Source organism: Sus scrofa, chromosome 3, assembly GCF_000003025.6.
Source record: "Sus scrofa isolate TJ Tabasco breed Duroc chromosome 3, Sscrofa11.1, whole genome shotgun sequence".
Classification (NCBI taxonomy): domain Eukaryota; kingdom Metazoa; phylum Chordata; class Mammalia; order Artiodactyla; family Suidae; genus Sus; species Sus scrofa.
In genome coordinates, this window is record NC_010445.4 from 11656436 (window position 1) to 12809868 (window position 1153433).

General features: G+C 46.4%; 5 protein-coding genes and 7 long non-coding RNA genes across 26 annotated transcripts; 6 read left to right on the top strand and 6 right to left on the bottom strand.

Annotated features, from left to right (window-relative positions):
• GTF2I (general transcription factor IIi) lies at positions 493 to 154991 on the top strand. Of its 7 annotated transcripts, none has more exons than XM_005661989.3 (35): positions 49655 to 50035; positions 69074 to 69177; positions 74864 to 75002; positions 77194 to 77328; positions 79233 to 79416; positions 79583 to 79611; positions 85137 to 85191; positions 85631 to 85674; positions 93933 to 94010; positions 101679 to 101738; positions 104119 to 104175; positions 106068 to 106130; positions 115449 to 115559; positions 117401 to 117466; positions 121133 to 121316; positions 124700 to 124758; positions 125495 to 125566; positions 130781 to 130964; positions 132285 to 132343; positions 135645 to 135716; positions 136930 to 137113; positions 137736 to 137794; positions 138146 to 138220; positions 142988 to 143089; positions 143811 to 143876; positions 144357 to 144540; positions 146110 to 146168; positions 146507 to 146587; positions 147015 to 147098; positions 147265 to 147448; positions 148284 to 148312; positions 150683 to 150724; positions 152225 to 152266; positions 153051 to 153126; positions 153840 to 154991. In XM_005661989.3, exons 2-34 carry the CDS (start codon positions 69079 to 69081, stop codon positions 153107 to 153109), a joined length of 3000 nt encoding a protein of 999 aa, XP_005662046.1. In that variant the 5' UTR covers positions 49655 to 50035; positions 69074 to 69078; the 3' UTR covers positions 153110 to 153126; positions 153840 to 154991. The 7 variants fall into 7 exon arrangements, with proteins under 7 accessions (XP_020942003.1, XP_005662051.1, XP_005662048.1 ...); XM_005661990.3 differs by having other exon boundaries at positions 101682 to 101738; XM_005661991.3 differs by lacking the exon at positions 101679 to 101738 and having other exon boundaries at positions 49654 to 50035.
• On the bottom strand, positions 48496 to 50445 carry LOC102167397. Its single transcript, XR_302120.3, has 2 exons — positions 49908 to 50445; positions 48496 to 49638 (listed from the first exon to the last, which is right to left on the bottom strand). It is a non-coding gene; the product is annotated as an uncharacterized LOC102167397 (long non-coding RNA).
• NCF1 (neutrophil cytosolic factor 1) lies at positions 163932 to 177959 on the top strand. The gene is given in 11 exon segments (NM_001113220.1): positions 163932 to 164003; positions 168207 to 168287; positions 170454 to 170529; positions 170651 to 170816; positions 171842 to 171897; positions 173733 to 173855; positions 174333 to 174440; positions 175166 to 175283; positions 176750 to 176857; positions 177442 to 177587; positions 177835 to 177959. Coding segments are annotated over 11 exon segments (1179 nt in total).
• LOC100620992 (general transcription factor II-I repeat domain-containing protein 2) lies at positions 185518 to 242021 on the bottom strand. Of its 4 annotated transcripts, XM_003354512.4 has the most exons (16): positions 241498 to 242021; positions 227787 to 227890; positions 226127 to 226265; positions 215222 to 215341; positions 213609 to 213792; positions 213118 to 213146; positions 211075 to 211129; positions 210445 to 210488; positions 206575 to 206652; positions 196713 to 196769; positions 195478 to 195540; positions 193712 to 193789; positions 192772 to 192855; positions 191399 to 191582; positions 191040 to 191068; positions 185518 to 187324 (listed from the first exon to the last, which is right to left on the bottom strand). In XM_003354512.4, exons 2-16 carry the CDS (start codon positions 227883 to 227885, stop codon positions 185721 to 185723), a joined length of 2847 nt encoding a protein of 948 aa, XP_003354560.2. In that variant the 5' UTR covers positions 227886 to 227890; positions 241498 to 242021; the 3' UTR covers positions 185518 to 185720. The 4 variants fall into 4 exon arrangements, with proteins under 4 accessions (XP_003354560.2, XP_013851015.1, XP_013851014.1 ...); XM_013995561.1 differs by lacking the exon at positions 206575 to 206652; XM_013995560.1 differs by lacking the exon at positions 195478 to 195540.
• On the top strand, positions 206659 to 212960 carry LOC102167472. Its single transcript, XR_002342329.1, has 3 exons — positions 206659 to 207419; positions 208847 to 209050; positions 212088 to 212960. It is a non-coding gene; the product is annotated as an uncharacterized LOC102167472 (long non-coding RNA).
• Positions 259105 to 292276, top strand: RCC1L (RCC1 like). The gene is made up of 11 exons (XM_003354511.5): positions 259105 to 259506; positions 269820 to 269949; positions 271734 to 271862; positions 272440 to 272506; positions 273120 to 273171; positions 274801 to 274885; positions 278728 to 278909; positions 281684 to 281771; positions 282579 to 282752; positions 286462 to 286547; positions 291413 to 292276. Exons 1-11 carry the CDS (start codon positions 259165 to 259167, stop codon positions 291488 to 291490), a joined length of 1413 nt encoding a protein of 470 aa, XP_003354559.2. The 5' UTR covers positions 259105 to 259164; the 3' UTR covers positions 291491 to 292276.
• On the bottom strand, positions 287785 to 291406 carry LOC110259899. Its single transcript, XR_002342330.1, has 2 exons — positions 288966 to 291406; positions 287785 to 288742 (listed from the first exon to the last, which is right to left on the bottom strand). It is a non-coding gene; the product is annotated as an uncharacterized LOC110259899 (long non-coding RNA).
• CASTOR2 (cytosolic arginine sensor for mTORC1 subunit 2) lies at positions 299854 to 383478 on the bottom strand. Its single transcript, XM_003481005.4, has 9 exons — positions 383165 to 383478; positions 324321 to 324391; positions 315311 to 315504; positions 314519 to 314651; positions 313903 to 314026; positions 313040 to 313150; positions 312546 to 312628; positions 305413 to 305507; positions 299854 to 305333 (listed from the first exon to the last, which is right to left on the bottom strand). The coding sequence occupies exons 1-9, from the start codon at positions 383275 to 383277 to the stop codon at positions 305268 to 305270; spliced, it is 990 nt and encodes a 329-aa protein (XP_003481053.1). The 5' UTR covers positions 383278 to 383478; the 3' UTR covers positions 299854 to 305267.
• LOC102168016 lies at positions 383614 to 550465 on the top strand. 4 transcript variants are annotated; one of them, XR_001307390.2, is made up of 5 exons: positions 383614 to 383904; positions 384665 to 384737; positions 385709 to 385789; positions 468136 to 468333; positions 550139 to 550465. It is a non-coding gene; the product is annotated as an uncharacterized LOC102168016 (long non-coding RNA). The 4 variants fall into 4 exon arrangements; XR_002342331.1 differs by lacking the exons at positions 468136 to 468333; positions 550139 to 550465 and adding an exon at positions 403818 to 405458 and having other exon boundaries at positions 383617 to 383904; XR_001307391.2 differs by lacking the exons at positions 468136 to 468333; positions 550139 to 550465 and adding an exon at positions 389314 to 390799 and having other exon boundaries at positions 383617 to 383904.
• Positions 560809 to 874320, top strand: LOC102157744. The gene is made up of 9 exons (XR_002342332.1): positions 560809 to 561682; positions 578027 to 578128; positions 621103 to 621299; positions 754878 to 754994; positions 760681 to 760760; positions 840736 to 840782; positions 867334 to 868967; positions 870824 to 871010; positions 871257 to 874320. It is a non-coding gene; the product is annotated as an uncharacterized LOC102157744 (long non-coding RNA).
• LOC102157493 lies at positions 840792 to 932833 on the bottom strand. Of its 3 annotated transcripts, XR_002342334.1 has the most exons (5): positions 932662 to 932833; positions 910577 to 910669; positions 891949 to 892065; positions 845816 to 845910; positions 840792 to 845628 (listed from the first exon to the last, which is right to left on the bottom strand). It is a non-coding gene; the product is annotated as an uncharacterized LOC102157493 (long non-coding RNA). The 3 variants fall into 3 exon arrangements; XR_002342333.1 differs by having other exon boundaries at positions 840792 to 845910; XR_001307395.2 differs by lacking the exons at positions 910577 to 910669; positions 932662 to 932833 and adding an exon at positions 892814 to 892996 and having other exon boundaries at positions 840792 to 845910.
• LOC102157836 lies at positions 991160 to 1006094 on the bottom strand. Its single transcript, XR_002342335.1, has 3 exons — positions 1005921 to 1006094; positions 1001232 to 1001369; positions 991160 to 992477 (listed from the first exon to the last, which is right to left on the bottom strand). It is a non-coding gene; the product is annotated as an uncharacterized LOC102157836 (long non-coding RNA).

Consider the following 1153433-nt stretch of genomic DNA (forward strand, 5'->3'; position numbering starts at 1 on the left):
GGCCCTGTCCCAGCCTTCCAGACTCTGCTTCCCACTGGAAAGATGCCAGCCAGAAACCACAGACTTGGCCTGCCACACCCACCCCTTCCTTCTCTCTGCTAGTACCACCACCTCCTGCCCACATCCCAGTAGCCCAGGATCTGTCAGGGCTCTCCATGGCATTCTCAGGCCCCTGGCCCTGAGCCCAGCCAGTCTTTAATCTCTAGGATCAGGGGAGGGGCGACCCCCTGAGTTGACCACCGCCCTCAAGGCATAAGCCGCCTAGGAGATCAAGGGCAGCATTGCAGCTGCCACCTTGCTTTCCTCCCCCCTCCCCTGGCACCCAGCCTTCCCCCATCTTATCCTGTTTCTCCCTGGATTAACCCCCACCCCCACCCCCCCGCCCCGCAGCAGAGTGCCGTGCCAACGCCTCAGCCCTCCGGGTCCGTCTCGCTCCTCTGCCTGTCATCCCGCTGCTCCTTCCTCTTTCTTCCCCACGCAGCCACCAAACAGCGAGCGACTGCAGCCTGGGCACCGGCCTGGCCGCGGCCGCCCTGGGGCTTGTGCCCACCTGGCGCCCCCGCCGCCCGGCTGGCGCCTCCGGGTTGTCTAGACCGGCCCGGGCGTCCCCGCCCCCGCGCTCAGATCTGCGGCCAGAGCCGGAAGTGGCTCCTGCACTGCACGAGACGGTGCCCGGCGGCGGCGGCTGCGCGGAGAGGCGGGGACCCCCCGGGGCCTGGGGACCGGCGTGCGAACCCCGAATCTCCGCGGACTGTAGAGCCTCTGCATCTGTCATCCTCGGACGCGTGCACATAGGTGGGTTGGTGCAGCCAAACCCTCGCGCCTTGGTCCTGACCTCATTCCATAAAAGCCTGAGGGATCCCCCCCTCTCCCTAGTCAAAGCTTTTGAACCAAGAGGTAGCCTGTGTCTGTTTCCTCTCCGGTCCAGGGAGCCCTGGACTTTGGGAGGGGTGTCTGGGCTGAATACGGAGGTTGTACGCGGCCACCGCTGGCCACCCATCCCTCCCTCGACTTTCCCCCTCGCCCCCACTGCCTGCTTGCGTGGCCCACGCTGTGCCCTCCCAGCGCCCCCAGATCCCCTGGGCTGCCTTCCTAAGTATGTCTTCCCCAGCACACCCTGCCTTCTGCACAAGAGCCCAGATGCTGTTTATGCAACCTCTCCAGAATCTCAGTGTACTGTACTTTTTAAAGTGATGTGATTCAAAGCACTCATTCTTTAATTAAACTTCATTTAGCTGCCATCTGTCTGGGTTCAAAATTGGCTTCGTGTTTTGCAACTCTAAATGAGAATTGTTATTGGATTTGTAAACACATGCACCCAAAAGAAAAAAAAAATCACAAAACACTTTCAAAAGTAATAAATGAGGAATGTGCAGAAGGAATGTTAGGAGCTGCATCTTAAACGTTCTAATTGCCGGGGAATGTATTCTGGTGGGTACATAATCATTTTATATACAAATCTTTGTATAGAAATCTGGTATCAATGAAAAGATCAAGATTATAGAAAATGCCAGAATTATATTTGACTGAAAACAGTAATAAAGCAATAATCAGAGCCGGGACAAAGCGAGGGTGAGGCGGGGGGTGGGGGGGCAGCAGCTCTGGAGCACCTGTTCCCCTGCAGGGAGCCTCCCTCACCTGCCCAGCTGCCTCCCTGCCCCTGAGCTCTACTGGCAGGGGCTTCACAACAACCCTTTCAGATATAGATACACATAGACAGGTGCATTTTAAAAGCATCAAAGCTTTGTTGAGGGTCGTCTGCTGACCTCCAGAGTACAGGGTCTCCTCCCTCCCACGTGGTCCAGGCAAAGAAGGAGAAAGAAAAGATGGAAATGGATGTTAGTGCCTCTTTTAACCCTCAGGCAGTGCCTTTGTGACAGGTGAATGTGCTTTGGGGAAATGGGACTAAGGATTTTCGGAAACTAGGCACGAAGACAGAGGGGGAGCAGGGCTGTTGGCTGGTGGTCTCTGGAGGGGCAGTTCTTGTTGGCAGCGTTTCTGGGGTGATGGAGGTTGGAGGATGCAGAAGTGGGAATATGGGTGGAAGTTGAGGTGTGGATTCAAACAAGATCCCAACATCCCCCAAGACTCTCTGTGTGGTTTGGCCTCTGTCTCGTGCTTCCCTGATCTCATCTCCTGGGCGGGCCGTCTCCACCTTTCTGCCTCATGCGGTTGGGGGTCCTTTCATTTCCTCAAAACAGTCTCCCGTTCTTCCCAACTCACATGGCGGCGCCTTCTTGTTTTACCTTTCCCTGAAATGTCCCCTCATCAGAGGCATCTCCAGACCACTCAGTTGAAAGCAGATGCCCTCCTCCTCATAACTTTAAAATTTCATTTCCTTTTTAAAAAATCATGTTTAGGAGTCCCCTTGTGGCTCAGTGGGTTACGCATCCGGCATTGTTACAGCAGTGGCTTGAGGGGCTACTATGGCTTGGGTTCAATCCCTTCCTGGGAATGTTCAGATGCCATGGGCGCAGCCCAAATTTTTTAAGAAATAAATAGGTAGGCGTTCTTGCTGTGACTCAGCTGGTTAAGAACCCGACATAGTGTCTGTGAGGTTGCAGGTTCGATCCCTGGCCTCCCTCAGTGGGTTAAGGATCTGGTGTTGCCCTGAGCTGTGGTGTAGGTCGCAGGCGCGGCTCGGATCCCCCGTTGCTGTGGCTGTGACACAGGCGGGCAGCTGCAGCTTCCATTTGACGCCCAGCCCAGGAACTTCCACATGTCGCAGGTGTGGCCATAAGAAGGCAGGCAAGAAGGTCCTGTTATTACTACAGCAGACTCCACAGAAAGGAGGAGAAGGTGCGTCTTTCCTTAACTCTAAATCCTCCTTCCAGAGTTCCCTTCGTGGCTCAGCGTTTAGCGAACCCAGCTAGCATCCATGAGGATGCGGGTTCGATCCCTGGCCTCACTCAGTGGGTTAAGGATCTGGTGTTGCCATGAGCTGTGGTGTAGGTCGCCGACCTGTGGCTCGGATCCGGCGTTACTGTGGTGTAGGCCGGCAGCTACAGCTCCAATTAGACTGCTAGCCTGGGAACCTCCATATGCCGCGGGTGTGGCCCAAGAAATGGCAAAAAGACAAAAAAAAAAAAAAAAAAAAATCCTCCTTCCTGGTGATTCCAGTAGCCTGGCGCCCACTGCATACCCGTCCCCCCACCCACGAATCCATCCGTGGGCAATCATGACAGGTGCCTCTGCCCATTTTTTTCCACCATTAAAGCCTGCTTGCTTGATTTCTGGTCAAGTGTTTGGACTCCAGAAGCCTGATGTTTCAACATCAATGTCCCTGAAACAGCCCGCCTAAGATGCAGGAACTGGGAGCCAGGATAAACACTGGGTATTACCAGAGGGACCCGTGACTCTCCACCTTGCTTACACTAGTGCAGATGATGGTCAAACGACTACGCTACCCTAACCGTCTCCCATGTCAGGGCCATTGGGCAAGACCTTTTGTGTGCACTGCTAATCCTCGCAGCCCTGCAAAGTAAATAGTCTTTCTTCCTCTTACCCATGAGGAATTTGAGGTTCAAAAAGATCAAGGGCTATATCCCGGGTTACACAACCAGGAAAAATTGAGCACCCAGCCAGAACTCAAAGCTAGGGCTGCCTGACTCAGAGAATTCTGGCCACCAAGCCCTGCCCCAGGGTGGCTCCTGCGTGCAGCTGCCTCTCCCTGCTCCAGGCGCAGCAAAGGACGGAAAGGCAGTGGGCAGCCTCCCGCTGGGAAGAGTTCTCTTCTGGTGTCCTCCTTGTTTGAAGAAGAACAGAGGTACATAAAAAAGCGTGGGGACCTATGTTCAGCATCCTGTAATAACCTGTAATGGAGAGTGCCCATTGTGGCTGTATCCATGAGGATGCAGGTTTGATCCCCGGCCTCCCTTAGTAGGTTAAGGATCTGGCCTTGCTGGAGCTGTGGTCACAGACGAGGTCACAGATGAGGCTCAGATCCTGTGTTGCTGTGACCGTGGTGGACGCTGGCGGCTACAGCTGTGATTCAACTCCTAGCCTGGAATCTCCATATGCTGTGGATGCAGCCCTTGAAAACAAAACAAAATAAAACCTATAATGGAAAACAATCTGAGAAAGAATGTATATATGAATAACTGAATCACTTTGCTGTACACTCAAAACTAACACAATATTGTGAATTAACCACCCTTCAATTTAAAGTTTTTTTTACTGCTGTATAGCAGCGGGAACTATATCTAGTCACTTACGATGGAGCATGAGCATGTGAGAAAAAAATGTATACATGTGTGTGTGACTGGGTCACCTTGCTGTACAGTAGAAAATTGACAGAACACTGTAAACCAGCTATAATGGAAAAAATAAAAATCATTATTAAAATAAGTAAAATCTTTTAATTTTTTTTGTTTGTTTGTTTTTCCTGCCTTTTTTTTCTTTTGTCTTTTTAGGGCCGCACCCACAGCATATGAAAGTTCCCAGGCTAGGGGTCTAATCAGAGCTGTAGCCACCGGCCTACACCACAGCCACAGCAATGCTGGATCTGAACCGAGTCTGCAACCTGCACCCAGCACAGTGCACGGCAACACCCAATCCTTAACCCACTGAGCAAGGCCAGGGATCGAACCTATAACCTTATGGTTCCTAGTCGGGTTCATTAACTACTGAGCCACGACGGAACTCCAAATTTTTCAAAAACAAAGAACAGGATTAGCTTGAAAACAACAAGAGCAACAACAACAAAAAAACAATCCAGTACTTAACACATGGTGGTATCACAATAAAATGTAGCAGAATATATTGAGAATATTAGACAAAAAAGGGATACACAGCCACTTCAAGCTCTGCCCAGAAAAGTTGCTAGGATACTCTCAGTCCACAGGAAAGGGACAGGAACAAGAGGCCCAAGCTGGAAGGACTAGAGGTCCGTATACAACCACATACACTCACATGTATACACACTCACATACTCATGCACACACTCATATACACATTCCCACATATGCACACTTTCCTTTTTTTTTTTTTTTGCTTTTTAAGGCTGAAGGTTCGGCATATGGAACTTCCCAGGCTAGGGGTTGAGTCGGAGCTGCAGCTGCCAGCCTACACCACAGCCACCACAGTGCCAGATCCTAGATGCGTCTGTGACCTACACCACAGCTTTCGGCAACATGAATCCTTAACCCACTGAGCGAGGCCAGGGATCGAACCTGCATCTTCATGGATACCAGTCAGGTTTGTTTCCACTGAGCAACAATGGAAACTGCCGACACACACGTATTGTTTTTTATTTTATTTATTTATTTTTTTTTTGTCTTTTTGCTATTTCTTTGGGCCGCTCCCGCGGCATACGGAGGTTCCCAGGCTAGGGGTCGAATCGGAGCTTTAGCCACCGGCCTACGCCAGAGCCACAGCAACGTGGGATCTGAGCCGTGTCTGCAACCTACACCACAGCTCACGGCAACGCCAGATCCTTAACCCACTGAGCAAGGGCAGGGACCGAACCCGAAACCTCATGGTTCCTAGTCAGATTCGTTAACCACTGTACCACGACGGGAACTCCCCTTTTTTTTTTCCGTATTGTTTTTTAAATCTGTTCATTAGACTTGCTGTATCGCACAGGGTACTCTACCCGATATTCTGTGATCATCTATGTGGGCGAAGCATCTGAAACAGAATGGCTGTGTGTCCATGTAGAACTGTATCAGTTTATTGTACAGCAGAGAGTCTCACAACATTGTCAATCAACTAGATGCAATAAAACTTTCAAAAATGAAAAGAAAAAAAAAAAAAAAAAAAAAACCTGTCCGTGAGAGGCATTGTCACGCTTCCCAATTATGGCACCATGCTTGGCTTGCAGGTAATTGAGCTTGGCCTGTGAGAAGGTGCTGCAGAGGGGAGCCCCCTCCGCCGCCGCTCTGCTGGCCTCCGGGGCCCCAGGAGGAAGTCCTCCCGCCTCCGTCTGGCCCTGGGGCCCAGCCCCCAACAATTCCTCTGTCTCTCCCAGTGTGCTTTGGGCTCCAGCCAAACCATGTCCTCACTGTTCTCAGAACATTCTAGAGCCTCTCACACCTCCACGCCCCTGCCTAGGGCCTTCAGCCTGGCTGGCCCGTCCCTTTTCCTTTGCTTGGCAAGGGTCTGCCCTGCTCTGTGGTCCAGCAGGAAGGGCTTCTGTGTGCCGCCTCCTTAGGCGGTCCCGGCCCAGCAGGTGCTTTCGGAAAATGCCACACAATGTGCCATTGTCCCCTGAAAAGAGCTTATTGAACACACGGCCTCAAACTCCAGCTCCTGGGGGAAATAACGATAAAAAAAAAATTAAAAAAAAATTAAACTCCAGCTCCTAATATCTCCTAAATATCCTCCAGGAAAAAGAAGGTCCTTTTCTTCTCTGTCGTCTTCCAGGACGTCCCGTAGTCCTGAATGAAGCCTGAGATGCAAGAGGCCTTCCTTGCTCAGGAATCTGCGCTTCCTCTTGAAGCCTCATTTTTTGTTCTGGGGTTGCTTTTCCCACCACAGTGTACATTCCATCCCCGCGACTTAACTTATGTTATAACTAGGAGTTTGTAGCTCTGGACCACCTCAGCCCACTTCATCCATCTTCCACCTGGCTGCCTCTAGCAACTACCAGTCTGTCCTCTGGATCCATAGGTTCTGTTTGTTGGTTTGTTCTTCTCTTATTTATTTATCTTTTTAGGGCCATACCCGCGACATATGGAGGTTCCCAGGCTACGGGGCGAATCGGGGCCGGCCTACACCCCAGCCACAGCAACGCCAGATCCTTAACCCACTGAGCGAGGCTAGGGATTGAACCCGCGTCCTCAGGGATGCTAGTCAGGTTTGTTAACTGCTGAGCCACAACGGGAGCTCCTGTTCGTCTGTGTTTTTAGATTCCACATATAAGTGAAATCATACGGTATTTGTCTTTGGTTTCTTTCGCTCAGCGGAATATCCTCAAGGTTTATCCATATCTGTCGCAAGTGGCCAGATTTCATTCTTTTTTTATGGCTGAGTGACACGCCGTTGTGTGTAGGTACCCCGTCTTCTTTATCTAGTCATCCATCGATGGGCACTTAGGTCACGTCCGTGTCTTGGCTGTTGTGACTGATGCTGGAGTGGACGCAGGGTTGTAGATTTCTCTTCAAGTTAGTGTCTGTGTTTCCTTTGGCTAAATACCCAGAAGTGGAATCACTGGATCGGTTCTATTTTTAATTTTTAGGACTCTCTGTACTGTCTTCCATAGTCCTTGTGCTAATTTACGTTCCCACAATGGTACATAAGGGTTCCCTTTTGTCCACATCCTTGCCAGCATGTGCCATTTGTTGTCTTTTTGATAACAGCCATTCTAACAGGTGTGGCTTGTTGTTTGGGGTATTTTTTTTGGCAGCACAAAAATTCCCAGGCCAGGGATTGAACCCACGCCACCCCCAAGACCTGAGCCACGGCACTGACAGTGCTGGCTCCTTAACCTGCTTGGCCACCAGCGGGGAACTCCCTCTCACAGTTTGCCTTGCATTTCCTGATGACCCGTGATCTTGAGCACCTTTTCACGTACCTGTTGGCCACCTGTATGTCTTTGGGAAAATGTTGAGATGCTCCGCCTTTTTTTTTTTTGATCAGATTGTTTGCTGTTTGCTATTGAGTTGTGTGACTTCTTTATACCTTTTGGATATTAACCCCTTGTCAGCTCTATGGTATATTGGCTTCCATTCGCTGGGTTGTGGAAGCCTCGCTGTTCGGGGGTCTCTAGCCCTCGATCCTTCCGCAAGAGCGCACCCCACTTGTCTCCCACCTGCCCTGCCGCCACAGGCTACGACTCCCTTTGCTTCTGCTCCCTTATCCCTCTCCGTCCTTTCTTGCTGCCCGCCTCTGCTCTCAGACGAGGCGATCCTCGGACTCGGAGAGGGCTCCCGTACTTGGCTGAGGGGCTTCCTCCTCTCCTGGACCTTGAGTCCTCTTCGGAGACTGAGCATCTGGTTCCCTGGATCCCAGTGAAGAGCATGGTTTGAAGCGAATCTGGAAAAGGGGCAGGGATTGCAGAGGGTGGGAGAGTCACAGGCTGTGTTTTCAGTAGCTGTTTGAGCCTCTTGGCTTGGCCATCAGGGCCAGGAGGCAGCAGTGTCCCGTGCCTTCCAGAAAGGCCATGAGCCCCTTGGAGAGACAGACGGTCCATTGGCTGGGACCCCACGCCTCTGCTTCTGAGGGCCCAGAAGCAAGTCAGCCACCAACGTGTAACTGCAAATGAAGACCAGAGCTGAAGGAAATGGACAAGGTGGGGGCACCAGGGCCGGGGGCGCTGCCGAGAAGAGACGAGGATGAAGATGAGGCTCAGGAGGAGTCAGCCAAACCAAAGGCAGGAGGAAAGCCAGGGCCCCCAGACACGGGACAGAGCATGGGAGCCCCGAGGTGGGGACAGGGAGGAGGAGGGCTTCTTTCTGTGATGGTGGCACGTGGTGGCGGGGGCTGGAGAGGCAGGACGTCATTCACAGAAGAGTTTTCGTTGGGGCAGCGTTGCTGGAACTCAGCCTCTGCTTCCTGGAGCCAAACAGAAACTCGCAGACGAGAGTATTGCTTTGCCAGGCAAAGGAGGGTCACAGCGGGCTAATGCCTTAAAGACCACCCCTCCCCCTTAGGCGAGATTGGGAAGTGGTTTTATAGTTTGGGAGTGAAAAATAGGGCCACAGATAAGGATCGGGGCAGAGGCCAGCTTGCATTGTTTTCAAAGCTGGTGTTCAGTGGTCTGGTGCTGGTTTTCTTTCCAGAGCAAAGATTGCTTTGAGAGTTGCCGTCCTGGCTCAGTGGTTAACGAATCCGACTAGGAACCGTGAGGTTGCAGGTTCGATCCCTGGCCCTGAGCTCAGCGGGTTAAAGATCCGGCGTTGCCGTGAGCTGTGGTGTAGGTCGCAGATGTAGCTCGAATCCAGCATTGCTGTGGCTGTGGTGTAGGCCGGCAGCTGCAGCTCTGATTGGACCCCTAGCCTGGGAACCTCCATATGCCGCAGGTGAGGGCCTAAGAAGCAGAAAAAAAAAAAAAAAAAAAAAAGTGCTTCATTAACATCTTCCATTTGTAAATATGTTATCTATGTTCCTTGAGAAGGAACCAGGACCTGCCCCCAGGCTGCTACTCTTTCTGGACACACCTCCCTGGTCTCTGCCTCGCCTCCCTTCCCTGATCAGCAACTGCTTGAACCTGCTCTGTGCAACTCAGGGAAGGTCATAGAGGCTGAAGTTTATTCCCCAAAAACAAGAAATGGGGGACACAGAACGGCTGTGTGCCCAGGAGCCCCCACAGCCCTGCTTGGTTTCAGAAGCAGCACAATTCAATTTATGTTTAAAAAAAAAACAAAACACACTCCGGGGAGTCCCTGGTGGCCTAGTGGTTAAGGATTCAGCATTATTACTGCTGTGGCTCAGGTTCCATCTCTGGCCCAGGAACTTCCACAGACTGTGGGTGTGCCCCCTCCACACCCCCTCCCCGCAAAAAAAACCACCCTGGAGTTCCTTGGTGGCGCCGCAGGTGAAGAATCCTGCGTTGTCACTACTGTGACTCGGGTGGCAGCTGTGGCACAGATTCAGTCCCTGACCCCAGAACTTCTGCATGCTGCAGGTGTGGCCAAAAATTAAAATTAAAAACTGGGCGTTCCCGTCGTGGCGCGGTGGTGGTTGGCGAGTCCGACTAGGAACCATGGGGTTGCGGGTTCGATCCCTGCCCTTGCTCAGTGGTTAAGGATCCGGCGTTGCCGTGAGCTGTGGTGCGGGTTGTGGATGCATCTCGGATCCCGCGTTGCTGTGGCTCTGGTGTAGGCCGGTGGCTACAGCTCCGATTGGACCCCTAGCCTGGGAGACTCCATGTGCCGTGGGAGCGGCCCGAGAAATGGCAAAAAAAAAGACAAAAAAAAAAAAATTAAATTAAAAACTCACTCTGGTTGCTGTGTGGAGAATCTAAAGAACTAAACACAACACAACAGAAAACACAGGTGACCAAAGTAAAAAAGGGCCAAGGAAGTTACTGGACATCTCGCCTAAGAAGATATCCCAGAACTATGTCTAGATACTCATGTTGCAACAGAAGAAAGGGTGGGGGAAAAACTGTAATTGCAATGTATACATGTAAGGATAACCTGACCCCCTTGCTGTACAGTGGGAAAATAAAAAAAATAATAATAATAAAAAAAAAAAAAAGAAGATATCCCGATAACCAGGTAATACGTGAAAAGATGCTCACCATCGGGAGTCACTGGGGACGCGCAAGTCAAAACCACAGTGAGATCCCCCTAGGGAGGCTATTATAAAAAATAAAACAGAAAGGAGGTCCTGTCGTGGCGCAGTGGAAATGAATCTGACTAGGAACCATGAGGTTGTGGGTTCGATCCCTGGCCTCGCTCAGTGGGTTAAGGATCTGGCGTTGCCGTGAGCTGTGGCTTGGATCTGGCATTTCTGTGGCTGTGGTGTAGGCTGGCAGCTACAGCTCCATTTCGACCCCTAGCCTGGAACCTCCATATGCCGTGGGTGCGGCCCTAAAAAGACAAAAGGCAAAAAAATAAAAAATAAAATAAAACAGAAAAAAACAAGGGTTGGCAAAGATGGGGGAAACTGGAACCATTCTGCTTTGCTGGTGGGCGTGTGAAATGGTGAAAAACTGGCAGTTTCTCAAAAAGTTAAACATGGAATGATCTGACCAGTGTGATATTGTGATATGATAAAAAAAAATATATGTTTTGGTCTTGACCTGTCTTCCTGGTACCAGACTCTAAAACCCTTGGCAGTTCCCATTGTGGCTCAGCGAGTTAAGAACCTGACTAATACCCACGAGGATGTGGTGGGTTTGATCCCTGGCCTCACTCCTTGGGTTAAGGATCCAGCGTTGCTGGGAGCTTTCGTGTAGGTTGAAGCTGTGGCTCAGATTTGGTGCTGCTGTGGGTGTGGCGTAGGCCGGTGGTTGCAGCTCTGATCCAACCCCTAGCCTGGGAACCTCTCTATGCTGCAGGTGTGGCTCTAAAAGAAAAAAGTAAAATAAAACGCTTGGGATTGCCCAAGTGCTCGGAGTCACAAAGGTGCTTTTGTTATTCAAAAGAAGCGCTTGACACACACCTGCGGTTCTGTTAACGCGGTGACTTTCAGGACGCCCCTGCGGAAGGAGGCTGGTCGCCAGGGGAAACCTAGTGCTTAGGGGGTGGGAACTGTCCGCCCCACCCCCTGAACGGCCGCCGGAGGGAAAGTTGATGGATGGGATTAAATTACTCATCAGTGGCCAGTGATTGGATCCGTCTTGCTCACACAAAGAAGCCTTCAGAAAATTCCCTAGGGTACAGGTTCCACGCCCTTCCTTGTGAAGGAACCAGAAGGCCTCCTTGTGTCAGGCGTGTGGTGCCCCTCAGACTGCCCTGGGACAGACACCCCTGTGCCCTGGACCCTTCTGGCCCAGGCCCTCTGCCCCCTCTTCATCTGGCTGTTCATGCATTTGCTTTAACGTCCTTGGTCATAAACTGGAAATCTAGGCAGTCAGTAAACCGTTAGCCTGAGTTCTGTGGGTCACGCATCTGTTAGACAAGGAGAGGGTTCTGGAAACCTCCGATGTATCGCTGGTCCTTCAGAAGCGCAGGGGGCAGCCCGGATTTAGGATTGGCTTCCGGAGTGGGGTCAGGCCTTCAGGATTGAGCCCTTAACTTTTCCTTTTTTTTTTTTTCTCATCACAACTCCATGAGCTATTGCAGCAGTTTTATGTTTTTTCTTTCCATTTTTTAAAATTCAATGATTCTTACTATATTTATAGTTGTACAACCATCATCACAACCTAATTTTAAAACCTTTCCATCCCAAAGGCCCCAGTCCATCCCTACCCCCTCACCCCCAACCCATCGCCTTTGGTGAGACCATGAGTCTGTTTCTGTTTCAAAGACTGTGAGTCCGTTTCTGTTCTGCAAAGAAGTTCCTTGTATCCTTTTTTTTAGATTCCCCGTATAAGTGATAGCCTGTGATGTCTGTGTCTCACTGTCTCACTGAGCCCTTCACCTTAATCTCTGGGTAGATAACATCAAAATTGAGTTAGGCTATAGACCCACTCAGCTGGTGTCTGAAAATTGCTTGGTGTGGGGAAACCCGCACGGGTTTAGTAAGGAGAGCTGTAGCTAGTGTGTTGTAGCCAAGGAGAAACACAGCAGAATGTTTCATTTTTACCCAGCAGTTCCACTCTAAGGCATGACCCGAAGGAACTGAAAGCAGGGACTCAACAGACATTCGTACTCCACTGCAGCAGTGTTCACAAGAGCCAAAAGGTGAAAACAACCCCAGATCCACCAACAGATGAACTGACAAGCAAAATGTATTATATCCACAGAACGGAATGTGTTTTAGCCAGAAAAGTAGGTGACGTCCTGGCGTTCTCTTGTGGCACAGGGAGTTAAGGTTCTGGTATTCTCATTGCAGTGGCTCGGGTCGTTGCTGTGATGTGGGTTCCATCCCTGGCCCAGGAACTTACACATGCCACAGGTGTGGCCAAAAAATAAAATAAAATAAGTGAAGTTTTGATATCTGCTGCAGCAGGGATGAACTTTGAAACCATGCTGAGTGAAAGAAGCCAGACGCAAAAGGGAAAATGCTATATGGTTCCATTTATAAAAGGTATTTGGACAAGCAAGTGCATAGAGACAGAAGAGAGATCAGAGGTTAGCAAGAGCAACGAGGGGAGGAAAGAATGCAGAACGATGGTTTAATGGATACAGAGTATCTGGGTTTTTTGGCGGGGGTTGTTTTTGGTTTTTTTGTCTTTTGTCCTTTTTTAGGTCCGCACCTGCAGCATATGGAAGTTCCCAGGCTAGGGGTCTAATCAGAGCTACAGCTCCCAACCTATACCACAGCCACAGCAACGCCAGATCTGAGCCTTGTCTGCAACCTACACCCCAGCTCACGGCAACACTGGATCCTTAACCCACTGAGTGAGGCCAGGCATCGAACCCGCCACCTCATGGTTCCTAGTTGGATTCGTTTCCACTGCGCCACGACGGGAACTCCCAGAGTATCTGTTTTAAATGATGAAAAATTCTGGAAGTAGTAGTGATGGTTACCTATCATTGTGAGTGTATTTAATGCCACGGAGTTATACACCTAAATAGGAAATGTTATCAGTATTTCACTAGGATAAAAATTACTTTCATTTAAAAAAAAATTGTAATGTCCGCACCCAGGGCACGAGGAAGTCCTGTGTCAGGAATTGAACCTATGCCACAGCAGTGACCTGAGCCCACTGCAGTGACAACACCAGAACCTTAACCCGCTGAGCCACAGGGGAACTCTGCCAAGCTTGTCTGGATCCAATCCATCTTTGCTGGACCAGAGAAAGCCAGCCCCCATGGAGCATCTTGAAACTCCCTGGCTGCACAGAGGGCTTTTGCCAATGATGGCAGTACTCAGCCACCGCCGGGCACTCTAAGTGCCATGACGGCCGTGCCACTGGGAGGCAATCCCTGCAGATCCCTGAGTGGCCACTGGCACCAGGAAGAGGGCAGGTTCAGGGCCCAGTGGGGTCTGAGTACCTCTCTGTCTGGAGGAGGGCAGAGGAAATTCTGGCTCCCTGGAGCATCGAGACCCTTGCTCGTGTCTGTATCCTCCATAAGCCACCAGCCGCCCATTTGCTCCAGGGCCCAGGAGTCCTGCTTTCTTCTCAGGCCTGAATCTGATACATGAAGGGGGTTCTCGGGACCAGGGTGATGAATGAACGGGTGCTCGAGGCCACAGACGCCAGCTTGGGAGCCCAGGGAGGCCCAGCCCCTGCTGGGGTGACCCACAGGAAGTTGGTGGCTGAGCCAAGATTGGACCCAGGTGCCCCCTCCCGGCCCCGGCCCCTCTCCTGGGGCACCGGCTCCCTCTGCCCTCAGACCCTGGGGAGGGATGGCCCTTGAGTCACCCGCATGCTCTCTTCACAGGGTGTTTTTTTTTTTTTTTTTTTTTCTTTTGTTCTCTTTCCCGTCTGGAAAATCTGATTTGAACTTTGAAAGCCGAGCCATCTTAGGATCGGGTTGCCTGATGTAGCAAATAAAAATATAGGGCGCGCAGTTAAAGGTGACTTTCCGATCACCACCAAATAATTCTTTAGTGTACGCATAAACCATCCAATAGTTGAGACAGAACTTCCACGGAAAATAATCATTTATGGAGTTCCCGTTGTGGCTCAGAAGAAATGAGGATGAGGGTTCCATCCAGGAGGATGTGGGTTCAATCCCTGGCCTTGCTCAGTGGGTTAAGGATCCGGCATTGCCAAGAGCTGCAGAGTAAGTCGCAGATGCAGCTTAGATCCCAAGCTGCCGTGGCTGTGGTGTAGGCAGGCAACTGCAGCTCTGATTCAACCCCTAATCTGGGAAATTCCATATGCCTCCAGTGCGGCCCTAAAAAATAATAACAATAATTATTATCTGTTTGGTTTTTGTCTTTTTAGGGCCATACCTGTGGCATATGGAAGTTCCCAGGCTAGGGGTCGAATTGGGGTAATAGCTGCCTGCCTACGCCACAGCCACAGCAACACGGGATCCAAGCGAAGTCTGCAACCTACACCACAGCTCACGGCAACGCCAGATCCTTAACCCACTGAGCGAGGTCAGGGATCGAACCAGTGTCCTCATGGATACTAACCAGATTCATTTCTGCCGAGCCACAACGGGAACGCCCTATTATTATTTGCTGTTGATCTGAAATTCAAATTGAGTGGGGCTTCCTATATTTTTTTGGCACACCTGCCTTAGGAGCCAGACTCTGTTCTCTGCCAAGAGAAGGGGGCCTTTGGGTGGGGGAGGCTGGAAAGGCAAAGCAGTCAGGGCCAGTTCGGGAAAGTGGTGGCCTCCCTCCACTGGCTCCCCCAGAACCTAGCTGCACCCCAGCGCACGCAGCTGCCTTCCTTGACGCACACTTTGAACAATCCCAGAGGCGCTCTGCTTGCTCTCAGCCTGTCTGTGTTTCTAAGAACAGAAGCAATCCAGACACCTGCTGCAAAATGTCGAGAGATAAATGAGGAAGCTGCTCAGACAGCAGAGAACCGGAAGCCCCTGGCTGCCCCAAGAGAGGAAACTGGAGCAGGGAGGTGGGTCCGGGACAGCAGCACTGTGGCCCCCAGCCCCCACCCCACAGTGGCACAGAGTGGGGGCCATGAAGGCTCCAGGAAGTGAAAGGTCGCTGAGAACAGAGGATAAGCACAGTCAGCTGCTTGATTTTGTTTGTGATTGAATCTTAGCTCACAGGCGCTGCAGCCCCGCTCAGCTGCCTGTCCCATGGGGTCCAGCCACAGACCCAGGCCCGCAGAGCAGGAGCGGTAACTGAACCCTGCTCTTGACAGCCAGCAAGGTTAGGGCCCCTACTTGCATCCGCTGGTCCCGGACTCCAGCTTCCCCTGGCCACTCCCCTTCTCTGCCAGGCTGCACCTGCTTCTCTGGCCTCCTGTCTCCAGGTGGGGCTCCGATCTCCTGAGGCCTGCCTTGTTAAGCTGATAGACTGGGGCCCCACCCTCCACGCCAAGGCCTGCAGAACACACTGAAGCTGCTGGTGTGGGCTCAAACTGCTCTTCTGACTCTTCCATTTCCTCAGTGTCCCCACGTGTGGCTCCCCCGAACCCCAACCCTCAGCATAGTACCTGCCCAATCACTGGGGCCCAGCCTGCCTTGAACCTGAGCTGCCTGAGTGCTAAAAGGTAATTCCGGAAAGGTGCTGTACCCTTTTTCTTTCTTCCTCTCTTATTTATTATATGGTTTTAGAACATTATTTTATCGTGAAATTAACAAATGTTTGATGCAACGATATCAACCAATTGAAATTAACAAATGTTTGATGTAACAAATCAACCAACTGAAATTAACAAATGTTTGATGTAACAAATGTTTGATGTAACAATATCAACCAATTGAAACTTCATAATCTCTCTTTGGTCTCCAACCTTATCCCTTGCTGTTGATGTCACTGTTCATGGTGACACCTGTGTCCCTTCAGGATCTTTATACACTTAGAGTTCCCGCCATGGCTCAGTGGAAAAGGAATCTGCCTAGTAACCATGAGGATGCAGGTTTGATCCCTGGCCTCGCTCAGTGGGTTAAGGATTTGGCACTGCTGTGAGCTGTGGTGTAGGTTGAAGATGCTGCTCGGATCTGGTGTAGGCCAGCAGCTACAGCTCCGATTCGACCCCTAGCCTGGGAACCTCTATATGCTGTAGGTGTGGCCCTAAAAAGACAAAAAAAGAAAGAAAGAAAGAAAAGATCTTTATACTCATGTAATTAGCACACACTCATACCCTCTCATAATTTTTCTCCTATATTTTCCCTTGTAAATGAAAATGGACCCTATGGTAATTAGGACCACATTCAGCACCTTAAATAAGAAATGTGAAAAAAAAAAATTAAAGGAGTTCCCATTGTGGCTCAGTGGTTAACGAATCCGACTAGGAACCATGAGGTTGTGGGTTCAATCCCTGGCCTCGCTCAGTGGGTTAGGGACCTGGCGTTGCCATGAGCTGTGGTGTAGTTCACAGACACGGCTGGGATCCTGGGTTGCTGTGGCTGTGGTGTAGGCCGGTGGCTACAGCTCCGATTTGCCCCCTAGCCTGGGAAACTCCATATGCTGCAATTGCAGCCCTAGAAAAAACAAAACAAAAAGAAATTTGGGTGGGGGGTGTTGGCCTCACAGGCAGCATGTGGAAAATCCCAGGCTAGGGATCCAGCCATGCCACAGTTGTGACCTGTGCCACGTTGCAGCAACACCAGGTCCTTATACCACAAGGGAACTTCCAAGAAATATGTTTTGTTAGCTGCTGTGGCTGAGGCAGCACATGCGCCATCTCTTTTTGTTCCCCGCATCCCGAGAGTGTGACTTGGTCCCCTGGTCACAAGCTGGCTCTGCCCTCCAGCCACTGAGTCCGGGTTCCAGGCCAGCAGATGAGGGACAGCAGAAGATAACAGGCACCAATGAAAAGCATAATACGTGCTCCAAGAAAAACAGTAGTGTTCTCAGAAGTTCTTTCCTGTAGATTTCTGCTTACGGTTCTCATCAGCCAGAAATATGTCATGGGTTATGCCTAGCTGCAAGAGAAGCTGAGAAATCAAGAGTGATTTTTTTTCAGCTGGGTACATGACTTGTGACTAAGGAAGAAGGAGAGAATTAATATTGAGGAGACAGAGTTCCGTCATGGCTCAGTGGAAATGAATCTGACTAGTATCCATGAGGACACAGGTTCGATCCCTGGCCTTGCTCAGTGGGTTAAGGATCTGGGTGTTGCCATGAGCTGTGGTGTAGGTCACAGATGCGGTTCAGATCCCGTGTTGCTGTGGTTGTGGCTGTAGCTCCAATCTGACCCCTAGCCTGGGAACCTCTATGTGCTGTGGGTACAGCCCTAAAAAGACAAAAAGACCAAAAAAATAATGATAACAATTTAAAATAACAAAATAACAAATGTTTATTACCTAATGTTGATTCTGAGAGTCAGAAATCTAAGAGCAGCTTAGATGAGTGTTTCTGGTTCAAAGTCTCCTAGGAGCCTGCACTCCAGTGTGGTTGGACTGCAGTCATCTGAAGGTTCAGCTGGGGCAGGAGATGTGCCCCATCTTACTCCCACGGCTGCCGGCAGACCTCAGTTCTCTTCCTTCCTTTTGCTCTCTACCCCTCCCTCCCTCCCTCCCTTTCTTTTTTTGTCTTTTTAGGGCCTGCATGGTATGGGGAGGTTCCCAGGCTAGGGGTGGAATTAGAGCTACAACTACTGGCCTGCACCATAGCCACAGCAACGCCAGATCTGCGACCTACGCCACAGCTCATGGCAATGCCAGATCCTTAATCCATTGGGCGACACCAGGGATCAAACCCAGGTCCTCATGGGTACTAGTCAGATTCATTACCTCTGAGCCACGACAGGAACGCAAGACCTCCGTTTTCTGAATGACTCTTGGCCAGCAGCTTCAGTTTCCCAGCCCACGGGCCTCTCCTTAGGACTGCTGACTACACAGCACAGTGCTTCCCCCAGAAAGAGTGATTCCAGAGAGAAAATGAGCACCTGAGACAGAAGCCACAGGGTTTTTTTGGTTTTGTTTTGTTTTTGTTTTTTAATACTCTACAATCATCCCTCTGCTGCCTTGTGCTGCTGATCACACAGAGCATCCCTAGAACATGAGGGGCCGCACAGGGACGTGAATACCAGGAGGCAGGGGAACAACTGGGGACTGTGTTCCCCCAGTGCCTGGCTACCAACTTATCGATATTTTCTTTGGTTGCTTATGGTTTAGCTGTCATATCTAAAAAATCACTGCCTAACCCAACATCACAAAGATTTACTCTTTTCTCCTGAGACCATTATAGTGTTAGCTCTTACATTGAGGTCCAAGTCCCATTTGGAATTAATTTTTGTATAAAAAAATTAATTTGGTATTAATTTTTGTTGTGAAATAGGCTTTTAGTTTTTGTGGGTTTTTTTTTTTTTTTTTTTTTTTTTGGTCATTTTTAGGGCCACATCTCAGGCTAGGGGTCGAATCAGAGCTGTAGCCACTGGCCTGTACCACAGCCACAGCAACACAGGATCCGAGTCATGTCTGTGACCTACACCACAGCTCATGGCAACACCAGATCCTTAACCCACTGAGCAAGGCCAGGGATCGAACCTGTGTCCTCCTGGGTGCTAGTCAGATTCGTTTCCACTGAGCCACAATGGTAACTCTTTTTTTTTTTTTTTTTTTTTTTTTTTGCATGCATATATACAACCGTACAGTCCCATTTGTTGACAACATAAATGTTTCCCACTGGTTGGTCTTGGAACACTTGTCAAAGATCAACTGATCAGAATTGAGAATTTATTTCTGGGCTCTCAATGCCATCCCACTGATACATGTACCTACCCTCACACCAGTACTGCACTCTATTATAGAAGTTTTGAAATCAGAAAGTAGTGAGTCCTCCAACTTTGTTCTCCTTTTTCAGGATTATTTTGGCTATTTTGGGTCCCTTACATTTGCATAAAATCTTAGGATCAGTTTCTTAATTTCTGTCCAAAAAAGTTAGTTAGGATTTTGATAGAAATCGCTTGGAATTTATAAATCAATCTGGGGAGTATTATCATCTTAATAACATCCTATGAACATGGGATGTCTTTAATTGAGGTCTTCCTTTTTTTTTTTTTTTTTTGACTCTTTAGGGCTGCACTCAAGGCATATGGACGTTCCCAGGCTAAGCGTCCAATCAGAGCTATAGCTGCCTGCCTACGCCACAGCCACAGCAACACCAGATCCGAGCCGCGTCTGCAACCTACACTACAGCTCATGGCAACGCTGGATCCTCAACCCACTGAGCAAGGCCAGGAATCGAACCCACAACTTTAGTTGGATTCCTAGTTGGATTAATTTCTGTTGCACCGTGACGGGAACTCCCTGAGGTCTTCCTTAATTTCTTTAATGTTTTGTAGTCTTCAGTGTCCAAGTCTTCCATTGCTTTTAAAAGTTTTATTCCTGGAGTTCCTGTCATGGCTCAGTGGTTAACGAATCTGACTAGGATCCAGGAGGACGAGGGTTCAATCCCTGGCTTCGCTCATTGGGTTAAGGATCCCGAGTTGCCATGAGCTGTGGTGTAGGTCACAGATGCGGTTCAGATCCCGCGTTGCTGTGGCTCTGGCGAAGGCTGGTGGCTACAGCTCCGATTAGACTCCTAGCCTGGGAGCCTCCATATGTCCAGGGTGTGGCCCTAGAAAAGACCAAAAAAAAAAAAGTTTTATTCCTAAATATTGTATTTTTTGTGGTTGATATAAGTAGAATTACTTTCTTAATTTCATTTTTGGATTGAAATGCAATTTTTTTTGTATATTAGTCCTGTATCCTGCCACCTTGCTAAGCCCATTTATTTGGTCTAATACTTTGTGTGTGTGTGTGTGTGTGTGTGTAACAAGTTCCTTAAGTTTTATATACACGTGATCATGTCATCTGCAAGTAGAAGTGATTTAGTGCTTTCGTTCCAATCCGGATGTCTTTTATTTCTTCTTCTTGCTTAATTGTCCTGGCTTGAATGTTTCCTACAAAAAGTTAAATAGCAATGTCGTCATCTTGTTCGTGATTTTTAGTTTTTTTAATCTCTGACCATTAAGTCTGATGTTAGCTGTGGGGGTTTTGGTAGATGTTCTTTGTCAGGTTGCAAAACAGCAACGTACGCTTACATGGTACTTTTCACGTGATGTCGCTGGTCCAGGGTTTGGCACAGGGTAAGCCATGAAGAATGTTGGTTGTCATCACAGTCACCTCCATCAGCTGCTTAACCATTTTCCTCCTGCGGGACATTTAGATATTTCCTCTCTTTGACCATATAAATAACCCCACGATGAACACCCGTGCTGGTCCCTGTGCTCTTTCAAAACCAAATAATATTTTGCAATATATGGAATCAAGTCATTACACTATACACCTTGAACCTACACAGGACACTGTGTCAATTATAGCTCAATAAAATTGGGGAAAAAATAGCAGTCCCCAGACCAAAATGCTGGATCACATCAACCTCAACTTCACTCACAAAGCTTAAGAATAGGGCAGTTCTGGAGGTCCCGTCATGGCGCAGTGGTTAACGAATCCGACCAGGAACCATGAGATTGCGGGTTCGATCCCTGGCCTTGCTCAGTGGGTTAGGGATCCGTCGTTGCCATGAGCTGTGGTGTAGGTTGCAGATGCGCCTCGGATCCTGCATTGCTGTGGCTGTGGTGTAGGCTGGTGGCTACAGCTCTGATTCAACCCCTAGCCTGGGAACTTCCATATGCCACGGGAGTGGCCCAAGAAATGGCAAAAAGACAAAAAAAAAAAAAAAAAAAAAAAAAAGAATAGGGCAGTTCTACTAATCCTCTGGCACTAACCTCTTCCAATCTTCTCCATAGCTCTCGTGGGTTGGATTGTATCCTTCCAAAAAAAGTATGTTGAGGCTTCCCACTGTGGCTCAGTGGGTGAAGAACCCAACATAGTTTCTGTGAGGATGCAGGTTTGATCCCCGGCCTCCCTGATTGCCGGTTAAAGATCCGGCATTGCTGCAAGCTGTTGGCGTAGTTTGCAGATGTGGCTCAGACCTGGTGTTGCTGTGGCTGTGGTGTAGGCCAGCAGCTGCAGCTCTGATTTGACCCTTAGCCTGGGACCTTCCATATGCCACAGGTGTGGCCCTAAAAAGAAAAAAAAAAAAAAAAAAGATATGTTGAAATCTTCATCCCCAGTACCTTAGAATGTGACTTTTTTGGGAAACAGGGCCTTCACAGAGGTCGTTAAGGTAAAATGCTGTCATTAGGATGGGCCCTGGTCCAATATGACTGCTGTCCTTTGAAAAGGGGGAAATTTGGACACAGAAACAGACAAGCATGTTGGAAAGACAGTGTGAAGAGGCACAGGGACGATGCCACATGAAAGCAAAAGAATTGCAAAAATGAATGGGTGAACCACCAGCAGCGAGGAGAGAGACCTGGAGCAAATGCACCCACCCCACCCTTAGAAGGAACCAACCCTGCTGCACCTTTATCTTGGACTTCTGGCCTCTACAACAATGAGACAATAAGCTTCAGATCTTTTTAAGGCAGTGTATCTTTATCACAGCAGCCCTGGGAAATAAACACAATAATTAAAGGGGATATTGAAGATATTGGGGGAGTTCCCATCATGGCTCAGTGGTTAACAAACCCAACTAGTATCCACGAGGACGTGGGTTTGATCCCTGCCCTTGCTCGGTGGATTAAGGATCCGGATCCGGCGTTACTGTGAGCTGTGGTGTAGGTTGTGGACGTGGCTCAGATCTGGTGTTGGTGTGGCTGTGGTGTAGGCTGGCAGCTCCAGCTCGAGTTTGATCCCTAACCTGGGAACCTCCATATCCCTTGGGCATGGCCCTAAAAAGACCAAAATAAATAAATAAATAAAAATATTAGGAGGTGAGGAAAGGAACCCTGACTTCCAAACCTGGGCTTCTCACTCAGATGCGTTACCCTCGTGTGCATGTCGCTGGTTCTGTTCTGGGCTGTGCATTAGCTGCTGTCAGCTTTGCGTGCCCAAGGCTGCCTGGAGCCTGCTGTCTCCGAAGCCTGGTATAAGGCAGACAAGCTGGAACTGGACACAGACTGTGGAGCTGAAACGTGCCAGGGCAGTGGCAAGAGCACTCTGGCCCTGCCCGCGCACATGCCCTCCGAGATCATTATTGTCGCATATTTGTGTGGAAAACGAGCTTTTTCAACATCTTCAGTTGAGATGTTGAAAGCTGAGCACTGCTTGACTCCCTTTGTTCTAAATGGAGGAATTAGGAGTTCTCTTGGGGCCAGTGGGTTGAGGATCTGGTATTGTCACTGACGTGCCTTGGGTCACTGCTATGGTGCAGGTTCGATCCCTGGCCTGGGCGTTTTCATGTGTGCGTGGGGAATTACATTGTGGACAGAGGCCATGACACTGCCCACTTCCAGGGGGCTCTGTCTGTGCCAGGCCCTGCAATAAGCCCCTGACTGGGGTCGGGGCGGGAGAGGGGCTGGCTCATTGAAAGTTTATATTAATGCTTTGAGGTAAGACTATTATTATCTCGCTTTTGCAACAGAGAAAACTTTCCCAGGGCCACACAGCTAGTAATAGGCAGAGCCAGGATTTGAACCCAGAGTGGGAGCTCTTAGTTCTTGCACCATTCATTCTGTCTGCAAAACTGTTACAGTAAAGTGAATACAGTGCTTCAGTGGTAAATTTGGTAACATACCACCCTAGCAATGGGCACAGGTTCCCCCCAAGCAACCCACTCTGCCTGGATGAGCTGAAGGATGTTTCCTGGCAGGCCATTCCTTAGCTAAGCCTTGAAAAAAAGAATTCACTGCCGCTCAGTGGTGGGAAGGTCATTTCGGGTTTGTGGGAAACCAGGCAGGTGTGAAGTGGCTTGGCCAGCACCCGCCTGTTTGTTCCAGAGGTGATCTCCTTAAAATAATAAAGACCAAGAGCTACAGAGAACATAGTTCATCATCAGGGCCTCTCTGCTCATTTCAGTTACCGCTGAAATAACCCTTCTGTATTTAAAAAAGAACTATTGGAGTTCCGTCGTGGCGTGGCGGAAATGAATCCAACTAGGAACCATGAGGTTTCGGGTTCAATCCCTGGCCTTGCTCAGTGGGTTGAGGATTCAACGTTGCTATGAGCTGTGGTACAGGTCGCAGACGCAGCTCCGATCTGGCGTTGCTGTGGCTGTGGCGTAGGCTGGTGGCTACAGCTCTGATTAGATCCCTAGCCTGGGAACCTCCATATGCCATGGGTACGGCCCTAAAAGGACAAAAGAAAAAAAAAAACAAAACTATTAAAAAAAATTGAATTAGGAGTTCCCGCTGTGGTGCAATGGGATCAGCAGCATCTCTGCGGCACTAGGATACAGTTTCCGTCCCCATCACAGTGGGTTAAGGATCTGGTGTTGCTGCCACTGCAGCATAGGCTGCAACTGCAGCTCAGATCTGATCCCTGGCCTGGGAACTCCATATGTCGCAGGGTGACCAAAAGAGAAAAAAAAAATTTTAATTAAAAAAGAAAGTGCATTTAGGGGTTTTCTTGTGGCACCGTGGTTTAAGGATCTGGCATTGTCCTTGCAGCAGTTCTGGCCATTGTTGTGGCACAGGTTCCATCCCTGGCCCAGGAACTTTCACATGCTGTGGGCATGGCCCCCCCAGTTCCATTTAAAATATTTTATTTATTTATTTATCTTTCGCTTTTTAGGGTTGAACCTTCAGCATGAGGAAGTTCCCGGGCTAGGGGTTGAATCAGAGCTGCAGCTGCTGGCCTACGTCACAGCCACAGCAACAGTGGATCCTTAACCCACTGAGCGAGGCCAGGGATTGAACCCACATCCCCATGGATACTAGTTGGGTTCATAACCCCGTAAGCCACAACGGGATCTCCTTGAAATATTTTAAAAATAAGTATTATCGGGATTTCCCATTGTGGCTCAAAGGGTTAAGAACCCGACTAGTATCCATGAGGATGCAGGTTCAACCCCTGGCCTCACTCAGTGGGTTAAGGATCCAGAGTTGCCGCAGCTACACCACAGATCCAAGATGCAACTCAGATCTGGTGTGGTTGGGGTGAAGGCTGGCAGCTGCAGTTGCAATTCAACGCCTAGCCGGGAACTTCCACTTGTGACAGGTGCAGCCATAAAAAGAAAAAAAAAAATAGTACTTGCTGTCTAATTCCGTTGTTTCTATCATATGGTAACCATTTTCCAAGTAACTTACAACGATATGAAAGCTGCAGTGTGCAGGCCAAAGATTGCCCGGGGTTTTGGTCCAAGGGCACATCCCCCAGCAGCAGAAGACCCTGGCAAAGAGGAAACATGGGTTCTTGCCTAAACGGGAAGTTTATAAAAATTTTCCATGAGGTGGCAGCAGTTCTTCAAGTAGTTGTCGAAAATGGTCTTGCTGGAAAAGTTTTTTAAAATGTTGCCCCCGAAGAGATCTCTTTCCTACACTTGAGTTTTGCCCATCTTGAAATAAAATTTGTGGTGTGCAATTGCCCATCTTGAAATAAAATTTGTGATGTACAATCTGTCCCATTTAAAAATGGAAACTGTTTCCAACTGTCGTGCTTTTCTTGACTTTTCTCCCAACGCTCACAAATGGAGGTTCTTCTCCCTTTCAAGGTCATTTCCAAAGCATCTAACCAAAGATGCAACAACTCAGTTTCCATCGCAGCGACTGGAAGGCAGTCTTTAATTTTCTCACTGCCGAACAAAGGAAAGCAGGCGGGAAGGGGTTTTGGCATCTGGAAGTATTTCCTGCTTCAAGGCCGACCCGGTGTGTCCCTTCAGGTTTGGCACTCAGGCTGGCTTGCCCTGTTCATTTCTGTGTTTCTCAGAAATCACACTCATCTCAATTTACACTGTAAGAAAAAGAGTGAGAAAAGAAGCAAGCTGGCTGTATTGCAGCAGAGAACACAAAGTGGACTGGATGCGCTCTTACAGAAGAGAATTGTTTCAGCCTCAGAACAAAGAGGCAGATGGATTAGGCCAGTCTGAGCCCTGGCTCCTCCTCTTGCCAGCTGGGCCTTCACCTGATCTCTCCAAACCAGTTGGGTTTTTTTTTTCAACCGTAAACATAATGACAGCAATACCTATTCCCAGGATTAAAGGGTGCAAAGCAGAGAACAACCTTGAAACCCCCCCCCTTTTTTTTCTGTCTTTTTGCTTTTTTAGGGCCACACCCGAGGCATAGAAGGTTCCCAGGCTAGGGGTCCAATTGGAACTGTAGCCACCGGCCTACACCACAGCCACAGCAACGCAGGATCCGAGCCGCATCTGCGACCTACACCACAGCTCATGGCAACACCAGATCCTTAACCCACTGAGAGGGGCCAGGGATCCAACCCACAACCTCATGGTTCCTAGTCGATTCGTTAACCACTGAGCCATGCCGAAACTCCTGAAAACACTTTTAAAAAAGCTCTCATGTGCCCTAGCTGGAGTTAGAGCAGACATTTATCAGGTCACCAAAATATTTTTACCCACCAGCGTTTTTTTCTTTGCTGGTCTCCTATACGGTGGGACAGCCAATGAAAGTAAAATCAAAGTCATCCTCTTGGAGTTCCTGCTGTAGATCATCAGGTTAAGAACCCGACTGGCATCTATGAGAGAATGAGGGTCCGATCCCTGGCCTCGCTCAGGGGGTTAAGGATCTGGTGTTGCTATGAGCTGTGGTGTAGGTCACAGATGCGGCTCGGATCCCACGTTGCTGTGGCTGTGGTGTAGGCCGGCAGCTGCAGCTCTGATTCGATCCCTAGCCTGGGAACCTCCATATGCCCCAGGAGCGGCCCTAAAAATACAGGAAAAAAAAAAAAAGTTGTCACCCTCTTGTCAGTCAATTCTCGGCTGGATTTTGTCCCTGGCTGCACATCAGAGTCACCAGGGAGCTCTCTCTCCAGCTCAGGACAATTGTCTCAATCTTTCCGGGGTGGGGTGTGGCCTGAAGCAGCCACTTCCTAACCGCCCGAATGTCCATGAAGGGACTGGCTTTACCCTGCGTGGTCACATGGTCTCCTGGTGGAGGACCCTGCCAGCCAAGAAACTGAAGCTTTTGCTTAAATGAATCTGTTAAACAGCTGCTTCAAATGCAACCTAACAGATCCCTTGGGGGCTACAGGCGGCCTGACCTCACTGAGTTAAATGGACATCCTTTCATTCTGGTCCTAGAGCAGCATTTTAACTCGCATCTTTATAGACTTATTCACCACCGAAAGTGGATCTGTGGCCTATAATTTCAGAGATCTTTAATTTAATGTAATTATAGGGCTACTTCTGAAATTAATGTCCAAACCACCAAAGGCACTCGATGACTACCCTGATACATTATTTCAACACCTTCGTCCATTCTCCGTCTCTTCCTTTAAAATGATGCTTAAATTTAGACACTTTTGGGTTTTTTCTACTAATTTTAAGTACTTGTTGTGATCAAGTTTATTAGGCCTCTCTAATAATAATATTAGCCGTTTGGGGTTACTTTTTAGCCAGAGGCATTCATGAATAAAGAGTCTTCAAATACGAATGCTCCAGGGAGTTCCCTGGTGGTCTAGTGGTTAGGATTTGGCACTTTCACCGCTTCAGCTCAGATTCAGTCCCTGGTCTGGGAACTGAGATCCTACATCATGCATACGTTTGAATGGAACGCGTAATTTCTCAAAGTCTTAAATTAAGAAAAAAAAAACTATTCTGTAATAAAACCAACATAATTTCATATAACTTTCCTCTCCAGAAATAATAGCAAATGAAACAAGGCCCTTCTTGTAAAACGTGGTCCTGACATGTCTCGGTAGAAAATAAATGTGGGCAGAAGTTCCTCTCTTTAAAATAAACTCTGTCTTGCAGCCTTGGATCCCAAGGTAGGGCAGCAACTTTTGGCCAAAAGCAAAATTCAGGCTGCCGGGGTCCAGGCATTTCTCTAAGGGGCCACCCATCTGCTGGGATGTGGCCATAGTGCATCGCTGTAGGTGTCTTCGTTACATCATTCGAACCACATCCATGGCCCATCCTAACTTCTTCTTTCTTGTTCTTGCTATTGACTTATCATTAATGGACACTATTGTGTTAGTTTCCGGTGTACTACATAGTGATCTGACATTTGCATATGTCATGCAAATCGCGATCACCACAAGAACTCTAGTAACCATCTGTCCCCAAACAAAGCTATTAAAATATTACCAAAAAAGACAAAAGGAGTTCCCATCGTGGCTCAGCAGTAACAAATCCCACTGGTATCCCTGAGGTCATGGGTTGATCCCTGGCCTCACTCAGTGGGTTAAGGATCCGGGGTTGCCGTGAGCTGTGGTGCAGGTTGACGATGTGGTGCAGCTTGACGATGCGGCTCAGATCTGGTGCTGCTGTGGCTGTGGTGTAGGCCAGCAGCTCTAGCTCCGATGGGACCCCTAGCCTGGGCACCTCTATATGTTGTGGGTGTGGCCCTAACAAGACACATACGCAAAAATATTATTGACTCTGTTCCTTATGCTGCGTATCACCTCCCTGTGGCTTATTTGTTTTAGGGCTGGAGAGCTGGGCCTCTTCACCCCTTCACCCGTTTTGCTCCCCCCCGCCACCCCCCAGCGCTCTATCTTCCTAATGCTTCTATTTGACAACTATCCTTACACGTAAAGCCATCCACTCTTGGGTCTTACAAAGCCATAAAATATTCATGATGTTCTATAGGCCAAGCAAGTTGTTTTTTCATTGTGGTGGAATGCACATAACCTGAAACCTACCATGGTAACCATCTTTCAATGTACAGTTCAGTTGCGTTAACTCTCTTCTGTGCACCCAGAACTGTTTTCATCTAGCAAAACTGAAACTCTGTACCCATTAAACATTTCCTCTGTTCCCCCACCTCTCAGCCCCTGGCAACCACCCTTACATTTTGTCTCTAAGTAGGTGGTGACGCTACTGCATACAAGTGGAATCCCACAGCATGTGTCTTTTTGCGTGAGCAAATGTTTTTAGTCGTACATCAAATTCACAGCCCGAAAGCCAAGATCTGCAAAACTGAACGGTATGAGTAAGGATGTAAAACGCACGCTTCCCTGAGCACCGAGCTTGGGACAAAGTCCACCTGCAGGGCCCCTCCCCCCAGGGCCCGGTATACAAAGTTGCCACCCCAGGTGTTTCACCTGAGTGAGCAGAAAAGAAAGGTGTGCTTGCGGCAGCTGGGACGGGTCAAAGTCTTCGGAGTTACACAAGAATGGACCTGCAGAGAGGATGCTCAGGAGAACCTGGAACTCAAAGTGGATGACAAACCAGTTGCAAGAGGAACAGCAGGGCCAGGTGTGAGAAGAGGCCTTGGGGCTCAGAGCTCTAGCCTGGGAATTTCGCAAGAGCCTCATCTGGTTCTGCAGGTTTGGCTTGGAGGCCCTCCCCCTGTTATCAGCACCTCCCCGGCCAACTTGGCCCAGGGTCAAGGCAGATGGGATCCAGAAGAAAGCCAGCAGCAGGCGGCCTGAGGACGGTAACAGGAAGCCCATTAGGAACACTTCTGTCTCCCCGCTGAAACCACTGTGTTCTTCCTTTACCAAACATTCTGGAAGCTTCGCTCAGGCATGGAAGGCGTTGCCCTCCGCTCTGCTGGCAACGGGGTGGCTGGGGGCGGTTATCTCGCAGAGCCCAGCAGCCGGGGTGGTTCCTCAATGCCAGAGTCCCGGGTGCCCTGCTTGGCCTGTGGACTTTGCAGGGTGCTAAGGAGGAGCACCAGGACTGTGGGTGCAGAGAGGCCCTCCCTGAGGGCTCTGGACCATTATTCATTCCCTCTCCCTCTGCCGCCCTGCGATTTCTCTGGATAGTTTTGCCTCCTGGAGCACTCCCAGGGCCTGACAGATGAGCTCACTGCTGAGGTGCCTCCTGGAGCCTCTGGGCCTCCATCCTGGAGCCCAGGGCCTTGGGAAGACCGGCCATGCTCCGCCTCTCCACTCAGCCCTCCTCCCCACACCCCAGGCCATCCCACCCCGCCTGCCCACCAAGGCCTGCTCCCAGGGGTCCAGGCCGCCTGGGCCCCCACCCAGCACGCGGCCTCAGGCTTCCGGGGACTCCTGGCTGCACCTGTGCTGGCTCTTTCATGGGGGCTTCTCAGGTCCCACGTAATATTCCACGTGGTTTAGGCCTTGGGAGGAGATGGGGCTTCTCAGGATGCCTGTGCAGCCAAGGGAGGTGGGCAGGACACAGATGTGGGCACAGATGAGGGATGAGGGGCTCCCCTGCCCGTGCCCCTCCCCCTCCCACATACCCCTTGGCTGCTTTCTCATCTTTATTCCCACACCGGCCTGAGGGCTGCTCCTCTCTCCTGCTCTCTATCCACCCCCCACCCCTTTTACTTCGCTTCTCCCTCAAATTCTTCTGCAGTTTCTTAAAAGTTTCTTTTAAAAAAAATTTTATTTTCCTTTTTTTTTTTTTCAGGGCCATACCTGCAGCACATGGAGGTTCCCGGGCTAAGGGTCAAATGGGATCTGCAGCTGCCGGCCACAGCCACAGCCACAGCAACGTGGGATCCTTAACCCACTGGAAGAGGCCAGGGATCAAACCCCAAGCCCCATGGATACTAGTGGCGTTCATAACCCACTGAGCCACAATGGGCAGTCCAGTTTCTTAAAAGTTAAAGGCGCGTTTACCTTCATACCCAACAACTCCACTTCCAGCCGCTCCTCCAAGAGAAGTGAAAACATGTCCACGCAAAGACAGACGAACGTGAGACCCCCAAACAGCAGACAACCCAGACGTCCGTCGTGGGTGAACAGTTGGCGGCACATCCATGCAAAGGACTAGTCCCCAGCGTTAAAGAGGACTGGATTACTAACACATGCAGTAACATGAATTAATCTCCAAAATATTAGGCTGAGTGAGGGAAATAAGCCTGACCCAGAAACTACAGACTGGATGCGCCCATTTTTAGGAAATTCTCTAACAGGCAAACCAGGGACAGAGAGCATATCTGCTTCAGCCCAGCCTGCAGTTGGGGGAAGGAAATTAATTCACGCAACAGGAGAGAACATTTTTTTTTTTTTCAGCCATGCCTGGGGCCCAGGGCAGTTCTCCGGCCAGGGATCAAACCTGAGCCACAGTGGTAACAATGCTGAAGCCTTAACCGCTTGGCCATCAGGGAACTCCCAGGAGGGAACTTTTTAGAGTGATGGAAATGTGTTCTATCTCGATGGTGGCAGGGGGTTCCTTGGGTAAACACATTTGTCAAAACTCATTTAACGAGACACACGAAAAGGCATCATTTGATTCTGCATAAAAAAAATACTTGAATGAAGGTTTTGTTGTTTGTTTAAAGCCGCGTCGTCTAGCTACCCTGAGTGGGTGGCTCACTTGCACTTGGAATTGGAAGCTGGAATGACAGGCATCCTGACCAACGTGTCCAGCCCAGACGTCTTAGGTGGTACAGAAAGCCGATTGTAATCGGAGTCTCTGTGCAGCCTGGTCAGCTCCTGGCCCTGAGCCCCAGCCAGCACCAACTATTTGCTGCCGCCTCTGTGAGTTGGGCACGTTGACACTTGTGCACTTTTGCCATGCTTTTATTTATGCCTTCGAGACTCCTCACTCTCCATCTTCTTTGCTAGAAAGTTCCATGCATCCTTCAAAGCCTGACGCAAGGGTCCCATCCCCACCTTCTCTGGGCTCTCGTGACAGAGCACTTGTCACACTGTGTGTTAACCTGTTTACCGCACTGTCCTCCCACAAGTCTCTAGATTCCCTGAGACCAAGGATAACGCCATATTGGGAGTTCCCCTGCACTGCAGTGGGTTAAGGATCCAAGTGGCTGCTTGGGTTGACGTGGTGGGACAGGTTCAATCTCTGGCCCAGGAATCTCCACCAGTCTGGGTGTGGACAAGAAAAAAAAAAAAAAAAAAAAAAAAAAAAAAGAAAGAAAGAAAGAGGGAGTTCCCACAGGGGCTCAGTGGTTAACGAACCCAACTAGCATCCATGAGGACTCAGGTTCGATCCCTGGCCTCATTCAGCGGGTTAAGGATTTGGCGTTGCTGTGAGCTATGGTATGGTCGCAGACATGGCTCAGATCTGGCGTTGCTATGGCTGTGGTGTAGGCCGGCAGCTGTAGCTCCAATTTGGCCCCTAGCCTGGGAACCTCCATATGCCATGGGTGTGGCCCTAAAAAGCAAAAAAAAAAAAAAAAAAAAAATAGACCAAGGAGTTCCCTTTAAGGTGCAACAGGTTAAGGATCCAGCACTGTCTCTGCAGCTCTGTGGGTTCTATCCCTGGCCTGGTGCAGTGGTTTAAAGGTCTGGTATTGTTGCAGCTGTGGAGTAGGTCACAACTGCAGCTAGGATTTAATCCCTGGCCTGGAACGTCCATATGCCATGGGTGTGGCCAAAATATAAATAATAAAAATGGAGTTCCCATCGTGGCTCAGCAGAAACGAATCCAACTAGAAATCATGAGGTTTTGGGTTTGATCCCTGGCCTCACTCAGTGGATTAAGGATCCAGTGTTGCCATGAGCTGTGGTGTATGTCGCAGACATGGCTTGGATCTGACGTTGCTGTGGCTGTGGTGTAGGCCAGCAGCAACAGCTCTGATTCGACCCCTCCTTATGCCACTGGTGTGACCCTAAAAACAAAGAAAGAAAGAAAGAAAAGAAAGAAATAGATGTTATTCCGTCCAGCATGCAGATGAGGAAAATGCAGCTCAGAGAATTTAGGCAATGATGCTAAAGATCTCAGAGGCAGGATGTGGCAGAATTAACTTTAAGGCTTCAAAGCCTATGCTTTTTACCTTCACTCAGTCAGTCAACAAACACCAAATGCCTACTGTGTGTGTGAGGTACCATCCTGGACTCAGACAGTGGGTCAAGGAATGAAGCTCAAAGAGGAGGAAAGTGCACAAGGAGTAGAAACAAATACTGGATGGAAACATGAATGAACAAATACAAACTGCCTTTCCTCCTCTTTGCTTCTGTACCAGCATGTGCAGCAAGTGCCCTGTTTCCACTTTGTGCCCCACCTTCCACTGGAGGGACCTAACCCATGTAACATTTGCACACCCCCTCTCCCAGGCAGCCAGCGATGATTCTAAGGGCTTCGTCTGGGCAACGGATTTCTGGTTCTTTGGTGGGTTTACAGTGATAGCTGTGTTTTATCTTTTATCATGAAAACGCTAGTTGGTTTTATGAACTAGGTTTATGCCAGCAGTTCGTGCATTTTTGCTAGGATTTGCGCTCCGAGCAGGTGGCTGCCACACATGGAAGGGGCCAGACAAAACTGTCCTTGTCACTTGATAAACATAATGGTTCTGCTGGTGCCTTGAGCAGCACTGAAAGGTAGTGAATGTCCAGCTCTTTGGTGTGTATCTGTTTTCTCCATTTCATTTTGCTGAAACTTGATTTCGAGACAGTGGACTTTCCTCGTCAGATTTCTAAAAAAAAATCTTTCATTTCCTATGTTTGTCCGCAGTATGTCAGGAAATAGCTCAGAGGTCATTCCACTTTACTTCAAAGCAAAGTTAAAACGTTTTCTTTGGGGCCGATGGTGACTTGTTTTCTCCTCCTTTCCAATTCGTTGATGAGACAGATAAAAGTGTGCTAAAGGTTTGACCTTCATGGTCCCACCCAGAACAAGGCAATTTAGAAATTAGTACTTATATTTTGCTTTATGTTTTTAGGAGAATTAAATCTATGTGGGAGTTCCCTGGTGGTGTAGCACGTTAAGGATCTGGTGCTGTCATCGCTGTGGTGCAGGTTCCATCCCTGGCCTAGGAACGTCCACATGCCCCAGGCATGGCCGAAAAGAAAGAGAAAGAGAAAGGATTTCCTGCTTTCACGCAGTACGTTAATGATCCAGCTTGTGTCTGTGTCATGACTGGTTCGATCCCTGGCCCTGTGGCCTAAGCCAGTGGCTCATATTGCATCCCTGGCCCAGGAACTTCCACATGCCTCAGGAGCAGCCAAAAGGGGGGGGGGGTGTGTTAAAATCAAATTTTAGGCATTTCTTGGAGTTCCCGTCGTGGCTCAGTGGTTAATGAATCCGACTAGGAACCGTGAAGTTGCAGGTTCGATCCCTGGCCTTGCTCAGTGGGTTAAGGATCCAGCATTGCCATGAGCTGTGGTGTAGGTCGCAGATGTGGCTCAGATTCCGAGTTGCTGTGGCTGTGGTGTAGGCCAGCAGCTATAGCTCCAATTCGACCCCTAGCCTGGGAACCTCCATATGCCGCAGGAGTGGCCCTAGAAATGACAAAAAAATAAATTTTTTTCAGGCATTTCAGGAGTGGCTCAGTGGAAACGAATCTGACTAGTATCTACGAGGACGCAGTTTCAGTCCCTGGCCTTGCTCAGTGGGTTAAGGATTCGGCACTGCCGTGAGCTGTGGTGTAGGTCGCAGTTGCGGGTCGGATCCTGCATTGCTGTTGGCCAGTGGCTGCAGCTCTGATTCCACCCCTACTCTTGGAACCTCCATATGCCATGTGTGCAGCCCTAAAAAGACAAAAAAAATTTTTTTAGCACTTTTTCCAGATAAAATGAGGAATTCTCATCCAAATGCCCTTTGTCTTTTGAAAACCGAGAAGGAATGACAATAACACAAAATATGCTTTCAGTTTTTAATTTGACTTCAGTGAATGAATGGTTTCATTTAATTTCGTCAACATTTTGGAACATCATCCTAGAGTAATCTGTAAGATTACCTGTATCTGTCCAAACTGATTTCTTAGGACTTTGCCCAATACCACTGTTCCTTTTTTCTTTTTTTCACTGTTTTAATTTGTTCTTACATTTTTTTTATTATTATTATTATTTTTTTATTTTATTTTATTTTTTTGTCTTTTGGTTGTTGTTGTTGTTGCTATTTCTTGGGCCGCTCCCGTGGCATATGGAGGTTCCCAGGCTAGGGGTTGAATCGGAGCTGTAGCCACCAGCCTACGCCAGAGCCACAGCAACACGGGATCTGAGCCGTGTCTGCAACCTACACCACAGCTCACGGCAACGCCGGATCGTCAACCCACTGAGCAAGGGCAGGGACCGAACCCGCAACCTCATGGTTCCTAGTCGGATTCGTTAACCACTGCGCCACGACGGGAACTCCACATTTCTGTTTAATAAAGAAATACCTTAAAAAGTACATGATATATGGAAATAAAATTTTCCCCATTTTTCATTTCCTGCTTCACACTTTCTGAGTTCTTGTTTTGTGGTTCAGTAAACAATATTTAGGAGTTCCTGTTGTGGCTCAGAAGGTTAAGAACCTGATATTGACTCTGTGAGGATGCAGGTTCGATCCCTGGCCTTGCTCAGTGGGTTAAGGATCTGGCATTGCAGCAGTGCGGCTCGGATCTAGTGTTGCTGTGGCTGTGGCACAGGCTGGCAGCTGCAGCTCCAATTGGACCCCTAGCCTGGGAACTTCCACATGCCACAGGAGCAGCCATAGAAAGAAAACAAACAAACAAACAATATTTAGGTGCTAAATGTGACTAGGTGAACATACACAAGAATGCCATTTTGGGAGTTCCCGTCGTGGCTCAGTGGTTAATGAATCTGACTAGGAACCATGAGGTTTCGGGTTCCATCCCTGGCCTTGCTCAGTGGGTTAAGGATCCGGCGTTGCTGTGGCTGTGGTGTAGGCCGGCAGCTACAGCTCCGATTCGACCCCTAGCCTGGAACCTCCACATGCCATGGAAGCAGCCCTGGAAAAGACCAAAAAAAAAAAAAAAAGAATGCCATGTTGGCCAGGGAATGAGTTGCAGGGACATTTTTAGGTCCCAGAGACCCCAAACCAGCCACTTCTTTAAACTAAGGAGCTAGCACTATTCCAACACCAATGATGCTCATTGGAAATGCCCTTCCAGGAGTTTTCCTGTGGTGAAGCAGGTTAAGGAACTGCTGTTGTCACTGTAGCAGCTTAGGTCGCTGCTATGGCGCAGGTTCGATCCCTGGCCTGAGACCTTCTGCATGTCACACGTGTGACCCCCCCAAAAATTCCATTGTGTGGATATGGAGCACATCTTCTTTCTCCGGACCTCTGTAGATGGACATTGAGGTTGCTTCCATGTATTGTCTATTGCAAATAGTGCTGCAATGCACATAGAGGTGCATGTATCTTTTCAAATTATGGTGTCCTCTGGATATATGTCCAGGAGTGAGATTGCTGGATCACAGGGTAGTTTTAGCCTTAGTTTTTGGAGCAAACTCCATACTGTCCTCCATAGAGGTTGCACGAATTTACATTCCCACCAACAGTACAGGAGGGTTCCCTTTTCTCCACCCCTGCATTTATTCACTGTTTTTTTTGTTTTTGTTTTTGTTTTTTTTTGCTTTTGTCTTTTTAGGGCCACACCCACAGCATATGGAGGTTCCCAAGCTAGGGGTCTATTCAGAGCTACAGCCGCCAGCCTACACCACAGCCACAACCACAGCAACGTCGGATCCGAGCCGAGACTGCCATCTATACCACAGCTCACAGCAACGCCGGATCCTTAACCCACTGAGCGAGGCCAGGGACTGAACCTGTATCCTAGTGGGATTCGTTTCTGCTGTGCCACAATGGGAACTCCTCCACCATTTATTGTTTGTAGATTTTTTTTTTTTTTTTTTTTTTTGGCCGTGTCCATGGCATGTGGAAGTGCCTGGGCCAGAGACGGAACCCATACCCCAACAGCAGCCTGAGCTGATGCAGCAGTGACAAACCTGCAACCTCATGGTTCCTAGTTGGATTCGTTTCCACCGTACCGCAACAGGAATTCCCCTGTATTATTATTTTTTGATATAAAGCTGCATGAGATAATTGACTGCTTTGCAGAATATTTCCTCGTCGGTTTGCGAAGATTTTCTCCTATTCTGTGGATTGTCATTATGGTTTTTTTTGTTTGTTTTTTGATGATTTCCTTTGCTGTGCAAAAGCTTTTAAATTCAAGTAGGTCCTGTTTGTTTATTTTTGTGTTTATTTTCATTATTCTAGGAGGTGGGTCAAAAAAGATATTGCTGCAATTTTGTCAAAGAGTGTTCTGCCCAGGTTTTCCTCTAGGAGTTTTATAGTATCTGGGCGTAATTTAGATCCTTAATCCATTTTGAGTTTATTTTTGTGTCTGGGGTTAGAGAATGTTCTAATTTCATTCTTTGACATGGGGCTGTCCAGTTTTCCCCGCACCACTTATTGTAGACACTGTCTTTCCTCCAGTGTATGTTTTTGCCTCCTTTGTCATAGATTAGTTGACCATAGGTGCTTGGCTTTATTTCTAGGCTTTCTATCCAGTTCTGCTGGTCTAAATCTCTCTTTTGGTGCCAGTACCATACTGCTTGATTGCTGTAGCTTTGTAGCATGGTCTGAATTCAGGGAGCCTCATTTCTCCAGTTTCATTTTTTCTTTTTCAAGATTGCTTTGGCTATTTGAGCTCGTTCATGTTTCCATGGAAATTTTAAAGTATTTCGTTCTAGTTCTGTGAGAAATGTCATTAGTCAGATCTAAATTTAAAAGAGCTAAAACTGTAAAACTCTTCCAAGAAAAGACAGGGAACTATCTTCACGACCTGGGATTTAGCAGCAGTTTCTTAACTATGATAATAAAAGCACTGGAAAATGAGGTAGGTAAATGGTAGGTAAATGAGTTTCCCAGGCTAGGGGTCCAATTGGAGCTGTAGCTGCCAGCCTACGCCAGAGCCTGTCGTGGCTCAGTGGAAACGAATCCGACTAGGAACCCTGAGGTTTTGGGTTCGATCCCTGGCCTCAGTCAATGAGTTGAGGATCCAACGTTGCCATGAGCTGTGGTGTAGGTCGCAGACATGGCTTGGATCTGGCGTTGCTGTGGCTCTGGTGTAGGCCGGTGGTGGTAGCTCTGATTCGACCCCTAGTCTGGGAACCTCCATATGCTGTGAGTGTGGTGCTAAAAACCAAAAAAATAAAAAATAAATTAAAGAAAAGAGGAGTTCCCTTCATGGCTCAGCAGTTAATGAACCTGACTAGGATTCATGAGGGTATGGGTTCGATCCCTGGCCTCGCTCAGTGGGATAAGGATCTGGCGTTGCTGTGGCTGTGGTGTAGACTGGCAGCTGAAGCTCCAATTCGACCCCTAGCCTGGGAACCTCCATATGCCACAGGTGGGGCCCTAAAAAGAGAAAAAAAGGAAAAGAAAAGAAAAGAAATGAAATGAAACCTTGTAAATCAACTATAAGAAAAAAATTTAGGAGTTCCCATCGTGGCTCAGCGGTAATGAATCTGACTAGCATCTCTGAGGACAAAAGTTCAATCCCTGGCCTTGATCAGTGGGTTAAGGATCCTCGTTGCTGTGAGTGGTGGTGTAGATCGCAGACGTGGCTTGGATCTGGTGTTGCTGTGGCTGTGGTGTAGGCTGGCAGCTACAGCTCTCATTTGACCCATAGCCTGGGAACTACCATTTGCCACAGATGGGGCCCTAAAAAGACAAAAAAAGATTTTTTTTAAATCAAGGAAATGAAAACAGGGACTCAGATACTGTACATGAATATTCGCAGCAGCATTATTCACAATAGGTGGAAATGACCCAACTGATGAATAGATAAAGCAGACGTAGTATATCCATACAATGGAATATCACTCAGCCGTAAAAAGGAATGAATTTCTGATACATAGAAGAGCATGTAATCTTGAAAACACGCTAAATGAAATAAGCAATCACACAAGGACAAATGTCGTACGATTCCACTTTCATCAAGTATCTAGAATAGGCAAATTCCAAGAGATTGAAAGTAGAATAGAGGTTACCAGGAGCAGGGAGAGAGAGCAGAGTGAGGGGTTAGTTGCTTAATGGATACAGTTTTTTTGTTTTTTTTTTTTGTCTTTTTGCTATTTCTTGGGCCGCTCCCGCGGCATATGGAGGTTCCCAGGCTAGGGGTTGAATCGGAGCTGTAGCCACCGGCCCAGGCCAGAGCCACAGCAATGCGGGATCCGAGCCGTGTCTGCAACCTACACCACAGCTCATGGCAACGCCGGATCGTCAACCCACTGAGCAAGGGCAGGGACCGAACCCGCAACCTCATGGTTCCTAATCGGATTCGTTAACCACTGCGCCACGACGGGAACTCCCTGGATACAGTTTTTTGGGTGTAACTTCTGGAGATGGTGGTGATGGTTATACAATCTTATGAATTTATGTAATACCATTGAATTCCACACTTGAAATGGTTAATTTTATGTTATATTTATTTTACTACAATAAAACAAAAAGAAGGAGTTCCATTGTGGCTCAGCAGTGGGTTAAAGACCCGACTAGTATCCATGAGGATTAGTATCCATGAGGACTAGTATCCATGCTGCGGGTGTGGCCCTAAAAAGACAAAAAAAAAAAAAAAAAAAAGAACCCGTCTAGTATCCATGAGGATATGAGTTCGATTCCCGGCCTCACTCAGTGGGTGAGCCAGCATTGCCCAAAGGTTGGGGGTAGGTCTCAGATTTGGCTGCAATCCAGCGTTGCCATGGCTGTGACTCCAATTTGACCCCTAGCCAGAGAACTTCCATATGCTGCAGTTGTGGCTGGTATAAAAATTAAAAAAAAAATCCATACCAAATTGAAGCTTTCTCTTTAACTACTTACAAAGATGGAAAGGGCACATTGAAGGGAGAACTTTTTCACTCCTTAGGTAAGGATGCTCTGTGGCTCAACAGGCCTCAGATGAGGATAGAGGAGGCTAACCCCTACGGGGCAGGCTGGCAGCAGACTGAACTGTAAAACCAGACTACCTAGGCATTCATCCGCAGTTGATAATGAGAAACAGAAGTGTCCGATGGAAAAGGGGTTTTGTTCTAAGCTGTTTATGTTCTGTCTGCAAATTATATGGCGCGGGAAATCCCTGCCTAGGTGGGGATTTCCCTGCTGGTTGGCACCTGCCGGAGAGATGGGGCAGGATTCAGTGGGGTCCTTGGCCCTTTCTCCCACCTCTTTACCCAGGACCCAAGTTTTGGTGCAGCTTTGAACCGTGGCCCAGGGTACATCCCAGGGTACTCTGAGAAATGATCCTTGGCCACCTGCTTCTGAGATTTCCTGGAATGCTCAGAACCGGCGCGATTGCTAGAGGCCGCAGATGGGAAGGGAGGGAAGACTTTGTCTGGTCTGGAAAACCACCGCCTGGCAGGAGACCCTGGAGGCGCTGGAAAGGATGCCTCCAGGCGAGCCAGCCCACCTGGACGATGCAATGAATGTCCCAGACAGACCAAGCAAAGGAGGGAGAAGATGAAAGAGACACACAGAGAAATGGAGAAATCTTGCTCTGGGGAGAATATATGTGTGTGTGTTTACACATACATGGCTCTGTGTGTGTGTGTGTGTGTGGGTGGGTAGGGGAAGCTTTTCTCACTTTTGACTTATAATACCAAAGATATGGAGAAAAAAATGGATAACTTGGACCATGTAAAGATGAAATTTCAGGGAGTTCCTGTTGTGACGAAGCAGAAACGAATCCACCTAGGAACCATGAGGTTGCAGGTTCGATTCCTGGCCTCGATCAGTAGGTTGAGGATCCAGCGTTGATCCATCTGTGTAGGTCACAGATGTGGCTCGGATCTGGCGTTGCTGTGGCTGTGGTGTAGGCACTTTAGAACCCCTAAAAAAATTACTTTCCACTGAACTTGGGCAGTTGTGGAACAAACGGGCATTTTCATACTGTGTATGTATAGTGGTACAGCATTTCTGGAGGACAAACTCCCGATGTGTATCAAAATTTTAGGTGTGTGGATTTTTTAAAAAAACATTTAAAAAGCCATTTAAAATTTTTATTGTGGTAAGAACACCTGACATGAGATCTTTGCTCTTAAAATTTTTTTAAGTATACATTAGTTAGGTGCAATAGGTACAACATTGTACAGCAGATTTCTAGAAACTTTTTGTATGCCTGTTTTTGTGTGTGTGTGTGTGTGCGCCTTTTTTTGCCTTTTCTAGGGCCGCTCCTGTGGAATATGGAGGTTCCCAGGCTAGGGATCTAATCGGGCTGTAGCCACAGGCCTACACCAGAGCCACAGCAACTCGGGATCCGAGCGGCGTCTGCAACCCACACCACAGCTCACGGCAACACCGGATCCTTAACCCACCGAGCAAGGCCAGGGATCAAACCCGCAACCTCATGGTGCCTAGTCGGATTCATTAACCACTGAGCCACGATGGGACCGCCTCGTATGCCTGTTTTTTTAAAAAATTTTTGGCCACACCTATGGCACGTGGAAGTTCCTGTGCCAGGGACTGAACCAGAGCCACAACAGCGACCCAAGCTGCTGCAGTGAAAACACTGGATCCTTAACCCAGTTCCTTAACAAGGGTACTCCTCATTAATTGAGGAGTTAATGAGATTAACTCATTGATTAATAACTGTTGATTAATAACTCCCATTTTCCCTTTTCCCCAGCCCCTGACAACCACCAGTCCACTCTTTGATTCTAGGAGTCTGGCTATTTTAAATCCTGCATATCATGCAGTATCTGTTCTTTTCTGTGACTGGCTTATTTCTCTTACCATAATGTCTTCAAGGTGCATCCATGTCGATGCATATTTCAGAATTTCTTTCTTCTTAAATGCTGAATGTGGAGTTCCCGCCATGGCTCAGTGGAAACAAATTACCTAAAGTAAAAGCTAACATAAAACTTCCATTAAAAAGCATAAGAGAGGAGTTCCCGTCGTGACGCAGTGGGTAACAAATCCGACTAGGAATCATGAGGATGAAGGTTCGATCCCTGGCCTTGCTCAGTGGGTTAAGGATCTGGCGTTGCTGTGAGCTGTGGTATAGGTCGCAGATACCATTTGGATCCTGTGTTGCTGTGGCTGTGGTGCAGGCCAGCAGCTACAGTTCCGATTCTACCCCTAGCCTGGGAACTTCCATGTGCTGCAGGTGCAGCCTTAAAAAGACACACACACACACAAGGCTGAATGCTATTCCATTCCATACATATGGATACAAGGGATCACATTATCTCTATCCATTTATCTGTCAATTAATACATTTAGGTTGTTTCCACATCTTGGCTACTGTGAATACGGCCTGATGAACAAGGGAGGGTGCGCGATCCTTTTATATGCTAATTCTTTGCTACCAAGAATTCGCAGAGGAATTCCCTGGTGGTACAGTGGGTTAAGGATCCAGTGTTGTCCCTGCTGTGGCTTTGTGATCCCGGCCCTCACTTAGTTGCATTAAGGATCTGTCATCGCCCAAAGCTGCAGTGTAGGTCTCAGACTCGGCTCGGATCTAGTGGTGACGTGACCAGGTTCTCTAGGCCAGGAACCGGAATATGCTGCAGGTGCAGCCCTAAAAAAATAAAATAAAAAGAAAGCAAAAGAAAAATAAAAAGAATTCAGACTTACTACCCCCGCCCCCCAAAAAATTCAGATTTGGATACAGGCCGATTTGGATTAGAGTCTGGATTTTGCCATCTGTGTATCATTGGCCAAGTAACTTAACCTCTCTGGATTTAATAGGTGTGCAGCTTTTTTCCTGTTGCTTGCTTTGGGGTCCATCTGAGTTCATTTGGGATTGGACCGCACAGTTTGTTGGAATGAGTGAAGTCGAGGCCCCTAGGACGAGCCAGAGCCTGGCCGACCCCTCTCCTTAGATTCCCAGAAGGAGAGAGCATGACTAGCATTGCTTCCCACTGCTGGGAAAACAGTGGAAAATAGTACCTGACGCGCTGATGATAGGCTAACGTCACATTTGAGCAGCATCATTACTTTCGGCTTCTCCCCCTCCCCCATCCTCATTCAAAAATTCCCTTTATTTTTTTTGGAAGTTCTCGCCGTGGCTCAGCAGTTAACAAACCTGACTGGCATCCAGGAGGACGCAGGTTCGATCCCGGGCCTTGCTCAGTGGGTTAAGGATACAGCATTGCTGTGAGCTGTGGTGTAGGTCGCAGATGCGGCTTGGATCTGGCGTGGCTGTGGCTGTGGCATAGGCTGGTGGCTACAGCTCTGATTGGACCCCTAGCCTGGGAACATCCATGTGCTTCAGTGCAGCCCTAAAATGAGAGAAAGACAAAAAAAGAAAAATCCCTTAATTTTTAGATGAAAACTGTCTCAATGTATTTATCTTAATTGTAATAAACACGAAGTCCAGGAGAGGGTTAAATGCTGCTTGGTAAATGCAAAGATAAGAATCAAGCACCTGGATGTGAAGCTGATATTGGAAACAAAAAGAGAAAAAGAGGGCTATTTGTTTTCAGCATTAAATCTAGATTTTCCGGAGTTCCCTTGTGGCACAGTGGATTAAGAATTTGGCATTTTCACTGCAGTGGCTCAGGTTGCTGCTGTGATGTGGCTTTTTTTCTGTGCGACACCCGGGTTTGATCCCTGGCCTGGGGACTTTCATATGCCACAAGTGTGGCAAAAAAAAACCTCTAGATTTTCCTTTTTTTGTTTCTTTTCTTTTTCCTTTTCTTGATTTTATGAAAGATATGTTGCAAGGCTATTGGTTGTATATTTTATTGGGAAATAACTTTCCTTGATTCAATTTTCACTCCAAGGTTTCTGAGTATTCTGTAATATTCTTGGCAGAAATACATTCCAAAAGGATGTGCCGCTGATGATACTAGTTATTAGATGTATCACCTGATCAGTCAGATGTGATAACAAATCTGCTTTTATCCCATGTTGTGTTAGTATCTATAAATATATTTTCTTCTCTCTCTTTTTTTTTTTTTTTTTTTTTTTGGCAATGCCCAGGGCATGTGGAAGTTCCCCTGGCCAGGGATGGAACCCACACTGGCTCCTTAATCTGCTGCACTACAAGAACTCCATTGTCTTGATTCTTAGAATAAAAAGAGTTTAATTTTTTTTTTTTTTTGTCTTTTTAGGGCCACAACCATGGCATATGGAGGTTCCCAGGCTAGGGGTCGAATCAGAGGTGCAGCCGCCTGCCTACACCACAGCCATAGCAACTGGGGATCAGAACCTTGTCTCCAGTCTACACTACCGCTCACAGCAACCCCAGATCCTTAACCCACTGAGCAAGGCCAGGATCGAACCTGCAACCTCATGGTTCCTAGTCGGATTCGTTAACCACTGAGCCACGATGGGAACTCCAAAAAATTCTTTAATTGTAGAAGAAACTTGGGAATTCATTTGGGTGGCTGCTGTGGCAAAGCTTCAATCCCTGGCCCAGGAACTTCCACAAGCCATGGGTGAGGCCAAAAAAAAGAAAGAAGAGAAACATGGACATTTTGTTTATATCTCAAGATAATTTTGAATGCTGAATTATACCATGATATTTATATAATAATTAACCAAGAGTTTATAAAGTATTTTCATTTACATGTCACCTGATTCCCCCAAATCCCTGAGGGAGGCAAGAGAAAATACTATGGAGATTTTACATTTTTAAAATGAATATTACAGCAATATTAACATAATACTAAATAGAAGATAACATTCATCTAAATCCTTTTAAACCAAAAAATAAAACTGTTTATTTCAATTCGTGCTACATGATGTTTAGATTTACTGGGGGAGGGATGGACTGGGGCTTTGGGATTGGCATATGCACACGGTGGTATATGGAATGATTGGCCAATGGGGACCTGCTGTATAGCAGAGAGAACTCTACCCAGTATTCTGTGATCGTCGGCATGGGAAAAGAACCTGAAAAAGATTGGGTGTTGTACCTGTATAACTGAATCTCTCTGCTGTATGTATCACAACATTGTAAATCAACCAGACTTCAATACAGCTTTCAAAAATGAAAAAAAAAAAAAGGAGTTCCCGTTGTGGCGCAGTGGTTAATGAATCTGACTTGGAACCATGAGGTTGCAGGTTCGATCCCTGCCCTTGCTCAGTGGGTTAACGATCCGGCGTTGCCGTGAGCTGTGGTGTGGGTCACAGACATGGCTCGGATCCTGTGTTGCTGTGGCTCTGGCGTAGGCTGGTGGCTACAGCTCAGATTCGACCCCTAACCTGGGAACCTCCATATGCCGCGGGAGCGGCCCAAAGAAATGGCAAAAAAACAAAAAAAGAAAAAAAAAAAAGAAAAATAAATGGATTTACTGCATAGGTCAGATGTTTGTACAAAAGGCATAGCAAGAGTTAGAAGATATATTTAGATCACATTTACATTATTATTATGAAAAAATTATGACTTGGATTTAGGATTTTTTCCCTCTTTTGGAAGATTTCTCTAAGAGGTAATTTATCCAAGATTTGAAATATTCAAATTGTCCAAATAAAAAAAACTGTTCAAAAACAGTGTTTTATAAGCATTAAAAAAAAAAAGCAAAATAAATCAACTGAACATAAAAAAATAAATAATAAAAAGCACCTTTTGGGAGTTCCCTTGTGGCACAGTGGGTTAAGGATCAGGTATTGTCATTGCACTGGTTCGGGTTGCTGCTGTGGCTGGGGTTTGATCCCTGGCCTGGGAACTTGCACATGCTATTAGTGCAGTCAAAAAAAAAAAGTATCCTTGGAATTATCTCCAAGAGGTCAGATACCTGAGCAGAAGCTAAAGATGTAAAGACTAGAAAGTTCCCCCATGGCACAGTGGGCCAGGGATCTGACATGCAGCAGCTGTGGCACAGGATGCAACTGTGGCACGGGTTTGATCCCTGGCCCAGGAACTTCCATATGCTGTGAGCGTGGCCCCCAATTTTTTTTTTTTTTTTTTTTTGGTCTTTTTGCCATTTCTTGGGCCGTTCCCACGGTATATGGAGGTTCCCAGGCTAGGGGTCGAATCGGAGCTGTAGCTGCCAGCCTACGCCAGATCCATAGCAACGTGGGATCTGAGCCATGTCTGCGACCTACACCACAGCTCACGGCAACGCCAGATCCTTAACCCACTGAGCAAGGGCAGGGACCGAACCCGCAACCTCATGGTTCCTAGTCAGATTTGTTAACCGCTGCGCCACGATGGGGACTCCCCCCAATTTTTTTTTAAAGTAAAAATCGAAGGCTAGAAGTTCCCTGGTGGCTCTAAGGTTAAGGATCTTTCATTGTCACTGCTATGGTCCATGTTGCTGCTATGGCATGGGTTTGATCCCTGGCCCAGGAACCTCTGCATGCCATGGGAGTGCCCCCCCCAAAAAAAATCCACTGTTCTTCAGGACTGTTGAAGACATCCAAACATTGCCATATCATTGGCTTTTTAAAAGCAATTAAGGAGTTCCCATTGTGGCTCAGCAGGTTAAGAACCTGACATAGTGTCTGTGAGGATACGGGTTAGATCTTTAGCCTCATCGAGTGGGTTAAGGACCCCGAGTGGCCACCAGCTGCAGCATAAGTCACAGATGCAGCTCGGATCTGGCATTGCTGTGACTCTGGTGTAGGCTACAGCTGCAGCTCTGATATGACCCCCAGCCCGCAAACTGCTGGTGCAGCCATAAAAAGAAAAAAAAAAAGCAGTCAACAAGGCTATATGTGCTCAGAGACTGTGTAAAGATGCATTTAAGTTGGCAGACGAGATCACGCTTGGTTTAGATCCATCTCTGGCCTGGCTGAGGCCCCTCTGGTTGGCTTTTGTCTCCCACACCACAATAGCCCCCCCTTATCTGTGGTTTCACTTTCCACGGTTTCAGTTACTGGCAGTTGGAAAATATTACAGCCGTCCTTTGGGGGGATTGGCTCCAGAACCTTCCCCTTTCATCCCCTAGATGCCAAAATCTGCAGATGCTCAAGTCTCTTATGCAAAATGGTACAGTATATGCATACAACCTACACACAGCCTCCCTCATACTTTGAATCATCTCTAGGTGATAACACCTAATACAATGTAAATGCTATGGAAATAGGTGTAAATACAATGTAAATGCTATGTAAATGGTTGCTGGGCACCCTGCCAGCAAATTCAGGGTTTGCTTTTTGAAAGTTTCTGGCATTTTTTTGTTTGTTTGTTTTGGAATATTTTCCATCCACGGTTTGTTGAATCCGCAGATGCAGATGCAGAACCCGCGGATAAGGAGGGCGGAATGCAAATGGAAAATTCCAGAAATAAACAATTCATAAGTTTTACATTTCACACCCACCCGCTCCGTCCTGCCTGGGTCGTGAATCATCCCTTTGTCCGGTGTATCCTGCCCATAGTCACTTAGCAGGCGTCTGGGTTATCAGATCGACTGCTGTGGTATCTTGCGCTCAAGTAACCCTATTTTACTTAACAATGGCCCCAAAGCAAAGGCGTAGTGATGCTGGCAGTTCCAAGATGCCTAAGAGAAGCCGCAAAGTGCTTCCTTTAATTGAAAAAGTGAAAGTTCTTGACTTAGTAAGAAAAGAAAAAAAATCTTATGCTGAGGTTGCTAAGATCTACGGTAAGAACGAATCCTCTATCCGTGAAATTGTGAAGAAGGAGAAAGAGATTCGTGCAAGTTTTGCTGTGGCGCCTCAAACCGCAAAAGTTACCGCCACAGTGCGTGATAAGTGCATGGTTAAGATGGAAGAGGCATTAAATTTGTGGGTGGAGGATATGAACAGAAAATGCGTTCCCATCGACAGCAATGTGTTGCGCCAGAAAGCACTGAGCCTGTATGAAGATTTCAGCAAGGGATGCCCGGAAGCCAGTGACATCAAGCCGTTTACTGCGAGTAAGGGCTGGTTACACAGATTCAGGAATAGGTTTGGAATGAAAAATATAAAAATGACTGGAAAGACTGCGCCTGCCAAAGAAGAAGCTGCTCCCACATTTCCAGCAGAGTTGAAGTTGACTGAGAAAGGATGCTGTCCAAAGCAAGCCGTCAGTTGTGATGAAACTGGGCTCTTCTGGAAGATGTCCAATAGGAACTACATGCCTAAAAGTGCAAAGGAGGTACCAGGGCATAGAACTCTGGTGCTACCTGGCACCTCATGTCATCACCAGAAGGGTGAGTACGGTACAATAAGATATTTTGAGAAAGAGAGAGATCATATTCACATAACTTTTATTGCAGTATAGAGTTATATATATATATATATTGTCTTTCGTCTTTATAAAGCTGTATCCGAGGCATACGGAGGTCCTCAGGCTAGGGGTTGAATTGGGGTAATAGCTGCCGGCCTACACCACAGCCACAGCAACACCAGATCCAAGCTGCGTCTGCGACCTACACCACAGCTTACGCTGGATCCTTAACCCACTGAGCAAGGCCAGGGATCAAACCCTCGTCCTCGTGGATACTGGTCGGGTTTGTTAACTGCTGAGCCCCGGGAACTCCAAGAGTTATACATTTTCTGTCATTCATCTCTTACTTTGCCTAATGTATAAATTACATTTTATCATAGGTATGTATGCATAGTATATTATATGGAGGGTAGAGTGCTCTCTTTGGTTTCAGGCAGCTGCTGGGGGTCTTGGTTGTATCTCAGAGATAAGGAGAGACTACTCTATACTGACGCTGCAGTAGGCTGGAGTGTCATGTTATTCAGACATCATCTGCAGGACTGCATCCACTAGGTTACTGGGCTAAACATTAAAAAGAGAGAAATACTTGAATAACATGCAAGATTCTGCCAGCTGTTGGCCTTTGTGCACTTACGTTCTAAGTGGGCATGAGCCAAGAGCTGAATTCCCAATCTTGGTACTCGTCTTGTGTTGCATGTGATTCTGAACAAATTTAAGTCCAGTGTGATTTAAACAAAGGAGGATGGAATTGTCCCAAAGTACAAATCAGTAATTTTTTTTTTTCTTTCATTTGTTGCTCAACCCAAAATACAGCAGTTTGATCCTGTGCTGGAAAAATAACTGCTTGTGCTGAGTTGGTATCCAAAATGGCTTGGAACTCTGGCTCACAATCAACACAGCATCTGCACCAATGAGGTGAGGGAGAAGTTGGCTAATGAATGGCCACAAGGGTACCAATAACAACTAAGGTGGTGAGCCAGGCCTCAGGGAAAACGGAAAATGCATATTTTATGATTGTAAGACAAGAATTTGAGGGTTACACCTGTCAAACAACCTTATGCGGAGAAAAAAGCTTGGCCTCCACATGCTGTGTTCCTACACCATTCACTGCTCCACGCCCTGTTCATTGTCCCCAAAGGGCCAGCTTTCTGTCTGGAAGCAGTTCCAAGCCAGCTAAAGTTTTAGGAACAGCTTTAGGATGTGGTACATTTTAGGAAGTGCTTCAAACTTGGAGGCTGCAGTTGTTCATGAAGCAGCAGCGGAATTTCATACCGACCTGCCGAATTCATAAAAAAGGAAGGGACTATCTCCTAAATTAAGGTTTTGATGACGACCAGGGTAACCCTAAGTGAACTTTTGCCTTCACTTTCCAGTATCCTTCCAAGGCAATTCTGTTTCTCCTTCACGGCCAGTGCATCCCAACCTCCCCAGTCTTCCCAAGAAACGGGTCAAGACTCCAGTTCCTCCATAAAACATACTCACTAATGTTCACAGCACCTGAATGTTTGCAGCTGGTAGGATGGCTGATCTCACCAGCTAAGTTGTAGGCTTCTCAAGAGTTAACGTTTGTTCCTAATATGTCAGTTGTGCTTGGTAATGGGAAGACAGAATTTAATCGAATATTCCGAAATGATAATGAAATATGAGTGCAAAAAGAAAACTGCTCTTATGAAAAACTGAATTAACGCTGTGGAGACTTGACAAAGGAGAGTCATAATCAAATTAGGGAAGAAACGACATGACCGTAGAAGATTGCAGGGGAAATCGGAAAAAACGTACGCGAGTCTTCTGTCATCAGATTGCTTCGGAGAGATCTTTAAATTCTCCATCTATTTTAAAGAAACCCACCGTGGAACTTCTAGATGAGGAAAGGGTGCGGTCTACGGAAGAAAGAAGACGGGGAACGCCAATCCGCGAACCCAAGTTCAAAGGAAAGGTTTTGGACCTACATCAAAAGACTTGCAGCTCGGAAAGTTTTCTCGCGAGCGACAAAGGCTGGAGAAAGCGCCGTGGTCGCCACCTACCGAGGAGGAGGGGGAGGGGGATGATGGCCGGCGTGGCCCAGATCGCCGGTGGGAAAAAAACATCGCAAAATCACTCGATTTTGTGCTTTAAAGAAACATCTAAAATCTCTGGGCCCGAGTTTTAAAAACTTCTAACTTGAGCGTACACTAGCGTCTCACCATTTTCGAAATTCACGAGCTAATCAAAGTTGAGATGCAAAAAAATTACCGGGGGGAGGGGACGGCTTAGCGGTTGACAGAACACAACGGGCTGCAAATCACGTTTTCTGCTCCCCTCCTTGGCTTTTCCTCCTTAACTTCCCTTCTAAATGTTAAGAAAAAGTGAGCAAAGCCTAAGGGTGGGGTAAACAAAAACAGAAGGGTGCTCTTCCCTCGCCCGTCCAAAGTTGGGGCAATAGCCCCTTTTGAGGCAAGCTTTCAAAACTAACAGTTCTTTGTGTCCTGGAGGGTGGTGCAGGGCGGAGAAGTCCCTTGGCTGAGCCTGGGAGGAGGCATGCCGGCCTGGGGAGCCCCGGCCTTTGCAGTGTTCCGACCTCTCAATTTGCAGGGAATCTCGGGGGCAAGAGTGAGTGCGAGCCTTGAACGGTGGCTGAGGCCGGCTGGAGCGCGTCAGCAAACAGGATGAAGCTCCCCGCGGCCTGGATTTTCACCCCTGCGCCCCAGCTCCCCTCCCCCACTCGGGCGGCCGCGCAGGCCCCAGGTGCAGCCATGTTCTCGCTCCCACCACCCGCGCCTCCATTGACAGTCCTTGCCCGAGAGGGCCGGGCGCCGCGCTCGCCGCGTCCTCCGGCTCCGGGCTTGCCGGCGCGAGGCTTCCTGGGATTCGTAGTCCAGCGCTCCCGCCGTCGCGTTGGTGGGGACGAATCAGGGACTACAACTCCCGCTGGGCGGCACTGCGGGTGCGCACGCGCAGCGCGCCTTCGAGGAACAAAAAAAAAAAAAAAAAAAAAAAAAGAGGAGGAGGAGGGTGAGAGAGGAGCTGGGAGAGCAGAGAAAAGGGGCCACCGATCGCCCCCCCGCTTCCCCGCACGCGCTCTCTAACCGTGGCCGCCCGTCTGCCGCGGTTACCCCGGCCTCTCCCTCAGTCCCCTGTGAGCGGATCTAGGAGCTGAGCGAGGCCCTGCCCGGGCGGCCATGCGGCGGTGACAGGAGCTCGACCGAGACGCTTGGGCCCCTCGCCCTCTCACCTCCTGCCCGCTCGCTAGCCCGTCTCAGCCCGAGGCTGCTCCGCTGCGGTCGCAGTTTGCGCGCGGCCCACGCTCGCTTCCCTTCGGCACCCCTGACCCCGGCGCTGCCTGGAGGCGGCTGCACTCGGGTGAGTCCCTGTCGCCTCATCCCCAGTTCCCCGCCCTGGTTGCCATCGCGAGCAGAGCCTTTATTTGAGACTCGCCCCCTCCAGGGCCTGCACCGACAGGGGTCTGGGCATTGCCGGCGCCGGTGTTGGGGCCACTGGCCCCCCCCACCCCCAACCCGTCGGCGTTGGGGGTGGGGCAGGAGCAGACGCGGTCGCGGGGGACGACAGTTGCACGCGCGCGCCTGGGCGCGTGGGGGAGGGGTGCGCGCGCCGGCTCGGCTTGGGGGGGGGTCCTCACGCGTGAGGCCCGCGCGCGAGCGAGCCTGAGGGCTGCGCATGCCCGGCCCCTGATTGGCCGGCTCAGGCGGTGCGGGTGCGCGCGCGGTGCCAGGCCCGAGCCGTGGGGTCGCGCTCGGCCTGGTGTCTCCGGGGCTCGTGCGCCTGGGCAGCAGACGCGCCGGATTGGCCGGCGGGCGGTGGGGGCGGTGCCGCGCTGCCTGGTAACTGCGGCCGGCGGGCGGGCCGTGGAACGCCGCTGCTCCCCGCTGCCGCCCCTCCCCGCCGCTGCCCTGCCCGCGCCCAGGTGGAGCCGGGAGTGGGCTTTGTCCCGGCCCGGCCGGCGCGCCTGCCCCGCGGGGCCTGCTCTTTGGGGGAAATAAACACAATGACCGGAAGGAAAACCTCAGCCTGCAGGCCATGAAAATAAGCCATCTGGGTTTGGCCAGCACCCAGACGGGGGTTCAGGGGAAGACAAAACACTGCCCTCTTTCCCCTTCCTCCTGCTCCTCCACTTGTGCTTATTCAGTTTTTGTCTTTTAAAGAGTCGAGGTTTTTTTTTTTTTTTTCTTTTTAACTTTACAGTTTTGGGCTAATTTGAATCTGAAAGTGTTCCGTTGTTGGGTCCAGTTGGAGTTAGTGCTCACTCTTCTGAATGCGGGGCTCAGGGCAGACTTTTCACCTCCAGGCATTCAACTTTGCTGCAGACAATGGCTTGATGGGCCACTGTGCCTAAAAGTAGTCTCGGTGTGTTCAGGAAAGGGGAAGTTAGTTTGCAAATGAGAGTGTGCTTTGCGGTGCCCTGGGGAGGCCGGGTGGTGTCGGTCCTCTGCCCGCCCCCGCGCCCAGCGCTAGGATTTGGCTTGGCCGATTTTATTTCTTACTGAATATTTTTGCTTTGTCTGTTTTCCATCCGCTGCATTTCTACTGCCTTGCACTTTAGTTTCGCCTGCCTCTTGGGAATCTTAGCGCACACCTGTAGGATGGAATGAGTTTTTCTTCTCTTGAGGCTGTGGATGTCTTTCTCGCTTATATGCAATCACTTCTTTAAAGCCTCTCTTAATGTTGGGTCACAATTCGTTGCTTCTTACAGTCAACTTGTTTGCCTCCCTTGGGCGGGCCTCTTTATTTTCTCTTGGATTGTGTTTGGTTCTGCTTGTGTGCACGTGCTGATCTAGTCACACACTCCTGGAGGGGTCGGGATTAATTAAGCCTTTTCCGCCTTTGTCCTTCTCCCCCTTCCAGTCTGCCATCGCCAGAGTGCTTTGCTTATGTTAGCGATGGCAAACGATTGAGTTATGTGCCTGACATCGCTTTTAAGAAAGTATGTTTTTCTTATTTGATAGTCATAACGCTGTAACTCCATTCTGTAGGTGAGGAATAAGCCTAGTGACCTCTTGGTTACCCAGCAAGTAAACCATTACTCCAAGGTTTGAATTTAGGCATTCTGACTGTTAACCCTTAAACCAGTGGTTCTCAAAACCCAAGCAAACTTCAGCCTCCCCTGGAGGGCTTGTTAAAACAGCGTTGCTGGACCCCACCCCGGACCTTCTGATTTTGGAGGCCTGGGATGGGGTGGAATACTTTGCTCTTCTAACCAGTTCCCAGGTGCTGCTGCAGCTGCTTCTGCTCCAAGGACTTTGAGAACTATTCACTGTGGTATGAAATTAAGTGAGGGAAGTTTATTCTAGGTGCTTGTTTTTCATTACTTTAAAACTAGATCTTAACCAAAAGTAATTTGGATTGCTTACTGTGGATTGCTTGGAAAACTGATCCAGAGTTAAGAATTTTTGTTAGCTGTGGTTACCAAATTAAAAGTTTAATGTCTCCAGTTTAAAAAAGAGCCATGGATTTAAGTACGAATACAATTAGAAATTAAATAATTTTGGCCTTTTTTCACTCTCTTTCATTCATGTTATTCATGGCACAGGCAGTTGTCTCCTTCCACAGATGCTTGAAGCATCCTATTTGCACCACAGAGTCTAAAGTCTGGGACTCAGAACAGTTGGTAGTGCCTGGGCTTGGAACCCAGGCATTTGGGCCAGGAGGAGGCAGGCAGATCCCCTGGAGCTCCCCATCTCCCCCAACCCCCCAAGTTCCATGTACCAGTGATTTGGTTGACTTAAGAATATGACTACAAAGATTTGTTTTGTTAAAATGTAGGCTTTTGGGTTCTTTTTCTTGGGGCACAAGTCTCGGTGAGAAAGATTTTTCATTTTTTAGTGTACTAGAGTGCTCTCTGGGGAAAGTAAATCTCATTTAGGTAGGAGGACTGGGATTAATATACAATAATGTCTTTTTTTTGATGATCCACGGATCGATGGTACGATCCCAAACATAAAATGTAAAAGACCCTGCTCCAGGTTATTATTGTCTAAAGGATCCATAAATCAAACACTGAAAAACTACTAAAAGCTACTTCACTTTTTCTGTTTTCTGGTGATTAGCTATTTACATTGCATCGCACCTAATTCAGTTCTATCATTGTTTCATTCTTCTTTGAAAACATGAATTTTTAAAATACCGGAATCCTCTTCATAACTGCTGTGGTGTAATTAACATGAAATTGTCTTAACTACTGGCTCTAACAGATGCTGATTAAATACTTTTTATGTATGCCTAAGGAAAGCCTTTTTTGAAGAATTGTTTGGGAAGTTGTACTCTGAGAATGCTATTTCACTTTTCTGAAATGCATTAGAGGTAATCTATCTGAAAGATAATTGCCAAGGATTTTATTAATAGCAATCTACCAAAGGTCATTGGTACCATATTTCTTCCAAAGTTATCTACATTTATTTGGATCATTGTTACTGACTGAAAGAAAGTAGGAAACAATTAATTGTTCATTATAATTGGAAAGTAGAGTTTCCTTGTAATCTGTGAGCTTAAATGGTAGCATAGCAATATGAAGATTATTCAGTTAACCAGAGTGTAGCTGAGGCCTGGGGGAGTAAAATTAAGAATTAGTATTTTAGAGGATGTATGTGTACCAGAAAAAAATTATGTGGATAAATCAGAAGTGCTGAGAGATATCATCTTAATAATCTTCATTTTTCATTCTTCTTTCTTCCTTTACTATTTTGCTTCTTCCTTGTCTTTCCTTTACTGGAACACTGACCGATGCAGTTTTCCTGTATTTGTTTTCCTTTTCCCTTTTTGTTTCCACAGTTCTTGTCTTCGTATCTCAGGCCTGTTTCTGGCACTACTCTGCTTTTTCCCACTTTAGCCTAGTGGGAAAGTAAGGGAAAGTTCCGTATAGTCATGGATTGTCAGAGTTGATGGAGGATTGACCATGTTCTTGGTTGTAACTTGGTTAAAAACTATAGAGGATTTTTAAAAAATTAGTTTATTTAAAAAGTGTAACTTGAGGTGTTCTCTTGTGCTGCAGGTGTTAAGGGACCAGTGTTGTCACTGCAGTGGTTTGGGTTTGATCCCTGGCCCAGGAACTTCCACATGCTGTGGCCAAAAGAAAAAAAAAGTGTAAGAGGCAACATGAATTTATAATTGAGAGAGGGAGTATGGTTTAGTAGGTATAGACAAAGGTTTTGAAATCAGACTCCTGGATTCAAATGCTAGCTCCTGCCACACCCTGGTTGTGTTACCTTGGACATTTCACTTGACATCTTTGTTCCTCAGTTTCCCTATTTAAGAAAATGGGGTTGATGATGATAGAACCTGTTTCTCTTTTAGGGTTGTTGTGATGATCGGGTGAATTAAAAAATCAAATACTATGTTTAGTACTTTAGAGAAATTGAATTTTCTAAGAAAATAAAATTTTTATGAGTAATACCAGTCCTTGGAATCCTAACTACAAGGTTAATCTCCACAAACTGGAGAATATAAATTATGTGAGAGCAAGGACCTGTTCTTCTGGGATTTTTTCCTCTTGTGACTATTAGATTATTATTCTCTTTGTAGTATGGCAAAGGAAATAATTTTTTTTCCTTCTTAAAGTACTGTATATGGTTGTATTCTGGTATAATTGCAGAGGCAGTGAATAGTGAAGTGTTTGGTCCTGTTTGGGTTATCTGGTTAGAATGAGCCCTGGTGAGTAGACAGCTTGTGAATATCTGTGATGGAGATTAATGTCTACCTTGTAAAGTGTGAACTTATAATTGAAAAATAGTTATCCAGCACATAAAGTCACTCCATCTATTTTCTGTCTTCAGCTTTCAGCTATTATATAAGTTTTAGAGGTGGTATCTTCTTTCCCCACTGGGGATGTTGATGTATTTGCAATAGAAACTAATAAATGAGTTGAGGGCTAAGTGCAGTTTCTTTGCTTTTTATATAGGGCAATTAAAGAAGGTAGGAAAAGCTTAGTTATTTGTGGTCTCACATAAGTGTTTTATTAGAAATTGACAGTTGGATTAATGAAACCTGAGAAAACTTTGCTTATATGTTGTTTGTTTTTAAGAATTTGTTATGGAGTAACTGTTGTGAGTCAATGGGTTAAGGATCCAGCATTGTCTCTGAGGACGCAGGTTCAATCCCTGGCCTCGGTCAGTGTGTTGGGGATCACTGTTCCTGCAAGGTGTGGCCTCGGTCACAGATGCATTTCAGATCTCATGTTACCTTGGCGTAAGACTGGCAGCTGCAGCTCTCATTTGACCTCTGTCTTGGGAACTTTCATATGCTGCAGGTATGGCTCTATGAAAAAAAAAAGAAGAAAGAATTTATGTTTAGAAAAAGATCTTAGTGTTGACTGTAACATAAATGTGAATAGAGTTTTGTGTAGATTGGATATTCAGACCAAAACTGGCTTAAAGAAAATGAAGTATTGCTATGGAACTAAAATTAAAATGTGTTCTTGGCCTCAGATTTTATTTTGTTATTTATTTATTTATTTATTTTGCTATTTCTTGGGCCACTCCCGCGGCATATGGAGGTTCCCAGGCTAGGGGTCCAATCGGAGCTGTAGCCACCGGCCTACGCCAGAGCCACAGCAGGATCCAAACCGCGTCTGCAACCTACACCACAGCTCATGGCAACGCCGGATCGTTAATCCACTGAGCAAGGGCAGGGACTGAACCCGCAACCTCATGGTTCCTAGTTGGATTCGTTAACCACTGCGCCACGACGGGAACTCCTATTTTAAAAAAAAATTTTTTTTTGTCTTTTTTTTGCCTTTTCTAGGGCTGCTCCTGCAGCATATGGGGGCTCCCAGGCAGGGGTCAAGTCGGAGCTGTAGCCACCAGCCTACGCCAGATCCACAGCAACGTGGGATCCGAGCCATATCTACGACCTATACCACAGCTTACAGCAACGCCAGATCCTTAATCCACCGAGCAAGGGCAGGGATCGAATTGGCAACCTCATGGTTCCTAGTCAGATTTGTTCATCATTGCGCCACAACGGGAACTCCCTATTTTGTTTTTTAAAAATATTTCTTTATTTCAGAATCTTAGGTTGGCTGTGGTGTACCAGTGGTGTACAGCAGCTTGATGTGGGGTATAGGTTCCTAGACCAGGGATTGAACCTGGGCTGCAGTAGTGGCAGCACCGAATCCCAACCACTAGACCACTGGGGAACTCTGTGGCCCCAGACTTTAAAACACTTAGGTTAGATTACTTTATTGAGGTGATGGTTTGACAAAGGAGGATGACAGCATGTACAATGCCCACCTTATTTATTTATTTATTTCTAAATTGTATTGATGTGTAGTTAACTTACAGTGTTGGGTTAATTTCTGCTGTACAGCAAAGTGACTCAGTTATACACATATATTCTTTTTCATATTCTTTTCCGTTATGGCTTACCCTAGGATCTTGGCTATAGTTCCCTATGCTGTACAGTAGGACCTTGCTGTTTATCCATCGTATGTGTGATAGTTTGCATCTGCTGATCCCAAACTCCTAATCCTTCCCTCCCACACTCCCTCCCCCTTGGCAACCAAAAGTCTTTTCTCTATGTCTGTGAGTCTCTTTCTGCTTTGTAGATATGTTCATGTCTGTCTTTAGAGTCCACATGTAAGTGATATCATGTGGTATTTGTCTTTTTCTTAGTACTATTGTCTCTGGGTCCATGCATGTTGCTGCAAATGGTATTATTTCATGCTTTTTCATGGCTGAGTGATATTCCTGTGTGTGTGTCCCATATCTTTATCCATTCATCTCTGAATGAACATTTAGCTTATTTTCATTTCTTGGCTATTTTAAATATTGCTGCTGTGAACATAGGGGTGGGTATATCTTTTCAAATTATAGTTTTGTATGAGTATATGCCCAGGAGTGGTATTGCTGAATTATATGTATAGTGCCCGCTTTATGTGTAAGGAGAGCACGGAGAAATTGACCCTAGTATTGGAATTAGTTGGAAATTGGTTAAAGGAGTACAAGGAGATTCATTAGCTTCATGTTTTCCTGCTATTCTTTCTCACCCCTCCCCTTTTTTGTTGTTGCCATTTTAAGAATGTTAAGCCTTTAAAATTCAGTGATTACTTACATTCACAATGTTGTACAACCATCACCACTATTTGCAAAATCGTTCTCATGACCCCAAATAGAAACCCATTGATAATTTCCCATTTCTTCCTCCCCTTAGTCCTTGGTAATCCCTAATTTACTTTATATCTCTATTTATTTGCCTACTTTAGATATTTCATGTAAGTGGAATCATACAATACTCCTATTGTGTCCTGGTTATTTCACCTGGAGTAATATTTTCAAGGGTCATCTATGTGGTAGCATGCATCAGAACTTCATTCCTTTTTTATGGCTGAAGAGTACTGCATTTTTTTTTCCCATTCATCCGTTGATGGACATTTAGATTGTTTATACCTAATTGGGCATTACAGAATTGCAACATGAACATGGGTGTACAAGTATTTTGAGTCCCTGTTGTCAGGTTTTTTTTTGTGTTTATACTTAGTGGGATTGCTGGGTCATTACTTTCTCTCTCTCTTTCTCTCTTTTTTTCTTTTCTGGTGGTACCCATGGCATGCAGAAGTTCCTGAGCCAGGGATTGAACACACACACCGCAGCAGTGACTTAAGCTACAGTAATGACAATGCTGGATCCTTAACCCCCCACTAGGTCACCAGGAAATTCCCAGAGTACTTTTTCTTAGGGTTTGTTATGAAACAATGGCATAATCACTTTACCCACCTAGATACTCAGGTTTTGTTTTTTTGTTTGTGTTTGTTTTTGTTTTTGTTTTTCAGGGCCGCACCTGTGACACATGGAAGCTCCCAGGCCTGGGGTCAAATCAGAGCTATAGCCATTGGCCCATGCCACAGCCACAGCAACACCAGATCTGAGCCATGTCTGTGACCTACACCGTAGCTTGTGGCAACGCCAGATCCCCAACCCACTGAGCGAGGCCAGGGATCCAGCCTGAATCCTCATGGCTACCAGCCAGGTTCCTTGAGTGAACCCCAATAGGAACTTCCATAGATACTCATTTTTGAATTTACTTATTTTATAATTAAAAAAAATTAGTTTTTGGAGTTCCCGTCGTGGCGCAGTGGTTAACGAATCCGACTAGGAACCATGAGGTTGTGGGTTCGATCCCTGCCCTTGCTCAGTGGGTTAAGGATCCGGCGTTGCCATGAGCTGCGGTGTAGGTTGCAGATGCGGCTCTTATCTTGCGTTGCTGTGGCTCTGGCGCAGGCCGACGGCTACAGCTCTGATTCCACCCCTACCCTGGGAACCTCCATATGCCGCTGGAGCGGCCCAAGGAAAAAAAAAAAATTAGTTTTACCTATAGGAAAAACATTTTTGTAAAAAATAATAAAATGAATGTTTCAGCTATTGTTCACTGTTCTTTGTCTATATGTTAAGGTTTGGAAACGAAGAAATCCCTTATTACATTTGGAACAGTACTCATTTATCCATTTATCCAACATATTTAAGGCCTTGTGGGTGGGTTAGGTATTGTGTGAGGCCCTCAAAACACAGTCTCTTTCTGGGAAAATACTAGTATGGGCAAATTCTATTGTCTGTTTTATTTCCTTCATTTTTGGTCTCCCTGCTGCATACGGAGTTCTGAGCCAGGGATCAGATCCAAGTCGCAGCTGTGGTCTGTGCCTCAGCTGTACCAATGCTGGATCCATCCCTAAACAGCTGCTGGGGGCGGGGATGGAAACTGTACTCACCGCTCCCAAGATGCTGCCAGTCTTGTTCTGTCACAGTGGGAACTCCTCAATTCTGTTGTTTGTTGAAAGTGTTAGGGTCAAGACTCGTAACTTCAGTTTGTATATACAGTCTATTTTTTTTTTTTTAAGTATTTGGAGCAAGGTGATGTTTTAATTTTAATGGTGAAACGTAATCTTTGAGTAGATTTGGTATAAGCAAATTTTCATGCTTGTGGACATATGCTTTAAAAGGTATACATTTTGGAGTTCCCACTGTGGTACAGTGGATTAAGGATTCAGCTACAGTGCCTTTGGGTTGCTGTGGAGGTGCAGGTTTGATCCTGGCCTGGTGCAGTGGGTTAAGGACTGGCATTACTGCAGCTGTGGTGCAGGTTGCAGCTGCAGCTGGGATTTGATCCCTGGCCTGAGAACCTCCATATGCTGAGGGTGCAGCTGAAAAACAGAAAAGGAATAAAAAGGGTGTGTATATTACATTTCAAAGAAGTGATTAGCTGTTTACTTTAAATTTACATGATGTTATATGTTAATTATATCTCAAAAAACCTGGGGAAAATTTAAAAAATGGAATAAAGCAGTGATGTTTTGACACTTTAATTTTTTTTGAGGGCTACACCCTCAGCATATGGAAATTCCTAGGCTAGGGGTTGAATCAAAGCTATAGCTGCCAGGCTACACCACAGCCACAGCAATGCAGAACTACACCAGAGCTCTAGGCAATGCTGGATCCTTAACCCAGCTGAGCCAGGGATTGAACTCACAACCTCATGGTTACTAGTTAGGTTGTTTCTGCTGTGCCACAGCGGGAACTCTTAAGTTATTTTATTTTATTTTATTTTCTTGCTTTTTAGGACTGTGCACCCATGGCATATGGAGGTTCCCAGGCTAGGGGTCCAGTCGGAGCTACAGCTGCCGGCCTACACCATAGCTCATGGCAATGCCAGATCCCTGACCCACTGAGCAAGGCTACGGCTTGAACCTGCAGTATCATGGTTACTAGTCAGGTTTGTTACTGCTGAGCCCTAATGGGAACTACTTACCTGGCTTTTTTTTTTTTTTTTTTGTCTTTTCTAGGGCCACACCCTTGGCATATGGAGGTTCCCAGGCTAGGAGTCTAATCGGAGTTGTAGCCACCGGCCTACACCACAGCCACAGCAACGTAGGATCCGAGCCGCGTCTGCGACCTACACCACAGCTCACAGCAACGAGGGATCCTTAACCCACTGAGTGAGGCCACGGATCGAACCCACAACCTCATGGTTTCTGGTTGGGTTTGTTAACCACTGCGCCACGACAGAAACTCCTCACCTGGCTTTTTAAAAAGTAAAATTTAGCCGTCTTTGTTAGCTCTCTTCACATTTTTTCTGAAAATGGAGAGGGTAAGTTTTAAGTATAAAAGTAACAGTTGTTGGGAGTTCTCAGTGGGTTAAGAACCCGACTAATATCCATGAGGATACTGGTGATCAGTGGGTTTAAGAATCCTGTGTTGCCAAAAGCTGCTGTGAAGGTCACAGATGCTCCTTGGATCTGGCATTGCTGTGGCTGTGGTGTAGGCCAGCAGCTGCAGCTCTAATTTTACCTCTAGCCTGGGAACTTCTATATGCTGTGGGTGCAGCCCTAAAAAGACCAAAACAAAACCAGAAAAACAGTTGCCTGTCACCTCAAATCTTGACCTTTCAAATGTGCTTTTTTTCTTGAGAGATCACTTGGTTTTTACTGATGATAATTACCAGCTTTATTTCAGCGAAAAGAAATGAAGAAGTGGAGTTCCCGTCGTGGCGCAGCGGTTAACGAATCTGACTAGGAACCATGAGGTTGCGGGTTCGATCCCTGCCCCTGCTCAGTGGGTTAACGACCTGGCGTTGCCCTGAGCTGTGGTGTAGGTTGCAGACGCGGCTGGGATCCCGCGTTGCTGTGGCTCTGGCGTAGGCCAGCGGCTACAGCTCTGATTAGACCCCTAGCCTGGGAACCTCCATATGCCACAGAAGTGGCCCAAAAAAATAGCAAAAAGACAAAAAAAAAAAAAAAGGAAATGAAGAAGTATATCTTAAAATATAAGCATAGCGTGCTGTAAAAGCTTAAAAGCCTTAGAGTTTCCTTGTGGCTCAGTGGGTTATAAGAATCCTGGGTTGTCATTGCTGTGACTCTGGTTTCAACTGTGGCGTGCTTTTGATGCCTAGCCTGGGAACTTCTGTATGCCTTGGGCACTGCAAGAAACAAAAACAAAACAAAAAAACCAAAAAACCCTAACACTTAAAAGCCTTGGCTTAAAAAAATCAGTCTTTTTCTGGCGGAGTGGGGGGTGGGGGAGTGGGTGAGGGCTGCACCTGCACCTGCGGCATATGGAAGTTCCTGGGCTAGGAGTCGAATTGGAGTTGCAGCAGCCAGCCTATACCACAGCAACACCAGATCCAAGTCCCATCTGTGACCTATGCAGCAGCCTGTGGCAATGCCAAATCTTTAACCCACTGAGCGAGGCCAAGGATCAAACCCATATCCTCATGGATACTAGTTGGGTTCTTAACTCACTGAGCCACAATGGGAATGCCCTTAAAAATTAATCTTTTTTTTTTTTCTTTTGTCTTTTGTCTTTTTAGGGCCGCACCAGCGGCATATGGCATATAGAGGTTCCCAGGCCAGGGGTCTAATCAGAGCTGTTGCTGCCGGCCTACGCCAGAGCCACAGCAGCAAGGGATCCGAGCCGCATCTGCGACGTAAACCACAGCTCCCGGCAACGCCTGATCCTTAACCCACTGAGCGAGGCCAGGGATCAAACCCGCAACCTCATGGTTCCTAGTCGGATTCGTTAACCACTGCGCCACGAGGGGAACTCCAAGGAAAAATTTTAATTAGCGCATGAACTTTACAAAGTAGTTACAAGAAGAGTGAACAAAAATTTCCCACTGATTATCCTTCACCCAGAAAGCACATTCAGGTTTTGCCAAATGTCACTCTGTAGCAAAAGGGTCTAATCCAGCCTTGTGCTTTTCTCCCAGTTGTCCTGTCTAATATACTTCATTTCATGGAGTTCCCCTATGGCCCAGTGGGTTAAGGTTCTGGTGTTGTCTCTGAAGTGAATTGGGTCTAATCCCGGGCCTGGAAACTTTCAAGCTGTGGGTGCAGCCCAAAAAAGAAAAACTGTATATACGTCACTTTAGAACAGTTCCCTATTCTTTGATGTTCATGCCCTTGACCTTTTTGAGGGTTACAGGGCAGTCATTTCATAAAATACTGGTTTATTTGGGTTTGCCCAGTGCATTTTGGGCAGGAATGTCATTGTGTTTTGTTGGATGGGTGTGAAGTTTATTTGTCCTGTGACACTGTTACTTTTAATTTTTTAGGGATGAAGTTTAGTGCTTGGACTTAAAAATTGCTTCAGAGGTGTTATCCGACTCCTTAAAAACAATTTTTCTGAAATTTAGATCTTGTGTATAGTGGAATTTAAAAATATTAAAAATTGGATTCTATCTTATAATGTATGTGGTTTGAAAGAACTTGGAATTAACAATCAGGTATGGATTAGATTCTTTTTAATCTGTGATCTTGGTCAGTTTACATTGTTTTTCTGTTATCAGTTGTTCACATGTCACCCTCTCTCTTTTTTTTTTGTCTCTTTGCCTTTTCTAGGGCTGCTCCCGTGGCATATGCTCCCAGGCTAGGGGTCTAATCAGAGCTGTAGCTGCTGGCCTACACCACAGCCACATTAACACGGGATCCGAGCTGCATCTGTGACCTACACCACAGCTCACGGCAACGCCAGATCGTTAACCCACTGAGCGAGGCCAGGGATTGAACCCGAAACCTTATGGTTCCTATTGGATTTGTTAACCACTGCGCCACGATGGGAACTCCTAACTTAGTATGTTTAAGACGGTGACATGTGAGGAGTTCCCGCTGTGGCACAGTGGTTAACGAATCTGACTAGGAACCATGAGGTTGCGGGTTCGATCCCTGCCCTTGCTCAGTGGGTTAAGGATCCGGCGTTGCTGTGAGCTGTGGTGTAGGCCGGCGGCTACAGCTCCAATTAGACCCCTAGCCTGGGAACCTCCGTATGCTGCGGATGTGGCCCTAGAAAAGGCAAAAAGACCAAAAAAAAGTTACTAAGTTAATTTCTTGGGATCATTCAGAAGATAAACTAATAGGTCAGTGAATTATCTTAGACATAGTTTCTATAGAAACTACTAAGTGGATATGACTAGAACAAGTGGTAATATGTTGAAAAAGTGTTAAGATACTTATAAATTCTACTTTCACAATCAAAACTGATTTTGCTAAATGTGTAATGACATTTTAAGGATGAATAAATTTCCTGAGAAAACAGATTCTTTAGCTTTTAGTATTTATTAATTGTTGGTACAAAATGGAGGTATTAGGTATTAACCAGTTTCAGAGGTAGAAGGATTTAGGCAGCTTAAAAGATTGCCGGAATATGATGTTACACGATAACCCAAACTAATTGTAATGGGACTGAATCTTGTTTAGGATAAAGCCAGCTGACAACTGTTAGGTCCTTTCCATTTATTTTAGGCACCATTTTATGACAAAATGTATAACATTTTAGGTGATGAATTGTTTTCCCCTTTTTTTGGCCACTCCTGAGGCATATGGACGTTCCTGGGTTACCTATGCCACAGCTGTGGCAACACCAGATCCTTTAAGCACTGTGCTGAGCCAGGCATCGAACTTGTGCCTCTGCAGCTCCAGGGATTTGTGTTTGTTTTTTGTTTTTGGCTCCGTGGGATGTGAGGAAGTTCCCAGGCCAGTGATCAAACCCACTCCACAGAAGTGACTCTCTAGCCACTGCGTTTACAACACCACATTCTTGATCCACTGTGACACAAGGGAACTCCTAAAGATGCTTCTGTTGGTGTGTATAACTAAGGCTATGGTGGTGCCTTTAGTCATTAGTTTTTTTGAAACTTGGCTTTAGTGGCTCTTAATAAAAAAGAATTGGGGGAGTTCTCTTGTGGCTCAGCGGTTGCATGTCCAGTGTTGTCACTGCATTGCCTCAGGTTGCTGTTGTGGTGGGGATTCAGTCCCTGGCCCAGGAATTTCCATATGCCATGGACACTGCCAAAAAAAAAAAAAGAAGTAAATTTGAGTTTTAACTCAACTCATATACAAAGAAACCCTGGAACTAGATCTCAAAGGATGGAAACAACTGAAAAGGCACTGGGGGGAATAAAAGGCCAAGGAAGAGCTCACAGATCTTAAATGCTGGTGCCGAGAAAGCATGCACAGCGCAGGAAAGCCACGCTGCATTTTTGGGAGTGGAGGTCAAAAACTTGTTTGGGTGGAAGATTTTTCTGGTTAAAATATTTCCCCCTCTCTCTTTAGCTCTCTCTCTCTCTCTTTTTAAAACTCTTAAGCCTGTTGAATACTTGGATACATCACCTGGCCTAAATACTGTCTGTCGTCTTCCATGGCCAATATCCTAGTGGTGAATATTTTAGCTAATTTTGAGTATTTTCTCAATTTTAATCGATCCAAGTACCTGGGGTTTAGTGAATATGGCTCTAGTATAAAACATTAGGTTAGTAAAGTTACTGATATTTGTAGTCTTGAAGTTTATTTCATCACACTTAAGTAAATGTACAGGTGGATCTTAGCTGCTTATTATATATAAAAATAACAGATAACCTAAGCAATCTGTAGAAAAATTTTGAGAAGACAATAAATTAGTGGACCTGGTGCCTCAATCAGTTCAAATCCATTTCCTCCTAGTTGAGCCTGGATCTTGGATCTTGGAATTTTAATAAAGTTTTGCTAAGATAAACTTTTGCTTGAACAGCTCTCACGGCTGTCTGTCACTGTTAATGCAGATATGTGTGCCTAGCAGTGCCTGTTAGTAGTGTTTTATGACAAAAGACAGTTGGTCTGTAACTCATTCGTATTTTTTCCTTTGAACAGTATCCCTTATTATTTTCAGAAAGTGTTACTGATGTCGATGTACTGATAGATTCTTCAGTGTCCACCATATTTGCTTTTTGGACAAAAATGGTAGTATAGTTTTGCTTTAGTTTGCATATGAGTGGAGTTAATTTACTGCCTCATGAGAAGATTGCCCCGTTGTACAGTTCTAATCAATGTGTAGTTATTTACTTTTTTTAAAAAAACCCGTCCTTCTTTCATTATTATTGTGCATGAAATATGTAATTTGGAGTTTGGAGATATAATTCTAGTCCCTTGATATAAATTAACTTTTTATATGATCTTATCAAGGCAGCTAATCTTTTTTTTTCTTTTTTACATTTATTTTAATTAATTTATATTTTTGTCTTTTTAGGGTTAAAAACACCTGTGGTGTATGGAAGTTCCCAGGCTAGGGGTCGAGTTGGAGCTACAGCCACTGGCCTATGCCGTAGCAATGCCATATCTGAGCCCTGTCTGCCAAATCCTTAACCCAAACCCACTGATTGAGGCGAGGGATCAAACCTGCATACACATGGATATTAGTCAGATTCCTTACTACTGAGCCACAATGGGAACTCCTTGACAATTTAGTAGTATTTTAGCAATCAACGTAATAAAAAATATTGAGAATCTTAGGGCTTTTTTTTTCATTAGAGTGATGATGGCCTATATGAAAATGTTTCAGAGCTCTGTTTGACTCGCTATAAAATTTTAAAAATTATTTTGCTATTTAGCATTAATGACAAGGATCAGTAACTAAAAAGCAAAAGTATGGTCAAATGAAAACACTTACATGTAGTTAATTGTTGGTTTATTTTGAGAACAGATCAGTACAGTAAGGACATAGATAAACCTAATCCCTGAAATGGATCTCCGTGAAGAAACATAAGATTGTAAAGACTGGCTCGAGTCTTTTTCAGGGACATAAAAGAAGGCATTACTTCTGTAAAACAATAGCCAAAAGGATAAAAGGTAAAAAGATAAATAGTAGGAGTTCCCATCGTGGCGCAGCTGAAACGAATCCATCTAGGAACCACGAGGTTGCAGGTTTGATCCCTGGCCTAGCTCTGTGGGTTAAGGAGCCTGCATTGCTGTGGCTGTGGCGTAGGCCAGCAGTTGTAGCTTTGATTTGACCCCTAGCCTGGGAACCTCCATTTGCCACAGTTGTGGCCCTAAAAAGCAAGGGAAAAAAAAAGATAAATAGCAGTAAGTCAATTAAGTTCAGGTTTGAAACTTAGAAAGGAGAATCAAAATCTAATCAGGAAAATACAAGATGAAGTCAGAAAATATTCAGAATTGGGAGTTCCCTGGTGGCCTAGTGGTTAAGGATTCATTGTTGTCACTGCTGTGGCTCAGGTTCAGTCCCTGGCCTGGGCATTCCAGGGGCAAGGCTGAAAAAGAAAGTCAAAATCCAAGGTTTAGGGAAATTGAAAAAGTGGGAAAGAAGATAGAGTGGACTCTGGTAGGTGTTCTTGTGTGTGTTCTGGCACACCTCACCAACCCTTCTCTCCTGATAAGTGTCCTGCTTTGCTTTCGGAGTAGCTGCTTACCTTCTTATTCCACGTGGTTCTGGCTAGACTGCTAATCAGAGTGTTTTCCAGATAGTGAGCTTGAGCTCAGGCTAGGCTCAGGGTAGGCTCAGGCTGGTGAGGTGACAGAATTTTTGTCAAAAAGTATCAGGAAAATAGTCTGTTGCCGCTGGGATCACAGTGTGATAAGCTTAAAGGTACTTGTGGCGTCATCTTTGTCTTGGAAAGAAACCCATTTGCTCAAGAAGAAGTGAGGCCTGGAGAGAGGGAATAGATGGAACTCTAACCTCTTGTGTTCCTTGAGCTATGAAGTGTATGCGTATGGAGTCAGTGCATACTTTAAGCTGTATAATTAAATAAAACAGTAAAAATTCTGTTTACTTGGGTATTTGTAACTTTGCAGTGTAAGAATAGCTTTGGCTTATTCATAAATTGTTCTTGAAAATAAAGACTGTTAGGAGTTCCGCTTGTGGCTCAGCAGAAACAAATCTGACTAGTATCCTATGAGGATGAAGCTTCGATCCCTGGCCTCGCCCTGTGGGTTAAGGATCTGGCCTTGCCGTGAGCTGTGGTGTAGGTTGCAGATACGGTTCAGATTTGGCATTGCTGTGGCTGTGGTGTAGGCTGGCAGCTGCTGCTCTGATTTGACCCCTAGCCTGGGAACCTCCATATGCCCTGGGTGCAGCCCTAAAAAGATAAAAAAATAAGTTAAGCAATCAATAATGGAGGCTTGGGGCAGGCTCTTGTTTCCCTCTGAAGGGATACACATCCCTGAACTCTTTTTGCAGAACTAAAACCTCAACAAATGGAGGAGGTTAACTATTTGATGAAGGTCACTGTCCATCTCTGGGACCATCAGAACCAGTCCTGAGGCCACTAAATAATAGCTTCGAAGAAGAAAACAAGCTTGCACCTTCCCTCCTCCTTATCTGTGGCCCTGTTTCCACTCGCAGACTTTAAGGTCACTTCCTCTTGTCGCCCAAAGGAGGGCACTGTCTTTAGGGCCTCCTTTGCCCAAAAATCTGTGAACAGAGGCTGAGTTCTGGCAACACTCCTAGGCCTCATATTCATTTACTTATTTATTACTTATTTTAGTTGAATTTTTCTTCTGTGTTAAAAAGATTGAAAGGGATCCACCATTTTTGTATTTCCTGTTTTGTGGAGGACATGATCATTTTGGCATTTTCCTTTTTGTTCCAAAGAACTAACTTTCCCATTTTAGTGACTTTAAATTTTGTGTTTCATGACGTCTTCTTTTTTTTGCTGTCCTGAGGCAGATGGAGTTCCTAGGCCAGGGATTAGATCTGAGCTGCAGTTGTAACCTAAGCCACAGCTGCAGCAACACCACATCCTTAACCCACTGTGCCTGGCTGGGGATCAAACCTGTGTCCCAGTGCTCCCAAGATGCTGCTGATCCCGTTGCACCACAGCAGCAACTTCTCATGGCCTCTTTAATTGGGGAGCTTCTGAGTGTTCTTTTCTTTTTTTTTGTTGTACCCCTGGCCTGAGAAAGTTCCTGGGCCTGGGATCTAATCTGTGCCATAGCAGCCCCAAGTTGCTGCAGTGGCAGTGCCGGATCCTTAACCCTCTGTGCCACAAGAGAACTCTGAAGCTCTGCTTCCTTATCTTTTGATGCCCAAATCTAGCCTTGCAGTTACTTTTTAGATGTTAACAGATGGGGATACTAGGTCACTAGGTCACAGTTTTTAATGATAGGGAAATAGATCGGCCTATTCATTTATTTATTTGCTTTTTATTTAGGGCCGTAGATTCGGGGGAAAAAAAAGAAGATCCCAGGCTATGGGTCAAATTGGAGCTACAGCTGCTCGCCTACACCACAGCCACAGCAACACCGGATCTGAGCTGTGTCTGCCACCTGCACCACAGCTCATAGCAATGCCGGATTCTTGACCTACTGATCAAGGCCAGGGATGGAACCTTCATCGTCATGGATACTAGTCAGCTTTGTTTCCGATGTGCCACAAAGGGAACTCCAGCCTCTTTTCTTAAATTGAAATATAGTTGATTTATGGTATAATGTTAATTTCAGTCGCAGAACACAGTGATTCAATATTTTTTATAGACCTTCCCTTTTTTTTGGCCTACACCTGTGGCATGTGGAAGTTCCCTGGACAGGCACTGAATCCAAGCTACAGGTGCACTCTGTGCCACAGCTGCAGCAATGCTGGATCTGTAACCCACTGCTGGATGGGGGATGGAAGCTGTACATCCACAGTGATCCAAGCCACTGCAGTTGGATCCTTAACCCACTGTGCCACAATGGAAACTCCTAGAATGTTTTTATGAGGTGTGTTTTTGCTTTTTTTTATTTTTGGCCATGCCCCTGATGTGTGGAAATTTTCAGGCCAGGGATCCAACCTGTGCCACAGCAGTGACAACACCCAATCCTTAACTTGCTGCGCCACAAGAGAACCCCTCAGACAATGTTTTCTTTTTTCTTTTTCTTTTTTTGTTTTTGCCATTTCTTGGGCCGCTCCTGTGGCATATGGAGGTTCCCAGGCTAGGGGGCAAATCGGAGCTGTAGCCACCGGCCTATGCCAGAGCCACAGCAATGCGGGATCCGAGCCGGGTCTGCAACCTACACCACAGCTCCCAGCAACGCCTGATCCTTAACCCACTGAGCAAGGGCAGGGACCGAACCCGCAACCTCATGGTTCCTAGTCGGATTCATTAACCACTGCGCCACGACGGGAACTCCCAGACAGTGTTTTCTAAAGAACATGTATTACGAAGGAGTCTTTGATGTTACTTGTTTTGCAATCTATTTCCTTTATAGTAAGAAAGAAGAAATTCTCTTCACCTAGCCTCAGTCTGCTGATCCCACTTTGATCAGTAATCTGTGTGCACATGGGGGAAGGCGGGTTTGCACCTGTTTCTGTGCTGACCTGCGATAAACTGTCCCTGGATTGTGAAGTGCGTTACCTTTTCCTCTCACTTGGGAAGTTTTTTCACTGGTTCTGGGTGACATCTGAATTTATTTTGGGAGGTGATGCTGACCTAATTTTGTGGAGACAAAACTAGATGGAAGGCTGGGGGGTAGATTCTCTATCTTACAGGATAATAGGAGTCGGGGCAAAGAGAATACTTGAATTTTGAGTCTTATTTTATTCTCTTATGCCAAAAAACTATAAATTTGGCAATTTGTTGAGGACCCTAAAAGCTTTAAATGTGTGTTGAGCAGGACACTGAATTTCCCCCACTCACGTTCTTAATGCTCCTCTCTCCTAGGGATCATGGCCCAAGTCGCGATGTCCACGCTGCCTGTTGAAGATGAGGAGTCCTCGGAGAGCAGGATGGTGGTGACGTTCCTCATGTCTGCCCTGGAATCCATGGTGAGGTGGCTTTGCAATTCTGTAAACTTCTCCATATTTGGATATGATTGGGCTTTTGCGGAGTTCCCATTGTGGCTCAGCAGTAACGACCTTGACTAGTATCTGTGAGGCTGCGGGTTTGATCCCTGGCCTCGCTCAGGGGGTTAAGGATCCAGCGTTGCCATGAGCTGTGGTGTAGGTCGCATATGTGGCTCGGATCAGGTGTTGCCGTGGCTGTGGCGCAGGCCGGCAGCTGCATCTCTGATTCAACCCATAGCCTGGGAACTTCCATATGTCGCGGGTGCAGCACTTAAAAAAAAAGATTGGGCTTGTGAATGAGATTGACTTATTTTTGGAATTCATACACTGTCTTTTATTTTTAATAAATAGATTCTTTTGCATGAATGATAGCTTTGGAATTTAAGCCTTTTAAATCAAATTGCATACCATGTTTCAGAATGTTTGTAACTTAAGAGAATGTGTAATTCTTTACATTTAATTTCTATTTTTTATCTCCCAATATCTTAAGCAACCCCTTGTTTTGCAAGGGTTAAGTTTGAATTTAAGTGTAATATTTGATTTTTTTTTTTTGTCTTTTTGTCTCTTTAGGGGCGCACTTGCAGCATATGGAGGTTCCCAGGCTAGGGGTAGAATCATAGCTGTAGCCTCAGGCCTATGCCACAGCTGCAGCAACGCCAGATCCGAGCCATGCCTGTGACCTACACCACAGCTCATAGCTACGCCGGATCCTTAACCCACTGAACGAGGCCAGGGATCGAACCCACATCCTCATGGATGCTAGTCAGGTTCGCTAACTGCTGAGCCACAACAGGAACTCCTAAGTGTAATATTTGAAATTTACAATGCAGGATTTTTTTTTTCTGAAGTTACAGAATGAGTTTGTGTATTATAGTGTAGTGTTGGTGTCTTACTGTGTCTGTGTAAAGAACATGATCACAGTTTTGGGCCATAAGAGCATATTCACTGTTTTATATCTCGTCTTTATCATTATTATTATGCTATGCATTCACATTCAAAGCTCTCTCTATTCTGTGACCTTCTACCAAATATGCAATGTGTTAGCTCTAAAAAATATATATATACACAAAACTGCAAAATATTAAGTGTTGTTCTTTTGCTCTGTTGTTATATTACCATCATGGTAGTAGTACAGTTTTCTTACATTTTTATGAATGTATATATGAGTTCATAGATTGAAGAAACATCAGACTTAGGTATTTTTTTTTTTTTTTTTTTTTTGTCTTTTTGTCTTTTTTTTTTTTTTTTTTTGTTGTTGTTGTTGCTATTTCTTGGGCCGCTCCCGCGGCATATGGAGGTTCCCAGGCTAGGGGTTGAATCGGAGCTGTAGCCACCGGCCTACGCCAGAGCCACAGCAACTCGGGATCCGAGCCGCGTCTGCAACCTACACCACAGCTCACGGCAACGCCGGATCGTTAACCCACTGAGCAAGGGCAGGGACCGAACCCACAACCTCATGGTTCCTAGTCGGATTCGTTAACCACTGCGCCACGACAGGAACTCCCAGACTTAGGTATTTTTTGACACAGTGAAATTAAATATTCGGACCAGGAGGAGGCTGTGTATTTTAAGCATTCACTAGTATTGTATAACGTTTAACCTCACAGGTCTCATTTTCACATAGTCCATGGGTTCTTTTTTGTTTTTCCATTAGGGCATTTTTCCCCCCCTTTTTCCTACTATATAAGAATTTAGGAATTCCTGCTGTGGTGCAATGGGGCGTTGCCCACTGGATCCCTGGCCCAGTGCAGTGGGTTAAAGATCTGGTGTTAACACAGGTCCTGGGTGGATTTGATCCCTGGCCTGGGAGCTTCCATATGCTTCGGGTGCACTGTAAAAGTGTTTAAAAAAAATTATCTCCTTAAAGAGTGAAATTTTTAAATAGTGGCTATATACTGTTATTTTATTTATTTTATTTTATTTTTTTTATTTTTTTATTTTTATTTATTTATTTTTTTATTATTTTCCCACTGTACAGCAAGGGGGTCAGGTCATCCTTAGATGTATACATTGCAGTTACAGTTTTTTCCCCCACCCTTTCTTCTGTTGCGACATGAGTATCTAGACATAGTTCTCAATGCTATTCAGCAGGATCTCCTTATAAATCTATTCTAGGTTGTGTCTGATAAGCCCAAGCTCCCGATCCCTCCCACTCCCTCCCCCTTCCATCAGGCAACCACAAGTCTCTTCTCCAAGTCCATGATTTTCTTTTCTGAGGAGATGTTCATTTGTGCTGGATATTAGATTCCAGTTATAAGTGATATCATATGGTATTTGTCTTTGTCTTTCTGGCTCATTTCACTCAGGATGAGATTCTCTAGTTCCATCCACGTTGCTGCAAATGGCATTATGTCATCCTTTTTTATGGCTGAGTAGTATTCCATTGTGTATATATACCACATCTTCCGAATCCAATCATCTGTCGATGGACATTTGGATTGTTTCCATGTCCTGGCTATTGTGAATAGGGCTGCAATGAACATGCGGGTGCATGTGTCTCTTTTAAGTAGAGCTTTGTCCGGATAGATGCCCAAGAGTGGGATGTTATTTTCTGAATGTCACATCACAGCCAAAATTGTGGCTGTCATGTTAAATAATTTAGAGGTGAAATCCTATTTTATTGATATTAAGTAATTTTCTGTAATAGTATACTTTCTATGTAGAATGACAGTGGGTCACATAGTACCTGGAATGTCTGTATGGTTATAATTTTCCTTCATAGCTTTCTCAGCTTTGGCAGCTTTTTTTTTTTTTTTTTTTTTCCGGCTGTACCTTCGGCATGTAGAAGTTCCGGGGCCAGGGATTGAGTCTGAATCATAGCAGTGACAACACCAGATTCTTTTTGTGTGTGTGTGTGTGTGTGTGTGTGTGTGTGTGTGTATTTTCTAGGGCCGTACCCACGGCATATGGAGGTTCCCAGGATAGGGGTCTAATCAGAGCTGTTGCTGCTGGCCTACACCACAGCCACTCGGGATCTGAGCTGCATCTGTGACCTACACCACAGCTCACGGCAATGCCAGATCCTTAACCTACTGAGTGAAGCCAGGGATGGAGCCCGCGACCTCATGGTTCCTAGTCGGATTCGTTAACCACTGTGCCACGACAGGAACTTCAATACCAGATTCTTAACCCACTGTGCCACCAAGGGTACCCCTCTGGCAGCTTTTATTTTCTCTTCACCAGCAGAAATAAGATTGTCTGCCCTCAGGCTCCCAGGTGTGTACTCTGAAGTGTGGTTATATGTGTATAGATTGGCTACATCCTTCTTCCTTCGGCCCATAGATTTCTTTGACCTAATCCTTAGACAGTGCATGAATCTTGCTTTGTTGTTTCATAAATACTGCCTTTGGTGACAGGGTTTTCCAACTAAGAGTGTGGATAGTGCAGCAAGAATGCACCCTCATTTATGGCAAGGTAAGTAAATAATAGTTCCTTATGGGTGAGCAGCCGTGGGACAGCTCTCCGAAATGCACTAGAACAAAATTAGTGCAGCATTGTTCATGCTGGGAACAGTTGTTGGCTCACCTCTGGGTTGCAAGTTCTCTACTGTGGCTTTATTACAGTTCAGAAGATTTCTGATCATCACAGTAGGTACAAAATTATTTGTTCAAGCTGTTGTCTTAAAGCAATATTATGTAAGTAATTTCCATTTAAGAAATTAGAGGTGGTTATTGTACAAATCAAAAACGAAGGAAGCTGTAGTTTTCAACAAATGATACCGGGGAAAAAGTCTTTATTGAGTTGTCGCATTAAATTCTAGATGAGTAGAGATAAAAAAATAGTCATATTAAGATAAAGTAAAAAGCTAGAAGAAAATATATGTAATTGTATGTTTAATTCCATAAACACCTTTTCTGTGCCTAAAATCAGTGAGGTACTTTGATGCATTAATAGAGAAACATATTAATGTAGAAGAAAATAAGCAAAAGATAGATTAATTTACAGAAAACTGTCTAAGGTACAGTATTCTTGAGTCTTAATACTAATCATCAGATTATTGATTATACGAAAGTACCCCTTGAAAGTGGTTTTGGGGAGTTCCCGTCGTGGCGCAGTGGTTAACGAATCCGACTAGGAACCATGAGGTTGCGGGTTCGGTCCCTGCCCTTGCTCAGTGGGTTAACGATCCGGCGTTGCCGTGAGCTGTGGTGTAGGTTGCAGACGTGGCTTGGATCCTGTGTTGCTGTGGCTCTGGCGTAGGCTGGCGGCCACAGCTCTGATTAGACCCCTAGCCTGGGAACCTCCATATGCCGCAGGAGCGGCCCAAGAAATAGCAAAAAGACAAAAAAAAAAACCAAAGAAAGTGGTTTTGGAATCGTGTGACTTAGCTCTTCTACATGTCCACATGGGATGGGTGTCAGGTGAGAGAACCTTCTTAGAAAGCAGTTTTCAGTAGGTGTTGAGAACCTTGAAAGTGTTTACCTTCAGAGTCCATTTTTTTGTTGTGGTTGTGGGTCATGTTTGACTCTTCTGAGACAGTCATTTAAGATACACATAAATATTTTATTCCGAGATTATTATTTCAGCGTGTTTTTTTAGGAGTGATAATTGGAATCACCAGCATTTTCAATGGGGTTTGCACTGAATGAATTCCTTTTTATCCCTAAAGTGGAATAGTATCTATTATAAGATTTTAGAAAATATTTAATCTCCTAGGGATTTACTTAGTTAAAGTATACTCATCTAAATGGGATTTCCCTGGTCTGTACATATGGAGATAAATTCGGAAGCTGCAATTATGTGATGGGAGCTATAAGGTGGCTTCCAGACCCCTTTACCCCAGCCTCTGTGAGTGTTAGAGGTCCCCTTGCCTGAGGTCTCTCCCTGGGGAGGCCTGTCTCGACTCCAGAGACCCCTTTACCCCAGCCTCTGTGAGTGTTAGAGGTCCCCTTGCCTGAGGTCTCTCCCTGGGGAGGCCTGTCTCGACTCCAGAGCCGAGATGCATTTCCCCCTGCAGGATTCTGCTCCCTGCACCGCAGTTACTGCGAGTGCTCGCCAGTAAGCCCGTTTGCCCAACGCTGGATCTTTGCCCCTGGGTATTTGACCTATAACAGATTATGAAGGATTTTTGCCCTTTTTCTTACAAGTTTGGTGATTTCTTTTGTTTAAAATCATGGTTAAAAACTATTATTTATTTATTTATTTATTTTTTTGGGTCTTTTTACCATTTTCTAGGGCTGCTCCCGCGGCATATGGAGGTTCCCAGGCTAGGGGTCGAATCGGAGCTGTAGCCTCCAGCCTACACCAGAGTCACAGCAACGCAGGATCCGAGCCGTGTCTGCGGCCTACACCACAGCTCACGGCAACGCCGGATCGTTAACCCACTGATTGAGGCCAGGGATCGAACCCTCAACTTCATGGTTCCTAGTCAGATTTGTTAACCACTGAGACATGAAGGGAACTCCATTAAAAACAATTTAAAAAGAGAAGTAGCTAACGAGTCCTACTAGGCCGTGAGCTGTGGTGTAGCTGTGGTGTAGCCTGGGAACCACCATGTGCCACCAGTGCTGCCCTAGAAAAGACGGAAAAGGCCAGAAACTAGCAACTTCACCCCATTTCAGATTAGGTATTTAGGCGAGTTAAGTGATAAGCTTTTGTAGTCAATCAGCAGAAACAGTGCTTTTAAAGATGTGTGTATAATCAAAGTTTTGATGTTTGTGTATTTTAGTGTAAAGAACTGGCCAAGTCCAAAGCTGAAGTGGCCTGCATTGCAGTGTATGAAACAGATGTATTTGTCGTTGGAACCGAAAGAGGACGTGCTTTTGTCAACACCAGAAAGGATTTTCAGAAGGATTTTGTAAAATATTGTAAGTGTTGCATTTTATAAATATTAAACCTAAATATTTATGGATAGCGTAGTATTTTCTTGTAAAGTAGACTGAGATTTATACATAAAAAAGATTTTCCGAAGTGTCATGGAGACATTTCAGAATGCTCAAACTGGATCGCTGACATGGTAACGTAGAAGAGGAATTACTGACGGGCCTAAGAAGAATGGTAAATGGTTATGGTACTGGACTCCTTGCTTGGTATCACTGTGGATAGTGAAACATATGAGGGAGAAGGTAGAGAAATTGTAAATTGATTAACATTTTTTACTTAGCTAAGCAGTTCTTTTCTTGAGAGATGTTTGGTGTTTTGACAAACAAATCTTTGCCTGTGCATTAAATTTGAGTAAGCATGAAGCGGAGTTAAACCCGTCTCCTTGATTCCCTCTTTGGAGTCTCTTATCCTCAGTCTTCAGAGAGTTTGTGAGCTTCCAATGAGGAGTTTATCCAGGGAGTGCGTTTATTTGATAGTGGAGCAAATGCAGTAGAGAAATCTCCTGGAAAGTGTTAATAACTAGGATCGTTTCACAATATCACAGTTTTGTTTTTTTTTTTGTTTGTTTGTTTGTTTGTTTTTTTGTTTTTTTTTTTTGTCTTTTTGCTATTTCTTGGGCCGCTTCCACGGCATATGGAGATTCCCAGGCTAGGGGTCAAATCGGAGCTGTAGCCACTGGCCTACGCCAGAGCCACAGCAACGCGGGATCCGAGCCGAGTCTGCAACCTACACCACAGCTCATGGCAACGCCGGATCGTTAACCCACTGAGCAAGGGCAGGGACCGAACCCGCAACCTCATGGTTCCTAGTCGGATTCGTTAACCACTGCGCCACGACGGGAACTCCAATATAAAAATTTTAATGGGGTATTTTGCATACTATTTTTCTTAATGCTAACTCTTTAAAATCCAGTGTAATTGCAAACTTAAACAACACATCTTAATTTGGACTGGTCACATTTCAAGTGTCAGTAGCCAGAAGGGCCTAGTGGCTATGGTGATAGACTTTACAACCAGAATTTTTTTTGTGTGTGGCAGGGGATGATCTTCCCATATTTAAGTTTGAGGTTTCTCTCTCTCTCTCTTTTTTTTTTTGTAATTGTCTTTTAGAGCTGCATCGGCAGCACATCGAGTTCCCAGGCTAGGGGTCTAATCGGAGCTATAGCCACTGGCCTGCACCACAGCCACAGCAATGTGGGATCTGAGCTGCGTCTGTGACCTACATCACAGCTTAACGCCAACGCTAGATCCTTAACCCACTGAGCGAGGCCAGGTATCAAACCGGCGTCCTCATGGATGCTAGTCGGGTTGTTAACCACTGAGCCATGTTGGGAACTCGTGAGCTTACTCTTAAGGTGTCTTTTCATTTTAAAAATATTAGTACCTAATTTTCACTTTGTAGAGTTTTTTAGTTATAGATACTTTTAATTTCAGAGATGATCACCGTTTCTTATCATTTCCACTGAAGTCATATATATCTTCTAAGGATTTTGTTTTGCTTTTTGTCTTTTAGGATTTTAAAGTTCTTCCTCCTTCTTTTCCTTTCTGTCAAATCATAAATGTTGGCATTAGGAAAAATACTCTTTTTTTTTTTTTTTTTTTTTGTCCTTTTGCTATTTCTTGGGCCGCTCCCTTGGCATATGGAGGTTCCTAGGCTAGGGGTTGAATCGGAGCTGTAGCTGCCAGCCTACGCCAGAGCCACAGCAACAAGGGATGTGAGCTGCGTCTGGGAGCTACACCACAGCTCATGGCAACGCCAGATCCTTAACCCATTGAGCAAGAAGGCCAGGGATCGAACCCGCAACCTCATGGTTCCTAGTCGGATTCGTTAACCACTGTGCCACGACGGGACCTCCAGGAAAAATATTCTTAGTAAAAGGCAAATATTGGCATTTCTGTTGTGGCTCAGTGGGTTACAAACTCAGCTAGTATCAGTGAAGGTGCAGATTCGAACCCTGGCCTTGCTCAGTGGGTTAAGGATTTGTGGCATAGATGTGGCTGAGATCCTGCATTTTTATGGCTGTGGTGTAGGCCTGCGGCTGTAGTTCTAATTTGGCCCCTAGCCTGGGAACTTTAATAGACATAGGAGTGGCCCTAAGAAGCCAAAAAAAAAAAAAAAAGAAGTCAAATATTAAGATAATGGGTATAGACCTTTTATATCGTTAATGTTTTGCAGGTGTTGAAGAAGAAGAAAAGGCTGCAGAGATGCATAAAATGAAATCTACAACCCAGGCAAATCGGATGAGTGTAGATGCTGTAGAGATTGAAACACTCAGAAAAACAGTTGAGGACTATTTCTGCTTTTGCTATGGTAGGATCATGAACTTGAATTTTCTAAAAGCTGTTTTACATAGTTGACTTTTTTTTTGTCTTTTTGTCCTTTTTTGGGGGGGCCACACCCACAGCATATGGAGGCTCCCAGGCTAGGGGTCAAATTGGAGCTGTAGCCACCGGCCTATGCCACAGCCACAGCAACGTGGGATCCAAGCCTTGTCTGCGACTTACACCACAGCTCACGGCAACGCCCGATCCTTAACCCACTGAGGGAGGCCAGGGATCAAACCCGCAACCTTATGGTTACTAGTCAGCTTCGTTAACCACTGAGCCGCAACGGGGATTCCATGTAGTTGACTTTTAAAGGAAAATTACGCAATTGACCTAACAATCATAGAACACACTTTCACAGTTGAATGGATTAATTCCCAAATGTTGGGTTAATGTTATGCATGAAGTGACTTTCCTCTTCCTTTTATTATGTAGTAGATTTTAAGGAAGTGACTTTCCAGTTTGTAGGAACCTGGAAACAAACATAGTTATCAGAGGTTTTTTTGTTTTTGTTTTTTTTTTTTTTAAAAACAATGGTAAAGAAAAAGACTTCTCTTGTGCTGCATCTGGTATTGTCATTGCAGTGGCTTGTGTCACTGCTGTGGTGCTGGTTTGTTCCCTGACCTGGGAGCTTCCGCATGATGAGGGCGCAGCCAAAAAAAGAAGAAAAAAAAAAAAAAAAAGCAGTTTTAAGTCCACAGCAAAATCCAGAGGAGTGTACAGAGATTTTCATTATACCTCCTGTCCCCACATGTGCATGGCCTCCCATAGCAACATCCTCCACTAGAGAAACTATAGCAACACGTCATGATCACCTAAAAAGGGCTGGGTTTTGTTTTGGGGTGTTTTTTTTTTTTTCTTTCTTTCTTTCTTTTTTTTTTTGGCTGTGCTTACAGTATGTGGAAATTCCTGGGCCAGGGGTCGAACCCAGGCCATAGCAGTGACAATGAGGGACCTTAACTGACTGTGCACAGGGGATCTCCTGTTTATTTATTTATTTATTTATTTAGTCTTTTTGCTATTTCTTGGGCCGCTCCCGCAGCATATGGAGGTTCCCAGGTTAGGGGTCCAATCTGCGCTGTAGCCACCGGCCTATACCAGAGCCACAGCAACGCGGGATCCGAGCCACGTCTGCAACCTACACTACAGCTCACGGCAACGCCAGATCCTTAACCCACTGAGCAAGGGCAGAGACCGAACCCGCAACCTCATGGTTCCTAGTCGGATTCGTTAACCACTGCGCCACCACGGGAACTCCTCCTGTTTATTTTTGATGTGTGTGCTGATCTCACCAAGCCCCTGCAAAACCCACCTTTTGTTAATCCAGTTGTTTGGTAAACAAACCTCTTTTAAAGAAAAAGGTAGAGATGGGGAGGATATAAGTTACACGCTGAGGTTGTAGGTCCAATTTAACTCTAGGCAATGCGGTTTCTAGCTTGTGTGGGCTTATTTTCTGATACACACAGGTAGCTGACAGCATATATTTATTGGTGAAGTAGGTTGTGTTTCTCTAATAAATTTTTAGTGAGAATATTAGCCAGAAATTGCCTTACATTTTATGGTAACATTTGTCAAGCTTCCATGTTTTGAGGCTGAGTTGTATATGAAAAGATTGTGTTGTACCAAGCAGGGGCCATTGTTCCTTTCTTTCTGTGTGGGTTTTATATAAATATTTTAGATACTTTTTGGCTTTTTGGTTTCATTTTGAGCTTAGACCTCTACTAACATGGTGATAGGGCCTGTGGTATTAATGTGGTTTTGAGATTAGATATTACAAAAAACACGGGTGCCATTTATTTAGTGACGATAACTTCATGATGGTTTAGTTTTTTAAATCTTCCCATGTAATGGTCATTCTCTTTCTACTTCATCCCTGTTCCTTAACCCCAGGGAAAGCTTTAGGCAAATCAACAGTTGTACCTGTTCCATATGAAAAGATGCTACGAGATCAGTCAGCTGTGGTGGTACAGGGGCTTCCAGAAGGAGTTGCCTTTAAACATCCTGAGAACTATGATCTTGCTACCCTGAAGTGGATTTTGGAGAACAAGGCAGGGATTTCATTCATCATTAAGAGGTGAAGTACTTTTACCTCTTTCCTTCAACAGTTTATTTGCATAAAATTAATACTCCGCTTAATGTATTTTAAAAATTCTTATTTACTATAGAAGTCGTTTAAATTTGCTTAATGATGATTTGATTTTGTGTATTCACGTGTAGTTCTTTGTTTTGTTTTAATGCAGACCTTTCCTGGAGCCAAAGAAGCACCTAGGTAAGTGACTGTATTGCTTGCATAAGTGGATGCATTCCTAAACCTGTTGTGTCTAATTTAATAATTTTTTTTTTTTTTGTCTTTTTAGGGCTGCACCAATGGTATGGGGAGGTTCCCAGGCTAGGGATTGAATTGGAGCTACAGCTGCTGATGTACACTGCAGCCTCAGCAACGAGGGATCTGAGCCACCTCTGTGACCTACACCACAGCTCATGGCAACGCAAGATCCTTAACCCACTTAGCGAGGCTGAGGATCGAACCCGTGTCCTCATGGATCTAGTTGAGCCAAAATGGGAACTCCTTCATACATTTTTATGATTTCTCCCTTTATTTTCTTTGAGAATGTGATGTAAGATGTTTTAGAATGGAGCATTTATATAAACCAGTGAGAGGACTTGTTTTTTATTTTCAGCTCAGCTACTTGCTTCAGGGTGTATTTAAAGTTTTGTGTCTGCATTGTCAAAGGTCATATATTGGATCTGCCTCATTTCCCAGAAATATGAGTCTGATTTAATGTATATAATGCTCATTGAGGAGGCATGGTGATACTGGGCATGAGATTCGGTGAGGAGGGGAAACACAGCCTTATACAAACATGAAGGCTTTTTAGTGCAAAGGAGTCTAATGGGATGAACCGTCCATAACGTCCTCATAACAAGAGCACAGTGTACTGCTGTAGGAATGGGTGGGAGGTCTGTTGGGGGAAGCCCAGGAGAGTGTTGAGGAAGGGGGCTTGAAGATGGGCTCCTGGGAGTTCCCGTCGTGGCTCAGCGAGTAACCAACCCAACTAGTATCCATGAGGATGTGGGTTCGATCCCTGGCCTTGCCCAGTGGGTTAAGGATCTGGCGTTGCCATGGGCTGTGGTGTAGATCACAGACACGGCTCGGATCTGGTGTTGTTGTGGCTGAGGTGTAGGCTGGTGCCTACAGCTCTGATTGGACCCCTGGCCTGGGAATCTCCATTTGCCTTGGGTGTGGCCCTTAAAAAAAAAAAAAAAAAGAAAAGAAAGAAATAAGATGGGCCCTTGAAAGATGAGGGGGATGTCAGTAGGACTTGCTTCCGGGAAGTCTAGCCATTCTGTTTGAAGGGAAAAGGGAAATTTAGAAGACTAGTACCCTTTGGAGCCAGGTTTATTTGAGACTTTTAAAAATAAATAACCATTGTCGTTGGCAACTTCTTAACAACATAAACATGAAAGGACAAAATAAAGTACAGACACCCAAATATGCTGTTTTCTATTAAGTAATCTTTGTTATTCTCACCATGATGAAAAGATTAATTTTTTTCAAAGCCTTATTGAGGTATAGTTGATGTGCCCAAAGGTTAACCCATTTTAAATATACAGTCCAGTGATTTTTGGTAAGTTTACGAAAACCAATTTTACAACTGTTGTTTTTTTTTTCTTTTCCACATTACTTTTCTTTTTTTCTTTTTGGCTATGCCTGTGGCATGTGCAGATTCCCAGATCAGCACCACAGCAGGGACCTGAGCCACAGCAGTGACTCTAGGTCCTTAACCTGCTATATCACCGGGGAACTCCCTATAGAAATTTTAATCTTAGAATACTTTTGTTATCCCCGTCACTGTTATTTCATCAATGTTATATGAATGAAATACATAGTATATATACTAGATTCTTTTGTGATTACTGTTTTCACTCAGCATAATTCAGTTGAGATTCATTCAGATTGTGAGGGTATAAATTTTTTACCTTTTTATTGATGAATAGTAAGTATTCTACTGTATGAATAAACCACCTTTTTATCTCTTCAACACTTGGTAGACATTTAGATTATGAATAATTTTTTTTATGTTTTTTAGGGCCCCACCCATGGCATATAGAGGCTCTGAGGCTAATGGTCGAATTGGAGCTGTAGCCACTGGTCTACGCCACAGCCACAGCAATGCCAGATCCCAGCCATGTCTGCGACCTACACCACAGCTCACGGCAATGCCGGATCCGTAACCCATGAGCAAGGCCAGGGATCAAATCTGCATCCTATGGATACCAGTCACATTTGTTTCTGCTGAGCCATGCCTTGCTCTGGAAAGGATGTCCAATACATTTCTAAGTAGAAGCATCCATGGCAGACATTGCTTTATTCCTGATATTAGGAGGAAGGCATACAGGCCATTCTGTTCCGTTATGACGTTAGCTGTTGGTTTTTGTACCTATACCTTTTTAAAGATTGAGAAAGAATGGATTTATTTGTCATGTTTAAGTTCAAATTGACTTTTTCTTGCTTATAATTTTTTTCCCCTGAAGTATCCTAGATTAGCTTTAGCTTGCTGTTTATATTTTATTTATTCAAAATTTTGTTTTAGTTGCACATGCAGAAGTTCCTGGGCAAGGGATCGAACCTGTGCTGCAGCAGTGAGCTGAGCTACAGCAGTGACAATGCTGAGTTTTTACCCTGCTAGGCTACCAGCAACTCCAAGCATTCTTCTGTAGGGTGTTTTGTAATAACGAATTGTTCGGAGTTCCCGTTTTGGCTCAGTGGTTAACGAATCCGACTAGGAACCATGAGGTTGTGGATTCGATCCCTGGCCTTGCTCAGTGGGTTAAGGATCCGTCGTTGCTGTGAGCTGTGGTGTAGGTCGAAGACGTGGCTCAGATCCTGTGATGCCGTGGCTCTGGCGTAGGCCGGCAGCTACATCTCCCATTAGACTTCTAGCCTGGGAACCTCCATATGCCATGGGAGCAGCCCTAGAAAAGGCAAAAAGACAAAAAAAAAAGAGAGAGAGAGAATTGTCCATGTGGGTGGGTTTGTATGACTCAGCTTTTTTTGCCATACCAACTTTCAAAATAATGGAAAAGTTGGGATTGTATTTTTCGGTTTAAAAAATAACAGCTTGGGAGTTCCCTGTTGTGGCTCAGTGGTTAATGAATCTGACTAGGAACCATGAGGTTGTGGGTTCGATGCCTGGCCTTACTCAGTGTGTTAAGGATCTGGCGTTGCCCTGAGCTGTGGTGTAGGTTGCTGATTTGGCTCGGATCCCACGTTGCTATGGCTGTGGTGTAGGCCGGTGGCTACAGCTCCGATTAGACCCCTAGCCTGGGAACTCCATATGCCGTGGGAGTGGCCTTAGAAAAGGTGGTTTAAAAACAAAATAAATAAATAAATAAAAAATAACAGCTTGGATTCTATCCCTAGCCTGGGAATGTCCGTATGCCATAGATGTGCCCCCCAAAAGCCTACAAACCAAAACCAACAACAACCAAAAATAGCTTTTTTGAGATAGGAATGACATACAATAAAGTACACATATTTAAAGCATTAAAAGGAGTTCCTGTCGTGGCTCAGCGGTCATGAATCCAACTAGTATCCATGAGGACGAGGGTTCAGATCCCTGGCCTCACTCAGTGGGTTAAGGATCCGTCGTTGCCTTGAGTTGCGGTGTAGGTTGAAGACGCAGCTTGGATCCCAAGTTGCTGTGGCTGTGCTGTAGGCCGGCAGCTGTGCCGAGTTATGACCTAGATACACTGAGAAAACCATCACTACAGTCAGGATCATCACATCCTCACATCTTTTCACCCCCACTACTCATACCCTTGGTAATTCCTCCTTTTTTCCCCCCTAACTCGTCCCCAGGCAACCGCTCATCGTGTTTTCAGTACAGGTTTGTTTACATTTTCTAGGTTTCTTAAAAATGGAATCTTAAATTGTATACTCCTTTTTCTGTTTGTTTGGCTTCTTCTTTTGCAATTTATTTGTGCTTCACGTATTGATGTTTTTTATTTATTTCGTTGATAGTATTCTTCTGGATAGATAAACTACAATTTGCCCATGAAAATTTGGGTTTCCATTTATTGGCTGTTACAGAGACAGTGTGAATTTTTGAGTGCAAGGTTTTGTTTTGTTTCGATTTGTTGTGGCCCACACCTGCGGCATGTGGAAGTTCCCTGGGCCAGGGATGGAAACTGCGCCACAAAAGCAACACGGGCTGCTGCAGTGACAATGCTGGATGGCTAGCTGCTCAGCCACCAGGGAACTTCTTTCTTTTTTCATTTTTTCAAACAGTGGATTTTAGTATAGTTACAAGACATACAGCTATCACCCATCTTACCACCCCGAAAAGAACCCTGTAACTGTTACAATCACTGTTTTCCAGTTCTTCTGAGCCAGATCTAGTCTTATTCTTCATTATTAGAGTAATACTATGTGCTGTATTTGTTTCACTGATAAAAATTAGGTCTTTTTTTGAGTTCTCTGGCAGCTCAGTGAGTTAAGGATCTGTCATTGTCACTTTGGCCGCTTGGGCAGCTGCTGTGGTGCCAGTTCAACCCCTGCTGTGGTGCCAGTTCAACCCCTGCCCTGAGACCTTTTGCATGCCGCAGGTGTGGCCAAAAGAAAAAAATCTTTTTCATTAAAGGGAGGGTTCTTGGAGTTCCTGTCGTGGCTCAGCAGAAACAAATCTGACTAGGAACCATGAGTTTGTGGGTTTGATCCCTGGGCTCTCTCAGTGGGTTAAAGATCCGGTGTTGCCGTGAGCTGTGGCGTGGGATGCACACATGGCTCAGATCTGGTGTTGCTGTGGCTCTGGCGTAGGCCGGTGGCTACAGCTCCAATTCAACCCCTAGCCTGAGAACCTCCATATGCTGTGGGTGTGGGCCTCAAAAGACAAAAAAAAAGGGTTCTCATGGGTGAGGATGTAAAGGCTATTAGATGATCATCATCCCTAATTGTCTTATGTGGAAGAACGAAAGTTTTTAAAAACATATTTTTAAATTTTTTTTTTCTCTTTATGGCCCTATCCGAGGCATATGGAAATTCCCAGGCTAACGGTTGAATTGGAGTTGCAGATGCCTACGCCACAGCCACAATGCTGTGTCTTTTTAGGGCCACACCCGCGGCATATGGAGGTTCCCAGGCCAGGGGTCTAATTGGAGCTATAGCTGCCAGCCAGAGACACAGCAACTTGGGATCCGAGCTGCATCTGCAGCCTACGCTACAGCTCATGGCAACGGCAGATCCTTAATCCACTGAAAGAGGCCTGGGATCAAACATGCACCCTCATGGTTCCTAGTCGGATTCATTAACCACTGAGCCACGATGGGAACTCCTCAAAAGACATTCTTTATTTATTTTTATTTTTTTTATTTTTTATTTTTTTGGTCTTTTTGCCTTTTCTAGGGCTGCTTCCGCGGCACATGGAGATTCCCAGGCTAGGGGTCCATTTGGAGCTGTAGCCGCCGGCCTACGCCACAGCCCCACAGCAACGCCAGATCCAAGCCGCATCTGCAACCTTCATCACAGTTCACAGCAACGCTGGATCCTTAACCCACCAAGCAAGGCCAGGGATCAAACCCGCAACCTCATGGTTCCTAGTCGGATTCGTTAACCACTGAGCCACGACGGGAACTCCAGGACACTCTTTTAAACTAACACAGCACTCAATTCTAAAGACCCTGAGCTGTGAACTCCCTTCCCCCACTTCATTCTGTATTTAGGAACTTTGGAAATGTTAGTTGTACTTAAAGCATTGGCAAAATCTAAATCTAATTTTTTTTTTTTGTACATAGGTGGTCGTGTGATGGTAACAGATACTGAAAGGTCAATGCTCTCTCCAGGTGGAAGGTAACGCGTGTTTCATTAGCACTAATGAACCTCCACCCCTCATCAAGTTTAGTGTTGAGATCATTCGGGTATTAGAATAGCAAAAATCGAATCATGTGGGGGTCCTATGAAAATGCACTTTTTGATGTGATTAGTTTTGAATGGTAATATTTCCTGAGTGAAGCTGACGTGATGGAAGGTTCTTTATACAATGGAATTTTCTAGTCTCTTGTTTTGTTGTACTCCTTCCCCACCTCAGAAAAGGTTGATTGGAATTAAAAGTACTAAATTAAATTGACAGGTCATATTTTTGTCAGAATAAATATCTTAAGCAAGTCACTTGTGCATTGAGCTTGATCAGGTGAGTGAGTTTATTTGTTGGAATCCAGGCCGTTTGAATGCTTACTCTGTGAGTGGCCCTCATAAGGCAGAGCTTCATCAGAGCTTCTTTTCCTTGCAGTTGTGGCCCCATCAAAGTGAAAACTGAACCCACAGAAGATTCTGGTACGTACTAGTAGTGCCTTTATTTATTCATTTATTTTAATGGCCACACCTGCAGCATATGGACGTTCCCAGCCAGAGAGTTGAGTCCAAGCCACAGCTGCAACCTACACCACTGTGCAGCAGTGCCAATTCCTTTAACCCACTGTGCTGAGCCAGGGATTGAACCTGTGCCTCTGCAGTGACCCGAGCCGCCAAAGTCAGGTTCTTAACTCACTGTACACATTGAGAACTCCTGTACTAGTGCTGTTACAACCAATCGTGAAACTGAAATGAAGCCTTTTCTGTAATGTATACGGTTATATTTTGACTCATTACTTAGTGTTTTGGTGAGAAGTAGAACAAATTTATTCCAGTGGTGAATTGTTTCCTAATGATACATACCATATGATACTAATACCACAAAAGATAGTAATTCGTTTGATAAATTACTAGAAATTCATTTCCAATTATATGTTTGTAGACAAAATTTTTTTTTCCTTATTAGGGCTGCACCCACACGGCATATGGAAGTTTCCAGGCTAGGGGTCAGATCAGCACTGTAGCTGCCAGCCTATGCCACAGCCACAGCCACACCAGATCCGAGCTTTGTCTGCGACCTACATTGCAGCTTAATGGCAACACTGGATCCTTAACCCCTGAGTAGGGCCAGGGATTGAACCTGCATCCTCTTGGGTACTAGTCAGGTTTCTTACTGCTGAGCCACAATGGCAACTCCTGTAAACAAAATTTATTAGTTTTTTCAATTGCACGGGAATAATAATAAATGTCATCTAGTTCTACATTATTTTTTAATAAAAGTCAACATAAAAAAGTCAATGTAATATCCTTTTGATTCTCCTTTTTCCCTTTGCAGTCCCATTTTGTTACTCTACAAGGAAACTCTAAGCTGTTTTTGGTGTTTAATTCTTTGTTTTTAAGTGTCATGCTTATATTGTTATTTCATAGGCTTTTTACTGAAATTATAATAAAGAATTTTCCTGTCTTAATGTGAAATTCAGTGATGTTTAGTAAATAGATAGAGTTTTGTAATGATCACCACAGCCAAGTTTTAGAGCATTTCCATCACCTCAGAAACCTGGTACCCATTTGTAGTCACTTTCTATTCCCATCACTAATCTGTTTTCAGGTTTTATAGGATTGTCTTATCTGAACCTTTCATATAAGCAGAATCATACAATATGTGGTGTTTTGCTTCTTTTATTCATCATGATTTGAGGCCCATCTTCAGAAAAGTTGTAGCATCTATAAATGGAACATATATGAATACTATTCCGTTGTATGGATTGCTACCTTTTCTTTATTCATTTGCCATTTGACGGACATTTGAGTTATTTCCACTTTTTGGCTGTTTTCAATAACGTGAGGAGTTCCCGTCGTGGCTCAGTGGTTAACGAATCCGACTAGGAACCATGAGGTTGTGGGTTCGGTCCCTGCCCTTGCTCAGTGGGTTAAGGATCCGGCTTGCTGTGAGCTGTGGTGTAGGTTGCAGACGAGGTTCGGATCCCGCATTGCTGTGGCCCTGGTGTAGGCTGGCGGCTACAGCTCCGAATGGACCCCTAGCCTGGGAACCCCCATATGCCGCGGGAGCGGCCCAAGAAATTGCAAAAAGACAAAACAACAACAACAACAAAAAAAACCAATAACGTGAATATCCATATACATGTCTGTGGTTATGTGTCCTCATTTTCTTTGGGTAGATACATAGCAGTGAATTGAGAGTCTTTGGTAACTCTCTCTTTGCTTAACTTTTAGGCAACTAACAAATTGTTTTCCTAAGTGATTGCATCATTTTATGTTCTTTGCAGCTGTGTATGAGGGTTTCAGTTTTTCCATAGCTTGATCAACACTTGTTTTTGTCTGTCTTTCTTGTTTATTGCAATTCAAGTGGTTTTTCTTCTTTTCCCATCCCTCCCTCTTTCCTTCCTTTCTTTTGCTTTTATTTATTCATTTATTCATGTATTTAGTCTTTTTATGGCCGCATCTGTGGCATATAGAGGTTCCCAGGCTAGGAGCTGAGTTGGAGCTGTAGCTGCCAGCCTACGCCACAGCCATAGCAATGCCAGATCCAAGTGCCATCCGCGACCAGTGTCACAGCTTGTGGCGATGCTGGATCCTTTAACCTACTGAGTGAGGCCAGGGATCAAATCTGCATCCTCATAGATTGTAGTCGGGTTCTTAACCTGCTGAGCCACAACAGGAACTCCTTTTATGCTTTTAAATAGGCGTTTTATGTTTAGTGCATCTTTAGTTTCACAGCAAAATTGGGCAGAAAGCAGTGTTCCATATACCTTCTACTTCCCTCCCCCAACATGCACAGCCTCCCCTACTATTAACACAGGCATCAGAGTGCTACACTTGTTATAGTTGATGAACCATATTCACCCGAAGTCCTTGAGTTTACATCAGAGTTCAGACAAACATATGATGTATAATGACACGTCTCCACCATTAGAGGACCATACAGTGTAGTTTCACCGCCCTAAAACTCCTCCATGCTCTCTCTATGCCTGTTCATCTCTCTTTCCACCCTTAGATCAGGCCATGACTGGTCTTTTTACATGTCTATCATGCTTTTAATCACATTTTTCTAATGACGTTGAACATCTTTGTATGTGCTCATTAGCCATCCACGTATCATTGATGAAATATCCTTTAAAATCTTTTGCCCATGTTTTAGTTGGGCTGTCCTTCCTTCTTTCCTCCTCCTCCGTCCCTTCCTTCCTTGCCTTAAAGAGTTCCTTATATATTATGGATACAAGTCTTTTTGCCATCTTCTTGGGCCACTCCTGCGGCATATGGAGGTTCCCAGGCTAGGGGTCGAATTGGAGCTGTAGCCACCGGCCTCCACCAGAGCCACAGCAACGGGGGTTCCGAGCTACGTCTGCGACCTACACCACAGCTCATGGCAATGCTGGATCCTTAACCCACTGAGTAAGGCCAGGGATCGAACCTGCAACCTCATGGTTCCTAGTCGGATTTGTTAACCACTGAGCCACGATGGGAACTCCTGGATACAAGTCTTTTATCAGAAATAAGATTTTGTGGCAGTTTCTGCCCTGGCGCATTGGATTAAGGATCCGGTGTTGCTGCAGTTGTGGCACAGGTTGCGTTGCAGCTGCAATCCCTGTCCTGAGAACATACTTAATGCTGTAGGTATGGCCAGAAGAAAAAAGGTTGTGTCAATACATTCTTTTAGTCTGTGGGTCTTTTTGCTGATGTCCTTTGAAGCCTAGAAGTTTTAAAATTTTTTTGTATTTTTTAATTAAAGCGTAGTTGACTTACAGTGTTTTGCCAATTTTTGCTATAGAACAAAAAATGACCTAGTTATACATACATAGACATTCCTTTTTAAAAATTACTTAATGAATTCTGTTACATTTATAGGTGCACAACAATAATCACAACCAAATTTTATAGCATTTCCATCCCAAATCCTCAGTGTATCCCCCCACCCCCAACCTGTCTCATTTGGAAACCATAAGTTTTTCAAGGTCTGAGAGTCCATATCTGTTCTGCAAAGAAGTTCATTGTGTCCTTTTTTTACATCCTCATGTAAGTGACAGCATATGATGTTGTTGTCTCACTGCCTGACTAACTTCACTTAGCATGATAATTTCTAGGTCCATCCGTATTGCTGCAGATGTCGTTATTTCTTTCCTTTTAATGGTTGAGTAATAAATACTCCATCGTGTATATGTACCACATGTTCTTGATCCACTCTTGTCGATGGACATTTAGGTTGTTTCCATGTCTTGGCTATTGCAGATAGTGCTGCAATGAACATTGGAGTTACATGTGTCTTTTCGAGTCATGGTTTTCTCTGGATAGATGCCCAGGAGTAGGATTGCTGGATCAAATAGTAATTCTCTTTTTAGTTTTCTGAGGAATCTCCTTACTGTTTTCCACAGTGGTGCACCAATTTGCATTCCCACCAGTGGTGTAATAGTGTTCCTTTTTCTCCAGACCCTCTCCAGCGCTTATTGTTTGTAGACTTTTTGATGACGGCTGCTCTGGCTAGTGTAAGGTGGTATCTCCTAGTGGTTTTGATACATTCCTTTTCTTGTTTTCTTTTTTTTTTAGGGCCGAATCCGAGGTAAATGGAGGTTCCCAGGCTAGGGCGCTAACTTAGGAGCTATTGCTGCTGGCCTACACCAGAGCCATAGCAACGCCAGACCCAAGCTGAGTCTGCAGCCTACACCACAGCTCACGGCAACGCTGGATCCTTAACCCACAGAGCTAGGCCAGGGATTGAACCTGCAACCTCATGGTTCCTTGTTGGATTCATTTCTGCTGCACCACGACTGGAACTCCAATATATCCCTTTTCTCATCTTCCATCATGGTCTATCACGAGAGTTTGGATATAGTTCCCTGTGCTCTACAGCAGGACCTCATTGCTTATCCATTCTAAATGTAATAGTTTGCATCTTTTAACCCTAGACTCCCAGTCATCCCACTCCTTCCCTCTTCCCTCATCACAAGTCTGTTCTCTGTGTCTTAGTGTGTTTCTGTTTATAGGTAGGTTTATTTGTGCCGTATTTTATTTATTTATTTATTTATTTTTGTCTTTTTGCCCTTTCTGGGGCCGCTCCCGCGGCATATGGAGGTTCCCAGGCTAGGGGTCTAATCGGAGCTGTAGCCACCGGCCTACACCAGAGCCACAGCAATGGGGGATCCGAGCCGCGTCTGCGACCTACACCACAGCTCACGGCAACGCTGGATCCTTTAACCAACCCACTGAGCAAGGCCAGCGATGGAGCCCGCAACCTCATGGTTCCTAGTCGGATTCGTTAACCACTGAGCCACGACAGGAACTCCTGTGCCATATTTTAGATTCTACATATAAGTGGTGTTTGTCCTTCTCTTTCTCACTTACAGAAGTTTTAATTTTGACTACTCCGGTTTTCTAAGTTTTTCTTTTATCACTTGTGCTTTTCTTTCTTTTTTTTTTTTTGCTTCTAGGGCTGCATGTGTGGCATATGGAAGTTCCCAGCTATAGGTCAAATTGCAGCTACAGCTGCCGGCCTACACCACGCCACAGCAACGCCAGATCAGAGCCATGTCTGTGACCTACGCCACAGCTCACAGCAGCACTGGATCCTTAACCCACTGAGCGAGGCCGGGGTCGAACCGGAACCTCATGGTTACTAGTTGGATTTGTTTCCCCATTGCCACGACGGGAACTCCCTGTTTCATGTACTTTTAAGGTTTGGTTTTTATATTGGCTATTAACATATGGAAAATTAGGATATAATTATTTTAATACTTAGTTCTAATACTTCTTTCCTTTTCCCACCTTTATCATAAAGGTAAATTGATTTTTACTACTTAGCTTCTTTTAGAACTGGGCATGGCCTTGGACATTTTACTTATTTTATTGGTTTATTTTCTTCAATTTAACTTTATTTATTCAGTTTTGCTTTTTAGGGCCACACCCATGGCATATTGAAGCTCCTGTGCTATGGGTATGCCGGCCTACGCCACAGCCACAGCAATGCCAGATCCAAGCCATGTTTGCAACCTACGCCACAGCTCACGGCAATGCTGGATCCTTTACCCACTGAGCGGGGCCAGGGATTGAACCTGCATCCTCAGGGATGCTGATTGGATTTGTTAACCACTGTGCCATGACGGGACCTCCATATAGAGAATCTTTTGATTCACTTCCTTATGTTATTGAGCTAATTGGAAATAGTATCTCATCTGGATGGATGCCGAAAGGCAGCAGAATTCCTTAACGTGATTGCCTGGAACATTATGTGTAAGTGTAAATGGCAAGCCCTTCACTGTGTTTAATAGTGAGCCACAGGAAGCACAGCTCACAGGGCTCTAGCACGTTTTCCTGTTTCTTACCCAGTGCTCAGGATGTCCAGACCATGACATGTAGGAGGTATAGGTGTGAGCACATGGAGCGCACCGTTCACCTTTATAGACGATAGGATTATGCTTATACAACGGAAGAGAATCAACCTGAAAACCACTGAAAACAAAACAGCTGTAATCTTATTGTTCTTCAAGAAGTGTTAAAAAAAATTCCGCATATAATAAAAATGAATTAAAAGCAATTTAAAAAATTAATAATCCTTAAAGCTTTCTAAGCCATAAAATTTGACTAAGGGAGTTACCTGGTGGCTTAGTGGGTTAGGGATCCAGTGTTGTCACTGCCGTGGTGCAGCTTCAATCCCCACAAAAGAGGCCAAAAAAATTTTCATTTTGACTAAGGAAAAATTCTAAAAATAGGTGTAGCAATATCAGCCAGAGCGTGTCAGGGGATGTGTAAGACACAGCAAATGGCTCTTTGCAAGACAAATGACAAAAGATTGTTTTATTTTACTTAGGAAGAGCTATTTCAGAAAATAAACGACCAAATATTCAAGAGAAAATGCTCAGTCTAGGTAACGAAATGGGCATGAAAATCTAAGAAAGACAAGTTTCACACTTTTCAGATTGGCCGACATTAAATTCTGCTCATGTCCAGTCTCAGTAAACTATGTAAACAGATTTAAAAACTCTTTTTAAATTTTTTTTATTATTTTGGCTGCTCCTGTGTCATGTGGAAGTTCCTGGGCTGGGGGTTGAACCTGCACCGCAGCAATGACGATGCCAGATCCTTAAGCACTAGGGCACCAGGCAGCTCCTCCTAAAAATTTTTGATGTGTGTATAAATTATTGGTGTCTTATAGAGGATACTTTGGTAATATCTCTGGTTTGAAAATGCACATGTTCATCGACTCATTTTTGCTTTGCAAAAACAGCATTTCACTTTGCGGCTCTATCAGTGGATTTCATGTCATTAAAAAGAGTGAGGCAATAGGTCTGTATCCACTGATAGGCAACTATCCATACGACAGACTGCTTGTTAGTTGGAGAAAAGCTAAATGTGATGAAATAAATGAATAATAGTGTAACCTCTTAAATTTTTAATGGAAAGATATTAGTTTTGAAATTGTTGCAAACTAATAAAATATCTGCATTTATAACATAAGGACCTCTTTCCTTTTAACTAGTTTGTATGTGATTCTTACAAGAAAGTAGTATTGTCTCACATTAGCACAGTATAATCATCAGAAAACAAGGAAGTTAAATTACTCTTAACTAATTCTCAAACCCTTTTCAAGTTTTGTGGGTTTTTTTAAATTAATGATGTCTTCAGATTTCTCAGTCTTTTCTTGTCATCTGTGACCATGACACTTTTGAATAAAATATCTAATATTTCTGCGTGATTAGGTTCATGTAATGTGTGTTTGCCAAAAATAACAGAGATGATGGGTTTTTTTTTTTTTCCTTTCGTATCAGGTGGCGGTTGATTTTTATTTATCCTCTTATCGAAGGTATTATTTATGTGATAGAGCTAGTTTTTTAGGCTTCTTGATTCTGCCCATATCTTCAGTTCCACTCTTCCCCCCAAGATTTTTTTTTCCCCCCTTTTCTGAAGGATTTACTTTGTCACAGTGAGAATCATGGCAACCAGATGTTTTCAGAATGTTTATATTCTTCATTTAACTGATGTCTCTAAAAAGCACAAGCCTCTGGTTAAAAAAAAACCCAACAAATGTTGCATACATCATAATTACACTTCAGTTAAATGTTTTAAGAAAGAGGAGTTCCCATTGTTGCTCAGTGTGTTAAGAACCTGGCTAGTATCCATGAGGATGCGGGTTCGATCTCTGGCTCTGCTCAGTGGGTTAAGGATTTGGCGTTGCTGTAGCTGTGGTGTAGGCTGGCAGCTGCGGCTCCGATTTGACCCCTAGCCTGGGAACTTGGCATGTGATGCAGCTGTGGCCATTAAAAAGAAGAAGCAAAATAAAAAGTTTTAAGAAAGAAGATTCTTAACAAATTCTTTAAGAAATTCTTAATAAAATCAATGTATCTTAGTATTAAAATGGTTAAAAGTATGCCATCTTCACTCTTGAATATTGAGACAATAAAATTGATGTTTATAGGTAATTTTTCAGTTGTTTGTGAAAGTATTTTTAATATTGAGTGAAAATAGAATGTGACTAATTACCTTTAATTGCAAAGATAAAAGCTTGACAGAACGAGTTTAACATTAGTAATCCCAGAAGAGCAGTAGTAGTTAAACCTTTGTCTAGGTTGGGTTTTAGGTGATTTTTGTCCACCTCCCACCTAGGAAACTCGTCTTTTGGAAGCCCATAAAATATGTATGAATTATCCTGTCTTAATAGGAGAGCCAAAGGGATTTCCTTACACTAGCTGGATGCCCTGATGTGTAATTATATAATTCGATTTACTTTACAGGTATTTCTCTGGAAATGGCAGCTGTGACAGTAAAGGAAGAATCAGAAGATCCTGATTACTATCAATATAACATTCAAGGTACTTGAAATGGTTTTTCTTTCCGGAAGTTATTGGTGGTTAAAAGTAATGTGAGTTCCTTAGATGCGTTGATATTAATAGTTTCATTGATTGGTCCTTAAATAGTATGTACGCTTATAGTTTATTACTGAAATAAAATAGATTTTAAAAAATGGGGCAATAAAATAAACTATGGGGAAAATGTTAAATAACCATTAGTAGTAGTCTTAAAAGGACAAGAGAAAGTTGTGGCACAATTTAGAATTCAATTCTAATTTCCAGAGTTATTTGCATGGCATGAGAGATCTTTTGATCCTCGGAGAGTTCTATTTGTGCAACAAAAATAACTATATTCACATTTTTATTATGTTAAAAATCTATGAAAGATAAGACATTAATAAGTTTTAGTTGTTTTGTACATTTGCTTGATTATTAGGAAAGAATTAAAGGTCATAGTTTCACAATGCAGTTTGCTTTTATGCATCGAGGGGCTTTAGTTTAGAGCAACCTCTGTAGTGTATGGTGAGTTTAGTTTTTATAGTTGCATAAAGTACACTAAACATTTGAACTAATGTGATCTGATCAGTTCATGTATATGCCCATAAAACCATCTTCACTGCAATCAGGATGATGAAATGTCCATACCCCCCCGAGTTTCCTCAAGTCCCTTAGTAATTCAGTGTCTTCCTCAGCCAACCACTGATATATTTTCTGTCGTTTTAGATTAGTTTGCATTTTAAAGAAATTTACATAAAATGGAATCACCATGAAGTATGTACGGTTTTCTTGGGTTGGGCAGCTGTGGCTTTCTAAATTTCACATAATTCTTTTGAAATTCATCCATCCGTAGTGTTGCATATATCAAGAGCTAATTCCATTTTATTGCTGAGTGTTATTCCATTTTATGGCTATACTACAATTTATTTGTCCCTCCGTCTGTTGATGGACATTTTGGTTGTTTCCAGTTTGGGGCTATTAACAATAAAGCTACTATGAACATTTGTGTGGAAATATGCCTTCATTTCTCTTGAGTAGATTCCTAGAACTCGAATAGCTGGGATCTGTGGTAGGTATATAACTTTTGTTGAAGAAATCATCAAACTGTTCTCCATTGTGCTTTTACATTGTTTTACATTTTCATCGGCAGTTACAGTGGTTCTGGTTGCTCCACATCTATGTCAGCACTTGTACAGTTTGCGTTGTTATTTTTAGCTGCTCTAAGTGGGTGTCTTATGATGCCTCCTTCCGGTTTTAAGTTGCATTTGCTTAATAGGTTTACTTCATTTAAAAGAATAAGGCTTTATCCGTTCTGGAGTATTACCAAAGTTAAGAAGAAATTTGTTCTGGTTTGCAATCATGTGAATGTCTGTATGTATATAAATTAAATTGTGTCCTTGTGAATTTTGTAATTTTTACCTGTTAGCGTTGAGTGTTTTCTTGCTTGTGACGTTAGTAATTTGCATGGTCAGAAAGTTGAGATAATTCTGAGAATTTTTAATTAAAAAGTTAAAATATTTAGCCTTTATAACAGTTCTTGGTACCTGACTCTAATATGTGTACATATATTTAATTAATATTGCTTAATAAAATATTTTTAACACATTTAATTTTTAAAATAAAAAGTCTGCCTTAAATCTTTAGTATTACCTTTTTAGCTTTGCTGTTATCAGTCATGTTTATGGAAACTTTTTTTGTCCACCTTTGGAATAAGAGAGTATGAGTGATTTAAGGTAATGCCTGAGTAATAAGAATTAGATGTTTGTAGAGTGAGAAGTTTGCCAGAAATGATAATATTATAAGTTCAGTTGAAGAGGCTGGGGAGCCAGGCAATTAGTTTTTCATCTAGGCTAAGAGATACATATAGTACATGCAATTTCAATATTTTTCTTAATAATTGAGCTTTGGCATTTATTTTTGTATTTCTAAATAAAAATTCTCTGTGATGTGATATGCAACTAGATTAATTTGACGATGTCCGTCTTACTGATTTTTTTCCCCTTGTATCAATTGTGCATAAGTTTTATAGCTAAGAATCTTGGCTGGACCCAACATCACAAAGACTTTTCTTCTCTGTTTTGTAAAAGTTTTTATAGTTTTACATTTAGGTATGTGATTGATTTAGACCTAATTTTTGTGTAGTGTGCAAAACGCCGTGTTCAAACTTACATGTATGGATATCAGGTTTTTCTAGCACCTTTTGTTTTCGACTGGTCTTGTGCTATTGCATTACCTTTACATCTGTCCGTTTTCTTGGGTACATTTTGTTATTCTGATCTCTATGTATATCCTTTTGTCAAAATTACATTGTCTTGAGTATTATAGTTTATATAGTATGTCTTAAAATCAGATTGTCAGTCCACCAGAATTGTTCTTCTTTTTCAATATTATTTTGCCTATTTTAGCTCCTTTTCATATAAATTTAAAAAATTGATTCGTTCAAAAAACCTTGTGGGGATTTTGATGGAGATTATAATTTAGGTTGAAATTTTATTTTTTTTATTTTTTTTTATTTTTTATTTTTTTTTGGTCTTTTAGGGCTGCGCCTCTGGCATATGGAGGTTCCCAGGCTAGGGGTCGAATCAGAGCTGTAGCTGCCAACCTACACCATAGCCACAGCAACACCAGATCTGAGCCGTGTTTGCGACCTACACCACAGCTCACAGGCAACGCTGGATTCTTAACCCACTGAGCAAGGCCAGGGATTGAACCTCCCTCCTCATGGATACTAGTAAGATTTGTTTCCACTAAGCCACTACGGGAAACTCCTAGGTTGAAAATCTTAACATTGAATCTTCCAATTCATGAGCATATCTGTTGAGCTCTTCCTTGATTACTTTAATCAGTGCTTCGTTTTCAGTATACAGATCTTGTACTTATTGCATAAGGTTTATATCTTAAGTACTGAGTGTTTTTCAGCGTTGTTATAAATGGTATACTGTTCTTTTACAGGTTCACCCTCTAAGTATTCCTTCCTAATATCTTGGAACTACATTTGAATTTTATATACTGATCTTGTATCTTGTGACCAAGTTAAAATTCATTACTCATACAGCAACTCTTTGGAAAAATATTTTGGATTTTCTTAAGTAGACAGTATTATTTCTTCACTTAGTTTTCTTGTGTTAGTTGCAGCTAGGCCCTCCTAGTGCTATGTTGAGTAATAGTGTGAGCAGGCTTCCGTACCTTGTTCACAGTTTTAGAAGGAAAACTGTTTTCTTTTTCTCTATGATAGGTGTGGGTTTTTTGTAGATGCCCTTCATCGGATTGAAGACATTTTCTTCAGTTCAGAGTTTGCCAAATGGGGACTAGATGATGAATTTTGTGAAAGGCCTCTTTTGTGTCTCTTGAAATGACTGTATTATTTTGTGTAGTCTGTTAAAATGGAATGGTCATCAGCATTAATTTTCAAATGTTGATCGGGAATAATATTCTTTTTATATGTCGTTGAATATTCTTAAGAGTTATTAGTCAGAATTTTCTTGTACATGCCTTTATTTGGTTTTGGTAGTACTGTCTTAAGTGATTTGGGAAGTAATCTATTTTTTTGTAGAATTGATCGTACTCCATCATGAGGTAGTTTTGGTCAGATGTATCAATGAAGACACCTGGACCTTGAGGTTTCTCTAATGGAAGTTTTTTTTTTTTTTTTTTTTTTTTTTCCTTTTTATGACCACACCTGTGGCAAATGCAAGTTCCCAGGCTCGTGCCACAGCCACAGCAATGCTGGATCTGAGCCTCATCTGTGACCTACGCAGCAGCTTGTGGCACTGCTGGATACCTAACCCACTGAGCAAGGCCAAGGATCAAATCCACATTCTCATGGACACTATGTTGGCTTCTTAACCCACCCAGCACAGCAGGAACTCTTGTTTCCCCTCCCCTTTTATTGTCTTTAGTGATTTTAGGGCTGTACCCACAGCACATGGAGGTTTCCAGGTTAGGGGTCGAATCGGAGTTGAAGCTGCCGGCCTGCGCCACAGCCATAGCACTTCGGGATCTGAGCATGTCTGTGACCTACACCACAGCTCACCATAACGCCGGATCCTTAACCCGTTGAGTGAAGCCAGGAATCAAACCTGTGTCCTCATGGATGCTAGTCAGATTCATTTCCACTGTTTCTCTACTTTTTAAAAGTTTCTTTTAATAGTTATAGGTCATTCTATTAGTGTATCTGTTTCTTCTTGATTGAGTGCTGGTGGTTTGTATCTTAAGGAATTTGTCTACTTTGACTTAAGTTTTCTTTTTTTAATGTTTGTGAGGTCAGTCATTTAGTTATTGATTTATGTACTTGTTTTTTTATTTTTGATTTTTATTGGTCATTCTAGCTCAGGGCTTCTCAAGCTTAGCAATAAACTAACTATTTGATCCAAATGTCAATATTGCTAAGCTTGAGAAGCTTCTGTTTATATCAGACTTCTATCAATCATAAAATTTTTGAGGCATATTGTTGCGTGTACATACAGATTGTCTGTTTGCATTGCCGTGTTATACAGTCACCTTCAGTATCCACAGGGGGCTGGTTTCAGGGCTTTCCCCCAACCAACACCCGCCTCCCCCAGTATCAAAACCCACAGACAATCAAAAATACTATATAAAATGGTGTAGTATTTGCATATAACTTACAAATATCCTCCCCATATGTTAGATAAATTGTCTTTAGATTACTTAAATATTTAACATAGTGTAAATGCTACAAATTCAAGTTACATTTGGGAACTTTCTGGAGTTTTTTTTGGTTCTAAGTATTTTTGGTCCATGATTGGATAAATCTGCCGTTTTGAATGCATAGATTCAGATAGTTGGCTGTATTTCTTGCCTTTAAAATATAAAATATTTAAAGCCTACAGACACGTACATTTGCCCAAGTTTATCAAATCTTACATGATATATAACATGTTCACTTAGGTAACATGGTGACACCCTTCTTTAGGTCTACCCAGTTCCTAATTTTTTCTCTATTCCTCCTGAGTTAACCATTTTGAAATTGAGGTTATCCTTCCTGATAATGATTTTATACTTTAAAAGCATATATATTCCCACAGCAGTGCCTTTGTATGTGTGTCCATGCAGTACATTTTATGCTTGGATATTGTCTCAGTTTTTAAGCTTGACACAAATGGTATAATGTGTGTGTTGTTTCATGTATGTTCTTATGTGTCGTTAATCAGTACAGGTTTTCAAGGAGTTCCTGCTGTGGTGCAGTGAGTTAAGAATCTGGCTACAGCAGCTTGGGGTGCTGTGGAGGCATGGGTTTGATCCCCGGCCTGGTGCAGTGGGTTGAAGGATCTGGTGTTGCTGCAGTTGCGGCGTTAGGTCGAAGCTTCAGCTCAGATTCAGTCCCTGCCCTGGTAACTTCCGTAGGCCTCAGATGTGGCCATAAAAACAAACAAACAGATTTTCAAGATTTACCTATTTTGTCACATGCATGCTTTATCATGGTGGTAGTTACGTGTGTGATCACACTGCAGTTCATTTGTCCATTTTTCCTCTTAAAGTCATTTTTGTTTTCATCCAAAACTTTTGGTATTCCGAACTAGGCTTGGACACATCTCTGTGTGCCTGTCCATTTTCCTCAGAGGTGCTCGGATGTGAGCACTGGGAAAGTGTGATTTGTCTACGGTGACTGGTGTACACCACTAGAGTGTCGAGTGTGAGGGTGAAGTGTGTTGTCCATCTCAGGATGAATAAAACCTAAGTAATGTGCCATGAAAGCGTACCTGGGTGAAATTAAACAGTGTAGATAATTTAGCAGGAGGGCGGTACATGAAGGTGTGCTGGGCAAATAGTAACCAATTGAAACCAAGTTTAGTAACATTAATTTGAGGCCCTACATTGGCTGGGTCACTGTGGAGGCAGGGATTCAATCCGTGGCCCAGAAACTTCCTTATTCAGTGCCTGGCCTTGGAACCTCTGTGTGTCTTAGGCTTAGCTGAAAAAGGGGATAAGACTCTATCGTTTATATGCTAAGTCATTGAGTTGATCAGATGATCATTGATTTGTATATACCTAAGAACGTAGCCTCAAAAGTAGAAATAAAGAGGAATTCATGTCGTGGCACAGTGGAAATGGGAAATGAATCCGACTAGGAACCCTGAGGTGGCGGGTTCCATCCCTGCCCTTGCTCAGTGGGTTAAGGATCCAGCGTTGTCGTGAGCTGTGGTGTAGGTTGCAGAGGCAGCTCGAATCTGATGTTGCTGTGGTATAGGCCAGCAGCTGTAGCTCTGAATGCCACAGGTGCAGCCCTAAAAAAAAAAAAAAAACCAACAACAAAGAAGGTAGAAGTTAAGAATTGATGCAGTTGTGATAAATTTATAAATGCAGTCATGTGGGAGATTTTAACAAATGTTGACTGTTTATAAACGGTGGCGTATTTGAACTCTGCAGTTTATAGACAGACATAAGATAATTGGTGTATACCAGGATCTCTGTACCTAGCCAAATAATTGTTTATTTACAAAATATGAGTCTTGACATAAATTGACTTTTGGGAGTTCTGTCATGGCTCAGTGGTTAATGAATCCGACTAGGAACCATGAGGTTGGAGTTCAATCCCTGGCTTTGCTCAGTAGATTAAGGATCCAGCATTGCTGTGGCCCTGGCATAGGCTGGCAGCTACAGCTCTTACTGGACCCCTAGCCTGGGAACCTTCATATGCTGCAGATGTGGCCCTAAAAATAAATAAATAAATAAAATAAAAATTTAAAAAAAGAAAACAATTTTTATTCTCTCTTAAATCTCTTATTTTCACTAAAATCTTTTTGTCTTTTTGCCTTTTCTAGGGCCTCTTCCCGCGGCATATGGAGGTTCCCAGGCTAGGGGTCTAATCGGAGATGTAGCCTCTGGCCTATGCCAGAGCCAGAGCAACTCAGGATCTGAGTCGTGTCTGGAACCTACACCTCATGGCAACGCCGGATCCTTAACCCACTGAGCAAGGCCAGGGATCAAACCCTCAACCTAGTTGGATTTGTTAACCACTGCGCCAGGACGGGAACTCCTAAAATCTTGATAAATAAATGCAAGTGTGTTGTCAAAACCTCTATAGCATTTTGTGAATGTTTAATTAACTCCAAATATTCTATATGTTAATAATTGGGAAAACCCATGTTAAATGATTTAAATATATATGGATCTGCTGTGAAGGAGGTTTCTGAATTGTTAGTTTGTCATGTTTGTATTTCAGTGGTGATTTAAGCTTTATTGGTAGTTTAATTGCATGATTTTAGAGATTCTAAGGAAGATATAAGAATATGATTTTGCGTCTTTCTTTAGTATAATAAAATATTAAGCAGATATTTGTCACAGAAGAAACAAATGCACCTTGGAAGATATACCTACACTTATAATCTGTATGAAGTAAAAGTTGCAGTTTGCTGTTATGAGCATTTTACTGTTTAAAAAACCCATATCCACCATTTTAGACATATCATTTCATTCACTTCATGTCTAGTCATTTTTAAAAATTTCTTTTGACTGTCTTTATATGACTTTGTCTGAACATACTTTTTCCATTCACTAAGACCATAAATTGGCACCACTCATTTTGTCAGTTTTTTTTGTTTTTTTTTTTGCCTTTTTTTGGTTCATGAAAAGGCTGTATTCTTCCATATCTCTCACCCAAATTTGTTTGCTGAAGTGACCCAAAATATATTTTGGGGATTACTTTTGAAGTCTTATCTTTGTATCCCCAAGCAGGCCCTTCTGAAACTGATGATGTTGATGACAAACTCCCCCTTTCGAAGTCTTTGCAAGGTATAACTTTCTCACTTCCATTTTCCCACCTGCTTTTCTTATTTAATGTTTCTTTATATTGAACAGACTGTGTTTTTGTATTTATATCTGTATTATTACTTTTCTAAGTGGAAAAGGAAAAAGAAATGTATTGGCCTTTTTTTTAAAATAAAAACATAAATGAACTTCACAAGCAACAATTTTTCAAAACCGATTTTCCCTTTTGTGAATCTAGTAATGAATCTCGAAATGGGTACATGACACACTTTCATATTTAAGGTAAAGTACACATTTATACCTTATCTCAGAATAGTCAGAAATAAGGCTTATATTGCATAGTTAGTAATGTAAAAATAAGGTCATGTTGATACTTCATTTTTAGAAAGATTGTAAGATATCACTTGTAAATCCCTAAGTTTATTGATTTAATACCTTTTTTGGGAATTTCTGTATAGTGTCTTTGATGATCACAGGCTATTAATGATGGCTTTCACTTCTGTCTGTTCTAGCTTTTAGCACATAAGATTTATTTTCTTGAGCTTTCCTTTTTTTTTTTTTTTTTTTTTTTTTTTTGTGCCACCCCACAGCACATGTTGCTCCCAGGCCAGGGATCAGATCCGAGCTGCAGTTGCAAAGTAAGCCGCAGCTGTAGCAATGCTGGATCCTTAACTCACTGTGCCGGGCCAGGGATCGAACTCGCATCCCAGTGCTCCCAAGACACTGCTGATCCTGTTGCACCATAGTGGGAGCTCCTAGCTCTGCTTTTAATGTAAACGTGGTTGCTTATTTCATATTTTAAAAGAACATGTAGAACCATTGTTTACAAACACTCTTGTAATGTGCTGACCAGGTGGAACAGTCACCTTATTGTTCTTACTCTTACCTAGTCTTTTTAAGTACTGGCCTCTTCTGTCCTTCATTGTTTTGACCTCACATTTTTATTTGCTTCGGCATTACCGTTCAAGAGCCCACTGCTCCATAAATTTGAATTTAATCCTTAACGGGGGAGAGGGCTATGTGTTGAGAAAGTATATGAAGAAGTTAAAGAAAAATTCGTAGCTATAAATTTATAGGTTTATGTAGTATTTTGAGCTCAGGTGAGTTTTCAAAATTGAAATAAGTGGAAAAGAATCCCGAGATAATTTATAGCATCATAAAGTCAGGTATTGAAAATCAAGTATATTGGATCTTAACCTGGCACTTTCAATTCAAGTTCTAGGCACTGAATGACAGCTTTTGAAACTACAGTCAGTGCTCTTTAAAGATCAAGATAAGGAGTGAGTGCTTGGGCGCAGTGGGTTAAGATCCGGCCTTGTTTCTGTGGCTCCATTGGTTTGATCCCAGTTCCGGGTGCAGTGGCTAAGGGTCTGGTGTTGCCGCAGGTGTGGCGTAGATCACAGCTGAGGCTCCAGTGTGGTCCCTGGCCTGGAAATTTCCATATGCCCTGGATCTGGCTAAAAACAAAATCAAGGTAAAATGTATTTAAAACCGGTATCTCGGGCTTGTACCTTTAGTATAGTGTAGTCATCAGTGGATGACAACAGACCTGATTTTGCTTCCTTACCCCTTTGTGACTTACTTATAGGTCATAGACTTCTGTTTATACTCAGAGGCAGTGATTTTTCGATGTTTTCCATGTTGGTTGCTCAGACACTTAAGGACAGAGGATGAATATTTTGGGGGCAGTTTGGGCACTTACTTAATTGGCTCTCTAGGGTTTTAGATTACGTCTTTCCTGTTTACAAGTAAAGCTTCTGCTCTAGTAGGTTGAGCCTGTTTTACCTTGTGACTGCCTAACCTGATACATTGCTTTATGTTCCAGTTTTTAGAAGCAGGCAGATTATATTACCTGAATTAAAATGCTTTTGAGACTAAAGGTAGTATCTTAAGTTTTAACTTACAAGTTTCCTTTAAGTACAACTTTTGATTAAATAATGGGGGTTGAGTTTCCATAGCTTCCACCATAGTAAAAATGGAAAGCAGGAAACATTTCACAGCCAAACCAGAACTTGTTTATCTAGACTTGATAGAGTCTGTGGGCAAAGAAAGAATTTACTCTGATGTGTGTTTTTGTGTGTGCGTCATTGACAGATGAGCATGGCACTTTGAAATGTATTGTTCTATTTCTCAACATCAGTAATTATATTGCGTAGTTACAGTAACTGATATTAAATCCCCAAATCTGCTTAGGTTTACTCTGTATATTTACATGTTAAAATAATTTTTGAGCTTCCATAAAGAAGTAGTACATGTTTTTTTCTGAATTAAGTGACATTGAATTAACTGCTTAGAAGTTAAAGAATCAGTTTGTATTCATGTCATTATTTGCATTGATACCTAGTTTCTTTTCTTTCCATTTAAGTCTTTATTGGTTATTATATATGGTTTATTTTCTTTTTAGGAAGCCATCATTCTTCAGAGGGCAATGAAGGAACAGAAATGGAAGTACCAGCAGAAGGTTAGAAATATTTACAGGGATTTCTACTTGGCTCTATTTATATTATGTTCTGTACTTTCGAGAATGTTATCCTTAAAACACCGTATTTGGAAATAGAAAACGATTGTTTCGGTATGCCTTATTAGACACAAGGTTTTTTTTGTTTTAGTCCTAAGATGTAATATACCTCTTTCATTGTACTGAATAATAAGGCACATGGGGATGAAAACTGAAGTGGTAAGTAAAACTCGTCCTGATGCAAAATGCTGCCCATTTTTTCTTGGTCATCTTGAGCCATATTTAAAATCTTTTTTAAGAAAGGATCGTTTTGATACTTAAAATTATTACTGGCTATGTTCGTATTTAATTTTAAAAATACTGTTCAATGCCACCATTTTTTGAGGTAGGGTAATAGATCCTACATAAGATTAATGAAGGAAGGATGCCTGCTCATTTTTATACCCACAGCCACCCCGAGGACTGCTTTCTCTTCCAGCCAGCCATCCTCCTTTGGTTGTAGGAATGAACGAGTATTCACCTCTGTGGTACAGCTTTTTTAGTTATTGGAACCTTGAGTTAAATTCCTAACTACGCAGAATGGCTTCCTATTTCTACATCTTTTAGATAGTCCAAAAGAATTTTTGTAGGTTTCTCCCAAGGAAAATAACTGGTAAAGTCACCAAATCTTGTTTTAGAATTATTTATTATTTCTCATGTAAACTGGTCATGCTGTTTATTTTTTTTTCTAAGAATAAAAAGGGCGTCTATGCTGCACCTTTTTATTCCTTATGTTTGCTTATTTTATTTTATTTTTTTAGATGAGTAATTTAATCTTTTATCCTCTTCAAGTGGAAGAAGTTCTGAAGGTCCCTGGAATCTTGGCTGATTTTTCCAAATTCAGTTTTAGAATTAGGGTATTCTAATTGGAATGCAGTTCTTTCAGAAAAATTGAAATGCTCATTTTAAATAATATTTTGCATTTCTTTTTGAGATTTTTAAAAAATAGGTGATTGTGTAGATTAACTTTTTTCCTTTTATTTTACTGTGTGGAGGTAATTAGATATTTCCTCTGTAACAAAAGCCTCTGTTTTGGACAGGCAGTATTTACAAGACAAATGGTACCAGGGGTTCATCAGGCAGTGTGAATTAGATATCAGGCTTTGAACTGCTTTGTTTTTGAGGAAATTTTATTGTTGGTAGAGTCGAATTGAACTTGGGTTCTGGTCTTTATTTCTGTACTAACAAATAAATATAATCTTTGGCAAATCAATTAATCTTTCAACCTTTGCAAAATGAAGAGAGTTGATGAAGAGACTCTCTAGCTGAGCTTCCAGCACTAACATTCTGATGTACCTTTGTTTTGTGTAGTAACACAAATATTAAATATTTAATTTTGTAAAGTATATTACATATAAAGTTAGGGGATAGTCCTGTGTCCATTTGTTATAGTCACTTTCTTGGTATGAAAGTCCCCACTGCAAAAAATTGACCGTGGTTTCATTTAACGATATAAACCACTTCTAGCATTTATGAAAGAAGAAGAGAAATAGTTTAAAAGAAGAATGAAAAAAGAAAGCCTTTGTTTTTCTCCTAGCATCTTCTAGTTACGGAAGGAAAATAAGAACGGCTTCATTATAATCTTATTTCTCTAAAAGTACAAGCATTTTGAGTCCATTCATGCAGGTAACTTGGTATTGTCTGATAGTTTTCCAGGGTTTCTCTCCTTTTTGTTTTCTCTCATCCCTATTTATAATTGAAGGGGTCACATTTTAATTTAATAAGTATGAGACGAATTAAAATGCCAGTAAAGTTTTATAGTAGGCTGCTTTTGGAATATCAAGTCAGTAAAATGTTGGAACATAATAGAAAGTGCTTTATAATGAATGTCATTTTAGAATTTTATTTTTTTCAAGATTCTACTCAACATGTCCCTTCAGAAACAAGTGAGGACCCCGAAGTTGAGGTGACTATTGAAGGTTAGTCATCTAAAAGCCTTGATTCCAAAAGTTTACTTCTGGTCATAAAACTACTTGTCACATTCCCATTGCGAAGTATGCATTTCATTCATTTTTAAGGAAACTTGTGAGAAAAGACGGCAGCATATATGTGTGTGTGTGACCACAGCAGCCCGCCTCCCACCCGCAGGCCCAGTGGCCCGGTGCTGGGGGCTTAGACGAGAGAGGGCGCCCCGAGGGGGGCGGTGCGCCAGCCTTGGGAGGAGAGCGTTAAACGGAGGCTCTGACCAGGCTGCACGTTGCAGCCTGCTCCCGGGCTGTGACGGAAGAGACCTCTGTGCAGCCCTGACTCTCTGGTGTCTCCTGCAGGAGCGTGGAGGAGAACGTGTCTATAGTTCAGTCACTTTCTCAAGTGAGCTCCCCCCAGAATGCCCTCCGAGGCCAGCCTATAGCTTGTCCTTCAGAACTTCGGAAGCAGCAGCTGCAGAAATCAGCTCATTTCCGCATATCGTTACAGTTGCTTCAAGCCTGTTTTGTTTTTGTTTCTGTCAAAGGTAGTAAGTACTTGAATGTCGAGGAAGCAGCTTGTTCTGAAGTATTTAAAGATTCAGCTAATACTATTACTAACAGGATCATGCTTCATACTTAAGCATTATTAAATATGTATTGGGTTTTTTTCCTTTTTAGTTATCTCACACTATACATTTTTTCCTTTCAAAGTAATTCTTTTCTAAGGGAAAAATAAAAGTTTTTATTTCTACAACTCCCTGCTCCAAAGTCCCTATATTTAGTGGTAAATGTATACCCTTAAAAGTAATTTGATGTTTATATACCCACACATATATATTTAGTTTTGCAAACATACATAGATGTTTGCAGCATACAGTGTTTTAACAAACAGTTCAAATACACATATATCACATTTCTCATTTTTTTCCTTGTAACTTCAAATCTTGGTACTTCATTATTATTTTTTTAACTGCTGCATAACCTTTCTTGGTTTGCTATCTCTGTCCTCTTTTTTTTTGCATTTTTTTTAAGTCATTGTTACCTATTTCCTACTGGTGTCTGCTTGGTTATTTATGGTGTTTGGCTACTTTTAAACTACTCAAAATGTTTGTCTTCATTGCTTCTAAATTGTAAGTTGACTGGAAGTTTTCACCCAATACCAGAAATTTCCTCATATTTTGTATGTGCTAGTTTATTTAATATACCTGTTTTATCATTAACATAATTCTACTAACCTAAAAACAACTTTGAGTTGTTTCTAGCCTAGCATTTAATAATTGAATCTGTTTTTAAATTATAAAATTCATTAACTGTGAGATGGAAATTTATAAATATATTATATACACTCATTTGTAATTGATCCTAATTAATCTGTAATTATTGTTAATTAACATTTAGGTTATAAACTTTGTCCTTCGTCTTAGAGATAAGAAAAATAGATGATGATTAAAACTATTAGCACAAAACTTTTAAATAGGACTAATAACTACCTTGATTTATCCAATCTTAAGGCAGATAAAGGCTCTACTAGAATTATTTAGAAAATAAATACTGTGCTTTTAATAGCATGAGATCTTTAAAGACATGTCAACATAATAATGAAATAAATTGCTTATAAGCCTGAAACATGTCAGTCGTTTCCAGCTTTCACTCTTGGGAGAGAGTGATAAATCCCATTTCTTTTAAACTAAGGCATAGTACCAAAAGTCGGATTTATCATCCAAGTTTGTCAACAAGTAAGATTTGGCTCCTTAGTCTGCTTCTTTTATGTTCAGAAGACCAATGAAATACCAGGTCTGTGAAAAGTAATTACTTTTCAGGGTAGCATTTTCCATGGGATATGTGTTCATGAATAAACTATATACCAACTCTAATTAAGTTGCTACTTATTTTTTATCCTTAGGTTAAGGAAGGCAAAATGTGTAAATCTGATACTAACAAGAAAGGTCAAATGAGAATTCACATACACTTCTTTTTGATAAGTATATTGTTTGTTTGTTTGTTTTTCTGGAAAAATTGCAAAATGGTAGGAATAGGAATTGAAATGATGTGGAGTTTTGTTTTTTGTTTTTTGTTTTTGCTTTTTAGGGCCACACCCATGGCATATGGAGGTTCCCAGGCTAGTGGTCAAATCGGAGCTACGGTTGCTGGCCTACACCACAGCTCACAGCAACACTGGATCCTTAACGTATTGAGCGAGGCCAAGAATCAAACCTGCATCCTCATGGATACTAGTGAGATTCGTTTCTGCTGCACCACAGCAGGAACTCCAATTTTTTTTTTTTTTTTAAATGTGAGATCTGACAAAAGACTGCCTTTCATGAACAAGGCACCTTTAAAAAGAAAAGCCTATCTAGAGAACTACGGTAGTTTTGTTTAGGAAAATTCTTGTGCTTGGAAGGAAATAAGATAATCCTGCTTACTTTAGCAGGGGGTGACTTGTCGTTTCTCCTGTTGTATCTTTCTGCATATCCCAAAATTTTATGAAAGAGAAAAGAAAAGAACTTGGTCATCAAGAAAGTTTGTAAGATTTTCCACAATAATACTTTTTTTTTTTTTGACCACAGAGTATAGGAGCTTGATGTGCGATTTCACCTCCCAGGTCAGGGATCGAACCTGAGGCACAACAGTGAAGGCACTGAGTTCTAATCACTAGGGAACTTCTGACTTCCCATAATACTTTAACCCTGATGTCGTTTTTTTTTTTTGTTTGTTTGTTTGTTTTAATATTAGGGCCACACCTGTGGCATATGGAAGTGCCCAGGCTAGGGGTTGCTTGGGAGCTGCAGCTGGAGCCTACACCACAGCCATAGCAATGCCAGATCCGAGTGGAGTCTGAGACCTACACCGCAGTTCATGGCCATGCAAAATCCGTAATGCACTGGAGAGAGCCGGGGCTCAATGCCATGTCCTCGTGGATGCTAGTCAGGTTCATTACCACTGAGCCACAATGGGAACTCCTAACCTTGATACGCTTATTTGCAGTTATGCGAGGTTATAAAGGGTCTAATTTATTAGGTGAGTGCAGGAAACGGTCTGTTGAGCCGAGGTGTGCTCTGCATCTGTGATGATCCGCTTGTTCTTGATTGGAGTCGGTGGTGCACGTGTGTAACTTTTGTGACTGGGTCTGGGAGGTGCGCCTTAGAGTGATATTCCTGTGCGTGCCTTAACTTCCTAAACCTCGTGACTACATTTTGGGGTAAAGTCGGATCGTTGTCATGTTTTTGTCATATGCATACCTTTGATAAGTGCAGAGAAAATCTTACCTCAGAATTGTTGGTTGTCTCGCTGTCATGGGTGTGTCAATAATGGAAAGTGTTTTCCTTTAAAAAAAGGCCTCCTTGTAGTGCAGTTCACATTTAAGGCATTGTTTCCCTATCATTTCTTAACTTATTTCATCTTTCATTTCATTTTAAATAGATTAAGAAGGTTAATTTTACATCTCAGGTAAAACTTTTTTGAACTCTTAAATTTTCTTTCCTAAATAAAATTAAAAATATACATAAATGTTTACACACAGGACTGCAATTCTGCCCGAATTTGACTCACAGTACCACATACAGCATGTGGATTACACTTCAGATAATACTGCTTTAGAGCTCCAGTAGTTGGATTTCATCCTCTGATGGTATCTTTTTTTATGCTAAGGCCATTCATAAATTTGGCTGCAAGGCATGATTAAGAACTGCTATTCAGGAGTTCCCGCTGTGGCACAATGGGTTCGCTCCCTGGCCAGGCACAGTCAGTAAGGATCTGGCATTGCTGCTAGGTCACCACTGCGGCTCGGATCTGATCCCTGGACCAGGAACTCCGAAAGCTGCCAGGCAGCCAAAAAAGGAAGGAAAAAAAAAACTATTCTTTTATAATAGTTCTTTTTAAAAGAACCTTGTATGTGCTGGGGACGGTACTGGGTACTAAGGATTTAGGAGTGAACACGATAGGCAAGTCCATTGAAGGGTTTTATATAAAGCAGTGATAAATTCTGTCTTTTCTTCTTCTTTTTTGGCCACCCTGAGGCATATGGAATTTCTGGGCCTGGGGCCAGGGATCAGATCTGAGCCACAGTTGCAGCTGTGGCAACACTGGATCTTTTATTTGACTGTGCTGGGCCAGGGGTCAAACCTGCGTCCTGGTGCTGCAGAGAAGCCCCTGATCCCCTTGCTCTGCGGTGGAAACTTCAAGTTCTGTCCTCCTTTTTGAAGAAACAGAGCTGCTCTAAAGACTGAGAACAGGCCATAGTAGAAGCAAAGCTATTGCACTTAGCTGGCGCAGGGAGGGCGGTGCTTTAGAACTATATGGCGGTAGTACGGATAAGGAGCGATTGAAGTCTGGGTGTTTCTGAAGATAGAACAATAGGCTTCGCTGTTTGTCTTATGCTTATAAGACAGTTGTTTATGCTTATCTTTTACATGTTACTGGAGTGTTCCTAGAGTTTCTGCAATTAAGTTATCATTCGAATATTTTGTGTTTTTAATTCTGTAGAGGCTAACAAACATCGTTTGTTGAGCATCCAATTATCTTGTAAAAATTAGACTTTTGGGAGTTCCCATTGTGGCTCAGCAGAAACGAATCCGACTAGCATCCATGAGGATGTAGGTTCGATCCCTGGCCTCGCTCAGTGGGTTAAGGATCCATCGTTGCTGTGAACTGTGGTATAGGTCATAGATGCAGCTCAGATCTGGATCCCGCATTGCTGTGGCTGTGGTGTAGGCCAGTGGCTACAGCTCCAATTCGACCCCTAGCCTGGGAACCTCCATATGCTATGGATGCGGCCCTGAAAAGACAAAAAAAAAAAAAAAAACAGAATTAGACTTTTGGAGGAGTTAGGACCAGATCCATGAGTGAAAAGTGCCATCCATTAATTTGAAATGTGTACGGTGATTAATGGCTCTGAGTAATTTCAAAGGAAACATTGCCTGGTTTGTTTTAATTTGTTTCTTTTCTTCTACTTTGAATAGATGTTGGATTATTTGATAAAGCATTACCAATTTGATTATTTTGAAGAATATCAAAAAAGTTTTTATATACTTGTTTATGCATTCATCAAAAATTACATGGATTCAGTAACACAGTTTAGCTCTGAGGTCTGTATTATCTATAGGCATATTTGTAAGTACATTGAAAAAAGGAAAACAATTTTCTCAATAGGAGTTTTGAGTTAGGGTCTTTGCTGCCTTTTTTCAGTGTGTGAGAGTCTTGTTTTTAGTCCTGAGACATAGCGATGACATATTCCTGACTGAGTAGCAGTTTTTGCACATTAAAGTATCTTGAAATTCATTTTATAAGGTTTTAGATCTTTTTCTTTTTTCTTCTTCTTTGTCTGTTTTTCTTTTTTGTCCACTTCATGTCCAGACCAGCGATTGAACCTGGGCCGCAGTGGTGAAAGCTTTGAGTCCTAACCACTACAGTACCAGGGAATTCCCTCTAAGCTTTTAGTTTTGATGATGTAAATATTTTTAGTTTGGGCTTCGATTTGAAGCATCTAGAGATACCTGTCTTTTTACATGAAAGTGGTTGAAACACCATCTACCTGGACCGATGAGAGGCAGATGGGTTTCTGCCACAGAGAAATAACTCATCATCTATGAAAGGGATTTTGAGGGCAGGAGTAACATTTTCTCATATTCTTTCAAAATCAGTTTTTGCCACAAAGAGTGGAGGAAAAAAATAGAAGGTATGGTTAAGTTCGTAGCTATTCTTAATTTTGTGTTTCGTATGAATTGAGACACTTAAGATTAGGTCATAATATATGAAACAAGTTAGTTTTTTACTAGAATATTGTGGTGTTTCCATAAATAATTAAGTTCATTTTGTTCACATTGAACTTCATTATTTGTCCCTGGAGAGAAATGTGATACCACTTCTTAATATTTTATCATCTTTGTTAAATTATTGTCTTGTTAAAAAACACTTTTCTAGGAGTTCCCGTTGTGGCGCAGCAGAGACGAATCTGACTAGGATCCATGAGATTTCGGGTTCGATCCCTGGCCTCGATGAGTGGGTTAAGGATCCCTCGTTGCCCTGAGCTGTGGTGTAGGTCACAGGAGGTGGCTCGGATCCAGCATTGCTGCGGCTGTCGTGTGGGCCGGCAGCTGTAGCTCCTATTTGACCCCTAGCCTGGGAATCTCCATATGCCGCAGGTGCAGCCCTAAAAAGACAAAAAAAACCCCAACACTCTTCTAGATTTTCTCCTTTCTACTTATGGTTGATGAGGTTACTTTTATGTAATGTTTATACTATTAAATGCCTTTGTTTTAACGTAAGTTAATTTCATTGAAGAAATGAGGTCTTGGACACTAAAGAAAAGCTGTCTTGCTCTTTGTCTTTGGCCTCAATTTCAAACCATTCTGATTCTAATTGAGGTTAATCCAGGAGAGCACTGCTTTTTCATTACCATCCTAAAGCTCTATTTTCTTTATTATTTTATACTCTTTCAGTTTTCATTTTATATAATACAATGAGATTATATGACAATGAGATTAAATGATAATCTTTACAGAAATACTTAGGTGACATTAGCCTAACAGGAAAATACCTTTTCTTTTCTTTTTTTTAATTTATTGCCGTACTGTTGCACACAGAACTTCCCAGGCCAGGAATCAAATCCCAGCCATGGCTGTGGCAACAGCTGGATCCTTAACCCACTGCACCACAGTGGGAACTCCCCAAATACTTTTCTTTTAAAGGTCACAGCTCAGTGTTTCTAAAGAAACACTAATACTGGGCGTTCCCATTGTGGCTCAGAGGAAAAAGGAACCCAACTAATATCCATGAGGATGTGAGTTCAGTCCCTGGCCTTGCTTACAGAGTTAAGGATCTGGCACTGCCATGTCGCAGACAGGACTCAGGTCTCGCATTGCTGTGGCTGTGGTGTAGGCCAGCGACTATAGCTCCAGTTCAACTCCTAGCCTGGGAACCTCCATATGCCATGGGTGTGGCCCTAAAAAGACGAAAATAAAATAAAATGCTTTAATAATATTCATAGATGAAATGAGTATATTTCATTTTACCCTTTGCAAAACTAGCATAAAAATACTCTTCTAAAAATCCTTTTGCAGATTATAAAAGACAGACTTTTTTCAGTCTGTTTTCGTAATTGAAAGCTAAACATTAGTGAAACCTAATGTTTTCAAAATGTATCTTGTTAGTTTGAATCTAATTCTCTAGTAACCTATTGTAGAATCTTTTGACCATTTATAATCCTTGTAGTAATTTAATAATTATGAGCCCCAATGACATAGTCAAGTTTTATTTTACTAGCAATTTGCTATTTTTAAATTGTTTTCTGTAGTGTCCTAAGTTGTTTATATAACTTTTTCCTGAAATTGCATCCCCTAAAGTATCGTTTTTATATTTGCCAGCACATAAAGTGGGTTCTAATCTGGTATTGGTGACGTCGATACCTTTCTTCTATTGGTTAGCCTAGTCAGTAAATGCTTTCAGGTTACCAGAATATTTGTTGATACTGCATTTGAGCCTCTGCTGATTTAACCAACTGTGGGTTGAAAATATTTGAGCAGAAATTTTAGAAAATTCTCAAAAGCAAAACTTGGAGTTCCCTGCTAGCCTAGCCGGTTAATGATCCTGTGTTATTACTGCCGTTGGCACTGGTTTGATCCCTGGCCTGGGAACTTCCACATGCTCTGGGTGCAACCAAAACAGAAAGCAAAAGTTGATCTTCCCAAAGGCCGAGCAACTGTGTGCATTTACATTGTAGCCTAGAGATAACTTAAAGTATAAGGGAAGATATTCAAAGGTTATATGTGAATAACATGCCTGTTTATGTAAGTGACTTGAGCATCCGTGGGGTTGGTACCCACAGTGGTCCTGAAACCAACCTTCCACCTGCCCGCACAATCTGGAGAGGAAGAACACAGTCAGTGAACAAGAGCAGCAATGACTGTGTTCTCTGATGTGTGATGAGAGTGAGATTTAAGCATTTTAGGCTTCAGTTTTTCCCTCAGTTAACGTACAAAGTATATTTAAAACCCATGCTGTCCAAAGCAAAATTGTGTATTAGGCTGAATTTGGGTTTCTTTCTTTCTTCCTTCCTTCCTTCCTTCTTAAATGGCCACATCCATGTCACATGGAAGCTCCTGGGCCAGGAATTGAAACCTGAGCTACAGGTGTAAGCAACACCAGATACTTTACACCACTGTGCTGGGCTGGGGCTTGAACCCCCACCTTTGCAGTGGCCTGAGCTGTTTGCAGTCAGATTCTTAACCTGTTGCACCATGGCAGATACTCCTTTTGTTATTTTTTGAGAGTTAACCTGTTAGTTTAACTGAAAAAACTTTTACCCATAACCTAGACAGCTGTACTATCTAGGGTGTGGTGTGATTAAGTCACATTAACAGTCTCTGATCCTCTTTAGCTATAAAATAAGAATGAGAATTCGACTGAAAAAGGATAATTACTTACATTTGAATGGTATCTTTTTGTTCCCACTTTTGCCCTTCACTCAGTGATTGTTTTCTTGATCCCACATTTAAGTACAGATTTCTTAAAATGGTCTTTTTTGATAATGTACAGGCAGTGTTTGAGCAAAAATCTTAGCAGTGTACCATCTGATATTTTCGGGGATGGAAGACGGCAGGAATAGCTTTTCTTATTTGATCCTGTGTCCTTAATTCTAGCACTAGATGTGTTGAAGTGTGAGCAGAGTTGAGTCATAGGCATCGCCACAAAGATGTTAGCATGAGCTCTTACTACAGATGTCTTGGGTAGTCTACATTCTGTGCTTAAACATCCGATTGCTCACATTGTACATATGTAGTTTTTGTTTTGAATGAAATCAACAAATAACCCGTTTCACAAATACTGTGATCTTATTTTAGTTCTGTTTGTTAAAAGTGTTTGACATCTAGTTGTTCAGCCTCCTTCGTGTATGCTTGAATTTTGTATAAGCTTAAATATTTTTCCATTCAAGCTGTAATTTCTCCCTCTTACATATTTGTACAGTTGTTGGTAGCTGTCTCCATTAAAGCCTTTTTTTTGAAAAATTTAAAATCCGCTATAATTCTAGACAGCTCTCTGAGAGTGTGGTGAAGGGGAAATTGATAATGACTTAATTCAAATTAATTCAAACTGAAAAATGGAAAAAAGGAGACGAAGGAAAATGAGGATTATTTACTTGAGTACCTCCCAAAAGAATAGGAAACCTAGACATGTAATGGGGAGAAACGTGCTGAAATGGCAGTATGGAAATAGCAGCGGCTGATCCTACCGTGTTTAAATCCCCCCATGTCTTTGGAACGTTGAGAGTTTTACAGGCGGTGGCTGTCACTCACTTAGACTGTTCCTCCAGTGATGATAGTTTTCTTTTTCAAGATGATGATTATTCTCCACCTACCAAGAGACCAAAGAGCAATGAACCGCCCCAGCCGCCAGTCACAGAACCTGCCAATGCTGGAAAACGCAAAGTGAGGGAGTTCAACTTCGGTAGGTTCTCAATTCAGTACAGTCCTCTTAAGTCTAAACTTTTTGTCTGTTGTTTGTTTGTTTAAGGGCTGCACCTGCAGCATATGGAGGTTCCCAAGCTAGGGGTCGAATTGGAGCTACAGCTACCGCCTTCACCACAGCCACAGCAACGTCAGATCCTTAACCCACTGAGCGAGGCCAGGGGTCGAACCTGCATCATCATGGATGCCAGTCTGGTTCAGTAACCACTGAGCCATGACGGGAACTCCTTATTTTAAACTGTTTATGTTACTGAGTTACAGCCTTCTTGGAGTAGGAGGCGGTATCTCTAACCTTAACCTGAGGAAAACCCAGGCAGGTTGAAGTAACTCCACAGACATTGCTTTTGCATGGTTCGGGAGTACCAGAGCAAAAGACACGGTGTCTTCGCTTATGAATTGTAATTAGTAGACTTGAAACAGTGTCAGTGTTAGTCATTTTAGTTTTTCTTGCTTTGTGTAACTACCAGCCTCTAGTGTATAACCAAACCCCCGTGGGCGATGCAGCCTTCTGAAGGGACTGAGTAAACGATTAGTGGCAGATTGTGTTTGTGATCCATATTTTAGCTCTGTACAATTTTATTTATTTATTCTTAAATTAAAAAAATTTTTGACGTTTTGTATTTGTTTTTTATTATTTTTTTTCCTTTTTGGCTGCTCTGTGGCATATTGAGTTCCTAGGCCAGGGATCAGATCCTAGTCGTAGTTGCAGCATAAGCCGAAGCTGTGGCATCACCCCATCCTTAACCCACTGTGCTGGGCCACGGATATAAACTATGTCCCAGTGCTCCCAAGACGATCCCATTGTGACACAGCACGATCTCCTAAATATTTATTTAAAAAATGATTTTTAATCTACCAGCCATGCCTGTGGCCAATAGAAGTTCTCAGGCCAGGGGTTGAATCAGAGCTGCAGCTGAGGCCTACGCCACAGGTCCAGCAGCACCAGATCTGACCCATATCTGCAACATATGCTGCATCTTGTAGCAACACCAAATATTAGCCCACTGAGTGAGGCCAGGGATTGAACCTGCATCCTCACAGAGACAGTGTTGGTCCTTAACTCACCGTAGCCACAGCTGAAACGCAAGCCCTATACATCTTTTAGATAGCACTTAAATATTTTAACTTGTCTTAGTCATGATTACTAGACATGAATTTATATACTTAGTAAATTTATGTATATTCTTTAGCATGCTATTCTATAAAGTATGCTATATATAAAGTTTTGTTTCCATACAACTTAGATATGTGTAAGATTTCCTCAACAATCTCTGAGACCTCTCTTTTGTGCTTCCACTTTGTGTCTTTAATTGGACAAGTATCTTCTCCCCTCCTGTTTTTCAGAATTTTCAAGGCTAAAAAGAGGTACTCAGTATGAAGCATGCTTTGGTTTTTTGTTTTTGGCTTTTGGGGGGGTGGATTTTTGGGTTTGTTTTTCTTTTTTCTCTTTTCTTTTTGACTGCAGGTGGAAGTTCCTGGGCCAGGGATCAAACCCAAGCCACAGCATCGACTTAAGCCACTGCACTGACAACCCTGGATCCTTAACCTTCTGTGCCACAAGGGAACTCCTAAAGTGTTTTAAAAATAAAATTTAAATACTTGAGGCCTTATAATCAATCTCTTATTGTAGCAATTCTAAGAACTACAAAAAAAGAGGAAGTGCTACGGAAAGCAGAAAAATTACAGAGGTGGATTATTAAATATTAGGATATATTATGTAGAAAATAAGTGATTATATAATATGTTGGGTCATCTTAAGAACATATTAGTGCCCCCAAACAGGGATTTATCACTGAGGTTTAACTTTCTCTCAATTTTCAGAGAAATGGAATGCTCGAATTACTGATCTACGTAAACAAGTCGAAGAGCTGTTTGAAAGAAAGTATGGTAAGTCTGACCTCAAAATCTTGTAATATTTTGTTCGTGTGCATTTTAACAATGGAAATACTGCTCATCTAATGTGAGCAAGTCTCATTCTACCTGTTTGTGCCTCCTTACAGATCTGTCCCTGAAAATGTGGTGGATAGTGTCGGTCCAAATGTGAGAAATTTTGTCTGTCGATTAATATAAAGCTTTGAGAGTTTTACATATATATTCAATGCAAAATCTTAGGTCTTGGAGATTTAATTGAAGATTATTTTCTTAAGCAATAATCTTTCTTAATCCGATGTATTAAATCTAGTGTTCATCTCATTTTCCCTATTATCTTGACATATATCTGAGTTTGTTAGATCTTAAATCCTCTTTTCCTGTTATTTTAGTATTCTGTACTGTAGCTTCCTTTACATAGTGAGTGGTCAAAGAAAAAAGATGCAGTATCACTCGATGGTATATATCAAATGCTCAACTAAAAATAGCAATGGTTTAAAAATGTTTTCCTTTTTTTTTTGTTTCAAGAAGTTTTTACTTTGCAAACAACTGGCAAGCTGTAAAATTGTCTAACACACTGACTTTTAACTTGAAAATATAATTTCTTTAGTGCTCTCCTGCATCACCAAATTTCTGGAAGTGATGTTTTTAAATGATAAACCAAATTGGGACTATTTATTTTATTTAATTAATTTAATTAATTATTATTATTATTATTATTATTATTATTATTATTTGGCCTTTTTGCCTTTTCTAGGGCCATTCCCACGGCATATGGAGGTTCCCAGGCTAGGGATTGAATCGGAGCTGTTGCCGCCGGCCTACACCAGAGCCACAGCAACGTGGGATCCGAGCCGCATCTGCAACCTACACCACAGCTCACAGCAACACCGGATCCTTAACCCACTGAGAAGGGCCAAGGATCGAACCTGCAACCTCGTGGTTCCTAGTCTGATTCGTTAACCACTGCACCACGACGGGAACTCCGGAATTATTTACTTTAATAAGCTTGAAACAAATGGTTTTCGCTCATGGATGATAACTTACCCCTCAGTGAAGATATAAAATTAGAGTAAATTTAATGAGGAATTCAGTAACTTTTCCTTTTATGTTTTCGGTTATTTCCTTAAGGTTCTCTTTGTATTTTTCCCACTTCTCAGTAGTCAGAGTCTTTTGCAGGTGACTTTAAGTGGACCATTTCAAAGCAAAACTCATAACATGTTGTACCTGGAAACAGTAGATCGTGGTGCTAAGATTACGGGCTGTGGGGACAGACTGTCTGGCCGTGTCTCTTTATTCTCTCAGAGCCGTGCTCTCCTCACTAGGGAAAGGCCTAGACCTACAGAACTGTAGGCCTATTGCGAAGGTTTGATGACAGACATGAGCTTGTGCTTGTGAAGGGCTTCCTACAATACCTGGAGTGTGAAAGCATAATAAATGCTTGCTGTTTATGTTTTTGACATTATATATTTAATTTAGTACTATTATGAGTAAAAGTAATTTATTTTTCACATCAATTTTATCAGCATCAGTGCTTCTCAGAAAGAAAGGCAGAAGTACATTTTACTTTTTCTTTTTTTAAGGGCCAAACTCATGGCATATGGAGGGTCCCAGGCTAGGGGTTGAATTGGAACGGTAGCCTCTGGCCCACACCACACCACAACCACAGCCATGTGGGATCTGAGCCACATCTGCAACCTACACCACAGCTCAGGGCAGTGCCGGACTCCCTCCCAGGGACGCCGGGGGTCTAACCCACATCCCCATGGATACTAGTCGGATTCGTTTCTGCTGCGCCACAGTGGAAATTCCCTGTTTTACTTCTGTTGCATTGGTGATGTATTTGATTAATTTGTATTAAGAGAATGTTGACTAATCATGAGATTATAATAACAATATTCACATTTTACACTTTCAAAGCATCTTTATGGTAATTGCCTTCAGGAAGATATTTCATTGTTATGTGTGAAAATGATTTTCAAATATATGTCAACAAAGGAAATTAAATCTATCTCAGAATTAATGTGTGATATGGTGCATTTGAAACTTTAGTACAGAGATTAATGTTTAGTAATTAAAAGTTAACATAAAGTACCAGCCAAAGAGTGGAACTCTTCTGAGGGGCGCTTCCTGAGGGAGCGGGGCCTGAGGGAGGTCCCCGTAGTCCCTTTTGCTTTGGGACCTTTTTGGCGATGTTGGCAGCCCCCATGCTGCTCCTCACCTCGCTGGAAAGCAGTTTATACGCCTGGGCTGCGTCGATTATGGGCGCGCGACGACTGTGAAGGAGTAGTGTTACATGTTTGCTATGCAGTCAAAGAAAAATTGGCATTGTTTTACTTGGTATTGAAAAGTTTACTGCGCGCTTTTTAATGCTACCTAAAAATGTGCTTGTGTTGTAGGTGAATGTAAACTGATGCTTTAGAAAATCTTTTATGAAATTCCTATTTCCAAACACCCTCTAGTGTGTCTGGTCACCCACGTTGAACAGTGTTTTAGTATTACAGGGTTTTCTTTTTTGTGCTTTCCCGTGTCATCTGCTCTTGTGGCACAAACATTTTAAAACTGTGATGTGTCAGACATCATGTCATTTCACCTCTCACAAGTCTTCATTGCACAAAGCCGAAATGGTGAGAGGAAGGCATTCTTTTTTTTTTTTAGGGCCACACCCTCGGCACATGGAGGTTCCCAGGCCGGGGGTTAAATCAGAGCTGCAGCCACAGTAACACGGGAACTGAGCCGCGGTGGCAACCTACACTAACCTCATGGCAACGCTGGATCCTTAACCCACTGAGCGAGGCCAGGGGTCGAACCCCTGTTCTCATGGATGCTAGTCAGGTTCGTTAACTGCTGAGCCACAAAGGAAACTCCAGGAAGGCATTTTTTAAATCTGAGTTCCATTATCACAGCTAAAAACATTATGCCACTTGATACCCAGTGACATTTAAATATCCCATTTGTTTAGCAAATCTAAATTCTCTTGTGGCACAGTGGGTTAAGAATTCAGTGTTGTCACTGCAGCCCCTCGGAGTTTGATCCCTGACCTGGGAACTTCCACCTGCCACAGGTGAGGCCAAAAAAACAGAAAGAAAGAAAATGACAGTGGAGGAGTTTCTGTGGGTCAGTGGTAACAAACCCAACTAGTATCCGTGAGGATGAGGGTTTGATCCCTGGTCTTGCTCAGTAGATTAAGGATCTGGCATTGGTAGGTCAGCAGCTACAGCTCCAATGCTGCCTCTGGCCTGGAAACTGCCATATGGCACAGGTGCTGCCCTAAAAAGACAGGAAGGAGGGGAGGCGGAGAGGGAAGAAAAGAGAAGAAAATGACAGTGGACTTTTTTTTTTTAAAAAAATAGAAAAACCAACCTTTTGAAATCTGTTTAATAAAATTATCAAAGTCTACTTGTTATATTTGATTCTTAGGATTCCCCATACTTTTGAGTGTTTGCAGCTCTTGTATTTTATTCTCAGATACATAAATCTTAGAATTTTTATAGTTCAGAAAAATCTCCTTTAGTTATTTTATTCAAAAGTCCTTTTTACATGAATAGTATCTCTTTCATCACATGCTGTATGTATTAGCTGATATTAACTGGACATTTGTCTGGGTTCGTATGATTCTTTTCTATAAACTATGCTTAATGCTTGTCATTTCATGATTTTTCCTTTCTCTTTTTATCCCTAAAGCTCAAGCTATAAAAGCCAAAGGTCCTGTGACGATCCCGTACCCTCTTTTCCAGTCCCACGTGGAAGACCTTTACGTGGAAGGACTTCCTGAAGGAATCCCTTTCAGAAGACCATCCACCTACGGGATTCCTCGCCTTGAGAGGATATTACTTGCAAAGGAAAGGATTCGTTTCGTGATTAAGAAGTAAGACGCTTGGACTTTTTTTGTCTGTTTTCTTGATTGGTGCCTTTTTAAATTTTTTTTTTTTAGGAGTGTACCTGCAGCACATGGAGGTTCCCAGGGTCACATTGGAGCTGCAGCTGCCAGCCTGCACCGCAGCCATAGCAATGCTACATCCTCGCTGCATCTGTGACCTGCACCACAGCTCATGGCAACACCGGATCCTTGACCCACTGAGTGAGACCAGGGCTCGAACCCGCATCGTCGTGGATACTAGTCGGGGTCGTTATGGCTGAGCCATAATCGGAACTCCCAGTGCGTCTTTTTATACTGTACAAATATTCATTAACCAGTAGGGCTATAACTAAATCGAGTTTGAGTTATTATGTGTTGTTTTCTATTTTTCAGTGCATCTATGTAAGTTATGCTAGATTTGGCTTTTGGAACATGAACACCTATCCATAACTGATTTTCTTTCTTTCTTTTTATATCTTTCTTCCCTTTTTTTGGCCCTATGGAGTTCCTAGGCTGGGACCAAATCTGAGCCACCATTTCAGCAATGCTGGGTCCTTAACCCACTATGCTAGATTGGGGATTGAACTGCCTCCCAACAATGTAGAGTTGCCGTGTTCCCTTTGCATCACAGCATGAACTCCCTCGCGTACCTGATTTTCATACAGGCATTGTTTGCTAAGACTGCTGAGGAAATATTAAAGTAATTATTAATATAACAGTGTCTTAGAGTTCCCATTTCTGGCTCAGCAGAAACGAGTCCAGCCAGTATCCATGAGGATACGGGTTCGACCCTTGGCCTCGCTTGTTGGGTTAAGGACCTGGCGTTGTCATGAGCTGTGGTATAGGTCGCAGACGTGGTTCGGATCCTTTGTTGCTATAGCTGTGGCTGTGGTGTAGGCCAGCAGCTGTAGGTAGCTCTGATTTGACCCCTAGCCTGGAAACTTCCTTAGGCTGTACCTGCAGCCCTAAAAAGCAAAAAAGTACCGGGAGTTCCCTGGTGACCTACAAGGGAAATTATCCAGCATTGTCTCTGCTGTGGTTCAAGTGACCCTGGCCTGGGGATTTTCCTGTGCCACGGGCAGGCGTGGTTAAATGAACTGAAAGCGGCAGTTGAAATGACATGTGTGAATGCTTCCATTTAAAAATGGGAGCCACATCACATATTATCGCATTTTCTAACTAAATAAAATTTCTCTTAAAGTAAAAGGTTTTAAAAAATAAGAGCAACCTATTTCAGGAAATGTAGATATATGGAGACTTTTTATTAGATTCATGAGTCAAGTGTTGGATTTGTTTTTAAATGGGAACAATTGGAGAATAGTTGTCTATGAAATTAAGAAATATAATTGCTAAACTGAAATATTTAATTGAAAGGCTAAAAGATTGTTAGTCCTATAAATTGTAAAGAACATTGCATCTCTGAGATGTAAATAAGGATGTTTCAGTCCTTATCTAGTGACATCTAAAGTGAAAAGTATAGGGGAAAAAAAAGTATAGAAAATGAGTAGCAGTTATTTTTCAAGCCTAAAAAATGTGTGGAGCAGGATACATGAGAGGAAAACAAAGAGGTGTGCTGAGTCACATTTCATAAAGTTTCTGTGCCCTCCAGATGACGTAAGAAATCATTAGATTCCAGAGAATAAGACCGTGACCTCCGTGAATGAAAATCACACTGATTATACCCTTGGAAGTTGTAACACTATTAGGCCATTCTTTCCAAGTGTGAAGGAAGAATGATTTGATCCTTGAATTCTGTAGCCGGCCAAACATGTGTACAGCAAATAAAGATTCCAGCATTCAGGTTCCCATGTGGCAACTTTGGAGTGCGGGGACGCAGGTTCGATTCCACGCCTGGCACATGGGTCAAAGTTCTGGCATGGCCCCAGCTGCTCCTTGTTTCAAAACTGTGGCTCAGATTTTTTGGCCAAAGAAGAAAAAGAAAGTAAAAGATTCCATCCAAGAAGAGGCTGGGGAGTAGTCTCTTATGAAGTTGAGTGGTAGACAAAAAGGGCTTGTTATAAAACCCTGGTCTTAGTCCGCAACCATAAACAAGTGCTTCTTCCTCCTACATACTGATATATTAATAAGCATGTGGTTTTAGGAACTTTTTTGTACTATTGTTTTCTTATAGTGCTTGCTTTTTAATTTATTAGAAGTGTGACGTTTATAACAATATTTAAAAAATTATTTTGTCGATTTTCCTCATAGCTGCTAGTCTTAAAGCGTATACAACTCTTATGTTTGGATATTTAAATGCTCGTGCAAGCTAATCACAAGGTACTCCTGCTGTTTTGATGCATTGCTTTATGGGAAGCCATCTTCCACATTTGGAAGGGACTTTTTAAGTCTTTCCTCAGAGGTTACTGTGGTTAGTCCTGATAAACATAAACCATCTTGTTTATTTAGAAGGGTAATTCCACATGTTAGCAAATGTTTAACTTCACATCTCCTTAATATTGTTCAAAAAGTGCTTGTACCATTGACTGAATCTTGTGTTAGTTTCCAGCATTTCTGAGGTTTGGGGTGATGGGGTCTTGCTTCTCTGTGATTGCGCTCTCCTCCCCTCTCCCTGTTACTTGAGGCCATTGCAGCAAAATAGAATGATGTTGGGTCTGTGTATATAACTTTTTAAAGTTAGATTATGTAAATTCTGTGATCGATGAGTTACGTTTTAAGGGGTGTTTCATATATTTGGAAAATTCAAAAACATTTATCTTGCCCTGCAAGTATTATTTTTGGAATATATTTAAGATTTGTATAACCACATTATAGACATGTTGAAGTAAGGTGGTCTTTAATGCAAGATGGAAGAGTCTCATTTAAAGTTTGTGTGGTTTGCTTCCTTTGGTGTTGTGCTCTTCTGAAATATCTTTGATTTGATTTATAAAAGTTAATGCTTGTGTGTGTATACACACATTCCATGAAGCACCTCATGAAACAATATACCATTATCATTTGGTTTAATACTCTGGAAATCTTGAGAAATTAGGATTTAATTGTGCTCAGGAGTCTAGGTCGTCTTTTAAAAACTGGCCTTGGTGAGTTCCCGTTGTGGTGCAGTGGAAATGAATCCGACTAGTCACCATAAGGATGTGGGTTCGATCCCTGTCCTGGCTTAGTGGGTTAAGGATCTGGTGTTGCCATGACCTGTGGCACAGGTCGCAGATGGAGCTCGCATCCTGCATTGCTGTGGCTGTGGTGTAGGCTGGCAGCTGTAGCTCCAATTCAGCCCCTCTCCTGGGAACATCCATGTGCTGCAGGGGTGGCCCTAAAAGGAAAAAAAAAAAAAACAAAAAAAAAAACTGGCCTGCATGACTGAAGATGAAATAAGTACTACTCATTTAACTGAAATATTTTCTAGTAAGTATTTAGTAATTTTTCTCATCTTTCAGACATGAACTTTTGAATTCAACTCGTGAAGACTTACAGCTTGATAAGCCAGCTTCAGGAGGTAGGTTTCCAGTCTTATGTCAAATTATATGTCAATTCAGAACGTGATATACAAGGAATATTGTCCAGTATTCTCTAGAAAAATAAACTCGTTTTCTTCCTACTAAGCCTTTATAAATCAATGTAGATATCACATTTCTGGTTAGATTATAAAAGGACCGTGTTTGTTCTGCTTTTGAAATATATAATATATGGAATATAGTCTATATTAGTGGAATTATCATCCGTTACTGTGCCCAGGGCTTAAATAAGACTTCTTAATGCACATAGCCCTAGGCATCGTTTGTTTGTTAGATGTGTTTTGAGGGAAATACAGTTGTGATTTGTTCTCCTTACTTGCTTTTGGCAGGGGGGGATTTAAATAGAAATTGCGTCACTTAGAGTTGGTGAAATAGAAGGATTGCCAGCATTATCGTAGCCCCAGACTTACCTCAAAAATCGCCTGCTAGCTGCTCTTGAGTAAAATGAATTCTATTTCCTGGCTTTTATGATGACACTTCAGAGTATCTGTGTAAAATCACTCCTAAATTGTAAAATTTCATTTTTGTCATTGTTTTGTGTGCTTTTTACTCTTTTTATTCAGTGTTAGCTCTGTTTTAATAAACAAGGATTCTGAAAATCCTTAGAGATGATTTTAGTTAGAACAGGAAAACAATACTAGCTATTTAATAATTTCTAATATTTAATAATGTATTACTGTCATCAAATTAGAGAATTTGTGTATGTTACTCTTGCAGTAAAGGAAGAGTGGTATGCCAGAATCACGAAATTACGAAAGATGGTAGATCAACTTTTCTGCAAAAAATTTGGTAAGTCTTAATTTTCCCTCTCTCTAAAGTATATTAGAGAATATTTTTTCCAGATTTTGCTTTAAGAAAGTAAATACAATGAATGACTCATCTCTAGTATTTTTTTTTTTTTAACTTATTTTGAAATCTTTTAAACCCATTCAGAAGAGGAGACACTGCTGTAATGAACCCCCGTGTACTTGTTACTGAGTAAGTTGTTCAGACTGTACAGGTTATTTAGCACAGGGCATTGCACAGTTCAGGGATCCTTTTGTCCTCATAGCTTTTCTTTTCATTTCATTTCTTTTTTTCTTTTTTTTCTTTTTTCTTTTTTGTCTTTTTAGAGCCATACCCGTGGCATATGGAGGTTCCCAGGTAGGGGTCAAATTGGAGCTGCAGCCGCCGGCCTACGCCAGAGCCACAGCAACTCGGGATCCGAGCCACGTCTGCGACCTACATCCCAGCTCACGGCAACGCCAGATCCTTAACCCACTGAGCAAGGCCAGGGATCAAACCCGCAACCTCGGTTCCTAGTCAGATTCTTCTCCACTACGGGAACTCCCTCATAGCCCTTCACAGTGGTGGCTGTGCCTGGGTTATCTTATTTGTGGTGCTTGCTGTGCTTGCATCTATAAACACTTAGAATACTCAGATTTGGTTTATCACTGCAACTGCTTTTGTTTCCACAAGGAACACCCTTACTTTGTCCTGCTTTTTGGCAACATTCAAAGTAGTTGTCTTATTTTTTTTCTTAAGCATTTTAAACTATTTTTATGGAAACTTCCAGTGGTTACTGACTCTCTTGCTGACTCGGTCTTCTTTGCTTTCTCACCGGCACCTCCCTCGGGTTCATTCTTTAAACCGTGGCGTGCTCCTCCACGGCTCAGACTGAAGCCCTCTTCTCTCATCTTGCCTTCTCCATAGTAGTCCACCCTGTCTGTCAGAGGGGAGTGTTGGCTATATTCCTCATGCCTTTCTCCCGCCACCCCTTTGTGTCCATGCACCTATTGGAGAGCTCTGTAGACCGCACGCGTCCTAAGTGAATAAATCCCCCATGAGTCTCTACAGCGTGTTCCTTTCCCAGCCCACTGAGCGGCATCACGTTCTACTCAGTTGTCCAAGCCAAACCCCTAGCAGTCAGGCTTGGGTTCTTCATTTCCCCAAGGCCTCCTGCTGACTCTACATTTAAAATGTATTGCAGGAGTTCCCTTGTGGGGCCGTGGGTTAAGGATCCAGTGTTGTCCCTGAGTGACCATGGCCAAAAACCAAACCAAAACAGCAACAGCAAAATACTGCAAACTCACTTCCTTCTTCTTCACTGTGCTTTGTCAGTGTAGTCAAAGCCAGTGTCCCAAGGCAGCCAGATTCAATCTCATTAAAAATATGAAGTGGGACTTGCCACTCACTGCGTGTGCTCTCTGGCTCCCCTTTGTGCCAGAATAAACTCCACAGCCCCTGATCTCGGCTACCCTTCCTTTCTTGTAATGTCGCTTTGTTCCCTGTCCCACTTGCCTACTTGTTCACTTTAGCTCCCTGGCTCAGGAACTTCCATGTGTGTGCAGCCAAGAAAGCAGAAAAAAAAAAAAAGAAAAAAATGTACTGAGTCTTGCAGTTCCTGTGTGGCTAAATAGGTTAAGGAGCCAGTGTTGTCAGTGCAGCGGCTTGAGTGGCTGCTAGCGCAGGGGTTTTTGATCCTTGGCCCTGAAACTGTAGCATCCATTGGGCCTCATTGAATTAAAACACTGAGAAGACCAAAGGAAGGATAGACGTGCCACAGTAAAGAGAATGTAGGGCTTCTCGCAGTTTTGTGAAAGAAACGATGTGAGTTTTGCCACAAAAAATCCAGTCTTCTGTGTGAGGATTCCTGTTCCTCACATGGTTTCCAAAAGTACTGTATGGCCCCGGTCTTTCTACGTGTAAGTGATTTACAGTGTTGTGCTAATTTCTGTTGGATAGCAAAGCGGCTTAGATGTACACATGTGTACGTTCTTCAGTAGTCCTTTCCGTCGTGGTGTACCCCAGGAAGTTGGACGTGGCTCCTTGTGCTCTACAATATATGTTGGTTGCCTGTCCCTTGTAAATGTGACAGTTTGCATCTGCTCTCCCCCAGCTCCCAGTTCATTGCTTTGTCTGAGTATATGACCAAGAGTCAGATTGCTGGATCATGTGCTGATTCTGTTTTTAGTTTTCTGAGCAAACTCCCTACTGTTCTCCATAGTAGTTGCACTAACTTACATTCCCACCAGCAGTGTAGGAGGGTTCCCTTTTCTCCACACCCTCTCCAGCCTTTGTTGCATGTGGCCCTGTAACTTAGACCCAGTAAACCAGCTTTTAGGTGCAACTCAAGTGCAGTTACAAACTTAGATCATTTAATTGTTTCTTATTTTCAGAATCCATGTACTTACATTTTACTTACTAAACCATTTAACTCCCTAAGAATTTAAAGCATTGGGGAAATTTCAGAATATAAGTTTTTCCTCATCAATATCTCATCAATATCACCCATCATGAATATAGGACCTTAGTTAAAATTTATCTCCTCATACATGAAGTCAGAAATCAGCTAATGAACAATAAACTAAAGGGTTTTCACCACTTTAAAAATCATTATATTTCCAAGGCATTTAGTAAAATAAGATTCTGAACATTATGTATCATTAGAGATGCCACCATAGTGTCATAATTCATGAGTAGGTGACATATGATGATAAGCATTGACATGAACGGGTTTAAACTTCCGGCCTCACATTTAGTTCTAGAAGTTGAGCCTGGTTTAAACAGCCAATTCTATTTGATCATTGCTGCTAGCCAGCAAGCTGACTTTTCCTCCGTGGAAAGAGAAGGAGGTAGTAGCTTTACTCAAAGAAAAATCGGCCAGTAGAAAATACTTCTGCATTGTATCAGAGACAAGAGGCTAGGTAAGAGTTTATGTCTTATTACATTACAAACAACAAAATCCTGCTTGTGGCCCTGTGTGTGTCGCCTGGAACTGCACTTATTTAAAGAGACAGAAGCCAGAAGAATGGTTGCTTTCTTTAAGGTTTCTGAAAGGGAAAGAAGAAACATAAGATTCTCTATAGTATCAAACAGTACAAGTCTTAAAAGTTATACTGCATTAGTCCCATAATGCATCATTTGGCACCTGTTAACCCTTGTGTGTCAGGTGCTAAGAACTCAGCGGTACGGAAGAGAGAGCTTTCCCCTAGGAGGACTTCTTTTATAAGTTAGGGAAGGATGCAGAGTAAAGCAACATGTCAATACATATTACATTAGAAAGTGTTAAGTGGTCAGAAAAAATTAAGCCGAATAAGGGGAAGAGGATGGTTACTTAACATGGGGAGGCCTCCTTAGTAGCGTGAACAGCTCAGGTCGAACTATGTTGGCCTCCCCTTTTCTGTAACTAGGTGCTATTTTTCTATCAGTTCCAACAACGGGTTCTTTTTTATCTTAGAGAAAGTTTATTAAAATTAGGATTATGTGGTTTTTTTGTTATATTTAAGAGAGTATTACACACACGTGTGGGTGTGATTGCTTCTACCGTATTTTTTAAGGAAATACTTCTTTCAACAACTATGGTCTAAATTCCATTATGTCTGGTTTTTCAAACTCGCATTCCTTACTTATATCAAAGAGATTCTAATACTTATCAGATGTGGTGCTTCATGGAAGGAAGAAATTACGACAAAAGGGCTCTGAATTTGAGAAGAAAGTCACACTGAGCATCTAAGAAATGCAAATTAATCTTTCAAGGAGCCATTCTTTTTTAAACCATCAGATTGTAAAATATTTAAATGTGAACACACAGAATACAAGAAACATTTGTAAATGCTGATATTTTGTAAATTGTTTGGATCTTTATTGTTTCAGTTCTGTTTGGATGTGGCTTCAGAGGAGGGATTGGTAATCATATTTTTACCTTTTTTTTTTTTTTTGGTCTTTTGTCCTTTTAGGGCCGCACCCTCGGCATACGGAGGTTCCCAGGCTAGGGGTCTAATCAGAGCTGTAGCTGCCGGCCTACGACAGAGCCACAGCAATGCCAGATCCTTAACCCACTGAGCAAGGCCAGGGATCGAACCCGCAATCTCATGGATCCTAGTTGGATTCGTTTCCGCTGTACCACGACAGGAACTCCCATATTTTTATATTTTAAAATTTCAATTCCAAACCTATTCAAAATTAGCAGAATATTACGATGCATTCCCACATACCCATTTTTTGTATTCAACGACCATTAAGGTTTTCCACGTCTTGTTCATCCTTGCGCTTGTGTTCCCTTGCAGGAGTGTTATAGAGCAGGTCACAGGCATTGTGCCATTTCACTCGTTCAGTGCACGTCCGTCCGTCAACAGTGTTGACATTTGTAAACACCGTCACAGTGTCATCATCACATTTGACAGAATTAATACTCTTACACAAGCCTTCATTTTGTTTTCTTATTCACCTGAAAAATACGTCTAAAGTTTTTGCTTTGAATCCAGATTTAACAGTAAACAAGGTTCTTGATAGGTCTCTTTCAATCTAAGCCAGTCTCTGCTTACTATTTTTATTTCGCATTCCATGAATTATTTTCTTTTAAAATAGTACGCTCATGAGGTTTAAGGGGTAAGGGACGTTAATCTCATGGTCATAGTACAGATAAAAGTATAGCCTGGAATGTTAGTGTGCAAAAGCCAATAAAAAAGGATTATTACACTCATAAAACATTTAAGTAGCAGAAGCCTGCATCTAGAGACTTGAAAAAGTAGCATTTAAGTTGCATTCTTTATTGTTGATCCTGATTTTCTTCTCCTTATTTATTCTCAAAGATAGTGGTTTTTGTTTTTGTTTTCGCTTTTAGGGCTGTACTCCGGCATAGGAAAGTTTCCAGGCTAGGGGTCGCATCAGAGCTACAGCTGCCAACCTGTGCCACAGCCACATGGGATCTGAACTGCGTCTGCGACCTTACAACACCACAGCTCACCGCAAGGCCAGGGATTGAACCCACATCCTCATGGATACTCGTTGGGTTTGTTTTTGCTGTGCCGCAACGAGAACTCCAAAAGCTACTTCTTGATCGTAGGTCATTTAATGTTTGCATTTGCTGTATTAAGTCTATTTCAGTAGTTAGTATAGATGTTTTCAGAGTATGCTTTGTTTTTTAAAAAGTTGATGTGTACTTTGCTATGAATTGAATTGAAATATGACTTCAACAGGAACTTAGCCTCCAGCCTTCTGAATTGCTTTTCTTTTGTAAAGCCGAAGCCTTAGGGAGCACCGAAGCCAAGGCTGTACCTTACCAGAAATTTGAAGCACATCCCAACGATCTCTACGTGGAAGGACTGCCAGAAAACATTCCTTTTAGAAGTCCCTCGTGGTATGGAATCCCAAGGCTGGAAAAAATCATTCAAGTGGGCAATCGAATTAAATTTGTTATTAAAAGGTAGGCTTATGATTTTGCAGAAACAAATTTTAATGTCATCCTCGAGAAACACGTAATGTCATAAAAGTGGGCCTTTTTGGCTCACAATTGGACTTACTCTCCATATTTAAAAGTAATACATTTAGATTCTTTTTTGTTGTTGTTGCATCCGTGGCACGTCCCTGGGGTAGAGAGGGAACCCGTGCCATGGCAACCCAAGCCGCTGCAGTGACAACCCGGATCCTTAACCCACTATGCCACAGAGGAACTCAGAGAGGCCTTTTTTGAGGAAATGTCTGCGTTGTACCAGATGCCAGTTACAGTTTAGCCCAGCAGGAGCCCTGTCCTTGGGAGGTCTGATGGATTAATGCAGTCAAGTGTCACAGAGTGCTTTGGGAGAGAAGGCAAGGGTGGCAGGCAGGTTGGTCACTTGTGCGTAGAGAATGCAGGCAAGGGGTGTCAAATAAAGGAAGTCAGTCCAGTAAGGGCAGGGAGGTGTCAGTCGCAGCCCCAGCGCTCTGTGTGGAGGAGTGACGCCCTTGAGAGCGCAGTGGGACGGACAGACTGAGATGGCCCAGCCGGGGTACGTGGAGTTCCCAGGCCTGGGATTGAATTCATCCTGCAGTTTTGACCTACACTGCTTCTTCCGTGGCAACACTGTGCCAGGCTGGGGATCAAACCCACACCTCCACAGTGACCAGAGCTGCTGAAGTTGAACTCTTAACCCACTGCACCACAGCAGGAACTCCACTATCTTTTTTTTTTTTTTTTTTTTTTCCTTTTTTTTAATGGCCGCATCTGTGGCATATGGAGGTTCCCAGGCCAGGGGTCAGATCGGAGCTACAGCTGCCAGCCTTCACCACAACTCATGGCAATGCCGGATCATTAACCCACTGAGCAAGGCCAGAGATTGCACCCGCATCCTCCTGGATACTAGTTGGGTTCATAACCCACTGTGCCACAACGGAAATTCCTCTATTGTCTTCACTACAGAAGAATTGGGGTGGAATTTGCTTACTGCTTGGGGTTGTGCATCTGTAGGCTTGATTGTTGGGACAAGCTTGAGGATGACATGGCCAGCTTTATCTAGCTGTAATGGGCTCTGCTTTGTCTGAGATTTAGAAACAGGTTGAACCGATTTGGGGCAGAAAGCAACTGTTTTGCACAAGCTTAAAGTGCCTTTGAGGACTGGGGGTCCCAACCAGAATCTTAGTCAATTGCTATTTTCAAAATCTAGAGCCAGCAAAATGACTTTTCCTGTGGAAATGAGGCCGAATGAACCATATTGGGAGTCAGGGTGGTCCTAGCGCTCTCATCCTCATATCAATTGTATTTTTACAGACCAGAACTTCTGACTCACAGCACTACTGAAGTCACTCAGCCGAGAACGAATACACCAGGTAAGAGAGTTGTGAAATTCTCTCTCTCTCTTTTTTTTTTGGCTTTTTAGGGCGGCACTTGCGGCATATGGAGGTTTCCAAGCTAGGGGTTGAATCAGAGCCGTAGCTGCCAGCCTCTGCCACAGCCACACAAGATAAGGTGTGTCTACGACCTACACCACAGCTCACGGCAACGCCGGATCCTTAATCCACTAAGCGAGGCCAGGGATAGGATCCTCGTCCTCCTGGATGCTAGTCCAGTTTGTTAACTGCTGAGCCACGACAGGAACTCCATGAAATTCCTTTTTAAAAGCTTAAACGTGTAGTTTTTAAGCTTTTACTTGTCTTTTAAAGCCACAGAATTCTTCTTTCTTCCACCCAGAAAATCTTCCGTGGAAGCGCAATACAGGCAACGCCTTCATTTATCAATCAATGTGAACACAGTTTTAGGGAAACTGGAGCTTTGTATTTAGACCAGTGGTGCTTAGTGGAAATAAAATGTGCAACACAAATGTAGCCATTTATGTCCTTTTAAACTTTTTAGTAGCTAGATCCGTGTTGCATCCTATAGTCAAAACAAATAAATACATGATGAGTTAAATTACTTTTTTTTCTTTTGGCTGCACCCTCAGCGTTAAGGAAGTTCCAGGGACCACGGATTGGGTCCGAGCCACAGTTGCGACAATGCTGGATCCTTAACCCACTGTGCCACCCCAGGGATCAAAACTGCATCTCAGCAGTGACCCGAGCCACAGGGGGAATGCCTGCGTTCCATTTTTCTATGTTCTTTTTTCTTTTTTCTTCCTTTTTTTTTTTTTTTTTTTTGGTATTTCTTGGGCTGCTCCCGCGGCATATGGAGGTTCCCAGGCTAGGGGTCGAATCGGAGCTGTAGCCACCGGCCAACGCCAGAGCCACAGCAACGCAGGATCCGAGCCGCGTCTGCAACCTACACCACAGCTCACGGCAACGCCGGATCCTTAACCCACTGAGCAAGGGCAGGGACCGAACCCACAACCTCATGGTTCCTAGTCGGATTCATTAACCACTGCGCCACGACGGGAACTCCTGGTTTATGTTCTTTATTTGAAACTCTGTTGTGTGTGTGTCACATAGCATGCCTTAATTGCCGCAGCCACATTTTAAGTGCTCAGTTGCCCGCATGCAGATTTAGACCTCAGTCATTATTCACAAGGCCTTGCTTTTCTAAATGACAGATGCTGAGGTTGCAGCAGCTCTATTTGACATCTCGCCTAGTAGAAAAGAACCTGATTAGAGTCCTGTTATCAAAAGACGCTCCATTATCCCAGTCATTAGCAGTACTTGGTCTTCGACCATTCATAGTAGACCTTAGACAGAATCAGAAGTTTTCCTTCATTCCAACAAAACTCCTTGGTCTGCCAGTGACCCACACGTTAGTCTTTGCCGGGCCAGTGGAAGTCCTAGAATACCTGTCAAAGAGTCGTGTTAGTCACGGCCATCAGAGACGTGTACTTGACCCTTAGGTACCAGCTGTGTGCTCAGATACACCATGCGGGTTCACTTTGCTGTCAGTTTGGGTAGATGTCACATGTGAGAACGTTCTGGAACTAACCAGGTAATTGAGTTTGAAGGGGAAGAATAAGGCGGTGCTCTGTCCTTGCGTGGGATGGTGCAGAGGTCCCTCTGCATTAGAGGAGCGAATGCAGGAGAAGGACGTGGAGCCTCAGGAGGAGGAGGAGAGCCAAGATAGTGTTACAGTAATACTCAAACTTGGTTTGTGCCAGACTTACTTCCTCTGGTTGAATGGCTGAGGTATAATATTCAACTCTTGAGATGCTACATTTTCTTCTTAAAAAAAAGTTTGAAAGTACTTCCGCGGTTGCAGTAAAGTACAAGAATGCTGAAAGACATTGTGAGGCCCCCAGCCAACCTTCGGCCGTGTCTTGAGAACTCGTCCAGCACGTCTTGCCGCCTTGCCGGCGGACGCGGATGACCTCCGCGTCGGGATTCTTGCTCTCTCTGCGCCTTGCGCTTGCTCTGCCTGTCCCTCCTTCGCTGGCCAGAGCCTCCGCCCTCCCTGCACTGTCTTTGGGTCCACCTGCGTCCTCGCAGCTCAGCTCCAGCACACGAGCCCTGATTTTCTGTCCAAGAAAGTGGCACATAGATGTCTTTTAGAATAGCTTATTCTTTCCCTCATTTTTGTTATATTTTAAAGGGGATGTTCTTTTATAAATAAGAGTAAGAAAATAAACCGAATTGTAGATGTGATAGTGTTGAGTGGCATCTCCCTAACCGCTGTATCATTTATTTCTTGCTGGGATTAGGGAAGTTTTCCTTTGTGAATCTGTAGGCACATATCTGTTCAGTTAAAAAAAGGAATGCCTCGAGTTCCCATTGTGGCACAGGCATTGGAACCATGAAGTTGTGGGTTTGATCCCTACCCTTGCTCAGCGGGTTGAGGATCCGGCGTTGCCGTGAGCTATGGTGTAGGTCACAGACACGGCTCAGATCCGGTGTTGCTGTGGCTGTGGTGTAGGCCAGCAGCTGTGGCTCTGATTTGAACCTCCACATGCTGAGGGTGTGGCCCTAAAAAGTAAGTAAGTAAATAAATAATAAATGGAGGGAGGGAGAGAGGAGGGCAGGCAGGCAGGCAGGCAGGCCTGTATGAAGGCAAGTCCTGTTCTGGCTGAACCCAGTACAAGGGGCCTGAGTCTTAGGCACCTGGTCCTCCCATGCTTGGCAGGGTTCCTTGATGTACCTCCAGGGCACATTGGTTTCATGAACAAGTTCTTCTGTATTTAGTGTGAAAACTTACATTTGAATTCTGTCTTCCAGAGTTCCCGTCAGTGGCGCAGTGGTTAACAAATCCGACTGGGAACCATGAGGTTGCGGGTTCGATCCCTGGCTTTGCTCAGTGGGTTAAAGATCCAGCGTTGCCGTGAGCTGTGGTGTAGGTCACAGACGCGGCTCGGATCCCGCGTTGCTGTGGCTCTGGCGTAGGCCGGTGGCTACAGCTCCGATTCGACCCCTAGCCTGGGAACCTCCATATGTCGTGGGAGCGGCCCAAAGAAATAGCAAAAAGACAAAAAAAAAAAAATAATAATAATAATAAAAATAAATTCTGTCTCTCTGTACGACTTCTGATATTTGGCAAGTGCAGGAAATCATTCTCTTCCCTCTGACTCCAAAGTCTCTGGATTGTGCACCTAAAACTACTACAATGTTATATGTCAGTTATTGCTCTCTTGTTTAAATAGCATTACTGGAAAGAATAGCATCCAGTCTAATTTTGTGTCAGCACCCATAAGGGACCTTGTTAATTAGATTTGTTTTTGCTTTCTAGTCAAAGAAGATTGGAATGTCAGAATTACTAAGCTCCGGAAGCAAGTGGAAGAGATTTTTAATTTGAAATTTGGTAAGTAAAGCAGTGATTATGTCTTAATTGAAAAACAGTAGTCAAAGGCAGTGTTCCGAATGCCCACTACAGCAGGTGTTTCTCCTGGATTCAGCCTTCTGTGTCACGGTGGGAGAGGAAGGGAGGAACTGGGCTAATTCTCAGTCCCTCTGTCCGTATGTCTAATGCGGCTAACGCCGATTGGCAAACAGGATTCATCATCTGTTTCAACTTGAATGTGTTGACAGAACTTTCCTGGAACACTGTCTTGATGATTCTGAGGAGGCTCAGCAAGAGTGTTTCAGGTGATTGGGTGGGTCAGGCTTGGAGAAGGAAGTGAGGAGTGGGAGTGGGAGCAGCGTCCTGGGGCCTTGTGGTGGGCACTCTAGTAACGGGAATTGGCGTTTGCGTCCCACACTCTGCTTCTCGTCTCTCTAGCTTGACCAGTTCTCCCCAGATGCATCGTACACACCTCTACTCTCTTAAACAGCACACTTGCACCTAGACGATAACACAAGGGCTGGGTAGGTGCCATTTCAGTGGAAGTGGCTGTAGTTCATTTTTGCCCAGAACACAGAGGTAATTTTGACTGACTGTCTTTTTCTTTTTCCTTTTTTTTTTCTTTTTTTTCTTTTTTTTCCAGTCTTTTTAGGGCCGTACCTACAGCACATGGAGGTTCCCAGCCTAGGGGCTAAATCAAAGCTGTAGCCACCGGCCTACGCCATACCCACAGCATCTCAGGATCCGAGCCACATCTGTGACCTACACCACAGCTCACAGCAATGCTGGATCCTTAACCCACTGAGCGAAGTCAGGGGTCAAACCTGCATCCTCATGGATGCTAGACAGATTCGTTTCCACTGAGCTACGACGGGAACTCTGACTAATTTTCCTTTTGATTCCAGGTGTTAAAGTGTTCCTCTTAAAAACATTTTTAGGCTTTTTCTTCAATTTCACAGACTCTACGGGAAATACCTACCTTATTTATTAAGTAGAAATTGCTAGATTGTTGGGAACTCTTGCATAAAATATTTGAGAGTGCTCAGATGTTCACTATAGTGATCATTTGGCAGTATATACAAATATCAGATCATTATGCCCCACACCTGAAACTGATGTTATCTGTGCATTATACCGTAATTTTTTAAAAAAATAAAAAGAGAATGCTATCAGACAAAAGCTAAAGACTGTGCAAATTTTAGCTCCCACTATTTATGTTCTCTTACACTTTCAGCTCAAGCTCTTGGACTTACAGAGGCAGTGAAAGTACCATACCCTGTGTTTGAATCAAACCCCGAGTTCCTGTATGTGGAGGGCTTGCCAGAAGGAATTCCCTTCCGAAGCCCTACCTGGTTTGGAATCCCACGACTTGAGAGGATTGTCCGTGGAAGTAATAAAATCAAGTTTGTTGTTAAAAAGTAAGTTCTCTTTGTCTGGAATTAAAACAGTTAAGTTTTAACACTATTTAAATTTTTTCCTAGCTACATGTTCCCGTTAGGGCTTTGGGATCCCTGATGGAAAAGTGTTAGCTCTCCAAGTGTCCACTGCCTTCAGCCCTTTAGCCTGTACCTGCTTTTCTTCTTCAGCACGAGGAGGGTTGTAACACCTGCGTCACAGTGGTGGTTTTCAAGTGTGTGAGACATGCTGTGATGTCTCTTAGTATTTGTAGATACTTGTTGGAAGGATCAAAATGCTGACTTTCATGTGCTCTGTTATTCCTGATTAAACCTAAGGGCAGCTGAGTTTCAACAGTTGGGTTTCTCATGTACATGTCTGCAGCATTTTGGTAGTTGAAGCTAAACCTAGTGTTAGTTAATTTTCACGTTCATGAAAGAAGTCATTTGCTTTTCATAAAAATCATTTAGCAGGTAGTTGTGGGAAGGAAAAGTGAATTTTTCGGTTCATAATGATAGAAATTACTGTTGCATTGTAGTTATTTTGTGGTCACCTTTATAATAAACATTGGTCATTACAGTTTTTACTGGTTGTGAAGACCAGGATGACACTGGCCACTGTAATGTTTCTTGGTTTTCTCTCTAGACCTGAACTAGTTATTTCCTACTTGCCTCCTGGAATGGCTAGTAAAATAAACACTAAAGGTAAGAGATTGTTTTTCTTTATAATACTTCAGTGCATTAAAACATCCTGAACCATTAGCAGATGCCTTTTTCGGGCTTTTGGTTTGCTGTTTGCTTTGTAAGGTATTTTATTTAACGGATCCCCCTTTCTCTCTCTGCTTTTTAAAAGCAGAAGTTTCCGTGGCAGCTTCAGGCTGCAGTTCGTCCCCTCATTCATGTTTCCCCAGCTCTGTTGAGACTCGAGTTGAGGATTACACCTTTCTTTGGAAAGAACTAAACTATGTGAATTTTAATACACTGCTTTTATAAAGCATCTCCTTCTGTTTGTTTGTCTAACAATACGCAAAAATAATTTGTGTGCTTACTTTATAGCTTTGCAGTCCCCAAAAAGACCACGAAGCCCTGGGAGTAATTCGAAAGTTCCTGAGATTGAGGTCACTGTGGAAGGTGAGGTTGTTCTGGGCCCATTTCTGTCCTCTCTCCAGTGCAGTACATCTATCTGTTGCTTTTTCACTTTTTTATGTAGAAAAAAAGTCTTTTTGTCATTTTAGGGCCACACCTGAAGCATATGGAGGTTGCCAGGCTACCACAGCAACGCCAGATCCAAGTTTCATCTGCAACCTACACCTCAGCTCACGGCAACACTGGATTCTTTTTTTTTTTTTTTTGTCTTGTTGTTGTTGTTGTTGTTGTTGCTATTTCTTGGGCCGCTCCCGCGGCATATGGAGATTCCCAGGCTAGGGGTTGAATCGGAGCTGTAGCCACCAGCCTACGCCAGAGCCACAGCAACGCGGGATCCGAGCCGCGTCTGCAACCTACACCACAGCTCACGGCAACGCCGGATCGTTAACCCACTGAGCAAGGGCAGGGACCGAACCCGCAACCTCATGGTTCCTAGTTGGATTCATTAACCACTGCGCCACGACGGGAACTCCAACACTGGATTCTTAACCCACTGAGTGAGGCCAGGGATCGAACCCATGTCCTCATGGATACTAGTTGGGTTTGTTAACCACTGAGCCATGACTGGAACTCCTATTATTTATATTTTTATGCAAATGAGTTTTTGCAAAACTAGTTTTGGGTATGAAAAGCTAGCTGTGATAAAACTATATTTCTAAATGTTTCTAATTGATCATTTCAATTAGGACATGAAATTTCTTTCTAGCCTAACTAGCACTTGTTATTTTCTGCCCCTTCTTTGGGGGCGTGCAGAAGTTCCTGGGCCAGGGATTGAACCTGAGCCACAGCAGTGACAAGACCAAACCCCTAACCACTAGGTCACCAGAGAACTCCTGTTTTCTGTATTTGTGATAATATCCATGCTCATGGGTGTCCCTTTTTTTGGTGAATAATATTCCATTGTGTAGATATACCACATTTTCTTTATCTTTTCATCAGTTGGAGAACATTCATGTGCAGGTTTTTGCGTGGACATGTGTTTTTTAATTCTCTGCCTTTTTTTTTTTTAAAGGTTTGATCACTAAATACAAATAAATGTACTAACTAGAATGATTTCATATGGAAATGAAAATATTTAGCTTTTCTTGCTTTGCATGGGAATCAGCAAGTAGGACAGTACGGGCGTGCTCTTTACAGTGGGTAATAAACCTATTTGTTACGCCAGACACTGTGTTTCTAAATTGACTTTTTTTTTTTTTTTTTTTTTTTTTGCTATTTCTTTGGGCCGCTCCCGAGGCATACGGAGGTTCTCAGGCTAGGGGTCGAATCGGAGCTGTAGCCACCGGCCTACGCCAGAGCCTCAGCAACGCGGGATCCGAGCCGTGTCTGCGACCTACACCACAGCTCACGGCAATGCCGGATCGTTAACCCACTGAGCAAGGGCAGGGACCGAACCTGAAACCTCATGGTTCCTAGTTGGATTCGTTAACCACTGCGCCACGACGGGAACTCCTGTGTTTCTAAATTGAAAAAAGTACTGTCTTAACATCACTTGGCACACCTCCCCTCCCCTCTGTGTTTTTGGTTTCTGGTTCAAAAGAAAAGGGGCACTTGGTTTGTATCTGCTTTTCGGCCGTTGATGAATAATGCTGTGAGCATGCCGGGAAAAGGTCAGTGATGGGGTAAAAGGAAGAATGGTTTTGACCTGCCTTCAGATTAGCAGAGAAGAGCTTTCTTTTGTCGTATCCAAGCCATATAGGGCTTTGTCCCATAGTAGCTTTCTTTTGCTTAACCAGTGCTGTAACTAGACCCCAACTTTAATTTATACTTTTGAAATACCATAAATAGTGTTTCAAGGTGGTTTAAGTAGTAGAGAGCTGGGTCCAGTCCAATTCTTTTTGTCAAGACTCGTGATATAGAAAGGAGGATTTGGGGGTTTATCGTACCTTACTAATACTTTCTTATAAATAATATATCATCCTTAAAAATGGAATTTTTGTATTACCTGAAAATTAAGTTTATTAAGTGTACTTTATATGTGATAAAGTGCCCTGTTGTAATTGTACCGTTTGAGGTTCGAAAGATAATCTGGAGCAGCATTTTAGTCAGCAGATGGAAAACGTCTGCCTCTAAAGCAGACGCTCCCCCGCGCTCCCCAGCAGTCACTCCTCTGCAGGCCAGGCTACAGGCGACCACTGATGCGCTTTTTGTCGAGATAGAATACCTTTGCCTGTTCTCGAATTTCATGTGAATCATGCCACATATATTCTTTTCACGGTTGGCTTCCTTTGCTCAGCACAGCGTTGTTAGATTCATTCTTGTTGCATAGTTCAGTATTTTTATTACTGAGTATTACGTCTTTATATGAATTCACTAGACTTCGTTTCTGTATTTTCCACTGGATATTTGGGTTTATATACAGTCTTTGTGTAGTCAAGATGCTATGTGAACATTTGTGTCCAAAACCTAGCATATGCTTTCCTTCTCCTGAGTAGATGTTTCAGAATGGAATTCCTGGGCTTTTAACTTTCTAAATAGTTTGGCAGGATGATTCTGTTGCTGTACACTCCTGTCAGGAATGTGTGAGAATTCTGGTTGCTGCACATAATTACAGTACTCGGATATTGTCATTCTTTGTTAATTTAGATGTTCTGGTAGATGTGTAGTGTTACTTCTCTTCAGCATAAGCCAGACTGCCAGTTTATTGATTTTGGAATAGGAAGTAGATACTCCACTCGCTTAATTCTGTCAGCTGATCACGCCTTTCTTCCTGTCTTGTCCTGGTGCTGTGTAAAGATGGCATCATGAACATGGAGTACAAACATGAGATGCTGACTGGGTGATCTTGGCAGCCTCTTCACACACTGTGCCCCAGGAAGACTGGAGAGTGTCCTGTCCCTTGCCTGAAGACAAAGACTCCCCAGAAAGCCTGATCTGCCACAGTGACAGGAGTGCCTGTAAAATGCGTGGGCAGCAATAAGACACATCCATAAGACACATGAGAATAATAAACCAGTGAGCTTGGTTAATTACAGTCCTCTAAGAAGTTTATACGTTGTGCTATAGCCAGTTAGGAATGTCGACTCTTTTTAACAATATTGATGGGCCGATGGATGGATGGATGGATGGCCTGTCATCTATATGACACCTCTCAGTGACTTATTGCAGTCATTGCCTTTCTATAAAGTAACAACCAGTTCATCCTCAGCAGTAGCTGGGCTTGAAGTTTAATAAATATATTTCCTAGCACTCAGTTAGGGGACCTATTAGACTAGTAATGGAAGCTGCACTTTCAGACCAGCTATTTGTGGCCAAATGACTGCTCAATACATTTTGAAGCTCGTTGATAATCCATAGAGTGTATCGTCTCTATTCTGTGGAGGACCTGGGATATACTTGAGGAGACACGGAAAAAGCTAAGATGGTTACAAGTTACATCAAGGGCAGATCCACTTTCATAGATTTCATACGTTGGAGTTATGCCTAAGAGTTTATTTGAAGTTATTTAATGTTAAATCACAGATCTGATGTAAGTCAATATGAAGATTCTGCTTTTTAAGTTTTTTATTAGAGTGTAGTTGATTGACAGTGTTGTGTTGATTTCTGCTTTATAGCATAGTGACCCAATCATTCATATATATATATACATATATATATATAATTATTATTTACATTATTTTTCTCATATTCCATCATGGTCTATCCCAAGAGACAGGGTATAGGAGAAACTGGGTGACAATAAGTCTATAATTAAGGGGACCTCTAAAAAGCTTGTCTATTTTAAAGATTTCACAATAAATTGATAAATATATTTTTAAAAAAGAACTTTGGTGATGGGGCGTACTAATTCTTCTGTATGGTTATTTGGGTTTTTGATTCTGTGGGGGTTTTTTTTGTCTCTTCAGGGCTGCACCCACGGCATATGGAAGTTCCCAGGCTAGGGGTCATATCGGAGCTGTAGCCACCAGCCTACACCACAGCCACAGCAATGTGGGATCCAAGCTACATCTGCAACCTATACCACAACTCATGGCAATGCCGGATCCTTAACCCACGAAGCAAGGCCAGGGATCGAACCTGTGTCCTCGTGGTTCCTAGTCGGGTTTGTTTACCACTGACTGATGACGGGAACTCCATGTATGGTTATTATATCTGCCAGTTCAACCAGGCTGCTCTGCGAGATCCAACTGGTCCAGAAATACTTGGCTTTCATCATTCTGCTGTTGAAGGAAGCTGTGATTTTTTTGTTTGTTTGTTTGTTTTATTCCAGAGTTTGAAATTAAAGACTAGAATGTTGACTCTTGACATTTTATAGGATTCTGAGGCCATTGCCAGCCTTTCTTTTAATGGAAAACAACTGATAACCCCTAACATTGTTTCTATATTGTACTAAGAATTCAAAGAAAGGGCATGTCAGACAGAGTCCGCTAGGGAATCTGAAGGAAACCTTTCATAGCGGAGCTAATATAATTTTATCTAAAACTGTGTTTCTAGTCTAAATGTTGAAAGAAAAACATAAAAGCAAACACAGTCGCTTCAAAATGGTATGATGAATCATGCAGTGAGCTAACAGTACCTTGGATCAGCTCGAGAGCTGTTGGGGGAAGCGCCTGATGTAGGGGTGGGATTAGGAAAAGGGCGGAGGTCTGCAGGGCTGACCTGCAGCGGGCTTGTGGGAGTTGAACTCCTGTTGTTTCCCAGTACAGGTTGGACTTGAAGGGCATATCCTAGAGAAACCACAAGCAGCGCCCAGGCATTATTAACAAACGTGCTGATTATATTTTTTTGTTTGTTTCTTTAATTCTTCTTTAGGCCCTAATAACAGCAACCCTCAAACCTCAGCTGTTCGAACCCCCACCCAGACTAATGGTTCTAATGTTCCCTTCAAGCCTCGAGGAAGAGAGTTTTCCTTTGGTAAATATGTGTTTTATTTTTCTTGATTTCATTTTTTTAAATAAATGGAATTAATTAAAAAAATACTTTCTTTTACTCTTTAAATTTTTTTTTTAATTTGGTGAGTTAGTATATATTAGCAATTAAAGGCACAGACTATAGAGCCAGACTGAGTTCAGATCAGGCTCCAGTATTTTGTAATTCGGTGACCATGGGCAAGCTGCTTAACCTCTCGGTGCCTCAACCACCTTATCTACAAAGCGAGGGTAACATTACTTCCTGTTCCATAGAGTTATGTAGATTTTAAAAACCAGATCATTTAAAGAGTAGAATCATATCTGGCATGTAATAGATACTGTAATTGTTTGGGGGGAAGTTTTTTCATTTTCTTTCTCTTTCTTTCTCTTTTTTTTTTCTCTCTCTTTCTTTGCAACCAACATATTACTAACATAATAAAACAGTTGAATAAAGCATGGAATTACAGCAGTTAGCAAGACTTAACCGTATTTAGAAACCTATGTATTTTTTATTTGGTTACCTTTTTTTTTTTTAATGGCTGCAGCCGCTGCGACCTGTGCCATGGCTGTAGCAATGCCAGATTCTTAACCCGTTGTGCCATAGCGAACTCCTACTTTGTACTTCTTAAAGGTGCACAGTCAAATCAGATGAAAAGTTCCTGCCCTGGGATATTAGCTAGTAACTGTTACTAACATCGTCATTGCTCTTGTGTTTCCACATGTAGAGGCCTGGAATGCCAAAATCACGGACCTAAAACAGAAAGTTGAAAATCTTTTCAATGAAAAATGCGGTAAGTTTCTTTTGAAAAACTATTATTAAAATATGAGGTAGCTTTTTATAAAAACAGAAAAATGTGAGATAGTAAAATGTTCAGCATTGAAGTATAATCATCAGAAGTGTGGGTTTTGGAGTTCCCGTTGTGTCACAGCAGAAACAAAGCCAAGTAGAAACCATGAGGTTGCGTGTTCAATCCTTGACCTCGCTCAGTGGGTTAAGGGTCCAGCGTTGCTGTGAGCTGTGATGTAGGTTGCAGACTCAGCTCGGATCCCGAGTTGCTGTGACTGTGGCATAGGCCTGCAGCTGCAGCTCCAATTCGACTCTTAGCCTGGGAACTCCTGTGTGCCTTGAGTGCAGCCCTAAAATGGGGGGAAGGCATTTTTAAAGAAGGATTTTTTTTTTTTTTTTTTTTTTTTTTTTACAAAGTTATAAATGTGAGAAACAATAAATGTTTTCTTGTTTTTTGTGGGGTTTTTTTTGTTTTTTGTTTTAGGTGAAGCTCTTGGCCTTAAGCAAGCTGTGAAAGTGCCGTTTGCGTTATTTGAGTCTTTCCCAGAAGATTTTTATGTGGAGGGCTTACCCGAGGGCGTACCATTCCGACGACCATCTACTTTTGGCATTCCACGGCTGGAGAAGATCCTCCGAAACAAAGCCAAAATTAAGTTCATCATTAAAAAGTAAGGAAATAAGAGGAAATGAGATTGGCCCGGACTTGCTATGGTTTGCTGCTGGGAAATACACATGAATTCAGCTTCAGGGCCCAGCCAGAATAACCCTAGAGGCAAAGAAGCTCTTTAAGCTGTACTTTGGTATATGATTTAAATTTTCTATAATTGGTGCAGAGAGGAAAGGAGGGTTCTAACTTATCAGAAGGTACCAATTTGATTTTGTTAAATCTATCCATAGTCATATTTTTAATGTTTGATGCTGCTGGCATCTAAGTGGTGCTTCAATTTTATAAAGCTCTTGAATTTTCCAGTTTACCAAATATTTTAAATGTCTCTCCTGTTTGCTTGGAGATCTATGAATTCTGCCAACATAGTTGAATTAGAGGAAATAAATTGTGATTTTAAAAAATAGTATCAGGAGTTTCCGTTGTGGCACAGCAGAAACGATCTGACTAGGAACCACGAGGTTGTGGGTTCAATCCTTGGCCTTGCTCAGTGGGTTAAGGATTCAGCGTTGCTGTGAGCTATGCTGTAGGTCACAGATGCGGCTTGGATCTCTCGTGCTGTGGCTCTGGTGTAGGCTGGCAGTTACAGCTCTGATTCAGCCCCTAGCCTGGGAATCTCCATGTGCCACAGGTGCGGCCCTAAAAAAAAAGCAAAAACAAAAACAAAAATGTATCAATGTCCAAAAATTATTTCAAGTTAATGGAAAGAGATTTTGTTTCATGTCCTTGAGTCCCGCAAGGATGCGGTCAAATAGTCAAAGCTGACATTGCCAAACATAATGGCCACTTTGTGCACTTGCAGCCAGTCTTAAAAGCTAAGGTCCCTGCTTCTGCTTCCTAAGAGAGAGACTTGTGCTCATGTTTTCACAGCTTGTCATATGTTTTTGTGCTACCTGCATCCTGGGCTCTGCCTGTGTCCTTCTTAAGTCTAGTGTTGAATCTTTCCAAGATAAGTTTAAACTTTAGAATTGGCCTTTTGTGCTTGCTTGCTTGCTTGTTTTCTCTCTCTTTCTTTCTTTCTTTCCTTCCCTCCTTCCTTCCTTCCTTTCTTCCTTCCCTCCTTCCTTCTTTCAGGGCCGTACCCTCGGCATATGGAAGTTCCCAGGCTAGGGGTCAAATTGTAGCTGTAGCTGCTGGCCTACACCACAGCAATGTGGGATCCAGACCATGTTTGCAACCCACACTACAGCTCTTAACCCACTGAACAAGGCCAGGGCGTGAACCCACTCACGTCCTCATGGATGCTAGTTGGTTCGTTACCACTGAGCCGTGATGAGAATTCCTTTTGTGCATTTTTAATTTTATTACTTTTTTGGCTGCCCTCACGACATACAGAAGTTCTTAGACCAGGCATTGAACCCGTGCTACAGTAGCGACAATGCCAGATCCTTAACTGCTAGGCCACCAGGGAACTCTCATTTTATTACATATCCATGCTACTTCTGTCCTTGTATTACCGAGAATGTGTATATATAGAGAGAGAGTTACTAGCTTTTTAAATCTTTCACTTGTTCAGGTTTTTAATGTTTTACTATTGGAGTATTAACACAAATGTTGTTTCTCTTGTTTTTAGGCCTGAAATGTTTGAGACAGCAATTAAGGAGAGCACCTCCTCCTCTAAGAGCCCTCCAAGTAAGCATTTTGCTAAAAAAAAACTATGCTGTTGTTACTTACCTTGCAACATTGGTTTAAAAAATTATTTAAAGAGCAGCTATTTAGATAAGAACGTTCATTCAGATTGGGGGTTGTGCTAGTTAGAGTTTTTAGCTCTTTAATAACTAAGGGTCTTTATATGCTCATGCTCTGCAGAGCAGCACAGGGAAGAGAAAAGAAGTGGAAAACTGTCTTTCGAGAAACCTAATAGCACAGAGTAACAAAATAATTCATGAAAAGGAACTACCTTTTGTCGTCTGAATCGTAAGGTTTAATTACATTTTGCATATATTCTAATCTCAAGTTTCTGTTTGTAGGAAAAATAAATTCATCCCCCAATGTTAATACTACTGCATCAGGAGTTGAAGATCTTAACATCATTCAGGTGACAATTCCAGGTATGTTTTCTCTCCCTTTATCCTAGTTTGGGGGCTTCGTGGATGTTGCCTGTACTGCCCGTCGTGTGTGCTCCTCCCCAGCCCCTGCAGGAACTGCTAACCTGGCGCATCGCCCTGTCAGTTTACCTCTGGATGGTTCTAGGCACTTAGTAGACTTGGCCTGAGCGAAAACCCATAGACTACCCAGATGCCTAGTGTGTTGTTCTACAGATTTGTATAAAATGGCATATGAGGCTCTTTATAATTGGAATAATGTCATATTTTCAATTTGGTGTTACTATTAAGTTGTTTGGTTAAACCATTTCAGCCTTCATTCATTTTTTAAAACATTCCAAAAGCCCAAAGTGAAGTTGGACAAAGCACCTAAAAATGTACCTGGTATTAAAACTGCATTATTAAGTTACAGTTGTCTCTTAACCTTTTGTAGATGATGATAATGAAAGACTGTCAAAAGTGGAAAAAGCGAGACAGCTACGAGAACAGGTTAACGACCTCTTCAGTCGAAAATTTGGTAAGTTTTGTATTTGCGTACTACAGCTTGCAATAATAAGCAAGGAGCTGTTGTCTCCATGAGATCTTAATAGTAGTTTACGCTCACATAGTTGTAATCTGCTTCTTAACCACTTCCTAAGGGTACTAGGTTAATCTCTGTTTTTCCACTGTCTGTCTCTTTATAGGTGAAGCGATTGGTATGGGTTTCCCTGTGAAAGTTCCCTACAGGAAAATCACAATTAACCCTGGCTGTGTGGTGGTTGACGGCATGCCTCCCGGAGTGTCATTCAAAGCCCCCAGCTATCTGGAGATCAGCTCCATGAGAAGGATCTTAGATTCGGCTGAGTTCATTAAATTCACGGTCATTAGGTAAGTGAGGGCTCCCTGTTTGGTCATAAGAATGAACCTGCGGATCATTGAGGCTGAGTCATCTTTAACACTGTAGGGCAGAGTGTGGTCTACAAAGCTGGAAATGTTTACTCTCTGGCCCTTTTCAGAGAAATGTTGCTAGCCCCTGCCTCAGGCGTCTTTCCACAGGCCTCAGGTCCGGCGGGACTCAGTGCTAAGTCGCTTGTTCCTGTCTGCCCATTGAGGTTGTACTTGTTCCCTTTGAGAGTGTCAGCTCCTTACCCACGGGTAGGAGGGGTGGTTACACCTTGCCTCTAACGCTGCTGTGAGAAGCACAACCCCTGATAGGTGCTTATTACAGCAGGCGTTACAGGTGTCCCTTTTCCCTCCGCCTCAGCAGAAGTCCCAGATGCCCATTACTCTTGGCTTCTGTCTCCCAGAACTTAGCTGTCGCTGAACCTACCGCTTATGGTCAAGTTGCCAGTGTAGCGTAAGCTGCCTAGAACCCGCACTCAGAAATAGGTCACGCCTTACCCTCCCAAGGCTTTTCCTCATCATTTCTCAGGACCCTTTCCCGAAAAATTCCATATTGCTGTCCTGCTTAACCAGTGTTCATTCTCCAGGCTGTTCCCCTTTCTTGTTCCTATTTTGTGTTTTTCCACCATCTTAGGTGTAGCATTTTCTAATAATGTGTCATGTGTGTATAGATTAAAAGTATAAGATTAAACATTAGTGGATAGCTTTCTCGTGATAGCATGTAAGTGACATGGGTTAGTTGAATAAACTGAGTATACATGCAAATTCTTCTAGATTTTTTAAAAACCCACAACTTTACACAATTTGTTTCTCTCTTTAGACCATTTCCAGGACTTGTGATTAATAACCGTGAGTATTTCTTAAAAGTCTTTCATTTATTTCTCTTCTGGGGTTTGAAAAGGGTGTGTGTGTGTGTGTTTCCGTGTGCTCACACCAGAGGGTACCTCACCTACAGCATTAATCATTCGCAGCTGTTGTCCTAGCCTCCAGAGCACTAAGCTCTTTCTAGATATAAAACTGGGTGAGTTGCTTCACTTTTTAACTCTCAGTTACGTATTCATAACATGGTAATGATATTAGTGCACCTTTAGGGAGTTTAGAGCATTTTAAATGGCACGTTATACGTCCAGCCTTTAAAATTAAAACAGGGACGCCGCGTGTGTAAATAACGTGTTATTCCAGCTCTACCAGACGCATTTCCTAGGGCAGAGTTGAGACTTTGGAGCAGAGACTGACCTGCAAAGCCTGAAATACACACTCCCTCATTTGGGATGATTTTGTTGCCTCCTGCCCTAGAATGGTGCCTGGCCCATGGTGTGAGCTCAGTGAGCACAATCTGTATTTATTACTGGCTTTACTGCTGTTACTACCTTCACTACTCTTTTGGGAAAAGTAGGTCCTTTAATGTGATGTAGGGTGCTCCTGTTAATATTTAGTCAGAATATCTGTCAGTTCCCGGGCTCTCAGACACTGTAGCATGAAGAACTAGTAGTGTTCTTCCGGGTTCCTTTTTGGGGCTGCAGCCTCGGCATGTGGGGGTTCCCGGGCTGGGCTCTAATTGGAGCCACAGCCACAGCAGTGCTAGATCTGAGCTGCAGCTTGTGGCAACGCCCTGAGCAAAGCCAGGGATCACGCCAGCACCCTGGTGGATACTAGTCAGTTCTTAATCTGCTGAGCCACAGCAGGAACTCCCATATCTTTTTTTTTTTTTTTTTGCTATTTCTTGGGCCGCTCCTGCGGCATATGGCGGTCCCCAGGCTAGGGGTCGAATTGGAGCTGTAGCCGCCAGCCTACACCAGAGCCACGGCAACGCAGGATCTGAGCTGTGTCTGCCATCTACACCACAGCCACGGCAACGCCAGATCCTTAACCCACCAAGCAAGGCCAGGGATCGAACCCGCAACCTCATGGTTCCTAGTCGGATTTGTTAACCACTGCGCCACGACGGGAACTCCCTCCCATATCATTTTAAACCGTGGTTTTTTTGTTTGATTTTAGCAAAACTTCATTGAGCGTGTATCTTTTATGTTTTTCAGTTAACTTTATTACTGAAAATTTCCCAAAGTGAGGCTCATCCTTAACTAATATAATACCATTCCCACTTCAGTCTGTTTTCCGACTGGTGTTATTCTGACTCTTTAATCGGTGTTGAGCATTCAGTTTTGTGCTGTATTCTTTGGGAAAGTGTTCAGGAGTTGTCAGTGACCACGGAGCAGCTAAACCTTGTGAGTTGTGGGTTTGCCCCCGACTTGAGGAATCTCGAGGTTATTTTCCCTGTTCCCACCATCCTGTTCTGCTTCACACGCAGGTGCTATTCTTTGGCCATCGCTCTTCAGTATCGTGGGATTTGGTTTCGTCTCTTCTGCTTCCAAGTTTTGAGTTTCACTGTCAAAATGTGCTCATTTGTTTGTTCCCCCAAGCCATGAGTTCTTTTTTAATCAATTCTGTTTTTATTTTACTCTGTCTTGACCACGTATGTTAGTATATGGTGATGTCAGTAATGAAAGAAGTCCTTTTTTTTTTTGTTTTTTTTGGGGTTTTTTTGGCTGCAGGTGTGGCATATAGAAGTTCCTGAGCCAGGGATCGAACCCATGCCACCACAGTGATGCTGCTGGATCCTTAACTCGCTGGGCCACCAGGGAACTGCTGAGAAAACTTTTTACTGACCCCATTTCATCTGCCTTCTGTGTAATTTTTAGTTTCAAAAGCTAGTGCATTTTAAGCTCCCTTGCCCCTTTACTTTATGTTTATTTTATTGTTATTTATTTATTTACTTCTTTTTAGGGCCACATGTGTGGCATATGGAAGTTCCCAGGCTAGGGGTTGAGTCGGAGCTGCAGATGGGAGCCTATACCACAGCCACAGCAATCCTTAACCCGCCGAGTGAGGCCAGGGATCAAACCTGAGTCCTCATGGATACTCTTCAGGTTCAGTACCGCTGAGGCACAGTGGGAACTCCTACCTTATGTTTAAAATGTTCAGTTTTGTTTCTTTCCTTGTGCAGTAGTCTTTTACAGAATTTTATGGTAATTACTATGAAATAATTACTTTGATGGGACACACCAGAACTTTTAATGCTTGTTCCCGTCTTGTCATAAGAAAAATAGTACCTGTTACAACAATTCGAAGCATCAGAATAGAGAATGTATGTAAGAGTGCTTTTCAAATGCAGCAGCATATCATTACATTGTTACTGAAATGAATCTGCTTTCTTTTCAGAGTTGGTTGATCAGAATGAATCAGAAGGCCCAGTGATCCAAGGTAAATTAAACAGGGTAAAATATAGAAACATTCCTACTTAATTCAGTAAAACAGGTCACATAAATTGTGTCGCCTCTCAGTGTTTGCCTAACTTGAAGGAAAGCCAGTTCCTTCACACACATGTGCACACACATGTGCACACAGAGACTTGGCTTCTTGGACTCCTTTGTCTGAAAGCTTGTATAAGCTCAGGCCGCGGTCCTCGTGGGGAGCTGGACCACGTGCCGTTTGTTCCTGCTGTCCCAGGCCCGGCACCCTGAGATCAACGGCGTAGAATGCAGTTTTGTGGGGTGACAAGGTCATCTTTTAACTTGGGTCTTTTTTATACCAGTTTTTTTTGGGGGGGTTGCATAAACACAACGTATGCCATTTGTTCCTAATAGCTGCAGTAAGTCAAATTGTGTTGGGTGAAAATGTATTTGTTGTGATTTTTTTTTTTTTTTTTTTTTTTTTTTTTTTTTTTTTTACGGGTAGAAGACTATTTTTATTAAATTCACTGACATTGGTAAATTCTAAGAGGTTTAAGGGTGTAAGGTGAAACAGCATAACATACCAGCAAAACTTAAGGGGTCATGTAACTATCTCTTTATGGGGACACGCCCTGCAGGGTAAAAGCTGAGGAGTCTCAGGAGTCGGGCCCTTGGTTGCTGACCTCAGATAAGACACCAAGCAGTCTTGTCCGCTTATAAAAAACAAGACTTCAGGACCAACAGCAACAGGATTGGAAAAGAACCGATTCAAGATGGGGGCCAGTCTGAATTCGGATTAGCTGGGAGCTGCGGCTGTTGCAGCTCAAGTCTAGGATCAGTAGAATGGCTCGTGAACTGTTCTGAAGTCGCTGGTTTCCAGGTCTTAAGATGCTTTTCCCAGACAGAGTGTTGTGATTTTTAAAATTCCTTAGGAACAGGTGTTTAGGCCTGCTTTGTAATTCATTGAAAATAACGAAAGACTTGGCATTCCTGTTGTGGTGCAGTGGAAACAAATCCGACTAAGACCCATGAGGTTGTGGGTTTGATCCCTGGCCTTGCTCAGTGGGTTAAGGATCCGGCGTTGCCAGGAGCTGTGGTATAGGTTGCAGCTGCAGCTCAGATCTGGTGTTGCTGTGGCTGTGGTGTAGGCTAGCGGCTATAGCTCTGATTTGACCCCCTAGCCCAGGAACCTCTGTGTGCCATTAGTCCGGCCCTAAAAAGCAAAAAAAAGAAAGAAAGTAATGAAAGACTTATTTGGAAGCCCACAGAAGGAAGGGGCAAAACAGAGAAGGAACTTCATGCTTTCATAGTAGAGCTGTGTACTGATTGTGTAAGCTCGCCGAACACACCTCAGAAAAGCAGAAACGAGTCATGGTGTGCTTGATGCATCCCAAGGAGCTGTGAGTGTTTTCACCCTTGACTTGGGCTTTGTGTACAGTGTCTGGAGAGCTTTCTCCTTTTGTGATCTGTAAATAGATGAAAGCAACTTTTGAACAGTATTAAAATAAAATCTTCATATGTTTCTCTTCAGAATCATCTGAACCAAGCCAGTTGGAGGTTCCTGCAACAGAAGGTAAAAAGGAGTAGTCTCATTGTCAAAAACTGGAGTGCCTAAAGGCAGAGAATGAATTGTGTTTTTAAAACTGCTTAATTAGAACTCGGTGTGAAGTTGTTCTGTTCCCTTGTTTCTGGGTGAATTGGATCTGTAATTTGTCCCCAGAGGCATTGTGTTTGGAGGTGATGCATGGGTTCTTCTCCATTTTCCCGAAGAATTTTAATGAATTCTGAAAGAGTTAAATGACTCCTATATAACCTAGATAGAGCTAGTGTGAATCCTTTACGTAAATAATTAATGTTTGTTACTTGGAAAATATATGTAACAAAGGTAGAACTTTTTTGTTGTTGTTTGTCTTCTTTGTTTTCTTTCTACGGCAATACTGGGTCTGAGCTGCATCTCTGACCTGTGCCACCATTTGTGGCAATGCTGGACCCTTAACCCACTGAGGGAGGCCAGGGATCAAACTAACATCTTTACACAGACAATGTCCAGTCCTTAACTACTGGGCCACAGCGGGAACTCTTGCCATACCTGGGGCCTAGGGAAGTTCCCGGGCCAGGAATCAAACCCATGCCATAGCAGTGACCTGAGCCGTAGCAGTGACAATGCCAGATCCTTCAAATTTTCAGGAGTTTCAGGGAACTTCTAAAATTTAGAACTTGGATGTTTTCTCTGAAAATCTTATTTTTAGTATCTTATTAAGTCATTTTAATGAATAGTTTGGTTTGAGTAGATTTATTACTGAGCAGATTTGCATGAATAGTGCATTTAAGCGGTTCCCTTTTGTTTCTCTTGATAGAAATAAAGGAGACTGATGGAAACTCCCAAATCAAGCAAGAACCAGACCCTACGTGGTAGACCTCTTCCCTCCTAGGGTAAATCAGCTTCTGTGTCCAGGGTGCCATGAACCCACCTGCATAGTCGTAAGCGGAAGTGTTTTCCCTGCTTCCGCCATAAATTGTGGCCCAGCCTTCAGAGCAGATGAGAACCATGTATAAGCATGCTGGGTAGATTGAGCTAGAAGATTCAAGCCGAAGCAGTTTCCTCCGATCAGTATATACCTATAGGCAAAGATGTTAAAGCACTTTGCCTCCAATGTAAACGGTTAGGTTTTGTTTTCGATCTGAACGTTGTCTTGTCCTTGCTGCTGGAATTCAGTGTGAGTCAGTATCACCAGACTGACTTTCCCCCCTAAGCATAGTAAGAGTATTTGCAGAGTCTGGCTGAGCCACACAATCCATTGTGTTTCCTGCGCAATTAAGGTCCAGGCCTGATTATTCCAGACTTCTCAAACTTGGTCAGGTTATCGCTCAAGGGGCCAGCTCTAGACCGGGAGGCCGGGAAGCTTGGTGTTCATGCCGCATTCAGCCTCACTGGGCCCCAGCTGCTGAGTGTTTCTGTGATAGAGGATACAGTTAGCTCTCATCTGTACCCAGCAATCCAGTGTTTTTATACAGAGCCCCCTTTGTTGTCATGTCCTGTCAGTCATGGATGTAAGTGGTCATTAAGTTGTGATGTTAGTGAATCATAAATTCCTATAATCAGATTAACCTGTTTTCCTGCTTGTGTGTTTTCTCTCCTCTTGTAGCTTACAGTATCAGTGGGTGAGAAGAGCTTTTCGGACCTGTTACTGCCCCGAGCTGTGTAATATACTTGTATAACAGAAATACCTTCTATACAAACCTTTTTTTCTACTTTTAGATAGAAATGTCTACTTTTTCAGCAGTTCTGTGAATTGAATTAAAGAGCAGAGTGACTGTAGATTTGGAATGGCTGGTTTACTTTGGATGTATTATAAGGATTTTACAGCAGTGCTGGAAAAACGACAGGGAAAATGACAGGGATGAACCTCATGAGATTTTGTACGTATTCGGCAGAGCCTTCCGCTGTGGTGTTTCTTTTCCAGTCAAGGGACGCTATCTCCTCCTGGAACATCTCAGCTTCTGCAGTGAAGAGAACACCTGTGATAGTTCAGTTCCTTAGTTTTTCTATTTGAAAAATCATTTAAATGATCCTTTTGTTCACGACTCTCCTTGATGACTGAGTGAACAGTTAGTATCTGTATATTTGACTAAACCTTTTCCTAAGCTCTCTATCATGGTTCGTATGTTTTTTATCATAATTAAACAACCAACCGTCTGGATCACCTGACAGCCAGTAAGAGGTCAGTATCTCAGCGTGTGGCTTGTCGATGGAACCCGGCGAACCTCTTCCATCCACGTTTCCTTTGCATCTAAATCAAACGCATGGTGTACCAGCCGTTTCAGACCAGGTAGGAGTGTTTGGGCAAAAGCTGAACGACACTAAAGCCTCACTCTCCCGCAGCCCGTTGCGGGGACTCCTTCGGAACACTGGTCCAGCTTGGATCAGACAGACTCAAGGGGGTTTCATCACCTTCACGACTTTGCAGATTCTCCTTCTGACAGTGAGGCTCCAGTGTGGGGAGTGAGGGGTCAGTTCGCTCATGACGCACCCTCTGATATTCTGCGCCGTTTGTAGGAGAATCTTACATGTGTTGAGATTTCACAAACAGTAAGACTTGTAAAATACCAGCTATATGAAAAGCTAGAGTATGTGATGGCCTAGAGTGTTCATTAGCTTTATCGCAATATTCACAATGGAGAATTCTATTACATGGTAGCAGAAATAGGCATTTTTATGTGTTGCTTATATTTTACCTCAAATTAAATTGTAGATATAGGGTAATAAATAAAATCCATCCATGCCTTTCACACACTAATTCATTCTTTCGAAGGTGTTTTCATGACTGTCTGGGGAAACCCGGGGTGGCTCGGCGGTAGGCGCAACACACGGTGAGGTTAGGCCGGCCCCGTCCAGAGGCTTGGTTCCTGGTGGGGCCACCCTTGTCCGGGGGTTGTCGGAGACCTCTGTGCCCGTCGTCTGGGCTGGGCCGGAGCCCCCAGCTTTTCACTGGTGATGTGCCAGCTGGATGTAGCCTGCGTGTGACGATTATTGAGGTCGGAATCCCTCCCACGTCAGAACCGCACTGGCCCCAGGTTCTTTTCTGCTCCCTAAAAACAGCGCTCTGCCTCTCCTGCACCCTTACAAGTGTGACCGCAGGGAAAGCTGCGGCCCGGAGGAGACAGGCGCTCGGAGAAGGTATCCCCAGCTCTGTTCCCCTCCCAGTCTCTGGAGACACACCTGCCTCCAAAGGCTGCTTTTCGAAGGAGTTCAGCGTGTGCAGGTAACTGTTTTCCCAGTCAGTGTAACGATTCACATCCGGTGTAAGAACTGTGTATATACATATGCATACACATACATTGTTTTTATATATATTACCTTTTTTTTTTTTTCTTTTTCTTTTTTTAAGTAAGTTTCTCACATCTAGCAAGTACATCAGTTTCTGTTCTCTAGATGGCAGCACAGTCAGTGCCGTGTCCTCCTCCTGGTAACCTGTGCCCGTCTAGGGCCTGCTGTCCAGTCCTCTTGTGCCCTCATCTCTAAGCTAAACAGGATTGTTGGTTCCTCTAAGAAATGGCAAATCTCAGGAGTTCCCTTGTGGCTCAGCGGTTAGTAAACCCAACTGGGAGCCATGAGGCCTCAAGTTTGATTCCCTGGCCTCACTAAGTGGGTTAGGGATCCACTGTTGCCATGAGCTGTGGTGTAGGTCACACATGCGGCTTGGATCCCGATTGCTGTGGCTGTGGCGTAAGCTGGCAGCTACAACTCCAATGGGACCCCTAGTCTGGAAACCTCCATGTTCCATGGATGCGGCCCTAAAAAGGAAAAGAAAGAAATGGGGACCCTCAGGCAAGGGGGGCTGTCCCTGCATCTGTCTGTGACAGGAGGGGCTTGGAGGTAGAGTAAGTCACTTTTATTTATATACTGTCGCCTCCCAAAGGCTCCTTCAGTCTCTGCTTCCACAGTCGGGTGTCTCTTAGTAAATCTTGCATCGTTTCCTGGCAAGTTGATGCCTTGCTAAAGTGCCTCCTTGCCTGCAGTGGTTAACGAATCCGACTAGGAACATGAGGTTGCAGGTTTGGTCCCTGCCCTTGCTCTGTGGGTTAACGATCCGGCATTGCCGTGAGCTGTGGTGTAGGTTGCAGACGCGGCTTGGATCCTGCGTTGCTGTGGCTCTGGCATAGGCCGGTGGCTACAGTTCCGATTCAAGCCCTAGCCTGGGAACCTCCATGTGTCGCGGGAGCGGCCCAAGAAATAGCAAAAAGACAAATAAATAAATAAATAAATAAAATTAGCCCTGGTTTTAGGGCCATCAGCTTATTTAAAATGGGGAGTTCCCGTCATGGCTCAGCAGGAGCAAACCTGACTAGTAACCATGAGGAAGGATATAGGCTTGATCGCTGGCCTCACTGGGTGGGTTAAGGTCACAGATGGGGTGCGGATCTGGCCTTGCTGTGGCATAGGCCTGCAGCTGCAATTCCAGTTGAACCCCTGGCCCAAGAACTTCCATGTGCCATACCTGCAGCCCTAAAAAGCTGGAAAAAAAAGTGTGTGGAATGTCAACTGGTTTGCTCATTCAGAGCCCAGGAACTGTCTCAGGACAAGCCTTCGGCAACCCATGTTAGTGAATAAGCAGTGCCAGTCGATGAATAGCTGATGCTTTGCAGGGTGAGGGGTGTAAAACTTGGTCCCCGAGGGCTTTATCAGATCAGTAAGGACCGGACTGAAAAACTAGAGCTCAGATAGCTCTCATGAGTAATTCTAATGTGCGTGGTGTTTCGGAGACAGCGCCCTGATGCCGTGATCGTTTGATGGCTAAACTGTGTTTCACCAGCAAATACAGTGGAGTGACTCACTGGAGTGTGGGCTGTATGACCAAATCCAGCCTCTGCTTCTGGACAGCTTTCACCTTGAATAAATTTCCAACAGAAATGGTAAAACTAGAGGAATTGCAGGATTGAGTTTTACCTCTGAAGGTAGTGGTGGCCGCGTGCTCACCCGGGCTCCAAGCCCTGGGCTTTGGGGGCGGGTGGGGAGAGCTGAGCAGCCTTTGTCCTCCCTACTGCTCCTCAGGCCCTTCGGTGTGCAGAAGCTTAGCCCTTTTAGCAGTTAGCACGTCTTTAGAGCCCTTTATCTTTTCTTTGGTCTGAATCACATAAAGGTGCATGAAGCGAGGTTGAGTGGACTGAGCGTTGACGTCCTGTGCCCAAGTTGCCTTGGAATCAAGTAGTGGCCGCAGTCTCACCTCTGGGAGGAGCCGGCCGGACTTGGCCCGGGGCTGTGGTGCTGTCTGCTACAGCGGGCAGCCAGTTCCCTTATGCAGTCAGCTGGCTATCTGAGCATCCTTCCAGCCACATTTCAGCTGTTTTTCTCCTTCCCGTAAAGGACCAAAAGGTCCATGGACGAGGAAGGTGATGTGATGAGACCTTTCCAGTGTCCACACTTCAGGCCCTGCTCGACACAAACTCAACGCCCTGGGTGGCTTCTCCGTGAGTGGAGAGATCCTTGTTATGCACCAAGGGCCTCTCGATGTCACCGTTGGCTGCCCCCTTCCTAAATGGAAGCCCCCTTTCTGGACGCTGAACGTGGAGAGGCGTGGTTCTCCCCTGAATGCCCTAGTTCCCCTGTGATAGGGGAGAAGGAGAGGCGGGACGTGGGGAATGGAGGCCACCTGAGCCTCCTTCAGTGTAGCAACTGCTCCCTGTTCTGCTCAGCCCTGTGGTCCAGTAGAATGAGCACGAGTGAGGCCGTTCGGCCTTCTGGTTGGACTCTGAGCAGAGCAGCTCTCCCTCAGCCTCTGCAGTTTGGGTTCTGTTTTACTCCGGTTTGCACTAAGGGATGATTAGCTTTTGTACATTGCATGGAGGCTGCTAGCCTTCTTGGCTCAAAGATTAGCTTTGAGGAGTTCCCACTGTGGCCCAGTGGATTGAGAATCCAACTGCAGTGGTTCCAGTCACTGCAAAGGTGCAGGTTCGATCCCTGGCCTGGCACAGTGGGTTAAAGGATCTGGCATTGCAGCTGTGACTTGGATTCGATCTCTGGCCCAGGAACTAACATATGCTATGGGTGTGGCCATTAAAAAAAAAGGGAGGGGGTTAGATTTGAAAGCAGCTTGTAGCCAGATTGAGACATCACGAGTCCCTCAGTGTACGGTGGCCTGTTGGCAAATCACAGTGAGCGGAAACCAGCAGAGCTTGTGGGAAGTTCAGTCAACAACCATCTTGTATGTCGTGTCTCCCATCCCATCCCACCCCCAACTGTCTTGTATGTCATGTCCATCCCACCCCCAAACCAAACCAAACCAAACCTTGTGGTTTTATTTTGAGGAAGTGTCAGCAAAGTCAGCTCTGAAAGAAGCTATGATACAATACCCATTTGTAATGGTACTTCCTGCCCGATTTCCTTCTCAGAAGACGGGCTTTTTTGTTTTTGTTTTTGTCTTTTTAGGGTCACATTTGCGGCATATGGAGTTTCCCAAGCTAGGGGTTGAATTGGAGCTATATAGTCCCTGGCCTACGCCACAGCCACAGCAACGCCAGATCCAAGCCATGTCTGCGACGTACACCACAGCTCTCGGCAACGCTGGATCCTTAACCCACTGAGCGATGCCAGGGATCAAACCCATGTCCTTATGGATGCTAGTTGGGTTTGTTAACGCTGAGCCGTGACAGGAACTCTTTTTTTTTTTTTTTTAAAGCATCAACTTCATGTGTGATGAGGCTGCTCCTTTGAAGCCCAGTCCCTCAAGGTCTAGGGAGCAGTGATGACCCTTACCAAAGACCACATGCTTGGTAGTGGCCGGGGGACCTGGTGAGAGATGTCCCCACCTGCACGCCCTGTAATTTAGACTAAAGCTTTCACACCCTGTATGAGCGACCTAAAGTCTCTAGGGAAAGGTCTTGGGAGGCTGCAAGTTGAGGTTCTGGGAAGGCAGGATCAAAGCAGGCATGTGGTCAGAAGCCAGAGCCAGGGTTGACCCTGGTTTTCTATCCCAAGAGAGTTGGCATCGTTGCGCCTGGTAGTAGGTGCAAAACAGTATGTGCTGCCAGACGCTTCTGTAAACCACCTGTGCCCCCGCCCCACCCGAGCCTGTGCGTCTTCACTGTCCCGCACCCCCTTGGAGGTGGCAGAAGTCCTCAGCCCTTGGCAAGTCCCACGCTGGCTTTCCTGCACGTCTCGGGGCTGGAGAGATGTGGAAATGGCTGCCCAGCCCCGTGACTGAGGGTGGGATTTCTTCATTACTGAAAGCAGCTCGAGTTCAAACCCATAAACTCCCTTGCGGTGGCAGCCTGCTGCTGGATTTAGCCTTGGTTGGTTGGTTGGTTGATGAGCTTCAAATAACTTTCACCACCGCATGACACATCTGGCCCCAGTGAGGACGTGGGGCGGGAGGAAGGGCACAGGCCCCTGGGGGTCAGTGGGAGGCTTCTGGCGTTGAAGTGGGACCGGCTTGCAGGGACCCGCTTATGGATTTGGGAAGGGCCCACTTGGTATCAAACTGCCAGACGGAGTGCAGAGATGCCGGACAGCCCCTGGATGTCTGGTTCTGACCTCACCCATCTGGCCTGGGAAGGCCTCCAGCACCCCCCCGGGACCCCAGCAGAGCCACGGCTGACCCTTCCCCGAGACAAGGGGCCACACCACGCGCGCGTCCCACAGGTTGCTCCTGCAGCAGCAGCTCTCCCTCCTGTGACTTCTCCCTCGTCAGAGCCTCAGTTTAAACAGCAAGAAACTGCCTTGGCCCTCCCTAAATCCTCACAGCAGGCCAGCGTAGGTCCGGTTGCTGATGCCATCGTACAGGTGACAAAACTGAGGCTCAGGGCTTGAGTTAACTTGCCAAGGAGCACACAAGCCAGTGTGAGTGCGTCTGTGTGAGCGGGGCCCCAGGCCACCGGGCCACAGTCCTCCTGCTGGCCGTGGCCGCCTGCAGACCAAAGGCTCAGGTGTGTCCTCTGATGATCTGCAGCTACAGCCCTCCCTCCTGTGTCCCCAGGCCAAGAGCTGGACCCTAGGGTCATCAGGCCCAGGGAAGGAGTAACGCCCAGGGTGTGATTCCCAAGCGGTGACTCGGGTGTGACCTAGGCCCCCTCCCGAGCGCAGGCTCCTGGTTGCCTTCTGATGAGACCTCACCGTCCTTCGCCGACCCAGCCAGAGCCCGTTCCCGCTCTGATTTGCTGAGAAAGGAAGGCCTGGGCTCCCTCAGGAAGCAGCGGCTGTGGTCTGCACTTCCACCTGGAAACACCTGCCTGCCTTCGGAGTCCCGCCCCACACAGCCAGGCGGCCCCTCTGCCTACCGGGCAGCAGCGGCTCGGGGGTGAGAAGTGGGGCTGTGGCTGGCCCAGGGGGCCTTGTCTTGGGCCTGGTACGAGCACCTAGGTTGTTCTAGCCCAAGGCGGGGGCGGCAGGGACTCAGTTTGGACTTGGGAAGGAAGAGGCCCATAGGGAGGGCTGCTCTGATCTGATCCTGAGGCCCTAAGTTCCTCTCCTGACAAGCAGGTCCTGGAGGGGCCGCCCGGGGCCTCGGGCTCTCATGCCAAACCCCTGTCCCCAGAGCCTGGCTCCGTGGCCCAGCCCTGGGGATTTCCTTGAGGAACTGCCCAGCCCAGTCCATCTGGGGAAGGCCTGAGAGTGGGAAGGTGGCATCTGAAAAGAGGCCCGGGGCTTTGGGGCAGACCGGGAAGCCCTGCTTTGTGCCCTTAGTCATCGCTGAGTCCCAGGCTCCTCAAGGCTGAGGAGCGGGGCCGGCAGACCGTTAAAAGCATGGGCCCAGGGTCCACCCTGCGGAGGTTAGGACCCAGCGTTTTGCTTACGGGTGGTGACCGCCCGCTTACCTCTCTGTGCCTCAGTTTTCCCTTCTATAAAGTGGGGGAAATAACAGTGCCTACCCGATAGTCTCATGATGAGGATAAGATGTGATCAGAAATCTGAAGCCCTCCTGACCCAGGCTAAGTCTGCAGGTAGTGAGTGCTCCATGGGAAGTGGGGTGGGGTGGGAGGGTCTGGGAGCTCGGGATTGTTCTAATCCCCATAGGCTGGATAGCTAGCTATCGACTTTATAATAATATTTCATTAAATCCTTTATTTTTCTGCAATTGTCTATAATTGCACAATTTGAAAGTTCTAAAATTTTTTTTTAAATTAGCAAAAACGGAGGTAATTCATAAATCAAAGGGTTTTTTCCTGGGTGGAGGAGACACAAACTTGTAAAAAAAGTTATCATTTGGTCATTGTTTCCTCCAGGCATTAAAGTAAAGCCGGTCCCATCCTGACAAAGGCCATGAGCCAGCTTACAGTGAACACGAGTTCTTACCACCTCATCCTTTGTGGGGTTTTTTGCTGGTTTTTTTTTTGTTTTTTTGTTTTTTTGTTTTTTTTTTTAATTTTTTAGGGCTGCATCCACGGCATATGGAGGTTCCCAGGTTAGGGGTCTAATCAGAGCTGTGGCTGCCGCCCTACCCCACAGCCACAGCAACACAAGATCCGAGCCGCATCTGCGACTTACACCACTGCTCACAGCAATGCCGGATCCTTAACCCATTGAGGGAGGCCAGGGATCGAACCTGCCTCCTTATGGATGCTCGTCAGATTCGTTTCCACTGAGCCAGGACGGGAACTCCCACCACTTCGTGCTTCAGCAGCCCCCTGTCTGGGGGGCGGGAGCGGGGTGAAGCAAGGCGAGGTTTGCAGCGATCACGGAGGGAAGTGCAAAGGTGGCAGCTGACCACTCAGCCGCTGGGTCGCAGCTGGGGCCACAGGACCAGCAGCCCGGCCAGGCGCTTACACAAGAGCGGAAAGGCCGCTGAGAAGAAGGGAAGTGCGGTGGCCTCGACCTGACCCAGCGCCGGGAGGGGTTCCACTGCAGCCCCACCAGCCGCCTCCTCTGCCCTCCTGCCCAGGTGTGCAGCTGGGGTCCGTGTGGGGACCTGAAGGCGGCACCACCTGGTGGGACACGGGAGCCCAGGGACAAGCTGAGCGTCCCTCAGGGAGGGCGCACTTAGTGAATAATTAAAAGACAGCTGCTCAGCCAGGAGCCATGGACCTTGTGCTGCGGGAGCCACTCGCGGAGTCCAGTGAGGCCCGCCGTCCATCCTGGGATCCGACGCAATCGAGGCTTTGCTTTCAGTTTGCTCCTGAGGTACAACAGTCGCAGAAAAGGGCAGCGCAGGAATCCTGCCTCCCGGGGCCTCTGCACTGGCCCCCCTCCCAGCCCCGGAGGCTCCCTGGCTCCCTAAAGACTGGCTTGGGCGATTTTTGAGCTTGGTGTCAACAGCATCCTGCAGAAGGTGTGTTTTGCGCCTTCTCACCACCACCAAACCCCCCCCAACCTGTGCCCCCTGCTTTGTGTCTGGAAAGTTCCCCCATGTCGTATGTGGCCGTTCCCTCCCATTGCTGAGTAGTGCAGCCTTCTGTGCTAGAAGATCCTAGAGGCGTAAATGATCAGAGGAAGGACTTGCAGGGCTGGTGACGCAGGCGTAAGCTGGGAGCGGCGGTAACTGGCGGAGGACTGGCCAAGCACATCTTTCAGAGCAGAGTCGTCTATTCCATGTTCCCTGGATAAAACCCCTCCTCCCAGCTTCACCCCCAGTGGTCCAGGAGGACGTGTGGCTCTCAGGGGCTGCCTGTGCTGATGGCCTTTCCCTCCTCTCTCCATCTTAGAATCTAAGCATCTGGGCCACACACTGGTCCTGCCCGTTTGAGCCTACAGCCAAACTGCCCTGGTCTGAGACCACTTGCTGTGTGACCTCGAATCAGCCGAATCAGCTGAATCAGCTCTACAACCTGAGCCGCCCCAGGCCTCCATCTCCTTGGCCGAGTCCCCAGGCTTTAGTGCGCGGGAGGCCCCATCCTCTCCCCCCACATGCTGCTCCCCTCCTCACACCTGCATCCTAAGTCCCCTTCTGGGCAGAGCTGGGGGCCCCATTTCCCTCAGGAGGGAACCGAAGCGGTTCTGAGGCGCCATCCTTTGATCAGGAGTTGAACTCGGGTCTCAAAGTCTGCGCCGTGGCGAAGGCCCCGGGCCGCACTCGCTCACCCCAGGCTGTGCCCCTGAGGTTCGAACACCCTCCCCTGGAGGAGTCCTCCACTTGGTCCTTCTGTGAATGAGGTAGTTACCAGGTGAATATTTACAGAGGGCCCACCGCCTGCCAGGGGCGTGCCAGGGGCTGGGGCCGGAGCCTTTGACAAAACAGGCCAGACCCTCCTCTCAGGGGCCTCACAGTCTGGTAATGGAAGATACTGTAAAAAATAAAATAGTGCTGAGTACTCCGAATCAAAACAGGAACGAGGGGTGGGAGCCGCATGGGGTTTGGCCATTTGATGTGAAGTTGTCAAGGAAGGCCTCTCCGAGGAGGAAGCCTTGGAGCAGAAACCTGTAGCAGATGAGGCTGGGAGTTTCCGGTGCGGGGAGGTGGGCCAGGTGCAGCGGCTTGTGCAAAGGCCCTGAGGTGGGAGCGGCGGGGCGTGTTTCCGGAACAGGGGGGCCGACGAGGCTGGGCCGGAGGAGCCACGAGGAGAGCGTCGGCCGCGGGGAGGGAAGGCCGGGCATGTCCCCGCACCCCTGCGTGCGTGTGGCTGCCCACGTCCCCCCGCGGGAGCCCGAGGAAGCCCAGAAACCGAAAGAAGCAAAGCCGTATCTGCACGCTCCCTGCCCCCTCCGGCCCCCGCGCCCCGCCGCGACACAGGCGACTTCCTCTTTCCAACCTATTTAAGGCCCAGCCCTGAGTGGCCGGGAGCAGAGGCGGCCGGCGCGCAGCCCAGCCATGGGGGACCCCTTCATCCGCCACATCGCCCTCCTGGGCTTCGAAAAGCGCTTCGTCCCCAGCCAGCACTACGTGAGTACCTGGCGCGGGGCGCAGGTGCGGGTCCCCACGCCGCGCCGGGGCCACGAGCCCGAGACGCGGGCGGCGGAGGGGCGAAGGCGCCGGGTCGGGGCCGAGGCTCCCCGTCTCTGGGTCTCAGTCCGCCCCTTCCCGGGCGGCAGTGCACGTGCGCCCCGCAAAAGATGCGCGCCGCCACCCCCTGTGCGGGGCCGGCGACCTGGCCCTGGCCCACCCATCCCGCTCCCTGTTCCCCGAACCCTCTCCGCGCCCCCCAAGTGTCCCTGCAGCCTCTCTGGGAGGGGGTCCTCGGGAGGGCGGGCAGGAGGTGATCTAGAGTCTCGGCCCGTCCCTGGGGTGGCACCACCACGGGGTGTCAGAAGATTTCCCCACTCCTGCCCTGGGGGACATGCCGGCCCCAAAGGCCCTCTCCTTCCCAACCTTTCCTCTTTAACTTTTAATTTTGAAATAATTTCAAAATTACAGGAATATTGCCCCCCAAATACAAATCACCCCAATCCTCCTTCACCCACGTTTCCTGTCTCTGTTTCTTCCCCTCCATCTGTCTGTCTGACCACCCCCCCACCCCCACCCCCGCTGAATATACATTTTCTCAATCATTTGGGAGTTACTTGGAGAACTTGTATTTCTTAAAATCAAGGACCTTGTCGTACATAACCAAAGGTATCAAAATGAGGAGAGTAACACGAAAGAACACTGCTGTGCCGCCCGCAGACACTGTTTGGATCCCACCAATTGTCCTAGTTGTCCCTCTGTAGAACATTTTTGCGGGGGGGGGGGGTCCAGAATGCAATCCAGGATCATCTGTGGCATCTGAATTGTCTCTTTGCTGTTTTTCATCTGGGTCAGGCTTAATCAGTCTTTATCCTTTTCATCTGGACCCTTTGAAGAGATGGGGCCAGTTATTCTGTAGAACGCTCCTCGGCTTGCCTGTGTCTGATTCTTTAACCAAGAATCAGACACAGGTTAGATGCTGGAAATGCAGGAGCCCGCCAGGCGATTTTGATTTGTTCTCACACTGGTAGTGTTAACTCAGATCCCTAAGTCCTGGACCTGTCCTCCCCGTGTCTCTGCGGGAGAGGGACCCTTTTCCCCTTTGTAATGACTAACTAACCCGCCTGTGGGCAGCCTTTGTGAATAGGTGAATATCCTGATGGTTACAGTACAGGGAGGACTCTTGCCTGAATCAGATTACTCTAAGGATTGCCAAATAATGGTTTTTAAACACCAGCTGTCCTTCCACATTTATCAATTAACATTTTACTCTAAGGGCGTTCCTTTCTTCCTTTATTTATGTCAGTAGGGGATCCACAGATTCCTAGTTTATTTACTGGGTTATAATTCATTTCTGTCATTACTTACTTTGATGCGCAGGTTGTCCCAGGCTGGCCTCTGTGTTTTTTATTTATTTATGTATTTATTTATTTATTTTTAACCTACTCTGTCTCATTCTTTTTTTTTTTTTTTTTTGGTCTTTTTGTCTTTTTTTCAGGGCCACACCCGAGGCATAGGTGGTTCCCAGGCTAGGGGGTCCAATCAAAGCTGTAGCTGCCAGCCTACACCACAGCCACAGCAATGTGGGATCAGAGCTGCGTCTGCCACCTACACCACCGCTCATGGCAACGCCGGAGCCTTAACCCACTGAGCGAGGCCAGGGATCGAACCTGCATTCTCAGGATACTAGTTGGGTTCGCTAACCGTAGAGCCTGTCATTCTTTGAGCACATTCTTGTGGCACAAGATGGTCCAGCCTCTCCTGGACCCTCCCAGCCCCAGCCCAGACTCCACCATTTTAAGAGCCCTGGTTCTTTTTAGTGGCCATGATATTAGAAACCAAGATATGGACACTAATTGTGCTCATTGCCGCTGAGGTGTCATGGCTCATGGCTGCCCTTTCCGTGGACAGACTGAGGGGAATAGCCATTTCATATCTTTGTTGCCTCTCAGCATTTTATATTTGCAGCTCCTTTATTTCACTGTGAGAACCCTGGCTCTCAACAGGAGCAATATATTTACTCCTCTGTTCATGTCCATATGCACTTGTTTCAGCATAGCTATACCCACCCCACAATTAACAATAAACCTACTCACCTATGAAATCAAATTCAGGTTTTCTTTACTGTTTTTTTTTTTAGTCTTTTTAGGCTGAGAGTAGTAGTGAAAATACTCTAACTAAAAGCTACTAGAGTCTTTTCCATTTTTCTTTAATGTTTAGGTTATTTGTAATTTTTTTGGCTGCACTTGCAGCATGCAGAGGGCATCGAACCCACGCCACAGCTGTAACCAGAGTCACAGCAATGACAATGCTGGATCCTTAACCACTAGGCCACCAGGGAACTCCCTACCCATTTTATATATAGTTAAATTCATGCATTTCTGTTTGTTTCCAACTTTAAAATTAAAAAAAAAAAAAATTCTGGGAGTTGCCATGGTGGCTCAGCAGGTTAGCAACCCGACTAGTATCTATGAGGATGCAGGTTCGACCCCTGGCCTTGCTCAGGGGGCATTGCTGTGAGCTGTGGTGTAGGTCACAGATGCAGCTTGGATCCGGTTGTTGTTGTGGCTGTGGTTTAGGCTGGCAGTTGCAGCTCTGATTCCACCCCTAGCCCGGGAACTTCTGTTATGTCGCATGTGCAGCCCTAAAAGCAAAAAAAAAAAAAAAAAAATCCTTGTTGGAGTTCCCTGATGGCTCAGTGGCTTAAGGGACTGGGCAATGGCGTGGATTGCTGCTGAGACGTGGACACCTTCCCTAGCCCAGGAACTTCTACATGCCACAGATGCCCCCACCAAAAAAAAAAAAAATCCTTGCTGATTTAATTTTATTTCTAAATATGTAAGATATTAGCAAGTTCATCCTTTTAAAGTATACAATGGTATGTTTAAAGTTGTCCAGCTATCACTATAATCTAATTTTCAGAATGTTTTTGGCATCTTCATCCTATTGTTTTTATTCCCTAAGATTTTATTTTGAGAAATTTGAAAAATACAGCAAAGTTGAAAGAATTTTTCAAGACAAAGCAAAACACCCAACCAGTCATAGGCTCCCCAGCTAGATGCCACATTAACATTTTATCTAGTCCTGGCTTTCTCATGTATTCGTCCATCCATCTGTCCACCCATCAACCCATCTTATTTTTGGTGCATTTCAAGGCAAATTGCAATTGCCAGTCACTTTGCCCTAAGTACTTCCGCATGCATGTCACCAACTAGAGGTCAGCATTTGTTTATAGTTGTTTCCTTTTTTGATGTTAAACGAAACCCATAAATCTTAGAGATACATTTGCAGAGTTTTGACGGTGCTTGTCCCTATGTGATCCAAAGTCTCATCAAGAGTCACCCCATCTCACCCCAGTCTTTCCTCCCCATCCCCAGAGGCAACCACTGTCCTCATTTTTCCTCCTTAAATTAGTTAGTTGCTCTTGCTTGCTTGAGAACATCATAGATACGGAACCATATGTAGCCTTTCATGTCTGGCGTCTTTCCCTCAGGATAATGCTTTTGAGATTCATCCACATGGTTGCATGTATCAGTAACCTGTTCTTTTTCACGGCTGCATAGTATTCCCCTAACTATTGTCGGAGGCGTGCTTTTTCTTACCGAGTGCCTTTTTAATAATGGCTTTATTGAGCTATGATCCCTGTACCATATAATTCACCTCTGTGCCACACACAATTCAGTGGTTTTTAGTATAGCCATGGAGTTGCACAACCATCACTACAATTGATTTTAGATTTTCATCACTACCCAAAAGAAACTCCATACCTATTGGCAGTCACTCCTCCCCCCAGCTCCCCCCAGCCCAGCCCAGCCCCTGGCAACCACTAGTCTACTTTCCGTCTCTGTGGATTTGCATCTTCTGGACATTTCACATGAATGGAACCACATGGCTCACTGAGCTCTTGCGTTGTCTGAGCCCAGCCCTTTCGGCATCTTACCTCCTCTTAACATTCACACCAGCCCTAGCAGTCCGGTCCTATTTTGACTGCAATTTGCTGATGAGGAATTTGATTTCATTTGAGAGAAGCTGACCGTCTTGCCCTGGGGTCCTAAGGCCGGAGGCAGCAGCCCGGGGACCCTTTCTGTGGCCCAGCTTACCCCAAAGAGGGCTCTCCCCTCCTATCCCCAGGCCTGTGGCTTCCACCAGGGGGTGGGGGGGCTGCCCAGGCGCACGGCTGAACGACGTTCCCACCATCCCCAGGTCTACATGTTCCTGGTGAAGTGGCAGGACCTGTCTGAGAAGCTGGTCTACCGGCGCTTCACTGAGATCTACGAATTCCACGTGAGTGCCTGAGCCAGGGCGGGGGCAGGGGGGCGCCCCACCCAGCCCCTCCGAGATGGAGGCAGGTGGATGGAGGAGCCTCACAAGCCAGATGGGTCCCCCCCAGGTCCAGTCCACAGGCAGGGAAGTATGGGGGTTCCTGCGCTTCTCCTGTGTGAGAAATTTAAAGGGAAATGCTGGAGTTCCCTGGTGGCTCAGTGGGTTAAGGATCTGGCGTTGTCCCTGCTGTGGCTTGGGTCACTGCTGTGCTGCAGGCTCAGTTCCTGGCCCCCGAACTTCTGCATGCTTCGGCCACAGGCAAAATAAAGTGAAATTCAGATTACTGCAAATAAAACTATCACCAGCCTTAACACAGCCAGCACCTGAATCACAACGGATGTCGCTGGGCCATTGCTGCAAGGCCTTTTTTCACATAAAGGAGATAAAACATTACAAAAGGAGTTCCTATAAAGGTCAGCGGTAACAAACCTGACTAGTATCCGTGCAGTTTCAGGTTCGATGTCTGGCCTCGCTCAGTGGGCTAAGGATCCGGTGTTGCCGTGAGTTGTGGTGTGATAAGAAAAAGACTCCTTCACATCTGCTTTTCTGTCTAGAAGATCTTTTTTTTTTTTTTTTCATCTTTTTGTATTTTTTAGGGCCGCACCCATGGCATATGGAGGTTCCCAGGCTAGGGGTGAATTGGAGCTGTAGCCACCGGCTTACACCACAGCCACAGCAACGTGGCATTCGAGCCGTATCTGTGACCTACACCACAGCTCACGGCAATGCTGGATCCTTAACCCCCTGAGTAAGGCCAGGAAGTGAACCTGCAACCTCATAGTTCCTAATAGGATTCGTTAACCACTGAGCCACAACAGGAACTCCTATCTAGAAAAATCTTAAAGCAGATGTTTCCTATCAAGGTCAAAGACACGGCTCGGATCTGGCATTGCTGCGGCTGTGGCGTAGGCTGGTGGCTACAGCCCCACTTTGCCCCGAGCCTGGGACCCTCCATATGCCGCAGATGCAGCCCTAAAAAGACAAAACAGACAGACAAAACATTACAAAAGCAGTGGAGGGCTTGTTTCATCCTATATCCAGTCCCAGCTCCTACTCTGGGGACACACACACACACACACACACACACAGAGTCCAGGAACAACATACAGTTGTGTGGAGTGTGCATTTTCCACAGAGTATAGAAGACCTTGGCGTGCCTTTTGCCTCTTATTGCTGTCACTAGGTTACCTTGTTTTTTTTTTTTTTGTTTGTTTGTTTTTTTTGTCTTTGAACACGGGAAGAGAGGTGGCAGGGGAGGTGAGCAGGGCAGGCAGAGGCAGGTTGTGTAGCACCTTATAGACTCCCATGGAACCTTTGGCTTCCATTTCTCTCTCTTTTTTTTTTTTTTTTTTTTTTTGCTTTTTAGGGCCACACCCTCAGCATATGGAGGTTCCCAGGCTAGGGGTAAAATTGGAGCTGCCACAGCCATGCAGCCTCCGAGCCACATCTGTAACCTACACCACAGCTCCTAGCAACACCAGATCCTTAACCCACTGAGTGAGACCAGGGATCGAACCCCCATCCTCATGGATACTAGTCAGATTCGTTTCCACTGTGCCACAGTGGGAACTCCTTGGTTTCCATTCTGAGTGAGCTGAGGGGCAAGGAGGATTCTGAGCAGAGATGCAACTTACAGAGGCTCCCTCTAAAAAAAAAAAATTAATTCATTTAAAAAGTGGAGTTTGCTGGTGGTGCAGCAGGTTAAGGATGCAGCATTGTCACTGCTGTGGCTTGGGTCTGATCCCTGGCCTGGGAACTTCCACACATCACAGGTGCAACCAATAAGGAAAAAAAAAAAAAAAAAGCAGAGGAGGCTTCCTCTGGACACTGGGTTGAGGGCAGACGAGGCGGGAGAGGGGAGTGACCTAAGAAGGTGGTAGGAATCAGACCTGGTGGCAACTCAGACCAGGGTGGTGGCAGAGGGTGTGGCGAGAACGATCAGATTCCGAATACATTTGGGGAGCAGAACCAAAAGGATTTGCTGGCGGCTTGGATGTGAGGTGGGAGAGAAAGAAACCAGGATGCCGCCAGAAGCTTCTAGCCCAGTCGATTCAAAGGGTATTCAGGTTGCGCTTTTACAGAGCTGTGATGAAAAAAAGACTCCCTCACATCTGCTTTTCTGTCTAGAAAACCTTAAAGCAGATGTTTCCCATCGAGGCCGGGGACATCACCCCGGAGAACAGGATCATCCCCCACCTGCCAGGTGAGGAGGGGGGCCGAGTCACCTGGGCGGGCTCCCCGGTCCTGGCTCCTCTGCGCCCACCCCCTCTGGACTTGACCTGATGTGCTCACTGGTTCTCTGCGCCCCTCCCCGGCCCGGCCAGCCCCGAGGTGGTTTGATGGGCAGCGGGTGGCCGAGAGCCGCCAGGGCACCCTCAGTGAATACTGCAGCGCGCTCATGAGCCTGCCTGTCAAGATCTCCCGCTGCCCCCACTTCCTCAACTTCTTCAAAGTGCGTCCCGACGACCTCAAGCTCCCCGCGGACAGCCAGTGAGTGGCGGGAGAGGGTAGTCGGACCCTGGCCTGGAGGGGGCGGGACTTTCCCCTGGTGACACACCCAGAGCCTGAAGTTCAGAGAGGGCAAGCGACTTGCCCCAAGTCACACAGCGGGAAAGCAGAGGACGCAGGATTCCAACACGGGCCCACGTGACCTGGAACCTCCCTGCCTCCCTGCCAAGTTTCCACCTGGACCCTGAGCCTCGCGGTGCTGGGCGTGGGCTGGGGGTCCCAAGTCCTAGGTCCTTTTCCTGACTCGGCTGCTTGGCGGTGGGGCCTGGAGCCTCCTCAAAGTGGTTTCCACACCTGTGGTGGAGTCGGGAGGGCCAGATGCAGTCGCGGGTCCCATGGAGCATGTTTACAAACTGTGAAGTGCGGAGCCCCCGAGAGGATGTGAAGGGTCTGTTGATTCCTGAGCACATCTCAGCTGCCTGCCCCTCCTCTGTCACCTCATTCTCTGCCTGCCGTCACCCCGGGGGTCTCCTGTATGCAGGGCACCCGAAAGGCTGAGGGACATCTCGAGGGAATGTGCTTTCTGGCTCCAGGCAGGCTGCCGAAACCCTTCTCTCTGTCCCTCCCTGGTCACTGAGTGCCCGGGGAGGCCTGGATGACAGGGGCTCCCATAGACAGACCCACAGCCAGCCAGATACACGGCAGTGCCCCAGCCAGTGCGAATAGGCCCTGAACACACCCCGATCCCGGGCAGGGCGGCTCCCGTGGGTCCACCCCCTGCTGCTTCTCTCCTGAGGCTCCAGCTGAAGGGACAGGCCCGGGAGCCTTCTCCTTTGCACCTGCAGTGGGGGGCAGGGGGAAAGGGGGGCTCCTCCTCTGCCCCACAGGCGAGCTCCTGTTCCTCCCAAGGCCCCCCACCCCCATCCGGGTGCTACCTTCTCTCTGCGGTGGCCCCCACTTCCCACGTTCCCGTTAGGAACATTCCCGGGACGGTCTGTAGGTCTCCTCAGAGCATCCCGTTCCCAGGAGGCCGCTGAGCAGCAAGAGCCCACTGTTCTCTCCTGCAGGGTGAAAAAGCCCGAGACATACCTGATGGCCAGAGATGGCAAGAATAACATTGCAGGTGAGAGGCTGGCAGGCAGCCGAGTGCGGGTCACCCTAAGAGGCTGTTGACGGGATCAGGGACCTTGAGCTTGGGGGGGTGCAGGGAGGAGAGCAGGAGGTGAGAGGGGCTGTGAAATGGTCTTGGTAGCTGCACTGAAGAATCGGGACCTTTGGAAGTTCCCGTTGTGGCTCAGTGGGTTAAGAACCCAACTAGTATCTGTGAGGATGTGGGTTCAATCCCTGGCCTCGCTCAGCGGGTTAAGGATCCGGCGTTGCCACAAGCATGCAGCTCACATCTGGGATTGCTGTGGCTGTGGCTGTCAGCTGCAGCTCCAATTTGACCCCTTACCTGGGACCCTCCATATGTGGCAGGTGCAGCCCTAAAAAGAAAAAAGGAAGAGTGTGGGGTCTTTGCGAATCACCGGACTGTGAAGGGAGCTCACCTCCATGGCTGCAGCACCCAACACGGACCCTGGTTCCCAACAGCCTGGGGGATGTCCTGGTTGAATGAATGAACAGATTTGAGGGCAAAAGTGGCCTTTAGGGGCGACTCAAGGGGCATGATAATATCTAATCTTTATTGCACAGTAATTGTTAACAACGCTAACATTTATCAGGCACTTAGCTTTGCCAGACACTATTTTCAGTGTTTTCCATGTATCAACTCATGCCGTCATCTCTATAACACTAGGATGTAGGTACCACTGTGCCATTAACCTCTTTGATCCTCAGCTGGGCACACTGAGGCTTGATTTAGGTTGAGACTCTTTTTTTTTTTTTTTTTGTCTTTTTGCCTTTTCTAGGTCCGCTTCCCTCGGCATATGGAGGTTCCCAGGCTAGGGGTCGAATTGGAGCTGTAGCCACCGGCCTACACCAGAGCCACAGCAACGCAGGATCCGAGCCGCATCTGCGACCCACACCACAGCTCATGGCAACGCTGGATCCTTAACCCACTGAGCAAGGCCAGAGATTGAACCTGCAACCCTATGGTTCCTCATCCGGTTCATTAACCACTGCGCCACGACGGGAACTCCTTAGGTTAAGACTCTTGCACAAGTATATACAGCTACTAAATGTGGAGCAGGATTTCAAGCAGTCAGTGGGACCAGCCGTGTCTTAGCTTAGGCTGCTGTAACAAAGCGCCCCAGACCGGGCAGCTTCATCAGTAGAAATGCGTTTTCTCATTTTTCTGGAGGCCAGGAGTCTGAGACCAAGGTGTGGGCCTGTCCTCTTGGCTTGCACATGGCTGTCTTCTTGCTGTGTCCTCACATGGCCTTTCCTCTGTGCCTGCAGCCCCCCAGGGTCTCTTCCCATCGTGGCTCAGCAGGTTATGAACCTGACTAGTATCCATGGGGATGCGGGTTCGATCCCTGGCCTCGCTCAGTGGGTTAAGGATCTGACATTTCTATAGCTGTGGTGTAGGCTGGCAGCTGCAGCTACAATTCGACCCCTAGCCTAGGAATTTCCATATGCCGCAGATGCGGCCCTAAAAAGAAAAGAAAAAGAGAAAGAAATGCAGACTCTCAGGCCCCACCAGAGACCTGTGGAATCAGCACCTGTGTCGTAGCGAGATCCCTGGGTGATTCGTGTGCGTGTTAAGAAGGGCTGCTCACTAACCTCATCAAATGAGAAAGAGAATGTGTGTCTGGAACACACTAGGTGCTCAATAAGTGCAGAGCTGTGAAGACCAGCTCGTCTCTGCTGCTCTCCAGGACGCAGGGTGTGTCCGCCCCTGGTGCGCCTGGAGCAGGGTGGGAGGGGAGGCCAGGGCCTGTTCTGGTGGCCCAGACCTGGATCCCACACCTGCCAGGAGGAGACAGCCACAGCATCCGCTTACCCTGCCCCTCACCCCAGACATCACAGGCCCCATCATCCTGCAGACGTACCGCGCCATCGCCAGCTACGAGAAGAACTCACGTTCCGAGATGACTCTGGCCACGGGCGACGTGGTGGATGTCGTGGAGAAGAACGAGAATGGTCAGCCCCCCCGCCGTCCTGCCTGGACCTCCCTCCCCAACCACCAGCCCCCTCCAAGGCTCTGCCCCCGCCCAGGCAGCCCCAGCATCCTCCCTGCCTGGCCCTCGGAGGGACTTTGGCTCCTTTGGGGGCCCTGGCAGTCCTGGCCACACGGCAAGTTACCCTCTCTTGAGAGTGTGCCCCAGGCAGCTGTGGGGGTCTGCACACATCTGGCCTGTGACTGTGCACTAGACCCAGGTGGGCCGGTGAACTTGTCATCACGATGTGTGTGAAGTGAGTTCTGAACTGTAGTTCTGTGACCCCTGTGTGTACCAGGGCGTGGGATTTCGGTGTGGAGAGTGGGGAAGGTGACGTCTCTGAATCCCAGGGTTGGATGCCTGTGGCTCTGCATCCTGACCCCCCCCTCCCCCACCCCCACCGATGGCCGAGGGAGGCTCCAGACCCGCCCTGACTCATTGCCCCGCATCCCCGGCACAGGCTGGTGGTTCTGCCAAATGAAGACAAAGCGTGGCTGGGTTCCGGCATCCTACTTGGAGCCCCTGGACAGTCCTGATGAATCAGAGGATCCAGAGCCCAACTATGAAGGTGCCCCGCCCTCCTCTGCTGCAGGGGTGGGACTATAGAGAAGCCAGAAGTGACTGCCTTGGGGTCAGACCCTCCGGTGGGCTGGGCACAGGGCGAGTCAGGCTGAGACCCCATTGTCTAGGCTGGGGTAGGAGGCGGGGCCCTTGGTCAGGACAGGGGAGATGAGAGGGTACCACAGAGGTGAGTGGGGTGATGAGGTCACCCTGGGACACGTTGCGGGGGGGGGGGCCTGCCAGCCTGGGGCCAGGTCCCCTGCGAAACTGCATGATGAGCCCACCTGAGGCTCAGAAAGGAGGGCTGCCTGGAGGCATCCTGGCTGACCAGAAGGGAGAAACTGGGAGCTCCCAGGCTGGATGTGGTCCATGGAGAGTTGGAAAAAAATCAGTATTGTTTGCTCATATGTGAATAGATTTTATAATTTTATATGGATTTATGGTTCCTTTTTAAAAACTGGAAAAGATAGGGGATGGCAGTTCCACATGCCAACAGTGGGCTAGAGGTGAATAGCTCAGGTGTCACTGGACGGCTACACCTCCTGCCTGGCCAGGTCTCTGCTGTAGGTGGTGGTGGGTGGGAATGGGTGGGCTCCCCTGGGTAGAGTGGGCAGAGGGCAGAAGTCCAGGGGCCCTGCATGAGGAGGGGGGGAAAGCTGGAGGAAGCCCCAGGCCCAGAGAGGAGGGCCCCATGCTAGGTAGACTTTCACACTCTGCCCCTCCCCCCTCCAGGTGAGCCCTACGTCACCATCAAATCCTACACTGCCCTCTTGGAGGACGAGGTGTCCTTGGAGCAGGGGGAGACCATCGAGGTCATTCATAAGCTCCTGGATGGCTGGTGGGTCGTCAGGTAGGAGAGCTGTGCCCTCCCTCTCACCACACCTGCCCCAAGAGTCAGCCTGGCCTGGGGCTGGACCTGTGCGGACTCACTGCTGACCTCGCCGCCTTTCTCTGGGCTGTATCCATTTTAGTGAGGACTCATAATAATTCCTTGTATCTACGGGCTCCATGCCTTTGTCTGAGTGGGTACATTTTTCCTTTGTGACTTGGGGTCATGTCCTCTGATCAGTCTGTCTGTTATTCCTTCTGGCAACACAATTAATTGTTGTACTGTTTCTATTTGCTGGCTGATAGAGCAAACCCTGTCATCCTTTTTACTTTTTTTTTTTTTTTTTTTTGGTCTTTTTGCCTTTTCTAGGGCCGTTTCCACGGCATATGGCGGTTCCCAGGCTAGGGGTCTAATTGGAGCCGTAGCCACCAGCCTATGCCAGAGCCACAGCAACGCAGGATCCAAGCCACATCTTGGATCCCCAACCCACTGAGCAAGGCCAGGGATTGAACCTGCAACCTCATGGTTCCTAGTTGGAGTCATTAACCACTAGGCCACGAAGGGAACTCCCCTTTTTACTTTTAAATCCTTCTTTGTAATTTACATCCATTTACTCCTCCAAGTGGATGTGGGAACACGAATTCCTCCCCCTGTTCTGGAGGAAGCAGAATCCCAGGGTCTTGCACACGCTTTCAGTGTCCTGAGTCACAGGGCCCATCTTTGACCCCAGCGGGACTGTGGCCACAACAACCCCATCAACCTGGGTCTGGGCTGGGGGCTCTGAAGCAGGACTTCTCAACCTTTTAGACCCAAATTCGGTTAACCCCCATCATGTACCCCTGAGAAAATATTTGTGATTTTTCTGGCAGCTAAGAAGAATCAGAGTTTTACTGAGTGGAGTGTGTATTATGCCAAGGCTGTTGTATTTTACGACCAAATGTATTAGTGAGAATACAAAGAAAAATCTTTTCAACAAAGTGTGTGTTAGAACAACTGGATATCTCTATGGAGAAGGGGGGAAAAAAAAAAAAAGAAAAGAAAAGAAAGAAACTAGACCCTTGCCTCACACCATACAACTTTGGGACAGATTACAGATTTTTACCAAGCACCAAATCTAAGAAGCTTTTGGAAGAAAGCGTAGGGGACTTGGTGACTTGGAGGTAGGCAGTGCTTTCTTAGGACACAGCAGGCAATCACCATAAAAGAAAAAACGGACATATACAAAATTGCAGATGTTTTATAGCAAACACACGTCCCTGGGGAAATGGATGGGCTTTCTTTCCCTCCCAGTGTCACAACTGGGAAGGCCTGTGTGGCAGAGATGAGGAAACGGAGGCACACAGGTGCAGGCCTGGTGTGGGTTGCCCTGTTGGCAACCTCCCAGTTGCCTTGACCCCAGCTGTTTAGAGGGAGCCTTGGCCCCAGGTCTGAGGCCCCACCCTCATCCCCTCCACCGCGTAGGCCTCAAAGGGCGGCCTCTGTTGCAGGAAAGAAGACATCACAGGTTACTTCCCATCCATGTACCTGCAGAAGGCAGGACAGGACGTAGCCGAGGCCCAAAGCAAGATCAAGAGCCGTGGAGCACCGCCCCGGAGGTGAGCGGGTGTCCCTTGGAACAGTGGGGCGGGCTGGGCGGGACTGCGGAGGGTGAATCACGGCTGTCTCCCTCTGGGGGTCCAGGCCCCCAGCGCTGGGGCAGGGGACGTGGGTCAGGGGCGCCCAGCCTGCAGTGGGAGGCAGCACCCTCACTGGATAGAGGCTGGCACGCCCTACCCCAAGGCGAGGCTGGCACAGGGCAATAGGAAAGCAGGGATGCGAGGTGGAGGTGAAAGTGTCCTGGAGTCGCTGGGCTGGCCTGTGAGGGCTGTGGCAGTCTGCAGGGCTTCCTGTGGCGGGGGCGGACTGAAGGCTGGCGAGGGCTTTTGGAAGTAGACCTGGGCTCTGTATTAGGGCAGGGGTCTGCGAGGTGCAGGGCGGTCGCCTTCAGGCCCCGGCCCTACCGAACGCTTACCCTACCCCTCCCCTCCGTTCTCACCCACCCCATCTCCCCCTGCCGCTCCCCACTTTCTTGGGCTAATCGTTGGACCCCAGAGGGGGCCATGAGAGTCCTCTCGGGCAGGGACACGGGAGGGGCAAGAATGCCAGGCACTGACCAAAGTCCCTGTCCTTCTGGGCCCAGGTCCTCCATCCACAACGCGCACAGCATCCACCAGCGGTCGCGGAAGCGCATCAGCCAGGACGCCTATCGGCGCAATAGCGTTCGTTTTCTGCAGCAGCGCCAGCGTCAGCCGCGCCCAGGGCCTCAGAGAGCGGGGAATCCATTGCGTGAGTGTGGGGAGGGGTCTGGAGGCGGGGCTTGAGCCTGGGGGCGGGGCCAGGGCGGTACCAGGAGAGGAGGGAGCTGGCCAGCTTCAATGGGGGTGATGAGAGCCCGGGTCAGGGGTGGGGCTGGATAATTGGGAGTGAGTCCTTGAGGGTGAGGCGTGGCCTGAAGTGTTAAGAGAGGCAGGGCTGAACAGGTGGGGCAGGGCAAAGGGCCGGACGGGCCTCACCTGGCACTGTCCACCGGCAGAAAAGGAGCAGCCCAAGACCGAGCGCCCCAAGCCGCAACCAGCCGTGCCCCCGAGGCCCAGCGCCGACCTCATCCTGCACCGCTGCAGCGAGAGCACCAAGCGGAAGCTGGCATCCGCTGTCTGAGGCTGCGTGGTGCTCTCCCCACCTCCAGCCCCTATCCCTGTATATACATGTATAGAGCCTGAGGTTTGGCAGCAGAGGGGAGACCCTGGCCCTACCCCATCTGGCTATTCGCCCGTCCTGAATAAATGTTGCTTGGAGTGTACCCATGCTTCGAAGTCATGCAGTGGGCTGGGCAACACACTTGGTATTTCTAGAATTAGAACGGAAGGCTGTAAGCTCTGCTGGGGGAAGTTGCAAGAACTGAGGTCTGGTTGTGTACTTCCCCGGCCTTGGCCAAGACTAAGTTTGCATAAGACCAAGTGCAAGAGGAAACCCCAGCCTCCTCTGGCTGTTTGGACAAACTGTCTGCTTGAACTCCGGCCTCACTGCAGAAGAAGAGTGGGCACAGTGCACATTTGAGAGGTGTGGGACAGGTGACCTTGTGTGTGCACCTTAACTGCCCCAAAAATTCTAACTTAAGTATAGGGAGACACGCTTTAGATGTAAGGACATAACGGAAACAAAGTGAAGGGATGGAAAAAGATACTTCATGCAAATGGAAACTGAAAGAAAGCTGGAGTGGCTCTACTTAGAATAGACTTTATAAAAAAGACTGTAATAAGAGCCAAAAGCATCCCATAATACTAAAAGGGTCACTCCAATTAGAGGCTATAACATTTGTAAATATTTCTGCACCCAACATAGGAGCACAGAGTTCCTGTTGTGACTCAGCAGGTTAAGAATCTGACTAGTATCCATGAGGATGCAGGTTAGATCTTTGGCCTCGCTCAGTGGGTTAAGGATCCACTGTTGCTGCAAGCTGCAGCGGAGGTCACAAATGCAGCTCAGATCCCAAGTTGCTGTGGCTGTGGTGCAGGCTGGCAGCTGCAGCTCCGATTCGACCCCTAGCCTGGGAACTTTCATATGCCACGGGTGCAGCCCTAAAAAGAAAAAACAACAACAACAACAACAAAAAAAACCGTAGGAGTAATAACATATATAAAGCAAGTATTAACACACCCAAAGGGAAAAATAGCATTACAACAAGAGTGGGGGACTTTAATACCCCACTTATATCAGTGGATCGGTCATCCAGAAAGAAAATCAATACAGAAATTTCATCTTAAAACACATGTTAGATCAGATGGATTTAACAGCTATTTAAAGAACACTGTATCCAAAAGCAACAGAGTACAAATTCTCTTCAAATGCACATGGAACGTTTTCTAAGCAAGATCATAAGTTAGATCACAAAACAAGGCTTAATAAATTTAAGAGGATTTGAAGTCATAGCAAGCATTCTTTTCACCATGATGGTATGAAACTAGAAATTAATTACATGAAGAAAGACTCACAAACATGTGGAGATTAAACAAGTTATGAGCAACCAATGGGCCAAAGAAGAAATCAAAAGAGAAATTTAAAAAAATACTGTGATACAAATGAAAATGGAAATGTAACATATCAAAATTTATGAGATGCAAAGTAGTTCTTAGAAGTTCATAGCAATAAATGCCTACTTAAATAAAAATCTCAAGCTAAATCTACACCCCAAGAAATTAGAAAAAGAAGAGCAAATGAAGCCCAAAGTTAGCAGAAGAAAGGAAGTAACAAAAATTAGAGTAGAGGAGTTCCCGTCGTGGCTCAGTGGAAACAAATCTGACTAGTGTCCATGAGGATGCAGGTTCGATCCCTGGCCTTGCTCAGTGGGTCGGTGATGCCGTGTTGCTGTGACTGTGGTGCAGTCCAGCAGCTGTAGCTCTCATTTGACCTCTAGCCTGGGAACTTCCATATGCCACAGGTGCAGCCCTAAAGAGCAAAAACAAAACAAAACAAAAACCAAAAAAAAAAAAACCCAAAAATAATTGGGGCAGAAATAAATATAGAAAAGACAACAGAAAAGGTCAAGGAAACTAAGAGCTGGTTATTTGAAAAGATAAAGAAAACCGACAAAGTTCTAGCTAGACTCACCAAGAAAAAAAGGCAGTGGACTCACATAAAATCAGGAATAAAAGAGGAGATGTTATAAGTGATACCACAGAAGTATAAAGGATTACAAATGATTGCTATGAGCAATTATATGCCAAACTAGAAAAAAAATGCATAAGTTGGCCAACCAAGAAGAAATGGATAAATTGCTAGAAACACACAACCTACCAACACCGAATCATGATGAAAAAGAAAATCTGAACAAACCGATGACGAGCAAGGAGACTGAATCAGTGATGCAAAAACCTCCCACAAACAAAAGTCCAGGACCAGACATCCTTACAGGTGAATTCTACCAACTATTCAAAGAAGAATTAATACGAACCTCAAACTCTTTCAAAAAACCAAAGAGAGAGGACCTCTTTCAAACGCATTTTATGAGGCCAGCAATAGTGTGATAGCAAGACCAGGAAAGAATGCCATGAAAAAAGAAAATTAAGGCCAGTATTCCTGATGAACATAGATGCAAACATCAAAAAAAAAAAAAAAAAAAAGTATGAGCAAACAGAGTTCAACAATACCTTCAAAGGATTACACACCATGATCAAGTGGGATTTATCCCAGGGATGCAGTTGATGGTTCAACATCCACAAACGAGTCAATGATACACTATATTAACCAACTGAAGGATAAAAACATATGATCAGCTCAATAGATGCCGAAAAAGTATGTGACAAAATGCAACACTCGTTTATGATAAAAACCGGCAACAAAGTGAGCATAGAGGGAACTTACCACGACACAGTAAAGGCCTTATGTGACAAGCCCATAACTCATGTCGTATTCAATGGTGACAAGCTAAAAGCTTTTCCTCTAAGATTAGGAGCAAGACTAGGATGCCTGCTCTCACACCACTTTTGCTCAACATAGTATCAGAAGTCTTAGCCAGAGAATTTGGGGCGGGGGGGAGAGAAAGGCAATCAAGGACATCCAAATTAGAAAGGAAGAAGAGGAGTTCCCGTCGTGGCTCAGTGGTTAACGCATCCGACTAGGAATCATAAGGTTGCCGGTTCGATCCCTGTCCTCACTCGGCGGGTTGATGAGCTGGCATTGCCATGAGCTGTGGTGCAGGCTGGCGGCTACAGCTCTGAATAGACCCCCTAGCCTGGGAACCTTCATATGCCATGGGTGCGGCCCTAGAAAAAGCAAAAAGACAAAAAAAAAAAAAAAAAAAAAGAAGGAAGAAGATGACATGACATATATAGAAAACCCTAAAGACTCTATCACAAACTCTTAGTACTGGGGTTAAGGATCCAGTGTTGCGCCACTGCTGTGGCATGGGTTTGATTCCTAGCCCTGGAACTTTCACCTGCCATGGGTGTAACCCCCCCACTCCAAAAACCCTCTTAATCCTAATAAACAAATGTATTCAAGTTGGAGGATACAAAATCAGTTTACACAAACATCTCTTGTTCCTTGACAGTTACAACCAACTGTAAGAAAGAGAAACTATCAGAAGACAATGCCGTTTACAATTGCATCAAAACAAGAAAATACCTAGAATAAATTTAACCAAGCAGGTGAAAGAATTGTATACTGAAAACGATGAGACATTAATGAAAGAAACTGAAAGAGAAGTATCTTGTTAAAACGGCCATACTACCCAAAGCAATATACAGATTCGGTGCCATCCCTATCAAAATTCTAATGGGATTTGTCACAGAAATAGATCAAACAATCCTGAAATTTGTATGGAACCACAAAAGACCCCAAAGAGCCAAAGCCATCCTGAGAAAAAGGAATAAAGCTGGAGGCATCACATGCCCCAATCTCAAACTATGCTACAAAGTACATTAATTAAAACAGTATGATATTGGCATTAAAACAGATGCAATGGAACAGACCAGAGAGCCCAGAAATAAACCCCCACATACATGGTCAGTTAATTTACAACAAAGGGGCCAAGGATATATAATGAGGAAAGAACAGTTTTCAATAAATGATGCCTGGGAAACTGGACAGCCACATGGAAAAGAGTGAAACTGGACCACTATCTTATACCATACACATGTGCGCTCACACATGCGCACGCACACGCACACACACATGGATTAAGACTTGACTGTAAGACCTGAAACCATAAAACTTCTAGAAGAAAACACATGGGTCTTGGCGATTGATGTTCTGAATCTACACCAAAAGCAAAAACAACGAAAACAAAAATAAACAAGTGGGACTACATCAAACCAAAAAACTTGTGCACAGCAAGATGAAACAATAAGATGAAAAGGCAGCCTATTGAATGGGAGAAAATAACCGCAAAGCATATATCGGATAAGGGGCTAATAGCCAAAATATCTGAAGAACTCATGTAACTCGATATTCAGAAAACCCCCAAGCAACCCAATTAAAAATTGATGAACTGAACAGACATTTTTCCAAAGCAGACAGAGAGATGACCAACTCGTACGTGAAAAGATGCTGAACATCATTCATGCAGGGAAATGCAAATCAAAACCTTGATGAGATACCACCTCATACCTGTTACATAGCTATTATCAAAAAGGCAAGAAAGCACAAGTATTGACAACGATGTGGAGAAAAGGGGACCCTCCCACACTGTTGGTGGGAATGTAAATTGGTGCAGCCACCATGGAAAACACTCTGGAGGTGCCTCAAAAAATTAAAACTAGAACTACCATATGATGCAGCAGTTCGACGCTGGCTATTACCTGAAGAAAGCGAAAACACCAATTTGAAAAGATCATCTTCCCCCCATGTTCCCTGCAGCATCATTTACAACAGTAAACATATGGAAACGACTTAAGCATCCATCAACAGATGTATGGGCAAAGAAATCATGGCATAGGGAGTTCCTGTTGTGGCTCAGTGAAAACGAATCCGACTAGCATCCATGAGGACGTGGGTTTGATCCTGGGCCTCGCTCAGTGGGCCAGGGGATCTGGCATTGCCATGAACTGCATTGTGGGGTGCAGACACACCTGGATCCTGCATTGTTGTGGCTGTGGTATAGGCCAGCAGCTGTAGCTCCGTTTGGACCCCAGCCTGGGAATCTCCATATGCTGTGGGTATGGCCCTAAAGAGCAAAAAACAAAAACAAAAACAAAACCCCCCAAAACAAACAAAAAAATGGCATAAATATACAGTGGAATATTATTTAGCCCTGAAAAGAATAAAATCTTGCCCCTTATAACACAATGGATGAACTTTGAGGGCAGTATGCTAAGTGAAATAAGCCAGAGAAAGACAAATACTGTACTCTGTCTCTTATATGTGGAATCTTAAAAAATAAAAACTAAAAAATAACCAAGCTCTTAAATACAGAGAATAGATTGGCAGTTGCAAGAGGCAGGGGTTGGGGAAGGGTGGGAGAAACCGGTGAACTATTATTTATTTGGCTTAGTTTAAATAAATTGGATAAAAACGTTTTTAATTTTTTTTTTTTTTGTCTTTTTGGGGCTGCCCTTCAGCATATGGAGGCTCTTAAGCTAGCGGCTGAATCAGAGCTGTAGCTGCCAGCCTGGGCCACAGCCACAGCAAAGTCAGATCCCATCCACGTCTGCAACCTACACCACAGCTCACGGCAATGCCACATCCTTAATCCACTGAGCAAGGCCAGGGATTGAGCCCTAGTCCTCATGGATCCTAGTCAGATTCGTTTCCTCTGAGCCACGACAGGAACTCCTGGATAAAAAGTTAAAAAAAAAAATTAAAAAAAAACCTGGAAAATAACAGAACACTGTAAACCAGCTATAATGGAAAAAATATAAATCATTATAAAAACTAAAAAAACCCCCAAAAAACCCTGGAAAATAAATGGAGTTCCCTGGCAGCTCAGCAGGTTAAGGATCTGGCATTGTCACTGCTGTGGCATGGGTTCTATCCCTGGCTCAGGAACTTTCCCATGCTGCAGGCGTAACAAAAAAAAAGAAAGAAAGAAAAAAATAAAGACAAGAAAAAAGAAAAAAAAGAAACTGGCAGATATAAACAGGAGAATATAATTGATCTTTCTAGATTCAGTTGAAAATAGCAGTCCTGGGGCCATTGTTAAGGCACGGAGTAGGCACAGGAAGTTGGTCATCTACCCAGTTTTTACTCCCAGAGAAACAGGGGCAGTCTTGGCTAACAGCTGTAAATATTCAGTGAAGAACAACAGTCAGTTTCTCACACACACAGAGAACTGTGATTTAGCTACAGGGAGGGGGCACCTCTGATTATTCACCAAGACCCTGCCCAGTTCGGAGGTTATACCAGAAAGCAATTATTCCCTGATGAACAGCTCCTTGCTGCCCCCCAGCTCTGCGGCCAGCCCACTGCCTCCAAGTCCTTTCTCCAAATGCGAAGACACTAGGGTACACACTGGAGCTGCAAATGTTGTAAAAGGGAGTTCCTGGTGTGGCATGATGGGATTGGCAGTGTCTTGGGAGCACCGGGATGCAGGATCAATCCCTGGCCTCGCTCAGTGGGTTAAGGATCGAGCGTTGCCGAAGTGTCGCTTAGGTTACGACTATGGCTCAGATTTGATCCCTGGCCTGGGAGCTCCATGTGCTACGGGATGGCCAAAAAGGGAAAAAAAAAATCTTGTACAGATGCAGCTTTAACTGAAGGCCATGGGTGGCCTGGAGAGCTTCTTTTCCTGTGTGGGAAGCAGCGTGTGAGGCTGGACAAGGCTGGTGGCTTAGAGGTAAGAGAAGGATGCACTGGGACAGGTGCCTCTCAAGAGAATTCTTTGACCATCAAAGGGTTAAGAGAGCCTTGAGAAAAATCACTGGGCCCTTAACTGTATTTGCTTTTCACCATATCATGGAAAATCCTCCTTCTTAGAAAATACGCTCTTGAAAATCTAGGGTTAAAAGAGGTATGTAACTTTCCCTCAAAAGGCTCAGAAAAAAAACTATGCTCACACATTTATACACAAATTATAGATAGTCACAGACATTCATTTACACGCACCTATAGGCAAAGTTGTACACACACACACACACACACTTACACATGGGGTGAGAGGAGAGCAAACAAATGATAAACAGGGCCAAAATGTAATAATATGAGAGTCTGGCCAAAGGGCAGTAAGTCTTCTTCATGCTATTTTCATTTCTGCACCTTTTCTATACATTTGAAATTGTTTCAAAATAAAGTTTAAAAGAAAGCCTCCAATCCTCACGTTAATCTTTGAAAGCCCCTGAAAGCCTATATTTGTTTTGAAGATTTTCCTTCCTTTTTTTTTTTTTTTTTTTTTTGACTGCACCCACAGCAGGCGGAAGTTCCTGGGCCAGGGATCGGACCCCAAGCCCCAGCAGTGACAATGCCAGATCTCTAACTGCTAGGCCACCAGGGAACTCCGAGGATTTTCCATTTTAAGTCCTACCTTTTTGGATTCGTGTGGAGGTGCAGACAGGAAATGCACGGACGCCACGGGACGGGAAGATGTCTCTAAAGTGATTTTCTTTCAACTTGGAAGCACGTGCGGTCCGTCCGGCTGCGACGCACACGGAGGGATAAATGCGCGCGTACATACACCCTCGGGGCGCATGGGCCCCCCTTTCTGTGGATTGATTTAAACTTCAGGATGCAGTCCCCGTGCCAAGAGGGAAAAAGGCCACGCATAAGAAGACTCAACGACCAGAAATACGAGAAACTTTCTTGATTTTTACTGGGCCGTGGGGAAGCACAAAACGTACAAACAGGTCTGATACCGCAAATGGTATTTCCAAGTCAAGGTGGAAAAAAAAGGAACGCCAGAAAAATGTAAGAACTCATTTGCTCATCTGACAACCTGCGGCCCTAGCGGCGTCTAGGCTTCCGGGGCCCGGGCACCCTGCGGGGGCGAGGTCACGTGGCGATGTGGAGGACGGAATCCCACCGGGAGTCCTTTAACTGGGAGCAGTATTCCGTCTTACTCAGTTTCATGATGGAGAAGAGCTGCTCGCAAACGTAGGTGCTGCCAAACATGGACAGGATCTTGGCGCAGTGGGTTCTGTACTTGGGGTAGCTGCTCCAGAGGTATTTGTAGAACTCCGGTATTCCGACCTTGTCGTATTTGGTTTTCAGGACCGTGTTGCACTGCAGGTCAATCACCTCCATCTGCAGCGCTTCCTGAACGCTCTCGATCTTCACGGAGAAGGGGGAGCTGAACAGGGTCAGTTCCCTTTCGTAGAGTTTGAAATCGGACAGCCTTTTCTGGAACTCGGCCTTGAGCGCCACGATGTTGGGGATATAGTTGAGGCCGTCGCTTTCATTTCTGGACACCGATTTCAGGGTGGGAAAGTGCGCCAGGTTATTCCTGGCCAGATGAGTTTCCCAGAGGCACAGCTTGGCCAGAAAGGCCCGAATCAGGTCGTACATCTGCGTCACGATTTGGGAGTGCCCTTGGAGCGAGAGGTTCAGCGTGTTCAGATGCATGGTCATGTCCACCAGAAAGGCCAGGTCTTTGATCCAATCCGCAGAGCTCAGCTGAGGCAGGGGCTTGCCTCTGGAGGACATGAAAGAATCGATTTCTTCCAGCGATTCGAAGAACCTCTTCAGCACCAGCCCTCGGCTGAGCCACTTGATCTCGGTGTAGTAGAGAAGGCTGCCGTACTGGCTGTCCAGCTCGTAGAGCAAAGTCGTGAACTCACGGTGGTTCAGTCCGCGGGAGCAGATCCAGTTCACGGCGTTGACAACCACACTCATGATGTGGTCCATCTTCAGCTTCTGAGCGCAGAGCGATTCCGGGTGAATAATGCAACAAACGGACTTCAGGTCGGAGCCCTTGCAAACCGTCGCCACCTTGGACTTCAGTTTTGTGACAAGCCCGTCGTTGGCATCGACCATGGCGGGGGTGCCGGTGGAGGCCACGCTTACCAGTTTCGCCCAGTCGATATTAAACTTTTTAAGACTTTTCTCCACACGCAGAAAGATCTCATTTGCAGACTTTGTGCCGGTCATGGGCACCGTGTCCAAAAGCTCTTCGGAGACGTCGAAATTCTCATCGACGCCTCGGATGAATATGGCCAGCTGGGTGGTGTTATTGATGTCTGTGATCTCGTCGATGGCGATGGAATAGGCCACAAAGGATCTGATCTTCTCACGTAACTTCTCCCATAAGTTCCCGGCCACATCTTCTACAGGCTGGACGGCAGCTTTTTCCCTGGGACTCGCGTTGGCCAAGCCTTGTTTTCGCTCGGGACTCACCAGGTCCGAGGACCCTAAGAGGTACTTTCTGAGCCCCTTCTTGAGCTCGCGGAGCTTCTCGTCGCGCATGCGCTCGGTGTACTGGTCGTAGTGCTTGCTGTGGTTGGTTTGATAGTGGCGTCGCAGGTTGTATTCCTTGGACACCGACATGCTCTGTTTGCATATCAGACACGTAGGGATGTTCTGCACTTCCACGAAGAAATAGGCTCGCTCCCACTTTTCTTGAAAGACACGGCCCTCTTGGTCTATCTTTCTCTTGCCCACTTTCGATAGAGACAGGGAGACAAGAAAGAGTTCACGTTTGTCTAAAGGATTAGAAAAAACATCAGCCAGGAGTCCCCGCTCTGGCGCAACAGGATCGGGCGGTGTCTTGGGAGCCCTGGGACGCAGGTTCGATTCCCCGGCCCCGGACAGTGGGTTAACGATCCGGCGTGGCCACAGCTGCAGCGTGGGTCGCAGTGGCGGCTCCGATCTGATCCCTGGCCCCGGGAACTCCATATGCCGCGGGGAGGCAAAGAAAAAGAAAGAAAAAAGAAAACCACCAGTAAGAGCAGGATGACAAATGCAAGGGAAAATGTGGGTGGCGAGGGTGGGGGGGGTATGGTTAGTGGTTACCTGGAGAGTGACCCGCCCTCCAGAGAGGGAAGCAGGACACCCAGGGGCAGCAAACTGCTGCCAGAGGGAACGTGCCCCTTCCTGGCCAGATCTTCAGGTTTCTAAAGTAAACTCGGAAATGAATTTTTATGAAAAAGTCCCTGGTTTTCCAACATTGGCTTCAATTCTGATTCTTTTTTTTTTTTTTTAATTTATTTTTCATTTTTTTGTGACCTTGCAGTATACAGGGTTCCCCTGCCACGGGATCAGATCGGAGCAGCAGTTGTGACCTAAGCCACAGCTTGTGGCAATGCCGGATCCTTAACCCACTGTGCCAGGCTGGGGATTAAACCTGCACCCTAGTGCTCCAGAGGCTCTGATCTGGTGATGCCACAGCTGGAACTCCTCAGTCCCCTTTTTAAAAGTAGATGAGGAGTTCCCGTCGTGGCGCAGTGGTTAACGAATCCGACTAGGAACCATGAGGTTGCCGGTTCAGTCCCTGCCCTTGCTCAGTGGGTTAACGATCCGGCATTGCCGTGAGCTGTGGTGTAGGTTGCAGACGCGGCTCGGATCCCGCATTGCTGTGGCTCTGGTGTAGGCTGGCGGCTACAGCTCCGAATGGACCCCTAGCCTGGGAACCTCCATATGCCGTGGGAGCGGCCCAAGAAATAGCAAAAAGACAAAAAACAAACAGACAAAAACAAACAAACAAACAAAAAAATAAAAGTAGATGAGACATCTTTGGTGAGGTTCAGCAAGTGGCTGTGTTTGCTCCACCTGGTTTAAGTAGGAGTGATTTGAAAGCCTATCTGCATTTTAACATATCCTTTTTTTATTTGATTTTCAAGAGAACTTTGAAATAACAGCAGGGTTTGAGCACAGAGGGCGCATGATTTACCTGCTGTGAGCCCTGAAAGACACTGATGAGAGCCACAGAACCTCATACAACCTGGTTTAAATGGAAAGAAACTGCCCACGATGCAGGTGAGCTTGACTTCAAGGGAACAGAGGTATAAAAATTCACTTTGAGAAAATGTAGGCACAGACAGAAGCCAATTTAGTGGTTGCCTGGGGTTAGGGCTGGGAATGGGAAAAGACTAAAAATGGGTAGGAGGACCCTGTTGGGGGGATGATGGAAATTTCTGGTAATAGATCGTGGTGATAGTTGCAAAACTCCATATATTTACTAAAAATCATGGGATTGTGTAGAGTTTACACAAGTAAATAGTATGGTATGTAAATTATGCCATAATAAAGCTATTAAAAATGTAAAAAGCCATTTGGCAACCAGATGAGTTTAGGAATAATAATGTGCATTTTAAAAGAACGCTTTAGTTTCCAATGTTTAAATGAGGTTCTCTAGTGACTCAAAATCTTGGGACCATCTCTACATCGTCTGCTTTTTTCTTTCTTTCTAGAGGTACCTTTTTTCTTAACTTTTTTTTTTTTGGCTTTGACCAAGGCATGTGGAAGTTTCCAGGCCAGGGATCAAACCTTAGCCACAGCAGTGACCCAAGCCACTGCGGTGACAATGCTGGATCCTCAACCCACTGGCACCCCAAGAGAACTCCAGGAGGTACTTCTTCTCAGTAAATATGCTACCGAAGTGAGCGCTAGAGATACTTTAAAAACTTTTTTTTTTTTTTTTTTGTCTTTTGTCTTTTTGTCTTTTGTTGTTGTTGTTGTTGTTGCTATTTCTTGGGCCGCTCCCGCGGCATATGGAGGTTCCCAGGCTAGGGGTCAAATCGGAGCTGTAGCCACCGGCCTACGCCAGAGGCACAGCAACTCGGGATCCGAGCCGCGTCTGCAACCTACACCACAGCTCACGGCAATGCCGGATCGTTAACCCACTGAGCAAGGGCAGGGACCGAACCGGCAACCTCATGGTTCCTAGTCGGATTCGTTAACCACTGCGCCACGACGGGAACTCCTAAAAACTTTTTTTTTTAATTGCAATATATTTGGTTTGCAATGTTGTGTTAGTTTCAGGTGTACGGCAAAATGATTCAGTTTTTATATTTATATATATATTCTTTTTCTTTTCTTTTTTTTTTTTTTTTGCTTGGGCTGCTCCCGAGGCACATGGAGGTTCCCAGGCTAGGGGTCCAATCGGAGCTGTAGCTGCTGGCCTACACCACAGCCACAGCAATGCGGGATCCGAGCCACGTCTGCAACCTACACCACAGCTCACGGCAACGCCGGATCATTAACCCACTGAGCAAGGGCAGAGACCGAACCGGCAACCTCATGGTTCCTAGTCGGATTCGTTAACCACTGCACCACGACGGGAACTCCCATATTCTTTATTAGATTCTTTTCCATTATAGATTATCATAAGATACTGAGTAGTTCCCTGTGCTATACAGGAGGTCCTTGTTGGTTACATCTTCTGCTTTGATACCCAACAGGATTTTGACTTGCTTGCAAGGACTCTAGGGGAGACATTAAAATTCTTTAACAAGCAGAGTGGCTGGGATGTATTGCTCCATCAGAACAGAAGTCAACCTCAGCACTGGAGGGGGTTCTGGGAGCCCTGCTGTGCCAGGCGGTACCCCTGTTGGTTCTGAACGGTGGGGAGGTGAGGGGTGGGAGATCCTGAGGCAGGGGACTGGGGTGGCCAGGCAGGTACTATGGGCCAGCTGAGGCAGAGAGTAGTAGTTCAGTATTATGATAAAGCCTCAGCCATAAAGGGCTGTTGAATGAGACTTTGCTGTATCATTACACACAGCAAGCTCCATCGCACTGTTATACGAGGAGAAAAAGCCTGGCTAAGAAAACTCAAACAGAATTAAAGGGCTTTCTAAGAAGCAGGAAAGGGAGGTTCCCGTCGTGGGAATGAGCCCGACAGCATTGCTGTGAGCTTTGGTGCAGACACAGTTCGGATCTGGTGTTGCTGCAGCTGTGGTGTAGGCCAGCGGCTACAGCTCCGATTGGACCCCTAGCCTGGGAACCTCCCTATGCTGCAGGTGCGGCCCTAAAAAGACAAAGGAAAAAAAAAAAAAAAAAAAGAAGCAGCAGCAGCAGCAGCAGGAAAGGGAGTTCCTGTTGTAGCTCAGCAGGTTAAGGACCCTACCAAGGTCCTTGAGGATGCAGGTTTCATCCTTGGCCTTGCTCAGTGGGTTAAGGATCTGGTGTTGCCACAAGCTGTGGCGTAGGTTGCGGATGCGGCAGCTCTGATTCGACCTCTAGCCTGGGAACTTCCGTATGCCCTAAAAAAAGAAAGGGAGAAAAGAAGAAGAGGAAGCAGAAAAAACACAAGTGCCGTGCTTTGCACTGAGACCCAAGGCTCAGGAAGCAAGGACCTCGAGGTGAGTGTCTGGTGAGACCGCTCACACCGACCGCACAGCGGGGCTGGCACCACCTTCTCGCCTCCAGGATACTCACCATTGCTGAGCTCGAGTCCCGGAAGTGGTCTGAAGAGAAAGAGACATTGGTGAGGGCAACAAAGTCACTTTTCCTCTCTTGTCCCTTTAGCTCTATTTGACAAACTTTTGGGAGCGTCAACACTAGGCTAAACTAAGACAGGCTGCCCACCATCGCCACGAAACAGGAGCGCGGACACAGGCTCCCAAAGCAGGATACGGTGAACTGAGGATGACAGGCGGTGTGACACAGCAGCTGACTGCAGGGACCTTGGATGCCTGCCTCCCGGGGTGGGAATCCCTGTGCCCCTGGCTTGCCCACCTTGGGCAAGTGACAATCTGCAGGTCATTGTCCTGGCCAAGCCGGGAACGCTCACGTGCCTGATGACTGTGAATTTGATAAATTCTGCGGCATCCAGGATCCTCCGCATGGAGCTGATTTCTAGGTAGCCGGGGGCTTTGAATACCACCCCTGGGGGCATGCCATCAATGACCACACAGCCGGGGTTGAAGGTGATTTTCCGGTAGGGAACCTTCACAGGGAAATCCACTCCGATCGCCTCACCTGTGATGAGACAGACAGTATAAAACTGGCTGAGTCCGTCACTTGCTCTTCCCAAACCGTGCGTCATCTTAGATGTCAAGATTTTAAAATCATGCACATCAAGTGACAACATGGCTGAGCACTTTATTTTTCAGTGATGCTAGGAAATATGAATAATTTTCTTGATTTTAAAACTGGTACCGGGTAGTATAGCAGATTCCGTTTCTTTCCTCATTAAAAGGGATTATTGGAGTTCCCGTTGTGGCTTGGTGGGTTAAGAACCTGAGTAGTATCCATGAGGATGTGGGTTTGATCCCTGGCCTTGCTCAGTGGGTTAAGGATTCGGCATTGTCGCAAGCTGTGGTGTAGGTCACAGAGGTGGATTGGATCCTGAGTCGTGGTGGCTGTGGTGTAGGCTGGCAGCTGCAGGTCTGATTTGACCCCTAGCCTGGGAACTTCACATGCCACAGTTGTCCCCGTTAGACTAGACTAGACTAGACTAGAATAGAAAAGAAAAGATAGGAGTTCCCTTCGTGGCGCAGTGGTTAACGAATCCGACTAGGAACCATGAGGTTGCGGGTTCGGTCCTTGCCCTTGCTCAGTGAGTTAATGATCTGGCGTTGCCGTGAGCTGTGGTGTAGGTTGCAGACGCGGCTCGGATCCCACGTTGCTGTGGCTCTGGCGTAGGCCAGAGGCTACAGCTCCGATTCGACCCCTAGCCTGGGAACCTCCATATGCCGCGGGAGCGGCCCAAGAAATAGCAAAAAAAAGACAAAAAAAAAAAAAAAAAAAAAAAAGAAAAGATTACAAAATAAATGATCATAGTATCTACTGAAAATGTTTTTGTGAGTATTAAAGGGTGAATCACATCACACACTAAAAACAACACTGAGCCATAGTGAGAGGTCAGTAAGTCAGAGATAGCTATTATTATTTTTTAAATATTTTAAATTTTTTAAATATTTTCAATTGAGATATAGCTGACATGTAACATTTTATTAGTTTGGGGTATTCAACATAATTATTTGCTGGAGATAGCTATTATTATTATGTAATTAGCGTCTCCATGTAAAAGCTCTTCCTTAGTAAAAATACACACTAATTTTGATCAGAGTGCCCTCACAGAAAGATCAATTTCTTAAAGCAATCAATTCGAAAAAAAATCTTTCAAATATATAAAATTGGGATATGTAAAAATATACAAACATACCAAATTTTCGGCTGAAGAGGTCATTGACCTGTTCTCTTAGTTGTTTTATTTTTTCAATGCTTGATAATTTTTCCTTCTCGTTATCTAAAAAATAATTTAAAAACAAGCAACCAGGTTTATTCATGTATTTACCCTCAGGAAAAACTATTGGAGGAAATGCCTGTTAGCACATAAGAATGCACGTTACATTCAGTTTACTTTCAGCCATAATTCAGCATTTTTAGAAATTCATAAATTTAAGGCATTATAGATGACAGAGAATTTTCCAAGTTATGATTCTGTGTAAATACAAAACATACTACATCAGGGAACTTCTTCAATATCATGTAAGATAAGGGTGTCCACTCTCACCTGTACTCTTTAGCATTCTAATAGAGATACGAGCCTGTGCAATATGGCAAGTAAAAGGAATAGGATGTACTAGGATTAGAGGGGAAATTTTTTTACTACTTAAAATGTTTATTCTGTTCAGTGTTGAAGAACTAAAGCCATTACGTGGTTCAAAATTAAAGAAACATAAAACAGTACATCATGAAATGAGTCCCTCCCTTCCCTATCTCAGCTCTTAAGTTTCCTTCTCTGTAGGATCTATGCTCTTAGATTCTTTTCTCTCTCTCCAGATATAGTTTACATACATGTATTCAGAAAAGAATTAACTGATGGAGAACAGACACAATTGACCTTTGGGGCCAGTTCCAATTCAGAGGTAGCACAGCTGTGAGAAGCAATATATCTGATTAACAATGTCTGATATAGCAAGATATCTGGTGGGTGGCCATTGGCAGCATATCTTATATTCCTGAATTGTCTTCTTTAGTTGCCAGGGTGAACTTAGCATAAAAATAGCTCCAAGAGACTCACCCATGTCACAAGATGGTTAAAATATAACAAAATGCAAACGATAATCTAAATGATGATAAAGCCAGAGAGAATTCCATACCTGGGACTGTCACCTGGACAATGTTAAGATCTTCAACACCCACTGCAGAATTGGTAAGAGTGGATGAATTGGTGTTTCCTTAAAAGAGAAATTGAAATTTAGACCTTATGGGAAATTAGGCTATGTCTCCTCTAAAAATATCAAAGCACCACTTTGATGAGAAGGCCAGACTGAAGTTTTAAAGCTTCAGGGAACATGCAGCTGTAGAATAATGATCTAGCTTGGCACTAATTGATATTTGGGTCTCTGCAGTTTGATGTCCCTCTCAAAAGGGAAAGGGCACCGTGGCTTTAATTTTGCTCATAGCCCTTGATATTTCAGTCTAATTTGATTTAGAAAGAAGGGTTAAAAATGTATTTCCTTGGGGAGTTCCCATTGTGGTTCAGTGGTTAACAAATCCGGCTAGGAACCCTGGGGTTGAGGTTCGATCCCTGGCCTCACTTAGTGGTTAAGGATCTGGTGTTGCCGTGAGCTGTGGTGTTGGGTCGCAGATGGGGCTCAGATCCTGTGTTGCTATGGCTGTGGTGTAGGCAGGCACTGTAGCTTGATTGGACCTCTAGCCTGGGAACCTCCATATGCCTGGGTGCGGCTCTCAAAAGACACTGTATATATGTTTCCTTTGTTGTTACTCTCACTTTAAAGAGGAGGGAGGACTAAGACATACAAATGTGTCCGTGAGGACACTTTAGAAGCGGAGATCCTATAAGTGATTGAACAGTCAAGGAAAGGCTCAAACAGGGTTAAATAGGAAAAGCACAGTTGACGTTATCACGATTTCTGGTCAAATGATGGACACAATGCTCACTTAAATTCTGTGAAATATGTAAATGAGCCTGTTGAGTCCTTTTTGAGGGACTCAAAGTTCAGCCCGTGTGTTCTGTGAATGGGAGTTTACATCTAAAGAGCAAGACCGTAATTCCTGTTGTGGCGGGTGTGGGGGAAACAGATCCAGCTAGTATCCATGAGCGTGCAGGTTCGAAACCTGGTCTCGCTCAGTGGGTTAAGGATCCGGCGTTGCCATGAGCTGTGGTGTAGGTCACAGACACGGCTCGGATCGGGCGTTGCTGTGGCTGTGATGTAGGCCAGTGGCTACAACTCTGATTAGACCCCTGGCCTGGGAACTTGCATCCTGCTACAGGTTCAGCTCAAAAAGCCAAAAAAATAAAATGAACTAAAGAGCAAGACCTGGGACGTTCCCTTGTGGCACAGGGGTTAAGGATACGTATCTGAGAGTTCCCGTCGTGGCGCAGTGGTTAACGAATCCGACTAGGAACCATGAGGTTGCGGGTTCGGTTCCTGCCCTTGCTCAGTGGGTTAACGATCTGGCGTTGCCGTGAGCTGTGGTGTAGGTTGCAGATGCGGCTAGCATCCTGCACTGCTGTGGCTCTGGCGTAGGCTGGTGACTACAGCTCCAATTCGACCCCTAGCCTGGGAACCTCCATATGCTGCAGGAGCGGCCCAAGAAATGGCAAAAAGACAAAAAAAAAAAAAAAAAAAGGATACGTATCTGTACCCGCCCCCCCACCCCATTCTCTGTTTCATTCTTTCCTTCCTGGACCGGCACAGTCTGGCTCCACCCTGACCCTGGGCTAATTGGCTCGGCTTAATTCTGTTGTCTGAAAAGCCTAGGGCACTGGGGACTTGCTGGGAGTACTGGCTGCTCTGGTTACACAAACACACACATAGGGATTTCAGTCTTTTCCCCACAGTCGTCCTTTCAGGAAAATATGAAAACTGTACTTGGAAGTGGGCATCTGACAACCAACCTTCGATTTTCACCTCGGCTTCAGCGTCCTCACTCGTTTCTGAAGGGACAGGCTGAGTAGACTCTTGAAAAGAGAAGTTTCTAAAATGACCTTCATGATTATACCTTCTCATGTTCCAACATTTGACTGCTATACCAAAACGTCACCTCATCCTGGCATTTTAAATACCTTTCATATTTAATAGACATAAAGGTAATTTTAATTTTAAAAGGGATAATAGGCTAATAAAGGATCATCTTATAAGGAATAAGGGGAGATAAAAAAAACGCTCAGATATTATCAAATAACATGACATTACCCACCGTAAGGGACACAGAATATCCTTCTACTTGAGCTAATGGGATTCATGTGGTCATAGCGTTTTCTGTTTGTCATTAGGAATGACTAGGATTGACTGACTGACTGATTGATTTTTGGCTTTTTAGGGCCGCACCCAAGGCAAGTGGAAGTTCCCAGGGCAGGGGTCGAATCGGAGCTGCAGCTGCCAGCCTACACCCCAGTCGTAGCAACGCAGGATCTGAGCCTCGTCTGCGACCTACACCACAGCTCACGGCAACGCCAGATCCTTAACCCACTGAGCGAGGCCAGGGAGCCAGCCGGAATCCTCATGGTATCTAGTCGGGTTCATTTCCGCTGACCCACAGTGGGAACTCCAGGAATTATCAGGATTTTAAAAAGCCACTTGCTTTGGTTAATAGCGCCCCTCTTACCCTGCCAGCAGCCCCCAAGTGATTCTGCATCTAGTATTACATAGAGATATAATTGAGTTTTCTAGCAAGCAAGAATTAAGACATATGCATTAAGTTCTTCATATAGACAAAAGCCTGGCTAGATTACCTCACCTAACTCTGGCTCATTTTAGACAGAACTGTCCAAGCTTACATTAATCGTTAGTAAAAAAAGAAAGACTAGGAGTTCCCATCGTGGCTGAGTGGTAATGAACCTGACTAGGATCCATGAGGATGCAGTTTCCATCCCTGGCCTTGCTCAGTGGATTGGGAATCTGGTGTTGCCATGTGCTATGGTGTAGGTCACAGATGAGGCTCAGATCCCACATTGCTGTGGCTGTGGTGTAGGCTGGCGGCTGCAGCCCCAATTCAACCCCTAGCCTGGGAACTTCCATACATATGCCGCCTATGCCATGGTTGTGGCCCTAATAAGACACACACAAAAAGTGCATTATTTGTAAAATGCGGTAAACTAAATGGGGGGGGGGAATGCCTCATTTTTCTAACCTTCCATTGGTAACTCCATTTCTATTACTTCATTGCTTGCAGAGGAATGATGGCTGTCTGAAAGGAAAGCAAACAATGTATTAAAAAGGCAGAAATATAAATATTAAAAGAAGACATTTAAAACAATGCAAAAGGAGCTCCTGCTGTGGTGCAACGGGATCCACAGCATTTTGAGAGCGCCGGGACACAGGTTCAATTCCCAGCCTGGCACAGTGGGTTAGGGATCCAACATCGCCATAGCTGAGACTTAGTTCACAGCTGCAGCTCGGATCTGATCCGTGGCCTGGAGCGCCATATGCTGCAGGTGGGGTAAAAAAACAAAAACAAACAAAAAAGGAGTTCCTGCAGAATCTGAGTAGAAACCATGAGGTTGCAGGTTCCATGCCTGGCTTCACTCAGTGGGTTGAGGATCCGGCGTTGCCGTGAGCTGTGGTGTAGGTCACAGACACAACTCGGATCTGGCATTGCTGTGGCTGTGGCGTAGACTGGCAGCTACAGCTCCGATTCGACCCCTAGCCTGGGAACCTCTATATGCCTCGGGTGTGGCCCTAAAAAGCTACATAAATAAATACAATATAAATATGAATAAATTAAAAAAATAAAAAATTTTAAATAAAAAAAATGCAAAGAATCCAAGATGTGTACAGGAATATACATGAAATACTTTGATTCTTTGAAATCAAATTCACAAAAATGATCCTTTTATTAGTTGTTTTTTCTTTGTTATTTTATCTGTGCTTTGGAGGAATTTCAAACATAGAAAAGCAGTGTTTTTCCAGTTTTATCTGTGCCCGCCCCATCCCCACCAGTAGTTTAAAGTAAATCCCAGAATTCAGGGTGGAACACCTCTTTTCCCTTAGCATCGCCCCCTAAATTAACAATTATTCTTTATTGGAGTTCTCTTGTGGCGAAGCAGGTTAAGGATCTAGCCTTGTCACTGATGTGTTAGGGGTTTGATCCCTGTCCCAGGGACTTTCACATGCTGCTGATAGGGAGCCAAAAAAAATATATATATTCTTTGTCATCATCTCATAGCTAGTCATTGTTCACATTTCCTCAATTGTCTCATAAATGTATTTATTTACTTGTTTATTTTTGCTTTTTAGGGCTGCACCTGTGGTACATGGAGTTCCCAGGCTAGGGGTCTAATCGGAGCTGTAGTCTCTGGCCTACACCACAGCTACAGCAATGCAGGATCCGAGCCGTGTCTGAGACCCACACCACAACTCATGGCAATGCGGTTCCCTAACCCACTGAGCAAGGCCAGGGATCAAACCTGCAACCTCATGTTTCCTAGTCGGATTCGCTTCCACTGAGTCACGACAGGAACTCTTCATAAATGCATTTTTTTTTAAAATTTATATTTGGAATTCCCGTCGTGGATCAACAGAAACAAATCTGACTTGCATCCATGAGGACGCAGGTTCAATCCCTGGCCTCCCTCAGTGGCTTAGGGATCTGGTGTTGCCGTGAGCTGTGGTGTAGGTCACAGATCTCACTGGGATCCTGTGTTGCTGTGGCTGTGGTGTAGGCTGGCGGCTGTAGCTCTGATTAGACCCCTAGCCTGGGAACCTCCATATGCCACAGGTGCAGGCCTAAAAAAACCCCTCTATATTTGGACGGAGTTCCCTTGTGGCTCAGTGGGTTAAGGATCTGATATTTTCACTGCTGTGGCTTGGGTTTGATCCCTGGCCTGGGAACTTCTCCATGCTGCAGGCTCTGCCACAAAGGAAAAAAAAATGACTTTATACTTGGAAATAGTTTTAAGCTTATAGAAAAGTTGCAAAAGAAACTTTTTATACAAAGCAGCTCCATCCACGCTTGACTCAGATAACATAACGTGAACAACGTCCCCTGTTTGTAATCTTTGTCTCTCCCTCCCTCTCTCTCTAGAGAGACATAGATGTAGCTCCACATGCTTTTTTCTTTTCTTTCTTTTTTTCTTTTTAGTGTGGAACCCGCGGCGTATGGAGGTTCCCAGGCTAGGAGTTGAATCAGAACTACAGCTGCCGGTCTACACCACAGCCACAGCAACCCGGGATCCGAGCTGCATCTGTGCCCTACCCCACAGCTTACGGCAACGCCAGATCCTTAAGCCACTGAGCGAGGCCAGGGATTGAACCCACATCTTCATGGATACTAGTCAGGTTTGTTTCTGCTCAGCCACAACGGGAGCTCCCTACTTCTTTTTCTGAAGCATTTGAGGAAAAGTACATACAAAATGCACCTGTATCTCTAAACACTTTGCTGACTGTTTTCGTAGAATAGGGGTATTCTCTCATACGATCGCAGTATAAAGTCACAGAATTTAACACGCAAGACAATCCCTTCATGCCTTTTACCATTCCTACTTCAATTTTGTCAGTTGCCCAAATCTCCTTTAGAGCTTTTCCCTTTCAGGATGGGATCCAGTTGGGGGTCAGGTCTTCTTTTTCGTTGTCACATCCTTTTAATCTCCTTTGATCTGGAATAGTTCTCGTAGCCTGTCTTCATTTTTTATGGCATTGCCATTTCTCAAGAACTGAAACCACCCCCCACCTCCCCCCTAGAATGTTCCTCATTTTGAGTTTGTCTGGTGTCCTTAGGTGAGATTCAGCGGTTTGCATTCTCAGCTGGAATACTGCCTCCAGGATGCCGTGTACCCGGTGTAGCCCAAGCACAGGCACCTGGAATTCGGTGCAGGCAGGCTTTTGAGCTGATTGGTCTCATCCCGCTGTGAAGACATACACCCAGAGTTCCTGCCGAGGCTCAGCAGAAACGAATCTGACTAGTTAGTATCCATGAGGACACAGGTTCAATCCCTGGCCTCGCTCCATGGGTTAAAGATCCGGCATTGCTGTGGCTGTGGTGTAGGCCGGTAGCTGTAGCTCTGATTCGACCTCCAGCCGGGGAACCTCCATATGTCACGGGTATGGCCCTAGAAAGCAAAAAAAAAAAAAGAGGAAATAAACCGCCTTGAGGCCAACATACAGAGGCCATCTTTGGGTCATTTCTAGAAGTAACTCCAGCACTGCATCCTCAAAGTGGTCAGGCTGTCAGCCCAGCCACAAACGAGACAAAAATCAAATCACTTAAATATAAAAGCAAGTCATGTACCCATGTTGAGTCTCATTATATGACTTCACCCAACAGAAGCTAAGGTAGATAATTTTTTTTGTCTTTTTAGGGCCTCACCCGCGGCATATGGAGGTTCCCAGGCTAGGGGTTGAATTGGAGCTGTAGCTGCCTGCCTCCACCACAGCCACAGCAATGCGAGCCCTGAGTCCTGTCTGCGTCCTCATGTATACTAGTCAGGTTGGTTTCCACTGAGCCTGATGGGAACTTCAATAATTTAAAAACAAACTGTCTCTTGTTAGGTTTGAGTCTAAGCAAGATCAAATTTACATTTAAAAAGAAAAAAAAAGAGACAACCAACCCAGAAGTTAGGCCAATGCATTTCTTTTCCTCCTTTTCATTTCAAAACGTCAAAAAAATCCAGAACTAAATATCACATCCAGGAAATTCAATGTAGGTTAACTTTAAAATTCTGACATGCTCTGGAAAGTGGACATGAAGAAGTAAGACCTTTGAAATACTTCAAATGAGGAATTCTTTTAAGGATCACCTTTTGTTTTTGTTTTGCTTTTTTTTTTTTTTTTTTGGCTGCATCTGAGGCAGGTGGAAAATCCTGGGCCAGAGATCGAACCCAGCCACAGTAGTGACCCAAGCTGATGCAGTGACAATGCTAGATCCTTAACCTACTGCACCACAAGGGAACTCCTCAAAGGATCAGTTTTTGAAGGACCTGCTTACAGATTTCGTCATCAAATTTGGCTAGAGGTGTGCATTCATAGTCATCCCGTAAAGTAAAAAAGGCAAAAATAAGTGAGTGGCAATGAAATTCAGACATCCGCTACGACATGGATGAACCTTGCTACCTTATGCTTAGTGAAATAAGGAAGTCACAAAAGGACAAATACTGTATGATTCCACTTATATGAGGCACCACAAATAGGGAAATGCATAGATAATTACAGCTTTGTAGTAGGTTTTGAAATCAGGAAGTACACACCTTCCAACTTTGCTATTTTTCAAGACTGTTTGGGCTATTTGGGGTCCGTTGCATTTCCACATGAATCTTAGGGAAGTTTCTCCAGTCCACAAATACTCGATGTCTTTCCATTTGTTTCTTCTTTAATGGCTTTCAACACTCTCTTGTAGTTTTCAGTGTATACGTCTTACACTTCTTTGGTTAAATGTATTCCCCAGTATTTTCTTTTCTTTTTTTTTTTTTTTCCAAGTATTCTTTTTGATGCTATAGCAAGTGGAATTTTTTTGAGTACACTTTTTGATTGCTCATTGCTAACATATGGAAATACAGTTGATTTTTGTATATTGACCTGGCATCCTGCAACGTTGCTGAAGTCCTTTATTAGCTCTAATTTGTGTTTTTATATCCCTTGGGGTTCTGTATACAGGATCCTGCCATCTGCAAAAAGAGACAGTTTTGCATCTTCCTTCCCAATTGAGAGGCCTTTTGTTATCTTACCTACCTGCCCCACCTAGAACCTCCTGTACAAAGTTGAAAAGAAGGGACACAAACAGCCATCCTTGTCTTGTTTCTGGTCTTAAGGGGAAAGCCTTCAGTCTTTTCATCATCAAGTATAACATGAACTCTACAGAGGTTTTTTTTTGGTAGATGCTCTTAATTATGTTGAGAAAGTTCCCTTCAATTCCTAGTTTGTTGAGCAGTTTTGTTTTGTCATGAGAGGGGGTAGTATTTTGTCAAATGCCTTTTTCCTACATCTATGGGAAAAATCCCTGTGCTTTTTGTCTTTTATGCCTCATGTTGTTATTCCCTTGGTTGATTTCCGTAGGTTGAACCAAGTAGGATCGATCGCACTTGGTCACTGTACGGTCAGGCCATTCAGGAGGGTTGTTCTCTGGCTCTCTGTACATCCCCTGCTCAACCACTCTCTGCTGCACCCACGTGACTATCTGATCTTTTTTTTTTTGCCATTTCTTGGGCCACTCCCACAGCATATGGAGGTTCCCAGGCTAGGGGTCTAATCAGAGCTGTAGCCACCAGCCTACGCCAGAGCCGCAGCAAGTCGGGATCCAAGCCACATCTGCAGCCTGTATCACAGCTCACGGCAATGCCGGATCCTTAACCCACTGAGCAAGGCCAGGGATCGAACCCACAACCTCACAGTTCCTAGTCGGATTTGTTAACCACTGAGCCACGACGGGAACTCCTCCGATCTTCTTATTTAAAGGGCTTCATCAGTGACATGCCTGCCCCCGGCTGGTTTCCCTGGGAACTGGTTGGCCAACCCGATGTCAATTCCCGCATCAATGGTAGCCTCCGTCTCTGTGTGTGAGGGTTGTTGTTATTATGTCTTGGGCCACCTGCTACCCAGGGTGGGGCTGTCACACCGGGATCTTGCTTCAGGTATGTAAAATTCACCTGTCCAACAAACCACCGCCTTTTCTATCATGGTATCTGGGTTCTTTTTTCTGTCTCATGGCAGGGCAACTACAAAGGCTTGCAGGCCGGGGTGGGGGTGCAGCGTCACCATGTATAATCCTCGGTAGATGTTCCTGGATTCATTTATTGAGGATTTTTTTTTTTTTTTTTGGCCACACCCGTGGCATGTGACATTCCCAGGCCACCAGGGATCAAACCCGAGCCACAGCAGTGACCCCAGCCTCGAAGGGACCACGCTGGATCCTTAACCTTGCACCACAAGGGAACTCTGGCCGGAAGTGTTTTGGTGACTCATTCACATGCTATACTTGTTATGTGACTTCACATTTTGTGTTGTATCTTCGGTCAGTTTCAGTAGTCTGTCCATTTCCTCTAGGTTGCTTCATTTGTGGGCGTACAACTGTTCAGGATTTGCAGTAGGCCGGTGGTCCCCCCAAAATAACCAAAACCTGTGAGGATATCATTGTTACGTGGCAAGGGGCGGCTCGTTCGCAGATGGGCTGAAGCGTGCTCAGCCGCTACCCTGCCGAAAAGATGCTGCTGCGTTATCCAGCTGGCTCACGGTAATCAGTGTGAGGGGCATTAAATGTGGGAAAGGCACGCGGAGGAGTCCGCGCAGGAGGGGTGTGATACGAGGAGGACTGTGTTAGTGCCTTGATCTCGGGGTTTTTGCATCCGAGTTCCCTCGGCCTGGAACGCTCCTCCCCTGCATCGTGCAGTGTCCGCCGGGAGGAAAACGGAGTGGTTACTGATACTCTTGCATCCATCAATGTCAAGTATATCTCAGCAGAGCTTGTACTGTGTGCTCTTCACTTCCAGGGGCCCTGGCCATGGGGGTCCCTGCACATGCAGAAGACCTGTGGGGCTTCTGAGGGCTTCATGTGGGCCAAAATGTTATGTGCACATGCGTGTCAGGGGTCTTCGGAGAGATCTGTGGTCCTGGTTGGGAGGGGATGGGGAATCAGATTGTCACATATACGTCGAGGTGCTTCTGAGCACTGGCAGGGCCGTAATTGACTTCCCTGGGGGCTTCCCAAGGGCCAGTTGCTGTTCTGAGTGGGTCACAAGGTTGTCTTTTTGAATTTAAAAATATCTCCCTTCCTTAAAGGATACAGAAAGACAGCAGTACTTCAGCATGTGAGTCTCTAACCTAAATGGCTACAAAAGCATTCAGTGCTATGGAATATAGGTCATGATGTCAGACAATTTGGAACTTTTTGGTTTCAAGAAGGAAGCTGATGGAGTTTCCGCTGTGGCACGGTGGATTCATGATCTGGTTTGTCTCTGTGGTGTTGCTCGTTCAATTCCCGATCCGGTGCAGTGGGTTAAGGATTCAGCATTGCTGCAGCTGCAGCTGTGGTGTAGGTTGCAAGTTCCGCTTGGATTGATCCCTGGCGCAGGAACTTCCATAAGCCTTGGGTGCAGCTGAAAAGGGGGTGGGGGAGGAAAGAAAGCAAGCTGTTCTACAAACATCTTTTTTTTTTTTTTGGTCTTTTCAGGGCTGCACCCACGGCATATGGAGGTTCCCAGGCTAGGGGTCTAATTGGAGCTGTTGCTGCCGGCCTATGCCAGGGCCACAGCATTGCCAGATCCGAGCTGCATTTGCAATCTACACCACAGCTCACAGCAACACTGAATCCTTAACCCGCTGGGCGAGGCCAGGGATTGAACCCGCAACCTCATGGTTCCTAGACAGAATCATTCTGCTGTGCCACGATGGGAACTCCTTTTCTTTTCTTTCTTTCCTTTTTTTTTTTTACAAACATCTCTCTTTTTTTGGGGGGGTGTCTTTTTTTGCCTTTTCTAGAGCCGCTTCCTGCAGCATATGGAGGTTCCCAGGCTAGGGGTCTAATCAGAGCTGTAGCCACCAGCCTACGCCAGAGCCACAGCAACGAGAGATCTGAGCCACGTCTGCAACCTACACCAAGCTCATGGCAATGCCAGATCCTTAACCCACTGAGCAAGGCCAGGGGTTGAACCTGCAACCTCATAGTTCCTAGTGAGGATTCATTAACCACTGCATCAGGACAGGAACTCCTACAAACATCTCCTGAATAGCTCTGTCATTTCTAAGCCAAGCAGGAGACAGATGATAAATTCACACATTTAACTTAAATGATTTTCTTCAAATAATGTACTTCTTTCTGAAAAATTAGAACAATTACAGATCTAATCATTTATTTTTTAGATAAATAATAAATAAAAATAGATCTAACCATTTATTTATTTCACTGCTGGCTTTGGAACAGAATCTGTAAGTATCCTATCTAACTGGATACAATTTGATCAATACCAAGATTGTTAAAGTTCAAAAAAATATTCTTGAGAGTCAAGATATGATTTAATTATAAGTATTTGTGCAGAACAACAGAAATTTAGGAGTTCTCTTGTGGCACAGGGGTTAAGGATTGGCGTTGTCACTGCCAAGGCTCAGGTTGCCACTGTGGTGTGGGTTCTATCCCTGGCCTGGGAACTTCCACATGCTGCAGGTGTGTCCCCACCCCAGACCCCCCCAAAAAAACAAAAACCAAAAGCCCCCCTAAACGTAGTAATTTAGAAACAGATGTTATGACTCTTGTTTGTGAGGGTCACGCTCAGTTCAAGCACCTGCGAGAGCCTGGTGTGTAGAAAGCCCTGGTTGGGAGTAAGAGGCTGTGTTTCCTGCCCAGAGTGGCCACTAGCTGGGGGAGTCTTCAGCGAAAGCAGGACTGGGACACAGCAGGTCATGCTAAATGCTGGAGGCTCCCAGCAGGAGCTGAGATTCTGACCATGCCCAGAAAGAAGGGGGCATTCATGAGTCTGCAGGGCAGGAACGGAGTCACAGGGAGGGATCAGCTTTTACACGAGCTCCTGGAAGGCAGCTTCAGGGCACGTTCAGGAAATCACAGACCAAGCGGAATCGAGGTGGGTGATGGTGGGGGAGGCAGATGAAATGAGGGAGGTCAGAAGAGCAGAAGGAATGGAATGTGGAAGGAAGCTGGGACTCTACGGTGATAAGGAGCCACAGACCATGGCGGGAGGAGGGGGGGTTGGGGTCAGGTGGACAGAGCCCAGTTTTCAAAGAAGAAATGAGCGGGGTAAAGTGGGGGATCGGATGGATTGAAAAGGGCTCCTCTGCCCAGAGGAAAGGAGATTGGCCACAAGGAGGTGGGAGTGGGGCTGGGATGGTGGGGTTGGCTCAGGACAGAGCAATTACAACAGACCTGGTCTCTGCCTTTAGATTTTTTTTGTTTTCAGCCATGCCTGGGGCATGTGGAAGTTCCTGGACCAGGGATCGAACCCTCACCAGAGCAGCCACCCAAGCTGCTGTAGTGACAACACTGCATTCTTAAACCCACTGCACCACAGGAGAACGCCTGCCTTCAGATTTTTCTGCAAAAGGTTTTCTAGTAAAACAGAGCTGTGTACTAATGCTGCAGGAAAATTCCCAAGATTTGGTAGGAAGCATTTGCAGTCTGATGGTGTTTGAAGATGTAACTGCAAATCGCCCAGCCATCGGCCTCCGTTCACAGCGGAGAGCGAAGGTGGAGCAAGGATCTGAACGCCGCACAGCGTCGCAGTGACATGACGGTACCACATCATCAAACTGATGTCACGCTGGGGTCCAGCGGGAGTCTAAGTGTTTGGGTACAGGACCAAGCCACCTAACTGCACGACCACCCCACCTGGGCCACGGTGCAAAGTGTGTGTATTTGCTAACAATTGTCTCCTGCTCCCAGTTGAACCTGAACTCTGTCATTGAAGCAACTGCTACTAAAAACAGGCCGTCAGGGAGTTCCCGTCGTGGTGCATCAAAAAAGAACCTGACTAGGAACCATCAGGTTACGGGTTCCATCTCTGGCCTCGGCCAGTGGGTGGGGGATCCGGTGTGGCCGTGAGATGTGGTATAGGTCGCAGACACAGCTCAGATGTGGTATGGCTGTGGTGTAGGCCAGTGGCTGTAGCTCTGATTCTACCCCTAGCCTGTGAACTTCCATATGCCCTGGGTGCGGCTCTAAAAAAGCAAAAAAAAAAAAAAAAAAAAAAAAAAAAGAGAACAAGCACTTATCTTATCTCCACTTCTTTTTAAACTGTTAATGTTTTTTCAACATCTCAGGGGACAAACTGGACAGAAGAGGATTAAGGAGAGACTATTTTAGGACACAGAATATTTCATAGACTCAAATCAAATGCAGTCTGAAATGTTCATGTTTGCCTAGGGTCATATGGATTTAGGCTAAATACCATCTATTTGGGGACTGTAAAATTGTTTACCCTAAGCACACTAGGCTAGATCCTAGGTCAGTGTACATGGATTTTTATTCATCTTTTCCTGCTTTTAAAGATGGGTGCTAATTAAAATTTTCCATCGCAGATGACTTTGGGAAGAAGAAGAAGATTATAAAATGGTATTACCTTGCATATTATACTGATAGTAATTAGGATCTTCTGATTCTTTCTTGACTGACACAGCTGCTGCTTTCAGTGAAATGCCTTTGAATGCAATGGAAATTATAAAATTACATGTTAGGCTAAACCCACCAACAGAGAGAGGTGACTGGCTAATATTTTTTCCAGGTTCTGTTTGGGTTAACACAGCAACATGGCAATCAGCAAAGGAACTCATGCACTACGAACAAATGGTTTCTCCGTATAAAATACAGAATCCACAAAAGAGGAAAGAAGGAGAGAGGGATGAAGAGAGGGAGGAACAGAAGATGAGAAGAAAGAGGGCTAGTTTCCAGTTGGGGGACATTTTCCCTTGCAGGGTGGCTAAATATGGGCATGCATTTGCATGAAATATTGTAACGATTCTTTTCGTCACAGATGGTCTTCATTCACCTACGACAACAGAATGGATTTAAAACCACCGCCTTAGTAAAACCCAAGGGCTTTATCAGGGAAAGGTGCGGTAGACGGTAAAGCTTAGCCACAAATGTCTCCCATCCCAGCATATACACCTGTTTGCAATGTGACTTCCCCACTCCAAGTTTCTGGAAGTGGAAATCTCCAGCTTTTAAAGCTGCGCCTGGCCATGTGACTTGCTTGGACCAATGGGGTCCAACCAGAGGCTTGAGCCTTGCTCGTACACCCGGGCCTGCTGTTCTGGGGGCAGAGTGGCCCTGAGAACGAGCCTGAGCGAGCCTCCTGGAGATCTGAGACCACAAGGAGAAAGGAGCCCGCCTTTCCCGGCCGAGGCCTCAGCCCCAGGAGCGAAGCCAGTCTGGGCCAGAAGGAAGGCCTGGCCAACACACAGAACGGTAAGAAAGACTAAATCAGTGTTTGAAGCCACTACGTTTGGGGGTGCTTTTTTTTACACAGCAGTAGATAACTGAGAGTGAAGCATCCACGTCATTGACCCATGACTGTTAATAGCAGCAACAACAGAAAGTGTGACCCAGGCTGGGATTTCACTGTTCAGCCTTAATTGATAAGTTTGGGGAGGGGGGCATCTTCTAAAAATTTTAATAGTTCTGTTAGCATATTTGGATATTAAGTGAGTTTGGATATTAAAGGATCTGATTATCAAAAAGAAAAACTTGTTAGAAAAACGGAGGCACAGAGTGGACACAGCCAGTGGCCATATCAGTGACATGGGAGAGGAAGTTGAGGACATTTTTCCAAAGTGGCACAGGAGGTCTGATGGAAAGATTAAAGGAGAGTTCATCCATGGCACTCAAGCATTTCCAAAAAAAGCTATTTATGTGTTTGTAAGTGATCTGAAGAAATTTTCGTAAGAGCGCTTTGCCTTAAAATGGTGAAATTTGAGGTGTAGAGAGATGGAGTTTTGAGAGGGGAGCGTGAAAGCGAAAAGGAGTTGTACTTATTATTCCTCTGACTTTAAAAAATTTCAAATGCGTATAATTTTTGTAATTTATGGTAAAACTTTAAAGCATGAGTCCCAAGTCGATTAGGCACTAATGACTCTACCAACAAACACTTGATAAACAAGTGACAGCTGGGCTGTCAAAGAAACACTCTGAAATGTTGGCAATTGGAAGCAGATTTGACGGGGCAGAATACAGAACGTCTTTGAAATGCTAATGAAGTGCTTATTTTCTCAAAATAAGAGGGGGGCAGGGGGATTCAAAAGTCGAAACCATTTCAACACTCGCTCTGTGTGGCAAGGGCTGTACAGACATCACAGGCAGTAAGGCGGATGGATGGTCAGCTTTCAGAAGCCTGCAGGCAGCTGGAAGCAATTCTTAGGAAACCCAGAGTGGAAAGTCACTTCTTAGGGAGTGTATTCTTGTTGAAAGGAAACCACATCTCCAAAGAGAGGTCTCAACAAAAGAGGCCTATCTTAAGGCACCTGGGAGACACCCATCCACCCAACAGCTGGCGAGGAAGCAGAGGGAGGCGTGAGGCTGCAGATCCAAGAACAGGCCCCTGGGGAGAAGGGACAGCCCCTGGCTCCCACCCCATATGTTCTCCCAGTGTCTGAGAGGAGGCTGCGGCTTGGGGGTTTGAAATTGTCTGGGACCCACGGAGACCCGGCAAAATGTATCTGAGCTTGGAAACACATCCAAGGCTCTGATTAAAAGGGCAAGTGTATGAAACGCATTGTGTCTGAGTGGGATGACGAAGATGCCACAGGTGAAGTCTGTTAGCTGAAATACTCGGCTCCTTTCCGTCGACTTGTGTTGGTTTTACCTAGAATAACTACAATGGACTCATGTTTTTTCAGACTCTGACATTTAAGGTGGAGCATCTACCAAGCACCTGTTGACATGTGGCCAGGAGAGACCCAGGGGATTTGACCCAGGAGGAGTCAGGCTCTGAGACTGGTCCATTCCTGCTCCAGGGATCCAGGGACCTGGGAGGCAGCTGAGTATAGACCACACCTGACACCTTCAGCAACGATGCTGCTCTTACCTCCGTTTCACTGGAGGTAAAGTCTCTCTTTGCCTTTTGATCTTTTCTTCTTAATGCTGAATTGTTTTTTCTTTTGGATTACCTTAGATTTAATTTTAACTTTGTATTTTGAACTGTTTCACAGTGCTTTTCTCATCATTAGTAATTTCTTAGTTCATCCTCGTATAGCCAGCTTGGATTCACTTCTTCTTTTTTTTTTTTTTTAGGTTTGAGTTTTAGTTTTAGTCTTATGTACCTGTTTATTTTAGGTTTTCTAACCATTCCAATTTTAATGCTTTCAGTATTTTCCCATCCCTTGACTAAACATTTGAGTTTTAAAAAGTTTTTTTCTATCTTTAACCTTTTCCCTCTAGCTAATGCCATTTCTCTCTCTTCTTAATATAGGAGTGAGGAGAGGCAGGGAAGGGTATCAGTTACTCTCATCCATCAAAGAGGGATTTTCTTTCCAATATGGATTGTCATAGAAGTGCATGTTGATTATAGAACATTTAGAAATGAGAGAGTGCAGGAGTTCCCGTGGTGGCACAGTGGTTAACAAATCCGACTAGGAACCATGAGGTTGCGGGTTCGGTCCCTGCCCTTGCTCAGTGGGTTAAGGATCTGGCGTTGCCGTGAGCTGTGGTGTAGGTCACAGACGCAGCTTGGATCCTGCATTGCTCTGGCTCTGGCGTAGGCTGGCAGCTACAGCTCTGATTCGACCCCTAGCCTGGGAACCTCCACATGCCACGGGAGTGGCCCAAGAAATGGCAAAAAGACAAAAAAAAAAAAAAAAAAGACATGAGAGAGTGCAAAAGGCAGTAAAATATGTCCAAAAAAGGAAAACTATTTGTAAATTAATCATAATTCCAAATGTATATTCAAGAATTTTTACTCATTTCTAATTTATATACATTTGTAGAAAATATTAATTATATCTAAATAACATCTTGGTACCTAGTGTTTACTGAATTAGAAGGCTCTTTTTTCTGGATATTTGAGTAAAACATGATTATTCTGCAAATAAGGCCCCAGTTGAGGTTAATTAATGCCCTAGTCTCCATTTTTTTTTTGGAGGGGGGAGGTTTCCGGCATGGAAACTGTCACCTGTGAACAAAGAGTTTTATTTGATCATTCTCCATTCCTATACTTCTTTTTTCCTTTTCTTGTCTTATTACATTAGCTAGGACTTTCTGTATGATGTTGGAAGGGAATGATGAGAGGAGACATCTTTGCTTTATTCCTGATCTTAGTGGAAAGATTCTAGTTTCTCACCATTAAATATGACGTTAGCTGTAAGTTTTTTTGTAGATTTTTTTTAATCAAGTTGAGAAAGTTCCCTTCTATTCCTAGGCTTTATTGAAAGTCCTATTTTTAAGAAAAACAAAAGAAAGTGGTTAAAACACTTGATTCTACAAGTAATAGTGTACATACCGGAATCTTCCATGGGTTCTGTCTTCACGTTGATGGGGACACAACTGAAAGGAGAAGAGAATGCTGGTCAAGACCAGCAGGGTGAGGACCACCCACAGGCATCGGGACACACTCTCTGGACCACTCCCCAGACCTTCATGTCGTCATAGCTCCACTCCCACCACACTGAATGCACAGCTACCTCAACTTGAACTCTGTTAATAATCTGCTACAAAATTAAAGGTGTCAATGGAATGGTCTCATAATCCCAAACATCATTTCAAAGAAAGACTGCAACAGGAGTTCCTGTTGTGACTCAGTGGTTAAGAACCTGACTAGTCTCCATGAGGATGCAGGTTCAATCCTTGGCTTTGCTCAGTGGGTTAAGGATCCAGTGTTGCCGCAAGCTGTGGCATAGGTTGAGGATGTGGCTCGGATCCCTCGTTGCTGTGGTTGTGGCGTAGGCCAGTGGCTGCAGCTCCAATTCAACCCCTAGCCCGGGAACTTCCATATGCTGCAGGGGTGGCCCTAAAAAACTGGACCCCCCCCCAAAAAAAAGAATATGTAACAATATACGGAAGACATTCCATAGTTTGAAAATGAACACTTTGCAGTTAGATGTGGGCTTATTTTTTGGTATCTATCCCTTACCTTTCACTTGGTGATGTCACAGATCTCACAGCATCTGTCACCACCCCTGGTCCCCCTATGCAAGAATTAAAAAACACACATTAGCGCCTGTCTGCACCTTGAAACACTGACAACACTCAAAGGGGAAGCAAACACAGAACAGAACGCTGGTCTCTAGGTCATCATGGACCAGCCCTCGAGGAGAGACTGACGCAAAGCAGGCCCCAGCCTGGGCCGTCTGTGTGGGCAGGATGGGGGCCAAGAATCAGACTGGGCCTGAGTGACCTCCAGCTCGGAAGCCTCCGCAGGCCTCAGTTTCCTTGTCTGAAAGCAGTTGTTGGGTGGGGAATGACTGATACATGCAAAGTGCTTAGAACAGGGCCTATCACACAACAAGGTATCCTTGTAGAGTAATGATAACAGCAGCCGGCAGTACAAGCCACCTGGGACAACAGTCACCTGGTCACCTGCCACCCCCTATCCTCCATTCCCTCCGTTAACATGAGCCAGGGGACTCCAGGAGCTCACAGCTGCTCCAGAGACAGACGCGTGTCTCATCACCCTCTGTACCCCTAGGTGGGCCTCGTGGTTGGCAAGACCCCCGGCCACTTGGTTTCTGCACCTGCATAGGCTCAGCCCTGCACCCTCTTTAGACCACGTTCCAGAATAATAATCTGGGAGAATAAGAAGGGGGCATAGGTGGATCGCTAAATGCTCCCGGTAAAATTACTTTTTTTTTTTTTTTTCAGTTCCTTCATCATTATATGTTAAGGAGATTATGAGGGGTCCTGGGTTCCCAAACCTGGTCTCAAACACCCTGCACATAGCTTTCTGCCTGACCACAGGCGTGGGCTTCCTGGGGGAGCTGAGTGTTGAGACCCTGCTTTTCTTGGGGGCCATTTCCTCCAGGAAGCTCTTTTGACCATACAATTCTACCCTCTTCCCAGGGACTCTCAGGGGTTTCCTCCACCATCCTGAGGGCACCCTGGGTCACCCCTGGGTCTCTGAATGGTCTCTTTCCTTCCTTCTCCCAGACCATGTGGCTCAGAAGCACAGGAACGGTCACACAGCCCAGACCCGCTCTTGAGCCCAATAGCACCCGGCCCACGGCTGGTGGTTAAAGGCCAGGAAGGCAGCCCAGCGTCCTCACACTCCTGTGCAAAAGGGCCAAGGTAGGTCTCCTGCCCCCCACGGGCTGGACACAGAGGATGGTCTGCACGGAAGGTGGGAGGGGGGTGGCATCTCGGCAAACGTCACCACTGCCCCCTGCCAGAAATGTCAGAGAGATGATCTTCTCAAGCAGGAAAGGCAAAGCACAAACAAGCTTCAGAATGTGCCAGACTTACACTGTAATTAAGAAAAGAGGAGCGGATAAAGAGGATGTGGTACATATACACAATGGAATATTACTCAGCCATTAAGAGGAAAGAACGAACGGCATTGCAGTAACATGGATGGACCTAGAAATTATCATGCTAAGTGAAGTTAGTCAGGCAGTGAGACACCAACATCAAATGCTATCACTTCATGTGAAATCTTAAAAAGGGACATGATGAACTTCTATGCAGAACAGATACGGACTCACAGACTTACGGTTTCCAAAGGGGAGAGGTGAGGGGTGGGGGGATGCACTGGGGGTTTGGGATGGAAATGCTATAAAATTGGGTTGTGGTGATTGTTGTACAAGTATAAATGTAATAAAATTCATTGAGTAACTAAAAAAAAAAAAAGAAAAGCAGGCTTGGTTGAGCAGCAAAGGGCAGTCACTGAATATGAGAAGTTGTCACTGGGAATTTCCCTTGTGGCTCAGTGGAAATGAGTCCAACTAGCATCCATGAGGACCTGGGTTCGACCCCTGGCCTTGCTCAGCGGGTTATGGATCTGACGTGGCCGTGAGCTATGGTGTAGGTTGCAGATGCGGCTTGGTACCACTGTTGCTGTGGCTGTGCTGTAGGCCGGCAGCTGCAGCTCCGATTCGCCCCCTAGCCCAGGAATTTCCATATGCTGCAGGTGCAGCCCTAAAATGCAAGAAATGAAAATAAAAATAAAGAAACTATCACTTACCTGGTGGATTCACTGGACCTAGGAAAGGCCTGCAAGAAAACCAGTACTGTTACCCAGTGTGAACACACAAGACAGACAGTTTAAACATCTGAATAACCAACTTCTAAATGTAACGGGAGGAGTTCCCGTCGTGGCGCAGTGGTTAACGAATCCGACTAGGAACCATGAGGTTGCGGGTTCGGTCCCTGCCCTTGCTCAGTGGGTTAACGATCCGGCGTTGCCGTGAGCTGTGGTGTAGGTTGCAGACGCGGCTCGGATCCAGCGTTGCTGTGGCTCTGGCGTAGGCCGGTGGCTACAGCTCCGATTCAACCCCTAGCCTGGGAACCTCCATATGCCGCGGGAGCGGCCCAAGAAATAGCAACAACAAAAAGACAAAAGACAAAAAAAAAAAAAAAAAAAAAAAAGTAACGGGACTGAATTAACTAACTGAAGTTAAGCTGTCAGTTTATCTCCAAATGAACCAACTGTTAGGCAGGGATGCAGCCTGTCACCTATTGATGGTGAACGAAATCCCCGCTTTGTTCTCCAAAATCCACTTCAGGGTTGCAAGGTCGTAGTTCTCAGGGTGTTGAAAGGGGACCCCTTCTGGGAGCCCCTGCACCACCACAGCTGCCTGGTCCTTCAGCAGCTTCTCATACGGAACAGGCACCATCGCCGTCGTCCCCAGGGCTTTACCTGGAAGAAGAGGCGGAGCATCTTTAAACGGTCCGAGCATAAAACCCTGCGGGTCAATTTCATTCGGTGTCATAAACACAAGTGGTGACATTTGGCTCTGGAGATATTTTACCAGCTTAAAGTGTCCTATTCCTTTATAGCTCAGGTTAATAAAATTCCCAACCAAAGGGCCAAAAGAAAAAGTATAAACTGTTTTTAAGTCTTCACATAAGATAAAATAATAGGGTATACAATCTATAAAAATACTGAACCAGGGAGTTAAAAAGAATCTGACAGGTATCCATGAGGCTGCAGGTTCAATTCCTGGCTTCGCTCAGTGCGTTAAGGACCCGGCGTTGCCATGAGCTGTGGTGTAGGTCACAGATGCAGCTCGGATCTGGCGTTGCTGTGGCTGTGGCGTGGGGCAGCAGCTGCAGCTCTGATTCAGCCCTTAGCCTGGGAACTTCCATATGCTGCGGGTGTGGCCCTAAAAAGCAAAAAACGGACAAACAAAAAAACTGAACCACCATGTTGTGGACCTGAAACTAATATAATACCGTAAGTCAACTGTATTTCAAAAAGTAAATTAACCAAAAAATCCATTTCCAAAAAGAGGAAAGAAAATAGTAGGTCCTTTTCTCCATTCTCAGAGGTTGCACAATGTGGGGTACTTGCCTTCATGCACCCAGGGCTGCAGGGAGCACCCTGAGGTTACTCAGGGTTACTTAACTGTCCCTGTGTCATACCGTACAAATCAGGCCAACTTGTGAGTAGAAAGTGGTGCCCAGGTGGCCTCATGTCACCACCGGGGCTGTGTCAGTCTCTGCACTGGCTGGTCAGCTCCGAGGTGCGGGAGCCCCATTTCCCATAGGGAGGCAGAGCCTGACACCCTAAGATTCTTTCTGCCGGGGGTCCCCCAAATCCATCTCTTACAGGGACCAGCAGGTGACAGGTGGGCACACCTGTCCAGGAATAATGGTCAAGGCCCCAAGATGCTAAGTGTTCATCTCATTAGTGCAACACCTGTGGAGTTTCTTACTATCTACCTTTTCCAAGCACCGTGTAGGTTTTTTTTTTGTTTTGTTTTTTTGTTTAAATCCCTGCTCCGTGCCTGTGAAAAGATGTGGGTAGGTAGGGGGACCAGTGAGGATGAGGCTGGTGAGTGAACCAACCACAAATGTCTTTAATAACTGCTTAGCTGTGGGGAGGGGGCTCCGCAAAGACTGAAGGCCGATGAATCTGGAGGTTTTGATGGATGGGAAGAGACCGAGTTGTTTTCCCTAAGACGTGATCTGGTCCTGAACTGGCTCTCTGCTTGCTGCGAATGTGGATTTTTCCAATGTCAGAGCCGGTCTGGACAGTCATGCTGATAAAATGATCTCTAATACTGCCCCCCCCCCCACTTCCAGGGTGGACTGTTCAGAGAATGAATCTCTAAAGTGAGCTTTACCGTAACAAAAGCAGAAATAGTCCTCCACGGCTTTTCTGAGTATTTCCGTTTCCCCTGAGTCGATCTGCATCCCGTTGACAGGATGGGGGGGTTTCACCTCGGGCAGCCCTTCGGCAACACCTGTCAACGAGTGAGCAGTGTAAAGTCAGCATCCAAGTAGCTGTACTGTATGTGTCTTTAATGTCCATGCTTCTGGTACAGGAAGGGAAAAGGCGGCGGCGGGGGGCGGGGGGAAATAGACTTAAAACAAGATTTTTTAATTAAAAAAAAAACCAATAACACAGCAGAGTATTGGGAGTTCCCTGGTGGCACAGCAGGTTAAGGATCCAGCGTTGTCACAGCTTTGAGCCCTGGCCCAGGAACTTCTGCATGCCGAGGGCGAGGCCAAAGCCAACGAAAACCAACAGCGTATTCACGATGAACAGGATAAAATAACTTGGTGATCACCTCTGAAATGAACCTGTTGATAAACAGTAACTCAACAGCCAAGGAAATAGCAGTAGTTCAAAGGAAATGATACCAGGAAATTATTTGCTGCCCAGTCTGCAAGTGACCATCACTGTGTAGGAAGACCCTTGCCCAAGTTCAAGTCCAAGACCAGCCCCCCAGTCAGCTGCTACTACTCCCAGAGTTTTGAAGGATTGCTTTATTTTTTTAATGATTTTTTTTTTTTTTGTCTTTTTGCTATTTCTTGGGCCACCCCCGCGGCATATGGAGGTTCCCAGGCTAGGGGTCCAATCAGAGCCATAGCCACCGGCCTACACCAGAGCCACAGCAACGCGGGATCCGAGCCGCGTCTGCAACCTACACCACAGCTCACGGCAACGGCGGATCGTTAACCTGCTGAGCAAGGGCAGGGATCGAACCCGCCACCTCATGGTTCCTAGTCGGATTCGTTCACCACTGCGCCACGACGGGAACTCCTGAAGGATTGTTTTAATCAGGGTCAGTCAGGATTGATTTGAACATGGAAAGTTTGATAGCGGGATTAGTGACAGGGATGACAGGGGTAAAGACTAGACGAGTAACAGGCAGAGGAGCAGCAGCTACTGCGAGGGCTGAGGGAGGAACTAATTCTGGGAGGCACCCACCCCACCCCACCCCGCCTCTGGGGAGCAGGCAGGAAATGCAGGGGTGCCGCAAGCTGGGGCTGGCCACCAGGGACCCGCCCTCTGGAGGCGCCAGAGGAAACTGCCGGTAGGATGAGCTGTCGTGGAGTTCCCGTGGTGGTGCAGGCAGAAATGGATCCGACTAGTATCCATGAAGACTCGGGTTCCATCCCCGGCCCCGCTCAGTGGGTTAAGGATCCAGCATTGCCGTGAGCTGGGGTGTAGGTCGCAGACATGGCTTGGATCCCGAGTTGTTGTGGCTGTGATTCAACCCCTAGTTGCTGCAAGGAAGCTGGTCTCTGGGGTGGGGATAGACGTCTGGAAACCACCTGTGGGGTGAGGCCAGCAGAACTTTCTGGAAGGCCCCCTTCTCAGGCACTGGGGGAACTGACTCCCTGCGAGACTGCCTGTGGGCGTGGTACTCCTGAGATTCTCCCGATTCTTCTGGAACTTTCTGGGACTTCTGTGAGAGGCTGGGAAGCTGGCCAGGGCAGCTGACTGGACGTTGTGTGTGCCAGGGGTGACCCCTGAGAGCCCCAGCTGCTGTTGGTCACCCCGTGCTGCAGGTGCAAGCAAGTGAGAACCTACTGGAAATGGCAAGGGAAGCGCCTTCTTCCTCCAGGGACCTCCTGAGCCTCCAAGGTGGGCCCTGTGCCAGGTGCCGAGGAAGCGCTGTTCACGGGGCCCTGCTCCAGCATCACAAGGCAGGACAGGGAAGGGTGGACTCGGAGGACAGGCCAGAACTTGAAAATGGTTAAAGCAGCTTCTTGGGCCAGAGAGGCTCATATGATGGGGTTACGTTCTCAGGTCAAAGGTAAGGCAAATATCGTGGACAGACAAAATGCCACCTGAAAATGCTCAGACATCCAGGACGTACAGAACATATAGCCTCGTGTAAACAGTTGTGCCAAGCAATCCCTATGCCTGTTTCCATTTCAGAACCAATGTCGTCATCACTGTGGCGCAGCAGAAACAAATCTGACTCATAGTCGTGAGGATGCGGGATCCACCCCCCGGCCTCAGTCATGCGGCGGCTTGGCCCCTATGCGGCTGTGGCTGTGGCTGTGGCGGAGACCTGCAGCTGTAGCTCTGATGCGACCCCTCGCCTGGGACCTGCCATATGCTGTGCATGTGGCCCTAAAAGGCCAAACAAAACAAAACGGAACAGAACCGATTTGGCTAAAACAAGGAAGCAGGTGAAAACCTACGTGTGTTTGGCCGTTCACACAATTGCGGCGCGCAGGTAAAGTGAGAGGGGACTAGACGGAGGGTATGGATCCTGTTACCTGCAGGCCTACTCCAGGGGTGAGTAAACCGGGGAGGTTTATGCCACGTCCTGCCCACGGCCTGTCTCTGTATGGTCTGGGAGCAAAGAAGGGTGTTTTCGATTTGGAAATGGTTAACTAAGTTCAGAATAACACTAAACACTAAATTCAAATTTCAGCAGCCTAAATAACTTTTTACGGCCCAGGTACATTCACTGATGTGCGGCCTCTTTCTTTCTTTTAGACAATTTATTTGATTGAACTATAGATGATTCATAATACTGTGTTAATCTCTGCTCTACAGGAAAGTAGCTGCATGATGCACAGATACAATCCCTCTTCATACGCGTCTCCCTTAGGACTATAGCTCCCCGTGCTCTACAGAAGGACCCTGTTCTGTGTTCCTTCTCTCTAGGTAACCGTTTGCATCGACTAATCCCAGACTCTCAATCCAGCCCTCTTCCACCTCCCGCCACCCCCTGGCAACCGCAAGGCTGTTCTCTCTGTCCGTGAGTCTGTTTCTGCTTTATAGCTAAGTTCACTGGTGTCATAGTGTACATTCCACATATAAGTGATAGCATAGGGTGTTTGTCTTTCTCTGTCTGATGTACACGTAATATGTGTGTTGCCTGTTGCTGGTTTCACCCTACAAAAGCAAGCTGAGGGGCTCTGCGGGGCTGTCATGACTCACAGAGACTAACGTACTTACTATCTGCTGTTCCAGAAAAAGCTAGCCCGTCCCTGGCTCACTCCGTCTTGTTTGACGGGTAAAAGCACCTATAACACTTCGGTTGATTCTGAATTCCTGCTGTTCTGCAGATTCAATTCATGCATAAACACTTATTCCACAGGGAGCTGGTTTCTAAGTTCAGATGGAAGATAAATGTGGTTTTGATGCAAGTTTACGGTCATTTTTCCTTACTTCCGAGACAACGTCTAAAGAAACAACCCCCACGGGGGTGGAGAGAGTTAAATTGGGAGTTGGGGATTAACATATACATACTGCATGTATAAAACAGGTAAACAGCAAGGACCCACTGTATAGCACAGGGAGCTATACTCAGTATCTGGTAATAACATATAACGGAAAATAATCTAAAAAAGAATATCTACCTGTCTCTATCCACCTATCTATATGTATCTGAATCATTATATCTATATATCTGATATATATATCTGAATCACTGCACTGTACACTTGAAACTAACACAATGCTTTAAAAAGAAAAAAATTCCATTCAAGGGGGAAAAAAAAAAGACAGAGTTCCCTGCTGGGCTCGTGGTTAAAGGATCTGGCCTTGTCACTGCTGTGGCACAAGTTCGATCCCTGGCCCAGGAACTTTCACATGCCGTGGGTGTGGCCAAAAAAATAAAAAACAAACGAACCAACAAAAGATAGAACCCATCACATATTCAAGAGCCACATGTTGTATTCCAATGTGGAATGCATGTGCCAGTCCCAGTGAGAAACTCTGGACAAAATGTTAATGAGATCCCCCCGCTTGAAAGCATTGGAGGCAAAAAACAAGACAGACCGTCATCCTCGAAAGAAAGGAAGCACACACAGGGCGGGAGCATCATACCAACCCGGTTTTTCCCCCGTGGGAGCGCCTCACTTCCTGTGGGACTTGGGGAGAAATAGGGCTTAACCCAAAAGCCACGGTCTAAGCCGAACAAGGAAACCGATGCCCCGTATCAGGACGGCCGCTGGGGCTGGACGTGGAGGGCGAATCCTGGAAAAGGAGTGAGTCCCAGAGGTGGGAGACCCAGTGTCATCACAGAAACTTCCCTCAGATTCTGGACCGGCCCCTAAATTGCGCAAGCTCAGGGTGAGGCTTTAGGGAAAGCAACATTTGGAGGCTCAGGTGCTGAGCAGACATCCAAACAGCTGTGTGGTGCCAGAAGGACAGGGTTTAGGATCCAGGTTCCGCCAAGTTCAGGAAGCTTGTTAAACTCCTTGTGAGGCGAAGGGGTAAAGGGCGGCACCAAACAGACCCGTCCACGTGGGGACCGGCGACCTGCCATTAATCTGACTGCTGGCAGAACAAAAGGCAGCTTTATGTAGCAGATTTTTACATTATCATTCCCAGTATATAGTCAAAAATGAGAAAGGTGAAGAAGCAGGAACCTGTGATCCACGACTGAGGGAGAGAGAGAGAGAGAGAAAATCTGTAGAAGCAGAACCCCAGGAGTTCCCATCATGGCTCAGTGGCAATGAACCTGACTAGTATCCATGAGGACTCGGGTTCGATCCCTGGCCTCATTCAGCGGGTTAAGGATCCCGTGTGGCTGTGGCTGTGGTGTAGGCTGGCAGCTGCAGCTCCAGTTGGACCCCTCGCCTGGGAACCTCCCTATGCCAGAGGCACAGCCCTAAAAAGACGAAAAAAAAAAAAAAAGCAGCAGAACTGTAAATAACCCAGATGTTGAAATGACCAGACTTAACGGCTATAAATACATGAAAGACTTTATGGGGCGGAGAACCCAGCAAGGGAATATAAGGGGCATTCCAACAGAGAAATGAAAACGCTCACCAAAAAAGGAAAAAAGACGAAAATGGAATTTTAGAAATGGAAAATGATTAGGACTGAAAATCTCACCAGACGGCCTTAACACGGGCGATCGGAAGCTTGAATACAAAAAAGCAAAGGTGGGAAAAGGGGACAGAGTCTTCCTGGCCTGTCAGACCCCAGCATGTTTTCTTCTCTGTGTAAATGAAGGAGCGAAGGGGTCAGACTAGACATTTGAAGAGACGACGGCCAGCATGGCCAGCGCTGATGAAGACGTCGGCCTGCAGGTTCAGTAAGCTCCACAGCCACGCAGGGTGAAAACAAGGCCGCAAATAGGCTCTTCATGAACACACGGATGAAAATCAAAGGTTAGATGGAGCTAGAGAAAGATACATGACTTTCAGAGGCACAAAATTAAGAATCCTGGGGAGTTCCCATCGTGGTGCAGCGGAAACGAATCCAACTAGGAACCCTGAGGTTGTGGGTTCAATCCCTGGCCTTGCTCAGTGGGTTAAGGATCTGGCGTTGCCATGAACTGTGGTGTGGGTCGCAGATGCAGCTTGGATCTGGCGTGGCTTTGGCTCTGGCATAGGTTGGCAGCGACAGCTCCAATGGACCCCTAGCCTGGGAATCTCCACATGCCTTGGGTGTGGTCCTAAAAAGAACCCCCCCAAAAAAAGAATTTTAACCTGACTTTGTATCTAAAATAGTGGCAGCCAGGAGACAATGGAATGAAACTTTTAAAGAACTGGAAGGAAAAAAAGCCTCTTAAGCTATTTTCTTTCCTCCTTTCTTTTCTTTTTTGCTTTTTAAGGCCGTACCCACGGCATATGGAAGTTCCCAGGCCAGGGGTTGAGTCAGAGCTGCAGCTGCGGACGTACGCCCCTGCAACTCGGGATCTGAGCCTTATCTGCAACCTACACTACAGCTCATGGCAACACCGGATCCCTCACCAACTGAATGAGGCCAGGGATCAAACCAGTGTCTTCATGGATACTAGTCAAGTTCATTACCACTGAGCCACAACAGGAATTCCTCAAGCTATTTATTTGCCGTATCGAGTAAAACTATTCTTCATGATGCAACAAGGACTTACTGTATGGCACAGGGAACTATATTCAATATCTTGTAACAACCTGTAATGGAAAAAAATCTGAAAAAGTATGTATATATGTACATATAACTGAATCACTTTGCTGTACACTTGAAACTAATACAACTTTGTAAGTCAACTATACTTCAATGTATATGTATTTTTTTCTTTTTAGGGCCACACTCAAGGTGTATGGAGGTTCCCAGGCTAGGGGTCGAATCGGAGCTACAGCTCCAGCCTACCCCACAGCCACAGCAACGCCAGATCCGAGCCGCATCTGTGACCTACACCACAGCTCCTGGCAGTGCCAGATCCTTAACCCACTAAGACAGGCCAGGGATCGAGCCTGCAACTTCATGGTTCCTAGTCGGATTCTTTTCCGCTGCACTACAATGGGAACGCCAATAAAAAATTTTTTTTTAATATTCTTGAAGAACGAAAGCAAGGACAGTGATGTTGGCAAGATGACAGACTAAGAAGCAACAGGCCGTCCTGCCTCCACAATTACAGCAAATGAATGGAAGGACCAGAGCACCTCTTGAGAGAACTTCAGAAACCAGTTGAGAAGCTATGGCAACCAAATCATGGGAAAACCAAGAAGGGATGCCAACATGGGGCTAGGAAGATTCCCAGTGTTTGGTGGGCTTAGTTGTGCTTCTTCCTCCACATGTCTTAGTGCAGAGCAGCTGGGAGGGACCCCCAGACGGGGGCTTCTCCTTTGGAATGGAAACAAAAGAGTGGACTGTGTGGCCAACATTCTGGCTTTCTAGGGGTTGCTGGAGGAACAAATTGCTCTTACTTAACTCAGAGCTGCAATTCTGTGGGCAGACACTAGGGGGAGAAAGAGGTTCAAAAAGGTTTGAGAGGTTCTTGAAGTTCCCATCGTGGCTCAGTGGTTAACAAATCCGACTAGGAACCATGATGTTGCAGGTTCGATCCCTGGTCTTGCTCAGTGGGTTAACGACCCGGCATTGCTGTGAGCTGTGGTGTCGCAGACGTGGGTCGAATCCCGCATTGCTGTGGCTGTGGTGTAGGCCGGGTAGCTACAGCTCCGATTTGACCCCTAGCCTGGGAACCTCCATATGCTTTTTGCCAAGAAATGGCAAAAAGACAAAAAAAAAAAAAAAAAAAAAAAAAAAAAAAAGGTTTGAGAGGTTCTAGAACATCGAGCCGGACTGAGGGTCAAAGGAACGAGCTGAAATTCCAGCCACCAGTCCTAAAGAAATGTAGATCTATGAACCACCTGACAAAGAATTTAACATAGAGATCATCAATGAGCTGAAAGAATAGAGAGAGACAAGTAATAGTGCGAGAAGAAAATGAGAACACACTAGGAGTTCCCACTGGGGCTCAGTGGGTTAAGGACCCGATGTTGTCTATGTGAGGATGTAGATCCAATCCCTGGCCTCCCTCAGTGGGTTAAGAATCAGACTGGTTTTTATGGAGTTCCCGTCGTGGCGCAGTGGTTAACGAATCCGACTAGGAACCATGAGGTTGCGGGTTCGATCCCCGCTCTTGCTCAGTGGGTTAACGATCCGGCGTTGCCGTGAGCTGTGGTGTAGGTTGCAGACGCGGCTCGGATCCCGTGTTGCTGTGGCTCTGGCGTAGGCCGGTGGCTGCAGCTCCGATTCAACCCCTAGCCTGGGAACCTCCATATGCCGCGGGAGCGGCCCAAGAAATAGCAACAATAACAACAATAACAACAACAAAAAAGACAAAAGACAAAAGACAAAAAAAAAAAAAAAAAAAGAATCAGACTGGTTTTTACAAAAAAGACCTAACTATATTTTTTGTATGTGTGTGTCTTTTTAGGGCCACACCCACAGCATATGGAGGTTCCCAGGCTAGGGGTCAAATTGGAGCTACAGCTGCCAGCCTACACCACAGCTCACAGCAACCCCAGATCCTTAACCCACTGAGCGAGGCCAGAGGTCAAACTGGCATCCTCCTGGATCCTAGGTGGGTGCCTTAAACCCCGAGCCACAAAGGGAATTCCAAGAATTCAACTATTATGGTCTATTGTATAAATGTGCATCCAGGCACTGTAGTGTAAGCTGGAATTTGACTTTGTAGATGTTACAAGTTGATCAGTCACTTGAGCTAATGTGTGGTAGCTGTCTGAGTGTGTTGCAGTCTTAACGCTAGGCTTTCCAACAAGATTTGTCAAGAACCATCCTGCTGTTTTGAAGAAGTCTGTCCAGCTGTGGAAAAGACAGCCTCTGGCTTCTCTGCACTGGTGTTGAAGAGGGAGAATATGAACTGCTTTAAAGGGCTGTGTGTTGCGGATACTCTTTTATTTTATTTTATTTTATTTTTTTGTCTTTTTGTCTTTTGTTGTTGTTGTTGCTATTTCTTGGGCCGCTCCCGCGGCATATGGAGGTTCCCAGGCTAGGGGTTGAATCGGAGCTGTAGCCACCGGCCTACGCCAGAGCCACAGCAACACGGGATCCGAGCCGCGTCTGCAACCTACACCACAGCTCACGGCAACGCCGGATCGTTAACCCACTGAGCAAGGGCAGGGACCGAACCCGCAACCTCATGGTTCCTAGTCGGATTCGTTAGCCACTGTGCCACGACGGGAACTCCAGGATACTCTTTTAAATAAGAGCCCACCTGGCCTTTGGGTCGCCTTTGCAGAAGGCTTGCAGCTGGAGAGTGTTGCTCTAGGCTATTTTTCTGGCATTCTCTTAGGTTACAAAGTTAGCACGGGGACATGGGTTGGATCCTTTGTTGTACCTGATCATATTGCAGAGATTCTGCCCAGCTGGATAGAGATGTCAGAAAGCTACTTGCTGTACATGGGCAGCATCAGACTTCAGATCCTAATATTTCTCTCTCTCTCTTTTTTTTTTTTTGTCTTTTTGCCTTTTCTATGGCCTCTCCCTTGGCATATAGAGGTTCCCAGGCTAGAGGTCGAATTGGAGCTGTAGCCGCCGGCCTACACCACAGCCACAGTAACTCGGGATCTGAGCCACGTCTGCAACCCACACCACAGCTCATGGCAACACCGGATCCTTAACCCACTGAGCGAGGCCAGGGATCGAACCTGCACCCTCATGGTTCCTAGTCAGATTCGTTAACCACTGTGCCACGACGGGAACTCCCAGATCCTAATAGTTCTGCTGTGCTGTTAATACTCAAAATATTAGGGGATGGGGTGTTGAAGCGTGCCCTTTTTTGCTTTAACAATTTATAGAATTTAAAAGACGTATGTCTTTCATGTGGCCTCACATTAAAAGTTATGAGAACGTAGACATGGTTTACAGCTTTTACTGTATACCTTTCCTTGGCCAAGCATTTTAAAGTGTGTCACTGGAGTTCCGTCATGGCTCAGTGGAACCGACTCTAGCTAGTATCCATGAGGATGTGGGTTCGATCCCTGGCCTTGCTCAGTGGGTTAAAGATCTGGGGTTGCTGTGAGCTGTGGTGTACGTGCAGACGTGACTCGGATCTGATGTGGCTGTGGTGTAGGCCAGCAGCTGTAGCTCTGATTCAGCCCCTAGCCTGGGAACTTCCATATGCCTCCAGTGCGGCCCTAAAAAAAAAAAGTGTGCCACCTTTTAATCTTTCCTTTTTTTTTTTTTTAGTTGAAGGGGATACTTTTTGTATATATGATGAAACTCATGTCAACTGCAGTGAGTGTAATTTCAGATATCAACGTTATTCCATTGTAAAATCACACCATGGAAATATTACCTACAACCTGTCATTTGTCAGGTGTACGGTATCTTTTTTATTCTTTAACTTTTAGCATTAAATAAAAATAAAATTGGGAGCACTGAAAAGAAAGAAAAAAAATCCATACATATATGAACCTGTGCAGTTCCAAGTCCATGTTGTTCCAGGGTCAGCTGTGTACATATAGAGAGGTTGTGTGTGTGTGTGTGTGTGTGTAGAGAATATATATAGAGAGAGTGTGTGTACATATATATACACACACATATATATGTATCCCCTTTGCCAACCCTTGGAGAAGCTATACACACACACACACACACACACGTATGCCAGTATACCCTCTGATAAACTTTTTTTTTTTTTCCCTTTCTTGGTTTCAGGGAATACAGAATTGCTTATTTATTGATTGATTTGTTATTTATTTATTGTCTTTTTGCCATTTCAAGGGCCGCTCCCGTGGCATATGGAAGTTCCCAAGCTAGGGGTCAAATCAGAGCTGTAGCCACTGGCCTACACCACAGCCACAGTAATGTAGGATCTGAGCTGTGTCTATGACCTACACCACAGCTCACAGCAACACCAGATCCTTAACCCACTGAGCAAGGCCAGGGATCAAATCCGCAACCTCATGGTTCCTAGTCTGATTCGTTAACCCCTGAGCCACGACGGGAACTCCGGGAATTGCTCATTTAAAGACTGGCAGTGTAGGGTACAGGGGTAGAGTGATCACTCTGCAACGTGCAGGTTTTAACACACTAGGCTCGTTTCCCTCACCAATGGCTGCATACGCTCACTAATGCTCCTTGTAAACTCATGTTGGCACACCGAAGCCTCTGAAAGTGCCAGAGTTTTTTAAAGAAAGAACAAGAGAAAAGAGTGCAATGGTTACTAACTGAAAACCAAAACAAAACAAAAACACACAACTACGAGTGGGCCCTGAAGGAGTTTTTCCCTTTCCTTTAGGAAAGGGTAAGAGAAGAATATTTTTTTTCACTGTGGGTTTATTTTAGGGATTAAATTAGGAATTTGCTCGGTGCGTTTTTCCAATTTATTCTACAGAACCAGAGCCCTGCTGAGGACTCAGTGCAGCATACACGAACCGTGTTTCTTGGACTCGGTGTTAAGTCCACAGGGATGGGTCAGAATCATTTTTAGGATAATGCTTCTGACGTGTTAGAAGCAAACATTCCATAAGTCTTGCCTGCAACTATGTTAAGATTCGTGATACAAAGGATAAAAATCCTTAGCACTTACAGTATTTTGCAAAATCCTTCTGCAGATCCGTCCTGGCGTTCACAAAAGCACGTCCCTTCTCCGTGCCCACGACAAACACGTCTGCCTCATACATTGCGATGCAGGCCACCTCTGCTTTGGACTTGGCCAGCTCTTTACACTGAAATGGGGGGGAAAAAAAGGAATGAAACGTTCTCTACGAGGGCAGATCCAGATTTTGTGGGGCTTGAGAGGTCCGTCTTAAGGAAGAATCCACAAAGTTGATACGAAAGCAAGGACTTCTTTAGAATGAGAAAAACCCCCAAGAAAAAACCCAAAACAAATGTATCAAGCAAAACAAATATCTGAACGGTGCAAAATACGATTAGAAAATGCTATTTGAAATGAACATTGTAGGAATATCTTGGCATAATGGCCACAAGACACTTGATTCCTTGCAGAAAAGAGGTTTAGGGAAAAATAGCACATTAGCATTGAAAACTGTTTATTTTGCCCACAAAAGCAAGTGCAGTGTACAAACAAGTTTAATATCCTGAACGCGTTATTCCCATCCATTTAGCACAAGTGAATTGTTTGCTTTCACTTTGAAAAAAATATGTATATCAGGCAAATACCATTAATATCATAAAACCAGAGTTCCCATCCTGGCGCAGAGGAAACAATCTGACTAGGAACCATGAGGTTTCGGGTTCGATTCCTGGCCTCGCTCAGTGGATTAAGGATCCAGCGTTGCCATGAGCTGTGGTGCAGGTTGCAGATGAGGCTGGGATCCCGTGTTGCTGAGGCTGCGGTGTAGACCAGCAGCTACAGCTCCGATTAGAGCCCCAGCCTGGGAACCTCCATAGGCCAAGGGTGCAGCCGTGGAAAATGCCAAAAAAATAAAATAAAAAGACAAAGAAATAAAATAAAACCTGGAGAAGAACATTTTCATTAACTACTTGTGATGTTTGTGGTTTATAATAAGAAATGTATATTTAAAATATATATATATTTGTTTGTCTTCCACTGTTCTGGCCACGAAGCTAAGGGGTTGGAGGTTGAATCTATGGCCAATGGCTTATGCCTGTGTAATGAGGCCTCCATACAACCCCAAAAGGATGGGCTTGAGTTGGTGAACCTGTGAAGATTTGGGAAGACTGTACCCTTGGAGAGGGCATGGAAATTCCAGACTTTTCCTGTACATCTCTTCCATCTGACTGTCCTTGAATTATATCCTTTTATTTATTTTTAACTATTTATGTATTTATTTTGCTTTTTAAGACCACACCCGTGGCTTACGGAAGTTCCCAGGCTAGGGGTCTAATCGGAGCTACAGCTGCTGGCCTACACCACAGCCACAGCAACTTGGGATCCAAGCCTCGTGTGCGACCTACCCCACAGCGCACTCATGGCAGTGCCAGATCCTTAACCCACTGATTGAGGCCAGGGATCGAACTTGCATCTGCATGGATATTCGTCAGGTTCTCAACCCTCTGGGCCACAACAGGAACTTCCTGAGAAGAGATTTCTTAACTCTGCCAAGCCCATCATCCTCTATATAAAAGGCTCTGCATACACTGATAGCACGTAACACTGGAGTTGAGCGTTGTAGCACCGAAGTCAAAAGCACTGGTGACGCTTCTGTTATTTTGGCAGTGATCCAACCACGTGACATTGTTATCAACCTGCAAGGCCACCTCACCATGGACTCCAGCGCAGACACGAGGAATGTCACCACCATCCTGCTGTCCGAGGACTCCTCGTTTTCGACGGGCAGGGTGGACATTGCGACTTGGGCCATGATCCCTAGGAGAGAGGAGCGTTAAGAACGTGAGTGGGGGAACTTCAGTGTCCGGCTCCTGGAGCTGTGAGGTCCTCCCAGCTGGTTCAAAACATCCTCTAACTTTGAAGAAACTAGACACTAGGAGTTCCCGTCGTGGCGCAGTAGTTAACGAATCCGACTAGGGACCATGAGGTTGCGGGTTCGATCCCTGCTCTTGCTCAGTGGGTTAAGGATCCGGTGTTGCCGTGAGCTGTGGTGTAGGTCGCAGACATGGCTCGGATCCCACGTTGCTGTGGCTCTGGCGTAGACTGGTGGCTACAGCTCTGATTCGACCCCTAGCCTGGGAACCTCCATATGCTGCGGGAGCAGCCCAAGAAATGGCAAGACGACAAAAAAAAAAACAAAAAAACAAAAAACCCAGACACTAAAGACAGTAAGTGATTTGCCTAAGATCTCCGTATAGCAGCACTAACTTTGCATAGTGTATTTTCCATTTAACCTAGATGCTGCCTTCTCATAAAGTAAATTCAAATATTAAGCTGGCGAGGCATGTTAACTATTGTTAACTATTTCCCAGATGCAGAGGACGGGATGGTAATGTCCCTTATTGATCCAGTGTTGTTTTGTTAGATTTCTGCATGGCCATGCCTGATACCACCTTCTGGTCCACACACACAGGAAAAGGAGAGAAGTGGTGTTTTCTGGTGGTGTTGTTTTGGTTTGTTTTTTTTTTTATATATATATATATATATATATATATATATATGTATATATATATTTTTTTTTTTTTTTTTTTTTTGGCTGTGCCTGTAGCATGTGGAAATTCCCCAGACCAGGGATCAAACCCATGCCACAGCAGGGACGACAGGTCCTCAACCTGATGAGCCACCAGGGAACTCCCAGGAGAGAAGGGGGTTTGTGTACTACAGATGGGAAGAAAAAAAAACCCTTCCTTCCTCTCCTAGGACTTCTCCTGCATGGAAGCTCATTCTAATTTTCACCAAGTAAGCATGAAATCAAGTGAGCATGAAAAAGTTTCTTTGAAAAAATTTCTCCAACACCATAAAGAGAGTTCCTTGAAATAGAGCATTTGGAGTTCCCTGGTGGCCTTGTGGTTAAGGATCCGGCATTGTCACTGCTGTGGCTCTGGTTCAGTCCTTGTAAAGCAAATACGTGTCATTGTGTCCTGCCCCTGCGATAGCTGGCTTATTTATATTTGTAAGCAAAAGATAAACAGACAAATATAAATATGTATGTAGGAGGAATCCTACATCGAAGGGGTGAAGTATGCTGATCCTATAAAGCCTGTTCAGAAGTATTTGCAGACGTTTCTTTCAGAGCCTGAGGTTTGATTTCTTGCCCCCTTGAAGGCGTGCGGCCACCTGCCTTGTGTTGGCCAATGACAGCGGGGAAATGACATCACTTCCACGCAGAGGTTTCCAGCACACTCCCCCCTTCCTCTTCAGTGGATCTGTGACATTCTTTATGGTTGGTTCCAGATTGAGGAAACTCTAGAACAGACCCACAGGCACCTCATCAAGAGACCTCTAGTGCAAGGAATCAATCCTTGCTCCTTGAATGCACCGAGATCTGGTGGTAGTTTTTTTTTTTTTTCTCTTGTCTTTTTGCCTTTTCTAGGGCCGCTTCTGCGGCATATGGAGGCTCCCAGGCTAGGGGTCTAATCGGAGCTGTAGTCACTGGCCCACGCCAGAGCCACAGCAACGCGGGATCCGAGCCACATCTGCGACCTACACCACAGCTCACGGCAGTGCCGGATCCTTAACCCACTGAGCAAGGGCAGGGATCGAACCTGCAACCTCATGGTTTCTAGTCGGATTCGTTAACCACTGCGCCACAACGGGAACTCCTGGTGGTAGTTTTAACCACAGCCTGCCTAGCCAATCTGAGTGGACCTAGCAGGCTGCAAAGGAATTCTAGAAATGTAGCTATGTATCTACCTGAATTTTCTGAAGACTCCTGAGGAGCCTCAGATCTCTAAATTAGAGCCGTAATCTTCCCGAGAAAGATCATAGATGGACATGTGCAGAGCCACAAGGATGCAAATGGTTGGAGCTAAAATTTTCTTATAACTCTCCCTATTACGCAACAGAATGTCAGAGCATGATGTCATACCAGGCACATTCATTAAGGATCCAGCACTGTCACTGCTGTAGCTTGGGTATGACCTGGCCGTGAACAGGTAAGGAAATACACTTTAATCTGAAAAAGAAATTTTTTTTTTTGGTCTTTTTCGGGCCACACTCACAGCATATGGAAGCTCCCAGGCCAGGGGCTGAATTGGAGCTGTAGCCACTGGCCCACACCACAGCCACACCAACACCAGATCCCAACCACAATGCTGGATCCTTAGCCCACCGAGCGAGGCCAGGGATCGAACCTGTGTCCTCATGGATTCTAATCAGATTCGTTTCTGCTGAGCCATGATGGGAGCTCCCTGATCTGAAGGTTTTTTTTTTTTTTTTTTTTTTTTTTTTGTCTTTTTGCTATTTTTTGGGCCGCTTCTGCGGCATATGGAGGTTCCCAGGCTAGGGGTCGAATTGGAGCTGTAGCCACTGGCCTACGCCAGAGCCACAGCCACGCGGGATCTGAGCTGCGTCTGCGACCTACAGCTCACGGCAACGCCGGATCATTAACCCACTGAGCAAAGGCAGGGACCAAACCCACAACTTCATGGTTCCTAGTCGGATTCGTTAACCACTGCGCCACGATGGGAACTCCTGAAGCTTTAATTTACTTTTTTTTTTTTTTTGCTTTTTTTTTTAGGGCCGCACCCGCAGCATATGGAGGTTCCCAGGCGAGGAGTCGAATCAGAGGCATAGCTGCCAGCCTATACCACAGCCACAGCAACGTGGGATCTGAGCCACATCTACAGCCTACACCACAGCTCATGGCAAAGCCGGATCCTTAATCCACTAAGCTATGCCAGGGATTGAACCTGTGTCCTCATGGGTGCTAGTGAGATTCATTTCCGATGAGCTACGATGGGAACTCCTGAAGTTTTAATTTACTTTATTTTATTTATTTATTTTTGGTGGTGGCATGCAGCGGCATGAGGTGGGTTCTCAATTGCCAGGCCGGGGATTGACCCTGGGCCACGTGATGAAAAAGCACCAAGTGCTGACCAGCAGACCATTAGGGAACGCCCCGATTTGAAGCTTTGAAATAGTTGTCTTAAAATCAAGCCCTTCCTGTTATCACACCCATGTTTGAGACCAAAGAGAAGTTGGTGAATATGGTTTGTCATAGCAAGGACTCTGTTCCAGCAACAAAGCTGGAGTCAGACACAGCAGCAAGCAACACCCGGCAAGGACACGTGTTAGGCCTTAAACACGCTTTCCTCTCGTGTTCTGGATTCCATGATCATCCCTTAGGACATCAGGCAGAGGAAATACATAGCGAAAAGTATGAAATAGCAAAGGCAGGTTATTTTTCTTTTTTTTTGGTCTTTTTAGCTATTTTTCCCATGTATCAGAATATTCACTTAGGTTATGTTCTCTCCTTGTTACTTTGGGAGCTCAGAATATGTTCATTCATGGAGTTCCCATTGTGGCTCAGTGGTAATGAACCCAACTAGGATCTATGAGGATGCAGGTTCAATCCCTGGCCTTGCTTAGTGGCTTAAGGATCTGGCATTGCCATGAACTGTGGTGTAGGTTGCAGACGTGGCTGGGATCCCATGCTGCTGGGGCTCTTGCGTAGGCCGGCAGCTGCAGCTCTGATTTGACCCCTAGCCTGGGAACCTCCATATGGCTCTGGTGTGCCCCTCCTTCTCCAAAGAATATGTTCATTCCTATATGAAAAAAGGAACAGGTGTATTCTTATGTTACAAACTCAGTGACTTGTCCATGCAAAACTAGAACATAACACAAGAACAATTTCCTGTCTGCTGCTGTTTCCATTTCTCATCTTCGTGGGCCGTGGACCTGTTACGATGTCAGTCATATTCAGTGTGTGCGAAAAAATGAGACGGGAGTTCCCGTGGCGGCGCAATGGAAACGAATCTGACTTGGAACCATGGGGTTGCAGGTCAATTCCTGGCCTCGCAGGTTAAGGATCCAGTGTTGCCATGAGCTGTGGTGTAAGTTGCAGACGAGGCTCGGATCTGACGTTGCTGTGGCTGTGGTGTAGGCCGGCAGCTGTAGCTCCAATTGGACCCCTAGCCTAGAAACCTCCATATGCTGCAGGAGCAGCCCTAGAAAGACAAAAAGAAATGGGATAGACACCACACCAACAGCCCATGGGGATGCCACAGGCGAGAGGTGCTGTATCATTACCAGAACTTTTCAGGAGCATCTTAGTACTTTTCCATGGGAAGAACCCTGGAGCTGACCAAGTCCAGTTAGGCTTGATGGAGAAGGATGCATTTGGTTTGGGGCTTTTTGCTGTCTAGAAATGGCTGCATCTGGATTACAACAGAAATTCGCCGGGTTGTTCTTTGCTCCAAGAGGCCATTTCCCTGGATAGTCCTTAGGCAAGACTGCTCATGGAACATTCCCTGCACCCCTAACTCGGTGAGTGCGTCCTCGCCTCCCTTTGCCAGAGAGAAACTGCCATTGCACAGAGGCCTGAACGGTGAACACCAGGAGTTCCCACAGTGGTAATGAACCAGACTAGTATCCATGAGGACACAGGTTTAATCCCTGTAGGTTAAGGATCCATCATTGCCGTGAGCCGTGTGTAGGTCGTCAGCTTTGGCTCTGATTTGACCCTTAGCCTGGGAATGTCCATATGCCGCAGGTGCGGCCCTAAAACAAAACAAAATAAAACAGTGAACACCAGAGGACACCCCAGACCAGACCAGGCTGGGGACACAACCTTACAGAGCATGACAGGCTGGTCCTCCCAGAACCGGAAGCCAGGAAAGCCAGCTTGTGGGTTCCCCAGACCACCGCCCAGCTCAGAGACCCCAGTGGGCTGCTCTCAGGTTCCTCTTCTATGAACAGAGACAGTAAATCAGTCACTTATTATGAAGGGTCTTTTCACTTCTAACCTTTCATGAGACCTCTCATTTTAAAGTCAAGGGAACCACATCTTAGAGAATCGATCCATGTGAAATGTCCAGAATAGAGAAATCTCTAGAGACAGAAAATAGATTAGTGGTTGCTTAGGGCTGGGAGGCAAGGCGGCCAAGGGTACAGGGTTCCTACTGGGGTGATGAAATATTCTAAACTTGACAGGGGTGATAATTGCCCCACTTGGTGCATATACCACTGTTTTGTACACTTTATTATTATTTTTTAAATGCAATTTTTAATTTTTTTTTTTTTTTTGGTCTTTTGAGGGCCGCACCGCAGCACATGGAGGTTCCCAGGCTAGGGGTCGAATTGGAGCTGTAGCTGCTGGCCTCCACCAGAGCCACAGCAATGCAGGATCCGAGCCGCATCTGCGACCTACACCACAGCTTATGGCAACGCTGGATCCTTAACCCACTGAGCGAGGCCAGGGATCAAACCTGCAACCTCATGGCTCCTAGTCGGATTCATTTCCGCTGTGCCACGACAGGAACTCCATGAATTGTACACTTTAAATGGGTGAATTATATGGTAGGTGAATTTTATCTACAAAAAAAACCCTATCAAAAAATCAAATGAAATCAAAGAGAAGTTAGATGGAGAGCAAGGAAATTAACACTCACTGAACACATACTGTGTGCCCGAGTACTTCTGATCATCCACTTTAATACTCACATACCCTCTAAGGGAAAAATTTTGCCTAGGCAAGCACACAGAATGGGGAGGAAGCCTGCTCAGGATGCAGAGATGATTCAAGCCGGAGCAGGGGCTGGGAACGCAGTGGAGAAGCAGACAAACCAAGCAAAGAGCACAGGGAGCTTAGATAAAGGATCTCAGGAGTAGGTGCCCCATGAGGAGAGTGACCACGCCTCCTGGGCCAGGACAGTCCTGGTGCACCTGCCATGCAGGTAAATTATTAATAGTGTCCCATTCCCGCTCAAGAGCCTGGAAGATGCGTTGTAACATGATTACATGTGGGTGGGTCACGATGCGGAAAAACATCCCTTGAACATGGCATTGTGTGTCCTTAAAATGGTTTTAAAGTATAATTTACATATAGTAAAATTCAACCTTTTATCTGTTTGTATTCTTATCTTGGGACTGAACCCATACCACAGCAGCAGCAGAGACAACGCGGGATCTTTAACCCGCTGCACCACAAGGGAGCTCTTGAAGTTTACCCTTTACAGGTACAGCTCTGTACATTTTAACCAATATAAAGACATGTAGCCACCACTCAAATCGAGGTACAGAACAGTTCCATCACCCCCAAATTGCTCTGTGCCTCTCAGTGGTCCATCCAAACCCTTCACCCCAACCTCTGGCAATAATTGCTCTGTTTCCTGTCCCCCTAGTTTTGCCTCTTCCTGAATGTCATATATGTGGAATCCTATGCTGTGTTGTTGGGTGTCTCAATAGTTTATTTTTTGTATCACTGAACATTCCATTGAATGGCTGTAATGCAGTGTCTTTATCCTTTTGCCAGTTAAAGAACTTTTGGGTCGTTAAAAGTTTTTTGGTAATTTTGGATAAAGCCACTATGATCATTCAGGTATAGGCTTTTTTTAAAATCATTTTTCTCCCTCTCTTTTTTTTTGGGGGGGGGGGCTTTTAGGGCTGCTCCACGGCATATGGACGTTCCCAGGCTAGGGGTCACAGACACAGCAGTGCCAGATCTGAGCCTCGTCTGTGACATACACCACAGCTCATGGCGGTGCCAGATTCCCAACCCACTAAGCGAGGCCAGGGATCAAACCCGAATCCTCACGGATGCTAGCCACATTAATTTCCGCTGCACCACAGTGGAACTCCTGGGTCATATAGCTTATGCATTTTTTTTTTAGCTTTGTGAGAAACCAAACTGTTTTCTAAAGTAGAGGAACCATTTGATATTCCTACTACTAATATATCAGAATTCCAGTTGCTCTGCATCCTTGTCAACACATCGAATTATCAGCTTTAAAAAAAAGTTAGCCATTCAAATAGGTGGGTAGGGAGTTCCTGCTGTGGTTCAGTGGGTGAAGAACCTGATGTAGATTCGATCCCTGTCCTTGCTCAGTGGGTGAAGGATTCAGCGTTGCCATAAGCTGCCGCGTAAGTCACAGATGCAGTTCAGATCTGGCATTGCCATGGCTGTGGCTCCAATTTGACCCCTAGCCTGGGAACTTCCATATGAAAAAGAATGTGTGTATATATATATATATGTATGACTGGGTCACTTTAGCAAAAATTGACAGAACATTTTAAATCAACTCTACCGTAATAAAAAAATTAAAAAATTTAAAAACCCACAACTCAGTGGGTAGTAATATCATTCTGCAGTGTCAGTCTGCATTTTCCTAATAGCTAATGATGCTACGCATCTTCCCCTGTGCTTACCTGCCATCCATACATCTTCTTTAGTCATATGCCTATTCAAAAAACTAGACTGAAAACTAGATTCTTATTTTATACTATTGAGTTTATAGAATTCTTTAAAGTTTCTGGAAACAAATTTTTTATGTGTAATTTGCAAGTACTGTACCTTTGCTATAGTGAACACTACAGAGAAAACTGATAAAACGTAATGAGGTCTTAGTATTGTAATGGATCAAGGTTAATTTTACTTTGTAAAATTGCAGTCATAAGGAAATGTATTCTTGTTTATAGGAAATACACACTGTAGGAATTTGGGGGTGATGTGGCTACAGGTTCATAATTTCAATGGTCATAAAAAGTAAGTTTTTATACGAGCAACTTTTCTTTTCTTTTTTTGGCTGTGCCTGCAGCATACAAAAATGCACAACAGGAACTCCTCATAGAGATTTTTAAATTAGCTTTACATGTACTGAATATGTGTTCCATTTTTATCGAAAATAAAGCAAATATTTGATTTTAAAAAGGATTAATGTGGGTAAAATTGCACTGTTTGAAAGATAAACCAAAGCTCTTTAATACATTATTGTTATTTAAAATGGTGACGAAGGAGTTCCCATCGTGGTGCAGCGGAAATGAGTCTGACTAGGAACCATGAGGTTGCAGGTTTGATCCCTGGCCTTGCTCAGTGGATTAAGGATCTGGCGTTGCCATGAGCTGTGGTATAGGTCAAAGACGCAGCTTGGATCCTGCGTTGCTGTGGCTGTGGCATAGGCCAGCAGCTGTAGCTCCAATTCAACCCTAGCCTGGGAACCTCCATATGAAAAAAAAGTACAGTCAACATTATCCAAGGAAGCAGTAAATATCTTTCCCAGAGAGAACATTTTTCTTCTATGATTTCTTTGTTTAGGGGAGAGACTTTTCTAGCTTTTTATCAGCAGTTGCTGATGCTGTGCATTTTTTCAGGTAAGCAGTTCTGCAATCTGCCACCAGACTTGGCTAGCTCTGTGTTATCTATACAATTCCACCCCCTCTTTGGTGGTGGTTTCCTTTTTTTCTTTTTTTTGGGGGGGGGGTTGGGTCTTTTTAGGGCTGCACCCATGGCCCTAAATATAGAAGTTTCCAGGCGAGGGGTCAAATCGGAGCTGTAGCCGCTGGCCTACACCACAGCCACAGCCACAGCAGATCCGAGCTGTGTCTGCCACCTACAGCACAGCTCATAACAACACCGGATCCTTCACCCACTGAGCGAGGCTAGGGATCGAACCTGTGTCCTCATGGATACTAGTTGGGTTGGTTGCTGCTGAGCCACAACGGCAACTCCCTTCCTTTTTTCTTAGAATTTTGCCATTGATACGTTTTTGGAGTTCATGTCTTCCAGCCATAACTTTAACACGTGTCAGTCTCTCTAAATCCTTACAACATATGTGGCTGGTCACCTAGCAGCTACTGGAACCCTCAAAGCCACCGTTTGATGACTCTCATGTGGATGACATGAATACTGGCTTGACTGTGACCTCTCTGTGACCTCTTGCTAAGTCCTGCAGAGCCAGTTTTTCCCCTGCAGTAACGACATGGGTCATTAATGATTAATTCTTCCAGTAATCATCCCGTGAAGTAGGGTAGGGGCCATGGCGAATGACAGACATGCATTTGTAAACACTGGAACCAGACACGGTTTTGTGAGATGCTCACACTGAAAAGCCACCAGAGATCTGGTCCCACGGAAGGGACTTACATATTCCAGGCTCCTAGCTTATGCTCATAGCTAAGTCAGATGCTCTTACGTTGGAAGGCTGATAACTTAACCATAGTTGAGGTCTCCTTTAAACATATGTATGGCTGGTTTCACTGTGATTTCCCACAATTCTTTCCACAGAGAAAGTTTCTCCAAAGTTTTCCTCTAAAACACAAAAGTATGGAGTTCCTGTTGTGGCACAGTGGAAACAAATCTGACTAGTATCCATGAGGATGCAGGTTCGATCCCTGGCCTTGCTCAGTGGGTTAAGGATCCGGCGTTGCTGTGAGCTCTGGTGTAGGTTGCAGACACGGCTGGGATCCCGAGTTGCTGTGGCTGTGGTATAAGGCCAGCAGCTGTAGCTTTGATTTGACCCCTAGCCTGGAAACTTCCATATGCCACAGGTGCAGTCCTAAAAAGACACACACACACACACACACACACACACACACACACACACACACACACACACACAAGTAAATTGCAGAATTCCCTTGTGGTGCATCGGGTTAAGGATCCAGGTGGTCACTGTAGTGGCCTGGCTCACTGATGTGGCACGGGTTTGATATCTGGCCTGGGAACTTCATTCATGCTACAGGTGTAGCCAAAAAAAAAAAAACAAAAAAGGAAATTGCTTGATCAACATCTGCTATAGCCAGAGGACTGTGATGCCCAAACTCTGCTTTTTAACAGAGAATAAAATAAGTCAATGAAATAAGTGGAAACAAAAACGGTATTATCAGTTGGCATAAACTGTCCTACCAGCAATAATTTTTAAAATGAGTGTTTTATAATTATTGCTCTGTTTGCATCCTTTTTTGGCCACACCCACGGCATCCCTAGTTCCTGGGCCACAGTAGCAACCCGAGCTACTGCAGTGTTGATCCTTAACCCATTGCACCACCAGGGAACTCCTATTTGCACCCTTAACAAATGGAGGCAGGCACTTTGTCTTCTTTTTTTCTTTTTAGGGCCACACTCACGGCATATGGAGGTTCCCAGGCTAGGGGTCAAATCAGAGCTACAGCTGATTGCCTACACCACAGCCACAGCAATGCAGGATCTGAGCCTTATCTGCGACCTACATCACAGCTCACAGCAACACCGGATCCTTAACCCACTGAGCGAGGCCAGGGATTGAACCTGCAACCCCACGGTTCCTAGTCAGAATTGTTTCCACTGCGCCACGCCAGGAACTCCACTTTGTCTTCTGTATTTTATGATTTAGAACACGCTTTGCATTAATAGAACATCCAAACTAATGAACCATGATCATAAGCTAATCATGTGGTTTCCCACCCTGAGAACATTTCCCTGAGGGGAAAAAAAAAACCTCATTACATTCTAATAAAGCTACAGATCCTTGACAATGAGAGCCTGCGTCGCAGAGTTCAAACCCCCAAAGCCTATAGCAGGATGAACGTCTCTATTCTGATGGAAGGCATCAGCTGTGTTCATTTAGATCACAGATTTTATATAGTGCTTAACTTTTTGCTTTTTAAAAACTGGAGATGTAAACCAAAACAACTCTCCGATCTCCGTTTTCTCAGCAATCTTTGAGGACTTGCTCTTCTTTTCAATGTTATATTTTGTGAATGAAAAGCAAAGATCAAATCCAGACCTACTTCTGTAAATAAAATTTTATTGGAACACAGCCTCACCCATTGGTTTACATCTTGTCTTTGGCCACTTTCCTGCAAAGGCAGGGTTGCGTGCATGTGACAGAGACCATGTGGCCTCAGAACTGCAAGTATTTATTATCTGACCCTTCACAAAGTAAGTCTGCCCATCCTTGGTCTAGAATTCATTTCCACCTACCACGTACAGTTTTCATCATTTGGAATGTCATCCACTCGCTGTATCAAACCTCTGGAATCTTAAAATAGAGTCCTGCTCTGTTTTAAACTGTTTCTAGATGTTCTTTCCAAAGTTAATTTTTCCCCCAGGGTCCCCGAGGCTTTGATTTTAATTAGCAAGTTCCCAAGGTGCCACCTCAGCCCAGACTTACAGTGAATGGAAACTCCAAACCCAAGCGTACTTAGTCGTCATTCAACAGAAATGTACAAAAGGTCAAAAAGTAAGAATTCCCAGTTATAAAAAAATAAGCCCTGGGGATGTGCTGTATAGCGTGACTATAGCTAATAGTACTGCACTACATTTGAAAGTTGCTGTGACAGAGATCTTACCACGAAGTAAAAAAATGTAACTATATAAGGTGACGGATATTGACTAAACTTATTGTGGTAATCATTTCACAAAACATGCATATATCAAATCGCTAGGTTGTATTCCTAAAACCAATACAATGTAACATGTCAGTATAACTCAAAGTGAAAAAAAATTCTAAAAAAAGAATAACAAATTTTAAGACAACAGGTACTCTTCTTCTGGATTGACCAGGGAGTATGGAAGAGAACTAGAAATAACAATATGTATTTTCAATGTCAAAAAGCAGAAAAAAAAAAGTCAAATTTAAACGATTAATAAATGAGTTCCCTGGAGGGCTAGTGCTTAAGAATCTAGCATTGTCACTGCTGTGGCATTGGTTCAGTCTCTGGCCAGGGAACTTCTGCATGTCGTGGTTGCAGGAAAAAAAAATGTAATAATCAAGGACTTCAGCCAAATTTAATTTTTTTTTTTTTTTTTTGGTTTTTAGGGCTGAACCTGTGGCATATGGAAGTTCCCAGGCTAGAGGTCGAATTGGAGCTACAGCTGCCTGCCACAGCCACAGCCACAGCCACACTGGGTCATCTGAAACCTACACCACAGCTCACCACAATACCGGATCCCCCATCCACTTAGCGAGGCCACTGATTGAACCTGCATCCTCATGGATACCAGTCAGATTCGTTCCCACTGTGCCACAACAGGAACTCCTAAAATGTTTTTAAATGTAATGAGCACCTGCTGTGTCAAGACATACACTGCCAGCAGGCAAGCCAAGGGGAAAACTAGGAAAAAATCCACATTCTGGGTTTCAAGTAAGACAGACTTCCACAGACACAGCAGAATAGCAGCTAATAAAAGCAAAAGGAAAGCCAGACAATCCCAAAAGTGTCCAGGGTCCTGGGTCAACAACCTGGGAATAAGGGAAGAGACTGCCCAGGCAGCAGGTGTGGGCAAAGACCCAGAGCTCCCGGCAGCAAACGGGGGTGGGGTCGCTAAACCGCCCCAAATGGATTCACATCTGCAGTAGCCTGGCGCCAAGCCCTGTGTCTTCTGAAGGCACACAGATCAAGCCTCCCTCTCCAGAGGGAAGAAAAGAGAAGGGTTGCTCAGTTCTTCAGCTGCAGCCGTGAGCAATATCCACTGTGCCAATTTCCAATCTTATATCTAAACATCTGTTTACTTCAAATTACCAGCACAAAACTAAAACGTGATATTTTTGGCTCAGGAGTTCCACTCCTTGGTATGTATCTAGGAGCTCAAAACAAACCATCCACGCAAAAAAAGTGAACACGGATGTTCACAGCGGTATTCATAATAGCCAAAAAGTGGTAAAAATCCAAAAACATTCATCAATTGAGGGAAAATGGAAATGGGGTATACCCATTGAATGGATTATTATTCAGCCATAAGAAGGAAGCAAAGAAGCCAGATCCAAGAGACTCCCTTTGATGATTCTGAGCTTAGGAAATGCTGGAATAGGCAGAGCCATCGGACAGAAAATACTTCGCTGTGTCCAGGGCTGGGATGGGAAAAGAAAATGACTGCCTAACGGAAATGGATTTTCTTTTTGGGTGATGAAAACATTCTGGCATTAGTGGTCATGGTCGCGCAACTCTGTGAATAAACAAAAAATCCGCTGGATTATACACTTTGCAAGTGTGGATTTCATGGCATTTTTCAATAAAGCTGTTATTTTGTTTGAAAGGTGGGAAATATAGTCCCGCAAGTCTTTTTTTCTCTTTTATCTCTAAATCATAATCTGAGGGATTCTAATCTAGGGCCAGAAGCTCATCGTCCGGCCTCTGAATTAGTTTTATGCCCACAGACAGGCCGCTACTGGGTGCCCGACTGAGCCCACCCAGGACAAAACCCAGCGGGTGGGCCAGTCGTTGCGGTGGAGCAGGGCGCGGTTACTAGGCAACAGCGGCCGCCCCGCCCCGCCCCGCCCCCCCAATTAACCAATCAGGCTCGCCCGCACGCAGCGGTGTACTCCCAAGTACGCCAGCCGGAGCTTGACCTCACGCACTCCGGGACCCAGAGAGCCCAGAACCGGCAGCCCCCGCCCCCACCGCTTTCGCTCAGCCAATCAGAAGGGAGAGTGATGCGCGTTCTGTGCGTGCGACCGCGGCCCCCGCGCCGGGGCTTTCCCGCCCCACCCCCACTCCGCGGGCCCTGCCCGTGGGGAGCCGGTTCCGGGCCCCGTCGGGCGGGCGGGGAAGGGGGCTGCAGCCGCGCGCTTCGGAGGGCAACCTACCCTCCGCCACGCCCGCGAGTAGAGAGTTCCAAGCAAAGCACCCGCTCTTAATGGCGGCTGCGGCAGGGGCGGGGTACGCACCTGAGGTCCCCGCCGGCGGGCAGCGCCCTGCCGGTCGCGGGGTCCGAGGGCTGGGCCACCCGGGAGTGGCGGGGGGCCGAGGGCGGCGGCCGTGACCGCGATGAGGCGAGGACGCTGCGTGTGGGTGGCGGCCGAAGCCCTGCGCTCCACTATCCCTCCTTTTTCTCTTTCTTTTCCCTTTTTTTTTTTTTTTTTTTTTTTTTTGGCTTCCTGGAAGGCAGCCTTGACTCGTGTGTCCGCAGCGCCCCAAGTGGGAGTTGCCGTTTCCGGTGCCATGAAATCCAGTTCGCTGCACAGTTTGCTGGAAGGCTCTCAGTCCCCTTCTGCTCTAGGCCAGCCGTGCTCATCCATCCCCGGCCTTTGATGAGTGGCTGCAGGTGTCTGGTCTCACGCCGTGATACCGCCCTCAAACATGGACATACTCTCTTGCTGTTATTTAATATGATACTCATTAAATTGCAGTTTGTAGCTTTAAAGCGGTGAGGTCACAATTCCAGTGATCGGTGAATCTGCCTTAAAGCCCTGGAGTTATTTGTTAACTGACCTTTTGATGGGGTCATTGGCATTGCCAACCAATCATGAGCTGTCCATCAGGTGGTGCTGGCGTTCCAGCAAACAGTTGAATATGACTATAGTGTTATCTAATCAAACTTAAGTTACAGATTTATTTTAAATATACCAAAAGGAGAATAAGATAATAGAAATATTTACCTGTTGCTCAGATTTAACGTAGTGTGCCTTACTTCTTTTTCAGCCATGCTCGCAGCTAGCAGAAGTTTCTGGGCCGGGGATCCAACCCCTACCATAGGAGTAATCAGAGCCACAGCAGTGACAACGTGGGGACCCTTAACCCTCTGAACCACCTGGGAACTCAGTGTATATTTGAGTTGATACATTGTTTGAACTCATAGGCAGCAGCACTGATTGTAACTCATGTCTGAAAGGAAGCGTAGCTAACACTAGTATTTTCTACATAAGGCACATCATAGCCTTCTTGCGCTTAGAAACACAGGTAGCACTTAAGTACTATATTTGATGACCATTTTAAACAGCAAAATCACACACACACACACACACGCATGGAAGCACAAAATGTGGAAAATGAACATTAAATAGACCCAGAACAGGATACTCGTTTCCTATGTTAGACCTGAAACGAGTGTCACCTCATTCTACTTCAGCTGGGAACATGTAGGGCAGGCAGAACAACTTGTTTTTGCCACTGCTGTGTCTGCAAGATCGGGGAAAGGAAGGTGAGTATTGCTTTTTAAATTTACCTATAAATTATAGTGAGTAGGTGAATTCACAAATATGAAATTAGCAAATAATAAGGATTGACTTTTGTTGTTGCCCAAAACAATGGGAGTGTAAAACTCTCATACTTAAAAATGTAACCTGGAGGGGAGTTCCCATCGTGGCTCAGTGGTTAATGAATCCGACTAGGAACCATGGGGTTGTGGGTTTGATCCCTGGCCTTGCCCAGTGGGTTGGGGATCCGGTATCGCCGTGAGCTGTGGTGTAGGTTGCAGACATGGCTCAGGTCCCACGTGGCTGTGGCTCTGGCGTTGGCCGGTGGCTACAGCTCCGATTCGACCCCTAGCCTGGGACCCTCCATATGCTGTGGGAGCGGCCCGAGAAATGGCCAAAAAGACAAAAAAAAAAAAAAAAAAAGTAACCTGGAAACAATTTTCTTTCTTTTTTTTCTTTTTTGGCCACCCCATGGCATTTGGAATTCCCAGGCCAGGGATCATATCTGAACCACACCTGTAACCTACGCCGAAGCTGGGGCAACACTGGATGCCAGGCTTAACCCAGTATGCCAGGCTGGATATCTAACCTGCGTCCTGGCACTGCAGAGATGCTGCCGATCCCATTGTGCCACAGCGGAAACTCCTGGAAACAACTTTCTAATCTGCTTTAAAATCTTGTATAGGAAGAATTTTGGTGTTTTGAACCATTTGTTAAAAGTGTGAAAATACAGGCGTTCCTGTTGTGGCTCAGTAGAAACAAGTCGGACTAGTATTCACGAGGACATGGGTTCAATCTCTGGCCTCGCTCAGTGTGTCAGAAATCCGATGTTGTGGTGAGCTGTGGTGTATTTCACAGACCAGCCCCAGATCCTGTGTTGCAGTGGCTGGGGTGTAGGTCAGCAGCTGTAGCTCCAGTTTGACCCCTAGCCTGAGAATTTCCATATGCAGCTCTAAAAAGCAAAAAAAAAGAAAAAGAAAAAAGAAAAAGAAAAAACTGAAAATACACATTTTGTTATTGGTTTGAAAGAACGACTGATTGACAGCAAGAGTTGGGTATATGTACCACCTCTTCCTCTCTCTTGAATCCGTTCCATTAAACCCCCATAACTCCACTAAAGTCTTTTCCACGGTCACAAGGGACCACCACCTGGCGGCAGTCATTTTTCAGTCTGTGAATCACTTGATCGGCGTTTGACAGCCAGTCACCACATCCTCTTTGAAACACATCTGGATTTGTCAGATACCATTCCGGACTGCTGTTCTGCCTCTTCTTCTGACTGCTTTTCTTACTCTGTGGCAGGTCCTTCTTCCCACCCACCCCCAACCTTTCCATAGTGCCGTATCGGGATTTAGTCTTGGTCTCTTTCTCAGCTGCTCTCATTCCCTAGAAAACCTCATCCAGTCTTGGGGCCTTAAATCCCATGGGTAAGGGTTTTGACTGTCAAGTATGCCCATTTTCAGCCCAGCCAGGTCCCCCCACTCCCAGTCTGTATAAGCACCTGCCTGCTTTGAGATATTCACTTGGGGGATGAGTATGTGTCTCAAACAGAACATGTCCTGCCCTCTGCCCAGGTCCTCCTGCTTCTCAGTTAATGAAACTCTTCCCGTACCCAGGCCCCAGCCCTGGAAGCATCCGTTCCTTCTCCCGTGGCCCACAGGCATCAGACAATCCAGTCAGTTCCAGCGCTACCCAGACTCCGCCACTGTCTCACCACCACCACACTCGTCCAAGCCAACACCATCTCTGGCAGTACCTCCCACTCGATCGTCCTAATTCTGCCTTAATCCTCTTCAGGCTATTCTTAACACGGCAATCAGAAGAATTCTCTGATTTGTAACTCATTTCACTCCTCTGCTCAAAACTGTCCCTCTCACCCCATCCTGACTTACGCTTCTGGCCAAGATGAAGTAACACGTATTGGATTTATCCTCTTGCCTGATGTGGCTGAGAAACCAACAAGCAAAATACATGATGATGAGGAAAAATTATGAGCAAGTTTCTGGCACTGAATTTACCCATTTAAAAGAAATGGACAAAATCCTGGAAAGATACAACTTGCCAAAGCTTCCTCAAGGGAAATAGATAATTTGAATAGATCTATATCCTTTTTTTTTTTTTTTTTGTCTTTTTGCCATTTCTAGGGCCACTCCCGTGGCATATGGAGGTTCCCAGGCTAGGGGTCTCATCAGAGCTGTAGCTGCCGGCCTATGCCCAGAGCCATAGCAACACAGGATCCGAGCAGCGTCTGTGACCTACACCACAGCTCATGGCAACGCTGGATCGTTAACCCACTGAGCAAGGCCAGGGATCGAACCTGTAACCTCATGGTTCCTAGTCGGATTCATTAACCACTGAGCCACGACGGAAACTCCTGAATAGCTCTATATCTATTAAATAACTTGAAATTTAATTAAAAATCTTCCCATAAAGAAAATCCTAGGCCCAGATGGCTTCACTTGTAATTTCTACAAAATTTTAAGGTAAGAATAAATCTACACAAACTCTTGGCAAAAGTTCAAGAGAAGGAAATACATTCTAACTCATTGTCTGAGGACAGCGTTGCCATAATATTAAAACCAGACAGACATCACAAGAAAAGAAAGGCCCAGGCCAATATCCCTCATGAAGACAGATGTCAGTATTCTTTCTTTTTCCCTTTTTTTTTTTTTTTTTTTTGTCTTTTTGCATTTTCCATGGCTGCACCCTTGGCATATGGAGGTTCCCAGGCTAGGGGTCTAATCGGAGCTACAGCTGCTGGCTTACACCAGGGCCACAGCAACGCAGGATCCGAGCCACGTCTGCAACCTACACCACAGCTCACGGCAACACCGGATCCCCAACCCACTGGGCAAGGCCAGGGATCAAACCCACAACCCCATGGTTCCTAGTCGGATTCGTTAACCACTAAGCCACGACGGGAACTCCTCAGGTTACAGTATTCTTAATGAACTTTTTTTTCCCAAGATAAAAGGAATATATGTAAATACAAAGACTTGTACACAAATGTTCTGAATGGCTTTATTCATAGTATCTGAATGCAGAAAAAAGGCCAGATGTCAGTCCAGAGGTGGGTCATTAGACAAATTATGGCACATTGGTGTGATGGAATAGTCCTCAGCAGTTAAAAAAAAAAAAAAAAAAGAAAAGTGAATTATGAGTCCCTGGAATCTCCAAATCATCCTGCTTAGTTAATGAAGACACACACAGAAGAGCCCATATTCTATGATCATTCATGTGTATACTTTTAGGAAGTGCACACTATTTCAGAATGGCAGAAAACATGTCAGTTTCCCAGCACCAGGGTGGAGAAAGGGATCGACCACAGCAGACAAGAGGATGCTTTCGGTGTGGAAGGAGTTAGGCTGTATCTCAATTGCGACGGTGCTCACACAAGTGAGTACGTGTTTCAGAATTCATCAAACTATATAGTTTAAAGGAAGGCAGTTTATTTTACGTAAATTAGGGAGTTCCCGTCGTGGCACAGTGGTTAACGAATCCGACTAGGAACCATGAGGTTGCGGGTTTGGTCCCTGCCCTTGCTCAGTGGGTTAAGGATCTGTCGTTGCCGTGAGCTGTGGTGTAGGTTGCAGATGTGGCTTGGATCCCGCGTTGCTGTGGCTCTGGCATAGGCCGGTGGCTACGGCTCCGATTCGACCCCTAGCTTGGGAACCTCCATATGCCGCAGGAGCGGCCCTAAAAAGACCAAAAAAAAAAAAAAAAAAAAAAGAAAGAAAAGGAAAAAGGAAAACTAAAAGAAAAATTTACCCACAAGCAAGCAGAGGGATGAAGGCAGCAGATGGCAGAAGGCACTGGTACTACGTGAGTCTACCACGTTTGTGTGACACGGGAAGACTCAAGACTGTAAAATGTCATTTCTTCTAGTTAATTTCTCTCAATTATCTCATGAATATAATGCTACTCCAATATAAAAAAAAATCCCACTGGGATTTTTTTTTAATGCAACTTGGCAAGATGATTTTAAAATTTATATGAGAGTAAATGTTATGAATCGCAAAGACAGTTTTGTAAAAGAACAATGTAGAGATTTGATTGAATAAAAATCAAATCATATTATAAAGCTATAGCAGGTGTCATATGAGTTCAAGAACAAATCGGTAGAAATAAAAATTGAATGCAGAAACTGACCTATGTATTTGGAAATTTAATGGCATTTCACATCTTCCGATCAAGTCTGCTAATAGCCTATAATCTGGGGACAATCAGATATCTCTGAAAAAATATCAAGAAACATACAATCTGGAGTTCCCATCGTGGTGCAGCAGAAATGAATCCAACTAGGAACCATGAGGTTGCGGGTTCGATCCCTCGCTCAGTGGGTTAAGGACCCGGTGTTGCTGTGAGCTGTGGTGTAGGTCACAGACTCAGCTTGGGCCCTGTGTTGCTGTGGCTGTGGTGTAGACTGGCAGCTGTAGCTCCGATTCAACCCCTAGCCTGGGAACTTCCACATGCCAAGGGTGCGGCCCTAAAAAGCAAAAAAAAAAAAAAAAAGTACAATCTGGTGTCATGCCATTTAAAAAAATCAACTCTAAATCTACCTTAAAAAATAAAAGTATTAGATTGTTTTTAAAATGTTATAGCATGTCTTTATTATCTTGGGTAGTAATCTTCGTAGACACAGAAAGCAAAAGCTCCAAATAATAAAATTAATAAAACTGACTGCATCAAAATAAAATTTTGTAGGACAGGCATTCTCCTGTGGTGTAGCGGGTCAAGGATCTGCTGTTGTCACTTCAGTGGCTTGGGTCCCTTCTGTGGCACAGGTTTGATACCTGGCTGGGGAACTTCCACATGCTGTATGTGTGGCCAAAAAAATCTTTTTTTTTGGACGAAAGACAGCATAAATTAAGAAAAAAGGATAAGCAACAAGGTCCTACTGTGTCGCACAGGAAAGTAGCCAATGTCCTGGGATAGACCCTGATGGAAAAGAATGTGAAAAAGAAAGTGTATATTTGTATGACTGGGTCATTCAGCTAAATGAAAGAAATTGGTACAAAATTGTAAGAGTTTCTAAGCAGAATATATAATTTACATCTATAAGAAGACAACCCAGTAGAAATGGGGTTAAGGGTATGAATGGATGAACAATTCTCAGTAAAGGAAACATGAAATGCTGGTAACTATAGATGTTCAACCTTCTAGAGATTACAGAAGTACAGTGAGTCAATAATGAGAAATGCTTTAGGTGTCAGATTGACAGACATTTTAAAAGTTTGTATCAAGGAGTTCCCACTGTGGCACAGTGGAAACGAATCTGACTAGGAATCCTGAGGTTGCGGGTTCCATCCCTGGCCTCGCGCAGTGGGTTAAGGCTCCAGCCTTGCTGCGAGCTGTGGTGTAGATCACAGGTGTGGCTCGGATCCTACGTGGCTGTGGCTGTGGTGTAGGAAAACAAATTGAAAACATCTATTAATTTTTTTAAATGAACATTTTCTATGACCCAGTAGTTCTGTTTATCAGTTTCTATCCAGGAGATACCTTCAAATAAGTGCAGAAGGAACATGCATAAGAATATTCACTGCAACGGAAAAAAATGGAAACAACCCAAATGTCCATCAAAAGAAGAATGGTTAAATAAGATGTAGTTTATTCACAGGAATATCCAAGAGTGGGAAGGAATGGGGTAAGTCCAAACATTGTTATATAATATCTCCAATATAGTTTTAGTGAAAAAATGAGGTTTCAGAACGAAATACATATTATTCTGATTTTTTAAAAACACACATAACAAAAAATAATATTTTTCCCATGGTAGCAGATATATGTGGTGCTGTGGTAAAGATAGACTTTAGTCTTAGCTATGTTGAATTTTTTTTTTTGCAAAGGTAAATGTCATTGAATTGTATACTTAAAATAATAAAAATTTAGATATATTAGACTAAGTTCACTTTTTTTTTTTTTTTTTGGTCTTTTTAGGGCCACACTTGCAACATACAGAGGTTCCCAGGTTAGGGGTTGAATCAGAGCTACAGCCGCCAGCCTACGCCACAGCCACAGCAACACAGGATCCTTAACCTGCTGAGCAAGGCCAGGGATCGAACCCATGTCCTCATGGGTGCTAGTGGGGTTTTGTCGACCACTGAGCCACTACAGGAACTCCTAAGTTCACTCTTTCCCAAACTAGACAATTTCAGTTACCCCAAGTAACATAGAAATGAGAACATCTACAAGAAAATGTGTAGGTAGGAACATTTAGCTTGGCTAGCAACAGACATTTTAATGCTTTCAGAAAGCTCATGTTTTGCTGTAGAACCATGTTTTCCTAATAGCAATGTATTTTGTTTTTTTGTCTTGCCTTTTAGGGCCACCCACACCTGTGGCATATGGAAGTTCCCAGGCGAGGGGTCGAATCAGAGATACGGCTTCCAGCCTATGCCACAGCCACAGCCACAGCAACTCGGGATTCCCAACCCACGGAGTGAGGCCAGAGATTGAACCTGCATCCTCACAGATACTAGTTGGATTCCTTTCCGCTGCGCCACAAGGATAACTCCCCTGAACAGCAGTTTGGACAAAAATGTAACTTATTTGCCAGCATAAAACCAGCATATAAAACCAGTCAGGCTTTGATAGTAAAATATAAAAGCCCAGTTGTGACAGTAAGTCTGGTCTCCTTTAGCCAAAACTTTGGAGGCTGTTTCAGCCTCATGCTGTTGGCAGGAGCCACGCAATTGATGGGCAAGCATCGCCACCCAGTGGCTGTGGTTCATATTGCAGCGTTTGTCCCCGTGCCCTTTGTTCCTGAATCTCAGACCCATGGTTCTAGGTATCCCTTAAAAGAAAAATTCAAGAAATTCTAGCAATTCAGGAGCCCCACAGAGGTTCATCAGTTTTTTTTTTTAACTCTGGCAATTAAAGATTATTTAAAAGCTTACTACCTCCCAGCACTTCAAGCACTTCAGTTTGTAAAAGAACAGATGTTTAAAACCAAAAAATAAAAGAGAAGGTCATACACTAGATAAAAGCACAATCCTGATAATCCTGCTTGTGAAAGAATGGTTGAAAATTATGTATGCATTTCATACATATAAAAATACATCATAACTATATTAATAATCATAGTGTTTGATTTTAGGTGTCAATTCAGCTGAGTCACAGGATGCCCAGAGGTGGTTAGAAGTTACTGAGTGGGAGTTCCCATTGTGGCTCAGTGGAAAAGAATCCGACTAGTATCCATGAGGGTGCGGGTTTGATCCCTGGCCTCCCTCAGTGGGTCAGGGATCCGGCATTGCCATGAGCTGTGGTGTAGGTCACAGACATGGCTGGGATCCCGTGTTGCTGTGGCTGTGGTATAGGCCAGTTGCCGCAGCTCCGATTTGACCCCTGGCCTGGGAACTTCCATATGCCGAGGGTTCGGCCCTTTAAAAAAAAAAAATTCTGGGCGTGCCTGTGAAAGTGTTTCTGGAAGCGATCTGCATTTGTACCGGTGGACTGAGTGCCGAAAAGGGCCCTTTCTGATGTGTGTGAGCCTCTTCCAGCCGGTTGAATGGCTAGTAGAACCAAATGGCTGAGGAAGACGGAATGTTCTCTCTTTTCTTGCCTTCAGGAGTCTAGTCTCAGAGCAGCCTCTGTTACTGCTACACACACCTAGTCACTCTTGAGCTTCTCAGAGATGCTAGAGCTTCCTCGCCAGGGCATCTCTTACTACCTTAGTGCAGGAAGAGTCTGCTGGGCCCTCCCAGGGTGGGTTCATCTGCTCTACCATCCCACCTCCCCTGCCTTCTGACTCTCCTCCCTTCCAGGGAGGTCCAGCATCTCCACCTCATTTACTGACGCTGTTGTCACATGTGAACTTCACGGGGCCATCCCAGCCGCATGTTAGATCCGGCACTTTGCCAGGATGTTGAAAGTCCTGAAGGGAGTTCCCGTCGTGGCTCAGTGGTTAACGAATCCGACTAGGAACCATGAGGTTGCAGGTTCGATCCCTGGCCTTGCTCAGTGGGTCAAGGATCCGGTGTTGCTGTGAGCTATGGTGTAGGTTGCAGACACAGCTCGGATCCTGTGTGGCTGTGGCTCTGCCATAAACTGGCAACTACAGCTCCGATTAGACCCTAGCCTGGGAACCTCCATATGCCATGGGAGCAGCCCAAGAAAATGGCAAAAAGACAAATAATAATAATAATAATAATAAATAAAAATAAAAGTCCTGAAGACGCTGTCCCTGTGTCAGCAAACACCCTCCCTCCTTTCTCTGATTGCGCCCCTCTGGTCCAGCACCTTAACGATATGCATGAACCCACATGTGTTCCCCTATCCTGCTGAGCCCGGGACTACAGTTCTGTCAGGAGTGAGCAGGTTCCTCCTACCACAGGTGGCACCTTGGCGGGTCGCACCTTGAGAGGATGAGCGTCATCCTGTGAGGCATCCACTCAGGTGGAGTCTTAGCCTGGCATCTCGGCCAGGGGAGGCTGTTCCCCTCTGCCAAGGGAGAGGGGGCCACTTCTGCTGGCCTGGATATTAGTTGGGGGTGCGCTCCCTGTTGTGAGAGTCTCAGGTATAATATTCTCAGACCATACTTTATTAGGACTCCTTAGACCACGTTCTGACATTATTTTGATAAATGTTTAGGGGACAACTACAAAAGGCAAGATACCGCCTCTGTATTCTGAGTGACAGTCTGTCACCGTGGGGTTGAAATAGAATTTGTCAGTAGGTGGCGCTACCGAGCACCGACTTACCTGACCAGGGCCCCGTCCCCATCTCAAGTTCCCACCCCTTTGCTATCAGAGTTTGACTTCGGGCTGGGAGACCTGCCCGAAGTCTGTACATCCGTCCTCTTCTGTAGCTCTGTCACCCCAGAATCCCACGCTTCTGGCTCCTTTGGGACCGCAGGACATGGAAGTCTTCATAAACGGCATGGGCAAGCCCTGCTGGTTTTCCCAGCATGCACCGAGCAAATAGTTGCCTGACCTAAACCTGTCAGTCTTTCTTCAAGGCCTCCTACACACTTAACAAAGCCAGCTAACCCCACAAACTTGCAATTACTATTAACCCCATGCTATTCGTGTCTTAGATGTGCAGCTTAACCCACGGCTCCGAGTCTACCTGTACCCCATCCCTCCACCACAGGTAAGAAGAGCCTTAGCAATCTTGCTGCTACAACAAGCCAGGGGCGCTCACCACCCACTACAGGTGCTGGTTGTCTTAGCTTGTATTTGTCCCACAAGCTTAGAGCTTTACCCAGACCAGGTATAAGGGGTGCTATTCAGGCTGCTCTTGTGGTCAGTGGGTTTCCTGATTCTGCGAGTAACTGTAAAACATGCACAGAGGGGCCTGCCTGAATGGACCTCTGTGGTAACCTTTACCCATCGATGCCTAAACCTATTGGTTGAAAGTTGCTTCTAAGACATTAGTGCCTTGGAAGGGGGGGGGATCTTGGGCGCTCCTTTCTGTGTCTGAGGCATCTCTGGAGTTTTGAGTAGAAGTTTTACTTTATTTTAGGCCATGCCCACGGCATAAGGAAGTTCCTGGGCCAGTTATTGAATCTGAGCCGCAGCTGTGACCTATGCCACAGCTGTGGCAACACCGGATTCCACTGCACCACAGCGGGAACTCCTTGGGAAGAAATTTTTAAATGCCCGGCATGGACATGGGAAAGAAGCTTGAAGAGAGTGGAAGCCTGTGTGGAGCTGCTCATCCTCCCAGGTCAGAGGTGTCAGACCAAGGCCGAGAGGGGTGATGGCGACACTTGACATTCCTACTCCGTACTCATCTATAGAGTCACGGGTTCAGGTAAAAGCTCCAAACTTTATAGTGGCCAAAAGGCCAAAGGCAACCCTTCTCCCACCATCTTTCCAATCTCCTCTCCTACTCTGTCCACCTCCTCTCTCGCCTCCAAGCACCCCGCCCTCTGTGTGTGTGTGTGTGTGTGTGTGTGTGTGTGTGTGTGCGCGCGCGCGTGCGCGTGCTGGGGGTGGGATCCCGTGTCCTGTGTCCCGTGTCCTGTCCCAAACACACTCCTGGAGGTCAGTTAGCATTTCATCGGAGTAGCCACACACCAGAGGCAGCTCCCCTGAGCCTCCAGGCATCTCCCCTTCCATCAGCACTGGAAGATTTGCTAATTAGCTTAACGAGTGTTAGAAATGGATTTAGTGAAATGAGTGGTTTGTTACTTGGTGGATCATTCAAAGCCCAATGAGGAGGCAGAAACCACCCTGCAATTTAAATGGGGAAAGTTTCACAGGAAGAGGTTTTTTTTTTTTTTTTTTTTTTTTTATTTTTGTCTTTTTAGGGCCGCATCTGCAGCACATGGAGGTTCCCAGGCTAGGAGTCGAATCAGAGCTCCAGCTGCCAGCCTGCACCACAGCCACAGCAACGCCAGATCCGAGCCTCATCTGCAACCTACACCACAGCTCACGGCAACACTGGATCCTTAACCCGCTGATCGAGGCCAGGGACCGAACCCGCAACCTCATGGTTCCTAGTCGGATTTGTTTCTGCCGCACCACGACAGGAACTCCAACAGGAAGAATTTTTAATGTAACTGGGATTGGAGTAAGAAGGGTTTGGCTGGTATAAGGAAACCTAAAGAACAGAGGCACAGTAGCTAGAGGGAGCAGCCCCCAGCCCTAGGGCTGAGACAGGGTGCCCCAAAAAGAGGCCACCCCCGGAGCTGAGACCTAGACCTTGTTGGGAAAGGCTCAGCCATGGCTCACTGAATGGCAGGGTCACTGAGTGCTGCACTGGCGGAGTGCACGGGAGCATCACAGAAATCCACTTTTTTTGGGGGGGCAAGGAAAATATTTCTTGGGAAGGTGCTCCAGTGGCCGCTGGGCTATGACATTGCCTGAGGGGCTGCTGGAGGAAGCTGGTGGCTGCTCTGTGCTGCTGGCCCCCACCTGCGGGAGCGGGGTGCTGGAGTAGCCCTGCATGCACCCGGAACCAGCAACGAATGCCTCTTTCTCCTGCTGTCTCTCTCCAGGAAAAACGTGTAAAGGCACATCTTTGTTTTTGCAAAGCAGGCGATGAAGGGTGGATTGGGAGCTGAGAGGGCCTCAGTGAGATGTGCACTGATATCTGACGACATTGGCATTGCAGCATGGGTGACATGGGTTTTCCTTTGTGAAATGAGTGGCAGTCAAACTTGGAAAGCAGACTTCTTTCTCGCTCCCTCCTTCCTTCTTTCTCTTTCTTCCTCCCTCCCTCCCTCTCTTCCTTCTTCTCTTTCTTTCTTTCCTTTCTAGAGCTCCATCTGTCCCAGGCTAGGGCTCAAATCAGAGCTGCAGCTGCCGGCCTATGCTAGAGCCATAGCAACAGGGGATCAGAGCCACATCTGCGACCTACACCACAGCTCATGGCAGTGCTGGATCCTCAGCCCACTGAGCGAGGCCAGGGACTGAGCCCGAATCCTCATGGATATTAGTCGGGTTCGTTACCACTGAGCCACAGCGGGAACTCCAGAGAGCAGATTTCTTAGACAATCCCTGCCTTGCATGAACAAGGTATGAAAATTCAGTGAGGCCTTCAATCTTAGAGATCTTCAAGCAGTTCGGTTAAGCCTAATGCTGACTGCCTTTACCAGGGAGACAAAAATTCTGTTTCTGCGATGTTCTATTTGTCTTGAGGAAATCTTTTATGCACTGGTTCTGTATCTAAAAGGACAGCTAGGACTTTTGTGAATTTACAGAATAGGTATTATGAGTTGTTTTATTCCCCTTCCTAATGAATCTTTTTAAGTAAACGTCTCTTGGTGTGATAAAATTTGGCTTGAGACTCACTTTGATTATAAACTGGCAATGAAATTGTGGGACCTTAGTTAACCATTACCAAGGCAAAATTTTGGGGGGTTGTCATTTATGCAAAACCTGTTATGCGGGACTATTTTGGGTTGGCTTAAGCTGCTTTCTATTTTTTTTTTTTTCTGTTTTAGGGCTGCACCTGTGGCATATGAAGGTTCCCAGACTAGGGGTCGAATTGGAGCTGCAGCTGCCGGCCTACAACCGCAGCCCCAGCAACGCCAGATCCAAGCCACATCTGTGAACTTCTCTGCGGCTTGCAATGCCAGATCCTTAACCCACTGAGTGAGGGCAGGGGTCGAACCCACATCCTCATGGATACTAGTCGGATCCTTCACCTGCTAAGCCACAGTGGGAACTCCAGATTTGTAGCTTACTTTTTCTTCTTTTGGCTTAAGCTGACTGGGTCCGTGCGTAGCACATACAGCAAGCAGTCTCTCACCTCTGGGCCTTCGTACTTGCTGCGCCCCATGCCTAGAACCCCCCACCCAGCCTGTCTGCTGGCCCACTCTTTCATTTCTTCGAGCCTTGATCCAGAGTTTTCCTGGAATGTTAGTTTGTATCTTCTTAGAGGTAGACCCTGTCAACATCAATAACAGCCAGTTATTCTTTTGCCAGCAGAAGTGGGTTTATTCAGCAATAGCAAAGGAACTGCCATTTGGAAAGCACAGCTTTGGCAGAGCACAGGCAAATCCAGAAAGCAAGAAAAGGGAACTTGCTATTATAAGGGAAAGGGGATCATAGGATGGGCTGTGATAACTAAAGAGTCCACTGGAGAAGCTGGGAGCCCAAAGTATAGCGGCTTCTCATTGGTTGGGCTGCTAAAGTAAAGGCGCCTTCCTCATGGATCCTAGTCGGGTTCGTTAACCGCTGAGCCACGAAGGGAAGTCCCTCGATGAGCTTCTTTTTTTTTTTTTTTTTTTTTTTTTTTTTGGCTTTTTGCCATTTCTTGAGCCGCTCGCGCGGCATATGGAGGTTCCCAGACTAGAGGTCTAATTGGAGCTGTAGCCACCGGCCTACACCAGAGCCACAGCAACGCGGGATCCAACCGCGTCTGACCTACACCACAGCTCAGGGCAACGCCGGATCCTTAACCCACTGAGCAAGGTCAGGGACGGAACCTGCAACCTCATGGTTCCTAGTCGGATTCGTTAACCACTGCGCCACGACGGGAACTCCGTAGATGAGCTTCTTGAATTAATTCCACACCTGGAACTAAGCCAGTATTAATGTTACCCCCAAGACCAATTCAAACGACTTCATGGTCCTGGCACCTGCCTTGTCTTCAGTCTGGGAAACGTGTTTGTACTGTGCTGTGGCGACTTGTGGTTGATGTTTTACCATTCTGTGGGGCTCTTTTACAGGGGACGAAGGGGGAACTCTGACGGGTAAGGTGGGGTAGTCATGAGACTGCTCCTCCCAGGCCTCCCACTACAGGGCATGTAATTAACCCAGGTGACCCTCTGTCAGCACTGAGGGCAGGCTTCCCTTGGGCTGAAGGAGGCAGGGGTAGACCCTGAGGCACACCTGTTCCCGGGAGGCGTGGATTCCTCAGGTGGTCATCGTGGGCTCCAGGACTCCCCAGAGACCTTCCCCAGCCTTCTGTGGACCAGACAGCAGTGTGGACACATGGATGCAGACGTCCCTCTTTTCCTCCCTCATTTAGACCCAGACTTGCATCGTGCCTGATGGCTCTCCCAGCTTTCCCAGCACCCCCTCCCCGCTTTTCTCTTCCAGAGGTATTTCCCCTAATAAAATCCTTGCTCATCTAAATTTACAGGTATCGGAAGTTCCCTTGTGGCCAGTGAGTGAAGGATCCAGCATTGCTCCATTGGTGGTGTAGGTCACAGCTGTGGCTCATATTCACCTCCTAGCCTGGGAACTTTTGCATGCCACAGGCGCGGCCAAAAAAATAAAAAAAAAATTAATTTATAGATACAGAGTGAAGGTAAAAAGAGGGCAAATATATATCATGTAAACAGTAACAATAAGAAAGCTCGAATGAGGAGTTCCCATCTTGGCTCAGTGGAAACGAATCTGACTAGTAACCGTGAGGACGCAGGTTCAATTCCCGGCCTCACTCAGTGAGTTAAGGATCCGGCATTGCCATAAGTTGTGGTGTAGGTCTCAGATGCGGCTCAGAACTGGAGTTGCTATGGCTGTGGTGTAGGCCAGCGGCTACAGCTCCAATTCAGATCCTGGTCTGCAAACCTCCATATGCCATGGGTGCGGCTCTAAAAAGATAAAAAAGCAAGCAAGCAAGCAAGCAAGCTGGAATGCATATACTACTATAAGGCAAATGGAACTTCTAAAAAAATGTTACAAGGGAAAAAGAGGAACTTAAAAATGATAACAGCGTTGCCTTTAGGAAGATGAAACATTCATAACTGCATATTCACCTAGAATAAGAGCCACAAAATACAGGAAGAAAAAAGTAACAAAATTGAAGAGAGAAATGGATTGAGAGAAACACATATTCAACAGTAATAGTTGAAGGTTTCATCCCTCTTCCTTTTTTTCCTTTCAGCTTCATGGAGGTAAAATTGACAAATTAAAAAGTTGTACATAGTTAAGGTTAAACTTTTTTTTGCCCATCTAATCCAATGTAGGTGTTGTGAAATTGACAGCTAACGTCGGAGTTGGGAAAGGCCTGTAGAGGGCGCTCTCAAGCCCCACCATGCGGCTTCAATCACTCGAAACAGGAGACAAATGCCTACATCTGGGACAGGAAGGTGCCTTTGCTTTAGCAGGTCATCCAATGAGAAGCCTCCATACTTTGGGCTTCCAGCTTTCTCCAATGGATTCTTTGGTTATCATAGCCCCTCCCAATTATCCTCTTTTCCCTATAAAAGCAAGTTCCCTTTTCTTGTTTTCTGGATTTGCCTGTGGTCTGCCGTAGCTTATGCTTCCCAAGCTGCAATTTCTCTTCCTACTCCTGAATAAACTCACTTTTGCGGGCAAAATAACTAGCTATTATTAGAGTTGTCACAGCTATGAAGCAAAGAGGAGAGAAAAGGAGGCAAGAGAAGGAAAATCTAAAAGAGATAGTTTGCTCTCAGCATTTGGGGTTAATATTTGGGAATGACTGTCATGGATCATAATGGGCTGCAAGAGCACCTACAGGCCACGAAATTCAAACATTGCTTCTATTTTTTCCTTTTCCTTTTTTTTTTTTTTTGTCTTTTTGCTATTTCTTGGGCCGCTCCTGCAGCATATGGAGGTTCCCAGGCTAGGGGTCGAATCGGAGCTGCAGCCACCGGCCTACGCCAGAGCCACAGCAACTCGGGATCCGAGCCGAGTCTGCAACCTACACCACAGCTCACGGCAACGCCGGATCGTTAACCCACTGAGCAAGGCCAGGGATTGAACCTGCAATCTCATGGTTCCTAGTCGGATTCGTTAACCACTGCGCCACGACGGAAACTCCTCCTTTTTCTTTTTTAAGCTGCACCTGCAGCATAGGGAAGTTCCCAGGCTAGAGGTCGAATTGGAGCTGTAGCCACTGGCCTACACCACAGCCACAGCAACACCAGATCCAAGACACGTCTGTGACCTACACCGCAGCTGACGACAATGCTGGATCCTTTAACCCCACTAATCGAGGCCAGGGACAGCATCCGCATCCTCATGGACACTAGTCGGGTTCTTAACCCACTGAGCCACAATGGGAACTCCACAGCTCATTTATTTTTAAACTTCATTTCTTTTTTTTTAACCTCCTCATTTTAGAGATGAGATCCAGAGAAGGGAGACAACCTCCTAACATCAGGGAGCAGGTCAGTAGCAGAGCCAGCACAGGAACCCAGGTGCTCAGACTCCCAAATCGCTCATGAGGGCGTCCTCCGTTGCATGCTAAACTCTAGTACTAAACCGGTGAGGACAATCTGCCGTTATGAAACCTTGAAGAAGGTGCTCCAGCTGGATCCTTGAAGGTGAGTAGGAATTTGCTAGGCATCTGCGGTGAGAGGAGGGCAGTGGGGAGGGCATTCGAGGCACTGTGTGCAACGTGAGGAAACCTGAAAAATCCCTGGGGTTTAGAAATTACAAGCAGAGCCCCCTGAGTTGGTCCGAAGGTTGTGGGTTATTGTTAAGCTGTTTAACAGGCAGAGCCACCTGACTTAAGGGGAGTGACGGGCTGAGGGGCAGAGGTGATGCTGTGGAAAACAGCAGGGATTGCAGCACTGACCCAGCGGCGGGAGAGCGGGAACAGAGGCAACACGGCCAGGTAAGAAATGACGAGGGACCGTGGGTAGGGGGCGAGCACTACGCTGGAGTCGTACAGAGTAGGCAACCCCTTAAATTTTACTCCTGCCGACTGCCAAAAAAGCAAAATGAAAGTGCCCACCAGAGCCAGCAGCGTGCTCCGCAAACGTGCGCTGTGCGGCAAGGAGAGTGAGTTCAGGCCGGCTGCGGGCTGCTGCAGCACCGCGAAAAGTTGCAAACTAAGTGGGCAGGGCCGGGAAGGGTTCCCCAGGTCGACTCACTCAGGATCGGGGACTAACAGGCTCCGCCCAGCCCTCTCGCCTCCTTGAGCCATTGGCTACCCTCAGCGTCTTTGCCTTCACCCATTCGTAAACGTGACCCTGGGTTCTTCCGCCGGGGCTTGGGGTCAAGGGTCACCAATATGGCAGCGCCCAGGAGCGGCTGAAACGTGAAGCGGAGGATGGCGCTGGTGGCGCTGGCGGCGAGGGCTCGGCTGGGGAACTGGCTGAGCGGGCGGGGGCTGGGGCTGGGGCTGCGGCTGGGGCGCGGGCACTGGACGGCGGCCGGGCGCTCTCGGAGTCGGCGCGAGGCGGCCGAGGCCGAGGCGGAGGCGCCGGTGTTCCAGTACGTGGGCGAGCGTGCGGCCCGCGCCGACCGCATCTTCGTGTGGGGCTTCAGCTTCTCGGGGGCGCTGGGCGTGCCCACCTTCGTGCTGCCCAGCTCTGGGCCCCATCCTCACGCCGGCTTGCGGCCGCGCCGCAGGATCCAGTGTGTACCTTACCGCCTGGAGCTGGACCAAAAGGTGCGCTCTGCAGCTCCCTCCCTTCCTCCGTTTCCTCCTCGGGTCTCCGCCGCCGTCTCTCGAGGCACTTGGCGACGGGTGGACGGACTTCGGGGAGAAAGATCCTCGACCGGGCTGCGGGCGGGGGGAGGCCCTAGGGCGCTGCCAAGTTGAGGGAGTGGCGAAATGTCCTAGGTGTTTTGTCTCTCATTTGCGCATCACCCCAGGAGTCGGGTTTGTGGCACAGTTATGGGCGAGGAAAGGGAGGCTCAGAGAGGTTGAGAGGAAGGTCCGTGGCCCCGCAGCTGGTTGAAGTTTGTATACTAGGATTCGCCCTCGGGCCAGGCTCCAGCAGAAGTTCTGATTTTAGGAAAGACGATTTTATGAGGTCGGAGAAAACGTGGCTGGCTGGAGTCGATGAACTACTTGGAAAGGAAACTAGAGCGCTTACAGGAATGAGGGGAAGGATGAAGGCCCCTGAGTTTACTCAGTTTTGAAAAGGTGATGCAAAGAATCGTTGCGGGACGGGAGTTTGTCTCGGCAGCCAGCACCCATTAGTGCAAAAATGGATGCTTAGGATAGATTCTTGCCTCGGGTGGTTGTGGACATCTTGATGGGTGGTGAAAAAGAAGCAAATTTGATCGGTTTGGCTTCTGACTTCTCTTTCAAGGATATCCAGTGATTTTTTAATGAAAAGGGTAGATCGAGAAAAACAGGGAATTTAAGCTCCAGATGATTGAAAAGTTGTTTTGATTTCTTCATTTTGAGTTGTAAGAGTTATTTATGTATTCTGGATTAGGTACCTTGTCATATATATATATATATATATTATATATATATATATATATAAGGTGGAAATATTTTCTGCCAATCTATGGATTTTCTTTTTCATTTCTTAATACTGCCCTTGGGAGAGCATAAGCTTTTAATTTTAATGAAATTCAGTTAAGTTTTTCTACTGTGAATCGTATATTTGGTATATCTGAGAAATCTTTGCCTAATCTAAGATTACAAAGATAATTTTCCTAAGGTATTGTCTAGGAACGTCATAGTTTTCGTTCTTATATTTAGGTTAACAAGCTAGTCATTCGAGTTGACTTTTGGGTGCTGTGGAAGTGAGAGTAGAATGTGGCTAGTATTATCATTAGTTGAAATTATTTCCTTACTGAATTGTCTTGGCACCTTTGTGAAAATCAGTATGACTGTAAATGTAAGGATTTATTCTGGAACTCTCAATTCTGATCCATTGATCTATATGTTTCTCATTATGCTAAAAGTACACTCTTGATTACTGTAGCTTTATAACTAGTTTTGAAATTGCGAAAGGTAAATTTTGGCTCTTCTGGGTGTTTTGCTTTTCCATATAAATTTTAGGACTAGCTTGTTAATTTCTGCGACAGTACCTACTGAGATTTTGATAGCGATTACATTGAATCTATACGTTGATTTGGACACAAATGCCATCTAAGCAATTTTGTGTCTTCTAATCTATGAACATGTAATGTCTCCCCATTTAATTAGGTTTTTAAGGAGTTCCTGTTGTGGCTTAGTGGTTAACAAATCTGACTAGGAACCATGAGGTTGCAGGTTCCATCCCTGGCCTTGCTCAGTGGGTTGAAAATCTGGCGTTGCTGTGAGCTGTGAGCTGTGGTATAGCTCGCAGATGTGGCTTGGATCCGTGGCTGTGGCTGTGGTGTAGGCCGGCGGCTACAGCTCCGACTAGACCCCTAGCCTGGGAACCTCTATATGCCGTGGGTTTGGCCCTAGAAAAGACAAAAAAAAAAAAAAGACAATTAGGTCTTTAATTTCTCTCAACTATGTTTTTTGTAGTTTACGGTGTACAGATCTTACACATCTGTTAAATTTATTCCTAAGCATTTTATTCTTTTTGGTTGCTCTTTTGAATAGAATTGCATTCTTTCATTTTTGAAGTGTTCATAGCTTTTACATAGAAATAGTTAGTTATTGTATATTGACCTTATATTTTGTGACTTTATCGAACTGGCTTATTAGTTATATAGATTTTTGTGTATTCTTTAGGATATTCTACATACAGGATCATGTCGTCTGGTTGTCTGTGAATAGAGACAGTTTTATATTTTCGTTTCCATTGAAACTTTTTCTTGCCTGATAGCACTGCTGAGTGTACAGCATTGAATTGAATTGCACAGTATCCTTGCCTTGTTACTGATATTAGCGAGATAGTATTTAGTCTTTCACCATTAAATTATGATGTTAGCTGTTAAGTTTCTTTTTTTGTCTTTTTGCCATTTCTTGGGCCGCTCCTGTGGCATATGGAGGTCCCCAGGCCAGGAGTCGAATCGGAGCCATAGCCGCTGGCCTATGCCAGAGCCACAGCAAGCAAGATTTGAGCCGAGTCTGCAACCTACACCACAGCTCACGGCAACGCTGGATCCTTGACCCACTGAGCAAGGCCAGGGATTGAACCCGCAATCTCATGATTCCTAGTCGGATTCGTTAGCCACTGAGCCATGACCGGAACTCCATGTTTTTAATAGATGCCTTTTATCAAGTTGAAGTTCTTTTCTTGTTGTGCTTTGTTGAGAGTTTTGTTTCTTTTTAAAAATCATGAATAGGCATTATATTTTGTCAAGTGCTCTTTCTGTGTCTATTTAGGTGATCATGAATTTTTTTGTCCTTTATTAATAGGTATAATACATTAGTTGATCTTTGGATATTAAACCAACCTTGCATTCCTGGGATAAATTCCACTTGGTTATGGTGAATAATCCCTTTTGCGTGTTGCTAGATTTGGCTTGCTAATATTTTGCTGAAGATTTTTTTTCTTCTTCTTGCGATGTCTGGTTTTGGTATCAGGCTATTAGTGACCTCATAAAATGAGTTTATGGAAATGTTTGTGAAGAATTCGTGTTATTTCTTATTTTAATGTTTGGTAGAGTTCACCAGTGAAGTTAAGTCATCTGGACCTGGGTCTTCCTTTGTAGGAAGAGTTTCTTTAATTACTAATTCAATTTTTGAAAACTTGTTATAGGTATATTAAATTTTTCTATTTCTTTTTGAGTCTGCTTTGGTGCTTTTATCTTTCTGGGAATTTGTTCATTTCATGCCAGTTATCTAATTTGTTGGCATAAAGTTGTTTACAGTATTTGCTTATAATCTAAATTCTGATTTTGGTCATTTGTATTTTTTCTCTCTTACCTTGGTCAGTCTGGCTCAAGATTTGTGAACTTTGTTAATCTTTTGAAAGAACCAACATTTGGTTTAATCCATTTTATTTTTCTGTTTTCTGTTTCATTGATTTCCAGTTGGATTTATATTTTCTTTCTCTGCTTTGGGTTTAGTTTGCTCTTTTTTTCCTAGTTTCTTAAGGTGAAAGGTTAGGCTATTGGTGAGGTCTTTCTTCTTTTGTAGTGTAGATGTTGATAGCTATAATTTTCTCATTAAACACTGTTGAGCTGCAGCACATAAATTTTGATATGTTGTATTTTGGTCTTCATTCACCTTACAATATTTATCACTTTTCTTTGTGATTTATTTTTTAACCCATGAATTATTTAGAAGTGTTTAGTTTCCAAATATTTGTTTGTCACCGCTTCTTTCTTTCCTTCCAGACAGAGGAAGTAAGAATTCTCTGGGAGTGGGGCTTTGAAGATGCTCCAGGCCTGTTCTACCTGCCTGCTCGCCTTCCTTCCTCCCTCTCTCCCTCCCTTCCCCTGCAGCACGTGGAAATTCCCACACCATTGCGGCAACCCAACCCGAGCCGCTGCGGTGACAATGCCAGGTCCTTAACCCACTGTGCCACAAAGGAACTCCCATAATTTCTTAATCTATTGATTTCCAATTTAATTCTCTTGTGGTTAGAGAACATACTTCAATTTCAGTCTTTTTAAATGTATTGAGACTTTATTTCATGGCCCAGCATATGGTCTTTGCTGGAGAATGTTCCATGTGTGTTTGAAAAGTATGTGTGTTTTGCTGTTATTTGGGTGGAGTGTTCTGTAGGTGTCAGGTCAAGTTGGTTGATAGCTTCTTGGTTAACTTACTGTTTGTCCCCACTGTTAGCTACCACCTCAGGCAGCTGCAAGGTTCATTCTTAGCCTCTGACTCTTTTCAACACACACCCCTGGGGAAGAGGCTGTTTGTACTGGGTGATGGCTGGGTCAGGTCAGATAAATAGAGCCCTGTGAATGGGGTCTTTGAGGGACCCATCAGACAGATCAAATGAGAACTCTCTGGGAGTACGGCTTTGAAGTTGCTCCAGTCCTGTTCTGCCTGCTCCAGTGGCTTCCAGACTGCTGGTTTTTTACCATAATTGTGAACTCTTGGTTTTCAGGAGCTGAGGAGAGGTGGATGGGAATAGATCAAGTTAAAATGCTATAAAGCTTCATATTCTTACTGAGATGCAGCTGCTTTTCTTGAGTAAACATTCCCCAGATTGCTTTAAGCCTTTGGTAAATTTCCAGAGTTCGGGAAGAGTCGATTCTGACACGTCCGTGTTGGCCAGTGTTCTGTTGCTCTGCCATTTTCCCTCAGTCCATGTCCTTTTAATGTAATGACTAATAACGACTGGATTACATCCGCCACTGTGCTATTTGTGTCTGTAAGTCTTTTTTGGTTCTCTGTTCTTCCTGTGCACAAAATAGGTATTTTTCTAGTGGATCCTTTAAATTCTTTTTTTGGGTATTTGATTACATTTTTGGAGGGTTTTGTTTTTTGTTTTTTTAGTGTTTGATTTTGGGAATATAATATATCTTAATTTATCAAAATCTTTTTTAGGTTAATCATGTTGCCCTAATTCTGAAAAAAAAAAACTATAGGAACTTTGTGCCAGCATCGCTCTGTTTCCTTTGCTCTCCTTTGTGTGATTATCGTAGTAGACATTACACATTTATACGTTTTAGGCCCATCAATACAATTTTATAGTAATTATTTTATGCAGCTGTCTTTTAAATCATTTGAGATGAAAAGAGGAAAGATATATTTATCTGGGGTTTTGTATTTGTTGCTTTCACTGGTTTTTGTATTTATTTCTTCATCTCTTGTGACCTTGAGTTACTTAGTATTTGCTGTTACTTCCTTTCAGCCTGAGGGATTTCTTCAGTACTTGTTAAAATAATGAGGTCTGCCAACAGTGGATTCTCTCAAGCTTTGTTTGGGAATGTCTTGATTTCATCTCCATTTTTTTATTTATTTATTTTTTAATCTCCATTTTTTAAAGAAAATGACAGTTCTGCTATGTAGAGTTAATTCTTAGTTGACAGTTTTTGCCTTTCAGCACTTTGACCCTGTCACTCTCTGGTTTCTGGTCTCCATTGTTTCTTTTTCAGAAGTTTTCGGTTAATCTTACTGTTGTCTCCTTGTGCTTGATGAGCCCGTTTTCCTTTGATACTTGTAACATTTACTCTTTGTCTTTCAAAAGTTGAACTCTGATTGGTTGAGCAACTGTAATCTGTAGATTTGTCTTTTTTATTTTTTTTTTAGGTCAAATTAGGTAAGTTTTCTGCCATTATTTCTTTTTTTTTTTTTTTTTTTTTTGTCTTTTTGCCTTTTCTAGGGTCACTCCCACGGCATATGGAGATTCCCAGGCTAGGGGTTGAATCGGAGCTGTAGCCACCGGCCTACACCACAGCCACAGCAACGTGGGATCCGAACCACGTCTGTGACCTACACCACAGCTCACAGCAACGCCGGATCCTTAACGCACTGAGTGAGGCCAGGGACCGAACCCGCAACCTCATGGTTCCTAGTCGGATTCGTTAACCACTGTGCCACGATGGGAACTCCACTGCCATTATTTCTTTAAGTATTTTTTTTTCTGCCTTTTTCTTTCTCTCTTGCCCTTCTGGGATTCCTATTATGTAGATGTTGATAAACTTGATGTTGTGTTGCAAGTCTCTGAGGCATTGTTCTTTTTTTTTGTCCAGTTTTTTTTTTCCTGTCTTTCAGAATGAAGAGTTTCTGTTGATATTTCTTCAACTTAACTGATTCTTCTACCATCTCAAATCTGCTCTTGAGCCTATAAAGTGAATGTTAAAATTTGGTTTTTATACTTTACAACTCTACAATTTCCATTTAGGCTTTATTGTTTTAATTTCTGTCTTCTGATTCCATATTTGCTGGGTCATTTGTTGGGTCATATTTTCCTCTCGTCCTTTAGACATGGTTTTGATATATTCTTTGAATGATAGTTCTTGGAATTTTTGATAAAAATGCAGCCTGGGTCCACTTAGTTTCTGTTGGCTGTTTTCCCTCCTCAGTATAGGTCACACTTTCTTGTTTCTTTGCATGTCTTATACTTGTTGATTGAAAACTGTTGTTTTGTTTTTTGTTTTTTTTTGTCTTTTTTAGGGCAGCACCCGTGGCATATGGAGGTTCCCAGGCTAGGGGTCGAATCAGAGTTGGAGCCACCGGCCTACACCACAGCCACAGCAATGCCAGATCCAAGCTGTGTCTGTGACCTGCACCACAGCTTATGGCAACGCCGGATCCTTAACCTACTAAGTGAGGCCAGAGATCAAATCTGTAACCTCATGGTTCCTAGTCGGATTCATTTCCACTGTATCACAATGGGAACTCCGAAAACTGGGTTTTTGGATATAACAGCCTTGGATTCTGATGCCACCCCCTGAGTATTTTTGATCTCTTTTGGTAACTTTTATGTATTAGTCTCCCGTGTTTGCCTGGCCACCGATGTCTTTGCTTGGGTTTTTGTTTGGCTCACCTCTCTCCTCCTCTATCCACTGCCCTCTTCTTTTAGTCAAGCTTCTTGAGGGGTGCCCTTTATCGGCCTGTCTTCGTGGTGTCAGCTAATGATGTGGGCAGAGATTGTGCTCAAACACCTTGAGCTTATAATCTTTCTGCCTTTGATTCTGTGTACGGGTTGGAGAACACACTCAAAGTTTAGCCTGATCTCAAGTCTGCCTCAGCTTTACTTTGTACTGGGAGCTCAGGTCTCCTTACTTCCCTCCTGCGGTTTCCCAGTCAGCCATGCAAGCGTGGAGAGCCTCCCAGGACCCTTGCATTTCTAGGAAGTTCCCATTCAATTCTGGCTCGTCTGCTTCTCCTCTCGCCCCAGTCAGGAGTACAATGTCAGGCTTGCCCAGTTGTAGATCTTCCTTGTTTGTTTCCTGCTGAGTTTGCTGTGGGGCATGAGTTTTCACCCTCTATCTCCCCCCACCTCAGGGCCACACCCATGGCATATGGAGGTTCCCAGGCTGGGGGTCCAATCAGAGCTGCAGCCACTGGCCTACAGCACAGCCACAGCAATGCAGGATCTGAGCCACGTCTGCGACCTGCATAGCTCATGGCAGTGCTGGATCCTCAACCCACTGAGTGAGACCAGGGGTTGAACCCACATCCTCATGGATCCTAGTTGAGTTCATGAACCACCGAGCCACAAAGGGAACTCCACCCTCTATCTTAAATTAAGTCTGTCCTTCCTGAAAACAAAGCTGATGGTTTTCACGGGCAGCCCTTTTCTAACTTCTGTGCTGACCAAGCTGGGGTAGATGGAGCAGCCCAGGACAAGGAGTCTGCAAGCCCCCTGGTATTCTTGCTTGCGGTTAGTGATACTTCATGAGTAATTTCTCCGTTATTTGCCATCGATTGATTCTCCCCGCTATTTTGTCCAGTTTTATACTTGTTTCGCTAACCTCTTCACTCCACCATTGCTGGAAAGTCTCCTCCTGGCACATGACTGTAACAAGCATTATTGAAGGCTGACTCTGTCAGGTATTGTTCAAAGCCTTTTCACATATCAGCAGATTTAATAATACAGTAGGTGCTTCACAAAACAGACAACACCAGCAATGAGAATAATGGTTTTGTGCTGGGAATCAGCTGTGGACTCAATTCTTTTCTGTGATTCCTGCTGTGTGGGAGGGGCTGGCTACATCCCCAGTAGGTCATTTGTGTGGAGCTGTAGCTGTTCCAGAAGGCCAGAGAACTGAGATGTTTTGACTCGTACAAGGATGCAGGCATATACGTTCCACGTGAATGGTATGAAAGAAAATGTCACAAGGCCAAATTAGGGATGTATGACTTTTGCATGACTTAAGTCATCAGACTGATTGATTGATTGATTGTCTTTTGTCTTTTTAGGGCCACACCCACGGTACCTGAAGGTTCCCAGGCTAGGGGTCAAATCCGAGCCATAGCTGCCGGCCTACACCACAGCCACAGCAACACGGCATCCTTGCTGCGTCTTCGACCTACATACACCACAGCTCACGGCAACGCCTGATCCTCAACCCACTGAGCAAGAACAGGGATTGAACCCTCGTCCCCATGGATGCCAGTCGGGTTTGCTAACCGCTGAGCCATGATGGAAACTCCAAATCCTCTAATTTAAAAGAAATATTTAGCTTTCTTCAAGGAATGCTAGAGTTAAAAACAAACAACAGCCGTCACATTTGTTCATTATGCGTGGTAAGCTGGCATTTTTGTCAGGATTAGGTTAGATTTACGGATGGTCTCTGAGATGGACTACATGGGCCTTTGGTAAACTGTGAACAGCAAAAGAGATGGTGGGGGGTCATTAGGGTGACTGTGCAATTTGTCATTGTTGGTTTTTTTTTTTGTTTGTTTTTTTTTTTTTGTCTTTTTGCCACTTCTTGGGCCACTCCTGCGACATAGGGAGATTCCCAGGCTAGGGGTCTAATCGGAGCTGTAGCCGCCAGCCTACGCCAGAGCCACAGCAGCGTGGGATCCGAGCCGCATCTGAGACCTACACCACAGCTCACGGCAACGCCGGATCGTTAACCCACTGAGCAAGGGCAGGGATTGAACCCGCAACCTCGTGGTTCCTAGTCGGATTCATTAACCACTGCACCACGGCGGGAACTCCTAATTTGTCATTGTTTACTTGAGAGTGCACCCTGGGCCAGCAGGCCTGTAAACCAGGACCATTTCAGGCCGACTGGGAAGGTGGCCCCTCTGGGTGTCGGGGAAAGTGGCTTGACCCTAAAGCCAGGCAGCCTTTGGTTTGCTTCCAGCCCCTCTGAAGCGTGTTTCTTTATCTGATCCGTGAGGGCGAGGATTGATGCCAGTGTGGGTGGAGCACCCAGCCGAGGCCCGGTTAATGGGTTACAGTCGTGGTAGCCGTCAGACTGATTCTTTTTTTTTTTTTTTTTTGTCTTTTTTTGCTATTTCTTGGGCCGCTCCCGCGGCATATGGACGTTCCCAGGCTAGGGGTCGAATCGGAGCTGCAGCCACTGTCCTACGCCAGAGCCACAGCAACGCAGGATCCGAGCTGCATCTGCAACCTACACCACAGCTCACGGCAACGCCAGATCGTTAACCCACTGAGCAAGGGCAGGGACCGAACCCGCAACCTCATGGTTCCTAGTTGGATTCGTTAACCACTGCGCCACAATGGGAACTCCTCAGGCCGATTCTTTGTGGCGATGCTGGTCTGAGACTGTAACGGTGTGACCTAAGGGTCCTGAGCAGGGACTGTGCAGCCGGACAGTGTCCGCTTCCAGCTGTGTGACTGCATCAGGCAAGTTACTTCATCTCTAGGCGCTTCGATTTTCTCAGCTACCAAATACTGTGACTACCGCAAATAGTAATGATACGTACACGATGTAGCTCTTAGGTTTTGTCAGGTACTGGTGACTTCAGGGGCTTTGTATTAATTCATGTTGTTCTCACAGCTACCCAGTAAGGAGAGACACTGTCATTCTCTCTGCGTTGTGTAGAGAGAGGCAGACACAGAGGCGTTAGGCTCTGTCTCAGGTCAGGCAGCTGCTAAGAGTCTACCAGTTGTAAACTGTGTGGTCTTGTCAAGATTCAGGCTCAGGGAATCCTCGCCTTAACTACTGGGTGAGACTCTGTCTTGGTAAATGGGGACGATTTGATACCTGGGCCATTTGTGATTATGGAGATTATTACATGGGATCGCACATACCAAGCCCTTAGCACATAGTAAACGTCTAGTAAATGCTGGCTCTGCTAATAGTGTGTGTTCTTGGAATGGATAAACGACCTGTTGGAGTTCCCGTCGTGGCGCAGTGGTTAACGAATCCGACTAGGAACCATGAGGTTGTGGGTTCGATCTCTGGCCTTGCTCAGTGGGTTAAGGATCCCGCGTTGCTGTGAGCTGTGGTGTAGGTCACAGACTCGGTTCAGATTCCGCGTTTCTGTGGCTGTGGTATAGGCCGGTGGCTACAGCTCCGATTAGACCCCCTAGCCTGGGAACCTGTATATGCTGCGGGAGTGGCCCCAGAAAAGGCAAAAAGACCAAAAAAAAAAAAAAAAAAAAAAAAAACACCCAAAAAACAACCTGTTACTTATCGCTGGGAAAGCTTGCTATCCCAAATCAGTTAATGCTGTATGGGTACTTTTTTTTTCAGATTTCATCTGCTGCCTGTGGCTATGGATTCACATTGCTGTCGTCTAAAACCAGGGACGTGACGAAAGTTTGGGGCATGGGACTCAACAAAGATTCTCAGCTTGGATTTCACAGGAGCCGGAAAGATAAGAGTGAGCATTCTCTCTCTCTCTCTTTTTTTTTAAGGGCCACACTGGCAGTGGCATATGCAGGTTCCCAGGCTAGGGGTCAAGTCGGAGCTACAGCTGGTGGCCTGCACCACAGCCACAGCAACTCGGGATCCAAGCTGCATCTGCGACCTACACCACAACTCACGGCAACACCGGATCCCCAACCCACTGAGCGAGGCCAGGGATCGAACCTGCATCCTCGTGGATGCTAGTCAGATTTGTTTCCGCTGAGCCACGACGGGAACTCCAAGAATGAGCACTCTCACCTTGGTTCCTCTCTGCTGTGATGGGTCTGGGAAAGCAACCCTTTGATTTTCCAGAACATGATTTCATAAACCAAACCATAAAAACAGAATAGGTGGAGTCTTTGAAGGGGTGTTGTTCAAAACTCTCCAGACCAGATTATTTTTAGCCTATTTGGTAATAACATTGAACCTTGAGGCAAAGGGGCATTTGCTGATAGATAAAGGTGTGTGTTTTTTCTGGCCCTGAAGAGGTCATCTTTCTGCCCTCCCTTGGAGAGCACTTGAAATAGTCTAAAGTGCCTAGAATATGGTCTAGGGAAAAAAAATTCAGTGAAATCCTTAAGCTAGAGGCTTGAGTCCAAATATTTGAAACCTGAATTGTAAAAATATTAAAAATGATTTATAGTAGCATTTTTAAAAAGTACATACTAGGCAGTCAACATTATAAGTACAATAGGAAACAAATTGTCTTTTTTGGCTGCAACTGTGGCATATGCAAGTTCCTGGGCCAGGGCATGAACTTGTGCCACAGCAGCGACCTGAGCCGCACTAGTGATGGTGCCACATCCTTAACCTGCAGAGTCACAGCAGACCTCCAGTATCGTTAGGTTTTTATTTCTTTTTTTATTTCTTATTTATTTATTTATTTATTTTTTTGTCTTTTTGCCTTTTCTAGGGCCACTCCCGCAGCATATGGATATTCCCAGGCTAAGGGTCAAATCGGAGCTGTAGCCACCGGCCTACACCACAGCCACAGCAATGCGGGATCCTTAACCCACTGAGCAAGGCCAGGGATGGAACCCGAAACCTCATCGTTCCTGGTCGGATTCATTAACCACTGCGCCACGACGGGAACTCCTTCAGTATTTTAAAGTACTGTGTGGGAGTTCCTCAGTGGCCTAGTGCTTAAGGATCTGGTGTTGTCACTGGTGCGACTTGGGTTCAGTCCCTGGTTTGGGAACTTCCTCTTGCCACTGGGCTCGGCCAAAAAGAAAAAAAAAAAAAAAAGGTTTAAAGTACTTTGCATTTGCAGCTAATGAGGCTGTACATGCCGACAGCATTGCCCAGTGTGCCATTTCGCCTAGAACTGCATCATGTTGTGGTTATTCAGTTCTTTCCTGCTGAACAAAAGCTCTGTCTGAAAATTCTGTCAGTCACCGCTGAGTACAAATGGGCAGACGTATTTCCTCCCTTTTAATCTCACTGGCATCACACAGAATAAATAGGCTGTTCTTCACCTCACTGGGCAATTTGAGTAGGTATCGCAGGAAGAAAATGCTTTTCCTTTCCTTAAATATTCCCAAGGTGTTAGGTAACATGGGAGACCGAGTTTGTTTTTCCATTACCTGACCTGTGACGGAGGCCGTGGGCCGGGCATGGGAGCCGGAGTTCTCGTCTTGGCTCTGCCCTGACTTCTGTGTCCTGAGCAAATGGTTCTGATCTCTGACGGTGGCGTGGACACTGTGCTCTCTGACTCTCAGGCAGCGTGATGTGCTGTGAACCTGCTTGTTTTCCTTGCAGCCAGGGGATACGAGTATGTCCTGGAGCCCTCGCCTGTCCCACTGCCTCTGCACAGACCTCAGGAGACGCAGGTGCTGCAGGTGTCCTGCGGCAGAGCCCACTCTCTCGTCCTGACAGACGGCGAAGGAGGTGATGGACGGGTTCGGGGTTGATGGGAGGGCGGGACCGCTTTCCAGCCCTTGGGCCCGAAGTGGCTTGTTCGACTGAGCCACACATCCAATTAGTGGAGCATTTCTGAGCAGATGAGTCGATTGGCTCGAGAGATCTGTGCTGAGCAGACCTTGCTGATGACTCCTCGGTGTTCTCTGCAGTTTTCGGAAAATCTCTGGTTAGGGACGCACCTGTGCACTCCGAGCAGCCTCATCCCTGCCTCCTGCTCCCTTTGCCACCAAGCCGGGCTGTGTGTAGGCAGCTCTTTGTCTTGTACTGAAAGCAGCCCGTTGGCTAAGACTTCTTCCAGTGGGGGGGTTCACAGTCCAGGCTCCCGGCTCACCCCAGCCCCTCCAGGAGAGCGCTTTCCAGGGGAGGGTCAACTCGACTCCCGAGTTTCCACCTGCTTGGTAGGCAGGGCGGAGGGTGGTGTCAGGAACTCTTTCAGGAGAGAACTTGGCCGTGGGGGCAGCCTAGGGGCAGGCACCGGGCATAGGGGTGCCCAGGCCTTCCCCGAACCTGCAGGACTGATTTGACTGGCAGTGTTATTCTTTAGTCTTCAGCATGGGGAACAACTCGTACGGGCAGTGCGGAAGAAAGGTGGTGGAAAACGAAATTTACAGGTGAGCTCCCGAAAGGACCACCCCTCGCTCACGTGGTGTCCAGCGTTAGACACGTCCTGGGCGGTGACTGTGTGAGGGGCCCAGAGAGCAGTACAGAGGCTCCTCATGCTTGAGGAGTAGTGAGAACTCACCCGAAGGCTGTGGAGAGCATCTTTCTGGTGCAGATTGGGGGGCAGGAGGGAGCATTGACTGTGATGCATGGAACTTCTTTGGTGTAGTTTGTTATTTTCACTGAATTGAGAAACTTAAAAATTCCTCTAGTCTTTAAAAAAATTTCCTCTAGGCCAATGGTTGAACCTGAGCCACAGCAGTGACTCGGGCTGCTTCACCGACAATGCCAGATCCTTAACCCCTGTGCCACAGCGGAACTCCAATTTAGTTTAGTTTTTAGTTTCTTTTTTGTTTTGTTTTTTTTTTTTAACTTTCGTGTCCAGACCTACCTCTGTGTTATAGTTGACCTCGAGAATTTCCCTAACGTTATTCTGTGTATGTGTGTGTGGGGCAGGGGGAGGTGGGGGGCTGCCCGTCGGGATGACAGGGGAGGGGCCGGAATCGCACGGTGCTCACTATGACCTTATTTTTTGCTTCCTTCCCAAATTGCTCCTGGCTGTAGTGAAAGTCACAAAGTCCATAGGATGCAGGACTTCGATGGACAGGTGGTCCAGGTAAGAGACATGGGCTGAGAACCACTGGTCCTGCCACTGGGGCTGTTTTAAAAGGGTGAATGTTGGGTAGGGGGATGGCAAATTGTTAGGGGGATTTTTCTGACTCCGTGAATTATTTTAGCAAATGTTATTCCCTGGCCAGGACTTACGCTCTCTTGAGGGGATGCACAGTTGAGTAAGAATGGGGAGGCCAGGTAACACTAGTGGGAGAGGCAGGTTATAAAAACTAGCCCTATCAGAGTCTAACTCAGGCGCTGTGTGTTCCAGCCTGCTTCATCTTGCTGACCGCTTTATTCCCGTCCTTGGTGCAGGGCCTGGCATTTGATAGATACTTAAATACTAAAATACATAAATGAGTGTATACAGAAGCTGCTTATATGACAGCACCAGGAGAATTGTTGCGTCTACCAGGGGTGGACTGGAAGGCAAGACGGCTTATGCGGAGGTGGCCAAGGAGCCTTCCGCCTGGACCAGGGGTGGGTGGTGGGAAAGGTTTTACAGCGGAGGAGCAGCTGAAGTGTGGCTGGGGTTTGGTGCGCCTGCCTGCAGGGGGCGGTGTGGAGCAGGCTGGCAACAGGTCAGTGAGAACGTGCAGGGCCTTGTCCGCCTGCTGAGGAGTTTAGCCTTTGGCTTCATGATGGTTGGAGGCTGTCAAAGGACCTGAGCAGGCTGACTGACAGCCAGGTCATGATCTGTCTGAAAAGATAACTTTGGCCGCAGAATAGAGCTGGGGGAGGAGATGATGAAGGCCAGTGGGCAGAATAGACAGGTGGGGCGACGTGTAAGGAGAACTGGGGGATTTGAGGCTTGATTAGGGGGATTTGAGGCTTGATTAGGTGGGCGGGGAGGGAGCCAGAGGGAGCCGAGTGTGACTCCACAGGCCTGTGGGTGTTTGCTGATGTTCTCGGCCCAGGTGGCTCCCGAGCAGGGGGAGTGAGGACGAGGTGGAGAGGGATATGTTTTTAAGGTGGCTGTGGAGTGGAGGGCCTCTTATACAGGCTTCAAAGCCACATGGACATGAGTACAAGTCTTTGCTTCTCCAGATATGAACTGGGTGACTTTGGGCCAGTTACCAAACTTCTCTGAGACTTCGTTTTTCACCTGGTTGCCTTGGTCGTTGACTTGGCATGGAGCCTGGCCCAAGGAATGTTCATGAATGGTGCTTTTCATCAGGCAGTTAGAACACAGCTCTGGGCCACGGTAGCATTGTTGAGACTGGAGGTGACAGCGTGGAGATGACAGGCAGTGCCGTGGGGGTGCAGAGTGAGGAGGGGAGAGGGCAGACCTTGGAGGAGGATTCCAGACCGAAGGGTCCAAAGTGGAGACTGAGCAGCCACAAAGACAGGGTGCTGTCAGAGGCCAGGGTTGGGTGAGAGGCTTACGGAGGCGGGAGGGGTTCCTCAGGTGGCGAAGCTCCCGGGTTTGCTCAGCAAGAGCAGTTTCAGGGGAGCGGAAGACACGAGCTGGGCTGCGCTGGGTGAGAGTCAGAGGTGGAGGCGAAGTGGGGGCACCCTGGCGGCCCGGCCCCCCTCGGCGCTCAGGAGTGGTGGGAATGGTGGCCTGCTTTGGGCACTTTGATCGGACACTGAGGATTCCGTCTGACCAGCCTCACCTCTGTTTGTGTGATAGGTCGCCTGTGGTCAAGACCATAGTCTGTTCCTCACGGATAAAGGAGAAGTGTACTCTTGTGGCTGGGGCGCGGATGGGCAGACAGGTAGTGTTCCCGCCCCCTCTGTGGATCGTGCAGGATGGCTGGAACCCCTGCCGTCCTCCAATTCTTCCCTTTCCTGTCACTCCCTGGGGACAGTCTTCTGTCCCGTCCATTCCTCTCACCCCCGGCTCCCCACGTTGATAGAGGTGGGAGGCCCCCTCAGCAGAGGCTGAGGGATTTTGTTTTTCCAGGCCAGGGATCGAACCTGAGCCTGATCCTTAACTGCTAGGCTACCAGGGAACGCCAAGTCTGAGTCTTTTAAGAGACAAATGGCACCTAAAGGGAGCTTGATTCTAACTGATGTGAGAAGAACGTGATTGAGGGAGGGAGGCATGAGGGATAATCTTTATCAGCCTTGTCTGTTTTCTCTTTTTGCGTCTGATATTTGTCTGGAGGGAGGACCTTAAATTTAAGACTTCGGCCTTATATATAAATCCCTGCAGTCCTGCCACCAGACACATCATTTTTGTTCCTTGATTCCTGTTTTTTCTCCGTCCTTGTTCATGTATGAACATCTTTTATATGGTAATGATGGCAGAGGTATGATTTTACATGCTTGGTTGGTTGGTTATTGTTTTTTTTTTTTTTTTTTTTTTTTTTTTTTGCCACGCCTGCAGCATGGAAAATTCCCGGGCCAAGGATTGAACCCGAGCCACAGCAGCAACCTGGGCCACTGCAGTGACAATGCGGATACTAAACCCACTGTGCCATGAGGGAACCCTTTATATACTTGTTTTATCATTAAGTTTACATGAAACATTTTTCCATTTGGTATAATTTTTAGTTAGTTTTTAATATTTATATGATAACAGAATTGAAACTAGTTTACCATTAGGTAAATCAATAATTTAACCATTTTATCAGGTCATTACTGACTCCTCCTGTTGTCAGGAGACATACTTTTTGGGGGGTTCAGTGACTGTTAGAAAGAGGACATTTGTCGTGTATACATATCTAGCCTTTTCTTTCATTTGGATTATTGCCCTAGGATAAGTTCCCTAGAGTGGGCCAGAGGACTAGAATATTTTTACTGTTTTCAGAATGTGTTGTTAAATTGCTTTCAAAAATTTTACTGGTTTAGGAGTTCCCATTGTGGCTCAGCGGTATCAAACCTGACTAGTATCCATGAGGATGCGGGTTCAATCCCTGGCCTCGCTCAGTGGCTTAAGGATCCAGTCCTTGCCGTGAGCTGTGGGGTAGGTTGCAGACTCGGCTTGGATCTGGTGTTGCTGTGGCTGTGGTGTAGGCCAGCAGCTGCAGCTCCGATTCGACCCCTAGCCTGGGGAACCTCCGTATGCCATGGGTGCAGCCCTAAAAAAAAAAAAAAATTAGTTTCTACTGCCATCAGCAATGTATAGAAGTACCAGTTTAATCTTAACCACTCTAGTGAGTATTGTCCATTTAAGTGTGCTAATGTAATTACTATGCCAGTTTTTAAAATGTGCATTTCTGTAGTAATTATGAAGTTGAAGCTTGTTTTTATTTTCTGGAATCTTGGTATGGATAACTTAAAAATAGCTTTTTATAGAAAAGAATAAAACGGTTGACAAAACATTCTGACAGCATTGACTAGGAATAAGGTGAAAAGTGAATCCCACTCCCAGGAGATAACCATGGTTAACAGCTTCCAGAAGCTCGCTGTTCCACGCCCCTGCCTCCCCCAGCTCACTGCCCTTACTTGCCAGGCTGAGTCCAGCCCCACAGGCCCTCTGTGGTCCGTTTGGAGCCTGCCCTTCTGTACGCCACGGGGCCTTTGCACATGCTGTTCCTTGGCCTGGAATGCTCTTCTTTGTTCTCCTTTTTATCCTCTAGGCCTCAGCGTGGGGTTGTCCCTTCAGTCAAGGCTCCCTGCCCCCCGACCATTCTGTCTAAAGAAGTTTCTTTTTCTTTCTTTTTTCGGTCTTTTTAGGGCCGCACCCACAGCACATGGAGGTTCCCAGGCTAGGAGTCAAATCAGACCTGCAGCTGCCAGCCTACACCACAGCCACAGCAACACCAGATCTGAGCCACATCTGTGACCTATGCTGTGACTTGTGACAATGCTGGATCCTTAACACCCCCCCCACCCCGAGCAAGACCAGGGATGGAACCCGCATCTTCATGGCTATTAGTAGGGTTCTTAACCTGATGAGCCACCACGGGAGCTCCCTAAAGCAGTTTCTATTTCAGTAGCCTAATCCTTTCTTGCATGACCCTTCAACATTTTGAATTGCTTTTAAAAAATCTTTTTTATGTTTGCATTATGGTATATACAAAAGATATGTAGGCTTTGCTTTTGCCTGTTGCCAAGGGGTGCTGCCAGACTGAGCCTGCTTTGGGCCCCTTCGGGGAGGCCTGGTGTGAGCAGGAGTCTGCGTTTCAATGTCCCACCTCAGTCTGCTCCCCAGGGGCTTCCCTCCGTCTAGTGCTGGTGGTAACACTGATCCTGTGGGCAAAGCCCTGCTCACTGTTGACCACACTAGTTTGCCAGTTTCCATTTGTTTTGGGGAGATGGGGTGGGGATTGAGGTGTGATGGGCCCTTAGAGGTTTCCTTTATTTTCCAGCAAACCAAACAGTGCATCAGGAATCGCTTGTTGCAGTATTGGTTTCCCAGTGCATGTGAAAGTTATGTTTGTACTATTCTGTAGTCTCTTAAGCATTCAATAGATTATGTCAAGAAAAAAAATAATGTACATACTTTAATGAAAAAATACTGGGAATTCCTATTGAGTGGGTCAAGGACCTGACATTGTCTCCTGGAAGCTCGCTCAGTAGGTTAAGGATCTGGCATTGCTGCAAGTTGAGGCATAGGTTGCAGATGCAGCTCGGATCGCGTGTGGCTGTGGCTGTGGCCTGCAGTTGTAGCTCTGATTTGACCCCTCGCCTGGGAACTTCTGTATGCTGCAGTTGTGGTCATTAAAAAAAAAAAAAAAAAACCCTCCCCAAAACAAAAACACAGGAGTTCCTGTCATGGCTCAGTGGTTAACGAATCTGACTAGGAACCATGAGGTTGTGGGTTCGATCCCAGGCCTTGCTCAGTGGGTTAAGGATCCAGCATTGCCGTGAGCTGTGGTGTAGGTTGCAGACGCGGCTCGGATCCCGAGTTGCTGTGGCTCTGGTGTAGGCCGGCAGCTACAGCTCCGATTCGACCCCTAGCCTGGGAACCTCCATATGCTGTGGGAGCGGCCCTAGAAAAGGCAAAAAAACAACCCCAAAAAACAACAAAACACAACCACTCCCAAAACAGTTTATTGGAGTTCCCACTGTGGTGCAGTGGATTAAGGGGCTGACTGCAGAGGCTTGGGTGGCTGTGGAGGTGTGGGTTTGGTCCCCAGTCGGCGCAGTGGATCACAGGATCTGGCATTGCTTAAACTGTGACTGCGGCGTAAGTCGCAGCTGTTGCTTTGATTCAGTCTCTGCTCCGGGAGCTTCCATATGCCACGGGTGTGGCCATCAAACCCCAAACTTTATTGCCCCCCAGATGCTAACCATGACTTGACGAAACAGGGTTGCCACAGATCTTCAGTTTGTTAAAACATGCTGCCAGCTGCGCTGCACCATTACTCTGAGGTCTGCCTGTATATGATACGGAAGGTCTGACGGGGTCGTCTTGTGGTGACGTTTCATCTTGAAAAGCTTTCTAATTTGTGTCAGACTTAGAAGATATCCAGGGATTTAAATATGAACAGTTGCTGTGAAGTGTCTTCCTCCTAGCGAGCGGGAGAAGGAAGTTGCGTAGCACGTAGAGGAAGAGACAAGGATTCGGAAATGCTGAAAACGGTGTCTGGCGCACAGTCAGTGCGAGGGTTTGGCAAACGGATCGATGATTAAACCTAAGTCACAGTTTTCCATCGTGTCGTGGCAGGTCTGGGCCACTACAATATCACCAGCGCGCCCACCAAGCTGGGTGGAGACCTTGCCGGAGTGAACGTCGTCCAGGTGGCCACGTACGGTGACTGCTGCCTGGCAGTGTCGGCCGATGGCAGCCTTTTCGGCTGGGGCAACTCCGAGTACCTGCAGCTGGCCTCTGTCACGGACTCCACCCAGGTACGAGGTCACCTCAGCCTGGCGCCGGGGGGGTTTGGGAAGGGCATTAAGAACATTGAGAAGAGGTTGCTCAGCAGGCGCGATGTGTCGAGGGCCGTGGGGGCCTCACCGGTGCTGACCTGCCTCCTCAAGGGGCGAGGTCTTGGTGAGCTCATTGGCGCCTGGGAAGAAAGCTTAGGTTCCGAAGCTGTCGCTGGCAATGCTTCGATGAGGCAGTCCCGGTTTAGAGCAGTGTTCTGGGTATGTCTGTGTACCCTGTCTTGTTCTGAAGGGGATGTGAGGCTTTATGTAAGTGCCGGGGGTGTTATCACTGTGCTTTTGGTTGTGGTCTAGCACGTGTGGCCCCAAAGCACACGTCTGAGTGTGCAACTTGATGACACCTATGTGACCCCCCCCCCCAAATCAGGCAGTAGAGGACCAGCCGCTCTGCCTGTGGCCTCTGCCCATCACAGCCCCTCCTTCTCACTGCAGGGAGCCACCAAAATCCAGTAGAGTAGGATTGTAAACATTTTATTAAGGAAGAGTCCAAACATAAGCACAAAGTAGAGTTCACCGCATAATTAATCTCTGTGTAGCCATCACTCATGTTCAACAGTTACTAACTCATGGCCCGTTCAAAAAAAATAGATAATTTACCATCTTAAACTGTTTGACTTAGTGAGTTTTAGTATATTAACAAGGCTGTGCAACTATCACCACTGTCTAATTCTGGAACTTTTTTTTTTTTTTTGTCTTTTTTTTTTGCTATTTCTTTGGGCTGCTCCCACGGCATATGGAGGTTCCCAGGCTAGGGGTCGAATCGGAGCTGTAGCCGCCAGCCTATGCCAGAGCCACAGCAACTCGGGATCCGAGCCGCGTCTGCAACCTCCACCACAGCTCACGGCAATGCTGGATCCTTAACCCACTGAGCAAGGGCAGGGACCAAACCCGCAACCTCATGGTTCCTAGTCGGATTCGTTAACCACTGCGCCACGACGGGAACTCCTGGAACATTTTTTTGACCCTCCTCTGCCTCGTACAAAAATCCCCGATACACCGAATGGCCACTTTTATTGCATCTGTAATTCCCTCCTCTTCTCTGTCCTGCATTATTTTGAAGCAAATCCTAGACATCACATCCATAAAAGTTTCAGTATCTAAATAATAAGGACTTAACATTGACCTTATGACAACATACAGAAAGGTTTTAGATACATATTGATACAGAAATTTGCACAAAGGGATAAAGATCAGCTAATTGGATTAAAAAAATACACTCTATGGTCTGAAACAGTGGCTAGGAGTGGTTGCAGATTTGATTCTGAGCTCTCTAGTAGCCAAAACAAAGATGAAAACACTGTCATTTAAATGATTCATTGTTTCCATTTAGATAAACAGCAAATAAAGTGTTCAGGCCTGAGATCAGTGTCTCCCACTGCTTCCCTGTGGGGGCAGATCCAGGGTCATGTCACTGTTATCTATGCTGTATAACAAATGACGCCAACACCAATGGGTCAGGAATCTAGCCGAGTCTTCCGGCTCTTGAGCGTCAGGCTGGTGCCATCTTGGGGTTCACCTTGAGAGGGCTCTGCCCCCCGGCCCCCTGCAGTGGTTGGCCGCAGGCTGCAGGTCCCCGTGGACTGTTGGACAGGGGCCCGGTTCCTTGCTGGCTCTTGGCCAAGCCTTCCCGGTTCCTGCCGTGCAGGCTTCTCCCTGTGCGGCTCACAGCAGTCGGCTGGCTTCAGCCCAGAGAGCGTGTCAGCCAGGTGGAAGTTAATCCTGGCTGTGCCTTCCCCTCACTGCTGCTGGAATTCTCTTCTTCAGAGGCAAGGTCCAGCCCCACACACGAGGGCGCAGGTCACCATGGTTCTTCCCGTGGCCCAGGCCATCTCGGCAGTGAGGGCAGTGGTGTGTTCCCAGTGGCTCTCTGCTGGAGCGTCTCAGCCTCTGCCAAGGGCTCTGTGCCCGAGCCCAGCGGGAGAAGGAGCCCTGCGAGCCAGGCGGCAGGGGCCGGGCCAGCGCCATCTAGGAGTGGCAAGCCCCTCCTTCCTTTGGGGTCAGCCTAGAGGTTGTTAGCTTCCAGCTGTCTCCATTTGCAGGCGACCCTGTCGAGATTTGTGGCTGTCATAGAAGCACTCACAATCTAGCTTTCCAAAGTTTTTCCTCAGCAGAGGTGCCAAGACCAAATCCTGCTGGAAAGCTAAGTTGGCCGCACTTCATTCTCCACCCCCTGACCCTCCCACGCCTCACGCTGAGCTGAACAGCATCCTACGTGATCTGGTTCCCCTCTGGCCACCAGCATCTTGTAAATATCCCCCCTCGTCCCCTGCTGCAGCCACTCTGCCCTCGTTTAAACTCAGCGTCCACACCCGGCTCGCTCCCTTCGCACGTGCTGTCTCCCCGGCTTGGGGTTTCCTCCTCTCCTCCTTGGGATTGGGGTCGGGATTTCCTCCTCTCCTCCCTGGCCCACTGCTCCTCCCCACACACGAGGGCAGCTTCCTGACATTCACGCCCAGAGACCCCTGGACTCTCTTGATTGCCTTCAGCGCACATTCACCTCGTGTCCGTTTTGGCTGACAGGTGCCGCCACTAGACGAAACTCTAGAGCAGGACTGGGTGCCCTCCTCCCCCTCGTGTTCCCAGCACCCGCTTTGATGCCTAGAACGTGTGCGCCGTTCAGGAGGGATTTGTGGAGAGGGAATGCACTGGACTCATCTGCTCTGTTTGTGCCACAGGACGGTTGGAGTTCTCGCTGGTCTGTCTTCCTAACAGTGTGGCCCCTTCCTTTGATTCAGGTGAACGTGCCCCGGTGCCTGCCCTTCTCGGGGGTGGGGCAGGTGAAGCAGGCCGCGTGTGGGGGCACTGGCTGTGCTGTGTTAAATGGTGAGCCCCTCTGACAAGGCAGCCCTTGGGCAGCTGTGGGTGGCTGGAGGAGGAAGGGTGGGTGTCTGCTGGATTCCCAGGCTGCAGCCTCAGCGGCGGTGGGAAGATGCAATTAGGTGGAGTCCAGTTCATAGCGGGTGAGGGTGACGTGCTTGATGGACAGCGAGCCAGCCCGGAGCTCAGCCCTCCTGTCGCAGACCCCGGGAGCAGATAGATCACCATCTGCTTTCTCCCCTCCGTTAGCCTGGCCTGAGACTCCAGCCCTGCCTTCTCCAGCGCGGCTGTGCCAGGAAACCACAGGCCGCCAGGAGAACAGTCTTAGGGTTCAGCCGCCGAGATCCGTGTCCCTGGGATTAAACGTTGGGCACACGGCTGAGTAGCCCCTTTTTTATAACCTGAACATCACAGTGAGCTTTAGAGTCTGGCCAGCAGTTGCGTATGTACTTGGCTTGGTCTTCTGAGCCATGTGAGATGGACAGCTGCTGGGAAAACTGCCCGTCTGAGGCTCTCCTGGGTTCACGAGGAGGCAGATGAACGGGCTGGTCCGTCCAGTACCCTCAAGAGGTGGGACGTTTGTCCGCTGGGATTGGTTAGTCGGCTAGACGTACGCCACAAGCAAGAATTTGAAAGAGGAGCAAAGAAACATTATTTTAAACCTCTGTCAGCATGCTCTGGCCAAGCAAGAAGGAAAGAAACAGTCTGTGTGGCTGTCGTGCGTCTCGGCGGTGCGCTTTGAATTTCTGGGGTGGGGGGTGGGGGGGCTGCACTCGGGCTGCCCCCCTGACCGCTGTGCTCGCTGTCACGCAGGAGAAGGACATGTTTTCGTCTGGGGCTACGGAATTCTTGGGAAAGGACCAAACCTGGTGGAAACTGCTCTTCCAGAAATGATCCCACCCACCCTCTTTGGGTTGACGGAGCTCAACCCCGAAGTTCGCGTTTCCCGAATTCGCTGTGGACTCAGCCACTTCGCCGCCCTGACCGGTGAGTGACCCAGCCTGTGCGCCCCAGAGCCGAAACCCGTGGGCCGCGCTCCGTTTCCGTCGGGACAGCGGCGGGGCGCCCTTGTGGGGACAATTGAAGAGGCAGCTAGGGCAGCAGTTGTTTGGTTTGAGGTTGTATCATGTGTGTCGTCTCTTCATCCCCGAGGTTTGTTTTTGGTTCATCGGGTTTGTGGTCAGGCTAACGTCACAGTGGCTCTTCTTCAGGGGACAGTCGGTGGTGGGAGAGGGGACCCTCCAGGAGGGGGGTGCTGGGGAAGCCAGCGGTTGGGCACGGCCGCAGAGGGGGTGTGTGTGCTTAATCCCGGTCCCGGCCCAGCCCAGCCCAGTCCTCCAGCCGGGAACGTGGGCGGCCAGAGGCGCGTTTGTGAGACCGTCCTGCAGCCGGGGCGGGTGTGTGTGTGGGGGTGTGGGTCTGCCTGGTTTCTCCAGGGTGCGGGGCAGAGAGTGATCAGAGAGGAGGCCGAGCAGAGGCCTGTTCAGAGGTCTGCGCATCGCAAGGCCGCGCAGCATCTGGTCTCCGGCGCCTGCGATTCCGTCTGTCGTCCACCACCGTGGCCGCCGGCTCAGTGCGCTGCTCTTGAGTTGACTTGAATAGTGAGACGGAACTAAAGTAATGTCCTTTTGTGAGTCTCAGGTACATTTGCTATTTCCCTGTGATTTAAAGATCTTTTCTTCTCATGGCAAGTAACTGCTTTTTATTTATTTTTTTGTCTTTTTGCTATTTCTTTGGGCTGCTCCCGCGGCATATGGAGGTTCCCAGGCCAGGGGTCTAATCGGAGCTGTAGCCACCGGCCTATGCCAGAGCCACAGCAGCGCAGGATCCGAGCCGCGTCTGCAACCTACACCACAGCTCAGGGCAACGCCGGATCGTTAACCCACTGAGCAAGGGCAGGGACCGAACCCGCAACCTCATGGTTCCTAGTCGGATTTGTTAACCACTACGCCACGACAGGAACTCCTGCTTTTTAAACACCTGGGCTGGGACGGTGCGTTCGGTTCGGCCTCGTGCTCATGTGAGGCCCGTTCCAAGTGACCACCGTTGGCACCTGAGGCCTCACCACCACCCAGTCACCGTCTGCTTTTCACATCTGAGGGCTTCTGACGGCAGCCGCTGTGGCAGCGGAGGGTGGCGTTCTGTGTGCTGAGGGACCGAGTGGTGCGGTGATCACTGGGCTGAGGACCCCCCATCACCCCTCACGCAGGCCCAGCCTCTTCATCTGCAAATGCGTCTGGGTCGAGGGAGCTTTTTTTAAATTTTTATTAGTTGATTTTATTTTTTATTAGTTGATTTCCTTTCAGTTTCTGCTGTACAGCAAAGTGACCCAGTTATACACGTATATATATTCTTTTTCTCCTAACATTTTCCATCATGTTCCATCACAAGTGATGGGATACAGTTCCCTGTGCTGTACAGCAGGACCTCATTGCTTACCCACTCCAAATGCAATAGTTTGCATCTGCTAACCTCAAACTCCCAGCCATTCCACTCCTTCCCTCTTGGCGGCCACAAATCTGTTGTTTATGTCCATGAGTTTGTTTTGGTTCTGTAGATAGGTTCATTTGTGCCATATTTTAGATTCTAGACATAAGTGGTATCATATGGTATTTTTCTGACTGCACTTAGTATGAGAATCTCTAGTTCCATGCATGTTGCTGCAAATGGCCTTGTTTTGTTCTTTTTTATGGCTGAGTAGTATTCCATTATGTATACATACCACATCTTCTTAACACATTCATCTGTTGTTGGACATTTAGGTTGTTTCCATGTCTTGGCTAATGTGAATAATGCTGCAGTGAACATAGGGGTGCATGGATCTTTTTGAGTGGAAGTTTTGTCTGGATGTATGCCCAGGAGTGGGATTGTTGGATCACATGGTAGTTCTGTTTAGTTTTCTGAGGAACCTCCACACTGATCTCCATTGTGGTTGTACAATTTACATTCCCACCAACAGTGCAGGGGGGTTCCCTTTTCTCCTCTTCAGTATTTGTTATTTGTAGACTTACTAATGATGGCCATTTGACTGGTGTGAAGTGGTACCTCATTTAAGTTTTGATTTGCATTTCTCTAATTAGTGATGTTGAGCATTTTTTCATGGGTCTGTTGGCCTGTTGTATGTCGTCTTTAGAGAAATGTCTGTTTAGGTCTTTTGCCCATTTTTCAGTTGGGTTTTTTTTTGTTGGGTTTTTTTTTTTTTTTTTTTTTTGCTGTTGAGGTGTATGAATTGTTTATTTTGGAGGTTAAGCCCTTGTTGGTTGCATCATTTGCAACTATTTTCTACCATTCCAAAGGTTGTTCTTTTTTAATTTTTTCCTTTGCTGTGGAAAAGCTTGTCAGTTTGGTTAGGTCCCATGGGTTTATTTTTGTTTTTATTTGCGTTGCCTTGGGAGACTGACCTAAGAAAACATTTGTATGGTTGATGTCAGAGAATGTTTTGCTTATGCCAAGTGAGCGTTTTAAAGCTACTGTGGTGTAGCCCATAATAGTCAGTGTGGGCGCATTGCTGGAGGTAACAGTTACCTATTTCCAGACTGTTTGAAGGCTTAAATTGGGTGCAAAACACATATTTGGAGATCCATATAGATAGAGTCCCTTGTTTGCTGTCATGCTGTGTGGCACGTGTGTGGCCACGCAGAAATGAATCCCCACCTAGACTTCTCCCAAGACTCACCAGCCAGCTCCCGGGTGGAAAGAGCCTCGGAGCCTGGGTCTCTGCCCTGCCTGTGGGCCTAATGTTTGCCTGGGGCCAGCTTGGAGTTGGTTGGTTGACCCTGAGCAGATCTGCTTACAGGTTAGGGAGCCACAGCCGAACTCTGCTACTAAACTCCTAACGTCTGAGGTTGAAAGACCCAGGGCAGTGGTCAGACCAGAGGCCCTGACAGCTCGTCCCCAGAGGATTCGCTCCCTGATGACCTGGTGATTTTGAGTCCTGCTTTCTCTGGGTCTTCTACTTCCCACGACCACAGCCTTTTGCCAAGTGGGGGCTGGCGAATGGGGCCTCTGGGCCGCGGGTACTCCAGGCTGGTTTGGACGGAATTCCAGCCTGTGGGCCCTGCCCAGTCCGGGGGTCCATCCCGGAGGCTGGTCGTCCCAGAGCCCTGTCCAGATTCCGTCTCTGGCCTGTCCCTTTCCTTCATGCATTTTTTACAGAAGCTGAAAATGTATTTTTTGCTCTTTGACTCGCTCCAGCCCCATGAGGCCGGGAACATGCATGTCAGTCCCAGCCCCCAGCCCACGGACGTAGAGCCGGCCCCCGGAGGCACCCCGTCACGGCGCATCCCGCCGTGTGCTCCCGAGACGTGGAGCCCCAGACACGAAATGACACATTGTCCTACTTCTCAGGAGTCAGGATTTGTGGGACAGGGTTGGCCGGACATAACTGGTCCATGGGGGGTATTGAGGGCTGAGCAGAGGCGGGTGTGGGCAGGAGCCCCTGGGCCTGCCTCCGGGCGTGTGCTCATCTCCCCCGAGAAGGACACAGCAGGACTCTGGGCTGGGACATATTTTTGCCATGAGGAGGGCACTGGCTACCTGTCCCTTCAAAAGAAGGCATTAATGCCTGGTAGCAACTCACGTTTGACATTCATCTTTTTGTACCTGATTCTGGAAAGCCTATTCTTGTGACCCTCCTTCTTGGAGAGGTGCCCTTGGCCTTGGCCCCAACTCAGCCCCTTTTGTCCTTTCCTTGCAGACAGAGGAGAGCTGTTTGTGTGGGGGAAGAACATCCGAGGGTGCCTGGGAATCGGTCGTCTGGAGGACCAGTACTTCCCGTGGAGGGTAAGGCTGCGCTCGGCGGGGCGGGGGGTGCGTGTCCACAGCGCCGCGGGCCAGCAGGGGTCCCTGCTTCCAGGCCCGGGTGCCGGTCAGATGCCTCCAGCCGCTGGCACCGGGGAGCCTCCGGGAGGGGCGAGCCACAGGCCGGGTCCTGTGAGGCTCTGAGAGCAGGAGAAGGTTGTCTTCAGAGGCCTGCGGAGGGGAATGTTGTGCAGCGCCTTTCAGAGAAAGCAGGATGGTTCGTATTTAGACGGCCTTGCCACGGCCACCAGAGTGAAAACAGAAAGGTCCTTCTTAAGGGGAGGGTGGACTTGTTCAAAAAAGGCTCATTTCACAATGGAAGGGGAAGGAAGAGTCCTTCTAAAGTTGTAGTTTATCTTTGTTAAGTCCATTCTTTACGTTCTTCTTCTTTAAAAAAAGGCTGTTTTTTTGAATATAGAACATATGGCCGTGGTACAAAATGCATGGGGAGAAATGGGTCTCCCAGCTCTCGGCCTAGAGGCAGCCAGCAGTGCGGGGTTCGTGTGTTGCCGTCCATCCGGAGAGGCCGGGAGGAGGCGGGGGCCTGTGCGCGGGCGTGTGCCTGTCTCCTTTGAAGATTTCAATGGTGTGTTTTGAAGTTCTGTAAAGCATTTTTTAGAGACATATGCAAAAATGCAAGAGAAATGGGTAAGTTTTAAACAAACAGGGAAATTTGTTGGTCAGAATTCCTCAGAAAACGTTTCGAGGCGTCTTCGTATTTTAGGGGCTGTTCCCCTTCCCTCCCCTGGGCTGCCGGCTTCCCGGCTCCTGGATAAAAGTGGTCACTTCTTCTCTAAGAGAACAGGTCGAAAGGGAGACGAACCTTCTTAGGAAAAAATCACTGCACCCCTGCATTGTCCCCAGTCTGGTCAGTGCTGACCTGCTTGTGCCCTGGGCCTGGAGCCCCCGGCGTGGGAGGAAAGGCAGGCAGGCAGCGTGGGGAACGTGAACGGGAGCAGCTCGGGTCCCGCTTCTCCTGGGAACACCTCCGTGGCCTCTCTCCAGCCCCATCCAGGGGACTTCGGAGGGGGGAGCTCGGGAAACAGGCAGGCACCTGGGTTGTGGATAATGACCGTGGTGACGAGGGGCTCCTTCCTGCCTGCATTTCCGCTGCAGTAGAGCAGAGATCAACCGTGAATTACGGTTTGCAATGGGGTGGGGCTTGCCCGGGGCGGGCCTGGCCTCTGGGGTGGAGCAGCAGGTCTTGGGGGTGTGGAGGGGGACACTCTTGGACTTCAGGCTGGACCTGCGGTGCTGACTTCTTTGCCAAGCGTCCCTCTGGAACGTGGTTCCCGGCCTCCGTGCCCTCATGTTCCTGTGATGGCTGCTTTCTTGCCACACCGCTGTCTGGAGCCCTCAGTGTCTGCAGCTCCTGGTCTCCTGTCACCTTTCGGTCGGGGTTGGGAGGACGCGGTGTGGGAGAGGGCCTGGGAGCATGGCGCTGAGGTCCCTCTCCTGCCCTTTCATGCAGCTTGAAGATGCAAGGCTGGGGCTTGCGGTGGTGGCAAGACCCAGGTTTTTGATCCCCTAGACTGGATTCCTTAAAGGTTAGATTAAGGAAGCTGAACCTTTTTTCAGTCCGTTCTGTGTCTCACTTAAAGAGTATAGGTGACTTTTATTCCTTAAAAAACTGTATTTTCTTATTCATCTTCATTATGGGATATGTTACAGCATTTAAAAAGTATCCCAGGAAAGAAGAGTAAAACCTTACTTTTAGCTCTGATAGTTGTTCTAACCAGTTATTCTTTTTTTTCCTTTTTCTTTCTTTCTTTTTTTTTTTTTTCTTTTTAGGGCCCCACTCACGGCCTATGGAGGATCCCAGGCTAGAGGTCACATTGGAGCTACAGCTGCCGGCCTACACCACAGCAACGTGGGATCCGAGCCGCGTCTGTGACCTACCCCTTAGTACATGGCAATGCTGGATCTTCAACCCACTGGGTGAGGCCAGGGATCGAACCCCCGTCCTCATGGATACGAGCCGGGTTCGTTTCCACTGAGCCGTGAGGGGAACTCCTAACTCATTGTTATTAGACTTACAGAGGCTGGGCTTTTCTGCCGGGTTGTAGGCCCAGGAGGTGATGTTTAGACCACGCCTCCTTCTGGAAGCTTCCCGAGATGTCTTCCTGCTCCATCCACGCTCATGCTCAGAGAGGTTTGCTGATTTCAAGGTCCCACACCTAGTAAGAAGCAGGGCCAAGATTCGGGCTTAGACGATGCTCTTGTCACCATGTGCCCCCTCCTCTGCGAGGGCCTGCCTCCCTGGTGATGGAGAGGAGGGTGTGGGCAGAGGGGGACCCTCTGCCCGGTGGCACCCACAGGCCTGGGCACGGGCTGCTCAGGGGAGCTTTCGAGGGCCCGCAACCCCTTCACCCCCACACCCTGCCCGGCCCGTGCACTCACTTTTCCAGAGACGGACATGGCAGCCCCCACCAGCGCCTTGTAGCATCTCTATCCTCAGAATCACCCAGGAGGTGGTTCAGGCATCCAATCTGCTGGGCTGCCTCTTAGCCACTCTGTGGGCTGGGCTGCGACGCGAACGTGGGACTCCGTGTGCGGACTCTGCTCCTCTGGTTGGGCCCGGGTCAGTTGGGAGCACGAGCTGGGGATCTTGTGACTTCTGGGCCTCTTGCTTAGACAGCGATCTGGGGGGCCTTGGCCCTTAGCGGTTCCGACGCCCCAGGAGCGGGTGTGCCGTGGGGGGCCGGGCATGCAGCAGAGTAGAGGACGCGGCGAGTCGGTGGCCTGGTCACAGCTGGCCCAGTGCTCCTCCTCAGCCTTCCTCTGTCCTTCCCCTGGTGGGCGTGTGTCTCAGGAGCTTGTCCTTGTGCAGAGATGTCCCCACGCTGATTCAGCTCCCTTTTCAGTCACTCGGGCCAAGTGTGGTTCTGTTTGCGGAACTGTTTGCCTTTGCAGTAATAACGTGAGTCAACTGGTTGAGAATAGAAACCCCTTTTCACCTTGACGAGGACAAAACTAAAAGGGAGCCGGGGGCAGCCTTCTCTTGGACTCAGGTCAGAGGCTGAGGCTGAGGGTGGGCTCGCCAGGGGGAGCTGGGGCCTCGGCAGCCGCCTGCCGCTCCCCAGAGAGGCCGCTGGGACCATGGGGGTCCCTCTGCTGGGGGCCCTAATGGCCCAGCCCTTGGGGAGCAAGGACAGGGGGGCCGAAGGGCAGCCCTCGGCCGCGGGGTGGGGGCGCGGGGTGCGGCGGTCTCCCGGGGAAGGGGCACGGGCGGCGGGTGGTTGCTGGGCGCTGAGCCGCCGGGCCCCGGGCAGCACGTTTTCCTCTGCGTCCAGGGCCAGCCTGGCGCGCCTTCTGCCGCTCCGGGCCCTTGCGGCGAGCTGGGGGCGCCGCTGCGTGTTTGCTCAGCCATCTCGGTGACAGGTTGTGTGAGAGGCGTTTGTTTGAAGAGGCGTCAGGAGCGCGGCTTGGTTCGCATCCGCTGCCTCGTGGCCAGGAGCCCTTAATGGGCCGGTCTCCCAGCGGCCGCGCTGCTCCTCCGGGCTCTTAGGCCAGGCCATCTGGACGCGGCCTTGCCCCTCTTCCGCTCAAGTACACGCCGCAGGCTGTCACGCGGCCCCTCTGAGTGTGGCCCCTCAGAGGGATGGCAGGATTCGGATCCGGTCCGCGGGGCAGCACCGGCGTCCTGGCGGCGGCTCTGTCTTAGGACTCGCCCCCCGAGAAGACGCTCCGCACACCCCGGCCTTCTGCACCCAGACTCTGGAGAGACAAGAAAGTAGTTAAAAGTCGTTTCCAGTTCAGGGGGAGCGTGGGCAGCGGGGCAGCTGATGACAGGGGTGGTGTCCAAGGTGTTTAACGCCTTTTTTGTTCCTTTTTACAGAATGTCATTGTGTGTGTGTGTGTGTGTGTGTGTGTGTGTGTTGTCTTTTTAGGGCCGTACCCGTGGCACGTGGAGGTACCCAGGCTAGGGGTCCAATGGGAGCTACAGCTGCCGGCCTGCACCACAGCCACAGCAGTGTGGCGTCCGAGGCACGTCTGCGACCTATGCCACAGCCCATGGCAACGCCGGATCCCCGACCCACCGAGTAAGGTTCCGATTGCTAGTCAGGTCTGTTAACCACTGAGCCACGACGGGAACTCCAGAATGTCATTTTATAGCCATGCGACTATCCCCTATTCAAAGCCCTAATAGTAATTTAACGCTAACAGTGCAACAACAGGAGAAAGCAGTGTCTCTCTCCTGAAGACCTGGGTGGCTCTGTGGACCCGTAGCAGCTGGGGGCACCATGGAGCTGGGCAGTGTGTGTGTCTGTCTGTCTCCAAGGCCTGACTCTGGGACAGGGAGAGTCACCTGAAAGGCCACCCGGCTAAGCCATACAAGGCCGTCTGCCTGTCGCTTGGGAGGTGGGGCCCGCCCGTGACCAAGTGGCAGTGTGGGTGGCAGTGACGGCAGGGCTGCCAGCCAGGCCTCTAGCATCTTCTGAGATGCAGTAAATGCCCCCCTTGAGGGCGCACGGGTAGCACTGGCCTGCGTAAAGCGGGTGAGGACACAGGGCCGGGGGCCTCCTTCCCCAAGGGGATCCCAAAGGCAGGACGGGTCAGAGCGCCATGCAGGTGCCTGCCAGACAAGGCCCCGGAGCAGCTGGCCCGGGCACAGTGCTGACCTCTGGGAGTCAGACTGGGAGAGGAGCAGCCTCTGTGGGACATGCACGTCCAGGGACAGTGCACCAGGTTGTGCCTGTGCCCAGAGCGCCTTGTGCTGTGTCCTGTTTCCTGGGTGGGGAGCTGGGACAGCCCCTCTGCGGACCTGCCGGGTGGGTGCAAGCCCCCCATTACCCAAGGGCAGGGCAGGCCGCCTTCCCTCACGGTGTGCTGGGTCTTGTTTTCAGGTGACGATGCCCGGGGAGCCCGTGGACGTGGCGTGTGGTGTGGATCACATGGTGACTCTGGCCAAGTCATTCGTCTGAGCCGCCTCCCTGACCCGCTTGAGCCCAGCCCCGGCCTCAGGACCACTGGGACAGTTCAGCAGAGGCGGCTGCGGGGCCCCGTGCAGCGTGCGCGCTCTCCTGCTGCCTGTGGCAGGAGGGGTGGCCGCACTGCACTCGGGACGCTCACCTTGGCTCCTCGTAGGGACTGCACAACGGTTTCTGGTGCTACATCTGGTCTGAAAAAAAGCTTACCTTTCGCAGCAGGCCACGTTCCTGCCTCTTAAAAGGTGCCTGGCAGAGTGTAGCGCTCAGGAGAGCTTCTGTTGCCCTGGGCACGGCGGGGCTCTCGCTGGAGTCTGGGCAGTTGTGCGAGGGTATCGGTGCGAGCCCCAGCCTGACGCAGGGGGCGGTGGGCTTGGGCTGGGGGCTTTCCTGGAGGCCCTCGTCCGCTCAGCTGTTTCCACTCAGCTGCCCCCACCTGCTCGCTGCTGGGACACCCCTTCATTGCACTGGGGTTCTTCCTGGAAATGCCAGTGGGCACCAGCCCAGGATCCTGCGGGCCCATGGCTGCCCCAACTTTGTAGCCATCCTTCCTGCCTGGCTTAGATGTGAGAAGCCGCCTGGGGAAGGAGATGGAGCCCAAGTTACTGGGGGCCGAGGGCTCTGAACACATCCTGCCAAAGCCTGGCTGGAGCGCCAGCTTTGGAGGAGAAAGATTCAGAAATGGTGAAAAACCCCTGGGTACCGTAACCTTGTCTTTTTCTTTAAAAACATCTTTTAAAAATCTCTTTTGGAATAAAGTCTATTTTTCTTTTTGCCTTTTCATTTTCAAGAACTGGAGGTCTTTTTATTTTACCTGATCATTTAGAGATGAGCTTTCAAAAAACCAAGGCTTTTGGGCAAGAGGCAACTGGAAGCCAGTGAAAAATACTTTCGAAAACAGTCCTGCTTGAGAACTTTTCTGAACAGTCTGTTCGCACAGCGCACCTGGAAGAACACGAGGCCGAAGAGCAGGTGATCCTGTGGAAACCAGGACCTTGCTGGTGGTCTGTCCACATCCCCTGCCTTTTCTTCCTTCGTGCCACCCACACTTACTGTGGTGCTGCTCTGAGCAGGCCCGGACTGCTGCTCACATTGGACCCCGTGCGGACGAGATATCCCCACAGGCAGGTCTCATGCGTATATATTCAAGGAGGCAAAACGGAGTTCCACTGTGGCTCAGCAGTAAGGAACCCTGCTGGTACCCATGAGGACACAGGCTTGACCCCTGTGGCTGGGACACAGGCCGGCAGCTGCAGCTCTGATTCAACCCCTGGCCTGGGACCCTCCATAGGCCACAAGTGCGGCCCTCAAAAGACATTAAATTAAAAAAAAAAAAAAAAGGCAAGACAGGCCATCTGCAAGCAAAGTACCTCAGATAGTTGGGTGGGCTGTGGGGAAAAAGGCGCGGGGACAGGCGACGCCAGGAGGGTGGTTTAAAGTGGAACAGCCACCGAGCAGATGTCTTCGCTGTGCCCTTGGGCCACGGGAACCGGCTTGGTCGTGTCTGGGGCAGTGGCCCTGGGACCCCTGGCCTGGGTTCGTGCCCTCCCTGTTCTGGGAGGGGACCCAGTTCTTGTGTTTACTACGGCAGCCTTGCTATACACTCGAAATGGAAAACCACCCGTCGCTCTTCCTGAAGCCCCCAGCTGGGCTGAGGGCCACGTCACCCCGCGATGGAAAAGAGTAACCCGCCCTCCGTGAGATACACGCCCGAGCGCCCGTGCTGACTGCCAGGCTCTGGCGGTGCAGCCGGTTAAGGATCCGGTGTGGTCACGGCAGGGGCTTGGGTCACTGCTGGGGTGAGGGTTTGAGCCCTGGCATAGGGACGTGCATGTGTTGCAGCTGCAGTCAAAAGGAGAAAAGCACACTCTGCCTTTCAGAGGCCGATGCCCCTGAAGGGCAGGCCGCGGCCCCCAGGGGTGCTCAGATGGTAGGGGGGGATGGAGGGTCTCTGCAAAGGGGGGTGCTCCGTAGCCTCCCCTCAAGTGGCGACCAAGATTCAGATCCAGTAGCTGCCTCCAGCTCAGACACAGCGACAGAATATGTTAGGGGGTGGCCTCGGATTTGTTTTAAAGTCCAATGTCACTCGTGGGGTCTGGTCTGCCCCCGACACGACTATGGCCTTCGTGGGGAGCGGGGTTCCTGGCATCTGGGGGTCCTTCCTACGGCTGTCCTGTGTCCTTTCTCAGCTCTCGTCCCCGTGTCCCCAGCCTCTACTGGCATTTAACAGACAGGCCTTCTAAGCCGTCGGCTCGGCTGCTGTGCTGCCTCCTGGTCCTGCGAAGAGTCGGCGTCTGCGGCCTGTGAGCCCCTCTCACCTCATCAGCCAGCAGGTGGCGACGCCCTGAAGGAAGCAAGCGGCCCCGGGCCAGCTCCCACGCGAGGGCCCCGTGCACCCAGACCGCCCATTCGTGTACCTGGGGCCAGCGCGGAGCCCGCGGGCGGCGTAGGGGTTCCACCACCGTCCCCGCGGTGGACAGTTGCTTCCCAGGCGCTGGGGTCTCCGCGTCCGCCCGAGCCCCGGGCAGCCCACGCCCCACGCAGCTCTCGGCGCAAAGCCTTGCTCGGCCAAAAGCCACGGCCTGCCGCTCCTGGCCATCAGCCCTGAGCCACTCAGGATCCTGTCCCAGCCACGCCTGGCCCTGGAATATGTGGTCGGCCTCTATTTCCACGATTTCGGAAACACTTGTTATGCACTTACTGTGTTCTGTGTGACAGATGCTCAGAACCACGCAGTCGAGACAGTGCTGACTTGGCACAGCAGGTGACGTTCTGGCTGAGTGCCCGGCAGACTGTGCCCTGCTGACCTGGCACAGAGCGCAAGCTCGGCGGTTCTCCTGCTGGGCGCCCCATCTCAGCGCCTCCTGACCAGCAACGAGAGCGACTCAACCCATCCTGAGGGCCCGTCTTTCTGCAGTCGCTGTATTAGCTGATCGGCTGCCTTGGCCTAACCATGTACAGACAGAGCCTCTGAGATGGCCTTGGGGCAGCACTCAGCACGGGCCTGGCTCTGCAAGGCAGCCATTGCCCCAGCACCCGCCCAGTGCCAGGACTGTCCCCCAGGGACGTATCCCCTCCCCCCAAAACTGCACACCTGCCTTTCTCCCAGGATGCAGTACCCAGCTACCCTCACAGCAATGCCAGAACCAAGTCTGTGACCTTACACCACAGCTCATGACAACGCTGCATTCTTAACCCACTGAGAGAGGCCAGGGATAGAACCTGCGTCCTCATGGATGCTAGTCAGATTTGTTTCCGCTGAGCCATGACAGGAACTCCAATACCCCAAATTTAAAAGCAGCTCATACAACTCTCTCTCTAAAAGTCAAAAAATGAGCAGAAGAACTAAACAGACATTTCTCCAAAGAAGACATATAGATAGCCAACAGGAACATGAAAAGATGCTCAGCATCGCTAATGACTAGAGAAATACAAATCCAAGCCCAGTGAGGCATCACTTTACCTCAGTCATTCGGCCATCATCCAAAAAGCCCCCAAATAACACCTGCTGCAGAGGGTGTGGAGAAAAGGGGACCCTCCCACACTGTTGGTGGGAATGTAAATTGGGGCAGCCACCATGGAAAACAGTCTGGAGGTTCCTTAAAACACTAAAATAGAACTAGAACTACCCATATGATCTGGCAATTCCACTCCTGGGGACCTATCCAGCAACAAAAATACTAATTTGAGAAGACACATGCACCCCAATGTTCAAAGCATTATAGCCAAGACATGAAAATAACCCAAGTGCCCAACAACAGATGATTGTTTTTCAGAAGATATGGTATAAACACACACACACAGAGGAATATTACTCTGCCAAAAAAAGAATGAACCACTGCCAACTGCAGTAACAAGGATGGACCTAGAGATTACCGGACTAAGTATGAGGCAAATATGATACCACTTATACGCAGAGTGTAAAAAATAGCACAAGTGAATCTATACACAAAACAGACTCACAGACAGAAGACAAACTTATGGTTACCAAAGGGCAAAGAGAGGAGGGAGGGTAGGTCAGGAGTATGAGATGAACAGATACAAATACTACACATAAAATAGCTAAGCGACCAGGATTCACTGCATAGCATAGAATTATTTTCACTATGTTACAATGACCTAGGACGGAAAATCATCCGAAAAAAAAAAAAAAAGTCACCGAATCACTTCCCCATACACCTGACAGTAACAATATTTTAAATCAATTATACTTCAATTCAAGAAAAAAGGAAATGCCCCATTTGAGGCAAACACTGACCTCGAGCTGCTCCACAGCTGCAGTGGCTCCTTCTTCTGCTGGAGGAACACTGAGCAAGCAGAGGCTGATTGGGAACCGTTCCTGAGCGCACACCATGCCAGGGCTGCCCGGGCTGGGGATGCAGCCCTGAGGAGGATGCACTCACCGCGGCAGGTGCCTGGGGGGCTGCCTGCCCCCATCAGTCCGGCCTCCAAATGGAAGGAAGCAGGATGAGGCCACGGCCCCACGGGGCAGCCAGAGGAGGCGCTGTGCTCCATGGGAACTCTGGCCTTTGGCAGATTCCACCCCTTATGCCTGGCTTTCTCCGCCTCAGCTGTGTGCCAGCATCATCTGAGGACAGCTTTGTTTCTGATACACTTTATTTATTTATTTTTGCTTTTTAGGGCTGCACTCGCAGCATGTGGAAGTTCCCAGGCTAGGGGTTGAACCAGAGCTACACCTACCAGCCTACACCACAGCCACAGCAACACCGGATCCTTAACCCACTGAGTTAAGGCCAGGGATTGAACCCTTGTCCTCATGGATACTAGTCTGGTTCGTTAACCGCTGCTCCACAATGGGAACTCCCCGGTATACATTTTTTCTTTTATTTACTCATAGGTTGATGGGCATTTGGGTTGATTCTGCTGTTTTGGCTGCTGTGGATAAGGCCAAAACATTCAGGTTCACGTTTTGCACTGGCCCAGCGTTTGATCTGGGGGGACCATTCCCATTCTAGTTTGGGTGTGAAGATGGTTTTAGTTGTCTTGGGTGGATACCTAGGAGTGGGATTGCTGGGTCCTTCAAAAAAGTCTTAAGTTTTGTCACTTGCATCCTGGATTCTGCAACACACTGTAATCCTAAGCCCCCAGACGTTGACAATTTCTTTCCTGGAACACACCTTGGGCTGCTTCCTACGGGCCCGTGAGGGGCGATCTGCCTGCTTCTCCACAGTTCTTTCTACATCAGGCCCTTCTCAGTGCCCGGTGCTTATCAGTGCGGGGAGATGGATGGCCCTCTAGCTGGTGACCGCCAGAGCTGCCCACTGGTCCAGGCCAGGTCGACAGCTCCTGGAAAAACATCTCAGACACGGTGCTCTGTGACCAGGCTCTGCAAGGTCAAGGCCTCCGTGGCCTTCCCTTTGTGCTACTCACCCTCCACGGTGTTTACAGGGCTCTCTCTCAACACTCAAGGGCAGAATCCCTGCTGTGGCTCAGCAGGTTTAGAACCTGACTCGTTTCCATGAGGAGGCGGGTTCAATCCCTGGCCTCGTTCAGTGCGTTAAGGGTCCAGCGTTGCCATGAGCTGCGGCGTAGGCTGCAGGCGTGGCTCGGATCTGGCGTTGCTGCAGCTGTCAGTCAAGGGCTGGCAGGATAACTCACGCTCACTTGGCCGCCCTTCACGCTGTGCATTCACACCTTGTTGGCTTCTCTACTGCGTTTTTTTTTCTAAATTGAGACGAGTCACATACCGTAAATCCACTTGTACACTTCAGTGGTTGCAGCCCATTGTCTGTGAAGCTCGACCATCGCCACCATCTCACCACCACCACTCCCTTTGGAGCCGGGTTTCCACGATCAGGAGCTCCCGCATCCCCCGCCCCTGCCCCGAGCTGAATGTCACATGTCAAACTGGGGTGGGGCGGGGGGGCACAGCGACCACAGAGGTTGCTCCTCCCTTGTGTCCTTTCGTGCTTTTTGTTCCTTTTTTAAGAGCTTTGACAACTACACTGAAGCTGACATGAGTTGAGTCAGACTCCACAGGGCGGAGTCCTGGCTCAGGTAACTGCCCTGCACCCCCAACTCCAGGGGGTGAGAACCCTGCCACGATGCAGCCAAAGCTGCTCACATGAGGAATTATGCCCTGGCTGGGGGAGGGGCGCTGGCCTGTCCCCCTCCACCCACCGTGGCCCCTGCCCTTCCTGACTGTGCTGGGCAGGCCCTTGTGTCGATCAGGGAAACGAAGCCAGGAACCTGCTGGTCCCCCTTTCCTCCTCCTATCAGCCGTGTTCAAGAGCCCAGACTCACCATTCAGACGCCAAGTCGGGTCTTGCGCACGAGGTCCTCAGGGTCTGTAGCAGAGTGTGAGGCCCCAGGCAGCCTGAGCACCCACCCTGAACTTCAGCCTCATCTCCTACCAGCCTCGTCCACATCCTCCCTCCCTCACTGTGCTTCTCCATTCCAGCTCCGATTCCCTCTAGGCCCCCTTCATGGGTCCCCTTGTCTTACCAGGGTCAATCTTAATGACCTTGCTTCTTGGACAGTGGTCGTGGCCCTAGGGCACAGCATCCCCTGGTGGTCGAGCCCGGCACTGCACTCCCTGGAATAACCTGTTTCCCTATCTTTAAACCTCCTGGAAGAACTCGGGGCAGGGGCTACTTGGGTCTCCAGCACAAGGTCTGAACCCCCTAGAGACACTGAATATGAGTGAGCAGTGGGGAAAGGAGGCCTCTGCCACTCTTTTGAGAGTTCTGAGCACTCAAGAGTCCCCAAGGGAGCTCCCATTGCAGCTTAGCGGGTTAAGAGCCTTACTAGAATCCATGATGCGGGTTCGATCCCTGGCCTCGCTCAGTGGGTTAAAATATCCGGCATTGCCGTGAGCCGTGGTGTAGGTCGCAGACACAGCTTAGGTTCTGTGTTGCTGTGGTTTTGGTGTAGGCTGACAGCTGCAGCTCCGATTTGACCCTTAGCCTGGGAACCTCCATATGCTGCAGGTTCAGCCCTAAAAAGGAAAAAAAAAAAAAAGTCCCCATGGATGTTATGGCTCCAGTGGGATATCTGAGGTGCCAAGGGGGTGCCAGGTCTGCAGCCCAGAAAGAAATGCCTTCATAGCAGCCAGAACTTTCTTGCACACAGGTTGGTGAGTGTTTGAGCTCCCATTTTCATTCCCTTCCATCTCCAGGGCTGCAGTGCCTGTGAGGCAGGGGTGAGGGGATAAGGGTTGGTGGGGCCCCATGTAGGCAGAGCCCTGGCCTCCCTGGAAACCAGAGGGGGACAGGGTGAAGGGTGTCCCAAGCCCAGGACTGCTGGGCTGCTCTCAGGCCTCTTTCTTGTCTGGCGCCCAGCACTGCTTGTGGGAGGGACACCAAGCACAGTGCCCTCCCTCCTGCCCCAGGGTGTCTTGACTGGAGGCATCGACAAGAAATCCTTCCTGGGATGAAGTTCCCGTTGTGGCTCAGGAGTAATGAACCCGACTAGGATCGATGAGGACGAGGGTTCGATCTCTGGCCTCGCTCAGTGGGTTAAGGATCTGGCGTTGCCGTGAGCTGTGGTGTAGGCTGCAGATGCAGCTTGCATCCCGCGTTGCTGTGGCTGTAGCTCCAACTTGACCCCTAGTCTGGGAACCTCCATATGCTGTAGGTGAGACCCCAGAAAGACCAAAAAAAAAAAAAAAACAAAACCTTCCTGGGGGTGTGACACCCACAGCAGGGCTCCAGCCCCTGATCCTCCCCCCACCAGCAAGACCCTGCCCTGCTCCAGGGGCCCCTGGACCCCAGGTTCACCTCTGCCAGAGATGCGGGGAGGAATGGTGAGTGGAGCCGCCAGTTCTCAAGATGGGCCGCGAGTTACCTGGACCTGCTGGTGTTCCACCCTCGTGAGGTCTCTTCTGGCGTCAAATCAGAGCTGGGCTGCGCGACGACAGACTATGACGGAGGTGATGGTACATGAATTCTGGGGCTAGAAGGAAAACTTATTTTTTTAGGTTCTACTTTGGCCCTTGAATCCCTTGCTCGGGGGGCAGCCAGGCAGCCTACCACAAGGACGCTCAAGAGCCGGGCCCTATTTCCCAACCGTGTGGATTGAACACCTTGAGAAAACCCTCCTGTCCCAGCCAAGGTTTCCGATGACTGCAGCCTCCGGAGACGGAGCCAGAACTGCTCCAACTGCGCCCGAATTCCAAACCCCACAAACCAGGACACATTTTAAGCCTTAAGTTCTGGGGCAACTTGTTACACGGCCCCAGGTAGCTGACACAGCCCTCTGGCTCTGAGGGTTCTCGCTCAGATCCTTGCTCTGCCTCCTCCCCGCTTCTGGCCTGTGGTCCCCCAACCACAGTACGGAGCCGGGAGGAAGATGACAAGAGCCCCGGGTCAGCGCAAAAATCAGACAGCCGACAGCCAGCATCGTTTTTCTTCCCTCCGTTTTAATGAACACTTTACAAAGTACAAAATATACTGTCTTTTGGGGGGAACATCAGGTACTTTTTTATCTCTCCGTCATACAGTACATGAATCTTGCGGGGTTTGTGTTTCTTCAAGAAGGAAAGAAAGCAAGGGGCCCCCGGGCGCAGGCTGCACGGCCCTCCCCTCGCCCAGACTTGGGATGGATCTAAGTGCCGCTGCTGCTGCTGGTGACCCGGGTGTGCCGGGGAGGGCCAGACCCCCAAGATGTGGCCCTGGGCAGGGCAGAGGCCCCCGAGCCCTGCTGTGCAGCCAACGTCCACTCCCCCCACCCAGCTCAGGATAACGGAAATGATTTTGGCAAAGAGCAGAGGAGGGCTCGGGGTTTTGCTGCTGTTCGTCCCCCAACCCCGCCCCCGGTTTTGGAACCAACCTCGACCAGTTCTTCCCGGACCATGTGCTCTGAACAGGCAAAGTGAAGCGACAGACGGGAAAACGTACTGGGCTTGGTCTGTTTCTCATCCACCCTCGCTGCCAACGTTGCTGGACGCTCTTTGTGGACCAGCCCCAGCAGGCGAGGGGCCCCGGTGCCCAAAACCACTCCCTGCAAGTAGCTTCTTCAGGACCGGCTGCTTCTGAAGAGCTGGCCCAGCAGGTCTGCCCCTTGGGGCTGGCTGCGTGGACCGCCGGGCCCCCTGCAGAGTGGATCAGAGCTCCTTAGGAACAGCTCTGCCTGCCCTCCTCGCCAGAACAGTTTTAACAGGGTCGAGGGGGGGCCGGGCAGCGTGTGGCCCCCGGGTAAGAAGGTTCCGAGGCCTCAAAATACTGAATGAGCCAGTCCCCTCACTCGGATCTGGACTCTGCTCGTGTGGGCTCACATGCACACTCATGTGTACACAGCACACGCTCATGCTCACGTCTACACGCGTGTGGTCACGCCCAGAACACTGTCCTGACTCCAGCACTCTGCGCTCTCACCACCTCCCCTCAACTCGAACCAAGAGCCACAGGCTCCCTCCCCACCAGGCTACCCACGGGCCAGGCTGCCCACGGGCCAGGTCAGGTCCAATGCGACTACCCCTGCTCCAGGCCACTCCAGGTGCCTTCAGCCCCCAGGACGGCAGGCTGCCTCCGCCAACAGCTTCCGCCTTCCCTTCCCAAGAAAGCAGGCTTCCTGGGAGGACAAGGGTTTCAAAGCTGGAGGCCACGGGGCGCACCCTGGTAGCCCGGGGGGAAAGGGGTTAAGGGAACATCCTTCTGCCGCCTCTAATTTGAAAATGAAAGAAAGAAAAGAACACTGAGAGTGCATCCCTGAAAAGGCAAAAAAAGAGAAAAGAAAAAGAGCCGGGATGGGCTCCTAGATGTAGGAAAGGTATCGAGCTATTCCCAGCCTCAAACTCCCCCCCACCGTGACGTGCCCCGGCCACTCTTCCACAGCCCGCGTCTGCAGGTCTGACCACGGGCCACCACCTCGGCCACTCCCCTCCCAGGTGGCCTCTTTGAATAGAGGCCACGCCCCCTCCAGGCCCAGCCCCGGCCTCGGCACTGGGAAACCTGAAAAGCTCGGGTCCTTGTCTTTCCAGCACTGGGGATGCCGTCATCCTCCCCGAAGCTCCGCTCACCAGGCCGAAGACCCGCTCCGCTTCTCAGGGCCCGCGACAGCAGTGACTGGCCTGCTGCTCCCCAGTCCTGGCTTACGGTGGGCAGATATATTGGGGGTGCTTTCTCCCCAAACCCCACTGCTTTCACACAGGAAGGGGCATCAAATGCCTCAGTCAAGGGGCTGGAGTGGGACACCCTGGGAGGCTCCCAGCTGTCCCCACATCCAGATCCAGAGGCTCAGAAAGGTGGCCCGGGGGGGCTGGGAACTGTGGCCAGAGGGGGCTGGTGTGTGTGGGGGGGATGCAGGTCCATCTCTGATTATCAGGCAAACGGTGCCCTGGGCTTGGGGTAGGAGCCTGGCCCTTCCCATCTCCCCAAGCTGTCTCCCCTCACCTCCGTGGCGTCCTCTGTCACCTCAGAAGGAACAAGCCCCAACCGACCATGCATCCTCTGTGTAACACACTGGCCACCGAGGCCCATGCCACCTGCACAGGGAGGCCACAGCAGCCACTCCAGATCACCTGGCTCCCTCCCTCCCCACCTGGGGCCAGGAGTTGGTGGGAGGGGGAGAATGCTGGTGCTTGAGGGGCTCTGGACCCCTGAATCCTGGGAAGGAAGGTCTGCGTGCCTCTCCTGCTTGGAAGTGTGCCCAGGGCTGAGGGCACTGGTGTGCGTGCTACCTCCTGGGGGCTTTAGAGACAGAGGTACAGAGCAGGCACTGCCCAACTCTTTGCTGGGTCAGGACCGGGGCTCAGGGAGAAAAGGGTTTCTTAGGAACCAGGGGAGCCCATGTTGAGGGCTGAACCAAAGAGGCAGATTTTTATAATTGGGGGTGGGGGCTAAGCGGGCAGACCTGGCTCCCCGTGTCCTCTGCCCGCGCTCAAGCGCCCAGCAGTGCACAGGCACGGGTGGGCGAGGGACAAGAGGGTGGCGTTGGGACGGTTTGCGCTCTTCTTACTCCAGGGCCACCTGCTCACCCCTCAGACAGAGCCGAGCGCGCCCTCCCTCCTCTGTGGGTCTGGGGTCCCCTGCACCCAGCCAAGCTGAGATGGGGCAGCGAGCCACTAGGATAACCATTCACTCTTGCCCCAGGTTGTGGGGACCAAACCCCTGCGCCCTGCTTCCACACACGGCAGGAGGGTGGGGGCTGGGAAGGGGAGGGAGCGGGTTTCCGGCTCCCGCCTCGTCAGCTGGACACACGCTTGTGTAGCCAGCCCATGGTGTCCCTGTGCCAACCCCTCCTGCGAACCACACCAAGGGCATCCGTCCTTTTCTCAGACGGGGACGGTCCCCAGGAGGAGACCTGGGGAGAGAGAGAGCCTGCGGTTCCCACCCCTGCAGGTCAAAGAAGTCAGGGGTTGGGGTCGGGGTGGGGTGGGGGTCGGGGCCGGGGTGGGGAGTGGGCCTGGATGGCAAGGCGGCCGGCTGCCACCTGAGAGCTCCGGCCAGGGGGTGTTCTGACCCAGCGGCTCCTCCCTCTGTTCCACTGCCCCCCAAATAAGATAAGCGTGTCCAGGGGCCCTGCCCATGGGAAGGGGCCGAATCCAGCGTTTGGGGGAGACTGGGGGAGGAGGGGGTAGGGACTCCCGGAACCCGCCCCAGGGCTCAGGTCCTGGGCTGCTGGTTTAGTTTTTCTCTCAAGTCAGGGCCCAGGAGCCAGCCGGCGTCTCTAATAATCGTATTGCCTATATACTTGAATTAAAAATACACGGTGGCTCAAAACGTGCCTGTGTGCACGGCAGACACAGCGGAGCGAAGGCCCTCACGTCCACACACACACACACACACGCACACGTGTGCACTCACGCAGTATATATTAACATATATATTGCTCAAGTATATATGCTATTTACAGTATATATCTATATCAACATAAAACACAACTATTTATAGGTGTGTACAATATACGTCCTAGGGGGAGGGGGAGCACACGTTTCTGGGGGGGTCAAGGGGCCGACACACTTGCTCGACGGGGCAGAGAGGTGACACGGCGAGGGGAATGGACAGGAAGGGGCTGGGAGAGGTGCACTACGGAAAACCCGAGGCCTTCCACGGGCAGAGAGGGGACTTGGGGCTTGCCGTGCTGCCCTGCCCAGGCGGCCCCCCTGCATTCTGCCACCAGCAAACACTTGACATGTTTTGGTTGTTTGGGAGTTTTGTGCAAAATGAATTAACTTAAAAACCAAAAACCATGGGTTCCGAATCAGTGCTTGGGCCCTGAACCTCTGTGAGGGTCCAGCGCACAGCTCCCCCAGGCGGCTTGGAGAAGAGGGGCAGGTGGGGCTTGGCCAAAAGAATGCCCCTTCTCCTCTGGGCTTCTCAGGGACAGCATGTGTCACCTGCTGCCCAGGCACCGAGGCGGGTCCCTCAGGTCCTGCTCACTCGGAAGACACCCCCAGCGGGAGAGGAGGCACAGATAGGAGTGAAGGCTGGGCTGCCACCTGGATGTCCACCTCCCCGTGGCCCCTGGGTCCCTTCTGATGCTCAGATGGAACCACTCTGCTTGCGCCCATCCACGGGGCTGGCCGGGCAGCCTCTGGGGGGGCCCTGGGGAGCCCTGTCTATAACCAGCCTCTGCTCCCAGCATCCCACTCCAAAAGGAGGGCCAAGGCCTCGGGAAGGGGCTCCCACTCGCACGCTTGTCCCTGGAGCCACAGGTTGCCAACCAAGTGATGCTGAGCTCTGGGTCCCCGAAAGCGTCAGCAGCCCTGTCCCCTGAAACTCCTGCTGACTGCAGCCCGGGTGCAAATACAGTAGATAAGAAACTAAAACAAGATTCGGTTTCTCTCTGTTAAGGCTCAGACAAGCTGCCTCCCAGGTCAAGTACTCGTGAGCGCCACGGTCCCCCAGCTGGGGTAGGCGGGTGAGTTGGGGGCAGAGGCCTTCCACGGTCCCCCCAAAGTGGGGCAGGGTGACAGGGGAGCCCTGTGCTGGTCTAGTCAACTGCTGGGGAGGTGGGGGTCACCTAAGAAACCCCAGGCCTGGGATGCCAGGGCCACCCCCACTTGGGAAAAACCGAGGCTCCGTCAGCCTGGGGAGGGTCCAGGGGAAAAGGAGAGGGGACAGGAGCTCGTACTCCAGGCTGGTGGGTCTCCTGGGGACCCCCTCTCCCCAGGACTAGGTGCTTGTGATGGGGATGGTCTGGACAGGGCCCTCTTGGCAGTCTGGCTGGGAGTCAGGGCGCAGGCCCTGTGGTTGGCAGGCAAGGTTCTGGGTGGCCGGGGGTCCCTCCAGCTCAGGCCCCCCGCCCCCATGCTCCCTCAGAGCCTCACCAGCACGTGACGAGAGGGCTGCCCACTGGCCTCCACTCTGCAGGAACCAGCCCGGAGCCGATGGAACCAGAGACCAGCGACCAGTACCCAGAGCCCCCATCCTCACGAGGACCCTCCCGGGCTCCGTGACCTCGGCCCCACGCAGCCCCCCCCCCCAGATGACACAAGAATCGGTACCCCAGTGTCCTGGAGAAGGCGCCAGGTCCCTCTGGCAGATGACAAGGTGGGTCAGCTCACAGGCTCCCTGGACCGCAGACAGTGTTTCCTGGGGTGGGGGTGGGGGTGGGGGTGAGGGTGGGGGGAGGAGGCCAGGGGAGCTTCTCCGGAGGGTCTGGGGGCTCCGGGAAGGCAGGAGGGCACGGGGAGGCCTTGGCTTGGGCCTCGGGGCTGGTGGGGTCAGCCATCGGGAGCGTCTCCTAGACACCCCTTCTTTGGGGGCCCGGGGCCGATTTTCTAGTCTGGTGAGAAATACTGCAACAAAGTCTTTAGGGCGGGGCCGGGCCCAGGCCAGGGGGCGCACAGGGAGGAGCGGAAGAGGCCCTTCTAATGCTTCTCTGCTTGGCTGACTTTCAGGGCACTGATGACGCCGTTGATGTTTTCTTCTGGAACCTGCGAAGGGCAGCAAGCAAACACCTGTGAGCCGCCGGAAGCGGCCTCCCCTGCCCCAGGGTCGGTGCTGGACACTCACCAGGGCATGGTCGAACTTGAAGGTGCTGATGTAGTAGGCGGGGATGTCGGCAGCAGCCAAAGGCTCGGAGATCTGGGCCACGATGCCACACTCGTCTGGGGACAGAGCCAGGGACCGTCTCAGTCCCCTCCCCGTCACCCAGTGCGCCCTCGGCTTCTCTGCTCCCTCTGCAGGCAGTGCCTGCTCTGCACCTGTACCTTCCCAGAGACGCCCCATTCTATCCGCTGAAGGCTCCGTGCAAGGGCCCCCCACCAAGCAGCATCTCCAGGCTTGGCCAGCAACAAGCTCCCCGTCCTCGGGGCTCCATGGAACCTGGTTCTGTCTGTCATCACCCCATTTCCAAGCCTTGTAGGTTGATTCCTCCTCCCCGCCATCGCCAAGTTCTCTAAGGCAGGGCTGGCGGCAGCGTGGGCGTGAAGAGGACATGGGTTCAAGCCCTCTTTTCTGTCGCCCTGACTCTCCTCTAGCCAGATGAAGTGGCCAAGTGCCTTCCTCTCTCTGAGCCTCAGTTTCCTCATCGGAGTCCCCACTGGGTCACGGTGCCTGCCTGTCCCAGAGGCACTGGCAGGCATCTCATCCCAAGGAATGTGATTTCTCTCTCTCGATCTCCAAAGCAGGGGCGCTTTCTGGCCTCCCCCAAACCTTGGCCAGTAAGGTGGCTTCGGGGTTGCCTGGGGATGGTCCTCCCCGATTTGAAGGCACCGTGCAAAGCTGCCTCCTCTGGGGAGGCTCTCCGGGATCTGAGGGCCACTGCTCTCCATCAGCGCAATCCCGCAGAGCTACTGTGCTGATTCTGGCGATGATGCATTTCCCCAACCCTGTCCTGACCAGGAGGGAGAGTCCAGACCTGGCCACCAGCTCCCCACGGGAGTCTGAGGCCAGAGCTGGGGCATCGACCTGGGCTCCATCCGTCCCCTGCCCTCACCGTCGTCACTCCCAGCATCCCTTCTCCCCCGTCTCTCCCTGGCGCTGGTCCTGCTTGTCCGCCCACACTGGGATCTGGGCAGTGACCCTGAAGCGCTCAAGCGCTGCTTTCTGCTTGGTCCCCTGGGGCTCCTGGCTGGACCCTTTTGGTGGTTGTACTTCTGGTGACAGTGCTACTCCGTGGTGGAAACCGGTTGTGTCCTAAGAGCCTATAGCTACAGACTCATTCATTTTTACTCCTCTAAAAAGCAGCAGGTAGGAGATGACTGTCTACAATGGTGCCTTTCAAACCGTGGGTGACCCATTTGGGACATCGATTTTATTTTTTATTTTTTGTCTTTTGGGGGCCGTACCTGCGGTATATGGAGGTTCCCAGGCTAGGGGTCACATCGGAGCTACAGCTGCTGGCCTTCACCACAGCCACGACAACGCCTGATCCTTAACCCACAGAGCGAGGCCAGGGATCGAATCTGCGTCCTCATGGATGCTAGTCAGACTTACTGCCGCTGAGGTACAATGGGAACTCCAGGACATCAATTTAGAAGGTTGGAGACCAGTGTTTTATAAAATAACAACAGAAAAGTAAAGGGCAGGAGCTCCCATCGTGGCTCAGTGGTTAACGAATCCAAGTAGGAACCATGAGGTTTCGGGTTTGATCCCTGGCCTCGCTCAGTGGGTTAAGGTTCCGGCGTTGCTGTGAGCTGTGGTGTAGGCCGGTGGCTACAGCTCCGATGCGACCCCTAGCTTGGGAACCTCCATACGCTGGGGTGTGGCCCTAAAAAGCAAAAAAAAAAAAAAAAAAAAAAAAAAAGCAAAGGGCAAACAGCAGGGCATGGCACTAGGGCAAGTTCAGTTTTGCGAAACCCTAGAGTTGTTTCTGTACATGTCTGCTGGGTTGTGATGGAAACCATATTTATGGCCAACTGTGGCCAAAAGCACAAGGAATCCACCAGTCTAGAAGCATTCAGATTCCCAGTAAGTTATTTTCCTTGCAGGGCTCTTTATCGCTACGAGCCTGGTGCAGAAACCTTCCCATCCTGAGAAGGTAGAGCCCGCTGCCACCTGCTAGGTCCACAGAGCTGCTTCTCACACTGCTTCCCCTGTCGCCTGCCCACAAGGCCACTCGAAAGGGCCCAGGGCAGCGTTCAATGGTGAGATGATTCGTGTCATCTACTCCCCCGCTTCGATTCTCTCTTCGGCCTGACTTTCTTTTTCTCTGTAATATTATTACACTGAGTGTATCGTGGTCAACTCTGAACCCAAGCTGGGGCGAAAAAGACAAGCTGAGCTGCACATCTTCCTGCCTCTTGCCCGAGTCTCCTCCTCAAAGATGCCTGGCTGAACCCCCTCTGCCCCGAAGTCCCCTCTACCTTCAGGAAGAAACGGTGACAGACCCCTTGGTCTGGCGTCAGGAGCCCGCGCCTCTGCTTGTGATCACCTGGCGAGCTGTTTCTTTCCCCACTGTTTCTGCTGTTCAGAGGCGCTGCTGTGTCATGCCCCCTTGCTGGTACTGTCCTCGCTGCCCCATCGGCTGGGTGGATATCCACGGTCACCCCCAGAGCCACCTCCTCTGGGAAGCCTTCCACTCCTCAACCTTCTCCAAGCCTTAGGCACCCTCACATGGGCCAGTGACAGCAACTGCTGCTTGCTGAGCACTTGGTGTAACCGACAGGTCATGGAGGGCTCGGCACAACCCTGAAGCTGCATCTACTACTACCTGTGTGATCAGGAAACTTAGGTTCAGAGGGTAAGCAACTCGCCCAAGGCCACCGTGGTTTCCTTCAGCCTCCTTCACTGGAGTACTTGCCTCTAGGCCACTGAGTCCCCGCATCCCCACGGCCCTGCCCTGAGCAGCAAACATGGGCAGGAGAAATGCTGGGGTCTGCAGAGAAGGTGGCCCCCAGAGACAGGCTGGAGTGCGGGGTTGGACCAGGAGCCATCAGTGTACATTTCTCAGTAGTCCAGAGAGCAGCTCACTCTCCTGCCCAGAGGACGGCTCTGGCTTTGGCTGGATGCAAAGGAGCGTTAGAGCTGCTATCCAGTTCTGAATTACCATCCCTCTGTGAGCTTATCCACAAAGGCACAGGCAGGTAGCAGAACCTGACTCCCTCACAGACCCACTGGCCACAGGACTGACCTGACAGCCCTTGGAACAGTCTGAGCTTTATCTGGAACATTCTGCACTCTGTCTATGGGAAATCAGGGTTTACTGATCCCAGCAGGGCTGGCCGAGGGGTGCTCCCCAGAAACAACCATCTTATGATTTATCAGGAGCCTCTTCTGATTAAGTTCTGGGGTCTGACAAGTCTAGCCAGAGGAAGTCATTTCCAATCAAGACAAAGTTCGCACCTCATTAATAAACTGAAGGATAAAAACCATATGATCCTCTCAATAGAGGCAGAAAAAGCCTCTGACAAAATCCAACACCCATTTCTGATACAACACTTCAGAAAGTGGGTATAGAGGGAAACTACCTCAACATAACAAAGGCCATATATGACAAACCCACAGCTAACATCATTCTTGATGGTAAAAAGCTGAAAGAATTCTTGCTGAGATCAGGAATAAGACAAGGATGTCCGCTCTCACCACTACTAGTCAACATAGTTTTGGACGTCCTAGCCACAGCAATCAGAGCAGAAAAAGAAATAAAAGGAATCCAAATTGGAAAGGAAGAAGTAAAACTATCACTATTGCAGATGACATGATCCTAGAGAATCCTAAAAACACTACCAGAAAACTGTTAGAGCTCATCCACGAATTTGGCAAAGTTACAGGATACAAAATTAATACATGGAAATTGACAGCATTTCTATATACTAACAACAAAAGAGCAGAAAGAGAAATTAGGGAAACAATCCCATTTACTATCTCATCAAAAAGAATAAAATACTTAGGAATAAACTTACCTAAAGATACAAAAGACCTCTATTCCGAAAATTATTAAGCCACTGATAAAAGATATCAAAGATGACACAAACAGATGGAAAGACATACCATGCTCTTGGATTAGAAGAATCAGTATTATCAAAATGACTATACTACCCAAGGCAATTTACAGATTTAATGCAATCCCTATCAAACTACCAAGGACATTTTTCACAGAACCCAAACAAAAATATTTTAATGTTTGTTTGGGAGCACAGAAGACCCAAAATAGCCAAAGACATCTTAAAAAAGAAAAATGGAGCTGGAGGAATCAGGCTCCCTGACTTCAGACTATACTACAAAGCTACAATCATCAAAACCATGTGGCACTAGCCCAAAGACAGAAATATACATCAGTGGAACAGGATAGAAAACCCAGAATTAAATCCATGCACCTACAGTCAACTAATCTATGACAAAGGAGGCACGAATATACAATGGAGAAAAGACAGCCCCTTCAATAAGTGGTATTGGGAAAATTGGGCAGTCACATGTAAAAGAATGAAATTAGAACACTTCCTAACACCATACACAAAAATAAACTCAAAATGGATTAAAGACCTAAATATAAGACCAGATACTAAAAACTCTTAGAGGAAAGCATAGGCCAAACACTCTCCAACAAAAACCATAGCAATATCTTCTCAGATCCACCTCCTAGAGTAACGACAATAAAAACAAAAATAAACAAATGGGACCTAATTAAACTTAAAAGTTTCTGCACAGGAAAGGAAACCCTAAACAAAACAAAGACAACCCACAGAATGGGAGAAAAAATTTGCAAATGAAGTGACTGACAAGAGATTAATCTCCAAAATTTATAAACATCTTCTGCAGCCCAATACCAAAAAACCAAACAACCCCATCAAAAAATCGACAAGATCTAAACAGACAGTTCTCAAAAGAAGACATACAGATGGCCAAAAAACACATGAAAAGATGTTTGACATCACTCATTATTAGGGACATGCAAATCGAAACCACTTTGAGGTACCACCTTACATCAGCCAGAATGGCCATCATCAGAAAGTCTACAAACAGGAGTTCCCGTTGTGGTGCAGTGGTTAACCAATCCGACTAGGAACCATGAGGTTGCGGGTTCGGTCCCTGCCCTTGCTCAGTGGGTTAACGATCCGGCGTTGCCATGAGCTGTGGTGTAGGTTGCAGACGTGGCTTGGATCCTGCGTTGCTGTGGCTCTGGCGTAGGCCGGAGGCTACAGCTCCGATTGGACCCCTAGCCTGGGAACCTCCATATGCCGTGGGAGCGCCCCAAAGAAATGGCAAAAAGACAAAAAAAAAAAAAAAAAAAAAAAAAAGAAAGTCTACAAACAATAAGTGCTGGAGAGGGGGTGGAGAAAAAGGAACCCTATGACACTGTCGGTGGGAATGTAAACTGGTGTAATCACTGTGGAAAACAGTAGGGAGATGCCTCAGAAAACTAAAAATAGAACTACCATTTGATCCAGCAATCCCACTCCTGGGCATCTATCCAGAGAAAACCATAACTTGAAAAGATACATGTACTCCTATGTTCACTGCAGCACTATATACAATAGCCAAGACAGGGAAGCAACTGAGATGTCCATCGACAAAGAAGTGGATCAAGAAGATGTGGTTACACATACACAATGGACTATTACTCAGCCATTAAAAGGAAAGGGATAACAGCATTTGCCGCAACATGGATGGACTTAGAAATTATCATGGTAAGTCAGATAGTGAGACACCAACATCACATGCTGTCACTTACATGCAGAATCTTAAAAAAGGACACAATGAACTTCTTTGCAGAATGGACACGGACTCACAGACTTTGAAAAACTTATGGTTTCCAAATGAGACAGGCTGGGGGGTGGGGGGATGAGCTGGGGGTTTGGGATGGAAATGCTATAATTTGGTTGTGATGATTGTTGTACAACTATAAATGTAATAAAATTGAGTAATAAAAAAATTTCTGAAAGAAAAAAAAAAGGCAAAGTTCAGCCTACACTCAGTATTGGGAGAATTTGAGCCCTGAAGCCCTTCTAATTGAGGAGTCTGAGCCCTACCTGTGCCCCCTGGAAAATGCTGATGGGAAAAACTGCCTACAAAACAGACACTTGGACTTCCTGCTGTGGCTCAGCAGGCTATGTATCTGACTAACATCTATGAGGATGCAGATTCGATCCCTCGCCTCATTCAGTGGATTAAGGACCCGGAGTTGCTGCAAGCTGTGGCATAGCTTGGATCTGGCGTGGCTGTGGCTGTGGCTATGGCTGGTGGCTGAGGGTCTGATTTGACCCCTAGCTTGGGAACTTCCATACGCCATGGGTGTGGCCCTAGGAAAAAAAAACAAACAAAATCAGATGCTGCATGGACAATTGTGGAAACAGAGAGGAATTCTTGTGAATTTTCTCAACACAGTGGGATCAGGCCATTGTGCTTACAAAGAGAAAAGTGCTTTTTTCCCGGGGCAGAAAAGGTGAGAGGTCTGCATTTTACTGTAAGGTGTTCAGCAATTATGTTAATGAAACTCATTAAAAATAATAATGGTTACTACCTGTCAACGGTGGGACCAAGGAATGATTTTTTTTCCTCTTCAATTTTTACCATGTCTCCAAAATTCTCTCCCCCCACCCCAACTTCTTAGGGTTGCACCTGTGGTAGATGGAAGTTCCCAGGCTAGATGTTGAATCCGCAGGTGCTGGCCTATGCTACAGCCACTGCAATCTACACCACAGCTCACGGCAAAGCCGGATCACTGAGTGGGGCCAGGGATTGGACCCGCATCCTCATGAATATGAGTCGGTTTTTTTTTTTGGTCTTTTCTAGGGCCGCACCCACCGCATATGGAGGTTCCCAGGCTAGGGGTCTAATCGGAGCTGTAGCCACTGGCCTACACCACAGCCACAGCAATGTGGGATCTGAGCCAAGTCTGCAGCCTACACCACAGCTCACGGCAATGCTGGATCCCTGACCCACTGAGCAAGGCCAGGGATTGAACCCGCAACCTCATGGTTCCTAGTCAGATTTGTTAACCACTGAGCCATGATGGGAACTCCACTAGTAGGATGAGCCACAATAGGAATGCCTCCCGAATTCTAATAATGAGCAGGTTATAATTTTTGAGTAGGGGATTAAGAAGCTGCTCCGCCAGACTCCGGAAGCCAGTGCTTCCTGTCGCTCACTGGTCAGGGGATGACAGGCAGTGAGGACCTGTCTATCCCCAGTGTACAGATGCACTGCACTTGGCATGGCTGGCCCTGCTCCCCCTGCCCAGTGTGGGGCCCCAGGGGCCTCACCAAATCCCAGGGGCTGTCCTCCGATCCGCACCATCTTCCAGAGCTCTCCAGATGCGCTTGTGAACAACAAGTTACTAGGAAACCTTCAAAGGGAGCAAGAGATGTTAAAGCCCGGACGGGAACGACGGTCCCTCCACCTGCCCTCCCTGGAGCGTCCCTACCCTTGGGGCACCAATGGGGGGGTCAGTGTGAGGGGGTGGCCGGCCCCAGCTCAGGCGCCCAAGGACCCTCCCCAGCCCTCGGCCCACATGCTCTGCACCTTCCTCGTCTGGGGGCAGGAAGGCAAGGCTGGGACTGGGCTTTGGAACAACTGCCCCCTTGGCTCAGGCTGGCCAGCATGCCCCTCCCCAGTGCCAGCCAGGGGTGCTGAGGGACAAACAGCGCTGGATGGCCGGGGCCCAGGTCTCTGAGCGGCCTGTCACCTGCGATGAAGGGCTGCGGCGGGGACGCTCTAGGACCAAGTGCGAAAGCCCCCCCCCCGGGGCCCCGCTCACCTCTGCTGGGTCTGCACGTCCATCACCAGGGAGATGTAGCCCTCGATGAGGGAGAAGGAAAAGAAGCGGATGTGGCCGCAGTCGTCGCCGGCCGCCATGGGGTCCTTCACTCTGGGGGCCGAGGGAGCTGGTGAGGGGCAGCGTGGGGCCCCACTGTACCCCGACCCCCACCTCGCCCGCCTGGCCTGCCCACTGGCCTCGGGGAGGGTGGGGGGTGGGTCAGGAAGAGCACGGAAGCCCTGGCTCTGATTCTGCCTTGCTGGGGGACCCTGAGCGAGAGGCCTCTGCATCTGTGAGATGGGATGATTGACGCCATGGCATTCGCAGAGGTGAGCACCGCACTTCACAGCGCTGGAGGCCCAGGCGGCCCTTGGCGCAGGCTACACTTGCCCCGTCCTGGGCAGGGTTTCTCTGTCCCTCTGTGGGCCCACATCTCAGGGCATGGTCAGTGGTCACTGCCAGGCTGCTGGCCCCTGGCTCCCACCCAACTTGGTGTTGGCCTAAACTTAAAATCTGTCCTGAGGAAAAATGCAAAGCTGTCGTCCACCCAGTGAAAAAAACCCAAGTTCTTGGCTTTTCAAGTGACTGGGCTTTTCGAGTGACTGGGCTTGCCCTTCGCCCTTGGCGCACAGGGGCGTGGGTGTTTACCGCATCTACGTGTGGGCCTGGGGCTTCATCGAGTTTTAGGAAGGATGGATGTCGCCCTTCTCAAACCAGCTCCCAGGCTGCGTCTGTGCCTCCGCCCTCAGACCAGCTCCCAAGGGGCTCGTCTGTGTCTGCCCCACGGCCTGGGGCTCCTGGGAAGAGCAGCGCCTCTCCTCAGCCCCTGTGCAGTCCCTCACCCCAAGGGGAAGGGGTCCTACCCGTTGGAGTAGAACATGACGTCCATAAGGAGCGTGGCAACAGCAGGCAGCGTGTCGGGGTCCAGGCTGGTGACACAGAACCTGTTGCTCGGGCTGGACAGCGGGTGGATGACGGGCCTCTGGACTGTGAGGACACAAAGACAACAGGTGCTGAGGCTGGAGGAGAGAAGCCAGGGGCTGGTGGAGGGCCCAGGGAGGAGAGGGCTGGGGCCAGTGGGCAGTTGCATGGGGAGGCCTGGCTGCAGGCCTCCAGTCTCCTGCGCCACCTCCAGCTCTCCGTGTTCTCTAGGCTCACCCCCAGGCCCCTGGGCCTTTGCACATGCCAGGCTGTGTGCCCTTCCCAACCTTCACCACCTGGCTTAGCTCCCGCTTGTGCTCAAGCTTCAGCTTGAGTCACTGCCTCTAGGAGGCCCGCCCTGACAACGCTGGGCCAGGTCAGGAGGGGCCTCTGGCCATGGCTGAGGGCATCCACATCCACTGCCTTTGCCAGATGCAGAAGCAGGGTCTGATCGGGACTGCTGTACTGTGCTCTGCCCGGCCCTCGACCAGTGCTCTGAGAACGGGGCTGCCCTGGAGCAGGACTTTCTCTGCACAAAGCTCCTCTCCCCCAGCTCACCCAACTTGGGCTTCACGAAGCCGTTGGTGATGCCGAGGTTCTCAGCTGCCACGGTCTCGCCATTGACGACCCGCAGGATGGTGAACTCCGACGACAAGGTGTGGGTGACAAAGGGCAGGTCCCGCTCACGCACCTGGGGACGGGAAGTCAAGGACGTGAGTGTCCCCTGGCTGCTGGATGGAGTGGGCCTGGGGGCACCAGCCCCTGCACACTAAGATCCTGTCCCCAGAACCAGCTTCCTCATCTTTGCCTCTTGATGTCCTGGCTGGGGACAGGAGCCTGGGCCAACAGGCACGGGACTCCTTAGCGGCAGCAGGGAGGATGCAGAGGGGAGAAGATGCCGTGTTGAGGGTCAGGAGGTGCAGGTCCACGACCCCCTCCCTTTTAACTTTGGTGCCCAGGCCTGTCCCTGCTCCTCCCAGGCCCAAGCTCTCCAAGTGGCCGTGCCCCATGGGAGAAGTGCACGAGTGACACGGTGTCCAGGAATTGCCATCTGTTCCATGACCAGACACACTTGCTGCCCCAGGCGAAGGGTATGGGATCGGGGAGCCGGAGGTCCAGCTGGGAGGGTGCCCGGCCCACACACGGCCCCAGCCCACTCCTGGCGTCCAGCGCAAACCAACATGAGCCATGCAAAGGGCAAGCAGTGGGGTGGGGCTGGACTGAGGACCCCAAGGTCCCCTTGGCCTCTGAGCTGATCGGAAAGCGGGGGGGGGGGGGGGGGACAGAATAAACTTTGCAAGCTGCGTCTGGGGGTGCCCGCGCGGCCCAAGGCCCTGGCTGCGGCTTTACCAGGATGAAGTCCGTCTGGTACGTGGACAGCATGAACACGGAGATGTTCTGGTCGGCCAGCGGGGCGATGACGGACTTGGCGATCTTGGTCACACCGATGGGCTGGGAGCTGGAGAAGCTGCCACCTCCTGACACCACGTTGAGGGCCAGCCAGGTGGCGTCGGCCACGCTCAGGTGTTCTGAGGAGGGCAGCTCTGCGGGGGAGGACAGAGAAGGCAGGTCTGTGACTGATGGACCCTGGTTGGGTGACCTCAGCCAGCCCGCCCCCTGGGCCTCAGCGTCCTCATCTGTCCGAGGAGGATGGGATCGGCCTCAAAAGTCCCATCCAGGGAGGACCGGCAGGGAAGGTTCTCAGAGACTCTGGAGGTGCCGGGCAGCTTAGCAGGGTGGGAACCCTGGGGACAAGCGGTTAACTGTGCTGGGCCTCAGTCTCCCCAGGAAGACTTTTTTTTTTTGGGGGGGGGTCTTGTGTCTTTTTAGGCCCATACCTGAGGCACATGGATGTTCCCAGGCTAGGGGTCCAATGCGAGCTGCAGCTGCCGGCCCACTCCACAGCTCACAGCAACACCAGATCCTTAACCCATTGAGCGAGGTCAGGGATTGAACCTGCAACCTCGTGGTTCCTAGTCGGATTTGTTTCTGCTGAGCCATGACGGGAACTCCTCCCCCAGGAAGACTTTTGGTATTTCTGGTTCTCACCACCCTTCTCGGGGTCAGTGCAGCCATCACCACCTCATACCAGGGGAATAGGTCTCAGTTTTCAAACTGGGGTCCAAGGAACCTCCTGGTAGTGGTGGAGGGTTAGAGGTGGAGGGGAGGCCAGAGGACAGGGTGGGGGCCTGGGATTTCTCTCCCTGCTTCAATCAGACCTGCACTTTGGGCTCCTCTGGAAGCGCTCGAGCTCCAGGGGGGTTCCTGGGGCAGCCACCTTCCAGTGGGCAACAACTGTCACCCAAGTCCCACCTGAGAGCCTGGGGATCCTGGGAGTTGGCACCAGCAGAGGCAGGGTGGGGGAGGTTCAAAGTGGTAGCCATTGCCCTTGACTGGCTCATGAAGGCCACCCATTGCACCCTGCCCCGCAGAGAGACCGCCAGGACACGGTACACACACGTGTGTGTGGCCACGTAGACAGGCAGCCATGGAATGGAGCAGAGGCTGCGCACGGGACTCTCCACACATCAGAGTCATCTGCTCAAACCCGCCCCTATCAGGACTGCTATTCCCACCATTCGTGTTACAAACCAGCTCTGAGGGGCTGGAGACGGGCCCAAGACCCCTTTGGGAGTGACAGAGCCAGGATGCAAACCCAGGTCTGACTTATAACCAGACCCTACGCTCTGTGCTGGGCACACGGGAAGCGGGGGTGGGAGCTACAAACAGGGGCTGGGCCACTGGCACGTTAGGGGGGCTGTGATGATCATGACTGTGCCCAGCTACAGTCATTGGGGCGACCACAGCCCAGGGAGCCCATTGGCCCTGCTGGCTGAGAAGGGCCAGTCCTGGCCAGGCTGGCTGGGGAGGCGGGCGGCTTCCTGGAGAAGGAAAGGGCTTGGGAAGGAGAGGAGGCAAGGCTTTAAAGGGCCCTGGTTTCCACATCCAGACCTCCACCTGTCGGCCAGGGGGTCCCCAGGACCACCAGGGGAACCACGCTCCCCACAACCCGGAGTCTCAGCTCAATTCTGACACTCTAAGGGGTCTGAACCGGGTCAGGGAGGGGACGTCCTGGGGGCAGCGCTGTGAGCCCCTCACCCTGCCATCTTAAGCAAACACTGTCCCAGGAGCCACCCATGCCCTGCTGCTCCCATCACCTAAAGTACCAGTTTTAATAGTGTTAATTTTTTTTGGTCTTTTTGCTATTTCTTTGGGCCGCTCCCACGGCATATGGAGGATCCCATGCTAGGGGTTGAATTGGAGCTGTAGCCACTGGCCTACGCCAGAGCCACAGCAGCGCAGGATCCGAGCCGCATCTACAACCTACACCACAGCTCACGGCAACGCCGGATCGTTAACCCACTGAGCAAGGGCAGGGACCGAACCCGCAACCTCATGGTTCCTAGTCGGATTTGTTAACCACTGCGCCACGACGGGAACTCCCGTGTTAAATGTTTTAATACATAAAACATTAATAAATATATTTAATGACAAAATGTGTAAATGCCCCTTTTCATGAGGGAGGACAGAACCCCGAAAGCCTCCTTGGGAAAATTCTGGAGGGTCCCTTCACGTCACCACACGCGCATGCAACAGGACTGTGTCCGCATCGACGGACCTGCCTGCTGCCGGCCTAATGCACATTCCCCACAACTTAAAACCATGCGACGGCCTCGCACGTCCTTTGGAGTAAAAGCCAAGGTCATGATGGAACCAGTGCCGTCGGAACCGGCCTTCTAGGCTGATGGACCCAAGCAGCAGTGCCCCACCCCACGCAGCTGCGGAGCCCTTGAAATGGGGTTAGTGCCACAGAAGAAACACAGCTTTAATTAAGAAGTTTAATTTGATTTTGGTTCATTGAAACTCCCATAGCTGCGTGAGCCGAGTGGCTAGTTCAAGTCTACACTTGGCGCCACTAGCACAGCTCCCCTCGGGTGAGGGCCTTGCTCAGCTGTTTTCTGCTCTTCTCAGCGCCTGGCACACGGAGGCTCCAAATGAATGGAGGAGGAGGGACAAGGGTGACTGTCCCTGCCTCTCTACTCTGCCCAGGCCCCTGTTCCCATGCATCTAACTTATCTGTTCAGCCCGTGCCCCCAGCTCAGTCTCTGGTCCGGGCGCGGTCACACTGCCAGACCCCGGGGGCGGGGGGCTGTGGACGTCACCCAGCGCTCCGACACCCGGCTTCCCAGGATCGGGCCAAGGGCTCAGGGCCGTCCCCAGACATCGCCCACTTCCCTGAATTCTCAGTCCCCCCCAGTGGGCACTGGGCAGAAAGCTGTCCATCTGCTTAGAGGCCTGGCTCGGAGAAGCCAGCCCCTCCCCCACATCAGACTAGGAAACTGTGGCCCAGAGAGGGACGCCGACTGGCTCAAAGTCACAGTGTGGAAAATGCGGACGCCTCCTTCTGGCACTGTGGCATGCCTTCTAGACCCGCTTTGCCACCAGCTTGCACTGTGGTGTCAAGAAAACCCCTCTGGTGGCACTTGGTTTAGAACGGTAAGGTGGGGACGTCCGGGCAGCTGGGGTCTCACTGTCCCCATTCTGACCCCAGGGGCCCACTGGTCCTGTAAGGCCTTCATCTGGCAGGTGGCCCCTCTCGGCCTCGGCCCTGCCCTCCGTCCCCCGCCTGCGTGCCACCATACAGTCATCTAGTTGGGCCTGATCTTTAGCATCGGGGTCCTCGGCAGGCATGTGGGGGTGGTGGCAGAGAACACAGGCTTCGGGCTCAGACAGTGACAGTGCCCTGGCTCCGTCTGGAGCCAGCTTGCCCTTCCCTAGAGGAAAAGTGGACCTGTTCCAACACTGACAGGGATTATCACTTCTGCTACTGCCTATCGCCCAAGGCCCTAAAAATAGCCTCTGAGAACTGAGGACGCCCCCTGGTGGGTCGCTGAGGACACCTGCCACCTCCCAGACACAAAGGAGGAGGCTCTGTCGCTGAGAGCCCCCGACCCCTCCAAGGAGTCACCGTTTCTGGCTGCAGGACCTGTGGTCCCCGGGGCTACGTGGCCACGCCCTCTGCACAGAGTCTCCTCCTGCCGCCCCCGCGCAGCAGGGTCAAGGGTCCTGGGGTCCGGCAGTTCATCCCGGCTGGGTGATCCTCGGCGGAATCACCGCCCCCCGGTTTCTTAGTTTTCGAATGCGGGCTGATGAAACCAGGATCGACTCCAGAAGACGCTTGGAGGATTACACGAGATAATCCCCATCAAGCGCTTAGTTAAGTGCCTGGCGTCTGAGCGTTGATGAAAGCCACGGCCTTTCTGTTATGATGCTGCTGGTGGGAGTTTTGCTGGTTTCTGGAGCGAAGTCAGGGGAAATGCATCAAGAGTTTAAAACGTGCCATTTCACCATAAAGAGTAGTTACTCATGAGATGAAGAGTCAAGGGTATGAGTGTTCAACCAAAAAGGATTTAAAACAAAGACCTGGGAGCTCCCTACGAGTCAATGCCAGGCTGGACAGACGAATGGCAGTTCATCCATGATAGAATACTATACATCTGCTAAAGAAACCTGTTTTCCAGCTATCGAAAACGTCTTCCAATCATTAAGAAGATCAGAATGTAAAGATGATGTTAGATTAATGATGGAATTAGGTCTCATTCCGTAGGTATAAGGGGGGCTTTTATTCTCAGCTGATAAGTTCTGAGGTGCTCGGGTAAGCTGTCCTGAGGTCTTAGTTTCAAATGGTCCAGTAAATAATAAATGTATGTGTGTGCTGTTTACGGACAGGATGTGAAAACAGGTGTCCTCAAAGGTGATGGGCTGGCAAGTCTAGTTCCAGGTGGAGGGACCAGGGAGGTTAACTGCAGGCTTTCAACGTCATGTAGGTTTGAAAACTGTCAAAATACAAAAAGTATCGGGAAAGCCCACTTTGGAAGGCTACCTGTCGGTGGGAAATTATGTGGGTGGAATACTAGGAAGCATACTCACTACGGGCCAAAATGCTGCACAATATCCACCTGTGTGGGTGCAGAATGGGGGGGATCTCACGAGAAGACTCTGCCACGAGAGGATGGGGGGGCTCTCCAGGGGCACCCCCACAGTGGCGCTCCATTCTCAAAGCCCACACCTCCTCCCCTGCTGCCCTCCTGCCTCTCCCCATCCTAGGGGAGGTAATCTCAGCTCTAGGCAAGAGGGTTGGCTTCAGGGGACAGTAAGACCTAGCCCTGCCCAGGATCTGAGCTCCTTCACTGACCTGGAGGACCCTCACCTGGGGGCCTACTCTGCCCCCTGGCTTCCTGAAACAGGAAATTAGAGCTTAGAGCTAGGAGGGAGGCGCCAGGAGCGCCGACAGGCACTGCACTGGTTGCCCTGGTGGATGCAGCAATCCCCTGGTGGGTGTCACATGGCCACACGCATGCCTTACGGAACTGAGAAGAAGGGAGGCGATCCCACGTCAGGGATGGGGTCCCAGAGGCCGCAGTTGCTAAGCAACTTGCCCAGAAGCTATCGGAGGCTGGATTGAACCTGGGTGCCCCCCTCTTAAGCCCTGGGTAAAGCGAGGAGTTACTTCTTCCATCTTCTGACTAAGCACGGCCCTCTGAGCCTCAAGAGTGCTACAGATCACACTGACACACTTAAAGAGACAGTGAGGGGTGGGGTCCCCGATGTGCAGTGGATTCTTCTAACTGCCCCCTACGCAGAGCCGGGGTGTGGCTACTGCTGTTACCTTGGGTCCCTCCTAACACCTGGCGTTGCAAACGGAAGTGCTCATTAAATATATAAAAGCTCAAATGCACAGGCCCGTCCCTTCTGTCTGCCACACAGACACAGAGCATCCGTTTGAGACAGGAACCTCTAAAATCCCACAGTGAACAAGGAGCTGTCTGGTTAACATCTCTGACAATCGTCCCCCCCTCCCAGGAAGGGTCTAGCATCTTACAGACACAGCGAACTGCAGACAGCCGCTGGTTTCAGCCCCAAAAACTTCACGCTGGAGGTTCTGCCAGCGAACAACCAAGGCACCCTGGCTGACGTTACAGCGGTCAAGGGAGGCCCTGGGGTGAGAAGCAAGACTGGCAAAGCTGGCACACGGGGCACCATCCTTCATAGAGACCAGCACGGCCAGCATCCCTCCCGGGCACCCCTGGGGCAGCCACACGACCAGCCTCCCTTTCTGACCAGGAGGCTCCTGAGAGAATCCCCCTCCCCGGAGCTGAGGCAGGACAGTGGTACTCACCATCGCTGCTTCTCACTGCGCCCCCACATCACCCCAAATCCTGCCGTCTGAGAGCAGACTGCCCTGGGCCTGGCCCCCTTCAGGCCACGGGAAGGACCCCCAGAGATGATGCATCTCTGCCGAGCTCCAGTTAACAATGAGAGCAGCAGGTGAATGAGAGTCTTATTTTCTGCCCCCTGTAGCTCTATAGGGTGAATCAGAGAGACTTACTACTTAATTTTTAATTTTTTTTTTTAATGGCCGTACCCCTGGAATATGGAAGCTAGGAGAGAGATGCCAGGTTTGGGTCGCATTGGAACTGCAGCCACCGGCCTACACCAGAGCCTCCGCCACGCCAGATCCGAGCTGCGTCTGCGACCTACACCACAGCTCACGGAAACGCTGGATCCTTAACCCACTGAGCAAGGCCAGGGATCGAACCTGCACCCTCACAGACACTAGGTCGGGTTCCTAACCTGCTAGGCCATGACAGGAACTCCCGAGATTTACTATTTCAACAAACATACTTGGTCGTTTCTCGGGTAATAGGGAACATCCCAGCAGCCTGGGGTGCTGACCAGGAATCACTGCCCGGAAGGGAGGGAGACCCTGACTCAGAAGTCACAGCATTAATGACAGCCAGTGGTTGGGCCGCGCCTGGGCTAATAATTTAAACCTCCTTCCCATGTACCACCTGCCCTGGATCAAAGAGTTAGTCATCGGCTCTGTTCCTCCCCAGCGGAAAGGCTCAGGGAGAAACAGAAGCTCCGAGGTCATTTTTAATGGTGCCAGGCACCGCAGGGTCTGAGGCTGGGTCCCTATACCTCCTGGTCTGCCCTGCCTTACCCTGCCCAGGACCCATACGTGACCCCGGCGGTGAGGCCCCGGGCAGGCTGCATCACACGCCTATGCTTCCGTTTCTGCATCTAAATAAGAGTCGTTCCCAGCACTATGCACAGCGTCTGCAGACCGAAGCACCATCAGGGCTGGTGAAACGTTAATCTCCGTTGACGCAGGGTCAAGTCTTGGCTCTCTGGTCTTGCCTTCAAGGGCCTCTCCTGTGGGGTCTCCTCCACGGCAGAGTGTCCTCTGTGACTCGCTCTATAGCATCCAACCCTCCCTGCACGCCCCGACCGCAGTGACAGCCCGACAGTTAATGGTAAACTGAGCGGACAGGCCCTGAGGCTCACGGAGTTAGAGGTGGTCTCGCTCATTCCAGCCCCATCTCCAGGGCCCAGCAAGATGCCCACACAGAGCAGGGGCTCAGGAAACACTGCCCGCCACCCCCTCCACCCCCGCCTCAGAATAATCAGCTGCTAGGCAGCCCAAGGCCCAAACACAGCCTCCAAGGCCTGCAAAACCAGCAGGCCAGGTCCTGCAGCTTCCCTCTCTCCCTCCCAAGGTGTTTTCTCATTTGCTGCCTCAAGAGGTAGAGAAAGAGAATTAGTCTCCTCTGGGGAGGCAGGTTAGAGAGTATCTATTCCCAGAGAACAGATAATCGGCGGTGTTCTTTTTTGTCTGCCAGGCCCATGGTATGGACAAGTCCCCCAGACAAAGGACTGACCCTGCGCCACCACGGTGATAATGCTGGGTCCTTAACCACTAGGCCACCAGGGAACTCCCTGTGGTGTTCCTTCTACATCCCAGAGGCCTTGATTCCCAGTCGTTCTACGTAAAGGCCTGAGTGCCCATAAGGAAACACACGTGCTTGGGCTGCCTGAGCAGACACTCCTCATGGGACTGTGCTTTGTACTTAAAGCAAAATTCCCACCTGTGGCTTCTGTGCGCAGAAAAGTCTGATGAATGAGTGAGTGAGTGACTCCATGGGCGCCTTTGATGATGGGGCAGGGCCTCCCGTCGGGTCTGCTCGGTCCCTGCTCTGGCCACAGAGCTTGCTCCTTGGAGGCAGGGAGGGACACAGTGCCCCTTGGGATGTGGGGGGGGCTGGGCCCGGCCCCCCCATACAAGCTTGGTGCCCTGGACCATGTGCGTGTAAGGATGACGGCCCAGAGCTGTGGGAGCTGCTTTCTGGGGATTCACCTTCTCCCCAGTAAAGACGCTTTCAACAGATGGCTGTTGCAGCAGCAGCCTGAGTTAAGAACCATAAAACAGTCAACTCCTGACCCCACAATGCCCTATCTCAGACCCCGTTTTGGAAACCCACCTGTATAAGGATAAATGTTTACAGACTTTATAAATTTCTCACTGGAGGACAATTAAAACAACTTCAATGCCAACTATGGGGGACATGGCAAGGAAGCAGGATGCTGCTGCAAGGCTTGGGATACAGGAAATTCTAAGTTGTTGAGTGAAAATATTTCTGTAAAGAGACCACCTGAGAAAAGTTAGAAGGAAAATCATGAAAAAGCGACTAGAGGTTGTCCTGGGGGTGGGACGAGGGTTTTAAACAATGTCAGATTTTTGCATCCTCCGCAGGTTTGGCAGGCTGTGGCTTAGCGGTCCCGCATGACCACCAGCTCTGGGCAGGGGGTCCAGCTCCCTTGCTGGTGAATCTGGACACATGAGGCCCCCCCACCCCCCCTTGCAGCTTCTCTTTGATAATCACAGAACCAACCACGGCCCTTCCGCATCAGGTAACACGGATTGTCCAGCACTTGGCACCCAGGGATGTTCACTGTTACTTTCGAGCAGGACAAACAGGACAATGAACTTTAACGAAGAATAAAGCTAAAAGGATGTTGGGGAGGGGCAGGGAGGGGGGTGTCTTTTCCGGGGTGCTGGAAACGTGTGGGAAATAGGTAATGGTGACGGCCACCCAACCCTGTGAACATCAAAGGCCTCTGAACTGCGGTACATTTAAAAACGATGAATTCTACGGGACGGGAACTACATCTCTAGCTAAAAACTGAAGCAAGAAAAGGAAAAGCATAAAAGGATGGCGGTTCGGGGCCTGCTCCCATGAACAAGGCCTGAGGGGGTTTTGCGGGGCCTCCCTCCCAGCAGGTGCTTCAGAGAACAGGCCCCTGCCGTCCCGGCTCCCAGTGCGGTGAGCATGGCCCCCTTTCAGCTCTGGGGTCTCTCCTGGGGGAAAAGTCTCCGGAGCAGAAAGGGAGGGGATGGGTCAGGACACGGGGAGAGCAGGAAGCTCTGCTGACTTTCGAACCTGCCAGCAGGGGGGAAGAGAAATAAGGGGGCTGCAGGCCAGCGTCCAGCCAAACCCCTCACGGGAGAAGCACTTACCCAAGAAGCCCTCCTCATCGACAATGATGGTGTAATCCTCCGGGGTCTCGGTCAGACTGAAGAACTTGCACCTGGCGGACAGACAGACAGACACAGGACATTGTAAGTCCAGTGGACGCAGCAGCCACCCGCCTGTGACCCAGGGGAGATGCCTGGGTTTACCCAGAGCTTGGCCCCAGGCTGCTCGGGGGCTGTTCATCTCCCCTTCCACTTGCCCAGCTCTGACTCAGGAGGCCTCAGAGAGGCCCAGAGACGCTGAGTGTGTCCCTTCTGCACCCCCCAATCTTTGGGGACCCCTGAGCCGGCCAGGTTCCAGGCAGCTCTGGAAAGGGATCCGCAAGAGGAACTGCCTTTTCTGTGCCCCGCGCCCTCAGTTCTGGCCTCTGGGTCTCTGTTGTTGTGTCCTTGCCCATCTGTGTCTTGGTTCCCCCTCCCCACGAGCTGTCACTTAAAGAGCCTAATTCAGAGGCGAGATCAAGATGCCAGAGGAGTAAGATGTGGCAGTCATGTTCTCTCACAAACACATCCAAAAAACCTGTCTACATGTTGAACAACTGACACAGAACATCTACTGAACACGGGTAGACCTTAAACCTCCAAAAAGGGCAAGAAACCCTCCACATAACTGGCTAGAACAAAAGGAGAAAAAAAGACAGATAAAAAGGAATCGGGGAGTTCCCTTCATGGCGCAGCAGAAACGAATCCGACTAGGAACCATGAGGTTACGGGTTCGATCCCTGGCCTCGCTCTGTGGGTTAAGGACTCGGCATTGCCCTGAGCTGTGGTGCAGGTTGCAGACGTGGCTCGGATCCAGCATTGCTGTGGCTCTGGGGTAGGCGGCAGCAACAGCTCCGATTCAACCCCTAGCCTGGGAACTTCATATGCCCCAAGTGAGGCCCCAAAAAAGGACTGGGAAAAAAAAAAAAAGAAGAAGAATTGGGATAGGACCAGCACTCCTGAGAGGGAGCTGTCAAAGAGGAAAGAAACCCACACCCTGCAAAGCCACCTAACTGACCAGGAGATCAGCCAAGACAGAGGGACCTCAACGCCTCAGAGAAAAGCACCGCAGCTAGACTGAGGGGGGCAAAGCAGAGTGAGAGCCACACAGACCACCTCCCTCCCCTGCCCCGGACACCACAGCCTGAGATGCTTGGGCAGGGTCTGGGTGCTGAGACTCAGGCTCCAGAGGTGGGCATAGCCTGCCACCACTAGGGATCTGTGCCCCAGGCACCTCAGAGGTCAGCACAGAGGAGGGCACTGCAACCAAGCACTACCCGTTGTTGCTCTCACTCCCCTGGGAACACACACACACACACCCTGCTGCTGCCGCTGTCGAATGCTCCAGGTGCCACCTACACCTGCCTGAGGGTCACTGCAACTGCCCAGAGCCCTGCAACCAGGAGCAGCCTGTGCCACATTCCCACTGTCAAGGGCCCAGCAACCAGGCACTGGCTACTAACTGGCTACTAGCCCTGCCCACTGCCTCCATCTTCCTAGAAGCACAGAAGCACACACGGCACTGTATCGAGGGGATAACAGCCTGCACACACTGAGGAAAGAGAGAGCAAACATCCAAAAAAGCAGCCCAAATGTCAAAAAAAAGTAACTAAGCCCTCACAAAATACCCAGGGGCACTTGTGCATATAGATAGCCCTCCAAGACTGCGGTAGTTGTTGTACCTAAACTCACAGCATGAGAAAAAGATAAGCAAAATGAGAAGAACCATTCCCAGTTCAAAGAACAAGAAAATTCACTTGAAGGCGCCAACAATGAAGCAGACCTCTGCAGTCTAACAGACATGGAGTTCAAGAAGGAGATGGTGAAAATACGGAAGGAATTAAAAGTGAATGTGAAGGAATTAAGAGCAGATATGAACAGTCATGCCAATTACTTCCGAAAGGAAGTAGAAAACACAAGGAAGAGACAAGAAAAATTGGAAAATTCCTTGGCAGAGGCACGAACTGAGCTAAAGGCACTAAAGAGCAGAATGAATGATGCAGAGGAACGAATCAGTGACTTGGAAGATGGAGTAATGGAAATCACCCAATCAGCAGACAGAAAACCAAATGAGCAAACACGAAAGCAACAGAAGAGATCTATGGGATAACGTAAAGCAGGCCAAGCTACACACAATAGGAATTCCAGAAGGAGAAGAAAAAGGGGATTGAAGATATATTTGAAGAAATTATGTCTGGGAGTTCCCGACATGGCTCAGTGGTTAATGAATCTGACTAGGAACCATGAGGTGGCAGGTTCGATCCCTGGCCTTGCTCAGTGGGTTGAGGATCTGGCGTTGCCGTGAGCTGTGGTGTAGAGTGCAGACGTGGCTTGGATCCCATGTTGCTGTGGCTCTGGTGGAGGCCAGTGGCTACAGCTCTGACTCAACCCCTAGCCTGGGAACCTCCATATGCCGAGGGAGCGGCCCAAGAAATGGCGAAAAGACAAAAAAAAAAAAAAAAAGAAATTATGTCTGAAAACTTCCCAAATCTAAAGCAAGCAGATATCAAGATACAGGAAGCACAGAGGACCCCAAACAAGTTGAATCCATAGGCCCCCACCAAGACACATTATAATATACATAGCAAAAATTAAAAGATAAGGAGAGGATTCTAAAGGCAGCAAGAGAAAAAACAAAGAGTTAATTACCTTAAATGTCAATGGACTGAATGTGCCATCAAAAGACAAAAGAGTGGCAGATTGGATAAAAAAAAATAAGAACTACAACATGCTACATACAATATGCTGCCTACAAGAGACTCACCTTAGGGCAAAGGACACATAAATTGAAAGTGAGGAGATGGAAAAAGGTATTTCATGTGAATGGAAAAGACAGTTGCAATATTCTTATCAGACAAAATAGACTTTAAAATGAAGGCCATAAAGAATGACTAAGGACACTACTTAATGGATTAATAAAGGATCAATTCAGGAAGAAGATATTACACTTGTCAATATATATGCCCCTAATATAGAAGCACGCAAATAGTACAACAAATACTAACAGACATAAAAGGAGAAATTGATGGGAATACAATCATAGTAGGAGACTTTAACACCCCACTCACATCAATGGACAGATCCTACAGACAGAAAATCAATAAGGCAACAGAGATCCTAAATGACACAATAGAAAAGTTAGATTTAATTGATATTTTCAGGACATTACATCTTTAAAAAATCATGATATACATTCTTTTCAAGTGCTCATGGAACATTCTCAAGGACTGACCACATACTGGGGCACAAAACTAACCTCAACAAATTTAAGCGTATGGAAGATATTTCAAGTATCTTCTCTGATCACAATGGCATGAAACTAGAAATCAATCACAGGAAAAGAAATGAGAAAAAACTGACTACATGGAGACTACAACATGCTACTCAAAAAACAATGGGTTAATGGGAAATCAAAAGGGAAATTAAAATAAAATACCTTGAGACAAATGATAATGAAAACACAACCATTCGAAATCTATGGGCTTGGCAAAAGCAGTTCTTAGAAGGAAGTTCATAGCGATACAGGCCTTCCTCAAAAAAGAAGAAAAACCTCAAATCGTCAACTTAACCTGCCACCCAGAAGAATTAGAAAAAGAAGAACAAACAAAATCTAAAGTCAGGAGAAGGAAAGAAATCATAAAGATCACAGAGAAAATCAATAAAATAGATTCAAAAAAATTATAGGAAAAAAAAAATCAATAAAACCAAGAGCTGGTTCTTTGAAAGGTTAAACAAAATTGACAAACTTCTGGCCAGACTTACCACGAAGGGGAGAGAAAGAACGCAAGTAAACAAAATAGGAAGTGAAAAAGGAGAAATCTCAATGGATACTTCAGAAATACAAATAAATAAACACATAAGAAAATCCTATGAACAATCACATGCCAACAAACTGGACAATGCAGAATAAATGGGCAACTTTCTAGAGACACAGAGCCTGCCAAAACTGAATCGAGAAGAATGAGATCAACTGAACAAACCGATCACTAGAAATGAAACGGAATATGTAATAAAAACACTCCCTACAAACAGAAGTCCAGGACCAGCTGGCTTCACAGGTTAATTCTACCAAAAATACAAAGAACTTATACCCATCCTCCTTCGACTTTTCCAAAAGGTTGAAGAAGAAGGAATAATCCCAAAGACATTCTATGAAGCCACCATCACTGTTAACCCCCAAACCAGACAAAGATACTACCAGAAAAGAAAACTATAGGCCATTATCTTTTTATTTTATTTTTTGGTCTTTTTAGAGTCATAGCCAGTGGCACATGGAAGTTCCCAGGCTCGGGATCGAATCAGAGCTTAGCTGCTGGCCTACACCACAGCCATAGCAACAGCAGATCCGAGCTGCATCTGTGACCTACACCACAGGTCACAGCAACACCAGATCTTTAGCCCACTGAGCGAGGCCAGAGATCAAACCTGCATCCCCATGGATACTAGTCAGATTCATTTCCGCTGAGCCACAAAGGGAACTCTATAGGCCAATGTCTGATGAGTATATACACAAAGATCCTCAACAAAATTTTAGCCAACTGAATCCAACAACATACAAAAAAGATCACACATGACCACCAAATGGGATTCATCCCAAGTTCACGAGGATGGTTCAACACATGCAAATCAATCAACGTCATACACCACATTAACAAAAGAAAAGTTATCTCAACAGATGCAGAAAAAGCATGTGACAAAGTCCACCATCCATTCACGATAAAAACTCTTATGGGTATACAGGGAACATACCTTGACATAATAAAAACCATTTATGACAAACCCACAGCCAATATAACACTCAATGGAGAAAAGCTGAAAGCCTTCCCGCTAAAATCTGGAACAAGTCAGGGGTGCTCACTCTCACCACTTTATTCAACATGGTATTGAAAGTCCTAGCCGCAGCCATCAGACAAATAAAAGAAATAAAAGGCATCCAAATTGGAAGAGAAGAGGTAAAACTGTCACTCTATGCAGATGACATGATACTACACAGAGAAAACCTAAGGACTCCACACAAAAGCTAACTGAACTGATCAACGAATTCAGCAAAGCAGCAGGATACAAGATTGACAGTCAGAAATCAGTTGCATTTCTGTATACCAACAATGAAATATTAGAAAAGGAATATTAAAAATAAATACCTTTTAAAATTGCACCCCCTAAATTAAATACCTAGGAATAAACTTGACCAACGAGGTGAAAAATTTATATGCCGAGAACTACAAAACATCAATCAAGGAAATTATTAGAGAGGACTCAAAGAAATGGAAAGATACTCCATGCTCCTGGATTAAAACAATTAATATCATTAAAATGGCCATACTATGCAAAACAATCTACAGATTCAATGTAATACCTATCAAATTAACCATGACATTTTTCACAGAACTAGAACAATCCAAAAATTTATATGGAACCATAAAAGACTCAGAATTGCCAAAGCAACCCCTAGGAACGAAAACCAAGCAGGAGGCGTAACTCTCTCAGACTTCAGACAATACTACAAAGCTACAGAAATCAAGACAGTGTGGTACTGGTACAAAAACACACATATAGACCGATGGAACAGAATAGAGAACCCAGAAATCTACAGTCAATTAATCTTTGACAAAGGAGGCAAGAATATAAAATGGGAAAAAGAGAGTCTCTTCAGCAAGTGGTGCTGGGAAAACTGGACAGCTCTAAGTCAGTCGACAAAACTAGAACGCACCCTTACACTACACACAAAAATAAACTCAAAATGGCTTAAAGACTTGAACATAAAACACAATACCATAGGAGTTCCTGTCGTGGCTCAGCGGTTAATGAATGTGACCAGGAACTGTGAGGTTGTGGGTTCGATCCCTGGCCTTTCTCAGTGGGTTAAGGATCCGGTGTTGCTGTGAGCTGTGGTGTAGGTTGCAGACACAATTCGGATCTGGCGTAGTTGTGGCTCTGGCATAGCCCAGCATCTGCAGCTCCGATTAGACCCCTAGCCTGGGAACTTCCATATGCTGCGGGTGCGGCCCTAAAAAAGACAAAAGACGAAACAAACAAACAAAAAACAGTGTAGAGGTGCCTCAGAAAACTAAATATAGAACTACCACATGATCCAGCCATCCCACTCCTGGGCATATATCTGAACAAAACTTGAAAAAGATATATGCACGCTTATGTTCACTGCAGCACTATTCACAATAGCCAAGACATGGAAACAACTTGAATGTCCAGTGAAAGATGACTGGATTAAAATGTGGTACATATATACAATGGAATATTACTCAGCCATAAAAAGAACAAAATAATGCCATGTGTAGCAACATGGATGGAACTAGAGACTCTCTTACTAAGTGAAGTAAGTCAGAAAGAGAAAAACAAATAACATGGTATCACATACCTGGAATCTAATATATGGCTCAAATGCTCCTACCTACAGAAAAAACAAACAAACTCATGGACATGGAGAACAGATTTGTAGGTGCCAAGGCAGAGTGGCTGGGAGTTTGGGGTTTGTAGATGCAAACTACTGCAATTTGGAGTGGCTAAGCAATGAGGGCCTGCTGTATAGCACAGGGAACTTTGCCTAATCACTTGTGATGGAATATGCTGGAAGACAATGTGAGACAAAGAAGGTATATATATGCGTAACTGGTTCACTTTGTTGTACAGCAGAAATTGACAGAAGACTGTAAATCAACTATAATGAAAAATTAAAAAAGAAATATGACGAAACAAAAAAGTTGTTTCATCATTAAAAGAAGAAAAAAAAAAAAGACTAATTCAGGGGGGTTAAGGATTTGGTGTTGCCCCAACTGTGGCATGGATTCAACCCCTGGCCCAGGGACTTCCACATGCTGTTGGTGAGGCCAAAAAAAAAAAAAAAAAAAGACCGAATTCACATCACCTGAGTAACAGCCCAGCCTTGAGGGTGCTTTTCTTCCTTGTACAAGAGAGGTGTGTGCCCATCTGTGCCACTTTGGGGCACTGATCCTTAACGACCACAAGTCACCTTTGATAATACTGCTTAGCCTGGGGTCTAAGTTGCTCATCTTTCCCTGCAAATGCCACCATCAGTTTCCCAAGGCCAAGGGTCCAGTGATCACTCCGTCTGTCTGTATTCCGTCCCTGCTGGTTTCAGCCTGATGCGTGCTCTTGGTACCTGGCAGGCATGCTGGGCTCCATGTCTAGACAGCCCTGGGGCTGGGCTTCCAGGCTTCCCATCACCAGGTGAGGGAGGTTACCACCCCTCAATGCCTGTCTCCCCATCCCTCATCCAGCCAGAATGGCCCCCGGGACAGCCCGGGGGGCAGCTGTATGGAGAGATGGCATGCACAGGCAGCAGGTGCAGGAAACTGCCCAGGGTCATTTATTTACCTGGCATCACTGACCTCGTGTGAGGCCTGGCTGGGGCTCCATGCCCAAAGTGTAAACCCATCCACCCCAGGAAGCCGTGACAGGAGGCCCGGCAAGTAACCCCGACGAGAGCCCGAACAGCCCTTCAATGAAGATTAAACTGGGAAAGGAGCCCTGGAGTGGATATAATATCGCAGGGTATGGGGGCGGCTAGAACAAAACAACCCCGGAAGCACCCCTTTCGCTATCGTCTTTAAATTTTTCGCAAGGAGTGAGAACGACTAGACGTGGCAGGAGGGCAAAATGGTACAGGGTTTGCAAGACCGTTTGCCAGTTTTTTATAGAGTGAAACATACATGAGCACACACAGTCCTCCTCCTGGGTATTTACCCAAGAGAAATGAAAGCATATGGCCACACAAAGGCCTGTATGCAAGGGTTTACAGCTTTTATTTGTAAGCCCCCCCAACTGGAAACCACCCAAACATTGTCCTTTCAGCTGGAGGAATGGATAAACTGCAGCACAGCTACACTGCGCAGTGCGGGTCAGCCATGAAGGCGAGGCAGTCACGGACTCTTGCGACAACGTGCATCAGAGCCTCGAGCGCGTTTGCTAAGTGAAAGCCAGACTCAAAAGGTGACACACTATATGGTTCCATTTCTACGACATTCTGGAAGAGGCAAATCTGTAGAGACAGAGAACAGATTCGTGGGTCCCAGGGGCTGGGCTGGGGTTGACTTTTGAGGGCCCCTGGGGAACCTTTTGGGGTGAAGGGAGTGTTTGGCATCCAAGATGATATACATCGGTCAAAACCTGAAGAACTGTCCCCTAAAAAAGGTGACTTTAACTGTACATGCAAATTATATCTCAACGAACCGGGCTTCAAGGAAAATGCTCGTGCCAGTCGTAAACCAAGTGGACTTCCCCTCCCCCACCCCTAACATTCTGCTCAACCAGCAGCACACACTTCAATTTCCCTCCAGCTCTTTGGTTGTCAAATTATCTCTCTGTCCCATATCCAATTTGCAACTATTGCCTGGATGAATGAAATCTATCACTGCTGGGGGACAACGGCAAATTATCACCCTTGTGAGTGGCCACTGCTGATCTGGCCTAGCCCTGTCCTGGGGACCCCTGTGTGTTCTGAAAGAGCCTCGAAAGCCCCCACAAGTCACCAGACTGCCACGAGTGGGTACTCCATTCCCTGGGCGAGGGAGCAGCCACCTCCTCATCTGAGAGCCCAGAGAAGGCAAACAAACGGAGGTGGCCCTTGCTCCCGGTGCCCTCTCTGTAGTGAGGGACGCTCCAGAAATAGACCATCTAAACTACCCCGAGGGCACAAACACTGGCAGAAGGCGACGAAGGTCTCTGCCTAAATGGGGTATAAATATGCTGTTGATGTGACCTGTCTCCGGGGGCGAGTGCCAGCTGTTGCACATCCATCTTGGAATGCGCCCTCTGGGAGGGCCAGTCAGCTGAGGGGCCTGCAGCTCCTGCTCTGCTCACCCCACTCGGGAGCTGGCCTCCTGAGCTCCTAACATTACTCCCTCATAACCCACGTGTCTCGGCGCTCACCCCGCCCGACCTCTGAGGTCTGTTTTCCCCTCTCCAGCACTCCCTCCCTGTCAACGCTTGCCTGCAAGCCTGAACCAGCCTCCCCTCGTCTCGCCCCCCCCACTCCTATGCCCCAAAGTTGGGCAAATGTTCTTTCCCCTGCCCAGCACACTTTTCCCTCCTCCTCTTTTTTTTTTTTTTTTTTTTTTTTTTTTTTTTTGTCTTTTTGCTATTTCTTGGGCCGCTCCCTCGGCATACGGAGGTTCCCAGGCTAGGGGTCGAATTGGAGCTGTAGCCAGAGGCCTACGCCAGAGCCACAGCAACGCGGGATCCGAGCCGCCTCTGCAACCTACACCACAGCTCAGGGCAACGCCGGATCCTTAACCCACTGAGCAAGGGCAGGGACCGAACCCGCAACCTCATGGTTCCTACTCGGATTCGTTAACCACTGAGCCACGACGGGAACTCCCTCCCTCCTCTCTGGTTGGAGATGTGCTCCTCATCCTTTAAGACTCTAGTTTAAGCACCTTCTTTGGGGTGACACCTTTTCTGGTTGGCACCAACGACGTCTCCTCTCTCACTTCCCACCTCCAAGGTTGCACTCCTTGGACAGTAGGTCTGTGAGAGGACGTTAAGGCCACCGTGCACAGCTGGGCTGCGAAATCATACCTCTAGGGGATAGTTCCTTCATCTCCCAGTGCAGTGCATGTGAAGTATGCTCTTAGAGTTGGGCAGTGTGCAACCTGCACAACTGCACATGACGGTCCTGAGTGCTTTCCACCATCTATGACAAGTCATTCTTGTTTTCCCCTAGTGGACCATGAGCTTTCACAGGCGAGGATGGTAGGTTCTCTGTACATACACCTTGTACCTGACACTGGCTGGCCAGAGAATCAACACTTGTCTGATGAGCAAAAGAACAGACTATGGCCACATGTCTAAAAGAAGTTCCAATCAAAATAAACTCTGCTTGCCCTTGTGTGGCACTGCCTTGACGTACCTCTCGTTGGGACTAGAGATGCTCAAGTCTCTAGTCCTAACTCCATGCTTCCTAATGAGTCGTGGCTAGATTTGCACCCCAGATGCTGGGCCTCCAGTACTTGTGGCCTCTCCTTACTTATAGGGAGCTGGAGAGAGGACCAAAACCCAGCAGTCAGCTGGCCTGCTGCCAAGTGCTGTCAGGAAACCCGAGGAGAAGGGTTTGCCCTCTGGATGCCCTCATGTGCTTAGGAACAGGATAAAATAACAGGGACAGAGAGAGCAGCCTGGGAGAGTCGGAAGAGAACTGAGGTCCTGGAGTTGAGACCTAGGTTCCAGGCTCGACTTGGCACCCGGGGGTGATGAGCCCTGGGCTGTTTCATTTCTCTGGACAATGAGGGACAGGTTCGAGGTGGACTAGTTTCCATTCAGTTCCAGCTTAGGCCCGGGCCATATGGAACCCTGCCCGCTCTACTGCAAGGTAGACCTCAAGAGGCCTGGCAACAAGGCATGGAGAGACAATCCCAGAACCATTGTCTGGAAAATGACCTTCCAGGGCAGTCAAAAGCCCCAACCAGTTCCAACAAGAACCTAAGACAGATCTTCCATCCAGGTGGCTGAGCAGGTGTTGCATCAACTCTGAAGCTCATTCATCTCAGTTTGTGTGATGAGTGTCCTTAGAGTTGGGCAGTGCACAACCTGTGCAACTGTGTGTGGCTTGTCCTGGAGAAGCAAGTAGGCAGATAGGGCACAAAACTGATCAATGAAGGAGGGAGACTGGGGAACAGCTGCTCTGGGAAAAGCCCTTGGTTCACTATGGTTTTGGACACAGCCCGAGAATCATGCAAGTCCAACGTGTCCTTGAACTCTGAACAGAGCACAGGTGCTGGACCGTACTGGAGGACACGTCAGAAAGTCCGTATTTGTTCAGAGCCTCATGGCCCACATGGAGCATGCCCAGAGGGACTGAGGGGACTTTAGACTGTACCCCCTTCAGCCTGGAAGAAGACTCCAGGTGCCACCTTTATGTATCTGTGGCTGTCGTGGACCATAGGAATGGAAGCAATGCTGCTGCTTACAGCTGTACGACTTCAGGCAAGTTACTTAACCTCTCTGTGCCTCAGTTTTCTCATGTGTACAGTGAGGATGGTAACAGCATCTACTTCATAGATTCCTCTTACTATTGAAGAATAAATACCCAGCATGACTACAGTAAGCACTCAATTTGTTGGCTTTTTTTCCTCCTTGGCAGGCAGAGACAGCTAAAGGGTGGGGGGCGGGGAGGGGAGGCTGGCTTGCCCTCTTGGTGAGAAAAGCTCCAAAGCCAAATGGGCTGATGGGCTGGCTCGGGAGGCGGTGAAGGTCAGTGTCTGGGAGGCTGAGCCGCAGGCAGGCAGACTGCAAGGGTGATGCTGCCTCGATGGAGAGGATGGAGTAAGCCACTCCCAGGTGGAGCACGGAGTCTCCAATTCTTTGAAACGCCTGGTTCTTACACAGTGACCCCAAGCAACCAGCTTCGGCTGAAAGGTTTCCATTCATCTTCCCAGCAGCGCTGCTCCCATCAGGTGGCTGGCAAGGGGCTGATGGTTTCTGATGGAAGAGACCGACTCAGCCTGAACTTCCCAGTGGATCTGTTGGAGCTGAACCTGCTCCCAGCTCCCTGACACACCATGCCGAGACCTCACTTGGCATGCCTGAGCACAGGGAACGTCCAGACCGGGGGAGCCAGGGAAGTGGCCTGACGCAGCGCCACCTGTGGGTGGGGGCACCTATCAGCATCCATCTGGCCCCCTCCATCCACCCGCTGGCCTGGTGATGGCCCTGCCAAAGCTGCCCTGCGCGCTCTTCATCTCCAGATGCCACAAAAACCTCCTTACCTAGTCAGAGTTCAGCAGAAGGTGCTTTTCTGTGGAATCTTGTGTAGAAGCCCTCGGCCTCCAGGAGATGGGAGCTAGTGTTGTGGGCCAGAGCCCATCTGGCACTGGGGCCCATATTCTACAGGGGCCCATATTCTGCAGGGTCCCTGTGCCAGTCGGAACAAGAACTAGGCTGGTCCTTTGCAATGAGAGCCTGGTCAGCCAGGCTATGAAATGAGCTCAGAGTCTTCACACACACTGGACGGGCCCTGCAAACAGGCCTGAGAACAGGCTTCCACTAGGTTCCAAGTACCTGTTTGTAAGCCGTTATTCCTTTGTTCAGGCAGGACCTCTGAGTACCCATGTTGAATTTCAGTACCAACCCCGGAAAGCCATGCATCAAGGGTAGTCCATTCAGTCTGGAATGAGGGAGGTTTAGCCACATCTTTGCAGCAAGAAGATGGAGAGGCCAGGGTCTGACTCACTTGGGGGACCACCCGCCTCAGTGCTTCTCTGCACTGGCGCACGGGAACCTTGAACCACACGGAGAGTGACAGATGCGCTGGCCTCACGCTTTCCCGGGCTCTTCTTCCCAAAGGACAAGCAGGTGGAGGGTGTGTGCCAGGCTTTTTTCTCTTAACCAGCCATGGCCTTTTCATCGGCTTCTCCTGGGTCTTCAATATGTCTCCTGTGTTACTTACATTTCATTTCTACCATCTTTAACAACTAAAAGCTGCCTTTTCACGTTTATTTAGAAAAAAAAAGCCCTGTGTTGGTGCTGTGATTTGAAGGGCGATCCTGAACAACATTTTTTTCTGATAAGATGGAAAAATATCTGCTTATGCCTTGGGTGGCCAGGAGAATCAGAGAGTGTGAGTAACAGCATTAGAAAATTCTAGGGTGACATGTGCAGGCAGGACTGGGAAAAGGGGCTGGATAGGGCAGAAGAAATGGGTAAGGTCTGGAGAAAGCCCCTGAGACCCAGGCAACAGCCTAATGCAGGGAACTAGATCACTCAGTCATTCAACAAACTTGTTAAGTGTCTTTAAAGCATATAGGCACTGCTTCAGGTGCTGGAGGCACACCTTAGATAACTGGACAATTAGAACTGCCATGGGGGTTAGATACATATAATAGTGAGTCAGACGGTGGTGTGGTCTTCAGAGCCAATAAAAAAGGTGGATTTGCAATTTAAAACAGAGCAGGGAGTGGTTGCCAGGGGCTGGGAGGAGGAGGAACGGGAGCAGTTGTTAGATGGTGTAGTTTCCATTTGACATGATGAAAATTTCTGGAGGTGGACAGCGGTGATGGTTGCAGAATATAAATGCAAGTATTGAACACCACTGCGAAAGACACTTACGAATAGTTAAAACGGTGTATTTTATATTACATACATTTGTCCACAATTAAAAAAAAAAAGAGCAGGGATGGTCCCCACAGAAGGTGGGAGAGCAGGTGTGCTGCTGTCCCAAAGCCCTCAGGTGTGGACATGCTAGGAATGACAGAGGCCAGAGTGGCCGTGAGGTGGGGGAGGGGAAATGACAGGTGATGTCAGGCTAATGGGGGAGGGATGTGCCTGCAGCCTCTGTCAGGTCTGAGCAGGGCAGTGAGACCTCTAAGGAGGACACCTGTCTTCAAGGAGGCCAGTGAGGGGTGACGAGGGCTTGGACCAGCCCGGTGGTGGTGGTGGGCGTGGGTCTCTTTGCAGCCAGGAAACAATATTCATCAAATTGGGGCTAATGAGGTTGGTGAGACACCTGCCTAGGCAGGGAGCCAGCATCTCCCATGGCCAGCGAGCTGGTCAGAGGCACCAGGAGAGAGGCCTGCAGGCAGAGGCGGCCCTGAACTGGCAGAATTTACATCTGAATCTGGCCCCACCTCTTGGGCCTTTCCTCCACGGAGACCGGAGCTGGTGAGGGGCTGTGGGCTGAGCGCCACAAGCCACAGAGAGCTTCAGACTGGCTCTTCCTTAAGGCCGTCCCAGTGCTAGGGCAGCTGGAAGGGTTCTCACGCTGGAATAGGAGCTGGAGTAGGAACACTGTCCGTGGAAGGCCAGCTTCCAGCTTCTGAAGACACGCCCGAGGGCAGGGTACAGGTGAGGTGCTGGCTGGTGGCTCCCTTCTTCCTTGGGGGGACTGAGATGGAAAGCGGCCTACGTGGGCATCCAGGCTCTGACCACCTACCCAAGGTGAGGATGGAGCAACTCACTGGTCCTCAAATCGCCCCCGGTTCCTTATGTGAGGGAGAGGTTTGGAGACGCTGCTCTTGCAGGGCTGTTGAGGATTTAAGGAGCCCTTCTAAGCAGGTGCAGTCCCTTGAGGAAGTGCACTGGCCTGGGGACTGAGGCGGAAGTGGATGTGGGAGGCAGCTCTTGGCCTTGCCCGACTTCGGATCTCCCCATTCCTGTGGTGTCCACCACGACCCTCACCAGCAGTACGGCCACGTCTCCTTCAGCGGCCCAAGAGCCCGGGCCAGGTCCCCCAGGCGGGCCAGAGGCCCCCCGACCGCCGTTCCAGGGCACCCGTACCCCACCTGCCCCTCACCTCCCCAGCGATGACCACATCCACTGCAGCGCTGAGATGACTCACTTCCCGGGCTGTCTCTGCTGGCGAGACACCTGCACCTGGTTGCGGGCTGAGTCTGTGCGCCATCAGTGCTCCCTGAACGAATGTGAGGTGTCAGTGATGGCTCCCACTTCACAGCTGGGAAAACGGACACTCATGTGAAGGCAGTTCCAGTCCTGTGAGGTCTCTAAGGTGGGGGGCAGCCCGGGGGCAGGTGGGGCCTGCGACACATTCCCTATGACTCAGCTCTTCCCCTGGGAGTTATCCACCCCCTTCCACGTGGGTAACCAGAGACACAGGAGAGAACTGATAACAGCCCGTTCTCGGTAACAAACACCTGGCTGCAACCCAAATGCCCATCACCCCGAGAGGAGAGGAATGATGACACAAGTCTATTAGCCAGCTGTCAGAATGAACACTCTCCGGGGACGTGCAAAACTGCGGACGAGTCTCAGCAACATCATCGTGGACAGAAAAATAAGTCCCCAACTGTTATGTACGGCATGATATTCCTCTTGCAGAGTTAAATGCAACTACAAGCAAAAGCAGTGCTGAGAGGAAGTTTATAGCGATACAATCGTTATCTCAGGAAAAAAGGAAAAAACTTAAACAACCTAACCTTACACCTTAATCTAGAGAACAGCAGACAAAGCCCCAAATTAGTAGAGGAAAGAAATCATAAAGATGAGAGCAGAAATTAATAACACAGAGACAAAACGAACAATTGAGAAGGTCAATGAAACCAAAAGTTGGTTCTTTGAAAAGATCAACAAAATTGATAAACCTTTAGCCAGACTCACCAAGAAAAAAAGGCAGAGGGTTCAAATCAATAAAATTAGAAATGAAACAGGCAAAGTTACAACCAACACTACAGAAACACAAAGGGTCAGGAGAGACTACTAGGAGTAACCACATGCCAATAAAATGGACAACCTAGAAGAAATGGACAGATGCTTACAAAGGTACAACCTACTGAGACTGAACCAGAAAGAAAGAGAAAATATGAATAGACCAATCAAAAGTGCTGAAATTGAAAATGTGATAAAAAACTTCAGAAAACTCAGCTGATAGCTTCTTAGCTGAGTTCTCCCAAACATTCAGAGAAGAGTTAGCACCTCTTCTTCTGAAACTTTTCCAAAAAACTGCAGAGAAAGAACACTCCCAAGCTCATGCTATGAAGCCACCATCATCTTAATACCAAAACCAGACAAAGACGTCTCAAAACAAATGTACGGGTCTATATCACTGATGAACATAGATGCAAAAACCCTCAACGAAATACTAGCAAACTGCATACAAATACATACTAAAAAGATCACACACCATGATCAAGTAGGATTTATCCCAGGAATGCAAGGATTCTGCAATATCTGCAAATATATCACATTAACAAACTGAAAAACAAAAACCCTATGATCCTCTCAAGAGATGCAGAAAATGCTTTCGACAAAATTCAACACCTATTCCTAATAAAAACTTTCCAGAGAGTGGGCACAGAGGGTAACTACCTCAATATAATAAAAGCTGTTTATGGGAGTTCCCATCATGGTTCAGAGGTAATGAACCCAACTAGCATCCATGAGGACGTGGGTTCAATCCCCGGCCTCTCGCAGTGCGTTAAGGATCCAGCGTTACCGTGAACTGTGGTGTAGGTCATGTATGTGGCTCAGATCCCATGTTGCTGTGGTTGTGGTGCAGACCAGCCACTGCAGCTCCGATTTGACCCCTAGCCTGGGAACTTCCATATGCTGTGGGGGCAGCCCTAAAAAAGACCAAAAAAGCTGTTTATGAGAAACCCACAGCTAACATCATTCTCAAAGTTGAAAAACTTAAAGTATTTCCACTAAGATCAGGAATAAGACAAGGAGGTCCACTTTCACCAATGTTATTCAACATCATTTTGGAAGTCCTAGCTACGGCAATCAGAAGAAAAACAAAGGAATCCAAATTGGAAAAAAGAAGTATAACTATCACTATTTGCAGATGACATGATACGATACCTAGAAAATCCTAAAGACACTACTAGAAAAGTATTACAGCACATTGATGAATTTGGTAAAGTTGCAAGATACAAAATTAATACATAGAAATTGATTGCATTTCTACATACTGACAGCGAAAGATCAGAAAGAGAAAATTAGGGAAACCATACCATTTACCATCACATCAAAAAGAATGAAATACCTAAAGAATAAACCCATCTAAAGAGACAAAAGACTTGTACTCTAAAAACTGTAAGATGCAAGGAGTTCCCACCGTGGCTCAGCGGAAATGAATCTGACTAGCATCCATGAGGATGCAGGTTCAATCCCTGGCCTTGCTCAGTGGGTTAAGGATCCGGTGTTGCTGTGAACTATGGTGTAGGTCGCAGACACAGGTCAGATCCTGCGTTGCTGTGGCTGTGGCATAGGCCAGCAGCTACAGCTCCTGATTCGATCCCTAGCCTGGGAACCTCCATATGCCTTGGTGTGGCCCTTAAAAAAGACCAAAAAAAAAAAAAATATATATATATATAGAACGACAATACTACCTAAGGCAATCTACAGATTCAATGCAATCCCTATCAAATTACCAATGACATTCTTTACAGAACAAAATATTTTAAAACTTGTACAGAAACACAAAAGACCTCGAATAGCCAAAGCGATATTGAAAAGAAAAAACTGGAAGAATCAGGCTCCCCGACTTCAGACTCTACTACAAAGCTACAATTATCAAAACAGTGTGGTACTGGAACAAAACCAGAAATACAGATCAATGGAACAGGACAGACAGCCCAGAAATAAACCCAAGCACCTGTGGTCAACTAATTTAATGACAAAGGAGGCAAGAACATAAAGTGGAGGAAAGACAGTCTCTTCAATAAATGGTGCGGGGAAAACTGGACAACTGCATGCAAGAGAATGATATTAGAACATTTTCTAAGACCATACACAAAAATAAACTCAAAAGAGATTAAAGACCTAAATGTAAGGCCAGAATCTATAAAACTCCTAGAGGAAAACATAGGCAGAATATTCTTTGTTTTGTTTTGGGGTTTTTTTTGGTCTTTTTGCCATTTCTTGGGCCGCTCCCACGGCATATGGAGGTTCTCAAACTAGGGGTCGAATGGGAACTCCAGCAGGATGTTCTTTGAGGAGTTCCTGTTGTGTCTCAGTGGTTAACGAATCCGACTAGGAACCATGAGGTTGCGGGTTCGATCCCTGCCCTTGCTCAGTGGGTTAAGGATCTGGCGTTGCTGTGAGCTGTGGTGTAGGTCGCAGACGCGGCTCGGATCCCGCGTTGCTGTGGCTCTAGCGTAGGCTGGTGGCTACAGCTCTGATTCGACCTCTAGCCTGGGAACCTCCATATGCCACGGGAGCGGCCCAAGAAATGGCAAAAAGACCAAAAAAAAAAAAAAATGTTCTTTGACATAAATCACAGCAACATCTTGTTTGACCCACATCCTGGAATAATGACAATAAAGACACAAAGAAACCAATGGGACCTAATTAAACTCAAAAGCTTCTGCACAGCAAAGGAAACCATTAAAAAAATGAAAAGACCACCCACAGAATGAGAAAAAAATCTTTGCAAATGATTCAACTGACAAAGGTTTACTTTTCAAAATATATAAACAACTCATACAACTCAACAACAAAAAAACAAACCACCCAAGTGAAAAATGGGCAGAAAAGCTGAATAGACATTTCTCCAAAGAAGACATAAAGATGGCCAGCAGACACAGGAAGAAATGCTCAACATCACTAATTATCAGAGAGATGCAAATTAAAACTACAATGAGGTACCACCTCACACGAGTTTGTGGCCATCACTAACAAGTTAACAAACAACAAATGCTGGAGGGGATGTGGAGAATAGGGAACCCTCCTTCACTGTTGGTGGGAATGTAAATTGGTACAAGCACTATGGAGAATGGTATAGAAATACCTCAGAAAACTAAATACAGAACTACTGTATGACCCAGCAATGCCACTCCTAGGCATATATCTGGACAAAACTTTCACTGAAAAAGATATACGCACCCTATGTTCATTGCAGCACTATTCACAACAGCCAAGACATGGAAACAACCTAAATGCCCATGACAGATGAATGGATTAAGAAGATGTGTTATACACATACAATGGAATACTACTCAGCCATAAAAAAGGATAAAACAATGCCATTTGCAGCAACATGTATGGAACTAGAGACCCTCATACTGGGTGAAGTCAGATAGAAAGAGAAAGGCAAACACCACATGGTATCACTTACACGTGGAGTCTAAAATAGGGCACAAATAATCTATCTACCAAACAGAAACAGATCATGGACATGGAGGACAGACTTGTGTTTTCCAGGCGGGGAGGGAGTGGGATGGATTGGGTGTTTGGGATTAGCAGATGCAAACTATTGTATCTGGAGTGGACAGGCAATGAGGTCCTACTGTATAGCACTGGGAACTACATCCAATCACTTGTGATGCAACATGATGGAGGACAATGAGAGACAAAGAAGGTATATACATGTGTAACTGGGTCACTCTGCTGTACAGCAGGCATTGACAACATTGTAAATCAACTATAATAGAAAAAATTAAAAATTAAAAAAAAGCAGCTACAGTGAAAACCAAAAAACCCTAACACCTTTAAGACTCCGGAGTTGCAATATAACCACATGTAAAGGGAGCCAGGGAATTAAGAACACAGTACTTGGGGTTGGGGATGGGCACAGGAGACTTCTGGTGACATGGACAGTACGGTCTCCATCCTACTTTTGCTCTGGCTTGGCACTACTAACATTAACTAGTTAGACGAATAAAGGCGGGCCATGCAAGGACACACCATGGGTGAGGGTTCTGGATCTGAGTTGAGACCACTGGGGTGAGGGTGAGGGGCTGCAGGCGAGTCCTAAAGGCAGACACTGTTTTTTTTGCTTGTTTATTTATTTATTGTCTTTTTAGGGCCGCACCTGCGGCATATGGAGGTTCCCAGGCTAGGGGGTCGAGTCAGAGCTGTAGCCACTGGTCTACACCACAGTCCCAGCCACGCCAGATCCAAGCTGCGTCTGTGACCTACACCACAGCTCACGACAACGCCAGATCCTTAACCCACTGAGTAAGGCCAGGGATGGAACCTGCATCCTCATGGATACTAGTCAGACTCGTTTCCTCTGAGCCAGGACAGGAACTCGGGCAGACACTGTTCTTAAGGAACCTGGATCCGGTGGAAGTTTAGGCAGCAGTGAAGGGGACTGGGGTCTGGCAGAAGGGACTCAGCCACAGAACAGGAGCCGGGGAAGCCATTAGGCTACAAAAAGGTGCAGGAAAGGCAGCTAAAGAGGAACCCAGAGGAGGTGGCTTGAAGGGGTCCAGGAGGCAGAATCAGGCAGGAGTTGCAGGATGGATGGGTCAGACTGGACCCCAGGCTACAGCTCACCCCCATCTGGGTTATTCAACTTGGCTTTGGCTGGTCAGTGACTGGGGGGCTCACCTCGGCTCAACAGATGTATATTTTTGCTTCCCAATGTGGTCCCCGTAGTCCAGCCTCTATCTGCTCCTCTGAGGGTGCCGTGGATATCAGGCAAATGCTCTGCTCTGCGTCCCAGTTACAGTGCCAGCCCTGGTGGCCCCAGACATTGACATTGCCCCAAGCCTGTGTCCTCTCTCCTAAAGAGGGGGGTACCCCAACCATCAAAGGGCTGGGGCAGGGGGTCGGCATCCATTTGTAGATAAACAAAAAACAAAAAACCCCCCACCAGGCACCAACAGTTGCTCAAACAGCACTGGTTTCTTTCCTTTCGGTTTGGATAATGGCCCTGATATTCCCCTAGTTTTCTCCCCGACATAACCAGAAACTCGTTCAGCCTTCCCTGTGCTCATACCACAGCTGAGAACACACAGAGACACAGACAGACACACCCTCTCCGAGGATGCTAACAGCTTTTGGTCAGCAGGCTGAAAACGATAATCAAAAGATTCGACCCTCAAGCAATCCGGGAACCTCATCCCCCAGCCCCTGACACTATTAATTGGGAACCAATGGTCTATAGAGGCTTTGCTGTTACAGGACTTTGGAGCCACGCTGAGGCGCTGCCTGGATGGAGTTGCTGTCCTGTTGCCTGGCAACTCTGTGATGCCCTTGCTCCCGGGTCACTCCAGTGCCTCTCCTAGCTCCTGAAGCCACTCCAATTCTGTACCGCCTGCCGCGGCTTGGGGACAGGGTGTCCTGGGCGGCCCCCTTGGCTGACCCCATCCTTAGATGACCCCCGTCAGCGCTGCCCAGCTCAGCAGCGACTTGCATGGTAGAAATCCCCCAGGGCCTGGCAGCAGCGACCCAGTCCCTCCTCCCCTCCTGCACCAGCTCCCTGGACTCTGCACCCCAAGCTCCACCTCTGGTTTCCTAAGATTCAGGCTGACCAGTGAGGGCCCCCTCTCAAAACCTCTCTGTCTTTCCATCCATCTCATCCCTTCTCTTGGCCTCAGAAAAACAGTGCCCCAGGGGGCCGCCTGTACGTCTCGGTTCTCCTAAGTGCCTCTCTCTCAGGAATCTATCTCAGGTCTTCCTTGTCTTGGTGACAAACAGGCTCAAGTTTCCTCCATCCTAAAAAAAGGCTCCCTCATGCCCATCACTTTCTTCCCTCCACCAGCACCAGCACTCGGCCACTGCTGGCCTCAACCCTCCATAGGGTCGTGCCCAGCTTACCAGTGACCTCCGCCAGCAGCGCTAACAGCTTCTTCCCTCACGTCCTCCTGGCCTTGACCTATTGGCTGCACCTTACGCGACTGGCCACAGCCTTGCCCTAGGCGCCAGCAGGTAGGGTCTTTTTTTTTTTTTTTTTTTTGTCTTTCTGCCACTTCTTGGGCTGCTCCCGCGGCATATGGAGTTTCCCAGGCTTGGGGTTGAATCGGAGCTGCAGCCACCAGCCTACGCCAGAGCCACAGCAACGCAGGATCCGAGCCGTGTCTGCGACCCACCCCACAACTCACGGCAACACTGGATCCTTAACCCACTGAGCAAGGGCAGGGATCGAACCCGCAACCTCATGGTTCCTAGTCGGATTCGTTAACCACTGCGCCACGACGGGAACTCCCAGGTAGGGTCTTGGGACGTCGACGCTCCTCTTTTGCTTCCTGCAGTGTCTTCTCTTCTGAGCCGCCCCCATGTCAGAGGCTCTCCTCACATCACACCCTCCCCTCAATGCTCTCCCTTCCAGGGTCGCAGCCATGGCGGCCCAGGCTTTCTCCCCAAGCCTCAGACTCGTACTTCGCCCCCACCACCGGCTGGAACGGTCTCAGACTCATTTTTTGCATCCACTTGCTGAGAGAGGAAGTGTTGATGCCCATTTCACAGATGAGGAAACTTGAGGACAGCGACCTAGCAGACAACTGAGGTCACAGCACATGCCCTCAGCCCCAAAGGGACGAAATGGAACTGCACACCAGTTGCTAGAACCCACTGCAACTCCCCTTGGGTGTGGCCAACGGCCGACCACCCGGCAGAGCCAAGTTGGGGGTGCCCTACCCTGGGGCCGAGAGGCTGAGTCATCTCAGACCATTCTCATTTTCAATGGCTGTGGCCGTGTTATGGGCAGCCCGGCTGATACCAGGAACTGGGGAACTTGATCTGTTTACTCTCGGATTCCTAACCCGGCAGAGTGAGGCCCTCACCCGGCCTCTCCTGGGCATCCTGGGCAATGAGCCCTGGCCATTCAGAGTCCTGTGGACCTTAAACCAGGAGCGGGAGAAGGCCTGGGAGAGGGGGAGGGCCATTTCCAGGTAAAGTCGTCTAGCAGACCCACTCTGAGAGCTCAGATTTACGAATCTGATAGATCAGCAAAGAGATTTGCAAAGAGTTTGGAGCAGTTTGCACAGGTTCCCCATTAAAAGCACAAGGTGTGGGGGGGGTCTTCCTAGAGTCACCCAGACAGAAAGGTGGGGCATAGGAAGGCCACTGTGAACTGCCTCTTTTGGTAATGGAATCCTGGCCATCCAGCCTCTATTTGCATACCCCCAGGGACGGGGAGCTCACTCTTTTGCGAGGCAATTTGTTTGAACCTGAGGAAGCTTATTTCTAGAAAGCTTTATCAGTGTGGCCTCCTTATAACGGCCACCTGGTCAGTCTTAATTTTGCCCATCAGGAACCCAGGAATATTCGCTCCAGCTGGGAAAATGGCAGGAAAAGAGCCCAGAAGGACTGAAACTGAGCAGGACCGTGGGGGCTCCTGGGCACACAGCCTTTCTGTGTCCCCCATTTCTTGTTTTTGGGGAATAAACTTCAGCCTCCATGACCTTCCCTGAGTTGCAGAGAGCAGGTTCAAGCAGTTGCTGATCAGGGAAGGGAGGCGAGGCAGAGACCAGGGAGGTGCGTCCAGAAAGAGTAGCGCAGCCTGGGGGCAGGTCCTGGTATCTTTTGAGTTCTTCTGCAGAACTAAAACCCCCAATGCAAGGACGATGTTAAGAAGCATTCTTTATTCTGGAAAGAAGACCGCCAGCTTTGAAAACAATGCAAGCTGGCCTCAACCCTGATCTGTATCTGCAGGTTTTTCCCAAAACTATAAAACTACCTCCCAATCTCTCCTAAGGGGGCGGGGGTCTTTAAGGCATTAGCTCGCTGTGACCCTCCTTTGCCTGACAAAGCAATAAAGCGATTTTTTTCTCCTTGCCCAAAACCCTGTCTCGGAGTGTCTATTTGGCACAGGTGAGCAGAGGCTGAGTTGCGGCAAGAGGACCATCACCTCGTCCCACAGGAGGAACAGTGCTTACGGGCCAAAACGTGGCACAAAACCCAGTTGTTTGCTTAAAGCACTGGTTCTCAGCCTTGACTGCACACTGAACACACCCGGGAAGCTCGAAAAAGTGCCCAGGGGGCCAGCTTCCCTCGCTGGATACCTGGGCCTTCCCGGCCAGGAGAGGCAGCCAGCCAGCTGCCTAATCAGGGGCTTGAGCATGGCACATCAGCCAGCTTGTTCTGGGGGCTCAGCCTGGGAGAGCGCTGACCTGCGGGGTAGTGTCTACTTAGGGAGGCTCTGCCTGCCGCTCCTGGGGCTGCCTCATACCTACTCTGCCATCTTTATGCTGCCAACTCCCGCAGGTAGCCGTGGGCACAGCACTTCTGGGCCTTCTAAGACCAAACTGAAAATGCCTGTTTGACCCCATGGAGCAAGCCGCTTCCTAAGTCACAGGGACCACTGCCTTCCAGAATGTCAGCACGCAGGACTGCGGGTTTAAGCTGGTTCTGTAACCCAGGTAGTGCCCTGTGGGCTCCTAGGCACACAGACCTTTCCGTGTCCTCCATTTCTTGTTTTTAGGGAATAAGCCTGGGCCTCCGTGACCTTCCCTGCGTTCCAAAGGGCAGCTGCTCATCAGGGAAGGGAGGGGATGCAGAGACCAGGGAGGAGCCGTCAAGAGCCAGCAGTGCAGCCTTAGGGCAGGTCCTGGCTCCTCCTCAAGGAATATACAGAATATCGTGGAGCCTTTCTGCAGAACTAAAACCCCCAACAAAGGGAGGAACTCCTGATTAAGAAGCATTCTTCATTTCGGGAAGGAGGAGGACCACCAGGACCAGTCCTGGGGGCCACAAAACACCAGTTTTGAAAGACGATGCACGCTTGCTTCTACCCCACTCCTTATCTGTGGCCCTTTTTTCCACTCCCCACACTGTAAAGCCACCTCCTAATCCCTTCCAAGGCGGGCACAGTCTTCAAGGCCTTAGCCTGCTGGGGCCCCCTCTGCCTGACAAAGCAACAAAGCTATCTTTTTCGCCTTCACCCAAAACTCTATCTCTGCATTTCTCCTCAGCCCAGAGGCTGAGTTTTGGCAACAGTTCCAACAATAGCTGTTCAATGAAATGCCAGAAGGAAGGGGATGGAAGGCGAGAACTTCTTGGTTCGCCTGGGACTGTCCCAGCCTGGGTACGGAAAATGCTTCAAAAATGGGCAGGACATTGGATCAAGATGGGAAGTAGTAGGACGTGGAGCTCACCCTCTCCCACAAATACACCCAAAATACACCTCCACGTGGAACGATTCTCATAGAACATCTGCAGGCAGAGGACCTCAGGCTTCTGAAAGCACAAGAAAATCTCCACGTAACTGGATGGGACAAAAGAAAAAAGAAAGAAAGGGAGAAAGGAACTAGGGCAGGCCTGGCACCCCCAGGAGGGAGCTGTGAATGAAAGAAGAAAGATTCTTGCATCCTAGGAAGTCCCCTCACCTTCAGGGAGACCAGACGGGACCGAAGGGGACTTCAGAGCCTCAGAGAACACAGCAACCAGTTTGCAGCAGCCAGAATGGAGCCAGACCAGCAGAGACGGTCTGTGCCACCGCCCTACGCTCCCAAGCCTAAGACATGCATTTGCTGGTGCAGGCAGGTGTAGGGGGCTGGTGGCTGAAGCCTGGGCTTTGGAGATAAGACCCGGAGAGAGGGCTGGGGTTGGCTGTGCAGTGACAGCCTTAAGGGACTGGGGTCTAGTGCGACAGCCCCCACTGCTTGGGGGTGTGCCAGGCCAGGGGCGTGGTGGGCCCTGCCATCACAGCCCTGTTCCCTGCAAGTGCTTTCAGGCGGCAGGACACTGTCTATACAAGCACCAGGAGTTGTCATGAGCTGTTACTGCTGCTGCTGCTGCCACCACCCTTTTGGACTCCAGGAGTGGGTGTAAGGCACCACTGCTGCCCTCCTGGGCATCAAAAGTGGTCGCTGGGCACTGCCAGGCTACAGAAGCAGTCACAAGCCACGGCCAGGCCTCAGGAGCAGTCGTGTATCACTGCCACCCTCCTGGACTCCAGTAACCGTTGTGAGCTGCCTCTGTTCCCATCTTATGTTTCAGGGGCGCATGTGAACCACCACTGCTGCTGAGAACCTCAGGACCAGGTACCAGCCGCCACATCCGCATGCCTACTATCAAGGGGATAATGGCTGGCACATGCTGAGGAAAGAGGCGACAGGCGTCCATACTAAAAACAGATCTCACACCACAAACACTAAACCCACACAAGTTATACAGGTTTGCTCCCACATATAAATAGCCCTCCAAGACCAGAGCAGACAATTATTTCTCCTCAACTCATTGAATAAGAGAAATACAAGCAAAATGAGGAAGCAGAGGAACCACTCCCAGTTAAAAGACCAAGAGAATTCCCATGAAAGAAGAATGAACCAGATCTCTTTGGTCTAATCAACAATGTCCAAAAAGGAGATAATGAAAATACTGAAGGAATTAAGAAAGGCTACCGACAGAAATGCAGAGTACTGTAAAAAGGAACTAAAAACTATAAAGAGGAACCAAGAAAAATTAGGAAACTCATTTGCTAAGATGAAAGCTGAGCTAAAGGCAATGAAAAGTGGAATGAATAACACAGAGGAATAAATAAGTGACCTGGAAGATGGAATAATGGAACTCACCCAATCAGAACAGCAGCTAGAAAGCCAAACAAAAAGGAAAACTGAAAGAAATATAAGAGACCTATAGGATAATATAAAGCATGCCAATCTGTGCATAATAGGGATTCCAGAGGGGGGAAGAAAGAGAAAAGGGAATCGAAAATACATTTGAAGAAATTATGGCTGAAAACTCCTCAAACCTAAAGAAGTAAACAGATACAGGAAGCAGAGAGGGCCCCAAAGTGACCCACACTAAGACATGTTATAGTAAAAATGGCAAAAGTTGAAGAGAGGATTCTAAAGGTAGCAAGAGAAAAATCGAAGAGTTAATGACAAGGGAAGCCCTAGAAGGCTAGGAGCTGATTTCTCTGCAGAAATACTGCAGGCCAGAAGGGTGTGGCAAGGTATATTCAAAGTTCTGAAAGGAAAAACTTGCAACCTAGGATACTCTACCCAGCAAGACTGCCATTTGTAATAGAAAGAGAGTGAAAGAATTTCTCAGACAAGCAAGAACTAAAAGAATACAGAAATACTAGGAGTTCCCACTATGGTGCAGTGGGTTTGATCCCTGGCCTGGCACAGTGGGTTAAAGATCTGGCATTGCTGCAGTTGTAGCACAGGTTGAAGTTGTGGCTTGGGTTCAATCCCTGGCCTGGGAACCTCCACACACCGTGAGTGCAGCCCAAAAAAGGAAAAAAAAAAAAAAAAAAAAGAATTGAGCAATAATAAACCTATGCTAAAAGAATAATTTTTTCTTCCCTTTTTTTTTTTTTCCTGGCTACAACCTTGGCATGTGGAAGTTCCTGGGCCAGGGACAGAACCTGTGCCATAGCAATGACAATGCCGAGTCCTTAACCTGCTGAGCCACCAGGGAACTCCCTAAGGGAAATATTGAAAGGTCTTCTCTAAGTAGAAAAGAGGTAATCATCTACAGGAAAGAGAAAAATCGCAATTGTAAAGCAAGTCACATATGCCAGTACAGATTTTTTTAAAAATTAAAAAAATTTTTTAAAAGTGATGATAACCACAATGAACAGCAAAAGGATGAAAATGAAGATGTAAAAGAAGACATCAAAATCATGAAATGTGGACTAGGAGAGTAAGAAAATGTAGATATTTTCCCCCCCTAGAATGTTTTTGAGCCTGTATGACTACCAATCTAAGGCAAGTTGATAGAGGGAGGGGTTAACATACTTGAAAAACAGGGTAACCACAGATAAAATACATATAATAGCTTCACAACAATAAAAGAATAGAAGTGTAATACAAAAGAAAATCATCAAACCACAAAAGGAAAAACAAAAAGGGACAAAGAAAAAATATAAAATCAATGAGAAAACAAGGTTTAAAACGGCCATACAGGAGTTCCCGTGGTGGCGCAGTGGTTAACGAAACCAACTAGGAACCATGAGGTTGCGGGTTCGGTCCCTGCCCTTGCTCAGTGGGTTAACGATCCAGCGTTGCCGTGAGCTGTGGTGTAGGTTGCAGACGTGGCTCGGATCCCATGTTGCTGTGGCTCTGGCGTAGGCCAGTGGCTACAGCTCCGATTCGACCCCTAGCCTGGGAACCTCCACATGCCGCAGGAGCGGCCCAAAGAAATAGCAAAAAGACAAAAAAAAATAAAATGGCCATACATACATATCAGTAATTACCTAAATGTCAAGGGACTAAATGCTCCAATTAAAAGACACAGAGTGGGAGTTCCCGTCGTGGCGCAGTGGTTAACGAATCCGACTAGGAACCATGAGGTTGCGGGTTCGGTCCCTGCCCTTGCTCAGTGGGTTAACGATCCGGCGTTGCCGTGAGCTGTGGTGTAGGTCGCAGACGCGGCTCGGATCCCGCGTTGCTGTGGCTCTGGCATAGGCTGGTGGCTACAGCTCCGATTCAACCCCTAGCCTGGGAACCTCCATATGCCGCGGGAGCGGCCCAAGAAAAAGCAACAACAACAACAACAGACAAAAAAGACAAAAGACAAAAAAAAAAAAAAAAAAAAAAAAAAAAAAAAGACACAGAGTGGCAGGATGGATAAAACAAACAAGAGCCTACAATATGTTGCTTACAAGAAACCCACTATAGGGCAAAGAACACCCACAGATTGAAAGTGAGGGGATGGAAAAATATTTCATGCAAACAGAAAATGACAAGTAATACTTATATCAGACAAAACAGACTTCAAAACAGAGGCTATAAAGAAATATAAAGAAGAACACTATATAATGATAAAAGGATCAATACAAAGAAGAGAATTTTATACTCATTAATATATATGCACCTAAACTAGGAGCACCCAAATATATAAAATATTAATAAACGTAAAGGGAGAAATTAATGGGAATACAGTAACAGGAGATTTTTAACACCTCATCCACATCAATGAATGTTATCTTCTAGACAGAAAATCAATAAGGCAACAGAGATCCTAAATGACACAATAGAAAAGTTAGATTTAATCGATTATTTTCAAGACATTACATCCAAAAAACTCAGAATACACATTCTTTTCAGGTGCACATGAAATATTCTCTAGGTCTGACCACATACTAGGGCACCAAAAAAAAGCTTCAACAAATTTAAGGGCATAGAAATTATCTCAAGTGTCTTTTCTGCCCACAATGGCATGAAACTAGAAATCAGCCACAGAAAAAGGAGAAGTGATTACCTGGAGACTAAATAACATGCTATTAAAAAACCAATGGGTCAATGATGAAATCACAAAGAAAATTTAATAAAAATACCTTGAGATAAATGATAATGAAAACACAACCATACAAAACCTATGGGATGCAGAAAAAGCAGTTCTCAGAGGGAAGTTCATAGTCATAAAGGCCTTTCTAAAAAATAAGAAACATCTACAATAATCAACCTAACTTACCACTTAAAAGAATTAGAAAAAGAACAAAACCTACAGTCAGCAGAAGGCAGGAATAATAAAGATCAGAGAGGAAATAAATAAAATAGAGATTAAAAAACAATCAAAAAAATGAATAAAGCCAAGAGCTAGTTCTTTGAAAGGGTAAACAAGACTGACAAACCTCTGGCCAGGCTCACCAAGAAGAAAAGAAAAAGAGTCCAAATACACAAAATAAGAAATGAAAAAGGAAACATAACAATCAACCCTGCAGAAAAACCAAAGACCATAAGGGAATACTATGAACGATTATATGCCAACAAATTTGACAACCTAGAAGAAATGGACAAACTTCTAGAAAATGTACAGCCCACTGAAACTGAACAATTAGAAATAGATAACTTGAGGAATTCCCGTCGTGGCGCAGTGGTTAACGAATCCGACTAGGAACTATGAGGTTGCAGGTTCAATCCCTGGCCTTGCTCACTGGGTTAAGGATCCGGCGTTGCCACTAGCTGTGGTGTAGGTTGCAGACGCGGCTCGGATCCCGCGTTGCCCTGAGCTGTGGCGTAGGCCAGTGGCTACAGCTCCAATTAGACCCCTAGCCTGGGAACCTCCATATGCCGTGGGAGCGGCCCTAGAAAAAGCAAAAAGACAAAAAAAGAAAAAAAAAAAAAAAAGAAAAGAAAAAAAAGAAATAGATAGCTTGAACAGATCAATCACTAGAAGTGAAATAGAACCTGTAATTAAAAAAACTCCTTAGAACACTCCCTAACACCATACACAAAAATAAACTCAAAATTGATTAAAGACCTAGATGTAAGACCAGACACTATAAAACTCCTAGAGGAAAACAGGCCAAACACTCTCGGACATAAACCACAGCAACGGTCCACCTATCAGAGTACTGACAACAAAAACAAAAACAAACAAATGGGACCTACTCAAACTTCAAAGTTTCTGCACAGCAAAGGAAACCCTAAACAACACAAAAAGACAACCCACAGAATGGGAGACAATCTTTGCAAATGAATCGACTGACAAGGGATTAATCGCCAAAATTTATAAACACCTTCTGCAGCTCCATACCAAAAAAACAAACAAGCCTATTAAAAAATGGGCAGAAGATCTAAACAGACAGTTCTCCAAAGAAGACATACAGATGGCCAAGAAACACATGAAAAGATGTTCAACATCACTCATTATTAGAGAGATGCAAATCAAAAGCACTCTGAGGTACCACCTTACACCAGCCAGAAGGGCCATCATCAAAAAGTCTACAAACAATAAGTGCTGGAGAGGGTGTGAAGAAAAAGGAACCCTATGACACTGTTGGTGGAGATTGTAAATTGGTGCAACCACTGTGGAAAGCAGTATGGAGATTCCTCAGAAAACTAAACAGAGAACTACCATTTGATCCAGCAATCCCACTCCTGGGCATCTACCCAGAGAAAACCACGACTCGCAAAGACACATGTACTCCGATGTTCACTGCAGAACTATTTACAACAGCCAAGACATGGAAATAACCTAAATGTCCATTGACAGAGGAGTGGATCCAGAAGATGTGGTACATATACACAATGGAATATTACTCAGCCATTAAAAAGAACGAAATACTGGCATTTTTAGCAACATGGATGGACCTAGAAACTATCATGCTAAGTGAAGTCAGCCGTACAATGAGACACCAACATCACATGCTTTCACTGACATGTGGAATCTGAAAAAAGGACAGACTAAACTTCTTTGCAGAACAGATACTGACTCACAGACATTGAAAAACTTATGGTCTCCAGAGGAGACTGTTTGGGGGGTGGGGGGATGTGCCTGGGCTGTGGGATGGAAATCCTGTGAAATCAGATTGTTATGATCATTATCCAACTACAGATGTGATCAATTTATTTGAGTAATAAAAAATTAAAAAAAAAAAAACACAAAAAAAACCTCCTTGCATGAGTTTCCACTGTGGCACAACAGGATTGGCATTGCCTCTGGAGTGCAGGGATGCAGCATGCACAGCATAGCACAGTGGGTTAAGAATCTGGTATTGCAACAGTTGTGACATTGGTTGCAACTGTGGCTCAGATCTGAACCCCTGACCCAGGAACTCCATATGCTGCAGGGAGGCCAAAAAAGAAATAACAGAACAAAACAAAAACCAAAAAAAACCCCTACAAACAAAGTACAGGTTCAGGTGCTTTCACAGGTGAATTCTACCAAACATACAAAGAAGTTATATACTGATCCATCTCAAAACTCTTCCAAAAAACTAAAGAGGAAGTAACACTCCCAACAACATTCTATGAAGCTGCTATCATCCTGCTATTAAAACAAACTGCCAAAAAAGAAAATTACAGGCCAATAGCTTTGATGAAAACAGATGCAAAAATTCTGAACAAAATATTAGTAAAACTGAATCCAACAACACATAAAAAGGATCATATACCACAACCAAGGTGGATTCATCCCTAGTTCACATGGATGGTTCAGTCAGTGTTATCCCCCACATACACCAAAGACAGGAAGAAAAACCCACACCATCATCTCACCAGATGCAGCAAATGCATCTGACAAAATTCAATATCCATTCATGAAAAAAACTCTTACTAAAGTGCATACAGAGGGAGCACATCTCAACACAATAAAAGCTATCTAGGACAAACCCATAGCCAATAAAATATTCAACAGTGAAAAGCTGAAAGCTTTCCTGATAAAATCCAGAACAAGGTAAGGATGCTTGTTCTCACTTCTTTTATTCAATATAGTATTGGAAGTCCTAGTCATAGCAATCAGACAAGAAAAAAGAAATAAAAAGTATTCAAATTGGAAGGGAAGAGGTAAAATTGTCATTCTCTGCAGATGACATACTATATATAGATGAACCCTGAAGACACCACACAAAAACTACTAGAACTGATAAATGAATTCAGCAAGGTAACAGGATACAAGATTAACATACAGAAATTGGTCCCATTTCTATACACTAAAAATGAAATATCAGAAAGGGAATGTTAAAAAAAATGCCTTTTAAAATTGCACCCACGAAAATAAAATACTTAGGAATAAACCTGACCAAAGAGGTGAAAGGCTTATAGATTGAGAACTACAAAGCATTAATAAAGGAAATTGAAGATGATTCAAATAAATGGAAAGATGGTCCATGTTCCTGGATTGGAAAAATTAATACTGTTAAAATGGCCATACTACCCAAAGCAATCTACAGATTTAATGCAATCCCTATCACACTGTCCATGAATTTTCACAGAACTAGAATAAATAATCCTAAAATTTATGTGGAACCATAAAAGACTCATAATTGCCAAAGCAATGCTGAAGAAAAAGAATAAAGCAGGAGGCATAACCCTCCCAGACTTCAGACAATACTACAAAGCTACAATAATTAAAACAGCATGGTATTGGCACAAAACAGACATATGGCTCAATGGAACAGAACAGAGAGCCCAGAAATAAACCCATGCGCCTACGGTTAATTAATCTTTGACAAAGGAGGCAAGAATATACAATTGGGAAAATAGAGTCTCTTGAGCAAGTAGTGTTGAGAAAGTTGGACAGCCGCATGTAAATCAATGAAATTAGAACACACCCTCTCACTATACACAAAAATAAATTCAAAATGACTTACTTATAAATATAAGACACCATAAATCTCCTAGAAGAGATCATAGGCAAAATATTCTCTGACATAAAACAATGTTTCCTTAGGTCACCCCAAAGCAATAGAAAACAGAAATCAACAAATGGGACCTAGTCAAACTAGCAAGCTTTTCCGCAGCAAAGGAAACTATAAACAAAATGAAAAGACAATCTACAGAATCGGAGAAAATACTTGCAAACATTGCAACGGACAGGGGCTTAATTTCCAAAATATACAAAAAGCTCCAATACAACTCAGTGACAACAACAACAACAACAAAAACCAATCAAAAAATAGGCAGAAGTCCTAAAAAGACATTTCTCCAAAGAGGAAATACAAATGGCCAATAAGCACACACACACAAATGCTCAACGTTGTAATTATTAGAGAGATGCACATCAAAACCACAATGGGGTACCACTTCAAACCGGCCATCATTAAAAAGTCTACAAATAACAACGACGACAACAAAAAGTCTACAAACAACAAAGGCAGGAGAGAGTGTGGAAAAAAGGGAACCCTCTTATAATTTCGGTGGGAATGTAAATTGGTACAACCACTGTGGAAAACAGTATAGAGGTTGCTCAGAAAATTAAGGACACTGTTACCATATGATCCACCAATCCCATTCCTGGGCATATATCCAGACAAAATTATTCAAAAATATATATGCACCGCTATGTTCACAGCAGCACGATTCACAATAGCCAAGACTTGGAAACAACCTAAATGTTCATCAACAGATGAATGGATAAAGATGTGGCACATACATACAATGGAATACTACTCAGCCATAAAAAAGATTGAAATGATGCCTTTTGCAGCAACAAAGATTAGACCTAGAGATTATCATACTGAGTGAGTTAAGTCACAAAGACAAATACCATATGATACTACTTATATATGCAATCTAAAATATGGCACAAATGCGAGTTCCCATTGTGGCTCAGTGGTAATGAACCCGACTAGTATCCATGAGGATGTGGGTTTGATCCCTGGCCTCGCTCAGTGGGTTAAGGATCCAGTGCTGCCATGAGCTATGGTGTAGGTTGCAGATGCGGCTGGGATCCAGCATGGCTGTAGCTGTGGTGTAGGCTGGCAGCTGTAGCTCCTATTTGACCTCTAGCCTGGGAACTTCCATATGCTGGAGGTGCGGCCCTAAAAAGAAAAAAAAAAAAAGTATGGCACAAATGAACCTATCTACAAAACAGAAACGGACTCATGTACAAGGAGAACAGACTTGTGGTTCCCAAGGGGAAGGGGTTGGGGGAGGGATGGGTGGTGTGGGGGGTTCGGGGTAGGAGACGTAAGCTAGCATGCGTGGAGGGGGTTAACAATAAGGTCCTATTGTATAGCACAGAGAACTATATTCAATATCCTATGATAAACCGTAATGGAAAAGAATATGCATACAAAAAAGTATGTATGTGTGTGTGTGTGTATAACTGAATCACTCTGCTGTAAAGCAGAAATCAACACAAAGTTGTAAATCAACAACACTTCAATTAAGGAGTTCCCGTCGTGGCTCAGTGGTTAACAAATCCGACTAGGAACCATGAGGGTGCGGGTTCGATCCCTGGCCTCGCTCAGTGGGTTAAGGATCCCGCGTTGCCGTGAGCTCTGGTGTAGGTTGCAGACGCAGCTTGGATTCCGCGTTGCTGTGGCTCTGGCGTAGGCCGGTGGCTGCAGCTCCGATTAGACCCCTAGCCTGGGAACCTCCATATGCTGTGGGAGCTGCCCAAGAAATGGCAAAAAGACAAAAACAAACAAACAAACAAAAACCACTTCAATTAAAAAACAAAAGGGCAGAGTCACAGAGAGGTGACAGAAGTCAGGGTAGTGAACAGGAGCGGGGAGACGTCCAGGATCCTGAGAACGTGCTCTATGGGTTTTTCTTGGGAGCTGGCTCCCCAGGCGTGGTCAGTCCATGGGAATTCACTGAGTCACGCATGTATGCACTGGGCACACTCCATGCACGCAGCTGCTACTCAAAGCCCTGGGAGTTCCCTGGTGGCCTAGTGGCTAAGGACTCAGCGCTGTCACTGTTGCGGCTCCTGTTGGATCCCTGGCACCGGAACCTCTGCATGCTGTGGGTATGCTCGCTCCCCCTCCAAAAAAGGAGCGAGACGGACAGAGAAGAAAAGTCCCAGAAAGGGGGGCAGGCTGGGTGGAGGCCCAAAGTTCAAGATCTTGCCTTTCTCCCTGTCTACCTTGGGTCTTCTCTTGTTACAGTCGAGCAGGTGGGCCAAGTGGTTTGCTTGGAGGTGGCCACATGGTCCACACACCAAGTAGCCCTCAGGGGCCCTCAGGACAAAGGTGTGAGGAGGTGAAGATGGATGAGGAGAAAGGATGCTGCAGCGTCCCCTTGGTGACACTGTCTTTGCGCAACAACTCCTGAATCCCGTTCATCCTTTTAGGCGAGAAATGCTCTCAGTGAGCTCCGGCCTGGGCTTGGATCATCATTTCTTACTGATAACTTTTTTTTTAACCCAAACCAAAACTTTTTTTTTAAACTGTGGCATATTTACCATAATAAAATGTGCAGATTTGGGGTGCACAGTTAGATGAGTTTTGATCAATGTATACACTCCCATCTAAGCACCACCCCAATCAAGATACTGACGTTTCCCATCACTGCAGGAAGTCTCTGTCCCTTTTCTGTGGGTCCCCATGACCACCCAGGGGCAACCCTTGCTCCAGTTTCTAGCATCACAGATTGCTTGCTGGTGTGGGTACTTAACAGCCATGAAATCGTATAGTGTGTACTGTTTTGTGTCTGGCTTCTTTTGTTCAATGTATTGTTTTTGAGAGTCATCTGTTTTATATCATTTGTAGTTGCTTTTATGGTGGAATATATATACATGTTTTTATATATACTTGTAATGCATTATAATATATTTTAATTTATCCTTTTTCTTGTCGATGAAATTTGATGGTTTCCAGTTTGGGGCTATTATGAATAAAGCTGCTATAAACATCCTTATTCAAAAAAGATGTCCTGGCTGGCTCCCTCTGCCCCCAATTCCCGTAATTCCACAAAAGCAGCTCAAGTTTGCCCCCAGAGAACTCTTCTGCACACCTCAGCCCACCCAGGCGTGCCTGAGCTCTGCCCTCTCCATGAGCTGGGTCCTGAGGCAGGGCGTTCAAGCACCTGCTGAGATGGGGAAGGGCCCCTGCTGGGGTGGGGTCAAGGCAGAAACAAGCACAGGAAGCATAGTTTGATGGCATTAAGGGCCATGACACAAGGAAAGGTTTTAAAAAGGAGTAATGGTGGGAGTTCCCCTTGTGGCGCAGTGGTTAACAAATCCGACTAGGCACCATGAGGTTGCGGGTTCGATCCCTGGCCTCGCTCAGTCGGTTAAGGATCTGGCGTTGTTGTGAGCTGTGGTGTAGGTCACAGACACGGCTCGGATCTGGCGTTGCTGTGGCTGTGGTGTAAGACCAGTGGCTACAACTCCGATTAGACCCCTAGCCTGGGAACCTCCATATGCCGCAGGTGCAGCCCTAGAAAAGACAAAAAAAAAAAGGAGTAATGGCATAGGTTCCTAAGGTTGGGGTGCTCGGGAAGGGCTTGGGGAGAGAGACAGGCAGGGGAAGCAGCATACACAAGCGACCATAAAGAAAAGACCCTTCACTCACGGAAAAGAAACACTCTACAGCCCTGTGGTCCCATTGTCTACAGCCGCAAAGACGTCGAATATATCATCTATACTTTGTAATACAACGTTGAGTGGGAAAAAGCCACGTCCCAGAAGATAACACATAGCCAGATACCCTTGTCAGATGTACACACAGGACAAAACTGGTTCTAAGAGTCAAGGGAAAGATAAGCATGGGTGGAGAGTGGGTACCATCAAAGTCACGGTCGCAGTGGGATTCAAACAATAAACAAAGGTGAACTGAAAGGTAGGATGGATAAGTATGCTGCAGAACAAGGATGATGAGTAACTGCATTCTGTGCACCGAGGTCCATGTTTAAAAAAAGGATTTGAAATACTGGAGGATCTACGTTTTTTTTTTTTTTTTGCAACCCCTCAGCATATGGAGCTCCCAGGCCACGGATCAGATCCAAGCCACAGCTGGGGCAACACCAGTTCCTTAACCCACTGTGCTGGGCTGGGGATCGAACCTGTGTGCCACTGCTCCCAAGACACTGCCAATCCCACTGTGCCACCATGGGAACTGCTGGAGGGTCTATGTCTTAAGCAGCTCACGGTGGGGGGCTGCGCGGAGGAGCCAACACCCCACCCTCTGTGCCTGCTGGAGTCCCATCTTCTCTTAGGTGGGGGAGCTGGGCTCATGCTGCATGCCCAGGGGCAGAAGTGGGGAGATGCTCAGGGGATGCAGGACCCAGAAAGCAAAGCCTGGGAGCCTGGCCATGTCAGACCCCAGCCCCTGCGCCCCTCCAGGTAGGAGCCTTGGGGGGACAGTCAGGAGAGCCCCCCCCCCGCCCCTCCAGGAGGCTCGCTCAGCTGCTGCCGACTATCTGGCTGAGTTCTCTGAAGGCAGGGAGTCAGACACAGACACACACGTGTTTCTGCAAGGATCCCAGGGACGAGAAACCAAAGAGAAGATGGGAGGAGGACCCAGTCAAGGAAGCTTAGAAACGTGCCAAGGCGTTCCCGGCATGGCTCAGTGGTAACGAACACAACCAGCACCCAAGGGCATGCATGTTTGAGCCCTGACCTCGCTCAGTGGGTCAACGATCCAGGGTTGCTGTGAGCTGGGGTGGAGGTCGCAGACATGGCTCGGATCCTGCGTGGCTGTGGCTGTGGCATAGGCTGGCAGCTGCAGCTCCAATTCGACCCCTTGCCTGGGAACCTCCATATGCTGCAGGTGTGGGCCCGACAAGCAAAAAAAAAACTAAAAACAGAAAGAACTGTCTAGAATAGAGCTCAAAGGTCTGCAAGACATTCGGGTGAAGAGGAGCAGAGGTCAGACCCACTCTGCATGCTCAACACCCAGAAACGCTCTTGTTCTTCCCCGGCACCAAGAGGCACGCGCCTCCCCCCCTCCCCCCCCGCCTCCTTTTCTTCCTAAGCACTTTTAGGAAAGAGGAGCAGAGACATATTTTTCTGCACCCAAGAAACAGACCCGTCACAGCATGATGACAAATGGGCCTGGGCCCTGGTCTCAGTGGGGGTGGGGGCAGGGACAATGGGCAGCAGAAGGGACTGAGGCGGCCTGGAGAGGGGTGTGGTAGGGGCCTCCCTCCCCGCCCAAAGAGGGGCAGCTGCCCCTTGGCTTCGATAAACTGCTATACGTGGGCTCTGGGTGGCAAAATCTTCCAATTTTTCCAGAAAAGCGGGAAATCCAGATTTTTGCCATCTCTTTCAATATTTAAATGTTGGTGTATTTTTTCAAAAAACATACCAGGTGGGCCAAAGAAAACACGTCTGGCCTATAGCTCTCCCAGTTTCCCTTCCCAGGCCCCATGAAGCTCTCAAATGTCTTAAGATGTAGGGGCGATTTCCTGGATGAAGGGGTGTCAAGGGATCGGTGCCTAGAGTGCCGGTGGGGGGGGGCCTGAGCAAAGGGCCCTTGGGACTCTCGAGAGTCTCCTCAGCTGCCTGAGGTGGGGTCAGGAGTAGGCTAAGCAAGACGTAAACCAGGTAAAGCCACAGCAGTCCGTGACCACCTGCCAGCTTTGGACGCTGACCCGGGAGCCTCGGCTGCTCCCCGCTCCAACTGGGCTGTGGCCTGGCTCCTTCTGGAATTCCCCAGGGCCCAAGTCCAGGGGCCTGGGGAGGAGCACCTTGACGCCCAGCAGGCTGGGTGACCCGGGCATGCTCTGCGCCTCCCTGTGCTCTGGGACGGCGCCCTGTCACTTCCGGAGTCAGAGCACAGAGCCTGCTTCAGAAGGAAGAATGGGAGCCCCAGCTCCGCCAAGCCGCTGCCCTGTCCACTGCGGTTCCTCGGGGCCCAGTCCTGCCCTTGCCAGGGACGGCACGCGTGATGGCGCGTTTGCCTAAAGGGGGTGATGCAGGGAACAAGCAGAAAAGAGCATGTGGGGAGATGCTGGGGGGCTGGGGCTCACGGAGGGCACCCTGGAGGTGGTGGCACCAGAGCAGAAAGGTGAAGCAGAGCTAAGTGTGAGAATGGCTGCGGTGTCATCACCAAAATGAGCCTGACATTCTCTCTCACAGAGTCCAAACAAACCTTCTAGGACAGTGCTGTCCAGGAGCGCTTCCTGGAATGATGGAAACGGTTGCCACCTGCGCTATCCCGTTGGGAAGCCATGAGCCACGTGTGGCGATGGAGCACTTTGAAATGAGGCCAGTGAGGCTGAAGAACTGATTTTAATTTTATTTAATTTTAATGAATCTGAACGGAGCCACGTGTGGCCAGAGGCTACCCATTTGGATAGCGCAGTTCTAGAACTTTCCTCCCATCACTCACTCAAATGCAAGCAGCCTCCACCTGAAACAAAACCCAGGTCCCCTCCTTGGCTGGCAGCTCCAGGATTTTGGCTGCAGCCATTGGCACTGGGACCATTCCAGGCTGGGATTCCATGCTATCTGGAATCTCACTGAGGTCCTCCAGAGTGAAGGGTTAGCTGCCGGCATGAGGCGGGGTCTCCAGGTTACCAGCCCCCTTCCCTGGAAAAGCCCCCTTGTTGTGCACTTGGCTCAGGGGAGAAAATGTTTAGCACTGACACTTGGCTCTTTTAATGGGCTTGACCTTGAGCCAGGAAAAAAGGGCAGGAAAACCGCTACTGCGCCCACGAGTGCCTGACCTGCTTGCCTTTCTCTTCACCCTCCAGCTACCATATTGGGCACCTGGAGGCTCCAGACAGTCTTGTCAGGGCACTATCTGCCGGTCCTCACTCTCGGGGCCCAGGAGGGCCACAATAGCCAGATGCTGGAACCAAGTACCAGGCACTGGGGACCTTAAACAACAGAAGTTTATTTTCTCACAGTTCTGGAGGCTGGAAACAGATTGAAGGGGTGGGCAGGGGTTTGACAATGGCCTTCCTTCTGCAAGCACGTGGAGAGAAAGCGGACAGAAAGCAAACGAGCTCTCTGGCATCTCTTCTCTTAAAAGGACTCTCATCTTATAGGATCGGGGCCCCACCCATATGACCTCACTTAACCTTAAGTGACTCCTAAAGACCCATCTCCAAATCCATTCCCAATGAGGGTTAGGGCTTAAGCACAATTTTGGAGAGGCACAAATATGCAGTCCACAAACCCTTAAAGACACCTTTAAAGACCTGTGAAGCAACTGGACAAATGACCCGAGATGATGGGGAAAGGGCTGAAATGAACATAAATCCATGGAGAACAGTACAGAAGGGCCCCAGAGCTGAGAGGAAGGAGGCTGATGGAGCAGGGAGTAGGGGACCCACAGCCTGTCTGCACCCGCGGGATCAGTGGACAGCCATGTACCTTGGCTGGTCCTTTGCTTTAGGGACTCAGTTCCAAATCCATGAAATAAAAGAGCTGAACTAAAGACATCAGGCTGGGTCCAGCCAAGAGTGGCTGGGAACTAGGTATTCGGCGTGTGCTAACATTTTCCACCAGAGATAGCACTGCTGCTTACACTCCAACATCAGGCTGGGGCAGCAGAGGGCAGGAAGGGACCCTTCTGTTCCCAACCTCCTGCCCTGTACCCCCCTGCCTTGGGGCAGAGACCCTCCGGCCAGTCTGCTCTCCCCAGTGAGCCCCAGGCTCCCCCAGTCCAGGGTGGCCTCAGTCAGCAGCAGGGCTGACTGGACTGGGGTCATCAGCTCCTGTGCCTTCCAAAGTGCTTGTGCACAGGCCTGGGGGTCCAGCTATGGCTGAGACACGCCTGCGAACAAAGCCCCACCCCAAGCTGTCATGTCCTGCACTCCCAGCTGAGGGTGGCATCAACTTCCTGAAGTCAGGACTGGGGCCAGAAATCAACACAGGCACCCACTGTCGGCTCCCCACCACCCAACCTTCCCGCCAACGCCTCCTAGAGGACACAGCGCTTTGTTTTGCTGGGTTTGTTAACTGTCCTTACGTCTCTGAGCTGCCCAAGAGCAGCTTAATGACAGTCCAGGGGCCCTGACCCACGGTGAGGAGGGCCAGGCCCCAAGGGCTTTCTATAGACTCTGGGCCAAACATTTCACTTCTATTAAAATTTTCATTTGGCCGTGGCCAATATCCCCGGGCCACGTCCAAGCTGCCAAAGTCAGAGACAGACAAAGTAAGGGAGACAGCGACATTAGAAAAAGAAAGGAATCAGAACATAGCCATGTAAAAATGCATTTCTGATGAGCTGGCCAAGTCAGCGCTATCATCCCATTTTGCAGATGAAGAGACTGAGGCTTGGAGAAGTCAACACTACCCCAAAGGCTGTGAGCGAAGTGGGGAGAATATGCCGTGTGTGACCAGTAAGCATGAGCAGTGGGCCTCTGTGGTGCCAGCCTCCTGCCCACACAAGATGTGAGTGACCTCAGGGATAAACATCTTTGGCAGCAGCAGGGAGAAGCTTCCAGAGTCCTCTGAGGGTTACAGGGGCCAGAAGCTGCCCAGCCATCGCCCTGGGGTGGGAAGGTTTGTTATTTTCCCTCTCAGCCCAGTCCTCAGGGGAGGGGACACCCAGGCCCAGCTGGTCCCAGAGCCTGGAGTCTCCCCATGAGCTAAAGCTGGCAGGAAGGTGGGAAGGCCTGAGATGCTGTGAGAGCTTCCAACATTCGTGGAGGTGAGAGAGCTCTGGACCTGGGAGGGGGCAGTCCCTGGAGGCGGGGACCTGGGTTTGAGGGCTGGGCACACTGGGCATGGTTGAGTGTGGGTCTGGTTACCTGGACCCCAGGGCCTGGCAGACAGGTGACTTCACCTGCATGGGAGGGGGGGCCGTAGGGGAGCTGGCGAAAGGGATGGGCAAACGCTCAGATACAAGAGTAAATAAAATCAGGGCTTTAACTATAGGCTGGGTGCTCTGGAGGTGAAAGGTTAAGACCCTGCCACAGCCCACTGGGGGCCTGCAAGCTGGCTGGGGGATAGAATGAAGGGTGACAAAGAGCCCCAAAGAAGAAGACAAGCAAATGCCTCAGGGCTCACATGGAGGTGCATAAACACACACCCCCAGAAGGGAAGGTGACATAAAGGGGTCCTTCACCTACCAGGCTGTCTGATGACACCCAGACAGGAATGTCAGCGGGAACCCTTCTCCCCTTCTCCGCAGGCACCATGGGAGGACTCTTCCAACACACACACTCTGACCCAGGGTTCTACCTCTAGGCGTTGCCTGCAAGCACAGTAAGGCCTCTGCCCCGAGTTACATGTTATAGCGTTAATAACAGGGACAAAAAAAGTCGGGAACAAATATCCCAACTGGTGGGAGACAGTTTAAAGATATGATGGTCGCCTGTTTCTTGGGAGGCTGTGCAACAGTTAAAATGAAGGATGCGGAGAAAAAAAAAAAACCATTGGCGGGGCGGCGGGAGATGCGAATCACTGCTAGGATGAACTTTCGCTGTTCTGCACTGTGGTTTTCTCAGCTGGAGTGAGCATGGTTTAATATCAATTCATGCAAAAAAAAAAGATGGAAAATGGCGCATATGCATACTTGCATATATGGATATACATACACACATGTGTACACACACCCAGGAAATATCACCAAGATCTCCGCTAATTTTGTCTGTGGGGGCGGGAATGGGGTGGCTGAAGAACAACTGTGGGAGGGAGCTTTTACTGGGCACCTTTGTGTATCTTTGGAATTCTAATAGACTGAATTTATCATCTACTCAAAACTTATAAATAAGAAAAAAAAAAAAAAAAAAACCCCAGCGGTAAGGAGGCAGCAGGACTGGGGTGAACTGCCAAGGCAGGGGAGCCAGCTCAGAGTGGGGTGCCAAGGGGGCACTGCGAAGGTGGAAGGAGGGGGTGCTGTGTTCAGGGGCATGGTGTCGGGAGCCAGATGGTCCGTGGGGGTCAAAGCCTCAGCCCTGCTGTTGACCTGTGCCATGGCCCTGGCAGTCACAATTCTCTCCTCCTTCCTGCCCTGGACCCAGGGCACAGCCCAGACACAGCCTGAGGCCAGGAGGACAGAGGAGAATCAGAGGATGATGGGGCTTCCTGCCTCTCCCGGGCTGGGGTGCAGCCTTTCACCCAGCTGCAAGCATCTCTTCAGGGGAGGGGTGGCTGACCCTGACCCACCTAAGAGGCCAGGTGACCTGTCACCCTAAAGCAGACCCTGGAGTTCTGCCTTCTCTCCATGCAGGGCTCCCCACAGAAGCCGCTGGGTCCCACCCCTTCCGCATAGTAAGCCGGGGCCCTGCAGGGGTAGGTACATGAAGATGGGGGAGGCGTCCCAACATCTGAGCCTCAACAGGAAGACAAACAGCCACCCAAGCCTTCCCGAGACCTGGTCTGTGCCCCCCACCCCCCATCCCACTTAAGAGACTAGAGCACCAGGCGCAGTCAGAGGCCCAAATCACAGCCTGGAAGGGGGGAAATGAGCATCTCCCAGGGCCCCAGACTGTCTGGAGATACCCAAGGGTTATGGAGAACAGCAGGTGCTCAGGGAAGCCTCGCCAGTGACAGCCAATGCCTGCTGAGCAACACCTGGAGGCCGGGTGACGGACCCCCAGGAGCACACGAGACTCCCACAGGACCCTGAGGCTCAGCAGCACTTTCGGGATACGAAAACTGAGACTTACTGATGTGAACTACCTCCAAACAGGGCATGTGACTAGAATATCTGAGTCCTCTATAAATTCATGCATTGAAGCCCTAATGCCCAAGGGGATGGTATTTGGAGGTGGGGCCTCTGGGAGGTGGTTAGGGTTGGGCAAGGTCATAGGAATGGGGTTCTATGCTGGGGTTAGTGCCCTGGAAGAGGAAGAGGAAGTGCTTGCCTCTCTGTCCTTTGCGTGCACCGAGGAAAGACCCCGTGAGGACAGAGGGAGAAGGCAGCTGTCTCCAAGCCAGGAAGAGAGCCCCCACCAGGAAGTGAGTCCATCGGCTCCCGGACCGTGAGATTTCCAACGTCCAAGACGGAGAAATAAATTTGTGTTGTTTCAAGCCGCCCAGGCAGCGGTATTTTGTTACTGCAGCCCAAGCTGACAAGGACAGGGGGCACAGGGAGGGGTCCAACTCAGCTGTGTCAAGACTCGAGGATATATGCTCCTTCTCCCGGACAATCCTTTTTATCCTGCCCCCAATCCCTGCACCACCCCTGTGCCTCAACTTTCTCCTCATTCTCACGAGCCTAGATCGGTTGTTGTTGTTGAGTGTACATTTGCTTGTATTAAAATACACAAGAAATTTACAATCCTAACCATTTTTTTTCCTTTTTTTTTAAGGGCCCCACCCACAGCATATGGAAGTTCCATGGACCAGGGGTCCAACAGGAGCTGCAGCCGCCGTCCTACACAAGAGCCACGGCAATGCCGGATCCAAGCTGCATCTTCGAGCTACACCGCAGCTCTTGTCAATGCTGGATCCTTAACCCACTGAGCGAGGCGAGGGATTGAACCCGCATCCCCATGGATACTAGTTGGGTTCTTAACCTGCTGAGCCCCAACGAGAACTCCATCTTAACCAAATATAACACACTGTTATCCCTGAAGCCAGCTATCTCACTCTAAAGCAGTGGTTTTAATGGAGTTCCTGTCGTGGCTCAGCAGAAACAAATCTGACTGGGATCCATGAGGATGCAGGTTCAATCCCTGGCCTCGCTCAGTGGGTTAATGATCCCACACTGCCGTGCACTGTGGTGCAGGTCACAGATTCGGCTTGGATCTGGCGTGGCTGTGGCTGTGGTGGAGGCCGGCACGTACAGCTCCGATTCAACCTCCACATGCTGCAGGTGCGGCCCTAAAACGACAAAATGAATAAATAACGAAAGCAATGGTATCAAATACATTCACATTGTTGTGCAACCATCACTACCATCCATCCCCATAACCCTTTTCATTTTGTAAAACTAAAACTGGGCCCAGAAAACCATCACTCCCCATTCCCCCATCACCAGTCTCTGTCAGTCAACACTCTACTTTCTGTCGCCACGAAATTTTATAAGTGGAATCAGTATTTATCCTTTGTGACTGGTGTATATCACTCAGCATAACATCCTCGAGGTTCATCCCTGTTGTAGCAGGTGTGAGACTGTCCCTCCTTTTTAAGGCCGAATGATATTCCACTGTAGGCACCCACCACACTTTGCTTATCCATTCATCAGTGGAAGGAGACGGGTTGTTTCTGCTTAGCGATTGTGAATAAAGCTACTATGAACACGAGTGTACAAGTATTCGAGACCCTGCTTCCAGGTCTTTTCCCAGAAGTGGAATTTCAGTAGGCCCCATTTTCTATACCACGCGCTCTCATTCCCGTTTCCACTTCTCTGGGCACTTCCTCCAGCTGTCCTCTTCCTTGCTGGCCCTTCCTTCCCGCGTGAGCCTTCTCTGGCTCTGGGATTACGCCCGTGACCAGATCCTGACCAAGAAGGCTGGAGAGACCCCCGCCCTCTCCTCACAACAAGGGCCCTCTCTAGCCCCCACGCTGCTCCAGCTCACCATGGGCTCCGTGGGCCAGACCTCTGCGCTTTAGCACATGCTGTTCTTCCTCGGAAGTCCCTTCCCTACCTTAATGCTTCAGGCCTGGCTCCATGTCACCTCTCTGGGAAGCTCTCCCCAACACACGTGGACTCGACTGTACTTCCTCTCCTGCACCTGGGCCTCGAGGACCTTCCTCTCCCCAGACACGTGTAACCGAGAGCGTGGGGTGCTGTCTCCCACACCGCGCCGTCCACAACCAGTCCCGGGTCCAAGTCTGCAAAGCGCCAGCACGTGGCACGGGATGGGTGTCAGGACATACTTGGGAACCAGCAGGGATGGAGAAAGCCTCAAGGGCTGAGGGTCCAGGTCAAGTGTAAGGAAAGCCCAGAGAGAAAGAACAAACCATCTCCACTGTGCAGCCTCTGCTTCCCCCTGAGCCCGATTCCCTGGGGGTAAGGGACAAGCCCTCCGAGGCTGGTGGCACAAGCTTCCCAGGCCACACACTGGCCTGCACTGCTCCCCGGGGGCCCCTTCTTGGCCTGTCTCTGCCTTGGGCGGGAGAAGGAACACAGCTTCAGAGGAAACCTGCCCTCACAGGGCAGAGGTGTATGTGCAGGGTAGGGGTCAGGGGTGTGTGTGATGCACGAACCTTCATTCTGCTCGAGGACTCAGGGGTCCCGGCTGGGCATTAACACAGGGCAACCTTCCGATGGTTTGATTTTTCATGGGGCATTTCAGCAGCACAGCTGATGTGCCAGCGAGGCCGGCAGTACAGGAGCACTGAGGGGGTCTCATGACCACCACTGCCTCCAGCCCCGTGACCCTCTGGGCCCTCGGCGCCTGAACCAGGCTCCGATCTAAGCACTTGATCTGTAGGATCTCATTTAATCCTTGGAGCAGCCCTCAGACCCAGTGCAAGCGCCTTCTGTGTTTTTTCAACGGAAACTGACAACCGGAGGCCCTTAAAAACCAGGTGGATTTGGACTGAAGAGCTGGGGGAGGGAAGCGGCGGGAGGGAAAGTGGAGGGGGGGGGAGTCACTCTGAATAGAACTACTCTAAAGAGTATTTAGAAAAGAGCAGATAAAAAAGGAAATGTGATTTCACTGCCTAGGAGCAGGTTCTCGGTACACCTGGGCTGCCCCCTGGGGCCCTCATTGACCTGGCTCTATGGGATGACATGGACTGTGCATCCCCAGAGGCCGCTCAGCCCGGGGGCATCCAGCCTGGGTGGGTGCAGTGCCACCGGGTAGTTCTCCTGCCTGGGGCCAAGCCGTGGGAAGGGGAGAAATGAATCGAGACCGGTCCCAGCTCTGGTCCCTGAGAGCGGGTCTCACTCCGAGGCAGCTGGAGGAGGGTGGAGTCCAAGGACCCTTGTGAAACCTCTCCCCTCACCCCCACCCCCCACCCCCGTGTCGGCGATGCAGATCCCACTGCAGACTCCACATCCTAACCCTTGCAAAGCATGGGGCTGGGGCGGGGGTTCTTCCTACTTCTATGGCTCATTCCCCAAAGTTGGGGTAACAACTCTGTCCCTATCCTGAGGCCACTTTTAAACTCGCCCACAGAAAGCAGGCTATAGACACCTTCTCTGTGCCCTGAATGGTGAGAAGGGCCATTCCCTGCAGGAGGGAGGAAAATGGACTTAGAGGACCCCTCCTCACCATGCCCGAGCCCACCTAAGGTTGTAAACCCAGCCGGCCCCCCACTCCTTCATCTGCACCCAGGCTCACTTGGGTCAAACCTTCCCGGCTGCATAAACCTCGACTGCCTTGCCCTATGTCGCTCACCCACCATCTTATGGCAAGAACCATAGGGCTCAGAGAGGGGAAGCGCCAGGTGGAGGCTGCACAGCTTGAATTTGGAGGAGTGGGGGCACTGGATGGCGGGAAGGTCTGGGCAAAGGAGAGGTTGTCCTGGGCAGAGAAGCGGGTGGGGCACGCAGGGGAGGGGTAGCAAGGACAAAGCAGGAAAGAAGAGAAGGCAGGAAAGAGCTCAGGGAGGCGGGTAGGCTGAGTCCAGAGGGTACGGCCTCGGGGGCTCGCTCAGGGCCTGGACTCCAGCCCAGAGCCGTTCACACATGTGCAGGGATGGGATTAGATTTCCGTGCAAATCAAAGCTGCCCTCCTGCCAAGAAAGGGCCTAGAGGGGACGGGAGGGTTACAGGGTCAGGTGAGGGGGCTTGAATGAAAGGGGCCCGGGGAGACAGTGGGGGGTGCAGAGAAGGGGGTTAGAGAAACCCTCCCCCCGAGAAAGGGCCAGGAGATGGGCTGGATGGAGGGATGTACGGCTGCAGAGGAGGGTGAGGGCAGGTCCGGGTGGGAGATGAGGACTGTGTGGGACATGCCAAGTCTGGGAGTCTGAGCATCAGCCAGGCAGAGCTGCTGGATGCAGGGTGCAGAGAGAGAACAGCTCCCAGGACGTTGCTGGGAGTAGAGAGCTCATGCCTTGAAAAGGACACCAGCACTCTTTTTTTTTTCTTCTTCTTTTGATGGCTACACCTCCAGCATATGGAATTTCCCCGGGCCAGGGCCAGGGGGGCCAGGGGTCGAATGGGAGCTACAGCTGCCCAGGTATACCACAGCAAGGCAGGATCTGAGCTGCATCTGCGACCTACACTGCAGCTCACAGCAACACTGAATCCTTAACCCACTGAGCGAGGCCAGGGATTGAACCCACATCCTCACAGGTACAATGTCTGGTCCTTAACCCGCAGAGTCACAACGGGAACTCTGACACCAGCGCTCAGGGTTCAGACAAGCTGCTCTTACATCGGGCCGCCTGCCTAACCCCAAAGGTCCCCTGGTCCCTGTGCCTGCAGACCGCCCCCCTCTCCTGCTGGCCTCCCCCTCCCCGAGCCCTTGGGCCAGTCGGTCAGTCCCCACAGCTCCCTCAATCTGAAAAAAACACCCCTCATGAAATAAAAATGAGAATGAGACCTTCCATTGTGCAGCCCCCAGCTCGGCCCTGCCAGTGTTTCCCCAACAGAACAGACCATCAGCGCCGTGGGGACAAAGGCCACCCCTACCCCCTTGCCGAGGTGGGCAGTCCAGCCCGGGGCTCTTTGGTCTTCAATGAATATCCGCTGAATTCATACAAATAACTCATTGTGTGTCGGATGCCTAAATCCTTCACGTAAAATCTCCAATTTAATCCTCAGCATAACCCAAAGAGCTCGACGTCATGGTGCCCATTTTAGAGATGCAGAAACTGAGCCTCCTCTGAGGCTCTCAACAACTTGCCCAAGATCACAGACCTGATCTTTGCATGAAAAATGTTTTCTTGGGGTGGGAGGGATGGCCTGGGGGATAGGGACTGGCACATGCACACTGAGGTATCTGGAATGATTGGCCAACGGAGACCTGCCTCTGCCCCATAGCACAGAGAACCCTACCCAGTATTGGTCATCTGTGTGGGAGAAGAATCAGAGAGAATGGATCCGTGTATGTGACTGGGTCATTTTCTTGTACAGCAGAACCTACCACGACCTTGTAAATTAGTGACATGTCTATAAAACTTTAAAAAAAAGAAAAAAAATTAAAAATATTTTCTTGACTCTTACAAGGGTGCACACCTCCTGAGAAACGGGCTTTCGCACGGGCCTGAACCCCAATCTGCCAGGTGTCTGCTGCGTGACTTGGGGCCAGCTACGAGCAGCTGTCTTCCCTGTCGGCTGGGGCAGGCGAGCCCTCCTTCGCACGGGAAAGGAATGGGCAAGGAAAGGAGAGAAACGCCCAGCGCAGCCTGGCATGCCTCAGGCTTCAAGAAAGATCTCTGAGGCTAAGCTTCGTTGTTCTAAACCCATCCTATCGGTCACTGCCTCAGTGACTTTTGAGCTCTGCAGGAATGAGACTGAACTTTGAGAACAAATTTCCACCCCCTGCCTTTCCTGCTCAAGGGAGTAAATCCTGGGACCCTGGGACGGGGAGGGGCTCAGAGGCAAGGCAGGCCCTGTGCAGAGGGCCTGAAGGTGGAGAGGAAAGTCCAGGTGAGTGTCCAGGGGCCCAGCCTGGAGGGAAAACTCACCCTACCTTGAACGTAAGCACCTTGCTACAGTCCAGGGTCCCGGACCTGCGCAGGAGCTGAAGGAGGCCTCCCCTTCCTGGCAGCCCCAGCTCAGATCAAGGGGCCACAGCCTAGGCTGGCTTGGGGAGGGAGCCTACCCTCCCTCCCACTCCCGCCCCCTCCTCCAGGTGTGGCCACCTGGGCACCACCTTACCCTATCGGAGCCCATCACTCCAGCAACCAGTCATTGCAGACAGGTGAGAAGCAGGAGGCACCTGGGAGCCGTCTCCAAGCACCACCCCCACCCTGACCCCCCAAGAGCCACGGAACCTACACATGATGCTTCCTGGCCTTCACTCCCAGATGCACCTGCTTAGGTTACACCAAATTCTGGTGTGCTCGGCGCCAGGAGGACCGTGAGGGAAGCCTGCTGTGTGTGGCCAGGCGCTGTACCCGGGCTCTCCATCCACCCTAAGCCTGTTTGCCCACAAAGAAACCGAGTCTCCCAGAGGTTCAGTAACTCAGACTACGGTTACTGTCAACCGGTGAGGGAGTCCAGGCTCGTACCCACGCTGAGCGAGTGTGGTGGTTTACGACCTGGACTCTGCCGCCGGAGACCCTGGGTTCAAATCCCGACTCCTCAGATATGTGAGCCGGCACAGCTGCTGTGGAAAGCAGCCTGGCAGGTCCTCAAAACGGTAAACCCAGAGTTACCATGTGAGGCAGCACGTCGACCCCTGGAGCCCCGCCGGAGAGACAAAAACATCCACTGACACCAACGTCCGCACACGGAGGTTCACGGCAGTGACCTTCACCCCAGCTAAACGGCGGAAACCACCCCGACGCCCGTCAATGGCTGAATAAACAAAATGGGGGTCTATGTGCACAACGGAACACGACCTCGTCCTGCACGGACACACACCTGCCACCACACAGAGGAACCTTGAAAACAAGATGCGCAGTGAAAGAGGACATCCCAAAGAACCACACAGCTCACGCTGCCATTCATACGAAACGTCCAGCACAGGCAAATCCCTAGAGACAGAAAGCAGGTGCGCGCCGCCAGGGCCAGGGAATGACGGCTTACAGGGCATGGTTTCTTTGGGGGCGATGATGAACGTGTTCTGGCATAAGTGGTGATGCCTGTAGAACTCTGAACAGACAAGACGCTCTTGAGCTGTCAACGTGAAGAGGGTGAATTGTATGGTGTGTGAACGCTTACTCTTCATTTGCGGCATAAGAGATGATCGGTGCCTCGGTTTCTCCATCTGTGAAATGGGGCCAGTAATTTTAACTTACACGCTCAGGGCTGTTGTGAGGATGAAATGAGTCAACAAGAGACGTCCTCAGAGCAGCTGTCTCTCTGGGTCCTAGCGCCTTCCCTCGGGGTGACTCTGCTGCCCACAGGGCCCTGGCTCACTACCATCCACTGCACGCTCGCCAGGCTCGTATCGCCGCTCCACCCCCTTTTCACAAAACATACACCGTATCATATTCATCAATCATTTTGAAGTGTACAGGTCAGAAGTACATTCGTGTTGTTGTGTAACCATCTCCAGAACTTTTCATCTTGCACAACGGAAACTCTATACCCCCTGAGTGCAGCTCCCCGGTGCTTCCCTGCCAGCCCCTGGCAGCCACCCCCTCGACCTTCTTCTTGATCCATCTGACCTCTCCAGGCACCTCGTGGAAACGGAATGGCACAGCACTGGTCTTTTTGTGACTGGCTGATTTCACTTAGCATAACGTCTTCAAGGCGGATCCACGTGGTAGCAGGTGTCAGGACTTCCTTTTTAAGGCTGAAGGGTATTTTATTCGATGAACAGACCACACTTTGCTTATCCATTCATCTGTCGATGGGCACTTGGGTTGCCACCCCTTTTGGTTGTTGTGAACGATGCTGCCATGAACATGGCGGGGGGGCAGATAAGACCCCAAGCTTTTAAGCCTAGATCAGAGGTCAGAGTGTGTCCCACCTGTTATATTTCAGGCCTGGAAGTGTGTAAAGTATGCGGTGGGGGGGGGATGACAACGATGACTCCCCTTAGCAGATGACAAACTGAGTGGCTGAGGGGCTGGGTGAACTGGCAGCTGGGGGAGATGCTGGTGGGCCTGTCTGCTTCTGCCGAGGTGCAGCCCTGGGCCTTGGACAACCAAAACCTGCTTCAGCACTGGTGGGATCAGGCTGGGTTACTCAGACCTAGTTCCTCAGACCAGAAGTCTGTTAGAAGAAAGAAAACTTGGCAGCTTCGCGAAGATACAGGAGAGACGACCTCGGGCCTTTCCGACGGCCTCGCTCCACCCCCGAAAGACCAGGGCACTGGCCCTGAAGCTGGATGCGCACCTGGAGGGAGGACAGAGGGGGACCAGCCCTCCCAACCTCCCCCGGGAAGCCCAGGTGACCCCAGGAAGCCACTCACCCAGCCGCAGGGGGAGCTTTAAGAGCTGTCTGGCTGGACAAAAGCTAGGACACTCACCTCTGGTTTGCCCTGTTGTCAGGGTTAATTATTTTTAGTGCTCCCTGTTATTCTCAGAAGTGTCCCCATTTGGATGATAAATTACATAGTCACTGTATCAGTTACCTTCTGCATGACAAATTACTGCGAAAACCTAGTCGCTTGAAACAACAACAAACTTTTCTTAACTCTCACAGCGCCTAAGGGCTTGGAATTTGGGCGGGGCTCAACAGGGCACTTCTGGCTGAAGGTCTTTTAGGAAATGGCAGCCCCGGAGCTGGCTGGGGCTGCGGTTCCTGGAAGGCTTGCCTGGGGTGGGAAGATGTGTCCTCACGGTGGTCCCGCACAGGCTGGCTGCTGGTGGGAGGCCTCAGCTCCACTCCACTGCGGGCCTTTCCACGGGGATGCCCGAGGGTCCTTACAACGTGGCAGCTGGCTTCAGGCAGAAGCTATCCCTTTATGCCCCGAGCCTCAGAAGCCCTGCAGCACTGCTTCTCCCCCTTCTGCTCCTTAGCACACAGTCACTAATCCAGACTCCATCCTTAAAGGCAAGGGAGCGCTAACTTTTGAAGGGAAGAGTGTTCAAGAATTTGGGATATTTAAAAACCAGCACAGTTACTCTAACACTAGGGCATGGGTGGTGCAGAGATGGGGCAAAGCCAGAGAGGACAGAAGTCGGACCAAGGAACAGTCACGATGCCAGACAAGGAGAGTGGAGGAGGATCAGAGGGCGATCCGAGGCAGGTTTTGAGCAAGGCAGTTATGTCAGGGATTCCACGTGAGCCATGACACGGACCTCTGGTGGGGCCACGGGGCCTCCATTCAGCCCCTCACCCCCCACCCCGGTACTAGCTGTCCCCTCCTTCTGGGCCTCTGGGCCTCACACCCTCTACCTTTGGCAGAGAACACACCTTTTCTTCCCACTGCACAGAAGCGCCGTTTGTGTCTCCCATGGGGCCCTGCACGCAGTAGGTGCACACTGCAGGGTTTCTGTATGAACAAATCCTGCCAATTTGCACCAACCCCACGCTGTGGTCACACCAGCCACCATTCCCAGCCTGTGCTCTGCATACAGCCTTCTCTTTCCAGGCCTTTGCTTCAGCCTTCCTCCTGCCCCGAGGGTGCTGGCGGTGCTGACCGTTTGCACTGCCCTGGAGGCAGGTGGGTAATAAGGATTGGCCATGGCAGAGGCAGTGGGCTTGGGCGAGGAGGGGTGCACCAGGCCAAGGGGTTGGGTGTGAGGCAAGGCCAGGACAACCCTGTGCTTTCCATACCTGGTGCTTGGGAGCTGCGGTGAAGCCGGCTTCTTTCCCCGGGGCAGCAGCAGTCCACGGCTGCCCCGGGCCCCCGTGGGAGATAGCTCTGGCGCTGACCCTGGATTCGCCCCACTGCACCCCTCCCTGGATCCATCCATGCCCACCCACTACTGCACCCTGCCCAGCCTGTCTTCCTTCATCCCCAGCACCTTCACCTTCTGACAGCTTCCCATTCCACCCAGGCTCAGCTCACAGTGCCGCCTCCTCTAGGAAGCCTTACCTGCTTGCAGCTCTGGGATGTTACAGCATTTTGGCTGCTCCTTTCCAAGGTCCTAAAGGCCTGGGGTCCTCGACCAGGATCCCGGAGGGCAGTGACAGAATCTCCACTTCCTGAATCAGAGTGAGACTGTGCGCGCCTAAGGACCTGAGAACGTCTCCTTCTAACCCTCCACAGAACAGCTTAAAGGGCATGTGCTCCCTCGGCTAACACTGGAGGTTTCAGGGGCCCAGGCTCTTTTTGAAGTGCTTGTCAAGGTTTGTATCTCTAAGGCCTCACCACAACCTAGGCAGTCGGCATGCCCACTAGCCCTGTTTTAGAAACGGAGCGCACAGACAGGTCAAGCATTTTGCCTAATGTCACACTGCCAGGATGTAGGGGTGCTGGGATTGCACCCCAGGTGCCAGGTCCGAGGCTCTCACTCCCCTGCCAGCCTACCTACCTTGCCCTATTGCAATCAAACAGTGGCCCCAGTCCAATGCACTCAGGAAAACAGCTGTCTCTGGATGGACTTTTTGCAATTTTGAGCTTTTCTCCTCTAAATGCCTCTTTAAGTCTTTAGTGCTTACGAAGGCCTTGTTGGCAAGATTTCCCAGAGGCAGCACCAATGGATCACGGATGAATGACTGCAGGCCAAACCATACCCGAAACTTGCAGACAGCAGATCTGGCCCAGGCAGGCGTGTGGGTTTCTGTGAGCAGGCACTTACTTCATATTACTTAGGTGGGTTTTTTTTTCTGCCAGTCAAATGAGATGGACTTTCTAGATATGAGCATTTAACAGGCAGAAAAAGAGGGTGCTACAGCCTCCTGACACCTGAACGTGCATTTCAGGATAATAATCTTGCCTCTACCCCCGCTTCACTGCTATGGCCTCTCAATGACACCTCTGCTAAATGGCCCCGGGGCGCGGGGGGTGGGGTGGGATCCAAACATGTGTGATTTTAGACCTGGCTGAGTTGTCTCAAGACAGGTTCTACGACCAGAGTCCCTGGGTCCAAATTCCAGCTCTGACACTTCTTTGTGTCCCTGGGCACTCAAGTCCCTCGGTTTCCTTATCTGAAAAGTGGGGGCAATCCTGCTCCACTTTTAGAGCGTTGTGGTAAGGAACTAATAGATGTATGGTGCCTGGACTCTAGTACATGCTTTGTAAGTGTCAGCTATTATTGTCATTGTTGTTTTTAACCATACACTTATTAATTACTCCCAGTTGTGCCTTCTGGGATCTTAGCAAATTAAAGCCCCTGAGGAGTCCCACCTCCCAGTGTCCACAAGACCCCAGGCAGCTGGCCCCAGCTGCAGTGGTAGATCCCGATTGGTCCGTGATGGTCTCATTTCTTAGGCTGGTGATTGGTGGAGGGATGCTCATGTGACCCAGTTCTGACCAATGAGATGAGGAGGTCTGCATAGGAGGGAGGTGTGTTCTTGGAAAGGTTTTCTCAGAGAGCGACACCCTGGAGGCAAGAGCCCTTTCTGTCCACTGGGTCTTCTGCAACCCATTCCTACCACTGCTCATAATGCCTGGACCTGACCCAGCCGTTCCATGGGGTCAAAGAGAAAGACTGAGTCCTTGATGACATCAAGCCTTTAAGTTAACAACCCTTGAGCAGTTTGACTCATGACCTCTTATCGTGCAAAGTTCACACTTCTTGCTGTTTGAGCCAGCTTGTTTGCAGCCCAAAGGATCCTGCTGATATTCCAAGGTTGGTCACAGTACATCTTCTTGAGATAAAGCCCATCTGCAGAGAGGAAAGGTCTGACTGAGCTCAGCTCTGCACCCAGGGAAGACGTCCCAGAGGAGGTGAGGGTAAAATGGAATCTAAAAGGAGCAGGTGGTCAAAGAGGGTAGGGCAAAGAGTAACATTCCAGGCAGACAGACAAAGGCCTGAGGCTAGAGACACTGTAAGGTGTGTATGCACGGGGAAGAAGTACTTTGTGTGGCTGGGAGCCGTGAGAGATGAGACTGGAGTGGTGTGGTGGGCTGCAGCAGGCCCTCAGCCGGGCTACACAAGTGCAGGTTATCCAAGGGCTAAAGGGAAGTTCTGCGAACAGCCTGGATTTTGCTCCCCCAGGGTCTCCCCATCCAACTTGGTGCCTAGAATTAGTGTACTCAGCCCGCCTCCTGCCCCCTGTTCCAGCCACACCCAGATCCTGCCCGGAGTCGGAGCAGGGGCACTGGGCCTTGTTTCTCCACGTGTGATTCTGCCTGCCGAGCCTCTTCCAGCCCCCAAGGCACTGAGAAGAGGCTCTGGCTGGAATCTGGGTCACTCTGCACAAGTCGGACATCCATCAAACAGGCAGTTACTAAGTGCCTACAAAGCAATGTGCTAAGCACAGTGGAGAACGGACCTGGTTCAAATCCCAATCTGTTTCCTTCCAGCTGTGTGACCTTGAGCAAACCACTTCTCAAACTTGCCGCCTTCACCTCTTTGGAACAGACGGTTGAATCAATGGTAGCTCCATCATCTCTGATACTGGAAGGGGGGTTTGGGGGTGGGGGGGGAGAGGGTAAAAAGATGCACAAAAAGTTTCCTGAGAGTAAGCTCTATAATCTAGGTGGTGGGAGAATAAAACGAGCACACGATATACAGTTATGAACAAAAGGTGAGAAGTGATGAAAGGTTCAGGGGAGTCCAGATGGGCGGTGATGAGGCACAAGCATTCCTGGCAGAAGAGAAGCCCCACAGAGGCAGGGCAGAAGGGATGCAGAAAGCCTACAGGTTCCATCCTCTGCTCCTAAAGCTTTAGAAGAGCACGCTGCACACCCAAGGGCTGGACCTAACTGTTGAATGTGGGTGTCACTGGAACCTGTAAGAGCAAATCTCTCAGCTTGGGCCAGAACGATGCTGATTCGACTCCTGACTCTACCACTTATAGTCTGACCTTGAATAAGTCACTTAACATTTGAGCCTCAGATTCCTTCACTGCAAAGCAGGTGTAAAACCTAATTCACAGAGTTGTACAGAATCCCAGGCCAGGATCTAGCTAATTCCTATTTTAAAGCCCTAAGATGCAGTGCCACCTCCTACAGGAAGCCCCTCAGGCTCCCTTAGGCAGCCCCCCAGATCCTTCTGTTACCCCTGAGACATTCCCTTCCCTGCTGTCTGGTGATCACCTCTTCCTTTTTTCCTACCAGGCTCTGAGCTTTGCAGAGGAAGAGGCAGGGTATCTCAGCATCTCTCTCTTTTTTTTTTTTTAAATTTTTTATTTATTTTTATTTTTTATTTTATTTTTATTTTTTCGTCTTTTTGCTATTTCTTGGGCCGCTCCCGCGGCATATGGAGGTTCCCAGGCTAGGGGTCTAATCGGAACTGCATCCACCGGGCTACGCCAGAGCCAGAGCAACGCTGGATCCGAGCCGCATCTGCAACCTACACCACAGCTCACGGCAACGCCGGATCGTTAACCCACTGAGCAAGGGCAGGGATCGAACCCGCAACCTCATGGTTCCTAGTCGGGTTCGTTAACCACTGCGCCACGACGGGAACTCCCTCAGCATCTCTTGAACCCAGCTGCATCCCCACACCGAATGGGTATCTACTGACACCACATCCCTCCCCAAGCCTCCACCCAGGTAGACACGAGAGGGAGGAAGTGACTAAGTCTGCCGGGGGTGGAGGGAAGGGGGGTTCAGGAAAGCTTCGGGTGACAGCACTAGACCTTGAGGTTGACGAGGAATTTACTAGTGGGGGGTTGGGGGGAGGAGGTTCCAGGCAGAGCTGAAAATACTACAGCAGGGAGGTTGTGAAGGGAAGTAAATTGTGGGTCATAGAGTATTTGCCAGAGAGTGACTAAAGATGAAGATTCTGGATCCAGATTCCCAAAGGTCTCAAATGCCAAGCCAAGGATCACCCCCACAGGGAGCAATCAAAACCCTGCAAAAAACCCTGCACACTGACCAAAAATGATAAGGCCATGGGCCACCACTTGGGGGCAGGTATTGCTGAAAGAATCACAAAGGACCAAAAGTTCTACCTGGATGACTGATCATTGAAAACTCACTTAAATAAGATATCCACAACCCACCGCCCCTTATTATTTGCAGAAAAGCCAATTTCCACCATCATTCCATGCTACATCCAGCAGCTCTGTGAAACCTAGTGGGCCAAGTGGTGCTGTCTTCATTACTGACAGACAAAGTGAGAGCCAGAGGAGCAAAGGGACCTTGCCACAGTCACACAGGCAATAAGGGGGCTAGTTACAACCTGAAGCCAGTGTTCTGGCCCAGAATGATGGGGAGGGAGGGAGGCAGGCCTTTGGCCATTTGACCAATGTGCTCAGCACTTTCCAGAGCCAGACCCTGGAGACATGGAGATGACCTTTGACCTCTGAGTCATCTTGAGACTAGACTGGTCACCTGGGCCTCAGAGCAGCTGCCTCTTGCAAGCAGAGGGAGAAGCAGGACCCACTGAGGGTGGGTTTCTGTGGTCAGACAGGTCAGCAGGGGCTCGCCCCCCCCCACCCCAGAGGCCTATCTCTTGAATCCTCCAAGCTGGACTCTGGGGGTGGCGGCTGGAAGAGGGCCAGTCCCTTTACAAAGGCAAAAGGGAGTGGCCCTTCACAGCCTTTCTAAGAAGCCCCCAGATGCCCCCTCCTCCCAGCACCCAGGCCCCGCACAGCAGCAGCCTGAGTCATCATCTCGGTGGTTGGAATGGTAGCGGAGAAATCAGCCGGGGGGCTGCCTGGGGCTGAGAGCCAAGGGTTGGAAAAACAAGGCCATTTTCTCTTACCTCCAGCCCTGGACTCTCAAGATAGGACAGGGGGTGGGGAGCAGAGGGCAGGTAGATGCAGGATGGGTGGTGTCAACAGCCAGAGAGGACAGGGAGGCAGGGGGCTCTGAGGAGGCCAGTGGTGGGGGCGGGGGGAGAGGTTCAGAATCTGAGCTGTTGGCTTTTGTTTTCAAATGACCTGTTTAATAATTACCTTTGCAATAAAAGGAGCCAGGGCCCAAAGAAGGTGAGGATTTCAACCCTCCATACCCCACTGAGCAGCCAGAGAAGAAAGTAAACAAGATGCTACTAGCTCTCTCTTGGGTCTCACAAACAATGGTGGGACGGAGCTGCCTGCTCAGACACACACACATCAAAATGAGATTTCCAGGCAAGAACTTTCACAGGCAGATAAGACGCTCCGATTGAATTATTTCCCTACATCCTTGGACCTCCCCTGAGCTCAGTGCCCGAGAGGGCAGCCTAGGGGGCCAGTCATTTTAACCTTAACCTTGACCTGTAATTTATTCATTCATTTTGCTGAGAAGGAGAACTACCTCCACCTTAACCACTGCCTCCCCCCAACCCAAGCAGCAACAACTTCATCCTTTAAAATAGTCACAATGGTGGACAAACAAGGGATTTAAGTTACAGCAGCTAGCTCGCACTCACACTCCACCGGGCTCCAGCTCTTTAAAAGCCAAAACCAAAAACACATCCTAATCCAAGCACCCACCGAGACTCACAAAGTCGGACCCCGACACGGCACTGGAAAAATCCAACTTGTTTTTTTTTTTTTTTTTCCTCCTTCTTTTTTCTTCAACCTCCCAAGGCCTTCAACTATTTTCCCCCTGCAGCATCCAAGCCCAGCCTCAAGGCAGAGCCATAAACATGCCTGCTCCTCCTTCTCCCATGGTTCGGCACCCCCCCCAACCTTCCTGGACCCCTAAGAAAAAAAACCACAGCGAACCTCAGCCGCAGCCCCCTCCTCTGCCCTCCCCTAGCCCCCCGCGTCGTTTGCAATCATCGCAGGCACCTGGAGATAAACACCCACTAATGATTTTATGATTTTCAGCTTTGGGTAGCCGCGCTCAGCAGAATCCCTTCCCCCCGCCCTGACGACGCGGGCCGGCCCAACCGAGGGATTGGGGGATGGGGGGCGTTAGTTTGTTATTTTACACTGCCGCGTTTCCACACCTGTTTTTCATTCATTCATTCGTTCGTTCATTCATTCATTCACAGATTCGTCACAGCTGCCTACCCGGCTTCTGAATCTTGGGGAGAGGATGAGAGGAGGCTGAGATGGGGGAGACAGCGGCAAGGGTGCATCTTGGGGGTGGGGTCGGGGTGGAAGGACCCTGTTGGAGGGAAGATTGGGTGGCTTCGTCAAACACAAGGAGAGCGATGGGGCGGGGGCGCTCCCCGGGGCTGGAAGTTGTTTTCCGAGCCGCGGCGCCGAGGACAGCCGCCCGGGTGCGCCTCTTTGTCTCTCCCCGGCCGGCGTCGCGTCCCCGCGCGCTCACCTGGTCTTGGAGGACAGGAAGGCAAGTTTGATCAGGCCGTAGGTGAAGAGCGGGATACTCTCCTTGGCGACGCTGGCAACTTGCAGCCGGTGCTCCAGGATGTGGAGTTCCATCGTCCGCCCGCGCTCCGCGGCTGCTCATCCGCGGGGGGCGAGTCGCGGCCCCCGCCCCCTGCGCGCCCAGCCGGCACCGAGCGCCGCGGGCAACCGGCCCGGGGACCGGGAGCTCGGCGCCGGACGGGCCGGGGCGGACAAAGAGGAGACCCGCCAAACCGCGAGGGGCCGCGGGCGGCGGACGGCGGGCTGGCGGGCGGCGGGCGAGGGCGGCAGCGCTGGCGGAGCAGCGGCGCGCGGCGCCCGGCGCGGAGAGCAGCTGGTGTTCGCTGTAACAAACAACTTGCCACTCAAACGCCGGCCCGTTGGGCATGCGCGGCCGCCGCGGGGCGTGCCGGGACTTGTAGTCGCGGAGCCCGGGCGCCCGCGGCAGCTGATGTCAGGGGCTGGGCTGCCGCACGAGTGGCCTGCCGGGTGCGGGGGAAAATGTTCGAGCGCGAGCCCCCGCGGGGCCACTGGGGAGACGGAGGGCAGAAACGGGGGCCGTTGGAGCCAGCCTAAGCTTGGGTGTAAGCTCTGTCACTCAGAGCTCGGGACTAGGCGCTTTTGGGTGCAAAACGAGTGGCCCACACAACTCCCTGGCTAGAAGAGGCCCGAGTCTGGGAGGGGAGAGATTTGGAGAAACCGGTAATTACAGTGCTGAGAAGCAAAATAGAGGAGTACCGGGGACAGAGTTGGGGCCTCAGGGGGTTTCCTGGAGGAGGGGCCCTGCAGAATGGGTTCTGAAGGATGAATGGGAGCTCGCTCAGGAGGGGGAGGGGGCGCGCGGCGACGGAGGCCAGCGGCCTTCCAGGCAGAAGGAACTTCGTGTCCAAAGGCACAGAAGCGTGAAAGTCCCCACGGTGCTGTATTTGGCTTTGCTGAAGCGGAAAATGTGAGGGAGGAGAGGCAAGAGATAAGGCGGGCCCAGTAGCCAGGAGTCTGGTCAAGAGGGTCATGCGTGCAGAGCTAATGAGGTGGCCGTTTATCCGGCGGGAGAGGAGTGAGAGGAGCGTGATGGGGACTGCGAATTAGAGGCGTCTGAAAATGCATCCGAAGGGCTTCCCCCTTAATGGCTGACTGGTTTTGAAATTTTCTAGGTTAAAGTTACCAGCGCTTTGCTCTTTGGCAGAGTAATTTGGGGATGTGATCAGTCAGGTTTACCTGCTGGGACTGCCTGGGAACTCTCATTTTGAGGAAGATTCTGGCCATGCTCCTCTCCCATATTCCTCTCCAAGCCCTCCTCTGTTAGGGACCCATCAGGCCTCACTTCCACAAAGGGGTTTGAAGCCTGCAATCAGGCAGCTCTTCGAGCATACTGATCTCCTTCCCACTTTATTTTCGCTAAAGAATTTATCGCCATCTGATACGAACATCCTTTTCTGTTTCCTTTGTCTCCGTCTTCTAGAATCTCAACTCCATGAAGTCAGTGACGTGTCTCTTCTCTGCTGTACTCCGGGTGCCTGAAATGTGCCTGGCAGGTGAGAAACACACTTTGAATGTTCATGGAACACATAAATGCAACTTCTGCTCTTTTAGAATCTAGAGACCTAGAAGGCCCCAACAGAAATGCATTCAGAGGCCAGGCAAGTGTGAAGATGTGTGAAGCAGTTGGGTTTCAGACACTTGGAATGGTAGAGAAGAAGGGAGGCCAGCTGGAAGGCATAAAATTCATTTAAATTAAAACAAAACAAAACCAGTGGACCCTTCATGGCTCAGCGGCTAGGATCCATGACGACGTGGGTTCGACCCTGGCCTCGCTCAGTGGGTTAAGGATCTGGCGTTGGCGTGAGCTGTGATGTAGGTTGCAGACATGGCTCGGTTCCTGATTTGCTGTGGCTGTAGCACAGGCTGACAGCTGCAGCTCCAATTCGACCCCTAGCCTGGGAACTACCATAGGCTAAAGCCAAAAACAAACAAACAAACAAAAAAAACAAAACCCAACACAAACAAAAAACAGGTAAAATCAAATAAGGCTACAGGCAGGATTTGGTCAGTTTTCTGACTTCTGCTCTGGATGGCTGAGTCACTGTCTTTCAGTTTGCAGGCTATGACCCATGAGAGGATGGTGAAATCAATTTAGCAGGGCATGACTAGCATTAAAAAATAAATATGTTGAAGTTCCCGTTGTGGCTCAGCAGAAACGAATCTGACTAGCGTCCATGAAGATGCAGGTTCGATCCCTGGCCTCGCTCAGTGGGTTAAGGATCCAGCATTGCCATGAGCTGTGGTGTAGGTCACAGACTCAGCTTGGATCCTGCTTTGCTGTGGCTCTGGCTGTGGCTGGCAGCTTCAGCTCTGATTTGACCCCTAGCCTGGAAACCTCCACATGCCTCGGGTGTGGCCCTAAAAAGACAAAAGCATAAAAATAAATAAGGAAAAGCCAATAGGAAATGATACAGAGCTTTGCACATAGTGTGGGTAGGTTACTGTGATCTTTTCTATGTTTCAGGAAACTTTCATTTTGGCCACATATGTACCTGTGTGCAGGCATGTGTGCTTCTGTGAGCATGCCCTGGATCTCAATGCCAAGGTATTTCTTTCTGTGTGTCTTGGTCAAAAACATTTGAAACCACCAGACTTTCTAGTTAATCAAGCCAGACTCTTGTAAAGTTTGCAAATTTAGACCATGTTGGTTGGAGTTCCAGAATTGCTTTCGCTGAGCTGTATTTGGTGCTTAAGATTTTCGTGATACTGACTCCTGAAATGAATGCTGGGATAATGAGGAAAATGACCTCTAGGTTGCCCAATCCAGAGGATGGTTTCAGACTGGGGCTCGGGTGAGACATTCACTCTCAAGGTCGTGCAAGTCCTGGCTGGGCACGTTCCTATGGAATTCATTCTTCTCTTGATTCCTTCGTGTTGTGTTCTTCTGGTTCTTTGCTGGTTCTTCTGGTTCTGCATCTTTGGTTTCTTCTCTGCCCAACCCTAAAATGAGTGGAAACCCTCATGGTGCTTCTTCCCATAATGCATTTTTACAGCAGTGGCTGCCGGCACATCATGCCTCCTGGCGAGGCATCCCCACACTGACTTTGGGTTTGGCCACGTGACTCTCTTTGGCCCATGAGGTCTTAGCTTGGTAGCAAATGTGTGAAGTCCTGTGCACTGAGACTGCCCACTTAGGATGCTGCCCTGAGGCCAGTGCAGAGAAGCCCAAATGAAAGAGCACATGGAAAGAGAGGCCCAAGTGTTTCAGCTGAACCCAGCGCCCTGCTGACCGCTGGCATCAACTTGACATGTGAGTGAGCTGATTTGGGACCTTCTAGCTCATGGTCCAGAAGAATGCAGCCACACAATGAGTCAGGTGAAACCAGAAGAGGAACGGCCCCACCAGTTTATAGAGGATTAGCAAAACACAGCTGACCCTTGAACAACACATGTTAAAATTGCTCGGGTACACTCACTTATACGCTCATTTTTTTCCAGTAGTGAATAAGGCAGTGGTATGTGATCCATGGTTGGTGGACTCTGTGGATGGACCTGTATATATGGAGGAACCACATATATGGAAGGCCAACTAGAAATTATAAGCAGATTTTTGATTGGGCAGAGAGTCAGTATCCCTAATCCTCACCTTACTCAAGGGTCAGCTGTAGCTGTGTTTAGCTGCTAAGATTTGGAAGGGTTTATTGTGCAGAAGTCCGTGCCTGATACATTCCCTCAACCCTCATCTTCTCTCACTCTATGGGTGGACTTAATCCCTGGCTTCTAACGCGTTGACAGCCCTCAATTTGACAATTCTAGCTCAGAACATGTTTCCGAAGCCCTGATTCACCTTTCTAACTTCCCAGTGGTGGGTTACATCCACCTAAATGTTCACAGGCTTGGGCCAACCCAGTCTGCATAAACCTTACCTCATCACCTTACCCGCCTCAGGCCATCTCCTCTTCCTCCTGTAATCTGTCCGGGTTAAGAAGCAAAAGGTTGGGCGTTCCATTGTGGCTCAGCAAAGAACCCGACCAGTATCCATGAGGATGCAGATTCAATCCCTGGCCCCGCTCAAAAGGTTAAGCATCCGGCGTTGCCATGAGCTGCTGTGTAGGTTGCAGATGCGCCTCGTATCTAGTGGGGCTGTGGCTGTGGCTGTGGTGTAGGCCAGCAGCTGTAGGTCCTTTTCACCCTCTAGTGTGGGAACTTCCATATGCCACAGGTGCATCCTAAAAAGCCAAAAAAAAGAAAAAAGAAAAGGGGGGGGCAAAAGATTGACACAGTGAAAGATAAGAGGCTGAGGGGCCTCAACACCCTTACCATTCACACATCCTGGTGCCTCAGTTTCCTCATCTGTAAATTGGGGTTGCCTTAAGAACTCAAGGTGGTATGTGTAGGTGCTGAGTACAGGCCTGGCCAAGGGGAAGAGCCTGATAGGCATGAATTGTTGCTGTTATTTCATTTGTGCCCCAGGCCGGCCTTACTGCAGCTGTTTGATAGCCTGGGAACTGATTCTGGAGAGCATCAGGGCCTGAGATTTTAAAGGTAGGATTTGGGACAAATTGTGCATCACTTTCTTGATCCCTAAAATGCTAATGTCTGGAGGGCTGCCTCCCAGGAAGGTGGTGAGATGTTGGTCATTAAGTCATTGGGACAGGAAAACCGTAGCTGAGTCCTGCAGAACTAACACCCAGCCTCGTTTGGATTGTAAGCACAGGGGAGGGAGGGCTGGGATGATGTGGGCCTTGTTCACTCAAGACTTGTGCGATGACTCAGGATCAATGCAGGTGGTGGCTGGCCAGTGGGGGTGGCCTGGGGGCCCTGAGTGACAGCAGATCCAAAGCAGCCCCTGAGTTCCTTCTCGGCAGGTCACAGGAGAGGGGGCTGTACCCAGGACATCTTTTTGGACATTGCAAAAGTGACTTGCTCTCTTGGAAGGAATCTGGTCTCTTTAAAATCCTTTGTGAAGATGCAGGAACATCTGCAGTGGGCACTGCTGGGACTGCTCAGGAGATATTAGCCACATCACGGTGAAAAGAGCAATTTATCAGAGGATGTTCCTTCCAGCGACGGAGAACCTTTCAGAACTTGATTGCACTTAATGCACCTGCCTTTCCAAAGGGTTTTTATTCCACTCTCAAATGAGATAATGAAGCCCTTTAATTTACTGTTCAACTCCCAAACAGAGTGAGTGGGTCAGGCCCGAGGAGATGGAAGGCTGGACCCAGGCTCAGGAGGCCAAGTGCACCTGGCCTGGGACTGCCCGTCTCCTGGTGGGAGGCGGCACGGAGCCCCAGGCAGCCCAGGGTCAATCCCGGCCTTGCAGCTTCCTTCCTGTGTAGCCCCAAGCAAGTTGCTTACTCTGTTGAAGCCTCGGTGTCATCATCTGTAGAGGGGAGATGAATGATAGCACTGATGCGGCAGGGCTGTGGTAAGGATTAAGGGTGATGTGGCTAAGTGGGCAGTGCCTGGCCTGGGTAGATGCTCCATAAATGGCAGTTGTCATTGGGTGGTCAAACAGCCCTGACACCCAAGAGGAGACCGTGCTGACCTTTGGTCCTGGGGAATGCTTATGTCCACGACTCTGCCTTAGAATCACAGCAACAGCACCAAATAAAAGAACCTTCAAGGCCTTTACCCCCTGCTCGTCTGCCTGTCCCATCCTGACTGTTTCAGTGGAGCCAGCCTTTGTCTATCAGACAAATAGAAGGTAGATGGATGGCTGTAAAAGCCCAGCCGTGGGCAGCATCAGAGCCTATCCCTGCACCTTGCCCAAGCCTCCCTTTTGGACCTGGGAGCTCCTCCACTTCACTTGCCCTGGTTCTCACCCTCTTGTGGGCATGTGTATTCCAACACACATGGTGGAGTAGGCTCTAGGTATACCTAAGGGGGCCTCATTAGATTTGCGTTAATTACAATAGTCTCTCCCCCAACCCCGAAGCAATAGAGTTGCTCATTCTGACAACATCAGTGTATTATGATAATTTTCCAAGCATGGCAGTAAAGCATCCCAGTAAGGGGTGTGTTTTCTCATTTGCCCAAAGGTCAGTGTAGATGGATGTTTTACTCTCCTTCCAGCGCTGCTCCGGTGGCTTCCCTCTGCTCATCCCCACCTTCCCCTTATTGTAGGATTCTGGCATTTGTCCTCTGCTTCCTGCCTGGGGGGGACCAGCCAGGACTTGCACTCTTGGCCTCACTCCAGCCTGGCTTCCTGACCTGCTCTTGTCTGCTTGGTTCCTGACCCCCGATTGGCTCCCGCTGACATCCCCCTCCTCCCTTCACTCTGAACACATACGTCTCTACCCTGCTCCGCTTGCTCCGACTTTAGCCCCCCTCCTGATCATCATGCACACGCACCCCATGTCTATTCTTGCGTTGGCTGATAACGGCCCTGAAAGATACCCTTGTGCTAATCCCTGGACCCTGTAAACTGTACCTTCTATGGAAAAGGGGTCTTTGCAGAGTTCCCATTGTGGTTCAGTGGTAATGAACCCAACTAGTATCCTTGAGAACTTGGGTTTGATCCCTGGCCCTGCTCAGTGCATTAAGGATCTTGTGTTGCCGTGAGCTGGGGTACAGTTTGCGGATGTGGCTCGGCTCCCATGTTGCTGTGGCTGTGGTGTAGGCTGGCAGCTATAGCTCTGATTTGACCCCTAGCCTGGGAACTTCCATAGGCTGCACATGTAACCCTAAAAAAAAAAAGTAAAAAAAAAAGAAAAAAGAAAAGAAAGAAAAAGAAAAAGCGAATGAGATGGGAAGTGTAGCCTGGATTAGCCAGGTGAGTCCAATATACTCATGGTATCTTTACAAGAGAGAGACAGAGGGATATTTGGCACAGATGGAAGAGGAGAAGCTGATGTGACCACAAAGGCAGAGGTTGAAGTACTGTGGCCACAAGCCAAGAATGCTGGCCACCATCAGAATCCAGCCACCAGGATTCTCTCTTGGAACTTCTGAAGGGAGCACAGCCTTGATGATACCTTGATTTCTGCTGGTAATACAGATTTTGTATTTCTGCCTTCCAGACCTGTGTGAGAATAAATTTCTGTTGTTTTAAGCCGCCAACTGTGTGCTCGTTTGTTACAGCAGTCGTAGGAAACTAGTTCTGTCATCCTCTTTGGGAAAACCTTTTGCCTGGTCTAGGTTAGCTCTGGGCCCTGACTCTGTTCTGGTCCCCATGGTCCTGGCCCTGAAAGGAGCTCCCTAGCCCTTCAGATGGGGCCTGGGTGCAGATGCTGCAATGCCAGATCCCACTCCAGGTGGGGGAGCCTGGGGAACTTTGTATCAACTGCATAGGCATTATCTGCTGGCGATCTCCCACAGGGCCCCCGGGGTGGTAGACCTCCTAAGAAAACATTAATCTTATCTTTTCTCCCCTATAAAATGATCAAGGCTTGTTATGGGTGGGGAACAGATCAGACTGTTCAAAAGAGCATTTGCTGAGGTCCTACCGTGTCTTAAGCTATGTGATGGGCACCTGATACTTGTTACCTCGTCGAAGTTATCTTTCTCTAGTCTGGAAGTAAAAATGGGGCAATATCAATGGTAATAAAAAGTATTCCTCTGGGAGTTCCTGTCGTGGCGCATTGGTTAATGAATCCGACTAGGAACCATGAGGTTGCAGGTTCAATCCCTGGCCTTGCTCAGTGGGTTAAGGATCCGGCGTTGCTGTGAGCTCTGGCGTAGGCCAGCTACAGCTCCGATTAGCCCCCTAGCCTGGGAACCTCCATAGGCCGTGGGAGCGGCTCAAGAAAACACAAACAGCCAAAAAAAAAAAAAAAAAAAAAGTATTCCTCTGGCTTATTTCTTTCCTGCTCTAATGGGACCTCTTTGCCTTTCAAAGATTTTACTATTTATTTCCTAGAGCCCCAGAAGGTGTCTCACTAGTACTCATGAACATTCTTCTGCCACATTTTCCTCCTCCTGTGATTGACTCTCAAGCTGGGATGGCTGCTTTCAAGCTTTCTGCTGCCGGCCTCCTTCTCCCCTGCTGTGGCCCTAGCTCCTTGGGAGGCTGAGGTCCTCCCCAAGATGAAGGTTGGCTTGGCTGTAGGCCAGGCCTCTGAGCCACCCCCATCACCCTAAAAGGGAGTTGCCTCTCCTCACTTGTCCCTTCAGGCTCGCTGTCCATGGTCACAGGGCTACAAAATGTGCACTGTCAGCTCTCAGTACTGTGTAGACCTCTTAGGGAAGGAGCTCCCCCCAGACCATATTCTCTGAAAAATGGTAGCCGTGACGTCTTCCATCCTATGGTTTTCATACAGTGTGACTCTGATACTCCTTCTCCTTGGTTCTGGATGGACTTGTGACTGTGGCCAAAAGGACACAGCGGATCATAAAGAGTGATGCAGCTTCCACTGGTTTGCTTGGGTTGCTTGTTCAGAGGACCCGGCCACAGGGCCATGAGGGAGCCCAAATAGCACAGGAGAGGAGCTGAGGTTCCTTGCTTACAGCTTGCACCCATCTTTCTGCCATGTGAGTGCACCCTCTTGAAAAGTGGATGGTTCAGCCTCAGTCAGCCACCTTAGCCAGTGCCACCTGGAGCAGAGAGGAGCTCCCCCCTGAGCCTTGCCCACAATGGATTCATGAGAAGAATAAATGTTTGCTGTTGTTTGAAGCCACCAAATTTGGATGGTTTATTTATTTTTTCATTGTGATCGACAATAGGCACGGTGTTTCTCCAGTTTTCTTTTGTATTCTCCTTCCTTGAGACTCAGACCTGGAGCCATAGGACTGAGCCCAGGGTCAACCCAAAGGACTGATCTGGCTCCATCCACTTGGAAATTACATTTCCTTTCTCTCAGGTTGAGCCTCTTCCTGGGAACCTCTTGGGTCCCTCTCTCTAACTGATGCTTGGGGCAACTTGTCCTCTGGAATTGATTGGCCGTCCTTAAATCCTGGAGGGCCAGAGTGTTCCTTACAGCCAGAACATCTCCTCCATGTCCTTCCTATCCGCCACCCGAATCACAATCTCAGTTATTTTACGAGGGTCGAAACTGGAACTTGAGAAGCTGAATCACTCTTCCCAGGGAATTCAGCTAGGAAGTGGAAGACCGAGGTTTAGATACATGTCTCTCTGGCTTTCTGCTACCCTGGGGGCTGCTTCCTTGTGCTGTGTGTGGTGGCCGATGCTCCAGAGGGGCCCCCTTCTGTTTCACTAAGGATCTAAGACACTTCGTCATTCTCCCAGATTCCCCGAAAAAAAAAGATGTATGTTCAGATGGCTGAGGAGCATGTGAAAAGGCACTCAACCTTGTTAGTAGCAGGGAGATGCAAATTAAAACCCCGGGCTTACCCTTACTGTGATTGAATGAAAGGTACATCTCTCAAGCCACCTTCCGTGGATTGGTGTCCCCACTCTATGTGTCCCCTTGGGCTGTTTTGGCCAACTTGGGCCATTCCAGCTTTAGTGCTCCCTCTGGGGTGAGTGGGGGCTCACCTTCTCCCTCTGTTTGTACCTGCTTCCTTTCTGACGACAGGTGTAGATCTCAAGGACATGTCTTAGTAAACATCCTGCATGCAAACTCCATCTCTGAGTCTGTTTCCAGGCGGACTGCATCAGTGACAACCACACATCCACTAGAATGGCTGAGATATCTTGGAAAAAAAAAATTATCCTGTTTTCACGTTTTGAAACATATAAACTGGAGACAACTCCAAACATATATAGCCAGTTGATTTTTGGCAAAGGTGCAAAGGCAGTTCAATGGAGAAAGGATAATAATTTCAACAAATATTGATGGAACAGCAAGGAAGCAAGAAACAGTAAAGAACCTTGATTACCTATACCTCACAACTTATGCAAAAATTAACTCAGAAATAGATCGTCGACCTAAAAGCAAAACCTAAAATTAAAATACTCCCAGAAGGAAACAGGAGAAAAACCTCTGTGACTTCAGGTTCTTAGTTATAGCTTCTAGATCCATGAGCTGTAAAAGAAAAACATGCTAAATTAGTTTTCATCAAAATTAAAAAAATCTTATTTTCAAGAGACATTCTTATGAAAATAGGAAGACAAGCTACAGACTGGGAGAAAATATTTACATGATAAAGCACTCGTATCCAGACTTTAAAGAATCCTGAAAATTCAATAATGAGAAAACAAATAGCTTATTAAAAATGATCAAAAAAATTGAACAAACCCTGCAGGCAAGAAAATATATGGATGGCAAATGAGCACATGAGAGGATTTTGAGCATCATTAACTATCAGAAAAATGCAATTTAAAGCCATAATGGTATATTATTTCTCACCTATTACAATAACTTAGAAAACAAACTTGACACTACCAAGTGCTGGTGAAGGTGCTGAGCAACTAGATCTCCTACAAAATGATACAGAAAATTCGGAAAATGGTTTGGCCAGCTTCTTATAAAAGTAAACATATATTTACCATGTGACACAGCAATCCCACTCCCAGGTGTTTACCCAGAAGAAATGAAAATGCATGTTCCCACACAAACCGGCTCCCAAATGTTTACAGCAGATTTATTCATAATTGTTCTTGCTGGAAACAAACCAAATCCACTGTAACTGATGAACGGCTGAATAAATTGGTACATCCATACAGTGGAATACCATTCAGCAATAAAAAACTTTTTTTTTTTTTTTTTGTCTTTTTAGGGCTGCACCTGAGGCACATGGAGGTTCCCAGGCTGGGGGTCGAATCAGAGATGTGGCTGCCAGCCTACACCACAGCTCATGGCAATGCCAGCTCCTTAACCCACTGATTGAGGGCAGGGGTCAACCCACAACCTCATGGTTCCTAGTCGGATTTGTTTCCACTGAGCCATGATAGGAACTCCAGCAATAAAAAACTTTTGATGGAGTTCTCATTGTAGCTTAGTGGTAATGAATCCGACTGGTATCCATGAAGATGCAGGTTTGATCCCTGGTCTTGCTCAGTGGGTTAAGGATCCAGCATTGCCATGGGCTGGCAGTCGCAGCTCTGATACAACCCCTAGCTTGGGAACTTCCATGTGCCACACGTGTGGTCCTTAAAAGAAAAAAAAAAAACCCAAAACCTGTTGATACACTCGATAACGTGGATGAACCTCACACATGCTGTGCTAAGTGGATGAAGCCAAACTCACAAGGCTACACACTGTGTGATTGCCAGAGCCGGAAGTGGGGGAAGGGGTTTGATGCCTACCAAGGGGAGCCAAGAAATTTTTTTAGAGGGATACAGTTGTATCTTAATTGTAATGGTGACCACACAACGGTATGCATTTACCATAACTCACAGAACTGTACCCTAAAGATGAAAATTTACTGTATGCAAATTATATCTCAATAAACTAGACTAAAAGTATTAAACCAAAAAGCGTCTTTTATTTTTTGCTATGGTAAACAGAATTTTAAAATAATATATTCTAGTTATTAGTGGTGCATAGAAATGTTTATGAATTTTATATGTCAGTTTCATGTACAGCAGTCTTGTTGATGACAAGATTTATGTCTAGATTCTTTTGGATTTTCTTTTCTTTTCTTTTTGTCTTTTTAGGGATACACCTGAGGCATGTGGAAATTCCCAGGCTAAAGATCGAAATGGAGCTGTAGCTTCCGGCCTACACCATAGCTCACGGCAATGGTGGATCCTTAACCCACTGAGCAAGGCCAGGGATCAAACCTGCTTCCTCATGGATACTAGTTGGGTTCGTAACCACTGAGTTACGATGGCAACTCCTTCTTTTGGATTTTCTGTGTATATAGTTATACTTTTTCTTTTCAGTTAATGCCTTTTTATTTTTTTTTTTTTACTTGCCTTATTTCATTAGCTGGGTACTTTAATGCTGAAAGGAAGAAGTGATAGAGGATACCCGTTATTGTCCCAATTGAATTGCCTCTAAAATTTTACACTTAAGTGTAATATACACAGTAAGTTTTGAACAAATACTCTTTATCACATCAGTGACATTATATTCTATTTCTGGATTACTTTTTAAAAATCTTTTTGATAGTATGAATGAATATAGAATTTTATCAGATGCTTTTCCTGCAGCTATTGAGATGATCATTTGCTCTTTTTTTCATTTAATCCTGTAACATGGCATATTACATTAATAGATTTACTTATTATTCAGAAGCTAGATCCCACCTGTCCAGTAACTATTATTTTACATGTATATTTTTTTCACTGAAATTGAATTTGTTGCTAAGTTAATTTTGCTGATGTTTTAAGATTTTAAAATCCATGTTCATAAGTATATAATGAATCTATAATGGCCTGGAGTTCCCATCGTGGCTCAGTGGTTAACGAATCTGACTAGGAACCATGAGGTTGCGGGTTCGATCTCTGGCCTTGCTCCATGGGTTAAGGATCCGGCGTCGCCGTGAGCTGTGGTGTAGGTTGCAGATGTGGCTCCGATGCGTTGCTGTGGCTGTGGCATAGGCCGGTGGCTATGGTTACGATTCAACCCCTAGCCTGGGAACCTCCATGTGCCACGGGAGTGGCCCAAGAAATAGCAAAAAGACAAAAAAAAATAAAAAATAATAAAAAATAATAAAATTCATGTTCATAAGTATATAAGGAATCTATAATGGCCTATTAAAAATGATCATTGTCTGTTTTTGCCATCAAGGCTATATTGGCTTCATAAAATGAAATAGGTGGCTTGCATTCTTTTTCTGACTTTGAAACATTTTTATAAAAAGTATCTATTTTCTAGTCCTCAGAATTTTCAGAAAATTTGCCTCTAAACTTATCTGAGCTTGGGATGGTGGAGGTCCACTTCCGGATTGTTTAAACTTACTTACTAATGTAGTTACTGTTTGAGTGAATAGCTTCCTTTTCATTATTTACTTTGCATATCTGGTCGTCTCCACCCCCCCCACACTCCTTCTTCTTGCATAGGCTAATTAGTGGTATCCTTATTTCAGTATCCCACCCCACCCAAAGAGCCAGCTTTTGGTTTTGTATTTGGATAGGATATAAATTTGACTGCTACAACAGAAACATAAGATTATTAAGGACTTAAGGCATGCATTGTTACCTTTTATGTTCTGAATTGTGTTCCCCAGCCCTCACTCCCTGCAAATTCACCTGCCTAAGCCCTTTGAATGTGACTGTATTTGCATATAGCTCCTTTAAAGAGGTGATTAAGTTAAAATGAGGCGCCATTCTGGTGGATGGGCCCTAATCCTATCTGACCGATGTCCTCATAAGAAGAGGAAATTGGACACAGGGAGACACTAGACATGAGTCCGCCCAGAGAAAAGTCTATGTGAAGATATAGAGAGAAGGGGGGCCATCTGTAAGCCAGAACTATGGGATAATAGGTTTCCATTGTTCAAGCCACCCAGACTGTAACTATTTTAGTATGGCGGCCGGAGCAAACTAACACACTATCTCACATGAAGTCCCAACTTTTATGGAAGTCATTGAAGGTCCAGGTTCTTTGTAGCTTGTTCCTCCACCGTCCTCAACACACCCTGCCTTCATGCCTGCATCCCAACCATCTGGAAGAGAGAGAGGGGAAGGGAGTGCACACCACTTCATTCTAGAGATATGACCTGGTACTTGCACCCACTTCCATGTTTTACATCTGGCTGCAAAGGTTACTAGGTGCCTGTGCAGCTCCTAAAGATTCTGTTACATTGTAGGAAAACGAGAATGGAAAGTGGGGAGCAGAGGAAATCTCTGCTACAAGGTTTTTTTTTTTTTTTTTTTTTAATTCCTTACTATTTCTTCTTTGTTTCCTAGCTCATTATTTCTGACCTATTTTTGTTGTTTTCTTCTTTGTATTTTCTTTATGTTTGCTCTGGTATCCTTTTTTTTTTTTTATAGTTCCTTTATTTGATCACATAACATTTATTTTAATCTTGATTTTTAAATTCATGAATATAAAGCTAAACATTTACCTCTAAAAACTATTTTAGTTGCATTATACAAGTGCTACTGTAACTGTGACTTTGTTACAAAACATTTATACTTTTAAGGACAGTTTCCTCTTTTATCCAGGAGGTATTTAGGATGAAGTTTTAGATTTCCAAAGTTTTAAAAAAAATCCTTAATTCTTGAATCCCATTTAAATTAAGTTGTGGTTGGAGAATGTGGTCTAGATGATAAACATCTTTTAAAAAAATTTGTCAGTGCTCTCTTTATGACTTAATAAATGATTAATATTATTCATTTTTAATGTGTGTGAAAATTATGAATATTTTCAATTTATTCGCTTCTCAATATGTTAGGTGATACAGTATTCCTTTCTTTCCTTCTACATCATACATATAATTAAATTTATTTGTATTGTTCAAATAACATATATTGTGAATAATAATATCTTTGGACTTATTATACCACCTTTTATATTTTTTTAATAATTTTATTGACATACAGTTGATTTGCCATGTTGTATGTATATTTTTTTCTTAATTTATCTTTTGTTTCCTTTCTGTCTTCTGTGGGCTACATATGTATACATTCATACATATGCACATGCATATTTTGAAGTATAAAACTATAAAACTGTGGGCTGTGGTGTGGGTCCCAGATGCAGCTTGGACCTGGTGTTGCTATGGTTGTGGTGTAGGCTGGCAGCTATAGCTCCAATTAGACTCCTAGGCTGGGAACCTCCATACGCCACAGATGTGGCCCTAAAAAGCAAAAAAAAAAAAAAAAAAAAAAAAAAAAATGGTGTTTGAGTTGCGATACAAAAGGTGGAAGAATGTCACCTAGGAACAGAGCAAGGACAAGTAGGGGCGATTCCTCCAGGCAGAGGGAGCAGGGTTTGTAAAGGTCCCAGGATGAGAAGGTACGTGACACAAAGAGCAAGAGAGCGTTGGAAATCGGAAGCCACCAAAAGCCTTTAAGCCAAGACTTGATCCACTGGCAGATCTTTCTGGCTGTCTTATGGAGCAGAGGACAGGAGAAGGGCAAAGGCAGGAGTGGGGAGACCAGCCTAGAGGCTACTGAAGTCTGGGTGAAAGTGTGGTGGTCGCTGGGACCAGCAGGTGGCAGTGGGGATGGAGAGAGAGGATGAATGACAAGATATTTAGGACACAAGCTGGGCAGTGATGGATTGCACAGGATTAGGCTGGTGGTGATGAGGGAATCCAGGGCCCAGCTGCCACTAGGAGGGCATGGAGGTTTGGGTACAATCGTTGTCTTGCTTATCCTTGTCCTGGTGAGACCTTCCTGCACAGAATAAATCTGCTCTCTGTCTGAGCCATTTTAGACTGGCTTCCAGGGGTGGGGTCTTGTGTGGGTCGGAGGTCCTATGGGCCTCAAGAACCCTATCTCCACCCAGCACTAGCCTCTCCTTTGACCCACTGGGTGTGTTGAAGGATCCTTCTGGGCTTCCGCCTCAGCCAAGATGAACACCGTGCTTATCCCTCTATTCCAAGCCCTGGTTCAGCCCCCGGCCTGGCCAGGCCCCTTTGCCAGGGCTGGACCCTGATTACACATCTTCAGGTCCTGCTCTAGTCTGGACAGGCTACCCGGAATAGAATCCTACACCAGCATCAGTTTGAGCAGCTTCTCTCTCTGGAGACTGTGCTGCTGGGCCACACATTCCAGTGACTAGCCTGGCTCCCCCACTCCTGGACCACCTCCACCCAGGCTATACAGTGAGGTGGCTGCAAGTAGCCCCACTGGTTCTCAGCTTTTTCCCTCCTCATTTGCTTAGTTTGAGTTCCTTCAGAAGCAGGCCCTGAGACAAGGACTCAAGTGCAGGTTGTCCAGGAACCCAAGCAGGGTGAGGAGAAGCGAGATGGGGAAGGGAAGGCGGCCTGCACAGGGATGCTGTCAAGCCGGCCCCCAAAGAGGCAGCTGAGCCGAATCCAGTGGGCACCTCCAGGGTGCAGGGTAGATGCAGGGCCTCGGAACTGTGCCACCTGTGGGGAGAGGTTGCTCCATGTGTGTACGTACCAACTCCCATGGGTCACTGGTGAAGGGCAGCCCCTGGGACATTTCATTCCCCATCATGTGCCCCTGCCGTCCCCTGGCAGAGCAGACTCAGAGGCTGGGCCAAGTTTTAGCAAAGAGCTGTAGATGCTGGATCCTGGCCCTGGGATGGGGAAGCTGGGGCACCCTCTCAGCCTAACCCAATAGCTGGAGCTCCCGTTCCACTAACTGCAAAGCAGAGGCAATGCTACTTGCCTGTCACCTTGCTGTGGGTACACTGTGACTTAACACAGGGAAAGGACCCAACAATGCTGGGCACAGAGCAGCCTGAGAAGGCTGAGGAGGGCGAGTAGCTCTCTGCGCTGTGCAAATGTGCCCTAGATACGTGGGCAGCAGACCCAAAGCTCTGAGACAGACGGTAATCTCTTTTGCTCTGCCCCCACCTCCATCTCTGGCCACTGGTTCCTGCTGATGTGACATTCTTGTTCTAAAAACAGACATATAGCACCTCAAGCAGATTTGCAGTCCCTTGACAGCAGTCTTGTCTGGCACAATAAAGAGCCTCTGCCTTTCTGCTTGGCTTCCCAGAGCCTGGGAGAAGGGTGAGGACCAGTCCAAGGGAGCTTCTCAAGAATGGCATGGCCCCCGACCCCACTCCCCACCCCTGTGGAAGGGGGAGGTGCCAGGAGTCCGAGCTCTGTGTGGCGTGGAGCTCCTGCAATGGACTGCTGATATTGCTGAAGGCTGACACCCATGATGCCTCCTCGGTGGTTGTTTTGTGCTTTGCTCTTCCAGCCCCTGGGCTGCTTTGGGTGACAACTCAGAGCATACCCTCGAGGTCAGAGCAAGGTGGCTCTACCATCAGATAGAGGCCCTTGGCTTCAGAGATACTGAGGCTCATGGAATCCAGGCCCACTGCCTGCTCTGCTTCCAGGAGGCTGCCTGCCCCAGGCACTTTACAAACCAACCGTGAAGTGTGGCAGCAGGAACAGCCCAGGCATTGCTGCCTTGGCCCTCAAGGGTGCCCTGTCACTCTGACTATTCTGTTATGTTTATCCAGGGCCACCGAGGCCTCCTCACTGGGGGTGGGTGTGCTGGGCCCAGTCCTGGTCAGGGCAGAGCAAGGATCAGCAACCTCGGCTTCTCCAGCAGGAGGGCTGGCGTTGGTCTCATGGCCTCTAATGCCTGGTACCCAGTGAGTAGGTGAGCCCTGGGCACTGGTGGGCCCACTGTGTGAGGCCCCACTTCCCTTGCCATGTACCCCACTGACAGGTGCAACCCCTGCTTTGGTTTCCCATATGATGCTCTAGGGCCCCACCGGGCTGTTGTTCCTCCCAGAGGTCAGCTGCCTTGGCTGGACCCCTGATGCCCCACTCCAACTCCTGCCAGCCCTTGAATGGGGACTAGCCCCTTGCCCTTGGTCATCTACTAGGAGACTCAGTTTCCTTATCATTGATGGGGTGTTAGCAGGTGCCCTGCGGAGTTGTTGCAAAGGACAGTGAAAATATTTCTAATGCATCCAACCCCATCCCTGGCAGAGGGCAAGTGCTCTGTGAGAGGTGGCCGTGATCATTCCTGGTATTGGTAACAGCCTTATCCATCACTCTGCCTCCCAGCTCACGCTGAGAGCTTCTGCTGCTGTGAGCCCCACATCCCGACCCCAGAGGACAGTGTTGCCTGGAAGAACTTTCTGCAGTCATGGAAATGCTCGAGGTCTGAGCTGCCCAATATGCTGGCTGCTTGAGTGCATGTGGCCAGGCCCTCTTGGATGGTGGCCAGTTAAAATTTTTTTTAATTAAATGTAAATTAATTTAAATATAAATAGCTCCATGTGACTAGCAGCTCCTGAATGAGAGGAACACTGGCCTGGTTCATTCATCAGACAAATATTTATTGAGAGCCAACTCACTGCCTGTGGAGGTGCTGGGATTTCAACAGTGGACAAGACAGCCAAAGGCCCTGCTGTCATGGTGACTGAAAAAGCGAGATAAATAAGGCAATTCAGACAGTGACAAGGGATATAGAAAACCCCAGAGCGCCCTCAAGTGCTAAAGCAGAGTGTATTTGCTGTCTTAAAAACACACACACACACACAACAAACATTTTTTCCTTTATTGGATGAAAGGATTCCCTTTTCTTTATTTAAAATATTTTCCAATATTTCAAAAATTCCTGATCCAGGTAGAGAAATTCCATTCTATCATTTAAGTAGGTTTTGTTACATTGTTCTATCTTTTGATGGACTAGTCTTGTGTTATTATTATTTTGTTTCATGAGAAAGCTTTATTTAAGCTTTAAATAATACATAATTTTAGTTACTTCAGATATTCCAAGGCAAAGCAAAGGATGAACAACTCCCCAATTTATTATGTGAAGTCGTAGTGACTTAAATAGCAAAATTTATATTATCAAGAAAGAAAAATATATACCCATTCCACATATTCATACAGATGCAAAATTTCCAAACAGTAACAAATACAATTTAGCAATGTGTCAACAATAATTCACTATTAGCAGATAGGGTTTATTATATAAGAATGCAGATATGGTTAATTAATCATATTTTTTTTTTTTTTTTTTTTTTTTTTTTTTTTTTTTTTTTTTTTTTTTTTGTTTTTTTGCGTATAGGTTCATATGAATCGGCTGTAGAGTGCAGGTCAGAAGATAGGTTCTATACATCAAGATTAATAGAAATAATATTTTAGTATCAACTGGAGAATTAATATTTTATATCAACAGATTATTAGAGAAAATATTTTCAGTCCTGGAAAGACATTTCATATAATCCATGTTTATTACATTTTATACATCAAAAGCCTTTGCCTTTGTATTAGTCTGTTCAGGCTGCTGTAACAAAGCCATAGACGGGGAGCTTAACAACAAAAAATGTATTCCCTCACAGTTCTGGAGGCTGGAAGTCCAAAATCAAGGTGTTGGCAGGGTTGGTTTCTCCAGAGGCCTCTCTCTTTGGCTTGTAGATGGTCATCACCCCCCTGTGCCCTCACATGGTCTCTTCTGTGTGTGCATCTGTGTCTTAATTTCCTCTTCTTTCAAGGGCACCAATCCTACTAGGCTCAGGCCCACCCTAAGGGCTCATTTAACTTAGTCATCCTTTAAAGGCTGTCTCCAAATACAATACACGTTACTGAGGGTTAGGTCTTCAATGTGTGAATTTGGGGGCGGGGGGGGGGGTGGCGATATGACCAAGCCCATAACAGTCCACAACTAACTGGTGTTAAAACACATCTCCAAAAACATCAAGTGGAGAGTTCCTGTTGTGACTCAGAGTTAAGGCTAAGAACCTGACTAGTGTCCATGAAGACGCCCATTCGATCCTTGGCCTCGCTCAATGGGTTCAGGATCCGGTGTTGCCACAACCTGCAGTGTAGCTTGGATCTGGCGTGGCTATGGCTGTGACATAGGCCAATGGCTGCAGCTCCAGTTCGACCCCTAGCCTGGGAACTTCCATATGCCACAGGTGCAGCCCTAAAAAGAAAAAAAGTCAAGTGGCATTGAACTTCAGCTTCTTAACTGTATAGCTTGCAAAGCTTATGCCCTTGGTAGCACCTTCCTTAAAATGTTTCGTGTATGCACAACGGCATGTAGCAGCCCAAGCAGGGCCGTCACCTCAACTAGGTCATGGGAATGACGTCCATTTGGCTTTGCTTTGTGCTTGATAGTTGGCACCTAAATAAAGGAAAGAAAGTACTCTCTACCCAAATTCTTTTTTTTTTTTTTTTTTTTTTGGTCTTTTTGCCATTTCTTGGGCCGCTCCCACGGCATATGGAGGTTCCCAGGATAGGGGTCGAATCGGAGCTGTAGCTGCCAGCCTACGCCAGAGCCACAGCAACGCAGGATCCGAGCCGCGTCTGCAACCTACACCACAGCTCACGGCAACGCCGGATCCTTAACCCACTGAGAAAGGGCAGGGACCGAACCCGCAACCTCATGGTTCCTAGTCGGATTCGTTAACCACTGCGCCGCAACCTCATGGTTCCTAGTCGGATTCGTTAACCACTGCGCCACGACGGGAACTCCATCTCTACCCAAATTCTTTCACCAACACTGACTCCTTGCTCTTGAGAGCCTCTTTATCTCCCCAGACATGGTTTATAGAGGAAGACCTGCCAACAAACACCCTGATTATCCCTGGGCGTTAGCGTACTGAAGACCCATCTAGTGGCAGTGCATCTGCGCATCTCTGTGGATATAATGGTCCTTAAAAGAAAAAAAAAAGCAGTTCGAGATAAAAATTAAATATAAAAACCAAGGACTCTGCTGTAGAGCACAGGGAACTCTATCTAGTCACTGGTGATGGAACATGATGGAGGATAATATGAGAAAAAGAATGTAGAGGTATATCTGTGTGAGTGGGTCACTTTGCTGTACAGCAGAAATGGACAGAATGATGTAAATCCAACTATAATAGAAAAAAAAAATAAAAACCTAAAAAAAATCAGCAAAATAGAAGAAAAAATCAAGCCTCAATGTTGAGCAATGTGGTGTCCCCAGAGGTGTATTGATGACATAATTGTTGGTGAATTACACTCTCTGAGAGGCGGTATTGGTCAATCCATATGGCCCCGCAATGTGCGCAGGGCAGAACTGGGCTAGATTTAGAGACACTAAGTTTGACAATATATTTATTAAGTGAATCAGAGAGAGAAGGTCTGAAGTAGAATATGTTCTGAGAGAGAGGCGTGGAAATCTTTGTGTACACGTTGGGTTTATTGTAACAAGGCAACGTGCACAGTTTAAACAGAATATCTTTTTTTTTTTCCCTTTCCAGTGAAACAAAAAGAAAAACAACAAACTTTTTATAATGGAAAAATGTTAAGCATTTACAAAAGTGGAGCAAATAGTACAACGAACCCCCACAGCCCATCATCCAGCTGAAGTCCTGATCACCGTATTGCCAATCCTGCTTCATCTCTTCTCCCCATCCCCTCTTCTCCTTGGCTGGAATATTTTAAAACCCATCGTAGACATGTCATAAAAAGAAAATTTAAAAATAAAACAGAACAAAAATTACAATGCAGGATGTCATTTCCAAATAAGATCTTTTACGTTCTGCTGATTCTCTGTCAAGTGGCAGGGCTCCAGTCATCATTAGGAGAGGATTTTATTTTTAAAGCGACAGTTTCAACAGCGAGAACATCCGTTCAGCGTCACCCACGAAGAAGCTATGTTGTCAACATGCCCACTTAACCCTCCCAAACATCTCAAACCACCTTTTGCTGATTTTTCTTGCATCTTGCTTTTCTTATTTTGCACAGAAAGAGTAGAGCTCTAAGTGCTGGTATTTGTTCCGTGTTCATATTCCCATGGATGTAGTTGCAGGGAAAGAAAGAAGAATGCTGGGGCTCTGCCTGCCTCCCCGCAGGTACCTGGAGGCCTCCAGGGCCACAGGAGTGCACGTTATCTTTTTCTCCCATTGAGCACTGGGGTGTATGCATTCTGTAAGGGTTTTGCTGAGAAAGGAAGGGATAAAAAGAGAGTTGGAACATAAAATGACTTCCCACCTCCCTGCCCCAAAGAAATAGTGTATCAAGGTGTAAGGAGGTCAGAAGAGAGAATTCAGGAGTGCCAGGGGATGAATAAGAGAAAAGAGCAGATCATCCGCTTGCTGTTAGGGCCCGGAGGAAATGAGAAAGGCTAGTCGGAAAAGAAAGGTTGGACTCCAGCGGCGTCGTATCTGTCCTCTCTCTTCTCCCTATCCTCACATCATTTTCATCTTCTTTACCTTCCTCTCCATCTCCTTCTCCTTCCATGTCCTCCAAGTTGCCGTGGCCAACGCTCCCTCCTCTCCATGCCTCCCAGGCCGCCGTAACTTCCCTTCTCTCTTGGTTCTCATTATTACAGCTGCATAACAAATTACCCCTAAATGGAGCAGCTTAAAATAACTATTTTATTTTGCTTGCTATTTTGTAGGTCAGGAATTGGGAAAATGCTAGGCTGGGCAGTTCTTGCTTGGGGTCTCCTGCTTGGTTAAGGTCACTGCTAGCTTGGAGCACAGGCATCCAAAGGTGCAACTTTGCTGGCCATCCAAGATGGCACACGCATGTGGCCTCCAGTTGATGCTCACTGGCTGTTGGCTGCTCCAGGTGGCCTCTCCAGTGTGGCAGCCTCTGGGTGGTTGATGTCTTACATAGCAGCTAGCTTCCTCCAGGGTGAGCATCCCAAGAAAGCCTGATGGAGGCTGTATGGCTCTTTCTGACTAAACCTGGAGAGTTATAGTCACTTCCACCAATTGTGTTGGTAGAAGCACTCACAAACCCTATGAGATTCAAGGGGCGGGGACCTGGACAACCCCTGCCCCTCTGCCCCCTGCCTTTGACAGGGGAGTGGCAAGGCCACATGGGGGAAGGGCATATGGAATGGGAAGATCACTGTGGCTGTCTTTGGAAATGCCACATCTCCCGTATCAATTCTGCAGATACCATCTTTTTTTTTTTTTTTTTTTTTTTTAGGGCTGCTCCTACGGCATATGGATGTTCGCAGGCTGGGGGTCGAATCGGAGCTGCAGCAGCCAGCCCACACCACAGCCACAGCAACATGGGATCTGAGCCTCATCTGCGACCTACACCACAACTCACGGCAATGCTGGATCCTTAACACAGTGAGCAAGGCCAGGGATCGAACCCACTTTCTCATGGACACTAGTTGGGTTTGTAACCTGCTGAGCCACAGTGGGAACTCCAGGTTCTGCTTTTAAAGCTTCCTGACTAGCATGTTTGTTCACTCTGTTTTTTTCTGCTCTGGCTTCATCAATACGCTCAATTATTCCTTATTTTTCTTTTCTTCTCTGAGCAGCAGGTTTTCTTCCTGCATCAGAGTTGGGGCTGATCTGTTACTGGTGACATGGTTGACTTAAATTTGAGGGCCGTGCTATAAGGAGAATTCATAGAACCTGTGCTAAGGAGATGCCCACATTTCAAGGGGATGGAGCCTGGGACTCCCTGGGGGGTGGGTAATATCTTGTGTAAAAGACATTCGAACAAGTTCCTGGAGCAACTTCCAAGCCTGGCCCCCTTCCCCAGCCTCATCTGTTCCCCAACTTGAGCTTAGTAATTTTGGGAACAGAAACGAGGCTGATGTGTCTCAATCATAGTAGGTGGTAAGCGCCTCCCTGGTGGTCATGGGTAGGGGTGGAGAGGGAGTCGGGGCCCAGAGGCCCAGGGTCGAATATTTGGATTTTATTGCAAGTAAAATGGTCTTGAAGCAAGAGAGTGAAGCTCATCTGATGCACATTTTCAGAAAGGTCCATCTCACTGGAACTAAGTATTGACAACATGGAGCCAAGGAATCTCTCCTCTGTGTTGGTAGGAATGGAAGGGGTACAAACTCTAGGGAGACCAGCACTAGAGCTGGCCCTGCACACACCCAGCAACTCTGCTCCTGGTGCGTGTTGTAGAGAGACGCGTGTGTGCATCACAGGGATGCTCGTAGTGGTCCCCAAAAGGACTCAAGTGTCCATCAGCGGGAGGACAGGCAAATGCATTGTGCTGTATTCTTCCCATGGAACGAAAAAAAAACCCAAACCACTGCTACATGCAGCAATATGTATGAATCCTACAAACATGATGATGAGGCAAAGAAATACGACACAAAAGAGTGTGTACGATGGGATTTTATGCACCTAAGTCTGACATGATGTTATTCAGGAATGCATACACTTTTCTTGTAGGAATGGGACTGAGGACTTCCAGGCTCCTGGCATACTGGATGGGGACTGGACACCTTCATGTCATGTCCTTGTGTTGTCTCCCCCACGCAGGCTCATGGCTGGCCTGGGTGACCAGTAGAATACTATAAAAGTGACCCTGGTGTAATTTCTGAGTCTAGGTCAATTAAAAAACCTTGGTTATTTTCATGTTGGATATTTGCTCTGGGTGAAGCCAGTTCCTGTGTTGTGAAGACATGCAAACTGTCCTGTGACCATGTCCATGGTGGAAGGATCCAAGGCCTTTTGCCAAAGCCTGGCACCAACTTGCCAGGCCGGTCCTTTGGCCCTACTCAAGCTTTCAGATGATGACAGGCCCAGCTGACAACTTGATTGCCCCTTCATACCAGAAACTCCCACCAGCACCTTTTTCAAATTCTTTTTTTTTTTTTGGTCTTTTTAGGGCTGCACCTGCAGTGTATGGAGGTTCCCAGGCTAGGGGTCGAATTGGAGCTATAGCCACTGCCTACACCACAGCCACAGCCACATGGGATCTGAGCTTCGTCTGTGACCTACACCACAGCTCACGGCAACGCCAGATCCTTAACCCACTGAGCAAGGCCAGGGATCGAACCTCCGTCCTCATGGATGCTAGTTGGGTTCGTTAACTGCGGAGCCACGATGGGAACTCCTCAAATTCTTTTAAAAAAATTGGAAATACTTTAAAAACATTTTAATGCAATTTCAGGGTTGCTTTCCGTACATAATTATTGCAAAATATTGGCTGTATTCCGATGTTGCATAATACCTCCTTGAGCCTATCTTATGCCCTATACTTTGTGCCTCCCACTCCCCCATCCTTATATTTCCTTCTCTCTCCCCACTGGTAACTGCTGGTTTGTGATCTGCTTCTATTTTTTTTTTTTTTGTTATATTCACTAGTTTGTTGTATTTTTACGTTTCTGCATAAAAGTGCACTTTCAGATTCTTGTCCTTTAGGACCTGAGAGAGAATCAATGTTGATTGTTGGTTAAGCCACCAAGTTTTGGGGGTACTTTGTTACGCAGTAGTGATTAAGTGGTACAGACTAATACAAACTTATTACTCAGGATAGGCGTGCACTGCACACCACCTCTAACAGATGCTTCTCCTGCCTCTGCTTAAATGCTTGGGGAAACACTAAGATTGCTGCTCTCATGGGCAACTCCTGTAATTTCCAGACAGGAATTTGGAAATATTGATCACTGATCTCTTTTATGGATGGGCTTGAGAACGTCTTAGTGTCTAGCCACCGAAGGTCAGTTCAAGCTACCCGAGCCAGGGTTTGCCTGATGTTCCTGAGATGTTTCTAACAGTGGGAGGAGTAAACTTTTGGGTAGTCGGAGAAGGTCTTTCAGGCTTTGAAGATACTCCTTTATCATGCCAAAAAACACAGGCCACAGAGCATCAAACTGGCATCAATCTATAAAATATGCAGCGGAGTTCCTGTCGTGGCACAGTGGTTAACAAATCCGACTAGGAACCATGAGGTTGCAGGTTCGATGCCTGGCCTTGCTCAGTGGGTTAAGGATCTGGTGTTGCCGTGAGCTGTGGTGTAGGTTGCAGACGCGGCTGGGATCTCGCATTACTGTGGCTCTGGTGTAGGCTGGCGGCTACAGCTCTGATTAGACCCCTAACCTGGGAACCTCCATATGCCATGGGTGTGGCCCTAGAAAAGACAAAAAGACAAAAAAAAAAAAAAAAAAAAGATGCAGGGAAATGGCCCAGTGAAAGGCAAGCACCCGACTGCGAGGATGCAAGTTTCCTGCCGCTACCTGTTCAAGTGCACTTCGACCATCCCTGAGAGGGGTTCAATGGGAGGAATTCAGACACTGATTGATTTTGAAGGTGGTTGGAAATTCAATTCTACCGTGGCTCTTAACAGAGCTGACTGTAAAATAAGTTTCTGTAAATCAAATCGTACCTTCGTGTTTCATACTAACGTTGTTCTAAAATAAGATTTAGGGTACCAGAAAAGAAGCTGGCCAAAAGACCAAGTGGAAATGCTTGGGAGCAGACCCAAGGCCCGTGCCCGGATGTGTATTTAAGGCATGTTTAGATCTTTGTCGCACCTCTCTGACTCCCTACATCCCTTCTCCTCTTGCCTCCCTCTTTTCCCGTCGTTCCTCCGCACGCCTGGATCTTGGGAATCCACTCCTTGGGGATGATGTCACGCCTCGACCCGATACCTGGATCCGGACTGGCAAACAGTAGCCCGTGGGCCAAGCCCCGGCCTCTGCCTGTTTTTGTAAATAAAACAGTGTCGGGACACAGCCATGCTCACTTGCTTGTGTGTTGTCTGTGTCTGCCTTTGCATGTCAGTAGCAGAGGTGAGCAGTTGTGACAGAGACCATATGGCCATAAAACTCCAAATATTTACTTACTTATTGTCTTTTTACAGCGGTGGCACTTGCGGCACATGGAGGTACCCAGGCTAGGGAATTGTAGTCAGAGGGGTGACTGTGGTGGGGGTGACTGTGATGGGGGGTGACCGTGGTGGGGAGCCCAATCAAGTTGGAGTCAGAGAAGCCTTCGCTGATGCAGATGCCTTAGAGCAGAGACCTGGCCTGTAGGAAGCAGCCGGGGAGAGGTCGCATAAAGGCTTTGAGGCCGAAAAGAGCTACAAGATTTCAGAGCCTTAAAAGGTGCCCCCCACCCCTCCCGGGGCACCTGGGTTCCTGCTTGGGGGTTAGCAGTGGCATAGAGGGGTGGGCGCCGAGTGTGTCCTTCACACTCAGTGTTTCATTTAATCCTTGCACAGCTCGGGGAGGGGGGCATCGTTGCCCCCATTTTAAAGATGTGCAAATGGAGGCAAGAGAAGTAAAAGGACTTGCTTAAGACCACACAGTGTTTTTAAAGTGTCTACATCAGACTCTACACAGAAACCCCCCCCAATTCCCACGCTCTCTGACTTTTAATACAGTCCAGTGAATTATCTCTTGCTGACTTTTTAATTTTTAGAGGCAAAATATCACACAGCCTGGATGCAATGGTGTTTTCAGATTTTTGCTAATGTCCTTGTGTTAGAATCCAGTCAGCACTGCCCCCAGTCTGTCCCCAGGTTGGCTTGGGAGGTGAGGGGGGGGCCACAGTAGATTCTACCTGACCTGTCTGGGCTCCGGTCTGATTGTGTCTCTGCATTTGACTCAGATTTGCTCGGGCTCCCTGGGCTCAGGCAGCTCCTCAGAGGCCAGGCCTACACCCAGACGCTGACCAGATGATTGAGAGGTGGCATGAGAGGGGCTCAGCTACCCAGATGGGGACAGAGAGGGTCTGTGGGAGATGGAGGCAGAGGAGGGACTTTCTCGCTGCCTAGGGCCAGGCGCCAGTGCACAGGAGGGCAGTGGCCTTGGTGGGCAGGGTTCTGTGGCCCCACATCACTGGCCAGACCTCCTGAGTCTGCAGCCTCCACTGCAGGTGCCAGATGGGTCATGGGGAGACTCCTTGGGATGGGCTGGGGACCCGGGAGGCAGAGATGGTCCCCAGAACCCACCTTTGAGCTAGAACATGATAGAACCAACAGAGAGGCCTCTCCCCCCTGCAGCTTCATTAAAGCTTAATTGGCAAATAAAATCTTAAGATATTTAAAGTATACATTGTAGTGATTTGATATAAATACTGCATTGTGAAAGGATTCCCACCATCCATTAATTAACACACCTATTATCTCATATTTATCTTTTTTTTTTTTTTTTTGGTGAGAACATTGAAGTTCTGTTCTCTTAGTGAATTTTAAGTATCAGCAGTAATCACCATATTATACATTAGATCCGCAGACCTTATTCATCTTATGGGTGAAAATTTGTACCCTTTTACCAACCTCTCCCTATTTCCCACACCTCTCTTCCCCTGGCAACCACTTTTCTACTCTCTGTATCTATGCGTTTGACTTTTTATTTTTCAAGATTTTCTTTTTTAGCTGTAAGTGGTACTTTGTAGTATTTGTCTCTGTTGACATTTCACTCAGCACAGTCCCCTCAGGTTCCATCCATGTGGTCACGGTGGCAGGGTTTCCTTCTGTTTCATGGCTGAATGATATTCCATCATATGTATATTCCAGATCTTCTTCTTCTTCTTCTTCTTTTTTTTGGCTTTTTTAGGGCTGCACCCGTGGCATATGGAGGTTCCCAGGCTAGGGGTCGAATTGAAGCCGTTGCTGCCGGCCTACACCTCAGCTGCATCTGCAACCTACACCACAGCTCACGGCAACGCTGGATACTTAACCCACTGAGCAAGGCCAGGGATCGAACCCGCAACCTCATGGTTCCCAGTCAGACTGGTTTCTGCTGTGCCACGACGGGAACGCCACCATATGTTCTTTATCCGTGTATCCGCCGTGGGCACTTAGGTCGTTTCCACGTCTTGGCCATGGTGAATAATGCCGCCATGAACACGGCAGGGCAGATATTTCTTTGGTGTCCTGTTTTCACTCCCTGTGGATAAATACCCAGAAGTGGAATTACTGCATCTTATGGTAGCTCTAATTTTTAATTTGTGGAGGACCTCCATGCTGTTTTCCACAGCGGTTGCACAGAGAGGCTTCCTTTGTCTTCTTTGAGCAGCTATTTTGTGAACTCCCCTCTCCTGCTGCCATTTTTCGTCACATCTCCCCCAAAACATCCATTACAGGCCTAAAATCCCTTGTCAGCTCTGAAGCCCAGAGAGCTCTTTCACCATGATGTTTTCTTCTCACGCATCAGGCAGGGCCACCTAAGTGGGACTGACGTGAGGCCGTTTGTAGTCCTCTGTGTCCTGCATCGTGTGGCTATTCATGCCTTTTCCTGCAGGACCGTCAATGTATTATAGGTCATGGGAGGCAATCCTAGACCCTGCCGGGGGCACTCTGCCCCCGGTGATATGGGTACTGTATTATATTTCTAAAATGAAAACCAGTTTGAATTCTGAAACACCTTGGGCCCTGCAGGGAGACCAAGCAGTTCCCACCTGGCCCTTCAGGCCTCACCTTGGTGCCTTGGAAAGAGGGACCAGACTGCCGGCTGGGACAAAGCTGGCATAGGCTGGTGCCCAAAGACAGGCAGGGGCTCTGCTCCTGGGGAATCTAAGCAGCAAGGAAACAACACTCTGACTGCATGGGCGGCAGAGTAATGGCCTCCTAAAGATAACCACTTCCTGGAGTTCCCGTTGTGTCTCTGGTAATGAACCGAACTGGTATCCGTAAGGACGTGGGTTCGATCCCTGGTCTCGCTCCATGGGTCAGGGATCCGGCATTGCTGTGAGCTGTGGTGTGGGTTGCAGATGTGGCTTGGATCTGGTGTTGCGGTGGCTGTGGTGTAGGCCAGCGGTTGCTGCTCGGATTAGACCCCTAGCCTGGGAACCTCCATGTGCTGCAAGTGTGGCCCTGAAAAGACCAGGAAAAAAGATAACCACCTCCGAATCCCTGGGGTCTGTGACTGTCACCTTCCATGGCAGAAGGGTTTGCAAACGTGATTGAGTTAAGGACCGGGCGATGGAGACGTTCCCGAGGATTATTCAGGTGGGTCCCGTGTAATCATGAGGGTCCTTCCAAGAGGCAGGTGAGAGGGTCAAAGTCAAGAGAAGGTGATGCGAAGTGGAGGGAGAGGGACATTGTTAGACTGCAGGATGTGAAGGTGGAGGACGGGCTGAGGAAAACAGGTGCCCCCTAGAAGCTGAAAGGAGATAAAGAAATGGAGGGCCCCCCCCCCCCCACCGCCTGCAACCTCCTGAGCCTCCAGAAGGAACCAGCCCTGCCAACACCTTGCCTTGAGCCCAATGAGACTAATTTTGGACTTCTGACCTCCAGAACTCTAAGATTTAATAATAATAAAAAAAGATTATGTCTATATTTATTTTTATTGAGGCCAAGTTCATGGAACATAAATTTAGCCATATTCAAGTGAAGAGTTCAAGGGCATTTAGTGCATTCACAACGTTGTGCAACCACCAGCTCTATCTGGTTCCAAAATATTTTCTTTTTTTAATTTTCTTTTTTAAATTTTCTTTTTTATTTATTTTATTTTTATTTTATTTTTTGTATTTTTGCTATTTTCTTGGGCCAATCCCTCGGCATATGGAGGTTCCCAGCTAGGGGTCGAATTGGAGCTGTAGCCGCCACCCGCCTACACCACAGCCACAGCAACATGGGATCCGAGCCGCGTCTGCGACCTACACCACAGCTCACGGCAATGCTGGATCCTTAACCCACTGAGCGAGGCCAGGGATTGAACCCGCAACCTCATGGTTCCTAGTCGGATTCGTTAACCACTGCGCCACAACGGGAACTCCTCTTTTTTAAATTTTAAATGATTTTTATTTTTTTCCCATTATACCTGGTTTGCAGTGTTCTGTCAATTTCCAAAATATTTTTATCATCCCCAAAACTAAGCCCTCACTCCCCTCTCCTGCTAGCCCCTGGCAACCGCTAATCTGCTTTGTGTTTCTATGGATGTCCCTATTCGGGACACTTCGTATAAAAGGAGTCATAGTCTGTGACCTTTTAGATCTGGCCTCTTTCTCTTAGCATAATGCTTTGAGGTTCAGTTGTACCGCATATCAGAATTCATTCCTTTTTATGGCTAAATAATATTTCATTGTATGGCATTTTGTCAATCCCATCATCAGTTGATGGCCGTCTGCATTGTCTCCCCTTTTCGGCTATTGTGAATAGTGCTTCTATGGGCATTTGGGTACGAGCATTTGTTTATCTGTTTTCCCTTCTAATGTTTTCTTTTTCTTTTTAAGGCCTTACCTGTGGCATATGGAAATTCTTGGGCTAGGGCTCGATTTGAAGCCACAGCTGCCGGCCTATGTCACAGCCACAGCAACGCAGGATCTGAGCTGCACTGGGGAGCTATGCTGAAGCTTGTGGCAACATCAGATCCTTAACCGACTGAGCGAGGCTAGGGATCAAACCCGCATCCTCACGGACACTGTGTCAGGTTCTCAACCTGCTGAGCCACAATGGGAACTCCCAAGTGTGTTGTTTTAAATCATAAAGTTTGTTATAATTTGTTATAGCAGCAACTGGAAATTGATACAGACACTAAAACAATCATAAAGAGCCCCCCCCCCCAAATCCATACTGAATCCAGGGCTTGAGTGTGGGCTGGATTCCACGGTCACCCGCTTGTTCAGTGCTGCTGAAGCTTGCTGGGGCTTGCAGAGGGCAGTGCTCTAGCTGGCTGGCCCCCAGCCTTCCCAGAAAGGCTGAGTCTGAGACCCGAAGGAAAAAGCAGAAAGCTGAGGCCAGGGGTGAGATGGGGGCGGCTTCAGCATGCTGGGGGACACTCCCCCCACCACCTCCCTTATCTGTCCTTTGCCCTCCAGGGGGCTGGCTTCATGGGGAGCTCACAAACTCCTCAGCCCTCAGCAGGTTGTAACCTCCAGGGACTCTCCTTTATCATGGGAGAGTGATCAATGTGCCTTCTGTCATGGCACAGCCTGCAAGCCTGGCCCTGTCCCCCTTCTCCCAATGAGACCTGCTACCGCACCCCCCCCGCCCCTGCACCCCCGCCACCATTGACTTGGCAGCATGTGGAGCCTCCCCAGCAGAAGGCATGGATCATTAACGCCTTGACCCTGCCCTGGTTTCCTCCAAAGACAACGGTCGCTTGGACACTGACCCAGAGCTTGGGGCCTGACTGCAGGACTCCTCCCCGCCTCTCTCTCAGCCTCTCCCTTCATTAAAGCAGCCATACTTCATGGGGTAATGCATTCAGACCCACCTCGCATTGATCAGCTTTATTAACCTACTTTTTATTCCAAAGCCACGCAGCCCTTCACAGCGTCTCGTGGCGAGTCAGCCGCCTCCTGGGTGCGTCCTCCTTTGTCTCCCCGCTGACCCCTTCCCCCTGCCCCCCTTTCCCTAACAGGGCTTTTTTTCTCCCTCTGAGGCACATGACCCCATGATCCATAATGATGTGAAAATTCTTTCTGGCATTTCAAAGAGGGATTTCTCCTCTCCTGCTTGTGAATCTGAGAAGCAGGGCGAGGTCATGTTCAAATCACAGCTTGGCCACCGTATGACCTTGAGGAGTGTTCTGTTATCTCTTTTGCTGCTTGACCAAACCACCCCAAAATGGAGTGGAACAAAGTGGATCACCCCAAACCTTGTGCCTGTCATGACTTGTTTGAGTCAGGAAATCTGGAAATGCTTGGCTGGGCAAGACAAGTCTCTCATGCTGTTTCAGGCAGGTGGGGGAGCAGGAGGGGGTGGGGGTGGGAGGGGCAGAAATGGGGGACGGGGACAGCTGGGGCAGCCAGGGGCTCTCTGGGAATGGCTCTTCATGTAGGCACATCACAGGGTTATTCCAGGCTTCCTTGTCGTCTGGTGGCCTCAGGGCAGTCAGACTGTTTACATTGGCAGCTCAGGGCTGCAGCTTGAATGTTCTGGAGAGCTAGCATCACTTCTGCCCTGCTCAACTGACCATCCTCTTACTAAGGGGCCCCAGAATCAAGAGGCCACAAAGTGCTCGGGGAACCTGGGAGCCCCTCCAGGCCCTAGAGATGATTTATAGTTGGTCCGAATCAGCCATGGCAATCTCATTTCTCTTTGCCGGTGATCGGTCTAAGGTTGAAATTTAACACAGTGCTGGCCAATGTCAAAGAAAGTTGGCTGGGGCTTCTGGAAAAGGATTTTCTTTCCTAATAAAAGGAGAAACTCATGTAAGGAAATCTCTAGTAGGCTCTGCCTGCCTCTTGCTTCCTACTTCTGAAACAGTTGTGTGAGGACATGATGTTTGGAGCTGTGGCAGCCATCTTGGAACCAGGAGGTCAAGCGTTGAAGGACAGAAAGTCCCAGGCTGAGGGGGAGACAGAAAGATCCTGGGGCATTGATGATGTCACCAACCGGCTTCTCCTAGTCTGAAATCTTCTACACCCAGGCTTCTTCTTCTTCTTCTTTTTTTTTTTTTTTTTTTTTTTTTGTCTTTTTGCCTTTTTCTTGAGCCACTCCTGCGGCATATGGAGGTTCCCAGGATAGGGGTCGAATCGGAGCTGCAGCTGCTGGCCTATGCCAGAGCCACAGCAATGCAGGATCCGAGCCGCATCTGCAACCTACACCACAGCTCACGGCAAGGCCAGGGATCGAACCTGCAACCCCATGGTTCCTAGTCGGATTGGTTAACCACTGCGCCACGACGAGAACTCCATGTAGGCTTCTTAAATTATGTCCCTGTTGCTTAAGTGTAAGCTTAAGGGATTCCGTGCCTCACAGCTGACTCTTCCTCGTGGATTCCACATCTCTGAACCTTTGCAGATGGGATTCACTCTGCTTGGAATGTTTTCTCACCTTTTCTGACCAGAAACTTCTCAAAGACTCATCCTTGAAGACCCTGTTAAAATGGGAAGACCTCCTTCCTCAAAGCCTTTAGAGTGAATGATTTCTGAGATGCTCTGATGTTTGGTGAATTTATGAGTTTTGTTGATCCAGGGGATCATAGCTTCTGGAGGCGAGGAGTAGGCATTGTGCTTGTGTCATGTGGGACTAGTTCAGGGGCATCTCGTCATGACTGGTGCTTGGTGACAGGTGGAATGATGAAGGGGTTAGTGATGTAGTCTGAAGTCAGTTACCTAATTGAGACCTGTCCCGTCACCTCCTACCTGTGTGACTTTGGACAAAGCACTTAACCTCTCTGTGTCTCAGTTTCCTCTCTGTGAAATGCAGATAAGAATGGAGATCCTCTCATAGGGTTATTATGAGGATTAAATACAGTGATATGTAAATGCTCAGCGATACTTTCAATAATCATGACTCGCTTTTACTGAGCTCTTGCTACTATGTAATGGCATTGTTAAAATATATATCTTTTTTTTGTTTTGTTTTGTCTTTTTGCCTTTTCTAGAGCTGCTCCCGTGGCATATGGAGGTTCCCAGGCTAGGGGTCCAATCAGAGCTGTAGCTGCCGGCCTACACCACAACCACAGCAACATGGGATCTGAGCCATGTCTGCGACCTACATCACAGCTCACGGCAACGCTGGATCCTTAACCCACTGAGTAAGGCCAGGGATCGAACCTGCAACCTCATGGTTCCTAGTCGGATGCATTAACCACTGAGCCATGACAGGAACTCCAAAATATACATCGTTTACATTAATTTAATTTCACTTAATTGAAGTAAAATATAGATATGTCTCATTTGATCACTGAGGCAAGTTTGGGAGGCCAGTTCTATTATTATCCCCATTTTACAGATAAGAAAGCTAGAGGTTAAGTAGCTTTGCTGAGTATGAAGTAGAGGAGGCTGGATTTGAACCCAGGCTGTGGGCTCTGGAGGACCCATGCCTCACTTGATCGCATCTCCGTGCTGTTGGGAAGATCAATCAAACCTGCCACGCCCTCCCCGGTATGCATGTACTTCCCAAATCACTTCATTATTCAGCAGGCAAAGGAGCTTTTTCTGGGGCCCACCTTGGAGCTGGGGAGAGGTGGGCTCTGTTACACACCACCTGCCTTTCTCTGTCTCTCTAACAGGTGGGTCAAGGGGCACAGGGCAGGCATCGCTGGACCTGCTGGCACTGGCCAGGGACCAGGGTCCACTTGGGGGGCTGAAAGCTGAGGAACAGCTGGTCCTCTCAGTGCAGCACAGGTCAGCGAGGACTCCGGTGAGAACAGAATCAGAGGAGTGGACATGGGGAGTCATGGGGGCACGTGGGAGCCTGCAGAGATCAAGTCCAGAGGGTCCCGAGGCAGGGGCACGGCAGGGCTGTGGATGAAGGGTCAAAGCCCAGAGGACATGGGCTGAGCTGGAACACGGAAGGAGTAATTGGGGAGGGTCTTGGCTGAACCGGCTTATGTATGTGAGGCTCAGTGGTGCTTGCTCTTGCATGAGATATGAGGGGTGGGTTGTGCTGGTTTAAAAAGCCTGTGACACAGGGACCCCCGTCCCCATTTAAATACCTTTATGGAACCCTTCAGCCCTGGGGCTTCACCTTCAGTGCCTGTGAAAAACTGCGAAGGTGTTTCTAGCTTTCTCTTGGAGACAGACCAGCATCCAGCTGCAGAGTGGTTAAGACCTAGGGCTGCTCTGTGCCTCGGAGAAGGCAAGATCTATGAAAAGTAAATGTCTGATAAATAATCAAGTGGATTCCTGAATATTTCAAGGTTTTCTTGGAGTGGGTTTTAGAAGCATATGTGGTTTCCCTCCTGTTTTGTCAAAACCTCCCACACTCTACTCACCCTTCCCCATCATTCGAACAGTCTCAAACACCTCCCACATTAGATAATGAAATCCCCCCTTCCTCCCAGGTTTCACTCAAGCTACTGCCTCTTTTTCCTTCCTCCCTAAGCGTGGACCTGGGGGGGTTGTCTCTGTGCATGGCTCCCTGTGACGTGCTTCCCAGACACTCCTCAGCCCAGAGAAGCCCAGCATTTGCTCCCTCCCTGCCCTCAGGGCATCCTCGCTGAGGTTCTGAAAAGCCTCCCTCTTTTTAAAAAAAATTTGTATATATATATTTAAAAATACATTTTATTGGAGTGTAGTTGACTTACAATGTTGTGTTAGTTTCAGGTGTACAGCAAAGTGAATCCGCCATGCAGACACATATATATCCATTAAAATCTTCCTTCTAGCTGAACCTACTGAGGCTTTCCATTCTAAGACCTCTCAGCAGCACTTGATCCCAAGGGCCATTTTATCCTTCTAGAAATTCTTCTCTCTCTTGCTATATGCTCACCACTCACTACCAGCTTCCTTTTACTTCTCTGATGGTTCTTTTCCTCTCTGGTGCAGTGGCTCCTTTGTTGATTCTCATGCATTAGTTGTTAAGTCTCAGTCCTCAGCTCTCTCCTCTTCCCGCTGTGTACCCTCTCTCAGTGACCTCCTTCCTCTGGCTACAAGCAGCACCAAACACTAGTAACTTCTGATGGCAGATGCTGTTGGTTGCCTACCAACATCCTTCACCTTCCCTCTTCTTTCCTCCTTGACTCTCTTCCATAATAGAAGGTGAAAATTGCAGACGTTTGCTTCGCCAGCCTCCCTTGCATGTAGAGGTGCCATGTGATCCAGTTAAGAGTAGTGATAAGTAAGGGGAGGTGTATTGGGACTTCATGGAGAGATTTTTCTCTCTGGTAAAGAAGAGGTGTTTATGAGACCTTTCCTGTCTCACCCCTCTCATCTGGTTGTGTAAGGATGTGATGGCATCTGCAGCAGCAGCCATCTTGTGACCCTGAGGTAATTAGTCTGGGATTAAAAGCCAGTGTAATGAGGATGGTAGATGTGAAAATCTGTAAATTTAGAGGGAACTGTCCATTCATGAGCACCCTTACTTCTGACACTAACTGCATATTTGAGGGGGTTCCCCCAAATCACCCTCAGCTTTCTCTTTTATGGCAACACCTGTAGCATATGGAGGTTCCCAGGCCAGGGATTGAATCTCAGGGGCATCTGTGACCTGTGCTGCAGCTGCTATGTCAACACAGGATCCATTAACCCACTGCACTGTGCCAGGGATCAAACCCATGCCTCCACAGTGACCTGAGGCACTGCAGTCAGATTCTTAACCCACTGCACCACAGAGGGAACTCCCAAATCATCCTCAGCTTTGATAATTCATCAGACCTCACTGAAAGCTGTTGTACTCACAATTATGGTTTATTACAGTGAAAAGATACAGATTAACATCAGCCAATAAGAGATAAATGGGGCTGAGACCAGGAGGGTTTCATACACAGAACATCTAATTGTCCTTTTCCTGTGGAGTCAGGACAGTGTTACTTTCCCAGCATCGATGTGTGTCGGCACATACAGAGTATTGCCAACCTTGGATGCTCACCCAAGCCTTAGTGTCCATGAGTTTTTGTCAAGGCTCCATCATGTAGGCATAATTGAAGTTGATATCAGTCTGCAATCTCCAGCCCCTATGGAGGTCAACAGATACCCTGTGACCCAAAGTCCCCACCCTAAATCCCATTGTTACTGCCTGTGTTGGCCTGAAGCCCTCAGGTAAATGAAAACTCTCCTATTAGAGATTAATTTCCAGAAACTGAGGGCAATATCAAGATCTCTTTGGACAAGGTTAGATTCTTTACTATGTGGTGGAGTTAAAAGAGAGAGAGAGAGAGAGGAGTTCCTGTCATGGCATAGTGGAAACGAATCCAACTAGGAACCATGAAGTTGCAGGTTCGATCCCTGGCCTCGCTCTGTGGGTTAAGGATCTGGTGTTGCTGTGAGCTATGGTGTAGGTCACAGACGTGGCTCAGATCTGGCATTGCTGTGGCTCTAGGCTAGGCTGGCAGCAACAGCTCCAATTAGATCCCTAGCCTGGGAACCTCCATATGCCGGGGGTGTGGCCCTAAAAAGACAAAAGACAAAAAAAAAAAAAAAAAAAAAAAAAAAAAAAAGAGAGAGAGAGTCCTTGCTGATACTGTCCAGCTGCTACACTGTTCCTGAAATCACTTACCTCCAGACGTCTGGCTCTGGCTTCTCTACAGTCCTGCCACTCTGATCCCTGACTTGTTATTCCCTGGAGGGAGTGTGACTTAGCAGAAAGAGCACCTTCAAGTGCTAAGTTTGAATCCTGGCTCCTCCCACCTACTAGCTGTGTGGCTCTGGCAAAGTCACTTAACCTCTCTGAGCTTCCAGTTCTCATCTGTAAAATTGGGGACAAGAGCACTTAGGAATTGTAGTAGGCAATGTAGGCAAACCATCTGGCATAGAGTGGGAGTTCATTACGGTGATGGAGTGGTGGAAGTAACACTGGTGGTGGCTCTGGGCCCTTGGTCTAAGCCCACCTGTGCCGTTGGGCCCGACAGGGGTGGACCGGCATCCAGGGAAGTGCCATCACTTGATAGACCTCGGGACCTCCCCCCTCATATCCAGCTTCTGCCTCCATGCCCCACTCCTCTACTCCTCCCCTACCCCCTGCAGGCATCTGCCCTGCAGGCTTTCCTGGCCCTCCAGCCACATCCTCAAACCATGGCTTTACCTGATTTCCCTGGGGTGTCAGAGCCTGTCTGGGGCCCCCCACAGGGGGAGATACTTTGGCAGAGAGGAGGCCTGCAGGGGTGAGGCAACAGATTTAGGAGCCCAACAAGGCAGAACCCCCCCTCCACACACACACACACACTCCCTCACTCACACCCAGATGAGCACTCTTATGCTCCCCTAAAGGCACACACATGAAGAGGCAGAGAAGAGCTCACTTTTGACAGCCTTACCCAGAATTTTGCAATCAGAAAATCAAGGAAAAATCTATTTGAATTCTAGTATTAATGCAGGTTAGTGTGATTCCCCAGAGCACTGTATCGTTGTGAATTGTGAAGTAGATTGGGCATGAGCCTCTTCAATATCCAGAGCCTCTACAGATCTGCTCTGCTCCTGGGGCCTCAAGAGGCCAGGGAGAGCCTGAGCTGGATTTCCCAGCCTCATCTGCATGTTTCTGCCCAGCAGGGGGACTGAGAACAGACTGGTCAGGACCCAGATCAGCTGCTGGACAGATGGGGACCAATCAGAGCCTGTTGCTGGGGAAACATGGCACTATGCAAATTCCTCTGGACTGAAGAGAGGGCATCAGTCAGCCTGCCCTCTTCTTACCCCTCTTTTGGCCTCTCAGTGGCCCAAGTCCTATTTCTCTCTCCCTCTCTCCTCTCCCAATCTCTAATAGATGTTCCCCCACAGATGTCTGGTGTGACATTACATCAGCAGTCATAGCAAGTGAGTCTGTAGTAGGCACAGGATTAGGCCAGCGAGGCTGACATACCAGATTTTTATACCCAATGTATCCCTCTGGGGTGATTCAGTATCACCCCATATTATGTGGGGGGCTGGTTCAGTCCAGCATTTTCCAGGAGCTTTGCTAGGAGAATGAAGCTTCTGGCTCAGTGCCAGCTGACCGTGGGCGAGATCGAGAGCGGCTCATTAGCCACGAGCAGCCCATCTGAGCTCTGCACCTGCTCTGACGATGGACCCCACTGGGCTTTGGCAGCCCTGTTTCCTGAACTGATGCATGGCTCTACTTTCATGGCCCAAGCTTGCAACATCTTTCCACAATAAAACCACGATGGAAGTTAATTGCCTGCATCGCTCCGCAATTGAACCGGTCCATAAAATGTTTATTAGGTGCAGTCCCCAGACTGAACGGGCAGCCAGTTGCTTGATTTTGAGCTGCCGTTAACATCTACGGGGTCCTAGGCAGGGAGGTGTCCTAAAAATTGCTGATGTTGAGTGTTCAGATGACCTTTTTTTCACAGCCATTCCAGAGCTTTTGGTTATTTACTTGGGAATTCTTGCTGGTGGTTATCGAGGCGGCTAAACCTCCTCAGTTTCTTCTGCTAACATTCAGAGCATTTCAATTTCGTCCTTTTGGGGGGCGCTATATTCTTCCTCCCTTCCTTCCTTCCTTCTTTCTTTCTTTCTTTTTTTTTTTTTTTTTTTTTGTCTTTTTTGCCTTTCCCGCGGCATATAGAGGTTCCAGGCTAGGGGTCCAATCAGAGCTGTAGCTGCCGGCCAACACCACAGCCACAGCAATGCGGGATCCCACTGAGCGAGGCCAGGGACTGAACCCGCAACCTCATGGTTCCTAGTTGGATTTGTTAACCACTGTGCCACGATGGGAACTCCGCTTCCTTCTTTCTTTTGCTTTTTGGAGCCACACCTGTGGCATATGGAAGTTCCCAGGCTAGGGGTCGAATTGGAGCTGCAGCTGCTGGCCTACACCACAGTCACAGCAACACCAAATCCAAGCCATATCTGTGACCTACACTGCAGCTCACTGCAACACTGGATCCTTAATTCACTGAGCAAGGCCAGGGATTGAATCTGCATCCTCATGGATACAAGTTGTGTTGGTTACTGCTGGGAACTCTCAAGGAGGGGGATGCTGTATTTTTTTTTAAATTAAACTGTAGTTGATTTACTATATTATATTAGTTTCAGGTGTACAATGTAGTGATTGAATATTTTTATAGATCATACTCCATTTAAAGTTACAAAATATTGGCTATATTCTTTGTGCTGTATAATATATTCTTGTGGCTTATTTATTTTACACATAGTGGTTTGTATCTCTTAGTCCCCTACCCCTATCTTTCTCTTTCCCTCTTCCCTATCCCCACTGGTAACCACTACTTTGTTCTCTATATCTATGAGTCTGTTTCTGTTTTATTATATTCAGTAGTTTGTTGCATTTTTTTAGATTCCACATATTAGTGATAACTGACTTATTTCACTAAGCGTGATACCCTCTAGGTCCATCTATGGTGTTGCAAATTGCAGAATTGTATTCTTTTTTATGGCTGAGTAGTATTCCACTATATATGTATATATGCACACACACACATACATACCACATCTTCTTTATCCATTTCTCTGTTGAGGACACTTAGGTTGCTTGTATATTTTGGCTATTGTAAATAGCACTACAGTGAACATTTGGGGTCATGTGTCTTTTTTTTTTTTTTTTTTTTTGCGTTTTTAGGGCTGCACCTATGGCATATGGAGGTTCCCAGGCTAGGGGTTGAATTGGAGCTTAGCTGCCAGCCACAGCCACAGGATCCGAGCCGCGTCTGCGACCTACACCACAGCTCAAGGCAATGGCAGATTCCTAACCCACTGAGGGAGGCTAGATATCAAACCTGCATCCTCATGGACACTAGTCAGATTCATTTCCGCTGAGCCACGAAGGGAACTCACCTCATGTGTCTTTTTGAATTAGTGTTTTAGTTTTCTTCATTTTCTTCAGATTAATACCCAGGAGTGGAATTGCTGGAATGTGTGGTAGTTCTATTTAGTTTTTTGAAGCAGAGCATTTCAGTTTCTGGGAGATATTGGGAAGTATCGTCTTCTCCTCCTTTTCTGTGGTTTCATTCCCTGTGGTTTCAGTGACTGGCAGTCAACTGCAGCATGAAAATATTAAATGGAAAATTCCAAAAATAAACAATTCATAAGTTTTAAGTTGCACGCCATTCTGAGTAGCGTGAGATGGAATCTCACGCCATCTGCTCTGTCCTGCCTGGGATATGAATCATCCTTTTGTCCAGCATATCCTGCCTGTTAGTCCCTTAGTAGCTGTCTGAGTTATTGGATCGTCTGCCGTGGTATCTATCACAGGGCTTTTGTTAATCATGGTTCCAATGCTCAAGAGTCATGATACTGGCAATTCAGATGTTTTCTCACTGTGCCTCATTTATAAATTAAACTTTATCATAGGTCTGTATTCATAGGAAAATATATTATATATAGGGTTTGGTATTATCTGCAGATTCAGCATCCACTGGGGATCTTGGAATGTTTCCCCATGGGTAAGGGGTTGGGGGATACTGTGAATAGAAACTGCTTGATATGTAGTTGTATTGGTCAGGACGATTATTGCTAACTGCTGCCACAAAAGAGCCTTGAAGCTCAGTGGCTTGGACAACAAAGTTTTATTCCTCAGTCCTATTACACCTCCAGTGAGAGCTGACAGGAGCCTTTGCTCCATAAAGACACTCAGGGATCCAGGCTGAGGGAGCTGTCATTGAGGACACGTCATCTCTGTGCTCTCTGTGGAAGGAGAAGGGAGGGGTGGATGTGGCACACTAGCTTCAGCTGCCTTGACTTGGAAGCGACATGGGTCATTTTTACTCACAGCCCATTGGTCAAAACCATTTACCTCCTTTCAACTTATCTGTAGGTGAGGCTGGGAAACACAGGGGCACATGTGGCATATTTGGTGAGAACTGATGCCTTTGTCACAGCATTTCTTCTCCGCAATGGTGGGACCCCCTGCACCACTGTGGGGTGGTGTCCACCATCTGGCCTCCAGGAGTCAGTCCACCTGTGGAAGGTAATGAGAGGCACTAATCAGTGAGCAGACCCCGGGGGCATCTCTCCTCTGGGGAGTGACTCTCCTAATAAGGAGCAAGGTTCCATAGTGCTGCCCCAAGATGGGACATCAGAATCACTTGGGAAACTTAAAAACAACAGGCTGTGGGCCAGAGCCTGGAGATTCTAGTGGGCAGGTCTGCAGTGGGGCCAGGTTTGGAGAACCCACTTGGGCTGACAGTGCAGACTAGGGAAGGGCTGTGGGTGAATCATTCTGTGAGGCCAACTTGCAGGATTCCTGAATAGTGACAGTGCAGTCTGTCTGAGTCCCTGCAGGCCATGCGCAGAGGCTTTAACAAGCACTTCATAGTAGATAATACACCAGTGATTACATTTATCTAACTTTTACCAGGTACCTGCAATTTCTCAGTGTCTCATTTGCGCTCTGTGGCAATATCCAAACACCAGTCATTATTCTTACGGCAAGAGTGTTCTCCACATTTTGTGGACGAGTTGAGGTTAAGTGATTAGCCTAATGTTGTGAAGCCACGTGACCACGCTGGGTCGCAAACGTGTTTTCCCCCAGCTCCAAATTGGCCAGTCACTCCATCATGCCAAACCGTCTCTGGTCAAATTCTAGGCTTCCAGAAAGATACTATACCCCAGCCATCCTGCCAAAGAGCTCTCTCCCCGCCTTTCCCTGTCAAGTCCTGTTCCACTTTCTCTTGGTGCAAATTGGACAGGCGGAAGGAGCTGACATCTGGTTTCTTCTCACCAACTATGGTTGGAATAAATGATGGGTCCCCCTTATAGTCAATCAAAGCAAATTTGAGAGCAGGCAACATCTGAAACTCAAGATTGTTCAGAGGAGCCCTTTACATGGGGGCCGAGGTCAGAGCGAACACGGTAGCCGGGCTAGATCTGTGCATTTACTGTGACAAGCCTTAGCCACATAGCGATAAAGTGTTGCACAGTAAAAAATCAGAATATCAGCCTTGTACTAAAAAAGTCATTACAGTGTAGAGTTCCCGTTGTGGCTCAGCAGTTAACGAATCCGACTAGGAACCATGAGGTTTCGGGTTCAATCCGTGGCCTTGCTCAGTGGGTTAAGGATCTGGCATTGCTGTGAGCTGTGTTATGGGTTGCAGATGCGGCTTGGATCCCACGTTGCTGTGGCTCTGGTGTAGGCTGGTGGCTACAGCTCCGATTGGACCCCTAGCCTGGAAACCTCCATATGACACGGGAGTGGCACAGGAGATGGCAAAAAGACAAAAAAAAAAAAAAAAAAAAAAAAGTCAGTGCAACGACATGAATAAATCTGAAAAACTGTTGCTGTTTAAAAGAAACCTTACACCAAAGCTATGCAATATATGATTTAAGTTCTAAGAACAGGTGAGACCAGTAGAGAGTGATGGGAATCAGATCAATGGTTGCTTCTGGCGTAAGGGTGGTGGGATATTCTGGGTCTTGATAGAGGTGCAGGTTACCTGCGTATGTGAATTTGTTGGAAATAATGGGATTGTAAATTGAAGATCTGTGTATTTAGCTGTAAGTAAATAATTTCTAAAGAGAGAAGCCAGTAAACTAGACAAGACATTTTTCTGGAAGACAGAAGGAAGTGAAGGAACTTGAATGGGAGCCACTATTTCTAATTTGTACAAAGGCACAACACAGGGTAGAGGCTTTTAACAAAGCCAACGGGGTGGATGGAGGCTCCAGAAACACTGGGAAGAAGAAGAGACGTGCAGAAGAGACTGGGAAGGTAGTGAGATGGGTAGAAGCAAAGGGAGCGTCATAGAGCCTGTGTGTAATCCTAAGATTCAGCCTGTACGTAACCTTAAACCTATCATGAGTCCTATACTAACCCTAACCACAACTCTAAGACGAACCCTGATGATAAACCTAAACCTAGCCTGAGTCCTGGCCTTAGTGCCAACCTAATTCTAGCCTACTTTAGCCTAGGCCTATCCTTAACCCTAGCCTCAATCCTAAAAGTAGCCATAACCCTAACCTTAGCCCCAACCCTAACCCCAGCCCTAACCCTAAGGCCACCTCTAAGTGGGGATTGAAAAATGAGCCTGGGGAGGCTGTTATTAAATGTCCCCATTCCATCCTGTTGCTCCCAGGGGAGTTGGAAAGAATGGGGGCAGAGAGGGAACCTCAGCATCCTGCTGCAGAGGTGCTTTCAACCCACACACCCCGTGAGAAGGCCAACAGGTTTTCTAACAAGGGAACTCAATGGAATCCTTCCTGAGATAAGGGCACCCAGCATTGTCACCAGGACACTGTCTCCAAATGAACACCGGGATCACGAGCACCAGGGCTGGAAGGGACGTTCAGGCCACACCCCCCAGCAGCTCTTCTTTTGACAAGTGGATGGCTGGACCCCAGAGGGGATCTCAGTAATTTCCAAGTCACTGGGTGGACTGGAGTCCAAGTCTCTGTTTCCGTCATTTGTCAAGAGGGGTGATCAGGCCAGATGTTAGGTCTGGCCATCTCCAGGGCCTCTGTTGCACACCTCCAGGGGGCACTATTCACTTTGTATGACATGTGAAGGACATTTACCTTGAGACCCTATGGGATCGGTCTCCACTGGAGTTGGGAAATCTCCTTTTATACCAGAAAACTGGAATTTGTTCTAAAATTGTGGACATATCTCCCAGAACCCAAGAAGGCCAGAAAAGTAACTCGTCATCAGGAAGAGGCTGGAATCAGGATTTGGCAGTGGTGGTCCCAGCCCTTTTGCTACACTGAGCGAAGCAGAGGTGAGGCACCCTGGCCAAGTCCTGCACACATGGCAGATTCATTAGGGGAAAAAAAGATGTTTTAAGCCACTGAGTTGGGGGTTGTTTGTTACACGGCAGTAGCCAGTTGGAACTGGACCTTTTGTTTATGTCACCAATGGAACCTGCCCTGTGGAGCCAACTTCACTCTGACCCCCAGCTTTGTTCTTATGGGAAAAGACGTTCCAGCCCGAGGAATCATTTCAGACCCCTGGAGAGAGCCAAGAAGGGTCCAGTTCTCTTGAATCTTATTTTTCTTTTTTTATTATTTTAATTTTTAATTTTTTTTTTTTGTCTTTTCAGGGCCACACCATGGCATGTGGAGGTTCCCAGGCTAGAAGTCTAATCGGAGCTGTAGCCGCCAGCCTACGCCACAGCCACAGCAACGCCAGGTTCAAGCCATGTCTGTTACCTACACCACAGCTCACGGCAACGCCAGATCCTTAACCCACTGAGCAAGGCCAGGGATTGAACCCACAACCTCATGGTTCCTAGCCGGATTCATTTCCACTGCGCCGTGACAGGAACTCCTATTTTTCTTTTTTTTAAAATCTCTTTGTTATGGTTGATTTATAATGTTCTGTCGATTTCTGCTGTACAGCAAAGCAACCCAGTTATACATTTATATGCATTTTTTTTCACATTATCCTCCATCATGTTCCATCACAAATGATTAGATATAGTTCCAGTTCTTTTTTTTTTTTCTTTTTCCCATTTTGTCTTTTCAGGACTGCACCTGCAGCATATGGAGGTTCCCAGGTTAGGAGTCTAATCAGAGCTTCAGCTGCCGGCCTACACACAGCCACAGCAATACCAGAACCGAGCTGTGTCTTCAACCTACATCACAGCTCACAGCAATGCCGGATCCTTAACCCACTGAGCAAGGGCAGGGATCGAACCCACAACCTCATGGTTCCTAGTTGGATTCTTTTCCACTCTGCCATGATGGGAACTCCCATATAGTTCCAGTTCTATGGACTCTTATGTCACTTTTCCAACCAATGCTTCTCCCCTGATAGAGAAATGGGTGGATGGACTTTAGTTCCATGTGCCATTTGGTCCCCAGGTGTCCCTTGTGCCCAAGATGGGAGCAAGGACACCATGTTTGCTACCTCCCTACGCACCGAATCTTCTAAACAGTTTTTTTGGTTTCACCCATTCCCTCCTTTGACTCTGCACATGGCTGACATGCCCCATGTCTCACAAAATGCATTCCTGGATGAATAAAGCATTGTAGGTAAAATACAGAGTCACACATCAATGACTTGCAGAGGTGCACCTGTGGATGTGAGCATGTGGGGTGCATTTTCGAGTAGGAGAGTCAGGAGCTTGGCTCTGGCACAAAACACAGGCAGTTGAGGAATAAGTCTTGAGGCCACCAGGTGTGAGGGACCCTGGTAGCCTGTCTTCCCATTGGAGCCTGACTGCTCCCTGACTTGACCTTGTGACGTGATGTGGCTTGAAGCATCAAGATGAATAACAATGTCAAGGATGGGAAACCTATTGCCTGCCTAGCTGTGCGGAGGAATTTTTGTTTTGTTTTTTTTAAAAGCTGATCCCCATGCAAGCATTTCCATACAGTGTGTAGGGGAGAGGATAGCGCCTCTCCCAAAGCGGGCTGGAAAATGTCCACTGATTGGCCAAACAAATTGTTTAACGGCTTCTCAAGAGGCACTGCTTGAAAATATTAAGAAAAATAAGCCGTTATTGATTGCAGTGGGGCCTTCACACAAACCGGAGTGGGGCGATGTATCCTCAGCCTCTGCAGAAGATGAATGACAGAGGAGACCAGGCAGACACCCTGCAATTTTAGCATCTTCCCCTATTTTAGCATCTTTTTGTAAAAGGGGTTGATGAAATCTGAGCCCAAATGTGATCATTTCTTGTTTCTTTATGGGGCCCCTCCCCCACACCTGCCTTTTTTCAACAAATGACTTTACCAATTGGTGAGTGTTCTTTGTCAGTATTCCCCAGGTCTGATGGGATAATATAAAGTGGGCCAATCTATGCATAATAGGAATTCCAGAAGAAGAAAAAAAAGAGAAGGGGATTGAAAATATATTTGAGGAAATTATGGCTGAAAACTTTCCAAATCTAACGGATACTGATATCAAGATACAAGAAGCACAGAGGGCCCTAAACAAGTTGAACCCAAACATGCCCACACCAAGACATATTATAATAAGAATGGCAAAAGTTAAAGAGAGGATTCCAGAGGCAGCAAGAGAAAAGCAAAGCCTTAATTATAAGGGAACCCCCATAAGGCTATCAGCTGATTTCTCTACAGAAACACTATAGGCCAGAAGGGAGTGGCAAGATGTATTTAAAGTGCTGGAAGGAAAAAATGTGCAACCCAGAATACTCTATCCAGCAAGAATATCATTTAAACTAGACGGGGAAATAAAGAATTTCTCCAACGAACAAAAGCTAAAAGAGTACAGCAATATTAAACCCATTCTAAAAGAAATACTGAAAGGGCTGCTCTAAATTAAAAAAAAAAAAGAGGAAGAATTAGGATGGAAGAAACCACAATTGGAAAGCAGTCCCTTAAATAAGCCAGCATAGAGATCTAAACATGAAGATGTTAAAAAAAGAAAAAAAAAAGACTTCAAAATCATACAATGTGGGGAAGGAAAGTAAGAAAATATAGATCTTTTTTTTAATTTTAATGATGTGTTTGAGCCTATATGACTATCAGGCTAAAGCTAGCAGATATAGGAATGGGTTAACATACTTAAAAAACAGGGCAACAACAAATCAAAACCAAACATTACATTCACGAAAACTGAAAAGTACTCAGTCATAAAATAAATGGAAATCATCCAACCAAAAAAAGAAAGGAAGAAAAGAGAAACACAGAATCAACTGGAAAACAAAGTTTAAAATGGCAATAAATACATATCTATCAATAATCACCTTAAATGTCAATGGAATGAATGCTCCAATCAAAAGACACAGAGTGGCAGATGGGATAAAAAAGCAAAAACCTTCAATCTCCTGTCCACAAGAAACTCACCTTTAGGGCAAATGACACATAGAGGTTGAAAGTGAGGGGATGGGAAAAAATATTTCATGCCAATGGGCAAGACAGGAAAGCAGGAGTTGCAATACTCATATCAGACAAAATAGACTTTAAAACAAAGGCCATAAAGAAAGACAAAGAAGCATTCCCCAGGTCTAGAATTTTTGTCTAGCAGAGATCAAAGACCTGGAAGTTGGAGTTCCTGTTGTGGCTCAGTGGTTAACGAATCCGACTAGGAACCATGAGGTTGCAGGTTTGATCCCTGGCCTTGCTCAGTGGGTTGAGGATCCGGTGTTGCCGTGAGCTATGGTGTAGGTCACAGATGCGGCTCCGATCCTGCGTTGCTGTGGCTCTGGCGTAGGCTGGGCAGCTACAGCTCCTATTAGACCCTTAGCCTGGGAACCTCCATATGCCGAGGGAGCGGCCCAAGAAATGGCAAAAAAGACAAACAAACAAACAAACAAAAAAAACCTGGAGGTCTTTAGGAGACTGGTAGGGCCTTTTTCTAGCACACTTGCCAAGAGCAGAAGCCTGGTTTGGTCTTAGGGGTGAAGAGGTCCCTTGGGAGAAAGGTGAAGGGCTCTTCAGGAGGACTGGGACTTATCCTTGACCTTAGGCTGGACTAGGAAAGGGTGGAGACAGGAATGAGGCTCCCTCAGTTCCATTCAATCCAGTAAATAGTTACTGAGCCCCCACCCTTGCTGGGCTCTGACACCCATGGCAAATTTTTTTTTTGTTTTTTGTTTTTTGTTTTTTGGTTGTTGTTGTTGTTGTTGTTGCTATTTCTTGGGCCGCTCCCGTGGCATATGGAGGTTCCCAGGCTAGGGGTTGAATCGGAGCTGTAGCCACCGGCCTACGCAGGAGTCACAGCAATGCAGAATCCGAGCCGCATCTGCGACCTACACCACAGCTCACAGCAACGCCGGATCGTTAACCCACTGAGCAAGGGCAGGGACCGAACCCGCAACCTCATGATTCCTAGTCGGATTCGTTAACCACTGCGCCACGACGGGAACTCCCCATGGCAAAGTTTCACCCATATCTCAGCCTGGCCATCCTGCCTTCCTTCTGTGAAGGCTCCACTCCCCTCTTGACCCTATGGACCCCCTTCTCCACTCCTGGTGGGGGCGGCAAGATTGGACCCCTACCAATATACATGCCCCGTTCGCCTCTTTCTTCATTGAAGAACTTGGTCTTAAGTAGTAGCTCAGAAAAAAGTTTTCCAATCAAATGAAATGGAACACATGACGATCTAGCAGATGCTCCTCTAGGGGACCAGGGTTGGGGTGAGGGCAGGAAAGCTAGTCCCATAATCCACCCCATCCACAGGAAAGGCAATGAATCAGCACACAGTCGTTCAGAAGAAGAGAGGAGGCATGCGATGTCATTCAGTGGCAATTCTCCCCATGCCCGGCTTGTATTCGTTGCACAAACTAATCATAGTGATAATAAGAGATATTAAAAAAAAGCAGACTGCTGATAATCTACCACCCTAATGTGGAAGCCATCTTCATCCCCCTGCCCCCCATCTTTCTTCCTTGTTCTCGTTCACGTGTGCGGTGTTTACATTGCTATAACATCTCTTTGTTTTCTGCCTGAAAAAAATCAGGAATGTTTTCCGTTTGCGCCAGTATCTTCATAGTTACGGTCCCTAACGGCTGCACCCTTCTCCACGGGGTGGATGGACCCTAATTCACAGAACATTCTTCCTGTGGTTGCTGGTGTGGGCTGTTCCAAAGTCTTCATTTGGATGATAGAAATGATAAAACTGTCCTTTTATATTCAGTTACATAACAGTTAGGTATATGTGTTTCATTCAGTCCTTCTAGCAGTTTATGAGACCATAGATAATGGAGGAAGGAGGCTAAGGCTAAACAGAATTTGAGTCCATCTTTTTGAAACCAAACTCTCTACTTTGTTCACAATACTATATTGCTATTTCATATTCTACAAATAAAATTGCAGTGAATTTTATTTTTTTCCTGTGCCCGAGGCCTGCGGAAGTTCCCAGGCCAGGGATCAAACCTGTATCGCAGTTGCTACCTGTGCCTCAGCTGCAACATCGTGGGATCCTTAAGCAGCTGTGCCACAAGGGAACTTCCTACAGTGAATATGTTAAATTAGCCTCTTTTCTTCTTTTGAATAATTTCCTGAGATCGGGTTCCTAGAAGTGGGATCGTTGGGTCAAAGGGCATGAGCATTTTTTGAGGCTCTCCAGGTGCATTGTCAAAATATTTTTTGCAAAGGGATTTCAAGCAGTTCTCATGTACATTGTTCCAGCAAGAATACACTAGAGTCTTTTTTTTTTTTTTTTTACTGCAACCTCACTAACATTGGATACTATAATGAAAAAGGTTCTTGAGCTCATTTGCAATGAATACATGATTTTTTTGTGGTTAGCTTAATTTGCATATCTTTGATTGCTGTGAGGCTGAACCATTTAAAATAGGCATTCCCTTTTCTGAGAATTGAATTTTCTCTTTTGAGGAACGTTCCTTTCCCCAGTGAACTGCCCACCAATAAACATATGCTTAAGATTTGGAAATGAACACTTTATTGGTCATATTTCAAGCAATTATGTAGCTCCCTTTTAATTTTAATTGTAGTACTTTCACGTCTTTTATGTGTTTTACACTGATGTTCTTTTCATCTGTGATTTCTTCTATTACTCCAAAGCTTAAAAAGTAATAATGCCATCAAAGAAGTGATAATTACTCAGTTTTATTTTTTTAGTTCTATTATATGATATTTTTATATTTAGCTCTTTAATCTACATGGGGAAACGACAGTGTTTATGGTGGTTTCAAACACACACACGCACACACGGAATGTGAGAGGCAGGATATTTATGAAAAGACCACAGGTCATGAATGAATGGGGGGAAATGCCATGTTTCTGGTTGGTAGATTAATATAAGAACTATATTATTTTAAGAATTCCCTGCTGGGTTAAGGATCTGGTATTGTCACTGCTGTGGCTTGAGTCACTGCTGTGGCAGAGGTTTAATTCCTGGCCTGGGAACTTCCTCATGCTGTGGGTACGGCAAAGAAAAAAAGAGAAGTATATTATTTTCAATTAGTGTAAATACTTAATATCATGTAAATTTAAATAAATGTAAATGCATTTTTAAAATGGAGATATAATTGAATACAACATTATATTGGTTTTAGGTGTACGACGTAATGATTCAATATTTGTATATATTGCAAAATAATCACCACAATAAATCTGGTTGACATCTGTCACCATGAATAATGACATTTTTTTCTGGTGATGTTACTCTCTTAGCAACATTTTTTTTTTTTTCGTCTTTTTGTCTTTTTCTAGGGCCGAACCTACAACATATGGAGGTTCCCAGGCTAGGGGTCCAATCAGAGTTGTAGCCACTGGCCTGCAGCACAGACACAGCAATGCCAGATCCGAGCCATATCTGCAACCTATACCACAGCTCACGGCAACACCCAATCCTTAACCCACTGAGCAAGGCCAGGGATCGAACCCGCAACCTCATGGTTCCTAGTCGGATTTGTTAACCACTGAGCCATGACAGGAGCTCTGCTTAGCAACTTTCAAATATACAATATTATTATCTATAGTCAATAAGCTGTACATTATATATCCAATGTCACGTAAATTAAAAATTCCAAAGGCATTCTTAGTGGATTTTTATTTATTTATTTATTTATTTATGTCTTTTTTAGGGCCCCTCCCGCAGTATATGGAGGTTCCCAGGCTAGGGGTTGAATTGGAGCTGTAGCCACCGGCCTACACCACAGCCACAGCAATGCGGGATCCTTAACCCACTGAGCAAGGCCAGGGATCAAACCTGCAACCTCATGGTTTCTAGTCGAATTTGTTAACCACTGTGCCATGACAGAAACTCCATTCTTAGTGGATTTTTAGCAAAAGAATGTTACAATTCACCTGGAGGAAGCTGGTGGATTGTATTTTTGTTCCCAGTGAAGCATTTCCTCTTTCTGTAAGAGAACCATACATCCTGTCCTTGCCATGTGGCTTGCTTGCCTTCCTATGGATACATCCCATATCCATCGACATTGGGCCTGGTCATGTGACTTGCTTTGGCCAATGGTGTGTGAACAGAAGCTTTATAAGGTGTTGTGAGTCCCTAATACCCTTTTACTTCTTTCCCTCTACTCTGAGCCTAGCACTGTGGGAAGGAGGGCTGCTTCTTCAGCCTGGGGCCTGGGCGGCAAAGACTCATGGAGGTGTGACAGGAACCACCCTAGCTGACCTTTGCAATTGTAAGCCACTGGGACTATTTGTTATTGTAGCACCATCTAGCAAAAGCTGACTAATAGAATGAACAAAAAGGCTAGACCATAAAATAATATTTTTAAGCATCAAGCAGTAAGAAATCTCAGGCTGCAAAGAACAAAGAGCTTTATTTGGGGGCATAAGAATTGCAATTCAGCAGACCCAGATTCGGGGAAAACCGAGTGTTCTGGAGAAGAGAAAGAGGCAGGGGCTGATAAAGACCAAAAACTACCGGGTTGTTAAAGTTGCTCAGTGAGAACTGTGATCGACTCTGACACATTTTCTGAGTCATATTTTCTCAGTCAGGAAATATTTGTCCTTAAGGAATCAAGAGCTATTTTAGGGCAGGGGTCTGATATGTAGATAGGCTATCACGAGTGATTTTAGGATAAGGGTCTGATAAGTATCTTGAGTTTCTGGCAGATCTTCTGGATGCCATTGTCCAGCGGTCAGAACATCAGAATCCAACCAGGCTGAGATATGCCTACATGGCCTTGCCCTTCCTTGGTGGCCTCCCGGCTCTGCTGTAGAGAGCTCTCTTAGCAATGCTGCCTCTGTTCTGGTTTTCCTTCCGCATAAGAAAAGAAGAGCGTTGGAAGCTATGAAACATTTTGGACCCAATAGTTAAACTCAAATTAGAGCCAGTTGTTTAGTAGAACAAAGCGTATGCTAAAGCAGAGATCACAAATAGTGAGAGAAGAATTACTTAATTTATAGTATTGAAGGGCTTGTTAGCACTTTGGGAAAATATTAGGTATGTATTGTATGTATTCAAGCCACATAACAAAAAACATCTGAAGGAAAAACTCTAAAATGAGTAATAGGGTATTTTATCTCTAACATAATTTTTGTAATTGTCCTAGAACCAAATTCAGCACATAGTACTCAATAAATATTTATGGCCTAACCAGTAAGTGCTCGATAAATGTGTTTTAGACAAGAACTAGAGTTTTTTTTTTTTTTTTCCCCTTTCCTCTTTAGGCAAAGCTTTAACCTTCTGAAATGTTTTATGTCCCTTCAGAAAAGACAATGAAAAATTATTTTCTCTGCACTTCCTTTCCTCTCCTGGTATTTTCCAGGGGGTTCTGAAGGATTCTATTTGTTCAGCAAATGGCACCAAGCCCAAAGTCACATTTATTTCTGGTCTGAACATCATCCCAAGTATTTCATTCAGACTGAGGGGCCTCACAGCCGTTTTTCTCACTGTGGTTGATTGGTCTTTCCATGCTCTGGGTATTTCAAACAGAAAGGCATTTAATACAGTTATTAAATACTTATAAAAATGTTGGAAGGGCTGGAGGAAGGAGACTGAGGGGCTGCCACTGCAGCTGTGATCTCTCTGAGGTCAGGCAGCTGCTTCTCCAGGGTCAGGAGGCTGTGGGAGACAGTGATGCTTGGTGTCCAGACATGGTACAAAGCCTTTGTTCTTGGAGCCTGTGTGCCAGGTTGTTGAAACTTCTTCTTGCCTCTCTTCCATCTTGCATATCTCATGCATTTGGGTCTCATTGGCTGACCCTCAGTTATATCCAGAACCTTTGCAGCTAGGGAGCCCTGGGGAATATAGATTTTAGCTTTCTCTCCCTTTGAATGAGGGGATGTGGAAGTATAAAGATACTGCAAATGGATGCTGAGTACAAATTAAAATGTATCAAGCATGCCCCAAATACCAATTTCTCTTCATTTCTCCATCACTCTTGCCCCCATGACAGTCCTGACATGTGCTGGGCCTATTTGTTTAGAGGCTGGATGAGCAGTGTCACAGCTGCTGCATGCTAATTTCATGTATTCTCATGGAGGTAGCAATGAACAAGGACACTCTGAAGGGATGTATTTATTCCAGACAAGCCACTTAAAATAGTGCCCTGTTCCTCTGGCCACACCAGCCTCAGGGACTCTCTGGGGATGTGGGCAGCAAAGTCAGTGGTCCTTGACCCTAAGCCATCCTCACTGCATTCATCTGCTCGGGCTGTCTTTATAAAGTACCGTAGACTGGGAGACTTAAGCCATAGAATTTTATATTCTCCCAGTTCTGGTGGCTAGAAGTCTGAGATCAAGGTGTGGGCAGGGTTGGTTTCTTTTGGGCCTCTCTGGCTTGCAGGTAGCTGCCTTCTCCCTGTGGCTTCACATGTTTATCCCTCTGTGTGTATCTATGTCCAGATTTCCTTTTCTTGTAAGGACACCTGTCATGAAGGATTAGGCACATGCTGATTACCTCGTTTTATCTCTTTAAACAACTTCTCTCTAAATATGGTCATATTCTGAGGTATGAGGGGTTAGGACTTTAACATGCGAGGTTTATTTATTTATTTATTTAGTTTTAGTTTTACAGTTGAGCCCATAGCTCTCACCCCGTGGTGGAACCCAGGAGACCCACAGCTTTTTCTGTGCTTCTGTTCCACCACTGGGCTCCAGGCAGCTGTGTCCATTGCTTCTGTCAGTGCAAGCAGCAGCACTGCCCTTCCCTGTAGTTCCCTAGTCTCTGTTGATCTTAGGCCATGGAAAGTCCTGGTAGACCCTGAACTCTAGCCCTGCTGTGTAACCTGGGGCAAGTGGCTTTTTCTTTCTTCATTTATAAAATGCACACAAGAATGCCTAAATCATTTTATTTACAGGAACCCTCTAAATAAAATGACAGAACATGGGCAAAGAACCCAGCACTGATGTATAATTGGCACCTGCCAAATATGATTATCTTTCTATCCTTTCTTTGGTGGGGATTGCTGAGGCTGTCCTTTCCTCTACTGAGGACAACTCTTGATCTGGAATTTCTGTGACCATGGCTTTCAAGGAGTCTGAGCAAGTCCCAAGGAACCAGGTCCTAGGACATTTGAAGGGCAAATCTCGGGGTGTGCATATTGTTAATGTTTCTAGCCTCCACCTCTATCACCTGTCTCTGTATCTTCACTGTATTAGTTCTCCACTGCTCTCACAATAGCGCATCCTAAATTTTGTTGCTTAAACAATGCACATTTATTATCATATAGTTTTTTGGGTCAGGAATTTGGAATTGGTCTCTTCAGACTAAAATCAAGGTATCAGCAAGCCGTGTTCTTTTCTGGAGGTTCTAGGGGAGAATCTGTTTCCTTACTTATTTGGGTTGTTGGCAGAATTCAGATCCTTGAGACCTAGGGCTATTCCCAGCTCCTAGCTGCTGCCCCATATTTCTTGGCTCACGACCCTCTTCTTCCATCTCCAAAATCAACAATGGCAGATTGAATCTTTCTTACTTAGAGTCTCTCTGACTCAGCCAGGAAAGCTTTCTGCTTGAAAGGACTCATGCGATTCCAGTGGGCTGATCCAGATAATTCAGGATAATCTCCCATCTCAAGGCCCATAATCTTAATCACATCTGCAGAGTCCCTTTTGCCGTGTAAGGTAACAAATTCATGGGTCCTGGGGATTAGGATGTGGACCTATTTGGTGGGGGGCCATTATTCTGCCTTCCACACCCATTTTTTTCATGTCTATCTGTGATGGTTAGTTTCTTGTGTCCACTTGGCAGGCCACAGTGACCAGATGTGTGGTCAGACATTCTGGATGTTTCTGTGAGGGTACTTTTGGATGAGAGTCACATTTAAATTTTTTCAAGGAAAGCAGATTGCCCTCCCTAAGGTGGGTGGGCTTCACCCAATCAGTTGAAACAGAAAGACACATCCCCCCCCCCCCTGAGCAAGAGAGAATTTTGCAGCAGCCAGCCTGCTGGGGTCTGGGGTCTTCTTTGGGTCTCTAGCCTGCTGGCCCATACTTCAGTCTTTGAAGTTGGCAGCCCCCACAATCGTGTGAGCCAATTCCTTAAAATAAATCTCTGTGTATACACATGCTATTGATTCTGCTTCTCTTGAGAACCCTCACTGATCCACCATCTCTGGCATCTCCACCTCTACCTCCAACTATCATTGAGCATGTTTACCAGGTGCCAGGCGCTGTTCTAAGCATGTTACTGACATTAATTCCCCTTCTCTCCCTTTTCCAACCACATCAAATGTTTTCTTTTTATGGAGCCTGCTGCTCTTGTCATGTCAGCCTCCACATCAGGGCCAACCCTGATCACTGCTGCCAGCTTTCAGGTCCTGCCCCCAGCATGCTGCTTCCCCTGTGGCTTCTGGAAGCTTTGTCCTGTGCCTCTAAGGCTCTCAGCCTTGCCCCTGGCCTTTCCCTTAGGGCTAGTGGCGGCCACTTGTCTCCAGATCCTGAAAGCACTCAGAAGCCAGGAAGTTGAGGGCTTTTGGGCAAGGCTGTCCAGGCCAGAGGGGACACATGGAGAGAAAGTTCCCATATGTCCTCTCACATGAGCTGAATGGGGTCACTCACCCTCTCTGGTACAGGGACTCCCTTCTACCTCAGAGGGACCTGGATCCTTCCTTGGTGAATTCCTTTCATATAGGTCAGTACCTGTCTCTGCCCCTCACCTTACAGCATGAGAAAAATCCCCTCTTTCCTGGCAACTAGTCTTGGCCCTGTTCTCATGTTCCATAGTCAACATGGAGTTGGATAGATGTGTGTTCACCTCCTGACCTCACCTCTTCTTGGAGTCTTTATCCTCTTTGAGCCTTGATTTTGCTCAACTGTAAACTCATGCTAATACTACTTCCTTGTGCATCAGAGACAACACCTAATTTTGGCTTAGGGATGAGTGTGGTAGTCATAGCTGACCCGGCCTCTGTGTTGGATACCTCCATTCACATCGGGGTCATGTGGCCCCAGCTATCCTGGCCTTTGGACTTTCCACAGTCCACCACCAGAATGGTCAACCCCTGGCCCAGCAAAACCACTGTGGGGGCCATGCCCCAGCACAGGTTTGTCCTGCATGGTTGGCGACTGGGCAACACCGGCCATAAAATACCTTGAATTGCACTCCTAGAGGGAGATACTGATTATTCCCACCTTACAAAGGAGAGAATGAGCCTATGAAAAAAAAAAAACCCCAAAAAACAAAAAACAAAAGAGAGAATGAGAGCACAGAGAGGTTGGGACACTGGTCCAAGGGCACACAAGTAGAAGGAGAAGAGCTAGGACTCAAATTCAGGTGCTCTGGCTCCAGATGCAGTCCTGTTAACCATCTACTCCCCAGATTTAGGAGGAGGAACTCAACAGTGTGGTCACTGGTGGCATTTCTTAAAGCCAGTTGGTTGGGCCTTTCAACCTTCTCAAGTCATTCTGGGCTTTGGGGTCTCAGAGCTTTAGCTATAGCAGTGATGAGTCAAGGGTCTCTGAAGCAAGATTCTTGCGATGATTCTGAGATGCAAGACTTCCTCTCCCTCGGCTGTTCCCCACCCAATGAAGCTGCTGGACATCCAGTCCTTACTGAGAAAACAACCTCCAGGAGTTCCCGTCGTGGCTCAGTGGTTAATGAATCCGACTAGGAACCATGAGGTTGCAGGTTTGGTCCCTGGCCTTGCTCAGTGGGTTAAAGGATAGGGCGTTGCTGTGAGTTGTGGTGTAGGTTGCAGACGCGGCTCGGATCTCGCGTTGCTGTGGCTGTGGTGTAGGCTGGCGGCTACAGCTCCGATTAGACCCCTAGCCCGGGAACCTCCATATGCTGCTGGAGCGGCCCTAGAAAAAGCAAAAAGACAAAAAAAAAAGAAGAGAAGGAAAACAACCTCCAGAGTCTAAGATTTGGTCTTCTTGGATGTCTCTGCTATTCTTAGCTCTTTTCAGGAACTTGCACAACCTTGGGGAGGAAGGGGCACAGCCACTCTGCTTTGATAGTGTGTGGCACCACCATGGTGCAGCCTGCTGGTAGAGTGACAGGGGAAGCCTGGAGGGAGCTCTGCTCCGCTGGCTCTCCCCCAGGGACCCAGGCCTCCGGCTTGACTCCTGAAGGGAGGCCCCAATGCTATATGGGCCAGGCTGGCTAGTTTCTGCTAGGGTATTTTGTTAGGTTGCCCAGGGGAGCCTTTGGGCTGGGCTGCACAGCAAAGGCATTGAGGAGGCTTTGAGCTGCTGTGGGTCCTAGGAGGAGGTGGTGGCTCCAGGCTGGGGTGAACATGTTGCCTGCTAGGCAGTGGCTAAGATCAAGAGCTGAGCTCAGGTTTTATGGCTGGCCTGGCCTTGGGCTCTGACTCTTGGCTGAACTCGTCCGTGGGCTGTGCTAAGCGTAGGGCTGGGCTCTGGAAAGCTCCTACCAAGCTTCTTGAGCTCTTGGGATGGGCTGGTTGACGGGCCAGGCTGAGCTCTGGGCTTCTTGTGGGCTACGCTGGATGGCTCTGGCCTGGCAGGACCGGGTGGACTGGTCCTGCATGCCTTTGGATGAGCTGGCTCCTGATCTGGTCTTGGGCTGGGTTGGGCAGGGAGTGGGACTTGGCTGTACTCTTGTGATCTCTTTCCTGGGCAGAGATGACTTCTGGACTCAGACTGAATTCTGGGCTGGATTGGGAGATATTTTTCCCCTGAGCTCCAGAAATCAAGGGCTTAAGTTTTGGGTGTAAACTGTGTCCCAGGTATAAGGTGGGAATAGTCTCATCTGGTCATAAAGTACCTTATAAGATCTTTGGGGACCATCTCATGCTGTGCCTCCTCCTGGGAAGAATGGCGCTTCCCAGATCCTTGGCTGAGTGAGGGAGGAGGCGTCAGGGGTCGATGACATCCTGCCTCCTGAAGGAGGGGGCATCACTTGGGAGGTGATAAGCAGACTTGCTGAGCCTGTGTGACCTTGGGCTAGTTATGCAACCTCTCTCTGTCCCCACTTGCCTCATCTGTAAGATGGGGATAAGTAGAACCTCCTTCTAGGGTGGACATTTGCTGGGTAGGACTTTTTTTTTGGGGGGGTGCATTTTAGAGCTGCATCCACAGCATATGAAGGTTCCCAGGCTAGGGATCTAATTGGAGCTACAGCTGCCAGCCTACACCACAGCCATAGCAATGCCAGATCCCAGCTGCGTCTGTGACCTACACCACAGCTCACGGCAATGCCGGATTCTTAACCCACTGAGCAAGGTCAGGTGTTGAACCCGCAACCTCATGATTACTAGTCAGATTCATTTCTGCTGTGCCACGACTGGGTAGGGCTAGTTTGTGTAGGCATATGTCTGTCTTTCCATCTGTCTCTGGAGTCTCTGTGCTCTGGGATACGGGTCCATCCCTGTAGATGGGCAAATGGACCCATCTTGCTCGAATGGTTCTTACCAGGTTGGCCACAGAGCTGAAGTGATGAGATAAGGGCAGAACCTTGTCCTTCCTGCCCCGGGAGGCCCACCCAGAGTCACTGGTGTCCTCCCTGCAAGTCCCAATGCCTGAGCAGAGCTGTAACATCAGAAACTGCACAGACCCAGGTGCAGTGGCCGCATACAATATATGCTGAAGAAAAAGGAAAATTGATACTGGCATTCATGCTGCTCCAGGCCTCTGGCCTCCATCTGGGCAGCACCCCTACCTCTCAGAACAGGGCATGGGAGCCCCCAGGCTGGAGTCTGAACTAAGGAAGCCCAGCTGGGGATGGGCAAGAGCCAGAGAGGAGAATCCTCCTGGAATGCCCTCAGGCCTCCGCTACCTGTTCCCTTCAGCTAGCACTAGGGGTGGCCCCACACTGGGTCTTTGAATCAGGCTATATTTGTGTGTTGTCTGTGGGAAAAGGAAAAATTAATAAATCATTTAGGGAGTTCCCGTCATGGTGCAGTGGAAATGAATCCAACTAGGAACCATGAGGTTGCGGGTTCGATCCCTGGCCTTGCTCAGTGGGTTGAGGATCTGGCATTGCCATGAGCTGTGGTGTAGGTCGCACACGGGGCCTGGATCCCAAGTTACTGGCTGTGGTGTAGGTCAGCAGCTGTAGCTCTGATTGGACCCTAGCCTGGGAACCTCCAAATGCTGCGGGTGTGGCCCTAAAAGACAAAAAAAAAAGGGGGGGTGATAGAGGCACATAAAGCCCTCCCCAGACTTCCCTATGGGTCACTACTTAAAAAAAATCATTTAAAATTAAATTTGAAAATTATCTTTTTTGTTTGTTTGTTTGTCTTCTATCTGGCCCACAGGTTAAGGTATAAAATGGAAGCCAAGCAGAAATGACATGCTTAGCACGTTTGCATGCAAGCGTCAACATGCATGGATGGGCATTGGTGTTGATAGTCTATGTCACAAACTATTTTCCATGGTGGATTGAAGCCACTTTGAAAAGTATCCTTGGGAATTTCCATGGTGGCTCAGCGGTAACGAACTAGCATCCATGAGGACGCAGGTTCGATCCCTGGCCTTGCTCGGTGGGTTAAGGATCTGGCATTGCCATGAGCCATGGTGTGGGTCTCTAAGTTATACACATATCCCTCAACATAAAATACCCCCAAAAGCAATTAATAAGGAGTGAGATACAAATGTAAAAAGAGTTGGTAGTCTTTTCCTCCGTCCTATAATGAGATGTTTGGAGCACCCTGTGGGGGGTGGTGGGGAAGCCAGCGCCAGGAGAAGTGTGAGCATTTCTAAGGGAAAGAAGGACAGGGTCAGACACGTGCTTTTAGATGGACCATGCTGTCAGCCCTTGGAAGGCAGCTTGGAGGCGGGAAGCCAGAAGGGTGGTGCTGAGATGGTTGTGAAAGATTTGCACAGGATGGTGCAGATGCAGAAGAAAACTGGACTGGGGAATAGTTGAGAGATTGATGGGGTGTGGGGAGAGCTTCTTGGGCTGACCTGGTTTCTAGCTTGGGGCACTAAAACTGAAGTGCAAGAACTTAGAGCGGGGACCCCAGCTCTAGTGGCCTCCGTGCCAGCAGGAAGTGTGAACAAGTGGCTGGTACAGGAGGCGAGGAAGGGTGGGCCTGTAAGGAACTCACTGGCCACATTCAGATGCTTTTGAAACAGTGCAGCCAAAGGAAACCCGTGGAGTTGAGCATGTAGATTTTTGGGTCTTGGAAGCCAAGGAGATTTGGGGTGAGTACAGCATGGCAGATAATGAGAAGATAGCCTGGGGAGGAGGGAGGTGCATGCTTAGTCAGCATTATCTTCTGAGCCAACACATCCTACTGAGGCAACCAAGGCGCCCCTCTCCAGCTACCCTGGTCTCCATGTAGGCTCCTGGGAGAGCCGGCTCCTCCAAGGTCCTCCCTGCCCGGCCCCAGCTCCTGCCCCTCATCCCTGGATGACATCTTGTCATAGCTGCTGCTACATCTTATCACTATGGAAACCAGGGCTCAGAGAGGCTGAGCCAATCACCGAAGTCACCCAGGGACTTGGGGGACACTGCTGGGACTGGAATGTGACTGGAACCACAGCTGATGGTGGTCTGAGACTGTCCCTGCTCTCGGCCTCCAGGCCCTGCTAGTGAATCTGAAAAGGACAGAAGGAGGCTGACCTCCGGCGGAGAGAAGGGAGGGACAGAGATGAACAGAGACGCGGGCGAGCTGAGCTGCCGGCAGAGGCTTTTCCCGCACCTGGGCTTTGCCAGCATCACCCATTCCACCCTGTGTCAGAGCTGCAAGCCCCTGGGAGGCATCCAACCCCTGACGCTAGAAACGGGTGGTCCTTGGCTAGATCTTACCTCTTAAGAAACACTGAAGTAATTCTGAACAAACATATAAACAACAATGTAACAACAGTAGTACAAAGTATACAACAACTGTACAAAGACCAAGCCTTGCAATAACAGTCTGAAGACCACCTCTTAATATTTTGCCACCTCTTGCTTTCATTATAACATATTTTTCCCCTTCACTGAGAGTTAGTTGTAGACATCATACCCTTTACCCCTAGTATTTCAGACATTCCCTACCAAAGTGCCCTCATGCAACTCAATTCTGATACAATCCTATTGTTTAATTTACAGACATATTTGCATTTTGCCAGTTGTTCCAATACCATCCTTTCTGGCATTCCTTTTCCCTCTGCTGCGTCTAGTATTTAATCCAAGACCATGCACTGCATTTAGTTGTCCTGTCTCATTACTTTTTTTTTTTTTCTGGTTTTTGGGGCCGCACCTGCGGCATATGGAGTTTCCCCAGCTAGGGGTCTAATCGAAGCTGTTGCTGCCGACCTATGCCAGAGCCACAGCAATGCCAGATCCAAGCTGCATCTGTGACCTATACCACAGCCCACGGCAACATCGGATCCCTAGCCCACTGAGCGAGGCCAGGGATTGAACCTGCAACCTCATGGTTCCTAGTTGGATTCGTTTCTGCTGCGCCACAACAGGAACACCTTTTTTTTTTTTTTTTTTTTTTTTAAATCTGGAATGATCACTCAGTCTTTGTCTTTCTTCTCCTTGATGTTTTTGAGAAGCACAAACCAGTTATTTTGTATAATGTCCCTTAATATGGGTTCGTCTGATCTTTCCCAGACAGGTTATTGCATCTCTTGCAGGAGTAATTCATAGGTGATGTTGTGTCTTCTGCTCATAGTCTTTTAATAAAATGGAACCAGTTGCAAATAAAACCCTGAGAGATTTTAGATGTCGTCTCGACTTGTGGATTCTCCCATGAACAAAGAGCTGTGTTCTGGGCCCCTGGGCCTGGGATCCTGCTGGAGCTGGCTTGGTGGGTACCCCTGATGGGGCAGGCGCCCCAGGGTGTCAGCCCCTCACCTGGCCAGGTAGGCACTGTGTGTATCTCCTGATGGGACCACCCCCTTGATTTTTACTTGAGGGCCAGGGAGTGATCTGGGGGCTCACAGCTGGTCCAGGGGCCCTCTGGACCTTGAGCACCCCCCATTTTGTTAGTATAACGCATTTTCAAATTTTACTTTTCAAATTTTATTAACGCAGGGATGGGGCATTGGCTCTTTTTGAACAACTGCCCCCGCTGGTGTGTGATTCTGGGAGGAGGGAAGGTGGGACTGTTCCTGGGCAGGATGGGGTGTCTCAGCCTCTCTCCAGCCCTCCTCTCCTCCACTGGCCTCATTTTCTTGCTGTTTATCCACTAGGTGAACACTAGGTGGCAATGGTTCCCCATTAATAACCCAGAGAACCCCAGCTCTCAGGAGGCTGTCCCTGGGCCCCAGAGTACAGGCTGCCCTGGGGGCAGGGCCCTGGACATCAGCCATCTAGTGATTTTGTGTTCTTTTCATACTTGGAATCCTTTTTTTCTGATGAGAGCTCTTTTCCTCCCTTACTAAAAAAAAAATTGAGGTAGAATTCACAAACCACAAAATTCACCGCTTTACAGTGTACAACTCCGTGGTTTTTCGTATATTCATAAGGTTGTGAAATCATCACCATTATTGGCCTCCAGAATGTTTTCACCCTGATGGAAGGCTTTGACCGGGGCAGAAAGCTATTGGGTAGCCTGCCTTGCACAGAGAGCTAGAAATTCTGGGGCCACCCAGACCCTCTGAGCCAAAGAGTAATTTGCTGTCCGTGCCTCCCAGGGACTGTGGCATCTGATGATGGAGAGGGAGGAGGAGGATTTGAGGTCAAGAGCTTTCCCGGCTTCTCCTGTGGCATTTCCTTCCCCTGCCCCCTGAGCAAGTGAGAGAGTGGGAAGGAGTCTCTGGAGGAGGTTGGGAGGGTCTTTTGGTTGACTCGCTGCCCCCGTTCTTGCTAGGCTGTTGAGTCAGCACATGTGCTCGGGCCTCACCATCAGACTGGCATGCAGTGGGCCCACGGGCTTGTAGGGAGAGTTTGGCATGACTGTGGTCTGTTGGTGGTCTGGAGAATTCTGCAGGTGCCAGCCTGGCTGGAGACACCCGCACTCCTCTCTAACCACCCCTGACCCCAGTTCTTTGCAGCCCTAGGAGAAGACCTCAGGATTTCTGTAGCTCCATGGGGGAAGGAGTCTGAGGCCAGAGGCCATCACACCCAGAAAGGGGCTGGGAGCATAGCCCACTGGCTGTCCCTCTCTAAGCAGGGGGGGTGGGGGGTCCCCAAGGATGGAGGAGGCTGTGTGAGGATCTGCACCCCAAGAAAACCATGCACACTGGGCAAATGCAGTTAGGATTCACTCAGCAGCCCTCAAGCCGGTTCCGATAATCCCTCCAAGTGGCGTTGGGGCATTGACAAGTTCTGGCCAAGTGACTGTCACTTCTGGGCCAAGGCAGTGAAGACTGGGGTGCCTGTTCTCTCCCTCTTTTCTTCTGTGGGAGTAACATCCAGAGGGTGTCCTCCCCATCGGAGGAGGACGGCCCCCACCCCTTGGCCTGTGACGTGAGAGGAGCTGCCCCTTGCTGGGTGCAGCCTCCGAGGCGGGGCTGGCCTCCTGCGGCTGAGACCACCCTCATCCTGGACACGCTTTGCAGGGCCATCTCTGCAGGCCCCCCACAGCCGACCCAGGCCAGGGCAGGGCAGGGCTCTCCAACCGGGGCAGCCGTTCCCAGGCACCTCCTCCTCCTTCCTCTCACCGTCTCTCCTCTCCGCCCCCGACGCAGCAGAGGGGCCAGAGCTCCAGGGCATGGAGGCCACTTCAAGGCTCTGGGGAAGCAGAAAAGACAGGTGTTGCCGGTGGTATGTGATTAATGCCTGGAAGTGTCGGGCACACTCCGGAATCCTCCAGGAAGTCCTTGGAGGGCCGAAAGAGGAACTTATTGCACGGAGTGTGGTCAGGGTGGCAGCTGGAGACAAAGGAGGCTGTCGACGTTCGTTGCCCCTCCTTATAGATCTTACATGGGCTCCCAGGGTGCATGGAGATGCTCTGGAGGAAGCAGCGCGGGAGCGGGGTGGGGTCTGGAGCCCCCCCACCCCCGTCTGTGGCCCTTCCTTTGCCTCGAGCACTGCGGCCCGTGGCTCCTCTGTAGTTGCTTTCAGACAGTGTGCAGCATGGTTTGAAAACCACTAAGGAGACCCAACTTGCTCACTGTCTGGGGAGCTCACACCGGGGGCAGCCTCATGGCTGAAACCTCTCATTTCCTCTGCTCTCCCACCTTCCTCCCATGCCCTTCCTCTTTCTGGAAGTCTTGGTTGAAATGTCACTTCCTCAGGGAAGCCCCTCAGGTCTCCCCGACCAGATACCCCCTCGTGGCTCCCTGGATGTTTTCAAACTTCCCAGTGGTGAAGTTATGCAAACCTTGGCATCAAGGCTGGTTCATGTTTCCTCGCTGGTTCTGGTCTTGGTCCTGACTGTCTTCTCCACCGATGGGGACCCCGCAGAGGCTCAGAGAAGGTGAGAAGCAGGGATAGACTAGCTCCCCGTGTGGCCCCTTTCCGTGGACTGGGCATCGCTGGTGCTGGAAATGAAGCATGTTGGTATGAGGGGGTCACCCCCCCACTCCCTCTCAGAGTGGAGGAGAGCGATCCACGCAAAATACAGAAAACTGCCAATTCATTCCTGGTTTCAACAGTCCAATCCAGAGACAGAAAGGGCAGGGCTGGTTGCCCAGGGCTGGGGAGAGGAATGGTAGCTCATGTTTAATGGGGACGGAGTTTCAGCTGGGGACAATGAAACATTCTGGCGATGGATGGTGGAGATGGTTGACGGTGTACTGAGTGCCACTGAACTATGCACTTAAAAAGGGTTAAGATGGTAAATTGTATGTCATGAGCGTTTTGCCACAGTTAAAAAATCCCCTGTATCTAAATAAAACTTCTTCTGCAGAACCCACCAGTCAATCAATCGATGCTTTCAAAACCATTCATTGAAAAAAAATTCCCAGTTTCTGACAATGCTAAGAGAAACGTTAAGAAAGTTCCAAGCCAGTCGAAGATGAAGAACCAAGTCCTTATCTGACCCGAGTCCCTCGATTCAGCTGGAGGGCGTGGTGCCTGCAGGGAGATGTGTTTCTGGGGGGTGGGGCGGGGGCCCTGGGAGGCTTCAGGGGAGCTGGTCTTCCAGCTGCAGTTGCAGAGAAGGTGGTGGAAGTCTGGACAGAGGGGTGTGTAGGCCTCCTGGGCCCTAAGCAAGGCTTCTGAGGGGTCCCTGCCGGGGGAAATTCTATGAACCAGAGGTTGGTTTATCTTATTTAACTAGTCCCTCTGCCCCTGGGCAGGGCCACATTTCAGCGGGAGGCCCCTAGGGCTCACGGGGGCAGGCGTCCAGGGCTGAGGTCCCCTCTGCAAGGCAGGATCCCTGATGCTCTGGGAAGACAGCTGACCTCAAGGAGGGGGTGGGCCCACCGGCCTAGCCGGGTGCCCAGGGGGGCGGAGGACCTGGGAGAGTCCAGGCCGATGGGCACTGTAGGCCTGAGCAGGAGCGCTCGTGACAGCCACCAGGTGTCTCCCTTGCTTCGTGTAAGATGTTTGCAGGCTCCTGTGCACAGGCCTGTCTGCAGCCAGAGGAGGCCCCAGCATGCATGGACTTTGGTGGTTGGTGGTGCGGCAGGAACGAGGGCTTGGCTGGCTCTCTTTTTAGCTGGGCAGCCACACACCTGGCGGTGCCCCTACCCCTGCCAGGGACCCTGAGCTGGGCAGCTCCTGCTGCTTCCCACCTGGCCCTGTTTTGGCTGGTAGTCTGGGCAGCTGGCCCTGCCACCCTTGCTTCAGTGCCCATGGCCAGCATACGGGGGAGGATTAAAGGGGATTGCACGGGCGGACTGCAGAGCACAGGCCTGGCACATGTCAAGGCTCAGGTCCTGGTCGTCAAGGGAACAATGAGCATTTGGGATCCCAAAGCACAGGGGGCCAGAGTGACACGTCCTGCCTCAGCTCGGAGTGTGTGCTTTGGAAGGCACAGGTCTTTATGGCACATCCACGGTCCAAAGAATAAGTGCCCCACTCTGCAGGGGCGTTGCTGTGTGGCGGGTGGAGGGAAGGGCGGTGGTTCTTTGGTCTGTGTGCTCCTGGATGGGGCCCCTCCAGAGCCCTCCTCCCGCTGCCTGCCCTCGTCATGAAGGCTCAGCTCCCAGGTCTGGATTCCAGGGCTCGAGGAGCCGGTGGGGAGGATGTCGGAGACCCAGGCCCTTCCCGTTCCTCCTGTGTCTCCACCCCGCCCCCACCCCAGCAGACCAGCTTGGAAGGGTAGATGGGGAGGTGGTGTCTGTTTCTTTCTGTTCTAGAAAGACTCGCTATCTGTCTGCCCCACTCTGCCAGAACAGCCTAGCAGCCCTGAGTCTGCCTGTGTATTCAGCCCTTGAGGGCCTACTGTGTGCCAGGCACCCTTCTAGGTGTTGGTAGCCCAGCAGTAAACAGGACGGACACAGGATCAGCTCCTAAGGAGTTTGTAGCCGGGAGGAGAGCCGACGTTAAACAGTAGACCGATAAATGCACCAGTGTATTCAGTGTCTTTCACATGGTGACGGCACATTCCTTCTAAACTACTGAGGCTGATGGGGTCTCATGGTCATAGGTTCACACTGTGTGTAAGCAGATGTTCCTGGAGGGACCTTGCAGGGCCACCATTCCAGCCTGAGGACACCAGGGCTCCTCACAGGCAGGTGTCCGGGCTGAGATCCGCCTGCAGAGGGCCTGGTTCCCTCACGCCTGCAGGACCTCAGAGCCTCGTTTTGAGACGGCTGGCCTCCAGAAATCCTTTGCCTCCCACAGTGAGGCCTCAGTGCTCCTGGGTGACCTCCTTTCCTTCCAGAAAGCAGCTCTGTGGGTGAGACTGTCCCTTCTGGCTACGACGTGGAGATGCCTGGAGAACAGGGTATGGGTTCTGATCCGTGTCACTTCCACCTAGGCAAGGACCCTGGCGGCCAGGTTTGCTCTGGGTGACTTGCCAGCCCCAGTGGGGGGCCCACCCTCTCAGCTGGCTTTGTGGTGGGACTTCTGCATAGGCAGGTTTGCTCAGGCCGGTGCCTGTGTCTGGACAGCTGCTGCTGTCCCTGTGTGGCCCCTTCCCTCTCAGGTGTGTCCCTGTTTGGGTGATAACTCAGTCATCACTTGCTTCGAGGGAATCTTTGACTTGGATGGCTCTTCCTTTCTGAGGGCAGAACCTTCCCCTTGTCCCTGGAAAATGGTTTGGAAATGCTTTCCCTTGGCCTGGAGATGAGCAGGAGAAAAATGGGCAAAACACATTGTATGCGAGGAAGTGCCAAGTTCTTCCTCTTCTCTTGAGGTGTGACAGCCGTGACCCTGATAACACTAAGGACACGATCTTGGCCCAGGCTCTGTGCAGGGCACTGAGGACAGGGTCCCTGTCCTCGGTGGGGCCCTCAGCCTGGAAGAGGGTCTCATGGTCCTGCAGGGACCCAGAGAAGCCAGCGGTCACCAAATAACATGCTGAGACAGTGCATGCTCAGGGCTATGGGGACCCAGGGGGAGAGCAGCCGGCTCATACTGGGGACGGGAAGGCTTTCTAGAGGCAGAGGGGACATTCCTGGAGGAGGACACTGCCTGTGCAAGAGCCTGGTGGTGACAGCAGTGACTCAGGACTGTGGGTGTCGATTGCAGTGGGGATGGGGGAGATGCCCTGAGGAGGGGACCAGGGCTCCACGTGCTGGGTGGGGATTCTGCCCTTTCCCTGGAAAGTTGTGGGTCAGGAGGGGACACGCACTGTCCTTCCTTCCAGGTGTCACGTGTGTGGGGCTGGAGAAGGTCTGGCTCTCCAGTATCCTGTGCCACGTGGCAAGAGGGAGCCCCTGTGAGGAGGCAAGAGGGGAGTGGGGCTGCTGAGACACAGGGGATGGTGCCCCTTGAAGGTGGTCTCAGGCCATGCGGAGGGTCACTGCTGGGGCAGGAATGGCGCCGAGGGGCAACTGAGACTTGGCGAAGATTCGGCACATAGCGGTGTCTCCCACACAAGGCATTCAGGACCCTGTGTGTGCCAGAGACACAGTGCCAGGCCGCTGAGCCACTGGCAGGAGAAGCTGAATGTGGGGTCATCCCATCCCCGAGGGGATGCTCCCCTGGGGCAGCCGGGTGACCCCGGGAGGGCGCTGAGCTGTGGGTCACATGACCCAGCTTTAGGCTTGGGCTCAGCTTCCCTGCCCGTCTCTTGGGTTCAGCACTGCCTTCTCCAGAATCGGTTTTTATCCTTCGTCGTGAACAACTCTTGCTTTTTTTCCCCATGATGCGAGAAACTGGGATAGTTTCTGGGCTTTTCTGCTGAGGTGGGAGCAGGCTGGGGGGGAAGCCGGTCCTGGAAAAGAGGGGTGTAAAGGCAGCACAGGGCCAAGTTCCTGAGCATCCTGGTTCTGCGGGCTCCCTGGAGTGTTCGGGGCCAGGGAGCAGGAGGGCTGGAAGGGACTTATCCAACCCTCCCATTTTACAGAAGAGAAACCAAGGCCTGGAGGTGGGTGCAAACTGCCCACGTCAGGACTCCACCTCCTTGAGTCTCCCTCCGTCCCTGCTTCTGTGAGGCTGTCAGGCTCGGGGCTGGGATATCCTGGGAGGAGGGGAAGGGTGAGGGATTTACTGGGAGCAGGGGAGGGGTGAGGGATATACTGGGAGCAGGGGAAGGGTGAGGTGGGCCCCCCGATTGGAAGAAGCTTCTGGAAGTCCTCTGAAGTCTGGTATCCTGGGTGTGGGGGAGGCCCCAGGCCGGTGGGGCTGCAGGGAGACACAGCCTGCCAGGCTGCAGACAGTGCACCGCAGGCCTCTGAGCCTGTTTCCTCAGCTGTAAAAGGAGCCAGTTGGCCTGGACAATAGCAAAGGCCCTCCTCCTCCTGTTCCAGAATCGCAGTCCACTCTGGAGTAAAGGAGCCCCCTTTCTGTTGGCTCGTCCGCTGCTCACATCTGCACACCAGCTGGAAGGGATCTGAACCTATCTGGGACTCTCTCCCACCAGCGCTGTTTATTTTTGGACCTATTTCCAGCTAAGGATTCCGTGGGCCAATGAGAATGGCTTCTGGCGCGGTGTAGCCGTGACCTATGTATATTTTCTGTGCGCGTCTTCCAGGGCTCGATCGGGTTTCCACATTGCCTGAGCTCTTCATGTGAATTTGGGCAGATCAGTTAGTAATTAGTATCTTTAGTAATTAGTACTTTCCAGGGTCTTTGTGGATGGATGGTCCACCTCCTGGGAGGGCATCAAAGGGGAAGGGCGTGTGGGTGATGTGTGTATGCAGTGTGCATGTGTGTGTGGCGTGTGCATGCACGTGTACGTGTGTGTGTGTGTATGCCCTGTGCATGTGTGAACACAGGCACAGGCATATGTGTGTGTGAGACAGAGGTGGGGCGGGCCTTCTGGAAGAGCGTGGGAGGGCACCTGCAAACTCAGTAAGTCCCCAGGCAGATTCTGTTATTTGCAACCAGTCCCTCGGGGGCTTCATGGGTTTGGAGGGGAGGGAAGCTGGCTCTGTGGGAAAGATGGAGCTGGGCACTTGGAAGGCACTTGACATTTCCTTAGGGGTTTAGGAGCTTTCGCTTGTCTGGGATGAGTGGAACACCATCTCCTGGCTCCCAGTTAGACAGCGCAGAAGGCCTGGGTTCCAGATCTTTCTCAGTAGTCCCCAGCCCTGTCCATACCTGGCTGGTGTGGAGTGTGGAGGGCAGGAGCCCATAAGTGCAGAGACTGGTGCAAAAGGGGCTTCTGGAGGCTGCTAGAGCCTAGCATTTCACACCAGCAAGACTAGGAGAGCCCGGCCTGCCAGAGGCAAGCCTGTAGCATGCCGCTTGGATAATGCAAACATGATGGTGTGGCAAACAGGTTACAGCTAAATCAGTTTGCTGCAGACCTGATCTGCAAGACACTTGTGATTATAAATGTTAATACGCTCACTCGGGGTGATTAATTTTGCAGCGACTGATTCTCACCAGCGTACTTCCTTCTATCGCTAATGTGACATTTGCGAGCTCCATACTTTCATTACCTCTTCTTGCAACTATCTGTTCTGAGAACATGGGAAATGGTTTCTCAGAAGTCGTCTCCATAAACAGGGCAGGCAAGAGGTCGGAACTCAAGAGCTGCTGTTGCTTCCACGCGCCTGCGGGAGGGGGGGAGTTGGCAGTTCCTCCAGATGGCCCAGAGCCTGCCTTGGAGCTGCCTGCCCCTGGGTAAGCCCAGGGCCTGTCATGCACTGTCTGATCGTGGTTCAATGCTGTAGCCTATGCTTTTGGGCCTATAAAATAGATCTAACCCCAAGTCTTCTGTTATGTTTGTGGAATAGGCCTTGTGAAGAGCAAAGGAATTAGTGGCTGAAAAGAGAAGGGCTTAGTTTAGTGCCATCTCATGGTGAAGGCTCCGTGCAGGCTGGCTGCTATTCTTAGCTCCTCCTTAGTTACTGGTTTACATGGTCCCCATCTTCTTCCAAAAATGTCTGAGGCAGTTGGGAGTTCCCACTGTGGCTCAGTGGGTTAAGAACCTGACTAGTATCCATGAGGATGTGGGTTTGATTCCTGGCCTTGCTCAATGGCTTAAAGCCTGCGGCGTTGCCAAGAGCTGCAGTTTAGGTCACTGATGGGGCTTAGATCTGGCGTTGCTGTGGCTGTGGCAGCCAGCAGCTGCAGCTCCAATTTGACCCCTGACCTGGGAACTTCCATATGCCACACCTGCATCCCTAAAAACCTAAAACAAAAAACGAAAAAAACCAACAACTCCAACAAAACAAACGAAAATGTCCGAGGCAGCTTAGAAAACAAAAACAACCCACTAAAATAAAATTAAAGAGAAGAATGAATCAGGATAAAGAGAGAATAAAAGGAGAAGAGAAAGAGTGAGAATGAAAATTATAATTGGCAGGGGTACAAACTATAAAGTTGGATAGTTTTACTAAGGTGGGAGCCAAGGGCAGGCACTGCTAACTGGCCCTAAGTGTCCTAGTGGCCAAAGCAAGGAAGAAACACTGCCAGGTGTGCTTGGCTGTTGGTCAAAAGGACTTCAGTGCCTGTGTGAGGACACTTAGCAGAAAGTAGAGTGAAAGTTTGGCCCCTGGACCGGAAGTGGTGACTGGTGGAGGCCCAGCCCCAGGGGACAACGGAAACTGGGTAGGGTGTTTCAGCTTGATGATTTGAGATTTAGCCAAACCCAGTGTGTATTCTCTGCTGGTTTCACCTCTCAGGCTTCAGTTTGTTCCCAGATGCCGCTCTTCAGTCCTGAGCCTGCTCACCTTTGGATTGATTCCTTTGAACCTCGGTTGGGCTGGTTCAAGGAGAGGGGTTTAAAGATATCCTCCTACCCATCTGCAGGGAAGGTGCCATCATTTGGTGATACCCCAAGTCCTTTAGTTTTTTATTGAATTAAAAAAAATTAAAGTATAGGTGATTTACAGTGTTGTGTAATTTTCACTGGATTTTGGTCTCCATCAGCATCATCACCATCACCACCACCACTACCACCATCATCACCATCGCCACCATCATCACTATCATCATTATCATCACCATCATCACCACCACCACCATTATCATCATCACCACTACCATCACCACCATCACCATCATTATCATCATCACCATCATCATCATCATCATCATCACCACCATCACCATCATTATCATCACCATCACCACCATTATCATCATCACCACCACCACCATCACCACCATCACCACCACCATCACCACCATTATCATCATCACCATCACCATCATCATCATGACCATCATCATCACCACCATCACCATCATTATCATCATCACTGCTACCATAACCACCACCACCACCACCACCACCATCATCATTATCACCATCACCACCATCACTATCATTATCATCATCACCACCACCACCACCACCATTATCATCATCACCACCACCATCACCATCATCATCACCATCACCACCATCATTATCACCATCACCACCACCACCATCACCACCATTATCATCACCACCACCACCACCACCATTATCATCATCACCATCATCTTTTCAAGACAGAAAAACCTATGGATTGGACCCATCTCTGCCTTCATGTACCAGTCTATCAAGAGACCTACATTTAGAACATAAGACCTTCTCTCCTAGAACTTTGCACTCACACTCAGGACTAACTTTCCCCATCATCCCTGGTGATGATGATACTAAGATCCCTTCCTGCCCATGGGTGAGGGGGTGAGGTAGGGTGGAGCAGGCCTGGTGTCAGAAGGCTGTTTTAAGTCCTGGTTATCACCTGTGTGCCTCTGAGCACGTCCCTCTCTTCCTGCAGGCCTGCTTTCCCGTCTGTAAAATGGGGAGATTGTGAGGTTAAAATGGAACGTGGCATGGTCCAGCCCAGTCCTGGCACAGAGGTGGTGCTCTGCATAGGCAGGAACCTGTCTCCTTGAGCAGGAACCTGTGCTGGGGATGGTCCCGTCTGCGCAGCAGGTGGATTCTGGAATGGCCGGGTTCAGACCATGGAGGGATTTCTGGGAGTCCAGTGCATTTGAAAGAGCCAGCCTCAGGCCTAGATGTGCTTGGCCAGGCTGTATTCTGTGAACATGGAAATTGTGCTCATGGGGCCAGCTAATTGGTCTTCACATCTTTCATGTCTATGCCCTGGGCCACTTTTCCTGTCCCTTCGTCTGCCCTCTCGACTCACGAGAGCCAGCTTTCTCGAATGAAAATTATACCATTTACTCCCTCCTCACCCTGGCCCTTTTAAAAAGACTGCAACCTCTGAAATTCAGCTTGGAGAACAGGGCCCTGGAGATAAGACCCCGCCCACACTTCCTGTTCCGTTTCTCTCCCTCCCCAGGAGTCAGTGTCACCAAAGGACACAGTGTCCCCAAGTGCTTCAACTCCTCCTGCCTCCAGGCCTTGGCTGCACTGTTTCCTTTGCCTGAGGTGCTTCTGTCCTCACCACTAGAACTGCATGGTCTGAACTAGTGGTTTTCTTTCTTTCTCTAAATATTATTTTATTTTGGTAAGAACACTTAATATGAGATCTCCCCTCTTGACAGATTTTTGTGTGACCTAAAAATTGTTATCTATTGTCATGAGGTTGTGTAGGAGATCTCTACAACTTTCTTATCTTGCACAAGTGGAATTTGATACCCATTGATTAGCAACTCCCCCCGACCCCCAGACTCTGACAACTGCCATTCTATACTTTGCTTCTATGAGTCTGATAATCTTTGATAATTTGTATAAGTGGAATCATGCAGTGTTTGCCCTCCTGCGACTGGCTTATTTCTGAGCATAATGTCTTCCAGAGCCATCCATGTTGTTGCATGTTGCAGGATTTCCTTCTTTTTTAAGACAGAATAATATTCTGGTATGTATATACCATATTTAAAAATCTATTCATCAACTGATGGACATTAGGTTGTTTCTGAATATCAACTGTGAGTAATGCTGAAATGAATATGGGAGTGCAAATATATCTTCAGATCCTGATTTCAATTTGGGGGATAAATTTCCAGAAGCAGGATTTCTTGATCATGTGGTGGTTGTATTTCAGATTTTTTTGAGGAAACTCTATACTGTTTTCCATAGTAGTTGTTCCTCCTCTTCCCCCCTCCTTTTCATCCTCCTCCTCCTTCTCTCTCCTGACCCTTTTCTTTCTCTTTTATCTCCTCCTTCTCTTCCTCCTTAATCATTGCATTCAACCTGAAGCACTTTCAGGATGGATGGTATTTCTTGAGCACCATAATCTCCTCACTGACATCCTTCCTCTAGTCCTGGCTGTAGCATGCTCCAATTTATGTTTGGGAATGCATGTGATTTTGAGGAAGCTGGCTTCACTCCTAGATCCAGGGGAGTAGTCCATGGCCTGAGCTAAGCCAATCCATGTGTTTCATCGTTCTGACCGTTATAATGAACTCTGGATGTCTTGACATAGGACCTAAGCTGCACAAATCAGGATAAATCTTAGACTCCATATGGGGATGCTGAGACAAAGATACTCTCTTGCTTTGCATGATTTAGCATACAGATGTGAGGTCCAGAACTGTTGCAGCCATTTTGTAACCACGAGGGAAGCCAACCTAAAGACAAAGCCAGCCACTCAGAGAAGAGCAGAACCAAGAGAATCAGACAAAGGCAGTGGAGCCCTGATTAGCTATTTCTAAAGTTCATCTTATCTTTGGAATTTTTAGATACTGAATCAGTCAATTCTCCTTATTGTTTAAGGCCATTTGGCCAGGTTTTCTATTCCTTGCAAGCAACAGCATCTCAATGGATACACTCTTCAAGCAATAGGAATTGCTTCTATAAGAACAAAACTGCACTCCCTCCAGATTTGTTTCACTTCTCACAGACTGCAGGTATTTACACTCCACAGAGTGAGGAATGACATTTAATCCCTTGATGGCATATGGTGCTGTCTCACGAGTGATGCCCCCTGCTTTGAAAACTGCTTATTTTTGAAACATCGGGTTTTACAAGAAAATCATACCCATGGAATCAAAGTCCTGCAAATTGATGTACCTGAAAAAGATCCACCCACTGGGAGAATATCCTTTCTGCAGCCTTCCTATCAGGAGTCACAGACTTCAGGGGAGGGGGTTAGAGGAGTGGCATTGACAGAGTGGCAGAATGGGACATCTGGACTAAGAATCAGATTTACATGGACTCAGAGCCCCTTTCCAGCACTGAGCACAGTGACTGGCTCACAGCAAGTGCATGAGATTGCTAGGGCTGCAATAATAAAACACCAGAGACTGGGTGGTTTCAACAGCAGAAATTAACTTTCTCCCAGTTCTGGAGGCTGGAAGTCTGAGCCCAAGGTATGGGCAGGGTTGCTCTCTCCTGTGACTGCTCTCCTTGGTTTGCAGACAGCTACCCTCTTGCTGTGTCCTCACAGGCTCTTTTCTCTGTGTGCGTGCGTCCCTGGTACCCATTTGTGTGTCCAAATTTCCTCTTCTTTTTTTTTTTTTGGCCACACCTGTGGCATGTGGATGCTCCTGGGCCAGGGATCGAACTTGTGCCACAGTGGTAAACAGAGCTACAGCAGTGACAACACCGGACTCTTAACCCACTGAGTCACCAGGGACTTCCAGATTTCCTCTTCTTATAAGGACACCAGTCAGACAGGATCGGGGGCTGCCCTAGGAGTCTAATTTCATTTCATTTCATTTTATTATTATTTATCTATTTATCTTTGCTTTTTAGGGCTGCACCCGCAGTATTTGGAAGTTCCCAGGCTAGGGGTCAAATCAGAGCTGCAGCTGCCAGCCTACATACACCACAGCCACAGCAATGCCAGATCCGAGCTGTGTCTGTGACCTACACCACAGCCCATGGCAATGCCGGATCCTTTAACCCGCCGAGTGAGGCCAGGGATCGAACCCACATCCTCTTGGGTACTAGTTGGGTTTGTTGCCAGTGAGCCACGATGGGAACTCCCAAGTCTCATTTTAAGTTAATCCCTCTTTAAAGACCCTATCTCCAAATACAGTCATGCTCTGAGGTCCTGGACAGTCAGAGCTTCAACATATGAGTTTTGTGGGGGACGCAATTCAGCCGTAACAGTAGGGCTCAGTAAATAGTGAATGCATGAACGAATGCGTGAGGCGAGTCAGAGGCAGATTTAGATGTTCATTTTATGTGCCAAGGGGCCAAGAGAAGGAGGTGCGGGCATATCCCTTGTAAACAGGAGGGAGAGGCCAGGGGGACGGCTCGAGATAATTCTCTGCGTGACACTCGTTGCTTGTTGGGGCTCTTCCCTGCCGTCTCCTTCTGTCGTATGTGACATCCTGACGGGGAACACATGAAACAACAGCTGATGCTGTCAGTGGGACAGCCGCCTCTCTGCCACGCTCACCGTGGTACCTGCCAACATCGATGACATGCCAGCCTTGGCGGTGACATTGATCCTATTCCTGCAAGAGGAGAGACAGGAGCACGGGAGCATGGAGATGGCTTCCCTTTCACGAGCAACGACAGGGCTGCGGCATTTCATACCAGACTAATTTTAGTTTAATCTTTAAGAGCCGGAGAGGAAAAGCAAAATTCTGTAAGATGCTTTTATGAGGACCCACAAAGTCATTAACAGGTTGGATGTCAGCAGTTATGTATTTCCTTTCTTTATTCCCTTTCTTAAGAGAAATGGGAAAGGGTTTATTTTCCTCCATGAAAATGATGTTTCCACCGAGATAAGAAATGGAAAGAGCAGACTGACCCATCTGGGGTCAGCCAGAATAGACACTTTATAACAGTTCAATAACTCCAGCCAAAATGACTCTCCTCTATTTTGGGCTGGGAGATGGGTCTCAATTTCTATCGCTCTAAATGCTTTATGCAACATAAGAAGTAAATATGCGATCACCAGGGAATGAGGCATTTTCCAATAAACCCGGCTGATGACATGGATGGAGGGCTGCCCGGAAAGAGGGAAATGGTTTCACGCCTTCCCAGGGGACCCCAAGGAAGAAAAACCCTGAAGACGAAGAGGGCCTGGATCTGAAAGGAAGTGTGCTTGCACTTCTGGACATGAGGCTTGGCTGTAAACATATGGGCTGATTCTTTCATGCACTGGAAGCTGGGAGAGAATTTTGGTTGGCGATGATGACGGTGATGGGATGAGAGGTGTGGACCTCCTAGTGCGTTCCGTGATTTGAGCCAATGGATTTATCAGGAGGAAATGCCAGAAATAGAGTAAAGCCCAGCTGAGGGCAGCAGAGATGCCAGAAAGGCCAAGTAGGGAGTTCCCGTTGTGGTGCAGTGGAAACGAATCCTCCTAGGAACCATGACGTTGTGAGTTCGATCCCTGGCCTCACTCAGTGGGTTAAAGGATCCAGTGTTGCTGTGAGCTGTGGTGTAGGTTGCACATGTGGCTTGGATCTGGCCTTGCTGTGGCTGCGATGTAGGCCGGCAGCTGTAGCTTTGATTCGATCCTTCATCTGGGAACCTCCATGTACCTCAGGTGCGACTTTAAAAAGCCAAAAAAAAAAAAAAAAAAAAAAAAAAAAGGCCAAGTAGGAAATTATTTGTTGTGTAGATAGGCCCAAGGGAGGCAAACCAGACTTTGGGGGTATTGGTTGGAGGCAGGCATGGGCAGGCCTGCCCGATATGGTTAAGAGGTTTGTGCACCGAACAAAGGCAGCAAGCAAAGGTATGTGTGAATTCCAGTAAGTGTTTTGCTGGCTAAGTCACGTACCATGATGCAGCCCTGCTTCTACCCAGAGGAAAGAGTAGCTTTCTCTTTGCATAAAGGTTCCTTTTACCAGCAGGCTATGTGTGGAGAGCCTTGGGTCTACCAAGAAGGAGTGTGTTTTTCATAAGGATGTTTTGCACAGAGATGTTGCCTAAGGATGTTATAATTTGCATACGGATGTTGTATAGATTGGTAGGTCCTGGCGCGTAGGCCAAAGTACATGAGGACACAGGGTGGACACCCAACAGCCCAGGACCTGGAAGATGCACTGCTCCCCTAGAGTGACACTCCTTTTCTGAGGCAGCCTTATGACTGTCTTGAATGACCCTCAGACTGGTTTTGGGGTCTCTGGTTTTCTGGTATGTCATGCGGTTCTTCAAGAATGATATACTGGTAATTAAAAAATTAAAAAAACTTTGAGGTAAAAACATAAAATTTACCATCTTAATACCACTTAAAAGATTTTTATTTTTTGTCTTTTTAGGGCTGCATCCGTGGATATGGAGGTTCCCAGGCTAGGGGTCAAATTGGAGCTGTAGCTGCCGGCCTACACCACAGCCATCACAACGCCAGATCCAAGCCACATCTGTGACCTACACCACAGCTCACAGCAATGCTGGCTCCTTAACCCACTGAGCGAGGCCAGGGATCAAACCTGCATCGTCATGGTTACTAGTCAAGTTTTATTACCACTGAGTCACAACAGGAAATCTGAAAGATTTTTTAAAAATTTTAATATAGTTGATTTATAATGTTGTGTTTCAGGTGTACCGCAAAGTGATTCAGTTATACATACATATATATCTATTTTTTTCAGGCTCTTTTCTCTTACAGGTTATTACAAAATATTGAGTAGCATTCCCTGTGCTGTATAGTAGGTCCTTGTTCCATGAAAAACTTTTGAAACAAGTGGCCCAGTGGCTCATTCAGGGGTTGGCGGGAGCTGTTGGGGGTTCTGTGTGGAGTTATAGAGGGAGAACAAAACCCCAAAGGTAGGAAGAGTAAAACAATTAATGAACAGAAACCTTAATTAAATAGAGTCAGAAGACCAGTAGGGGCAGCTCTCACACCCTGTGATGACAGAGCCCAGCAGGAAGAAGGATTCTCTTTTCTTGCCTGATGAGAGCTTTTCAGCCAATGAGAGGCAGGCACAACTCAACCTGTGAAAGGCCATGGCCTCTTTGCTTGCTGTAACCCTTCCTTTTTCCCTCTTTTAAAGAGTTTTCCTCTGCATTTGTTAATTTTCTTTTTTTTTTTTTAAGGGCCGCACCTGTGACCTATGGATGTTCCCAGGCTAGGGATCCAATCAGAGCTGCCGCTGCTGGCCCCTACAGCCCCAGCCCCAGCAATGCGGGATCAGAGCCTTGTCTTCAACCTACACCACAGCTCACGGCAACACTGGATCCTTAACCCACTGAGCGAGGCGAGGGATTGAACCCGCGTCCTCATGGATACTAGTCAGCTTTGTTACTGCTGAGCCACTTCAGGAACTCCTTCCTCTGCATTTTTGCTGGGGATTTGCACGTGGGTTGCCATGGTTGCAGATCCTGAATCGAACTTCTTTGTTGATCCAAAATAAAGCTTTTTAACATTTTTTTCTGGAGAAATAACTGGTAGTCTGTTTGCTTAAGGGTGACATTTTGGTAAACCATACAGGATCCAGACAAGACCGCTAAGGAGGCTGAGGCTGGTGTGTAAACAAGAGCAGGACCCACACTGAGCCCGTGATTGTGACTGCTTTTCTCACCATCCCTGGAGCTGGAGGGTACGTTTTCCCTCTTGGATCTGAGATGTTACCCTCTTTGCATTTTGAAGCTCTCCAGGTTTTACTTGAGATCTGTTTTAAGGTTTTATCCTATCTGGTTGTTCTGAATGTAAGTCTGGGTCTGATTTTGAAATCAGACTGTCTCAACTGGATCTGTGTCGCCCTGACCCCTTGGTTTGGAGTAGGGGCTGTTCTACTGGAATTGGGTTGAGTAGCTTTTGGCCCGACTCTCTTGGGGCCAGACTGTTCCCTTCAAACTGGCTAGTTCCAGGCTATTTGGGATATTTGAACTGCAGGCTATTTTGACGAATTTGAGCTGTTTAGGCTGTTCAAAAATTCTTTTACTCTAGAGAGAAACCTCTGAGAAGTGGGGTCCCAGTTATTTAAATATTTTGAGGATCTCCACCTAGTACAGGGACCCTGGCCGATCTTAATGTTGGAAAGCCTGTCTTTCCTCATGTGCATTTCTCACCAAATGGATTTGACCCGACCAAAGGCAGTTTAGAACATCAGTGGCCCTTATGGGGAACTTTTGAAATCCCCAAACTTACTTTTCTTAAAATCAAGTTGGACAACTGCGTCTCCAAATTTCCCAAACTGAATGAGATGCCTCTTTTGATGGGTGTTTAGAAGCTCCCGAATGTTATCAGGAGCTTGAAATGGCCACTCTGCAAAATAAGATTTTAAGATTAAGTCAGGCAAACAGACGGTTAAAGAAAGTTACAATGGCTTCCAAAGCCTCAGGCTCTTCTTCCTCAGCTTCTTTGTCTCAGGCTCTGCCTCTGGCGCCATTCTCTCTCCTTAGGCTCTTCGGCCAGGCTTCACCTCCAGAACCATCTTTCTCCTCGTCCACGCTGCCTGCCCTTCCTCTACACCCCCAGTCCCCCTTCCATACTAATTCTCTTTCCAAACTTCTCTTTTTCTCTGAAGCTTTCTCCACTCCCTTTTCCTCTGAACTTATCAGAACATATCCCTTTAAAATTAAGCCTTCTGGACTTCCTGTTGGGGCTCAGAGTGTTAAAAATCCGACTGCCATCCCTGAGGACGCAGGTTTGATCCCTGGCCTTTCTCAGTGCGTTATGGATCCTGCGTTGCTGTGGCTGTGATGTAGGCTGGCAGCTTCAGCTGCAGCTCTGATTTGTCCCCTAGCCTGGCAACCTCCATATGCTGCAGGTATGGCCCTAAAAAGAAAAACAAACAAACAAAAAAATTAAGCCTTCTGAGGATCCACGAGCTACACCCTTAAGTTCTTATACTCCTTGGACTGGAGCTGAACTGTGAGCCATAGTTAGAGGTTTTCCAGAGTAACCACAGGTCCTCACTGATTTGCTGAGGGATTCAGTGTAGCCATTCTCACTTACCAGCCTGGTTTCTCCCATCCAGCTGACATGCTTGTCAGTGAAGACCAGGCCCAGCCTTGGATGAAAACTGCTAATTGGGAAAATTCTGCAAGGCCTCTAGAATTACAGCTAGGAGACCGGTATTGTCTATTCAGGTCAGGCAATTGCCAGGCGACTTCATTAGGCAATTCCTCGGATTTTTCCAAGTCTGGTGAACCTGTGTATGAATGTTATAATCAGCTTCAGGTTATTTTTGAAGGAAATTCTAGTCTTCCTTGAGATACTGATTTCACCTAGATAGCTTTTAACTCTGTTTGTTAATGGGCTGAACTGGGACCTTTCCCGTCTTGTCCAGTAGAGCAGGATGGAATGGAAAACTATGTCCCGTTCCAGATTTAGTTAATCTGGTGAGCCAGGTCTCTGGCACTCTCTAGATGAGTCAGTCACCTGAAAGGAAGAGAGCTAAAATTCTTCATCTTCAATTCCAGCCACTGAAGGCCCCTCAATGAAACCAAAACTCTCCCAGTTTCCACTGGTATTGCAAACAGCCAGGACGTTGGAAAACAGACTGTTACAGATTTTCGTGTTTCAAGTGCCTTCATCCTTTTTTTTTTTTTTTTTGTCTTTTTAGGGCCTGACCTATGGCATATGGAAGTTCCCAGGCTAGGGACTGAATCGGAGCTGTAGCCGCTGGCCTACGCTACAACCACAGCAATGCGGGAAACAAGCCGTGTCTGCGACCTACACCACAGCTTGTGGCAACCCCTGATCCTTAACCCACCGAGTGAGGCCGGGATGGAACTTGGGTCCTCATGGATACTAGTCGGATTCATTGCCTCTGAGCCACGACAGGAGCTCCACCTTCATCCTTCTAACCAGACTTTCCAAGATCCTCCCTCTTCTCAGTGCTGGGGCTTGGAGGAATTACAGAGAACTTCCCAATGCTTCATCCTAATTGGCTCAGAGAAACATTTCTCCAGATTGAGGATGACTCTTTTCCAGTCCTAAGTGACACGGAGCCACACTTGGAGTGCTCAGCACTGCGACTATAAAGCAGCCCCTGCCTCGGAGGGTTAAAACAATTCAAACAGTGGGACTCTCTAATGAACCTCAAAGGCTTTCTGCCCCTGAACCTATTCCCTTCTATTTAGGCCCTTGGTGAGATCCATCCCCTCTCCCCCTTGGTTCCTCTGTCGCTGTCCATTTTTCAGACTGAGACTTCTTAAAGAAGTATCATGCCAGAATTTCTTTCTTCCAAAAGGGGGAAATCATTTTAGTATTTGACAGTAGTCATCAAAGCAACCAATCAGGTTAATTAAATGACCTTTTGATGTCTTTTTATTTGCTCCCTCTCTGACTGTACGAGGGCTGATTCTGGAAACAATGACCTTCTATTGAATCAGCCACTGCCTTTCCATTTGGGCAAAATCTCCAAGTGGTATGGACAAAATTCATGGCACACCTCCCATCAAAATTCAAACAGTATCCGTCAAAACCTCTTTCCAGATTTAATGAGTGTCCTCTACGTAAAGAAGCCCTTCAAGGCATTAAAGCTCATAGTCGAGGATTACAAGGCTCGAGGCCTCATTATCCCTTAGAGGAGTCCCTCTAATTCTCCTATTCTATGGGGACAAAAATCTAAGGGCCAAGGTGGAGGCGTGTCCAGGACTCCTGAGCAATACATGACACTGTCATCCTTCGCCACCCTGCTGTTCCTGACCCCCGTATGTTACTCACATCCATTCCCACCAACAATAAATTCTTGACGCTAATTGATGTATGCAGTGCAGTCTTTGGTATTCCAGTCGATTAGGCTAACCAATGATTTTTTTTTTTTTTTTTTGCCTTCACTTGGGAAGAAAAACAACTCACCTGGACGGTAAACCCTCAGAGAGTTTTACTGAGATTCCTTCTTAGTTCTCAGAAATCCTGAAGTCTGATTTGGATAATAGAAAGCTCCCTAAAGGTTCTATGTTGTTGCAGTATGGGGCTGACTTGCCTCTTTGCTCTCCTGCTGAAGCCTCCTCACAGACGAACAGCATCCACCTGCTAAAGCTTTTAACCGTAAAGGGAAATAAGGTCACCGGGGAAACATTGCAGTTTGCCAAAAGCTAGGTTTTATATTTAAGGCATCTGATGCCAGAATAAGTGCTACGTCTAGACCCATACAGGCTTCATGGTGTCCTCAATTTCCCCAAACCCAGGGGGAGGGAGCGGGATGGACTGGAAATTTGGGGTTCCTAGATGCACACTATTGCCTTTGGAATGGAGAAGCAATGAGATCCTGCTGTCTAGCCCTGGGAACTACATCTCATCACTTATGATGGAGCATGATAATGTGAGAAAAAAAGAATGATTATATGTTTGTGAGACTGGGTCACCTTGCTGTACAGTAGCAAATTGACAGAACGCTGTAAACCAGCTATAATGGAAAAAAATAAAAAAATCATTAAAAAAAATTTCCCCAAACCCAAAACTAAGCACCACCCGTGAGTTCCTTTCTGGCTAGTGGGTTACTGCCAAAATTGGAGGTCCAATTCCTTTCTTATGGCCAAACCTCTGTATGTTTTACCAAAGAATAACAACCTCAACCCAGTTTTATGGGAAGAACCAGACAGCATAGACTTTAAGGCTTTAAAGGAGAGTTTGATGAACCTGTGTGTCCTCGAGCATCCCAGTGATAGATTCCCCCCTTTCCACCTGCATATGAAAAGGAAGGGAATACCCTTGGGGTACTCACCCCCAAACATGGGGACCACCATCAAACCCTAGGTATATATCCAGCCACTGGACCCTGTGACATGGGGATATCCTCCTGCCTTAGAGCCAGTACTGCCACTGTTCTCTTGGTTAAGATCCCTGAGAAAATCACTGTGGGATTCTCTTTGACCAGTTTGGTACCTCATTCAGTCGAAGCCCTCTTGAATTCTCATCACACTCAACTGCCTCCTCTCCTATGGAGTGTTTTTGTTGCTCGCTCCTCACATAACTCTTAACTCTGCCGCTGTTCTCCCCCCTGCCCTCCTCCCTGTCTCTGATGAAGTCTCTTGTGACTGTGTGATGCTCCCGACTCCTCATGAAAATCTGCAGGGAACTCTTTTAGCCTCCGCTTGCAGGTGGACTCCTGCCTCTTCTGTGGCTAAAGTCTTTTCGGAAAAGATCATCCCTACCTGGGGAACTCCTCTCAAACTTCACAGTGATCAAGGAATCCATTTTACTGGTCAGGGACTCTGACAAGTTTGTGCTGTTTGGCTGGTTTTACAATCCTTTCATTGAGCTTACCACCCTCGGTCTTCTGGGCTAGTTGAATGCACAACAGGACTATTAAGGCTCAATTGGCAAAGTTAGTAGAGGCCATCCAAATACCATGGCCAAAAGTGTTGTCATTGACCCTTCTAAATATCAGATCCTCCCCTTTTGGAACTCATAAACTCCCACCCTCTAAAATAGTCTCAGGATGCCCAAGACACTTGGCTGCTGCCTCTTTTGATGCACAACTGATAAAGGGAGAGATACTTCAGTGTTGCTAAGGTCTAGATGCGTCTATTAAAAATGACCACTTTTAAGTTCCCATTGTGGCTCAGCAGTAACAAACCCGGCATAGTGTCCATGAGCATGTAGGTTCAATCCCTGGCCTCGCTCAGTGGGTTAAAAGATCCAGTGTTGCTGTGAGCTACAGTGTGTAGGTCGAAGACGAGGCTCAGATCTGGTGTTGTCGCAGCTCTGATTTGACCCCTAGCTTGGGAACTTCCATATGCTGTGGATGCGGCTCTAAAACAACAACAATAGCAACAGCAACAACAATAACAACAACACACCATGTTTTGGTAGAGCAATTTTTCCACAACGTGCTCTTGGGAGATGAAGACTTTGAGCACCACTTCTTGTGATGTGTGATGTGGGATTTCTGTCTATTGGAAAAGACGTCCCCAGAAGGATTCTCTTCAACCTTTTTGGAAAGGGCCCGTCTGCTACTGCTGACCAACCCTTGTGCTATCAAACTCTAAGGAATAGACTCTTGGATATATGTGACACACCTAAAGAGAATACCAAACCCTGACTGCACTTACATATCATCTGGTGATCTGAAAGTAAAGATTTCCCAGAAATGAGACAGATGACATCTGGTAAGACAGCTTTCTCAAATATTTGGACCAGGCCTGTTGTTATTTTGTCCCCAAAATTTCGGCGATGACATAATGTTTCAGATGACCTCCATAGATATCTATGGTCTTGATAAAATAATCTTTAGGAAAAAAAAATGCATGAGAGCTGTCTCTCCTACCCCTACTTGTTAGTCAAATGTGACCTCTGTAGGTTTCTGGTCTGTGCACTTTCTCTCCATTGTAAGATATGACACCCAGGAGGGTCCTTCCTGACGTTGAGAGACAAAAGGCCCTGAAACAAGAAAACTTGACTCTTGCTCAAAGATGCTTTCAGAGAAATAGCTTCATCAAAAGGGGGAAATGTAAAAAAATTAATAAAAAGAAACATCAATTAAATAGTCAGAAGACCAGAAAGGGGAGCTCTCACACCCCGTGACAGTATCAGAGTCCAACAGGAAGAAGGACTCCCTCTTCTTGCCCAGCAGGAGCTCAGCCAATTGGACACAGTCACAACTTAGCCAATGAAAAGCCAGACTCTGCTTACTATAGGCCTTCCAACTTCTTATCCCCTCTGTAAAGAGTTCTCTCCATTTTTGCTGAGGACTTGCACAGGGCTCACCATAGTTGCAGACCCCAAACTGCAGTTCATTGTTGATCTCAAATGAATCCACTTTTTACTGAAGAAATAGCTGGAGATCTCTTTTTTTTTTAAGGTCAACAGAAAGAAAGCAGAGAGTGAGTCACCAGCTAGCAGGATGGAGCGTTGGAGAGTGGCCTAACATGGGTATTGGGAAGCTGAAGGCTGACCTGAGAGCTCCTCCTAGCATGAGGCTCATCTGTCATCATAAGCACATGTGGGGGTCTCCTTCACTGGATTGAGGACATGTCCTGAGTGCAGCCATCCCTGCCAGGTGAGCAGGTTCTACTGTAGCATGTGCTTCCTGGATGCTTGTTGACGAGAACCTCTTCTGAGGTATGACCCAGTTGGTTCCACAATAGGCCTCCTTTAGGAAAAGAGCACAGACTCAAAAGCTCAAGTGCATCCTGACAATGTTGAATTTTATCTGATGGTTAAGAAAGCCTTCCATCCTCCTGTATTCTGGAAAAATGGCTTACTGCAAAGAACCACTCTTCTCCATATGCTTTAGATAAGACTTACAGATGCCCCCAATGTTTACCAATGATAAACACACTTTTCAAATCCCCACCTCCCCCACCATAGATGACTAGCTGAACTGCTGTCTCCTGGGATCATTTGGAACAAAATGTTTGTTAACCAAACTTCTGTGAAGCTTCTTTCCTCCTCTCAGGCTCTTGAACTTTGTGGGTAGATGGGTTCAGGGTCAAACATCCTCTGATCTACTGGATCACCCACCCTTTCCTCCCACTTCTCTGCACATAGTTCTTTCTAGCCTTGCTTACCCTTCCCTACTCCCTAACTCTTGAGAAGCTTGCAGACTTTATGGTCAGGGTTTTTTCCCTTTCGTTACAGATTTCTCTGCTTCTAATGCAATACTCCTTCTTCCTGCTCTACTTGCAGTAATCCTTTAGAATGATTCTTTCTTAAGTCTGGATTTGTTTAAATTTGACAGTCCTAAGGTATCTATAGACTCCTGTCGGGGAGAAGGAGATGGAATGGGCTTTTTTTTGTCCTTCTGCGGATTCCCATGCTGCACATAGATGTATACAAGTTGTTGGGGAGATTGTGAGCCTTGCCCTTGACCTGGCTGCCCTCAGAGACCAAGCAGATGGTTTACAACTGGGTGGGAACTCACTGTCTAGTGTGAGAATCAGTCCACCACGCCAATAACCATCTAATGGAAGTGCAAGCAGGGCTTCGTGTCCCCCGGGCTCTTTGCAGAATCCAGTCCCTTACACGGTAATGAAGAAAAATTCCCATTTAAGTGTCTTGAAGAACACCAGCAGGGACCCAATTTATAAAATCTTTAGCCACAGTTTTTGAACCGCCATTCCTGTCCTTGTTTTCATTTTCCATGGCAGTTTCAGAACCACCGCCTGCCAGACCCAAGCTCTTTCTGTCTTAGCCCTGGTGTTTGTGTCCCTACCCTGACCTCAAGCCCCCCACCCTCTCGTAGCTTTTCATTATGCAGATCAATTTAGCCCCTTTTCATCGGCCCTCACCGACTGTCCTACCTCCAGTTGACAAAGAGGTGTTTTATCTTGTTTCTTAGCAGAATGAGGGAGAGAGGCAGTGAAATCAGGCGGTGGAAGAAATCTCACGGGCTAATAAGTCTTGCTCCTGTCACGTTGTAATCTGTGGCAATTTGTGAAAAGAGTCGTACATACAAGAAGTCCAAACACAATGCTTTGGTGGCCTCTGGGCAAGGGGGGTCACCAGGCTTTCTCTCGGGCACGCCCTCTCTGCTAATCCATCTGCTGGGTTGCAGACTGAGAGCGGAGATTCAGAGGCACGCACGCTGTGCTCAGGGTCAGCCTCCAGATGCTCTGCCAGATGACTTTGATCCGTGAACAAATGTGTTACAAGTCACTTCAACCTCTAGCAATTGGTGGGTGAATTAGAGCTTAGAGAGTCATGAACCTAATGGAGAAGAGAAGAAGCATAGCGGCTTCTTGCTGCCACCCCAGCCTAGAGCACCTCTGGGGCCTCTTAGCCACCCGGGTGTGCAGGCTTAATAAGAGTTCACCGGCTGCCGCAGACCGGCTGGGATGGGATGAGCTTATTAAAACGAACCCCCTCGTGTTTTTGTTATACATCAAATATACCTCAATTTAAAAAGTCAGACAAGAAGATTGAAAAAAAACTCCTGAACTATTCATATTGGCTTACTGACTGCATGGCCAGCCTGTTGTCCTTGATGGGATATGGGTCATGGTGGCAGCTAGCAGTCATCTTGCTTGATTGTCAGAAGGTTCTAGATGTAGACACACACACACACACACACACACACACACACACACACACATTACAAAAAACAATTTAGTGGAGTTCCTGCTGTGGCAAGGTGGGTTCGGGATCCGGCTTGTCTCTGTGGAGGTGCTGTTTCGATCCCTGGCCTGGCATGGTGGGTTAAAGATCCAGTGTTGCTGCAGCTGTGGCATAGGCTGCAGTTCTGGCTTGAATTTGATCCCTGGCCCGGGAACTTCCACATGCTAGAAAAGAAAAAACCATTTAGTAAACACCTACTCTGTATGGGGTGCTGGGATATAGGGATGAATAGTGCCTGGATCCTGGACTTGAAAGCCTCACATTCTTGAAGAATCTCAACATATGTGCCATGAACTGTGTTCTTCACTCATGTTGCCGTGGGTAGCAATACTCTGGGGTATGAATTTACCACACTTTATATACCCTGTTCTCCTGTGGCTGGGCATCAGGTGTTGCCCATTTTTGGTTATAGTGACTAGAGTTGGTGCATAACATTTTTAGGGATGTGTGCAGTTACTTTTCTTGGGCGTACACCTAGGACTGGAAGTGCTGGGTCATCAGGTAAGGTATTTTTTTAGCTGTGACTGATAATGTCCAATAGTTTTTCCAAGTGGTCAAGCTAATTTTCACTCCCACCAACAGTGCATCAGATGGAACACGCATTTACTGAGGCTGAGTGTGTGTTGGGGACTGGGCTGTGGGCCCTCTGATTGTTGTTAGAGATTGTATGAACATAATATAATATATGAATATAATACATATTTTCAATATGTAGTACATCTCAAACTCTACAATGTCATATGTCGATTTTACCTCAATTTTTCATTTTTAAAATAAGAAATAAGAAAGTCAGCGTCTGTATTAGGCTTGAAAGGGAGCAGCTGTAACAGACATGCTGCAAGTCACAACCCGGAGAGCAGGCTGGGACTCCCTTCCCATGTGATCAGAGGGTTGGAGGGCTGCACGGGTGGGGCATTGCAGGGTGCTCCTGGGGTCACTGGTGTCTATTGGGCTTTCAAAACCACAAGTGGTGGATCCCAGGCCCCAGCACCCCCTTGCACAGCTAGTGATGACTCGGACACTTACAAAGATCCCAGGGCACAGGAGCATCCACAGAGCACAGGCTCTAAAGTTAAGGCAGCCTGGGCTCAGATTTCCTCTCTGCCATTTGCTTCCTGTGGGACATCAGACAGGTCAGGTCCCTTTACCCAACTCAGCTTCTGTTTCTGTTTTTCGTTTGTTTGTTATTTTTAGGTAGGATCAGCTATTTTTAGATACGCTCATCTGTTCCATATTTTAGATTCCACGAATAAGACAAATGCCGTATGATATTCACTTATCGGAATTCTTGAGTGGTCATTAGTTCACAGCATTCTCCCAAACTCCTTTAAAGTTACCTCTCCAGAGTTCCTGCCGTGGTGCAGTGGGTTGAGAATCTGGTTGCAGTGGCTTGGGTCACTGTGGAGGTGTGGGTGCCATCCCAGGCTGCTGCAGTGGGTTAAAGGATCTGGCATTGCTGCAGCTGCACCGTAGGTCTCAGCTGTGGCTTGGATTCAATCCCTGGCTTGGGAACTTCCACAGGCCATGCGTGCAGCCCTAAAATTAATCTGTCTATAATCCCCTAATGTGATTTCCAGAGTAAGTGTTGAATTATCCTACTCTATCCCTATCAATGGGAGTTAGGGAAAAACATGCCCCAGCTTCGTCATCCCTCAGATGGAATGACTCTGAGATGCAGGCTCTATGCTAACCCAGTAGTCCTACAGAAGTCTAGGAAGTTGCCTACACTGCTCAGCTGCTTGATAGCCCACTTTTTATCGTCTGCCTTCCCTGTGCTGTCTTGCTTCCCCACCTCCTACCAGAGTTTCCTAGGACTACGTCCTCTGAAAGCTATCTGCATGCTATTCCTTGTCTCAGGCTCTTCTTCTCGAGGGTCTGTATGAAGACAACTGTGGTTCAGGGCTTCCCATTGTGATGCAGCAGAAACGAACCTGACTCGTATCCAGGAGGACGTGGGTTCCATCCCTGGCCTCGTTCAGTGGGTTAAGGATCCCGTGTTGCCGTGAGCTATGGTGTAGATCGCAGATGCGGCTTGGATCTCGCTTTGCTATGGCGTGGCTGTGGTGTAGGCCAGCAGCTGTGGCTCCGATTTGACCCCTAGCCTGGGAAACTGCATATGCTGTGGGTGCACGCCACAGGCCCCGCCCCCCCCAAAGACAATGGAAAAAAAGAAGACAATGGTGGTTCATAGTTTCCTTCTGATTCCACGCCCCCAGGAGTGACTGCCCCCTTCCAGCTGGGCTCAGGCCTTGCGGTCTTCTCCCCCTGCCTGACCCTGAGCCAGCCCTCCCACCAGCTCCTAGCAGCCAGTGCCTTAGACTCTGTCCAGACATGCTGGACCCCACCCAAGAGGCTGGTATCAAGTCCTCCTTGAGCAAGTCCGTGTCCTCTCATACAAGAGAGATGGGGCTGAAACTTATTAGACAATATTGATCAGAACTGAAGGAAATTGTCAGTCTCCTCAGGGCAGCACATCCTTTTGGCAAATCTCTGAACCAGACCCAACACCACATAATAATCCTTCCTTAAGATGCTGATCAGATTCCTGTGGGTCTTTTCTTGCTCTATCTTTTCTTTCTTTTATCTTCGTTTCATTATTTCTCTGTGCTGCACACGTCGTCTCTCTTGTTTACTGTCCTGCTGGGTGACCTCTTATTTTCCCACACGCGGTGGGCTGGGGGCAGGGGTTTGAGAGAGGCTGGAGACGTTTCCCTCTGAATCACAACTGCGGCTGGAAGGCTTTCTTCCAAGGATTTTTATTCCTAGGCTCATAAACTTCTTTACCACGGTGAAGGAGAGGCTATCAAAAGTCTGTTTATCTGCAGAGCTGAAAGCCTAGGAGCTATTCTTATTTATAGGATCCTGAGAGTGTCCATGATATTGAGTCAGAAATAAAACTGCGGCAGACCTGCTAATGCCCGCGTGTTGAGAAATTTGTCTCTTGTAGGTTGGCCCGAGGGCAGCGGAGTCAGGCAGACTGGATATAGACGCCACCTCGGCCACTCCCAGCGTGTGTGATTGGGGATGTGACCTCTCTGAGCCTCAGTTTCTTCATCTCTAAAAGAAAAAAGAAAGGCTGCGGGGAGGGGCACAGGGAAGATGTGTTAGAGGGACCCCACGAAGGCTGGCTCGCCTCTGGCTCACAGACCTCACTCCTGCCCCTGCTGCCTGCAGCCACCTGCCTGCAGGCTCCTCCTCCCGCTCTGTGCTCGGCTCCGTCTGTGAAGCCCAGGTCTTTTCTTTCCTTTATTGAAGTTTAGCTGATTTTCAATGTTCTCTTAGTTTCTGGTGTACAACAAGGTGATTCAGTTTTACATGTGTACATTTTTTCTTTTATATTCTTTTCCATTATGGTTTAGTATAGGAAGTTGAATATAGTGCCCTGTGCTATACAGTGGGACCTTGCTGGTTATTTATTTTATACATAGAGTAGTTTATGTAGATACCAACTCCTAGCTTATCCCTCTCCCACCCCCCATCCCTTTTGGTAACCACATGCTTTTTTCTGTGTCTCTCCGTCTGTTTCTCTTTGGTAAATAAGTTCATTTGTGTCATATCTTAGATTCCACATATAAGTGGCATCATATGGTGTTTGTCTTTTTCTGTCTGACTTATTCTCGAAGCACAGTTCTGGCTCCGCTGTTAGAGTTGAGGCTGGAGGACTGACCTCTTCTTTTCCTGAGACCTTGGCTTTGCACATGTGACTCCTTTACTGGTACTTTGCCTGCCTCTTTGGAAGTAGATGGGAGACGATCCCAAGCCAGAGATGGTGGGGGGTGGACAGTGAGTTTGGCTGGGCTTGGTGGCTTAGACAAGAGCACTGTGACAGGGCCTGGCTCACAGGGAGACAAGGCAAGGCTGCCCAGGTAGGCCCCATGAATCATTAGCATCCGTCCTTTCTGTCTGAAAGTGGACAAGGTCACTGACAATTGTTTTTATTTCCAGACTTCAGTGCTAGGCTGAGACCTTCCCCCAAGGGTAGGGGCCCTGGCTGCAAAGAGAGACCTGGTTCCTCACCCCTGCCCTCATGGCCCTCGTCACCCAAAGCTCTATGCGCAGGTTTTATGAAAATACGACTGCAGGATGGGTCAGGACATCCCGTGTGCAAGCCTCTGCTGACTCCAGTGATAAAGAGTCCGGTCCTTATTTATAGGGCAGCCTCCAGGATCTGACAGGAGGAATTGAGCTCGCTGCCAGGGTGCGAAATGAGATTTCCCAGAAAGACGTTCAGTGGGCTGAAGGGGCCTCTGGGGACAGAAGGAGGAGGCAGGCAAGGTGAATCAGACAGAATGATCTGGGCGGCAGCCCGTGGTGGCCGGCCTGCCTCCTTTGCAAGGGGGGAGGCAGCAGAACCTTCTTGGGGCCGGAACAAAGATAAAGATGCTCAGATTTCCGACAAATCCATCTTAACCTCGGGCGGGCAACTGGGCATCCCTTTTCTCTACTGTTTCTCTCCGTCCCTTCTTTCTTCCCCTCCCCTCGTCACCCTCTACCTTTTCTTCCCTTCTCTTGGCTGATGCTCCCTTTGCCCCTCCCCTCCCATGGTAGTGATAGGGGCTGTTCACAAACGTTGGGAATAACTCTGTAAAAGAGGCTTACCCGTCACACTCCTCTTTCAGCCCAGTGCCCACTCAGCTCCTTTCCGCAATCACAAAATGTGGTGCTAAGAGCACAAAGGAAATGGGCCAGCAAGACCTTGGCCTGGGAGAGAGGGGATGGAGGTGGGTTCTCGGAGCTGCCGACCTCAATGAGAAAGCCGCTAGGTGTACCTGGCGGGGCACCTGGCTGCCCGGACTTCCGGTCATCACGATGTTCCAGGGAGTTGATTTCCCAAAGTGGAAGAGTTTTTTTCTCATTCTCTGGCAGTAAAGGCATCTTCCCTTTCCCACCGGCCAGCTCTCATCTGGGGTTTGTTTGGTGCTCCCTGCAGCTGTGGGCTGGCTCTCTTTCATGCCGTTTCCTTGCCACCTAGGGCTTTGAAGGGGCAATTTTTTTTTTTTTTTCTGGGGCTGACAAATATATTTCTAGCCTCACGTTTAATTTTTGTCCTGCTTTGTTTTGCTGCTTTGACTGACAGCGGTTTAGGATTTTAAGCTTGAGTTCGCCTCCTCCCCCAAACCTTACCTATTCTTCCTGGAGATGGTGTTTTGGGGTGTCTGATCAGAACCTCTGAAGGCTGCAGTGTGGGAAAAGGGGCTGATGAAGCCCTCTGAGCCCAGGCTCCTCTTTTGTCCCTCATTCCCCAGTGCAGGTGCCCAGCCAAAGGGTGGGGAGTAGGAGCTGGACCGCCCTGTGCCCTCGTGGGGGCTGCGTCTGCCCTGAGGGGCGCCTCTTTCTGATTTGCACGAAGGCATCCTGTGGGCCAGACGTGCCCTGCCCTGGCCCCCCTCAGGTTTGCTGCTGCCCTTTGAGCCCACCTGGCATGGGCTGCTCAGAAAGAGACTCCCCAGAGCTTCCAGAAGGAGTGCAGCCCTGCTGACCTACTTAGCCTTCTGGCCTCCAGAATTTCGAGCGAATGAATTTGTGTTGTTTTAAGCCACTGAGTTAGTGATTGTTGGTTACAGCAGTGGTGGGCAGCTAATACAGTGGCGAGCTGGATCTGGCTCCTTAGACAGTTGCTGAGAGATGCCTGGAGCATCTGGGGGGGGCGATGGAGAGGCTGGGATTGGGAGAGAACAGTGAGATTAGACCGGGCTTAGGATGGGAGGTCTGCTGGAGAGCAGTGAGGACTTGGCCTAGCTGAGCTGATATTCAAGTGGAGGGCAAGACGGGATGAGATGGGAGAAGTCAGCGGGGCTAGAAAGGCCTGAGACTCTGGGGAAGGGGTCTGGACTTAACCCGCAGTGTCACCAGGATTGCTTCCTGGAGAAGGGACATGATGAATATGTGTTTCTGGAAAGGAAAGCAAGTGAGGGGAAGGCATACAGAGCAGCAAGGTCATTGCAGAATAACTGGAAAGAAGGTGGAAAGCCTTGCAGGGCAGTGGAATACTCAGAATCCCAGCATCAGGCGGGTGAGTTCAAATCCGAGTCATACCACTTACTGCTGTGTGACCTTGGGCAAGGTTCTTAATGTCTCTGAGCTTCAATTGCCTCAAGCTGTGAAAAGGAAGATGATAGCAATGACTCAGCAAGGTTATTTTGGGGACAAAATGGAATACGAAAATGAGGCATCTGGTACCTCGTGCCCTTCCTTCTGAGATGGTGGGCTTCCTCTGGGGGCCACAGTTGGTGGCGGTGTTTTTGAGACAGCCACTCTGGAGCGGTCTCTTTAGGCTGCCATTGCTTAGTCCACCTCTCAGGATCAAACTCAAGTTCGTTGTCCTGGGATTGGTCCATGTCTCAGGATCAGAGCTTGGTCCCTCCAACAGCTGAAGTGCATTTGATAGACTGCCAGCCCCAAAGGTTTCTGCGGATAGGATGAGTAATCGTTCTGTTCCTGGAGAATGATTTTAAAAGGAAGCCTCTGTATCTGCTGCTGCATATTAAAAAGCAAGATTTCCTTCATCGTAAAAATAGTTATGACTTGTTTAGAGCCTACTAAGTGACAGGCACTGTGTCAAGTGCTTTTCTCACATCCTCTCGAATCCTTACAACAATTTGCAAGGAAGGCATTTGTGGCTTTATTTTGTAGATGAAGAATGAGGCTTTGTGATTAAGGTCCAAGGACACTGAGTAGTGAGTGGTTGATATCACTGAATATCCTTTTCTCTCCTGTATCTTTCATTCTCACCTCTTTTTTTTTTTTTTTTCATGTGCATCTTTGGAAGGAAGGAAGGAAATGTTTTCTGCAACATTGTCTTTACAGGAAAAATACCTCTTAAGACTTTTAATTTCCACCACATATTGCTGGTTCTCGACATTATTTTCCAGGTCTCCCACGAAGGGCCAGGGCCGATCACTACAAGAAGAGAGGCCGATCCGTGCTTCCTGTTGAGGGTGTGATAAGCTCAGGATCAGGGGCTTTGTAGTACTTTTCTTGTAACAACTCTTGGATTCCCATTCATAGCTTTGATTTTGGGAAAAACTGAATCCGCTTAAGGATGGAAATGTGATCCCTAATTCTCGAATCTCTATTTTGAAATGCATTGCTCTGTATTTCTTAGCTCATCTTTGTTACTGTGAAGAGCTAGCCTGGAACTGTTGATGCTTGAACAACGTGAAGGTTAGGGGTGCCAACTCTCAGGGCAGTGGAAAATCCACATATAACTTCACAGGCCTCCCCATCTGCGATTCTGCATCCCTGGATTCAACCAGGCATGGGTGGTGTATTGAGTGAAAAATCCACGTGTAAACGTAACTGCGCGATTCAAACCTATGTTGTTCGAGGATTCACATTAGGAATTATAGCTTGGCGTTTTGGTGCAGTCATCATTTGAAAAGAATGTATGGTGTTTATAGATTTTTCTTACCTCCTAGCATTCCCGTCCAAGGTCCCAGAACTCCTTTGGCCTTTTTTTTTTTTTTTTCAAGTGACTATATTCAGTTGAAGAGTCTTCTTTCTCCTCCTGTTTTTTCTTTTTCTTTTTGGTCTTTGTAGAGCTGCACCTGAGGCCTATGGAGGTTCCTAGGCTAGGGGTCGAATCAGAGCTGTAGCTGCTGGCCAATACCACAGGCACAACAACGCAAGATCCGAGCCTCGTTTGCGACCTACACCACAGCTCACGGCAACAGCCGGATCCTTAACCCACTGAGCAAGGCCAGGGATCGAACCTGTGTCCATGTGGATGCTAGTCAAATTCGTTTCCACTGAGCCACGACGGGAACTCCCCTCCTCCTACTTAACTGCTTAGGCAGATACTTTAACTTTCTCGCCACATTCAGTTAAATTTTCAAAAATTTTTTTTTTAAAATTGTAGTTGATTTGCAATGTTGTGCCAATTTCTGCTGTACAGCATAGTGACCCAGTCATACAGATATACATTGTTTTTCTCATCTTCTTTTTTTTTTTTTTTTTTTTGTCTTTTGTCTTTTGTTGTTGTTGTTATTGTTGCTATTTCTTGGGCCGCTCCCGCGGCATATGGAGGTTCCCAGGCTAGGGGTTGAATCGGAGCTGTAGCCACCGGCCTACGCCAGAGCCACAGCAACGCGGGATCCGAGCCGTGTCTGCAACCTACACCACAGCTCACGGCAACGCCAGATCGTTAACCCACTGGGCAAGGGCAGGGACCGAACCCGCAACCTCATGGTTCCTAGTCGGATTCGTTAACCACTGCGCCACGACGGGAACTCCTCATCTTATCTTCTATCATGTTCTGTCACAAGTGATTGGATATAGTTGCCTGTGCTATACAGTAGAACCTCAGTTTTTATCCATTCTAAATGTAACAGTTTGCATCTACTAGCCCCAAACTCCCAGTCCATCCCACTCCCTCCCCGTCCCCCTTGGCAACCATAAGTCTGTTCTGTATGTCTTTGAGTCTGTTTCTGTTCTGCAGAGAGGTTTGTTTGTGCCATATTTTATGTTTATTTTATTTTATTTTTGCTTTTTAGGGCCGCACTCATGGCACACGGAGATTCCCAGACTAGGGATCGAATCGGAGCTATGGCTGCTGGCCTACACCACAGCCACAGCAATGCTAGATCCGAGCTGTGTCTGCAACCTACACCACAGCTCATGACAATGCTGGATCCTTAACCCACCAAGCAAGGCCAGGGATTGAACCTGCAACCTCATGGTCCTAGTCGGGTATCGTTTCCTCTGTGCCATGATGAGAACTCCTGTGCCATATTTTAGATTCCACATATAAATGATATTATATAGTATTTGTCTTTCTCTTTATGACTGACTTCGCTTAGTATAAGAATCTGTCATTGCATCTATGTTACTGTACATGGCATTATATCGTTCTTTTTTTGTTTGTGTTTTTAGAGCCACATCCACAACATATGGAAGTTGCCAGGCTAGGGGTCGAAATGGAGCTGTAGTTGCTGGCCTACACCACAGCCACAGCAATGTGTGATCTGAGCCGTGTCTGCAACCTACAGCATATCACACGGCAATACCGGATCCTTAACCCAGTGAGTGAGGCCAGGGATGGAACCCATGTCTTCACGGATACTAGTTGGGTTCGTCACCACTGAGCCACAACATTAGCTCCTATTTCGTTCTTTTTTATGGCTGAGTAGTATTCCACTGTGTGTGTGTGTGTGTGTGTGTGTGTGTGTGTGTGTGTGTGTGTTCTTTGCCCTATGTTTGTTTCACTGTATTGTGCCATGTATTGTCAATTATTTTTTCCCCCAGTTACCCACATGTTCATTGCAGCATTATTCGCAATAGTTAAGACATGGAATCAACCCACATGTCCACTAACAGATGACTGGATTAGGAAGATGTGGTATATATACACAATGGAATACTACTCAGCCATAAAAAATAACAAAATAATGCCATTTGCAGCAACATGGATGGAACTAGAGGCTCTCATACTGAGTGAAGTAAGTCAGAAAGAGAAAGACAAATACCAGATGATATCACTTATATCTGGAATATAATATATAGCACAAAGGAACCTTTCCATAGAAAAGAAAATCGTGGACTTGGAGAATAGACTTATGGTTGCCAAGGGGGAAGGGGAGGGAGTGGGATGCACTGGGAGCTTGGGTTCATAGATGCAGACTGTTGCCTTTGGGATGGATTAGCAATGGGATCCTGCTGTGTAGCACTGGGAACTCTGTCTAGTCACTTATGATGGAACATATAACCTGAGAAAAAAGAATGTATACATGTATGTGTAACTGGGTCACCATGCTGTACAGTAGAAAAAAAATAATAAAAGGTAAAAAAATAAATAAAAAAATTGTGGTACAAGTACATAAACATAAAATTTATCATCACAACCATTTTAGAGTGCACAGAGATATTAAATCCATTCACAATGTGCTATGATCATGGCCTTCCTCTCCAGAACTTCCAAGGTCACCTCTTAATCACACCTTTTCCATTAAGATTTAAATGCGGCCTCTTCCTGCCTGTCCCTCCAGGCTCAGCTCAAGATCCCTCTCTTTAGGGGGACTCTTGGGTGACCACATCCACCCACAGGAATTTCTTTATTCTCTGGATTCCCATAGGCTCCTGCTTGGGACCAGTTTATCCTTATTTTTGATGCCCATCTCGGGGCCTCCCTTTTTTCCCATCCCACACTTCCTGGGCAGGCTCCCAAGTTCAGATGCTCCCAGCTGCATCATCAAAATGCTCATGCCTCCATGATTGGTATCTCCAGGACAGGTGGCAGCTTTACCTCCCACCTCCTAGGCTTTCCCTCTTCCTCCACTCCAGATCCCGCTGGAATCCATCTCTTCTGAGCTCAGTTCACATCCTTCCTTTCCCAACCGGCTCCTCTTCTTGCAATGCCAATGTATCCTTCCTCCTTCTCTTTCCCAACATCCGATAGAGATGGCCAAAGGCACCTAGGCTCCAGACTTCCTCTCTCTTCCCCTGGTACTGCCTAGGTGTCTCATGCATTTACTGGTGTCATGAAAGTTTAGGCAAGATGGACTCACCTCCCCAGGAGATCAGGCTCACCATCCCTGCATGCTCCCTTGTACCCAAGCCTGCGCTGGACGGGGCCAGCTGTGGCTCCAACTGTGGTTCCGCCTCCCTTTGGGCATCCCCAGTCTGTCTCATGCTGCAGAAGCAGATGCCAAGATGGAATTTGGGGTGCAAGGTGTTTATTAGGGCTCATACCAATGGAAGGAAAGGGAAAGAAGCAGCTTTGGGCAGAGGAAGAAGTTGAATGGCAATGGAAGCCTGAGAAAGCCTCAGACACCTGGGTAGGGGCTCCAGAGAGAGGACCTCCCTTTAGAGCTGTCCCATGTTGGACCAAATGGTTGGACCCGTATATCTCCGCCTCCCTCACTGGGTGTGGGCTACCCGGGAAGGACATGATCTTGGTTCTTGGCAGATCTTGAAGGACTGGATGGTTGAAGGCTGGGCCAATGGACCACGCGCCCCTGTGCTGGGCAGCAAGGGCCCCTGGAAGTAGGACCTGGATGATGCCCACCCCACAATCCCCTCCACCCACCTGCTATGAAGCGGCTGCTCTCGCCAACCCCTGCTTAATGGAAGATGGTTTGTTTAGCTATCAGCATGTTAATGGCTGTGAAGTGGTTTCTCCATGAAAGCACCTTTCTAATTTGTTTTAATGCTCTTAACCTCCGCTCAAGATTCCCTCTCGGACTACAGCTCACGAGGGCAGAGTTTCATTGCCCTGGCACAGGAGAAATGATTTCTCTCCATTTAAAGGCAGCAATAATGCCTTACGAGGGTGCCCTTCACTTGCTAAGATATTAAAATGATGATAAATCAAAGTTCAATACTGTGGATGAGCGGCAGCTTTATCAACATTTAGAGAACCCCTTGTAGATGTGCTGCATATTTGTCCTTGATCCCTCTGCCGTTTGTACTAGGGAACCCTGAGAGAATTCTGGAATGCAACAGCAAGGGGCTGGCTGATACAAGTGAGAAGAAGGAAGGCTTGGGGTTTTAGTTTACCTGGTCCAGGTGGCGCCTGGGGCAGGTGGAGCAGACAGGAGTGACCAGCTGGCTGGACGCACGACTCTCAGGGGTAGGATGGCAGGTGCTATTTCACCTCCCCTGTCTGAGCATTGCTTTTCTCAGACCAGGTAGTCAGGGAGGCTGAGACTATTGTATACCTTCAAGAATGAAAATCCCAACAGAGAAGTCAATGCTCTTATTCTGGGACAGAGAGGAGAGGGGATAGCGGCACTTTGTGAACAGGCTTTTTCACTTAGAACGTGGAATAGAACCGCCACCCAAAGACAACACAGCCAGCCCATCGGTCAGCTCAGCCACCGTAGCAAGATGCTACAGACTGGGCAGCACAAACAGCTGGCATTTATGACCTCCTGGTTCTGGGTCTGGAAGTCTGAGATCAAGGTGTTGGCGGGGTTCGTTTCTTCTGGGCTGATCTCGGTTTGCGGGTGGCCACCTTCTTGCTGTGTCCCCACATGGTCTTCCCTCCGTGCTTGTCTGTGGCCTAAATTCCACTCCTTATAAGGGTTAGGCCCACTCCGATGCGTCTAACTTAATCATTTGAACTGAATCCCCTCTTTAAAGACCTCATCTCCCAATTCAGTCCTATTCCGGGCCGCCGGGGCTCCCACTCTGACGCAGGCATTGTCAGGGGGACACCCTTCAGCCCATAGCAGCCAGGTTGAGAGGACACAAAAGGAAGTCACAGAGACCCTGACAAGTTCAAGGAAGCTCCACTTCTTGCCCTGGCGGAGTGTGGGCCAGGCTCTGACAGCACACCTGGTGGTGATGGGACCCGTCTCCAGTCTCTTGGTGCAACCCGAGGAGGGCAAAAGGCCTCCCTGGGGACTCAGCTTCTTCCTCCTGACCCGTTTTAACTGGGCCCCTTTGCTTGCTCCGGTGGAGCAGGTGGTGTGGTCAGGGTGGATCGCACAGGCTCACGAAGGGTTCTTGATGCCAGGCCCTGTGCCAGGGGCAGAGGAGGATATGCCAGCCTTCCTGGGGCTTGTCGGCTGCCTGGCACACAGTCAAAGCAAGAGACCATGTGAAGGCTCCCCTGCGTGATGCTGTCAGTGCCAGGCCTCAGAGAAAGGAGAGGGAAGTGGGGCAGAAGTTCCTGGGAGGGGGCCTGACTTGGCCTTGGCAATGAGAGGGGTATAGTGGAAGGTGAGGAGAGGTGTCCCCAGGGCACACTGTCAGCAAAGACATGGACAGAGTGTAAATGGACATGTCCTTACACATGGGTAGTTTTTCCATCAGCCTTTAGCTGTAGCCTGAATGTCCACAAGCCTTGTGGCCCTCAGAATCTCCCCAACTCTGCCTGGTGTGTGACCTGCTGGCATAGGACCTTAAGTTCCTTTAGTTCCTTGCAAAGCACTTCGCCTCCTGTGGTTCTGGGACCCTCTGGGTGTCTCACGGGGCTCATTGATTGTGTCTGCTCCTGCCAGGCCTGGCTCCAACCCCACCATCCATTGCTGGGTGTGGTCGAGGCTCCCGGGGACTCTGTGGCTTTGTCATCACTGTCTGTCCCCTCTAGGGCCCTCCCTTGTCCTGCCTCTGCCCTCCTGACCCAGCACAGTGAATGCCGGTGGTGACAGACCATGTGGCTAGGGTGCCCGCCATTTGGTGTGGCTCGTGCTCCAAGGTCATAGCAGACTTTTCTAGAAACAACTGGGTTTTATGGTGACCTTCTTTGTCCTTGGAGAACTTGGTTGTAAGTCTGTGGGGCCAGCTGGAGATGGGTCCGTGTGACACTGCTGCCATGCTACCCTCCGAGTTACACCTTCCTTCCTTCTGAAGACTCAATCTTGTTGTGCTGGGATTGCTCCTCTTCCAGGATGAATTTCCTCCCAGTCTTTAGGCAAACAGGCTTGCGGCGCACCTGCCCTTGTTTATGATACCTCTAGACAGACATGACTTATCTTCTCTCTGGGAATTTGATTGGCACGGGGCTGGGACCATAACCACATTCAGAGGAGGAGAAGATGGGGGCATCCATTCTTGGTTTTGCCGTTAACTTGCTGAGTGCCCCTGGGCAAAGCGCTTGGGCTCTCTGGTCTTGAGTTTCCTCACTTGCCTAGTGAGAGGGCTAGGCTAGGTCTCTAAGTCTCTTCAAGCTGTGATAGGAGTTCCCGTTGTGGCGCAGTGGTTAACGAATCCGACTAGGAACCATGAGGTTGCGGGTTCAGTCCCTGGCCTTGCTCAGTGGGTTAAGGATCCGGCGTTGCCCTGAGCTGTGGTGTAGGTTGCAGACGCGGCTCAGATCCTGTGTTGCTGTGGCTCTGATGAAGGCTGGCGGCTACAGCTCCGATTAGACCCCCTAGCCTGGAAACCTCCATATGCCACAGGAAGCGGCCCTAGAAAAGGCAAAAAGACAAAATAAAATAAAATAAAATGCCAAGCCATGATATGTAGCATATACTGTTCTCTGCACTATTGAACTAAATTATCAGAGTTAGGAAGAACATTCCTCAGGGCACAGGTTTTCTAAGGTGACTCTATGTGTATGCCCTCCGCTGGGCCCTTTGATCTATTCCATCTGTTACCCTGTCTCCACTTCCATTCTCATTAAACCTTCTGGAAAACACTGTCTACACTTCCCGTTCTATCTCATCTCCCACCCATAACGTCACCCACCATGGTCTGGCTTCTTTTTGCATTATTCCACTGGCTTCATTGGGATCTCCAGTGGCTTTGCTGTTTAAATTTCAAGTGTACTTTTTTTCCTTATATGGTTTCTTGGGGCCATTTGATCCCATGGACCACTCTGTTGTTGAGAGTCGTTCTGGACCCTGAATTAGAGTTAAGCAAGATGTCAGTGGAGCATTCTGTGTAGACAGTGAGGTCTAGGCAGCAGGTATTCCTCCTGCCACGGGAGGACTCCAGCGGTTGGGAGGAGGTAATGAAGAGATTTGCATGTGGGTGGCGGTCAAGGGTAACAAAGGCATGAAAAACAGTGGGATTGACTGGCCACAAACTTTGGAAGGCCTCCCTCGTGCAGCTTTGTTCTTTCATCCCAGCTGGAGGCACCAGGCAGTCTTTTGAGTCGTTGGTGGTCTCCATCTGGGTTCTGCAGATAAACCTGATGCCAAGTGGTTATGGGGTGAGGATGCTTAAGTCTGCAGTTCCCACCTGGTGGTGGAAGTAGCGGGGGGCTGCCGTGAGACAGGACAGCCCTGTAAGTTTGAGGTGTTCTTGGCATCTATTTTATTTTATTTTATTTTCGGTTGTGCCCACAGCATGGGGAAGTCCCCTGGCCTGAGCCACAGCAGTGATAACTCCGGATCCTTAACCCGCTGTACCCCAAGAGAGCTCCGAGCATCTCTATTGTGGACGTGAGGAATGGTAATGGTGAAGTGGGTGTCTAAAGCCAGTTTTACTGGATTTCATGACCCGCATTCTTCCCGACACACCATCCAACCTCCTGGGACTGTGTGTTCAACAGTGATACATTTGGTGATTGCCCAAACTACAGCATCCCTCCCTTTGCCTGGCAGCTATGTAATTACACATCTCTATCCCCCCACTGCTGTGTGAGGCCCTCTCCCACACAGGCGTTCCCAGTGGTCTGTGTAGCCTGACATGGTGCCTGGATGGGAAAGGCGCAGGGTAAATGTTGGCAGAAGAGCAGAAGGGAAAAAGGAATGGTTAACAGAAGCTATGCCAGCTGAAACTGGAGCTGCTTGGCAGCAATCAGAGGAGGGAGGGCCATAGTGCTTCCTGGGGCATTCCCACTTCAAGTCGTTTCTTCCTGCACTTTCCACAGTGTCCTTTGAAGCCTAGCCAGCTCTCGCCTATTGCACGCAGCCATCCCATCCGCAAGGTTTATTGCTTGCAGAGCTGTGTGCAGATCTGAGCAGGGGCTGATTCAGTGCAAGCCTCTCTGCTGCTGGATACCCGCAGCCAGCTGCCCATGGATGCCGGCAGGTGTTTCTATTTTCTGTGCCAGTGGGAGATTTTATGTGCTTTTCCTCTGTGCACGTCTGCGGCAATGAGCAAAATAATGAAAGCCAGAGAAACGGGCAGGAAGAAGTTGTGTGATCAAAATTCATGGCTTTAGTCAGAGCTCTCAGGAGTAAGAGGGAGCAGATCATTGGGGATTTAGTCCAAGAAAGCCAGCCTGAGTGCTTTTAAAAGCCGCCTGTGGCCAAGAGGGCTTGGAACGGCCCCTTGGTGAACCCACAGTGATTCATTGTCAAGTCAGAGAATTTCATAGCTCTAAGGGGTCTAGAGGTCATCTCAATAGAACACTGTCATGGTGGAGCTGGAAAACTGAGATCTAGGAAGGAGGAAAAAAAACTGGTTTAAGTAGAATTGATTCAGTTATCTGTGAGAGTTGGAAAAATGTAGAAAAATATGCCCCTTCCAGGCAGACACAGTCCCAAGCCAGGGGGCAGGAGTTGGTGAGTGGAATGCAAGCAGGCTCTTAGCCCCTACTTGTCTACCGGAATAGGTGACTTTGTGCAGTAAACAACCTGCACGACTGCACATGGTGACCTTGACCTCATGGTCACACATTCATCATCAAATCAAATAAAAAATCAGAGGCCACTTCTTTGCTGCCTGCTGCTCTGTAGATGGTTGAGATGGAAAAGCAAGCTCTATACACACTGTTTATGCATGTTTGAGGGTCTGGGTTCAATGAAGCAAGGAGCAGCCTTGGGTCTGTGTCTTTATAAACTCACTGGTTTCTGGAACCAGATTATCTGGCTATGAGATATGAAGTTTAGGTCAAACTTTTTTGCCTATGATTAGCCCAGCTGCTCCAGCACCATTGGTTGAAAAGATTATTTTTTCTGCATTGAACTGCTTTTGCACTTTTGTCAAAAATCATTATCCTGGAGTTCTGTGGGTCTAGTTCCAGATTCTCTATTCTGTTCCATTGATCTATGTGTCTGTCCCTCTGCCAGTGCCACACAGTCTTGAATGCTGTAGCCAGAGAGAAAGTACGTCTGCAAAGACTGATTCCTCCTTCCTTATTTTTCTTTTTCAAAATTACTTTATTCTAATTCCTTTGCCTTTCCATCTCCTTAGGATAAGTCTGTCTCTGTCTACAAAAAATGTTGCTGGATTTTGATAGAAATTGCATTAAATCACAAGACCAGTGTGGGCAGAACTGACATCTTTATTAGGTTGAGTCTTCAACCTGTGAACTGCACATGTCTTTCTGTTTATGGATGCCTTTGATTTCTTCCATTAACATTTCATAGTTTTCTGCACACAGATACTACATATTTTTTGTTAGATGTATATTTAAATATACCATTTTGGGGGAGAAATTGTAAATGGTATTGTATGCTTAATATTGGTTTCCATGCGTTGTTACTGTATAGAAATGCATCTGACTTTTGTGCATTGATGTGGTAGTCTATGTCCTTGCTTATAAGTTCCAGTAGGGATTTTGGGGGTAGATTTCTTGGGATTTTCTTTATAGAAAATCCTGCTATCTACAAATTAGGACAGCTGCATTTCTTCCTTTGTAATCAGTATGTCTTTTATTTTCCTCTCATGCCTTATTGCGCTGGCGAGGACTTCTAGCCCTTTGTTGAATAAGAGTGGCGAGAGTCACTGACCTCTTTTTGTTCTCAGTTTTAGGGAGGGAACATTCGGTCTTTTAATGTTAAGGGCGACACTAGCTGTTTTTTGGAGATGTTCTTTATCAAGTTGAGGAAGAAACATTCCTAGTTTGCTGAGGGTATTGGGTTTTGTGAAATGCTTTCTGTACTTATTTATATCATCGTGCGATTTTTCTTCTTTAGTCTATTAATACAGCGAATTACATTGATTCACACCAGCTTCATATCCTTGGAATAAACCTGACGTGGTCTCAACATGTAATTCTTTTATATGTTGCTGAATTCTATTTACTAATATTTTAAGAATTTCTGCATTTATATTCTTGAGGAGTATTGGTCTGTAGTTTTCTCTTTTTGTCCTTTGTAGCTGTACTTAATGGGATGGACGGGCAGAAGTGTGTCTACTTCAGCTTATCTGGAATGAGAAGTACTTAGGGTGCTTTAAAAAACCCCCTGATATCCAGGCTGTGCTTCATACCAACCAAATCAGAATCTCTGAGGGTGGGACCCAGACACTAGTATTGTTTTGAAAACTCTCATATATTTCTAATGCATCTGAAGTTTGAGAATCAAGGAACAAATTCACATGGGGGTGTGAATGATTGTCTGATTCAATCCTTCAATGGAAGAACCACTTTCAGAGCAGTGGGCAGAGTCAAGGGAACCCACAAAGTAGGGAGAGGCATTAGGGACTGGCAATATCTTAAAGCTCTTACCACTCTGGGTCTGAAGGGACAGGGATAGGACTGGAGTTCCTGGATTAGGATGGGAACTGTGGTTGTGATGCCAGAGACACGGCTGTGAAGCAGGGAGGCAGCGGGAACTTCTCTCTCTGCTCTAGTTATCGGATCTTCCACCTGTGCCTCCTGCTAACCCAAAGCTGGCTGACACAGGGGGAGTCTAAGAGGCACTGTCTATGGTGGCAGCACCCCCGGAAAAAGAGCCAGTCAGAAAAGAGCAGAGAATGGATGTGGGGGTACCACACTCCTTTCAAATATTTGGATTTCAACCCAAAATATTTGGGATTTTGGATGGCAGAAATAGGGGCCATCAAGATGGATGCAAGGGAAGGATATTCTGGTGAATGACTTTCTGAGCAGGATTAGGCAGGATGCTATTTCTGTGGTGAAGTGAAGCAGGGCCATCTCTGGACCAGCAGCATCAGCACCATCTGGGAACTTGTCAGAAATTCAAATCCAACTGCATCAGACACTCTGGCAGCAGGGCCCAGTGATCTGCGGGCTTTTTTTTTTTTTTTTTTTTTTTTTGCTTTTTAGGGCTGCACCTGCAGCATATGGAAGTTCCCAGGCTAGGAGTCAAATTGGAGATGCAGGTACTGGCCTACGCCACAGCCACAGCAACACCAGATCCGAGCCATGTCTGTGACCTATGCCGCAGCTCACGGCAATGCTGGATCCTTAACCCACTGAGTGAGGCCAGGGATCCAACCCACATCCTCATGGGTATTAGTCAGTTGTGTTACTGCTGAGCCATAACGGGAACTCCCTGATCTGTGTCTTAACACACATCCCTTCTTCCTTCCCCGGTGATGCTGGTGTGTGTTTGAGCTAGGGAACTGGCCTAGGGGTTTGCATAAGTGAGCAAGTATTGCGGGAAGCATTTTAAGAATGGAGGCAAACATTTTAGCCAGCCTGGCTAAGGCAGCTGTGAAAGGAAAGTGTGATTATTCTAGAAGACCAAATGATAGATAACAGCTTGGAGAGAGCTCCCTTCCTGCCCCTGCCACCATACCTCCAGCTCGCCATTTCTGGTCATCTTTCAGCTCTGTCCTGATACTGTGGACCAGTTCCCCAGCTGGCTCGGTGCTTTCCTGCAGAGCCCTTTGGAAATACAGATACTTGGGCCTCATCTCAGAATCTGTGATCCTGGGGCCCAGGCATCTGTATTTTCAGAGCGTTTCCTGGTGTTTCTGATGGGGGTGGTTGGAACAGCACCAAGCTAGATGCTGTTTGGGCTCAACACACATGGCTGAACATCTCCTCTGGGCCAGGAATCTCACTATGCATCATTTTATTTTATCCCCACCACCTCTTTGCATGGGTAATGTTATCCTTGGTTGGAAACTGAGGTGACCAAGGTCAAGGGAAAGGCTGACTTGCTTAAGGTCACATCCCTGGTAGAGACAGATTGGTGTTTTCAACCCAGGTCTCCCAGACCCACTTTTCACAGCTATGTTTTTGGCCGCTGGCTCCTCCCACTCCCTCCCACCCACCCACCCCCCGCCCACCTCTTCTCTGTCACCTGCCTGGCTGAACGATGCTTGTCTTGTTCTCTCAAACTCCGGCCTTCCACTCCCTGGAAACACGCAATTGATGGGAAGACAGCCTTCCTGAGAGGGTCATAACTACACAGCAAGAAGCAAAGTGGCCCCTCAGGAATATGTTTTGTTCACGGGAAACTTTTTTCTTATGGATTCTGCTATTAACACTTAAAGTGAGTTTTGCTCTGGGGGGGAATTTGTCATGGAGCAGATTTTCCTTGGAATAGATCTTCTTCCCGGGCGCTGTCACATCCTGGGAGGACGCCTGCCACTCCTCGGGCATCTGTCTTCCAGGCCGGCTCTCCTCCTCATCCCCGGCCCTGCCCCCTTCCCATGGAGTCAGCAGTCTGCAGATTGAACAAAGGACCGCCAAGGCTGGTGCAGAGAATGAGGCAGGGGGGCCTGTCTTCAGCGTGGAGTGGGCAAACGGTGCCCGAGGGGCTCCCTCTCAGATCAACCCTGGCCTTGGCCACATTTCTTTTTCACATCCATCTTTCTGTTTCTGGGACTTAGAGAAGAGACGGGCAAGGGGAGGCTGGAGGAGACAAGCAGGAGGAAGGCTTGAATACTTTCTTTTTTTTTTAATTTTTTTTTAATTAAAAAAAATTTTTTTTATTTTCCCACTGTACAGCAAGGGGGTCAGGTTATCCTTACATGTATACATTACAATTATAGTTTTTCCCCCACCCTTTCTTCTGTTGCAACATGAGTATCTAGACATAGTTCTCAATGCTATTCAGCAGGATCTCCTTGTAAATCTATTCTAGGTTGTGTCTGATAAGCCCAAGCTCCTGATCCCTCCCACTCCCTCCCCCTCCCATCAGGCAGCCACAAGTCTCTTCTCCAAGTCCATGATTTTCTTTTCTGAGGAGATGCTCATTTGTGCTGGGTATTAGATTCCAGTTATAAGTGATATCATATGGTATTTGTCTTTGTCTTTCTGGCTCATTTCACTCAGTATGAGATTCTCTAGTTCCATCCATGTTGCTGCAAATGGCATGATGTCATCCTTTTTTATGGCTGAGTAGTATTCCATTGTGTATATATACCACGTCTTCCTAATCCAATCCTCTGTCGATGGACATTTGGGTTGTTTCCATGTCCTGGCTATTGTGAATAGTGCTGCAATGAACATGTGGGTCCATGTGTCTCTTTTAAGTAGAGCTTTGTCCGGATAGATGCCCAAGAGTGGGATTGTGGGGTCATATGGAAGTTCTATGTATAGATTTCTAAGGTCTCTCCAAACTGTTCTCCATAGTGGCTGTACCAGTTTACATTCCCACCAACAGTGCAGGAGGGTTCTCTTTTCTCCATAACCCCTCCAGCACTTGTTATTTGTGGATTTATTAATGATGGCCATTCTGACTGGTGTGAGGTGGTATCTCATGGTAGTTTTGATTTGCATTTCTCTTATGATCAGCGATGTTGAGCATTTTTTCATGTGTTTGTTGGCCATCTGTATATCTTCTTTGGAGAAATGTCTATTCAGATCTTTTGCCCATTTTTCCATTGATTGATTGGCTTTTTTGCTGTTGGGTTGTATAAGTTGTTTATATATTCTAGAGATTAAGCCCTTGTCGGTTGCATCATTTGAAACTATTTTCTACCATTCTGTAAGTTGTCTTTTTGTTTTCTTTTTGGTTTCCTTTGCTGTGCAAAAGCTTTTCAGTTTGGTTAGGAATATTTTCTCAGGTCAGTCTCCCAAAGCAATAGAAATTGAATACTTTCAACGACGAGCTCTCCTCGCCTTGCTCCCGCTCTGACCTGTCCCTTATCCCCCAAGCTCCTTGTCTGCTCCCCACTCATGTCACTCTGCCATGACCCCAAGCTTCTGAAACCATTTGGATGTCTTGCTATTTAATTCAATTCTGACACTGTCTGCTGGGAGTCAACACAGACACTCAGGTTAAGGGCTAAGCCTGAAAGACTGCCCCCTACTGCCCAGCTGCGGGTGTCAGGTATCCCCCAGCCACTCATCCTTCTGCTGGGCTTACTACAATTGTTGGGTTACCACCTCCCTTTCGGGTTCAGTAATTTGCTAAAACAACTCTCAGGACTCAGGAAAGTAGTATACTTAGATTACAGTTTTATTAGAAAGGAAGGCTACAGCTCAGCATGCGCCACCTGGAGGAGATACACAGGGCCCGGGGTGGGAGGGCCAGAGCTTCCGTGCCCTCTCCAGCCTGCCCCCTTCCCCAACCTGGACCCACTCACCAATCTGGAAGCTCCCTCAGTGTCACAGTTTCAGAGTTTTTTTTTTTTGGTCTTTTGTCTTTTTTGTTGTTGTTATTGTTGCTATTTCTTGGGCCGCTCCCGCGGCATATGGAGGTTCCCAGGCTAGGGGTTGAATCGGAGCTGTAGCCACCGGCCTACGCCAGAGCCACAGCAACGCGGGATCCGAGCCGCGTCTGCAACCTACACCACAGCTCACGGCAACGTCAGATCGTTAACCCCCTGAGCAAGGGCAGGGACCGAACCCGCAACCTCATGGTTCCTAGTCGGATTCGTTAACCACTGCGCCACGACGGGAACTCCAGTTTCAGAGTTTTTAATCTGAGTTTTCATCCTATAGGCACAATTGATTAAATCATTGACCACATGATTGAACTTAATCTCCAGCCCTTCTCCCCTCCTCAGAGGTCAGGGTGTGGGGCTGAAAGTTCCAACCCTCTAATCAAATTGGTTTTTCTGGAGTCCAGCCTCCAATCCTGAAGATAACTAAGGGACTCTGTCATGGGTCAGAAGGGACTTATTATAAATAATAAAAGGCACTCTTATCCTTCAAGAATCCCAAGAGTTTTTGAAGGTTTGTGCCAGGAGTCGAGAACCAAGATCAAAGATTTTTAAAAAATTTTTATATTAAGCCACAGTTGCAGATCACATTTTCCCTCTCATCGTGGTGCTTTGAGTTCAGGCTTGATTGTACCCGTTAGAGACCACACTGTCACCATCCTCGCCACCACGGTCATTGCGGCCGCCGCTGGAGACTCACTACACACAGATGCTTCTGGGTGGAGTTTTCCAAATTCCTGAACTTGCCTCATGAGATGGGAATTACACACTTATTATTATTATTTTTTTGGCTGTGCCCACAGCATGTGGAAATTCCCTGGTCAGGGATCAAAGCTGTGCCACAGCAGTGACACCCCCGGAATCTTAGCCACTAGGGTCTCCTAGTGGAACTCCTACCTTCATGGTGTAGCTGGGGAGACTGACTTATGGATTAGTGACTTTCCCAAGGTCGTGTGGCCAGTGAGTAGTGGAGCAGGGCCAGGCCAGTTTGAGTTCAGAGCCTTCAATATCCTGCTTCTTATCTTTTTCCCTTCAAGGGTGACCAGAGGGCTTTAACAAAACATATTACATGATACTTTCTGGATTCACATCCTTAATCCTGCAGAGCTGGCTGAGCCTTGGATAAGACAGGACTGGCGATGCCCTCTTCAAATAGAGCACAGAGTGCTTTTGACTCTTTGAATTGTTTCCGTGGGTGAGGAAATCCTTGTCTGGGGCCCGCCCAGGGTTCTGAGTGAGTCATGGCTTTGAGGCCCCTGCTTCTGGGGGCTCAGATCTGTTTCTTTAAGGATCTGAGTGGTGGCCACCTGGTCTGTGGTTAACAGGTCTGAGTTAACAACTGGGCAGGGTCAGACCCAGGTTTATTACCATCCCTGGGGGCAGCGTGGCTCTCACAATGTGGTTTGAGTTTCCCCAGGTCCAAGTCCAAATATCTCACACACGGGCACCTTGAAGCCTCAGACTCCTTTTATCTGTGGATGAGATGTTTTATTCCCTAGGTTAGGCAGGAAGAGGGCAGGAAGCCCAGTCCTACTCAAGGACAATTGTCTGGAAACAGAGGTTTCATCTATTCCTTCATTTCTTTGCTCGTCCATCCATCCATCCATCATCCATCCATTTCTCCTCCCACTCATCCATCCATCCACTCATTCATCATCCGTATGTTATCCACCCAGTCATCCATCCATCCACCCATCCACCATCCACCATCCATCCATCCATCCACCCATCCACCATCCATCCATCCATCCATCCAGTCATCCCACCAGCATTTATTGGGCTCCTTGTGTATAGCAGGCCTTGTGTTTCTGGTGACAGGAAGGAGGAGCAGAAGGATCCCCTCCTGAGCTTTGATCCATTCTAGTTCAGGTCTCCGCCATATAGTTTCATACTTGGGACCTCTGGGTCTTGCAATGAGGGGCTACTATGTGTCCCTGGGTCTCTATTCCTATTAATCACACCAGGGGCCCAGGGGGCAACTGTGCAAGAGGCTTCCTCTGGCCTCCAATGACTTTAGACTCTGAGGGAACCAGGCAAGGAGCAAAGGTGGCCAGAGCCCCCTCGAGGTCAGTGCTGAGAGCTGTGGCCTTGGCCAGTATGTGAAACCTTAGCAAAGAGGCTCTATTGCACCCTAGGGGGAATTCTGTTAGCTTTCTGGAGGTGGCAGTTGACCCTAAGATGATATTTTTAGCCATGGAGGGAATATGGCCCACCAGATGAGAACAAGAGCTGGGACTGAGGAGGGTGGGGAGGGGGAGGAGGCTCAGGCCTCTAGTCTTCCCAGAAGCTGAGTCCAGAGTGGACTTTGATGAATCTGTGGACCTCAGCTAACCTCAGGTCCATCACTGGTAGATTGTGGCTGGGCATTAAGGAGATTAGGATGTGCTCAGAACCCCAGGATTTAGGGCTGGAGATCTGTGGGAATGAGCTATAGAGCTGATGAATTATACAGAATTGGTGATGCCTGTCATGGTACAGAAATAGGGAAGGTGACACATATGCCAGATAATTTCCATTCCTACATAACACTTTATCTCTCCAGATGAAGCTAGGTCACAAAGAGCCTTGGAGGCAGATTAGAAAAGAAATGGGGTCACAAAGGGCCAAATACCACCCTAAAGCTGAAAGGAGGTGGGGCCTCTGGTTCTACAGCAGCCTGGAAGGCTGGAAGCTCAGCCTTTTGTAACAGCTTGGGTCCAGTGTTCACTGTCTGATGAGGAGGTATCCTCTTTCCCACAATGTGATGGGCCAGAGACATCAACTCTCACATAATAAATGTTTGTTGAATGAATGCATGAGTGAATTTGTTTCCTGCAAACTCAGACCTCTAGTTCATAGGCCCAAATGTTTAATTCCCCCCTCCCTAGCCCCCCCCCCCACTGCCCCCACATGTCTCTCTCTTTACTAAATGTGTCATTTGGAACCTGCACTTCTGGGGAGGGCGGAACAGTAAGGGCAGGTCAACGGTGTTGCTAAGAACGAGGAGAAGCATTAGAAAAAACAAAAAAGCTTCTGTTTCAATGCAAGAGAACCGTGAAAGCAACAAAGACCAGAGGGGCAAAGACGTTGGAGCAGGGAGAAGGCAGGGAGGTGAGCTAACGAGCTCTAGCTGCTATTTCCCTGAGGACATTTGCCAATTCTGAGTTCATGCAAGAAGCTGAGCCTCCAGGCTTTGCTGCCGGGAGCAGAAAAAATAAGAGCTTGGCCACTTCTGTTTAAAAGCCCATTTCTTCTCATGTCAGAGGGGGGAAGAGTGGGCCTGGGATTTTGCCGAGTGACCAGCACCTAGCGAGCCTTCCGCCAGTGCCAAACAGGGAGTACGGAGGGTGGGCCGTCTTCCACCATCTTCCAGGGTCTGTTTACAAGAGCCTTCCCCCCCCCTTTTTTTTTTGTCTTTTTGCCATTTCTTGGGCCGCTCTCACGGCATATGGAGGTTCCCAGGCTAGGGGTCAAATTGCAGCTGTAGCCGCTGGCCTACGCCAGAGCCACAGCAACACGGGATCTGAGCCGCGTCTGCGACCTACACCACAGCTCATGGCAACACTGGACCCTTAACCCACTGAGCGAGGCCAGGCATCGAACCCGCAACCTCATGGTTCCTAGTCGGATTTGTTAACCACTGCACCACAACGGGAACTCCTCCCCTTTCTTTTTGATTTCATCTGGCTCCAAACTTTGAAGCGTTTTCTGGAAAAAGGGCTGCATGATTTGATTTTCTTTCCTTTTCTTTCTCATCCCCCCCCTTTTTTAAAAAGTTAAAATGAATTAAAGATTCATGTTGTTTAGAGGCGTATTTTGAGAATTTCACAGCATCCCCAGGAGATAATTGGTGTCTCCCCAGGGAACCCCCAGGCGCAGGCTGGGAATGATGGTGTAAATCATTTGAGTGCCAACAGCAGTTTTAATTAAGTTTTTCCAGAATCAGATGCTTATTTCACTGAGAAGTGCCGGGCCTTGTTGACAAGTGACACGTAACATTTCATTCTCTAGGGATTTTTTATCATCAGAAAACGTCCTCGTGGAGACCTGGTCTCCACATTAATTAACCCAGCAGTCAATCAGGGCCTGATTCTCAGCCTGTGGGGGATGCAGAGAGGGCAGGAGCTGGCCTGGGCCTCCAGAAGGGGCAAGGAAGCAGGAGGCCGCCCATGTGCTCAGGGCGCAGATCCTGGTACAAGTCATGCCTCGCCTCAGCCCTGGGAGGGAGGTACCAGTATCCTTGTTTTGAAGAGAAAAAGATGGAGGCTCCAGAACCCTCATGCTTAGGATGCTCTCACAGAGCCTGTAAATGGCAAAGCAGGCACCGGCCCTGCTTCTTCTTGCTTCCCAGGGAGGCACTTTCCCCCACAATCTTGCCATCGCCCTGGGTTCCTCAAGGACTTTCTGATCCCACTGGGGGTGTAAGACCGCAACATGGAAGAAACAAGAAGTATGGCCCCAGATGATTACTGATCCTGGTTCCTTGATTTGGGGACCTCTTCCCCGAGGTTCCTCAGTCCCCACAGGGAAGAGGCAGAGAGGCTGCAGTTTAAATTAGGAAGGAAACAAGGGCAGGGCAGTGTGGGTCAGAAGATGTCACCTTGCGGCCATCTCTCTTTTGTGGAGGGGTGGCTGGAAAGGCACAGGGGAGGGAGCTTAGAGATGTGGGTTCTGTTCCCACAACCTTGGCATGAACTTGGCTGGGCCTTCCCTGTTTTAGAGCTTCTCAAACAGGGTTTACCACCAAGCATCCTCTTCCTGGGAAAGGCTGGGAGTCTGTGATTCTAAGGGATTCACTTTAATCCATTAAGATCACCCACCCCTTCCAAAATGACCGCACAATTCCAATCTCCCAACGCATTAGTCACCCCTTGGTGTGATGTGGCCCTGACATCTCATCCTGTTCCCTCATCCCGTTTGCAATTTCTTTTTTTTCTTTTCTTTTTGCCATTTCTTGGGCAGCTCCCACAGCATATGGAGGTTCCCAGGCTAGGGGTCGAATTGGGGCTGTAGCCACCGGCCTACACCAGAGCCACAGCAACGCAGCATCTGAGCCGCATATGCAACCCACACCACAGCTCACAGCAACGCCAGATCCTTAACCCACTGAGCAAGGCCAGGGATTGAACCTGCAACCTCATGGTTCCTAGTCGGATTCAGCGAGGCCAGGAATTGAACCTGCAACCTCATGGTTCCTAGTCGGATTCGTTAACCGCTGAGCCACAACGGGAACTCCCTTTTTCTTTTTGTCTTTTTCTTTTTGTTTGCAGTTTGAATGGGGCCGTCCAGGAGACCTCAGTGCTTTAGCGCAGAGCCTTCCATGCTGGCTGGGCTTCAAGAATACTTGGGGAGTAGTTTAAAACCATTGGTGCCCAGGGCTGTCTGAGTTTGAGGCTGTATTTCGTGGTTCACTGTGCTCTGTTTTCTCCCTCCCGCAGAGCAGTACGTAGACTGTGGTGTCTAAATAGTTGAGAGATGGAACATCCTGGGGTTCCTCTTCCTTAGATCAGCCCCAAACCAGGGTCCCTCACTGGGCACAATGCCCGGGAAAAAGCGCTCAGAACCACCGGAGGAGGATGGAGGGCCAGGTTCCAGCTCTGTCCCTGATTTCTTTGCTCCCTTTGTACAAACCACTTGCTAGGGGACCCAGCACCCCTATTTCCTTTGGGAGACCTACTCTTCTCCCTCTCTCTGTGTGTTTTGGGAGGATTACAAATGCGTCACTGCCACTTCCACCACCACCCACTCAAAGAGCAGTGGGGAACACGTGACCCAAACCCAGCCAATCATAATACGCCATCCCTTCTCACCAGCGATTGGTCCAGGGGCTGGGCAGGTCTTCAAAAAGAACCAATTAGAGTTCCTCCCTCAGAAAGCTACAGGATCACAGCTCTGTTTGTGTGTTTGTTTTGGTTTTCTTTTTTGCTTGGCAATCATGCTGCTCGGGCGAATGGGAACACTCAGTCTATGTGGTAGACGTCTTCTCTCGAAAGAAGGCAACACAGAGGCATACAGACCTGAAAGGTAGATAGATGATAGCGTTTTGGCCCCATTATTTGAGCTCCTGAGTCCTCTACCCCTGAAGCCCGTGGCCACCTTCTATGCTCTGGCCATCTGCCCAAGAAAAGATGTTGCCTTTGGCTTCTGTCACCTGCCACAAGAAGAACCCTCTACTCTTCCCACCCTAAGCCATCCACGCACCCACCCTGGGCCTTGGTCTCCTGACAGTAAAGGGTTTCTAGGTGTTTTCCGCTAGTCCCTTCAGCAAAGACAGTCCGTGCTTCTAGCTTGGGCTCTCTAGCCGCAAAGTTGAAGAATGGCAGCTCAAGCCACCAAATGTTCTTAGCAAAAGTGTTGATAACATAAGAGCTTTCCAAGTAAATCCAAAGCCTTCCGTTTCCAAGGGAGGGTTGGGAAGGGCCACGCGTACTGTTGGCATTAGGGAGGCAAATTACTTTGGTTTTCTGCAGAGCGTGTTCTGGGTTTGCCCTCCTCCTGGTGCTCTGCTGACTGGAGAATCTTCCAGCAGGGAAGGCTTCCAGGCGGGTGACCATCAGATTTAAATCACTTGTGCTCCCCAGCTCAGCGCTGAGGCCCAGGTGCCTGCTGGATTCAGAACACAGCCGCTCCTTCCTTCAAGAAATCTCTACTTAGCACAGCCAGGGCCCGTACTGTTGTCATTAGGAAGTATAAAATCCTAATTTATATTGCTGGGAGGGTAATTTATACACTAATGTAAATTTCTTTTACTGCTGATTTTTGAGCAACCGATGTGCAATTATTTCCAGCTCCCCTTCCAATGCAATTCTAAAACGACGGCTGCTAATACCTTAATATTCTTTATGATTGCCAGAGATGATATTTTTCCCGGATCAAATGTATCCAGTGGGGTTTGACATAATTGGGTTAAAGATTTCTTTTTCTGAAGCTATAAGACTTGTTAGGCTTATCTGAGCTGAGGGAGATGATGGCAAAGGCCTTTTGTTTGTGTTCTGCTCTTCTCCCAGCCTGGTCCTTTCTCCTTTATGCAACCACAGCTCTCTGCTCTGTGCCTCCTGTGTGCTCCACTTGGAAAAGATCGTGCTACACAGAAAGTGCTGTGAGAAGAAAAGAAGTTACATAAAGGACCCACTACAGTGTGACTCTCTGGGGGGACAAGGTTTTTGCTTCAGGAACACGCCAGGGCATGCATGACTGGCCTCCGTGTAAGGAGTCACTATGCGTGAAACTCGAATGGGGGTGTTGCAGGCGTTGCTGTCAGCTGGTGAACACGATAGTATGTCTGAAAGGGTCTGGCTGTGCCGAGAGGCTGATTCTACCTCTAGAGCAAGAGATGACATGTCTTCACTGTACAGCTCCCTCCCTGGCCCTGCCGGCAGCGGCTGAGCCCTGACCAGATGGGGACCAGAGACCACAAGCTTTTTGATGTCTGTCGCCAGGCCAGGCTCTGGCCTCAGCACATGCTGTCCCCTTCCAAATAATTAACACTGATCTTCAGACTGTAATTAGCACCAATCGTCACTACCCAAAGCGGCAGCTTTTGATTTTATCTACCATTTTCCTTACATGTCTGGCTGGGATCTGCCAGAAAATCCTCTTGGCCTTTTAAAAACTGTGACCATTTGGAGGCGGTACTTAACCCTATTGAATTGAACACTTAGAGATAGTGAAGATGGTAAATTTTACTTTATGTGTGTTTTACCAAAATTAAAAAAAAAAAAAACCTCAAACCAAATGTAGTCTTGGGAGGTTGAGCTGGTTGGGAGTTCTCTGCCAGGCGCTGGATGAATAACCCCTGGCAAATCTCATTCCTCCTCTGGCCCCCTCTGTCTCTCTGATTCCCTGGAGATGGCTCTTTGAATCCCCTCATTGCCCAGGGAGTTGAAGCATTAGTTCCAGCCAGGAACATTTCATGCCAGAATGTGGCCCACTCCACACCCATTCCTACCCTCTCCTGCTGTGTTAACAGGTCCCAGTTTTGCTCCACATTCAGGCAGGCAGCAATATGCCCAGGGAAGGTAAGCCTGCACCCGGCTGGAGAATGAACCTCAAGTTCCCTAGACCAGTCATAGCATTGTACTAGCAGTAGGCCTGAGACTAATTCTGGCCAGTAAGACATGAGGCAAGTTGCTGGGGCTTTTGGAAGAGATGTTTTCCTCTAATAAAGGAAGAGGATGCAATAGGAACCGGGCTTCTTTCCTGCCCTTTCTCATCTCTCTGCCTTGAATGTGGTTGTGTGGTTCTTTGGCAGACCTTTTGTGATCAAGAGGTGACAAGCTCAAGGACAGAAAGCCAGCAACATCCTAGGGATGAAAGGGCAGGAAGACAGAAGGCGCCTGTGTCTTTGATGACATGGTTGAGCCACTGCACCAAATCTAGCACTTGTTTGTGAGAATTGATGTCTTTATTGCTGTAGGTCAAGTTTGCTGCAGCTGACAGAGTAGCACTCCCTGGAAGCTCCCTTTGTCCTCACTCAGCCCAGCTCAGAGGGAAGTTCCTTAGCCTCTTCCAGTTGCTGCTTGGAAGAAAACATCTCTGTTCTGGTCCTTCTTTATCTTCCTTTTTTCTTTCCAGTCCCGGTTGTCCTTTCTCCAATATTCCCACCCATCCACCTTCTCCCAAGGCTCTCATTCTTTCTCCTTTATTGCTTGGGGACCTCACCTCAGGCGCAGCCCCACTCCTCACTGCTGCTGTCACTCTCTGCTCCAGCTCTTTGGAAATACCTGCCTCCCCCCAAGTGCTCAGTCACTCTGAGTCAGCTGGGGATGTCCTCTCCATGCATCCTTCTCCCTGGCTGGTTTCCCTCTATCTCTCCAGAAGCATGGCCTTGGGGCAGTTCTCCGACCTCTTTCTGTAGCCCCTGCCCCTTGGGGGATCTGGACTGTGACATCCTGAGGGCAGGGAACCTGGACACACAGTCAGCATCCAGTGTGTGCTTACTGAATGACAGACACACTTGCTCTCCTGAATCTGGTACTTGACTGTGGCGCCCTCTTCCAAGCACTTTACCTGGACCACTCATCCTTTCATCCTGACAACCGCATTTGGAGGGTGGCTTTGGGGACATTCCGGCTGGAGGTATAGGAAACCCCGTCACTTTGTAAGGCCCTGATGAATGTCTTGATTCTTTTTATACCATACTCAATGAAAGATTCTGAACTAAGACGTAGCCATGAGACCAAAGGGATTTTTAAGTCTCTTTTATTTTATTTATTTTTTGTCTTTTGTCTTTTTGTCTTTTGTTGTTGTTGTTGTTGCTATTTCTTGGGCCGCTCCCGCGGCATATGGAGGTTCCCAGGCTAGGGGTTGAATCGGAGCTGTAGCCACTGGCCTACGCCAGAGGCACAGCAACGCAGAATCCGAGCCGCGTCTGCAACCTACACCACAGCTCACGGCAATGCCGGATCGTTAACCCACTGAGCAAGGGCAGGGACCGAACCCGCAACCTCATGGTTCCTAGTCGGATTCGTTAACCACTGCGCCATGACGGGAACTCCCTCTTTTATTTTTAAATTCAGGATAATATTGTGAACAGAGAAGATACCCTCTCTGGTTTATTGGCCCTTTACTGGAAAAAATTTCCCCCCAAAAGCCTGAATAGTAGAGGGGGATGAAGACAAAGAGAGTTTTGTCTATAGGCAAGCTCTCTGGGCACGACCTGGCCTTCCTCGGGGGAGGGCCTTTTGATCTGAGATGACTGGCAGTGGAGGCATCCAATCACAGCTTTTCTGTGCTCATTTGGGACCCAGGGAGGAAGTCTTCATCTCTTCTCTAATAAGAACATAACATAGTCACCAGCATGTATGATTTTTTAAGCTAAAGAGCAAGATGAAAGAATGATGCAAAGTGCCTTATGCTTGCCTTTCCTTTCCTCAGTGTAACGAGGATAAATGATGGAGCAAAATACCCAAGGCTTTGGGGACCATGGTTGGGAACCCAGGGAATGTCTTTAAGTTTCTGCCTTCAGTGTCACATGCCAAAAAAGCCACTGATCCTGAGACATAGGGCTTTCCAGTGTCTCCTGGCACTTGTAGGGACTATTACCCCCATTTTACAGATGAGGAAACGAAGGCACAATAAGGTTAATTGGTTTTCCTAAGGTCCCATATCTGGGAAGCTGTGGGGCTGAGTTTTGAACTTTGTTTCCAGAGTCTGCGCTGTTCTATTTCCTGACAAAATGACTGAATGAAAGATCCCATTTCACATTTTCTCGTCCTGGAAGCCTCAGGGCCCAGCAGGAGAGGCTGGTGCGTGTCTGCATATGTGGAAGGGGACTGGGACAAGGAAGGGGTTGTTTTGGGTACCTGTGGGTCAGACTGGTCTCACCACCTCCATCCCCATCATCCTGCTGTTGTAAAAACACCTCGATTCTGTCCCTTTCCCTTCCAGGCCTTTGTCATGACAAGCCCAAGTACATGGTCTCCTGAGGGGTTCCGGAGTGTGCTCTGTAGGCAGCGACCCTGGACCCCTTCCTGGGTCACTTTCTCGTGTGAATCTGGAGAGCAGATATCTTCCCAGGGGGTACTTTTATGTTATCAGCATTGACCCCAGTTTCCATCACACAGGTACAGTGTGTGAGCCAATGCAAAGGGTCAAAGCAGCCCCTACCATGGGGCAGACAAAAGTGTTTCATGAAGGAAGAGCTGAGATGTCCTGGTGTGGAGGACACTTCAATGGCTCTATCACAGCCCTGCTTAGCTGTGTGACTTTGGGCAAATTTCTCAAGCTCCCTGAGCTTCATTTCCAAAGTGGAAATTATTCTTCTTACCATACAGAATTAATGAAGCTAATATCTACAAATGACCTAACATAGCTGCTGATCCATGGCCTGTGGACCCCAAGCAGTGGTGCTCTTTCTTTTGCATAGGGGGCATTTGTGTGACAGATGCAGAGGGAGCAGCAGGGCACAGAAGTAGACTACATTTCCCAGCCTTCCTTGCAGGTAGGTGGGGCCATCTGATTGAATTCCCACCAGTGAAGGGGGCAGAATGAATGTGGGTCATTTCCATACATGGCCTGTAAGTGTAAGATCTTTCTGAATCCTCCTTTCTGCTTATATTCTATCAGAGATTTTTTTTTTTTTTTTTTTGGTCACATGGGCATAACCAACCGAGGAAAGGACCACAGATTTTGGTGGATAATTAGCAATGTTTATCATATAATCTTAAAAAAAAATCAGCATGAACTTGCCTTGCTCCTTCTCCCACCCCACTGACTAAAAGGCACATGTGATGGCAGGAGCTGAAGTAGCCACTTTGGACCCAGATGGGAAGGCTGTATGTTGAGGATGGCCGAGCTGTCCTCCTAGACCTGGGATGAATTCTCTGGATTGTTAAGTGAGAAATAAATATCATTCCAACTTGGTGAGGCCATTGTGTTTTGGGTCTCTTTGTTACAGCAGCTCAGACAGCCCCTTGACAGATATATTCTTTTTACTGATGAACTAGTTAGCTGGCAGAAGGTCGATCCCATATTTAACTCTCTCATACAATGGTTTGGTCTCCTTACTGAGATTGCTCTTTAGAAATAGAAGGAAACTCTACATCATTGCCATTAAGGTAGTTACCCCATGCCTGGCCCTATTCATGATTCTCCTGGACAGTCCAGCAGCCCCTTATGCAATAGCCTACCCTGGTATCATGGAGATAAAGCATCAACTTGATACCCAATAAAGCCCTCTAACTCTGATCATGAGAATAAGAACACTTCAAGTAACGGAACAAAAGGCTGCAGGAAACTCCAGAATAGGTCCTATGTGCTTAAAATGGCTCAAGAAATTAAAAAAAAAAAAGGCTTAGAAAACCATAAGCAAAGACTAGCACACCAGCTTTTTTTCTTTTCCAAAAAATTTTTTTTCATCACACCCACAGCTGGTATTGATCCAGTGCAATTCAAACCCCAACCAACTCATGCACAAACCTCATCATGAACTTCAGAAAATGCCAGACATGTGTACGTAGTTAGACTTTGTGATGCTCTGAAGAAAGAAAACGAGCTTAAATATTTTAATTGGACTCGCATGTCTCCTGTGGCTCTTGAGCATGTGCTTTCGGGATGCTGCTGGATGTAATGCCCCCATCAGGGATGTAGTTCATTTTGCAGAATAAGTGGTTCTTTTTAGCCAAGAAATATATCCCTTGGCCTTTGCAGCGTCCCCCTCCCCGCCCCTGCCCCATGATTCCACTTAAGTGAACATACCTAAGAATCAGAGATAGGATGGGTGCAGAACCTTAGACTCATGGAGGTGGACGGACCTGAAAGTCATGTGCTCTGGCACTTCACAGATGGGTGATTTGGCCCAGGGTGGCAGAGGGACCTGCCCGTGAAAGTAGCTGGTAAGGGCAAGCAGTGGGATTAGCACAAGTGCTTTGATTTCCTCAGCCTGTTGGAGAAGACTCTGACTTTTGCATTTATGAGCCTGTGTTTATTTTTCATTCTTTTGCTCTTGCCTTAAAAAGCTCTGAGCTCGAAGGCGAACGGTAACTAAATGGTTGAGAGGTGCATATAACTTCCATCTGCTGGCGGGGGGGGGGGGGCTTCAGAGTTTAGTCTTTGCTTTTATTTTGATTGTGATGAAAATCTGCCCCCCTTTCCACCCTGTTGAACGCTCCCCTGCCCCTGATCCACCCAGGGCTGCCATGGCAGGAGATGGGGGCCATGGCATGACCAGGGGCTCGGTTTACAGCATGTTGGCTGGATGAGGCATAGAAGCCATCTGCACTGGAGTTAGAATTTTGGTTCTCATGCCCCATGCATGGGGGATTTGCATTTTAGGCTGGGCTTTTCCTGCTGGGGTAAAGGGTTTGATTTTTGGTAGCACGTTTCGGGCATCCCAAAGCCAATGGTGGGTGGGATGTCTGGGAGCTCTCCAGGGCTCCCCCAGTCTTCTCATGTCATTGTTCCCTATGCCAGCCTATGGATAAGGTCAAGGGGGTAGTTTCTCAAACAGCCTGGGGAGGTCAGGGTAGAGGATGGCAGGCAAACCAAGGATCATGTGCTGCCCTGAGCTGTCAATCATCTGCTTTCCTGTATCTTGAATTTTAGGGTAGAGCAGTTACCTCCTTTCTGTTCCCATCCCACTGGTCTCCTTGCAAATCTGTACCTCTGGTTGGAGGTAAAAGCTGGAGTGAAGGGTTGTTGATAGTTCAAGACAGCCACTGCCATTAGAAAAGCTGCTTGTCATGTGACCACAATTGGCAGCAGAGTGCTGCATCCATTTATGCCCTGGGGTGCATCTGCCCAGTGAGGATGCAGTTTTCCTGTCCTGGTGGGGCATAATCGGAGGGCTCCCTTTCTTAACTATCTCTCTCTCTCTCTTTTTTTTTTTTTTTTGGTCTTTTTGCCTTTTCTAGGGCCGTACCCATGGTATATGGAGGTTCCCAGGCTAGCGGTCTAATAGGAGCTGTGACTGCTGGCCTGTGCTAGAGCCACAGCAACAAGGGATCCAAGCTACACCAATGCTGGATTCTTAACCCACTGAGCAAGGCCAGGGATTGAACCCACGACCTTATGGTTCCTAGTCAGATTTGTTAACCACTGAGCCACGGCAGGAACTCCTCTTAGCTATTCTTGTATGACCCCTGCACACCTGGTTGAAAGAGAAATTGTTTAAAACAGTTACTGGTTTTCACCTAGACAAGACAGTCTTGCTGTTGGATTAAGCTGGACCTCCTTCCCTTCTCTGCATCCTCATCAATGACTTGTTGGGTTGGTAGAGCCAGCCCGAGTGGACCTCACCCACAGCTCCGTCCTTGCTCAGTAGAGCCTGTATTTCTAGAGGCCAAATAGAGGAGGCCAATGGCTCTAGGCTGCATCCTTGAGAGCATTTCTGGGGACTCCGGAGAGAGTCTGAAGCACCTTGAGCCTCAGCCAGCATGAACTGACTGCACTGTTCTCAGCTTCATTTTTTCTTAATTAGCTCTAATTACTCTGTCATCATAAATGTACTGACATCGAAAGCCTTCAAGTTCCTTTAAGCAGCTGGCAGTAATCGGCCTCATTAATCTTGCTGGGTCTCATCTTTTGAAGATGGCGGGTTTGCTTTAGAAACCATGCGCTGTTCAGTGCTGTTTTCCACCTCCCCATCGCACCTCCCAGTTCTGCAGTGAAAATGTGGCAGAGGGAGTTCCACTTGTGGAACGAATCTGACTAGTATCCATGAGGGCGCAGGTTCGATCCCTGGCCTTGCTCAGTAGGTTAAGGATCTGGCATTGCTGTGAGCTGTGGTGGAAGTTGCAGATGCGGCTCGGATCTGGTGTTGCTGTGGCTGTGGTGTAGGCTGGCGGCTACAGCTCCGACTCCACCCTTGGCCTGGAACCTCCATATGCTGTGGGTGTGGCCCTAAAAAGACAAAAGAAATGTGGCAGAGCGCTTGGGAGCTTTTCAACACCCCTCCGCCGCTCCCGCTGCCTGTCACCTGGTCCAAAGTCTGGGTCCAAGGCAGGTGCCTCTTCCTGGGAGAGATTCAGAGGCCTGGCTCTGAGGTCACAGAGCATGAAGACAGGCCATAGAGTGTCACCTAGGTCTGCCTGGCGCATCTCGGCTCCTCCCGGTCTTGGGAGAGTCACGGCCCCTGCAGGTACAGTCTCTGAAATATTTAATGCTGGGAGTCTTCTCCACTCTGCTCCACGCTGTGCTTTGCAACTGGAGTTCCAACTGCCCAGTCTCTCCCTCCCACTCGGGCTCCAAGGATTTGCCCAAACTTGTCAGTGTAACCCTTTTTATAGTGTCTTTGGTAGCGAGGCCAGCGGGAGCATCCATGAAGTTCAGATGCTAAGGGAACACGTTCTGGAACCAGGATGACAGGGACAGTGTTTGCTGAGAGTAAGCTAAGGCAGTGCAGAGGAGAGGGTGAGAAATCAGCATACACATGAAGGGGGCTTCGGTCATGGCCGGACACGCAGGGCTGAATGGTCACCACGGGACAGGCTGAGGCTGGAGGTGAAGTGGAGCAAGGACTAGGAGCAGCATAAGGTGTGTGTCTGCATGCATGTATGTGCATATGTGTATGTGCATGTTTGTACATGTATGTGTATATGCATATGCGTGTGTGGGGAGATGATCACGTGTGCGTGCGTATGTATAGTCATATGAATGCATGTGCATGGTGGTGTATGCAGGTGTGTATGTATATGTGTATGAGTATGTGGGTAAGTGATTACATGTGTATGTGTGTGAATGCGAGTATATGTGTATGAATTCCTGTGTTCACATGGTTTGTACAGAACCGAATACGGAATCAGGGCTGGGAAGACGGAGGGAACACCGCAGTTTCTTTTCCTTATGGAACCTGATGGATGCACAGACAGTTCAAAGTTCAAGGCTATCACGAGTGTAAGTTCTGCAGGGGCTGGGCTGACGATTGATGTTGGTCATCATCCAGCTCAGAGCTCTCCTTCTGGACCTCACACCACTGTCCCAGGCAGGGCTCCTTGCTGCTCCTGGCAGGTGCTGGCCCCCCTTCACTCCCGCTCTTCCATTTCATAATATAATCTCCTGGCCTGAGATCTCTTTTACAGTCTTTCTCAAGACTGTAAGTTCTCAAGAACTTCATGCAAACTGAGTTCTCGATGTTCTGTCTTGACAGTGCCAGGTGGGCTCTAGACCGAGTCCCCACTAAAGGCTGCACCACATGGGGAGGTCCCCTCTCTTCTCCTCCACATGCCTCAGATGGCCTCTTCTTGCAGAACCAGGCCCCACTCTTCTCTAAGGCATGAGAAGCTTCCTTTAGCGCCCCCTACCCCCAACCAGGTGAATCGCAAAAGTGATATTACCAGTGGCTGCCATTTACTGAGTGTCTATTGGGTCTCCCCCAAATCAATGGGGTAAGCACTGCTAGCTCCATTTTACAGATGAGTAAATAACGCCTTAAAGAGGTCCCACAGGTTATCTAAGGGCCAACATGATTAATTGACAGAGGCAAGAGTAGAATCCAGGTTTGTGTGACTAAACCTTTATCTTTCCATGAGGTCATACCATCTACCCAATCAATGGCTGACTTGGTACCAGCGAATACCAGGAGGTGAGCCACAAGCAAGCAAACCTGTTTGTCTTTATGTCAGGAGCTGGAGGGTTTACAGGAAGCATGGAAAGAGGAAACAGGCTTGGCTTTTGCCTTCCAGGATGGCCAATCCCATTACCTACTACTACCTGAAATTTCTGTTTTCATCAGAAAACAAACAGTTCCTAGTCTGGACCCAACCCCTTCTGGGCATAGAGCAGACCTGGCTTTCCTGCCTGTTCCAGCTGGGCCATGAGAACTTCAGGCAGAGGGCTCAGAAAATGCTATCTGGGCTTATTCGTGGGCCAGCGTCTCTTTCCTGGACTGAGCCCGGTCTTGGTTGGGACTGACAAGGGAAGCTCTCCCCATGGCCAGACAGGGTCTTTCTAGGTAAACGGATATCATTCTGCCCTATCCAACCTCCCTGCTTTGTAGCAGGATGCTCATCAATCAGCAGTTCCAGGATCTGTCTGCTCCAAGAAGAAACACTCTGGGCTGGGAGTGGGGGCAGGGGCGGGAGCCGCATGGTGTCCCTTCTAAGGCTCGCCCCTTGGAACCGCCTCCCTCCAGGGCCTCCTGCCCCCCTCCTGCCTTTAGCTGTGCAGCCCTGCAGCTGACAGAACTGATTACTGCCTGTGAGTGATAATATAATTCAGTTCCCCTCAAGGAGAGACGCTATCAGAGAGGCTTTTTTAAGAGGAAAAAATATATAATATACTGGTTGAAAAGGGCTATCTTTCTTCCTGGAAGAACAGTTATTAATCTCTTCCTAGTACATTTTCATATCATTTTGGACATTTATTTCCAGGCAGTGATATTATAAAACCAGGTGTTTGTGTCAGTTCTGATGCGGTGGAACACGCTGGAACATGAAAGGGCGTAATTACCATGGTGGCCATTGGAATTGCTAACGAGATCCTGACATTTTCAAATCGGACCCATTTCTCAGTGATCCAGAAGTGAGCCTCGCAGCTGTGTGGGCTGCATGTCAATGAGGCAGCTCCCAGCGCCCGGGAAAGGCCGTAGGGAGGGCTGGGGTGGGGACCGGTATATTCTTTGAGCTGAGCCCGAGGGACCGAACTGAGGGGTGCAGACTGGGGGAGGAACTGGCTGGCTGCTTCTCCTCTCTAAAAAGAGGAATTGGGCTTGGGCTCTGGGGTCTTTCTTTTCTGATTTAGGGTTGTCACTTCAACAATTATTATTATTATTATTTTGTCTTTTTAGGGCTGCACCCACGGCATATGGAAGTGCCCTATGGGCTAAGGGTCGAATCAGAGCTACAGCCACAGCCATAGCCACAGCCACAGCAACGTGGGGTCCGAGCTGCATCTGTGACCTACACCAGAGCTCACGGCAATGCCAGATCCTTAAGCCACTGAGCAAGGCCAGGGATTGAACCTGCGTCCTCATGGATGCCAGTCAGGGTCATTTCCGCTGAGCCACCACTGGAACTCCCACTTCAGTGAATCTTCACCAAAGGCTTATTCTGTGTCTGGCACTGGGGAGAGAGCAATGAACAAGATGGGATTCACTCTCCCTGAGACGGAAGCGGGAACTCCCCGCCCTGAGCAACCACCCTTTCTCTCCCTCTTTCTCTAAGTGCTGGGCGCAATACAGCAGCTGGAATTTGTTAGAAATGCAGAATCTCTGGCTCCACCCCCAGACCTACTGAGTCAGGAACCCTGGGGGTGGGGGTGGAGTGAACTGGGTGGAACAGCCCTCCCGGTGATGCCTGGTGATGCCGATTGCCCTGTGGAGCTGGAGAACCACTTTCTCACAGCTTCCTCTCCTGTCCTGGAGTGCCCAGGTTAAAATGCAGACCTCGAAGCCGGCCTCTCACGTGGTGAAGAAATGGCGACAGTTGCTGCGGCTGGGCCGGTGGGCTTTGCAAAGTTGGCCATTTCGCTGCAAAGAAATTAAAGCCAATTTTTCTTTCCCTTCGCTGGTACATGCTGGAGAAAATAGCAAATCAGCCGCTAGCCAATCCATCAGAAAGGGTCTGCTGTGTCCTATAATATTCATAGGTACCCCGAATCTCTCTGTTCTGTTGGTCTTTGTGCTGGGGGCTTTCGTAAAAAAACAAACAAACAAAAACCCTCATCTGTTTATCAGGCCTTTTTGGATGTGCCCAGCTTTGCACTAAATGCTTAATCTCATTTCATCTTCCCATCATCACTGGGTACTATATCCCCCATTAATAGGTGAAGAATCACATGACTCCCCTAAAATCACCCTGCTGGAGAAAAATAGAGGCCGGGTGGGATCCCATGGATCTGTCCCTCATGCCAGACTGTACTCTGACTTGCTCTGGGAGTGAGCTCTTTCCCATAAGCCATGCTTTGGGATGGTGGCAGTGAGCTTCAGAGAGGCTGGCCTTGGTTGATACGGTCAAGTTGGCATCATGTGTCCTGGAAAGAAGTGAGGATGAGTAGGTCTGTTTAGAAAGCAAGCTCTGGCAGATTCCAAAGACAAGGTGACATTTTTACAAGGAAAATTTTTTTTTTTTTTTTTTGGCCTGGGCCTTTGCCATACTATCCCTAGGTGTAGTGAGAGGTAGTCAGGGGTCCTGGACCCTGACACTGGTGGCACAGGGATAGGTCAGTCTAGGCCCTTGTAACATCTTTGGCCTGGGAGACAAAGCCAAAGACCCACAGTGGGGGTCCCCCAGGAGTTGCGACTATTCCCCAGGAGTCACAGATTCTTAGGTGAGTGCTCTCATCTGTTCCCCTCTCCCTTCCTTTCTTCTAATTATGTTTACCTTTGTCTCTCTCTTGCCCTTTCTGACTCTCCACCCGTCCATCCACTACTCACCCACTTATCTATCCATTCATCCATTTATCTACCCATCACAACATCCATCCATCCATCCATCCATCCATCCATCCATCCATCCATCCATGCATTCCTCCTTTCTATCCACTCATCCCTGGCTCTTACAGAAGGTATTTAAGGTTGACACAAACCTCGCTGGGGTCTGGGTTTTTCCAAGGTTGGCTTTGGTGAGGATCATTGTCAAAGCCTCAGAGCCAACTTCCTGAGTCAGGGCCTCAGGCTCCTTATCCGTAAGATGGTGGAGTTGGACCAGAGGCCCCCAATGGTCCCTGCAAGCTTAAATGTGCTATGAGTCTATGAGTTTGACTCAGAGCCAGGAAACCTCCTGGATGATGCCCTGCCCCTGCCTCCCACCCCTGGAAATTCTAGGGTTCCTTTCCAGCTTTCCAAATTGTTTGGCAGCCACAGATGGGCCTTGAGGGCAGAAGGGAAGCCAGGAGCCAAGAGGCTGCCCTGTGTGAGTGAGTGATTTGACCGAGAATGATTTGTGAGGGCAGAGCTGAGGGCAGCTGGGCTTGGGTTTCCCGGGGCTGCTGGATAACTCTGACATCTGCTATTTTTCACTCCAGTGAGACTGATTTGCTCCAGATAGGCCTGTGCAGACTGTTTTCAGCTGTGCTGGGAAGTGTGGCAGCCGGCTATGTTTCATCTCAGAACCCTCTAAGAGACAGCAGAGCACATGTTAACTGGTTGAGCCAAGAGGCCAGCAGATTCTATGAGAGGGCCTCAAGTTCCAAATGATCGCTTCTGAGAAGACAGACTTTTATTCCCCGAGGTGCTACCCTCACTTCAAAGAGATGTCTGCCCTAGGTCTGAGGGAGAGCTGCCTGGCTCTCCCTCCCTTGGGGGAAAAATTGTATTACTTCTGAGTCTTTATCTCACACAGTAGGTTGGCACAGGAGAGAGATCGCTGGCCAGGAGTCAGGACACTTGATTGGAAACATGAAGTCTATTGCTTCCTGGCTGAGTGGTCTTGGACAAGTCATTTGATTATTCAGGATCTCAATTTCTTCATTTGTAGCTTTTCAAGGTCTGATGCAGTTTTCTAAGAGATTGAGAGCAGTGGGCACCGGCCTGAACTTTCTTAGCCAAAGGTATAAGCATAGAGAAATACAGTAGCAGCAAATTTCATCAAGGCCCAGGTCAGGAACAATGTCCCAGTTTTGCAAAACCCAAGGAAAATTCTTTTCTACATGTAACTAGATATAGTGAGCAATAGTCAGGGGTCCTGGCTCTGACCCTGGGGGGCCCAGGTAGGCAACCAATAGGGCTAGATCAGTGTGGGTACCTGTAATACTTCAGGCCTTGGGTAAGAATGTGAAGATAGTTGGAGGGGGGTTTCCCCTACTACCTTTATCAGAGAGCCACCCCTCAACAATATTAGCACAAAGTTGGATCCCATAGGTTCTTATTCAATATTTAGGTTCACATAGGTGTGAATTCTCACATCCAAAAATGCCTTTAGACATGCAGGAAAAAGACAAGTGAGCAAAGGAGAGAATGAGAAAGAAAATGAAAGCAGGGAAGTATGGTGGGTCTCTGGCATATCAACTTAGCTGAACTGGAACTGCGTTTCCCAGAATCCCCTTTCCTGCTTAGTTCTGGGTTAGCTGGGCTGCAGAGGACATGGTGCATGATATTTGGAAAGTGGACGTGGAACAGCAGCCACATTCTTTATTCACTTGGCAAGTGGGAGCAAGCCCTGGGGTCCTGCTGCAGCTCTGGTGTGCTGGTCTCTAGCTCACCCAGTTGGCTTTGGCTTCTCTGATTCCTGGGCCAGGTATGTGTTTGGCTTTGCGAGGAAGTCCACCAGCTTCTCCTGCAGGTCTGTCATCAAAGGTGGAGACGCAGAGATGGTGAGAAAGCAGTGCAAGTTTCAGCCCATTCCTATGGCTTGCAGGTTGTCTTCATTTTCCCTAGCTTTGTATCCCTTTTTCCTTCCTGACCATGGAACTTGTGGATTTCAGGCTCCTGCTTCAGACACAGCAATAAGATCCCCCCATAGCCTGTGTAACCAGCTCCCACAGGTGCCTAGGGTCAAATCCCCATAATATATTCCATTTAATATACATCTCCTGATATTCTGATTCTCTGAGCAAACTCTGACTGAGGAAGTGAAAGGAAAAGAAAGTGAGAAAAGAAAATGCTATGAGAATAATAGTAGAAGGAAGGAGTATGAATCCAGAGTGGGGTGTAACTACTGAAAGGTGTGGGCAGGGGCAAAAAGACTGAGAGGGGCAAAGGTGGGGAGCCAGATCCCAGTTAGCTCTGTAGGCAAAGGCAGATACTATATGCCAAATGAAAAGTTAGGGGTGGCTAGTTTTGCTGGGGATGAAAAATAGTGTTTGCGTTTGACATGTGAAGGTCATGGCTGGGACTCCTAGACTGGGCTGAGATTGCTTTCTTCTCCCACACCCCAAGTTGGTAGTTCTAAACCCTGGCTGCAACTGGAAGACCTGGAGACCTTAAAAATTCTGATGCCCAGGCCCATTTCAGGACAATTAAAGCAGGATCTCTGGAGCATGGTCCAGGCATTGGGTGTTAGAAAATACTTCCCAGGTGATTCTAATGTACAGTCGGTACACAATAACCTACTGATCTAGTGTAGCAGACAAACTATAAGGTGACTAGCTTGAGTCATGTCATGTATCAAGACCTCTCCTGACAGCAGGTGAAACCCATGATTCACTTCTAACTAATAGCATATGATAAAGATAATGGGATGTCATTCCCTTGATTAGGTGATATTATTTGGCCAAAAGGGTAGGGACTTGTGGATAAACACCTCAGCCCTGTGTCTTAAGGATGATTCTGAGGACATTCTGAATATTTATCAGAGGTTGAGTTGGATAGAGTCTGTTATATAGTACAAACTGTTTTCATCTGTGCTGGAGTGTGACATCAGCTGTGTTTTACCTCTGAGCCCTCCTAGGGACAGCAGAGCATATGTTAACCATTGAGCTATGTGTAGTGGTGACTTCTATAACTCATGCTTTATCATTTTTTCTTTCTTTCTTTATTTTTTGAGGGGGTCACACCAGTGGAATATGGAAGTTCCCAGCTGGGGATCAAATTGGAACTACAGCTGCCAGCCTATGCCACAGCTGCAGCAACACCAGATCTGAGCCGTGTCTGTGACCTACACTGCAGCTCATGGCAATGCCAGATCCTTAACCCACTGAGCGAAGTCAGGGATCGAACCCATGTCCTCATGGATACTGGTTGTGTTTGTAACCCATTGAGCCACAAAGGGAACGCCATTTTTTCCTCCTTTCTGATCTCACTCTTCTTCCTGTCTTTTTCTTGCTTCTTGGGATTAACTTCCAAATAAACTCCCTGCACTCAACTCCTTGTCTCAGGCTCTGCTTTTGGGGGGACCTAGGCCAAGACAATGTCTATTCTAGCTCCCTCATGTACAATGCAAACATCAGGAGGAGGGCCTTGGAGCTGTTTTCAGGCAGTAGGACCTCAATGTGAATCATTTCATCCAGGCAAGAGTCCAGAACGGGGAGGAATTTCTGGAAGAGTGGGCATTCAGTGCCCCACGGGGCAATAAAGTCACTGAAATGTCACTGCCATGAGATCTGCATTTGGAGGCTCATAACACCAAGCTGGGGTCTCAGGTCTTGGGGACAGCCCAGGGCTCGGTCCGTGCTCCCTGCAGAGGAAGAGTGTGGTGTGGGAGAGAAACACTGAGCTCTGAATCCAAACACTTAGCTCTTGATACCAGCTTTGCTACATGTTGGCTCTGTGCCCTTGGGCGATATACTTCACCTCAGTGGGTTTCATTTTCCTCATCCAGAAAAGTGGGGATGATATTGTGACTTTGAAGATTTAGTGATCAAAGGAATATCAAGGTGTTTCAAAAACTTCTGTTTGGAGATTGGAGAGCATGGTATCATATATAAAATTCTCTGAATCTCATTTCCCATATTATTTTTATAGGCTCTCCGAGGGGAACAAGGTCAGAGAAGAAGCTAGCTTTAAAAATAAATCCAAATTGTTATTACCAAGGGGGAGGGGGAGGGAGTGGGATGGATTGGGAATCTGGGGTTCATAGATGCAAACTATTGCCTTTGGAGTGGATAAGCAATGAGATCCTGCTGTATAGCACTGGGAACTATACCTAGTCACTTATGATGGAGCATGATAATGTGAGAAAAAGGAATGTATATGTGTATGTGTGACTGGATCACCTTGCTGTATGGTAGAAAGTTAACAGAACACTGTAAACCAGCTACAATGGAAAAAAAATCATTAAAAAATAAAATAAAAATAAATCCAACTGGAAGAAAAGGGAGACTACCAGCTCTTACCTCCTAACAAAGTTTGATCTGAAACAGACCCAGAGAGTCCACAGGCAGAGCCAGGTACCAGGGATACCTGAACACTCAGGATGCTGAGTTGGGAGTGTCTGATGGGAAGTCCCGTTTTACATTTGTGTCAAAAGCAGGGTTGCTGGCTGTGATAGGGAATCACTGTAGGGTAGGAGTGGAGTCCCAAGGGAGAGACAGAGAGAAGGTCAGATGGGGATCTGATTGGAGTGCTCAGGAGAGAGGTCAATAGAGGCTCCTACAAAGCAAAGGCTCAAGAGTACTGAGATGGTGACGCCTAAGCAAGGAATCCCCATGCTCTGGAAAGACAAGGTGCTTGAGTGGGGTCAACTCTCTGCCTGTTCCCAAGTCCACAAGAGCAAAGGGCTGTGGGGAGCCAAGGGCTCGAGGAGCACAACCCATATGTTGTAGTTGAAGCATGAGAAGAAAGGAGGGCAGTAGCTGGAGGTGGTGGCTGGGATTTCTGAGAGTCAACAGGGTGAAGGGTGAGCGCTGAGATGGGGTGCTTAGGATTGAGTCCAGGGATGGAAGGTCTGCCTGGATCCCCTCGCCTTCGGAGGGCCTAAGGAACATGAGTGATGGAGTGTGCACTTCCACTCTGCTGTAAGGTAGAGAGGTGAGCGGTGCAGGGGAAATCACCCCCCGAGACCTCCTCCTGGGCTGTTTTGGACCTTGGCAAATTACCCTTTGCCCTTTTCTCCATGGGGTGGCCAGGAAAAACCGAGCTGACTCTGTTAGGATGTTTTAGGCTTTCTAGCAATAACAATGGTGTTGTTGTGGGATGTTGGGAAGGAGAGCCCTCTCACTGTCTGTCAACACACGACAGCATCCTAAGGCAAAGCTGGATACCCAGCTCAGCCAGATGCAGAGTTACATGCCTCCAACCTCTGCCAGAAAATAGCTGCTCCTGGGGACTCAGGTTGTGTCTGGCCTTTCTTATTCCATAGAGAAATTATATACGTTGAAGGTAGGTCTTTTGGGTTGGACTTGAGGAAGCCAAGCAAGGATTCCTGGAGCTTTGGGGGGAAAAAAAACCTTCCCCAAACTGGACATTTTTACAAATAAGGGGATCTCCACCCTATTCTCAGAGCTTGAGGATGAGTTTGGCACCATTCAAATCCCACAGCATCGGAGTTCCCGTCCTGGCTCAGCATTTAGCAAACCAGACTACCATCCGTAAGGATGTGGGTTTGATCCCTGGCCTCGTTCAGTGGGTTAAGGATCTGGCATTGCCATGAGCTGTGGCATAGGTTGCAGAGAAGGCACGCACCTGGCGTGGCTGTGGCTGTGGGGTAGGGTGGCAGCTACAGCTCCGATGCGACCCCTAGCCTGGGAACCTCCGTATGTCGCAGGTGTGGCCCGAAAAAAAGACAAAAAAAAAAAAAATCCCACAGCATCCATGTGTTAATGGCACAGACTGGAGCCTAGGAACCCATAATGAGAACGATTGGACAAACACAATTTTGCTGGGTTTCTTCCTCAGAAAACTCTCTTGATTCATTTTTTAGCCATTTTGTAGATGAGGAAGCTGAGACCCAGAGGGGTTAAGGAGCTCACTCAAGGTCACATAGCTAATGGGTGGTACGGTTAGGGTCGAAGCCACATCATTGGCTCCAAGGTTCACATTTATGGGCTCTACCCTCTTCTCCTGTGCTCCCCTCCTCTCCCCTGCCTCCCCCTCTCTTCCTTCCTTCCCCCTCCCTCCCTTCTTTCCTCCCTCCTTTGTTTTCTCCCTTTCCTCCTCCTCTTCCTCTTTCTTCCCCTTCCCTCTCTCCTCCCATCTCCTCCTTCTTCCTCTTCCTCTCCTCCTCCTCCCCCATCCATCTCCTCTTCTTCTCTCTCTCTGCATATGCTTTAACCTTATAAAAGTAATATAAACCCCGTGCAGTAGCTTAGGGAAATAAAGAAAAGAAAAAAAGTCCACCTTTACCATCCTACATTTCATTGCACTCAAAATTTTTATCTTTTTTTCCTCCCCCATGCATCTTTTTTAATGATTGCCATTCGGATTTACAGACTATATTTATGTTATCTTGGTTTTTTCACTTCACGTTGTGTTGTAATAATCGTCCACGTTTTCTCACACTCTACTTGAGGTCTGCCCCGCAGTGTACCAGCCACAGGGAATCCTAAAGAGAGCAGGAGTGGGAGGCCCCAGTGCTCGTGGAGCATTCTGGTTGGTGGAGAATTGTGTACGTTTATAGTATAGGGTTCTCATGAGACTTGGTATTTCTTAGGCTTTTTCATGTTCCCTTGATACAGTCACAAAGCTGCGTTCCACACCATGTAATGTTTTGGACCCTTTTCTCTTCTTACTTGTTTTCCACTGTATTTGCCAATCCTTGAGTCATCTTTGTTGCCTTTCTTGAACTACTAGCCTGTTTTTTCTAGCCTGCTTTTTACTAGCCTGTTTTTTTCTTTATATCATCACAGGTCTTTGAAAAAAACATAGTCTTTGACATCTATGTCTTTTGGCTTCCTTTATCTATTGTTAATCCACGTCTATTTTATAACTCTGCAACGTAATAATAATTGTTTTATAATAATTGCTATATAATGCTAGGAAGAAAAGTGCAGAATGGGTGTACCATGATGGAGTTCCCATCGTGGTGCAGCGGAAATGAATCCAAATAGGAACCATGAGGTTGCAGGGTCCATCTGTGGCCTTGATCAGGGGGTTAAGGATCTGGCGTTGCTGTGAGCTGTGGTGTAGGTTGCAGACGTGGCTCAGATCCTGCCTTGCTGTGGCTGTGGTGTAGGCCAGCAGCTGTAGCTCTGATTCGACCCTTAGCCTGGGAACTTCCACATGCTGCTAGCGTGGTCCTAAAAGGTACACACACACACGCAAAAGAATAGTTGTACCCTGACATGCATAATCCCCTATTATTGGGCACTTAGGTTGTGCCCTTTTTTCTCCATGTCTGTAACACGGTGATGAACATCTTCCATGCATGCTCTTTCTGTTCACTGAAATCTCACCTTCACCACGGAAAACATCCTGCCCAGTGACCTCTCTGTGGCCAGATACAATGGACCCTCATCCATCGCTGTCTTGCTTCACCCATCAGCTGCACTGGGCATCTTCTTTTCAACATGCTTTTCCTACTTGGCACTTCTGACATCTTCCCTCCTGGTTCAACTGGAGCTGCCCTTTCTCACTCTTCTTTACAAATCCCACTGAGGCAGCTCCTTAGTATCAGTGTCCCTAACATTTGTGTCCCGTACTTCTATCTTCTCACTGTGGATGTTTGCTTGGGCAATTCTGTCTATTTCAGTGGCTTGACCTGACATCTGTGTGTTGATTCCTGATTGATTCCTGACTATGTTTGGCCTTGACCGGCTTATGTAATGATGATCTTGTTATAAGTCATACCTATTTTAGGACCTAATCTTTTTTTTAAATTGAAAGTATAGTTGATTTATAATATTGTGTTAGTGTCAGGTGTATAGCAAAGTGACTCAGTTATATGAAAATATATATACATATGCATTTATATATTTTTATCAATCCTTTTCCATTACAGTTTTTTTTTCTTTTTATGGCTGCACCTGCAGCATATATGGAAGTTCCTGGGCTAAGGGACAAATTGGAGCTGCAGCTGCTGGCCTATGCTATAGCCATGGCAATGCCAGATCTGAACTGCATCTGTGACCTATGCTGCATTGCAGCAACACCAGGCACTTAATCCACTGAGGCCAGGGACTTAACCTGCATCATCACAGATACAATGTTGGGTTCTTAACCTGCTGAGCCACAACAGGAACTCCTGTACTATTTTTCAGATTCTGCATGTAAGTGATATCATATGGTGTTTGTCTTTCTGACTTATTTCACTTAGTGTGATAATCTCTAGGTCCATCCATGTTGCTGCAAATGGCATTCTTTCATTCTTTTTTATGGCCGAGTAGTATTCCATTGTATGTATATACCACATCTTCTTTATCCATTCACCTGTTGATGGACATTTAGGTTGCTCCCACCTCTTGGCTATTGTAAATAGTATTTTAGGACCTAATTTTTAATGAGTTTGACTGAGCCAGATACTGTTCTAAGCATTTGCACACACCATTTGACTTGATTCACAAAGTCCCTTTGTACTAGGACCTGTGATTGTCATTGTCAGTTGAGGAAATTGGAGTCTATTAGCTGTCTCCACCTGAATGTCCCAGTCCTCAAGTTCTAGCACTTCTACCCCCTCGGTATCACCTGAATTCTTCTTCCCTCCACCTCATCACCCATTTCTGGTTTGGCCTTCAACACTTTTCTCCTTAACAATTGCAGCATGAGATGAAGTTTGAGACGAAGTACTTCCCCTTGTCTTTGGCCTTTTATCCTGAACTTAGTCATGTGTCCTCCTAGTAACGTATTACCTGCTTCTACTTAGTTGTGCCACTGTCTACCAGCCACCCCTTCTGGGTTTACTTCTAAAAAGAGGTAGGTGTTCCTGTCCAAAGAATGCATGACCCCTCCCCATGCCAGCTTCTTCCCCTGCTGGATGAGCCATGGTGCCCAATCAGCCTGGAGCATGCCTGGAGCAGAGACCTTCTCTCCAGGTCCAGACCAGTCTCTTCTGCAGTGATTTGTACTTGGAATTGATATTGCTTGGACTTGAAATCCTCTTACATTGTCCCTCTCAGGTCCCCACTGAGCAGTTAGTCTGGTTTCGAGGAGGACACTCCATGCATCTCATAGAAAGGGCTGGAGAGGGCTGGTTTGCACACAGTCAGCTGGAACTTGTCCAGCCCTTGCTCAGGGAGTCCATCCACGGTCTGGGCCAAGGCATACTGTTCATGCTCCTTGGATGCCAGTTGGGTAGCATGCCCCACGGTCCTTGCATAGGGCTTGGGGACCTGGCAGAAGAGATGGCCAGGGACTGGGCTGGCCGGTCATTACATTTCAGGAAAGCCAGGCCCGGACCACATAGCTGGCCAGGTCCTGGGTCTGATGGGAAAGTTCTGGAGAGCAGGACTTCACAAAAGCATTCTCGGGTGTTATTAAAGCAGCATGTTCTTGTGGAAGCAGAAGAGACCAGCCACTGTTCTCTGGTGTTTGCTCAGAGCCCCAGTGACCCTGGAGGTTTTGTTCCATTTGGTTGACAGTGTGTGATGATAGCATATGCGGCAGCTGAGCCAGCTCAGGCCAGTTGCAAATCACAGGGCAGGGCTATCCCTGGGGGAGGAATGAGTTTCAGATTTCTACCAAGAAATAATCAGCAAATATCTTCCAGAAATTTCAAGTTCCAAAAAGTGTGGCCACGTACATTCCTCCACGGTTGGCAGGAGGATTCAACAAAACCATCCTCCTCCCTCTGGAGAGGAACTTTGTCATAAGCACCAGAAACCTTGGACATGTTCAAATCTTTTAATCCTTGGACCATTCCAGTAATTTGTCTGAAAGAAAGAATTAGAAAAGAATATCAAGAATTATACACAACATGGTTGACATAAGGTTTTTATAATAGCAGAAACAAAAACAAACTAGGAAACAAAACACACACATGCATGAAAACGGCTTAAATGTCTAATGATTGGTATTAATTTAATTTAGTACACCCATGTCAGGCTCTATTTGGCCATTTAAAAAAGCATATTTTCCAGGAAATATGAGAGACCTAGGAAAATGCTCATGCTACAAATTAATCAGATAAAACCAATATGCATGAATAGAAGAAACATTGAAAGAGAATATCCCCAAATATTAATAATCTCGCTAAGAAATGGGGTTATGGGTGATTTCTCTATTATCCGTTGGACTTCTACGTGTGTTTGAATATTTTCAACATGATATGCTGATGTTGTCATCTTTAAAAATGACGTCTACAAAATACGAAAGACCTCCACAGGGTCCGTCTTTCCTCAGTGTGGGGTTCAGGAGAACAGACTCTCCCTATTGTGCAGATGTGCCTTTGGATTTTATTGGAAATGAGGAAACCAGAGGATCATGGGAATGGAGAGCAAATATTCATGCAAGAAGCTTGAGATGATATAACTATCTTCAAACATCTGATATGTAATCAGGCCTTGGGATGTCCCAAGGGCCAGGTCAGAACTGTCCAAAATGAACCAAAGAGGACTTTTTTTCTGCCCCACCTTCATGCATGCTCCTGTTGCCACTGGCAGGTTTTTGAATGGCACCACTCCAGCCAGAAATCTGAAATCGCCCCTGACTTCTTTCTCTGCCCCACCCAGTCGATCTCCCACAGGGTCCTCTAAACTTTCCAAAGAAATGTCTTCCACATCATCGCTGTGCTATTTCAGGACCTCTACCTCTCTTGACCAGGCTACTGGAAAGATTTCCAGCTGGTCCTCTTTCCATTTGCTCCTATCACGACAGCCAGCCTATACGCTTGGAAATTTAGATCTCTGTCTACTTTGCCCTCCCTCGAAACCCCTCCGTAGCTCTCTCTTGTGTTCAAGGTAACATCCAAACTCTCAGTTTATCAAGTTCTTCTCAATCTGAACCGAGCCTAGTTTCACGGCCTCATCTCTCTACTTTTTGCTTCCCACCCCTTCAGCTTCGCAACTGACCCTGAAGGTGCCAGGTCCTTTCATGGACCCCCATTCCCGTCTGCCTCGTTATCCTTCTTCCCTTCTCCAAATGGGAAATCCTTTTCACCCCTCTGGAGTTAGTTCGCTGTCATCCCCCACCAGGCAGAACACATTTCTCCCTTCTCTGAGTTTTCTTAGAACCGTGTGATGCTTCTCTTCTCGTTTGACACATTAACTCATTTGGGGGGTTCAGATCTCCTCCACTAGAGCATCAAGTCCTTGAGACAAGAGCTGGTCCATCTTTGCCTTTCATAGTCTCCAGCATGGCGCCTGGTAGGTGGTGGTACTTGTAAGTGTTTGTTGAATGGACGAATGAAGTTAAAGAGAGGAAAGTTGTGCCTCATCATGAAGAAGAGTCTTCTAACCTCCACTAGGATTATAGTATTTGATTTCCAGTACCAACTCAGAGCAGCTGTAAGTGGCTCTCCTCTATGCTTTGTTCTCGAGGGGTTTAAGTGTGCTTTTCAGATAAGGGATAAGATGTTTCAGTTATTTTGGGATGTTTCAGTTATTTAATGCAGTTGAACAGATCACCTCCAGCGTTAGAAGCTTAGAACAATAATGATTACTTATTTTGCTCATGAATTTGAAATTTGAGCAGGACTTGGTGGAGATGGCTATGTTGGTTCCGTGTGGCATTGCTATTACCAAGATGGTGCCCTCACATGGCTGGCAAGGCAGTGCCGTTGGCCAGGGGCCTCAGTTCCTCTCTGTGTGGGCATTTCCATACAGCCTCTTAGGCTTTCTCCCAAGGTGATGACTGGGTTCCAAGAGTATTTCAAGAGACCTGAGAGGAAGCCACTTTTGCTGTATTTTACTGATCAAGCAAATTACTAAGGCCAGGCCACATCTAAAGCCTTCACCTCTCAATGGGAAGAGTATCAAGAATTTTGCCCAGTGCATAAAAAAGGATAAAGGTGACACAAATAACGGTCTATTTTACAACTTTATTGTAACAGAATTAATTCCACAGTGGTATAATATGGATATTCTTGGAATAGTGGAAATATTAAAGCCCTAGAGTCAAGTTACTGGATCTGGCAGTTGGATGAGCTTCCTGGGAAGGGAGTCAGCTCTCTACTAGGGAAGGAATTCAAGGAGAGGTCAGCAACTTCTTTGGAGAAATGTTGGAGAGGGCAGTCAAGCTGTCAATCAGGAATGGGATTGGATTGAGGTGAAGGACAGGCACGTAGTTAGATTTATCAGTTCAGTGTGATCATTAGCCTGGTGTTCCTGGCTCCAATCATCAGGCTCTGGATTGAGCAGAATGGATGATGCTGATGGTACTGCTGCTGCTGCTGCTCCTGCTGATAATGGTGCTGCTGCTGAAGATGATGGTGGTGGGTGGGGGGATGATGACGATGAGAAGAGTTAACACAGCCAGAGCCAGGCTTCTCTCTGTGCTGGCTCCAAGGTTCAGCCCACATCTCTAGCTATGCTTAGAATGCTCTGTGTCTCTCCCACGAAACCAGAAGCCCTTGTATGCAGGAACCACTGCTCACCTGCCCAAATGCCCACTCATCCAGGCACAGGGTGAGACCTTCATTGATGTTTTTAAATGTTTAACGCTTGCAGGCACTGTCCTATGTTCTTTACATATATTAAGTCATTTAATCTCCCTAACGACTATATAAGTCAGAGAGTATTATTACGCCCATCTTGCAGATGAAGAAACTGACAGGGGAGGGAGGTGGAGCAGAGAGGGATTACAAAATGAACTTGAAACTGATGGGCCAGTAGAAGGTGGAGCTGGATGGCCATCTGGTGGGTGTGCAAGGAAGACGTCCTGCCCAGCATAACAGGTTGACCCTATGGTCTCTAATTTCGTTCTTTCCATCACGATAATGCTCTTATCTCCCTCTGTGAGGGGCCTCGCTTAGCAGGTACCTGGCCTTCTGAATCCAGATTTAGGTGGTTAGTCCTACGCCTGAAGGTGGCATACGACTAGCAGGAATATTATAAAAGAAAGTGCAAGCCTCTGGTGAGGAGGTGACTCTAAAATCCTTCCTGGGCAGAAGGCAGTAGGGTTATAGCTTGTCTGGGACATGGGGCTCCTGAAACATTTTCCACATGAAGTGACACCTTTTGCTGGGCCTGGAGTGTGATTTTTAAGTCAACCGATCCTACCACACACTTGTCAGTGCTCCCTGGATCCATCATGTCCTTTCTTCACAGGGCACTTTTCCTTGATTAGTAGGTAATTTTCCTTCTTCCTTCTTTCCTAATTCTCACTTCCTTCCTCCTCCTGCTGTTTCAAGGCTAAGTTCGACCATCTCCTCCCCTGTGGATACTTTTTGTATTGCCCCAGCCAGAGCCAGGCTTCCCTCTGTGCTGGCTCCAAGGTTCAGCCCACATCTCTAGCTATGCTTAGAATGCTCTGTGTCTCTCCCACGAAACCAGAAGCCCTTGTATGCAGGAACCACTGCTCACCTGCCCAAATGCCCACTCATCCAGGCACAGGGTGAGACCTTCACTGAAGTTTTTAAATGAATGACTCTCCCAAAGCATAACATGTTTAGGATTTTCCTGCTACCATGTACCCCCTGCTTGGAGTCATCACCTCTCTTCAGAGACAGTGGTTGTATATTTTTAAACTCTCAATTTGATATGCTTTCCTTAAGCAATAATTTACTGCCACTCTTCAAAGAGTCCCAATATCTGGAACTCTTTGTTCCCCAGCTTGAGCATTCATTGGAATCACCCGGAGAGCTGGTGAAACCACAGATCCCAGGGTTTCTGAGTGAGGAGGGGTGGGGTGGGGTTTGAGAATGTTCATTCCCCACAGTTCCCACAGCGATGTAGCTGCGGCTGGTCTGGGACCCCCCCTTGCCCCCCCGAGAACCTCTGCCTGAGACTTCATGTACCGGGAAGATGAGCAGCACGTGGGCTTTGAGAGTGTGCATCATTTCTTTTGTTTTTAGAATCCAGGAAATGCATGTGCTGCGGTTGAGTCCATCAATGCACGGCTCAGTTTCTGTTTTTGATAATAACCCCAGGAAACAGAAATGTATCTTATTGGGAAAATGGTACCTCTGTCAAACAAATGCCTAATACCAAGCATTTGAATTGCACTCTGATCTTTCCATTTATTAAAAGCAGCATTAAATTATTTGGTGTGTTAGTGGCAGCCTGGAGAGGGGGAGGATACTCTGATATTCAGAAACCTAGCGAGGATGCAAACAGTGGGCTTCCCAATGTGCTTAGGATACGTGGAGGGATTTCTTTAGGGGGATGTATTTCATCCAAAATGCAGAAGGTACGTGAAATGTGAATAAATATAAGATTGCTGTTAAAAAGTTCCTTTTCATGAGCTGCAACGTGGATAAATTGGAGATTTAAATGTGGGGGACCTCTGGCTCTAGGCAGCTGGAGGGGAAAGCAGAGGAGCGAGGGGAAATGATTTTGAATATCCTTGACCAGTGGCCTCTCTCTGTGTAGGTGCTAATTGTAGATTACAGCCAGGCAATGGCTTTTCTTCTGTATCACACTGCTTCCCTCCCAGGCAAAGATGTCAGCGGCTGGAAAATAGTGTATACAGATGAGTTTGAAAGGGACAGGCAGTTTCGTGCAGGATTTAGATAATCCCAGGTATGGGACTCATCAGCCACTTGGCAGAGAGTCAAAATCCCTGATGTGGAGAATCTCAGCCCCCCCTACCCCGACAAAATCAGTTTCCCAGTTGTCTGGTGAGAGCCATAGGGCACTGTTTTTCATGGTCCAATCTTTATAGGTCTATAATGCCCAAACCCTGCCAACACACAGAAGAGACCAGGATCATGAATTCCACTAAAGAAGAGGGTAGCCAGCCTCACACCCAGCTGTAACACGTAAGAGCGCATTTGCTTGTTAAGTCTTCAGTTAGGTCCAGCATCCCTGACGAATGATGCTCCTTGGAGAGATGTATAACACAGAGATACTGATGGTCTTGGAATCAGTCAATGAGTCAAAATTTTGGAGGGGTGAATATGATGGCTTCTGAGCCTCTGTTGTTTTCTGAAACTCTTTTGCTGGAAAGAAGTAGAAACCCACTGTGCTAGCTCAAGGGAAAGGATTATGATGAAGAATCAACAGGCAATGCCATGGACATCTCATTACCGAGTGAAGTATATCTGGGGACAGGATTGCCATGTTCTGTTGCACAAGCTGCACACTGCCCAACTCCAGAGGCACCATTTGCATGGACTGGGATGTACATGGTAATCTCTGGAGTTGCATGATGCGGTGGCCTTGCATTGAAGCAGATCTAAAGGGCCAGGGATAGGGTCTCTTTCTCCATCTCTCAGGTTTGAGGTAATCCCTCTCAATTCTGCTTATCTCTGTGTGCTCCATTCTTCTCTTTTATCCATCTTTCGTTTACTCCTCTTGCCTGTGGCCCAACCTGGCTGCCTGTCACTCTCTCTCTCTACTTGACCAACCTTTCCGTTTCAGCACCTACCACCCACAGTCAAAATTCTTTGTCTCTTCTTTCAGATTTTTGAGATGAAGAATCTGATTGGTACCTGGCCGAAGCCTTGTCCGTGCTCAGTCTAAAAACCTCGGGTCCTCCTGGTTACTCTCTTTCTCTTTTCATCCTGTATCTTTTCTCTCAGCAATATCAATACTTGTCTTGGCCATCCCCATATATTCTGCATCTGGCTGCTTCTCATGTCCTCTGCAGCTACCACCTTGCTCCAATCCACTTTCTTCTTTTGCTTGGATGGTTGCAATAGCCTCCCAACTATTCTACCTCTTTCTATCACTGTCCTCTTTCCTTCCATCCTTAGTAAGCAGCCCAGAATGTGCTCAGAGGTTCACGTTGATCAGATCCCATCCTCAAGCGCTGCAAAGATCCCTCCTTTCATCAGCGTGAAAGCTAAATTCTGCACAATGGCCTTCAAGTTCCTATAGAATTTGGGCCCCGTTATCTCCCTGCTTCGTCTCTGTCTACCCTTCTCTTCACTTGCTTTTTTCTTGCTATACTGGCTCCTCAATAACCTTAAATAGGCAGGTGCACTCTCATCTCGTTTTCCATTCTCAGCACCTAGATCAGCGCTTGGCACTGAAAAGATGCATTGAATGAACGAACGAATGAATCTAGAAAAATGAATAAATGAATCAAGAAACTCTTTACTCTCATATTCTAACACAACAATAACACAATAACATTCACTCGTTGAGAAAATCCCAGGCACAAACATATGCGACATATATAGGTAAACAGCTGTCCATCTCTTAATTTTTCTCCCCAGCAGGAAGCTTGAGTGTGTTAGGTTCCAATCTGGACCCCTGGTTTCACCTTTTGCCCTTCCAAATATTGCTCCTGTGCTCATGAACCCACGTCTCAGGAGAGAAGTTTCAGCCCATGTCACTTTCACTCCACAGATCAGTTTCCTGCTGCCCAAAAGGGTGGCCAGACTTTAATTGCCTCGCCTGAGAATTCTGTTTTCTCTTTTTGCTTTGAGTCACCTTGGCTTTCCTGGCAACTTGCTCTCCATTTCTGGAATTCTCTTTGCAGAACTCCTGCTACAGGAGGGTAGTGGTATCCTCCAGGGAGCAGGGAGTTTCCTCAGATGGAGCCTGGGAAGTGATCTGCCGCCATCCCTCCAACCACAGAGGGAAGCCCGAGAAAGTGGAATCCAGACTTTGACCAGAGGATGGCACTGTGGTTGTTTCCAAGAAACAACCCAACAATTTGAAGAAAGCAATTTCCAAATGGCAATAACAGCTGTGCTTTCAAAGCCTGCAGGGAACATCAGAAAAAGTTAACCCCCACACGCTGGGGAAACCTGGGCTGAGGCAGACGTGGGGATCTTGACTGTGGAGGCCAGGCCTGGGGAAGGCGGGGGCCGGGAGCGGGAGCAGAATGGAGTGAGAGAAGGGAGTGGCCAGAACGCCAGGCTGCTGGGGATGGCGGTCCTCCCTGGCAGAGGCTGGGGGCTCTGCTCACCCAGGGCTTTGGAGGGCTTTTGCTAGGGATCAGCAGCTCCAGGCGGTGCAGAATAAGATTCAACCAGCAGAGAAATGTCGGGGGATAGTGGGGGATCCGTGGTGGAGCCTCTCCTGTCTTCCTCCTTCTGTGCCCTTTTTGTGTCAGTGACATTTTGTGTCAATTTCAGTCCCTCTGGAGGGCCCAGACCCACGCTCCTCCATCTCTGGGTTTTCTATACGCCCGGCATGTTATAGACACTCTATAAATGATTGTCAGAGAAATAAATGATTGACTGATTGAATGCATGAATCTTAGACTTGGGGGAGGAATTGAGTGAGACTCTTCAAAAGAACTAAGCAAAACAAGAATGATTTCAAGTACCTTCCAGTCCCTCTAGGATTTTTGCCATCATTACTGCTGCCACCAAAATATCAGCCCCTAATGGTTTTGCAAAGGGGTTTCCCTCCTGTTATCCGTGTCTACCTGCCTGTCCATCTGTCCATCCCTTACTCCCTCCTGCTTCCCACAGGAGGGAGCCTCCTCTCTGACACTTGATGACATTTTCCCTTTGATTAGAACCATGGAGGTACCTATTCCACCTTCCAACTGGAGAGAGGTATTTGAGGGCATCCATGGTGTCTGGTGTTGGGTCAGTGTCTGTGGGGTGCATGGACACACATGAAGCACTTTTCCCAGGCAATTTTTATTGCCGTCAAGGCGTTTAATCCTTGCATCACTTCTTGAAGGGAGATATTACTGGGGTGGCTTGTATTTTTAAAAGACAGCAACTGCAATTAGAAAGTGTTTTCGGAGTTCCTGTTGTGGTGCAGCAGAAGTGAACCCAACTAATATCCGTGAGGATGCAGGTTTGATCCCTGGCCTCACTCAGTGGGTTAAGGCTCTGGGGTTGCTGTGAGCTGTGGTGTAGGTTGCAGACGTGGCTTGTATCCCTCATTGCTGTGCCTGTGGCATCTGTGGCTGGCAGATGTAGCTCTGATCTGACCCCTATCCTGGGAACTTCCATATGCCGCAGGTGCTGCCCTAAAAAGCAGGAAAAAAAAAAAAGGGTTTTGCCCACAATTCCAATGTGCGGAGGGGTGAGCATTCCCAATACATCTCCAAGCAAGATGTGTCTTGGGAACCCTGAGCCGATGTGTGAGAAATCCATTTACCTGGGCACCTCCATGCAGGACAGAGCAGACCACAGAGAGACAGAGAAAGTGGCTGGAGGACCTTCAGCTGTTCCCGCCCCAGCTGTTTGAACCTTGCCGTTGTGGCTTTGGATGCCATGGGGCAGAGATGAGGCATCCTGTGATGCTCTGTCCTAATTTCTGACCCACAGAATCCATGAGCATAACGAATGAGTGTTTTATGCTGCTACGTGTTGGACAGATTTGTTATACAACTATAACGATGGAACACTTTGCTACCTTCTCCCTTTTTTGGGTGAAAAAACTGAAGTCTTAACCAGTTGAGCTGGCACTTGGGCCCCATTCTCTTGGCCCCCCATTTCCTGATGTCGGCTTTCATGGCTAGGCTGGAGGTGAAGAAGATACATGGACTTGGTTTGAGGTCACTCGAGGCTGAGGGACGCCTTTGGTTTTGTTCCTGCACCAGCAAAGCAGGAGAGCCGAGTCTGAGATTTGTCTGGGGTCTAGCAGATGAAAGTGGAGCTTTCAGGTTTCTGGTCTAGGGCACCTTAGTTACTGGTCTAAGACTGGTGGCCTCAGGTACATCAGCTGGCATTGGGACCCTTTTAAAAGCTGTTGCCAGCAAAAACAAAAACAAAAACAAACAAACAAAAAAACAAAGGAGTTCCCGTCGTGGCGCAGTGGTTAACGAATCCGACTAGGAACGATGAGGTTGAGGGTTTGGTCCCTGCCCTTGCTCAGTGAGTTAACGATCCGGTGTTACCGTGAGCGTGGTGTAGGTTGCAGACGCGGCTCGGATCCCGCGTTCCTGTGGCTCTGGCGTAGGCCGGTGACTACAGCTCCAATTCAACCCCTAGCCTGGGAACCTCCATATGCCATGGAGCGGCCCAAGAAATAGACAGGAAAAAAAAAAAAGCTGTTGCCCACCCAGCCCTGCAAACCTGTCAGCAGCTGGCTTGTGAAGTCAAAACTCCAGTGGCGGGGTTAGTTTATGTTATTGTCACAATGGGCTGTATTTGAGGGTGTGACCAAGAGGCCCTGGAAGCAGGGAAAATCTAGCAAACCACAACATGAAGACATAATTACTATCCATTCATCTTGGCCATTAACACCCCTTTCAGAAAACCCCCCTTAGACCAATTAATAATCTTATGGTGGAGCAACCTTGCGACGGTCTTGTCAGTGCACATTCTGGGAGTGACCAGCTCTTCCTGACAGGAAAGCCACAGCCTCTCAGCAAGTGTGGATAACAAGCTGGTGGGCTCCGTTCTCTGAGATGAACAGCAACGCCTTAGTCTGGGCTTGGGAGCTGTCGATAAGCAGGCTTTCCATGGCAACACAGGAAGCTTGATGCCGAATGTGAATTTCAGCATCGGCAAGAATCAGATACCATAGGTAGACTTGGCCAACCCCACAGCCATTGAAAGCTTTGTGGCAGTTAGTCCTGAAGGATCTCTGCCTCTCATGGGTGTCTGGAGAAGCCCCCTTTCCCAAGTCCAATTTGGAACCTCAGTTCGGGGAGGGGATAGATGACAAGAGGATACTAGGATTAGAGGGCAATAATGTAACTTCTGGCAACTGTGATGCTCTATTTTCCACAGCCATGACCTTGCTTGTAGAGTAACAGCAACATTGTTGTTATTTATGAAGACCGTGATGCCTATGACTCATGTCACTTGCAAAGTTGAGCTGTTTGGAAGCTGTTGGGTTGTTGGAATGTGTGATCATGGCCATATTGTGTTCAAGGAGGCTGAGACGTTGCTGTGTCCCAACACCGATGGGCTTTCTGCTGTTCTGCTTGGCAGTGTTAGGCAGTCATCCAGTTCTTCTGCTCTGGGTGGTTCAACACTGTGCTTCTCAGACTTCAAGGTGCTTTCCAGTGACCCAGAGCTCTTGGGAAGATGCAGGTTCTGATCCAGCAGGGCAAGAGAGTCTGCATCTAATAAACTCTCAGCCAGGCCAGTGCTGCTGGTCTACAGACCATGCCCTGAGGGGCACTATCCAACAGAATCTTCTGGACTGTTGGAAATGTTCTATTTCTTCACGGTCCCTTATGGTAACCACTGGACACGTGGCTATTGAGCTGTCGATGGTAGGTAGTGTGACCGAGGAACTGACGTTCAAATTTTGTTTTTCACTAATTTAAATGTAAATAGTCACCTATTGTATTGGCTATCATATTGGATTGAACAGCTCTAGAACGTACTGTGGTGTGTATCAAAATTCCCTAGAAAGCTTGTTAAAACACAACGTTTTTCTCCCCCCCCCTATTGGTCTGGATTGGGGTCTCAGGATTTGCATGTCTGATGTGTCCCCAGATGACACAGATGCTCTGGGTCTGGGGACAGCACTCTGAAAACCATGCCACCCACTTCTTTCCCAACCCTGAGCACCTCTGAATTCTGGCTGTGGCAGAAAAAAAACTATGTGCCATGCCAATATTTTGATTTGATTTGAACTAACCCCTAATTGGGTGAGAGCTGGAATCCATAGGGGGAGAGCTTGTGGGAGGTTTAGGCAGGAGCGTTATTTTGAAACAAATAGAGCGACCCCTAATTAAGGCTGCCCTCTACAAATTCAAAGGCTCCTACCTGGGAGCGACTAAAGAGATCATCTGATTTGCACTCCCAGTTTATAGATGGGGAAGGTGAGGCCTAGCCCGGTACCGCTGGCTCCGAAAGGTGCCATGTGACCCTTAGCATGGAACCCAGGTTTCCATATGCCTAGCTCAGGGTGGGTGCCTCCGCTCCAAATGCTCCTGGGCAGAGCCAGAGGAGGGAAGCGGCAGGGACAGAGACTCCGCAAGTGTCACCCTTGGAGAAGAAGGACTCTTCAGGGATGACACGGAGCCCTGCATGCTCCATCTGCAGCCTCAAGAGGAGGCAGCTCAGGATGCCATCCCTGGGTGCAGCCGTCACCACCCAGAGATGCAGCACTGTGATTTTCCTCCTTCTTTCCTATCCCTCTAGGCGCTTTCTTTGGTATTTAGCAGCTCTGGTTAAAAAAGAGAAGAATTAAAAAAAAAAAAAAAAAAAAAAAAAAAAAAAAAAAAGACACCGGAGAAGACTGAAACCATTGGCGGCAATGCTATTTTGAGGACCTTACTTATGTATTTCAACAATCTATGCTGTTCCTTCTCCCAGTGCTGAACATGCAAGGACAGATATACCACAGTGACATAAAATTGCTGCCATTTATCAAACTCCCACTGTGAGCCAGACACAGGATCAGGTCCTTTATATTCCCAATCTCATTAAAACTTCACAAAAGCCTACGAGGTAGATGTTATTGTTACCATTTTTTAGATGGGAAAACGAAGGCCCCGAGAGATTTAATAGCCAACCTGGGTCAGGCAGTTGGTAAAGGGAAGGATGAAGATTTGAATAGAGTCTTTCTGATGCCAAATTCTGGGTCTTTTTCATTGTGCCCAGGGAGTGTAACCTGGGAGGTGCCATGAGCCCCCCGGCCCCTCTTTTATAGGACTGGTGCATCTTCTGGTGCTGTCCTCTCTAGGCCTGCCTGCCTCAGTCCTACTCAGCTTCCAGGAATGAAGACGCCTGAAGAATGAATTTCGGCCTGGCCGAGGTGTATAAGTCAGAATGATTTTAGTTACAAGTAACAGAAACCTGAATTAAAAGGAAAAAGAGAGTTACTGGCTTGTGTCCCAGGGAAGTTTAAGGGAGATGAATACAGTCTTCAGGTATGGTTGGATCCAGGGTTTTAACCTGTTAATCATTGAAAGTCCCTCTTTCATTTCCTGGTTCTCTTTCTCTGGGTGAGTTTCATTCTCAGGCAGGCTCTCTCCATGTGCTGGCAAGGATGACCTCCAACAGCTATGAAGCTACATTATCCTTAAGGCTAGGGAATCCAGGTGAGAAGAAAGCAATTTCTCCTCTACTCCACCCACGCTGGCTGCAACCACAAACTCCAGCCAAAGTCCCAGGGTTGACTCCCATTGGTTCAGCTTTAGGTCATGTGACCTTTCACTGACCAATCACTGCAGAGAGAGGGATGTAGTAGTCAAACTATACAGACCAGAGACTCATAACTACTGATGATGTGGATGGGATCTGTCTTATCTGAGTGTGTCTTTGAAAGTACGATATATATTGTTAACAGAAGAAAGCATTAAAAAAAAAATCCTTACCTCTACTGCCATCTGCTAACCTGGTCTACATAGTAAATTGCATATACTTTCTCTGCTTGATGGAGTGACTTGGAATTAGACTGCTCCACATGCTGTGCTAATTACAGATGTTTACCTCCCAATCGAATTATGCATCCTCTGGATGCCAACACCGGCCTCACCCATGGAACCTGAGCTCATTGTCCATAGAGCTGATCACTGGACTGCTGGTTTTTGGTGGGGCTGGGGTGTGTCTTAACCTCCTGGCTTCCTGGCTTCTCCTCAAGCTGCCCTTAGTGGCTCTTCCTTTCACCCTGCAGCCCTCCCAAGACCACACTATCCCCGTGAGACCACCTCAGGCCTTACTTCCTTAGGGAGGAGTTTGTTGAAGGAACGTGGCTACACATTTCCAGGTACCTGAGTAATATCTGGTTGGTTGGACACATCTCCATGTTGCTTAGAAGTAAAAAAGTGGCCACTCTGATTTGGAAGATCCAGACTTTAGCAGTCCATGTCTTTGTTTAGTCATTTATTTATGTTCTCAAGTGGGGGTTATCCGTGGCTCTACCAGCCAGCCAGATGGCATGTCTTCACAGGGACAAGCTAGACTTTATGATGATCTTTTGGGTGCCAGCTGCCAGGCGGCTCCACCTCTGGGACCTACCTCTTTTCAGTTCCTGAACTTGGGGCCTTCCCTGACACCCCTCACCCCTCACGTTCCTCTTTCTTTCCTTGGATCAGCATGCCCTCAGTCCTGTGCACTCTGGTGCCAGCTGCCATTTTTAGCACCCATGGGGGTGCAGAGCAAAGGAGTGAAGACTTGCCTGGGGAAGGACTGGTTAGAAAGCATAACCAACCCCCGAGTTGACAGCCTCATTAGGAAGGAAGGAATGGGGTGTAGATAGATGTCTAGTGAGTTAGGACAGGCTGCTTAGATGAAAGGGTTGCTCGTAAATCTTAAAATTACATACATTAGGAGCTCCCACTGTGGCGTGATGGGATTAGCAGCATCTTAGGAGCACTGGCATGCAGGTTTGATCCCTGGCCTGGCACAGTGCCTTAAGGATCTGGTATGGCCACAGCTGCGGCTTAGGTGGCAGCCGCAGCTCAGATCTGATCCCTGCCCTGGGAACATGCCTCAGGGTGTCCAAAAAAGAAAAAAAAAATTACATGCCTTATATGCTTTGAAGCATCCTTACTAAACAGAAGAGCTGACAAAGTCTATGCAATTCTAACTAACCTTTTGTGCCTGTCTCCATGGGGTCGGATGGAAGCTTTTGGGTGCCTTCACCCAGATGTGGTAAAATGCTTCTTCTCTCCCAGGCGTGAAGCTACCCTTGTGTCATCCTACTGCTTTGAATTCTCATAATCTTGTCCAGAAGGTGTGAACTGTCTTTAGGTGGCAGAGGCAGGATTTGAACTCAGGTCAGCCTGACTCCCAGGCCAAAGGCATCATTTTAATAAACACGGTGTTAGAGGAAACCTTTAAAGGCCCAGAACTTGGTGGGCTGGGGATTCAGGAACAGGGCTGGTGACAGATGACAGGCTGCTTAGACGAAGGGGACGAGGCCCAGTGAGATAGGACCATGGGTAGGAAGTGGCAGGGTGCTTGGGCCTGGGGTCAGAGGGTTTTGTGTTGATACATTGGGCCAGAGAGAGCCTCAGAAGGTTTCTGAAAAGGGAGTGTGGGGTCAGAAATGGTATTTGAGAAAGATCGTTGGTATAATTGAGTGCAAGGCAGTATTTCAAGAAAAAGAGGGGTTAAGGAGACATGTCAAGAGGAATTCTGTGCCTTTCCCCGATTCTCAGATGAATCTAGACTTTTCCAACAAATGGAAAGCACTTCAACCTCTCAGCCTCTTTTTTTGTCTCCAAGAGAGGCCCGCTGGCCCCACCAGCCTGTGAGTGTTTCCTTCTCCCGGGGACAAAGGGGCCCAGGTAGCTGGGTCACATGGTGAGGGGCTTTTATTTCTCCTGGAGAACAGGAAAGAGGGCCTGGCTACCACTTCTGCACACGTCTTTATGAGCTGTGAGAGTTAAGATCATAAGGCTCCCATATTTTGCTTTTTTAAAAAGCCAGTAACTTAAGAAAATGTTTTCTCCATGAGAGAAACTTCAAAGATTTGAGAGAATAACACACTAAAAATTATTGAAAGGCAGCATCGCACACATCTTGAATATCAGTGCAGAAGAATGTGCCAAAGCCAGGCAGCCCTCTCCACAGTCAAGAATTCCTTTGTTTTTCTTCATCACTGGCAATCAAATGCAAGACCAGAGCTGTTAGGCATTTAGCTGCGGCCATCTGTAGGGCAGACTCGCCAGCCAGATTCTTTTTCATCCAGAGGAGAAGGCCTGCAGAGGCAGGAACGATTGAAAACATCTCTGTACTTTCAAAAAATAAAAATTTAAAACCTCCTTGCTGCTGTTAAGGGGAAAGGTAGCCTCTTAATCTCCCCATGGAGCATATGGGAGTTATTTAGAGCAATTACGCAGAGAGGCAGAGAGTGGAGGCTCCGGAGCCCCGGGGCTGCATTTACGGGTGGGGTTGAGTTTGGCCAAGTTGCTTAAACTCGCTGTGCCTCAGTTTGATCATCTATTAATTGGGATAATATTTGCCCAGACAGTTTCACAGGCTGGCTAAGAAGACCAAATGAGGTTGTGTTTCAATATGTGTGTGTGTGTGTGTGTGTGTGTGTGTGTGTGTACGTGCATGCGTGCACATCCACATTCCTTCATGAGCAAGAGAGGATTTCTGCTTTTCCTGTGTTTTCACTCCTTCCCATGGGCAGGGAGAGGCTTGTCTCATGGGTCAGAGCTTGGAAGCCATTGGCTGAATTATTGATTCCCCAAGTTCTGGGCAAGCTCTCTCTGCTTTAGCCCCACCAGCAGAGTGGAGCCAGTGGGCCGCAGTGGACCCCAGTGGACCTCATCACCCAGCAGGTGGTGAGCAGTGTTGGATGCAGGGTCTGGCGGCCACAGCACGTCCGTGGACAAGCCTTGTCGTGATGGTCCTGAGGTGGGAGGTGGAAGGATCTGCTGTGCCCTATGTTTAGAGGTGACCAGGCGCCTTCTGGGCCAGAGTCCTGGGCCATTTTGGCTCCCAATGGCCGGCGATCTCTGGGTGGGGAGGAAGGGGTGAGTTTAAGGCCTGGAAAACCCTATAGGGACAGAACATGCCATTTGGGAACTATTAGTGGACCAGTATGGAAGACTGACTCTTGGCAAAATTGTAAACATTGCCAAGTATGTCACTGGCAATGACCCCCTCTTTCTGCACCTGGGTTTTCTCACTCCCTCCACTGATATCTGCAAAGACCCCAATGCATCAAAAACCCTACTTTCCAGAAAGCCCCCAAGGCCAGTCATCCATCCTTTAAAGAGAACCGAGGCTCCAGCGTCCTCTGTCCCCAGTGGCTTTGCATTTGAGAATCCATGCTCATTATGGAAGGAGAGCTTCCAGCCCCTGTCAGAAAGATTTCATCCAGAGGGGTCAGGGGACGTGTTCTCCGATTCTCTGATATCCTGCCCCCTCGATTTCCTTGTCTGCTTCCTAAATGGAAAACCGGCCCAGTCCACTGTCCCTAAGAACACAGGGCCTTGATCCTGACACTCCTCTGGGGACACACTCAAAGCTCTTCTAAAGACCTGTCTCTGCTGTTCGTGTTAAGGAAGGGGCAACAGCTGACAACTCCAGTCTCTCTCTAAGTGAGTCTTTGGAGACTTATGTATGTGACCCGCTGGCCTCCGAACATGAATATCATGGCAGCACAAATGTCCCTAAGTGGTTGAAAAGTCAAAGAAGGAAAAAGGTATAATTAGCTGATTCATAATTGTTCCTTCAAGGAAAATGGAGCATTGACCTTGTGAAAAGAACCAGTTTAACCGAAATCACCCACGTTTGCTAAGGACTCACTTTGTGCCAGGCCCTGGGCTAAGTGCTTTGCATTGAAGTTTGCATTTCAGTCACTCTTTGAAGTGGGTACTATTATCATATTCATTCTTCACATGAAGAAACGAAGGGAAGGGATGGAGAAATCAGTAACTTGCCCAAGTCCGTTCAGCCTGTAAAAAGTCAGAGCTGGGACACAGATTCAGGCTCTTGATCAGCCATCGATGAATATCTCCTCTAGCTTCACTGATGTGCCAGTTGTTTTACCCACAGCTTGCCTAGGCATAAGAGAAAATCGGGAGTTCCCCTTGTGGCTCAGCAGGTTAAGAACCTGACCAGTATCCATGAGGATGCAATTTTGATCCCTGGCCTTGCTCAGTGGGTTAAAGGATCCGGCCTCCAGCTGCAGTGTAGGTCACAGATGCAGCTCGGATCTGGTGTTGCTATGGTTGTGGCATAGGCTGGCAGCTGCCACTCTGATTCCACCTCTGGCCTGTGAACTTCCATATGCTGCAGGTTTGGCCCTTAAAAAAGAGAGAGAGAGAGAGAGAGAGAGAGAGAGAGAGAGAGAGAGAGAAAATCAACCAAGCAAGAGTTTATTTCTCCCACATAATCAGAAGCTCTCAGGCGAGCAATACAGAGCTGATTCAGGCCCTTTTCTCTTTGTCTTATCATCCTTAGCATGGCTCGTCCATCCTCACGGCCACCATGTGGCTGCTGCATGTCACTGCTTTGCATCTGTGTTCCAGATAGAAGGAACTAGGAAGAGACAAAGGGATTTCTCCTTGTTAGTCTTCATCTTTTTAACCTAGAGGAGCTGGTTTCTTCAGAAAATGTCTTTTTATATCTGTGTCCAAAACTATGTCACAATGTCCTTCCTCATTGAAAAGGAGACCAAAGATGGGATGTTTTAGCTTTCTCCCCTCTAAAACACAAGAAGGCAAGAAACATTGGCCTGGGAATAGTTAAAAGGAGCCAATCTATCATTTCTACTCAGTTTATATGTTGACTGCTTTGCTCCAAATGTTACTGGTGGGCATGGCTGGGGCAGAGCTGATGTTTTGCCTAGAGGGAGAATTTCTTTCCATCCGCCTGCTATGCCAAATCAGCCCTTGCTTTCCTGGGTAGCAGCATGCATGCCTCTCTTTGCAGGCTCAGTCCTGCAGTTGTCCAAGTCAGCACTAGAGGGGTCAGTCCCTGGTCTTATGGGAGCTTAGGGTTTCCCATCATTTCTCTAGCTTTTTCCTGACCTCTGCTCCATGTCAGCCTGGCTAGACCACTGACTTGAATTCCAGTTTCTCTGTCCCAAGCCCCAGCCTGTTTGACTGTAGAGGGGTGGGAAGTTCTCCCTGGGTTTTGCTAGCTGCTGTGGTCACCCCTCCAAGGTGGGATCAATCCTTTCTCCTAAAAATATGGCTCAGATATTGAGGCTGATGATGCCACAGATGTACTAAGAGAATAGGAAAGGATTTATTACTCGCATAATGAGGCTTTCTGGGGAGAGGAGGGTGGGCCCCCAGGCTGGTCTGACAGTGACATGAGAACATAGTGAAAGGAGATTGGCTGGGGGTTTCAAGGTGGGTTCCAGTCAGCTTGGGCAACCATAACAGAATACTATAGACTATGTGGCTTAAACAACAGAAATTTATTCTCAAGGTCTGGAGGCTGGGAAGTCCAAGATCAAGGTGCTGGCAGATTCAGTGTCTGGTGAGAACCCACTCCTGATTCATACATGGTCTTGTTTTCACTGTGTGCTTGCATGGTAGAAGGGGCAGGGAGCCCTCTGGGGTCCCTGGCACTAATCTCATTCCTGAGGGCTCCACCCTCATGACCTAACCACCTCCCAAAAGCCTTATCTCCCAATACCATCCCGTTGGTGGGGGGGAGGGCTTTAACATGTGAATTTTGAGGGGACGTAATAATTCGACACCACATAGTAGGTAGTCAGGGTGGGGTCAATGGCGGCAGTTCCTGTGCACACGTGGTTTGATCTTCTTACCTATGCCTTGGCTTTCTTAGCATCTGGCACAGATGTGAGGCAGGTGGGGAAGGAGAAGTGGTGGGATTTGGAAGCTGACAGCAGTCAAACATCCAAAATGGAGCCAGGTTCTGTTATATTGACTCCCTTGGGCTTCCTTCATGTAGCTGGTCCATGGGCTGTGACCTGATGCCCAGGACAGGGAAGATGCTTCCTCCTGACTTTGGACATCACTTGTTGCCTGACCTCTCTCAGCAGAGACTCCCAAATTGTCTCCCTTGAATCTCCATGTACCCCTGAATCACACTTTAGTTCCCCATAGCCTTAGACTTGGTCTCCCGGACCCTGGTTAACCCTCCCAGGGTTCTTGATCTGTAGCTGGTGGATTTGGTTCTTTTCATCTTCTGCCAGCTGACTTGCCAAAACCCCAGCATCATGTGGAACCACGTGGTCACAGCTTTGGGGGTGAGAACCTATGTAACATAGTAAAGTCATGCCACGAAATCTGCTGAATTTGTGGCTTTTAGCTCTTCACGAGACCTACAACTATTTGCATCCAGTGAGGAATAAAAATTCTTCCTCCTCTTCTCCTTCCTCAAAGATTTCTCAGGCATTTCTGCGTGGCCCTAATCCATAGCACTGCAGCTGGACACTCAAAGAGAGATGTAGCCTCCTTCCTAAAGAAACTTGTGGTCCGATTGTTAGGCAAGATTTGCATATTGAAACAGAGTGAGGAACAAAGAAGAAAAGAGGTGCAAATAATGGGATAGGCCAGGCAATGATTTCAAGAGTTCATTGAGGTTGCTGCAATCAGGGAGGCTTCCTGGGAGAGACGGGCACTGGAGCCAACCCATGGGAGGGCGATGTTGCCAAGCATGGGTGTGGGAGAAGCCATCTATTGCCCCCTTCCCACCTGTGTTCTCCTGTTAGGGAGCACAGAGAGAATTTGATCGTGTAAGCCCATAACATTCAGAATTCTCCAGGCTGATGTTTCTTATGCAGGGGCTTATTAGAATCACTAAGAAGGGTGAGATTTGGAAGACCCAGAGATCTCTGCAAACCAAGAGCGAGTCCAGTGGAGAAAAGGACCAAGGCCCCTGAACCTCAGTCTGTGAGCTCTTCCCTGAGGCTCTCCTTCCTTAGAGGACGGAGGAAGTGATCCTCCCGCATAGATCCTGATCCCAAAGGCCATAATGGACGAGCGAGTGTTTTATAAATGAACGTAAATGTTAAGAGATTCCTCTTATTTTCACATGAACAAATTTAGGCAAGTCATTCTACTTTTTTGTTTATTTATTTATTTGCGTTTTAGGGCTGCACCCATGGCATATGGAGGTTCTCAGGCTAGGGGTCCAATCGGAGCTACAGCTGCCAGCCTACACCACAGCCGCCGTGACGTGGGACCCAAGCTGCATCTGCAGCCTACACCACAGCTCACGGCAATGCCAGATCCTTAACCCACTGAGCGAGGCCAGGGATCGAACCTGCAACCTCATGGTTCCTAGTGGGATTCGTTTCCGCTGCGCCACAACGGGAACTCCTCATTCTACTTCTTTGGGGTTCAGGTTGCGCATTGGCTTAGTGGGTAAACAGCTTCACCATTATGATAACCCATCATTATAACCCACGGTCAATTTACATGGCGTTTCTCCACATACAAACTTACTTTACTCATCACAACTCTATGTGTGCTACTTTCTATATTTTATGGACAATATAGAAGAGTGAGATTCGGAGAAATTTAGTGCATTTTCTAATCCTCTCTATGTGTGTAAGTTAAAGAGTCAGAACCTGAATGCAGGTCTTTTGGATAATTTTTATCGTCTTCCTTCCTCTCAAATGCAAAACCACCCAGTGATGCAAGCCAAGCCCACCAAAACCAAAAGTAAGCCAAAACCCTTTGTGCTGTTCGTTGAGACAACACACCTGAAGACTCCTGGGGATGTCCAAGTGCTCTCTGAAGGGGGGCGGGGGGCATGGCTGTTACTGTTCTTTGTTTTGCACGAGCCCAGCATAGGCAGAGGTGCTCTGCCAAGGAGGGCATGTAACAGGCTCCAGGAAGAGCATCTCATTTTCAATTAGGTTCTCAGCAGATGCATAACTTAGTTCTCAGACCACCTAGGAAGCAACATCTCCATCCACCGGCTTCTGAGGTCTCCTGCCAGCCTCAGGGGTTTGACCCTGTCTTTGGAGGTTGATATATTTTTGTATAAACACACACCCCCCACACACCCCTTTCTGTTCTTGTTGTTGCCATATTGGCCTTCAAGTCCTCTTTGGTTGCATTATAGGGTGAGCTGGAACTCTTGATAAAGGACTTCTGTACAGTGATGACAAGAATTGATTTCCAATTTCCTGCAGAATGACTCTATCATTGCTAGTGACTCAGGCAATTTAGCTCATATTCCAGGCCTGCCTGGGGGCTGTAGATCACAGCGACAGCTTGCTAGTCATGCAGGAGGGGGATTTGGACAAGATGAGAGAGGAGCCATTTTCAGAGAGTTTGATGCTGGGGGTGGCAAGAAGGGAATGGCTGCCCCAGGGCTCAGGGCCCTGTAGTGTCCTGTAGAGAGTAGCCAAGTCTTGGCCACAATGGGAAGCCGGCTTATGGGGGGCTGCCCAGGACCCCCCTTTTCCCTTCTCCATCCATTGTTCAGCCCTGCTCAGCATGAGAACATCGATAGTCCCAGCCAAAAGATAGAGGGAATTCATTTCCAGTGGTTTCCTCCATACCAAATACTCTTAGATGTATGCATCTCTCTTTTACAAGATTGAAGCCAGAGACTGGGCTGTTTCTTTTTCACTGGACTCTGTGACAGCAGGTACGATTCTTTGCATTTACTCATGAATTCATTTTCTTTCTTTTTTTTTCTGTTTTATTTTTATTTATTTATTTATTTATTTATTTATTGCCTTTTCTTGAGCTGCACCCGCAGCATATGGAGGTTCCCAGGCTAGGGGTCGAATCGGAGCTGTAGCCACTGCCCTATGCCAGAGCCACAGCAACGTGGGATCTGAGCCGCATCTGCACCCACGCCACAGCTCACGGCAATGCCAGATCCTTAACCCACTGAGCAAGGGCAGGGATCGAACCCGCAACCTCATGGTTCCTAGTCGGATTCATTAACCACTGTGCCATGATGGGAACTCCTGAATTCATTTTCATCTACCAAACCTGCAGTGATTGTGCACTGGGCGCTGGGCAAACCTGCTTGTCCTGGAGTGCATGTCAAAAGGACACTGTTCTGGCCCCTGGTCATCCAAGCAAAGCAGAACACGGCCACGTTAGCACCAGGAGGCCTCCTGTGGGCTGTGACCCTACACTCAAGCCCGATTCCTTTATTCCTCATGAGCATCCTATCAGGTGGGCCCACGACTATTTCATGTTTGCAGATGTGGAAACGAAGGTACAGTGGATAAATACTGGCCCAAGGTCATACTAGGAGAGGGACATAACAGATTTGAACTTGGCCCTTTGGAAACAGAGTCTGGGCTTCTAAGCACTGCACTCTAGCCTCTATAGGAGGTGGATGGATACAGATGATTTTCCATCTAGTGGACCGAATGGAACCCCGAGAAATGGACTGTCAATTGCCCTGCTTTTATTGGGACTTTGTCAAAGCCTTTGACTACACAAGCAGTTACTGGAAGCCCAGGAATGGAACGCAGCCAAGAATATGTGCAGGTGTGAGTGTGCACGGACACACACATGTGCACAATGCACTTACATGTACACACACAGACATATACCCACACACACACCAAAAGGACATAGCTCAGGAAGGCACAGAAGTGATGGTTCAGGACACAGCTCTGCAGAACAGACATACTGACTTCTTCCTAGTCATTCAGCCCCCAAATGATTTTTCAGAAATCATTGTAGCTTGACTCATGTAACAGGAGGGTGATGACCAGATGCATTCTGAAAACCGCCTGGGAGTTGGGCACCGTGCTGGGCTCTTCCACAGGTCTTATAATAGGTAAATGTTACACACTTTATTCCGTAAGAGTTGTAATCCCCGTTTTACAGCTGAGAGACTGAGGCTCAGGCAACGCTCTCCAGAGCTAGCAAAGGACAAGGACAGGGTTCCAATACATGTCTCCCGAGTCCCAGTCCACTTCTTTCCAGAGCAGTACAGAGGCTGCTTCCCACAAATGCTCTGCAATGAGTATTTGACAAATCGGCTCTCTGGAATGAATCCGACTGGTTTCCTGTGAGTGTCAGGAGCGGACCTGATTGGCTGATTCCCATCTTGAGACTCTGGCCTGTGTTCCACAAGTTCCAAAAAACTCTCTGGCCTTGACCTTCAATTCTCATCCTCCATCCTCATCGAGAGCTCCACTCGGGCTCTGTGCTCTCCACCCTCCAGCTTCACTGCGGAGTCTGTTTGCTCTGCTCCTTTCCCCACCTTGTCCAGAAGCCATGTCCAAGGCTGCCAGTCATGTTGGCTCTCATTAATAGCTTCCAGTAATGGAAAGAGACAATATAATCACTCCCCGCACACATGTCAGGTAGCTGCGGCGTTAGGCAGCATGTTTGGGGTTGTTTTTAGTTCTGATCAAAGTGATTGAAAGAGACGTGGCTCGTGGGTCTTATTAAACGGCAGTCATCAGTCATCTGACGTGTCCCACGAATTCTTTGTATGCAGGCGCTGCTACCTTTTCCTCCTTAAATAAGCAAGTGTTTAGTTTCCTGATCAATAGTTAAGATTGGGCTGACCGGAAGAGAATCCATTTAATCCTAGACACATAAAGGCAATGGCCCATTGCGATGCTCTCCTGATAGAGTTTAGAAGTAACTGTTCCCTTGGACAGAGGGAAGCATTATTTGTTTCTCATCCATCACTTCTTATTTGTTTATTCAAAACATATTGACTGGGCACCTATCTCATCATGTGGCAGGTCCAGTTTTAGGTGCCAGGAATGTTCTAGTGATGAAGCTGACACAGCCCCTGGTTCAAGGAAGCCCATGATCTGGGGCCAGGGGGAAGAAATAAGTATATAAACAATGACAGGAGAAGTATGATAGATGGTAGATTATGCATTCAAGTAATTTTTATGGATTCGTGTAGGGGAAACAGCTTTTACCGTGGCTCTAATGATTGCTGTCCCCTGGCATACGGGCTCATGTATAATCCCCTCCCCTTGCATGTGGGGTGGATCTGGTGACTAATAAAGAGACTCTAATCACATAATGTGAGAAAAAAGAATGTTTACATGTATGTGTAACTGGGTCACCAAGATGTACAGTAGAAAAAAATATATATAAATAAATGATAAAAAAAAGAAACTCTGGCAAAAGGATGGGATGTCACTGCTAAGATTGGGTTACTGTTATGGGTTGAATTGTGTGCTGACCCCAAAAGATGGGTTGAAGTCTTAACCCCTGGTACTGCTGGGTGGGACTTGACCTGGAATAGGGTCTTTGCACACGTCATCAAGGTAAGACAAGGTCATTCAAGTGGGCTCTAACCCAGCATAACTGGAACTGTGGACACGGAGACAGATATGTGCCCAGGGGAATGCCAAGAGAAGGCAGAGAGGGGGGTGATACATCCCTGAGCTGAGGGGTGCCAGAGAGAGCCAGCAAACTGCCAGAAGCTGGGGACAGGCATGGGTCAGGGTCTCCCCAGTGGCTCTCGGAAGAAACCAACATTGCTGACACCTCGAACTTGGCCTTTCCAGCCTCCAGAACTCTGAGGTGTGTCTGTGGTTCTGCCCCACCCTACCCCCAGTCTGTGGTATTTGTCAAGGCAGCCCTAGCAGATGAATCTAGTTACATAAAGACTGATTTCTGCTTCATTTCCACCCTCTCTGGTCCTTCTCATTTGCTCTGATGGAGCCAGCCGCTATGTTGTGAGCTCTGCCATGGTGAGGCCACCCACGTGACAGGAGATGGCAGGGGGCCTCTAGGCTAACAGCCAGGAGAAACCAAGTCCATCCTCCCAACAGCCTTTGAGAAACTGAATTCTGCCAACAACCATGGGAAGGAGCTTGGAAGCCAATGATTCCCCAGCTGGCAGCTTGGCCACAGTCTTCTGAGAGACCCTGAGCCGGAGGGACCAGGCTGGATTACTTCACCCATAGAAATTGAGGTGACAAATATTTTTTTAAGCTAATACGCCATGGGGCATTTTGTTATGCAGCCATAACTAGCTGATACCATTTGTAAAGTGGACTGGACACTGTCATAAGCCCCAGGGCAATGCAAGTGACATGGTCCTAGCCTTGAGAAGAAACAGTTTGATTAAGGAAGCTTAGACTCTGACCTCTGGCTGTCCTGGGTTTGAATCCCAGCCATGTTATTCACTTGCTATGCTGTCTCTGCAATTCAGCTTACTTTGATTATTTCCTCTACAATACAAGGAACAGAAATGGGGGTCCTATGTGGATTAAGTTAATTTTTATAAAGACTTTAAAGAGCTTATTTCACATTCAATGAACATTTGCTGGGTGACTCTGGCAGGGTACTTGGATGCCAGGGTGACACAGATGACTTGCCTGAAGAGGGTCCCTGCCCTCATGTTGTCTACTTTGTAGAAAAGCTTCTGAAATACAAAGTAAAGAAAGGTATGTGTTATAACTTCAGGGCATGCTATTTCCCAGGCAGAAAGAGGAAGTGATTTCATTTTATACAGTTCTTTTGAGACAAAAGATTGGGGATGGCCTCTCTCAGATTTGCCGGAGACCAGAATGAACAGATCAAGTGCAGGTCATGGAGTAGAATGTGCCAAGCACAGGCCAGCTGAGCAATGGTGGGCGTGGCCAAATGCATCTTGCAGGCATCCCAGATCCATGCAGGACCAGAGGACTTGCTGAGGCTGGGCTGGAGGGCAGGGGAGGAACCAAGGAGGACTGTTAGGCCTGAGATTGAGCAGGTGGATGGAGGTGCATTTTACTGAAGCATGGGGGCTTAGCAGGTTGGGGAGGTGCTCAGGAGTTTTGAGATGGGGTACGGGAGAAGGAGGAATGCTCTGGCGGAAGGGAAAGGGGGGATGAAGGTAAAGGGGTAGGACAAACTGTGGGTTTAGGAAGCTGGCAGCTTTCTGGTCACTCAGGGCACAGTACTGCAGGTTCTAACGGCTGCCAGGGGGATCGGGCGGGGAGGAGGTGGTGAGGCTGCGATCGCTGGTCTTTACCCTGTTGTCCAAAGGAGGAGGGGAAGTATGTGTGTGTGTGTGTGTGTGTGTGTGTGTGTGTGTGATGGTGGTGTTTATGACTTAGAAAAAGATGACTGAGATGCTTGTTAAAATCCAGACTCTTGGGCCCTGCCTGCAGAGAGGTTCAGTAGATCGAGATGGTGGCCTGGGATCTGCATTTTTTAATAAGCATCTCAGCTGATTCAGGTGTGGAGGCCCTGGGAGCACACATGGAGGAGCAGCCCTATGGAGGGAGGGTGGATGTGAGGGTGAAAAAACAGAGGCACGGAGCTTGAGGTGGGATGAGTTTCCTTAGGAGGTGGCTCACCTCTTTCTGGGAGACTGGAGGTGAGGACAGAGGCTGGTTTAGACAAATCCACATGTCATGGGGACAAGGGGGAGCTGAGGAGGCAGGGAGCGGAAGGGAGGGAGTTTCCATATGGAACGGACTGTGTTTTCTCTGGAAATGGTGATGAATGGGATCAGGCAAGAGGGCATTATCTCTGCTGCAGCAGGAGGAAAACTGGGTAGAGCTGGCACCCATCAGAAGGACTGACTTAGGGAAGGAGGTTTCAACTCAACACCAGAGTCGCTACTGCAGGAGACCCTAGGACCCATCCCGCCTGCCCTGGATTTCAAAACTCTGTACATCCTTCCAGGCACAAGTTCAAATTCTGTCTCTGAGAGCCACCCCTGCTTCTCCTGATGGAATTGTGCGTCTTCCTTCCCCAGCAGCATGTCCTACCTGCTCGGGGGATACTTGCTCTAGGCCTGCCTCTCCTTCTAGGCCTGGGGTCCTGGAGACCAGGGATGCTGCCTCGGACCTCCGCCTGCCCATGAATCCCATACTGCGTCTATGTCAATGCCTTCCCATCTGTAAATGCTGACGGGCCTTGAACTTGATTGCTTTTAGAGGTAGTGAAAAGGATGAAAAGAAAAAATTTAGGCGTCACAATGAGTTGTCCAGAGGGTAAGGCAGGTGCCGTGAAGTCATTACCCCCTTGTTAATGCATATTCCAGGGCCCTTCAGATTCACTGAATCATAGTCTCTGGAGTGCTAACTGAAATCTGAGTATGAATGAGCTGATTCAAATGGGTATTTAACCCTAGAGTTTGAGCCCAAGGTCAAGGTGTAACGGATGAGGAAGCAGGAAGTATTGTGCCCTTGGCCACTTCAGAGATGCTCATTCTTCTGGATTCTCAGCCGCAGCAGAGGGCAACAAGTGTGTTGTGGTCCGTCCTGCTTACCTGCTAGAAGCTTCGTGTCCTTAGGCTCCGTCTGTCCTAGGTGCTTCTCACCATGTAGGTTGGCTTCCTTTTGAGACCTTTGGGCTCTGATGTCTCCCCTCCTGCCCCTCTGAGAACCCCAGCCCCACAGAGCAGTGGCTTTTCCTGATATGGAAGGGGCCCTGGATATCAGAAGAATTCTTCGTCTTTGGTGGGACATCAGAGAGCTGAATGGCTAGTCTTCCAGACTGTCTGTGCCAAATGAATCTTTGGTGACTTAAAAAATGGTAGTGGTTTGAGAAGGTGATGAAATAGGATATTTGGAACCAGGGTTAAAGGTTTTGGGAGACTCAGGGGGTCTTTTCTCCTGACGGTTGGGTATCTCCTACCTACCCACTCAAATCTAGGAGGGCAACCAGCCAAAAGCAATCAATCATAATGAAGCACATGGACTAATCATCTTATTTACTGAGCAGATATATTTATAATTACAGATCAATAAAAACATTACATACCACATCATGCAGTTTTAAATAGCTACTAAAATGATAAAAAAAAAAAAAGTCATTGGTTGTTCAGAGTGGGTAGATCTACTGCGTGCCTTTGCATTTTATCATGGCACTGGAGCAACCAGAATTTGGGTCTGGAATGTCTGTTTTATTTTAATTGATTAATTAATTAATTAATTAATTAATTTTGGTCTTTTTAGGGCCGTACCCACGGCACATGGAGATTCCCAGGCTAGGGGTTGAATCAGAACTGCAGCTGCCGGCCTATGCCACAGCCATGGCAACTCGGGATCTGAGCTTCATCTTCAACCTACGCCACAACTCATGGCAACGCCAGATCCTCAACCCGCTGAGCAAGGCCAGGGATGGAACCTCCGTCCTCATGGATGCTAGTCAGATTCAATTCCACTGAGCCACCATGAGAACTCCCTGGAATGTCTGTTTTAGGGTAACTCTTTTGCTGAAGTCGATCAAAACCTTTAGAAGGCATGAGGCTGCAAAGCATCTTCTTAATTGGATCGTTTGTTTGTTCCTACATTCACTGATTGAAGGATTCTCCTGGGAACCTGGGATAGAGCAATGAAATGGTCCAACCCTTGTGGTCCTTCCCTTCTTGGAGGGGCTCCAGTCAGGCCCCCAGGACTGTGGGCTGCACAGAAGGTGTGTAGCACCTTCCTTCTTGGTGTGTCTCACCAGCTCCGTGCCCTCCCCTCTCCCAGCAAGAACCTGCCCCAGTGCATGTGGTGAGATGCCTATTGGCCTGTGTGCACTCATGCTCCATCACTGTACAGCCCTCCTTTGTCCCACTTGCTGCCTGGCTGCCAGACTTCTGCCAGGGAGTGAGAGTGATGGGCAGTGGGCACTGTGGTTGAGCCCTGCTTTGGCTCAGGCCCACTAACTAACAGAGCTGTGCCAGGCAAGGGACTTACACATTCTGAGCCTCATCTACAATATGGGGATAATAGCACCCATCTTTCAGGGTTATTATGAGAGTTTATTTTTATTTTATTTTATTTTTTTGGTCTTTTTTTGCCTTTTCTAGGGCCGCTCCTGCGGCATATGGAGGTTCCAAGGCTAGGGGTCTAATTGGAGCTGTAGCCGCCAGCCTACACCAGGGCCACAGCAACGCAGGATCTGAACCGCGTCTGCAACCTGCACCACAGCTCACGGCAACGCCAGATCCTTAACCCACTGAGCGAGGCCAGGGATCGAACCTGCAACCTCATGGTTCCTAGTCAGATTCGTTAACCACTGAGCCACAACGGGAACTCCTATTATGAGTGTTTAAATGAAATAATGTGTGTAAAGCAGAGCAGTGATTGTTGCTTGCCTACGCATTAGCCCAACCTCTTCTGCTTCCTTAGTAACAGAACCCTGTGCTTTTTTAAAATTTTATAATGATTTTAATTTTTTTTATTATAGCTGGTTTACAGTGTTCTGTCAGTTTTCTACTGTACAGCAAGGTGACCCAGTTGCACATACATGTATACATTCTTTTTTCTCACATTCTCATGCTCCATCATAAGTGGCCAAGGGGGAGGGGGAGGGAGTGGGATAGGTTGGGAATTTGGTGTTAATAGATGCAAAATATTCCTTTTGGAATGGATAAACAATGAGATCCTGCTGTATAGCCCTGGGAACTATATCTAGAACCCTGTATTTTTAAAGGTAGTTCTTACTTAGCTAAAAACTCTGTTCCTAGGAGTTCTCTTGTGGTGCTGCGGGTCAGGAGCTGGCATTGTCACTGTAGTGGTTTGGGTTACTGCTATGGTGCAGGTTCGATCCCTGGCACAGGAACTTCCATATGATGCGGGCACAGCCCAAAACAAACAACCCCCCACCCCTGCCTGTTTCTCAATCTCCCTTGCAAGGGATGAGGAGTGGGCCTGAAATCAGAGCCATAATTGTTGTTATGATGGTGGTTATGACAAATTTGACACACGGCCCACTCTGAACCAGAGAAAGCCTTGGTGTTGATTTTCTCACTTTAGGGCCTGGTTACCCTTCAGTTACACAAACTCAAAGGATTGCCCTCAAGATTCTTTCCCTTTTCCGTTGTGGCGAATCCCACTCACGCTTACCCTAATGTCAGCGTGTTATTCCGCCAGGATCATCGGCATCCTTTGGCAGATGAGGAACCCGAAGCCCAGGGAAGTGAAGGAAATACACACCTAATGCCCAGCTTATAATGAATGACCCCCAACCCAGACCCCTCCGTGCTATTGAGACCATGGTGATATGCCAAGAGCAGTAAGGGAAGAGCGCAGCATCGGGGGCTAACAGATCGATGTATTAATCTTGGCTTACCGGTTTCGTGATGTGGGGCAGTGATGTCATTTTTTTGAGCCTCAGTTTCTCATCTGTACAATGGGGCAATACACACAGCACACATTACTAGATACGAGGAGCGAAGTGCGAGTGTAGTAGCTGACACAGAACAGGTCCGTAACCAAAGGTGATCTCTGCTTCTTTCTTCTCTCATCAGGATTTATGGGAACCAGGGAAGGTTTCCCACTCGGCTGTATTAACTACAGGAGGATCGACCTTCATGTGAGCACAGCCTGTCCCACCAAACTGGCAAGTAAAGCGAAAGATTGCTCGGAGGCCCCTTTCTCTATCTAGAGTGGCCAGAAATCCTTAGAGGCAGCTGCCTGATACACTTTCTCCGAAGGCTGACTGTTAATCTCTTTTCCTTGGGAACTCTGCCTTAGCATCGCGCCCTCCCGCGGGGAGGTGTCATTTGCAGTAGTGGTTGGTTTGACAATAGACGTGCTAAGGAGGGCGTCTCCAGATCCCCTGCGTAGAGCCTGGGTCCCCATCACTCAGGCTCCCGGGAGCTGCTTCTCATTCTCTAACTGGCACTGCGGAGAGACAGAGAGAAGTCTTTGAAGTAAAGGCACTAGGACTAATGGCATAATTACTCCACAGAACCATTTGCAAAGTAATTATGGACTATTGTTAGGATGCTCCAGCTTTTTTTTTTTTTAAAGTAATGAGGCTTTGCTTGGAGTAAGTGATTATGGGGAAAAAAGCCAATAATGTGTGTGTGTGTGCATTTTAAAAAGGAGAGAAATACCCTTTATGCCCCCTCCTCTCAAAGCCCCCTTTCCCATCTCCCTCGTGTAAAACCAGAAACTCACCCAGAACCCACCATGGACCCAAGAGTGCCCTGTTGCCTTCTCTTGCCCTGGCATTAAAATACAATTTCGAGAAGTACTGGCTGTAGAATAATTTGCTGAGAGATGCATTTCTTCTAAGGACGGAAGGACCTTGAGGCCGTGTTGTTAATGTTCGAAGCCCAGGGGTCTTCTGAGTGGGAAAGTTCTCCAGCGGCTCTCCTCAAGCACTTCATGCCAGAGCTGGGCTTCCTTCTGGCCCTGGCCCACCTCCTGGATGTCCGTGGGGTCCGCCGCACAGAGCCTGCAGCCTCTGCATGACAGGGCCTGCGTCAAGCTAATTGAGATACATATTACAATATTAACTTTTTAAATATCGTATTAGCTTTCCATTAGGATAAATGAGGTACGGAGGAAAATTGTAACAGAGCATTAGTCTCTGCCTGCACTTAGCACATTGATTATGTCCAGATGAGATCCTCTGAGCCCACCCCGGGGACCATGGGAGGGGCAGGCTGAGGCCAAGGGCGTGTCTTCTAGATGGAAGCTCAGTCTGAGGGTGCAGGCGGTGAAGGGCAGGGAGGCGTGGAAGGGCTGAGTCTTGGGTGGAAGGGGCTGGGACCCATTTAAGTCCTCTCTGATGACAGTGCCCTGGATCCTACAGGACATTGAAGGACTTTTCTGGGCAGCCTGGCACTTAGCCGATAGCAGCAATTGTAAATAATTACAGCACTGTTGGCTGAGCTTCTAGAGAGGACAGGCCCTTTGGGGACACTCTCTCTTAATCCTCATTTCAAGTGACAGAGGAACAGGGGTCCAGGGAAGGAAGGGATGGCCCCAAGGTCTCCCAGCTTCTCGAAATAGCACTTCTGCCTGGGGAGGAACTTCAAGTCTAGGCTTGCACTGAAGTCTGAAGCCTTCGTGTCCAGCCCTGAGGTGTTGCTGAACCTGTGGGCCTGGGAGGTATGGGGCAGCCTGCAAATTCCCAGCCAGGGTATCTTAGTCTGTTTGAGCTGCTCTAAGAAAACATCACAGGCGAGGTGGTTCATAAACATCAGAAATCTGTTTCTCCCTGTTCTGGAGCTGGAAGTCTCAGATCAAGGTGGAGCATGGTCAGGTGAGGGCCCTCTTCCAGGCTGCAACCTTCTCCTTGTGTCCTCACTCTGGTGCAGAGAGCTCTCTGGAGCCTCTTTTGTAAGGCCACTAATCCTATTCATGAGGGCCCCACCCTCGTGAGCTACCTTCTCCCGGAGGCCCCACCTCCTAATACCATCACACTGAGCACTAGTTTTCTGCATATGCATTTTCGGGGGACATAGACATTCAGTCTATAGCATAGGGCTCTGTGCACAACCATCCTTCAGCTCTGTCTGAGGCAGTGTGGCCAGGTGGCCCACCAGACACAGACACGGACTATTGTCAGAGAAAGATGTCATTTCCTATGAACATGGAAGGTGTGTGTGAACAAGGCCAAAAGGCAGTTTGGACTGAGCCCTGGGTCACGACCTACCCCTGGGTGACAATAACTTGGCTAAAGGAGGAAGCTACGCCAGCATCTGCTTCCTGGATAGCTGAGTCCTTGAGTAAGTTAACCACTCTGAGACTCAATTTCTCATCTATAAAATGGGTTGAGTAACCCTATCTCATATGGTTTGGGGGGCATTCCTGGGATAATCCATACAATACACTTGGCACATATATATTATGCTTAGAAACATTAGCTGCTATTTCAGTGTGATCATAGTGATTATTAAGAACTGGCTCTCTGGAAGAAGGCCTACCTGAGGGGGTCAATGCTTGGCTCCCTGTTTATTGATGGTGTGGTCTTGGGCTTGTTGATACCTCCCAAGACTCAGTTTCCTTATTGATAAGACGAGGATAGTAGATGTACCTGGTTCAGAGAGTGACGGAGATTGAGCGTGTTAACACATTTAATGCACTCAGCATAGTGCCTGGCCGATGGTGTATTTATTATTTACCTCTGTGTTCAGCTGTGAATTTAGCCAGAGCCAGGGGAGGTGCCTGCGTTTTGATGTCCAGACCTATGTAGGGCCTGTGGACAGTGAGTTGTTGGAGGCTGGCAGGTGGACGGGCATGCGTGTTACCCTAGATCGGCTGGGCCCCTGCGCTGGGGCATTCCCTGTCCACACTGCCTCCTCAGACCAGGCATTGCTGGGTCTCTCCTGAAGAGAGGGACAGTCTGCTTGGGAGCATGGCTGTGGTATGTGTGTGGCTCCAACATCAGCCCCTTCAGGGTGGAGGGGTTGCTTGGTTCATCTTTGCCTCTCTGTTCTGCTCAAACCCTGGAACTTGGTAACACCTCTGTGAATCGCTCTGAGTTGCCTACAGCACAAGAAATGATGGTGAACATCCGAAACAGTGTGTAATGAAGTTCCATGTTATACGGTGCCTGTAGTTTGAACAGAAAGAGTCCAGATGACAGGTGGAGCTTTCTGAAGGAGGTGATGTGAACGGGGCCTGCTGTGAAAAGGTGGTTGGGACACAGGGATGGGGTCTGGGAGGGGGAGCAATGTGATTTAGTGGCAGGGGCCTGAGTGGTCAGAGGAGCAGAGGGCCCAGTGTCTTTGGAGCAGAGTGTGTGTGTGAGGGGTTACAGGTGATGGAGGACCTAGGGAAAGGGCAGGAATTTGACATCAAGGCAGGGGACTATAGTGAGGTGCAGAAAGCTTCAAAGGTGGACCAACCTCCTGGGAGTATCTTGGGAGGTTGACCTTGGGGCAGTGGGGTGCTGAGCCAGTGATCTGAGGCGCAGCACAGCTGCCCTCACCTCTTGTCCTGGGAGATGATGCTGTTTGCTTGGTGCTGCCAAGTGGTGCAGTCGCTTAACCATGACCTGCAAGTTAAGTCACCTGTCGTGAGGAGGAATGAGTCATTCTCTGAAGCTTTTGTGCAAGAGCAACTAGAATATTTATCCAGGTCTCAGGGAACCCAGGGACACCTTGAAAAACAGGAGCTGGCTTTGAAGTGGGATCCAATGACATCCTTAAGCCTCTGCGTCTAGAGATCTGTTCACAAGTCAGAGCCCGTAGATTTTAAGGGCAGAATATTTTCACTGCAAAGAAACTTTCTCTGAGAAGCCTTGATTGGAAGACTGCCTGGAGCCCACAGAGCTTTTTGTTTTCAGGCTCATTAGTGAGTGAGAGTCTCATTGCATTGTGCATGGGGCAAAGGCAAAACAGAGAGAGAAAGTGACTGGCAGACAGGGCACCTGGAATGAAGTGTGTGACTGTGGGGAAGCCGCATCCACAGGTCATGACCTCCTGTGGACTTTCCTATACGTGAAACTCCATCTTGGAGGCTGCTTCCTGGGAAACCCAGCCTGTGACAGTAGGTGATAAGACGCTGGGGCCTCGAGTCAGTTATTTCCTCTCCAGGCCCCAGTTTCTGCATCTGCAAAATAAAAATGGCTCGCCAGATAAGAGATTCTCAAAGTGTGGCCCATGGAACCCCAGGGTTCCTGAAATACTCTTTGAACATCTCATTTATCAAAGGACAAAACTATTTGCATAATATTATTGTTATCTATTTGCCATTTGTGCTGATGGTGCCAAAGCAATGGTGCCTTAAAAGTGGCATCAATCCATGCTAATCTTGTATTCTTTGCTACTATGTACTCACAGTGTAAAAAAAAAAAAAAAAGTCAGTTTTACTTAAGAATGTCCTTGACGAAGCAGTCAAAATTATGGATTTTTACTAAATCAGGACCTTGACTCCATCTCTCTCTGCTATTCTGAGCGACCAGTTGGACTGTACCCATCCTGGATACAGTGGTTGCCTCAAGAAAAAGCACACATGCCATTGTTTGAGTTGTCAGCTGAACTAGCCACTTTTTTTGTGGAACACCATGTTAATATGAAAGAACAAGGGACAAAGAAGCTACAGCAACATTTTCTCGAAATAAAGGAAGTGAGTCTGTCACTTCAAGGAAAACAACTCACAGTATTTGTTACCAGTGATAAAGCTCAAGCTTGGAAGTAGATATTAGATCCTAAGGTATTAATGCATCAATCAGTTAGTAATGTCTGCTGTAGCCCTGAACAGGACAGAGTGGCCTGTGCATCATCCATAAAAGCCACTCTTGCTCTGCTGGTCTCTGACTAGGTGCACATCCTCAGAAGTTTCTGAATAATCTCAGATCATTCTGGAAGGACTAAGCCACACACAAGAAATAGCAGCACAGGCCCAACTAGGATTGGGACCCTGTCGGCAGAGCTGGTCCTGGGAAAAGTGATGAGAGCGTTCTACTTGTTGCTATGATCCCAATTTCTCTTTTCAGTATGTCCCATCTACAAACTCAGAGTCCTGGCTTGTTTTATCACCCTCACTTACATCTCATTTTACAAAGGGATACAACAAAATCATTTTTACTGAGGAGTATATAAGTGGTCAGGCTAAATATACTAAGTTTCCTAGGAGAGTCAACTTTTATTACCAAAGACTTCAGCCAGTAAATTTCAAAGTTTTAAAAACCCATGGTTTCTCTCTCTCTTTTTTAGCATGAAAGTCTCAGATCTTCCATCTGAGGTGGCTCCCTGGGACACTTGTCTGTAGATTCCTAGCAGTCAAGGAGACTTTGTTAAGCTTTATTTTCTGAAGTTTGTGTTATGAAAACATTTTTTTGCATTTTCCAATATGAATTATAACAGTTGCTTATGCTCTTTCAACCCTCCCCCCACAACCCACTGCCTCAGCCCCCTGCAACTCCAAAATAGCCTAAAAAATGTTCAGCTTCACTCCTCACCCAACCTTCAGTTGAAGATCCTTGTCTCAAGTGGTGGTGGCAACATGTATTTTCCAAGATGTCATCAATAAAATCTGTTACTCCAGGTATTCTTTTAACACTGTAACAATGTAACATAACTCCTCCCACTGAGAGGTGAGGTCTGTGTCCCCTCCAATGAAGTCCGAGTAGCCCGTGACTTACATGGGCTTCAGCCTCCTCATTGTCAAAAGAGGAGTTGGAAGGAGTAACACCACGTGACTTTCAGTGCTGGTCATAAGAAGCCATGCAGTTCCCATGAGGTCCTGTTGGGGCTTTATTTTGGAGCCCAGCCACCACATAGCCAGGCCACAAGGAGAGACCATATGTAGGTGCTCCAGTTGGTGCTCCAACTGAGGTCCCATCTGACAGCCGGCATCAACCACCCATGAGTCAGCCAGTGTGCCTTCAGAGCCCCCAGGGGTCAGGTTTACCAGCTGTGCCCCAGACAGTGTGGCGCGAAGACGTCCCCACTGAATCCTCCCCAGTTGCAGGGCTGTGAGAAAATAAGTGATCACTGTTGTTTTAAATCTCTACAAGTTGGGGTGGGTTTGAATGTAATGACAGGCACTGGAACCATAGTCAAAAGAGAGGAAAAGACCGTGTCATTGGCAGATATGGGGAGAGATGTGCTTGGGAATAAACCTTCATCCCTTGGTCTGTTGCACCCCTGACCACTGTGGTCCACGCTGCAGTCAGGGAGAGACAATCCATGAGATCAGATTTGGGCTACTTTTCCCTTTCGCAGGGTATGTTATTTGTCATATTCATGTCAGGTCTTTTTTTTTTTTTTTTTTTTTAAGACTTTGGGGTAAGTCAGGCTACTTATATGGCTTCAGCCTCCTCATCTGTCAAAAGAGGAGTTGGACAAAATCTCTCAGCTCCTTTCCAGCTCTGATGTGCCCGTTTTCTCTCTTCATTTTATTTTCCCCACTTTTCTTCTTCTTCTTCTTTTTTTTTCCCCCAAATTTAACAGTGGAAATTGTAAGCACAACAAACTCTCCATGTCTCTGCTAGGATCTAATCCACTTGGGGCAGATAAACTGCAGGCATAGCTTTTTCTGGTTCTGTGAATTTGACAAGTGTATTTGCATACCGCCTGGTGTTTTGTCTGCATCTTCTCACTTTGGGATGCCAGAAGTCCCACCGACAACACAGCATTCCAAGGACAGCATCCATTTGTCCTCTTAATCCTTTCATTTTTGTCTTCAACCTCTAAACGGAAATATTTATGAATCTTTATTTTTCTTAGGCAGTTCAACCTAAACAAGGTATAGTTTTTTTCTTTCGGGGAAACTCTGGAATAGATTTCAGGCAAGCAGGTTAACGTGCAATTTAAGAGTTGTGTTCAAAGTCTGCACACTGGGAGACTGGCCGCTGACAGACCAACAAAGGACAACTCGGATGGGAGCTAGTAACTCAACCCAAATTTGGAGAAATAGGGATCCTGCTGTGTCTCTCTACTCCCATTACGTTGCTTGACTGTTTTAACCCCAGGCATGAAGGAGTAGAATCACAAAATTAGAACAGACCTTCTATTTCCCAGACTGCAGGAAGAAGGGCCCTTCTGGCTCCTGGTCAGTTAGAATGATCTGGAATGTGAAATCACCCGCCTTTGTTTGAGTGGTTGGGAACTTGGTGCAGGAGCTTGAAGGCTGGAGAACAGCACAGGCTCAGCAGCCATAAAGATGGTTGACTAGAAAATTACAGGGTGTTTAAATTAAATTTTCTTTATATATATCACATATAAGCTGCCCCTGTTTTGTTTTGTCTTTTTGTCTTTTAGGGCCGCTCCCTTGGCATATGGAGGTTCCCAGACTAGGGGTCGAATAGGAGCTGTAGCTGCCAGTCTACACCACAGCCACAGCAATGTCAGATTTGAGCCGTGTCTGAGACCTACACCACAGCTCACAGCAACGCCAGATCCTTAACCCACTGAGCAAGGCCAGGGAGCAAACCCGCATCCTCATGGATACTAGTCGGGTTCGTTAACCACTGAGCCATGACGGGAACTCCTGCCCCTGTTTTTATTTTTTATTTATGAAATATAGTTGATATAAAACATTATTTTATTTCTACATAATGACTTGACATTTACATACATTATGAAATATCCCTATTTTCTTTTTGATAACTAAATTTTTATGAGTATATATTAATAAACATTAGCCATGTATATATTTTTAAGTGGTAGTGGTTACCTGGGAGTTTGATCTTTTTCCTTCTATTTTTTTTTTGTCTTTTTTTAGGGATGCACCCGCGGCATATGGAGGTTCCCAGGCTAGGGGTCGAATCGGAGCTGTAGCCACTGGCCTATACCACAGCCACAGCAATGTGGAATCCTTAACCCACTGAGTGAAGCCAGGGATCGAACCCACAACCTCATGGTTCCTAGTTGGATTTGTTAACCACTGAGCCACAACAGGAACTCCACTTTTTCCTTTTTTTTAAAGTGACCCACCATATATATTTTATATGCACATCTGTATCTTTGATATCTAAGAACTAAAGTAATAGATAATTATAAAAATTGATACAGTTTAGAAACTGATATTCTGCACTGTAATATAATCTGGAAGAGAATGTACCTTGGATGTTCATTAATGGACATATTCTTGTTGATGTCCTCAACATCATACTAATTAAAGTGGATTTGAACTTTTTCATTGGCAAAATGAAAAATTTCATAATGAATATGTTCAGTTTTATTTATTTCATGCGTTCACTCACTCACATTCCATTATTTTGCCTTGCGGGTCATTTTTTCTCTTTGTTTTAAGTTTTCTTGTGATATTTGACTCTATGTGGTCAATATTTAGCTTTAATAAGTAGTTAATTTTACACTTTTCATAAACATCTTTGCTTGTACATTTCCTGTAATTATAAAATGCAAGAATAATACAAGAACCTTGGACTCCTCTTTTTGAAATGAGGAGTGAGTGATGTCTTAGAGCTCCCATGGCTGAACTTGCTAGACATGCCAGTGTCAACTGGGGTACATTGTAGATTGCAGGTGTTTAATTATACTGACTTTTTTTTTGCTTTTTAGGGCCTCACCCGCAGCACATGGAAGTTCCCAGGCTAGGGGGTCAAATCAGAGCTACAGCTGCCGACCTACACCACAGCCACAGCCACAGCGACGTGGGATCCTTGACCCACTGAGCGAGGCCAGGGATTGAACCTGTGTCCTCATGGTTCCTAGTCAGATTCGTTTCCGCTGCGCCACAGCAAGAACCCTTTTTCTTTACAATATATAACCTGTTTTTCACAAATCTCTGTACACTTGGAAATCATTTAAATACCATATTTATGTCAATTATTTAGACACTCTCTGTTTAATGGCAGCAGTGCTTCATTTCATAACTTTTCAGAGGAGTCCTTACTTTTGCTCCATCTGGTAGGTTTAGGGGTTGTAACTTTGGTTAGGGTTTTCGGGAGAAGTGAGTTAGCAACAGGATTATCTGTGGCATCACTTCTCTCAGACTGTCTTTCCTTTGTCTTGATACGTGAATAGCATCTGGCTTAGGCAAAGAACTCCTGGGTCACAGAACTCCCCCTTAAACAGTCTACAAACACTGCCTTGCTTTTTCTACATTTGCATTAGTAGGATCTGGGGTCAGCCTTTTTTTGGTTCTTTGTAAGTGACCTGTCATTATATTTTATTTTTTGCTTAGTTTAGTGGCATGTCCCCCTCCAGCCTAGATATTGAAAAATGTCACTAAAACATGTCTCCTTTGTCTCTTTTCATAACGTTCCTTAAAACAGTAAATCCTTTTGATTTACACGCTCAGATTTTTTTTTAAGCACAGGAAAATTGTCTACTAGTAAATCATTGATTTTTGCTTTTTCTCTACTTATTCTGCTTTCTTCTTTAGGCATAGAGCTAATCCAGAGATTAGATATTGGATTTCTAGCCTACGTGTATATTATTTTCCATCTTATTATATTCATCTTTTTGTGCTTCTTCTCACCCCTCTCAATCTTATTGCATTGACTTAATCATCTCCACTGCCAATCTATTTTTTCCCCCTATTGTTGATGTTTGCTTTTTAGTGCCTCCAATGTGGATTTTAATTTTCTTAGTGTTTTTAGCTTCCTGGCACTCTACCTATCTCTGCCAGCAATTTTTTTTTTTCTACTTGTGCCTACATTTCTGATTTTTCATTTCATCATTCAAAACTTGCTTTATGAAGTTTCTTAATTTTTAGAAAATTAAAAAGCGCAAAACATAGACATTCTAAACATTTCTTCTGTTTCTTACAATCAGTTGATTTCCCAGGTAAACTTTTCCTTTGTACATCTAGGGCAGAGTTGTCATATGTGTCTTACACAATCATTTTATAGGCCCAGTTTTTCCCCGTGTGTGTATGTGTATGCCTCTATCTATATCTTTACACAGTATATCTCCATGTATATATCATTGAGCGAAGAGGGATTTTTTTTCCTCCAGGTCAGGGTTGGCTAGCTGATAAGCCGTGTGTATTCTTTTTCATTCCCTTCACAGGCTGCATGTCTTCTGCTAGAATTTCCTTTTTGGATCTCAGGCCAGAGGCAAATTGATGTGCCCAGCCCATAACCACATTTCTGGTGAATGACAAGCATTTATCTAGTGCAGCCCTTCACAATTCACAGAAGGTTTTTTTGTTCCCATGGTCTGGTCCCTTAAGTGAGAGAAAGTGATTGTGTTTCCAGATAATTGAAATAGTCAATAATTCTTCTCCTGTTACAGGTAACCTCTGGGAGGTCCCATGGTGGCTCAGTGGAAACAAACCTGACTAGTATCCATGAGGATGCAGTTTCCATCCCTGGCCTTGCTCAGTGGGTTAAGGATCTGGCCTTGCCGAGAGCCATGGTATGGGTTGCAGATGTGACTTGGATCTGGCATTGTGGTGGCTGTGGCCTAGGAACTTCCATATGCTACAGGGGTGGCCCTAAGAAGGCAAAAAGAAAACAAGTAACCTCTGAAAAAAACTGCAGTCCACAGAATCTGTTGTTCCCAGCTCACATTCATGAAAAAAACTTTCACAGACACATCTCTCTTTTGCTGGTGTTGTGTTTTGTCTTTTTTTTTTTTAAGGGCTGTACTCAGGGCATATGGAAGTTCCCAGGCCAGGGGCTGAATCGGAACTGCAGCTGGCAGCCTACACCACAGCCAGATCTGAGCTGTGTCTGCAACGAATACCACAGGTCACAGCAATGTTTGATCCTTAACCCACTGAAGGAGGCCAGGGATGGAACCTGCATCCTCATGGATACTAGTTGGATTCTTAACCTGCTGAACCACGACGGGGAATCCAAGACGGCATTTTTCAAAGGGTATTTCGTGGAAGGGGATAGAAATTCTACAGGAGAATGATAGAGGAGAATATTCAATTAATTATATAACTAATTAATCTGAAAACATGTTCAGTGGGCAAATATGTTTGGAAATACTGGGTTCATTAATGCTAAATGGGCTTCTTTACTGTAGTAAGTTGTTCTGAACTCTTATAATGGAAGCGGAGAAACCGAACTTGTGAATGGAAAATTTTTTCACAGGGACATCGGTATCTCATAGCATTGCAATACAGTGGGCTTCCGAGAGTACTTAACCTGGACTCAGTCTCCCATCTCTGCTTCTTACTGGGCATCTGTTTTATTCTCTGCTCTCTCCTTCCCTCACATCCTAGCCTCCTAACCCTCTGTAGTCATCATGGTAGAAAATGAAGTGATGACAGGTGTCAGAGCTTTATATCTTACAGCTTCAGGCATTAGAAAAACACTAGCCTCTCAGTTTCCTTCCCGAATTCCCACCGAGTAAAACAGGCCTAACTTGAAGCAATTACTCACCCGGGGACCAATCAAATGTGGCTTGTAGGTGGAGTCTGGGAAAGATATTGTGATTGGCCAAACTAAGGTCATGTGCTTACTTTTGGGCCAATCAACTGCAGCCAAGAACGCGGTTGTTGAATAAAACGGCTGCTCCGGGAGTAGCTACGTGAAGGGGTGAAATGGGGCTAAAGGCTACTTGCTAGAGGAGACAAGGGGACTGGAGAGACAAAGCAGTGTGCCCATGATACAGAGGAGAGGCAACATGGATTTCCAAAAGAAGGCACATTGTATGCAGCTTTTCCCCAGATATATTTGACCACAGGTATTTATTTAATTTTATTTTATTTATCTTTTGTCTTTTTAGGCCTAACCCGTCGGCACATGGAGGTTCCCAGGCTAGGGGTCCAATTGGAGCTGTAGCGGCTGGCCTACTCCACAGCCTCAGCAACGCCAGATCCATGCCCCATCTGCGACCTACGCCACAGCTCACGGCACCGCTGGATCCTTAACCCATTGAGCGACGCCAGGGATGGAGCCTGCGTCCTCAGGGATGCTAGTCGGGTTCGTTAACCACTGAGTCACAACGGGAACTCCCACGGGTATTTATTTTGGATTAGAATCCCGGGAATTGGCGTTATGAGCAATGCCTTTTGGAAGTGATGATGTAAAGGCATGGAAGAGAGGTGGGGAGGGTAGCGGGGTGAAGTGGGGGCTAGCAGATCTTACCCAAGGGAGGCACTCACTGCCTTGGTTTCTTGCTGGCGTCTTGGGCTCTGGGTCTCTGAAGTAAGAGTTCACCACAGTGGTGGTCGTTGAGCCTTCTGCCACTTCTCGCTGGCCTTGCCAAATTGTTGCTATAGAGGGCTACTCTGGAAGGACCTATTTGTGTTTCTAAAATTCCACTTTCCTTAGAAGGTCTTTTCCCTTTGGAGACAAGATTCCAGGGCCTTCATCCCAGGACCCACATGTCATTGCCACTCCTTGTTGCAGCTCCTGAGTCATGCCTTTTTCACTGACCCACTAAATAGTAGAAACAATTTTTAATCATTGGATTTACCATGCAGATATAGGACTGGCATTTGTTAATGATGAGATTTATTGCAATAAAATTAATACGCTCCACTGTCCTTTTTAATAAGGCAAAGCAGATAGTGCAACTCTAGTTAAATGTACTTTGTATGAGCTAAGTCAGGGATTTCAGCTGAACCACAGTTGCCTGATTGTCTGTGCTCAGCTCATGGAAAAGCAGGTTTTCTTCTACTTTCATCAGAGCCCTTAAAGGTAAACTTGATCATCTGAATGAGCCAGGGCAGCTTGCTTAGGGGAGATAATCAAGAAGCCCATTAGACCAGGAGTTTCAAGCTTCTGGAACAGTCATATACCTTTTGAGGCTGAAATCTCCCCAGGAGATTTCAATCCCAAAGAATTGACATATTTTAAAGAAGTCCCTGCATTGACCTTGACAACTCTGCCAGCAATGTGACCCTGGGCAGGACTTCAAAGAACCCTTTGGATGTGCCAAGCGTAATTTGAAAGCCACTGATGGTTATGAAAGATCTTAGGGCAGGACCTCGCTCCAATTGTGCACAGAACCCAGTCCAAGGGAGCTTGCCTTTTCTTGCTGTGACACTAAACTTCATTAGGATGGCCACAGCATTTTATAGTTTTTCTCTGGAAATCTTATTATTCCTTACTTGGGTTGTATAATAATTGAGCTATATGACTTACCTTTGTATATTTGCTTACTAGTTTGTAATGTACTCAAAGGAAGGATTCATTAGGTTCCCAAATACCCAGTCAGTGCCCACATTTCCAAGATTATTTAAGTGTGTGGTGTGTGTTTGTGTGTATGTATTTGATTGAATCTGGATTTAATCAGAGCCATCCATTGCATTTGGCATTTTGATTTATGGTTTCTCCTACCTTCTTTGTGTTTTTCTTGCAATTTTTTTATTGAAGAAAAATGCATCATCCACCCTATATAATTTCTCACATTGTGGTTTTTACAGTTTGCATGATTTGGCAGAACACATTTAAACAGAACTTAAGAAAGATTTTTCAACAGAGATACACATTTGTTTCCCTAGAATGTGTCATTCTGACTCCTAGGTCTGCAGCTTTGTGCGCTTTCATTGGTGTGCTCTCCAGAGGGGCTTACACACCTCTCTGCTTGAGGGTCCTTTACTCTAGCTAGGCCAGCCTCCTTGTCATGCTGGTATAGAGCCACCTCCTTCACAAAATCATAGGTGGTTAAGGAGCAAAGGACCTGGAGCCAATCTCATATCCATGATTCATATCCAACTGGAGTGTCCTTCCTTTCATCACCTCTCATGTATATTCATCACCTTCTCAGGTGATGAGACTCAGATCCACCCAGGAACTCTGTATGATAGAGTGGGAACAAAGCATGAACTTTGTAGCTGGAAATATTGGAGTTAGACTCTTGTGTTGGCTGCTCCCCAAGATCTTCTGATCTTGTACAAGTTACTGAACACCTCTGAGCTTTAGTGTTTTCATCTGTATGATGGGAATTTGCAAGGACTGAAGAAGGAAAAGTGAAGCAGAACTATTCTTCCCATTGCTTAGGCCAAAAGCATCAGAGTTACTCTTTTTTTGGGGGGGGGGGCTGTGTTTGCAGCATGTGGAAGGTCCTGGGCCAGGGACTGAACCTGCACCAAGCAATGACCTGAGCCACTGCACTGACAGCGCCAGACTCTTAACACACCGAGCCACACAGAAACTCCTAGAGTTACTCTTTACTTCTCTCTCTCACATCTCATACTGGAAAAAGACCATGAGAAAAAGCTCGGTGTTAACATGGTTTGGTCAGGACTCCTCTTTGAGTCTTTAAAAATATAGGAAATCCTTATGTAACAAGAATAGCTAGTATCTATTGGTCTTATACTCTTCATCAGGCAGTGTACAAGGGCCTTAGATCTAATAACGCATTTGCTCTTGAAACAATCCCATGAGGTATTAATATCAGTACTCCTATTTTACAGACGAAGAAACTGAGATCCTGAAAAATTAAGTAACTTGTCCAAGGTTACATAGCTGTTAAGTGACATCTGGATTTGAACCCAGGTAGTCAGGTTTCAGAGGCTTCCTAACCCTGGACGTGCAACTGAATCCTCTGGGAGCTATTACAATATTTTAAGCTACACCTTGGCCCACATCAATAGGCTGAGTCTCTGGGGCTTGGATCCAGGCATGAATACTTCTTCAAAGTTCCTAGAATGTTCTAGTGGGCAACTAGGGTTGAGAGCAACTGACTGTAGTTGTGTGGTGTCTGTTGGTAGACTGTAACTGCACCTGAGACCCGCACCCATGATTATTATTAATTATATCTGTCTACCCTCAAGTCTACTCTTGGGTGTCCTTGGATGTTAGCTCCTCTCTTTGGAATTAGGTCGGCTGTCTAAGTCCCCTCAGACCTAACATCTCAAGCCTCTGTGCTTCAGGGAAGCTCAGAGTCTCATCAATTGACCTGGGAGCCAGGGCGAGATTAAGGGGGGGCGGTCCATGCTGGCCACTTTGTTGGTGACAGCAGGAAAACTCTTCCAAAGCCTTGACAGGGCTTGTCACAGCCCGAGTGAAATGCATACGTGTGCTCGTCGCCTTTATGTGCGGCTCAGGCCAGTTGAGGTGAGAAATGTATGGGCATGGAACCACTGGAGGAATGCTTCATCAGCTGTCAGCCGCCAAACACAGCAACGATCAGATTCACAGTGACCCTTAGATTTCGTCAGTCGCTGCGGTCCCTCACCCGTCTGGGAGATTGACGGCACTGTCTTGTCAGTTTGTCACATCAAATGACAGCCTCTCCAGATTTGGTTCTGCGTGGACAAGTGGAGCTGTCACAGAAACCTTGTCGACTCAAGGAGCCAGTGGCAACTCACCACAGTCACGCGGTGTGAATAGGGAGAACAGGGCAGTTAGGGGCTCTCCGGCATTAATACAAGAAGGTTGACAAATTAAAGCTTGTCATTTCCCTTAAAGCCACTCAGTGATCGTATGATTTTGGACATGGCCATGTGAAGGCAAGAATCTGCAGCGGTTGCTGTGGATCCTATTTTCCAGTCTCTCCTTTTTAGGTCATCAAACCTCAGGCGAGTTGGACCACTGCAAGGAGCACCTGGGTCTTTGCAGTGCCCCAGGGCATCTTCCCATTGTTAGTTGCACCAGGTGGAAAAAGAAAGGATCCATTGAGTTTAGATGGCAGCATTTGTCTTAACTAGACTTCCTCCAGCTTACTTCGTTGGGTGTAATTAAGATATGAAGGCAGATTTTTGTGACATGAAAAGGCATATAAACTTCATATTTTGTTATGTATTCCAGGTAGCTATGATTTTGTAAAAGTTAGTTGTCATTGGTTCCATCAATATATGTTTTATAGAAAGTAAATGTTCTAAGGTTCCATGACTATGATTCCACCCTTAGGGTAGTTAATAAATTCTTGAGAATAGAAGCATAGCTTGTAATTTGGATGTCTAATTGGCAAACCTTTGTTTGCATTCAATTACAAGATGATTGCATCTGATCAAACAATGATCCAGAAGCAAGGTTTCAGCTCTCCCTGTCCTGTTTTCTAAAATGATACAAGACCTGGAGTCCTGGGGGTTGGGTCTATCACCCAGAGACCTTAGAAAAATAGTAGGACCTTTCTGGACCTCCATTTCCTCATCTGCAAAAATCAAGGTATTGTGTTATATGGCCTCTAATTCCATCCCCAAATTCCACGTTCCTGTGATTCTGATCACAGTGCTGATCTAGTCATGCATGCAAAATGCTGAATATTTAAATACTTGCTCACAGGTTGAACATTTCATCACTGTCAAGAGCCCAGAATCATGTGGAGGGGCAGCACTTTCTTCTCTAGTTTCACGCTGAATGTAATTATACTTTAAATGACTTAATAAAGAAGGTGGGTGTCCTTCTTTGCCAGGGCTCGTCCTTGTGCTGTGCACGCTCTGTGTAATAGGGCTGCTTACTTGTCTCACCCAAATAGGCTGAGCCCCTGCTTGCCCATGACCCTGTGCTGGTCATCTGGTCCACCTGGTGTGAACCAGCGCTATTTGTGCTCCCTCTCAGGCACAGGTGTATCTCACTTATTGCTTCTTTATACTCCCTTGGGGAGCATTTACACCAAGATCGTAAAGAGGCAACTGCCAGGGTTATTTGTGAAGAACTGTGATCTATAACCCGCATGATACATACACACACTCACGCAAATGTACTTAACCTCATCTTTCTTTTTAAGAGCCATGAGAATGATAGACTTTGCTGTCAAACACTCTTCAGTTCAAATTTTGGCCTTAACATTTTCTGTTTTTTTAATCTGATTTTTTTTTGTCCTTTTTTTTTTTTTTTTTTTTTTGTCTTTTTGCCATTTCTCGGGCCGCTTTTGCGGCATATGGAGGTTCCCAGGCTAGGGGTCGAGTCAGAGCTGTAGCCACCGGCCTACACCAGAGCCACAGCAACGCAGGATCTGAGCTGCATCTGCAACCTACATCACAGCTCACAGCAACACCAGATCCTTAACCCACTGAGCAAGGGCAGGGACCGAACCCGCAACCTCATGGTTCCTAGTCGGATTCATTAACCACTGCGCCACGACGGGAACTCCTAATCTGATTTTTAAAATGCATTTCAGGAGTTGCCGTTATGGCTCAGCAGAAATGAACCTGATTAGTATCCATGAGGACACGGGTTCAGTCCTGGCCTTGCTCAGTGGGTTAAGGATCTATTATTGCCATAACTGTGGTATAAGTTGCAGACACAGTTTGGATCCTATTCTGCTGTGGCATAGGCCTACAGCTGTAGCTCCGATTCAACCCCTAGCCTGGGAACGTCCATATGCCACAGTGCGGCCCTAAAAAGACAAAAAAAAAAAAAAAAAAGTTTTTACTGATATCAGTACGTTTTCACTAATAAGCACTTCAATATGCATATGGTTCATCAGAATTCAAGATTTATTTAAAGTTATTTCTATTTTTTAAGGTAAAATGTACATAATACAGTGAAATGCACGGCACTTTCTATTTGTGTGACTTTGGACTAATTTTTTTTTTAATGAAGTATAGTTGATTTTATACTCTGGTTTCTCTTCAGATCGCATAAATCTTTCGCCTTTTACTACTGAAGTATAGTTGATTTATAAGGGTGTGTAATGTCTGCTATACAGCAAAGTGATTTGGATATATGTGTATATATATATATACTTTAAATATATTTCTTCTTTTCCATTATGGTTCATCATAGGGTATTGAATATAGTTGCCTGTGCTCTACAGTAGGACCTCAAGCTCTCATTCCATTCCTCTCCCAACCCACCCCCCTTGGCAACCACAACTCTGTTCTCTATGTCTGTGAATATGTTTCTGTTTCATAGATAGACTCATTTGTGTCATATTTTAGATTTTGGACAAATTCTTTAACCTGGCTATGCCTTGGTTACTTTATCTGTAGAAGAGATGATGACGGGTAATCCTTGTGCCGACTGAAGAGAAAGGCACAACCTAAAAGTGGAGAATTATGTTTTATTTGGTGGACATTCTGAGTACTTCCAGCCTAGAACACAGCATCTCAGACAACGCTGAGAAACTATTCCAAGAAAGCAAGAGGGGGTTGAGCCAGGAGATAAAGACATTTTTGCAGTGAAAGACCCGGTAGTCAGAACATCAAAAGATTAACAGTGGTTAATCTACGAAAATCAGACAAATGAATGAATCTAGTGCTTTTCTAGGTATGGGAAGATGTAGAGTCTAGGCCCACTGAAATCAGGCCTTTGACATGCACCTCAGCTCTCTGGGGCCAGTATCCTGTGCTTTCTCATCCTGAGTCTCCTCAGGGCGCAACTTCGAGTCTGTAGCAGTTGACGGCTAGATGGTAAGCATTCTTTGTTTCCATCCTGAGTTCCCGTTGGGGCGGCTGTAATGTGGTGGCTTGATGGCTACAACTTCCTCAGGTCACACTTGTTGGGCCATTGTGAGGACATCAGGAGAGAATGTAGGAGGCATGGTGCTCACGTGTAGTGGGCACTCTGGAAAGGTGAGCTCAACTGCATCCAGACGAACTGTGAAATGCTGTCCATCTCTCCCTTTTCCAAGCAGCCTCTGGCCCTTTTCATTTAACCTTCTCTGGCTGCCAAATTGCAGACTGAAGGCTGATGGGTGAACCTTCTCCCTAGATACCGTTCAGGTGTCCTGATGTGCTGGTTGGTCAGGAGTTTGGGAGGTCTAGCCTCCAGCAAGGGATGAGTGTTGGTGGCCCATGGTGACTTCAAAGTTGGCATATCTGACTTTAGTGTTAGCATAAAATTCTCTGTGTTGCAGATCAATTCCAGAAAAGCCTCATGGAGGTTCTAATGGATTGGCCAGTTCCAGGGACTCTGCTTCTCTCTCTCCAGCTTGAGTAGTAATGACTCCTCAAATTGTGGCTGCGGAGGGGAAGGCCACTGTGGCCTTTGCTGACGGGGACTTGCCCTGCCGTGAACCTCCTGGGACTGTTCTGTGCTTTCACCACACTCACTCCTGGGGATAAGCATTTTTTTCCTGAAGCCTTGAGGGGAACTTAGGGATAGCTTCTACCCCAATACGAAGACCAGGGGTTCTCCTGGTTTAGACTGCCTCAGAATGATCTGGAGTGCTTGTTAAAATACTGATTGCCAGGGTCCATCCCCAGAGTTTCCGATTCAATTGTGCTGGGTGGGACCCGAAAATCTGTGTTTTTTTTTTTTTACAAGTCCCCAGGTGATGCTGATGCTGCTGTTTTGAGGACCACACTTTAAGAGCCTCTGATCAAGGGAGTTCCCATTGTGGCTCAGTAGTAAAGAACCCAGTTAGTATCCATGAGGACACAGGTTTCATCCCTGGCCCCACTCTGTGGGTTAAGGATCCGGCGTTTCCATGAGCTGTTGTGTAGTTTGCAGATGTGGCTCAGCTCCTGTGTTGCTGTGGCTGTGTCGTAGGCTGGCAGCTGCAGCTCTGATTTGACCCCTAGTCTGGGAACTTCTGTAAGCCACAAGTATGGTCCTAAAAAGCCAAAAAAAAAAAAAAAAAAAAAAAGACAAAACAACAACAAAAGTCAACCTATGATCAAGACCAAAATAACCTCCAGGCCATCGGACAGTTTCCTGGACCTATCCCTACTCTTGCAAGCTTGTCTGCCCCATTAGCCGTGACCTTGCTTGTATGAATTAATGGCCTCCAACTGGGAGGAATCTACCCCCTGAAATCCATGCCTGGGAATGAGTTGCATGGGAGAGGGAACAAGCTGAGACACTGGTGCCCTCTGTCATTGTTACAATGGAGTAGGGAGTTGACATGATTGATTTAAAGATGCCAATAGAGGATGTGCTGTTTCTTTAAGCGCAAAGACTGTGAGAACTTATGGAGATACTTAAAACCTGAAGCAGGAGAGTAGCAAGCTCCCAGGTGGTGGCATGAGCTTCCCAGCTCCCCAGCACCCACGAAGATGAGCAGCTGCTGCTGATGCCATCTGCGTGTCGTGAAGATTTTATGAGGCACAAGAAGCTTGCCTTTGCCAGACAGGCTCAGAGAGGTTTCTGTTCTGCTTTGGCACAGCTTCCCCATGTGCACATTTTGGTGACTCTGGCCAAGTGCCTGCCTGCTCAGCTGGTGTAGAAACGGATACAAAGCATTGCCAGCACATTCCTGGGGGATGGGTGACTTGGAGGTCAACTTCTCAGGTAGAACGTGTTCCTTGGTGGGTTCACCCTGTTCCATCCTTCCTGTCTGAAGTGTCTGCTGGCTCTGGGCTCCTGCTGCCTCAGTGTCTATATCGACACCTTCCCCTGGAAAAAAATCTGCTTTTTGAAGGTCAGAACGTTCCATGGGTAGGAGCTAATTGGGGGGGGGGGCAGATGTGCCCCCTCAAAAATTGAAGTCTTTTGTGCAGATCCTAAGTTAAGCCATGAATTTTATTTTCTGTATGGGCAGAGGTGGAAGCATGATGATAGAAACAGATGGGAGAGAGAAAGGAGAGAATGAAAGGGACCCCTATTGTTCTGAGCATCCTTCCCCAAATCAGCTGCATCAAGGACCCTGACCCTGCGTTGCTGGGGGTGTGGCACTTGCCCAGGCAGCAACCAGCTGTTCCCAGGAGGACTGAACACTGAGCCGCCTCTGCCCTTGGGCTTTCTTCTTTTGGAGGCCAGTCCTGGCTGCCATCAATCAGGCCTTGCAGACACTGTTCATGTCACATCTCTCCTTGAACTCTTCCTCGGATTCCTCCACTCACACCTGGGGCTGTAGCCTCTGCCTCAGTCACCTGGGCCAATGCAAGAGCATTGGTCGATAATTGTCTCTAGGCTTGCATGTCATCCCCCATCCCCCGCCCCGCCACGTCTCCCCCACCTCTCGCTCCTGGCCTCCCCTCTCCTGACTCCGCTGGCCCTATAGCCAAGGCACCTCTCCTCTGACTCCTCCCAGCTCGGCAGGTATCTCTGGAGTGGTGACTGAATAGGCAGGTGTTTCCCAGAAATCCTTCCAGGGGCCATTTCCAGGAGAAGTGTTAGTCTCTCTTTGTGTCCGTTCCTCCTTTCCTCTGTCTGTCAATTTATCAAGTGTAAATGCATTGAGTGTCCCAGTTGCCACGCCTCAGGCAGTGATCCACTCTTCCTGCAGTGACTGGACGCCACATGTACTTGTCAGGCTGTCACCTGGTAGTTGCAATGCCACCTAGCTGTTTTGACCATCAGTCTGGTGGTTCCCACATGCTGGTCTGCTCACTGGTAGCTGGAGCACTTGTTAAAAACACTGGTTCCTGAATTCCTCTGGTGAAGATTCCTATGTGGTAGGGCTGGGTGGAATATGGAATCCTATAGTAATTTTGATGATTTCTCATTTGGAGGTGGACACAGCCATACTAAAGTTGAAATAGAAATTTAAATAATAATGATTATACTGAAACTTTTGAAAAAGAAAAGTGGAGTGCATGGGGGATAATAGGTAGATATTTTAAAAATTAAAGTGTAGCTCATTTTACAACGTCGTGCCAATTTCTGATGTATAACAAAGTGACTCAGGCACACATATATATACACACACGTTCTTCTTTATATTCTTTTTCATCAGGGTCTACTCCAGGAGATTGGATATAGTTCCCTGTGCTACACAGTAGGACCTTGTTGTTTATGCATTCTAAGTGTAATAGTTTGCATCTGCTAACCCCAAACTCCCAGTCCATCCTACTCCCTCCTCCTCCCCCGTGGCAACCACAGGTCTGTTCTCTATATCTATATCTATATCGACTCTATATCTGTGAGTCTGTTTCTGTTTTGTAGATTGGTTCATTTGCGCCATATTTTAGATTCCACATATAAGTGATATCATATGGTATTTGTCTTTCTCTTTCTGACTTCACTTAGCATGATAATCTCTAGTTGCATCCATGTTGCTGCGAATGGCATTATTTCATTCTTTTTTATGGCTGAGCAGTATTCCATTTTATATATGTACTACATCTCTTAATCCAATCATCTATAGATGGACATTTATGTTGTTTCCATGTCTTGGCTAATGTGAATAGTGCTGCAATGAACCTAGGGGTTCTTGTATATTTTCAGGTTATAGTTTTGTCTGTATATATGCCCATGAATGTGATTTCTGGATCATAGGGTAATTCTATTTGTAGTTTTCTGAAGAACCTATGTACTTTCCTCCATAGTGGTTGTACAAATTTCCATTCCCACTGACAATGTAGGAGGGTTCCCTTTTCTCTGCACCCGCTTTAGCACTTGTCATTTGTAGTTGTTTTTTTTTTTTTTGTCTTTTTGCCATTTCTAGGGCTGCTCCTGCGGCATGTGGAGGTTCCCAGGTTAGGGGTCCAACTGGAGCTGTAGCTGCTGGCCTATGCCAGAGCCACAGCAATGTGGGATCCGAGCCATGACTGCAACCTACACCACAGCTCACGGCAATGCCGGATCCTTAACCCACTGAGCAAGGTCAGGGATCGAACCCACAACCTCATGGTTCCTAGTGGGATTCGTTAACCACTGAGCCACGATAGGAACTCCAAATTAAGTTTTTTTTTTTTTTTTTTTTTTTTTTTTGCTTTTTAGGGCCTCACCCATGGCAAATGGAGGTTCCCAGGCTAGGGGTCGAATCTGAGCTACAGCTGCCAGCCTACATCACAGACATAGCAATGCCAAATCCTTAACCCACTGAGCGAGGCCAGGGATCGAACCCACAACCTCGTGGTTCCTAGTTGGATTCATTTCCACTGCACCACGACGGGAACTCTTGTAGACTTTTTGATGTTGACCATTCTGACCAGTGGGAAGTGGGAGAATAGGCAGATATTAAAATTACATAAACATTATAAATCCTTGGGAATAAAACAGGTACTTACATATGGATAGTCAGGTAGATCAACAGAACAGAATAGAAAGTTTGGACATAGATCCAAGTACATGAAATGATTTAGTAAGTGATAAAGGAGGAATTTCAAATCAGTTGGGGAAAAAATGGATCAACCCCAAAGGAACAATGCTTGATCCATAAGTTGGGTTGTGACCATGGGTGGCCATCTGGGGGGGAAAAAAAGCTGGATCTGTACCTCATGTCTACACTAGGATAAATTCCCAATGAATTAAAGATCTAAAAGTAAAATATGAAAGTATAATACTCTTAGAAGAAATCCTGAGAGAAGTATGTGAATTAGTGAGCATAGTGCTGGGGCTCCATAGATAATCCTTATTATTGCTGTTGTAGTTTAGATCTTCTTGCTGTTATTGCTATGATTATTAATATTAACACATACAAGTGCCAGATGGATCAAGCACACATAGAGTTACATCCTTCCTGTAACTCTGCTTTTCATAAACTCGTGCTGCTTTCCCCCAAATAAGAAATCATAAGAAGAGAAGCAGCTCTGCTTGGAGTAAGAATTTTTCAAGAAAGTGTTCAGGGCAGGATGGAGCCTGCTTCAATGGACCTTATACAGTCCTAGGGGAGAAAAGCAGATATGTTCTCAAAAAGCCTTTTTTTCCACTCAGCTTCATTGGTTGCCTGCTGTGATGCTGCATAGCGTCTTTGGGCAAGAAAAAGCATCACTGATGACTCGGGGCGGGGACATCAACATGATGTTCCCGTCTGAGCTCAAAAGGTTATTTAAGCCTCATGCTTAGATTTTGGGAAGATGCTCACAGGCTTGGAAGGTCGTAAAGGATAGAGAGGAGAGGGCTTATTTGTGTCAGAGCTAATCTTGGGTTATGTAACAAATTCTTAGGAACATTATAAATACAATTTTTAAGTGAACAAAATTGCTCCCTTGCATTTCATCAAAAGTAAAAAAAACTTCTGGTCTTTCAAAAACAGTGTTATGAGAAGGAAACGATAAGCTACAGACTGGAGAAAATGTATCTGATAGTGCACTTGTGTCCAGAAGAGACACTTCATCAAAGATGTATGGGTGGCACCTAAACACATGAAAGGATCCTCAAAATCATTTGTCACTAAGGAAATGCAAATTAGAACCCCAGCGAGATACTCCGGCATGCCTATGTGAGGGGCTAAAATCATAGCAGGCTGACCATCCCAAGTACAGGTGAGGAACTCATTGTCATACCCAGCTGGTGGGGATGTAAATGATACAGCCACTTTGGAAAAGAGTTGGGTAGTTTCTTCAAAAGTTAGACATACACATCCACTATGTAATCCAGCCAGTCTATTTCTAATATTTGCCAAGGAGAAAAAAATGCACTTTTCTAGGCAGGGACTTGAACAGGAAATTTCCTGGTAGTTTTATTTGTAACAGGCAAAAACGGGAAACAACCCAACTGTTCATCAGCAGGCCAGTGGGTAAATGGACTGTGGTGTGTCCATACAATGGAATACTACCCAACAGTAAAAAGGAACGAACAATAGATACACGCAGCAACATGGATCAATCTTAAAATAACTGCATTGTGTGAAAGAAGCCAGATAAAAACATCTCTCATATGATTCCATGTTTATAAAACTCGTGAAGATGCAAACTAACCAATATGGATGGAAAGGTTAGTGGTGGCCTACAGTGGGGGCAGGAAGGCAGGATTCCCAAGAAGCACAAAGAGAGAGTTCCCTTTGTGGCTCAGCAGTTAAAGAACCTGACTAGGATCCATGAGGTTGCAGGTTCAGTCCTTGGCCTCACTTGGTGGATTAAGGATCCACCATTGCCATGAGCTGTGGTGTAGGTCAAAGATGTGGCTTGGATCCTGCATTGCTGAGGTTGTCACCTGGAGCTTCTATTCGACCCCTAGCCTAGGAAGTTTCATATGCTGGGGTGTGGCCTTAAAAAAAGCGAAAAAACAAACTCAAAACAAAACCACAAAACACAAACTTTTGAGGGTGATGATATGTTCATCTTGGTGAATGTGGAATGTGTGGTGGTTTCATGTGTCCATGTGCCAAAACTGATCAAATTGTACAATTTTTTTTTTTTTTTGCTTTTTAGGGCCACACCCATGGCATATGGAGGTTCCCAGGCTAGGGGTTGAATCGGAGCTTTAGCCGCCAGCCTACACCACAGCCACAGCTCACTGTAACGCCTTAACCCACTGAGCGAGGCCAGAGATCAAACCTGCATCCTCATGCAAATTAAAACCACAGCAAGATACTCCTAGTAGGGTTCGTTAACCACTGAGCCATGAAAGGAACTCCAAGTTGTACAATTTAAATACACACATCTTACTGTGTGTAAATTATATCACAATCACACTGTTAAAAATTAATTAATGACTAAGGAAAAAAAGATATACATTTATTGAGAGGGGGAAGTTCTTGAAGAGAGAAGAGATTTAGCAGAAATGGAAATTTATTTTCTCATGATTTTGGAGGCTGGAAATCTGAGACAAGATCGGCAGGGCTGGTTTCTCCTGGGGACATTCCCTTAGCGTTTAGACGGCTGCCTTCTCCATCTAGATGGCCGTGTCTTTTCATGGTCTGCCCTCTAGGTGTGTCTGTGCCCTTACCTCCTCTTCTTACAGGGATACCAGTCATACTGGCTTAGCACCCATGCCAATGACCTCATTTTAAGTTAACTACCTCTTTAAAGATTCTACCTCCGGAGTTCCTGCTGTGGCGCAGTGGGTTAACGATCTGGCTTGTCTCTGTGGAGGCCGTGGTTCGATCCCCTGGCTGGTGAAGTGGGTTAAGGATCCAGCATTGCTGCAGCTGGGGCATCGATGGGGCTCGCATTCGATCCCTGGCCTGGGAACTTCCACATGCTGCAGGTGTGGCTGAATAAGAAAGAAAAAAAAGATTTTACCCCCAAATATTGTCTCATCTGAGGTACTAGGGATTGAACTTAAAAAAAATTTTTTTGATTGTAAATTGGTGCAACCACTGTGGAAAACAGTATGGAGATTCCTCAGAAAACTAAACAGAGAACTACCATTTGATCCAGCAATCCCACTCCTGGGCATCTACCCAGAGAAAACCATGACTTGCAAAGACACAGATATTCTGATGTTCATTGCAGCACCATTTGCAATAGCCAAGACATGGAAACAACCTAAATGTCCATCGACAGAGGAGTGGATCAAGAAGAGGTGGTACATCTACACAATGGAATATTACTCAGCCATTAAAAGGAGCGAAATACCAGCATTTTTAGCAACATGTATGGACCTAGGAATTATCACGCTAAGTGAAGTCAGCCATATAATGAGACACCAACATCAAATGCTTTCACTGACATGTGGAATCTGAAAAAAGGCCAGAATGAACTTCTTTGCAGACCAGATTCTGACTCACAGACATTGAAAAACTTACGGTCCCCGGAGGAGACAGTTTGGGGGTTGGGGGGATGTGCTTGGGTTGTGGGATGGAAATCCTGTGAAATCAGATTATTATGATCATTATACAACTACAGATGTGATAAATTCATTTGAGTAATAAAAAAAAAATTTTTTTGGGGGGGGACACAAATCAGCCCGTAGCATGGTGCATATGATAAAGCAACAGTGTCTCACATGGCGAGGAAACTCATCTTGCAATGAAGCACATAAGGATTCCAGCTTCTTTATTCCTTCTTGGTTGTGGACCATCAGCCAAGTTGCTTAAACCACTCACAAACCTTTCCGTTTCCTTCTCTGAAACTGATGGGCACTTTAGGGTTCTTGCCTGGCCGCTGGCTTGTGGCTCTGTGGGCAAATGGGATGGTAGAGTTCTGTAATGAATGGGCAGTGCCCACCCTGGGAACAGGTACCGTCAGACCTCTGCTTTAGTGAGAAACACCCTCCCATAATGACTCCCTCCATCAGCTGGTGTATCTGGTGCCTTACTTCCCAGAGCATCCTATGCAATGGAGCAAAATGTATATCTGCAGCCTCGCTGTGAAGACTGCATAAGACAAAGTGTGGAAGATAAAAATGCTCAGCACGTAATAGATTCCTGGTCCATGGCAGCTTTTCCTCCTATCAATGAGAAAGTCAGCCTTTGACCCTTTGGAGAAAGCACCCTCCTGTTTTCTGAGAGCTCTGCTAATCCCTAAAACGGAACATTTCGATGCAGCTTCCAAATGTCCTTGTGGCAGGATGGTTATTTTTCTTCCCTAACTAGTAGCAGGTGTTTGGCTGTGGCCATTAAAAGCCATTCCATGCTCCCCTGACAAACGAGTTTTTTATTTAGTGGTGTAGGATCAATAATGCGGTATCTCATGCGTGCTATTAAAATGGAAAATGTCTGCTGGGCTGACAATCGTATTATCGATATGTACTGAGCAATAAATTATGTGAAACAAAATGGAGCAACCGGCCTTACAAAAGGCCTATCTGGGGCCCGGCTGGCTTTGTTACAGCTGCAGCCGTGGCTTCTCAGGGCTGCATTTGGAAAAGCCCTCGACGCTGCCCAGGCAGCTTTTTCCATCTGAAGTGGCTGCTGGATGGCTGGCTCATCTCTTCATAGCGACTCAAGACCTGCTTGGAATAAACTCTTTTCCTCCCCTTTTCAATTTGACCCCAATTGAGTATTTTCTCATCTGCCTGCAGTGTCTGTCCCCATCCCAGACCCTTCAGCGAGGCTGACTGTCCCCTTGTCACAGTTTCCCAGTGAGATGGCATTGTGGTCCCCAGCCCTGTTCACATTAGGCATCCTGGACTCATTCTTTGTTCTCGCCTCATTCCTCACCCCGACTTGGTCTGACACCTGGCTCCTGACCAATGGGACTGGCCTGCTGTTTCTGGCCTCTGATGGTGGATAAGGTTTCCCCAGGGTCCTCGTTTGGATGTAGTCTGTGCTCACTTCCTGTCTGTCCATGGTTGATCGTTGAGTAAGCAGCCCACTTTCATCCATTGTCAGCCTTCCCCCCAGTGGGAGTCAGGCGTCTCAACCACACTAACTCCCTTTTCAGGATTTGTTTTTTAAATTTTTAAAAATTGTGGTTGATTTATAATGTTCCTTCATCCAGCAGGATGACCCAGTCATACATGTATGTACATTTTTTTTGTACTACTTTCCATCATGTTCTAATCCAGGAGATTGGACATAGTTCTCTGTGCTGTATAGTAGGACCCCATTGCTCATCCATTCGAAATGGACACAGAGAGCAGACTTATGGTTGCCAGAGGGGAGGGAAGGGAGTGGGAAGGACAGGGAGTGTGAGGTTAATAGATGCAAACTGTTACGTCAAGACTTCTGTTTTCATTATTACTGTTCCCATAGACAGTCACTCTTGGATGCCGTCCCTTCTGGGTATTGAGTGTCAAGCTGGAACCTCAGCTTCTTGGGAGGAAGTGAAGAGGAAGAGGCTTGGGGATCAGGCAGGTGAGAGGCTGGGAAACTGACCTGGATGTGGAGTTGACCCTCAAGGCGTAAGTCTGAGGCATGGTACCAGTTCCAGCTGGGAAATGTGGGTTGATACCGGGGGCGAAGTTGATATTTGAGGTAGAATATTATGGTGACTGCCCCATACAGAAGGTCTTAGTCAAATAGATAGTGGATCCTCTGCCAACCCAGTCCACTTTCTGCAGGGTACAGCAAGCAGAAGGATCTGAAAGAAATCCAGCACCCATAGGAATAATTCCAGTAAGTTGTCACCAGTATTCCCTGGCGTTCATCACCCACAGGAGCCTTACTTACTTTTCTCTCCCATTCTGCCCCTCCCCACCTCCACCCCCACCTCCAGTAACCAGGGGTTCTACCACGAAATAGGGCTTAATGTCTCCTATTCATTCCCTAAGCGTTGAAAGGGATAATTGGGAGGTAATTGCATTACTGCACAGTTTGTAGTTAACCTTCTATTTTGGCTCTTAACATGCGTCTCTTTGCTCCAGGAGTACATTAAGGGTAATTATAGGCAATTCCCTGCCAGATCCAGAAAAGGGGTTTGCATTGAGCACAGGAACCCACCAGGAAGGGAGGGTTAATGTGCTAAACTTGAAGCATGTCCAAGAAGGTAAATGAATTAAGGTCAACCTGACATGAACTTTGGCCATGCAGAGCTGGGAAAATTAGTGTCAGATAAAAGTCCTTTCTTGAGATTTACGACCTCCTAACAAAGCTCAGAGGAATTGCCGTCCATTTGTTTATTCAACCAAAAACTGGAGTTTCTTCTCTCTGCTGGGCTTTGAGTAGGGGGCAAGGTAGTGTTGAGATGGTTTTTTTGGCACTTGGCACAGACTGACATTTGTCAAGACACCGCCCAGATAGGTCTGTGGGTTCAAATGTGATGTCCTTTAACCTTGAGCAGCACACTCCAAGGTGAGTGAGCAGGACAAGTCAGTTATCTTTGGTAATTGTGCACAAGCCTCTAGATGAGTGAACTTTTATGTGCCAAATGCAAAATAACCAAGAGGAAATCCTAAGTATGAAGCTCAGGAGGCTACTAGAGCTGCAGCAGGCTTCCAATCACCAGCCCCAACTCAGTTTTAATTAGCACAGGCTCTCAGGTCAAATGGCTCAGCTGCCCTGTGCCTCAGTTTCTTCACTTGTATCATAAGTGAGCTGGACCTGGTCACTTCTGTCACTAGTGTGTTTTGGTTTGAGGAGTCTGTATTTTATCTTCCTCCTGCTTAATGTTAGGTCAAAAGGTCTTAAAAAAATGCTTTCCAGATATGGATATTGTTGAAACATTGTCTTACAGTTCTGTCTACCTATGACTATTCAAAAAATGCATCTGGAAACTTTAAATTTCTGGCTGTCCAGAGGCAAACAAAGAATGGATATTTCTTTATAGATCAACAAGATTCACTTCTGATTCTTTCTATTTCCATCATGGATCAACCTGAGAGGGTTTTCTTTTTCTTATCCTCATCCCTCCCCTCTTAAAAGAAAGCTTGGCCAGCAGGGCAAATTTTTGAGCGTCGAGTTTCATTGACTGTATGGTTTCTTTGTAGAAACAGCCCTGGTAGTTGCTCAAGGATTCCAGACAATATTGATGAGGATTAATGATGCTGTAAATAGGTGTTTAAAATAAATAAAAAGGATGAAAACAGGGATTAGGGAGAAACTACAGTGGGTTAATAAATTAGGTGTTCAGCTATAAGTTCCTACAAGATTATTTTAGCAATTAACAGGAAACATTTTGTCACAAACAAAATAAATCTGCAATCAGAAAATAATTTGCAATCAGCTTTGCAAGTAAAATAGTGTACTTTCCCATCAGTCGAAGGTGTTGGGAGAATTAAATGATCAAGTCAAGAGCGATGCTTTCTGAAGGTAACCGGTTAGAAGCAATTATCCTGGCAATTAGTCAACTCTGAAGCGGCAACGGGGGAGGCATTTCAAGAAAGCATTTGCTTGGAAAGGAGCTGTCCAACTGCATGGGGACCAGAAATACCTGGTGGTCCCTTCCTGGGAGTCAGCAACTGTGTTCCTAGAAAAGGCTCTGCCAGCCATGGAAGAGGCTGTCCCCCTCATCAGGGACATGACCCCCCAGCCACCCCACACAAGTGGCTCTGAGCAAACAAGTAACAAGCCCCTCAAATATTTCCGAGGATCGTGGTCTTTGTGCACACCTAGATTTCTTTGGAGCCCAAAATGAGGGGTGAAAGTGCTTTCTGTAGATGATCAGTCATTCAAGCAATTAGCAGTCCACCTAGAAGAGACTGTTAATAGGCAGGTTATCAATATGTTGCCTAAGTTTTATGGCAGACCTTAAAGCCTCCGTTCAGTCTTAATGAGTGTATTTTAAGCAGTGACTTTCCCCACCTTCCTCTGGCAATAAAATGGAAAAATACACATTAAGAAGGACAAACAGACTCTCACTGTACTCACAGGGCTTCTAATCTCCCCACAAAGGCAGGAACTGTCCATATTTGCACAATTTGTGTACTAAAGGCAGGAAGATTCTACAGCAAGTCCTCAGTGTCCCTCTATCTCAGCCAGCTGGTTGCTACTCATGCATTATCCAGCATTTTCCCACCTATTTTTCTCCCCTTAAATATTTATAAAACTTGCACAGGCTGCAAAGATCCAAGAAATAAAATAGAATTATCTTAATAAAGAAAAGGTTGGAATGTGTCATTCTGATTTAGAAAGCCCATTTCATGGTGTGTGTTGGAACAAGAAATAATTAATTTGAAAAGTCCTTGATCTCTGACTGCAGTTGCATTAATGATATTATAGCATTAAGTATAATAGTATTTCACCTTCATTATCCTTGTGTTCATTCCGAGCCCTGGTAAGAACTGTGTCCGTGGCTGGAGATGATTAAAGTATAAAAGATTGAAACTGAAAGGGGTAATTTTGTGAAGCTGGCTATTTACTCTGGATCCTAGCCACTTCTGAACTCCGATATCTCGTTGTCTTTCTCTCTGCCTATTCATGTTGAAAGAGTTTGGCTAATTCATTTTCATTATTCACCAGCTTGCTTTCTTTCACAGTTCTGAGTTTTTATGTTTTACTCACAGTCAAGTAAAAGCAGTGTTCTGAACTGAATATTTGACATCTTCCCAACGTTGGGATGTTGAAATCCTAACCCTCCATGTGACGGTATTTGGAGGTCGGGGGGCTTTGGGAGGTGATTAGGTCATGAGGGTGGAGCTCTCCTGAATGGGACCCCAGAGAGCTCTGTGTCTCATTCTACCACGTGAGGATATAAGAAGCTGGTCATCTGGAACCCGGAAGAGAGATCTCACCAGAACCTGGCAATACTGGCATCCTGATTCTGGGCTTCCTGCCTCCAGAACAGTGAGAAATAACTTTCTGTGGTTTATAAGCCACCCAGTCTGTGGCAGTTTGTCATGGCAGCCTGAACTAAGCCATCGGGCTTGTCAGTGGCTGGTGGGCTGCATTTCTTTACTCTGCCTACTTTTGTTGACTTTGGGGAAGATGGGCAAGATCGGTGTCAGCTGGGGAAGCCCAGATCATGACCGTGGTTGTGGGCAGGTGCTGACCTCCCTGACCAGCTCTGCATGTGCTGTGAGCCTGTGGGTGAACCCTGCCTCCTTTGCTTACGGGCCACTCTTCCGGAAACTGCTATGACCCTCTAACTGCTCTCTGATTTTCTTTCACAACCGAGGACACCCCTCCCACCACTAGGGGCGTCACTCAAGACCTCTGGGCAGTTTTTGGGCACTTCCTTTTCACCCTCATACTTTGTTCTTGGATTGGGCTGCCTCATTGTGCCCAGGGGTCACCTTATGCGTGATGTCCTACAGGACATTCTGTGGTGTGTGTGTATATATATGTGTATATATATATATATATATATATATATGCAAAGCCCTTGTTTTTGGCTCTGATTCTGCTAGATTTTTGTTGTTGATTCTCATGGTTTTTCCTTATAAGATTTTTTAACTTGAGGTATAGTTGGTTTACAATGTTGCATTAGTTTCTGGTGTACAGCAAAGTGACTCAGTTCTTTTTCAGATTGTTTTCCATTCTTTTTAGGTTATTACAAAATATCGAATGTAGTTCTCTGTGCTATAGAGTAGGTCCTTATTGTTTATTTTATATACAGTATCATTTAAATTTTTTTATTAAAAAATTTTTTATTATTATTATCATTATTTTTAATTGTTATTTCCCCAAGACAATTTTTTTTTCTACTGTACAGCATGGTAACCCAGTTACACATACATGTACACATTCTATTTCGCACAGTGTCATGCTCCATCCTAAGTGATTAGACATGGTTCCCAGTGCTACACAGCAGGATCGCATTGCTAATCCATTCCAAAGGCAATAGTTTGTATCTGTTAACCCCAAGCTCCCTAACCCCCACTTCCTCCCCCTCCCCCGTGACAACCACAAGTCTATTCTCCAAGTCCATGATTTTCTTTTCTGTGGAAAGGTTCATTTGTGCCTTACATTAGATTCCAGATATAAGTGATATTGTATGGTATTTGTCTTTCTCTTTCTGACTTATTTCACTCAGGATGAGAGTCTCCAGTTCCATCCATGTTGCTGCAAATGGTGTTATGTCATTCTTTTTTATGGCTGAGTAGCATTCCATTGTGTATATATACCACATCTTCCTAATCCAATCGTCTGTCGATGGACATTTAGGTTGTTTCCATGTCTTGGCTATTGTGAATAGAGCTGCAATGAACATGCAAGTGCATGTGTCTTTTTAAAGGAAAGTTTTGTCTGGATATATGCCAAGAGTGGGATTGCTGGGTCATATGGTAGTTCTCTGTATAGATTTCTAATGTATCTCCATACTGATATCCATAGTGTTGTACCAGCTTACATTCCCACTAACAGTGCAGCAGGGTTCCCTTTTCTCCACAGCCCCTCCAGCACTTGTTATTTGTGGATTTATTAATGATGGCCATTCTGACTGGTGTGAGGTGGTATCTCATGGTAGTTTTGATTTGCATTTCTCTACTAATCAGGGATGTTGAGCATTTTTTTCATGTGCTTGTTGGCCATATGTACATCTTCCTTGGAAAAATGTCTATTCAGTTCTTTTGCCCATTTTTCCATTGGGTTGTTGGCTTTTTTGCTGTTGTATAAGTTGTTCGTGTATTTTAGAGATTAAGCCGTTGCATCATTTGAAACTATTTTCTCCCATTCTGTAAGTTGTATTTTTGTTTTCTTTTTGGTTTCCTTTGCTGTGCAAAAGTTTGTCAGTTTGATTAGGTCCCATTGGATTATTTTTGCTCTAATTTCTATTGCTTTGGGAGACTGACCTGAGAAATATTCATAAGGTTGATGCCAGAGAATGTTTTGCCTGTGTTCTCTTCCAGGAGTTTGATGGTGTCTTGTCTTATCTTTAAGTATTTAAACCATTTTTGAGTTTATTTTTGTGCATGCTGTGAGGGTGTGTTGAGTTTCATTGATTTGCAGGTTTCCCAGCAATGCTTGCTGAAAAGACTGTCTTTTCCCCATTTTATGTTCTTGCCTCCCTTGTCAAAGATTAATTGACCACAGGTGTCTGGGTTTATTTTTGGGTTCTCTATTCTGTTCCATTGGTCTATATGTCTGTTTTGGTACCAATACCACACTGTCTTGATGACCGTGGCTTTGTAATATTGCCTGAAGTCTGGAGAGTGATGCCTCCTGCTTGGTTTTTGTTCCTCAGGATTGTTTTGGCAATTCTGGGTGTTTTGTGGTTCCATATAAATTTTTGGATTGTTTGTTCTAGTTCTGTGAAAAATGTCATGGGTAATTTGATAGGGATTGCATTGAATCTGTAGATTGCTTTGGGTATTATGGCCATTTTTACAATATTAAATTTTCCCACCCAGGAGCATGGATTATCTTTCCATTTCTTTACATCTTCTTTAATTTCCTTGATTAATGTTTTATAGCTCTCAGCATATAAGTCCTTTACTTCCTTGGTCAGGTGTATTCCTAGGTATTTGATTTTTTGAGGTGCAATTTTAAAAGATATTGTATTTTTGTATTCCTTTTCTAATATTTCACTGTTAGTATACAGAAATGCGACTGATTTCTGAATGTTAATCTTATATCCTGCTACTTTGCTGCATTTGTTGACCAGTTCAAGTAGTTTTTGGGGTGAGTCCTTAGGGTTTTCTATATATAGTATCATGTCATCTGCATACAGTGACAGTTTTACCTTTTCTCTTCCAATTTGGATACCTTTTATTTCTTTTGTTTGTCTGATTGCTGTGGCTAGGACTTCCAGTACTATGTTGAGTAACAGTGGTGAGAGTGGCTCCTTGTCTTGTTCCAGATTTTAGGGGGAAGGCTTTCAGCTTTTCTCCATTGAGTATTATTGTTGCTGTGGGTTTGTCATAAATGGCTTTTACTATGTTAAGGTATGTTCCCTCTGTAGCCACTTTGGTAAGAGTTTTTATCATGAATGGATGTTGGACTTTGTCAAGTGCTTTTTCCACATCTATTGAGATGATTATATGGTTTTTGACTTTTCTTTTGTTAATGTGGTGTATGACGTTGATTGATTTCTGTATGTCAAACCATCCTTGTGAATCTGGGATGTACCCCACCTGGTCATGGTGTATGATCTTTCTTATATGTTGTTGGATGTGGTTGGCTAAAATTTTGTTGAGAATTTTTGCGTCTATATTCATCAAATATATTGGCCTATAGTTTTCTTTTTTTGGTGGTATCTTTATCTGGTTTTGGAATTAGGGTGATGGTGGTGTCATCAAATGTCTTTGGGAGTGTTCCTTCTTCAACCTTTTGAAAAAGTTTAAGGAGGATGGGTATACGTTCGTCTTTGTATGTTTGGTGGAATTTTCCTGTGAAGCCATCTGGTCCAGGACTTTTATTTGTAGTGAGTGTTTTTATGACATATTCAATTTTATTTCTAGTGATTGGTCTGTTCAGTTGATCTATTTCTTCTTGATTCAGTTTTGGCAGGCTGTGAGTCTCTAGAAAGTTGTCTGTTTCTTCTAGGTTGTCAAGTTTGTTGGCATACAATTGTTCATAGTATTCTCTCATGGTTTTTTGTGTTTCTGTAGTATCTGTTTTGACTTCTTTTTCATTTCTTATTTTGTTTATTTGGGTTTTTTCTCTCCTCTTGGTGAGTCTGGCCAGAGGTTTGTCAATTTTGTTTACCTTTTCAAAGAACCAACTCTTGGTTTTATTGGTTTCTTCTATTGTTTTTTTTAATCTCTATTTTATTGATTTCCTCTCTGATCTTTATGATTTCCTTTCTAATACTGACTTTGGGTTTTGTTCTTCTTTTTCTAATTCATTTAGGTGGTGGGTTTGTCAATTTGAGATTTTTTCTTCTTTTTTGAAGAAGGCCTGTATTGCTATGAATTTCCCTCTGAGCACTGCTTTTGCAGCATTCCATAGATTTTGAGTGGTTGTGTCTTCATTAGCATTTGTCTTGAGGTATTTTTAAACTTTCTTCTTGATTTCCTTTTGACCCATTGGTTTTTTTAGTAGCATGTTGTTTAGTCTCCACGTAGTCAGTTTTTTCTCATTTCTTTTCCTGTGGTTGATTTGTAGTTTCATGCCATTGTGGTCAGAGAAGATACTTGAAATAATTTCTACATTTTTAAATTTGTTGAGTTTAGCTTTGTGTCCCAGTATGTGATCAATTCTTGAGAATGTTCCATGTGCACGTAGGAAGAATGTATATTCTGATTTTTTTGCATGTAATGTCCTGAAAATGTTGATTAAGTATAACTTTTCTATTGTGTCATTTAGGATCTTTGTTGCCTTTTTGATTTTCTGTCTAGAGGATCTGTCCATTGTTGTGAGTGGGATGTTAAAGTCTCCTACTATGATTGTATTCCCATCGATTTCTCCTTTTATGTCTGTTAGTATTTGTTGGAGGTATCTGGGTGCACCTATATTAGGGGCATATATATTGATGATTGTAATATCCTCTTCTTGAATGGATGCTTTAACCATTAAATAGTGTCCTTTTTGTCTTTCTTTATGGCCTTGATTTTAAAGCCTATTTTGTCTGATGTGATTCCAACTCCTGCTTTCCTGTCTTGTCCGTTGGAATGAAATATCTTTTCCCATCCCCTCACTTTCATTCTATATGTGTCCTTTGCTCTAAGGTGAGTTTCTTGTAGGCAGCAGATTGAAGGTTTTTGCTTCTTTAATCCAGTCTGCCACTCTGTGTCTTTTGATTGGAGCATTTAGTCCATTGACATTTAAGGTGATTATCGACAGATATGTATTTATTGCCATTTTAAAGCTTGTTTTCTAGTTGATTCTATGTTTCTCGTCTTTTCTTTTTTGGGTTGGATGGTTTCCATTTATCTTATGCATGAGTACTTTTCAGTTTTTGTGAATGTAATGTTTAGTTTTGATTTGTGATTGCCCTGTTTTTTAAGCATGTTAAGCCCTTCCTGTATCTGCTTGCTTTTTCCCGATAGTCATATAGGCTCAAACACATCATTAAAATAAAAAAAAGAATCTATATTTTCTTACTTTCCTTCCCCACATTGTATGATTTTGATGTCTCTCTCTCTCTCTTTTAAAACATCTTCATGTTTAGATCTCTATTCTGGCTTACTTATGTGACTGCTTTCCAATGTGGTTTCCTTCATCCTAATTCTTCTTTTTCTCTTTTTTCTGTCTCTCTTTTTTAATTTAGAGAAGCCTTTTCAGTATTTCTTTTAGAATGGGTTTAGCATTGCTGAATTCTTTTAGCTTTTGTTCGTTGGAGAAATTCTTTATTTCCCCTTCTACTTTAAATTATATTCTTGCTGGATAGAGTATTCTAGGTTGCACATTTTTTCCTTTCAACACTTTAAATATATCTTGCCACTCCCTTCTGGCTGTAGTGTTTCTGTAGAGAAATCAGCTGATAGACTTAGGGGGGTTCCCTTATAATTAACGCTTTGCTTTTCTCTTGCTGCCTTTAGAATCCTCTCTTTAACTTTTGCCGTTTTTATTATAATATGTCTTGTTGTGGGCCTGTTTGGGTTCAGCTTGTTTGGGGCCCTCTGTGCTTCCTGTTCTTGATATCAGTATGCTTTAGATTTGAAAAGTTTTCAGCCATAATTTCTTCAAATATATTTTCAATCCCCTTTTATTCTTCCTTTCCTTCTGGAATTCCTATTATGCATAGCTTGGCCTGCTTTATATTATCCCATAGGTCTCTTATATTGCTTTCATTTTTTTTTGTTTGGTTTTCTGTCTTCTGTCCTGATTGGGTGATTTCCATTATTTTATCTTCCACGTCACTAATTCGTTCCTCTGCATTATTCACTCTGCTCTTTATTGCCTTAAGCTGACTTTGTATCTCTGCAAATGAATTTTCTAGTTTTTCTTGGCTCCTCCTCATATTTTCTAGTTCCTTTCTAAAGGAATCTGCATTACTGTTAATATCCTCTTTAATTCCTCCAGTATTTTCAATACCTCCCTTTTGAACTCAATGTCTGTCAGACTACAGAGGTCTGTTTCATTGTTGACTGCTTTAGGTGAATTCTCCTGTTCCTTTGATTGGGAGTGGTTTCTGTGCTGCTTCATCTTGCTTCTGTTTTTCTTTTTCTGTGAGTTTGGGGAAGCCAAACTGTAGTCTTGTAAGGCTACTTCTATGCCCTTTGTATTTTTGGTGTGGGAGTTTCAATATTTGCTGTCTCTTTCTTTGGTGTGAGCAGGCGGTCATTCCCAAGATGCTCAGTGTGTCTTAAGGGAGAAGGAGGCAGTGGGTAGGGCCAGCAGTCAGTGCCTGGTCTTTGGGCTCTCAATAGCAGCAAGGACCTGCAGGAAGGTGGCACAGGCTACTCCTAGTTGCAGGGCCTTGGGAAGTGGTAATAAGCTCTAGGCAGATCTTCAATGTGACCAGCGCATTTGGCAGTAGCAACAGCAGAGTGTGTGAGTTCCCAGGGTAGTGAGAGCAACAACAGCTTGTGTTTGACTGCAGTGCCCTCCTCTGAGGTGATTGAAACCACAGGTGATGCCTATTCAGGGAGCCCTATTGGGAGCAGGTCATGACCATCTCTAGAGTCAGCGATAACTGCAGTGGTTTGCCCCCGCCACCTGTAGACCATGCATGAAGCAACCTGTCTCAGCCCACAAATGAGGTGTTGTAAAGGGTGCTCCTAGTTGCAGGATCCTGAGACGTGACAGAGATCAGGCATGTGGGTACTGCCTGGAACGTCTGGCAATGGCAACAGCAGGGCGGGTGTGTTCCTGGGGGTGTGAGAGCACCAACAGGTGGTGTTCAGTCACAATGCCTTCCTCTGTTGTGCCCTTTAGGTGAATGGGGCTGCAAGTGATTTTTGTTCAGGTATCTCCAATGGCAGTGGGCCATGCCTACCTCTGGAATCAGGTATCTGCGGTGGTTTGTCCCTGCCGCCTGCAGACCATGCAAGAAGCACCCTGTCCCACTTAGCCCTCACAGGAGGTACTGCACCAGTTGCTTCTAGTTGTAGGGTCTTGGGACGGGACAGTGACCAAGTGCCTGGCCATCACCCAGAGCATTTGGCAGTGGCAGCTGCAGGGTGGGTGTGTTCCCAGGGGAGTGAGAGCAACAGTTTTGGTACTTGGTTGCAGTGCCCTCTTTTTTTCTTTTTTGCCAACCCCTGAGGTGACTGGGGTCACTGGTGGAGCCTGCTCACAGGCCCCCAGTGGTGGCAGGCCATGCCTCCCTCTGGCCTCTGAGATGACAGCTGTAGTCTGTCTCTGCCACATGTAGATCATGCAAGAGGCCCCACGTTGCACTTAGCCCCCTGATGCCCTTAGCCCACACAATAGGTGCCTGGCCACCAATAGCCTGCACAAGAAGCACCTAATCTCCCCTAAACAAGCAAGAGGCTTCTAGCTGCCCGAAGCCTCCGCAGAGCTGCCCCGCCCTCTAAGCCCACAGGCATGCGCATGCTCAGGTGCAGGGAGTTTCCTCTGGCACCGGCCCCTCCTCCTCTCCCCTCCCCCACAATGGCGCCTTTCCTCTCCTGTGGTCCAGACCTTCTCCGGGGTTCCCTCCTCCATGCCATTCTCCTCCTTAGCCCGTGGCGCACTGCTCCTTAGCCCCTCGTGCCATCTCCAGTCCTCTCCCCTGGACTGGCCTCCTGAGCCTGAGTCTCAGCGCCCAGCCCCTGCCCGAGCGTCTCAGGCTGTGGCGTCTGGGCCTGTGGTTCACATGGTCTGTGTGGCTCTTGCTCTGCTTTGCTGTTCTTAGTCCAGCTGCTGTGTTTTCTCGGCGACTTTGAGGTCCCTCCGACTCAGCCGATCTTTCATCATCAGTCAGGTGGCTTCCCAGGAGGTGGGTTCCTTTTCTCCTTCACAGCTGCCTCTCGGGAATGCTAGGCCCGGCCTGATTCCTTTTGTGTCTCTTTTTTTCTTTTGTTCTACCCAGTTACGTCGAGTTTCTTGCCCTTTTTGGAGGTTTAAATTTTTCTGCCAGCATTCAGTAGATGTTCTGTGCAAGTCATTTTACACGGAGATGTGGTTTTTTTTTTTTTTTGATGTGTTTGTGGGAGAAGGTGAGCGCAAGGTCTTATTCCTCTGCCATCTTGCTCCGCCTCTTCTACAGTGTCATTTTTTATTCTAATGAAAGCTTCCACTTGCCTGTGGATGTTACAAGCCTTGCTTGACACAGGGTTGCCGCCAACCTTCAATTTGTAAGGAACACAGTATCTGCAAAGTGCAGTAAAACGAGGTCTGCCTGTACCCTTTGCCAGAGACATTTTACTCATTATTTTATCCTGTCTTTCAAATAGGTTTTATCTCCTTTTTAGAGAAAAATAACTATAATTCAGAGGGATACAGAGACTTTCCCATGGCTACTTAATTGACCGTTGGCAGAACCAGAATTCAAACTGAAGTCTGTCTCATTCTGCAGCCCATCCTATGCCTTTTGCCTCTGAACCGAGGGTTAGCAATGTTGTCTGAAAAAGCATCAGAACATGATTATTCTAGTCTTGATAGGCCATGCAATCTCTAGAGTAACTTCTCAACGCTGCCTTGTAGCCTGGAAGCTGCTGTAGACAATATGTGAACAAATAGGCATGGATGTACTCCAATAAAACATTACTGATGAAAACAGGCAGAGGGTTGGCGTCGCAGGCTGTGGTTTGGATGACCTCTACTCTATGCTATCTTCCTTTAGGGGGTTTGGCCCATTCCACGCGGGGGACTTTAGCTAGAAAGACAGGCGTGTAGTAAGGCATGGGTGTGTGGGAGGGCCTGATGTATTCAAGAGATGGAAAATAATTTGATGAGACAGAAGCAGATGGTGTTAATGTGAGGTCTGGAATAGACGAGGCAGGAAATGCCGAAAATGGAATTGGGGCTCAGGTCATATTTACCTGCTTGTTGAGCAAATCTCTACCATGTGGCAGGCCCTTTGCTGGACTCTGGAAGCCCCCAGGAGAGGGAGTGAAGACCGGACTTGTCTTTGAAAGAGGGGACAATTTGGAAGGGAGAGAGAGAGATGTGGAGAAAAATGATATCAGAGGAGGGATGGGCAGAGAGTGGAATCACTGAGGTTCTAAGTCCTACATGGGGCACTAAATTGAAGTCCCATCCAGAGGGTATCCTCACCAGTGGTCCTTCCAAAGCTCATACAGCATCAAGGATTGCTGGTTGAGCAGAGAATCAGAATCAATGAAGTTGACATGCGCCAGTATCTTGCTTAAGAATTTCCTAAATGTGGACATGAGCGTTTGGACACTGAAGCTGGTCTGACTGTTTGAAAGAGTTAATGCCTCCCACTTGGAAGGAAAAAAACAACCATGTGGTGACAAAGAATTTGTTCTCTTCTTTGGGTGGCAGCCACGGGATTCCTCGCCAATTAGTAGCATCTGGTCCTCATAGAAGATGCATCCCTGGCTGAGCTGGCAGGTACCTCTGGATGTGACACTCTGTGAAGTTCCTGATGGGCCATCTGTGATGTCTTTCCTTCCCAGATACCTCAGTCCTCTCTCCCCCTCCAACCAGTCTGCCTCTCATTTGAAATATTTTTAAACACTTAGAACTGAGAGCAGGACTAGCTCTAGTTCTTTTTTTTTTTTTTTTTTTTTTTTTTTAGAGATGTCAAGTTGGTTTTTTTTCCCCCCAATTTTAATAAAAGGAAACAGTGTTAAGGACTTACTCTTTGTTGGGCCCTATGTTCAATATTTCACTGAATGAAATTTTTTTATGGGCATCATCTCATTTAATTCTCAAAACAACTGTGGGAGCCTGATTACAAGGGCAATTGTTATTCCAATTCACAAATGAGGAACCCACATCTCAGAAAGGCTGCTTTGCTTGACGAATGTCACACGGTCTCTAACTGCTGAACCCAGGGTTCTGACCCCGTGTTGTCGTCTTGCAGGATCTAAAATTCCCATCAAATAGAAGTCAGTGTTTAAATGTGACATTTCAGAGAGGAGGAAAATTAGTTTTCTGCTTCTGGGTAAAATTAGGGCCCCGTCATTCCGAGGAATCTCTTCTTGATGAACATTTTCATAATAACACACATAGAATAATATTTACCTTGTCAATTATTTCACAGTTTTTTTTTCCCAAACTTCTATTTTATCTCACCCCATCCTGTTTCACAGTTTTAAAGATGCTCTTGCAGATATGATAGGATATTAAGAGACTAGGTTTGCTCAAGACCTACAAATCTAGTCTTTCACAGGCTCACATTCTAGCCTCCTCCTTTTAGCACGGCAGAACTCTCTCCTTGGAACTCTTGCATGCTTGCTGTTCTCAGAAATCCTGGCCCTCCACTTCCCTTCCATCTAAGACCAGTTAACCAGTCTGTTTTCCAAATGGACCCTGCTGAGAGGGGAGGAAGGGAATGAGGCTCAACTTGCAGTTCAGAGGCATCATCTTCATTCACTGGGAAAGCAGAGGCTTGGATTTTTAATGGAAAATAGAGAATCTACAGATGAAGCCTTCAGTTTCTTGTCAAAGGCCCAGATTGAGAAATTTAGAGTTACTCATCTTGCGGTCTTTTATTTTAAGTAACAGTGGGATAAAACAGGCCATAGTAGCAACCGAGGACTCCACTTACTTCCTAAATTGGTGATACATCTGGCTACTTCACCCCCTTTCAATTTCAAATGCAATTTGTCCGAAGCCTCCAATTTCAATCACATAGTTCTTCCTTAAATGAAATAATAGGCTTCCCATGGAAAGACAAAGGGCTGTACATACGTGTGTGTGTGTGTGTCTGTGTGTGTAGTGGTGGTGACTGTAGATTGGGGATGATGAGAAGAGATGCATTCCAACTCATGACTGAATTTATTTATTTATTTATTTATTTATTTAGTCTTTTTTTCATTTCTTGGGCTGCTCCCGCGGCATATGGAGGTTCCCAGGCTAGGGGTCGAATCAGAGCTGTAGCTGCCAGCCTACGCCAGAGCCACAGCAACGCGGGATCCGAGCCGCATTTGCGACCTACACCACAGCTCACAGCAACGCCGGATCATTAACCCACTGAGCAAGGGCAGGGATCGAACCTGCAACTTCATGGTTCCTAGTCGGATTCGTTAACCACTGCGCCACGACAGGAACTCCTCATGACTGAATTTAAAGCTCTCTCATTTCTACCAGGGATTTGGGAATTGGTGAAATGGTGAGCAGTCCTGCTGGGCCTGACCTCCATGATTTCAGACAGAGACAGAGGCATAGGGAAGCCAGGATCTTCTAAAGCTGAGCAGTTCTGGGCAGACCTAAGCTTCCCTCTCTCCATTCTGGCCTGAGGCCCCATCCCGTAACCCATCATGCATCTCCTGAGCCAGTACCTTGGCCTCCAAGCTGATGCCTGCATGTAGAATCACCCTCTCCACCTTACTCCCAATCATCTTCCGTGGGTTTTCCCAACACACAAATCTGCTTCACTTACTCCTCTGCTCAGAAACATTCACAGGCTGCCCGTTGCCACTGAATGTGATCAAGACTCTTTGGGTTAACATTTAAACCCCCTTATAGGGCATCCACAACGAAAGTGTGTCCTCTGCCCCACTCCCAATGGGTTCCTCATTCTTCCAGAATGTGGCTCTCTCACTCCCCAATGTGCCCTTTGCTCTCTTATCTCTGACATTTGTTTACTGTGTTCCCACCCCTGAAGTGTTTTATTCCTTCCTCATCCCACCCAGTCATGCTTAATGGGTATAATGTTCTGTATCTAGAATGGCAAAGCATAACATTGTTAAGGGTTGGAAGGATTCTTTGAAGTTGGGAGATTTAATTTCTATGGAAATGCTATTTTCTTATTTCTAAGTCTCCTTCTGCATCTTCCTGCTCACACATTGCTTTCCCTGGAAACTTATAACCCTCTTGGCAAGTTGTAGATGCTCATTTGTATGTGCAATAAATTAAAGCATGAATACAGGTGGGAGCAGAGGGAAAGTGATCTTTTTGTTTTATTTTGTTCATGGTTATAGAGGTACAGTCTCTAAGGACTTTTTTTTTTTTCCAGAGCCAGAGATGAACTAGTCCAACCTCAGACTGAGAGAGAGGTTAGGCATTTGGTCAAAGTTACATGGAAAGTTAGTGCCTGAAGTAGGTCTAGAACACAGCATTCCTGAGTGCCAACCTTTTCGTTTGCTGATGCATGGCTTTGTTACTGAACTCTAGTTTGGCTACTCATCACTCAAGAATCCACAGAGCAAGACAAGTGTTAGGTAAAAGGAGAGAAGCTTTATTGAGGAAGCTGGCAATCCTAGGGAGAAGGTGGACTCATGTCCCAAAGAATCAACTCTCCATTCCCCAGATTTTGTTCAAAAATTATATAGGCAAAAGAGGAAGGGTGCTGAGGAGAGGGTTGCAGGATGTGTGATCAGCTCATGGAGTGCTTCTAATTGGTTGGTGGTGAGATAACTGGGAGTCAGTTTCATCATCTTCTGGTTCAAGCTGCTCTGAGGTCTGTGTGCTTATGGGCATCATACAGTTAACTTCTTTTACCCAGTGGGCGTTTCAGTATATGAAAAACAGCTCAAAGGACATGACTCAGAGTATTATCTGTAGCCCTTGAGGAGGAACTAAACTTACTTTGTTGAATGGCTAAACAATTGTTATTTTGTCTTGCTTGACTATTTTCCTTTTTTTCTGAATTTTATCACTTCTCTGATTAAATTTATTCTTTGGAACTCAGGGTAGGCCTAGGAGTCTAAATTTTTTACATTTTGGGGGCCACGTCCATGGCATGTGAAAGTTCCAGGACCAGGGGTTGAACCCATGCCACAGCAGTGACCCAAGCCACAGCAGTGATGCAGATCCTTAACTTACTGAACTGTCAGGGAATCCCAAGGCTAAAGTTTTCTACACACAAGAGGCAGGCCGAGGACTGGGGTGGGGGATTTGTCTTAGGAAGGCCCTACTCAGTTATAGCTTCTGTCATTTATATCAGCTTTTCAATTGTATCTGTCACATCCATGGGGCCATTTCAGGCAGCAAAGACTGGCTGGCCATGTGCTGATTCTTCTTCTTACCCCATGGCTCCTTGATAAGATAATGGCCTTAACTCTCATTCCCACAGACCCTGACTGGGTGATGATTATGTGGGGTCCTCAAAGTAAGAAACATACAGTCTGGGCCCCAAGGAACTTCAGACTGGCATAGAGAGAAAACAAGAGGAACACAGAGCACAAAACAGCTGATTCTTGTGTGGGCGGAGGCGCGAGGTCCTCCCTGTGGAGCAGGCACTTGAATTGAGTCTGGAAATAGTACTTTTCAAGAGGAGGGTGGGGTGAGTAGAGTCATCCCCATTGACAGATAGTCATGGCCATTGGCAGACAAGGCCCAGTGGCATGAAAGGTCATGGGGTGTTTGAGTTAACAGGAAAGAGGGCCACATGCCTGGGGCAGGGACTTGGAAGGGGTGAGAGAGGGTTGTCAGGGTCAGCTTACCTAGGGCAACGTATGCTAAGTTAAGGAGAGGGTGCTGTGTCCTGTGTGACTGGGGGAGGTATGAGTGTGCTCAGGCTGCTATAACAAAGTCCCACAGACTGAGTGGCTTAAACAACAGAAGTTTGTTTTCTTATAGTTCTGGAGTTTTAGAAGTCCAAGATCAGGATATCAGCAGGGTTGGTTTCTTCCAAGGTCTTTCTCCTTGGCTTTCAGTTGGCCATCTTGTCCCTGTGTCTTCACAGGGGACTAATCTCCTCTTCCTATAAGGACACCTGCCCTCTTGGATTAGGGCCCACTTAATGACCTCATTTTAACTTAATCACCCTTAAAAGACCCTGTCTCCAAATACTGTTGCATTCTGAGATAAGGATGGTCAAGATTTTATTCCATGAACTTTTTTTTGGGGGGGAGGGCAACACAACTCAGTCCATAATAAGGGACAAATGGAGGTTTTATAAGGATTCATTTGAAACACTCCACTCTTATTTTCTTGGCCTGTGCTATGTTCTAAATGGCATTAATCCTTCCTCTGAAGGGCCTCTAAATATAGATGCCATCTGCTGCCAGTGCAATATGTTATCACTGATCCCCCGCTTAACAGTGGCATCCTTACAAGCAAGGAGGAAAGGTGCAGTAAATCCAAGGGGAGGCATGCCCCACTGTGTGGGTCTCAGCCAATGAGGAGCCAGAGAAAAACCTGAGGGGCGGGTCTGACTGCAGAGCCTCCCAGATAATGGAAGGAAGCCAGGATTCCAAGCTTCTGTGAGTCTTGCATAGGCAGGCATTTGCCTAATGCTCATTGACTCAGAAAGAGGGGCTCCCCACCCCCTTCCTCCAAGGGCCCAGCCTGAGCATGAAATGGTGATGGAAATTTTTGCTCATTAAAAAAAAAAAAAAACGTACCTTCTTACAGAGCAAAGTGGCACCTGCCAGCCCTGGTTGATGGCATCTCCGCCTTGATTAAAGGGAACACTCATCATGTGGAAGTGCACTCTGCCTTCCGAAGTAGTTTGCTCAGATGACATCTTCCTGGAGCCCTTTTTCTGCTGCCCCTCTGCTGGCTGGTTTGCTCCTGCACTCCTGCTGTGAAAGACAGTTTGGCCCTCCCATTAATTACTTTTAAAGTTCTAGATTTCATTTAGGGAGTTAATTACTTTTTGCCATATTGCCCCCGTTAAAGACGTTTTCATTATTAAGTCAATTTGTTAGAATTGAAGAGCCTTGCCAAGATGGAAGAATTATTGTCCAAGAGCCTCCCTCTCTCGCTCTCATCTCTTCCTGCTTTGAGGTAACAGTAGGAAGCTTTATTTTAGATGTATGTATGTATGTATATATTTAGGGCCACACCTGTGGCATGTGGGAGTTCCTGAGCTAGGGTCACATTGGAGCTTCAGCTATGGCTTATGCCACAGCCACAGCTACACCAGATCTGAGCCACATCTATGACCTACCCCCCAGGTTGCAGTAATGCTGGATCCTTAACCCACAGAGCAAGCCAGGGATAAACCTGCATCCTCATGGACACTGTGTCAGGTTCTTAACCCACTGAGCCACAGTGGGAACTCCCATTTCAGATTTTAATGTTCATTTAGCACATATTTATGCATCACTTACTCTGTGCCCAGGACTGAGCGTGGCTGCAGAGGATGCAAAAGTAGAGGCGATGACATGTGACTCGTGTCTTCAAGGGGGTCAGGATCTAGCAGAGAAGAAACAGTTGAGATGTAATTTGATTATTCAATGATTATCAAATAATTATACATAACTATTAAATAATTCCAATCATCTATGGAAGTACTATAGAGTGGGCGTGCAGAAAGCATTATTGGAACACAGAAGAGGCAGAGGGTGTGATTAATTGGGGAAGACTTTGGAGGGGTATGAAAGTTTACATACAACTTGTTGGGTGTGCACGTGTTTCCCAGATAAGAGGGAAGGTATTCGTTTCTTAGGACTGTCATAACAAAGCGCCACAGACGTAATGGCTTAAAGAACAAAACTTATTTTTTAGTAGTTCTGGAGGCTACAGGTCAGAGATCAAGCATATCCTCAGCATCTTGCTCCTTCTGAAGGGTCTAGAGAAGGATCCACCCCAGGCTTCTCTCCTAGCTTCTAACAGTTCTTGGCTGTGGTGAGCCCAACTCTTAATCGTCACATGCTGTTCCTGCTGTATTTCCAAATCATCAGCCCTCATTCTGTTCAGTCTGCATGTCTGCATTTCCCTGTTCCGTGAGGACCCCAGTCATGTTGGGTTACAGCCTGTCCCAGTGACCTCATGTTAACTTGGTTAGTTCTATAAAGACCCTATTTTCAAACGCAGTCATATTCTAAGGTGTGGGGATTAGGGCTTCAGCATATGAATTTTTAGGGTCCACAGCTGGACCTATACTAATATAAAAGGCTGCACAAGGGCATGGGGCTCTGAAAGGATCAGCCTATTTGGGGAACATAAACACTGTTCCAGAGCTAAATCACAGGGGACTTCAGGCTGGGCACATGTGGGATTTCTCTAAAGAAGCATTCACGACTGTTAAGTGAGTCCTTATCATTTTAAAAAATAATTGTTATTTATTATTTCCAGTTTTATTTGTATATTCACACACACACACACACACAAACACACATTTTGCACGATACCTACATGCAATCATTCATATGTTAAAAAAAAAAACCAACCTCTTGCCCCCTTTCTTCTTGCTGTTCTCACTCGCTGCTTCCCCTATGCAGGCATATCAGTTCTTCCCCACCCCACCTCTGCCTCCACCCATGTATCTCTCCCACACCCCCACGTTACTATATATTGGTATACCCCATATAGTGGTATTTCCCTAATTCTATACAGGTGTTTACACATGTGTCTTTCTTTTTTTTTTTTGGTCATTTATTGGGCCGCTCCCGTGGCATATGGAGGTTCCCAGGCTAGGGGTCTAATCGGAGCTGTACCCACCGGCCTACGCCAGAGCCACAGCAACACGGGATCCGAGCCGCGTCTGCAACCTACACCACAGCTCACGGCAACACCAGATCCTTAACCCATCGAGCAAGGGCAGGGATAGAACCCGCAACCTCATGGTACCTAGTTGGATTTGTTAACCACTGCGCCACGATGGGAACTTCTATACACATGTGAATAGAAGTTTATCAGGTCATTGTTTCTGACAAATAATGGTATCTTTTTATAAATACTTTTCTGCATTATTCTGCAAGACCTTGGGAAATCCCTCTAAACCTTGAATTTTTAACGGGTGCAGTGTTGATCCCAAAGGGACAAAAATTGGTTGTTGGGGCATGAAAAACACTTAAGTATTATGATAGTCATGGCCCTCTAAAGCTCAATTCTGCTTGACAACATAAACAGATGTACACTCTCTGTGGCATTAAAATTCATGGGGCAGGTAATTATGGAAAAAAAAAAAGAAAAAACCCTGAGAAACTGTTTTAAATCATCTGGTTTGACTCAAATCTTTTCTTTTAAATGTCTGTGCTCTCCTCCGTGGTGGGATGGACTACCATTTATCCAACATCTCTTCCGTTTGTGACCATTCATTCTGTTTCTGGAATTTTGCTGTAGGATGTAGGCTGCAGTTAACTGATTGTTGCTATTATTTCTTGGGCAAAGCTTCTCAGAGTGGGAGTCTTGGTCACAGGATATCTGATTTTTTCATTTTCTGATAAATGTTTCCAGATTGCATTTCCTAAAGGTGGAAGCATTTCCCCTCTGATGAGACTTCATTCCTGCTAGTGATAGATGCTATAGTTGTTTCCAGCATTTTCCACACTCACGAGGGTAAAGTGATATATCCTTGTGACTTTAATTTGCCGAGGATGCGAACATCTTTTCATACATTTCTCAGCCGTGTGGGTTTGCTCTTATGTGAATTGTCTATGAATGCGTGGTTGACTCCATTTTTATATGGTAGTGTTTATCTTCCCTTCTAAATTCCCAAGAGATCGTTCTGTACCGTAGCTATGAACCTTTGTCTAGCGTCTGTACTACAAATACATTTTCCAGATCTGTTATTTGTCTCTTGACTTTGTTCATGTTTCTTTTTGCACACTATAATTTAAGATTTTGCATAGTTTGACACGTATGTCTTTATCGTGCAGTTTTCTAGTTTCAAGGCTTGGCTGGGAAATTTGTTTTGACTCTCAGATTTTATGTGTGGTCACTGAGATTTGGTTTCACTTTTTATATTTTTAATACATTTAGAAAGTTGTGTGGTTTTTTTTTTTGTACAAGAGATAAAATGGGGTGTGTTTTCACTTTTTTTTTTTCAGGTTGATAATGAGTTTGCCAATACATTTTATAAATAATCCATTCATTTTCCTTGAATTGAATTGCCATCCTTGTTGTAAATGAATTTCTCTCATACAAAGGCATCTAATTCTGGGTTCTCTACCGTGAACCCTTTGTCAAAACCAAATTGACTGATGATTCTTCAAGACATTTATACAATTCCAAAAATGAAAATACACACGTACACAAAAACCCTTTGACAGGATTCTATGTAGAATTGCATTAAAATCACACATGAAAATTTGGGAACACTGAACGTATCCAATTTTTCCATTTGTTCAGAATTTGTTTTATGTGTTTTAATATTTGTCGTCTTCAGAGTGTGTTCATAAGTGCTTTATGGTTTTTGACATGATGGTGAAAGGAATATTGTGAGATTAAAGGACATGTATTGGTTTCTGTTCATTTATCTTGACTACAGTTACCTCTCTGGACAAGTGAGGGGATGGAGAGAAGTTCAGTGCAACTGGGATATTTTGGAGTAATTTATGGGACGTGTGTCTGGGATGTCTCATAATGAACACCCAGGGCTGCTGGGAAAGGGAGGGGTTCCTCTGCTCTGTGTTTGTCATGCCAGGATGGTGATTGAGTCTGAGAGAATTTCAGTTCCTTCAATGGACACACTCACGGTTGCACAGGCCACGAGACCCAGGCCATTCCTGGTTGGGGGGAGGGGGAGGGTGGAGCGTGGCACCTGCCCCCTCAAGAGAGCCCCTGCCCCCCGACCTTATGGAGGCCCCAGGTGCTGCCATCACTGTCTGGTTGGGGGGACCCCTGGAGAAGCCGCCTTTGCCTTTCTCATGGCTGGTTTTACAACTTGCCTGGAGGCTGGTTTGGGTCAGCTGTCCTGTCAGATTTGAATAACTGGAAGCCCCACTGATTCCTAAGTGTCTGAGTCAGCCTGTGCTGCTACAGCAAAGCACTGCAGACAGGGGGGTGGTTTAAACAACACCCACTTATTTCTCTCAGTCCTGGAGGCTGGAAGTCTGAGGTCCAGGTGTGGGCAGGGGTGGTTTCTCTGGAGGCCTCTCTCCTCGATGTGCAGGCGGCCACCTTCTTGCTGTGTCCTCATGTGGTCTTCCCTCTGTGTCTGAGTTTCCTGTTCTTGTCAGGCCACCGTCGTGATGGATTAGAGCCGACAGTGTCAGCCTCTGCCTAATTGAATCACCTCTTTAACGTCTCTGTCTTCAAACAGTCACATTCTGAGCTTCAGGGGATTAGTTCAATGTCTGAATCCTGGGGGGGATTCTATTCTGCTCGTTACACTGAAGGCCAGTGGAGAGAGTGAAAGAAAGCCCTCAGGCTCAGGCTTTCGGGCTGCCTGCTTCCTCTTCCTGAATTGCCCTTTTATAGGCAGTCACGAGGGGCAAGTCCAAAGCCACCGATTCACAAAAGGTAGTTTCTGCTTGTGCTGGAAACCCTGAGATCTCGGCCCAGACTGGGTTACCTTTAGCTTCAGCCACCAGCTTCCTCTGAGATGCCCTGTTTGTCTGCCCTCAACTTCTTCCACTGCCAAGCCCCTCCCCACTCTCACCTACCAATGGTGATGATATCTGCGGGAGGAGTTTACCCATGACCCTGTGGGACAGATGGCCTGCAGTGCCTGGGGGGTTACTCCTTTTTCCCAGGATTGCCTATGAAAGCCGCAGATGAGAACTTAAGGTGCTTAGTTAGTACCCCGAATTCTGAGTCCAGAGAACCACAGGCAGGTGATGGAGCCCACCCCTGCATCATGTGGTGGCTAAGAGTTGCCAGCTCAGCACCAGCTCCACCCTGTCATCCTACTTCCAGTCACTGGAGAAGCTGGGGGGGGGGGGGCGGGGCCACAAGGACAGAGCCTTTCGGGAGAAGAGGGTGTCTGTGGGGCAGGAGAAATCACCCCGGTGGGCATGTGTCTCAAAAATTTTCTTGCCTTCTCTGTGCCTTCCTGTGGGGTTGGGTGCTTGAAGCACTTCCTAGCTTTAGGTCAGAGGTGAGAAGGTGGTCTTACCTGCCCAGGTGCTGACTGATAGAGCTGCCTAGTGGGCTGGGGAAGGGGGGAGGGGGAAGTAAGGAGAGGAAGGGGGTGCTGGAGGTGGGGCGGGGAGTTCAGGAGGATGCCAGGCAGTGGCAAGCTCCTTCATGGTCAAGAGGACACCTACACTTAAGCCATCATGCTGCTACCACTTGCTGACAAGGGGACCCCAGCAGGAAGGGACGGGGTGGTGGCCCATCTGAGACAACAGAACTCCCCCCCCGCCGCCCCTGAGGATCCAGTCAGCTAGCCCTGAGATGGGAGGGAATGGGAATGTAACATCAAATACAAGGGTAACGTTGTAGAATGACTAGGGCTACCTTCGCAACGAGAACGAGGTGGTTTTATTCAACAGAGCTGAATCAGGAAGGATGAAACTGAATTACATCTTGTTAAAAGAGCAGACTCCAGGCCGGGAGGAAGGGAGGCTTGACAGAAGAGTTATAGCTAATGAGAAAAAATAAAATCCATTTTATGTTTACATGCTAACGAGTTGAGGCCCTCCCTTAACTGGCGATGGCTGGCATTAACTGAGAAAAGGTCAGATGATGGTATCTGGTGGGGATTTTTGTGTGGTAGTATAGGAGTCAGAAGGACCCAAAGTTTGTAAAACAGCAAGAAATAATGCTGCAATGATAGAGGGACATGGGATGATAGCCCTATTTTGTGGTAAGATTTATGCTGTGTTCCCATAGGAGAGATAAAGTAGTATACGGACACGGAGACACAGACACACACACCCTTTAGAAGATCAGGCCTGAAAGGTCTGTAGTGATCATCTGGCCCAGAGATAACAGATGCACGGCCTATGCAGTATTTACTCATTCCTCCTCTCATGGCAGACATGAATAATCAATCATAGCACAGTTTCCTGGTAAGACTACCTATTCTCTGAAATAGAAAAGGGACAGCCTGCTGTAGCAGTCAAGGAGGGCTTCCTGGAAAAGGTGAGATTTAAACTGATTCTCGAATGATGGACAGGGTTTAGAGAAGTGACCTAAACTTTGGTGGACTAAGGAGGCCATGGATAAGTTGTTAAAACCAGATCACAGAGTCCATCCCATGAAACTGATTCAGTCTGTATTAGGGACAGCCTAAGAAGCTTTATTTTTCAAGTTCCTCATGGGACTCAGATACGTAACAAGTGAAATACTGGGGTTGGGGCACTGGCATGAACAAAGAAGGGGGATTGGCAGAAGGTTCCAGAGGGAAGGAGGAAGCAGGATTGCAAGTTGTGGTTATTGGTTGCTCTAGAGAGAAAACAAAGGCAGCCGTGAGCTGGAGGTCAGGTGCTATCAGACCTGGAGGTCATTGCTGCCCAAGAGAGGGGACCAAGGAGAGACAGCTGCAGGGCCAGCATCTTACAGGTACCCTCCTGAGCATTGGATTTCTGCCAAATCCTGGGTGGGAGCAGCCCGGCATAGTCACAAGTCCTAGCTGACCTGGGAGCCAACCCTTCTGCTTCTGAAAAATGCTGTCTATGCAGGATACTTTGATCATGACTTGATATCCAACTCACTGTCACCTCTGGACTCATTATTTATGTATTAGGAATAAAGTCCTAGACTCTCTGTCTCTTTCCTGTTATTTAACAAAAACAATGACGGTAATTGCAATTAAAGAAAGAGTTCTCGTTTACTTAGTATATACCACATTCAAGAGGCAGTTGCAGTCCTTTGCAAACCTGATTTTGAATACTTATGCTGGCTCCCCAGGGAGGAGCTACTACTGTGCCCACACCCACCTGCTGTGCAGAGGAAAGAAGGTGAATTGAGAGAGAGAGAGGTGCTCCTTTTAGAGCATCTCCTGGGAAGAAGGATTTGTAGTTATCTGCGTCCTGGCTGCCCTTCGGGGCAGCTGCCCCCAGATGTGCTGAACCTAGAGCAAACAAACTCCAACCGGGAGCGACAATGCTGGCTGACAGCAGATGTCCTCACACTCTGCTACATTGTCCCCTCGGTCCTTTTCCTGCAACAGGAGCAGCTAGGAAAAATGACAAGTAAAACAAGGGTGAACTAGTACTAGGTTATTGGAATTGAAGGAGACTCTAGACAATGCTACATGCTGCTGGGTCTTTAGTGCAAGCACCTCGGTGTTCTATGGGGTTGGCGTGTGATTTTCTGTGCTTGTGCCTCCTTTCACCTGTGCTTCCAGCCCTTATTGAATGTGTGGTGCCGGGCCCTGGCTCTTTCTGCTCTCAGACACACACCTAAGCCCATGGCAGCTCAGCACGACTGGACTGGGACAGAGGAAATGCATCTGGCTTGGGTGCTCATCAGGGAGGCTTCCTGGAGGAGCTACCATCTTTCTTACAAGTCTGAGAAGATGAGTAAGAACAAGGTGTTGGAGGAGACTTTCCAGGCAGAAGCCACAGCAGGCAGGAGGAGGGTGGATGCACAGAACAAGGAGGGAGACCAAGTGTCAGAAGGGTGAGGGGGACAAAGGTGAGGCTGGGGAGAAAACTCAAGAGTCCAGGTCATGGAGAATTTGGAATTTTCCTGAGTCCCAGCTGGAGCTCTTGATGGATTTAAGCTGGGAGTGGTCTTTTAGAAAGAGATCCATGGCAATGATGGATGGAGAACTCTGCGAGGCAGGAACCAGTTCATAGGGTTTTTTTTTTTTTTTTTTTTTTTGGCGAGAATCTGACCCCAAAGATGACAGGGCTTGAGAACAAAGGCTATGGTTGTGAAATGGAATCTGGAGGTCAGATTCCAGACAGAGGAAGTAGCATGGGCTGGATGGGGCACCTGGGAGGGGGGTGTATGGGTGTGAGGCAGGGGAGGGGTTGGGGGCTCTGGCTCAGGCAGCTGGAGAGACGGTGGGGCATCCCCAGGGACAGATATCCGGGGAAAGCTGACAAGTTCCATTTGATACGTGTTGACTCTCAGGGTACCTGGGGGTATGGGTATCTGCGTTTGCAAGTTTGGCAGAGCTCTCGGGGCTGAGAGCATGGAGTTGCCACCCGTCAGCAGGGTTGGGGTAAGAGGGAGTGTGTGGCCTGAGAAGAGGGGCCTGGTGGGTGGGTCCAGCTCATTGGGCTGGGCCCGGGACGAGGGCTGGAGGGAGAGAAGTGGAAGCCAGGGGAGAATGTCATGTCCCAGCAGCCAAAGGAAGAGGGGTTGGGGCAGAAGGCATGGTCATCACTACTGGCACCTTCTAGACAGACAGAGATGCAGAAGCGTTCGTAGGGTTTGGCAGTGAGTGGCCACAGGTGACTTGACAAGAGTAATTTCAGTGAAGCGGATGGAGGCAAACTTCAGTGGGTCACAAAGTAACTCGAAGGCTGGGAGTTGTGGGCAGTGAATGTGGATGTAGATGTGGCTCAGGAGGCGAGGGTCAAGGAGGACATGCAGTTGAGGAAGGGACCAAAGGATGGGAGAGACTAAGGGTGCTCATACAGGACGATGGACCATAAAGAGGAGGAGGATGCAGACCCTGGAGAGGGAGAGGCAATGGGTGGGGCGAGATGGCTCTTGGGAATCTAGGGTGGGTCATCTAGTGCCATGGGGGTGGGGGTGTTGTGTTTGCAGCTCAGAGAAGCTTGGATAGTTAGATGTACTGGTGCTTCCTCCCCCTCCTGCCCCTACCCCTTCCTTGAAGCACTAGGCTGCGTGCCCAGACTTTTAGGCTGGGGACTGGCTAGACTCTGCAGAAGAGGCCGGGCAGAAGCTCTTGTGCCCAGAGGTGTGGTGTTGGGGACCGGTGTGGTGGGTCAGGTGCACAGATCACTGAGGATGGCTGTAAGCTGGATGTGAGTCTAATGGCAAGAGAATCCCAACACCAGGTGATGAGTGTCAGCTTTGCAGGCATCATTGAAGGGAAGGACCCCAGCCCAGTGCTGAGGGCATGGGTGGCCTGGCTCAGTGATCCCTCCCCCCACCCCAGGAGGATACTGGGGAGCACTGGGCAGGGTCTCAGGGTGCTGGCCAGGAAGCCTGGAGTTCAGGGCTCCATCCTGAGAACTGGAACTGAAATGCCAGACCCACGGGGGATGTGTGTGTGTGTGCGCGCATGGAAAACCGACAACAGGTCTCTTCAGAATGATCATGGCAGAGGCGAGGAAGGGGAGGGGCCGACGAGTGGCCCTGACACCTGCAGTGTGGACCAAGCCACTTCTCGGAAGGGCTCCCCGGGGTGTTGGGCGGAGACCCCCAAGACAAACAGGATGCTCTGGCTCAGGTGAGACTTATGGTGTCCTGGATGAGGTGAGACAAAACTTTGGAGACGAAGCAGACCTGGATTGGCATCCTGGCTCCACCGTTACTAGCTGGGTAGCCTTGGAAATTTCTTTTCAGAACTCCGTCTCCTCTGCTATAAAGTGAGGGAGCAAATCCCTACTGTTGGAGTCACCTTGAGAGGTAAGGAGGCGAAGTTTGGAAGGACCCACTCGTGATGAACGGCTTGTGTGGGGTCTTGGTGAATGGTGGTCCTCTCTTCTGGCCTCCTGAGAGATGAGGCTGTGACCTTGGTAAGAACATTTGTTAAGCAGAGTCTGGGGTGTCGGATGATGAGGCTTGGTTCAGCAAGAGACCAGAGGTAGTAGAAACAGAAGTTTGTTGCTCACAAGTCCTGGGGAGGGACACAGCAGCCTCAAGGGGCCCCATGGGGAAGTCAGGGCAGAGCCATGAGGTGAAGGCAGAGAGAGACTGGATCCAGGGTTCATGCCTTTATGAGAGCCCATCAATGGGGGGCTTTGGGGTTCCTGGGCTATATCTGCTTTGGTCAATTCAAACCAAAAAGAACAGGGTTTTTGTAGGTTTCTTGGAGGCCTTTTCTAAGGTACTTACAGTGGGGGAGGCCCTGGGAGGTGGAGGAGACTGTTTATCATCAGGGCCACTGAGGGAATCATGTCAAGAATATACATATACAGGGAATTCCTGTTGTGGCTCAGCAGGTTATAAACCTGACTAGTATCTGTGAGGCTGCAGGGTCAGTCCCTGGCCCCACTCAGTGGGTTAAGGATCTGGCGTTGCCGTGAGCTGTGGCGTAGGTCACAGATGCAGCTCAGATCCTGTGTGACTGTGGCGTAGGTCAGCAGCCACAGCTCCAATTTGACCCCAAGCCTGGGAACTTCTCTATGCTGCAGTGCAGCCCTAAAAAGAACAAAAAGAAAAAAGAAAAAAATATATATGTAAACATATGGATAACTGATTCACTTTACACTTGAAACTAATACAACATTGTAAGTCAGCTATACTCCAATAAAATTTAAAAAATGCACATTTATTTGTGACTCTGTGGGGTATTATCTAGAGGATGTGCTTGCTAACATAATAATATGAATACAATATATATTAAATGCTATATACAATATATGTGTATGTATAATATACTACTAATAGGGGACTGATGTCCGTTTAAGTCCCCTGCAAGTCATTTGGTTAAACAAAACGGATGCAGAGGCAGCAGTACCATGGAGTAGCTGAGCTAAACTCTTGACAGATGGGGGTTTGTGCTAAGGACTGACCTCGCAGCTTCTTTTTGGGTCCCAGCTCCCGTGGACCAGAGTGAGGGTGTTTCATAAAGCACCTGCAAGTGTCGAGCACTGTAGTGGATGAAACACGACCACATACTCTCTGAAGCTCTTCCTGTTGAGAGATGGGGTATGTGGCACCTCCCCTTATATCTGGGAGGGCTCCATGATTGCTTGAATAATAGGGTGGAAGTAAGGCTGTGCCAATTTCTGGGGCCCACTGAATAAGAAAATAGAGTGGAAGTGAGGCTATGCCAATTTCTGGGCCCAAATCTGAAGCGACTGGCAGCTTTATTCTTTTTTCCTGGAGTACCTAGAGCTTCCTCCTGGGCCACCATGCTAGGAGGAAGCCCAAGCAGCCCCACGAACAGGCCCAGGAGGAAAGGAAGCCAGGTCCTTGGATGAATCCAACTGAACTGCCAGCCAACAAGCAGCACGTGGATCAGGGTGCAGCTTGCAGCCAGATGAGTGTGCCATCTTGGAATTGGCTCTTCCAGCTCCAGGGGAGCCGCTCGCATGGAAGATTAATGTGCAAAGTTCATGATTGGTGCTTAAGCCACTGAGTCTCCGGGGACCACTTGTTAGGAAGCCAAAAGATAATGGGAACAAAAACACACCATGGCACCAGCAGTTTCTGGTGCTAGAAACAGGAAGATCATCGAAGAAATAAACATACCCTGCGATAAAAGTCGGTTGCAAATATCGCTTATTCGTCACAGTGTAGCCCATGTCTAATCAGCTGGTTTAGGTACTCCCTCCACTTGTTGGCCAAGTCTGTTTCATGGAGATTTGTGGGCAGATTGGTGCTGTTAGGAAGAGCTTTAGGCTTCCCTCTGTCCCAGGCAGAGCCCATGGGCCCACTGTAGCACAGAGGAGAAACAGCTGAGGGTCCAGAGAGGGAGCTGCCGCTGGCACTTGGCTGAGGAGGGAAGAGGCCCCATCTGAGCCTCTTTCTCTGGGACCAGGTGGGAATTGGTCCTTATAATTAGAGGGATGAGGAACACCCCTGGGCCTCAGCATCCCCATAAAATGCTCCACAAGCGCAGTGGAGCTGTTGACAATGGCAAAACAGATGGTGTGACAGAAATTGGAGTTGCTCACTGGAGGGGTCATATTACCTCCAAGAACGAGGCCGTAAACAATGCAGCACTGCTTCCCACCCTCCAAATTAGCTGGGAAAATAAAAGAGAATGGAGCGCTACTGTTAGCAACGGGCTCTCAAGGAGGCAGCTTTGGTGATGTGTCACCAGCGGCATCTCGTCCTGCCTGTCTAAGGGAGCGCCGGCTGATGAGCTGAGCTGAGTGTCATTAATGCCACTTTGCCGGAAATGCCGCACACTCAGACTAATGCCTGATGGCATTTGCTGCTTTCCTGGGGCTCCAAAGATGGAGAGAGAGAACTGAAATAGCAATTCAGCGCTGGTCGTCAAGGCAACAGGATCCTTCAGGATGCACCATGAGGTGCTGGGCTTGGCACTGGGAGAGGATGGGAAAAAGAAATTTCAAATGTCCATCCTACCCTCCACAGGCCTGCATTCTTCTTGGGAAGACAAGCTTGTGGTTTGCACATCTCTTAGGGTAGCCTTTCCTGATGGCATTTGCTGCTAGGTCCTGGGGAGCATGAATGCAGTGAGAAACTGGTGTTAATAAAAAAGAGTTGTGTGGATAAGTCCTTTTGCAAAGCACGCTGGACAAAGCCAAGTTAAATGTTGCTGGGCTTTTCTGAGTCTTTCAAAAGCTCATGTATGTTGTGCAGTTCAAGAGGGAGAGATGGGTCTATGTCTCCCCAAATTGTTTGACTATAGAAGCTCTCATTCATGGAGCATTTCAGGGGATTGATTAACCATAGAATGACCTTGGGGATGCTTGATTAGGATGTAATACAAAAGGGTGCATGATTAAGTTCTTAGAGGGTGTGGAACAGCTTGGGAGTGTGACAGGATTCAGAGCAGGGAAATTGGGGCTGGCTGGGTAAATGGGGAGGCTTTGAGGAGGAGCTGAGCTGAATCTTGCAGATTCTGAGGGTTGGTGAGGGCAGAGAGTGGGCTCCCTGGGGATGTGGATGGTTCTTCTCCTGGAACCCAGAGAGCCCTGGTGGGAGGAATAAAGTTATGATTCAACAGGTCATATATATCTCATTACTAAGAATTGGAGGAGGCAAACCTTTCACATGCTATTCCTGCTCCCGAGATGAACTTTCCTCTCCTGTTTGTGTGGACTAATTCCTCTGATAGTATGTCCAGTTATCACCTCCTCCAGAAGCCCTCCCTGATGCTCTGGAGTGAATCAACGCTTATCTGCTCTGCTGTATTTTTTAAAAATACCCAGACTCAATTGCTAATGTCGTCCATCCATCAATCCATGATTTCTTTCTTTCTTTTTTTAATGGCTGCACCCATGGCATATGAAAGTTCCCAGGCCAGGGACTGAATCAGAGCTGCAGCTGTGACCTATGCTGCAGCTGCAGCAATGCTGGATCTTTTAACCCACTATACCTGGCAAGGGATTGAACCCACACCTCCACAGTGACCCGAGCTGCTGTGGTTGGGTTCTTAACTCACTGTACCACAGCAGGAACTCCTTCCCTGAATCCCCCCTCCTTTTGGGGGGAGTTTTTAAATTGTGGCAAGATAGATCCAACATAAAAATTTCCATTTTAACTATTTTTAAGTGTAGTATTCAGTGGCATTAATGACATTCACAATATTGTATAAACATCACCACTACTAGTTGCAAACTTTTTCATCACCCCAAACCATCTGTACCATTAAAGCAATAACTGCATTCCTCCTTCCCCCAGCCCTTGGTACCTTCTCATTGACTTTCTGTGTCTGATTCTGCCTCTTCTGGATATTTTATATAAGAAGAATCATACAACATTTGTCCCTTTTTGTCTGACTTCTTTGATTTAGCATAACCCTCAAGATTCATCCATGTTGTAGCAGGTGTCAGAATTTCCTTCCTTTTCCTGACTGAATAATAGTCCATTGTATGGACAGCCCACACTTTGTTTATCTGTTCATCTGTTGATGGCACTTTTGACTCTTGTGACTCATGCTTCCCTGGACATGGGTGTGCAGGCACCTGTCTGGTCCTCTTCTATGCATCGTTTCTGCTTCTTCCTCGGCGGTGACTGGGCCATGGCGAAACCTGTTTGTTTAGATGCTGAATTTCCCTGCTGGAGGGTTAACTTCTCCATCAACAAATATTTGCTGAGCATCTGCTATGTGTTGGACACTCCCCGGGGCACTGAGGGTGGAGGGACATGCATGCCGGAATCTTGTCCTTTGGGAATACGCTTAGCGTTGGTCTCCTGCCTGACACGTGAGGGCCGATGGACATGGTGTGATGTACCATGGCTGGAAAATGATCAGAACTAGGACAGAAATGCCGAGCACTATGAGGACTGGAGCAGGGGGCATGGGGTCCCAGGTTGGGGCCCTATTCATACTTGTTTCTGAGATGCTCCAGTATTTTGCACAGGGCTCAGTATATCCCCTCCAGCTGAAGGGGGCATGTGACAGTTTTTAAAAACAGCTCCCAAATATTGTTTTGAAAATGGAGGTGCCCTCTTTCTCTCTTGATCAGTTCAGAGCTCCCCTCTTTCTCTGTCACTTATACACCCCCCCAACACTCTGCCCCCCCCCACTCCATTAAGAATTAGGGGAGATTATTGTACTTTGACAAAGGTGTTTCATAATCTCCTTAGAGGCCCGGCTCTGTCTGAAGCCACTCCCAGGGGTGACGTGTCCCCCCCACCTCCAGGCTCTCCTGCCTCAGCCTTGATTGACAGGGAGCCCTTGTACACAGAGTTGGTGCTGCTGGGCACAGCTTCAGGCTCTGGGGCAGCAGCAATGTGGTCAGCAAATGATCACGTCATTGCCTACTGATTAGGAGACAAAGTTTGGTAAAACTGGGTTGAGCTCTGCTCCTTCACAGGCCAACTCTGAGTCTTGGGCCAGCTGCCTCTCTCAGCCTCAGGCTCCTCTTCTGTGAGATGGAAACAACAATGCCCACCCTGTTGGCAAGCTTGCACAGTGCCTGCTAGCACTGGGTATTACTGCTGCCGTGGTTATTATGAGAGCAGCACCTTTCTATAAAATGGCAATGAGCTCCATGCTGAATACTGAACCCATGTGGGGAACAGACATGTTTGTGAGGGACTTGGGGACACCCAGCCCCAACTGCTTGGGGTCTGACTCGAACACATGTTCCCCTGGCCCAGGGGTTGGAGCAACAGAGGTGATGTACATGAAAGGGCATCAGGAGCCTGGCCCACTGTAGTGATGCAGGACGAGATCACGGTTATGTGATGGTTATTCTTCCCATCCCACCCACTTCCTAGCATCTGAGGGAGGCTGGCCCACGGTCGCTCTGCACCGTGTGGATGGGTTAGGCTCCGCAGAGGCAGCGTTTCAGAGCATTGCCAAAGCTCTCTGAATGGGAAGATCCATCCCAGATGGCTGATGTCATGGGTGAGTGCTGATGGGAGCTAATAGGCCATGATGTCTATGTTGCCTCTGGGGGACATATCCAGTGTAGGGACATCCCAGGAGCTGGGTCCTTATTTGCCCTCACATCATGTTGCCAGGCAGGGGGTAATTGCTCCCAGGGCTGGGCACTGAGTTTGCATCTCCTCTCCATGTAAGAGCATCTTTGTGTGATCCCATAGCTTGGAGATGCATGGCTCCCTCCATCCTGCCTCCCTTCACCATGCTCCTATGTCCTGAGCCATGTACAGATGCTTTCCTACAGTTATGGAGAAAGGGCTGACAGGTGTGCTGGTCAGAGGAGCATGCGGAGCATCTGCCAGATGGGGTCGAAGAGAAGCTGGACTTGATCTGTCTCTGCCCCCCTCTCCCGCCTTGTCTCTATGGAACCTCCTTTTGCCCCAACACTCTGGTTTCACTGAGTTTCCAGGAGCTCCCCACACTGCCCCACACATGCTGTTGTTCCATGTATCAGTGCCTTTCCTCACTCTGTCCCCTGTGCCCCAAACACTGCTTTGTTCCAGTCTCCTTCACAAATACACACTCAGCTTACATGATGGGCATCTCAGAGACCCCTTCCTGAGCCTCCTCTATTAGGTGAGGTTGACCACTGTCACCTGCTGAGCCCCCCACCCCGGGTTCCTACCAGCCTTATCTATAGAATGGGTTGTCGTCTGCAATATCTTACTGCTGTACCTGTTTACAAATGTGTCTCCTTTTCCTTCTATTCCTCCCAAACAGAGCTACGAGACAGCAGAAGCCTTGCCTCACATATCCTGTTTCCCAGATGTTAGCCCTGTGCCTGGGACCTAGGCACTTCCCAAATGCTCACACACTGATGAGCAGATGAAAGAAACGTATTAAGGCTGGGTGCTGCCGAGCCATACACCCTGTTTTATATACACTCTGTCTTATATTCACCAACCCTCCTCTACCCATTATTCTGTCTCACTTGTGCTTGCTGAGATAGAGGAGGAGGTGACCCCCTGAGAGGGGCCCTGGACATGGAGAAGAAAGCTCTGTGGGAGCACACTGTGTCCTTTCCATCTTGTCCACAGTTGGCTTTGCAACAGGGTAGATGCTCTTCCGTCTCCCGTGCCAGGTGGACACGAGTCCCAGGGAGCAGGGCACCACCTGTGGTGGCTGGAGGATCTTCCTAACCTGTTTGTCTGTTGGGTCCTTGCCTGTTGAAGTTCTGCCCATGTCCTCGTGCAGTTCTGCCTGGCATTTGGAATCCAATGGTAAACAACAGTTGGCTTCAATCCATGAAGGCAATTGGCTGATGACTGAATGCTTACTCTGGACTTGGGTTTGGGTTTGCAGGTCCCCTCCGCCAGTGGGGAAGCAAGTGAGTAAGTCAAATGCTGATCTTCTTCAGCCTGACTCTGGGGTTAGCAGAGGCCACCCAGGCACGGTCTTCAGTCTGGATGAGTGACAACTCCCCTGGCTCAGAATCGGACTGAACTCACCTTCTGAGTCATGGTGTGATGGCTCCTGGGTGGGAGTAGTCACTCATTGTGTTTCGTTGACCTCTTACTGGAAACCCATGAACTACAGGGAGTCCACTTCCTGTTTTACAGCTGAAGAAATGAAATTTGAGATGTAAAGTGATTGGACTGAGCCCACTGTTGGATATTCTCGCTCAAATCCCAGTTTGCTTTCCACCAAGCAGCTTCTTTTGGTGCTTTTTCTTTTTGTTTTTTCTTCCCCTCCTCAAATATATGGCAGATATTAGTGACTTCTAGGCTGGGAAAACGATGTTGTTCCAACTCACAGCATTGTCTTTCTTGAGCATCCAAAATGGCCCAGGTCTCAGGAGCCCGTGGGTAAAGATTAAGGTATATTGACATGAATGCCCAAACTATGCTACCGTTTCCCTCTGACCCATGAAATCCCAAGTCTATAGCATCTGGACTGGTCCCATTTCCATTTAGCAGAGTTCCTGAGTCTAGGATGTGTCCATGTGTTTCTTGCTACCTCACCCTTCTTTGTCTGCAGCCCATGTGCACAGAAAGAAGGGGCCTCTCCCATCTCTGCTGCTGGTGTCTTTTATGAGAATCTGTTCCTACTGGTTCAGCTGTTTTTCACCAAAGGCCCCTCAAACCTATAAGATGATAAAGCTACACTGAGTTCCTCTGGCTCCATCCCAGTAGTGTTTCAGAGCTGCTGCTACTGGTTGTGAGAGCCTATTGCGTGCATTTCTTCCCAATGATGTCATGTTGGTAGCTTGAAATTGACCATGGTGGAAGTATTTACACCATGGAAATTGGCAAACACCATGTACCAAAGGTCCCTCTTCCTGGCCTGTAGTTAACATTTACTCATCACTGTCCCCTCTTTGCTGTATTTTGTGTCTTGGACCTTGAAACAGCACTGGGGTGCCTAGAATCCCATGGCGTCTTCCATCAGTTCTGTCCCTTCAGCTGCAGTACTGTTTCAGCCCCTCACCTTCTCTGTAGACTTGGCAACATGACAACACTTCCATCTTTCCTCTCTTTTCTCCCTCCAGCTCCACACCTGCAGTAAAAACCCTTGCAACAATAGCTCTTTTTATCTTCCTGTTGAAACACCCCTGCCCAAATTAACACCCACGCACCTACCCACCAAGAAAATAGTACAGTGGCTCTGGGGCATATATATCCACTTAAATAGTGGAGGGGAGTTAACTTTCCCAAATCCTAGGTTAGGCTTGGTCCTGACACCTAGTTAGATGTATACATTTAAAATCTTGAGGAGTTCCCATCGTGGCGCAGCGGAAACGAATCCAACTAGGAACCATGAGGTTGTGGGTTTGATCCCTGGTCTCGCTCAGTGGGTTAAGGATCTGGCATTGCCATGAGCTGTGGTGTAGGTTGCAGGCACGGCTCAAATCTGGCACTGCTGTGGCTCTGGCATAGGCTGGCAGCTGTAGCTCCAATTAGATCCCTAGCCTGGGAACCTCCATATGCCATGGGTGTGGCCCTGAAAAGACAAAAGACAAAAAAAAATTTGATATCTCAAAAAATAAACAAGTAAACACAAACATCTAAGGCACTTTGAAAGATGTAGAAAGGCACTGGGCCCTCAGTCTGGAAGTCTGGCCTGTGGCTCTTCTCTTTGCTCTCTGTGCGCTTTAAAGTGCTTTACTGAGGGGTAAACTTACTGACCCACGGAGTTCTTGGCTGTGTTAGAGTTGTTCAAACTGCCCAAGCAACCCCTGAACTCCAGTGGCTTATCTCAGTATGTTGATTTCTCACTCATGCAGCTGTCCACACAGTAGGGTGGAGAAAGAGAGTGAGGGCTGGGTCTGGATGGTTTTGCTGGGCCAGCCTGGAGGGGGCACTCATTATTTTCTTTACCACTCCATTGGCCGGAGCTTGGCCCCCTGGTCACACTGTACAGGAGGCCCAAGGGTAAGCGGTTCACGAACACCCACATCTCTGCCACGTCAGGAAGTCCTTTCCTCTCTGCGTACCAGGTTCTGTGTCTGAAACATGGAGGCCTTAATCTTGGGATCTGTGGGGCTCCATGTGCTAAGAGTTCTTGAGTCTCGTTTCATTCTTGCCAAATGGAACAAGCTGAGTTTTCAAAGCAGATTGGCTTGGCTTCTCATTCTTGGCTTGGCTCCCCAATGTCGTTCACTGTGCGGTAGAGGCAGCCCTTCGCCGATGTGTCTGTTCAAAATGCTAATCAAAGTATTAGTGCCCCATCATCATCTCTCTCGAAACAATGTCCAGACCCATCGCTCTCCTTCTGAGCCTTCCGAGAGACCAAATTTGAACTCATTTCATCAAGGCCAAATGTCAATCATAAGAAGAAATCTATATGAAATTTTAATTGCAAGATGTTCGGTGCAAATTTAATGAGTGAAATAAGAGATCTGAGAATTCCCGCATTCTCGGTTCATGCATAATGTTGACTTAAATTGGCTCTCTGGAGGTGGAGGGAATTGCATTTTTAGAATTTACACACCGAGAGAGCAAATGGAGTGGACCCTGAAGGTTAAGGTCATAAATCAGAATCATTTAACTGGCTTTGAGTGATTGCTGCAGACTATCCTGGCAGGGGGAGCTGGCTGCAGCCACCAGCAATGACTCTGCCTCCAATTATTGAGATGCTCCTCAATATTCATAAATCAGTGGTCATTAATCCCCCAAATAGTACCTGTCGGCTTTCTAAACAAATTTCCAACCTGCTAATGGAGATTGAAGGAGGCTGATGGGCACTAGCTCAGAATTGAAACAAATGAGGGCATCACTCTGACAGACTCGCAAACATGTTTTTTGGCACGTGACGTCCACTTTGGGGCAAAGATGTCCCAGCAGAACAGGCTTTTTGCAAAAGAGGGTCTTTTCAAAGCCTTGTCTCCCAACCTTTGTAATTTCTGGAGACGATGGCCTTGATGTGTTATGTCTCAATCTCTGAAATTTTGCTCAGGACCAAATCAAATGATTTAAAAGCTTCAATTCAATTTCTTGCTCATCCCTGTTTACCCACAGTAATTGGAAAATAAGCGCACAGCGCAGCGAAAGGCCATGGCATTTATTGGATAACATGGGAGCAAGCGCGGGGAGGAAATTGTAATTGGAGCGCCAGTCACTGGGGTAACAAATTTGGGAAGAAATCGAGAAATGGAAATGAGCCCGAACTCGTGGGGACGTGATACAGAAAAGTGATTTCATTACCACAGACACTTCAGTCTATGTTCATTTTCTCTTTGCCTTGTTTCTGGGGTGGATTCATAAATTATATATAATGGTGACCAGACTTCTGGGTAAGAGCACCGTGTTGACTCGAATAATAGGCACCATTCTGTAACTATTGCATTTTAAATCTGGCAGAAAATGAGATTTGTGGGTGGGTGTGAGGGAGAAATGCTGGAGAGGTTTGTCTCATGCCTGGTTTCACCTTGAAAAAAAGGGAGCCAAAGAAGGGAGGCCAGAAATAAATGTTGTTTTCATGTGCAATAGCTCAAAATAATGGCACAGACTCTTTTAATCCCAAATTTATCAGTCACAGAGGGAAAAGAAAAAAAAAAATAAACGTTTAGCTGTGAAACCCTCCCGGCTCCCTCCCGGTCTCCCTTAGTCGAGGCCACTGAGAGCCAGAAATGAGGAGGACTTGCCCCCCGACTGACGGATAGACCACTAAAATCCAGGCGGGTTGCCACGGAAAAGAGCAACAGCTAAAAACTGTATTCTTCAGGGAGTGTGATTTGAAACACCCCACGCACGAAGGCAGTTTTGGCAGTATGGATGAAGAGTCTTAAAAAATGTCCATATTCCCTAACTCCTTTGGGATGGATTTTGTTCACCCTGAGCACAGATTCTCATTTCTAGTAACCGATTCCAAGGAAATAAGTTGACATAGAAAGAGGTTCACGGAAGCCTTATTTTAACACATTTTGAAGCAAACTACCAGTCCACTGGTGGGGGAATATTTAAGTAAGACACGGAGCATCTGCTCATGGGCCGTTAAGGACCCATTTGCAGTAGAGCTTCAGAGACCGGATGACAACACCGGCAAACGCTTATGGAAGATGAAAAGAACGGGCTCCAAATACGTCTACCCAGGGTGTTTATACCTATGCAGAAGATGCATGGCTGGACTCCTAGAAGCAAATGGGGAAGAGGCAATGGTTTCCTCTGGGGAATCAGTTTGTAATGTGCTGGTGATGGAAAATTTTTTCCAGGAAAAAGTATTTCCAACCTGGAATGATACTATTCAATCACGAGAAGAGATTGTGTCGGAAAGTGAAAAATGTTGATTCGCTATAAAAACTATTTTCCCCTAATAGTTTAAATGATGAAACTAATTTAGCAACAGGCAGCATATATAAAAAGGGGAGAATAGGGGTAAAAAAGCAAATGATCTGTAATGTCAACATCCTAAAGGAAAAAAAAAAACACTAAAGACAACTAACTTAAAAAGTGATTTGGCTACGTAAGTGTTCTCCACTGGAATCTGATGGGGTGTCATCAGTAATGTGCTGTATTTTTCTTTCCCCAAATCTGCTGTGGGCTCCTCTTTGCCCGAATGATGGAGTCCAGGATTCTTTGGCCATACAGGACTTTGCCTCGTTGCATCCTTTTTCCCCAACACGGATCCCACTTTGCTCTTTTTCCCTTGCTCATGCTGCTCTGGGTATAAGGAGTGCCCTGCCTTGATCCTAAAGAACTCCTCTTCCTGCGTCAGAGCCCAACTCAAATATCCCCTCCTTTGTGATGCTTTTGCTCATGCCAACCCCCTGCCCTACCCGGGGAAGGGTGAATGCTTTTCTCTTTGCTTTTCTGTGGCCCTCTTGTTTAACATCCTACGTGAGACAGTTGTATCTAACTGTCTAAATTGGTCTCCTCCCCTGGACCCTGGGCTCAAGGACTCAGGAATCATTTCTGACTCTTCCCTGGGTACCATCCCCACCCCCCATCACATTAGCACAGAACCTAGATCATTGTAGACATACACAAAAATTAGTTTTACTTTATTAATTTATTTTGTATTATTTTTTTTTTCTTCTTTGGCCACCCTGTGGCATATGGAGTTCCCAGGCCAGGGATCAGATCTGAGCCGCAGTTGTGACCTACGCTGCAGCTGTGGCACTGCTGGATCCTCACCCACTGTGCCAGGCTGGGGATTGAACCTGCCTCTTAGCGATATCCTCTTGCGCCACAGCGGCAACGCCAAGATTAATTTTATTTTTATTGACATTTTTCCGACCAGTTCAAACAATGGTCTTTCAGAGTCCATTTTGTGAATGTTCTGATAATAGGAGCATGTTGATTGCAGAAACTGGGAGTATGGAAATGTGAGGGAGAAAATGAAGATAACTTGTGGTCCCCAGAAACCACCAGGCCAGCATGGAGCTCTTAGAGGGATGCAGGTCTAAACACACACACACACACACACACACACACACACACACACACACACACACACATATTCTTGAAAATGAATTCACATAGTGTTTACAATCTGCTTTCATCACATAATATGCATAGCTGCAAATAGTCTCTACCAGGATACTTATGTGTGCTGATTTAACCAACCTCTGATTATTATTTTAGGCAATTTTAAATCTTTTCCTTTCCCCTCTCCCTTCCCTTCCTTCTTTATTTCCTTTACCAAAGAAGGATCACTAGGCACCCTGCTCTGTGTGACCCACACACCACTTCTCTGCATGTCTCTGATGAGTGGCATGGTATATACCCAGATGGGATTTTGAAAAGTTTTCTCAGAGCTGTTACTGATTTCCCTCTGGTGAATACGCTGGTGTCACAACTAGTGTTTTTCACTCTCTTAAAGAGCTATGGGCACATTTCATGTGCAGAGCCAGCAAGGTATCTTGTTTTAAAAAGAAGCCACGTACAAGCCAAAGAATATATCTTAAGCTGTAAGGGGGCACAGATTCAAGTGGAAATAAATAGGTCCATGAAAATGTGACTTCCTGGCTCTTTTTCCCAATTAGTGGGACCCCCTTCTGAATGTTCGTCCCTGTTACTTAAATCCGTTTTAGGGCAGCTCTGTTGTGAGCCACAACCAAAGCCTCTTAGTGTCTCAAGTACTAAAGAGACTTATTTTTTTCCCTTACCAATATGTACTTTTTTGATTGCAGAAGTAATGCATATTCATGGTGGAACTTCTTGGCAAATAGAGAAAAGTATAAAAATGTAATAGAAACCACTCAAAATCATATGACAGCTTTTATTTGGGAGCCTAACTTTCATGTCCAGCAAGCCCCTCATAGTCAGTGGCATCACTTGTAGATCCTGCATGTGTTTGTACTGTATGAACCCTGAGTGGACAGACATCAACTCAAGGTCATTGGCTCCATCCTAAATTGTTGCGTGACTTCTTGGTAAGGCACTTACCTTCTCTGTTTCTAAAGTTCTTAATCTGTAAAATGCATGGGTTGTTGATTCTCTCAAAAGACTCAGCCCTGAAGATGCTATGAATCCATAACATGTGGTCCTTCAACAATCAGGTTCATGGCCATTTGGACAAGTAGGCAAATTGGTAATTGTCTATGGAACCAACATCACTCAAACATATGCATGCCCACCCCTTAAAAATTTATATCTATCCTTTTCCATTTCTCCCTGTCTCCTCTTATAAAGCTCCCATGGTTGCACCTCTGAGCCTTTGCCTCAGCTGTTTCTTCTTCCTGGGAGGCCCTTGCTTGACCTTGTTAGCAGCAGGAGGCTGCTCAGATATCACCTCCTCCAGGGAGCCTTCTCTGCTTTTTAGAGTTTTACTAAACTCTATTTCGTAAATAACGAAATAGAGTTGTTATTTGCTCTCCTGTGTTCCCACAACACTCTCATGGTCATAACAACTCATATTGTGTGGCATGGCAACTTTTGTGAGCATGTCTGCTTCCTAACTCTGGGGACAACCTGGTCGACCTTTGTGACCCCAAGACCAAGGTCATAACAGAGCCAAGGGAAGCACTGAGCACTTGAGTTCTGCCAGGTGACCGTTCCTTCTTATGAGTCCTGGTGTAAATAAGACATGACGATTGAACACACTTTTCATTAGAAGAAGCCAGCGTCTCCATGCAGAAAGTAAAAGGAGGCATTTACTGCCATCAGGCCCTGAGGTGTGGAGCAAGGCTCTGATATTTTCTTGCAGCAGCACAGGAAGCCTCTTGCCATGCGAGAGGGGAGCTGAACGTCTCGGTGGAAATAAAGGGGAGGCCTGCGGCACGTCTCAGATGGGCTGGAGCCCCTGGTTTAGCAAGGACAACGCGTTCACAGTCTAAACTTTGCTCCTTTCTCACTGATCTGTCAAGTACACGGCAACACCTTCAGGTTCATGGATGGGACTGACTTGGCATTGATGTTCTTGTTTACAAGTCTATTTCATAAAAACCATGTTGGGTTGATTCTGTTTCCATTAGTGATGATATTTTCTTTTCTTTTCTTTTTTTTTTTTTGGTCTTTTTGCCGTTTCTTGGGCCGCTCTCATGGCATATGGAGGTTCCCAGGCTAGGGATTGAATCGGAGCTGTAGCCACCAGCCTACGCCAGAGCCACAGCAGTGCGGGATCTGAGCCGCGTCTGCAACCTACACCACAGCTCACAGCAACGCTGGAACCTTAACCTACTGAGCGAGGCCAGGGATCAGACCCACAACCTCATGGTTCCTAGTTGGATTTGTTAACCTCTGAGCCACGACGGGAACTCCCATAGTGATGATATTTTCTGATAAAAGTAGCAAAGTATCAGACAGATTTTTTTTTTTTTTCCTGTGAAAGGCATATTCTGAGACTCTGGAAGAGCACTCTCTTTCTGGGAAAGACGTAGGAAGGATAAAAGGGACAAACCTCATTTCTCATGAGCCGAGACCCTTCTTAACACTTGCAAAGACCCTTGACTCTGCTCCTCTCAGTGTTCTGGCCCCGTGGCTCCCCTTGCCTGGGCAGGGACCCCTCTGACCATGCCCATGATCTTCCTAAGAAGATACCAGCGTTGGGGACAGAGGCTGCAGACCTTGGCTCCCAGAGCTAATGAGCCCAGTCAATGCCATCTGAAGACAGGGGTCCTGGTGGTTCATTCTCCTGAATTTCCTCTTTTTTTTTTTTTTTTTTGTATCCACATGGTTCAGGTTATCAATCATTATGGCTGGGATAATTAGCCCCTCTACCTCTGGGGAGGTCTTAGGCATAGCCAGCTTCTCCCCCATTTGTCTTGGAGTAGAGTCATTCACACACAATTTACTGAGCACTTACTATATAAACAGTCCAATAGTAAACACTGAATAGTCAGCAGCGAAGAAGAGGCTCTTGACCTCAAGGGAAAAGAGGGAAAGATAGACATTAAACTATTTACTAACACAGTGAATTGGTTGACTTCTAGGGGCACAGGTGCCTACTCCAGGAAGCTAAAGATGGTGGTTTGAGAGCACAGACCCTGGGCTCAGACTGCCCCTCATGGATCAAAGCTCTGATTTTCATCAGCTGCATAACCCCTTGGAACCTTCTGTGGCCTCTCTGAGCCTCGTGTCTTCATCTGGAAAGGAGTCAGCTGCAATGATACCTGTCTTTGGGACTGCTGTGAGTACCGATTTGGGGGATCCTTGCAAAGCTTTTTCCACGGTACAGTCACCTAGCAGGTGCTTGTAAATGTCAGCAATTATTAAAATGTCTGGGGAGTCCGTTCAGACCTCAAAGAGCATCTCCGAATAGAGGTGCTGGAGCCACTCCAGCAGGACGAGCAGGATTATATGCGCATAACCCTCAAGGGATCCTGGGGAACAGTGCTCTGTGCTGATGGGTGTGCTTCTCTCATCCCCACCCCTAGATTTAAGTCACCTGAGGGAGAACCTGGGATTCTCATGTGGGGAGACGGTGGACGCCAGATGGGGAGACTGCCACCTGCCTCTCTGCGCTGCTTCGGGAGCAGAGCAGACAGGGGTGGGGCAACTAAGGGGAAACTGGAAGTGAAGTGGAGCAAAGCCTGAAGCTGGGCCAGCTGCCTGTCCACCAGCTGCTGGGCAAGGCTGTGTGTTCCCCACCGGCCCAGGGGACTCGAGAAGACAGCTGGGCTGGAACCGTCTTGGAAGCACCCCAGCTAAGAGGACCGATTGCCAGGCAAAGAGAGCCCAGGGAAAAGAGCTACAGGAGCTGAAAGTCCTGCTGGGGTGCAGGCTGACGGGCTGACAGCAAAGTGCATGGTCCCCATCAGTGAAGGGTGGAATTGTAGGAGTTTCTTATCTCTGTTGAATATTAACCCCATATGAGATAGAGTACGCACACATTTCCTCCGGTTTTGTAAGTTGCCTTTTCACTCTGTCAGTTGTTCTCTTCACTGTGTAGAAGCGTTTTCATTTGATGCCATCCACTGATCGCCTTTCGCTTTTGTTGCCTGTGCTTTTGTTGTCATATCCAAAAAAAAAAAAAATCACTGCCAAGATCCAACGTCAAGAAGCTTTCTCCTGATGTTTTCTTCTAGTAGTGGTATGGTTGCAGCTCTTAACATTGAAGTCGTGGATCCATTTTGAGTTGATTTTTGTATTATCCAGAAATCCCATTTCTGGGTATATAGCCACAGGGAGTGAGATCTGGATCTTGAAGAGATATCTGTACCCTCTTGTTCACTGCTGCATTATTTACAGCAGCCAAGATTTGGAAGCAACCTAAATTTATGATGAATGGATAAAGAAAATGTGACATCCAAACACACACACACACAGTTGACTCTTGAACAATGCAGGAGCTGGGGCGCTGACCCTCCATGCCGTCAAAAGCATATAGGAGTTCCCTTTGTGACTCAGTGGTAACTAACCCCATTGGTATCCATGTGGACGCAGGTTTGATCCCTGGCCTCGCTCAGTGGGTTAAGGATTCAGCTTTGTCATGAACCGTGGTGTAGGTTATAGTGCGGCTTGGATCTGGCGTTGCTGTGACTGTGGTGTAGGCTGGCAGCTATAGCTCTGATTCAGCCCCTAGCCTGGGAACCTCCATATGCTGTGGGTGGCCAAAAAAAAAAAAACAGCAAAAAATTCACATGTAATTTATAGTTGGTCCCTTATCCAGGGTTCTGCACCTGCAGATTCAGCCAGCTGTGGATCATGTAGTGCTTACTATTGGAAGTAGTATTTACTATTGGAAGAAAAATCTGTGTTTAAGTGAACTGCACAGTACAAACCTGTATTGTTCAGTGTCAGATGTATACACACACCTATCTATATACAAATACACAGACTATATGGACTATATGTGTATAGTCCTGTTGCTCAAGGTCTCTCTCTATATATTCCATTATTCTATTATGCTATATATAATATAGTAACATATCTTAATAATGTAACAGTATGTAATACACTATTCGCCATAAAAGAGAAGGAAATCTTTCCATTTGTGACAATATGGATGAACCTGGAGGACATTATGTGAAGTGAAATCAGCCAGACACAGAAAAAACAAATACTGCCTGATCTCACTTATAAAAATTAAAACTGGGAGTTCCTGTTGTGGCTCAGTGGTTAACGAATCCAACTAGGAACCATAGGTTGCAGGTTTGATCCCTGGCCTCGCTCAGTGGGTTAAGAATCAGCATTGCCGTGAGCTGTGGTGTAGGTTGCAGACATGGCTTGGATCCTGCGTTGCTGTGGCTGTGGTGTAGGCTGGGCTACAGTTCCAATTCGACCCCTAGCTTGGAAACCTCCATACGCCGCGGGTGTGGCCCTAGAAAAGACAAAAAAATAAAATAAAATAAAAATGAAAATGAAAACTGGCCCAACTTATAGAAGCAGAGGGTAGAATGGTGGTTGCTGGAGGAGGGAGAGGCAGAAACAGGAAGATGGTGGCCCAAGGGGACAACATTTAGTTGCGGAAGATGAAGGAATTTGGGAAATCTAACACACAGCGTGGTGACTACTGTATTGTGTATTTGCAATTTGCTAAGGTGATAGATTTTACGTGTTGTCACCATAAAGAAAAGAACAGAGAAAATGTGACTGCATGAGGCGATGGGTGTGTCGATGGACTTGATCGTGATGGGCAGCTCGTGATGTGTGCGAAACAGCGTGATGTACGCCTGAAATACATGCAATTCCAACCGTCAGTTCTACATCCCGAAATCGGAAAAAAATTCAGAACAGTGCCCTTGACATGACCGGAAATGCATCATTACCCGCACCTCCCTGCGTCTTCTGGGTAAAGATTGTCCTTGTGATTTTTTCAAAAAGCACAGACCAGTGTTTGAAAGAGAGGTGGGGAAGCAGCGTCCGTGCGTGACCCTGTGACCCTGTGCTTGGAAGAGGATCTCTGCTGTTTCAGTGCAAACAGGTTCCCAAGAACCACGGCGACCGGGAGTCCTAAGGCTGCTGCCTTTTTCTCGGATGGGAGATGTCAACTCAACCGGGAGCTGCACACGCGACAATGACAAGGTGGGTCCTCGAGCTGCTGGGCACAAGGAAACAGCATAGTGTTTGGAAAGGATGGAGGCAGGAGCCTGCTTCAGATCCAGATTCTCCTGCTTCCTTCCTGTGACCTTGGGCGAACTGAAGAATGTCTCTCAGGGACACGTGGTATGGACCTCAGCCCGGCCCCAACAAGACTTGTGGGCTGAGGGCTGACTGACTGGCTGCTGCCTGGGATGCTGCCTGGAGTACGTGTCAGTTGAGATGGAAGATAGACTGGGATCAGAACCCACCTGGACCCTCCAGAGACTCACAGTGGGGCTCCAGCACCTCCTCACGTCCAGGACAGTCTCTGCCAAGCCTAGACCAGGCCCCGTCTGTATTCATGCATTCATTCACTTTGGTGGGTGCTGACAGTTCCATCAGGAATATGACCGAGTCCCTGTCATTCTCTGACTATACTTTACGGCACACCTATCATGTGCCATCACTGTGTAGGTCCAAGGACTACAGCTGTGAGCAAAAATCGCTGACCTGGTAGAGATGGAAGTCTAGTGGGGGTGGGGTGTGATAGAAAAACAAGAAAATAAATAAGCAACCTATATTGCGTCAGTCACAATGGAGAAAAAGAAAGCAGAGTAGAGGTAGGTGCCAATGGTTGAGTGGAGGGGCTCTGTTTTTAATAACATGTCACTGAAAGGGGGACACTTCAGCAGGGACCTGCAGGAGGTAAGGGAGGAGCATTCCAGGTGTGGACAGCAAGTGCAAAGGCCCTGGGGCTGCAGCAAACCCAGGGTGATTGAGGACAGTGAGAGGCCTTTGTGGCTAGAGCAGAGTAGGTGCCAGGAGAGCTCTGGGGATGGGGCCAGACAGGAGACAGAGTCCAGGAGTATAGATGGTTAGACTAGCGGCTCTTAACCTTGGTTGTGCATTAAAATTACCTGGGGGAGCTTTAAAAATCCTGATGCTCAGACCTCACCTCATACCAGAATCCCATTAAACAGAATCCCTGGGTGTGGAATCCAGGAATCAGTATTTTAAAGGTCTCCCAGGAGATCCTCAGTCTATGCAGCCAGGCTGAGAACCAGAGCTTGGGCCACCGTGAGGGTTCTGCTTTCAGCCAGCAGGGAGTGTGGAGCAGCAGGGTGGCCTCCTATGACTGACATGTAGCAGGATCTTTTGGTTTGCTGAGTTGAGAACAGACTGCCAGGGACAAGGGTAGACACCCTGGGAGCCCTCGAGAGCAAGCTGCTCCTCCACTGAGGATTGTGCTTCTGAGGTCAAGCTGTAGACCCAGAGGAATGCAATCCATCTGGGGTTATCTAAAAAGATGAAGGCCATCTCACAGGCTGCCTTGGGCAGAAGCTGTTTCCTTAGCTATACTTTGGGTAAAGAGTTAGTACTCAGGGTACGTTCTGAGCCCGTAAATAAGCAAAGAGGTCAGGCGATCCTGCAATGCATCACAGATTCCTAGTATAAGAGAGGGGCTTGCAGTCTGGACTGGCTTGGAACAAGGAAAGTGTGGGCATTTGGTAAGGGAGCTGCAGAAGAGGACGAAGCAGTGAAAGAGGCTGGGAGTGACACAGTGACTCTCCCGTCCTAGTTAGCTGGGAGTCGTCACGTCTTCTCGACAGAGAGATGACTTGGAAGTGATTCTCAGGGTACCACACTGCATATCTTTCTGGCTGGGACTGGATTTGTGTCCAGGTTTGTCTGACCCTTGGTTCCTTCCATGAATCAGGCCCTTGAGAGCCAGAAAGGGGAGAGGAGGGAGGGAAGATTAGCCGGGAGACTTGTGCTCATGTCTTTGGCTTGATTTCAATGTAATTCTGCCTTTAACTTAACATTCAATGTAGTTTCCGTTCTGCACATGGATTCAAGCCTTCTCAGCCAAACTTTACTTCCTTTTTTAAAAAGTCTGAAGTCAAGGGACCCCCTCAGGGTTGTGCAGTGTGGGTCTGGCCTTGGAGCAACTTGTCGTGGAAAGATGTGGCGGAAGTGGACAGTCAGTAAGCGGCCCACTCCCCACCTTGCGCTTAGGCCAGGGGGCAGTGTCTGAGGACAGGGGCCCTGTGTAGGGCTCCCAGCTCCCTGCTTAGGAATTGCCTAGCCTTGGACAAGCGTTTCTGCCTCTGTGCCTCAGTTTTACCAGATGCAGAGTGGGGCTAATGATCAGACCCACGTCTAGTGTCTTGTAGGAGTTGATAGGAGCCAGTTGGTGTGTGTGCCAGACACAGGGTCAGTGCTCTCTAAATAGTTCTCATCGGTATTATTTTTACTCCTGTCTTGATCCATCAGCCTAGACAGGGCCTCCGCCTCCTGGGGGTGGCGTCTGTGACCCTCACAAGCACCGACGGTCCGACATCTCCGAGTAAGATGGGTGATTACACTGGGAGGAAGAAAAGCAGAGCTCTAATGGGAAGACATGGCTTGGAACACAAACTCGTGTCTGGAGCCGTCAAACTGTTTTGGCAGTTGTACTGTGAGCAACGGCAAAAGCAGGGGCCTCTGGTTTGCGGCTGTGCGATGCTGAATTCCTACCTTTGTCTGGAATCTCAACTTGAACTGCAAGAAGGGAGGCAGCACATGGGAAAGACCCAAGCTGTTGCCATGGCTCAACTGCCAACCTGCCTATGACCTTGACGTACCTTGCAGGGGCCAACTTCCCCATTTGCATGATGGGTTGTGAGGACCAGATGGCTTCCCAGAGCCCTTCTTACTCTGTGATTCTGTTACTCTGTGAAAGAGGAACACGGCTCTAAACCTTCTTCCCTATGAGTGATGAGCTTTATTTCTTTACAGGGGGAGGGGGAAGTGTGTGTGTTTCTCTTACTTAAAGAGTAATAGAATTCTGTGATGTGAAACTGCTAGTCTCCTTGGAAACAAAAGGAAGATGAAGTTTTGAGTTCTTCATTTTTCACCATTTTGAGTTAATACATAAATGTGTGTAACCTTTCCTAAAATCGGACACTCTTTCCTAGCGCTTATGGATGACGTAAAGCAAGGATCTCTTGTCTCTGTAATATGACAAATGCAGGGGTGTTATCCACTCACAGCTGAAACATATTGCTGCTTTTATGTGGACCTTTCATTGAAGAGATTGACTGGGGTTTGGACTCTTTTAGAGACTCTAACACAATTGAGTAAGGAGTGGATGCTGGTGGAGGATTGAAGAATTGTTTCAGGTCCAGACTCACGTTTGGGGGGCACGACAAAGGCCTGCTATCTGAGTGCTATAGGCCCTGCTCTGGGAATCTCAGACGCCCTAAGATACCCCAGCAGTGGGGGATCTGTCCAGTATCTGACACATAGTTCTCTCCTCTGTCACAGCTTTAACCTGGACCCATTCTCTCACCTCCCTTGGTTCCCCTTTGTCTAGTCCTGCCCTCTCCAGCCCTCATTCCAATCCCTAAAACCTCCCCCAGGGTCTGCTTACCCAGGAGAGCTGGGAGCACTCACTGATGCATCTCCCATTTTCCTCTCATGCCTGATGTGCCCTATTTCCAATGCCTGGGGTCGGGTAGACAGTCTAGCCTAGAGGACACTGGCGGTCCAGAAGATCAGGGGCCTGTGGTCAGCCCAGGATTGAAACTGAAGTACTGTGTGGACCACTTGTGGAGGGAGCCTGGTGAGGGGGGAATGCCTCTAGCTGGACAGCATGTGTAGCCTCTGGGCAGACTGGTCCCTGGAGAGCAGAGCTCTGGTCCAGGGGGTATCCTCCAGGATTCTAAGGAAAAGAGCTGCCAAATATTGGGTTACCTCTTCTTAACAAGTTAGACATGGAATGATCTCATGACTCATGGATTCCACTCCTACATATATACTCAAAATAACTGAAAAACAGATGTTCAAATGAAAGCTTGTATTTGAATAGCAGGACTATTCACAATAGCAAAAGGTGAAAGCCACTCAAATGTCTATCAGTGGATGAAAGGATAAACACAATGTGGTGTATCTGCACAGTGGAATATAATTTAGCCCTGAAAAGGAATGAAGCACTGATGTGCTATGACATGGATGAACCTTGAGGATCTTATATTCAGTGAAATTTGCCAGACAAAAAGGACACATATTATAGGATCCTACTTATATGAAATGTCCAGAAGAGGTCAATCCATAGTGACAAAATAGATTAGTGGCTGCCAGGGGCTGAGGGGAGAGAAGCGTAGAGTGACTGCTGATGGGGCATGGAGTTTCTTTTTGTCTTGGAACTAGATATAAGTAATGGCTGTACAATGTTGTGAATGTACTAAATGATATGAATTATACATTTAAAAATACTCTATGTTTCATTTTATGCTAAGGGAATTTTACCTCAAAAAAAAAAAAAAAAGTTAGCTAGACTCTAGTCTGCACTGAGAAGTGATCAGATGCACTTAGAGACTAGCCATGTTCCTGGAATGAGAATCCAGAATGAGGATCATACTAGGACTCATTTTGGCTACACAGATAACAATCATATTAACAAAACCTAAATATATGGGCGTTTATATTTCTCACTCAGAAATCTGAGGTAGGTGGCCCAGGGATCATACGGTGGCTCAACAGTAACATCATAAACCCAAGCTCTTATTTTCATGCTCCATTATTCTTAAAGTGAAGACTTTTTTAAAGTCATGCTTGTTGCCTCATGGTCACAAGATGGCTGTTTGCATCCCCAGCCATTACATCCATGGTCCAGGCAGGAAGAAGTAGTTGCAGAGTCAAAGGGGCGTTCCAGCTGAGTTAGACTTTTAAAATAAGCTTTCCTGGAGGCTTCCTCTTCAACAACAAAATTGGGTCAGATGAATACCCGTAGATCCATCAAAGAAGGTGACTTGGGAAAAAGCCAGAAGCACAGGGAGTTGGTTCAATGAACTAATAGCATCAGTACAAAGTTGGGAGAGGACACCTAGAGCTTGAACTACCTGGCATGACTTGGAGGTCTTCAGCAGTGGGAGCCTGGATCTTGGCAAGGCAAGGTTGACACTGGTGAACTTTGACCTCAGGATAGGTTGGCATTATTCAGAGCTGCAGCCTTCAGGGAAGGGGCACTAATTTTTTCCTGGGGAAGTCTCAGAGGGAACTCTATTTATTGACTCAAAACTTTTTTAAAATTTGGTTTGCAGTTGTGTTTTTAATTTGTTGTGTTTGATCCATGTGTTAATACTTAGAACACAGATTAAAATCCATTATCACTTAGTGGCAAGTAGGGAACTGATATAGGAGCAGACTCCCTGGAGGAAGGGAAGATGGGATGCTTGGGTAATTCCTGCCTCCTCAGAAGCCACTGCAGAACAGATCCTGAGCTCTGGGCTGGTGGCCCCTGCTCAGAGATGCTGAGAGAGACTTGGCCACAAGATGAGGTCAGAGTGTCTGACTTCCTCTACACATTCCTACTCTGGGACCTTCTTGAAGCCAAGTATTGGGTCTTATTGGTCTGTGTGTCCTTAGAGCTCAGCGTGATTATCAGCACATAGTAGCCCTCCGTTAACATTCGTTCATATTTTAAAAATGACTCTTTTACGATGACTCTTTGGACTCTCCATAAACATAGCCTCAACTCGGCACGCACAGTTCAGGCTTCTGTTCATTTCACTTTCCTCAGCAAGACCAGCTCTGCTGACAAGTGGGAAGCAGTGCTCTGTTTCTGTAAAAGCTTTTCTTCCCACCCTCAGCGTGGTGACAATTCCCTCCTTGACCTCCCAGACGGGTTATTGTGGAAAAACACAGGCTCTGTGGTCAGAAGGAGTAGCTTCCAGTGACTGGAAATGAAAGCCCATTATAAGCCCATGATGATTCAACCAGGTGGCCCTGGCTTGGAGCCAAGTCAAGCAAAGGAACAGCATAAAGAGCACACCAGGCTCAAGGTATGTAACAGTTTAGTGAGCAATAAAGTGAGGGGGATGATTTTAGTCAATGAATTATTAACAGTTTGGAAATTAAACTCCAGGATGCCTTAAATCTGTCATTAAAAAAACCCGTAAGAATGCTAGAATAATATATACATTGATTTTTATGTTCCAGTCAAAGGTGGAATTTTAAAGATTGGTTCATTTGACATCCTAAACTTTTTAAGTTTTCGGTTGGTAGCTTACCACCATAAACAAGAAAAAGAGCTTATCATGAGCTGGGACATCTATGTGCAACAGAGTTTACTGAAAAAAGTGTGATCTTAAGTGTTTACAAGTCACTAAAATAGAGTGATTGCCCTGGTTACAAACGGGCAAAAGACATACATGGCAATTCACAAAAGAAGAAATGCAAATGGATAGAAAACAGGAAAATAGCTCATTATCACTACCAATTAGGGAAATAGAACTTTAGACGAGAGGTCATTATTTTTACGTTTTTACAATTTTTGAAAATTGGCATTTTTTACAAAAGACAATACCCGTGTCAGATTCTGAGGAAGCAGGAGTTTACATATACGAATTTAACCTAATACAACCTTTTTGGAGTGTGATTTTCCAATATATATGAAGCCTGAAAATGTTCTTATTTTTCTGACTTAGAAATTCCACTTGTAGGAATTTACCCTAAAGCACAATCCTGGATACAGGCAAAGATTTCTTTGCCATAGTTTATAAGAGAAATGAGAAACAACCTAATTATCCAACAGAGGAACGGTTACATACAATTTGGTACAGCAATGCAATGGAGAATTGTGAATCCATGAAAAGCAGTGTGGAAGACAGCCAATAATGATTAGAACACCTAAAATGAAAAAGCAGACCTATAATTGCATGATTTCATTTTAAGTGTATCTATGAGTGTGTGTGTGCATTTGTATATATATAGGAATAAAAGTAGTTATCTTCAGGAATCGTGGATAACCTCTCAGTGAGTTTCAATGGTTTTCATATACAGCTTGCACTCATGTAAGCAGATTTTAGAAATATTTAATTAAAAAAAAAACAAATCCTGAACTTAACTATTTACTAGCTGTATTATTTTAGGCAAATTACTTAACCTCGTTGAGCCTCAGTTTCACATGGGCAAAATTAGCATAATATCAATCTCTCAACATTGTGGTGCAGAAGAAAATAGGATAATAGGTATGAAAGCTCCCGATCCATGTTAGTCACTCAATGAACGCTGTGCTCTTGATTTTCTCTGGGACACTCTCCCTTATCAAAAGGCGCACCTAAGCGAGGTTCTGCCATTAAGCCGTTCTCTTTACCAGGGAATTTAAATTAATGTCTTTTCTCCCCCCAGATGGATTTTATTCTAAGTCTATAGGGTTTTCCTCGTAAAATGAAAGGTTTGTTTCTGTAACTTTCTATTTAAAGAATAATTGCAGCCGTTTTCCAATTTGCAGAAAAATTGAAGTCAGTGCTGAGGAATCTCCCCAATTTTCATTTTTCCATTCCAAAACCACATCAGACACTTGTCCTTAAACGTTTGTCTCCTGCTACCAAAATGATCATAGCAGCGACGCGTATGGATGAGGCTCTGAATTAGCAAAGTCACATTCGGTTATTTGAACAGAGCAGGGTTTCTGCAAAGCGGAAGCTGATTCTGCGGATAAAAATGAGCATGGGAAACACTTCATTAGATGGAGCGTCCTCTCATAGGTGGAGGTGTGAAAGCTCTTGGTTTCCCCAAAGTTATAAGAGGATGCAGCGGGTGCCAACCAGAGGGGTGGTCATTAGCTGGAGCGACACCAATCGGCTTGCCCGTCCTCATAAGGAACCATACGGTAGGTTTCGGGGGACGCAGTGTGTGACTGTGCCCTGCGCTGTGCGCCTGGGGCCAAAACCAACACCCGGAAAAATCATCAGCCCTTTCTCTAAACTGAGCAATAATCCCTTGCAGAAATTAGACCAAATTGACAATCCCCATTGATTATGCTTTTTAAAATATCAAACTCCATCCTAAGAAACAAGGCAGTTTTTCCTCCTATTTTAAAATGGCCCTTTGCCAGTTTTCTCCGGGGTTCGTTAATAACTTCATCCAGGTTTCGATCAAGTCCCCCTTTCGCAGGCTCGGCTCAGCCTCGAACCTCATTAGAATCCAGGCCTGTGTTCCTGGCAAACAGCTGCCTCTTGCACTTGAAAACTGAGGGGGAGAAAAATGGTCCTGCAGTTCCTATCAGCCTTAAGCAGAAACATCTGTTCCTTAGGAGCCTTTTGCTGGCTCGGTTTGCATTCCCGGGGCAGGCAACAGCTCTATCTCCCTGCCTGGTGACATGGGCCAGAGGGAACTGCTTGCTCCAGGGGACAGAAGACCCTGGCAATAGTCCACCTGCTAGGAAAACCAAGCCGGCACTGCAGGTATTATAAAGCTTAATTTGAAAGCACAAATCCGGGCTTAAAAGAAGAGCTATTGCCAGGTGGTGAAAAGTGCTCCTGGTGAAAGGGAGAGAGAGAGAGAGGAAAGAGAGGGAGAGAGGGAGGTGGGTGATTGAATCCAGGAGTTCTGAGTCTTTTGTTGTTTCTGGTGTGGAGGCAGCCGCTGGGACAGCTGGCTCTCTTTTATCCAGCTCTGTCTGGCATTAACCACCCTCCTCTGTTTTTAGGCACAGATTAAATAAGGTGACATAGGTAAGGGGCCTCGCCCAGAGCATGAATACCTAGTCCTGGGCACCCCTTCCTCCTTGCTGTGTTTTGAAGGCTTTTAGGATCCTAACTTCTTCCTTCCTTTTTGCTTTTGGAAGAGGGCACTGAGGCACTCGAAATTAAGGTCTTATTTCATCTCCTTTTGGGCTCTTAACAGTGCTTTGTCCCTGCATCCTTTGAAACATTTGTTCAGGAGTTCCCTTCATGGCTCAGTGGTTAACGAATCCAACTAGGAACCATGAGGTTGCGGGTTCGATCCATGGCCTTGCCCAGTGGGTTAACGATCCGGCATTGCCATGAGCTGTGGTGTGGGTAGCAGACATGGCTCGGATCCAGTGTTGCTGTGGCTCTGGCATAGGCTGGTGGCTACAGCTCCAATGAGACCCCTAGCCTGGGAACCTCCACATGCCGCGGGTGTGGCCCTAGAAAAGACAAAAAAAAAAAAAAAGAAAAAGAAACATTTGTTCAAATCCCATAGTTGGGGGCTGTGACCCTCACACAACTTTGTTCGCCTCCCTGTTCTGTGGGGCTAGCCCTTTCCCTGCGTGTCAATGACCCTGGGTGAAAATACAAGACACAGAAAAGTCATGTAATCTCAACGTCTCTCCTTCTAAGACACTTAATAATTACAAAGAAAGGAGCAGTGAATTTATAGTGGAAAGGACTGCAGGTCCCACTTGATCCAGTGACCAAGTTAAGCTCACGGGGGTGAGATGCATAATGACGTCAGGTGTGTCTGGACCTGATGTACTGATAAGGACATCTTCATTCAGTTCTATGGCCCTCTTGCTAAAAGATAACTGAAGTTAGACCTGAGGAGCCCTCAGGAAAATCCAATTTGGAGAACATTCTACAAAATAACTGGCCAATAATCTTCAAAAATATCAAGATCATAAAAGACAAAGCCTGAGAACAGTCTGGACCTGGGGGAGCCATAATACAATAAATGCAATATGGGATCCTGGAGAGGGTCCTGGATCAGAAAAAGAACATAATAAAACACTTGGAGAAGCTAGACTAAGGCCTGTAGGTTAATTCATAATATTGTGTCCATTTTAATTCTCTAATTTTGATTATTGTACTGTGGTTGCATGAGATATTAGTATCAGGGGAGGGCAGATGAGTATATGGAAATTATTTGTATTATTGGTGTAGCTTTTTTTTAATGTCTGAATTTATTTTCAAGTTCAAAGTTTAAAAATAAATTAAAATTGAAAAGTTAAGCTTTACATAGTGATGTTCACTGCCTTCTGCAACGGGCCCTGGCTGCCTTCCAGGCTCCGCGCCCCTACCCTTCTCTAACCAAACTCCAAGTGCAATTAAAGACTTAGTTATTATTTTATCCCATGATGTTGCTTAAGAGCCAACATTCCTTATTTGCAGGACGTTAATATGTCTGTCTTGAAGCTTGTTTCAACTTTGGCTTTTTCAAGCATCCGGGTCCATCCATAGTGGGGATGGTTTAACTTCACATCCGCATCCAGGAGCCAATCAGAGCCTGCTATTCCCTTACAGGACCACATGGTGTCGCTGTTGGCACTCTGTCCTGCGAAATCTCCCCGGCTGGGCAAGACCCCTGGGAATATCTGAAAAATGAGCCACTCCCTCATCTCCGCTCCAGGCTTGGTTCCCTGAGGTTTTTGTTTTTAGGGCTTAGTCCTTTCAGTTCACACCCAGAGCCTCCTTCCAGAAACCTTACCGTGGAAACACTGGTTCAGGATTCTTGCCAGCATCTCATAGTTCACAGACACTACTTTTTCTCCATGGACCCTCGCCTTCGAGACTCTGCAGGCAGTGGCGCTCCCTGCTCCTCTCTCCCACTCCGCGGAGAGACTGTCTGGGTTTACTTCCTGAATAATTCCGAGGTGTCTGCACCTACCTTTCTGGGGGTGGGTGAGTGGGTAGCATTCCAGTATGGCTTCCTGGCTCCTCTCTCCTTAGACAAGAGAAACAAACAAACAAAAAACGAGCCATGTGACACTTCATTTATTCACTTTTTCCACCAAATGTTTGTCAAGTGCAAGCTTTTCGCTGGGCTCTGTGCTAGTTCTAGGGACTCAAATTAAAAAGACGCAGTTCTTGATTGCAAATCTAGACGCTCTGTGAAGCAAATCAAGAGAGATGAGTGCTCTATAAGGACAGGGTGTGTGATCAGTATGCATGGAAGGCGGCACTTGAGTTGCAGCATCCTGGATGACGAAAGGGACTGGCCGGTATACGGGGAGGAAGGACGTCTGTGTCGGAGGGAGCAGTGAGCTCGAAGCCCCAGGCCTGAATTCCAGCCCCTAATGACTTTCCAGAGGGGCTCTCCAACACCTCCGTTGTGGCTTATCTCATTATATATTTCCCCCTTTTGTTCATTTGCCTCCCCATGCTGGTCGGTGAGCTGCAAGAAGGTGGGTCCTGGTTTGCGGTGTGGACTGTGTTCCCAGAGCCTGGGACATGGTAGCTTCTCAGTTTAAACAAATGATGAGTTGGCGTTCCTGTTGTGGCTCAGCAGGAATGAACCTGATCAGTATCCGTGAGGACTCGGCTTTGACCCCTGGCCTCGCTCAGTGAGTTAAGGATCTGGCGTTGCCATGAGTTGTGGTGTAGGTTGCAGATGTGCCTGGGATCTCACGTGGCTATGGCTGGCAGCTGCAGCTCCAATTTAACCCCTAGCCTGAGAATTTCCATATACTGTAGGTGTGGCCTTAAAAAGCGAAAAAAAAAAAAAAGTTAATGAATCATCTGAATGTATTAGTGGCAGTGTGAGTAGTGATGCCATCTGGCTGGAGTGATGAGGTTTAAGGAGGAAGCAGTTGAAAAAGATGGGTCATCTAGACCCTTGTATGCTAAGCTGAGAAGCTGTTACTTTATCCTGTATCGAAAGAAAGAATAATGCCATCACACTTGTGTTTTAGGACTAGGTCTGCAGTGGTGTGGGAGAGGCAGTGAGACCCATAGGTCTCACCCATAGGAGGCCTTGCTGGGGTTTGGGCAAATAGCAGTGAGTTCCTGAACCAAGGCTGTGTGGCAGACAGCAAGGAGGAAGCTGGAGTGACAGGAAGCTGGGTGACAGGATGCTGGAGAGACAGAGGGGTACCAGCGGGGTCTGGCCGGGGCAGCCGCTAGATGGCGCTGTCTGTCCCTGCAGGAAGACTTAGAAGGCGGTTTATTTGAGGGAGACATGAGTTTGGTTTTGGATTCTTGGAGTGAGTGGTGCTTGTCTGTGAGACATCCCAGGTGAAATGTCAAGAAGAGCATTGGTCGTGTGGGTCTGAAGATGAAAAGGAGGCATGGTCAGTGAAAGAGATTCAGAACTTCTCTGGATAAAGATGGAGATAAAGCCATGGGTCTGGAGGATGCCACCCAAAGGGAGACACGGTCAAGATTGGTGGGCACTCTGGATGGAGCCTCAGGGATTATCAATAGGAAAGAGGAAGAAAGATCTGGACAGGGAGACAGAGAAATCAGGATATCCCAGGGACCCTGGAGTTAGAGAAGGCAAGGAAGAAGCTATTTCTTGGAGAAGGGAGTGGTCCACAGAGTCAAATGTGGGAGCAAGATGTAAGAAAATAAAGCCTGGACACTGCCCATCTGCTGGCCTTTGGTGGTCCTGGTGGAGAGGTGGGTCAGAGGGAGATGGTGGGGGGATGAGGCGTGATGGGAGGGGAGGCCGTCCCTGCTCCACTCCATGGACCCCCCCACCTGCCCCTCCCCCTCACAGGATGCTTCTGCCCCTGAACGTGGGCTTCTCATGAGCCCCACCCCTCCTTTCCTCCTCTGCATCTTCAAGGTCCATCTCCAATTCTCACAGGCAGAATTAATCCCTCTTCCATCCGTGTTTTTAAGACAGTTCCTTATAGCTCTTAGGACAGTGTGTTAAGTTATCCACATGGCTTGGATGGTGAGCTGTATCAATATGCGATCTATAATCTCTGCCTGTATCTGGAGGTTCCCAGTGTCTTTCCTTCCCACTCTCTCCCCCAGCCTGAGAAAAACAGTGGATCAGAAACAGAGACTTGGAGAAAATGCCTCCCTGGACATGGGAGGAAGCTTCTGCATGGGAGCTTGCAGGGCTGTTTTCTGTGGTCTGGCCTGGCTCGGCCTGGGCCTTGGGGGAGAGAGGGAGGGAGGCCAGGGATTGAGGGAAAGGGTTTTAGAGGATGCGCAGGACAGGGGTGCAGGAATGGCTCTCTTGTGTGGGAGGGAGAGGGACCCTTACCTCCTGCCCGGATGGAACCGAACACACGAACTCGGGACTCTCCTCTGGAATTGGGAGTTTGAGATGAATCACACAGGGCCCCACCAGCCATAGGACCCTCCTCTGTGCAGCAGATCAGGGCCCTTTGGAGAAGAGGGGATGGGCCTTTCCTCCTTTGTTTCCTGGGGTTGCTTGGTAAGTACCATTGATGGCACTGAGAGGCAGGATGGGGAATCAGGGCGCTCGCTGAATTGGCTCGCCCCCCTGCTAATGAATCACGCTCTCTTTTGATCATTTTCTTCAACAAAGACACCAGAAGCTCAAAGAAAGGGGACCTGGAGGGCTTGGAAAGCCTCTGCCAAGCCCTTGGCTTCCTTCGGGATGGGTGTAAGCCCACCTTGGGGGCTGAGAGCTGAGCCGGGGGTGCCAGGCGCTGCCCCTGCCTCTGGAGACGCACGCCAGCTCTCCTCTGAGCGCTGCCAGTCTGTATAACATTTCACATTGCCATTGATTTTTATGTCTTTCTCCACTAATTAGACATGTTATTACTAATCTTTGGTAATCACCACAAGGGGCTTGTGGAAAGTCTCTGAGATTTCAATCTAGATTAAAAATAAGAAACATTATCACCTCTGGGAAAATGCAAAGAAAGCACATGTTATTTTAATGTTTAAATCGATAAAGCTGTCCTGCTTCTGTTTTGTGCTAGTATTGATGAAATTCATAAAAACCTCGTTTAAGTTTCCTTCTGTCCATCTCATCCTCAAGGGGGCGCCCGATTGATTTCTCCCGGGGCGTTTGAGGCGGGACTACACAGGGAAGGGTTGCCAAAGACCCGTGTGCCTTGGGGCCTGATTGCAGAGACCTGGGGAGCAGCGGGGGTGGGGCGCAAAGGATCCAATTTCTATTCTTTATTTTAATTTCCATTGATTCCTCTTATCAAAGAAGCATTTGATCCCGCAAGAAAGAGAGAAAAATCCCTTCTTCCTTAATTAATTTCTCTTCCAGTGATTAGATGGCAAATGCTGATTGCAAAACAACTTGCCCGCGCTGGGCAGCTGAAATTATTGGGTGGGGGGCATGAAGGAGGGAGGGGAGGGGAACATCTTAAGCAAGATTCCTGCCACTGGGGCACAGAGGAAAGGATCTTCGAAGGAAGAGAACGCCATCTAGCACCGTCTCTTAAACAATCGAAACGAATGTGTTGACACAGGGGGGAAAAATGAGCCCACTTTCATGTTCTGTGGAGACAGACTGTAATTTGTAATACCTCTGATCAGAAATTGAGGCGCCATATGGACCCGAAGTGAAATAAAGCACAGTTAACTTTTTGCCAGGCATCGTGGAGAGGGAGGGGGGGACGAAACCCGTCTCCATATGACATTGCCACAGCTATGTTTCTGGCATCAGAACAGGGACAGCTTGCGCACCCAGAAGGGTGCCATCGTGTACCACAACTCGGGAGGCGGCCAGCTTCTCCGTGCCTGCTGTGTCTGCCGAGAGCGGCCCTCAGCTAGTTCTGAGGCCAAGGGGCAGGATGCTTTTGGCAGCTCCGCCCACCTGCTTGGAAGCCCCGCGCCAGGCTCAGCGGCACCAGGGTGCCTGGTACAGTCCAAGAGTCTACACGGCTTTTGGTGTGAGTCCAGCTCTCTTCCTGGGGAAGATCCCCTTCTTTCTGAAACCCCCAGGGCTGCCCGGAGTGCCCGGGCAAGCTTCTGTTTCTATGCCCCAGGCATTGTTTTCTGTATCAGTTTTCCCTGTACCAGACCATGAGCCCCTTGAAGGCAGGGGTTACCTGATAAAAACGAGGACGGAAATGATTGTGATGATGACGTCATCGTTACTATATATTGAGCACCTACTATGTGCCAGCTCTAATTTAGGCATCTTAACTTATATTTTCAGCAGCTTATCCACCATCCCAACAAAGTGAGTGTTGGGTCAGGTTGGGCTGTGAAAATAAAATGCCATAGACTGGGAGGCTTAGATAACAAACATTTATTTCTCATCGTTATGGAGGCCAGAAGTCCCCGATCAAGGTGCTGGCAGATTCAGTTCACAGTGAGAGCCTTCTTCCAGGCTTGCAGGTGGCTGCCTTCTTTCTGTGTCTCATGTGGGAGAAGGAGACAGAGAGAGAGAGAGAGGAAGGGGTGGGGGAGGAAGAGAGACCTCTCGTCCCTTCTCCTTTTTTTATTTTTATTTTTAATTGTTCTTTTTTTATAATTTTTATTTTATTTTCCCACTGTACAGCAAGGGGGTCAGGTTATCCTTACATGTATACATTACAATTACATTTTTTCCCCACCCTTTGTTCTGTTGCAACATGAGTATCTAGACATAGTTCTCAATGATATTCAGCAGGATCTCCTTGTAAATCTATTCTAGGTTGTGTCTGATAAGCCCAAGCTCCCGATCCCTCCCACTCCCTCCCCCTCCCATCAGGCAGCCACAAGTCTCTTCTCCAAGTCCATGATTTTCTTTTCTGAGGAGATGTTCATTTGTGCTGGATATTAGATTCCAGTTATAAGTGATATCATATGGTATTTGTCTTTGTCTTTCTGGCTCATTTCACTCAGTATGAGATTCTCTAGTTCCATCCATGTTGCTGCAAATGGCATTATGTCATTCTTTTGTATGGCTGAGTAGTATTCCATTGTGTATATATACCACATCTTCCGAATCCAGTCATCTGTCGATGGACATTTGGGTTGTTTCCATGTCCTGGCTATTGTGAATAGTGCTGCAATGAACATGCGGGTGCACGTGTCTCTTTTAAGTAGAGTTTTTTCCGGATAGATGCCCAAGAGTGGGATTGCGGGGTCATATGGAAGTTCTATGTATAGATTTCTAAGGTATCTCCAAACTGTTCTCCATAGTGGCTGTACCAGTTTACATTCCCACCAACAGTGCAGGAGGGTTCTGGTCCCTTCTTATTAAGGGCAGTAATAAGGTCCCTTATTAAGGTCCCTTCATGAGACCCCACCCTCCACAGGAGTAAGGATCATTATTGCCATCTATTAATAAAGTTCTCAAAGTTTAGAGAGATCCAGAGACCCTCCCGAGGTGGCAGAATTGGAATTGAACCCAAACTTTCTACCTCTCAAACTGGCCCTTTTCTCTCCTGGCCTCGCCGTGTCCTGAGCTGGGTGTTCAGTGATGGTGGTGGAAAGATGGAGGGTTTTATCAGCGTCTGTGACTTCCGTCCTCTTGGGATTCTGACCTGCTGTAACTCCCAGCTTCAGTGAGCTTCCTCCTGATGGAAAGACTCTAGTGACCCCTCAGACTTTTGCAGTGAACCCTGGTCTCGATCAGAGACGCAGTCATCTCTAGGCAAAAGGAAGAGAAGAGGGCATTCATTAGACTTCCCATCGGCCCTGCACTTTGTGTATTTTATTTGCATTCCCATCATTGTCACAACCTTTTTTTTTTTTTTTTTTCCTTTTTTAACATCGCACCTGAGGCATATGGAGGTTCTCAGGCTAGGCGTCACATTGAAGCTACAGCTGCCAGCCTACACCACAGCCAACAGCAACTCGGGATCCGAGCCACGTCTGTGACCTACACCACAGCTCACAGCAACGCCGGATCCTCAACCCACTGAGCGAGGCCAGGGATGGAACCTGCAATCTCATGGTTCCTAGTCAGTTTCTGCTGTGCCATGACAGGAACTCCACAATCATTTTTTATAGATGAAGAAAGTCTCCGAGGGGCTAAGTGAATGACTTGTCCAGGGTCCTGCAGCTGGCAAGCAGTGACCACAACCAGGGCTGCCTTATTGTGATTTGACAACACTGCCTTCATTAGCCAGCGGGGCATTTTGTGAGAAGAGGCACCTGTGGTGCAGATCCTGCCCACCCCTTCTGCATTGTTAGGTAGGAGGAAGATGCCACATAATCCAGGGATTTCATGTAGAGAAGCTTTGCCTGGTCATTGTCCCTCCCCCTCCCCCGCCTGTGGCTATGGCTCCATTCAAGCCTAGACCCCATCACCGTCTTCGACAGGACCCCTCTCTCTACCGCTGTCCCCTACAGGCGATGCTGAGGCACACACCCCTAGATACTGAGACGATGGAAACCCACAGAAAATGAAGTGATGGCCATCTCCCTGCAGAGAAGGAAATCAGGGTAGGTTGAGCACTTACCCATTGCAGACACGTTAATAAACTTTATGATGAGTCGTGTTACTTCAATAATACTCTTTTTAAAATTTCTTTCTTTTAATTAAAGTCTAGTTGATTTACAAACAGTGTTGTATTAGTTTCTGGTGTAGAGCAAAGTGATTCAGATATATATATATATAAAATATATAATTTATAATCATTTTTCAGATTATCTGCCATTATAGGTTATTACAAGGTACGAAGAAGTTCCCTGTGCTATACAGGAGGTTCTTGTATTTTTTTTTAAATTTATTTTATATATAGTAGTTTACATCTGTTAAATTCCAAGCTTCTAATTTACCCCTCCCCCCTTTCCTCTTTGGTAACCATAAGTTTGTTTTCTACATCTGAAAGTCTATTTCTGTTGTGTAGATAAGTACATTTGTATTATTTTTTTTAGGTTCCATATATGAGTGATATATGGCATTTATCTTTCACTCTCTGACTTATTTCACTTAGTATAATAATCTCTAGGTCAAACCATGTTGCTGCAAATGACATCATTTCATTCTTTCTTATGGCTGAATAATATTCCATTAATATTCTTAAAGAGCTCTTCATCTGTTGATCAACATTTAGGTTGCTTCCATGTCTTGGCTATTGCAAATAGTGCTGCTATGATCATTGGGGTGCACGTATGTCTTCAAATCAGAGTTTTCTCTGGATATCAATATTATTCTTCAGTGACCTTTGGATAGAGTTCACACTTGGGCCCCTCAAAGCCTTTTTGGGAGTTCCAAACGATCTGACTAGGAACCATGAGGCTGCAGGTTCGATCCCTGGCCTTGCTCAGTGGATTAAGGATCTGGTGTTGCCGAGAGCTGTGGTGTAGGTCTCAGACGTGGCTTGGATCTGGCATTGCTGTGAGCTGTAGTGTAGGCTGGCGGCAACAGCTCTGATTAGACCCTTAGCCTGGGAACCTACACATGCTGTGGATGTGGCCCTAAAGAGACAAAAGACAAAACAAAAAACAAAAACAAAAAAAAAAAAACCCAACCAACCAAAAAAAACACAAAGCCTTTTTGGATAAGACAAGATCAAGCTAAAGCATCCTGTTGGTGCAGGAAAGCACAGACTCTTGAGTTCAGCAAATGAAGCCCTCCCTATCTGAGTGTGTGCCTGCCCCTTCCCCTCTGCTGTCATCTCCCACTGTTTTTACCATTTCATCCCCTATACGCACATGCCTTTGCTCTTGTAGGCACCACTGCCTGAACTGCCTGTGGCATCTGGTCTACCAGAAGGTCCTAACTTGTCCTTTGGGACAAGTTCAACACCTTTCTTTTGTGAACTCTCCTACGCCCCCTGCTGTCCAGGACAGCTAATGTTGCCCCATGCTTAGTGATTCTGCTTCCTAGACTGTACTACCCAAGCCAGACACGCCTCCACCTTGGCTCTTTGTTATCCATCTCATACTAGATTATGGCTTCTCCCAAGGCAGGAGCCTCATTTTATTCACTGCTTTGTGAGCATCCTCGCACAGTTCTTGGCACCAGGAAGGGTATCAGTGAATACTGAATGAAATTGAAATCCCAACAACAATCATGTGCTGTCTGTATGATCATCCCCATGTTAACAAGAAAATCTGACTCAGTGACATTCTGACTTTCCCAGAATAAAGGCATTTAGTGAGTACCAGGCTTGGGTTTTGAACATAGATCTGTCTGGGGCCCAAATCCACGCTTCATATATCACCTGACAACTGCTTTTTGATAACCCTACCAAGTACAGAATGATTTCCTTTCAGAAGGAGGGATTTTCTGGATTAAAGGTGTCTAGACATCTCTCTCATCTTAATGCGGATTTATTCAGAGCAAAGCAGGATCTCCCTGACTGATGGGAAAATGGAAAGAAAAAGCGGTGGCCGTCGCTCTCCAACAGCCGCATCTGGACAGCTCCCTGGGCACGTGGTCCTCATGTGAATTTGTCCTTCCTTCCCTTCTTAAGGACAGAGCACAGGATGAGGCTTCCCCTTTGGTAGTCCTGGGCTGGGGAAGGTGAATTTATCTGGGGCCATTGGCTGCAGAGACTGTCTCTTGCTGTGGCTGCTATTTAGAGGACTTGGCATGTAATATCTGAGCCATATCCAAAGCCCAAGCTCGTGGGCCTGTGGCTAGTTTGGCTGCCACGAACCTTGTGTTTGGAGTGGCTGCACATCAGGACTGGCTTTCTCTTGTGGCTCCGACTTTCCTTTACCCAGCAGATGTTGGTTTTAGTTTGCCCAGGTCCAGTCCATCCAACCCCCCAGTGTCCCTGTACGCCCTCTGCTTCCTAAACCAGCCTGCTCAAAGATTTCTCTAAAGCTCTGCCTTGGCTCTGTCTGCCGCCTGCCTGCACCCCTCCAGCTTTCTCCGTCGGTTCCTCAGGACTGGAATGTCAGACACAGGACATCGCTGAGGGGGCATGAGGCAGGGACTGCCACGTGATGAAAGCACCTTGAGGTCTCCCAGAAGACACACCTCACTGTGGTCCTTCCACACTGTTAGTTGTCCATCCCACGCTAGATTATGAATGCTCAGAGAGCAAGAATCTCATCTTGGTCTTTGTTCTGCGAGGGTCCAAACAGAGTTCCTAGAAGGCCATTAAAGAACACTGGGTGATAATTGTCATCCCACCACCAGTCCTATGAAGTCCCCATTTATATGCCAGCACTTGAACTGGTGGCCTTTGGGGAGGAAAGGAAGCTGGGACTTGCTCCAAGAATGTGTGAAGGTTTTGCATTTCGTTCTAGTCTATAATCCGTAGACTATAATGCTAAAAAATTTAAATGAATCGTAATGCTTCCTAGGTACCAAGTGCTGGGCTGATGCGTTACTGGTTATTATCTCTTGGAATTCTCCACCCTTTAAGAAGGAAATTTGCTTGTGCATTTTTTTTAAAAATCAAGAAAGTAAGGTTTAGAGAGGCTAAGCGTCCCCCAGCTATGGGGGGCCGAACTGAGAGATTTGAAGCCAGCTCTGCCTGAGGCCAGAGCAGTGTACCCTGGACACAGAGTAGTGACTTCCTACTCTGCTGCCCCAGCTCCTGTTTTCAGAGTCTCTGATGTGGTGATTCCCCTGCATGGGGCCCTGGACTGAGCATTCCTCTGAGAAGACTCATTCAAGCCTGAGGATTCAGAGGCTTTAAAAGAAGGCTCTTGCAAAATTTATTCTGATGCCAAAAGGGGGGTCTTGAGAGGGATTTAAAGAGCAATTGCACCAGCTCTTATCCTCCACTGATAAGCTTGACTGTGAACTGTAACATATGCAGCCTGTAATGAATAAGAGAGAGATTTATTAGAGTGTGTCATATTCGGTTAAGTACTTTCCATGTTAGACGAGTATTTCACTTGTACATATTGCATTTTCAATGGGTTTTCAACCATTTTCAATCCATTATTTTTAACTCCTTGCATTATATTGATGGTAAATTAATTACAACAATTACACGTCAAAACTCCATATTGTCCAATTATAATTTAATTCATTTGAACTTCTCTCTCTGAGTTTGGATAAAAAGCAAAAGCACTTGAGAAAACAGTGTCTTCCTCTAGAGTCCTGCTGTGGTATTCCATGTTTCTGTGGTGGTTTGAAGATGGGATGAGTGTTCAGGGGGCGGGGTTGGCTGGCTCCCGAGGTGACACCCCAGTGGGGCAAGCTGGACAGCTGGGGTTCAAATCTGGATCGGACAATCTTCTGGTTGTTGTAACCGTGGAGAGGTTTCCTAATCTCTCTGTGCCTTTGTTTCCTCATCTGGAAAATGGGGCTAATGATACAGTCCCTGCTTCATGGGACTATTCTGAGGATTAAATGATTTACTGGAGCTGATCTGCCCTGGATAAGTGTTGGCTGTAATTACTACCACTGAGTTCTAGGAGAAGATGGGCAGGTGGGTTTATGTCATGAGCCAGTTTCAGTCCACCAGTGGTGCTTTTATGGAGTTTTGTGTGAAGACAGATCTCAGGATCGAGAGTGCAGGGATCAATTAGAGATGTCTGCTCTGGGCACAGCTGTTTGAGGAGGTGGCAAGTAAGATGTTGGTTCTATTAGGGCTAGGGTTGCGCTAATCCTAATTTAATCCCCCCTCTCTTCCCCATGTCCTTCCCAGTCCTTGGCCTCTGAGGCCAGCTTGTGATAACAGTGAGCCCTTGTACCTAGCCATGCCCGAGGCCAGCCCTGCCCTAGATTTCTCAGTCACTGGGCCAACCAATCCCTTTTCTCTGCTTTAGTCAGTCAATTTGGGATGGGTTTTCTATCATAAAGAACAAAATTTTCTTTTTTCTTTTTATTTGTTGCCATTGTTGTTGTTTTGTTTTGTTTGCTTTTTTTTTTTAGGGCTGCACCCGTGGCATATGGAGGTTCCCAGGCTAGGGGTCCAATCGGAGCTATAGCTGCCAGCCTATGCCACAGCCATAGCAATGCTAGATCCGAGCCACATCTTTGACCTACACCACAGCTCACAGCAACACCGGATGCTTAACCCACTGTGCGAGGCCAGGGATTGAACCTGCAACCTCATGGTTCCTAGTCAGATTCATTTCCACTGCACCATGACGAGAACTCCAAAAGTTTCTTTTTTAAATTTTACTTTATTTTTTTTCACTTTTCATGCCTATTTTATTTAGTTCAACTTATTTTATTTTTTATTTATTTCATTTATTTTTTTGCTTTTTAGGGCCGCACCCGTGGTGTATGGGAGTTCCCAGGCTAGGGGTTGAATCAGAGCTATAGCAGGCCTACACCACAGTCACAGCAATGCAGGATCCGAGCCGTGTCTGTGACCTACACCACAACTCACTGCAACACTGGGTCTCTGACCCACTGAGAGAGTCCAGGGATTGCATTTGCATCCTTATGGATACTAGTTGGATTTGTTTCTGTTGAGCCACAACAGCAACTCCCCAGTTTAACTTATTTCAATTGCAAAATTTCCATCTTCCCGATTCAAACCTTCCTAACAATTATTATTCAGTCTTAAGAAAGTTCATTCTGTAAATGTGACAACATGGATGGACCTTGAGGACATTTTGTTCAGTAAAATAACTGAACAGATCCAGAAAGACAAATATCGCACAATTCCATTTCTCTGGGGTCTCCAGGGTAGTCCAATTGATAGAGACAGAAAGCAGAATAGTGGCCAAGGCCTGGTAGGGTGGGCCAGGAGGGGCATTAGTGTTTGGTAGGTATGGAGTTTCACTTTGGAAAGATGAAAAGAGTTCTACAGGTGAGTGGTGGTGACGGTCATTGCACAGCAATGTGAATGTACTTCATGCCACTGAACTTTGCCCTTAGAAGGGTGCAAATGGTACATTTCGTGTTATACGTATGTATATATTTTTTCCACTGAAGTATAGCTGATCCACAATGCTGTGCTAGTGTCAGGCATATAGTAATGTGATTCAGCCATACATATACACATACATCTATTCTTTTTAAAATTCTTTCTCAGTATGCATTGTTACAAGGCATCAGATATAGTTCCCTGTGCCATACAGTACGTCCTTGTTGCCCTTCTATTTTATATACAGTGGTGTGCATATGCTAATCCCAAACTCCCTCCCTCCCCCTCCCCTTTGGCAACCCACAAGTTTGCTTTCATATCTGTGAGTCCGTCACCACCCTGCAAATAATACCATCTGTGTCATTTTCCTAGAGCCATATCTAAGTGATATAGTATAATATTTGTCTTTCTATGTCTGACATACTTGACTTCGTATATTAACTCTGTGTCCATCCATGTGGCCACAAATGGCATTATTCCCTTCTTTTTTATGGCTGAGTAGTATTCCATTGTGTATATACACCGCCATCTTTTTTATCCATTTATCTGTCGATGGACATTTAGGTTGCTTCTGTGTCTTGGCTATTGTAAACAGTGCTGCTCGTGTTATATATATTTGACCACAAAGATACTCATGGTTGAAAATAATTAAGCACCTAGAGGATGAGGTGTAAAGACAGGCCTCGCTCCACCTCTAAGGAGCCAGTCTCTGTCAAGGCCCCTGGGCCAGGTGATCATCTCTGATCCTCTTGCCTTTTTTCCATGTTGTATTCCTGCTGCACCCTGACTTTCTCCTGCTGTTCCTTCTGCTGGAATAGATTCTCCCCTTCCTCAGCGGACTCCCTCCCACACACCTTCCGGCCTTGCTCTATTGTGATGAGGTGTGTCCTGCCCACATTTCATGTCCCCATGGAGGGCTCTGTCTGCATGGCTGTTTCCAGACCTGGAGCTTCCCCAAGGCCCAGTGAGTGGTGCTGTCGCTCTTTATGGCTCTCAGACCTGGCACGGAGCAGATGTCAGTCATTCACTGGAGACTACCTCACCGCAAGCAAACAGCTTTGCTGGTGCCCACTGAGGTGCCCCCATTGCAGGAGCAGTCATTTCCCGAGAAGCTTCTCCCTGCCTTCCCTCCAGGATGCGGTTTGTTGAGATTCCTGGTGGTGCACCCGGCTGGACTGGGTTGTTTTCTTGCAAGTTTGACACTAATGAGAGCTGCCAGACTGCCTGAGCCGCTCTGCTCCAGGCTGGGCTCTTAATCTCCCCATTATACCTGGCTCAGCCCAGCAAGGACACAGGACGCCCTGGCCCAGGGCCAAGAGGACTGTCAGCAGCCGTAAGCCTGACACTGGAATAGAATTAGATCACATGCCTATTTTTTTTCGTCTTTTCTTCCCCTGATGTCGCCAGCAGATGGAGAGTGCTTTCATTGTTTCCCTTTCCCTCTTTTTTTTTTTTTTTGGCAGGAAGCTGCTTTCCCACTAGACCCCCCCAACTAAGATGGAGTAAGAGAAAAAAAACAGAACAGAAAAGCAGAGAAAGAAAAATGGAGGCAGAGGATATGAGAAAGCAAAAGACCTTGGGAGCAAGGTGTAATGAGTTGCTGAGATTCCAGGCTGGGCTAGGAAAAGGATGCTTAACTCTGGCAGGGACACTTGTATCAAGGGAGTTGATTGGATCACAGTATCTGTTGGCTCTAAAGGAACATCCTGCATTATCCCATCCTGGGATGGGAGGGAACGATCTATTGCCTGGCCACGAGACCAGTCTCCCAACGCCACACATCCCTTGAAAGTGCCCGCTATCCACAGCATTCCACTGATTCAACCTGCTGTAATGAGATTTTTCTCTCTCCGTTGCCTTAATTGCTGGAGTGTCGAGAAACAAAGCAAATATTTGTGCAGCTCGAATGCTGCTCTTGTGATCCGAAGGCGACATCTTTCACTGTCCGTGTCCAAATTGCAATACACAGGCAGGGGAGTTGATGTTGCTTTAGGATCAGTAGACATGATCTCAGTTGGCAGAGATCTGGAGGATTCCTTTTGAAAACAGAAAGATTCGGGACAGCTCTCGATGCCTGGCTCAGTTTAACATGGCAGCTGGGCAGTGGATTTGTTTCCAGGTTGATTGCTTTTCAGCTCAAGGGTGATGAAAACCTTCCCCGTGTCAAACAGCTCAGTGTTAATCTTGCAGAAACACAGTCCAAAACGTGGTTCCCACTGCCCGGGACGCTTCATCTGCTAGTCTACTCTTAGGTACCCCTGAAGCCTCAGAGAATGGCTGCTTCTGTGAAAGCCTCCTTCCACTGTCACACAGAGGCAGTCTTTGCCTTCTGTGCATTCACACTGTGCTCACTCACACTGTCCACCGTGTCTTGAAGGTGACATGAACAATGCTGAACCACAGTGGCCGTTGCATGTATTTTTTGGGGGGAGATGTTGCATTTTTTCAGTTTCTTTGGTGGCACAGTGTAAGCACTCACTTGAACTAGATTAAGACCTAACGGAGAATGTATTCATGGATGTATAAGTGCCTTCGAGTTCAGGGAAGGAATTCAGTCAGCCCCTAAGAAGGGGCCAAACAGAATCAAAGAGCCGTCACAATTGGCTTTCTCTCTGTATTACTTTTGTGTGTTTCTATTTTCTTTGCTGATTAGCTGCTTCTGCTTCCCCATCCCCATGTCAGTGGGAGGTGGGCCACCCTCCTCACTGCCTCAGAGTCCAGGCAGCTCTGGCCAAAGCTCAAGCCTACAGAATCTGCATTAGTTCCCCAGGGCTTCCGTAACAAAGCATCAAACATTGGGTGGATTTAAACAACAGAAATGTCTTGGTTCACACTTCTGGAGGCTGGAAGTCCAAAATCAAGGTGTTGACTTCTCTCTAAAGTCTCTAGGGGGAGACTCCTTCCTTGCCTCTCCTAGATTCTGATGCCTGCCGGCACTCGTTGGTGTCCTGTGGCTGGTAGACGCCTCCCTCCAGCCACATGGCCATCTTCTCCGTGTGTCCTCATGTCATCTGCCCTCTGTGTGTGTCTGTCCATGTGTCCCAATTTCCTGTGTTTATAAGAAACCAGTCATGTTGGATTAGGGCCCACCCTAATGACCTCATTTGAGCTTGATTTCCTTTGCAAAGACCCTGTTTTCCATAAGGCCACATTCTAAAGTATTGGCGGTAAGAACCTTGTGTGGTGGGGGGACACACTCTTCCACCCATAATGCAGTCCAGCTGTGGCTGCCTGTTAAGAGCTGCCCATGGATTGGGCAGGCAGGATACTCGTCCCATGGCCTCCCCGCTGGGGTGGCTGCTACACACGGCAGAGTTCCCGCCAGCCCTTGATGGGGGTCAAGGATTGTCTGTTACATCTTTGCCTAGAAGACAGTAAGTGCTTAATAAGAGCCAACATTTATTAAACCCTTACAGTGAGCCCTGTGTGTTCTTAGCCAGTTACACTATGAAGTCACTTACTCTTCAGGTCAGCTCTGATAGATACTACTTTTATCCTCATTTTATAGAGGATGCAGGCTCAAGAGGAAGTCTGGGATTTTAAGCCAGTGGATGTGGTGACCGGGCCTACAGGCTTATCCACAGATGAGATGAGTTGGTCTTGAGTGCTGCGTAGAGGCAGGACAGGTGAGAAGAGATTGTATTCTTGGTGGGGATGGTCAGGAAGGAAGGCCTTCAAAGAGTTTACTTGCAAAACCAGGCAGCTCGCTTAGACTTTCTGGTTAGAGACATGCTTTGCTTCTACTTTGTGACTCACTGCTGCACACAGGATGCAGGCTGAGAGCCCATCACCACTTGTGCATGAGGGTTTTGGTACCATGAGGAACATGTGTCCTCTTCTCCCCCTGCTCTGCTTGTCTCTGGGGCCTGAGCTCTCAACAATGCTGCTCTGTTGCTCAGTAGGCTTCTTTTGTAAAATCCAAGGCTATTTCCCTTTCACCCTTCCCCAGTCCTGCCCTGCCAGGGGGTGTCACTCAGGCTTCCTTCCAAATGCACCTTGGCTCCTGAGACAAGCTGCCTCATGGCAGATCAGTCACTCGGGGTGGGGCTCAGAAAGCAGAGCTGGTGTTTGGCTGCTTTCTTTTCCTAAAGTCCAGCTCCAGAGCTTCATGTTCTAGTTCCAGGTGGAGGTGGTGGTCCTGTTTGGCTGGATTCTGATAGCTCATGTGTCCTCTTTCTCGTGACCTGACATTGATGGAGTATTCTGATGGGCAGGATGTGGCTCCTAAGACTCAGGGGCTCACCCACTGACCATGGACACTAGATGCTACCGATGGTTGGGGCACTCTAGTGCCAGGGCCTCCAGTACCCACTGAGGCTTGCCGTGATTTGGACAACAGGCCTGGAGCCCCAGGGGCTCCCTTGGGACCAGCCTGTAGGGCTGGATGAGCTTTGCTACTTCTGGTCCCACCCTCAGTGCTGACCACTGACTTCATACCTACCTGGCTTCTGGTTCTGCTCCTTCCTAGCTCTGTGGCCTTTGGATATAATTTAATCTTTCTTTTATGGTTGGACTTCCGTCTGGGAAGTAGAACTAGACATATTTGGAAGAAGAGACAAAATATAGGAATTAATTTTTAGACCTAGAAGGGGAGTTGCAGGATTTGAGAAGTCACTAACTGGCTTTCAGAAGCTCTGGTGATGAGGAGGTCAGGCATTTCTGGCTGCCAAAATGGAACAGCAAAAGGGAGCTCATAGAGAGGTTTTCAGAAAGTTTCTACCTCTTTGGGTCTGCGGCCAAAGATATCTGGTGGTGGTGGGCAGGGCCACTTTGGTCTGCAGGGTCAGCGTTTTGGAAGAAGAGGAGGATGTGGAAAGGAGGAAAGGAAGAAAATGCTAGAACCATTTGGGCAGCTCTGTTTCTGTCTGTCCCTTTCCCTGACCCTGAACTCCTTCAGAGAGCCCCTGCTTCACTTCCCTTCTGTCGCCTCCCCCACCCCTGGCCACATTTTGCACATCTTCCCTGTGGCCCACTCAGAACCCTCTGGGGCAGGGGGTAATGATCAACATAATCAACATCACTGAGCCTGGAGTGGTCCAGCAAGCTCTTGGAGCATCATCTCCTCATCCGTGAAATAAGGATGTTCGCGCAGAGTTGTTCTGTGGATTCAATGAGATAATATATGTAAGGCATGCAACCGCAACAGCAACAATGGTGCTTTGGGTTTGGGGTGGTATTTCCATGCCCACCATCTCTCTGCATTGCCCCCATCCAAGGATATGCACTCAAAGGCTAAACCTTTTTGGGACAACTCATCTTATTGCATATGTTTTTGTTTTTTTTTTTTCTTCCTCCCTCCCTCCCTCTCACCCTCTCCCTTTCCCTTCCTTCCTTCTTTTCTTCCTCCCTCTCTCCCTTCCCTCCTTCCTTCCTTCCTCTCTCCCTCCCTTCCTCCCTCCGTCTTTCCTTCCCTTTCTCCCTTCCCCCTTCCCTTCCTCCCTTCCTCCTTCTCTTCCTCCCTCCCTCCCTCTCTCTCTCCCTCCCTTCCTTCCTTCCTTTTTATTTTTAAATAAAGATATTCAATCTGGAGGCCTAACCAGAAGAGACCCCTCATCTAAGCATCTTCCCTCCTCTCAGGGCTCAAATGTTCTCTCTCAGTGATGGCATCCATGGCCGATGAGGAAATGGGAGATTTGGGGAGAGAAAAGAAAGGGAACAAAGCATGGAGGTGATGTGGGGCAGGGAGGGTCTTCTCTGCTGGTCAAGGTGTGGCCATTGGAAGCAGGCTGGGAGTCTAGGGGTGTGATGCTATTACGTGCAGGGAAGGGGCCCCGGGTACAAGTCACTTGGAGTGGGAGCTCCCACCCTGACCCCTCACTGCACACGGACTCCATAGGGACTGGATTTCATTGCTTGAACCTGCAGTGGAGAACAGATGAACCATTCATCTTTCTTCCAAATTCACACATGTTTGTTTGCCTGGCTGAGGGTGGCTTCCCCCGCTCCACACCCCCAATCCTGCCCTCCAACCCAGATCATGAACAGATGCCGGATGCCTGACTCTTCCACTGAGGACGATAAGGAAGTGGGCAGTGCCACCAAAGAGCCAGTGGCCAGCTGATAGTGATGCTGCGTTCTGCTGCCCGTCCATAGACTCACCAAGGGGTAAACCCTGTCCTTGGTGACATTTATTGTGTGGCCACTGTCTTAGGTTCTTTATATTTGTAGTACAATTCCTAACAGAAGACAAATGTTTAATAAATGTCAGCAGCCAGTGACCTTCCTGCTGATGTCTTTGCTGAGGTCATGAGAGGACAATATCCAACAAATACAGGATGGGCTATTGCTGCCAGCCCTGGCAGAGGAAGTATATTTGGGATAATGTGGTAGAAGTGGCTGGTATATTTTCATAGTCATTGTATAACAGTGTCTACCAGTAGTTGGAGGTTTTCTTAGCTCTAAAGGCAACGTGAAATACTCCTTGGAAAATCAAAAGGCCCTGAAGAGGTAGACAGTTGCACTTAACACAGGTAATAGCTTTCACTCTGGAGTGTTTCAAGGGGTTGGGTTCATCTCAGAGGAGATCTTGAAGATGTGTCACATAAAGGCAATATTTCATCAAGTCCCATGGATCTTCAGGGCTTTCAATAGGATTCAAGAGGCTGAGAGGTGTGTGTGTGTGTGTGTGTGTGTGTGTGTGTGTGTGAGAGAGAGAGAGAGAGAGAGAGAGAGAGAGAGAGAGAGAGAAAGGGAGGGAGGGGATTGATTGATTATAAGCATGCCATCCTGGCTGCATCCTGAAAGTTTGGGTGTTGTCCCACTCCCAGGGATTCTGAATGGATTGAATGGGAGGTGGTTTGGGCATTGGGATTTTTAAAAGCTCCCCAAAGCCTGTGCATCAGTGAACCTTGAGGGAATCATTCAGGACCTCTTGCTTCTGTGGACAAGAGGCCATGAAGAGAGAATATTTCCATCTCCCAGGGACACAGACCTGCAGAGATCTGCCACCTCTTGAAACCCGGGGCAGGGCGGCAGGTTGAGGGGGGCCGCGGGCCTGAGTCTCAGGGCTAAGCACGCAGCTCATTTGATGGGCTCCCTCTTAGCCCTTGAATTGCACTTTGGAAAGTCAGCCAGTTGAGCATAAAACATAAATCAGAATTTGTTCCTCCTTGTACTCAAGTTTTATTTTTTTCTCCTGAGCTTGAAAGAAATCAGTTCTACATCACTTTTAGACTATACTGACTCAGTTAAATGCAATCTCGACTCAAGCAAAATTGCTTAATTAGACAATAATATCAGAGAAATTGACCATTATATCTGGTTATTGACTTTTCAGATGGCTTGTATTACCATTTATATTCTTTCCAGTTGGGTTTTTAAGCATGAAAATAATTTATTGAGAGATGGTTCTTAGAAGCTATTTTTAATAGTCTAATGGCTTTTTAATTTTCAAATCGTTTATATTCATCAGCTAGAGCCAAGAGAGGACTCAGATTGACTCTTACTGCCTGGCTGTTCCTTCCTCTTCAGTTATTAGCTGGTTATACTTGGAAACAAAACCATCGGATGCAGGATTTCCCCCCGATTTATGATGTCAGAGGGGGTACATCATGAAGGAAGTGAACTTTAGGTTGGAAGCCATAAAAATGGTGTTCTAAAATTTGCTGTTTATTGGCTGACTCCTCTGTGCCAGGCAATTTACATTGATTGCCTTTCATCTTCTCCATAATCCTAGAAGAGAGAGAGCATGGTCATTCTTTAGTAGAAAGAAGGCTGCAGAAGAGGAGGGCTCAGGTAGGGGGAATGGCATCAACATCTTCATGGCTGAAGCATGTTGACAGGTAGGTCACCCATCCCAGTTGCTACCATGTCTCTGTGTAACTCTTAACAGGTTTTCTTCCCACTTTCAGAACTACCCCAATGGGGGCAATAGATTAAATTGCTACTCTGCTTATGGTGCACTCTACTGGTGCCAGGCTCTGTGCCAAGCACTTTCCATGCACGATTGCATGCAAGCCCCACAGCAGCCAATGGCTTTTTCACTGTTCTTTTATAAATGAGGAAATGGAGGCACTGAGAGGTCAAGGTTAGGTCAACATCAAGTCACTTACAAGGTCACGGAGTTAATAAAGGATGGAGTCAGGGTTTGAGCCCAGAGGGCCTCTTTCAGGCTCTACTCTCTTCTTGTTACACAAGCTGAATATCAACCAACACATGATTTCAAAAATTCAGACCAAGAGAAAAGTTCCATGAGACTGGTTATTGGGCGAAAATAATAACAACACTATTATAACCTCAGGAACATTGAATTGTTTTGTTGTGGTGGAACTTTGTTATCATGAATAAGCTGCAGGAAATCACATTTTCCGTTGTTAGGATTGGTAGAGGAAATACAGGCCTTTTATATTGAATTAGTGCAAAGACCTTGTGCTTTGAAAGCCACGGGGCAGCTGGACAAGATGTGCATAAATTTCCTAATTTCCTTAATTAGACAAACTCAATGATTGTCACCAGCCACAGTTATTCCTGGGACCTCAGATTGTTTTCATACAAATACAGCCTCTAAAACAAGGTGGCTGAGGTTTATATATCCTGTGTGCAGGCACTAGAGAGCTCTAAAGGAACCATGGATGCAACAAAATGTGTTTGGATGAGGGTGATCAGCTGGTGAGGGGCAGTAAAACCACGCCTTCCGAGAAAAGGTGGGGGGATTGTCACTCTTTGGTCAGGAGAGGAGAAGACTCAGGACAGAGGCAAAGAATGTGCGCTCGGGATTTGGGGGGAAGTTATGTTAGACTGGTTCTGCATGGTGTCAGGGCTATGGTTGATGGAAAGGTGGGGGCTGCAGGGAACAGCACCATCTCCACCTCTGCAGATGCAGTTGGCAGCCCTTGGATGGCTTTCAGATGAAGGGATAGAGGGATGCATGGCTGGATTGGGTGGCCCGTCATTTAGCTATGGCTCCTTATAACCGGCTGGTGGCCCTTCTCAACGCCAGGCAGTGTGACCATTCATAGAAGACTTGGGCATTGGCTGGGGTCTCCAGCCCCTTGAGATCTAGAGAAGAAGGTCAGATCCTCCTTTGCCTCCTGTGACTGGATGAAGCCCTTGCTAATATTTGTGCAGATTCCTAGAGGGGTTGCCATTTTGCTCTTTTGACTGTGAGCTCCTCGCCATCATGTTGTGGTTGGATCATCTTAGGGGCTGTCTTTCTGTCTCTGTTCTTTATATAATTTATATAATTAGTTAAATCAGTGGTAATGTTGCTTAAATAGAGATCAACCTGTTCTTTTCATAATGGTTCCTGTGTGTATTTCAGTCAAGGAAGGGAGCGTATGGTTAGGTAGTCTTCAGAAATCTTTTTTGTTTCTGCAAAATGACTTCTAATTGAACATTAGGCATCTCATTCTTAAAATGTTGTTTGACAACTCATTGCCAGGGAACTTCTGCTGACCTTTGCTTGTAGATCACTCCTAATTTCTCTCTCTTCTCTATTCCTTCTGGGAGCAACTTCCTTCCTCTCTCTCTCTCTTTCTTTCTTTCAGCTTTTTAGGGCCCCACCTGTGGCATATGGAAGTTCCCAGGCTAGGGGTCTAATCAGAGCTACAGCCACTGACCTATGTCACAGCCATAGCAACGCTAGATCCAAGCTGTGTCTGCGACCTACACCACAGCTCACAGCAACACCGGATTCTTAACCCACTGAGCGAGGCCAGGGATCACACCTGCCCCCTCATGGATCCTAGTTCGTCAACTACTGAGCCACGAAGGGGACTCCCACAAATTTCTTATATGAGGCCCTTTGGCCAACTCCCTTACTCCTTGCTGATTTCTAAGTTCTGAGACAGTAGCTTTCAAGTGTTTTGGCCGCGACCCATATGTAGTAAGACATGCTATAGCATGACTCAAAGCACTCAAATAATACTTAATCTTACCCCCCTCTGATGCACCAGGTCTCATATTGTCTAGTCTCTGCAATGCAGTCCTATACTGCTCTGTCTTGTCCTATCCATCCATTCCATTTCATTCCATTCCACTTCATTCCAAAATTTGAATCATGGTTTACCAAATTGATTTCACAACCCACTAACTTGAAATTTTCAAAGCATTGCTCCTACCTTTTAAAACTCAAGTTATTTGCCTAGTACCTTTTTCTCACTGTCTGGCATATTTGAGTCCGAGAATGCAAATCTTTCAAAGCAAGTTCCTGCTTTTGTATTTCCCACACCAATTAGCTCAGTCCTAAATACATAGAAGGGCAAAGTAAATCTAGCACTTGTTGATTAGAGGAATAGTTTGGGCCTTCTCAACTTCACTGACATCTGCAAGGGACTGTTTCAGGACCAGAAATACCAGGATAGGGGCCATTGACAGCTCCGTTAGAGGCTGGGTGGGAAAGTCTTTTGTAAATGATGATGTACCCTCAAATTCTAGTTCACTCAAAAGTATTCCTTGACTAATTTGTACCAAACCTTGTGCCAGACTTTTTTGCAGAAACTAGAAGCATGCGTCATATACACTCCAGTCTTTGAGGAACTCAGGAATGGCCGAAAGTGCATTTATAACACATCGTGATTAGTGTGCCAGGAGCATGAATGGTGAGCAGTGGGGACCCAGAGGGAAAGCAGCACAGAGGATGCTATTTGGATTTCATCTCAGAGGTTGAATAGGCATGGCCAAAAAGAAGGGAATTTGAGGCAGAAGGAACAGCATGTGCAAAGGCCATGAGACCCAAGAGTGGTATGTTTGGGGGAAGAGTGATTAGTTCTGTATGGCAAGAATAAAGGATATGATGCAGCGAGTGATGAGGGAGGAGAGGCTGGGGTCAGATCATGAAGATTTTGAGCTTGGATGGGAAGCTATCCTTCGTCGTAAGTAAGGAATGCAGGGGATGGACCAAAGGCAGGGGCTCAGGGAGGGCAGAAGGTTGGGAGACCAGGGAGATTTCTGTCCACATCTGAACTTATTAAGTAGCAGCATCTGGCATGGCCATCTTTTTTGTGGTGTCATCAGAGAAACTGCAGTTTCTGGGATGGGAGGCAGGGCCATGCCCTCTAGCCAATGAAACTTGGATCTGGCAGTTTGCTTGGAGGGTCTCGGCCAAGAGCAGGGGGCCCTGCACAGCCCCTGTTGATTCTCCTGGGAGGGAGGAGAGGAGTGGAAGCCGACGTCTGCTTTGGCCTCAAAGGGTGCAAACATCAGACTGCAGTCTTGTGTTGAATGGGTGGCTGATGATGGTGCAAAGGATCTTGACGATTAGGCAGTGACTGTAGTCAGACAGCCCAGACTGGCTTAACCACAGGCAGCCTTGATCTTGCCAAGTGAGGGATTCAGAGGATCACAGCATAATGTGGAGAGAGAACAAGAGAAATCATCAGTTCAATTCTTCCTAAATGCCTATCATTGGTAACTTTAAAAAAAGTCCACGGTGAAGTCATATGAAAAAATCATAATTTAGTACATATTGGGCCTCATATTATATGGTGTGATGCCATATAGGACTTTATGCACTAGGAGAGGGCCTGCCTTCCTCTTCCCAACTTTCACTATATTGTTCATTACGTGTATCTTAGTCCACCCCCAGAGTTTGGGGCGCAGGCTTTTAGCCTCTGACTTCCACAGCAGCCAGGGGGAGCAGAGTGCATCTCATGCTGGAGCTGAGCCCTGGACCAGGCATCCCACCATATTTGGGAAAGTGGACTGGGTTCCCTGTTGTGCTTCCTGTCCTCAGCATTGGCGTGATGCTGGTTTGCTGTGCCTGCTCATATGCACTACCACCCCCCAAGGTCCAAGCTGACCCAAGAAATGGGGAAAGAATGGGCTGGGATCCAGCACATCATGACCCAGAGTCTTGACCATAGGAAAAAAAAAAAAAAAAAAAAAAAACACTTATCATAAGAAGCTCTGGGTGGCCGGTGTGGAAGCCGAGACTCTGGTATTTATTTTCACGGCCGTGTGAGGATCTGTTTGCAGGCAGCCACAGCTCTTTGCTGTCTTGAGGGAACTTCCCAGAGGACCCAGGATGTTCTGGCTGAGAAATTATTGGTAGAGCTGACTCATCTGGAAAGCTACGCCAAGCATCATGAGAGGCAGGACACCAGCAAGGCTGTAAAGTGTACGTTATGAACACTCCCAGCCACTTGCGATGCTGATGTCAGGTAATCAGCTATTATCAGGAAAGAAGGGACAAATAAGCCTGCCTCTGAGAATTGCTTTTAGCTTAGACATATCTGTCCTGGGAAAGCTCTTTCTCTCTCTTCCTTGTGAGTTGTTGGATTATATGAGACACGTGGCTTGACAGTTGCTTATTTACACCTGTGCCATGCCCAGCAGTCATAATCAGCAAATAACTAGACTCACGCAGAAGTTATCTATTAACCTGGGGAGGGGGAGGTGGTGGTGAGAACGTCTTTGCTGAGTAAATAGCGTCGTGTAGGTGGAGAAGGAACCCTGATTTTATGGAAGAAGTGGCCTTTCCTAATTTCAGATGGAGCAGGGCTGACCCGAGTTTATTGGCCTTTTGGTTACAGCATCCCTTCTCTAGGACAGAAGCTAGAGCCAGTGGGGACCTGGGCCAAAGCCCTATCCAGAGTGATGGCAGACAGCCCTACTCAGAATATCTCCTCTTCGGAGCTGATCATTGTTCTGGAATCTGATTTCGCAATTCTTTCCCACGTGCCTCTTCATTCAATTGATGGGCCTTCCATATACCACATGTCTAGGGGCTGAGGCTCATGCAGGGACCTTTATTTCATATTTTAGAGGCAATCGAAATTCTGCCTCTGCTGTGGTTGCCTCTTCTGCCTCAACGCTCAAGGAAGAACAGGCTGAGATGCTAGACAGGCCATGGTGACAGCCACGGCCAGCTCCAGAACTGGGTACATCATGCTGGACATGGGAACTGTTTGGGTAGCTTTTGGCTAGAGCATCTATTACCAACCTTGACCAAGTCCTCAAACCTCGGGGATAAAAATGTGCCTCTCTTTGCAGTTGCTGACCCACTTTAACTTTGTTAAGCCCAGGACTCATTTTTCACTCTTTTTTTTTTCTTTCATTTTAAAAGTTTTACTGAAGTCTAGCTGATTTACAAGGTTGTGCTAATTTGTGTTGTACAATAAAGTGCTTGTTACACATGTACACACATCCATTCTCTTTCAGACTCTTTTCCCACACACATGACCACAGAATATTGTGCTTTATGGAAGGTCCCCATTGCTCAGGCCCCATATGCACCTATACCTCACTGTGCATATGCCAGTCCCACCCCCCCAGTCCATCCCTCCCCCATCCCCAACGTGTCCCCTTTGGTAACCACAACAGGACTCATTTTCAAAATGGAAAATAGTTAACACTGGCTTCCTTCTTTCAAAGACTAAAAGCAGGGCCTCTCTAGTCACCCTTTCTTTCCATCCCAATGTCCCTCATCCCCCTCCATCACCTCCACCAACTCCAAAGAGACATTTTCTTTCGGCCGTATCTGTACAAGGTTGAATTTATTCATTCCATGAATATTTTTTGAGCTGAGTTTTAAAAATGTATTTAAAAATTTTTCAACAATCTTAAGCTTAAGGAAAAGTTGAAAGTACAATTAAAACTATTTTCCCCTCTAAATTAATGGAGGAAAAGTTGTTGAGCCAATGCCTCATTCCTCCTGGATATTCTGGTGCTTACTTCCTACCAACGCGTGTATTCTCCTACAGAACCACTCTGTAGCTGCTTCAGTTTTTTGATGGCCATTCAATGTAGCCATTGACTAAAAACCCCTTAAACCACACTAGAGAATGCGGGGTGGGTATTGTCATCCCATTTTACGGTAGAAAGACAGACCCAGAGAGATGGTCCAATAATTTACTGGTAATAATTTAGGGGTAAAAAGACAGACCCAGACAGACCCAGCGAGGGGCCTCTCTTGTTAGTGGCAGAGCTGGACCTGCAATTCCGGTCTCCTAAATCCTAGGCCACTGCCAGAGATGTCACAGGACTTCTCCCCTGTCACCTCAGTCTTAGAAGAGGATTTTGAGAGTTTAAAGTTGCCTCCAAGATCTTACTGTTGGCTCTTGTCAGGGACAAAGAGCAGAGAAATCTTCCTCAGCATCGACATTTTTAGTCTGTCCTGTCCTGTCCTGTCCTGTCCTGTCCTGTCCTGTCCTGTCCTGTCCTATCCTATCCTATCCTATCCTGTTCTATTCTGTTCTATTCTGTTCTATTTTTTGTCTTTTTAGGGCTGCACCCATGACATATGGAGGTTCCCAGGCCAGGGGTCAAATCAGAGCTGTAGCTGCTGGCCTACACCACAGCCACAGCAATGCCAGATCCAAGATGCATCTGCAACCTACACCACAGCTCATGGCAATGCCAGATCCTTATCCACTGAGAGAGGCCAGGGATCAAACCTGCATCCTCATGGATACCCGTCAGATTCATTTCCACTGAGCCACGAAGGGAACTCCATCATTGATATTTTTAAAAAACAGTTTTTTTTTTTTTTTTTTTTTTTTTTTTTTTTTTGGTTCTCTTCCAATATTGACATGATCTTTTGGCTCTGGATCCGTGTTCATTGACCACATCTACCCCCACCACCTTCTCTTCTCTGGGTCTGTCTCCTCTTGGACACCTGGGGTAGGGGCTGGGGATGGGGGGGTGGCGTTGGTGAAAAATGCAGGCTGTTGCAGGGCATACTTCACCCCGCACAGGTCGATCTGGGATGAATCCTTAGCTCCATGCTGACTTGTAAGTGGAAATCTATACCTCGCCTGTTCTGCTCTGTGCAACCCTGTTTTCTTCACTTGTGAATATTGATTGCATTTAAACAAGCTTTTTGCCCCAGGCCTGGTGGAGGCACCAATTAGATGCTGGCTCTAATGCCGCTTGCATGAGACTCTATATGATTATGCATATGAGACGGGTTCCAACCTGCCATCTTTTTTGGAGAGAAGGGAGGCTTTATCCTGAATAATTTATTGGAAACCCCTTCCTAACACAAAAACAAAAGTCAAGTGAGCTCACTGCAGTGAAACAGCAATTCATCAGGACATCTTAACTTGTCATTCCTGGATCCCATTCTGTCTCCTCTCCCATGCCCAATCTTTGCTTAATGAAATACATCACTTTTTAGGGGGAGAAGGAGGGTTTTCTCAGGCCATAATCTGCATTCCCGATGAGAAAGGTTGAGCCTCATGGTTTGTTTTGATAAAGCGAGTGGCTGGACAGATGATCTGATCTGTATAGGAGGTCTTTACTTTCTTGGCCTCTTTGTACTTAAATCGCTGCTGGTGAACTTTAAAAAGCAAATATTTTAAAAAGACATTTAACATATAGCCACATGGATTGTTACAAATCCCTTCATGCTGTTTTATTTAATTTAGAAAGAATAAAGACTAAGAAAATATAGAAAACAATTTAACCGATAGCAGTGCACTTACTACCCATAATGAACAAATACAGGTGTCCTCATAATTGTTTCAGATTTTTTTTTTAAAAAAGGTAATTTTAAAGTTCCATCTGTATCCCTTCCTAATATCATTTCCCTCTTTCCCTAGAAGCAAACATTATCCTATTTGCAAGGGTATACTCTCATTTCATGTTTATCCACAAACTGCATATGGATTGATTCGTGTGTTTTAAGATTTATGTCAATGTCATTAAAATGTACACACCCGTTTACATCTTTCAGCAACTCTTTTCTTAAACTCATGCTTTCATTTTTGGTAGTTGTCCCTATTCAATTCATTCATCATTTGGTTTTTGGTAATTATCCATACTGACATATGTCGATTTAGTTCATTCATTGGAACAGTTTCAGTAGGAAGATGTAGTGTATGGAGAGGCCAGAATTTATCTAGACACTCCATTTTCCATGAGCATTCAGATTCTTTCTAATTTTTTTGCTATTATTAACAAAGTTGCTACAAAAAAATACCCTTGAGTGCTCATGAGAAAATTTCTTCAGTAAAATCCTTGAACTAAATGACTAGGTTTAAATTTTACTAAACATCGCCAGATTGCTCTCCCAAGAGGCTGTATTATATTGCAGCTCTCCAGCAAGGTATAAAGTTTCCACTTAACATTTCACCACATTCTCTTGATAATGCGCATTTTTTCTCAGTGTTTTAATTTGCATTTCCCTGGTCACGATAAGGATGGGAACGAGTACTGCTTCATATGTTCACTGACTATCAAGTTTATTCTTCCTTTGCGAATTGAACTTTCTAATGCATCTGCCTTTTTTGCTATTTGCTTTATCTTTTTCTTAATGATTTGTAGAAACTCTGAGTATTAATTTTCATGGGTTATCTGAGCTGCAAACATCTCCTCCCCATCTGTTGCTTTAAGTTTTGCCCAAAATATCTTCTGTCCTTCAAGAAACCTGAATGTTGATCTGTTGAACCTATGAATATGTTCCTGCTTTATAAAAAGTTTGCAGAAAGGTTTCTTTGCCGTAGGTCATTAAATTAATTTCCAGTATTTTCTTCTAATGATTTTCAAGTTTACTTCTCATGTTGGTATCTTGAATCCACTGAAAGTTTGTTTATACATTTATTTATTTGTTTGTTTTGGAAAAGTGTGAGCTGATGCTGTTCTAGCTTTGGACAACTTCTTCCCCAGATGTCTTGCTGTGGGTGAAAAAACGATCCTCTTAAGTCGCTATTGGTTGGGCTTTCTATTTCTTTGAGCCTAATACCTTCTAATGGCTACATTATTTTCTCTACTCACGCCAAAAACTCCCTTTATGTGTATCTCAGAGCTTACAATTATTTTTCTTCCATCCTTCTATTTTTATTTTTCTTGGAGTGATTTTGGGAAATTACTCAACCTCTATCTTCATTTTCACAAATTCTCTCTTTGACTACTTCTAATCTCTTGTTTAACCTATCTGGTGAGTAATTCCCCTCCCTCCCATTAACTGTATTTATTTCTACAAATTTTGTTACTTTTTCACATCTTCCTTTTTGGTTCTCATTATGTCCTTCCCATGCCTGATACACTTTATTTCTTTCTTCATATATGTACACTTCAAGCAAACTTACTTTAAAGTCCTACTTATATTGATATATTATTTGTGATTCCTTGGGCATGGCCATTTATTGTTTGCTGATCATCTCCTAGATCATTAGATTTCTCCAAGAGTTGTTTAAACCATGTCTTTAGTGTGAACTGTTTTTCACACTGTTGATCTATATCCTGGCTTGCAGAGGCTTTCCTATGGGAATTTTCATAGTTGCTTCTAATAGGGCCACAAAGGAAATTGCAGGACCCAATTTTTACATTTACATCTTGACTTAAGGTTTTTGCATCAGGTAGGTGGTTTAAGGTTTCTGATCTCACACCTGCAAGAAATGCAATTTGGGGGAGTCTGTTTCTCGGGCCAGTGAGCCAAGTGTTTTTTTTTTTAATTCTATATTAAAGAACAGGAAAGACATTTACTATTCCTGGCTCTGGTTAAAGGGCTCAGTTCTCACTCCTATACCAAGTGGGGAGATTTGGCCTCAATTTCAGCTTCCACAAAGGCTTTAAAACCTCAGCCTGTGAGACACATACCTCGTTTCGTTACTCTTGTGGCCATGTAGTTCCAACTCACACTCACGGCAATGTTTTTGGCACCTGGAGTTTCTCATTTTTTGCTTTTGAGCTTGGCTATGTACTTTGAATTTTTTTTTTTGTCTTTTTGCCTTTTCTAGGGCTGCTCCCGTGGCGTATGGAGGTTCCCAAGCTAGGGGTCTAATCCGAGCTGTAGCCACTGGCACTGGCCTACACCAGAGCCACAGACAGCAACGTGAGATCTGAGCCGCATCTGCAACCTACACCAGAGCTCTTGACAACGCAGGCTCCTTAACCCACTGAGCAAGGCCAGGGATTGAACCCCCATCCTCATGGTTCCTAGTCAGATTTGTTAACCACTGTGCCATGACAGGAACTCCTGTACTTTGAATTTTTAAAAGCCATATATATTATGTAGTATTTCTATGTGTTTTGAGTAGGAGCAGGGGCTTCATATATGAGCACAGTCTGCTGTCCTGACCTAGAACCACTTTCACCTCTTTATTGGCAGCTGCCAAGTCACACATGGCTTGTGCTCCAGATATGCATTTGTAAGTCAGTAAACATGAAGTCAGAGGATATTTTTCCCATACCAAGAGAGTGGTGTGGTGATTAGAAAAACATAATGCAAGTGTCATTGCTTAGGACAGGTGAGCTACAAGGTTTGGGTTTCCTTACGAAAAATACAGGTTACTATCTCAGGATACATTCTCCATTGTCCCAAATCCAGTTTGCAGTCTTGCAGGTTCAGCAATGTAATTTATTTGCACACCAGTTGTGGATTCATCTCTCAGATAAGGACTCATTCAGATAGAACCATCTGAAGCATAAAACCAGGATGCCAACTTTATAATTTATCGTGAGGACGGTAACTACGGAAGGACTGGACACTGTGATGTCCTGGAGCACATTTTCTCCCTGGAGGCGACCTCTGTGGGAAGCCACATAATAATCAGGAGGTTTCCTATTGAACAAGGAATCTAAGTGAAGGGAAGGGGTTTTTAATTATGATCTTGAAAACTGTAATAGCCTCAGGGCCTGACAGTTTGCTGAATCCATGGCAGTAACAGGCGACTTCCTTGCCAGAGAGACCATCACATCCAAAGCCCATTTGACAAGGTGTCCTGTCCACTGGACAGAGCCTCGGTGGTCACTGCCAGCCATTGTTTCTCTTGATTCTCTTTTTTATGCTTCCATGAATGAGCCTATTCTTTCTTTAGATTGAATAGCTTCAGTCCAGTCTGGGGTCTGGGAGCCACTCTGTTTTAATGTGATTGTGCAAAGCTTCTCTCTCACTCACTCTGGGTGATTTCATGGTTTAACTCTCGGTGTATAATCTTATTCCTGGCTCCTTGTTAGGAGGGACGATGACCAGTCACAGCTGACCCCCTTCCATCTGCAGCAATGCCTTTAATCATGATTTTTTTCTCCCTCACTTTGTATTAGAAACATTTCAAATTTACAGAAATGTTGGAAGAATAGTTCAGGAACCATTTATGCCCTTCACCTGTATTCGATGCTGATATTATTTTGTTTCATTTATATTTGTGTATACAAACATCTCTTTTTGTTTGGATGAGCCATGAAATAGTATGTAGGCTTCATGCAACTTAACCACTCAATAAATCAACATACCTTTCCAAAGAGGAACTACTTTCTTTTATATAATTACAGTTACCATCATCACACCCAAGAAAAGAACTATTAACTTGTATTCCAGATTGAAATTTCTCTAATTGTTCCGACAAGATCTTCTACAAGCACTATAATTAATCATATTTTTGGGTGAAAATGCATTCAGAGTTTCAAGTGTCAAACACCTTAGCTTGCACTCCGTACAACCTAAGATAGGTATGCTCTCCCTCTCCTGCTCCTCCCACTTCCATCTGTTCTTTCTTTTTCCGTCATTTGTCTTTTTAGGGCCACACCCTCAGCATATGGAGTTTCCCAGGCTAGGCGTTGAATCAGAGCTACAGCACAGCCACAGCAATGGCAGGATCCAAGTACACAAGCCTGCGCCACAGCCACAGCAATGGCAGGATCCAAGCCGCGTCTGCGACCTATACAACAGCTCATGGCAACGCTGGACCCTTAACCCACGGAGAGAGGCCAGGGATTGAACCTGTGTCTTCATGGATACTAGTTGGGTTTGTTAACCACGGAGCCACAACGGGAACGCCTCCACCTGTTGTTTGAAGGGGAGGATCAGGCATGAGGAAATTATAACAAGACCAAGAAGGGAAAGCCAATTTATAGGTAATGATAGAGTTAAGATTATGCTAATAATCTTATTGATTTTAACAAACTATATATCCTCATCCATATGTTTTCCAAATACATTCAGGGTTAAACCTTTATATTCAGGCATTGCTGTTGAATAGCCAGGTGCAGGGTCACCAAAAATTTACATTGAAAGGAGCTTTCAAGGCTCCATTTGTTTTACTCTACTGTGCTACTACTTACCAAGAGCTCTGTTGCCCACTATCACCTGGCTTCACTTCAGGACGATGTCTGAAGGCATCTATCTTTAAAAAAGTTAGCATAGGCTGGATTGTAAGTGTCCAAGGAAATATTCTGCATGTCCTGGATCAAGGCTAGGAATGTTTCAGGATGCCCTAAGGGCAGCACTGGTCTTCAGATGCCAGCCCTGGCTCTTAGGCAGCTGGAGAATGGTTCTTAAAAGAGCTCTGCCACATTCTCTGCATATATCTTGTCCTGGTTTGTTCAAAGCCTGGTGAATGCGAAGGGGCTCTTACCCAGCCTTCTGTTCTTAGGACACAGGCAAGTTCCCAGCCCTCCACCCCCGGGGCAGGGCTGTACCCTGATGCGGTGTTGAGCGCTGAGACCACTAGCTTACTCAGCTCAACTATCTGCACTGCGCTGAGACTACCTGTGTGTCAGTATGACTTTATTAAATTGTTCCAGAACTCCTTGCCCAGAAAGATGAGACTATAAACAAACAAATAACTTCAGTACTTAGATCATAAAATTTCCCCAAACTAATTTGTTCTGGCAATTGTTTGCTCATCTGGGCAAACAGCTCAATGATCAAACAACTGTATACTTATCCAGTCTCACTTCGAATCCCTCACCTTGCTCTGTCCATCAGTTCTAAATGGTTACAATGTGAACTTTTCCCTGTGCCAATCATATCTCTGCATGGAAAGACCCACCTTAAGTCCTTTGAACCCACATTCCCAAACCTTATAAATATCTGCCTCTGACTTCTTCCTTCTGTGATGCTTATGAAAGGCAGTCAAGGTGATGCTCTCTCTGACTGCAGTAAACTAATAAACTTAGCATCAGCAAAAAGTCTACAAATAATAAATGAGGGTGTGGAGAAAAAGGAACCTTCCTACACTGTTGGTGGGAATGTAAATCGGTGCAGCCACTATGGAGAACAGTATAGAAGTTCCTTAAAAATTAGAGTTACCGCAGTGATCCAGCAGTCCTACTCCTGTGCATGTATCTGAAAAAAAAAAAACACTCTAATCTGAAAAGATATATGCACCCCAGTGTTCATAGCAACACTATTTACAATATTTAAGACATTGAAGCAACTTAAATGTCCATTGACAGGTGAATGGATAAAGAAGATGTAAATATGTATATATGTGTGTGTGTGTGTTTATACATACATACATACATACATATATATATATATATGTTGGAATATTACTCAGCCATAAAAAAGAATGAAATAATGCCATTTGTAGCACATAGATGAATGTAGACATTATCATATTAATTGAAGTAAGTCAGATAAAGAAAGACAAATATGATATCAGTGAGATGTGGAATCTAAAAAGATGATACAAATGAACTTATTTAAAAAGCAGAAATAGGAGTTCCCATTGTGGTGCAGTGGAAATGAATCCAATGAGGAACCTTGAGGTTTTGGGTTTGATCCCCAGCTTTGCTTAGTGGCTTAAGGATCTGGCATTGTTGTGGGCTGTGGCATAGGCTGCAGATGCGACTTGGATCTGGCATGGCTATGGCTGTGGCTGACAGCTGTAGCCGGCAGTGGTAGCTCTGATTAGATCCCTAGCCTGGAAGCCTCCATATGCTGCAGGTGCGGCCTTAAAAAGCAAAAAAAAAAAAAAAAAAAAACGGAAATACACTTACAGATATTGGAAACAAATTTATGGTTATCAAAGGGGAAGTGGGGAAGGGATAAATTAGGAGTTTGGGATTAGCAGATACACTACTATATATAAAACAGATCAACACTAAGGACCTACTGTATAGCACAGAGACTTATATTCAGTATCTTATGAAAACCTATAACCTATAATAGAAAAGAATCTGAAAAAGAATAAAAGAATATGTATATATGAATCACTTTTCTATGCACCTGAAACTAACACCACATTGTAAATCAACTATATGTCAATAAAAAATACACTTAATTTTGCTTTATCTACAGGGAACTCTGGTGGTCTTTGAGGGGGAGTCTGTAGGCAGCCAGCAGTGTCAATGACTACCTGACCCTTTACAGAAAAACTTTACCGACCTCTGGTTTATGAAACTAAGCTGCCTGGATCCTCTCAACAGACCTCTGAGGGTATAATGTTAGGATATATACTTTACAGATGAGGATCAGAAGCTCAGAAACATTGTATGACAGGCAATAGTCATCCAGCCAGGCTCTCTGACTCTAGAGCTGGCCTTCACCAGTGACCTGCATACTGGCCCATGCAATGCCCTGGAGGTTGAGAAAGGATGTGGAGGGCTGCCAGACTTAGAGACATGTAGCTGTGGACTTGCTGTGAGGCCTGGGGCTTGGGGCTCTTGGACAGAGTGAATGGACCAGCCTGGTCCTTACAGGATAGGCTTTCCTGTGCTTGGCCCCCATCCTGTCCTCACGCACAGGCACATCCAGTTGCTCTGTGAGATGTGCACCTTCAGCGTGATGGCAGGTCCCTGTTCCACTTGGTTGGGCATCCTTCCTGACAGCTTGTTAACATTTTGAGCATCAGCCCTGTCTGAGGTGTTAACCTGGAAGAAGGTGGGGTAAGGAGCAAATTAGGGCAAGGTGGGGAGGGGAGACATTTTCATTTCCAAAGGATTTCTTAAAGGAGTGAGTGGTCAGGCTTGAGCTACCTTTCTGGGGTGGTGGGAGCCCCCAGGAGGATTCTGTGACGCTTCTCTTGTGTACTGCACCTCTCCCTTGTGGTCAAGGCCATCCTCTGGCAGTTAGGGGCAGGACTCCAGCCTGGCCACACACAAAAAAGATGCATGCTGATTCTCAGGCGGACTGACTGGTCCAGGAACATCACTGGTCAGGACAGGCTGGCCACTCCCAGCACACTGGCTATCCAGACATATCAAATGAACTGAAGCTCCAGATGTAGGGATGATTATGGACCCATCACCCTCCCAGGTGGGCTGGGCAGAAAGATTAGCAGAAACTTGGGTCTCTGATAGCATCATGGAGCCCTAGCCCTGGAAACTCTACTTCTGGACTTTGTGTTGTATGAGAAAAAGAAAAGGTTATTTTGTCCAGGCAGTATAGGTTGGATTCTTGTTAACAATATTCCTATCTGAAAAAATGTTCCTTAAAATTATCGCCGGGAGGTCCCATTGTGGTTCAGCAGAAATGAATCTGACTAGTATCCAGGAGGATGAGGGTTTGATCCCCGGCCTCACTCAGTGGGTTGGGGATCGGGCGTTGTCATGAGCCGTGGTATAGGTCACAGATGCAGCTCTGATCCTGCATTGCTGGGGCTGTGGTGTAGGCTGGCAGCTGTAGCTCCAATTTGATCCCTGACCTGGGAACTTCCATATGCCACAAGTGCAGCTCTAAAAAGCAAAAGCAGAACAAAACAAAGCACCCCCCCAAAAAAAAAAACCAGTTTTCAGAGTTTCCTGTGGCTCAGTGTATTAAAACCTGACATTAAAAAAAAAGAAAGAAAGAAAAGGCAAAAAGACCAAAAAAAAAAAAAAAAAAGATAACCTGACATAATATCCATGAGGACACAGATTCAATCCCTGGCCTCACTCAGTGGGTTAAGGACCCTACATTGCTGCAAGCTGCAGCTTAGGTTATAGATGTGGCTCAGATCTGGTGTCATCACGGCTGTGGTTCCAGCTGCAGCTCTGATTCAACCCCTAGCCTGAGAATTTCCATATGCTGCAGGGGTGGCCATAAAAAGAGAAAAATACAGTTTCCCCTCAAGAAGCTTCTGTAATAGCTCTTCTCCACTCCCATACTCACCAATTGTGACAACATAAAAAAGAGTGGGAGACCTGCAGACTTACAAAAGACAGAGGGGCATTGACCCCTGGGTTGACAAATAAAATCAAAAGGGCTTTCAGGATTGAGTCTGAGGTGAGATACTGGAAAGTGGTTATGTATCCTGGAAACCAAAACAAAATAAGGTGGCTAAGGCCACTAGATGTGGAGCCTGGAAGTAGGGAGATGGAGAGAACAAGGGATGAGAGGATGGTATTCTGGGGAAACACCTGGACCAGGTATGTTAAGGGTCAAGGTAACCCTAACCATATGAAAGACAGCACAGTAAGTGGGGGCCTAGCAGACTGAAAGGCAGAAGTTGGCCAGATTCCTCCCTCTGATCACTGGAGCTGAACTGAAGCCTTTCTTCTCCAGTGGTAGAGTTCCTGGCCTGTGGAAGCTGAGTGCAGTTGCCCCTGGACCATACCTGGGAAAACAGGGGTGAAACACCTCCTTGCTCTGGGTCGGCTTGAATTCCAGAACTCAAGTTTCCCAAACACCTGGGCTTCTGGCTTTGCCTCCTGCTCCCTCTTCTCTCCCCACCTTCGCTGTGCCAGGTCCCTCCCTCCGCGTTTGGCTTTCTGAAATACAGCCTCCCTTACCCCACTGCGCCTCTGTGATTTACTGCGTGTGAGCATCACCGCAGAGTGAGTAAGACATCCTTCATTTTCATACCTGACACATGAGGAGCCATAAAGTAAGTCTCCGAAGTCAGACTCAAGGGCCTCTTGATTAAGAGTTAAATTGCAGATATGATTTACTCAATTTGAGCTCGGGGAAACAAGGGATGTTGAAGATAATGTGATTGGCAAACGCACGTTTCCACCCCTCTGGAGTGCACAGGTACCTGAGGGACCCCTGTGGAGCTGTCGGGAGTCCTGATTGGGGTGTGGTTTGGGGAGGAGCCTCTCTATGAGCGACTGGCTCACCTGGGTCTGTTTCACAGACCTGTGAGTTGGAAAACTCTTCTGATATCAGTTTGAATTAAGTCAAGTCAGCGGGATAATGGGTAAGTCAAAGGTGCGGGGGCGGGGGGGCTCTTGGAAGGAACAGGAGTTTAGAGACCAGAATTCTGATCTTGATTTTGCCACTTAGGAATTGTGGGAATTGCACACAAGGACATACCAATGGGGCTCAGGTTCTTTACTAGAAAATGGGTTGGCAGTGAATTACAGAAAGATCCTTTGGGCCGACGAATGGGAGAATGAGGGCAGGCAATCTAGTAAGTTTAGAAAACATTTTTGATAAACTTTACCATGAAGGGCAGTGGAGAATGAGCCAGGAGATGGAAGACAAGGAGTTGAGATAGGGTATCTTTGCAATGCAAGGTAATAGAACACTTCATCAAAAGGTAAAGGAGAGTCGTAGTAATAACATCCTTGAGTGAGGAAGGGGAGCGAGTGTACAGTTCAAGTGGCCTTTGATAGGATCTAGGGCAATTCATCCCCTGTAACTGGACAGGAGGCAGAGAACGTGGCTGGACTAAAATGCCAGGCGACGGCTGGATAGGATGCTGGGAGAGGGAGGTTGTTCTCTCACGTGATCTTTCATTTGCTCAAAGAATCACTAGATGCTGCCACCCATGTAGCAGGGATGCATTTTGGAGGTTTGACAAGAAAGAAGTTGTGATAACATCTCAGAAAACGAGAACGTGAAATTCCTAGGGTCCTGGGCAGGGTGTTGGTTAGTGTTGATTTGAGATATGTGGTCACATGTTGAAAGGGTGATGATTTAGCACGATTCTGGGATTTCTCTTCCAGCAGCATTTGGTTTCTTGGGTGTGGACACAGAGGAGGTGGGTGATTGTCTTCAATGGTGGATGGGCTCTGATGGCGGAGTGAGAGATGCAGCGAGAGATGGGCAGAAGAGGTGTTTGTAAAGAGGCCACAAGAGCAGGGGACACATGGAAACTAAGCTGCATGAGGAGGGAAGTGAGAACTTGAGAAAAGTGAAAACTTGAGATCAAGAAAAAAATGGTGGGATTTGTGGATTTAATGGAATTAATAAAATTGTGGGCTGGAGTTCTGAAGGAAGTGTGCTGGAAGATGGTGGTCAGGGAAGCATATCTTTGTATATAAATTTGAACTTTTTTTATGATTTATTTTGCAAATTGAAGATGGGTACTTGTGAGCCTAAGACACAGGTCTCCAGTCCTGTTGAGGTACAACCAGCAATGCTCCTTCCTTCTCTTGGTTTTATCGTCTTTACATACTTCTGGTGCATCAGTGGATACATTAGTATAGCTCATTGCAAATCAAAGTCAGATCACATGTCATCTTCACCAAATCTGGCAATGGTACTTGCTGCCACGTATGTGCATTCTTAAAAGGTTTATTTTTGTTGGATTAAGTGGAGAACCAGTGATTTTCTCCATGCTCTCCTTACGATTCCCTGGTCTATACCACGTTAGTGAAGGCTGTGTCTTAGTTGTTGATAACCCAAGCCCAGTGAGTCCCAGTAGGCAGAGATGGACTTATTGTAGATAATGAGTGTTGGCACCTCATCAGGGCAGAGAGAGCCTGTGATCTAAACAACAGCTCTGATAGGAAGGGCGGGAGGGCATGTAGATTGTTCCCACTGTACAGATGAGGTCACAGTCCTGGAGAGGTTAATTCCTGCCCCTCCTGCTGTCTTCCCCACCTTAGAAAAAGTACCACTATTCACTTAGTTGCCCAAGAAGACTGAAACCTCGAAGTCACTCTTGGTCCCCCTGCCCCCCACCCCCCCATCCTCATCTATGTCATCTTTTCCACAAATCAGTTACTGTCCTGAGTGAATAAATGAGGGAAGGAAGGCAGAGTTATACAGCTTCAGTTCAGCTCTCGCTGAGCACCCACCTAGGGCTCCTGGGTGGAGAAAACATCCCCGTCTCACTTCTTTCCATCCTGGCTTCCAAATGAGAGACTACTTCACTTTAAGAATTATACAGGGCTAAATAAATGTTTCAGGATGAGCTTGTACATTTACATCGCAAAATGCTTATAAACTTTAAAATACAGTAATTACACTTGTTTATGAATTCCAAGTTATTAAAAGAGCATGAATTCGCAGGCAGCACAGAATTCACTCTACGAGTATCTTTGGGGTGATTATCATACATCTATTGATACTCCCTACTTGAAATACCACATACACATCTTAAATTTTAATTATTATAAAAAAATACACCAAAATGGTATTGATATAAATACACATGATTAACCAGTACAGGATTAAGCAAATAACTTGCAGCAAACTAAGTTGATAATTATGGACTAATTATAAAATTGTAATTTAAGTAGCGGCAACTGAAAATCATGATTAACTCAAGACAGTGTAGAACACACACACACACACACAAACACACACACACACACACACACAGATGTCCTTTCATAAAATTGTTGAGTTGGAAGGAAGAGTATGGATCACGGCTCTGTATGTCTGTGTATTCTGAATTTTCCAAAAGTGGACACTGTGATATTTCTGTGACTGCCTTGACGGGCAGGGGAAATGATGTTTTGGGACCTAGAAGCTGAGGTCATAAAAGGTGATGTGAGCCTCTCTCTTTCTCAAGATTCTTGCCATTGTCTTTTAACCCCCTAAGTATTGGAGTAATTTGGAACACATGCATATTAGAACCTTTGCAGTGCTGACCTGGTTTCAATGGCAAACAAGTCTCCTAACAGAGCACTGAACTAGAATCCTTGGCAAGCTTCAATAATGCACTGATTTTAGTTTATGAGTGACTTGTGTCAATCATAAAAAATTCTCTTCAGAGGTTAGTATCTAGAAAATAGGCTCCACATATACATAAAAATGAATGTCTGAGGAACTGAAGGCTATTTTCCAGGAAAAACTACAGAAAGGATTTATCATTTTTGCATTTGCTTATAGTCCTTGGAAGAATCCTATGGGCCACCGGTAGGCTGTGGACAATTGATTGTGAAGCAGCAGTCAGTATTGATAACTCTCAAATCAAGACCCCTACCTTTGGCTTCTATCATCAGATATCCATTCATGCAATCTCTACAATCACTCCTTTCCCACACTTTCCACCATACTCATTTTTTTTAAGAGAAGGCACTTCAAGAGGTCATTTATTTCTAGCTGCTTGAGTAAGAGTAATAAAAAGTTTATATACACCTTAGAGTTTTCCTTTATCTCATAGTTCACAGACCCAGATTTTTTTCTTTGTTTTAGTTAAGTCACTGATTATAGATTATGTTTTAGAGCTTTACTTTTCATACAAACTCAGCATCAAAAAATTTAGTTGACTATTGCTATCTTGTTGTGCAAACAGTGCAACCCATGAGGACCTAATCTCCAAAAATATATGAACAGCTCCTACAACTCAACACCCAAAAAAACAAACAACCCAATCAAAAAAATGGGCAGAAAGAGTTCCCGTGGTGGAGCAGCGGAAATGAATCCGACTAGGAACCATGAGGTTGCGGGTTCAATCCCTGGCCTTGCTCAGTGGGTAAAGGATCCTGCGTTGCTGTGAGCTGTGGTGTAGGTTGCAGACGCAGCTCAGATCCCGCATTGCTGTGGCTCTGGTGTAGGCCGGTGGCTACAGCTCCGATTCAACCCCTAGCCTAGGAACCTCCATATGCTGTGGGTGCAGCCCTAAAAAGACAAAAGGCCAAAAAAAAAAAAAAAAGGGAAAAATGGGCAGAAGACCTAAATAGACATTTTTCCAAAGAAGACATACGGATGGCCAACAGCCACCTGAAAAGATGCGTTAAGCATAATTAGTGACGTTAACGTCACTAATTATTGGAGAAAGGTAGATCACAATTACAATGAGGTACCATCTCGGGCGAGTCAGAACGGTCGTCGTGCTTATTTGTTTTATCAGAAAATAATCTCAAACATACAGGAAAGTTCTGGGAATAAAGATTAGAAACTCCTCTGGAGGCACTGACATATTGACACAGATGAGCATTTAACCAATTTTATTGCACATTTGAAATATCTTTCAAGAGCTAACATTACCGTTCAAGCCTTCTTTGGGCTCTTCTGATCTCATTTCTTCTCTCTCTCTCGTGAGAGCTATGCACTGTTCTGAATGGGTATTGCCTCCTTTTCATTCATATTCTTCCATTAGTATTTATAGGAAATGTCAGTGTTGATTTTTTATTTTTTGCTTTTTAGGGCCACGCCCGAGGCATTTGGGGGTTCCCAGGCTAGGGGCTGAATCAGAGCCACAGCTGCCAGCCTACACCACGGCCACAGCAACACCAGATCCAGGCTGCATCTGCGGCCTACACCACAGATCACGGCAATGCTGGATCTTTAACCCATTGAGCGAGGCCAGGGATTGAACCTGCAACTTCATGATCCTAGTCAGATTCATTTCTGCTGCATCACAATGGGAACTCCAGTACTGATTTTTCTGTTATAAATTTTATTTTATTTTTTCTTCTTGGCTGGGCCCACAGCATGTGGAAGTTCCTGGGCTAGTTATTGAACCCACGCCATAGCAGCAAACCAAGCTGCTGTAGTGACAATGCTGGATCATTAACTTTCTGCACCACAAGAGAACTTCTGTGTTATACATTTTATATTAATGTTGTTATCCATCCTTTGACAATTTGTTTTTTCTTCATTCAATGTTGTTTTTAAGATTTTGAACATATATTTTTATAGATTTAGCTTACATTTTAACTGATGTATGATATTCCATTCTAGATTATATTTTAGTTAATTGGTCTACTCTTGTATTCCTGAGTGTTTAGATTTTTTTTTTCTTTTTTTCCCTTCCTTCCCTCCTTCCTTCCTTTCTCCTAATTTTTGAAGTATAGTTGATTTATAATGTTATAGAGTTTCTGGCATACAACATAGTGATTCAATTATTTTTACAGATTGTACTTCATTTAAAATATTATTTTTAATATCTTACTTTTATATAAGTTGATGTATGAACGGACTTCAATTTATTTATTTATTTATTTTTAATTTTTTTGTCTTTTTGCCATTTCTTGGGCCGCTCTCACGGCATATGGAGGTCCCCAGGCTAAGGGTCGAATCGGGGCTGTGGCCACCGGCCTATGCCACAGCCACAGCAACGCAGGATCCGAGCCGAGTCTGCAACCTACACCACAGCTCACGGCAATGCCAGATCCTTAACCCACTGAGCAAGGGAAGGGATCGAACCCTCAACCTCATGGTTCCTAGTCGGATTCGTTAACCACTGCGCCACGACAGAACTCCCCGGAACGGACTTCAATTTCTTTATGCATGGATGTGAGTCTCTCCAAAAAATGTCCTTAGGCATAGTGAGTTGAATTGTACAGATCTCAAATCTTCATGTAATGGTTATTGCCAAAGTAGTTATACCATTTAACATTCCCAGTTGTGGTTATGGCAGCTCCTGTTTCTCCACTGTCATACTTTATTTTTTTTTTTATTTTTTTTGTCTTTTTGCCTTTTTTTGGGATGCTCCCATGGCATGTGGAGGTTCCCAGGCTAGGGGTCTAATCGGAGCTGTAGCCACCGGCCTACACAACAGCCACAGCAATGCTAGATTCGAGGTGCGTCTGCACCTACACCACAGCTCACAGCAATGCTGGCTCCTTAACCCACTGAGCAAGGCCAGGGATCAAACCCGTAACTTCGACCACTGTCATACTTTAATTTTTGTCAAGTTGCTGGGTATGAAGTTGTGTTCTATTAATGTTTTCATTTGCATTTCCCTGATTACTAGCAGGTATAAGTATTTCATTTTTTTTTCATTTTTATAAGCTGTATGGTTTTCCTTCTTTTCTGCACTATCCATCCACATATAGTTTTGCTATTTTCCTGTTGTTCTTTGTGTTTTTCTATTGATTTTTGGATATCAGTTACACAATCGCGAGGGCAGTCTCTTGTATATTGGTTTCTAACCTCTGCTTTCCTGGTTTTCTACTGTGTTTATGGTGTTTTGGAAGGAAGTTTGAAACATTAATAAGGTCAAGTGTATCAAAGATTTTTCTTGTGCTTTTGCTTTGGGGAACTAAGTAAGAAATATTTCCCTACCTGAACATGGAGTTATTTATTTATTTTTATTTTTAAAATTTCATCTTCGTCAGGATAACCAATTGTCCTGGCAGTGTTTATGGGGATAGTTCTTTTCTTTGTTGTTTTATAATGCAAATGGTGTGATTTATCAAGATCGAACTGATGCAGAGGCAGGATTATGAGCTCTCTCTTTGCCTATTTATGCATTAAGTTCTTTGAAACATTTCAGTATCTGGGCCAGGACCTCTTCAACATCAAATCTAGTGGACACTTCCCTTCATGCCCTGTCTTGACCCATCAGGAACACGTGACACATTTGGTCACTCCCTCCCTCTTGGAACTTTTTCCTCCATTAAATTCCAGGACAACAGCACTCTCCAGGTCCAGTACCTCACCAGCTCCTTGTTTCCACTTACTTACAACCTGCCTGATCACATCCTGGCCATTGGCTTAGAAACTGCCTCCACATTTATCTTCCTAGATCTGACCTCAGCTTAACAGGCACCTATAAATGTCTAATAGGCATCTCTTCCTGCTATTGCTATGGAAATGGTACTTTTTTCCTAATCTGTAAGCAGTTACTCCTTTTTTTTTTTTTTTTTTTTGGCTGCCCCATGGCATATGGAGTTCCTAGGCCAGGGATCAATCTGAGCCGCAGTTGTAACCTACACCACAGCTGTGGCAATGCCGATCCTTTAATCCACTGAGCCCAGCTGGGGATAGAACCTGCATCCTGGCACTGCAGAGATGCTGCTGATCCCATTGTGTCACAACAGGAACTCCTCCAAAAATTTTTTAACATGTGTATTGGGTAAGGTTGAAAGTTGTTATTAATTATTTTTGATCTTCTGAAAAGTAAAAGACCCCAATATCTTTAACTTTGTTATCAACTATTTTAGTTTTTACATTGCTTTAACCCTTTCCTCATTTAAAATTTGATTACATTTTATTATAAATGCTTATTAGACATCAACATGTCTACATTTTTTCAGTAAAGGGGTTCTCTATTGCTTCTTGTACCCCAAAGCTTCCTTCTGGGATCTATTTCATCTTTAAAGTACTTTTTTAGTAGTTCTTTTAAAGAGGGCATATGGATGAAAATAGCTATCTGATTTTATCTGCAAATGTTTTCTGTTTCCTTTACTTTTAAAAATAGTTCCTCTGGATGTAGAATTCTAGGCCAATAGTTATTTTCCCTCAAAATTAATAAAATATAATAATAAAGTTATTATATTTTCCATCTCTCTAATTTGTGGGTATATTCTGAGGATTTCACCAAATCGGTCTTCCAGTTCACCAATTACTGCTGGTTTTTTTTTTTTTTTTCCTGGATCCTATGTTTAACCCATGACCTGAGTTTTAAGTGTTTATGATTTTTCTTTTTCATTTCTAGAAGATCTATTAGCTCCTTTCCAACCTGCCTCTTCCTTTTTCACACTGATCTGTCCTTCATTCTTTTTACTGTTGACTCTTTATCCATTTAAAGTATAGCTGTTTCACATTCTCCTTCTTCCATTGTATGCAGTTCTTGGGCGGTAAATCTCTCTAAAAACAGACCTGCTCACCCTCTCTCAGTGTGGTTTATTTTTCTCATATTTTGGCAATTCTATATTTGAATTTATATCAATCTGGGATGACTTATTTCTGTGGGAGGTCTTTTTGCTCTTGATTGTAAATTTTTCCCTTTGCAGTAATTATATATTTCTTTCTTTTGATGCCATTTAGGGGGTCCACTGACCTGTGAAAGATTTTGTGTTAAATATTTGATTTGCGGTTTCTCTATTTTTCAAATAAAATAATTTAACTTCCACTTCTATGAGGGACTTGCCTGAAATCTGGATATTTTATATGTAATTTTCTTGCCAGAAACTTTGATAGACGGTCAACTTCCTTTAGACTTCCTAGGAAGGCAGATGGATTCATCTATTTCCTCTTTAAGGATGGGGCAGGTATTTTTGAATTGCTGGAATTCATACATTGTTCAGTTTCAACTCCCCACTTTTCTCAGGTCTAAACACCCATTCCCTGTTCCCATATGGGATTTAGAACCCAAGCCACTGGGACCTGTACTTTGGGGGAAAAACCAGTGGTTCCCTGTAGAGTCAGCAAGGTTTTCCATTCTATTTTTAATTTTTCTCATTATTTTTGACAGCTGAGGATTTCACTTTCTTCGTTTTGAACCCACCTCTACATTGTGTATTTTGCCATGATATTGCATGCAAAATTTCTACTTCTTTTGGCAAGGGTAGGGCTGGTCTCCATCAGCTTAGCATGCATATTATTAAAAGCCATTCCTGCCATATTTATATTTTCATTTTCATATTTGCAGCATCACATTAATCACAACTAATTGGAAAGAAAGCCTGGAGCTTTCACAAAAGTTAAAATAAAACCAACCAACCAAGAAAAAAAAACATTCAAGCCAGTTTGTTGGTTAAAATAATGGAGTTGATAGATTTAAACATCCTTGGTGATATACAGTGCTGTTGTTTTTGCATTAGACATTCCTGGATCCAAACCTTGGCTGTCTACTCACTAGTATCATAATTCTAGGCATATGACTTCTCTAAAACCCACCTTCATAGTCTATGGAATCAAGGTAATAGAGTACCTACTTCCTATGTTTTCAGTGAGAGTTAAAAGAGTTTGTATAAGTTTCCAAAGAGTACTTTTATATTTATATTAAATTTGTATTTACTTAGAAAATGTTCCACGCATCTAATTTTATTAACTAGAGTACCTCTCTATCTCTGTCTCTATCTCTTTCATCTCCATCTCTTTCCCAGTACAAAAGGTGGTGGGTCCTTTTCTGTAACCAGTGCCTACCTAGCACTGGTTCTGCTGGTTGTAATGGTAAACATTGAAAAGACACATGGAAGACCTACCTACTCCTTGGAGAAAGTGCACCTTGTGTTCAACTTTGCATCCTCTCAGCCTGCAGTTTGGTCTGACTGTTGCCATGGTAACCAGCTGCCTGCCGGTGTAATTGGCAGTATGTCTTCTCTGGTGTACCAGACACCTTTTGCCTTCTTCCCTGATGCTTCCCTCACTTGGGATGTCTGCATGAGCAATCCTCTGAAGCACCGGGCAATCCTGAAAGTGTGAGGTTGCCAACACCCTTGGGGCAACCAACCCTTGACCACTGGGGGATAAGAGCTGGCCCTTATATACTACCCTTTTCATCCTAGCAAAAACAATTCTGAGGTGCATGCCACCTGGCTGTGCTTTGGAGGTTGGGCTCCAGTTTCTTGCAGTTCAGTGGTTGACGAGCTTAATATCACAGCGGTGGATTAGCTTTGCTCCCCCCAAGCTCACTCTTATTATTATACTTAATGTTATACTCTTGTTCTTTGGGATTACTTTTCAAAATAAAACACCTGGACATAAGCCCTTGCCTCTAGCTTTGCCTTTTAAGAGAGCACAGGCTAAATCCTGGCTAAGTTCATCAAGAGACCTGATTTTCCATATGAGGTGGTGAGAACTCAATTTTATCAAAGATTTAAGTATGAAGATTTAAGTGTGAAGACATTTGTATTGACAAGGTTATGAAACCAAAGCTTTTTATGTTACAGAATCTTAATAATTTACACCATATCCTTCCTTAAAGGGGATAGGAAATGCCTTTATAGATAGAGGCAGTTTGGGGTTAGTTCCTTGGAGGTCTGGTGTTTAGGACTTAACACTTTCACTGCTATGGCCTGAATTCAATCACTGGTCTGGGAACTGAAATCCCACATCAAGCCACTGCATGCCCCAGCCAAAAAAAAAAAAAAAAAAAAAAAGAAAAAAGGGGGGACAGTTGAAAATCATTTTAAATTTCAGAAGCTTACAACCAATACCACCCATGAAGGCTAGCATTTTCTATGTTGGGTGCAATGGGTAATGGAGCTACCCAATGATTGGAATTTTGTAACCCGGGAAACTTTGACAAGAAAAGCCTTAAACAAACAACTGTGAGGTGTCTCAGAAAATGATAAAAGTTAGGAATGAACTTTCCCTAAATCTCTTCTGTCCTTGGCATGATAGACATGATTTCAACTCCATGGAATGACTCTAATCCTCGTAATTAGAAGGTCAATCTAAAATGCAGCCAGAGCTGACATTTCCACTCATGTCTTACTTGCAGATAATTGGAGGGAGATTGTATCACTTGTTTGGATGGTCAGTGGAGTACGTGGTCAGGGCCTTCCCAACTTTGGATTCCATAAAGAAGCTGGTTGTAATTGCCAGCATCAGAAATGGGGCATCTGGATGATATTTCTCCAGCAGAGAACTGCTTCTGATTTTTCCCCCCTGGCTGTACTTTTGGAGGTCAGATGCCAGATGTACAATGAATATGCAAGAGAACTAGGACCTGGGCTGCTCCTGGAGTCTCTGACAGTCAACCCAGCTATGGCTGATTCATGCCTTGCTCTTAAAATAGTCTGTACTTGGGGCAGAAAGTAACACCTCTCTTCTTACTTCAGTGCCAAGTGGTTGGAATTTGACAAAAATATACAGAGGAAAAGTGCATCTATAAGAGCTAGAGGGGAGGAAATATGTTCAATACTGACCTATTTGAATAAACCCTCCATTTACAGGCTTCCATTACTTGAGCGGATTGTTCAGAAAAGAACAAAATGACCAGAAATGGAGCTTGGGGAAGTGAGGACAGCTCTAGAGGGACAGACAACAAAGCCTCAGGGTTCTGAAAACCCATGTTACTGAAAGAGAAATCAGAGCACTAGAAACAGGAGTAGCTTTCAAAGAAACAACACAGTGGAACAGTTCTGAGCTGGAGAAAGACCTACATCTGCAGGTCAAAGGTACCCACTGGGCCCAAGGGGAAAAGAATGAAAACAGATCAGCACCTTAGAACAGCCTGGTGAAATTCTTAACTCCAAGGACCAAGAAACAGTCACCCATACAGACTCCAGGGAGCAAGCGAATGACAAAAAAATAAGTCAGGCTTACCTTTGTCACATTAAATAGGAGACAATGTGAACAAATGATTCCAGAGTTCTCAGGGAAAAAGGAGTTGTGGTACATAATTATGCTCCCGTGTGAAGTCCCAAGGAAGGCATCCTCAGATGGGCATGGACACCCCGGCCCCTACAACCTCCCTATGCACAGATGCCGCCAGCTACCCAAAGCATGCGTCATGATGAAGTATCCACAGATCACAGAATTGGATACAAAGAAAATGACAGCTAGCCTTAAAGTCATTGAAACACAGGATTAAGTTTGAATCATTGTTGCAAATATGTTTTGAAAGCTGAATGCAAAGAGATGATGTTAAAAATAAGCTGGGTCAAAAGTTTCAGGTGGGCCTATGAAAACCATGAGGTAGGGACATAGCTCTGATTTCCTCAGTTGAAAGGGGGTTCCCCATAGTTCTGGCTGATGGCGACATTTCCACATCTTCCATTTGGGTCTTCCTTAGTTAGTGGACAAGGGTCTCTCTTTTTGCCTCCACCTCTCATAGCAGTTACAGGTCTTCCCATCCGCTGGGTCTTCCTACAATAGTCTCGGTATGTTGCAGGCAGGGGGTCTTCTGTGGGTGGTTGAGCTTGTTTGTGTGAGTTGTGAGTGTAGTGAGGGCCACTCTTTTTTTTTTTTTCTTTTGTCTTTTGTCTTTTTAAGGCTGCACCCACGGCATATGGGGTTCCCAGACTAGGGGTCTAATTGGAGCTGTAGCTGTCAGCCTAAACCACAGCCACAGCAACCCCAGATCCGAGCCACGTCTATGACCTACACCACAGCTCACAGCAATGCTGGATCCTTAACCCACTGAGCAAGGCCAGGGATTGAACCTGCAATCTCATGGTTCCTAGTTGGACTCGTTTCCACTGCACCACAACGGGAACTCCATGAGCGCCACTCTTCAAGGCAGTCTAGATCCCTCTATTCTGCATCGTGGACTTCTGCTGGGGACGGTCCCATGCTCCTTCTCCCTCCCTCTCCCATCTTCTTCCATTCCCAGATAGTTCTTCTGCTACCTATCCCAGGTCCAGTTTTATTAAGTCTCTGGAAGGGAGAATCTAAACTTATAATCCATCTTCTTCCTCTGGCATTCTCATTTAATGATTGGCTTCTGAGGATGCCCTCCTGGGTAAACGCAAGAGAAGGGAGGGAAGAGTATTTATAGAGAACAAAGATACTCACAATTTGGGGCATAACCTGGTCACACTGGTTTCTATAACCTTTTATACCGTGGAATACAGCACACTCACAACACACCCATAAAAAAAGATGCACACCTTAGTGGTTTCTCACCAGGCAGACACCTGTACCCACTGCCTGGGCCAACTGCTCAGAAGTCCACTTTGGATCTTCCTCACCCCTTCCAATCACTACTCTTTTTTCTCTAAAGGAACCTAAAAGGACTCCGGGATTTTATTAGGCATCATTGACTTGCTTTTCTTCACAATTTAACTGCCTAAACATATATTCTCAAACACTGGTTGGGTCTAGTATCCTTTCTTGAATGTTATATAACTGAAGACATAGAGTATGTATTTATTTGTGGGGCTGGCTACTTTTGCTCCTTGTGATGACGTGCAGCTGATCCATGCTATTGCCTGTAGCTGGGTCAGTCTGTGTAGCTGCACAGCCTTCCATGGCTGGAGAGTGCCATCATTTAGTTACCCGCTCCCTTGGCTGCATGGCCATTTGGGCCATGTCCAATGCTGGGCTATTACAGCAGCACAGCTGTGAGCACTGCTGCCTCTGTCTCATGGTACACGTGTGCCTGCCTTTCTGCTGAGTGTCTCCTAAGTCAACAGTGAGGCATACCATGCTGCTTTATCACCTTAACTTTCTCCGTGAATAATTGATTTGGGGATGTGTATTTTAGCCCTGGCACTTGTATCTTGATGTATGAATGCTTGAGTGACATTGTTACAGGACATAAAAAAGCATTTTAAATTACAACACAGTAGATGTTGAAATAATAGTATGCAAATCATCAGACTCCCTGGAGAAGTGATCATGTACACACAGGGTGACGTGGGGTACCCAGCCCTGAGGACTGGGGTGGGGGCGGGTTGCTGTTTTCCTGCTGACATCCTTGCTCTCCAGTAACAGCCTGTACACGCACTCTCTTCCTGGCCCATCTGCCTTGAACCTAGGCAATTCTTGATGAAAAATTTTTTCAATTTTGTGGCTGGTATTATTTATAAGGTGGTACATAAAGGGAGGCTTTATTAATATTATAAAGCATTATTTCCAGCCTGAATAATTCACAAGAACATAAAAAGTATCTTCACCATATCGCTGAATGGCTCCTTCCTCAGCCACAAAAATAGCCATCAAAAGCTTTAAAATACCTGTTTGGAAAAGACTCAATTAAATCTGGCTCTAAGGGCCATTCTGATCCCTTGTCTCTTTTGGAGAACTTGGGGGAAAAGAGAAATATGAAAAATATATATACATACACACACAAAACACACACATATATACAAACACACATATAAATAAATAAAATATACATTATGTATTTATGTGTAAATAAATGTAAATATAATATTGGAAGGAATTTACCAAAATGCTATCAGAAGTGTTTTTTTGTGGGGAGAGGTGGTATTATGGATAACGTCTTCTTTTGGCTTTCTTTTGTTTTCCTAAATTTTTCCATTAAGTAAGCTGATTTTTTCCAACTAGGGAAAAACCTTAAAAACATTATTTGAAACAATGAAGTCGTAAGAAGCCATATTAAAAATGGGAGGATATAATGCAACTACTAGCCTTTTTGCTAGCTGAGGCCAGATGGAAATCTTAAGTAATGTTTTGGCCTCTTTTTCTGTTAGAAAGAAGCAAGTCAGGCCCCTAGGAAGCACCAGCTTTTATCCCAGCCATTCGCTATAAACTGTAACAGAAATTTTTCAGGCAGATAGATCATTTTCTCAGGGACAGTGACTAGCTAATCGACAGTCTTCAAGAGCAATATTTCTTCCTCTCCCAGACACTGATTCTCAGACCCAAAGGCCATGACATTAAATTCCCGTTCAGGGGAAGTGTTTTGATGGGTGTCAGTTATAAAGCCGGAGGATTTGCTTTCTTCTTATGCCCTGCCTTGAATAATAGATAGAACTGGGGAAGCTGCGGGGCTGATTGGCATGTGGCTAAGTACCGTAGGTGGTAGGATTTCATCAAAATATTTGCTGCCCCCTCTCTACCATTCTCAACCACACAGGGTTACATTCCACGGTAATCCTTACCCCCAGGTCCTCTGAGAGAATATTTCCCACCCCACTGACAGCAAGCCTAGCCATGTTACCTGCTAAGGGCAATGGAATACGAACAGAAGTGGTGCATCTGTCTCTAGCAGAGCCTTTAAAGAACACTGCAAGGTTCAATCACTGATCTTCTACTTCTGTAATAAGATCAGTATGTCCAGAGAGGATCCACATCTTTACCCTGGAGCCTGGAATTAATAAAATGAAGCCTAGAGGAGCAGCTGACCCATGAAAGACAAGTAACACAAACAAGAAGGAAGCCTGTGTTGTTGAAAGCCACTGAGCCCTCGAGCAGCTGCTTGTTACTGCAGCAACCCAACAGAAGCTGACTAATACCTAAGATTTCTATTTTCACATGTGGACCAGCTCACTGATTGAATTATCAGGTACTGGCTTCCTCTGGTGTGTCTTATTCCTGTTGGGGTGAAGAAGTTGGCTGTATACCACCTAGATGTCAACCTGGGGGAACATGCATGCCATCCACTTCAATAATGGAAGGTACACTTTCTATAACTTCTTCAAAACACTGTGGCTTCAAAGCAGACATCACTTCCTCTGGGTAGCTTTCTCTGTCCCACTGCCAAGCAGTGAGTAAATGTCCATCCATCCACACTCTTGTTTATCCTCTACTGCTGAGCATCTCTTGCACTGCACTGCAATTGCTTGTTTACTTGTCTTTCTCCTTCTGCAGACTATGCATTCTGTGAGGGCAATAATCATACTGTTATGGGCTGAACTCTGCCTCCTCAAAGATTCGTATGTTGAAGTCCTAACCCCCCCCAGTACCTCCAAATGTAACCATATTTGGTGGGTGAGTCTTTAAAAAGATAATTAAATTAAAACCAGGTCATGAGGGTGGGCCAGTATGCTTGGTGTCCTTATTGGAGGAGGAGATTTGCACACAGACATATACAGAAGGAAGATGATGTGAAGACACAGGGAAAAGATACTGTCTACAAGCCACGGAGAGAGGCCTGGAGTAGATCCTTTCCTCACAGCCCTCAGAACCAACCCTGCCAACACCTTGATTTTGGATTTCTAGCCCCCAGAACAGTGAATCCATAAATTTGTGTTGTATAAGCCACATAGTTTATGGTACTTTATTTATTTATTTTTTATTTTTTTTGTCTTTTGTCTTTTTAGGGCTGCACCCATGGCACATGGAGAGTCCAAGGCTAGGGGTCTAATCGGAGCTGCAGCTGCCAGCCTACATCACAGCCACAGCAACGCCAGATCCAAGTCGCATCTGCGACCTACACCACAGCCCACAGCAACACTGGATCCTTAACCCACTGAACGAGGCTAGGGATTGAACCTGCAACCTCATGGCTCCTAGTTGGATTTGTTTCCACTGCGCCACAATGGGAACTCCTATGGTGCTTTATCATGGAAGCCCTAGGAGTCCAATGCACATACCTTATTTACTTCCAGGGCTGAGCACAAAGCCAGAAGGAGACTCAACCTCTGATGAATGTATTTTGAGTAAATGAAAGAATGATTCAGTGACCTAGAAGAGCCAGGTTGCATCAGCCCATTTTATACAGCAGAATTTAATCAAGTACTGATAACACGCCACAGACAGTCAGAGAAATTAAGACGTCATTCCTGGGATCCTCGCGTGAAAACTGGACCTGAAGATGCAGAATAACACACCATTTACCGTTCCCATCTTCCAGTGGTCTGTAATCAGATGTGGGCGGGGGTGTCCAGTATAGCTACAACAAAAGATGGAGTGCAAGCTCATGAGATAAAGAGAATGAGATTGGAGCCCAGAGGAGGAGAGGGTTACATTCTGTATGAGATGGCTGAGACTCAGGCTTTGAAAGCTTGGTTGTTGTAGTTCAGGCAAGAGAAAGAGTGGGAAAAGAGAAATCCAAGGCACAGAATAAAAACACGTTCTAGAAGCAGAACACAACATGTCTGGCTGGATCACGTTAGGAGCCACGAGGGAGAAGGCCATAAAAAGACAATATTCGGGAGGGCCTTGAATGCTAGTCTGGAAACCTTTCGGAATCTATATTTCTGCATTTATCTCTTACAAAGACTGGAAATATGACTATTAGCTCTTCCTCCATCCCCCCTACCTTCCCCAAAGGAGCATCCTGTGGTTTAATTATTCATTGGAAAAACTATCTCCTTTTCTTCTCCATTTCTTTGGCTATAATTTTCAATAGGAAATTTATGCACGGTCAATTAGCCCTCCAAGAACACGCTCAGCTCTGATGGATGGGCCAAGCCTTTGTTAAGACACCACTCAGTATGTGCGTATATGTTTGTGTCAGTGCAGAGACTGGCAATTAGGCCAGAAAACTAATCACCTCCTTCAAAGGAAGGCAGCCAGAAATTCTCTTTTGTACATTCAGATCCGGTAAATCACTTGACAATCACAGGGCTTTCCAGGGCAGGGTGTTCAAACAAATCTCTCTTCCAAGCCAAGGTGGCCCCTGGGTCATCTTTTTCTGTGCTGGTGATCCCACACAGGTCCGTAGCTTGATCCCATACTTCAAGCACCGCCTGTGGACTTGGAGGCACCAACCCCCCCTTGCCTGCCTTGACCTTGTTCCAGGATTGTTTCAAGCCATCTGCCCCTCAGCAGGAAAAGCATATTGGAAACCTAAAGGGACCAGAGCTTGGGAAGGAGGTGGGATATAGAAATAATGAGAGCCCGTCAGGGATTGAATCCAAGCTGCAGCTGCGACCCACACTGCAGCTGTGGCAGTGCCGGATCCTTTAACTCACTGTGCTGGGCTGGGGATCGAACCTGCACCTCCGCAGTGAACTGAGCTGCTGCAGTCAGACTTTTAACCCACTGCATCATAGTGGGAACTCTGCAAAGATGTTTTAAATATTCATTTCCCCTCTTTCACCAGAGTCACTCATCTGGGATTTGGAGGGAACCACATGATTTACTTCTGCCCAGGCCCCACCTCTCCTTCTCTAGGAGTCCAGGGCCGCCATCTTGGATGGTCCCGTCTTCCACATGGTTGGTTCCTGGAAGACGTGGCCTTTGCCTAGATGAACATCCCAACCATATGTCCCAGGGCTGAACACTTGGAGCTGTTTCAGCTATGGAGGAGGGAGCTTTGGCAAGTGCTTGTCTCCAGCCCCAGTTCTTTTTCATCTTTGTGCTCCTATGAATTTAAAGGGAAATGAGAACCAGATGCTTCTGATACCTGTACAGTTAACTCATAAGAAAACTGTCTGGGGGAAAGTGTTTGAGAGCCAGCAAACCTTTTTTAAAGTCCCTTTGTTTGGGAAGTCAAAATTGCAGGGTTTTCCATAAATCCAGGTTTCATACCCTATCCTTTATTCACCTTTGTACCATCTGTCCCTGTACCTCCAAATCAGGAACCTAGGTTTAGCTCGGCCATCTGTCTCCGAAATAATCATCTTAATTTATCACGTTCGTATCGTTCTCCACTGTTTTCCATGATACCAGCTATCCCACTGGATTCTTTTAGAAACCTGATGAAGGAGGCAGAGCAGGGACAATTATGTTCACCAGTGAAAGCATCAGCGGGCTGAGTGGTCAGATCAGCTTGTAATTGGCACAGCTTAGACCAGACCCCAGGCTCCTTATTCCAAGGCCAGTGGTTCTCAAACTTGAAGTGAATGGCAGTTCCCTGAGCTAGAATTCTGGTTAAAATAGAAATTGCTGGGCCCCCACCCCAGGGTGGGTTGGAGTGGGTCTTGAGAATTTGCATTTCTAAGAAATTCCCAGATGCTGTTGATGCTGATGCCCTGGCCATTGCATTTTGACACCACTGTCTTGAATGTACCCTCAGGGGATGCTGGATCCTCCGAGAGTGTGGAGAGTTGTCTTCCTCAGTACTCTCCAAGCCAAAGAGAGGGCAAAGGAGACTCCTTTCACCAAAGCAGCATGTCACATGTTCACAAAGACTGGTCAGCAATAAGAGACCATTTGTTTGGCTGGGACTTGTCATCTAACTTCAAGCAAAACCACCCCAACTCAGCGTCTCACTGTTTTCCTTTGCTCTGCTTCCCCACTAGGGCTTTCTGAACTTCAGTTTGTTTTGTCTCCTAACATCTTATGACATTTTCCTGCTATTACATCTGACACCTCGGAGGTAATGGGACTGAATATCACTCATAATTCATAGTTTGCTCTCAATGACTATTGCGTTCCTTAATGTTATCTCCATATGCGGAAGCCCCACTGGGGCAATATTGCCTTTTTGGCATCGTCAGTTAATTTGTTCATTTCCATGTACCTTATTGAAAGAACTCCGAGTCTTAATTAGTCCTCTTTAGCTGCTTTTCCCTGCAGCCCCGTGTCACAGAACCAAAGGCACCGAAGCACGGTGAGGAACAGGCCTAATTAACAGGCCCGTGATTGAAACTGAAATGATGGAATCTGCAGGAGACAGAGATGATTCCTATATGCAATAGGGGGCTGAGGCGACGGCAGGGGAAGTGGGCATAGTCTGGAAGAGAAACTAGGATTTGTGGGCAAAGACAGTTGTTGTTTAGGACTGCTAGGCATCCTCTTTCCTTCCAGAAACTTCCTCTCACCCTCTGCACTAATTCCAAATGGGTCTGGAGGGGCTCTCAGCTTCACTCCCTGCTGAAGTGTGGGTACCTGACCCACACTGGCTGTTTGGGGGGCTCCATCCTTCCTGCCATGGTTCAGGCTTGAGCATGAGATTCTAGTTGGGTCAGTCAAGGGCTCCTTCCCAGTGTTCTCGGGTGGCTGTTTGGCAAGAACGCTGAACCCTAACCACTTGATGTAGGTCCCCAGAACTTGTCCCTTTGGAGAAAGAATTCTCAAAGAGACTGAGGGTAGCGAGGCAAAGAAGCATGTATTACGAGAGAAGAGAGAGAAGGTAGGTGTGGAAAAAGCGCAGGCCTGGGCAGGCTGGGTGGAGGTGGTGGAGAGGGAGAGAGAGAGACAGAAAGAGGAAGGGAGGAAGAGAATAGACATGTGCTTTGAGGTCATTTAAATCACTTGTACAGGGGCAGTCCTTCCCGGCTTCCTCTGGCCGATCATCTTCCACATTTGGCCTGGCTCGGGGCCCTCCCCTATGTGTGCGAGCATCTTTTAGGGAGGACGGATTCCAGCACAAGAGTTTCTGGGAGGTTGACAGAATGTACTATGGCCTGGTGCCCCTCCTCTCCCTGATCCCCGAGGAACCTTTCTGCAAATGTGTAGTTCCAGAGGTCACCTTGACCTCAAGCATGAGAAATAGATGGTCTCTATCTTTTATCCAAGCAGGACACCGCTTTTATTCTGAAGTTATCTGTCCACAGGGAACAGATGACCGTTGCTCACCCTGGAACCCATCTGTCTCCTGTTCCACAAGGGTTTTTCGCTGACTTGAGTTGGAAGGACTGCCTTTGGCCCTTAGGATCATGGGGTTAGAAGGGTGTGATTCTGGTGGCCAGGAGCCACCTTCCTCACAGTGTAGAAGAAGCCCATATATAGCAACAGAATGAGGCCAGACTCTAGAAAGAAGCAGAGCCAGGAGGTTGAGGGAGGTCAGAAGGCCCTAAAGACAGAGTTTGCATCTGGGGTTTCAAGGCCGAAGCTCTCACCCCTCACAAGGACACAGACAAGAACTGCCAGGTGTTGGTCATGTGCAGATAAGACTTCAGCAAACTCCTGTGATTAGCATTGCCTGCCTCCCATCAGCCCAGTTACTGTCAAGGGGGGACCTGACTTTGAGTTGGTGTCAACCAGGGCAGGGATGTAATAGGAGGTTACTTTTCTTATCGCCCACCCCTTTTTGGTCCACTCCAAGGAACCAAAGGTGATTCTTCTTTGTTTGAACCTATAAGACCAATTTCCTAATTACTTGGGGCTTATTCCCTATACTAGGATGTGAGCCATAGATTGTGACATCCCTTTGGATGCTGTGGAGTGCAGGGCTGGCCACCTACTTGGGGACATCTCTGCATAGTCACTGTGGACTCTTTGTGCTTTGAACCAGTCTCAATTCCTTTACCTTGACTCATTTCACAGGAAGTGTTTGTGGAGCACCTGTTATGAGCTTGGCTCATCTGGGAATAGAACAGATGGAGGCTCCAAGGGCAGGTGTCTGGGTCCAATGGGGCTCCGACAATGGAGAGAGGATGGGTTTGGGGGCTGATGTCTAGGGAAGTCTGTGGTCATAGCCATGATGGTTTCACCAGGCTGGGGTCTGCTGTAGGACACTGGCCACTTCCCACATTTGTGGCAGGAGACTTGCTCTGGCTCCAGCCATCCTCCTACAGAGGGAGATCTCCTGAGGAAGGAGCAGCTGAGACACCACTGGGGGAAAGTCTGGTTCAATGCCAAGTGGAGTCAAGCTGGCTTTTCTCAGAGGTGACACTAGCTAACCTTCTGAGAACCAGAGTGAAGACATGGTCAACATGGATGAGAAGCATCCTTTAGACCTTCCAGTCCCCGGTGGTGATCAACCAAGTGTGCACACAGGTGGCAGGTAGGAGACAGACTCTAGGGAACATCACAGGGGTTTCACGGCAATGTCTAGGAGTTTTCTTATCCTCGGCGGCCCCTACCTCCATGACTGCGACAATCTCTTCACTCGTGTTTTTCAATAATTGCCGTAATAGTTACACCAGATTGTTATTATTATTATCGATGCTCCCCAGATTTGTAACAACCCCTGATTACTTGCGGAATTGTTGCTTTGTTCGCATGCATTGTAGAACACCGAGAGTACTATGCCGTTGGAGTCCTCAGTTCCGTAAATGACAGCTACTGCAGAATATTTGTAAACACATTAATTTCCTCCTCAGGAAAATGTGGGTTTTGGCTTTCACTTGATTGAGACCCAGCTTCTTTGATGGAGTAGTAGGTGGTATACACTATGTGAGATGTTGAAAACAACTGGAGAGTTTCCATCTGCTGACTCACTGCTTGAGAAGGCAGAGGGCTGGGACCAGGTCTCTGCACTGTGAATGCCTGGATTATGGCAGGTGCACAGTAGAAGTTGCTTGAACTGTACGACTGAGGTCCTGACCCCTGACTTTCAGTCCAGAGTAGTGTCTTTGGTAGATCCAGGAGAGTAAATGGCAGTTGGTTCTGAGGGATATCTACACAGGCATTGAGTGCATATGGATGCCATAAGGCAAACAGCTTCTGTCTCCCCACAGCCTCTGTCCTCTTAGGCATCAGACTCTGTCTTGGTCTGTTTTGGCTGCTATAAAAAATATCATATACTGCATGGTTTAAAAAACAAGCATTTGTTTCTCACAGTCCTGGAGGCTGGGAAGTCCAGGACAAAGAGGCTGGGAGATTTGGTGTCTGGTGAAGACTGCATTCTGGTTCATAGATGACTGTCTTCTGGCCAAGTCCCCTCATGATGGAAGGGGTGAAGGATCTCTCTGAATCCTTGTTAATAAAAGCACTAATCTGATTCATGAGGGCTCCACCCTCATAGTCACCTCCCAAAGGTACCACCTCTGAGTACCACCATGTTAGGGGTTAGGTTTCAATAAATGCAATTTTGGGGGACACAGATGTTTCAGTCTGTATCAGATTCCTTTCCTTTCCAGTTCCTCTTGCCCAAAGTCCCTGTTTGCACATCAAGAGGCAGTCCAGTCTGCTCCTGTTCTGGTCCATCCCAGGGTTCCCTTTCTCCCACATCCTGGGGGCCTAGTCTGCGTCTGGGGTCAGATGAATGATGCAAGTGCCTTGGAGGCTTTTCAACCTGGAGAGTAGGTTGCAGGTATCAGCACAGTAATGGGGAGGAGGGAAAGCACAGCTGCAGCAGAGGGGGAACCTTGTGCAACTTCTGGACAGTTATTTTATGAAAATATTTCTTTGCTATTAAAAAAATTAATGGGGCTTACTTGAAAGGCATTCACCTGGAGATTCTTGAGAGCCTCTTCTCTTGTTTCATGGTCCATTTGGAGAGATCTATCATTGCCACGGCCAAAGGTATGCTCTTAACCTGGAGCTGGCTTTTGTCGGTCATGACAGGTGTTCGAACACATCTCTGCATTCAGGGATGTCAGGTTCAGAGTATTAACACCACGACATCTGCACATGCCACAAATCAGCCCCCCACCCAGAGCCAGCTGCTAAACATTTATCAGCACATCATGCTTCTAACTGACCTCCACTTCCCCACCTTGCTGTGCTAACCAGTGGTCGTCTTTTCCTCTGTAAAACCCGCTGACCAATGCCCTCATCCCTCTGAGGCTCACAGCTGTTCCAATCAGGGAAACCGCATGCTTACCAAGAGTCAATTACCCTTATCCCAAACCTGTTCATGCAAAAATTATTTGTTATAGCAATTATGGAAGTAGATAAATATTGCAGTACTGATGGAATATGAGTATGGAAGTAATAGAGTTGTCATTTCCATGGAAATTAAGTTGAATGCTTGGGAAAGACTTAATAAAGGCAAATTGCTTATAAACTGCTGTCAAATTGAGTGCAGGCAAAGCAACTGTGAAATTTGGGGAAAGATGATAGAAATCACCAAGGAGCCTGGGTTCTAGTTGCTTTGACATGTCTTTAGTTCTTATTCTACATCAAGTAAATAAAACGGGGGATCTGGAGATCAGGTGGGACTCCAGGGACTGAGGGTGTCCCTAAAGGATGGATGCACATGGATACATTTTTAAGTTAGAGTAGGATACCATAGGTAGTCTTGTATCATTTTTCTTTTTGGTGTGGGATTCCTCACTCTAACCCACTTTTTGGTGATGCTGGGCCATTGGTCTCAATATCTTGCTGGCTAAGAGTCTTCTACTGTGACCTGGGCCACCCACGTCATTTCTGATGCACCGTGGCTTTTAGGCAAGGATTCAGCCTTTGATTCTTCACTCTGCCATCTTGAGGGTTTCTGCTTGTCGGGTACGTCGTTCAATCTGAGACTGCCTTTATCTCCCATCTTCTGCTTCTCTTTTTGCAGACAGTCCTCTTCTTACTTCTACCCTCTTGTGCTTCCCCCCACCCCACCTCTGGTCAGGTAGCTTCTGCCTCTATAGCCCTCCCCCAACCTCAGTGCAGGTTGACGTCTCCCTCATCCTTCCAAAGCCAACTCTATTATCACTTCCTCCGACCTGCTCTGATCCACCGATGAGAGGTTATCTCACCATCTTCAATGTCCTCAGATACCTTTTTCTGTGTCTTGCTAATGATTTGGATGATTTCTTATGGAAAATTTTACACCCTAAGCTATTTACACCCTAAGATTAGGGATCTAGAGGGAACTTGAGAGGTCCGAGTATCTACTGCCCCAATCTTGCAGAAAAGAAAACAGGACCAGAGTCCTGAGGTCATGCAGGACCTTCAGTGTGGTCCACACAGTTGTAATAATAGAGTGAGGTTGAATATGTGAAGGTCCCCTTCCATCTCGAGTGTGATCTGCACTGGCCTCTACTCAGTGTGCTTTGCCCATCATGCGTATTCCTCCATATTTTTTCTTTGAGGTTAGATTTATTTGATTCAAGACCTCCTTATTAAATACATCCCAATTGGAAAGAACTATGTATTCATTGGAGAGGATTTGGAAAATCCAAAATATATGAAGAAAACCACCACTAGTCTTGCTCTTCAGAGATGAAGATTCTTTTAGCATTTAGGGTCACTTGCTTCAGATTGGGTTGAAAGAAAAAGAAGTCAAACAAACCCGTATTTTCTTTGGAAAAAATGCTTGGAGAAGAAGTGCTTTGTTGGGTGAGCAAAAGACATGAGGCATTCCAAATGGTATCTCTGATGCCTATCCAACCACCAATCAAGGCAAGAGATGAGAATCTGGCGGGGCAGACCCTCTGCTCAACGCGAGGGGTTGAGAGATGAATTACATATTGTGGGTGCCTGCCCTTGAATGTTTCAGAATCCAGCAGAGGAACCAGACATATAAACAGATAATCACAATGCATGCTGACAATGAAGAGATGAGCGATTTTAAGGCAGGATGTAATTACACGCAACATTACGTGACATGGATTTTATGGCCTGTAATAGTGGGCTGTGATAGTTTACAATTTCTGTTGTCAAACTGAAAGCCACATAACAATGACCAGGGAAACTTTCTTTAAAGGTGATTGTTCATAAAGAGGAAATAATTGGAATTTCACAAACCAGTAATTACAAAAGCAGGAAAGGTTACTATGGTGTATTTTATAACTGTAATCAAAAAAAATTACAGGGGGACTTTAAAAATGTTCTATTAATTAACTCCATTAAAGGTTACTGTCTGAGATGAAAGATAGATCAACTAAAAAAATCACACTTAATGAGAAGTTTAAGGCATGCGAAATTGGCAAGTCCGGCAGACGCTGGAATCAACTGCTTCTGTTTTTGTTGGTGTTTGTTGCTTGACTCCATGATGGCAGTTATTTGTCATTATTGTTATCATCATATGCTACGTCCTCTTGTTATTAAGAAGGATATTTTGCATTATTGAACCACTCTAAAATAGTCCCAAGATTTTGGCTGTCCTTCCATTAGTCTTGCTTTTAGTTTATCCTGTCAGGTCAGTTTTTTTCCTGAGCTTGATGCCTTTTGCCCTGTGGAATAGTTGGGGTGCTATCAAGGGAAGGCTGTCAGCATGACAGGTGCATGGGGACAAGCACGGAGAGAGAAAGCAGCCTTCGAAGGGGGCGAGATCGCCCAAGGGGTGTGGTCTCGCAAGACAGCACAGCGTCAAATGCCGCCTGGCTCCTGGGGCTGGCAAGTGAGTAATTGGTCTCGCTGTGTATCCCCGAGGCCCAGGAATGTGTTTCTGTTTTAGCAGAGGTGGGTCTGGAATCACTCTTGCTCTGTACATGAAGATCCCTTTTTGGAGAACAGCAGCGGCTTGTTCTTGGGGGAAAGTGCAGCTCCGCCCAGCCACGTGGCTGACCAGCGAACTGTGTTGCTGGTGCCTTTACTACGGGGCGTGTCCATTTTTTTCTCTTCTGTAAAATGGCAGGATTGGATAAGCTGGGTCTCGGAGGATGAGTATAATTTCATTTAGTGGAGAGGGGGAAAGGATCTTTCAAGCAGCGGGAAACGCAGGCCTGGAAGAGAGAGGGTTGTCTGGGAATGGTGTCCTCTAAATGTAGGGGCTCCCTGGTTCTTTCTGGGCCGCTTTGACAAGCCCTGGCCACCATCTCCTCCCCCACCAGCCACTTTCCCTCCTCATCTCAAGTTCTTTATCAAGTAAAAGGGCTTGATGGCCTCTGGGGAGCTACCCAGACCTTAAAAACATAGAGCCTTGTTGGCACACGTTATTTTTAGAGAAAAGGATGTACCTAGAGAGCAGCTCCTCACTTCTGATTTTAAATCAAAAGCTGTTTCTTCCCTCTTTATTGAACAATTGTGCTTGATTGTCCAGTTGTCCCCAAGGAACCCAGACTTGCTACACAAGAGGCTGTGTTCCTTCTCCCTCCTGGGTTCATCCCAATGGCACCCCATGGGGTTCTCTGCTACCCCTCTTACTGAAGTAGAGATAAAAGCTCACTTTCAACTGTCAACAGGAATTATGTTGTCCCAAGAAGTTTAGATCCTATCCTGTGACAAATTGAAAACCATTGAAGGCTTTAAATGAGAGGAGTGACATGACCGGAATTATACAATGTAAGGAATTCGAAAGTCACTTAGAGCAAGAGCTAAGGATCAGCAAATATTTTCTGTAAAGCCTCAGATTGTAAATACCTTCAGTTGTCTTGAATAACCTTTTGGGTCCATGCGATCCTTTGTTCAAGGAAAACCATCCGCAGGTAGCTTTAGGTTAGGAATCTAGACAGCATCCACCCTCTTTGGGAATGGATTTACTTGAGACAGTGTGCCTTCCTGAGCTTAAACTACTCTGTGTGGTTGGAAAAGTTTGGTCTGTGTCAGAGGCCGAGGGGCCCTGCTCCAGAATTTCTCCTTTAGAGAGCGGTTGCATTTGTAAGTATGGTTTAAATCACATTTATGCTTAGATAATCTTGCTCACTTGAAAGATGTGGAAGCTTTTAGGTTCCTGCCTGGGGTGGAGAGGGATGGGAGAGGCTTGATCCATGATTGGTCATGGATTGACAGACACCCTATCCAGAAGCTGAGGTCAGGTTCCATGAGGAAGTGTGTGAGATTCTGGGTCTGCTGCTCTGCTTCAGGACCCAGGTGACTTATGGTTGTGTGGCTTGTGGTGGTTGTTGGGGCAGATGTTCTTCTGGATCTTAGTCTTTGGGAGGATGGGAGCTGGTGCCCCGGACCCTCTCCAGGGGGACTTCCTTGTAGAGGCAGCGGAGGGGAAGGCTGATGCAGACATCAGGTATTGGAGCCAGAACTGGCTCCCTTCAGGCATCGAGGGCCACCCCCTGGCCCTCTCCAAAACACTTGAGGTGCATACACGAGGAGCCCTTGAGACCTGAGGGACAGATAAAGCTCTGCATCATTGTCTGGGCATTCATGGAAGTGTGACCTCAACTTGCATTTACAGATCTTGGAGATTTAAACACAGGCATGGGTTTGGAAGAGATCACCCCAGGACAGGACATATTCCATGTCACGAATGTTGAATACAGGAAATAGGAAACCGCATCCAATATTTCCTCTGGGTGCTCCCTGTGTTATCTGCCCAGCCCACCTGCCAAAGGCTCATCTCCATAAGGTGGTTGCAAAACAGCTGGCAATGCAAATCAGGAAAATGCCTGCACGCTACATGTCAAAGGGGATCTCATCCTTGAGAGGGAACCAGGATGAGAAGGGAGAAGTGTGTCCTTTCTGGTGGTGGCAGTGGTGGCGGGCACTTCCAGGGGCCTTTTCTTCCTCCCTCCAGCGGGAGCAACAGGTCTTCTGCTGCCTCATCACAGCTGAGATGTTGGCTCAGAGGCTTTCATAATTTGATCACATAATTACCAGGAGAGAAGGGTCGGTGCTTTATGGTCGTCTGCTTCATAAGCCTCCTTTCAATTACCGTGTAGAGCTGGGTCATAATAGAAAGTGGGCACCCTGCCATTCGTTTGAGAGATCTTTAAAGATGCGGCTTTCTGGGCTGGTTTCCTGATTGATTTTTGGGGTAATGTTGTCACACAATCCTCTCAGGCCCTCACATTCCTCTTGATTTACCTTCTTGGAGAGTAAATGAACTTCAAAGGACACCTGGTTCTGATTCATGGATCAGTCCAGGCCTTTGGCTTGGCCTCTTTCTCCTTCCAATCCAAGAGCTTCCATGGTGAAAGGGGCAGCGGGGCTCAGTGGGTCTGGGTGAGGGTCCCTGGCCAGTGCCCTCCTCCACCCAACAGCTGGCACAGTTCCCTCTTTGGCTGCATCTTCAGGTTCCCTCCTTTTCTCCCAGCTTCCTGTGTGCAGCTCCTGCAGCTGCCAGCTCAGTGGAAGAAAAAAATGCTCCGTGGTGCAGGAGGTCTGACCTTTAGTTCTTGGGTGCTCTAGGGCTGCATGTCCCATGAGAACTTCTAAACCTGCCCAAAGACCCTTCTGAGGGGCACATGGATTCAGTGTCTGTGGAGAAAGGACTGCAGGCTTCCTATTGAGCCGTTGAACCCACCCCCTTCCTGCTGCATGCATGATCTAGGGTATGGTTGCTTTGTTTTTTAACCCACGTGGATACTTCAGTCAAGGATCCATGTCTGGGTCCAACCTGGAGCTGGATGCTCTGGTTATGAATGAGGTAGCCTGCTGCTGCTACTGCTGCAGCTTTGGTTCTGAATTAATTCTCTCACTCTCAGGCCATGACAACAGACCCTTGGCATCTCCCTGCTCCAGTCCTGTCCCCTTCAGGTGGTACTTGTCACCGCTGTCACTGTCACCGCTGCAGAACTGCTAAGCTCCCTGACTCCAGGAAGTCTCTTCACTTTTCATGCTGTGGCGTTTGGGGCGGGGGGCGCCATGTGACTGGAGCCATGCAATGCAGTGGGTACTGGCTGTCAGAGGCTAATTTTTAAAAACTATTAATCTTCCTTTTTTGCTCCTTCATTAAGTACCTTGCTCCCCAATGTTGGCAAGACCCAACAGGATCCTTGACTTGTTACACGAAGCCTCCCAGAGCTGCTCTTGCCTGCCTCTCCATCATCTCCCACTTTCCCAGCCTCCACAAGCTCTGTCCCTCAAACATCCCAAATTCTTTGCAACTTCCAGGTACCAACAGCCTGGGTTGTCTTTCTCTGCCAGGCGCATTTGTGACCAGCCCTCCATCCCTCAAGACCCAGGAGCATCTCCTCCTCCTTTTTTTACTTTCCTCCAAGCTTCCTCTCTGAACCCCATGCCTCTAAAACTCACATCCAAGGCTGTGCTGCAATCAGACATATACAGTCTGCTTTTTTGCATTTATTAAATTTAAAGGATAGTTGATTGATTTACATGTTGTGCCAATTTCTGCTGTACAGAAAAGGGACCCAATCATTCATATATATATATCTATATCTCACACACACATTCCTTTTCTTATATTATTTTCTATCATAGTCTATCTCAAGAGACTGGAAATAGTTCCCTGTGCTCTATAGTGGGACCTCATTGCTTATCCATTCTAAAGGTAATAGTTTGCATCTACTAACCTCAAACTCCCTATCCATCCTCCTCCCTTCCCCTCCTGTTTGGCAACCACAAGCCTGCTCTCCATCACTGTGAGTCTGTTTCCGTTTTGTAGCCACGTTCATTTGGGCCATATTTTAGATTCCACATATAAGTGATATCCTTATGTATTTGTCTTTCTCTTTCGGACTTACTTCACTTAGCATGAGAGTCTCTAGTTCCATCCATGCTGCTGCAAATGGCATTATCTCATTCTTTTTCATGGCTGAGTGGTATCCCATTGTATATATGTACTGCATCTTCTTAATCCAAGCATATGTCGATGGACATTTAGGTTGTTTCCACGTCTCTGCTATTGTGAAGAGTGCTGCAGTGAACACAGGGGTGCATGTATCCTTTTGAACTATAGTTTTATCTGGATATATGCCCAGGCGTGGGATTGCTAGATTATATGGTAGTTCTATATTCAGTTTTCTGAGGAACTGCCATACTGTTTTCCATAGTGGTTGTGCCAGTTTACATTCCCACCAACAGTGTAGGAAGGCTCCCTTTCTCAGCACCCTCTCCAGTATTTGTTATTTGTAGACTTCTTAATGATGGCCATTCTGACTCATGTAAGGTGGTACGTCATTGCAGTTTTGATTTGCAGTTCTCTAATAATTAGTAATGTTGAGCATCTTTTCATGTGCCTACCAGCTGTTTCTTCTTCGGGAAATATCTATTTAGGTCTTCTGCCCACTTTTTGACTGGGTTGTTTGTTTTTTGTTGTTGTTGTTGAGTTGTATGTATATTTTGGAGGTTAAGCCTTTATAGGTGCATATAACCTGTTCTTAATTCGACCATGACATCCTGTGGGCGAAGACTGTCTTATTCACCACTGTGTCCTCTGTGCCTAGCACAAAATATGACCCAGACTCCATACACAATGGATATTTGAGAAAGAAATGAATGAAATATACAACAGCCAGAGGCATCCAGGACCCTTAGAGTCCACCTGGGGAGGCATCACACACCTGAGAAGACGTTGACATAGGATGCTCTCATGCTACGCTATGGGTTGTGGGCACTAAGGTTACTCCCAGAGGGAAGCAGGTAGACAGGAGTATTCAGGGATCATTTCCTGTGATTCTAGAGCTTAAAAGAACCTCAGGGATCACTTATCTCTGTTGCCTCATCCGCAGATGAAGAACTTGAGGTCCAGAGAGAGAAAGAGAGACCTGCCTGAGGTCATCTTGAGAGCTGGCTGCCAAGCAAGCAATAACATCCAAGCCTCTTGATTCCCAGTCCAGGATTTATACAGAAAAACTCATCAAGCTGGAGCTAGCAGGCATTTTGATGTTTTCCTGTAAATAATTTAGGGGGAGGGGTATAAAACAAAACAGAATTTCATTACTAAATATTGATGCTGTAGCTGCTACTTAGAGAAGATTGCATATGATGTTTTCAATTAGATTCTCTTTATCTGCCTTTAGAAGGCCCCCCTTTTTAAAAAAAGGACAGCATTGTAGTGTGTTATTAACACTACAGCTCCAGTATTTACTTCGTGCTTTCGAAGGGAGCAGGGGGAGAAACTGATCTATCAACATAGTCCTCACAAGGAGTATTGTGCTAATTTCAGCTGAGACCAGCAGGAATTCCACCAGAAATAGCCTCACGAGCTTCCCAAAGGGTGTTCAATCCATTGGTGCTTCCCGGGCTTCCATGAGGCTGGAACATGGTGGAACAGAGGTGGAGGCTGGTGGGTGGAGAGCCCAGCTCCGATGTGGGGAGAGGGTGCATTTCAGCTGGAGGGGCAGCAAAGGCTGTCTCTGAAAAGGAATTCCAGGGATCAGGACCTTTTGGGCTCACAAGGCTGCCGAGAAAAGCCACATCTGATACACTGAATGCTTGCCATGTGATCAGCCCTCTGCACAGGGCTCCCCTGGCATTATCTTATTCTCATGACAATTTTGCAAGGTGAGTGTTGTTATTCCCTGGTATAGACAGAGTTCTAAGATGGCCCAAAGATCCCTGGTACCTGGTGTACACACCTTGCATAATCCCCAGGACAGGGAGGTGATGGATTTCATTCTCTTGATTAGATATGCCCTATGGGGTGGGGGGGGGGGTGGAACTGGCCTGATCACAGGAACTCATGAAAAATTAAAAAAAAAATCCTGGTTCTAGAGGTTAGAGACAGAGGAATTGAGAGATACATTGAGAGGGACCCAGTGTGGGAAACTTCTGCTGGTTTTGAAGATGGAGGGACCACAAGGTAAGAACATGAGCACACCCTCTAAAAGCTGAGAGGGAACCCTGGCTGGGAGCTGAAAGGATGACGGGGACCTCAGTCTCAGAGCAGCACGGAATCGAAGTCGTCAACAATCTGAATGAATTTGAAGGTGGACCTTGAGTTCAAAGATGAAAACGCAGCTGCTGACCCCTTAATTTCAGCTTTGTGACACCCTGAGCAGAGAGGCTAGCCATGCTGTGCCTAGTCATCCAACCTCCAGAACTGTGAGACTAAGCCACTAAGTATGGGGTCATTTGTTACACAGCCGTAGAAAACCAACATATTCCTGTTTGACAGGTGAAGAACTGAAGCCAGAAAGAGTCATTGGTTGCCCAGGCTTACAAAGCCAGGAAATGAAACAGTTGGGATTTGAACCCAGGATATCTGTCTTATATATATATATGTCTTATATGTCTGATATATATAATTTGCCTTTTTAGGGCCATACCCGAGGCATGTGGAAGTTTCCAGGCTAGGAGTTGAATCGGAGCTACAGCCGCCAGCCTACACCACAGCCACAGCAACTCAGGGTCTGAGGCACATCTGTGACCTACACTACATCTCACAGCAACGCCGGCTCCCTAACCCACTGAGTGAGGCCAGGGTTAGGGTTAGGGTTGCCCTCCTTTCTCTGGGTTATGGACCACGGTCTTCGAGGGCTTCTGAAACCAACGATGGTGCAGGCACTAGGTGGAAACCGCCCTTCCCTACGCTGTGATGCCTTCGTGTGCTGCCCCGCACACACTGTGATGTGAAGAGAAGGCCAGCAGAAACAGTGCCGTGGAGGAGAGCTTCCACACAGAGGCGGTGTTCCCGCAGCAACTGTGACAGAGGATGGCTTCAGCAGCGGGACATAAGAGAGATGTGTTTTAGAAAAGGCTGGAAACAGCCTTCAGCCAGTGGTTCTTAAGAGTGACTATACATTAGAATGACCTGGAAAGCTTTTAAAAATCCCCATACCCAGACCCCACCTCAGATCAATTCACTGTAAATCTCTGACTGGTGCCAGGGCAGAAATATGTTTAAAATTTCAGTGTGCAGCCAAGGTTAAGAATGATTGACTCACAAGATCAGTTTGGGGCAGGGGTGGGGGGCACAGAGGGTAGAAAGTCATGGAGAAGCATGGGAGTTCTTTAGGGCTTGTGTTGTTTGTTTCTGTGCTGGTCTGCTGGCTCTGGACACCCAGTTGGTCTTCTGATGTTATTTCCCAAACCTAAATCATGTGCTCCCTTTGTTACTGCAGGTGGATTTTGTGTTTAAAATTCTGGGTGTGGTCAGAGCAGTGACTCCAAAGACCCATGATGCTGCCAGCATGAGGCTGTCATGACCCACTTTCTGGGTGGAGCAGCGTGGTTCAGGGACACAGAGAGTGACAGTTCTCAGGTTTGAGCACGTCACAGTCACTGGGAAGCCTGGTTTAAACATGGACTCCTGGCCCCACCTAGACAGTGTCTCAGTTGTCTGCTCTGGGTGGGGCCCAAGGGTTTAGATTTCAAACAAATTCCCAAGTGACAGGTGATGCTGCTGCTGGTATGGAGACTGCCCTTTGGGAACCACTGCTCAGAGCTCTAGGATGTGGGCTTGAAACCAGACATTTGCTTGCGTGAGACCGCCGAGGTGTCCCTTAGCCTTTGTGTGCTTCTATCCATCTTCTTCTCACTGAATGTGATGGTGGCATCTATGGCATACTGGATTAGGATTAGACAAGATGGCCCTGTGGGCACCTGGCACAAATGAACCCCCAGTACATGTTAACTATTCCTTTAGTTGGTTCTTCAGGTAGCAAGTTTTTCAGAGACCCACTCATAATACTTTGAGGAAAAAAAAATCTTTATCTTGTACATAGGATAACTGAACTGGCCAAGGACTGTATCTGCTTCGGGCACAGCTGAACTCTTGACTTTAGCTGGGTCAGGCATCTCTCTCCCCCATCTCCATCCTTCCATTCTACTTACAGATAGGGTCTCCTTGCTTGGTGACAAAGATGCTCTGGCATTTCCAGGTTGCTCTTGTCTTTATAGCCACAACCTGAGACTTTTTCACATGTATTGCTTTTATGCTAGGTCGTGTCAACTCTGCATTTTTTTTTTTTTGGTCTTTTTGTCTTTTTAGGGCTGTACCCTTGGCATGTGGAGGCTTCCAGGCTAGGGGTTGAATTGGAGCTGTAGCTGCTAGCCTACATCATAGCCATAGCAATGCGGGATCCAAGCTGCATCTGTGGCCTACACCACAGCTCACAGCAGTGCCGGATCCTTAACCCACTGAGCAAGGCCAGGGATTGAAGTTAACAATACCAGTTGGGTTCATTAACCACTGAGCCACGATGGGAACTCCTACTCTGCGTTTTTGATATCAGTTTTGGAGCTCCAGTGCATGAGTTAACATGTCTTCCTTCTCGATTTTATCATGCTATGATTTATTTCTACTTCCAGTCTCCAGACCTTTCTAGTTCCAGTCTACTGTCATTCTGGGTCTCTTTTCCTCACGGCATCCACAAACTTAGATTCGAATTCTACTGATGCAAAGTTTGCTGATACAAACCCTAAAACATTTAAAAGATTTATGGCAAGTCACAGGAAACCTTCTTCTTGCCCAACTCAATAACCATAGGAATGATCTAATTTCTTATAGCAGAGCCCTATTCCCGTGCCTTCCTCCGGTCAAGACTCTTAGCTACAGCATTTCCCCCACCAGCCAGCCTGGTAACATAGTTAAGAGGGAAATGCAGACAATCAGACATGATTTCTCTTGAAGGAGTCTCTGTCTGTTCCTAAGGATGGTTGTTTTTCTTCCTAAGTCCCCACAAACCACCATTGTAACAGAGCCGTTTTCTAGAATTCTTCCTGGGATCCATGTGAAGCTCCATGTTTCTGGAGTTTGGAGAGTCTGCTTTCTAGTTTTCAGAAATGTGCATTGCATGTGCCCATTGGCAGACACCTCAGCTCTCATTATGGTCATTTGCAATGAGGACAGACACTGTGAGGGGCATTTGCCATGTGCTTCACACCAGCTTAAGCCTTTCACATGTACCACCTGACTGGGTCTCCCAACACCGTCCTTTGCTTAGACAGCTTTTCTGAGAACACTGAAACATCAGATAACTCAAGTAATATTCCCAATGATTAAGTAACATGCTCACTTTCGTGAATAAGCAAATGCTCAAAGTGTCAAACATCACAGGGGGTTGAGAACCAGCGAAGTCATCGGAATTTTACAGGGTGTCCTTGGCTGCCTTCAGAGAGCATTTCAAAAGAGTGGGAAGAAGGCCTGTTAGGCAGTGGGTAGAAACTAAATGCAGAGGAGTAGACAATATACTTGACATATTTCGTCATGAGTGAAGGAAGGTGCTTGGCTGAGAACCAGAAGGAAAGATTGATTTCCCGAAAGTGCATGTGAGGTGATGTCTAATCAAACTACTTTAACCACATATGGCACAGGGTAGGTCTTAATTAATGTGACTTGCCTTGAAAGTGGGGGAGAACGGATGACTTCTGAAAGCAGAAGAGGGTTGTTGAAAGGAAGGGAATCAGGAAGTTGAAAAAGGAATTCATTGAGGAAGGGTCGATCGAAACAGGATTGCATGGATGTGGTTTTGAGCATAAGGAGAGAAGGCACCTTGGAAGCACAGAGAAAATTCTCTGAACAGGATGGCGGTAAGAAAGAGGAGGGAAAGAAAATAAGGTTTTGGAGGACCTCACTCATGTTAAGTGTTTTGTAGACATCTTCACAGCTGTACCATGAGCGGGACCGCATACATTTTACAGGTAGAAACGCTGTAGTCCACAAAGATCAGGGAGTGTGCATAAGGATACAGGACAAAGCCAGGATTTGAATCCTGATCTGCGATGCTGGTGAAATCCAAGGTCTTTTCACTGTACCGCAGTGTACATAAGTGTCTTAAGACAGAGGAGTTTTTAGCAAGTGCAGCGGTTCGGTAGTGGGTGGAGATGATAAAGAGCACTCTAAGTGTGATGGTTAGTTTCATGTGACTTGACTGGGCTACAGGATGCCCAGATAGCTGGTAAAACATTATTTGCAGGTGTATCTGTGAGGGTGTTTCAGGAAGAGATTACTCTTTCATTCGGTAGGCGGAGGAATGAAGGCCATCTTCCCAGCATGGGTGGTTACCATCCAATCCATTGAGAGTGTGGATGGAAAAAAAAAAAAAGGTAGAGGAAGAGTGACTTTGCTCTCTGCTTGAACTGTGACATTCATATTCTGCCTTTGTACGTTGGCACTCAGATGCGTGCTGAAACCATATCACTGGCTTTCCTGGACCTCTAACTTGCAGATGGCAGAGGATGGGAGTCCTAAGCCTCCATGAGATAGTACGTCTCCTTTAATATAACTCTATATATCCTATTGGTTCTGTTTCTCTAGAGAACCCTAAGACATTAAATTGAGCATTGAGTCCACCCCACTGCATTGCCCTGCAGCAAGTGATGGGCTGGTGGGATGAGTATCCAACTGCCGCCAATCTTGGGTGGGGCAGAAGCTTTGATGCCATTGACTGTAGCATCTAGCAAAGGGATCGAATAAAGGTCCTAAGACAGGGAAGGGGTAAGAGGGTGAAGAGATGGCTGAAGAGGCAGCTGAGCCACAGATGATGACGTGATCTGCTACTTCTCCCTTTTTTTTTTTGCATCCATTTCTTCTATAAGTAGCGTTACTGGATGACACTCTGTAATGCTTTATATACAATAAAACTTCAATTAACCACTTGCTCAGGGGAATGGGAGTATTGTGGTTAATTGAATTATCTGATTAACTGAGAGTTAATTAACCAGAAACCCTTTGTAGTTTTAAGACATGCTGAAAATATTTCAACCTATCTAAGTTTTCTACCAGGGTTTGGAAGGGAAAACAAGTCAAGGAAGAAGGGAAAGGAAACCAGCTTTAGGGGAGGATATAGTGTGTGTTTGATACTTTATATAAATACTATATAAAGTATCACCTGGTTTAATCCTTGTTGCTATTATACGAAGCCAACATTACTATCCCATTTCATAGATGAGAAAATCTAAAAGTATCTTAACCATCCCTGAATGTTGCTTTGCTGAGACTCAGAGGTGTCTCTGGGGTATTATTGCTAGAAGCAGGTCCAGTGTGGATTTGGGCATTTGTCAGCCCCATTTATAAACCATGGTTTGTACCCCAAGTAGGTGTGTGACCTTGGCTAAGCAAAGGGGTAGCATGTCAAGGGAGCCCCAATCATCCACTCTGAGTAATTCGAACTGGGTTCAAGTTCTTACTCTACCTTTCTGTGGGTGGTGTGATCTTCAGCCAACCACTTGCCCCTTCTTGCTTCTCAGCGTCTTCATCTGCAAAATGTGCCACTGCCTGGCTTACAGGGCTGCTGGGGGCCAGAGGGGAGTCCTGCATGAACTGTAGCTGTGCTTATTGTCATCCACGTGACTCACGGTCATGGTCACACTGGGGGGAGCAGAGATGGACTATGATAAAAGTGCAGTAAATGCAGTAAAGAGATCTTCGTCTCTGGATGATCCCTGATGTCTCCTTTATACTAAGTCTGACACTAATCTTCCTCTCTTGTTCCTTCTTTCTCTTTCCTCAAAGTGTGATGTGCATATTCCTTCCCAGAGGTGCATATTTGCTAATTTTGATTTCACTGCATTTGCACCTCCAACAGAAGAGAACACAGTGGGGCCCACAGGCATTTTTTACCCAGTAAATCAAGCGTTGGTTTGGCTAAGTCACCAGCCTCTATTGTCGTCGTATTTTTAGGCAATGAAAAGAACAGTTCTTCTCGCTCAGAATGCTAGATTTACATTGCTTTCACTTAGCAAGTGAATAATTGATAAGCTGGGGCATATTAACATTGAACAAAAGAGCCCAATGGTACAAGGGTCCTGGGAAGGCTGCCTAAATCAATATACACTCATGAATTTTGAGTGCAAAAGGTTGAACTGGGAAAGAACACATATTTAGACCCCCATTAATATTTGAAATACACTCTGCTCATGAGAGGCTCACAGGAGCCCAAATGTTAACTGAAGGGGCTTCAGAGAAATGGCTTCTAAACAAATTTGAAACCAAGAGATTTTCCCCTCCAAAGACTCCATGAGAAAAATCAATCATCTTTGTTGTTTCTGCTGTCAGAAGGCATCTATTAAAAATCTAATTAGAGTATTTTTACCAATTAAACATACCAATGCAACACTTGTCCGACTCAATGTCTGTAATTGCTAAGAAAGCAAATGCATTGCCCTCTGTGATCAACCCAGATATGGTAAAATGTTCCAGCCCCTCCTGCAAGCTCCATTCTCCCCGTGCAGGAGCCAGCCTTAAAATTTGATTAATCTAAACATTTTGTAAGTTGTCAAAAGAGGTTTCTTGCCTGATACCTCATGGTCACCCAAAGTGCCAGCCTGACGGAGGCCAAAATAACATCATCAGTCACAATTTGCTTTTGAAATGCCTCCTGCTAAGCCCCCAATTTGAGCTATCAAAGCTGGAAATTTTAAACCAGGTGGGAAAATGCTTCCAATTTTAATGATTCATTGAACCCAGGGTCCCGCTGGAAAGTCATCTACAGTGTCTGATACTGACATGCTGCTACAGCCATTGAAGATGTTTGAAGACTAAGTGCCCTCTGATTTTCCGGTGATAGTCAGGGAAACCACTCTCTCTGGGCAAAGGGATCACCTCTTAGAAGTCACAGACTAGAATCTTCTGATTGGAAGGGGTCTGCCTGAGTGATGCTTTCATCTAGCCTCCAGTCTCCCATGGAAGAGAGCAGTTCCTCCAGGCAGGCTCAGGCTCCGCTTGCATACCTCTCGTGGTGGTGGACTCACTGCCTTGTAAAGCAGCCCACTCCATCTTAAGATACCTTTGACTTTTGGAAGGAGGATTCCAACATTGAGCCTGTCTTCTTAGGACTTAGGTCCAAGAAGGTGACAGCTAAACATCACAGAAGCAGCTTTCTGAGCACCTAACCGGATTGCCAATACTGCTTTTCTCCCACGAAGCAGAGAATAATTTGGAGAATAATTCAGAGCATGTGCTCCTTACTAGGTTTTAGAGGCTAAAAGAAAAATTTGGTCCCTACACAGTACAGATGGTATTTGTTCTTTTCCCTGGACTTCTCAAGCTATGTATCTTAATTAATGAATTAATGAAATTTTTCAGTCGAGTGATCCTGAGGAGGGCTTAGTTTTGAAAACGCCCCTTCTGCCCAAACAACACCATTTCTCGGTTTTCCCTTCAGTGCCCTAATTAACAAACAAGGGAAGGTCAAGGCTACAGCTCTTAGGCTTGCTGGGCAGGACTGAGATTCTCGATGGGAAGTCACACCGAATGATAAAAAAAACACCCACCCTCAAATTTTGAGTTTTTAAAATGAGGACCAGGAGCATTAGCTACACAGTATGATTTGTCCCATCAGGAGAACAATCACCATGGCTTGGGCTTCTGAAACCCCCTCGAAAGTAACCATCTGTGGAGTTCCCATCATGGTTCAGCAGAAACAAATCTGACTAGGATCCATGAGGATGCAGGTTTGATCCCCGGCTTTGCTTATTGGGATAAGGATTTGGCATTGCTGTGAGCTGTGGTGTAGGTCCCAGACACAGCTCAGATCCTGAGTTGCTGTGGTTGTGGTATAGGCCAGCAGCTGTAGCTCTGATTTGACCCGTAGCCTGGGCGTCCACATGCTGCAGTGTGGCCTGAAAAAGACTGAAAAAAAAAAAAAAAAAAAAGCAAGCATCTGCTGTTCTTACCTAGAGAAAAGAGTGATATTGCTGCAGTAGAAAGAATGAAGACTACTGAGCCAGGCAGATCAGAAGTTTATTTATAGCTCTACCCATTTCTAACTTGAGTGACAACTTGTGTGAGTTGCTAAAGCTTTTGAAGGGGGGTTTCCTCTACTGTACAATTGGAATAAAAATTACCAGCACACAGGGTTGTTATTATTATTAAGATAATGTGTAGTTATCAACTGATTTGGCGTGTTGTATCAGTTAGCTAACACTGTGTAACAAAGTACTCCAAACTCAGAAGCTTAAAAAAATAAGCATATATGATTGCTCACAAGTCTATTTGCCAGCTGAGAAAACTGCTGGTTTGGGCCAGGTGTAGCTCTCTTGGCTGGGCTGGCTCAGACGTCTGTACTGAGCTGATGCATGGGCTGGGGACTGGCTATCTCAGATAGCCACATTTACACCCTGGCAGCTGGCTATTGGGCAGCTGGAGTTGTTGGATGTCTCAGCTTCCAGAAGGCTAGCTTGGACTTTTTCACATGGCGAGGGCCCAAAAGAGCAATAGAAGCATGCTTAGCTTTTGAAATTGGTACCTCACCACACTCTATTGGCTAATAGAGTCCCCTCTTGATAGGAGGTGTTTTTAATTCTTGCAGTGAATCTACCCTACACAGTATCTGATACAAGTACTCTGAACATGGCAACTACTCAAGATGGATTTCAAAGACTGCACGTTGCAAGGATTAAGCTTGTCTGTAGCCTTTTTGTGGAAGCATTTAAAAGCTATCCATTTAGGAACCTGTATCTTGTTTTATTATTAACATTAGCAATATCTCATAGTTATAGTTTTACTAGAATCCATGAAGGGGGTGGGGACCTGGATCAAGCCGCTCATGGTCAAAACTGGACAAGTTTCTAGGTGCTCCTGAGTGCAGCGTGGGGAGAGCCCCTGGTCAGAATTAGGTCAGCTCTTGCAAAGAAGAAATCCTGGGATTCAGGACCTTCTTGATCCAGGAAGAGTCCACTGTCATCTTCATCCCAGCCAACAGAAGGGCACGCATGGCTGAGTGTCCTGGGTTCTGGCCCTGGTGTCAGGCTCCTTCCGTCTAATCCTTACCAGGACCCTGCAGTCTCTCTATCATTTTCCCCATTTACCATTGCTGAGGCTGAGGCTCAGAAAGCTAGCATGATTTATAAATGTCAGAGCTGGAGCTGAACTCAAGGAAATGCAGCTTGAAACCCTGACTTGTTCCTCCACACCTCACAGCCCATGAGGTCAGAGGCAGCAAAAACTTGAAAAAGAAAAAAGAAGAGTCATTTTTGTGAATGGCCAGCATGTTGGGCACAGGTCTGAGCGTCCTTGTCACTTATCATCCTGACTGCCCTAGTTCTTTTATCCTTATCTTACAGATAGTAAAAACAGGTTCAGAGAGGTTATGTAGCCTGCCCAGGGTGGCACAGCCAGGAGGTGGCAGGGCTGAGATGAACAAGTTGAACTGATTCCTCACCACCACTTTGCTGCTAGACCATCTTTGAACAACAAGAGAAAGAGAAAACTCTCTCTTACAAACCCCTCACCCCTTAGATGGCAGGCAAATCCCCTTAGTAGCAAAGAGCCCCCAGAAGAGCCTCATAATCACTGAGAAATGGCAGGTGCTCCAGGGTGTGGAAATTGGCCGATCAATGTGGTGCTACCATCCATGGGGACTCAGGGACCCCATGGGTTGATTCCAGTTGCTCCTGGATGGGACAGACTGGGTGAAACCACTGCCCTGCATCTTTAATCTAGGAGGACTCAGAAGTGAAGCACCAAGGACAAAGGAAACGGGCCTGCAAAATTGTTCTTGGCTCTGCAACACCCTCTGATATTCTTGGCATCGTGGCGCTTGTCAGCATTCCCAGGCAGAGGCGGGGTGGGGGTGGGGAGCAGGCACACCAGGGGTTCAGCACGAGCTGTCAGAGGAAAAATGGATTAATCCTGGGGATTCAGTCACATGGAAAGGGTCCCAGTGACAGCCTCAGAGCAAGGCTGGCTGCCTCTAACTCCACCCCCCCAACCCCCGCTTAATCACAGAGCCTGGCTCCTGCCACAAGCCCCTCCTACCTCTGCAAGTTCCCAGGTGGCCACCCCGCCCGGCTCATACCAGCTGCTTCCTTCTCACTCTGCCCACTCAGCCCCATCTTTTGTGGCCAGTGGTGCTCCCAGAACCGCTTCCCTGAGCCATGGGCACCGCTACACCTATACTTCTCTCTCTCTTCCAGTGCCTGATACTGCCCTGGGTATCAGAAGCCAGGGGATGCAGCCTGGGGGAGGGGCCACCCCTCTGCCCCCACTGGTCTGCTTCCTGGGCCTCTGCCTGTGGTGTGGGTGTGCTTCTGACCTGGTTCTGAGAAGCTGGGGAGGGCCCCCAATGTGCCAAGGCAGGGATTCTGCCCCTTCACCTGCTCTCAGAGGCCTTCCTCACACCCCTCCTCTGCCCCAGAGCTCCTGAGGGCACTCCCGCCCCCCTGCCCACCCCTGTCTGTGACCATGATGCCGCATTCCTCATCCGTCTCTCCAGCCAGGCTGTTCATCCCTGAGCACAGGGACCTGGGCTGCACCGTGTACTCATCCCTGTGTCCAAACTCCAGTGCGTGCGATGGAAGAGAGTCCCTCCCCTGGAGACTCTCCCCAGCCAGCACTTAGGTCTCTCAGTTGATAAGCCTCTTGTAACTCTCGCTATATGCTGTCTAAAGTGACACTATAAGAGATTTTGGAAGAAAGATGTCACCAGGGGCCCTGGTGGTGTATGGTTAGGTTAGTATGGACCAGTCAGGAAGGACTTGTTGGAGGAGGAAGCCTGAGGCAAGGCGGGGTGAGGCAGGGGCTTTGCTGGAAGGATGGGGGGGGGTGCCGCTGGGTGGGCAAAGGGCTGGAAGGCCGGGCTGGCCTGTCCTGGGGGAGTGGAGTGTGTGTGCGCACGTGTATGTGTGTCCATGTTGTACAATGCACATTGTACAATGTGTGCGTGTCTGTGTATGTGTGCATACATGTGTGTAGGTGTGTGTATGTGGGCATGTTCATACATCTGTGTGTCTGTGATTATTTGTATATGCGTGTGTATGCATGTAATTCAGTGCCTGTGATTGTGGGTATGTGTATGTGTGCATTGTGTGTGTGTGTGTGTGTGTGTGTGTGTGTGTGTGTGTGTGTAAGGATCAGCAGTGAGAAGCCAGGTTGCTAGGCAGCCAGTTGCCAGATCTCCAAGTGCCAGTCTGAGCCACCTTGAGTGGCAGCAATGAGCCTGGGGAGAAGCTCAGTGTGCAGCTGCAGCCTCCTTCTGCATTTGGGCTCCGGGCTGGCTGCGCTACCCGGTCCTCACGGCGTGTGCAAGGCCGGGGCACAAGCCCCCAGGTCAGTTCCTCTGTCCCCTTGGCTCCAGCATGACCACCAAGACCTGATAATTCTGCCTCTGAGTTTCCTCTCGGATCTGCGGCCCCCTCTCCACGTCTGTCCTGGCCAGGGGTCCCCCTGCCTGGAGCCCCTCCTGGCCCACCCACCCTCCACTCCACTCTCTGCTGTCTGGTTGGTGCGACTCCCCTGCTGACGACCTTTAAAAGGCTGAAGAGGTGTCCCCACTTCTTCCCTGGCATTTGCCGCCTCCTGCTTGGGCCTTCGGAGACCCCCTCCCCTTGGCCCTCCCACGTGCTAAGCCCCCTGCCCTCAACGCTTGATGGCTTTGCGACTTTGTTCCCTCCTTTTCTGCTAGAAATGCTCTTTATTGCCTGGCGAAATCCTATTGTCAGCTCGGAAATCACCTCCACTCTGTAGCCTTTCTGACGCTGGCAGGCAGCACCTGTTTCCCCTCTCGGGAGCCTCAGCAGCGCCCAGCTCATTCAGTCAGCATCGACTTTTTGGCCGCTCTACCTGGGCCTGCCTTCTCCTGGCAGCCACCCCCCCCCAACTCCCACCGATGCCCTCACAGTGCATAGCAGACTCCTGGTTGGTGTTGGCAGGAAGGAGGGACCAGCCATCCAGGCAGGGCCTCCCCAGAGCACCGTCCACCCCAGTGACTTCCAGACATCCTGGGGGCGGCTCTTGCTTTGGCTGAGCTTTTCCTTCTGGGTCTTATTATATTTTGATGCTGGGTTTGGTTCACTCCAATTATTTGCACAGTCCCGAAGGACTGGCTGCTTGGGACCTGCACATGCAGCTTTCTGAGGTCTCGCTAACTACCCTCTCTAGGGGGTGTCTGCTTTCCTGGCTAAAATTTCTCTCCTATCAAATTTCATGACCATGTTGTAATTCTAGCTCACAGTGTTTGAATACAACAGTCCTGTGCTGCCAGGAGGATGCAGGGAGCCACACGCTAGGATGGCTTAGAGGGAAAGGGGCTGCTGGACCCCGACTAAGGCAATGTGGGGTGGTGGGGAAGGCTCATGGGCAGAGAGGTGCTCCCCCCCACGACGGTGGTGGGAAGCTGGCAGGTGCCTATTTCTTGTCTCTAACACAGTGTCAACACAGTGCTCCCTTCTCTGGGTCACACAGGATTGCCTGAGATCAGATGTGCCAGGTTTGCTGTCTGAAACAGAGTGAGCCCTCATAGCTAGTTGTTGTCATCATGAGCGTTGAGGTTGCTTTTCATTGTGCCACTGGTCACAGCATCTCAGAGCTGGATCCAGTTCACGTGCCTACGCCTGTCATCGATTAAACCTATTCACACCGGACTTGAAGAGCCTGATGAAGTCACCAAGCTGGTGTGGGAGAAAGGGGACCGAACCCAGGTGTGCTGGGGGCCAAGCTGGGGTTCTTTCTTTTCACACAAGGCTGGCGCTTGGGACACGGGGTGCTCCGAGATTAAAGCAAGTGGTGGTCGTGACATGGGTGTCGCTGTACCTCTCCCTAACTTTGCTAGCCCTGGGGCTGCATGGCCCCCACTGCCTGTCTACACAAGACATCCTTGGTGCAGAGCGATCAGTGATGAGCCTGGACCCCAGGGAATCTCTGCTCAGTTCTGCCTCTTTGTTCTCCCTATGTGACTATCACTAAACTCTTAATGGGGCTTGGGGAATTTTAAAGGGCAGGAAATGGGTCCTGTGTCTCACTCAAAGTCAAGCAGCTGTTGAATGAGCCCTGCCCTTCAGACAGGTCCCTCCGTCTACCTCTCAGCCTCACAGCCTCAGGTGTGGTGGCATATGTCACCACATAGGCTGCACTGACCCTTGTGGGGCTCTGGCCACTGAGCAGAGGTCAGCCCAGGGCCACACCGTTGGCTCAACCTTGGCAAAGCCTGGGGCAGACACATCTAGAAAGGATGCTATGGCCCAGACATCAGAGTTATTCCACACCTGGCTGGAAGGTGAGGCTGATGCCATACTGCCCTCTCTCTGTTGTACTAGGATGAGCTTTGGGGTTGGTGGGCTTGAGGGTTGTGGCCATGGTGCCTCCCCAGTGTGGTGAGAAAGCCAGGATCTGATGAAGGTGGTCTACGTCTTCAAATACAAGCTATTTTCAAGCCTTCAGAAATCTGGGTGGTGTTTGGGGGATTCCAAGTGTATGTGCATGGTCTCATCTTTGACACTGTTCCCGGGTGTGATTGAAGCACGTGCACCTGTTTTGCCAACGAGCATCTCCTGGGCCTGAACCTGGCACCATAGTCACCATTTTCTTGTGGATCCTTTGAGAGGAATCTGAGAAGAGTTGGGGCCAGGCCACCAGTTCAGTGGTTTTGGGTGCTACCATTACTGTCCGTTTTGTGACCGTTTTGAGTCCTCAGTTCAGTGCTGAAGTGTCAATTTCCCCCAGTGGTCCCTTGTCAGGGAAGTTCCACAAGCATTTCTTCTCATTTTGTGGGTGAGGAAACTAAAGAGAAAAAGCACTGGCCTGTTGGCCCCCTGAGGGCAAAAATCTAGGTGAACTGATTCCCATGTCAGAACCTTTCCAGTTACATGACTTTCTCTTCCAGTGGGAAGTCGTCCGGTCTTGTCCTGCTTCAATATGTTCCTTTAGCCAGAGTGTTCTTGGGGTGAAGTCGCAACTCTTTATGATGGTCTGCAAAGTTCTCTTGCTCCCAGTCAACCTCTCCAGCCCCATCGCACCCACAGCTCACTTACCCCCAGCTACACTATAGATTCTCACTTGCTAAAGACCCTTTTTTGCCTTCGGCCCTTTGCACATCCTTTTTCTTCTGTGAAGGATGCCTTTATCTCCTTTATCTGGTGAACTCCTAATTCCTCTAAGCATTAGCCAGACTCAACATGCCCCCTGGGAAGCATCATGTCTCTGAATTTCTGAGGTTGTTGGGGCTGGTATCCTCCCGGAGAGACTCCGTTGGAGTGAGAGCCAATGGTCCATAACAAGATCATGTTAAAATTAGGGCAGAGAGGGGAGGAACAGGAAGGAACTCACCAGGCTATGCCAGCTTCTTGGACTTGAATCGAACCTGCTATTGGACAGAGGCAGGAAGGAGGGGCTGGCTCCTTCCATCCTGGGACCTTGGGGCTGCTGAGAGGTGGATGAGATGCAGGGGTGGGTGCCCCAAGGTCTGGCATGGTATGGACCAATTCTTCAACCTCAGCATCCCAGCAAGCTCACAACCTTGGCTGGACATGTTCAGACACCCTTGAAAAGGCTTTGTATACTTGAAAGCGGTGGTTTTATTTAATTTCAACAAAGTTGTAGTTGCAATTAGATCTGTCCAGATAATTAACTCCAATTTACCAGTTTGCAACTAGTAATTAATTGCTAAAGTCTCCCGTGTGAGCCTTGGGAGGGAAAGTTGTTCCTCCGAGGACGTAGGCTTTCTTCTGAAGGCTCGGAAACATGACCACCTCTGGGAACCTGTTTTCCCTGTGACTCATTCTGGCTTTGACTCTTAGATAGGTCACAGGGACTTTGCATAAGTCCTCAACCTGCCCAGCTCTCAGTTTTCTCTCCTGGGAAAGGGGAGTAGCTCCTGCCTCTTCTAGCTCGTGTGAACCACTGATCAGGAGGAACAAGATTCATGGGTTGGACTGTACCTTCTTCCCTTCCTGCAGAGCTGTCCAGCTGTTCCTGGGTAGAGTGTAAGTGTTCATTCACCTGTTTTACCCTGAGCATCTCCCAGGCCTGGAGCTGGCACCAAGGTCACTGTTTTCTTCTGGAGCCTTTTAGGGGAATCTGGAAAGTGTCAGAGCTGGGCTCTGAACTTGATTAGTTTTGGTTGTTTCTCCTGCTGTCTAAATTCTTCTTTGTTCTGTGGATGTTTAGATTTCTCAACTCAGCTATGAAGCATCAATTTTTCCTCAGCCCGCAAGCAAAGACACTGGCAGTTTTTCCATTTCAGAAGTCTACATCTAGTTGTGGTTTTGCTTCAGATTTGAGGACTTCTTACTTTTCTGTGATCTAGAGCAGTCACTCTCAGATTTGGAAGCCTATTAAAATCAGCTTTCCCGTCATGAACATTTAAAGAAATACTGACTGGCATGGTAAGAGAGTGGGGAAACTTGGTCTTTTCAATAACAGGGTCAGTCAGGCACCTCTCTGAAAAAAAAGATCCATGACCCCTGCCTTATACAACAGCTCCAGATCAATTCCAGCTAGATCAGAGACCCAAATAAGCAAAGAGAAACGCATAGCTTATGGAAGGTAATATAGGAGCATCTTGAGGTTTTGCTGTAAACACTTACCATAAAGAAAAGGAGGTAAAGGAGTTCCCATCATGGCTCAGCAGAAACACATCCGACTAGGAACCATGAGGTTGGGTTCAATCCCTGGCCTTGCTCAGTGGGCTAAGGAGCCTGCGTTGCTGTGAGCTGTGGTATTAGGTCACAGACATGGCTTGGATCTGGTATTGCTGTGGCTGTGGCGTAGGGCCGAAGCAACAGCTCCGATTAGACTCCTAGCCTGGGAATCTCCATATGCTGTGGGTACGGCCCTAAAAAAAAAAAGACAAAAGTAAAGGATGTATAAATTATAAATTAGAGCTCTCTAAAATTAAGAGACATGAATTAAGGAAGTAAAAAGGAAAATCAGTGAGTGGGAGAAGATCTATGCAATACATATATCCCAAAGGACACTTAAAACAAATATTTAAGGAACTACAAATCTATACAAAAGTGATAAAACCCCAATTTAAAAGCTTTGCAAAAGAGCCACCTGACAGAAAAGTATATCCAAATGCCAGTAGGTAAATTAAAAAACTTCCGCATCATGAATCATCAGGAACATGCAAATTAAAATCAAAACGTGGTACCACTATATACCAACATTTGTAAAATTGCCGAGGATGTGGAGTAACTAGACTTTTTATACACTGCTGATGGGAAGATAATTGGTGTTCAATTCCTTTGGAAAGGGGTTTGGAATTTTCTTTTCTTTTCTTTTCTGTTTTTTTCTTTTTGGGGCCATACCCACAGCATGTGGAAGTTCACAGGCTAGAGGTCTAATTGAGGCTGTAGCTGCCAGCCTACGCCACAGCCACAGCAATGCAGGATCCAAGCTGCATCTGTGACCTACACCACAGCTCATGGCAATGTCAGATCCTTAACCCACTGAGCGAGACCAGGGATTGAACCAGCATCCTTATGGATACTAGTCGGGTTTGTTACCACTGAGCCACCATGGGAACCCTGGTGAGATGAACCTACATAGATGCTATCACTCAGCAGTTTCAGCCCTGGATATATACCCATGAAAATGCCTCTCCAGGGGCACCAAGTGGCATGTACAGAAATGTTCATTGCAACATTATCCATAAGAGTTCCAAGGTGGAAACAACGCAGAAGTCCATCATCTGGGGAGTGGATGAGCTGTGGAATGGAGGACAGAATACCCCACGGCAATTACTGCGATACTCAGGGACTTGGTGGAATTTCTTGGGCATAGTGCTGGACAGAAGAAATCAGATGAAAGGAAGGAAGGAAGAAAGAAGGAGGGAGGAAGAGAAAAAAAGAAAGAAAAGAAAGGAAAAGGGAGAAGAAAGAAGGGAAGGAAGGAAGGGAGGAAGAAGAAGGAAGGGAATATACTGTATGATTCCATTCATACAAAGTCTGACATGAGATAATTTCATGGTGATGAAATCAGGCAGTGGTTACCTGCCTGCTGGGGAATCAAATATTGGGGAAATGCAGAAAGGTAGCTTTTAGAATGCTGCTAATGTTTATATCTTATTTTGGGCAGTAGTTCCATGGGTATGCTCAGATTCTAAAAGATTTTTATCATGCTGTACATTGAAGATTTGTGTCATTTATTGTATCATGCTATTCTTCCACATAAATGTATACAGAGTTCCCATTGTGGCTCATCAGATTAAGAACGCTACACTGTCTCCATGAGGATGTGGGTTCCATCCCTGGGCTCACTCAGTGGGTTAAGGATCTGGTGTTGCTGAAAGCTGCACTGTAGTTCACAGATGCGGCTGGGATCCCGCATTGCTGCGGCTGTGGTGTAGGCTGGCAGCTGCAGCTCCGATTCAACTCCTAGCCCAGGAACTTCCTTATGCTACAGGTGCGCCGTAAAAAGGAAGAAAAAAAAAAAAAAAAAGGATTGCTAAAAAAACCAACTGCTGGCCCTCAGACTTCATCCTGTACTAACTGAATGAGAACATAAGACATGTACAGGGGCTTGAGTGCTGTTGCCTATGGGCTACCCAGGTGATGCTTTCATCAACCAGGGTCAAAGGGTCCCACCTTAGACTAAGAACCAATGTATTTCACGTAGCCATCCGTCATTGTTTGCCCCACATGCATCTGGTTTGAAGGTCTAGTTCAGTGGTTGGTCTCCTAAAGGTACATCATTGAACTGGACACTCTGATCCAATGCGGGTAATCCAGGCTTTGCTCGAGTGCCATTTAACATGACCAGTTCTGTCACTATCTGCCTGGTTCACCCTTTATTCAATGACTGAATGGTTGTTAGTCATTCTCAGTGTCTCGCCTTAAGGTCGTCCAACTGACAAACAGAAAGACTAGGATTCGAAACTATGCTCCTGAGTGTTCTGAACCAGAAGATGACAGGCCCAAAGCCCTAAGCAGAGGAAGAAGGAAAAAATATTTGAGGAGTTCCCGTCGTGGCTCAGTGGTTAACAAATCCGACTAGAAACTATGAGGTTGTGGGTTTGATCCCTGGCCTTGCTCAGTGAGTTAAGGTTCCGGCATTGCTGTGAGCTGTAGGTTGCAGATTCAGCTCGGATCTCGCGTTGCTGTGGCTCTGGTGTAGGCCGGTGGCTACAGCTCCGATTCGACCCCTATCCTGGGAATCTCCATATGCAATGGGAGTGGCCCGAGAAATGGCAAAAAGGCAAAAAAAAAGAATATATATATCTATATAGATAGATAGATAGATAGATAGATAGATAGATAGATAGATTAGAATAACCGATTTATAGGAGGCGGGCAGTCAATAAGAAGGGGATCCAACTTACCTTTGTAATTTACATCTGATGCAAGAGCTTCCTGTCCCTTTTTTTTTTTTTTTTTGAATAGAGAGATTTTGAATTTCTATGATAATCATTATTGCTTTTTGTTGCTTTGCTTCTCGAGTAGGGTCTCCGATCAAGCCTGTCTCCTAAACAGCAGTACCCTGGAGGATGTGCTTTGTCTTGCTCCGACACTTTCTACCACCGTTCTTGATCTCCAGCCCTGTAGGAGAACTCCAGACGGGGCGGGGCGGGGGGGATCTTCCTCAGAAAGGTGTTATGAGTTGAGATTAGTTAGGCAAGTGGCAGAGTGAATGCATAAGCAGTGATTTTGCATAATGAGGCGTGTGAAATCCCACTGGAGGTTGTTAAAACAGCAGACAGGCTGTGGTAAACAAGGAGGAAGGTAGGCTTTGAAAACAGATGGCTTTGAAAACCTGGCAAAGCCCTGTTTCAGACTTTTAAAAATTGGTTTCCTTAGCGCAAGCTATTTTTTAAAATTCTGCACGCATATTTTAAAGTTCTGGTTTAATGAAAAAGTTCGGTGGGTAATTGAACATCAGTTTACATCCTGCTGTAAACAAGCTAACAACCAGATGTGATGGACAGCTTGCACAGAGCCCTCCAACTCTTCTTGTACATTTGGATTCAAATACATGGTTTGGGTTTTAGGTGGGGGTAGCTTTGCCGAGCGGGTGCCCGGTGGTGGTCTGCCCCCCCTCCCCGGCTAAGTACACCCCCTGGGAGCTCCCTGCCAGTAAGCAGAGATGTTCTGGAAGTTCCCTCCCACATCGGTCCTCCAGGAACAGGGTCTGGCCCCTACTTTCCTTTCTGGCCTCACCTGTATCACTCCCAACCTTATTCCTCTTCAATCCCAACTTAATTTTCAGCCATTTTCCCACACGATTTGATTTCTTGAATCAAACAGGGGACCCATTTGCCTGGAGTGCCCTTCTTTTGACAGTCTCCAAATTCTTTTTTTTTTTTATTTTCCCACTGTACAGCAAGGGGGTCAGGTTATCCTTAGATGTATACATTACAGTTACAGTTTTTTCCCCCACCCTTTCTTCTGTTAGTCTCCAAATTCTTAACGAGAGTCACTCATCAGAGCTCCATTTCTAGATGTTTTGGCCTTTTCCACATGATGACGATGCTAGGGTCTCCTAGGCTCTGTCGATTAATAATAATAGTAACTTACCGCCCGATTCAAAGCGGCCTCCCTGTCATAGGTATATTCATTTCCAGACAATGTAGGTATTTGGGGGCCACATATCATAAAAGCTCCTTCAACCAAACTCCACTGAACCAATTCATAGATTTAAAAATTCGTTCTGCTTAATAATAGTGATTGTCACAATCAGAGCAAAGACTGACACACCGCTTGCTGGGTTCCAGGCACATTGTAAAGCATGACTTCTGTCGAGTCATTGACTCCTCACAACAACGCATGAGGTAGATGCCATCACAACTCCTCTTATAGATGAGGAAACAGGCACAGAGCTTAAGTACTTGCCCAAGGTCATAGAGCTATCAAGTGGCAGAGCTGTGGTTTGAACTCAGCCACCGTCCTTGGTTTTAACCACTATACTTTGCTGCCTCTCACCTCTGGGAAACAATACTATCGTAATGATCTCTTAAAGCTGCTAGGCTCCTGTCTACTGTATCAGGCGCCGCTGTCCTTAAGTCAGTAGAATGCTCAGCAAGGGTCCGTTGTATCTATGCCAATGGTTCTTGTTATTGTGAAGACATAATTTAACTATTGTATAAACGAATGCAATATGAGCGCAAAAAGAAAGAAAGCTTGTACATGAAAACCAAATTCAATCCATGAGCAAATCTCCATATAGATAAGTTGCTGCAAGTATTGCAGTTAAATTAGGATGGAGGCAATAATTGTGAAAGATTGGGGGAGGGGTGCAGAGCTCATCTTGGCTTGCTTCTGAAATATCTTAAGAAATGAACTGGGGATTCCTGTTGTGGCTCAGCAGGTTAAGGACCCCATGTAATGTACATGAGGATGCCGGTTCGTTCCTCGGCCTCACTCAGTGGGTAAAGGATCCGTCGTTGCCTACACAAGCTGTGGTGTAGGTCGCAGATGCAGCTCAGATTTGGTGTTGCTGTGGCTGTGGCATAGGCTGGCAGCTGCAGCTCTGATTCGACCTCTAGCACCTGGGAACGTCCATATGCCACAGGTGTGGCCATCAAAAGGGGAAAAAAAGAAATAAACTGGATGAACTGGAAATCATACAAGAGTCACAATGACTGGATGCAAGGGTTTTCGCTGTGGTTTTGCTAAATTATTCATAGTGCCTCTTTCAGGCGCTCAGGTCTCCCAGGCTCCATTATAAAATATGTGGTCACCCTAATTATTGGTATAGTTCGAGCAAGATAGAGAAGCAACAAAGAAGAAACCTAATCAGCAGAGTCATGTTCAAAGAAAAGCCCTGGACGAGACATTAAAACCCCTGTGGTTGGAGAGCTCATACCAGCCTCTGAAAGCAAAGAATGGAACCCTCCCAGCCCATTGAGAATCTGGGCTTCAGAGAAGTTCCTTTAAAAGATTGTTCTTGCATTCAAAAGCTAACTGTTTAGGAAGTTCCCTGCTGGTATAGACATGGAGTGAGATTCTTAAAACTTTTTCACATACGGGGAGAAAATCAGATTCTGCACTTGAGGCAGCTCCAGGATCAAAGAACCCTGCCCTGGCCTCCAATATGCTGCCAGGATGTTCACCCTCCATTAACCTGCATTCTGGGAACCACTAGGGTGAACATTAATTTGGCTTAGTGGGTACTCTGGCTTTGGTTCAGGTGTCATGAAAAATTCAATGGGATTTTAGGGTCTGAAGGGAGCAGGCATTATGATTTCAATGTTTTGGTTTGAATTATTACCAAATCACTCAGTACATCTCCTTATCTAGGTCAAATCTGGGGTTTGTCACATTGGTTCATTGTGCTGCTCCTTTTTAGTGTGCTTCAATTCAGAAAAGCAGTTGCTTTCTTCCTGTCAAGAAAAGAAGATTCTTAAGGACGAACATCTGTCGCGTGTTTATAATTTCCAAAAAATGGTGCTGTGTAAGTCAAATCCATTAGCTCACTTAATCGTCAACAGAATCCAGGAGGTGGGTTTTTTTTTTTTTTTTTTTTTTTTGGTCTCTAATTTACCGATGAGGCTGAAGCACAGAGATGTAAAGTGACATGTCTGCAGTCACGTAGTTGGTAGGTCAAAGCGCTGTGGTTACATCCAGATCTTTCTATTTTCAAAACTTTACGCTCTTGCTTCTGTGGCAAGTTTTCTTCCTTGCCAAGCTGTGTGACTCTGAAAACAATGCCATTGATCCATAACAAAACAGCTTTGGTAGACGTACACTGCCAGTCAAATCTATGGGTTCCTCCACTTCCCTACACAGCGTTCACTTCTTCCCAGGCTGGCGTTGTGACCTGGCACCCCATGATGCGTGTCCTCTCTCCCCAAACACATGCGAAGCTCCTGGGGAGCTGGGCTGTCCTGACTGCCTTCAGTTCGCGTCTCCTAAGTGGCACATCAGATCTTCATTCATCTCTGAATGTGCAGCAGGGGACTTTGAGGGTCTTTTTCTGGAGGGGTCAGACCAGCTGGGAGACTTGGTAACCTTCATACAGATGAGACCAGGATGGAGGAGGACAGGGACTTGATCTTCCACAGCAAGAGTCTTACCCCACGCCTGTTCTCTGGGCACTGCAGCACCCTGCCCCAAGATGTATGGTCCCCTGGGTTTGGGGCCTGGGGTCTCTTTCTAGGTGTCTTTAGCTTTCAATATCTGAAGCAGGGGTGAGATGCACACCTTTCCATGGCAGGAATTTGGGATGTGCTTGCAGTCATGGCTCCGCCCCGCCATCGTGGGGCCTGTCTTCACAGCGCCCCAGTTTAATGACAACTTTCTGAGTTCAAAATTCATTCCCTGCTTCCTTGTGCTTTTTTTGTGCTCTGATTTTCCCAGCCAGGTTAATATGAGATGCTTTGGCTACATGATGTTTTTTCTTGGAATCCCAGAATTCCAATCCCAAAGTCCAGCACAGGAGCCCTGGTGATTCTCTGTCTAGAGATGGCCTCACAGAACCTTAGGCCCCAAGTACAAAACCCTAGGCCAGCCTCCCCATTTCACAGGGATATTGTAAATGTCAGTGTCTGGAGCCATGATTCATCCCTTGCTTTCAGTAAATAGAATTTACACCAAGATGCTTCTGTATAATTGTTTCCTAATTGTTTTTTTTTTTTTTCCTTTTTAGGGCTGCACCTGTGGCATATAGAGGTTCCCAGGCTAGGGGTCCAATTGGAGCTGCAGCTGCTGGTCTATACCACAACCACAGCAACTTGGGATCCGAGCTGCGTTTGCAACCTACACCACAGCTCACGACAATGCTGGATCCTTAACCCACTGAGCGAGGCCAGGGATCGAACTCACATCATCATGGATACTGCTCAGATTCTTAACCTGCTGAGCCACAATGGAAACTCCCGTTTTCTAATTGTATTACTCACCACCTGTAGATAAAACATAAAAACCCCTCGCGTGCATCAAAGGAAACTTGATGAGCTGAGTCCTTGGCAAAGCCAATGCAGGAGGCTGATGAAACTCTGAGAAAAGTGGGAGCCTCCTACAGGGGTGATTAGGGGAAAGGGGTAAGAAGACCTCTGATACTTTCCAGCGTGGATGCTCTAGCATTCTATCATTACACTTTTCGTATGTATGTATTTTATATCTTGGTGGGTGATGTTCTGACTCTTCAGTCTCTGACCTTTATGGTTCGTTGTGCTCAGATATCACCCCTGCATCAATCACTCAAGAGACATTATTCCAGGAAATATGCCGATTGACTTTAAGATGCCGTTCAAGTGTTTTTCTGAAGCACTTACAACTACAACTAACGGCAGTATAAGGCCCCCATGCAGCTCGTGTTCATACTGTCTGGCCAGCGTTATGCCTCTCAGGGTAGGGTCGCTAGAGTGCTCCAGTTCATGGACCAGTTCAAGTTCCCCAGACGTTTTGAATCTTCCTCTAAATGGCCCCCTTTGCCTGTATCCTGTAACACTTGTGATGTTTCTCAGAAGGTTCTCCTTTCAATGAGGGCACTTTTCCATATCCCACAAAGCCAGCCTGATTATTAATGACTCACAGTTAATAGGGGATTGATTTATGTCAGGGGAATAGATTAAAAAAAAAAGCTTGAGGGAAACATTTTTGGGTATGTTTATTTTCAGAATTACATTATAAATCTAGGTGATATGGTCTCGCAGTCGCCTGTTCTGTTCTGTGTTTTAATTTTTAAGTTTACCCCCTGCCACATGAGGCATCACATAAGAGAGAGGTTCTCTTGCTCTTGCTATTCAGACTCATGATTCTGAGCAGCTCACATCTCTGTTCTTGGCCTTGCCCTCCGTTTTGCCTGTTAATTCTCTTTTCTCCTGAATTCTGGTTTTGAAGTTCACACTGTCATTGTTGGCCTTGCCCTTTCCCCAAGGCATTATGCTTAGCACTGACTCTGTGGCTATGACCTTGAACTCTCCATGGTGTCTCTCAGCCCTCCAGCCAGGATGTTTCAGTCTGCTCAAGGTAGACCCTTCTCTCAGCTCAGTCCGATTCCTGCATCTTCTGTCTCGTTTTCCTTCTGAGACATGCCACCTGGGTAGCCCTCAGTACCTGACCTGAATATTAAGAACACATTTTGGAAACAGTCTTCGTGGGAATCTCTTTGAGTAAGAGTCAAAGAGATTTGATACAGAAGGGAGGTCTGTGGCAATTTCCAGGAAGAACTGTGGAATCAAACACCAGTCCCAAGGTTGTGGGTGTGTTGGATTTGTCCTAAATAGCACTTGGGGCTTCTCTGATGAACCATCACTTTCTTGGAAAGGCTTGCATTTACACTGGCTTTTTTCTGCTGCCTTTGACTCATGCTGTAATTGAAGAGAAATCACATAGAGCTGTGCTGTGTCAACAGTCAGACAAAGGGATGTTGGTAGATAGAGACAAAATGATGGATGGAAATGTTACCACCATCATTTGGAGACCCTTGGTGTTGACTTAGGATAATGATATCAGGCAAGGATTTTTTTTTTCCTTAAAGTATGTTAAGAATGTGTCTCAAAGGCCTTCAAACCTCCTTGTTGAAATATGACATACAGGAAGTACACATAAGTGTATAATTCTATATATTTTTACAAATTGAACATACCCACTTAATCAGTCAAGATGCAAAGGAGTCCCAGCTCCCCAGAAAACCCCTCATTGGCCCTTCCAGCCATTACCTTTATCCCCAGGGCAACTGCTATCCCACTTTCCAGCAGCAGAGATGACTTTTCTCTGTGTTAGTGCTTTATCTTAGTAGCACCATGTGTACCATGTGTCATAGAGCCATAGAGAGGCACCTTCATCTCTGTCTTCTTTCACTCAGCATTATGCATGTGGAGGTGGGGGGGTCCATCTGTGACATTGAGAGTAATTGTGAGTGACTCCGTTTCTAAACCCCTTGAGCAGTGAGATTTTTAAAACTATGAGAAAAAATTCCTTCATTTTTATTGGTTGTGGACACCCAGTGGATAACATTCTCTACTGCAAATAGACACTTTAGTATCTGAAAGCTACTCTTTTCTTGACTGTACAACCCTATTGTTAGGGATCATCAGGACAGACCCTTGGGTGTTCTCAACCATTGTATGCTGGTTAAAGTAGCAGGGATCAGCCGTAACACAAACACAAACACGACCCCTGCTCCTCCAGGATGAGTCTTATGCAAGGCACTAATTTACACTCAGGAGGGAGAGGACGAGGGCAGGGCTCTCGGTCTTGGCCTCCATATACCTCCATTTGGATGGAAACCACAAAAGCACCTGTTCAGTGCTCTGTGGTTTCACTTATAGGACCTCATTCATTCCTCTCATTCATTCCTTTCCCCTTAAGAAAGCCCTTGGTCATCCAGTGGGACGGATGAAGGAACTGAGGCTCTGAGAGGTGAAGTGGCTTGCCCAGATGGCACAAAAAGTGCTAGGATTTAACTCTTCCCACTTCTTCACCTTATCTCTCTGTGGTTGATACCTCTGAGCACCCTATGGAACAGAGAGCTGATAAAATGCAGGAACTCTAAATAGGAAGCTTGAGTTTTCTGAAATAATTGGCTGGTAAAGTCCAGGGAAGGGGCAGCCCGGTAGCCCCAAGCTCAGGGAAAGCCTCACAAGTCCCACCCGTGAGCTTCCCAGCAGCTCCTGAGTAGGTGAAAACTTTCCCTCACAGGGCTTGCCATTTCTACTCTGCTGGCAGGTATGCAAGTGGCCAGAAGGACAGGCAAAGGCTGGCCTGGGAGGTGAGCAATGCAACAAGGCAGCAGCAGGGCCAAATTTTCTGATGATTGGGAACCAGACAAGGACGGAGTGAGAAAGAGGAGGTAGTTCTTCCTTGGTTCCAATCAGGGCCCATTAGGGAAGGGCAGGGGGCCAGCTATCCAAACCCCAAGACCTAATGATTTTTCCTTGTAATAATTTCTCCAACTGTGTCTTCTGATCTTGAATTTCAACTTAGTCTTTTTGGCCTTGACTATTGGAAGGGCCTCCCAGCGGGAGTCTTCTGCTTCTGACCTCCTTCCTCCAGCTGCCCTGCCCCTCGTTGCCGTGGTGAAAGTCAAACATCCCCGCTCTCCTCCAGGGCACCCTGTGATCCATCCCTCAGTCCACGTCTTTAGTCTGGCACGCGCGGCGGCCTCCACGACCACCTCTGTAACCTTCCATTTGCTCAAACCAGCCCCCCCGTGTTCCCATCATGCTGAACTACATTCCATTTCCCCAAAGCGCTGTGCCCTTTCACGCTTCGACACTCTGCAGCAGGCAGGATCCGCCTGCCCCTCCCTGTGTCTCTGCTGGATAACAGATTTCCTCTTCAAAGACTCAGCTCAGTGGCCCTTCCTCCCGGAGACATTTCCCTCTTCCCATTGCAGCTGACCCCCCCTCCCCCAGGCCCCACCATCCCCGTGCTTCCTAAGGTCCAGTTCCTGTGTGCTGGGAGTGCCCCTACATTGTTAGTTCTCTCTCAACCTTTCATGCTCCCAGCAGGGTTATGAGCCACTGTTGATAAATGCTTTTTTGACTTAAATGGCACGAAGACCCATTGTGCTGGTGTGAGGCAGGCAGAGGACATGCAAGGTGCCTTGTGGGGGAAGAACTCAGGCCAACTGAACCATGGTGCCTGAACCACAGTGGCCCGCAGACCCTCTGGGCAGAGACCATGAGTCCTGGAGGTCTCCCCATGCCAGGCGCCAGAGCCTGCCTTTTGAGGCATGTGTGAGCTCTGCACACTCCGAGGAGAATTCTCTCTACTCCTGGGGTTAATGGATCTATTCCCTGGTGTCCAATATGCATTAAGGGGAGAAAGAGACCAAGGGGAGGGAGGAGAAGGATGTGCCACTGGAGTTGGTTAAACAGCCAACAGCTGCACTGACTTAATTGGGTTTTATTCTATTTGATCTTGGATAAAGAGGATTTTTTGAGAGTCCATTTTCTCCTTCTTAAGTGTTCCTGTGGAAAAAAAGGAAAAAAAGAACACACACCAAACCAAAAAAACCCCCATCCTGATGTCTGCTCAGATCCCAGATATTTGCTAGCCAAGCTCGCTACACATGAGGGCAGTAGTACACCACCAACCTGCTCGCAAGCACCCTCGGGAACTGGTTTATGAATCTGGAGCCTTCACCAGGAATTTTAACTCGGCATCGATATTTTTCCATTTCATATACATCGGCAAGAAATATCACTTAGGACAAAGTTGGAAGTAAATTAAGTAGGGAACCATATAAAAAGTTTATGTTTGCTTTCTTGCCACAGTCTGAATTTTTATACTTTGAATGTTTTCAGACTGGATCCCAAACCCCGAGTTTGCATCCAATAGCACCCTGAGGCTGTTCTCATCATCTTGATGATTTTCCCAGGAATCCCAGGTCAAGATGGAAAATTGCTCCATGTCAGCCAATGGCTTTTGAACGCCTAGCCTGTGCCTACACTGTCCCATGGATGGTCCCATGCATTATTTCAGGAAATTCACGTCATTATTATCCTCATTACCCAAGAGGAATCAGGCTCAGAGGGATGAAGTGCAACTGGTCAAGGTCACACAGCTAAAGGACGTGAAGGAACTTTAATGCATGTCCTGTGAAAGCAGGAAGGATGCTTCTCTTGTTCACTAATGTATTCCTAACTCTCAGGGCAGTTCCAAGCCACACTGTTGACACTTAATAAACATTTATCAAGTGAGTCAATGGCTGAAGAGTTTGTCAACTCCGAGCATAGTTCTCTTTGGACTGAAGACGGGGGTCTGCAATTCTGTCAGCCTCTCTCACAGATGCTCTCTTGACATGGCAGCCCTTGGATTTGAGAAGAAAGCCCCTCCTTCTAGCAGTTCTCCAGACCCGCACTCCAGAAGTCTGGGGAGAGATATCAGTGCATCTTAAGGAGCCATGTCTTGCTGAATGAATTTCCTGCGAGGCAAAAGAAAACAGTGCCGTATGAATTTGGAGCATCAGATTTCATCCTAAGTAAATTGTGTGGAACTGGGAGATGAGGTGCTATTTGCTACCTGTTGGGAGTGGAGTGTTTTGACTCCACCCATCCAAACTATGGAAACACACAGGGATGGGCAGGAGGAGGATGTGCCCTTGGTTCACACACACTGTTCCTGCCTCCCTGCCCTTGGCTGGGATGAGACACCTTGGGAGGATGGAGTGCCTGGATGCTCCAGAGGGTGGCAGGGGTCTGAGGGGCTGGGAAGCTTGCCGAGCTCTACTTTGTTAAGTGATTCAGGAACATTAAGAGCCCTGGAGATTCTGGGGACATCTGAGAAAAGGGAGATTGTGGGAACCAGGGTTCTGACCAGAAGATCTTGGTACTCTTTAAAAAGTTTGTGGAGTTCCTGTTGTGGCTCAGTGGTTCCCCACCAGTATCCGTGAGGATGCAGGTTCTGTCCTTGACCTGACTCAGTGGGTTTAGGATCCAGTGTTGCCATGAGCTGTGGCGTAGGTTGCAGATGGGGCTCAGATCCCTCATTGCTGTGGCTGTGGCTTAGGTCATCAACTACAGCTCCAATTCAACCCCTAGCCTGGGAATTTCCATATGCTGCGGGTGCAGCCCTGAAAAGAAAAACAAAACGAAACAAAACAAAACCAAAAAAGTTTGTAAATTTAGCATGCTTGTTGTGCCTTGCTATGAAGAGTTGTCCTCCAGTAAAAGACACACAACTTTTAGCAAAAGATGGGCCATTGTGCTTGTCTTGGGGAGCTGGATAGACTGTCTTGCTCCACAGGCAGGCTTGGGAAGGACAGAGCCCTGCGAAGGAGCCCCGGTGGAAATGGATATGTGCGTGGTACTAGAATAAAGAAGAGAGGGGCTGAGCCCTGGTACCGTCAGCAGGAGGAGGAAGGGGATGGCTACCTAGCCCTGGCTGGAGAAGGGGCTGTGCAAGGCTCCTTGATTCCTAGATGGGCACATGCAGTGACTCCAGCCCCAAGGTGGGCTTGCAGATAGCTGGTTGTCTGCTACCCGTCATTAGATGAGGCTGGACTCTCATCAGGAAGCAGTATTCTGGGCTCCTTGGTGGGTGGAGCTGGGCTGGTTTCTGACCAGGTTCTTTTTTTTGCACCCCTTTCCCCCCAAAACAGATGCTTCCTCAAGCTCCTTCCAAAGTAAGTTGAGGGGAGGTTGGTAAGATTGATGGGTATTGGAACAGAGTGGAAGAGTTGACTGCTCCCTCCATCTTTCCAGTCCTTTTTATGGCTACAAGCTGTGCTGACTCGTAATCTTTGATCCCCAAGATCTTTACTCGTGATTCTCAGTTTTGATGGTTAATTTTATGTGGCTGAACCAAGGAGTGCCCCCATATTTGGTCAAACAGTATTCTGGGTGTGTCTGTGAGGGTGTGTTTGGATGAGATTGGTGTTTGCAGTGTAGACTGAGGAAATCAGGTAGCCCTCCCTGATATGGGCAGGCTTCATCTCATCTGTTGACGGCTTGAATAGAACAAAAAGGCCAGCTCTCCTGCCAGTAAGAGGGACTGTCTCCTGCCTGACTGTTGAGTTGAGACATTGGCCTTTTCCTGCCTTTGGACTTGAACTGAAACATTAGCAGCTCTTGGATGTCGAGCCAGCCAGCTTTCTGACTGGAACTTGCACCATCCCTTCTCCTGGTGCTCAGGCCGCTGGACTCGGACCAGGTCGAGTCTGCTCAGGCCTCCAGCCATCCGGTTGCTGATCTTGGGGCTTCTTAGCCTCCGTAACGTGGGCCAATCCCTTCAATTTGTCACAGGAAACCTCTTGACGTATGTAGGCTGATGGTTCTGTTTCCCTGGAGACCCTTGACTAATGCATCTACTTTGGAAAGGCTTCATGATTCTGTGTTTTCTTTCCCATCCTCACAACCGCATCTGCTGACCTCATTTGAGCCAAATCACGCTGACTGAGGTGGGGTGAAAGACTCCCTGTCAGCCCTTGCTCTCTTGCTAAGGTTCTTTGACTTCACGCAACACGGTTTGAAACGATGGGCCTACAATGTCAAGACCAACTATTGAGCCTGATATTTAAGTCAAGCAGGATCTGGCCCCTGGGACCTTGCCAGCTCATGTTCCACCATGCACATCCTGTAGACAGATGTCCTCTAAACACACCATACTCTGCCCTTTTGCACGTCCTCCTTCCTCCACCCACACTATGTTGCATCCAGGAAGTTCTTTCCCATTCTTTAAGAGGCGCTTAAATGTCACCTTGTTTGTGAAATGCCTCCTGACTGTGGGCAGCATTTATCACCCCCTCCTCTGGTTCCCAGGCCATGGATCCTACCCGAGTGTCATCATTCATGTGCCTTGTCTCCCACCTTCCTTCCTCCACTGCAAGTTCCTGGAAAGCCAGAGCCATTTTTCCGATGCTTTGAAGAGTTCCTGAACACTTAGTAAGCACACGTTCCTGTCTGTGGAGTGAATGAACAATGAGGATACTGTCTGGTAACTAGATTTTCAAAATACTGGTCAGCAAGACAACCACAGATCCTTTAATCCTGAAGGTTTATCCAGATTATTTGACCTAATTCTTTAATACCACATCATCAGATAATTCCTTGTGAGCGGACCACAGTAACGTCAGCAAATGCCATGCTGAATTCCACCTCCACTGCAGTGTGGAGAGCTTGGAGTCCTTTCATGAGTGCACAGAGAGAGATCAGAAGATGAGCATTCTTGTAACGAGCAGAGAGAAACAGTCATCACAATTGCTCAAGTGCTGTCCATAGAGCATCTCTAAGCAAAGGCATTCAGGGAACCACAGGAAGACATGGCAGGTTTCACTGGCTGATCATGGGGAGGTTTGTTAATTTCATAGTTTACAAAAGATTCAGGGTAAAGGAAATAAGATACAGTTGCAGTCACCTAATTGTAGGAAATGCTTTGTCTGAAACACAATCCAGAAGAACATAGTAAGGAGGATATAACCCTTGCTTTGGAAACAGGGCTTGTCCTGTATTTCCATTGGACTTCAGAAACAGCAGAGATTCCCAGCCAAGGAGACTTTGCCCCAGCTCTGGAATGTGGTCAAAAGATCAATGACTTCCTGTTTTAATAGGAATCCAGGTTGGGAGATCCTACTCTTGCGAGCTCTCTGAATCAGGAGGATATAAGTGAATTTCAAATCTCTGCACTCTGAGAGTGTCTTGGGTCATCTCTGCAGGTGGTCTCGGAGGCCTGAGGTCAGGGCTCTCAGGAAGTGTCTGAAATATCCAAAGTCTGACCAGACAGAGTTCTGAGTGCCACTTTTGAATGACTATTGAAATGCTTACTCAGAAGGAGGTATTGATTCCCTTTCTGCCCCTTCAAGCTCTATGCCTTCTCACATTTTATTTCCAGGAAGCTCCTAAAGGACCAGTCACAGCCAGTAGTCCCTGTCTCTAGAATTCGCTCAAAACGCCCTTGAACGTGAGCCTTTAGACCTGGCTTCCCTCATTAACGTCTTGATTGTGTAACCTTAAGCAAGCTGCTTATCTTTCCGTGCCTCAATTTTCTTCAGTGTAACCTGGGGGTGAGTGTCTACCTTTTAGGTGTGAGGATAATGTGAAGCTAGGAAGTCAAGTTCTTACAACTATGCCTGGCATTTAGGGCAGGTTGTTTCTACAGTTTCCTGCACAGGGACATAGTATACGCTCAACAAATGTTGGATGAGTGACTCAACGGCTGAATGTATGATTTGGGTTTAGAGTTCATGCCGGCAAGTGAAAGAAGTCCTCGTTCCTACTGGTGACACATTGAAGCCATCCTAATGCCAGAAGAGTGGGCTGCTCTCAGCTGGGAACAGGGCAGGCACAGCCTCTGCATCCTGGTGAAGCCTGCAGATGACTCGGGCAGGTCTGCCCTGGAAACTCCCGAGAGAAGAGAGGAGGCTAGTGGCTCCGCGAGACATGAAAGCCCATTTTGCTCCTTGACTTCCCAGTCTGCAGTCTGAACCCCAAGACAGTACCACGCCCTGAACTTTCCCTTTAGAACTGCCTTACACCTCCCTGAATGGGGCAGAGAATCCTAGCCTTTCCTCATACGAGGGGCTGAATTGTGTCCCCTTAAAATTCATATGTCAAAGCCCTAACCGCCAGTGTTTCAGAGAGGGACTGTATTTGGGGATAGGGCCTTTAAAAAAGTGCCCACATTAAAATGAGGACGTGAGGGTGGCCCTACTCTAAGCTGGCAGAGGTCCTTCAAAGACAAGGAAACAAAGACATAGAAAGTGGCACCGGGGTGCCTGCAGGCGGAGGGCAGACCCTGGGAAGACACGGGGAGAAGGCAGCCAGCTCCAAGGAAGGACAGAGTCCCCAGAATAAACCGAATATGCCGAAACTGTGACCTCAGGCTTCCAGCCCCCAGAACTGTGAGAAATAAATTTCTGCTGGTTAAGCCCTCCCCAGTCTGAGGTGTATATATATATATATATATTTTTTTTTTTTGTGGCACGCCTGGTAGACTAATATACCCCAACTTCGGTCTCTTTATTTTATTTTTTAAGCCCCCCCCCCTTTTTTTGGCTGCATGTATGGCATTTGGAAATTCCCAGGCTGGGGTCGAACCCGTACTGTCCAGAGACAATGCCTGACTTTGAACCTGCTACACCCCAGTGGGACTCCCATCATATCCTGTCTCTTGATTGAGGCTTTCGGGAGAATTTTGCAGTCTAGCAACAAAAACGGAATGCTGTAACCTCTGGTCCTTTTTTTCTGAATATAAATGATGGACGCAGAGGACATAAAGTCCTGGTTCTTCTTGTTCACACTGAGGGAGCGTCATTGGGGTGTAAGGAAAAGGTACTGGGTTGTTTTGATCCACAAGAGGTGGATTTGAATCCTGAGGTTCCCGCCAATTCCGTGAACTCAAGCAAACCACTTGCGGCCCTGAGCCTCAGCATCCCCGCCCCCCCGCACCCCCATAATACTGGGCTCTGAGAAGCATCTTCCCGGAGACATCGCAAGGATGAAATGAAGTGCTTGCCCAGGCACGCAGTGCAGAACGTGGCTTCTTTCTGCGCTCTTAAACACACTACAGTTGCCTCTCCAAAAAAAATCATGAGCCTCTCCAGGGCAGGGGAGGTGCTTTCTGTCTTTGGAATTCCTCACAGACTTGGGGCACATGTGGGGCACTAAAGAAACACGTGTGTACAGATCCACTCCTTGGTGCTGTGGGTTGAAGTATGTCCCCCTCCCTTCTCTCTACTCCTGCTGAAATTCTAACCCCCAATACTCAGGAGGTGACTTTATTTGGAAGTGCGGTCATTGCAGATGTAAACAGCTTTGAAGTCATACCGGAGAAGGGGACCCCAATAGTGCCCTGAGAAGAAGGGGACAATTTGAGACAGACATGCACACATCAGGAGAGCCTTGTGAACTGAGGAGTTATGCTGTCAGAAGCCAAGCCATGTTCGAGGCTTCCAGACGCTGGGAGAGAGGCCTAGAGCGGATCCTTCCCCGGAGCTGCCCAGGCGTGAGTGTGGTCCTGCCAGCACCTTGATCTCAGACTTCCAGCCCCCAGAACTGGGAGACAGTAAACTTCTGTTTGAGCCACTCTGTTTGTGGTACTTGGTCTCGGCAGCTCCAGTCAACCCATACACTTGGCATCACACAGGTTACCTGGATTTAAAAATACCGTGGCTGGAATCTCATTGCTGGAAACTGTCTGCCGTTTGCCTGGGGTAAATGGCAAGTAGCAAAGCCATTTGCATGTTTGTCCTTGACTCTTGCTGTCAGTCAGTGACTAGGTATGATAGAAAGTACGCTTCAAATTAGGTGACCTCTGCATTCGCGTCTGAAGAACTCCTTGTGTGACCTTGGAGCCTGTCAGGTCTGTCGGTTTTCCCGTCTCTAAACCCCTGGGCATGGGCCACAGGACAGCCACAGTCCCTTCCTGTTCTGCCCACTGGCTTCTCTTTGTGCACTGAGCATCTGGTAGGCATGTGTGGTCCTGTGGAATTGCTCTGTGTGTGTGTGTGGAGGGGGGCTGCCTTCCTTTGCATGCTTCTCAGGGAAGCTTCGTCTTTGTTCCAGAGGATTCTGGTGCTGGGCAAGATGAGCAGAGGTCTCTTCTCACGTCAGACTAAGGGTCTAGTCAGGAGAGAGTGACCACACTGATTCCTGGGACAGGGAAAAGCTAAGATAAAGAATTGTTAACTAGTAGAGGTGGTTGACTATAGAGGGGCCTAAAAGAAGATTCTAAGAGGGTCCAGAAGGAAGGAAAGGCAGGCTTAGAACCTCCAATCTGAGAAAGAGATTCTTTTAAAAAATCTTATTAATCTGCTGAATTTAGGGATTTTTACATTAGCCAGCATTACTGCCAATGAATCTAATGGTATTTTGGCTCAGAAGCCAGAAGGACATGTCATCCTTCTTTGTGCCTGATTAGTAAAAGGAGCCACTGTGTCTCCGTGGCTTCCTGCTCCTGTGAGCTATGTGCCCTGGGTTGGCACCCAGGACCGCATCTAAAGGAGCAACAATTATTTATCTCATGGTCACTGTGTATTGATGGGGCAGGACTGCTGTCCTCTATGCTGGCTGGAAAAATGGACCTGGCTCTCCTCCCGACTCATCCCAGGATGGGGGGCCCTATTCTTTACATCTGGATAGTGTATCACATACCTTTAGCATCGCAGTTCACACTCTTGTCCCCTATTCATTTTCAGCCCCAATGGAAAGTGGAAAGTTCCTCAGTGGGCTTTCAGCAGCTCACTCCAGGAGCCCGCAGTGGTCTTTCCTTCCACCCTTAGTGTTTCTCTGATGTCAGTGGGAGCTCACTCATCAACGCTGAGTTTAGGAGCCAATCGATAGTTCCTTTACCTTGGATGGACCCTTCTGAGAGGTGACACTCCTTCTCTGGTCCCAGGTGGGACCAAGCCCCAGATGCACAGGACAGTGATGTCAATCATACTCCTATGTGTGAGATTTTCTTCCTTCTCTCAACATCCCGGCCCCTTCCTGGTGCCCCCTGAGATTCTCTTACAAATCAGCTACTCACACCCCAGTCTCTGTTTTCAAGGGAACCCAAGCTAAGACAAGCAGTGACAAAATGCCGTGCTCTGGCCTCATTTCTCAGCTGTGTCTCCAATTCGAGTTTGCTTTGTTCTTTGGCAGTTCTGAGCCCCCCCCTTTTTTTTGGTCTTTTTGTCTTTTCTAGGGTCACATCTGCGCCATGTGGAGGTTCCCAGGCTAGGGGTCTAATTGGAGTTGTAGCTGCCAGCCTATACCACAGCCACAGCAACGCGGGATCCTTAACCCGCTGAGCGAGGCCAGGGATCGAACCCGCAACCTCATGGTTCCTAGTCGGATTCGTTAACCACTGAGCCATGACAGGAACTCTGTTCTGAGCACTTGAATAAAGCTTCTTGTTTATGGCCTGTTCTCACCCCTGTGTGTCTCTTCTCCCACATTAGACTCTTGGGGAGATGAGGAGCTGGTCTTGCACTCCTGGTGGTCTCTATCAGATGCTAGGACTGGAAAGATTCAGAGTGACCAAAACCAAGAGGAGAGCACCCCCAAAGAATTCTGCCTTGGTGTCATTTCCTTCAGTCAAAGAATTTATGTTATACGTGGTGCTAAGGGTGTACTCCATGGCATTGGAATACCACATTGAACTTGAAGCACGTGTTTTAACATGCCAATATACAAAAGAATGTCATTCCACTTAGGCTTATTGAGGATGGAGATATAGTGTCTTATTATGCAAGAAATGTGCCTGCCGACCTAGGTCTTTGGGATCCATGTGGTGAAGGTGGGAGTTCTTTATTTTTAAAAAAATCCTCTTTTGTAATTAATTACAGTAAGAAATGAACTTTTCCCCATTATCGTCTATCATGTACCTCTTGCCAATTAGCATGGTTGCACTTCACGGCTTAGTTTGGTAGCCGTCGTGCAACTTAAGAAATACTGCACCATCCTTGAATATTAATTCAAGTGTCTCTCCCCAAGGCATTAAACCTTCTGACACTCTGGACTCTTTCTACTTGGGAGAAAGGTTTTGGATTTTCAATTCGAATAAAGCCGAGGTCATATATACAAGTCATCCCTTTCAATACTGAAAAAGAATCCCTGCCCTCATAGTAGCCCACTGCCTGTCAAGGAAAAGAGAGGCTAACACATCTTTAAGAGATAAAGATGCCACTAAAATATGGCACCAGTGAACCTGCAATGATTCTACAAAACAGAACCAACCTCACAGACATAGAGAACAGACCTGAGGTTGCCAAGGGGGATGGCGGAGGGAGTGGGATGGACGGAGAGTCTGGGGTTTAGTAGATGCAAACTGTCACATTTGGAATGGATAAGCAGTGACGTCCTGCTGTATAGCACAGGGAACTATAGCCAATCTCTTGGGATAGACCATGATGGAAGATAATATGAGAAAAAGAATATCTATATACGACTGGGTCACTTTGCTGTAAAGCAGACATTGGCACAACATTGTAAATCAACTATACTTTAATCAAAAAAAAAAAAAAAAAGATTCCATCCCAGCACAAGAGGCTCTTTGGTATTCCTTCCCAGATTGGGATTCCCAAGATTTCACTGAAGGTGAACCAATATGTTTTAAAAACTTATCGGCTCAGAAAAGGCTTTTTGAGATGTGGCCCTTAGTCCTGTGCCTGGTGCATGATACGGGACCTGTAAGTCTCTCTTTGGACACTGAGGGAATTATACCCCATCATCACCAGGCACCTTGGAGTGAAACTCTGCAAAGTGCTGGTGTGTGTGTGATGGGAGAGCTTGTATCCTGGGGGGACCACTGTGCACAATGTTCTTCTGGGATCAGAGTCCAGGAGCTCCCTGTGTGCCCAGGAAAGAGCTACACGTTTCCTAGGAGACCTGACAGTTCATGCACAGGTGGTTTGCTCAGCAGGAAGATGCATCCTCTCAACAAGAGGCCCAGCATTTGATGGAGCAGGAGGTGCTCCCCTCAGCTAGGCCCTTCCAAGGGGCTGCAAGGAACTCAACTCTCTTTTCCATGTTGGCAATTGCCCATTGAAGCCTCCTGAAAGAAGCCTTCTGGACACAGCTCAGGTTTGCGTCAGTTCACCCTTTTTGATTCATGCAGAACTTGAGCCAAACGTGGTTGGTAATTTTTCCATATTCCCTCAAGCCATGTCTCCAGCCAGCCTCTGTAGTAATTGCTAGACCTGGAGGCAGGTGTCTGCACTCTGACCTGTTTCTTTCTACCAGTTCCTTATAAACACTTTTGACCACAGTTAGTCCATTTATCAAGAAAAGTAACCCCTCTCAAAGACCCTTGCAGGCAGCACCACATGCCTAACTCGCCCTAACTTTTTGATTTATAACTGAGATTCCATTCCCAGTTTCCTGGCCTGTGGATTCCTCAGCCGCTCCCACAATCCCTTTTCCCACAAGGATTCATTTGCTTATTTGTTTGTTCATCAAATATTTATGGGCCACTGGGCTTTGTGAAGGCTGAGATGAATCAGACAAATGCCAGGCCCTCGAGAGGTTCACAGCCCAGGGAATAAGAAAGACACATACAACTGAAAATGCCAATCAGTGTGATGGAGCTATAAAAGCGGGGGGCCCAGGAGTTGTGAAGCAGAGAAGGGGCTAGGAACAGGGGTGCTGGAAAGATCCCCTGCAGGAAGTGGGATTTTAAGGGAGGAAAGAGGGCAGGAGTTAACTCTCTGAAATGGTGGGGTGGGAAGCATTCCTAGCACATTTCAGGCATGTGAGATGTGGCCTGGGGACAGGGTGACGGTTAAGCTCTGGAAGACTTGAATGTCACGAAAAGCACATGCCTTCTGCAAAGGACTTTGTGTGTACTCTAGGCAGAGGCACTGTTGGGAACCTGCTTAGCTGAGGAACAGCTGTCAGGTCTCTGGTTTGGAGGCTGGATTGGAGGGGCTGAGATTGGCTGTGGGTAGGCAGATGGTGAGGGTGGAAAGAAAGCACAAGCTGTGAGCAGAGCAGGGGAAAGAGGTGTGGAGGAGAAGCATCGGTTAAGAGGGCTTGTTGGATGCTGGGATCCATGGGTGTGTGGAAGTCAGTGGCTGGGGCTTGGGGCTGATGGTGAAGACAGGAGCTGACTCTTCAGTGTCTCTGAATGCATATCAGTGTCTAGACTTCACAAGTCTCCACCACCATGGCCATAATTGCTGCCAATGCAGCTCTTTCCCAAACTGCCCTGGAGGACCAGTCTCCTTGTCCCTACCCTGTCTTCATCCCCTCCCGAAGGCAAGCCCACCTTCTCCTTGGGCCAGTCTTAGGACTTCTCCCAACATCCACACACACCAGCATGTCCTTTCTCTTGGACTCCGGAGCTCGCCTCCTGCACAAATACTGATCTTTGGCAGGGTTGATATTGCTCTTTATATTAACGATGAACTTGTTCACCAAAAAATAATTAGCATGAGAAGACTGAATAGTATGAGGGGCCTCATTAATTTCACCAAGTTTATTTAAATCACAGCAGGATGTCAAATCAATAATGATGACTAATTAAGAAAAACACATCTGATTACCTTAAAGCACATGAAGGGGGTGGCCCAAAGGCTAGTGTGGAGGGGGGAGGAGAGTGGGCAGTTTCTGGTAGGCAGAGGTGGGACCTCCTGTCTTAAATGGAGCGGACCAAAAGTGAGGACCTCAAGGTCTGATGTGCTAGGTAGGTGGCCTTCCTGAATTAGGGAACTGGTTGACTACCGCCAATCTGGAGTTTTAAGTGATAACTCCAGAGTAACCCCTGGGCTGAGACCCCACCTCATCATGAGATGTCCCCCTCCCATCCCCTCTCTGAGATTTCATTAAGAGACTAGGGTGAAAAATAAGGTATCAGACCCAACTGTTTGTTTGTTCTTTTGTCTTTTTAGGGCTGCACCAGCAGCATATGGAGGTTCCCAGGCTAGGGCTCGAATCGGAGCTGTAGCCGCCAGCCTACGCCAGAGCCATAGCAACTTGGGATCCAAGCCGTGTCTGCAACCTACACCACAGCTCATGGCAACGCCAGATCCTTAACCCACTGAGCGAGGCCAGGGATCGAACATGCATCCTCAAGGATACTAGTTGGATTCATTTCCTCTGAGCCACAACAGGAACTCCCCCACAACTGGTCTTGAATCCTGATCCCTCCACTTCAATCTATGCAGCTTTGGGCAAGTCACATAGTAAGCAGAGAACGTTAAGGCTCACCTTCTAGGATACTGTGAATTTTAAATGAGGTGCCTTGGAAGGGCTTGGTTGCCCCATGTAGAAAGGTTCCCAGGAAGTGTCCTCCCCCCCTTGAAAGCATCCCTCCCCTCTCCAAGTGTCCTTTTGCTTGCTTTTCTCACAGGATTGTGGCTTTGTCCCCCCTCAGAGGCACCCCAAGTCTTCCCTTCCTGTTTCTCTGCATGCTGAAGCTGCTGTAAGATGCCCCAGGAATCTGTAATCACCTATTGGAGGTGACTTTCTTTCTTCAGCTTCCGCCCTGCACCTGCTTGGAAGCAGTGCAGAGCTTTGGGAGCTTATGCCATCAGGACGTTCAGGCGGGGCCCACCAGCTTCTAACAGGACAGTTTGTTCTGAGCACACACCCCGGAGTGACGGCAGGGGGATGAGGGGAAACTTGGTTGGCAAAGGAGCATCTTCTCCTCTGCTCTCCGCCAGGGAGGGGGCTGCTGGGCGCCGAGAGTCGGTGCATTTCTTTGCCTAGAAATCTGTGCTTTTCCTAGAGTGCCCTGGAAACTTTAGTTTTCTTGGGGTGACTTCTTTTTCATGTCTCAGTTCTTGGTTCAGATGTCACTTCCTCAGTGTAGTTTACGCTGACCACATTCTAAGGAAGCCCTCCCTTGGTTCAGTCATTCCACCTCACTTATTTCTAGGATTTTTTGCTGTCTGGGGCTGCGTGCTTATGTGTCTCTCCTCTAGCGTCCATCTCAACAAACCCCTCTGAGAGCAAGGACGTTTCCACAGTTCTGGTGCTTTGAGCAATGCTATGGGACACAACAGGGACCCCACAAATATTAGTTGAAGGGATGAGGAAGAAATGGGAACCATCTGGAGGTGAGTCACGGAGGGGAGTGAGCGCAGGGCTCAGACTCAGAACAGGGCACTGCAGGCAACACAGGAAGTTGAGATTTGAAGGCCATTCTGACCAGACTGGGGCCTCAGACTGCTGGTGTGTTTCTCCTGAGCAAGTTTCAACAGGTCTGGGAACTTGGAAAGCACGGAGCCCGCCACATGGTCACTGGTCTTCTCAGGCGTATGAAGAGGGAGGTGGCAGGAGACCCAGTTCCATCTATAGCACTTTCCTCTGTTCCAGTGTCAACTCCAGTGGACAGATAGTTCTTTTCCTCTATGTTCCATTTCCTTCTCAAGGGGCACCTCTAGCTGCTAGCTCATGGGCAACAGGGAGAAAAATACCTCCCAACAAGGTTCTCTTGACTCAGGGGTCAGCTCCATGTCCTGCTCCGATGTCCTGCTGCATCTTTCCTCCAGCATCCCTGAAGGCACCCCTCGTCCTGTTTATTAACCCAAACACCTTGCAGGTACATCACGTTGGCCAAGGAATTCTTTCAGGACCCTTTGAGTGTGGGGACCTGGGACGGTTACCCCAAGGGAGACTGAGGGCAGTTTTCTGGAGGCTCTTCTCAATAAATGTGAAAGAAGAAGATGGCACAGATGATCATACAACTATTTTAATAAAGATCACAGAAGGGTGGCACAATGCCCCCCAAAGGGTTCAAACCATTCCTTACCCGACACACTAACTGCATGGAACTTGTCTGCTCTGCCAGGTGTGGGGACCTATGCTGCCATTCACAGCCAAGTGTAGGGTGAGCGGGGGATGCTCTGGTTCATAGGAAGGCACAGCAAAGAGCAGATCTTGGGGGTTAAATTCCCCCATCATCGGCTTTGCTCTGACTCTGTTCCTGCTTGTCCTGCAGAATCTGCAAAGAGCCCAGTTAATGAGCAGCAACTCCATCCTCACCAACCACAGCTGAAGTTTCCTTCTGCCTCTGGCAATTTCACCTGCTGTGCTGTCCTCACGGGGCCCCAGGTAGAAACTGGAGCAAGTTGGGAGAAGTTTAATTGGGCCCCACATGTGATTAACCAAGACTGGCTTGCATATGCTCTGCTGGTGTTGAGGATGCCACAAATTCTAGCATTACCCAGTGGGTCCTAAAAGCCATTCTGCTTTTAATGTTCCTTGCCTAGTGTACTCAAGTTGGAATTTCAATCAAAGGGTAACATCTATGTGGGGGATAACTTTATAGTTTATCTTAATATAATGGCTAATAAATGTCATGTTTTAGAGGAGCTTTTTAAAAACAATAGTTTTAACAATGTTATATACTTTTTTTTGTCTTTTTGCCTTTTCTAGGGCTGCTCCCACAGCATATGGAGGTTCCCAGGCTAGGGGTCTAATCGAAGCTGTAGCCACCAGCTTACGCCAGAGCCACAGCAACTCGAGATCCGAGCTGCATCTTCAACCTACACCACAGCTCACGGCAATGCCAGATCCTTAACCCACTGAGCAAGGCCAGGGATCGAACCCGCAACCTTATGGTTCTTAGTCGGATTCGTTAACCACTGAGCCACGACGAGAACTCCAACAATGTTATATACTTTTAAGGGAATCTAGCAAGCCATTGACTGAATCTGGTACACTGTAATTTTAGGCATTATAAAAGCAGAGAACAAGAAGGGGGAGAGGCAGCCTCAATGGTACTGAACCAGAGCCAAAACAGATGTTGGGGTGTTCACAGAAATAAAAAGGAAGCATCCTGCATCCCTCTAACTCAGGTCCAAAAAGGATGCCTTGTCAACAAGCTGCCTCCTTTAAATTGGAAAGACGTTAAGTGTTAATGCAGGATGAGGGGACCTTCTTGGAATCAATGTTTCTAGTGCTAGCGTTTGAGAACCAACTCTTTACTGACTCCATCTGGGACATATGATGTTGAGGGAAATTGGAGCAAGGGTTTAGGGGAAGGAGCACATGAAAGGAATCCACAGTCCTAGTCTCGCCCCGGCCGGGCCTGTGACACCACCGGCAGCTTTAGGTGGATCCCTTAACCTCCCAGAGTTTATGCTCTTCATCTGTGAGCTGAGAGTTTGGGACAAGGTGGTCTCTGCTATGATTTCTGGCTCTGTGCTTGTATGGCCCTATCCCACATTCCCAATGTTTTGAAGAAGAGGGAAGCAGGGCTTCTCCAAAGCCAGTATCTATTGTTATAAGGGAACAAACACTCACCAAAAAGCATGTGTCATCTGGCTGATACTATACAACATCCTGGGAAAATCAGACACATTTGTGCATCTCTGCTAAATGTCATCTCAAAAGAGGTGAGTTTCTGGAGTTCCCATCATGGCTCAGCAGAAACCAATCTGACTAGGAACCATGAGGTTGCGGGTTTGATCCCTGGCCTCGCTCAATGGGTTAAGGATCTGGCATTACCGTGAGCTGCGGTGTAGGTAGCAGATCTGGCTTGGCTCTGACGTTGCTGTGGCTGTGGTATAGGCCTACAGCTATAGCTCCGATTTGAACCCTAGCCTGGGAATCTCCATATGCCATAGGTTCATCCCTTAAAAAAAAAGAGGCACACACACACACACACACACACACACACACGAGTTTCTGATGAGCTAAAAAATGCATCTTTTCTGTCAGTTCTAGAAAAACTGACCTCTTTCTTTCTTTTTAATAAGAGCAGTTGGACCACCCCAACCCAGCAGCAGGACATCCCGTGGAGTGTGAGGACACTGACAAATTTCTAGGAACTTCATACAGTTTCTGAAATACTTACGTGAATAATATTTACCCATACAAATACAACCAGAGAAGAATAAGCATTTCTTATTTCACGATGTTGTTCATGCAATTGAACATATTAAATAAACCTAGTTATTATTTTTTTTAACATTTTTCATCTTTTAAGGGGAAAGAACAAATTATTCGAGATTTTCCAAGGGCCCTCTGGGAAAAGCAAACTCAATTTGAGAGCAAGATTTCATTTAGGGAGTTCCCGTCATGGCAAAGTGGTTAACAAATCCGACTAGGAACCATGAGGTTGCAGGTTCGATCCCTGGTCTTGCCCAGTGGGTTAAGGATCTGGCATTGCCGTGAGCTGTGGTGTAGGTTGCAGACGTGGCTCGGATCCCATGTTGCTGTGGCTCTGGCATAAGCTGGTGGCTACGCTTCGATTAGACCCCTAGCCTGGGAAACTCCACATGCTGTGGGAGCGGCCCTAGAAAAGGCAAAAAGACAAAAAAAGAAAAAAGAAAAAGAAAAAGAATATTTCATTTAGGACTTGATTCGGGGAAGACAAAGTTGTTAAAAATATCAAAAGCTTTGAACACTTGAACCAAACAGAACCATAGGTCACTGTGAAAGAATACTTAGCTACCCACTTAGCCAAAGTAGCAAAGTTTTCCAAAGTAATGAAGGGAGATAACATGGTTATTAAAAATAAAAACAAGGAGGAAGTTCCTGTCGTGGCGCAGTGGTAAATGAATCCGACTAGGAACCATGAGGTTGCAGGTTCAATCCCTGGCCTTGCTCAGTGGGTTAAGGATCTGGCGTTGCCATGAGCTTGGTGTAGGTCACAGACACGGCTTGGATCCCACGTTGCTATGGCTGTGGCGTAGGCCGGCGACTACAGCTCCAACTGGACCCCTAGCCTGGAACTCCATATGCCGCGGGAGTGCCCTAGAAAAGGCAAAAAATAAATAAATAAATAAATAAAAAAAAAATAAAATAAAAACAAGGCGTTCTCATTGTGGTGCAGTGGAAACAAATCTGACTCATATCCATGGGGGGTAGGTTCATCCCTGGCCTTGCTCAGTGGGTTAAGGATCAGCATTGCTGTGAGCTATGGTGCAGGTTGCAGACAAAGCTCGTATCTGGCATTGCTGTGGCTGTGGTGTAGGCTGGTGGCTACATTTCCAATCTGACCCCTAACCTGGGAATCTCCATATGCCGTGGGTGTGGCCCTAAAAAGCAAAAAAACCTTAGCTCTTTTAAAAATGAGAAGAGTGGAAGTTCCTCATGGATCAGCGGGTTAAGGATCTGGCATTGTTACAGCTGTGGTTCAGCTTGGGTCCCTGGCCCAGGAAATTGTGCACGCCACGAGTGCAGCCAAAAAAGAGATAGAGAACCTTTGTTTCTTAGGAAGATTATTTGAAGTGTAAAGAAAAAAACTCTTACAATCTGTTATTAGGAAAAGAGCAATAGTTCAAGAAAATGTTGTTGTTTTAAAGGAGAAAAACCAAACTCTTAGTTTTGTATCAGTATTGATACTAAATCTCATAAATAAATGACCCAATCTTAGCTAACTTTACCTTTCTGATATAGGTGCCTTTTTCAAGATTTCCTGCAGACCTTCCACTGTTTAGTTTTGAGTTACGAAAAAGACTCTGGAAATTCTTTTAAGGCAGATATTATAAGACATCATTATCATTTAAAAGTATATTCTTAAAATTTTACTCTACACATCAGCTTAAAACACATGGTAACTCAGATGAAGGTTCTTTTTTATTATTTATATTTATTAATATAGTGTAAATATAATTTATTATGTGTTATATTATTAATATCATAACTACCCTTATTAACCAGAGGTTTACCCAAATTTTGTGAACTTGAAAAACATTTAGGTTAGTTTCTCTATTTCTGAGAATTTTAGGAATATTTAATTCATAGAAGCACTTAATGTATCTCTAACCCAACTTAAATGATGCCCTTAGAAAAAGGGGAGATTTGCACACAGACACACAGAGAGAAGATGGTGTAGAAGACAGCCACGTGGTTGACGTGATGCAGGCTCACAAGCCGAGAAGTGCCAAGGAATGTGGCGAACATGAGAAGCCAGAGGAGGCAAGGCAGGATCACTCCTCCCCCCGCCCCGCCCCGCCCCGCCCTGAGACATGTGAGGGTGCATAGCTCCACCAGTTCTTTGATTTTGAACTTCTAGCCTCCAGAACTTTGAGACAATGCAGTTCTCTTGCTTTAAGACACCTAGTTCATGGGACTTGTGGTACTTTACCCTAGGAAACAAATGCAGGTGGCAAGCCAGGGAGGAGAGACCTGTGATGCATGGACAGAGCAGGCTGAGGAGTCACTGAGGCAAAGGCAGGAAATCCAGAGGTGATCTGTCTCAGAGAAGCCAAGAGAAGGAAGCGTGGTCAGAAGTGATGGAGAGAAATTTCTGCTGAAGGTCTCGGAAGGTAGGCAGGGAGATTTGAATTTGATATTCAAGATGTCATGTGGACTTGTGGAAGAGCAATTCTAGGAGAAGGTGGAGAACCAGGGCTGCTGGAGAAGTCTCCTTGGGCCAGCCCTCTTCCCATGGCCATACCAGCCATTCACCATTTGACTCCCACGGAGCTAAAACACACATTATTGGTGCAGTTTGCCTGTGAGGACCAAACTGATTTATCCCTTGCTTCTGGGTCTTCTTCTTTAATTAAGATATAAAAGTAAAACATTTATTACAAAGGAAAAAAGGTGTTTTATGGCAGCTTGGGGAATGGAACTCTTTATTAAGAATGCAAAGTAGAGAATAAATGCAATGAAATTACTCAGCAAAACAAAGCCTCAAATAAATATATGAAAAAATGCTCAACTTTACCCATAATCAAAGAAATGCAAAATAAAGCAGTGAGATGCTCTTTTTCTTTCATTGACTTGGCAAAGATTAAAATATATATGTGTATGTATATATATATGTGTGTGTGTGATAACACCCCATGAGGGTTAGGCTAGATGTTTACATGTGACTGGGCATTTCAACACAACAATGGGAGCAGAACGTTCAGAGTGATATTCTGATGGGATATTTAAGAGCCTAAAAATAGACATAGTTGCTGACCCAGAATTCCATTTCTAGCTTTTTATTTTAAGGAAATAATCAAAGCTATTTTCCAAGTCTTTATTATAGGAATATACCTGTCAGTGTTAGTTATATTATCCATATGAAAACAAATGGATATTCAGTAATACTGAACTAGTTAAATGTTATATGATTAGATAACAAAGTCATTAAATAATGGTTTAGGAAATATGTATAGACAACAAAGACATTCAGAATGTATTAAATAGGAGTAAAAAGGAATCAAAACAATATTTACAGAAGGAACCAATAAAAAAGTTTTAAATACCTGAACCAAAATTATGCAAAGTAATTAACAGGAATTAATATGGGATAGTGGGGTAATGGGTGATTTAAAATTTTGCTCATATTTCTTTTTTGATTTTTCTTTTTTTCCCCTAAAATGAGCATTAATTTATTGCATATTTGAGATGAATAGGTATAAATAAGAAATTGAGTCTATTCAAGACTGGGTCTGAAGTTTTATCAAAAGACAAGGAGTGAGGAGTTCCCATTGTGGCTGAGCAGGTTAAGAACCCAACTAATGTCCCTAAGGATGTGGGTTTGATCTCTGGCCTCACTCCAGTGGGTTAAGGATTTGGTGCTGCCTCAAGCTGTGGCATAGGCCACAGATGCAGCTTGGACCTGGTGTTGCTGTGGCTGTGGGGTAGGCTCTAGCTGTAGCTCCAATTAAACTTCTAGCCCAGGAATTTCCATATGCTGCAGGTGTGGCCCTAAAAAGAAAAGAAAAGGAACAAAGAGCTCTTTTTCTCACCCATTTTATTGATGAAGATATTTTGGCCCATTGAGGAAAGATGCTTGCCAACACACGGATTTTTTTTTTTTTTCATGCACTTGCCCAGAATGTGAGTATAGGGCCACTCACTGGGGAGAGCTGAAGGCGGCCATTTAAATGGTTACATGATGGATTGGACAGAAGTATAAATCCAGTTCCTGATTCACCAACTGTCTACTTTCCCCACCACGACATCCTCAACCACTCTGTCCTGAGGTCTGTCTTACATTTAGGATTCCATTGTGAAAGGGGATTTCTCCACTTCTCAGCTCATCTCATCATTTTGTTTCAAACGCATTTTTTTAGGCTCTTGAAGCGTTTTCCTTCCTGGACACATGGAACATCACCGACTACAGATGCTAAATTCTTCCTTCTGTAACCAAAGTTGTCCTCACTATTCAGGGGCAGTGATGAGTCGGATCCTTTCAATACAGCCTGCTGTCCCACTCCAAACCAGTGAGGTCACAAGATGAGCCCCTAACACATTGGGCAATGGAGGAAATTTAAACGTCCCTTACCAAGGGCAGGAAGTTATTTTACTGATAATAACAAGGTCAATAACAACTGGAGAGAACCTGATAAAAGTTTCAAGGATGAGGCAATCCTTGAAAGCACTGGATGGGCTATGCTAAAAATTAGCATGGTCACTGAGTGGGTTGTTCAACCAAACCTTTAGGAAGGAAAAGTCAAAAATAGGAAACAAAAAAATGATAGAGTAGTTACACAGATCTTCAGTTTGCTTAATGTGCAATTAGGTTTGACACATAATATATAGGCACTTGATTCATTTCCAACTGGCCACTTTATCTTCTGCAAATGATTCGTTGATTATAATTCAACTAATATCATCTTCCCTTTAGACCACTATAATCAATGCAGGAAAAGCTTTGAATTATGTGTTCTTTCAGATACTATTTAAAAAGTCCACCTTACTCTTTTCATGCCCAAAGGTAGGATTTTGTAAGCTTTGCTGTGGTTTGGATCAAACTAAAGAGAGATTTTTTTTTTTTTTGCTCCATAAAATAGGACAAAACACTCCATTTTTTTGTGGGTTGAAAGATGTGTTGTCAATATTAGCATCTACCACATGATGAGCTGTCTTTTCTCTTTGAGCAGAATTGTGGGCTAAAACTCTTTTCTTTAAATAGAAAAGATAAATCCTAGAACAACAAGAGACTGAGATCAATCAAAAGAGAATAGGAATTTTTTTTCTACAAACTGTAATGCCAAGTAACATCTAGATATTTGCTACATGCTAATATTATCCATAAGCTTGAAGGTGATGGCCATTAATTAAGAATGGTCCAGGTCATCAGAATTGGTCTTTAAGAGGGGATAACAGAGGAGCTCCCTGGTAGGCTAGTGGGTTAAGGATCTGGCATTGTCAATGCTATGGCTTGGGTTACTGCCATGGTACGGGTTTGATCCCTGGCTTGGGAACTTCTGCATGACCAGATGACCATTGTGAGTTGGAAAGGGGTTTTGAGTCCTGTTACTGAAGCCCTCAGGGCAGAAATTATGGGTCATCAGTGATATGCATTTGCAACACTCTTACAGGTATATAAGAGCATCTGGCTGAGGGAGGGAGTGGGAGGTGAAATCAAAGCCATGCTCAGCTGTTCCCAGAAGGAAGTGATCTCTTTTGCTAATTTAACTTGATGTATTAATTTACCAAAGAAATATTTATTGAGTGCCTACAATGTGCTAAGTCTTGAGGATATACCAAAAACAAACAAACATGCAAAAAACAGAAAACAGCAACAGCAAAAGAGATCCAGCCCTCATGAAGCTAGTCCATTGGGAAGAATTGGGGACCAAGCTTCTCTCAGCCTGAGTTTCTGCCTCTGAAGAACGAGGACAACATTTTGTATATGTACACGCCCGACCCAAACCGAGGGTTAACGAGCAAGCATTCCTTCCATGGTTGTTTGTTTTTAATTTTTCTTTGAGAAAAATTTCTTCATGCTTGGTTCCTCTTTTTTTCATCATCAGGAATTAACAGCTGAATCCACTTTGTGGGAGTTTACTTCTAAGAAGTCACGTGGATCCATGACATTTAGGCTTTTGACCTTTTGAGTTGACATTGTTTTCTCATAGAGGAAAGGCTGTCCATGGATTTATCCTTTGCCCATAATCATCATCAATCCTCTGTGTACACCAGAGTGTTGTTAAGACAGACAGAGGGACAGAAAGTGTCAGGGATGGAAGGGAACTTAGGAATTACTTAGGGGTGAAGGAGGACTCTGAGGCTTGGGGAGGGTGTGACATGTCTGTTGTTACAAGCTGGGCAGTGGCTAAGCTTGGATTGGAAACTGGCTCTCTGTTTCTCACCACGATCTCTGTGTCAACATATAACCTTGGAACTGCTTTCAGAGGATCAGACCATGAATGTGCATTTGAAAATAACCTTGTTCTCAGTATATGAAACAACTTTGTGGAGAACAGGCCATGCCTGTTCCAAATCCTGCTTCTCCCCAGTCTAGAGGGTTCTTGAATTTCCTCTGCTCAGCAATGAAGTAGCTGGGGACCTTTCATGATTGGATTCATTAGTTTGTGGCGTTCCAAGCCGTAACATAAATCTCCAAAGAGAACCATCTCGTGTCTTCTTCATTAAAATGAAGTCTTCCTTTGGTCTGTCTCTTCGGCACTCGTCCAGGTGTGGAGGAGAGGGACAGAGAGGCAGGGAGAGGGCTCCAGGCTCAAATGCCAGCAATCCAATTAAGGGAATGTTTAACCTTTGTAAACAAAGCCCCTGCTTGGCCTGCTTCTCAGATGGAGGGAGGAAAATTAACTGATTTAGTATGAAGCCCCATACTGAGCAGAGAAGACTGGTGTTTATAACATCCTTCCTGGCAGAGGGAGCCCAGCCTGCTGTTAAAAATTATTCTCCCTCGAAGGCCAACTGGCAGCAGATGCAGGAAAACATGCAGTGCAGTAAGCTACCTCCTCAGGTGCCCTCCCTGGTGAAGGGGACTGTTTACCTCTGCTTTTGGTTCAAAAGAGCCTTTGGAGGGTCCGGTCCAGCTGCTTGCCTTGCATTAAGAACATGAGAAAGAAAATTAAATGTATGACAGCAAACAGTGGGAAGATAAGCAGAACATAGAATCGACTTTCACACTCCCTCAGATGGGGCAGACTTCCATGGTTTAGAAGCAGCCCATGAAACCACAAAGGAGAAGATCAAAAAGATTCTATGCCCATGTATGTAAAAATATCCAAGACAAATAAACTGAAAAACACTTGCCACAAAAGTGGTCTCAAAAGGCCATTGTGATTACTTGCAGTGAATTCATTAATGTGACATTTATTGGGCTTGCTTCTAGAGGTACAGAGATCAAAGGCTCAGGGCTCTAGATACTAGCCTGCAGAGGGGATAGGATCCATCACCCTTGTTTCTAACTGCCTGTTTATTCATCCATCAACAATTGTGGTGACTCAGGGGGCATCTACGTACACAGTCACATACTGATAAGAACAACACTAGGATACTCTCAGATAAGTGGACAAGTACAAGAACTGGACATAAAACTGGACATTTACAAGAAATATATCTGATTAGAAAATAGTCTGTAAAAGTTCTCCATCTCATTAATAACCATTGGACTGCAAATGAAAACGAGGTCTTTTTAGAATAGTACATTACCAGACTTATTTTTTTTTAATGGTAATCCACAGGCTAGCACAGATGTAGAGAAATAAGTAATATCTCTTGTGAATAAGTAATATGCTCTTGTGAATAAAGGGTCTTTAGATAGTCTTTTGACAATATTATGAGAGTCTTTAAAATGTTCATATTATTTGAGAGTAACTGCACTTCTAGAAACTCATGCAAAAGAAATAATCAAAGACGCAGGCAAAGATCCACATGTAAGAATATTCAGAGTGTGTATATTCTCCTGAAACAAAAAGAATTTAAATGTCCAGCAATAGGCAAGGGGACAGTGAAATTAAGACACATCTGTACAATAGTTAATTTTGAGAAAAACTCATACTGAAGAATATTTAATGAAAATAGAGGTGTTCAAGGTCTAATAAAAAGTAAAAGTGGGATACAAACTATACATGAGCAGCATCTAAAAAATAAAATGAATGACTACAACAGAAAAAAAAGACTTGGATACAGAGAACAAATTAGTGGTTACCAGTAGGAAAAAAAGTGGCAGGAAGAGCAAGATAGGGGAAAGGGATGAAGAGGCACAAACCACTGGGTATAAAATAAATGTTTCAAGGAGGTAATGTACAGCACAGGGAATGTAGCAAATGTTTTTAAAAAATTTTATATGGAATGTTATTTATAAAAATATCAAATCACTCTCTCATGCATGTGAGACTAATATAATGTTGTAAGTCAACTATACTTCAACTGAAAAAGAAAAGGAGGGTGTTTAGCAGAATGCTGGTTATCTGTGGGTGGGGCAGGTGCGTTCTGTCCAATAGCCACGGAATTTGTGGATGTGTGATGCCACCAAATCACCGCACTTCCTGTTTCTCTAGTGATTCTGTGGGACCCTTGGCTTCACTTAAGGATTTTCCTTTAGAAAAGTCCCTTTGACTCCCTGAAGGGGCCTTTCTCCTGAAAGTTGGGAGAAAAACACTGGAGAAAGAGATTAAAATCCAACACAGGTTTTGAGGGTTGAGAAGGGTGAGCTCTGGGGCCACCAGTACTGCGTTGCAAGGGACAAAAGATGAACCCTGGTCACTTGCACCCAGCATCCTGGGGTTGTAGGCACCCCAAGAGCCATGGTGCAGGGGAGCCAGAAAAGAGAGCTGTGGGGTCTTGGTCACCCACACTCAGCACCCTTGACTGAGGTCCACCTTGAGAAGAATGGGTCTTTTTCTTGGAGAAACCATGACTGTAGGTTGGCAGGCAACTTTGAGCCGGTGGTGGGGACTTGACTTTCCCTGAAATCAGGTACTTTGCAGGGTGCCTCCAGACCTAACAGGGATGCATACAAAGACAGTGGTCATTAAGACAGAGACTTGACTATAAAGCCGTCTTGAGTTTAGAGGTCAGATTGTCCCATTTTGGAACCTGTAAGCCCCCAACATTTGGGGCCAATTTAGGGAGAGAAATCTCAAGAGGAAAAATGAGATGTCCTACAAGTAAAACATGAAGAGGCCGGGTTAATCATTGGAAAAATAAACGCAACGAGACCAACTTCATGCGTCTTATGGTTGTGAAGTGATGATGGCTATTTTTCTGCAGTGAACATATAATTTTATAAAGACAAAAAGAATAACCTTTAAACAACACACCCACCACCACCTCAATGTTTAAGCAAAGTGTGAGATTGAACCATGGGCTTTAAACCCACCTGGCCACATAGTTAAGCAGGTGGGAGGGTGAGCTGATCTGTTTGATGGAGGTCCTCCTTTTGAGGCTCTGAGAGTGGGTGTGACATGTCAGCCCCTTCCTGGGAGTCTCCTGGCAGCTACACCTGTGCCTTAGGGGGCCTGCCTGCAGTCTCAGGTGTGTTTGGATGGCCTGTAGGATGCCTGCTTCCAGCCAGAGATTCCAAGTCAGAGTGTTTCTGACATCAGCAGTCTATCCCTGAGCTTCCAGATGGTGTTGAGCAGAGAAATCTTAATCCCAAAGCAACAGACACCCTTCTGTACCCTCGACACTGAATAAATCAGTGGTGATCTCTGACTCCATAATTCTAACGGAGCCATCTCTGATGGCTGCAGCAATTTTCTCTCTCGTGGGTTAGGGACTGGCCGTAATTGATGAGGAAAGTGACAGCTCTTTGTCTTCCTTCACCACATTTGTCATTTGGCAGCTGGCTTATTCTTTATCTATTGCCTGTGACTCTCTCTCTGTGTCTCTCTCTCCCTGGGCACTTGTGGAGCAGATGTATCTCCTTCCTTCCCTACAGACAAAATCTATAAAGCCATAACATGTTTTTAATGTGATTCAACTTTTTGAAAAATGCATAATTGGAGAGTTCCAAAATAATTAGTTTATTATAGTGGGCCTGTAAAAATGAACTTGCATCTCATTTATGAGCCATTAGATCCCCTGTTCTGTGAGCCTGATTGCTATTAATGCCACCAGCATATAATTTAGCATACTTTATTAAAATGTGTCACAATTGAACATCTCTTATTCCCAACCCCGTTTCTGGGGCTGGAATGGGTTGTTCTTCCCATAGCAGAATTCTTTCTATAGCAGGTGTGCAGCTTTATTAATTTATTAATTGATTTGTTTAATTGTGGTAAAATATACATAACTTACTATATTAACTTTATTATTATTATTATTGTTTTCTTTTTGCTCTTTCTTGGGCCGCTCCCGCGGCATATGGAGGTTCCCAGGCTAGGGGTCGAATCAGAGCTGTAGCCACCAGCCTATGCTGGAGCCACAGCAACATGGGATCTGAGCCGCATCTGCAACCTACACCACAGCTCACATCAACACTGGATCCCTAACCCACTGAGCAAGGCCAGGGATCAAACCCGCAACCTCATGGTTCCTAGTCGGATTTGTTAACCACTGAGCCACAATGGGAACTCCCCGTATTAACCATTTAAAGCGTACAGTTCAGTGGTCTTAAAGATCTTCATATTGTTATGTAGCCGTCATCACCATCTAGCTCCAGGCAGCTTTTCACCTTGTAAAACCAAAACTCTGAAACCACTCAACAATCCCCGTGGCCTGCAGCTTTTGCTACAAAAGGTCCCCTCCCCACACCCCTAGTGAATTGCATTGTGAGGCCCTTTCTTTGAAAATATATAACATTTGTTGTGTTTCTTTCAGGAGTGGTTAAGCAAACGAAAGAACTAAAGCATTAGAATGATGACAAAGAAAGAAGAAAAAAATTCAGGATGTGGCATGTGTGGACAATCCAGGCATAGATGGCCATTGTTCTAGGAGGTAAGAACAGTTAACTCTATTATAGGCACAAACTTGGATTTTTTCAGGTAAATATAATGAAAATTAAAATACTTATTGCATATCCGGTATACATCTTCCGCATATGCCAGATGGGCATGGAGGGGGAGGAAAGAACAAGTCACATCTCCTCCTTAAGAAACTTTAAGATCTGGTGGGAGCAAAGAGTAAGAATTGATGAAAATCTGTACAATATAAGAGATGAATAATAATGACTCTGTAACAGAAACCTGACCTGTAGTCCTGGAGCACTGGAGGGCTGTACTCAGGGCAGAGGACCCAGGTGTGGGTGAGAAGCTAAGAGTAGTTCTTCATCACCCCCTTAAGTGCCCCACAGACAGATTCCCTGGGTGGGGAAAGCCTGCCCCCCAGGTAGAATGCTGGAAGGGGCAGTGGACCACAGCAGGTCCTCTGTCCCAGGGCCCAGCACATAATGTGCAAGCCCCTAACCAGAGCCCAGAGGTGCTGAGCCCCAGATGACTGATTGCCCCTTTTTTCCTGCATGGATGTCATCAAGGGGCTGGCTGGAAGGTGGCTGGAATCTTCAGACAGAAGCCCTAGAGCCTGTCACACAAAGTGAGAGAGTAACTCTGTCTCATTTCTTTGTGGTCTCATCACTGAAGAAGGAGAGGGCTCCCCCCACCCCTCTTCTCTCTTAATGGGGCAAGTTGAGCTTTGGGACTTGATCTTCTGGGCTTACTCCAGGGATGCAATAAGAGTCTTCCATTTTTTGGTTTATAGAAGAAAACAACTAGATCATCACAAAAATGGGGTCTGAATGGTGGGGGTGGGTATCTGGCCTTGGGGCAGAGTGATTTCTGAGGCCAGTGGAGGATGCAGAGGTGGTGCTCCCACATGTCAACTCAGGATGGCTGATACAGGGATGCTTGGAGACTGATCCAGAACACTAAGGTCATGGAGCCCCAAGGAAGGACCCATGAAACCTGGTAGATGGGAATGTGCTCTGTGAGTCTTGGAGCTGCTGCCTTATCACTGGGGCAAAGCCATTTGAACTTGGACCAACAGTGTCTTGGAGGCAACCACAGTGGACCAAACCCAGTAAGGGTGCTTCCTAGAATGCATGGATGGCTTGATCTCCTCTCTCCCCTGGCACTAGCTACAACTCTAATATAAGCCTATGGAAAAGAAGGGGCCCATTAAGAGCTGATGGTTGTATCTAAGCAATCTTGCCAAGGGTCTTCAATGTTAAGTTAATTAGGAAGAAAAATAACATCAGAGCTTTTGCTCCTGAATATTGTGGAGCAGATTCTGTTATATTGACAAATGGAAAAATGGCTTGTGAGAATCTAGTGGGAGGTGGCATTTTACAAGACTCACCAGGGAAAAATTCTACAGCCCAGAACTGTTCAGGGGAATACCTACTACATTTAATTTCCAAGAATTAAAATTTATAAAATTTATGAATTTAACCAAGTGACTTTCTAATAGCTGCTTTACATCTAACTATGAACAACTGCTTTATGAAAAAGCAATTCATCGAGCAGGACAGTATGATAGAAGTAGGCCAAATGGGAGCGAAAGAAGGAGGAAGAAGAGGAAGAGAAAGAAGAGGAAAACAGAGAGGGCAGCTGACTATCCCTGGCTGTGATACTGGTTATCACTGTAATTTTGTGTCAGCAATCTCTGAGCCTGTTTTCTCTATCTGTGAAATAAAATGATGGGGTTGCAGTAAATCTGTTCTTCCAACAAAATTTTACATAGAAGCCCAGTATGTACAACAGATACCAGAAGGGCTAGTTTGATTCTTAGATTGAAGAAGCAGTGAGTGTGTGCGTGCGTGTGAATGAATGGGAAGACATTAACTCTACTTTGGAGCCAGTCAGAGGAGCTCTTGTGTCCAGGGAACCTCTCTCTGGTTGAATGTTCTCTCAGTGGCACATGGAAGCATCTGGAAGGCATTTGGGAGAGGAGATCAGAGATCAGAGGCATTTGGCTCAGGGGAGGGCCAGCATGAGTGTCAGGAAGCGCCAACCTGGCGCAGAGTCAGAATGCAGGAGTGACAGAAAAAATGGCCAGACCCACGCTGACATCAACTGGGACACCCCATCAGATGAAATCCAAGGCATCTGACATATCTGTGGCTGGTCTGCCAATATCCTCCCCCAGAGGGTGGAGCAGGAACAAGAAGGAGCTGCTACTCTGGGTTTAACTCCAAACAGCAGAGGAGACGTGGCTGGTGAAGCACGAGTGACTGGGGTCCTGAGGATAAATGAGGACACGGTGTAGAGTCCTTGGTAACCAGGGTGGAGGTCCTCCTGGGTATTGAAAGGCACACCAGGTACCACGCCTGGTGGTTGAATAGTTTGCGCAAAGCCTCCAAGCACTAAATGCTCACTTTTCCAAGGCCCTTTTGAGAAATGAAGGAGAAATTGATGAGCACATTGTCTGTTGAGCTCAGGTGTAAAATAGCACATCTGGACGAGGGAAATGCAGGCCCGCGGCCTAGGATGGATTCGCAGGAAGATGATTTATGAAAGCAGAGGCCGCACGTACGGGGACTGCCAAAAAAATAGAGGAAAAGGCAGGAAGCTTTTTCAGAGTACCAATGGGACAGATGAAGGGTCAAATGGGGGCCCTGTCTGTTCTGACAGGCTGGTGAGGGTGGGTGCAGAGGGTGCAGATGCCATGGCCCCCATTTGATTTCTGCCTTCTCCTTCCAGAAGAGCGGGGTTTGGATTGGAACCTCAGGCACTGAGTGAGAACCATGGAGGGGGCAGGGGCTTCAGGTTACAAGGCTTAGGACGGAGGTCTCACGCCCTGTGATCTGGTGCTTCCATCTTCTCCCATGTTAAATAGAGACCATAAGCCTTATCAGCAGACCTCATGGTGTGGTCCTCAGGTGGAAACAGCAGCACCTCCTGGGCCCTTGGAACAAATACACCTTCTCCAGTCCCACCCCAGAGCCGCTGCATCAGCACATCTGAACGTGGGGTGCGGAGGCTATTGGAACAGACCCTTCAGAGGGTTCCAGGCCCACTCAGGCATGGAACCCTAGCCCATCTCCCATGGTGGGCAGGAGGCTGAGACAAAGGCCAAGTCGAGGAAACACTCTGGCAGGCAGTAAGATATCTTGAAACTAGCAGCTTTTAGTAAATGAGTTCAAATGTCCTGGCTTGGAGGGATCCCATCCCCAAACCTTGTCAAGACTACAGATGAGGTCATCAAAGTGCTGTGAGCTGGCTGAGCATCATGTGAACAGAGCAAGTCGGATACTTTCCAGTCTCTGCAGATGGAGAGGTTGCAGCAGGAAGTTACAAAGAACAGTTGGAGTAGCCAGGATGGTTCTCTTTCTCTCCCATCCTCTCCCCTCGTTCCCCAAGCACCTCCCTCCTTTCACTTAGTCAGTGTAATAGATAGAATTAGAAGTGTGCAGGGCTCCTTCACGCCGGGAAGCATAAATTATTTCTCCAGCATCGGAGCACTAATTTGTAACGTAGATTCAATTTGGCTTCAGATGGGGGAGGGATTTTGCACCTTGAAGACCTGCCACGTGGTTTAGGGAAATCACTCACTTTGACACAGTAGGACAGATTAGAACGTGTCAGTATTAATACCGGGCATTTCCCTGTTGTCACATGATGGTAGAGGAACAATAATTTCGTGTCGGAGTAAAACTCTTACTCAGAGGCCGAAGTTAATGTAGCAGATGGGACCGTGTGGAAACAGGGCTTGTGAACACAAGCGAGGGCCCATTACCATGCTGGTTATCATATTTCTTCCACTTCATCCATTTTCCTGGATATGAGACGATTATTGTTTTGCTTCGAAGAGGCCTTGGCCCCTCTGACCTCAGGACGACGTCACACAGACTGACAGTTCAAAGGTTAAAAGAGAATTGATCTGGACACTCTCCCCGGTCCCTCACTTGCCTCCCTGCTCTCTGAAGGATAAATCTCTTTTTCAGAGAAATCCAGATTGGTTTTCCAATAGATTGGCTTTTGGCCTCCCCGGCTCCACAGTACTTTGACATAACCTGGACTGCCTCTCTGTAGCCAGGAAGAAATCATTTCCAACATCTGAGGTTAATTCACTAAATGAAGCGTTGGATTTTCTTTCGTGGAAGCAAGAAAAATTGTTTGGATGATGTTAGAAAAGGCTAGGCCGGCTCAGAGAACATTCCCCGGGGCTCCACCACCGCACGAAGCTCTACTGGACATTTAGGGCTGTGCTGGATGAATAAACAATAGGGGAAAAACGCCTTCCTTCCCGCATTGCCTTTTCCATGTTGAGTGACCTCTCATCCATTATTCTGCGAGCCTTGCAAGGTGAGGAGGAGGGTGGAATTAGCCTGTTTGGACCTAGAGAATTCTGAGCCCCGTTCCCACCCCGCTCACCCCAGCCGTTCCCTGGCTCACAGAGGTGCCTGCCTTGGCCTTGCCAGTTCACATGCAGTCCAGTCCCATCAAACACACCCCGAGGCCGCAGGCTCTGCACCTACCTCCTTGGGCGCCACCCAGCAGGAGCTGGGAATGGGGGCGCTGAGCCCTTGCAGGCCAAGTGGGATGGACGCAACGTCCCTACCGCCGAGGCAGCAGCGACCTGCAATGGACCCTGAGAAATCTTTGCAGCCCCTCCCTGGTGTGGAGGAATCTGCTGTCCATCTTTCCATTTCAGCCTAAAGCCAGCCCCCAATTCCTGGATCTCTCCTCGCCTGGCCCTGGGCGCTCAACCTGGCCTTGCCTGTGCTCACAGACTGACCAGCCCGCCAGGCCCGCTGACCTTTTTCAGGGAGTGAACTTTGTCTCCCAGAACCTCAGTTTCTCATCTGTATAATGGGGTGAAAATGTCTTCTCAACAACTCCAGGAGTTTCGGTTGTGGCGCAGTGGAAATGAATCCGACTAGGAACCATGAGGTTGCGGTTCGATCCCTGGCGTCACTCAGTGGGTTAAGGATTTGATGTTGCTGTGAGCTGTGGTGTAGGTCACAGATGCGGCTCGGATCTGGCGTTGGTGTGGCTGTGGTGTAGGCCGGCAGCTACAGCTCCAATTTAGACCCCTAGCCTGGGAACCTCCATATGCCTCGGGTGCAACCCTCAAAAACACACACACAAAAAAAACAAACCAACTCCACCCCTGCCCCGACACAGGATTGCTGTGGAGAGGATGGACGCTGTGGGTTGTAAACGGCTTGGTACACCACCTGTCACAAGAGTCTGGACGTTCTCATCTAGAAACCAGCACTGGTGTTACCTGGCTGATAGTCTCATGATGGGGTTTACAGGAAACGCAGCAGGCGAAGCTCTTCCAACAGTGCTGGGCCCCTTCTCAAACGCTCAGATGCGACTCCCTCCTTTTACCCCCGAGGCTGAGACCCTGCAGCTATTCTGCTCCCTGGCCCTGGTATTTTTACTGGTCCCTGTGGTGTGCATGGACCCCAATGTCTCCTTCCCTAAGAACTTTCTGAACAATCTCTCGGTGTGTGTGTTGGAGCATGGGGGGGAAGGACGGCTGAACTTTGGAATGAATGCCTCTTTGAGAAAAGCACCGGAAAAACTGCCCTTAGGGAGGGGCTCCAGTTTATTGAAAGACTGGCTCTTGGGAATGAACTTGCCACATTAAAAGCAGTGGGGCTTCCCTGGAGGGGCGGCTGTTTAAGGTGTCCCGAACAGCCTTCCGTTGCCACTAACTATTGCAACTTGACCCACAGGACACGTCGGGAATGAACCAAGGGGACTATTTCCTTTTGCCACCAGGCCCGAGCCCAGGGTGAAGGGGGATCTTCTAAAGGTGAGTTTTCCCCTGAATGAAGCCACTGGGTCAAAGTTATGCCTGTCACTTGATTTGTGAATGCAAATGATTTTAAGCCAATGTAGCCTTTGCATAAACTCTCCAATGAAAAGTACTGCGTAGTCTCCAAAGTGGCAGATTCCCTCCTGGCTTTGCAGAGGATGATAATGAGTTATTGCTAATATAACCATCAAGCTGTTATTTGCATGAGTAAAACGGGAGCTAATGGGTAGATAAAATTAAACTTTAAAATGAAATATTGTTAAAACAAAACGTTAATGAATTTCGACACGTTATTGAGCAGGTAAGTTTGGCAGCTGAGTGCAAGAGATGATTTTAATTGGTGTCCTTGAATCAAAATCAATATTGTAAATTGCACAGCGTATCAGAAACACCTTCTCCTCCTCCTATTAATATTTGGATCACTTCCGGCCTGAATCCCAGGCCCTGTCGCATCAGTCCTAGTGGACCAGCAGGGAGGGAGTGGGTCAGTTCACTTGTCTGTAATTACAGGAGGGCAATCAATCCTGAAATCCAGGAGTACTCTGCTTGATCTTCTCAAAATGAACTTCCCAGGGATGCAGTGCACAGCCTGAGTGTCAGTCTTACTCTGTACTGCTTCAGCCTTGGGAAGTGCAGGATAAGTTCATAACTGGATTCGGGCAGGACCCTCCACGAGAGGCCTCACGTTTGCGGTATTAGTGCGTGAGAAGCAGAACAGCAGCAAGGGAAGCCCCCTCTTCTACGTTTCCCACCGTTCAGATCTCTGACGTCCTGTGGACACTTAGTTCTATTTGGTCACACATCACCTGAGATGCCTTTGGGTGTGTCTGGGTCACCTTCTCTGGCATGTCCCGGAAACCACCATGCACTGAATGGCTTAGATGAGGGGTTGGCAAACTTCAGCTTGTAGGATCAAGGCCATCCCACTGTCTGTTTTTGTATGAGCTAAGAATAGCTTTCCCATGTTCAATGGTTGCAACACCTCGAAAGAAGAATCCTATCTCAGGACACCTGGAGTTAGATGAAATGTGAATTTCCGTGTCCATAAACAAAGTCTTAGAGTATAGGTTGTCTGTGACTGCTTCCTTGATATGATGGTGAGTTCAGGGGTTACAATAGAAACCACATGGCCCCCAAGCCCAAAATGCTTCATCTCCGGTCCTTTACAGAAAAAGTTGGCCAACCTTTACCTTGGCACATTGCTGCCTCTGCAGACCTAGAGCTGGGAATGGGGGCACTGTACCGATGAGGGCTGGATACTCCAACAAGGATTTTATTAGGAAGATAGAAAGGGGACGCCGAAGCTGGGCAGGAAACCAATGGTGTCCATTGTATCTGAGAAGTCATCTAATTTCTCTGAGACTCGTTCTCCCCACCTGCAGACGTGGGGTATAGCAGACAAGTTTCCAGGGAATTGGTGAGAACTCAGGAGATGGCGTGGAGATCACGACTGGGTGACGAATAAGTGAACGAATGAATGAGACTTGGTCAAAGGTGAGGTTGGGAAGGTGAGCCGGCTCACAACATGCCAAAGAATTCTGGCTTTATTTTGCCGACATATGGTGGCCTTTGAAGTGTTTCAAGCAAATGACAGAGTGACATTTGCCTTGGAGAGAGAGAACATGGCATTTGGTGGGGGGCTAGAGCAGAAAGGTCATTTGGTCAGAGAGCGACAAGAATAGGATGCTTCCTGAAAGGGAAAATCAGCAAACTGCTTCCTCCGTAACTCTTCCTCCAGGAGAGGGAAGAGACAGAAGGGACAGCTCCAGGGAACATGATATGGGCTGATATGGGGGAAGCACACTCAGAAGAACCCTATGAAAACAGGCACGTGGTCAGGAAGCTGTGTGTCCTACAGTGGTTCTCAGACTAGGAAGGTGATGGGAAGAGCATGGCACAGAGGGGACTTCATGAGAGAAAGTGGAGAACACTGTCTCAGAGGCCACGGGTTCTAGTCCTGACCCCACCAGGAACTTGCTGTGTGCCCTGAGGCAAATGGATCCACCTTTCTGGTTTTCTGTTTCATCATTTGAGAACAAGAACTCTCCAACGAGATGGTTTCTTTGAAGGCACGAATGTATTAGCAAGAACAGGTTCAGGTTTTGAGAGACCTGAAGTTGAAACCCATGGGCTCTCCCTTTAAGGAAAAAGAAACACAAAATTAGATGAGAAAGTGAAAACCTATAAGGAGACAAAAAATCTGGCAAATACATTTGGAAGTGATGAAAAGCACTCTAAATATCCCCAAATCCAGAAGAATATAAAAATATTATTAATGAACTGTTCGATAAACTCTCATGCATTTTTTTGGCTGCATACTTTTGGCGCACGTCTTCACATGACAGTGATTTTAGATTTTCCAAAGAGAGGATAGAAAGCCCTTCTGATGGAAACTTGTTTTAAATGATAGGACAGCAGGAAACACGTGACAGCTGTCTTGCTGTCTCTCTCCAGGTCCGTGACCTGCAGACACAGGGATTCTAATGTTCTTCTATTTGGCATGACTCCCATCATAAAATGTAAGCATGGCGTGTGTTTATGACTGTGTATGCTGCATCATCGCATGATTCCTAACACTAGAGGATTTACGTTTTTGACTGGACATCAGTGAGACCCAGACTCTACTTCCACTGTTACCTGTCTGAGGTAAGAGAAGAGGTATTTCACACCTTGTTCTACTCCATTGTCCATGATGCTGTGTCAGGATCCAGGGGAGCTGGCTTTGTGCAGTGGGGATATTTCTGAAAACCAGGTTGGTTAAAACAAGTGACTTTAAACCATATGTGTGTGTCTTAGTGAACCTGAGCCAAAGGTGTCTGTGTTGCCCCTTCCCAGAGCCGCCCGTTCAATAAATGATACTGGGACAAATTGTCATCCTTAATGGAAAGCTTGTATTATTTCCCAACCACACATGAACGTCTCCAATAGTCTATATGGATTAAAGACCTGCATAAACAAAACCAGGAAATACTTAGAAGAATACCTCAGAGAATTTCTTTACGACCCTGGAGTAGGGGAAGATGTCTTAAATCAGTTAGAAAAGAAAACATCGTAAAAGGAAACAGTAATAAAATTGGCTTCGTCAAAGTATTAAATGTCTGTAATGACAACAGACACTGTAAAAACAACTGCTAGTTTTTGAATAGTCTCAACCCTGTTCCAAGTGTTTTGCACATATTATCTCACTTAATTCTAATATCAATACCATACAGAATATCATTATCTCTGCTTTGAAGATGAGGAAACCGAGACAGAGAGAAATCAAATAAATCCCCCAATGCCATGTGATTAGCTTATAGTGGCTGAGCTAAGAGACCAGGTAGTCTGACTCTCAAGTCTCCTCTCTCGATGAAATGTCTTATCCCATCTCACCTTTTTGCCATGTTATTTGTAAGAACGTAACAAGACATGCCATAAATGAATAGATCATTGTAATTCATAAAAACCTCAAAGGATCAGCACTCAGAACCTATAAAGAAGTCCTCCATGTCAAGTAGAAAAAACAAGCAGCTCAGTTGAAGATGGGCGAGAGATAAGAGCAGATTGTTCATGAAAAAGACCCAGGAATGTCGAGCCGCACATGAAAAGATGCTCAGCATTACTAGTAACTGAGGAGTTGCAAATTAAACACCAAGGGGGTGTTCCTACTGTAGCACAATGGGATTGGCAGCATCTCTGGAGCACTGGGATGCAGGTTCAATCCCCAGCCCAGCACAGTAGGTGAAGGATCCCACAGTAGGTGTAGGTTGCATTCGTGGCTTGGATCTGATCCCTGGCTTGGGAACTTCGTATGCCGTGGGGTGGCCAAAAAAGAAAACAAACAAGCAAGCAAACAGACAAAAAACACCAGGGGGATTCATCTCACGCCCAGCTATGGGCATAGGCTGAAAAGTTTGGAAACCCCAAGTAGTGGGAAGGATGTAGGCACCCGAAATTCTTCTGAGTGTCAAATGAAGATGCAGTTCCTTTCAGGAGCAATTCGACAGGACATAATGGAGGTAAAGACGGACAGTCCTCATCACTCCAGCGATGTCACATCCACTGGACCTAAGAGAAACCTTCAGGCTTGCCCATCAAGAGGAAAGTACTAAGTTTTCCCTTCTGTACTATGTCAGTTACAAAACATGACTATGAAACAACTCTTGCTCAGGGAATGGAAAAGTAAACCATGGCTTATGCATACAATTCTAGACAGCAGTTAAAATGAATGGAGTAGACTGACATGTATCAAGGCAGATAAATTCTAAAATCAAACATTTGAATAAAATCGGGCTGCAGAAGGATATGTGTAGTTTTGCTGTCGTACAGTTTTAAAATGCAAAAAGTTTTATATTTCAGACACTTAAATATGCACTGAGAAACGTGTATAAAATGCATATCGATATAGTTTTAGTTATAAAGTGAACCTCTGTGTAACCACATACCCAGAACTTCCCAAACCTTTGTGTTATGTATTTATCTAATCCTGTTCCCTTGCAGTTAACCGTTAGCCTGACTTTTTGTATGTATTACCCTAAAGAAAAAAAAAAGTGTTGCCTGTTTCTGAACTTTATATAATTATATTACATACTGTGTATTCTTTTTGGCCTTGCTTTTCTTGCTCACCATTATATTAGGAATATTCTTCCACGATCATGTGCATAGCTATGGTTTATTCATTTTCATTGCTTTATGCTATTCCCTGGCATGAATGTACTAAAAGGAATTCACCCATCCTACTGTGGCTGAGCACCTGCTGTGTTTCCAGTTTTAGACAATGTAGTAAAAGTACATGTGTCGACACTGTGATTCATATGGAAGCTAAGCTGTGTGCTGCTCCCACAAGATGGAGATGGATTTGGGAGCTTCGGGTGCTAATGTCATGGCTTATTCCTTTAGGAAAAAAATACTGTATCAAACATGGCAAAATGTTAACACCAGTTTCGAATTCAGTAGTGAGAGCAGTGCTGCCGTATCAGTTTCTGTACTTTTCTCTATGTTGAAATTGCTTATGATTTTTAAAAGAAAGTGTAATGTGTTTGAAGTGTGAAGGTATGCTCTGCCACCTTCCTAGCTCCTGAGACAGACTGCAAAATGCCCTCTCTGGTCCCAGGCAGAATGAAGGGCTCTGAGGGGGATCCTTGAGCTGGCTGGCTGCCCTCTCTCCCATCTCCATCTCAGCAAGCTGCAAAAGTGAGCACCCCTTGTTCCCCGCACTAGCTGGCTTCCTGCTACCCTGGGGCATCTCCTGTTACCATCAGCCCACATTTGCCTTCTCCTCTCAGCTGCGAGGGAACTGACATGCCGCATCTTCAGATATGTAGCTGAATATCAAAACCTGAATGTCATGAGCTTGGGCTGCCCACTGGGACAGATAGGGGCTGAGGCTTTGCCAGTTCTCTCTGGATTACCTTCCAGGGTGGTGTCTGGGCACCAGGAGGGGAAAGGAGGGAAGTTTATGTCTTCGGTCCATAACAGGGTGGGAAGAAGACCTACCTTGGTTTGCTTGGGCCCTTTCTTAAACATGGTGGAACAAGATCAGAAGGGATCGATCCCATAGTATTCCCCTTTTGCCTATAACTGTGCCTCAGACAGATTCTACCATTAGAGAGTTATTCCTTTGAGCTAAACTGTGAGTTTCTGAGCAGAAAACTAACTTAAAAGAGTTGGGGTGGAGAATGAGTTATCACTGTGCAACATGTCATGTGAGCAAAAAGAAAAAAGGAGAGTTAAATAATTACTTTGATTGATTGATTGATTGATTGCACTATCTACACACAGGTTTTACAATCCCAACTCGGTGATAACCTTGGGTGATATCTATCATTTTTCCAGGGTTATCATGACACCTTTAAAATAGGATCAAAACAAAATAGATGCTCATTAACATATAGAATTCTTTTTTTACATTTTCAGAGTGTTTTTCTTCTTTAAAAATTAACAGTTAATTTTAATCAAAGGAATGCATGCATCTAGTTTAAAAATATCAAATGGTACAAAAGTGCTTTATAGTAAGAAGCAACATTCCTCTGCAGCACTTCCTCGCCCCTAGTCTTGTTCCCAAAGGCCATGGCTATCCACTCCCTTAGCTGTTTCTGCCAGTATTTATCTCCATATCTCTGAATAATGTGCGTAGCAGAACAATAAATAGATTTGTGCTTTGGTCTCAGAATTGTATCTGTAACCTCAAAGCTGAAAATAATAGGTGCTAAGAACTTCTGCAGTCTAAAGAGAATTGGCAAGATGACAAGACTAATCTCCCAAGATCTTACTAACATGTGGCAGAAACAATAGGAAGAGATAACACTTGTCTCAGGTCCTATTCTAAACGCCCTAGATTCATTTACTCATTTAACTATTGCAGTAACCCTACGATAATCCCTCTATTTTATAGAAGAGGTAACTAAGAGAGAGTTTAGAGAATTCTGACCAACGATAGAAGGAGGTTTCTTTCACAGGGAGTCTAACCATCACATGAGACTGCCTGTCAAGGGCCTTGCCGTCATCGCCCATTCCCACCACTCCAGCCTGTATGGGCAGAGGAAGGATTTTGTCATCAGCCTGGGGGAAAATTTTTGCCTCCTCTCTTCACTTTCCTTGCACCTTTCACGTTGTAGCTGTAAACCAAGAAATGAAGGGGTGTTCTAAGAAGAGATGAGGGCTATCTACCAGGGGATGAGATTGGCATCTTATTCCCCTGGGGGATGCCTTTTTGCAGCCCATGGGCTGATTGCCCGTTGCGTCTATTTCAGCAGGAAGGCAGGAATGAGAGCGAGGTGGGGATGAGGGCAAGGGAAGCATGCAGGATTTCTTGTAGACCAATTGCTGTGGGGATGTTAGTCAAGCTTGAGCCGTCTTGGTGGCACACTGCTCAAAGGGATAGTAGCAGCATGAGGCCAGGGTATAAGGTTGGAGTCCGAAGAGGAGAACTGAGTGGTGAGAAGGCTCCTGAGGCCCTTGAAAATACTCAGGCAAATCCTCTGTGAGTGAATCACCACCAAGATTCTGGCCACATGGTCAACATCTAAGACCAACCAGTGTTAACAAGGAGGCAATAATAGCGTGTCATGTTGGGAGCTCCTCTGTGGCTCCACAGGTCAAAGGCCTGGTGTTGTCACTGCAGCAGCTTGGGTTGCTGCTGTGCTTTGGGTTCGATCCCTGACTCGGGAATTTTCTCATGCCTTGGGCTCAGCACCCCCCCCCCAGATAGCAGTGTCAGGTAAACGTAAAGGTGTTTATGATCCCCCCTTTCTGGCCAAAATGAAAGGGGGTGAAATTGCTGACATGTCTCCTCCATGCTTTGAGTTCCTTGGCTGAGGTTCAGCCGGAGATGGGAGAGAAGGAGAGCATCCATAGGACTTAAGATTGAAGTTTTAAGATGACAAAAGATGGATTAGACATTTCACAACTTTCTTAAAATGAGCAGCAAGCTATGGGATCTGGCCGACAGGTTATTAGGTGAAAGGAAAATGACATTCAGTATGGCACAGTTGAAGGCAGAGATCAGATGAGAAAATAAAATGCATCCATTGACTGAATACGTAAGTTGTTTTTACTGCTTCTTGTTGATTTATCACTTTAAATATTTTCTATTTTTTTATTGGTACATGATGAATTAGCTCTTTTTGTGCTTTCTTTCTGTACACAAACCTTTTCTTCCCCATCCTACCAATGCATCTGTATGTTTAGAGAATCAATCATAAAATTTATGTCATTGCAGCTGTTTAATAAATCTTGTTCACTAGCGGGACATACTTTTACTATGATAACATTTCCTTTCTTGGAAATGGGGGGTAAATACTTTTTTTTTTCATTTACATTGTTTTCTACATACATGCCTTTGAATTTTACCATCAGATCTCTCCATTTCCTCTATGTGGTTACTTGCTCCCCAAATGCTCAAACATATGACATCTCCTTTCAGTCATTCCCCCCCCCCCCGGAGTAATCTCTCTTACATATTCAATCTACCATTCTTGTTCTCTGAACCTGCGGCATAGCTGTTATGCCACAACTTCCCTTCATCAACTTCTTGTGTTGGATTTAGTTTTCTTGGATTCCGTCTTCCTTTATTTTTTCCTTTCTTGGATGTCTGGATTCCATGTCTTGCTTCCCTCCCTCCTTTCCTTCCTTCTTTTTTCTTTTGTCATTGCATGTCCAAATGTCTTTGTTGTAGATTCTTCTTTTTTTGACTCATGTGACTGGGTAAAATATTTTAAATTTTTATTAATTTGGATCCCCACCACAAAAGCAGAGGCTGTGATAAAAGCACCTGTTCACATGCGTGTTGACTCTCTGTCTATCTTCTTTGGAAAAATGTCTGTTCGGTCCTCTACTCGGTTTGTTTGTTTGTTTTTTATTTTTAGGGCCACACCCATGGCATATGGAGGTTCCCAGACTAGGGGTCCGATTGGAGCTATAACTGCTGGCCTGTGCCACAGCCACTGAACTCAGGATATGAGCTGTGTCTGTGACCTACACCACAGCTCACAGCAACACTGGGTCCCAACCCACTAACTGATCACGGATCAAACCTGAAACCTCATGGATACTAGTTGAATTCATTTCCACTTTGCCACAATGGGAACTCCCTCTGCTCATTTTTAAATTGGGTTGTTTCTTTTTCTTGATACTGAGTTGTATGAGTTCTTTATATATTTTGGATATTAACCCATTATCAGTTTTATCATTTGCCAATGTCTTTCCATTCAGTCGGTTGTTTTTTTTTTTTTTTTTTTTTTTTTTTTTTTTTTTTTGGTGGTGGTGGTTTCCTTTGCTGTGCAAAGTCTTTTTAATTTGAGGTAGTCCCATTTTTTATTTTTGCTTCTGTTGCCTTTACCTAAGGAGACATATTCAAAGAAATATTGCTAAAACTGACTCAAAGAGTGTACTGCCTATGTTTTCTTCTGGGATTTTTATGGTTTCTGGTTTTACACTTACGTTTTTAATATATTTTGAGTTTATTTTTGTATATAATATAAGAGAGAGGTCAAGTTTGATTCTTATGTGTGCGGCTGTCCAGTTTTCCCAACACCATTTACTGAAGAGACTGTCTTTTCCCCATTGTATGTTCTTGCTTCCTTTGTCATAATTAATTGACCATATAAGGATAGGTTTATTTCTGGACTCTTATTCTATTCCATAGATCTATGTACTTGTTTTTGTGCCAGGACCATACTGTTTTGGTTCCATGGCTTTGTAGTATATTTTCAAATCTGGGAGAGTGATACCACCATAAAAAAAGGAAATTTTGTCATTTGTGACAACATGGATGAAATTTGAGGGCATAATGCTAAGGGAAATAGGTCAGATGGAAAGACAATTGCCATATGATTTCACTCGTATATGGAATCTAAAAGACAAAACAAATGAACAAACAAAGGGAAAGCAGACTCATAGATACAAACTTGTAGAACAGGTGGTTGCCAGAGGGGAGGATGGTGGAGGCATAGACAAAATAGGTGAAGGGGATTAAGAAGTACAAGTTTCCAGCTATTTTTTAAAAAAAGTAAAAAATAAGTCAAGGAGGAGTTCCCATCATGGCTCAGCAGAAACGGGTCTGACTAGGAACCATGAGGTTGCAGGCTCAATCCCTGACCTTGCTCAGTGGGTTAAGGATCTGGTGTTGCCATGAGCTTGTTGTAGGTCACAGATGCGGCTCGGATATGGCATTGCTGTGGCTCTGGCATAGACTGGCAGCTGTAGCTCTGATTAGACCCCTAGCCTGGGAACCTCCATGTGCTGTGGGTGCAGCCCTGAAAAAATAAATAAATAAGTCAAGGGGATGCAATGTACACATAGAAAATATAGTCAGTAATATTGTAACAACTTTGTATGGTGATGGATGGTTACTGGACTTAGTGTGGCAATTATTTTATTTTATTTTATTTTTCTGTCTTTTTTTTTAGGGTCGCACTTGCGGCATATGGAGGTTCCCAGGCTAGGGGTTGAATCAGAGCTATAGTGGACAGCCCACGCCACAGCCACAGCAACACCAGATCCGAGCCATGTCTGCAACCCTGGCTCATTCCACAGCTCACAGCAGTCCCTAACCCACTGAACAAGACCAGGGGTCGAACCTGCATCATCATGGATGCTAGTCAGATTGGTTTCCACTGAGCCATGATGGGAACTCCAGACAATTATTTCATAATGTACAAAAATCTCAAAGCACTTTGTCATACACCTGAAACAAATATAATACTGTATTTCAGGGAAAACAATAAAAACTGACAAAAAGTAATGATAACATCAATTATGTTTTCTTTTAAAAAATGAACATGTGTTTAGGGAGAGCTTTTCTGCAGTAGAAGCACTGAGGGCCTGGGGATCCCTGGACACATGAGCAACAGGGACCACCCTTTAAACAGGACTGCAGACCCCCTTCCCTCTCACCTGACAATCAGTGACTTCAGATCTAACAAATCCTGGTTGATTTCTCTACTGGCTGTAGATAGCACACTCTTTCCTTTTCAGGTTTCTCTTTTATTTGTTTTACTCAGGTATAGTTGATTTACAGTGTGTCAATTTCTGCTGTACAGGAAAGTGATTCAGTTATCTGTCTATGTATCTATGTATCTATCTATTCTTTGCCATTATGGTTTCTCACAGGATGTTGAATATAGTTGCCTGTGCTCTATAGTAGGACCTTGTTGTATATCCATTCTCTATGTCATAGTTTGCATCTACTCATCCCAAACTCCAATTCCTTCTTCCCTTCCCTTGCCTCCCCTTGGCAACAACACGTCTGTTTTCTGTTTTTCCTTCAGTTTAAACAGACTTTGGGGTCCGTGCTACTTAGCAAGCAGGGGAAGCTCCCATCCCTGCCCTTCTCACGGTGTATGTTGTCACTCCTAATGGGGACATGATCACCTCTTGCCTTCCCTTGTCTCTCCTGATTAGAATCACTGGTGCTCTCTTTGGGGACCAGACTTGGCATGTTCCTAAGCCAGCCCTGACCTGAGCAGAAGCTGATCAGTAGCCTCAGCCCTGCCAGGATGAGCGGGATCTGGATTTAATCTTGCTGCCTCTTGCCACCTGTCCTGGTATTACCTGATGCTGGTCTGGCTCTCTTCGTTTATTTGGAATTAAGTGAGGCTTCTGCCTCCCTGTGTTTAGTCTTCAGTCCCTATGGGGAGTAGCACCCGGAACTATGTCCTCCCCTCCCTCCTGCGCCAGGGACCCAAAATCCCCTCCCTCTGGTTACCAGATACCAGCTGGGCTAGATACCAGGAGGGGAGGGGCTGCCTTTTGTATTTGTAGGACAAGCTGATCAGCTTGATGGTTTGAAGGGCTTGTGTAGCCCCTGCCTGAGCCGTCCTGGAGCTCACCAGTCCCTTTGTGCTGCTGCTTTGTGACCCAGACAGTTCTCACCTCAGACCTGAGCAATGGGGCTTCTGTCCTAGCCTGCACACTTCAGAGAATCCTGCCAGGGAAGACCTAGCCAAGGGGCAAGAAGACCACCTGGCCAAGTGGATGTGCCCCCCTGAAACCCACAGCTTCCCCCCAGACCAAGCTCCAGATATCTGAGACTCAAGAACTCAGTCCAGGAGTCACAATTCTGCTTATAGAGCCTTTTAAGCCTCTCTTGAGTGCTGCCATAATAGTGTGCATACTCCAGGCTTGAAGTTGAGCCAAAGGATCACGGTGTGTGCAGGGTGTGGGCAAAGTTTAAACCTGTGCAAACATGCAAGGCCTTTTGCGATGCAGAATACAATCTGGAATGAGAAAGAGGTCAGGCAGAGGGCTGGGGGTGAGGGGCTCCACCATGCCATATTCAGCACAGAATCTAGGGAAAGTCAAGAATTCTAAACTCTGAATTGGCTTTTTAAGTTATCATGAAGGTCTGTTCGTCAAGGAAGAAATACCCATCAGAACATATTTTATTTAGCTGCCTATTAGCTTGACACACAACCTGCTACTCTTACTCTGTGTGGTGGGCAGGCCTCTATTTATTCTCTTACCCTGGACCCTGCAGAAGTCAGACATGGCTCAACCCTTGTCCCATCTGGTCCCAGCTCCCTCACTACCACTTGCTCATGTTCTTGAGTCATCATATGTCTTATACTTGGGATGAGCCAAAGGGTGAGAGAAATGGTCCCTCAGCATCACAGGAGGTAAAAAGAAGGAGGGTACTTCTAGGGAAATTGGAATATGCTGATAAAAAGAGCAGGGGCTTTAGAAACCAGCAAACCTCTGTCCCAACTCAACTGGGAAGCAATTTGACTTCTTCACACCCTAGTTTCCTCATGTAGTATAAGGGGGACGGATTCTGTACTTAAAGTTTGATAAGGATTTGGGAGTTCCCGTCGTGGCGCAGTGGTTAACGAATCCGACTAGGAACCATGAGGTTGCGGGTTCGGTCCCTGCCCTTGCTCAGTGGGTTAACGATCCGGCGTTGCCATGAGCTGTGGTGTAGGTTGCAGACGCGGCTCGGATCCTGCATTGCTGTGGCTCTGGCGTAGGCCAGTGGCTACAGCTCCGACTCAACCCCTAGCCTGGGAACCTCCATATGCCCCGGGAGCAGCCCAAGAAATAGCAACAACAAAAAAGACAAAAGACAAAAAAAAAAAAAAAAAAAAAAAAAAGGTTTGATAAGGATTAAATGCATGGGTCCGTCCAGGTCCTTGCACAATGCTAATGAACACTTAGTAAACAAGCCTCTCTCTCCAGCTAACTTTGGAAGGTTTTATTCTCCTGGAATAGGATCCACCAATGCTGATTTGTGTCCTTTTCCAGCATCATGCGTAGAAGAGACATTTGCCACCAGAACCTGAGGTTCTGTTCCAAGAGCTATCCTTTCTCGGACGGTCCAGTCTGTTCTCGGATGCCTGCCCTCACATCCCCCATCTCTCTTTCTCCAGCTTTGGGAACCAGATTTTCCAGCCACGTGGGCTGCTTCCATCTTGCTTCACCGTTGTTTGAAATGATTATCCAGGATGTCATGTCTGTTCCCTTTGCCGTGAGCTTCCCCTGTAGGCCTTTTTGGAATGTACCTTCTAAGTCACCCAGACTCACCTTCCTCCCAGGCTCTGCCTCTCTCGGCAGGTGGTCTGAGTGTGGGCACCATCCGTGGCTCTGTTAGGGCCATGAATGGGGCTCGTGTGTCCCATCTCCTCAGAAAATAGAAGGCAGATGGTGAGATAATCACCTAAACCCAGAAAATTGGGAAAGAGGGATAAAGAGTGCTTTGTAGTGCCCAGAAGAGGAAGTAAGGAACTCCAAGGCTCGCAAGCTGCCAGGCAAGCTAAGCTGTAACTCGTCCAAGTCTTCATTATAAGTTGGTTTGCTCTAGGTTTCTTGGCAAAGTTGAATTTTAAAAATTCCACCTTGTGTTACTTCAACTAAAAGAGAATACATTTTAGCCTATAAATAGAGTTCTCTACCCGAACGCTCAGATGGGACCTGGCAGGATATATGTAAAGGATGTGTAAAGAGGTGAACACTTGGCAGGGAGGGGATCTAGAATGACTAGAATTCTGTGACCTTCCCATTGGGAAATCCCCCCATGGACTGTGGCCTGACATCTGGTACCCCATTGACCCAACTGCTCAAAGGGGAAGCCTGGACCCATCCCTGCCCATGTCTTTCCCGAGCCTTCGAGAAGCATGAAATCCTCTACTTCCATCTCCTTCATGATTCTCAACACCATCCATATCTCTTCATCCCCACTAACACCGTCTTTTGACAGGCAACCTGCATAGTCCCTAATTCTTCAGAGAGAGAGAGAGCCGCTCACGGCTTCAAAGTGCAGGGGGCGTGCTTGCGTGTGGCCTCCAGGGTCTTAGTCGGAAAGATGGAGCCAATGGCTGCAGAGAAGACAGATGAGCTGTTTGCAGAGCACAGTGGTCAGAGACTGGCCAGGCCTCCCAGGAGCTCCCAATGGCATGTGGAGAGAGTGAGGGAGGGGCCTCAAGTGTGAGGGAGAAAGAACTTCATAGGCTCTGAAACGGCTGGACTCCCTGGAAGTTCTGAAATCTCCCTAGAGAACCAACTGCCTTTTAGCATAGGTACCCCGTTGACTCGAGAAACAGGTTTTGAGATAAAGGTTTGACTGCAGGCAGTTTATCCAGGAAATGATGCAGGTAACTGCAGGGAGGGACCAGAGAAGGATGGAAAACCAGCATAGGGATGAGTTCCAGAGTTGGCTCCTGTGGAAGATGGTACTTGATCCCAGACCTAAAAGCTTGCACCTGTGTAACCTGTAATAACCTGGTTGAATGCTGTGCTCCACGTGCCTCTCCCACCGCCCAACCCGCCAAGTCTCCACTCATGTTGATCTGAAGGGTAATTTTCTTGTCAACTGAATAATTAATGGGCCGCACACTACAGTGGCCCTCTGTTATTCTGCTTCTCGAAGATATACTTCAAAATGAATAGCTGTTTAACCAATCACTTGGCAGACGTATTACCCTTAGGTGTTTCTCTCAATCAGAGTTTTCACACATTGAGCCTGAACTAGGCAGAATCAATTTGGGGATCTGCTCTGGGAAGGCAAAAGCAACCACAAATTAGAAATTCTGGGGATATCAGAACTTGTCGCCTGTTAGCACCGAACGGCGTGAGGATTGCCCTTGCAAGCTCCTTGGCCCGGCGCTCAGTGCTCCAGCACTGTCTGCCACTTTTAATAAAGCGGGAAGAGGTCTTTTGTGGTGGCTTTAAGAGAAAGACTTGTACAGCAGGTGTGTCTGTTCTAAGCCATTGGAGAGCATTTATTTTGCTGTTCCCCTCACAGAAGCTTAAGGCGGGAGCTTTATAAGAGGATTTCAAAACTTGGGATAGCCTGGGAATGGGAGACTTGAGAGGGTGCATTTATTCAGAAACAAAATTCTGATGCACCTGAGGGGGGTGCTTCCGAAGTGGCTTTTAAGGGAAGGGAGTTTTATCAGGATGCTGGGGGATTGCAAAAGGACTTGGAAGACATGGTAAGTTTTGGGAACCAATCACCCCAGTGGACCGGGCCTCTGTCCAACAGTGGTTGAAGAGGCAAAAAATACTTGCAGAAACATTGGTGGTGCCTGGTCATTGGCTACCGTGGAGGTCACCTGCTGAGGTCCTATCCCCGCCAATGACATCCTGCATCTCCCCACCTGAGGGGTTCACTTGTCCTAAGACTGTGCTCAGGTCTGGAACTCAGGGTCCGGCTGGATGTGTAGGAATGACCTGCAACCTATAAGTGACAGAAGTTGGTGAATAAATACTTCCGCTTCCGCGTCCCTCAGTGGGAAAGGTAGGAGGTGAACCCACATGGCTTTCCAAAGGGCTCCAATGGCCCTGCGTGCCCATTGTCACAGTGGGAAGCCACGGATCGCCAGCCCCATTTTGCCTAAGCGAAAGCAGAGGCGGCAAGACAGTGGAGGGTCTTTGTCCTACACTCCTTCACACAGAGTGGACGTGGCTCACCCCATCCCTCTTGGCCCCCTCCTCCCTCAGTCGTGGCAAGCAAAAGCCAGCCGCACACAGGTGGCACAGCACCTTGTCTTGTCTGAACCGTGGATCACTCTCTGCTTCGGGTTTTCTCGGAGGCCATGCCCCACCCCCCGTCCTGGATCAAACATGTGCAAATTCCAGACGTGAGGAAACTATTGCCCTGTGGGCCACCCCTTGTCGATGGGAGACAGAGGCCCATTGGTGGGTAAATGCTCCCCTTCTCTGCCCTGCTGGTGACATGTACCTGGCTAAGGGCATCTCAGAGGCACCAAGGCCACATGCCTTCTGACATGGCCAGCTCATGAGGAAACTCCTGTATCTGCTTTTCCCTTCTCTCTCTTTTTTTTTTTTTTTTAAAAGAGTCTGTATGTTTTGAATTTACCTAATAAGTAAAATGGTCCATGTAATATTTAGCAGTTTTTATTTTTATTGAACTTTTAAAAATACTTATCAATGCTGGTAGATGCAGACCTAGTGATACCTTTTTTTAAAATTGAAGTATAGTTTATTTACAATGTCCTGTTGATTTCAGGTGTGTAACACAGTGGTCAGTTATACATATATATGTGTGCATATGTATATATGTGTGTGTGTGTGTGTATTCTTTTTCAGCTTCTGTTCCCTTTTAGCTTAGAACAAAATATTGAATATAGTTCCCGCTGCTATACAGCAGATCCTTGTTGTTTATTTACTTTATATAGAGTAGTAGTTATCTATTAATCCCAAATTCCTAATTTATTTTTTCTATGCCTGTGGGTCAGGTTGCTTTGTAAATAAGTTCCTTTTGTCTTTCCCTGATGCATCCTTCTAAGTCCTCTACTTCTGAGCCCTTTCGAAACCCAACCCAACCTTCCCTAAGCACAGTCTCCATCTTGGCTGGGTTCTCTGGAGGAAACAGGCTCCAACAGTCGAGGGCAGCAGAATCCCTAGCAGGCAGACCCTTAGGATGGGATCTGGAACTGGAGCTCTCACTTATCCATAGGGTGGCAACCTGGACCCACTGCCGAGAAAGTGAGGGTTGATAATCTCTGGACTGCAGAAGCCTCACAGTGATGAAGAGTCTCGCTGACACTGGATGGAGATGAGGTGGGAGTGGCCGGGACGCACTGACTTTCCCTAAGCTGGGGGCTGGCAGGTGCGGGGCCAATGGTCAGTATGTAGCTTCTGGAGGTGGCTGGCTTCTGTTAACAGCTGTTTGTGTATACATATCTTTTTTTTTTTTTTTCTTTTAGGGCTGCACCCATGGCATATGGAGGTTCCAGGCTAGGGGTCGAATGGGAGCTGTAGCCGCAGGCCTACACCACAGCTCACAGCAACACCAGATCTGAGCTGCGTCTGCGACCCACGCCTCAGCTCATGGCAATGCTGGATCCTTAACCCACTGAGTGTGGCCCTAAAAAGCAAAAAACAAAAACAAGAAAGAAAAGAAAGAAAGCCTCTGTGGAAGCATTTAGGGAGTTCTCCGTCTGTCTTGCAGCCGGACAAACCATGCTGAAAATTCGGCCCAGGATTCAATTTAAAAGAGAACAGAGCAAGAAAAAAGTCTAAATGCATAACCTTAATAGGTATCTTATGCCCACATAAGGGCCTTGATAGGGAAATAGTGGGACCCTAAGCCCCAGGATGGGGATATGTGTTGGACGGCTGGAGAATCTTCAAACCTGGATTCCCCTGGATCTATCGGTCAGGGGGAAGAGTTCTCTCTTTTGATAGAGAAAAACCATGTCTCCTTGCCTTCAGATGTGCAGAAAACTCGAGTGAAGATGTCCTCTTGTTAGATGATGTTTGTTCATCTCACAACAATCCTTCCATCCCTTTGTTGCCCCCAGAACCATAACTAGGGTCAGACAGCAGCAGACCTCCTGCTCCGGAAGGAAACGGTGAACTCAGCCAAAGGATTGCAAGACTTGGCAAACAGGGGCAGAGAGGAATTGTGGGAGGGAAACCGGTGGTGTTAGAGGTGGTTACCAGGTGTGCTGGTAGAGGTTGGGGGAAGGGAGCAGGACATCACAGCTGAATCAGGAGGAGCTTACTGACAGGGAAACACTTTCCCATAACTGGGGGGTTAATGTCCTGCTAAGGTCACTTGGAGCCAGTCTTAACCCACTGCTGGGCAGGCTTCCTGAAGCTTCCAGACAATGGTGGCTCACAGTAAATTAGACGGAGTTGCGAGCACTTTTTTGGTAGAGGAATGAGTTAGTGATCATAAGATTGAGAGAGAGAGAAGGTTAGATGATTTATTACTTGGAACCGGAGAATCTAGCCCCTTACTCAAAATGCTCTCCCAAATCACTCCCTCACTAAAACAGTATGAAATGTGCTGCTGAGGGGAGCACCTTGGAGAGGTTAATTGGTGGTTGTTGTCTACAGGGTGGGGATGCTGCTGTGGAGCTGAGCTCTCTGTTATCAGCAGGGATAATAGGACTTCAGTATTGCAAAGGCCAGGTGGTGGGATTTAACTGATAAGGCAAAGCAGAAATAATCAACATAATGGGAAGCAAAGCTTGGACAGCAGCCAGTGTACCCTGGACCTGTAGGAATGTATGGCAATGACCATGACATTCCTGGGGACAAGACACATGGGAAGTTGTGGGTCAACCTCCTTCAATCAGTTGAAGGACCTTGAGGGCAAAAACTGAGGTTTCCTAAAGAAGAACTTCTGCCCCAAGATGGCAGCATCAACTCCTACCTGAGTTTCCAACCAGTTGACCTGTCCTATGGATTTCAGTCTTGCCAGCCCCCAAATCGCATAAGCCAATTCCTTAAAATAAATCTCTTGAAAGATATATAATAGATTCTGTTTTTCTGCAGACCCCTGATTTATACAACTTCCTTCTCTGTTGGACTTTTCCAAGATCCCATTCCTATTCCCTGGGATCCTTTCCCCAAATAAACTGCCTATGACACATCTTTGTCTCAGGCTTTACTTTCTTGAAAGAAACCAGCCTAAGACAAGAGGTCTTTGAAAAGATGACCGCTTTTTCATTGTCTCAGTGAAATTCTGTGATAAGCTAATTGTCTGACAGTAAGGACTTGGAAGTTCAAAATATTGAAATGAAACCTGATTAATGTATAAGTACTTGAAGCTTTATTGAAAAACTAAAAATGCAAATGAAAGATGTCAAAGTCATGAGTTGAGAACTGAGTCACCAACATCTGTAACAATGGAAAACTATTCTCTTTGAGGTTATTTGAATTCTCAGTTATATGGAAGACTGATGGGTAGGATTTATAGCAGCAAATCCTCCGCCAAAACCCCTCTCCCCACCTTTCTCAATAGAGTAGAATCTGACCCTTTTTCAGCACCTAGAAACCTACTACCCCAGTACCAGCCATCATCATTTCTTACCTGGATTATTACAGACTCCTAACTGGTCTCCCTGTTTCTGCTCTTTTTCCCCTTCCCTCTACCCTCACTGTAGAAGTTAGAAGAATCCTGGTAAAACACAACATCAGGCCATGCAATTCCTCTGCCCACAATCCCTCCTAACTTCTCATTTTGCTCTGGGTAAAAGCCAACCTACCATAGTTTTCAAGGTCTGACTCCTGTTTATCTCTTTGATCTCATTTCTTGTTCTTCCCCTCATTCACTCCAGCCCCTCTGACCTCCTCCTCTCCCTCAAGTGCACTAGGCAAACTCACATCTTACTTAAGACCTTACTCTTTGCCCCTCCTGGAATGCTCTTCCCCTGGTGTCCCCCTGGCTCACTCCGCATGGTGGCCCCATTCACAGCTCCAAGGAGCACCATCTATACTGTAGCATAGACACAGGGCATGTTGGAGATTGACTGGCCAACCCTGTAGCTTTCATGTCCAGACAATTGAGAAACAGAGAGATTGAATGACTTCCTGGAATCTCACATCAGACAGGAGCCTGGCAAAAAAAAACCCCACGTTTCATAAACCTTCCATTCCAAGAGATGTTTCTCAGAATAATTTTGTTTAGAGAAAGAGAGTTTGGCAACTGATCATCCAGAGAACATTTTCACCCATGTTTCTAAGCGTAACATGATTTGGCTCTTACTCGAATTGTCATGAATAGGATGATGGATGTGTATTTAATCCCACACTGTGTGGGCAGCAGAGCTGGAAACCTGGACATTCCCCCACACCCCCAGCAGCCTTTGCAAACACTGGGGCTCCATGCAATCCCCATGTGAAATGACTGGGAAGAGAAGCAGAGCCCAGGCTTGTACTTTGTGGCTGTGTCATTTTCAATATTCCCTGGCAGGTGCAGAAAATGACTCATTCCCCCTACTCCTCTGAAAAATGTCCCTTCATGTTTCATAAACAACAGCTTTGCTGTGCCATTGTCTCTGTTAGTTATTTTCATAATTCATAATTATCTTAGTTCTTAAAATGTAGACGTACATTTAAAAGCATGATCCAATCGTGCTTGATTGCTGCCACATTGTGTTCAAAGTAATTACCATTCATTTGGCTTTTGAGGCTGTTGAATGAATTTTCCACATGAGATTCCTTAATTTGTACATATTTTATTGCTATAAAATAGGTATTGGCAAGCTGCCTAAACTGTAGCGAAGGCCTTTAATTCCTATCACTATGTGATAAAACAAATTGAGTGCAAACTGAGAGGCTTAAGATAGAACACTTGAAATGGATTCGACTCATTTTTTTCTAAACCACGTTTCCCCAGGTGTGAGACACAGGTAAGATTAAGGTAGCTTAGTTCAGCCTGAAAGCTCCGAATTGTTTTAGCGTTTGTGTAAAAATGATAATGTCCCTCCTTGATGGCAAACCTCTCTCTTCCCATGATCTATTATTCCTTGGAGAAAGGATGTTTGGAGAGAGAGGGTTATTAACATTTTTCATGCGTAGTAAGAGAAATCCAGTACTCACAAAACAGAGCCAAGGAATTCTTGGTCAAGGTACAGACCTAGGCTCGATGTTGAGACCAGGGTCGTCTCTGACAATCTGTGTAACCTTCAGAAGTCCTTCTACTTCTCTGAACCCAGTTTGCTGATGTGTAAAGTTAAGGTGTTGGAACAGGTGATTTCCAAATTTAATTTGTCATTTGTTTTTCCGAGGTTATCTGTATCTTGGATTTATTTGAGGTCGTTTTTACTGAGGCTTTCTCTAGGGTTCTAAAAATCACACCTCTCTTGTTATACCCACATTCTAAAAATAGTAAGTGAGCTGAGAGATTAAGCTGTGGAGCGTATTCAAGTGTGGAGTTAGAAGACCTTCAAGGGCTCTCCCAATCCAGAAATTCTTCGGTTCCTTGTGGTCAATGGAAGCTCCTCCTGGCTTCTTTAGTTGGATTTCCTACCACTCTCCGACCCAAATCCTCCTCTCCCAACAAAAACAAACAGCAACAGAAAACACCCATGTCCATGCTTATGGACTCATGGTCCTTGAAATGCCTCCCAGCCTTTGTCTGCGCTCCACGATCGTACTCTTTTACCCAGATTTGGGGAAATTGGCATGAATTCTATGGAGCCATTTCCAATGGCCCCTTCCCAGAGCGACCACTGTCTTTACCAAAACACTTTTTCACTTAGTTCCAGAGCATCTTATATTGGTTTTTAGTGTTTAGTACATATTTCCCCTCTTTCTACAACTAACCATGTGTTCTTTGAGAAAAGAGTTGGTATCATTTTCTTCCTTCTCTGATTTTACCCATAGTGTGAAGGTCTGATACTCACATTTTCTTTCATTTATTTACAAACATTTAACTGAAATATTTCTTCATTTCCTCTAGATCTTAAAAATGGACTAGCCTGATCTCCTCCATTAAACACACTCTTTTTTTTTTTTTTTTTAAATCTTTGGTATTCTTTCCTCCAAGGCACATTGGCGAAGACACATGATCTTTTGTCAGATTATCTCTAAAATAAACACATGGCCCCTCTTAATGTTTATGTTGGGTTTTCACCATTAGTAGTCAAGAAGAAATAGATTTAAAGAAAGAAATCCAAGATAACGTCAAAATTACATTTGTGAAAGACAGAACTTCCTAGGCATGGTTGGTCTCTAATACTCATGTTATAAAGGGAACTGTCTTTTCTTTTTGACTTGTTTGGGTTTCTCAGTTGCAGGGATCAGAATCTACTCCAGCAGCTTTGAGCCGATAAGAGCTGAAGAAAGGGTATTAAATAGCTCACAAAAGACACTGGCAGAGCTGGAGCAGCAAACTAAGTTGCACTGCTAGGACAGCTTCCAGAACCATCCAGTTAGAGTCCCAGACTCCAATCCTCTGCAGCAGTGGTAAGCTGGCAACTTTGCAAACTAGTTCCACCACTGCCAGCCCTAGGCTCATCACTGCCATGACCATAAAGCTGTCACAGTTGCTGCTGGACCCCAAAAGACCAAATGTCTCCACCATCACACTTACCAGAAAAGCCAGATTCCCAGTGTCAAGCCTCTTTGTTATAGTGTTCATGTTGTCCTCACATGTCTTGTGAAAATATCCATTTAATACAACCTGGATCCCATGACAACGTAGCTGGGAAATGTATTTTTTTTAGTTTCCAGTTTTTACAGCTTGGGAAAGCTTTCTAGAGTTGGTACTGAATGAATGAACTTGAAGTGTTGGCCACATTCAGTGATCTTTCTCTTGATTTTTTTTTTTATGGCAGTCAACTTCATTCTAAGCATCTTTCCATACCAAATATCTTTCTCCCTGGAAGATTTGCCCAAATATCATCCTTCTATTTAATGTTCTTAAATGCTGTACATTATACTCCAAGTAGCAATCGGATTCTTCTCCTGTCTTGGACTAACTCCCAGAGACAACTCTGAAAGTCCATGTGAATCCTCCTAGCATTCATTTGCAGCCTCATCTCATTAGGATACTAGCCTTCCTGGTGCTGTACTCATGGTCTGATATCTTTTTCTCATATTTGGCTTTGCTCATGAATTCTTCTTTTTACCATTTGGTGGGTGCCCTTTTAAAATCAGAGCACCTCTGGATCTTGTCTGTGCAGTCATATTATTAACAAAAGCATCCTTTCTTTCTCATGGGAGTTGACTGGATGAGGATCATTCATTTATTTATTTTCAGCAAATATTTTTTCATCACCTGCCCTGAACTGGATACTGACGTTTTTATGTATCAAGTACTGGAGCTATAATGGTAAATTAATAGATTTGTTCTGTCTTGATGGACCTCTCAGGATGGTGGAGGAGACCAGCATTCAAACACTGTCAATTCTGCTACGACCTGTGAAAGGAATGATGTTAGGATGTAGCATCACAAGGACTATAGGAAAGTTCTTTTAGGGGTGGTATCATTCAGGATAATGATCTGAAGGGGAGGAGAAGCCAGCCAAGGGAAAGTAAGTTATGTCCCCTTGAGTACAGAGGTCAGCTTGTGCAGAAGTTCAAGGTGAGAGGGAGCTGGGTATGTGGGGGAAACCTGGGGTAACCTGGGAGAAGGTAGGTGGAGCAGGAAGAGAAATGAATGGGTTTCATAGCTGCTCTGCTTCAGACCAGTTAAATGTGGATCAGGCATCTGGAGAGTGAAAGTGCTTTGCCAATAGAGCTTGCTTTTATTTCTTCCATTTTGTGGATTGGACTTTAGTAAATTCCTGCAATGATTTTGACTCCTTTTTCATTTTTACCTCACCTAAATGATCTTCAATATGTCTCCCCCCACGCGTCTGTGGATTTTCCCTCTAGTATGCATGTCTAATTTGACTGTATCTTTAAATATCATCCTCAACGTGGATGGACCTAGAGATTATCATGCTAAGTAAAATAAGCCCAAGAGGAGTTCCCATTGGGACTCAATGGTAACAAACCCAACTAGGATCCATGAGGATGCAGGTTTGATCCCTGGCCTTGCTCGGTGGGTTAAGGATCCAGTGTTGCCATGTGCGCTGTGGTGTAGGTCATGGATGTGGCTCAGATCCTGCGTTACTGTGGCTGTGGTGTAGGCTGGCAGTCATAGCTCCAATTTGACCCCTAACCTGGGAACTTTCATATGCCACAGATGTGGCCCTAAAAAGCAAAGAGAAAAAAATAAGCCAAAGATAAATACCATGTGATATTGCTTATATATATAATCTAAAAAAAAGATGTACTAATGAATTTATATAAAAAATGCAAATAAACCCTCAGACATAGAATGCAAACAATGACTACCCAAGGGCAAAGGGGGAAGGGATAAATTAGGAGTTTGGGGTTAACATCTACACACCATCATGTGTAAAACAGATAACCAACAAGGACCTACTGTGTAGCACAGAGAACTTTACTCAATATTTTGTAATAACTAACCTGTAAGGGAGAAGAATCTGAAAAAGAATATATATATATATATCTGAATCACTTTGCTCTTCTCTTGAAACTAACACAGCATTGTTAATCAATATACTACAATAAAAAATAAAAGGAAAAATGGCATTCTCTTCTTATTTATTTTATCTATTTTTCCACTGTACAGCATGGGGACACATATATACATACTTTTTCCTCCCATTGTTGTGTTGCAATGTAAGTATCTAGACATAGTTCTCAATGCTACACAGCAGGTCTCATTGTAAATCCATTCCAAGAGCAATAGTTTGCATCCGTTAACCCCAAGCTCCTGATCCCTCCAACTCCCTCCCTTTCCCCTCAGGCAGCCACAAGTCTATTCCAAGTCTATGATTTTCTTTTCTGTGGTAACGTTCATTTGTGCTGTATATTAGATTCCAGTTATAAGCGATATCATATGAAATTTGTCTTTCTCTTTCTGACTTATTTCACTCAGGATGAGAGTCTCCAGTTCCATCCATGTTGCTGCAAATGGTGTTATGTCATTCTTTTTTATGGCTGAGTAGTATTCCATTGTGTATATATACCACATAATCCAATCGTCTGTCGATGGACATTTAGGTTGTTTCCATGTCTCAGCTATCGTGAATAGTGCTGCAATGAACATGCAGGTGCATATGTTTTTTTTTAAGAAGAGTTTTGTCCAGATATATGCCCAAGAGTGGGATTGCTGAGTCATATGGTAGTTCTATGTAAAGATTTCTAAGGTACCTCCATACTGTTCCCCATAGTGGCTGTACCAGCTTACATTCCCACCAACAGTGCAGGATGGTTCCCTTTTCTCCACACCCCCTCCAGCACTTGTTATTTGTGAACTTTATTAATGATGGCCATTCTGACTGGTGTGAGGTGGTATCTCATGGTAGTTTTGATTTGCATTTCTCTAATAATCAGGGATGGTGAGCATTGTTTCATGTGTTTGTTGGCCATCTGTATATCTTCCTTGAAGAATGGTCTATTCAGGTCTTTTGCCCATTTTTCCATTGGGTTGTTGGCTTTTGCTGTTGCATTATATAAGTTGCTTGTATATTCTAGAGATTAAGCCCTTGTCTGTTGCATCATTTGAAACTATTCTCTTTTTGGTTTCCTTTGCTGTGCAAAAGCTTGTCAGTTTGATTATGTCCCATTGGTTTATTTTTGTTCTTATTTCTGTTGCCTTGGGAGAATAACCTGAGAACATATTCATGAGGTTGATGTCAGAGAATGTTTTGCCTATGTTCTCTTCCAGGAGTTTGATGGTGTCTTTTCTTATATTTAAGTCTTCCAGCCATTTCGAGTTTATTTTTGTGTGTGATGTGAGGGTATGTTCTAGTTTCATTGATTTGCATGCAGCTGTCCAGTTTTCCTAGCAATTCTTGCTGAATAGACTTTCTTTTTCCCATTTTATATTCTTGCCTCCTTTGTCAAAGATTAATTGACCATAGGTATCAGGGTTTATTTCTCGGTGCTCTATTCTGTTCCATTGGTCTATATGTCTGTTTTGGTACCAGTACCACAGTTTTGATGAATGTAGCTTTGTAATATTGCCTGAAGTCTGGAAGAGTTATGCCTCCTGCTTGGTTTTTATTTCTCAGGTTTGATTTGGCAATTCTGGATCTTTTGTGGTTCCATATAAATTTTTGGATTGTTTGTTCTGGTTCTGTGAAAAATATCATGGGTAATTTGATAGGGATTGTATTGCGTCTGTAGATTGCTTTGGGTAGTATGGCTATTTTTACAATATTAATTTTTCCAATCCAGGAACATGGAATCTATTGAGATCTCTCAAGCCAGAATTTGATCTCAACAAGCTGGTGATATCCCTAAGGTACTATTTACCACTTAGTTTTACAATCTTCAATTCCCTTTGCTCACTGCCACATGCTCAATGTTGATTTTTAGAAATACAGTGACTCAGGTTAGCTCTTTTTGTAGCAGAGCTACATAGCTTGCAGCTCTCACTTTCTGTGAAATAATGCTTCTCAAACCTACTTCTGCTGACACTTACCAGAACAGGTGCAATGTTAGATGCCTGGTATACACCCCAAATTTGATTATGTACCTTCAAAATATGAAGAAAATAGTACTTCAGGGTTCTGTGTTTTGCGGTGGTATTACAAAAACATTTTCAACAATGTGTAATAAAATCAAAGATGTAAAAATTTGTTATTTTTATGGAAATGTAAATACACATGGCTAATCTTATTTTTCTTTTCTTTCTTTTTTTTTTTTTTTTTTTTTTTTTTTTTTGTCTTTTTGGTATTTCTTGGGCTGCTCCTGCGGCATATGGAGGTTCCCAGGCTAGGGGTCGAATCGGAGCTGTTGCTGCCAGCCTACGCCAGAGCCACAGCAACGCGGGATCCGAGCCGCGTCTGCAACCTACACCACAGCTCACGGCAACGCCGGATCGTTAACCCACTGAGCAAGGGCAGGGACCGAACCCGCAACCTCATGGTTCCTAGTTGGATTCGTTAACCACTGCACCACGACGGGAACTCCTAATCTTATTTTTCAAATGTTAGAATTTATTTTTTAATATGAATCATAACTTTTTCTAGATTTGTATTTCTTTGATAAAAATGTGATCAAATGGGAGTTCCTGTTGTGACTCCGCAGAAACGAATCTGATTAGTATCATTGAGGACCCGGATTTTCTCCCTGTTCTCACTCAGTGGGTTAAGGATCCGGTGTTGACATGAGCTGTGGTATTGTCTGCAAACTTGGCTCAGATCTGGTGTTGCGGTGGCTGTCGAGTAGGTTGGCAGCTGCAGTTCTGATTCTACCCCTAGCCTGGGAACCTTCATACGCCATGGGTACGGCCCTAAAAAGACAGAGAAAAAAAAAAAAAAACATTAAAATGTGATCAAATGTATTCTATTGGAAAGAAGTCAAAAGAGATCAGATTGAATAATTACTGAATGACTTTTATCGACGATCACATATGTGTTTATTACTGCAGGTGGTATTTGCTTTATCAGTGACTGCCTTTGCTTTGGTAATCTGTGCTGTTCCATCATATCTAATGGAAATGTTTGTGGCGTCAACCCCAATTCTGTGCAGTGTAGAGGCAGGTACTCTGCTGAAAGATTCTTCATCTAACCTTGTCCTTGTCTTCATTAAAATGTGTCCCCAAGTAGAGTGAATGAGAAAAAAAATACTATAAAATCACAGCTCAGGCATGGTGGTAGCCTGTGGTCACTACAACTACCATCTGGGCACATGGGAACGACAGGCAGTTGACAGGCTTGGGGTAATGGGGGGGGTGTTGAACCAATCCAGCAAATCAACTATAAACTCCACCCCTTTGTCACCCACAGTGAGCATCGCAAGAAATGCAAGGGACTGAGATTACTGCTATGGATTCACTTTAATTTATAAAGTTAAACCATCCTTAAATCTCAGTGTTTAGATATGCACAGAAAGAAGTTTCTTATAAAAATACCACACAAGCAGTAATAATTGAGAAACATTTCAATTGATCTTTACAAACTGCTGAACCCCTTCCAGGCACAGGAGTTGATACCCGTGTTTTTCCCAGGGTCCTGGTACTCGCTGATCCTATATTTTCCCCAAAACCTTAGAAAGGAAACCACCAAATCTTCCCAGTCATGCCAACACAGATTTTGACAATGAATGGGAAGAGCTTTAGCCCTGACCCCTATAAACTGCTGATCTTAGCAAAACAAAATGTTGAGAAAGCATTTCCTATAGCACTTAAATGGAATTCAATATGAATACATCACAGGTCAGAAGTATCTCTGGCCGCATCTCCCTGTAAATAACTCATTCATAATTATTTATTCAGTATCTGTTATTGCAATTGTAAATAACATGCTAATAGGAGCGCCTTCTGTACTCACCATTTTTAACTTGTTCTGCAAAACTCAAATATACACAGAAGTAGAAAAGTTAACAATGAACCCCAAATACCCATTACTCAGCTTCAATAACCAGTGTCATGGTCAAACTCTTTTATCCATACCATCCCTTCCTACTACCTCTGTGTTTCAGTGTGTATGTATATTTTTAAAAATACAGGAGTTCCCATTGTGGTGCAGCGGAAAAGAATCCGACTGGGAACCATGAGGTTGCAGGTTCGATCCCTGGCCTTGCTCAGTGGGTTAAGGATCTGGCGTTGCCGTGAGCTGTGGTGTAGGTCGCAGACGCGGCTCAGATCTGGTGTGGCTGTGGCTGTGGCTGTGTGTAGGCTGGTGGCTACAGCTCCGATTCGACCCCTAGCCTGGGAACCTCCATATGCCACAGGTGCAGCCCTAAAAAGCAAAAAAAATAAAAAATACATAACCATAATGCCTGCGTTGCATCTTATGAATGTAACGATTGTTCTTCAATACTATCAAGTATCCATTCAGTGAATAAATTTCTCCAATAGTCCCATAAATATTTTTTTTAAAACGTTGGCTTGTTGAGTAAGATCCACTCAAAGTCCACACATTGCGTCTGATTTAAGTGCTTTTTCAGTCTGTTTCTCTCATTTAAAAAACAGTTTTCCTTTGCAGTTTATTTTATGTATAAACCAAATCATTTGTCCTCTAGAGTTTTTGACATTCTGGCCTTTTCTGATCGCATCCCCGTGGTGTTAAACTGATTCCTCTGGATCTTGAATGTCTTGCCAGCTGGTAGCCACTTCTGAGGCTTGATGTGATTCAGTGTGGAGTTTGGGGAAAGAATTCACCAGAGGAGGGGAGTTCCCGTCGTGGCTCAGCAGAAACAAATCTGACTAGCATCCATGAGGACACAGGTTTGATCCCTGGCCTCGATCAGTGGGTTAAGGATCTGGTGTTGCCATGAGCAGTGGCGTAGGTCAAAGACGGCTTGGATTTGGGTTGCTGGGGCTGTGGTGTAGGCCAGCAGCTACAGCTCCAATTCAACCCCTAGCCTGGGAACCTCCATATGCTGTGGGTGCAGCCCTAAAATAAAAAAGATCGAAAAAAAAAAAAAAAAAAAGCATCGGAGGTGGTAGTGTTACCATGTCATTGCCTCCTAGCACATGGTTCGATGTAGAGGGATGATTCAGGAATGCTTGCTGCATGATCTCTCATCCCTGTCGTATTCCTGTTGGATCCCTGGGCACTTTCCAGGCCAAGATGCTGTTCCATCTTCTCATGAGTAATAGCTGGCTTAGCCAAATACAATGTTGGAATCATACTTGATTCTGCAAATGCAGAGATAAATGATAACCCCAAGGGGACAGGGTGGGAGTGGGCCCTGACAGAATTCACAGGATATTATGGGAACACAGTAATGACAAGGTCATTAAGTCAGAGGCAGAGGGAATATAAAACCTCCCCAGGCTGATGAATGAATGCCAGGAGTTAACCAGGGCAGAAAGTAGAAGAGAATATCTATGGCAGAGCGTATGAAGGAAGCGGTGTTGGGAGCAGCGGGTGGTCCCAGGAGCATGGACAGTGATGAGTGATGAGGTTGGAGAGGCCAGGCCAAGGATGACCTGGGATCCCAGCTAGGGAATTTTGATTTTTTTTTTTTTTTTTGGCTTTTTGCTATTTCTAGGGCTGCACTCGTGGCATATGGAGGTTCCCAGGCTAGGGGTCTAATCGGAGCTGTAGCCACTGACCTACACCACAGCCACAGCAACGTGGGATCCGAGCAGCGTCTGCAACCTACACCACAGCTCACAGCAATGCTGGATCCTTAACCCACTGAGCAAGGCCAGGAATCAAACCCACAACCTCATGGTTCCCAGTCAGATTTGTTAACCACTGAGCCACGACGGGAACTCCTGTAGCTCCAGTTTGACCCCTAGCCTGGGAACCTCCATATGCTCTGGGTGCAGCCCGCGGGTTAGGGTTAGGGTTAGGTTTAGGTGACCTGTGGTGTAGGTCACAGATGCGGCTCGGATCTGGCATTGCTGTGACTGTAGAGTAGGCCAGCAGCTATAGCTCCAACTTGACCCCTGGCCTGGGAATCTCCACATGCCACGGGTGAGGCCCTAAAAAGACAAAAGACAGAAAAAAAAATTGGAGCTACAGCTGCCAGCCTACGCCACAGCCACAGTAATGCCAGATCCAAGCTATGTCTACAACCGACACCACAGCTCACGGCAACACAGGATCCTTAACCCACTGAGCGAAGCCAGGGATCAAACCTGCAACCTCATGGTTACTAGTTGGATTCGTTTCTGTTGCGCCCCAAAGGGAACTCTTTAATTTCATTTTTAAGGGGATAAATGGGTTACGTAAGAGAAAAGTGTTTGCATTTTACGTTTACGTTTAGTGAAATCGCTATGGCAGTGGTTTGGACCTAGAATGAGGAGGGGGTGAGATCCGGGTTTGAGCCACAGGTTAAAAAGGCAGGGAATGATGAGCGGCCTGAACTCTGGCAGGGGCTACAGGGATCCATTTCAGGCGCATTTAGAAGATAGAACCAACTGGAACCTCTAATGACTTAGATGTGGGGAAGGAGGGACAAGGCCCCAAGTTGCTGGCAGAGTGTTTGTTTTCTGTCACATGTCACATCTTCTACTTCCACTGCACAAGCATGGATACTTTGGCAAATACCAGAAAATTACTGACAATTATCTTGATATGTGAGTATCTCCAAAATCCAGCCTAGATTATAAATAACACAGCAAATTGAAGGAACATAAAACTAAACAGAAGTAGCCCCCAACTCTTAACGTTTGAGTCCAGTGCTCTTACTCTGAACAGTAGGAAGCCAGGACCTCAGTAAGATTTTCCCCATTAACACAGCAGAGCCAGGGCTGGGATTAGACTAGGAACGGTGTTGGGGATTGTAATTGGCATTTCAGCAGAGTTAAAGCCCAGCATCCTGGAGCCGGGGGCCTGGCTGCACTTCCTGCTTGGGGATGGTCTTGGGGTTACTAAGTCTGCCTCTGTAGGATTTAGGACTCGGTATTACATTTCTTGGAGCAGAAGGCGCACCTGGCCAAGTCCACTGTCTTATGGAGAAGCCTCTGGAAAACTGCTGCCTGACCTCCATCTCCCCACGTGTAAATGGCCTTGGTCGTGGCTGCCTTCCCCGCCACAGGAGGTCTCTGAAGGTCTAAAGCACTGTGAAGATGGGGAGTCCTCTAACACCTGTAACTGAGATTGTAACTGCTCGGCTTGGGCACGGAGGGTCCCACAGCTCAGTTTCCAGTCTAGACTTTGCTACTCATGACGACTGTTGGGACAGGTAACTTTATAGGGCTGTGTCTTGAGGTTCTGGGCCTCTTCCTCATCTGTCCAGTGAGGTACTTGGAAGAGAGAACTTCCATCGTCTCGTCGTTCTCAACTGATGCTCTTAGCTGAGAATTACAAAGGATTATCCTTGCTTTCCTTTCAGCATCAAATTCTCTCCTAATCTGCTACTCTCCACATTTTTCTCCTCTAGGGTGTAAAAGATGTTCAAGTAACCTAGTTCTTTTTATCCTTCTTTTTTATCTGTTTAGGGCCACACCGGCAGTATATGGAAGTTTCCATGCTAGGGGTCAAATTGGAACTACAGCTGCTGGCCTGTACCACAGCCACAGCAATGCGAGATCTGAACTGTGTCTGTGACCTACATCCCAGCTCATGGTAACGCTGGATCCTTAACCCACTGAGCGGGGCCAGGGATCAAACCTGCATCCTCATGGATTTGTTTCCGCTGAGCCACGACAGGAACTCCATGTAGTTCCTTTTTTGCATCGATTAAACTATAGGCCACCACCCCTCTACCCCATCAAATCACATCTCCCCTGGGGACCGTAATTACACTCGGGTCAGCAGCAGAATTCCCAGCAGAGCAAATGGGCCAGAATCCCCGTGCGAGGGAAGTAGGAGGAACAGATGCAAATGGGCAGGAAGCTGCACTTTTAACAGTTTTTGAACCACTTTTTTGGGGAACAATTTTAGATGCTTAGGATGTTGCAAAGATGCTGCAGAGAGGTCCCAGGTAGCCTTTACTAGGCTATCCTGATTGTTCTGTCTTAGTAATTATAATAATTAATTATTTATTTAAAAAATAATTATTGAATAATTAAATGATGCTACTCAAAATCTAAACCAAATGTTTGATGTTGACGCTGTGTGTGTGTGTGGAGTTCTATGCCATTTTCCACACAGGTACACAGTGTTAATACGGGATAATTAATTTTATGTGTCCGCTTGCCTGAGCCATGGTGCTCAGATATGTGGTCAGTTATTCTGGATGTTTCTGTGAGGGTGTTTTTGGATGAGATGAACGTTTAAATCAGTGGACTTTGAGGAAAACAGATTGCCCTGGTAATGTGGGTGGGCCTCAGACAAGCAGTTGAAGGTTTTAAGAAAACGAAGACTGACCTCTTCCAAGCAAGAGGGGAATCTGTCACTTGATGGACTTTAGAGTTGAACCACAACCTCTGCTCTTCCCTGGACTCCAGCCTGCTGGTCCACCTTGCAGATTTTGAACTTGCAAGTCTCCACAATTGTGTGAGCTTATTCCCTCAAAAGAAATCTCTTTCTATATATATATATATATATATATCCATTCCATTGGTTCTGTTCATCTGGAGAATGCTAATACAATCCAGAACTAAGAAGGCTGTACTTTAACCAGCCGTCCAAGAGATTGTCAGCCACTCTGAAATTTGAGGACCACTGTCCCCAGCAACACCACTGCCAGCTGGACAATCAATGGATCTAATATCAGGAGTCCTTCTGAACAGTGAAGAGAGAAGTTGTCCTGGTTGCCCCAAGGGTCAGGAACTTTCTGTCCCCTGTCCAGCTTGGATGGCATGCATCTCATACCTCCACATGCAAGACTGGGCAGAGACCTGAGACTTTTATGTCTCTAGGAAACTCCCAGGTAAGGCTGCTGCTTCTGGTCCGTGGAACACACTTCTGGGAATCAAAAGATCTGGAGATGGATCACTGGGTCTGTGACCCTGGGAATGCCATTAAACCCAAATTTCCTCCTTTACAAACTGGGGGTCATAAGGGGTGACATCTCACAAGTGTACTGTGACAGTAAGCGACAGTGCACCATAGCGTGCTAGCATAGGTCGGGCGCACAGTTGTCACTCATTAAGTCTTACTTTTCTTCTCCTTCTTCCCACGGCCAAATGGAGATGACCTCCCTTTGGGATCATGTCAAAAGGTTAATTTGAACATGCGTAGAAAGAACAGAGCTTTTGGAGCCGCCTTCGCTGTTCTGAATTTGTGTTCTTCCAACTTGCTAAGAGATCAGGCCTTGTCCCTTCTGCATGGATTGTGGTTGGGCCAAACCGTTTTGCTTTGGAATCCCCCTAGTCCAAACTGACCTTTGATATGTAACTGCTTGAAAAATGAGTGTTGTTAGGGAATAATTCCCTAAAAAGGGCAGCTCCACCTCACCCCCTCATCTTGTTGGAAACTGGGATCCCAGAACCTGCCTTGGAATAATCCTTCTGACAATGCACTTTTCTCCTGGGGAGAAAGGTCCTGAAATGCAATTTATTGTAAAACACACAGTGGCTACAAGCTACCACAGTCAATGATATTCCTTTTATTACCACTCAGACGAGAACAGAAAATGACATTGGAAGGCAGTGAACTCACCAGAAGGGCAGAGAAAGACATTAAATTCAACATGCATCATATTTCATAATCAGAACCCTGCAGTCAGCACTGACACCACAGAATGAGTTTGTTGCAGTCATGATAATATAAATCCCACGGCATCTGCTTCTCTTGGCTCTTTCTTTTTGGACCCTAGCTGGAGCCAGGCCATGAAATCACTGGAGGCAGGGGTGGTGCAGACCACTGCACACTGGATTGCATACATTGCAAGTACATTGGTCTCAGCCAGCAACACGATCTTCAGTTTATCTCTGTTCAGGACAGTAGCTTTTGAAAGGCTGGGATGTTTTTATAGTTACACCAGCTAATTAGAGCACTTCTCCGCAGCTTGGAGAAGGTGTGTAGTCCCTCAAGGCTTATGTGAGAAGGATTAGGAAGAAGCCTTTTCTTCATTCAGAGGAGCCTGCCCTGAGAGCTAGTGGGGGAGCTGGTGGCTTCCCTGAGCTGCATCCCAAAGGGCATGTAGGACAAGATATGTCACCCAGGGGCCTGGGTGGGTGCCCAGAGGGAACATATGCTTGTATTGGATCCAGGCTGATCTTAGAATTTTATTTTGACTTTGTGTTCAATGCCATAGTGTATTTTTTTTAAATTTAAAATCATGTTTTCCTTAACAGTAGTTTATATTGACAATTCAAGGAAAGGTGGCAAGGATCTCCTGAGGCTTTCGGGGCCCCTGACACATGGGTTTTGTGCTCTAACAAGGCGTACTTAAGAAGTGTGTGTCTATGGGGTAAAATCTTGAAATTTTATTCAGTTATACAAGAGCCTTCATGATCTAACTTCTTTTTTAGCTCATGTCTTAGCCCACAAACCCAGCAACCCTACTTTTGCATACACACAATCTCTGTTTGGTTTCCCTCCTTTCTCTAGCCTTTTAAATGCAATCTGCCAGTTCCTTTCTGCTCTTGGCTAACAGGTTCCACCAAATTTGCAGTTATTGGTTTATCTCATCCCTTTTGCTATGAACATAAGGTTATGCCTGTGGCGCATGGAAGTTCCCAGGCTAGGGGTCGAATTGGAGCTATAGCTGCCAGCCTATGCTACAGCCACAGCAGTGCGGGATCCGAGACACATCTATCTACACTGCAGCTTGCGGGCAATGCTGGATCCTTAACCCACTGATCGAGGCCACGGATTGAACCTGCATCCTCATGGAGACCCACTGAGTCACAACGGGAGCTCTAGTCACACTATTTTTGAGTGACCAAGTCAGGTTTCAAAAACAAGGAATTCAAGCCCCAAAGAGATCTCTCACTTATCAAAATGAGATAAGAAGCGACTTAAATGCTTGGGGAGGTACCAGATGTGCTGCAGTTAATATACAAGATTAATCTGTGATGAAAAGTGCAATAACCAACATCAGATCATGATTGAAGCAGTAAAAGACTTAACTGTTGTGGCAGAAAATCAGATTAACCAAATAGGAGTCCAGATCAAGAAAAAAGTTAACAGAAAAAGAATGGATATGATGGGCAGAGGAGCCAGAGCATGAAACTCCAACCTGTCATGAAGGGAATTATAAAAAGAGGAGATGACAACGCAAATGGTGCAGAATTCATAACCAAAGATGGAAGCAAAGAACTCGCAACACTTAAATATCTAATTCTAAAAAAAAAAAAAAAAAGTAGAGGAAAAGAGAGCAAAAATGGTCAACTCCAGGTAAAATGAATAAGCAGACCATCCCACCAATATCCACCTTTTTGACCCTCTTCATTTAGTTCAAAAAGTAATTTGCACTTATCTAACTGTAGAGGGAGGGGGCACTGGTGGGGTACAACGGTGAGACAGTTTTACTCTGTTTCAATAGACCATGAGCTGGCAAATGATCCATTTTTGTCCTTCAAGTGTATCTCAGGCAGATCCGTAACTTCTTACTCACTTTTGACTACTAAACTTCTAGTCTTTAAAACTTCAATCTTAAATTTGATTTGATTGTAATATTTAATTCTAAACTCCACGTTTAGTGTGTCCAGTGGCCCAGCGTGGAGGAAGGGTTGGGGGGCCTAGTCTCAGCCTGAGACAAGACACCCTATGAATTTCCTTTTATGCGCCAGGCTCTCTAGTCCTTTTGCCTTTAACTTTGAGCCCTAGTTATTAATTCCAGGGCAACAGGAAAAATCCAACTCAATATCCTGTTACACTTACAAAAATGTTCATTGTTACATAAGGGCGAGAACACACCCACTGCAGTTTTAAGAAACAGGAATCATGCATTTCTGAAGCTCAGGTTTTGCCTGTTAGCGAAAGACTTCAAAACTGTTTTCAGACTAACTTTTTCATCTCTGGGTATGCAGGAAGAAGCCAGCCTTTTTTTTCATCAAGGTGGGACCGTGTGACTGACGTTCGTGCCAGTGGAGTGTGGGCACGAGTGGTGAAGGTCGCTTCCAGGCGTATGTCATGGCATCATCCACGCTCCCTCCCCACCCCATATGGTGGAAGCAAAGAGTCTAAGAGGGTTGAGCCATGACCTAGAGAGACCGGGCCCTGAACTCACTCACATCTCTAAAGAGAGTCGCCTGGCTGTGACCTAGAAGTTAGACTTGTCATAATTACGCTTCCTCTATAGGTGGACTCCAGAATCCTTTCCAGTTCTTGACTCTTTCACACAATCGTGCAATGAGTACTCCTGTGTGTCTGATAGTGTATTTAGTGTAGCAGTAAGATTGCTGGACTGAAGGGGAGGGACAGTGGATAGTTCCCAGATCCCCCCCTCCCAAATTATCCTGACACATACTTCCGTGCATAGTGTGTGGCAGTACCTGACTGCCTAGACTGAATCCTGTTACTTTTCCTTTGAGTTGCTTCTGTACGTGCTCTGTCCATTCTTATACTTGGTTTTGTGCAATTTTTCCTTATAGGTTTGTAGCAACTTTATATATTATTGATTTATTATTGAAATATAGTTGATTTAACAATATTGTGTTAGTTTCAGGTATACAACACAGTGATTCTATGCGTACACACACACACACACACACGCACAAATAGTTTCCTTTTTAGATTCTTTTCCCTTACAGGTTACTATAAAATATTGAGTTTCCTTCCCTGTGCCATACAGTAGGTCCCTGCTTATTATCTATTTTATGTATAGTAGTGTGTGTATGTTAATGCCAAATATTTCTTGAATAAATAGTATATGCGGGATAAATAAGGAGTTTGGTATCTATCTATCTATCTCTATATAGTATTTATTCAAGAAATACTTAGTAAGCACCTAGTAATATGCCGAAACATTCCAAGACCCTGGGTAAATTGTGCTGAAGAAAAGTACATATGGTTTCTGAAGAAGATTCATCAACTTAAGTCTGATGGATGAATAAGAGTTAACCAGATGAGGAAAGAAAGAAAGATTTCCAGGTAGAGGAAAAGCAGGTGCAAAATTTACTCAGAGAACCGTCCAGAGATACCTTGCGGAGTTCCTGTAGTAGCTCAGCAAGTTTGAGAACCGGACAGAGTCTCTCTGAGGATTCGGATTCCATCCCTGGCCTCGCTCAGTGGGCGAAGGATCCAGCATTGCCGCGAGCTGCAGCATAGGTCACAGATGCGGCTCAGAACTCTGTTGCCCTGGCTGTGGTGTAGGCCGGCAGCTCTGATTAGACCCCTTGCTGTTGAGGTTGAGGCTGCAGACCAAGGCAAGCAGAGCTGGAGGAATAGCCAGAGTCAGCAAGGCTGAGTTGCAGGGGCTGGGCTGAGAAAGCAGATGTTAGAGTTAGTATCTTCTTCGGTCGCTTGGGTGTAAGTCCTTGACTTGGCTGTGTTCACATCCATGGGTAGGTACGTCAAGGCAGGAATCACTGCGGTAAATCCCTCTGAGCTCAGCTCTCAAACATCAGACCTTTTGGGGGGTGTCAGGATGTATCAGTGGTCGAGGTGAGGGCAGCTACACACAGAAGCTTAGAGAGCATCAGACTCCCACTTTTCTCAAGTCAGGGGCGCTCCTTTGTGGCTTTTCTCAAGTCAGGGGCGCTCCTTTGCGGAAACTGTAAAAAGTTAAACTAGATTTCTCTATCCACAGGGTAGATTCAGCCCATTGGTTGCTCTTCTTTCCTTCCCCCGATCTTTCTAAACTACATGAAAGATATGCAGGCTGTGTGACTCCTAGTCTGGTGTGTGTTTTATCACTGGGGAGGGAATTTCCCCCCGACCCCTCTCGAGTTCTCCTGGCTGGACCAATCGTAACATTGACACAAGGCAGATTAGCAGGAGCCCAAGAAAGAAGTTTTAACTCATGTGCATTAAGCAGTGGCCAAGGCAGGCAGCGTTTGCACTTCTTAGACAAGGAAACAATGCATTTGTGAGGAATTGACAAGGACAAAGAAACTTAGGTTTGGGGTGCCCAATCAGTGAAGAGTCTGAACACAGTTTGGGCTTAGGGGAGCAAATTAAGGAAGTAACAAGGTGTGCTCATGCAGGCTGCTCGGGCCCCGAATTCCCTCTCTCTGGGGATAAAGGTCACTTTACCTCCAGGTGCTGGGAGAGCATCTTTTTTAAGGGCCGCACCGTCGACATATGAAGGTTCCCAGGCTAGGGGTCGAATCTGAGCTGCAGACGCCGGCCTTCGCCACAGCCACAGCAATGCAGAATCTAAACTGTGTCTGTGACCTACACCACAGCTCACGGCAACGCCGGATCCTTAACCCACTGAGCGAGGCCAGGGATCGAACCTGTGTCCTTGTGGGTACTAGCCAGGTTTGTTAACCGCCGAGCCACAGTGGGAACTCTGAGGGAGAGCATCTTTCACAAGAAAAGATTATTTCCTGCTTTCAGGGAGGCAGAAACGTGGTTCATGGTGTCTCGCGTGCATTAGCTCTTTCTTAAGCAACTTGACGTCAGATAAACACTATGCCATGAGACAAGTTTTGGGGCGGTCTCCTCTGGGCCCCAATAGCTGTCGTAGTAACATTTTTCCCAAATGTTTCTTGAGTTTTGTTTGGGGTGTCTTTCCCAGAAATTTCCCATTCTCATGTAGGGAAACATGTCAGTCTTGGTGATATTTTATTTTAAAAAAATTTTGTGCCATGTGTTACTTATATCAAGAGTACATAGTAATTTTATAAACCTTTTCAAGATTATTTTTAATGTTTAGATCTTTACCCGGAGTGTATATGTGTGTGTGCGTGTGTGTGTGTGTGTGTGTGTGTGTGCGCGCGCGTGCATGCAAGAGGTTTAGGTTATTTTCTTAAAATCCTTCCCAGATAATTTGTTGAATACTCTCTTCTTTCTCCATTAATTTATATGACGTGTGAAGTCCATGTCATCTCTCCAAACACAAGGCTCTATCTGGAAACTCCATCTTAGTTCACGCATCTACCTGTCTATTCTTGAGACCCCACCCGTCTAATTGTTGTAGCTTTTAGGGTACGTTGATAACGAGATGGAAAATTTCCTTCTTGATTATTCGCCAGTTTTGAACTTTTCTTTACCCTTTTCCAGACTGACGTTAGCATCCACTCAAATTCCCAAACATTACCTTGCCTGAAACGTCATTGAAATTACGTAGAACGGTTATAATCAGTGGTATATGCAAATACAGGTTCTCAGGACTTAGAAATAAGCTTGGGAGTTTTTTTTTTTTTTTTGTCTTTTTGTCTTTTGTTGTTGTTGTTGCTATTTCTTGGGCCGCTCCCGCGGCATATGGAGGTTCCCAGGCTAGGGGTCGAATCGGAGCTGTAGCCACCGGCCTACGCCAGAGCCACAGCAACGCGGGATCCGAGCTGCATCTGCAACCTACACCACAGCTCACGGCAACGCCGGATCCTTAACCCACTGAGCAAGGGCAGGGATGGAACCCGCAACCTCATGGTTCCTAGTCGGGTTCGTTAACCACTGAGCCACGACGGGAACTCCATTTTGGGAATTTTTAAAAGATGATTCATTTCCTGACGTTAACAGGTGAAACCCATCAGCATGATACCCTTCCTGGGGAATGATGTTCCCGGCGGGGGAGCGGAGCGGGGAAAGCGCGAGTTCGCGCCTTCACAGCCCCTTCTGAAAGTCACTGCGTTGGCATCTTGAGGATTCTTGAGGGACCGAGGTCTGACCCCGACGGCTGTATCCAGTCAGGCCGTCGTTCATATGTGAAAGCCGCACAAAGACATTCTTAGATGTACAGACTCCAGCGTTTTTGCACCAAGAGTCCTTTCAGCTGAAAGGCCTGGAAGGCCTACCTCACAACACCATCAATGGGGTAGGAGGGGGAACTCTTGAAAAGGAATGTGACTTTTGAAAAGTACCTATGACAGCAAGTACCCTCAGCTAAGCACGAGAGAGAAAAGTCATTCAAAGTGCCAAGGGGGTGTGTCAGGGGACAGGGACGGCCAGGGATGGTGGCCAAACAGACAAGCACGTATGTCTGTGCCCGTAGAGGGGGCGGGTTACTCAGCCCAACTCCCTACTGTAATTAGTGAAGAAAGTTAAAGATCCAAAGGCCCTAGAGCACGTAGACATGACTTTTTCTTTCTTCTTTAGGAGGGAAAGCTCTGGTTAGGCTGAGATGAATGTGAAGGTCATGCTTCTATTCCATACTCTGTAAATTAACCAAGTGGCGTCCGGCTTCCTAGCCCAGTCTCTGATTTTGTTCATGTACATGGATACCCCCTCTTCAAAATGTTAATGGAACAATTCCTGTTGAACAGTAGAGGTGAGGAGCCTGGAAATCATGGTAGAGAAATTCATGATCAATAGAAAAATGAGAATGGACGAATGCGGGCCTCAGAGGGCTTTGTAAATTTGTTTTCCTTTACTCAACTAAAATAATAAATATTGGTCCGTAAATAAGAACCGTATTAACAACATTTTACCGATATTTAGTAATAATGAGATGCTGGATTATTCATTTCTATGTCTTACTGAAACTACACTCCTTCTCAGGTGGGACTTGAACCCCCGGGCTAGGTGTCCAATCCACCTGCACCTCAAATTGGGACTTGAACCCAAGATCCTGGACTTAGGAGGAGACTCCAGCCCACTGTCTTTTTTGTTGTTCTTCTTTTGTCTCTCTAGGGCTGCACCTGCAGCATATGGACGTTCCCAGGCTAGGGGTCCAATTGGAGCTGTAGCTGCTGGTCTACACCACAGCCACAGCAACGTGGGATCCAAGCTGTGTCTGCGACTTACACCACAGCTCACGGTAATGCCGGATCCTTAGCCCGCTGAGTGGGGCCAGGGATCGAACCCATGTTCTCAAGGATGCTAGTCAGGTTCGTTAACCACCGAGCCACAACGGGAACTCCTCCAGCCTCCTAGCTTTTCATTGAAATAGCTCACCTGGACTCACTGAAGCTCAGGTTCTTTTAGAAAGAATTCCGAGTGAGGCAAAGCAGCAGGCAACGAGTGAGTTTGTTAGCATGGGCCCCTTGTGAGAGACACAGGAGGGCTGGCAGAGGAAAGCAGCAGCCCCAAGAACAGAAGGGGCTACATTTTCATAATAAAAAAAAGTGGGGAGGGAAGAAGACCACCTTCTTCCCCATTTTTGGGTAGACGGCAAAACCTCCATCATTCGTTCCTCTTTTGGCCCCGTATGGTTTAACCGGGACTGTCCCAGTGCTATTTAAATCCTATGTATGTTAGCAAAAGGCTGGCAACATATACTAAAGTATGAGATCTGTCTCAGGTTTGGGTCTAATGTCCCCCTTTACCTAGTTTTTTCCTCTTTCACCTAAATTTCTGTCTTGGCTACATGTAGAAATGCTACTTTTTTTTTTTTTTTTTTTTGGGCGGTGGGGGCCCGCACCCGTGGCACATGGAAGTTCCCAGGCTAGGGGTCCAATCAGAGCTGTAGTCGCTGGCCTACACCACAGCCACAGCCACGCAAGATCCGAGCCACGTCTGTGACCTAAATAAACCACAGCTCTTGGCAACGCCAGATCCTTAACCCACTGAGCAAGGCCAGGGATCAGACCCACATCCTCATGGATGCTCGTCGGGCTTGTTACCCCCGAGCTACAACAGGCTCCCAGAAATACTGCTCTTCAAGGACTCTTAACTCCTTGACTTGCTGTAACAAGACTCAGACCCCATGTCCATTGCTCTGTGTTCTAAGTAGCAAGGTTTGTGGCTTGAGCGTGCCTGGCCCTTAGATGCACCTGGTCTTCCTTCAAGGAGGTATCGATTGCTGCTCGGTTACTGGATTCCTTTCCGGAGCGGTCATAAGCTTGCAGCAGTCTCCCAGATTCCCTCAAGATTTCTCTTCTGCCTTTAATCCCTTGGTGGGATTTCTAAAGCGACTCTTTAATGGTCCTTCTCTTTCCCTATCCTCATCTCTCGTGGGGACTTTCAGGATGTCCTCTCCGTATCATTTCAGTGACTCGCCCCAAATTCATTTATTGAGTCTACATTTGGAAATAAGCCTTTTGATTACAGCAGTACAGGGAACATCAAACAATCAGTAGGCGAAGTATATTTACACCATTAAATACGTTTTCTTTTTGATAACTGATTAAGGCTGAAAAAGAATAATGAGGCTGTGTGTTATCACGGGTAGATAACAAGGGTGAGAAAGTCCTTCTACTTTAATCCTCTGTGAGAAGCATGAAAACCTTTCACAGGTCAGGAGACTGAGGCTCAGAGACATTTAACCACCTGCCCAAGATCCCAAGAAGTATAACTTAAATTTTCTTCATTTGTGGATTCATGCAACACATTCCCGGAGCACCTGCAAGGTGTCCTCTGAGCGTCTCCAACAACAACAGCATTTATACAGGAAGAGCTTTATCCTAAGGAATCGATTCGCACAGTTGTGGAGGCTGGGAAGGTCCTCCATAGGCAAGCTGGAGATCCAAGAAGGCCTGTCGTATAATTCAGTCCAAAAGCGAGAATCAGGAACACCAAGAGCAGATGGCGCATCAGGATCCCTTAAAGGATGATGTCTAGTCCCAGGCTAGAGAATCTCTTGGATGTGACCCTGAAACTGACCGCACCAAAGGCCTGAACCCAGCCAAAACCCAGACTGGGACTTAAACCCACCGTTTTAAAATTAGAATCATGCACATGGTGTCTGGATTTACTGAGGTTCAGGTTCTTCTTGTCTGCGCCTAGAAGGAATTCAGTGAGAGACAAAGCAATAGGCAAGAGAGAGATTTATTAAGCTAAGACACTTGTGAGAGATGCAAGTGAGCAGGCAAGAAGGCTCTGCCTCGAGGATCCCGTGGGCTACAGTTTTATCATCCAAGGGGAGTGGGGTCAGAAAAGACCAGCCTTTTCCTCTTTCTTTGACTAGTAGTTCCTCCTTAGTCTCCGGTAAGTCGTGCATTCAAATCAGCCTAAGGGCAGCCCTCAAACTCCTGCCCTTGGTCTGAACCTGAATGCAGACCTCATCCCATCCCCCACCCAAGGACCTGAGGCAATTCTTGCATCTCCACTAGTCTAGCAAGCCTGTCTTGTTCTGATGGCTTTTTATTATTATTATTATTAATTTATATATTTTTATTGTTATTTCCCCAGTACAATTTTCTTCCTCCTATACAGCATAGTGACCCAGTTACCCAATACATGTATGCATTCTTTTTTTCTCATATTATCATGCTCCATCGTAAGTGACTAGACATAGTTCCCAGTGGACAAAACTTTCCTTAAAAAAGACACATGCACCCACATGTTCATTGCAGCACTATTCACAATAGCCAAGACATGGAAACAACCTGATGGCTTTTTTTGAGCCATTTATCAACTCACAGCAATCTCCCAAAGTCCCCTAAGTTTCCTTCTCTATCTATGGTCCCTTACTGGAACTTCTACAACTACCCATGCCTATTCCATCCCTATCAACCCCATGTTTACTGTTTGCACCTTCGAAGGACCGTCCCATTCTCTAAAATTTGTGGTGACTGTGAAGGACCCTGATTTGTAAAAGGCACTAGAGAAAGCACTCCCTGCTGTCCAGGGGTTTGTCCAGCTCTTTCCTTGCTCACCGAACTGCTTGTCTGACCTTGTCCCCTGGCTCAGTCTCCTCAGGTGTAGGGTGAAGAACTGGCAGTTCTGAAAGCCTCTTGCTATAGTAATCCTGTTCCTGCCATCCTTGCTTTCACTAGTAATTTTGATCATTTTATCCCAAACACATGACCTGAAAGATGAGCGTCACTGAAACTAACAGCATTTATGACTTGAATCCAGCCAGAACCCAGAGTGGGACTTGAACCCATGTGCCAGGACTCGAACCGAGCCTAAATCCAGATTGGGACTTGAACCCAGTTTTTAAGTTGGAATCACTCACCCACTGTCTGGACTTACTGAGGTTTAGGCTCTTTGTGCCTCAACGCAGAAGGAATTCAGCGAGAGACAAAGTGATAGGCAAGAAATGGATTTATTGAGATAGGGAACGTGTGAGAGATGCAAGGAGGCACGCAGGGAGGCTCTGCCCCGAGGACTAGGTGGGCTACAGATTTATCATCCAAGGGGAGTGGGGGTGGGAAAAGACCACCTCTTCCTCTTTCTTTGAGTAGTAGCTCCTCCTTGGTATCGGGTAAGAGAGTATTAAACCCTATAACGTCAAACTAGGACTGTCATGGTGCTTAATCACTTCAGTGGAAAGGTGGTCCTTAAACTCTTGCCCTTGATCTGAACCTGAATTTAGGCCTCACTCTGTCCTCCACCCCGTGACCTGAGGCGTATCTCACACCTCCACTAGTCAAGCAAGCCCGCCTAGTTCTGATGGCCCTCTTGGGTGATTACTAACTTATAGTGATCTCCCAAAGTTCCCTAGCTTTCCTTTTGTATCCATGGTCCCTTATGGGGACCTCTGCAGACTACTTGTGTAACGATCCTACTCTGTCCCCATCGTCATTGTAACTCCTAAGCGTCAAAGTTCACCAATAGGTTACTCAACAGCATGATGGTTATTTTGTGTCAAGTTGAATGGCCCCTGGATGCCCAGGTTAAACATTGTTTCTGGTTGTGTCTGTGAGGGTGTTTCTGGAGGAGGTTAGCATTTGAATGGTGGACTCACTGAAATAGATTGCCCTTCCCAGTGCCCGTGGGCATCATTGAGGACCTGAATAGAACAAAATGCAAAGAGAGGAGGAATTCACCCCTTCCTACCGGATTGCCCACTTGGAATGGGGATCTTCTGCCCTTGGTGCTTCTGGTCCTCAGCCTCTCAGGGCCAGACCAGAATCTACCTCACTGAGTCCCCTGGTTCTCAGGATTTCAGACTCACTTTGTGTTCCATCATGGACTTTACTGGACTTGCAGCTTGCAGACAACAGATCTTGGGACTTTTCAGCTTCCATAATTACCTGAATCAATTTCTCATAATAAAATTTTATGCATCTATCTCTAGCTATGTCTGTCTGTCTGTCTGTCTGTCTGTCTGTCTATCTATCTATCTATCTATCTATCTATCTATCTATCTATCTATCTATCTATCTATCTAATCTCCTAGTGGTTCTCTCCCTAGAGAACCCTGACTAACACAACAAGCATGAATCAAGCAGGCATTGCAGTCAGTTAGCAGAGGATGAGTTCTGGGTTCAGTATATTAAATTGTACAGGACACAGCTTCTAACTTCAAAGGAGACACCCCAAGGAAAAAGACAATTTATCCATGAATAAACACAGTGAGCAGTGTACATTGGGGATGTAAGAAGACCCTTATAAACGTGGGAGGAATGATGACTTAGTGCAGGAGAAATGGAAGGTTTCACAAGGTTGTGATGCGGAAAGTTGGGTTTTGAATGGGTATCAGATAGATAGGAGGCGGAAGACATAACATGCAAATATTTAACTAGGAAGTGATGCTGTACTTCACAACATAATGGTTACTTTTTCTATACTCTATGCACTCAATTTCATTTTCTTTTTCTATTTAATGCTTCCATTAAAAAAAAAAAAAACCCAACACTCCTATGATTTTGAGATGCACTGTGGAGTCAAGACCCACAGCTTGCAAACCACTGGGTGACCTGGGAGTTGTTGAAGTGTGTTAATCAGAGTGGGGACACAATCAGATTGACTTTTGTAATCTCATTCTTTGTGAAGGCTAGAGTGGGAAGTGATGCTTCCTCTCCCTGAATGCACATTAAAATCACTCACTGACCTTAGAATAAATGCTTATGCCCAGCCCACCCCTAGAGATCTTGATTGAGGTGACCTGGAGCAGGGACAGCTATTGTGATTTTTTTTAAGGTTCCAAGTGATTGCAATGGCTAGCCCAAGTGAGAAGCAACTGTACTTCTTTAAGTCCGACTGCAGTCCCTGTGCTTCTGAAATTTGTAGGATACATGATCAAAGGCAGCTCCCTGAGCCCTATCCTAGGCCCACTGAACTATAGGATCCAGAAATCTGCATTTTCATAAGCTGCTATAGACTGAATTCCACCCCCACCCCACAAATTCGTATGTTGAAGCCCTAATCCCCGATGTGATGATAGTTGGGGATGAGGCCTCTGAGAAATAATTATGGTTAGATAAGATCTCAAGGATGTGGCCCTCTTGATGAAATTAGTGCCCTTGTAAGAAAGGACACCAAAGACTTTGCTTTCTCTCTCTGCTATGTGAGGTCATAGCAAGAAGGTGGCTGTCTGCAAGCCAGGAGGAGAGTCCTCACCAGACACTGCCATGCTGGCACCTTTATCTTGGATCTCCAGCCTCTGGAACAGTGAGCAGTAAAGTTCTGTTGTTTCAGCCACCTAATTTATGGTAGTGTCCTTTGTTGCCAAAATAGCAGCTGCTTCTATACACTGATGCCAAATAGAAACGTGGAGTCAGAGTTGGAGGAAACAGAAAAAGTAGCTTTAATTGCCAGGCAAAGAGGGGGACACAGCAGGCTAGTGCCTCAAGGACTGTGCCCCACCTTAGAGGGGGAAGTGAGGAGTCTTAGAGTTCGAGGAGCAGGGCGTGATCAGCTTGTGGACGCTTTCCTGATTGGTGGGTGGTGAGGTCATCGGGAATCAGCATCATCAGCCTTCTGGTTTCAACTTGTCTGGGGTCGATGTGCTTGTGGGCAGCATCCAGTTGACTTCTCCCACCTGGTGGGGCTTCAGCACCTGCAAAACAGCTCCAAGGACATGGCTCAGAATATTATCATCACACCTATCATTGCCACCACCATACTTTATCCGAACTCAAAAGAAGCCAGTCATTTTCTTCTTTCATGTTAAGAGAATCTAATTAGCAGTAATCAGTCTATTTCAGAGAATATTTACAAAGATGCTTTCCTGAACTCATACAGGGCACTAAAAAATAAATAAATAAAAAAATAGACAACATAAATAACAGAGGCTGGCCTAATTAAAGGCACACTCCATAAGGCAGGTTTCTAATTCTTAAGTGCTTGCCCCTATAATTTAAATTTTTTCACAGAGGTGATAAAGTGGACCTGGAATTAGGTACATGCAATTAGGCTATAGAAAGGACAAGAGACAGCAAGTTTTAGTGCCAACAGCAGAACAGCAAGGACTTTTGACTCTCACCAGCTGTGCAACTCCAAAAAAGCTGCTTAACTGATTGTAAACACTGTTTTCTCATCTGTAACCTGGATTAAATTTTCCACCTTGCATGGTTATTGTGAGCCCTAGAAACAGTAACAGGACTAGTAGGGGTTAGGTGCTTAAATGAAAGCTAACATCACCCTTCCCCTTCATGGTGGGTCCAGGTGAAGCAGCTCTGGGACAGAACTAGTCACCTTTGGCATACAGCAGGTTCATCCCTCCCCACCATGCTGCCAACACACCCACTCTATTTCTGCCATTCTCTGGGAGACTAAGGGGAAGGATACAGCAAAAACACAACCAGCAATCAAAGCCTGTTCTGAGACAGTGGCATTTGGGAGGAAGCTGAAGAGTTAGTAAGATTTGGTGGTTTGGGGGAATATATTGAGGGAGACATAAAAAGGAAATTAGGATGGTGCCCAGTTTCTAGTTTGGCTACCTAGATGGGTAACGATGGTACCACTGACTGGAAGATAGAATACAGGGGCAATCAGGAGCAACATGTATAGTTGTACAGGCTGGGCACTGCACAAAGGTGTTCAGTTGAAGGCAATAAGTGGGTGCTGACCTCACCTTGGCATTGGCATCTTTGAATAATTCACACAAAGGCACTATACAGGCTAGAGCCCCTAGTTGGAGAAGCAAATTAGGGGAGATAATCCTGTGCCCATTTTCTCTGTTGTCCAATTCAGTCAGATCATAGCTGGAGCATGAGGCTGTCATCCATTAAGAAATTATTTCAAGAAATAATTTCCTAGACTTACTTAATTGAGCAGGGAGCCAGAGTGGTGGCTCCTAAAGATAGTCCTCAAAAGTGCCCCTTGGTTTATAAGAAAGTGTCCAAGTCTGTTAACACAAAGAGCTTTCCATTGTCCATCATCTGCCTCCTCTTCAGCCTCATGCCCCACTCCAGCCACTGCTGGCCATGCTGTTCCACACTTCCTATGTTTATGTGTTTCTCTTCCTAGAATGTCCTCCTCCCCTTCATCTTATGATCTTCTAACTTTATCTCAAGACTCCTCTCAATCATTGCCTTCTTGAGGAAACTTGATTTTATATTTGTTTTAAAAAATAAACCCCCTGGAGTTCCTATCATGGCGCAGTGGTTAACGAATCCGACTAGGAACCATGAGGTTGCGGGTTCGGTCCCCGCGCTTGCTCGGTGGGTTAACGATCTGGCGTTGCCGTGAGCTGTGGTGTAGGTTGCAGAAGCGGCTCGGATCCCGTGTTGCTGTGGCTCTGGCGTAGGCCGGTGGCTACAGCTCCGATTAGACCCCTAGCCTGGGAAACTCCATATGCCGTGGGAGTGGCCCAAGAAATAGCAAAAAGACAAAAAAAAAATAAAAAATAAAAAATAAACCTCCTTAATTTCTGGCATTTTTCCACCTTTAAAATAAAGCTAAGAGAGCAAGTGATTAATTCTTTTTTGTTGTTGCGTTTAAATTTTTTTTATTTAAAAAAGGTTTTTATTAAAGTATAGTTGAAGTATAGTTGATTGACAGTGTTGTACCAATTTCTGCTGTATAGCAAAGTGATCCAGTCATACATAAATGTGCATTCTTTTTCTCATACTGTCTTCCATAATGTTCTATCCCAAGAAACTGGATATAGTTACCTGTGCTGCACGGTAGGACCTCATTGCTTATCCTTTCTAAATGTAATAGTTTGCCTCTGCTAACCCCAAACTCCCCGTCCATCCTACTCCTCCCCCATCCCTTTTGGCAACTACAAGTCTGTTCTCTATTCTGTTTCTGTTTTATAGCTAGGTTCATTTGTGTCATATTTTAGATTCCACATATAAGTGATATCATGTGGATTTGTCTTTCTCTGACTTACTTCACTTAGTATGAGAATCTCTAGTTGCATCCATGTTGCTGCAAATGGCATTATTTCATTCTTTTTTATGGCTGAGTAGTATTCCATTGTGCATATGTATCACATCATCTTAACCCAGTCATCTGTCAATGGACATTTAGGTTGTTTCCATGTCTCAGTTATTTTTGAATAGTGTTGAAATGAACAGGGGTATGTGTATCTTTTTGAATTATAATTTTGTCCAGCTATATACCCAGGAATGGAATTGCTGGATCATATGGTAGTTCTAAATTTAGTTTTCTGAGGAAACTCCATAATTTTTTCCATAGTGGTTGTACCAATTTACATTCCCACCAACAGTGTAGGAGGTTTCCCTTTTCTCCACACCCTCTCCAGCATTCATTATCTGTAGATGATGGCCATTCTGACCAGTGTGAGATGGTACCTCATTGTAGTTTTGACTTCACTTCTTTAATAATTAGTGATGTTGAGCATCTTTTCAGGTGCCTATTGATTATCCATATGTCTTCTTTGGAGAAATATCTATTTAGATCTTCTGCCCATTTTTTGATAGAGTTGTTTAGTTTTTTGTTGTTGAGTTGTATGAATGGTTAATTCTGCAAGTGCTTTTGAAAGCCATGCCATGCAGTTCATCTGAGAGTGCTTCCCCAAATGGAAAGTTACATGGTTGGGGTGTACTTGAATAAAAAATACCTGCAGTTCTAATGCTCAGAACGTCATATTTATTCAACATGGCATTGAGGCTTTGGTGAAGGTTTCTGCTCCATTATTTATGAAAGCACTTGCACTTTGGGTAAAATGTGGTGCAAAGTGATCGTGCAAGGAGCAGTTTAGTGAGAAAATGTAACAGTCATTAGCTCTTTCTCCGATTCTCAAGGTCTGAAATAAAGTTAACTGGATTTGTTCACAAATGCAAGAATCAGCCTGAAATAGGGCTTCCCAAAGGGTATCAGTGGTGGTTCTAAAAGATAAGTATCATGTGAAAAAAAAAGGGTTCTGTGATACAAATTATTGTGGAAATATAGAGTTAAAAATAAAAAGATTATTTTTTTTCCTTTGCAAAAATTTCAGAGTCTTCACTATGCTCAGGTGCATTGACTATGTCCTAGAGGGGTTTAAGGTATGCAGAGTATCTACCGTATTTGACCACAAATCTTTTCTGTCAGAGATGACCTTGGACCTCTTGGGAAAAGGTGCTTTGCAGGACTAAGTGTATTGCCCACGGGGATGGCAGAGATTGTTCCAAATACCTGTGGATAGACACTGAGACTTAAAAAAAAAAATAACCCTAGCTTTCACAAGTAAGAAAGAACTCCCTCGCCCCCCTGCCTCTTATCACCCATTGCCAAAAATTCTTTTGAATTTTCAGAGAGCTATAGTGGCTGAAATGTAATACACTCTATCTACAATATAAAAATAAAACATGACACCATCATTTCACTAAATGAAGAAAAAACTATTCGACAAAATCTAATATCCTTCCATGATATAAAAATACTACACCAACTGGGAATAGAAGGAAACTTCTTCCGCCTGACACAGGGTGTCTGTAAAAGTCCCAAAGTTAGTATCGTACTTGAAAGGGAAGGACTGGATGCTTTTCCTCTAAGATCAGGAAAAGACAAGAACGTTTTGCTCTTCCACTTCTACTTACCATCCATACCAGAGATTCTAGCAGGACAGTTAGACAAGAAACAGTAATGAAAGGCATTCACTTTGGAAAAGAAGTAAAACCACCTCTATTTGCAGATGGCATGATCTTTTCTATAGAAAATTCTAGAGGATCCACTAAAAAATTGTTAGAACTAATGAACAAGTTCAGCAAGATTGCAGGATAGGAGTTTCCGCTGTGGCGCAGCAGTTAATGAATCTGACTAGGAACCATGAGGTTGCAGGTTCGATCCCTGGCCTTGCTAAGTGGGTTAAGGATCCGGCGTTGGCTGTGAGCTGTGGTGTAGGTTGCAGACACGGCTTGGATCCCGCATTGCTGTGGCTCTGGCACAGGCCAGTGGCTACAGCTCCGATTCGACCCCTAGCCTGGGAACCTCCATATGCCATGGGAAGTGGCCCTAGAAAAGGCAAAAAGACAAAAAAAAAAAATTGCAGGATATAAGACCAATGTGCAAAATTTAGTCCTGTTCCTCTACAGTAACAATGAATACCCTGAAAGTGAAATTAGAAAACAGTTTCATCTATAATAGCACAAAATCCATTTAGGAATAAATAACCAATGAAGTTGTGGTGAGTACTCTGCAGAGGCAGGATGGCCCTCCATCAGATATTTGGTTCAGATGTTAAGACCAATTATGCCACACATGCATCAGGGGTTACTCTGGTAAAGGGTTTATTACTCACATAATCACACTTGCTGGGAAGAGCAAGGCAAGTTTCTCAAGCTGGTCTAAATGGCTTTAGAAAGCTGAGAAAGAAGCTGGGTTGTATTTTTATGGTACTTCAGGGTAGGGCTGGGATAAGTATTCCTGGGCATGGTTTGAACTTCCCATCAGGACCAAGGAAACACACAGGCTTTCTTATCAGCTTGATCTGATGAGGTGCAGATGAGAGAGAGGGCAGAGTGAGGATTATAAGCTGCCAGAAAATATCAGAAAAAGGGGGTCAGACTCTTTATTCAGTTAAGTCTTGTCCACCAAAATAACAGAACATCATTAAAGCTGTTTTAAAAGACCTCAATAAATGGAAATAAATGCCATGTCCATGGATTGAAGGAGGAGATTAGTGTTAAGAAGACAATACTTCTCAAATTAATCTACAGGTGTTTTTTTGTTTGTTTGTTTTTTGTCTCTTTAGGGCCAAACTCACAGCATATGGAGGTTCCCAGGCTATGGATCATTCGGAGTTGCAGCCAGCCAACTCACACCACAGCCACAGCAACACAGGATCTGAGGCACTTATGCGACCTACACCACAGTACACAGCAACACCAGATCCTTAACCCACCGAGCGAGGCCAGGGAACAAGCCTGAAACCTTAAGGATGCTAGTTGGCCTCACTAACCACTGGGCCACAATGGGAACTCCTAATCTACAGATTTGATGCAACCCCCATCAAAATTTCAGCTTCCACTCCTGCATAAATTGACATCCTGAACCTAAAGTTCAGGTGGAAATGCAAGGGACCCACAATAGAAACAAAACAAAACTTTTAAAAGATGATCAAACATGGTAAATCAACTATACTTCAATAAAATAAAAAAAAAAGATGATCAAGTTGGAGGACTTACATTTTCTTTCAAAACTACTACAAATTTCTATGAATAAATGAGTGCAGTACTGACATGAGAACAGGCTACAGAGTAATGGAATAGAACTGACAGTGCAGAAATACACACATGTGTCTATGGGCAACTGATCTTTGACAAGAGTTCCAAGGACGATTCAGTGGGGGAGACAACAGTCGTTTCAACCAGTGGTGCTGGGAAAATAGCCATTTGCAAAAGAATGAAGCTGGACCTCTACTTCACACCATAGACAGGCATTAGTCAAATGGAATATAGACTTACATGTAAGCGATTATAGAAAACTCTCAAAGAAAGCATAGGAGTAGATTTCTGTGGAATTGGGGTAGGTGATGGTTTCCTCAATATCACAACAAACACAACAAAAGAAAAATAAATAAAGTGGACTTCCTGGAAATTAAAACCCTCGTGCTTTAAAGGACACCACCAAGAAAGTAAAAAGACAACCACAAAATTGGGGAAAATAGTTGCAAATTATGTATCTGCTAAAAGATTTGTATTCAGAATACACAGAGAACTTTTATAACTTCACAATCAAGACAAATACCCCAATTAAAATAGGAGCATGGAACTTGAATAGATATTTCCTCAAAGAAGATAACACATTGCCAATAAGCACATGAAAAGATGCTCAGCGTCACTTGTCATTAGAGAAGTGCAAATCAAAACCACAATGAGATGGCTACACTGATCATTTCAAAAACCCCAGAAAATAACAAGGGTTGAGCAGGATGTGGAGAAATTGAAACCCTTGTACATTGCTGGTGGGAATGTAAAATGGTGCAGCTGCTGTAGAAAACAGTTTGGCAGTTCTTCAAAAAGCTAAACATAGAATTAACATATGACCCACCATCCACTTCTGGGTATAGACCCAAGAGAAATGAAAACATATGTCCACAGAAAAACTTGTTCACAACGGTTCGTAGCAGGATTACTCACTGGAGCTTCACAGTAGAAACAGCCCAACTGCCCATCAACTGATTAATGGATAAACAAAATGTGGTCTGTCCATGCAGTGGAATAATTCAGCCATAAAGAGAATGAAGTACTGCCACACGCTAGAACATGGATGAACCTTGAAAACATTATGCTCGGCGAAAGAAGCCAGACACAAAAGACTACTTATTGCATAATTCCATTTAACATGGAATGTTAAAAAAAATCAGCAAGTCCACGGAGACAGGCAGGAGACGGGTAGTCCTTGGGGGCTGGAGGAGTGTGGGATCGAGTGCCTGCTAGTGAGTGTGGAGTTTCTTTTGGGGGGGGCGACAGAGATCTAAAATCGTACAGAGGAGATGGTTACACTGATGTTAACGTGCTACAAACCCTTGAAGCGTACACGTCAGAAAGGGTGAATATTATGGTAGGTGAGTTGTATCTTAACCAAATTGTTATTTAAAAAGATCCCACTGGGAGTTCCTGTGGTGGCTCAGCAGAAACGAATCTGACAAGCATCCATGAGGATGCAGGTTCGACCCCTGGCCTTGCTCAGTGGGTTAAAGATCTGGCATTGCTGTGGCTGTGGCTGGCAGCTACAGCTCCGATTGGACCCCTAGCCTGGGAACCTCCATATGCTGTGGGTGTGGCCCTAAAAGACAAAAAAAAAAAAAAAAAAAAAAAAAAAGATCCCACTGCCCTCACAGAGCTCACATGCATGTAGGTATGGGAGAAAATACATAAAATAAGTCAGTGAATTATGCAGTATGGTAGATGGTGATGTAGGCTTTGGGGGGGGGGAAGCCAAGGCATGAATGGGGATATGGAGTGACAACTGGGTGGAAGGGAGGCAGCCACTGAGGTGGCTTTAGAGTAAAAACCGGAAGGAGTTAGGAGTGAGTGAACCCGGAGAATGAGTGGGAACAGTGTTCTGAGCAGCAAGTGGAAAGACCCCAGGGGAGGGTTGTTCCTGGAACACCCAAGGAAGAAGGATGTCTACGCAGCTGCAGTGCAGTGAAATGGGGAAGGTGGTAGGAGGTGAGGTTGGAGGGACAGCCCACGAGGGGACAGAGGAGGAGGGGGAGGACCATGGAGGACACTCAGGGGGCACCTGCATCTTTCTTTATTCTGAGGGAGAACCTGTGGTGGGCTTTGCACTGAGAACTGATTTGATCTGATGTTTTAATGGGACCGTTCTGGCTGCAGAGAAGAATAGTTCCAAGGGGGGCAAAGAGGGATGTTGGAAGGCCAGTTCGGAGGCTATTGCAATAGTGAAGCTCAGAGGTGTTAACGTACCCAAAATATCCATAGGGAACCTCTGGTTGCCAGTCTCCAAAGATGGCCCCAGTGAATCCCACCTCCTGGTAGGAATGCCCTAGTTCAGTCCCCTCCCACGATGAACTGACACTTGCGTCTGGCTTGCTGAGCCAACAGAAGGCAGTAGAAGCAATGGGCTGTACTATCTGAACTCAGGCAATTTCTATACCTGCAATTTTGGGAGCTCTGCACCGCCGCTTTGAAGCCTAGCCACTTGGCAAGAGCTGGAGCCATTAACAGGGGCCCTTGAAGTGGAGGAATTTGCCTCCAGGTGGTTCCAGGGGTAGCCACCATTTGATTGCAGTCATGTAAGTGACCACAAGCCAGACCAGCAGAAGAACCTCCCAGCTAATCCATGTGATTGAGAGATTAGGAATTGCTGTCTCTTTAAGCCTTTAAATTTTAGGGTGATTTGTTTATAGCCACAGACAACCGAAACAAAAATGTAAACACATCAGATCATTGACTTCCGTGATACTGCTAATAAACTGGCCTCGCAGGTATCCCATACAATCGCACAGAGGGCCCCTTATTTTCTATCAGGAGAACTGAGATTTGCAGTGCTTTTACTGGGCAATTTTCCCAAATCTGTGATTCCAGAATGACTATAAACATTATTTGCCCCTTATGGATTGTTTAAAAAACTGGTTCTACTAACATGATTTATGGGCAAACTTCCTTTTTCATCTTGTATACCATATTTCCTGCCTTATGCTTGGTGCTCATTAAACAGATGCTCTTTTCTATATAAAGGGTGAAATGAACTAGGCTTGAAAGCCATTTTAAAGGGGCTTATTAGGTTTTGATTTGTTGTTTTGAAACCATGGACACATGGGTCCTGAGTTCATAATTCTGAAAAATGAAGTGAAGGACTCCCGGGAAAAATGGGACATTAAATACAAGCATATTATTTTCGTCCGTCTTGAAACTCCTCTTAAGCTGCATGTTATAGGATTGGGTGCCCCTGCTGAATTGTGTCCCCCACCCTCAAAGCTTCCACATTGAAGCCTTCAGCCCTCAGCACGTCAGAATGTAACCACATTTGGATAAGGTCCTTAAAGAGGGGATGGAGTTCGAATGAAGCTATTGGGGGTGGTTTCTGATCCAGTCTCACCGATGTTCTCAGACGAGAAACTCTGTGCTGAAAGATACCAAGGATGTACGCACACAGAGGAAAAAACCAAATCCTAAGTGTTTTCCACACACACCCACAGAAGGTCGCCATGCGAGGTGATCGGTAGGTTAATTCGTGGTAAGCATTTCCCGGTGTATAATGCACCGAATCATTATGTTGTACATCTAAAAGATATACAGTTTTAATGAGTCATTACAAAGCTGGAAGAAATGCAATATGAAAAGAAAAACATTTTGCTTACCTTCAACCTTTCCTTTTCTTTATGATTTTTAGACGTCCTTTGTGGACAGTTTGTTGGTGTCCATCTGTTTGTTATTTCGTCCGAGAGTATTTATCTTTTAGTCTGTTATCCAGAGAGTTTTGACTTCTTCTCCAGATTCCCTCCTCACCATCCTTTCTACCTTGGTTGCTGCCCCAAGGCTCCATAAATTGGGTTCCCATGACAACTGGCTCCTGGTTGGGTTCAGCCAGTGGGGAGTCAGTAGGAGGTACAAGGAAGCAGAAAGAGTTGACTCAGGCAGATTGCATCCCTTGGTTAAAGATCACTAGTCCCCGATGGAAATCTCTGTCTCTGTCTCTCTGTTTCTCTCTGTGTCTCTGTCTGTCTTCCGTCTCTCTCTCTCATTTCTGGCTATCACTTTCTCCCTTCATCCCTTTAGGCTGACCTGTCCTTTGTAACCACACATTTGTAAATTCCTGCTTCATAAATAAATAATTCTCATTGTATCCTCTTATGAGCATCTTATCTATTTTCCTGAGGTTCCATTTAATGAAACATTAAACAGAAACATCCATAAACATTTAATTAAATTAATGGTCTAGCTGTCATTTTATTAAGTGGTTTCTAATTTTCCCAGCTTCTCTCTGTTCCTTTTTCTCTCCTTTCTTGCCTTTGGATCTATTTCGTATTTTACATTTACTGGGTATTTTTTGTTATTTCACTTCTAGCTCCGTACCCAGTACATGTGAAAGGGATGTTGTCTTTTACTAATTCTCTCAGTGGTTCCTGTAGAGGGTAGGCGCTTTTATCCCCTCCATGGACAATGAAAACGGACATTAACTCCAGGTAACCCTGCTCCTGACTCATACAGCCTTGGTCCTGTGTAGGATTCCAGAGTCAGTGATCACCAAATTCCATTTCCAGTTTCATTTCGTATCCTGGACTGAGATGAATGCATTTCAGGATTCCAATCCATAATGAGCTGATCAGTCCCCTGGGACAGGGAAGGGGAATGGGCCCTGTCCCTTATGCCTGGAATTTCTCAAAAGTACGATTTAGCTTCTCAGTCTTCTTTTAGGAGCTGACAAAGACCCTCAATGAAAAAGTAGCCCCCAATGCAGAGCCTGCTTTCCTTGGATCAGGAAATTCTTCACTATATTGTAGCTCTCTGGTACATTAAAAAAAAAATTCTTGGAGTTCTCTTCTGGTGCAGTAAGTTAAGGATCTGGTATTGTCACTGCAGCAGCTCGGGTTACTGCTGTGGCGCAGGTTTGACTCCTGGACAGGGAACTTCCACATGCTGCAGTATATGGCCAAAAAAAAAAAAAAAATCTTGCTCATCTTTCATAGTTTAGTAGGAAATTGGCCTACTATTCCTAGTAACAGTCCTATTTTAGTTTGAACTCAGACCTGCAATCTTGGCTTCCTGACTCAGTCTTTTGAGCCAGAGTGGAAGGCAGGCAGAGAGCAAGGTAGCATCAGGAGAAGGCTCTTCTTCCAGAGTGCGGAGCGGGGTGATAAGATAATCAGTCTCATATAAGAACCGCTAAGTATCCCTGGACCAAGACAAAGTCCATCCATCTCCTCAATCCAGGCATTCATTACTGGGAGTCAAACCTCCCCACCCCCAACCTAGTTCAAGCCTAACTCAGAGGGAGAAGTTTACACAAATTTTCTTGCCACCAAAATACAATAAATTTAATTCTCTTTTCACCACATCAACTTTACAGCAAAAAGACTTGAGTTTTCTTTTGTGATCATATTCTGGAACCTTAGCTCTATCCTGAAATGCATAAAACTGCAGGTGAACTTGGCCATATGACTTAAAGAAGAAAGTTAAATGAAGCTTTTAAATCTCTAGCACAGAGTTTTATCTGGGGAATGCGGCAGATAACAGGGCAATTAGTTGCAGCAATAAAAAGACAAAAACTATTATACAGATGTTTGGCCCTTCAGTGCCATCCAGGCTTAAGGTCATGCCAAATCCCTAGCAGTGAATAGAAGAGAGAAAGGCGAAAACTGTTGCTCCATCCTCTGCTAACTCTACTTTAATATTAGAACCCGGGCTGATGAATACATCCCGGGAGACTTTCGCCTAAGCATTCTCTATTTTTGTGTAGCAAGCTCCAGGATGCTCACTGCAAACGTTGACTCACGCTGGGTGTAGCAGCTGTTCAGAGCAGAAGTCGGGATATACAGGTGTAAAGACACAGAGAGCACGTTATGAAAGAGCACGTTTAGAGTGATGAAGGCGTACTTCAAAGAGGACCAGAGACCTCTACGTTCCTCCTTGGAGGGGACAATTGACTCTTTGTTTTTGAAGTTTTATACCATTCTGTTTAGCTTCTGGCTGTCTGTCTTCTAAACAGCTTCCTATTGTGAGTCTTATGGGGAGATGACGTCTTGTTCCCTTCCTGGAGTCTAAAGATGGTGGATCAGAAACTTTCAGCCCCTCCTCTCTGGAGGCCAGACACGTGACTCGTGGGAAAATGCACATCCCTTGTGTGTCTTGTTTCTATGATAGAAAGTCCATTAGCCTAAGTCTTGGTGCCTCTGCGGCTTCTCCTTTTCTAACTCCCTTCACTTACTCCTCAGTGAAGGAGGGAGCATGATGCATCACCTGATGAGTTTGGAAGAACAATTTGGGCATGACTGTCAAAGTTCTTTCCTCTGTTTCTTTGGCATCTAAATGTTTGCACAGACTTGGCCCCTTGGCCTCCTTCTATCTGGGTGGCCTGAGGAGCAGGGGGAGAGGAAGTGGGCTATCTGTGTCCATCAGTGTCTGGGATTGTGTGGGTGGCTTGGGGTCAAGAGTGAGCAGTACTGTTTGGTCTCAGATATAAACTCAGTTTAACCCAATGGCTTTGATAGTCATAAAGAAAAAGGTTTCGCTCTCCAGCTGCCCAATTCTTGGGTTTAACTCTCAATTGTTTCCAGAAAAGGAAAGGGAAAAAAAACAAAACAAAATAAAGTGATATTGTAGATGGGCTTCCAAAAAAACCTAATGTCTTAATTCATGGACCTGAGAAATTTACAAAGTAAACAGGTATCAAACTGGGGACCAAAATAACCTGTGGAAAGTCGAGTAAGCATTCTAGCATGACTAGAATCGAAGGCTTTACACCTGCAACTGGAGCACAGGGCTAATATGGGGGGAAATGACCTATTCCGCTCATTGCAGGCTGTATCCAGACGAAAGGAACGATGTCATACAGTCAGAGCAGATCTTGAGAAATTCAGACCTCTCAGCCCTTAACAAAGCTGGTCCATCTGGATGTAGTTTGACTCTGATCTACTGCAAAGACTCAAGAAAGAATTAGGTCATTTTAGAAAGTGGTAGGTTGGAAATATTGGGTGGCTATTATTTATCTCAGACAGGACCTGACCGATTGGATTGTGAAATAATTTCATTCTCGAACAGGTAGAATGTACTGTATCACCTATCCCAAGTTCCAGAATCTTCTAGGTATTCTTCATGGTATTTAAGCCAAGAGAGAAGTCTTGCTATGGAAGGGCTAATCTCTGTGTCTTAGTCTGCTCGAGCTTCTATAACAAAATAACAAAGACACTCACTGTCATCAGATTTTGGAGGGAGACAACGCAGGCAACACCTAAGGGGTCTGCCTGGAACATCAGATTGGGCCTCTGTCCATTCTGAAAACAGAAACCATAAGGAATTCGGTACCCACATGCTACTGAGAAGGCTGAACGTGGAGCCTGTAAGGATAGACTCAACAGGTTAGAAATAGACTCTATCTAGTTTTCTGATGGTAGAGGAACAAGCAAGTTCAAACATCATCAGTCATCTCCTCGAGGTGGCAGAACTGGACGATGGCAAATTCAAGACAAAAATATGGCTCCCTCAAGTCTCATTTCCCTGCAGTTTTTGCTGCCGGAGGCACCTGGGGAAGAAAGGAGCTGGTGGACGGCACCTTCTCCTCCACTTATGCAAGGCAGACTGTCCTCTGAGACAATACATGAGTGGTGCTGCAGGGAGGCACAGGGTGGAACAGCCAGGCTGCAATGACAAATGAGAGAGAGTGCCTCAACAAGCTCCTTGGAGACCACAATCTCCTAATCAAGCCACAGCATTTGAATGTTCTCACTTTCATTTAAAATTAGGGCTACAAGTGAGGCATATTATGTTGAAAATTCCAAGAACTAGTTCCAAAAAAGTCACGTCGCTCCATGAAAACTAAAATATTCCCAGCCACGATGAAAAGGAAACACCTCCTGACCAGCATGTATGGCAATGGGTTACTCCTTTTACAAACCATCAGGACAATGAATAGGCTGGTACATTTTCATGATCTGAATTTGAAAAGGAGGAATCAGTCCTTCAACACATAGAGCATGTTAAACTTCCAGGGGTGCCAAAGACGTTAGATGTGACCTTGCCCAATCTCATCATTGAATACAGGAAGAACTGAGGCTCAAGGAAGATAAATACGTTGGCCAAAGTTGCATAACTGATCAGTATCACAGTGTCCTTGCAAGTTTGTGGCAAACCAAGAGTCTGCACTGGGGCGTAGCTCAGGGCTTCTCAGACCTGAATATGCTTAAGAACCACCTGCAGATGTGGAGAAATGCAGATTTTGATTCAGTAGAACCCAAGTGAGGCCCATGAAATCTGAGGTGCTCCCAGGTGATGCTGATACTAGTTGTCCACTGACCACTCAACTTTGGCCATGCGCGGGGACCACCTAGGGAGCTTTAAAAATATTGATACCTGAGCCCCACCCAGAGATTCTGATAACCTTGCTCTGTGCCGTGGCCCGGACTTAATCTCTTCAACACTCTCTGTTGGATGCTAATATGCAACAAAGTTTGAGAACTGCTGCCACAGAATCACTTTAATTCACATATAACATAATTATCTCCAAAGAGGATGGCCTTTAGCCTAATTCTCTGATTTTTGGAGAATCCGCTCCATTCTTTTTACCAGTTAAGTTAATGAGAGCTAGTTTGGTTGGCAAATTACTTATCACAAGGTTGAGGAGTCGATTGACCCTTTATGGTAAATACAGTTTACAATCTTGAGCAAACAAATAATTATCTCAACAAACGGAGTCCCCTGTAACAAAGAGAAGGCTGATAAATGCCATAAATCAAGTCTTGTGGAAACATTAAAACCCGCATTTTGCTATTATAGGAAACCCATACTCTTTTTAACCAGCAGATTTAAGTGGTCACCTTTGTGGTGACAAGATAGAGAATAAGAATTTTAAGTTAAACTTTATGGTGACTCGTGTAAATATGCATCACACCTGTCTAATGTGTGTCTTCCTAAGCTATTCAGTCAGTGCTTGGATTTCTTAAAAGTGCTCACATCCAGAGCTTCTTAGATTTCACTGAAAATGCTATCCCCCAAATTCTCATGGCTTCTGCTTTTAAGCTGAATTTTAATTAAGTCTGAATTCAAGGTAATTAGGGCTTACAAGAATTCATTTCCATTCTCCTGATCTACTCTTCATATCATCACAGAATCTCCCTGCACAGAAACTTGCCTTAACCTTGAGTAGGTGGGACTGAATACTGCATTTAGAGGCCATTTTTCTTTTCATTAAGTTGCCTTGCCAGAGCTGAGCATATCTGTTTGCCAGTTATGTTGGCCGGCCAATGAGCACCAACCGTGGAGAAGGACGAGAATCCAAAGTTACTAATTCTAGGAGTTCTCTGATGGCCTAGAGGCTAAGGATCTGGTCTTGTCACCGCTATGGCAGGGGTTCGATCCTTGGCCTGGGAACTTTCACATGCCACGGGCAAGGCCAAAAAGAAAAAAAAAAAAAAAAGAAGATGTCGGCAAATTTCTTATTCTAACACCAGTGTCACAGATAAACTCTCTGGTATCTTTATAGTTACTGAATTACAGGTTTTTCTGTGGGAAAGTCACTGAGACTGTTAAAGTGAATTGATAGCAAGTTAAAAGGAAAATCATTCAGGAGATAAAATGTAGCATTGTTTTGGGTTAGAAATGAAGGCATCTGCTGATGAGTGAGAATCTTTGGGAAATCATTTTAATCCATTCGTCTACTTTGGCTGGAGAACACTGACCTTGGCAAGCAAATCAAAATGTAAATCCTATAAACTGCATCTCTTTGGTGTCACTAGCTGGCATTTGGGATGGCTTTGTAAATTGAAATAAACTGATTATTCAGCAAACCACCAACCAGCCTTATTTGCTGGGAAACTTAGACGTCAGTTGTGATCAGACTACACAGTTTCTTGTAGTTTTTCTCAGACTACATATCTGTGCTCGTGATTTGTTTAAATTCTCCCCCATTTCCTTTGCAACGCTATGTTTTGGGGAGTTTATTTCATTAATTAAATTTATATTTTCATTAGGATATGGTTGATTTACAGTGTTGAGTCAATTTCTGCAATACAGCATAGTGACCTAGTCATAAATATATATATTCTTTTTCTCATATTATCTTCCATCATGGTCCATCCCAAGAGATTGGATATAGTTCCCTGTGCTGTACAGCAGGACCTCATTGCTTATCCATTCTAAATGGAATAGCTTGCATCTACCAACCCCAAACTCCCCATCCATCCCACTTCTTCCCCCCTGCCCCTTTGCAACCACAATTTTTATTATTATTGTTTTTTAAATTACTCAACATTATTACATTTATAGTTGTATAATGATAACAACCCAATTTTATAGCATTTCCATCCCAACCCCTCAGTGCATCCCCACCCTCCAACCTGTCTTCTTTGGAAACCATAAGTTTTTCAAAGTCTGTGAGTCAGTATCTGTTCTACAAAGTTCACTGTGTCCTTTTTTTTAGATTCCACATATAAGTGATAGTATATGATGCTGGTTTCTCACTGTCTGACTAACTTAGCATGATAATTTCTAAGTCTACCCATGTTGCTGCAAATGCTGTTATTTCTTTCCTTTTGATGGCTGAGTAATATTAGATTGTGTATATGTAACCACATCTTCTTTATCCACTCCTCTGTCGATGGACATTTCACTTGCTTCCCTGTCTTGGCTATCGTGCTGCAATGAACACTGGAGTGCATGAGTCTTTTCCGAGTCATGGTTTTCTCTGGGTAGATGCCCAGGAGTGGGATTGCTGGATCAAATGGTAATTCTATTTTTAGTTTTCTGAGGACTCTTCATAATGTTTTCCCCAGTGGTTGCACCAATTTACATTCCCACCAACAGTGTCATAGGGTTCCCTTTTCTCCACATTCTCTCCAGCATTCATTGTTTGTAGACGTTTTGATGATGGCTCTTCTGGATGGTGTAAGGTGGTAGCTCATCGTGGTTTTGATTTGCATTTCTCTAATAATGAGTGATGCTGAACATCTTTTCATGTGTTTTTTGGCCATCTGTATGTCTTCTTTGGAGCATTGTCTGTTTAGATCTTCTGCCCATTTTCTGATGGGGTTGTTTGTTTTTTTGTTTTGGTATGGAGCTGTGGAAGTTGTTTGTATTTTTTATTATTTATTTTTAAAATTAATTTTTAATTTTTAACTGAAGCATAGTTGATTTATAATGTTTCAGGTGTACAGAAAAGTGCTTATATATATATATAAAACTAAATATTCTTTTCAGGTTCTTTCCATTCTAGCTTATTATAAGATATAGTGAATATAGAATTTTTAAGAATTATTTCACTTTTATTTGTATTAAAACCTTGATTTTAAGTCACCTCCAATATTGTCTGTATGTAGACAGAGTATAGTTAACATGAAAAGTATCTAGCACTCTGGAGTGTTAGTTCCTATTTACCTATTTAATAGAGTCTTGTGAAGATAAAAATGAAAGAAGGGTATTGAAATTGCTTTGGAGATAAACCTCCTTTTGAAAATGCCCCAAATGCAATTAACACTTTTTCCAAGTTCATGAATTAAAAAATATTTTTTTAAAATTAACATTTGTATTAGTTTGCAAGGGTTGTTGTTACCACATACCACACACTGGGTGGCCTATACAACAGAAATCATGGTCTCATAGTTTTGGCGGCCAGAAGCCTGAGATCCTAGTGTCCACAGGAATGGGTCCTTCTGAGAGCTGTGAGGAGATGTTTTCTGTGCTTCTCTCCTAGCTTCTGGCCCTTAGAACATCATGCCAGTCTCTGCCTTTATGTCCACATGGTGTCCTTTGCAGGTATGTGTCTATCGTTGTATCTATATTTCCCCCTTTTTATAAGGACACTAGTCATTTTGGATTAGGACTCATCCTAAAGACCTCTTGCTTAACTTATTCAACAATCTTAACTTGCTCTCTGTAAAGACCCTGATTTCCAAAGTAAGTCCCTTTGAAGGTACTCGGGTTTAGGACACCAATATATCTTTTTTTAAGGAGGACATGATTTGACCCCAAATAGTGTTCCTGGATTAGAAATATTAGTAAGGCTTAAATACTTGGCTTCTGGTAAGTCAGCCTTTTCCTTATGTCTAATGTGGAAGGAGGGCTGATCTTTTGACCCTTGGACTCTCTACCAAGATGCCGCTCTGGGCTCGATTTCCTCTAGTGTTTTAACCACTGCATTATGGATGAGCGGGTCTCCCAAGCACCTGGCCTGCTCTGACATATGATGTCTCTATGAACAGACTGAAGAGTAACTCACATTTATGAAGCCCTCAGCTCTCCCAGGGTATTTGGTTCCTCTAAGAGCCATGTGAGGTACCTATTATTATCCTCTCTATTTTAGAGATCCAGAGAAATAAGTCACCCCACATGATTTCACTGCTGGTAACTGCCGTCTCCTGAGATGGGATGTTGAGCTCATTCTTGTAGAACACAGCTCCAAATTTTGTGAAGCTAGAGCCATATGGTGTTTCAGGAAATTAATCTCTGTATCTTGTTACAATAATTAAGGCCATGATTTAAATTTTCTTCAGTATGCCAGAACATGGCATTTGACCCATTGGCTTGACACACAAGAACACTGAAAAAAATAAAACCTCTTTATGAGCTTAATACTGAGTTGGCAAAAACTGAAATACCCCTATTATTGCCACCTTCCAGACACTGTACAAAAGTGAATCCTTGAGGGTTCTTAGCAGTTCTCTCCAGTCTGAATATCAGTCCTTAGAGAAAAGAGATTTATTGGGGTCAGTGGATTTCAGCGTACAGTTAATTTATTTTCAAGGCTTGAGGAGTCAACTGGTTTATTTCTAGTTTAAAAAAAAAAGGCATGACAAGCTCATGCAATTGTGAGTGTTTGAGAAATTTTGAGATGTTGAGAGTAAAAGGGGAATGCCAACCCAATTTCGGATATTATGAGATCTGCCTTTGTTGGTTTTATTGGATGCTTTTTAGAGTAAAAGTAGGAAAACTGCTTTTGGCCAACTGAACAGAAACCCCAAGGACACTGCATTTTGGTTCTAAAATTGACAGAGGTGTCCATCGTCAAAATACTAGTCCCTACAAGACACAAGGTTCACAGTAGGCACCCTGTGAGGAGCAAACATGGGTGACAAATAAGGATCTTGAGTCCAGGGGTTTGGTTAGCAGTCACAGAGGATGTCAAGCCCCCAGAAAGTGAGATGGGGCATGGGAGCCATTTGCTCTGTGTGTGGTGGGACTTTCAGTCAGCCTGGGTACTGCCTGGGTGCTTTTGGGGTGGGAGTGGCAGTTTCATTTCATGAAGTGCCAGTTGAGTACTTCTGAAAGGATGGGGGATTTTAGGATGAGGAGGCAGGTAAAGGAGGGGTAACTAATATTTATTGAGCTCCTACTTGTGCTAAGGAGTTGATAAATTGGAGGACTAGATCTCAGATAAGCCTGAAGATGGGGCATGCCTGGGGGAGACTATGTCTGGGAAATTGACTCTGCTTCTTCATCCATCCTCACCATAATTCTCCAGGGATGGAATGGGGTTGCTGTGCAAGTGGTGGACAGTCAGGCCAATAGGTACATAGCTGCTGTCCTTAGGTGGTCAGGTGGGAAGGAGTCCAGGAGGAAAAGAGTCCCATGTCATAGGAAGTTCTTCCCATCTGGGAATCCTTAGTCGGGGCAAGCGGCAGGATCTACGAGTCTAGATTCCCATGGGAATGCCGGGGCTTGGGATATTGTACCTCCATCTGGGAACACGTGGTGTGTCTGTCTCTGGTGTCCTTTGCCAACCAGCGAAGTCAACACACTCTGGATCAGTCACATTACTGTTCCATTGTGGCAGTCATGCTCTCTGATTTATTTCATTTAATCTTGGCAAAAAAAACCCTACCTACTGTCATTGGCCAACAGCCCAAACCAAAGGGAATATCCCTGCGGTGAACAAAGCTAGATTTATCACTTGCTGCAGCAAGGGAGCCGGCACTTAATAGAGAACCGTGAGGTTTCTCAAAGCAGGGTGCTAAGAAGGGCCAGCAGCCGTCTCATCTTTGGAAGAGTTTACTATTTGGTCCGTTTGTCCTTGGCCCAATTCTGGAGCATAGCGATCCAAGCCAGCAGGTGTTCAAAGAGTTGAAGTGGGAATATTTTGTGACAAACATCCTGGTTTGGGTTGAGAGCACTTTTTTTTTTTTTTTTTTCTTTTTTTGCTCTGTGAGTTATAGAGTGATCTGCAGTGGAAAAGTGTGGTTTGTATTTCAAGTCTCAGTTCTTTGCCTTGTCATTGCTTAACTCCGATACTCAGGCCTGGAGTGGTTAAGCACCTGCTCAGTGACATGCTGAACTGCGGTCTGGCAAAGGGCAGGCCAATAGCAAGCGGAATGAGGTGCTGAGGAGGGAAGGGGCGTGAACCAGGCCAGGTGACGGGGCCCCGTGGAGGACAGCCTTCAGCATCACGGTCATCTTATTCTACAGGGATGCCCAGCCACTGAGGGTGCTTGGGCAAAGCTTAGGCATGGTGAAAGCACATCAGAGCCCTTGGTGTGCTCAGGGGATGAACAGGCACAGGGAGCAGGTTGAGAGATGATTTGAAAACTAATAACTGAAATTGTAAGCCACTTGACAAGCTGGCTAAACTCTATCCTAGAGAAGAAAAAGCACCATTCAGTGGAGACGCTGATAATGCAGTGAATTTTATCCTGCCTGTTCCATGATCCTTTCTGGTGTAAATTCTTATTTTTTATTTATTTTTTTTTTTGGTGAAATTAGCCTGTGGTTCTTTGCTAGTGTGTGATTCTCAAAAGAGGCTCCTGGACCAGCAGCCTCAGCACCATCTAGAAACTTGTAAGAAATGCAGCTTCTCAGGCAGCATTCAGACATACAGAATTGGCTATTCCAGGCCTTCCCACTTGAGTTTGAGAACAGAGGTGCCAGAAGGCATGGAGTACCGAGATCTTAGCAAGAGTTAAGTTCTTCAAATAAAATAAAATGCCTTCACATCTGAACAAACTCAGTAGCAGTCACAGCTGGGCCATTAATACTGTCATTTCAATTCAACTTGGCCTTGTTTGGAATTAAAATCTCTCTTCCTGGGTCCTTGGCAATATTGAAAAATGTTGTGTGCCATTAGAAAATATTGTTTTATAAAATTACAAATCATAGTAAACGTGTTGTTTTGGTTTTTTTCTTTTCTTTTTTCTGAGACAGGACAGAGGAGGGAGGCACCTTGGGAAATTCCATGCATGTTAATTGCAGCCTGCAGCTTCCGGTGACATGTTTTATTTTGCAGGCCTTTACGGCTTTTATTAGAAACAGGATCTTTTTGTTACCATTTGCTGCCCCAGGAGTTTTAAAAGAACTGATTTTCTGTCAGAAAAGATTGGAATCAATTGCAGTCTTCCCTTCTAGATAGTGCTAAAACATTTATTTAAGAGTTTAGCTGCTTGCCTGGCCTTATCTGTATTCTGAGCTGCTTGTCCAATGAAATAAAATTCATTCATGCCTTTGCTCTTGGTGTTATTGACAAAGCACACACTTTATGTGACTCAAAGCCAGGATCCTGTCTTCTGGGAAAACTTCTCTCTAAACTTGTCTGAAAGAATTATTTTATTACACTCTTTTCAAGCCAGTTCCCAGAACACCGGCATGAGACGCTCTAGGGGTGGTGGGGAAACAGGAGAAGGGCCCCCACTGGAGACTGGAAAAGGCCGATAAGCAAAACTAAGAGGGGTCCTTTCCCCGACCTGAGGTGTGTATCAGAATATCGAAGTTAAACTCTTCTCTGGGACAATGACCTCTTATGGTTCGCCCCTTCTAGGATGCTTGTCGTGATGATGGCATTTTAAGTGCATAGAGTTTTCTTGCTTAAAGACATTGGTTCTTCATCCGATGATCTTCGCTTCATTTGTTGCACATTCTTGGTGTGCCGAGAACCTCATAGCGTTTCTAATCTGAAAAGCCACCTCACAAGGCAAACATTCCCATTGTACAGATTAGGAAACTAAGGGAGGCTCATAGTAAGAGGGTTCGACCCTCATGCTGGCTGTAAGTAGGCCATTCTGGACACACCACCCAGGTGAAACAGCATCTCCGTGCTGTTAAGGAAAGCTGGTCCCTGCTCTTCACAGACACCCGGAATACGAATTTCCTCAGTCACCTTGAGGAAGGCTCACGGGACACATTGCAGGTGAGGGAGCCGAGGACTCGCAGGTTCTGTCTGAAGGCCCTGACTCATTAGGTAGTCCTCCATAATACTGTGCAGGAAAGGAAATTAGAGTCTTAAAACTTTATTAGAAAACAAAGTAATGGGCTTTAAAAATGGATTTGAACAATGTGCTTGAAACCAAGTCTCCAGCCAAAAATACGTTCTTGTATTTGGGATCGAAATATCCTGCTCCTGCACAAGTGTCTTTCTGAACCAGCATATGGGGCCTGATGTATAGGTCTGGGCATGTACCGATGAGTAGGAAGGTGTTTGCTATGGACTCATATTTGCGTCCCCTCCAAATTCTTATGTTGAAACGCTAATGTCCAATGTGACGTACTAAGAGGTGGGATCTGGGGAGCTGATTATACCTTGAGGATGGAGAATTTGGGAATGGAACTCAGACCCTCATAAAAAGAGACATGAGAGAGTTGTTTTCTCTCTTTCTGTCTCTCCATCGTGTAAAGATACAGCTTGAAGGCAGCCATCCACAAACCAAGAAGAGGCTGTTGATCAAGACACCAAATCTGCCGGCACCTTGATCACAGCCTCCAGCACTGTGAGAAGTCAATGCTCCTATGTAAGTCACCCCGTCTATGGTATTTGCTACAGCAGCACAAATTAAGACCGAGCTCATAGGACAAAGGATTTAGAATCAGAGACACCCAGTACGTTGAAGACATCAGCTTCTTGGGGAAAGGGTTTCTGAAGCGTGTTCCAACAGAAGCATATTGTAAATGGAACAGGCTGCTAAACATAGCTACAGAAAATTATCAGCATCTGCTTGTTAGATAATTAAGTGCTGTTTAGAAATTACATTAAGCAAGTGGCATCTAGCTGAAGATCTGAAAGAGTGAGGTGGAATGTATCTCCCCACAATTAAGGAGAAAACAGGTGTGCCTTCACCTGTAGGAGGCTACTTCCACCAAGTAAAGGATGCGGGGATGACCTAGCAGAACTCACGGTCAGAGCTTACGCTGCGTCATTTACTTCTCTGGGTCATCCAGAGACCTGTCTTCTTGACGCTGGCCTTTGTCACTATCTGGTCCTTTTCTCTGCCTAACATCTCTAGCTGACCCCGGAACATTTTGTTCTCAGCTCCCAATTCTAGAACTGCGCGTCAAGCTTTCTTATTGGGGCTCCTCTTTCTTGAATGACAAGAATGGTACTCTCCCCACTTCTGACCTGCACTGGGGTCTCCTCCCTCCTATCTGAGCTTTGCAGGAAGCCCTTGCTGGTCATGACCAGCCCTGGCCAAATCCACCCAGGCCCTGGGGAGGTCCATGGGTTCCTCAGGACCAGGGATCACTCTCACCTGAATCTTCAGGGACTCTCACATCAGGATGTGGTGAGGAACTGAGCATCTAGTGGGCTGTAAGTCAGAAAAGGAAGGCTACACAGGTCCTTAAAACTACGGGGGCCCCGTTGCAAAGGCCAGGACCCAGGATGGTGAGCAGAGGAGAGCTGGTTGGGAGAATGGAGGCCAAGTTTGGAGTTTGCCTGGAATAAGAAGTGCTTTCTTCTAGCCATGATACAAGCATTGCCTGGTTGTGAAGAAGAGGTGTGGGCTCAGACATGTCACGTGTGGGGCTTATGATCTCAACTACACGCACTTTGTACAGCTAACATCTCCCTTATTCTCCACAGCATGTAATGGGTTAAAAACCAACCAACCAACCAGAAACAAGAACAAGAAATTGGACAGGAAAAGGTCATACTGCTACTTTCTGTCAGCAATTCTTTCCATGTGAATAGAGACGCTGACGAGAAGCCCCTTTAGCCAGCTTCTCAGTAAGTAGCTGGAGGCATTTTGATGTCAAAACAGCCCAAAGAAGAGAAAGAGAACTTCTGAATCCCAGATGAGGCAAGGCAAGGAATTTTAAGGCGAATGTGCTCCTCAGGGGCTGTGTTTTAGATAAATGTAGAAAAGTTACAAGTTAGTGAGAAGGAAACCAAGGCACACCTTAGATTTAGTCTAAAGGTTATTCAAAAGGAAGCATTTAGATAACGCAAAAATTATAAATAAAAAAGTTTTTAAAATTAGAGAACCATTCACAGCCATCAGAGTCAGGTACCGTTTAAAGCTTAGTCTTGCCACTTATTGGATAGGTAATTTTGGTTAAGCCCTTCTCTACTGTAAACCCTGCTGGATTTCCCCAAGAAAACATATACTTCATGTATTCCAGATAAGTGTTGTGTCTGGCCAAGTCGGTATAGGTTTTTCTGACGACAGCTTTTCAAAGGAAGCTTGTGACATTTTATCTTTTGTTAGGCCAAAGGGTTGGGGACGCTTGGGGTGGTAAATATGAAGAAAAGCTGGATCTCACTAAATTTTTAGCCCATCATCCAACGGCAAATGACAGAGAATGTCCTCACGGACCTATGTGCCCTATCTGGCACGGCTGTCCAAGCCGGCTGACTCCCCCTCTCTACATTAGCAAGTATCTTGTAGAGTGAATACACTCTAAAAGCTTTAAGAAGCTATTGGGTTTGTAAGTGGCTGGATCGATCAGCTCAGTCAATGGCCAAGCAGGTCTTGTGGTTGGACTTCAAGGTCTGCCTGACTGGGAGCATGTACTGACCTCGTCAAAGCTCCTTCGAGGAGAAGGCAGAGTCTCAGTGCGTCAAAAATGTCATCACTCTCTGAAAAAAGATCAGACTGAACTTCTTTGCAGAACAGATGCTGACTCACAGACATTGAAATACTCATGGTGTCCGGAGGAGTGGGGGGATGTGGGATGGAAATCCTGTGAAACTGGATTGTGATGATCATTATACAACTACAGATGTGATACATTCATTTGGGTAATAAAAAAAAAATGTCATCACTGTTACCTTCAGCAACATTGTGGAACGTTTCTCACCCACATTTCTTAGGTGAGGAAGTGAAACTCAGGATTTTAAAACACTTGCTCAAAGTCATGCATCTGGTATGTGGCTGAATTTTTTTTTTTTTTTTTTTTCCATTTCTTGGTCTGCTCCTGCGGCATATGGAGGTTCCCAGGCTAGGGGTCAAATTGGAGTTGTAGCCATTGGCCTACACCACAGCCACAGCCACAGCAACTCAGGATCCGAGCCGTGTCTGCAACCTACACCACAGCTCACGGCAACACTGGATCCTTAACCCACTGAGCAAGAGCAGGGATCGAACCTGCAACCTCATGGTTCCTAGTCGGATTCATTAGCCACTGAGCCACAACGGGAACTCCCAGCTGAATTCTGATAAAATGTCAGCTGTCTGGTACTGGCTGAGGATTTTTTCAACCATTTAAATATATTAAAAATATTCTTAGCTTGGATTGGATTGGTTGAAACATCCTTGGAAACCTCAGCGTTTTGTAACATAGCACTTATTAGAGTCACTTGGCATGTGGGAATCAATGATCCATCATCTATCTGCAAGTCTGCTTTGTCTTGGACCCAAATCCATTTCTTGATAATTGACGTACATAGGCACAGTTTCTTCAGGAAGTTTGTCCCCGAAGAAACCTGGAATTTACTTTGATTTCTCTTTCCCATGCTGCTCAATGGGCAAGTCCAGTTGTTTCAAAATATACCAATTCATCCATTTCTCTCCATCTCCACTGCAATCCAAGCACTGAAACCCCACTGACGGCCCAGTCGCCTTGCTGATCTGCCTGCTTCTACCATCTGGTCTCCTCCGGCGGCAGCCGGAGGATCATCTCCTTAAGATACAAGGCAGAGCAGATTGATCTGAGCCTGGCTTTCCTCTCCAGCTTCACTCCATCTCTCTCTCTTCTATTGCCCATGATGCCCTGCACATACCAGCCTCCTCTAGGTCCTCAGGCCAGATTTTTCTACCCTCAGGGTTGTTGTGTATGATGCTCATTCTGCCTGGAACTCTCTTCCCCTCCCCTCTCCCCCTACCTTCCAATTGTCAGGTCTCCAGACCTTCCCTGTTGGCTTTATCTAAAGTAGCCCTCTACCCTCACCCTACCGTAGTATTTTTCCTTAGGTTTTTTTATTATTATTATTATTATCCCTTATCAAAATTTCCCGTTATTGATTATTTTGTGTGTGTATCTACTTGGGGTACGTTCCCCATGTCTTTCTTACTAGTCATAAGCTCCAGGAGAACAGATTGTTGTCAGTCCTGCTTGCCATTGTGTCCTTGAACCTCAGTCAGCTCCCAAGTAGAGCGGGTATTCAGCAAACATCTGCTAAGTGAGCCAATGAGCTAGCTAATAATGTCCTTCAGGTCAGAAATTGTGCCTGACGCTTCCTTGACTCCCTTGCCTGCCTAACATGTTGGAAGTATTCTGCAGATGCTGCTGTATTGGATTTGTGGGAAAATAATTAAATGAAGCAATGTGAATGCCTCTTTTTGTACCCCCCGATTGCCTCCTTCCCTGAAAGATCAAGTAGTTTTTCTTCAAAAGCCCTATAATCTCTGAGTGCCTCCAAACTGTCACGTAAAGGAATCTACTTCATTTCCTTATTTTCTTTCTACCTTTTGATATCATGCCCCGGCATTGCTGAGGGAGTTCCCTCCTGGTCTCTGCATCTGTCCATAGAGACGTTTCATTAAATATTCTGGAAGGAATAGTCACTGAATATTCCTGGAGGGGAGAAACTTCAGAGGAATATGGAGACCTGCCAGTTCCTTTCTAGCACAGGTGCTAAAGGACAAAGAAATGGAGTTGAAGAATATTACTGCTAAAAAGAACTCATGGTTCGGGTAAGGTCTTCACTGACAGAGGAAGGAGCTGGAGGCCGATTGGATAGGGTCCCAGGCCTTAGTGGAATGTGTCTGTTCTGATCTCCTGCTTTAAGTCAGTGAAGCTGCCTCTTCACCAGGAGCAGGGAGCCTCCCCATCCATTCACGGCCATGGTCTTGCATTTTTGCATTTTGCTCCTGTCCACATCCAGCCCTGCCTCCTTTGGTCTTTATCTCTTTTCTTCTCCTTTTCCGCTCATCTATTTGACATGGCAAAGTTCAGCGTCTTTGGTTTTCACCATTGGTGTTCCCTGTTGGTAGATGACATGCCCACACGTCTTGGTTTTCTCATCCCGAGGAACTCTGAGGAGCCCCTCTGTGTAACAGCCACCAGCGCTGGGAACCACCCCTCTCCAGGTGTGCCGATTGCTAAGGTGCTGTCTCTCAGCTCCATATCCTCCATCCAATCTGCCCTGTGATGTGTGGGGTGGGAGGCTGCGAGCCACCCTTCTGCTCCACAGCTGGCTCCCTGCTAAGTTGTGCCCATCAGGAGCTCGGGGGGGCTGTGGGGAAGAATGTGAGACTGGAGGGGCAGGGCGGGATGAGCCGGTTCACATGTGTGATCCTTGGCTTCCTCTCTTCCTGTTTCTGTGCGGGTTACCCCAGGAGTGCATCTTATCCCAGGCGGCAGCACCCCCTTTCTGAGGCAGCAGCTGAATCCAGTTTGCAGTTTTCCTGGCACTTCTGAAACTGGCTTCATCAGCCCATCTTTCCACCCCAACACGATGCCAGCATGGGCTGCCTAGCATCCTTTCTCGGGGTTCTGAGGTTTGAATAATTCCAACCTCCTGTGTTCCCAGCCTGAGGTGGTGACAACATTCATTTAGTTGCGTTCCCATGTTCTCTAATACTCTCCTTGCCGTTTTGGTGGAATAGTGAACCCCTCATGTTCAATTCTCTTGGTTCAAAGGACTAGAGGGGCCCTTTCCTCTGACTGGGCCCTGACCGATGTACGTGATAGACCCCAGTTGGGTGGCTGGACGTGCGATGGGGCTGAAGGTGTTTATTACCATGTGCGTCACTTGGAGTGTGGGATGAGTGTGACAGCAATGCTTATGTGCCTGTTCCGCAAGGGGTTGCAAAGACCCTCGCCTGCACTGGCCTCTGTCATTCACAGCACGTTTCCGGCTTTTTGGCAAACAGCTCTTCCTGAGGCTAAGCTGGAGGTACGGTCGCAGGATAGCAAAGCCACGAGGGGAGGAACGTCTTCTCAGTGTCAGCGATTGTCTCCGTACTGCAGGCAACACAAGGCTCAGTCTCTTTATCACCTGTCTTTCTATCCATCCATCTTATCCACCTACTTACCTACCTACCTATTTACCTACGTTCTCTATGTTCCCACTTCTCTAACCTAACAAAACAAAAAATTTAGCCTGGTACTCATCAAAGGCAATGTGTTGTTTTAGGACAACAGTTGTCTAGAGGTAAAAATGTCCTCAAGAACATCCAAAATGTCATAAAAAGCATTCCTATAAGATATGAAAACCTGCCTTTCACATCTCTTCGGGGCTCTTTAATCAGGATTAACATAAGGAAGGATAACTCCACGACAGCCATGGGGTCGAGCACCTGGGCCCTCAGAGCAGTAAAGAGTGGTCAGATCGGCTCTGCGGGTTGGGGGTGCTGAGTAGGAGCTCCTGTGTGGCTGTTGCTTGGAGCGTGTCCTACATGGAGACGGTGAGGCAGCCCCAACCAGGAGGGAGAGAAGGGACATCACAGTGTGGAAATGGTTCCTCACATCTAAGAGCAGGTGGTTATAAGCCTATGAGGGCTCCAACTCAGAGCCGTGTCTGAAATATAGCTCACACAGGGAATCTGTTCATTCCAAACTCCTGTTTTATCCATCCCTCCCCTGTCTTTACCCTTTGGGAACCACAAATTTGTTTCCCATGTCTGTGATTCTATTTCTATGTTGTAAATAAGTTCATTTATATCCTTTTTTAAGATGCTACATACATGATATCATGTGATATTTGTCTTTCTCTGTCTGACTTCACTTTGTATGATAATCTCTTGGGTCACTCACGCTGCTGTGCAAATAGCATTATTTCATTCTTTTTCATGGGTGAGTAATATTCCATTGTATGTATATGCCACATTTTCTTTATCCATTCATCTGTGGATGGACATTTAGGTTGCTTCCATGTCTCAGCTACTGTAAATAGTGCTACAGTGAACACTGGGGTGCATATATATTTTCAAATTAGAGTTTTTGCCTTTTCCAGATGTAAACTCAATAGTGGCATTGCAGGATCATATGGTAACTCTATATTTAGTTTTTCAAGGAGCCTCCATGCTGTTCTCCATAGCGACTGCACCAGTTTACATTCCCACTGACCGTACACGAGTTAGAAACTCTACACGTGGCAGTGGGTAAAGCAGTCCTGCTTATAATCTAGCTGTACCACCCATACCAGCCCTACAAGCATAGGGACTGTCAACATCTCTATTTTCCCTAAGCAACATAAAACCAAGTGGCAGTGGTGGGATTTGACCTGACGCCCTGGTGTAGAGACCTGCCTTTGACCATGAGCTGTGCTCCCATTTGCGTTTGCTCCTCTGGTCATGGAAGGCCTCCACAAGGTGGGCGTTTGGGGACTGGGCCCTGCATTACACGTTGCATGTGGACAGATATTTGGTGCGGGGAGCTCCACTGCTTGCCAAAGGTGTTCACAGGTGGGCACACGCAGGGACCATTTCAGAAGGCAACGAATTCCAATTTGTTATTAATAAAAACAGCTCAAAAAACATTTGGCAAAAGACTGCAGGGATCCAGTGCTATTTATGAGAACGGTTTAATGGGAGAACGTGCAGCTGCAGCAGATGGATGTCGACGGGGCCTCTCCGGAGTGTTCCACTCTGTTTTCCTTTGTGTTTGAATAAATTCAGAGGGTGCCACGTGCGAGCCTGGATGGATGGTTTTGAACTACAGCTAATTAAAAGCAGGCGCCTCCCTGAGGGTTAACTGGGAAGGAGAAGTAAAATCATTGGCCAGATTCCTCATTGATTTGGGTTGTAACCTCCTGGAACAGAAGGGCCTTTGGCCAGGGTGCAAACATAGCAAGGAATCCCTTTGGTATGGAGTCAGGGATGGAAATGAGACACGGTACCTTGATCCCTCCTTTCCCACGTGAGTCTGCCAAAGAGCCCTGCTTCACTTGGCTGTGCAGGTGGGGTGGCTTCTCTCCGGGCAGTGAAACCTGGCATCCATGGAGAAAGGTCCGTCCAAGCCCACAGGGGTCTTCATGGGACCATAGATGCTCCCTGTCTAGACTGTACCTGTACGTCTGCAGCTGATTCCTCATGGATGGCCCTGGACCTCCAGGAAGATACAGCCTTTAGCACCTGAGAAGGCCTCTGCAGACTGGGCCACCTCTGGGAAACACATCTTTTTCTCTACTGGATGAAGCCAGCCTGCTCCTTCCCACCTTACTTTTGCATATGAAAGGCCTGGTAATTACTACTTTCATCCTTAAAGCATGCAAGTGACATGCAAAATTAGCACTTGAGAGGATCCACTTTTAGACCTTGTTGTAAAGCAAAACTTATTATTTGAAGATAAATCAATTTCTGTTGCCTGTATTTGCAGTTTCCCCCAGATGGCTAATTACCAAAGATAAATGTGTATAAACACAAGCCTCATCCCTCTCCATCCATCTTCCCTGCCTGCCTGTTTATCCAGAGGTTAATAATCACAGTCTTGCAGTGGATTGCCATAGTAATGGCTTTGATGGGCCCGACAAGTTTACGACCTTTTATTACAAACAGAAGGACATGCATTTCAAGAAAGGAAGGTCATTTTAGAGATGAATGTGCAGATAACTAGCCTCTCTGAAACAGAGCCAAAGGAAAAAGAAAACAGAAAACAAAATGTAACGGGGGTTGGGGGGGGGGGTGAGGAAAAAACCCCGCACACAACTGCACAAAACAAACAGCATAAATGTCACGGAAATCGGTTTACAGCAAAATTAAATAAGGTTCCTGCAAGCATTAATTTTCATATTTTCTGTTTATGCACAGTTAGAATTACTTCCAGGCTTTGATTTATGAGAGAGTAAGACCGGGCACGATCATTCAGACGCTCACCAAATTCAGTTAAGGGCTGGAACTTCCATTCAGATGGGACCAACTTCCTCTCTGGTCAAAAGGGCAGGTGGAAAGTGATTTGTCTCTATAAGGTGGCTGAGGATGGAGGGTCAGACTGTGTGTTTCGTTCTCCTCTCCTCCCTCCCTCCCTCCCTTCCTCCTTTCCTTCCTTCCTTCCTCCCTCCCGTCTCTCTGCCCAATCATTACAACAATGGGATAGCACAGAGGTATAAGATCTACCCCTTCCCCCATCTCCCATCACAGAATTTTGGGAAAGGCCAGTACTAAGAGATGATGGATTTTAAATAATAGCTCTGGTACATGCAAAATAATATTCTAAACTGCTTACAAGTATTAACTCATTTTTCCTTATAAAACCCCCATGGGGATACTATTATGACCCCTATCTTATAGGTGAGAAAACAGGAACCTGGAAAGACAAGCAACACACCAAAATACCACTCAGGCTGTAACAGAAAGAGGTGTTTCTTAGTCTGTTCAGGTTGCCTTAACAAAATACCACAGGCTGGGTGCCTTATAAACAACAGACATTTCTTTCTCACCGTTCTGGAGGCTGGGAAGTCCAAGACCAAGGTGCTGGCAGATTTGGTGACTGGTGAGGACCCACTTCCTGGTTCACAGATGGCCATCTTCTCATCTGCAGAAGAGTCAGGGAAGCTCCAAGGGCTCTTCTAAAAGGGACTAATCTCATTTATGAGGGGTCAGCCCTCATGACCCAGTTACTTCCCTCTTTCACACTGGGAGTTACGATGTCAACACATGAGTTTTGAGGGAACACAACATTCAAACCATAGCAATGAGCAAATCCGATGCCCAATTGTAGGTGTCCTGGGCTGGTGCTTTTAGCTGAGATGCCATCCTGCATCTAAAGCCACACTGCAGTGTCCGCTAAAGTCAGGCACTCTCGTGTGCTGGTGAGTTGCTGGAGGAGAGCGACTGGCCACTGTTCTGCCCAGTTCTTTGGGGTGCATCAAAGAAAAGTTGTACCAGGCAGAGTTCAATTAGTAAGGGAGACTTTATTCAAGACTACTGCAGCAGGGAAAAGAGATTTGGACTCAATGCCAGATACAACAGGGGCAGCTGGGGACAGGCAGGTGAAATAAACAGTGAGTGGAAAACTGCTAAGAGAAACTTAGCTATAAGGATGGTGTGTGTGTTGGGGGGGGGAGGATTCCGGTTAATAGATGGGATCTGCACTTTGCAGATCTGCAGCGTCTGCGACCTACACCACAGCTCACAGCAACGCCAGATCCTTAACCCACTGAGTGAGGCCAGGGAGCGAACCTGCATCCTCATGGATACTAGTTGGGTTTGTTACCTTGAGCCATGATGGGAACTCCCTACTCTGGTGCTGTTTTGAAGTGTGGGAAGAGACAGTGCGAAGTGTGCAGCCTGAGTCAGATCAGAGGAGGAAGAGCTCACCAAGATTCTATAGCTAATGCTTGCGGTGGTTTTCAATGATGTTTGCAAGGTCTTTACTAAGCCTCTGACTTCCCTCCCCCTGAACACAGGCCATGTATATACATCTAGTTGAGAAAATGTAGCACAGCTGGCACTGTGTGACACTTCCCCCTGCCCCTGCCACCAAGCTCAATTCAAAAATTCAGTACAGGGAGTTCCTGTCGTGGCGCAGTGGTTAATGAATCTGACTAGGAACCATGAGGTTGCGGGTTCAATCCCTGGCCTTGCTCAGTGGGTTAAGGATCCAGCGTTGCCATGACCTGTGGTGTAGGTTGCAGACATGGCTTGGATCCTGCGTGGCTATGGCCGTGGTGTAGGCTGGTAGCGGTAACTCCGATTAGACCCCTAGCCTGGAAACCTCCATATGCCACCAGTGCAGCCCTAGAAAAGAGAAAAAAAAACAAAAACTCAGTACAGTTTCCACCTGACTCTCTTCCTCTCAGGACATTTATAGTTGAAACCAAGCCACCATGTTTCTGAGGAGGCCTTCATCTCGAGGCCACTGATTGGTGTTCAGCCCGCAGCTGAGCTAAGGTCCCAGCCGACACCATCATCAGCCATCAGCAGATGAGTGAGCAAGCTTTCCGATGATCCCGACCCTTAGTCTTCCAGCCACTCCACGAGGATGCCAACTGGAGCATAAATAAGCAATCCCAGCCAAGCTCCTGCACACATAGTCGATTCATGAGCAAAACAAATGTTATTGTTTTGGCCACGAAATGTTGGGATGGTTGGTACCGAACAATAGAGAACTGGAAAAAAAAATGTCCTACCCCTAGGTTGTACCCAGGTCACCATAGAAGCCCTACTCTATAATAATAATAATTTTTTAAAAAATGTATTAGTGCCATTCCTTTGCCCCTTAAGGCTTCTTAGTACCTAAGGTTCCCCCATGAAGAGGCACCAGCCCCCAGGATAGGACTCATCTTAGACCCCAGCAGCTATAGGAATTTGTGGTCCAGCCACTGAAGGCAAGGCCTGGGACCATAATCACAGTGGGTCTGTAGGAGGAACTGGCCTTTGCAAAGCACCTGGACAGAGTTGGTAAGACAACCAGGGCTCCGGAGACCTGTGGCCCAGGGACTACCACCCTTCTCCTTGCTCTGCAGCAACAAAGGCAGAGGCAGTGACTGACTCACAACACATCTCTCATCAGAGCTGGGCCCAGGTAGACTGCTTAGGATCCCAAAGGCCATGGCTTCCCAAACAGGCAGAGTGGCCCTGAGGTCTCTGGTGGGATCTTGGGCTTCTGTGGCTCCCCAGTCCGTGCCTGTCCCTCCTGGGCTTAGGACTGGCCACCCACAGGCTCCTCGTCCTTCCCCCCTACTGCCACCACTAGACAGCTCCAGGCCCCTGGCTAGGTCTCAGCCTCATCTGTCCTCTTTTGGAAACTAGTCGGGGCTCAAATCTGTTTGCTTGGAGCCCAAGCCACTACCTGGCTCTTATCTTTCCATTCATTCCAGAGGTTTAAATCTTTTTAGCCTTTAGTCATGCCAGGCTCATGGGACATGAGCCCCATGTCTTTACAACTTTTAGTGTTGTTGAGGTCTGAAAACTCCTTTGCCTGCCCCCACTCCCTTGCTCAGGGCCCCTGGGGTACCCATTTCAGCTTAATCATACCTGATTTCAGCTCCCTGCCCCAGCTTACTGTAACATAGGAGGAAAAATAGCATCTACTTTGTAAAATTGTCACGGGGGGGACTGAATGACTTGATTCATGTAAAGTACTTAAAACAGTATCTGACATCTAGGATGTGCTTAATACATGTTAAAAGTGATCATGACAATGACTGACTGTGTCGTTGACTCTCTCCAGGACCCAGCCCTACACTGCCGACTCCAGGACCCAAGCCCACAATGCAGGTGAATTTCCTTTGTTCCTAGATGCCCTGCCTGGACTTCCTCTCCTCTAGGTTTGCATTGCTGGGGGCGGTGGTGGGGCGGGGAGGGGGGGTGCCTGCAGGTGTCAAGGCTGTGTTGGCTCCACATTCAACCGAACAGAGATCAGTGCCCCCATGTCATGACCTCCCAGCTCCTCCCACTTTCGACAAGCTGAGGATGCTCTTGGAAGAGCAGCCCAGCACTCCTGTGAGGGTGACGTAGTGTGTGAGACGGTGGAAGTGACATTGCTAATGAGGGAAATCAACTGCTCCAACCAGAGGTGGAATCTAAGGGAGGAAACGACAGGGAGGCCCGTAGATATATGGTCTTGACCAAAGCCCCGGCAGAAATCAGTCTCGGGCTAGAAAATTGAGCTGTGATTATTACAAAGAGTCAGAGTGATGGCTTCCATCACGATGCTTCAGGAACTCCATAAAGAGCAGCCCAAACAATTTCGACGTTAAGTGTTTGAGAGAGAGAAGGATGGTTTGTAAAAGGAGGAGCTTGTTACTCCTCGAAAAGCTACTATGAAGATGTCAAGCGTATGGAAATAACAGATGGGCAAGGCGGGCTGAGATCATTACTCTGAACTCTAAGTGCGGTTATTGACAAGCACAGCCCACATGGCTGGGCAAATAGATGTGCCTGGGAGTAGGAGGGAGGTACATAAAGAAAGAAAAGCTGAAACCAGATGATTTCAAAACATCAGGGGGTGGAGAGAAATAGCATTAGGAGGAGGCATTTTTCAAAGCAAAATAAGGGGGGGGGGAGGTTTGGGTGAGAATGTGAGCAAGGAAGATCCCATAGAAAGATAATTAACTGACTACTTTGTATTAAATTACAGGTAACATAGTAGTTCTTGATGTTGGAGGGTTAACTTGGAATATCTTATGAAAGCTGTGGCCTCTTTTTCTTAAAAAAAAAAAAAACCAAAACCCTCAGTCGTGTACGCTCTATTTTTGGTAAACAGTATGAGGAATGTCAGTGGACTTCCCAGTGGCAGAGAAGAGCAGTTTCTTCTCTGATGGGAAGAGACATAGAGATAACGAAAGCGCAGATCCCAGACTTTTCACCTAGCAGATTTCTAGGGATGCCATGGAAACGGGTCCTTCCTATGGATACAATGTCTCAGCCCCAAACTGTGTTGTATCCCTTCCTGGTGCTGGTAGGGTTAAAGGCTTCTTTGAATTGTTGCTTGAGCATTTGACTAAAATCAGGCTGAGTGCCCTCTGTAGTTCTTGTCCTTCCTCTGTGAATCAGTGGGGGTGCTGTTAGAATGGGGGGGCATTTTTTTCTTGGGACAAGACAGCCCCACAAATTACATGTCTTATATCTTAGCCTCTAAGCATTAACCACCAGTAGGAACGCCTTCCTGGCCACGGTGGCCACCTCCCACCCCCTTTAAAATGCCATTTAAGAGCCTGTAGGATATGTCATTAGAACAGCTGTTCCAGAGACTGGTGTTTAGAGATGAACAATCACTGGCTGGAAGGTATGGAGTCTTATTACATTTATCCATACAGCTTCTCATAGAAGACTGATGCTAAAATGAGTCTTCCCAGTTGAGGCATTTTCTGGCAAGTTTAGGCATAGTCTCTGTAAAGTAAGGTAAGAAAATCTACATGAAGGATCTAGAAGAAACGATGTTGAGTGTATTAACCTTGACTTAAGTGGCAGAACTGGGCTAGACTAGGTTCCTTTGCTCTTAGTACTCTTCCCATTCTATCTGCCCGTCCTTTGGTGCTGGGGACGGGGAAGTGAAGAAATTATATTCAGGACTGCCTTCACCAAAAGGGCAGATGGCCTTATGATTTGAAAGTTCTATTTTGAGACCAGTTAAGCGGGAGGAATTTCAGTTCATTGCTCGTGTGTCCTTTACCAGCACTGGGAGGTCCCTGAGCAACGCTCATGGTTAGCAACGTCTAGAAGATGACACACCATATGCTGAAAGGTAGGCACTGAAGACCTTTGATGGCATTAGAAGAGGGTCATACAGCCTCCCAAGAGGGCGAAGAGCAAGAACAAATGTGAACTGGAGCTCAGATGTCAGCCTGCTCCACAAGACAAGGGACACAGGGCAGCCTCAGATGGGCAGAGGATCAAGATCAAATGCTCTGAAACAGGAGCACACTGATCCCCACAATAAACAGGTGGACAGGGAACAGCCTCACTGAGATGCGCCTTGGAGATGATGGCTGCTGGGGTTTTGGGTTCTCTTCTGCAAGTAGTTCCTAGCTTTGCCAGAATATAAATAGACTATATCGAGACTTAGCGCTAGAAGGGACCTAAAAGGCTTGATAGCTCAGTTTCATTACTTTATCAGGAAAAAAACCCAAAGTCCAGAGAAGTTAATTAATTTGCCTAAGGTGACATAGGTAAGAGAGTTACAGAATAGGATGGGAAGTCAGATCTCTTTCTCTCAATTATTCATTTATTCTGCAGACACTGAGCACTTTCTGTGCACTGTCCTTGAGCTTGAACCTAATGGACTATGGAGCTGCGTAGGGCGCACTGCTTGTTTTTCAGAGGTTCTCAATCAACCAGGCAAAGAGGCCCATGAATAAATCATGAGAGGACAGAATAGTACGAATAACATCAAAGCTTTTCCACAATGCTAAATGATACATATAAAGTGCTGAGAGCCACTGGCTACTCGATTATATTAAGTAGGCGGTGGAGGTCTTGTCCTGTGTGCTGGTCCCCATCTACATCGGCCCATCCCTGAAGGAATTCAGCTTTCAGCCTCGATCCTTCCCACGTACGAACCAGTACTAACATGGCAGTGGGCATGTTAAGAGTTTAGGTCCAAAGCAGTTGGAGTGTGGAACTGTTTCTGTCAATGTGGGCCCAGTGTCCTGTGCACCTGACTACCCACCTTTGGCATGACTTAAAACGGCCCAAGTACAAAGGAATCCATGAAAAGGACAGACAGGAGGAGTTCCTGCTATAGCGCAGTGGGTTAAGAATCTGACTGCAGCGGCTCAGGTCACTTTGGAGGCTTGGGGTCCATCCCTGGCCTGCAGCAGTGGGGAGAAGGATCCAGGATTGCTGCAGCTGCAGAGTAGGTCACAGTTGCGTCTTGGATTCAGTCCCTGGCCCAGGAACTTTCACATGCTGCAGGTGTGGCCATTTGGGAGAGACAGGAGCGAGGGAGGACTCTCACCGTGCTCCTTGCAGGAAGGATCCGCAGACTTTGTCTCGCAGCCTCTGCTTTCAGGCTTTGAGATGGGCCTCTCTTTGTGTATCTGCCTCACTCCCCTGCTCTTTTTGGCTTATGTTTTTAGGCTTATTTGTCATCATGCATATGATCCAGTCAGGTCTGAGATTACCTGGCTGAGGAGGTCCAGTGTCTCCTATTGTTTAGTTTGCTTATAGGTCCTGTGCTGAAGAGATAGAGTGAGTCAGTTCAAACTCCCTCAATTTGGATCTGCTGACCACCCCTCTTCCACTCAGCTGTGGTCAGAGGAGTGTGGTCAACTCTTGCAGCCAAGAACCTGGGTCCCCCTCCATCATCAGTGGCTGTGAATCAACCATGCCCTAAAGTCTCATGGTCCGGGGAGGGAAATGAAACTCTATACCGTAGCCTTCCTCTACACCTTCCAGCTTTGACGACGCGTCTGTCTTAATTTTTCTGTCTTCACTCAAGCTCTCCAGTGTAATGGAGTTCAGCTCCACTGACTGTTCGGTGTTATCAGCCTGCTCAGTCTGCTATAATGGAATACCACAGGCTAGGTGGCTCAAACACCAGAAATTTATTTTATCCCAGTTCTGAAGGCGAGAAGTCCAAGATTAAGGTGCCAGGTGGTTGGGTTTCTGGGGAGCTCTCTCTCCCTGGCTTGTGGATGGCCACCTTCTCCCTGTGTCCTCACATGGACCTTCCTGTCTTGGAGAGTGTGTGTTCTGGTTTCGCTTCCTCTTCTTCTAAGGGCACCAGGACTGTGGCCTTAGGGCCCCACCCTCAGGACCTGATTTAATCTTAGCTACCTCCTCTGAAACCCAACCTCCCAATACAGTCACTCTGGGGGTAAGGCTTCAACATGTGAGTTTTGGAGGAACACAGTTCAGTCTATGACACCCAGCGGTCCTCGTCTACCTAGGAACCCTCCCTGTAGCTGGGTTCCTTGCTCCTGGGTTCCCCCTTTCTATTCTGGGTCTTTGCTGCTAGCGGGGGTCACAAGAGCCAAGATAAAACGTTGACCAGTACTAAATCAGGCAGAAGTCATTCAGGCTTTTAGGAGAACGGTCATCTTTGGAAATCAGTGACCAGAAGGAGTGAGAAGGGCTTTGGGGAGGATAGTTCTGATTCATAACCTGATGAGTGTTTTGATTGTGAAAATTCATCAGCCTGTATACTGATGACATGTGCATTTTCTGTGTACATCTGTTCCAGTTATTCAGCGCTGTGTAACAATTCATTCCAACCCTGGGTAGGCTTCAAGCAACAACATTCATTTTTTTCATGAGTCTACAGTCCAGGCAGGGCTTGGTGGGGGTAACTGGTCTCAGCCCCATTTGGTGTCAGCTGAGGCAGCTGGAAGGTTGGACACTAGGAACATCTGAGGCCTCACTCATCCCTATGTCTTGAAATGGATGGTGGTGGTCAGGTGAAACCTTACCTGGGACTATCCCATGGGGCCCCCTACATGGTGGCTGGGTTCCCAGCATGAGCACAGGAGTCAGGTAGAAGCCATACTGCCTTTTATCACCGAGTCCTTGAGGAGCAGGGTCACTCACCCTACATTTTGTTCATCACGTCAGCCACACAGGCTCATCCAATTTCCAGGTGAGGAGAAATATATGCCATTTCCAGGGGGGGAACAGCAACATTCTGCAACAGAATTTGGGACCAACTATATTGTTGTGGCAAATATCTGAAAAAATCCACTCTGCTACAATGTTATACTTTAATAAAAAGTGGGGGGGAAAAAACCTTCGGTACAATAAACCTGAACAATAAAAAATAAAAAACCCCACCCAGATAGTTTGAGAGAAACAAGTGGAAGCATATAACAAACCAGATCTCCCTCAAGAGGTCATATCCCATATCTTCATCCATTCTTGAACTTCTAAAGAGCTTCTACGGTTGTCAGACTCTTTGACATGCAAGCATCTTAGGTAGAGAAAAAGAATAAACAAAAAGGCATCAGGAACCCACAATGTGGTGGTAGGCAGGTTATTACACAGGGCTGGTTGAGGCTTGTGTATTTATTCCTGGTCGTTTGTAATCATAATGGAAAAAAAGAACATTATCTACAAAATAGGAGGTTGCAGTGTGCAGGAAATGGAGCGTGAAAAGGATTTGTGCTGTGATGTAGAGATTAGGAGGAACAACCCATGGGAATTAATAAATGGGATGCAAATACAGTACATTCGGGTGTAACTTCAGTGCACCTTCAAAGGATTTGTTACCTGAAGAAATACAAATTCTCTGAAGCAATATTAAATACTGATTTTTTTTTTTTTTCCCCAGAATGGAATGACGTGAAACGCTTTTCCATTCCAAGGTGATGCCAGAGTCCATTCCCACTGCAACACTCTGGTGTTCTTCCTCCAGCCGTCACTTCCTCTTTACCCACCCTAGGTCACACCTACATGTATCTTTGTCCACCTCTACCCCACGATGCCGCCTGACACCATCCATCGAGGCATCTCAGCGAAAAGCTTCTGGCACTCCATCCCTGTCCACTCGGACAGTTTCTCTGGCCATCTTGGCTTTATCACCAGCCTTACCTGTGCCTTAGGCACACAGCATCTTCTTGACTTTCTCCATCGCATCACCTATGTCCTTGAACTTGGAAACTGATTTAGTTTTCTGTATTTTTGCCTCTTTTAAGCATGGGTCTCTTTTGCCCTAGGCTTTCTTATCCTTGGCTACTTTGAGTAATGATTCCATCTATTCAGGGGCCAGGACTTGGATCCCATCCTAACGTTAGTCTGAGAGGTCAGCAGAGCTAACAGCAGAGCAGACACCATCTGGGTTTCCAGCTGCCAACACTGGTCATGGGTGGGGTGCAGGACCAGGCTCAAACAGTGTGGACGTCACTCAGGAAAACTGCCTACTGACATCTTCGTCGGCACCTAGGGTATTGTTCATGGTAAGACATTTCAAACTGGATCTTAATGATTTTCAAAAAAGAGGAGGGTACAGATCCCCAAGGACACTCCGTGCCCCTTAAGCGTGGGCCCAGGTCCTCACCCAGCTCCTCTTCCCCGGAGATAATCCTTCTACCTCAACACAAGTGTTGAGTCAGGTCTGATTTTATACAGTGTATTCACTGCGACATCCCTGATGGACAGTTTTGGGATGATCAATTCATATTTATTAAAAGAAGGAAAAATGACTTCATTTATCATGAACTTATTTAGACCCCCAAATTGGATACTCTCAGAAAAAGTAAGGGTTGCAAAAATGGATTTATATTTTGAGTTTATTTTCTTTTTCCAGCCGTGACTCAAGGCAACCATTTGGTACTGTCGGCATGAGTGAAAATTGTGCAGGGGAGTTTCTGTTGTGGCTCCGTATGTTAAGAACCCAACATAGTGTCCATGAGGATGTGGGTTTGATCCCTGGCCTTGCGCAGTAGCTAAGGATCCAGCATTGCTGCCAGCTGCAGCGTAGGTCGCAGATGCAGCTTGAATCTGGTGGTGGTGTGGCTGTGTCGTAGGCCGGCAGCCGCAGCTCCGATTCAACCCATAGCCTGGGAACTTCCATATACCGCAAGTGTGGCCCTAAAAAAAGATAGAAGTTCTGCAGGGTCCCTCAGAGGCAGAAGGCTAAGGCGTGTCCCCAGGGCATCCGTCCCCTCATCTCCCAGCAGCACCGCCTCCTCTTACTCTCTGCAAAGGAAGCAGGAAACGTGTGGTTGAGTTGAAAGATATTTTCCTGTTTCTCGAAGCCAGCTATGTTCTTAAGCTCCAGAGGGCAGTGGATTCTCACTGTGCCCTCATCCCACGTCAGGCACACCCATGTTCAGCTAGGGCTCTTCTAGAGAAGAGCCAGAGTTGCCCCTGGACTTGTCTCCTCCTTCCCCAGGAGGGGAGAGGCACAGAGTCCCTAGGAGGAGGGCGGTACAGACTCTGCGCCAATTGCTTCTCTGCTAGTGTTTCCTGCTTCCTGTGTTAACCTTTCTTTAAGAGCTTTTCCACTTCAAAACCATAGAGATATATTTGAGAACACGGTTAAGGATGGCTCTTCAATGGGGATATAATAAAGCATTGCTAATGAATGTTGGTTAAAAAAAATCTAACACCACACGTTTTTCTATTTGCCGCCTTGGGGAGACTTTGCGAAGCCGCAACTGCACGAACAGTCCAAAGTCTTTAAACCACAATTTAATTAATTCCTCAGCTATGTACTGAGATTCTGTGACGAGCAAGGCATTTGGGGTCATGGTCCTGTCTTGCTCATCTGTGAAAGGAGAATAACGACGCTTACCCGTCAGAGTGAGGATGAAACAGATGACAAGCGGAGCATGCCTGGTGCAGAATAAGGGCTCAGGAAAGGTCTAAGTTTTCCTGGAGCTTCAAGAGGTTTCCAGTCTAGCCATGAGACTAAAAACCAAGCTGTGCCGTAAGACAACATGTGGGAAATACCATAACAGAAGGCCAAATGCTGCATCACGGGAATGAGAGGAAAGGCTGGTGCATCCGAGGCCCCTTCTCAGCAGAGGCAGCATTTGCTCGGGGGGTTGAAGTATGGGACCATTTCTATACACAGCCATGTGGGTGGAACCTTACACGTGTGTATAAGATGCCAGACTGCAAACATGGAACAGGAGTTTCAGTGGGAGCCCCCCGATATTCTGAACTACCTGGACCAATGGATGGTAGAATCCAATGCAGCTGAAGGACTGAGGAGTTTCTGGGTGAAATTTTATACCATGAGAGAAAGGAGTGAGGTGTGGCAAGTCCTGGCAACCCAATGGGTCAAGGGTGTGTTCACAACTGTTTGTGAAGGAAGATCAATCTGCAGCACCGGGGAGGCAGAGTCGAGGAAAGACAGAAGGTTAGGAGGGCGGTAAGGAAGCTACTGAGAAAGAGCAGGTCAGCGGTAATGAGGCCTTCAACTAGAGCTCTAGCCCGGGAACTGGGGCACTCACAGCTGGGGAACTTCTGTGTAGGAGGAGCGTGGGCTTGGCAGTCAGCTTGGAGGAGAGCATGTGACTCTCCATCAGACTCTTCTCCTGCCACGTATCTCTTAAATTAAAAGTCCTGAGATATGGGGCCACAAAAGGAAAGGGCCAGAGTTCCTGAGTCATTGCTTGAAGAAGACTCCATGGAGAACAGAATCTTTCTCCACTGGAGAATTGAAACTCCTCAGCAAACTTTGGGAGAAAAGGAAAAATGAATCTTCATCTTTCAAGCCCCTGAGATGTGGAGGTTTGTTTGTTACTGCAGCCAGGATTGGCTTATCCTGCCTAAAGCACTCTAATATACAAGCCAAGGGGTGAGGGAGAGAGCTCTGGAGTAGAGAAGGAAAACTTTACAATAATCTAGGGAATTGAAGGATGAGAAGAGTTTAGATAAACAGATGGGAGGAAGGAGGAAATTTGACTCATAGGCCAGGGGCCAAAAGCCTAGGAAGTTGTCATATACTTTGTGTTTGGTTCAGGCCACGAGGCTGGACCTACAGCTGATGTATTATGGAGCCTCACAGGAAGGGGCTGATGACTACTACAAACTCAGAGAGTAATCCCACCATCTTCCCACCTGCTGATCTGCTCCATCCCCCAAACTTCTGCATTCAAAATCTCTTCTTTAAAACCCAAGCTGTCTTATTGCAACTTAAGGTCTTCTTGTTCTTGGGGGAGGAAAAAAAAAAAGAAAAAAAAAAGCACAGTTGCTATCACCCATAAAATATTGCTTCATTAACTTGAAGACTGTAATTAACTACATATCAGCCTTCTGGCTCCAGGCAAATATCCATAATTCCTTTAGTCTTTCCTCATAGTCTGCTTCTAACCTGTTAATCATTTTCCTTGCCCTCTTGCCATCATCAGTAGAAAGAAAAGAAAAAAAAAAACCTTACATAGAAGCTAATCACCCATAGCACTTTACAGATGCCCCCACATTAAGGAAAACCAGATACACACAAGCATGCGCACACACATACACACGTGTGTGTGTGTGTGTGTACATAAACAGAATTTTAAAATAATATATGAATGATCTAGATGAGCAGGAAAAAAAAGATGATTTATTTCACAAAAGATTTAACATGCGACTGCTTCAAATAATAAACTCCCCTATGTGCCTTTAAAGATGAGATTTAATTTATCCTCCTCTAAAAATGCTTATGGTTGTTTATTTTACTAAGACGCTGGCTGCAAATTCAAGTCTGTTTGTACAATGAGTTCCCTGCCCTCTGAAAGCAATTTTATGCAATGTAATTGTAGCAAAATAGACAAACCAAAATAGAGGAGCAGGGCCTCCATATCACTGGGGACAACCATACCTGGGGGGCAATGGAGGGTCCAGCAGCAGAAATGGTAAAGGAATTAAGTCTTAGGAAACAGACAGGGGGAAAATCTTCTTGAGTGGTACCCTCATGAGGCAGTGGTGCTCCTACTGACTGTAAACTCTAACAGGATGGAGGATGAGACAGGCCTGAGTCACTATGATTTCCTAGCATCCCACACAGTGCCTGGTGCGTGGTAAGTGCTCAACAAGCAGTGTTGACTTGAAGTGGAAAATGAGAGACTGGAAGTGGGGGGCAAACGTGAAAAGGAAATGGCAGAGAAGAATTTGCAAGGGTTGGATGTGCCATCCATTCTGTGAGTAGAACAGGCTGCAGAGTAACTACTTGGCTTTTGTTTTCTGCTTATTTTTATCAGCAAGCCTAGACTGGCCAAGAGAAATACCCTTTTTACAAGGACCTGAAGGACCAGATTGTGAGCTGACTTTAGGAGGATAAGTTGGAAGAGTGAGTTTCTCTAAATTGCTTGAACAAATGATCCCCTTGGCAGAGACCCAATGTCAGGTGCTCTCAGCTGTCCTGGGGCCTGATCAAGTCTGGGTTCTGATCAGGAGTGAGGCACTCCATGCTCTGGAAAAACTGATAGAACAGGTCTTCAGATAATTAGGTATTTTTTAGGAGATTTTATGAGCTGAATTCTTGCATCTCCTCGTATCTGCAAATGCATTAAAATCCTTCCTGGTGACATCTGCTCCCCGTGACTAGGAGTAACCTTCACGAGACCAGCAACAAACTTCTGTAAAATGTGTACGAGGCTGCTGGTGAGCCCCAAGGGAGTTCAGGAAGTTAACAAAGATGACCTGCCATCTAACAGCCACTCCTAACTGCAGCCACTCCTAACAGGGAGCCCTGAGGAAACTCAAGCTCTGAAAACACAGGATGCTGGCCCCAGAAAGCTGAGATGCATATCAAAGAAATGATTTCCTTGAGCCCAGACCTTTGCATCTTCCCAAAGAAAAGTGTTAAATCCCTTAACTTGAGATATGTGCTTTTCTGTTACTAACAGTCATTTTTTGTTCCTATTACCTGCCCTTTGTTGCAGAACTTCTGTATATGCTAGCTCCTCCCTCACCTCCTCTGAGCAGTTTTCTCATGGTTACTTGAGATGTTGGCTCCTGGGATTAAGTCCTCATTTGGCCCCAAACTCTTAGTAGGAGAGCCTCTAGTTCTACCCATGTTGCTGCAATGGCATTAGTTTGTCTTTTTTATGACTGAGTAATATTCCATTGTATATGCATACCATGTCTTCTTAATCCATCCATCTGTCTCAAACTAAGAGAAGCCAGAAAGAAAAAGAGTAATACCATATGATATCACTTATTTGTGGAATCTAAAATATGGAACAGATGATCCTAACTAAAAACAAATAAACAAACAACAGAAACAGAACATGGCCAAGGAGAGCAGACTTGGGATTTCCAAGGAGAAAAGGGGAGGGAGTGGGATGGATAGGCATTTTGGGTGTTTTTTTTTTTTTTTTTGGATGCAAACTGTTATATTGTACAAGGGGACCCCACTGTACAGCTCAGGGACATGTGTGTCATTGGGTAAATTTGCTGTACAAGAGAACTTGATGAAACACTGTAAATCAACCATACTTTAATTAAAAGAAAAAAAGGCTGGGTTCTGTAGGACCCTCAATCTCCAGGGAATCAACAATTAGGCTCCAGATGTTCCCTTCCTAATGGTCAATGGTTACTTGCATCAAAGACCCTGGCCATCCACACTCCAAACAACAGATACACAAGTGGACAAATCTGTAGCCACCTAGTGGTAGACAGGAACCAACCAATGGTTCCAATAGGAACCATTACAGATCGGAACCAACCATACTCTAAAATATGACTCCTAAACCAAAACATTCCACCTGTTATCAGGTGCTTTGCTCTATATACTAAAGACGTAGCACTGAGCTTCTGTGACTGTCTCTGTAGAGAGAATTTCTGCTTCGGCCACCCTGACATTCCTGTGACCAGTGGTCATGCACTTTGCTGAATCCATGATGCATAGAAGCGAATAAGGGTGAATGAGAAAGGTAAGTCCATCCATGCTGAAACCACACACACACACACACACACACACACCTCAGCCTCAGGCTCACATGATTACTTATCCTCACATTTGGGCTTATTAAGTAATTACTACGTAAATTATTAGGATAATGTAATATGCATGATTTTAAGAAATGACAAATTGTAGCTCACTTTCTTAATTCGTTGCCATAGTTACATTTTTAGAACTGCTAACTTTTCCCCCTTCTCATGTGTAAATTACTGCCACCCTGCAGTTTGTTTAGATTTGATTGGCTAGACCCTAAGTCTGTCGCAGTAAAGTGACTCCAAGCCTTGCCTTGATTTCTCCTTCAGGGTCCAATACACGTGTCCAGCTAAGTCAAGGATCTGTGTAGCCTCATTCAGAGGATGAGACAGCCTTAGAAGCAAACAGGATGAGGCAACCCCTCTTTATCTGGCACTGTCTTCTTTCCTCTTGGACACCCAGCTGACATTTACTAACCAGAAGCAAGGGACTAATGACATCTGTGAACTAAAGAAAGACTGTCTCTACCACAGTGGATTAAACCTAGGGAAAAGGCGTGAGGAGTTCCTGTGTGGCTGAGCAGGTTAAGCATCCAGTGTTGTCACTGCAGTGGCTTGGGCCACTACTGTAGCACGGGTTTGGTCTCTGGCCCAGGAACTCTTGCATGCTGTGGGTGAGGCCAAAAAAAGCGGCAAGTGTGAATAGCATTTCTTGTTTTTCATAAAGTATTAAAGGCTATTTCAGTTATATCTTTGCCAATAGGCATGGACCTGCTGAAAGACAAGGGAATGTACTAGAATGGGGTTTTCTTTTCTTTTTTTAAATGATTTTTATTTTTTCCATCAATTTTCTACTGTACAGCAAAGCGACCCAGTCATACACATATATATACATTCTTTTTCTTACCTTATCTTCCATCATGCTCCATCATAAGTGACTGGATATAGTTCCCAGTGCTATACAACAGGATCTCATTGCTTATCCATTCCAAAGGTAATAGTTTGCATCTATTAACCCCAGATTCCCAGTCCATCCCACTCCCACCCCCTCCCCCTTGGCAACCACAAGTCTGTTCTCCAAGTTAGAATGGGGTTTTCTGACATCTGTAGATGGCAAGACCACTTTTTATCACCATACTGCTTGTCTATCCCATCTTTTAAAGGGTGGGCAAAGATATATTGGGCATTATGGAGCAGATGCAAACACAAAAAAATAAGAATGAGGAATGCAAACTGAAACATCAGAACTCAAGGTAAAGGAGACAGTAGCATTAAGGCCAAATACATTAAATAATATAAAGGGACATCTTATTTTGGTACTAGGTATAAAATTCAATAGCATCAAAATGTATAAAAAAGACAAACGTTAGTGCAGAAAAAGCCTTTGACAAAATCCAACACACATTTCTGATAAAAACCCTTCAGAAGTGGGCATAGAGGGAACCTACCTCAACATAATAAAGGCCATATATGACAAACCCACAGCTAACATCATTCTTAATGAAAAAATTCCCGCTGAGATCAGCAACAAGACAATGATGTCCGCTCTCACCACTACTCTTCAACATAGATCTGGAAGTCCTAGCCACAGCAATTAGAGAAGTAAAAGAGATAAAAGGAATCCAAATTGGAAAGGAAGAAGTAAAACTATCACTATTTGCAGATTACATGATACTATACCTAGAAAATCCTAAAGACTCTACCAGAAAACTGTTAGAGCCCATCCATGAATTTGGCAAAGTCTCAGGATACAAAATTAATACACAGAAATCAATGGCATTTCTATATACTAACAATGAAAGATCAGAAAGAGAAATTAGGGAAGCAATCCCATTTACCACTGCATCCAAAAGAATAAAATACCTAGGAGTAAACCTACCTAAAGAGTCAAAAGACCTGTACTCTGAGAACTGTAAGACATTGATGAAATCAAAGATGACACAAATAGATGGAAAGACATACCATGCTCTTGGATTGGAAGAGTCAATATTATCAAAATGACTATACTACCCAAGACAATCTACAGATTCAATGCAATCCCTATCAAATTACCAAGGACATTTTTCACAGAATTAGAACAAAATATTTTAAAGTTTGTTTGGAAGCACAAAAGACCCAGAATAGCCAAAGACATCCTGAAAAACAAAAATGGAGCTGGAGGAATCAGGCTCCCTGACCTCAGACTATACTACAAAGCTACAGTCATCAAAATGGTATTGTGCTGTCACAAAGACAGAACTATAGATCAGTGGAACAGGATAGAAAACCCAGAATTAAACCCACGCACCTACAGTCAACTAATCTATGACAAAGGAGGCAAGAACATACAATGGAAAAAAGACAACACGTTCAATAAGTGGTGTTGGGAAAACTGGACAGCCACATGGAAAAGAATGAAATTAGAACACTTAACACCATACACAAAAATAAACTCAAAATGGATTAAAAACCTAGATAAGACCAGATACTATAAAACTCTTAGAGGAAAACATAGGCCAAACACTCTCGGACATAAATGACAGCAACATCTTCTCAGATCCACCTCCTAGAGTAATGACAATAAAAACAAAATAAACAAATGGGACTTAATTAAACTTAGAAGTTTCTGCACAGCAAAGGAGACCCTAAACAAAATGAAAAGACAACCCACAGAATGGGAGAAAATATCTGCAAATGAATCAACTAACAAGGGATTAATCTCCAAAATTTATAAACACCTTCTGCAGCTCCATACCAAAAAAAACAAACAACCCCATCAAAAAATGGGCAGAAGATCTAAACAGACAGTTCTCCAAAGAAGACATAAGATGGCCAAAAAAACACATGAAAAGATGTTCAACATCACTCATTATTAGCGAAATGCAAATCAAAACCACGATGATCTACCACCTTACACAGGCCAGAATGGCCATCATTGAAAACTCTACCAACAATAAGTGCTGGAGAGGGTGTGGAGAAAAAGGAACCCTATTACACTGTTGGTGGGAATGTAAATTGGTGCAACCACTGTAGAAAACAGTATAGAGAGTCCTCAGAAAACTAAAAGTAGAATTACCATTTGACCAGCAATCCCACTCCTGGGCATCTATCCAGAGAAAACCATAACTCGAAAAGACACATGTATTCCAATGTTCATTGCAGCACTATATACAACAGCCAAGACATGGAAACAACCTAAATGTCCATTGACAGAGGAGTGGATCAAGATGTGGTACCATATATACAATGGATATTACTCAGCCATTAAAAGGAAAGAAATAACGGTATTTGCAGCAACATGGATGGACCTAGAAATTGTCATGCTAAGTCAGACAGTGAGATACCAACATCATATGCTATCATTGACATGTGGAATCTTAAAAAAGGACACAATGAACTTCTTTGCAGAACAGATACTGACTCACAGACTTTGAAAAACTTATGGCTTCCAAATGAGACAGGTTAGGGGTGGGGGATGTGCTGAGGGTTTGGGATGGAAATGCTACAAAATTGGCTGTGATGATTGTTGTACAACTAAATGTATTAAAATTCATTGAGTAATTTAAAAAAGACAACCATTAGAAATATGAAAAAATTACCATAAAATGTTTAGTATGAAAGAAAATACAATTCCTTAAGCATCAATGTGTTTCAATGATTAAACATTAAGAGAGCAAAATAATTACATTGGGTGAACTAGTATCTATATCCATCTTTCTATTTGTACCACATCTCTATGTTTCTATAAACCTTTTCAATTCCACCTCCTTACTAAGCATCTATGAAAGAACTGGCCATATACCGCGGCCTTGAGGAAAACTAATAAATTTCGAAAAGCAGAAATTGCAGGGTTCATATTTCTGATCACAAAGCAAATAATAACAGTAATGATTATAAATGCTTAAAATACCCACTTCCTTGGAAATTAAAACAAAAACTGTAATAAGTTTTTGAGTCAAAGAGGAAATCAGTACCATAATTACAGGCCATTTAAAAATTCATGGCAGTGCAACAATGCCTATCAACTTGGATGGAATGTGGTTAAAGCAGAAGTGAGAGTTTAAATGTGCACTTGTACATACTTACATTTTTAAACAAGAAAGACTGTAAATAAACAAACTTGCGTTTCAACTCAAGAAGTGTTCAAATGCTCAACTCAGGAAATCAGAACGTTCCCTTCTGGGCAAGGAGGCTTGGGGGGAGGTTTGGACTAGAATTTACCTGCTTTCCCTAATTGGTCTGTTGTGTCTGCAAAGGTGAGGATGGAGCGTCACAGGTTGTCTATATAAAACCCTGTCCTTTATGTTTGCCCAGCAAAACCCTAGCTTCCCCCCTACTTCTCCATTCCAGTGGAGCTTTATTTTGCCTTCCTTTCCTGCATATATTCATGTGTGACCTTCCCATCTAGGGTGTGGTTATTCGGAGGGGGCTCTCAGTCTGACTACTTGCCCAGTGTGAATATGCTCGCATGCTGCAACAGCCTAGGATTACAATTAAGAGCAGATGCCAACTCTTGGCCCAATCAATTCAAGAGGCACATCTAGCCGATGAGCCTTTTTTTTTAATTGCTTTTTTAGGGCCTCACCACCGGCATATGGAGGTTTCCAGGCTAGGGGTCAAATTGGAGCTACAGCTGCCAGCCTAGGCCACAGCCATAGCAACACAGGATAGGAGTCGCGTCCACGACCAACACCGCAGCTCAGCAGCTCACAGCAACACTGGATCCTTAACCTGCTGAGCGAGGCCAGAGATCAAACCCGCAACCTCATAGTTCCTAGTTGGATTCATTTCTGCTGCGCCACAACGGGAACTCCTAGCCAAAGAGCCTTTAAGCTGACAGATGGATTTAAGTGAAACAATGCTTGTAAAGTGCAATCCCTAGCTGACCCATTCCAAATGCTTAATAAATATTGACCATTAGATCATTTTATTTCATTACATGGATTTGTGTATATAGACAACCTATAAACCTATTACAATTAACAGAGTTCAGGAGTTCCCATCGTGGCTCAGCGGAAACGAATCTGACTAGCATCCATGAGGACGCAGGTCCAATCCCTGGCCTCATTCAGTGGGTTAAGGATCTGGTGTTGCCGTGAGCTGTGGTGTAGGTTGCAGACAAGGCTTGGACCTAACATTGCTGTGGCTATGGTGTAGGCTAGAGGCTTCAGCTCCAATTCGACCCCTAGCCTGGTAACCTCCATATGTTGCAGGCGTGACCTTAAAAAGACAAATAATAATAATAATAGAGTTCAGTCAAGTGACTGAATAAAAGACAAACAAAAAGTAGATATATTTACCACATTCTATCAATATGCTTAAAGATATAGGGAGAAAAATCGTATTCAGGAAAGTTGCAAAAATGAAACAAGACAGAATAGAACAAAGAAAAACATAGTAATAAATATAATAAACAAAAGGCCTCTACGCAGGGAAATATAAAACCTTACTCAGAAAAACATGAACAAAAGAATGGAGAGAGAGAAGATATTCCTTGATTAGAAGACTATTTATTTTTATCTTTTTTTTGGTGGGTGGGGGGCTGCACCTGTGGCATAGGGAGGTTCCCAGGCTGGGGGTCAAATCAGAGCTACAGCTGCTGGCCTACACCACAGCCACAGCAACTTGGGATCTGAGCCATGTCTGCAAACTACACTATAGCTCATGGCAACGCCGGGTCCTTAACCCACTGAGAGGCCAGGGATCGAACCCGCAACCTCATGGTTCCTAGTTGGATTCGTTTCTGCTGCGCCACGACAGGAATTCCAAGAAGACTATGTATTTTTAAAATGTAAATTGTTCTTAAGGCATATTTAAACAAAATCCAAGAAAAATAAAATGGGTTTTTCATGGGGGAACTTTTGGATCATAATTTTAAAGTTTATCTGGAAAAACAGAGTTTGAACAACTAGAGATCGCCACACACTCACTAGAAGAGCTAAGATAAAAAATAATCATAGCAAATGCTGGGGAGGCTGTAGAGACCCTGGATTGCTCATACATTGCTGGTGGTTAACAAGATGGCACAACCACTTTGGAAAGTTTTTGGCAGTTTTTAAATGAAACTAAATGTACACTTACCATACAGCCCAGCAATGACACCCTTGGGCATTAATCACACAGAAATAAAAAATAAAAACTTAGGCTCACACAAAAACCTTCACATGCATGCTCATAGCAGCTTTATTTGTAATAGCCCCAAACTGGGAACCATCCCAGTGTCCTTCAGGGAGTGAATGAATAAACACACACTGGCACAACGGAATACTATGCAGCAATAAAAAAGGAATTGTCGCCACACAGAAACCTGGATGGGGCACAAGGGCATTGCACTTAGGGGAAAAAAATCATGCAGCACATACTTAAAAGTTTATGTGCTGCATGCTTCTATTTACATAACATTCTTCAAATGTCAAAACTAAGAAATACATATCTCCAAGGAGAAATGTAAAAAGGATAGATATATACAATTAAAAAAAAAAAAGGTATCACAATTGTCCAACCTAATGAATAAGCAAAAGGATGAAAAATTAAAGCAATGGTCCAGCCACTTTGGAGAAGAGTTAAGCTGCTTTCTTCAAAAACTATAAACACAACTAATGCGTGACCTAGCAATTGTACTACTGGGCATTTATCCCAGAGAAATGGAAATTGACGTTTACACAAAAACCTGTACACAAGTGTTCACAGCAGCTGTATTCAAACAATCCAAACTAGAAACAACCCAGATGTCATTCAGTGGTGGATATTGACACAATCTATGGTACATCCATCCCATGGATTACCACTCAGCAATAAAGATGAACAGCCTCTCAGTACAGCTAACAACTTGGCTAAATCTCTAGAGAATCCTGTTCTGTATCTTGACTTTATCAATAGCACTTCTTTTTTTTCCTGTCTTTTTAGGACCACACCCGCTGCATATGGAGGTTCCCAGGCTAGAAGTTAAATCAAAGCTATAGCTGCCAGCCTACACCACAGCCACAGCCATGTGAGATATAAGCCATGTCTTCGACTTACACCACAGATCACAGCAACGCTGGATCCTTAACCCACTAAGCGAGGACAAGGATGGAACCTGTGTCCTCATGGATGCTAGTCAGGTTCATTTCCACTAGGCCACAATGGGAACTCCAACAGCAGTCTTGATATAACTTACATTATAGTTTTGTAAGATGTTATCATTGGCTAGCATGGGAAGAAAGGGTACTTGGGGTTGCTTGGTGCTACTTCTTAAAACTACATGTGAATCCACGATTATTTCAAGACATTAATTTCAAAAGAAAAGAATTATAGCAACACAAAAGATAGTTCTTTTGCTTATCAAATGGATGAATCAATATGTTATAGATAATAATGCGGGGCCATGTATGGTGAGACTGGAATTCTCCAAACACCGGATGGGAATATAAATTGATACCAATTCTATAAAGCTTTCTGGCCATACACATAATGGTCTTTTAAATTGTTTATGTCCTTGACACAGTGATTTAACATGGAGGAATCCGTCTTGAGAAAATAATCAGAGAGGTGAGTGGACCAAGATATATGAATAAGCCTATTCACATTTCTGTATTATTAATAAACTAGGAGAGAAAATAAGAGGGAAATGAAATGTTCAACCATAGGAGAACAGTCGGTTCAACTGAGGCCTGGGCATACATTAAAAAAAAAATCAGGTTTTTAATGACTACTTAGTGACATAGGAAGAGGGTCACAATGAGGGCGCATGACAGGAACACAAAGCAGCAGGCAAATGAGGATACATCCGGACCACATGCCCACACCCCCCTGTACAGGCATGCCTGCACATCTGGACACAGGCACACCGACGCATGCATGAGTGAGCATGGACGGGAAACACGGAATGTTGAGAAAGGGTTACTGCTCTGGGGCAGTGAGTTGCCATTTCTCATCTGCACTTTTAAGTACCTACCTTGCAAATATTGCACGAGAATGATCACCTCCACAATCAAAGCATTCTTTTTAAAAAAAAAAACTGAAGCACAGTTGATGTACACTATCGTGAGTCACAATTTTTAAAAGTTACGCTCCATTTATAGTTATAAAATACCGACTGTCTTCCCTGTGTGGTACAATATATCCTTGTAGCTTATTCTGCACCTAAGATTAGCTATCTCCTTAATCCTCTACCCCTCTCCTGCCCCTCCCCCTTCCGTCTCCCCAGGGGTAACTACCAGTTTGTTCTCTGTATCTGTCAGTCCAAATGCATGAGGGGTGACCAAAGAAGACTGCAAGACAGAGGGGTCAGAGTTAGCATAAAATTAATTAAGATCAGATTCAGACTGCTTTTATGGATCACTTCCTGCATGCCGGCCCCACAGTTAGGGACGCTTTTCTGACATGTTCATTTAACATACTGACCTCAAGGAAGGCAAGTCCCCCATTTTATGTAAGATAAAAGCAGTTCAGAGAAGCTGGGTGGCTTGCTCAGAGACACACAGCAAGTAGACAGCAGAGCAGGAACCTGCCCCTCCTGTGCTAATTCTGTGGTTCTTCCTACTATGGTACCAATCAATCTCCACTCAGGTACACATGGTCAGGTTATAGCTGGTGTGGCTCAACCCAGAGGACAGGAGTGAAATTATTAGCTCAATTAAAAAGAAAATGTGGGGCGTTCCCACTGCGGCCCAGTGGTAATGAACCCGAATAGGATCCATGAGGACTCGGGTTCAATCCCCGGCATCGCTCGGGGGTTAAGGATCTGGCGTTGCTGTGAGCTGTGGTGTAGGTCACAGACATGGCTTGGATCCCGAGTTGCTGTGGCTGTGGTGTAGGCTGGCAGCTGTAGCTCCAATTTGACCCCTGGCCTGGGACCTTCCATATGCTATGGGTGCAGCCTTAAAATACAAAAACAAAAACAAAAAACAAAGGCTGAGTTAGCAGGTCAGGGTCAGGCATCTTTTGCTCTGTTTTCTCTGGCTCCTTGCTTTGAAGTCCTGAGCTATTCTGTGAGAGGCAGAGCTACTCCGAAGCCTCCACGGGGAAGAGACCATGTAAAGCAATGAGACAGAGACAGAGAGACACAGAGATGAGGAACCCTGTCTATTCCCAGCTCCAGATCTTCCCAAGCTTAGGCATCTGATGTGAGTGAGGCAGCCTTCAGATGACCCAGCCTGGCCACAGTTTTACTGCCATCCTGGGGAGGCTCTGGGTGAGAACCACTCAACTGGGCCCAGACCATCAGCAGAACCATGAGAAAGAATGATAGATTGATCATCACTGTTTTATGCAGCTAAGGCTGAGAGTTATTTGTTACACAGCAACATCCACTTGCTGCCACCTACAGACTCTGGGTGATGACTGAGTCATGCTGTTTCTTCATCTGTAAAATGCAAGATTTGATGTGACCGTCCATCAAATGTTTTTGAGTCTCCTAGGAGATAACGGGTATAAAATATTTAGTAAATCATGAGATGACATTGACCTTTATTGAAGAACACCCCCAGGGATGGAATTCCAGGCATGAGGGCTGGCTGGGCCATGGAGACCCTCAAGGGGTTCTTTATGGAACCACATAGAAGTCTACTGTGTTGGTGCATGTGCAGGGCTGCCCAGCCAGCTCAGGGCTGGAAGAGCCGCACCCCTTCCCAGAGAGTATAGATTCTACACGATTTCTAATAGACTCTGAAAATTCCTCATTTCCTGAATTGTTTTCTGAATTATTCCTGTAATTATTCTTCACCTGCCTTTTTCTCATTAAGTGTCTGTCCTCCCTTTTTCTTATATTTTAGGAGGGCCCACACTAAACACACTGTGCTGGTTTTTATCTTGGATTGCTACAGGCTTAGGAATGATGGAGGGTGGCTCTACGCGGGGGCTGGGGCAGGGCACTGGGGCAGCTGCCTGCCTCTTTCAGGTGTGTTGTCTGCTGTATGAACTTCCACAGAGCTTCTTTTTTTCTTTCTTTCTTTCTTTTTTTTTTTTTTTTGCATTTTAGGGCTGCACTTGAGGCATATGGAGGTTCCCAGGCTAGGGGTCGAATTGGAGATGCAGTGCCAGCCTATACCACAGCCACAGCAATGCAGGATCCGAGCCCTGTCTGTGACCCACAGCACAGCTCATGGCAATACCGGATCCTTAACCCATTGAGCAAGGCCAGGGACTGAACCCATATCCTCATGGTTACTAGTCAGGCTCATTTTCGCTGAGCCACAGCGGGAACTCCTTTCTGCAGAGCTTCCGCATGTCCTCTCTGGAGTTCCCCCTGCCCAACCTGTCTCTCGTTTTTTCCTCCCTTCACTTAGGGTGAACAGAACACTCAGGAAAGGAGTGCGCTCATAGGGAGGATGGACAGCTGGGGGGTATTGCTTGGTGACTTCACTGTGGCCTGAGTAACTGAGCTGGCCACATTTTTCTCCTCCCCTCTCCTTGCCTTGCAGCTGTCTTCTCTGAGTCTAGAGAGAGTGGCGACCCTTGTGTGGCAATGTCAGCCCTCGAGCAGGTGGACTCTGGCCCTCTCATGTCCCTGTCCTTAGGTGGGGCATGATGACATTAAGAAACGCAAACCCATCAGGCCAGAGGTAAAAAGACACAACCTTTTTTGGACATCTTTTCATAATGGATCTAGGGATTAAGACGGCAGAACAGAAGGACTGGAGCTCACTTTCTCTCATAAAAACAACAAAATTACAACCAAATGCTGAACAACCTTCAACCAAATGGACTGGAAACTTTCAAAAAGATATCCTACTCCAGAAGACAAGGAGAAGGCCATCTCAAGAGGTGGGAGGGGCGATTACCTGATATCAGCAACCCCATACCTCCCTGGTGGGAAGCCCATGGGCTGGAAAGGTGCTGTATGACAGAGACTCACCTACAGGAGTGAGAGTGCTGAGCCCCACATCAAGTCCCCATGCCTGGGGATCTGGCACTGGGAGAAAGACCCCCCAGAGCATCTGGCATTGAAGGAGAAAGAAAAAACCCTCTCTCTCTCTCACACACACGCACACACATCACATAATCTCTTGAGGAGCAGGAATATATGTGGACATCAATTGAAATATTAAACTAAACATGTTCCAGGACTTGATAGAGCAATAAAGTTCAGTCTCTTTACTTAGGACAACATCTGGCATGATGTAGTTGCTCAAACAAGTATGTTGACACCCTTGGGGACAGGAACCAGGTAAGTCTTGGTCAGTATTGTATTGATCCAGCACAGACTCTGACACCTATTATTCGAATGGCTAAACGGACACCCTACCTCCCACTTCTAGAGCAGCCTGCGTCATGTGGTCACATCCCTGGTATCGTGTGAAGCCTGCTAGTGAGAGACAGTGTGGCCTAGAGGTTAGGACACAGATCGGGAAGTCATAGACAGTGGGTTCAAAACTCGGTTCGACCACTCAACAGCTATGTAATCCTGGGCAAATTACTCAACCTCTCTGGGCTTCCATTGCCTTATAAGTAAAAAGTGGAAAATAATAACATGTACATCACAGGCTGTTGCAAAAATTAAAAGGGCTCATGCATATGAACCATAGAAAAAGCAATGCTGCCCTTCCGTGGTGGCACAGCTATCCCCAGGGTTCACCTTCTGGATCAGCCACAACCGACTCTCTCCACCGCGCCCACAAGCTCTCATTTTCCCTCTGGAGCTGCGCTGAGTAAGTCTTAACCCCTCTTTCAAGACAACGCCTCAGATGTCTGAACAAATCTATCAGGGCTCAGTGTTCTTGCTTGAATTATGTCTTAACCCCCAGTAGCTCAGCATGTGACCTCACTTGGAAATGAGGCCGATGCAATGAGTTAAGATGAGGCCATACTGGAGCAGGGTGGGCCCCACATCCAACGCCTGGTGTCTTCACGGAAGAAGAACATGTCTGATGAGAGACACAGAAAGAGTGACCTATCAGATGGAGGCAGAGACTGGAGTGAGGCAGCCACCGGCTGAGGGACATCTGGGGATGGATCTTCTTCTAGCGCCTTCGGAGGGAGCATGGCGCTGCTAACACTTTGATTTTGAGCTTCGAGTCTCTAGAATGCTGAGAGAATAAATTTGTGCTCTTTGGTTCTTGGTTACTGAAGCTCCAGGAAGCAAATATGCCCAGACCGCTGTCTCTGCCTCAGACCTTCCCCAGGCCCCTTTGCTACTTTGACCTTTGCTAAAAACTGAAGGGTCAGGGTTGCCCAAGGGGAAAGGAGAGGGAGGGATAAATGAGGAGTTTGGGATTAGCAGATACAAACTACTACATATGAAATAAACAACAAGGTCCTACTGTAGAGCACAGGGAACTCTATTCAATATCATGTTATAGCCTATAATGGACAAGAATATGAACAAGAATATATATAGACATTTACATATAATACATATTATCTATTTACCAAACAGAATCCCACTGCTGGACCTCAGAAACTAACACAACATTCTAAGTCAGCTATACGTCGATTTTTAAAAATGAAGGAGAACAAGCAAGACCTCAAATGTTTTTCATTTGGCTTAATTTCCAGATGAAATGTTTTTCATCCCGGTCGTCATTTGCTGGGTGCTCTGGAGATCATCAGTGTCCTCTGCAGGTAGTTCCCAGCCAGGACGTGGCATGGTGAAGGGCTGCAGGAGTGGACCCCCAGGCCCCTGAGCCATCTGCCTGTCCCGGCACGGGCTGTGGGCCTGGTGGGTCCAGCAGCATCACAGAGAGTCCTGCTCTGGCCTGCAGAGGTGCGTGGAACTTTCCAGGGTGGGGCTGTGTGCCTCTTGGAGTCCTGGGGAACCCACCAGGAGGGGAGCGTGGCCTCAAGGATATGTGATTTGTCAGCCTTGCCCAGTCCACATTGCTGGAGGAGGGGCCATGGCAGCTGCAAGGGCCCCCATGGGGGCTGTGAGGTCAGGGCCACCTGAACAGCTCTAACACCCAGCTTGTCATAACGCTTAGAAGTCAGATCATCCTGCTCGGAAGGCTGCTCCATGGTCCACTGCCTCATGGTGTTAGAAGCCAGAAATCATAAATACCTTTCCATGGGGGACTGTGGCCTGGAGCAGACCTGCCAATCAAATGATCTCCAAGGAGGTGACGATGAAAGAACTGACGGCTTGGTTGTGAGGTTCTCTGATCCTCTGTGCGTGATCTTTGAACCACCAAGCTCCTGTGCCAGTCAAAGGGAGGCTTATCTGGGAAGGCGGGGGACGGGGGCAGGGGGGGAGCCACCACCTGCTGGTGGGGTGTGACTGAAGACCCCAGCTGTGGAATCGCTTGGGACTTTAAAGGGAACTCTGTTTGAGGGGCGCTGAGCTGGAGCTGTGGGTACCCTCATCTTTAGAACAAACGCAGGGAGCCTTGCCCTGTGTCTTTGTCCCTGGGAAAGGAGAGGCTTCCGAAGCTGGCTGGCACCGGAGCTGCCTGGGAGCTTATTACAAATATAGATTCTCTGCTCAGAGTATCCTGGGGTGCAGTCCTGGCATCTTTATATTTAGTAAGCTCCCCAGGTGATGCTTCTGCAGCCAGCCCGGCAATTAGTTAGAAAGGAGCCCAATATGGTGTTTTGCTAACTCTGACCTGCTCATGAATATAAAAGGAGGTGTTGCACTGAAGGGAGTTCTTTAGAGACATGTTTTCTGGAGGCTGGGTCGGTCTGCAAGGAACTGAGTGACGAGGAGAGCTGGGAGGGAGGAAGAGGGCATCCTGGGTCGGGGAGACAGGAGCAGAGGTGGGGAGATGTGAATGCAGAGGACCTGCGGGGAGGTTGGAAGGGGACTTATGGCTGCTGGAGAAACTGGGTGGCATCACTTCAGTTCCACCACTGACGCTAGGCCACCCTGAGTGCATCTTGGAGCCACCTGCGATGGGGAGCCACCGGTGACCGACACACCCACCGGGCTACACCTGCTGGATCCTTCTAGCACTGGCAGTTGAGGTCTTCCTGCCGTATGGAGCAGCATCCTTATGAGCAGTCTCTGCTTCAAACTGTACCAGCCCATGTTGAATTCACCCTCTTTAACTGTTTTACCTTTTTTTTTTTTTTTTTTTTTGTCTTTTTGCTATTTCTTGGGCCGCTCCCGCGGCATATGGAGGTTCCCAGGCTAGGGGTCCAATTGGAGCTGTAGCCACCAGCCTACGCCAGAGCCACAGCAACGCGGGATCCGAGCCGCGTCTGCAACCTACGCCACAGGTCATGGCAACGACGGATCATCAACCCACTGAGCAAGCGCAGGGACCGAACCCGCAACCTCATGGTTCCTAGTCGGATTCGTTAACCATTGCGCCACGACGGGAACTCCTTCTTTTTTTTTAAAACTCACAAACCTACTCCCACCCAATCTCTGTGGGGTTAGTAAGTTTGCTGCATACTTGTACTCATGAGGAAAAGTCTCATCCTGTACGACACAGGATTTTAACAGTTTCCTGGCTCTGTGCAGCAAGAGCAAAGCCAAATCTCTCCTGGTCTCATGTTGGAACAATTTTACCTCTTTTCCTGAAGTCTGAGAGCCAGGCTACACCCCTTGCCCTTTTGCAGGGGTCCAACTTTTACCCACGGTACGCTTATCAAAATATTGCTTCTATTTAAAAACAAGATCCTTCCTAAGCTACACTGTGGTAACCAAAAGTTTCTCTGTATCTTTATATGTGAAAAGATGATTTGGCAGTTCCCATTGTGGCTCAGGCGTGTTACAAACCCACCTGGTATTCATGAGGATGTGGGTTCAATCCCTGGCCTTGTTCAGTGGGTTAAGGATCCGGCACTGGCGTGCACTGTGGTGTATGTTGCAGACGTGGCTCAGATCCTGTGTGGCTGTGTCTATGGCTATGGTGAAGGCCAGCAGCTGCAGCTCCGACTGGACCCCTAGCCTGGGAACTTCCATATGCTGTGGCTGTGGCCCTAAAAAGAGAGAGAGAAAAAAAGATGATGTGTAATCTATGTGTTCTCAGACACAACTTCCAGACTGTGGCATAATGGACTCTGGAAGGGGACCAGCAGAGATAAGCTGTGTTCCTGGAGGTGGCCGAGACGGAGGTGGAAAGATGACTGGAAGCAACGTGAGCTGGGATCGCCATTATTATTATTATTGTTATTATTTCAGTATAATCCTGTTTAAAGAACCACCACAGGAAGCCCAATTCTGACTTAACCAGAAAACTGAACACAGAGAGCAGACCACAGTCCTACGGCTCTTAGGAAGAGAGAGACATCTGCTGTCCAAGATTAAGGTATTTGCTCTTGGACCCCTATGGGTTATTTATGGCTCCTGGAACAAACTGTCACACACTTAGTGAGTTAAGTTAACACACATGGATTGTCTTCATTTCTGGAGGTCAGAAGTCCAGAATGGACCTCATGGGGTTAAGATCAAGGGTGGGTAGGGCTGTGTTCCTGGTGGAGGCTGGAGAGAAGAAGTGTCTGTGTTCTTGCCTTTTCCAGCTTCTAGAAGCTGTCCATGCTTATTGGCTTGTGACCTCTTCCTCCCGTCTTTAAACTCACCCGTGGCCAGCAGGGTCTTCATCGCATCTCATCACTCTGCTACTGACTCTTCTGCCTCCCTCTTCTATATCTAAGGGCCATTAGGACCACGTGGGGCCTCCTTGGGTAATTCAGGAAAATCTCCCCATCTCAAGGCCGGCTCATTAGCAACCTTAACTTCCCTCTGCCATGTAACGGAACATGGAAGAGATTCACAGGTTTCAGGGATTGGAGTTGTACATATTTGAGCAGGAAGTGGGGGAGATTATGTGCTCTGACACATCCTGTGAAATAAGCTTCCCACTGCTCCAGAGCTGCACTGTCCAATATGGGAGCCACCAGCAGCAGTGACCACTGAATCCTAGAAATGGGACTAGTCCATACTGACATGTCCTGTTAATACAAAATACACCCTGGATTTTGGAGACTTCGGGTTACATAATGTGGAGTTCCCATTGTGCAGCAGCAGAAATGAACCTCACTAGTATCCATGAGGATGTGGGTTTGATCCTGCATTGCTGTGGCGTAGGCTGGCAGCTATAGCTCTGATTTGACCTCTAGCTTGGGAACTTCCATAGGCCTCGGGTGAGTCCCTAAAAATCAAAAGACATAAGGAATGTGTGTATCTTAATGATTTTTGAAAATCTGGTTACAAATTTACTGGAAATGATAGTATTTTAGATATACTGGTTTCAAAACATATATCATTAAAGCTAATTTCCCCCCTTTTCAAGTTTTTTGTTAACGAGGCTACTAGAAAACTTTCTATCACACATGCTGTGGCTCCCCTTTCATTTCTAGTGGACGGCACTGCTCCAAGCTAGCAGGGCAATCTGTGGCATCCACGCTTTGAGTAGACAGTAGTTTCAGGAGTGAGGGGATCCTCAGCTTACAGCAGGGGGCGCTGTGAGGAACAGCTACTCTGGAGATGCCAGGTTGAGTAGAGGAAGGAACTCAGCACTTAGGAGCCAGGCAGAGCCTGCTGGGACGTCCCAGCCTCATGTGTGTGTCTGTGAGACAGAACTTGTTTTTCAAACTTGACTTGTTTCACAGGAGACGCCTATGCCAATGCCAGAAAAACTAGAACCATCCCTGCTTACTCCTCAGACCTCTACAAAGGCTTTGCTTTTTCAAAGTCAAGATAATCCATCCTGCAAGCCATCTGCCATGGAGGACACCAGGTCACTCACCCCTCTACCACACAGCCGATGACAGCCAGTGTTCGTCACAACAGGTCCCAGTGGGAACATCCTAAAGGTCGTTTCTGCCTTTTCACATCTGTTTTGCCTTGACCACTGCCCAGCCCAGCCAGGGAGATTTTGGCCTGCCTCAGTCTGGCGTTCATTGCCATTCAGCTCTAGTCACGCTGTTTTCAGCAAACATTTGCGTGAACCCGAAACCTCGGGCCACGTTTGCTGGGTCTTCCTTCAAGCATATGACCCAGCTCTTGTCTGGAAATCTGCTTCTAATTTTTAGTCAACCCCACCTGCCTCAGGTCTGTGCCCAACCCTTTCAGCAGATCTCTGTTCTGTTCCAGGCCGCCCCCGAATGGCTGCTGACATGTCCCTGGGGACCCACTGGGGGCTAATGTGGCTTAATCTGCAGGTCACCCAACCCAAGACTTGGGCAAATGTGTAGTCTCGAAAGGCAAGTCACCTCCCCATGGTTGGCATGCCGAGCCCAAAACCTTACAGCTGATCCCCCTTAGCACAAATCAGTGTGACAGGCTGGTCTGACTGCTCGCATGGCGCCCCTTCCAAGCCTTGTCCTGAAAACCTGGCTGGCTTCAGATCAACTGGCTAATTACTTGTGCTGTAATGATCAACCTGCCTAATTTATCACTTCTTTGAACATTTAATTAGCCAGCAGTGCAAGACAATTAGGTTCTGAATTAGGATAAATTAAACTGCTAGCTTAGCAGCTCTGAGGACATGGAAACTATAACCAATTACATCTACAAAAGATTTGACAGAACCGTCAAAGAGCAAGTGCGTGACAGGAACGAGCAGCCTGATGGGCCAAATGTTCTGGCGACTCCAGTGGGGTTCGTTGTTTTAGCCTAGAAAACAGAGCAGGGAGGCGTCTACCTTAAAACAACAAAACATGCGCCTGCGCAGGGCTGGGGGTCTCTACCCTCAGCTGGAAAATGCTTGGAGGGTTTATGACAATTGACTATATTTCATTCCTTCCTCCCTTCCTTCTTTGTATGGTGATGGATGGTAAGTAAATCCTACTAATATTATTTTTTTCTTTTTTTAGGGCTGCACCTGTGGCACATGGAAGTTCCCAGGCTAGTGGTCAAATTGGAGCTGCAGCTGACGCCGAGCTACAGCCACAGAAATGTGGGATTTGAGCCACTTCTGCCACCTATGCTGAAGCTTGTGGCAATGCCGGATCCTTAACCTACTGAGTAAGGCCAGGGATTGAACTCACATCCTCATGGATACTAGTCACGTTCTTAATCCGCTGAGACACAATGGGAACTCCCTCTATTATTATTTTAAAAGATCGGGAGTTCCCGTCGTGGCACAGTGGTTAACAAATCCGACTAGGAACCATGAGGTTGCGGGTTCGATCCCTGCCCTTGCTCAGTGGGTTAACGATCCAGCGTTGCCGTGAGCTGTGGTGTAGGTCGCAGATGTGGCTCGGATCCCGCGCTGCTGTGGCTCTGGCGTAGGCTGGCAGCTACAGCTCCAATTAGACCCCTATTCTGGGAACCTCCATGTGCCGCAGGAGTGGCCCAAGAAATGGCAGAAAGACAAAAAAAAAAAAGATCAACTTGAATGAGAAATTTGCATAGTCGCATGACCAATGGTCACACACATAGGGACATTGTTTTTCTAGCCCCCAAATTATGCATGGTACCCCAATATAGGTATACATGGTATAAGCCTATGGCAGAAAGAAAGTCATTTCTCATCCAACTGTTTAAGCCTAGTTTCTCTTGAATAGTCACACCAAGATGTTGTGAATATATTCTTATGGCTAAAGCGATATAATAGAAGACCCCAAACCATGGTGATTTAGCTTTTCAATGGGTTATGATTTTGCCTTTTAATTGCCAATTTGGACTTTTACCTTTTTTTTTTTTTTTTTTAAATAACTCTCCACAGGTGTTTGTAAGCTGTTTGCACAGCCTGGGAAGACATGAGGCTGGGCACCGGCTGGGGAAGGCTTGGGACAGCAGCCCTCCTGGCCTGAAGTTAAACTTTGGCTATGAGGAGATGAGACTGGCAGGTGCACAGGGAGTTCCCCCTCCAGACGGGGTGGCGAGGACCCAAGAGAAGAGAGGAGAGAAAGGTGGGAGGGTAGGAATATCTGGGCCTTATCTTCTTCCTAAGAAGTGGGGGGGACCTGGGATTTTCTGAGATTTTTCAAGGATATGGAGGACCCTGGAGGCTTGGGATGCAAACTGTCATAAGCCAGGCTTTCAGCTTCCTGTGACTCGCTCTGTTCCCTGTTCATGATTTAACATCCTTTGTAAAGCCTTGTACGCATGGTTCAGCTGACTTACAGCTTGGGAGGTTTTGTGTATGTGTGTTGCAGGGGTCGGAATTTGTTTTCCAAGAGTTCCCAGAACCTCACTTTTCCAGCATGCCATCAGTGGTACCAGACAAGAGATTCACAAGGAAAAAGAAAATTTCAACAGAGCAACAACTGTCAAGTTTCCAGGGCAATCTCCACCTTCATAGCCTTTGCTATCATGCAGAACCCGTGCCCAGAAACCTGGCCTTGACTGTGACCACAGCATACACCAAAGGCACACAGGCACGTTGCCGTCAGGGAAATGAAGACAGTGCAGTGTGGGGAGGTGTGCGTGATTGAAGGCAGCTTCCCACAGCTGTGAGCCAGGTAACAAGCTCAGTGAAGGCGTTGTCACGCTTTCAAACGCCTGAAAAGAGGAGCAAAGAGACAACAGAGGAAGATGTTTTTGGTGTGATCAAAGGGCAGTCGGATCACCCCAGGGAGGGAAGTGGTTGGCGTGCCGTGCATGTGTGGAGGGAAGTGACAGGTGCAAATACAGGAGGGCACCACACATTTCCTTACCACCCAGAAACCCATTAAGCAGGAGGCAGCTGGCCAGGGAGTCAGAGGGCTGAATAGCCCACTGACCTCCAAAAATTAGCCTCCTTCCATTTCCAACTCTTAAGGTTCTATTTGCTTGGCTTAGTTTATATCTAGGGAATCTCCAAGACTCTTTCAAGAAGAGACTTTTGCATCCCTGTTATCTAGAAAAAGGGTGATGTTTTCTGTCCACTCTCCCTGAAATGCCATCTCAGACATTAAGTTAACTGTAGCAAAGGAACTTTCTAAATCCTTATCAAAGGACTATGGTCACCTGAATGAAACTGTCTGGGCATTCAGGAGCAAATGACACATGTAGTCTTCGGAAATTGTTTTGCAAGGAATACAGGTTTATATTAAAGCTCTGAAGCAAGTACAATAAACGCTCCACATCATCTTAGAGAATGCTTGCAAGGATGCATTTCATTGACATATTTAGAGCAAATTAGTCTATTTGACATTGTTTCTCCAAATTGCATCATATCATTGCTTCATTAAGAATGCTCCAATTAAGGGAAAGAAAGAAGTTTCTGTAGGGTAGCTATCTGTACACATTAGTCTGAGGCTTTCAAATTAGAGACCAAATCACAGGTCCCCGTTACCATGAGAACCAGAGTGTTTCTCCGGCTGTTAAAATTATTAACTCGAAGAACATGCATCTTCTTAAACTCTGCCTGTTATTTATCTACTGTTCCATGGGCTTGACTGTGCCTAGAGTGAACTCTATTAATCATCAGCTGAAAAAAAGTGCACGGGCTGCAGGAGAGAGCAGCCGTGCCTTTCTTCCTGTCGAGAGCGGCAAGCAATGGCAATCCATTTCCCCATGTTGCTCCATCTCTCTTGGAGGATAGAAGCGAGGGACTGAGAAGCCCTGGAGTGAAGACAGGCTGGAGAAGCCCGAGATGATGCCCAGAGATGAGCAAGACCAGCTGGCAGTGGCGTTCACACGGTGTGCCACTGCAGGGACAGGCGACACTGATGAGTGACCAGAGGCCTCTGTCCACTTGCCAGATGACCCTGAGCTCCGGTCCAACTCCCCATCTAAAAGTGAAGCCTCGTCACAGTGAAGGCCTAGTCACTTACACTGCAGAGAATGCACCCACTTCATCTCCCACGCAGTGTGCACCGTATCTCCGTTTTACAGAGAAAGAAACCAAGGCTTAGAAAAATTCTACAACCTGCTCAAGAAGTCAAGCCAGCACATGGAGAAACCAGGGCCTCCAAGTGAGATCTTCTGTCTCTAAAATCCCATGCTTCCCACACCAAAACTTGCACACAGAGCGCAAGTTTTATTTGTCATTGCCAAAACTTGGAGGCAACCAAGGTGTCCTTCAGTAGGGGAAGGGATGGATACACTGTGGTCCATCCTGACAATGGAATGTAATTCAGTGCTAAAAAGAAACGAGCCGTCCAGCAAGCCATCAAGAGGCATGGGGGTGGGGGGGGACCTTAAATACACGCTGCTAAGAAGCCAGTCTGAAAAGGCTACACGCTATATAATTCCAGCTAAATGACAAAACAATGGAATCAGTAAAAAGATCAGTGGTTGCCAGGCATTTGCAGAGACTTAGGGGTGAACAGGCAGAGTACAGAGAATTTTTAGACCAGTGAATAGACCCTATGTGATGCCATAATGGCAGATACACGTTATTAGACATTTTTCTAAATCCACAGAACCTACAATTCTGAAAAGCAACTCTAATGTAAACTACGGACTTTGGGTGATTACAATGTGTCAAGGTAGGTCCACCGATTGTCACAAAGGTACCCCTCTGATGGGAGATGTTGACACAGGGGGAGGCTGTTCATGGGTGGAAACAAGGGGGTGTATGGGAAATCACTGTACCTTCCCCTCAATTTTGCTATGAACCTGAAACTGCTCTAAAAAAAATACAGACTTAAAAAAAAATATGCCATGTGCCTTCCTTGTTATCACCCTGCCAAAGAATGAAGGCTATTGCCATTTAAGGAGATGCAAGAAGATGCACACATGCTGTGATGAGAAGGAGCAGGAGAAATCAAGGCGTCAGAAGTGGGGCGGCGGGGCTGCTCTGCAGGAAGCAGGGTCCGAAGAGGTGTGGGACGGGGCACAGAGTCTCCTCATCAAAGGCCCTGGCTGGGCTTCCACCCTCTGGCTCAGCTTGGTTATGGTCATTCGTTTCTTAAGTCTCACAGCGGCTAGTAATACACTCTGCCTGGAACTGACTTGTCCTCTTAAGCAATTTGTTTATTCAGGTGTCACATGGGGAGGGAGAAGGGTACCCATCACTCTTGTGCACTGTGATGTGGTCTCATAAAGCAAACACACCATGCTCCCAGATCAAAGCAGAACCTCACCAGCATCCCAGCGGTCCCGAGGTAACTTCTCTCCATCACTACTTTTGCTCTGGTTCCCAATACCATACATTAGTTTTGTCTGTTTGTTGAGCTTTTTATAGATGGAACTACACACTGGATGTCCCCTTCCCAGCCTTTTAAAAAAATGAAGTATAGTTGATTTACAGTGTTGGGTTAGTTTCAGGTGTACAGCAAAGTGAATCAGTTACACATGCACATGTATGTATATTCTTTTTCAGATTCTTTTCCAAATAGGTTATTACAAGATATTGAATATAGTTTTCTATGCTATCCAGTACTGTGGTTTACCTATTTTATGTATAGTAGTATGTATCTGTTAATCCCAAACTCCTAATTTATTCCTCCATGCCCCTTCCGCTTAGGTACCATAAGTTTGTTTCTATGTCTGTGGGTCTATTTCTGCTTTGTAAATAAGTTCATTTGTATCATTTTTAAAGATTCCATATAAGTGACATCATATGGTGTTTGTCTTTCTCTGTCTGACTTCACCTGGTGTAATAATCTCTAGGTCCATCCACACTGCTGCAAATGGCATCATTTCATTCCTTTTTGTGGCTGAGGAGCATTCTATCCTACAGTTCTTTTCCTTTTTTTTTTTTTTTTTTTTTGGTCTTTTCTGGGGCTGCACCTGCAGCATATGGAAGTTCCCAGGCTAAGGGTCTAATCGGAGCTGTAGCCTCCGGCCTGCGCCAGAACCACAGCAACGCAGGATCCAAGCCAAGTCTGCAACCTACACCATAGCTCACAGCAACGCCAGATCCTTAACCCACTGAGTGAGGCCAGGGACCGAACCCGCAACCTCATGGTTCCTAGTCGGATTCGTTAACCACTGAGCACACTGGGAACTCCTTTTTTTTTTTTTATTGTACATTTCTTAACCCATGCATCTGTCAATGGACACTTAGCCTTCTTTTTGCCCTGCATTGCACTTGTCAGCGCCAATCATTTTGTGTGTGGCTGTGGTTTATCCGTCTTCTTTGCCTCATGGTACTCCCATGGACAAGTAAACCACCGTATGTCTTCTCTTCTACCATTGTTCTTGCTCTTTTTTTTTGGGGTCTTTTTTGGGGGGCTGCAGCTGCGGTGTATGGAGGTTCCCAGGCCAGGAGCTACAGCTGCTGGCCTATGCCACAGCCACAGCAGGTCTGAGCCACATCTGCGACCTACACAACTCTTGGCAACGCTGGATCCTTAACCCACCAAGCGAGACCAAGGATCAAACCGGAAATCTCATGGTTCCTAATCAGATTCTTTCCACTGCATCATGACAGGAACACCTGTCTTTGCTCTTTGAAGTAGATTCCAGTTTGAGAACTACAATGAATCTTGCCAGGGTAAACTTCTTTTGGGTGTTTTGGGGGGATATGTGTTGCTTTGGGGTATACACCCCGGATCACAGATCATGGGAATTGCTGTGTTCAGTGTCAGTAGTTTAGTAGAAAAGTGCTTCAGGGCTTTTTTATATTTGTGTAAATTAGTGCACATTTGTAATTTTCATAAGTACTTTTGTAAATTATTGTTTCTGTGCGTCATAGGATTTTAAAATGGGACTGTTTTGTGCCTAAGTTTTGGCTAAAGCCCGAAAAGGCAGAAAATGAAACAAGAGGCAACCAACACTTTATATTCCCAGTGAGGTTCTGGACCATTTGGGAATGATGTAGAATTCCAGAGGTGGCCGAAAACAAGTTCCTGGGTCTCTTAGCCCAGGGCACTCATGGGGATCTCATGGGGGGACCTGGGAGAGGTTGCTGCCTGTGGATCCTGCCCCCAGTTCCACGGGGAAGGGTGGGGTGTTTATGGAGAGAGGCTTAGGGAGAAGCATTCTCGGTGTGCTGGAGTGCAGTTTCTCAGTTGGCAGGCAGTAAATGGAAGTGATCATATGGGGTGGGGCAGACACACCTGCTCTGATTCAGGGCAAAGATGTATGTTTTCCCTGGAACAGTGGGAGCCCCTGGGAGGCAGAATCTCAGCGGAAAGAAGCTGGAGAAAGGGGAGTGCTGCTACAGGGGGTGTGACACTACGAAGGGAGTGGCATCAGGAGGGTGGCCAGCCAGGGCGCTGAGGGATGCAGTAACCATCTCCTTCTGAGCAGAGGAGACCAACAGGCAGTACAGCAGCTAATGGGTCCTGCCTATCTCTCTCCTGGTGTCTGGGCAGGAGGACAGGGGCACTTGATGGGAATGGAGAGGAATTCCCCTACTGCCACCCTGTCTTGGCTTCTCCTGCTTTTTCATCCTGAGGCAAGTGCACCGGGGCTGAGAAGAGTTTAACCACACATGCAGTTTGGAGTTTGGACTTGACATCATCTGGCATATGGACTAGTACAATGAAATTACTCTTGAGATTATCTGGGAAATGCCAGCCCTGGAAGAGTGAGGCCCCTGGGATGGCACTGGGGGCTGGGGTCAGGATAGAGGGCAGGGATGTCGAGGCAGACGTGTCAAGATGCTGGGTCCTGGTGAAAAGTCTGGTGTACCCCGAGGTCCTCATTTTCCACGTGGGCACAGGCATACTTCACCACCCAGAGATGGAGGCTCTTACTGGTAGGATTCTTAAGACCCTGGGCTCTCTCCATTTGCCCTGAATGTTCTAGGACTGTAGGAGAGTAAATACAAATGGCTCGATTACAAGTGCCTGGCTCTGCTTAAAAGTCAGGCATCCTCAGGAAATAAACTGTGGGCTGGTTCCTGGAGCTGCATTGAAGAGGGACTTCCAGGGTTTGAACCCTGAACTTGAGAAAGATGAAGAGGCAATAATTCCCAGAGACCCCGGCCCATGGAGATGTGCTCAGAGGTTAAGCTATGCTCAGAGTTAGGACATGAAGTCCTTCTGTCTTTATCCATCTTATGACCAAGCACGGCCAGTACACCAACTGAATAAAATACAGTATGTGGATGGCATGCAACAAATGTTTCCTAAGATGCCTGTTCTTCAAAGGTGTTACTGGATTTTTCATAACTCCTCTGTGCCATTAATCCATTCTCAATCACAAATATTATCATGGGGGAGTGGAGGCTTTCTTATTCTTTGTTCCTTTAAAGAGATGTCCTTAAGGCAGATGAGGAGATACACAGGATTGCCATGCCTTTGCATTCACACTAAAATGCCATTTAGCCAGCGTGCGGGCTGCCAGATAAAACTCTGAAGTACTAGCGGGATGAATTGAAAATTGTCATTCCGTCAAACTTAGTGACAACATTATCTGCAGATCTTAGAAAAATCAGCCCAGAAAAATCCCTGGTTGGTAGTGATCCTCTTAGATAGATTGAAATCTTTCCAGGCTATTCCTCAGGGCTCATCAATCAAGGGCAGTTGTCATGGTGAACAGTCGAATAGATGGTTTCCATTTAATTATCTTCAGTCCTCTAGATATTGAAAGCACTTGGGGACAGCAGGCTCTGCTGGCCATCGTCTCCCCAGCTAAAATAACTATCGCTCCTTCCCCCTTCTTCACCTGAGGCATGCATGCATTCATGCATTCATTCATTCCAATAAGGAAGAACCAAATGCCTGTTATATGCCAGGCAAGTGCTCCTGCCTCTGTGAAAATGTCAGGGGCCGTCCGTGATGTCACACACTTCGAGCTGGACCTGCAGACAAGCAGGAAGCTGCTGAGTCTGTGCTATGTGCGCTCAGAGTGGGGACTGGGGCCTGGGAAGGTAGTTTGGGTACTGGTCAAATGGCTAGAGGCTAGGAGTTGAGTCTGAAAGAGCCAATATCTCAGATGTGGGTCTTGGCAGAGGGAGGAGGTCCTGGTCCAATTCCTTCTGCACTGCTGGGGTTAAAAGGAAAGAGCGACAGCATAAGGACATCAGTCACGGTGGGCAGGGGACTATCTGCCCGTCTGCGATGGACTCTCTGAGAGCCTGCCATGAGGAAATCAACTGGTGAAAGGAAGGGAGCAGAAAAGAACTGACAAGGAGGGAAGAAGGGTCCTGGGACATTTCCTTGGACAGTATTGTGGCTTCTGTATCTCCCGTTCATTCACTGTCAAGGGCATGATACTTCCGAGTAAAACCTTGTCTTTAAAAAAGCAGAGTTAGAAGAGCTCCCTGGTGGCTTAATAGGTTAAAGAGCTGGCATGGCACTGTCACTGCAGTGGCTCAGGGCATAGTGTGTCTCCAATTTGATCCCTGACCTCTGAACTTCTGCATGCTTTTGGTGCAGCCAAAAAAAAAAAAAAAAAAAAAGGCAGAGTTAGGGTGGGGACTGCCCAGACAGTGAGATGTCTGTCCCTCCCTCCATCCAGCTATCCATGCAGTCATTTGTTTACTTCTGAGCATCTACTATGTACCCGTCTTGTAGGGTGAGACACGGGAAGCAAAAAGTTTCTCAAGTGCCTATTTAGCCATAAATATAAGTCATGCTGTGAAGCTCATGATCAGAGCATCCTGGAAGGCTTCCCTGGAGCGGTTGACATTCAGCTTTCCTGACTCCTAGGAAAAGCGCATCTGTAGATGGAGCAGCCACACTGACATAAAGAGACAGAAGCACACAGAAAGAGACGATATACCCAAGGTTTCCCACAAGACGACAGAGGCGGGACAAAAGGAAGGTTTTAAAATTCCAAGTCCAGGGCTCTTTGCTTTGTGCCATGAGATCCCCATCAATTTAGCCGTCTGTGTGAGGGACGTGACCCATGGCCATTCTGGGCTGCTAAATACACCATTATCTAGGAGGCACATTCCTATTTTTTTTTTTTTTTTTTTTACTGTCATGGCTGCTACAGCAACAGATTGACTTCCTAATTATGTTTTGCTTGGGCTAATGTAAAAATTAATTCTCATTCCCTGAACAACCATCAGCTACCGGTGACAGGAGCTAACTGAGGAGAGTACGCAGTAAATTCCTCCTGTCCCAGGACTGTCCACAAGCTGGGCCGGACGCTGTCATCTGTTACTCGCACAGTCTCTGCTGTGCTCTGTGCACGATGCCTTCTTCCTCCTGACCCTGTGACATAGCTCTTCACACTCCCATTTTAAAGTTGAGACAATGAGAGTTCCTGTTGCGGCTCATCGGTTACAAACCCGACTAGTATCCATGAGGACACGGGCTTGATCCCTGGCCTTGCTCAGTGGGTTAAGGATCTGGTGTTGCCATGAGCTGTGGTGTAGGTGGCAGATGCAGCTTGGATCCCGCATTGCTGTGGCTGTGGTGTAGGCCAGCAGCTGCAGCTCTGATATGACCCCAGCCTGAGAACTTCCATATGCCGCGGGTGTGGCCCTAACAAGCAAAACAATTAAAAAGATAAAATAAAAGAATAAAAAATAAAGTTGCGGCAATGGAGGCCCCAGAGCTGAAACAACTTGCTCAGAATTACACGTGAAGTAAGTGGCAAGACAGACTTAAGCCGGGAGGTGGAGCAAGATGACGGAGGAGCAAGAGGCCGCACTCACCTTCTCCCACAAACACATTAAAAAAAACACATTTCCATGTAAAACAACTTGCACAGAACATCTACTGAATGCTGGCAGAAGAACTTAAACCTCCAAAAAGGGCAAGAAACTCTTGACATAACTGGAGAGAACAAAAAGACAGAGAGAGAGAAAAGGAATCAGGACAGGACTGGCATTCCCGAGAGGCAGCTGTGAAGGAGAAAAGGAACCCACCTCCTGGGAAGCCACCTAACCATCGCGGCGATCAGCCGAGACAGACGGACCTCAAAGTCGCAGAGAAAAGCGCAGCAGCTGGACAGAGGAGGGCAGAGTAGAGTGAGAGCCGCACAGACCATCTGAACCACCGGCCCAGACACACAGCCTGAGACGCTCGGGCGGGGGCTGGGCGCTGAGACTCAGGCTGTGGACGGAGGTCAGTCCTGGGGCTGGCTGTGTGGGGACAGCCTGATGGGCTAAGGAGCAGTGCACCATGGGCGGGGGAACAGTATGCCACAGCAGAGGGACCCCAGGAGAAGGTCCAGGCCCGCAGCGAGGGAAGGGGTCCTGGGGGGGAGAGGGGGAGGGGCGGGTGCCATAGGAAACTCCAGCACCGAGGGTGTGCATGCCCGAGGGCGCAGTGGCTCTGGCACAGGCTGCAGATGGCAAGAAGCATCTTGCTTATTTAGAGGAGACTGGGCACTTCTCGTGCACACTGCCGGTGGCCAGGCACCAAGGGCATCAGGGAGCTAAGTGCGATGTGGTGCCTCTTGCATGATCTACAGGCAGCAGGGACAGACCATGGCAGTCCTCTCAGAGTCCAGAGGGAGGCATGGCCTGCCACCACTGGGGGCCTATGGGTGGGTCCATCTGCACCTCCAGTCACTTCAGGGGTTGGCAAAAAAAAAAAAAAAAAAAAAAAAAAAAAAGAGGCACTGCAACCAAGCACCGTATGCTGTTGTTCTCACTCCCCTGGGAACACACCTACCCTGCAGCTGCCACTGCCAAACGCTCTGGGCGATGCCCAGACACTTGGTCACTGTCCCTTCCCAAGACCCTACTAGGAGCAGCTGGTGCAGCACCTCCTGCCTGGGCTAAGTGGGATAGGGGCTTCTTGCATGGTCTGCAAGTGGCGGGATTATCTGACTCTAGAGGTGGGTGTGGCCCACCGCCACTGGGGATCCCTGAACAAGAACCACCTGCAGCCCCAACCACCTCAGAAGGCACCACAAAGGAGGACACAGCTACGAACACCACCTGTTGTTGCTCTCGCTCCCCTGGGAGCAACCCGCCCAGCTGCTGCCACTGCTAAATGCTCTGGGCAATGCCCAGACGCTTGATCACTGTCCCTTCCCAGGAACCTGCAATGAGGAGCAGCTGGTGCAGCACCTCCTCTGGGGGCTAAGCAGGATGAGGTGCTTCTTGCATGGTCTACAGGAGGCAGGAGCAAACCACTGTAGTTATGTCTGGCTCCAGAGGTGGGAGTGGCTCGCCACCACTAGGGGTCCATGAACAGGCACCACTTGCAGCCCCAGTCACCTTAAGGGCACCACAGAGGAGGGTGTTGTGACTGAACACCACCTGTTGGCGCTCTCACACCCTTGGCACACACTGGCCCTGCTGCTGCCACGGCTGAATGCTCTGGGCAGTACCCACATGCCCGATCTCTGTCACTTTTCAAGATCCTACAACTCGGAGCAGCCTGTGCAGCACCTCCAATGTGGGCTAAGTAAAACGGGGTGCTTCATACATGGTCTACAGGTGGCGGGGCAAACCACTGCAGTTATGACGGACTCCAGAGGTAGGCATGGCCCGCTACCACTAGGCGACCCTCCACAGGCACCACCTGTGGTTCCAATTGCCTCAGAGGAGGGCAGTGCAATTGAACACTAGCTGTTGTTGCTCTCATTCTCCTGGGGTCTCAAGCATCCTGCTGCTGCCAAATGCTCTGGGCACCTTGTATATCTGCCTAGAGCTCATGACCACTTCCCAGGGCCCTGCAACTAGGAGTAGCCTGTACCACCTTCCTGCAGGTTCTTGCTGCTGTTGAGAGCCCAACGACCAGGCACTGACTGCTGGCCCTACCCACTGCCTCCTTCTCCGTGAAGACACACTGAGCATCCTGGGGATAACAGCCTGCTCACACCAAAGAAAGAGACAGCAAATATTCAAATTCCCACAGCAAAAATAAATAGCAACTGCCCCCCCCAAAAAAAATTACAAAGGGGTGCTCTTGCACAGAAGTAGCCTTACAAGACTATAGTTTGGCCTCCCTAAACTCACAGAAAAAAACATAAGCAAGACGAAGAAGCTCAGAAACCAATCCCAGTTAAAGGAACAGGAGAATTCACCTAAAGCAGTCACAATGAAACAGACCTCTGCAGTCTGACAGACATTGAGTTCAAAAGGGAGAGAGTGAAAACACTGAAGGAATTAAGGCTGAATATCAAGGAATTAAGAGAGGATATGAACAGTAATGCAGATTTCTTTTTTCTTTTTTTTTTTTTTGTCTTTTGTCCTTTTAGGGCCACACCCACAGCACATGGAGGTTCCCAGGCTAGGGGTCTAATCAGAGCTGTTGCTGCTGGCCTTTGCCAGAGCCACAGCAATGCCAGGTCCGAGCCATATCTGTGACCTATACCACAGCTCATGGCAACGCCAGATCCTTAACCCACTGAGCAAAGTCAGGGATAGAACCCACAACCTCATGGTATTTTTTTTTTTTTTTTTGGTCTCAGATTCCTTTAGGAAGGAACTAGAAAATATAGGAAGAGCCAAGAAAAATTAGAAAATTCATTTGCAGAGATGCAAACTGAACTAAAGGCACTAAAAGCAGCATGAATACTGCAGAGGAACGAATCAGTGACTTGGAAGATGGAGTAATGGAAATCACCCAATCAGGACAGCAGACAGAAAACCAAATGAAAAAACATGAAAGCAATATGAGATCTATGGGATAATATAATGCGGGCCAATCTATGCATGATAGGAATTCCAGAAAGAGAATACAAAGAAAAGAGGGTTGAAATATATTTGAAGAAATTATGTCTAAAAACATTCCAAATATAAAGGAAACTGATATCAAGATATAGGAAGAAGGGGTTCCCGTCACGGCTCAGTGTTTAACAGATCCGACTAGGAATGATGAGGTTGTAGCTTCGATCTCTGGCCTTGCTCAGTGGGTTAAGGATCTGGCGTTGCTGTGAGCTGTGGTGTAGGTTGCAGACGCTACTCAGATCCCGTGTTAGTGTGGCTCTGGCGTAGGCCGGCTACAGCTCCGATTAGACCCCTAGCCTGGGAACCTCCATATGCCATAGGTGCAGCCCTAGAAAAGACAAAAAAAAAAAAAAAAAAAAAAAAAGACAAGATACAGGAAGAAGGGAGAGCCCCAAACAAGTTGAACCAAAATAGCACCACACAAAGACATATTATAATAAAAATGGTAAAAGTTAAAGACAAAGACAGGATTTTAAAGGCAGCAAGAGAAAAGCAAAGCGTTAATTATAAGGGAACCCCCATAAGGCTATCAGCTGATTTCTCTACAGAAACACTACAGGCCAGAGGGAGTGGCAAGATATATTTAAAGAGCTGAAAGGAAAAAATGTGCAACCTAGAATAGTCTGTCCAGCAAGAATATCACCTAAACTAGAAGGGGGAATAAAGAATTTCTCCAACAAACAAAACTAAAAGAGTATAGCAATAGTAAACCCATTCTAAAAGAAATACTGAAAGGGCTGCTCTAAACTAAAAAAAAAAAAGTAAGAAGAAATAGGATGGAGGAAACCACAATTCGAAAGCAGTCCCTTAAATAAGCCAGCATAGAGATCTAAACATGAAGATGTTAAAAAAAAAAAAAAAAAAAAAAAAAAAAAGACTTCAAAATCATACAATGTGGGGAAGGAAAGTAAGAAAATATGGATCTTTTTTTTAAATTTTAATGATGTGTTTGAGCCTATATGACTATCAGGCTAAAGCTAGCAGATATAGGAAGGGGTTAACATACTTAAAAAACAGGGCAACAACAAATCAAAACCAAACATTACATTCACGAAAACTGAAAAGTACTCAATCATAAAATAAATGGAAATCATCCAACCAAAAAAAGAAAGGAAGAAAAGAGAAACACAGAATCAACTGGAAAACAAAGTTTAAAATGGCAATAAATACATATCTATCAATAATGACCTTAAATGTCAATGGACTGAATGCTCCAATCAAAAGACACAGAGTGGCAGATGGGATAAAAAAGCAAAAACCTTCAATCTCCTGTCTACAGGACTCACCTTAGGGCAAAGGACACATATAGATTGAAAGTGAGGCTGGGAAAAGATACTTAACGCCAATGGACAAGACAGGAAAGCAGGAATTGCAATACTCATATCAGACAAAATAGACTTTAAAATTAGGCCACAAAGAAAGACAAAGAAGGACACTATTTAATGGTTAAATGATACATTCAAGAAGAAGATATTACAATCATCAATATATATGCCCCTAATATAGGAGCACCCAGATACCTCCAACAAATACTAACAGACATAAAAGGAGAAATTGATGGGAATACAATCATACTAGGAGACTTTAACACCCCACTCACATCAATGGACAGATCCTACAGAGAGAAAATCAGTAAGACAACAGAGATCCTAAAGGACACAATAGAAAAGTTAGACTTAATCGACATTTTTAGGATATTATATCCCAAAAAATCAGAATATACATTCTTCTCAAGTGCACATGGAACATTCTCAAGGTATCTTCTCTGACCACAATGGCATGAAACTAGAAATCAACCACAGGAAAAGAAATGAGAACTGACTAAACGGAGACTAAACAACATGCTACTAAATAACCAATGCGTCAATGAAGAGATCAAGAAGGAAATTAAAAAATACCTCAAGATAAATGATAATGAAGACACAACCACTCAAAATTTATGGGATGCCACAAAAGCAGTGCTTAGAGGGAAGTTCATAGCAATACAGGCTTTCCTCAATAAAGAAGAAAAATCTCAAATCAACAACAACCCACCACCTAAGTGAATTAGAAAAAGAACAAACAAAACCTCAAGTCAGCAGAAAGAAGGAAATCATAAAGATCAGAGAGGAAATCAATAAAATAGAGATTCAAAAAACAATAGAAAAAAAATCAATAAAACCAAGAGCTGGTTCTTTGAAAAGATAAACAAAATTGACAAACTCTGGCCAGACTCACCAAGAAGAGAGAAAAAACCCAAATAAACAAAATAAGAAATGAAAAAAGAGAAGTCACAATGGATACTACAGAAATACAAAAAACCATAAAGAATACTAGGAACAATTCTATCCCAACAAATTTGACAACCTAGAAGAAATGGACAACTTTCTAGAGACTCTCAGCCTGCCAAAACTGAATCAAGAAGAAACAGATCAGGAGTTCCCGTCATGGCGCAGTGGTTAACGAATCCGACTAGGAACCATGAGGTCGTGGGTTCGGTCCCTGCCCTTGCTCAGTGGGTTAACGATCCGGCGTTGCCATGAGCTGTGGTGTAGGTTGCAGATGCGGCTTGGATCCCGCGTTGCTGTGGCTCTGGCGTAGGCCGGTGGCTACAGCTCCGATTCAACCCCTAGCCTGGGAACCTCCATATGCCGCGGAAGCAGCCCAAGAGATAGCAACAACAACAAAAGACAAAAAGACAAAAAAAAAAAAAAAAAAAAAAGAAGAAATAGATCAAATGAACAGACCAACCACTAGAAATAAAATTGAATATGTCATAAAAACACTCCCTACAAATAAAAGTCCAGGACTAGACCGCTTCACAGGCAAATTCTACCAAACATACAAAGAGGAATTTATACGCATCCTCCTTAAACTATTTCAAAATGTTGAAGAAGAAGGAACACTCCCAAAGACATTTGATGACACCACCATCACCCTAATTCCAAAACTAGACAAAGACCACCAAAAAAGAAAACTATAAGCCAATATCTTTGATGAATACGAAGCAAAAATTCTCAACAAAATTTTAGCCAACCAAATCCAACAACATGTAAGAAAGATCACACACCATGACCAGGTGGGTTACATCCCAGATTCACAAGGATGGTTTGACATATGCAAATCAATCAACATCATACACATTGACAAAAGAAAACTCAAAAACCACATGATCATCTCAATAGATGCAGAAAAAGCATTTGACAAAGTCCAACATCCATTCTTGATAAAAACTCTTACCAAAGTGGCTACAGAGGGAACATACCTTAACATAGTAAAAGCCATTTATGACAAACCAATAGCCATATAATATTCAACGGAGAAAAGCTGAAAGCCTTCCCACTAAAATCTGGAACAAGACCAGGATGCCCACTCTCACCACTGTTATTCAAGATAGTACTGGAAGTCCTAGTCACAGCAATCAGACAAACAAAAGAAATAAAAAGTACCCAAATTGGAGGAGAAGGGGTAAAACTGTCACTATATGCAGATGACATGATACTAATATATAGAAAACCCTAAGGACTCAACCCAAACACTACTTGATCTGATCAACAAATTCAGCAAAGTAGCAGGATATAAGGTTAACATTCAGAAATCAGTTGCATTTCTGCGTAATAACAATATGTTAGAATAGGAATACAAAAATACGATACCTTTTAAAATTGCACCCAAATCAAATATCTGGGAATACACCTGACCAAGGAGGTGAAAGATTTATATGCTGAGAACTATAAAACATTAATCAAGGAAATTAAAGAAGATGTAAAGAAATGGAAAGCTGTTCCATGCTCCAGAGTTGAAGAAATTAATATTGTAAAAATGGCCATACTACCCAAAGCAATCTATAAATTCCATGCAATTCCTATCAAGTTACTCATGACATTTTTCATGGAACTAGAACAAACAATCCAAAGATTTATATGGAACCATAAAAGACCCAGAATGCCAAAGCAATCCTGAGGAACAAAAACCAAGCAGGAGGCATCACTCTCCCAGACCTCAGCAATATTACAAAGCCACGGTCATCAAGACAGTGTGGTACTGGTACCAAAACAGACAGACAGACCAATGGAACAGAATAGACCCAGAAATACACCCAGGCACCTACGGTCAATTAATCTTTGACAAAGGAGGCAAGAACATAAAGTGGGAAAAAGACAGTCTTTTCAGCATGTGATGCTGGGTAAACGGCCGGCCACATGCAAATCAATGAAACTGGAACACACCCTCACACCATGCACAAAAAAAAAAAAAAAAAACCTCAAAATGGATGAAAGACTTAAATGGAAGACAAGACACCATCAAATCCTAGAAGAGAACATAGGTAAAACATTCTCTGACATCAACCTTACCAATGTTTTCTCAGGTCAGTCTCCCAGAACAACAGAAATAAAAGCAAAAATAAACCAATGGGACCTAACGAAACTGACAAGCTTCTGCACAGCAAAGGAAACCATAAAGAAACCAAAAAGACAACTTACAGAGTGGGAGAAAATAGTTTCAAATGATGCAACTGACAAGGGCTTAATCTCTAAAATACACAGACAACTTATACAACTCAACAGCAAAAAAGCCATTTTGAAAAATGGGCAAAAGACCTGAATGACATTTCTCCAAAGAAGATATACAGGTGGCCAACAAGCACATGAAAAAATGCTCAACATCCCTGATTATTAGAGAAACGCAAATCAAAACTACTATGAGGTACCCCTTCACACCAGTCAGAATGGCCATAGTAAGTCCACAAACAACAAATGCTGGAGGGGGTGTGGAGAAAAGAGACCCCTCCTGCACTGTTCATGGGAATGCAAATTGGTACAACCACTATGGAAAACAGTATGGATGGAGTTCCTGTCATGGCACAGTGGAAACGAATCCAACTAGGAACCATGTGGTGGCGGGTTTGATCCCTGGCCTCACTCAGTGGGGTTAAGGATCCCACATTGCCGCGAGCTTTGGTGTAGGTCATGGATGTGGATGCAGCGTTGCTGTGGCTGTGGCCTAGGCCAGCGGCTACAGCTCCGATTGGACCCCTAGCCTGGGAACCTCCATGTGGCGCAGGTGCGGCCCTGAAAAGCCAAAAAAAAAAAAGAAAGAAAGAAAGAAAAGAAAAAGAAAACAGTATGGAAGTACCTTAGAAAACTATATGTAGACCCAGCAATTCCACTCTTGCACATCTATCTGGACAAAACTTTCCTTGAAAAAGACACATGAATCCACATGTTCATTGTATCACATAGCCAAGACATGGCCATTGACAGATGATTGGATTAGGCATATATTTGGTATATACACACAATGGAATACTACTCAGTCATAAAAAAGAATGACATAACGCCATTTGCAGCAACATGGATGGAACTAGGGTCATACTAAGTGAAGTAGTCAGAAAGAGAAAGACAAATACCATATGATATCCCTTATACATGGAATCTAATATATAGCACAAATGAACCTTTCCACAGAAAAGAAAATCATGGACTTGGAGAAGAGATTTGTGGTTTCCAAGGAGGAGGGGGAGGGAGTGGGATGGACTGGGAACTTGGGGTTAACAGATGCAGACTATTGCCTTTGGAATGGATAAGCAATGAGATCCTGCTGCGTAGCACTGGGAACTATATCTAGTCACCTATGACAGAGCATGATAATGTGAGAAAAAAGAATCTGTACATGCATGCGTAACTGGGTCACCATGCCATGTACTAGAAAATTGATAGAACACTGTAAACTAGCTATTAAAAAGACAAAACCAAAAGCAAAAAAAACTTCAGCCATATCTGCCTGAGTCCCAAGTATACTTCTCTTTCTCCTAAATGGGTCTGCTTCCAGTTCTAATATTCTCTTAGATTCTGGGCAGCCCTACAAGATGGGGACATGAGTGTCAGAACATAATCAGAAGGGTCTGACCTACAATAGTGTTTGCTGGGGTTACTGCTGTTTAGAGTCTAGTTCTTAGCTTTGGTTCTGCTGCCTAGTTGTTTCAGTCATGGTGGGATATGTAAGTCTCAGGATATGTGATTCATGTGGACTAAACTCACAAGAGACTGATGTATAAGTCTGAATTACAGTCTGTTTCCTGGCAAGGGAATGTCCAGAATTTTCATGTCCATTTTCTAGGGCATCCTCTTCCCATAAGCTGATAGGTTGGTTTGTTTACTAACCAGGAGGCTGCTTGGCAAGTATAAAATCAGAACCAGAGTCACTGGGAGGCAGCTTTGAAGAATCCTACACACAACCCATGGATGACTTGTTCTTGGCTTCCTTTCATGTGTGATGGGACTATTCATTGCCTCTCTTCTTTAAACATAACTGAATACGCTTTGTCACGTTTTGCTCATTGCTCTTGTTTTACTAGACTTTTCTTGATACCTTCCCTCTGTAGAAATCTATTTTTTCATCAAATGTTTTACTGTCATTGGTTAGACAACATTTTTGTTGTTGTTGTTGTTCTGCCCTCATATTTAATTTCTGCGCTTTTTCTTACTCTTTTGGTTTGGATGTCCTCTGCCCTCTGGTGTGGCTTTGCAAATCACTGACACATCCCTTCCTGTGTGGTTTTCCTTGCAATGGTACAAGATGTGTCAATCTACTGCTTAAAGACGACACCCTCTTCCAGAGTCATAGGCATTGCCCCAAACTTGCCCTCAGCTGCAGAGACACAATCTGTTTTGGATCACAGCTAATGGAACCATGCGTGAGGCCCTAACTTAAGAGTAGCCAAGTTACTGTCTCATCTGATCTGAGAAAAAGAACCAGGCAAATAGAGTCTTTCTGTAAACACTCTGAAGTGTGAAGGAGGGATCAAAAAGGACTGTTGGTAGGACAAGTTTGACAGTGGGAAGCAGTGGGGTAGAAGGATGCTCTATAATCAGTCTCCTGAGGGGCGGGGAATGCCATAACGAAGTACCACATAGTGGCTCAAACAACAGATATTTATGGCCTTAGAGTCCTGGAGGCTGGAAGCCTAAAATCAAGGTGTCGGCAGGATTGATTCCTTCTGAGGGCTGGGAGGGAGAGCTGGTCCTGGACTCTCTCCCTGCTTCTGCAGCCTCACAAGTTCCCTAGCTTATGGAAGACACCCTCTCTGTCTTCACATCATCTCCACTTACGTGTGCCTTTCTCTGTGTCCAAATTTCCCCCTTTTGTAAGGACACCAGTCATACTGGATTACAATCCACACCAATGACCTCGTTTAAACTTCACAGCTTCCGTCAAGACCTTATTTCCAAATCAGGTCACATTCTGCGGTACTGGGGGGACACCTGCACGTCTATGACGCATGGAGGACACAGTGATACCCATATCAGTTCTCTTAGAGTCAACCTGCACCCAAGCTCAGAAGGGATCCAATGAAAGATACTGTAGGGCTATGGGCTTCGGCAAGAGCCCTTCCCTGGTCTCAGGATTGGGCTGCCTCGGGGCTGTGCCCATCAGGCTACCATTTATGTGGTGGCCACAGCAGCGCTATAAGAAGAGACCTCAGCAGGGCTGCCAGTGGGGACAACTGGGCACAGAAAGGAAGCGGGGTGGTGCTGGGGAGAACGGCTGTGGTGTTCTCACAACTGCAGCCCCTTTTCTTTCTTTAGGTGATTATGTGTCACTTGCAATTAAAGAGTCTCAGTATGACAGTGGCCTGCCTCTAAGACCTGGGGGTGACTATCGTGGCTCCTTAACCATAACTAGCTGGGCACCAATACTAGTCACAGAAGTTCAGCTTCCCTCCAATCCACCCACTCTGACAAGCTGGCTGTGTGTCCCTGGCTTCCAACCCCTGTGTCAAACAAGGGCTCTTCCCAGCTAGAACATTCTATAAATTTTATCATAATTGGTCAATTAAACCCAAATAGTCCCTCCAACAGACAGCCTTAAAAATGCAATTTAGAAAATCCACCAAGTGGCTAAATCATGCGCCCCATAAGCGAGAGTTTATTATCTAACCATCTGGGAAGCAGACCAGAATTTCTTCCGAAATGGGAGAGTTACTTTCAGCTTATGTTATTTTTAAAAGGTAGACAAAACCCATGATATCATCCCTCTATTAATTGGTAGATATAAAAAAGCCTCCTACTAATTCTGAGTCTTAGATAAATACACAAGAGTAATAATAACCTTTGCAGAAAGGTATTGAGCGTTTAGACAGTTACTGAAGGCAAACGTTATTTGTTCCAAGAAACCTGCACAACTGGGTCTTTTGATTCTGCGTGTAAGCTGCCAGAGTAGGCAATTACTGTTCTTTTTCTATTTCTGGTCTCAAAATACCTTAGCATTCTTTCCATTGTGGTCCAACTGTCAGAGGGAAAAACCCAGCCCCAATGTGGGAAAGACGCCCTATTCCAATTCTTCAAAGAAATGAAACTCTGAAGTCTGTGTCTGGTGGGTGCAGGGGAGCAGAAGGCAGTTGTTTGTGCCCACGGCCTGCACATCACGAGCTTCTGGCTGTGCCCTGGGGCTTGGGCCCACGGTCTCTCCCCTTGAGGCTGTCATGGTCTAATAATAGTCAGATAATTGCAGTGCATTGCAGTGGTTTTGGTGAAGGACACATCCAACAAGGGGCAATTACTGCGTGCCCCACATCTGCAGAAGTGAGCACTCTGTGGCCATTCAACATCATGTTTTGTGAGAATATTTAATTTTCCTTTTCACGTGCTCTTGATTGTGAAGTAAACAAAGGCAGGATATAAAGTTCTATACAATTAAAAAGAGTCCTATACAGTAGGAACCTACTTTATATATGTTACTTGAGATATATACATATTTAAACATACGCACATATTATATACCTACACGTGGTTTATACTATATTATGCATAATATATACGTATAACATATAATATACATTAGTTTATATATGACATATCTATTACCATATAGTATAAGCTATGTGTAAACTCTATGTATCATATATAGAAATACAAAGAAATAAAAATTAATAGCAAGTGGTTGTTGAATGCCTACCATATAGCTTAGTGCATTCTAGAGACTCTACTGAATTCTTTGTATATCATATATCATTGAAATCTTAAATGTGTTTTTTAGTGAAATATGTCCTATATGCAAACGAGTGGCTGGAACATGTGTGAAGTGCAAATAATACAAATAAATGGAACCTCCGTGTTCCACCTCCCTGTTTAGATGGCAAGACAACTTCGGTTCTCTGCCCAGCTTGATTGCAAGTCCTACCTCACTCCTCAGAAGTAACTGCTCTGCTGAAAATTGCATTACTAATTCTCTTCCACTTCTCCATTAAAAATGGTGGTAAAAGAAAAAAACAAACAAACAAACCTGCATGGACCATGAGATCAAACACTTCGGACCACGCCTTTGAGTGTACCATCAAGTATGGTTAACTATCAGCACAGTTTTGTCATCAGATCTATACAACTTTTTCATCTTGCAGAGTGGAAACTATACCCATTAAGCAATGGCTTGACTGCTTTGAATACCTCATGCAGTGACTGGCTTACCTCACTTTCATGGCTTCAAGTTCCATCCGTGTTCTTGAATGTGATAGAACATCCTTCTTTTTAAAGGCTGAATAATGTTCCAGTGGATTATATGCCATATTTTCATTGTCCATTCATCTGTCAACAGAAATTTAATGTGCTTTCATATCTTGGCTACTGAAAATATATCTATATCTATGTAATGGTGGGAGGTAGGTAGCAGCATTTCTGATCCAGTAGGATCTAAGAATTTACATGCTAGGAGTTCCTGCTGTGACTCAGCGGTAATGAGTCTGAGTAGTATCCATGAGGGTGCGGGTTCAATCCCTGGCCTCGCTCAGTGGGTTAAAGGATCCCGCATTGCTGTGAGCTGTGGTGTAGGTCACAGACACTGCTTGGATCCAGAGTTGCTGGAGCTGTGGTGGTGCAGGCCGCAGCTGCAGCTCTGACTCCACTCCTAGCCTGGGATGGCCATTAAAAAAAAAAAAAAATTACTTCTAGCATGCTTCCAAGTGATAATGTGATACCTCTGGTCCACCTTGAGAACCACTGTTCTATAAGATACCTTCTTCTATACACAAGTCTCCACCCTCATTCGCACATACAGAGTAAGTTCATCCAGAATCGAAAACTCGGGGAGGCAGATCAAGATGGCGGAGGAGGAAGAGGCCCCGCTCGCGTTCCCCGAAAAAACACATCTCCCTGTAAAACGACTCGCACAAACATCTACTGAATGCTGGCAGAAGAACGTAAACATCCAAAGCGGGCAAGAAACTCCTGACATAACTGGGTAGAACAAAAGAAAAAAGAGAGAGAGAGAGAGAAAAGGAATCAGGCCGGGCCTAGCATTCCCGAGAGGCAGCTGTGAAGGAGAAAAGGAACCCACCTCCTGGGAAGCCGCCTAACCATCGCGGAGATCAGTCCAGAGGGAGGAACCTCAATGTCACTGGGAAAAGCGCAACAGCGGGGGGACCCGGAGAAAGTCTGGGCCCCCGCAGGAGAAGCAAGGCGCCCCGGTTGGAGACGCGAGAGGAGGAGGGGCTGACGCCACAGGAATCTGCCTGCGCATGCGCACGCCCACGCGGCGCAAGGCCTCTCAGAGGGCGGGGCGGCTCTGACGCAGGCCACGGGTGGCGGGAAGCCTTTTGCTCGGGCTGCAGGGACGGGCACTTCTTGGTGGGCTGGGGGCAGCAGAGGGCTAAAGAGTGACCTGGTCCCTCTTAGGTGATCTACAGGCGGCAGGGACAGACTGCGGTGGTCTTCCTGGAGGTGTGGCTTGCCATCCCTGGGGGCCTGTGAGTGGGCTCCACCGATGGCCCCAGTCACTGCAGGGGTTGGCAAAAAATAAAAAAGAGGGCACTGCAACCAAGCCCCACATGTTGTTGCTCTCACACCCCTGGGAACACACCCCCTCTGCAGCTGCCACTGACAAACACTCTGGGTGGCGCCCAGATGCTTCATCACTGTCCCTTCCCAAGACCCTACAACTAGGAGCAGTTGGTGCAGCACCTCCTGTGTGGGCTAAGTGGGACAGGGTGCTTCCTACATGGTCTGCAGGTGGCAGGGGCAAACCACTACAGTTATCACTGACTACAGAGGTGGGTGTGGCCCACCGCCACTGGGGATCCCTGAACAAGAATCACCTGCGGCCCCAACCACCTCAGAGGGCACCACAAAGGACACAGCGACGGAACCCACCGGTTGTTGCTCTCGCTCCCCTGGGAGCAACCCGCCCAGCTGCTGCCACTGCTAAATGCCTGGGCAGTGCCCAGACGCTTGATCACTGTCCCTTCCCAGGAACCTGCAACGAGGAGCAGCTGGTGCAGCACCTCCTCTGGGGGCTAAGCAGGATGGTCTACAGGTGGAGGGAGTAAATCACCTCCGTTATCACTGACTCCAGAGGTGGACGTGGCTCACCAACACTAGGGGTCCATGAACAGTCACCACCTACGGGTCCCATTACCTCAAGGGCACCACAGAGGAGGGCATTATGATCTAACACCACCTGTTGTTGCTCTCACACCCCTGGACGAACACCCGCCCAGGTGCTGCCACTGCTGAACGCTCTGGGCAGTGCCCACCCACTTGATCTCTGTCACTTCCCAGGATCCTGCAACTAGGAGCAGCCTGTGTAGCACCTCCTGTGTGGGCTAAGTGAGACAGGGTGCTTCTTGCGTGATCTGCAGGTAATGGGGGCAAACCACTGTAGTTATCACTGACTCTAGAGGTGGCCCTGGTCTGCTACCACAGGGGTCTCTGAACAGGCAACACTTGTGGCTCCAATTACCTCAGAGGAGTGCATTGCAATCAAACATTACCTGTTGCTGCTCTCACTCCCCTGGGAACTCACACACACTGCTGCTGCCACTGCCAAATGCTCTGGCACCTTGTCAAGATAGTCCATGTTCCTGGGTTGGAAAAATTAGTATTGTAATTTTGGCCATACTACCCAAAGCAATCTATAGATTCCATGCAATCCCTATCAAATTACCCATGACATTTTTCATAGAACTAGAACAAACAATCCAAAGATTTATATGGAACCATAAAAGACCCAGAATCGCCAAAGCAATCCTGAGGAACAAAAACCAAACAGGAGGCATCACTCTCCCAGACCTCAGCCAATATTACAAAGCCACGGTCATCAAGACAGTGTGGTACTGGTACCAAAACAGACAGACAGACCAATGGAACAGAATAGAACCCAGAAATACATCCAGGCACCTACGGTCAATTAATCTTTGACAAAGGAGGCAAGAACATAAAGTGGGAAAAAGACAGTCTTTCAGCATGTGATCTGGAACTGCAGCCACATGCATCAATGAAACTGGAACACACCCTCACACCATGCCCAAAAAAAAAAAAAAATGGATGAAAGACTTAAATGGAAGACAAGACTCCATCAAACTCCTAGAAGAGAACATAGGTAAAACATTCTCTGACATCAACCTTACCAATGTTTTCTCAGGTCAGTCTCCCAGAACAACAGAAATAAAAGCAAAAATAAACCAATGGGACCTAACGAAACTGACAAGCTTCTGCACAGCAAAGGAAACTTATATAAGAAACCAAAAAGACAACTTACAGAGTGGGAGAAGATAGTTTCAAATGATGCAACTGACAAGGGCTTAATCTCTAAAATACACAAACGACTTATACAACTCAACAGCAAAAAAGCCATTTTGAAAAATGGGCAAAAAACCTGAATGGACATTTCTCCAAAGAAGATATACAGGTGGCCAACAAGCACATGAAAAAATGCTCAACATCCCTGATTATTAGAGAAACGCAAATCAAAACTACTATGAGGTACCACCTCACACCAGTCAGAATGGCCATAATAAGTCCACAAACAACAAATGCTGGAGAGGGTGTGGAGAAAAGGACCCCTCCTGCATGTTGGTGGGAATGTAAATTGGTACAACCGCTATGGAAAATAGTATGGAGGTATCTTAGAAAACTATACATAGAACTACCATATGACCCAGCAATCCCACTCTAGGGCATATATCTGGACAAAATTTCCTTGAAAAAGACACATGAATCCACATGTTCATTGCAACACTATTCACAATAGCCAAGACATGGAAACAACCTAAATGTCCATCGACAGATGAATGGATTAAGAAGATGTGGTATACATACATAATGGAATACTACTCAGTCATAAAAAAGAACAAAATAATGCCATTTGCAGCAACATGGATGGAATTAGAGACTCTCGTACTAAGTGAAGTCAGAAAGAGAAAGACAAATACCATATGACTTCACTTATATATGGAATCTAATATTGCACAAATGAACCTTTCCACAGAAAAGAAAACCGTGGACTTGGAGAATAGACTTGTGGTTGCCAAGGGGAAGGGGGAGCGAGTGGGATGGATTGGGAATTTAGGGTTAATAGATGCAGACTATTGCTTTGGGATGGATTAGCAATGAGATCCTGCTGTGTAGCACTGGGAACTATGTCTGGTCACTTGTGATATAGCATGATAATGTGGGGGGGAAAATGTATACATGTATGTGTGACTGGGTCACTTCGCTGTGTAGTAGAAAATTGAAAGAACCCTGCAAATCAGCTATAATGAAAAAAAACATCATTAGTAAAAAGAAAAAAGAAAACTCTGAGATTTGAAACCAAAAATACTACTAACACTTCAGTTAAATTAGCCACACGTATTCTTATTGGATGAGGATGGGGGAGTAAGGGAGAGAAAAGGATCTAGGATATAATTGAATGATGAGGAAATAGAGCCCACAGAAGTCAAGACTGGTCCGCGATCACACAGTACACAGCAAAACAAACAAAAAACCACCAAATCTTCCCTACATAAAATTGGCACTAAAAGTGCAAAATCTACCTTGAGAACCCTTATTCCTGATCTAAACTGAGGAAGGAGAACTAAATCTCAAATAGCAAATGACACTTAAGAGATCCAAACACTGAAGGAACACGTCTCTTTTAAAACTTTTTGTTCTTTTTTTTTTTTTTTTTTTTTGTGGAAGCATGATACACTACTGTGAAGTTGAGAAAAAAATTTAGAAACAATAAACGTATTTATGATAATGGGTGAAAAACCCATTAAGAATTTTATTAGATAAGGATGACAAAATTAACTTTCCCTGTTTTCATTTTGCTATCACTGAACATTTGTGTTTCCATAATAAAAATAGCAATGAAGAGAAAATTGGACACAGGGCATTACCTTCTTCCCTCTGCAGGGTGGAGGAGGAGGAATTCTTCTCCCTGGAAAGCTGAGGGAGGCCTACCAAGGGTTTAATTCAGGAGGGCATTGTTCACAAGAAAAGAGCAAGGCTTAAGGGGACAGCCTGCAACTTCCTTCCCCAGGTTGCTCGGGCCCCAGCTCTCCCGGACAATGTGGTTTTGAATGTCTCCGCCACCTGCTCATGGTACGGGGAGAAGGATGCTCAGGCTGCATCCTTGGCTTTTCCTTTCTGTGATGTGCCTGTTCTAAGAGGACCTACCACCTGGGAGCTATACAATGAGACGACCCATTCCTTAGAACAGCGCTTGGCCCTTGGCAAGGGGGCTCGCAGTGTCAGCTCTTATCCACCCCACACAGAAAGGTGTGATTTTAACCACACTGTGGAAAAGTGACCCACATGGTGAAAAGAATTTTGTTGTGGAAGATATTTATCCTTTCAGTCTCTCCCCCCGAATTCTGTGCCAGGCACTCTGCGTTTGTCTCCTCTTGTGACACTAAAGACAAGACCCAGGTACCTGCCATGGCATTTGTAGTTGCCAATGGGGCAGAAACTGTCGTTAGAAAAGATGCTGGGAGTAATGTGTCTGATGGGCAAACAAACCACAGAAATGAACAGTAAGTTTAGAGAGGAGAGATACCAACAGAGAGATGACCAGGGAACGAGAGGGAGAGAAAACATGCTTTTGTTTGTTTGTTTTTCTTTGGGAGCCGCACCTGCAGCATATATGCAAGTTCCTGGGCTAGGGACCATGCCACAGCCATGGCAACACTGGATCCAAGCCACATCTGTGACCTACACTGCAGCTTGTGGCAACACTGGATCCTTAACCCACTGAGTGAGGACAGGGATCCAACCTGCTTCCTCGTGGAGACAACGTCAGGTTCTTAACCCACTGAGCCACAATGGGACCTCTGAAAACATTTGTTTTCCTTAACAAAACTAAGAGTATCCCCAGGATTTCAATTTGTAGAGGTCCCAGATGAACCTAAACAGAGGCTGAGGTCAAGGGGCCTCTGACCCCCATCTCTATTTACTGTTGATACTAATCAGGAGTGAGTGGTTAGTCATTTGTTCGTTTTGTTTGGCTCAAGGCAAGAGGAAGTGTTTCGCCCACGGCTTCCTGGGTCAGTGCTGTCAAAGGGAGAATATGAGGGTTTACGTGTGCTGGACCCTGAGGCTGGCCCCAGAAACGGGAATGGACCTGCTAGACAGATGAAGGTGTGGTCAGAATCCAGAGGACCATCAGATATGGGATCTTATGGGTCCTAAGCCACAAGCAATGGTGCCTTGGGTACCGGGTTTCACAACGCAACGTGGCTGAGGGGTAGTTGCATCTCCCCTGCTCTGCCTCAGACCTTGGAGGACTCCAGCCCCCAGTTGAGTGGGTTCGGTGTCTGCAGAGCAGCGGAGGCACTCTTTGCACAGCAGGGTTTCGTGTGTTTATATTATGATATTTTTCAGTGAATCACCACGAATACATTTACCCAGTGCATTACTGCTCTCTAGTCTATTTCTAGAATATTCTTTTGTGGTTGTTCCCAAAAAGGAAGCAAGTCATTTATATATCTGAAACTCTACCTTTTTTTGCATCAGCAAATCAAGAACGTGAATTAAGCAGCATCGATGGATGTGGGGCTTGGGGGGGTGACCTGTGTAACACCAGCACTGATAGGCTGTGGGGCTGTGGGGGTTGCCTTTGACCTCTTTTCTGGTGGGCTTGGCCAATAGGAGGCACTTACTGTAGGTCAGAAGGCAGGAGGGGAGTGTGGCTGGGTAACTGTGTATCAACCAGCTCTCTCCCTGTCGGGTCACTTGGGGGTGGGTCCACCGTCCAAGGCCTCAGATCCTGCCACACAGCCCTCTCCACCCTGGACTGGTCTTGCTGGGCACCACTGATCATGTCTCTCTCTCACTCCTTCATGCCTAAGATAGGGATGCATCCACACTGCAGTCCAGGCACACCTTTGTAGGTAAATCCTTTGTTAAACCCTCTTTACATACCCACTTGAATGCGCTCTCTTATTCAAATTTGCTTAGTGACTACATACCCAATCGACAGTGAAAACAACAACTTGGGAGAACTACTAATGGAAAAATTGAGTAAAATCACTGATCATTGTCCCCAAACTTTAACAAACAGATAGCTGACCTTCAGCTTTGATCAAATTCCCCCCCCCTCAAAAGGCAGAAAGCCATATAACACAAATGTTCCTGATCCTAATACCTGACTAAGACAACCAAAAATGTAGCATAATCTCATTCATGAGTATAGAACTCTGCGACGTAAAACATCTCAATAAGCAGAATTTAACGATACATCAAAATAACAAATGTAAACCAAGAAGGACTTAGTCCAAGTATAAAAGTGATCAATATTAAAGAAACATGTTAATATATTATTATAGCTATTATAACATCATCACAAAAAAGTGAGGGTATAAATCAATAAATGGATGGCTATCAAAGAGCACTCTATTGGAGTTCCCCTCGTGGCTCAGTGGTTAACGAATCCCACTAGGAACCATGGGGTTGCGGGTTCGATCCCTGGCCTTGCCCAATGGGTTGGGGAATCCGGCATTGCCATGGGCTGTGATGTAGGCTGCAGACACGGCTTGGATCCCGCGTTGCTGTGGTTCTGGGCATAGGCCGGCAGCTACAGCTCCGATTCGACCCCTAGCCTGGGAACCTCCATATGACACGGGAGCGGCCCAAGAAATGGCAGAAAGACAAAAAAAAAAAAAAAAAAAGCACTCTATTATATTCAATCCATTGTTATTTAGAAAGTGTCAGGATGGGAATGGGAGATTAGGTCCTTAAAATAACAAGACTAATTCCAAGCTAAGAGTTGACAGAATGCTCCAAGGAGAACGAAGCCCTATAGGTCATCTTTTTCCAACAACGTGCCTAAAAAATGCCTTTTAATTTATTTCACTTTTGAAAGTAATGAGAAGCAGTTACAGGTAGCTTGGCCGTCAAGGGGGCTGGAGTCTGGTTTTAACCTCAAAGGATTCTAGGTAACCAGGAGGCCAGGGGCTCCTCTCTGCTGCCAGGTGCTGCCAGGGCAAAGCTTGCTTCCCCACCAGGGGCCACAGAAAACAGAAAGCTCCACTTTATTCCTTAGGGGTTATCCTGTCCAAACCCTCATTTTGCATGTGGGAACACTGAATTTCAGACAGAAGTGAGTCCCTCCAGAGAAAACACCTACTGGCAGAATTAGGACAAATCACCACCATTGCTGAGCACCTACGGCTCACTCATCAAACAGCCCTGGAAAAGGATTCTTATCGTGACCTTTCTGCTGGCTGGGAGGTGAAGGCTTAGAGACACACCGCTAGCCTGAGAGCAAAGAAAAAGGGAGCCAGAGACAGACAGACATGACACTGAGGATAAGCTAATTATTTTTATCCTTGTTATATTTTATAAGTTTTGCATCCCCCTCCTGCCTCTTTTTTTGGTCGTTTTAGGGCTGCACCTGAGGCATATGGAGGTTCCCGGGCTAGGGGTGGAATCGGAGCTATAGCCGTGGCCTACACCACAGCCACAACAATGCAGGATCTGAGCCACTTCTGCACCTACACCACAGCTTACAGAACCCCAGATCCTTAACCCACTGAGTGAGGTCAGGGATTGAACCTACAACCTCATGGATGCTAATCAGATTCGTTTCTGCTGAGCTACGGGGAACTCCATGTTTTGCATCCCTTTAAAATATTTGTTCCACATTTCTTTAACGAGGGTGATCACGGCGCCTTCTGAGGGCAGACCATTAAGCATAAGTCCAGAACGGCGACCTTATTTCTGATTTAGTCTGACAGGTTGGCACAGCCTTGGACCCCATCTCTTGACCTGGTTCTGAGACAGAGTTTAGCACTGACATCTGCATTTGCTGGTTCCATGAGCTGGGTTCTGCATCCTGGCATTCATCTTCGTCCTCCCAAGGTCATTCCAAGGGTATTGTTTTATCCACCTGCTTTGTAAGGAGGGCTGAGCAATAGACCAGCAGGTGGGATCTAGACAGGCCTAAAAGATGAGCCCAGACTGAAACATACAACTGCTGGTGCAGCATTGGATTCAGCATATGTTTCTGGAAATTCCAGCCCTTTCTTCTTCAGAAACCCTTTCCAGGCTGGTTCCTGTGTTTGACCTCCTGCTGGAGGAGTCAGTCAACTTCCTTCCCTTGGGCTTCGAAATGGCTGCTTCAGTCTGCTTTGGGTTTTGGTTCCTTTCTTACAGGGGAGGGTTTCCTCTGCACAACTCCAAGGAGCCACTGCCCTGGGCATTGTCCAGCCCAGCCCTCTGCTGGAACGCTGCCACCTTTCCATGAGAGAGAGTTCCTGGGTTCATCTTACTGGCCAGGCTCATGCCTTGGCTCGGTCCACTGGTCCACCCTCCATGTCAAGGTCAACTCCTGGCAGTATCTGTACAATCCATAGAAGAGGTGCTGGTGACACTGGGAAATAATACACCTTGACTATCTTCACTGTGATGACGTCTTGATACCTAATTAGCAGCAATCATCATAAGGCCCTCTTTCTAAACATTTGTTCACCACTGTCCCCAGAGACCCTGTGGTGTGGATCAGGACCTCAAGGTTCACAGCCTGTACCTACCAGCTGGCATCTTCAGCCTGGTGCCCTAAACTTCCTGGGCTTTACCCACCTCCGGATAGATGGAAACCGAGGTTCCTGGCTTGACCTGGGCCTCGTGTTTTCCTCTCTCCCTGGTCCATGCTGGCCGCCTCCAGTTCCCTCTCTGCGGTGGTTTTTGCTCAAGCCCAACAGACAGGGCTTGCTGCCCATCAGCCTAGCATGCTTTTGCCTGCTGCCGCATCAGAGTGCCTTTCCCAACGATCTGTGCTTTCCTGCATCCAGCGCAGGCTTCAACATGCTTCCAAGGTGACAGATGTGACGATGGGTTGTGGATCTTGTGTGGGTTGGGGACACATCAGAAATTCTGACAGTTCTCATGTCTGCCTTGCCTGTACTTGCTGCCAGGCCCCTTGAATCCCTGCTACCTGGGGATGCATGAGAGCCCCCCACCCCCTGCCCAACACAGACACAGACACACACACACACGTATCTGTATGTGCATCTAAATACATATATGCATATATGCGGAGTTCCTGTCATGGCTCAGGGGAAATGAATCTGATTAGCATCCATGAGGATGCAGGTTTGATCCCTAGCCTAGCTCAGTGGGTTAAGGATCTGAGGTTGCCGTGAGCTGTGGTGTAGGTCACAGATGTGGCTTGGATGTGGCATTGCTGTGGTTGCGGTATAGGCCGCTAGCTGTAGCTCTGATTGAGCCCTTAGCCTGGGAACCTCCATGTGCCACGGGCGCAGCACTAAAGAGAAAATAAAAACATAAAAATTGGGAGATTGCACATTAAAATCCGCTTGAAAATACATGTATATATCTATACATATCTGTCTACCTGTTTGTATAGATCACCATTCTTTACAGCAAGCCTGTGTCATTTATCTTTTACTGCTCCCAGTAGCACTCTGGGATATGAACTATTATGACTCTTCCTTTTCAGAAGAGGACCCTGAGAGTCAGAGAGACGAAGCAGTTTGCTCCTTTGTACTTCTCAGTGTGGAGCCTCCTAGGCCTCCAGGACCACATCTCTTATAAACGCCTTCTCCAGAGTGCCTAGTGCAATGCCTGCTTGTTAAGTGAATAAACACATCTTAAATAAATGCGTAAATGTCTATGGATGCTACTTTCTGACTATCGTTTAGGCCTATCCCCCGGTTTCTGCGGCGCTCATGCACGCAATGTCAGGGTGGGATTTCCTGGCTATTCCCACATATTCTGTTTGAAGATTTATGTATTTATTTATTGCTTTTTAGGGCCGCACACATGGCATAGGGAAGTTCCCAGGCTAGGGGTCGAAGTGGAGCTGCAGCTACTGGCCTACACCACACCCACAGCAAGGCAGGATCTGAGCCACATCTGCAACCCACGCCACAGCTCACGGCAACGCTGGATCCATAACCCACTGAGGGGGGCCAGGGATCGAACCCATGCTCTCATGGATACTAGTCAGATTCATTTCTGCTTCGCCACAACGGGAACTCCTGAGGAATAATTTAGAAGAATGACCCCAAGATAAAACATCAGTCTGGGCTAACCAGTATTCCCAGTCAGGGCCAGAAGGTACAGTGCTTACAGCTAAGTAGATAAGTGTCTTCAGAGATAAGTCAGCTAATAGAGCCATGGTCTTGGTTCTCTCCCTCCCTGGCATTTCCCTGATGAGTGTATAAATCCCAGTGGAATAAATCCCATTAAAGAGAAGGCCCCCTTCTCTTTAATGAGGGCTTTAAAGACCAGAGAGAATTATGCCACAGATCAGATTGGCTTTCCTGTGTCCTTGATCCAGAAAGACCACCCCATCCCAGGGAAGGAAATGCTCTTTGATAGACCGACGAGTTGAAGTTCATATGAACTGGCTGGGTCACATGACTGAGTTCATTCTTTCAGCAGGAAAGGAGTATTGAAAGCAATTTGTCTTCCCTGATTGGATGGGTAACAGGATGGAAATATTCCTTTCCTCTAGGAAAGAGCAAGGCAGAGTGGGAGAACCTGGCTTTCATAGTCACAGACCAGGTAATAATCTCCTCAAGGCCTAAGAGGTGTAGGTCAGGGAGGGAACTCTCTGAACCCCGGGACTGTTTATCTTCGAGGGGGGGCTCTTAGTAATTCCATGCGAAATGCTATATGTTAAGGGGTGACTACTTTGTACCTACAGGCAGGAACACATTTCGAGAGGGCAAGTCTGTCATGCCATCAGAGGAAAACCTCAGCTGAGATGAGGCTGAGGCAAAGGGGCCACAGATTGGTTGGTGCAGGAAGAGGGTTCCAGACACCAGCTGGGACCTCACTGCCATTGCAAACAAACAAACAAACAACAAGGACTTCAAAATACATGAACCGTCTCTTCTTTGTGTTGTTATTCAAACATTTACTAATAATTATTCATTGTTCATTTCCTCTCCCTTCTCCTGCTGTCTAGATAAGGAATGCGGGTGGTGGGCTACTACGGTGTGGGGGAGACTGAGTCCAACAGAGGGAGACGGCAATCATCAGAATTAATGATGAAGCCACAACTCCAAAGTCTGTGCTCCTTCCTCTCTATCATGCAACCATTTGTATAGAAAACATGTGATAGTTATATGACAGGCCCAGAGAGCTGTATGCCTTGCTGAGACGCCAAACAACCCCCAAATGTCGGGCGCACAGTGTGAGTGTCTGCCAGAAGTCTGCAGGTTGTCTGCACTCTTGGACTGGGCTGGGCGCACCACGTTTCTTCTCACCTGGCATCCAGGTGGAGAAGCAGTAGCTTTCTGTGACGTGCTCTTCCCACAAATGCAGAATCTCAAGAAGCCTGGGAGGGGAGTTCTCTTCGTGACTCAGCATTAATGAACCTGACTAATATCCATGAGGATGCAGGTTCAGTCCCTGGCCTTGATCAGAGGGTGAAGGATCTGGGGTTGCCATGAGCTGTGGTGTAGGTCACAGGTGTGGCTCAGATCCTGCTTTGCTGTGGCGGTAGGCCGGCAGCTACAGTTCTGATTTGACCTCTAGCCTGGGAACTTCCATATGCTGCAGATGCAGCCCTAAAAAGACAAAAAAAAGAAGCCTGGGAGAATGTGCGGTGCCTCTTCAAGCCTCTTCTTGGAACTGTCCCCGTCATTTCTGCTCGTATTCCTTCGGCCAAAGCAAGACAGAAGCCCAAGCCTGTATGGATGGGGTGGGAAAGGAACTTCTTCCAAGGAGCTGGAGGAGAAGGGAGAGGAGTTTTGCTCATTGATAATTCCATCTGCCGCCTGTTACAGACATGCTCCTTGCCTTCTCTGTTGGTTGTCTTTTGTTTCCTGGATCACCCGTGTTTAAGTTGGCATCGCCACAACTGCCTTTTACAGTCTTTTCTGCATGGCAAAAGAGAAGCCTGGAGATTTTTCAGAATCTATATATGTCTTGTTACTTATGACAGAGCATGATAATGGGAGAAAAAAAGAATGGATACATGTATGTGTAACTGGATCACCATGCTCTACAGTAGAAAAAAAATTGTACTGGGGAAATAACAATCAAAAAAAAAAAAAATAAAAAAAAAAAAAAAAATGTCGTCAGGTAACAATGACTAAAATGAGGGGGGGGGAGGGAAGGGGGGGGGGGGGGGAGGGTGGAGGGGTGGGGGGGGGGGCAGCTGAAAATGAATCATATCTGGAGGAAAATAAACAAAACAAAAAAAAAAAAAAAGACAAAAACAAAAAAAAAAAAAGAATCTATGAAGATTTTTGGAATCTCTATCTGTATGTGGTTCTAGTTAAGAGCCTCCCAGAAACAGGGCAAGCAAAACTGAAAGAGAAGCCATTATAATCATTATTATCATTATCATTATTATTGACAGCAGTTGCAGGTAGTCACATGGGCAGAGGGCCCACAGGAAATACGTAATACCACAAGGGCAAGCTCTTGCAATGCACCTGTCCTGATATCATAGGCAGCTGACACTGGTGACCTTGGAACTCTGAGATTCCTGAGACTTGCTGGGGGCTTCGGACAACTCTTGTGCGTTACCTCCTTCTCCAAGCTCCCTGAACAATCATTGTTGCAGTCCTTCCAACGATGATGTAAGCCTTCCGTGCCTTCTGTAAAAGTCCTTCCGTCTTGGAATGCCTAGAGTGATTTCTGTTTTCTCAATGGAATTCTGACTTAACATTGTATTCTATAAAACTGTGGACATCCTCCTTCTTGTTACCACCTCTGGGTACCAAACATCAAGGCTATAATTAGTAGGTAGGGTTTCCCCTGTACATTTGAAAATAAAGAGCAAAAAAGTGAAGGTTATCTTCATTCAGGTCTGTAAGAAGTTGATGGGAGCATATTGTTTTGGGAATCACTCAATAACTACTTGGTAGGATGAATTACATACGCTTTTCTCTCAGTATGTGTATGCCAAGAACCAAGAGGAATGAACCACAAAGAAAGAACCACAGAGCTTCAGTTTATCCTCCCTGAGAACTAACCATAAGACTTAATGGGTAGTTAGTTAGACCAAAGGTCTAATTCCCGTTCAGAGCTCTCTGGTCCTGGGAGATCTCACATGGGCAGTGGTATTCTCCCCTACACTGTGCATCAGCTTCCAAACCTGTCTGATGCATCTCAGAAGTCCTAGTCATTCTCTAGGTACCACTTGCCGTTCTCTGACATGTGGTTACTTTGTTTCACGTAAAAGAGATCTCGGGTGCCTAGAATGGATTAATCCTAATCTGTGATTCGCATCACACTCATCTTTGGTCCATGCATAGGCTGCCTGTTGCTTAATTATATATTGGTCCATGAGTGATCTTAACCATACCATCAGCATCCATGAACCCATCACTCTTAGATCCTCTGGAAGCCTTCTCTTGCCCAATGTGCTCTGGAAAATGTTCGCAGAATTTTACCTCTTAGCAAAAGTAGCTCTGTGATTTTTCAGGTGTCTCTTTAACCTCATCACCAGATCTATATTTTGGACAGAGTCTGCATTTTCTTCCTTGTCTGTGAAAATGAGGAATAGACATTTCAAACCCCTTTTGGCAGAAAGAGGAATGCTCTCCTAGTAGTCCAAGCTATAAATGGATCAGTCTTGGGCAAAAATATAAATGCCCTGACATTTCTGCTCATCACCATTAAAGCATTTCTCCTTTGGCAATAGCAGTTTAGGGCATTTCTACATGAACGGTATGGCATGGGTTATGATGAAAACTTGGAAACTGTTTTGCTGAACAGAGGCAATGGACCTCTTAAAAAAACATGCTTTTTAATAGCACATAAATGAATAAATACGTGATTGGTGTTTAACTATTCCTTAAATGAGGGTACATTTGTTAAACTTTAATCAAAGGAAATTATATATCAAAGGGCTTGACAAAATATAAATTTAAAAACATGCAAACAAACAATTATCTCACTACTTAATTGCAAAATTCCAACTTTTTTAAAGTACAGATTTGAACTGAACTGATCATTAAATATAGAGAACTGCCTTTAAATAGGCCAATTTGCTTACTACCAAGTAGAACAGACAGTATATTATGTAAACAACAAAAACAAACAAAATTGTAAAATAAGTGGAAAGAAAAGCAAATGAAATAATTGAATCAACTGAAATCCAAAGTAAAAAATTATGGTTTCTGACACGAGTATCAAGGAACCAAAAAGGTCTTCTCTAACAAGAATCTGAACCAAAATGCTCATTCTTTGAGATGTATTTAATCATTTCTAAAGAGTTGATCATGTTCAATCCTGGAGGGCCAGTTAGTGTGAGAAGTCTCATAATTTACCTTCATTTTAATTTAACGTAAGTAGACAGACAGACAGACACAGTCTCTGTTGGATACTGAACAGCTGGAAAGGAATCTCAGAAATCTTGTAAATCTTCTATCCTGTAGCCCTTCCACTAAATCCAGGAGCCCTGCCCATTCCCCCCCACACCCCCCCGGGAGAAAGAACAACCACATTTAACCGTGTCTGCTGTAGAAGACAGATTTCCCTCGTGGTGGACTGAACCTAACATGGACCTCAGTGGAAACCACCCATCACAGGCCAGGGAATGAGCCAAGCCCTGGGGTGGGAGGTCATATTTATTTCAAAGCAACAGCTGAAGGAAGCGAGAAGCAGCTAGGAAAGAAGGGTTTTGAGTTAAGTGGGCTGGGACACAGGTGGAAAGAGAGGCCACCCCATAATGCACAACCTGGGAAGATAAGCTGCCTTCTGAAAGCCAGAGACAGGAGACATTTATAAAGACCTTTTCCCTCCAAAGGTGAAACATCACTTCACTGACTGGAGCCACAGTGCAATTCCAGAGTCCATTTCAATTTGCAGGCAGCCCGTGGGAATGCACCTTGCAAAGTTGCTAGATTGCATCCATTGTGAGGTTGCACAAAGAAAAAAAGATAGTTCCAGCCGCCCCCATCCTATGGTCTGGAGATATTTTATGAGCCAGTTCCTAAAAAAGTGAGCTCATCTTACACGGGTTGTTCCAAACAAAACTTCTTACTCTGCCTCCAGCCTGCTCCCATTCTTCCTCCCGAGGCTTGGGTTCTCCTCCTCTTTATTTCTTTTTCTTTTTCTTTTTTTTTCTTAGAGCCACACTCGCAGCACATGGAAGTTCCTAGGCTAGGGGATCAACAGGAGCTAGAGCTGCAGGCCTGTGCCACAGCCACAGCAATGCAGGATCCGAGCTGCGTCTACATCTGCGACCTACATAGCCGCTCACAGCAACACCGGATCCCTGACCCACTGAGTGAGGCCACGGATCGAACCCGCATCCTCGTGGATATTAGTGGGATTCATTTCCACTGTGCCACAACGGGACACCCACTCTTCCCTTTACACCTGTCCTGGTCTCCCACTTCCCCAACAAAACTTTAACTGCACTTGATATTTCCCATCACTAGTGTTACTCAAACAGCTATGCAAGAAACTGGTCAGATTCCCCTCCTCTTCCTCCTCCTCCTTTATTCTTCTATGGAATCAGGGTGTCGCTGTACGGTTGTTAATCCCTTGGGAACCACCTTCTACCTCCAGCCCACAGAGCTGCATAATAATCACATCTACCCAAACTCCCCAGCTTGGGATTATTCAGGCAGTTGAATTTTTGTGCTTTTGGTGGTATATAGTACAGAGTCGATTAATGCTTGATATTATAATTATAGTTTCATTTCTTCTTTAAATATTTGCTATAATTTACTGGTGGAACCATCTGGGTCTGGTGATTTCTTTCTTGGCAGATTGTTCATTATTTATTCACTTAACACATTTAGAATTCTGTCCTTTGGAGAATTAACCCCTTTATTGTTCTGCAAGGCATCTCTCTATCTCTGATCTCTCCCTCATTCTGAAGTTGGCTTTTTCGGAAATTAATACAACTCTTTCAGCTTTTTTGAGTAGTATTTATGCCATATAGCTTTCCTCATTCCCATATTTTTAACCTAGGTCTTTGTGTTTTAAGTATATTTCTTACAAACAAAATACCTTGGCTTTTCTTCATTTTTTTTTAAATGCAGTTTTTGTTTGTTTTTTTGTCTTTTTGTGGGCCACTCCCATGGCATATGGAGGTTCCCGGGCTAGGGTCGAATCGGAGCTGTAGCTGCCAGCCTACGCCAGAGCCACAGTAACAAGGGATCCAAGCCACGTCTGCAACCTACACCACAGCTCATGGCAACGCCGGATGCTTAACCCACTGAGCAAGGGCAGGGATCGAACCCGCAACCTCATGGTTCCTGGTCGGATTCGTTAACCACTGCGCCATGACGGGAACTCCTAAATGAATGCAGTTTTGAGCATACTTTTACCTCGAGGCTGCTGCAACTTGATATAGATATGCTAACTCACACAATTCTGCAAATATATTATTATTCCCATTTTATAGATGAAGATATTGAGGCTTAGAACATTTAATTAGGTCAGAAACAGATCCAAACCCAGGTATTTCATCATCTTTAACTAGGAAGGCACACAGCACAGTGGTTAACAGTACTTGTCTTTGCTACTTGCCACATATGAGAGAACCTGAGCTAAGTGTCATTTTTCTCACTTAATATCAGGATGATAATAACCGCCTCCCTTAAATTAAATTAAATGCATTTAAAGTTGTAAAGCATTGAGAACAGTATGTTGCACTAGGTTTTAAAAGAAGAGGAAAAAATAAAACCTTAAGCTTTTCCTATTTCAGCATCTGCCTTTGAATCTGTCTTCAGGTGAGACTAGATGCATTAATAGAATCAATTTCCTGCTTATTGAATGGATTAAGTGAAATAGTGCCTGCAAAACACATACTAAGGAGATAAGCACCAGGCAAGGACTCAGCAAATATTGTCTCTAAGTATAAAAATATTTACTGCTGTGGGTGTTTTCCTATATTTCACTCTTTCAAATAGTCATGAAACAACCCTACTTAGACACATATTATCATGTGACACCAGTTTCTCCGCAGATGGAAATCAGACAGGTGTCAAGAGTCAAGGTTACTGTAGTTGAAATTTCAATGGACATCGCATTAAATTGCATCACATTCTCAAAGAGACAATTTTTTTTTTTTTATCTTTTTGTCATTTCTAGGGCCACTCCCGTGGCATATGGAGGTTCCCAGGCTAGGGATCTAATTGGAGCTACAGCTGCCAGCCTACGCCAGAGGCAGAGCAATGCCAGATCCAAGCCACATCTGTGGCCTACACCACAGCTCAAGGCAACGCCAGATCCTTAACCCACTGAGCAAGGCCAGGATCAAACCCAGTCCTCATGAATCCTAGTCAGGTTTGTCAACTGCTGAGGCAGGACGGGAACTCCAGGGATAGCATTTTTAAGGCAGAGGTTGGTACAGGACATCTTTTCAGGGTGTAATAAGTCTTAATTCTCAGGAGAAACATAAGCGGTTTTTGCCTACTGGGGACCTGCAGTTACAATTAAGTGTTAGTGATTTTTCTGATTCACCAGTAAGCATCAGATGTTAAATTTCTTAACGTATTCTTGATAAGAGCTGGAGCATAGCGGAGGACAGGAGCGGCAAGATAATCCTAGAATCTCAAATAGATGCCCTGATTTACACAATTCTCCTTTTTTTAAAACTAATTAAACCACCTTTAATGGTATGGCCTGACAATGGACTCTCAGGCCCAAATCCAAAAGCCAAAATTGAAGCAAATTACCTACTGTCGGCTAGTGATAAAGTCATTTGGGAGACTGAATATAAGTAGTTTTCATCGGTGTATGGAGCTCTCTTAGTCAGGGGGTCAATTTGAACCTAATCTGTGCCAATGACTTAGAAGTGGAGGCAGGGCGCTGAGACCCAATGCCAATGCAGCCACCACCATTCAAGGCGGAGGCACGGGAATGGCCTTCAGTGCCCTGAAGGCTCCTGGCAGCTTACCTGGAAGTCCCCAGTGAGCCGAGGCTCCGGGGCCTTTTCTGTGAGATGTCTTCTCCAGGGGCGGCCACCTCCACGAGAGAAATCAGGTAGGATCTGGAATAACAGAGCACAGTCTCTGTGACTTAGAGGGACAGGGTGTCAGTAGAGCCTCCCTTCAAAACACATGTACGTGTACACACACACACACACACACACACACACACACACCCCTTCCATTCCTCGCGGACACACCCTCCTCTGTGTCTCTCTCTATAACTCTGAGACACTCCTTTTTATCTATTTGTTTGTTTTTGGCCATGCCCGCAGTGTGCAAAAGTTCCTAGGCCTGGGATGGAACCTGTTCCCCAGCAGTGACAACACAGGATCCTTAACCCCCTAGGCCAACAGGGAACTCCTTGAAACTTCCCTTTTAACCTGTAAATATCCTGTGAGGAATGACCCCCTTAGATGTTTATTATCAGACAGCATCTTAAAAGGAATCATCTCCAAGCCGACTACTGCTGCCTCAAAGGACTAAACTGTGACTTTTGTGATTATTCCACACATGACTTGTATGTTGGACTCTTGGGACTATTTAATATGGGACTGAACGCTTGAGTTCCTTGCTCTCATGGAGTGAATGAAGTAAGTACTCTTAGGACAGAATTATATCAGAAATTGTTTCACAGAGGTCCCACTGCAGCTCAGCGGTAACGAACCTGACTAGTAATCATGAGGACACAGGTTTGATCCCTGGCCTTGCTCAGTGGGTCAAGGATCCGGCATTGCTGTGAGCTGTGGTGTAGGTCACAGATGTGGCTTAGATCTGGCATAGCTGTGGCTGTGATGTCGGCCAGCAACTATAGGTCCGACTGGACCCCTAGCCTGGAACCTCCATATGCCGCAGGAGCGGCCCTAGAAAAACAAACAAAAAAATTGTTTTACTAGCAAATATGACAGAACACAAATAAGATATTACAACATAATAATGAGCCCCCCCCCCAAGAAAATGTTCTTTACATAAGTGCTTCTCAGGTTTACAACATATTTTTCTGGTTTTAAATTCAAAAACAGGGAGTTCTCGTTGTGGCGCAGTGGTTAACGAATCCAACTAGGAACCATGAGGTTGCGGGTTCGTTCCCTGGCCTTGCTCAGTGGGTCAAGGATCCGGCTTTGCCGTGAGCTGTGGTGTAGGCTGCAGACGTGGCTCGGATCCCGCGTTGCTGTGGTTCTGGCGTAGGCCGGCAGCTACAGCTCTGATTCAACCCCTAGCCTGGGAACCTCCATACGCCGCAGGAGCGGCCCACGAAATGGCAAAAAGACAAAAAAAAAAAAAAAAAATCAAAAACAGACATCATTTAACTTGATTTATGTACATATAGAGTTTATGTAAGTTGCTTATCCTATGTATGTACATTATGTAAATAATGTATAGTATGTATATCACAAGTTATATATCTAATAGTCTTTGCAAATAACCTCATGACATATCATATTATATACTATATCATACATCAAGACTCTGTATACTCTAATAGTATACATAATTATTAGTGTTCATTAAAAAGCCCAAAAGCTTGGCATTGTTTCACTCATTTTATAAATGAAAATATGTGAGGTTCAGCAAGAATTGGTAGCTTGCGGAATGTCATATGGCTACTATGTAACGCAGCTTTGATTGACACCCAGAGCTTTCTTCCGCATTCACAATATTAATAAGAATAACAACAAGTAAGGCTATATAATTCTACTGTGGCTAAACACTGTTCAAAATACGTCTTAAGAATATTAACTCATTTCACCCCCATGAGCTAAGTCTGATCATCACCCCATTTCATTTTTTTTAATTTTTAAATACCACCCCCCACCTTTTTTTTTCTTACTCTTTTTTTTTTGGCGGCCCCGTGGCATGTGGAATTCTCAGGCCAGGGATGGAATCTGAGCCAGAGTTGAAACCTAGGCCACAGCTGCAGCAACAGCAGATCCTTAACCCAGTGCATTGGGTTAGGGATCGAACCTGTGTCCCTGCCACTGCAGAGACACCATTGATCCCATTGGGCCACAGGAGTGCCACATCACCCCCATTTTATAGATGAGAAAACTGAGGCACAAAGACTTTAAGCAATGTGTCCGAAGTCACATGGTTAGTAAGTCTACAACTGGTGTCTGAACCCAGGAATTCTGACTCCAAAGCTCTGTGCTCTTTTCCCTGTATCAAACTATGCCTCTAGCATATACTAGTTTTAAATATAGTATTTTTTGGGCAAAAACTTGGCAATCACCAAAAAGAAAAGAAGAAAGCATCCACAATCGTCCACACAAGGTATTTTCTTGTATTCCTTTGCAGTTTCTGTTAATGCATGTTTTTATGCTGGTGGAATCGGTTTCCAGGAAGTTCAAAAAAATTTTTTTATGAGCACTCCTGCATGTACTCTTCCATTTCTTTCTTGATGCTCCTCTGGTTTTCTAATTATTTGAATCCGGTTTTTTTAGGATGTGTTTTTTCAGGTAGAATTAAAGGTGAAGGAGAATCACCTTTAATTTTGCAAACATTGTCAAATTAGCAGATTGTTTATATTTACAGACCCTTTCAGCATACCTCCATCAAACTTTAAGTTTTTCTAAGATTCCAAATGTTATTCCATTTCGAAAGGCATAACATAGTATGTTGTTAACGGTTAGTGAGTTTGCATGTTTTTCATGTGTTTAGAAGTTACTTATAATCTCACTAGTGGATTTTTTTCCCCTCTCTTCGATAAGTGTCTTACATGACCATTTGAAACGGTTGAGAGATATGGAATCTTCTTCTTCTTTTTTTCTTTTTAGAACCGTGCCTGCAGCATATGGGAATTCTCAGGCTAGGGGTCGAATCGGAGCAACAGCTGCCAGTCTACACCACAGCCACAGCAATGCCAGATCTGACCCGTGTCTGCGATCTACGCTGCAGCTCTTCTCAACACTGGATCCTTAACCCACTGAATGAGACCAAGATCGAACCTGCATCCTCATGGCTACTAGTCAGGTTCTTAACCCACTGAGCCACAGTGGAAACTCTGAGATATGGAATCTTCTTGACCTGCTTCTATCAACTTTGCATGTTCAGCTTCCCTGCTGACCCCAAGGGCCCCTGACTGGACAGGATGCCTCATTCTGGATCCATATATTTTAGCTGATTTTTTTTTTCCCACCTTTCCAATTGGTCTTGTCACATTGAATCCACTTAATCCTACAGGAAGGAAAAGAAAAGGCCTCTCAGAGTTGCAGGAACCAAATTACTATCTCTTCGCCTCACCACCGCTGGGTAGGTTTTCTTGCTTTCTTGTAGGACGCATTAAGGAAAAAATAACCATTCCTATGGCTGTTGGAATGACATCCAAGCACAGGCTCTGCTGGAAGTTCCTTCATGAAGGATACACGGAGCCCCCTCAGCCTTCTCCAGAGAAGGGGCAGCATGGACAGCAAAAGACATAGTTTTGGAATCAGAGAGAACCTCGTTTGAGACCTGGCTCAACCACTCACAGATGACATAATGTGGAGATGGAGTGTTCAGAAGAATTTAACACAGGGCTGGTACAAAATATGTGCTCAGTAAAGGAAAGCCTGCTCATCAGCACCATGAGCAGCCGTAGTGGAGACTGATGCTGGGGGCTTATGGGAATGGGGACAAAGAATGCCACCTGCCATAGCAGCAAACAAAGGACACTGTGGCCATCTGGCCATCAGCCTCTGTAAGCCACCCGCAAAGGGGCACCCTGAGGGGGATTCAGGTTGAAGAAAAGCAGGATTCTGGCCCAGGATAGTTAAGATGCATATCAAAGGGATTGTTTCAATGAGCCCCGGACTCTCGCATCTGCTCCCACACAGAAAAGTGCTACTACATTCATTAACTTGAGTTGTCTGGTTTTCTTTAATTAACAGCAATCTTTCTATGTTCCGACTCCCTGGGTCTTTTGTAAAAACTCCCACATAGGCTGGCTCCTGCCTTACCTCTTTGGAATAGTCCCTTAGATCTATCTGAGAGGCTGTGTCCATGGCTGAAGTCCTCAGTGAGTTGGTGAGACAAAACACAACTATGAAGTTTAAAGTTGGTACTTTTTTTTTTTTTTCCAGTCAACAGGAAGAGTCAAGAGAAGATTTTGAAAGGAAAGGAGTCAGGGGTGATTCTTTAAAAAACTTAATGTCCCAACGTAACAATTTTGCCAGAAAGCAAAGTACTAAAGCAACTCTTTCTCCAGTTTTAGTTGTTTAGGCTCTTAATTCTGTGCCCCTTCCTCTGACTATAGTTCTCAATAGACTGGCTCAGCTTCCATCTCTCAACAAACGGTGCAATCGACAGAAACCTCCACGATTCTCTTAGCTAACTGGACCGTTCACCCAATGGGCTGCAGCCGATCTGTTCAATCAGAAGGCACCGCAGGAAGATGTCACACATGGAGTCATTTCCATGACTGGCAAAGACCTTGCTAAAAAACCAGAACATTGGAAATGTTCAGTCTTATGTCCTGGCAAGAATTTCGAATGTGCCCCTCCAGCTCTCAAAGACTGATAAAGACGATTTAGTTCTTTGATGTGTACATATGCCTATGGCTTCAGAAATGTCAAAGACAATGCTTGAAAATGAAAATTGCAGGCTGTCAACTTCATGGTCTACATGGGGGTGTGGAACCTGTTTCCTTGGTCCTCGCCATCTTATCTCCAGCAAGCCCCTCCTCTGCTTTCCCCAGGCACACAAAATTAGTCCAGCCCTTCTTTGCAGACATACATGTACTCATTCAATGATCAGCTTGATGGATACCCTGATTATTTAGTTCTCAACCAATCAACACAGCCATAAAGCTGTTTGCTCCAAACTTGATACATTTCAAATCTGCCTCCTCCAACCCACCCTCCCTGCTCGTGTAGTTTTGTGTCGTCTTGTGCAGATTAGCATGTGACTTTTTCTTACTTCTCCCCCAATTAGCTTCCTGCACAAGAAGTTTTTCCAAACTTCAAATAATAACATAGCATTTTCCCACTTGCACTAAAAGGCTCCCAAGTATCTACGGTAGCATTTTGCAACAGACAATAAAGATGGCAAAGGTTCTGTAATCTGAGCTGTTCAGTATGGTAACCATTAGCCACATGTTGCTACTGAGCATGTCAATTTTAAGTAAAACACTAAGGAATCTCATCTCCTTAGCCATAGAAAAGGAGTTGGGGATGGCATGAGATTACTGAATAAAAAATCAGCCTCAAATGTCAAGTATCCAGTTTTACCCATTCATTCAGCCCAGACAGTCTGAGAATCAAAAGCCATTAAAAGTACAAAGCCGCTTTTCAAAACGTTCATTACAGAGTTGTAAGATTGTTTTTCTTACGATCACTTGCCAAATTTTAGCTGCATTTAAAATATATGTAGTGCCTGTGTTTACAGAAAACTGATATATAGATGTGCATACAATGAATAGATTCCATGTGAGCCTGAGGAGATGGATTAAGACGGTGGAATAGAAGGACTGGAGCTCACCTCTCATAAGAACAACAAAATTACAACCAAATGCTGAACAACCTTCAACCAAATGGACTGGAAACTTTCCAAAAAATATCCTACTCCAGAAGACAAAGAGGAGGCCACATCAAGAGGTAGGAGGAGTGATTATGGGATATCAGCAACCCCATATCTCCTGGGTAGGAAGCCCCACAGACTGGAAAGGAAGTGGTTCACAGAGACTCACCTACAGGAGTGAGAGTTCTGAAGCCACGTCAAGTCCCCACGCCTGGGGATCTGGCACTGGGAGAAAGAGCCCTTGGAGCATCTGGCACTGAAGGCCAGTGGGGCTTGTGTGCAGGAGCTCCACAGGACTGGAGGAAACGGAGACCCCATTCTTGAAAGGCACACACAGACTTTCACGTGCACGGGGTTCCAGGCAAAGCAAAGGCTCCATAGCGATCTGGGTGAGACCTGACTGCAGTTCTTTGAGGATCTCCTGAGAAAACAGAGGGTGACTGTGGCTCATTGTGGGGGAAGGGCACTGGAGGCAAAGCTCTTGGGAACATTCATCAGCACCCGTTTCTCTGGAGGTGGCCATTATGGGAAAATCTGGCCCCACCCATGAGCACTGAGAAGCCCAGGCCAAACAACTATCCAGGTGGGATTACAGCCCCACCCATCAGTAAACAGGCTGCCCAAAAACCTCCCAGGCACACAGCCACCTCCAATCTCACCCAGAGACAAACCCCACCCACCAGAGGGACAGGAATCAGCTCCACCTACCAGTGGGCAGGCACCAGTCCCTCCCATCAGGAAGCCTACAGCAAGCCCCCTTACCAACTTCAGCCACAAGGTAGGCAGACACCAGAAATTGCAAAAAGGACACCACACCAAAAACCTATAAAAATGAAAAGACGGAGACCTATAACTCAGATGAAGGAGAAAGAAAAAACCCCAGAAAAACAGCTAAGTGATCAGGTGATTATCAGCCTCCAGGAAAAAAGACTTTAGACTGTTGATGCTGAAGATGATGCAAGACATTGGAAATAAACTGGAGCCATGTGAGCAACCATGAATCCTGACCTGGCAAACATCACGAATCACTCTCTCATTTCTTCCTAGCCGCTCTTAAATCTAACACACATTATCAGCTTGGTTTTGATGCACATAGTGAGACTTTATTGGCAGGAACCTAAATAGCCATCTCTGAAATGCAGAAACTCAAAGGTCAGAAATAAGAACAAAGCCTCAGACCCGTACAGCACTTCACAGTTTACAAAGCACATTTAACCCTATCATCTCATTTGTTATCAGTCTTTTGCTTTTTGCTTTTTAGGGCCACGCTTTTGGCATATGGAGGTTCCCAGGCTAGGGGTCCAATCAGAGCTACAGCTGCCAGCCTATGCCACAGCCACAGCAATGCAGGATCCGAGCCGTGTCTGCAACCTACACCATAGCTCAGGGTAACCCCGGATCCTTAACCCACTGAGCAAGGCCAGGGATTGAACCCGCAACCTCATGGTTCCTAGTCAGATTCATTTCTGCTGTGCCACGATGGGAACTCCATTATTATCAGTCTTTTTTTAATTGAAGTACAGGTGACTTATAATGTTGTATTAGTTTCAAGTATACATGTATGTGAATCAATTTGCTGTGTGTGTGTGTGTATTATATATATATATTCTTTTTTCAGATTCTTTCCCCCCCCCGTAGCTTATTACAAAATATTGTCTACACTTTCCTGTGCTATACAGTAGGTCCTTGTTGGGCATCTGTTTTATATGCAGTGGTGTGTATATGTTAACCCCAAATTCCTAATTTATCCTCCCCCACCTTCCCTTTTGGCGTTACGGGTTTTTTGCAATAAGGAGGACAAAACCCATTCTCTGCCTTCATAAGAAAGGAGGAAAAAGGAACTGATAACTCTGTATGGCTGCCTGACATGCCCAAGATCTTAGCGTTAGCACGCCAGGGCCAGAACTGTTATTCAGCCTGACCACACGTTCAGAGCTATTTTCTCTACTCTCTCTGCTGCTCAGATTGTGGGTTGGTCATACTCCCCTGGGATTAGCAGCTTGCAGCTGACAGTAGAAGTCTTCCCAAAATTGCAGTCTCAAAGTGAAAGTGTGTTCTCACCATGTCATCCCGTTATTTTCTTTCTGGAATGTTGCTTCTAGTAAATGAGGGGGAAAATTGCCAGTGACAGCTTGATAACTACCCCCAGCCATGGTCGACAGAGGTTACCTTAAGCCACAAGTTGGGAAGTGGTCGCCATGGAAACCCGGAAGCCAGCTATTTCTCAAATATGTCTCAACGGCAAGAGCTCAATTATAAACTTTGTCAAGAGTTTGGATATGCTAAGGTTGAGTGAGACTGGTCATACCTCTGGACTGGGGAAGGGGCTCCAGATAATAATATATATATATTTTTTTACAAATATATATATTTGTAAAATTGTCTTTTGGTTATCAAGATGTATCATAGTGAAACTTGTATTGGGGAAATAACAATTAAAAAAAAGATGTGTCATAGTGTATATCCTTTGACTCTCATTTGAGGCAATGTTACCTCGAATGTCCCGAATTCAGGATTGGGGTGATACCTTTGAGGCGAGAACATGTTCTATATAATGAGGATTTTAGAAAAATTCTATAACCAAACCTTTTAGTATGGAAGTCAAATGGGACCTACTTCATAACAAATATGGCATTGTGTCGAGTGTAATTCATTATGAGGGCTCCTGGTGGATCAGTGGATCTACCAAACACCCCAAGGAAGAAATATGCTTTTATTTTTATTTTTTGCCAGATGCCCTTCACAAGTAAGAAAATTAAGATACTCCCTATATTCTACTATGCAACCAGACAGAAAAGGGAAAAATCTGATCAATCATTGATTTTTTTTTTCTGTCCCCAAATGCCCTTAACTTGCTCTCCAAACATGAACTTTTCTTCTTCTTTTTTTTTTTTTTTTGTCTTTCTGCCTTTTCTGGGGCCGCTCCCACGGCATATGGAGGTTCCCAGGCTACGGGTCGAATCGGAGCTACAGCTGCTGGCCTACACCTCAGCCATAGCGAGGTGGGATCCGAGCCGCGTCTGCGACCTACACCACAGCTCACGGCAACACCGGATCCTTAACCCACTGAGCAAGGCCAGGGATCGAACCTGCAACCTCATGGTTCCTAGTGGGATTCGTTAACCACTGAGCCATGACAGGAACTCCTAAACATGAACTTTTCACTGCATCTTGACTCTCCCCCCCTCTAAGGCCCCAAGTTCTACGAGTACTGCTTTACATCTCTCAGAGATCTTAAAACGTGTTCCTGGAGTTCCCACCGTGGCGCAGTGGTTAACAAATCCAACTAGGAACCATGAGGTTGCGGGTTCGGTCCCTGCCCTTGCTCAGTGGGTTAACGATCCGGCGTTGCCGTGAGCTGTGGTGTAGGTTGCAGACGCGGCTCGGATCCTGCGTTGCTGTGGCTCTGGCGTAGGCTGGCGGCTACAGCTCCGATTAGACCCCTAGCCTGGGAACCTCCATATGCCACGGGAGCGGCCCAAGAAATAGCAACAACAACAACAACAACAAAAAAGACAAAAGACAAAAAAAAAAAAAAAAAAAAAACGTGTTCCTGCCCCCCTGATTCCAGGGGAGGATAGAGGTTTACACGCTTCTGGGAGGAGGACTGGGATAAACATGGGTGGGAGGGGCTGCTGGCTGTCTTTGGGAACAATATGCCACATGCCTGAAAGGGACTTGACACATCATCTGATGCTACTCATTTTGGACCCAAATAAACCCACGTTAGAATTTTGAAGAAATTAAGGCTGAAAGAGAAAAAAGAACTTGACCACAACCATAAAGCAAGTCGATAACAAGAAAGAAATTTCATGTCTCGTATTACAGTTCCGAATGCTTTCTATACATTTTCCCCCTAAGTTTCATTGGAAAGAAAAGCTGCTGTAAAAACACATTAGGAAGAATGTCAAAGGCAGGAGTTCCCCTTTGTGGCTCAGCGGCAACAAATCCAACTAGTATCCATGAGAATGTGGGTTTGATCCCTGATCCTGCTTGGCGGGTTAAGGAACTGGCGTTGCTGGGAGCTGTGGTGTCAGTCACAGATGAGGCTCAGACCTGGTGTTGCTGTGGCTGTGGTATAGGTTGGCAGCTACAGCTCTGTCTGATTCGAGTCCTAGTCTGGGAAATTCCATATGTCATGCATGAAGCCTTAAAAAAAAAAAAATCAAAGACAAATTATCTGTGAAGTGTCTTTTTTATTATCCATACCATTGTTGTCTTCCTTTAGTATACACAATAGAGTTGACTATTCTGGAAGGATAAAAGTCAAAAGCAGCGATCAGTGCAAGTGGGGAACCAAGTTCCAATTCCTATATTTCAGAACATCTAGAGTGGAAAAAAAAAAAAAAGATATTTGTTGAGGGGGTAAGTTAGGGCTGTCTTACTTTCCATTCTTTTTTTGGCGGGGGGTCAATTTGTGAACATCATGATTTTCAAACTCCTTCTACACAGCAGGCTATATCCTCCACACTGGAGAACTGGTCTTTGAGATGCTAACTAGGTAGAAATGTGGGCAGTTGGTAGTTGGAAATATAAACATATGAGAACAGAAAATGCAGCTTTACTTGGGCAGCTGATCAGCGCCTTGCAGGAAGAAGAAGGGGCAGAAAAAAAATCACCAGGGTTTGGTGGCCTGAAAGATCAGAGAATGCCCACAGTGGGAGGCAGTAAGTGTGGGTGATGGGCAGCGGAGGGGAGGGAGGCTCTGGGGAGTCAGAGACCTCGTGCAGGACTTTGAGTTGGATGGACAAGGATGGTGCAGAGTCAGGAGCTTCATAAGTGGGAGTGCAAAGAAAAGATCACAGCAGTGTTCTGTGCTAGCATCAAATCAGAGGCCAGTCACTCTGGATTAGAATTTAGGTTTTCCAAGCCATTGGTCAGATGAATGGATTAAGAAGATGTGTACATATACACAATGGAATACTACTCAGCCATAAAAAAGAACAAAATAATGCCATTTGTAGCAACACGAATGGAACTAGAGACTCTCCTACTGAGTGAAATAAGTCAGAAAGAGAAAGACAAATACCATATGCTATCACTTATTATCTGGAATACGACAAAAATGAACCTTGCCACCGAAAAGAAAATCATGGATTTGGAGAACAGATTGTGGGGGAGGGGGAGGGAGTGGGGTGGACTGGGAATCTGGGGTTCATAGATGCAACTATTGCCTTTGGAATGGATAAGCAATGAGATTCTACTGTATAGCACTGGGAACTATACCTAGTCACTTATGATGGAGCATAATGGAAGATAATATGAGAAAAAGAATGTATATATATGTATGTGTGACTGGGTCACCTTGCTATACAGTAGAAAATGGACAGAACCTGTAAACCAGCTATGATGGGAAAAATAGAAATCATTTAAAAGTTTTTTTAAAAAAATAATGTTTATTCAGCCAGATTTCTTTTTGACTTTCTGTTGTTGTTGTTCTATATGGTAGCAAACCCTGGTGATGGGAGCCACGGCCACAGCTACGAGAGGAAAACACATGGTCCTAAAACCAGTCAACATGAGCAAAGAGGCATGGGCGCCGAGGAGGTGGCCATCCCGCATGCGTTTTCTCTTGGGGTCATGCCTTGTCCTCTAAAACGCCTTTTAAATTGGCTTTCAAAGCTCGTCCACGTGCTGCTGGGCCATTGGCATGAGGCAGTTGGAACAGAAGTTGTAAAACATGCTTTGAGCAGAGTGAGTATACATTACTTGAAAACATCATTCATTTTTAGTTCCTGCAGCATTTCTCTCAAATAAACATTAGGGATCACTTAGCCGAAATATGCTACAAGTTAAAAAAAAAAAAAAGAAAAAGAAAAAGAGCCTAATTTCCCGCACCCAGATAAACCTGGGCTGGATGACCATTTCAGACCAGCGTCCAACTTCCAAAGGCTGGGGACCTGTTTCACCGTGACCATGGCTCAGACACAAGACTGAGAGACAGACCAGTCTTCATCTCAAAGAGGCCATCAAGTTGCCTCGCCAAGAAAACAGGTAGCGAGAAGGCGTGATGCCATGGAGTAAATTAGAATGAACATCCATTTTCCTCTCCGTGGCAGTCAGCCCATTCCATTCTTTGCATGCTATTTTCATACGTTAACAGCAGGGTGAGGGCTGAAGAGGAGGAGAGGTGGAATGGCTTAATGGAATGAGAGGGGAAGAGAGAAAGAGAAAGCTCACGGACTATTAATCCAGACCCAGTAAAGCCCAGTTTTGTCTAGAGTGGTCAAATAGAACTGAAAATCAGTTCAGGGGCTTGCCATTGAGATGAATAAGCCGCTGCCCTCACCCATCCTGGCCCTGTCCACTCTCTCTTTAATCTTGATTTGATTGCAATAGCTTTAATTGAAAAGGACGTGACCCTGGTTCTTCCCCCGTGGTCTGTCCAGTTGGGGCTATGGAACCCCACACGGTGCTGAGAACTCGCCCTGATGGAGACGGGAGTGGCTCCTCCAAGCTCAGTGGTCCTTCTGTGCACTCACCCCTCCCATCGCACCAGCTGGTTCAGCGCTGCGGAAAGCGTGATGCCGTATGATGGGCTGGGTGCCAAGTGCTGAGATCGCGTTAGAAAATGGCCAGTTTCAATGGCAGATTTTATCCATTAAAACCTATTACTAGTTCCCTCCCAGAGCCCAGCTGGTTCCATTATAGAAAATTGGAGTGAAATGATGTCAGGTTTGTGCCATAAAAATGAATAGGAATCTTGCTTTTCATTATTTTAAATTGCAGATTGTTGCAGTGATATGTATTTATTTTTGTCATTTCTCGCTGGCCCTGGTTGAGGGTCTGACCCTTGAATAATGAATAAACAGAAAGACACAGGTTGGCACTTGAGCCTTGCCTGTGTCACCCTGGCTTTTCCTTCCATTTGTGACAAATTCAAAAAAGGCAGCACTCTTAAATGGGTTTATAATCTGTGTTCTTTTAAGCTGTCACTCAGTTGCTGTCTCAGAAAATAGGCTATTGAAACTAAGGAGGAAATATTTCATAGAGACTTCAACGTTGCAAACTTGTTTCCAGGCTTAGAGGCAGCCCTAAGTTAGCTTTAGAATTAAAATAAGAACTTGGAGTAATTGTTGCTTATTGAGATAAAGGAGGTTCATTTGGAAATGCCAAGTATATTTTAGCAAGCTTAACAATGATGACTTCTTTTGTTGGGGAATAATCGAGTTTTCTAGATGTTGCTTTCAGAACCAGGAGTTTTATAGGCTTACTCTCAAAAGTAGGCAAAAGGGCACAGCAACAATGACTATAATAGAAATAACTGTGGATTCATTTTAAAGTTTTTATAGTCAAAAAGTTTTAATATCTTAAGTGGCCACTGAGATAGGAAGACCAAAAATATAATAAGTCCTAGAATTATGAGAGATGTGAGAAGCAGTTGAAATAGTAAGTAGCAGTAAGAAAACTTGTATCTCAGGGCATGTCTTGATCTTCAGGAAAATGTACAACTCACAATGCATTTGGTGCTTTGGGATCATTGGACAATACAGATGAAAAAGCCAGCAAACAAATAATTGCTTGAACTTAACAAAAATGTACATACTAGTGTTTATAGAATTGTAAAGAATGTCCTGGGATATAATTTTTCACAGTTTATTAATTAAAGTAGGTGACATTCTCGTTTTTGTTTTTTTTTAAATTGAAGTATTAAAGTTGATTTATGATGTATGCTATATTAGTTTCTGTATGTATAGATATATATATTCTTTTTCATGCTCTTTTCCATTATGGCTTATTACAGGTTATTGCGTAGAGTTCCCTGTGCTCTACAGTAGGACCTTGTGGTGTATCTATTGTAGACATAGTAGTTTGTGTTCACTGATCCCAAACTCCTAATTTATCCCTCCCCCATCCTCTTTCCCCATTGGTAAATGTCAGTCTGTTCTCCATATCTTTGAGTCTGTTTCTGTTTCATTAATAAGTTCATCCATGTATCTTTTAGATTCCACATATAAGTGATATCATATGGTATTTCATGTGTATCTGTCTTTCTCTTTCTGACTTACTTTACTCAGTATGATAGACTCTAGGTTCATCCACGTTGCTGCAAATGGCATTATTTCATTCTTTTTTTTTAAGGCTGAGTAGCATGCCATGATATATACATGTATTTGCACACACATCCTTTTTTATCCATTCAATTGTCAGTGGATGTTCCATGTCTTGACTATTGTAAATAGTGCTGCTATGAACATAGGGATGCATGGATCTTTTCAAACTATGTTTTTCTCCAGATATATGCCCAGGAGTGGGACGCAGGATCATATGGTAGCTCTGTTGTTAGTTTTTTTAAGGACCTCCATCCATTGTTTTCCATAGTGGCCGCACCAATTTACATTCCCACCAACAGTGTAGGAGGGTTCCCTTTTCTCTACACCTTCTCCACGACTAGTTATTTGTAAAATATTTGACATTCTCTAAGGAATATATATGCTTTTAAATTTAATCTTCACAGTAGTCTTATACCACTGGTACTGTTATCATGCCACTTTTATAAAAAAGACAAAAAGAAAAGAAAGAAAAAAATGAAAAAAATTCAAGGCACAGAAAGAAAGCTTATTTAGTTTTCTGAAGTGATGGAGTCAGAATTTGAATCTAGACTTTAAGAAATGCTTTAGAAAAGCTGTCAGGTTTCAGCTCCTCCTTCCAATAAGGAGGGAGGGGACATTAATGTCGGGTCTCTAAAGGTTAATGGCAAGAGACCATCCTAGAAGGAGAAGAAAGGCTGGAGGAAAGGGTTTGACAAGGAAGACACAACTGGCCAAACGAAGAGGAGGGACTTCTCCAACACCAAGAAGAGAACTGCTCCTTTACTACCTGGCAACTTGGAGGTCGTCAGAGATGAATGGCCCAGAGCCACAGCCAGATCATAAGGCCCAGGGCTTGGATCAGAGTCTCTTCAAAGATCTTACGTCAAGGGCATGCAGCCCCTAGGGGTGGACCTGCACCCACGCAAAGGACTCGGCTTAGAAAACGTCTGTATCATGGATGAGCAACATAAAACTATTCTGGAAAACTTTCCCAACATTCTGGCTTATATGAGATCCCGAGGTTCCCTCCTAGAGTCGGGAATCGAGGAGCAGGGAGTTCCAGCAATGACTGAGACTGAATTTCTCAACACCTTGCTGGCACAGAGCTCAGGGCAAGATTGACTTTGATTTAGATGAGAAAAAAAAGGCTTTCTGACACTTCTCCATTTCTCACATGAAATTTGGTAGCAGGAAAATCATGGTGCCGTATTGTTCTCTCTCACTTGGAAAGCCAGGCTTTTAACTCTGGCCACAGGACTGAAGGTAAAGATGGCCCGTATCACAGACAGACCAGATTCGGTTTATTATGACCATTGTCAGATGGAATGGGTTTGACTTACCACGTGGCACCTGTCGGAAGAATGGGACTTAATGGAGAATGTTTCTTCACCTGCCTCTCATGGGATTCTTTTCTTAAAAATGTAGAATAAACTAAAGTGACAAAAGGAAGGAAGTAATAAAGATTAAAACAGAAATGAATTAAATAGAGAATAAAAAGACAATAGAAAAAGCAACAAAAATAGCCAAAACAATCTTGATAGAGACAAAAAAAAAAAAGTTCTGAGGGCCTCCTGATTTCAAACATATTCTAAAACTACAATAAGCAAAACAATATAGTACAAGCATAATGACAAATGCATAGACCAACGAGATGGAATAAAGAGCCCAGAACTAAATCCTTGCATATGTGGTTAAATGATCTTCAATGAGGGTTACAAGCTTACACAATAGGAAAAGGATAGTCTCTTCAACAAATGATGTTGAGAAAACTCCATACTCACATGCAAAAGCCTGAATGGACCCTTCTCTTACACCATATACAAAAATCAACTCAAAATAGATCAAAGACCTAAATGCAAAACCTGAAACTATAAACCAGGAGTAAAACTTCAGGACATTGGATTTGGTAATGGTTTCTTGCATAGGATAGAGGTAAACATGACAAAAGCAAAAAATAAACAAATGGAATTATATCAGATTTTGAAACCTCTGTGCAATGAAGCAAATCATCAATGGAGTGAAAAGGCAACCCAAGAATGGAAGAAACTATTTGTAAACCAGATATTTGTCAAATATTTGACAAGGGGTTAATAGCCACAGTGTATGGGCAGGAAGGAAACTCAAAACACAGTAAGTGAAAAATCAAGTTGCACAAGAATTTTTAAGCATATACCACCATTTATATCAAGTGAAAGAGGTGAAAGTGATATATCTGTATAATATGAAATTATGTAATAATGCATTATATTATAAATATAACAATCACAATATATATGTAATATATAATAATTATAGTATATAATGTCATTAATATGCATGGTGTTTTATTAATAATGTTATATAATATGTAATTGCTCTACAGAATTATTGCATATTAATATAATTATGTATACACATAAATATATATATCGTCACACACTTACAAACACACTCGGAAAGCATATGGCATATCCCATCAAGAAGGCACTTCCATTAATGGTAGCAGAGGGACTTCATCAGGAAATACAAACAGAGCTTCCACGGTTTTCCATGTGGCCACCAATTTCCTTTCTAGGACCGCTAACTATATAACCCACTTCATCTGAGCCCTGCCACCTTCCCGGTCTCACCTGTTGCCACCTGTTCCTTTAGCCCTACTCCACACTCAGCTGTATTCATTTTCAGTTATTGGGTGGTCCCTCCTGCTTCTGAGGCTTTGGACAGGCTTTGCATCCTCACCCAACTCAGGATTCGCATCCCAGGTCTCAGTGTAAACGTCAGTTCCCCGAGGAGGCTCTTCCTCGCTCCCGCAGAAGTTGGTGGACACACCCTGACCCTTTCGGCTCACGGCTCCCTGTTCTTTCCATCTCACTCTGCAGTGACTATGCACGTGTCTGTCTTCCCCTTTTCTACACTAGTTTTGGAAGGCCTCGTCTCTCACTCACAGCTGTATCCTGGGAAATAATAAGGTGGGGCAAATGAATGAACAAATGAACAAATGAACAATGGAAGCAACAAAAGAATGGGTGAATGAAAGTGAAAAGCTCCAGTCTCCCCATTAGGGCCATGCATTCTCTAGTCCTGCTGATGACTGGGATCATTTGTGTCTGCTCTTCCTGCTGGAAAACCCATTTCACTGCAATCATGGGTTCACCGCCAGTACGTCTTACACCCCATTGCACCCACTGTGGCACTAAAAGTGGAGCAATATTCTTCTGAGCTGAACAGCAGACCAAGCCAACGAGCCCATAATCCTGCTAAAGGCAAAGGCCAGATCTAAACTATAAGCCCTGTGAAAGGAGATACCTTGGGACAGTATCATTTTACCCATGCGACAGCTGAGCAGAAAGGGCTTAAAGATGAATGGACTTTCCAAGGAAAATCTGGGTCTTAGACACGAGTGTTTGGGCTCCCGTGTCTGTTCTTTTCCTGTGAGTCTGGAAGAAAACATTGCTACCTCTTTTTCCCATCTCTCTCTCTCTCCATCTCAGGATGCCATTAAATTCAGACTTTCTCATTAAGAGAGAAGAACCTCAAGGTCAGAGTATTAAGCAGAATTGGCAGACTTGAAAGGATAACGGGTTCTCTTAGGTCAAGGTCAACATATGCAGTTTAATGCTCTTTTTTGTTTGTTTTTGTTTTTGTTTTTTTTTGCCATTTCTTGGGCCGCTCCCATGGCATATGGAGGTTCCCAGGCTAGGGGTCGAATTGGAGCTGTAGCCGCCGGCCTACGCCAGAGCCACAGCAAGGCGGGATCCGAGCCGTGTCTGTGACCTACATCACAGCTCACAGCAACACCGGATCCTTAACCCACTGAGCGAGGTCAGGGATTGAACCCGAAACCTCATGGTTCCTAGTTGGACTCATTTCCACTGTGCCACGATGGGAACTCCATTCTAAATATTTTGAATAAATGCTTTGAGTAAAATGATGAATTATTCTTAGTGTCTGGTGTTCTTTTGCTGGTGCTCTCTGTACACACTTAGTCTGCCAGGGGATAAGTTGATGGAGAAAGCATTTGCTGGAATGTTCTGTGTGTTCTCTTCATACAAGATTTAAACCAAATTCCAGAAGGAAAAGTCCTATTCTGGTATCTCTTGCTCTGACTCCAGTGTGTTTCAAGGTGTGAAGTGTGCCAGTTGTCTGTGTTGATTTTTATTACAGCTAACTCTGGAATGAATAGGAATTGATAATAATTCTAAGTTTGGGGTGCTTAGACCCATTTTATTTAAATAGAGGAGTGTCCTGGTGATTTAGTGACTTTTTGTTATTATATCAATGGAAGAGATGGCCTCTAGATGGGTGATGAGATGAGTGCATAGCGTGTTTCCAGAGTATATGGATGCCAAAAGAATTTCTTCTCTGTTTGCTCCTAGACATACGTTTCTACAGTTCTCTAATGAACTCCTTCAATGATAGATCCCTTGAGATTTCCTTAGCCTTTGGAGACCTTGAGGAGATGTCTTCAGGAAACCATGCAAGAAAACTGAATAGGTGATTACACTTGGCCGTATGAGGGTAGACCCATCGAGCTTTTGGAATGAGAAGCTGCCTAGAAACTAAAAGGCTCAAGGGCATAAAAATACATGAAACCATGGTGTTCCTGCTGTGGCTCAACGGGTTAAGTACCCAATGTTATCTCTGTGAGGGTACAGATTCAATCCCTCTCCTCTCTCATTCAGAATCCGGTGTTGCCGCAAGCTGTGTATGCCACATCGCATAGGTCACAGATGTGGCTTGGATACAGCGTTGCTGTGGCTGCAGCTCCGATGCGACCCCTAGCCTATGCACATCCATATTCTGCAGGTGCAGCCAAAGAAAGAAAAAAAAAATAAGAAACTATGGGTGCCATGAAGATACAAGATTCTTTCCTATCTCCCTCAGCCATGGACCCTTTCTTTTCTTTTGCAATAAAATAGCTAATATTTATTGAAGATTTACTATATGCCATGTGATATTCTCATTTAAACTACATAAAAATCCCATGAAGGGGTGATCAGAGACTTGCTTTGTATTTTAGTTATGTGTCCAGTTGAGGCTTTTGGCCAGAAGGGTCTGAGCCTATTTAATCACCACTCCTCACAACCCCAGTCCCTAGTCCGTCCTAAGTCAATGCATGTGGAACAAGTGTCCACAGGAGAGCCACACATTCCAGAATACTTGGAGGTATGGTGAAGTCGAAATAATAAAGATTGTGCTAGAACAGGAAGTGTCCCTAAGCAAAAGCATGTCAAACTCCTCAGCCATGGACTCTTGAAGGAATGACAGAGACAGTATGACTTGGGGAATGGATTGCTAAATACCCAAATGCCAAGTTCAAAGGCCCCTGGTTCTTAGCGTGGGATGTGAGTCTATCTCCTCATCAGGGGCAGAGTCTCTGGTTCCTGCCTCTCTGGGAGCTGTGAGAGGTAACCTGGAGAGGGCCAAGTTCAGAGGAGAGTGTTCCGATAGCTGAGGAATCAGGAGGGTGATGATTCTCCTCTGCCCAGCACCCCGGTGGAAGGGACAAGAAAGAGACCCTGAGTCTTTAGAGACACCCAGACTCTAGAGGGGAAGGAGGCCCAGCGAGCATTTGAAGCAGCAAAGCAGCCGAGGCATTGAAATGTTCTTCTGAGAGAGCCTCAGGTTTTAATGACCAGATTGGATTGCAGAAATCATTGCAGTGGACTAAAATTTGAGTAGGAAAGCGATGGCAAAATGGGCCGTTTGTTCTGGTGGGTCATGTTTCAGAACAGAACGTGCAGCTGTGAGCATAAAGGCAGCTCTGTGTTTCTCTCTAGCAGAGGCTAGTTTTCACCCCAGCTGACGATGATGATAATAATGCTCCTAGGATAAAAATAAGACCTGGAGTTCCCACTGTGGCTCAGAGGAAACGAAACTGACTAGCATCCATGAGGATGCAGGTTCGATCCTTGGCCTCGCTCAGTGGGTTAAGGATCTGGCATTGCCGTGAACTGTGGTGTAGGTTGCAGGTGCGGTTCAGATCCCACGTTGCTGTGGTGTAGGTCGCAGCTACAGCTCTGATCCGACCCCTAGCCTGGGAACTTCCATATGCTTCACTTACGACCCCAAAAAGAAAAAAAAAGAAAAAAAAACCCTATTTCCTCCTGGAAAAAAAGCTTCGTCAGGATTCTTGATTTTCCTCTATTTTCGGTGGTTAGTTTCCATTTCTGTGGGAGTTAGAGAAAATCGGGTCGGGTCACCTAGACGAAAATGACTATCACCGCCATACGGAGCCCATGTGCATAATTAAGTCTGCTTCGATGTTTGGTGATAAAGAGAATCGAAAGGTAGTTTTGGAGACTCATTAGGGCAAGATAACTATGTGGACCAGAGGAAAGGCACAGGCACTGACGGTCTACCCCTGGAAGGCAGAGCTAGCATTTCTTTTTTTGTTTTTGTTGTCTTTTCAGGGCCACACCCACAGCATATGGGCTTATGGAGGTTCCCAGACTAGGGATCGAATCAGAGCTATAGCCGCGGCCTACACCACAGTCACAGAAACGCAGGATCTGAGCCACGTCTGTGACCTCCACCACAGCTCACGGCAATGCCGGATCCTCAGCCCACTGAGCGAAGCAAGGGATCAAACCCGAGTCCTCACAGATACTAGCCGGGGTTCTTTATGGTTGAGCCACGATGGGAACTGCTCGTTTCTTTAAAATTTCTCCGCGCGACCCTTCTGAATTTCCCATGGGGGGAAGACATGGCAGCTTCTCGGCCAAATTCACCTATTTTGAGCTTTACAAAGTAATGAAGATAAAGGCAGTTGAGGAATGTTTGAGCTAATTCTTCCCACTCAATTGCAGCACATAAATGGATCATGCCATCCGAAGAAACGATGGCTCGGAGGTCCAACAAGTCCCAGAAAGAGTGTCAATGATACATGGGGGCCCGAAGCTAAGGATAATCTCGCCAGCATAAATGTGCATCTAATGGTGATTTGCGCCCTTACAATATCTAAGGAAAAATCCATTTACCTAAAATAACTGACTTCATCCTCACAATAACCCTATTGGTTTCATCTACAGAGGAGTAAATCAAGGCTTCAAAATATTGAATAACTTTCTCAAAGTCTCTGGATAAGTGAGTAGCCAATCCAGCCCACTAGCCTTGCTCTTAATGGGTTTTTCAGTATTTGGTAGCATTAGATGTGGCTGGAATATGATTTCATCATCAGACCGGATTTTAATCTGGAAGCGACGCTCTAGCCTTCAGAGATCCCTCAGAGATGGGTAAAATGCAGATTATCAAATAAACCCAGACTCGGGAAGGGGTTTCCTCTTGCAACGTCTGGTGTCAGCCAGTACAGAGAGGGTCAAGTTTCTTGCTCTTCAGGTATCTAGCTGCTGGTGGTGAGTACCACAGGGATGCTGGTGCCCAGGCTTGTTAAGATAAAGGACCAGGAGCTCAGGCTTCACTGGGGTGGGGGAGGGGGTGGATTCGCATCCACAGATTCTGTCCACTAAGCGAAAGGAGAATAGTGTGGCTGTGCTGATAGTGGTCTTTGTGGATCTGTGCCCAGGGTGTGGCCTTTGAGCCGAACCTCTTTTTAGGTTCTGGCATTTGTGGGAACATGATCTGTCTGAACCACAGCCTGTCCTGGAAGGAGTACTGTCATGCAACGATGTTACCTGGCTTCCAGGTAAAGAAAGTCTAGCATGCATTGTGTTCATGTCTTAGTCTGTGTAGACTGCTATTAACAAAAACACTCTACAGTGAGCGGCTTCATTAGCAAACATTAATTCCCACAGATCTGGAGGCTGGGAAGTCCCAGATCAAGGTGCGGGTAGATTCGGTGTTCGGGCGTTCTAGTCTCTTGGTGGACAGGATGAGGGAGCTCTCTGGGGCATCTTTTATAAAAGACTGAGCTCTGATCATCTCCCAAAGCCCCCTCACCCTCCACACGCCATCACCTGGGGGGTTAGGTTTCAACACATGAATTCTGGTGGGCACACATGCCTTCGGGCCAGGACCCCCACACGGGAGGTAACCCATGCTGCTACACTCTGCTGAGTGTTCCATCTTCTCACTCTATGGGGTAGGAATACGCATGACATCCACCCTCATGATTCCTGGGAGTTATTCTAACTACTTTCCAGAGGTTCTTCCCCAGCCTGGTTCGTTTTCTCACACCCGGGGCACAGAGCAGTGTTCCAGCCAGAGATGCAAGGACAGCCCTCTGCTGATCCCTGGCATGCTCTCTGTCTTTGCTCTCTCCTTTCCAGTAAGTTTTCCTGCAAAACTAGTCCCTGCCCTCCAGCCCAGGCTCCACACGCGCCTCCGAAGTTTCATGTGACTTAACCCTTTCCCCTCCATTTGCTCATAACCGACGAACCTCTCGCAGGCAGTGAGCTGGGGCATCCCTTGTGCTCACCTCGCTTGCTTCCCTTCTTGCAGGAGTCATGTCTGCGCTGTCTCCTATTCCGTTTCTGAACACTCTGTGTTCATGCATTTTATCTGATGTCCCAGGCTGGATCAGAAGTCCACGGCCCACGCCCCCATCCCCCTGTTATTACGTCATGGCTAGGAGGAGAAGTCTCTCTCACCTTATTTTTAAAACTTGAGTCAGGGTTGCCTTTTCCAGATTTTCCTCAGTGATTCATCTTTCGTCTCTGACTCCGGAGTGTTTGCGCTCAGACCCTCACTTCTGAGTCCAGTTGCTTGTTAAAATAATCGTCACTCTTTCTAGCCGCCCGGATTCACTGCTGAGTCACAACCGATCTGTAAGACAAGTGTGATTGTTTTTGGCTTTCCATAGGTCAGCTAACTGAGACTCAGAGAGGTTAAATTATCTGCCCAAGGTTAACGCAGCAGTGATTAAGACAGAACTCAGGCCCACATCCTATGACCCTTCATAACCCATATTGAAAAAAATTCCATGGCGAATAAAGGGTTAGGTGGGAAAAAAATGAGAAAATAAAAACCTAGAAGGAAATACGCATGGCTATTTCTTCTACCTCTAGAGGCAAACAAAGGTAATGAGTGAAAGACATAGACTATTGTACAGCATTGCATCAGGACCAGACCAGACCTCCAGATTTAGGCAGCATTTACTTTGCTCCTCATTTTATTTCATTACTGCTGTTAATATACTGTGATGAATATCTTTCTTTTTTTTTTTTTTTTTTTTGTCTTTTTAGGGCCAAAACCATGGCATATGGATGTTCCCAGGCTAGAGGCTGAAACGGAGCTGTACCTCCCGACCTGCACCACAGCCACAGCCACCAGGATCTGAGCCACGTCTGTGACCTACACCATAGCTCACAGCAACACTGGATCCTTAACCCACTGAGCAAGGCCAGGGATCGAACCTGGACCCTCATGGACACCAGTTGGTCTCATTACCACTGAGCCACGAGAGGAACTCTGATAAACATCGTTTTGTATAAACTTTCCCTCCCACTCCTTATTTCTTAAAAAAATTTTTATTAAAGTATAGTTGATTTATAATGTACCAACCACTGCTATATAGCAAAGTGACTCATTTTGTGTGTGTGTGTGTGTGTGTACATATATTCTTTTTTATATTCCTTTCCATCTTGGTCTATCCTAGGAGATGGGATATTGTTCCCTTTGCTATACAGTAAGACTTTGTTGTTTATACTGCGAATGATTTCTTTAAGATAGAATTTTCAGAACCAGAATTTAGGAATATTGCTTATGTGGATCCTTGATACTCTTTACAGATATTTCTGAAAAGATAGAACCAATTAATGTTCTTATCAATGTATATGAAGATGCAGATGGCATTACAGAGTTACTAAAATTTGGATCATCATTTTTGCATCACTGTTAATTTTGCTAATTTGCCAAAAAAAAAATGGCCTTCTGTTTTGGGGCACATTTTCCCCCATTTCTAGCGTGGTTGTACACTGTTTTAAAATTATATTAGGAATGTATTTGTATTTTCTGTTTCATGCAGGAATCTAAGTGTGTTGAGAAGCTTTTTTATTCTGTAGAAGATAGATAGGAAGGACATTAGTATAGGTGTGGTAAAATAATCATGATAATTTTATTTAACTAAAAATTTCATGCAAGAATTGGAGCTTGCCTTAGAGAAGCCCTAATACTTAAATAAGCAGATTAGAAGAAACCAAGTCTGTACTGGCCTGAACTAAACATCTCTGCTGCCAGTGTTTTCTAGCTGCCTCATTTTCCAGATTTTGCAGGTGCCTGGCTTTTTCCCCACCCCATTCCCACCCTCCATTTTTGAGCTGCAACTCATCCTGTTGGTGGGAACTGAAGCATAAACACATCGTAACTGCCTTTGAGTCCATTATCATCTCTCTTTCCTGCCCCTCTAGACTCCTTGCAGGCATTAAGTATCCTAACATTCACAGGGTAGCCTGCGAACCATCTGCCATTTATAGAGAGAGAACATTGGAGAAGAAATCACGTGTAGATCAGAGGCTGTCTTCTTCTGTCTCTGAAACAAGCACATCTTGCGTTCTTGCTGTAGTATAAACGAGAGGGGTAAGCTCAATGCTTGGGCCATTTAAGCTGCTTAACATTAGCATTGTGGGGTTGAGCGAGTCCCTGGAATGGACCAGAAAGAGTGTCTTTCCATGCATATCTCCATGGCATCTTTTATACGGAATGAAGAAGAAGAGCGGATCATACCATTAATCGAGGCAGAAAGCTAAAGACAGTAAGAAACAATGCTTGCACAAAATCTGTTTTAGGTGGTCACATTCTTGCCTTGGGAAAAAGCCACCCCATCATTCATTCATTCGCTCATTCAATACCCACACACAGCATGTCTTGGGCAGGCAATGGCTGGTATGTGGAGAAGAGGCTCGGACTCATGGTTCCTCTGGAAGCTCACAGTCGAATGCAGAAGAGCAGACAAGTTCCTAAACCACAATGCATCGTAACTATAAGGATGACCTTTGCAACTGACCTATCTCAATTAGAATCCTAGCCCAGGACGTTCACTAACTGTGTGACCTTGGGTTTCAAAGTTCTGAGGCTTCAATCCATCATTTATGATATATGAATAACCACGTCTATCACTAAGGAGTTTCTATTAGGATTAAATATATAACAGCAACTTCAGGGACTGTATGCAAAAGGTATTTCATAGGTAATGAAAGACAAGGGTATGTCCAAAGTACCGTGGTAATTCAGAAAAAGACACTCAACAAGAAAAGTCCTCCCCAAGAGAGGATATTTGAACTGGATTTTTGAGGGAAATATAGGCGTTCACTAGGTGGGTAAGGAAGAGAGGTAACTGCAAACAAAGATGGGCACTCAAAAAACCTGAGAAGTATGAAACTACAACCAATTTGGTCGACACCTGAAAGAAGACCTGTGGTAAAATGTCACCAGAGATGTGTGGCTGATCAGGTATCAGGAGGCTTTACAGAGGGTCGTGGTCTGTGAAATAGCCCTTTTAGGCTGAGCAAGCCTAGGAACTTGATTTTTTTTATCACGGAACTGTGGTAAGTTTAGGTCTTTAGGAAGACTCACAGTGACCCACCTCCTGATAGACTGATACATAACCAGAATGCCCATGTCATTTTCCACGGACACATCTAAGAGTGAGGTTGGGGCGTTTACATCCAGCATCAGGCTGGGGCTTTGTGTTTCTCAAGCCTATGGGCTTAATTTCTAGCTCGAAGTGTGAAACCAACTTTAAACTTATGAAAATAGGAGTAAACCCTTCATTTGCGGTGCGATGGGACCAGATCAGAGGGGGAAGGATGTACTTTGTTAAAGCCTCTCTAGCAGATTGCTAGCAGATGCATGGGGTGGCAAGAGAAAGGCCATTTGGGAAAGATTTGAAAGAAGAGCGCTTCTATCACACTGAGCAAGGCTTGGGCATTTATGTGCTTGGGTCCTGGCAGAGGCCCCGTCTACAGACTGCAAGGCTTTGGACAAATCAATAACCTTTATAGCTATAAGCCTGTGGCCTATAAAAGGAGGGTGATACCTTGAATAACCGTCTTGCATGGCCATGAGGAGGGTCTGATGGGGGAAAAAAAATACAGTGCACATAAAAATGGGACCCATGGAAGGCATTCCTCGGAAGGAGAGCTGTTTTACAAACCGTAACACAAAGCCACGGACATCGTCGGGGTAAGATCATCGGAAAAAGGGATCCCCGAGTTGGGTTTGAAAATGTGCACAAATTCCACGGACAGAGGAGAAAAGGACAATCACCGCAGAGAGGGACCAACTTGTGCGGCGATGCAGAAGTGTATGCAGCCACGCGGGGTGTCTGGCAAAGAGTAATTGACTTGTTCGAGCCAGAGTATCTGAGACGTGGCTTGGGATGAGCTGAAGATAAGGACAGAGAGAGATAAGGCCTAGGGAGGCTTCTGATACTTTCCCCAAGAATGAACCATCAGGAAACTTATATTGAAAGGAAAACAAAACGGCTGAAGCACCAGGGAGAAAACGTTTTGTGCAAATCCTCTGCAATCTCCAGAGCGCCAATTTGAGCCTTAGTTACTGCTTTTGCTACGGGAGTGGTCAAGGGACAGCAAGCCAGACATTACCAGGCTTTAAAAGACTGCATGGCATTTCAAATCATTGCTGGAGATGCTACGAGGGGAAAAAAAAAAAAAAAAAAAAAAAGAATCCAAGGGGAGGGGGGAAGATATTCCATTCAAACGGAGGATGATTTATGACCATGAGTAATCAATAGTAGTAGGACCACATCAATTTTATATCTAATTTAAAATTTTGAGGTCTCAATGTGCTCATTAAAGAATATAATGGATTTACATATTTTAATTATGTTTTATGGATTGTGAACATAATGTAATTAAGAGACTTTTCAGGAGGCATGATGAATGAACAGGGTGGCCCGACATATGGCAGGAGACACCACACCGAGTGATCTCGGCGGAGAGGAGTCCAGCCCCACGGCTGACGGCCCAGGCCAGCGCTTGGGACAGGGTTCACGGTCACGGGAGCCTAATGCTGCCCCGCCCCTGGGCCCCCCTTACGCCTGCCCTCCTCACTCCTCTGCTGCTGCCTGAGTTTACAAGCCCATTAGCTCTTTCATTTTATTTTTAAATACGGTTAAACAACAACAACAAAAAAAACCCCACATAACATATAGAACCCACCATCATAACCAGTTTAAAGTGTATAGTCGGTAGCTTTAAGTATATTTATATTGTTGTGCCATAGATCTCCAGATTTTTTTTTTTTTTTTTTTTTTTTTGTCTTATTAGGGCCGCACCATGGCAAACGGAGGTTCCCAGGCTAGGGGTCAAATTGGAGCTGTAGCCGCCGGCCTACACCACAGCCACAGCAACACCAGATCTGAGCCACAGCACATCTATGCCCTACACCAGAGCTCACGGCAACGCTGGATCCTTAACCCACTGAGCGAGGCCAGGGATCGAACCTGCATCCTCGTGGATGTTAGTCAGATTTGTTTCTGCTGAGCCACGATGGGAACTCCCAGAATTTTTTTTTTCTGTCTTACTGTAGCCCTTAAACGCAAACCCTCATCCACCCCTCCCCCAGCCCTGGCACACACCTTGCAACTTTCTGTGTCCATGAACGTGACTGCTCTAGGTGCCTCCTGTTAAGTGGAATAAGGCAGCATTTGTTTATCTCTGTGTAACTGGTTTATTTCATTTAGCACCATGTCCTTGAGCTTTATCCACGTTGTAGCACATAATAGGATTTCCTTCCCTCTTAAAGCTGAATGATATTCGTTTCATGTATATGCCACGTTTTCTTTACCCATCCATCCTTTAATGGACATTTGACCGCCCTGTGAGCTCTTTTCTGCAGGGCTGTTATGCTTCTTACCTGGCCTTCGCAGCCCCAATCTCAGGATTCCTTAGACTTACCTCGGCCCACGGAGGGCCCTTTGAGGATGACCAGGGCCACTCCCCTGTTTAAAATCTGTTGATCCTTGGACTGTGGTCACTCCTGAATGTGGTTTATTCTGCTCTCCCCATCTGACCCCTTGGCCTTGCTGTTCTGTCCCCTGTTCAACCACGCCATCCACCTGTCTAGCCAAGGCCACCTCGGCCCAAGCTTCATCATTTTCAACCGCATTTGCACCTCTCCGCCTTCACACATCCGATGGCTGTGCCTGGGATGTCTGAGTCCACTACTTGTGAGGCCCTTCTGGATCCACCTTCCTCCAGGCTACCTTTTAACCAGAGAAGAATCTAGGACAAGGGTTGGTCAGCTACAGCCAGTGGGCCAATCTGGCCCTCTGCCTGTTTTTATAAAGTTTTATTGGGACACAACCATGTCCATGGTGGATCTATTGTCTGTGGCTGCTTTCCCACTACAATTCAAAGCTCTTTAAAGAAAACATTTGCCGGAGTTCCCGTTGTGGCGCAGGGGTTAACAAATCCGACTAGGAACCATGAGGTTGCAGGTTCGATCCCTGGCCTTGCCGTGGTAGGATCAGGTCGAGAGCTGTGGTGTAGGTTGCAGACTCGGCTCGGATCCCGCACTGCTATGGCTCTGGCGTAGGCTGTGGCTACAGCTCCGATTCGACCCCTAGCCTGGGAACCTCCATATGCCGAGGGAAGAGGCCCTAGACAAGGCAAAAAGACAAAAAAAAAAAAAAAAGAAAGAAAGAAAACATTTGCCAGTCCCTGCTCCAGACCACCTTTTGTGTTCAAATCCATCCTTGCTACTTCCTAGCTATGACCTTGGGTAAGTCAACATTTCTGAAAGGGGATAATAATAATTACTTACAGCTGTGATTATTATTATATTATTATTACCACTTGCCAGCTTTACCGTGAAGACTGAGCTAATACGTCTAATGACCTTAGCACACTGTTGCCAGGATGGCCCTTAAGGCAATGAGAGGGTCGATTTCTGGCTTGTAAAATAGACCCAGCGTGATCCCAACAGTGGCTGCAGCCCAGAATTTTCTTCCCTCCAAGGCAGCATGGCACATACAGAGTATGGGCTCCGGTGTGTAGAAAATTAGGGTCCAACTCCAGATCACACCTATTTTTTTTTTAACCTTTTTAGGGCTGCACCCACGGCATATGGAGGTTCCCAGGCTAGGGTTCAAATCAGAGCTGTAGCCTCTGGCCTACACCACAGCCACAGCAACACAGGATCCGAGCTGCGTCTTCGAACTACACCAGAGCTCGAGGCAATGCCGGATGCTTAACCCACTGAGTGAGGCCAGGGATCGAACCTGTGTCCTCATGGATACTAGTCAGATTCATTTCCCCAGAGCCACAATGGGAACTCCAAGCTCACACCTATTTTTAAGGTGAACTTGGGGACTTTGATTTTCTCATTTGCTCAATGAGAAGAATAACACCTGGCCTTCAGGTATATGGTGGGGCTTCAAAGCAGCAAGCGTTTGGATTAAAAGCTGCTACATACAGCAGCAGAAAGCAGACACTCAGAAGAGGGCAGTCTCCTTTGCCTTCCTCCAGCCCACCTTCTAAGGCTGAAATGCACAATGCAGGGCTCCTGTCACTTGCTTCGCTCCCTTATCTTTACAAGACCCTTCTGCCCACAGGAAGAATTGTGAACAGGATCTTGGGCTGATGCCCCTGGGAGTGCTGCCTCCACTTCCAGTGTCCTGCTTCCAGGGAAGCGACTAATCACTGTCATTTATATTGACCTGCCATCTCATCCCTTTCTCGTCCTCCCAATTACGATTGCCTCAAGGGGGAGCTCAAGACTTCATCATTCTTGCTGGCCTGGGTCAAAGGCAAAGATAGAGTCCCAGAGTCAACTAACCAAGGCTCATTAAATATTTGCTAAATGAAAGGAGAGATGCAGCGAGAGATGGATGTCGGGGAAGAGGCTAAAGCTTGACTTCTGAAGGCTTTTTCTCCGTTACAATTTTACGTTCAGGGGAGTTCCCTTCTCAGCTCAGCGGTTAACGAACCTGACTAGGATCCATGAGGATGCAGGTTCAATCCCTGGCCTCCTCAGTGGGTTAGGATCTGACGTTGCCATGAGCTGTGGTGTAGGTTGTAGACATGGCTCAGATCCCACGTCACTGTGGCTGTGACTGTGGCTGTGGTTGTGGTGTAGGCCAGCGGCTGTAGCTCCCATTCAACCCCTATCCTGGGAACCTCCATATGCCGCGGGTGTGGCCCTAAAAAAAAAAAAAAAAAAGATTTACGTTTGGTGGATTCTCTCTTCTTGGCTTCATATTGGGCTCTGCGTGCCCTAATTTGAAAGAGTTATTCAACTTGGATGGAGCCAAATTCCCCCTTCATCCTGCCCTCATCCCTCATTAGAAAGACAGGTGCCAACTTAAGCAAGGATCAAAGGCAAAGAGCAGCCTGGTGGCTGTGGGCACTTAGGCCAGCTACTCCAGTTCCTGTACAGAAGCATCCCCAGCCTGGAAATATTTTCCTTCATTTTCTTTGCCTCAGCTCCTCCTCAGCCTGGGAGGCCTCAAGAGCTGGAATTGGAATTTCACAGGAAAGAGACCAAGTAGGCCACTGAGTCTTGGGTCTCTGTTCAAGTTGGGCACAAACATCCTATAACCCAGAAACTGTTGGATCCTATTTATCTGGCGGCTACACTGGCATTTGAGGTCCTATGTTCCAGGTAGAAATAAAGTACTTTAGAGGCTGAAATTTCCCTCTGTTTCCTGAGAGTGACTTGAGCCATGGTTCCTAACTGGTCAAGGACTTTGGGTACCACCACTTAGCTCACTCAGGTTCTTTGTTCTCTCTATCTTGGAAGCCAAGAAAAGGATGGTTCCATGCAGGAAGCATCAGCATGGTCATGAGGGCATCAGGGAAACAGGTAAAGTCAGAACTGAGTTTTCAGTGTGAAGGAGGAGTGTGCCAGGAGCCTGGCACAGGAGAATTATCCAACCGCGTGGGAATAGTGTGTACACAGCTGGGAATCATGACCAAGCCCAGGACAGGATGTGTTGATGTTGGAGATGATGGAATCTTGGGATGTAAGGGCATCGTGGGAGACATAGCTAGAATTGGGTGGGTTTCACCTAATGGTAAGATGCATGGTATTCATCCCTTCAACAAGTATTTTTGAGCATCTTCCTCGTATTAAATTCTAGGGTCTATGAGAATCTGAATAAGCAGACTCGTCCTTTGCCTCCAAGGAGTGTGACTTCCACCACGCCCTCTTGAGTGACTGCGTCCATTGCCTGGTATTGGGGAGTGAGTAGAGAAAATGTCAAGCCAAATGGTTACGTGATCAGAACCCGTGTTACAGACACGTTGCTGATGTTGGCATGGAGGATGACCTGGAGGAGGGTAGAGAGTCTGACTTGGGAGGCAAGAAGGAATCACTCCCAGAAGGATGAGGAAGGGGACCTGGACAAGGGGAGGAGTGGCACTCAGATGGGGGAGCAGGGCTGAGAGGCTGGGGTGGGGTGAGGATGGAAGTAAGGGAGTTTCAAGGAAGGAGGAGTGGAAGGTACCAGATTCCATGGAGAGAGAGGCAGGGAGAAAGGACAATGGTTGTGAAGATGGTACCTCATCATTGTTCTCGATGCGGTGAAGACCTTATTGACACAGACTGAAAAGTCACTGGGGAAGGGAGAACAAAAGGAGTATTGGAGAGCCGTGTCTTCAAGACGTGAGATGAGGAAGGGAAGGAGGTCTAGGCTAGTGGCTGGAGGGACAGGGAGAGGGAAAGGTAGACTTCTTTTAATGGAATCCGACTTGCCTTCCTATGGAAGCCTTTTCAGCATCACCGAGTGGGAACGTTGACCAAAACATTCTTGTTTCCTTGGGTAGGTCTGCTCAGAGTAAGAGTCTCCATAGGTACATTATTCATCCTGCATTCCCGTCTGTCTAAAGTGTTGTGCTATGCAGCAGGAATATCTGTGAGCACTGAACTATCTGGAGTACTGAGCACTCTCTCTTAAAAAAAATAAAATTCATTAGGAAGACGCATGACCCTTACCACTAATGGAAATCAGGACACATGGAAACCTAGCTTCTTGACTCTTGTGGTCATCTAAGTCTCTGCTTCATGCCCTGTGACAATGGGCCAGCTACCTACTCTCTCTGAATCGCAACGTCCTTATTTATAAAACAGCAACAATATGTCATTACAGGGATATTTTTGGGACTCGCATTCTGCGCCATTAATTTTCTTGGACCCAGCCTGGTCAGGCACTCAATAAACATTAGCCCCTCTCTTCCCCACACCCTCCTGGCATCTGATTGCCATGCATTTGATTACTTTGGCCTGAGCCAACTCCCTTAACAAATGTTTCCACCTTAGATTAAAATTAATTCAAAGACAGGGACCAGGAACACATCCTGTAAGGGACTAAGAAAATGGCATTAATTTTGTAAATTAATAAATATGCAAATGGAAGCTTTGTATGGAATCGGCTACATAAGCAGGAAGTAAATTGTGTTGTAAATTATGCATTGCCATATGGAGCAGATACCCTTGACTTAGCCGGCAAGGCAGGGAAAGCTGGAGCAGACCTTGCTGTCATGGCTTCTGAGAATGAGTGGCATGCTGGCCCAGCAGCAACCCCGCGTGCTGAGTCACGCGGCCGGCTCTGGAGTGGCAGTGGAAGCCCCACAGTGAGCGGGCTGCTACCCAGCCCCTGCTGAGAATGATCTGGGGAAGACCATCCTGCCACCACCAAGAGGACGGGCAACCTTGAGCTCCTGTGGAATGGCCTTGAGCCCTCTGCCCAGGGTTACAGGATGGTAGGGGGGCACTCCTGGGCCTCCAGAGCCTTGTTTGGTGGCACCACAGTCCCAGGTCTGAGGCAGGTGTGACTGGCCTGGGGAAATGTGTGTTGCTTCTGGATTGATCCATCAATCATTAGGAAACAAATAGTCTGAGACCCGTCCAGGTGTTCCACCTTGTGCTAAATAGATGCTGGAGGGCAGCGGTTCCCCGCGATGACTATTCAGCAGAATCAGCCAGGGAACTTTTCAAAAATAGATTCCTGGGCTCCTACCTCTGAAACTCTGAGGCAGCAAGTCTGGGCTTAAAAGGCGCCAGGTAATTCCAATGATCAGTTAGGTTGGGAGGGGATGGCTGCAGAGGAAGTTTCTCCTTGGTCTTGGTAGTTAAGGGTCTGAAAACTTAACTGAGAAGGCAAGGTCTGTTGTCCAGACCCAGTCCTGGCTGGTGTTCTTCTTTGTCTATAGGCTGAGTGGCAGGGCATACAGTGCACCCACAGGAGAAATTTCTTATAGCTAGGCAGATCAGGGAGGGCTTTGGGGGCTGTAAGACATGGCCCAGGAGAAACCAGGAGAGGAGAAAGCCAAGAGACCAGGAGAGGAGAAAGCCAAGAGACCAGGAGAGGAGAAGGCAGAGAGACCAGGAGAGGAGAAGGCAGAGAGGCAGCTGAAGATGGAGATGGGATTCAGGAATTACCCTCGGATGTGAGGACAGGCAGCTGAGAGCTGAACCCCGGCTGGTCTAGAATGCCACGTGAAGTTGAGCTTTTTGCTTTGGGGACTTATTTTGGTCGTTTTTGTCTATGGGTATGCTAAATAGTGTTACTTCTCCAGGTGTGAGTCAAGACCTGTGGGCCAGGGCCTGATGTAGATAAGAGCTGTGTCAAGATGCACAAGTGACAGTGCACAGACTGCTCACATAACCACAAATAATTTTGCAAAGAAATCCTCAGTCTTATATGTATGATGGTAACACCCTGGACGGACCCGGTTCTAGCACCCTGCTTCTCTCCCTCCTCAGCCTTCTCAAAGCAAAATCCTCTCCCTCTCCCTCATTCCTCCTGATCTTTGCAGGATGAGAATCAAAGGCGGGTCTGACAAGGATGAGGAAGAAATGAGACTGCCCCAGCCAGTATCCTCCTTAAGGACCAGAGGACACCCGGCACTCGATCATGGTGACTGTCTCCCCTCCATGACAATGATCACGAGAGCTGCACATTTACCCTTGGACGGGCTCTGGACACTGCCTTGCAGCCACAGTTCTCAGTAAGGGTTGGTCACTGGGGATGTTTCAGAAACGTACATCCTCAGCTCCTCCCCGGATCTACTCCCTCTGAAGCTCTGGTGCAGGGCCTGGGACTCTGCATTCTCAGCCCCCTCCACTGGGGTTTTAATGTGGCTTACCCCTTCCCACTTCTGCAGCAGCTCCATAAGCGCTGGCCTGGCCTAGGCTTACACTCTCTGCACGATGGAAAATGCCCCCATTTATTGATTTAATATCTTTTTAGGGCTGCACCCGCGGCACATGGAGGTCCCCAGGCTAGGGGTCGATTCGGAGCTGCAGCTGCCAACCTACGCCACAGCTACAGCAACGCAGGATCCAAGCCACATCTGTGACCTACACCACAGCTCACAGCAACCCCAGATCCTTAGTCCACTGAGCAAGGCCAGGAATTGAACCCACGTCCTCATGGATGCTAGTCAGGTTCATTAACCATTGAGCCACAATGGGAACTCCAAACTCCCCCATTTATGACACCACGTGGAAAGCAATGCTTCAGCAACCAGCCTCCTAACTGGGGTTACAAATCAGCCTGACATTGTGAAAGCAGGAGGTTCGCGCTCAGGGCAACGTGCTAGGAAATCCAGTTTGCTTCTCGTGCAAAGCCGCAAGACCTGGGAAGGAAGCCTTTAAGCCTCCGTTTCTTCATCTGTAAAATGAGGGAGCTAAGAAAACTGATCTCACAAGGTGGAAAGGAGGCAATGCATTCAAAGGCCAAAGAGATGGGAGGAGGTAATGCCATGTTAGCCCGCGTTGCCTTGAGCCGATTCCGCCTCCCTAGGACTTGGGCTGAATCCAGATGCTGGCTCTGCCCTCGGAGCCACCCCTCATCCATTTAGCACATCCTCTCCGGAGCCCGTGCCCCTGCCCCCATGGATCTGCGAGAGCCAGCTGTATTTGCCATCCCCGGAGGTATCTCATTTTACAGCTGGGCAAACCCCAGCAGGCAAAGTTCACGTCTTTGCAAAGTCACGCAGTTACAGAAATGTCTGGGCAGCAGGTGGCAAAATGGTGTTGTTATCAGAACCACATAGATAATCATGCCTCGCGACTAATCATTCTCCATCTAGTTCACGTTTATCATTTACAAGGGGCTTCCACATCCATCACCTCACTCAGCCCCCCCGACACCCCCGCCTGGGGTGATTTACTGCCGAAATACTGACGCCTCACACTTTGGTAGCACGTTGCCCTTTTCAAAGCACGTCTCTGTGTGTGTTATCTCACTGGGTCTTCCTCGCACCCTCGGGCGATAGAAAGGGCAAGAATTATCAGAGGAAGAAGCCAAGGAACAGAGAGGGCAATGCTGGCAAAGATCCCACAGAGCCGTTGACACATCTGGGCTTCGGACTGAGACGGTGGCCCCTTCGCTCTGGAACTGCTCCTTTGACTGTCTCTGTTCTCGTGCCTCTCCCGAACACGTGGCCTTCCTCCCCACATGCCCCTTCTGGGATGTTAGGAAAAACTAGCAAACAGTGCATGAAAACTCTGTGCAGCCGGAACCCCAGCTTTCATAGAGCTGAGGCATTTCATCCCTCCGCCAAGGTCAAGGTCTAGCCACCACCATGACACCTGTGTGCACCTGCTAAGGGGCACAAAGCCCCGGAATGTGGACTCGGGGCCTCTGGGGCTGCCAAAATGTTAACTGAGGCTCAGGTCCAAGGCCAGACTGTATGTTCCTCTGCCAAGCAGAGGTCAGGATTCTCTGCCATCTGTGGGCTTCATTCCTTCCCCCTCCTGCTCACTGGCTGACCCTGAGCTTGGAGCTGGTCATCCTAAGCCTGGCTGCCTGCTTAATGACCCCTGCTTAGGCCTTGCCTGGCCTGAAATTCCCAAGGGAAAGAAGAGACACAAAAGCCACACAGCCTCAGTGCCCTCCCGCACCCAGGGGGAGTTGCTCAGGCTGGAGATGCAACTAGCCACGCTGGCTCAGGGGGTGGGATGGGGAATGGGAGGCAAGGCCACAGGTGGAGCACTGTGTGGGAGGGGCAGCAGGGGAGCACCAGCTCCTGGGGGGGCTGCGGGGGGAGCTTTGGAGACAGAATCCAGCATGGGTGGGAGACCAAAGGGAGTCAAGGGCTGGTCAGAGACTCTGTCTGTGGCTGTTGCTTCTGGGAGGCAGAAGAGGAGAAGGGAAGAAGCCAGGCTCTGTCCTAGCCCAGAGATCTCTCTCCCATCCCAATTTCTGGCTTCTGTCCTTCTATCTTTGTGGGTACCAGTCTTGCTCCTGCTATGATTATGGAGTTGGTTGTATCGTCTTAAAGTTGACACCATGAATGCTGTATGTGAGGTGATGGGTTGGGATGGTGAATGCATGACATTTGTGACTCTAGGGAGGGAAGGTCAGATTGGAGCCAAGGTGGGGGACGGAAGTGTGGCCCCATGGCCCTTAGGGAAGCAGTGGGGAACATTTGGGGGTGGCCATGAGAAAGGCCCCGTAAACCTGTAGCTGGTATATTCAGGTCTTTGCAAACTCCATGAGATACAAACTGACTTTTTTTTTCTCCTTTCTCTCAGCAAATCATCCCTACTTTGAAGAGACAGTTTGAAATTTCCCAGATGCATCCCTTAAGGGCTAAAGTCCCAAGTGACTATTTTAAAAAGCTGGCCCATGGGCTTCTTGAGTTTGGACGTACTTGGGAAACTGTTCATTCGCTGGCAGCACTGCAGAAAGGAAAAGATTTGGACTGCGTAGAGCTGGATTCAAGTCTTGGGCCTACTTAAAATTTAAGAGACTACTTTTAGGGCAGGTTTAAGTTCACTGCACAATTGGGCAGAAGGTAAAGAAGGGTGCCATGGACCCTTTGTTCATGCACACCTGTGCATGTTCCCTCACTGACACACCCCACACTGCAGTGGCGCACTCGCCATAACGGATAAGCCCACGCAGGTGCACTACTACCATCCAACGTCCATCATTCACCTTAGGATGCAGTCTCCGTGGGGCACATCCTCTGGGTTTGGACAAACGTGCAGCGACGTGTATCGATTCGGATAGCATCATGCAGTCGGTTCCTGTCCTAAAATTCCTCTGGGCTCCTCCATTCATCCTTCCTCCTGTAACCCCTGGCAACCACCGATCTGTTTCCCGTCTCCATAGTTTTGCTTTTTCCAGAATGTCATTTAGTTAGGTTGGTCCTATTTATTTATGTATTTTATTTTATTTTTTAGGGCCCCACCTGTGGATGTTCGCAGGCTTGGGGTCTAAACGGAGCTGCAGAGGCCAGCCTCACCACAGCCACAGCAACGCCAGATCCCAGCCGAATTTGTGACCTATGCTGCAGCTTGCAGCAATGCCAGAGCCTTAACCCACTGAGCGAGGCCAGGGATCGAACCCAGATCCTCATGAATACTAGTCGGGTTCTTAACCCACTGAACCAGAACAGGAACTCTGGTCCCACTTTTTATGATTAGTTTGAACCACGTGAAACTGACATAGGTCCATATCGGCAGTTCCCTTTGGTTTAACGTGAGAGCTGGGAGGATGCAGAGCTGGTCACTCTGCATCTCCAGTGCTCTCCTGCTTGTGTCCACAGGTCAAGCCCCTTCCACCACCTCTGCATCCCCATCAGCCCCCAAGAGCTATAGCATCTGCCTCTGAAATCTCTAGAATCATTTTCTCTACCTTCCTGCTATTGCCTCCATCCAGACCCTCCTCCCGTTCTGCCAGGGCTCTCGAGACAGCCCTGGAGTGGTTTCCACGTCCCATTCCTCCTACTATAGCAGAGGTGATGCTTGGAGTCTAGGTGTAGATCTGGACAGATACCGCCCCCGCCCCCCCCGGCACCTGCACACCTCCCCCCCCCCCTGTTGCACTACTCCCTGCTGGACAACCTCCATTGCTTGATCATCGCCTACGAGACGGGCCCTGGATGCCACGGGGAGCCTTCTGAGCTGGACCCACCTTACACCTCCAGCTCCACTCCCGACTGCCCTCCTCGGACCCGGGAGCTCAGGACTCACGCTCCATCCTCCTTCCCCATGGCTCGCACCCTGCTTTCCCTGTCTTAAGGCTCTGCTCTCTCCCCAAACCTGGAAGAATCCTATTCCTCACCCAAGAGCCAGCTCATCCCTCTTCACTTCAGCTTGCAGGTTGCTCAGCACTTTCTAGTGTCTGTTTACATGGCCCCAAGCCAGGGATGGGGCTCTGCCTCCTTCCTCGGTGCCTCCTTTTGGCAAAACACATCGTACAGCAACTTGAAAAAGGTGCTTGGAAGCCTGGAAAGTAATTTCCTTTTGATTCTCAGGAGGGTCGTCTGTTCTCATCAATGCCCTTTACAAACACACACACACACACTCTCTCTTTCTCTCCTTTCCATCCCACAAATGAATGTTTTGCTTTAGAAAATTGTAGTTTTGATCTTGGATTCCGTTTACATTTTTGTTAAAACCAAAGGCAACGTGGACAACTTTGATGGACAACAGTGAGGCATGTGCAACTAAGGGCAGAAAAGAAAGGCACCAGAATGAGTGCTGGGAACTGAATTATGCTCTCCGGAAAAGGAGATGTGGACGCCCTCACCTCCGCTATGTGACAGTGTTTGGAGAGAGAGCCTTTAAGGGGGTCTTGAGGGTTAAAATGACCCTAAGGTCGGAGCCCTGATCCAACAGGACTGGTGTCCTGCGCAGAGACACAGAGCTCCCTCTGCCTCTGTGCTCGGCCAGAGAAAAGGCCACGGAGGACCCGAGGAGAAGATGGCTCTACGTGCCAAGAAGAAGGGGCCTCACCCCCCAAGAAACCAAACCTGCTGGCCCCTTGATCTTGGACTTCCAGCCTCCAGAACTGTGAGCAAAATGAATGTCTGCTGTTTAAATGACCTTGTCTATGGTATTTTATTTTGACAGCCCCAGCAGCCTAACTCAAGGAGTATTTTAAGATTTTTATGCCCCTCTGTTGGTAGCATGTGCTCAATAAATATTTTCTTATCTGATCCTGGGAGAAGGGAATTGACATGGTAACAGTTTCTGAAGAAGAGACCTATTTGGAAGGATGGTTGGGACTTGCTGACTCAGCGGAGGCTGGCACGCAAAATACAGCTTGGAAAAGCAGCCTCCTCCGAATTCTTCCTCCCACGTCACGGCAACCTGGAGTTTTCCAATCTGGAGATCTCACCTGTGTGCCTGGCGGGGCTGCATTTGTGCCTTCTGCTCTGATGGAGTGATGTCGGGGGAGCGTCCCCAGCTACTTACTGAATCCCCACGGGTCACTGGCTTGTCATTTGAAAGTTAAATCACAGACCTGGACGGCGGCCAGGTGTTGGGGCTGCCCCCACCCCAACACCTGCTTCCACCTTCCGTTTACTCACTGATAAGCTGAAGGGCTCCCTGCTGCATTTCACAAATAATCCAGCAAATCCTTGAGATTTATTTTAAGGATTGATTAGAAAAGTCAGTGTCGTACACGGAGGATTAAAAAAGAAATATTTGGAAGCTACTTAAGTATCTGCTACCTCGAAGGCAGTCTTGACTCCTCCAAATTTATACTGCCACAGGCAGGAAGGGGTGGGACATTCCCATGTATATGATACATTGTCTATACAACGGGAGGAATGCTGGGTCAGCCCCCAAAAGACTGATACTGTGACCTCTATCAAGTTATTTAACCTCCACAAACCCCAGGCTGCTTATTTTTTAAATTGTGGTAAAAATCACCTAACATAAAACTTACCACCTTAGAAGTCCCATTGTGGCGCAGTGGTTAGCGAATCCAGCTAGGACCATGAGGTTGCAGGTTTGATCCCTGGCCTTGCTCAGTGGGTTAAGGATCCGGCATTGCTGTGAGCTGTGGTGTAGGTTGCAGACGCGGCTCGGATCCGCGTTGCTGTGGCTCTGGTGTAGGCCAGTGGCTACAGCTCCGATTCGACCCCTAGCCTGGGAATCTCCATATGCCGAGGGAGCGGCCCCGGAAAAGGCGAAAAGACAAAAAACAAAAACTTACCATTTTAAATTGACCATTTTGAAACTGTACAATAGCATTCATTCACATGCCTTGCTGTGTAACAAATCTCCAGAACCTCCCTATCTTGCAAAAGTGAACATCTGGAGTTCCCTAGCGGGTTAAGGATCCAGTGTTGTCACTGCAGTGGCTCGGGTCACTGCTGTGCCACAGGTTCAATCGATCCCTGGCTCAGGAGCTTCTACATGCCACGGGTGCAGCTCCAAGCAAAAACTAACAAGTCAACAAAAACTGAGACTCTGTACCTACTGAACCTTCCCCATCTTCCTCGCCTCTGCCCTGGCAACCACCATTCTTAGGTCACTTTCTAAGAATTCGGCTTTTTTTTCAATAACAATACCCATCTACAGAAGGGAAACATGTTGGATGCCTGTCAGTGCGAGATGAAGACCAAGTTCTTGGACTGGCATGAGCTGACCTTCAGATGAGCCCAAGCGCCTCTCACCCCAACCGAGGATTTTGTCCAAATTAACATTCTATTTAATACTGGTCCTCAGCCAACCCCACTCCCACACCTGGGCTTTGCTGACAGGGGGTCCTCGTGACACGTCTCAGGGCACGTCTCCGATTTCCAGCTCTGCCCATCAAGACCCTCCCTTCGTCAATCAACCTGTCCTGTATCCAACCCATTATCTTACTCAAAGGATGCTTCTTCCGACTCTACTTCTGGGGCTTGGTTAATGTATTCCTTCCCCTGGCAGGGGCTAGGAATCTCAAATAAAAATTTAATAGATGGCAGACTGGGGGAAGATATTTCCAAAGCCTAAAACAGTCTAGGGAATAATTTCTAGAACACACAGAGAAATCCTTCAAACCAACTCACAAGGGCAAAGAAAACCAATAGGAAAATGGGCCGAAGACATCCCCGGGCTATTCCCAGAAGGAAAGCCCTGGTAGGTAATGAGTTATGTGAACAAATCACCGGTAATCAAAGAGATGACAATTAGAACAACATAGAGATACCACTTGGTAATTGACCAGAGGGCAAAAATGGGAAGGGGAGGTAGCCCAGTTGTTTGATGTCAGTCACCTCCTGTCTTTCTCCGTCTTCATCTACGGCTCTATTGATCTGGGCGTCATTACACTTTTGAGCTGAGGTTTGTCTCAGAGCCCCCACATCTGCAAATTCAACCCATTATTTTTATTATTTATTTATTTATTTATTTATTTATTGTTTAGGGTCACACTGCAGCATATGGACGTTCCTGGGCTAGGGGTTAAATCGGAGCTACCACTGGCGGCTTAACACCACAGCTGCAGCAATGCCAGATCCGAGCCGCATCTGTGACCTGCACCACAGCTCATGGCAATGCTGGATCCTTAACCCACCGAGCGAGGCCAGGGATCGAACCTGCCTCCTCATGGATACTAGTTGTGTTTGGTAACCCGCTGAGTCACAACGGGAACTCCCTCCACCCATTTTTCCACATCTCTCCTTCAAAGTTCCATTGGTTTACTGAAGACAGCATATCCGAGCCAGAACTTGCGCTGTGCTTCTCTAAACATGAGTCTCCTCCTGGTTCTTGTCCCAAAGGGCCACCTGCCATCCACTAGTTTGCTTAAATCATTCAAATCCCTCTGTCCCCCCTCCCCATCTGTCACAAAGTCCTTTACATTTTACCACGAGTGTATTTGACATCTGTCTCCAGCGTTCAACACCTTCCAAATGCTGCTCTAGCTCAGGCTGTTTCTTGCCTGAATCAAACTGTTTCTTGATGGTTTGCCCTCCCTACAAATCTTGCTAACTAATTTAATAAGGAGTGCTTTCTTTTCTTTTCTTTCTTTCTTTCTTTTTTTCTTTTTAGGGCTGCACCCAGGGCATACGGAAGTTCCCAGGCTAGGGATCAGATCCGAGCTACAGCTGCCAGCCTACACCACAGCCACAGCCATGGCAGGGTCCAAGCCATGTCTACAACCTAAACCACAGCTCATGGCAACGCCAGATCCCCGACCCTCTGATGAGGCCAGGGATCAAACCCGCATCCTCACGGATTCTAGTTGGATTTGTTTCTGCTGCACCACGAAGGGAACCCCAATGATGAGTGCTTTCTATTTGACAACCAGTTGGATAGGATCCACTCCAAAACCTCAAGGAACTTGCCCTTCTCTGATGGAAGGGAAGGACAAACCAATCCCAGGATGGGCGAGGGGAGGAGTGCAGTTACCATGGAGACAGGAAGGAAAGACACCTGATAGATACTATAGCCCATCTTTCACCAGCCAGACATGTGATCTTCCTAAAATCCAGGTGTGCCTGGCTTAAAACTCTCCAAAGGATCCCTGCTGTTCTTAGGATGAAATCCTTGTCATGGTGTAAACTCAGTCATGGGCTATCTTTGCCTACCTTTCTAGTTCCTGTATGAATTCTCTGGCTGCAAGAAATGACTCATAACCTGCACACACAAAACATATTCTCTTTTGCCACGTGATGGACCAACATAGAGCATCAGCCGAGTGGTACTTTGGGTCTGCGAAAAATTAAGGTTCTGATGAACTTGTGCATTAACTATTGCATGTCTCCCTACTGCCCCTGCTCAAGGATGGCCAGTGAAAATCCAACAGATATCATGCTCTTAAATGTGCAATGCAAAACGCTAAACCTGGTGGGAGCTGCAAAGATGAGTTAAACTCAAGCACCTGCTCACTCCTTACACCCTTAACTCCACAGCGACTGTCTCTTAACTAAACGCTCTCCAAGTCTGAACGCTGCCTTTTCCACATCCCGTGCAAACACCTTGTGCTTCCTGAAATGACTTATGTTTTCCCTGGTGGAATGTCAAACTCTCGCCTTTGAGCTCCTTTTGCACCATATGCCTGCTTCTCCTGTGTGGCACGCATCATTTCTGTCCCATTGCATCTTTGCTTATGTACACCACCAACGCCTGGGATCTCTCAATGCTGAGATGCTCTCTGATTAAGTTTTGTTATGAGGCCAGGCACCATCTAAGTACCCAACAAGTGTGCTAAATTGTGGCTCAGCCACTTACAAACCCACCTTGCATCCACGAGGATGCAGGTTCAATCCTGCCTCACTCAGTGGGCTAAGGATCTGGAGTTGCTGTGAGCTGTGGTGTAGGTCACAGATGCGGCTCAGATTCTGCGGTATAGGCTGGAAGCTGCTGCTCCAATTGGACCCCTAGCCTGGAAACTTCCATATGCTGTGACTGTGGCCCTAAAAAGCAAAAACAACAACAACATACAGGGCTAAATTAATGAGAAATAGTTCTTGTCTTCCAGGAGCTCAAAATTCTCTATTGACTATGGAGTCAAGTCCAATATTCCAGGAAAAACGTCAATGCCCTCTAGAAATCCAGAATCAGACCCCACCTTACCTGATGACCTTCTGCTGCTTCACCAGCACAGACCCTCTGTGTCAGCCAGGCTGCTCCTTCATCGCACTGGAACTTATCTCCGGTTTGTTCATTTACTTCAAAAGTGCTCACTGAGCTGAATGCTGAGCATGTATATTGAGAACCTACCTACCGTGTGCCAGGCCCAGCTCTAGACGCTCAGGATAAAGTGATGAGATAATCAGACATGATTCCTTCCTGACCAGAATGTAGAGATTGAGAAGGAAGCCAAGGTCAAGTAAATAATAATTACACATTGTGAAAAATGCGATGAGAGAGCATAACGAGGTGGCCCGGCTGCTCCCCTTGCTGCGACATTGACTGAGCCCTCTCTGCCCACTTGAATCCCATGTCACTTGTCTTTTATCCCTGTGGCTCGCTTCTAGGAAATCTTCCCAGATTACTGCAGGCCGCCTGTCCCCGTGGCTTTTATCCCATGGGGAACCAAGCCAGCAGGATGCTCCTGCCGCAAAGCTGCACTGAGGCTTTCTCCTGGGCAGGAGCTGCAGCGGTGGTGCAACTACAGCAACAGGGCCTCCCTTCCCTGATCCCTTCCTGCAGGTGCTTCTGCTGCTTCAGAAGCAGGCTCCAGGGCAAACACTGGGATTTCTGAGATCTTTTGCACACTCACTAACAGATGGAGAGAACACGCCGTGCCAGACGGCCCAGCCAAGATGACGGCACGGCCCCCATCCATACTCCCGACGTGTCCGTCCCTGACCCCGCTTGACTCATTCCCATCCGTGTATAGTCATGAGGGATCCTGGGCTTTCCCAATCCCAACCTCGGGCTGCAAAGTACTTGTTAACTTATATGTAACTCACTCATAATGAGTTGAGCACTCTTTACAGATGCTGGGGGAGCTCCATCAGTTCCCAACAGGCTAACAGACTCCCTCCACCTGGGAACAGACCTGTCGGTTGGGTCTCTTCTGCAAGGCAGTGGAGAGCTTTATGGAATGACTGATACACTATATACAATATGAATAAACAACTGGGAGCTGGGGCAGAAGGGGTCAGGAGAGGATCAGTGTTTGGGATACAGTATCTCACATTTTATATGTATTATTTTGAAGTCTTAAATATTCCTGCAAGGTAATTTGATAATGCCCAGTTTTATGGATGAGGGAAATTAGGACACAATAGAGATTTCTCAATGAGCTAAGAACAGAATCACCATAGGGCCCAGCAGCTCCACTCCTGGTTCTATAACTGAAAAAACAAACAAACAAACAAAAAAAACCCGCTAATGTGAAAACATACATGCACCCTGAGGTGCAGACTGGCCTTATTTACAATTGCCAAGATATAGAAGCAACCTAAGCATCCGTCAACAGATGAATGGTCAGAGAAGGTCTGGCCATAGATACAATGGAATACTACTCGTCCATAAAAAAGAATGAAATTTGGTCATTTACAACAACACGGATGGACTTGGAGGGTATTGTGCTAAGTGAAATACGTCAGGCAGAGAAAGACAAACACTGTACAATATCGCTTATAGATGGAGTCTAAAAAACACCACAAACTAATAAACATAACAAAAAAGAAGTAGGCGCACAGATGCTGAGAACTAGTGGTGACTCGTGGGGGGAGGGGAACTATAGAGGTAGGAGGTTAAGAGGTACAAACTATTACATATAAAATAAGCTACAAGAATAATATTTTGGACACTACGGGGCATATAGCCAATATTTAAAATAACTATAAATGGAATATAACCTTGAAAAATGGTGCATCACTGTACTGTACACCTCTCACTTATATAATATTGTGCATGACCTATCACTCAATCAAAAAATTAGGACACGGATAGAAAAATAACTTGGCTAAGAAGCAAGGAGGACCGTCCTGCTTTTAGGCAAGTGATTCTATTACATTATGAGTAGACATCTGCACAGAGGACTGGTTTCCTAATTTGAGCCGGCATGAGAAGCATCTGGGAGGCTTGTTAAAACACAGGTTGCTGGAGTTCCCGTTGTGGCGCAGTGGTTAATGAATCCAACTGAGAATCATGAGGTTGCGGGTTCGATCCCTGCCCTTGCTCAGTGGGTTAAGGATCCGGCATTGCTGTGAGCTGTGGTGTAGGTCGCAGATGCGGCTCGGATCCCGCGTTGCTGTGGCTCTGGCGTAGGCCAGTGGCTACAGCTCCGATTTGAACCCTAGCTGCGAACCTCCAAATGTCGCGGGAGTGGCCCAAGAAATGGCAAAAGACAAAAAATTAATAATAAATAAATAAAACACAGGTTGCTGGGCCCCACCCCAAGAGTGTAGGCCAGGGGTAGAGCCTGAGAATCTGAATTTCTAGCAAGTTCTCTGCTGCTGCTGCTGCTGGGGTCTGGGGACCACACTAGGGAAAATCATGTTGTAAAGCACAGGGTGAGCCCAGAGAGGAGAGAACATTCCAGGGCACCGGGGCAGTGAAAGGAAGCCTTGTTAGGGAAAGTGGCCCTTGGGTTGGGCGCGGAAGCTGGCATAGAAGGCCTCCACTCGCTCACGGGGCACTGAGGGAAGAAAGGAACACCCACGCAAGGCAAGCTCCAGTGCCCGAGTGGCTCAGCGGACGTGCACAATGGGGGTGGCTTGCTGGGCTCACGCTGGCACCGGGGAGGCTGGCAGGTGGGCTTGGGCCAGAGAGATGGAAAGTCAGGCTGAAGACTTTGGACATCATCCTTTGGGTCCCGGGCTTTTAATCAGAAGAGTAATGCAATTCTCTTTGCCTAATTGTGTTCTAATTGTTTCTTCATTAAAGATAAAAAGGTATTAATCACCGACGGTGCCAAGAAATGCTAGGGGTATAAAAAAATCTCAGTCTATAAAAGTAATAACAACAACAAGTGGCACCTCCCCAGCCCTTTACTACAGTGAGAAGAGCCTCAGCGTCCTGATCTCATTGACTTTGCCGCAGAGGCTGCCATGGTCCCATTTTAGAGATGAGGAGACTGAGGTTAGTGGAGGCAGAGGCACACTTCTTGAAAATAGCTAAGCAGGGGAGGCAGGTCTAAGTATAAAGGATCTTTTTTTTTTTTTTTTTTTTTTTTTTTGCTTTTTAAACCTTGTTTTCCTTTATAACATCCTTGAGGTCAGGGATTGCATCTCTGCCCACCCCACCCCCACCCTAAACTTGGCATGTGTCACCTCTCTCTTACCCAGCACCCCTGCTGAGCTCTGGACACTTAGTGCTAGCTCGCCAGGCAACGTCCCCTGCCCCACGCAGGTGCCATGACCTCTGCATGAAGGCGCAGGCAAGCAGGAGCTGGAGCTTGTTATCGCAAGGATCTGTGGTCTTCCTATTGCGGGAATGTCATCCCGAGGGGACACGCAGGATCTGTCACTGTCAAACCCGGAGGCCTTTTTTTATTCTTGCAAACTCAGGGCTTTTCAGATCTTTAAGGCTGATCAGAGAGAGCACACTACAATAGACGGCTTAAATCTCAGCAAGTGGCGAGGCGAGGCAAAGAGAGGCACCGCGCATAAAATCAAGTAACACCGACTCTTTTTGGGAAGATAAAACATAGCTCTTGGTACACACAGCACCATAAAAGCCCTTGGAGAACAGAGAAGATCTTTGTCAGGAATTGTATCTCATTTAGCACCATTGTTTCGCTGTGGTCCTTTCAGAATGAAAGTGATTCATCTTGCTTTTGTTTTAGGCTGTCTTTTATTTTGGCCTCTTGCAGAAATTTCTCTCTTGCATTAGGAAGCAAGCACTTTTTCCTCTTCCCCTCTGTGCAAACAGGACTTTCATCCTCAGCGTGTTTATGCTCAGCTCACAGAGTCCAATTTGATGACCCCCCCATTTTGTTAAGCAGTGATTCAGAATATACAGACAATACTGCTGTACAGTGGGATTTAAAAAACAGTGTAATGATCCCATTCTTTGCAAGTCTGTGTGTGTGTGTGAGCGCGTGTGTGTGCACGAGCAAGTGTGTGGTGTGTGGTATTTGTGTGCCAGGCTACAAATATCGCCATCACTTGCTCACTCAGGAAGCATGTGTGAGGAACTATCTGGACTCCTGGGGCTGCGACACAAGGCAGGTCCCTCACTGAGCGTGTAGCGGAAGAGGAGGACCTACAAAGAGCGCATGATGATGCCGTAAAAATTAAAGAGCAAAACAGTAAAGGTAAGAGTCATCCCAAGGGCTTTTTAGAGGCTCTGGTCCCTGCATTTGGACAGAGAAGGATGCCATTCATAGCAGACATTTACACTTTAGCATGAATTTTATTAGAAGGCTTTCTGTAAAAAAACGGACTAACATAACCACCTACCTCTGGAAGCCCCTGTATCTGTCCAGGGCTACGAACTTGAACGTTATTCCATTATCTTCTGTTGTCTTCAGGTAGCTTCCGTGAGGTGTGGAAAACCGAGGTTGACAGCAATCGGCTGATTTTCAAGAAGCTGGGCAGCTCCAGAGTAGCAGAGCCTGATTTTAATCTCTGGTCTCTTGACAAGAAGGGAGGTGGGCGGGGGTGCAGAGAGGGGAGCTGGGCTGGAGGCCAGTCCGGGTTTTGCCAGCAATGGGTGATCCATGCTTCCTGCATCTGAACTCCTTTGAGGCTTCCTTCCCAGGGCTCGCCCCTTTCCAGCACCCAGACAGCATGTCTAGACGGTGGAAGGTTTCCTGGCCTGGAGGCTATGCTCCACCAGCTTGGCCTTTATGGGGCTCCTGCCCCCAGGGTGAGTGGCACTGAGAGGCTATTTGCTGCCTTGCTCTGAAGGATGGGGGGTGGTGCAGAGAGTGTCCAAATTCGTGTGCCAGGAGGTGTGGGGCCACACCCCCTGTCCGGGGAGACGTGGAAGCTCACCCAGCTCTGTCTGTCCACGTCCCTCCAGCCGTCACTTCGGAGCCTCTGCTCGAGACTGGCGGGAATGCTGTGTCCCAGCAATGGTGGCCTCGAAGCTGCCAAGCCTTCCCATCACCGCGGGGCCTCCAAGAGGCACCTGTTTTCCTTCTACTCCACTGCCGTGCTCACCGCTCCTTCCTCACACCTCTGCTGCCCTTCCTTCTGCCTGCAGGCCCCAGCCTGAGCGCTCCCAGGTCTGGCTTTGGCCCTGGGGTCTCCCTCACTCCCAGGATGCTGAATTTTATGTATCTCTCTCTATATATATACACATGGTAATATAATACAGTATAATGTATGATACACTCACATATATTATTCGAAGCAGTATGTGTGTATAAACACATATTTATCATTCAAATGCATGTATATGTTATTCAAAGTCATGGATCTACATATGTATATATATACATGTGCAAACACAGGCATGCATATACTCGCCCTCTCCACACACATCTTGCATTTTTAGTTTCACCTTGGCCCCCTTCCTTGAATTCCAGGCTGCTGAATCCAACTGCCGACTCAAATTCTAAGGAGGTTTAGTAGACATTTCAGTCTTAATACGGCCCCATCAGAACAATGGCACTTCCCCCCCAGCCTGCCCAGCCCCACTGCAAACTTTTGTATTTCCTTAAGTGGCACCACATCATCGACCCAGCTGCTCAGGCTCCAAATCTTGGGCTTTGAGGTTTCTTTCTTTTTTTCCCCTCACGTCTTCCAGCCAGGCCTTTGGTTAATCCCATCAGCTCTAAGCCCCCCCCCAAAATACAGCCATCCAGAGTCCCACCACTTCTTTCTATTTTTTTTTTTTTTTGTCTTTTTGCTGTTTCTTGGGCCGCTCCCGCAGCATATGGAGGTTCCCAGGCTAGGGGTCGAATCAGGGCTGTAGCCACCGGCCTATGCCAGAGCCACAGCAACGCAGGATCCGACCCGCGTCTGCAACCTACACCACAGCTCACGGCAATGACGGATCGTTAACCAACTGAGCAAGGGCAGGGACCGAACCTGCAACATCATGGTTCCTAGTCAGATTCGTTAACCACTGTGCCACAATGGGAACTCCAAGTCCCGCCACTTCTTAGCACTGGCACTGATGCAGGCCTGGTCCAGTCAAGCTGCTGGCTGGCTGGCTCCTATCATCTCCACTCCACAGAGCAGGAAAAAGGACCGACATCTCATCCTTCCCCTTGTTAACCCCTCCAGGGGTTTCTCATTTCCCTGAGAGTGAAATGTAAACTCCTCCCTGTGACCCCCAAGCCCCTCCCCCATCATCTGGTCCCCTCCCCTCCCGTCTCCTAGTTCATCTCTCTCCTTACCTGCATCCAGTACACTGACCATCAAAACCTCAAGCCTGTTCCTTTCTTTGGGCCTTGGTGGTTTATTTTGCTTCTGCCTGGAGCCCTTCCCCCGATCGTGGCAGGGCTGGCACGTTTTCATCTTTCAGAGCTCAGCTCAGTCATCCCCTCCCTGAAGCAACTTCCCCAGCCCCAGCACTGGACATCTCTCATCTCTGCCTGGTTCTCTAGCCAATCTCTGTCCCACTTGCGTGAAGCTGAAATGATCTTTTTTGCTTATTGTTATGCTCATCATTTCAATTTCCCCTATGTTTTCATCTAAGCGTTCTACAATTTTCACTCTTACATTGAAGTCTTTGAACCAGTTTCAGTTAATTTTTGGAGATGACATAAGATAAGAGTCTGACATCATTCTTTTGCTTGTGGATATCCAGTTTCCATGTATTAAAAAAAAAAAAAAAAAGTTTCTCCGTAGACTAGTCTTGGCACTCGGGATGAAAATCATTTGCTCTTTATGAGGGTTTACTTCCGGGCTCCCTTTTCTGTTCCATTGGTCTGCCGGTCTGTCTTTAAGCCCCATCATTCTTTTTCACCCCTAGAATGTAAATGCTTGAAGGCAGGTGCACTGCCTGGCTTGCTGAAGTCCAGGCCCTGGCCCAGAGGGACTCAGTGAATTTCCACTACGGGTTGGCTGGGTTTGTTTCCAGCTCTTCCTTCTACAGCCCAGATGGAATTCTCTGCATGGCTCCTGCTCAGCCTGTGGCAGACATGCCACCTCTGCTGCGTGGCCAGACACATGTGCTCCTCTTCCTTTGACTTTGGGTCCAAGGGGCTCCTGCCCTCTTCTGGCTCCAGACTGATCTCCACACTGCTAGGTCCACCTGACCTTGTCTTGTGCCATTCCGATTCTGTTTATGATGCGTGGCTGGGCATCCAGCCTTTTCTCAGTCTGCTCCTCCCTCCTTCCAGAGGTCAACCCTGGGCAGGGCATCCAGCCACCCACAAACCACGGTGGGTCCTCCTTGGAGCCCTGTCCGCCGGACCCTCAAGAACCCGATCGGGAGCGCACTCACCCGCCTTCCAGGGCTCCTGCATCTTGAACTCCTTGAACTTGAACACCTGCATCTCAGATGTGTTTGAAAACAAAGGAAAACGCAGCCGTGCTCTGTTCCAGCCTTGTCCAAGTCACAGCTAAAGACCATCCTGTTTCTTGTTTTCTATTCCTGTCTCATAAATAAAGCCTCGGTCACAGCAGAGACGGAGTCCAGAGAACAGGAACACGGCATTACATCACCGCACTACTACACGGATGCGTTTGCAAGGCCAACAAACTCAGTTAGCTCCCTGGTAAGAGCCGCAGCGGCAGGAGGCTATCTGCAGCAGAGTTTAGCGTTCAGAGGAAGGACACGGAAAGAAGAGGCCAGTGTGGCTCGCCATGCGAGGCCACCAGCAGACTCACCCAACGCTGCAGCTCGATACCCATGGGTAAACAGTTTTGAACTGCTCTTACAGTTTAGTAAGTTTATTTATTTTATTTTTAGGGCTGCACCTGCAGCATATGGAGGTTCCCAGGCTAGGGGTCGAATCGGAGCTGCAGCTGTCGGCCTTTGCCACGGCCATGGCCATGGCCACACAGCCTCATCTTTGACCTCCCCTGCAGCTCACAGCAACTGCAGATCCTTAACTACTGAATGAGGCCAGGGATTGAACCTACGTTCTGGTGGATACTAGCCAGGTTCTTAACCTGCTGAGCCACAGTGGGAGCTCCAGTCTTTTGATATATGGAAATCTGGAGAAACACAATGATATTTGAGAAGGATGTCCGAATTATTTGTTACATCATCCATCCTTGAGTGACCTTGCCTTTTTTTCCTCCGTAAATCATCAAGACTTCCCAGTACCGAGACCTTAGAAGGATTAGAAACGTTACCCGTGGACACTCATCTCAGTCACCACCTGCGTACGCATCCCTCTGGAACATATCCAACAATCAACCAACGTCGTGGCTAAGTTAGAGAAGACAGAACATTCTTGTTCAGAATAAGTGAGGATGAAGGGCTGTCAGGGTTACTGAGAAGTCAAAATAACGTAATATTTCAACCACAGTGTCATGAGGACAGGAGATGTTTTAGTGAAACAGTCCTGAGTGTTTTGCTTGTCCAGCCCTGTAATTTTACAGATGAGACAATCAAGAGAAGAGAAGGCTACGTCCTGTACGTCGCCTGGCCAGTTAGCAGACGCACCAAATTATTATAAATAAGCCGAGCTCTGTGCTCACCTAAGGGACCATCCTGCAGAGTCTTTTCAGAAGGGGCTTAGGGTCCAGAGACAAGGCGGATTTCACAGCAGCCCCTAGGCACCTGCAGGTGCTATGTCTGCGTGGTGTTGCCAGGGTGTTTGGTTTGGTCTGTAAACCAAACAAGCCCTTTTACCATCTTTGCTCTTTTATTTTATTTTATTTTGTCTTTTTGCCTTTTTCTGGGGTTGTTCCCGCGGCATATGGAGGGTCCCAGGATAGGGGTCCAATCGGGGCTGTAGCTGCCAGCCTACGCTGCAGCCAGAGCAATGCAGGATCTGAGTCGCATCTGCAGCCTACACCACAGCTCATGGCAACGCTGGATGCTTAACCCACTGAGCAAGGGCAGGGACTGAACCCGCAACCTCATGGTTCCTAGTCGGATTCGTTAACCACTGAGCCACGATGGGAACTCCCATCTTTGCCCTTTAATAGCGAGCTCTTTCTATATAGTGCTCATCTCGGTGTTACTCTCAAACCTCAAAGCTGTGTAACTGCAGGGAAAATAAACGTGTGGTTACAAAAGGGGAAAGGGGGTGGGTAGTGATAAGGTAGGAGTTTCAGATTAGCAGGGAGACGCTACTATTTCTCAACTAGATAAACATCCAGGTCCTACTGCACAGCACAGGGAATTATATTCAATACCCTGTACTCAACCCTCATGGAAAAGAATCTGAAAAAGGATACGCATATATAAAGAATATATGCATATGCAGAAAACCGAGTCACTTCGCTGTACACGAGAAACGAACACAACATTGTAAATCAACCATGTTTCAATAAAAACATGTAAAATCCTGTCCAACTGGAGGCATTCAAATTCCTTTGCCGGAAGGTTAAATCACACTTCTCTCAAAGCAACCTCTCTTTTCCATCTTTAGCCCCAAGATTGCTTTTCCATCCCTCCACGTCCACGCACAGAGGCCCCACATCTTGTCTGCCTTCTGACAACTGCTTCGGTGTAGAACTCATTTAGAACACACGAGATTCAGCGCTGTGTTCTAAATGGCTCATAAATCATGCATTTCCTTAAGAAGGATTTTAAAGAGGGCCGATTTGCTGGGTAGCATTCTCCTCCTTCCCTCGGGCAAACCAGCAAGTGCTGCATGTCTTACACATCTTTCATCTATTTACAGCTCCAAGAAGCCACCGGCACAGGGATGCTGGTGACATGTGATTCCTATGGAGAAATGGCTCCAGTTCACAAAGGTTCTCTCTTTAGAACGTGGGTGTGTCATGGAATGAACATTGGTGAAGCTGCGCTCGATGGTTCAGCGGACAAAACAAAACAACAAAAATGCTCATGACGCTGGGACTGGAATCCATAGTCTACTTGGATTTACCAGGGTTTGGATGGATGTTGCTGTTTTCTCTTTCTCCTTTCCTCTCTGTTTATCTTCACAACGAGGCCACGTGTGTTTCCAAGAAATACAGGAATGCTGGGGTAGGTGTAGGGTCCCATCCCAGGCCCAGCTCTTGCCAGCAAGGACCTCACACATGTCATATGATGGCTCTGACTCATAGGTGAAGGAGAACAGGATGGAGAGAAGACTGAATAAATACTAGAGCGGGAGTCCGGGGGCAGGGCATAAGAGATTATAGACTTTCTTCCTTCTTTATTCCATAAGAGTCCTCTGAGCACCTATGCTGCCACTTCAAGATAGCATCCAATTGAACAGGCAAACCCCTGCTAGTGGAGGAGACCTTGACAATGGGTAAGTACGGTATATAGAATGCCCCCGCGGTCACAGGAAAAACACAACAGGGCAGGGGAGAGGGATGGTGGGGCTGAGGGAACCAGTGTTGACATTTTAAATGTGCCACCAAGGAGGGCTTCATGGAGAGGGCGGTATTTGAGTAAGGACCTTATGTGGTGATGAAAGGCACTGCAGATATTGGGGAAAGAGTGTCCCTAGCAGGGGCACAGTGCAAAACGCAGTGACAATTTCCATGTAGAAAAGACCTGTGCCCACCCCCTGTGGATGGGATGAAGGAACAAGGTGAAGGTAGCTCTTTGTACCCATCATGACTTTCCTTTTTTTTTTTTTTTCCCTGCCTGGTTTATCCCGAGCTACCTTCAGTATTGTGGAAACTAGGGGCCACACAGACCCAGGCTGGGAGAATACATAAGCAATGGGTTTTGCCAACTGACAATAAGGACAAAGAAGCAGGCTGTTGACATCGGAGTATTTAAAGGTCTCTGCCAATGACTAGAACATAGTGCCCTGTGTCCCAGCGCCTAGCACCTTGCAGGCACTCATTAAATGCCTCCTGGATGGATGGAGGGGTGATTTCCAAGACAGCAGCAACTGGCAGAAGTAGGAAGCTGGACACCCATCTAAAAAACCCTTCTGTGCAGAATTCAGCCATGGAAATGGGACCTAGCAGAGTTGGGGGAATACGGCTTATTTCAGGATGTCTGGGGAATTGAAAAAGAGAGCCAGAAGTGGTCTCAGACACAGTAAAAATACGTACTAAGACAGAACACTGAATATTGAAGCTCAAGTTCAAAGAAAAAATGGATTAGATGCAGCACAGAAAGGCATCAAGCAGTCCTTCCTAGAGGAAACCCTGCCCCAAGCCTTCGGCAAGGGCATCTGACGCTGTCTCAAGTCTTATAGGACCAGTGACCTTTGTCTTGACAGGTCAATGAGAACAACTGGTTGGGAACCATATATTTTTTTTCGAGAAAGCCAAAGGAGCTCAGCTGAACTGGCAGCCCATCATAGACCCTTGACTCGTGAGCATGCAGGAAGGACCATCTGGTTCCTTCTTGCCATTGCTGAGACCTATTGGACATACCATCAGTCTCTTAGGGAGAACTTCATGTCCAATGAGAAATGATCTTCCTTTGTTTATAAGACCAAGGCCTCACTATAGGAGACGGTCCTGTCTCAGTCCCCAAAGCTGAGGCATTGCCATTTCGGCAAAGTACTGGCTGCAGCCAGAACCACCTCCCATAAATCACAGCCTTGGGAAGGAGTCCTGAAGAAATCACGCAACTCCCATCCAATGCACACAAGTGGAATTGTTTTAAGATGCTAACTTCTGGGGTGGTGTTTAGGCAGAAAGGCTGATGGTGGTATGCCACCGGAAGAAGACACGGAGGAAGCGGGAACAAGGAGTTAACAGCAGCAAGCTGGAACTGGGTGTGATTCCTTGGCATGTGACGGTCTTGTCACAGCTACTCTGTGTGATAAAGAGCAGCTGTGACAAGACCATTATACCCCAAGGAATCCTGCCTGGGCTCTAAGCCAATGTTCTTGGGCCATACTGTCTTTCTGTGACCCACTTCTGTCTTTCTGACCTTGTTTGACAGACCCGTCATATATCCAAGTTGAGGATTTCATTCAGGTGTCTGTAAGACCTGCCTTTGGATTCCAGCCCCGCCTCTGACTGCGCTGTGTGCTATCCACCTGCCTCCGCCTTACCCATCACTCATAGACTCAGGCTTTATCACGAGACCACTCACACTCCTGCTCCATCCTTTGTGTTGCCTGCTGATCTCTTACATCCGACCTTGCTCACCATCTCTCTAGTCTGGTCCTGGGCTTCGCCCTCTGATTCTGCCCCACCCCCTGGAGGCACCCAGGAAAATCTTCATCAAGGAGTTGGTATCATGGGTGAGTTCTGGGGCTGGCATGCAGCCCAGTGTTCGCTCACCCTTTCCTCTCAATACCCGCCTCCCTTCTGCAGTCTGAAGCCCTGTCTTCTGCTGCCCTCCTGGATCCCACTGTTTTTCCGTGTGTTCTTTCCTGCTAACCTGTTTTCCAGCCCATCACGACATCACTTACTGAGAATTTCCATTTCTTCCAGCCCGTGGCACGTGGCCCGATGCCGAGGCCTTGCTCTGCCTAGCGCCGCAGAATTGCAGCCTTTCCCAAGTCAGCAGCGACTTCTTCCAAAAGATTACTCTGGAATTTCCCTGCCAGGTGGATTACACCTGCAACAAGAGTTATTAACTTGTGAATCCTTTGTGTAGGGGGTTGTGCCTGAAACTGTTTTCAGGTAGCAAGAATGCACTTGATTCATGCAGAGGTATTTTCTATTGGAGGGGGAAAAAAAATTGAATCCCTTTTCTGTACTTCCAGTAAATAAAGGGACTCTACTAAGAAAAAAAAAAAAAAAAAAGAAAAAAGAAAAAACACAACAAAAACAAACAAACAAAAAAACACTAGGAAAAACTAGCTCTTGGAGAAAAATGAATACTTTCAAATCATGGTACAACAAAGGCACACAGAGGGTGATACGAATGTAAGATACTCTTTTTAAAAAAAATTTTTTTCAGTGAATAAGATGTCCTAGAGAATCTAAGTAACAGGACATTTATTAGTAGTTTTCTTGGTGCAAAACATTTTTTGATCCTAAACTCTTTTTATACATCTTTAGGGTATTTAAGGAGATGGCCTGAAACAGGTGCTAAGATGTCTATAGAAGTTGTCTTTTAATGTCCCCAGTGGTCTTTAAGGAGGGTCTATTAGTGGACAGGATACTTGTGTTGAGATGGCTGCTTATACGGTGAGGTGGAGAGGCAGAGGCATTAGAACCATCTGTGAGCAGCCACTGTCATGGGAACGCAAACATCCTTGTTAGCTAGACAATCACACATGTAAGAAAAAACACCCACATGCTAGGTACGACGTGACGTCTACCCTCGGTGTTTCAGGACCGTTCATATCAAATTACATTTCTTCATATACTTACTCGCCCTTGGAAATGCTGTCTTTCTGTAAATAAGGAATGGATGGATCCAGTCTACCATGCTAATAATACCTGAGAAAGTGGAGATTTTTTCCAATGACAAGTATATTGATACCCTCTCTCCTCAGTAGATATGAATGAGGAAAGGGGCCATGCCTGTTCTTTATTTATAAGCATGTATTTACATGATTAGTGCTTTCTATCATGTGATCTTTAACTGAAAGATATATATATGTGTGTGTGGGTGTAGATACATATATATATTTTTTTCTTGTGTAAGATTTTGTATCATTTAGGAAAAAAAATCAGACTAACAGCAGCCTAAGCAAAAAAGCCATTACATGTTTCATATGACACAAAACTGCAGGAAGGTGCTTCCGGGGCATGTTCATGGGCTTAGTGGTGTCAGCATGCTGGGCTGCTGTCTCTGGATTAGCTTGGCTGTTCCTCCAGTCACAAGACGGCTGCAGCAGCTCCAGCATCAAGACCACACACTGGAATCTTAAGCAGGAAGAAAGGGTCAAAAGCAAAAATGAATTTTCTTTCACAGATTCCTTTTGGGCTTTTCTTCCTCCTTCTAAATCATACTGTCTCCTATAGACTTTTCATGTAAGAAAAGTTGCAACTTGGGAAAAAATATACTGAAAGGCACAACGCTCTTGTTTTGGGTTTTGTTGCTCTGTGCCTGATAGGTTTACTTCCTTGTCAGTGTCCAGGACCAGATGCTATGCTTTCCGAGGCAAAGATTTTGTTGGTCACATCTCTTTGCTGCTCACTGTCTTCAGTGGTACCTTGCTTGGAATGCAGGAGATGTACAGCGTTTGCTAAGGACGGGCATGTGACAAAAGTTCAGGGTTTCCTCTGCTCTTGAACTACTCACATCTTTGGGAAACAGAGGAGCTGGGGATCAGAGTCCTTCAGAGTGTTAGCCACGGCTTCCACCAGTGCTTGAGGACAGAAGTGGTGATGGCAGCATGACCCCGCTCTCTTCTGTTGGGGTTGGTATCAACATCCTCAGCCCTCATCACTTGACCACCTAAGTGTACTGGGTTGGTTCTAGGTCTGCATGTTAGACGTTTGTTTTCTGCTTGCCACTCCTGAGGCGCTTGGTATGCTGTTCTGTAGAACATGGTTGTATTGCAAAATAAATAGCTAAGTGCCTCTCCTTTCTCCTTACTTGAGAATTTAGAGTCTTCAAGGTCAAGGGACATTTCTTAACTCTGTTTTCACCAGCGTCTTCCACACTGCCTGGCAAGATAATGTTTCTTTACTTAAATGCTGAGAAAATCAAATGGAAAGAAAAAAAAATGTTTAAACTGACAATACATCTTTCAAATCTCTTGACAAGACCGGCCACTTATAGGAAACCGACCCCTGTGCCCTCAGGGCAATAAATGACACCATTAAATTTTTAAGTATATATTTATTGAGCATCTATCAAATGCAATAAAGTCATCTAATACATAGCAGGGAGGCTTTTGAATCTAAATTTATTACTTTGCGCTCAGACATTGACTAACACCCTTGATTATAGGAATAGCGATTCTTTGTTTCTCTTTAGAGTTGAATTTAGGGATTAGTGAAGTGTTGAGGAGATTTCTACCAGATAGGGATCTTCCTGTAATTAGGTATATCCAAGTCGATGTGGATGGCTGCCTGGATAGACTATTAAATGAGGGACAGGAAAGCCAATTTCTGGAAGTTCCAGGATTCCAAAGAGCAAAGGGTAATTCTTTAGCTACATTCTACAGGGCCTAAACTCACCCCACCTTGTTCAGCCATCGGTAAAGACTTGACTGTCATAAAGGACTTGAAATATCAAGAGGTTATGACCCTGTTAATACGGTGTCATGAAGCCAAAGAAAGCTCTAGCCCTGAAAAACCCCCTGGTCACGCATCAGGATGAGGTTCTGAAGGACATATCCTCGCCAAGGCAAAGCAAAGTGACTAATGTTAGCCGGGCATGGAGCCTGGACCCTCAAACAGAGTTCTGCTCAGCCCTTTGGACCACATGAAAAAGCATTTATCCTAAATTCTTTTCTCCCCCCCCTTTTTTTTAATTAAAGGATAGTTGATTTACAATTGTCTGTCAATTTCTGCTGTACAGCAAAATGACCCAGTTATACATATATATATATCATTCTTGTTCTCATATTATCTCCCATCATGGTCTTTCACAAGTGATTAGATATAGTTGCCTGTGCTGAACAGCAGGACTTTATTGCTTATCCATTCTAAATGTAAGCATTTGCATTTATTAACCCCAAACTCCCAGTCCATCCCAGTCTGCCCCTCCTTGGCAACCACAAGTCTGTTCTTCATGTCCATAAGGTTTGTGTTTTTTTTTTTTTTCATAGAGAGGTTCATTTATGCCATATTTTAGATTCCACATATAAGTAATATCGTATGGTATTTGTCTTTTTCTTTTTGGCTTACTTCACTTAGTATGAAAATCTCCAGTTGCATCCATGTTGCTTCAAATGACATTATTTTGTTCTTTTTTATGGCTGAGTAGTATTCCATATGTATATATACCACATCTTAATCCATTCATTGGTCAGGGAACATTTAGGTGGTTTCCATGTCTTGGCTATTGTAAAGACTGCTGCAATGAACATAGCGGGGGCGTATATCTTTTTGAATGGTAGTTTTGTCTGGATATATGCCCAGGAGTGGGATTGCTGGATCATATGGTAATTCTATATTTAGTTTTCTGAGGAACCTACATACATGTTTTCCATCATGGTTGTACCAACCTACATTCCCACCAACAGTGCAGGAGGGATCCTAAATTCTTAAGACACATCCATCTTTAAATCTGAGTCCAGGTTCCTACACCAGCCAGTCCCAATGGAGAATCCATCAGAGGATGGTCACTGAGTTTGCCTGTGCCTTCCCCCCACTTCCCTCTCCTGGATGCCACATAGGAGAATCACAGGGCACAGAGGTCCACCCAGACTGGGCTTGCTCTCAGTGGAACCCTCTTAGCTGGAAGGAGGAGAAGAGAGGTAAGCTGTTCTTTCTAAGCTTTGGGATTCCAGAACACAGATCAAAGAGCGTTGCTAAAAGAGTGTGCCCAAGAGGGAGACAGTCATAGCCATGTGAGAGGATTTTGAATGATCGTCAGTAAATGTGGCGAATTGATGCCCTGGAAGGTCATCCCTCCAGACTCACCTCCTCCCCTGGAAGGGGAGGAAGTGGAAAAGAGTCATGAGAGAGTGTCCCCCCTGGCTGGAATCACAGGGGCCACCTCGGAGGAGGTGGAAGGTAGTAAGAGTGAACTTCTCCTCTTAAGCCCTTAACTGTGCCCACACTGCTGCAGGAATATCAGATAGGGAGCTCCGCTTGGACTCGGGGTTGGGCTGCCTCACAAGGGGTACCACGCTAATGGTTCTGTGCTTTTGGTCCCTCTCTGTCCTGCGCTGCTCAGACGACTCCACATTTCAAAGCTCTATTTGAAAAGGCACCTGGCAGCCTGCTGATTATTTGGAGGAAATTAATACATGGCATAGGAAATTGAATGAGTAACTATTTTTTTTTTTTTAAATTTGCTAGGATTTCAAGGTGCTGCAAATCTAATTTCAAGGGATTTGAGGTTATTGAATTTCTATCATGGCACTGTGGCAGATGCTAGGTACGCATGATCCACTTTGATCATCGCGGCCGTTGGCCCTCTTTTACAGATAAGGACACCAGGGCTACAAAAGGCGAGGTGATCCTCCTGCGATCACACAGCTGGTGAGCAGCCAACTGGGATGTGCACCTTCGTTCTGCCCCGACTCTGGGTGCAGGCTGAGCTACTCAATCAAGCATTTCACGTTTTGAGATGCTAGGATTCTGGGTTTCGGTGATCCCTGGACAGGAGGGTTCTAAAGTCACCCTGTTTGAAGACGCCGGAGAAGGGCTGGGGGACGAGGAGGGAGGGGGAGGGAAGGGGAGGTGTAGGAAGAACAGAGGAACCACAAAGGTGGTCATTCATTTGGTTTCCTCTCCCACAAAATGTTCCTGTTTATTTCTCTGCATTTCAACCAGGCAGGCATGTGACCTGCGAACAAGTCCCTTGTGAGGCAAGGATTTTTCTCATTTCCTGGCTCCTAATCTAATAGAAATGTCTCCACTAGTTGGCTGGCTCTGCCAGAGAGAGGGAAAAAAAAAATCTAGGATCAATCACTCCATTTGAAATGGCATCTGCGGAGGAGAGGAGGAGGTCTCGGAAGGGGCAGGGCGGGGAAGAAGCTCTCTTTCCTCCTGCGCTTCTCCTGCAACTGCTGGCCTGCCTCTGTCTCTTGTGCCTCGACGAAGGTGTCAGCAGGGTCCTTCAGAGCTGGGGCGAGTCTTCAAGCGAATTCTCCTTTCTTTACAGCTTGGCTAAGTGGCTGCTTTGCCTGTCACTAACCATAGGTTCATGCCTTGACCAGTTTCCAGGCTGCAGTCTCTGAAAGACTCTTTATTAAGGGCATTTAAAAAAAAAAAAAATGTCATATCCTAGGGAAGAGCTTCCAGGAATTTTTCTGAAACTTGAGATCTTTCCATGGGACAATCAATGCAAATTTTTCTGTAGCTGGAACCCACTTGGCAGAGAACAGCGTCTTTGAAACACCCTTGCAAACCATTTGTTTACATTTATAACAAAAGGGATTGGTATGGTTCAACTCTCCTGTGAGTGGGAGAGAAATCTACTCCTGTCCTAACTACAAATGACTAATATGTGGTCACCGAATGTGCTGGCTCCCAGGAAGCAGTTCTGCTCAAAAAAGAACCTACAATGTATTTAGATGTTTATAATTATCACAGGCAATTATTCACCAAACTCTAAACTCTAATCAGATTTTACTATTTTCTCACTAATGTCCTTTTTCTGTTCCAGGACCCAATCCAAGATTGCATTTGTTTTGTTTTGTTAACTTAACTTAGCTTCCTTCTCCAGCTTTATTGAGGTATAATTGGTTAGATAAGATGGTACCATTAGGAGAAGCTGGGCTGGGTCAAGGGTCTATAGAAACTCTCACTGAGGTCTGGGATTGGGGAAAGGAAGGGAAGATTGATTGTAAAGGGCAGGAGGGAACTTTCTGGAGTCATAGGAATGTTACACATTTTTATAGTGGGATGAGTACGTAGATGCATATATTTTTCCAGACCTCAAACTGTATACTTAAAATAAGTATATTTAATTTTATGTGGATTATACCTCAAGAAAATTGATATTTAAAACTTTTTAAAATACCCTACATAAAATCCACCAATGGCTTCCCATTACATATGAAACAAAATCTAAGCTCCTAGCTTGGAAAAAGTTGAAGAAACAAAAAAAAAGCGCCAGGAGTTCCCGTCGTGGTGCAGTGGTTAACAAATCCGACTAGGAACCATGAGGTTGCAGGTTCGGTCCCTGCCCTTGCCCAGTGTGTTAACGATCCGGCGTTGCCGTGAGCTGTGGTGTAGGTTGCAGACGCGGCTCGGATCCCGGTTGCTGTGGCTCTGGCATAGACCGTGGCTACAGCTCTGATTAGACCCTAGCCTGGGAACTCCATATGCAGCGGAGCAGCCAAGAAATAGCAAAAAAAGACAAAAAAAAAAAAAGCGCCAATAAAAATGCCTCTAACAAAAGGTTGGTTGAGGTCCTTAAGATATAAAGAGCTCTTATTCATCAATAATAAAATGGGCTCGGGTCATGAATGGGCAATTTATTTATTTATTTATTTAGTCTTTTTGCTATTTCTTGGGCCGCTCCCAGCATATGGAGTTCCCAGGCTAGGGGTCGAATCGAGCTGTAGACACCGCCTACACCAGAGCCACAGCAACTCGGGATCCGAGCCGCATCTGCAACTACACCACAGCTCACAGCAACCCTGGATTGTTAACCCACTGAGAAAGGGCAGGGACCAAACCCGCAACCTCATGGTTCCTAGTGGGATTCGTTAACCACTGTGCCATGATGGGAACTCCATGAATGGGCAATTTATAAGGAAAGAAAAATGGGCAGTGAATCGGAAAAGAAGTTTAACCTTATTCATAATAAAGTAAATACAATTTGAAACAATCAAAAGATGAAATCATGAAATGGTTTGTCTGAGGCTTGAAACAAAACAGTAAGGTTTCCTTAACTGTCTTTCATTTTAGGAGCTTGCAAAGTCTCTTTCAAAGACTTCTTCTATGTCTTTCTTGCTTCCTAGTCAAAATATCCAGCGAAGTGAGATGTCAAAGAAAAATTATGTCTAAACAGATGTTACCACGTGGCTCTGGCTTTTTGCAGAGATGACAAAGGCTAAGAACAGCGTGAGAGTTGCCAAGAATATGGACATCCTTAATTAAGATGCATGGTCTCTCACCATACACAGGACATGCTAAAAGGTGGTAAAACTTCCAGCCAGAAGTAGCCCCACCATGCACGCAGGCTACCTACATAGGAGTGGGTAAGGAGCATGCAAAGGCTTTTTCTAGAGACATTCATCTGTCCTCCTTCCTCCCCCTCAGGGGCCTCAAATCAGAAGAGAAGGGCTGGGAGAGAACCACATGAGGGCCTTCTTGTGGCCTTGGAGCTGGGGTCATTAGGTACTAGGTGCTTGACCCACTTGTGCCTGCGGGGCTGTGGGGTGGGGCTTGAATTCTCACCACCTGGTTCCAAGGCAAAGACAGGACCCTAAAGGAAAGGCCAGCATAGGAAAAGCAAAGTCTAAGGAGGTCTCTGTGTATCAGATGTAAACCTAATAGAACTTCCTGGCAGGGACAAGGCGACCCCACAGAGGCAGACTTCAGGCTTGGAGTGGAAAATGCAGAATAGAGGGATTTCTGGTGAGGGGGCAAATGTCTTCAGAGAATTCTCAAAAGTCTTCTCAGAAAAAGAGAAGAGCCACACCCAGAAGATCCAATGGCAATCGCAATGGAAAGAGTCAAGTAAGAATTTTCCTGCCCTGCCCGTTGCCTCTCCTCTTTAAATTCTTTCCAACCCTGCAGGGACCCAAAGTACATCCAGAAAGTGATGGAATGAAAACAAAGGGAGGAGGTGAGCAGCCACTGGTCCCCTGCCCAGCTGCCTAGGGAAGGGCTGATCTGGGGGAAAAAAAGCATTTAAACAAATGATAGCTTAGAGTTCGGATGTCACTCTAGACTGGCTTTTAAAAATCCCTATAAAAGGACACTCTTTACTATTATACCTTTTTTTTTTTTTTGCCCTGGAAATGATTGAGGGATGTTTTATTATCCTAGATTGACCTGAGGAGTGGAAGGACCTAATTGAAATTTCATGTAGCATAAATGGAGAAGAGGACAAGCAGGAGTCTAAATTTGAAGTTCAGTGGTCGATAGAATAGGTCGCTTTCTGTCTACACGCACGCCTAGTTTAATTATTAAGCCTCTTGCATAGAGTTCTCTTAAAAGGTAGGAGACTTTAGAACAAAAAAAAAAATAAGTGCCTCATCCATCACAAAGCTACATTAATCATCTAATTGGGACATAAGACATGCAGGTTTTATATATGAGAAAAAAAACAGCACGCGCTCTCATCTCCCCCCTGCTTCCTGAGTCATTGCCTGGATGAAATATTCGAACTGAACATCTAGGCCACCTCAGTGAGCCTCTCAGAGTGTTCCTGTTGTACTCTTATAATGCCAAATACCACCAGAAATGTTCCGTTCAGGGTGCTACATTCAATAACCTGTCATTGATTTCTCGAGGAAATATAATAAGGTCTGATCTGGAACAGAGCTTATTAAAGCACTGGTGTGCGCAAAACATAATACACCACAGCCCTATTTTTTTCTTCTCATAGTCTAGAGTTTCTAGAGAACTCTAATGTTTCTATTGGATAAGAAATGCAGCATTCGCTCCATTGGTTGAAAGATGCCACCTTTCCACGTCAAGAGATGCTATGATTCCTGGTGTCATTGCAAGAGTGGCAGGGAGTTAGTTACTCCTCTAGCTCACCTACCAAACTCTATTCTGCGATATATGGCAGCTGTCACCTTCTCTTTTCTTGCACCCAGACCTGGCTGCTCACTGTGTATAATATCTCTACCTGGCATCTGGCCAGCCACCCCTCCTCTCTTTTCCTTCCTGTCTGCTATGGTGACTTTTATTATTTTTTTAATAAATTTTATTGGAGTAGAGTTGACTTACAAAGTTGTGTTAGTTTCAGGGGTACAGCAAAGTAAATCAGTTATATATACACACATTTCTATTCCTTTTCAGATTCTTTTCCCATATGGGTTATTACACAGTATTGAGTAGGTTACCCTGTGCTATAGAGTAGGTCCTTGTTACCTGTCTATTTATATATAGTAACATGTATATGTCAATCCCAACCACCTCATTTATCCCTCCCACCACCACGTTTCCCTTTTGGTAACCATATATTTGGCTTCAAAACCTTTGTGTCTGTTTCTGCTTTTTTTTTTTTTTTTTTTTTTTTGTCTTTTTAGGGATGCACCTGCAGCATATGGAGGTTCCCAGACAAGGGGTCCAATCAGAGCTGTAGCTGCCAGCCTATGCCACAGCCACAGCCGTGTCAGATCCAACCCGCATCTGCGACCTATACCACAGCTCACGGATCTTTAACCCACTGAGCGAGGCCCGGGATCAAACCTGCAACCTCATGGTTCCTAGTCGGATTCATTTCTGCTGTGCCATGACGGGAACTCCTGTTTCTGTTTTGGAAGTTCATTTTGTATTATTATTTTTTTATTAGTTCCACATATTAGTGTGTTTTCAAATCTTTTGACACTCCACCCATCAAGTCCAATTCCCTCTCCCTTGAACATGAGCTGGTGTTAAGGATTCACTTCCCACAAATAGAATATGGCAGAAGTGATGCTGTGTGAGACCCAAGGTTAGGTCCCAAGAGGCAGGGCAGCATCAGCGTGGACTCTCTCTTGGGACACCTGCTCTGGAAATCCAGCAACCTGGTAGATCCCACATAGAAGGGCCTCCTGTAGCTGTTTGGGTCAATAGCATGGCTGAGGCATCAACTAGCATCAACCACCAGGCACGTGATTGAGGGAGACTTGAACATGACCCCTGCCCCAGCCTGAGTCTGACTGCAACCATGTGAGAAACTGAGTGAGAAGCGCCCAATTAAACACAGTGCCATGAGAGAGAATACATGTTTACTGTTTTACGCCACAAAATGTAGGGTGGCTTGCAACACAGCTATCGACACTCAGGACATCATCAAAAGGCACTACTAGGGAACCTTCAAGAATTTCCTCTTTGAACCACCATTTCCAATCTTGGAATATACCCTATGATTTAGAATCCAAATTATGGAAATAACTTTTATGCATAGAGTGATTTTCTTTTTTTAGGAAGAACCATTTGCCTATTATTGAATACTTGGGCTGTAAAACTATTCCAAAACCATACAATGAAACATGAGGAAGCTGGTAAAATCTATAGCAAGACTGGCAAGAACAAAGAGAGAGAAAATACAAATCACCAATATCAAGAATGTAATATCTTACGTGTCTCCCTACATCTTCTCATATATGACTAAAGACTCTATGGCCATCAGGAGGTTATAAGGGAGGGAGTTCCTTTCATGAACTCGGCCGGGATTCATGAGGACGCGGGTTTGATCCCTGGCCTTCTCTGTGGGTTAAGGATCTGGCATTGCCATGAGCTGTGGTGTAGGTCACAGACGTGGTTCGGGTCTCGTGTTGCTGTGGCTGTGGCATAGGCTCTATAGTTTGATTTGACCCCTAGCCTGGGAACTTCCATATGCCTCAGGTGGTGTGGCACTTAAAAAAAAAGGTTATAGGGGAATATTACAACTAACTTTAAGCTCATACATTAAACAACGTAGAAGAAACAGACCAATTCCTTGAAAGCTGCATACTCCCCAAACTTAACCAAGATGAGCAGGTAATTTCACTAGCCCTCTAACCATTAACAAAATCGAATTTGTAATTTAAAGGCTCCTCCAAATTAAACCACAATGAGCTATTACTACGCATCTATCAGAACGACCAAAAAAAAAAAAAAAAAAAAAGAAGAAGAAGAATGACAATGCTCAGTGCTACTGAGAATGTGAAGAAAATGAATCTCCATCATTTTTGGTGGGAGTGTAAAATGGTCCAGCCACTTTGGAAAAGAGTTCGGCCGTTCTCATACACACGCAAATATGATATGACCCTGCAATTGTGCTTCTGGCCTTTATCTCGGAGGAATGAAAACTATGCCCACAAAAACATCCCGTGCCGAGAAGTGTGGTTAGTAACAGCTCCGCGAGGGAAAAGCCCAGGTGTCCTTCCACAGGTGGATGTTTAAACAAGCGGCGATCTGTGCGTGCCATGCGCGGCTGGCCAGCAATAAAAAGGAACAGAGGATTGCCTTTTTCTTATTCCCCTCACAGCCGAAAGTTTGTACCTTTTTACCAACCTCTTACTATTTCTCCTGGCAGTCATTTTCCCACTCTCTATTTCTATGAGTTTGACTTTTCATTTCATTTTATTTTATGTTTTCCTTTTATCTTTTGTAATTATTATTATTTTAATGGCTATTTCTCCAATACAATTGACTTTTTTTTTTTTCTTTTTAGGGCCGCCCCCTTGGCATATGGAGGTTCCCAGGCTAGGGGGAGAACCGGAGCTGTAGCTGTGGCCTATGCCACAGACACAGCCACGCCAGATCCCAGCCACGTCTGCGACCTATACCACAGCTCACAGCAATGCCAGATCCGTCACCCACTGAGTGAGGCCAGGGATTGAACCCGTGTCCTTATAGATACTCGTCAGGTTCATTACCACTGAGCCACAATGAGAACTCCTACAATTGACTTTTCATTTTAATTCCACATATAAGTGATACCATGTGGTATTTGCCTTTCTCTGTCTGGCTTATTTCACTTAGCTTAATGTCCTCAGGTCCCATTCATGTTGTTGTAAATGTCAGGAGATCCTTCTCTCATGTGGCTGAGTAGTATTCCATTGTGTGTGTGTGTGTGACAACACATGTCAGTGTTTCACAACCTCCTGCTCAGTTCATCCATTGATGAACATGCAGTTGTTTCCATATCTGCCTGTTGTGAATCAGGCTGCAGTGAACACGAGGGAGCAGATATAGGTACTTCTTCCAGACGTGGACTTCATTCCCTTTGGATGAATACCCAGCCATGGATGTGCTGGATCATACGGTAATTCTATTTTTAATTTTTTGACGATCCTTCATACCTCCATACTGTTTTCTTAGGAATAAATTATTGATACATGTAAAAAAGGCAGTTGAATCTCTGGGAATTCTGCTGAGTGGAAAAGTCAGCCTCGAAATACTGCACAATTAGATATGGCATGATGCCATTGATATATATGTTTGAAAAGACAAAATTTTAGAAATGGAAAACAGATGAGCGAATGCCAAGAGTGAGGGACTGGGGGAGGGAAGAGGAGGAGCCTGGTGTCTCGATCAAAGGATGACATGAGAAATTCTTGGGGTGGTAGAATTGTTCGGTGCCTTGATTGCGACGGACACAGGAATCTGCACATCTCATAAAATCATATAAAATTAAATGCACACATATACACACAGAGACACAAATGAGTTACAAGTACAGCTGGGGAAACGGAACAGAATCAGTGGATTATGTCAACATCAATATCCTGGTGTAAAATTCCACTATAGTTTTGTAAGGTATTGCCACTGGGGGGAATGAGGCGAACAGTCTTCTTTATTTTTCTTACAACGGTGTATGAATCTGTAATTTCGTTTCGTCTTTTTAGGGCTGCACCCGAGGCATATGGAGGTTCCCAGGCTAGGGGTCCGATGGGAACTGCAGCCGCCAGCCTACATCACAGCCACAGCAACAGGGGATCCGAGCCATGTCTGCGACCTACACCACAGCTCACAGCAATGCTGGATCCTTAACCCACTGGGCAAGGCCAGGGATGGAACCTGCGTCCTCAGGGATGCTAGTCGGGTTTGCTAACCACTGAGCCGCGACAGGAATTCTGATTCTATAATTATCTCAATAAAACTTTGAACTAAAATCATCTTATGAAGAGGCTGTGATGGTATGGGATAAATTGTTTATAATGTAGTCAGAGGCTATATAAAAAGTTAAAATATTCATAAAATTTATATATAGCATGAGTCTGTCTGTTTCAAAAAAGGCAAAAAAAAAAGGTATGTAAAATTAAAAAGTGAAGGAGAGATGGGAAGGCCAAAGAAAACCAAAAAAAAAAAAAAAAAAAAAAAAACTGTTAAAATCTCACTTTCTAAATTTTCTGTAATGAGCACATAATATTTCTATAATAGATGAAAGAAATTTAAGATGACATTTTATTTACTCTTAATTTGTACTATGTATTAGCATGATTTGAGACCTATGTCCTCAGTTAAGGAAACTCAGTCTGAATGAAATATTTATAGTCTGACTGAAGAAGCAGAACTCTTCAAATGTTGCATTTTAATAAAAAAAAAATTTCAGGGAGATGAGAATGGAGGTGGGGAGCATATTACTACTCTTTCCTGGGTCTTTGGAACTTGTGGTATATAGGAATCACCCACCTTGCTCTTGCTTAAGGCTTCTTATGCGCCCCCATGGCAGTTTCCTTTCCACTAATGCCTTTGGGTGTGGCTTGAAATTATTTAACTCTGAAGACTCAGAATTTCAAATTGGTCTGCCTGTTCCTAGAGGCAAAAATTCCTCCACAGTAAGAAGATTTCTCTGGGGAAATTTTGAAAGCAAGGAGAGATGCTAAAGGAGTTTGGAGAAGATTGTTTTCTGCATGGAAAGTTCTGAGTGCCATTAAGTTGTACCCCAAATTTAGAAAGGCTAGAAAATATTTCTGGGAAAATATGGTCTCCCATCAACACAAAGAATAGAGTTTCATTTCTGAATGGAAGAAAACGATCACCGAATTACAGTCGTTAGAGGCAGAAGGCTCTTAAGAGACAGGTCACCGAGTTGAACAGTACCAGGTGACCCCATTCACATTTAGTCTATGGACATGGCTTGGAAGTTGTGCAGTGTACAACTTGCACGACTGTATTCATTGATTCTGCTACATCCAGTCATTACTACCACTGTTCCCCCTCCTCCCTCACTACTTTTAGGTATAATTCTCTTTTAGAGAGGAGAAAAGTGAAGCCCAGAAAGGGGAAGAAAATTGTCCAAAATCACACAGCTAACCACAGAACCCAAGTTCTTGAATTTTAGGTTAATAGTCTTTCCTGTCTACAATACCACCTGGAAGAAATGTTTTTACTAAAAAAAAAAATCATTCTGAAAAAATTTCTTTCAAATCTACATGGCTGTAAACTAACGAGGGCTATTTTTGTAATGTCAAAATAGGAGTCAAATTGAGTCTGCAGATTCTAAAGACAATTTTCTCACGTATGAAATTGAGATAATAATAGTTGCCTTTTATGGTTGGTGGATAAATGAGTTAATATGTGTAGAACACTTAGAATATAGAAAATATATAAGTATCAGACTTTGTAGGTAAGTGAGATGTGGACTTTTGGGAGAACATGCACCTTTCATTTATGTGTTCACATGACCTGGCATGGCGTCAAGTGCTCTATTAATGCTGTTTGATGACGGATGGATGAATGGATGGGAAGCTCGAGTGAGGGATGAATGCATGCATGGGTACAAGGATGCATGGATGTATGGTTGGATAAATGGCATCTCCATCCTTTCAAGGCATTCAGGTCAACGACCTTGGAATTGTTCTTGATCCCTCTTGCTCACTCTGTCTAATTAGCATCATGATAAATCCTGCCTATTATAAATGCAAAACATTTAGAATTCAACCACTTCTTCCAGCCTCAAACATCCTAGACCAAGCCATCAGCATCTCTCTTAAATGGTCTTCCTGCTTTAACTCATCTTCCTATAGTCTACTGCCTTATAGCACCATCTGGCTCTAGCTACTGCTGCTCTGGAACCCCATCGATCGCTCCTGACTTACTGTCTTACTCCGACACAGCTGCACCAGTCTCTTAACTCTTCTTCGAACATGCCAGGCGTGCCCTTTGCACTTCCTGATGTCTCCATCTGAAATGCTGTTCTTTTGTTTCAGTTGATGGCTTCTATTTCATGGCTCCCATTTAACAACTGCCCCTGTAGGCCTTCTGCTAGTGTCACTGAGCTAAAGAAATCAATGGGGTAGATAATACCAGGGCTTTCTCTCCTCCAGAGATCAGGAGAGTGAAGAATCTTTGACCACAAGATTCAGGGCGAATGTCACCCTCAGCTCAAGTGTCAGGAGCCTGGAGTACCACGTAATAAGGTTTTGTCTTGAAGGCCTCTGAGATACAGTCTTTATGGGGCGCATAAACTCACCAGAACTTTTTATCTTCTGTGTTTTAGCTGCTTATATTTGGGGATCTCTGAAACCCAAGCGGCAGAGTCACTGCCTCTTTTTATTCATTGTTATTGTTATTTGACATTTTGGACGGTGAGCATCTCAAAGCTAAGACTTAGCTAACACTTAGCATCAAAGCTAAGACTTTATAATCTCTCCTCTTTCTATGACAGACTGTGATACAGACGAGGTTCATGCTGTTAGCTGTATGTATTGCCTTTCGCGGTGTGAATTTGCAGCTCTTCCATCAAGTGATAGAGTCAGTCCGAATCGTTGCATCTAGGCAGGCACTATGGCTTCCTTTGACCAATGTAATGTGGCAGAAGTGACAGACACTGTGCCAGAGGCCTGCCTAGGCTCCAGGAGACTTTGCACATTTTGCTGCATCTCTGGGAGCCCTGCCCAACCTCCATTTGAACAAGCCCAGGCTAGCCTCCTGGAAGAGGAAGGACCACAAGGAGCAGCTGAGGCCATTTTGGGCCAGCCAGCCCCAGCTGGCCCAGCAGCTGCCTGTGGCTACATGAGTAAGATTTGCCAAGGCCAGGAAAACCGCATGCCGGGTGCTCATCCACATTGTCAACCCACAGAACTAGGAGGCAAATAGATGGTTGTTGTTTTAAGTCAGAGGTTGGCAAACTATAGCCCATCAGCCAAATCTGGCCTGCCTCCTGTTTTTGTCACTACAGTCCTACTGGAACAGAGCCTCACTCCATTGTTTATGTGCTGTCTAGATCTGCTTTCCCATGATGACAGCAGAGTTGGCCCTTTGCTACAGAGCTTCAAATATTTACTATAGGTCCCTTTATAGAAAAATGCCACAAACCCTGTTTAAGGCACTAAATTTAGGAGTGGTTTGTTTGATCCAGGAACTAAGCCAAGCGCTTTAAAGGATTCCATTTAAAATTTCACTTTAAGCCAATGAGGATTTATCATGCCCATTTTACAGACAAGGAAACAGAGGCACAGTGAGGCGGAGTAATTTGTACATAGTGGAGGCAGGAAAAAACAGTCTGGCCTCAGAGACTTAAGACATTGGCTACAGACTCGGCATATAGGAGTTCCCCTTGTGGCTCAGCAATAATGAACCTGACTAGTAACCAGGAGGATGCAGGTTTGATCTCTGGCCCCACTCAGTGGGTTAGGGATCTGGTGTTGCCATGAGCTGCAGTGTAGGTCACAGACGTGGCTTGGATCTGGCGTTGCTATGGCTGTGGGCTAGGCAGGCAGCTGCAGCTCTGATTCCACCCCTCGCCTGGGAACGTCCATATGCTGCAGGTGAGGCCCTAAAAAGACTAAATAAATAAATAAATATCCAGAATCGGCAAATAATGTTAACTAGAAGGGTACATGTGGAAGTGGATATGCAGACGAACAAACATCTGAGGTCAGCTCCTTTGAGGAGACGATAATGAACTTGGCGTCCACACCGTGGTATTCCAGCCCACCCGAATTCCTCACAGAAAGAACGAGGACTCTCCAAATCCAAATCTCAAGAGTTCCTAACAAGTCTTTTCTATATGTGCACCTTCTCATAGAAGACTCAAGGGAATCACTGAAATGTACTGTATGTGGAAAGGAGGGGTGAAGGGAATAAGGAAAGAGAAGGTTTGGAAAAGGAAGGAAAAGCAATGCCGATTCTATGGGAGACAAACAGCCTTCCCTTTGTCTCTGATGGTCAACTGATATCCAGTGTTAGGCAGCCATTCACATCTGTTCTGGAGGCAGAATCAATTTAGAATCAATCTGTCACTGGGGAGACGTGGAGGTTCCTCAGGGTCATTTTTTTTTTTTCCTTTTTACAGCTGCACCCACAGTATATGGAAGTCCCAAGGCTAGTGGTCAACACCACAGCTACAGCAACACCGGATCCGAGCTGTTTCTGTGGCCTATGCTGCAGCGTGTGGCAACACCAGATCTTTAACCCACTGAGCAAGGCCAGGGCTCGATCCTGCATCCTCACAGAAACTATGTTAAGTTCGTAACTGGCTGAGCCACAGTGGGAACTCCAGGAGTCATTTTTGAACAGGGTAAGGGACCCTCTCCTGGCCTAGATCTAAGTTCTGGTCTTTGCTGGCCCAGAGTCCTCTGGAGTGGGCCGGGGGGACCTTGTTGACAGGGACCCTCACAGTGGTGGGGGGAGCAGTCTCCCCAGCTCACTCCTTCCCCAAGAATAGGAGCATGTGGTCAGTCAGCACATCCCTCCATCCCCGACAGAGCAGAAATCTCCCCTGGCTTTCTCAGCATCCTCTCCAACCCCCAACCATGCAGATACTATTCAATAACCCACATTGACTTTGGGAGGAGAAAAAAAAAATGTAATTGTTAAAGCGTAAATCCCTTTAAACGCTAAGATCAAAAGGAAGGTTTCCATCCAATGACACATAATTAAACACGCAGACGTGCCCAACTTTGATTCATGAGTGCTTATGCACTTCTAAATTGTTGCCAGGGAGATCAGGGCCTGAGAAAATTAAAACCATTACGCCTCAAAAGGATACATGATTTTCACAGCTTTCTAGCGTGACTTCCTGTTGTGCGGAACTTCATGTTTTCCCAGCTTCTCCTCCCCACCTCAGTGTTCGGGGCTGAACGGAAGCAGCTTTGCAAACCTCTTTAGGTTGAGAATTCCCGCAGGCCCCGCATGATGTGAGCACCGAGCCAGATTGCAAGGCTCACCATTTTCCTACTGCTTTATGTTCGAGCAGAGGGCAAATTCTCTCCTTAGGCAAGGTCCCCTGAGGATGGCCTTCGATGCTTGGGTGATGCGATGGCCGTGTGGTAAGGAAAGCCCTTAAACACACGGGATATTGTAAGCAAGGCTTTCTAGAGAGACGGGACCAATAGCATCTATACCTGTATCTGTATCTATAACTATATCTGTATCTGTATGTATATCTGCATCTATATCTGTCTCTGTATCTATATCCATATCTATAACTGTATCTGTCTCTGTATCTATATCTGTAGCTGTGTCTGTGTCTGTCGCTGAATCTATATCTATTTCATTATTATAAGAATGGGCTCATGTGATTATGGAGGCTGAAAGTCCCACAGTCTGTCACCTGAAAGCCAGAGACCCAGGGAGGCTGGTGGTGTCATTCAGTCTGTGCCCAAGGGCTTGCGAACTGGGGAAGTGGACAATGAGAATTCCAATATGGGTTTGAAGACTCAAGAACCAGGAGCTCTGAGAGCAGGGAGGTCCTGGCTCTGGCAGTCTGGCAGGAAGGGCCAGATTTCCCCTTCTTTGACATTTTCCTTCCATCTGGGCCCTCTAAGGCTCGGCTGATGCCCATCCCCATTGGGCAGGACCAACGGCTTTCCTGAGTTCACCGATTCAAGGACTAATGAGCGAGGGAATGAAGCTTGAGGCCTGTGTCACGGCCAGGGGCCGGCTCAAGCATCTCTTAGCCCATCACGCCTTGCAGTTGATTAAGGTGGGGCTTCAAGTGAAGAACTCCCAGCTAATGGCAAATCACACCTGACTTCCCTGCCTGCAGGAAGGTGTTAACATCCCCACATTTCCTGTGAGCCTGAACCAACTCCTCTTGCCTTTCAGGGGAGATCCCAGAACTACAGCCACTGTCTCATGCGGTAGCAAAGATTCTGCCATCGCGTCAGCCCACCTGGATGCTCGATTACATGTCTGTTTCAAGGAACAAGTGAAATGACGGGAAGTTGCTGCCAAGACTAAAAGAGCCCCAGGGGAAGAAGGACCAGGCAGCATTCAAGTGTCCTTTGCTCACTCAGTGACGTTCAAAGGTCCTTCAAGCAGGCAGCCACACTACTCTGGCAAAGCAGGAGGAAGAGGCATGGAGGGCCCGCTGGCTCTCACAGGAGGCATGCTGGGACCCTGGCGGCTCAGGCTGGGTGTGGCAGGAAGTAGTGACCTTCTATTTCTTGGCCCTGATGTGGACAGCAGCAGCAGGTCCATGGAGATCAAAGGTCACCACGCTCAGGTGTGGTTCAGTCAGGTACACATGACCAGGAGAGAGACCAGACTCAAAATCAGAAGGCAGCAGGATCATGACCGTCACAGGTGTCACAGGGGACCAGAACCTGGTCCCAGGAGAAGAGGTTGGACTGTGCATAGCCGACCTCACCCAAGCAGACTTCGAGCCCAGCTGGGCACCCATCCCTGGCACTACCTGCAGGGCTGGATGGGAAGGCTGAGCTGAACACCCAGGTAGTCTTTCTGGACTCGGCAGATCCAGGGAGCACAGGATGCCAGGGGCTCCCTCCTGTGCACCTGACACCTGGCGACAACAGCTTGCTTCATGCCTCCTGCCTCCAGCCCTGGAGCTCAGGCAGTGGAAATGCTGCCTGCCTCGCTCAGGATCATCTTGGGGACCATTCAAAGCTGAGCCTCTAGGGGAGGGAGGGCTGAGGACTATGAGATTACACTGTCCTCTTTATGAAGTCTGGGAAAATTGGCTCACCCTCTAGTCGGGCATATTTCTGCCAAACCCAGGCCGTGAAGCTGCGGCACAAACACACAATGTTACAGAGGTGACTGTGGCTACGTTCCACGCTGGGCCTGTGGGATGAAATATTACATAAACACGTTGCCAAATAATGATTTCGTTGTAGCATTTTATTGATAACTAGAAAAGACTGGCTCACGGACTCTATTCGATCCTGTAGACCGCCTAACTCCCCACTTCCCACAGGTAATTACCTGCTCCTAATTGGGTCTGAAAGCAGCGGGTTTGTATTTAAAGGTAGGGGCACAGCACTCTTCGTATTTTTCCAGAGACCTTGTGGATGAGAGTTTAGGGCTCTGGGTAACTGTGGCTTAAAGAGCCAGATCCTTCACTGAAGCCCGGTGTCCCGGCGTAAAATAGATCACTTCCCAGAGCCCAAGTCTCTCCAGTTATAAAGGCAAAGGAATGAGGTGATGTTTCAATGAGATGAGGGACCCAAAAGCAGCTCTCCCGACACTGGACACCCATGAGGGTCTCAGGCGGATTTGTATCTTTCAATGTAGAAAGACACGGTGCTAAATCTCCCCCTCTCGCTGCTCTGGGGTATATTATGCTATTTTCATCATGATTACTACCGCCATTCATAACACTTACTAACCTATTATTCCCTGTGAATTGCATTTGGTTTTCAATCCATAGAGAATAAGGGAGCGGACAGCTCTGTCAGATCATCCAGACAGATGAAGTTATTTTCATTTTACAGATGGAGACCCTGAGGTCAGCAGACGGGACATGATGACCTGCGAAAGGTCCTGTGTCCCTCACTCGATGAAGGTGTCAGCGTTTGTTGCAGCTGAGACCAAAGCGATATGGAACCTCGGGGAAGGGGAAGTTGGAGGAGAAAGTTGGAAGGATGCCGAAAGTCAGAGCGAAAGGCACAGCTCTCAGTCATGCCTCGGTGAGGTCACGGGGAGCAGGAGTAAATTCCGGCACCCAGGAAGTGGGGTGAAGGATGCCTAGGCTGGCTGGGGGGCAACCCAGGATGCCCCCTCCCAGGGGACTGGAGCTCGGGGGAAACGCAGCAAAATCAAAGGTCCAGCTAGAAGTGGAGACAGGAGCAGATGGACTGCCATCGAATGTCAGCTTGCTGAGCTTCAGAAAATCAGGGCACCTTGCTGGCATACTGCCCCATGCTCCTCGAGACAGCAGCTAAGGTCTGCTCTGTCTGAGCCCCCTTTGTTCACCTGTCACCGTCATGAACATTTGCTCAAGGATGGCACCTTGTGGGTCCCTGTCCCAAGCCACGGGATTCTGCCCTGTGGCCTCCTGCCTTCCTCTCCTGTCCCACTTTGCCTGTGGCTCTTAAATCCTGCTCTCTGGTGAGTTCTCACATGATGCTGGGATGGATTTAGAACAAGCATGGCTTTGGTCGCAACCTCAACGTGGTGATATACTGGTTGAACACCTCACCTCCCTGCTTAAAAGTCCGTGCTCCCAAGGCAGGGCCTGGTCTTTCTCCTCTTCAATCCTCAGTATCTGCCCCTGCACCTGTCCCAGGGTAGGTGCTCCCTGAATGAATAAATGAATGAATGAATGAATGAATTCGGCATCTCACAAATCACTAGAATTTAAGCTTCACAAGGATAACAAGGAATGCTGGCTCTGCCTAGTTCATGATGGGCCTTCAATAAATACTGCAGAATGAAAGATTCATCTCTTATCTCAGCAGCCCTGGCCTTCCTCTTTCCACTGGTTCCTGCAGTGTTGGGGCTGGGAGAGGCTTCAGAGATGGATTGGTCCAAGTTCATTATTTCAGAAACAGGACACTGTGACCCAGTGAACTTGCCAAAGTGCACACTGCAAAGTTGGGACCAGAATCCCTGCATTCCAGCTCCCAGCCCAGGGTTCTTGGCTCACTCCCTGCTCTATATTCATGAAGGTTAACCACCTAGAAAGCAGACCAGGCATCCCGAGTCACACCAGCTCAGAGCCCTGCCAGTGCCAGCGGTAAAAGCAAGGGCTCAGAGAACGTCTGAGAACCAAACTCAGGCTTATCTGTTTCTCAGCCAGGGGGCGCTCAGGTCCTTCAGCAGGTGGGCAGCACAGCCATGGCATGAGCAGAACCTTGAGTTGGATGGGCTTTCTCCAAGGAGTCCCACCCCACGTAGCTGGACACTCCCATTGCTGGGGGTCCCCGGGGGCCTCTGTTTCACTTGTTCTGCCCTCAGGGGTTCTCCCTCCTTCTAGCTCCCCTGGTGCACATCGTTGGCCCTTTACCCAGGTAGCCGCCGAAGCAGAAGGAAATGCACCTAGCACTTGGCTGCCTCCCTGAACACGACCACGGAGCAGAGCAGACTGAGTCTCAGAACGCCTGGGTTCAAGGGTTGGCTCTGCTGCTTCCCAGCAATAAAACCTCAGGCAAGTTATTAATCTCCTCTAAGCCTCAGTTTCTCATTTTTAAAATAAAGGCTCTGGGGAATAAAGAATGTAAACTACATGAAAGGAAAAAGCACAGTGCCTGGCATCTAATAAATAAACGTCAGGGACTACAGGTGATACCCTGATGGAGGGAGGTCTCAGTCCAGCACTTAGAGCCTCTGTAATCAGACTTCCAGGGTTCGAATCCCAGCCTGGCTCCTTATCAGCTCTGTGCCTTGGTGCCCTTTATTCAACCTCTCTGTGCCTCCATATCCTCATCAAAAAGATGAAGGTGGTAAGAGGGTCATGCCCTTGGGTCTAGGACAGATTCAAAGGAGTGAATTCACAGAACAAACGAGCTTAGAAGAGTTTCTGGCACATGGGAAGCGCTAAATTCACATCAGCAATTCCACTCTTCTTATTATCTCGTTTTAAAAACAAATTTAGGAGAGCCAAATTCTTTCTGCTGAAAGCCTTGCGCTGAAGAGATGAACGCAGACACCAAGACGCTGGTGCCAACATCGAGCTTACTGGCTGGTAATCTTATCTGCTTATCCTCGCTGTTCAGGAGCACAGCCCACTGCTAGCAGAGCGCGGGCTCCGAGGATGAGCTGGAGCTGAGCTCGCTGGGCGGGACTCCCTCACCGTCCGCTGTAAATGGCTGCCAGCAGTGAAACTACGTTTGTATTGATCTAAGAATATTTTATTGATCAAACACAGGGAAAGAAGCCTCTGAAACATAAACCCATTATTTTAACAGTCTGTTGCCAGGATGAGGCAAAGGCTGCTTTTATTTGCCCTATTAGTCCACTGGCCTTCCCAGAGCATCTTCCAGCATATGTAGGGTTCTGGAACCTACCTTCCACGGCAAGCTGATCAATGACCACCTCTCGGTGTCCACCTCCATGGCCCTCATCTTCCTCTCCCTGACTCTGTGCCTCAGAGCCTTCCTACTGCCAAGCTCGTCTGCCTCTGAACACTGTTCCTCCCCCTTCCTTGCCTGGCTCTCCCTGACATAGCCTTTAAATCTGCCCTGCCTCCTTGATCTCACTGACTGCGGCAATGCTGGACTCCCCCAACTCATGGTGCCAGCCAGGGATCAAACCCACACCTCCACAGCAACCCAAGTTGCTGCAGTCAGATTCCTAACCTACTGTACCACGGCCAGAATGCCTCACCCTGATTTTACTAAACTTCATTAGACACATGTTGGTGTGGGCTACTGAGGAAACTTGGGACCTCCAGGGGAAATATTTTCAGAAGAGCGTAGTCTCCATGCAGCAATTTCCAGAAGGATTCAATTCATGTACCCACTCAGAGAGGTTGAATAGCCCTGCACCAAACTTCATGGGGGAGCCAAAGATTTGTCCCTGAGCTGACCATTTAGCCTGACAAGAGGAGAAGCCCACCCAATGGAGAGAATCACAGGGGGCTTGATTTACTAGGAGTTATACGAGTGGCAGAAGAATTCAATGGGAAAGAAGAGCTCTTCGACAAATGGTGCTAAGACAGATGAACAGCCACTTGCTAAAAAATGAAGCTGGACCCTAACCTCACACCATACCAAAAATTACCTTGAAGTGGAATGATGACTGATGCATAAGAGCTGAAACTATAAAACTCTTAGAAGCAAGCATAAGTGCACTTCTTGATGACCTTGAATGAGGGAAAGCTTTCTTAGCCAGGACACCTAAAGCATAAGCGATCAAAGGAAAAGATGGACTTCATCAATTAAAAATTTTGGACTTCAGAGGACACCAACAGAATGGAAGGAAATGTATTCAAATCATATACCTGATAAAAGTCCAATATACAGAATATGCAAAGAACTTTCACGACTCAAAAAGAGAAAGATAACCCGATATTCAAGTGGGTAAAGGATCTGAATAGACATTATTCCAAAGAAGACAGGCAAATGGCCAATACGCACATGGAAAGATGCTCGACATCCCTCGTCATCAGGAAATGCAAATTCAAATCACATTGAGGGACCACTTTACACCACTAGGATGGCGGTATTCAAAAGGCAGAAACAACAAGGGTTGGCGAGGATATGGTAAAATTGGAATTACATACAAACCAGGAAGCAAAGTGGCCACCCACATGAGCAGAAGAACTCCAGCCTCAATTACCATGATGTGGAATGGAGAGAAATAGTTTGGGAAATATTTTTGAAATTGATGGGTAGGTTATTACGGTTTATTCCCCCCTCCTTCCTGCAATGTAAGCTTCAAATGTTTCGCTATTTCTTTTGGTTTCAACACACCATCATCCCCAGAGTCTCCACATCTCTGCATTGCTGGCAATGGCTGGCCCCTTCTCCCCACTGGAGCAGATGCCACCAGGGCCCCAACTCTAAGCCTCAGACCTTACACATGTTCGGGTGTCCAGCAGTCTTGCAACTGCCAGGGCCTCTGTCTGTGCTCGGGGCTTGCACCAAGCCAGAGAGGGCTGAAATGCCAAGAACCCAACCCTGACTTGGGAGTGGATGCACAAATACCCCGGTTCCCTCACCCCTCAGATGAGATGCTTCTGAGACCCTCATTTGGCACCTGTTCCCAGAGTTTATGCACAAAGTATGACTTGATACCTAATTTAATTACACAAGTTTATAGGCTGATTTTCCTTCCCTTTTTCTGTCCCTTATTCTTTTTTTTATGTGTTCACATCCTTCTGGAATAAACTTCTTGCCCTTGATTCCTTCTTTTATTGTATTTATTTATTTACAGCAGGGACCACGCCAGATCCTTAACCTGCTGCACCACCAGGGAACTCCTCAATTCCTTCTCTGAGAGACTATTTTTTAAGGTGCATCCAATCTCAGACATGAATGAATGACTCCATGCTTAAAATCTCTGAGCTATTTCCTTCCTAGACTTTTCCAGACAGTGAAAGGTTGTGACCTCTATATGCCAAGGGTACTGTCTGCATGCCTCTAACAGGGTATACAGTACATTGTTTTCTAAATGCCTGTGGCCTGGCAGTGTCTCCCCATGATGCTTTACTCCTGGCAGGCAGGGACCCCATGTTACCCTTCTTTCTGTCTGTATCATCGGCCAAGCACCTCCCATAGAGTAGGTATTAAAATGATGGATGAGTTGTTGGCTAAGGGTTGGCAGGCACCGTGGTTTACAGGAAAGAACATTGGATTTGGAGTCAGGAGGCTGGACTGGTGTCCCCATCCTTCAAGGCATTACTTGTGTGACCAGGGACAAGCAGCTAACCTTTCGATTCCCTTTGTGGGGAAGTGCAAACTGGAAGCATACCGCGTGGTTGTCTCCTCCATACCTGGTAGAAGGTAAAGCATCTTCCCCTTGGCACATCATCAAAGACACCCCCAGTGGAAGGCTAGGTCTCTACCCTGAGGATGGTTTTCCACTCCCCACATTTGGAATTCTTCCCCTAGAATGCTGAAAGGGAAGCAGTACCCAGAAGCCCAAGATCTGGGTCAGGAAGTCTGGTGGTTCACAGCGGTGATGGCTTCATGCTCCAGTAAACTCACAAAACGCCGTGTAATTTCCCTGCCTCTTAACTATGAGCAGCGTGGAAGGAATGCCCCCCTCTCCCGCCTGCCTCCCCCTTCCTTCGTTAGTCATGACTCATTAATTGCCACCGGCGAATGAGTTTTATTCTAATTTTCATGATCTAATTCAGAGATGTTTTCAGCTAAAGATTAGGATATAGGTTTTTGGCTTAGCTAATGAAATATCTAATGAATGTGCATTAGTGACAATTACAGACAGGACACCTACACGGGAAGAACCCATCGCAGCCCTCCGCTGAGGCCACTCACCAGTGGCTCCTTGAAGAGGAAAAGTACAGCCTTTGTGCTCATCGACGTAACTGACCGTGCTGTTTGGGAGACGTGGGCCCCCAGAAGTGGATTTGAAGACCCATTCGTCTTTCTCTCTCTTTCTTTTATGCTCTGGTTGTGCCTTCAGATCAACAGCATGATGTGAAAGTGGGCCTTTCAAGTGTAAAAATTACCTCCCGAAAATAGAATCAATGTACAAGCCTGCGGGAAGTGAGATTCTCTTGGTATCAAAATAAAAATTCTGGACCTTAGAATAGGTGTTCATCAGGGAGAGCAGACACCTGCCCTAATTGGATGGGAATCTAAGGCAAAGGATCACAGAGAGCCAGTGCTTAAAACACTGTCTCAGAATTCTCGTGTGACCCCCATGCAGTGGAGCCGGTGACACTATGGGGCTCCTGGATGGCCCCCACATTCTCTTATCCTTGCCTCGTGGAGTGAAAACATCAGTGGAAGGTGGCAAAACCTGGGAAGAGAGAAGTCCTTAAAATCACAGCGCTTAATCGCCTGGCATTGACAGGTTTTATGATCTTTGTTCCTGCACAAGCCAGCTGGTCCAAGCAGAGTCTAAGCAAGCAGCAAGTCTAAGCAAGTTAAGGCACAGGCTTCGGGAGTGGGAAAAACAGCCCCCAGATTAGCTGAAGATACTCCAGAACCCCTCCTGCCTTGCTTCTTACCCCTGGGTCACTGGGGAGGGGAGGCCTCCTCCATCGCCCCCCAGTTAAAGGTCATCACCACATTTGGGTCTAGGAGGTGGGGTTTTGATCATTTTTTTTCTTCTTCGCTATGCTTTCTCCTCTGCCTAATTTACCTTGACTCGGATGTCAAGTCATCTTGATGGACCTCCTTGGGTCTTTTTCTGGCCGTTACTGGGCATTCTTCCACACTGGAAGGTGAAAAATGCTTCCTTTAATCTCCTGTGGGCTCCTCAATCTTTGTCTTTTGGAGTGTCTGCTTTGGGCCAGTTCTTCTCGGGAGTTTGACAGCTTTATGCACCAGCTAATGTTTCTCATGTAACCTCAGGTGCTTTTTCATGGTCAGAGGGAAGCTCTCTTGAATTTAAGAGGTCGAGATGGTGGAGTGAGCGATCTAGTACAAGGGTGAGAATAAAAATTATTACTCCCTTCGGGAAGCCATCATCCATTTTCCATCCCTGGTGACCATGGCAGTGAAGAGAGACTGGCCATTTCTCAGGCATCTGTGTCGCTCCAGTGCTTGGCATAGCGACGGGGTACCTTCTGTTGGGGCTGGAGATATGTGTGTGAAATGAATAACGGATGAGCGAATGGGTTTTAGACTATTTTCTCTATGGTAAGAAAGCCAGAAAAGGACCATCGTGAAAACCCCCAGAGGAAAGGCAAAATTAGAATCTGTATTGTAGAGACCAAAGATAGGATGGACACAGTGACATTCAGCCATTCTGTGCAAGAGGGGAGTTGACTGCCAATGCAAATGCCACTGTGTTTTCCCTAAATACATGCCCAAATGTGGCCTCCAGGAGGCCTTCTGTCCTCTCAAATGTACACTTCATTTTAAAGGAGCAGGACAGGCATTGGAGAACACATGCCATTGGGAAATGCCAGCCCTGGAAAGGGACACAGTGGTCCAGGACCAGGAGGTAGGAGGCTCCACGCCAGGCTGACCCCAAAGGGAAGCCTAGCCAAACTGTGGAGTGGCCTGAGGCAGCTCTGAGTGTGTGCAGCCAAGCCAAGCAGAAGAGGAAAGAGCGAAAGCCCAAGGCGGTGAGGCAGAAAAGCAGAAATTCTCCTGCTGCTCAGGAACGGGTAGGAAGAGGGGTGAGACACTGTGCAGCTTTTGACCAGAGATGGGGAGCCCTCTCAGATGTGTAAGGCAAGGACTAGTGTAGTAGTTAGACAAAGAGCACTGGCTGCAAAATCAAGCAGACCTGCTTTCTCAGGTGAACTGCTGTGCAACCTACCCACTGAACCTCTCTGAGCCTTTCTTCCCTCACCTGTAAATGGGGGATCATGATAGCAAGTAGCTCATGGAATGACAGGAAGGAATACATCATATACTCAGCACATTCACTGAGACTGTGTGCCAGGAAGTACTCTGGGCTCAGGAGACAGAGAACAAGATCAAGTCTCTGCTCTTCACAAATTCCACGCCAGTGGGCAGTCACACTTGCACTCATACAAAGGAACAAGATAATTTCAGATTGAGGCACATGCTGTGCTTAAATTAGCAGGGCTGTTGGGGCAGGACTCCTGACTCAGGGGTGGGAGGAGAGGCTGCATCAGAGAAGAGCTGTGATGTGACAGGTGAGCTGTCACCTACATGACAAAGAGGAGTCCACCAGGTGAAGTTCTGAGGCTGAGGCAGCAGCTCACACAGCATACTGATGGGAAGCAGAGCTCTATGTGTTTGCAAGGCCCCAGCACAGTGATCAACCAGCATGGGGGCGGAGAAGGTGTGACCAGGTCCACGTTTTTAAAAGATCATTCTAGAGAGTAAGGTTAAGCGTATAAGACAGCTCATGCCATGTGTTCAGCGCACATTGCATCATGAAGAGTATAGGAATGTTTTAAAGAAACGTTTGTAAGCTGTGTTGAATTCATAATACGTGCTATCAGAGGCTTTTAAAATGTGCATTCAGATTTACAGGCATAGAGAACAGACTTGTGGTTGCCATGGGGGAAGGGGAGAGGGTAGGATGGACTGGGAGTTTGGGGGTACCAGATGCAAACAATTACATTTAGAATGGCTATGCCATGAGTCCTACTGTATAGCACAGAGAATTATAACCAGTCTTCTGGGATAGATTATGATGGAAGATAAGATAAAAAAAGGGAATGTAAATAGGTACGACTGGGTCACTTTGCTGTACGGCAGAAATCGGCATATTGGAACTCAACTATACCTTAATTTAAAAAAAGAGAAAGGGAATGTAAAGTGTGTTCAAATACTTCCTAAGCAGAGTAATTCAAAGATATGTGCACCACAGTGTCCACTGAAGTACCATTTACAATAGCCAAGATGTGGAAAAAACCTAGATATCCATCGACAAATGAATGGATAACGAAAATGTGGTCCCTATATACAGTGGAATACTACTCAGCCCTAAAAAAGAATGAAATAATGCCATTGGCAGCAACATGGATGGACCTAGAGACCATCATATGAAGTGAAGTAAGACAGACAAAGACAAATATCAATATGATATCACTTATATGTGAAAACCTTATAAAAATGATACCAATGAACTTATTTATACAACAGAAATAAACTCAAAGATTGCTAAATCAAAACGTATGGTTACCAAAGGGGAAACCATGGTGGGGAGGGATAAATTGGGAAGATGGGAATTGGCCTATACAACCTACTCCATATAGAATAGGTAACTGGCAAGAACCTGCTGTATAGAACAAGGAAATCTACTCAATATTCTGTAATGACCTATATGGTGAAAAGAATGACCTATATACATTTGATATAAATATTTGGTTCACTGTGCTATACACATGAAATTAATATAGCATGTAAGTCAGCTATACGCCAATAAAATTTTAGAAAGGAAGGAAAGATAGGCACAAAAGGCCAGAAAACAGCAGAAAACAAAAATAAAAAACCAAGACAGTTAAGATAGAGACCTGCCTTCAGCAGTTCAGAGTTGAGGAAGGACACACGGGTCATTATCGCACAGGGAAGTGGGTCCTAGCACCAACGTGTATGTGCTGGGTCATCAGAGAACTCTGTGTTGGAGCAAGTTGGAAAGGAATCAGCCAGAATGAAAAAGAGAAAGGTAGCTCCAGGCAGGAGAGAAACAGTAGGATGCAGGCAGCAGTGTGGCTTTTTGCATAGGTTCAAAGTGGTAGGTGGTGCTAAGGGAGGTTGGGAACCCACACAGGGCTCCCCTCCTGGGGGATTTGTGAGCCCAGAGAAGGAGCAGGACTGTGTCACTTTGGTGACGGAAAATCCCTGGAGAGCTTGATGATCGGGTATCTTGCAAAGGACTGGTGTTTTGGAAGATCCTCTAGCTGGAGGGTAATTTGCAAAAGGCAGAACAGAGCTGGGGTGACCCTGCAAGTTAGAAATTCCTGACCATTGTTCGGGGACAGAGAGGAGGGAGGGTTAGACCAGGGCGATGGACAAGAGACAGAAAGCAGGCAATGGGCTTAGTCAAATTTTGGAAGAGAAAAGCATCAGCAGGATCTGACACAGAGTCAACACTCCATAGATTATTTTAATTAAATTGACTGGATTGGAAGGTTAGAGTGGGTTAAGGTCCTCTGTCTGGAAGAGTGGTATGCGTTAGAGGTCAAGCACTAAGAAAACACTCAATAAAGGCCTGTTATTGTCATAATTACCATCAGATCCAGAGCCACAGACTCTCCAGGGACATGCCCTGGAGAAGGCAGGTAAGAGGAGACATGGTCCTGGCCTCAGGGACTCTGGGATTCGGGGGCAGGCTGGTGGGCTGGGATCTGAGCATCTGTCCAGGATGCAAGGGGAGGGTCAGTCCGTCGCAGACTACTTAGTGCAGCCCGTAACCTGTACTTGGGTCTGATCCTGGCACATGTTGGTCAGTGTCCACTCATCACCAGTTGGGTACCTGGGTGCACAACGCCCATGTTCAAAGCAACAAGGGCAAGGCTGTGGAGTCCTCAGGAAAGGTCCAGAACCAAATATCCTCTTATGCTACCAATAGGTTGCTCATGATGGCCCCAGTCCATCTTCACCTCCATCCAAGAGCGAGCTGCCTTCAGGAAGGACTGTGATCCGACCATGTGATCTTGGAAGGGGTCCAAACAGACTCTGTACTTCAGCTAGTTCTGCACAAATGGATCTGAGCCAAGAAGCAGTGACTCGTGGGCCCCTTTCCCCAGGGCTTTAACATTGTGCCGCTTAGAGTCTGTGGGCTAGTTGCCCCTGGACTTGTAAATGAACAGTCTATTCACTCAACTGACTTGAGGTTGCAAATCCCACTTTTGTACATACGGACAGACCAGACGGAATGAAGTTAACACACGTATCATCCTGCCTCCGAACCTCAACGAAAGAAATTCAACTGAGAAATGTTTGGAAAGTGATAAGCCTATAGGGACAACTAGAAGGGGAAAGGAAGCAGTAGATATCAAGAGAAGACAATTTTTTTTTTCTTTTTTAGGGCCACACCCATGGCATGTGGAAGTTCCCAAGCTAGGGTTCTAATCAGAGCTGGAGCTGCCGACTGACACCACAGCCACAGCAGCATCATATCTGAGCCACCTCTGCAACCTACACTGCAGCTCACAGCAACGCCGGGTCCTTAACCCACTGAGCAGGGCCAGGAATCAAACCCACATCCTCAAGGATACTAGTTGGGTTCATTACCGCTAAGCCACAATGGGAACTCTAAGAGATGACCATTTTTGAAGAGAAACCTCTTTAGGGGGAATAAAAACTGATTTAATAAAGGGGAAAAGCTGAATTACTAATGTCTATAAATGAGGTGGCAAAAGGAAACCAGCCAATACACACACACACACACAATCAGGAATTGGAGGCACCAGATAGGAAGGAGCCGCAAAACAACATTTGTTGACAGTCTAAGTAAAAAACATTTGCTTTCCAAAGATGGACACGACTAAGAAGAAATCCACTTGAGTCCTGAAGACCCAGGAGAACAAGTCATTGTGAGTGTATGGCACGGCTCTTACAATAAATACGACTCTCCCCCTCCCAACCCAAGACCCTATCAGGATGCAGGTCCCCTGGTCTGAACTGGACAAGGCCACCTGGCCCTCTGCAGCCTTATGCACTGAGAGACCCCATGGGGAAGCCTGTTCTATCCCCTCAACTCCAGCTCATGCACTGGTCTGAAAGATGAAGACATGGAACCGGGACCCCTTGTTTGCCATTTATCTGGCAGAAGCATTCATTTCTGGATAGATAGCAAGGACCAACATTTTGTAAAGTGAGTTGAATTCCTTTTCTGCTGGGAGCAAACTCTTTGAAAGAACCTGGCAGAACCCTGTTCCATCTCTAGCTCCAGCATCCCTTAGATATTTTGCAAAGCAATGTAAGGAGCACTGTCCAATGACCTTGCAGTGACCTTCTCCCCACAGCCCCTCTGAGGGTTTCTCTCAGGCAGCAAGGACGTCAGTAGACTATGGACTTCGAAAACACCAGTGCCTTGAGGGAACTGGTCCTCAGAGGTGCCTAAGCCCTGGACGGGTCATGGTATTGGCTCATACCCTCCCTACCATGCTTCTGCAGTCTTTAAGCCAAGTCTGACTACGCTGCAGAAAAAGAATGACAGAGGGTTATTTTACAAGAGCCTGCTCTCATCCATGGACCTCACTGGCCTGACTCATGGCAGGTGGTGGAACCTGGATGGAGAGGCAGGGTAGAGAGGTCTTCCTCTGTCGCTGTCCACTTGGCCTCCAACTCTGAGCCAGTGACTGAGAGTTTCATGTTTTCATCTGTAAAATGATGCAGCAGGACTAGGCTTGTGTGGGTGTATTTTTTTTTATTTTTTTTTGGTTAAAACAATTTTTCCAGATATAGAATTCCTGTATCCCCTTGGTCCAGATTCCCTGAATGCTACCTCTATCCTAACCACAGGATAGGTTAGGATATCAGTGATCAAATTCCAGAACATTAATGTGGACACAACGCTTTTTTCTTTTTTTTCTTTTTTTTTTTTTTTTTTGTCTTTTTTGCCATTTCTTGGGCCGTTCCCATGGCATGTGGAGATTCCCAGGCTCGGGGTCAATCAGAGCTGTAGCCATTGGCCTATGCCGAGTCACAGCAACACGGGATCCCGAGCCGCGTCTGCAACCTACCCCACAGCTCACAGAAACGCCGGATCCTTAACCCACTGAGCGAGGCCAGGGACCGAACCCGCAACCTCATGGTTCCTAGTCGGATTCGTTAACCAGTGCGCCACGACGGGAACTCACAACACTGTTTTCTAATGTACAAACCTTATTCCAAGTTTCCCAATCGTTCTTCTGGTCCTGGGGCCAACGTGGGACCACACAATTCATTTACTTGGCAAGTCTTTCATCTTCTAGCCTTTTCATATCTGCTTACTATTGTTATGATTGTATTTATTGCTATACTAATAATATCACTGTTGTAATTATTCTCCCAAAATCATTAGTCTTCTTTACTATCCAATAAATGAGATTGTTGTACAAATTTCCTTTTGAGCCTTTTTTTTTTTTTTTTTTTTTTGAATGGCTGCACCCACAGCCTACAGAGTCCCCCGCCAGGAATTGAAGCTGATCCTCCACAGTGACCCCAAGCTGCTGCAATTGGGTTCTTAACCCACAGTGTCACAGCAGGAACTCCCCTTTAAGCTTCTCAACACTAGGAATTGAATCTTTCTTGCTGTTTGCATAGGGGTAAAGAGGCGTATTTTGCAGGCCTACTGGGAATGTTTGTGTAACACCCTGATCTGAGCTCACCAGAGTTAAGCTTCTGATTAACTCTCCCCTGCCTTCCAGGACCTTTAAGTCTAAATGCAGTTGAACATTTGCACCCAGACGTAGGTAAAGATGACGATGTGGGAATGAATATCTCACGGTGGCTGGCTGACCCCCTGAGCCCACTGCTAGCAAGCGGTGGCACCCTGCCGGGGGTGAGGCGGGGAAGCAGCCTGGAGAGGGAGAGGGTGCTGAATTCCGCCTGCGGACTCCTCAATAACCACCTCCTGGCTCTGGGCTTTTTCTGTCCACCAAGTGTGCCTTTCCTAATTAGCACCGAGGTGCTGGTGACAGTCCTGCTCAGCCTGGTGCCCTCATCTCAGACCAACATGTCAGAAAGAGCCAGTCCCGTTAATAGCAAGAGATGGAGGGACAGTGGGAGTGATTCAGAGGAAACGTGCCACCACCGCTGAGAAGGCATCTCTGAGCCCGGAGGCAGGTGGAGCCCCCCTGGCTCGTCGTCATTTCACAGGAAGGTGGCAAAGATGGACTTGGTGAGGCAGCCCCTCAGCTGGGAGGGGAACCTGCATATCCACCCTCCTTCCTCCCCATCTCAAGCCCCAGTCCTCCAGAGACCATTCTCCCCCATTCTTCCCGTAGCAAACACTTTTTTAGTGCTTTCACTTCGTTAATGTTTATTTTTCACCGTCAAATCAATATAACTGCGCCTTAAAGAAAATTTGGAGAATAAGAAAATTAAAGATTAAAACAAAACTAAATAATTGTTGGGGCAGCCACCGCACAGGTCAGCAATGATAGTACTTGTCAGTGTTTTATGCTCAGCATTTCAGTGCAAGGCATCTACATTACAAATTCATTTCTTAACAGTGCCGTAATTTATACTATGCTGCTTTGAAACTCTATTAAATCATAGATGTTTTGATGTTATTACATCCGTTTTTTTTGTGATTTCCTCAATGTTAATGTCTGTGTAATGTTCTCTGAATGGGTTCCATAACCTTTGCCTTGTAGTTAGGCATTCATGAGGTCTTCATTGCTTATTATTAAAAATTACACTTTGCCCCCTCTTTTAAGATTATTCTCTTAAGATAGAATCCCAGAAATGTTATTACTTGGTTCAAGGCCATGTCTATGTTGAGATTTACGCTTCGGCTTTTACTTTTTGGATTGGTACATTCATTCGTAAATTCATCCTCTTTTTGAACCAGCAGAGGTTTTTAAAAAGCACCCTGGATGTTGCTCTTTTCCTGCGCTATTTTAGAAAAGTCTGAGCTGCCACAGAACAAGCATGGGCTAGCCTGGTGGAGGACGAGAGATTCAAGGCCGAGACGTCCCCATCGTTCCAGCCAACAGCCAGTCAACCATGAGCAGCAGAATCTCACCAAAAGTTATGTGACTCTGCCCAGCGAAGTCCAGCATAAATTGCCAACACACAGGATTGTGAGCTAAGTACAGGAGCTATGCTTTGGGGTGGTGTGTGATAGATTTATAGCCTCATTTCTAGATGGGCTGATGTGACGAGTTTTGACCAACAGACTATGGACAAAATGATGTATATGCCACCTCCAAAATCTTTTGCAGGACTATTCACTTGTTTTCTCTTGGTCAGTGAGTTAAGAGAACAGAAGGCTGGAAGGAAGTTCCAGAAGACAAGAGTGTGAATCAGACTCACTATTTAGAGGACAGATGTCCAGAAGGGCACCCAACCAGAAATGAATGGATCAATTACTCAGTTATTTTTTACACTGAGTCACTGAGATTGTGTATGTGTGTATGTTGGGGGGGGGTGCATGATAGCAACGAGCATTAATGAACCTAATGTTTCATATTGCTACCTAATCGTTGATACTAAGTAAATCCATATGCACCATGCTTATCTTGATACATCAAAATCCATAGACTAGATAGTGGAGAAGGATATATGCTGAGAAATGGGTGAAGTGGGACAGAATATAAACTAATTTTTATCCCTGCTCAGGTGTTTATTTTTTGTATCTTAAGCCATGATGTTCCAAAGCCATTTTTCAGCAGGAGAGTGACGAGATGAACTATGTCGGGCACATACTCTCTTTCTCTCTCCCCACCCTGTGCTCCTACCATGCCGTGATCACTGCCGATGTTTAGTAAATAGCTGTTTAAAGCAAAGCATGGCCATGAGCTGTGGGGTAGGTCGCAGACGCAGCTTAGATCCCATGTTGCTGTGGCTGTGGTGCAGGCTGGTGGCTACAGCTCCAATTGGACCCTTAGCCTGGAAACCACCATATGCCGCAGGTGTGGCCCTAAAAAGACAAAAAAAAAAAAGTAGAAGATAAAAAGGCAAAGCATGAAGGAGCCATGTGGCACCGTATTACCAGGACCTTCATAAGTTCTGCAGTTTTCGCAGTTACATGATTTTCATTCTTGATTAATGTCCTCTATCGCTCTGAGGGATGGTGTCAGAAATTCTTACCTGAATTGAGTTCCACGTCTGTAACTGGGCTCTGCTCCGCTTTAACCCTCTTCAAGGGATGCACCAGTTCTTTGCTGTCTTCCTTGGGAAAAACGCCCCGAAACTGCTCCAGATGGTGAAATGCCTCTCTATTGATGTCTGCAGAATTCAATCAGCAGAAAGCCAGCTTAGGCTGGTGTGAGGTTTGCATGTTCTCCCCTCCCTTCCAGAACAAGGAATGCATCATCTTTTGAGGATATCATGAAAATTTAAGGTTCAGAGAAGATCTGCGAAATGCCCCAAACCTTTGCATTCTCTTTCTTCTTTCCCAACCATAAGTTTCTATGCCTAATTCGTCACATTCAAGGAGGAACAGTTATCCTATCTCCCATCCACTCTCCAAATTCTTCGTACACAACGTCCTTGGCCCTCTCTCCTTTGTGATGATTCCCTCGTGCTGAGTTAATAACATCCAGGCTGTTTACCATATACCTTTTGTATCATTTAGTTCAATAGAAGGTATTCAGGATAAGCATTTTTATTTTATAGGGTCTTCCCATATTGTCTTTGACCAAGAAATTAGTGGATTGATCTTTCATTGACATTCTAGCTCTCATGTTAATGGCTTGTCCCCTAAACTAACCAATAGTTGCCAACTTTATTAAGGAGGCTAATGAATTAGAAAAATATCATCCGAAAACAATAATTAACCTTGAGTATAAAAGTATTAACCGGAAGCAATCTATCACTTTCCTAGGCTTAGTAAACACTTAGCATGTATTAACTGTCCCTAAAGGAGTAATTACAGAATTTAGCTGTTCTGTTTCGAACACAAGTAACAAAGGGTCAATCAAACACAACAGGCAAATCTGGTGATTGCAGATAAACATTAGCCAAACGGTTGATGGGAGACATTTGCGCTCACAGAACTGGATATTCTCTGATAGGTGCGTCTGTAACATTTCCAAGCAGGCATGTCTCCAAAAGACAAATCAGGGAATAACGCCACCTGCCACTAACGGCCAGATCATTGCCTATTTGGGTTTGATTCTTTTACTTTTCATCTGTATAGTAATGACAACAATAGTAAGAAGTGATGATGCGTTTTACGAAATTGTTTTCCATACAGGTGTTAAATGTGTGCACTATGATTAGAAGGGGTCAGAACTGGGTTATATCAGGTTTTACACAGCCGGAGTGAGAAATAATCCACATATAACAAAGCGCACACATTCCAGTCTGCAACGTGGTAACTTTCGTCATGCATATGCATCCCTGAAACCATTGCCACAATTAACATATTAACCATCTCTATCCCCCCTAAAATTTCCTGTGTCTCTTTATAAGTCCTCATTCCTAAACCCCTGCCACTTACCAGGCAACCCCTGGTCTTTCTGTCATTACAGATGAGTTTGGACTTCTTTAGCCAGAGGGTGGGGGGGATTTTAACTCCACGAAAACATGCAGTAGAGTTCATTTGGCATAATTCTTTGGAAATTCTTGTACTTGACAGAGGTCTCAAGAGTTCCTTCCCTTTTACTGCTGAGTAGTATTCCATTATGTGGATAAATCACAGGTTGTTTGTCTGTTCACCTGCTGTTGGACATTTGGGTTGATGCGAGTTTTTGGCTATTATGAGTAAGGCTGTTATGAATATGTGCATACAAAGCTTTGTGTGGACATATGGTTTCATTTCTGTTGGATAAATATCTATGGATCATATCGCAGGAGTACGTTTAATTTTTTAAGAAAGTGCCCAACTGCTCGCCAAAGTGGATTTTACCTTTTTGCATTTCAAGCAGAAGTTTATGAGAATTTCAGAAACTCCTGAAATTGAATTCAAAATATTATGTTTCCTTATGAGGACTCATTTTTCTTGGGAAAGGGTCCATCGCCTATTTGTAGCAAATATCTTTCCAATATGATGTTTTCTTTTTATTTATGTTTTATCTTTTGCCGCTAGGTCGCAAGCATCCATTTGGTTCTAATTTTTTGTAATTTCTATTTTTTTCCACTGCATCCAATAAACCTATTTCACGGAAAAGGTTTTCCTCCTGTCCTTGTATTTTTTTTTTTTATCCTTAAATTTCATGTGCAGAATTCTTCCAAAAGCCTCATTTATGTTTTCTTTTTGGGTGCTCATTACATTGCTAAACTTTTATTTTTCTGGGTTGTTTTGTTTTGTTTTGTTTTTTGGGGGGTTTTTTGCTACCTTGAAAACTTGCCCCCACTATCAGGACCTAACCTAGACCTGGGCCCACTTCGTCAGGCCCAAAACAAGTCTGATGGAAGAACAACTCCAATTTCCTGAATCTGGAGTCTTGTTAGTTGAGTACTTTCTTAACTGCTAGATAAGACAGAATGAGAGTCAGCTACAGAGCTAATGGAACAGAAAGAGGCCTTCTTTGGATTTAGGGCATGTAACAACCTTTGTTAGATGCTGCTAAATATTTTTTGTTGTTTCCTAACATTGGATGGGTGAGGAGATTGGGAGAGGGATATTTAGGGGTCTTCCATGGGACTTCATCAGCATTTTCTCAGAGTGAGAACGTAAGAAAGACCTAGTCTGACAATATTACATATATATATACACACACACACATATACAGATATATATACATATGTAGCTATGTATATATATATATATATATAAAATCGCTATGTATAGAGAGATTATGTATTATATACATATGTATATGTACACACACACACACACAGCCAGTGATTATATTATTTGGTATTTGGTGCTTCAATATATATTACATAAAATATACTATTATTATTTGGTACACCTATATTATTTTTTGTATATTTGATTCTTTTCTTTGGTATATGTATCTACCAAACTGATCCCAGTAGAAGCAGTTCTGTATTTGGATCCAACAGCAATATCACTCTTTGAATGTATATGGTATCCAACACTTTGATAGGGCTGCTAAAATAAATTAGGAAATCTTTTCTCCTGAAGACTTGAGGGAGCCTGGAGACTTTTCTCAAAAAAACTATGGAGGAACCATGGCACTGCCATTTTACCACTTTCAAAAAAGAATTGGGGAGTTCCCGTCATGGCGCAGTGGTTAACAAATCCGACTAGGAACCATGAGGTTGCGGGTTCAATCCCTGGCCTTGCTCAGTGGGTTAATGATCCGGCGTTGCCGTGAGCTGTGGTGTAGGTCGCAGACGCGGCTCGGGTCCCGCGTTGCTGTGGCTCTGGTGTAGGCTGGCAGCTACAGCTCCGATTGGATCCCTAGCCTGGGAACCTCCATATGCCGCGGGAGCGGCCCTAGAAATGGCAAAAAGACAAAAAAAAAAAAAAGAATTGGGCATTATTAACTCATCACACATGTACTCACACCCTATTAAACCACAGGTTCCACTCCTAGGCCACACACACATGCATGCTCATTCAATAGAAATGTGTTTGTCTGCACCAAAGATGTAAATAAGAATATTCATAGCTGCATTTTGAGTTATGGCCCCAAACCATAAACTCTCTCCATGTCTATCAACATTTGAATGAATAAATCCATCCCAGAATATTGATACAGTGTAATTCCACACGGCCATGCAAAGAAATGACACCTTGGTACATGCTACAACATGCATGCATCTTACAGACATTGCGTTGGGCAAAATAAGCCAGTAAAAAAATACACAGTGTATGACTCTATTTATATAAAGTTCAAGAAACAGGCCAAAAACGCACTATGTTTGAGTAGGCAGGCTTCAGTGGCAAAACTATACAGAAAAGCAACAGTTACTAAGATGTTAGACATTCATTAACTTCCCGGAAGAAGGGAACAGAGGTTGGACGAGGACATGAGGGAGCTGGATGCTGGATAATGGATCAGGTTTAGAGGGGTTTTGCGTGTTTGCAAATCATTGCTACATGGTTTTGATTTTTGTAGTTTTCCGTGTAAAATCTATGCTTAAAAATGTATTAAGAGAAAGGTTTAAAAAATAAGTCCTCCAGACACTGTCCATGGTGGCTGGTCTGGAGGGATCATGCACTGGCCACAGCTGCCATTTCTCTGTATTGCGGGCTGCTGCCTGTGCTGACACAACCCTCCCTGCCAACCTGGCCAGTTACCTCTGATTCTCCCCCATACGCCACTTAGTTCTGAGTGTTCCGGCATCTCCAGCTCAGATTTCCTCTGGAGATGATGTCTTGATGTCCCACCCACATTTGTCTCTTTCTCCAAGTGCCTCATCCTTGGTTTACTTCCTTTCAAACTGGTGCCAATGGCTTTTAGCTGCTGGGACTCCTGGAGCTGGAAGTAGGTCTCACTCTCCCCCACTCCACTTGTTCCCAGAGACTGGACACTCAAACTGAATCCAGTGGCCTAATTCCACCCAGGAACCAGCCTGAGAAGGCGCATGCGTGTGCCTCATTTTATCCCAAACAGCCTCTTCTCGGTTTTGCCAACTGTAGGGAAAAAGATGCCTCTACTTAGGGAGGCATCAAGGAGAGGGAAGACCCACGACAATGATTAATTGGCTTTAAATTTAAAATTTAAATTTAAACCACTATCCTCCAGGTGACCTTACATAGTTACAGCCTATTTAAAAAAATTCATTGACTATTTCTCAAATAACTAATTAAAGTGATTTGAAGATAGAGTGGGAACAAGTGTTTATTGATTTCCTACTATGTGCCAGCCATTGTATTAAACACTATGTAACCCCATGATGCGGCGTGTGTGTTATTACCTCCAGTTTACAGGTGAGGAAACTGGGGTCCATGGAGGGTCCCCGGCATGTCCTTGCTCGTTCTTGTAGTGATCCAGAGAATCCAAAATTGAAACTCAGCTGGGCTTAGCTCCAAAGCAAAGCCTCTTTCACACCATTATGGCGTAGAGCTTCTGGACAGGATGATATATAGGGCAGACCTGGCAAAATAAATATGTTACATTGTAAACATCAGACAAGTCAGATACATGTCAAAGCAAATGAATTCTAGTGCGAGTGGGCCAGGAGAGTTCTTCCTGCCAGGTTCCTTCCATATTACCCTTGAGTGAACAAAGTCATTACTGGCCGGGGCAAACGCATGGCGTCTGGATAACTCATTAGCTCTTATTTGTTTAAAGTCTGATGGTGTACAACAAAAGGATTTGTTCCAGATGTCAAAGCAGCACAATAGAGCTGAACAGCCCGTGCATCAGAAGAGCTTCACCGCAGGAAACCACTGGGGGTCACTGAGGCAGAGAGAGGCTAGTCAAAGCGGGCTCAACCCACCATAATCCCCCAGCGCTCCTCCAGAGAAGTTACCCAACTCATCTGTAATTCTTCGACCACAACTCTGAATGTTAATGCATTTTCCAGTCTCTGGACTTAAGGTCCTTGAAAGGATTATTGAAATACATTCCTTTTGGAGTTTGGTGTTGGAAAAACATTTATCTCTCTCTCTCTATGTGTACACACACACACACACTTATATGTGTATATATATATATATATATATATATATATTCCCACAATATAAACTACTTAATCCAACATGTTTTGTTTCTCCCTTTGCTTGTCAGGAAGCTCAGAGCTCAATGACCTACTCGTGTGTAGAGTTGACTTAGTGTAACTTTCTCATAAATTATATGCCCACTCTGTTCCATGCCTTGTTTCATCACTATTTAAATGGTCCTCTCTTATCTGTATGAGTCTCATCAACTTTGCCCTGGTGTCTTTTTTTTTTTTTTTTTCCATTTTCTTTAGCAAGGATTACCACCTAGCATATCATTTTAATTTATCAATTAGTTTATGATCTGTCTCATCACAGGAGGGATATAATCTCTGTGGCAGCCCAGATATCATCTATCCTGTTCACTGGCTGTATCCTTGGAGCCCAGCACAGTAGCTCACAATGCATTCCTCAACCAGCCTAGGTTGAGTGCGATAACCACAGGTCCTCCAAATCCAGTGGCCTCAACCAGTAAAGAACATTCCTCACTGAGATTGCAGCCCAGGATTGGTGACTGGGGCCATGCTGAGACTCATACTCTCCGTGCCCTAGAGCCTCAGTATTCTCTCCTGGATATTCTTCAGTTGGCCAAACATGAGAAAAAGAAAGAGGTGTGCAGTTGTACGCAGTGAGCCTCACTCTGTCCACATCCCATCCAGAACTCAGCCACATGCTCCTCCCTATGTGTCCAGGAAAACAAGGAAAGTGGACCTATGGCAGTCTCTGCATGAACAATGTCATAGGACATAATGAGTGGTAGTTTATATTTTTTTTGCAAATCCTGAAATAATTTCATCGTTAGAAGAACTAGGCTAGAGGAAAGAATGGGGTCTATTTAATATTTGGAAGCCACAGATCTTGTAAGGGTTTGATTAGAAGATATTAATGAAAAGATCCAAATCTTTGGACAATCATCATAGCTACTACTTACTCTGGACCAGGCACTGTTCTAGGCACTTTACATTTTATTTACTCCTCAAAACATCCTTATAGACAGGTACTACTATTGTCGCTATTTTACAGGTGAGAAAACCAAGGAAGAGAGAGGTTAGGTAACTTGCCAAACATCACACAGCTAAGAAAAGGCTAAGCTGGGGGTTGAACCCAGGCCATATGACTCTAGCTAGACATTCTCTTTGATACTAAAGGGTGTGTGTTGGGGGGGGAGGACTAGGAGTGCCCCATTCTTTCATAGTCCACAAGGATAGAGATGTACTAAACCTTTGCAGTCAATGTTTACGGAGCCTATTCCCTCCCCACCTGTTTCTTAGTCTCTGTCTTACACAAATGGCTACAGATGACACAAACCACAGTTTTCCCTCTAAATTTTATCTGTTGTTCCCGCTGGCTATAAAGTCAGAATACTTCCTGCTCTGCTTTCTCTCCTTCCTGGCTCCAGTTTTTCAATAATAAAAGGTATTTAATGAGCATCTATTAGGTGCCAGACACTTTTCTAGGTGCCAAAGGGTGGTAGAGATGGAAGACTACAAAGGGAGTGCACGTTCCTAGTAGCAACTTGGGTCACAAAGAAAACAGAGCCAGAGCAGAAAATGAGCCCAGCAGACCAAGTGGTAGATATTCAAATAATCTGGTATGACACCAGCTGGGGATGAGTGCCTCAAAGGAAACAGAGGCCAGGGTGGTCCGAACTATCTCCTCCTGAGGATGTCTGGCAGAGCCGTGAATGACCCAAGAGTATCCATCACTTTAAAATGTGGGGTGAGAGAATCCCAGGAAGAAGGAAAGCACGTTCTGAGACTTAGAGCCAATGACATTTTGGTTTTGTTCTTTGGTTCTTTTTGGGTTTTGTTTTTTTGCTTTTTAGGGCCACCCAGGGCATAGGAGGTTCCCAGGCTAGGGGTCCAATCAGAGCTACAGCTGCCAGCCTACACCACAGCCAGAGGAACATCAGATCTGAGCCATGTCTGTGACCTACACCACAGCCCACAGCAAAGCTAGATCCTTAACCATGAGTGAGGCCAGGGATTGAACCCTCAATCTCATGGTGCCAAGTCAGATTCATTTCTGCAGTGCCATGACGGGAACTCCAACATTTTGATATTTGATGACTGCATCATTTTATATTTTCAGAGTTTGCAATATTTATATTCTGCTTTTTATGTGTGTATTTTTCATTTTTGGCCACCCCACGGCATACGGAGATCCTGCACCAGGGATCAGATTTGAGACAGTTGAAACCTAAGTCGCAGCTGCAGCAATGCCGGATCCTTAACCCACTGTGTCGGGCCGGGTCAAAGCTGCATCCCAGCGCTCTCAAGATGCTGCTGATCCTGTTGCTCCACAGCAGGAGCTCCTATAGTCTGCTTTTTAAAAATCAACTTTTTGCAGTAATTACAAACTTCAGAACAGTTACAGTTCAAAGTACAGGTCAAAGAACTCCCATATCCCCTTCACCCCATTCCCCACTTTCATGGCATTGTTGCATTGTTCCATATTGCCCTCCCCCCACTCCCAGTGAACACCCCCCACACACACATCCATGCCCCAACACAACACTATTCTTTTCCTGCATTAACTGAGAGCAAGATGTAGACATGATATCCCTTCACGTATTCTAAAGACTCTAGTATGTATTCTCTAAAACAAAGATAATCTCCTATAGAACCACCACACAAGCTTCCAAATCAAAAAGTCAACATTTTCACAATATTACTTTCCAATCCAAAGATGCCATTCAAAATTTGCCAGCTGTCTCAACGCTCTTTTTTCCCTTTACGATCCTGGGCGCCATCTAGGAACATGCACTGTATCTCACGGTCATGTCTGCTAGTCCCCTCCAACCTGGAACACATCCTTATCGTTCCTGTGTCCCATATCCTCAAGAATTTTAAAGAGTGCCGTCTTTACAAGCTGTCAGGTGACCCTCGGTGTGGGTCTATCTGACCTTCCCCCAGGGGGACAGATCCAGATTGTGCATTCCTGGTGGGGACATCCCAGAAACGCTGCTGTGTTCTTCTCAGCACATTGCATTAGGTGTGCACGATTTTGTATTACCCACCACTGGTATGTGATCACCGGGTCAGACTGGTATATGCCAGTGTCACCGCCATAACACATCACGGTCCCCTTTGTAAATGGTTATTACCTTGTGAGGGTATACTCTGAGATCACGCCAATGTTGTGTATGTCATCCAACTACCTCCCTTAGCATCTTGAACCAACACCTGTCTGAATCAGTGACCATCGGTCCCCCACATTCAAAGACCACCTTGCTGGCTGCCAAATGGTGATTTTCTGTTTCCATCATCCTTTTATACTCATTAGTTTGAATTTTACTATAGGGTAGAGTTTTCCTTCTCCTTTTGTGTATTTACATGAGAACGAACCAAGAGATTCCTATTTTATCTACTGTATGATAATCTGTAATATTAAAACACATTTTTGAAACTACATTTTTTTTTTTTAGCTTGGTCGCACAGTTGGATTGATTCAGTGTTTACAGCCAGTCTGTTTACCATAGCGCTGCTGTTCATTTCTTGGTTGGCTGAAGTTGATCATCTAGAGTTTCTTTAACAAGACCCTATGGGATTTATATTCTCTAAGTTCTTACACCCTTTAAAATAGTTTTCTTTTTTTTTTTTTTCCTCTAACAGTTTTACAGAGTTACAATTCACATACCCTACAATTCACCCATTTATTTGTACAATTCAATAGCTTTAAGTACAGAGTTGTGCAGGAGTTCCCATCATGGCTCAGTGGTAAACCCGACTAGTATCCATGAGGATGCGGGATCGATCCCTGCCCTTGCTCATTGGGTTAAGGATCCAGTGATGCCATGAGCTGTGGTGTAGGTCACAGACATGGCTTGGAACCTGCGTGGCTGTGGACTGTGATGTAGGCAGGCAGCTGCAGCTCCTATTCGACCCCTGGCCTGGGAACTTCCATTTGCCATGGGTGTGGCCCTAAAAAGCAAAAAAATAAATTAAATAAAAATAAAAAAGAGTTATGCAGCTATTACCACAATTTTAGACCATTTTTTCATTGCAAAGGAGAACTTCCTGCCCATTCACAGTCGCTGCCCGTTTTCCCCATCCTCTCCCCGGCGCTAGGCAACAACTAATGTTTATTTTGTCCACAGAGTTGCCTATTCTAGACATTTCCCATGAATGAAATGGTACGGTATGTGGTGCTTTGTGATGGCTTCTTTCGCAAATGTTTCCAAGATGTATCCATGCTGTAACATGTATCAGTACTTCTTTATGCTCTGTAGTGTTCCATTGTATGGATACCCCACGTTTTGTTTCTCCATTCAACAGATGATGGGCATCTGAGTTGTTCCACTTTTAGCTATCCCGAACTATGCTGCTTTGGACATTCATGTACAAGTTATTGTGTGGATGGACATAGGTTTTCATTTCTCTTGGATATGTATGCCTATGAGTGGAATTTCTGGGTCATATAGTGATTCTACATTTACCGTTTTAAGGGACTACCTAACTGCTTTCCACAAGCAGTCATACCAATTCACATGCCCACCTGCAATGCACAGGAGTTCCAACTTCTCCCTATCGTCACCAACACTTGTTATTATTTATCTCTTTCATAGCCATCTTAGTGGCTGTGAAATGCCATCTCGTTGTGGTTTTGATTTGCATTTCCCTGATGGTGATGCTGCTAAGTGTCATATTTTGGGCTCATTGTCCTTCTTTTTTCCCATTTGTACGTTGCTTTTTCATTTTCTCTCTCTCTCTCTTTTCTTTTTTTGGTCTTTTTAGGGCCACACCTCGGACATATGGAAATTCAAGCTAGGGTTGAATCAGAGCTGCCGCTGCCAGCCTATGCCATAGCACAAATATGGAAGCACAAATATTTTTTTCATTTGGATGAAATCGTTATCTATTTTTCCTTTAGTTGCTTTTTTTGTGTGTGTGTGTCATATATAAGAAATGATTATTTAATGCAAGGTCATGAAGACTGAACTCTCCCTGCTGTCCCATGAATTTGCTCAGGACTTTCTGGAGCAGGTCTGTCTCTCCACAGCCAACGGAAAGGTGCTCCAGTCAGCATTTCTCTTCCCCACTCTGCTCACTGACAGCCTGCTTCCTGCAAGTAGAATGTACCTGCCTCAGGGTTGTTAGTTTTTTTTAAGTGGTCATAAGCACATATGGGAAGGGACTCTAACAAAATAACATCTGTGGTTCTCTTCGATTTTTTGTTGCTATTTAGGGCCACACCTGCGGCATATGGAAGTTCCCAGGCTAAGAGTCGAATCTGAGCTGCAGCGGTGACCTATACCACAGCTCACACAACGCCGGGATCCTTAGCTCCTGCTCTCTTTCAAGTCTGACATGATGCTTTTATGCGGTTTTAGACTTTCCTATAGTTTCACTTTCAACAAAAGTGTATTTTATCTCTATAATCAGAAAATCAATGCATTTATTAAAAGTAGAACCCGTATGGCTACAATGGGGTGAAAGGACTTGAGGGATTGGAGGGAGGGGCTGGATTTACAAGCTAGTCCCTCTGAAGTGCCCCAGACTGACAGCCCTTGAGGGGGCCAGAGGGCTCAGGCCCGGCAAAGCAAGCTTGGCCACTACAGTTAAAGAAATCACCAGTTTAGGCAGGGGAGGAAAAAAACAAAACGAAACCCTGAAGCAAGGCTGGACAGAGGGGAAATCCTATACAGCCAGATTATTGTTATTATAATCTTCAAACTCCCACAGGAGAGGAAATTGAAGCTCTGAGAGGTTAGGTAAATTGCCCAGAGTCCCTCCATTGTGAAGATGCCGATTAAATCCTGCTCCTCTAATTCTGCATCCCAAGGCCTTTCCTCTCCTTCCTGCCTACTTATTAGCTCTCCAGCTGGGAGACTCAGTGTATGGTGATGCTATTAACCAAGAGCGGGGACGCCGGGGAGGGAAGAGGAGGCAGCTTGCAGGAGAGATAATGAGCTCTGTTTTGGACATGATGAGTTATTGTGAGGGTAGCACTCCCAGCTCCACTGTTGGAATAACACGAGGCAGAGGCATCATTTTATGTGAAAGCCCACTGTTCCTGTCACCTCGCTCCTGTCAGTCAAACGAGGAAAGAAAAGAATGTTTCTAGAACCCTGCTGGTGGCTGTCTTTCTCCCAGAATGAAACACCTAGGGCAGATGACACTGGGATCTCAAGGAGGCAGGTGCTGACAGCGCTGCCCGGCATCATCCACGGGCCAAATAGGATCAGGAGCATCTTTCAGCATCGGGATCATTTCTTGGGCATCCAGCCTGCTCTGGGCTCTTGGGTGGGGACATTCCAGGCACTTGGGGGGTGGGGGTGGGAAAGCGGTGACAGCCTTTGTTGAACTATGTCAGCACTTGAGAGAGGTGCCTTCCCCACTGTGGCCCTAAGCAAGCAGTCTCGGGGGATTTTATCAGGGTGAAACTTACCCCTTAAGACTGACAAGCAGAGCACCCCCATCTATCCCTTTTCTGCCTTTGTGCAGAGACCAGTTTGCCAAGACTGATGGCGAGGGTTCTAACGACAACAAAACAGTAACTAGGAGGTCCCTGGAGGCACAGCGGGTTAAGGATCCAGCTCTGTCACTGAAGCAGGCGGAGTGGCTGCTCTGGCACGGGTTTGACCTCTGGCCTGGGATCTTGAGCATGCCAAGGGCGTGCCTCCTCCTCCTGCCCCTGCAAAAGGGGAAAAAAAAATAAGGGGGGGGGGAGTAACAAAAAATACACCCAGCCAAATGAATGCAACCTCTAGGTGATAAACTTTTTGCAAACAAGCCAGTTGCTGAATTCCAAGCCTATTTGTAAAGTGTTGACGCTATAGAAAAAAAGGGGTAGTCTAACTCTTCATTTCTGGTTGAAGGCATATGATAGGCCTGTGACTTGTACTTTTGTTTTATTGTCTGTGTCAAATTTGGATTCAAATTCAGCCTCTGTCCTTTATCCATTCTGTACCCTTGGGTCAGTCATGTAGTGTCTAAACCTCAATTTTCTCATAAACAAATACGTAGTATTCTAACCCCGGTCTCATAGCATGCTTGTGGGGATTCTATTAAATGAGATAATGTGTGGAAGACATTCAGCGCAGGGTTTGGAGTGTAGTGAGTGCAAAATAACTAGCAGTTTTTGTTGCTATCCTTTTGCAAAGTACAATGTTTACACAATTCCCCACAAAAATATTGTGCCCTGTACACAGCGTGATTTTCGCTCTTGAGAATGGATGTGGCAGCCACGGTGCATTTTGATGTCTTCTTAGAGCCTCCTCCGTAGATCAACTCCCTGCTCCAGCATTTATGCAAATAGAGCCCATTATGAACGTGAAACAGTGACAATGTATTCCGGTTATGAATCATCTCTAGACAGTAGGCAGAAAAGAGCAGAGGCCACTTTTGTTTTATACATCAATGTGTCTCCAGCATCTGGTACAGAGTAACATACATTTTTTTTTTTTTTTTATGGCCACACCTGCAGCATAGGAAGTTCCCAGGCTAGGAGTTGAATGGGAGCTATAGCCACTGGCCTACACCACAGCCACAGCAGCAGAGGATCCAAGCTGCATCTGTGACCTACACTGCAGCTCCAAACAACATGGATCCTTAACCCACTGAGTGAGGCCAGGGATTGAACTCACATCCTCATGGACACTGTATTGGGTTCTTAACCTACTTAGCCACAATGGGAACTCCTTAACATCCATTTTTAGATTGAATAAATTCATTACCTACTATATGCCGACATCATGCCTGGAGCTTTGTAGACTGCTTCATTTCCCTACACCTTGAAAATGAACTGACTCTTGTATCAGTCAGGATCAGCTAGGTGAGGCTGTAATAACAAACATGCCTCCAATCTTAGAGGGTTTTAACAGTTCTCACTCACTCCCCCTACATGTCTGATGGTTGTTCAGCTGGCAGCTTTCCTCCCAAGTGTTCTTGCTCCAGGATCCAAGTAACAGAGCAGGTGCTGTTGCCAGTCCCAGAGGACAGAGGAAAAAGCAGGATGACTTTCAAGCTGGTTAACTCCCACCTGGAAAGTGGCATGGCTCTCTTGTGTATCTGTCATTGGCCAAACATGTCACCTGGCTGTGCCTGGTATCAAAAGGGTGTGGGATGGGGCTAGCAGAACCCTATCAAGGGCTCAGAGCCTCAGAGAACACATGGAATTTTCGTGAACAGTCCTTGTTTCTTCATGAGGGAAGCTGAGACTCCTGGTTGAATAACTCAGCCAGGTGTTAAGGAAATGATTCACGGTCTGTCTGACTCCAGAAGACGTTGCTTCCAATTTGTCTTTTGGTCTGCCTGTTTCTCAGGTCTTCATGGAGCCAAACATTTGGTTTCTGTAGGAGATCTGCTTTCTCCCGGATTTGAATAGCCTGAGTAAATAGAATCAGATTGCCATTCCACATAAATATCAAATTTCAGCACACTGACTTCTAGAAGGAGGATGTTCTTCAGAACCACAGGATAGGCTGGCTGGCACGGTCCCAGGTGACACCAAGCAGCTGGCCCTTGTCACTCTGTGTGGCACGGGTTTCCATGGTGTCTAGACCCAAGTGCTAGAGGATGTCAGCCTCTGTGGTGGAGATGCCCTTCCAACTTGGGCAGATGTTCTACTGGTAATAATCCCAGTTTAGGCTTGCTTCTCCAAGGGGGCTCACCGTTCCAGCTTTGCGTTTGTACAAACACAAAATGCAAGTCTTTTTTTTTTTTTTTTTGAAGATGCAGGAAAATACATTTATTCACAAGGCCAAAGGGAAAGGCTGACACATATCCATCCCTCATGTCCTTTAGAAGCCACCAGTACTGATTCCCAAATAAAATATACTTGTGTTGTTTAAGCCACCTGGGCTGTGATATTTTGTTATGGAAGTCATAGACAATAACACCTCGAACAACAGAGTCCTCGAATATACAGGGCCATATCTTTCAGAATTGAGGGGAGGATAGACAGTCAAAAATAATAGTTGGAGACCACATCTCACGTTCATCAGTGACTAGACCAACCAGGCGGATGATCAGCATGGGACAAATTTGTCAAGTACTAGAAGGTAGTTATACCTACCAGACCCCTATGGAACACGCCTCCTAATAAAAGTAAAATACACACTCTTCTGGAATAAGATGCACGTCTTGTTGCCCCTCCCAATTCCAGACAACTTAGAATATATCTACTTCTGCAAATGTGATGGAGGAGGGAAAAGTGTGTATCTCCTTTTCTTTCTCAAACAATCACGCAGCCACTCATTATCCACCAACTGACATTTCCAAATAGCACGACTATTTGGTTTCAATGCTTTTTAATTTTTTTTAAATCATTATCCTTCTGCGGAGTGAGTTTTGGTTATATTTGGTAAATGGACTATGAAAATGTAGTCACAATACACGGGTCTTGAATCCCTGTTTCATCCTCTTCAGCCGCCGAAACTTACATGAACCACTGACAAAAATCTAGCATCGCTAGGGTTGGCTGCTTTTCTTTCCCTGGCCTACTCTTCTTGAGGTGTAAATTTTTTTTAAATGGTCACAGGTGAAACAGAAGCAGACAGAAGTAGAAAAGAAATGTAAACCTGTCCAAGACTTAATTTAGCAGCTCTCAACCAGGAGTGTGAATCAGCCTCACTGGCATAGTTTTTCTAATCTCAATCTGCCCAGGACTCATCCTGCACCATGGACTCAGAACTCCAGGTGTGCGCCCGGGACACATGCATCCTTTCAAAGTCCCCCGGACGTCACGTCTGCTTTGAGAACCATGGCATGAGATCATCAACTGCTGAATAGCTGGGCCGGCAACCCTCTCGACCATCCTGCTCCCTTGCTTAATACTGTGCATGCATAATTCTCATCCAGTGAATAGTGCATTTGTAGATGTTATGTCGAGGTTAGGATGTGTTTATTCTGCTCGTCCCTACAAGCTTCTAGATGCTAATTAAGGTCATTTTCAATGTTTGTCCCCGAGTTGCTGGAACAATAGCCCTCACTTGTCAGCTGTATGGCCTCACCACATGCCCCCCTGTGTCTTTCAGGACAACAGCAGAGGGGGCGGGGACGGTTGTCCATCTCATAAGGAATTCCTGCTGCAGCCTGTTCCTCTGGCTGGCTCGCTACTCCTACTCAGGCCATCTACCAGGGAGTGCCAGTCTGCGCCTAAACTCTGAATTTTCTGACTGTGACAACACTGCCTGTCTTTTTACCTCCACCTGCCCCCAGATCTCTGATGGTGATCTTCCTCATCGGCTTGCAGAGGAAAGATCCCCTTTGCTTACTGTTGACTTATTTTGACGTGGAGGGAGGAGAGAGGGCACAGGTGGGGCCATAGCGGAGCTGCCATGACGGTTAGAGACACAGGGTTTCCTGTCACCCCGCAGCTCTTCTTTCCCTGGTACCCTCGGCCCTGGGGATCAGGTTGGGCTCTCACGATAGACCCCTCCACCTGCAGCATTTATCTCTCAGGAATGTCCTTCTCCTTCCTGTGGCTGGCTGCTTCTGGGGCTTTCCCATCTGTGGGCCGTTTAGACCTACTCCTACATCTGCATTCTGCTTTCATTTCCATTATATGGTTGGCCTCGAGGAGGGGCAAGCAGGCAGGCTCTCCACTGAAGGCAGGAACTTCCTGCTTCATGGGTTAGGCAGCTTGCAGGACTGATGGCAAAGTAAATTGATGGGGAGCGTCTGGCTGGGGATGGAGCTTAGAATTTTATTTTATGGACTCTTTCCCAGAGGGTGTGGCGTCTGGAGAGGGTAGAGTGATACTGCCTGCCTCTGTTTCCACTTTGTGACAATTGGTAGCTTTCCTTCGAAATGAGGAGAATCAATCTGCAGATGCAGCTGTTCCAGAGGAAACAAGGAGAACCTGTTTCTGGTTGAGTGGATCCGGTACCCGAAGGGGCAGAGTGAGGTGTGATGGGGAATCCTCAGGAAAGATAGCCTTATGAAGGACAGCTGTCATACAGAGTCGCCTCTTCAGAGGAGGGGCGGGAAAGGGGGCTTCAAAGAGCCCTTCGGAGCTTCCAAATGAGTCCCTGCTTTCCGGAGACACGGGGGCCTGATGCCTGAGAATGGGAAAGTGAGTTGTGAACGGCTTCAGACGCCTGACCCAGGGCACCCCAGGTGGAGGATGCTGGGAGGGCTGACCACCTGCCTTGGTGGTGGAGCCTGGGACGGCCCAGCACAAGGTCTGCAGAGGGTCAGGAGTGCAACCGTTCCCACAGAGCAAGCTTAGTGACAAGCAGCCGGGGGTCATCTTGAGTGCTTTCCAATCAGGCTACCCAGAGGGGCAAGGAGTTCCAGCAGAGAAGCCAGAGGACCACAGCTGGATGCCCAGGGGCTGAAGAAAGGTTGTAAGTCACAACCTAGAATAAATACATCCACCCTGGTCCCCAGGTCAAGGAAGTCGCAGAGTCTCCAAGTGTACCCCAGAGGAGAAAGCAACAGCTTTACATGCCTCAACAGACCCAGAGCCAAAGGCCAGATAACTTCAGAATCCATTCAAGGAACTCATTTTCTGCCCCTTCCTGCACATGGCAGCCCCTCGAGGCTGATGCTGTGAGGGCAGGAGCAGGCTGCGGCAGGGTGTTCAAGGGGATACGGGGTGGGGGGGAGCAGTAAGAAGGGAAATTTGAGAAAAGTGACCCTTCTGCCATCTCTCATACCATAGGCTTCCAGTCAAGTTCAGAGTCTCTCTTTAAACATTCTAGTCTTCGAATCAATCTGTGTTTGTAACTTTGAGATATTTTATTGTCTAAGAGCAAGCAGAGAAAACAAGGGCTTGCCAGCTAGGAGAATCTACAGAGGGTAATAAGGTTCCCTAGCGAAATAAAATGTCAAGGGACAGTGGGAGAGAGAATAAAGTTGTCACCATGTGATCACAGTTCACATGGCTACGAACAAGAAAGAGGAGGGGAGATCCCATCGTGGCGCAGTGGTTAACGAATCCGAACCATGAGGTTGCGGGTTCGATCCCTGCCCTTGCTCAGTGGGTTAAGGATCCAGCATTGCCGTGAGCTGTGTGTAGGTTGCACACGCGGCTTGGATCCCACGTTGCTGTGGCTCTGGTGTAGGCTGGCAGCTACAGCTCCAATTAGACCCCTAGCCTGGGAACCTCCATATGCCACGGAGCGGCCCAAGAAATAGCAAAAAGACAAAACAAACAAACAAACAAAAACAAAACAAAACAAAACAAAAAAAGTTAAAAAAAAAAAAAAAGAAAGAGGAGGAACTGGGAGGGAGGTGATGGTAGAAACCTACACGTTATGAAGGTGCTTCCTGAACTGCCTTCTAGGAAGACTGGATTGTTTTCTGTATTATATACAAAAAGAAAACCAAGGCAATGAACTTGTGTCCATACCGGAACTAGAACTTGGGAAAGAAGGCAGAAGATCCATCACAGCGCTCTCGAAAGACAGATTCACGGAACGAAATTGTCCCAAGAAGGAGGTGACATTCAGGTCCCAATTCCCCACATACAGATGCTCCTCTTTCTAAGGGTACAGACCTAGACTGTTCTCATCCAACTTGCAGTACCGAATCAAATGAGCACCTGTATTCAACTTTCCTGGGAGGCCCTGGGGGTCCTACTGAAAGCAGAGAAGTCAAGCCCAATAATGTTTGCGAGGAGTTCCACTTTGGGCGAATGTGCACAGGAAACTTTGGACGTGGTTATGGATCACTGTCAGGATGTTTTCTGCATGCTAGAAGTTTGACTTCTGGAAAAACAGATGGAAAAGACATGAACACTATCAAATCTTAGGGAGTGGAAAGCATCCCTGAGGGGAGACTGATTTTGGAAGTCTCTGCTAAGGACAGGAAAGTTAAAATAAGTGTCCTCCTTGACTCCTTGCCCAGAAACAATGTCATCCTATGATCTCATTGGGGGCGAAGATGCAACTTAAGCTGGAACACAGGTCAATGGTATTGATTGGAAACAGTGACAATGGCCATTTTTACAGAGAAGCAGTGTGTGGTCAGCCGAATCCCTGGGGGCTGCCCTTCAGAATGGCAGGGTGGGTGGACAGACCAGTGGGACATGGCACGATGCCCCAGAACTAAGCGTTCCTTCTTGGGAGTCTCTCCTGTGCCAAGTGTGGCCAGGTATGGCCCCTGATCCCACTGGCCTCGCTATGTTTGGGGCGACTCTGGATGCCATCTTTTACGAAGTGGTTTTGTGAACTTAAAAAGACAGTGCCGTCAGAATCCTACAGACTAGGTTCAAATCGTGCCTCTGCCGTAGGCTCTATGACCCAGCTGGATCACCTAATGATGCTCACTTCTCTGCTCTAACCCCTGAAAAACTTGTTCTGAGGATTAAAGAACGCTTTGGAGGTGAAAACCTTTTGCACAATGCCATAGACGATGCTTGATCTTTATGTCTGTCTTTATAATAAAACAATAACTCTGCAAGTTCGCTACTAAGACAACCCAGTTGTAAAGTAATGATTCTTGACTAGGACTCAGTGCCGTGGCTGATGGACACTCAATCCCCAAATGACTTGAAGTCCAGGAAGTATAAAATTGGTAACACTGAATGCATCTGCAATGAGAAAATTTAATATTCAGCCCATTTCAGAAGGCTGGCCCGATCCTATTTTTATTTGCATTTTATTTGAAGAACGGTTTTTGGAAGTTCTGTCTGTTCTGCTCCCTTTTGCCTGGCAGCCAGCCTACTTAAACATTTGTCTTTTTTTTTTTTTTTTTTCCCTCCATTTTCTTTTTCCTGTTAAAAGGTTTGTTGAGTGAGCCACTGAAATTTTGAAGGCAGCACTGGAAACGCCTGACTGGGCCGAGCCCAGCTTTACTAACAGAGGGTATTAAAAAGATAAATTGTTGTGGACTGGAAGAGATAAAATTATATGTGAGTATAAAGGGAGAGTGGCCAGTGGAAGATATTTGAAGGCTTCCCGCGGAGCCAGAGCTTTCCAGGGCACCTGGAGTAGCTCACACAACACACAGGCTCTCCATCCATTGGGGAGAGCCCCTTTTTCTCTCTTTCCCTGCAGTTCCCTAAAAATGCTCCTTGTGTAATGGCTTAACTCCCCTCTGCCAAGAGCTCTCCCTCGAAGCAAATACTCCCTGAAACACCTGCCAACTCCCACCTCCAGACTCAGGGTCATGGTTTTGAGTCCCTCTTGCCCTGATCTCTCTCCCTGGGAGACGCGGTTTCCGCATCCCTCTTCCTCTGTGTTTGATGCGGACGCCCAGCTGTGTCAACGCAGCTGGGTTTCCCTTCGGCGCCTATGGCTCCTCTGTTCACGCCTGTGGTGCCTTTGAGCCACAGCCCCCGCCTGGACCTGTTTAGACAACAACCCCTCTCTTCCAAAAGTGAGAAGCAGTTATTTCTCTTTATCCCATTTCATACCAACAATATTTCATGACCGCAGCTATGTCCCAGACTCTATTAAAAGGTTTACATTTGTTACCTCACTGAAACCAGGAGCTAGCAAACTGTTTCCCTAAAGGGCCAAATTGTAACTCTTTCAGGTTTCAGGTACTCTGTCCCAGCTACGGTGCCCTGCTCCTGCAGCATAAAAATAACCGTAGGCAATATGTAAATAGGTGAGCCTGGCTGGGTTCCAATAAAACTATTCAGACAAACAGGCTGAGCTTGACCCACTCTTAACAACCCTTTGAAGTGAGTATATTATTCATATTCATTTTACAGAGGAGGACGTGAAGCATAGAAAAATGAGTAAGCAGCTTTCCAAAGATCCTACAGATTTGGAAGTGGCAGTACAGGGTGTGTTCAATTCTAGGGCCAGTGTAGACACCACGTGGAAATGAAGACAAGTGCCTAAGGGGGAGAGAGATGGAAGAAGGGCGCTTTCCCCAGAGAGCTGCCCCATTTTCATTATTGCAAGCTTCCCCCTAGGCTCCCATCAGCTCCACACTGGCAATGGACTTTTCCTTGTGGGTTGGGGTTCTTCTTTAGGGCTGCAGTGGCTCTTGTTTGTCTGCCATGGATGTCAGGCAGGCGAGTCAACTGTCATTAATTCTTCTCGAGTAGAATGCACTTTCCAGAAGATTTCAGGATAAGAACAACAGTGGTTTCTTACTTTGCCAGGAATTTCAGTCTTGATTTTCTGTAAATGCATTAATGGCATTTGCCCATTTAACAATTACAGCATTGCATGGGTGTGTGTGTGTGTGTGTGTGTGTGTGTGTGTGTGTGATGCCAGACTTTGAACCAAGTCCTGAAAATATACCATAAGACAGTAAAAGGGACAGAGAGGTGACATCTAGACCTGTGTGTGATTGACTACATTTTGCTTAGGTTTACAAACTTCATTTAGTCTTTGTGTTATTCTGATTGATGCTCACAACCTGAGCTAAGTATCATTCATTCCATCTTTTGTTTTGTTTTCTTTTCTTTTTAGGGCCACATGGAAATTACAGAGCTAGGGGTTGAATCGGAGCTGCAGCTGTAGGCCTACACCACAGCCATAACCATGCAGGATCTGAGCTGCATCTGTGACCTACGCTGTAGCTTGCAGCCACGCTGGATCCTTAACCCACTGAGTGAAGTCAGGGATCGAACCTGTATCCTCACAGACCCTATGTCAGGTTCTTAATCTGCTGAGCCCCAACAGGAACTCCCATTCATTCCATCCTTACAGTAAAAAAAGCTCAGGCTGGGAGTTGCAAAGATGTGCAGACAGCCTCACAGTGACAGTTGGGTGGTCCAGTTGAGTCTTGGGCTGGGGCCCTCTGACCTCTGATTTGGTGCCCTTTCGGCCACACCTTGCTGCTCTGCCATCCCAGAGCTATGCTCTGCACTGTTCCTTACACCTTTCCCTCCTGCACCTCCAGCTGTCAGCATCTCTGTCTGAACTTTATGTAACCTGGCTCCTTTCCAGGCCCTCTGGCAGCTGTCCCAGTCCTCATTTTCTATCTACCCAGCATCTCCCAAGTTCCCCTCTGAAGCTCTTATCCTTCTTTGGCAGCCAAATGCCCTCTATTTTATTTTCTCCCTAGGGCACACTCATAGGATGGAGAAAAGCCGAGAGATTGTTCACTTTCTTAACAGGAGCTGCTTTCAATTCAGCCACAGCTGCTACACATTTCAGAAGTGAGATGGATCCCAAGACAGATGGTTCAGCAGTGACTATTTTAAGCCCCAGAGTCACAAGAACAGATCCAAAATAACTCCATCCAGCAGGGGTCAAATGCAGAGCAGACCTGCTGGCTTTAGAGAAAGTGTGACCCCAGCTCTTTGGAGTCATTGAGTGAGTCAGCATTGGTGTTATCTAGTTAGTAAGACTTCTTCTGTACAGCTTCTAAGACTGCTGTTTCGGGACTGACTGGGCCCTGTGTTCAGCTGCTGCTCTCAAAAAAAAATCTTCCTCTGATGGCTTCAAAACTCTAATTTGAATATGTATGACAACTACTAAGATTTATACCAGGGAAAACTGCAATCCCCTGTGTATGTCAGCTAATTGCAACAGTAACGCTGTGTAAGAAATTACCTCAGAACTTTGCGGCTTAAAGCAACCCTCATTTATTCACTTTCCTGTGCCTGGGCTTGGCCGGGGGTCAGCTGATCTAGACTCAATGGGTTGATCTTGGCTCTGAGCTGTGGATTTGCTCAGGCTGCTCCACCGAGCTCTCATCCTTGTTGGGCCTGTTCAGAGCATGTTCTCATGGCAATAAGAGAAAGGCAAGAGGGAAAGTCTGACTACACATTCATCTTCAAGACTTTGTTTTTGTGTCTGTTAAAATCATATGGACCAAAGTAATTTACGTGAGCAAGCCCAGTCATATGCTGTGATGGCTCATTATCCTTTCCCCTCTAGGGAGGAATCAGGGCCATGGCAGATGGCCTGACTTCTCCCTTTGGAATGACCCTGAACTATCACTGCACTTTTTTTGTAACTTGGTTTTCTGCCTTCTGTCCACTAAGTGGGCTGCTTGATGCTGTTAAATTCTTCAAGCTGACTCCTCAAAGAGTTTTAATAGATTTGGGAAGTCTGGAGATACAGATAGGATGTGTGAGCAGAGGGTATTTTAAGGACCTGAACCCCTTTATTTGCATACCTCCATTCAGGCATGTAAGAGTGACTTTAGTTTCAATGAGAAGACCAGAGAGGTGGGGGTCACTGGAGATGGCAGCACATGCAAGATGACACTTTTCTGTTTTTAAGGCCAAGAGAGCATGTCTGTGTAGGGACCAGGGATTGAAATATGCACCACAGCAGTGACAAGGCCGGATCCTCAACTCACTGAGCCACCAGGGAAATCCTGCAGGGATTTTAAATACCGAGACCGTGTAACACTGGACAGTGTAGCTGCTATAATTACACAGTGTTCCTCACTTCATATCCCTCTGTCTGGCACACCTGAATCTTGGTGAAAGAAGCATCTGCTTCCAGAATCACTGGGGCAATGATGTGATGCCATCTGTCTTCCAACAGTCTCTACCATGCTGCCCTCCTTAATATGATCATGGCATGTGTCACTATATGATATTATTTGTGTTATTTATTTTTGGCCCAGCTCTGCCACTACTTCTGTGGGCAAGAATTCTGTGTACTTCATTGGGGATTATATCCCCAGAACCTAGACTCTGACAGATGGTATTCATCCAGAAAGAATTCAACGGATACTTGTTGAATAGGTGAATGCAGAGACCTATCCCGCTGAATGGTAGGGAGTGGGTATTCAGTGGATATTAGTTCCTTCCTACCTGCCTTTTTTCTTCTTCTTCCCTTTTTCCATGTATAGATTGATATCCCCACCTAAAACTCAACTTCATGTTGCATGCTTCTAAAACGCATTTTCCAAGGTGCAAGGTAAACATCCCTTTAGCTTTATTAATATTTAGGGTCAAAGGGTAACTTCAGAGGGGAAAAGAGATAAGGTCTTAGAGGCCCAGTTCTTCTGAAATTCAGATGTGAGGGCCCTTTAGCAGCAGGAAGGAGAGAACAGTTAGATATTTAGAAATGATCTTGCTCTCCATTCTCAGAACTATATTGGAAATGGGCAACGAGCATCACCTAGGAATCAGATATTCTACATTCTAGTGTGAAGCTAAGCAGGCCAGCTGTGGTTGCCTGAATCATGGCTTTCCATTTATGTCCACATTTTAATCCCCAGAGCCTCAAAATATGTTAGACTACTCAGCAAGAAAAGGAATTAAGGTTATAAATGGAAGTAGGGTTTCTAATCAGTTGACCTTGAGAAAAGGAGATTAGACTGGATCATCTGAGTGGGCCCCAAGTTCAAATTTCAGTCAGCCCAATTGTTAAGAAATAAAGGTTTAACTTAAATGGAGAGGAAGGGGACCGAAGGGTTGCTGTCAGAGTGATGTTATGGGAAAAAAGTCCACCGGCCATTGCTGGCTTGGAAGATGAAAGGGGCCATCAGCCAAGGAATGTGGGTAGTCTCGAGAAGCTGGAAAAGCCAAGGAAATGGATTCTCCTCTGGACCCTCCAGAAATCAACATATCCCTGCTGCCACCTTGACCTTTGCCTGGTGTGGACTTAATATACTCCATAACTGCAAGGAGATGATTTTGCATTGTTTTCACCCACTATGTTTTTAATGGCTTTGGTTTGTTACAATAGCAATCAGAAACTCATACCCCCATTTACTAATCTGGATTATAGTTTAATCTTTAAAACCAAAGGAGTGGAACGAGATGGCTCCCACAATCTTTCCAGTCTGAATTTCCTCTCAGTAGGAAATCTTCATTTTTGTAAACCATCAAAGAGGCAAATCATGTGATGACTGAAGTGCAGAGTCAAGCTGACCCCCAGCTCCCTTTAAGCTTGTTGGCTCATTGGGAAGGTCATCTATCCCCTTCCCATAGGTGCCATGAGGACTAAGGAGTCAATTATGACTCAATCCATTTTATTTGTTTTCTTCCATCTTTCTTTTAGTCTTTTTTTTTTTTTTTTTTTTTTTAAGGGCTGCACCCATGGCATATGGAGGTTCCCAGGCCAGGGGTCCAATGGGAGCTACAGATGCCAGCCTACACAACAGCCACAGCAATGCAGGATCCAAGCCATATCTGCAACCTACACCATAGCTCATGACAATGCCATATCCTTAACCCACTGAGCAAGGCCAGGGATCGAACCTGCAACCTCATGGTTCCTAGTCAGATTCATTAACCACTGAGCCACAATGGGAACTCCTCTTTTAGTCTTTATTCTCTTTTAGTCTTTCTTTTCTCCACTCTAGTGGAGAGAGCACACACATATGGGACAGTAGAGACCCTGCCCTAACTTCAGCTGGAGCAACTTCGGTGGGTTTGGTTATTGGTTTTGGTGCCAAGGCTGCATCACTTCTACTTCCCATGCTCCTCTGCAGACCTTACCAAGGATGATGCCCGTAGAACATCCTCCTGGGACACACCTTCAAGACTCTGGCTTCCCCCAGCCTGAGCAGGGATTTCTACTTCAGAAAGTGATCTAAATACAGCTAAGGGAGATGCCTGGAAACCTTGGGGGACATGCTCGCTCAGGGGAGAATCCAACTCTCACCTGCGAACCACAGGCAAATGCCCAACAAGGTTGTATTTCAAGACTCCTGGCCAGGATCTGATGGAAGAATTAAAGAAAGGGAGGCATTTCAGGCTGAACGAGGAGGCACCTGGAAGATTACAAGGCTTCAGTGTGACCTCAGTCAGAGGTAAATAACCAGTTATTCAGAGGGTTCAGTTTGAAGAATGATGGAGAAAGATTCCCCCCATCCCAGGCGGCACTTACTCTTTGAGGTCACACTTTTTTTTTTTTTAAGGTACAGTTCATGTTCTATCCAAAACTAATGTATACCTTTCATAGGGACTTTATAATATCTAAGGCAACGCTATGCTTATGTAACAAGTGATAAAGCCTTATATTTTATCCTAGAGATCAGATTTAACATTTGAATTCTGCAAATACGTCTGAAGAGGTTCTGCAGTTGGGGTAACCCAGGAAGGTTTAAATCACTGGTGTGTCATCCTTGCTGAGAGCAGAGTACGTCGGGGAGAAAAGACACACATAGGGATCCTTAAAAACAGGCACATTTGGCATGAAAAGAATGGAGGGAAATACACTGCACAGATGAGGAGCTGGAGAGACTGAAGGCAACTTTTGTGAACTGTGCTGTGGGATTTCTGCATCCTGGCCTTAAATGTACTCTCTGGAGGGGGATGGGGAGGTACTCTCTGGAAAGTGCTCACAAGGAGAAAACAGTCCCTTTGACTGTATAAGAGTCACTTTTATTTGGGTTAATGCTTTGGTTTCCCACAGCACCATCCCATGAAGGCTACAGGGAGCGTGAACCAGCCAGTCTGACCTCGAGGAGGAGGACATTTCCTTATACTCACCAGAGAGGAAAAGAGAGCTTCCGACCCATCCTAGGGCAAGTCCCAGGTAAGGGAGAGAGGGTTGGGCCTGAGGTTTTTCTAGATGGTGAAGTCTTAAAATGCCCTGCCATGTGGAGGCCAGCAGACAGTTAGAAGGAAGACCCCAAACTGGGGGCCAGAGTCTCCACCTTTGCGTGATGGAACAAGACTTCCCTGACTCGTGGCATTTTCCCTGTTTATTTTCCTAGTGCTATGTCACCACTGGAACATCAGTATTTTAAAACTCGCTTTCAACCAACATCTCCTAGTTGTTCCATCCCTTTTGTCTGCCTGAAAGCAGCTCTTAGCAGGAAGCCACCCTCAGCAGGAAGCTCCTTTCCTTGTCGCTTTTGCAAAAAGTCATATTGAAACTAACTTTTAAACCAGGCACCCTGATGCTCTTTGCATCTCCGGCGCAAGCACACCTTTCAAATCTTCTGATCACGCAACACCCTGCCTAACTTGTTGCTTCTGTCCATAGACCACAGAAGTTGACGTGAAGACCAAGTAATTAACCGACGACCAGCACTCTCCCCTAGCTTCCCCTTCAGTCATCTCTCAAACAAACTGGACAAAATTACGTCTAGAAGAAGATCCAGAGGCGTGACAAGCCCACACACAAGCCTGCACACGGTGGGACTGGCGAGGATTCGGACCTCCATCTCAATGATGAACTGGGATTAGTGAGTAAAGGGAAGCCCGTTTAGTTTTTTTTAAATTAAAAAAAATTTTTTTTTTCTTTGCAGGGCTGCACCCAAGGCATAGGGAGCTTCCCAGGCGAGGGGTCCAACTGGAGCTACAGCTGCTGGCCTACACCACAGCCATGGCTCTGCTGAGTCCGAGCTGCATCTGCAACCCACCCAACAGCTCATGGCAATACGGATCCTTAACCCACTGGGCAAGGCCAGAGATGGAACCCGCATCCTCATGGATACTAGTCAGATGCTTAACCCCTGAGCCACAGGGGGAACTCCTCCCTCCTTCCCTTATTATTATTATTATTTTTTTTGTCTTTTTTGTCTTTTTGCCATTTCTTTGGGCCGCTCCCGCGGCATATGGAGGTTCCCAGGCTAGGGGGCGAATCGGAGCTGTAGCCACTGGCCTACGCCAGAGCCACAGCAACGCGGGATCCGAGCCGCGTCTGCAACCTACACCACAGCTCACGGCAACGCTGGATCGTTAACCCACTGAGCAAGGGCAGGGACCGAACCCGCAACCTCATGGTTCCTAGTCGGATTCGATAACCACTGCGCCACGACAGGAACTCCCCTCCTTCCCTTTAAAAGCTTTCATGGCCGAGCAGCATCTTCAAAGGTGGTTTTCTGGGAACACTGAGTCTACCATCTCACTAGACGGCTGGCACTCTGATTAAAGACAACTTTCCTCTCTACCAACATTTTCCAATATGATTTTGTGAGCGGCAAGCATGCCAGGCTAGGTAACCACCAAACACGGAAGCTCAAGTTTGACCTGGTCTCTGCTCAAGAGACACCCTCAGCTACATTATGTGGTATTAAAACACAAACCCCAGCAATTTTCGTGTGCTAGGTTGAAAAATTGTCTACTAGGTGTTACAGCCTCTCTATCAAGGAGCTGAGTCTATTTCTCCATCCTTTGGATTCGGGCTGGCCTTTCGACTTGCCAGAATGTTGTAGAAATGAAGCTGCTCAAGTTCCAGCCTGAGGTCCCCTGAAGACTTGCCGTTTCATCTCTTGCTGTCCCTGAGAACCCTGTACCCTCCCAGCTTGTGAACCAGCCAAGGAAAGCCTGCTGGGTAACTGATGAGGATGTTGGCCCAGTTACCCTCTCCCCCAGCCAATAGCCAGCCAGCCCCCAATCATGGGAAGGAGGCCCCAGAGATCCCGCTCCCCACAAACACTTGAGCAGGCCCACCCCAAGAGGACAGAGGCAGCTCCCAGCTCCCCCCGCTGCACTCAAGCCAAACTGCCCACCCGTGTGATCTATACCTGGTGGAGTTCTAAGCCACCAATTTGGGGGCTTTTTTTTTTTTTTTTTGCCACACCTCCAGCATGCAGATGTTCCAGGGTCCGGGATCGAACCCATGCCACAGCAGTCACCAGAGCTACAGCTGTGACGACACTGGATCCTTGACCTGCTGAGCCACCAGGGAACTCAGGGCTAATTTTTTTTATGCAGCCAAAGCTAATTGATGCACCTTGCCCAGCAGAGAGAAACCCGCCAGTACTTGTGTGCTGCTTTCAATGACACCGTCAAGGGTAATCATTTGTTAATTTAAGCCCTACCTGAAGGCCTTGATTGTGGGTGTTTATAGGGGGGGCAATAATGCTGTGCTGACTGAGCATTTGGCTCAGGGTGAAAGGAAAGATGTTTGAAATTCAAATGCACTTTCTTTTACTGATGGACAACAATGACTTTGTGTGCTTTTAGGAAATGGCTCTTTCTTTCATTAGAGGAGTAGCCGAGATAATAGAAAAGTCCACATGGCCTCTAGTGAGGACTTTCCTAATTGCTCGCTACTGAAAGAGGTTTGGCCTTAAAATGTCTGAGCTGAGACTCCCAACCTAATTCTCCCATCAGAAGAGACTATCACCCCACCCACCTCCTCCCAGCCCCTCCGAGTGACACAACTGCTGCCTCCCTCGCCCACCCCTCAGCATAGTGGGTGTTAGAGGCTGAAAAACCAGGCGTGGGTTGGGGGGAATGTTCCAAAACAGAGACCCCCGGCTCTCTGTTTCTCCGTGTTGTCCGCTTCTTTTTTGGAAATAGAGCTTCCCACTGACATCAAAAAGAATCTTTCTCAAAGTGCCCAGAAACCACAGGGTGGGCAGCGTGGTTCCCCCAGCGGCAGAGAACCAGCCCCTGATGTCTTTGCTGGAGATCAAATTGGGTTAAATGCCCCCTTCCAAGCAAGGCCAAAAAATTCCCCGCCACGAGGTCTTTCATGCGTTAGACCAGGAATGAAGGGCAAGCCTCAAAGCCTGGCCTAGTTCTAAATTTAGATCAGTAATTTCATCCAAGAATGCAACTGTGTAGCATACTTCTGTTTTCCTTCCCTTTTAATGCCCAAGCGGGGAGGATTAGGGCTACGTTTGTGCCTTGACAATTTTGAGGAGGTGTCATGTGGGTATTTCTCAGTGAAAAGAGCAAAAGTAATAGGAGACCAGCCTAAAATGTCAAGTCACATTATTGGCAGACACCTAAGGTGATCTCTGCTGCTTTCCCTCGCTCTTAATTCAAGCGACGTTACATGTGCTATGACAACAGTGAGCAGCTGGGGACAGACGGCTTGATCTCTGGGAGCTGGCTGCTGCAAGGACAGCCTGAATGGCCCTTCATGCATTTGCTCCTCCTTGAAGGGGTGGCTTATTCCCCGGGAGGTCAGTGCCTATGCCCTGGTAATGGAGAGAGGGCAAAAGACTGATGATGCGCTTAGGACCGTTTTAAATATTTTTAGACGGTGGATGAATATATACATACATATGTATGTGTGTGGAAACACACGCACACAAAGGTTTCGCCGTCCAGTTAATTACCAGATGCCTCTGTTTGGGGAAGGAATTATATCAACTCATCCTGACTATCCGATGTTGCAAAGAAGGTCTGGTTGACAATTGCATAGATACAGTCCTTTAAGAAAAAACCAAGACCACCGTAAGGAAAGATTAGGCTCTAAATGCAGTGCTTTTAGGACTCTGGGGGAACGAGAGAGGCCCATTCAACCTGCTCTGGAATGAAAAGCCTCTCCTGGGTGGGGATGGGACGGGCCAAGCCCAGAGATTAAATGGCTGCATTGGCGAGGCCAGGGTTTCCGCAGTGGTTTTCGGCGTAACCCCTGGAGACACAAATGTTTAAATGAAGATTTTTCAGAACCATCCACAGGCTCTCGAGGTAAATCTTGGACTTACCTGTCTCCCGTATAACCTGCAAAAGCGTGGCACAGGAGTTTGATTGAATTGCCTGGTAATTCTGTCATGAACCGCACTGCTTGCTTCTCCCTTGAACACATGACTGATGGTAACGAGGGAGTTATTTTCAATCAAGGCAGGCTACAACGAAAGAGGTTTCTCCTAACATTGTGATCCCTTCCTCCGAAATCCATTTCAGATTGGCGGATAAAATGTGATTATATTTACACTTCCCTGACACAACGCAGGCAGCAAAATAACAGCCTGCCGGAGACATTTTTCTTCTTCATATTTAGATCTGTCAGTGCCGTGGTGCTGGGGGAATCGGGGAGGGGTGCCGGAGGCCGCTGGGGTTGGCGAGATGTCTTGCTTGGCTCATGAATAGAGACTTGCTCCTCTCACCACGGAGATTCTCAGACATCGTCCCAAGTGGTGTTCAGAGCGACGATACAGCAGGTGGACCAGGGGTGCGCCACGCAAATCGAATTTCTCCTTTTTGCCTTGACACCGCCCATTCATTATCTCCACATGATAATTTAATTGGTTTGTGCTCATGAGGGGATGGACGGTGTGTGATTCACCGGTATCTGGATAAGTTACAGGTGCAATATGTCTTAAACATCTCTAGGCTTCCAGGAGTTTCCGTTGTGGCGCAGTGGATGTGCATCTGACTAGTAACCATGAGGTTGCGGGTTCTATCCCTGGTCTCAGTCAGGGGGTTAAGGATCTGGCATTGCTGTGAGCTGTGGGGTAGGTTGCAGACATGGCTTGGATCCCATGTTGCTGTGGCTGTGGCACAGGACGGCAGCTGTAGCTCCCATGAGACCCCTCACCTGAGAAATTCCATATGCCTTGGGTGTGGCCCTAAAAGGGGAAAAAAAAAAAAAAAATCTGGGTTTCCAGGTAGCAAGGCTGAAGTGGTAGATGGGACAATGTAGTGGCTGCAAAAACTTAAGAGCGCCCTGGCTAGAGTGACGGATTCTGACTCTGGTTCTGAGCCTACGAGGGATTAGCCGCATATGATATCGGGCAACTCATCCGCCTTCTCTGACCCAAGAGTCCTCTTTTGTAAAATGAGTGGGTTGGTTAGGGTATCGTCACTATTCTTTGTGCGTGGAACCCTGCCTAGCGTTCCCAGAGGGGCAATGCCAAACTCGTGTTCAAGTCTCCACTCTCAGGAAAGGATTGATATTCGCTTCCAATAAGACTGTAGAGATCATCAAGCTTCCCAGAGACATCACCCTGGACCCTTGCTTAAGAAACCAGTGTTTTTCACTCTCACTACAGCACGCTCTCTCTTAAATCCAGAGAGAAAGGTGACCCTCCTTTTTCTCAGGTCCCTTCTGAGCTCTTGATCTGTAGAGGATGCTGTGATCCAGGAAAAAAAGGACTTATTACTCCTGCTGCTCTGAGTGCTGCCAGCCAGATGAGCGTCAGCTCTCAGCTGGGATAGTATTCGCAGCAGACAGCCACCCAACCCCAGACCACAGCCTTTCCTGGACCAGGCTGCATCCAATGATGGATGTGGGAATGTGAAAGCTGCGTCCTCTCGCCCTCGCTTGGGACAGCTCTGAAGAGCTGGTCCATCTTGAGAAAGCCCCTCTCCCCGCTTCCTTGGCTGGGGCTTCCCTTGAGACTGTATCTCTCCTTCTGCCCCATGTTGCTTCCCTCTCCTCCCCCTTTCTGAAAAGGCTCTCTAATAAACTTTTTACATGCTTATCTCCCTCTTAGAGTCTGCTTCCCAGGGAGCCCAATCTGCACCATGACGAAATGGGTTTCCTCTAGGAGAAAGAGTTTAGATGGCTTTCATTCACTCATACCCCCAGACCCAGGTTCAGTAGCCAAACTTTGAAAAGCAGGAGATATTTTCCCAACCTACAGACATGTGGATTCTTTGGAAAAACTGGGAAGTCTCCAAACACTGAGACAAGCACATCAGTCAGCTGAGGCTGGGGAGCCTCTGTCCTCCTGAGACAGGACGTCTCTGTCCTCTCGTGTTTGCCACACTCCCCTCCATGTCCTATTGCTCTCATGGGAAGCTGAGTGCCAACACCTATTTACGACTATATTTACAGAACACAATGATACTTTTGGTACCAAGTTAATGATTCCGCTTATCTGCTGACTCCTGGACACCAGGTATCTAAAGTACCTTGGAAAAGCACTTATAATTTGTAGTTTGGTGGGACTCTTGGTGTGTCCTCTAGTAAGTATATCCCCTTTGAGGACTGAGAGCCCAGAATTCCAGGAATAGAAAGTACAAAGTCCTAGGAGTTCCTGTCGTGGTTCAGTGGGAACGAACCTGACTGGCATCCATGAGGATGCAGGTTCAAGCCCTGGCCTTGCTCAGTGAGTTAAGGATCTGGTGTTGCCATGAACTGTAGTGTAGGTTGCAGATACAGTTCAAATCTGGCGTTGCTGTGGCTGTGGTGTAGGCCAGTGGTATAGCTCTGATTCAACACCCAGCCTAGGAACCTCCATGTGCTCTGGATGCAGCCCTTAAAAAAAAAAAAAAGAAAAAAAAGGACAACAAAAAAAAGCAAGTATGAAGTCCTTCAGTGGGTCACTGGGTATAATGATAAATAGGGGCAAGCCTGCCTCCGCCAATTTGTTCCCAGACCCATATAATCTTCCCATATGGGACACAGTACCATACAAAGGTCTCTGACTTAATGTACATGCAGTGTGTCGAAGGACGCCACTCTATCCATGCAGAGTGTTGCCTCCAGGATAATACTTTAGCATTTCTAGCTGGTGTAGCATATTGTATGATGATGGCAGATAATATGCCCTTGCCCAAATCTTCACTATAAGGTGGGCTTTTGGTTGGATGTTATGGCATATGGGATTTCATACCTGAGGATCAGGCATTTTTAAGTCACAAAAGAGGGGACTGATGAGGCTCTGAAAGCAAAACAGAGAGTAAACCCATAACTAGTCTAGATATAAATCCCTATAAGGAGGAACTCCTGCCTTTCATGTATGGAAGGAAGCCAAGGCAGTGGAATTGCCACCCCTGGTTACTGAAGAACAGGGTCATACTGGAGTGGTATGCTAGAGCCAGGTTGCACCAGCCCTCAGAAGTTACTTGTGTCCTTCTCTTTCCGACTCTGGGTAGAGTGACATCATGTACCTGGAAATTTGGCACGGTGGATGGAGCATGTACACCATAGAAATTGCAAAACACCACAAATGAAGATTTTTTCAGAGAGCCCGTTGTTAAATATTTATCAGCACATCACCACTTATAACCAAAGCCAAGCATTGCAGCACTGTTCCTAACCCTCCGTCCAAGTAAATGTGATTCCTTAAAACTGAATTACGGAGGGCTCCTGCTTCGGTTTATAATGTACAGCTTCTCTGAGAACTATCTACTCATTGAAAGCAACGAGGAATATCTGATGAAATCCAGAAACAAGCAAATTATTTTTTAAAAGATCTTTTTGATTGTCATCAGAGCAGAGTCAAGACAACCTTGCCCTGAGAAACCAAGTGAGCAATGCTTTCCCTTCTTCAGGGAATTTTGCAAGTCCTAGCCTGGGGCCTAGAGTCTGGGCACTATCGTGGGGATGCGTAGAAAAGAGAGTTCAGGGCTGAAAGGCTCTTAGGAATGGAGGGGGTCAAGATCTGGAGGAGAGGGTCTACAGAGACATTCGGTGCCACTTTTGACCTCATGGAACTTGCTGACTCCAAAGCCGAGCTAGACCAAAAAGCTGAGAAAGCACAAAATGGCAGCTCAGGGAATATGTAGAGAGAGAGACAGAGAGGGAGAGAGAGCGTTTTCAGCAGTCTTGTGGGTCTAAGGAAAAACAATGCACTTAAGGAAGAGCCAACATCTTGGCTAAGCACTCGTGGGTTTCAATTGAGACTCATATAGGGCTACGCTCCAGGAGTAAGTATGGAACAAAAAGAGACAAGCCCATTTAGAACCTTAAATCTAGTCCTAAATCATCTCATGCCCTGATGAAATGAAGGCTTTTGTACCTAATAGCCAGAATAACTTCAAGTATTCTCTGGAACATAAAATTATCCATAACCCTACAACTTTTTTTTTTTTTTGTCTTTTTGCCTTTTTCTGGGGTCGCTCCCACGGCACATGGAGGTACCCAGACTAGGGGTCAAATCGGAGCTGCAGCCGCCAGCCTACAGCAGAGCCACAGCAACGAGGGATCCAAGCCAAGCATGCAACCTACACCACAGCTCACGGCAACGCCGGATCCTTAACCCACTGAGTGAGGCCAGGGATCGAACCCGCAACCTCATGGTTCCTAGTTGGATTCGTTAACCACTGAGCCACGATGGGAACTCCAACCCTACAACTTTTTATACAAAATGTCTTGGCATTCAATTAAAAAAAGTATCATGCAGGGGAGTTCCCTTGTGGCTCAGCAGGTTAAGGATCTGGTGTTGCCACTGAAGCAGCCCCAGTAGCTGCTGTGGTGCAAGTTCAATCCCTGGCCTGGGAACTTCCACATGCTCCAGGCATGGCCAAAATATATGTGTGTGTATGTTTGTATACACACACACACACATATATATGAATACACATACACACATATGTACATACATATGTATGTTTACGTGTGTGTGTATGTATATGTGCATGTATATATCGTGTGTGTTTGTGTGTGTGTATAATGCATATATATATATTATGCAGGCCAGGAGTTGGGAGCAAGTGACCAAAAGCCAAGAGGAAAAATATAACCAAAGAAAGAAACAAACCTATAGCTGATATAGATATTAAAGCAAGGACTTTAAAATAGTATGTTCAAGAAAATAGATTACAAGAGAGAGAATGTCAACAGAGAATCAGGATCTATAAGAACAACCAAGTCAAAATTTTAGAACAAAAATTAATAGTAATGGCTAAAATTAAAAATCAATGCTTTAATAGTAGATTAGACATAGCAGAGGAAGGGATTAGTACATTGTTAGACCGGTAGAAAAATATTCAGACTGAACACAGAGAAATAAGGTTAAAAACTACAGAGAGTAGCATACAGAATATATAAGATAAAGGAAATAGTCTCACAGGCTTAGACTTGTGGTAGGAGGAAAAAGAAAGAGTACAGCAGAAGCACTAATTTTTAGCACACCAACTGAAAAATTTCCTAAACTGACAAAAGACATTAAACCACACATTCAAAAAGAATTACATAGGTACAAATAATGCCACACCTAGGCACATCATAATAAAAATCCTGCCAAAGTGAAATTCTAAACGAAGTTAGAAGAAAAAAAGACACATTGTCTTCAAAGTCACAAACAACATTTATTTAAAAAAATAGAGTTGTTTTTCCAACAGAAATTATGTAAGTCAGAAGACAACTGAATGTGCCTTTTAGAGCTCCAAAAGAAAATTATTTCTAACCTAGAATTATATACCTAGTGAGAATAACCTTTTAAAACTAAAAATGGGAGTTCCTGTTGTGGCGCAGCAGAAACAAATCCGACTAGGAACCATGAGTTTTCAGGTTCGATCCCTGGCCTTGCTCAGTGGGTTAAGGATCCGGCGTTGCCGTGAGCTGTGGTGTAGGTCGCAGATGCAGCTCGGATCCCGAATTGCTGTGGCCCGTGGCTACGGCTCTGATTAGACCCCTAGCCTGGGAATCTCCATATGCCAGGGAAGCGGCCTTAGAAAAGGCAAAAACACCAAAAAAATAAAAAAATAAATAAACACTAGAAAGGGTAGTTATGTAAGAAAACTGAGTACATGTTTTAAGAATGTAAATTTATAATTTAGATAGAAACTCAAAGGACCAAGAACAGCCAAGGCAATCCTAAAGAAGAAATAATGTGGAAAAGGTGATTATCAGATATCAAATTCAGTATAAAACGGTACCTATTAAGAAAATTGATTATTTGCGATAATAATAATAAATGTGAAACAGCCTAAGTGTCTGACAAAAGATGAATGGATCAGGAAAATGTGGCAAACACACACACACACACCCCCATACACCCACACCCACACCCACACCCCCAATGGGCTACCCTTCAGCCCTGAGAAAGAAGGAAATCCTGCCATTTGTGACAACATGGATGGATCTTGAGTGCGTTATGCTAAGTGAGATAAGCCAGACAAAAAAAGACAAATACTATACGATATCCTCATACATGGAATCTAAAAAAGCCAAACTTTTGTCTTTGCCCTTGGTTCCTGGTTTTCCGTCTTGACCTGCTAAGATAGCGGTTCAACTCTAAATTTCCACGTGCTCAACAGAATCTCTAACAACCTCACCTAATTCCACATTCCTATGGCCTCAGGACTGGACGTTGCTTCTGATACTGCCCAGCTATTTGTTGGTTGTTTCCTCCATAGAAAATATTTTTGCGCCACAGGTAGGTATGTCTAAGCAGACAATCTGATAACCCCACCTGCTTCCTAGCTTCCATCAGTATCAGATTCTCCTGCCCCCACATTTGGCCATCCCCCATTAGGCTAAACCTCACTGTATCCTCAGATTTTGTGATTCATACTATCTGGCTAAGTAGGCTCATTCCATTCACAGCCTTCTCCTTACAGGGTATTTCTAGCATGCAATACGACTCATGGAAAAACTGTGAAAAATCCATCAAGCCAGTTGTTGGAATTCATGTGTGCTTGTCTGGCAGAAATTTAACATTTCAAAGGCTTTAGGGAAAATTGTGTCAGGATAGAGGATACTTAGAATAATAGATTTACAACATCTCTGTTCAGTGCAGCCTTCCTTGGTTATTAGATCTGTAAGTTGTTACTTAAAGATAAATTTTTCAGTTTGATTTAGTTTAAACGTTGCCTCTGAGAATTACACACGTTCCCAGAGGCCACAGGGCAGTCGGTACAACTTAAATAAATTGGGCATGTTTGAATCAATAAATAAATGCATAAGTCTCCACCCACTCCAGCACCATGTACATGGAAAATACTCTGGGGAAAGTCCTAAGAAAGGCTTGAGAATTAACACAAAGCCACAGGAAACATCCTTTGAGAGACAGACAAGGTGAAGTGGGCACCCAGCTGTCACCAAGGTAAGTTAAACACAGTCAAAGATATATATGTGGTCAGGGACTTGATTATTTTTTCTTCCTTTTTTCAGCCACCCCCACAGTATATGTCACTTCCCAGGCCAGGGATAAAATCCAAGCCAGAGCTGGGACCTACTCTCATTCATTGCTGCCACAGCTGCAACAATGCTGTATCCTTAACCCACTGTGCCGGGCCAGGGATTCGAACCAGCAACGCCACAGAGAGAGGTCAGGTCATTAAACCACTGCACCACGGGAACTCCAAGGTCTTTAATTTTTTTTTTTTTTTTAGAGCAGTTTTAGGTTCACAACAAAATTGAGAGGAAGGCACAGAGCTTTTCCATGTACTGCTACCCCCAACACAGCTTTGCCCATTATCAACATCTCCTACTGGAGTACATTTGCTGCAACTGATGAACCTACATGGACCCATGACAATCACCCCAAGTCCATAGTTCCCATTAGGGTTCACTCTAGGTGTTGCACACTCTGTAGGTTTGGACAAAAGTAGCAATGACATGTATCCACCAAAATAGTATCATGCAGAGTCCTGTCACTGCCCTAAAATTCCTCTGGGCTCCATCCATTCTTCTCTCATTCCCTGGATTCATCCTTAACCCCTGGAAACCAAGGTTTTGTTTTGTTTTACCACCTCCATAGTTTTGCCTTTTCCACAATGTGATATAGTTGGAATCATCTAGCCTGCCTTTTCGGATTGGTTTCTTTCACCGAATACGATGCATTGAAGGTTCCTCCACATCTTTTCCAGGCTTGGATAGTTCATGTCTCTTTAGGGCACAATCATATTGCCTGGATGGAGCTCAGTTTTATCCATTCACCTACTGAAGGACATCTTAGTTGCCTCCAAGTTTTCACAATTATGAATTAAGCTGCTACAAATCTCTGTGTGTGGACACACATTTTTACTCCTTTGGGTAAATACCAAGGAGCATCATTGCTGGATCCTGTGGTAAGGGTATGGTTAGTTTTGTAAGAAGTGGTCAAACTGCCTTCCAAAGTGGTGGATCCAGAAAAGAAAATCATGGACTTGGAGAAGAGACTTGTGGTTGCCGAGGAGGAGGGCGAGGGACTGGGAATCTGGGGTTCATAGATGCAAACTATTGTCTTTGGAATGAATAAGCAATGAGATCCTGCTGTATAGCACTGAGAACTATATCTAGTCACTTATGATGGAGCATGATAATGTAAGAAAAAGGAATGTTTACGTGTATGAGTGACTGGGTCACCTTGCTGTACAGTAGAAAACTGACAGAACACTGTAAACCCAGCTATAATGGAAGAAATAAAATCATTAAGTATAAAAAAAAAAATGAAGTGCTGGATTCATTTGCATTCCCACCAGCAACAAATGACAGTTCCTCTTGTTCTACATTCCTGCCAGTATTTGGTACTGTTATTGCTTTGGATTTGGGCCACTCTAAATAGATGTGTAGGAGTATCTCATTGTCATTTGATATTGCATTTCTCTAACGACAGATGACATGGAGCATGTTTTCATATACAGACAGACCTCTGAGATATTGCGGGTTCAGGTCCAGACCACTGCAATCAAGTGAACATTGCAATCAAGAGAGTCATGCAAGTTTTGGTTTCCCAATGCATAGAAAAGTTATGTTTACACTATACTGCAGTCTATTAAGGGTGCACAAGCTTTAGGTCGAAAAAAATTAACATACCTTAATTAAAACATATTTGATTTCTAAAAAAACGCTAACCTCCATCTGAGTCTTCAGTGAGTCACAACTTTTTGCTGGTGGAGGGTGTTGCCTCAAGGGTAGTGTTCAGGGCAGAGTAAATTGATCAGGATGGTAGCTGCTGAAGGTTGGGGCAATTTCTTAAAGTAAGACAACAGTGAAGTTCGCCTCATCGATTGACTCTTCCTTTCATGAACGACCGATTTCCCTGTAGCGTGCAATGCTGTCTGAAAGCATTTTATCAACAGAAGAACGTCTTCCAAAACAGAAGTCAGTTCTCTTAGAACCTGCCACTGCTTTATCGACTAAGTTTATGTAATATTCTAAATCCTCTGTTGTCACAGTCTTCGCAGCATCTTCACCAGGAGTAGATTCTATCTCAAGAAACTACTTCCTTTGCCCATGTGTAAGAAGAAACTCCTCATCCACGAAAATTTTATCAGGAGATTTCAGCAATTCAGTCACACCTTCAGGCTCCACTTCTAATTCTAGTTCTCTAGCTATTTCTGCCACATCTGCAGTTACCTCCTCCGCTGAAATCCTGAACCCCTCAAAGAGATCATGACGGCTAGAATCAATTTCTCCCAACTCCTGTTAATATTGATATTTTGACCTCTCCCATGAGTCAAAAATGTTCTTAACAGCATCTGGAATAATGAATCCTTTCCATAAGGTTTTTCAATTTACTCTGCCCAGATCCATCAAAGGACTCACTATCTATGTCAGACACAGCCTTACAAAATGTATTTCAGAAATAATAAGACTTGAAAGTCAAAATTACTCCTTGATCTATGGGCTACAAAATGGATACTATGTTAGCAGGCATGGAAACATGAATCTCCTTGGCCTTCTCTGTTAGAATTCTTGGGTGACCAGGTGCATTCAATGAGCAGCAATGTTTCAAAAGAAACTTTTTTTTTTTTCTTTCCTGAGCAGGAGATCTCAACAGTGGCTTAAAAATATTCAGTAAACCATACTATAAATGGATATGCTCTAACCTAGTCTTTGTTTCTCTTTTTATTGAGCACAAGCAGAGTAGACTTAGCATAATTCTTAAGGGCCCTAGGATTTTCAGAGTAGTAAGTGAACCCTGGCTTCAACTTGAAGTCACCAGCTGCATTAGCCCCTAATAATAGAGTCGCCCTGTCCTTTGAAGCTTTGAACCCAGGCATTGACTTCTCCTCTCCAGCTATGAAAGACTTAGTTGGCCTCTTCTTCCCATAGCGGGCTGTTTCCTATTTAGTATAGCCGCCTTCATGACTTCCCTTAGCGAGAACTTCTGGATAAACTGCTGCAGCTTCTACATCAACACTTGCTGGTTCACCTTGCAGGTTTATGTTAGGGAAACACATCCTTTCCTTAAAACTCATGAACCAACCTCTTCTAGCTTTAAACTTTTCATCTTCTTCACCTCTCTCAGCCTTCTTGGACTTGTAGAGAATTAGGGCCTTGCTCTGGATTAGGCTTTGGCTTAAGGAAATGCTGTGGCTGGTTTAACCTCTTCCCTAGACCCCGGAAACTTTCTCCTTGTTGGCAACAAGGATCTTTTGCTTTCCTATCGTTTGTGTGTTCCCTGAACTGAAACTTTAAATATACACCAAGAGCTTTTCCTTAGCGTTCACAACATAGCCAACTGTTTGGTAAGAGAGGCCCAGCGTTTCACCTCTCCTGATTTTCATGTGCCTTCCTCTCTAAGCGTAACCGTTTCTAGCTTTAGATTTAAAGTGAGAGACATGCACCTCTTCCTTTCACTTGAACACTTAGAGGCCCCTGTAAGGGTTATGAATCAGACTAATTTCAATATTGTTGTGTCTCAGAGAATGGGGGGGGGGGGCCTGAAAAAAAGAGGGATAGATGGGCAAAAGGCCAGGGGGTGGAGCAGTCAGAATGCGCACAGTTTTCTCTTAAGTTTGCCATCTTATGTGGGTGCAGTTTATGGCACCCCCCCCAAAAAAATGAAAAGAGTAGCATCAAAGATCACTGATCACAGGTCACCATACAAATACAATAATAACGAAAATATCTGAAACCTTCTGTGACTTCCCAGATTTGACACAGAGACACACAAGTGAGCAAACGCTGTTGGAGAAATGATAGGTTTGCTCAACACAGAGTTGCCACAAACCTTCAAGTTCTAAAAAATGAAATATCTGTGAAGCACAATAAAATGAAGTCCCATACAAAGAGGTAGGCCTGTATTTGCCATCTGCTTATCTTCTTTGATGAGGTGTCTCATAAGGTTTCTGGCTCATTTTTAATCAGGTTGATTCCTTGTTATTGAATGTGAAGGGTTCTTTGTATATTTTGGATACTGGTTCTTGATCAGCTATTTTGCAAATATTTTCTCCCAGTCTGTAGCTTGTTTCTCCATCTCTTGAGCATCTTATCTTTTATGAGTTTATATGTACAAGTCACCATGGGGTTCGCGCATGACTGATTCCTTAAAGAATTTCAAATTAAAAAACCGTCTTGAACACCTTTTTTTTTTTTTTCTTTTTTTGCCAGGGAAACTCTAGGGCATAGTGGTTAAGACAGCTGTATATGTGCAGCTGGGGATGGAGACGGGAGACACCAGCTGCTCTGTGTTAGGCTGCTTGAGCTCCAATCCTGGCTCTATCACTTAATTACTGTACAATTTAGGATAAACGACTCAGCCTTCGCTGACCCAGGCTCTTGGCCTCTAAAATGGAGATAATGGTATGGTAAGCATGTTGGGAAGCCATGAAGACATATGTGGATATATGCGATGCTCTTAACAGCACCAGTGTTCAGTAAACACTCCATAAATAGTAGCCATTATTATAACGCACACATCCCCATTATGAATATTTTTGCAGATGCAGGAGAAAAACATATCCCTACCCTACAGAAATCATACCACGTCATTGCAAAAGATTAAAATGCAAGAAAGAAGTGAAAAGTAAAAGTGAGTGTGAACCTATACACACGACTGTATATAAAATAGGTTAAGTAACAAGGACTACAGGGAAATCTAGTAAACATTCTGTACTAAACTATATGGAAACAGAATCTGAAAAAAATGAATATGTGTATAACTGAGTCACTTTTCTGTACATCTGAAACTAAAGCAATATTGTAAGTCAACTCTACTCCAATAAAGAAAATTGGGGGGAGCTCCCATCGTGGCTCAGCAGTTAATGAATCTGACTAGCATTCATGAGGATGCAGGTTTGATCCCTGGCCTTGCTCAGTGGGTTAAGGATCTGGCGTTGCCGTGAGCTGTGGTATATAGGTCACAGATGCAGCTCAGATCCTGCATTGCTGTGGCTGCGGCATAGGCCGGCTACAGAGCCTGCATTGCTGTGGCTGTGGCTGTGGCTGCGGCATAGGCCGGCTACAGCTCTGATTTGACCCCTAGCCTGGGGACCTCCATATGCTGCAGGTGCAGCCCTAAAAAGCAAAAAAAAAAAAAAATTTTTTTTTTTTTTTTTTAGGTAAAAACGAGTATAGGCCACTTGATAACATTCCATGTCACCTAAAACCAAGCAAAAACCTAGAATATAGTGGATTCTGAGTACATGATAAATGAACCCATCAATTATTTAACATAAGGACCAACCTGTGTGGGATGTAATTAAAGTGAAGGAGACAGTGCGAATAAAACAATTCCAGAAGATTTAATGACAGAAGGAGGAATGGAACCAAGTCCTGAAGGAGTTCTTCAAGGCTGGATTAGTGAGAGGAGAGGAGAGCCCTTTGAGATGGGAAGGGCAGGTTGACAAATGGTTGTGAATGCATTCACAGGACATGAAAGAGACCAGCCTGGTTGCAGAGGAAATTACTTCGATAGGGAAGAGCCATATTACTTGATAATAAATGATGTCAGCTGCCAATTTCCAAACCAGGCTGCATTTGTACAAACAATCGATTTTAAGAATCAATTACTGCATTTCAAACCACTCCCCCATCTGTTTCCCGAACAGCTAATTTCAAAATAACTAGGTGACTAATGAATTAAACTACTGTGTTCACCTGGGCATTCAAGATTGCATTCTCCCTCATAATTTATATAACTTATTTCTCCTTCCCAGGACAACTATTAGATCTATCATCCTAGGGGTAATGCAGTGAAAGAATGATTTGGGATTCTCTTTATAGACACAGAATCATGAGCCGTTTAAGCAGCTTTGAGCAAAGGGTATAAATGTTTACCACTCCCACCACTGAACATTTATTGGTAAAAATTAAATTTGATATACAGCTAATTTGAACACTTTTGCCACACAAAAACCTGCATGAAAATGTTCATAGCAGCTTTATTCATAATCCCTTAAAACCGGAGGCAATTAAGATGTCCTTCAAAAGGCGAATAAACAGTGGTACACCAATGCAGTAAAATATTCCTCAGTGATTAAAAAAGAATGAGCTAGGGAGTTCCTGTTGTGGCGCAATGGAAATGAATCCGACTAGTACCCATGAGAATGCAGGTTCGATCCTTGGCCTCGCTCAGTGGGTTGGGGGTCTGGCATTGCCATGAGTTATGGTGTAGGTTGCAGACGTGGCTTGGATCTGGCATTGCTGTGGCTGTGGCATAGGCACAGCTTCAATTTGATTCCTAGCCTGAGAACTTCCATGTGCTGTGGGTATGGCCCTAAAAAGTTAAAAAAAAAAAGAATGCAATAACAAGCTACAAAAAAACATGAATCCATCTTAAAATGCACCTTGCTAGGTGAAATAAGTCAGTCTGAAAAAGCTACAAACCTTAGGAGTCTATTTATATGACATTCTAGAAATGACAGAACTATAGATTGTAAACAGATCATTGGCTGCTAGTGGCTTAGGGGAAGGAAGGGAGGAGAGCTGAACAGACGAAGCGCATGGGATTTTTTTATCTGTATGATACTGGTGGATGGTGGATAGGTGACACTATATATTTGCTAAAACCCATAGAATCCTACAACACAAAGAGTGAACCTTAATGTATGCAAATAAAAAAACTGTCTAGGAGATAAGGGGACCCAAGGATAGAATGGGATCCCTCTCCTCCCCCCAGAAATTGAACTGAATTACAAATATGTGAAACACACTTGATAAAGGGGGTGGTGGCGACCTAAGTAATTTGAAAAAGAGTGGACATAATGTCTACAGCAATGCCATGGGTGGGCCTGGCCTTCCTGGTGTTGCTCTGTCTATGGCTCATGCCCACGCCTAACACCTTGAGAAAGCCTCTCCCGCGCCTTTGAGAGATACTTTTGCCTTGTTGGCTACTCAATTACCTTAGGTGACCCCAGACAATGTTTGTCCAGACACTAGTCCCATTAAGCACCTTAGGGATTCCAACTGGCAAAGCTGCCCAGACTACGACTACCCTAAACTCGCAAGAGTCATAGTATTTCTCCCTTCAGGCAGGTCCTGCAAACAATTTAGTGGGCAAACCAAGGTAGAATTCAGCAGATACAGCAAAAACCAGTGGCGGCTAAAATGCAAAAAGGTCAATGGCCCATGGTGCCCTGCTAGCCAGTGCAGGACATTCCATGAATCCAGCTAGTAAACCAAGAGCAGTTCAGAGGCGTGTCATCATCACTGTCTGTCACTGAGCTACCTGGCTCGTCACACCAATTACCCAGGATTTGTTTTAATCTGAGAAAATGACAGACATGGAGATAGCTGCTTTGATAGAAGAGCTTATGACTTACAATTCCCAAGAGGAGGGGACACACCTGTCATGCAGGGCCACCCAAGGAAGCACCAGGTCAGACAGGAGGAAGGAGTGAAATGTAGACCAGAGAGTTTATTACCCAATACAGGGGACATGCCTGTCACCCAGGGCCATACGAGGAAGCACCAGGTCAGACAGGAGGAAGGAGTGAAATGTAGACCAGAGAGTTTATTACCCAATACAGGGGACATGCCTGTCACCCAGGGCCATACGAGGAAGCACCAGGTCAGACAAGGAGGAAGAAGGAGTGAAGTGTAGACCAGAGTGTTTATTACCAAATAAAGAACTGGTGGGAAGTTGTCAGGTGGGGACGTCCCCTACAGGGCAGGAAGCAAAATGCATGTGTTGGAACCTTTGTAATATTTCTCTGTGCTACAAAGCCACAGAGATGGCAGTACACCCACAATTTGGGCCCATGATTTCAAGATGTCACATAAGCAAGGCTGGTTATTACAACGGGTTCCTGGAACAGAAAAGGGACATTAGGTAAAAACTAAGGCAATCAGAGTACACTGTGGGATGCAGCCCAGCCATTAATCGTGACAAATTGTATGATACTAATGTAAGATATTAATTACAGGGGAAAACTGGCATGAAATACATGAGGACTTTCTATGCTATCTTTATACCTTCTCTGTAAATCCAGAACTTCTCAAAAATAATACTGTCTTTTATAAAATGCACTTGGAGAATAATCTACACAATTTCAGTTCTCTCCTCTAAATTTTCTTCATATTAGGTATGTGTTTCCACTGGGAATAAGAGGAAGAGAGTGGGTACTTATCTTTTCCGAATGTTCATTCATTGATTTATCAAACACTTATTAAGCATCTGACTCGTTCTGGCTGGTGCTAGGGGAAGATAGAAAGAAAGAAGAATGCTGACCTTGCTCTTAAGAAAATTCCCGTTTAATGGAGGTTATAGGCGCAAAACCCCATCCTTACTGCACAAGTTGACAAGTGCTGTGCCGGGATTTTATACATGATGCACTCAAAGAAGGGTTTGTAGGATTCAGGAAAGACTTCTCAGCAGAGCCAACATTTAAAGAGCATCTTGAAGGGTCAGGGGCAATTTGAAAAAGAGAACAGAGGGGAAAGGGCTTGAGAGCAGAACTTGAAGCAAAGACACATGGGCAACAAGTCATGATGTTTGGGAGGTGAAGTTAGGCGGGACATGAGACCCATGGCTGGGCGTTGTAGGAGATGAGGCTGGACAGGAATATTCAGGCTCTAGCCTTTAGGAGGCACTTAATAAATGTTTCTGAATGAATGAATGACCAGAAGCTGAAAAGCTCTGCATGGTTTTTAGAGTCTAGACGTTATTCAAGAGGCAACAGGAAGCCACCTTGGGTTTTCGAGTGGAGAAATAACGTAACAAGTGTGGGTCACGGACCTTGTGGTTCATGCAACATCAGCATCACCTGAGTGCTTATGAGAACCAGAGAGTCTGAAGTCAGACCCCAGACACGTCAAATCAGAACCTGCACTTCATCCAGATGCCCAGGCGATCTATCTGTGCATTTCATTTCCAGGAGGGCCGCTTTAGAAAGCTCACTTTGTTGGAAGAGAAAAAAAGTAGTCTTTTTAAAAATTTCCATCAGAAAAGAAAGAAAGAGAGAAAAAAAAAGAGGGGGGAAAGAGGAAAGACAGGAGAGAAAAAGGAAACAACAACACACATAAATGAAATGGACACACAAGCTTCTCCCAAACTGCTTTCTTCCACCCAAGTCCTGTCCTTTGAAAGAAGCAGCATCTCTAACTGGGAACTTCCGGATCCCAGCCGGCCTCCAGAGGAGGGGCGTGTGTGTCCTTTGAAAGGGCTACTTTGGAATTGGGGAAGGGGGAGGGGCTGCGAGGGACCGCTGGTGGCAGAAGCAAACGCGGAACTCCTATTCCCTCTGCAAGCAGATGAAACATGCACTTAATTTCCAGGAAAGTGGCTGCTGGGATGGCAGCCTAGGGAAATCAAAGGCTCAGCGGGCCCTCATAATTCACACTCATTTTGTGTAGCCAGAGCGGATGATGGGATGGCAGGGTAAAAACGTCCCCGGCTCTTGCCAGCACACTGCTGTGTGGAGGCCCATCCCTCTCCTCTGTCTCCCTCTGCCTGCTTGCCCAGGGCAGCCAAAATCTGGGTTCTTGCAGAGAAAGAAAATGAAAACGTCCCACTCTGCCCAGGCGCAGGCTGCAAGAGGCAGTCTTTGCAGACGAGAGTGACCCACTTCCAGCCCCTCGTGCCTATTGTCTGTGCGGCTGGGCGTCCTTCTCCTCCACGGGACACTCATGCAGATCTATTTACCCACACATGCTGAATTCACTTCTGATGAGCTACACAGGAGAATGATATCCCTGTGTCTCAGACTTTTATTTGAGATGAAAGACCAAACAGAGCCCGGCTTGTCTGAGTCGTGCCCCAAGTTTGGTGATTATTCTCAGAATACAGACAAGGCTTTATTTGGATTTTCATTCATCCGCCTCCTTTCATCACTGGGTTGCTAAGAATGGAACTCATTCTCCAATGAAGGCTGCCAGCTGCTCAACTGCTCTGACCAGGCAGGTTCACCTATTTTTTTTTCTGTTTTTCAGGTCCCTCCTGAACACAATGCAAGATGTCCCACGCGTCCTTAGTTTACAGACGGGGGCATCAAGATGAGCAGCTTGCTGGTAGCATACTTAGCACACAACTCTGCATTCAAGACGCAGCTCTTTCCTCTGTGCTACTAGTGATATTCATTCAAGGTCAAAAATCCCCTAGGGGCCACCATCTGGGTTCCCTGAAATAGGATCCTCTTGGAATAACTACGTCTACCTTGAAGACCCCCGTGTTTTTAATGATAACACTCATACTTCATATTCATTAGAGCTTTTTGCTTTTTGAACTCCTATCACATCTGATCTCATTTACGCTTAAGAATATATCAAAAGAAGAGTCCCACGGTGGCCTAGCGGTTAAAGATTTGGCATTGCCACTGCTGGGGCTTGGGTTTGATCCCTGGCCCAGGGAACTTCCATATGCCAAAGCATATCACAGGACCTGCAGAGCTAGGCTGCTATCCCCAGGTATTTGGAGAAAGGGCCTGAAGCCCCCAGGGAATAAGCAGCAGCGTGGCATGAATGGAAGGGCTTTGGAAAAGACAGGCGAGGCTGGGGTGCCTCACCTTCCCATCTGCAGGAACTGATGCATGATGTCACCCAGTAGAAATTGGAATGTATAGCCTGACATTGATGAGACAGAACTGGAAACAAATGATGGCTGGCTTTGAAAAGGTGAAAATTGCCATGAGAAAGAAGCAGCAGCTGTGTGTGTGTGTGCGCGCACGCGCGCACCTTTCCAGATATAAGAAGTGAGGGAATCCAGTCTCTCCAAATAGGTCCCCAATGAATCCTGGTCACCCCCTCGCTCAGTCTGATTCAATTAAATCCAGAGATAGAAGCCCTGAGCAGGGCATATAGTGAGAACCAGTGGTTCTGTTTGCCTGAAGATTTTATAAGCATATGGGTAGAGACCGATAGGAGTCCTTGGGACGGTCATCACCCAAGACTGAGATTCTCTAGCAAAACTGGGGAGCAGAGCACCTGGTCCGGCCTCCTTCCATGGACCCCGTATATCATAAAGATGCTAGGCGTGGGACACAAATCTGAAATGCTGGATGGCTGGAAGCAAGGCAGAAGCATTTTTCAGGCTGGTGTAGCTCTCATCACCTTTGCAACTCATCTTAGAAGAACTGATCCAAAATCCTAAACAGTGTTGCATTCCAGGAAACTCATGGTGCTACAAGAAACTGAGCCATCGGAGTTCCTGCTGTGGCACAGCAGAAACGAATCCGACTAGTAACCATGAGGACATGGGTTCGATCCCTGGCCTCGCACAGTGGGTTAAGGATCTGGTGGTGCCATGAGCTGTGATGTAGGTTGCAGATGTGGCTCGGATCCCACATTGCTGTGGCTGTGGTGTAGGCCAGCAGCTGGAGCTCCAATTTGACCCCTAGCCTGGAACCTCCATATGCCGCAGGTGCTGCCCTAAAAAGAAAAGAAAGAAGGGAGGGAGGGAGGGAGGAAGGAGAGAAAGGAAGGAAGGAAGGAAGGAAGAAAAATAGAGAGAGAAAGGAAGAAAAAAACTGAGTCATCGACGGCAGAGAACAAAAGGACATGCGCATCACAGCCTCACAGCTGTGGAGAGGACCACTCCCAGCTGTGGCGAAGCTGCAAGAAGCCTGTAGAAATGGCATCAATTCAATGACCTAGCATTGGCAAGGATGAGGAGAGGGGAGTGGCACTATGACAGGGTCCAGCTGCAGCACTGGAGCTGTTTGAAGAGGCAGCAGTGGCTGAGGTTAGGAGGTGGGGCAGAGCTCAGGGGAGCAGACCTAGCTGGAGAGCTTCAGTGACCTCCAAGGTGGAGCATGAGATGCTCTGAGATGTTCCCGGCTTCCCACGGGAGGTGAGCTGCTTCTGCTCTCTACCTGATTATGTCTTAGTCAACCTTTAAAACTCAGCTCCAAGGACACTTCCTGACGTGTTCTTTTCTAGAAGTGGGTCATCCTCCTTCAAACTCCCGGAGCTCCCAGAGCTCTTAACCTTATTTCACACATTATTTTCCATCCTGTCCTTTGGCTGGCTGTGGTCCACAAAATTAACTTTTCTAGACCATGACTACCTGTCCCAAGTTCCTCTCACCTCTTTCCATTCAGCATCACCTTCTAGATCCTACACTCCTTGAGGGGAGAGACCTGGTCCCCGACTCCTCCCCCAACCCAGCACCAGGATGCTGGACACAGTGTGGACATGGTCACTGTGTTTTTGAACCAATGATGACATGACGAATACAGGAGGAAAGGCGGAGGCAGGATCAGGGAGGGAGATGGGCTGTTTTCTCACCCTCAGGGAAAGAAGTCGCTGTGGCATTGGCCCCACAGCAGCCTTGATTTTCCAGGGGGGTTCGACTTTTGCTCACAGCAGGTGCACCAAGAGATGGAGGGAGGGAGACAGCCAGTGCCAAGAGTACCCGTCCCCCTGGAGGAAATGCCCTTGAAGGGACCCGCCTTGGCTACGCGATGTGCTGTTCCAGTTGCACTCCCAGGAATTTGAGGCACAGGAGGCAGGGAAAGAGACTCATTCTGAGGCTGGTGGGTGATGGGAAGAGGGAGGGAGGCCAGGGGTGGAGACAGCACCTCGCTGACTAATTAAACCCTTTGGTAGCTGGCCCCCACCAGCTCAAGCAGATTAGCACTGCTGAATCAGCTCCCTGCCAAGGCCAGGCTCATGCTCTTTTTTCCTGCTTGATTTGCCTAATGGAAGCTGACAGAGAAGTTCAACCCTGATTGTCAGATTTCAGTAGGAACCTCGAGGGGGGAGAGGAAGGCAGACATTTGAGGAATAAAAATAGCACACATAATGAGATTCTTTATTTAGCCGCACCGCTTCTTTAACAACTTACCTCTCTCACACACACACACAAACACACACGCACGCATGCGTGCATGTGCACACAGAAACACACAGTCGTGCATACAAGTATCTGATTGTTGCTTGGGCTGGAGACCTTGCCCAGGGCCTATAGAGAGACAGGCCACCTGTCCTGAACTGTAGGAGTCAGCCGGCAAAAAGGGGACATCATTTAATGGCAAAGATGGGAAATACTCCAACTGGCATCCCCACGACCCGAACCCTTTCAATAGATCCATTTTCCGAAATGCGACCTAGAAAAGTGGCTCAGCAGAGAGACCAAAGGCGTGGGCAGGCACTCATGCCTTTGAATGGTTCTTTGCCTTTTCATACCTCCTGTTCTGTAAAATGAGGTCTGGAGGGTTTAACTTCTCAAAATCTGGGCTCTTCATGAGAAAAACCAGCCTTACCCCTTCTGGGAGGAAACAAGCAGGCACAGGTAAAGCCGCTAGATACCCTGCCATGCAGTACGGGGACAATAAAAGCCAGCTCCTTTCTACCTGAAGTGGAATTTTCTAGAATGTTACAGGGAATCGCCAGTGATCATAAGGCTTCTCCAGTTCTCTAGAAGGTTGAATTGTTAGTTGTCTTTATTTATTTATTTATTTTTAGGGCCACACCTGAAGTAAATGGAGGTTCCCAGGCTAGGGGTGGAATCAGAGCTACAGCCTGCTAGCCTACGCCACAGCCACAGCGATTCGGGATCCTTAACCCACTAAGCGAGGCCAGGGAGCGAACCTGTGTCCTCATGGATACTAGTCAGATTCATTTCTGCTGAGCCATGATGGGAACTCCTGTGAGTTGCCTCTATTAGGCAACCTTTTTTGAGTGCCAGGCACCATGCTAAGCACATAGAAGCCCTAACTCACATGAGCCTCACCACAGCCCTGTTATTCCCATTTTATAGGAAAGGCAGCCAAGGCACAGAAGAGTTAAGCAGCTTGCCCAAAGTCATCACAGCACGAGTCTATGTTGTGCCTGAAATTTGTTTTTATCTTCTGAGCTTTTTTTTAATTTCAATTTTTCTGATGGTTGAAAGCCTATCATTAAATCTTCAATGAGATTTTTTTCTCTTTTCACGTCCACAACTGCGGCACATAGAAGTTCCTGGACTAGAAGCTGCAGCTGCACCTACACCACAGCCATGGTAACACCAGATCCGAGCTGCATCTGACACCTACACTGCAGCTCATGGCAATGCTAGATCCTTAACTGAGTGAAGCCAGGGATGGGACATGAATCTTCATGGACACGATGTCAGGTTCTTAATCCACTGAGCCACAACAGGAACTCTATGTATATACTGGCTGCCAACACAGTATACAGAAGCTCCTGAACCCATGCCACAACTGTAACCTCAGCCACAGCAGTGACAGTACTGGATCCGTAAGCCCCCGAACCACAGGGGAGATCCTGAAATTTGTTTGTAAATTGCTTCAATCTTTGAATAAATAGAAAATAAATAAAAAGGGCTCTGGCCAGGTTGGACACGAGATCCTATTTGGGCAAAGGTCCTTTCATAAGCAAAGGGCAAGCGTGTAACAAATGACAAGAACACACACCTGCAGGGGCTGAGGACAAGGAGGATTTGGGTGTCCTGGCCGGCTGATCCTGGTCCAGATCTAGGTACAACCACGAGAGCACTTCCTTACGTGCAGACCTCTGCATGCCTCACTCACCTCATCCTACTTCCAGCCACGTGAGGGAGAGACACTGAGAGATCAAAAGATGTAAGCCTGCTATTCTGAAGCTACAACTAAGCAAAGACCTCCCCTAGTTAGTTCCTCTAGAAGAGATCTCCAGAGAGTAAGGTCAGATCCAGAGTCCAAAGGCAGCCCCAGGTACCACCTATCATTCTAGGAAAATTAAATATTGAGGTATAGTGTTTTCTTGAGGGACTTTTGGACACAGAGCATGCTTTCTCTTCTATTTTTCTATTTCCCAACCTGAAACACTGAGTGTTAGCTGACTTTTTTTTTTTTTTTTTTTTTTTTTTTGGCTTTTTAGGGCTGCACCTGTGGCTTATGGAGGTTCCCAGGCTGAGGGTCTGATCAGCGAGCGCTACAGCTGCCAGTCTGCACCACAGCCCCAGGAATACCAGATCTGAGCCGTGTCTGTGACCTACACCACAACTCATGGCAACGCCGGATCCTCAACCCACTGAGCGAGGCCAAGGATTGAACTCACAACCTCATGGTTCCTAGTCGGATTCGTTTCCACTGCACCACGAGGGGAACTCTAATTGCCATTTTTAAGGGCAATCACTTTCTCTCAACCCTGAGGAATAAAGTAGTGCTTGCCAATTCAGCCAGCAAAGGATGTCACAGCCATCAGCAATCACAGCCACGTCCTAGGGTACACTGGTGAGCCCTGAAGGAACTCAGGGAGGAAACCAGCGGTCAGACTGCAGCCACTCCCAATAACAAGCCCTGAGGAAATTCAGGATGTGAAGAAACAGGATACTGGCCTCAGATACCCCAAGTACATATCAAAGGCAAGATTTCAATGAGCCCAGATCCATGTACGTTCTCATACAAAGAAAAGTGCTAAATTCCTTGAGATGTCAGGTGTTTCTTTTTCTAACAGTAAATCTTTTGTTCCTCTGACCTGCAAGACTCCTATATATCCTAGCTTCCCCCTTGCCCACCGAGGGGTTTCTCAAAGCTATCCTCGTTTGGCCCTAAATAAAACTTAATTCACAACTCTCATGTCGCACCATTTTTTTACATCAACAACACTCATCATTCTTTCCTCCCCTCCCGTTTCACAGATGAGGGATGAGCAATACAGAAAACTTATGAACGTTGCCCAAGATGAAAGACCGAATGAAGACCCGTATAGGGCTAGATTCTGAAGCCTGAATTCTCTTCACTGGAACGTCAGCGTAAAAAGTATGCACAACCTCAGAGCTGAGATATACGTTTCATCTGGGGTAAAATGAGGACGTATAGGCCAGGAAGCAGCATTTCAGGATGGCTCGGAAAACCTGCTCCAAAGAGGCAGAGAGGAAGGTTGGTATACACGTGATTTTGCTGCAGGGGGAGGTACAACCAAGCACACGTCTTTACAGAAGGTGGCTTCTAGTCTCCTGAAGCTCATGAGGAGCAGGTGTCACCACAAAGGACTTTAGGGCTTTTCTAGATACAAGGAGATGCAAGAAGTGGGCACATAAAACCTCCTGGAAATATCTAACTATCTGAAGACCTGTTCTGCCAGCTTTCTTGGAGCACCGAGGGCCTCCCTCCGGCTCTCCACGGTGAGCTCTTTCATGGCAGCTGCAGTGGCTCCTGATTCAATCCCTGTAGAAGCAGATGGCAAGGGCCAATCTCCAGTTCACGGGAAGATGCTCCCTTCTTGTGAACTCAACACAGAGACATGGAGGACCAGGCACAGGAGAGGCAGGGAGGTACAGAATAAATTAAAAACTAGTCAGTGACTCGAGGACCTGGCACTTCCCTATAGTGTTGACTTCTTTTCTTTTCCTAACATGCCTGCGTAGGGGGGGCCACACCTACTAGCATCTGAGATGCCTGTACTTCCTACCATGGATATCTGGTTGTCTTGGAGAATCTCCACTTGGAATCCCAGAATTCTGCAGCAAAAGCAGCCCTGGCAACTCACTCACCCTCTCCTTCCCACCCCATAGAAAAAGGACAATCTTTATATACATTTATATTTGTTGCTGAGCAAACATAAAACCCCCTGCTCTATGCATTGCCATACAAAGCAACAAAATTGCCCGCTTTTCCAAGGGTCTCCAAGTGACTGTTTGAATTAATACAAATGTTTAGTTGTATCTTCAGGAGGCATGCATGATTTTTATTAATCACCAGTTTCCTGCCATCAATGGAATAGTAACTTTGAAGATAGAACAAAATAATAACAATCGTGGCAAGACGAATTCCCCCAACGTTTGCTCACTTCACATGCCATCTGCTCCATGAACAAGTGACTCTAAACATGGCCAGAAAAAGACTGGGGACAAGACAGAAACAGCAAGAGGAGTCTATTCATCAGTAAAATAAGCAGGCTCAGATCAGCACCTTCTCTGACAGCTCATTCATCTCTACTCAACACCTGTCACTGGCTTCTGCTTTCTCCCCATCGAGGAGACAAACTGACCATCACCCTTGCCCAGGAGATGCCAGAAAAATTCAAATAAAATGAAGAGAATATGACACCAAGGAAAGGGGCATGGGAGTGGGAAGATGTCATCAGAGGTTGAGCAGTCTCCATACATTACAAGAAGATAAAAGTCAGATTAGAGGTACCTTGATGGATAAGACCAAGAAAGCTTCATCTCAGAAAACGCTAAGGAAGGCATACAGTGGTGGAGAAGCTGGCCTTCTGAGAATCACTCAGGACGGACCTCTAGACTAGGAGTCTGGAAGAAAGAGCAGTGAGAAGAGGAGCAGAAGCAAAGAATTTAATGGAGCATTTATTTGTCCTCAGAACAGATATTCCACTTAACCCTTCCCTTTATGCATTTCTTTGTCAAACAGAAACAAGAGAAGTTCCAAAATGGAAGCCAGGAAGCATCTGGAATGAGATCGAAAAGGGGGTTTGAAAGAATCCAGGGAATATGTTCCCAGTAAAGCAGCTGGGTGCTGTAATAGATGGAGTTGTTGACAAAATGTGCAATCTGAGGATACGGTAAAGGCATATGATTGCTTTATCAGCGGGAAGAAGAGACGAAGGAAGGAGGAAAAGGAGAAGGGAAGGAGGGAGGGAAGAAGGAACTCTAAGTGGAAGAAGAAACTCAGGATTCAAACATGAAGCAAATAAAATGTGAGTATTTCTGAGCCACTAAAAGAGTGCTCAGAAAAATGAGAGAAAAATCTCTTTAATCTACCTTCTAGGAAGCTTTTCTCTTCAGCGGTATTATTCCTAAGAAGGAAATGTAATCCTAGTATACTACATGGCTCTGCAGACTGAAAATGCTATATCGTCATGATCGACATGGAGACATATATTAATCTACAAAAATTCACGTTTTAGAATGAACCAATAGAAAAGGTAAAAAGTTCTCACTTTGGCTATCAAACACCAGGATGGTTCGTACAGTCTTGAACATATAAAAGTGATGTTTCAGATTACAGAGGTTGGAGAACGGAGGGAGGGATGGAGCGGACGTAGAAGAAGGGATGTGATGGCTAAAAGGCTCACCTTTGATGGAAGGCAGTCAGGCACCTGCTAATGTTAATGCAAGAAGAAATAGAGGTTTAACTATATCATTTAAAATTACAAGCATCACCAAGAGAAAAAAATACAAATTATAATGATCAAAAATCAAGAATGATGGAAATTCTGCTGTATTCTATGTAGAGGGATGGATTCTATGTACAGTGACCCTGGAAGGAAGAGGGAAGAGTAAGCAAATCGGAATTGCCTCTTTTGTATTAGTACATCAGTATATATACTTTATGACTGATAAATTATGATGTATTATTATAAGACTATTACCTGGAATAGAAACAATACAAAGAGCACTTGCAAACTGGGAGCCTCTCTGTTTAGGGATTGGGATCAGAAGGCAAAGCCTGTTCCTTTTTATTACAGAATTTTTGAACTATTTGATTTTTTTTAAAAGATATGCATCTAGCATTTTGATCAAAACTTAAATTAAAAAAGTAAAATGTCACTCTAGCGAATGAAAAAAAAAAGTTAACACAAGACTTGCATTTTCTCCTGGGAAATTGTGACTCACTTCAAGATAATCGATTTATTTACTTCCAACCAAATTATGAGAATTTGTACCTGACTTGAATTTTTGTAAATTAATAAATAAAAAAGCAGCAACGACTCTTTCTTGTCCTTTACATTAACTTCTGTCTCACTGCATGGATGAATCACATGTTTTTATGAAACCGCCTCATCAAAGGTCCAAGGCACCATGCAGCCAGCTTATCAAATGATGCTCAGGTTGATCTCCCTCATAAATCACATCCACAGCCCCATCACTTAAGAGAAACTCATTTTCCTGCTCCTGTTCTTTTTCCATGTAAGCCACTGACCTTCAGATCGCTTATGAGTTCATCTCAGACAGAGGCTTTCCGATCTGACTTTTAATTCCCTTCCTTCCTGCTCCTGGCAATTATCCCCGACTTCCCCATCTCACCTGCGGCAGTCCTTAGCAGGTTCACCTCCGATTTTCTGTCCTTCTTTTACTTCTTCCAAGGCCAGTCAGGTAATGTCTTTGAAAATCCCTCAGATGGGAAACAAAGTGACCAGCCAGGAGCTCAAATAAAAGGTTACCCTTTGCTAGTAGCTGATTGTATGGGATAAGAAGATGAAGAGAATCTACATCTTTTGGACACTCAAGACACTATTCTGGGTGCTTCACATGAAATTCCCCCAAGCAACTCATGACACAGGTATTGCTTCCTCCCCATCACAGACAAGAAACGGAGGAGCCGACCTAATCTCACCATTATTACGGGTATGTGCCAAATGTGAACAAGGTCTGTTTGACGTCCAGTGTCTCTTTAAAATACAAATCGCAGTATGATTGCATTGTGGCCAGCTTTCCACATAAGAGGAGCCACTCGGGAGTTCCTGCTGTGGCTCAGCATGTTAGGAACCCAACATAGTAGCCATGAGGATGTGCTTTCCATCCCTGGCCTTGATCGGTGCATTAAGGATCCAGCATGTCTGCAAGCTGCGCTGTAGGTCACAGTTGCAGCTTGGATCCAGTGTCGCCGTGGCTGTGGTGTAGGCCTATAGCTGCAGCTCTGATTTGACCCCTCGTGGAGGAACTTCCATACACCAAAGGTACAGCAGTGAAGGGAAAAAAAAAAAAAAAAAAAAAAGACGACCACACGGAATAACAGAATGGGGTAGAATATCCCCGTCTCCTGTCTTCTAACCCACTAGCTTGTAGGCCATCAAGAACCAAAAGCTGGCGCCATATGTTGGCATCAGAAAACAATCAACAGGACTGAGCAACCAGCGACAGGGGCTTTCCTCTCCTTCCTGTGACCAATTAGGTCTCTGAACTTGAGTTTTCTCATTTATAAAGTGAAACGTTTTTACCGAGTAATCATTAAGCTCTCTTCCAACCCTAAGGAATCTATACATGCACAAGAAAGCTCATTAAAGTTATTGTCTGATTCAGATATCTTGCCAATCACTGAGGTGAATGAGGTGGAAAAGTGAATTTAAGGTTAAACAGTGTGATGATAATTGAACTAAAAATAAAATCCTCGTATTCTAACTCTTAACTTGTTACTATCCAGCATCGAATGGATTTAAGGGCCTGCAGTACTTCTTGGGCTTCTGGGACAAAACATCACAGACTGAGTGGCTTAAACAATAGAAATTTATTTCTCACAGTCCTGGAGGCTGGGAAGTCCAAGATCAAAGTACTAAAGTGCCAGCGAGGTAAGTTTCATTCGGAAGCCTCTTCTCGCAGTTGGTAGGCAGCCCCCATCTCACTGTGTAGTGACATGACCTCTTCTTTGTATGTAGGAAGAGAAAGAAGTAGAGAGAGAAAAGGGAACTCTCCCATACTGTTGGTGGGAATGTTAATTGATGAAACCACTATAGAAAACAGTATGGAGGTTCCTAAAAAAACAAAAAACAAACCAAAAAAAAAACTAAAAATAGAACTACCCTATGATCCCGCAATCCCACATCTATCCAGAGAAGATCATAATTCAAAAAGACTCATGTATTCCAATGTTCACCGCAGCACAATTTACGATAGCCAACACATGGAAACAACATAAATGTCCATCCATGGAGGAACAGATAAAGAAGATGTGGTACATATACACAACGGAATACTACTCAGCCATAAAAAGAATGAAATAATGCCATTTGCAACAACATGGATCGACCTAGAGATTATCATCCTAAGTAAAGTTAGTCAGACAGCGAAAGACAGACATCACATGATACCACTTATATGGGCAATCTTAAAAAAGAATACAAATGAACTTTCTTGCAGAACAGAAACAGACTCACAGACTTTGAAAAACTTATGGTTATCAAAGGGGACAGGTGTGGGGGAATGCACTGGGGGTGGAATTGGCATATGCACGGTGAGGCATATGGAATGATTGGTTAATGGGGACCTGCTGGATAGCACAGGGAATTCTACCCAATATTTTGTGATAATCTAAATGGAAAAAGAATCTGGAAGAGAATGGAGGTATGTATATGTGTTACTGAATCACTTTCTTATACAGCAGAAATTATCACAACATTGTAAATCAACTCTATTTCAATAAAACTTTATAAAAAAAAAAAGAAATAGAGAGCAGGAGCATTCTCCGTGTCTCTTCTTAAACTGACACTAATCCTTTAGGATCAGGGTCTCACCCTTATGACCTCATCTAACCTTAATTAACTCCTTAAAGGGGCACTCTCCAAAGACAGGTGTTAGGACTTCAGTACAGGGATGGTGAGGGGACACGTTCAGTCCGTAATGAGTAGCATTAGAAAATAGTGGTATGATGGTGCCAGATCTGAATTGCCAAATTATGTTCCCTAAGAAGAGTGAAGAAAATACCCTGGTAAAAACATTGTCAGAAATAATATAGAGCATTTCTTTCTCAATCTTTACCATGCATAGGAATCTCCTGCAGAGACTATTTAAACATATAGTTGAACTGTGAAATTGGCTCTCAAATCACCTGTCATCAGAGCAAAAAATAAAGAAAAATAAATAACTTTTTTTAAAGAATGGTGGTGATATTCCTTTCACGATCCACAAAGAAATTTGATATGAATCCCTCAGGGAAACTAAATATTTTCCACCAATTAATTCTGAAGTAATTTTATCATCTCTATGACAATGAGAAGTAAGTGGAAGATGCTCTGAAGAAAATCTTGGATTTAAGAAATAAGGCTATTTCTTCAATTTCTTAGGAAACGTTGAAGCAATAATGTCAAACCAACACAAGAAAACCATTATTCTGGGATTATGGATTACAGAATATTTTTACATAAACATAATTTGCTTTTTTTTTTCAAAAGCACAGCATAACTGGAATTGGGTCAATAAAACATTGTCTAACAAAGATCCTTAGGGGACCTGCTTTTAATGAAGAAATAAGACATCTTTGATGAGCATAACTCTCTTTTAAAGAAGGCATACTTCTGCAAAGCTTGAAGAGTTGTTTGTCTCTTAAATAGTTTAATCATTCTTCAGGGGCTTGTGTTTATACAATTAATTTGCTTAGAAACTTTTTTTTTTTTTTTTGGTCCTTATAGGCCAATAGTTTTCTCTAGAAGAAGGGATGCTAATGAGAAGAGACAGGTGGTGTCAGATTTGGAAATACTGTGTTTCATATCTTTGACATCTAGTTTACGTAACTGGCCCCTGACGCCTGTTTTTACAGTGTAGCCGAAGGTCTTGTGGATATTTTATCCATGAGAAGTTCTCTCTAGGAATAAATGAGATAGCAGATTGCATTGGATGGACCACAGTTTTCTGGTCCCAATGCTTCCCCATAATATTGGCTGAAAATGTTTCCAGGCAAGTGGTTTACACCAGCCTAGATGTTATATATCGCTTCTCTTTTCCAAGTCAGTGGAGATGTGCAGATAAGAGGGAAAAACAAACAAACAAGAAAAATAATAAAATTCCATTGTGTTTGATTTATGGATTTGTTCTACTGAGAGTCTCAGAGGAGTTCTTTTCGATAAGGGCCATAACTGATTAGAAAGTAATGAACTATGGAAAAGAATCCAGAGATACTGAGATTAGATCTCCACCGAACTGAAACTGATAGCACTTGTATAAAATGTCCTCGTGCTGCCAATTGCACAGAATGTGGATGTACTCCTGTTGTCTTGTTCCCTACCTCCTAAGAGCTGGAATGGGGAGCCAAAAGCACCAGCAAAAAGAAGTAGGCAGGCCTTTGTGCTTAGCAATTGTGTTACTAGGTAATGTGCTTGTTTTAAGCAAAGGTGTATGCTATTACCACCTTCCCAGAAGAGAGATTTATATTTTCTCAACTTCTAGTAAATGATCAAATCTAAACCTACTTACTGAAATCAAAAGTCTTCATAGATTACATTTGCCTCCCCTGGAGGTGGACTGGCCCCAAAGATTTGTGATGATTTACAAAAACAGACTCCGAATTGCAATGTCTATTTTTATTTTATTTTATTTTATTTTTTTTGTCTTTTTTGCTATTTCTTGGGCCACTCCCACGGAATATGAAGGCTCCCAGGCTAGGGGTCCAATCGGAGCTATAGCCACCAGCCTACGCCAGAGCCACAGCAACGCAGGATCCGAGCCACGTCTGCAACCTACACCACAGCTCACGGCAATGCCGGATCGTTAACCCACTGAGCAAGGGCAGGAACCGAACCCACAACCTCATGGTTCCTAGTCAGATTCGTTAACCACTGCACCATGGCAGGAACTCCGCACTGGAATGTCTATTTTTATATCATATCTGTCTCCTCGGTCACACCAACACAAATCCAGTTCTGAATCAGTTATCGATCACTCCTTATTTCACCACTCATTCCATAGGCAATTCTATACTTTGGATCTGTGCTATCATATCTATCTTGTTAGGTAATTTTTCATCTATCCAATTATCCAAAAAAGCTTAAACTTTGAACTAAGAGTAAAACTAAACATGGTGTCACTTATTCTAATCATTTATTCTACAGTATTTATATTGAAAAGGCAGGTAGAATGCAGAAATAGTTCTAGTTCTCAAGAGTCTGGTGGGCAATCCCAGAAAACCTTTTTATCCATGGAGATTTAATAGACTTGAATAATGTTTCCTTCTATTTCTAATTCCTTTCCATCTAATTCTAATCTCCTTTCTATTCTTCCCTGGAATTTATCTGAATCACCTAATACTTAACTATCAGAAAATCATGCCAGGAGTTCCTGTCGTGGCACAGTGGTTAACGAATCCGACTAGGAACCATGAGATTGTGGGTTCCATCCCTGCCCTTGCTCAGTGGATTAATGATCCGGCGTTGCCGTGAGCTGTGGTGTAGGTTGCAAACGCGGCTCGGATCCCACGGTGCTGTGGCTCTGGCGTAGGCCGGCAGCTACAGCTCCAATTGGACCCCTAGCCTGGGAACCTCCATATGCCGTGGGAGCGGCCCAAGCAATGGCAAAAAGACAAAAAAAAGAAAAAAAAAAAAAAGAAAATGAAAAGAGAGAAAATTTTAAAAAAAAAGAAAGAAAATGAAAAGAGAGAAAATTAAAAAAAAAAAAAGAAAGAAAATCATGCCAGAACTAGTGTTTCAGAGGATCAAAGAAATCCAGGATCGAATAAACCTGGATCCTCTAATATCTCCCTTCAGTAACCCTTCCTAAGCCCCTCCACCGTCTGTTAGCTGCTTCTCATTTCTAGGTCCAGACCAAAGGGGCCTTGAGCATCTGCCACACATGTAGATGTCAATCACATTGAATTGACCATGAGGATCTGATTATGATGCTATAAGATGGCACTATAATAATACATACCAGTATGATTAGAAATAAAACACTAGAAATACATTGTGTATGACTTGATTTCTTTTAAACTTATTAAACTTATTTTATGCCCAGAATATGGTCTATCTTGGTAAATATTCTGTGTACACTTGAAAAAGATATTTGTAACAAAGAAGATTAAAAAAGGAATCATGAAAAGAATACTCAGTTAATGCAAAAGAAGGCAGAAAAAGAGAAAGAAGGAAACAAAAAAAGAGAGATGAAAAACAGAAAACAAATTGCAAGATAATGGATTGAAACCAATTATCGACTACCATATTAAGTGTAAATGGTCTAAACATTACAATTAAAATACAGAGATTATTAGATTTTAGGTATTAGGCAAGACCCAACTCTAAATTCCTACAAGAGACTCATTTTAAGTAAAAAGACACAAACGGAAAGGAAAGATTATGTACAAAGTTAAAACTAATCAAAAGGATGCTTCCATAGCTACATAAATCTATAAATCTACAAAGTGGATTTCAGAGAAAAGAATATTACCATTGATAAAGCAGATCATTTTGTAATGATAAAATGGGTCAATTAATTAAGAAACCATGCTTTTAAATATTTATGCCTTAAACGTAAGTTGAGTAAAAGAAAGGAAATGATACAAAGAAGAAATTGGTAAAATTAAAACACACACACACACACACACAATGGAGAAAATCAGTGAAACCAAGAGTTGGTGCTATAAGATCAATATAATTGATAAAATTCTAAGCCAACAAATCAGAGAGAAAGAAAGAGGAGGGTAGAAAGGAAGGGAGAGAGAGAGGGTAAGAGGGAGGGAGAAGGGGAGGAGAGAGAAAAGACAGAAAGACAAATAAGTCATACCATAAATAAATAATATCACTTTAGATTCTATAGATAACAAAAGAATATGCCAGTAATTTCAACAATTCAGGTGAAAAGAGCCAATTCTTCAAAAGTCATATCCTACCTACCAAATCTCACTTGAGAATAAACAGATAACTTGCAGGGGCCTGCATCTATGAAATAAAATTGAATTTGTAGTTTAAAACCTTCTCACAAAGAAAACTCCACACGTAGATTGCTGCACTGGTGAATTACAGCAAAGATTTAAAGAAGAAATAATACTAACTCAAAACAAGAAAATTGAAAAGGGAAGACTACTTCCCAAATGAGTCTGTGAGGCTACACTATGCTTACTTCAAAACCAGACAAATAGGAGTTCCTGTCGTGGCTCAGTGGTTAATGAATCCGACTAGGAACCATGAGGTTGCAGGTTCCATCCCTGGCCTCGCTCAGTGGGTTAAGGATCCGGTGTTGCTGTGGCTGTGGCGTAGGCCGGTGGCTACAGCTCTGATTAGACCCCTAGCCTGAGAACCTTCATATGCCGTGGGAGAGGCCCTAGAAAAGACAAAAAAAAAAAAAAAAAGACAAACATATCCCAAGAAAAGAAAACTACATACCAATAATCACTTATGAACATTGATGCAAAAATTCTAAGCCAGGAGTTCCCGTCGTGGCGCAGTGGTTAACGAATCCAACTAGGAACCATGAGGTTGCGGGTTCGGTCCCTGCCCTTGCTCAGTGGGTTAACGATCCGGCTTTGCCGTGAGCTGTGGTGTAGGTTGCAGATGCGGCTCGGATCCTGCGTTGCTGTGGCTCTGGCGTAGGCCAGTGGCTACAGCTCCAATTGGACCCCTAGCCTGGGAACCTCCGTATGCCGCAGGAGCAGCCCAAAGAAATAGCAAAAAAAAAAAAAAAAAAAATTCTAAGCCAAAATTTAGCAAATTAAATTCTAAAATAAAACAATAAAACGTGACCAAGTGATGTTTACCCTAGTAGTACAATTTTGGTTTCACATTAGTAAAGTAATCAATATAATTCACCATACTTATAAGGAAATGAACAAAAAAGGAAACGCATATGACTGTCTAAATAGATGGAAACATTATTTATTTACCATAAATCAAACTCTCAGCATCCTAGGACTAGAAGGGTACTTCCACAACTGAATAAAAAGTAGCTGTGAGAAACTTGCAGCTATCACCTTATTTACTGGTAAGAGACTGAAAGGAGCGTCCCTAAGACGAAGAAGAGGTAAGGCTATCTTCTATCATCACTTCGCTCCACACTGTATTTGGGGTTGTAGCCTGTGCAATCAGCTAGAAAGAGTAATTCAAATGCAACCTGATTGAAAAGGAAGAATTATGCTTTTATTACCACAAAACATAGTAATCTATATAGAAAATACAATGGAACCCAGATAAAAGGTTAGTAGAACTAAAAAGGGCAAAATTTCAGGATCTCAGATCAATATGCAAAAATAAAGGGTATTTCTACATAAACAATAAAGAATGGAAATATTGGGAGTTCCCGTCGTGGCGCAGGGGTAATGAATCCGACTAGGGACGATGAGGTTGTGGGTTCCATCCCTGGCCTTGGTCAGTGGGTTAAGGATCCGGCACTGCCGTGAGCTGTGGTGTAGGTCGCAGAGGAGGCTTGGATCCCGAGTGGCTGTGGCCAACAGCAGCAGCAGTTCTGATGAAACCCCTAGCCTGGGAACCTCCATATGACTCGGGTGTGGCCCTAGAAAAGATCAAAAAAAAAAAAAAAAAAAGGAAAAAAGGAAATATAATTTAAAATAGCATCAAAAGGTGAACTATTCAGGAGTACATCTAACAAAGTGTACGTGTGTGATATACACTGACAGCTACAAAATATTGCTAAGGGACTATAAAGAAGAAATAGATAAATGGAGACGGTATCATGAAAAATCTAGCGCTATAAAATTTCTAGATGAAAACATAAGGAAAATCTGTGTTGCTCTTATACCCAATATCTTAGACAAGACACTAAAAGCATGATCTATAAAAGAAAAAAATGGATACATTTGACTTTATGAAAACTGAAACTTTTGCTCTTCAAAAGATACTATAATAGGAATGAAAAGACAAGCCATGTACCCACAGAAAAATATTTACCATATATGTATATATATATGATTGACACACATAGAAAACATGCATAAGTAGGAAAATAAAAAATACTGGCTCCATCAAGTGCTGACAGGATGTTGAACTTTTTTTTTTTTTTTTTGCCATGCCTGTGGCATGCTGAAGTTCCCACGCCTGGGATGGAATCCAAGCCACAACAATGACCATGCTGGATGCTTTCATCACTAAACCATCAAGGACATCCCACGGATGCAGAACGCTTATACACTGCTGATTTGAATGAAAAATGGTACAACTACTTTGGAAAACTACTTAGGGAGATTTCTAAAAAGCCAAACATATTCTTACGATATCATCCAGCTATCCCACTGCTAAATATTTACCCAAGAGAGAGAAAAGTATATTTCCTTTCAAAGGCTGGCACATGAATATTCTTGGAAGCTTGATTTGTAATAGGTCAACACAAAACACTGCAAATGACCACTTACAGGTGAATAGATAAACAGAGGTGGTATGTTCCTGCCTGGGAATACAACTCCGCAATAAACAGTCAACTATTGATACAGGCAATATCATGAATGAATAATAATCTAAGTAAATGATGGGAGAGGAAACAATAGTACATACTGCGTGATTCCATTTATACAAAACCCTAGAAGATGCAAACTAAAGGATAGTGACAGAAAGTAGATAAGCAGTTGCCTGGGGACAGAATGAGGACGGAGAGGTAAGGAGGCAAAGAAACAGGGGTAAACTTTTGGAAGTGATGTATATGTTCACTACCTTGGTTGAGATGATTCCACAGGCATCAAAACTTATCAAATCTATTTTTTTTTTTTTTGGTCTTTTTGGCATTTCTTGGGCCACTCCCGCAGCGTATGGAGGTTCCCAGGCTAGGGGTCGAATCGGACCTGTAGCCACCGGCCTACGCCAGAGCCACAGCAATGCGGGATCTGAGCCATGTCTGCAACCTACACCACAGCTCACGGCAACGCCGGATCCTTAACCCACTGAGCGAGGCCAGGGATCGAACCCGCAACCTCATGGTTTCTAGTCGGATTCGTCAACCACTGCGCCACGACGGGAACTCCCAAAACTTATCAAATCTTATATGTAAATATACCTGCTTCATTGTATGTCAATTTTATAAAGCTGTTTAAAAAAGTGAATGTTTTTATCAGACTATGTAAAGCTGAAAATGCCTCAGAAATCTCATAACACACCAAAATGCCAACATGAAGCTAGTGTTTGACTCAGTAAATAGAACTCCTCTTCTGGCTCCAACTCTGATTTGCAACAGAATTGCAATACCTGATTGATTTCATGATTATTTATCCCAATCAGAAACTGATGTTTGTCTTTCTACAAGAGAAATATTAGCTGAGTTATTAGTGAATACAAACTTGTCTTGGGCAAATTAAAGCAACTCTCTACATACAATTTTTTTTTTTTTTTTTTTTTTTTTTGCCTTTCTAGGGCCACACCTGAGGCATATGGTGGTTCCCAGGCTAGGGGTGGAATCGGAGCTGTAGCTGTGAGCCTGTGCCACAGCCACAGCAATGCAGGATCTGAGCTGCATCTGAGACCTACACCACAGCTCATGGCAATGCCAGATCCTTAACCCACTGATCAAGGCCAGGGATCAATCCTGCATCCTCATAGATACTAGTCAGATTCGTTTCCACTAAGCCACACTGGGAACTCCCAATTTTGCAGTACACGTATAGGCAAAAGTAACCTGAGTTTAGGATTCCAAACAAACAAACAAACAAACAAAAAATATATCTGGTGTCTCTAAACTCCACCAATGCTTCTAGGACTGCTTTCCAATTTCCTTTTATTAACTGACCCATGGGTGCTTGCTAACCTAGCTGTGATCAGGATATGGGAGGTCCCAGAATGCTGGTTTCTCTAAGGTTTGCTCTGAGATGGAGGTGAGTGGAGACCTCAGTCACACAGAGTTCCCAGCCCTGATCAACCTGAGCCCTAATTGTCTAACTCATGGTGGGGGTCCAGGAGGAGAAAGTTGGAGGAGACACACTTTCTCTGGTTAGCCAAGGTGCCATCTCTGAGCTGTCAGCATTCCCATTCTGCATGTCTTGAGGAATTGCTTCCCTCTCTAACAAATTGGGTTCTAAGAGTCTCCACCCCCTTTCCCGGAGCCACGGGGATGACGGATATACAGGGCCAGGCCCCACTAGCATCACCAGCTACCTGTTCTCTGGTCCACCAGGCCACCTGGTCCTTCTTGCCATCACCATGCAATAGCAAAGCTCAGATGGAAACCACCAGAAGAAGAACGCTCCCCAGCCATCAGGCTTCAGCTCCCCACATGGTGCCCGTCTATTAGAGCTTCTTCTCGCTTCTCAAAGGCGAAGTGTCTGAGACCAGGCTACCCCGCCCCCAACCCCCCTTCCCCATAAGACATAGCTTGTCACTGCCTCTCTGAACCTGCCTTTCTTGCCATCTTTGTCCTGCCCTCCTGGCCTTCTCACCCACAGCTCAAAATGCTCAGAATAGATCCCCGTCTTTCTCTGACTTCAGCCGAGAAGGATGCTAATTCCAAAATGTGAGCTTGTCGAAGCCAGTTCTGTTTGAGAGGAGTCTGATGCTTTCTCGACTCTCATTTTCTAGGGCCCTTCAACTCTGTGGGACACAGCAAGACATAATTACTTTCTTATCCCCTGCCACCAGGTTTCAAGGTAATCAATTCTGCCACAACTACTGCCAGTTACTACGTATTTACTGCATTCTGGGCATTGTACTGAGTTCTTTGCGTGACATACCTCCTTCAATCTCTTTTTGTGCCCCAAACTGCCCTTCAGAGCAGTTATCACTTTCTTCAGGAGTATAGTGCTTCTGTTCAACTAGGTTAACTAACTGGTCCAAAGCCATACAGCTAGTGAGTGGCCAAGTAACCCTTTTTATTTTTTATTTTTGGCTTTTTAGGGCCACACCCGCAGCACATGGAGGTTCTCAGGCTAGGGGTTGAATCGGAGCTGCAGATGCTGGCCTACACCACAGCCCCAGCAACGCAGGATCCGAGCCACGCCTTCCACCTACACAATAGCTCCCAGCAACGCCAGATCCCCAAACAGTGTTTTCTGTCCTCCACTGATACCGCAGTGCCTCAATTCTTAAGAATCCCTTTGATGGAAAAACTTTCTATCACGCTTGTAACTCATTCTTAATTCATAATCTACTAATAATAGCAAGCTTGGTCTCTGAAGCGTCTTTGGTGGCTTTCCCATTGCCTGGGCCTTCCTGAGTTTCAAAGACAAAAGAGTATGGGTCCTGGGGTGATTATTCACCCAAGACCTTTTCTCCAAAGTGACACAAACAGTTAAAGGCCATGAATCCCATTGGTATTTAATAAAGATAGCATAAATGACCTGAGGCAGACCCAGTAGGACTTTCATACTCTCTTAGTTTCTATTTTTGGCCTGAGAGTGAGTCCTTGCAAATATATGCTTCTCTAAAAAGAGTCAAATAATTGAAACATCATATCAATCAACTGTGCACTCTCCACAATCATTCTACTCTTGTGAGGATGGACCACATTCCATTTTGAGCCAGTTTGAGTATCTACATCTATAAATAGATGACATATAATGTAACATATATTTATACATAATATATATTGGGTTTTGTGTTTTTTTGGTTTTTCTTTTTTTTTTTTTTTGGTTTTTTTTGCGTTTTCTAGGGCCGCTCTCGTGGCACATGGAGGTTCCCAGGCTAGGGGTCGAATTGGAGCCACAGCCACCGGCCTACGCCAGAGCCACAGCAACAAAGGATCCGAGCCGTGTTTGCAACTTACACCACAGCTCACAGCAACGCCGGATCCTTAACCCACTGATCGAGGCCAGGGATTGAACCCGCAACCTCATGGTTCCTAGTCGGATTCGTTAAACACTGTGCCACGACGGGAACTCCAATATATATTGTTTTTTTAAAAAGAAGAAGCTAGGGAGTTCCCATCGTGGCTCAGTGGTTAACAAACGCGGCCAGTATCCATGAGGACATGGGTTCGATCCCTGGCCTCACTCAGTGGGTTAAGGATCCGGCACTGCCATAAGCTGTGGTGTAGGTCCCAGATGTGGCTCAGATCCCACACTGCTGTGGCTGTGGCGTAGGCCAGCAGTTACAGCTCTGATCAGACCCCTAGCCTGGGAACCTCCATATGCCACAGACACGGCCCTAAAAAGACAAAAGAAAAGAAAAAGCTAAATTTGTAGGAATCTGAAAAGCCATCCACTCACCTCCGGCCTTTTGAACCAGATGGATCCATGCATCTCATCTCCCTCCAGGAAACCCAACCCAGCCTCTAAGCTGCAAAGCTGTGCATGGCTATTGACTGCACTGGGCCTCCCTTTCTGCTGACCTGCTCTCCCCCAAACCCTATTGCCTCCCAGTCTCACTATGAGCTCCTGGAAACTGTCCTCAGCCTTGGTTCAGGCTCTGAAATTTGGGTTTGCCTGTGGCTCTCCCCAGCATTTGATGCAAACATCGCTCAACCACTCAGGGCCGGTCTGCCTCTATGCCTCTCTTATCACTAGTTTCCCGGTTCTGACCCCTCGTGTCCAGGAAGGCCCGCATTGGGCTTCCTGCAAAGTGGATCTTAGGCAGATAATTAGTTATAAGCATGTGCACATTACAGCTGAGCTTGTGTTGTCTATCAAGTTATGTGAAATATATATGTGTTCACTTTCATGCCTATTTAACACAAAAGTCCCCATCTCAGGGGTAATGTGCCATTTTATCAGTCGTTTTCTATCATGTGAAGATCATAACATCCTAATATTCTCAGCTCTGCTCTTCAATTCTCCAGGGAATCCATTTCTCTGGTATTAATCTTGGCAGCAGTGCTCATTAATATGATAAGGCTCTCTGGTTTTAAACAGCTCTTCAGCCCCAAACAGGCTATCACTGAATGGGAGATTTAATTGTTTTCTTTTTTTTTTTTTTTTCTTTTCCATGCAGCAAACAATTGGGCCAGGACACCAAGGGCACCGCAGACAAAACACCACCGCTCAGCTGAGGAATGAAAGGCGAGGGTTCCCATTCTCTAACAGGCAGGGGTATCAGTGGATTTCAGAAAGGCTGGCTCGGGGCTCCGTTTGGAGGAGAGAGCTCCTGAATCCCCGCTTCTGGCTGGCGGAGAGCTCAGTGGCATGGCTCCCTCTTCCTTCCCCCGTCACTCCGGCTGATGTGCCTTCAAGGTGGCCCTTCAGAGGGAGTGAAAGAAAAAGGCGCTGTTTCCCATTTCGGGCCCAGAGATTTACACTGCACCACCTCCTGCCCAGCTACAGCTTTCAGCTCCACAGCTCGGCCCAGAGGCTCCAGCAAATGGAGCCTTGCTTTAGTAGTGTCTTTGGTTCATACTAAGTAAGATCCTCTCACTGATGGTGGCTCAGTGGTTAACGAATCCCACTAGGAACCATGAGGTTGTGAGTTCGATCCCTGGCCTCGCTCAGTGGATTAAGGATCCGGCACTGCTGTGAGCTGTGGTGTAGGTTGCAGATGCAGCTTGAGTCCCACATTGCTATGGTTGTGGCATAGGCTGGTGGCTGCAGCTCTGATTGGACCCCTAGCCTGGGAACCTCCATATGCCGCGGGTGCGGTCCTAGAAAAGACAAAAGACAAAAAAAAAAAAAAAAAATCCTCTCACTGAGAGATAATAATTGCCTTCCCCCACAAAACAAAAAATCCAAAACAAAGTTTAAAAAAATGGACTTCCCATCGTGGCACAGTGGAAGCGAATCTGACTAGTATCCGTGAGGTCGCAGGTTCAATCCCTGGCCTCATTCAGTGGATTAGGGATCCGGCATTGCCGTGAGCTGTGGTGTAGGTTGCAGACATGGCTCTAATTGGGCATTGCTACTATGGCTGTGCTGTAGGCCAGTGACTACAGCTCTGATTTGATTCGACCCCTAGCCTGGGAACCTCCAAATGCCACAGGTGTGACTCTAAAAAGACAGAAAAAGACAAAAAAAACCCAAACAAACCCCACAGACAGGGCATGGGTTTGATGGATCAGGGACTGGCCCTAGATCAGCACATCCCATTTCCCACTATACATCAACTCAGTAAATCATGTTTTTAAGTTTATGGACAGTCGGCACCTACTCTTTTTCATTACCTGCTGCCTGACTTTGCTCTCTCCCTCCTTCCACTGGTACTTCATTGTCAAGCCATCTCTATGCTACCTGGAAAATTTTGTAAAAACAAAATTTTCAACTTTTTTTTTGTTGTTGGGAGAGGGTGTGGAGATCGTGTTCTCCTGCATGTCGAGAGACTGAGCGTCTGGGAACAAGGTTATAATCTGGTTTCCGGGGACACATGGTGACCAGGCCAGGAACAGAGTGTAAGATCAGACATGTTTCTAGCTCCGCTGGAGTCAGATCTCTCGATTTGTTCCAGAAGTCTACACGCGCCTAGGTCCATGGTAAAAACACGAGCCAACACATTTCCAGATAAGTGACTGGAAATAAACCATAGCCCATTTCACTTCTACCACGACCATTAGCCCACGTACGGCCGATCGTTGGCGCTGCAGCATGGAAGAGAGTGCTGGAAATATACCAAAATCAGTATCCTTTTTCTCCTTGGATGAATTAGTCAGAGGCCCTGCAGGAAAAGTTACATTTCTGTAACGAGTCACTGTTGATACTTGTAACTACCCACGTCCTCTGCCATCGTGAGCGCCCTTCGTCTTCAGTCAAGTCCCAAGCTGGGTTCTTGACATTGCTCGGGGATGGCAATCGCCATTCCCCAAGGGTCTGATTATTGATTAGCCCTGCCTTCATCTCAATGGTATGGTTTCTCATTCAACATGGACCGAAGGCATGGCTTTTCCAGAGACTCCCAACTTTGAAGTATGATCCGGAATGCCCGTATTATGTAGCAACACAGTTTGTCCTAAATTATCAAGATCCATCACTTCAGCCAGCAGAATAGCAACCTTCTTTGCCTGCTGGTTCAATGACAAAAACAGCCCTCAAACAACTAGGTGGAAGGCTAAACTTCCTATTTAATAGAACCCTAGCTATGCACTCTGTTGGAAGCATTTCTCCTGTGGGAATTAAGCATAGGATGGCAAGAATGGGAAGCAAATTGTCTGTGAGTTGGTTATCTTTGATTCCCAGACCTATTCAGGCGATGAGACACACCACCGTACACTGGCCACTTAAAGTATATTCAACATTAAGTTCTCAGCATTCTTTCTCCCAACGTGTACTATAATCAACTCCTAAGTAAACCATTTCCCCGCCTCTCTGATATGCTGTCTCTATGTAATGTAAAATTACATTACACGGTTAAGATTAGTAAATTCCATGAACAGGAGTCCACTGCACACTTATTTTGCTGTGAAATAGTTTCCTTCGATTAGAAGCAATGTCATCTATGATATAGGGGGGACAATAAGACAGTCAATAGGTCCATGGGTTTTCGTGCTGGCAGAAGCATCGGAGAAAGGACGGCAAGTAAGCATCCATCCCAGTAAGAGCAAATAGCTGTCCTCCTCCTGTTATGAAGGGACTGAGGCAACCAATCTATGACCAAGAAGCTGACTGGTGCCCCTGGAGAAAAAGCACCAAAGCAGACCTTGGAACTGTTCTGTGCTTTTGGAAGCTTAGGAACTCAGGCTGCATCGGTGAGCCAATACATAGCCTTTATCCCTGACTTTGCAGAAGCTTTGTACCTGAGTCCATTAAGGACGGCTGAGTCCAAGGGATTGACTGATGCTTACAGAATGTGTCATGTGCATGTGATTATCGGGAGCCTCCTCTGCAGCGCATGGCCTTAGCTTGGCACTCACATGGATCTCAAATACGCTGACACACTCTGGTCATCCCACACCCCTTCCCCAGACCTTTCATTGCCAACCTTCCCATGCAGTGCTTTCCAATGCCTGACCATCCTGCCAGACCCTTGGCCACTGCACATGAATCAGGATAGAATCACACTGCTGCTCACTCAGTCTGATCCAAGTGGACAATCCAATGACTGCCCCAAATGTTGCCTTTATCGGTATTTTTCGAGGATACCCCTGGTTAGGGCTAGAACACCAGAGCGGTTCATTTCAGATTGGTGATGGCAAATCATGCAGAGCAATCTGTAAACCAAGCCCAGGCCCTTTCCTGTTCAGCAAACCATTTTTGAGGCCACAGACACGGACTAAGGGAAAGGAGTCTCCATAGCAGGAATAGAGGAAATAAGAATCGGAACCTCTTGCTCATGCAAATTTCTTCCCTTCCAGGCCTGCTTAAGCTTGATCTCATTCATAACATTTTAGTTTGAGGATAGATGGTTGCTGTAACTATCCAAACCCAGTGGGTCAGTTAACAGCCAGTTCCTCATGGATAGAGTAACAGATGCTTTGGTGCCCTGCCCAGATCCCCCGAACACTCACCATTTTGGTGTGTGCCAACTGCGTTCTACTGCAATCATCAGTGATGGAGAGCTTTTTTGCCAGTCTTTGCACATGGCAGGCTGGAGTGAACAGGAGTTAATACCCCTTGGAATAACCAATAAGCCAGTTGACAAATGGCAGTTAGAGAGTTAATACCCCAGCTTCTCCATCCCTTAAGTAGGATATTCCATGCCATGTCCCAAAGGTCTACTCTGGGATTGAGCCACTGTGAGTTGCTCACGGTCAAAATTCATTAATGTACCCATATTAACTTCTTTCTCTTCTTTGTCTCACATTTTCACTTCTTCTTTTTTTTTTTGGGGGGGGGTCTTTTGTCCTTTTTAGGGCCGCACCCGTGGCATATGGACGTTCCCAGGTTAGGGGTCCAATCGGAGCTGCAGCTGCCGGCCTACACCACAGCCACAGCAATGTGGGACCTGAGCCACGTCTGGAACCTACACTACAGCTCATGGCAACGCTGGATCCCTAACCCACTGAGCGAGGCCTCATGGTTCCTAGTCGGATTGTTTCCCCTGCACCACGACAGAAACTCCCACACTTCCACTTCTTTTCACTGCTTTCTGTGATTATCTTTCAAGCAAATCGCATGTACTCAAATCTTGTCTTAAGGCATGCTTCTGGGAGAAACAGGCCATGATTGCTCAAAGCACATGGTAACTAGATATCAGGTGTTCAGTTTCTTTTCAGAAACAATCAGGAGTTTTACCTCAATAATATTTGTATTCAAAAGCATCACTGGCTTTGCTCCAAAACCTTAATCTGCACACTGCTTGTCGACTACATTTCTGATCTCCTGTGAAAGTTCAGTGTGGAAACAAATCTATATTTCAGTCAATGTAATATGTGCAGTAGGGAAGGTGCCATTTTAAGAGCCTAGTTCATATTAAAAACAAACAAATAAATGAACAAAAAACCTTTTACGAGCATTTGTCCATGCCCTACCTCACTTCCTGCTACCTGCAGTGGCAACGCCCAAGGTGGGGTGAGAAACTGCATGATGAAGATAAAAGACTTATCAGTCAGGGTGCTGAAGACCCTATGCAACAACCCCTTTCCCAGCTGCCCTGGAATCTAAAGAGGGTCTCTCCAAATATTCCACTCCCTCCCCATGGGGTCACTAGACTCTCATGTGAATAAGAAATAAACTTCTGGAGTTCCCATCGTGGCTCCGTGGTGAACGAATCCAGCTAGGAACCATGAGGTTGAGGATTTGATCCCTGGCCTCGCTCCGTGGGCTAAGGATCCAGTATTGCAGTGAGCTGTGGTATAGGTCACAGACATGGCTCGGATCCCGAGTTGCTGTGGCTCTGGCGTAGGCCGGTGGCTACAGCTCCGATTGGACCCCTAGCCTGGGAACCTCCATATGCCGTGAGTGCGGCCCTGAAAAGCCCAAAAAAAAAAAAAAAAAAGAAAGAAAGAAAGAAAGAAACTTCTATTTCCTTGAGTCAATTAAAGGATGAGTGCTTTTCTATCTTTAACTATATACATATAAATAATATTATATATAGATAAAAATGTATATAAATATTTACATACAAATATATTTATATATACATTTTAATTTTCTATATAACTTTAATTTTAATTTTAAATGGAAAGGATGGAAATTCCAAGGTAGTAAGAAGATTTTCACAGAGTTCCCATCATGGTGCAGCAGAAACAAATCTGACTGGTATCCATGAGGATACTGGTGGGTTCGATCCCTGGCCTTGCTCAGTGGGTCAGTGATCTGGCATTGCCGTGAACTGTGGTTTAGGTCGCAGATGTGGCTTGGATCGGACTGTGGCTGTGACTGTATGGCGGGGAGCTGTAGCTCCGACTCAACCCCCTAACATGGGAACTTCCATATACCATGAATGCGGTCCTAAAAAGCAAAAAAAAAAAAAAAAAAAAAAAAAAAAAAGGTTTTCAGAGAAAATCAGATAACTGAACTAAGCCTGATTTTCTTGTTCTAAACCCCTAATTTTCCCCACATCTAAGCTGCTCAAAAAACAAAACAGAGTAAACAAACAAATTTATAAAAATTCATCCAACCTAAGCCTCACTAGCCCTTTCTGGTTACCTCAGACTTGTATGGAATCATTTCACTCTCTCTGAGAACAATTGCTCACATACCGTGTAACATTTTCCCACTTCACCGAGAGAAAATCTTTGTTCTCTCACCCAATATTTTCTATTCAATCTGCTTTTCTGCCAGGAAGATGTCTTTTCCAGACATCTAAAGAGGGTCTCTCCAAATATTCCACTCCCTCCCCATGGGGTCACCCATACCACCATTCATATCATAGGCTACAAGTATCTCATTGGATGAACGGGCTAAAGACAAAATAAATGAAAGTTCCAATTCCAGTAATTGTGAAATAATTTCTATCTGATTAAACTTCATGTATATAACAATGACACAATTGGGATAAACAAAACAAAACAAATAACAACCTTTCTGACAGCACTGGAGAACAATCAAAAGCAGGCAGAAATTGGAATGGATTCAAGGCTTGAATGAGAGAAAATTCACTGGGTGACAGCTATGTTTATTTGACTTTTCCCCTGAGGGTTGCCCCAGTATGCCTAGTGTAGGCTGCCTAGAACTGAAACAAAAATACACAGCCTTTCATCCTGAGGAGACAGAAGGAAGAATTTGGGGCTTCCAGAGTAGCTGAAAATTTAGGGAGAGGAGAATGCATCAAAGGAGGGATCTATAAAAAGAGAAATCCCTAATTCTGCATGTAAATGCTCCTTAAATCCTTGACTGATATGTGAATTATGCATATGTAATGGAGATGCCAGGACACCCAGCAGAGACCAAAAGCTGAAAAGTTGAAAAACCTGAGTAGAGGTTTCAGTTGTGATCTGCTTGAGGAGAGATTGAGTCCAGAGTTTAAATCTTAAGTTATGACTTGTTGGTAAATACCCTGGGCTGTTTGAGGATTTCTAAGAAGGACCATCCTTTATATATAAAGACTATTTCCCAGGTCTAAGGATTCATTCTAAGTGAAAAACTGACACAGACCCACACTAACAAAGGATACAACAAAACATTCAAAAGTTCAAGGTAATGAGCCAGTAGTTAGATCACTTGCTAGGGCAAAAAGCAAGTCATCCAAGGAAGATAACAGAATTCAGAGTTTCATCAGCATCCACAATGTCTAGTATTAAAATAAGCAATTACTGGACATGGAAAGAACAACCGAATGTGATCCAGTGTCAAGAGAAAAATAAGTCAATAGACTAAGACCAACATTGTAATTAATAACCAATGACTTGTGAGCGGTAAGTAATTAAATACATGATCAAGGACATAAAGTAAAAGATGGTTATAATTAGTGAATAGAAGAGGAATACCAACAGAGAAACAAGAACTATATTTAAAAAAGAAAAAAAATTAAATTCTAGAACTTTAATATGTAACATTTGAAGTGAAAAATTCACTGGATGGGCTTAACAGCTGGTGAGGTTTTTTTGTTTGTTTGTTTGTTTTTAATGTCACTGTGAACTCAAAGAGTGAAAGATTAAAAAAAAAAAGTTAAAGAAGTTTCCAGAAACATGGAACAAATTCAGATACTTGAATATATTTGTAATTGAAAACCCTGAAGGAGAGAAAAAAATCTCAGAAATGATAATATAAAGAAATAATTGTTGACGTCTAAGAATTTGGCAAAAACCATTAACCTACACATCCGAGAAACTAGAGAACCCTCTGCAGGATAAATATAAAGAAAACCGTATGTAGGTAATCATGGTTACACTGCTGGAAACCAAAGATAAAGAAAGTGTCTTCAAAGCAGCAAGATGGAAATGATATATTATACACAGGGAGCAATGATAATTATAAATAACTTCTCTTTTGGAACAATGGTGATCAGGAGACAGTGGAACTCTACTTAGAATTCTATATTGAGTAAAAAAATATTCTTCAAACAAGAGAGCATCAAAACCCTTCAGATAACCAAAGTTCGAGAGACTGAATTGTCAGCAGACCTGAATTTTAAGAAATGCTAAAGGAATTTCTTTAGGCTGAAAGTAAATGAAACCAGATAGAAGCAAATTTCTATAGAAAGGAATGAAGGACACCAGAAATGATACAACCAATCATTCCTCCTTATTCATGGATTCTGTATTTATGAATATGAGTTTTTTTTTTTAAATCTTTCACTCTTTCATTTCACAGTGACTTAAAAAATCTCATCAGCCGTTAAGTCCATCCAGTGAATTTTTCACTTCAAATGAATTCACCTATTCGCTAAAATTCATGCCTAACCCCAAAATGAGTATTTGTAAGTCCTTCACAGACATGTGCAGAGGGACAAAATTTTTGCCTGATGTGCACTGTTCTCACCTGAAGTGGCACTCTGCCCTCTTGTTTCAGCTCTTGTACTGCAAACTAGTGAACATTTGGTAAGTTATTTAGTGTTCTGTTTTTCACATTTTGGTGCATTTGTTGTGATGCTGCTGTTTAAAACTTAGTGTTCCCAAGTGCAAGCAGGCTGTGATGTGCCTTACAAGAAAACCTGTGTAGGTAAGCTTCCTTTAGGCTGGGGTTACAGCTCTATTGGCCATGAGACCAATGTTAATGAGTCGAGCGTATATATTAATTAAGGTGTCTTTAAACGTGGACATACATAAAATGAGGCTCATATTAATTAGTTAATGAAAATGTGACCCGGGTCTTGCAGGAACCTAACCCTGTCTTTCCCCTAGGAACAAGAGTTTAATATTCACTTATTGTTCCCAGCAACTTAATAGAACTTACCATGAATAATGGAGTTATCAAGTGTATATGAGTAAATAGAGAAGTTAATTACTTCTTATTAAGTTCTTCAAAGGCACATGAATATTGAGGGCAAAAATGTTAAGAATGTTTCATGGTTTATAAGGTATATAGATGTAAAATATGTACAAGAAGACAAAACAGGAGAATAGTAATGGAAGTACATTGTAGTGTTTCAGGAGTCTTATATTTTATGCGGAGCGGTACCATATTAAATCCAAGTAGATTAAAAGGAGGCATCCTATAACCCTTTGAGCAACCACTACAAAATTAGTACAAAAAATTATAGCTTAAAAAGCTATTGAGGGAGTTCAAATGGAATATGAAAAACATTTGATTATTGCAAATAGGTCAGGAGTGAAGAAACAATGGAACATACAACAGATGGACACATAGAAAACAAACAGCAAAATGCTTGGCTTCAATACACCATAGATCAATGAATACATTCCGGGTAAATAAACCAAACAGATTGGAAAGCCAAGAATGTCATACTGGCTACCGAGAAGGATAAATGAATGATTAAACAAATGAATGAGCAAACTATCTTGGAAAAATGGATCAAACTGGATTAATAAACATTTTGTCTTTCCTGGCAACCACTTAGGGAACTATTATCCCCTATTCTCGGTTCATACAATGTAATGATGGGTCTAATCCCCACTCCTGGCTCCGTGTAACCAGATCTGCGTACTCAGAGCAGTTTCCCTCATTATAATGATTAAGAAACAGACATACGACCAAAACCATCCTCATGTAAGGCATAGCCAATAGTTTTGCTGCAATACTGGGCGACAGAAGCTCTACAAATTGATAAGCTAATAAAATGTAAACCTGGATTTTCTGGTGGGCATCTTTGCCTGTTTTGTTGAAGGCAACACAGACAAAAATTATAAACATGTTTCTGATGTCATCTTTCCAGACAGAGGATCCAGGCATGCCTGAAGCTCTATCTACTCTCTGTCTTATCAGTTATTTAAGTAAAATAAAAAAGAATCCCTCTCTTTTGGTTTCCATCATTTTCAAGCAAAAGAAATCTAGTTAACACAAGTAGTAAACCAATGACGTTCCAAAAAAGTCATAGCATCGGCTGAAATAAAATGTATCCCTTCAGTGGGGCTGTTTGTAATTTCTGACCCATTTTCTTCAACCATGAGAAATCCTTGCAAACGCGCAAACCAGAAATGATGTAGAGAGCTGCTTTCATCTCTTTGCAATTGATGGATTGTTTCAGGAAAACATCACGCCCTCTAATTTCCACGTGATGTATTAGTAGGCCCCTGAGGGTGTGCTCTCAACCAACCGCAGTTTGCTCTTGGCAGTTCCCCCTTATAAGGTTCTTTACTTTTCCCCAGACTATTTACTCAATGGCTGTGAGTCTAGATATGGCAATATTTACCCCTCCTCCCACACCCTGGAAACACTATTTACATACACAGGTACCAAATGGAGATGGCTTTCCAGTAGATGCCTATTTGTCTATCATTGTTATTTTGCAGGATCTGACATAATCAATATCTCATATGACTGAAAAGTGAAATTATCTTCTCATCTTCATAAGTTGCCTCCCCAACAGTTGACTTTCTCACATCCCTTTACTCTGTAATGAAAGAATAATCTTTTAGGGACTTGCAAAACTAATTTGCCAAGGTTTTAAGATCTTCCTCTACAAATGCCTACTGTCAGATACACAGATCAATCCAATGTCAGGTGATGTATAAGCGTACACCAATGTAGATACGATATAGTGATCAGCGCTCAGTCTGTACTCAATTCAAGAATCTACTTTGGGAGGCTTGGCAAGTAAGAACAAAATGGCTACAGTGCTGTTTGTGGATTCATACAATATGGCAAATTCCCATTAAATGCCCAGTGGATTGAACTGAATATATGTTGGAACAGACTTGTGCACAGAATGTAAAGGAATACATCTGAGATTATTTTCCATAGCTCAGGAAGCTGAAAAGGAAGACATTACTCTTTCTGCCTCGGCGAGTAGAAGCAGGGTTTCTAAGGAGGCAGCAGGAGGCTGTACTGAGGAATGAAGTGGCGGATGGGGCGGGACAAGGGTGAGGCAATTGAGGGCTTAGGGAGCAAAATGAAGAAGGCATTTGCTCTCAGGCACTTACGCAACCCTGAGAGTGGGTGCCTCACTGCCCTTGCCCTAGTCTGGCCCTGGGGTATGCACTGCAGGCAAAGAGGGAGGAAGAAAGAATTTTAAGCATAGAAAACAATGTGTGCAAAGAACCAGAGATGTGGAAGCCAGGATCGGTCGAACAGAAGACATAAGAAGTCCCTTTGATTACAGTAAAGAATGCAGGGGTGGGAGGACAGGGAAGGGGAGGAGGGGGCAGAAGATGAGATGAGGTGGGTAGCGGCCAAGTCGGAAATGGTCTTAGAAGCGGTGCTGTGACTTTCTGGCTCCATCAGCCAACAAAGGGGGAACAAATAGTCTTCAAATTCTGGGTGGTTTTTAAAAGATTACTGTACTAAAACAAGGTGGGGGAAATGGCATGGAAGAGAAAGGCTAAAGCTGGAATAAATCTGGTAGGAAGTTGTCCATGGAAGAGAAGACAGATGTCAAGGAGGGGTAAGGAGCAGACTTCTCCTGGACTTGGTCACAGAATGTGTCTGATGAGAAAAGGACCCATGCTACTTAAGGGTTTCTAGTCTGGAAAGTGGACGATTCTATCAACTAAGAGCTGATGAAGGGAGCCGGCTGGTAATTTTGAGCTTGGGGCATGGTTTCAAATATTTGAGTAAGTTAGCTTGGGTCATGGTCAGCTTGGGCTGCTGCAATGAAATAGCATAGATTAGGTGTCTTAAATGACAGACATTTATTTCCAGTCCTGGAAGCTGGGAAGTCCAAGATCAGGATGCTGGCAGATTCACGTCCCAGGGAGGGTTCCCTCCCTGGCTCACAGACTACCGCCCTCTGGCCGCATCCTCATAGGACATTTCCTTTCGGTGGGGCGAGCTCTCTGTTTTTTGCTTACAAGGGTACCAAAGCCCATCATGGGCTCCATCCTCATGACTTCATTCTTACCTCCCAAATGCCCATACCATCATAATGGGAGGTAGGGTTTCAACATAGGCATTTGGGGACTGCAAACACATTCAGTCCACAGACTCTTGGATAACTTTTTGATTTCGTTGGCAAGAAAACTGGATTCCGTTCTTTGGCACTCTATAAACACAGCCAACAGAGCTGTCTTTAATCTACTTTTCTCATTTTCACAGCTGGCCACTAGGACTTGATGGGCAAATGAGATCTCACCGGTGACTTGAACCACTTTAGCTCAGGAAATATTAAAAAAAAAAAAAAAAAAAAAAAAAAGAGAGAGAGAGAGAGAAAGCAATTCCCAGTTTTACTTGGAAAAAATAAGCCAGCTTGTCCCTGGAAGCCCCGTACTGACCTCACGGCCCCAGCTGACAATCTCTTGGCTTTGGAAATTCATGTAAAGGGTCTCTGGGGCCTTACCATTTTTCATAACCTTTATGTTAAATCAACTCATTGTTTCTGATCCCTTAGGCCTCTATTGAAGAAAAGTTGATATATCTTAGAACAAAAGCACACATAACGGTATACACTGTTCTAGCATATTAGTCAAATGTCAAATTCTCCTACTGCCTCTTTTCAAAAATTAACCTTTCATCTCCCCCTCCCTCGGCATCCCCCAAAGAAATCCCATATATATATATAACATCTCTTATATCTCCAGATTTAGATGAAGGTATGGCATGACTCGGGATTGATTTCAAAGCTACAGATGAATGGAGTTTCCTGGTGGCCTAGCCGTTAAGGAGTTGGTGTTGTTACTGCTGGGGCTGAGGTTTGATCCCTAGCCTAGGAACTTTGCCAGCCAAAAAAAATAAAGGGGGGGAGAAGAAATAAAAAGCTGTAGACTAAAACCTGGATGTTGCTGGGGTTTTTTGGGTTTTTTTGTCTTTTGTCTTTTTAGGGCTGCACACACAAGCATGTGGAGGTTCCCAGGCTGGGGTCTAATCGGAGATGTTGCCGCCAGCCTGTGCTACAGCCAGAGCAATGCCAGATCTGAGCCATATCTGTGACCTACACCATAGCTCAGGGCAACGATGGATCCTTAACCCACTGACTGAGACCAGGGATTGAACTCGCAACCTCATGGTTCCTAGTCGGATTCATTTCCGCTGCACCATGATGGGAACTCTAGGTGTTTTTTTATTTCTACCTCCTGTTAGCAGAAAATACACACACACACAGATTACATTCTCAGCTGTGAGCACAACAAGAGAGAAATGTTACCTTTTCTACAGCACCTCCCCTGTGGAATTTCTCCAGCCCTCATACCCTGGGCACCGTCTGTGCACCCAGCCCTTGCTGCAGCTTTTAGCACTCGCCATCCTAATGGTCTATTTCCTCCTCCTTCCCTAGGAGAATGGAATCTATGTTAGTGCAGGGCCTAGGACAGCAGGAAGCATAGGCATTTGTTGAGTAAATGCCCACTCAACAAAGATGTGAATTAACGTGAATGAATGATGGATGGTCAGGTGTTCCTGGTACTGAACAGTAATGACTGCCTCTGAATAGCAATGCGGCCAGAGCAATATTTCTCTGCTCTTCTGTTCTCTCTGGACAACAAGGGCCCTGCCCTCCATGGTCCTTATCACCTTCCATGCCGACAGGCTTACAGGGGAGCAGGTGGGTTGAGCAGTGCCTTGTGAGGCCCACCTAGAGCCTGGCGATGGGTTTATGGGTGAAGGAACCCCCACCTCTGACTATATGGCTCACCTTTGAGGACCTTCCCTCTTCTTCTGCCCAGTGCACTCCTAGGAGCCCCCCGCCCCATGCCAATCTGGGACCTAGGCCACAAGAAAGACGTTCTCTGTCCACAGCTGTCACATTATTTGCCTCGAAGCCCATGAGCTCCAGGACTGCAAATTCTAATTCAGAAACATCCAAGAAAATGATTACCAAAGAATACGCCGATGCACTGATTTAGAAAAGACATTTCTCCCTCTTGTTGTATGTGAATATGCTCTTTTCTCTGGCTGACCCCCACGTTTTTGGGTGATAAAAAATCTACTTTGTCTGGCATTCATGTGTTCGCATAGTCAGTCAACAAACATGGCCAAATACTTTCCGTGGTCCAGATCTATTTTGTGCCTCACTCTGGCTGATGAAGTCTTCCTTATCTTATCTTCCTAAGTCTGAGTTAAATGGTTCAGCTAGCACATTTCATATTCACTTTAATTATGTATTTGTTGCTCTCTCTCCCTCTCTCCATCGTGGGATGCTTGAGTAACACCTGAGCCCCAGGAAGGTCTAGATTTCCATCACTCAGCACAGAGACTGATGCACAGCAGCAGAGCGGTGCTGAATCCCACAGTTCCCTGTTGTGCACCTGCCTTTAAGGGGACCCGCATACCACAGTCTGCTTCATTGGAGAATAACCTATAACTTGGGCAGAGGTCTACAGGTGTTTCCTAGAAGGAAAACAGACAAATGGAAACAAAGCCACTTCCGGAGAATACTTGGGGGTCAAATCTATAATCCAAGTGTTCAAAAGCTGTGGTCATTCCACAGTCAAGGGTTACATTAGAATATCTACTGTTCTGAATTGATGCAATGGACCATTATGTTACCAACCAAATGCCCTAAGCATTACCTATTATTAATCTATGAGATTTAATATACCTAAGAGGGTCCGGCACAGGCCAACACCATCCCCAGAGTGGAACAGAATATTGAGTGGCACTATGATTTTCACGATATCTTGCAAAAATAAGTGTGTACTTGCTGAAAAGATGGATGGTGGATAGGTCCCTTATTACGTGGCAACACTTTGTTGGTGGTCCTGGAGGGCCATGAGACATGAGGGAGTGGGATTAGAGAAAAAAGGGAGAGAGGGGGAGAGGGACAGAAAGACAGAGACTGAGAACAGAGACAGAGAGGGGGCGGAGAGGGATTGAGAGCCTGGAAGGAGACATAGCAGAGGCTAGAAATGCTGCTGGAGGTCAAGTGGAAAGAGAGCAGGACTCTGGCTTTCTCCAATTTACTGCTTCCTGTTTTCCACTGATTCCTCCATGGGCTTCATCCAAATTCCAGGAAATAGAGTCTGCAGGCCAGGCTCCCGAGGACAAAACAAGCCGGAGAAGGCAAGGCGGGCTCTGAGGTCCCAGACTCAGAGAGGGCACAGCAGCTCTGAAGCTTGCACAGCTCCATTGGACCAAGGGCTGCACATGCAAAGGGCAAGGGAGAGGGTTGTTTGTTGAGGAGCCTGTACACAATGTTCTGTATGCACTATACAACCTTCTGTATACAGTCGCCTGTATGCAATGTTCTCGAAGATACACATTCACCTCCATCATAAGAGGAGAGAAGGACCACTGCACCTTGCCACTCCTGCTTATGTGGACAACAGGCTGTTCAGCATCTGGCGTGGGCTGGGTAGCATCATCTGGGACCCCAGGGAGTCCGAAAGGGCTGAAGCATCCAATGACCCATGACAGGGAGCTGCTGAGCAGGACCAGCACACCCTCCGTGCTGGGCTCATTAGAGCTCCAGGTGGACAGAATATATTAACACCTCAGCATCCTTTTCCTGTGCAACAATACAGTGAGAAAAGGTCCCCTACTTTCTTCCCAGCGTGTGTGTTAGGGCATATGGGGCAGGAGGAGGAGGAGAGGTTTAAATCAAAGAAAGAGGAGGCTTTCCCACAGCCTCGACCCCGGCCCTGTGGGAGGGGGAGAGCCAGGGGCCACAGGCACCACACTCCCCAGCCCTGCCCTCTGCGCAGGACCCAGCCCACGCCAGATGCTTCGATCACAGGATCACAGAGATAAAACGTCTGAGACTCAGGGATTTGAGGGCCAAAGGCGAGTCAATGATTAGACTGGTCTGCTTTACGAAGACCTGAGTGTAAATCGTGACCTGCCAAATGATCTGTTAAATAAGTTCGAGGCAGATGGTTATAAACCTCCTCGAGTCAGTGTTCGAATCTGCAAAACGCCCTTCCTCACATCCCTGGGAAGATTAAAGACGTAGGAGCCCAGCAAGGCGTGAGGGCTCATAAACGCATTGCGTGTGTTTCTGTTAACTTTCCAAGGATGAGCTTGCGAGGGGATATCCTGGACTGAACCCCAAATGGTAACCACGATGATCCTGACGGCTGTTGCCAGAGGAGCAAAGGAAAGACTCCTCCACCCTCGAATTTTGTCCACGGAGGCATCGGAGCACGGGACTAGGGGGTGAACTCTGCACCCAGGATGTGATAAGGGCTGTGGATTTTCCCTGACTCTCCCCTTCTCTCCCCAGAGGGGCAGCACCTTGCCCACAGTGGTCCCCCCGGGGAGGGGACGTTTGTTTTAAGACACAAGGTGATTTGAAATGAACGTCTACCACTCACGAGGGATGCTGGCTGGCAGCTGCACCTTCCAGCCATGTCCATTCTGCTCCTGGCTGTTTCTCTGCTGGTTTTCCTCCCACTCCTGTCCCCAGAATATAGCCTCCTGTCTACAAGTCTCCATGGGGGCAGCTAGGAAAGTGACAAGGTGGGCCCCAGAGAGGTGACAGGCACATATGTCCGGCTCTCCTTTCTCTCGTCTACCTTGAATCCTACTCTCAGCCATTTATTCCTGAGCACCGATTTGCAAACAGAAGACAGAACACCTGCTCCTACCTTCTCGGGCGCTCCCTTCATTCTCTGCCTCGTGATTTCCTCCTTCAAGTTCTCCCCTGTGTATCTGCGTATCTGTTTTGTAATATATTTAGAAGACATTTCCTTGAGTCCATCTCTTCCGCCTCCACCCTCATCCAAGCCACAAACATCTCTCGACTGGTCCATAGGACTCTCCTGCAGCCCCTCCTCCTCCATTCTGCAGGTTGCAGCCAGAGAGAGCGTTTACAAACACAAATTGGATAATGAGGTCCCTTCTTGAAGTCCTTCTTTTTTGTTTTGTTTTTGTTTTTTTATTCTAAGTTTAGTTGGTATGTACCTAAGTTGTTACTGAAGAATAACATATAGAAGAAAAAAAAATACACAAGTAACATGTGCGCAGCTAAATTAAATTTCACAAAATACATTTCCCAGTAATTCGTACCTGGATCATTAAATGAAACATTTATAGCCCCCAGAAGTCCCCTTGTACTTCTCTTACCAGCACTCACTCACAGGAAACCCCTACCTTGACTCACACCACCAGAGATTCATTTTGCCTATTTTGGAACTTTATATACAGAACACACAGCATATGATTCTTGAAGGTCTCTAATGGCTTCCCTTGCTCGGCAGATCAGCAGCAAAATTCCCAATGTGGCCTCCACATCCTGAGGGGTCTGCCAATCCTTATCCCTTTAGCCTCATCATCCACGGCTTCTAGTCTCTAGCAGCAATGAGCTCTCTCCACCAGGAACGCTCTTCCCAACCTTCCCCGCCTCCCTTCCTCTTGAATCTCAGCTTTAACTGTTCCTTCCCCTCGGAGACCATTCCCTCCAGGATGAGCTCACTACCTCTATGGGGCTCCCCCAGACTAGCTGGCGTCCCCCCTTTTTACACTCTCTCAACCTGTTGTTCTTTTCCTTCAGAGCCCTTTAGCAGGTTGCAGTTACCTGGGGTCTTGGATACCTAAGTCTGTGCCCTTCCTGAAAGCAGGGGTCCATTCTGTCCTGTTCTCCATGGTATCGCCAATTGCAAAGGGGTGGGCATCGGACAGATCCGTCCTTAGCATTCATTGGATAAAGGAATGAACGAATGAATGATGAATGTGTTTGGCAAGAACAGTTATCCTCTCTGGGTCTCGGTTACACAGTTTGCAAAATGAATATCCGATTACAGTCATCCTTGTCTTCTTACAAGTATGAAAACCTGGAATTCCACACTCAGTCCAAGGACCAAGGTAACCCTACCAGCATGTAAGTGATAGTCATTCCAACCTCAACCTCTCATCCATAGCAGACAAGGTGGAAACTGATGCCTGCTCCAGGTAGTCCATGCCTGTGTAAAGATCCATTATTAAGGCTGATTAGCTCTTAAGGGCGAGTCCAAGACCTGACCCCCTTCAACCCCAATTCTCTCTCCTTTGGTCTCCATCCCAAGTCCTGGTATGTCTCATGGCCAAACACGAACAAATATTATGTTACTAGAAGTTCCAGGAGGTCATGAGGAAACACTCCCTGCTCAAGTCAGCAGTGACCTCCTGCTCATTCAAATGCTACCTCCGGACAGACACCCCAGGTAGCAGCTGGGTATGGTTACCCTAAACCCCACATTCCAGCCCTAGTGAGCTGGCCAGTTCTCAGACTCACTCTGGGCAGGCCTGACCAAAATCAGAGGCCCAAACACTCACCACTCCAGGGCTGCAAAACAGACAACTGGATTTTAATCCCTTTGGTCAAGCCTTTCCAACCATAGGAATGCTCCCAGGACCTCACTCATAAGAACTCTGAAGCGAGTTTTTATCCTTAATTATGCAGCTCTAAGGCCAACCTTGACCACAGTCACTGGGCATTGGGAATAGAAACATCCTTCTTCTGTGCCAGCAAAGGTCTACTTGACTTTTCATCCTATGACATTTAAACCCTTATGTTTGTCTTGTTTTAACTCCAAGTGCAGCCCCTCAAGATGACACCTCTAACTGGAAAGGTGGCTTTGCAAATTGATGTGGATGTACTTGGCAGTGTCTTGAGATGCTGAGTTAACAAATCTGTCCTTCCAATCATCGGAATTCCGTCTGATGCTCTTTGGCCCAATGTCAACAAACACTGGGAATGTGTGTGGTTATAGAGCAGGGTGTTTACCTGGCTTGGTTAGATTCAGATCAAAAGGAGCAGATGTTTGCTTTAAGAACTAGACGTAGGAGTGTCCTCTCAGCATAATCGTCCTCTGTTTCCCACACGTCTAATGCTGTTGGATGAGCTACACTTTTATGTGGCTTTCTCTCTGGCTTCGTAGAATAATTTATCCTCAGAATATTTTTAATCTCGTCACCCAGTTCTCATTCTTTCATTACTCATAACTGAGATCTAGCTTTGTGCCAAGCCCTATGTCATGGCCTTTGCTAAAGAAATGGTGTTATTATCTATTTCTGTCTCATTTTCTAGTGTAAGAAACAAAAAGGAAATGAATGACTGTATTATGATACATATAATACGGGTATAAGCAAAATCTGATAGAAACTCAGAAGAGGGAGATTTTAAATCTGTCTAGGTAATCAAGGAAGGATTCAGACAGGTGACGGCATTTGAACCACGTCTGTGTGAGCAAGACAGAGGGGCATATTAAGTGAAGAAAAAAGCAAAGGCAAGAAAAAAGAGGGCAAAACAGAATAGACAGGAAATTGACAGGGGAAATTTTAAAGGCCAAGGAGCATATGATGATACACTCAAAATCACAGTAATTAATTCCTATCAGAGTGGGAAATTTACAAAGCTGGATAATGCCAAGTGTTTCTCAGAGGCAGAGGATATAGATATTGGAGCAGCCATTCTGTTAAACAATCTGTCAATATTTAGTCAAATTAGGTACATTAATGCTCTCTGGCCAGCAATTCAAGTTCTGAGCATTTATCTCCCAGGGACATTTTCATGCAAATCCACTGCAGCATCATTTGGGGTTCCAGAGATTTGGAGGCAAACTTTTTGCATAGTTGATAGTGTACAATGCACACAATGCATTAAAACGGAGATTAACATAACTCTGAACCTGAGACTATAAAAGGAGAGAGACAGAAAGAGATTGGAAATGGGAGAAGGCATTGCAGACAAAGGCGGTGAGGCTTGGGAGATAAGGTGTATGGTTTTCTAAATGTCGGTCCTTCAAGGTTGTAGGATGCGCTTGGAAAGGAATGGAAGAAGGAACTGGACAGGTAGATGAGGTGTACAATAGAAAGGGGCTCGTAGGTCATGCTAAAGGGATAGACACTTCATTTCAGATGCAGACGAGTTACAGGATAGTCAGGAACAGGATCATATTTGGACTTCAAGCTAATCATTGAGTAATGTCTTCAGGGAAGAACTGAAAGGTGATGGGTCATGTACCAAGGACCAGTGGCATCCTAGTAATAGGAGGGAAGTTCTCAATTTTTAGCTGCATTTTCCCTCCACAGAGAAGTAAAATGACAAGGGCCTGTGAAGCACGCCATAAGGTACCCAGAGCTCCACTTCTGTCTGTCCCTAAGGGGCATCTTCGATCTCTTCTCCAAAAGCCATGAAGCTGTCCCCAGAACTCTCTCTGCTCTCCAGCCAAACTCTATTCATATATTATATATAATTTTTTTTTAATTGGCTCAGTACAGAATCCAGGGACTGATTGGCTTGGTTTTCACCTTTAAGACTTAAAAGTTTCTTCCTCCTACCCACACTTGCTCTGGTTCACAGCCTAACATTCCTCAGGAAACGGAGGGGTAGGAATGATGACTTATTTTGGGAGACACAAAAAGACTCCCAAGGGAAATCTTTCTCGGGGCTTCACATCAGAAAACCAATCCAGGGGATTCACCATATTAACAACTCTAAAAGAAAAACCTCAGGAATATCTCGATGAATGCAGAAAAGGTATTTGGCAAAGTCCAAACTTCACGGCAGATGAAAAGCGCTCAGCAGCTTAGGAAGAGAGGAAATGTTCTCACTTTGATGAGGGAGGGAATTAGGAAGAAGGAAGGGGACGGAAGGAAGGGAGACAAGTCATTCGGATTGGAAAGAGTGAAGTAAAAATGGATTTATGACAGATGACACGATTGTGAAGGAGAGCAGACTATGCCCCTCCAAAGTATGCCACTCTGGCATACGGCTCATTTCAAGCTGAAGGCAACTGAGAATCAACAGATGTTGAAATAAGACTTCTTGGAGCTTCCCTTATCGGACTAAAAGCAGAAACTTGAGAAAGGAGGTTGCTATAAATCCCTTCTCCAGGGGAGTTTTATGGCCCAGAAGACAGAAAGCCAGTGTCAAGAAAAGTCTGCCCAAACAAACCACACTAAACTAACCCTTATCTTCCATTAGTTTCCCCATTTACTTACCTTCCCACAATTTAGTACCCCTTTCCTTTGTCTAGTTATTTCTCCTTATCACACTTTGTTAAAACGCTATATATGTTTCTGAGTCTAACTGCTTCTTTGGGTTTTCACTTCTTTTCTGTGTATTCCCCACGCATGTAAAATGTAAAAATATTAATTAAATTTCTATTCCTTATTCTCCTATTCATCTTTCTTTTATCAGCTTAATTCACAGGCCCCAGGTACAGAACCTAAGAAGGTAGAGGAAAAGCGTTCCCTCCCCTGTAACTGATGATGTAGAAAATAGGATAAAATCTCTACAAACCTAATAAATGAGACTAGCACGCATGAAGGTTACAAAACCAATATACAAAAATCATCATAATTTTAGGTATTAGAAATACATAGAAACTTGAAATTAAATGAAAAATACCTTTTACTAAGCATTACAAAATATTGAATAGCTTGAAGAAACTATGACAAAAGACCTGTATACCAAAGACTAAAAACACTGAGATAGATTAAAGACGATTTAAATCAATGAAGAAATATAATGTGTTCATGGATCAGAAGACTCAATATTGTCAAGATGTCAGTTCTCCCCAAACTCCCTGGGGCATTCAATGCAATCCCAGCTGAAATCTGTGAATTTTTTTGTAGGCGTTGACAAATTGATTCTAAAAATGTGTATGGAAATGCAAAGTACCTAAGATAGGCAAGCCACCATGAAGCTGGGGGACTAGAAGCTGGAGGGCTAACAGCACTTGATTTCAAGACCTACTAGAGCCACATATATGGAAAACTAGTTTTCCACTAAGGTGCAAAGGCAGTTCAGTTGAGAAATGATATGTTTTCCAACAAATCATGGTGGAATAAGTGGATGATACCCTCTCCCATCCCCGAAGAATGTCTATCCACACCTCAAAGCATATAAAAAAATTAAACTCAAAAAGGATCATAGAACTGAATATCAAACCCCAAACTATAAAACACATAAAAGAAAACTTGCAAGAAATTTATTGTGCACTTTTGTTACTCAAGGTCTTCTTGAATGCGACACCAAAAGCCCTTCCATGGGGTGGAAAAAAAACGGGTTGGCTTTTATCAAACTTGAAAACTTCTGCGCTTCGAAAATCACTATTAAGAAAAGCCACAGACTGGGAGAAATTATTCGTGAAACATATAACTGACAAAGTGCTTGCCTTCAGAATACAGAAAGAACTCTCCACATTTATTTTATTTTTTGCCATTTTTTTTTTTTTTTTTTTAATTTTTAGGGCCACACCATGGCATACGGAGGGTCCCAGGCTAGGGGTTGAATTGGAGCTGCAGTGGCCAGCCTTCACCACAGCCACAGCAACGCCAGATCTGCGCCAACACGGCAACACCGGATGGCTGACCCATTGAGCCAGGCCAGGGATCGAACCCGTGTTGTCATGGATACTAGTCAGGTTCATAACCTGCTGAGCCACAATGGGAACTCCAGAACTTTCAACATTTAATTAAAAGAGAACATTTTTTTTTTAATTGGTCAAAGATCTGAACAGACGTTTCACCGAGTGACACGGAAGACTGGCAAACAAGCACATGGAAACATGATCAACATAATCAGTCATCAGGGAGAAGAAAATTAAAGCCGCAGTGTTTTACTACGTCATACATAATAAAGTCGTTAACATTAAAAAGACTGACCGTACCAAGTGTTGATAAGGGTATTGCAGAACTGGAACTCAATAGAATACTACTTAGAAACATAAAAAAAAAAAAAAAAAATTCATGACTGATAGACACAAAGAAGAATGAATTTTAGGAGTTCCTGCTGTGGTGCTGTGGGTTAAGAATCCAACTGCAAGGGCTCCAGTAGCTGTGGAGACCCGGATTCGATCCCTGGCCCAGTATAACGGGTTAAAGGATCTGGTATTGCTGCAGCTATGGCATAGGTCATAGCTGGGGCCTGGATTCAATCTCTGGCCCAGGAACCACAGGAAAGGCCGTCAAAAAAAATAGTTCTGCTGATTAAAAGAAATCCTACCAAAAGAGGGTACATTTTGTATGAAATTTCATTTATGAAAACCTCTAGGAGTTCCCGTCGTGGCGCAGTGGTTAATGAATCCAACTAGGAACCGTGAGGTTGCTGGTTCGATCCCTGGCCTTGCTCAGTGGGTTAAGGATCCAGCATTGCTGTGAGCTGTGGTGTAGGTTGCAGACACGGCTCGGATCCCATGTTGCAGTGGCTCTGGCGTAGGCTGGCAGTTGAATCTCTGATTAGACCCCTAGCCTGGGAACCTCCATATGCCATGGGAAGTGGCCCAAGAAGAGGCAAAAAGACCAAAAAAAAAAAAAAAAAAAAAAAGAAAAGAAAAGAAAACTTCTAAAAAATATCAAGTACTACCTCAACTTAGCGACTGAAAGCAGACGGGTGGTTGCCTAAGGTGACAGAGAAGCTAGGTGGAGGGTACAATGGGACTCAGGGACACCAAAAAACTGGCAGGGGTGATGGGAACATTCATTATTTTGTTGTAGTGATGGTCTCACAGGTATAGTCACATAAGAAAACACATAAAATTGTGTACTTTGAATATCAGCAGTGTACTACATGTCAATTAACCCTAAATAAAGAAGATCAAAACACATTTTTTAAAAGTTGAAAATGGAACAGTAATAGTCAGAGTCCAGGGAAGGACCAGGAGAGGCTGGCTGATAACAATCAAATGCAAAATAGTATCTCAGGAAAGAGCGTGGTTAGAAGCTGTAATGCTGACAGGAGGCTCCATCGGAAGCAGAAAAAGAATATCCTCATATATAAAGCTAGTCAGAATCTTGCTCTCCTAGGGCTGTTTTGAAGACTAACTTTACAGCCAGGTAAAATGCAAGGGTCGTAATATGCAATCAATCAATGTTAGGCATCAGTCCTAATGAGACATCTTAAAGCGACAGCAGTTAAGAGCACAGAATAATTTCCTACTGAGAAGAGGGTGGAAAGCAAAGCTGGCTTCCTGGAGGAGGTGTCACTTGATCACTGGCACGAAGAGTGCGATGTACCACTCCTTAAATTTTCAGGTCTCTGTAACCTGATGGCACACCTCCATCCTCCAGGGCATATTCAAAGGGTTCCCTTTTCTATCTTCCCTCCACAGGTCAGCACCAGCCCCAGGCACAATGCTGCTGAAGCGCCTTCAACAAATGCCAGAGTCACACCGACGTGGACTTTTAGATTTCTAAGAGACCTCAGAGATCAGCTAGTTCCCCATCCTTATTTTACAAGCATCGAATTGTATTTTAAAGCAACCAAGCAAAAAGGAAAGACACAGAGGTAGGCAGGTTTTCTGACCTCCCGGTGGCCTCGGGCAAACCTCTTAACCTCTGCGGGGAGCTTTGGGTGTTTCATATGTTAAACAAGGGCAAACTTACCGCCTAAGGACAGTAGACTGACCCTGGTAGCACCCTCCCTCCCCCAAGGTGACAGCATGGATTCTTATATCTTTCTCCTTTTAAAGCCTGAAAAACAGTGGAGGTTCAGGCAGTTGCTTAATCCTATAAGTTGTTACAAAAGAAAAAAGAATCGACAAGAGAAGGTGCACAGACTTGGAAAAACCATGCTGAAAATTCTAGAATCTCCATTTCACAATCTGTTCCCGCAGGTGAATACGGGATGATTCTGAGTACAGAAGGGAAGGGGCAGGGCACATTTCTTAAAAAGATGACACAGCCAGCCCTCGAGGCCCTTTGAGGACACAACAAAAACAGGTTAGCACCTACTGTGAGAATTAACATATGTCTTTTCCATCAAAGGCAGCCTGGGTTACTCCATTTTCCTCCTGCTTCCTCGGAGACACCCGCCTCCACCCGCCTCTTTCCCTCTTCTCCCAGTAACAGTTTGTTTCAATTTAGCCAACGGAGAATGTGCGCCCCGACCTGACCCGCGCAAAGGGGACAGGTACCCCGCCTGCATTAGGGATAATTGGGAGGCGGTCGTCCCTCTCTGGCGTGTTTTTTGAGCACTCGCGCCCTTCTGCAGAAGGAAAGAGCCTTGTCAAGATTCCCCGTGTTCATGTGTCTTACTTTCTGACACGGACGATCCCAGCCAGAGTCACTTTTCCCCAAACACTGCCAAGCCCAAGACGGCAGGGTGGGAGACGCCACTGGCAGTCTACTTAAGCCTCATTACATGCTTATTGTAATGCATTACATTGTGACACATTAGCATGCTAAGTGGCACACCCACCAGCCACAACTGCTCCCAGATGGACCAGAAAAGGCCAAAAAGGGGGGCGGTGGCCCAATTCCTGAAAATACTGACACCTACCTCAAAACCATTGGTATAACCCTTCTGCTCATTAGCCTAAGAAATTACCCAGCCCATATAAACGAACCACCCCAAGTTTCAAGGTCACTCTCACCTTTGAGATAGACCACATTTGTCTGTGGAACATGTGTGTCTCTCAATAACCTGCCTTCTCTCTACGGTGGTTCCCTCTTGAATTCCTTCTGGCACAAAGCCAAGGTCCCTCACGTGGGGGCCGTCCCAGGAAGGAGCCCGAGACCCGGGACTCTCAGGCCTTGTTTTCCTGCAATGTCTTTACAGAGGAAGAGGAAGAGAGCTGTCTTCTCCCCCTCTCTGCTTTTCCTTGAGAATCTCTGGGTTAGTGAACACATCATGTACCAGGAGGTGATTCACCCCCACTCTGTGGGGACAGAAGCTTCTGCATCTGAAACTGACAGCACGAATGGCCTGAACTTGGCCAGAACCCAGATTGGGACTTGAACCCACAGTTTTTAAATTGGAATCACTCACCCGGTGTCTGGACTCATGAGTTCAGGGTCTTCACGCCTCCGTGCAGAAGAAATTCAGCGAGAGACAAAGTGATAGGCAAGAAATAGCTTCTTAAGTAATAGGACGCTTGTGAGAGATGCAAGCGGGCAGGCATGGAAGCTCTGCCCCCAGGATCCCGTGGGCTACAGTTTTATCATCCAAGGGGAGTCAGGGTCGGAAAAGACTGCCTCTTGCTCGCTCCTCCTTGTGGTTTGATAAGGCGTGTATTCAAATCAGCTGAAGGGCAGGTCTGATTCTGAATGCAGACCTTGCCCCATCCCCCACCCCATGACCTGAGGCGATTCTTGTGCCTCCACCAGTCAGGCCAGCCTGCCTTAGTTTTGATGGCTTTCTTGGGCAATTATTGACATACAGTGGTCTCCCAATGTCCCCAAGGTTTCCTTCCCTTACTGGCACTTCTACAACTACCTGTGCCTACTCCAGGCCTATCAACAACAGCACAGGTGACAACCTAGATTTGCAATTGACATCGGGGGTGGGGGGAGGGGGGCACTGTTGCAGGACTAAGCCTTAACCTGTGGGATCCAACCCTATCTCCACACGGATCGCGTCAGCATTGAGTTCAATTGCAGAGCACCAGCTGATGTCAGAGATTTGCTTGGTGGGGGAAAAACCCTCAGGCATCTGGTATCAGAACGATTGTCAGTGTGGAGAAGAGTGTGGGAGTGAAGGAGAGACCTGGGGGGGGGAGAGACTGAGGTTTAACACAGTTTAACGCCCTGTGTGAAATCCCTTCTGACAACAACATGTAAGAGGGGTTTCAGGGTCTCAGACTAAAACCACATCTGCAAACCTGTTAGCTAACTGGATCGCTCAGATGGACTGAAACCTCCTGATTGGCTTCAAACGAATCCATCTGGAAGACAAACGTTCTCATCTAACGAGCAAATTGCCCTCTCGGCATCCTAATTGGCCCCATCTCCATGGCCCTGTTCTGAAAAGCATATCAGATCATTTGTGTTGTTACATATGCACACAGAACTAACATTCATAGGTGGCTGGTGGAGTCTCAGGCATGATGCTAAGTACTGCAGACAAATTATCTCATTTGATCCTGACCGCAATCCGGGGTCGCGGGGGGGCAGGGGGAGGCAAGAGTAGCTTTTACAAAATGAGTGTCATGGATGTTTCATTCCTTGACCCGGGCCATGAAAAGCCTAAATGGGAGAACAGTGATTCAATACATTTTCCCACGGTGGCCCCTGTGGCTGCTTCTCAGAGGGGAGTCCTTCCAGATGATTCCACAACCCCTGGTGTCCTCCCACCACGGCACTCCTCCATTCACCTTTAACAATGTAGCGGAAGAAACTCCAAGTCAGGTTTTGATTCTAGGAAAGAGTAATGTGCATGTTTTACTTTTTTTTTTCCTTCCTTTTTGGGGCCATACCGGAGGTATATGGAGGTCCCCAGGCTAGGGGTGGGATTGGAGCTATAGCTGCTGGCCTACGCCACAGACACAGGCACTCTGGATCCCAAGCCTCCTCTGTGACCTGCACCGTAGCTCACGGCAATGCTGGATCCTTAACCCACTGCCCATGGCCAGGAATCGTCCTCATGGATAATAGTCGGGTTCATTAACCGCTGAGCCATGATGGGAACTCCTATTTTACATTTTATTTGAAGCTAATAAGTAATGACAGAGGACCCATTGTCTCCATGACTGATGCAATTATGAAATCAACGCATCCTCGAGACAATAATCCTGCCTGGATGAGTCAGAAAGTGATTGGCCCTTTTACAAACATGCCCGGTGCAGGGGGGCACGGAGAACCTCTCCCCTGGAGAGACCTTTATACGGTACACAACTGGAAACACTTTTCTGCTGACTCTCAAGGACGTGGGGTCCACCCCTACACAGATCTTAGTCTATTCATCACTTCCTTTGAGCCGGCAAATTTAAAGGCTGAATGTCACATATTCATTTATGAAACATTAATGACAACCTACTCCGGGACAGGCACGATGCTCGCCGCTAGAAGAGCTCCTGGAGTCGGGAAACGACCTTTTTGATGGACAGGCATGCACACCTCATGTGTCATCTGATCTGCCCCTCTATGGGACTCTTAGAATCCTTTATGGGGGAGACGGGGAATAATGCCTTGAATTCTTCTCCTCTTAGGCTGAATGAGAAGCTCTTGTTATGGACTGAAGGCTTGTGATCCTCCCAAATTCACCTGCTGAAGCTGGAACCCCCTCTTTGGAGATGGGGGCATCTAAGGAAGAAATTAAGGTTAAATAAGATCCTAAGGGTGAGGCCCTGATGCGACTGGATATGTGATCTGCTTGTTCCTTGGCACAGTGAGGGCACGGACGATACTTTCTACCCTTCTTCCACGGCAATGCCAGCCTTGGGTTTCTGGGGAAAGTCAACTCAGAGTCCACAGGGAATTCACACCGGAAAATGTAACAGGAATGCCTGAGACAGCAAAGGATCTGGGTAACCTTTATGAACGTCCTTAGCTTAGTGGAGAGGGAGCAGGGAGTGATGGCTTGGAGCAAGATCTTCATTCTCTGCTCAGGAAGTGAACCTGGGCAGCCTGGTCGAAAACCAGGAATCCTAGCCACTAGACTAACGAGAGGCTAGAGCAGACGTGCCCTGATTCTTGCCCCCTGTGGGAAGCAAGCGTGTTTCAAGGAGGCAAAGACTGTAGAAACGGTAAGAAAGGGTCTCGTTCGAGTCGCAGGACACCATGTGGGAGAGCACGCACAGGAGTGGTTTATTTAAGTCAGAAGCGAAGCAGTAATACCTGCTCTAAAGAGGAGTGTGGGTGCGGGCGTCCCCCTGAGCGAGGAGCCCTCCCGAGAGGTGATTTCAATCACTTACATAAGTCACTTACATAGGACAGTTCTTCCAAGTCTCTGTTTACCTTCAGCCAATAATCTTGTTTTAATTCTCACACCGGACTGGATATAGGACCCTCCCCAATATGCGTGCGTGTCTTTTGACAAAGACAGATTCCAAAGCAAAGGATGCTGGGAGGTATCAGGACCTATCATGGCCTGGCGCCCCCCGCCCCTTTCTGACCCCTAGGAGCCTCACAGCACCTGTGTAATTGGGGAGCACTCCTTGAGCCCAGGAGTGGATTGAAGTGGTCATTTTCTTAGATGGAAGATGCAACTAGGCCTAAAAGGACACAGACTCCTTCGCATCGAACAGGCCCATGTAATGGATTGCGTTTCCAAAGACAGAGACAGCCCCAAGGCTACACACTACAGGGCTCCACAAGACGACCCCTGTCTATAAACACCCAAGCACTCCCCTGCGGTGGGGGAGCCCGAGTCTCTCCGGCTCAGACGCCCAACCACTCTGGGGGTGGACAAACTCCGCTTGCAACCTCATTGCTCCAGCCTCTGCCTCCTTCTTCCCCGCCATTCTCACAATCTCATCTCTCTATGCCAGCGGAGCTCAGCTCCTTCAACTAACTTGTCAGAGAGAAACAAGGCCTAGTGTACGTGGCCCAGCATGTCCCAGCTGTTCTCAGCCCAGGAGCCCATCTGCCTCCTATGGGCTAATCTGGATGGTGGGGAAATCACTGCAGCCTCCTTCTCAGGACCTCGTGTTCCTGTACCTTCAGCTTTACCCAGGCAACACCTGACATTCTCCAGCACATGCTGGTGGATGCTCCCCACTTCTCCTTCCCAATAGACTCCCCTAAAAAATTACAACAAGGCTCCTGTATTTGCCAAAAGTCTCAGTTAAAAAAAAAAAAAAAAAAGACTTTTCTCAATTCTCTTTGCCACCCTCTGCTTGTCTCTCTTGCCTTGAATGGAACGTTATGGCTGGATCTGCAGCAGCCACCTTGGGATCGTGAGGAAGAGGCCCCCGGAAAGCAGACATATCATCCTAAACATCAGAGAGCCTATTAACTAATACCAGCAACCCTTATTTATTTAAGGCACTTCTATTTGGTTTTCTGTTCTTTGAAGCAGGATACAGTCCTGATTGACAAATAGCTCCAGCTCCCATACCTGCCAGTAGCTGGTCAAGGGTAGTGCTCAAAAATGTATGAATTAGATGGGGGCAGGAAGACTAATTCAATCTTTATACGCCTGCAGCACTTAGCTCAGAGCCTGACAACTAATAGGCAGGTGATAAATATTTGCTGAATAAACTGCAGACTCAAAAGCTTTCATGTAGCCTCCTGAGGAGAGGGGCCTCAAATACTTTTCTGAAAAACCTAACTTCCCTTTTAAAGAACACAACACAAAATTGCCAGATCTCTGAGTGGAAGGAATAAGAAATTGAGAACATCTAGTACCCAAAAGCGGTGCTCCAATTTAGAAAGCCTAAAATAATACCACTCACTCATCACTCTTGTTGCCTGGCAAAGTATAAATTAGTGGCTTGGAAAATTCCTCCAAGCTCAAGAGTCACATAGACATTAGCCTAAATTGGAAAAGCCCTCTGGACCTGCGTGGTTTGCTGCCCTGCGTGGTCTGCTTACTCAGGTTGCACAAAGTCCAGAAAAATCACAGGGCACTTGATTTAAAACAATCGATGTGAAAAGCCAGACAGGATAGAAATGGCAGGTGGTAGCAGAGCAAGGTCCCTGTGAGGACAGAGGCAGCTCCCCAGCAGCCGACACAAAGCATGAAGGATGCCCCAAACGAGGGTGGCATTGCCTTGCCATCCCCCCTCTGTCATTCTGCTGCCTTCAGCAGCAGAGACTCAGCCACCAGGCCCTCCTCCTCCGAGAGAGCCATGAACACGGCCCAGCCTTTCCTCCAGAGACATCGCCTCTCGGCCACTCTGTCCCCCAGACAGAAACACCGATGGGAAAAACACCAGGCAGATTACTGAACATGAATTATTAATTCTTCTTAGCATACGAAAATGTTCTCAGTGACGGTCGAAATACTGCTCATGGCAGCTCGGCCCACATGGGTGGAGTCAGCTGGACTCACAGGCCTGGAAGCGTCTGTTGAAATAGTGGGGCAACAATTATAAAGTGGCTGCTCCACCCCAGACAAGGCGTTTTTTTTCTTCTTCTTTTTAGGGCCGCACCTGCAGCATATGGAAATTCCCAGGCTAGGGGTCGAGTTGGAGCCACAGCTGCTGACCACAGCCACAGCCACAGCCACGCTGGATCCGAGCCACGTCTGCGATCTATACCACAGCTCACGGCAATACCGGATCCTTAACCCACTGAGTGAGGCCACATCTTCAGGGATCCTAGTCAGGTTCTTTCCTGCTGAGCCACGATGGGAACTCCCAGATAGGGCGTTCTTAATGCAAAGCCAGAGGCAGCAGAGCCTGACCATGGAAGTACAAGCTTTCAAGTCTCACGGGATCCTGATATCAGCTAAAACGTATGATAACTATTCCGTTTTCTCACTGATGAAATGGGTTTCATAATGTTTCAGCTCCAGAACTAGCTGCGGCTATGCAATAAAATAATATAACTTAAAAGGCAGCGTGCCTAACCGCTGGCGGGAATGATTAACCCGCACGTATGTGCGCAACCGTTCTTACTCAGACCCTGTTCTTGACAACACCCTGAGGAAGGCACAGCCAAGGCTGAAGGGGAAGCAGGCAAGGAATGGAGCTGGGAGCTACCAGAGCTGTATGGATGGAGCCCAGGTTCTCTGACATTCCAGCCTATGTTCCCTCCCCACGTCCCCTCTCAAGAAGCTGGGACTCAGCAGGCAACCATGCAGTGAGAAGCTCTTAGAGACAGAGTGCTGCTGCTCTTGGAAGCCATAGAAAGCATCTTTCCAGTTCGTTCCCCTCTCCTTCCCTGTCCCCAGTCCCCAGCTTTTCGTTCTGCGTGACACCTGAGCCTAAGACTCAGCCAGCGTACTTCTGGGAGTCCTCGGGGCTAAGGAGCAGGCGAGCCAGATCAAGTGGAAATTAAAAAGGGCCTCAGGGACTGCAGACCCGAGCTTCATTAAGACTAATGAAAATGTGCCAGGAGGCTGAGCACCGGGGCTTGGGAGCTTTTGCTTTCTCGCTCCTTTGAGGTGGCCTTTTATAGGATTTGACGTCTGGAAAGCTGAGAGTGAATGTAACCAGCAGCCTTACCTTCCCCAACAGAAAAATGGGGCTGTGTGCCTGAGGTCAGGGCAGTTCTTTAAAAGATAGAGTACAGGTCAGTGGGACAAAGGTCACCTCTGAGATGCATGGGAGTGGCTCTCAGGTGTGATAATATGGGATTATCACATATCAAACAGCAGGATCAGCAGCTGACACTGTGGATGGGGAGATGAAGGGGGGAAAAGAGAGAGGTAGGGGGTGGGAAGGACTCCCATTTACATGTTTTATGCACCACTCTCTCGGTACATCCTTGAGTAATGACCACCCCACTCCCACCCAACCAGTCCAACCAGCCCCACCAACAGACCTCTGAACATCTTAAAGATCTTCAGACCAAGGGGTCCAGCAGAACAGACATTAGTAGAGCTTATGGCTGCTCAGTGTCCATTTCACCTTTGAGACTGGCACTCGACTTCCTTTCAGAAAACTGATTCTTTCCCACGAGAGACAGTCTGAAGAGCCCAGCAGCAGAGATATGGCACCTGGGCGGGATCCATCGGATGCTCTGCACCAGAATGTGACTCTTGAGCTGTGACCATGAACATGGTAAGTAAGGCTCACCTATTCCAGCAGCTGCAATCTGGGGGACCATCAAAATTCATGCTACCGAGCTCCTTGGGTTTCCTTGGTCCCTGTTCTCTTTGGCCTTATTCTCCAGCATTCCTGCCATTCCTTGGAGCTCACCCTCCTCCAAATCCCCACCAACAACAGCAAAAGCAGATTATTATGTCATTGCTCACGATCCCCTAAAATTACGGTAGCTCAATCAGGCTGCTGCTAATACAGACAACACACTGCAAACGAAGAACCCAGGGCGGCAGGTTAGGGTGGTTACAATGACAGGGACTTGGAGGGAACAAGACCAGGATATGGATGACAAGGCAGCTGGGGAAAGAATTCTGTGGGATAGAATTGTACCCTTGGCCAGAGGATGAGACTATCTGTGTCCAATGTAAATGCTCACCAAGAGGCCCCCCGCCGTTGAGATGCTTAATAATGAGATGGACAGACTGTCCCTTTCTTCAATAGCAGTCACCCCCCTCTGCAAACACGCAATGAAAGGGCCCAGGGAACAAAATGGCAACTCTGGTTCTAGGCATGTCAGGTAAGAATGGCTCAGCACTATGGCCTTCCTCTCACCAAGGCCCTTCTGTCACCAGCTGTCACTCTAGGCTGACCAGTATGCCAACATCTGTAACCAACCTTGGACATGGGGGCGCACCAGTGGGTTAACACACCTGGTGGAGCTCCTCCAGCTACCTGGTGGCAGGTTAATTACATGGAGCCCTTTCTGTAAGAAGGGGCTGGGCCATGTATCCTGCTGGAGCAGCCTTTTACTCTGGATTTGATTTTGCTTCTGCTTCCTGGCCTGCCAGGCCTCTCTGCTAGCACTGTCATCTGTCAAGTTACTGAATATGTTATTCACTGTCTCACACAACATTGCTTCTGACCAAAGAATGTTCTCCCCGGGCGGAGAAGAAAGGCAATGAGCTGATGCCCATGCAATCCACTCTCATCATGAATCCCATCACCCAGAAGCATCTGACGTTACAGACGGGTGGAAGGGCTTACTGATGGCTCAATTACAAAGCCAGTTGGAAGACAAGACTTTCAAGGTTCTTTCTGAAAGTTGTGCACCATGGTTTGGAATATGGTGCTGTTGGCTTCAGAGCGAAAACACAAGATGAGTCCAGTACCAAGGAAGAAAATGTGGGAAAAGTGGAGTCCCCGACGTGGCTCAGCAGAAATGAATCTGGCTAGCATCCATGAGGACGCAGGTTCGATCCCTGACCTCGCTTGGCAGGTTAAGGATCTGGCATTGCTGTGACCTGTGATGTAGGTTGCAGACGCGGTTCAGATCCCGCATGGCTGTGGCTGTGGCTGTGGCTGTGTCGTGGGCCTGCAGCTACAGCTCCGACTGGCCCCCTAGCCTGGGAACCTCCATATGCCTCGGGTGTGGCCCTAAAAAGACAAAAAGAAAATGTAGGAGAAGCAAGTCTCATGAATATCCCTAATGACTCATTTATTAATGTTTTACTTCCTATATCCCTGATTTTAACTCTCTGAAGAGAGCATGGAATTGGAAACGAAGACCGACGCCTGGATATTCCCACCATTTGCTCCTCCTGGGACAGGGGTGGTTAATGTCATGGGCTGGGATGCCTGAAATATCAGGGAGAAATCGGGCTGCTGTTGCATAATTGGGAGTAGGAAACATGCAGATGGAGCTCAGGGGACCCCTGGGACAGACACATCACTCTGATGTGCAATAAAGGAAAATGGGAGATGACAGCGAGTCACTAAGGGCTCAAGAGGCAGATTCGGGTCTTCCTAACCTGCCCTCCGTTGGCTGCAGTGCTGGGAAAAGGTGAGGTAGGGAGTTCCCTGGTGACCTCATGGTTAAGGACTCTGTATGGTCACTGCTGTAGCTCAGGGTCACTGCTATGGCTCAGGTTTGATCCCTGCCCAGGAACTTCCTCATGCTGCAGACATGGAGAGAAAAAAAAAGATGAGGAAAGTGGAATGGGTCCTGGAAGAGAGAAGCATTACCGTTACCAACTGCTGAAGACCAGCTGTGGCCCCGTAAGCCAGTCGCGCATTCATTCATTCACTTGTTCATTCAGTGCCAAGCACTGCTTGGGCCAAGGGGCAAAGGAATGAATCAAAAAAAATTCCCTTTATGGAGTTTGTGCAGATAATAAACCACATTGATAAATCAAATATACATGATAGTCGAAGGTGATAAGGCGTACAGGGGAAAATAAGGGCAGAAAAGGGAACTTAGCTGTTGGAAGAAGTTTACGATATTAAACCATGTGGTCAGAGCAGATGTCCCCAGGAAGGTGACATTTGAATAAGGATATGAAGGACAGCAGGGAACAAACCATGTGGCTATTTCCAAGTGGGAGGCATAGCCAGGGCCCACGCTGTGGGGTGGGGATGAGCCAGCCCTGCTGGAGGATGAAGAGGCAGGGTAGCTGGAGTGGCATGAGGGAGAGGCACGGGGGCACCAGATCACAGATTCCCTGTAGGCATAAGGAGGAGTTTGGTTTCTGGATGCCACTGGGGCTTAAGGCAGGATGCTGTGTATTAATAGGGCAACTTCAACAGGTTTGCTTTGCCTGCTGTGTTGAGAACCGACTCCGGTGGGCAGGAATGGGCAGTCTGTCACGGGAGGAGGCAGTGGCAGGCAGCTATCCTGGCAAGAGCTGGTGGTGTTTGCACCAGGGTCCTCACCAGGAAGCAGTGCCACGTGGTTGGATTCTGGGTGTACATTGAATGCAAAACCAATGAGTCTTGCTGACAGGGTTGATAAAGCACGAGAAGAGGATGTCAAGGTCGTCCTTAGGGTTTCTGATCTAAGCCGCAGAGATGGCACAGGTTTTAGGGGGAGACCAAGAGCTCACTTTGGACATGTAAAGATAGATACACAGAGGTACAAGTGGAAACAGAAAGAGGTGGATAGATATACATGAGCCATGTGGCCACTATCAAATATGGGAGTTTCCGTCGTGGCACAGTGGTTAATGAATCTGCCTAGGAGCCAGGAGGTTGCAGGTTCGATCCCTGGCCTTGCTCAGTGGGTTAAGGATCTGGCATTGCCGTGAGCTGCGGTGTAGGTCGCAGACGTGGCTCGGATCCCGCATTGCTGTGGCTCTGGCGTAGGCCGGTGGCTACAGCTCCAATTCCACCCCTAGCCTGGGAACCTCCATATGCCGCGGGAGCGGACCTAGAAAAGGCAAATGAATAAATTAAAAATATCAAGTATGTGCTTTTTTGGGGGGGCCACACCCACAGCATGTGGAAGTTCCTGGGCCAAGGATAAAACCTGAGCCACAGCAGTGACAATGTCAAGTCCTCAACCACTAGGCCACCAGGGAACTCCTAAATATGCCTTTTTGTATTTTAATTACTTTCCCCTCTTCTTTCCTCTTCTTTGAGCCTCACATGGTATGTGACCTGGGTGGGTAGTATTCAGGTAGCCATCTACTGCACAGACTGCCAAACATCCAGACAGGTTCATGCAGCAGCAGAGGTGAAGTATCAAGCAGAGATTCTGAATGTGGACCTGAAGGCATGAGGAATAGGAGCTCAATGTGCCCTTTCTTTGGTAAAGAGGTGGGAGTATTTTCAGTTGTACAGGAATATTGAATTGTTCATTGACGGTATTTTGAGAAATACATGTAAGGGCAGAAATGTGGCTGTAGATGTGGCATGGCCGTGAGCAGGTATTAGTTTCTGGCTTTTCTGCACCCATCCCTGCTTCCTTCTGGATTTATGAACCTCGGATCTCCCGTGTAATGAGGATACTGATAGGGCCCGAGACCATAACCAGGTAAGGTCTGCAACTTCCAGCTTCGGGGATCTTGCACCAACCTTTCCACCTGCACCTGGAAAATAGGGATGGTGACACTTGGATGAGACTCAATCTGCAACCTGTGGACCACAATCTCTGTGTGGAACATTGGTCTGGCTTGCCTTTCTCTCCGGATCTGATTTGCTCCTCACTTTCCCAATGGACAGAGCTCTCAGCCTTGAATCCAGTCTAGTTGACCAGGGTCTCATCCTTTTGTCCTAGTTCCAGTAAGGCTCTTCCATCCAATCCACATGGTATTCATCCTTGGCTGCTGTTCTTTATTGGAATTCAATCACTTTCTTGGAAGGATTCCCTTTTTATTTTATTTTTTATTTTTATTTTTTTTGTCTTTTTGTTGTTGTTGTTGTTGTTGCTATTTCTTGGGCCGCTCCCGCGGCATATGGAGGTTCCCAGGCTAGGGGTGGAATCGGAGCTATAGCCACCGGCCTACGCCAGAGCCACAGCAACGCGGGATCCGAGCCGAGTCTGCAACCTACACCACGGCTCACGGCAACGCCGGATCGTTAACCCACTGAGCAAGGGCAGGGACCGAACCCGCAACCTCATGGTTCCTAGTCGGGTTCGTTAACCACTGCGCCACGACGGGAACTCCCTTTTTTTTTTTTTTTTTTTTTTTTTGGTCTTTATGCCATTTCTTGGGCCACTCCTGTGGCATATGGAGGTTCCCAGGCTAGGGGTCGAATCAGAGCTGTAGCTGTCAGCCTAGGCCAGAGCCACAGCAACGTGGGATCCAAGCCGCATCTGCAACCTACACTACAGCTCACGGCAATGCCGGATCCTTAACCCACTGAGCAACGGTAGGGACCGAACCCGCAACCTCATGGTTCCTAGTTGGATTCGTTAACTGCTGAGCCACAACGGGAACTCCTTGGAAGGATCCCTTGAATGGAGAGCTGGAGATACAAGGGGATGCCAGAAAAGAGGCCGGCCGGGCAGACAAATATCCGGACACCTGAATGGTCCAGACTATCATGAAAGTAAAGTAAGCCAGAAGTGGGGCATCAGGAGCCAAAGAATGACTGAGGGCTCAGAGGTCTGGGGAGGACTTAGGAAATGTCCCGTGGGTGCTTGGGGGTTCATGAGAACACGTGCCAGAAGCAGAAGCAGGGAGATGCTGCTCCTGGCCGGCCCTGTTTCCCCTATTTCTCTCTTCCACCCCGACTCACACAGACAATCTGGATCCATTCACGTGCCCGGAGACACCACGATACCCAGTGTTTTCATCTGCGTGTCTCTTCTGAGTCTACGATTTGACGGCTCCTAAAGGAAGTATCATGATGCCAGAAGCTTCAGAAGCTGCAGCTTCCTGCTCGGCTATTTCAGAACTGCACCAAGACCACAATTAGCCATGGCCTTGGCACACAGAGCTTTGGAATCCTGGCACCCACCGCTGCGAGGAGACCAGTTTCTCCCTGTCCCTGTGCTCTAACTGGCCCTAGCTCCGTGCCACCCTCAATATCCCCTTCCCTTGCCACCTTGGAAATGAACCATTGCTGTCAATTTCCTGTCCAGAGGGACTTTCAGAGATGAGCTAGGGAGCATTTTATTGAAGTTGGGAAATTGGAAAGCATCTCAATTTCTCTGGCACCAAGATTTTATTATTTCCTTTGAAGTGGATTTTCAAATACACCAGACTAGTCTCCGCTCAAATGGAAGTATGAAAATGCATGTAAAAATCAAAAAGAAGAGCTCTCTTTGGCTGTCTGCTGTTTTGTATTCCCCATGTCCTTGCTTGCCTGCCTTGCATTTGTGAATGGAAAGATCGCCTCTGCACATCCACAAGCAGATGGTTGAGCACAGCACCAAAATCCTGGGGAAAAACTGCTCTGAGATGTTTAGAGTCGTATTTTGTTCATCAATTTTAGCTATTTGTTCTTTGGAGACAAACGTCAGCCTAATACAAGACTGCTTATTTTTAATGAACATTTTTCTGTATCTTCTGTGATGAGCATGCATTACATTTGTAATCACATAAAACAGCAACTTATTTTAATCACATGCATTAGGCCCCAGCTACGTGGAGTACAGTCGTAAAAATAAGATTATCTTGGACTTGGATGTCACATTTTAGGCCATCAAGAATCCTTCCAGGTCAACGGTGGTAGATGGGAATCTTTTGAGGGGAACGCTCGTGGTAGAGTCAGGATGCTGCCTTTGTCATGACTGATGTTTTCTGGATCTAATTATAAAGTGTTTCGGAGTTCCCGTTGTGGTCCAGCAGCAATGAACCCAACTAGTGTCCACGAGGATGCGGGCTCCATCCCTGGCCTCGCACAGTGGGTTAAGGATCCGGTACTGCTGTGAGCAGTGGTGTAGGTCACAGATGCATCTCAGATCTGGCATTGCTGTGGCTGTGATGTAGGCTGGCAGCTGTAACTCCAATTTGACCCCTAACCTGGGAACTTCTATATGCTGCAAGTGAGGCCCTAAAAAGAAAAAAAAAGAAAAAAAATGTTTCCATGACAGGGTCAGGGCCAAAGCTGTTTCCCCACGCTGGTCTTTCCTAACCCCTGCTGCCTGGTCTTCTGAGGAGCCAAGACACCCCAGGTCTGATCAAGCCAGAATTCTGCCAGCAGCCTTAGCCTCATTGTCTAGCAGCACTTGGGACAAAGGCCCCTGGATCTAGCCCTGACCCCTATATAGCCTGACAGTCCTAGCGCTCCCTACATACCTAGCCTGCATGGCATCAGCAGACTGAAGCCCTGGCCTCTGCCTGAAGCCTACTCTATTCTTTCAGTTTTCTTGCCTCATGTCCAGTCTTTTTCTGGACTCGGAGCCCTCCCTGGAATGCCAGCCTCTCCATACTCACTTAGCTCTTGAGCCTGTGCAATGGTCAGTCTGGGTCCATTCCTGGAAACTTGCTGGATCTCACTGTGATGGGGAGAACTCACCTAATTTGAACCAGCTCCACCTGCTCATTCAGGTATGCCCCACCCCCTTCTCACTGAAGCTGACACAGACACTGCTGGGACAGGTATCTGTTCAACCACCACTAAGCCTAAGATCACCTTTAAACACAGGGTCTTAACTTCTGGGTCAAACTTTTCTTTTTTCTTTTTAGGCCCGCACCCACACCACCGTTCCTAGGCTAGGGAGCTACAGCAGCTGGCCTATACCACAGCCACAGCAACATGGGATCCGATCCACATCAGTGACCTACGCCACATTTTGCCACAACAGCGGATCCTGAACCCACTGAGCGAGGCCAGGGATCGAACCCACATCCTCATGAATACTAGTTGGGTTCTTAACCGGCTGAGCCACAACGGGAACTCCAGGGTCAAACTTTTGATGCTAGCTCCGTCTCAGAGACGTCTGCCTACAGCCTAGTGATCAGTCTTGTCTGCTCTTCCTCCTGGCTGACCCCTGAGTGGCCACCTCTTCCCAGCGTGCCTCACACACACATGGAGCTTCTCAGACACATGCAGATAAAATCTGATCAGGCCTGGTCTGTCACTGTGCAGTGTAGACCCCCAGCTCTGGCACTCAATGCATCTCATGTTCATGGATACACACAGAGGAAGCAGTTACTCAGGGCTGGGCTCCTTTCTCAGCAATTCTGGACCTAACCCCTACCCAAGAATAAGATGCCGCCTTCCCTGTGGCTGGGATGGGAATGAACTAGTTATCTCCTGCCAGGACAGCAGAAAACCCCACAATTGTTTGAAGCCTTGGCAAGGGAGGATAACAGGTCCTCTTTCTGAAAGCTCATGTGCTGCCATCAAACTCCCGACTCAACCTGCCTGGGGTCATTTCTTGACAAGCCAGCATTTCAGGATAGGACTGGTGACTATTTCCTGTATGTGGGATGTTTCATCCTAAAACAAGAATGAAGCTATTCCTCAGTTCAAGAACTGGAGTCCTTAGTGCCTCTAATGAGTCTATCCAGCTTCAAGAAAGACAGTGAGACGAGGGCAGGGCAAAGCCTGGAAAACCTTGGTCCCTGGGAGATCCTCTAAAAGATGCTCTCTCTTGAGACAAGGCAGTTTAGACGGTCAGGTGTGAGGACACTGCACAGAGCCTTCTCCAACTCTGAAGCCAGAGGATGCCCTTGGGAAGGAAGAAAGCTTGTGTTCGTTCTCCAAAGGAAAAACTGCCAGGAAAGTCACTATAGAGTCCACATTTTTCACCGTCTTCACAATAGGCCTGTTTTGTTAAAAGAGAACTAGAACTTGGCTGTCAGTTGGGTTGACACATGGGCTTGGAAGCGCTGATCCAGCAACACTGGGCTGATCATCCAGTCCTGTAGGGTCAGGAGACCAGCAGGGGATATTCCAGGGAAGCAAGAGCCATGAGACACCACCTTTTCGGCTGCTTCTATACTCACACACACATGCATGCACAATTAAAACTAGCCATTATCGTGTAAGGAAAATGCTTTCGGAGTGACGGCTTTATATTCCTACTATCTCTATCCCAGCCAGTTTATCTGCTTCCTCTTTGTGATAAATCTCAACCTTTCTTTCTTTCTTCTTTTTTTTGTTTGTTTTTTTCATCATTTTGTCTTTTCTAGGGCTGCACCTGCGGCACATGGAGGTTTCCAGACTAGAGGTCTAATCGGAGCTGTGGCCGCTGGCCTATGCCACAGCCACAGCAACTCGGGATCCGAGCCGTGTCTGCCACCTACACCACAGCTCACCGCAATGCTGGATCCTTAACCCACTGAAAGAGGCCAGGGATTGAACCCACAACCTCATGGTTCCTCGTCGGATTCGTTTCTGCTGTGCGATGACAGGAACTCCTCAACATTTATTTCTTTTTTTTTTTCTTTTTCTTTCTTTTTTTTTTTTTTTTTTTTGTCTTTTTGCTATTTCTTTGGCCACTCCTGCGGCATATGGAGGTTCCCAGGCTAGGGGTCAAATCAGAGCTGTAGCCACCGGCCTACACCAGAACCACAGCAACGCGGGATCCGAGCCGCATCTGCAACCTACACCACAGCTCACGGCAACGCCGGATCGTTAACCCACTGAGCAAGGCCAGGGACCGAACCCGCAACCTCATGGTTCCTAGTTGGATTCGTTAACCACTGCGCCACGACGGGAATTCCATCGACATTTATTTCTAACAGGTCTCCTTTCATCCACTGCAGAGTGGTTTGATTTAATAGCAAGTTAGTGAAAAACCAGGTGAAATGATACGACGGACAGTATCTCTTCAAAACTCCCCAGTGCTAAGTGCTGTCTCAAGCACAAAGATCCTTCCTCCTAGGCCAGCATTCCCAGCGTTCCGTCACCTGACTCTGACCAATGCTTTCAGCCACATCTCCCAAAAACTATATTTTATTTCCGGAGGCATCTGGTACTTGATTAGCCCACCCTCTTCTTATTTTCTTCCGGGAAATAGGCTTTGTATTACATCCCTGCCACCATTTCTTCTCATCATGTTCCCTCCCAAGGCCACCTATGTGGTTTTAGAAGGGACATCCCTATGCTCACACGTTCTCTGTTTTCACTCGATTCCTCTTCTCTGCCCACAGCCGTTGGTACAATCTGAGTGGGGCACTTGCACAGGATTTTGCAATTTCAGCCAGTCTGTGTCCCTCCTTGTTAACCAGGCTGCGAGTATTTTAACAGGACAGCCGACAACACCCTGGTTCCCAAAAGGAGAAAGTCGAGGTGAATGAAACTGACAAGCTGAGAGAGGGATTCAGAGATGGGGTGGGGAAAGAACCGTGCTGGCGATTTTCAAGCCACTTGTTTTCTTGACCGGCTGTACCTCTGCCCATCCCACAATTTTGTGAGCCTTACTATCCACTTCCATTTCTGCCTAAGCTACGGTAAGCTGATTTTTCAGTCATTTGCCCCCAAATAATTCCAATTAACACCTGCGGTGTGTGCTTTTCCACCCATTTTTCTGCCTCGTGGATGCTGTTTCCTACCTTTCTTTCAAGACAGAGCTTAAATGCCAAAGCCTTAATTAAACATGCTCTCTTCTGCTCTATTTATTGCAGTCTCTACTTTGCAGCTGTAATGTTCTCCGTTATAAAAAAGCTGTATCAGTTTGTGTCGGATCCTGCCTCTTATCCTCCATTAATTGCAAAGTACCCTGGAGCAGAGATGGTGGGATCATGGGTTTGCAAGTCCTCCTAGGATCCAGCCCTGGACTGCTGTGTGAGAAGAAATAGTCCTTTAGCTTTTTCTTGTGTTGTATCTCCATCAGATTCCTCCAAGCCATGGGAACAGAGTTTTGGACATAGTTTTAAGCTTCTTTATCAAGCAAATTCTGTCTGACAACACTGTGGTGTTCTAAGCATCAGTTTCAGGCTCCTGGAGAGGTTTTACCCACGACAAGGCTGCGTGACCTACGGCCCCTCTTTTTTTTTTTTAATTTATTTTTTAATTACTTTTTTTTTTTTTTTTTAAGGCCACACTTGTGGAACATGGAAGTTCCCAGGCTAGGGGTCCAATTGGAGCTACAGCTGCCAGCCTATGCCACAGGCTACACCACAGCCACATCGGATCCAAACCACCTCTATGAACTCCATCACAGCTTGCAGCAATGCCAGATCCTTACCCACTGAGCGAGACCAGGGATCAAACCCATATCCTCATGGACACTATATTGGGTTCTTAACCTGCTGAGCCACAGTGGGAACTCCCCAGCCCCTCTTTTGAATTCTTACTCAAAATAGGTAGGCAAGCCCATCATTTCTGCAGAGCAGCCTCACCTGTGGGAGCCTCCTGTCATTTTGAGCCACTGTGAGGTCACGGACTGATGTTGTTGGCCAGCCATCCAAATAGTGCCCCTCATCGAATGGGGCCAGGATAAGACGATAGGCTCAGCCCAGAAAATGAACGCAACCCCACAATCTATGGACGTTGCTACCGTAAGAGTCATCGAAATCACGCACACTAAAAGATCCGTCGTACAAATTACATGCATCTTATGCTTTTACTCATGTTGTTACTCACTCTTGGGATGGGCCATTCCAACCCTTCTTCCCTGACTATTGAAATCTCCTCTTCCAGGACGTCTCTCAAAACTCCAGTCTCTCTTAAGCGTTCCCTCTGCCCCCATCGTTGGGGGCGCTTTCACTCCCTCTGCCCCTCTCCAGACCCTCCTTCTCCCCTCTTGGAGCCCTTATTGGTTAAGAGCATACTTCCTGTTTGGCTTTGCATTTGTACTGTCCACGTCTGCCTTCCAGACTAATGTGCTGGCTGGAGCCTGTTCTTCCTGGTGTCCTATTTCCCAGCATGGAGCCTGGCACGGATTAGGTGCTCAGTCAATATTTATTGCAGGCATCATTCCGTAATTAGATGATGACAACAGGAAATATTTATCTTCCTGCATCTAGGTAACACTGAACCTGATTAAGCAAGGCAGATAGGCGTCTGAGCAAGTCCTGTGGCCATCTAAGGGAGGGAAAATTCATAACTTATCTCAGCAAACACTTATAACACCGGTGTCATTTATTCCGTGATGATAAAGATGTGTGCACTGTCACTTCGTCTTCATTGGCAGTTTGTTCCTCTTGGCTGGGTTACAAAATCCTAGAGCAGATAGATACTATTACCTCTCTTTACAACCCTCACTGTATCTAAAATAAGAGAATGAGCAGAGTGGACAGGTAATAAACAATTGATCCACTGATTGACTCAGTTAACAAACATTTCCTCGGCTTTCACCAAAGTTATATGAACTAGGATTGCTTCCTTCTAGCTAGAGATATGCTTTTATTGCGGTTTGTTGTTCATGAATTCCAATCACAATGGAAACAATCAAGTCCATAGGGGAACAAAGCAAGGGCTGATGGATTCTGCCCCAGGAAGTGCTTCTCAGAGGAAGGGCTATTTGAGCTTCCTTTTGCAAGTACACTGGCCACCAGAGAGAAAAGACTTTAGCTGATGGTTGTCTCTGAAAATGTCACCATGTCATGCCTACAAACAGCATGTTATTTGCCTGTGTAAGCCAGCTGAATGGGTCTTGCCTTAATACATAATGAAGTGGAGACAGTCAGCTACAAAATATCAGATCCTGAGTTCTGGGCCAGCAGGAGGACTTGCAAGAAAGTCTCATCCTCTCCCTGAGCCTTAGTTTTCTCATCTGTAAAATGGGTATGACAACCCTAATCAGATGAAAATACAACTGTGAAACTCAGATAGTCCTTAGACGAGGGTCTTTCTTTCCTTGGCTCTGGTGTGCAAATACTCCACTGTTATTTAAAGTTCATCATGATCCATTCCTTCAGTCTCCTCTATTTCTCGTTGCCAAAGAGCCCATTGCTTTCACGATGAAAGATGAACTGCAGCCCCACCGCTAACCCAAGGAGCAGCGGACAGAGCAATGGTATGGAAGATGCAGTTAAAATATAAAATAATAGCAAGGGGCTGAAATTGCCCCTGACTGCCCATTGCTGCTCTCGTTTTATAGTCCATTAAAACCTACAATCACTGTAATGTTTATGCATTATTGGGGAGATAAATTGCATAATTTTCATTTTGCAATTTAAATGTAATTATGATCTTACTAATGACTAAAACCTGAATTTGCTAGACTATCAGTTTTTCTAACCCTTGCCAAAATTATAGGTAATTACTTAAGGCTTACAATAATTATAAGTCCATCTCTTAAATAATTAATGTGCAGTTTGGTGGTACAAAACAGCTAGTAATCAAACGACCTCCACTTAGACTGCAAACCCATGCAATTAGGCCTATTGTGTAGGTCTGTGGAAATATACCCATTTGCAAGGGTCCCTCCAGTTGTCAGGCTGAAACAGAGTTGCTGTGTTTGATGGCATCAAATAAAGGAGAATTCCCCGGCTGCCACAAGGCTAGAAAAAGAAAGCGATCCATGGAATGGTAGGACATTCAATATTAATAGACAATTCTATCATAGCTGGTGGGAGCTGGGCTGAGGAGGGGGAGAAAGGCAAGGATGCTCTCCTCACTGAACTTGGAGAAGTGGGGAAAGATCTCACTGTCCCAAAGGTACTATGTGTGGGCGTTTGGGAGGATTATCATCTGCCTTTTGATCCCTCTCTTCTTCTTTAGGGGGCAGGCCGAATCCATCACTTAACAAACACAGGGCATGGTGCGGGGCTGCGAAGATGCAGCGATGAATACAAGGTGAGGTTTTTGCTCATGAATCCATCCATCAGTATATGTTAGAAGAGAGACACACAGAAAATTAGCACATGCACTGCAACGTGCTACGATTTTCCACCAAATACCAGCAGATATGGAAACGATGAGCCATGGATGGTGTCTCTCACTGTTTATTACTCTACCTACATCTTTTAAGGTTCCTGAGACTGGAGTGGGCCAGGAAGGAACATTCCAGGACACTCAACACAGTCATGCACCCACGTCTGCCCTAACCCTAACCCTAACCCAAACCCTAACCCTAACCCTAACCCAAACCCTAACCCTAACCCAAACCCAAACCCTAACCCTAACCCTAACGTCATGGTTCATGGTAAGTCCAAGCAACGAGACCATCTCTTTGTCATGAAGCCAGATGTTATTGATGGAGGAAATATCTGGAAAAGAGGTTTTGGAGCCACGGCCTTCTCCTTTATGTGAAGGATACTCTTCCTGAACCATTGCCAATCTTCTCTGTGGACTAAGATCAACCTTAAAAAGGAGTGATGGGGAATTCCTGTCGTGGTGCAGTGGAAACGAATCCGATGAGGAACCATGAGTTGGCAGGTTCGATCCCTGGCCTCGCTCAGTGCGTTAAGGATCTGGTGTTGCTGTGAGCTGTGGTGTAGGTTGCAGACGCGGCTTGGTTCCAGCGTTGTTGTGGCTCTGGTGTAGGCCGGCAGCTGTAGCTCCAATCTGACCCCTAGCCTGGGAAATTCCATATGCTGCCCTAAAAAAAAGAAAAAAAAAAAAAAAAAAAAAAAGGAGTGATGGGCTCTGATGTGTAGTGACGTGAGATTTGGGAATCCTGGCTGTAGACTTCTCTTCTACCTTTATGACAAAAGAGTTTTAATGCTAGTTATTAAGGACTTCCCATTGTGGCTCAGTGGGTTAAGAAACTTACTAATACCCATGAGGATGCAGGTTGATCCCTGGCCTCACTCAGCGGGTTAAGGATCAGCATGGACACAAGCTGTGGTGTAGGCTGTAGATGTGGCTCAGATCCCTCATTGCTGTGGCTGGGGCATAGGGCGGCAGCTGCAGCTCCAATTCGACCCCCAGCATGGGAACGTCTATATGCCACAGGTGCAGCCCTAAAAAGATAAAAAAAAAAAAAAAAAAAAGTTAAGACCAACAAATCTCCTTCTTGGGATGGTGAAGCTTAGAGTCAATGGTTCCATCTTGAAGCAGAGAAAGTGAAATCTAGGATTCTGGATCCTGGTTGGAAGTGACAGATGTGGGACCCAGACATGGGGACTCTGTGCCCCATCTCACCTTCCTCACCTGGTGAATTTATAGAGGGTTTGTTTGGCTTTTGTTTGCCATCCTGCAGCATATGGAGTTCATGGGCCAGGGATCAGATCTGAGCTGCAGTTGCAGCCTACGCCATAGCACCTGCAGCAACACTGGATTCTTAACCCACTGTGCCAGGCCAGGGATCGAACTCGCAGGAACCCCTCATTTTCAATATCTTTGGTTAACCAATACCTTTGGTTAACAAGAATAAAGTTACAGCTTCGTCTCTCTCCCAGCCTCCTCATCCTTCCCATGGCTGGAAAAGAGAATGGAAAACCCTTTCACTCTCAGTTGAAGATAATGGGATACTAAAGACAATTTAGATCATTAAATTTAGAGAAATCAGAGGACGTCTTTTATAAAGAAATGGGTTGCCTTCATTGAACACATGGTCTTTTCCTGGCCCCACACTGCGGCGGCCCACTGCCCCATGCTAACAGACATCTCTGCTAGGCTCCTTCTCTGCACCCCTGCAGAGACCTTGATGGAGTCAAGCCTCTCCAGGCTTCAGTTTCCCTCTCAGGTGGCTCAAAAAGCAGCCCTCCTTCCACTTTGTCATAAGGGCCCCTGAGGGTGACCTTATGCTATCAAGAGCCGGTGTAAAGATCCCCAAACTGCTAGAAAACCAAGATGTGATGTCATGAGAGCGGACAGTAGTAGAACCTGTTCTGAGTTCAGTTTTTTGTTTTTTGTTTTTTTGCTTTTTTGGGGGGGCTGTGTCCATGGCATGCAGAAGCTCCAGGCCAGGGATCGAACTCTTGCCGGAGTAGTGACCTGAGCCACAGCAGCGACAAAACCCGATCCTTAACCTGCTGATCCACCAGGGACTGAGTTCGGTGAATTCTGGTGCCATGCCCAACCCAGTTCCAGACCTCCTCTCCTCCTCCTGCAAGGAGGCACCCCAATTCCTGCCTGTTGGCCAGCAGAGCGTTCTTCATCCAGGGAAAGCCAGCTCCTTGCTGGATGTGAAATGATGATTAGACGGGCTTGGATTTGCAAGCCAAGCCACTGAGTCCCATTTCTGAACACGACCCATACGTCTTTCTGACTTCTGACAGCAACTTCCAGCCAACTTTGCATCCTCACACTAGGGAGCGTAAAGGGGGTGGGGGCTGCAGGGTCAATTATGGATCCCTTTTCACTGTGCTCCCCAACGTGTGGCATAAGCTGTGTGGGTTGTCATTAACATGCTCTGTGTGTCCATGACAGAGCCAGGCGCTTCTTAGAGCACCCACTTCAGTAGGGAAGAAAGGCTTTTTTTTTTTTTTCTTTTCCCAGAGCTGGCTTTTCAGGAAAGTGTTAGATGAGAACAAATAGCAGCAGGGGAGTTCCTGTCATGGCTCAATGGTTAATCAATCCGACTAGGAACCATGAGGTTGCGGGTTCGATCCCTGGCCTTGCTCAGTGGGTTAAGGATCCTGCATTGCTGTGGCTGTGGCGTAGGCTGATAGCTACAGCTCCGATTAGACCCCTAGTCTGGGGACCCCATATGCCGTGGAATGGACCCTAGAAAAGGCAAAAAGACAAAAAAAAAAAAGAAAGAAAGAAAAGAAATAGCAGCGGGGCTGGTTGTTGGGAAGACAGGGCAGAGGGAGGGCTGTGACCAAAAGACTCACAGACCCCACCTTCTCCCAGGAGAAGGATGTCACCTTCGATTGCACTGAATCAAACTTAACTCTACATTCTCTTTCTAGGTTGTGACATTTAAAATTTTAAACAAACGAACATGTTCATTTTGTCACTAAAAAGTGTGCCTCTTTCTAACACATCCCCCTCACTGCCCACCCCTCCCAAAGAACCCCGTAACTGTCCCTTGAATTAGACACTCATTAATAAATCTATCTTGTTCTCAAATCCCCACACACTTGGTACTGTAGTTCATTAGCACAGGAAGAGGCAATTTAGATTTCCTCAGATAATAGCATCTGTCGCTAATCAAATTAAAGCAGGATGTGCAAATGTATCTATCTAAAGCCGGACAAACTAGCGTGGGTGAGGTAAGAGGGAGGCGCACGGCAGAAGAGATCATTAAAATTACAGCCTGGCAGCCTCTGTGTCCGGGGCAGTCCTGCTGTCAGGCCTCTTGCCTTGTTTTCCCTACGAAGACATATTTATTGATCAGAAAATCTATGTTGGCACAGGCTTGTCACATCATGTCACTACACCTAAAAGCAATCGAGAGGAGTTCCCGTTGTGGCGCAGTGGTTAACGAATCCGACTAGGAACCATGAGGTTGCGGGTTCGGTCCCTGCCCTTGCTCAGTGGGTTAATGATCCGGCGTTGCCGTGAGCTGTGGTGTAGGTTGCAGACGCGGCTCGGATCCCGCGTTGCTGTGGCTCTGGCGTAGGCCGGTGGCTACAGCTCTGATTAGACCCCTAGCCTGGAACCTCCATATGCCGTGGAAACGGCCCAAAGAAATAGCAAAAAACAAAAAAAAAAAAAAAAAAAGCAATCGAGAGTCACTAGCAATGGCCTCTCTGGAATCCATGCACTCATATATTGATACAATTCATATTGACGGTGCTCCTGTTCCGTTAGCTTGTGCCACGCCTTGGGGATGAGGAAGGAGAAGAAAGATACAGAGAAGGCATTCAGATTCTGGGTCCTTCAGCCTCGGCGTGAAGGCAGGTGGGACCATCCACCAGCCTGCCTCTGAATGCCACCCCGCCGAGCCGCCACACGCACTCACATATCACTCACGCATTCATTCATTCATTCATTGAGCAAGTGCTATGAGCCAGGACCCTTGGGGTCCCTAGAGGTACGGCCATGAACAAACCCGTGTCCCTGCCTTCAGGGAGCTTCCATTCTAGGGAAGCTTCCATTCCAGGACCAGTCACACACGTAAGAGGCAAAGGCGATGATATAGGAGCAGCTCGAGAGAGGGGTGTGGAGCCCTGAGGGTGCTTATCGCTTTAGGGTGATCCAGAAACGTCGGGGAAGTCGCCTCTGCCCAGAGCCCATGAGCAAGTGAAGGAGGAAGCACGAGATCTGAGAGCCATGCAAAGATCTGCAGAAAGAGCCTAAAATCTCAAGGGACGAGGCAGAGCGAAGGTGGTCTGGCTTTAGAGACTGTGCTTTTAACCTCCCGACACGGTCCTGCCCTTGCTGTTTGCCTGTAGGACCTCTGAGGGCTTTACGCTAAATGAAATGAGTCAGACAGAGAAAGAGAAACACCATGTGATCTGGCTTACACGTGGAATCTAAAAGAAAAAGAAAAACCCTCATAGATACAGACTAAGGGATGCATAGCCACAGATGGGCAGTTGCCAGCGGTGAGAGCTGGGGGCTGGGCAAAATGGATGAAGGGGGTCAAAGGGTACACACTTCCAATTGTAAAATAAGTACATCATGGGGCTGTGACGTACAGCATTGATGAGAGCTAACGCTGTATTTCGTGTTTGAAAATTGCTAAGAGAGTAAATCTTAAAAGAGCTTAGACGTCCTCACCGCAAGATTACAAGGTGTCACCATAGATGGGGAGGATGCTAACTAGACGTTCTTGTGCTGATTATTTCACGATGTTTACACGTCATTATGCCGTCTGCCTGCACCTGATACAGTGCGGTCTGTCAATTACACCTCAGTGGAAACCATAAGGAATGCCCATGGCCCACACACGGCGGCCTTATTTCCCTGACCCGTGGAGAAGCTTCCAGGAAACCAAAGTCTTTGGGTTCTTGGGGAGGGTGGTTGCAAAGCTGAAACAGAGAAGCTGGGCATCAGGCTGAGGTTGGAGGAGGACCAGGAGAACACAGGGGCCTGGAACTCCTCAAAGACCGTCCTTCCAGACAGAAGGGTGAGCAACTGTATCGCGTGCTGCTAATCTCGAGTCCAACGCGCCAAGAGAAGTGACCGTCAGATCTGGTGGAATGGAGATGGTTGCTGATAAAGACGAAAATCTGATTGTCTTGAGCTGAAGAGAGATCGTGAGACACAGAAGGGAATTCGGGCTAGGGAGCAGAGGCATGGATGGTAGCAGAAGGAGGAGGCAGGTCCTAGGGAGGATATTTTTATTTTTAGTTTATTAATTTTTAATTTTTTTTTGGTCTTTTTTTTTTAGGACTGCACCTGCAGCATATGGAGGTTCCCAGGCTAGGGGTCGATCGGAGCTACAGCAGCCGCCTACACCACAGCCACAGCAACGCCAGATCCTTAACCCACTGAGTGAGGCCAGGGATCGAACCCGCAACCTCATGGTTCCTCAGCAGATTCGTTTCCGCTGCGCCACAAGAGGAACTCCTTTTTTTTTCTTTTTAAGGTCACAGCTGCAGCAAATGGAAGTTCCCAGGCTGGGGCTGAATCAGAGCTCAGCTATGAACCTACACCACAGCCACTGCAATGCAGGATCCAAGTTGCATCTGTGACCTATGCAACATCTCCTATCAATGCCGGATCCTTAACCGACTAAGTGAGGCCCAGGATCAAACTTGCGTCTTCATGGATCCTAGGTGGGTTTGTAACCTGCTGAGCCACAATGGGAACTCCAATTTAAAAAAACTGTTATGGCCACACCTCTGGCATATGGAAATTCCCAGGCCAGGGACTGAATCCAAGCCACAGCTGTAGCAACACCAGATCCTTTAATCCCTGCCCCAGGCTGGGGATTGAACCCGCACCTGCACAACCATCAGAGCTGCTGCAGTTGGATTCTTAACCCACTGCACCACAGCAGGAACTCTGGGAAGGCATTTTTACAAAGATGTGAGCTTTGGCAATATCTTCATAAGCGGATGGTAATGGCTCTAGAAAGAGGGAGGAAGCCAGTGCTGAAGAGAACATGATCATTGCAGGGGTGGGGGGTGGGGGGCGTCTATTCAACGGGTGACTCCAGTCTCAGATGGATGCCAGACATGTCATCTACTCTGTAAGGACGGAAGGCAGAGAACGCGTAAACTGCAGCCAGCCCAGTGGCTCACATGGCAGCCGATTCGGGCATTTTCCCCTCTGCTTTTATTTTCTCTGTGAACTAACATCAGACCAGCCCGAGGGGGATGGAGAGAGAGGCTGGAGGATATGGGAGAATCCACTCTGGAGATCTAAGTGTCACCTGGGCGCTGCTGAGGTTCCGCTTGAGAACTGCATAGTTGATTTTTTTTTATTACTCAATGAATTTATCACATCTGTAGTTGTATAATGATCATCACAATCCAGTTTTCACAGGATTTCCATCCCATAACCCAAGCACATCCCTCCACCCCCCGAGAACTGTAGTTTAAAGGGAGGGTTTAAAGGGAGCGCTGTCTGCCCTGTGGGGCTTCCAGGGGATGCGAACGCTGCCAAGCCCTGGACGGTACTTTGAGGAGCACGGCTAGAGGAAGAAGAAGGAGTCAGGAACCCAGGTGTTCAGAGGACACACCAAGGAGAGAGACAGGCTGAAGAAAACTGCCAGGGGCTTCCCAGTTTGGGAGGTGCTGCTTTGCGGGCAGGCAGGCAGCCCTTCAGAACTCAAGGCAAGGCTGGATCTCGAAGGTCTGCTCTCACACGGTGATGCTCTTGGACGGCTTCCTACAGGCAATGTTTTGAGAGTGGACGTGACGACCGAATGAGAAGAAGGTCATAGGATTGTTATTTTGGCAGCAAATTGCAGGAAAGATGGTTTAGGAGACTGGCAAGAAGGCTATGACGCGCTCAGAAAGGAGAGGATTATCAAAAGACAGGGAACAGAGAGAAGGCAACAGGAACAGGAAAGTACGGTTGAATCTGGGACGTGATTTAAAAAAAAAAGTAAGTTCAGTGGGGCTGAACGACAAAGGACCTGCAAAGAAATAAGCGGCGGATGACTCTGAGGATTGCTGACCTTCGGATCTTTTCTCTTTAGGACAGTCTTAGAGAAAAATCACCAGGAATGTGTCTTCTATTTCAATACGGGACCAGAGACAAGCATGAAGAAGTGAATTTGGGAGTTCCCGTCGTGGCGCAGTGGTTAACGAATCCGACTAGGCACCATGAGGTTGTGGGTTCGGTCCCTGCCCTCGCTCAGTGGGTTAAGGATCTGGCGTTGCCGTGAGCTGTGGTGTAGGTTGCAGACGCAGCTCGGATCCTGTGTTGCTGTGGCTCTGGCGTAGGCTGGTGGCTGCAGCTCCGATTAGACCCCTAGCCTGGGAACCTCCATATGCCGCTGGAGCGGCCCAAGAAACGGCAAAAAGACAAAAAAAAAAAAAAAAAAAAAAAAAAAGAGAAACCCAACAGTCACTTAGAATAAAATCCCGCAAAAGTACTAATTTTACAGTTTGTCCATTCCTGGTGGAAAGGGGTTTGAGGACATGAGCATCGTGTCCACAAACATCCCGTTAGAGCCTTAAACACCTGAAACGGGAGGATCGGAGATAAGCGTGTTTCCTTGTGAGTCCGGAACGTACAGGAAGTGTTCAAGGATGCCCTTATTGTTTTTGGTGCTCTTGGGGGGTAAAGGGTTCTGTTAAGGGTTTTGATGGCTTTAGCCTGGTTTCCGGATGCGGGGGGCTTGGCGTGCATAGTGATAACGTGTCTGCTTTGTTTGTTCTTTCCCATGTTCATGTTCTGAAAATGGAGATCATGAGACAGAGTGGGAGGAGCCCTGAGATGGGGGTCAGGAGACCTCACGTGGGGACATGGCAAGCCATTGACTATGCAGCTTGGGTCCCTTTTGACAAAGGAATTCGCTTTGCAGCCTCCCAGGTAGCCTCCAGAGCTGACATGTAAAATCATGTCTATAGAGCTGGGATTCCAGCAGCATCACTAAGATGGGAGTAGGTATGTCCTTTCTCCCCAGAGTATATCAACCTCCCCATGAACTATACTCTACAGGGCCACTGGGGGATGCCAACAGCCTGCATTGCCCTCTTCTTCCCTCCCCCTTCCCTTCCCTCCCCTGTTTCTCTTATTTCTCCTCTTGCTTTCCCTTCCCTTCTCATTCCTGTGTCTTCTCTCTTTCCTTCCCCCCGTCATGGCTACACTCCTGGCTCTCTCTTGCTTTTCCGCTCTGTGCAGGGATAATAGAAATTACGCCCATGTGTGCCCCACTTTCAAATGTTCTATGTCTAAACTTTTCGTTGCTGAACCTGCTACCAGTAGGTGAAATGCCACACTGGAGAACCACTCTCTTGCATAGAGACACTCTCTACAGAAGCCCTTTAGAAGAAAATGTGAGTTATCTTCCTCTGAGAGCAATGGTAGGCTAGTGTTTGCTGATTCAACAGAGGTCCATCACACATCTCTCTGAGTGCCCCCAAGGTACAAGAAGGTGGTTGAGAGACAAGGTGTTTCTGAACTGAGCTGGGCTTGGAGGGGTGGGGGGCAGGAGCTGCAGGAGCCTGGCCAGTCCTGGCTTTGAAGAGATCCTACCTTCTCTTCTGGAGAGAGAAGACAAGCTTTGAGCCCAACTTCTGCATTCTTAGCATCCTCAATTATAAAAGATGTGGAAAGAAGTTCCCATCAAGTCCTGAAAGATGGCTTTAGGAATATGAGGCAGAGGAAACAGAAGCAAGAGGAGAGAGATTAAAGGAAGCAAACTGACCCTACAGTTTTGCCCACACTCAGCCAAGTAGGAGTGCAGATTACGCAGACAGTAAACTGAGACAGTCCAGGTTTATGCCAGGGATTTACCTTAATTACGAAAACGTTGCTTCACTTTGAAGAGTGTCACAGCACAGATCAAAAATTATATCCTCACCCATTCAGAGGGAATGTTTCCCAAGGACTCAAAAGAACTGGCCAACTCCTCCCTCTACCTTGCAGGCTTTTGCAATCTTTAATTTTATTTATGTCTTAGCTGAAGCCAGTCAAATCCAGGCCACTTCATTTGACTGAGATACACATATGCAAAGCAGTTAGGCAGCTATGTATGTAGACCTGTAGCAGCCATTCTCCGATATCAAATCCCAAATGCATTCTTTTTGTTTGTGGGGGGAGCTGCACCTGCAGCATGTGAAAGTTCCAGGGCCAGGGATCAGACCCATGCCACAGCTGTCACAACTCGGGATCCTTAACCCTCTGAGCCACCAAGCAAGTCCCCAAATGCTTCATATTTAGACAACTGACCTTGACCTTTGGCCGTTAGCCTCAGGGTACCACCCATCCTAGAATGTTTAAAGCAAAAAGAAGCTTTATGTGAGATCGAAATGGATGACATCAGCTTAGGATAGAGATGCTTAAAACTGAAAGGGACAGAAAGGTTTCCACGTCAGGTATGGCTGCGTGAAAGCTTGATGAATGTTGGGGGATTTCTTCACCCAGGCACTTGTGACTGATCTGCAATGATGACTGTCATTGGCGAGGTGGCAGGTGGGAGGCACGGACTCCCTCCCCTGCAGTAGCAGCCAGGATATTCGGTCTCACCATTGGCCCATGAACAGGTTCCTTCCCTCCCCCTTCTCACTCGGAAGAATTCTTTTCCCCAATAGCACAATAATTTCCTCATCTCGGCTCCGCAAGACCTCCACTTTATGAGATCTTGGAGGCTCAAAGCAGCTATCTACCATCCCAAACAGCCTCTGCTTTCATCGTCAGCAGAGGCTCTCCAGCTCCTTTGCAAACAAGCATTATTACAACCATTTTATAAAACCCAGACACAGAGAGCTCCCTGGCGCCTCTCAGGAGGGCTCTAGTGTGGCAGTCTTCTTAGCAGGCCATGCACAGCAACCTCGCCTTTTCCCTCTCCACCCACCCCTCCTCATGGAAGGAGCCCAGAGGGCAAGAAGCCCAGAGCCTGTGAAACATAGGCCAGTGGGTGTGCAGGCAGAAGACTGCCGTCAAGGGCAGGGGCTAGACTGAAGTGTGGCCCCCAGATAGGGCCTTGTCCGTGGCTCGGAACCCACAAGTGTTTTCTGAGTTGGCAAAAGCATCTTTTAGGTGTGAGCACCCTAAGGAGTTTGACATGGGGAGAACATCTTGGATTAGCTCAGCAGGCCCTAGATGCAAGCATCTGTATCCTTCGAAGAGGGAAGCAGAGAGAGATTTCTCACTCACACACTGGAGATGGAGTCAGGAGGCCACAGGCCAAGGAATTCTGGCCGCTTGAAGCTAGAGAAGGCAAGGAGCAGATCCTTCTCTAGAGCCTGCAGTGGGTTCGTGGTCCTGCGGATACCCTGAATCCGATTTGGCCTCCAGAACCATAAGAGAATGGATCTGCATGATCTTAAGCCACTAACTTGGTGGAGACATGTCACAGCGGCTGCAGGAAAGTGCTAGTGCAGGCCGTCTCTGCAAGCACCCAAGACTTAAAACCAGAAGGGACTGACCTGGAGTTAGTGGGTGGCACAGGTGGGGAGGACTGGTCAGCCAAGGGGTGTAGGGGAGGGAGCTGGAATCAACTGCAGGTGAGAAAGACTGACTCTGGACTTGGGTAGCTGTGCGTTCCATCCCCGGCTCGGTCACTTACCAGCTGCATGAGGCTTGGCATTCCTTAGCCTCAGTCCCAAATCATTGAAAAGAATATAATAATATCTGATTGTCAAGGTTATGATGAGAAATACAAGAGTTAAAAAAAAGGAAAACTGTCTCTCATAGGAAGGATGCTCATTAAAAATAATGAGGGGGGAGGGGTAATGAGCAAAGAGTTCGAGGTTAAGAGAGAAAACTATTACATTTAGAATGGATAAATAGGGAGTTCCCATCGTGGTGCAGAGGAAACGAATCCGACTAGGAACCATGAGGTTGCAGGTTCGATCCCCGGCCTCGCTCAGTGGGTTAAGGATCTGGCGTTGCCGTGAGCTGTGGTGTAGGTCGCAAACGCGGCTCGGATCTGGTGTGGCTGTGGCTGTGGCGTAGGCTGAGAGCTTCAGCTCCAACTAGACTCCTAGCCTGGGAACCTCCATATGCTGTGGGCAAGGCCCTAAAAAGCAAAACCCACTGGAATGGATAATCAACATGGTCCTACTGTATGGCACAGGGAACTGTATCCAGTCTCCTGGTTTAGATTAGACCATCTTGGAAGATAATGTAAAAAGGGGAATGTGTATATATATATATATATATATATACATTTCTGTGCCAGCAGAAATTGGCACAACATTATGCATTAACTATACTTTGGTTTAAACAATGTTAAAAATAAAAGTAAAATTGATGTGGGGAAATGCTAAAAAAAAAAAAAAACCAAAAACTTACAAGACTAGTGGTAGAATCCATCCTAGGAAGAAAAGTGATTTTTGCTTGGAAAAATACCTTGATGCCTTCCTTGGATGTCAATGAGGAAGATCCCTGCTGTTTTCTGCCCCGTCTTGTCTTCTTTTCTACGCCCCCCCTCCCCTCTCTCATTCTCCACATGGGTCCAAGAAGGTCGAACACAAACACAGAAAAAGGAATGTTTCAGCCCAGTAGGAGGGAGGAATTTAAAGTTCCTGGAAAGGAGGAAACGTGATGTCCCCCAAAAGATATGTTCAGATACCAACCGTCAATACTGATGCATGTGTCCTTATCTGGAAACACGGTCTCTGCAGATGTCATCAAGTCCAGATTAAGTCAGAGTAGACAAAGGCGGACCCTACTCCAATGACCAGTGTCCTTATGCGACAGGGAAGCTGGGGCACCGAGACACACACAGAGGAAAGAGGCTGATGTGAGTCAGAGGGGCCACACAGCAGAGCACCCCATGCCGACGGAGGCAGAGACTGGACTGACACAGCTGCAAGCCCAGGAAAACCAAGGAGTGATGGCCCTGACCATGACGTCAGAAAGCATTTCAGAGGGGGCGTGGCCTTGCCAACAGCTTGATCTCAGACTTGTAGAGACAATCAGTTTCCATTGCGGAAGGCACCCAGGTCGTGGCGCTTTGTTAAGGCAGCCCTAGGAGACTAACACGCTGACCTGAGTCAAGACGATAAGAAAAAGATCTAAGAAGATCTGAAAAGACGGCAGGTCGTTGTCAAACCAGGAGAGCATCCCGGCTGAGGAGGATGGCCTGGGAACTTTTAGGAACCTGCTGTCTCCTGCTCATTTCCAGAGGGTCTGTTGTGATGCCGACCTGCAGGGACTCTTCTGTTTCTCACAAACACCCGTGGATTTATCTGCCGAGGACTCGAGTCTGCATTGCCTATTTGCTGCCTCTGGGCAGAGAGAAGGACATACCCCATGGCTTGAGACCTGCGCAGAGACAGGAAGTCGGAAGCCCCAAGACATAGACATGTAGCCCCTTCAGAATCCCAGAGGGGTTGCAACAGAACCATTGTGATTGTCCTACAAAAGAGCAGAGTGACAATTCGAGGCCAGAAGACTTAGGGACCCCACCAGTTGTAGGACAGAATGGGCTACATTCTTACTAACACCATGGCTGAAGCAGGGCTCCAACCCAAAGGGTGTGGGACAGTGAGTTGGGGGATTTCATTTGGACAATGCCACTGCATTCCTCGCCTCAGCGGGCTCCATGCTGGTTTCAAAGCCACAGGGGTCCAGCTGTGGTTGAGGGGGCCCGCTTGGCCTTGCCTGGATCCCCACCAGCCTCTCCTCCCTCTGGAGAGCGCTGTTGCTCACCGGGGGAACCCTGCTTCCCTGTGCCCTTCTTGGAAATCCTCCCCTCAGGCTGGTGTGCCAGGGCACCTGACCTTGGCCGTGCCTGGGAGAAGGTGAGATCCAAGGAAGGAAGTGCTGCTTTCTGGTACTTCAATCAGGGAGAGAAGCAATTAAAATATGAATTAATCGAAGTGAGATGGAAATGCAGATGTCGAACGAGAGCAGCTCCATCACCTTGAACCTGCGCTGCACACAGTTGAGCGCCTGTGATTAAAGACATTTTCATGCCATTAAAAACCTTCTCGCCTCATGTTACGAACACGGTGTCATTCAAACACCCCGAGCAGCCTCTGTGAGGGCAGCCCTCCCCTCAGTTACTTCCCTTGATCCTTTCGGAGGGCTGTGGCGGGGACAGCGGGCTTGGGGAGGGACGGGAGTGCAGGATTCTGAGCTACATGGAAAGAGCCATCCCTCTGCACAGGTCTCCTCTCAGGTAGATCCCTTCCTGATGCCATCGTGCAGCCTGAGTCCTGGCGGCCAGATGGCACTGGGAAGACAGAGCTGGGAAACTACCCTTCTGGTTTCTTGCCTGTTTCTCCGACATGAGTGGTGACTGTAGTATTTATTCCCAGCATTTTGCCTCTGCTTCTCTGGAGTCTTAAGGGACCCTCTGTGAATCCTCTGCCGGGGAGGGTGAGGCTCTGATGCCAGAGGGAGGGAGGCATGTAAGGGAGTGTCTGCTGATAATTCTTTTTTGTGTGTGTGTGTGTCTTTTTTTTGTTGTTGTTGCTATTTCTTGGGCCGCTCCTGGGGCATATGGAGGTTCCCAGGCTAGGGGTCGAATCGGAGCTGTAGCCACCGGCCTACGCCAGAGCCACAGCAACGTGGGATCCGAGCCGCGTCTGCAACCTACACCACAGCTCATGGCAACGCCAGATCGTTAACCCACTGAGCAAGGACAGGGACCGAACCTGCAACCTCATGGTTCCTAGTTGGATTCGTTAACCACTGCGCCACGACGGGAACTCCCTTTTTTTTTTTTTTTTTTTTTTTTTTTTGCTGATAATTCTTAAACCACTGGACCTTCCAAGCTAGCCACTCCTGCTTTTGTCTTGGATTTCCTTCCTTCTGGGTGTCCCTACACCTGATGTTGGCTTCCCCCCTCTGTTTCTGGCTATACATTCTCACCTTGCTGTGGTCCAACGAATTTGTCAGTTTTGGGATTTGAAGATCAGAACTTGAAAGGACGCATCCTGATCTCCCTCTGTCACTTTCTAAGTTCAGTGCTCCTCCCAGCCCCTGGGACCTGGCGACCCATCCTGGCCTGGACCTGAGAAGGTTTCTCTCTCTCACCTTCTCTGACTTGCTTAAGGACCTACCAATGGGACTGGCCCCAGTGGAAGTCAGAACGTGTAGTAGGGCAGGCTCTAAGGATAAGTCAGGAAAGGGCACCCTGGGGTTTGAGGCGCCCTCTGGGTGGGTAGGGGCCCTCCACCCATTGAGAGCCCAGCTTCTGCTCTCATCTTCCTGTCTCCAGAAGCTCCCGCTTAGCCATGCAAGACACAGGTCCCGAGGACACTGAGGTTAGTGAATGAGTGTGTCTTACTCCAGGACCCCTTAAGTGATGGCCAGAAGCTTAACGTTCGTACACAGCTCAACTACAGGGGGCGACAAGGACTGAGATTTGTCATGCAATCAGGGCAAAGAGTCCCAGCATTTTCATGATGCGTGGTCCACAGCATTCAGACTTAGACCAACGCAAGGTAAGATGCTCTGAAACTTTCATCTCTGCCTTCCCTACCTTCCGAAAAGCAGAGAGTACTTCCCTGCTAGGACTTTGCTCTTCTTGGGGCTGCCTCTACTGCCTGCTGCTCCCTTCAATCCACCTCCTCGTGGGCTTCTGGGGAGAAAGAAGCCTTCAAGGCACAAAAGAGCCTCCTCTTTAATTTGAAGACTTAAGTAGAGGCTTCCAAATCCCTGAAGTTATTCCATCTTGACAAGGAAGAGGAGGAGGGCTGGTGGGCTTCCTTTCTAACCTGCGTGCACCCTCCATCTTCCCACTCCTCAGTCCTGCAATATCTCAGCACGTGAGAGGAGGGGAGGACTCTGGCTTTGTCCTCGGCTTTCTTTCTCTTACTTTTTTGGCTACCCCTGTAGCATATGGAAGTTCCCAATACCACAGCTGCAACAACAACAGATCCTTAACCCACTGTGCTGGGCCAGGGATCCAGCCAGAGCCTCCACAGAGACAAGCCAGACCATTAGCCCACTGCACCACAGCAGGAGCTCCTGTCTCTGCTTTCTGCCACCAGTAATGAGTCCTTTTAATCCTCCCAAACTTGACTTTTATTTTTCTTTTAGTGTCTTTAATGGCCACCATGGATAAGAATGATTAAAAGAACAGCTTCAATCCATTAGCTTCATTAGCTGCATAGCTATGTGTCTTTAGCTTGAGGATAGTAATAATACCTACCTCAAAGGATTTTTTGTGAAAATCAAATGAGATTTTATATATATAACGTGCTTAGAAAACTCCTGACTGGGACATAGTAGGTATTTGATGAATGTCCATTATTGTTAGTACAGACATGGAAACAACCTAAATGTCCATCAACACATGAATGAATAAAGATGTGGTTCATATATACAATGGAATACAACTCAGCCATGAAAAAGACCACAGTGGACCTAGAGGTTATCATGCTAAGTGAAGTAAGTCCAAAAGACAAATACCAATATGATACCACTTATATGTGGAATCTAAAATATAACACAAAATAACATCTCTAAGATAGAAACAGACTCAAAGACATAGAGATGAGACTTGTGGTTGCCAAGGGGGAGGAAAAGAAAGGACTGGAAGTTTGGGATTAGCAGATGTAAATGATTATATATAGGACAGTTAAACCATGAGGTCCTACTGTATAGCAGAAGGAACATATTCCATATCCTATTAGAATGGAAAATAATATAAAAAAGAATATGTATACATATATGTATACATGTATATTTGTATGTATGTATATGTGTGTATATAGATATATTTGAATCGCTTTGCTGTACACCAGAAACATGGTATTGTAAATCAACTATACTTCAATCAAACATCAGTTGTTGTTATTATATTTTCACTCTCATTTCTGCAACTTCTGCCAAGACCAGGTCCCCTTCCTTGAAACGAATTTCTCATCTTAGTGCAGGGTCCTCCTTCTTTTTGTTTGGCCTTCCATGCAGAGCGCCCCCTACCATTTCACTCTCTGCCAACAGCCCCATCCACCCCTGCTAGGCCTCCAGGTCACTCACTGGTTCCCCTCTCCCAGACCTGCCCAATACTGGTCACACACACCCTGGAATCTACTCTGCAGCATCCATCTAACTAGTACAGGGCAGGCTTACAAGAGTTTCCTCCATGTGCTTTGTGTTTTGATCCTTTTAACCCTTCATGGTACTTACATACCAGGTGGACACAGATTTGCCAAATCCCAGCATGAGGAGACTTGCTCCTCCTCCCTTTCGCACACAGAGCTTTTGGTGAGTTGATCATTTGCCTTGCATATTAGGGCCAGAGCTTTATTTCACCCAGTTGGGTGGCCTTCTACCCATGTCACTGAAGGGTAGCAGAAACTGAGGGACCTGGAATGAAGAGCACGTTTCTCTCTCCCCACTACCTGCGGAGAGCAAGCCCAAACCTGGTCAGTAGCTGGCAGGTAAGGACCCAGCATTCTAGAAACAATGAGCAATGTGCTACCCTTTCTGCAGTTGATACCCTGCTCCTCACTAGCAATAAACCGTACTTAATCTGCATCGAATTCCTGCAACATGAGACTCCAGCCAATGCACCCCAAATACATATGTGCATGCACGTGTGTGCACGTGTGTGTGCTCGTGCACCATCCGAAAATGAGAGCACTCCCGTCATCGGTGAGATGGATTGGGCCATAATTGATTTTCCATAGACAAATGCTTTAAATTTTGGTAAACCCTTTGTAACATCTTAGTCAAATTAAACAGCCTTTTCAAGTCAGATTTATAGTCCATAGGATTCCACTTAACTGAGACAAGCGATGCAATTTCAGGGCAATTTAAAGGGTATTTCATTTAGACACAGAACCAATCCCTGTCAAGGCCCTGGAGGGAACAAGAAATCCTCCTCCTCTCACTTGCTTGGAAGCAGTTGCCGTCCAGTCCACGGGGGCTAAGCAGCCTGTGGAGAATCATGCGTGGTTCAGCGCAGTAGATTTTAGGACCTAGGTTCCTTGATGGGGAACCAAGGGATGGGATGGAAAAGAAGGCAGGACCTACCTCGAATCTTCAGAGCCTTTCTCAGACTTAGGAGAATGTGTCTAGTCTGGGTGCACAAGTGGCTACACAGCCCTTCTTCATAGACCTGATCTGAGCACTGGCTGGATTTCTGCCCCCACTGGCCCCTGGAACTGGCACCCTTGTGCAAGATGAAACCTGCACAACTGTACACTGTGGCCCTGGGAGGGTAACATCAGGAGCTTCACTTACACACATTACCTTTCTCAGTGTTTATTTACCACACTAGGAGGTTTAAATCACTGTCCTGATTTTACAAATACAAATTGGCCCAGGGAAATTAAACACCAGGTTCTTAGAAACGTAGGTCGAGGGGGGATTCTAGCCTGAGTCTGTCTGTTTCTAAAATTCAAGCTCTCTCCTACCTCACCATGGACTATGAATTCAACTGAAGGGCCTGGACATCTTCCAGGGTCAAAGGAAGCCCTGGCAGGTATGAACGTCATGTCTTTGAAGATGCTGTTGGAAAGAGGGAGCAGATATTCTTAGGTGGCCATCCAGCTTCCACCAGGAGGTGCCTGCAGTGGTGAGAAGTCATTCTGGTGTGTTGGCAAAGTTCTGCCTTCCATCACGCTGAAGCTTCCCTCGTGTCGCCCTTGAAGAGGGACAGGACTAGTGTCCAAACCAGCGATGGCAAATCCCAATTCCAGGGGACCCACTGGCAAAGCCAGGAAGAGAGAGGGGACCTGGAGCATGTCACCCTTCTGAATCTTCGTCTGCCCTTGACAAATGCAACTAGAAGTCCTCATCCTCCCCATCCTATGACGGGGCCCTGAGAAGGAAGAGATGGGGCTAATGACTACGATGCCCTTGCGAGTGAGATGAGGAAATAAAGAAAACACACCGAGTTCTTAACTTTCTAAGTTTACAGTGTCACGTAGTATATATACTGTAATATATGGTTATATATTTATGTATGAGTTTGTTTTTTTTTAAAGTGTCTTTTTTTTTTTTGCCATTTCTTGGGCCGCTCCCGCAGCATATGGAGGTTCCCAGGCTAGGGGTCGAATCGGAGCTGTAGCCACCGGCCTACACCAGAGCCACAGCAACGCAGGATCCGAGCCGCATCTGCAACCTACACCACAGCTCACGGCAACGCAGGATCGTTAACCCACTGAGCAAGGGCAGGGACCGAACCCGCAACCTCATGGTTCCTAGTCGGATTCGTTAACCACTGCGCCACAACGGGAACTCCTATGTATGAGTTTTAATGTATTGTGTTTTTATTCTTTTTACATTTTTAGATTTCAAACAATTTTACTGAGATGTGATTCACATACCATGCCATTCACCCATTGCAAATGTATGTTTCAGTGGTCTGTATCGAGTTTTTAATGTATTTGTGTTTAAGCAAGATATATCACAGTTAAAGAACTGCCTTTTATGCTGAAATTAAACTTTTGTGTGTGTGTGTGTGTATCTCTTGTCTTTACAGGGCCGCTCCTGTGCATATGGAGGTTCCAGGCTAGGGTTCAATTGGAGCTGCAGCCACTGGCCTACGCCAGAGCCTCAGCAACTCGGGATCCGAGCCACGTCTGTGACCTACACTACAACTCATGGCAGCACCGGATCCTTAACCCACTGAGCAAGGCCAGGGATCGAACCCGCAACCTCATGGTTCCTCGTTGGATTCGTTTCCACTGTGCCACGATGGGAACTCCCTTCTTTTATTGTTTTTTAATACCCTTTATTGAATCAAAGATGGTGACCAATAGTTGTGTTGTGTATATGTGTGCACGGTCATAAGTGTAGCTTGTTTGTGTTTTATAAATCCTTTGACTAAAAATTTAAAGCTTGGCAAGACTTTGTCAGTATCACAAACACATGCATGTGTTTTTAAGTGTGTATAAACGTTGTGTGTGTGTGTGTGTGCGCACGCGCAGGTTTATGTTTACAGGTCTGTGGTCCCAGGATTGTAAGAATCATTGCTTAGCTGTCGAGCCTTAACATTTACCCAGGGCAGTTCTATCATTTAATACTCAGGACAACTCTGCAAGAACTCGGTATGTTTTCTTTATTTCCTCTAATTCAAGATAATGCGGTTTCTCAAAGAATTTAGATATCTTGTGCAATCTTTCACAGTTAGGTAGTTAAAGATTTGAACCCTAGTCCCTCCGATGCCAAAATGCCAATTTTTTTTTTTTTAGTTTTGATATTATCCAATTTACCACTTTGTTTAATAGCTTCCTTTCATTCCTATAGTTCCGTGGTGGGAGGAAACTTGCCGGCTTCGAATATCATCGGTAAATTTCATGAATTCTTTCCCTTGGTGCTCACGCTGTTAAATACACATGGGTGCGGAAAACACGTTTGACCCGATTGGACAGATGTTTGGAGTGTATAACTCAACAAAACCAAAAGAGAGCTATCGGAAAATTTAAACCACACTCCGTTTGCTTTTCACATCCATTTTTTTTTTTGGATCACAGATTCTTAGGAATTTTTAGTTACGCCAGAAATTAATTCTGTCATGGCATTGCATTTTGTCCTGTATTCACTGCTGTACTTTCTACAATCTAAACCATAATAAACACTCAAAAAGTATTTTCCATACTTTCCACAAAAATAAATTCAAAATGTCTTAAATACTTAAATGTAAGGCGTGACATCATAAAACCCCTAGAAGAGAAAATAGGCAAAACATTCTCCGACATAAATTGCACCAGTGTTTTCGGGTTAGGTCAGTTTCCAAAGGCAATAGAAATCAAATCAAAACAAACAAACAAACAAATGGGATCTAATCAAACCTACAAGTTTTTGTATAGCAGCGGAAACCATAAAGAAAATGAGAAGACAGCCTCACATAGGGAGAAAATACTTGCAAATGATGTGACTGACAAGGGCTTAATTTCCAAAATATACAAACAGCTCATACAATCCAACAATAACAACAACAAAAAATCCAATTCAAAATAGGCATAAGACCTAAATAGACATTTCTCCAAAGAAAACACACAGATGCCAGCAGGCACAAGAAAAGTTGCTCAACATCACTAATTATCAGAAAAATGCAAATCAAAACTACAATGAGATACCACCTTAGACCAGTCAAAATGGCCATCATTAAAAAGTCTACAAGTAACAAATGCTGGAGAGAGTGTGGATAAAAGAAAACCCTCCTACACTGTTGGTGGGAATGTAAATTGGTGCAGCCATTATGGAAAACGGTATGGAGTTTCTTCAGGAAAGTAAAAATAGGGTTTCCATATGATCCAGCAATCCCTCTCCTGGGCTTATATCAAGACAAAATCGTAATTCATAAAGGCACATGTACCCCTATGTTCATAGCAGTACTAATCGCAATAGCCAAGACATAGAAACAACTGAAATGTCCGTCAACAGATGAATGGATAAAGGTGTGGTCCACATATACAATGGAATACTACTCAGCCATAAAAAAGAATGAAATAATGCCATTTGCTGCCACTTGGATGGACCTAGAGATTACTATACTAAGCGAAGTAAGTCAGAAAGAGAAAGACAAATACTATATGAAATCACTTACATGTGGTACCTAAAATATGACACAAATGAACTTATTTATGAGACAGAAATAGACATAGAGAACAGACTTGTGATTGCCAAGGGTTTTGGGGAGGGGAGTGGAGGAGGGAAGGCTTGGGAATTTGGGATTAGCAGATGCAAACTATTATGCATAGAATAGATCAACAACAAGGTCCTACTGCATAGCACAGGGAACTATATTCAATATCCTGTGATCAACCATAATGGAAAAGAATATGCAAAAGAATGCATACATATGTATAACTGCATCCCTTTGCTGTATAGCAGACATTGACACAATACTGTAAATCAACTATACTTCAGTAATTTTTTTAAAAGTGATTTCTGAATGAAGGAAGGAAAAGAGACTCATTTGCGTATCTGATAAAAGCTACAGACTATCTTCCCAGAAAGAAGCCCAAAGGCACCTGGACAACCCTGTTATGGCATTTTCAGGTTCGATGACCCCTGGGGCTTATCTGGGATGCACACAAGCTTAGCCTGATTTCTCATGAAGAAATAGCCCTTGACACTTACCATGATGGGAGGAGCAGGGCCTTTTTGCTCTGGACTCTTTCCTCCATGTGGACGGCTATCTGGATGGGGTGAGGTCATCACTACTTTGGATCATCCATGGTTTTTCCTATTGGATCTGAATGCCTGGGGCCTTTCCAGATCTGAGAGGTAAAAAAGAAGAATAACAGCTGTCACTCAAGTTGCTTAGCGTCTGCCGGCACCATGTTATGCTTTTTACATATAAGCCGCCTAATCTTCATGTCAACTTTATCATGTAAGTATTGTTATGCCTATTTTCATTTTTTTCACTTATTTAAATTGAGGTAGAATTCACATATAACACTGTATTAGTTTCAGGTCTACAATATAATGATTCTACATTTATATACATTGAGAACTGATCCACATAATAACTCTTATTAACATCCATTACCATATAGAGTTAATTCCCCCCCCTTTTTTTTCTCTTGTGATGAGGACTTTTAAGATCTAATCTTTAGCAACTCTTAAATATATAATACGCTATTATTGACTATAGTCACCATGCTATACATTATATCTTTAGGACTCATTTATTTTTACAACAGACGGTTTGTACCTTTTGACCCCCCTCACCCACTTCACCCTCTCCCTGACCCACCAATCATATCAACTTGATAGTTAGAATTTGAAAATCCAGAACCAGGTATTCCCTGGGCTTGAAAACATAGTGAAAGCTTAAGGAGCCCAGGATCCAGCATGCTTTGTGAGCTGGGGTCTCCTTATTGCCATTCTTTCATTAAAAAAACACAATGGAGGAGTTCCCGATGTGGCACAGTGGATTAAGAGCCAGCATTGTCTCTGTGGTGGCTCAGGTTCGATCCCTGGCCCAGCCATGGGTTATGGATCAGATGTTGCCACAGCTGTGGCTCAGATTTGATTCCTGGACTGGGAGCTTTCATACACTAGGAGTGCGGCAAAAAAAAAAACAAACGCTCACAATAGACATTCAAAGCAAATGCCCACATCTGAGCTGACATGACTGTAGATTTAAAATATTTTTAATTTATATTATGAACAATTTCAAACACACACCAAAGTAGAGAAAATGGTGCAATGAAGCACCATCTGCCTCAGCAACCCTCAGTTTCTACCAATCTTATGTCACCTACCCGACTATATTTTTATTGCAATGTCAAGCCATCTTTTCCTTGATGCCTTCCAAATGCATCCCAAGGAAGACATCCCAATAGATATCTGACGCCCTGACTCACGTTTAAGGTAGCCATCGTTTCTTACACTTTAAAGAACAGGGAACTTGTGGACAATGCCATCTGCTCATTAAATCGAAAGAGAAGGCAATTTTTAAGTTATGCAAATGCAAAGGAGAGAAGAACCAGCAGCAGCACACCAAGTAGACTGAAACAGTTTTTCTTTCCAATCTGGCAATGCAGGTTCCCTGGGATCTGTTGAATCAAGCTGTATTCCCCAAAGTACTTAGGTCTTTTATATTAGTTTCACTAGGGTAGTTCTGGTTCTTTACTTGTAGCAGAGCTTGGTAAATGAGAAGCCACCTGAGAAGCAATTAAACTAAACCAGAAAATCTTTCCTGTTCATTTCATCTGGTCCTTAAAGAGTTTACACATCAATTGAACTGGGAAGAGCTCATGGTGGTTTATGATGATTGCCCCAGTAGGGGTCAGCGCCTAATGAGTTGGGTACTTATCTGTGACCCCAACAAGATGACTGTAAATGAACAGAAAAGAGGACCGATGGGACTAGTTCTCAAACTGCCCACAGAATTGAGATAACAGAAGCCAGGGGAGTTAGTGTTGCCATTTTCCACTGAAAAGTAGAAGCTGGTGGACTCAGGTAGATGGAAACACCTAGGATTTTTGAGTTGGAAGAGTAAGATGCTCATCTTAGCTCTTGACAAATAATAAGATGCCTCTTCAACCCACTCTTGTTTGGGGGGTGTGGTGGGGGGAACCAGGCTCCTTCTTCTTTCTTTACAGTATCTGGTAAACTTGTGGTTCCCAGCAAATGATGCCATTAAAGCGAGTATCTTCACTTATCACAGAAAATGTGTACTAGTGTCAATCTAACAGGGTGGTCTAATGAAACTTATTGCATGTGACATCACAGAAACAGACTGAAAATGGCAAAGACAACCCAAAAATTCAGGAAAAGCTCATTTGTAGAGTAAGCAGATAAAAGCGTAGTGACATGGTACAATACAACCAAAATTCTCAATAATTGGCAGACAAGAACAAGTAATCTTTTTCTCCCACCCCCAGCTGTACTAGCCAAATTTTTGTTTCGAATGTTGCATACAAATAACCCAATCTCAGTGACTTGCAACAACAAATATTTGTTTCAAGCTTGTGGCTCCATGTTTGGCTGTGGTTTGGCTGATCGTAGCTGGGCTCAGCTAGGCTATGTTTGTTCCCTGCATTTTCATTCTAAGATCCAAGAGCAACAGCTAGCTGGGGCATGTCTTTCTCATTACATTTGGTGGAGGTCTAACAGGGCGGGTGGAAATGTGCTAACTTCTTCCACCCTCAGCTAGGAACTGATAGATTGTCACTCATTACCTTTATTCCAATGATCAAAGTCAAGTGCATGGCAAAGTTCAAAGATGGGTCCAGATGAATAATCTACAGACTCCAGTGCAAGGAATTGCAAAGGCATAGGAAAAAGGTGCTAGGGACAGAAACTTTCTTCTGAAAAAGAGTTGGGAACACTAATTCAGCCTCCCACAATAACCATGAAAAGTACTAAAGCTGGCAGAAATGTGTCAATGTTTCAATACAACTTACAACTAAATCTGCTGACATGGGGCTTTGTGGCAAGGCAAAGAAGGCTGTCAAGTCCTCGGCAGCTTTACCCTTCAGTGCTTTTGGCAATGGAACCAATGTTCCCGTTTACACACCCTCAGTATAGAATAAGGCACAGATTTTCCTCTTCTCAAAGGAAACACCAATTATTACTTTTGCCACGGAAAGGGGTAGGTCAGACAGCAAACACATCAGAGTAGAAAAACCAGCACTCTTCGGGCTAAAATAAATCATTTGGGATGGGGACAAAACCACTCGTGGTTTCATGGAAAGGGATCTACTTAATGGAAACGTTTAAGATGGAAGGGCTGGACTTCTTTGGCAGTTAATTTTCAAGGTGACCATGTGCTTATCTTCTTTAGGGTTACTTGACAGAAGGTAGAAAGTTCTATGGGCTTGACACTAGAGGCAGAGCCATGCCACTTCATACCATATTGATTTGGCGTCCTGTCCGGGGGAAGACACGAGGGAGGTGGACCACGGGGATGAGCTGGAGTTGACATTCTGAGAGTGCTCTTCCACTCATCCTGGGTGGTTTGCGTCACCTAAGGCAGGGCTCACAAACTTGCATGCCTTCAGCCACGAGAGCCGTAGCAGGAACGAATGAGTGCAACAGACGGAGCGTCGGGAAAATACTTGCATAAGCTTGAGGGTTGCTGGCACTGACCCTCAGCCTTGGTGTCAAAGAGGTGACAGAGGCTGATGAAGACTGAGACCATGTGGAGAGCACAGGCCCATCTAGAAGAGGGACCCTTCATTAATTACCTCTAGGTAACTGCCAAGTGCAGATGTGGGGCTTATGTTGCCAGATATTATACTTTTCTCAGGAGAAAGCAGAGATCTGGACAAAATCTCTTAATCTCTCAATGTTCACCAAGGTAACAAAGAAAGGGAGAGGAAGCAAGGAGGGAGGGGGGAACGAAGGAAGGAGAAAGGATGTCACTTTTCAGGTCTACCCTGTGGGCGAGTCAACCAAAAGCCATTTCTAAGCCAAGGTCAGTCAGGATGGCCAGCCTATGCCCTCCATGCATGCAATGGCTCCTTCACCCTGGGGCAGGGCTGGGCACAGCAGGACACGGAGCAGCAAGAGATATGGTTGCTCCCAACTTCTCCTGAGTCAGACCACCCCACCATATCATCAACCATCATTATTTTGTGAGAAGTGACACGAAACCCATAAATAGCAAACCTGTATTCGAACACAAACATATAAAAGCATTTTTAAAGGAAAGCATCCATGATTGAGTAATGATTCACTCCTTTGCATCACCCATGCTATTACTCCCAGGAGTATGGATCACAGAATTTAATATCAATATTTAATTTTGAATCCATTAGCTTGATAAAAAGAAGGAGCATGTGTTTATGGGATGTCTGTTGTGGGTCAGCCCTATGACTGCAAAAGAAGGGCAGGTTCTCAACGAGCTGTCACTCCAGTGGGGGCAGTGCTAGAAAGAGTCAAAACTGGTGATGGGCAACCTTGGATCCCAGCCTGTTTTCCCCTCACAGACTATGTGCCCTAAGCAATAACCTTAATCTCCTATGCCTCCCTTTATTTATTTATTTATTTATTTGTCTTTTTAGGGCTGCAACTGCGGCATGTGGAGGTTCCCAGGCTAGGGGTCTAATAGGAGCTGTAGCCTCCAACCACAGCCACAGCCACAGCCACAGCAATGCCAGATCTGAGCCGCCCCTGCAAACTATACCACAGCTCATGGCAACACCGGAACTTTAACCCACTGAGCGAGGCCAGGGATCGAACCCACAACCTCATGGTTCCTAGTCAGATATGTTTCCACTGCACCATGATGGGAACTCCCTATGCCTCCCTTTCTTCACAGAAAACCAAGCACATCTCAGACTTGCAGAAGGCCTTGGGATTGTGGGTTTTTTTTTTTTTTTTTGGTCTTTTTGCCATTTCTTGGGCTTCTCCTGAGGCATATGGACGTTCCCAGGCTAGGGGTGGAATTGGAGCTGCAGCCGCTGGCCTACGCCAGAGCCACAGCAACGCAGGATCTGAGTAGCGTCTGCAACCTACACCACAGCTCACAGCAACACCACATCCTTAACCCACTGAGCAAGGCCAGGGATGGAACCTGCAACCACATGGTTCCTAGTCAGATTCGTTACCCACTAAGCCACAATGAGAACTCCGAGGGATTGTATATTTAAAGCCCCAAGTTCAATACCTGCTGCTTTTTAGACATTGAGAAAACTTTATAATATTTCTGGGTCGTGTTTCCTCATTTTCATATGAGGATAATAAGAATTTCTGGCTCAGAAAATTGATAAGGACCAAATGAGAGAATGTGTCTATAGTGCTTAAAATGAAGCTCAACACCTGGTACTTAATATATATAAACATTCCCTATTATTTGTCAATACTTATTACTCTCATTAGTATGTAGATTTGATTATGAGGAATAATAATTAAAAAAAACCCATCAGCCTTGTAATGGGTCAACTATGTCCCAAAGGAGACAGTGTTTCCTATGTGTCTGCTGGACCAGCCCACAGAAGGTACTGTGTGTGGTCACAGAATCAGGCTCACGTATAAGACGGATGAATTAAATGAATGGAGGAGCAAATTCCAGAGAGGGAGGCACCCTGGCCTCCGCATATTCTAATGACCTTTCTGGCTTTTTTCCCCCAGAGCACAGCTCTCCAGCTGAAATTGTAGGAGGGCAGGACCCTGGGAGGCTTAGGGTGTGCAGACCCACGGAAGAGGCTGGTAGGCTGGGGAGGTGAGAAGGGCAGTCAAGGAAGGAGACGGGCTCAGAGAACATAACGTGCTCCATCATTTTTACAGGTTGTAAATGACACTCTTTTGGAAGGATTGACAGTGGGCTCTGTTCTTTGCATCATCCACCTTGCGTCTCTGAGGAAGGAGCTGAATTTACTTAGTCCTCAGTTTCCCCGTTTACAACGATGACGTTTAGTTGCCTGAAAGGCCCCCCTCGGAGACCCTTGGCGGAAAGGCACTCCATACAAGCAAATGGTTCTCGTCATCCTTTGGGGCCTTCGCTTCTGGGATTCCCGAGGCTTGTGCAGTAGATAATGCGGCCTGAGAGGGCCGTGAAGGAGAAGGACGTGGGGAAGTGACCCGGCCCCCCCGGGGAGCAGAGAGAGCAGAGCAGGACGACAACTTCTGGGGTTTGCTTGATTGAGAGCCCCTCCTTCTTGGAAGGAAAAGCTGGCGGAAAGCTTTGTTTCATAGGAACAGAGTTCCCAGAACAGTGAGAGGAGAGAACAAGCTGGCTTACCAGCTTCCCTTGCGGGTGTTGAGGGTGGGGGGAGGTAGCAGGGAGGCTTCAGTGGAGAAGGGGGGCATTATCTGTCCCCTCCCTCTCATCATCTGTGTGACAAAGGGCTCCCCGTGGTGCAGGGTCTGCTTTGGAACTTGAATGAAGCAGCTGTGTTATATCTCCTAGGCATCAGGTCAGCAACTTTTGGTAGGTCCCCAGAAATTGCAGCCTGCCCTGGGGTGGGGACGGCAGAGGATGTGGGGGAGGGAGGTGGGCTGCTGAGATGCTCATGGCCTGGGAAGTCTACTTCCAAAAAGTATCCCGGGTCCACAGGCACGAAAGGAACACGACCGACAAGCTGGATTCCAAAAGCAGGCACACACACACATCCACACACATTCTGGCACCTGTGTCTAACCAAACACGAACACACGTTTACCCGGACCGAGAACACATACGTGTGCAGACTTCCCGAAGGGGGTGTGTTCGAGAAAAGAAGAGTGAACATATAGACCGGCTTCATTATTTGCAAGGTACCGTGCTGTTCAGCCTGAGAACTTTAGAAATGAAAAATGTGTTGAAACAAATGGTTTCAAATCAACGCCCCATTCAGTGCACTTTGCACACTGTTGAAACTCAGTATTTATTGTATGCAGGTGAGGAAGGAAGAAAAAGAGAAAGAAAGGGAGGGAAGGAGGGAGTCTGGCTTATTTCAGAGCAGAAAAGACTCCAGATAAGGTGAGGATGGCCTCTGCATTCAAACCGCTCTTCCTTTGTCTTGACTCACCGTGAAGAGCGACTCTCCTCTGGAGAAAGGCAGAGAGAAGGGTGGGTGGTTTGGGGTCCAGGAGAGCTTCGTGCCTATATTTTCTCTGTGTCCTCGTCTATTCTAGAAAGTTTTCTTTCTCTTTGGGAAGCAAGGGACAGACACCAGACTTTAAAATCTTTCTTCTGGGCCTTTGTTTCAAGAAGTGACCAGGTCACCATCTCCCTTATGATGGAATCAGGGCAGGTTCAAAAATGGACGAAGCCAGTCCTGGGAGGTAAAAAGGGCTTGGGGAGGAGAAAGACCTGCACAGCAGGACCCCCAGAACTCAGGGACCGAGCGCAGCTTTCTATCCAGGAGTTCTGGATTTTTTTTTTTTTTTTTTTTTTTTAGGGCGGCACCTGCAGCATATGGAGGTTCCCAGGCTAAGGGTTGAATTGGAGCTATAGCTGCCACCCTATGCCACAGTGACAGCAATGCAGAATCTGAGCTGTGTCTGTGCCCTACACCGCAGCTCAAGGCAGTGCTGGATCCTTAGCCCACTGAGCAAGGCTAGGGATTGAACCCACATCCTCACAGTTACTGGTCAGATTCATTACCTCTGAGCCATGGCGGGAGCTACCATTGGACTGTTTTTAGTGTCTCTTTTTTGCTATTGTTTTTTGTTTGCTTTTCATTGCTATCTACTTCAGTTCTTTTTTTTTTTTTTTTTAACATTTTAGCATCTCTCAGCTGTGCTAAGAAAACAAGAAGTTATTTGTGTCTACAAGAACACACACACACACACCAATGGGTTAAAGGGGACACAGTGGGAATCCAAATACAACACCTTGATCTGAAAGGAACACAAACCCCCCGGGGGACAGAGCTACTTGGTGAGCCACTGCTCCCTTCCTGGAGTGCTAAGGCCTTGAGGATTCTGGCCTTCTTTTACATAAGGGAGGCGGTGCTCCTAGGAGGAATCCCAGAAAATAAGAAGATGTTTTTCAAGGAGCTGCAAGAAAACACAAGGCTCAGTAACAAAAATAAATCTCCAAGAGTCAACACCAGTCCTATCCCAGCCCACCAGCACCAACTGCAAAGACACAGATACAGGCCAGAAGACACGCTCCCTCCAACAGCCACAAAGCAGAGGTGAGAGTCAGGTTGGGGGCGCACAGCATGCGCTCTTTTGATAAACGTTCCTTGGGAATTACAAGCACAGGGGAAAGTGAACGATTATTTTCCAGGAGCTGAGAAGCCAAGTCTCTGCCAGCATTTTTCTGGTCCTGGGGGATACCTGTTTCCACAGCAACCACAACTTGGAGAGAATGCTGCCTTCCAGTTATCTATCCCAGGAAGATATTTAGTCAGGGCTATCAATTCTGGACGGGCAGCAAGAGCACAGCATAGGAGTCGCAAACCTCAGGAGGGCTTAGGGAGGTTGAAGAAATGGGTTCTGTGGTTAGTGTACCGAGGCAGCTGTCAGAACCAATCCTGAACTCCAGCCTTGTGACTTCTTCATGAGTTTCTGCATCTTCTGTCCTTCTTAGGCCTGAGTCCTCATCCTGGCAACCTTCACCTGATGGTGATGATGGTGATGGTGATGATAATGACGATGGCAATGATGATGATGGTGATGTGAGTAACAGTGATGATGGCAACGGTGATGGCCATGATTGGATGATGGCAGTGATGATGATGATGATGATGGCAGTGATGGTGATGATAATGACGATGGCAATGATGATGATGGTGATGTAACAGTGATGATGGCAATGGTGATGGCCATGATTGGATGATGGCAGTGATAATGGTGATGATGCAAATGATGATGGTGATGATGATGGCAATGATGATGATGGTGATGATAATGACAATGGCAATGATGATGGCAATGATGATGGCCATGATAGGATGACGGCAGTGATGGTGATGATAATGATGATGGCAATGATGATGGTGATGATGATGGCAATGATGATGATGGTGATGATAATGACCATGGCAATGATGATGATGGTGATGATGCAAATGATGATGGTAGTGATGATGGCCGTGGTGATGAATGGCAATGCTGATGATGGTCATGATGGTGGGATGATGATAATTATGACAATGACCATGATGACAAAAGGATAACAGTGATGATGGCAATGGTGATGATAAACCTATCAGTGATCACAACAGAAATGAACACTGATGGCTAGCTCAGGGCTTCACATGCATTTTCTTTCTTTCTTTTTTTTTTTTTTTTGTCTTTTGTCTTTTTAGGGCCACACCCAAGGCACAAGAGGCTCCCAGGCTTTGAGTCCAATTTGAGCTGAAGCTGCTGGCCTACACTACAGCCACAGCAATGTAGGATCCAAGCCACGACTGTGACCTACACCACAGGTCACAGCAACGCCAGATCCTTACTCACTGAACAAGGCCAGGGATTGAACCTGTGTCCTCCTGGATGCTTGTCAGGTTCACTAACCATTGAGTCATGATGGGAACTCTTCATTTTCTTAGGTTGCCTCACAAGAGCCCTGTGACATTCTTGACCCATTTCACCAATGAGGACACAACAGCCTAGAGAGGTTAAAGAACCTGCCCAGAGGCACAGAACCAGCAAGAAAGACACACTGTGTGAACCCAGCCCTGTGTAACACCCAAGCCATTTCTTTCAGGACCAGGATAGCTCAAGAGTTCATACTGTGCAACAGACGACCTCAGCTGCATCCCGTTTGGCATTTATCAGCTGTGGGATCTGGCATATCATTTAATCCCTCTGCGCCTAAATGCCATCATCTATAAAACAGGAACAAGGATAGTAGCTCCCTCCAAGTTTTTGTTTGTTTGTGCGGTTTTGTTTTGAGAATTAAAAGAGCTAACACATGTAAAGCAGTATTTTTCAAACTTTAACCTGCAGATAAACGACCTGACTATCCTGTTAAATTGCAGCTTCCGTTGAGTAGGTCTGGGATGAGAACTGAGTCTGCATTTCTGATGAGCTTGCAGGCACTGCTGTCTGCAGATCACACTCCAGTTCACCACGTGGTAAAGCACATGGAATTATACATGACAAGCAAAAAAGAAGTGTTGGCTGTTATTATCACTATTATTATTTCAGCCTCCCCTAGCCACAGCTCTCGGCCAGACCTCGTGACTTCTTTTGAGGCTTGTATCCTGGCAGCCACCTCACCCCCAGAGAACTGTTAGTTTATTTTTAGTACGCAAACATAAAGATGGAAGAACCACCCGTTTGGAGTAAGCATGAACGGCTACCTCTGTGATCAGCCCTCTTCCTCTGTCGCCTGCGTGAATTAATTAACCGAATGCACCGAGGATTAACCATGGCTGGAACCTTCACAAAAATGGCTTCGCCCCCAAGAACAAAGCAAGGGCATATATCTGCTTTCTCCCTCCTCTGACCCAAGCAAGAAGTCAAGGGGAACAGAGTTGACTGTGTCCACAAGCCAACTTGGGTGGATACTAGGCTACGATGTCCAACTCTCTTACAAGGAAGGATTTGTTGCCCCAGAAGCTGGGGGTGTGTTGTCTGGCAGCCCCTGGCAGGTGGCCACTTTGATCAGCCGCTTGTGATGCATCTGCTGCAGCGATGGGTAGAGGCAGGGAAACCAAGCCAGACCCATGGGGCCCACCCACGCGCAAAAGCCTTTCAGTGTCCCTCATTTCTTGTTTGTAGGAAAAAACCTAGACCTTCCCTGAGTTCCAAAGGGCAGTTTCAAGCAGTTTCTAATTAGGGGAGTGAGGGAAGGCAGAGAGAAAATGCAGTAGCACCTGGGGCCCTGGCCTGGTTCTTCCATTCAGTGGGCGGATGCGTGATACCACCTGAGACAAATCTCAGATTCTTCTGTAGGAACTAAGGGCCTCGTGCAGGGGAGGATGGTGACCTCTGGTTGAGCACAAGCATGAAGACCCCAGACTGGTTGGAACCAGAAGGCTGGTGGGGGGTTTTTGGACCACCACCCTGCTGCATCACCACCAAGCAGAGGAGTGTTACACACCCTGCAGCCCTCCCCCCAAATGCTGCCGATAAAAACATCTTCCCTCAAATCTATCAGGGAGCGTTCGGGTCTTCTGGGCATGAGCTGCTCCACTCTCCTTGCGTGACCCTGCAGTAAATCAACGTTGCTCTGATCCAAGTGCTGATATTTCCATTTGTTTGGCCTCCCTGTGCATCAGGCACATGGAATTGGGTTCGACAGCAGCAGGAGCATGAAGGCCTGGCTGTCTCAGCCCAATCAGGGGCCACTCTGAAGGGCTCTCTCTCTCACTCCCCAGGCCATTGGTCAAGGCTGTCCTTGAACCTTCAGCATCACTGCCTGATATCTCTCTCCCCTCTCCTGCTTCCTCTCACCCCAAAGGAACCATATTGGTTTCCTGTGATGCTGTAAGCAACTAGCATTTGGTGGCTTCAAACAACACAGATGTATTCTCTTATGGTTCTAGAGGTCATAGGTTTCACTGGGCTAAAGGAAGATGCTGGCAGGGCTGTGCTCCTTCTGAAGGCTCTGCAGCAGAATTTCTTTCTTTGCTCTTTCCAGCTTCTTGAGACTGGCTTCTTCCTGGGCTCATGGCCCCTTCCTCCGTCCTCAAAGCCAGTGGTACAAGCATCTTTACATCTCTCTCTACGCCCTCTGCTTCTGTTGTCACATCTTCTTTTACTCTGACCCTCCTGATGTCGGATCCTCCCTACTGTACAAATGCTTGAGATTGTAGTGGACTCAACCAGATAATCCTGGATAATCTCCCCATCTCAAGATCCTTAACTTATTCGTATCTGCAAAGTCCCTTCTGCTATATAAGGTGACACAGTCACAGGTTCCAGGGATTAAGAGGTTCCGGGGGCTGTTTTTTCTGTCTCCCACAGGGATTCCTTAATAAAATATGGTGCACAGGGGACTCCATCTCAGAGACTACTTCCTGGGGAACACAACCTGCACCACTGCTGTTTAGAAACACGGCTTCCACGGCCTGTCTTATTCCAGCTCTGGATTATTCTTGCCACCAAGAGGTGAGAGAGCTGGGTGGCCAGGCAGAATACCTAAAGCATGCACCCCTCCAATTAAGACAGCTTCATACGCTATGGCATCATGTAGAGTTGGCTTTACAGAATCCAAGTCTCTCTGTCTGTGCATTAAAGAAATAACTTCACCCAACGACACGTCTGGCCTTTGCCCTTGATTCCCAGGAGATGATCACTAAGCCCTTGGGATGACCTGCATGATAAGAGTGTCTTTATATATTGAAGGACCCTGGGTCACTCCCTACAGTCTGGGTGATTTATGCTGGGGATCTTGGGCCATGTGGCTTGAGCTAAAACTGCGGAGGAGCTCAAGTCTGAGGTCAGCTATGTAGGTGGTCAAGTATTTGTAGACGATGATGCTCTAATAAAAACTCTGGACTCCAAGTCTTGGGTGAGCTCCCTGGTTGGCAATGCTCCGTGAGTATTGTCACACGTTGTTGCCAGGAGCAGACAGTGCTGTCCATAAGTACAGTGGGAGAGGTCAGCTAGAAACTCTTCATGTCAAAACTCTCCTGGCTTCTGCCCCATGTGTCCTTTCCCTTGGCTCATTTTAATTGATATTATTCTGCCATAATAAAATGTAACATTGACTCTTATCGCTTTCAGCAAGACTGTGAGTCCTTCCAGCAAATTATGGAAGCTGAGGGTGGTCTTGGGCACCCCGAACTTGCAGGCAGTGCCACCAAGGATGGTGGTCTTGGAGCACCCCCAAACTTTATTCTGCCTCATTCATAGTACTTAGGAAATTTCCTCCCCCAAGCTTTTCCCCTCGGGAACTCTATGTCGTTATCATTTTTCCATTCCGATTGCCTGATCAGCTCTTCTCTGTACCCACCTTCAAACAAGAGACAGGGATTTTCCTCTCTGGCTGCTGGAAAGCTCCATCCCAAGGAAACACTGAGTCGTTCTGGAAACTTCTTGGGACCTAGGAGGGCAGAGAAATGCCTTGACTCATCCTCTGAGACTCAAGTTACGTTAAATGTCAGAAACAGCGCAGTTCAACCTCTTTTTAGTGTGCCCTTTCCACAAGCTGGAAAGCGGAGATGGGGAGGACACCCTCTAGAGAGGCAGCGACAGAACAAGACTGCAATGTGGTAAATCACCTGCCCTTGCAGGTGCTGATTACAAACAGAAAGAGGTGTCAGTGGGGGAATTTCTTTGCTCCACCTGCCAGGAAGCTCAGAAAAAAAGTCACATCACTATATTTACCTTTGCAGTCAGCAAAGCTTTCTTTTACCTCTTCTTTTTGGACCTGCATTTCTGCTTATATCTTTATTTTTTTGTATTTAGCATGAATTTACTTTTTTTATAATGATTTTTATGTTTTCCATTATAGCTGATTTACAGTGTTCTGTGAATTTTCTGCTGCACAGCACAGTGACCCAGTCGCACATACATGTATACATGCTTTTTTCTCACATTATCATGCTCTGTCACGAGCAACCAGACACAGTTCTCAGTGCTTTACAGTAGGATCCCATTGCCTATCTTTTTTTTTTTTTTTTTTTTTTCCAGGGCCACACCTGCGGCACATGGAAGTTCCCAGGCTAGGGGTCGCCTCAGAACTGTACCTGCCAGCCTATGCCACGGCCACAGAAACACCAGATCCAAGCTGTGTCTCCAACTTACACCACAGCGCAGGACAACACCAGTTCCTTAACCCACTGGCCAGGGATGGAACCCGCATCCTCATGGATACTAGTCAGATGTTACCGCTGAGCCATGACAGGAACCCCTACTCTTTATTTTTATATTTGGGACTCCGTTGTACAGAATTAATCCTATTTCTGACTCACAGCACACTTTGATCACGACTCCCTGCATATCCTAGTGCTTGTTTGTTTGCTTGTGTATCAATTTATTTATTTTTAACGATGTAATAAGCAACTCCAAATGCACTCCCAAAGCAAAAACTACATCTGCAACAATCATTTCTGTGGTGCATTTATTCCCTATTTTGAAATATCTACAAGAATGTGTACTTTTTTTTTAAGAGTAAAATTAACAAGCTGTTATTCAGAAAAATTTCCAAATACAGGCTTACATAAAGAAGAAAATATGACCCAGACATCCATTCCTTCATGCCCACCCACTTCATCAAGAGCAGCTAATATTCTCTTCTGGCGCGTTTGCATGTAAGTGTTTTTCTACGGTTTAAGAGCTAATATATGAAGAGTTCCACATCTTGATTGTTTAACCACTTGCTGTTATGTATTAAATACTTCCCTTAACATCGTGTATCACAAATTATTTCTTAGAACTTTGGACTCTGAACAGTATAAGCCATATTTGGAGAGTATCATAACTGATACAGCATTGATTTATTGTTAGATATTTAGGCTGTGGTTTTTTTTTTTAAGGGGGATATGATAAATAATATTACCAAATAATATTTTCGATGTAAGTTTTATTTTACTTTTGTGTTGAGGTTTTTTTTTTTTTTCGGTCTTTTTGTCTTTTTAGGCTCGTACCTGCGGCAGGTGGAGGTTCCCAGGCTAGGGGTCCAATCAGAGCTGTAGCCACGGGCCTCCACCACAGCCACAGCAACACCAGATCCGAACCTCACCTGCGACCTACACCACAATTCACGGCAACACCAGATCCTTAACTCACTGAGTGAGGCCAGGGATCAAACCCGTAACCTCATGTGTCCGATTCATGTGTTGAGTTTTCTGTAGAAAGTTCTAATTCTCAGACTAGATGTCTGGGACATTGTTTCTAGGAAACAGTTGGAGAACATGCCTCCAACATTTTCAACTGGGTGAAAGCACACGGTCTGATTTTTTTCTCTGAAAAATAACACCGATTACTACTGACCTTGGTGGGACGGGCCCTGCTCTGGTCCCACACGTTCCTGGGCCCCTCTCTGGCCTCCTCTGACCCATAGCCCTTCCTATGGGCCAAGGGGATAATCCACTGGGTGCCCATGACCTCGGACTTGCTAGATCTTGCTCCAGGTGCCTGGGGTCTTGGGATTGCCTGCCTCTGGGTACCACACCTGATTCCAGGGCCTCAGAGTCTCTCCCCAGAGGCTTGTTTTCTCAAGAACGGCACTGTGCTTACGACAGGCTGTGGGGGTGAATGGGCACCTGGAAAGATCTTGGATGTGCAGCTGGGGTGTCCATATGCATATGTACCAAAGCCTCACAGTACAGATGGAGCTGGGGGAGGGTAGAGTCGTGGGACAGGTTTGGGGGGACAGGAGCCATCAAGTTCTACCCAACACCTCCTGGGAATCCAAGAATAATAAATGCATCCGTGTCATTAGGTAGGTGTATTTGTCAAGGTAGGCAGATTGAACATACTTAACAGTTTGTTAGCTTTCTTTGTAACTTTCATTTCATTTCATTTCATTTCATTTATTTATTTATTTAGTCTTTTTGGGGCCGCACTTGAGGCATAGGGAGGTTCCCAGGTTGGGGGTTGAATCGGAGCTGTAGCTGCCAGCCTACATCACAGCCACAGTTATAGCAACGCAGGATGGGAGCTACATCTGCAACCTACACCACAGCTCATGGCAACAGCGGATCCTTAACCCACTGAACGAGGCCAAGGATTGAAACTGCGTCCTCATGGATGCCAGTCAGATTTGTTTCCACTGAGCCATGACAGGAACTCCCTTTGTAACTTTTAAACATGTAGACATAGGGTATCGGGACCCCCGGTTACATTCTTGTCCTGGACCCTGAGCTCGTGAAGAGAGGAGCTGATACCCATTTCTCCTCTTACCTGCACCTTTCAATGTGCCCGCTCACCAACCTTACCCAAAATGACCATCCTTTGTTAATCGGATGGATGGAAAACAGTATCTTAAGCTTGTTTTAATATGTATCATATTTGACCATTCGTATTTTTATGTTGCTAATGACGTATGTTTTTGTTGCTCTACCGTGGCCTTGGGTTTTCTTATAAGTTTGTAAAGACAATCTTTATATTAAGGGTAGTAAAGGCCACATGTGTAACAACTAACCTAGGTAGTTGGAGTCTGTCCAATATATACTCCCCGCCACCGCCCCCCGAAAAAAGAGCAGCCTGTGATTAGCAGAATAGCGAGGGTGGAACCAGGGAATGAGAAGCAAATAAAATGAGCTCTGGGGGCCCAATGATTACAACCAACCAAAATCAGGAAGGCAAAAGCAAGGAAATGACCTAAGCAGGGCATGCAGAGGTCTGCTTCAGAGAGGAGACCGTGCCCTGAGGCTCCATTTGCCATTTGCATTCTTGACTGGTGAGCACAAAATTCACATAAGGATTCTGTCCCTGGGCATGCCGCAGTATTCAATAAACACAGGAAGAATTGAATTCCTTTTTTTTTTTTTTTGTCTTTTGTCTTTTTAGGGCCGCACCCATGGCATATGGAGGTTCCCAGGCTAGGGGTTGAATTGGAGCTGTAGCCAACCGGCCGACGCCAGAGCCACAGCAACGCGGGATCCGAGCCGCATCTGCAACCTACACCACAGCTCACGGCAACGCCAGATCGTTAACCCACTGAGCAAGGGCAGGGACCGAACCCGCAACCTCATGGTTCCTAGTCGGATTCGTTAACCACTGCGCCACGACGGGAACTCCAAGAATCGAATTCTTAAATTTAGCTCTAATCTAGCTAAATCGAAAGTTCAAAAGCAGCGTCAATAGCTTCCCCTGAAATGATCTCCAGACACCAAGGAGTTGCTCTTGTTAAACCACAACAACCAAGTCCCCGCCTCAGGGGACTTCATCCCATTTCCTTCTTCAAACACCCAAGCAGAATCTCTTCCTTTCTTTCGGAGAGTTGGCCAGAATATGCTTTCATTACAAGCTGAAAGGAATAAAATAAAATGATGTGGTGGAATGGTTTTAATTAGAATTTAGAGAGTCGGGCGAGCAATTAGTGCATCTAAGAATGGAAGCGGTATACACATATTTGTCTCTGTTGAGCTTCACTGATTTAAATGAACATTGACTCAGATTCCTCAAGTTAAACAAAGGCTATCACAATGGCAGCACTAATAATAATGTAGCCAGAGCCAACAGAAAATGATAAAAGCCATCACTTATTCCGTGCCCTCCCAGGTCCCATGGCAGGACTTGGTGGCAATGCCAACAGTCTTAGTTTTTGGACAAACCATGAAATGCTAAAAAGTCTAGATTCATTTTAAATGAAAGTCCAGGAAGAAGAGGGAACAGTGAAGGGAAAGAAAGGGAACTGTCCTGTTTGGACACCTGCCCCAAGTACTCAACGTCGTCTCCTTTCCTCCTTGCACCTGTCTGTGCAGAGGGTGTTATTATGGATGCAACAAAAACACAAAAAAAACTGAGGCCCAGAGAGATGAAGTCATTCCCAAGCATGGCTGGCAATAAAGTCAGAATCCTGGATGATCCAAAGCTAGTCTTTGCTCCTCCCCAAAGAATATGGAATTCCTTAAATAAAAGGGATTTATCTTAACATCGAAAAGAGTTCTACCCAGGAGTCCCCTGGTGGACAAGTGGCTGAGGATCCAGCCTTGTCACTGCTGTGGCTGGGTCACTCCTGTGGCGCAGGTCTGATCCCGTCTCAGGAAGTTTTGTATGCCATGGTGCAGCCAAAAAAAAAAAAAAAAAGAGTTCTTCCTGGAACAGATTGATTTCTACATCTCACTTTCCAACTGGGAAGTGCGTGATACAGGAGCTGCGAGTGAGGTTGATTCTCCCCACAGGTCAGGCAGTTGCCATGACACTGGTTCTCCTGGCTGCACTTTGGAATCCCAGGGCTTCAAAAAATAGCTATGGTGGGCTCCCAACCTCGGAGCTTCTGAGTTCATGGGGATGGTGCCCAGCCTGGATGGGGCATTTTGTAAAACTCCAGTGATGCTCATAGGCAGCCAAGGTTGAGGACCAACAAGTCCCATGCACAGTATGCACGGAGAAGAGGTTGCGGAAGTCCTACTGAAGAGTGCAAATGACCCTCCACTGAGCTTGGTAAGCTTGGGCCCATAATGT

What these genes read in the sequence shown, in the direction of transcription:
- RCC1L (XM_003354511.5), top strand. Translation starts at nt 259,165, where the DNA reads ATGGCGCTGGTGGCGCTGGCGGCGAGGGCTCGGCTGGGGAACTGGCTG. An exon ending in TCGATGGACAGGTGGTCCAG is followed by an intron (nt 273,172 to 274,800) that starts GTAAGAGACATG and finishes TTTGTGTGATAG; the next exon opens with GTCGCCTGTGGTCAAGACCA. An exon ending in ACCAGTACTTCCCGTGGAGG is followed by an intron (nt 286,548 to 291,412) that starts GTAAGGCTGCGC and finishes TCTTGTTTTCAG; the next exon opens with GTGACGATGCCCGGGGAGCC.
- GTF2I (XM_005661989.3), top strand. Translation starts at nt 69,079, where the DNA reads ATGGCCCAAGTCGCGATGTCCACGCTGCCTGTTGAAGATGAGGAGTCC. An exon ending in GCCGAGAACGAATACACCAG is followed by an intron (nt 132,344 to 135,644) that starts GTAAGAGAGTTG and finishes TTTGCTTTCTAG; the next exon opens with TCAAAGAAGATTGGAATGTC. An exon ending in GATTGAGGTCACTGTGGAAG is followed by an intron (nt 138,221 to 142,987) that starts GTGAGGTTGTTC and finishes ATTCTTCTTTAG; the next exon opens with GCCCTAATAACAGCAACCCT.
- LOC100620992 (XM_003354512.4), bottom strand. Translation starts at nt 227,885, where the DNA reads ATGGCCCAAGTCGCAATGTCCACCCTGCCCGTCGAAAACGAGGAGTCC. An exon ending in GAAGGATTTTGCAAAATACT is followed by an intron (nt 215,342 to 226,126) that starts GTAAGTGCTAAG and finishes ACTCGTTGACAG; the next exon opens with GTGTTGCCGAAGGGCTGCCC. An exon ending in AGAACCCATGGAAGATTCCG is followed by an intron (nt 206,653 to 210,444) that starts GTATGTACACTA and finishes TTGCATTCAAAG; the next exon opens with GCATTTCACTGAAAGCAGCA.
- CASTOR2 (XM_003481005.4), bottom strand. Translation starts at nt 383,277, where the DNA reads ATGGAACTCCACATCCTGGAGCACCGGCTGCAAGTTGCCAGCGTCGCC. An exon ending in CTTCGTGAAGCCCAAGTTGG is followed by an intron (nt 314,027 to 314,518) that starts GTGAGCTGGGGG and finishes GTGTCCTCACAG; the next exon opens with TCCAGAGGCCCGTCATCCAC. An exon ending in GACGTGCAGACCCAGCAGAG is followed by an intron (nt 312,629 to 313,039) that starts GTGAGCGGGGCC and finishes CTCCCTTTGAAG; the next exon opens with GTTTCCTAGTAACTTGTTGT.